Source organism: Geotrypetes seraphini, chromosome 9 (assembly GCF_902459505.1).
Source record: "Geotrypetes seraphini chromosome 9, aGeoSer1.1, whole genome shotgun sequence".
NCBI lineage: Eukaryota > Metazoa > Chordata > Amphibia > Gymnophiona > Dermophiidae > Geotrypetes > Geotrypetes seraphini.
This window is the reverse complement of record NC_047092.1, coordinates 413,376-1,499,709: the sequence shown is the minus strand read 5'-3', so window position 1 is coordinate 1,499,709 and position 1,086,334 is coordinate 413,376. Positions and strand designations below refer to the sequence as shown.

General features: G+C 42.1%; 3 protein-coding genes across 9 annotated transcripts; all 3 read left to right on the top strand.

The window, feature by feature from the left end:
- Nucleotides 1–120,321: 120,321 nt before the first annotated feature.
- Nucleotides 120,322–640,702, top strand: CACNA2D1 (calcium voltage-gated channel auxiliary subunit alpha2delta 1). 3 transcript variants are annotated; one of them, XM_033958927.1, is made up of 39 exons: nt 120,322–120,464; nt 198,028–198,109; nt 204,565–204,681; nt 331,782–331,841; nt 357,316–357,351; nt 377,418–377,547; nt 434,143–434,274; nt 443,674–443,731; nt 448,520–448,570; nt 453,133–453,232; nt 463,306–463,464; nt 469,690–469,794; nt 504,806–504,884; nt 510,176–510,225; nt 512,601–512,690; nt 522,380–522,448; nt 523,408–523,482; nt 524,840–524,914; nt 537,200–537,256; nt 544,025–544,096; nt 546,268–546,339; nt 551,419–551,480; nt 556,684–556,760; nt 563,832–563,892; nt 567,720–567,817; nt 583,521–583,602; nt 584,866–584,928; nt 590,238–590,341; nt 592,538–592,624; nt 592,781–592,848; nt 596,172–596,210; nt 597,167–597,238; nt 603,321–603,473; nt 603,573–603,625; nt 609,711–609,766; nt 613,993–614,122; nt 622,309–622,421; nt 623,939–624,021; nt 640,079–640,702. In XM_033958927.1, the coding sequence occupies exons 1-39, from the start codon at nt 120,370–120,372 to the stop codon at nt 640,193–640,195; spliced, it is 3,282 nt and encodes a 1,093-aa protein (XP_033814818.1). In that variant the 5' UTR covers nt 120,322–120,369; the 3' UTR covers nt 640,196–640,702. The 3 variants fall into 3 exon arrangements, with proteins under 3 accessions (XP_033814818.1, XP_033814820.1, XP_033814819.1); XM_033958929.1 differs by lacking the exon at nt 640,079–640,702 and adding an exon at nt 629,202–629,331; XM_033958928.1 differs by lacking the exon at nt 537,200–537,256.
- A 59,909-nt stretch (nt 640,703–700,611) lies between these two features.
- Nucleotides 700,612–812,381, top strand: HGF (hepatocyte growth factor). Of its 5 annotated transcripts, none has more exons than XM_033959762.1 (18): nt 700,612–700,794; nt 705,937–706,102; nt 712,192–712,304; nt 720,773–720,887; nt 725,872–725,999; nt 729,770–729,890; nt 736,443–736,561; nt 746,044–746,209; nt 747,898–748,025; nt 751,763–751,865; nt 753,575–753,708; nt 764,753–764,791; nt 773,860–773,956; nt 788,021–788,095; nt 795,730–795,873; nt 796,467–796,573; nt 810,725–810,870; nt 811,861–812,381. In XM_033959762.1, exons 1-18 carry the CDS (start codon nt 700,746–700,748, stop codon nt 812,038–812,040), a joined length of 2,130 nt encoding a protein of 709 aa, XP_033815653.1. In that variant the 5' UTR covers nt 700,612–700,745; the 3' UTR covers nt 812,041–812,381. The 5 variants fall into 5 exon arrangements, 4 of the variants coding, with proteins under 4 accessions (XP_033815653.1, XP_033815652.1, XP_033815651.1 ...); XM_033959761.1 differs by having other exon boundaries at nt 725,857–725,999; nt 753,587–753,708; XM_033959760.1 differs by having other exon boundaries at nt 725,857–725,999.
- A 143,711-nt stretch (nt 812,382–956,092) lies between these two features.
- On the top strand, nt 956,093–1,082,152 carry SEMA3C (semaphorin 3C). The gene is made up of 18 exons (XM_033959070.1): nt 956,093–956,462; nt 957,523–957,666; nt 993,212–993,372; nt 995,189–995,251; nt 1,004,797–1,004,916; nt 1,009,716–1,009,806; nt 1,019,932–1,020,051; nt 1,023,991–1,024,133; nt 1,031,122–1,031,236; nt 1,039,552–1,039,621; nt 1,046,753–1,046,897; nt 1,058,764–1,058,986; nt 1,060,120–1,060,208; nt 1,062,044–1,062,085; nt 1,064,152–1,064,309; nt 1,064,544–1,064,611; nt 1,071,258–1,071,388; nt 1,081,188–1,082,152. The coding sequence occupies exons 2-18, from the start codon at nt 957,564–957,566 to the stop codon at nt 1,081,602–1,081,604; spliced, it is 2,259 nt and encodes a 752-aa protein (XP_033814961.1). The 5' UTR covers nt 956,093–956,462; nt 957,523–957,563; the 3' UTR covers nt 1,081,605–1,082,152.
- The last annotated feature ends 4,182 nt before the right edge of the window (nt 1,082,153–1,086,334 follow it).

The window sequence follows — 1,086,334 nt, the reverse complement described above, 5'->3', positions numbered from 1 at the left end:
ATATTTCAGCGCTTTGATTTCTGTCTTTTCAGAGAAATCTTTACTGTAATTTCTTCATACTTCCATCTTTATGTTAAGTTTTATATATATATATTTTATATGGTAAGGCAAAACACATTCAGTTTTTCATACCTCTGCTGGACCAGTAGAATCTGGAATAATCACATTTGTTTCAGGGCCTTGGACAATGGGAACAAACCGAAATCTAACAGAAGCACAGTGAGTGGGTGTTTACAGATGCGTTTTCAAAAGGTGCGTTGGCACGTTTTAGCCCACACTAAACACATGGTATCCGTGCACCTTGGATTCAATAGATGTATTTATGGAGCTCTCACGGATGAAACGGATTGGAAGCCTGCTATGGGGAATTCTCTGAAACACCCTCTGCATTCTCGGGAGGATTAACCTCCACCTAAGCAAGAAAGCTGTATCTTTAGCCATGTAATAAAGCCCGGAGAACAGCAGGACATGTTTCCTGCTTCTGAAAAGACAGAGTTTCCGTGGGGAATATGATGAGCTGCTATGACTGTGATTTTAAAGGATGGAGAGGTAACGCAGTGATGCCCAAGAGCAGCTGCGCCTCTGGTGACACTTTGCCTTGACCTCCGTTACTAGTAAATGGCTGCGTCCAAATGGCTGACGGTGGAATTAGTATTTAATGGTGGGGATGATAAGCAAAGTTACTGTTCTATGCTTGACAGATCATTTAATCACCTTCAGAATATATGTTACACTTGTTGCCACTATACATATATAAATATAGAGAGAGATATATGTATATATAGATACATATATTCATAGATATCAATATTTAGCTGTATATTTTACTATATTCCTCATATCATTATTAGAAATCTATTTTGAGTCTTTTAATTGCATTGTATGATTTTAAAATACCCTAAACTTTGTCAGGGTTGTGCTCAAGGGCTAGAGAGCTCCGTGACCAGCTGTCCGATGTAACAGGGGGAGAAAAGGAAGTTGGAAATTAAAGTGCAGAGTCTGGCTTTATGGTTTGTCATCTTTTCTATCAATTAGGTTTGTTTCTTCAGATAAATCCCCTGGAGAATTCAGGATACAGAGCCCTTTGGTTTGTTACTCTGTAAATAAATGCACTTTTCTTTTTCTTTTTTGTATAAAGGGAGGTCGCAATGGTCCAGCCTTCTTCAGCCATTCAGCATGTAAATGTGAGGGTTTTTTTCCATAGTTATATTTCCACAATTGTCAGTGATGTGCTCAGGTGCTCAATCACCAATGGCTGAAAATGGTGTGTGGTGTCATCCAATCCGTAATGAAAACCAGTCATTGAAAATAAAATGCCAAAAAAAAAAAAAAAGCCAGCCGAGAACAGTGCTTTAGTGTATGTCGATGTTTCCGAATTGAACATTGCATGCATTGACTAGTTGGTTGTCCGTATTCTGTTCTCTATGTTCATTTCTTGTTCTTATAATTTTTTATTATTTTGCTTCTGAATCCTCTTACCAAACATGTTGCTTTGAGAAGTTGTAAAGACTGAAACAAATCTGAGAATTGTACAAAGAAATGCCTGTAAATCTCTTGGTTCCACTCTATGTAAAAATCCACGTTAACGGTTTTGTGGTTGTACACAGGATGTGTCTTGAAAGCTTCCTGCTAATTGTGCTGTATAAAAAGCCTGTTCCCCATCTAGCTAAATAAAACCTGAATCGATCCGCCTCTCTTTTCTGGGTTAGTGACTGGGGGTTGGTATTTTATGCTTCCCTTTACCGTCAGTGATGGACGTTTTAATAATAATAACTTTATTCTTCTATACCGCCACAATCTTGCAACTTCTAGGCAGTTTACATTCAAGAGAGCTGGACATTCAGCGATTTACAATATGTAGAAGGAGTAGAGAGAACAGAGACTTTAAGAAATCGAAATTACAAAATATACTGTTTGCTAAGAATTTCGGAGCGGACCTGTAAAGAAAAGTCGCAAATTTAAAAAAAACAGCGAAAATTACAATATACAGTTTGTTTAGAGATTCAGAGGGGACATATTAGAAGAAAGGTCCTGAAATTACAAATGCAGTTCGATTAGGATTTCAGAGGGCATATTGGGAAAGTGAAAAGAAACAGAGTGTTTGGTGAGATTCTGTTTAGGTGATATATCTGTCGAATAAGGTAGTTTTTATGAGTTTTCTAAAAGCATTGTAGGTCAGTTCAGCTTTATTAATGTAACTGTCTAGCCAATGTTGTGGTTTGTTTGCTTGGTGCATGAAAGGTTTTGTATTTACAATTGGTTATGCTTGTTTTACCTATTACGATAATCCTAAAAATGAAATAGCAAAAGATCTTCATTAAGCAGCTAGTGTGGATTTTAGCAAGCAGGGGAGGGACAACTGTGCATTATTTATAACACCTGGAATTTCAGGGGAAATCTGCAGACATGTCCCACCTCATTTCAAACAATGTGCATGCCTAATTAGTACGAACAAACCAAAGTGGAGATGTTCAAAGTTCCTGGCCTGCCTCTGGAGCCTTGCTGTTAACTTTCACTACGAAAGAGTAATACACTTCTAATTCACTTTCAGTGCAATGCAGAGCAGCACATATCATGAAAAACCAATGTGTGAGAAACACACTTCCTGGATGAGGTTCTCATTAAACTACCATCAAACTAGTGAAACAAGAAAACTTTCTCCCTGTACTCTTTGCTCTGCTTCTTATTGAAGGCCGTACATTCAAATGACAAAGAAAATGCCAATCACATATCCCATGTCATGGGCAAATAAAAACCAGCAGGAACTCCTCCAAAATGGGTTTCTGTGTTGCTCCTAGTGCACACTCGTGCTTAGAGAAAGAGGAGTGGAGCCATGTCGGTCCTCTTTCTAGACACCAGAGTTTCTATCGGCGATGGCTAGATATAAACATCTGTGTAAGAGGTTCTCAATCCACACCTAGGTTTGCCAGCCGTCCGGATTTACCCAGACATGTCCTGGCGTCAGGACGGCTTTTCAAAACCCAGCACTTTGTACAGGTTTTGAAAAGCTTTCAGTTGGGAGCGGAGAAGGAGGGTGCCTGAGCATGTACAGATGCTGTCTGACACCACTCCAAACAAGTGAACAGGTTGAGGGGGGGGGGGAGGGGGCGTGACTCAAGCAGAACGGGGCGGGGCCATGGCTCTGGATTTCACTTCCGTAAAATCTGGTAACCCTATGCAAAGTATTTTTCTATACCGCCATAGGCAGATGACTTCTAGGCGGTTCAACATCGAAAGAAGGCTGGACATTCAGCGAATTACAGATGCATGAGGGGAAAGTTACAGAAGAAGGGGTGGAGGGGGGTGGTAGTGGAGGGAAAAGTAAGAGGGGTAGGAATTGCCTGACAGAGAGGGAGAGTCGGAGACAAAGAGTTCTGCACAGGGGGAGGAGGCAGGAAGAAGCACAGGACTCGGGGAAGCGGCAAGAGTATGCTCCGCCCACCCCCACCGCATCAGAGGCAGCGTCAGACTCCCCCTTGAAAGGGAGAGCGCCTTTGCGAAGGGCCTTTGAGAAGGGACAAGTCAACGGAGTAAGACAGAAGGGTAAAGAAGCGACAAGCACAGAAGGTAAGAGAGAGACAGACACAAAGGGCCAAGCCCTTCACACAAGTATACCAAGCAGGCAGAGGGAGAGAGTGAGAGAGAGGACACCAACGGCTGGTAGAGAGAGAGAGAGAGAGAGACACCAGCACAGAGCACATAGAAACATAGAAAGTGACGGCAGATAAGGGCCAAGGCCCATCAAGTCTGCCCACACCAATGACCCTCCCCTACCTCCCTTTGTGAAGAGATCCCACCTTTCGATCCCATTTAGCTTTAAAATCAGGCACACTGCTGGCCTCAATTACCTGTATCGGAAGACTATTCCATCGATCTACCACCCTCTCGGTGAAGAAGTACTTCCTGGTGTCGCCATGCAATGTCCCTCCCCTGATTTTCCATGGATGCCCTCGTGTTGACGTGGGTTCCTTGAAGAAGAAGATATCCTCCCCTACCTCAATACGGCGCGTGAGGTATTTGAATGTTTCGATCATGTCCCCTCTCTCCCTGCGTTCCTCTAGGGAGTAGAGCTGCAATTTATTCAGCCGTTCCTCATACGGGAGCTCCCTAAGCCCTGTTACCATCCGTGTGGCCATTCGCTGGATGACTCAAGTCTCAGCACATCTTTGCGGTAATGTGGTCTCCAGAACTGCACACAATATTCCAGATGGGGTCTCACCATGGACCTATATAATGGCATTATGACTTCGGGCTTACGGCTAACGAAACTCCTGCGTATGCAACCCATGATTTGTCTGGCTTTAGATGAAGCTTTCTCCACTTGAGTTGCAGTCTTCATGTCCTCACTGATGATTACCCCTAAGTCACGTTCCGCTACAGTTCTCTCTAGGATCTCACCATTAAGACTGTAAGTCTTACATGGATTTTTATTGCCAAGATGTATGACCTTGCATTTTTTGACGTTGAAATTTAGTTGCCAGGTCCTGGACCAATTCTCCAGTAGGAGGAGGTCATGTGCCATACTATCGGTCTTGGATTTGATGTCAGGTCCTGTTGTGTTCTTGTCTACTATATTGCATAATTTGGCGTCATCGGCGAATAACGTTAATTTACCCTGAAGCCCCTCAGCCAAGTCCCTTATGAAGATGTTGAATAAGATTGGGCCCAAGACCGAGCCCTGCGGTACTCCACTGATCACCTCTGTCATTTATGAGGGGGAGCCATTCACCACCACCCTCTGAAGTCTACCTCCTAGCCAGTCCCCCACCCATGTAGTCAAGGTATCACCCAAACCTATAGAGTTCATCTTGCTCAACAACCTGCGGTGTGGTACGCTATCGAATGCTTTGCTGAAATCTAAGTACACGACGTCCAGGGACTCCCCAATGTCCAGCTTCCTCGTCACCCAGTCAAAGAAGCTGATTAGGTTGGATTGACAAGACCTCCCCTTTGTGAACCCATGGTGACGGGGATCTCGCAGATTCCCCTCATTCAGGACCGTATCCAATCCAGCATAGAGAGAGAAGACACCAGCACAGAGAGAGAGACAGAGAAGACACCACCAACAGGCAGTGAGCGAGAGGACACCAGAGACAGTTAGAGAGAGAAAGAAAGGGCACCAGCACAGAGAGAGAGTCAGGGAGGACACCAGCAGCAGATAGGGAGAGAGAAAGGACACAAAGCGGACACAAGTCACAAGTAATCTCAAGTCACAAGTAATCTCAACTGATATCTTAAAGTAGGAACAACAATGGAAGCAGAAGGAAGCCAGAAGATGAGCTTTCCAGTGTTCTGCACAGACTGTCATATGTATGACTATCTCCCCTCGGGGAGACAGTCATATGTATGCAGTCGGTGTCAGGAACTGAAAAGCTTGAAGAAGGAGGTCAAGCGACTAGAGGACAGGATACAGGAGATCAAAGGATTTCACACCACGGAGAGACACATTGAGGAGGAAGTCAGGGAACTCGAGAGATTCATTGAAGAGGCATACAGGACGAAGGTGGAAGAGAACGAACTTCAGATGAAAGAAGAAGCTACACGGATACCAACATGCATGGGAGAGCAAGAAGAAGATTACCTCAAGGATGACACCCACAGAGGACTACCGCAAGAGGGGGAGAATTTGGCTAGTCAAGGCCCAGAAGAAGAAAGAGTGAAGCACATTGAGGACATTGACCTGAGACCGAAGCGAAAATTGAAGAAGGGAAAGTCAGCGATCCTAGTGGGAGACTCGATCCTTAGGCATGTGGACAGCCACATAGCAGGAGGGAGAGAGGACCGACTGGTGACCTGCCTTCCGGGAGCAAGAACCAAGGACATCGTGGACAAAATTGGAATGATCCTGGAAGGGGCGGAGACAGAAGAGACAGCTGTAGTGATCCACATCGGGACGAACGATATCAGCAAGAGAGACTACAAAAGAAGCACGCTGTTAGAACAATTCAAGATTCTGGGAAGGAAGCTGAGGATGAGGGCCCAGAAGATAGTGTTCTCAGAGATCCTACCAGTACCGAGGGCAGATGTGAAAAGTCAAGAGGAACTACAATCAATAAATACGTGGATGAGGAGATGGTGTGAGGAAGAAGGATTCCACTTCGTGAGGAACTGGACGACGTTTTGGGGCAAGAGCAAGCTCTACAGGAAAGAAGGACTGCACCTGAGCGCGGCAGGAACTAGACTCCTAGCAAACAACGTCAAGAGAGGAATAGAACAGGCTTTAAACTAAGAAGAAGGGGAAAGCCGACAGTTGACCAAGGGTCGACGATTCGGAAGACGGTATCCTGTGAAGATACTGAGGGGAAAAATGGCTGGGAAGAAACAAGGGACAAATTGCAGGAGTCGACGAACCCAGAAGAAGTGGTTACAATGTCTGCAGCAAAAGAGAAGAAAATATGGACCGAAGCACAGGGAAAGGAAAGGAGGACAGCAAAATACCAGGATCTAAAGTGCATATATGCTAATGCAAGGAGCCTAAGAAACAAAATGGGGGAACCAGAAGCATTGGCCAATGCAGAAGACATCGACATCATTGGAATCTCTGAAACATGGTGGAATGAAGAAAGCAAAGGGGATACAGCACTACCGGGATACAAGCTCTATCGCCAGGACAGATCAGGACAAAAAGGAGGTGGAATAGCCCTATACATAAAAGAAGGCATACCATCCACAAAAATGGACACAGCAGAGACGGCCAGCAAGCTGGAATCTCTATGGATCAAAATACCGGGAAGGAAAGGGCCTGAAATAAAGATGGGCCTATTTTATCGCCCACCCGGGCAAACCAGAGATATCGATGAGGAAATGGAAGCCAAGATGAAGCGAGAATGCAAAAGCAGCAACACGGTTATTATGGGAGACTTCAACTACCCTGGGATAGACTGTAGTCTTGGAAGCTCGAAATGCACTAGGGAGACAAAATTCCTGGAAGCTACACAGGATTGCTTCATGGAACAGCTTGTTAGAGAACCGACGAGAGGAAATGCCACTCTGGATCTAATCCTAAATGGGTTAAGGGGACCTGCAAAGAAGTAGAAGTAGTGGGACCGTTGGGAAACAGCGATCATAATATGATCAAGTTCAAGGTTGAGGTAGGAGTGTCAAAAGGCAAGAGATCCATTGCGACAACCTTTAACTTCAGGAAAGGAAACTACGAAGCAATGAGGGAATTGGTAAGGAAGAAACTTAGGAACACTTCCAAAACATGGCTAACGGTAAATCATGCCTGGTCCTTCTTCAGGGACATGGTGAGCGAGGTGCAAAATCTGTATATCCCCAGATTCAGGAAGGGGTGCAAAAAGAATCGAACAAAAGACCCGGCGTGGATAACCAAAACAGTGAAGGAAGCGATAGGCAATAAGAAAAATTCATTCAAGAAATAAATGGAAAAAGGACAAAACTGAGGGGAACTGGAAAGAGCACAAGAAGCATCAAAAAGAATGTCACCGTGAGGTTCGGAAAGCCAAAAGAGAGTATGAAGAGAGGCTAGCCAGGGAAGCAAGAAATTTCAAACCATTCTTCAGATATGTTAAAGGGAAGCAGCCGGCTAGAGAGGAAGTGGGACCGCTGGACGACGGAGACAGGAAGGGAGTGGTGAAGGAGGAGAAGGTAGTGGCAGAAAGGCTTAACATGTTCTTCTCGTCTGTATTTACAAACGAAAACACGTCCAACATACCAGAACCTGAGCAATTCTTCAACGGAAATCAGGCAGAAAAATTAACATCCATAGAAGTGAGCCTTGAGGACGTTCGTAGGCAGATAGAAAAACTAAAAACTGACAAATCCCCGGGTCCAGATGGCATACATCCTAGGGTTCTGAAGGAATTAAAGGAGGAGATAGCGGAACTACTGCAGCAAATTTGCAACTTATCCCTGAAAACAGGCGAGATCCCGGAAGATTGGAAGATAGCCAACGTTACGCCCATCTTTAAAAAGGGATCAAAAGGTGACCCGGGAAACTACAGGTCGGTGAGCCTGACTTCGGTTCCGGGGAAAATGGCAGAAGCACTGATAAAAGAAAACATCGATCAACATTTTGAAAAACATGAACTTCTGATAACCAGCCAGCATGGTTTCTGCAAGGGAAGATCGTGCCTAACGAACTTATTGCACTTCTTCGAAGGGATCAACAAACGGATGGACAAAGGAGACCCCATAGACATCATATATCTAGATTTCCAAAAAGCCTTTGACAAGGTGCCCCATGAACGTCTACTCCGGAAACTGAAGAACCATGGGGTGGAAGGAGACGTACATAGATGGATCAGAAACTGGTTGGAGGGTAGAAAACAAAGGGTAGGAGTGAAGGGTCACTACTCCGACCGGAGGAGGGTCATGAGTGGTGTCCCGCAGGGCTCGGTGCTCGGGCCGCTGCTATTTAATATCTTCATAAATGATCTAGAAACAGGGACAAAGTGCGAGATAATAAAATTTGCGGACAACACCAAACTATTTAATGGAGCTCGGACTACAGAGGACTGCGAAGAATTGCAAAGGGACTTGAACAAACTAGAAGAATGGGCGGCGAAATGGCAGATGAAGTTCAACATTGAGAAATGTAAAGTATTACATGTGGGGAGCAGAAACTCGAGGTACAACTATACAATGGGAGGGATGTTATTGAATAAGAGTACCCAGGAAAGGGACTTGGGGGTAATGGTGGACATGACAATGAAGCCGTCGGCACAGTGTGCAGCGGCCGCTAAGAGAGCGAATAGAATGCTTGGTATAATCAAAAAGGGTATTACAGCCAGAACGAAAGAAGTTATCCTGCCGTTGTATCGGGCGATGGTGCACCCGCATTTGGAGTACTGCGTCCAATATTGGTCGCCGTACCTTAAGAAGGATATGGCTTTAGTCGAGAGGGTTCAGAGGAGAGCGACACGTCTGATAAAAGGTATGGAAAACCTGTCATATTCTGAGAGATTGGAGAAGCTGGGTCTCTTTTCCCTGGAGAAGAGGAGACTTAGAGGAGATATGATAGAGACTTATAGGATCATGAAGGGCATAGAGAGAGTAGAGAGGGACAGATTCTTCAAACTTTCTAATAACAAAAGAACAAGAGGGCATTCGGAAAAGCTGATAGGAGACAGATTCAAAACAAATGCTAGGAAGTTCTTCTTTACCCAACGTGTGGTGGACACCTGGAATACGCTTCCAGAGGATGTAATAGGGCAGAGTACGGTACTGGGGTTCAAGAAAGGATTGGATAAATTCCTACTGGAAATGGGGATAGAGGGGTATAGATAGAAGATTACTACACAGGTCCTGGACCTGTTGGGCCACCGCGTGAGCGGACTGCTGGGCATGATGGACCTCGGGTCTGACCCAGCAGAGGCATTTCTTATGTTCTTATGATTGCTTTGGGTTTGGCAAAGCGTAGGTCTATTTAGGTGATGAATTTGTCAAACAGAGTGGTTTTGATTGATTTTCGGAATGCGTTTTAGGTCTGTCTGGTTTTATTTATATAGTTTCCCAGCCAGGATTGTTGTCTGTTAGCTTGGAACATGAAGGTTCTGTCAAGGTAGGATTTGTATTTGCAGCCAGTAATTTTAGGATAGGCGAAGATGTTTTTGTTTCTGGTTGTTCATGTGGGGTTGTGTAGAGTGAAGTGTGTTTGCAGGTAGGAAGGTGCTAGGCCCCAGATTTGTTTGAAGAAGATGCATGCAAATTTGAACTGTATTCGTGCTTCTATTGGTAGCCAGTGCAGTTTTTTGTAATATAGGCTAATGTGGTCTTGTTTTCGCAGTCCGAAGATTAAGCGAACTGCAGTGTTTTGTACTAATCTTTTATTGTTTTTTTGTGGGATACCCAGGTAGACAATGTTACAGTAGTCCAGGGTAGATAGGATCAGTGATTGCACTAGTAACCTGAAGGATGTTGTGTCAAAGTATTTTTTAATAGTCCTTAGCTTCCATAGAGTATAAAAGCATTTCTTCACTGTTAAGTTTGTGTGGTCAGCCATGGTCAAGTGTGTGTCGAGTGTGACACCCAGAATTTTTATGGTTTTGGAAATCGGATATTCATGGCTGTTTATTTTTAATGATGTTCTCATTATTTTGTCGTTGGGGCTTGCTGTGAAGACTTTTGTTTTCTCTGTATTTAGTGGTCCATTTTTCGATTTCTCTCATTGCGTGTGAAAGGATGTCTATAATTTCAGTTGAGATGTCATTTAAGGGGACTAGGATGGATATGTCATCTGCGTATATGTAGTGTTTTAGGTTTAGTTTTTGTAGTCGGTGGCCTAAGGATGCTATGTAAATGTTGAATTAAGTAGGCGATAGAGGGGAGCCTTGGGGTACCCCTGACGGGTTATTCCATGGGTTGGAGTGATTTCCATTGCTGGTTTCTCTGTAGGATCTGTTTGTTAGGAATTCTTGGAACCATTTCTTTACCTTTCCTGAGATTCCCATTGCATCAAGGCACAGTAGCATGATTTCGTGGTCTACTAGGTCAAACGCACTGCTGAGGTCTAATTGTAGGATCAGTGCGCTTTTGCCTTTGCTGAAGAGATCATAGAGGTGCTTTAGTATGGAGGCTATGACCGTTTCTGTGCTATATCCTTTCCTGAAACCTGATTGATGATCGCTGAGGATGCATATTCAAAAACCTAACTGGCTAGGTGTACGCTGAAGCCCTGATCTATATACAAGAAGCCACCTGACAGATGCAGCTCCCACCACAATTCTAGCTTCCACCCCTTCACATTCCAAAGTCTGTCATACACAGCCAAACCACACAATATAACAGCATCTCCTCTGATCTGAGAAACAGAAACAAACCCATCAAAATGAAGAAAAAGGACACATCCTCAAAATAATCTCAGAGACTATGACTTTTGCCCTCAAAACAGCCAGGGAACATCTATTGCTGTACAAAGAAGAGAGAGAGAGAGAGAGACCTCCATATAGTGACATACAATCCAGAATCAGCCCAATTCCAGGAGGATGAGTTACCGAAAGAGATAGTCACAGCTCCAGCGCTGGCCTTCTGACAAGCTACAAACTGCGTCAGCGCATATCAAAGGACCCCACAGTCATGCCCATGAGAAAAACATTCAGCAACACTTTTTAAAGTATAACTGATGTTTATATTGGTGATCATTACTGGATTTACTCATATACTATAGAGCGGGGCTAGGCAATTCCGGTCCTCGAGAGCCGGAGCCAGGTCAGGTTTTCAGGATCTCCACAATGAATATGTATAAGATGGATTTGCATGCACTGCCTCCTTGAGATGCAAATCTATCTCATGCATATTTATTGTGGATATCCTGAAAACCTGACCTGGCTCCGGCTCACGAGGACCGGAATTGCCTACCCCAGCTGTAGAGCATTTCCAGAAATAGGTCAAAGTGGCTTACTCTTTAATTAAAGTAAAAAAAAACAACACCAGTCTTACATAGGAAATAAAGCCACATACATAGCAGAGGGATAGTGAAACTGCACTTTTCATACGCCTTTCACTGAGGGTCACAATCCAGTTGGGTTTTCAGAAATTCCCCAATGAATATGCATGAAATCTATTAGCATACAATGAAAGCAGTGCATGCAAATAGATCTCATGCATATTCATTGGGGAAATCCTGAAAAGCCGACTGGATTGCGGCCCTCGAGGAGGGACTTTGACACCCCTGACCTAGGGTTACTTTTTTTCGGGCTGCAAAAATCTGGACACGTGGCCCCACCCAGTTCAGCTTCAAGCCCCACCCCCACAAACCTCCTCTCTTCCTCGACAAGCTCCGGCCGTGTCTGGAGGGCCTGGAGCATGCGCAGATGTGTATGACATCATCAGTACATGCTCAGATGCCCTCCAGATGTGGCCGGAGCTCGTCGGGGCTTTCCAAAACCTGAACAAACAGCTAGGTTTTGGAAAGTCCGTCCAGGACCCCAGAAAGTCCTCTAAAAAGAGGATATGTCTGTGTTTTCTCAGACGTCTGGTAACCCTACTTTCACCTGTACTGTCCTAAGCCATGAGCAGTCAGCAAAATGATCACTCAGTTTAGTTTGAAATTAAGTGCAATCTGTCTGCTCCCTTAAATTTCTTAAAGGAACATTCTCTTCGAAGAAGAGGCAGAAGATTATTCCATAAATTTGCGTGCCTAGTACATTCATAGTTGGAGTATGCTAGTAGAGGGAGCGCAAGATGATAAGACTTCAATTAGAAAAGGCCAATTGGTGGAGTATCTGGATCACTTGATATGTATTGCTTGCATCACAATCTGGATTTTGTTCTGCAAACAGCACGGAAACATTAAGAATGTTGTTACTGCCCTGCTTTCTGGTAGGGATAGTGGTTGGGGCTGGGGCTTCATATCTGCATGCTGGGTAATGATCAGGGGGTTGAGGAGCTTTCAATCAGCATTTGGGGTAGGAGGAGTTGCACGATGGCCCCTTTAAGATATGATCTGAGAGCATCGGGCCTCAGCTAAGAGACCCAATGCTCAACCCCAATGAGCTGCAGTACAAGATTTATTTTTTCATTTATTTAACCCGTCCTCCCAAAGAAGCCCAGAACGGGTCACAAGAGTCCATTCACAGTCTAAGCAGGACAAACCTTGGTGGGGGATAGAGGGTGGTTTAAATTGCATCATTTTCCATATGGACATCACCTTACCTAAAGGTAAAATAGCTTTTGCTTTCCAGGTGTGTGGTGGATTTTTGATCCGGTGGGTGTCACTGATAAGTTTTACCACTTATAGACTCAGTATTTTACATTACGGGACTCAAGCATTTTCCCTATCTGCCCTGGGGGGCTCATGTTCTATCTAATGTACCTGGGACAATAGGGGGGATTAAAGGACAAATTCTATAAGAAGCGCCCAAAAGTTAGGCACCGTTCAGCGCAATTCAAGTAAAATTGGGTGCTGTTTAATGAATCACGCTGAGCGGAACCGATTTTGGAGGCGCCCAAGAAAAAGGCCATCTCTAGACACAACTGAAAGTTAGGCGCCCATGAGAGCGCTTAAGCACGCTTAAGAGCAGTGATTCTGCAACAAGGCGTCTAACATGTAGCCACGCCCAGGCCTAACATGCATAGCGCCTATTTTTACGAAGGCCGCCTAAATTTTGAGAGGTGCCTTGTTGCAGAATGGCGCTTTCTTGATAGGCGCCTATGTTTCAATCAGTGCTGATTAAAAAGCTTAATTGAGCTTGTTCGCCTATCTAGGTGGGCACCTCCGAAATAGGTGCCTAGCTTTAGGCGCTGGCTACAGAATTTGGGCCCGAGTGACTTGCCCAGGGTCACAAGGAGCAGTGTGCGATTTGAACCCACCACCTGGGGATACAGAGGCTATAGCTCTAACCACTGCGCCACACACTCCATTTTAAATGCAGTGCCATGTTGTCTATCCCATGGTGACTTTAGGGTAAGACAGCCTGTATTGGTGCTTTTTCAGTCACAGCTGGATAACTTACCCTCTTTATCGGACATCTGAATATTGAGTCCCAGTGAATGAATACTGTTTCTGCTTTAAATATAGCGGGAGACATTTCAGACAATAGCACTGCAGAATATTATTTTGTATTGAGAGCGGATACCTTCACGTCCTTCTGCATGACTGAGGCTAGAACTGCTTCCTGGATATTTTCATTTGCCGTGAAGTCATAACTGAACACGCTGGCCAATATCATAGCAATGCATCACTAGGAATAGTGCAAAAAAGAAACGAGATTACAGAATCACAATTTTTGAAGTAAACATTTATGAAAAAAGATATGTCTTCAATTCTTCATTTCTACAGCCACAAGACAACTGCAGAGTAAAGTTGTATTATTCGTAAGTAACATGGATGGACCACCCAAACCTTTCTTATACCTGGGTGTAATATAGCAATAGTTATGCTTGTATAAATAAGTTTGCAAATGCTGTCCATGGTGAAACAGTGACTGAATGTCACAGACGAGAAATCCTATCACAGGATCCAGACTGATTTCAAGGGATAACGACGGCAGCTTAATATGAGGCTGTGCTGCCCCCATGTGGTATAATATGAATCTGCAACTAAAAAAAGCAGAATACAAATAGCCAGTACAGACCCTGATGGAGTAACCTTTGCTATCATTTAGCACAACAGTTCACACCTGATTCTCACCTTTTATTTTTTATACATATGTAATTTTACCCTTCTTTCCTTATGTGTCCGTTAGTCTGTATAATTTTAATTTAATTTAATTTTATTTTATTTTCTTTTTTTAACATTGTATTAAAGTTTAACTAACCTTGTATTTGTATTATTTTTCTTGTTTTTGTAAATCGCTTAGTAAATTTAAATAAGCGATTCAACAAATTTTGAATAAACTTGAAACTTCTCTCTCGTCCTATATTTTTAAGCTTTGTAAACCGTGTCGAGCTCCACTTCCGTGGAGATGATGCGGTATATAAACTTAAGGCTTAGTTTAGTTTAGTTTAGTAATGAAGGGGGAGGGGGAGAAAAGAGTGAGGGGGGGATTACCCAGATAGCAGAGGTAAATGAAAGAAATAACAGTGGCAGTTATTGAATTATGGGGGCAATTCTGCAACTGGACACTACCATTTAACTGACCTGAAGATGGTCAGAGAGGTGGACTGAGATGCTGGGGTTTCACTCCCACTGCAGTTCCTGTGGCCCTGGGCAAGTCATATAACCCTCCGTTGTCACAGGTATAAAAAAAAGATTGTGAGCTTACTAGGACTTACTAAGAAACTACCTGCATAGAACATGCTTCTCCCATGTCTTTCTCAATAACAGACTATGGACTTTTCCTCCAGGAACTTGTCCAAACCTTGCTATCCGCTCTTACCACAACCTCTGGCAATGCATTCTAGAGCTTAACCATTCTAAGAATAACCTTACTGGGTCAGACCAATGCTTCATCAAGCCCAGTAGCCCGTTCTCAAGGTGGCCAATCCAGGTCCCTAGTACCTGGCCAAAATCCAAGGAATAGCAACATTCCTTGCCACCGATCAAGTGCAAGCAGAGGCTTCCCCCATGTCATTAGTAGTGTTATAGAAGCTTTCAATAAACAATATATAGCCTAATGCTTAGTGCAGTGGGCTGAGACCTACTAAACTCAGGTTCAAATCTCACATGAGTCATTTTTTTAAAATTGTGAGCCCTCCAGGGACAGAAAGTATTGTACAAAGTGCAGCTGAATATATAAAATATTACCATTTGATTTTTTTCTAAATCCACTGTTTATTTCTTTCTTTAGTTTAATTTCAGCTGCCTTCTAAAAAGAAGATTTGACGTCAATTTTTATGGAGATCAACTAGCAAGAAAATCCACAATCTGGGATTCATTACTTGAAAAATAAAAGGTTTGAACAAAGTAATGCTAGGTTTTACTAAGCAGCTTAAGAGCATTTTAGCACAGGTCAGCGAGGTGTGATGCTCATAGGAATTCAATGATCGTTGGAGCATTTACCTCACTGGCCCGCAGTAAAATGAGCCCTAAACTAAGGCCCCCTTTTACAAAGCTCTGGTAGAGAGTCCCAGTGCGGCCGTGAGGCAGTCCATAAGAATGGAGTGGCCTGTGTTGCATTTGCTGCAAAAAATCACTGCCAAGGCTTTGTGAAAGGGACCCCAAATGAAAGCAAGGGACCTCCGTTGGAAATTTAGGAGCAGATCTTAATGTTCTCCCAGGTTTGTACATTTTCAGAGTGATACGATGTCTAGAATTGTACCCAATACCAAGCTGAGATCGCACCATTGAGCAATCCAGAGGCATTACAATACGCTTTGTCTTATTTTCTATCCCTTTTGTAATTATTCCCCCAATCTATTACACACTGGGCATAACATTTCAACATATTGTTCTATGATGACACCTAGATCTTTTTCTTGGGTAGGGTTTCCTAATCTGGAGCTTAGTGTCAAGTAATAATAATTTGAATTATTGTTCCCAATGTGCATCACTTTGCATTTGTCCATATGAAATGTAATCTACTAAATAGATACATTATCCAGTTATGTTTATGATTATTAGGATTTGATACTGCCTTTCTTGTCAGGCATATCAAAGCAATGTACAATCTAATTATAAAATCAGAGAGACACCTGGGGAATGGCCATAAGCTAGACAGAAAATACAGGCAGGCAGTTCTGAGTCCACCAGCTGTTCTTTGTGATAAGAACATAAGCAGTGCCTCTGCTGGGTCAGACCAGGGGTCCATCATAAGAACATAAGAACATAAGCAGTGCCTCCGCCGGGTCAGACCATAGGTCCATCCTGCCCGGCAGTCCGCTCCCGCGGAAGCCCAAACAGGTCACGACCTGTCTGAATCACCAGAAGGGGCTCCCTTGCCACCTTGGTTTCTCATTGAAGTCCTATCTTCCAATCGTAGTCCTAACCCTCCGGTCTTGCACATGCACGACCTGTTGGGTTTCTATACTTATTACCTGGTTAGCTTTCTATACCTGTGTTACATCCCAGCACCTCTCTCAGTATCCCACGATCCCTTTATCCCTCAGGAATCCGTCCAATCCCTGTTTGAATCCTTGTACCGTACTCTGCCTGATCACTTCCTCCGGTAGCGCATTCCAAGTGTCCACGACCCTTTGGGTGAAAAAAAACTTCCTTGCATTTGTTTTGAACCTATCTCCCTTCAGTTTCTCCGAATGCCCCCTCGTACTTGTTGTCCCCTTCAGTCTGAAGAATCTGTCCCTATCCACCCTCTCTATGCCCCTCATGATCTTGAAGGTCTCTATCATATCTCCCCTGAGCCTCCTTTTTTCCAGAGAGAAGAGCCCCAGCCTATCCAACCTCTCGGCATATGGGCAGTGTTCCAGCCCTTTTACCAGTTTCGTTACTCTCCTTTGGACTCTCTCAAGTACCGCCATGTCCTTCTTGAGGTGTGGCAACCAATACTGAACGCAGTATTCCAGATGTGGACGCACCATCGCTCGATACAATGGCATGATGACTTCCCGCGTCCTGGTTGTTATGCCCCTCTTTATGATGCCCAGCATCCTGTTGGCTTTTTTCGAGGCTGCTGCGCACTGTGCAGATGGCTTCAGTGATGCATCCACCAGCACACCCAAGTCTCTCTCAAGTCTGCTGTCTCCCAACAATGCCCCCCCTGCCCAGCAGTCCGCTCATGCGGCGGCCCATCAGGTCCAGGACCTGTATAGTGCTCTCTATCTATACCCTTCTATCCCTTTTTTCTTCAGGAATTCATCCAGTCCCTTCTTGAACCCTGATACCGTACCCTGTCCTCTCACACCCTCTGGAAGCGCATTCCAGGCATCCACCACCCTTTGGGTGAAGAAGAACTTCTAGCATTGGTTCTGAATCTGTCCCCTCTTAATTTTTCCAAATGCCCTCTCGTTCTTGTAGTTTCTGAAAGTTTGAAGAATCTGTCCCTCTCCACTTTCTCTTCATGATCTTGTAAGTCTCTATCATGTCCCCTCTAAGTCTCCGCTTTTCCAGGGAAAAGAGCCCCAGTATCTCTAATCTTTCAGCATATGAAAGATTTTCCATACCTCTTATCAATCGCGTCGCTCTTTTCTGAACCCTCTCGAGTATCGCCATATCTCTCAGACTGTATGTATAATTTGATAACTTTATGTAGCATGTATAATTCCTTGTAACATATTTAACCCTATACAAAATTCTATGATACAATATGTTGCCTATAATCTGCCTGGAACTATAATTAATGAAGATTCAGGGGGAAATAAGATTGCACATAACATACAGCACAGTTACTTACCTGGAACAGGTGAGCCCAGCACTACTGCTATCCTTGTTCCAATTAAAAGGCTAAAGAACACAACCCTCAAACTGAGAAGAGCTGACCAGTTCAGCTTCTGTTACTGGTTTAGACTCCTGTCCTGATTCAGTGCCCATAGGGGTAAAAGTACTTTCAACCAAAAGCTAAACACTGTTAGGACACAGCCCAGAAATCATGGACTGTCCCCTTTAAATCCTCATTTGCTCAGATTAATTACTGGTCAGGAAAGAACATAGAGAGAGCTGCATTCTGTTTCTCCCTCCTAAGTTTGGCCGTGGCACTCTGAAAGATAGTCAGCTAGAGCAGTGCAAGTCACAGGCAGAGGAAGTTGGTCAAGCAGACCTGTGGCTGAGTTCTCCAGAGTCAAAGCAAGGTAATGAGATAGAAATGCAGGATTGTGAGGAAGCTAGGGAGCTGAACCAGCCAGAGTACCTGGGGCAAGAGGAACCCATGGACATTACAGCACAACCTGTTTGTGTGGACATGGAAGGAAGTTGATTTTTTTTCCTTTTCTCTGTGGGAAGTGACAACTGCCATGTGTTTGGGTGACAGGAACTGTGTGTTGGCTGGCTGGCTTTGAACCTAGCAGCCAGGAACCATTTTGGAGTTTAAACGCAACTGCAGAGAAATCTGCTTCAGCACAAAAAGGACTATTTTTTTCTGTGTTCAGGGTCTGCAAAAACTGCTTCATTATTGCATCACTGAGCACAGGAAGGAATCGTCAGTGCTGTTTGTGGAACTTTGTGTTGGGGGGGTTTCGCTTTGCTTTTCTCCTTGTTTGGCTTTTATAAGCTGCTCATTGCTGGGGTGAAGATTGCTAGGGAGAATCTAAAAAAAAAGATCTAAGGGTTTTGGGGCCTGATAGGCCAATTAATTCTGTGGATTTAGCAACTCTCTGGAGTTGGTGGTGAGCCCGACTGAATCTAAACAGGCACAGGGAGTATTACAGGAGAGTGTTTTGAACTATATGAACTACTATGTGAATACATGATTTTGGTTTTTATTTTGTTTTGAGGAATATCAGGGCTTTAATTCCTGAACTAACTTTGAATGAATTGTGTAGCAAGCCAGAGGAGCTGCATTATGATCCAAAAGTAGGTGAACTGTTTTGATTTTGCTTTGTTTTATGCCTCTGCATGAACCTTTTGCAGAACTGTGACACCCTGACATATAGGAAGCTGGAGTGAGCTAAGCATTTGAACTGAAACTACATTTTTGAGTTTAAATGTTTTGAAAGTTACTGAGAATGGAATAAACGACCTTTCTATGACTGAATTGTGGTCTTATTTTCTTTTGAGCATTGGCAGTATAAATGTTATTAAGACATGAGGGAAACCTCTGTTTGTCCTGAATCGGAAGCATTGAATGTTGCTACTCCTTGGGTTTTTGCCAGGTACTAGTGACCTGGATTAGCCACCGTGTGAATGGGCTACTGGGCTTGATGGACCATTAGTCTGACCCAGTAAGGCTATTCTTATGTTATCACTGGGACAGGGTTTTCAACCCTTGAAAGCATGCCAGAACTATGATTAGCGCCCAGTGAGGTCACCTGGCTTTGGACTAGGACCTGCTGTGTGACAAGAGACAGCAGACAGATATTCTCACATGTGGGGTGATGTCATTCATGGAACCCGGCATGGACCATCTAAAGTGAACTGTCACTTAAAAATATCAAAGACTGTGTGGCTGCCTTCCTGCCAGCTCATGAGACCATCAGTTCATTAACAAAGCTAAAGTTAAGAAGGGGAGGTAAGCAGGTTGTGAGAATATCTGCCTGCTGTCCTGGGATAACACCTGTTTTACAGGTAAGTAACTGTCAGGACAAGCAGGCAGCATATTCTCATATATGGGGACTCTCCAGCTAACAAAGAGGGTTGGAGGGAAATTGACTTCTAATTAGAGATTAAATTTTGGAGAACTTTGTGGCCAAATTGACTATCCTGTCTGGAAAGATTTTACAAACAATAGTGGGTTGTGAATGTATGAACTGAGGACCAAGTGGCTGCTTTACAGATGTCCTCAATAAGAGTGGAGCATATATAGGCTATTGAAGATGCCATGGTTCACACCTTATGTGCGGTAATACAACCCCCTAGTTTCAGACCAGTCCGAGTAAACCAGAATGAGATATAGTCTTCAATCCATGTGGAGACACAGGAGTTCCCAGCTTGTTTGGGTCAAATGACAGGAACAGCTGAGTAGAAGTTCTGTAATTCTTGGTTCTATCCAAGTAGCAAGCTAGAGCATGCTTGCAGTCCAGTGTGTGAAGCGATTCTTCACCAGGGAGAGTGTGCAGCTCTGGAGAAAACATACTTGAAGATTGATGGACTGATAGAGATAAAATTCTGAAACAACTTTGGGGAGGAATTTCAGATGTGTTTGAAGAACTACCTTGTCTGGATAAAATGTAGTATAAGATGGGTCTTCTACTAGTACCTGAAGTTCACTGACTTGGCATACTGATTTAAGAGCAAAGAGGAAGACCACTTTCCAAGTGAGGTGCTCGAGAGATGAAGTGAACAATGGTTCAAATGGAGGCTGAATGAGCGCTAAAAGCTCCTTATTAAGGCCCCAAGCCATTGCAGGAGGTTTCAGAAGCGACGTGGTATTGTAAAGGCCCTTCATAAATATAGAAATCAGAGGATGTACTGCTATGGATTTGTTGTGCAGTGGTGAGTGAAAAACACTGATAGCTCTTAAATGAACTCTCACTGAACTATCTCTGCAGGTGATTGAGGCCAACAGCGTGTCGGATTTTAAAAGAAAATGGGATACTCACGTGGGATCTCTAGGGGAGTAAAGTCAGGGGGGTGGGTCATTAGAGTGGGCAGACTTGATGGGCTATGGCCTTTTCTGCCGTCATTTTCTATGTTTCTATGAATTAGACTTTAGACCAGAATTAGAGAGGTGTAGGAGATAATCCAGTCAAGGCTAGGGGCGTGTTGAGTGTGACTGCAGTAGCCCTGTCAGCCCATTCCACAGCCGCATATTCAGATGATCCTGATGAGCAGAGGCCTGTACAGTAGTTGGTATATATGGTGCCTGTTGCTGGAAGCAGAGCACCTGTGCAGTTGGTGAAACAGAATGTGTTGGATGCCATGAAGATAGCGCTTGTGTGGAAGGTGGCACAAATCACACTCCTTGCTCGTTGCTAGGAATGATTAAGAAAGGGATCATGAACAGGTCGGAGAAGGTTATCATGTCGCTGTACCGGGCCAAGGTGCGCCCTCATCTGGAGTACTGCGTCCAGCACTGTTCGCCGTACATGAAGAAAGACACGGTACTACTCGAAAGGGTCCAGAGACTAAGATGATTAAGGGGTTGGAGGAGCTCCTGTACAGTGACAAATTAGAGAAACTGGCCTCTTCTCCCTCGAACAGAGGAGATTGAGAGGGGACATGATCGAAACATTCAAGATACTGAAGGGGATAGACTTAGTAGATAAGGACAGGTTGTTCACTCTCTCCAAGGTAGGGAGAACAAGAGGGCACTCTCTAAAGTTGAAAGGGGATAGATTCAATACAAACGTAAGGAAGTTCTTCTTCACCCAGAGAGTGGTGGAAAACTGGAACGCTCTCCCGGAGGCTATCATAGGGGAAAACACCCTCCAGGGATTCAAGACAAAGTTAGACAAGTTCCTACTGAACAAGGACATACGCTGGTAAGGCCAGTCTCAGTTAGGGCACTGGTCTTTGACCAAAAGGGCCACCGCGTGAGCGGACTGCTGGGCGCAATGGACCACTGGTCTGACCCAGCATCGGCATCTCTTATGTTCTTATGATACTGGAACTGGTGCTTCTGCGTTAGTCAGTACAGAATGTGCCTTTGCAAAGGCATACGGTCATTGTTTCTTTGAAAATCGATGGGCCTGGAGTAGGGCTGTGAAGAAGAACCTCAGCGTCAGAGATGGCCATCCTCGATGCCGCTTAAAAAAACAACCCAAAGGTTTAAAAATGATCGTGAGGTTAACGACCCAAAAGAAAACCCACCGACATCAGAGAGAAGAAGGAGGCAAGAAGATTTAAAAGCACTCCTTTCAGTAATACTAATGGTCCCACAAGCCACACATGTGCAATACGGATAGTCTTTGATTTAAAGTGAGAGCTCGTGTTATGTTCCGTGGATGATGTGAGAATAGGCTGCCTGCTTGTCCTGGGATAACATGACATAACATCCCACAATGTCTAAGACCTGTCAAACACTTAAGTAAAAAATTGGGTTTTGAAAGTGGCTTTGAACCTTTTATATGCAAGTTCTAGCTGGAGGAAGCATGGGACTGTATTCAACAGTATTGATGCCATAACTGCCATCACCTCCTCCTGGTCTGAAGCTTAAAAGACTAAGCATGAATGGGTCCTGTAAGTAAAAGCTCACCCTGGATCAGTAGAATGGAATGTTGCCACTCTTTGGGATTCCAGAATCTTGCTATTCTGTATGGAATGTGGCTACTCTTTGGGTTTTGGCCAGGTACTAGGGACCTGGATTGGCCATCGTGAGAACAGGCTACTTGGCTTGATGGACCATTGGTCCAGTAAGGCTATTCTTATGTTCTTATGTTTAAGTACTGCCATGTCCTACCTCCATCCTTCAAAAAAGGAAGGGGTGTTGCATGACAGTGCTTGAGTGCCGGTTCATGAAAACAGGGTCCACATTGCATTCAGTCTTGTTGAAGCTTGGGGTCGGTGCAGAAGGAGCTAGAGAGGTTACAGCAGCAGGGACCAGCAAGGGAAAGGGAAATGGGGTGTGGATCTCTTGAACCCTGAAACTGTCACCAGCTCTCAAATTCAGCTGCCCTAAGTGGACATCTAGTCTAACTAGAGGAAGGCCTGGTCCTGGGGTTTTTTTTTTGCGCATCAACATTTTTTTTTTTTTTTTAACTTAGAAATGTGGGAAGCATATCTCACTTTATACATGGGAGACTCTGAACATTGCATGTTTATAATGAGTTTTGACTAGTTCTATGAAATTTAAATGGTTTCCAAAAGATGAAATAATGGTACTTGTTATGTCAAGAGCAGGTGGGCAGTATGAAGATTTTGCTTGTCTCTTAGCCGCTGCTCTGACCATTCAGCTAGTCTCGCAGGGCAAAGCGTGTTTACATATTTTCTAGGGATGGGTTGTCATTTGTGGAACACAGGAAATGTCCATCCATGTCATTAAAGTTGGAAAACGATTTGCCCTATTTCAAAGAGTGAGCATGATGTGATGAGTTTGAAACAAGTGTGAACCATTGAAAAATAGTGTGCCCGAGCATTGAAATGGTTACACAGTGCAGGATCTTATTAAATAGTGCACACTCCACTTCAAGGGCTCTTTATTTCTTTTCCACCCCCACTTAGTTTAATTAACAATTTGAAAACACCTTCTGGGTCACTAGTAGGGCACCTTGCTCCCTCTGCTTATTGATTAGTTAGTTGCAGCTGTGTGTGTGTGTTTTATATGCTGAATTCAAAAGCTGGGCCGGGTAGGATACTGGACAGTGGTAGCCTTGAAAGCACAAACAGGCAGGCTACCGTATTATTTGCAAACACAGACTTCCATGAAATTCTATCACCAAAGTGCAAAAGATTACACACTTTTACTGGAAGCGTATACAATTCTTTAAAAGAGAGTAAATGACGGCAAATAAAGACCCGAACGGTCCATCCAGTCTGACCATTAGTTATACCCATTAAAAATAGATGATTAAATTAACTTGTCTCTTCTTTGATGTTTTTGCCATTGTCCCAGGTTCCAAATGCTGAAGTTGTCATCCAAGCTCACTCCAGCCTATCCAACCATCCTGTTTGCAGGATGTTTACTGTAAAGTCTGACCAATAACATCATGTTCCAAGTTAGTGGAGTTCCATTGATGCCCACCCCAGCCCATCCTACACCGAATCACCATATTTGGGACATAGACCGTGCAAGTCTGACCAGTGCCTGCCTTACTTCTTTAATTACATCCTTCATTTTCTAATGAGAGATCCTGTTTATCCCATGCTTTTTTGAATTCAATTACACTATTCATAACATCGCTCCCCAAAATGACAATGAAGGTAGATAAAACAAAACAAAGAAATCATGATGCAAATGATTTGGGGAAACTAAAAGGCATGAACATTTTGGGGTTGCCCACCCCTAAGTAGTTCCTTAATCTTTCCATTGTTTATTCTGCAGGGACATTGGTTCTTTTATACTGTCATAAGCAAAAAAAAAAGGGAGTGGAGAAGAACACAAGTCAAACCGCTATAAGGACAATTGGTTTATTGGAAAATCAACAATTTCAAGTTAAAAATGCAGATATGTAGATATGTATAAGTAAAACGTGACAGGCAAAGAAAGTCCTTTATAATAAACTATATACTGGACCCCAATACGGTCCGTGTTTCGGCCGACTAAACCTTCCTCAGGGGTGTAAAAAGTAACCTAAAGAAACAGAACAGCAAAATGAAAATACAAATACATACAGTTGATTAAAAAATAAGTAAACTAGACATATGTGAAAATATATAATATGTAAAAGATTAAGCCTTAGGAGAAGCTCAGGTGTGCACGTGGATAACATTATAAGCAAGCAATGAAGGTCAATAAAATATTGTAATCAAGCAATAAAATATAAATGCAACAGAGAAATAAAGCATGAATACAATATAAATACCATAAATATGTGTACGATCCCGACACGTACTATAGCTATCAACCATGCAATCTCCCTGGGAATGCCCAGGCTAATTTCTTGTTGTAAACTGCCTAGAACTGAAAGGTATTGGCAGGATAGAAGACATCAATGTATTGTAATGTAATGTAAAATGACATGCAAATAAATACAGCAGTTATAGACAGGAAAAAAGGATTAAAAGCACAATAAAACCAAACCTTCCCAGTAGATGGCACCAAAATGCAAAAAATAAAACCTCAATGATTGCTGAAGGATAAAAAGATGAAAACTCAATACAATGCTAAATCGGTGAAGAACTTCCAAAGAATGAAAAGGACAATGAAAACCCAAATAATGTAACTGCACCATAGGGAACGAAAGAAAGTGGCATGAAAAAGGTATAACAATGTGTCCCAAAGTAAAAAGTGTGGCTGAATAAGAAGGAATGTGACATAAAAAGAGACCAGGACACCGTAGATTAAAAAGGAGGTCAAAAGCCTGAACAGTTGAAACAAACCAGGCATGAAAACAATAAAGGAACTTGAAATAAAATTCCTATTGCCTGGCGCTGTATCCAAAAGAAACGCTACACTGGTCAAAAAAAGAAGGTGAATGTAAAAATAAAGAATCTCAAAAAATTTACTAATTCTGAGAGAACGCTGCAATAACTCAAAAAAAGGGGCTGTTGAAAGGGGCCGTGTTCAAAAGTGAAAGTAATTAGTAGACTGCATTTTGCCCCAAAGAAAGACATAAAAGAAATGTGTTGACGTCACAGGCCGAATAGAAAAGAAAAGAAAACCCAAATGACGTTGTCACAAATAGATCTGTTTAAAAAGGGGACCGAAAATGAACAATGTGAAAAGGACACATAGGTGAATCATAAGAGTGAATATGAAAAAAACATATCTAGAAGAAGTGAATGTGTAAAGAGAAAAAGATCTAAACTATAAAAAACATTGGGGTACCAAATATGCAGTGAATGGATTTTAAAGGAATTACAAAACCTTGTGATACAAAGGGTTCCTTTTACAAAGGTGCGCTAAGCATTTTAGTGCACCAGATTAGCGTGCGCTAGGCAAAAATCTACCACCTGCTCAAAAGGAGGCAGTAGCGACTAGCGTGCGTGCTATTCCCCACGTTAGGGGAGAGTGTGGCGCAGTGGTTAAAGCTACAGCCTCAGCACCCTGGGGTTGTGGGTTCAAACCCTGTGCTGCTCCTTGTGACCCTGGGCAAGTCACTTAATCCCCCATTGCCCCAGGTACATTAGATAAATTGTGAGAGGGAAAAATGCTTGAGTACCTGGATGATCTCATGTAAACCGTTCTGAGCTCTCCTGGGAGTACAGTATAGAAAATTGAATAAATAAATAAATAAATTAATTAATTAATTAAGACCCTAGCGTGCCTTCGTAAAAGAAGCCCAAAGTGTCATTATATGCTGATAAATTAGAGGGGGGAAAAATGGGTGGGAGAGAAAGGAAAAGGAAGGGAAGAGAAAAAGTGAATATTAGGGGGGGAAGAGGAAGGGCATGGAAAGGAACAAGGAATGAAAAATGGGGGGAAGAGAAAGGAAAAGGAAGGGAAGAGAAAAAGTGAATATTAGGGGGGGAAGAGGAAGGGCATGGAAAGGAACAAGGAATGAAAAATAGGGGGGAGAGAAAGGAAAAGGAAGAGAAGAGAAAAAGTGAATATTAGGGGGGGGGAAGAGGAAGGGTATGGAAAGGAACAAGCAAGGAAAAATGGGAGGAAGGCTTAGGGCTCCTTTTACAAAGGCGCTTTAGCGTTTTAACGGGTGTAATGGCACACAGCCGCTACCGCTTCCTGTTGAGCAGGCGGTAGTTTTTCAGCTAGCGCGGGGGGTAATGAAGAATTAAAAGTCACATGTGCTAAAGCCGCCCTTAATCTCCTTTTACATTTTATATATTTTCATAAAGTGCTCCGTGCTAATGCAGTTCAGACCTTCCATAAGCATTCTATGCAATGACTTAAATTTTGTTCAAAAACCGCTGTTCTTAGGATGGTTCTTATGTGAATCATATTTCCAACGGCACTTATCTTGTTGTTATTGTTACAGTCCTATCCAGCGTTTTGTTATCGTCTGTCATAAACCGCATTGGATTAATCCTTGTAAGGTGCTGTCGAGTGTCACATTAAAATAACATAGTCATGCTTGCATTCAAATCCGATATTTAACTGCCCTCCCTGACACTGGACAGCTTACACGGATTAATCCAATACGGAAGGTCTGAACTGCATTAGCGCTTTACGATTATTTATTTACACTTATCTTAACTTACTTGCTCCACTTCATCACTGACGCTGAAACCGTGGATTGAAGACAAAGTTTTATTTTATTTTTCTTTCCAGCTTATGATTTATCTTTAATCTTATCTATTGTTTTGCCTTTTGTCTTTGTTTTGTTCTATTTCTATACCTTCACTAATATTACCTCTACAGAATTCCTTCGCTCCACTAGTGCACTGCGATACTCAGGAAAACAGAAGGGAGGTGGGACTGGAACCAATGAAGGAAACTCAAGAGAACAAGAGCACCCTAAGTACAAATAAAAAAGCCAAAAACAGAAAACTATTACTGTTGGGGGATTCCATCATCAGAGGCATTAACCTTGGAACACAGGGCGAGGAGTCCAAAATAGTGAAATGTCTTCCAGGATCCTCAGCTACCAGGAGTTCCAGGCAAATACTGACTATAATTAAGGAAGAAACTAAGGATTTTAACACTGATGTTGTTATCCATCTGGGAACAAATGACCTGGCCAACAACTCCACACTTGCAGCACAGAAAGCTTTTCGGGAGCTTGGTGAGGGCGTGAAACCTTTTGTAAAGACTTTAGCTTTTTCTGAAATACTGCCTGCATATGGAAAAGGAGAGCAAAGAATGAAAAACACAGAGGACTTTAATAGATGGCTCAGAGCCTGGTGTCATCAAGAAGGCTTCAGGTACATAGGAGGATGGGGAAATACATGGAAGGACAAGAAGCTATATTGCACTGATGGGCTACATATTACTACAGCAGGAAAAAGAAACCTTGCAGAGAAATTTAGACAATATTTTTCCAGGCATTTAAACTAGAAGGTGGGGGTGGTGTATGTACGAAGGACAATTATAGAGACCACCCCCGGCAAAAGAAAAGATGTGATAGTAGTAAAGGCTGCAACATAAGCAATATCAGCAACTCATTTCTTAGTATTGCAACGGAAAGTGAAACGACACAAAAATCCATACGAAAAAGGAGATTATCGCTGAAAAATAGCTGGAAAGCGATGACCACAAATGCTCGCAGTCTAAGCAACAAAGTTCATGATCTGCAAGCCCTGATATTAGAGGCAGATCTAGATATTGTTGCTATCACAGAGACATGGTTCAGTGAATCACATGGATGGGATGCAAACATACCGGGATATAATCTTTTTAGGAAGGACAGAGATGGTCATAAAGGTGGAGGAGTAGCTCTCTATGTAAAGATCAATATCCAAGCGACCGAAATGCAAGGGACCTGGGGAGAGGAAGAAGCGATATGGATTGCTCTGAAAAGAGAAGATGGAACTTCTATCTACGTGGGTGTAGTCTACAGACCTCCGACTCAATCGCAGCAAATTGATAAGGATCTGATTGTGGATATCCAAAAGTTTGGAAGGAAAGAGGAGGTTCTGCTGTTGGGAGATTTCAACCTGCCGGATGCGGACTGGAATGTTCCGTCTGCGGAATCGGAAAGAAGTAGGGAGATTGTGGATGCCTTTCAAGAGGCTCTGCTCAGACAAATGGTGACGGAACCCACAAGGGAAAAAGCGATATTGGATCTGGTCCTCACAAATGGAGAGAGTATCTCTAATGTTCGAGTGGGTGCTCACCTGGGTAGTAGCGATCATCAAACGGTTTGGTTTGATATAACGGCTAAAGTGGAGAGTGGCCGCACGATACTTAAAGTCCTAGATTTTAAACGTACGGACTTTAATGCAATGAGAAAGTACCTGAGGAAAGAGCTGTTAGGATGGGAGGACATAAGAGAAGTGGAAAGACAGTGGTCTAAGCTGAAAGGAGCGATAAAAATGGCTACGGACCTTTATGTGAAGAAAATCAATAAAAACAAAAGAAAAAGGAAGCCGATATGGTTCTCCAACCTAGTGGCTGAGAAAATAAAGGCGAAAGAGTTGGCGTTCATGAAATATAAAAAAACCCAAGAAGAGGAGAGCAGAAAGGACTACAGGGTGAAACTGAAAGAAGCCAAGAGAGAGATACGTTTGGCGAAGGCACAGGCGGAAGAACAAATGGCTAAAAATGTAAAAAAGGGAGATAAAAATTTTTTCAGATATATTAGTGAAAGGAGGAAGATAAAAAATGGAATTGCTAGGCTAAAAGATGCTGGGAACAAATATGTGGAGAGTGATGAGGAGAAAGCAAATGTGCTAAACAAATACTTCTGTTCTGTGTTCACAGAAGAAAATCCTGGAGAAGGACCGAGATTGTCCGGCAAAGTTACACGAGAAAATGGAGTAGATTCTGCGCCGTTCACGGAGGAGGGTGTTTATGAGCAACTTGAAAAACTGAAGGTGGACAAAGCGATGGGACCAGACGGGATCCATCCCAGGATACTAAGGGAACTCAGAGAGGTTCTGGTGAGTCCTATTAAAGACTTGTTCAACAAATCTCTGGAGACGGGAGTGATTCCTGGGGATTGGAGGAGAGCGGATGTGGTCCCTATTCATAAAAGTGGTCACAGGGATGAAGCAGGAAACTACAGGCCGGTGAGCCTCACTTCAGTTGTTGGAAAAATAATGGAAGTGTTGCTGAAAGAAAGGATAGTGTATTTCCTTGAATCTAATGGGTTACAGGATCCGAGGCAACATGGCTTTACAAAAGGTAAATCGTGCCAAACGAACCTGATTGAATTTTTTGAATGGGTGACCAGAGAGCTGGATCGAGGACATATGCTAGATGTAATTTATTTGGATTTCAGCAAAGCCTTTGATACAGTTCCTCATAGGAGGCTGTTGAACAAACTTGAAGGGCTGAAGTTAGGACCCAAAGTGGTGAACTGGGTCAGAAACTGGCTGTCGGACAGACGCCAGAGGGTGGTGGTTAATGGAAGTCGCTCGAAGGAAGGAAAGGTGACTAGTGGAGTCCCTCAGGGTTCGGTGCTGGGGCCAATCCTGTTCAATATGTATGTAAGTGACATTTCTGAAGGGTTAGAAGGAAAAGTGTGCCTTTTTGCAGATGATACCAAGATTTGTAACAGAGTAGACACCGAAGAGGGAGTGGAAAATATGAAAAAGGATCTGCAAAAGTTAGAGGAATGGTCTAATGCCTGGCAACTAAAATTCAATGCAAAGAAATGCAGAGTAATGCATTTGGGGATTAATAATAGGAAGGAACCGTATATGCTGGGAGGAGAGAAGCTGATATGCACGGACGGGGAGAGGGACCTTGGGGTGATAGTGTCCGAAGATCTAAAGGCGAAAAAACAGTGTGACAAGGCAGTGGCTGCTGCCAGAAGGATTCTGGGCTGTATAAAGAGAGGCGTAGTCAGTAGAAGAAAGAAGGTGTTGATGCCCCTGTACAGGTCATTGGTGAGGCCCCACTTGGAGTATTGTGTTCAGTTTTGGAGACCGTATCTGGCGAAAGACGTAAGAAGACTTGAGGCGGTCCAGAGGAGGGCGACGAAAATGATAGGAGGCTTGCGCCAGAAGACGTATGAGGAGAGACTGGAAGCCCTGAATATGTATACCCTAGAGGAAAGGAGAGACAGGGGAGATATGATTCAGACGTTCAAATACTTAAAGGGTATTAACGTAGAACAAAATCTTTTCCAGAGAAAGGAAAATGGTAAAACCAGAGGACATAATTTAAGGTTGAGGGGTGGTAGATTCAGGGGCAATGTTAGGAAATTCTACTTTACGGAGAGGGTGGTGGATGCCTGGAATGCGCTCCCGAGAGAGGTGGTGGAGAGTAAAACTGTGACTGAGTTCAAAGAAGCGTGGGATGAACACAGAAGATTTAGAATCAGAAAATAATATTAAAGATTGAACTAGGCCAGTTACTGGGCAGACTTGTACGGTCTGTGTCTGTGTATGGCCGTTTGGAGGAGGATGGGCAGGGGAGGGCTTCAATGGCTGGGAGGGTGTAGATGGGCTGGAGTAAGTCTTAACAGAGATTTCGGCAGTTGGAACCCAAGCACAGTACCGGGTAAAGCTTTGGATTCTCGCCCAGAAATAGCTAAGAAGAAAAAAAAAAAAAAAATTTTTAAATTGAATCAGGTTGGGCAGACTGGATGGACCATTCGGGTCTTTATCTGCCGTCATCTACTATGTTACTATGTTACATTTAAATTTCTCCAGAATTCTACTGTTCAACGGCTCCCCCTTCTGCTTCTATTCCTTTCTCTCCTCTCTTCTACCTTCCAAAGTATTTAGATCAATGCTGTCTTGTTAAAATGTTTATTTTATTTTTATTTTTCCTCTAACTCTACTTTTCACTTCTCTATTACCCTCCAGGTACTTTAGTTAGATTGTGAGCCTTCGAGACAGTAAGGGAATTTTTCAAGTACCTTTCTTATTTCTAATCTTAATGTATATTTTCTGTAAACCGCTTAGAACCTAACGGATGTAGCGGTATATAAGAAATAAATTACATTACATTACATTACTTATCATAGAAATGAGCTATTTGGTCATGAATTTAAATATAATTAAATTCGATTTTGAATGAAAGTGGCATTAGTAATATTTGAAATATTGATATTCTAATAAGCCAATTGTCCTTATAGTGGTTTGACATGTGTCTCTTCCCCACTCCCTTTTTTTTTTTTTTTTTTTGCTCGCACAGTTCACACGTGAGGTGTTTTTTCCTTTGTATTGTTTGATACGTTATACTGTCATAAGAACATACCACCACCAGATATCGCTGTAAGCATACTGAATGGCAACACTGGTTCCACACAATTCCGACCAATGAAATCTTGCTTTTTAGTGCTAGAGTTGCTTCAAAATTGGCTGCCTAAGTCTCAGTTAGATTATATGTGGAAAGCTAGTCTAGAGTGAGGGCTAGGAGAACTACTTCTGCGAAGGCTCACTTTTGGATGTCATATCGCATGATTTCTCTTGATAAGAGTACACTTAGGGAAGTTCCTTGAGAGGACCAGAGAGGGCTTATCCTTTAGGTGCTCTGGCCAATTTTATCTGAGGGCCTTGATCATTGGAGAGAGCTTTAAATGTGGTCCTTTAGGGTGCAGGAATGGTGAGATATGGTGGGGGGGGGGGGATCCTAGCCACAGCAGGATCCTGTGGCACGACCTCTCTCTCTAGCTCCTGACTCCCCCACCGACTCACAGGTCACTGTAATTTTAAATCTTCCGGCAGCTGCCACACAGCGTCAACGAGCAGGCCTGCCCCAGTTTTCATTCTGCAGCGATGCTGCACGGTGACTATGCGGTGGCTGCCCGACGATTTAAAATTACAGCGGTTGGAAAGAGGTGAGGGGGGGAGTAGAGCCATAACTGACTCTTCTGACTGCCAATTTTGGGGGAGGCCATGGCCCCTGTGGCTTCCCCCGTTCCAAAGCCTATGGGTCACACCACTTGTAACTGTCTGACCATTGTTCTGCTGTATTCTGAATTAATTGAACCAACAAGAAAATAGTGTGTGTGGGGGGGGAGGGGGGATGGAGAGAAAGTCTGGATGCTGATCGGTCGAGGCATATAATGATGTCAGAGGAGTTTCCCACTGGATATTAATATAGCATAGAAATGCCAAAATGCCATTTTGGTTAAATGAGAATGCATGGAGCTTTCTCACAGTCATTTTTAGTATAATTTTTATTGAAAATTGCAACAATGACTGTACAACCAGCAAATATTACAACCAGTTGTAGAAGAAAGCCATCATTCATGAAGAAAGGAGGAGCTAACCGCTCACCATTTGGAGAGCAGAGTAATTGATGATCTCTTTTTCAGATGCTCCTTTTAATTTAAGTCCTGAAAAAGTGACCATTGTTGGCAGGACCCAATCTTTCAAGATAAGCTCTATATATTCTATTTGGAACACGTTTTGCTACGTTGCCATTGATTGATTTTGAAGCATTTCACTGCACTTTATGTTGATTTTGAATTGTACATGGATTTTTGTACATGGAGGTTTTCTCTGCCTGCAATTGGATTTGAAAGCACATTCCCGACACTGCTATTTGAAATTCTGAAGCTTTTTCCTCCATTATCATTTCTTAGTCAGTTTATGTGAGTAGATACTAATTATATGTTGGAACTGCATATCCTGAGTTATTCTGTGAGGATATTGGAATAGATTGGGAAGACGTGTAGCTTCTCCATTCCGACTCATTGAACTTGGTGCAAATGCATTGTGGTCTGAGCGATACACAGGCCGTTACAATAGTCTACTGTAGCTAAGATGTCTGCATGGCACAGATCACTGTGAACAGATTCATCTTCTCCAGAGAGATATCATAATCAAATCATAAGGTCCCATCATAAAAGAAACACATAAGTTACATTACATTACATTAGTGATTTCTATTCCGCCATTACCTTGCGGTTCAAGGCGGATTACATCCAAACTAAAACAAAAATTACATTCAAAATTTGAAGGAATAGAATAAGCGATGACATAGAATTTTTAAGGTAATATATGTTGGGTAAAGAGTTACCAAAGGGAAGTGGAGGTCTTTAGGAGACAAGAATAGGGTGAAATTATGGGTTTTAGATAACGTTTGGTAGATAAGAGTATTAGAGAGATCTAATAGAGTGTTGGATATTGGGTTGGGATTGGTTGTGCTGGATAGGTTTTATGTGTTTTTTGAAGAGTAGGTTTTTAATATCTCTCCTGAAGGCTTTGTAGTCTGTAGCCGAAGATAACAGAGTGGTGATTTGTCTGTCCAGTTTAGCTGCTTTGGAGGCTATTAGGTTATCATAAAGTTTTTTTCTTTTGACATCTATGGATGATGGGTGAGTGAATAGTGAGTGGGATCTTCTGTGTCTGGTTGAGGAGGATTGATTTAGTCGGTTATTCCAGTAGGTTGGGCTTTCTCCGTTGAGAGCCTTGTTGCACATCACATCAAATCAAATCATATAATGTATTGTATTTAACAAATTAAGAGCTCCTTTTACCAATCCAATCCAAACCTTAGTCTTATATACTGGGTCATTCCCACTAGGGACTAGATCCGGTTCACAAAATTAATTATAAAGACAAAGGAAAACAATGATTGGACAAAAAAATTCATGTTACGGTCCCTTATTTATCAGTTAAAAATTTCTGGAAAAGATACGTCTTCAAAGTTTTCCTAAAAAATGTCAAAGCAGGAAGAATTCTAATTTCTGAAGAGAAATCATTCCAGATTTTTACCATGGTAAATAGAGAGGCCATAGAGAGGTTTCTACCACGGGCTGGCGATGGAAAAGCTCCAATGCTCATAAGAACATAAGAATAGTCTTACCGGGTCAGACCAAAGGTCCATCAAGCCCAATAGCCTGTTCTCACAGTGACCAAAACCCAAGGAGTAGCAACAATCCATATAGAACAGCAAGATTCCGGAATCCCAAAGAGTAGCAACATTCCATGCTACCGATCCAGGCCAAGCAGTGGCTTCCCCCATGTCTTTCCCAATAAAAGACTATGGACTTTTCCTCCAGGAAATTGACCGATCCCTCTCTTATCGCCACCTCTGGCAATGCGTTCCATTCGTTTCAGTATACTGAGAGAGATTTTGTATTTGCCACAAGTGATAAAAGCAGTTTTAAAGGTTGTTTGAATTTGCAGGAACATACGGAGTCTAGCAGTTTCCCAAAATTCCAAGCTGTGATTTTAATGGCAGTTAATATTTCCCAAATGGTATCTTGAAATCAGATATTTGTTCACTTGTGTTAAAAATTCACAGAATCTCTATTTTACTCAAGTTCAGTGATATAGCCAGACAGCAAATTTTGGGTGGTCAACAGATTAAGATTAGTGGTCACAATATTTTTCCTCCCCAACTTAAAATGTAAATACTTGAGCTGGTGGGGATCCCAAAGCCCTGTCAACTGAAGGCATCTGAAGGCCCACAAAATTCTACCGTTCTTGATCCACCCATTGCCAGCATCGTATGCATGAACTAAGCATGCACAGGGTTTAGGCATTAGCAGCTCAGGGAACACTCGCTGGATATCGAGATGGGCTGGGAAAAGTTCTAGCAGTCTTCAGCTGGCAAGGCTTGGAGATTCCTGCCAGAAAGACTAAGCATGGCCACTGTTGTGTGGACTTAGGCCCTCCCAACCCCCATGGCTATGCCTTTCTTGCATTTGTTGGTTTTCACTTAAGTTTTCACATCTAAATGTTAGAGTACTACTATGAATTATTTCTGTAGCGCTACCAGACGAACGTAGCGCTGTACAGAGTCAAAAAGGAGACAGTCCCTGCTCCAAAGAGCTTACAATCTAGACAGACAAACAGGATGAAACATGCAGTTTGCATTCTCTAAAGTAATGGAGGTACCTATATTCCTTTGTAATGAGTATTCTTCTACAGCTTCACTTAATATATGCACTGACTTCTGACCGCCACTGCAAAAGTTATGTGGATAGTGTCTGATTATTACCGGGTTAGACAAAATGCTCACTCTCCATCCTAGCATCGTTTTATCTGTAAGAATTTTCAGTGGCATTATTTGTATGGTACTGTTGAAAATTTCTCTGTACAATGGTGCCCACTAGAAGAAAAGGAATAAGTTCTTTCTGGTCTCCTTATCTCAAGAAAGATATAAACCCTCTTCTACAAAACTGTGATAGCAGTTTCTAGCTCGGGGAGCTGCGCTACTCCCAATGCTCATAGAGTTCCTATGAGCGTCGGGAGCTGCGCGGGCCATTCAGCGTGGTTCTCTGCGCTAGAAATTGATGTCAGAGTTTTGTAGAAGTGGCACTAGAAAAGGTTCAAAGAAGAGCGACCAAGATGGTGAAGGGGATGGAACTCCTCTCGTATGAGGAAAGACTAAAACGGTTAGGGCTCTTCAGTTTGGAAAACAGACGGCTGAGGGGAGATAGGATTGAACTGTACAAAATCCTGAGTGGAGTAGAACGGGAACAATTGGATCGATTTTTAACTCTGTCAAAAGTTACAGGGACATAAGAACATAAGAACATAAGCAGTGCCTCCGCCGGGTCAGACCATAGGTCCATCCTGCCCAGCAGTCCGCTCCCGCGGCGGCCCGAACAGGTCACGGCCTGACTGAGTCACCAGAAGGGGCCCCCTTGCCACCTTGGTTTCCCATTGAGTCCTATCTTCCCATCGAAGTCCTAACCCTCCGGTCTTGCACATGCACGACCTGGTTGGATTTCTATACTTATTACCTAGTTAGCTTTCTATACCTGTGTTACATCCCAGCACCTCTCTCAGTATCCCACGATCCCCCTATCCCTCAGGAATCCGTCCAATCCCTGTTTGAATCCTTGTACTGTACTCTGCCTGATCACTTCCTCCGGTAGCGCATTCCAAGTGTCCACGACCCTTTGTGTGAAAAAAAACTTCCTTGCATTTGTTCTGAACCTATCTCCCTTCAGTTTTTCCGAATGCCCCCTCGTGCCTGTTGACCCCTTCAGCCTGAAGAATCTGTCCCTATCCACCCTCTCTATGCCCCTCATGATCTTGAAGGTCTCTATCATATCTCCCCTGAGCCTCCTTTTTTCCAGAGAGAAGAGCCCCAGCCTATCCAACCTCTCGGCGTACGGGCAGTGTTCCAGCCCTCTTACCAGTTTTGTTGCTCTCCTTTGGACTCTCTCAAGTACCGCCATGTCCTTCTTGAGGTACGGCGACCAATATTGAACGCAGTATTCCAGATGCGGACGCACCATCGCTCGATACAATGGCATGATGACTTCCCGCGTCCTGGTTGTTATGCCCCTCTTTATGATGCCCAGCATCCTGTTGGCTTTTTTGGAGGCTGCTGCGCACTGTGCAGATGGCTTCAGTGATGCATCCACCAGCACACCCAAGTCTCTCTCAAGACTGCTGTCTCCCAACAATGCCCCTCCCAATTTGTAGTTGAACAACGGGTTCTTTTTCCCTATATGCATGACCTTGCATTTTTCCACGTTAAAGCGCATTTGCCATTTGTTTGCCCAGTCTTCCAGCTTGTCCAGGTCCCTTTGCAGGTCCTCACACTCCTCCCTGGACCTAACTCTGCCGCACAGTTTGGTATCGTCTGCAAATTTTATAACCTCGCACTTTGCCTCCTTTTCCAGGTCATTGATAAATATGTTGAAAAGTAACGGCCCCAGCACCGATCCCTGTGGCACACCGCTCGTGACTCCCCGCCAGTCAGAGTATGGTCCCTTTACTCCGACCCTCTGCAGTCTACCCGACAACCAGTTCTCGATCCATCTGTGCACATCCCCTCCCACCCCGTGGTTCCACAGCTTCCTAAGCAGCCTTTCATGTGGCACCTTGTCGAAAGCCTTTTGAAAATCAAGGTAAATGATGTCTATAGGTTCCTCATTGTCCACCCGACTGCTTATTCCCTCAAAGAAGTACAGAAGGTTCGTTAAGCATGACCTTCCCTTACAGAATCCATGCTGGCTTGTTCTCAGTAGGCCATATCTCTCGATGTGCTCGCAAATGCCGTCCTTGATCATAGCTTCCACCATCTTCCCTATAATTGAAGTCAGGCTCACCGGCCTGTAGTTCCCGGGGTCACCCCTCGATCCCTTCTTGAAGATAGGTGTGACATTCGCCAATTTCCAGTCCTCTGGTACCTCTCCAGTTTTCAAGGATAGGTTGCAAACATGCTGGATTGTGCCCACTATTTCTTGTCCTAGTTCTTTCAGAACCCTTGGGTGGATCCCGTCCGGGCCCGGCGATTTGCCGCATTTTAACCTGTCTATCTGCCTGAGGACATCCTCCTTACTTACCTCTATGTGTTCTAATTTTTCAGCCTGTTCCCCACTCATGAGCTCCTCTGAGTCCGGTATATTAGATGTGTCTTCTCTCGTGAAAACCGACGAGAAGAACGTGTTCAACCTCTCAGCTACCTCTTTATCCTCCTTAATCACTCCCTTCCTATCCCCATCGTCCAACGGCCCCACCTCCTCTCTCGCTGGTCGCTTCCCCTTTACGTAACTGAAGAATGCCTTGAAGTTTTTCGCCTCCCTGGCCAGCCCCTCTTCGTATTTCCCTTTTGCTTTTCTAACTTCTCGGTGGCATTCCTTTTGGCATTTCCTGTGCGCCTGGTGATTTTCCTCCGTTGGGTCCTTTTTCCATCTCCGGAAGGACACTTTCTTGTCGTTTATTGCCCTCTTTACTTCTGCTGAGATCCAAACTGGGTCCTTTGACCGCTTGTTCTTGCTGCCTTTCCTGAAACTTGGGACGTACATTCTTTGTGCTTCCTGCAGGGTGTCCCTGAATAGGGTCCAGGCGCTTCCTACAGTCTCCATCCTAAGGATGTTTTTGAGCTTCCTCCCCACCATTTCCCTCATAGCAACATAGTTCCCTTTCCTGAAGTTGAGCGCAGTTGTTGCGGTCCTCCTTACTGTGGGTGTCCCCCTTTTTAATGTGAATCGGATCGCATTGTGGTCACTGTTGCCTAGTGGTCCTCCCACTTCTACCCCTTTTGCAGGCCCCTCTAATCCGTTTAGGATGAGGTCAAGAGTAGCACTCCCTCGCGTCGGTTCCCTGACTAGTTGCTCCATGAAGCAGTCCCTCACAGCTTCTACAAATCCCGTTTCCCTAGTGCAGTTGGAGTGACCCGTACTCCAGTCAATCCCCGGGTAGTTGAAGTCCCCCATCACTGTTACACTTCCAGTCCTGCATTATTGTCTCAGTTCAGCTTCCAAGTCGTGTCCGATTTCCTCCGGCGTACCAGGTGGGCGATAGTACAGCCCCAGTTTTATGCCTGCACCCTTGTTTCCCGGCAATTTGACCCATAGCGATTCCAGCCCCTCTGCCTTCGTTGCCATATCCATCCCGACCGAGTAGATAGAGTCCTTTATATATAGTGCTATGCCTCCTCCCTTCTTGTGGGTCCTGTCTCTCCTGTAGAGCTTGTACCCCGGCAGCGCCACATCCCATTGATTCTCCTCTGTCCACCATGTTTCTGTAATTCCAATTATATCCAGGTCTTCCCCCTTGGCCACGACCTCTAGTTCATCCATCTTGGCCATGAGGCTTCTTGCATTTGCGTATAAGCACCGCAGGTCCCGTCGTTTTTCCTCCACCTCTGCATTCACCTCTGCATTCACCTGGGCCGCCTCTCCTGTTCCCTGTACTTCTGTTTTGCCCTTTGCCTTTACCCTCATAGCTTTCAGCTTCCCCACATTTCTGCCACCCCACTTCCCCGCTTTTCCTCTGGGTTTTCTTGCCCCCTCCTGGGCCCCGGCCTCTGTTCGATCCCCCTCGCCTTGTGTAGCCCCTAAAATGCCCTCAGCTTTCGTCCTCTTGCCACCCAGTCCTCCTGTGTCTCCATGCCCCTTAGTCTCCATCCAGCAAGCTCCCTTTACCTGTTGTTTCCCTCGCTGTCTGATCCTGAGATCCACTGGTCTCTCTACTTCCTCCGTGCAGTCAGCCCGTTCAGCATCTGTTCTGGATACTGTTGTCCGAAGCGTCAACATCAGATCAGCTGTCGGCTTTCCCCCTCTCCTCAGTTTAAAGCCCTCTCGATCTCCTTCCTCACATTGGTAGCCAGTAGTCTAGTTCCTTCTGTGCTCAGGTGCAGGCCGTCCCGCCGGTAGAGCTTACTCTTACCCCAGAAGGACGTCCAGTTCCTTACAAAGTGGAAGCCCTCCTCCTGGCACCATCTCCTCAACCATGCATTCACAGCCTGGATGTCTGCCTGCCTTTTTGCATCTGCTCTCGGCACAGGCAGGATCTCCGAGAATGCTATCCTCCGGCTACTCCGCTTCAGTTTTCGTCCCAGAACCCTGAACTGGTCAGTCAGCGTGGCCATGCTGAAGTTCCTCCGGCTTCCTCCGACATACTTTTAAAATCAATGGGAGGAAATATTTTTTTACTCAGAGAATAGTTAAGCTCTGGAACACGTTTGGAGCAGGTAATGTAGATGGTTTTAAAAAAGGTTTGGACAAGTTCTTGGAGGAAAAGTCCATAGTCTATTATTGAGACAGACATGAGGGAAGTCACTGCTTGCCCTGGATCGGTGGCATGGAATGTTGCTACTCCTTGGATGTTTGCCAGGTACTAGGACCCTGGATTGGCCACTGTGAGGACTTGATCGACCTTTGGTCTGACCCAGTAAAGCTATGCTGCACATTTAAGTAGCCATTTTTAAGTGGCACATATCTACCTATCCAGTGCTTACAAAATAACCCCCTTATTTCTCAAACCGCTTTTTGTTTATCGTTTATTCTAAAATTTTCTATGTCACATTTTCTGGGCTCAGGTCAATGGAGTTTAGAATAATTTACAAATCTCAGAAATAGGAAAGGAAATAGAAGAATAATACAGGAATTAAACAAAACCTTCACCCTTACTAAAATCAGAGTCTACAGAAGTTAAAATGGGGGAGGGGAAAGTTTTGGCTAAATCTCTGCTATCTGTTCTATCCCGAGTCATGCAACGCAGTACCATATGGCTCCCAAGTGCCACTCATTGCTTTTTCCAAGTTCCTCCTTAGAACTAATTAGTCTAAATACATGTCTTTGAAGATCAAATTTCTGTTGATAAATCTTCCCCATCAGTTTAACCTGCAAACTAATTCACAATGTGAAACAACTTGAGAGACAGGTGCCCAGGACGCAGCTGTCTCTCTCCCATCAGGCTGCTGACCCTTGCCTTCCAAATAAACCAAAGTAATCAGAAGCAGTTGTTTTGATTGTCGCATAATGAAGATAATTGTCGTTTTTCAGTGTCTACCATTCATCAAATCCTATCATTCTGTACAAAATATACAAATTGTATAATTGCACTTGAAACAAATGTTCTAGAATGAACTAATTAAGAGGAGACTATTAACGACTCATTTTGTGGAACATAATTTAGTAAGCCAGAGCTGTTAGATTTTACAGTTGGAGCAGACTAAGAGCCATTCCGAAATCAGACCTAATTTGGAAGAGAGAAGTAGGTCGTGGTCTTTTAGGATTCTAAACAGTGCCTCCTGCAGGAAGGAGTCAGTCTTGCAGCTTCTCCTTCATCCAGGTTCCTAAGACACAGTGTCTCAGCTGAGACAGCAGGGAGTGTGTGTTGCAAGCACTAACTGCTAAGACGCCCATAAGAGTAGAATGGAATATAATATAGCAGTTAGCATGCGGTAATGCACTTAACACCCTTTCATGAAAGTGCTGGGTTTTGAAAAGCTGTCTGGACGCCCAGCTGTGCACTCTATAAAGAGGACATGTCCGTGTAAATCCGGACATCTGCTAACCCTATTATCGCAGTGGGCATTTCTAAGGGTGGAACATGACTTTGGCCACCTTAAGATCATCGCATACAATCACAGCGCCTAATAAGTTGCAAAGGCGAAGGTGAAAGCTAGAAGGATGCCAGGGTGCATAGGAAGAGGTCTGGCAGGTAGGAAAAAGGAGGTAGTGATGCCCCAGTAGAAGACTCTGGTGAGTCAGTCCAGAGGAAGGCTACTAAAATGGTTTGTGGTCTTCGTCATAAGGAGTACGGGGACAGACTTAACAATCTCAATCTATATACTTCGGAGGAGGCGGGAGAGGGGAGATATGATAGTTGTTTGAATACCTACGTAATATAAATGCGCATGAGTTGAGTCTATTTCATATGAAAGGAAACTCTGCAATGAGAGGACATTGGATGAAGTTAAGAGGTGAGAGGCTCCGGAGATACTTTTTTACAGAAAGGGTGGTAGACGCATAGAACAGCCTCCCAGATGAGGTGGTGGAGACAGAGACTGTGTCAGAATTCAAGAGGGCCCTTTGATAGGCACGTTGGATCTTTCGGATGGGCAGACTAGATGGACCATTTGGTCTTTATCTACCGTCATGTTTCTATGAAAAAAATAGAATAATGGTGCCAAGCTCCTTATTTACATTTTTCCAACATATTGTACATTTTTATAACATAAATATAACATAAAAAATTCATTTCTAGACCGCATCACCTTCAAGTTCTATGCGGTTTACGTAAGATTAGTTAAAAACACAGGATAGCTGAGAAAACAAAGCTAAAGACCCAAGACCTTTGCTCTATCTTCCAGTAAAAGCAAAACCTGTCTGCATGTCGGATTTACGTTTGATTTAACATAAGAACATAAGCAGTGCCTCCGCCGGGTCAGACCATAGGTCCATCCTGCCCGGCAGTCCGCTCCCGCGGCGGCCCAGACTGGTCACGACCTGTCTGTATCACCAGAAGAGGCTCCCTTGCCACCTTGGTTTCTCATTTAAATCCTGTCTTCCTATCGAAGTCCTAACCTTCCGGTCTTGCACATGCACGACCTGGTTTGGTTTCTATACTCATTACTTGGTTAGCTTTTTATACTTGTGTTACATCCCAGCTCCTCCCTCAGTATCCCGGGATCCCTTTATCCCTCAGGAATCCGTCCAATCCCTGTTTGAATCCCTGTACCGTACTCTGCCTGATCACTTCCTCCGGTAGCGCATTCCAAGTGTCCACGACCCTTTGGGTGAAAAAAAACTTCCTTGCATTTGTTTTGAACCTATCTCCCTTCAGTTTCTCCGAATGCCCCCTCGTATTCGCTGTCCCTTTCAGTCTGAAGAATCTGTCCCTATCCACCCTCTCTATGCCCCTCATGATCTTGAAGGTCTCTATCATATCTCCCCTGAGCCTCCTCTTCTCCAGAGAGAAGAGCCCCAGCCTATCCAACCTCTTGGCGTATGGGCAGTGTTCCAGCCCTTTTACCATTTTCGTTGCTCTCCTTTGTACTCTCTCAAGTACCGCCATGTCCTTCTTGAGGTGCGGCGACCAATACTGAACGCAGTATTCCAGATGTGGACGCACCATCGCTCGATACAATGGCTTGATGACTTCCCGTGTTCTGGTTGTTATGCCCTTCTTTATGATGCCCAGCATCCTGTTGGCTTTTTTCAAGGCTGCTGCGCACTGTGCAGATGGCTTCAGTGATGCATCCACCAGCACACCCAAGTCTCTCTCAAGTCTGCTGTCTCCCAACAATACCCCCCCCAATTTGTAGTTGAACAACGGGTTCTTTTTCCCTATATGCATGACCTTGCATTTGTCCACGTTAAAGCGCATTTGCCATTTGTTTGCCCAGTCTTCCAGCTTGTCAAGGTCCCTTTGTAGGTCCTCACACTCCTCCCTGGTCTTAACTCTGCCGCACAGTTTGGTATCGTCTGCAAATTTTATAACCTCGCACTTTGCCTCCTTTTCCAGGTCATTGATAAATATGTTAAAGGGTAACGGCCCCAGCACCGACCCCTGTGGCACACCGCTTGTGACTCCCCTCCAGTCAGAATATTGACCCTTTACTCCGACCCTCTGCAGTCTACCCGACAACCAGTGCTCGATCCATCTGTGCACATCCCCTCCCACCCCGTGGTTCCACAGCTTCTTAAGCAGCCTTTCATGTGGCACCTTGTCGAAAGCCTTTTGAAAATCGAGGTAAATGATGTCTATGGGTTCCCCATTGTCCACCCGACTGCTTATTCCCTCAAAGAAGTACAGAAGGTTCGTTAGGCACGACCTTCCCTTACAGAATCCGTGCTGGCTTGTTCTCAGTAGGCCATTCCTTTCGATGTGCTCGCAAATGCCGTCCTTGATCATAGCTTCCACCATTTTCCCTATAATTGAAGTCAGGCTCACCGGCCTGTAGTTCCCGGGGTCACCCCTCGATCCCTTCTTGAAGATAGGTGTGACATTTGCCAATTTCCAGTCCTCTGGTACCTCACCAGTTTTCAAGGATAGGTTGCAAACATGCTGGATTGTGCCCGCTATTTCTTGTCTTAGTTCCTTCAGAACCCTTGGGTGGATCCCGTCCGGGCCCGGTGATTTGCCACATTTCAGCCTGTCTATCTGTTTGAGGACATCCTCCTTACTTACCTCTATGTGTTCCAATTTTTCAGCCTGTTCCCCACTCATGAGCTCCTCTGAGTCCGGTATATTAGATGTGTCTTCGCTCGTGAAAACCGACGAGAAGAACGTGTTCAACCTCTCAGCTACCTCTTTATCCTCCTTAATCACTCCTTGTATCACATCTTGTATTTAAGAGATGTATAAAAAGATTAAAATATAAAAAAAATATGTATCATATTTAAAAGAAAATAAACATCATGTCAATGTCAAAAACCAGGTAAATATTTAAAAAGATACTTTCTGTCTTTCCAGGTACGGTTGCTATAGCAACACTCTAGAAATTAGAATTGAAGGATATATTGTAAAAAGTGCAAATGAGATGCATAACAACTAGAGAATGGCACAGGGACAAACTTTTCTCCGTCCCCGTAGGAACTCGTTTTTCCATCCCATTCCGGCAAGCTCTGTCCTCAACTGTACAAGCCTCAAACACTTTAAAATCATAAGTATTCAAGGCTTCTGTGGTTAAGGCGGAGCTTACAAAAATGGGGCGGGGCAGGGATGGGGAAAATGTGTCATTCTCTACACTGCACCACTCTAGAAATCAAAATGTAGTAAAAGTGAACCACGTCTAGGACAATGAAGCCATTGTGACATCACTGATGAGGCTGGCTGTTATTGGTGGAATGAGGCATTATGATGTCACAATACCAGCTCTGGTTATCAGAGGCTGAAACTTTTCACACTATTTATTCCGTTTTCTATATTGTTCTCCCAAGTAGAGAACGAAGCAGGGACAAATTTTTCCCCGTCCCCACGGATATTCATTTTCCCGTCCCATCCCCGTGAATTTTGTCGCTGTCCCTGCCACATTCCTACAAGCTCTGTCTTCATCTGCACAAGCCTCAAACACTTTAAAATCATAAGTGTTTGAGGCTTGTGCAGTTAAGATAGAGCTTACATTTATCCTGCTGCTGCATAAGTGATCCCGATCATTCACGAATGGCTGGAGCCATCTGTCCTCGCCTTTATAAGTCCATCCTTGGATGCTGATTATACATGTAGGTTCTGACATCTAGAAGAAATGCTCTGGATGGGATAGGGTTAAAGATGACTGCTGTTTCTTTCTACAGAACACAGTGAATGGGAAGAACCATTTAGGGATCAAATATTGGGAGAGAAATTCAAGGAGCCAGGAATGAAATATCTTATGCACGAAAACCAGAAATCAACATGTAATTCCTGCTGAAAAAGACAGCTCTCGTTTTGGCAATATTCAGCTGCATCTTATGTAATGGCAGCCAACCAACAATTTTTGAATACGGAGAGTTCAGAAATAAAATTGATAACTCTTTGATGATTGAGGGAAGTCACTCTGTGATACAGGCAAGAGTACCAAAACATTGGCCATTTGGGGTCTTTGAATAAAACGTGGCTTCTACATTTCCTGCTCTGTTTGTTTGGGGTGATGGCGTTGTGTGTTGCTGACACCCTCCCGTCTGCTAACATGACCCTACCAGTGCCGGTTTACGTGAACAAGGGCGCTCCCCTCACAAATATGCCCACCTAGATTTTGGCCCCAATCATTGTCATCTTTCTGTTCCTGGATGACTGACCTCAAAGCCCCAGAGAAACATAACAAAACAAAATATAACCTGTATAGTTCCCTGCAGTTCACAAAAGAAGAAATGAGTCCGAATAGATGTAATTACCAAAACATTTAACTGCTGATAAGTTCAAGTCTTTATCCAATAGGACAGAAGACGATGCTGATATGTTTTGAATCTACATCCTTTAACAGATGGAAAGGAAAAAAATGAGAAATCCACATCATTTTGTGCATTGCGCAGTTTCTGCTTCATTTCAGAGTTTGAATTAATGAAGATCCATTCTGGCTGTTTCATACTAAGGTGCGGAAGTGTTCCCGGTCCATCTATATTCCGAAAAGTAATTAAGATGGTGTTGTTTGACAAATTGATTTCCTAAATATGGATGTTATTGTTAGTAAAATTGTGTACAAGAAAATTGTTGTAATTTTAATCTTTTGTATTTAAGAACATAAGAATTGTCGCTGCTGGATTAAACCAGTGGTCTATCATGCCCAGCAGTCCGCTCACGCGGCAGCCCTCTGGTCAAAGACCAATGCCTTAACTGAGACGAGACCTATCAGCGTATGTCCTTGTTCAGCAGGAACTTGTCTAACTTTGTCTTGAATCCCCGGAAGGGGTTTCCCCCTATAACAGCCTCCGGAAGAGCATTCCAGTTTTCTACCACTCTCTGGGTGAAGAAGAACTTCCGTACATTTCGCTGATTGTCCAGCCTTCTTCTGTGTAAACTGCCTAGAAATTGTTTGGTTATGGCGGTATAGAAGAATAAAGTTATGTTTTGTTAAAACCCATGGTTCAGTCTGGAAGAGCCGCATCACTCTCTGTCTTTGACACAGATGATGATGTCAGGAAGGGAAGTGCGGTGATAGGCAACAATTTCTTTTGAACTGTGGTTAGAAATGATTAATCTTCAGAATCAGATCACGGCGTAGTCTGCAACACCATGGAAAGTTCATGAATAATCACTATTCAGCAGATTAAGGAAACCTACCCCACATCTAATCATTACAGTCTAATGAAGCTAAATTAAAACAAGAAAAATGGTATCTATTAATTTTGTACATGGGGTGGTTGTCTGTCTTGATGCACATTATTTTTTTGAAATATAATCAGCTTTCACTGTCAGATTTTAATTTTGTCTGTCAGTAGATTCTTGGTGAACATTTTAATATAGATTGTTAATGAGTTGTTTACTTTGATTGTGATATAAATAACTTTACAGTAGAGAATGATGCAGGGACAAAGATTCATCTCCGCCCCTTCACCGTCCCCACAGTCTTAATATTCTTCCACTTATTTCCCATCTCAAAACATAAGAACCTAAGAATAGCCTTACTGGGTCAGACCAAAGGTCCATCGAGCCCAGTAGCCCATTCTCACGGTGGCCAATCCAGGTCAAAACCCAAGAAGTAGCAACATTCCATGCTATTGATCCAGGGCAAGCAGAAAGACGATTTTATGTTAGTTTATGGGCTTAAGGCTTTGGGTGGGGGTTTCTAACTCATTTTGATTGAGAGAACTTCAATAGAATTACAACTTGTGAGGCATAATTGGTTTTGAATTGCGCACAAAAAAAACAAACAGCTCAATTCCAGGGATATTTTAGTCCACTGGAGCAAAAATTAAATTATGAAACGGGATTTTTTCTGACCTGTGATTGAGACACGACCTCTTGAAATCAAAAAAACTTCAAAGCAGTTTTTCAACCATTAAGGCCTCCCTAATTATTTGATACTTAAATGTAGTGCTTTTGAGGGGCATTTTTGATAGGACGTTTAAATCTAAGGTTGGACGTTATGGGCAGGAGAAAAAATGTCCATTTTTAAAACTGCCAGATGTCTTTTATTTTTGAAAATGATCTAGATATAAGTTGTGGTCCTTAGGATGTCTACCTTTTTTGACCATTTTCAAAAATAAAAATGTCCACTTAAAAAACACACAAAAGCAAGTTTTGTAGACGTACCCAATTACCTTGTCTGATTGCGGTAGAGAAATTCCCTTCAGCTAATCCTTCAGGAATCCCTGAAACCAGCTCAGCTGATGGGGATCTCTCTGTCGCAATCAAGCTGAAGGCAAGCCCTCAATGTGCTGTTTTTCCCCCATCTCTGGGTGGTGGGAGGGGGTCAAGACCACGGGGGGAGTAAGGGAGAGTCATGCCTTAAACCCTCCAGTGGTTATCTTGTCAGATTGTTCACCTTTGACACACTTAGACCTGCATGTAAGTTCCGCCTAAGATATCCTGGAAAAAACTTTATTGCTTCAGGACGTCCAGGTGGAAGCCCGCCCAATTCCTGCCCATAACACACCTCCCAACACGCCCCTTTGAGCTCTTAGAGGTGCTGCTGAACTGCCAACTTAGGAAGGTTTTGGGGCATTTAAAGTTTTAATTATGCCCCCCTTGGTGTTGTTGGTTCTTGTACACTTCCCCCTCTGTATTCACAGTGGTTAGGGGCAGAGCCAACCCACGAATATTAAAAAAAACTGCAAATAATATTTGGGCAGGTTCTGCCCCCCATTAAGCCTTACCTGGTGGTCTAGCGGGTTTTCAGGCAGGAGCGATCTTCCCACGCTCCTGCCCTGTGTAGATCGCTCACAGGAAATGGCTGCCTTGAGCTCCCGTAGTCTCTTGAGCCATTTCCTGTGAGTGATTTGCACGAGGCAGGAGCGTGGGAAGATCGCTCCTGCCTCAAAAACCCACTAGACCACCAGATAAGGCTTAAGGAGGGGGGCTTTCAGGGCTTAAAATAGTCTGAAAAAAAAAAGGAAGTTTAGGTTTAAAATCGTGAATAAGTGAATTCGTAGATACGGAAACCGCAAATATGGAAGGGGAAGTGTATATTGAATTGTGGCACCAGTAATTGCAGTTTTCATTCATGTTAAGTAACAGACTTAAAGATCTCAATCTGTATACTTTGGAGGAAAAGCAGGAAAGGGAAGATAGAAACCTTTAAATACCTCCATGGCACAAATACATGAGTCGAGTCTCATTTGAAAGGAAGCTCTAGAATGAGAGGGCATTGGATCAAGTTAAGAAGTGACAGACTCAGGAGTAATCTAAGGAAATTCTTTTTCACAGAAAGGGTGGTAGATGTGTGGAACAGTCTTCCGGAAGAGGTGGTGGAGACAGAGACTGTGTCTGAATTCAAGAAAGTGTGGGATAGGCACCTGGGATCTTTTAGAGAGAGGAAGAGATAATGATTACTGCAGATGGGCAGACTCGATGGACCACTTGGCCTTTATCTGAAATCATGTTTTTATGTTTCTATAACCATAAAGCTCTATGACCTCACAATGAAGGTGTAAAGAGCTTTAGCCAATAAGAAGAGGAGATGCAAATGTTAAGAGCCTTAGCCAATAGGGAGAGGAGGAGATAGTGGATGCTACAGCAACTTTACAGGTTCGGACGCAGACAAAGCAGAACTACTCAATACCTATTTCTGCTCAGTCTTCACCTGCAAAGCACCAGGATCCGGTCCTCAGCCACAGACCAAGAGGAGTTCAGAGGACCCATCCCAGGACATGGAATTTACTGCGAGCGAAGTCTACCATGAGTTATCAAAATTAAAAGTAAACAAATCTATGGGCCCAGACAATCTACACCCTAGAGTACTTCGAGAATTGAGTGATGTCCTGGCAGAGCCATTAGCCGTACTCTTCAAACTTTCCCTAAGCAAAGGAAACGTTCCCCTGGACTGGGAAACTGCCAACTTTATCCCGCTCCACAAAAAGGGATGCAGATCAGAGGCTGGAAATTATAGACCGGTGAGTCTCACATCAATAGTGAATAAACTCATGGAAAACTTGATCAAGAACAGATTGGACACATTTCTGGATGATGAAAGATTAAGGGATCCCCACCAGCACGGCTTTACAAAGGGAAGGTCTTATCAATCCAATCTGATAAGCTTCTTTGACTGGATAACAAAGAAACTGGATGTGGGTGAGTCCCTGGACATCGTGTATTTGGTCTTTAGCAAGGCTTTTGATAGTGTTCCACACCCTAGGTTATTGAACAAGATGAACTCGTTAGGACTAGGAAAAATACTGACAGCATGGGTACAAAACTGGTTTAGTGGTAGACTTCAAAGAGTAATAAGAACATAAGAAATGCCTCTGCTGGGTCAGACCTGAGGTCCATCGCGCCCAGCAGTCCGCTCACGCGGCGGCCCAACAGGTCCAGGACCTGTGCAGTAAATTTCTATCTATACCCCTCTATCCCCTTTTCCAGCAGGAATTTGTCTAATCCTTTCTTGAACCCCAGTACCGTACTCTGCCCTATAACGTCCTCTGGAATTGTATTCCAGGTGTCCACCACACGTTGTGTAAAGAAGAACTTCCTAGCATTTGTTTTGAATTTGCCCCCTTTCAACTTTTCCGAATGCCCTCTTGTTTTTTTATTTTCTGAAAGTTTGAAGAATCTGTCCTTCTCTACTCTCTCTATGCCCTTCATGATCTTGTAAGTCTCTATCATATCCCCTCTTAATCTTTTCTTTTCCAGGGAAAAGAGTCCCAGTTTTTCCAATCTCTCAGCGTATGAAAGGTTTTCCATCCCCTTAATCAGTCATGTCGCTCTCCTCTGAACTCTCTCGAGTAATGCCATATCCTTCTTAAGGTACGGTGACCAATACTGGACGCAGTACTCAAGATGTGGACGCACCATCGCCCGATACAACGGCAGGATAACTTCTTTCGTTCTGGTTGTAATACCTTTCTTGATTATACCTAGCATTCTATTCGCTCTCTTAGCGGCCGCTGCGCACTGTGCCGTCGGCGTCATTGTCATGTCCACCATTACCCCCAAGTCCCTTTCTTGGGTACTCTCAGTCAATAACATCCCTCCCATCGTATAATTATACCTCGGGTTTTTGCTTCCCACATGCAATACTTTACACTTCTCAACATTGAATTTCATCTGCCATCTCTCTGCCCATTCCCCTAGTTTGTCCAAGTCCCTTTGCAATTCTTCGCAGTCCTCCTTTGTCCGAGCTCCACTAAATAGTTTGGTGTCGTCTGCAAATTTTATTATCTCACACTTCGTCCCTGTTTCTAGATCATTTATGAATATGTTAAAAAGCAGCGGCCCGAGCATCGAGCCCTGTGGAACACCACTCGTGACCTTTCTCCAGTCTGAGTAGTGGCCCTTCACCCCTACCCTCTGTTTCCTACCTTCTAACCAGTTTCTGATCCATCTATGCACGTCTCCGTCCACCCCATGGTTCCTCAGTTTCCGGAGTAGACGTTCATGAGGCACCTTGTCAAAGGCTTTCTGGAAATCTAGGTATATGATGTCTATGGGGTCTCCTCTGTCCATCTGTTTGTTAATTCCTTTGAAGAAATGCAATAAGTTAGTCAGGCACGATCTCCCCCTGCAGAAACCATGTTGGCTGGTTATCAGAAGTTCATTTTTTTCAAAATGTTCATCGATGTTTTCTTTTATCAGTGCTTCCGCCATTTTCCCCGGAACCGAGGTCAGACTCACTGGTCTGTAGTTTCCCGGGTCACCTCTTAATCCCTTTTTAAAGATGGGCGTTACGTTGGCTATCTTCCAGTCCTCCGGATTCACACCTGTTTTCCGAGATAGGTTGCAAATTTGCTGCAGTAGTTCCGCTATTTCCTCCTTTAGTTCCTTCAGAACCCTTGGATGGATTCCATCCGGACCCGGGGATTTGTCAGTTTTTAGTTTTTCTATCTGCCTGCGCACATCATCAAGGCTCACTTCCATGGATGTTAACTTTTGTGCTTGATTTCCCTTGAAGATTTGTTCAGGTTCCGGTATGTTGGTTGTGTCTTCGCTTGTAAATACCGACGAAAAGAACATGTTAAGTCTTTCTGCGACCTCTTTCTCTTCCCTCACCGCTCCCTTCCGGTCTCCGTCGTCCAGTGGTCCCACCTCCTCCCTAGCCGTCTGTTTCCCTTTAATATATCTAAAGAACGGCTTGAAATTTCGTGCTTCTCTGGCTAGCCTCTCTTCATACAGTGGAGTACCACAGGGCTCGGTATTGGGCCCGATGCTATTTAATATCTTTTTAAGTGATCTAACTCAGGGACTTCGAGGCAAAATTATATTATTTGCCGATGATACTAAACTATGCAACATTGTGGGCAGGGCAACAGAACCTGAAAGCGCAACCAGTCCCAGCACTATGGAGCAGGACCTGCTTTTATTGGAACAATGGTCCAGTACTTGGCAACTAAACTTTAATGCCAAAAAATGTAAAGTAATGCACCTTGGGAGCGGAAATCCATGCAGAACATACACCCTTGAACGGTGAAAACTTAATAAGAACTATTGCAGAAAGGGACTTGGGAGTAGTCATCCAGGATGATATGAAAGCTGCCAATCAGGTGAAGAAAGCTTCAGCAAGGGCTAGACAAATGCTGGGTTGCATCAGAAGGAGCTTTATCAGCCGAAAGCCTGAAGTCATACCGTTATACAGATCCATGATGAAACCTCACCTGGAGTACTGTGTCCAGTTTTGGAGGCCACATTATCAAAAGGATGTGAAGAGAATGGAGTCGATCCAGAGAATGGCCACTAGGATGGCCTCGGGATTTAAAGATATCCCATATGAAGAACGTCTGACCAGACTGCGCTTATATTCTCTCGAGGAGCGCAGAGAAAGGGGGGACATGATAGAAACATTTAAATACATCACGGGTCGCATTGAAGTGGAGGAAGAAATCTTTTTTATAAAGGGTCCCACAGCGACAAGAGGGCATCTGCTAAAACTTAAGGTGGGAAGATTCCATGGTGACACCAGGAAATACTTCTTCACCGAACGGGTGATTGATTGATGGAATAACCTTCCACGCCAGGTGGTCGAGGCCAGTAGCGTGCTCGACTTCAAGAGTCGATGGGACAAACAGGTGGGGATGCTACAGAGTTATGCTTAAAAGATGGATAACCCAGGGAGGGAGGGTTCCTGAGTAGGCAGACTTGTGGGAGGGAGGGTTCTTGAGTGGGTAGACTTGTTGGGCCACTGGCCCTCTTCTGCCGTCATACTCTATGTTTATATGTTTATGGATGGGCCATTTGGAAGAGGAGGAGGAGATGCAAATATTAAGAGCCTTAGCCAATAGGGAGAGGAGGAGATAGTGGATGGGCCATTTGGCCTTTATCTGTCATCATGTTTCTATGTTTCTATAACCATAAAGCTCTATGACCTCACAATGCAGGTATAAAGAGCCTTAGCCAATCGGGAGAGGAGGAGGAGGAGGAGATAGTGGATGTTGCAGATGGGCCCTTTAGCCTTTACCTGCCATCATGTTTCTATAACCATAAAGCTCTATGACCTCACAATGCAGGTGTAAAGAGTCTTAGCCTATAGGAAGAGGAGATGCAAATGTTAAGAGCCTTAGCCAATAGGGAGAGGAGGAGATAGTGGATGTTCTGGATGGGCCATTTGGCCTTTATCTGCCATCAGGTTTCTGTTTCTATAACCATAAAGCTCTATGACCTCACAATGCAGGTGTAAAGAGCCTTAGCCAATAGGAAGAGGAGATGCAAATGTTAAGAGCCTTAGCCAATAGGGAGAGGAGGAGATAGTGGATGTTCTGGATGGGCCATTTGGCCTTTATCTGCCATCAGGTTTCTGTTTCTATAACCATAAAGCTCTATGACCTCACAATGCAGGTGTAAAGAGTCTTAGCCTATAGGAAGAGGAGATGCAAATGTTAAGAGCCTTAGCCAATAGGGAGAGGAGGAGATAGTGGATGCTCTGGATGAGCCATTTGGCCTTTATCTACCCTCATGTTGCTATGTTTCATTTCCTAGCAACGTTTTCCACATTTCAGTGACTTATTTGATTTAATACAGAAACTTGATAACACGTGGAAAAACATTTTCTGTATTACAGTGGAACATTAATGTGGGAGTTGAGTTGCTTTATCTGTCCCTGATTTAAATATAGATTGTACATAAACAGTATGAAATGCATGTGGGTGGTTATTGGAAGAGCATAAAACCTGCCTATTAAAACGAAAAACTGAGAAACTGCATGCATGTGGAATACTGAAAAAAAAAGAGTAACTAAAACAGAGTATTTGGATAATGGGGGTTATCCAAAATTGTTCATTTTAGCCATTATTAAATAAATTAACCAGTAAGAATTACAAGCACCTCTCTATTTGTTTATTAAGACTTAAATTTTATTTTATTTTATTTTTTTCTTTCAATACTGGAATCTTTTCAATAATGCAGGAAACATCTCTGATTAGGGACAGGTTATCGATGTCACTAAAATGCTTCATTAACATTTTCCTAGCAAAATGCCCTAATTAATAGTTTGATTGATACAGAAGTTGTCACATTAATACTCTTTCCTTTCACATATCAGTTGAAGTAAAATAATTCCAAGCCCATTTTTGCAGAGGCAGTATACCATATATACTCGAATATAAGCCGACCCAAATATAAACCGAGGCGAGCTTTTTCCTCAAAAAAGGAGAAAAAAAGGTTGGCCTGAATATAAACTGGGGGATTAATATTCAAGTACCCTGCCCTGCCATGCAATGCATCCAGCCCCCTCTTCCTCCCTCCCGATGCCTTGAAACATAGAAACATGATGGTAGATAGAGGCCAAATGGCCCATCTAGTCTGCCCATCCACAGTAACCATTATCTCTTTCTCTCTCTGAGAGATCCCACGTGCCTATCCCAGGCCCTCTTGAAGGCCTCCGCTGAGCGTGCTGTAAGACCTGGTGGACCAACGGAGGTCCGAGTCAGGAGCAATCCCTCCCGCCTCCTGTCCCGGATGACTTGAAAAACTTTTAACCACCCTCTCACGTACCTTTAAAATCCCTGGTAGGCCGGGACAGGAGAGATCCCTCCTGCCTCCTGTCCCAACTGAGTGTGCCTTCCTTTACCTCTCTCCCGCCTCCTCTTACAATCCCCGGTGGTCCAGTGGTTGACCGAAACAGGAGTGGCCTTCCCGTGAGCCTGCCCCATGGAGAGCTGCTAGTGATTGGCTGCCCTGAGTTCTCGTAGACCTAACTAAAACATGCGGGAGCCAATCACTAGTGGCTTTCCATGAGGCAGGAGCATGGGAATGCTGCTCCTGTTCCGGTTCACCGCTGGACCACCGGGGGTTGTAAAAGGTACACTGAGAAGGCAGGAAGGAGGTAAAGCAAGGCACACTTGGCCAGGACAGGAGGCAAGAGGGATCCCTCCTGTCCCGGCCCACCAGGTCTTACGGCAGGCCCGGCAGAGGCCTTCAACAGGTCTGGGAGAGGGAAGAGGGGAGGGCGCTGATCCAAATATAAGCTGAGACCCCCATTTGGGGGCCATTTTTTTGGCCACAAAATCTCTAATTATATTCAAGTATTTACAGAATAATGTGCTGGCTTAAACTGATGGAGGGTTTCACTGTATATTAGCAATGACATAGAATCAATTTGGATAAAAGTCTTACAGGAACCAGAATGTGATGAGAGAGAGCAGAGCAATGGGAGTAAAGTCCACCTGCACAAGATGAAGGGACAAACAGTAAAATACTAGCGGAATCAAACTAGAAAAGTTGACATGGTAACCTATGTGGCCCAACAAGGCGGCCAGAGTAATACCTGCTGCTTCATGTAAGCTACAAAATGCCACCTGCATTTAAACTCTCCTTGTACCCTTCAAGCCTTGTATTCCTCCCTTCCTTTGCCTGTCCTCACCCCCCTCCATTCACAGGTTCAGCATCTCTCCACCCCCATACCCCCACCCCTCACTGCTTCTCCAAACACATGGCTGGTCAGCAGCAGAGGCAATGACCTTTCCCCTCTTGTATCCCATCTACAGGAAATTACATCAGAAAAAAATTGGATGCAGCAGAGGGAAGGTCCTTATTGGGATGACAGGCTGGAGGCAGTCTGTTATCAGCTCTGCCTGTGCTGGATTTCCAAACATGTGGCAAAGGGGATGGAGAAATGACAGTCCCCAGCGGGGGAGGGGGAGAGAGAGAAGGAAAGATATTGAATCTGGGAGGAGAAGAGGGAAGGGATAGAGAGATACTTGGAGTAAAGGAGGGAAGACAAGAGAGGGAGAGAAATGATGAAGCTGAGGGGGAAGCAGAGGGAAAAGAAAGAGAAATCCAAAGCAAAGGGGAAGGGCAGGAGAGGGGTAGTGAGAGAGAGAAGAGGAGAAAAGATGGGAAAGATGCTAAACCTGTGGGGTGGGGAATGAGAGGGAAGTCAGCAAATGATAAGAGATAAGGGAGGGGGAGAGAGGGATAGACAAATGCTGCAAAACCAAGAGAAGAGAGGAGGGAGAAGCTGAACATGAGGATCAATAGGGACACAAAAGATGCTGGACATGGAGGGAACATACAGATAAAGACGCAAAGGGCTGATGCTGGAGATAAGGAGATGGATGGGGGAGGGATAGGGGCCAGAGAGGAGCAGTGGCATAGTAAGAGGGGTGGAGGGCGGTCTGCCTCGAGTGTCATCTTAGTGAGGATACAGGCATCCATCCTCCTCTTTGCTCCCCCGTGCCTTCCCTGCCCCCCACTGCCACACATGCACACCACTTCCCTTCCCCCATGCCTCTGTAACATTCCTGGTGTGAGCTGCAACCCCCAACCTGCTGTCGTGCCAGCATCAGCTCTTCCTCAGACATCACTTCCTGGACCCAACTTAGGATGAGCGGACGCTGCATGACAGCAGCTTGGGGGTTCCTGCTCACATCAGGAACGTTACACAGCTATAGGGGAGGGGAAGCGGCGTGTGTGCGGCAGGAAGGGTCGGGGAAGGAGTATGTGGAGATGGGGGGAAAAGAGAACGGGGGAGGGGCGCCTCTCACCCTCGCTATGCCCCTGGAGAGAAGATACTGAACATGGAGGGAAGATGGCTAAGGACACAGAGGAAAGAGAAAGAAGAAATGGAACAAGGACAGGAAACTGAAAAGAGTGTTAAAAAAGAAGAGAGAAAAGCTGAAAAGACTAAAGCAACGTTCAGACAGCAAAGGTAGAATTTTTCTTCTGAGCCCCATGAGAATGGCTTTAGGTATCTGGCCAGTTGGAATCTTAGGACACTCCCACTGCATCCCAGAATGCACTGGGAAGCAGGCCTCTGTTGGCCCAGGTGCCTAAAGCCCGTCCTATGGGAAGGGCCTTAGGTGACTGGGCCAACATGTGTCGCCTAAGCTTTTTCCCCTGTTAATTGAACCACCATCCTCTTTATACAATCTTTATATAGAAAAAAAGGGAGTGGGCATCCCTCCTGCTGCCGACAGTGTGTGTGTGTGTGGGGGGGGGGGGCATCCCTCCTGCTGGCTGGCTTGTGGTGGGGTTCAGGGGTTCCCTGCCGCAGCTACTCAGCTGATCACGACAGAGACATTTCCTTGCCATGATTAATTTGGTGGCCTCGTCTATTTGAAATGTAGGCCAGCATTTCAAAGGCCTACATTTCAGGTGCTTATCGCGGCCCTAGGGAGATGCCTAGGGCTGCTTAAGCTCGCTTAAGGCCACTTCCAGGTGAAACCACACCCACTGATATAATATAATAGTGATATTAATTTCAGTGGGATCAAGAATGTCATGATCAACAGAAGAAAGACTATTTAACAAATCATGACACCAAATTATTCAGATTTGCTTAAACTGGATTCCAAGGTGTGCAGAAAGAGAGGATCATTTTAATTGCACGAACTTAATACATTTTTCACAAGCTTTCAGAAGTTAAAACCTCCTTCCTCAGGTGTACAAGGGGCCACTGAAAGTTCTCAGCCCAGCCAATAAGAGAATGATGTGGAGCCATGAAACTTACAAGTTATTCCACAGATTACAGAACTCATTGATGACCTTCTCTTCGACTAAAATTCCAACTGCAGTCAACCCCCACCCCCCTTAAATTCCCCTTCCCTTTCTGCCCTCTCTTCTCCATTCTTCTTAACTTGTACTTAAGTTGCAGTATAGTCATTCTACTGTCCAAATGTGTTGGCTTGTAACTCGTTCTGAGGTACTGGGAGGACGAGATAGAAATCGAATTAAATAAATAAATACAATTTCTTGACACTTTTCATTTTCTTTCATATCATTGAAAAGAAAAGTGTCAAGAAAACATACATGGGTACTTTATAAGTCAGTGACAGGTTAGTTGCACAGCAAAAATCATACATAGATGAGGGACCGCTGAAAAGTTCTCAACCCAACCAACAAAGTGATTTTCCACTTTTTTCATTCCGTCGGAAAAATACGGAATGAAAAAAGTGTAAAATCACTGGACTAAGGGCCTCTTTTACAAAGCCACACTAACGGCCCCGAAGCCCATAGAGATTTAAAGGGCTTCGGGGCTGTTGCTACTGGCAGCCATTAGCACGGCTTAGTAAAAGAGGCAGTAAGTGTAAAGCCCTTGTTGGTTGGGCTGAGAATTTGTCAGTGGCCTCTCGTATAAATTCCATTAAAATAGTTCACTAAACTTGAAACGTAAAAAGAAAAATATGATACATGCATTGTACCGCTAAAACTGTTTAAGAGAACTAAAAATACAAACTGTGTGTGCATTACACAGTTCCTCTGTAGCAGCCGAAAAGGATGAGGTGTAAAGAAGTCAATTGAAGAATAAACCAACAGTCGGCTGTCCAGCTGTGCTGTTTACATATTCTAGATCAATACACATCTGCATGAGACAGATGTTAAATCCAGCAGTGCACAGCAAGGGTCTTCCCTGATCAATACATATATCCAGTGCATCATTTATTTTGCCATGGGGGTCGTTATAATGACACCAGTGAATCTGTTCTTGAATCAAACAAAGGCTAAGAAAATGAATCTTATCCAAGCACAGGAGGGGGCAGCCAGCGGTCTTTCACTGATGCCTTCACGTTTTATGTGTTTGGAGACTTATTAAAAATTGACCTATGACGGTCCTCACGGTTCCTCATGCTGTCCATCACCAGTAACGCAAACTTCAGCACATTTCAGTGAATTTATGTGGTCGAGGTGCCCTTATTTGCTAAACTGTGTCCTAAAAGCAGGACAGAAAACCAGATTCTTCAAAATATCACAATTCTCCATTGCTTCACGTTCTTGACTTTGAGCTTTCTGTAGAACTATTCTTTACTATTTGAAAACTTTTATTTCAATGTTTCTGAAAATATATTTTCTTGAGTTCCTTCCTCTGCAGTCTATTCTGTATTCAAAATTTATGAGGGAAACTATAGCAAGACATGAATAAATTTTTTTTAAACATCCTTGTCTTATGCATATTTTACAAAGGCACTGCAACCCACCTTCTAAGCATGAATATCTTGTCTTCTGGTTCCCTCTGTAATTCCCTGTGTATTGATGCACCTTCTTCTCCTGTTTGTCTGACTTGACTAGATTGTAAGCTCTTTGGAGCAGGGACTATCTCTTCTGTATTTTGATGTATATACGTATATCTAGTAGCGCTAGAGAAATGATTAGTAGTAGCATGGAATGTTGCCGCTCTTTGGAGATTCCAAAAAATAGCAACATTCCAGAATCTCAAAGAACAATAACATTCCGGAATCCTGACTTGATACATTAGGTTGTCTTCAAATCCAGACCCAAAGCCCACTTCATTGAAGCTGCTTCAATTCCAAACTCCAACCCACCTTCTAAGCACCAATATCTGTTTTCGCGTTCTCTCTGTAATTCCCCACCTGAGCACTATGTATTGATGCACCTTCTTGTCCAGTTTATGTGTCTTGACTAGATTGTGAATAGATTTATAAAAGCAACGATAATACTAAACTTGAATTTTAAGTATAACATAACGAAAATGAAATCTGTCAAAACTGGTTCACAACTAGGGTCCCTTCAGTGGTACATCAAGCAATCAGCTTTCTCTGTTCAAGGCCCACTACTATGGAATTCTCTCCTGTTATCCCTTCGACTCACAATATTGCCTGAACGCTTTAAGATTGAACTAAAGACTTTTCTCATTAAAGATGCATTTACATAATTTTCACTCTTATTAATTCTCCCTCCTCTGATCCACTAATTCTGGCTGTGGCTAGCTAAACACAGAACAACCTCTCTGAAATATTGTAGTTCTATCCCTTTTCCTCACTTTCTCACGTCTGTATCTCACAGACAGCCCCTAGCTCCCTTCCTGCATTAGTATGGTGAACCAACTAGACGATCTCTCTGCCCATTGCGCAGTATAGTAAATATAAAATACACTTGGAAATACACAGTAAATCCCTCTCCCCTCTATCACACAGAAAGGGGAAAGTTCATAGACCCATGTGAATCTTCTGCACCTTCCTCAAAAAAGTGGAGCAAAGTGTCATAGGGTGTGCGTGAAGCAGAAGGACTGTTTCCCCTAACTGGAGAATAATTGTTTAGAGGCCAATGGTTAGGGTTGGAGTGGATGACTAAACCATTTCAGTATGCACAAGCCTATAATCCTCCAGAACCAAATCATATCATGCTATTAATCTGATAATCACCCTTAATTAGTGAGAATCAGATGAGATTCAAAAAGAAATCTCATGTGGGAATCTCTCTTCCAACACTTGTTTACATGATTGAGATGGACTGAAGACTTCCCTTTTGCTGGCTTGAGTTACTTAACTAGAACTGAATAATTAATTAATAATAAGCATTTCCATGTCTGCCTTTATTAGCTGTCATACTAGCTAGATGTAGGAAATGTGATCAAGGTGATTGCCGACATCTGCTCTAAAAAGCCACACTGGAATTCCTTTCGGATCTACTGTCCTCCTAAACTATGATGATTCTATCATAGCTTTGTTTACAAATAGCTTAGATGTCTCTCCGTCTGCTCTCTCTGAAGCTCACTTCTGCACAGCATGTCTTTTGGAAATGGCTGACACTGCTGAGCTTGTAAAATGCATCAGCCAATTAAAAACAGGGGACAACTTTGCCAGAAAGTCAACTTTTCCCTTCTCAAGTAGTAGCACAGTTGTCCAAAGATATGCTCACCTCTCCTCCAGTCACAGAGAGACCTTCAGCAGGGGCCTAGGTTACTGTGCACTTAGGCCCCAGCAAGGGCTACATTTTGTGAAGGGGGTGATCTCAGGCCTTACCTTATGATCTGAGGGACTAGGGCAGACTTGCTTCAAGGACCCACTTCCCTAGGCGCATTTCAAAGTGACTAGTGTTGCGGCCTCCCCTCACTTTCACCCTAGAAGAGTCACAGTACTGTCTACATTTTGTCGAGATATAGGTAGATTTTGTTCCTCATTTATTTTTATTAGCTAATATTCAGAATATTAATCTACTAGTGTTTTAGCCTGTTACATTAACGGGTGCTAGAGTAGATGTCTGTCTGTCTGTCTGTTTTTGTTTTATTTGTCTCTCTCTCCTTGGACGCTGTCATTCTTTCTGTCTGTGTCTTTCCCTGGCCCCCTGTCTGTCTATCTTTATTTCTAACTCTATCCTCTTCCCTCAATCCTGCATGTGTCCTTTTTTCTTTCTCCTCCCCACTTCCTTCCAACATCTGCTCCCCCTGTCCTCCACACTTCCATTCAGTGTCTGTCTCCCTCTCTCTACCCCTTCCATCTACTATTCACCCTCTGTCTTGCCCCTTCCATTCACTGCCCTCTCTTCTCTTTCCATCCTGTGTCCGCCCTCTCTCTCTCTGTTCCATATGGCCTCTCTCCATCTCCTCCTTTCTTTTCCCTTGGTCTGGCATACCTTCCTCCTTCCCTCCATGCCCTGCCATCTCTTCTTCCCTCCAAGCCATTCTCTCCCCCTCTGTTCCCTTTCCTCCTTGAACTACTTCATCGGGCAGCAGCAGCATTCACAATTCATTGCTGTATGCTGGCTTCAGATCTTCCTCTCTGGCGGGTCCTGTCTTCATGAAAACAGGAAGTAGGCAGGACTGGCCAGAGAGGAAGGCCTGAAGCCGGCAACAGCAGCGAATTGTAAACGCTGCTGCTGCTTGAAGCACCCGAGGCAGACGCTTCTCTCCCCTCCCAGCCCAACCCCCGCTGACTCTACGACCCTCCCAGCGAGATGACTTTAATAGCAAACCTCCCTCCAGTGTTGGCAGCCGCAGCACGCTAAACAGGCTGCTTCGCGGCTTTCTTCTGCTGTTGAGTCCCTCTGTCGCGACATTGATGACGTCATCAGTGACGGGGCAGAGGGACTCAACTGCGGGAGAAAGCCGTGAAGCAGCCTGTTTAGTGTGCTGCGGCTGCCAACGCTGGAGGGAGGTTTGTGCCGGTATGTGCAGAAGCGGTATGTCCCTCCCCCTCCAGTACCTGTGCAGCACTTTACGCGGCGCATCCTCCCACGATCCTGAGTCAGCCACAGCGCTCGAGTGTGGGCCCTAACCGCGCATCCGCTCTCCTGCCTGCCACGGACCTACGGATCACAGAACACACAGGCGGGAGTGCACATGCGCGGCTAGCATTTTATTATATAGGATTAATTTCACAGACCCTATGAACGGGCTGAGCGGTCACTGCCCTTCACCTCCTTACTCCTAGGTTCTTCTGGTCTTCCAGACACTGTTCTCACACCTCTGTTCTTCCAAACACAACCTTCCTGGTTTCTCGTGCCTCCAAAGATCATTCCAGCTTTTGCTGGTCCCTCTGCTTACCACCGGTCAATCACTCTGGTCACTCTGGTCATCTCAGGACATTCTGGTAGCCAGTTCCTCTAGTCACCACTGGTCACTCGGGGCTCTACCAGTCACTCTGGTTGCCGGCCTCTCAGGTCCCCACAGGTCCTGGACACCACCAGTCCCTCTGAATGCTGGCCTCTTGACTCCAGCCGGTCCCTCAGCTTCCTCCACTGGTCACCAATGGTCTCTCACACTAATCTCTCTACCAGCCACTGTCAGCCCAAATGTCCCCGGTATACTGGTCTCTCCACAGACTCTCTGGTCACCGGTCACTCCCTTAGGATTCTCCCTAGTCCCTCAGGTATTTTATCTCTTTCTGAGCACTCTCCAGGTCCCTCAGATGCTCTCTCACTGGCCCTCTACTGATCATCAAGCTTGAAGGCTTTCCAGTCCCGCCTAGCTCTACCACATAGGCAATACAGGGCAGGGTCTCTATCTCTCTGCTGCACAATGCCCCCTGTCACCACCGGCCAGTACTAGGCTTAACAGGAGTTAGGCTGAAGCTAGCATTCCTCCTCCTAAAGGAGCTCTTGGTTTTCTCTGGTTGGGACCTGTCCTTTTCAGCACCACTGTTCCCTCAGGGTGAGTAGATGGCTCCCAGCAGCCCTTCCAGGATGGTATGCAGATTAGCTTTTTCAACTGCTCAGGTTCCCTCTGCTGGCCTGGGAGAGGAACTTCACCCTATCACAGACCCAAAAGAAAAAAGTGAAAATAAAATTACTGGGATACTTCAATCTTCCTTTTTGGTGGACTTCCCCTTGTCTCATGGATGTCAGAATCTTTTGGATACTTCTATTTGCCTCACCCTGTTCTGGTGGGAAACTCTCCTGGATCCTACAAAACACCTCAGAGCAATTCTCTTTCTCTGTCCCAAGGGTCTTTGATTCTCCATTTTCCAAACATGTCTCTTGCTTCCAATCAGGAATACCACTTTCTGGCATGTAAAGATTTCCCATTATGGGAGATTTTTCCTTCAGATACTCCCTACCTTAGATTGATGAACAAACTCCATATTCTTTACCCCAGTAGCCTCCAACAACCTCTTCATAAAAAAAATAAATAAAAAATCTCACTTTATAACTTTAGTGAGCTTGCAAAATCTACTCATTCCAAGTTGGAATGAAAAATAAAGTCCCATATTATTACATCATGTGTCCATCAGGAGAACGCAAAGGAATTCAGTGTATTCAGAATGCAGAATTCGGCTTTGCGTAATCACATTATGCTCATTCTTTTCTCTTAGCATTGGCTTCCAAATGCAGGTGTTAACTTTTAAGGTTTTTCATGTTTCAGATAACTTGCCAATCTATGTTCCTGGATGGTTGCTGCATTCTCAGAATAAGGTGCTTTCTTTTATCCTCTTCTAGGTCTTTCCATCTAGAATGTGCTCGTTCTTGAGTATACAGAATTCTTCATTAACATCCTGAGTGTGGAATAAAGCTCCTCCCTCTGTAAGATCAATTGATGATTTACTAGGGTTTCTTAGAGCTACAGTATTTATTTATTTTAAAAAAATGAACTCCTTGTAGTCACCCTATGATTCTGAGCAAATTACAATAAAACATACATAATCATAAAATACCTTTACAAAAACCAAACCATAAAACCAAAAAGAAATGAGTCCTCCGATCAAGAAAAACATTTCTTAAATAATATCGGGCTCCTTTTACTAAGCCGTGTTAGGGCTTTAACGTGTGGAATGACCGTGCGTGCTAGACCTTAACGTCAGCATTGAGCTGGCGTTAGTTCTAGCTGCATAGAGCGGGTTTAGTGCACGCTAAAATGCTGCATGCGCTAAAAACACTAACGCAACTTGGTTTCCTGAATTGAAGTAGGCTAGACGCATTCCATAAAAGAGCCCCCTGGCGATAACTCATCAGAAGGGACAGTCAATGAAACCCCAATGGGGCCCAGTACAGACCACTGACATTTCACACGACTGGTCAGGATGGTTGCTCACTCTCTTTCTCGCTCACCATTAGCGCTGGTTTGTGCTCTGAGTTTGGCGTGATTCGACTAGTTGTATTGAGTTTAGTAGATTGTAATCTGCCTGTGTTTTTCTGCTGGTTTTACACCTTGTCTGCATCATGTCTGGTTACCATTTATGTACTTTTCTGTTTGAACTTAAAAAACCCTTATTGTCAGATCTTAGTACTCGAAAAGGATGATACACATGCAATAAAGGCTCTTTGTCAGCGGTTTAAACTCAGCTAATTAATTCACGGATTATGCCCATTTACCTTCCACTTTTACAGATCTCACATTCCCTAATGAATGTGTCTGGTAACGGGACAAAAACACCTGGGTCAAAAACTGAGAACTATCCCAAAATCTGCAGCCTGGAACTGGGTAACCTGGCCACCCTGTTACTTTGATTTATTAAACTCTTGTTCAAATATGAGAATGACACAGGAACTAAATTTCACCATCCTGTCCCTATGAGTTATGTTGCTGTCCTTGTCCCTCTCCCATTCCTATCATCTCTGCTTTAACAGTGTCAGGTCAAGACCACGCCAGGACAAACGCCGCGCGCAGACAACTGAGCTCAGCGCAGTGGCACCTGAGTTGTCTTGCGCTCAGTTGCTGGCGCTCAGTTGTCTTGCGCTCAGTTGTCTCGCGCTCAGTTGCTGGCGCTCAGTTGTCTTGCGCTCAGTTGTCCCGCTCGTGCACATTTCGGTAAATAAGTTCCGCTCAATTGTCTTGCGCTCAAATGTCTCACGCTCGGTTGTCTTTGCGCTCACTTGTCTTAAGGCTCAATTGTCTTCCGCTCATTTGTCTTGCGCTCAGTTGTCTCGCGCCCAGTTGTCTGCACGATTTTGTCCGCGCGCGATTGTCTTGCGCGCAATTGTCTATGAACCGGAGAACAGGCGAAAGGCAAAGACGGGTTCGGTCTGTGACCTGCATGTGGTGAAAGATGAGTGAAGCTTGATCCTTTTATTGTCATGTAGTGCAAGTGAGGGAAGTGTGTGGCGCAGTGGTTGGATCTACAGCCTCAGCACCCTGGGGTTGTGGGTTCAAACCCCGTGCTGCTCCTTGTGACCCTGGGCAAGTCACTTAATCTTCCATAGCCCCAGGTACGTTAGATAGATTGTGAGCCCACCGGGACAGAGAGGGAAAATGCTTGAGTATCTGATTGTAAAAAACCACTTAGATAACCTTGATAGGTGGTATATAAAATCCTAATAAACTTGAAACTTGGAAGGGAAAGCATCTTGAGGAAGGGACTCATTTCTCCCTTACCTGTATCGAGATCCAAACTCTGTTTATTTCTCGAGTTCTCCTTATATCGCCTCAGCTGTCTTGTATTTGACGTAGACCTGCCACAATCCTAGGTTACGTGTACCCTCACCTCTTATGTATGATCCTCCTGTTAACCGCATCAGACTTCAAGGTATATTGCAGTATACAAATAACATTTTGTGTTATGTTTCTATGAACTGTATTGAACTGTTCAGGTGCAAACAGTCAATAAAACCTTCTGGAATATAAAGTAAAAAAGTTAGACACAGATGTGTGCTGATTAAGTCCAATTATTAACGCCTCGATATCTAATCTATTTGTGTGCACAGAAATTCAGGTCCTTAAGTTCTGGTGACCAACACAGAATCCAGGGGTCAGTGCCTGACTTCATAGAATGATGGGGGGTGTGTGTGATAAAAAATTCTTACACATCTAGGAATCTTTTAACACGTAGAAATAAACTTTACGCTTGTCAGTGGAAAGGTGAATTTTGCCTGACTGTGGGACCCCATCTTTGGGTTAAGGTTCCTGCTGGTTCTGTCTCTGAAATGTTAGCCTGGGCATTGACCAAGCCAGAGTTCAGCAGGTAACAGGTGTTTACTTAGGGGGAAAATCTCTTCCCTCTTCGACAAAGACAAGGAGGTGGGCCAGCTGAAGTACGCACTGGGATGTCATTTGTAAATGCCAGCATGGTCTATACTCTGCGTGTGGTATCAGTCTGCCAACACGTTTTAGCAGAGAAGCTCTGTGGGGAGCATTCCTTTCAAAACCTGCTTCTTGCAGACCCATGTCTGACAGATGCAAGCTGGCAAGCAAGAAGGAAGCTGGCTGGTTTTTGCATCCTGCATGTTAACAATTTCAGAATGAATTTTAGGACCCAGGTTCATTTGCCTTTTCACAGTGCTGTTCTGGGGATACATGAATGATATAGAGTAGCACATGATGGCTAATGACTGGAACTTCTAGAAAGGAACCAGGATCCTTAATGCATCTCCTTTTTACATGTCCAAATGCTCAAACCTATTGGTCTTCTTTATGGTCAAGCATTTTCTCCATACCTATATCTTATAAATCCCTTATACTATGGTCTTCAAATCCTGATCTCATCATACCACCAACGCTTACTAGAATTTGCAGTATAATGATTGCCTTAGCTACTCACCAAATCATTTGCAGCTGGAAAGACAACTCTAAATTAAACTTCACTGAATGATGGAATCATCTGTGTTCCATTAGGAAATATGAAGAAATTGTAGCAATCAAGCTTTAAAAGGACTTGGGCACCTCTGGATGAATATTGTAAGTTTCTTTATGCTAATTCTGTATGATTGTTTCATGCATATATCTTCCAATTGTCCAGATACAGCTTAATTATCTTGATAACCTTTTTTGCTGGTTCTTTATTGGTTTGTACTCAAAAAAAATGTTCAATAAAATGTTGGGGAGAAAAAAAGAAAGTGAGAATAGTTTTCAGCAATCCATTATTTATTGTAAAAAAAAAAAAAAAAATAGCCTGCATAAATCAAAGTGCCTCTGTTTAGAACAGGAATGTAAAACCGAAGAGCTGAATTTTATGTTTGTCAAGAAGATTATGTCAGGTAAGTGGTGATGTTTTCAGTCTGTACATCCAGCTCTACCTCTGTTTCTCCGGGGCAATAATTCTGTCTTCCACATGGAGGCGCCAGGGTGATGTGCTGCATTTTTATTAGATTCAAGAGTTTTAGCTAGAAAAGGAAGGCAACAGATAAGTGACAGATTTGACTTTCCTCCTGAAATAACTTTCATATTTCTGACAGGCTACACAGATGGGCCAAGCTTAATCCTGAGGCAGATGAAGGAATCACCCAGGGAGCTGCTTCTGAGGGGGGCAAGGACAGCTGCCATCAATGTGAAACAATTGGCCTGACATCCACTTTTCAAATAGCCCTATTTACCTCAACATGTAAATATGTATAAAATGAAGCTTAAAATTTAAATGTATAGTGTCAAATAATGAATTTCATCAGATTGTGTTTTTGGTTTTGCTTTAAATTGAGAATTTTGAAAGTTAATTCCAAAATAAAAAAGAAGCCCCTTTACTAAGCTGCAAAAAGCACTAAAGCCTGTTTACCACTCAGGTACCCTCTGGTATTTTTGCTCTCCATGTGCTAAATACCAGAAAATACATTTTAGCGCTGGACATGGAGAGTAGACGTGTCCATCACTAATCAGCAGAGCTATATTGGCATGTGTTAAAGGAATAGCACGTGGTTGGTGCATAGGAAATAGGTGTTGGCAAGGGTTCGCGAGCTAATCAGGAAATTAGCACCTGGCCATTAATAGAGTATGAAGGGCTTCTCAGCCCAACCAAGAAGAGAATGACGTGGATATGGTGAAACAAGAATTTCATTTCTGCAAATTGGCACTTAAGGAAATAAGATCACACTCTTTTCAGCTACAGCGGCAAAAGGAAGTTGCTTGGTTGGACTGAGAACCTTTCAGCACTCCCTCCTACTATGTGGTACTTGTAACCTGGATTGGTCATGGTTGGACACCTACCTTGTTTTTTAAATTACTTTTAATGGTATTTTGAATTATTAGCACCAATTAAGCCAAATTGATTAAGTTAGATGCCTAGATTGGCTAGGTATACCGATCTGGGCACCTGACCTCAGGAGCCTATTTTTCTGTGGGCTTCTTCACATTTAGTGGCATGATAGGGGAATAATTTTCAAATATTGATTTATGCAGGTTAAATGCTTTTCACATGCCCAAATTGCTTCAGAAATTTTCCTCTGAGGAATGTTATACCTAGATCCTGGAAGTCAGTGAGAAGCCCTTGCTCAATATATTAAAAAAAGGGCCACCGCAGCTCTATAAGGAATCCACCATGTCTGAAGTTCAGGAGTGCGGGAGTGGTCCAGGGCAATTGTTCTCAGGAAAGAATTCTGGGAGGCTGAGGGGTTACAGCAAGGCCACGTTTTCACCACTGCTGCTAACATGCACTATAAAGCTGTAATGAATTGATCTGAAAAATATGACTTCTCTGCTGCCTCATTTGCAAGCACACTATCATTCTGAGCATGTGTTTTTATTCATAATGCAAAGAGACGTGCCTGGCAGCTCCTTTCTGCAGTCTGCCTTCCCATGGAATTAGTCTGCTCTGAGACACCTTTCATAAAGTCAATCAAAGTGAGTGCACTGTGCAATGCATTTCAGCTGGCCGAAATATTACATAAAATATAGATGGATTGCTTAATGTACTTCTGATCGATTGCTGCTGTTGACTTGCTAGCCAAGCGTTTGTGCAGGAGCAGGTTTTTAATTAAATAAAGCGCTGGTGTACAGGCAGGTGTCCCTGAGCAAGAGACCTGCTTGGGGATTTGGATTTGCAGAGGTTGCTAAGCAACAGAGACACAGTCTCTATCCAACTGCACGCTCAGTCCGGAGCCAGCAGATGCGCGCTTCAGAAAGTGGCACTGGGCGTGCTCCAGTGAGGAACGAGAGAGGCCACACTCTTTGTCTTCATGCTCTTTAGCACACTTCAAAGTGGCACGCGGCGATGACACATTGCGAAAGAGGAAAACAGACAAATGCAATGATCACATGCATGCAGATTCCTCCTGTGCTCTGTAAACATGTACTGGGCTAATTACCATGAAGGTGAGATGCAAGTGGGTTACTCTGGCACCCTGCAAAACTGGAGATCAGGAAATCAGATGTAGCAACAGACATGCAACTGAAGAACTCACACATCGCAACAAAACCTACACACGCAGAAAACATACAGACACACACTCAACTCAGGAAATGGTATTTTCTTTATCACATTTATATTCTGCATATAAAGCTGTGCAGATCATAACACAACATAGATAATTAAAATAAACTTAATGAAAATGAAGTTTATTTAAAAAGCTAAAAGATGCAGCCATGTAACTCCATAGAATCACGTTTAAAATCTTACTTCTAACGTTTAAAGCCCAGTCCTCAAAAGAGCCGCAATTCATAGATAAAATACTTAGGGCTCCTTTTACAAAGGTGCGTTAGGGCCTAAATGCCCCGTGTGCTAGCTGCTACCGCCTCCTTTTAAGCGTGCACTAAAAACGCTAGTGCACCTTCATAAAAGGAGCTCTTAGTTTTTGATCCATAGAGGAAGTGAGGTAGAATATGGAATGTTAATGGTCCCATCACAGAAAATAATAGGAAGCCGAAGGCTAGATACCTTTTCCGTGAACTCGCCTAGGCTCTGCCAAAATACTTAAGAGAGGAGGAAAACTTCACATGTTTGAAAAGTTCCCTGGAAAGCTTTCTGTTTAGAGATCCCTTCAACCTAAAATTGCTCCCCAAACGTTATTTCTGCTTCCCTCTTTACATTCCTTCCTCCCCCCTTCTTACTGTGCCTCTCTTTTTTCTAAAACAAATTGTTCTTCCCCCACTATCCTTATGTACCAGTTAGTATATGTACTTGTATCATTTAAAATATTTTATTGTGAATAATTTATGTTATATGACTTTTTATGTTCTTAATTTTTTTTTTAACTAAGCTAAAACTTAACTTTATAAACTGGGTCTTCAACCAGAGGAAGCTCAACGCTTAGAAACACTTGATAAGCGATCAAATCAAATTTTCTGAAAACTTCAAACTTGAAACATAAATGATAAACATTATCAAATCATGCAAAATCAAAGACAAGGGGAAAACATGATAAGACACCAACATAAACAATAAAAAGAGCAGGAAATGTCCAGGAACAAAAAAACATGTATAAATACACACCTCGGAAAATGTAAACTCATATTTCAGAATAAAACACAAGGGTTGGAACAGTTTGAATGGTGTATATATATCTCTAGATTTATTTACATCTCTTCTTTGGCCATAATGATATCAAAGGAATTTACATCATGTGCAAGTGTCTGTCAGATTTTCTTTCTGAAAATCTTAAAAATCATAGCTGGCATTAATTTATTAACATCTGCAATGTTTATATTAACTCACCATTTATAGAGCGGGTGGAAGGATATATTTGGTTAATTAGCACTCCAAGCGTCCTCTTTTAAGGGGAGGGGACAACCAGCTCTCTCTTCAAGGCAGATGTGTCTGTTTTAATAGCTCTGAGAAATGTGTTTGATATTTGTACCAATTAGATGAGTTCCCCCACACAAAGCAGAAACAGTAACAGAGAATTTAGGGAAAATATTTCAGCATCTCTCAGTTTCAGATGGACGGAAACCTATTTTAAAAAAGGAACAGAACAAATATTAAGCTTCAAAAATGAAAGGGAGAATCTGCTGTACTAACCTTGAGTGAAAGACACTTCAGTGAAAATCGAAATGGAAAATGACGGTAATGTAGACAATATGTTAATTTTCTAGAATGGGCTATAAAAATACATTAAAGCACAGAAGTTTTCAACAGGGCATCTAATAAATACTGTGAATCATCTAATAAAAACATTTCAAATGATACCGAATTTCAGAATCATGGTGCCGGGTGACAAAGTGTGCCAAAATCCCCATCCGTCATCCCTGCCAGTGCTTCACCTGGGTTAAAGATAGTCAGTCTTTTCCTTTTCTACTATGGTCCTGTGTATGTTACTTTGGTTGCCAGAAGCAGCAAAAGCATGAACAGAAAGTGACTTTCAGCCTATCCCGTGTCTTCCTTCTGCTGTGTCCCGCCCACAGGAAATTGTTGTTCATGCTGCTGCCAGCAACCAAGGGAAGATAGAAAGGACTATGTTGGAAGAGGGATGGAAAGAGCGGCTGGACTGGGGGAATAGGGATAGGGTTACCCTGTGGCTCCAGAAAAAGGAGGACGGATTGACCACATAACACCTTGGCTGAAGAAACTGCACTGGTTACCTGTGCGATTACGTATTATTTCCAAGACATTAACTCTGGTGTGCTAAGTCATTTACCATGGGATTCCTTGGTATCTATCGCAAATTATGTCAATCTACCGACCATTCAGAACTTTGAGGTCTGAAGGTGTGACATGATTGTCATTGATGAACTTCTCAAAAATACATAGGAGTAACGCTGTGGAACATATTAACTGGACTGCAAAGAGCTTCTTCTGGCTTTTTCATGTAACAGTGAGGCATTTTCTCCTTGTGATCTTAGAGGGGGATTTGGTGTGTAGGTTGGCAGCTTGTCTTACATGTATCTCAGCATCATGTTATGGAAGGATTTGTAGGCTTTGAATGTGCAGTGTTTGTTTATGGGTAGCTTGTGCAGGAATGATGTAGTCCCAAATGCTGAGATTTTTTAGAAGACAGACCACTGCATTTTGTATGCATTGCAGGTGTTGATGGGTTTTCTTGGATAGACCTACAAATAGCGCATTACAATAGTCCACACATGATAAGACATAGGCATAGAGGAATTTTGCAGAATCCGCTTCAGAGAAGTATACTCGGATTATCTAAAGTTGTCAAAGGTAGTAGATTGACGTTGAGACAACCTGGGATATATGATCAGAGAGTGAGAGGTTGGTGTCGAGTATCACTCCAAGACTATGAACTTTATCCTTGGCTATTAATGAGGTTGTGTCCCAGGAGAGTGAAGATTATGGATATGGCACGGAAAAGGAGCAATACCCAAATACACACAGGTTATCACCAATAGCCAGCCCTCAAAGCTGCTGAAGATACGAGAAAGTCACTAGAAAAGCAGCGGTTGCCAAAATCGGCAGAGAAATGCTACACTGTCACAATGTAAGTGGTGTACCAAAGGACACATATATATTATAATTAATTTGTGAATAAAGTGTACCCTCAGTGTGAGGTGATTAGCTTATGAGGTAGGCAACAAGTGTCAATGCTTAACTAAATCAGCTCCTCTGATGTGAGCATAAACTCACCATTGGCTGCACACCATCATGGTTACACTAGTGTGCTCATGATTTTTAATGTAATAAAACACCCCAAAATCAATTATATAAGGTGAGATCAAAAAGTGTAGCATGCTCCCCCATTCCAAGCCTCCCCAACTGCTGTTTGTTACAAAATCACTAAAGAAGTACTAGCTCTTGTTAATATTCATTCATGCTTAAAGCATAAACTTAGCAAAATCAAACGGGAGCCACGTTAGTTAGTTGTGATTCCCGTCTCCATGGTTCGACCAGCAGGGAAGTCGCTAATAGCCCAAGACATGTTTTACACCCACTGTTGCTAGAGCAAACGGTGAGAAAGTTAATTAAGCAATCTCATGGGCAGTCAATGAGAATCACTACTTTCTCAGGTGCTGGCACAGCTAGAGAGAGTCTCCAGTGCCAGGAACAACCTCAAGCATGACATGCCACACTCTGCAACTGCAAGGAGTCCAGGGCTGCAGCAGAAAGACAATGCAGGCAAGCTCAAGCAGATAATGCTTGCCATAGGCTAAGCCAGTTACATAATAGATTAATAGTAGAAATGAAGAGAGCTTAGCTGAGTCAGAAATGTCCCTTGAACACAGTGAATGTGAGAGTGTGTCTGAGCTTTCACAGTTAAGTGAAGATATGTGTGAAAGGAAGCTTGTAGCATTTTAAGCCACACTATAAAGAAAGCGGTGCTTCAGAGAAGGGGGAGGGCAACTCTTAGTCCTTTTCTGCCCGAGCACAGCAAAAACCGCTAGCAATGTTTGTTTAAACCCAGGTGCTGACTTTAAGCTCAGTTGAGGGTCTTAACACCACAGGAGGGGCATGTCAGGAAGGCTTGCCCCTTCCATTGAGCCAGCAATATTCTTTAGAGTAGTGTTCCACAAACTTTCTTGAGCTGCGGCCACAGTTCGAGGCACCTGGAAGTGCACGGGCATCGCCGTGATGATGTCATGCACATGCGTGATGTCATCACATCGATGTCTGTGTGTAAGCAAAGGCCCTTCAGACGGGTCCGAGTTGCCAGTGGGGATGCCAGCAGGGAAGAGGGCCAGAGAGAAGGAGAAGTGCTGGCGCTGGCTGATTGCCTACAGGACGTGCCTTACACTGTGAGAGGCACATCCTGTAGGCAGTCAGGCGGCACTGGCACCTCTCCTCCTCACCAGGAGGCACACAGTTTGCGATACTGATCTAGCTTACCACTCAGCCTCTAAAGCAGTGTAACACTGGTGAATGATTAAGCTCAATACAGTGTGATTATAGAATGGAGAGTTTAGCAGAGCACAGAGGTACCATAGTGGCAGTTTTACTCCAGAGGAGAGTTCTTTTAGGCCACAGTAACAAGCCAGGACAGGGTACACCGAAGCCTGGAGTGCTAGCGCAAAAGCTGGTTTTAGACTGTGTAGCACAGTGGATAAAAGTAGGCCACGGAGACCCTTGGACTCGAGGCTTAGGAGCCTGATAGGCATCTGCACTTGGCCTGAGAAGTGCAGGAAAAGAGGGTTCCAGTAAATCTTTCATGTAAAGTGTTTTTCAAAGAAGCAGCAAAATATTATTTGAAAGCTTATGTGTTTTCTGTTGTGAAAGAATTGATGTTTTCATGCAAAACACCTTGATGAACTTTTGTTTTGATGCCTGAATGGGATGAATAAAGAACTTTTATTTTTGACACCACTTGTTTGGACTATTTTCTTTGGGTAGCAATCCCACCTATGATCACTCTAGTTACCGCTCGGCTGGGCTGTGTTGAGAGCAGGGCTTGGTTTTAGCTGACCCTTCGCCTTGTCACGGTATCCAGAGAGTGAATAGTAAGTGGATAGTAAAACCCGGAACTGAGCTTAACTGCCTGATCAAACTGTCAGAGAGTGAATAGTAAGTGAATAGTAAAACCCAGAACTGGGCTTAACTGCCTGATCAAACTGTCAGAGAGTGAATAGTAAAACATTTCCTGCAAAGTCAGAAACGTCCAAGCATTTTCAAACGGTAAACCAAAAAGCATCCAATTTTTTTTTTAAACATTTACTTGGACATCTAAGCTGCCAAGACATCCAGGCCACCAAAATGTCCAAAATTATACCCAAATTTCAATCCCCCAAAATCCAAATTGGAACCATCCAAATGGTCTGCATTTGGACATAGGATGGGGCCAACCATGTAATGGACTAGCCACCTATTTATGCCAACAGAGCAGTGGGACACCTTAGAAGGCACTGCTGTGAACTTCACATAAAAGGTGCCAGAAGTGCATCTCACTACAACCCTTTTATAATTTAGGGTGAGTCCCCCCTAAACTCCCCTAATACCTACAATACCCCAGCTGTCTACCACCCCAATAGCCTTTATGGCTACAGCTGGCACCTGTATGGTAGTAGACTAGGGTTTTGCTGGGTTATGTTGGATTCACACGTTACACCATAAATGTAAAAGAACCTGAGATGTCCTGACCAGGGTTTCTCATTTCTAATTTGAGCCTCCGCATGAGCTGATGGACCACTGGTCTGACCCAGCAGCAGCAATTCTTATGTTCTTAAGTGATTCTGGAACCTCAAATGATTCTATTTGGGCCATTTCATGATTTGGGGTCTGCTGGACAATCCCTTTAGAACTAAAGCATCATGCGGTTCCTATTTGTATTCAGATGCAGTTCTTGTAATAAGAAAATGTATAGCTAGAAATACCAGACTTCATTTCTCCTTTTATGTTATTTATAGAATACAGATCGTTAATGGAGTTTTTACTTTGGGTCATTTCGAGAAGAGCTGGGTATCAATTAATATGGAACATATACAGGCAGAAGGAAAGAAATGGACTGATTCCATTTCTTTCTTAAAAGTCTTTATTATTGTTACGTAGACCAGCGATCCTGTTTGAATTCTGTTACTGGGAAAGAGCTAAAGAGATTTAAGAGGTTTTTGCTACAGGCAGGGTGGGATGAAGAGATTAATAATTATTAGACGTGTCTTACGCCTGTTGCCTTGATGAGATTCCAAAATGCTAAGAATTGTTGCATAATAAAACTACGATGAGCTAAGAATAATCTCATCCTAGAACAGAGAGAGAGAGAAAGAGAAGAATTCAGAGAACAGGGTTTCCTGGAGTAAATCTAATGGATGGTCTGTAACTTGATCTCTGGGTTTCCATTACCTATAAAAGGTACAGATCAGAGAAAAGTGGAAGTGGTTATTACAGGCAACATAAAACATTTAGCACCAGGGGAGTGCACCGTTTTAATACTCGGTTTATTTATTTGTATGACATTTGATATGTCGCCATTTGAAAAACATCACGGTGATTTACAAAACCAGAGAATTCAATAGGAGCAAACAAACAGAATTTAATAATAGAGACAAGAGACCAGGTAGACACAGACTCACTAGGGAAGGGAAGCACAGGAGCACAAAGCTTATCCAAAACACAAAAACCCACAGTGGGCAGCAGAGCATTGTTGGGAATGGGAACGGAGCCAATACCTCGAGGGCTGTTTAGAATTGGGGCAGTGAAATGCTGAGAAATGCGAAGAGGCCAGCTGTAAAGAGGACCGAGATTGGAAGATAGAAGAGATATGGTAGAGACGTTGAAACACTTCTGTGGGATAAATACACGAGTTAAGTGTCTTTCAATTGAAAGGAAGCTCTGGAATGAGGGAGCATAGGGGGAAGGTGAAAGTAACCTGAGGAGATACTTCATGGAAAGGATGGTCAATTTGTGGAAGTGATGAGATCAAGCCTGTATGTGAAATCAAGATGTCCCTAGGACAAGGGAGAGGAAGGCATAGGAGATGGTCTGGATGGCAAACTGGATAGGCCATATTGTCTTCATCAGCCTTTGTAAAATGCTTTGGGACAGATTTGGTAAGGTGCCCTTATGAGTCACACTAAGCCAGTATTCTGCGTAGAGCTCCCTTTAAAGAATATTAGCTTGAAGCGGTTCTCTTGCACAAATGCAGCAGGTATTTTCTGGGAACGCCCCTTGCCCCTCTCTTGACCATACTCCCTTTTTCAGTTGTGCACTATGAAATTTAGGCACATATAGAATAGAGAGTAGGGTGGATCCATACATAACTCCTGCTGTACATACTGCCAATTAAATGCTTGTTAACCCCAATAATTTTAGCACTTAATTGACTCACTAATTAGTTTATGCAGAGATCTAATACCCAAATTTGAGCGATCTATATAGAATCTCTTTGAATCCCTTCCACCCCAACACATCCACACCAACCAACCTCAAAGAAATCTTTCCTGTAACACTAATATAGCCATTCAGTGCCCTGCTAAAGCCCTCCTCTTCACCTCACCTCACAATACTCGCCTTACACTGCTTCTGCGTCCCTTAACTCTGCTAAAGCCTCTGTATCTGGTTCCCCCTTATTTTTTTTTTCTTCTTTTTCTCAGCTATAATCACAAATGTACTTCACCCAAATCAAACAGGATTCAGATTGAATCACTCTACTGAACATTCCCTTCTTGGACTTACCACTTCGATCCTTTCTTACATTGACCACAGGAAATCAGTTTTGTTTATATCAGATCTTTCTGACATTTGACATTATAGACCACAATCTTCTCCTAAATAGATTAAAATCTATAGGAAATTAGACATACGGTATGGAGGGGAGAAATACAATGTTTTATAGGAAAGATATACAAAAATAGGAGAATACAAGAGGGAGGGGAAGCAATCTTTACTCTGCAAGGAGAAATATCTAAATGTTTATAGAATGAAGGCGTCTATGAATAGGAAACCTTTTAGGCTGTCTTTAAATTTCTCTAATGATGATTCATCGTGAAGAAAAGTTGGTAGTGCGTTCCATAGAGTGGGCGCTGTCACTGAAAAAAATATTTTTCATGTAGCATCATAGAACAAATGGCGTAGGGAAGGAATAGCTAAGAGATTATGAGAATTTGATCTTAGTACTCTTGCTAGACTATAGGGAATAATCAGTCTGTCTATGAACCCTGGAGAATGGAACAATTTTATCTTAAATGTTAGTAACATAATTTTATAAGTAATTTGGTGAGAAAGCGGTAGCCAGTGTGCTTTTATCAGAAGGGGGGTGGAGGTCACATGATCAAATTTTTTTGCTTTAAAAATGAGTTTCACAGCTGTATTTTGAATAATTTGTAGACGTCTTAGTTCCTTTTGAGTTATTCCTTGGTATAAAGTGTTGCAGTAATCTAGGTGGAAGATTACTAGGGAATGAATCTAAATATTTATTGAAGACATTTCGAGAAGACTCGAAATAGAATGAATCATACACAATCTATAAAAACATTTTTTTTACAACGGAGCTTATCTGTTGGTGATAGGTTAGTTTGTTATTCAATATCACACCAAAAAGTTTGATAGAGTAGGTAAATTGAATTGGGATGGTTTTGAGATAGATAGGGGAATTAGATGTTTGTCATCATTGCATGGAAGTAGCATCTCTTTTGATTTAGTGACGTTTAGAGATAACATATTTTCACTTAACCATTGACTGATATTTTTCAAGTTTATTGTTGATGTGTGTAATGCCCTCTGTATCATTAGGGTCAATGGAGTGAAGAAGTCGGATGTTGTCTGAAGTATACATAGTGAATCCAATGGATTGGCCCAAAGTTAGAAGAAGGGCTAAGAAGATATTAAATAAAAGCGGAGAAAGAATTGATCCTTGGGGATTCCATCATCTAGTGTGAAGGGTTTTGAAGAGGTTTTATCAATGGTTGCTTTAGAGCAGGGGTGTCAAAGTCCCTCCTCGAGGGCCGGAATCCAGTCGGGTTTTCTGGATTTCCCCAATGAATATGCATTGAAAGCAGTGCATGCAAATAGATCTCATGCAGATTCATTGGGGAAATCCTGAAAACCCGACTGGATTCTGGCCCTCGAGGACCGACTTTGACACCTGTGCTTTAGAGGATTGAAGACATTATCACATACTTGTTTTGTTTTGTCTATTGATTAGTCTGTAATTCCCTCCATGAATTTTAGATTTTTATATCTCTATGTAAGCTGCTTTGATTTTGAGTAAGCAGGACATCAAACTTTTAATAAACTTGGAAGAACATGTCTCTCCACTACCCCAGCTGTGATGACATCATTGCTATGAGGAAAGGACACCAACCATAAAAACAATAAGCCCCCCCCCCAGTAAGCCACACCACTATGCTACCCCCACCTAACTGCCCAACCACGGCCTTTGCTTCCCACAGCTACGGACTGTCCCTCTCTTCTCCCAGGAGAGCTGACCTGTGGCTTCAGTTCTATCAAAGCTCCCCACAACCCTTGGACAGTGGGGGGAGGTGTTAACAAATCCTTTTCAATATTTACCTAACAAGGTTCATGGTTTTATTATGTTTGAAAATGAACCAGTTAGCATTGCCCAGTTCAGTCACTTGGGTCTGCCTAACCACTGGTATTTAGCCACACTTAGGGGTCCTTTTACTAAGGCACGCTAGTGCATCTTAGCGCGCACTAAATGCTAACGCATCTAAAAACACATTCATTATATCCTATGGACGCGTTAGCATGCAAATTTTTAGCGCGCTCTAAGACGCACTAACGCGCCTTATCCTGGCAGTGCCACTGAATATCAGCACTAACTGCCATGCACTATTCAGATAATGTGGTGGTGGTCTGTGGGTGAAGCTTGAGCAGAGCCAGTTCTTATCCAGTTAGTGGTTTCTGACTCCTAACCAGTTAATTGAGCAAACAGGTTGTCCTAAGTCTTTGCCAGATAGGAACCGATGTTTCAGCCACATCCTCTGAAGTCTGCAGTGTGACTTTGGCAATAGTGGGTTCACGGACCTGGGAAAGTCCATAGAATGGAAACAGTTGTCTGTCACGATATTCAGTGGCACTATCCAGAGTGTCACTGAAGCTGTGTTTCAGCAACTTTTATCTGGGTGGCAGATAAATATCAGTCTTTAGTGTTTTGATTGATTTCCCTTAATAGGGATATTTTCCTGATTGCATGAATTATTTCTTTAGTATAACATTTTAAAATACATTTACAATTGAATATCCACCTGTCTCCCTTGTGCAAATGAGAGAAATGAACTGCTTTTCCTCAGTACATTTCAAAGAGTGAACTATTCCTTTCATGCATGTTACACGGAAAAATCCAGAAGTTACTTAAGAAAGCTTGAGCTTAATTGCCCCAACCCATAAAATAAATTTTATATGGCTAAGAACTAACTTGTATCTTAAGTGAAATGTGCGTCAGAGAAAACAACTTTCAAAAGAAAATGACGTTATATAATTCTATTTATACCCACTGTGTCTTTTACATCTAGGGAAAAAGGGGGAGAAGGTTTTAAAATATTTAGAACTGCTCTTTTGAAAGTGATTCTTCTACAGTGAAAGACCAAAGGTGACTGAAGACTTTGACGGAAAAGTAATTTGACTTCTGCAGCACATAGCAATGGGGAGGGACCTGATCTAAGGTTTGGGAGTGTGGATTAATCTGAGACAGCAATTTTGAACTTGAAGTAAATCTTGTCAAATGAATCTAATCAATTTCTTTCAATGGCGGGCAGAGACTTAGATTGGAGGGGAGGGAAGTGACTTCCAGAGTCTTGGCTTTGGACCCTCTCTTCACAGCTGTCTGTCACTTCTCTCAGTGACTGAACAAAAGCAAAAATCTTTACTGCAAAAGGAGATAATTAATCAAGCAGTTTACAATTAGGACAGATGAGGGGAGATATGGTTGAAGCCTACAAAATCCTGCAATAGGTTAACCAACTCTGATGAAGTGAATAACATGAGGCAGGACCTAGCAAAGCTTGAAGAATGATCTGAAATTTGGCAGCTAAAATTGAATGCTAAGAAATGCAAGGTCATGCATTTGGGATGCAAAAACCCGAGCGAATGGTACAGTTTAGGGGGTGAAGAGCAGGACTTGGGTGTGATTGTATGTGATTATCTTAAGGTGGCCAAATAGGTTGAACATGTGACGGCAAAAGCTAGAAGGATGCTAAGGTATATAGGGGAGAGGTATGGCCAGTATCGATGCCTCTGTATAAAGACTCTGGTGGGACCTCATTTTGAATATTGTGTACAATTCTGGAGGCTGAACCTTCAAAAAAATTTTAAAATGATGGAGTCGGAAGGCTACTAAAATGGTGTGTGGTCTTCATGTTAAGGCGTATGGGGACAGACTTAAAGATCTCAATCTGTTTACTTTGGAGGAAAGGTGGGAGAGGGGAGATACGATAGAGACGTTTAAATACCTATGTGGTGTAAATGCCACTGCTGGGTCAGACCAGTGGTCCATCGTGCCCAGCACTCCGCTTCCGCGGCGGCCCTTAGGTCAAAGCCCAGTGCCCTATTTGAATCTAGCCTTACCTTTGTACGTTCTGGTTCAGCAGGAACTTGTCTAACTTTGTCCTAAATCCCTGGAGTCTATTTCAGTTGAAAGGAAGCTCTGGAATGAGAGGGCATAGGATGAAGTTAAGAGGTGAAGGCTTAGGAGTAATTTAAGGAAATGCTTTTTTACAGAAAGGGTGGCAGATGCGTGAAACAGTCTCCCAGTAGAGGAGACAAAGACTGTGCCTGAATTAAAGAAAGTGTGGGACAGGCACATGGGATCTCCTAGGGAGAGGAGGAAATAGTGGATGCTGCAGATGGACAGCCTGGATGAGCCATTTGGCCTTCATCTGCTATTTTCAATTGTAAGATTTAAAATAGTTATTACTTGTTGGAATATTCATATTTATCTCTATCTCTACCTCTCTCTTTATATTTTTATCTTTACTTTTCATTAATTGTTTCTTCAGGCCTTTGGGACAGTTAGGGAAATTTCCAAGTACCTATCTTATTTATTTTTATCTAATGCATCATTTTTGTAAACCGCTTAGAAACCTCACGGTTCTTAGCGGTATTTAAGAATTAAATTAAAAATTAAAATCATATTTTTGTTTCTATGTTTCTTCCCTCTCTTTTCGGTGCACTTCTCCAGGCCTACCTGCTAACTCCCCAGTATCTAGTAGGTTCGAGCAGGAGAGATCTCTAGTTAAATTGCAGACAGTCCTAATTGATGCTGAGCTGCCTTCGTTGCTGGACTCCTTCCTGAATCTATTCAGCCAAGGCTCTAGTGCACTAATCCTTCAGCTTGACTTGAGTAGTGCCTTCGATTTAGTCGATCCTGCCATCCTAACTGACTGCTTAGAGTCAATCGGACTCACCGGTAATGTATTGAAATGGTTCCAAGGTTTCCTGACTAAATGATCGTACCGAGTCCATAGCGATAACAATAAATCCTCCTCCTGGGTAAACCCACACGGAGTCCCACAGGGACATTTAACTAGCCTCATTGGCGACTCTACTACAAAAATTAAAAATCAAATTTTACATCTATGCTGATGACATCACAATAGTCCATCCTCTAACAAACCTGACTCCTGAAACGAAGAATCATCTAGCATCAACATTAAAACATATTGAACCATAGATGACCGAGTTCAAACTGAAACTCAACTCTGAAAAAACCAAATTCTTCCTGGCGAGCCCGAATGACAAAATCAAAAATACTTCAATTTCCCTGAACGGACAGGCCTTCCCTATTGTCGATTCCATAAAAATCCTGGGAGTGACACTAGACTGTTACCTCACTCTAGATATTCACACAGAGTCAATGACCAAAAAAGGCTTCTCGACACTATGGAAACTTAGAACCATCAGAAAGTACTTCGAACCAGCATCCTTTCACCTTCTGGTACAGTCCTCCATCTTAAGCCTGCTTGACTACTGTAATATCATCTATCTGGGGTCCCTCAAGAAAACCATTCAAAGACTCCGAATCATACAAAATTCAGCAATGCGACTGATTTTCGGCATTAAAAAATGGGATCACATAATCCCTTATTATCAAAAACTCCAATGGCTGCCCCTAGAAGCAAGAGTACTGTTCAAATTAGCCTGCCTCTATTTCAAATCTATTCTTGGTATGGCCCCCCTATACCTGGTCTCCCATTTTAAATTGGATTGTTCCACCAGGCTTACATGTAGAATACATATGTTCAGCCACCCTTCAATAAAAACCTGCCAATACAAAAGATTCCTTGGCAGAACGCTAGCCTTCCAAGCAAGTCAACAGAACGGCTGGCTAGGCAACATCATCAAACACTCCTCATCCTATCTTAACTTCAGAAAACTAGTTAAAACCAACCTGTTTAACCGATTTGTAACCAAGAACTCTTAACATTCCCCGGTACTCTTATTCACATGTACTCGATATCCCTACATTACGACTTTATGTAACCAAAGTCTTCATTGTTATTTTTTTCGCTGACTGTCAAGCTCTTCTTGTTGCAAACCGCCTCGAACTACTATGGTTTTGGCGGTATATAAAAATAAAATTGTTATTATTATTATTATTATTAATCAGCATAGCTGGGACATGCAGCATTTGAGTCTGGCTCCTGTGTAGTTTCAGACTCCAGGAATAGTTTTAGAAGTTTCTTCACTTCTCTGATGGTGTTGGTAAGTGCTCAGGTAAGAATTGCCATCCTGTTTCCAACGGTGGCCAACCCAGGTCCCAAGTACCAGACAGAAACCCAGAGTAGCATCATTCCAGAGCTGAGATTGTGATGTCATAATGCCTCATTCCACCAATGCCTTAAGAGCCAATCTCATCAGTGATGTCACAATGGCTCGATTGCCCTATATTTGGCACACTTAAGAACAAAAGAGTTGCTATACAGGGAAATACTGAAGGTCCATCAAGCCCAGTATCCTGTTTCCAACAGTGGCCAACCCAGGTCCCAAGTACCAGGCAGAAACCCAGAGTAGCATCATTCCAGAGCTGAGATTGTGATGTCATAATGCCTCATTCCACCAATGCCTTAAGAGCCAATCTCATCAGTGATGTCACAAGGCTTGATTGTCCTATACTTGGCTCACATAAGAACATAAGAGCTGCCATATTGGGACAGACCAAAGGTCCATCAAGCCCAGAATCCTGTTTCCAACAGTGGCCAACCCAGATCCCAAGTACTTAGCTAGATCCCAAGGAGTAAAACAGATTTTATGCTGCTTATCCTAAAAATAAGTAGTGGATTTCCCCAAACCATCTCAATAATGGTCTATGGATTTCTCTTTTAGGAAATTATTCAAAAAAATGCTGGCTACCCTGGCTGAATATTAGCTAGGAAGACTCCCTAAAATATAGGGGGCCTTTTATGAAAGAATAGTGCCTGTCTGCTGATCTTAGACCAGTAGTGAGTAGAATTTCAGCTTGCAGAGTATAAAGCTCTGGTGTAATATCTGAAGCTTAGCTCTTTCTGCCAAGGGATAGCAGTGGAAGGGTCATTCAAAAATGATTGACTGCAGAAAAAGATAGCATTGCAATACAGGCATTATTCCAAGATTCACCTCAGCCCCTTAATTATGGAATTTGTTAACCATAAATTTAAAAATGAAAAGCAAGGGGAACTATTTACTAAATTGCACTCTGACAAAGATATATGTTGTTTGCGCATAATGGCACTTTTTAAAACAACGTGGGTTAAATAAACAGCTCATTATTATGCAAAAGGAACAGCTCAGATTGCATTAAAGTTCATGGAAAACTAACAATAGCTCAAGAAGCATTGCTAACGTCTCCTGGGAGCCTCGGCCCATTAACACAAGCCAAAAGAGTGTATCTGACATCAAAATTATCATCCTCAAAAAACAAAGGGTTCTCCCTGCTAAATTTATATTTATTTCTTTAAATGCTCACAATTTATTTTTGTGGGAAAAAGACTTCAAATGGGTATTGAACGTTAGTTTCAACTTATTAAGTCACCCTGTTTTTGCTATCATTAGTCAACATCCCCCAGAATTGAAAAACTGCTGTTGTAATTGTTATATTCAGTTGAATTTACTTCATTTATCTCATATCATTTTTATTTTATTTTTATTTATGTGCTTAATGCTTCCCATTCACTTTGTATTGAAAAGTACTTAGTTTGAGTGGAATAAAAATGTAAATGATATGAGCACCGGGAAGGGGCTGGCCCGCCATTCAGATGGAGGTGGGCCTGCCGGCCAGACAAAGGGAGGACACAGCCGGCCAGCCAACAAAAAAATTAAGGGGGGCCAAGGAGGGTTCGGGTGGAGTTAGCAGGGATTCTAATGGGGGTGGAGGAGGGGGTAGGCTGGGCGATCTACAAGGGGGGGGGGTTTCTGACAAGAGGGATTGGGCATCCCTCCTGCTGTGATCATCAGGGAATGGGGGGACGGGCAGCTGCGATTGCGGCTGATAAACTTATTGTGGCAGGGAGATCCCTTGCCATGATAAGCTCAGCAGCCGCATCTATTTCGTACATTGTACGCATCTCCTGCTGGCCAAGGGAGATGTGTACGGCTGCCTAGGTCCACCTAAGGCTACTTCTGGGCCAAACCACACCCAGACTTAAGCGAGACTTAAGCGAGCCTAGACTTAAGCGAGCTTAGACGGGCTTGGAAGCCTAACTAGGCTCTCAGAGGTGCCTCCAAAGTTCAGGAAGTTAAAAATAAATAAATAAATAAAGGTGGGTCCCAATTGGCTGGTTTGACAGTGGTGCCTACAATTGGGACACCATTTATAGAATCGGGCCCTGAATGAACAGCAGTATTTTGTATTGTGTGTAACCTATACAGAGTTTTACAATATCCTGCCAAATGTACTAAATTTCAATAATCCAAAATACTCAACACCAATGACTGTACCAGTAACCTAAATGAGGAAATATTGAAGTAAGATCTAATTGCATGTAATGTCCATAATTATGAAAAAGCTTTTCAAACCAAAACATCAATAAAGGCATTCACAGATAGATCCCTATCCAAATATACTCCCAAAATTCTAATAATAGTAATAACAGGATAAGATACTCCAGTTAATATTAAATTCTCTTCAGTACGTTTGGTAGGGGAAGCAAACAAGAATTTTGTTTTATCTGAGAGGATGATGGGAATTACAATGGTTAAAATCATCGGCATAACTGAAAATTTGTATGTTAAGAGTTGATAATCTTGAACCCAGAGAAGCAAGGTAGATATTGAAAGTACTGGAGAAAGAGGGGATCCCTGAGGGACTCCATAGGGATTACTCCAGTGGTTTCAGGATTTTTTTTGAAATCTCATACTTATCAAGTCCATTTCAATGGTATTTTTTCAAATATTTGAAGTCCAATAGCATCCAGACAGTTAAATAGAATATTATGATCAACTAGGTCAAAAGCATGACTTTTATTCCCTTACTAAATAGACAAAACATACAAGTTTTTCAAGAGTGAGGCAATTATGGTCTCAGTCCTATGAAAAGATCAAAATCCTGATTGTGACTCATGCAGATAGTCCAGGAGATGTAAATAGACAATAGATGCAACAGACCTGTACTTGGAAACCTGGGAGGGTTACTAATTGGTGTAACTATTATAGACTTTTTACTTTTTGGAAATTCTCCCTAACCATAAAGCTCTTTCTGAAATGTCACACAAGGTGTTTTCATAACAATGGGAGAACAGGAATCCAATGAACAATAAGAATTTGCATATTTTGCATATAATGTTTTCAATTGATCCCATTTTGGAGCTACAGTATATGGTTGTTCCGAAATACAGAATCCATGTACATATTTAAAGATTGCCCAAAGCACATACAGAGGATTTCTTTTTTAAAAAAATGTTTTTATATAAATAGATTCAGCCAACATAAAAGTGTTAAATTAACTGATGTGCTGAGACCCTACGCCACCTCACCTAAGCTGCGAGAATTTGATTAGGAACCATCATAGCTGCATCAATGTTTCTCTCAACCACCATATCATACAGAATAAAATAAAATATAATCCACACTTATCTTAAATGTGTTGATATCATAAAACACAGGAGATCTATTGTAAACACTCCCTGTATTGGTGATGAAAACTAAGTCTTATACGTAATGGGGAAAATTCAATATTTGGTGCCTTCCAATTTTGTTTACTTGATCATTCACCCTTACATTCTGAGAACTCCCAGGTGAGTTCCAGGCAAGATAAAGGAGGTTGTACATCAGTCTGAATATATCATGAGATGAAGACGTATCACTCTTAGAATGCTGGCTTAATAGGGATTAAAATTCAGTATTTATGAAGGCTTTGGCTGCTAAGCCTTGAACTGTCTGATCATCAGTCACTTGAGTTCCATTTACAATTGTTGATTTGCATAATATCTCAGGATTGTTGTGGAACATACTTGGGCCATATAAGTAGACATCAATCGTACTGGTTTTAAACAGTTTGCGTGATGTCCCATTTAGCGATAAGTTCCAGTCCTCGAGAGCCACAGGCAGGTCAGGTTTTCAGGATATCCACAATAAATATGCATGAGATAGATTTGCATCTCAAGGAGGCCATCTCGTACATATTCATTGTGGATATCCTGTGGCTCTCGAGAACTGGAATTGCCTAGCCCTGTTCTAAGGGGAAAAGAGAATGCGCTTGTTAAAAGAAGATACAATATCAGCCTAATTTGCAAAAATGTTACATGTCCTATCCAAAGATGGTGCCTTTTGATAAAATGTAACAGTTTCCTCCTCTATTTCTTTTGACATAGCTCTGGCTCTAATCTAATTCACAGTTCTTCAATCGCCGGTCCGCGCAGGGCCGGCAAGATTGACTTACTTCAACTTCCTTCCGGTCCGCGCAGGGCCGGCAAGATCAAAATCTGAAGCGTGCGCTGGGCCGGAGAGATCTTGGGGAGCCTCCGACAGTGGCTTTCTCCCCTCTCTGCAGCTCTCCTTTACTTCCCAGCGCAGCGATTCGCTAAGGCAGCCTCGGGGCTTTTGCTGAGTCGCGGCTGCCTCTGATGATGCAACTTCCTCTTTCCTCAGAGGCGGCGCGACCCAACAAAGGACCCGAGGCTGCCTTAGCGAATCGCTGCGCTGGGAAGTAAGAAGAGCTGCTGACAGGGGAGAAAGCCACTATCAGAAGCTGCTGGGCAAGGGGAAAAAAGGGACAGCTTCTACTGGAGAGGGAGAAGGAGAGATGCTTCTGGGAGGGGATGAGGGAAATGAATCTGGGAAGCTGCTGGGCAAGGAAAAAAAAGGGACAGCTGCTACTGGATAAGGAGAAGGAGAGATGCTTCTGGGAGGGGAGGAGGGAAATGAATCTGGGAAGCTGCTGGGCAAGGAAAAAAAGAGACAGCTGCTACTGAAGAGGGAGAAGGAGAAGGAGAGATGCTTCTGGGAGGGGATGAGGGAAAGGAATCTGGGAAGCTGCTGGGCAAGGAAAAAAAGAGACAGCTGCTACTGGAGAGGAAGAAGGAGAGATGCTGCTGGGAGGGGAAGAGGGAAAGGAGTCTGGGAAGCTGCTGGGCAAGGGAAAAAAAAAGGGACAGCTGCTACTGGAGAGGGAGAAGGAGAGATGCTGCTGGGAGGGGAGGAGGGAAAGGAGTCTGGGAAGCTGCTGGGCAAGGGGAAAAAGGGACAGCTGCTACTGGAGAGGGAGAAGGAGAGATGCTGCTGGGAGGGGAGGAAGGGAAGAGAGTTACTGCTGGACAGGAGGAGGAGGGAAGGGAGAATGAAAAAAGGAAGGAAACAGCTGGCAGAGAGATTAGAGGAGGGGAAGGGGAGACATAGGCATGAGAAAGTAGAGAGATTGATGATAGGAAGGGGTCAACAGAAAAATAAGCAGAGAGGTTCAATGATGATAGATCTGGTGTAGGAGAGATAAAAATGAAGAGAGCAATGAAGCTGGAATGAATCATGTAAAAAGGAGAGAGGGGTACAAGCTGGATGGAAAGGGGAGAGGGGCATAGAAAGAAGACAGATACCATATGGAACGGGGAGAGGACAGACAGTGGATGGAAGGGGCAGATGCTGGATTGAAGAGACAGAGAGGGCAGACGCTGGAAGGAAGAGAGTGAAAAGAAGATTGAAAGCAGAAACCAGAGACGACAAAAGGTAGAAAAAAATAATTTTATTTCTATTTTGTGATTAGAATATATCAGATTTGAAATATATATCCTGCTAGAGCTGGTGTTAGACATAACTGGGGACTGCAAAATCCAGGAAGTGCTTCTTTAGCTTCCAGCTGGCTTAGGGCGCTCTCTGACCAGGGGACAGTTGCCCTAGTTGCACTCCCCTAAAACTATTCCTGTCATGTGTGACTGCAGTATTCTGTTAGCATGATATTTCTGTGTAGCATTCTGTAATAATTTGGCTTATTCAGTTTTCTTGATAGTAGAGGGGATATATGTGAAGGGGAGGGGAGACAGGGGTTTTGTTGATCCTTGCTCTGAATTATTTGTATTTATAAAATGACAATTGTACAGAATATTGTTTCTTTTTATACTTTAATAAAATACATTCAATATAAAATCATAACTGAGGCTTGTGTGGATGGGATCAGATGATTTGTGGGGACCGAGCTCGTGGAGATGGGGCGGAAACGGGATTTTTAAATTTTAGTCCTAATTGTTTGCCGGTCCACAAAATAATTCTTTTTTTTCTGCCGGTCCACGGGTGTAAAAAGGTTGAAGAACACTGACTAATTGACTTATACAGTGGATGCATGATAACTGTGACACCAGGACAGCGTCCTAAGGATGTCCACTCTTCTGCCCTTTGGCCACAGTGTCCATCTTATTTCTTCCTCCTTTCTCCTCTTTCATCAAGCTCCACTTTTAACCCTTTATTTCCTGGATCTTTGTTTCTTCCACTTCATTTTCTTTCCCCCTTTCACCTGTGTTTTGTCCAGCCCCAATACTATGGGGCTCATTTAAAAAAAAAGATACACGTACAAAAGACGGCATCAACCAGCACTTGGATGTCTTTCTAGTCAAAATGTCCAAGTAGGCATTTTGGAAACTAACTCTCTAGACCTCTTTCTGGTTGTTTTGTCTCCAGTTCATCTACGCCTTAAGGGGATGTTTTAGAGGCATGTTTTGGGTAGAATTAGGGCAGGCTCAACACTTGGATGTTTTAAAGCAATAATCAAACATGTTACAAAATGGCTAAGGCACAATTTGGATATTTTGGGCTATACCTGTTTCTAAAATGAACATGGGCCACAAAGGTACCCAAAGATGACCAGATGACCACTGGAGGGATGAAAATATGACTCCCACACACTCCCCCAGTGGTCACTGACCCCCTCCCACCAGTCACAAAAAGACAGTCCCTGCTGCAACGAGCTTACAGTCTAAACAGACAAACAAAATGCCATGGATAGAGTACAGGACAATCAAACCATTGTGACATCACTGATGCGGTTGGCTCTTATTGGTGGAATGAGGTATTATGACATCATAATCTGAGCTCTGCTTCCCAAAGACTGAAACTCTTCACACTACTACTATGAATTATTTCTACAGCGCTACCAGATGCACGCAGCGCTGTACAGTCACAAAGAAGAAGACAGACCTGCTCAGAAGAGCTTACAGTCTAAACAGACAAGACAGACAAACAGGATGTCATGGATACAGTTAAGAAAAGTCCTAGAGCTGCAAGCATTAGAGAATGACACGGTGACAAAATTCATCACCGTTCTCGTCCCCGCGGATAACCGCGGGAAATAATTCCATGTCATTTTCTAGTGTCTATTTCAACCTCAGTCCTTCTACACAGGCATTCTTCAAAGCAAAGCTTGCGGGTCAGTGGTTGTGGCCATTCATACTCTGATTCTTCCCTCTTTCCTTAAAGAATGACATGAAGATGATTTCCCGCGGTTATCCGCGGGGACGGTAACGGTGATGAATTTTGTCACCGTGTCATTCTCTAGCAAGCATGTCTCTAGAGTAGCCTGATGAGCTGTGCAGTGGACTGCAGAGAAAGGGACCCAGATCCTAACTAGTTTGCTTCTGATGGAAAGTGTAAGCTCATCAAAAACCTCCTGGACTTCCATATAGGTGACATCTGCAAGCATAAAGGCCATTGGAGTGGAAGACAGGTGGGTACAGTAGGTTTTGGGGGAGTTTTGGAGGACTCATCATATAATGTGTGGGGTTATGGTGAGATGTGTACCTGACACTCTTAATGTGAAGTTCACAGTAATGCCCCCTAGGGTGCTCTACTTCTCTACATCTGTGTGGCCAGTCCATTAAAAATGCTGGCCCCCCTCCTACATGCAATTGATTTGATTTAGACATTTTTAATTTGGACTTTTTTTTTTTCAATAATGGCAAAAAAAAAAAAATATATATATATATATATATATTAGACGTCTAGTTGGGCCATTAAAAAAAAAAGATATTTGGACATTTTCTCCACCTGATTTTTGGATGTTTTTCTCAAAACATCCAAAGTCAAACTTAGACAACCTATCAATAATGGCCCTCCACAAATGCAACTTTCCTGTTATGTTTTATTGCTTCTAATCAATTCTAATAAAAATATATATATACTAGTGTTTAAGCCCGTTACATTAACGGGTGCTAGTAAAGCCTCCTTCCCTCAGCCCCAGCTCCAAACCAATTTTACCCCCCCCCCCCCCCCCCCGCAGTCCCCTTCTCCCCCAGCCCAGTAGCACCTCTTCCCTGCTCCCCCTGACCCTCTTCCTTGCTCCTTCAGTCCAATAGCACCTCTTCCCTGCTCCCCGTCCCTCTTCCTTGCTCCCCCGGTCCAATAGCACCTCTTCCCTGCTCCCCGTCCCTCTTCCTTGCTCCCCCTGTCCCTCTTCCTTGCTCCCCCAGTCCAATAGTACCTCTTCCCTGCTCCCCGTCCCTCTTCCTTGCTCCCCCTGACCCTCTTCCTTGCTCCCCCAGTCCAATAGCACCTCTTCCCTGCTCCCCGTCCCTCTTCCTTGCTCCCCCTGTCCCTCTTTCTTGCTCCCCCAGTCCAATAGTACCTCTTCCCTGCTCCCCCTTTCCCTTCTCTCACCTTCTGTTCCCTGCTCCGTTCGGCCCCTCCCCCTTCTTTTACTGCCGTTGTTGATTCGGCCTGCTCCTGACCCTCCCACCGCCGACAAACCTCGGGGCTCCAGCAGTGTAGGCAGCACTTTAAACACGCTGCTTCGTGGCCTTCTACTGGTGATTTCCTCTGCCGCGTCTGTCTCCGATGATGTCATCAGAGATGCGGCAGAGGAAATCGGCAGAGAAGGGCGCGAAGCAGTGTGTTTATAGTGCTGCCTACGCCGCTGGAGCCAGGAGGCGACGGAGAGGGCAGGGGGTGCTAGCGGCCGGCATCCGCCGCTCCGCAGGTGGAGAGCAGGGAAAGGTCCGCATGTGAACTTGTCTTGCCTTGTGAGGCCAGACCGTAAGCCGCGCATGCGCACTTCCTACGGGTCGCTACAGCTCACGGAAAACGGACGCATGCATAGGAAGTGCGCATGCGCGGCTTACCGTTTTATTATATTAGATATATATCCTTTTGCATATTATAGCATATTTTCAAAAAAAGTCCACAGGAAACCTCGACCTTGTTCTTCAGTACAGTCTCTCTTTACTCCTCCTTTGAGTGGAGTGGAAAGGGTAGATGCAAATCGCTTGTTCACTCTTTCCAAAAATACTAGGACTAGGGGGTATGCGATAAAGCTACTTAGTAGATTTAAACCAAAAAATGAGAAAATATTTCTTCACACAATGTGTAATTAAACTCTGGAATGTGGTGAAATCAGTTAGTTTAGCAGGGTTTAAAAAAGGTTTGGATAAGTCCATAGGCCATTATTGAGATGACGTGGGAAAATCCAAAACTTATTCCTAGGATAAGCAGCATAGAATCTGTTTTATTTCTTCGGATCTAGCTAAGTACTTGGGACCTGGGTTGGCCACTGTTGGAAACAGATACTGGGTTTGATGGACCTTTGGACTAGCCCAGTATAGCAGCTCTTATGTTCTTATGTGACCCAAATATAGGACATTGAAGCCATTGTGACATCACTGGTGAGGTTGGCTCTTAGGCATTGGTGGAATGAGGCATTATGACATCACAATATGTTGCTGCTCTTTGGGCTTCTGTCTGATACTTGGGACCTGGGTTGGCCACTGTTGGAAACAGGATACTGGACTCGATGGACTTTCGGTCTGTCCCAGTATGGAAATTCTTATGTAAATTCACTCCAATAATAAGGTCATTTAAGTTTTTTGCTTTAATGGGATTCTACCTTTCTCTATATAGTGATCCTCTGTGTTTTTCCTAAGCCAGGGCTGCCCAAGTCCAGTCCTCGTGGCCTGCCAGTAGATCTCGAGGACCGGACTTGGGCAGCCCTGTTCTAAGCATTCTTGGATTTCATCTCTGTTTTTGTCTTTAGTCTCCTGTGGGAGGATATTTCAGGCCTCTGTCACCCATTCTTTGGAAATGTATAATGAAGATACACTTGCTGTACTTGATCCTGCCTGGCACTGGCCTTAATGCTCAAGGAGTGGAGTTGCCCTCTGAGCACCTCTCCGGTTTATTTTGATTCCATCCTCGTTCTATAGACTGCAGGGATTCTCTGGTTTTCTCCTATGCATTTTTGAATTCCATCACCAGTTTTGCCTCCACCACCTCCACTTGGCCTCAAGAAATAAGGGTGTCTAATTTAAAGAAAAATTGCACATAGAGTGAGAAAAGATGCATAAAAATGATTTCAGAGTAGGGTTGGATAAGCAGGTCCAGCTACAACATGTACATGTGGTGTTAGTCTTTGTGTGTTTGACTAGCTAGTTAGATGCTTGAGAGAAAGCCATCTGGTTCCTCACAAAGAGATAGCCTTGTGCGTCAAGCAAAGCATTTCAAGGAGTTCTCTGCAGTGTTTGGGAGCTACTCCATACCATGCGGTTGGCCTCAAGATGGAGGAGTACACATTGGGCCAGGGTGCCACACCCCTTGAGCTGACCCTGCCCAGGTGAGGGGACGGGTGAATATTCATTTCTCATATGTACCTTTAAAATATTTCACAGCATAGGTGGAGTGGCTTAATTTAAAAAAAAAAGTCTAAGTCTGTTCTGGGCCTAAGTCACTAGTCACCCAAAGTCAGACACGTCCAAAGTCCATTCTCAAAAAATAAGTCCAAAATATTTTTTTCCCAAGAATCATCTACTTCTTCATCCAGCCATTTGATCGTTCAGACCACTAAGTTGTCTATCTTTATACTCCATTCTCATCCCAAAAAATCATCCAAATCAAAAACACTTAGAACAAGACCTTTTGGACATGGGAGGGACCAGCAAAGTGATGGACTGGACACCCAGACATGGCAACACAATGGTGGGGCACATTACAGGGCACTGCTGTGAACTTCCCAAAAAGGATGCCACATTTCGCATTTCACCACACCTCCCTTATAGGTTATGAAGAGCCCCCCAAAACCTACTATACCCACTTGTCTACCACCCCAATAGCCCTTATGGCTGCAGGCACCACCTATGTGGCAGTACAGTAGGGTTTTGGGGGGTGCACATGTTTCACCATGAATGCTTATGGGCCTGGGTCCTCCTCTCTATGGTTCAATAGCCCACTCCCCAGACTACGTAAGTCACCATTGTGCAGCTCTACTAGACTTTCCTATGCCAGGTGCTGATGTTCTGGAGGCAGGTATCTACTTTTTCATTCTGATTTTTAGGGGGGGACAGTGATCACTGGAGGAGTGGTAAGGGGGGGGTCTGTACTTTGTGTCTGCAGTGGTTATTTGGCTACTTTGGATACCTTCTGGGCACTTAAACCTGTTTTTAGTTCACCTAAGTCACAATGTATAAGTTCCGTCTAGGAAGTCTGGTTAAACTTTTGATTATCGCTGTAGGAACGACTAAGTCTAGGCCAGCCCATATCCCGCCTACCTCCCGCCCTAACCACTCCTTCAAAGACACCCCTTTTCACTCTGGGCCTAAGCTGCTTTTAGATACATCTAAAAGCCATTTCGATTATTGGCACTTGGCCGACCTGTCTTTTTGATCATTCAAGTGCCAATTTAGGCAGGTTTTTAGATGTATTTCTATTTCGATTATGAACCTCATAGGATATAGGTTGCCCTGAAGGGATTAATTTTATAATTTACTTGTGTGAGCCTGTGAATTGCCAAAATGAAAGGATGTGTCTCTTTTCACTTCAAAAATTAGGCAAGGAAATGCCTACACTTTCAATGGAATATATGGACAAGTGACCCCTTTCCAAGAATATCTCCATTTATTCTAGGTAAATGGAGGGCGTATCCTGACAGTTAGAGCACTAGGCTGAAAACCAGAGGAGCTCAGGTCAAATCCCTATGCAAGTCTTGTGACCTTGGGCAAGTCACTGAACTCCCCATTGCTTCAGAAACAAACTTAGATGGCAGATCCTCTGGTGACAGACAAATATATTCTGAATTGAATGAGCCAGAACCAAAACTCGTTTGCAAATTTTACATACGTACCTATTTTGTACCTGGTCGATGGAGGGTTACGTGACCTGCTCAGAGTGACAAGGAGCTGCAGAAAAAAATTGAACCCAGTTCCCCAGGCCACTGCAAATCACAGTCCACATACACAGGGTGTGCACATGTACGCATGCAAACTTTGGGGTCCATAGTTTTATCCATTCTTTTCCTGCATAGAAAGTGCTGTTTCACCCACAGAGTGACTTTTGTTATTTCACCCAATAAGTTCATTTGAATCTTTCAGATGCAGTTCCAGATACTGTCTGGAACCGCAGTAGTTTCTACTGCTTAGAAAGCAGGATGATTACTTTGCTAGTCCTTCATCCACTAATTTCCATGATTGCATGAGTCATTGTGTTCAGTAAGAAACACCATTACGTAATCAGGTTAAAACACGGCCACTTTCCCGAGTTCAATATTCTAATTGGCAAAAGCTACTTGTATACCAGTCATCAAAAGCCATTTTCTTTCTAGATTGTATAATTAATTACAATTCATGTATTTTATTTGGGTTGATTTACATTTGATGTTCACTGTTCAGCAGAAATTAATGGAGGAAATTCAAGCCTCTTTCACAATCCACATTAATGCACTTTTCTGTAGACACATCTAATTGAAAGGAAAGGGGGTGGGATTTGATAGACTGCCTTGCTGTGGTAACAATCAAAGTGTTTTACTTAATATAGGAGGAGACACTTGTTGGTAGCTGGGTCAGAGGAGGGTTAAGTGACAAAGAGCTGCAGTAGGGATTCAACCTGGTTGGACTGGTTCTCAGAGAAAAGATAATAAGGAATCACAGTTTGTCACTGGTGATATTTTCTGAAGAATTCATTAATAACAAGAAACATCTAAGCAAACATAGGAATAAAAAGGTTTCAGACATTGGAACCTGGAGCAAGAGATCCATATAACAACGGTCCTTAAGGGTCATTGACACCATTTTGAATTCTAGCACAGTCCTGGACAGGAGCAGATAAGCATCTGGAACCACCAGTGGCAAGCCCTGGGTAAGTCCCAGGAGTGCCAGGTGGTAGGGCTTGGAGAGGCTTAGAGGGTGGGATTTGGAACTAGGGAGAACTGGAGGAATAGGGCAAGTTGGGGGAGGGATTGGAAGGCTGGGAGTGCAGGAGGTGTCAGGGATGGGATCAGAAGAGCCTGGGGGTGCCTGGGGCTATCAGGGACAAGGGGTTTCTGATTTGGGGGGAGGTGTAAGGAAAGAAGAGATCTGAATTGGGGGCATTGGACAGGGAGAGTGATATGGGTGGGGTGTTGCAGCCTCTGGCACTTCTTTAGTTTGGGCTCACACTCAGTTGCATGCAGTGACTTCATTTTCCATCAGCTAAATCAGTGCAATTTAAAAGAATTGATATTGCCACATTATCCTTCCAAAGGGCAAATTGCTAAAATACTCTTCTTTAATCATCAGATCTGGGAGTTTTTTTTATGTCCACATGAAAAACACACATAAGCAAGTTTTGTAGACGTACCCAAATATCTTGACTGATCGCGGCAGGGGAATCCTCATCAGCTGAGCCGGTTTCGAGAATTCCTGCTGGATCAGCTGATGGGGATTCCCACTGCCAGGATAAGATGGAGCCGTACAGCCCTCCCCCACAACCCCGGCCCCCCATCATCCCCCCACATTCCTGGACCCCCCCCCCAACATCACCCGACACCTCCAACATCAGGCAACATCCCCCACACCCCCAAGATCAAGCAATACCGCCCCCACATCACGCCAGAGAAGTTTAAAAGGTATGGAGAAAGGGAAGGGGGTGGGGGGAAGAGGGTGGGGGAGGGGCAGCCCGCTCCCTGCACCACTGGCACTTACTACATGGTGATGTCCCAGGAGAAGCCACAGTAACGGCAATCTTTAGCTTTGGCTTAGTAAAAAGATCCCCCGGTTTTAAAAAGAGCTCCAGGAGGAATGCAAGAAGCTACAAACCAATGAGTCTGACGTCAATGTTGGGGAAAATGATTGAAACTAATATAAAGAATAATTTTATTAAACACATGGATGACCAGGCTATAATGGGACAGAGACAGCATGCATGGAATCAGGCTTGGGCTGCAAAAATAACCATAATCATTTTGTGCACCTAGCATAATAGAATAATTAGCAGCTAATTGATGTTAACCTATATTGTCTGACATTCCCATAGCACATAACTGCAGGGGGCCATGAACTAGGAGGGGATGGGCCCTAGCACTTAATACATGCATTTATTTACACCTACGTTGGAGCATAAATACAGACTTGCACTTGTATTCCAAAATGAGAATTATGCTAGCATAGTACTTGTCCCTGGCATCACATAACTTTAGGTGATCTGGACAGAATTCACCCCCAGAGTGCATCGGTATTTTCAGACAGGTTGAAAATCACTCATGAAAGGTAATTAGGAAGCCATGGGTTAAGAATTAATGCCCTACTGAGATAGAAGATAGAAACCAGAGAGAAGGGTTTCAATGGAGGAAGATGAATAGTGGAGTGCCACAGGGTCTGTAATCTATTCATAAATGATCTAGCAATGGGAACAGTGAGAGAACTAATCAAAGTTGCAGGCGACATAAAAATTATTCAAAGCAGATTGGAGAAAGGACCTTGGGAGACTGGAAGGGCTGAGCATCCAAATGGCAGGTGAAACTTAATGTGCTCAAGTGCAAACTGATGAACAACCCAAAAGATACTTACACACAAGGAGCCGTCTCTCAGAGAAAGGATTTATCTGTCATCATTGGCAATGTGCTGAAATCTGTTCAGGGGGCAGCCGCAGATAAAAAAGCAAGCAAGTTAGATATTACGAAGAGAGGAATAGGGAGAGTGAGGCGAAGTGGTTCAAGCTACAACCTCGGCACCCTGAGGTTGTGGCTGCTCCTTCTGACCCTGGGCAAGTCACTTAATCCCCCCATTGCTCCAGGTACATTAGGTAGATTGTGAGCCCACCGGGACAGACAGGAAAAATGCTTGAGTACCTCAATGAATTCATGTAAACTGTTCTGATCTCCCTGGGGAGAACGGTAGAGAAAATTGAATCAATAAATAATATCATATCGTCTTTGCATCACAAAATTTCAGGAAGACCTTGGGAAATTGGAAGAGTAAGTATCCCAATGGCAGATGAATCCGAAGTGAAGTTTCTTGACTGGTAGCTTTGGGTGTTTGTTTTTTTAATGCTGACCGCTGTGGGCAGAATTAGCCCTGGATATTCGATGGCAGACTATGTCTAGGCTCTAGAACTCAATATCTGGGGGTTGACCGCCAGAGCTTATGGGGGTCCCAAACGATAAAGTTGAAGAGGTGTTAATCTCTCCCTTTTTCCCTAACCCCCCCCTCACTCACCCTCCAAGACAAGCTGATCCCTCTACTCCCACCCAAAACTGCTCCCCCTGTCCTTGTGCTCTAGTGTGGTGAAGGGGGCAGGAACAAATCCCTTTCACTCTTCCCTCTAATGCTGCCTCTAATTCTTCAGTGGAGCATGGAACTCGTTTGCTTAGCTTTAACTCATCCTCTCGCTGCCTCCACAGAAGACCACCAGCATCTCTTGCTGACTGACTGTTACCTTAGCCAAGAAAATCAAGACAGCAGAACACTGAAAACAAGAAGAAAATGGAAATTATGCAGTAAAGCTTTAATGTGTATGTTGAAGGCAGCAGAAGAGACATTATTGTCACTGCATTAAAATTTGTGACCATGTATAAATAAAGGAATGTCATATGCAAATAAGATCTTTACTGTCTGGATGGTAAATGACTCAGAGTATTTGCCGAGTTCTTCTCTTACCAGCACAGAATTACATATCACATAGCCAGCTGTTTACTTGTTACCATGGTCTCAAGCCAAAGCACTCAGCTGATAGCAGCGGAGTAATAAGGGGGTGCCGGGAGGGGGGGGGCAGTCCACCACAGGCGCGGTCTTCCTAAGGGCTCTCCATCCCCCACTCCTCTCCTTGCCGCACACCCCTTGCCTTCTCTGTATGTGAGGTTGCTGCCCACATCAGCAGGGGCGCTCTCTCTGATGCCACTTCCAGGACCCGCGCCTAGGAATTGACGTTAAAGAGCGAGCCAACACCAAAGTGGGAGAAGTTAAAAAGGCATAGGGAAATGGAAGGGGGAGCGCGTGTGGAGGGGGGGTTGGGGAAGAGGGTGATGAGGGCAAGACCGCCCCAAGAGCTGAATAAATACACCCTAATACATTTCTCTACAAAAGCCTCTCCCACACTCATCCATTTTCTCTTACTCCTTCTCTTGCTCTTTACCAGTTTTCCTAATCAACCCCCACACTACTCATATGAATCACATTGCAATTTAACCAGCCTTATTTCTTTTCCTCTCCACCCCCCCCCCCCCCCCCCACACACACACACACACTCCTCTCTGCTGTTTTCATGTGCCCTGTGGAATGCTTGCTCTGTCTCCAGAAAACTTACCTTCATCCATGACATTTTTCTCTCTCGAACTCTCCATCTGCTGCACTGAGACCTGGATCTGCCCTGAAGATTCTGTTTCAGGTGCCGCCCTGTGTCATGGAGGTTGTCTTTTCTCAGACACCTCACCCAATTGGTCGTAGAGGTGATGTTGGACTGTTACTCTCACCATCTTGTAGATATCAACCCCTTCTTCCACCTCAGACTCACTGCTCCCCCTCCTTCGAAGTCCACTCCATATGTCTATTCGCTCTTCTACCTCTCCAAGTAGCAGTCATTTACCAACCCCCCCAATAAGTCCCTCTCTTCCTGCCTCACTGACTTTGGTTCCTGTTCCTCCTTCTTTCTTGAACCCTCATCTCCTTCCCTCATCCTTGGTGACTTCAACATCCATGCTGATGACCTCTCTGACTCCTACACTCTAACATCTTCATTCAATCTCCAGCTTTGCTACACCACCACTACACATCAGAATGGCCAGCCATTGCCTTGACCATGTCTTCTCTTCCAACTGCTCTACCACCAATTTCTGCACCTCAACTCTTCCTCTCTCTGACCATCATGTGTCAATGTTCACAATTCATCACCCTTGCTCCCCAAACCCAGGCAATCATTATCAATATATTTAGGAACTTTCAGGCTATTGGCTCTGGCACCCTCTCCACCAATGTTTCATCCCTTCCCTCAACTATTATGTCATACAAGTCTGTCAATGAAGCTGTCTTCTCCTATAACACCATTTTCTCCTCTGCTCTGTATACCCTCGCTCCTCCCATTTCATGTCCTGTAAGATGCGCCAAATCCCAGCCCTGGATGACCTCCAACATCTGCTAACTGCACTCCTGTGCCTGATCTGCTGAACGTCTTTGGTTTAAATCCCACACACATGCTGATTTTATACACTTCAGATTCCTATTGACATCCTTCTAGTCTGCCCTCTCACTTGCTAAACAAATTATGCCCATTTAACTAACTCTCTTTGCTTTAACTCTTGCCATATTTTTACCACACTAGACCCCCTACTCAAAGTACTCTCACCTCCTAACCCCTTTCACTGTCTCCCCAGACTATGACTGAGTTCTTTTACAACCACCCCCACTCCCACCACTTCCCCTACACTCCTTACAACACTATACTTCACCATCCCCATAATTACAGGCCAAGGCAGATACGGTGATCTCTCTTCACGACCTAAAAAATGCCATACCAGAAACCCTGCCAACCTCATCCCCATTCTTCCCTCCCCACAAGCCCCCTCCAGCAATACACTCAAACTGGCACTCATCAATGCAAGATCAGTTAACAACAAATCCTTCCTCCTACACGACCTCATCTGTGACAAGACTTGGGACGCCCTCATGATCACTGAAACCTGGCTCCAAGACAATGATGGGATAACACTAGGCGAACTATGTCCTCCAGGCTACCAGGCCCTAGCCTGTTCACGTACCTCTGGGAAAGGAGGTGGAGTGACTACCATTGTCAAGACCTCCGCCACACCAAAACTGATAAAGTCCATCAATATTCCCTCCCTAGAAGCACTTGCGTTCACCATAGGCCACAAACACAAAATTGCCCTCATACTCCTCTACAGAACCCCTAGCTCCCCAGCAGACCCCCAGCAGACCCTAGAGACCCTCCTCGAATTCATCATTGAACTATCCATCTCACACAAATACGTGACCATCCTGGGAGATTTCAATTTCCCAGACTACCCCAACACCTCAGGACAAATTGACAACTTCCTCTCCTCCCTCACTGACCTGGGATTTCATCAGGCTATAACCACCCCCACGCACTCAGCAGGCAACATCTTAGACCTGCTCTTCACCCTCAGTGGCCCAACTGCAGAGCCCCAACAAACAACTTATACCACCACACCAGTCCCATGGTCAGACAACCACCTCATTGAATTCAAACTCCCACTCGAAACTACCCTAGCCCCGCGTAAAGACCCTACCCCTCCCACCCTACGTCAACTCCCTAACTCAGTCAGCCCTCCAGCCATGGCCGCGGGCATTCGCACCCTAAATGATACCTGCACCCAACATCCCCACTCCATTGACCAGGCAGCCTCCGCATGGCACTCCAACATCCAATCCCTCTATAATAGCCTCGCCCAGACAAAAACAACCCAAATAATCACCAACAAAGCACCTGCTCCCTGGTACACCAGTGACCTCCGATCCATAAAACAATCGCTGAGGAAAGCAGAAAGGATCTGGGTCAAACACCCGAGCTCAGAAACCAAAGCCCACTGGAATAACATATCCATCACCTACAAAGCTGCCATCCTAGAAGCAAAAAAGACCTACTACTCTTGCCTCCTACAACTAGCCCCTTCTAGATCCAAACAATTGTTCACCCTCACAAACCAACTCTTCACCAGCGCCCAAAGAAAAAGTCACAACAACCAAACAGAACTTGATAGCGAGACTCTCTCGGACTTCTTCCAGTCCAAAGTACAAACCATCCGAGATAACCTTGACACCAACACCAAACCCACTCCTATTCAGCCCCAACCGATTCCAAATACCCCACCCTCCGCCGCTCTCTCCCAATTTCATACGGCCACTTATGCCGAGGTTCTCGAAACCCTGAGAGAACTCAAACCTCCAACACCATCCTCGATCCCTGCCCATCCAGCCTCCTGCTGTCCACAGAAGACGCCATGGCAGAATCCATCTTCCCCATCATTAACACCTCTCTAACCACTGGGACTGTGCCCCTCAGCTGGAAGTCAGCTATTATCAAGCCCACTCTCAAAAAACCCACCCTTGATCCTAACGAACCCGGCAACTATCGCCCAGTCTCCAACCTCCCATTTGTCTCCAAACTCCTTGAACGAATTGTGCTCCACCGACTTCACCCTTTCATTGAAGAACAAGCTGCTCTATCCCCTGCCCAGTCCGGCTTCCGAAAAGGCCACAGCACAGAGTCAGTACTCCTTGATATCATTGATGACAGCTGGGCAATACTCGACAAAGGCAGTGATGCCCTACTAGTCCTACTTGACCTCAGCGCTGCCTTTGACACAGTCGACCACCACCTCCTCACATCCAGACTCTATGACCTCGGAATCAAGGACATAGCCCTCCAATGGATCATCTCCTTCCTCCATCAAAGGACCCAGACTGTCCTACTAGGAACACACAAATCTCGCCCCAAGCCTATCAAATATGGTGTTCCTCAAGGCACCCTTCTATCCCCCCTCCTATTCAACCTCTACATCAGGCCTGTCATTGATATAGCGCAGAAATATAGCATTAAAATCCACTCTTATGCAGATGACATCCAGCTGCTCCTCCCACTAGGCGAGAACCGATCGTCCCAAATTACTAACCTCCAACATTGCCTCTCTGATATGAAAACTTGGATGTCAAACAACAAACTTCAACTAAACGCCTCTAAAACAGAACTCTTATGGATCAGGAAAAAAAGCACCAAATTTACACGTCTTACCCTAGCATGGGACTCCACTCTACTAACGGCAACAGATCAGGTACGCAGCCTAGGAGTATCCTTAGATGGACACCTATCCCTATCTGCCCACATATCCCAAGTAATCTCCACCTCCTTCTACTACCTCCGCCAACTGAAAAGGATCAAACCCTACATCTCCACACCTGACCTCGCCCAACTCCTCTACGCATATGTCCTCTCCAGAATGGATTACTGTAACTCCCTATTTAATGGACTAACCAAAAATAATCTCAAACGCCTCCAACGTGTCCAAAATGCAGCTATCTGCCTCCTACACAACCTCAACTACCATGATCCCGTCTCCCCAGCACTCCGCGCTGAACACTGGCTCCCAATTAGCCAGCGCTGTGCTTTCAAAGCCCTAGCAGTAGCCCACAAGAGAATTTATGCCACCACCCCCTCCTACATAAAATCCAAGCTTCCCATCTACACCCCCACTCGCACCCTCCGCTCAAAATCGAAAATACGCCTATGCATTCCCCCTGGAAGGTCCCTCCTCTCAGAAACTGCCCGCAAATGATCCTACAGCCACTTCATCCCACATCTCTGGAATCAACTCCCCCCCCAACTCAGGCAACAGAACTCTTTATTGACATTCCGTAAAATGGTAAAGACCCTCCTCTTCAACTAAAGGTCTCCCTCAGTCTACACCCCCCCCTTAAACCCCACCTCTCTCTTCTCTCCCCTGTTTAACTTCTCCCTAAATTTCAGTATAGTCCTCTCTTAGTCTGTACTCTGATAAATTGTCTGTACTCTGAAAAATTGTTTGTACTCTGATAAATACTGCATGTGTGATGGCTAATAACCCTTACTCTTATTGTACCTGCTTAATTTAGGCGTGAGTTGGTATCCTTATTAGTGGCGCCTTTCTCTTTGTGCTCCCTTTACAGAATTGCGCCAATATCAGCACCCTATGATGTCATCTGCACAGGGACTTAATCTGTGCCGTGGCTGCAAAAAGGCAGCCTAATTTTGGTTACAGTGACTCCTGGCTCTTAGCCATGCTGTTCCTGAAAAGGGAGCTTTAATACTTTGTCCTCCCAGGTCAGAGGAAAACATACCTGCAATAGAGGAAAGTCTGGGAGAATCAACAAGATGATGTCCTTCCCTAGAGCTGTAAGTATATGTGTGATATTAGTAGTGTCATTGTTGCTATGATAGCAATAAGAAAATATATACATTAAAAAAAAAAAAAAAGTAAAATAATAACATAATCCCTTCCGAAGGAATTATAATGAGAAAACAACAAGAAAGGGATAAAGACCATCCTCTTCACAGACAACTTTAACTAATAAAGCAATGTAGAGGAGATAGCTGAAACACGGTCCATGTTGGGCTCAATGAAAGAGGACAAACGACTCTCCAAATCGCCTCATATTGATATATGTACTTGCTTTAGTTGTTCAAAAGGCTGATGGGTAAATTCCCTTCCTCACATGTTTTTCTTTTCTGTTTGATTATATGTGGGGTTGTGTTTTCCTTTTTGTTGTATCTCCATAGACTTCACAGCCCCCTCCCCCCCTCACACACACACAAAAACACACTCATGGACGAGGACACCCACATATGTTGCAACAGGGGTGAATACACCAAATTAAATGAGATGAATATGTTTCATCATAGGAGACAGCAACGTGGGTGCTTGAGGAAACCCAATAGGAGAGGGTACTAAAAAGTTCTCAGCCCAACCAAGAAGAGAATGACGTGGATATGGTTCAATCAATTGGCACTTAGCAAAATAAGATAACACTCTTTTCAGCTGACAAAATAACGCTCAGAATTTAGGAAATTGGTTGGTTGGGCTGAGAACTTGTCAGCAACCCCTCATATTGAACATACTCCTTGAGTGTATCCAGGAAGAGGTCATTTCCATTGGGTTTAACACCCCCAATAATTTTGAAAAGTTTCTTAATACACGTCATTTCCAACTCTCAGGAAAATATTGACAGACACAATACTCGCGCTTGCTGTTCATCTAATCTAATCTAATCTTCTTTTTGTGTGTCGCAGATGGGATTTATGTGGAAACAGATTCCGAAAAAGCCAAACTACTGAACGATTACTTCTGCTCAGTCTTTACCTGCGAGGCACCTGGACACGGGCCACAGCTGGAAACAAAGCCAAGCAAGGAAGACCCATTTCAGAATCTTGGGTTCTCACCAGCTGATGTTTACAGCGAACTGTCAAGACTCAAGGTAAGCAAAGCCATGGGACCAGACAAATTGCACCCACGAGTTCTCAGGGAGCTGTGCGATGTCCTGGCGGAACCATTAACCATGCTCTTCAATCTCTCCCTACGTACAGGGAGAGTCCCCCTAGACTGGAAAACAGCTAACGTCGTTCCTCTGCACAAAAAGGGTTGCAGAGCGGAGGCTGCAAATTACAGACCAGTGAGTCTCACATCAATAGTGTGTAAACTCATGGAAACACTACTTAAATGTAAATTAGACACGATTTTGGATGAGGGGAATCTAAGGGATTCTAGTCAACATGGATTCACTAAGGGTAGATCATGCCAATCCAATCTTATCAGCTTCTTTGATTGGGTAACAGGAAAGCTGGACTCGGGAGAGTCTCTGGACATAGTGTACTTAGACTTCAGTAAAGCTTTCGACAGCGTCCCACACCGTAGACTATTAAACAAGATGAAATCAATGGGGTTAGGCGAGACACTAATTGCATGGGTCAAAGATTGGCTGAGTGGAAGACGTCAGAGGGTGATGGTCAACGGCACCCTCTCTGAGACATCGGAGGTGACCAGCGGAGTGCCACAGGGCTCGGTCCTGGGTCCACTCCTTTTTAACATATTCATAAGAGACTTGACCCAAGGGCTTCAGGGTAAAGTAACTCTATTCGCTGATGACGCCAAACTATGTAATATAGTAAGTGAAAGCAATCTGCAGGATAGTATGACGCAGGATCTGCTTACGTTGGAAAACTGGTCCTCGACATGGCAGCTGGGCTTCAACGCTAAGAAATGTAAGGTTATGCATCTCGGTAGCAGAAATCCATGCAAACCTTACACCTTAAATGGAGAAACACTAGCTAGGACTTCAGAAGAAAGAGACTTGGGAATAATCATCAGTGCAGACATGAAGGCCGCCAAACAAGTAGAGAAGGCCTCATCCAAAGCAAGGCAACTTATGGGATGTATCAATAGAAGCTTCGTTAGCCGCAAATCTGAAGTCATAATGCCACTGTACAGAACCATGGTGAGACCTCATCTGGAATACTGTGTGCAATTCTGGAGGCCACATTACCGTAAAGACGTGCTTAGAGTTGAGTCGGTTCAGCGGATGGCCACTAGGATGATCTCGGGGCTCAAGGGTCTCTCGTATGAAGAAAGACTAAACAAATTGCAGCTCTACACTCTAGAGGAGCGCAGGGAGAGGGGGGACATGATTGAGACATTTAAATACATCACGGGACGTGTCGAGGTGGAAGAAGACATCTTCTTTCTCAGGGGACCCTCGGTCACAAGGGGACATCCATTCAAACTCAGAGGAGGGAAATTCGATAGTGACATAAGGAAGTATTTCTTCACAGAAAGAGTTGTAGATCACTGGAACAAGCTTCCAGAGCAGGTGATCAAGGCCACCAGCGTTATTGAGTTTAAGAATAAATGGGATGCCCTAGTAGGATCCTTACGAGGGTTGAGTTAAGGAACTAGGTCATTAGTACTCAGACTTAATGGGGTGGGTCAGTAGAGTGGGCAGACTTGATGGGCTATAGCCCTTTTCTGCCGTCATCTTTCTATGTTTCTATGTTTCTATACCTATTCAGGCTCTAGGCGACATTCAGAGAGGGGTTGAAAGGGGATCAGGAGGAGGGACTAAAAGGGGCCTTGAAAGGGGGGGAGGGTAAGAGGGGGGTCAAGAAATCATAGTTGTCTAGGAGCTCATCTAGCGAAAGAGGTGGAAAGATTCATTTCTGAGAAGTCAAGTAGGTTCAGCTGTCAAAGAGGAAGGTTTTATGTTTAGTTTCTTTTCTGATCATTTCTGGCAGGTTATTCCAGGTTTTTGCTCTTATGAATGTAAGCATGGAGTGGAGTGGAACAAGCACCTGTAATGGAGATTTTTTGTGGAAGGTAGATTCAACTGTATTCTGTTTATGAGTCTTCTGGAGGTAGACCAGGCCGTTGAGAATGGTTGGGTGAGAGGAGTGGCAGAGTTTCCGTGGATTATGTGGTGTAGGATGCATGATGTTTTGAAGAATATTTGCGATAAAATTGGTAGCCAGTGTAATTGTTTGAGGAAGGCTGAGATCGAATCATATTTCTTTAGGTTGAAGATAAGTCTGACAGCTATGTTCTGAATGAGCTGCAGTTTGTGAACTAGACAGGAGTTGATCCCCAAGTATGCTGAGTTGCAGTAGTCCAGCTGGGGTAGTACCATTAGCTGGACAATCAGAGCAAAATGATGTTGGTGGAAATATGGCTTAATAAGTCTTCGTTGGCGCATAGTAAAGATGGTCTTTTTCAAGAGACTGGAGATTTGAGGATCCATTGTGAATGTGTCATCCAGAATGATGCCAAGTACTTTTGAGGATTTCTCCACTGCAAGGGTGGTACCAGATTGAAAATTAATGCTTGTTGGGGCATTCTGCTGAGCGGTGTGGAAACAGATGGCTTTGGTTTTGGTGGCATTTAGTTTAAGTTTGAAAAAATCCACACCTGGGCAACCACAAACAATGTTGTTTGAAATTTTCTCGTCTATGTTTGGTTGGTTGGTTGTAATAAGGATGAGGAGAAGAATGTCGTCTGTGTAGGATAATAAGGTTTCATCTTCTAATTTAATGTTTCCAAGTGATCTCATGAAAAGGTTGAAAAGGATGGGGGATAATGGGGAGCCTTGTGGAATTCTGCAGAATGCTTTCCAGGGGTTAGAGAATATTCCTTCCTTTTTAACCGTGTACTCTCTATTTTGTAGAAAGTCTATGAACCAGTCTAACACAGCTCCTGTAATTCCGATTTCATATAGTTTGGTTATGAGCAAAAGATGGTCTACCAAGTCAAAGGCAGCGAAAATATCAGACTGGAGTAGTATTGCTTGATGGCTGATGCTTAGTAGTTGTTTTACTTTGGTAATTAGGGTGGTAATAAGGAGTTCTGTGCTGTGTTGCTTTCTGAATCCATATTGGGATGGGTGAAGGCATGAATGTAGCTCAATATGAAAGGCTAGTTTGCTTACGTGGGTTTCAAAGATTTTTGTTAGAATAGGGATGCCAGCGATGGGCCGGTAGTTTGAAGTTTTGGAAAGGTCTGCTGTTGAAGTTTTTGGTATGGGTGTGAGAGCAATTTTGCCCATTTCCTTGGATAATTTGCCTTGGTTGAGGGAGCTATTTAGGAGGTTAGTGAGCCAGGCTATGATTTGGGGGTGAGGGGAGGGAATGGCCGACAGTAGGTAAGTGGGGCAGTTGTCAAGAGGACTACAGCGCGTAGAAAGTTTTGATACAAGTGTTTTGGTATTGTGGTGGGTAAGTTCAGAGTAGGCGGTCCAGATTTGATCTGCCACAATAGGTTCTGTGTGGTGCTCAGAGGTGCTAGGGTGGTAGTTGTTTGGGATGGTGGACTTTGCGACTTCTGCTTGGACTGATTTGATTTTGTTGAGGAAATAGTCTGCCAGGTCTTGTGTGGATATTTTGTTAATGTGACTGATTGATATTTGATCTGGTGGGGATGTAAGCTGTCGTACGAGATAGAACAGCCCTTTATTATTGGTTGTTTTATTTCCTAGTTTGATCAGAGGAAGTAGACATTTTTAACGCACAACCTTGACATCATCAATATCCACTTGGGTGCCAGATTGGCACTGAACAAAAGGCTGCTTTTGTCAGCCTAGGATCTGGGCTGTGGTTTCTAACCATATCTTAGTTTCCTGTTGATTTGAACTTACCACCTGGGGAAGATGGAGCAAGAAGCTTCACCACTGAGCAACCTCAGCTGATAATAGCTCCAATGGGGAAGGGGGCCGGCATTGTGCATACGAGAAGGTTCTCTCGGCATATTTATAATGTGGTTTCCATCAGCCTGTTAGTACACTACCCCCTAAGCCCACTGTTAGAAAGAACCTCAAATTTCACATTGAATATAAGGTTTATATGGTGCTGACAAATGCAGTGTAGTGAATCATGCTTAGCAGCGCCTATCTGGAGCCAACTAAAACATAGGCCAGCTTTTGGCATGTTTAAGATATAGCTTTGCTGCACCAACCAAGAGTGATTCTGTAAAGGTCACCTAACTAGAATCCACACCTGTGCCTATCTTTCTAGACACCTGGTTTTTTCTTAGAGTGCCTATAATGTTCTAGGCTGTCACTTATAGAATCATAGTCTATTTAAAGGGCCTGTTTTTCAATTATTCAATCTATTTGTATTTCTTTATTTCTGCCCTGCCTTTCTCTTTCTGTATGTGCTCTATTGTGACCCGCCTTGGGAATCACATACAGTACAACAAATCGAACATGATTAAAACATAATAGTGATAATGTAAAGCCTCCTAAAATTACAAAGAGGCTACCAGCGCTTCGCATCAAAAAAATATCAATCAAGTCCCGTAGTTCATCTTACAGAAGAAGTGTTTCTTCAACATTAAAGCACCTCTCTAGAAAGATGCTGCCATTATAGAATTTGCCAGATACTATATACAGTACATAGGGGCAATTCATGTAGCAGTCTAGTTCTATAGTACATCATCCCTAATCAGAGGAAGCAGATCCTAGGGACTATTCAAACATGCATTGATCCCTCATAGCGTATTATTAATTCATTAATTTTTATCATTGTTTTTAACTTATTGAGATTCACTTGTTATACCACCCTTCAAAATGATATCAGACTGGTTTACAAAGACATAATTGCTCAGGAGAGACAATAACAAATGAATACGTCAAAAAGTATGAACTGAATTGACAGGACCTACAACCCAAGGAATGAATAGAACTGTTTAACAACTGCACAAATCAGAGAAACAACACAGCCTATCATAAAAAGTTCCCCAAGGAAGATTTAATTAAAATTGTCCTTTCATTTAAATTAAGTCTGCCTGAACAACCATGTTTGCTAGCCAAGGTTCCTTACTAAGATCCATAGGAAGCAAATTCCATAATGTAGGTGCAATATAACAAAATCCACTGACATATGATTAGACTGTGACCATCGCAGGCTCTGAGAAGATTGATATGGAAGCAAAAGGAAGACGTCCCTGGAAAGAATGCTCAAAAAAAGAAGACTTTTCATTTATGGCCTCATTATTCATGGTATTATTATGAATGATTATTAATTTATTCTTGATATAGCACCTTTCTGTGGTACAACCAAAGCGGTTTACTTATTACATATAGGTACATAATCTACATTAAGCTTTAGAAGGCACAGAAGGGGCATGTTTATGGGCTTGTGAAAAACATACCCCCTCTTCACAAAACCACACTAGCGTTTTTTAGAGCAGAGAGCTGCGCTGAATGGCCCACGCTGCTCCCGATGCTCATAGGAACTCAATGAGCATCAGGAGCAGCGTGGGCCATTCAACACGGCTCTCTGCGCTAAAAATCGCTAGCACGGTTTCGTAGACGAGGGGGATTGTAAGATAGTAAATGACAAGTTCATCCAGTCTGCCCTTTAACGTATTTATTTTAAAAATGTATATACCCTCTAGAACAGCGGTCTTAAACATGCGGCCCGCGGGCCGGATGTGGCTCTCCAGATTTTATTTGCAGCCCGCGGTCTGGACTGGATCATTATCTTCCTTTTGGAGCAGCAGCGTGTCTGGCCGGCTTGTTCCATTCAAAGCCGCGAGCAGAGCAGTGGTGCCCAACCTGCTTCCCTTCCCTTCTCAGGCCGGCACCATGTTATTTTATCTCCCTGCTTCTCTTCGGGGCCAACCAACTCTCGCCGCCCGACGTCAATTCTGACGTCGAGAGGACATTCTGGCTAGCCAATCGCTGCCTGGCTGCCCGGAACGTCCTTTCCGACGTTAGAATTGAAGTCGGGCGGCGAGAGTTGGTCAGCCCCGTGGAGAAGAGAAAGAGAGAGATCTCAGCCTGTTCCCGATGGCGGCAGCGGCAGCAGCCTATTCCCTGGCGGCGGTGGCGTGGGGGAGGGCAGGAAGGAAGGAAGAAAGAAAGAAAGAAGGGGGGGGGACAGGAAGCCAGAAACAAAGCAAAAAATGGGACACGGAATCAAAGAAAGACAGATATAGAGAAAGGAAGAAAAAGTTGGGGGAGGGAATGAGGTCTGGAGGAGAGGAAGCATACAGGAGGCTGAAAGAAGAGAAGAAATATTGGATGCATAGTCAGAGACTGATGAAATTACCAAACAAAGGTAGGAAAATGATTTTATTTTCAATTTAGTGATTGAAATGTGCCAGTTTTGAGAAAGAAAAGATATTAAACTTTAAATGTGAGGACTGCAGAAAAAATAGAGCACTTAGAGGGCCGCAGAAAAAATAGTTGTCTTATTAAAGAAATGACAATTTTGCATGAGGTAAAACTCTTTATAGTTTATATATCTTTCCTTTTAACTGTTAAAGGAAAGTTTTATAAACTATGGTTTAACCTCATGCAAAATTGTCATTTCTTTAATAAGACATTAACTATTTTTTTTGCGGCCCTCCAGGAACCTACAAATTCAAAATGTGGCCCCGCAAAGGGTTTGAGTTTGAGACCATTGCTCTAGAACTAGACAGTTTACAAAAATACAAGCACAAAAACTGAGAAATATACATAAATTCATGATGAAATTAACTTGTCTTTTTTCTTTGCTATTTCTGGGCCATAGACCGTAAAGTCCACCTGGTACTGTAACAGGTTCCAAACACTGACGTTGCCATCTAAGCTCACTCCAGCCTATCCAACCATCCCCTTATTTGCAGGATACCTACCATAAAGCCCAGCCAGTAACGTCCTCATGTTCCAAGTTACTGGAGTTCCCAGTCACCATATACAGGACCCAGACCGTGCATGTCTGTCCAGTACCAGCCTTAGTTCGTTACTTTATACCATTTATTTACTAATTCGAGATCCTCTGTGTTTATTCCATACATTTTTGAATTCCTTCACCATTTTCCTCTCCACCACCTCCCTCAGGAGGGCATTCCAAGCATCTACCATCCTCTCCGGGAAAAAGAAATTCCTAACATTATTCCTACGTCTTCCACCCCACAACCTCAACTTATGCTCTCTAGTTTTACCATTTTTTCATCTCTTTAAAGGATTTCTTTCTATATTAATACCTTTCAAGTACTTAAACATCTGTATTATATCTCCTCTCTCCTCCAGAGTATACATATTCAGGTCTTCCATACTTCTTTTGGCTCAAACGCCTTAACATTTTTGTCACCTTCCTCTGGAACACTTCAAGTCTTTTTTTATCCTTTACCAGATATGGCTTCAAAAACTGAACACAATACTCCAAGTTTGGCCTCACCAACAACCTAAACAGGGGCATCAACACCTCCCTTCTTCTGCTGGTTACTCCTCTTTTTATACAGCCTAGCATCCTTCTGGCTACAGCCACCACCTTCTCACACTGTTTCGAAGCCTTCAGCTCCTCAGACATGATGACCTCAAGGTCCCCGTCCATGCATATCAGCCTTTCATCTCCCAGCACATACAGTTCCCTAGGTTTCCTACTCCCCAAATGCATCACTCTGCACTTCTTCACATTGAATTTTAGTTGCCAGTACTGCTATGGTCAGCATTTATTTATGTATTTAAATTATTTGTAGATGGTTTTAAGAAAGGTTTGGACATTTTCCTGGAGGAAAAGACATGGGGAAAGCGACTATTTGCCCTGGATCAGTAGCATGGAATGTTGCTACTCTTTGGGATTCTACAATCTTGTTACTCTGGAATTCTAGAATCTTGCTATTCTTTGAGATTCTGTAATGTAATGTAATGTAATGTAATTTATTTCTTATATACCGCTACATCCGTTAGGTTCTAAGCGGTTTGAAGAAAATATACATTAAGATTATAAATGAGAAATAAGAAGGTACTTAAAAAATTCCCTTACTGTCCCGAAGGCTCACAATCTAACTAAAGTACCTGGAAATTAATAAAGAAGAGAAAATAAAGATGGTTGAAAAAAGAAAAATTCTATGTGAATTTATAGGATGGAAATTAAACTGACTGTGAAGAACTGTATGAAAAATACATATGGAATGCAGTTAGAGAGGGTAGGTTACAATCTATTTATGGTATTTGTTTAAATTAATAAAGAAGAGAAAATAAAGATGGTTGAATGGAATGTTGCCGCTCTTTGGGATTCTACAATCTTGTTACTCTTTGGGATTCCGGAATCTTGCTGTTCTTTGGGATTCTGTATGGAATGTTGCTGCTTTTGGGGATTCTAGAATCTTGTTACTCTTTGGGATTCAGGAATTTTGCTATTCTTTGAGATTCTGTATGGAATGTTGCTACTCCTTGGGTTTTGGTCAGGTACTAGTAACCTGCATTGGCCATCATGAGAACGGGTTACTGGGCTTAAGAACATAAAAACAGCCTTACTGGGTCAGACCAATGGTCCATCAAGCCCAGACCATTGGTCTTACCCAGTAAGGCTATTCTTATGTTCTTACATCTGTTAACATACATAATTAACAAATTCAAAAACACAGCAAAAAGAACATTAAAATGTTAATACTGGTCAAGCCTTTTCTCTTGAATATTATAAAACATCCTGAGTTCTTCCTAAAATCATTGTGATTTCATATCTGAACTCCTTGATATGTCTCTTGAAATAACATTGTTTTGAGTTCCTTTTTAAATGATCCTGAATTTTGAACCTGAGTGATTACGAATTCCATAATAGGGACCAATAATACAAAATATAGATGATCGATATTGTTCCTATCTGATTCCTGTCCTTGCGGAGCTCAGTCTGGCTAAGGAGTACAGAAGGCATTATGAGAGCTAAGGGGATCCCCTGTAGGTGAATGATTAGGACCCACCACGTGGAAGTGAGGCAGAGAATGATAGACCAACACATACTTGTGATACTTACGCTTCCTTTCTGAAACTAAAGATGGATTTCTAATTTGAAACCATAAGCTATCAGTGGACAGTTTCTTCTTGTCAACTTAACAGTGGCAGTGGGGTGAAGAGCCGGAATCCATATTCAATGACTTTCTTTGAGCTCAACAGTTGTTTTTGTTTCAGTGAAGAATCCTTTTCTGTCAGCTCTGAGACACATGTAAAACTCTATCCCTGAGCTACTGTGGAGCTTACCCCATCAGCTGACCTGGGGGGGGTTAGATTTAAAAAAAATATTGATGCTCTTCTGAGGTAGATCAGATAAATTCTTCAACTCATTTCTCAATTCAGTCATGTCCTCTCACATGTGTGTGGTTAGAGCTATGGCCTCAGCACCCTGAGGTTGTAGGTTCAAATCCCATGCTGCTCCCTGTGACCCTGGGTAAGTCACTTAATCCTCCACCTCCCACTTTTGTGAGCCCACTGGGACAGACAGGAAAATGCTTGAAGTACCTGTATGTAAACCACTTTGAGTGTGGTTGAAAAACTATAAAAAGGTGATATACTAGTCCCAAACTCTGGTGAATCAAAACCAGCTAGTTATAAATAGGCCAGGAATCTACTAGTACCCTTCTGCCCACAGCAAATAAACTCCTTACTGCCTGGTTTACTTGTACACCCTTTGGAAACCAAAAGCCACAGCGAAAGAGACACGTTTCTTTGCTGGTGGTCCTGGATGAAAGTGGTCCTACAGGATCTGGTTTGATCTTTGTTAATTAGGTTTCCTATACCACTACTTTGTGATTATACAGCTGAGCTGATTACAAATCAAATTATTAATAAGAGATGAGAATGCCATTTCTAATGTCTCATGAAAGCACGCTTCCTCTCTTTAGGGAGAAAGCATGAGACTGAGGGATTGGAGAATGCCTCTTATAATCCCCCCCCCATGACGAATGGGAGCAGGTTTACAGAACTCAGACACAGGCAGGTTTGGGAGCAAGATATAAAAAAATGTCCACATGCATGCACATTTACATGGAACATGTACTCCTAGGCATGTTTACAATATCTTGTTTTGTCTTCCCCCTTTTTTTATTTTTATTAAAAAATTGTTATATGCATTGAAATATATGATATTGCATAGATAACAAATCTTAATAAACTTGAACTTGAAACTTGAAATACAGTTTGTTGTATTCCTGATTTTTGCAGTATTAGTGATGGAATTTTGCAAAATTGCACAGGTGCCTCTGTGTCTTTAGAAACATGGTCCAAAACGACACCCACTTGGCCATCTGCTATAAAAATGTCCTTGAGTGACTCCTCTGCACATTACAGACAAAGGCTTGATATTCAACATGATTTAACCAGCCAGATATGACACCTGGCTGGTTAAATCAGCTGTTTGAGGCCAACTGGTCATTTTCAGCAGCACAATGAAAAGTAACTGGTTAGTGCCAAACTCAACACCAACTATTTTGGGGCATTCAAGAGGCATCAGCACTTGACTAGTTAAGAGCTGACCTTCGGAACATAACCAGCAAGGTTAATCACAAAATGTTTACTCTTTGGGATCTTGCCAGTGACCTGGACTGGCCACTCTTGGAGACAAGATACTGGGCTCGATGGACCTACAGTCTGTCCCAGTATGGCAACTCTTATGTTCTTAGGTTAAATACTGAATATCACACTTTACTATTATTAGGGTGGTCTACGGTAATATACAAAAAAAATCAACCTTGTCCAATATGGTCTCCACAAGGCTTATTTTTGTCAACTTGGTATGTTTTATTCATGTGTCAAATTTCAGGTTGATTAGACAATATTTAGAGGTCGCCCAGCATGCACCATTTGCTTGTGTGTTGTGCATGGAGATGATTGCACATAATTAGTTTGTATGGAGTCATCTAGTTTGCGATCTGCACCCGAGAACAGGCTCCTTGGAAAGTCAGTTTGTCAGCTGTCAACTGCTAGACTGCCACGTGGACTGGATGTTCTTTGACTGGTCAAATTTCATCAGTACGACGAAGGAAAACCTTTATTGGAGAGCTATAAGTTGGTGAGTGAGTCAACGATGGCAGTATGGGATCGAGCCGGGATACCAATACAGCATTAGGAAGCTGAAACTACATGAAGTTATTTGTCCTTAAAGAAACACAGAAATTGCTAATGAGAAGGTGATAAATAGAATGAAAAGCCCAAGAGCTAGTCTCGATGGGCGATTTTAATGTGGAGCTGGGAGGCCCGCGGAGTCGCCCGTGGTTAGGCAAAAAGGTGGGCTCAGTAGGGCAGGAGCGGCAAGATCCGCAGCGGGGGAGGTCTTTCCCGCCGAGGGTTAGACCTCCAATTGGCCAGTCGCTGCCGGAGGGGATTGTGGGTGGGGGGAGGGTTAAAAGAGGAGCTCTCGGAGGACCATTAACGGTTTTCGGTCCTCCGAGGCAGCCTTACTTGTGGCCATGTCGGTGCGGAGTTCGCGGCCTATTTTTTTATAGATTACGGTGGTTTTGGTGTCTTCGTAGTCGTGAGCAGAGGAGGATGTCGTTGGTCGGTGTCGGGTAGGAGCATGGCACGCGCATCTCTCGATGCCACCGTGGACTCTGCGGAGCTGTCCCTGCTGGCGGGTGACTCCCTCGACGAGAAGGATCAGATGCCGGTGAGTGGGGCTGATGAAGGGGGGAGAATATTGCCTCCTAGGCTCTCCCGTTCGGCTGCTCGAACGGCAATAGCGCTGGAGGTTGTGGGGGAGGTGCCTGCTTTAGGTGGTGGTGCGGGGTCGACCCGCAGGGGCAGATGCAGGCTGCCTGGAGTCTGGGGTAGGGGTAGGGCTGTGTTGAGGCAAGCGGTAGGGCTGTGAGGGCACCGGTTGTTAGAGCCTTGCCTGCAGCCGGTGTTCCTCTGGCCGTGCTTCAGGATGAGGGGGTGGTTAGGGTTGCGCCAGGGACAGACAATCTGGGGATGAGGGCTTCTTCTCCTGTGGGGGGTGGGGATTTTGGGAGGATAACTGAGGCTCCGGTACACCCCTCGACATCAGGTATGGGTAGTGGGTCACCAGGGGGCATGTCGGGCTGGTGGTCCCCTTGGGCGGTGGGGCCATGGGGTCCTCCTTGGGGAGTGGGCCCTAGGCGATGGTCTCGCCTCCGTTCACGGGAGTTGTTCTACTGTCCCCTTGGGATCCAAGTGTTACTGGGGGGTCAAGGAGTTTCGTGGAGGCGGGGGCCAACGTGCAGGGGCTGGTTCCACAGGGCTAACTTACCCTCATGCTGTGCAGGTTGCTGGCCCCTGTCCGGATTTTTTCCCACAGGACCTCACCGCGGGACGTGACGGTGTGGCTGGGACGTCTGCTGCTGGAATGGCTCGAGGCAGACTGGATGAAGCCCTGCGGATCGGCATCAAGGAGCCTGGGCAGGCTCACCAGCATCCAGCTATGGTGGTTGCTGCGGATGGCGCCACTCTGGAAGCGGTCGGCAGCTGACACGGAGCTGGAGGTGACCAGACTGCAGGTAACATGGCCCTAGGGGCTGGGGTTGGTGTCCGGGGGAAGAAGGGGAAGAAAAAGGGGAGGGGTAAAAAGGGCCATGGGGGCAGGGATTCTTCTTCCTCTTCTTTAACATCTTCTTCCTCTTCTATGTCGTCTTCCTCCTCTGGGTCACCTTGGCGGGCGGCGAGGGAGCGGCCGGTGCAGGAAGGTGATGATCGGGGGGTCCCAGCGCTCGTAGCGCTGTCGGAGCTATGGGAGAAGGTTCCGTGGTCCCTATGTCATAAGATTAAGAAGCGTACATGTGTGGACATTTTTTAACTCCTAGAAGGTCGGGTTCGCGGTCGGAAGAAGAAGAGTAAGAAAGAGGGAGGGAAGCTAAAAGTGGTTGTGGTTTCTCGCACTGTTCTAAACTGGACGCGTGCGTTTTTACGGCTAGCCAGTGTCTGGGGGCGGGAACGTCCCCAGGATTATGGCCTCCTGCTGGCCTATGCGGACTCCATCCTTGATGCATGTCAGCGATTTGGGGGTTGGGTGTGGCTCAACTATGACGAGGCGTTCCGCTACAAGATGGAGGAGGACCGGCACATGTCCTGGGGTACGCAGGACATTAATCTGTGGCTCACCCATATGGCAAAACCGGGGGATCGGGGCTTAGTACTTCGGGTAAGCTGAGCTCTCAGGCCTCGGGGGGGGGGGTTCCTTTCGTCTGCCAGGGGGTCCAGGGGCCTGGGGTGGACCCGGCCTTTGCTGGCAGTTTAATAAATCAGCCTGCTCCTTTACCGACTGTCACTTTCATCACGCCTGTTCCATGTGTGGTCAGGGTCACTCGGAGCTGGGGTGCCACCTGCCCAGGCTAAGTGAGGTGGGGTCCCAAGGGTTGCCCACCCCGGTCAGGGTGGGTGCCATGCAGCCGTGGCTTGATCTGTATGGCGATTCGCGGGCGGCGGCTGTTTTGGTTGGGGGTTTTTAGCGAGGGTTTTGTGATTCCTTATGCGTTTCCATTAGATAACGTGCAGGCTTTCAACGCTTCCTCAGTTTCTCAGCTATGGGTGGAGGTTCGGAGGAAGTTGAAGGAGGAACTCGAGAGGGCGCGGATTGTGGGGCCCTTCCTAGAGCGCCCGTTCCCGGTAATGGTATTGTCTCTGCTGGCTATTATTCCAAAGAAGGAGCCTGGCAAATATCGTTTGATTCACAACTTGTCCAGGCCGTTGGGGCACTCGGTCAATGACAGCATTCCACGCGATCTCTGTTCAGTTCAATACGCGTCCTTTGACAGTGCTTTATGCCTCGTTTGGTGTGCGGGTTGTGGGGCTTTGTTAGCAAAAGTGGACATTGAATCTGCTTTTCGATTGTTGCTGGTTCATCCGTCCTCGTATCCGTTGCTGGGGTTTCGGTTTGAGGGTGCCTTTTATTTTGATTGCTGTCTGCCGATGGGGTGTTCCATATTCTGCACCTTTTTTGAATTATTCAGTTCCTTTTTGCACTGGGTCACAGTTCGGCGTGCAGGGAGGGACTCTGTGGTTCATTACCTGGACGATTTTCTTTTGTTGGGAGGCGGGTTCCGGTGATTGTAGGTTGTTGAAAGCCACTTTCGAAGGCATGGCCGTGGAATTCGGGGTGCCGTTGTTGGCTGATAAGTCTGAGAGGCCTACCACCTCACGTTTTTGGGCATAGAGATCGACTCAGTGGCGATGGTGACTCGGCTTCCGCAGGGTAAGGTTCAGCAGCTGTTGGAGTTGCTCTCGCTGGTGCGGGGTACCTGCAAACCTACTCTGAGGGTGGTTCAGTGTTTGTTGGGGGTCCCTTAACTTTACCTGTCGGATCTTGCCTATGGGTCGTCCTTTATCTCGTAGACTGGTGGCGGCGACGGCGGGTGTCCGTGACCGCAGACATTTTGTGCGCATTTCGGCTGGGATTCGGGCGGATATGCTTATGTAGTCTCTGTTTCTTGAGCTCGCTTCCGATTCAACAACTGGATGTTTCTAATTTGGATCTCGAGCTGCAGTCGGACGCGGCTGGCAGTGCAGGTTTTGGTCTCTATTTCCAAGGGGAATGGTGTGCTGCGGCCTGGCCGGAGACCTGGCGGCGAGCCGGTGTTACTCGTAATGTGACACTGCTGGAGCTTTTTCTGTTGCTGGTAGCTTGTGAGTTGTGGCCGGATAGGTTGCGGAATCAGCGTGTTGTGTTTTGGTGTGACAATATGGGAGTGGTGGAGGTGGTCAATCGGCAGGCTGCTAAATGTTTGCAGGTGACCGCGTTGATGAGGGAGCTTGCGTTCGCTGTTTATGTCTCAACTTGTTCATTCGGGCGCTTCACGTCCCTGGGGTACAGAACAGGCTCACTGATGCACTTTCTCGTTTCCAATTTTTGCAGTTTCAGCAGCTGGCGCCGGCAGCGAAGACAGTGGGATTGCCGATGCCAGAGCATTTGTGGAGCCTAGTGGTAAGCAGATCTGGTACTTATTGCAGCGATCCGTAGCTCCATCCACCTGGACACGATACCATCGGGGTTTTGTCACGGTGTTCAGATTTCTTCATTCCTGTGGTTGGGTTCCCGGACCCGTATCGGAGGTCCTGCTAGTGGACTTCCTAGCATCCTCACAGCTTGCGGGTTGTTCCCGGAGCGCAGCAGCGGGTCACTTAGCGGGCTTTGCATTCTTTTGTAAGGCCTTCGGTTGGCTCTGCCCCTCATCAAGAATTTTACCACTCCGGATGCTGGTGGCCTGGGGGCGGGTGGCTCCGCAGATGCCGGACTCTAGGCTGCCAATTACCCATGCGCTGTTGGCCCGTCTCATCGGAGTTTTGCCGGTGGTGACAAGTTCTAGTTTTGAAGTGTGCTTATTCCGGGCAGCTTTCTCCTTGGCCTTCTTTGGGGCGCTGCAGGTGGGCGAGCTGCTTGTCCATCCGTCGGATGTTCAGGGTCTGCGGGGTCTCCTGCGAAGCCAGGTGAGTGTAGAGGGGAGCACATTGCGATTGTTCATTGCTCGGTCTAAGACGGACCAGCTGGGCAGGGGGCACACGTTGATCCTGCATCAGGTGGAGGGTTGTACGTCGTGCCCCGTCCAGTCTCTGGATGCCTATATGGCGGTTCGTCCTCGCTCAGCCTTGGCATTGATGGTACATGAGAATGGCGCTCTTCTCTCGCGTTACCAGGCTTCTCTCTGCGGCCAGGTTTCACCAACACAAAGGTATGTGTCTCCTTGGGAATGGTTAGAGGTAGGTAGGGTGGGGGAGGTAGTGTTTGCTGTGGGGCCGCTCCAGGTTCCACTGTTATGAAGAAATCTTTAAAAGCAAACTTAGTTGTTTGATATTGCAAAAAAAGATGTCAAAGATCGAGAATTCCTACAGAAACAAAGGCAGAACTGCAAAAGAATACAGAAAGAGGCAGTGTGAGGAAAAGAAAATCAAGACAACGCAAGGTATGAGGAAAGATGAAACTATTCCTGAAGAAACTGGCAATCCAGTTTTGAAGGGACTTTGAAATTGGGCATCCAACCTGACTGCTGTTAATAATGCAGAAGAATTGAAAACTACTTTGCCCCAAAATGACGAACAGAAGCAATTTGTTCTTCGGCTAGTGGCAAGCCACAGAAAGAAAGTGACCCTTACCTCATAGACTGTTGATTATTTGTGAGTGCACAAGAATTACAATACACTGTTAAGCTTAGCAGTAGTTAAAAAAAACCCCAGTGAGGCGGGGCAACCCCTGAATTTTGTTAAAAAATTTTTTTGGTGTGTCTTTCATTTTTATATAAAGGAATAAAATTAGCCTTGTGGACAAATGAAATGTGCTAAAACATCAAAGTTCCCGATTGTAGAAGATTGAGTGCTGGGATTTGAACTTGCATCCTTAGAGTGCTGAGGCAGTAGGCCACGCCCCCTTCAAGCAGCTCAGGAACTGGGTTCAATTCCTCCCGTGGCTGCTTGTAATCCTGTATTGCCCCGGGCACAAAACCTGATGCGCTCAACCGCAAAAGTCCCTTTGAAGTTTCCTACAGAAGCACCAAATTGTGCCCCTCACCCCACTGAAAGCCTGAAGTTCAGCCTCTGACTTGCACTGCAGAGCAGCAGGAGGAAGCTCTCTCCTCCCCTCCCCTCCTCTCCCCTCCCCCTCCCCTCCCAGGGAATAAATCAGTGAGCCGAGATCTCCTGCCAAAGTCGGGCTGATGGCGGCTGGGCAGGACTGAGCCAGGCTCGGCTCCAGAGGCTGAAGATGGCTGCTGGCTGCCTCCTCTTGCTCACCCTCACTCTCCTGCAGTCCCGGCTCATCAGTCCTTCTCCGGAAGAGCCCTTCCCTTCTTCGACGACGTGAGTCACTTTCTCTCACCCTGGCTTTTGGGGTGGGGGGGGCAAGTTGGTGGCTTGGAAGCTGACTTTCTGGGGTCATGGCTGACATGCAAGAAGCAGAAATAGAGCCGGGACGAAAGTTTGCAGGTTATTTCTGGCACGGCTCGGCTCGGCTCTCTTTCCAGTCATAAAATGCAAGGATTTCGGGCTTTCTCGAGTGCAACATTAGCTAGACGAAGGGGCTGATCGCCTTTCAAATGGCATTTTATTGAGAAGGCTTCGCCATGCACAATTTGTTTCTGACACTTGAGGCTGAAGGGAGCCATGAGCAGGCTTTCAGTGAGTGCACTCACTCCACCGGCCTTACTCAAGTGGCAGCTCGAAATGGGCGCAGCTTTTGCTGATAGTGAAATCTGTGTGTCTGTGCCTTTTGAATTGCAAAGCTTGCGGGACACATTCACAAGCAAATAATCCAAACTGCATGCTAATTATTATCACTTTCTTTTCAGAATGCAAATACCCCCAAAAGTTGAAAAAGTCGTTGCATCAAAGTTTTATCCGTTCATTTTTATTATGGCCATCATTTTACTATTAAAATAAATAAATAAATAAAATCCCGTAGAATATTTTTGATGCACTGAAATGCCCTTTGCAAGAGCCACAAAAGCAACGTTTGCTCCCCATTAATAATTGAGGTCTTTGCATGAGCGGTGTTTTTAAAATAGAGCCAGTGACTCACCCTTTAAAAACAACAGCAGAGCCAGAGCCTCTGTGAAATGACAGAGAAGGAGACATTATAGTGTGTAAGGTTAAGGATGGAACAGGTGAAAGGAGAGAGAGATTATTGCTTGCTGAAATTGACAACACAGAGGTGCAGTTAATCTGCTTTTAATCATTTAGCTGCTTTGTTAAAGCTTTACAATTGTTGCAAATTCCAAATCATTTCACCTGTGTCTCATATCTGGCCCCTTTGTTTCTCTAAATGTTCTTCTGTGGTAATTATAATCCTCTATTACAGTATCAAAAAGATCTGCTGGCAAGTACGGCACACCATTTTATCAATTTGAAAATGTAAAGTCTTTGGTAAATAGAGACAGAAACTAGTTCAGCATCCCAAATGTGATATAAATCGATTAGAACAGGAAAGAACATGGTGCTGGTTTTCCTCTTTGATGTCACAAGAGGTCAGGTGCAAAATAATTTCCCTTTATCATTAACTAATAATAACAGTCCTTTATTTGTCTCCAACCTGAGATAAGTTGGACCTATAATAACCTTATTCCTTTTGGCTAAAATAATTCAAGAATGTATCAATCTTGGCCAAGAGCCAAACGAATAGAGAGAGATGCTTTAGACTTTTAGTAGAGAAAGGTAGGCTTTGGGCTGGAATGCATTTTCTTAAAATGCAAAGTTATATTTCTGTGAACTGCGCCCTTTGCATGCTGGAAAATTAGAAGAATTTTGTGCCTCACTAAATCTTAGGCGTACAGTCTTACTCAGTTCATGCATCGAATAGATATTGCTTCTTTCCAATAAAATCAGTTAACATGCTGTAAATATCTTGTTCACACAAATTGGTTATAACTTGAGAATTTCGGTGAAATTTCACCTAATGTCATATAGAAATCTATTCAATCATATGTGTTTCATGGCTATTCCATTTCTTCTCATGCCTAGGATAACGGGCACTGGCTCTAAGGTGATATTTAGCACATACAATGGTTGGTCAGTAATGTCAAGAGATGGCAGAGCCCTCCACATCCACTTCTTTCCTTGGTGGTTCTTTTGCAAGATATAGAGCATTTCACTTTTGAATTTCCTGTCAGATTTCATAGCTGAATTTCTGTTATATTTCAGAACAGGGATATTGAACCAGATCGTACAGTGGGTTAAAAAAAATACTGCTCTGTATTAGGCAAGGAGAATATATTTATTTATGCAACACAAAACTGCAAATTCATAAATGTGAAGTAATGAAATATTTTTTAAAATAACTCCTGACTGAAAGAAAAACCTTACGGACATATTTTGATGTAAATACAATTCGTAAATGAAAACACGCAGACTGTGGCTGTATGAATATTATCTGTGGGTCATTATCCAATGAACATACATATTGGGACTTTTATTTCATGTTTCTCTCGTATATAAGAAGAGGAAGAAGGGGCCTGATTAACACATCTTAGGCATCATATATAAATACTGATTGATGTCTCTTGACCCACATTTTTTCTCTTAAGCAATATCATTGGATCTGTTTTCCTGGTCTCTGCTTTTCCATTTGGGTTTTTACCCAGTTAATTTTAAATCTTATTATGAAACAAACAGCTGTTTTCCCAACCTATGAATCCTATGAGTGGTTGTTCATCAAAACCTGACTTTTTGTCTGACAGAAGCTGCTGGAGGAAGGTGCTAGACAGATTGTATTTCAAGGAAGCTATTTCTGGAACTGCACAAAACAATAATGCACATTAATTTTAGGGAGAGAGATTGGAAAATGCCGTAACTAGAAGGAAATGAATTTATATTGTAAGGAGATTTAACTGTGCATCAGAACGCCAGGTATTTTAATACTTTGCAAGTAATGAAAACACAGGCACTGCAAAATGATTATCTATTATGTGATCTAATTTGATATTAATATGCATAGGCAATCCTGCAATACATTGGTGTTGAATGATTAACTTTCCACATTAAAAATAAATCCTAAAATACTGTATCAGGACAATTACTGCATTTTTACTTTAAATATTCTTTCTGAAATTTAGTTGTGGAAACTTTGGGTACAATTTTTATTCAGTATTATATCAGAAATGAAGCTAAAGTAGCAAAGCCAAGTACTTGGCTTTTTAGTTTGATTTTTTTTTTTTAAAGAATTGTTTGAATAAAAATAATTTTAAGACAAAATGATTTCAATACATTAACCTATGATTTAAGATGGATACATTCAATTTCTGGCCATTGAAAATGTCTAATTGTCACACATTATATAATTAAGACTCTCTAACAAACCACATGCATGCTAACAGATACCCATCCTAAGAAATTAAATGAATTAAATATGAATGGACCAATGATCCTCAACTAGGAAGCCATCATTCAAGGCTTTGCAGAATTATATTCAGTATAGGAATCTCCAAGAAATTTTAAGTGAAATAATGAAAAAAAAATCTCTTTTAGATTAATGAGAAAAGAAAAGAATTATCCCCCCTTTTATCAGGGCTGCAGGCCAGTGAGGTAAGTGTTCCGACTCTCCTAGGAATTCTAAGAGCATCGGATCATTTACCGTGCCAGCTCATGCTAAAACCCCCTAGCACACCTTGATAAAAGGAGCCCTATGCCTTCAGCTATTTTAAATGCTTTTATATCAGATTATGCCCATGTCTGTATTTTGTAAACTTCTTAGGTTTAAGCGGGTTAGACAATTTTTTAAAAAAGAAATACTATATGAAAGAAAGGGCTCCTTCTACAAAGCCACAGAAATTGCATTGACACCCAGAGGGATTTAATGGGCATTGAAGAATTAGCCACGTGGCATCCAGTAGCATGGCTTTGTAAAAGGGGAGAAAACTTTTTTAAACTTCTGAATATCATAAAATAGCCTGAAAAATGCAAAAATGAGCAAAGACTGTTCTTTGCCTAAGCCCAGCCCTTCTCATTTCTAGTCAGTACAATGGCTGAGAATTTTGTGCTCATTCTTATCATCTCTTTAGTGGAATAATAAACAGAATTTTACCAATAGGAGTTTTCATTGCCTTTTTTAAATCCCACGCTTCTATTTTAATGGATCATGCAACAACTTAAAAAAACCAAAAATTATTAAAGAAGTGTATACAATAGTTCAATACGGAAGATGAACAAATAATTCATCTTTTATTTCTTGCTTTTAAATTTTTTATTGTAAACCGCTTAGATTTGCCTTCTGGTTTTATATTTGCGGTATGTTACATTGAACTTGAACTTGGATTTTTTTTCATGTACAAAACTGGCTGTCACTTTGGTTAAGGTTATGCTAAGCTTAGACCTGTGGAGTCTCCAGCCCTCCAGACACCCAGAGCTCACGTTGTGAGTAGCTTTGATCAATATCGTAATAAAAAAAATTATTTAAAATTACAATACAAGGAAATGATTGAAGGAATGCCATTGCTGTGCTTTATGTTTCAAGGCATTTGATATACTGTCTTATCTTGCAGACGTTCAGGGTGGTGCATATTTTTTTCTGTCAGATTCTCTAAGGGTAATGGTATGCTTCTGTTTTGGGGAGAGAGGTTCCCTAGTGGCGGGGTTCAAGTTCTGATCTCAGACAATTTCCTTCTTCTACTGTGTCAGGTGCAAGGAATTCCAGTTGCTGGAGAATGTAACAGTTAAAACATGAATGCCCCACATTATTAGTGTTATATATATAGTATATGTGTAATATTACACATGGTATTTACAAAGGATTGCCGAGATCCATTATAAGAGTTTGTTCTCTTGGTCAGTCTGGGCAGAAAAAGCAGCAAGTGTTTTTTTTTGTTTGTTTTTTTTTTTTTTTTGGGGGGGGGGTACAAAGCTCTTTCTTTTTACACAGTTCAAGAAAATAAGCCGAGCCTCTCGGTTGTTCTTGTTGAGGTTGAGTGAGTTATCTGTCCCTTCCTAGGGATTAAAGTGTCCATTTGAGTTGACTGTTCCCTGTTGTGCTGTATTTGTCATTGGATGCCTGTTAGTAACTTACAAAGCTACATGTTGGCAATTTTTAATTTAATTTTATTTCACTTCTTTTATTTATAACTTGTTGGCAGAGAAGTATAGGAGTTCTCAAGCCCATCCTCGGAACACACCAAGCCCGCCTGGTTTTCAAGATATCCACAATGAATATGCAAGAGACAAATTTGCATGTCAGTGTGGGTATCCAGAAAACCCTGACTGGTTGTGTGGGCTCAGAGCACTGGGTTGAGCATCCCTGGAGTATTAGAAGAATGAGTCTTTTAAATTCTGGGGGTTCCTTCCATATTTCCTGCTTAGTTGCAGCGTCTGCAGATACCTTTGTTACATGCACAGGAGGGAGATCTTAGGCCAAGCCTGGACTTTGCACAACTAATGTCTTAGAAGACCTGCAGCATGATTTCAAATAGTAGAGTCATGGATGGCAAATTGCTGCTTTAACATAGAAACATGATGGCAGATAAAGGCCAAATGGCCCATCCAGTTTGCCCATCCGCAGTAACCATTATCTCTTTCTCGCTCTAAGAGATTCCACGTGCCTAGCCCAAGCCTTCTGGAATTCAGACACAGTCTCTGTCTGTGACACCTCTTCCAGAAGACTGTTCCACCCTTAGGGCGTAAGTTCAAAACCAGGACTGGTCACAAAACTGCTGTTCAGGATCCGAGCAACTTGGCAGGCCCTGTGTTTACTCTATAGCTAAAATTTATACCCACATGTGCGTTTCATAGCTTCTACCTAAGGCCCCCTTTTACTAAACCGCGGTCGAGGTTTCTATCACGGGCCAGCGAGGTAAATGTTCTAATGCTCATAGGAATTCTCTGAGCGTTGGAGAATTTACCTCTACTGCGGCTTTGTAAAAGTCAGTGTACAGATATTGGTGAGAGCGTCATTTATAACACTGGCATAATTGTGGAAGTCCACATGGGTTGTGAACCAGGTAGAGGGTCATTGTTTTTCAGACAGGTGAAATTACCTAGGGAAATGGCTTTCCAATTTACCCACACTGGCTACAAAGATTCTCGGCCATTTCTATGAGGTTGTTTTAGAAACAACAAAGAGCCAGAGTAATTTGGAGTTGTTTTTCTAGTGAAGGGAATTGTTCTGGGATTCATTAAAGGCCTAAGGAGATGCACTGAATCACTTCTACTTCTGGATATGTTTTACCGTTCACACTAATAGCCTCATTTAGTAAACTGCATTAACATGTTAACCTGCATTAATGAATATTAATTTGTATTAACACATGTTATATAACACAAGCACCTTCATACCTATCCGTAGTCTGGGTTTGCAGTTACTTCAGCTTAAATGCAAAATTTAAAGTGCAGAGAATGTAAAGCCTGGGGAATGAAAGATCTCCCCTGCATTTAGGGGGAAATTCTCTAAAGAGCTCTAAAAGGTAGGTCCCCCAAATCCAGGCACTAAGGCCCTCATTCTATAAAGGGCACCAAGATCAGGTGCCTAATTTAATTTTTTTAATTGGTGCTAATAATTGAAAGCACCATATCTACCAATTAGACATGGTCAGGGGCAGATTTAGAACAGAGTTTAGGTGGGGATTGAGTTAGGCATCAGATATTAGGCCAAGAAAACCCGATGCCTACTGGTACCTAAGTCAATGTAGGTGCTATTCTACAGACAGACCCTAACTCTGATTGAGTTTGGCCAGATTCAGTAAATGGCTCTAAGAGAGAGGCTCAGCATTAAAGGTAGTTTTCACAGCAACCTGAGAGAGGATCTACTCTGCTAAGGAGAAGAAACATCCATTGGAATATCTTGACTGCTGGCATTCAAACTTGGGAAAGGTAAATTTGAGTTTCAATAGGTTATAGACAATAGTGTAGCCTTTAGAGCGGCTGTTAGGGTTTCATATAAAACATTGTTTTAGTCTAGATCTGTATTTTAGTTTGCATTGCAGGGCATAAGATCAGATTCAGGCACAAATGGCTGTTGAGAAAAGTCTCTGTTTGGTGTTATTTCCCTCCTGCCCTGCCCAAGGTGGAGCTTTTTGATTTATAGGCTCTTCAGCCAACCAGGAACAGGGCACTGCTTTGGTAGGATTTTTCTGTTATTTCCTTTTTTTCTTCCAGGTGTAAGTACTTCTACAACCACAGTATGGCTAGGAAACATCGTGTCACCAAAGCTGCTGCTCAGGTTACAGCTTCTGTCTCTGTGCAGACAGAAAATGTTACCCAGGCAAAGGGAGTGGTTCCATGTGCAAGCTGTTTCAGCTTGAATCCCTCATGAAGAAAGTAAAGGAACTGAGAGAGGAGGTGGCAATACTGAGAAGCATCTGTGAGAATGAGAGGTATATTGATGAAATGGTTCATGAGGCAACAAAGGTTTCCAGCAGTTGGGAAGAAGAGGCTGTGGGAAGAAGACAACTGGACTCAGATTACAGATTGGTACTATGACTCCACCTGCCCTTAAAGTGAAGAACTGGAAGTGCAGGAGATGAGAACATCCCAGGGAGCGGAAGAACCAAAGCTTGAAATCCCAAATATTACTGGATCTGTAACTACTAGGATGCGATGTGGTGTTGGCAATTCCCTTCTGAGAGGTACAGAAGTATCCATCTGGAGACCAGACTTGATATCCCGGGAGGTATGCTGTCTGCCTGATGTTACAGAGAGCTTGCTGAGACTCATCAAGGCCGATGACTACTATCTGATGCTGCTCATCCACATTGGCACTAATAATACTGCCAGGTACCCATGCAAATATATCAAAAGTAACTTTGTGGCTCTGAGAGAGAAGGTGAAGCAGTCAGGTGTGTAGGTGGCATTCTTGTCCATCCACCCTGTCGAGGGTAAAGGCTAGGGCAGAGAAGCTCACATCTTGGAGGTGAAGGCATGGCTATGTGAATGGTGGTGTTGAGAGCATTTTGCCTTCCTGGACCATGGGATGATTTTCCAAGGGCTGCTGAGCTGGGATGATGTGCATTTATTAAAGAAGGGAAGAAGTGTCTTTGCCAGCTAATCTACAGAAGAGGGCTTTAAATTAGAACTGATGGGGCAAGGTGATCAAAGCCCCCAGGTGAGTATAAGCCCTTAGGTAAGTAAATCATTGAATACCTCTACACGGATGAGAAAAGGAGGTAATGGCTGGAAAGCAGTATATACTAATGCTCGAAGTATGGGAAACAAGATTCTGGATTTAGAAGCTGTGATGGAAGATGAATTAGATATAGTGGCTATCACAAAGACATGATTCATAGAGAACTATGAACGAGATCTAGTTATACCGGGCTATAATCCGTTTAGGAAAGACAAGGTAGAAAGAAAAGGAGGGTGAGTAGCATTATATGTTAAAAATCATATTAAAGCCACATAATTGCAGCATCGGCAGTGCAAGGAAGAGACACTGCGGATCAATTGGAAAAGAAGGAATGGTAAATATATTTGCATTGTTGTGATGTACAAGCCTCCTTCACAATCTCCTGGAAGAGGTGGTGGAGATAGAGACTGTGTCTGAATTCAAGAAAGCATGGGATAGGCATGTGGGATCTCTTAGAGAGAGGAAGAGATAATGGTTACTGCAGATAGGTAGTGTGAGCCTGCCGGTGCCGGGCTTTGTAACTGGCCACCGACCAGGGCTCAGCAACGACCGATTTTAACGTGCCTTCAAAGGATGTTGAAGGTCCTGCTGGCACTTATAGGTAAAATAAAGACAAATGTCAGGGACAATAAAGTTTTTCAATAAACTTGAGTCCAACTTTATTTCCTACGTGGCAAACTGCCACAGTTCAGGCTTTTAGCTCAAAACATGAACAGAAAATTTGGGCCTGCAAAAACACAGCCCACACCTTTCTTGCAGGTAAGAGTCCAAATGATTTTAGTGTAGCATTGCCCTGTCAGTCCCAGAGTCAAAAGGGCAAAATAAGGCTACAAAAACTACCCAGCCTTTATACTGGTTCTTCACTAGGTTTTTAAACAGTCTAGAACATGCTGCCTAGGCCCGGTTTTTTAACAGGCCTTCCCCAGCCAACTTAACAAACAGCTGGTGGGGGAGGGGAGTAGCAGAATCCACTTATTTAAAGCTTGCCAAAAATTGGCCTCACAATCCCGCCCTGAGGATCTTACATGGATTCTCCCCACTACTACCCCTTTCACACGGTCAGCAACAAAGTCCCATCCAAACAGCAAAAAGGCAAAAAGTAAAAATGCCAAGAAAAAAAACCCACACTACATTCAATGTCCCAAAAATCAGGCACACCTACAGCGGTGAGGCTAGCACAGCTCACTTGGTCCCAGACTTGTGCTTCCAGGCAGTTCAAAACGAAAAACCCCAAAATTCAAAACATAGAAAAAAGGTCAAGCGATTTCACTTAGCTTTCCTCCATGACTATGTCTTCCGGTTCCATGGCAGTATCCATAAACTCCATGGCAACTGGGCTAGCTGTCTGGCTGGCTTCAGGGACAGGAGCTGCCTCCAACATTTCAATGTCCTGGTCTTGTGTGGAGTCAGGAGCCCAGTCCTTCGAGCCTCCTTCCTGGGCTGACCCAGGGCAGACTGAATTGTTCAGTCTCAACTCAGCTTCTAAAGCCCTGAGCTGGACACGCCCTAACCTGTGAGGGGGAAGAGCAAAATACTGCTTCTGCTGAGTCTTCTGTTTAGCCTTAATTAGGCTCAACAGCTATGAACTCCCTGAGCTAGGAGCCTGCCTCCTAGGCTGAACCTTTTTACAAGGCACCTCCTGTTGCTCCTGGCTGTTGTCCCAATATTCCTCCCCTCCCCAGGGTTCTGGATCATGCTGGTTCAATTTGAACTCAAAACCTCCTTGTTTGTCTGAGTAGAACCTGCTACACTGATCAGCCCTTTTAAGGGTAAGGCCTGGGTTTTGAGGAGATTTACCTGGCACAAGCTTAGCCTTAAGACTGGGGTTGTGACAGTAGACTGGATGGGCCATTTGGCCTTTATCTGCCATCATGTTTCTATAATCATAATGCTCTATGACCTCACAATGCAGGTGTAAAGAGCCTTAGCCAATAGGAAGAGGAGATGCAAATGTTAAGAGCCTTAGCCAATAGGGAGAGGAGGAGATAGTGGATGTTGAAGATGAGCCATTTGCCCTTTATCTGCCATCGTGTTTCTATGGTATTCTGGCCTAGGTCCAAAGATTTATGCCTGCTGAATATGCCTGCTGAATCCTGGTGTAAATCCTGGTACAGGCTGGGCTTTTTACCCCGGTGTTGTATAACATTGCCTCTGCCCCCCCCCCAAAAAAAAAAAAAACCCCTTCTTATGGCTAAGTTCTTTTTTGGGTTGTACACGAGACAATTTAGGTGTGAATTGTGTTATAGAATAGCCGCAGGCTGATGCGCACATAAGTCCAAATGAGAAACTGAGTGCCAACACGTTGACTCATGAATTTACAAGTTGATTAAAATTTGATATACCGCCTTATCAGTATTAGTTAAAAATATAGATGAAACATAAAAATGTGTAATAGATCAAAACCTACAGCAGACAAACATGAAACATATCATAGAAACAATGACTGACTGGTATAAGAGGAGAAGGGGAGGAACGACAACATTTGGATAGAAAAGAACAAAATTGGAAAAATAAAAGGCAGGGAAAAGAGAGAGCCCAGCTTAAGGGCAGGTCTAGCCTAAATGTAAAACATCTTTGAACAGGAAGGTTTTTAGGCTAGATTTGTAATCTCTCTTAAGTGATTGGCAGCTGAGTTCCAAAGCATGGGGGCACTTACGGAAAAGATAGTCAATCTCATGGTATGAATTGAGAGCAAGTTTTGAGTCGATGATTGGAGAAGAATGTGGAATCAAGAGTCTGTTAATGGCTAGTGGCTCTAGTTTGGGAGGTCAATAGCATAATCTTGTAATACTATTTAATAATTTGTATCGTCATCATTTTTATGTAAACCGCTGTGAAATTCATGGAGGTATTGGTGGTATATAAATAAAAATTGTATTGTTATGCAATATGAGCATAAGCTAGCAATTGAATGTAGGAGCCACCACTTCCGCTTGCTGTCTGGCTGGTGTAAATGGCTGCATTTAGTGCGCTGGCATTGTGTAATAAATAAGAGAACGCTTAGGACCAACTTTGAAAAAAGCGCTAAGTGCGGTTAAGCCCCTAACTACCATTTCATCCTATTCTGATGCACAACTTCCACTTGAGCATCAGATATTAGACACCTAATTAGATCACTAAATAACATTAGTTGATTAGCCATCAAGTCACTTAAACCTCAGGTGAGCCCACCAGGACAGATGGGGAAAATACTGGATTTGGAACCCTTGGGAGGCCGAGCTAAAAAAATCAAATCAAATCAATAAAGTTGATTAGCACTCAAGGATGACCCTTACCTCATGGTAAATGTATCTGCAGCTAGCACTGATCCATACACACTATCTACCAATGCAGGAACCCCCTCTCTCCACCCCCACCCCCACCCCCCGCAGTACTCCTTTCCCTCCCTTTCCCCCTGAATTCCTCACCTGCTCTCTAAAGCACAGTTCTTCAACCGCCGGTCCGCGCAGGGCCGGTGAGATCAAGTCGGCAGTTAAATTTCCTGCCGACTAATGTTCCTCCCAGCCTCAGGTGATCAAGACAGGCTGCCAACATTGGGGCCTTCCCTCTGTGAGTCTCGCCTGTTCGGAAACAGGAAGTTGAAACAAAATAGGCGAGACTCAGAGAGTGAAGGTCCCGACGTCGGCAGCGTGTCTTGATCGCCGCCCCTGCCGAGTTGCTGAAGAGGGCCGCGGGGAAGTTGCGATTAGACCGGAGAGAGCTGCAGATTCAGGTGCAGGTGGAGGGAGATGATCAGCGTGTGCGAACAAGGTCCTGGGGAGCCTTCACAGTGGCTGTCTCCCCTTCCACCAGCTCTCCTATTTGCCAGGGCAGTGATTTACCGGCAACTTCCTGCAGGCAAGTACTGAGAGCTGCTGGAAGGAGAGGAAGCCACTGTAGGAGGCTGGGAAGGTGCTGGATAAAGGGAGAGCTGTTACTGGACTTGAAGGGAGTTAGAAGGAGAGATGCTGCTGGGAGGGGAGGAGGGAAAGGGATGGGAAGAGAGTTAATGTTGGATAGAGGGAGGAGGGAAGGGAGAAGAAGGAGAGATGCTGCTGGGAGGGAAGGAGGGAAAGGGATGGGAAGAGAGTTAATGTTGGATAGAGGGAGGAGGGAAGGGAGAAGAAGGAGAGATGCTGCTGGGAGGGGAGGAGGGAAAGGGATGGGAAGAGAGTTACTGTTGGATAGAGGGAGGAGGGAAGAGAGAAGAAGGAGAGATGCTGCTGGGAGGGGAGGAGGGAAAGGGATGGAAAGAGAATTAATGTTGGATAGAGGGAGGAGGGAAGGGAGAAGAAGGAGAGATGCTGCTGGGAGGGGAGGAGGGAAAGGGATGGGAAGAGAGTTACTGTTGGATAGAGGGAGGAGGGAAGGGAGAAGAAGGAGAGATGCTGCTGGGAGGGGAGGAGGGAAAGGGATGGGAAGAGAGTTAATGTTGGATAGAGGGAGGAGGGAAGGGAGAAGGAGAGATGCTGCTGGGAGGGAGGAGGAAAAGGGATGGGAAGACCTGATGGGCCGCCGCGGGAGCGGACCGCTGGGCGAGATGGACCTCTGGTCTGACCCAGTGGAGGCAACTTCTTATGTTCTTATAAGAGAGTTAATGTTGGATAGAGGGAAGAGGGAAGGGAGAAGGAAAAAAGGAAGGAAACAGCTGGCAGGGAGATTACAGGAGGGGAAGGGGGTCAGGGTGGAATGGATAGATCAGATGAGAGAAAGGGGAGAGAGAGGAATGAGAAAGTAGAGAGACATTGATGCTGGAAAGGGGGTCAGCAGAGAAATAAGAGAGGAATAAAGATGCTAGATCTGGTGTAAGAGAGATACAAATGAAGAAGGCAGTGAAGCTGGAATGAATGATGTAAAAAGGAGAGAGGAGGATGGACAAGGAAGAGGGGCATAGAAAGAAGTCAGATACATATGGAAGGGGGAGAGGGCAGACATTGGATGGAACGGGCAGATGCTGGAAGAAAAAGAGTGAAAAGAAGATGAAAGCAGAAACCAGAGACAACAAAAGGTAGAAAAAAATAATTGTATTTCTATTTTGTCATTAGAATATATCAGATTTGAATTATATATCCTGCTAGAGACATAACTGGGGACTGCAGTATTCTGTTAGCATGATATTTCTATGTAGCATTGTATAATAACTTGGCTTGTTCAGTTTTCTTGATAGTAGAGGGGATATATGTGAAGGGGAGGGGAGACAGGGGTTTTGTTGGTCTGTGCTCTGTATATTTGTATTTATAAAATCACAATTGTTCAGAATATTGTTTCTTTTTATACTTTAATAAAATACGTTCAATATAAAATCATAATTGCGGCTTGTGCAGATGGGACCAGATGGTTTGCGGGAACCGAGTTTGCGGAGATGGGGTGTAAATGGGGTTTTAAAATTTTAGTCCTAGTAGTTTGCCGGTCCACAAAATAATTATTTTATTTCTGCCGGTCCACGGGTGTAAAAAGGTTGAAGAACACTGCTCTAAAGTATAAGGTCAAGGACACCATCCCTACCCCTCCTACTCCACTAAGCACAAGATGAAGCCTATCTATGAAGCCCAAAACAAGCCTTACGCTCCCCTCCCACCCCTAAAGCACAGGAGCAAAGATTCCTTTACCCTTTCCCCACTCCCCATTTCCTGCCAGGGAGGATTTCCTCATGGCCAGAGTGTAGGAGCTGAAACAATCCCCTGTTCAAACTGGTATTTATGACCCCTAGAGGTAGTTTCTCAGTACTACTTCTGGGTGTAAATCTGCCAAATAGGATTAACAAATCAGGCTACTAATTTGATTCTTTAGTAATTTCCTGTTTTGCTTAAATTTGATATTAATTCATGAGCCTATAATATTGTCCTGTTCTGACGCTTAACTCTGTGAATCCAGTGTGTAAGAATGTTTACCGATAGTAAAATGCTATTATTTTATAGAATACTAGTCTTTAAGCCTGTTACATTAAAGGGTGCTAGAATATATGTCTGTCTGTCTGTCTTTCTTTCTGTCTCTCTCCCTCCCACTGTCTTTCTTTCTGTGTGTCTCTCTTCCTGCCCCTGTGTCTTTCTTCCTTTCTTTCTGTCTCCCTCCCTCCTGCTGTCTGTCTTTCTTTCTTTCTATCTGTCTCTCTCCCTGCTCCCTATGCAGAAGCAGCATTTCTTCCCCCCCTTCCCTGTGCAGCAGCCACAGCAGCATTCCCTCCCCCTCCATTTCCCTATGCAATAGCATTTCCTCATCACCCCACTTTCCTGTGCAGTAGCAGCATTTCCCTCTCCCCCACCTCCCTGTGCAGCAGCTGCAGCAGCATTCCATCCTCCTCCATTTTCCTGTGCAGTAGCATTTCCCTCTCCCACCCCACTTACCTGTGCAGCAACATCAGCAGTATTTCCCTCTCCCTCCACTTCTCTGTGCAGCAGCAGTGGTATTTCCCTTCCCCTCCACATCCCTGTGCAGCAGCAGCAGCATTTCCCCCTACCCCCCCTCTTTCCCTTCCCGTAGTATGGCCTGCTCCCTTAGTCCCTTGTCGCCCCCCCTTCCATGCCTGTGGTCTAGCCTGCAGGATTAGTTTGAGCCTCGATGTGGCGGCTTCTCTTACGATCGCCGTCTGTGTTGGATGCCTTCTTTGATGCAGGTGTGGCTCATGAGAATAAACTTAAAAATAAACTTTGGCCGGTAGGGCTGTATATACTGGATGGAGGACTGCGCGAGGTGGAGAGCAGGGATGCCGGGCACAACTAAGCGCGCATGTGCACTCCTGCCGGCCAGGGACCTATGGATCACAGGTCACACAGGTAAGAGTGCGCATGCGCGCTTAGCGTTTTATTATAGAATATTAGAAACTGGGCAAAAATAATCTTCTCTGATTTCCATATGTGTCTTCTAAAATCCCATCTTCTACTCTATAAAGCGATATGTTGTAGGATTAATTTTCAGGGATTTGGCAGAAGTATTATAAAATCAAACTCTCCCCCTTCCTCCCCATTTACAGTATGCATGAAAGCAGGAACTTGGAGAACAAATGTTTCTTGGAAAGACAATATCTTATGTCTTTCTCTTGGTATAGCTGTGGTATTAATTGCTCAGTTCCCTCAGAGCACAGAATAGGACAGAAATGTGTACATAGAGTATACATAGGGGGTAATTCTATAGGTGGGTGTCACTCTTTAGGCACCTTGACCCAGGTTCTATGAAATATACCTTAAGTTAGGCATCTAGCCTATAAAGCTTATTCAGCACCAATAACAAGCAATTAGCACCTCGTAATTGGTTTAAATTAGAATTAATTGGATGCTAAGGGGCTCATATAATCCAAAATAAAAATGTTCAAAAAAACCATCATAAGTCAACACTTGGACATCCTAATCACTGAGACGTCCAAGTACTGATTTTCAAAGCCATTTTTCTGTGCATCCAGAGTTCCAGTGGGCGTGTTGGGTGTTGTGTTATGGGTGGGCTTTGGGCAGGCTTAACTTGGACATCTTATGGCGATAATCAGATCTTTTTCAAGAAGTCCTAGACTGAACTTGCACATTCAGAGCTAGACCTGTTTTAGAAGCATCTAAGTGCCACAAAGGTAGCCAAATGGACCAGATGACCTGGATACATTGAGATATGACTCCCACACACTCCCCCAATGATCACTGACACCCTCCCACCACCAAAAAATCTGAATAAAAAAGTACATAGCTGTCTCTACAATAGCAGCACTTGGTATAGGGAAGTCTAGTAGAGCATCCCACAGGTGTGCCAGTGAACCATAGAGAGGAGGCCCCCAGTTCCATAAGCTACTCGTAACTACTACATTTAGGGTAGAAAGTGTGAGCCCACTAAAACCCACCAAAACCCTACTTTACTATCATATAAGTGCCACCTGCAACCATGAGGGCTATTGGGATGGTAGACAGATGGGTATAGTAGGTTTTGGGGAGCTCACCATAAATTCTAAGAGGTATATGTGAAGTTCACAGCAGCACCCTCTAAAGCAGTGGTCTCAAGCTCGTGGGCCGGGGGCCATATGCGGCCCGCCAGGTCCTATTTTGAGGCCCTCGATATGTTTATCATAATCACAAAAGTCAAATAAAACAGTTTCTTGATCATATGTCTCTTTATGAAGCACCTAGTTGGGCTATTCTGTGAGCATTACAATTCTGTGTGCAACGGCTGCTCTAGAACCAGCACTTAGCGCATGTCGTCCTGGCATGTAACTTTAAGTGACCTTTTGAGAATTAACCTCTCCAGAGGGACTCTGCATGCCTAGAAAGTGATAATCTCAAACGTGCAGGACACGTGGGGCCACATCTGAATATGTTCAGGATAGCATTTTTTAAAATTCTGGAAATTATTCCAAGTCATTAGTAGGGTGAATTAACCCTTTACTAGCCTACCTGGAAGTGTTATAATCACAAACTGTTCTCAGACTGAAAATCTCACTTCCTACTGTCTAGGGAAGTTGAAACAAAGACTGACCCAGAAGTGCCCAGATCCTTGGGCTAAAGAGCCACTGCACCACTTCAAGACAGCAGGGTTCTAGTTACCATAGAAATGGAGTTTCTTTGACGATCTGATGCCTTTTATCAGAGCACGGTAAACATTTATTCCAAGGTCTACATCTGCTCTCAAGATCCCACAGCTCCCTGCTTCAGATGATCTGAAAATTCTGTTCCTTATGAAGCCCTGATGACCTCCTCTCAAAGCCCTTTGTTTGAATTTTTGGGTGTTTCAGATGTTTCTTTGTACCCCGCTGGGCCTGTGGATGGGCGAGTTAGAAGTATTACAGATTAGTTTAGGTCCTGATTTTCAAGCCATTATAACCCGAGTGATGAATTAACTAAGTTTTGCTATTTTTGGCCCCAAGTCCTCCTTCTCCCTTGTACTATGAATTTCCATTCACAGCTAGCTGGGGAGTGAGATTCCTTCCTATCCTTTCTGTCTCCTTTCAGTGAATAGAAAGGGACGAGTTGTGCGTTGCAGCTTTTCATCATCCTTCAAATAACTTACTTTTCCATCGCTCGGTATTATTTTATAAGCTTACACTTAGTCTAATAGCAAATTCAGCTAATACTACCAACTCTATTTATACAACCTCTGGATGGATGAAACCTTTACACACCAGGTACAATAAGGACTTGAATGTCATGTGCGGTCTGTTTAGGGAAAGGAGAAGAATACACATAATTTCCCACTAAATTACATAACCAAACTCAGGTCGGGGATGATGACAAGGCCAAGCAGCCTGTTTAGAGTGCTGCTGGCCTGACGCTGCTTCAGTTGAAGGTAGGGCTCGCTCGTGGTCAGTGGGGAGGGAAGGATGGAGGGTCAGCAGGGGTTCAGATGCGTGGTGGGGTGGGGGGTTCTCCAGGGTTCTGCTGCACAAGGGATGGGAGGAAGGGAGGGAAGGATAGAAGCTGGGCAAGGGAGGAAGGGGAGGAAAGATGCTGCCCATGTGGGGGCGAGAAAGGAAAGAGGAAGAATTGGGGTGAAGGAGAGGAAGGAAGATATGATCATGGGTATACCCCAAAAACAAGTCTTATTTTCAGGGAAACACGGTACTGTAACTGGGGCAATGGGGGGATTAAGTGACTTGCCTAGGGTCACAAGGAGCAGCATGGGTTTGAACCCATATCCTCAGGGTACTGAGTCTGGAGCTTTAACCACTGCACCACACTCTCCCCTTGTATTGAAAACCTTACACTCTAACTGTGGCAAATTGTAACCCATTAACTGTACCCCATTCTGAGTTCGTTGGGGAGAATTACCTGTTCTGCACCACTCAGGATTTTGTAGACTTCAGTCCTATCTCCCCTCAGCCCTCTCCTTTCCAAGATGAAGAGCCCTAACCTTTTTAGTCTTTCCTCATACGAGAGGAGTTCCATCCCCTTTACCATCTTGGTCGCTCTTCTTTGAACCTTTTCTAATGCCGCTATATCTTTCTTGAGATAAGGAGACCAGAACTGAACGCAATACTCCAGATGAGGTCGCACCATGGAGCGATACAGGGGCATTATAACATTTTTAGTCTTGTTAATTATCCTTTTTTTAATAATTCCTAGCATCCTGTTTGCTTTTTTGGCAGCCGATACAAATTGAGCGGAAGGTTTCATCGTATTGAGCAATGAGAGAACCCTAGTTTCTCCGTTTCCCAACCCTCCTATTGGATTTTCAGTGACTCTGTGTCAAAGTTGCCAATGCATGCAGATGTATCTCATTCAAGTCCATTAGAGCAGTCCCCAAAAAGTGATAGTTTAGGTGGGCATCCATACCAGAGTAGGGATGCAGTAAGCAGTGTGCTCTCCCCCCTCTTCTCTGTGCTGAGAATGCAATTATTGAAGTTTTTGGTAATTGGGGAATATTTTAAAGACTCCATCCCAATGAGAAGTAATTTGAGTCATTCCAGCCTTCACTCTGAGCTTTAATTATCTCTACCTGAGCGAGAAAGATGCCTTTAGCTATATCTGTATAAATATGTCTTTTAACATAAAAGCAGCAGTAGTTCATATTCCTGTGAAATGATTTAAATAATGTACTGAAGCAGGAACTACAATGCATAGCCGTGAGGGGGTGTTGAAAAGTTCTCAGCCCAACCAAGAAGAGAAGTTCTGCAAATTGGCACTTAATGAGCTGCAGTGGCAAAATAACGCTCAGAATTTAGGAAGTAGGCAGGTTGGGCTGAGAACCTTTCAGCAGCCCTTTGTAATTTCCAGCAAGCAGGACAATTGAAAGCTTTAGACAGCAGAGTAGCAGCACTTGATGATCTGACGTCCATGAGTCTCAACCTCTCTAGTCTATATTTTCTGTCTGTGCTTGTTTGAACCCCCAAAAGGAGAATTTGGCTCTCAAACGTAACCATAAACTAGAAAAAAGAATCGAGGGTGAGAAATGATTTTGCACTGCAAGCATAGAATTGACTCCACTGATCATTCACCTTTAAAAATAACTCAAATACAACTCACACCCCTGGAGCTGGGATAGGCATTTGTCAGTGCATCTTAATTGCTTACTGCTCCTTAAATGTAGTTGTGCTAAATTTATTTAGCACATGGTAAGCTGATACAGAACCCTAATGTGAAAAAAACCAAATGAACTCAGCTGAAAATCTTGCTCTGAGTCTGCACACATCGTCTCTGCAGTCGTGAGACTGAGATTTGTCATCATGGTTGTCACGAAGTATATTCAGGGGTAATTATTAAGTTTATTGTTTATTGAAAGCTTTTATACCGCTACTAATGACTGGGGAGTCGATTCAGAGTGGTTTACACGAGCTTCTATAATGGTGTTACAATAGAGAGTTAGCATTTTCTGAGATGGTTTTCAATACAGACACATTTATACCATAATCAATCATCCTACATTTGTACACATATAATACTGGTATCGTGTATTATCTTCATTCTAAATCCTACTTATTTGCACACACAATACCTGTTGTGATCAATGTTGGACTTTTACTGTGCCTTAATTTCTTACAGGAGTGATGGCCTGCAGTAGCTCAGCACCTCGGACTGGTTAATCCCAAAATACAAGAATAACGCTGCTTGTGATGAAGCTCACGAGCAGCATTATTTTTCCATCACACAAGCATCAGGCTCCCAGGTCACTCTGTAAAGGGAGTAGCCAAATTGCTGATGCCCCCACCCACCCTCCAGTAGTCCACCCTGGGCCTATCTGCAAAATTGATGGTGTCTAGAGGGATCAGGGCAAAAACAATCGCAGTTGCTCCTGCCCCCTGCTGGCAATGGTGACCTCTAGCAGTAGTCTTGCGATAGGAATCAAGTGGCCTTATATGGGCATGGGGATCGCTGCCTGATCCTTCTAGACACCATAGGCTCAGGGAGGCCCACTGGAATTTGGGGTGGGGGCTTTTGGGGAACGAGGGACCTGCAAACATTCCTTGCCTGCATTTTTCTTCAGCTGTGGGTGGTTCCTTTAAGCTATTTTCCTACACTTCTTTTTAATTGGATCTTAAAGCAATGAGCTTAAGCGCTCAGAATTGATATTCATAGGTCAGGGTAATAGAAGTCATCAGTCTTGTAAGCACTGAATGGAGAATGCGGGGTTATCTGCTACAAGGTCTTCCTTTTCCAGAGTGTTTATTTTTCTTTTTTTGTGATAATCAGCAGAAGATAGTACAGCTATTCATGAAGCTGTCAGCTCTCAATAGAACTTCCACTCGTCTGCGTTCGCCTTGATTTCATTTTTTTTTTAAATGACCAAAGTGATTGATATGTGCTTTGCAGTGTTTTCTGCCTAATTTAATAAATTCAATAGATGGTAGAATTTACATCACAAGAACATAAATGCAAAATACCAACAGACAGGGTGTGATCTGAACAAGGCGCTTCTCAGATCCTGAACAAAAGGAAAGAGCAAAGAGGGGAAAATGGAGGGGAGAAATATCTGACCTGAAGCTACATAATGTTGGTAAAATGAACAGGTCCATTGCAAGGATGTTGGACACCCAAATACCTTGTCTAAATGCTTTGAAAATGAGCCTCTATAGGCTTAAAATGTTTATTTGTAATGCCTTAAGCCCATAAAATTGCATAAAATCATCTTTCTACTTTTAGCAGGGTTATACAGGGAAGAAAATTAAGGCTGCGAGGACAGTGAGGGGGGCAGGGATGAAAAATGTGCTTCACTTTGGGGACGGTGAGGGGATGCATCACTCTCTACTCCCAAGATCTTTAAGTCGGAACCCATACACCTTATGACAAAGACTACCGACTATTTGAGTAGCTTTCTTCTGGATTGATTTCATCCTGTTTATATCTTTTTGAAGGTACAGTCTCCAGAATTGTACGAGATCTCACCAGAGTCTTATACAGGGGCATCAATACGTCCTTTTTCCTCTTCCTATGCACCCTTCTACCTTTTGCCATCACTTTTTGAACCTGTTTGGCCATGTTAAGATCATCACATACAATCACACTCGCTCTTCTGTTATGCACATAAGTTCTTCATCCCTTAAACTGTACCGTTCCTTCGGGATTTGCAGCCCAAATGCATGTTGACCTTGCATTTCTTAGCATTAAATCTTAGCTGCCAAATTTCCGACCATTCATCAAACATTCTTAGGTCTTTTCTCACTATCAGGGGTGTCTACTTTATTGCAGATTTTGATATCATCCACAAAGAGGCAAAGCTTACTAGACAGTTTTTGAGCGATATCACTTACAAAAATGTTAAAAAGAACAGGCCCAAGAGCCAAACCTTGGAACAAACCTCTGGTAACATCCCTCTCCTCATAGTGATCTCCATTGACCACTACCCTCACTTCCTGACCCAGTACGTCACTTGAGGGCACTGAGTTTATTTATTAGACACCCACTGTATGTGGAACCTTTGCTAAAATCTCAATACGCCATATCTAGCACACTCTCTCTATTCAATTCTCTGGTCACCCAGTCAAAGAAATTGATCAGATTTGTTTGACAAGACCTGTCTCTAGTGATCCCATGTTGCTTTGGGTCCTGTAATCCATTGGCACATCAAAGGCAGACAAGACAGTGGTTCATTTAAATCTAAAAGCAACTTCTGCAGTTGTTTTAATCACTGAATTCAGTTGTCTAAGATCTGTTAGTTTTTACATATTGATACTAGTCTCAAGGTTTTAGAGAGTGACACGGAGACAAAGTTTGTTCCTGTCCCCGTGGGCTCTTACTGGCACCTGTCCCCGTGTCAGTCTCTACTTGGCACATTTTTCCTTCAGCTGCTATGGCACTTTAGGGGACCTTCAGGTTCACTAGTCCTAAAAATAAAGCTTTAAGCAAAGTAAATTGTATGTGAATACATATTAAATATGACCTAAATTCAATTCATTCAATTTAAAATGGAAATTTAATATAAAAGTGATTTATATAAAGCCTATGTAACATGATGAATATTTGAGGTATTTAAATAACAAAATAAGCTGGATAGATGCAGTGGCTGTGGAAGAAGCTGATGTAGTTTAGGAAAATTTAAAAGAAAAGATAAATCTAGACCAGGGGTGCCCACACTTTTTTGGCTTATGAGCTACTTTTAAAGTGACCAAGTCAAAATAATCTACCAACAACAAAATTTTAAAAAACACAAAACACACTACAAGCAGAGAAAATGTTAATTATCATTTGTATTTGGGGTTTTTTTTTCCAGCGGTCAAAGCAGATGACTTTAAAATATGCAATGTCACCTCAGTAACAACTATGCAAAAATAGACAAATATACCCCCTCCCCTTTTACTAAATTGTGATAGCGGTTTTTAGCGCAGGGAGCTGCACTGAATGCCCCTCGCAGCTCCTGACGCTCATAGACTCCTTGCGCTAAAAACCAGTATCGTGGTTTAGTAAAAGGGGGCCATAGTGCAAAATATAGAACAGCAGATATAAAGTCTCAAAACGGACACATTTTGATCACTAAATTGAAAATAAAATCATTTTTCTACCTTTTTGTCTGGTGATTTCATGAGTCTCTAGCTGCTCTTCCTTCTTCTGTAAATCCAATATTTCTTTATTACTGCCTTTCTTTCTTTCTGCCCCCTCCCCTTTTTTTTCTGTCTCTCTCCCCCTGCCCCCCAAGCATCGTGCCGATTTCTCCATTTCCCTGATTCTTTCTGTCTCCCTGCCCCCTCCAAGCCACCATGACGATTTCTCCCTGCTTCCCTGAGCCAGGCCTGGCGCATACAAGTGCCGGACCCACAAGCCTTCACCTCCGACGTCAATTCTGACATCGGAGAGGAAGTTCCAGGCCAGCATGGGTCCGGCGCTTGTACGCGCCTGGCCTGGCTCGGGGAGGCAGGAAGAACAAGATCACAAAGGCAAAGGATATGGCGATACTCAAGAGGGCTCAGAAGAGAGCAACAAGTTTGATAAAAGGAATGGAAAACCTTTCATACACTGCGAGACTGGAGAAACTGGGGCTCTTTTCCCTGGAGAAGAAGAATTAGAAGGGACATGATTGAGACCTATAAGATCATGAAGGGCATAGAGAAAGTGGAGAGGGACAGATTCTTCAAACTTTCGAAAACTACAAAAACGAGAGGGCATTCGGAAAAGTTGAAAGGGGACAGATTCAAAACTAATGTTAGGAAGTTTTTCTTCACCCAATGGGTGGTGGACACCTGGAATGCGCTTTCAGAGGGTGTGATAGGACAGAGTATGGTATTGGGGTTCAAGAAGGGATTGGACAATTTTCTGAAGGAAAAGGGGATAGAAGGGTATAGATAGAGGACTACTACACAGGTCCTGGACCTGTCGGGCTGCTGCGCGAGCGGACTGCTGAGCACGCTGCACCTGCAGTCTGACCCAGCAGAGGCACTTCTTAAGTTCTTATGTTCAATCTACTAGTCGATCACGATCAACCATTTGGGCACCCCTGATTTAGAGTATCTAGAATTTTAGAAAGCTTTTGACAAAGTTGTTCATGAGACTCCTGAGAAAATTAAAGTTATGAGATATATGCAGCTGTTCTACACTCATGTGTGTACACACATGTATAAGACACTTTTCTACACTCATATAAGAACATAAGAACATAAGCAGTGCCTCCGCCGGGTCAGACCATAGGTCCATCCCGCCCAGCAGTCCGCTCCCGCGGCGGCCCGAACAGGTCACGGCCTGTCTGAGTCACCAGAAGGGGCCCCCATGCCACCTTGGTTTCCTATTGAGTCCTATCTTCCCATCAAAGTCCTAGCCCTCCGGTCTTGCACATGCACGACCTGGTTGGGATTCTATATTTATTTTCTGGTTAGCTTTCTCAGTATCCCACGATCCTTTTATCCTTCAGGAATCCGTCCAGTCTCTGTTTGAATCCCTGTACCGTACTCTGCCTAATCACTTCCTCCGGTAGCGCATTCCAAGTGTCCACGACCCTCTGGGTGAAAAAAAACTTTCTTGCATTCGTTTTGAACCTATCTCCCTTCAGTTTCTCCGAATGCCCCCTCGTACTTGTTGTCCCCTTCAGCCTGAAGAATCTGTCCCTATCCACCCTCTCTATGCCCCTCATGATCTTGAAGGTCTCTATCATATCTCCCCTGAGCCTCCTCTTTTCCAGAGAGAAGAGCCCCAGCCTATCCAACCTCTCGGCGTATGGGCAGTGTTCCAGTGTACACACGTATATGCCGCTGTTCTACACTCCTAGGTGCACACACACATATAAGCCGCTATTCTACATGTATATGCCGCTGTTGTACACTCATGTGCGCACACACATATGTCACTGTTCTACACTCATGTGTGCACATGTATATGACACTTTTCTACACTCATATGTGTGTACACACGTATATACAGCTGTTCTACACGTATATGCCGCTGTTGTACACTCATGTGCGCACACACATATATGCCGCTGTTCTACACTCCTAGGTGCACATACATGTATATGCCGCTGTTGTACACTCACGTGTGTGCACACAAGTATGTGCCACTTTTCTACACTCGTATGTGCACACACACGTATAAGCCGCTGTTCTACACGTATATGCCGCTTTTGTACACTCATGTGCGCACACACATATATGTCGCTGTTCTAGACTCCCAGCTGCACATACATGTATATGCCGCTGTTGTACACCATGTGTGCACATACAAGTATGTGTCACTTTTCTACACTCATATGTGCACATACACGTATATGCCGCTATTGTAGCTATTTACAGTGCATGCACGCTTGGTGTGAATTGCTATTCACATTTCCACAAGTGAATTACCCTCTCCGAGATTGTTTTATAGAACATCCTATTTCCTCTTAATTGCTCCTTTGCCCATCAGGGCTACGCATCACCTATCGTGTAGCCGGTTTCCTTTCTTTGTAAAACTGTCTAATATACAACTATCTCTTTAGTATCTCTTTCGAATTGCTTAGCTTAGGAGAACTGCAAAACCACTCTGCTGATTGCTACAGCCAGCTGACTGGTGGTTGCTATTTTAAGAATCCTTTCTACACCTGTCATGAGAGGAGGGAGGGAAGAATATGGAGCACAGACAGAGACTAAAAATAAGAATTACTCATGGTGGGTTGGGCTCAGATACTCAGGACCTACAGCGGAGCAGTTTAATGAGGTAAATTCAGAAAGAGGGAGAAATGTCTGGTAGTTTGAAAAAGCAGATATTATGCCTCCTGGACAGTTGGTGTGAATGTTTGGCACTTGCACATTTTTTCCATAAATTATCCATGAAAATTGTGCTTCTGCCTAAGCTTTGTTGAAACACATCTACTGATCTAACTTTAAAGCAGGTATAAATCAACCTATTTTATTTATTTACCACTTATAGCCTAAGTGGTTTTACATTCAGGTACTCAAGCATTTCTCCCTGTCTGTCCCGGTGGGCAATGGGGAGCCCAGGGTCACAAGGAGCAGCGTGGGATTAGAACCCACAACCTCAGGGTGCTGAGGCTGGAGTTCTAACCACTGTGCAGAATAGTTTTGAGAAATCACCCTTTCACCTGATGCCGTCAGAATTAAGGCCACACAGAGATTAAATCCATTCTTTCCACCCTGTTCAGCATTTTCCATATAATAAATAGAAATAAAACAACAAAAAGAAGAAGATACCTTTATTAGACTAAGAATACATTTTTATGAAACAAAATATAAGTGAAACCTGATGAAATGTTTTTATGCTTCACTTATATATTCTAATTTTGCTCATTTCTGATCTGAATAAGACGGTGTTGCCTTCAAAACGAATCCAAACTGTATCAATATAAAAGGTACCTTTATTCTTTCTAGTACCGTTAATTACCAGACCATTTAATTCCAGGATTTGCTATGACTTGTCATTGCTCTGTTCATTGAGAAAAGGCTGAAGATGGAGCTGATTCCCTTGGCAGCGTTAACCCTACTTAACTCAGCAGTTAAAGCTTAATATATTGAACCCTGTAATCATTCAATATAGCTCTCCCGACTCTCCGGATATCAAATGGCAAACACATTTCCTTTCTAGTTGCCTTGTAGCTTTTCAATTCCTTTGTTTTTGCTTGGCCTCTCTGATCCTTCTTTGATGCTCTGGACGATCAAATTACAACCCATGAAAGTATCTGCTCTCCATTTACTGTTTATCATAAATTTGATTGTAAGACACTTTAGATAAATCTCGATGAATGCAGACAGTAGATGGAGCAGATACGGACCAACTGCCTGGATTTTCCTCTCTAGCTGTGGACAGAGTCCAGCTTTCAGCCATACCAACTTGACTGACTGCAGGAAATTGTGCTTTATTCAAGTCTGTTCTGTTCTCCCTCATTCTCGGCATTCTGTAATTGTGTGCACAGTTGTTTCAGCAGCAGAGTCGGGTTCAGGAAAGCTGGAGTCCAAATCCCACTACTGTAGCTTATAACCTTGAGCAAACCAATTCACCTTCCACTGTCTCAGTACAAGCTTGAAAACAATGCTAGAACCCAGTGCCTAGAGGTAGGCGCCATTTAGGCGATCAAAGGCATCTATTAGATGCACATGGATGGGTCATGGGCGTGTTTTCCTGTTGCATTCATAGTTGTGTGCATGATCTGAGTCACTTAAGCATGTCAACTTACACCTGCCACTGATGTGGGCATACAAGGGCATCTAAAGATGGCCACACCACTTCCGACTTAAGCTAGGATTCGATCATGGATTCTTCATTCCAAGATTTCATGATGGAATTGACTCTAAGCAAACGGCATCTAAACTGAGATGCCACCTTAGAGCTCAATGCGGGCATATGAGGGCATCTAAAGACAGCCACACCACTTCCAACTTAAGCTAGGATTCGATCATGGATTCTTCATGCCAAGATTTCATGATGGAATTGACTCTGAGCTCTAAGGTGGCATCTCAGTGTAGGAGCCCCGATGCCATTTGCTTAATGTGCTAAAACGACTCCTGCATTCTGTCTTAATATGCTTTGTACTACAGGTCTCTGTTAATGACGTGCCGCCCATGTAACCATAACACGCTAACTCACTAGGGCATTTCAGTAAACCTACTAGCCCTTAGGCTTGAGCCCTTCAATCCCGAAAAATTCTTGTTTCTCCCAGTGAGCCACCGATGCAAACGTGAACTACTGCCAAATAAATAGATGAAATGAATACTTCTATTTAAACCAAAGCTCAACTTTCCCCCTCCATGTGTTTAATTCACAGCGTTGGCTTCTGTCATCTCTGCTTGCAGGTTCATCCAGGCATCTACCAGCTGTATTGTAAAGAACTATGAATTATTCACAAACAATCTATGTAACTCGCCTGGAGCATATTGATATACAGAGGGGAAAGAAATTTTACTAAACAAATAATTAATCTCCTCTGAGCCTCCCTTGCCTTAACTTCCTAATGACACCTTCTCCCTGAATGTATTTGTTTCGGTGGAAAACTCCACCTTATTAAGAAGTGCTAAAGATCTGAACATTTCTATCATATCTCTTGTTTTCTTTCCTTCCTATATTCAGGGCATTTTCAGTGTTTTACGCCAGTTGCATTGCAGGTCCTGCGCCATTTTCAGAGCCTCTCTTTGAGCTACTTCCACCCTCCTTACAAAGGTCTGGCCTCCAGAACTCAACACACTACCTGGACTTGGCATATGCTTGCTTCATATAAGATCCATTTACTAACCTGCTTCAAGGCTTTGCTGTTAATTATGCTTCTGTTACGTTACGCTGAGATTTAATAGTCCACTGTAAAAAGGGTCAGAGTGGGTTAGCAAAATTAAGACATGATCAATAATTTAGCCAAATTGGGATAACAATAAAAGAGAATTATATAAACCTTAGAGCAGTGTTTTTCAACCTTTTTTGGGCAAAGGCACACTTGTTTCATGAAAAAAATCACGAGGCACACCACCATTAGAAAATGTTAAAAAATTTAACTCTGTGCCTATATTGACTATATATAAAGTAATTCTCTTGAATAGGAATCAAATAAACACAAAGAAAGTATTTTATAATTACTTTATTATGAAATATTAAGTAAACAGAATAGTGAAAAATTATAAAATACTTTATTCAGTGCGAAACCTGGGCCTGTTTGGCTGAACACAAAGCTGATATTCTGGCTGGAATCGAAGAAAGACACACACGTAGCTCTTCGTCAACAGTTCTCAGTCTCTCTCTGTATTTGGTTTTTATATCATACAAAAATAGACAAATATACCCTCCATCCTTTTTATTAAACCACAATAGCAGTTTTTAGCGCAGGGAGATGCGCTGAATGCCCAGCGCTGCTCTTGACGCTCATAGGCTCCCTGCGCTAAAAACCACTATTGCGGTTTAGTAAAAGGTGACCATATTGTAAAATATAGACAGCAGATATAAATTCAGAACTGTGCATAGTAAGTGAAGGGAAGTTTTCATCTCTGGGAATTTACCCAGTTAACTATTAAGTTATTTGGGCAAATTCCTTTGAAAACTGTGGTAATACTGCCTCCACTTTGCTAAATTTAAAATAAAATCATTTTTCCTACCTTGTCTGGTGATTTCTGGTTGCACTTTCTTCTTCTGACTGTGCATCCAATCTTTCTTCCCTTCTATCAGCCTGTATGCTTTCTCTCCTCCACACCTCATTCCCTCCCCCAACTTTTTCTTCCTCTCTCCCTGACCTTTCTTTCTTTTTTTCTGTTTCTCTTCTTTCCTTCTGTTTCCCTGCCTGCCCCCTTTCTTTCTTTCTCCCTGCCGTTCCCCAAGCCACTGCCACTGCCGCTGCCATCGGGGAACAGGACCCACCAATGGATAACAGGCCCCAAAGCCGACGCCAACGCATGCTCTCCCTGACGTCAATTCTGCAATCGGAGAGGAAGTTCCACCCAGCCAGGCAGCGATTGGCTGGCCCGAACTTCCTCTCCGACTGCAGAATTGACGTCGGGGAGAAGAAGACTTATCGGCTCGATAGATTAGATCGCCAAGACAAAGTGAGTCCTGGGTGATCGACTCATTTTGCCTTGGCGAGCTACTGGCGCCCCTGCCTCGGGCCCCCTGTCAGCTCCAGGCCCCTGAATGCAGGACTGGTAGTACTGCCCTGATGGCGGCCCTGCGGCACACCAGGCAACATCTCGCGGCACACTAGTGTGCCGCGGAACAGCGGTTGAAAAACACTGCCTTAGAGACATGGTGGAAGCCACTGCTTGCCCTGGATCAGTGGCATGGAATGTTGCCACTCTTTGAGATTCTAGAATCTTGTTACTCTTTGGGATTCCAGAATCTTACTATTCTTTGGGATTATGTATGGAATCTTGATACTACCCCGTGGAAAACTGCTATTATTACTCCATTACTTAAAGATCATAAAATCAGTAATAGCGATTCCACAAATTACTGACCAATTGCAAACATCCCCTTTTTAGCCAAACTGACCGAAAAACTGATATTTAGCCAGGTATCTGATTTTATTGAATCAACCAATGTCTTGCACCCCAACCAAACAGGTTTTCGTAAATGTCATAATACTGAATATTCAATGATCGGTTTAACAAATAATATCCATTATTTTTTAGACCATCACAAATCAGTCGCTCTTTTTTCGTTAGATATCTCTGCTGCATTCGACACAATTGACCATGATCTCCTGCTTAGTCGACTTGAATCAATAGGCATTTGTGATCAAGTTCTCAATTGGTTTATTTCATATTTCACTAACCGTACTTCTTTAGTTAGATTCAATAACTCTTACTCCACATCCTTTGGAATTCCTCAAGGATCGATTTTATCACCTCTTTTATTTAATATTTTTCTTTTCTCCATTGAGTCTTTGCCAGTCAGTCGGTTTTACCTCTTTTTCATATGCAGATGATATCCAATTAATGCATCCTTTTGACCCCGAAAACCAGGAAGATATTATGTCCATAAATAAAAAACTTGAACTAGTTCAAAACTGGCTTAATACGAATAAATTAGCGTTAAATATAAAAAAAACAAAAACCATGATTTTTAACTGGAAAAATGACATAACCCTTAAAATGCCATTCGTTCTTAATAACAACACTATAGAAATTGTCCCCAATCTAAAAATCTTAGGGGTTACAATTGACGATAAATTGATATTCCATGATCATATTAATAATATAGTCAAATCTTGCTTTTATAAACTGCGACTAATAAGATCAATCGCCAAATTTCTTGAGCCTAAATCGCGCAACATTCTGATCCACTCACTAGTTATAGCTAAAATAGATTACTGTAACTCCTTATTACTCAACATCTCTCAAAAAGAAAAATGACGTCTTCAAATCATTCAAAACACTGCTATTAAATTGATCTATAATGCTAAGAAATATGATCATGTTACGCCACTATTTATCGATGCTCACTGGCTCCCTATCAGCCATCGCATTTTATTTAAGGTGATGCTGCTTATATTTAAAACCCTAGCCCACAACGAACCTCAGTTTATATCAAGAATGTTAATTCCTCATAATCCCGTACACTCACTCAGATCATCCTCTCTAAACTTACTAACTATACCTTCCCTTAAAACAATAGGAACAAGAAGATCAGACATGTTCTCTGTTATGGGCCCACAATGGTGGAACTCTCTACCGCAACATATCACAAATGGAAAAGATCTTCTTACTTTTAAAAAATCCTTAAAAACGCACCTTTTTAAAGATGCTTTTAACATTCAATATTAATATTTTTATTTTTTAATTTTTTATCTACCCCCGTTTCCTTATGTTTTTTCCATATATGTTTTTTTCTCGATATAACAGATGTAACCTTTGCCCTTCTTCCCTCCCCATTTCAAGTTTGTCTTGTCTTAAATTTGATGTTATTGAATTTTAATATGTATCTCTATAATTTTATCTCTTTTTTACTTGTGTACATCACTTTGTAAATAGATTCAGCAATACATCAAATATTAATAAACCTTGAACCTTGAACTTTACTCTTGGGGTTCTAGAATCTTTTGTTACTCTTTGGGATTTTGGAATGTTTCAACTCCTTGAGTTTTGGCCACCGTGAGAACGGGCTACTGGGCTTGATGGACCATTGGTTTGACCCAGTAAGGTTATTCTTATGTCAGATGTATATGAAATTAGAAATGAGAGGAGATTGATCAAGTTTTCTACAGCAATAAATTCCATATTAATACATCTTTTCCTTGTATAATACCCATTTTATACCACGTAGAGGTCTTTTTATAAAAGTTCTGAAAGGATTGTGTGGGCCCAAAGCTTTTGGTGTCATTTATGGCATTTTAATTTTATTCAAATTTTCAATTTATGGGGCAATGTTGCTACTGTGCCTTATCGCTCTATGCGTAATTTAAGATATCTACCAATAAATAAGGCACATTACAAAGTGGCAAGGCGCACTATTTGAACAAGCGGGCACGATTGGGCAAGAAGGTAGCTATTGATTAACAAAGCATATTATAGGGCCACACTGTACTTTACTGAGTTCACTATTAAAGTGGAGGGAGAAAAAATTTCAGATCTGCTGTGTGGAAGGTGTTTAAGGACATTTAATAGTAATACTAATTCTAAGGACCTTCTTCTGTTGACTAGCATGATTCTCTTAAAGGCACGCACTCCTTATCAAATTGCACTAAGCACCAGTGCGTGCCTTACTTGTGTTCACATTGGGCGTCTTCTAGAACAGTGCGCATACATTTTAGGAACACCCTTGCTCGTGCCCTGGTCATGCCTCCTTTTCAGATTTGTCCACTCGAACTGATGTGCAGCGCTTTATAGAATACGCCTACCATGGAGCTCCTAATTAGTGGCAATTAGTGTGGATTATGAGGTGTCAATTGCTAATGATTGGGGCCAATTAGGCTTGTTAAACAATTAAATTGTATCCACAACATGAGGCGCCTTATACAGAATTAGGGGAATACCGCACACAGTACCTCAAAGACAAAGTTGCCATTTTTGAGAACAGTTTGATAACTTTATTCTTCGTAACATATTTAACTCTAAGGGCTTACAGAGAAGACTAAGGGGATTAAAAGGACTTAGACGCCGGTCACCTTACATGTCATGGACCTGATGGGCCGCCGCGAGAGCGGACTGCTGGGCGCGATGGACCTCTGGTCTGACCCAGCGGAGGCAACTTCTTATGTTCTTATACACTATTCTAGGTAGCAATATGCTGCTTTGAACTCTAATGAAGATTGTGGTCCACTGAGGTTCCAAACAATGCTCAATAGCACCCTCAGTGGCTGGCCACAAAATAGCACCCTGACGTGTGGCCCGGCCTGGAGCCACCCTGCAGGACTGGACTGTTTTCAACTGGAACAAGAAATCAAAGGCACAACAATTGAAGTTCATAGGCAAATAAATCACTTTTACTCGTCCCTTCCTGAAGGTAAGTAGTTCAGCATACAATTGCAAAATGTCAGAATGCTCAATCAGCAGAAAACAAAAATGCCAAAAACAAGAAACTAAACAGCACCAAATAAAGTCCAAACTTATGCTGAGTGCTAATTTAGTCCCCAAATGCACCTGAGGGTTCAGCTCCCCTCAGAGCTAGCACTGCCTGCTCTTAAGCAAACATAAAGTTCATGACCCTTGTTTTCCAAACCACAGTGCCCAAAGTTCCATCCGAGCCTCTGGCCAGTTCAGCTCACTGCCAGGATAGGAGAGTGTCAGGTTTTGCAAAAATAAAGCCTCAAAACAAGCTTTCAAAAATTCCCTCCCAGGGTGCTAGCAAAACCTCTCCCAAAGTTCACACTCCTAGCTTACAAACAAAAATAGTCCCAAACAGTCCAGAGCACACAATCACCACTCACTGTTTGTGGGTGGAAGCCCAGTCCACCTGCATGGCTTCAACAACCTCAGGAGCAAACTCTGCCAAACCTTCTTCCAATTCCATGGGCTGTTCTCCTGGAAACATGGGCTCTTCAGATTGACCCTCCTCCAAGACCTCCATTGGGACTGGTTTGCTGCTCCTGCTTGGCTGGGCGGACTCCCTAGGGAGAAAAGGATTAAACCTTCTCCCTAGCTTGCTCCCCTGTCTGTTCTCTGGGCCAGGTTTAAATACTTTAGGGCGACGCCCTGCTGTGTCAGCCCTGGCAGTATTCCAAGGGCCTCTTGGGCTCCCCCGGTGGTCAAAGTTATTATTTAGCTCTGAAACAACCTGACCCTTCCCAATTCCTTTCCGGGTTTTCTTTTTTACTTCATTTTCTTTTTTCCTATCTGGGACCGGCACAGGGAGAATACCTGGCTGGTCACATACCCCCACCCTTAAACGCTGCTTATCCTGATAAGCGTATGTTTGTGAGGTGTTTTCTGGGATACGTGAAAGAATATCAACATTAGTATTCAGGCTGCCTGGTCGATGTACCACAGTGAATCTAAAAGTTTGCAGTGCTAAGTACCACCGAGTGAGACGTGCATTATTATTTCTCATCGTGCCCAACCATTTCAAAGCAGCATGATCAGTGACTAGAGTAAATGGCCTTTCCTCTAGGTAGTGCGCTAAGGTCTGCATCGCCCACTTCAAACCGGCGGTCCTTAGCCTTCTTATCGTAATATGTTTTCTGTTTATTTTGGGCCCATTCCAAATTTTCCTTACCTAACTCTGCCAACTGGGCTAGTCTCTGCCTCAATTGGGCTAAATGTGACAACACATTCACTTCAGTTTCCTCTGGGGGATCCCAGCCCTGTCTTGCCTGATTGGAGACCCGTAGCCTGTCGCCAGAGCTCTTGCAATGAAGGGTCAGTACGTTGCTCGCTTGGGAATGTGGGGAACGTAGCAACTATCTCCCGGGGCAACCTTGGAAATTCTTGAGTCTGTCCAGCTTCCTTCAAGGACTCTGCTCTTTTTTTTTTCTGCCTACGATTTTGGGCCCTTGAGGTTCTCATTTGCTTCTGAGACGGCCTCTCTACCACCCCTTCCTGAAAGGGAAATATTTTCCCAAGCTCACCTTCTGTTCCTTCTGTCGGTAGACCCTGTGAGCGGGTGTTAACCAGGCTCTGCTTGGCCATTATAACCTCGTCCAACCCCGGCCAGTCCTGACCCAAAATTAGATCGTATGGGGCCCCTGGGACTAAAGCCACTGAAATTTGGTACACCCTATCCTGATATAACACTGTAGTGGGCCTAAGAGAATACGTTACTTCATCCCCGTGTATACATTTTATGACCACTCTCCTGGTATGGGTCACTTCTTTCTCCCCAGGGAACACTTTCCTCCAAAACTGCATAGCCATCATGGATTGATCGGCACCTGTATCAATCAGGGCTATTGTCTCATGTCCCCCCACAGAGACCCTAACAGTACATACAGCCAACAGTCCTCCTCCCAGGGTATCGGAATCAGATGATTCAGCGTGTGTCCCTCTAGAGCCCTGGCTAGATAAATTTATCATTTTACCCACCATCTGTGTATATTTCATTCTCCCTCCTTTGTAACCTTTCCTATCTTGGTTTGAGGGGACTAGTCTATGAGGGAAAGTCCGAGGACCTATTTGAGTGTCCTTCCTCCTTCCTTTTTCCCTACTCTTGGTTGCGTGGGGCTTATATATTTGTATCTGGGACTGACACCTATTTTCGCCAAAGGGAATATGAACCTCAAGGCCAGTTTCTATCTCTTCCTCCTCAGCCAAGCAGGGCAACCCACGTCCCATTCCTGGTTTGGGAAACCCCCAGACAGGTATCGCCATTTCCTCCTCAGAAGTGTCCTTGGTTAGAATCGATCTTAAGCTGATAGGTGAAAAGTTAAATAGTCCTACCGGATCTACAACCGATACACTTGGAGGTGGCGGTCCTTCTAGGTGCATAGTCCCCTGCTCCAGGAAGTGTCTGAAAAGCTTATTCTGTTGTTGCATGGCTTCCATCAGTGCCCCTTGCCGTTGCTTCATGTCCTCCTGATTAGCTTGCCGGTGTTCATCCCGTGCTTTCAGGATGGCCTCCAAGTCCTCTCGCTGCTGCCGGTACTCCTCGGTCAGCTCCGTAAACAGCTGGGCTTGCTCCATAGCAAGACCTAGAAAACAAACCACAAGAGAAAAACCCAAGTGTGGCTGTATTATGTGAGTTCCCCTCTTAATAACCTTCCCCAGCCTCCAGTCCTCCCCAACCAGCACCACTTTATCCTCACCAGCTACCCCTAGATACCCTTACCGGAGGTACTGGTGAGTCTTCGCATTCGTGCTGATTGGGTGCACCGCCCGTGCTGTCACCGGTCTGGAACTGGGGTTCGGTCTGGATCCACCGGTCCTTCTGGGTCTTGGGTCCTCCTGGAACTCGGCTCCCGATCTGGAACTCCGGTCTGGCTTTCCGTCCCTCCGAACTCGAACTGACGTCCTCACTGCACTCCTCCACGGGATATGCTGCAAGCTTTATTCCTGTTTCCGGTTTCCGGTTGGAAACTCCTCCTTCGATTTGGCCACAGGAAACTCCAGATAAAGTCTTTCAAAAACAAAAGGTTTCTCCAAACCAAGCAATACGGTCAATAGTTCAATAATCTTTAAAGAACATCCAAGACACACCAGTCCAACAAAATGGTGCAGCAAAAGAAAAACTTTTTTTTTTTTTTTTTTTTAATTGCAGTTCCAGCAAGTGTCCTGCAGGAGGTGCTGTATCCCACTCCTGATACCAAATTATGTGGTCCACTGAGGTTCCAAACAATGCTCAATAGCACCCTCAGTGGCTGGCCACAAAATAGCACCCTGACGTGTGGCCCGGCCTGGAGCCACCCTGCAGGACTGGACTGTTTTCAACTGGAACAAGAAATCAAAGGCACAACAATTGAAGTTCATAGGCAAATAAATCACTTTTACTCGTCCCTTCCTGAAGGTAAGTAGTTCAGCATACAATTGCAAAATGTCAGAATGCTCAATCAGCAGAAAACAAAAATGCCAAAAACAAGAAACTAAACAGCACCAAATAAAGTCCAAACTTATGCTGAGTGCTAATTTAGTCCCCAAATGCACCTGAGGGTTCAGCTCCCCTCAGAGCTAGCACTGCCTGCTCTTAAGCAAACATAAAGTTCATGACCCTTGTTTTCCAAACCACAGTGCCCAAAGTTCCATCCGAGCCTCTGGCCAGTTCAGCTCACTGCCAGGATAGGAGAGTGTCAGGTTTTGCAAAAATAAAGCCTCAAAACAAGCTTTCAAAAATTCCCTCCCAGGGTGCTAGCAAAACCTCTCCCAAAGTTCACACTCCTAGCTTACAAACAAAAATAGTCCCAAACAGTCCAGAGCACACAATCACCACTCACTGTTTGTGGGTGGAAGCCCAGTCCACCTGCATGGCTTCAACAACCTCAGGAGCAAACTCTGCCAAACCTTCTTCCAATTCCATGGGCTGTTCTCCTGGAAACATGGGCTCTTCAGATTGACCCTCCTCCAAGACCTCCATTGGGACTGGTTTGCTGCTCCTGCTTGGCTGGGCGGACTCCCTAGGGAGAAAAGGATTAAACCTTCTCCCTAGCTTGCTCCCCTGTCTGTTCTCTGGGCCAGGTTTAAATACTTTAGGGCGACGCCCTGCTGTGTCAGCCCTGGCAGTATTCCAAGGGCCTCTTGGGCTCCCCCGGTGGTCAAAGTTATTATTTAGCTCTGAAACAACCTGACCCTTCCCAATTCCTTTCCGGGTTTTCTTTTTTACTTCATTTTCTTTTTTCCTATCTGGGACCGGCACAGGGAGAATACCTGGCTGGTCACAAGATCCGGCGGGATATATGATTGCACATAACATAACAATGTCGCATACTGATACTGAGTGTGAAATGTATGTAGGGCTCCTAAATCTGTGAGTATTCGCCAGGAGGGTTTGTGTATGAAGGCCATGTAGGTGCCAAACGGGCATCTGACATGGGTCGTTTTCAGATAATATGCATAGACTGATGGCACTGATGGAGAGTTATGATTGCTTGGGAGTAGCTATAAATGCCAGTGTCTAAATTACATATGTACCTGAGGATCTTATAAAAGGCATTTGTAAGCTGTGCCTCTCCTCTTGCTCCCTGCAGACTCCAGTCTTGAGCTGGCTTGCACTTGTGTCACATAAGACACCTTCTTGTGACCATGTGGACTTTCACGCACTTAATCCCTGAGGTAATGTTATGAGAGCTCTTTTATATGCACACATTTTCACCAGCCAGAGTGTGTCTGCATCAGCTGGAGCTGCTCTGGGAGACTTTCCCTTATAAAACGGGCCTTTTGGACTTCTAACATATAAAATCAGATCTCTGTGTTCATAAGGAGTCAAAATTGCAACTCACAGAGGCAGCTCAGGTGTCTGACTTTGCAGATTTCTTTCTCTTCATTTCATATTCCCATTAAGCAAATAAAAATAATAATAATAATAATAATTAGAAAGATTTATGAGTTACAAGTCTCTCGTACACTACAGAAAAAGGAAGAAACATTAATATACAATTCTTCAAGTAAAGGAGAGAAAAATCCCCTATGCTAGCACCAAAACTAAAGAAAATTATTCCCTACCATCAAGAAAAATAGATAAGGAGAGAAAATTAGACATTCTAAAGAAAAACTAAAGGGTCTAGTGACCGCTTTCTATTCATATTCCCTCCTCTCTCAAGTCAGTCACAGCTTCTCTTATGTACTCTCCATGTCTCCAGCTCCTGGTTCTGGCTCTACTTGTACTCTCTTGCTTAGCTGTCTGTCTGTCACATCTCAGCTGATCTCCCTCAGGCCTAGATTCTCAAATAACCATGTTACCAAGCGACGGTATGCTATAGCAGCTGTTCTGATAACGAATTTAAAAAAGCGACTCATTCTCCAAAAAACGCTGGTGATAGCAATGAGCACATGCGTAGAAAAAAATACAAACCCCCCCAAAACACTACAACAGTGGGAGAGATGTTCAATTTCTCCCACTGCCACACAGCACCCCCCCCCCCCTGCAGCAGGAGAGATGCCCACTCTCTCCTGCCATCAAGCGACGCCCCCCCTGCAACGTGAAAGATGCTACCAGCTGCCTTTCAGGTGTAGCCAGGACTAGACCATTAGCAACTGGACTGCATCACCTACTGACGTATCTTAAGCAGAATAAGGGGGAGCAAGACCTCATCCCCCTCTGTTGTCAACTAGGTCAGGGTCGTCTTGGGCAATAAAGCCTTGTCCAGCTTTCTAAACATCCCTACTATAGCCCCCAGCAAGGTCAAAGTGCTTCAGTGCTGTAAACACACTCACTCAATTCAAGTTAAAACTAGTAGTCACCTGGTCCAGTATTTTTAGCCATTTCAGTACCAAAATCCAGTTAAAATGGTCTTTCTGCTGTACTGTTTTCCTTGTAGGCCTTAGCCCTATAAAGGCTCAAGCAGCTCTGCTCAATATCCTGTGACAGTTGATCATAAAATGTTTCCCTGTGACTTGTAATTTCTCTCAATTAACCAAAACGCAGTTTAAATAAGAGAGTTTAAAATTACCCTCCTCCTTCATTGCTCTGGTATTTTCTGTTTCCATTTCCTCAGAGCCAAATTCCTAATAAGTAGGATCACTAAAAATCATTCTGTTTAGCTTACTTTAGTTTTCAAAGCTTCTTTCTCCATCCAAATTCTCTCTTCCAGGCCTTCCCCAAAAGAACAAGCTGAATTTTCCACCACTAGTCCTCCAGCATTCAATATTTATTTCCTCAACTAAAGGTTCTTAAACCATTTTTACACTTCTTCAACTCAACCAACCAACCTCTCTGGCTTTCACCAGGGGCTAAACTAAAACTTTGAAATTATAGGTCGGGTCATCTTCATATAATAAAGCTCGACTTGGTTTACAATAAATTTTTTTTAAAAATTGCAAAAATAAACTTCAAACTTACAATTTTGAGCATAATCAGGTTTTAAAGTTTTTGCGGAAGGATTGAAGAGAACCTAATTCTCAAGATTTCAACAAATAGCCTCGAGATAACCAGCACCGTTAACAGCATCCAGCCTGCTCAAAACCCAAGTCCCAACCAGCGTTTTTCAGACACACTTTCTATGTTTTGACTCCTTCCCTTTTGCCACTCCTCTGTATTTCTTGTAACTAACCCATTCTGTTCCTTTCCTGATGTTTTTCATTTTGTTAATTTCTCTCTGTTTCTCCCCCTCCCCTTTTTTATTTTCATATATATACACTTTTATATTATAAACCGCTGAGATTTTAACCTCGGTTTTATATTTGCGGTATATCAAATAAATTGAACTTGTTCCACGGAACCCACTCAAACTTCATCCACACAACACTCCATTCACCCCTTGGCAGCATACCTGCACCCCAAAAGACCTCCCTGAGGGAGCTCCCAGTGCTTTTTAAGAGACTACAGTTTAGTAACACTCCCCAAAACAGACTGCCTATAGCTTTCTCCGTCTACCTCGTGCACCTAGCTCAAGAGACAAGCTCCAATTCACTCCTGATCCCCTCCCCTTTTGCTGGGGTCAGCAGCCAATGAGAGGGACGAATTAACCTGTCCCTTTCCCTACTGCATCCTCTCTGCACATGCATGCCAATCATGCATGTGCAATTTTTATTAACTGTGTCCATTTGGACCACTTTAATACTGTTCTGGACCCTGGCATTCTCTTTGCCAGGCTCCCAACACAAAATGCCACCTTTTGTGTCCCCCAGGGCACTATCTGCTCTTCCCAGCCTCCTCTTGTCTAAAGCATGCTCCCACACACCATGGCCCTCTCCGTTGGCTGCCTAACGCAGCCTGAAGGAACCCTGGACCCCAGCAGCTCACCTTACCCTGCTGAGACCTGGCCACCATCTGACCAGGTTCCTGGCAGATCGCACCCACCAGCGCTTTCTCTTTGGGCCTTCCCGGGCCTGATTCTGCTCTTCCCAGCTCTATTATTGAGCCGGGTGCGCTCCCGCGCTTCTCTTTGGCCCTCCGTCCCAGGACTGCAATCTTCAGCAAATGTGCACGTCTTCTTTCACTCTAGCAGGTGGTGCTAAAACAAAAATGCCGTGGCCACCAAGAACATGTTACCCCGATGCTTTGCCCTGCCTCCTCACTTCCCCAATGGCCGACAGAACAAACAAAAGACAGCTGATGCCTTCCTTTTCTCCCCGGTGGTCCGCCTTCAAATAAAAATATGCTGCTGCTGCCATCGAGTCTTGCCTGCAAGCCAAGGCAGGACCTTGAAGACAATCTCAGGCTACAAAACCACAGCGGGTCCTGCAAATCCTCCAGGTGGGTTGAATTTTAACTTCCTGTTACAAACCCAAGTTCCAGTTTAGAATGTTGAGATGAGGAGACGAATGGGGCCCTCAAACCTCTGCAAGAAGGTGTGGAGAAGAGTGTCTTGTTCTCTTCCTTCTCCCTCTTCATGTTTCTGTGATATGCATTAGAAATACAGTTAGGAGTGAGCCTCCATGTGGTGTCCAAGTGAAATGCACTGTGATGTGGTTAATCTTTTGGCAGGTAAAGGATGGGAGAGGCAGAGGCATTTTCAGGAATGAAGAACTGCTGACGATGCTGTACTTTGGGAGAAACAGACAGAAGATGGAAACGTTATCACCTCTACCCCAGTCCTTTCTAGCTCATCGTGTTGCCTATTCATAGGACCAGTATGGGAGTAATAGGGAATCTGCTAGTGGTACTCCAAGAACAATCGAAATCTGACCTTCATTCACTAGCAAATTATAGGGATCCACCCCTTTTGCAATACCCTTTTGTTATATTCTGAATGCTCCAGCTCTCAATTCAACAACATCCGTGCTCAGAAAACAATCAAGTCTAGAGAAGTTGATAGATTTTCAGGCCCATTAACATGGAGTAAAAGCTTCCTCAACAACTCATAATGAAGAGAACTGAGATTGTGAGCCCTGTTTATATATGTAAAGCACATTTAAGTCTTTAGAGGTTTCTTTAGATGGCCATTCAAACTTTCGACAGTCATCAAACGCTGCTTCTTTGCCTTACGGCAACTTCTCTCTTAAATTCTGCAGCACAAAGAAGGATCATATGTGTTCTAGTGCTGTCCAGACATGATTACTGTAACACTATACTACCTCGTATTCAGGTGCTCCCTCCTTATTTTGATTTGCAGTTCTCTTCTTATAAACCATCCCTTCACTTATGCCCTTCTACTGAAAGGGTAAAGGGTCATGGATTTGATATACAGTATCACCTTTCTGTGGGTACAATCAAAGTGGTTTATACAGTATATACACCATATGCAGGTACTTTTTTTCTGTCCCTAGTGGGCTCACAATCTAGCCCCCCCTCCCCCTATTTTACTAAGCCACAGTAGAGGTTTCTAACGCTCAGACGCTGCTCCAACATTAGTAGAATTCCCATGAGCATCGGAGCAGCATCGGAGCATTTAGTGCTCTAGGCCATGGTAGAAGCCTCTGCCGCGGCTTAGTAAAAGCAGGTCTAAGTTCTTTTATCTCAGTAAAATCCAGACCTCTAGACCCACCCCGAGGCCCCCAGCCCCACCCCCCGCTGCCTGTTCGGGCAGAAAAGCATCCACACACGCATGGAGGCGATCGCGTTGCATCCACATGAGGGGATGACCCCTCCCGATGCAATTTCTTTTCAAAACCAGGACAAAGTGCTAGGTTTTCAAAAGCCGTCCGGACCCCTGGCCATGTCCTCAAAAGGAGGACATTTCTGGGGAACCCTTCATGTGCCCACATTCCCCTTTCTACTTTTTCGACCCTAAGCTGTGGAACTCACTCCCACGTGATATTAGGGCTGAACCTAACTTTAAAATCAGACTGAAATCCTATTGATGTACCGCTCTCCCTCTGTATTTGCGGTTTCCCTATTTGCGAATTCGATTATCTGCAATTTTTTCTTCTTTTTGCAGGCTGCCCCAACCTCCCCGGACCTTACCTGGTGGTCTAGCGGTGATGCGGGGCAGGAGCGATTTTTCAATGCTCCTGCCCTGTGCACAGCCGTCATCAAAATGGCTGCTCTGAGTTCCCGTTGTAGCTGAGAGAGAGAATCAAAGGCTTCCCACAAGAGTGAGAAGGAAAAACTGCCCCGGTTCACCGCTAGACCACCAGGTAAGGTCCGTGGACGCAGAAGGGAGGCGGGGTGGGTCAGAGCCGGCCTAAAAACTTATTCACGATTTTTCCCTATTCTGCACCTAACCCCCGCGAATACGGAGGGAGAGCTGTACTTAGGCATTCCCAACTTAAATGAGGACGTGATGAACACGAATCTTGACAGATTGTTATTTTAAATGTTTTATTTTGACTCTATCCCTATGCTTTGTGGCTCTTTTCTTTTCTGTCAATTAATGGGGTTCCTTTTCCATTTCATATTTTATGATTTCATTGTACACGACTTGGCTTTACTCTTGTATTAAGAGCAAATACAGAATAAACCATAAGCTATTATGGTATATCGAATCCTTTCCCTTTTCCCCTTACATGTAACCTCAGAGTCCATCTTCCAAAAGGACATTTGAAAAAATAGCAAAGCCTAACTTTATATTGAAAATCAAACATCGTTTTACATTCTGAATCCTAGAAGATGGCAGCAATCGATCGTTCCATTAAAAACCTCCAGCCCCACCAAAGGAACTGCTTCACTATCTATCCTTAACAGTTAACAGAGAGTTGCAGAAGATTCTCCTGCAGGTTTAATTTATTTGGATTTAGTTCACACCCTTTTCAGTAGTAGCTCAAGTTACATTATATTCAGGGCTACTAGTTCTTTTCCTCAGGGCTCTCAATCTAAGTTTGCACCTGAGGCAGTGAAGGATTTAATACTGTATTAAGTAAAGGGTGAAAAAAAACCCAAAACAGACACTGGGAAAACCCAGCAGTCTGTGCAATGCTATGAGATAGAATATGAGCCCACCAGGACAGACAGGAAAAATTCTTGAGTACCTGAATAAATCCACGTAAACCATCCTGAACTCCCCTGGGCAAACGCTATAGAAAATTGAATAAATAGTGTGAAAAGTTCCAGCCTCTGATAACCAGAGCTGGTATTGTGATGTCATAATGCCTCATTCCATCAATAAGAGCCAACCTCATCAGTGATGTCACAATGGCTGGATTGTCCTATACTTGGATCACTTTTACAACATTTTGATTTCTAGAGTGGTGCAGTGGTTAATGCCACAGCCTCAGTACCCTGAGGTTGTGGGTTCAAACCCACACTGCTCATTGTGACTATGGACAAGTCGCATAATCACCCCCCCCCCCCCCATTGCCAGATAGATTGTGAGCCCACCAGGACAGACAGGGGAAATGCTTGAGTACCTAAATAAATTCATGTAAACAGTTCTGAGCTCCCTGGGGAGAATGGTATAGAAAATTGAATGAATAAATGACATACAATACCACCTGGTGGGGATTCCCATGCCAAACTTTGGACGCAAGGTCTTACACCAGCTGAAACCTAAATCACAAGTTGGGTGCATGACCCTGGTTGCATGCATCTTTTGAGAACACTCATGTCCCTGCCCTATTTTGGGTTATAAAATAACATGTAGCCAGATGCATGTGCTGCCAGTGGAGGCAGGGCTAGATAGTTTCTGCCATTTTCAATACCAATTCTATCCGTTGGGGCATCAAATGCAGGTGTTTGCTCATGGGGGGTATTTTCTGCATCTTAGGTGCTTTTTCTCCTACTTCTTCAATTCAGTATTTTCCATGCTATCATTTTGGGTGATTCTAATCCAATACACAACTTATTAATCGCATTATATACTATTTCGTTATCTGGGTTTATAATCCCAGGTCTTTATAATTTTCTAGGGCTTTAATATGTTTTTCCTTTCCTCCTTATTAGTGACAGCCAAATGCACTTGGGCTGCTTGCCACACTCAGCAGTGACTCAGTCAGAAGAAAGACTTAGCAGCAGATGGCTTGTCAAAGTATGAGATGCTTCTTCAGCTCTGCCTGATGTCACTTTCCCACTAATGAGTTAGAGATGGACAGAATTGCTCCCATTCTAAACTGATGAATTTAATTGGTCTGAAGCTCAGGTGAAAGATGATTCTAGCTCCATTTTTAACAGTGTTTGAAACGAGGACACTGGACACCAGTTTTAGTTACTTTTGGTGACAAAAGTTAGATAAGCTGTCTTCTGAATTGGGTTCCTTTTGAAGTTTTAATAAGCATTTTTTATCTTCTAAATCACTCAAATCATTACAAATCACTCAAAACTCGATAATTCAAGTTCTGTTTGGGATTGGGAAATACGATCATATATTTGACTTCTATGTTAAGCTGTATTGGTTAAAAATAGAATTCAGGATACGGTACAAATTGTTGCTATTGATGTATCTTTGTGTACGTGGGATGGCACCGAAATATCGCATGTCCTACCGTCTCAAAGTCTACGTTCAGTCGATTCTGGGGATTTGAATGTCACATTGCAGATGTTTGCAATCCTCCCGTGTCTTCACTACTCTGACTAACTGAGACTAGCCCTATCAGTGTACGTCCTTGTTCAGCAGGAACTTGTCTAACCTTGTCTTGAATCCCTGGAGGGTGTTTTCCCCTATGACAGACTCCGGAAGAGCGTTCCAGTTTTCTACCACTCTCTGTGTGAAGAAGAACTTCCTTATGTTTGTATGGAATCTATCCCCTTTCAACTTTAAAGAGTGCCCTCTCGTTCTCCCTACCTTGGAGAGGGTGAACAACCTGTCCTTATCTACTAAGTCTATCCCCTTCAGTATCTTGAATGTTTCGATCATGTCCCCTCTCAATCTCCTCTGTTTGTGGGAGAAGAGGCCCAGTTTCTCTAATTTTTCACTGTACGGCAGCTCCTCCAATCCTTTAACCATCTTACTCGCTCTTATCTGGACCCTTTCGAGTAGTACTCCAGGTGAGGGCACACCATGGCCTGGTACAGTGGCATGATAAACTAAACTAAACTTTAAGTTTGTATACCGCATCATCTTCATAAAGATAGAGCTCGACAACCTTCTCCGATCTGTTTGTGATCCCTTTATCATTCCTAGCATTCTGTTCGCCCTTTCCGCCACCGCCGCACATTGCGTGGATGGCTTCATTGATTTCTCGATCAGAACTCACATGTCCCTTTACTGGGAGGTCTCTCCAAGTGCCACCCTGGACATCCTGTATTCATGCATGAGATTTTTGTTACTGACATTCATCACTTTACACTTATCCATGTTGAACCTCATCTGCCATGTCGATGCCCATTCCTCGAGCCTGATTATGTCACATTGCAGATCTTCGCAATCCCCCTGCGTCTTCACTACTCTGAATAACTTCATATTGTCCGCAAATTTAATCATCTCGCTCGTCGTACTTATGTCCAGATCATTTATAAAGATGTTGAAGAGCACGGGTCCAAGCACCAAGCCCTGCGGTACCCCACTGGGCAGTGAAGCATTTTTTCCTAATGGTCCCAGTGGGCTCCCATTCTGTCTAATGTACCTGGGGCAATGGAGATTAAGTGACTTGCCCAAGGTCACAAGGAGAAGTGCGGGATTCAAACCCACAACCTCAGTGTGCCGAGGCTGTAGCTCTAACCACTGCACCACACAGGGTGCCATTTAGTTTCTGGTTAGACCTTGAATTCAATTTAAAGCTGGTTGTTTTAAGATTTGGCATGGTCTCTATACTGCTCGCTTGGTTTTCTTGATAGTATTACTGAGTTCTTACTTTCCATCAAGATTCAATAATTATTTTTAAAAGTTGTACGGATTAAGGCAATTGTATCTCGTTCATTTATGTTTCTGGCAGCTGAATTTTGCAACAGCTTTCATTTTTGTTTTAGAAAAATATTAGACATCTATTTGAAAAATGTGTTTGTAGTTGATGTTTTACAGTGACCATGGTTTTTGGTTTTTATTTAACTCCACCTTGAACCTATATTTGGGAGTTGACAGATAATAAGTCCCATATAACATGCCTGGCATGTCCTGCGGTATAAGATCTTAGGCTGCACTGGCTTATGTTAGTGCCTAACTAAACTCACATCAATTGCATGCGCATATTTGAATATACGATCCATAAGCCCAAAGACTGGCTGATCAAAGATAATTTAGGCTGCCTCTTCCTAGCCAAAACCTGGCTCACTTCCGACTCAGATCCTCGCATTACTGAATTTTGCCCAAACGGATACAAACTAGAGCTAGTTTGCAGAGAAAACAGAAGAGGTGGAGGTCTAGCAATCATTGTAAAAAACAACCTCAACATTAAAGTCCTAACCAAGCACTCCACCCCTCACCTAGACCTTCTTGCCTGCCAACTCTCTGACAATTCTCTCACAGGAACTCTGAACTGCCTTCTATGCTATGTCACACCAGGAAAATGGAACACCTCTAAACAAGAACTAGAAGAATTTATCTTCCAGAATTCCTTATCTTCCCCACACAACCTGATCCTAGGAGACATCAATCTCCACCTAGAAGACCACACCTCCAAACAAGTAGCAGACATTCTTTCATTCCTCAACACCCTATCTTACCAGATACTCAATCCTGAACCCACACATGAAAAGGGCCATCAACTTGACATTGCCGCTTACACATCTCCCAACCTCAACACACAAAACATCCACATCACCAACAGCTCTTGGAATCCAACCTTATGGTCCGACCACTACAAGTACACCTTCACCATCAACTGGGTGCATAATAACATCAAACCTATTCCAAGCACAACCAGCTTCAAGTCCAGACAGAAAATCGAACCCACCACCTTCTGGGACACCGTAGACCCAGCATTAGACTTAAACAACCACAAGGAATTCATAAACACATGGCGTACCATTAGTGAGACCGCTTTAAACAAACTAGCACCACTAAAAACAAAAAACAAAATATGCAGACCATCAGACAAATGGTTTGACGCCGAACTCCTACACCTAAAGAGGCATTGCAGACAACTAGAAAGGATATGGAAAAAACAGAAACAAGACCACATTAAAACAGAATGGAGATCCCAAATAAAACAATACAAAATCAAACTGAAGGAAAAACGAAAAGACTACTACTCCAAACTCATTGGCACTGAAAAACCAGACACCAAAAAACTTTTCAGCATTGTAAAAAACCTCACGGATACCAAACCCTTCCTCGCCACCCAAGGAACCCAGACTCCAACAGCTTCACAACTATCAGACCATTTCAAAAATAAAATCATCACAATCAGAGCCACATTCAACAATTCAAGTTTCAAGTTTCAAGTTTATTAGTTGACTTGATTAACCGCTTAATCCAAGTTTCTAAGCGGTGTACACTTAAAATTTACATATATTAGGGAACAAAACAATACATACAATTAATAAATAAGATTAGTATATTAAAAATTAACATTACAAAAACAATAGGTAAGGAGGGATGAAATACAATTCATAAAGAAGAGGAGAAACATCAAGGGAAAATACAAAAGGGTAATAAGACATATAAGGAAAATAAAATAAGCCAGAGCAATAAGATAAAAGATTAATTTGCAAATGCATCTTTAAAAAGAAAAGTTTTTAACTCATTTTTAAATTTTGCAAACTCCTTCTCCTCCCGTAAAAACATAGGGAGGGCGTTCCAGGTCTGCGGTGCTGTACAGGAGAAGATGAATTGTCTCCTCGTATTAATAATTTTCAGTGAGGGAATCGATAAAAGATTCTGTTCACTAGATCGTAAGATTCTCTTTGCAGAATAAGGGATAAGTAACCTAAATAAAAAAGCTGGGGTCTTATTATATAAGGTTTTAAAAATAATTGTACATAATTTATGAGTAATTCTATATATGACTGGAAGCCAATGAGCCTTTTTGAGGAGAGGTGTTACATGATCAAACTTTTTGGATTTTGTTATTAATTTGATTGATGCATTTTGAATAATTTGTAATCGTTTTATTTCTTTTGAAGCAATTCCTTTAAATAGGGAATTGCAATAGTCTATTTTAGACATCACCAGAGAATGAATCAGTATATTAAGTGCTTTAGGACAAAGAAATTTAGAAATGGAACGAATTTTACGCAGTCTATAGAAGGTGGTTTTCACAATGCTACTGATATGATCATGATAATTAAGTTTATTATCAAAGATTACTCCTAGAATTTTTATATTTTTAACTAATTGAAGGGGAACGTTTAGAATTGAAATAGGAGTAACAAGAGAAAAACTATCCTTCCAAGGAAAAAGCATAACATTTGTTTTTTTAATATTGAGAGCCAATCTATTTTTGTCCAGCCAATGATGAACTTGATCTAGTTTCTTATTTATAGCCGAAATTTCAATTATATTATTGTTATTTAATGGATGCAATAGTTGTATATCATCGGCATAGGCAAAAATATGAAATCCAATTGATTGGCATAATGTCAACAGCGGAGCCAAAAAAATATTAAAAAGCAAAGGTGAAAGAATAGATCCTTGTGGAACCCCTTGTGAAATATGTGAAGGTAAAGATGAAGATTCATTAAAAATAACTGTAGATGTGCGATCACTAAAGTAGGATGTAAACCAAGCTAGAACCTCATCTGTAACCCCTATAGAATGAAGTCTAGCAAGGAGTAATTGGTGATCAATCGTATCAAATGCTGCTGAAAGATCAAGCGAGGTTAACAGCACCGATTGATGGTGATCTAAGAAATATTGAATAGAAGTTGTCATACCTATGAGAGAATGTTCCGTACTATGGTGCTGTCTAAAACCTGTTTGATTTGGATGTAACACATTGGTTTGTTCTACAAACTCTGAAATTTGATTAAAAACAATTTTTTCAGTTAACTTTGCCAAGAATGGAATGTTGGAAATTGGTCTATAATTAGACAGGTCAGTTTGACTAATATTTTTCCCTTTCATAATTGGTTTGATATATGATTTTTTCCAGTCTAAGGGCACAGTATGTTGGTTTAAACTTTCTGTAACTAATATGTGAATCAGAGGTCCAAAGATGTCAAAATATTGTTTAAGAATTAGTGGTGGTATTTGATCAGCTTTCGAACCTTTGATATTCAGAGTTTTAAGAGTAACCTCAATCTCCTTTAGGCTTGGTATTTTGAATTTTGAACATTTTGAAGATAATAAATCTTGATTAGTTTGATCTAAATTCTCAAAATATCATAGAAGAGATACTAATAAAACCCACAAATGACGAAGCCATCTCAGCAGATAGGACCTGGACCAACTTCCCAACGACACAATGGTCAGACCTGGACCGGCTGTACAAAAAATACAGCAAATCCTCCTGTGATTTGAACAACTGTCCTCCTTACCTATTAGCTACAGCATCCACCAAATTCATAGCTTGTCTCACGCTATGGTTGCAAACCACTCTCAGGGAAGGTCAGTTCCCTCCGGAACTTGGCGAAATCATAATCACTCCCATACTAAAAGACCCCAAAGGCCCAATAGACAACCCAACAAATTATAGACCAATCGCTTCTATCCCACTATACATCAAACTCATAGAAGGTCTAGTAGCACAATATCTATCCAACTACCTAGAAGACCACCACATTCTGCATTCAACTCAATCTGGTTTCAGAGCTAATCACAGCACAGAAACATTACTGGTATCTTTACTAGATATAGCCAGACAGCACCTCAGCAAAGGAAACAAGTTACTAATCATCCAACTCGACCTTTCAGCAGCATTCGACTTAGTAGATCATCCAATACTTCTCCAGATGCCATAGGAATAACTAGTAAAGTTCACAACTGGTTCCAAGGATTCCTTCAAACAAGATCATATAGAGTTAAGTCAAAAGATCTTTTATCCGACCCCTGGACAAACCCCTGCGGAGTACCACAAGGATCCCCACTATCACCCATACTATTCAACCTCTTCATAGCTTCCTTAGGCACTGCCCTAGACGCCCTAAATATAACTTCTTTCAGCTATGCAGATGACATAACCATCATTCTCCCATTTGACAAACAAGACCCCATCTCCAATGGACGCCTGAAAACAACACTGGAAACTGTAGAAAAATGGATGATGAACCATAAGCTGAAACTGAATGAGGAGAAAACCAAATTCCTACTACTAGAGAAGGAACAAAATCCATCACTTACAGAACTGGAAGTAAACGCAATCAAATATCCTATACAGAGCACTCTCAAAATTCTAGGAATACAATTAGACAGACGCTGCACTATGCAGACACAGATACACAAAGTCATACAGAAGGCATTCTTCACCATGCGAAACCTAAGAAAAATAAGAAAGTTCTTTACCAAAGAACACTACAAGATCATTTTACAATCCCTCACACTTAGTATCTTGGATTACTGCAACAGCCTCTACCTACCATGCCCAAACAACATGATAAAACAACTACAGACCATTCAGAACACAGCCATCAGACTCATCTACTGTCTCAGCAAATTTGACCACATCACCCCGCCTATGTAGACTCTCACTGGCTTCCGATAAAAGCAAGAACTCAATTCAAATTCTATTGTCTTCTATTTAAGGTAACCCATGGAACTGCCCCCTGTTACCTAAACAACTGCCTATACCGCTACCACTCATCCAGATCAAGGAGAACTCAAAACCTATTCACCTTCCCCCCTCATAATGGTACCCAACGTAAGAAACTATACGACAGCCTTCTAGCGACACAGGCAGCGAAAATTGACCCCACCATCACCAAACTAATGATCAACACAACAGACATCAAAGTGTTTCGAAAAGAAATCAAAACATTTCTATTCAAAAAACATCCTTACTAACTAGTCTCCTCCCCTTTCGCACAAGCTCTCCCTCTCTTGAATATCACATTAGTCAACTCCTAGAACCTTTCCTTCCAAAAATACTCAGATTCCTAAATAAGCATTTACCTCACTATCCAACAAACTTCTTACGTCATTGTTAGGTAACTTCTCGTCTGTAACCCGTATATACTGATATTCTCCACTATATCCTGTTATCACTTGATTCTCTTAAATGTAATTCTTATCATTGAATCCTCTACCACACCATGTAAAGTACATGAATCACTGTTATGTAATTTCTCTAGATAATCTGTTATGTAATTTCTCTAGATAATCTGTTATGTAATTTCTCTAGATAATCTTTGTTACGCAATTCTCTCGGTAATGTCCAGATCTCTTATAATTTGTAATCCGCCTAGAACCGCAAGGCACAGGAGGAATAGAAATCACTAATGTAATGTAATGTAATGTAATATAGCTCGGTGAAAGGGTCCCCACGGCCTAATGGTTAAAACTGTGAGCTAAGAACCAGGTTCAAGTCACACTGTGGCTTCTTCGCATTCAGCCCTTGCTAATCAGTGGTCCTTAACCTTCTATTGCCCCAGATACGAAAAATAAAATGACAACTTAGATTGCGAATCCACTGGGGACAGAGAACATAAGAACATAAGTAGTGCCTCTGCTGGGTCAGACCAGAGGTCCATCGTGCCCAGCAGTCCACTCACGCGATGGCCCATCAGGTCCAGGACCTGTATAGTAATCCTCTATCTATACCTTTCTATCCCCTTTTTCTTCAGGAAATCATCCAGTCTCTTCTTGAACCCCAATACCGTACTCTGTCCTATCACACCCTCTGGAAGCGCATTCCAGGTGTCCACCACCCTTTGAGTGAAGAAGAACTTCCTAGCATTGGTTCTAAATCTGTCCCCTCTTAATTTTTCCAAATGCCCTCTCGTTCTTGTAGTTTTCGGAAGTTTGAAGAATCTGTCCCTCTCCACTTTCTCTATGCCGTTCATGATCTTGTAAGTCTCTATCATGTCCCCTCTAAGCCTCCGCTTTTCCAGGGAAAAGAGCCCCAGTTTCACTAATCTTTCAGCACATGAAAGGTTTTCCATACCTTTTATCAATCGCATCGCTCTTTTCTGAACCCACTTGAGTAACGCCATATCCTTCTTAAGATATGGCGACCAATATTGGACGCAGTACTCCAGATGTGGACGCACCATCGCCCGATACAATGGCAGGATAACTTATTTCGTTCTTGTTGTAATACCTTTCTTGATAATACCTAGCATTCTATTCGCCTTCTTAGAGGCCGCTGTGCACTGTGCCGACAGTTTCATTGTCTTGTCCACTATTACCCCCAAGTCCTTCTCTAGGGTACTTTTACCCATTACCAGTCCTCTCAACATATAGCTGTACTTTGGGTTTCTGTTTTCTACGTGCAAGACTTTACATTTCTCTACATTAAACTTCATCTGCCATCTCATCGCCCACTCTTCTAGTTTATTCAGGTCCCTTTGTAAGTCTTCACAATCCTCTTTTGTCACGACTCCACTAAATAGTTTGGTGTCGTCTACAAATTTTATTACTTCGCACTTCGTCCCTGCTTCTAGATCGTTTATAAATACATTAAACAGCAGCGGTCCGAGTACCGACCCCTGCGGAACACCACTCATGATTCTCCTCCAGTCAGAGTAGTGGCCCTTCACTCCTACCCTTCGCTGCCTACCCGTCAACCAATTTTTGATCCATCTATCTACGTCTCCTTCTATCCCATGGTTCTTTAGTTTCTGTAGTAGGCGTTCATGGGGTACCTTGTCAAAGGTTTTTTGGAAATCTAGGTATACGATGTCTATGGGGTCCCCTTTGTCCATTTGTTTGTTAATTCCTTTGAAAAAATGTAATAAGTTCATTAGGCACGATCTTCCCTTGCAGAATCCATGTTGGCGTGTTTTTATCAGTTTATTCCTTTCTAGATGCTCATCGATGCTGTCTTTTATCAGTGCTTCTGCCATCTTCCCCGGAACCGAAGTCAAACTCACCAGTCTGTAGTTCCCCGGGTCACCTCTCATCCTTTTTTAAAGATGGGTGTAACATTAGCTATCTTCCAATCATCTGGGATCACGCCTGTTTTCAGGGATAGATTACAAACCCTCTGTAGTAGTTCCGTTATTTCCTCCTTTAGATCTTTCAATGCCCTAGGGTGGATTCCGTCCGGGCCCGGAGATTTGTCAGTTTTTAATCTATCTATCTGCTTATGTATGTCTTCAAGGCTTACCTCTATGGATGTTAATTTTTCTGCTTGATCACCTTTGAAGATTTTTTTCAGGTTCAGGCACATTGAATGTGTCCTCTTTTGTAAATACTGACAAAAAGAACATGTTTAGTCTATCCTCCACCTCTTTTTCCTCCTTCACCACTCCTTTCCTAACTCCGTCATCCAGCGGTCCCACCTCCTCCCTTGCCAGCTGCTTCCCTTTAACGTATCTGAAGAACAGTTTGAAATCTCGTGATTCACTGGCTAGCCTCTCTTCATATTCTCTTTTTGCTCTTCTAACCACGTGGTGACATTCTTTTTGATGCTTCCTGTACTCTTTCCAGTTCTCCCCAGTTTTGTCCTTTTTCCATTTCCAGAATGTTTCTTGTCTCCTATCGCTTTCTTCACTTCTTTAGTTATTCATGCCGGGTCTTTTGTCGGCTCTTTTTGCATCCTTTTCTAAATCTGGGGGATATACAGATTTTGCACCTCACTCATCGTGTCCTTGAATAAAGACCAGGCTTGCTCAACAGTCTGCGATTTCTTTGAGCTGTTCCTAAGTCTCTTCCTTACCATTATTCTCATCGCTTCGTAGTTTCCTTTCTTTAAGTTAAAAGTTGTTGCTGTGGTTCTCTTTCCTTTCGATATTCCTGCTTCAACTTTGAACTTGATCATATTGTGATCGCTGTTTCCCAACGGTCCCTCTATTTCCACTTCCTTTGCAGGTCCTCTTAGCCCATTAAGGATTAGATCCAGAGTGGCATTCCCTCTCGTCGGTTCTCTGACAAGCTGCTCCATGAAGCAGTCCTGTTTAGCCTCCAGAAATCTGGTCTCCCTTGCGCATTGTGAGTTTCCAAGACTCCAGTCTATCCCAGGATAGTTGAAGTCTCCTATAACAATCGTGTTACCGTTTTTGCATTCTTGCTTCAACTCAGCTTTCATGTCTTCATCGTTTGCGTTGGTTTGCCTAGGTGGATGATGGTACAGGCCCATCTTTATCTTGGGCCCCTTCCTTCCCGGTATTGTAACCCATAGTGATTCCAATTTGTTGGTCGTCGCCACTGTGTCCACTCTGATCGAGTGTATGTTTTCCTTTATGTATAGGGCTAGTCCTCCTCCTTTCTGGCCTGACCTGTCCTCGCGATAGAGTTTGTACCCCTGCAGTGCTATGTCTCATTTGTTTTCTTCATTCCACCATGTTTCATAGTCCCCAATGTCGTCTAGGTTCTCTTTTTTGGCCAAGACTTCTAATTCTCCCATTTTATTCATTAGGCTCCTCTTCATCCCCTCCCTAAAAGAATCTTACTATACAAGAAAGACTAATTTTGCCATAACAGCCCCTACTCTATGGAACTCTCTCCCTCAATTTCTTCGGGATGAAATTCATTTAACTAAATTCAAAACTAATCTTAAAACTTTCCTATTCCAGGATGCCTTTAATAAATCTTAATCTTTTATAACCACTTATATACTCATCCTTGTCCCAAAAGTTCTCCTTTATTTCTGCGCATATCTCTTATACCATGCACCCTTGTCCTTCATGTCCTATCCCTTCCCTCTATCTCATTTCCTCTTATATTATGTAACTTTTCCCCACAGTCATGTTTGTCAGTATATGTCCAATATGTTTTCGCTAATTTTTCTAACACACCAATAACTAGTTCTTACTCTCCCATTTTAAAAATTTTTTATTGTTAACCAGTCAGATATTTGTTTTATGATCGGGATATCAAAAACCAATAAACTTGAAACTTGAAACTTGCATTAGTATATATGCAATTTAAGTCCTGGTATTTTTCTGTCTTCCTTTTCTTTTCCTGTGCTACGATCTTTATTTTCTTTTCCAATGCTACGATCATCTTGTCATCCTCTTCTTGATCTGTCAGCTCTTGTTTTTTTGCCCGTTGCGTCTTCCCAGCATTTTTCCCACTCAGTTTCCTCATGGGATACCTTCTTCCGAATTGTTGACACTTGGTCGACTGCCGACTTTCCCCTTCTTTTCTTAGTTTAAAGCCTGCTCTATTCCTCTCTTGACATTGTTTGCTAGAAGTCTAGTTCCCGCCGCGCTCAGGTGCAGTCCATCTCTCCTGAAGAGCTTGCTCTTGCCCCAAAACGTTGTCCAGTTCCTCACGAAGTGGAACCCCTCTTCCTCACACCATCTCCTCATCCATGCGTTTATTGATTGTAGTTCCGTCTGCCTCTCACATCTGCCCTCGGCATTGGTAGGATCTCTGAAAACGCTATCTTCTGAGTCCTCATCTTCAACTTCCTTCCCAGGATCTTGTACCCTGCATACAGTATGTGAAGCACAGAAAGGCAACATATGACCTTCAGCCTTATAATCAACCATCTTTCAGTTTCAAGATTGTCACAAAAAGAACTGAAATTCAAAAGCAGTGGATGTCAAGTCACATTTTTAAATAAATAAAAAGAAATCCCACACATATGCATAACGTTTGGCTCTAGAAATTACCATATCATTAAAAAGTGATGCATTGCCAGCAGAAGAGATTTGGGGCAGTCTAAGGGGTTAAAAGACTTGAGAATATAGAACATTAAGAACAGCCATACTGAGTCAGACCAGTGGTCCATCTAGCCCAGTTTCCTATTTCCAACAGTGGCCAATCCAGATCAGAAGTACCTGGCCAAATCCCAAATAGTAACAACCTTCCACAATAGGTCTTTAACTGCAATATATATGGAGGAAGGCATGGTTTCACAGTGCAAGAGTCTGTAAGGTCCTTATGAGTGCTTAAATTCTCTTTCATCCCTCTGAGCGAGGAGATCCTCTAATAGTCTTTAAATTCTGTAAATTCTTTAGGAAGAGGAAGATCTTCTAATGCTCTTTAATTTCTCTACCACTTCATTTTGTTGAACTGTTCATTTTCTTAACACATTTCAGATTGAGCAACATGTCTAAGTTACCTTTGTCCTATGTCTGTCTTAATTGGATTGTAAGCCCTTCAAGCAGAGACCATAACTTGCATGTTTGTTGTACAGTACTGCATGCATTTGGTAATACTTTCTAAATAGTAAATACTACTGGTAGTAGTAGATTGAACCTTCCTACTACCGATCATCCCAGATTACATACCGCCCTCCCCACGCCCCATTCCCAACTTTGTCTCCTGTGACTTAAAGCTGCAGTTGAAACTCTGGAATCTCTTTCTCCAAGTGAAAAAGGCGATAAGTGACAAGAAAGCATCTTTCAGAAAATGGAAAAAGGACCAAACAAAGGACAACCAGAAGGAACACAAAAGGCACCAAAAAGAATGTCACCGAGTGGTTAAGAAAGAAAAAAGAGAATATGAGGAAAGACTGGCGGGGGAAGCAACAAACTTCAAATCATTCTTCAGGTATGTAAAGGGGAAGCAACCGGCCAGGGAGGAAGTGGGACCATTGGATGATGGAGACAAGAAGGGAGTGGTAAAGGAGGAAAAAGAGATAGCTGACAGGTTAAATAAGTTCTTCTCGTCGGTCTTCATGAGAGAAGACACATCCAATATTCCAGAACCCGAGGAGATCATAAATGGGGATCAGTATGAAAAGCTGGTCCAACTAGAGGTAAGACAAGAGGATGTCCTCTGACAGATAGATATACTAAAGAGTGACAAATCACCGGGTCCGGACGGCATCCACCCAAGGGTACTTAAAGAACTAAGGAACGAAATAGCGGAACCACTTCGCCAAATATGTAACCTATCTTTAAAAACTGGGGAGATACCGGAGGACTGGAAAATAGCAAATGTCACGCCCATATTTAAAAAGGGCTCAAGGGGTGACCCAGGAAACTACAGGCCAGTGAGCTTGACCTTGGTTCCGGGAAAGATGATGGAAGCACTGATTAAGGACAGCATCTGTGAACACATAGAAAACAATGGACAGCTGAAGGCGAGCCAGCACGGCTTCTGCAAGGGAAGGTCGTGCCTCACAAACTTACTGTACTTCTTTGAAGGAATAAACAGTCAGATGGATAAGGGGGAATCCATAGAAATCATTTACCTTGACTTCCAAAAAGCCTTCGACAAGGTACCCCACGAACGGCTGCTTAGGAAGCTGTGGAACCACGGGGTGCAAGGGGATGTCCACCGATGGATCAAAAACTGGCTGGCAGGCAGGAAACAGAGGGTTGGAGTAAAGGGCCACTACTCAGACTGGCTATGGGTCACGAGCGGAGTCCCGCAGAGGTCAGTGCTGGAACCGCTCCTGTTTAATATATTTATTAATGACCTAGAGGGGGGAACAAAATGTGAGGTTATAAAATTTGCGGATGACACCAAACTCTGCAGCAGGGTTAGAATCGCGGAAGACTGCGAGGACCTGCAAAGGGACCTAATGATACTGGAAGAGCGGGCAAATAAGTGGCAAATGAGCTTTAACATAGGGAAATGCAAGGTCATGCATGTAGGGAAAAAGAACCCAATGTTCAGCTACAAAATGGGGGGGATCACTGCTAGGGGTAAGCAACCTTGAAAGAGACCTGGGGGTGATGGTAGACACAACATTGAAGGCATCGGCACAATGCGCGACGGCCTCAAGGAAAGCAAACCAAATGTTGGGTATCATTAAAAAGGGTATCACGGCCAGGACGAAGGAAGTCATCTTGCCACTGTATCGTGCAATGGTGCGCCCGCATCTGGAGCAATGTTCCCTCTAAGGATTGATGAGGTGTGTGCAAAAAAAAATATGCATGAGCGACAAGTTACATATTCCACAAATTTATGAGCAGGCACGGAGGACGCATTTTTAAACAAATGTAGTTTATCCTTGTACTCCTTATGTATTTTAATCATCTATGGATATGTTTGTATGTTTATTGTTCAAATGGTTTTATTTATTTCCCAAAATTTATTTTTGTTATACACATTGAAAATATTTGATATTGCGTTTAAATCAAAATCTCAATAAACTTGAAATGAGTGCCCATGAGATTGTGGGAGGGTTAAATACTCAAAACTTAGAAGAATAACAATTTACTTAAAGTTTTTGCTTCGCCAGCTTTCTGGTATCTTTACATAATGCAGTGGCGTACCTAGCATATGTAACACCTGGGGCCCATCATTTTTTGGCACCCCCCCCCAATCTGTACGAAAAACATGATTTTTAGTAACAAGCCACACGTCACACATGAGTATCTAGGAAAAGGAAGCATCTTACATATTGCAGTGAGCAGTACATCAATACACCCATTGTAAAACTAAACGAGCCAGACCAGCACAGATCAATCCTACACCGTCAATCCTAACAGAAAACCATGTCTTTCGAACACACAGAACACAGAAAACACCTTCGCCTAGTATGGAATATGTCATCACAAACTAACCCCTCACTCTTTTACAAAACTGTAGTGTGGATTTTAGCTACGGAGGTAACAGCTCTGATGCTCATAGAATTCTGAGCATCAGAGCTGCTACCACCACGGCTGGTGCTAAAAAACGCTTCACAGTTTTGTAAAAGGGGGGATAAAATAAAAATACATAGACAAAGGTTAAATTGAACCAGCAAGAAGCTGGACTCTGCATACAATGCTTCACAGAAACAGTGACACATGTCTCCTAAATCAATAAATAAATATAAATTTTTTTCTACCTTTGTCTTCTGTGGTTTCTGCTTTCCTCATCTTCTTGTAACTCTCTTCCTTCCATCCACTGTCTGCCGTCTCTCTTCCCCTATATGGCATCTTTTCTCCTATGCCCCTTCCAGAAACTGTATGCCTCCCCCTTCCCTCTCTCCTTTCACTCCCATTGGTCTGGCATCTCTCTCCTCTCCTTCCCTCTCCTCTGCAATCCCTTTCCCTTTTTTCCCTCATTTCCCTTTTCAATTTATTTTCTGCATCTGTCTAGATTATGTTCTTACTACCCTCTCATCAATGTCCTTTTTTACTGTCTACCTAAAGCTTGCCACCTCTTTCCCTCACCCCTCCAGTGTTTCCGTAACTCCAGTGTTTTCCCTCACCCCTCCAGTGTTTCCTCTTCTCCCCATCATGTGTTCTCCTTTTATTTATCTCCTCCTTCCATCAAGTACCCTCTTTCTCCAACCCTTCCATCTAGTACCTTCTCCTCTCTCTGTCCACTTATCATCCAGAATCTGCTCCCCTCTTTCTCTCCTCCCATTTCCTTCTGGCATTTGCTCCCTTATCTCTCCCACCTGCACTTCCATCCAGCATAGGCGCCCCACTACCATCCAATGTCTGCCCTTTCTCTCTCCATCCACCTCTCTTCAATCAGCATCTGCCCCCTTTCTTTCCCTCCAATATCCTTTCCCCTTATGTCTCTCCCCTTTCTCTGTACATCATTTCCATCAGCACCACCCTTCCATACCACCCTGCCCCCTTTCTTTCCCTCCACCACTCTTCCATTCCAGCAGTCCTGCTCCTTTCTCTCCCTTCATGCAGCAAGGTCCCGCGATGATTGTAGCTGCCTGCTGCCAATCCACCCCACTCTGACGTACTTGCTCTAGAGCGGACTCAGCAGCTGCATGCTGGAAGGGTCCGCGATGACTCGTCTGCTGGCTCTGCTCTGGAAGAAGTAAGTTACATTGGAGGGGGTGGACCCGGCAGACGCAGGGAGTTGCGGCAAAGTCCCGCAATGAGTGCGTCTGCCGGGTCCACCCCCTCCGACGTAACTTACTTCTTCCAGAGCAGAGCCAGCAGACGAGTCATCGCGGGACCTTCCTGCACCTCAGCGCGGATGCTGACTCTACTGAAGAGAAAGTAAGTCAGTGGTAACGTGACCATTTATTTTTTTCATCAAAAGTGGACATCTATTAATTGACTTGTATCCTTTCTTTCTTTCTGCACTGAGGCCCAACAATTGTCCCTTTCTATTCCCTCCCTCCTTCCTTCCCATGTCCTTAGTGCCCCCAGTGCCTCCTTCCCGTGTCCATAGTGCCCCCAGTGCCTCCTTCCCGTGTCCTTTGTGCCCCCAGTGCCTCCTTCTTATGTCCCCCCACTGCCTTCCAGATTTTGCCCACCCCCAAAGCCAGCCAGCTCTGCCACCTCTCAGTTTTTTTCTCTCTGTCACCACCCCATCCCCTATGCTCTGGCATCTCTCTCTTCTCCTTTCTTTCCTTTGCACCCCATAGTCTGGTATCTTCCCTTCCCTGATTCTCTGGCATCTCTCTCCTTTCCTTCCCTCCCCCTCCATGCTCTCACATCTGCCCCTTCCTTTTCCCTTAGTCTGGCCTACCTTCCTCCTTCCCTCCAAGCCCTGGCATCTCCTTTCATTCCCTCCCTCATCTTCCTTCTCCCTCCAGCTGGGTACCGCAACACTCTCCCCTGCAGCTCTGGACTTCCCCACACCTGCTCCCCCAAAATTGCCATGCTTCGGTTCCTCTTCTTCCTTCCTCCCTCCCTCCCCCCGCGGCACCATCAACTCTTACTCCCTCTAACGCCGGCCCTGCAGCTCCGGACTCCCCCCCCCGGATCGCTATTATTTTAAATGTTATAGCCGCGGGGCTGTATCCATCAGTGGAGACGTCTAACCTCGGCCTGCCCCGGAACTCTTACTGCAGCAGCCGCCCGTCTAGGCAGGAACAGGAAGTCACTGTTGCAGTAAGAGTTCCGGGTCAGGCCGAGGTCAGACGTCTCCACTGATGGATACAGCGCCGCCGCTATAACATTTAAAATAACAGCGATCCGAAGGGGGGGGGGGCAGGGCCGGCGTTACACCAATGAGAACAAGGGGCGGGCCGCCCCCTCCCCCTCCCCCACACTTAGTACGCCACTGATTGCGGGGATCATGAAAGGAGCCGCCGTCGCTGCTGCATCTTAGGCGAGCAGGGCAGACCTTCTGCCCCCGCCGCCGCTTCCTCTCACCTCCGCTCAAGTGAGCGACCGCTCATGCGCTCACCTTAGAGGGAACACTGAGGAGTTCTGTGTCCAGTACTGGTCGCCCTACCTCAAGAAGAGCGACTAAACTGATAAAGGGTTTGGAAAACTTCTCATATGCTGATAGGTTGAAAAAGCTGGGGCTGTTCTCCCTGGAAAAGCGGAGACTTAGAGGAGACATGATAGAAACCTTCAAAATCCTGAAGGGCATAGAGAAGGTAGACAAGGACAGATTCTTCAGACTGTGGGGAACCACAAGTACAAGGGGGCACTCAGAGAAATTAAGAGGGGGCAGATTTAGAACAAACGCTAGGAAGTTCTTTTTCACCCAGAGGGTGGTGGACACGTGGAACGCACTTCCGGAGGCCGTGATAGGACAGAGCACATTACAGGGCTTCAAAGAAGGTTTGGATAGGTTCCTAGAGGATAAGGGGATTGAGGGGTACAGATAGGTTATAGGAATAGTCAGGGACCACTGCACAGGTGATAGACCTGGAGGGCCGCCGCGGGAGCGGACCGCTGGGCGGGATGGATCTCTGGTCTGACCCAGCGGACGCAAATTCTTATGTTCTTAAGTGGTCACTCTCTATCCAATATACTAATCACCTTTTGTTTCATGCAACATTAAAAGGCCTAGAATCTCAAAAAGTCGCGTTAAAAACAGAGGAGCCACTGTCGCAGCAGTAGGGATTTTTTTTTTTTTAATAAATATTTTATTAATTTTCCAAAAAACTTAACAGTGCAATATATATATTAACAATCAGAGAATAAAACACAAAACGCATATCCATCTTATAAACATATACATACAGTATCTTTATCCAACCCACCCTTCCATTAAATAATCAATAATAAATACATATTTATACTATCAAAATTCTTATCTTATATAATATTGAAATATTCCCTCCTTCCTCCCACCCACCCTGAATGTGAATAGAAGTGAACCAAATTAAAGAAACCAGTTATGTTGCATTCATAAAAGATGTCAATGGTTCCCAAACCAATTTAAATATATGAACATGCAAAAAATCACGATAATACACTGCTGTGACACTTCTTCCACATGGAATTTTGTCTGTGATGATGATGCCTTCATGACCATAAGCAAAAATCATCATTTGTTTGACTTTTGATTGAGCTCGTTGAAATTTTTTTGGTCATGGGAAAGATGGAGCTTTCCACTCGTCATTGAAAAACTGCACAAATACGGTTGGGAGGTGTTACCTCGTGCTCCCTACAGTCCAGACATGAGTCCACCAAACTTCAACCTTTTTCCAAAGTTGAAATAACCTATGCGTGGACATCATTTTGCATCTCTGGAAGAGCTTTCTTCCGCCGGTACCCAAGCTTTTCAGCAACTTAACTAAAATGGTATCTTGGATGGAATAATGAAGCTTCCCGGACATTGGGACTCAGTCATTGCAAAGCAGGGAGACTCTATTGAAAGAATGTAAAGAAATACTATTTAAGATACAGCACAGAAGCTAAGTTATGTATTTGAAAGTTTTGGAACAAAATAATATTAATGTATGCTGTATATATAAGGACCAAGGAAGATTTGGGATGATGTTTGCTGAGCTCTAAGTGGTGTCACCAAGGTTCAAGGTGAAAGAGAAACCATTTGAATGTATTTATTTGCTTGGGAAATAACCCGTTGAACGGATTATAGTTCTATGGAGATCTTTATCATTTAGTGCATGTTAATTATTAGCGCAAGTTAACGTGGTAGTGCCCGCTGAGGATTCCCCCCTTATGTGCAAACAGATTAATTTATATGCCAGCATTGTTTATATGCATTATGTAAAGGATTACTCTAAGAGTGACCCGGTTTTTAAAAGTACAGTACTTGGAAGAATTGGATGCAGGCAGGTATTCATACATTAGATGGGGTTTCGTCCGTAGGGGTTTCGTCAGCAGAAGACCTGAAGTCATGATGCCGTTATACAGATCCATGGTGAGACCTCACTTGGAGTATTATGTTCAATTCTGGAGACCACATTACCGGAAGGATGTGCTGAGAATCGAGTCGGTCCAGCGAATGGTTTGCTGTACTTAATTATCTATATTATTGAAATTAAATATGTACTTCTATTAATTATGGGGAGGAGGGGTTTTTCCATGAGTTGGAGTAATTTCCATTGCTGGCTACTCGGTAGGATCTGTTTGTTAGGAATTCTTGGAACCATTTCTTTACCTTTCCTGAGAGTTCCATTGCATCTAGGCAAAGCAGCATGATTTCATGGTCTACTAGGTCGAATGCACTGCTAAGGTCTAGTTGCAGAATCAGGGCCTTTTGCCTTTGCTGAAAAGATCATAGAGGTGGTTTAGTATGGAATCTATGACGGTTTCTGTGCTATATCCTTTCCTTTGTCTAGGCAGTTTACTAGTTGTAGGTTGACCAATCCTTCCTGTAGTTTTGTGAATAGTGGAATGCTTGCTATGGGGCTGTTGAGATTTTCTGATCTTTGGGGATAGGTGTAATCAGTATGTGTCCCATATCCTCGTTTAATTACATTACATTACATTAGTGATTTCTATTCCGCCATTACCTTGCGGTTCAAGGCGGATTACATCCAAACTAAAAACAAGAATTACATTTCAACTTTGAAGTAATAGAATAAACGATGAGATAAAATTTTAAGGGATAATTATGGGTATTAGATAATGTTTGGTAATTAGAAAAAAATTAGAGAGTACTAAGGGTTTATAGAGTGTTGGGTTGGGATTGTTGTGTTTTTTGAAGTGTATGGTTTTAATTTCTTTCTTGAAGGTTTTGTAATCTGTGGATGAAGATAACAGAGTGGTGAGTTGTTTGTCCAACTTAGCTGCTTTGGAGGCTATTAAGTTGTCATAGAGTTTTTTTCGTTTGACATTTTTGGATGGTGGGTAATAGAATAGTGAATGTTTAATGTTCTGTTTGTTTGGGTAGTTGTTAGCCAAGTGAATAGTTCCATTTTGAAGTCTGGTGAGGCAACTGTCATGATTTTAGGGGGGCATTCATCAAGTAGGCAGTTTGATTTGGTGTAATTATTGAATAAATTTAGGAATTGGTGCCAGCTTGAGAATTCAAAGTGGTCCCAGATCAGGTCTACTCTGGATTCCTGATCGTGGGGTTCAAAGTAGTGAAGAGTATTGGTTTTGGGTGTAGGTATAGTTGCTCTTAGGTCTGTGATTTTATTTTTAAAGAAGTTGGCTAGGGTTTGGATAGATGGAGTGCTCTCATTGTCCTTTTTCAGGATTCGAGTTGTGTCTGTTAACGTTTTTAGTAGTTTGAACAGATCTTTACTGTTTATTTTTGTTGTGCCTATTTTCTGTGCGTAGTGCTTTGTGCGTTTTTCATTTTTTGTTTCCAGTTTATCTTGTCTATTTCTTTGTTTGTTTTTTTCCAGATCCTCTCCAATTTTCTTAGTTCCTGCTTGTTTGTTAGTTCTGAGTCAAACCATTCATTTGGGGCTCTATCTTTCTTTCTGTATGTTTTGTAAGGGGCTATTTGGTCTAAAAGTTCCTTACTGAACTTTCCCCATTTTGTTGGGAAATCCTATATTTCGTCGGCTGTGGGAAGTAGCTCGTAGTGAGTCCAGAATTCAGTAGGGTTTATAATACCACGACTGGTTATCATTTTTGTATTTTTGCTTTTGTGTTTCAGTTGTGATTGCTGTTTTTGCCAGCATAGGGCGAATTTACCAATATAGTGGTCTGACCAGATGCATTTTTCACAAGCCCCTGTATGGTATTGTATTTTTGAGTCTAGGGTATCTTTTTGAGAGAAGGTAATTATGTCTAGTTTATGTCAGTTTCAGTGCTCCTGCCGATCAGGAGGGGCGGAGCTGACTCACATGCCCGGTTGGGGGAGGGGGCAGTTTCGAAGGAGGCTCCATGGAGGAGCCGGCCCCGATTGCTGGAATGCTGCCGAATGCAGGTGAGGGAGCCCGAAGCGAGGCTCTGTGGAGGAGCCGGCCTGATGGTTCTGAACGCTGCCGATTGCAGGTTTCTCAAATAATGGTGACTGCAGATGCTCTTTCAATTAATAACGCTGAAATGAAAGCACTCATGTTAGAGAAATATTTGAGGGGAACCAGAGGAAGTACAGTCTGTCTGCACTGTCATGCTTTCAACATGTCTGGTTTGGACAAATGTTTGGCAAGTGAGTGTGATTATGTAACCTGTAAAGATGGCACTTTTTCTGCATTCAGAAGAGTGCCAAATAACATACTGGGCAAACTCCTGAGAGGACAAATTAATTTTTACTGAAGAAACGACCCAAATCCCAACCAGCAGATGGGAATCACAGACGCTGCACAGGATAACAGGACTCTTAACTTGTTTGGCATGGAGACAAGTGCACACGACAGATGCTGTTCATGTCAGCACAGATTCACAATCCTCCATACTGTGTCTCTGTTGTTGCCTGCTTCCTAGAGATTGAGGGCCTAGGCTTTCGCTTCTGCCTTGACTAGGAGTGAGTCTATTTTTAGCCTTATTAGGCTTCATATACTGCCTTTTTGGGGTAATCAAACAAGGCAGTTTACAAACAAAAAATTAAGAGACAAAGAAAAGGAAGACGAATGAAATCAGAAAGAAAAGTCAGTCAAGAGTTTTAACACATGCAATAAGAAAGAGAGAGTAAGCCAGAATCTACAGATCCGGCAGATTACAAGTCCAATTGGGTCTGTCCCCAGCCAAGTGTTTGTGAAAACCTGTTGAAACAAAAGAGTCATTCCCATAAAAAAAATGCAGTCATGGCAAAGTTGTGTATTAACACAGCAAGGAGACTAAGGAAGATATTAAACAGGAAGGGAGCTACGATTTAACTCTGATGAACAATGGAGAAAAAGAGGATAGGATGAAGAAGCAAAATCTGAAAAAGAAACAGAGAACAGATGGTCAATGAAAAATGAAAAGAAACAAGTGGAGTACTCTTCTTGACCTACCAATGGCCAATAGTCTTTCAAGCAGAAGTAACCAACACAACCAACCTGTGGTCAAAGGTGAAATATATATTACTCCGGAGAGCCATGGAAGTTGTCTGTGTGCTAAGATGTTGTCTAAAGCCAGACTGACATGAGTGGAACACACACTATTCCTCAAATATTGGGAGAGATGCTGGAAAACAACATTCTTCACAATTTAGAAATAAAAAAGAGATTAGAGATGGGGTGGTAGTTAGATGTTTTGGAAAAGTCCAAGATAGGTTTCTTCAGGATTGGGTGAATGATGGCTCGTTTCCATAGCAAAGGAACTTTCTCGGTGTGCAAACTGTTGTTAATCAAGAGGACAACCAGGGTAATGAGAACATGAGTAAACTGGAACTATATGGAGGAGATGGGATCTAATGATAGAAGCAATAGTTTCCAGGAGGCAAGAGTATGAGACCTGTTAAAATGCTTACCAGGTAATGGAAGGTTCAGTAAAAAATGGAAGTGGGTTCCTTCAAAACCTGGTCAGTAGTAGGGGCTAGACTCTTGTGGAGGACTGTAACTTTGGTGTGAAAGAGGGAAACTGCATCATCAGTTGGAGGGGAGGATGCTCAATCCTACTTGCCAAGTGTAAACATGTTGGCAAGTAGAGAGAAAAGCCTTTTGCACCAGTCAATGGATAAAGGAGCAAAAAGCCTTGACATGTTTCATAGTCAGGTAGCTCTGCAGACTTTTGGTCAATGAAACCAATTATGTCTAAACCATGTAGAATAATAAAAGGAAACAAAGCAATGCTGCCTCTAGTACATTAAGACTGTGATTACCGTTTTTATAACAATGAGACAGAGACAAAGACTGTGTCTGATTTCAAGAGGGCCTGGGATAGGTATGTGGGATCTCTTAGAGAGAAAGAGAAAATGGTTACTGCAGATGGGCAGATGGGATGGGCCATTTGGCCTTTATCTACCATCATGTTTCTATGTTTCTATAACCATAAAGCTCTATGACCTCACAATGCAGGTGGAAAGAACCTTAGCCAATAGGAAGAGGAGATGCAAATGTTAAGAGCCTTAGCCTATAGGAAGAGGAGATGCAAATGTTAAGAGCCTTAGCCTTAGCCAATAGGGAGAGGAGGAGATAGTGATTACTGCGGATGGGCAGACTGGATGGGCCATTTGGCCTTTATCTACCATCATGTTTCTATGTTTCTAATATTCAGTATTTTGTTGACCCCCGAAATTCAAAATCGGACCATAGCCGGTTAAGTGCAAAATTCAGCACCTCATAAAAATAAGACCTATTTTTATGTGGTCCTAATTTCTGCAGTCACCCTGGCCGGTGAATTGTTGACTATCAGCACTTACCATGCCAAGTGCTTACTCCTTCCTCAGAATGTGAGAAATGGATGTAAGATTTCAGGAGAATATTCAGCTAGGACTGGAGTACCACAGGGCTCGGAGCTCTCTGCCCTATTATTTAACATCTATATGGCTGCTATAGGGAAACTATTTGAATCTTTAGGAATTGACTATCGAATATATGCAGACAATATTATTATTTTTTCCCAGTAGACGAATGGAATAAGAATTTTGAAAAACCATTAAGTATATATTTGTGTAAAATTAAGGAGTGGATGGGAGAACAAGGTTTGAAATTAAATGTAGATAAAACTGAAATAATGTTGGTAGGAAAGCCGGATCATCAGTGGCCTAAAGAAGTGAAAGTTATTGATGATGTTCTTTCGGTCTATGACCATCTTAGGTGAAAGGCTTGATTCTGGCCTAACAATGAAGTTGCAAGTAACCAAGACCGTACAAGTATGTTTTGCACAAATGCATTTGTCACAACAATTAAAACCTATGTTAGCGCCATATGATTTCTGTACTGTAGTCCAGACTATGGTTTTGTTAAGACTCGATTACTTCAATGCCCTGTACCTTGGAATAACAAAAGTAAGATGTAGAGTAGAGAATGACACGTGACAAAATTCATCACCGTCCCCGTCCCCGCGGATAACCGCGGGAAATAATCCCATGTCATTTTCTAGTGTCTATTTCAACCTCGGTCCTTCTACACCAGCATTCTTCAGAGCAAAGCTTGCGGGTCAGTGGTTGTGCCCAATTATACTCTGATTCTTCCCTCTCTCCTTAAAGAATGACATGAAGATGGTTTCTCGCGGTTATCCCCGGGGACGGGAACGGTGATGAATTTTGTCACCGTGTCATTCTCTAATGTAGAACACTGTTCTTCAACCGTCAGTCCGCGGACCGGTGACGGTCCGCAGGAAATTTCTGCCAGTCTGCGCAGGGCCAGCGAGATTGACTAGCTTCAATTTCCTGCCGGTCCACACAGGGCCGGCAAGATCGATGAGTTATTTTCAGCTGGGCCAGAGAGATCATGGGGAGCCTCCGACAGTGGCTTTCTCCCCTCTCTGCAGGTCTCCTTTACTTACCAGCGCAGCAATTCACGAAGGCAGCCTTGGGGCTTTTGCTGAGTCGCAACTGCCTCTGATGATGCAACTTCCTCTTTCCTCAGAGGCGGTGCGACCCAACAAAGGACCTGAGGCTGCCTTCCTGAATCGCTGCGCTGGCAAGTAAGGAGAGCTGCTGGGAGGGGAGAAAGCTACTATTGGAGGCTAGGAAGCTGCTGGGCAAGGGAAAAAAGGGACAGCTGCTACTAGACCAGGAGAGGGAGAAGGAAAGATGCTGCTGGGAGGGGAAGAAGGGAAGAGAGTTACTGCTGGACAGGAGGAGGAGGGAAGGAAGAAGGAAAAAAGGAAGGAAACAGCTGGTAGGGAGATTAGAGGAGGGGAAGGGGAGAGACAGGCATGAGAAAGTAGAGAGATTGATGATGGGAAGGGGTCAGCAGAGAAATAAGCAGAGAGGGCAACGATGCTAGATCTGGTATAAGAGAGATAAAAATGAAGGGAGCAGTGAAGCTGAAATGAATCATGTAAAAAGGAGAGAGGGGACACAGGCTGGATGGAAGGGGGAGAGGGCAGACAGTGGATGGAAGGGGCAGATGCTGGATTGAAGAGACAGAGAGGGCAGACACTGGAAGGAAGAGAGTGAAAAGAAGATGAAAGCAGAAACCAGAGACGACAAAAGGTAGAAAAAAAAATAATGTTATTTCTATTTTGTGATTAGAATATATCAGATTTGAAATATATATCCTGCTAGAGCTGGTGTTAGACATAACTGGGGACTGCAAAGCCCAGGCAGTGCTTCTTTAGCTTCCAGGTGGCTTAAGGCGCTCTCTTACCAGGGGGCAGTTGCCCTAATTGCACTCCCCTAAAACTATTCCTGTCATGTGTCATTCTGTGTAGCATTCTGTAATAATTTGGCTTGTTCAGTTTTCTTGATAGTAGAGGGGATATATGTTAAAGGAAGGGGAGACAGGGGTTTTGTTGATCCTTGCTCTGTATTATTTGTATTTATAAAATGACAATTGTACAAAATATTGTTTCTTTTTATACTTTAATAAAATACATTCAATATAAAATCATAACTGAGGCTTGTGTGGATGGGATCAGATGATTTGCGGGGACTGAGCTCGCGGAGATGGGGTAGAAAGGGGTTTTTAAATTTTAGTCTTAGTAATTTGCCGGTCCACAAAATAATTATTTTATTTCTGCCGGTCCACGGGTGTAAAAAGGTTGAAAAACACGGATGTAGAGCATTGCAGGTTATACAAAACGCAGCAGCAAGATTGATAATGGGATGGTCTAAATAGAATCACATTTTGCCACATCTCCAAAATTGCATTGGCTACCAGTCGTCTTCAGAGTACAGTATAAAGTGGTAATGATTTGTCATCAGTTCTTGTATGGAAACATTCCAGAATTGTTTAAAAATAATATAGTTAGCTATACACCAAAAAGATCATTGCCCTCTGAGAATCTAGCTTTACTGAAGACGACTGAGACGGGTAAAATGACTTTTTGTTGGAGTTAAGATATGGAACTCCTTGGTGGGTCATGTTTAGAAAACGACTTAAGACGCCTTTCTCTAGCCAATAATTTTCCTCTTTGGAGAGTTGACGAATCATTCATGATTTTTACAATGCAAGCTTTATGGTAGAATTTTGTAGACATGATTACTGAGGATTGATTGTATGTTGATTTTATCAGGTTTTTGTTTTAAATTTAGGTATGAAAATTATGTAAACTGTTTAGTTTTAAACGGTATAGAAATTTTTCAAAATAAAATAGCTGGTTTTCAGTTTATAGGAACATAAGTATAGCCATATTGGGTCAGACCAGTGGCCCATCTAGCCCACTTTCCTGTTTTCACAGTGGCCAATCCAGGTCACAAATACCTGGCAGAAACCCAAATAGTAGCAACATTACAGACAGGATCCCAAAGAATAACAAGATTCTGGAATCCAAAAGCAACAGTCCCATGTCTATCTCAATAGTAAACTATGGCTTTTCTTCCAGGAACTTGTCCAACCCTTTCTTAAGCTCATTTGAGCACTAAATGGTTAATTTCAGCAGCAGTAACTGGTTAAGTACAGCTGAAAATAAATGGTTAGCCCCGAAAAGGAGAATTAAGTGGCCAGGAGCTGTTTCTAGCTGGTTAAATTGCTCTGAATATCTACCTGATAGTGTCTTCTGTTAAAGAAAGTATTTCCAGCTGATGCTTCTCTGTTCATCAGCTATTCCATGGTATGAACCTATTTGAAGGAAATGCCAATCCAAAACTTTTCTTATCTTGGTATCTAGGTTTAAAAGTTAATACCAGAGCTCCAAACACTTTGTGAAGATGGGACTGAGCTCACGGAGACAGGGACAGATTTTTTCCCCGTGTCATTCTCTACTTTCAAGGCCCAGGTCAAATGATGATCACTGGGCGTTTTGCTTGGCATGGAGTCAATTTTCAGTGGTATAGCTGTATTGCCAGCACACACTTTGAGGGACTGAATGCAGCTCCAGACGGCAGCACCAATGCTTTGCCATATGCACCTCTTTTTTCACTGCTCAACTACCTTGAGGTCCTCTTTCTGTAGTTTAGTGGAACTGAACCTCTCACTGCATATCATCTGGCTCCTTCCCCTTTCTACGGTGACTCACGTAATACTCCCTTGGATTCTGGATCCTAAACACCCAGCTCTGTGTGTTTTTCATTGCATGTAAACTGCCCTTTACTCAGACCTTAAGATTTCTGACTGGTATTTCCAAACCTGCCCTGCTGGAACATTCTGGGGTTTGTTTGTTTTTTGGGGGGAGGGGGAGATAGACACAATGAATGTGCATGAAATAGGTCTTCAGTACCAAATCTCAAATGTACACTAATATAAAGTGGTTAGGTCTGCCTCTGTGCAGGGTTGGAAATCATTCCTTGTATCTCATCAAATACAGTACTTTGTGGCTCATATGAGAAAAGTGATGAAAACCACACAACACTGCTCAAATGCGTGAACTATTAAACCATCCTATTAACTGATTTGCCTAAAATACTGTTCAAGAAATCTTTCCTGAGCTGTGCAAAATGCTCAAGCTCCCCAGTTGATCTATTTCTGCAGCATTAGCGAGAAACATAGACGTTGCCATCTGTACAAGATTTTTCTGTAGGTGACAACCAGTTCATTAAATGGGCAACCCTGAGGGCTGGCACCCATCCATTCCTGCATGAGTGAAGTAGAATTATTGATTCTTCTTGTCTGAAAGCGTCTGACACAATTTCACATTTCAAGTCCTTTCCATCACTTTCATTTTAGCCACCTTATAGGAAATTTGAAACCCAGACAGGATTAGAAAACTTGGATCTGCTTTCAAACTCAATAACTGCAGTGGGCTGTCATGGGAGCAGGACTGTGCATTTCCCAGGCCCCAGTGGCATGCTCTCTGCACTTGTCAGCACCATATACAGAGCAGGAAGTGGCTTCACGGCGTCTACTCCAACATGACTGAGAATATCATATCTTCCAAAACGATGTAGCTTGTACATGAGGAAAATGTCCATTTGCTGAAACCCTTTGCAGGGCCACATTTTGGATTTGTAGGTATTTGGAAGGCCGCAGAAAAAATAGTTAGGGGTCTTATACTAAGGCACGCTAGCCAAATTTAGCGTGCTCTAAATGCTAATGTGTCCATTAGATTCTATGGATTTTTTTCTGCGGCCCTCCAAGTACCTACAAATTCAAAATGTGGATTATCAGAAGCAATTAAGGAAAGATAATTTCAGCTATACACAGAAAGTGAAAAGTATCAACAGTTCTCACCTCCTCCAGCACCGGACACACGCACTAGCTGCATTGCTTCCAACCATTGCTCCAAGCTGCACGTTCTGGAATGTTTCCCGCCCCACTGTTGTAACCTCACGCAAGCATTTTCCTGCGCCTGCATGTGATTGGACTCCACCTCACAATCGCATTCAGATGCAGGAAAGCCCTTGTATGAGATTACAGCAACCGCCGGACACTTGTGGAGTGGACAATTGTGTAGAGACCGAGGGCCTCAAAATAGTACCTGGCGGGCCGCATGCAGCCCGTGGGCCACAAGTTTGAGACCGCTGATCTATACTGATATTGTGAGCTTCAAACCAACCTCTTTTTAAAAAAAAAATAAAAAAATTGAGGGGGTCATTATACACCAATTTATTTATTCATTGATTTTGATTTCTATCCCGTCCTCCTGTGAGCTCAGAACGGGTTACAAAAGCACATTCACAGTACATTATAGTAGATGCATGTCCTTGTAGCTTAAATGAAGAGAATAAAGGTTCACAAATGGTTTCTATGATACTGACAATGTACTGGTGTAGCCAGGACTGATATAGTGATGGGTCTGAGGAGGTTAACAAGGGGAGGGGGGCTTAGGATAGGGTACCATGGTCACTGTGATCCACTTGTGGTCATGATCCTAACAGTGCATTCTGGAGCAGAATTTAAGGACCACCAGCCAAGCAGAGCTATAACCAGGGAAGAGAACAGACTGAATTGTGTCCTGTAGCCTCTTGGGACTTGTGTCTTCCTGAAGACCCTGATTTATTCCAGCCTTGTCATTCAATGGCCAGGAATCATGTCCTGAGGATGCAAACAATTCTCAGAAAATTTCCAAGGGATACCAGCCAGTACTCACTCTGTCTTTTAACCAGCTGCCTCTTAAAAGCCTCTGCTGTATATGAACCTTTAATCAAGTTGTCAGGGAAGGCTGCAGCTCTGGCAAGCTCCATTTAAAAGCTATCCACGCCTTTTTATTAAACCTCAGCAGTGCAGGACCCCAGTTGCCGTTCTCCCTCACTAAGCAAAGATGGATGGGTGAGTGATGGGAAGTTTGTCAGGGCCCAGATCACTTACAGGCGTGTGCGATGTCTTCATCTGTTTGTACATGTCTCTTGGGGCCCACTGGGCAATTACATTTCCCCATTTCAAATAGAGTCCTCTCCTAGGCTCTGATTTGATAGGAGAACGGGTCATTCCTTTTAATGACTCCGACATCTGTCCAATTATACTGTCTGCGCTGCTGCTTAATCAGAGGCATGTCACGATGGGATGGGAGTTCAGAGGATGGGGAAAGGTCTCTAAATAGTATTTTTTTTAAGGCATATGGAAGGCTTTGACAAGTGTTGTGGACGTCTGACCCTTAAGCCATTCCACTTGCTTAAAAAGGGAACAAAAGAAGCAGCCAAGGCTGGCGCTGTGTAAGGCTGCTTAGAGATGGATGTCTTTGCTTAGCGAGCCTTTGTCCGTTCTTGTTACAGTGTGACCCTGATCAACCCCAGCTTGTGATTTTGCTAAAAGATCTTGTGCTGCTGTGTCTGATGAATGGTACCAACTTGTCATGGTTTTCTGATAAACATTACGCTCTTTAGCACTAGCCAGAAATTACTGCAATGCTCTATACCTAGGAGCTATTGTTTCAAGCTGTTTTTTAAAGTTTAAATTTTATATTGTAACAGAGAACAGAAAAAGTCATTGAAATATATAGCAGTGAGAAAGAGAACATAAGAGCTGCCTTACTGGGACAGACCGAAGGCCCATCAAGCCCTCCAACAGTGGCCAACCCAGGTCCCAAGTACCGGACAGAATCCCAAAGAGTAGCAACATTCCAGAGCTGAGATTGTGATGTCATAATGCCGCATTCCACCAATGCCTAAGAGCCAACCTCACCAGTGATGTCACAATGGCTTGATTGTCCTAGACTTGGCTCACATAAGAACATAGGAATTGCCGTACTGGGGCAGACCGAAGGTCTATGAAGTCCAGGATCCTGTTTCCAACAGTGGCCAACCCAGGTCCCAAGTACCTAGCTAGATCCCAAGACGCAAGAAAACGCTTGTGTGAGGTTACAGCAGTAAGGCGGACAACCTGCTCTACTCGTTTTTCCCCAAAAAGGACCATAAATCTTTTTGTAAAACACCCTCTTTAACTCTTTTGTAATCCGCCTTGAACCGCAAGGTAATGGCGGAATAGAAATCCTTAATGTAATGTAACATTCCAGAACAATGTTAACATAGCAAGGGCCACAAAATAGTACCTGGTGGGCCGCGAGTTTGAGACCACTGCTGTAGACCATATGTGGACTTGAGAGCTGCATGGGAATGGGGATTGTGGGAATCCTGTAGAACCTGTGGGTATGGACGAGATTACCATGGGATTTCTGCAGGGATGGAAGAAGTTGTTTTGTTAAGCTATGCTAAGATTATTCTTTATTCCATGTTTTCTCCATAATACACGGAAACTCAGCAGCTCCACTCATCCAGCTCTTCTTAAAGGCATGGTCTATGTCCCACAGAACCCTTAACAAGATCCTACTAAACCTTCCTTCAACAAAGAATCTCCAATACAAGCAAATTTTTCACCAGAACAGAACCCAACTATACCACGTTCTGGAAAAAAACTGAAAACCTACCTCTTTGACATTTGACCATCTCAGATCTTCCCTTGCCCAAATGTTCCCCCATGTCTCTTCCCCCCCTTCTCTCCCTGCCTCTCTCCACTTTCTCTCACTTCTCTGTAAGTCGCCTTGAGCCTGCTTACGGTAGTTATGTATGACGCAAAAATAGAAGATTAGATTCTGCACAGATTGTAATAAATAAACTTCAAAATTCAGAAAGAATAACATTTTTTTTAAAACGCCACTTAATTACACAATCTCTTCACCCTATTTATCAAATAAATGTTATAGGATCTGGATGTTCTCATTTGAATTGATAAACTATTCCAAATCTTTAAACTCCGATAACTAAATCCCTCCTTTACAAAGCCGTACTATACTATCCGCTCTTATCACAACCTCTGGCAACGCATTCCAGAGCTTAACTATTCTCCGAGTGAAAAAGTATTTCCTTTCAGTCTTTGTCATTTTTGACGGAGTGAAAAATCAATCCACTTGTACCTGACGGGATGCTGAAAAGTTCTCAGCCCAACCAAGCAACTTCCTAAATTCTGACCATTATTTTGCCACTGTAGCTGAAGAGTGTTATCTTTTGGTTAAGGGCCAATTTGCAGAAACGTAATTCTATGTTTTGACATTGTTTCAGATCATGGATTGAACCATATACGTCATTCTCTTCTTGGTTGGGCTGAGAACATTTCAGCACTCCCTTGCATGTAGCTCCTGGTATTTGGACAATTTCCTGGAGGAAAAGTCCATAGTCTGTTATTGAGAAAGTTCAAGTTTATTTAAAATTTCTTATACCACCTAATCAAGCCTTCTAGGCGGTGTACAAAAAACGCCAAAACAATGCGCCGATTAAAATACAATATGAACAAAGACAAACCAAGGGAAATGACAATTTATAAAGACATTGACAAACCGGAACAAAAGGGAAGAAGGGTTGGAACTACAATTGATAGAAAGAAAGAAAATATTCAAGGGAAAGAACAAAGGGAGGGGGAACTGAAGGTAGAAACCTTTCCTGAATCTAAATTGTCCTTAGAAGGACGGTCTAAGTTTCAAAAGCATCAAGGACAAAAGAAGAGAAAAGCATTTGTACATGTCAGCCTTGGAAAATGTGTTTCTCAATTTCTATTACTACAATAGGTTTTCTCTATAGGTCTGGAATGTGTTTGTTTACTGGAGCACCAAAGGGCTCTCGCTCTCTCTCTGATCCCCACTACCTTGAGGGAGATGGCATTATACGGGGCCCATTCAGTCCAACGAAAATTGCTGGCAAGAGAGTTTCTCAAATGGATATAGAAAGATATCAGAAAGAATTTGAAATGTATAGACTCAGTGTGAGTGTGGGCAGTCCACCAATTTGAATTTTGGCGGAAAAGTCACTTAGTCTCTTTTTTCATAGAATGGAAAAGTCTCTGGTGAGTTTAAAGATGTTCTCCCCGCGAAGCTGGTTACATGTTCTCTCAGGGTTTCCGCAGCTGGCATTGTGCTTGTTGCAGGTTTCCAGGTCTCGCTGTGCCTATACGGTAGAAACTGACGTTTCAGCCATCATGCTTTGGCTTTCTTCAGGGTATGCTTTGAGGTGTGCAGTTTGTCCTTGTAAATAATGGGTTCACTTTCCCACTAAAATTCAAATTTCTGACCAACCCACTTTTCCACCAAAATTCAAATTAGTGGACTGCCCTGTTCCCAATCAGATCAGTGAACCCACTATTTACAAAGACAAACTGTAGACCTGACAGCATATCCTGAAGAAAGCCACAGCAAGATGACTAAAATGGTTTCTACCTGACGAGAAGCAGCGAGACCCAGAAACCTGCAACAAGTAAAACTGTGTCTGCTCATTTTGCTCCAACCCTAAATACGGCCTAATTAACGTCTAGAGATCCTCTCAGGTTTAACCTGTTTCAGCTCCTTAACCTGTCCCCCCTTTCCTGGATATTAAAAATCTGCCTGATAGTCTACTGGTTCAATCCTCCACCCACTTCACAAAAAAGCATTAGTAGTCTAGTGGGACCATCCTACTCACCAAGCATCGCTTTGCCTAGTCTCATCAGTTCATGTTGCCATTTGAGGAAGAAATCATCTTACATTTATTTATTTATTTAGATTTTTATCCCGTCCTCCCAGTAGCTCAGAACGGTTTACAAGTAAACATTCACAATGGAGTGAATTGGACATACAAGATTATACAGTAGATTTAAATACTTGGACATACGAGACTGTGCAGCAGTGTAAATATAGGGACTATACAGCAAATTAAGAACAGTAGTTTAAATATAAGTAGTTTAGTTTACATGGCAGCTTAACCCCTCCCAGTGCATCCCAAAATATACCACTTGTGGTATCGTACTGCTATTTTGCTATGATGCCACTGGAGGCAGGAATGAGTGGGACATCACCCTTGCATCATTTAAGGTACTGGGCCCGGGGAGCCTAGGCAAAAGGTGGCAGGCAAGGTTGGGAGTCCCATTAGATTAGCAGGTATTTCTTTTTAAGTGGAGGGAGAAAGGGACCCATCAGATAATTTTTTCAAGGGTTGGGGCAGGAAAGGAGTTGGGGTTCAAAGACACCAGTTTTTTTTAGGGAGACTGGGAATAGGTGTTGAGTTGGGGGGAAGTGTTAGGGCATTGGGTCAGAGAACAATATAAAGATCGTGGCATGCTTGTCGGTGCCTGAGCCAATCATCATGACATTTAGCAATGAGCTGTGGATAAGTCCTGAGAGTTTAACGTGGCCCTAATTTGCATGATCATTGATTAGCGTGCTGCGATATTTCTTTAGCACTAATTTTGTGGCAGAGTGAGGCTTCCTGCATGGGCCCCACTGTGAGCCGTGATGCAAAGTACATGGATACTTCTATTCAAGGGCTTTGCGTCAGTTCTCAAAGAGAACTTCCATGAGCGCTTTCCCTCTGCCAACTGCCAAAAGAAAATGTACCCATGGAGATTTTAGGCTGCAAATACTGTGAAAAATAACAAGTAGTTTTGAAAATGCAAAGCATGGACTAGATTCTGTACGTGGCGTTCTGAGATGGGTGCGGTGCTATAACAGTGCATGCATCTGTAGTGAACGCCCCAGACCCAACAATGCTTCTCACATGGCCACACTTCCTTTTCATTTGCATAGTGAAAAATGCGCTTAGTGCTTAGTGAGATGTATGTGTAAATACAACATGTTGCCCTATAACACCAATAATTGATGTGTAGCACTGATTGACTCATTACTCAAAATGTGTACATAATTTTGAGTGCCATATATAGAATCTGAGGCGTCTGTCTATCTATCTATCTATCTATCTATATCTATATATATATTTTCCTGAGGGTAAAAGAAGGCAAATTGTTAAGATCTGCAGGCAGGATGGATAAATAACCATTTCCTCAACTATGATCAGTGTAAACTCAGTTCCTTCAAATAGCAATTCTGGAAATAAGAGAAACGTTTTGTCTGAGGTGTCCAGAAAGATAAGCTGCCCGACTGTATTTGTGTGTGTAATTGTCCTTGTTCAGCGTCACTGATCTGATGGGACAGCTTTCATTCTCACTTTCTTTCCTTCCTCTTTTTGTAGCATAAAGTCTTGGGTGGATAAGATGCAACATGACCTGGTAACTCTGGCAAGAACAGCGAGCGGTGTGAACCAGCTAGCAGATGTGAGTAGCAATCTCAGTCGCCATTCTTTGGAAAACCACATTCACTTTCAATTTGCGCAGTTCATGCTAGTTGGTAGGAAATCTCTAGAAATGAGAAATGGTACTTTAATATTCACTCTAGAGTGACAGCATGGAAACAGCCAACAAAATTGATTTCCTTTTCTGGTTCAATATTTGCTGATTTTGAAAGCTAATATTTATTCAGCTACTCTGTGTCTAAGTTGGTGCGGTGCAGGTTGAGATGTCACCAGAACGGCCCAGCTGTCCTTTGTATTTGGAGAACAAGGCCTAGACAGGTTCAGAGGCAGTTGCAATGTGGACCTCTGGCCTGAAATGAAGAAGGACCTTTTGGAGATGTGTATCCTCAGCTGTACTGTGGATATAAGAGATTATATTCCAGCAAACAGAAGAGTGAGTGACTCATTCTCTGGTTGTATTAATAGCAACATACAATGTACTTCCCAGAAGATTGAGTGGGAGAGGCAAAGTTTCATAGACGTGATTGATTTCAGCTAGTGTACAAGGGTATTACAGTTGGGGCTGTGTTCTGCTTAATTCCCTTTTCGCATGGCTTCAGTAACTTGCATTTTAGACTTAATTACCGTGCCAGATCTGAGCTCAAGGTGAGTTATAATCTGGTTCACTTGGTAGGTCCCTTCTCCAGTAGGCATGCAATTTAAGGGGTCTATTTACTACAGTATGTTCATGATGGCAATAGCATAAGTTATCAATCAATAGCACAGTTTAACACAAGAACATTGCTACCCAATGTGGCTCAGTACTTTTTTAACAGCCATCATGCAAACATATATACGAGGGTTCTTCAAAAACTTTCCTCACTTTCATATTTTCGCAGGAAATGGTTGGGGCGGGAGAAGTGGTAAGAGGGCGTGTCATAGAATGTCACGTGACTAATCGGGCAAGCTAGCTCACCTCTGGAAAAGTGATGTAATTTGCTGTTGAAATATTTAATACGTAGGGTTTAAAAAAATAAAAGTGCGGAAATTTTTGAAGATCCCTCTTACAAAGCAGTTCTTCAGTCAACCTGAAGAACATTCCTCCAAAAGTAGGGTAACTTTTCCCTAGGAGCCCTGAAAGCCAGTGCTGTCAGGAAGCAAGTTGAAGGGCTGGAAGCTTTATAATAAACTAAACTAAACTAAACCTTAGGTTTGTATACCGCACCATCTCCATAGTCGTGGAGCTCAGCACGGTTTACAGGAATTGGGATGAGAAAGGAACTCCAAGGAAAGGATGAAGATCGGAGGAAAGAAGAAAGTTTAGAAGACTAGGATATCAGAGGAGGAGGGAGTGTTACATTTTTGAGAAAAGCCAGGTTTTCAGATGTTTACGGAAAAGTTGGAGAGAACTCAGGTTCCGAAGAGGGGAGGTAAGGTTGTTCCAGAGCTCGGTGAATTGGAAGGGAGGGAAGTCCCCAGCTTTCCTGGATGGGAAATGCCTTTTAATGAGGGGAAGGATAGTTTCAATTTTTGGGTAGGTCTGGTGGTATTAAGATTTGAGGAGTTCCAAGAAATTGGAATAAATGGAGGAAGGATGCCATGGAGGATCTTGAAAGTTAGGCAGATGCATTTGAAGTGGACTCTGGAAATTATTGGAAGCCAATGAAGCTTGGATAGGAGCGGTGAGACGTGATCAAATTTACTCAGGAGATCAAAGTGTAATAAATATCTAAATCCTGCTCCACCCCCTCCCCATCCCAAAACTCCCCCCAAATCAAACATGCTCATTTTGCTCCACATCTGAAGATTACCTTAAATCTAGCTGAATAAGGCTTTGGACTGCATCTGTGCAACCAGAGCTATGTGGGTAAATGTATGTGGTGAAGCCAGAAAATCCACGTCAACCAGCTAAATCAAAACCTGTCACCAGAGACTCAATTTTGCCCCCCTCAAATCTGCACATTCTGTCAATTTAACTCAATTTAAGGCACCTGTCTTGCACCTATGGAAGCACCTAGGGTTGTCTGAGGATGCCTAAGTCCACTTCTGGCGTAAATCACACCCACACCGGCCTCTGGCATCCTTAGGCGTGCCTAGATGCTTCTGTAGGCACATGAATGGCGCCTTCAGTTTAGGCGATATTCGCTACATCGATCTATAAAAAGAGTGCATTTCGATCAGTTAGTTAGATGGCGGTTGGATACCTACCGCCACCTAACTTTGGGATGCCATTACTAGAATCCGGGTCTAATTTTATAACATGTATTCCTCAAGTATCAATCTCTGCCACACAGAGAATCCCAGTCTTGAATTTGTAAAAAGTGAATACCCTTGGAACTCACGCAAAATCCCTCATCATACTGAAGACTGCCTGAGCTGTAGTAGTAATCTGTTACCAGTAGAGGTCAGGCTGCCAAATAAGAGCAACAGAAACTGGTCCTTAGCAGTAATGCTGTGAACTTTACTGTTAAGGGACTGTGGCAGCCTTTTTTGACTCAGAGCCGAAGGAGTGGGCATGGTCTGGCACCCAGTTGAATCCAGTGATCCTAGTAATACCAGGGATTAGGGGGAATAGTATGCCTTGGGGGATGTTTGGGGGATCAGGCAGTCAGACCCTCCTCTTCAGAGTGTAAGAGCTCCATATGTTCTAAACAAGGAGAGAAACCTTGCAGCACATTTAGCTCAGACTTAGCTCTAGCAGTCTAGCCAGAGTCTCCTGGGCAGTCTTGTCATGACTGGTGTTCTAGAATAATCATTGACCAAATAATCAATACACCCTGATGGATGGGCTATTTATCTTGGCAGCTAATGGCATGCCTTAAAGAAATAGCCCAAAGCAATGTCAACAGGCCTCAGGCGAGAAGGATGAACCTGACCACAGGGAATTCCGCGGCTTCAGTCATTATTTGTGTTACATATGAGATCTTTGAACATTCTAAATAGTGAAATTTATTAAATAGTTCTTTTTCTTGTGTTTGCCAAAATCAGACCTCTGGAATCAAAACAGACCTATTACCATATGGCATATCGTGGCATGGTGGGACTTTATTTTACAAATCTGTACTTCACTATTGATAATCGAAATGAGACATGCCAAGATTCTACAGGATTGGCTAAGAAGCACATTAGACAGAAAAAGAAATCCCCCTCCCCATTCATGTCAGTGCCCCCTCCTTTGCTATTCATGCACAACATCTCTCTTATAAAGTCCTTCCAAATAAATCCTCCTCTGTGGCCAGAATCGCTCTCACTCCAATCCCATCTCACTTTCCTCTGTCCACATCATGAAAAGGGGGTTAGAGATAAGAAGAGGGGGGTCCTGAAATGGCAACGAAAATCAAAAAAGTATCCCAGGACAGTTCAGGTTGTGGTGGTGGTGTGTGTACTAGTCCCACTGACCATCGGTAACTGACCCCTCAGGCATTCCTTTGTTGGGTGTGAAACGTGGCCATGTTGGGATGTGATTTTTCATCTACCTCTAAGTTTTGGGGTGAAGGAACAGCACAATGGTTAGAACAGGGGAGTGTGATTTGGGGCAAGTTACCTATCCCTCCATTACCTCTGGTACAAACTCATTTTGTGAACTCTCCAGGGACAGGTACAAAGAATGTCTGAATGTACCAAAAACAGGTTACAAAAATTTGCAGGAGTAAATTTAGGCAACTTTTGTTTTTGAAAGCTTTGTGTCCTTTTGGGTCAGTAGAAAGGGACTATGAAATTTTTTCCACAACTTTGATTATTTTCATGTTCTGCATCATAAAAACTGCAGGTACTTAACGTTGGATTTGTGGTTTCTGTTGTTAATTACTTGGAGCAGGAAACAAAAAAAAAGCCCAAAGGGCCATCAAGTTCTGGGCAGTCAATCTTCAGTTTTATTGGTGGACCCAACACGGGCCTTATTTCGTATGCCCACCTGCGTTAGAGGTCTATCAGTAGAGTGAATCGGAGGAATAATAGTTGAACAGACAAAACCATCCAGATTTATAAATCGGGATCCTGCCATGTCCATGTTGCTCCAAAGCGAAACCCACATGCCTACGTGCTACTAGAGAAGCTCCAAACTGCAGCTATCTAGTCGAAACGGAGCCAATGGTTTGTCTCTCCACACTATCGATGTCCACCCCAAGTACACGCATTCTTGTCACACGTAAGCGAATCTTATGCACAAAAAGCCTTCCTGCAATTGCCCTCGCAGAGTGCCTCAGGAAAGGTGAGGCCCCACCTGGAATACTGTGTGCAATTCTGGAGGCTGCATTATCGCAAGGATGTGCTGAGACTGGAGTCGGTGCAAAGAATGGCCACCCGGATGGTCTCGGGACTCAAGGATCTACCATACGAAAAACGGCTTGACAAATTACAGCTATACTCGCTCGAGGAGCGCAGAGAGAGGGGGGACATGATCGAGACGTTCAAGTATCTTACGGGCCGCATCGAGGCGGAGGAAGATATCTTCTTTTTCAAGGGTCCCACGACAACAAGAGGGCATCCGTTGAAAATCAGGGGCGGGAAACTACGAGGTGACACCAGGAAATTCTTTTTCACTGAAAGAGTGGTTGATCGCTGGAATAGTCTTCCACTACAGGTGATTGAGGCCAGCAGCGTGCCTGATTTTAAGGCCAAATGGGATCGGCACATGGGATCTCTTCACAGGGCAAAGGTAGGGGAGGGACATTAAGGTGGGCAGACTGGATGGGCCGTGGGCCGTGGGCCCTTATCTGCCGTCTATTTCTATGTTTCTATGTCTGCAAACCAGAAGGAAAGAGAGTCAAATTCATATTCCTCCGAGCTATCGTACAGTAAACACTGTAACGTGATCTGGCTGTTGCTAAGATACTGAGATAATATTTTTTTTGAATGGCAGAGAAAATGGGGCTGTAAACTTCTGCCATCTGTTGGGACATAACCTTTTGGTTCTTCTTCTTTTCCAAGCACTTTTTGATTATTACTTTTCATTCTGAATATTCATTCGGTTGGGAAGACATTTTTCTGTTAGGTGCTTTGATTTCTTTGTAGACTCTTTTCTTGCAAACGTCTCTATTTTGTGAGGCCAACAAAAGTCTGATAATATAAAATCTTTCAGTCAGTGGACAATGATGTGCTTTTGTTACCAGAATCCTGGGCCATTTTACAGAGATACATTTGTAAACATCTCCCAGGCATTATGAACATAAAAACATAGAAACATGATGGCAGATAAAGACCAAATGGCCCATCTAATCTGCCCATCCACAGTAACCATATCTGTATTTGTAGGTATATTTTGAGGTGGCATTTGGCTGGATCATAGGTGGAATAGCAGTTTGCATATGTTCTTTATAATGCACTACTTCTATTACGTAATTATTTCTATAGCAGTACCAGACGTACGCAGCACTATACAGAGGCATAAAGAAGAAAACAGTCCCTGCTCAAAGAGCTTACAGTCTGAACAGACAAGACAGACAAACAGGATGCCATGGATACAGTGAAGGGAAACGATTAATCTGCTGGCTGGGTTGGAGGGAAGAGGGGAGTACAGGACGATCAAGCCATTGTGACATCACTGATGAGGTTGGCTCTTATTGGTGGAATGAGGCATTATGACATCACAATCTCAGCTCTGCTTCCCAAAGACTACTACTACTACTATGAATTATTTCTATAGCGCTACCAGACATACGCAGCGCTGTACATAGCCACAAAGAAGACAGTCCCTGCTCGAAAGAGCTTACAATCTAAACAGACAAGACAGACAAACAGGATGTCATAGCTACCATTAAGGGAAACAGTTAATCTGCTGGCTGTGGGGAGTAGGGTTATGGACTGAAGGCTATATCAAAAAGGTGATTTTCAATGTGCTTTTAAACAAGGGAAGGGGCTTGGTGGACAAATTTGGGTAATTTATTCCTATGAATTTATTACTACGAATGCTCTTAAATTATTGTACTATCCAGGCTGTCTTCAAATCACTGTATTGTCAAAATGTACTGTCTAATGTAACCTACTGTGAATGTTCGCTTGTAACCCGTTCTCAGCTCCAAGGAGGACAGGATAGAAATCGAATTAAATAAATCAATCCAAATGTGACACAACAGTGGCATAAATGACTGTCCTTTTATTCAATTGATTGAAATTGATGCAAAGCAAAAAAGCAGCATGCAAATACTTACTATAACTGAGAATAATGTAAGCTGAATCCCCCCACCTCAAAAGGTCTTACTTAAGCCCTCCTCACATTGGACTCACTGACTTGCTCTTACATTCAAGTTAGGTTTTCTTTTTCTCAATTGTTGGGTTGTTGGGGTTTTTTTTTGGTGGGGGCAGAGGTTTCCCTTCTACAACCCCATTTCAGTTAGATGGGCTCCATCTTTAGTTGCTATTTGGGGTCTTGCACCATTTTGTAATGCTTCCACCCCTCTAACTTGGTTACAGGGACAACAGTGAACAGCCAGAGGCCTCGGACTCAAGCGTTTTCTGTAACATTCAATTGTTTTCATCTGCTTTGTTTCTCTTGTGCAGATTTATATGAAATACAAAGACTTATACAGAGTAGAAGCCAACAACGCCCACCGCCTGGTGGAAAGCGCAGCCCGAGAGATTGAAAAGCTACTGAGCAACCGATCCAAAGCTCTGGTGGTGAGTTCCAAATCCCATTCTCTGCTAACCGATTGCTTTCTGTTCCAATGTCTTGTTCAGTTCCAGGAAAAGATGTGTGAAGGAGTTAATTTTTTTATGTAAATTGAATGTTGGCAAGTGAAGAGGAAGTTAGCCTGGTGGCTTGTAGAGCTGAAATTAATATTACTTGCTACATGGTACTGTAAATAGGAATCGCAGGTTATTTGTAGGGTTATTCGATCATTTTCACCCCTCCCCCTTATAAATATTGAAGTAAGAGAATTTAGGGTGGGATTAGGCTCCATCACATGTTTTAAACCAATTGTTCAAACCAAGGGTCCATCTCGGTCAATATCTTGTGTCTTACGGAGGAACACAGTGAGTGCTTAGAGGAAGAGTATTGTATAAGAAACAACACCTCTAGCACCCATGCGGTAGGGAAACATTGAAGCTGGGACGATAACTAGCCCATGATTTTGGAAAGTTATGCTTCTCTTGCCCAACATTGTGTAACAATGACTCCTATAGGTCAACTACAGTAGTTTTATTCTATGAAGAAGGACACTTGTGTTTTTCCTATATAATAAATGTTTGGCAGGTATCATAATTTTAATTTGTGAAGCTGTACATTAACTCATTAGCTTCTGCTTTTGTTTGTTTTGTAAGTAGACTTTTAAAGCAGGTTTGGATGTAAGTGAAAGATAAGAGTTTCTTTTTTTCATCTAATGTGGCAATGTTATTTGTTAGTGCCAAAATGTAAAGCTTGCTCTGAATTTTTTTCTAGATTATTCCTTTCTAATTAAAGAATATAAGTGGCTCTTGACCTGCAGAGCTAGCATAGGGACAGATCTTGTGGTTGGATTCGTGATGTGGTCATCTCCTAAGCCCACTGATGATCCGGGCCAACCATGACTTTCTTGTTCCTACAAAACTAAACCTGCAGCCAATACGTAGATACTATGAACTGAATGAAAATCTTCAGCCACTGCTGTATTAATGACCTCACAACAGAATCTAGGGTCAAGCCCTCTTAAATATGTATACACTGAATCTTAAGCAAAAGGAGGGCAGAGTCCCAGATCCAAGAGCTTACTCCATGTGATCTATAGTGTGGTGACATCAGAATCACCATCCCAGGCAACTCTCAGTTGTGCCAATGAGAAGGACCCTAATGGTTGACAGCAGTATAAAACTCCTTGGACCTCGTTAGGAACAACTTAAACCCTCTTATATAGCGGCGTAGCACCCCTCCCCCGCCCTTATCTCCACCCCACCGCTCCTTCCCTTCCATTCTCCCATACGTCTAATTGTTTACCACCACGAGCAACAAGAACGTCAACATGCTCCTTGCGACCCTGTCGGTTCTCCCTCTGACATCACTTCCTACGCACAGCACACGAATCCAGGCAGACCATGTCAGCTCATTCACAAAACAGAATGATTGAAATCACATGAGCTAAAAACAGCTGATACACAAAAGAGAGCATTCTAGAGAAATACTGCAAACAAGATAAAACTAAAATGATGACATGATTAACTATAGAAATGCTGATGGGATTCAGTAAAAATAGAAGCAATCGATGCTTGTATTTAATCCATGGGGTTGCACAGCCTGGAGCTGAAAAATTCCAAATTGCTCCCTGCGCTGGAGTTGAAGTCTTCTATTGCCGCCCCTAGGATGAATAGGAATCTGATCAAGTACCAAACAGCGTAGTTGAAAAAAATCATGCTTGTGAATGAGCTGACATGGTCTGCCCGGATTCGTGTTCAGCTGACCTGTCACACGATCTTTCTCCTGACAGGGCTGGACATGGTTATAAGCCCCACAACAGTGCTTTGAAAGTTGTGGTTGAAAGCAGCAGTTAGGATCTGCGTACTGTAAGTAGTTGAATGAGCTTTTGCTCTTTTTCAACTTTTAGCAGGTGAGCAATTTCATTTCCCTTTTGGGTTTGGGTTTTGTGTTATAGGATAGCCTGGATTTGGCGCTAAGGCCCTGATCGTCGGCCTGGCCTGTTTGTGTTCAGTGGTTTTTACCATTAATCAATCTCTGCTATTTTTTGCTCCCACCTGCTAACTTTAAACTTGTGCGAAAGTTTTTAGCCTATGATGCTTTGGTGGAAGAGTGTGGGTCCACCTCTCCGTTTGTCTGAGGCTAGCTAGCTTTCTTGGCTTTTGTTTTGGAGTGATATTTTTCAATTTTTGGACTATACTTCCCTCCATTCCTCCCTGTTTTTTGTGGTTGTATACAGATCTTTTGAAAATTGACTCACAAGTTTTCAAAGCAGTTTTGTTTATTGCAGGATCAATCACTTCTGTCAGGTGACAGTTTATCTCAAAATAGGAAACTTGATAGGTAAATGATACATGGTGTACGATATTGCAGAAGAGAGCTGCAGTAGATTAAGTTGGCAAAGCTTCTGCTTGAATTTGGTGTTGTGCCACGCATCTTCTCGTACAGCTAACTTGGACATAATACACCTTTTGAAACATGGATGCCGCCACTAACACCATCTATCAAGGTGGCATTTAGACCCTGGTTCTATAAACCAGGTGCCGTTAAGCGTGGTTGTCAATCATCCGCTAGGCGTTGTTTATAGAATGACACCTAGTGACATCTAAGCAGTCTTAGGCATTGAAAGCTTAGGCACACTCCCATTTAGAACAGGGTATTCTTGGCCTAAACCACACCCAAAATCTGACCCAAATCTGCCCCTTGCCACGCCTACTTGCTAGCAGACACCTCAATCTAGATGCCTATGAGTTGTGCACCTACCGGCAAATTTTTATAAATCATTTTTTTTTATGGTGCTTTCAGTGCCAATTAAGAAAATTAAGTTAGGCACGTGGATCAGCAGGTCACGCCTATCTAAGTACCTAACTTCAAGAGCCGTTTATAGAATCTGGCTCTTACTGATCACATTTAAGCACAGTGACTCATTTCGCTTTAATAAGGTATAGTTTTCATCTATTCACCACCTCATATCCTGCCCAGCCCTGTGTTTGGCCGTTAATATAAAACTGAACCTAGGCTAAGCTACCATGCAGCCTTATCCATACAGTAGCACAAAGTAAGTCTCATTTTAGCAGCTTAGCTAAGCTTGGCAAATAAATCCCACCATTCCTACCTGAAGGAACAGGGTTGGTTTTTTTAGATTAAATTAATTCTCCAAGATTTTCCTCTTGTAGTCCTGATAGCACAAGTGAGGTTATCAGCTAGGTGGCTGGGCCCAATTATCTGATTGATCTACCAAAGTTAATTTTTAATAGGCTCTGCTATCTCTGCCTTCTAATGATCAGACTATCTGAAAATTTTGAAGACCTAGAAATGATTTTAGATTTTTTTTATCAAAAGAGTTAGGAGGAGTACTCAGAGGTCATGACCCATTTGTGACAATATATCATTGGAATATTGCTTTAATTTCTTTTAAATGCAAGACTTCATATTAAAACTTCAATCACCTCCCATTTGTAATTAAATTCCATGCCCAGTGCATAGTAATAATAATAATAATAATAACTTTATTCTTGTATCCCGCAATACCATGGAAGTTCAATGCGGTTAACAATAGAAGAGACTGTACATTTACAGCGATGATACATATTACAGTGTTATTACATTTACAAAGATGTTACATAAATAGCAGTAATAAAAAGGCATATACTAAAGAAGAGACTGTACGTATACAGCGATGTTCCATGTTAAAGCGGTGGTACATTTACAGTGATGTTAAATATGAGGCTATGAAAAGGCAGGGCAATTAGATAAAACAGAGCTTGAGAAAGAGAGGCCATAGTGGCTTGGGAGGGGGGCGTAGTCAGAGGGAATGGAGGCATGTCGAGGTCAGGAGGGTGCAGGGAAGGGGGGAAGGCAGCGTTAGCGGAATTTGTCGAAGAGGTAGGTTTTTAGTGACTTCCTGAACAGGTGGTAGGGTGGAGAGTTGGAGATGAGGGCGGTAAGGCAATTGTTCCATTTGCCCGCTTGGAATGCTAGGGTTCTATCAGTGAATCTCTTGTAGAGGCAGCCTTTTAGGGAGGGAAAGGTGAATAGGTGGGCGTTTCGTGTGCGAGAGGGGCCTGCTATTTCAAGGTGCTCAGACAAGTAGATTGGGGAAGATCCTGTTAGAGTTTTGAAACAGAGGCAGGCGAACTTAAAGATGATCCTTGCCTCTACTGGGAGCCAATGGAGTTTGGTGTAGTAGGGGCTAACATGGTCGTATTTTTTGAGATCATAGATGAGGCGGACGGCCGCATTTTGGACTGTTCTAAGACGTTTGATGGTATTTTTATAGGATCCCAGGTAAATAATGTTGCAGTAGTCTAATATGCTTAATACCAGAGATTGGACGAGTAGACGGAAGGCTTGGTGGTCGAAGTAACGTTTGATGGTGCGCAGTTTCCAGAGGGTACAGAAACATTTTTTCACCTGGGCACTGGTATGGTCATCGAAGGTTAGGGTGCGGTCCAGGATGACTCCAAGGATTTTTATGGTGGGTAAGATAGGGTAATCTAGCCCATTCAATCTGAGGGAAGTGTTTGTTAATTTGTGGTTGGGACTCGCTAGGAAGATTTTGGTTTTTTCAGAGTTCAATTTTAATTTGAGTTTTGAGGTCCACAGTTCTAACTTGGTGAGGATAGATGCGATGAGTTTTTCCGTTTCTGGAGTGAGTGAGGTAATGGGAACAATGATGGTGATGTCATCTGCATATATGAACGATTTTAGGTTAGAGTTTGCTAGGCTTCGTGCCAGAGGGGTCAAGTAAATATTGAATAGGGAGGGGGATAGGGGAGAGCCTTGTGGGACTCCACAAGGGTTACGCCAGTGGTGGGAGAAGGCTCCATTACTGTGGACCTGGTAGGTACGGTTGGTTAGGAAGCCTGTGAACCAATCTATTACCTGACCGGAGATGCCGATGGAGTCAAGGCAGTTGAGCATAATGTCGTGGTCGACCAGGTCGAAGGCACTACTCAAATCGAATTGAAGTATCAGGGCGCTTTTACCCAGTGAGAACAGGTGGAGGAGGTAATTTGTCAGGGCAGCTAGGACGGTTTCGGTGCTATGATTTGGGCGGAAACCGGACTGGGAGTCATGAAGAATATTGTACTTGTCGAGGTAATTCGTAAGGTTGTTGTTGACAAGACCTTCCATGAGTTTTTGGAAGAGTGGTATGTTGGCGATGGGTCTGTAGTTGGTGATGGAAGAGATTGGCTCCTTGGGTTGTTTAGGGATAGGGGAAATGAGGATGTGGCCAAGTTCGGACGGGAAGTGTCCAGTGGACAGGCATAGAGATACCCAATTGAAGAGTTCTGCTTTGAATGATGGGGGGGGCGCATTTCATGATGGTGGGAGGACAAGTGTCTAATAGGCAGTTGGAATTGGCGTATTTAGAATAAAGTTCGAGGAATAGATTCCAGTCAGGATTTACAAAAGAGGTCCAGGACATGTCGGCTATTGAACCTTCTGTGTCTGCTGCGCGTAGGTTGAGTGGGGGATCGGGGCTGTGAGCTGAAAGAGACAGTTTTAGAGTGTGGATTTTGTTCGCGAAGTGGTCGGCTAGAGTGATTGCGGAGGGAGGGAGGTCGGAGGTGGGGCGTTTGTGAGAGTCTATGTCGAATAGAGAGTTAACTAGTCTAAAAAGTGCTTTGCTGTTTAGAGAAGGGGAGTTTATTAGTTGGGAGTAGTGTTTACTGCGCTTATCGATGATCTGTTTTTTGTATTCTTTGACTTTCAGTCGCCAGGTAAGTCTGTCTAAATCAGTCCCTGATTTACGCCAGATTCTTTCATGTTTCCGGACTTCTCGTTTTATGGTCAGGAGGTCCGCGTCAAACCAGCTGTTTGAGGGGCGAAGAGTTTTCGAGCGAAGTTTAAGAGGGACAGTGGTGTTAAGAACCTGGTCGCTAAATTTTTCCCAATTTAGGTGGAAGTTGGGGTCTACGTCGGAGTCGGAGATGAGAGTGTAGTGTGACCAGAAGTCTGCTGGATTAAGATGTTCTCTTGTCCAGATGAATTGCTTTGTATGGATGGGGTTAGGCTTTTTGTCAGGTTGTTTTTTGTGCCAGGCTAGTTCAAAATTGCACAGGAGGTGGTCAGACCAGGGGGTATTTGACCAGGTTTGGTCTGAGAGACTTATATTGGGAGTGGTGTTGGTATTGGAGAGAAAGGTGATGAGGTCAAATAATAATGGCTAATTTAATTGTTCCTGTATCATTAATGTACATACTCTATGAAGAAGCAAAAAAAGGAAGAGTTGAACTTGAAAATTCATAATCTGTTTGCACCATCCTCATAGAAAAGAATCAGATGTTTCTAAGTCAGTCATATATGTTTTGATGATGTCACTTGCTCATCCTTTGGGCTTAGGGTGATGGTAGGTGGTGAAAATTTGCCTACTGTGGATTTTGTTAAGGGATATGGTGAGAAGAGTTTGAGGTGGGATAGTAGTTGGGTTGTGTCAGCACTGAATGTGGTACTTCAGTTGCAATATTATTTACAAAAGAGCTTGTTTTGGTAAGTAGTGATTAGTGGTGTTGGATTATTTCATTCTCTTTTGTGTGGGTCTAAACAAAGAAAAATCCAACAGGTCTGCAGTAAAAGGCAGACACCAAAAACAAAGAAAGGCCTGCAGAGTAGAACATACAAGGTGCAGGAATCTTTATTAAAAGTCTATATAAAATAGTAATCCATAAAATATGGCGCTCGTACACATGGAGTGCGGACTGGAGTGTTTTTTATGGATTTTTATAAAGATTCCTGCACCTTGTACGTTCTACTCTGTAGGCCTTTCTTCGTTCTTTGATGTGGACCTGTCAAATTAGTTGATAAGAAAGCTTCAAGTTGCTCAGCATCTGTTGGCCTAGTTTCTTCTCAAAACACCAAAGAAAAGTAAAATGGATCCTTCACTTTGATAGTTACCCTTATTGCTAATGTGGAAAAGTTGATCATTACTAATAAAAATTTTTGATCTAAAAAAAATGGTTGACCCAATCGCTTGGCATCTGTTTGTATGTCATGTGCCTCTTTGGTCTTGGAATGTCCCAGTCTGGAGGTTATGAAAAAGGAAGGGTAGAAGAAAAGGGCATCGAGGATATGAGCTGTAGAAGAATGGTTTAAGGGGGAGAGATCAGTTTGACAGTTTGATTTTAATTTCCTACAACTTTTGGCTCTAGACCCTCCCTTGCTATTTTGTTATACCAGGGAGGGAAAGATTACATAGAGGCCCGTTTACTAAAGTGTGGTAAATTATTTTGCATTTACCACATATTCACGGTCAAAATGACGGTATGTTCAAAAGCTGTGCAGTAACTATTGGGAGGGGGATGTGTGTGTATGTGGGGAGGAATCTATCATTCCCCTGTAGTTACCACACAGACAAGTTCACTGCGTTGATGCCAAGCATGGATACACGCAGTGGCGGACCGCTCCGGGTGCACGCCTTAAAGGACGCTTTCGCCACTCCCACCAGCTTCCTAGCCTTTTTTGAACTGTAGCAGTGTCGTACCAAGGGCGGGGTCAAAAAATGATGGGCCCCAGGTATCACATACCCAAGGTACGCCACTGGATACCTGTATCACTTCCTAGGGTGGCATTAGCTGTACCCACACTACCTGCACATTGGACAGCATACAATAATTGCAAGATGCAGGTTGTATCCGATATCTGCCTATACCATGCTATGTGGGATTTTTTAGTGCACTGGCTGTTTTAGTGTATGGTAGCCATTATCACATGCTAAAACCTGCACTAACTACTATTTAGTGGGCTATAGTAAAGGGTCTTCAGTCTCTTACTGCCTGGTCACAGGTTTCAAGAGGATCAGGTGAAGATTTTCAATGCAATGCTGTATATGGTAAATTCTGTATATCTCTTGGTTAGCCTCATTATATACTCATAACCAACATGTGCTCCAAATTTCATCTGTCTCATTTTCCCTGAATAATATATTACATTACATTACATTAGGGATTTCTATTCCGCCATTACCTTGCGGTTCAAGGCGGCTTACAAAAGATTTATAAACGGGGTTACATTGGGAGAACGATTGATTTACTAGAGTGGTAAAGGGTGGATCTTTTGACATTTCTTGAGTTGTTAAGAGTAAGGTGGCTTACAAAAGATTTGAAAGGGGGTAACAATGGAAGCACGTTTGTCAAATTTAGAGTTATTAAGAGAACGTGAAGTTAGGGCTGCTTCAGGAATTTCTTGAAAAGTATAGTTTTTATTTCTTTTCTGAATGTCTTGTAGTCGGGGGTGGTCATCAGAAGGTTGGAGATCTGGTTGTCCAGTCATGCGGCTTGAGTGGCTAAGAGGCCGTCATGTAGTTTTGATCGTTTTACTTCTTTAATTGGAGGAGGTATGAATGAGGAATGCATTTTTCTGTGTCTGGTTGTGGATGCTTGGATGAGGCGGTTGTTCAGGTAGGATGGGCTGTCTCCGTTTAAGGCTTTAAATAACATGCAGTAGAATTTAAATTGTATTCTTTCTTGGATTTGTAGCCAATGTGAGTTGATGTAAGCTTCTGTGATATGGTCATGTTTTCTTATATGCTTACTTAACCTGATTAATTATCAAATACTCATTAAAGATCCAAATCACTTTGGCTATTCTTCTCAGGGGTTTCTCAATATCACTTTCAAACTATATCACCCCTCACTTTATGTATTTAGAAGATGCTCCGCTGGCTCCTTCTTCATGCATTCACAGCATGAGCTGCTATTGTCATTGGATCCTTCATAATAAACATTTACACTTTATATTATGTGGTAAATAGACAATTAGACTGACCTAATTGCAGCTTTGATGCAGCTAGTCATACAGTGTAAATAAATTCCATCTCTATTTACAGAAAAAGAAAATATTCACAAATATACATATTTGCAAGCAATAATCCCTTCAAGTATACTGAAAGGTAAACAATGCTAAAGCCCACATCACAGGAGAGGATGAGAAAAGACAGGAAATCTCTAAAGAAAACCAAGAGAAACAAATGTTAACTAAGGAGAGTACATTTTTCATGCAACTTCAATATTACCAACCGAGCCTAAAAGGTCAATGGCCATGATTTTGCAGAAACGTTTTAGGATATGAGGATTCATAAAAAATATATCAAGTCCCCTGATAAATAATATAACACTAGCCCCAAGGACTACAACTCGGCTCCCCTTAATTTATCTTCCATTGTATTTATTTATCTATTTAAAAAATGTTATATCCTGCCTATCCTTAGGTGGCTTTCATTTCAAAAAGTACATAAAATTCTAAAAGAAATCTTAACAAAAACACTTTACAGTGACAGTACATCGAGAAAGCCTAGATTAATCAGATACCATACAGGAATTGGATAAAGCCCTCACGTCAAACGTGTTTGTTTTAGGAACTTTTCTGGATATGATCTGGTAAAGCATTCCGTAATCTTGGGCCTTCTACTAAATAAGCACAAGTCGTAGTCAACACTGGCAATGAAGGCCTGTCCACATTAGAAACCCGAGTGACTAAGGACTAGATGCACTAAAGCTAGCGATCACCACTAAACCTGTTTTCACAGATTTAGTGACGATCACTTTTACTGACCCGCTGCACAAAATGGCCCACCGTATATTTTTCCCCTCAATCACCTATTTTCCGATCTGGCCATGTAAATTAGCTAAAACCTCATGCAAAGTAGTCAAGCGATTGATTCACTAACATCACTTGGCTATTCCCCCCCCCCAAAAAAAAAAGGAGTTTTAGCGATCGGAAAAACTGACTCTAGACCCAGTGGCAGAAGGGAGTGGGTATCCCTCCTGCCTTTTTTTTCAGGAGGAAGAGGAGAGGGTAGTGGATAATTCAGGAGAGGCCTCCATTGGCAGGAGGGAGTGGGCATCCCATCTGCCAATTCTCTCTCTCTTGGGAGGGGATTCCCAGTGCCGCGTTCATTGGGGAGGGCCATCATCAGTGGTGGGTGAGAGTAGGGGATGGTGGCACGGGGGTCCAGGACTGGGTAGGCATCCCCGCTGTCATTTTCGCTGCTGTGAGGGGATTGTGGTGCCAGTTCATGAGGGGTTTTTGGGGAAGGCCAGCAGCAATGGGGGCTTTTTTCTTTTTTTTTAATGGGGCTGATTGTGCGTGTGTAACACAAGCACAACATCTGTGCCATTAAAAAAAAAGAAGCCCTAACAGCAGTGACAGGAGGCTGCTTCCCCTGTCACTGCTGTTAGGGCTCTGCACATGTGTCAATCGCTCACTGAGTGATTGATCTCTTGGATTTGCATATCATTTGCATGCAAACTTGGTAGTGCATCGATCACTCGTCCAGAATCTGCCAACAGCGATCCAGTCGGTATCTTTAGTGCATCCAGGCCTAAGTTCTGAACATTTTTTCAGCTTGATTCATTCCGCTACTTAGTTTTATCCAAGTTGGTAATGGAGATCAGAACATTCACCTGTTTCAAGCTGCTTCCACGTTCAACTGCTGAATTTTGCAAACCAATGTACAAGAAGAATCATCGAGGGTGCCATAGAGTGTGTAAAAATGCTGACGGGGACACTGCAAAAATGTGTATCCCTATTATAAAAAGGGTAATTTACATATAATTTTTGCCCTGTCCATACATACTCAGAACATTGCCCCCCTTGAAACTGTGCATCCTGTGACAAGCCTGCGTAAAAATAGACACCCTAAAAGTGTATTTACACATATAAGAACAGATGGTCTATCAAACCCAGTATCCTGTTTCTAAAGTGGCCAACCCAGGTCCCAAGCACCTAGCGAGATCATGTAGAACAGGAATGCCAATCTTTTGGCTTCCCTGGGCTGCATTGGCCGACAAAAAAACGCTGCTGCAGGACAGAGGAAGGAGCCGGCAAGACAGAAAACATCCGGGGGCAGCAGAGGAAAACACTGCATCGCCCTCGACTGGGGCCGCATGCGCATTGTAGAACTTACACCATTTAAATATAGCATTGCTTCACAAGGATTCTAAACTGACCACTTTAATGTGCGAATTACTGGATGGGTGCAGCACCCTTTCAAAGATTTTTCTGCCACATTAGGGGGAATTCTTGTGCTCTCTCTGTAGATGAATTTAGAGCTAGATACTGAATTTGCAGCTTCTCCCGTCTAGTGCATTGTGTAACCATGGGAGCTTTTTTCCCCCCACTGCCTCCATGAGAAGGCTCACGCTTCTATAACTTGTCATTCTTTGCTGTCTGCTCTGTTTGGCCTCTAATCAGTTAAACAAGCCAAGGTGCTACTTGAGGAGGATAATTATGGTTCTCAATAGAAATGACAGAGTAATGTCTGCTAGATGGTACTTTTCCTGCTGGAGAGAGTATCAAAACGCATGCGGAGGTCATGGAGTCTCTTCAGAAAGACCCCATCCAGAGATAATGATACAGCTGCTTGCAGAACAGATGAGATAAGAAAGCAACCTAACAGTGCATCAACTTGTAGGAACAGCTGAGAGAGGCATTCACAGCCAGCAGCCCAGTTAAAGCGGAAATGTTGTGGTTCTGTATCTACAGACTTTTTTCTGCCTGGCTTGTTATGGTTGTAAAGAGTTTTTCTTTGTCTACTGTTTTTGTAAGGAATGACCATTTATTATTTAAAAGATTTGTGGGATTCTTACAATGAAGTTTCAGGTTTTATTAAGGTTTGTTGTACACGCAATGTCAAATACTTCAATACGTAAAACATTTTAAAAATAGGGGACAAAACAAAACAGTTTTATACAATTAAATACAAAGTATATACGTACAAATCAATAACTGGTACAGAAGGTGAGGTGGATGAACTACAATCTTTAAAGAAAGAGAAGAAACATTTAGGGAAAAAACATCTGGTGGGTAACAAGAAGGATGCAGAATGTAGAGAATATTTATTTAAAATCTCTGACCAATCGGGTGCTTCCCCCCACTGCATCCTAGGGTGGTGCTTCTGTCCTCAGGACACACCCACCCCGTCAAGTTTCTGAAAATCAAAGAGGCAGTGCATTTTTATTATGGATATCCTGAAAACCCAATTGCCCCTAGGATTGGGTAAAAAGCACTGTTTTAAGGGTTTATAACTTGTAAAATTAACCCAAAGGAGAGGGCCTGGAAACAGGAATTTGCATCAGAAGGAGTCAGAGGGAAAGCCCAGTGCAGGCCAGAAGCAGCCTGTAAGTAAGACTGCAACTGGTGTTGAAGGAAAGAAAAGTTGTTTGCTTCTGAAAAAAGATATAAGTGGCAGGGGAAGGGTGAGAGTAAAAGATAAAAGAGAGAGATGGGTAGGGCAAGGAAGGGAGGGAGAGATGCTGGACCGTGCACTGGGAAGGGGAGGGGCAACACATCTAAATTCAGATTCTTGGGTGGTCCAGATGTCACAGTTTTCAAAGGTTCAGATCCTCAGGTGGTCTGGATTTCTGGCATCAATGAGCATAACAGCAAAAGTTCTGGAAAAAGTAACCCCCCCCCCAAAAAAAAAAAAAAATCGCTGAAAGAGTGTTATCTACTTTACGGAGAGGGTGGTGGATGTCTGGAATGCACTCCCGAGAGAGGTAGTGGAGAGGAAAACGGTGACGGAGTTCAAAGAAGCGTGGGATGAACACAGAGGATCTAGAATCAGAAAATAATATTAAATATTGAACTAAGGCCAGTACTGGGCAGACTTGCACGGTCTGTGTCTGTATATGGCTGTTTGGGGGAGGATGGGCTGGAGAGGGCTTCAGTGGCTGGGAGGGTGTAGATGGGCTGGAGTAGGTTTTGACGGAGATTTCGGCAGTTGGAATCCAAGCACAGTACCGGGTTAAGCTTTGGATTCTTGCCCAGAAATAGCTACGAAGAAAAAATTAAAAAACTTTAAATTGAATCAGGTTGGGCAGACTGGATGGAACATTTGGGTCTTTATCTGCCATCATCTACTATGTTAATATGTTAATATAATGATGAATAATTCTGCCCAACTGTCAGATCCTGATCACTGATTTACTTGTATGTAAATGACTATGAGGGTGTGATTTTAATTCTATTCTTTTGGTGCCACATGACCATATCATGCATAAATATTTATTTGATTGAATTAAAATCCTCTCTCACTTTCTACAATTGGTGATCTGCTGTGCTTGCTTCGTAGATCTTCTGCCTCTCTTTGCATCCTTCTGTTCTGGTTTCTTATGACACTAGTTTTGTGCATACCGTAACACAAATGAACCTCAATCCTAGTGTGTGGGCTGCCTCAAATCTTGTTCTATCTGGTCAAATATAAAATTGTTCAATCATTAAATTTTAATTTTTTAAAAATATATATTAAATAAATGATATTATGATGTGTGCTCGGTGCTCCGACAACTGGGTCAATGTGAAAAATGACCAGTGTAGAGAGGAATCAAGTTCTTAAAATCAATATAAATGTTATAAAGGAAGTGTAGATGTTTCTACTTATATTATTAGGAAAGATGCAATGGTTCCACAGTGCCAACTGTTCTTGCTGGAAAAATCCCCGTATAAATATCTGTAGATCTCATGTTTAGCTGATTTGGTATAATTGGGGCTTGTTGGTTCCTAACTTCACCTCTAGTTGTAGCAGGTTTCTGGGTCTCGCCGCATCTATGTAGAAAGAACCAACGTTTCAGCCATCATGCTATGACACCAGCCACGGAAGCCTAAGAGAACATTTCATCCCTGGTGTCGGTGAAAACAAAAATGAAGTCAATACAAAATCAAAAGTTATTCAAATCATTATTACCTTCCTCAAATGCAATCCAAAACATGATTTGAAGAATCCACTTCAATCTAAACAAACTAGCCTACCACTATAACCATGAAGTGCATCACACTCTTCTACCACGGTCTCAGAACTGGAGCCTACGCATGGTATTTATATCACAAACTCGAGTGATCAGCGTAGCAATTTAGCTCCCTGCTCCAATCATTGAACGCTTAGGTTTTAAAACATATAAACTTTAATAATTTAATTTTTAAATATTTCCTGTAGAAAACTTTTTTTTTATATATACTTTTAGTTCATTTTATTTTAATTCATTTTATAGAAAACCTCACTATCAGTGCAAATTTGTATGCACTATTAAAGATTTGAAAAGATGACAAGCTACTTATCTTTAAACGGCGCTTGTCTCTGGATATGTTTTTTTCAGCAGTGCTCAAATAGTTACACAAGCCAGTATTGCACAAGCCGACGCGGCCAGCGTTTCGCGGACTCACTGTTTGTCCGCTGCTTCAGGGCCAGCACTGCAGCATTCAATTAGCATTCAGTTCCAACGTTGCTAATAGTTTACAAAGATTAAGCAAAGGTACAAATTGATTGACTTTAAGAGGGGAGGAAGAAAGAGGGTTAAGACATATGCGTAGGTACCTTATGTATCGGTATGAAACAGACTCTATCTCTCTCAAGATGGCTGACTTATTATAAAATTGCCCTCCACGTGTGCAATATGGTCTCCAACCATAAAGCTCTGCTCAGTTAGAAAATCTTAAACTCTGATCACACTCAGTCCTTTGAACCTGTGAGAAAGTGATCAATCAGTTAATGACTGTGGTACTGCTTGCAGATGGCTAATTTCTATACCTGAAGCAGAGATTCATATGAAGTATGGCCAGGACTATAAATTCAAGTGTGAGCCCAATTTAATTGAATTATGAACTAGATAGTGTCCTTAATTGGGGGCTACTGTATATACTCGAATTTAAACCTAGATTTTTGGGCCAAAAATGGGGGTCTCGGTTTATATTGGAGTCTTCACCCTCTCAAACCCATCGCAGGCTTCTCCCTGGGCCTACCTTAAGCCCTGCTTGTACAGTGGTGAACCAGCCAAGAGCGATACACCTACGCTCCTGCTCCATGCAGTCTCACTGCTCAAAATGACTGACGTGAGTTCCCACAGTGGTTGGTATATTCATTTACTGCCTTTTCATGAAGAAATTCATCTCCACTGGTTATAATACATTGAATAGTAATCAGGTACTCTTAAGTATTTTCCCTATCCCAAGAACCACAAACTAACTGTGGTACCTGGGGTAAAAGAGTGATTAAGTGACTTATCCAGAGTCCCACGGAGCAGGCTGGGAATGAACTCACAACTTCAGGGTCCTGAGATAGCAACTTTAACCACCAGGTCACTCCATCCCACAGTAATCTTACAAGACTGGCGCAAGTTTGGTTTATTTTTGAGTCAACCTTTTCCCCCTTTTTAGGGAGGAAAAAGGGTACCTCAGTTTACATTACATTAGGGACTTCTATTCCGCCTATACCTTGCAGTTCAAGGCGGATTACAAAAGAGCTAACTGGACATTTCCAGTGAAGTTACAACAGTTTTGTTTTGTTGTTTTTTTTTTGGGGGGGGTTGGTTACAAGGGAGGAGAGGTAGCTGGATTAATTCCGGAAGAACTTGCACATTGGATATTAAATTGACTGCACGTTACTGTGTGATATAATAAATAGATTACAGTTAGAGTACAAATAAGATTAAGTTACAGTTTATATTCGAGCATATTCGGTAATCGGCAGCAATTTCAATTGATGCCCACATCTTTCAAGTCAATATAATGCTTAAATTCTTGTATCTGGATCCAAAAGGATGTGTGGCCATGAGGGGGGGATATTTTAGAATTTGCACACAGTGTTATAAAATATGGCAGATCCACACCTAATTTAGGCACAAGGATTTCTACCAGATTTCAGTTGGTATAAATCCTCACACCCTAAATAGGGCACAGAACCCAGCATTGGTTATAACACTTCTTTTGGGAGCCGTTTCACATGCACCATCTCCATATACACATATGTTTGCTTGACTTTAAGTGTAGATGATGCCAGGAGCGAGGCATATGTTGTGGTTGCTGGTCAAATAAGCCAGGAAGTGTGTCTGAGTCATTTCAAATTGGTTCATAGTCCTCTTGACTATTATAATTCAGTCTACTGGGGTTTTAGATCAAAGATCTTCATCATCTCCTGTTGATTCAAAACACATTCAATATCCCCTCCTTTTACAATAGCGCGGAAGAGGATTTTAGCACTGGCCGGCACACTGAATGCTCTGTGGCTGCTCCAATCAGCGTCAGAACAGCGCAGAGCTTTCAGCACAGCAGCCAGTGCTAAAAATCACATCCGTGCTTTTGTAAAAGGTGGGATAAATTAGTGGCAGGTGCAAGAAAATGTGCAAATTACGTAGCTAACAATGTCTCATAGAACTATCCTCATATTCATTTTTCAAATCTAGACTTCCACTCTTCCTTGACTTTTTGCTAATCTATACTCTCCGATCAGTTCATCAGAATTTACTAGTCCCAAATACCAGACATATTACCTAGGATTTTACTCATCGTAGTGTTTTCTCAGTATTTGGTGCAACCTTTTGGAACACGGAGCTAGTAAAGGTTTAAAGAAAAGCGACCAAGATGATAAAAGGGATGGAACTCCTCTCGTATGAGGAAAGACTAAAAAGGTTAGGGCTTTTCAGCTTGGAAAAGAGATGACTGAGGAGTCTACAAAATCCTGAATGGAGTAGAACGGGTACAAGTAGATTGATTTTTCGCTCCGTCAAAAATTACAATGATTAGGGGACACTCAGTGAAGTTCCAGGGAAATACTTTTAAAACCAACAGGAGGAAATATTTTTTCACTCAGAGAATAGTTAAGCTCTGGAATACATTACCAGAGGATGTGGTAAGAGCAGATAGCATAGCTGGTTTTAAGAAGGGTTTGGAGAAGTTCTTGGAGGAAAAGTCCATAGTCTGTTATTGAGAAAGGCACAGGGGGAAGCCACTGCTTGCCCTGGATCGGTAGCATGGAATATTGCTACTCCTTGGCTTTTGGCCAGGTACTAGTGACCTGGATTGGCCACCATGAGAACGGGCTACTGGGCTTGATGGACCATTGATCTGACCCAGTAAGGCTATTCTTAGGTTAGTATACATAAAATACTGTTTACAGGTTACAGTTTATCATAATTAAAGTGCAAGAATTTTCAATACCAGTTTTTATCCGAATGCAACACATACTAAGGATCCACTGCCCATAGGCAGGGGAGTTAGGAGAAGTGGTACGCTTTTATTTCTTTGCTAAAGTTCAGGAATCCTTCTGTGGGGGCAGTTGATTCCAGTGGGAGTAGAAACATTGGTTGATGGTTTGCAGTTCAAGGGCACCACCAGGGGGCGTTTTGAGGCGTATTTCATCCTGGGAGCAGAGGGACATATGGAGGAAGCTTGGTCATCATGTAGCCCAGCGCTATATTTCCTGTTATACAATTATCCCAGTCTTCAGTGTTGTTCATCCAAAACACATCTCCTCCTCCAAGCAAAAATCTCCATTAATGTACATAATATGAAATAGAAAAATTCTGCTTGTGTCTGGTTTCAAGAAATCATCACAGAGCAGAGCAGCATTAAACTTTGTTGAGAAATTCATGATTTATATTTCCCGAATAACTTGAAGCAATCATTTTTATAATTTTGCTCATTTGGAACTCCCACGTTATTTTCCATTATTGAAAATGTTTTAAGTGCCATAAAAATCAAGAAGCTTTTGTTACTCTTTCTTTACTACATAGTTTGTTTCCCTTAATGTTAGCCAAGTGGATTCTTCCCAATGAGCTCCCTGCCAGCAGGACCAATGCTTCAATCCAAATATTACTACAGAAATGCTTGGCACGGAAAATTTTAATTCCAGGCTTGGAATGTAACCCTCGTATTTACAAACAGAAGTTGAATAACATTAAAAGAGAATTGGAGCTTCCCTATCCTAGAGAGTTTACAGTAAAACTTTCCACCTGGCCCAGGAGAACATGGAGGAGAAGCAGGATATGAATCTTTAGTCCCTTGTTCTTAGCCCACTATTCTCTCTACTAGGTAACTAATTCATTTCACACATCCATAGAATATCAAAATGAAAATTCACGTGAAGGACGCTTAAGGACTGTTTCTGGAAATATCCATTGTTTACGCACTTTCTGAAAACTTGTTGTTGGAAGAAATCCTTATCCCTTTCTGAGGAAGAAGCAAGGAACTTCAATGTATTTTTTTCTCAGCAATATGTAAAGAACTGCCTATAATATTTGAGAAACAAATTCCATAGCAGGGGGCAGGGGCATGTTGGGGCATTCTGAAAAGTTGCACGTTGGGCCAGAGCATCCAAATAGCGCAGATTCCCATGTCCTAACTTTATGACTAATGAAACCTGGTGTAAAAAGTGGCGGCCCTGATTCTAGAAAAGACGCCTAAAGTTGGATACACTTAGACGATCTAGGTGCCTAAATGAACGATTTAATAAGCATAAACGGCTCATAATTGGCAAAAATGGAGCCTACGACGTTCAGGTGGGGCCTTGTCCAGGAAGTGGGCGTGGTTGGGGCGATATTTAGGCCAAGAAAACCTTGGTATAAATTAGGGCAACCTAAGTCCACCTTAATTTCTATAAATGGCACCTACCTGAAAATTAAGGTCTTCTTTTACAAAGGCGCGCTAGCGCTAAATTACCCCGCGCGTTAGCCGCTACCGCCTCCTTTTGAGCAGGCGTTAGATTTTCAGCTAGCGCGCTAATCCGGTGCATGCATTAAAAACGTTAGCGCACCTTTATAAACGGAGCCCTAAGAGACGCTAAGTGCCATGTTTTCTGGAATCTTTTCCAGCCCCTACGTTTGATTGCGATAATTACAAATGATTTTAAAGTGCGGTAAAAGGACATTTTAGTTCAGCAATAGTAGAAGAGACGCCAGACGTCTTCCCAGATGTTACAGCATAGCCACTTATTAATTTTTGAGATTAAAGTGTGTTAAGTGCAAACATTTACCACCCTCTAGTAAAAAGGCCCCTAAGTTTCCTTTCCAACAACAGTAGAGAAAAAAGTATTCCAGAGCTTTTGAAAAAATTCAGCCCTTTGGAGGGGCTGTTTTTAAGGTTTTGTATTTGTGAGGCATGCGTGCTTTCTTATATTGCTTTGTTAGTTTAAAATTCTATCAAAAACAAGTGCATTTTATTTTGATTATTATGGAAACGAGAGCTTTATATGATATGATTTTTAAAAAGGCACATTTTCAAAAATCGTAAATTTAATCAAGGAGTCCCATGCATGTAATCCATTGGGAGTCTTAGTCCAGTGTAGTCATTGGCAAGGTGACTATTTCCCCTAAAATCTGGAGCAGTTTTCATCACGCAAGACCATTTTGGAAATGGTCAAGGCTAATGGAGTCAGCACTTATCTTTTTGCAGATCTACTTCATGTCAAAGCTATTATCTCTTCTTTAAATGACATCATAAATCCTCTCTCCTATGTACAAGGATTATAAGAGCTCTACAAGCCAGTGTATTAAGTTGGCAAAAATGTCCTGACAGAGGAGCTCTGTTAAATGATCTATTCTAGAATTGTATTGCTCAGACTCTGATGCCACCATTTTTCAAGATAGCGATGATGAGGCAGGAGCAGTTGTGGATCGCTTTTGTCATTTGGGAGTTTGGAAGACTCAGTTATTTTAAAGAAAGTGGGAGGGGAGTGGGAATGGCTAGTGGGGACCGAGAAGGTTACTAAGAATTTGTGTGTGCTTTTTTTTCAGGCAATGCACATTTTTTGCAACTTAGTATGTTGTTATGTGGATTAGGCAAGTTCCCTGACAAAATATGCACATTATAAATTACATTAATTACAGTGATATTAGTAATCTAATTATATCCATGTCTTCTCTGCAGATCAATGCCTAAAAAAACCAGCAAGCGAAAACAGATTGCTCTAAAAATGCATTGACCTTATACTGTGCATTCACTGAGCGTATTAAATATACATTCAGAAAGGATTCCATATTTTCATCAATCTTTTAAAGTAGAAGACTGTCATTCATTCAGATATAGATTTCCTTCAATCTGCTAGTGAGTTAATGGACTCACTTGAGATACAACCCTTTCTCTCAATCTTACTTAAGACTAAATCTCTAAATTCAGACCTCTTTGATTATCACATGGATTGAATTAGGCCTGTGACAGGATGTGGATGGACAGAGCTACAGAAGCCATAGGAATCCCGAAATACACCCAGCAAGTAAAAGTCATTCACTAAATAGAACCGTTGCAATGAATGGTGAATTTTTTGAGGAGGAATGGCCTAGTGGCTAAAGCAGCTGCCTCAGCACCCTGAGGTCATGAGTTCAATCCTAGCCTCCTTGTGACTCTGGGCAAGTCATTGCCTCCAGATACCACACTTAGACTAGGAGCCTGCTGGGACAGATACGATTCAATGTATTGTAAACTACCTTGGGTGAAAAAGCAGTTAATAAATCCAAATAAAATATGGTTGGCAATTTCTGTTCCTTGATATTTCTTGCTGAATTATCTAGTTGCAGTTTTAAAGGGAAAACAAGTAGGAGTTTTACTTTAATCGTAGACATTTTAGGAGTGAACCATTTAGGCAGCAGCTGCAAAGGTCAAAAATTTATCAGGCATGGATGTTATTCAAAAATACCATCCTGGAAGCCCAGACTAAAAAAGGAGGAAGAAAGACCAAACCGCAGCTAGGTGTGGTTAATGAGTGAAGTGAAAATAGCTTTTTAACATATTTAGCAATGATCTAGAGATGGGAATAAAGATTGTGAAAAAGGACTGGGCCTCAAAATGGCAGATGAAGTTTAATATCAGTAAGTACAATGTGATACATACGGGAAAGAGGAACCTGAACTATAGCTATGTAATGCAGGGTTCTACGTTAGCAGTCACTGCCCAGAAAAAGGATCTAGGTGTCATTGTTGAGGTACATTGAAACCCTCAGCTGAATGTGTGGTGGCAGCTAAGAAAGCAAATAGAATCTTAGGAATTATCAGGAAAGGAATGGAAAACAAAGATGAAAATGTTATAATGCCTTTGTATTGCTCTATGGTACAGCCACACCTCGAATACTGTGTGCAGTTCTCTCAAAAAACATATAGCAGAATTAGAAAAGGTACAGAGAAAGGCGACGAAAAGGGATGGGACGACTTCTCTATGAGGAAAGGCTAAAGCTGCTAGGGCTCTTCATCTTGGAGGAGAGATGGCTCAGGGGGGATATGATTGAGGCCTATAAAATACTGAGTGGAGTAGAAAGGGTAGATGTGAATCGTTTGTTCACTCTTTCCAAAAATACTAGGACTAGGGAGGATACAATGAAGCTACTAAATAGTAGATTTAAAACAAACTGAAGAAAATATTTATTTAATCAACATGTATCGGTAATAAAACTCTGGAATTTGTTGCCAGAGAATGTGGTGAAATCAGTTAGCAAAGCAGGTTTGGATCATTTCCTAAAAAAGAAGTCCAAGGCTATCATTGAGATGGCTTGCAAAAATCCACTGCTTATTCCTGGAATCTAGCTAGGTACTTTGGACCTGGTTGGTCACTGTTGGAAATGGGATACTGGGCTTGATGGACTAAATTAAACCTTAAGTTTATATACCGCATCCTCTCCATAATTATAGAGCTCGGCACGGTTTACAAGAGCTTAATGTAAAGAAGGAACAGCATAATGGGGTTGGAGGTTGAGTATAGGGGGGAAGACCTTTACTCTGTCCCAATATGGCAATTCTTATGTGAGCCAAGTGCAGGACAATCAAGCCGTTATGACATCACTGCTGAGGTTGGCTCTTAGGTATTGGTGGAATGGGGCATTATGACATCACATTCTGGAATGTTGCTACTCTTTGGGTTTCTGTCTGGTACTTGGGACCTGAGTTGACCACTGTTGAAAACAGGATACTGGGCTTGATGGACCTTTGGTTTGTCACCGTATGGCAATTCTTATGTTCTAGGCAGCCAAGGATGCACCGAAGGGGCCTTTCTTTAGTGGCCTCTGGGTACCCAGGTTTTGTTAGAGAATTTATATGCCATAGATTATGCCTGACTGTGGGTTCATAAATGTGGCAGGGATGCACGCAATTTACAGAATTCTTTAAGATGCATGTGTAAGTGGGAACCCCTCCCATGTGTAACCCCACTTGCATTCATGCACTTGTGCTATTCATATGCAGCATTGTAGAGAAAGCACAAATGGGTTTCTAGAAAGTTGGTGTCCAAAACTTGTCCTAATGGTCTGCAAAAACTTATGCATACATTTGCTGTAAAGAAGGTGCAAAGGATGTGTGTGTACTTGCATATTTTATAAAATATAGATATAGGAACCCTGGAAATGCCTATACCGTGGTCTTCTCAGTGTGCATGAAATTTTTAGAATTGCATCTGTTGTGTCTTTCCCCCGTGTATTTTTCATGTCGCCTATTGGTAAATAAAAGCTTTAGTACGTATTCCACTGGCCTAGATAGCATACTCGTAGCTCAGCAAAAAGCCCATTAGCAGAAGGCTCAGATGTACCCCTTTGCCCCTCCGATCCATGCCTGAAGTAGTTTGCATTTTTAGTTTTAAATGTGTGCTTTATTGGTGCTGATATGATTTCTTATACTGCATTGATCGCAGCCAAGAAACATTAGTGACTGACAGGATGCAAATGTTTTTTAAATAAATAAAGGTATCGCAGTTTAAGGTCATGGTGAATGACAATTGCATTAATCTCAAATTCTTATTGATTCAATCTAATGCCATTCTGGTTTACCTTAGCAGCTGCTAAAAGGCTTAGCGGCAGTCTAGTCATAGAAGAGATGACCAAAGACCACAAGAGCTGTATGCAATGAGGACTACAGGAAAAGAAAAATCCCTCTCCTATTTCAGTCCCATAGACTTACTTTGTAAAGATCGCAGTCGTACGCCAGCTGTGCACATCTAAAAATAGCCCATTGCACAATGCAGATAGGCCTTGCCTTCTCACTGTGTGAGGCAGTCCAAGATGCAGTGAACAGTCAGCACTGCTTGCTAATGCCTCGTATCTGTAAAGTAAGAAGATAAGAATAGCCTTACTGGGTCAGATCGATGGTCCAGTAGCCCGTTTTCACGGAGGCCAATCCAAGCCACAAGTACCTGGCAGGGTTCATTAGATGAATAATCCATTAGCTGATTTGTTCTTGAATGACGTTGTAGCTTATGATTAAAGTACAGTGACAGTGGTGAACTAGAGTGAGTCAGAGGCTAATGTAATGTCAATTGGCAGCGCCAAGCTTCAGCGATTGTTCTCAGCCCATGCTGTAAGTTAATGCTCAGTACATCTTGCTCTCTTAATTATTTATTTCACATTGTGTTCCATTTAAATGAGCAAAAGCTGGTTCTATTACGTGAGATAAGATACCGCCACGATGGGTTTATCACCTCCACTTTTCCATGAATATTAAAAGTGCCCTCTGTGGACCAACATTCACAGTGGTTCTACTTCTTTCATGCCTCGGACTCTATTGCTATTTTTGGTTATATGCTTGAGATCTATTAGCAACACACTAAGGCTACTTTTTACATGGCTGGTTTTCCATTTTCCTAATTAAGGTCATGTATTAATTTATGCTATTCACCAAGGGGTGCTAACAAATATGCAAAAAGGGCACATGTGCTAATCAGTAATTAGGTGCCCGAAGGGATACCCACTGAGTTAGACACCTAACTTACCCCTCCCCCCTTTTACAAAACCACGTAAGAGATTTATAGTGCGCTGCTCCAACGGTCAGAGTTCCTATGAGCGTCGGAGCATTCAGCGCACCGTCTGCTGCTAAAAAAAATCTTTGCGCAGTTTTGTTAAAAGGTTTGTCTTTATTGGTTAATTGGTGCTGATAATTGAAAGCACAATTAAAAAGTGATTTAAAAAAAAACCAATTCAAATTCATTAGCCGGTAAGCGCCTTCCACCTTGCGGTAGGCATCTACACTGAGGCACCTACATGGTCTGCGAGAAAACCCTGGATTAATATACAGGTGCTTAACGTTATGACACTTATTGATGCCGAAGTTGACTTTGCCGCTGCTAAGTGCGATTCTACAGATGGTGCCTAACTTTGATTGACAGGCGGTATGTGCACAGATGCCGACTTTTCAGCCCCCTCGGCCAAAAAATTAAAAAAAACGTACTGCAGGACACGAGCACGTCTCGCGCTAGGCCCTTATAAGCTGCAGTAAGCATGCACTAGTGCTTTACTAAATCCAAAAAATCAAAGTCAAATATCAAACAAAATGGAGTAATGGAATACAGATGATTCGAGGGTTAGTTACGAATGTTTCTGTTTAGTGATTATGTGATTCATGTGTTAAACCATTTTAAAATTAATGTTCTCCTCTTCTGTATCTGGGAAATAGTTGCACAAAACCAGAAATCTGACTCTAACCCATATCTGCCCATTCCTGCTAAGAAAGAATTAATCTCCTCTATCTTCATCTTTCGAGGTTTTATTATATCTTGTGGCAGCAGTGAGCATTTTGATGGTCAATGGCGTTACTCCTGCATGTTTAAAACCAGACCTTATGTGGCATTCCGCTTTGCATCCAGTTATTTTTAAGTCAGATAACACATAAGGCCTCTTATATCAAGCCAAATATAGTTGGACGGTGTAGTAAATACTCCAAAGCCCATAGGGATCAAATGGGCTTCAGTGCATTTGCTGTTTGGCCCTTGCCACCGTGGCTTGAGAAATCTGCATGAAATGCCGATTTTATAAAAGGGTTCCAGAGGTGATCCAGGAAATTATAGACCTTTGAGTCTGACATCGGTGCCGGGTTCTTTGTCCCACCCATTGTAGCACATATCCCCTCTCTTCCTCATTTCTCCATTTTGGTCTGGATCTCTATCTTCCCTTCACTTCTCCCCCAGGTCTAGCATCTTCTTTTTCTCCCCCCCCCCTCCACTTCCTGTCCCCCCCATCTCTCTCTGCTCACTTGCTTCTCCCTCGTTCAGGTCCTGAAACTCTCTCTTTGGTAGGGGTAATGTCCCATTAATAGGTTTTTGGTCATTGGAAGAACTTTAGTCTTCAAAAGTAAAGCTAGTTTTAAAAAATGTTTGGACAAGTTCCTGGAGGAAAAGTCCACCAACTGCTGTTGAGACATGGGGAAGCCTCTGCTTGCTCTGGATTGGTGGCATGGAACACTGCTACTATTTCGGTTTTTGCCAGGTACTTGTGACTTGGATTGGCCTCCATGAAGACAGGGTACTGGACTAGATGGACCATTGGTCTGACTCAGTAAGGCTATTCTTATGTTCTTAATGACACAGGAATGAGCCTCAAACAATCGAAAGAAGACATGGAAAACAGGGAAGCATGGCGAGGACTGGCCTACAGAGTATCCAAGGGTTGGACACGATTGAATGAGGATGGGCAGACAAGATGGGCCATTTGGCCTTTATCTGCCGTCGTGTTTCTATGTTATTAGTAGCAGTAGGTGTCTCTCTGGTACAGAAGTGCTCTAATTGCTGACCTGAGAGGTTGCCAGGGTCTTTTTTTTATTTTTTTAATGGGAAAAAAGAAATGAGCCCCATCTATCTGACGAAATGAAATGAAATTGAAACAAACAAAATTGTATGCGCATGGCAGCTTATTGAATCCGATTATCAGCAATTTGATTTTCTGCACAGTGGAGCTTAATAGGATTCTTTCTAAGCGCAATTCAAAGCAGGCCTTGAGCTCTTTGCATCCTGAGTGACTTGCAATTCATAGTGCACTGGGAATAGTGGAAGGAGTCTGTGGCACTGGAGTCTGAGCCTCCAGAAATAGCGCTTCGCTGCTAATGAGCAGATGTGCTGCTGGGCTCTTAGAGACTTGCTGGCAATTAAAATGGTTGAAGGTGGGTGGAAATCATTCAGCCCCCCTCCCCCAATCCCCCCTTCTACGTGGCTCATCTCTGAGATGCATTCAGATGACAGTTCCCTTTCTTTAGAGCAGAAAGCAGTTCTCTCGTGTTAAAAAGGAGGAAGAAAATTGATTCTGTAATGGAGGTTCACTCAACCTAGCTTTGAATACTCGGTCTTCCACTGCTCTCGCTTCACTCCCGAGACAGCAGGTGTGGAGGGATTAGGGTGTGAGGAGATCAGCTGCTGGAGGCCCCACCTCCTCTTGTTTTCCTGCCTCGGTTTCTCGTCAGGTCAGGGGCATGTAACATAATTAAAAACTAAATTATTTATCGGAGTCATTAGACTGGGTGCAAGCAGATTAGTGGATGACAGCCATTCTCTGACACGCTGTCTCATTCTCTCCTCTCTCTTTTGCACATTCCCCAGTAGCCTGCAGATTTAGGGGGTTAGATGTGAAACGTGTTTTACACGGATCCAGACAGAGAAACTAGGAAGGCCCAGAATATCTTCACATATCCACAATCATAGGAAGGCTACAAGCTTAGAAGTGTAATTTTCTCAGCACAAGAGTAAATGTAAGGATTCAGCTCGTAGTCATACAATTTGGTGAAATAAAACATGAGCCAATACAGCGTTCAATGGTTTTAGAAGTCCAACTTGCTTTGGCCATGGACACCGGCATCGGGGCAAATAGGGACCTGGACATCAAACAATAGGACACATTCACAGCTTCCCAAATCCCATGCTTAGGGTCATGACCTTAGTGCGTTGGTGCATCTTAGGAAGGGTCGTGAAGTTTTATTAGACCTCTGTTCTGGGGTCATAGTGACAAAATGACTCATCTGCACTGCGGTACCTACAACAATGCAAAATTGCAAAAGTTTTCCATGAGCAAAAATGCCGTTTCTCCACAGGCTAAACATTCCCTTTTTTAAAAGAGATGTGACATGGATTAAGCAGCTGGTTTTCAAATAACACCCTCCATCCATGCTTGGGTAAAATGCACCCAGGCTGTGCAGGTAACTAAAGCAATATGCAGGCCTACAGGTTGTCTGCTCCGAATAGTACCCCAGGCTGTCTAGGTGCTTACATTTATTTCTATTTATTTAAAACATTTCTATACCACCTAAAGTCTAGGCAGTTTACAAAACCACATGCATTGGCCTATAACTAAATCTTCATGAGTTTTTAAAAGTATCACAGAAGTATTTTTGTTCACATAAATACATTGACAAATACTGTGTCTTCAAAAGTTTCTTAAAAGTATCCCTAGGTTTGCATAATCGTAACTGACCTATCAATGAGTTCCAAAATGTCACCCCTACCATTGAAAACATCGACTTCCCGACCCTGGTATGTATCACATTTCTCTTTCATCAATGACAATCTCATATCCTGTGCAGGTGTTAATTCCCTTCTTGGACAATATAACTCCAACAAAACTCCAAAAACATCCAGGGGCTTTATGATATAACACCTCATGTACAATTGAGATCACTTTATATTGGACTCTCTTGTACAGAGGTACACAGGTTTTTTTTTTTCTGGGTTCCAACCGTTCAGTTTTTGAAATCCTATCCTTGGCAATACCTCCTGAAACTGTTCATAATCTATTTATCTCATAGCCACTAAATAATATTATAACAGTGCGATTCTACTGTTCCAGAAGGATGGGTTCCATGTTAAGCAGGGTGGAACGAGGCTGCTGGCATTATCCTATACATTACATTAGTGATTTCTTTTCCGCCATTACCTTGCGGTTCAAGGCGGATTACAAATGAGTTGCAGGATATTTAGGAGTACATTAGGAGTTGTCTGGACATTTTCGTAGGTGCTAAAGGGTGAAGTGGATTGCAAATGGGGCTTGAGATGGATCTTGCTGTGTTAGTTTGTCAGTATGGAGTTTTTGAATAGCAGGGTTTTTATTTCTTTTCTGAAGGTTTTGTAGTCTGCGGTCGAGATCAGTAAGTTGGAGAGTTGGTGGTCCCTATAGAAGAAAATAGGGCAAGTCAACAGTTCAACAGAAGCACAAGGTTTAGTGTGTGGCATCTTCAAAAGAAATCCGCAAAACACTGAAGTTGAGAGGTTGTGGTCATTCTAAATACAGAACAAAAATAAATGATTCTAAATTAATTCCAGGTTACGAATGAAAAACCAAGTTATAAAGAAATGTCTGAACTATTTATAAAAGATGTAATCCGCGCACTGCTGTTTGAAATGCACGCTATCAGCAAATAGCTTTCTGGAAGTTAACAGTGAGAAGACGACTGCAACCTTTCTTAGAAACATGAGCCATGCAGGTCGTTGTATGTTATACCAAGATACAAATTATAGCAAAATGATTGCATTAATCAGATAGAAGATGGAGTGTTGCAGCTTGATAAGGATAAAAATCCTGCAAGAAACGCGGAGGGTCATTTCATAATGGTTCATGCTAATACCATCAGTCCAATATTTCTTCCAGGTCCTATAGGAATATAATGGACCCTGAGGCAGATCTTGCATGCTAACCATTATTAAATGGCCCATAAAATACAATGTGGAATCTTTATATGAGCAATGGTATAGTAGTGGGAATATACTACTCGACCCCTGATAAAAAGATGGATGGTGAAATACTATCAGATATTATTTTTATTTTATTTTTTATTTTTATACTAGTCTTTAAGCCCGTTACATTAACGGGTGCTAGAATAGATGTGTGTGTCTTTATTTCTTTCTTTTTCTCTCTCTCCTCTTGACCGCTTTCTGTCTCTCTCTTTCCTCGGCTGTCAACCATCACCCCTTGCCTGTTCCACCTGTCCAGCAGTAGGCCTTCTCCCTTCCTTTTACCTCCCCCTGTCCCTCTTCCCTGCTCCCCCTGTCCAGCAGCACTTCTTACCTGCTCACCTGTTCCTCTTCCCTGCTCTGTCTGTCCAGCAGCACTCCTTCTTTTCTCCCCCTGACCCTCTTCCCTGCTCCCCCTGCCCAGCAGCACTCCTTACCTGTGTCTCTCTTTCTCCTTAGTGTTTTGTTATTTTTTTTCAATCTGTCTCTTTAGCCCCCTGTCCTTCTGTGAGTGTCTGTGTGTCTCTGTCGTTGTGCACTGTTGTTTGTTTTTTTTTTTTTAAATCTATGTTTAGTTCCTGATCCCCTCTGTTTCCATGGCAAGCATGTTCGCGGATGTGAGGGCTGTTTTGTGGTGCCGGATCTGGCGGCGCCGTGTAGGTCGGAAGACGGACCTCAGCGTTTTGTAGGTCCAGGTCTGGCGTCGCCGTGTAGGGCAGAAGTGGGAGGCGGGGCCTCAGCACCGGCCGGGCGGCTCGCGCCGCCGGCCCCCAGTAGCTCGAGGCCGGCGGCGGACATGGCTTGCGTTGCATGGTGGAGGAGGAACATCGGTGACGTACAACCCGCGCATGCGCACTAAAAAAAATGCGACAGATCAGGGAACACGATTTTTTTAGTGCGCATGCGCGTCCTACCATTTTATTATATTAGATACTGCCATACCCGTGAGTTCTAGGCGGTTCACAACAGTTACGCATAGTACAAACAATGCAAATCGTTTGAGATCCGACAAATTAAGTGCATACAATATAAAAGAAATACATACAATATAAGAAGAATACAAAAATGTTAAAAGAAAGTAAAAAGTTAAAAGAATAAGATACATTAAAAACCCAGCCTGTTAAATAATTGAGTTTTTAACTGTTTTCTAAAATCGAGATAAGATGAAGCTTCTAACACAGTTTTGGCCAGCCATAAATTCAATTTGGCCGCCTGGAACATAAGAACATAAGCATTGCTTCCACTGGATCAGACCTGAGGTCCATCGTGCCCAGCAGTCCGCTCACACGGCGGCCCAACAGGTTCAAGACCTGTGCAGTAATCCTCTATCTATACTCCTCTATCCCTTTTTCCAGCAGGAAATTGTCCAATCCTTTCTTAAACCCCAGTACTGTACTCTGCCCTATTACGCTCTCTGGAAGCGCATTCCAGGTGTCCACCACACGTTGGGTAAAGAAGAACTTCCTAGCATTCGTTTTGAATCTGTCCCCTTTCAACTTTTCTGAATGCCCTCTTGTTCTTTTATTATTCGAAAGTTTGAAGAATCTGTCCCTCTCTACTCTCTCTATGCCCTTCATGATCTTGTAAGTCTCTATCATATCCCCTCTAAGTCTCCTCTTCTCAGGGAAGTTTCTCCAATCTCTCAGCGTATGAAAGGTTTTCCATCCCCTTTATCAGAGTCGCTCTCCTCTGAACCCTCTCGAGTAACGCCATATCCTTCTTAAGGTACGGGGACCAATATTGGACGCAGTACTCCAGATTCGGACGCACCATCGCCCGATACAACGGTAGGATAACTTCTTTCGTTCTGGTTGTAATACTCTTCTTGATTATACCTAGCGTTCTATTCACTCTCTTTGCGGCCGCTGCGCACTGTGCCGTCGGCTTCATTGTCATGGAAAGAAAAGGTTCTCTCAAGGAACCTTTTATAATGACATAATTTTATTGAGGGATATGCAAACAAGTGTATTCTTCGAGAACTCTTGTTAGTGTAACTCAAAGTAAAATGAGGAGTAAGATAACCCGGTAACATACAAATACTGTTTTATAGCAAATGCATGAAAACTTAAACAAAACTCTAGATTCAAATGGCAGCCAGTGGAGCTTTTGACATGTTCCCATTTCTTTAAGCCGAAAATAAGGTGGCCAGCCATATTCTGAACCACCCTCAATTTCCTGAGAATTTTTTTTAAAAGCGCCCAAATAAATGATGTTACAATAATCAAGGATACTCAGGATGAAGATTGAACTAACAGATGAAAAGAGGCTTCGTCGAAGTACTTGTTAATAGTGTGGAATTTCCAAAGCACCGAGATACTTTTCTTAAATACTGTCAGAATGTTTTTCCAGTGTAAAATGTTTGTCCAATGTTACTCCCAATATTTTTAAGGATTGTTCAATATTATAATCCATCCCATTCACATGTATCATGGTTTCCTTGATTTTATCATTAGGGGCCGCTAGGAAAAATTTAGTTTTTTCCGTATTTAATTTTAATTTGAAAGCAGTCATCCAATGTTAAACCTGATTTAAAATGAATGATAAAGAATTTATGAACTCAGATGAAAAATAAATTAGCGGAATGACACTGGACCATGAAAGACTAGGTAGACTCCTTGATTAGAAAGATCTTTCTCACCCTCTGGAAGCTTCGGTTCATTAGAGCTTATTTTGATGTCTCATCATTTAGAAATCTGGTACAATCCCTTATACTGAGTCAACTTGATTATTGTGACATCGCCTACTTGGCACTCTCCCAGAAGAATATGCGGCAATTGCAACTGGTACAAAATGCAGCGGTTAGGCTACTTTGTGGACTGAAGAAGTTTGATCATGTAACACCTTCCTATCGACTTCTACACTGGCTGCCGATGGAGACACGTTTGAAATTCAAGTTTGGTTGTTTTTGCTTCAAGGTACTTTACGGCTTAGCCCCTAAATATATAACAGACCTTTTCTCTTTCACAACCAACAGACATAGGAGAAGTTCACATCCAAACTTTGTTTCTCCACCGGTTAGAGGTTGTAAATTTAAAAGTCATCACCAACATCTTTTCTCACATCAAGCAGCATTATGGGGTAAAGATCTGGAACAACTGCTCATGCCTACTACTTATAGGTAATTCAGGAAACGCCTAAAAACACATCTGTTCCTAAAATACTTAGGTAACTGACCTATACAATCTTAGTCCTCAACAAATGATCTTTAGAACTGTTAATCACTAATTCTGAACTTTGTTTATTCCACTCAAACTGTAACATCTTTTAATCATTGTATACCGCATAGAACTTCACGGTCCTGTGGTATATAAACTGTTATTATTATTATTATTATTATTGTAATGTCATCCGCATAAATGTAAAATTTGAGCTTTAAGCTCTGCAGAAAATTTCCCAAAGAGACGAGATAGATGTTGAACAAGGTGGGGGGGGGGGGAGGGGGGATAAAGGGGAACCCTGGGGAACACCACAGGAATTGTCCCAACTGTAGGAGAGAGTATCATCCTTGAACACCTGATTAGGAAAGCTAACAAATTTGGTAACAATAATACTGGGAATATTTTAACTATCACAATGTTGATTGGACAAATATCTCATCAGTATATGAGAGAGAAGTAAATTTTCTAGGTGCTATAAATATCTACTGGTCCTGGAACTGATGAGAAGAGGAGCAATTTTAGACCTCGTTGTTTCTAGAATGCAAGTGTGGTATGAGAGGCAAGGGTAGCATAGTCTCGTTATGACAGCTGGAAGAATGCTAAGTGCTCGTTTCCCTTGTTGCAAATGTGATGAAGCCTATAGGAACTGAAAGGACTTTGTTAAAGGAGGCCTGAGAAAATACGGTAACATTTAGGGCTCCTTTTATTAAGGCACACTAATAATGGATGCCTTAGCATTTAGCGCTTGCAAAATCAGTTAGCGCACCTTATTTATATTAAAAAATCAATGATATTCCCTGAATGGAAATCATTAAACAATCAATATAGTTTAAAATTCTTATGCTTTAAAGCAGACTTCCTAGGACATCAAGCCGCATTGTGGTATAAATTAATATCTGGATATGTAAATAAAAAACCAAAAAATGGTCTAAGAGACATTTGGAGCATTGAGATTGGACATCAAATTAATGCATCTCAATGGCCACTAATTTGGTCTTGGAGAATGGGATGTACAATGTCAGCATCTATGAGACAAACATGGTTCTTTTTATTACATAGAGCTTTTTGGACCCCTACCCGTTTGCAAAAATTAGACAGTTCTAAGTCTAATAGATGCTGGCATTGTAATCTAGAACCAGGGACATTAGATCATTTATTATATCATTGTCCTTATATAAAAATTTTTTGGAATTCAATTTGGCCACAAATTAATAAATTAATGGAAAATCATATTGCGATATCATATGATACAATTTTATTTGGAACAATGATGAGAAAAAAAAGTCAAATTTCACCAGAAAATAATAAGCTTTTATTAATTATGACAGGGGTTGCCATTCAACATATAACTAACAATTGGAAAAATTACAACAACCTAAATTACACATTTTGGTGGAATACAATATGTCATATTTTTAAAATGGAAAGAACAATAGCAGTACAAAAGGGGACATATATTAAATTTATAAAAATATGGGGGCCATTGACAAAATACTATAATGAATAAATAATATGATGTTTTCTTCTTCTTTTCTTTTTTTTTTTAAGGATTTTTTTTTTTTTTTATGACACACATAAAGGGGGGGTAAGAAAAATTAATTTATACATAGTATGTTATAATATATTATACAAAATGTAACGTATGGAAAAAAAAAGGTAATAAAAGGGTGGGGGGAGGGAAATGGGATAAAAATTGTTTAGATTATATTATATTAGATATAAAAAAGTTATTGAATATGTATCAATAGTATTCTAATATGTTGTATACTTTTTATAAAAATTTGAAAATTAAAATATTATATTAAAGTAATGAAAGGGAGGGGGGAGGGTGAGGGGGGAAAATCAAATTCAGATATATAATGTATTAGATATAAAAGTGATAATATGTATTTATAAATTGTAATTAATTATTATGTACACTTTATGAAAAATTAGAAAATAAAAAATATTTGGAAAAAAAAAAAAAAAAAAAAAAAAAAAAAAAAATCAATGATAAATGAATGATAGGGAAAACTATGGTTGATTGCGTGGTCACGTAAACAACATCCCTGTGATAAATAATTGGAGACTGTGTGCAGTATACAGTTTAATGATAAAATAAAGCCATTAGAAACAATAGATAAATTTTAAAAACAAAGAAAACAGAAAAGATTTGGTTACCAAAGTTAAAAGATTACAAGAGGAATAGATGCTGTTTAAAAATACAGTCTCAGAACCCAGACTAGAAAAGGTCAAAGCCTAACGATAACAGAATCGCTGAAGAGTGACGCCAAAAGCACTTTCAGGAGATGGAAAACAGATCCACATTATGTAAATCAAAGCACTGTGTTTTTAGGTGTAAAGTGTTAATAAGGCAAGCCACATGATCATTTTGAAGACGCTTTCATAAAGGTGAAACCCCATAATAAAAACATGGTGTAAATACAATAGACGAAGAAAAGGTTGTGTCAGGTGCTCGAAGGGCTTCCCACCTTAGCAATGGTCTATTGGCTTGTCTTCCAAAAACTTGTTACAACTGTTCTCACTTCATTATTTGGCCACAAATTCCACAGTTTAACCATTCACCGAGTGAAAGAAAGCCACATTTGAGGCCTGATCGGAAGTTTTGTGGTGGAGGAGGAGCTGTTGCAGGAACCACAGGGCATTATATAGCCCTCCTCGTATTCTATTTCCCTTGTCCAAAGTTGAACACCCAAATTTGGGTGTGGAGCCCGAATATACACATCATCAAATTAGTCCATTGGATGCTAAGAACTAATTACTGACATTAATTGGCGTTAAATGGCATTTAACTGGACTCGTGTGAATTTATGCAGTCATCTGCCTATGCAATGCTCTATAACAATGCATGCTGAAAAAGGGGGTGGGTCACGGGCATTACAAATATTGAGGTGCAGTGTTGTACAGTATTGGAATTTCGTGTCCATCTTGCAAACCAGATTTCAGTTGACGTAAGTCTTCACACCTAAAGTTCTCAGTGCTTCTGTCTGAGCGAATGACATTTCAGTGCTATGGTACTACAAGGGGGTATACTTGAGGGTCAATGGTGTGGGGTCAGGGCCTTCAGGGATTTGCCCCACCCTCTAAAGGCTCTAAGGGCACTGATTTGAATTTTATTGGTTGAGCAGGCAACAGGCAGATGCTGCTCAGCCAATCAAATTCAGCTCGGTACTATCAGGGGCTTCAGGGGCTTTGGAGAATCCCCAGCCCAAGAGACCTGGGTTTTTGTTTTTTTTTGTTTTCTTTTTGTTTGGTGCAGTTTGACTGGTTCAGAAGACTACCTACTCAACAAATCAAACTGCATCAAGCAAAAATTAAATTAAAAAATACAAAAAAGCAGGGCTGTAGAACTGGGGATTCACTGAATCCCCTGAAAGCCCTCACCGCTGGTGAGGGTGGCGCCTGGATGGGACATGTTACCCATGGAATGTAGAGAATACTATAAGTTACACATTTCCAGCCACCATTACGCACTGCAATCATGCCAGGTCTACAACTGGTATAATTATGTGTGCCTACATGGTAGGCATGCCAGTACTGCTATCATTATAGAATCTGGGTGTAATGTGTGTTATCGGAGTGCCCTATTGAATATTACCAACTCTCTGTAGCAGATTGGAGAAGGTTATCATGCCACTGTACCGGGCCATGATGCGCCCTCACCTGGAGTACTGCGTACGGCACTGGTCGCCATACATGAAGAAGGACATGGTACTACTCGAGAGGATCCAGAGAAGGGCGACTAAGATGGTTAAGCGAAAGATTAGAGAATCTGGGCCTCTTCTCCCTCGAAGAGGAGATTGAGAGGGACATGATTCAAGGTACTGAAGGGGACAGACTTGGTAGATAAGGACAGGTTGTTCACCCTCTCCAAGGTAGAGAGAACGAGAGGGAACTCTCTAAAGTTGAAAGGGGATAGATTCCGTATAAACGTAAGGAAGTTCTTCTTCACCCAGAGAGTGGTGGAAAACTGGAACGCTCTCCTGGAGGCTGTCATAGGGGAAAACACCCTCCAGGGATTCAAGACAAAGTTAGACAAGTTCCTACTGAACAAGGACATACGCTGGTAAGGCTAGTCTCAGTTAGGGTGCTGGTCTTTGACCAAAAGGGCCGCTGCGTGAGCGGACTGCTGGGCATGATGGACCACTGATCTGACCCTAGCAGTGGCATTTCTTATGTTCTTATGTCCTGGCCTTCTCATGGTTCTCTTGGGATCGTGCCCAGGAGGTCTGTGACCATAAGGTTCCACTGTAAATTGGTCATGGGGCACTTAGCTATGTAGTAGCTGCTGGTTTACTGATAAGTGGCCAGGCCCACTGTAGAGCTTCTGTGATATACATGAACCAATGGAATTACCTATAGAGCAATGTGTACATAAAATTCATATTTAACACCTACCATTTAGCTTGTTATGTACAAGGAAATGTCAAGGCATCATTTTCCAGATGTTCTTGGGGCATTAGATTTCTCAGGGGTAAAAGCCATTTTCCTCAGGATTGAAGACATTCTGCTAATGGATTTTGCTGCTAACCGAGCAGGGCTTATGTGTACAATTGACAGCAAATGAACGCTTGCTGGTTGTGAACTCCAACTTTGCAGAAAGAATTCCAGGTTTTGTACACAGATGTAGTAACATTTTGAAGGGGTGAAAGTTCTCTATTTGTAGCGAAGCAGTAATGTCGCCAAACAATCTGACCTTTACCGGGAGCCACATTTCATTATTGACAGCGATTGGAGTGATCCACGCATCAGGGCAGGGCAAGAATGTTGGGGTCTGGTCCCAGTGGAACTTATTATAGGTGAATTTCAATTGTGCAGTGGATTTCTCTGTAAACACAATGAACGCTTGAGAGCCTCACTGTCTGGGAAAACAAATTATCCTTCTGAGCAGGATAGAACAAGCTGTACACCCATGGGAAATGCAAAACGGTGTCTTTCCTGCACAGAATAGTGTCCATCAGAGAACCATGAACAGAAAGGAAAGAGAAAACAGATTGCTGGATTCCTGGTTTACAGATGATGATGTTCTGATAGTTAAAAAATGTATTTAGATTTAGCTTAAGAAGACCAAAAATAGCTAGTCTGTGTCAGCCCAATGGTCCATCTAGCCCAGTTTCCTGCTTCCAACATTGTCCAATCCAGATCACAAGTTCCTGGCAGAATCCCAAATAGTGATAATACTCCATGCTACCAACTTCAGGGATAAACAGTGGCTTTCTTCAAGTCAACCTTAAGAGCAGTTTATGAACTTTTCTTCCAGGAACCTTGTCTGAACCTTTTTTTAAAATCCCAAATATGCTAACTGCTTTAACTACATCCCCTGGTGATAAATTCAAGAGCTTAACTATTTGCAGACTGGGAAGCAAGAATCCATAATTTGAATATATCTGTGCCAAAGAAGTGAGATACAAAAAGCACAGGACCAATACCTGCTCTGCTTGCTTGAAGTCTGATCTTTCTTTCTCTTTCTCTCTCTCTTTTTCCTTCTCTCATTCAGAGCAGTTACAATATAGATAGGGGGCTACTGCGCAGGTCCTGGACCTGTTGGGCTGCCGCGTGAGCGGATTGCTGGGCACGATGGACCTCAGGTCTGACTCAGTGGAGGCATTGCTTAGGCTTATACAAGGCTTCAAAGAAGGTTTGGATAGGTTCCTAGAGGAGAAAGGAATTGAGGGATACAGATAGGAGTAGAGGTAGGTTATAGGGATAGTCTGGGACCACTGCTCAGGCAATGGGCCTGATGGGCCGCCGCGGGAGCGGACCGCTGGGCGAGATGGACCTCTGGTCTGCCTCAGTGGAGGCAACTTCTTATGTTCTTAATATCATAAAATGTTGACCACAATAACTAATATAAGTATGATAAGAAATGCACAAAATTGGTTCAGGCTTCTTCACCCCAATTCTGGTAGCAGACTCCAAAATTCAAAGCACACAAAAAATTTTTTTTGCCAGCAGCTAACTGGAAAGCAATGAATCACTAGGAAAAGAGAAAGCTTTTAATCCTTTCACAAATTCCGTTCAATACATGAATCTAGAGGACGATTGTTTCCTAAAATAGAGGCTGCTACCGTAAAGCCCGCACCCTCTAGAGTAATTTGCGCAATGCCTGCACCGAAGACCCCCCTGAGCAGAACACAGAAGGCCCCCATAGCAACCACCAGTGTGATTTGTCGCTCTTCTATTTCGTAGGAACCTTGAGGGCCAAATAGTCACCAAAATATTTGTAAGATAAGGAATGTGTTCTGAAGCTCTTTCAGGTCTGGTAGTTCCCTCTGAAGCTCTGCTTTGAATAAAAGTTTGTGGTTGGAAACATCTCTAGTTCCCCCACTTGTCTTTTCTTAGTTTCCATTCAAAAACAATTGCACTTGGAAGCAATAAGGAAGAGCGTTTTTTTTAAATGCGCAGGACCAACAGAATGGAAGAAACTTCCATCGTCTCTCCAGCAGCAGAAAGACTTATGTCAATTGTAACAACTTTTCAAGTGCCATCTTTTCCGTCAGATGAACTATGTCGTCTAATATCTGTGATATCTGAACTATGTTAAATTCTGTGCTGTGTTTTAATTATGTATATTTTATTGTAATCTGCTTTGAATAAAAGCAGAATATAAATATAAACTATTTGAGCTCTATAAATTTAGGAGTTTATGGAAATTTCCCCCCAGATTCCCTAACCAACACCCGTGTTGGAGGCCGCCTTAAAAGCAGCCGTTGATCAAGTGTCAATCACATAACAGCACTGGTTAGAGAATTGCGGCTCAAGTGCCTACGTAGGCACGATTCACGCAAAGACAGGTGCCAGAAATGTAGGGCTGGAAAACCCTGGCCGAGGTATCCCGACAATAGTTCAGAGCCTGCCATCAGCTGATTGTGGCAGAGGAATCCTTTGGGGAGTCCTGGTGACTCATCTGATTGGGGATTCCCCTGTGGCAATTAGCTGAACCAACAAGGATATCCTCAATTCCTCTCTCTCTCATCCACTCACTGACCCCCTCCAAGGAGAGACCCCTCCCCAAGCCCAACATCCCCACATGCCCCCTTGTACTTTTGATGCAGTGTATTGCAAAATGTGTGCTGCAGCAGATTTCAGGTGTGCTCCGAGGTGTCGGCACCGGGTGACATCTTACAGGACATGCCTCTTGCAGCAAGAGGCATGTCCCGTAGGCAGTCAGCCAGCATTGATGATTCTCCTCCTCCAGGATCCCACCCCCCACTAGCGAAGTGATAGGTTCAGGGTTCTGGCTGGAGGGCCTCTGTGAATGTGCAGACGTCGCCATTGACGTGATGACATCATGCATGCGTATGTTGGCATCATGTCAACAATCGCACACTTCTGGATACCTTCCGGCCAGGGCACTGGGTTTAGTGTGCTGCACCGCCAAAAGTTTGTGGGACATCGCTTTGATGGAACTTTGGCAGGAATGCTTACTCTCTCCTGCCGGCAGGCTCGCCTCCTCAAAATGGCGGATCTTCCCCTTCCCAGTGCACCCTGGGATTAGTCCTATGGGAGGGGCCTTATATGCCTGGGCCAATCAGGGCCTTAGACCCCTCAGTGTATCCCAGGGAGGGGGGCCTAAGGCCTTGATTGGCCACTCCCAGTGCATCCTGCTGGCAGGAGGGAGTGGGCATCCCTTCTGCCAATGTTCCATCAAAGATACAAGGGTGTGTGTGGGATTGTTGGGCTTGGGGGAGGGGTCTCTCCTTGGAGGGGTACTGAGAGGATGGGTGGGTGGGTGGTTGGGAGAGAGAGAGGAATAGTGGATCTCCCTGCTGGTTCAGGTAATCTCAACAAGGGAATCCTTGGTTTCGTGGAGTCCTGCCGGCTCAGGTGATCGGGGATTCCTCTGCTGGAATCAGATGATGATAGGCTGTGGATTATTGTCGGGGTTCCCCAGCAATGATAGGCACCAGAAATGTAGGCCAGGGTTTCCTAGGTCTACATTTCTGATGTCTATCTTTGTGTGAATCACACCTATGTAGGCGTTTTAGGCTGTCTAATACCACTTCTGGTGTTGGCCATGCCTACTTTGGCATTTGGCAGCCTAGAAAATCACACTGACCTCACTGTTAAGAAAGGTCTTTCAGCGCTCTGGAAACTTCGCACCATAAAGAAATACTTTGATGACACCGCATTCCGCCTACTAGTACAATCCTCTATTCTCAGCATACTGGATTACTGCAATATCATTTACCTGAGCTCCACAAAGAAAATCACCAGAAGACTAAAACTGATTCAAAACACAGCCGTCCGCCTCATTTTCGGCCTGAACAAATGGGAACACATCACTCCCTTTTACCACCAACTGCATTGGCTATCTTTCGAATCCCGAGTCCTTTTCAAGTTCGCCTGCATTTGCTACAAAACAGTATTTGGTCTTTCACCAAAATACCTCTCCCCCCACTTCACTATGTATTGCACCAATAAGAAATCCCGCAGAACTCAGCTGTTTGCCTTCCCCTCCATTAAATTATGCCAGCTCATAAGATTCCTCGACAAATCCTTCGCCTTCCAGGCGGCTAAGCTGAACCCTTGGCTAGCCCAAATGATACTCGAGGCCCCGACCTACCTCGACTTCAGAAAACTTCTCAAAACATACCTTTTCCGCGAACAGGACCCTTAACCCTTATTCCCCCGCAACAAACTAACTCCCGCCCCACCTCCTCCTTTCCCTCCCCCTCCCTTGGTTCCCTTCTCCCTCCCTCGTCTCTTCCAATCTAACTATGATAAACTTCTGCTAAAACCCCAATACTTCCTTCCTCGTCGCTTGTAATTCCGACAAAATGTTGTAAATCCGTGTTCAGACCGGATCCTAATTTAAATGATGTGAACTGCCTAGAACTCTTTGGGTATGGCGGTATATAAGAACTTAATAATAATAATAAAGCGCCTACATAGACATGATTCTGGTGCCTCAACCTTGCCATTTTTTGCCATTTTTAATAGCCTTCTTCAATTAACTTAGGCATTGGTAGGGCTCCGGTTTTAGAATTCCCCCCTTTGAGCCTAAATTCAAGCACTCACCCTAGTAAATTTCAAGGAAACCAATTTAGGAGAGAAAGACTGGGCTCATTTTCAAAGCACTTAGACAAATACAGGCTCATACTAGGACCGTGGGATAACGCAGATGCAGTGCTGGTGCCATATCCAGCCACTGGCACTGAATTTCCTATCTATTTTTGGCTGGCTGGGACCTAGCCAGCTACGCCAATATTGAGCAGCTAGCCAGCTAAGTCTCAATGGCCAAAGATATACCTCCATTTTAGGTGATTGTCTTTGGCTGGCAAGTAGCTGAATATTGGTGTGTGAAATTGCCTGTCACCAGCCAATCTGGAAACCGAATATTGGCATCATGGTACTTTATGTGATTAAGTGCTTTGAAAAGGAACCCCTAACTCTCAAATTTAGGTGTATGTAGAAATAAAACAAAAACATAAAGGAAAAAGATATATAATACCTTTTTTATTGGACTTACTTAATGTAGTTTATGATTAGCTTTGGAAGGTAACCTCAGATCAGAAATAAGCAAATCAGAATATAGAAGGGAAACACGAAAGCATTTCAGTGGTAGTTGGAGACAAAGATGTGACAAATCAGTCTGAATTTATTTGCAGTGGGTAACAAAGCCAATGTATTTGTTAAGAAAGAGACAGAGCGATGACAACACAGTTTAAAGTCCTTTGTAGTGGGAAAGAAAGCCAAGGTCCTTGTTGAGTATCAAAATATTTTATCATTTTGATTTCAAAAGTCTTACGTTCTTGGATTGTCTCAAAGTCCTTTCAGTATTCTCGCCACAAAATCATTGGGGCAGTAGTCAGTGTTTACAAAGTGCTTGTCCGACAGAGATGACATCCTGGTTGGCATTATAATTTTTAACATGATTGGTTTTTAGCATCTGGCCTGTTTCACCAATGTAGCACCCTTCTTTGCACTTTTTGCACTGAATGATATATACATTAGAAGATGTGAAATCCCTATGAAAATTGACACGAGCATTTATCACTTTTCAAAATTGCATATTCAAGCACTTTTATATATTTTAATGCCTTTTGGTTTCCCTTAATTCATTTTGGATAACGTTAGTCTTGTGAACATTGCCCAAGGTAGTATATTAGCCATTAAAGTCCTACACGTCAAGACGGAAGCAGCAGAGCAGGAGGGGACAAACTGTTCTGAAAGGCCACTTGGTTTCTAAAAGTTTGACCACTTGGTTCGGCTGTTAAAGAAATCAATTCTAACCCCTCAAAACCACACCAGAGTACATGGTTGTGAATAAGAGTTTGACTGATTTTCTTATTAGATTAATGAATATCAATGGGATCCACTCTTATGTTAATGCAGGGCTTAATATATTATATTTACACATTTATATTCAATCATTCTTTTTCTCCTAATAAATCTGTGAAGGAAATAAATATGTCAAAGCAAATTTATATTATTTAATGATTGCTGACAACATTGAAGGATGCTGAATGCAAACATGAAATCTGAATAATTCAGTAAAGGAATTTTAAATCAATATATGTTAATAACTTCTAAATCTCATTGTCTACTTCTGGTTTCCTTGCTTTGTGAAGTGATTTACTATAGTAGAAAAATATTTGCTGACCTCTCTGGGAGCTGGAACAGTATCTCAGTTTTAGATGTAACTGGTTAATTGTTTAATTTTGGGAGGAAAAAGGCCTCAAAAGCCTCACATTTCCCAATTATTTGGAGCATAAAAACATACTTTTGCTTCATCCGGGCCCAGCGGAGTCTTCACGTTGATCAACTGACTTCAGCCTTTGAACTCTGAGTGTATCTAATACTCTCTCACAAACCCAGCTCAATAGCATTAATGACTTCAAGTACTTATTTCTAAAACTGTAATGCAAGGCTTTCAAAACACCCCTTTGGGAGTTTTCCATCCTATTTGACCCAAAATATAGACAAACCATGTGATCAGGTGTGAACTGAACTTCTAGAAGGGGGGCAATTTTTGTTATGTCTTCACCAATTTGTATTTTGTTTCACATGTTTCTGCTAATACAAAATTGTTTATTAATACGAACAATATAACTTTGTAAAGCTCAAAAATTTATGGCGCATGCATCGATTAAAGCAAATTCAATTAATTATTTGAATCTGACAAAATAAATGATTGCATTTCTTCCCCCCCCCCCCATTCAAGCAGTTTGAGTTGAATTTTGTACCTTACTTAGAGACTCCAGTGATCTTCCAGTGGATATTTGAGTGGGAACTTTTCAAAGTCAGTTCTTTAGGTGAAAGAGTGTTTTCTTAACTCATAAAATGAGCTTTTGTACAATTGGCTTTTCGTTTTGTGCTTACGCTGGTAGGGCTAGTCTCAGTTAGGGCGCTGGGCTTTGACCAGAGGGTCGCTGCGTGAGTGGACCGCTGGTCTGACCCAGCAGCAGAAGCAATTCTTATGTTCCTATGACTAGGTGTTCCCAAGGGCAGGAAGGCTGTTGCATTTATGCTTTACGTTCCAAATAGTCAATACAAATGGGCATCTGTAATTTTCCAGGGGCACTTCTCAAAGTATAAGAATATATTTATTTCCATTTTCAAAATCCACCCTTTTATTTTCCACAACCGCAGGTACTTAAAAAGCAGCTCTATAGCCTAGGAACCCATGTTTATATACAAGTTATACACATGCATGTTTAGAATCATAACCCTTACATGTGTATCTGTTCATGTACCTCCATAAAGCTCTTGTCTGCAAATACGCGTATAACTTAAACAGTTCTACTAGTATTCAAAAATAAAATCTAAGCACTGGCATAACATTATACAATAGGCTCTCGCCGAGCAACATTGGGGAACGTGAAAAGAATTGTTCCATTTATGAAACTGAGCAAGTGGAGAATAGGTGGGACACTTTATGTGGGTGACAGAATACTGTACTATAAATAAGAGGTGTCCCTCTGTCCCACTTCCACCAGATCTGTGGCTGTACAGTAGTTCCCTTTCTGCAGATGGGTTGGTTGATCTTTGGCCAAAGACATACTTTGATTGTGAACGCAGCAGTGGCTCATAGGCTATATCAGCAATGCATTACAGTCAATTTAATATCCAATTTGCAAGTTCTTCCAGAATTAATCCAGGTATCTCTCCTCCCGTGTAACCAAAAAAACCCAAAAACAAACAAACCCAAAACTGTTGTAACTTCACTGGAAATTTCCAGTTAGCTCTTTTGTAATCCGCCTTGAACTGCAAGATATAGGCGGAATAGAAGTCCCTAATGTAATGTAATTAACTGAAATTGGAAGTCTAAACTAAATGGATAGTTCCTTCCAGCAAGAAGATTGTATATATTCCCTCTGCTACCCGTATTAATACAGGTGATGAAAGAACGGAAGAAGATAAAGGCTATGGCCACCATTTGGCCTATAGAATCTTGTGCAACACAAATTTAATGCAAACCCATTTCCCAAGAAGCCAACTTTCACTTAAAGGCCCAAATTATATAAAGGCCACATTTCCCAAGCATATTCCAAGATATTCTGTTAAATATAGAGCTTTTTATAAATTACCTATAAGGACTCCATCAAATACAGGGGCATAGAGGCACATTGAGGAGGAGCAGTGGTTTTCTATATAGATGGAAGTAGTTGTCCTTTTTTTTCTACAGTATAAGTGGTGGTATTTCTACATAGTCTTATTTTCTTTCATTAAATTATACATATGATTGCTTTCAGTTAGCAAAAGAAGCCTTAAAAGGTGATTGGTTTTTGCAAAAACTTTAAAGGCAAGGATTATAAACAAGAGATTTTTCGAAACATAATCGAAACAGAAAAACATCTAATAAACCGGCCTAAATCGGCACTTGGACAATCTAAAAGAAAAGTCGTCCAAGTGCCGATAATCGAACGGGGTTTAGACATATTTAAAAACAACCTAGGCTTTCACAATGTTGCTGAACAACCAGAGCCAAAAGGGGCGTGTCAGGAGGAGTGTCAAGGGTGGGATTTGGGTGGGACGTGGGCCGTCCTAGACTTAGTCGCACTGAATGTATAACCGAAAGCTTTACAACACTGCTTAGACGGAACCTGGACGTTGTGACTTAGGCCATCTAAAGCCAGGTCTAAGTCACAAGAAGGTGACCAGATAAGCACTGCAGACACAAAGTACAGACCTCCACACACTACCCCAGTGATCACTGACCCCCCCCCCCCCTAAAAATCGTAATAACAACTTTACATATCTGCCTCCAGAACATCAGCACCTGGCAGCCTGGCATAGGAAGTCTAGTAGAGCTGCACAGATGTGGCTTAAGTGTCTTGGGGGTGGGTTAGTGAACAATGGAGAGGCTCATAAGCCACTCTAATCACTGCATTCATGGTGAAAAATGTGCACCATCCAAGAAAACCCCTAACCCTTTTGTACTGCCATATAAGTGGCTCCTGCAGCCATAAGGGCTATCGGGGTGGTAGATAGGTGGGCCTAGTAGATTCTGGGGGTGTTTTGGGAGGCTCACCATGTCCTATAAAGAGGCTGTAGTGAGATGTTTATGTGGAACTCTTTGTGAAGTTTACAGCAGTGCCTATAAGGTACCCACTACTCTGGTGCCATGTCTGGGTGTCCAGTTTATCACTTTTCTGGCCCCTCACTTTTTCTAGGCATTTGTGACTTGGACGAAAATGGGGTCTGGACGATCAAACGGCTGGACGTACAGTTAGACGATTAAAAAAAAAAAAAATCTTGGACGTTTTTTTCAAAAATGGACATTTTCCCATGTCCAACTTTTGTCCGACTTTGGGTGACTTGTGACTTAGATGTTTCTTTTGATTATGCCCCTCCACGGGTATTACCCCCCTGCCCTCAATTTTGAGTCTCAGCTGAAAAGAGCACTTCCATAAAAGTTGTGCTTGATTTGGAAAAGATCAAAAAGCTGATGAGGTTAAATAGGACAGTGTCGGGTAGACTTTTATTATTTATTAATTGTATTTATATCCCACTTCTAATCTAAGTCAGTGTATCACAGACTGTGTACCTCTTGAGATTTCAGGTGTGCCACAGCACACTGGGAAGGAGAAGAGGCACATCCTGTAGGCAATCAGCCAACGCCAGCGTCTCTCCTTCTCTCTAGCCCTCTTCCCTGCTGGCACCCTCATTGGCATCTCAGGGCCTGTCTGGAGGGCCTTCACGCATGTGCAGATGTTGACGTGATAGCATGATGCATGCACATGATGTCATCACGGCAACGTCCACGCAGTTCTGGATGCCTCAAGCCATGGCCACTACATTTAGTATGCCGTGGCTTGAGAAAGTTTGCAGAACACTGGTCTAAGTGGTTTGCATTCAGGTACTCAAGCAGCTTTCCCTATCTGTCCTGGTGGGCTCACACTCTAATGTACCTGGGGCGAAGGGGGGATTAAGTGACTTGCCCAGGGTCATAAGGAGCAGCATAGGATTTAAACCCACAACCTCAGGGTGCTGAGACTGTAGCTCTAACCACTGCACCACACACTACCACGATCTGGATTATGGTCTCTGTCCTGCATATGACCAGATGGATTTGGATAATCTGGATTGGGTTTCGATGGCAACTCCAGTAGTTGGAAATCAAGGATAATATTGGGCAAATTTTCTATGTGCCCCAAAAATGCCAAAGAAAGACCATGATGAAGTATTTTATATCACATTCATTGTTGGTTTAATCATAAATTGATAATGAGCGTGACTGTGCAATTCAAGGATGCTTTGTCCTGGAGATCTTTCTGATTTTCTTTGTGATTATAGGATCAAAATAGAAATGTTTTGTGACACAACTGCTTGTTTCGTTTATTAGCAGGTTCAGTTTTAAGAGAGCATACCTTCTGATGTGTCATTATCTGTCTGCATTTGAGTATTACATATGTGTTGATGTAAACCACCTACTGAATAGACAGTATATAAATTTTAAAATAAATATGTGTGAACATACAATCATCAGATCAGTTAGTATTGTGTATATAACGAATGTCGATGCTCAAGCCATACAGCCAGCAACTAGTACCAGGAGCAACATCTGGGGAGACAGTCTCTGTCTCCAGGATGATAAGATCAATTGCTGCATAGGAAATACATCAGTACAGAACAGATCCAAAAGAACAACCCTTTGGTTAAGAGTATCCCTAGTTATATTCCTTTTGCACCACTTGGTTTCATCGTGCCTTGCTGTGCTACACAGGATCAGGGATCTCAAAGTCCCTCCTTGAGGGCCGCAATCCAGTCAGGTTTTCAGGATTTCCCCAATGAATATGCATTGAAAGCAGTGCATGCACATAGATCTCATGCATATTCATTGGGGAAATCCTGAAAACCCGACTGGAGGGACTTTGAGACCCCTGGGTTATATCAAGATCATGCAACGTAAGGTCAGAACAAACGTTCTGCATTCTAAAGCAGCCTAAAGGTGCCTCATCACCTCTGAAATTAAGCTCATCTCCCTGTAAACATGTTTCTCCTCTTTCTTCCTCTTGAAGCCACTGGGCTCCTAATCGTATTTCTATAGTGGTTCCAACCCATCAAAGCACAATCCAGGTGCACCTCCACCCCCACATTCTAGAAACAGTGGACATATCCATTGCCACAAAATTACAATTTAATAATAATAAAAATCCTAATAATAATAATCAGAGAAGTGCATACAACTAAAGTGGCCAGTGAGCCCATTAAGGCCAATAATTAGGTGGTAACAATCTAATTCTGATATTAATTGGTAACCACTTGGTTTAGCTAAGCACTAGTTTCAAGTTTCAAGTTTATTTGAATATTTGATTAAACGCTTATCCTAAGGTACAAAGCGTTGTACAATAAAATGTTAAAATTTATGAGGTTACAGGAAGACAAACAGCTTTAACAAACTTGACGTACACAACTTCTTAAGTCATTAAGAAACAATAGGAAGGGGGGGTAGAAGTACAATTTTTATATAGAAAAGGTACAAAAGGGGGAAAGTTAAAAGTTGATGGGCTTATATCGAATATTCAGTTAAAGGCGTCTTTAAAAAGAAAACATTTTAAACTGCTTTTAAACTTCTGCGGGTTTTGTTCAGATCTTAAGTATATAAGGAAGAGAATTCCAGATCATTGGGGTGGTCAGTGAAAAGATGAAGGTACGACGAGTACCAATTATCCTCAAAGAGGCAGGAAAATCGAATTGAAATTTTTTTTCCTGAATCGGGCAGCACCAGTTGGCACCTGAGTGAATACACACTGAAGTGCACATAACCCAAAGGTGCCTACTTCATAGAATGGGTTAGGGTTAGGGTTCTAGATGCACCTACAACCCCCATACCTACATTATCACCAAGCAGCATCAGGAGATGTAAAAGGAAGTTTTGCATTTGTCTTCAATGAATCCACTGCTTATTCCTAGTGCATCGCTCATGCCTATCCAGCTGCCTGTGAGGTCCTTAAGCCCTATTTGTCTGTTTTAATTAGATTGTAAGCTCTATTGAGCAGGGATTGTCTCTTGTATGTTTAAGATACATCGTTGCATTTGTCTGGAATTCCTTAAAACGGACTTGTGAAGCAAGAGATTTTCCTCGTGTTGGCTGGCATCTGATATTCATACAAATAGACTGCAGAAAGGAACAGATAGGAAATCTCCCTGTTTTTCCCAAAATTAAAATTCATACAGGAAATGCGAGGATTTTGATCTGGGGTGTTTGGTGCATATTTCCTGTCTGATATAATTAAATTACAAACAGCCCACTGTCTTCTCTCTCAAAGTTAATTAGAACTGTGCCTTTGCCTAATGAATTAAATATTGCAACTTTGTTTCTGAAGGTGTGCTGAAAAGCCATATTACTTAATCAGTCAGCGTTGTTAGACAGCTGATAAGATTTCATTGTATCTTCTGTTTCAGAGCTTTTTCATTAGAAATATTTAATATAAATATAACAGAGTCTTTTCTTGTCTCATCATGAACACATTAAGTACTAAGAATTAGATTTTATCAGTGTCCCTTGAATTCTGTCCCCAACCTCAGTTGCTGAGTGTTTTCTAAAGAGCAAACCAACTTTGTTTTCCTCCTTCTGGTATTAGAATTACTGTTTACTTCTATCCCAAGTTATCTGAAGACTTGCCTGGCCCTCTAGCGTTCATAGTGAAAAGAATTCCTGTCTCTGATCTCTGGAAAGACTGAGAGTCCGTTCATGATCCCCTCCCCGTGAGTTTTGTTCCTGTCCCATTCCTGGAAACTCTGCCTTAACTGCACAAGCCTCAACCATTTATGATGTTAAAGTGCAGATGAGGACAGAGCTTGCAGGAATGGGGCAGGGACAGGAAAAGAACTCTCCGGAACGGGATGGGGAAAAATTTGTCCCCCTGTCATTCTCTACTTGGGAGAACAGTCTAGAAAATTGAATAAATCAATAGTGTGAATAATTTCCGCCTCTGATAACCAGAGCTGGTATTGTGATGTCATAACACCTCATTCCACCAATAAGAGCCAACCTCATCAGTGATGTCACAATGGCTCCATTGTCCTAGACTCAACTCACTTTTACTACATTTTGATTTCTAGAGTGGTGCAGTTTAGAGAATGACGCAGGGACATATTTTCTCCGTCCCTGCAGGAACTCAATTTCTCCTTCCTGTTCCCGTGAGTATTGTCGCTGTCCCTGCCCCATTCTTGCAAGCTCTGTCTTAACCACACAAGCCTCAGAAACTTATAACTTTAAAGTGTTTGAGGCTTGTGCAGATGAGGACAGAGCTTGCAAGAATGGGGCAGGGACAGGAAAAGAACTTGCTGGGATGGGATGGGAAAATGAGTTCTCATGGGGACGGTGAAAAATTTGTCGCATTCTCTACTACAAACCAAAAACTTGCACACATATAGCCTAGCCACTAAAGTTGACAATGAATGAGATCAACATTCAAAGAGTCTTTGTTCATAATGTTGAGAATTATACTCCAAATCTGGTCCTCAAATATATACCAAAAATTGTACTAAACCTCTAAATTTGGGAGCCAAAGGAGGGAACTGATCAATGTAGCTACCATAAAGTGAGGTCATTTTACTGTCAATCCCAGTTCTTAGTAGAAACATGATGACAGATAAAGGCCAAATGGCCCATCCGCAGAACCCTTGAGCACCCGCATCTGCCTCCGCCATGCAGCCGATCCCCCCCTGACCCGCCATCCTTCCCTTCCATTGTTGAAGAGTTGCTGCTGGCAAATTCTGTGACTAGGGCTTATTTTCGGGGAAACACGGTAGCAGATAAAGGCCAAATGGCCCATCCGCAGAACCCTTGAGCACCCGCATCTGCCTCCGCCATGCAGCCGATCCCCCCCTGACCCGCCATCCTTCCCTTCCATTGTTGAAGAGTTGCTGCTGGCAAATTCTGTGACTAGGGCTTATTTTCGGGGAAACACGGTAGCAGATAAAGGCCAAATGGCCCATCTGCAGAACCCTTGAGCACCCGCATCTGCCTCCGCCATGCAGCCGATCCCCCCCTGACCCGCCATCCTTCCCTTCCATTGTTGAAGAGTTGCTGCTGGCAAATTCTGTGACTAGGGCTTATTTTCGGGGAAACACGGTAGCAGATAAAGGCCAAATGGCCCATCCAGTCTTCCTATCCACAGTAACCATTATCTCCTCCTCTTCCTATGAGATCCCATGTGCCTGTCCCAGTCTTTGTCTCCACCACCTCTATCAGGAGATTATTCCATGCATCTACCATCCTTTCGAGGTCTCACTGCATAAAATAGAACCATTGTTAGATTAGCACAGGTTAGTGGTAAAATACCACATCCTAACCCTAGATTTTATGTTAATTGGGTGGATACTGCTTTTCTCTTTCATAGGACAAACTCCAGTGTGCAAATGCAGAATCTTTTGTTTTTAACTGCGTTTCATATTTAAACAAGAACAAGTGTCTATTACATATGTACTATGCTATATAAGCAAAGCGCTTATCTGCCAACTATCCATATGCAGCAGTGTTTGTATGGCAGAAGTGTCACGCCACTCCAATGCCCACTGCCCTGAGTTTTGTCTCAGCAGCTGCTTCAAAGGCTCAGTTGAGCTCTGTACTTTCACCATGGCATACCATGTTGAGTAACGCAACAGAGACATTGTGCCCTTTGAAGTGTAACAAAGGACCTCGAAAGTCCAGACCTGACCTGAGCCTTTGAAGCACTTGCTGGGTGCTTGTGGGGAGCAGTATCACGTATGTTCTTTTGGCCAGCATTGAATTTCCAGTTTATTTTGAGTTGCGTTTGACATAAATGGCCAAGCCGATATTCATTGGCTGGCTATTAAGTCATAGCAGCCAAAGTTAGACCTGCTATTTAGACAGGCCCATTTGGCTGCTAGATTTAGCCAGTAATGCTGAGCCACAGAGCCAGTGACTGGGCAAGCTGGAGATAGCCAGCTGTCTCCCATTGAATTTCAGTGGTTTGCTAGCTTAGCACTCTAAGTAGCCAGGAGGCGTCCCTGGTGGCTTAAATAGCGGTGAATATCAGGCATTGTATGTCCGTTGCATGCCACCTAGGTTTTGATCTACTAATACTGCTTAACTTACACATGGGAGGTGCATTGGCAGGATGTAGGTGGGACTCCTATTGACGAGCATAACTTACAGAATACTGTAAGTTCCATATGTGCCCGACAGCACATATGCCAGATCTATGAATGGTATAAGCATGGTTGCTACTTGGTAGGCGTGGTGAGGCTGGGTTATGTTAATATTCTCTAATGGAATCTGGGCACCTAATTTCCATTATAGTATAGGGTCCTACACCCACCCTCTGGTTAGAGAATTGTCCCTGTGGTGATGCTATGTAGAGCCTTATTTACTTTACAGACAAAATCAGCGGTTCACAATTTTAAAATTAATCAATAAAAGAAGGGAATTCTGTCATTCAGATACATAAAGACCCACCCAAAAGAAAGCTCCCCAGTTAAAAACTGCAGATTCCATTCTTAATTCCAAAAAGAGACTCATTCTGAATATATTATAACAAAACCAGTGCTCTCTGTTAATACCACGTCATATCAACTTTCCTCGAGTACAATCCCATAGGCCTGTAGAAAGATCGAGGCCATTAGAAACTTTTTAAAATTGAGGGCGGGACAGTTCGCCCCATAAATCTTATGCCAAAGAGTCCCACTAAACTGATGTAATAGAAAAGAATTAACCCTTTCTTGTATTTGTCAATTTTGTGGATTTAACTTCTGGAACATTTTAAAGAGAAGCTTGACTGGAATGTAATTCTCGAGCAGGAACATCTGGCTTTATTAATCCAGCAAGTGTGATTAGTGAACCATGGTGTAAAACCTTAAACACAATCACCATTAGTTTGAACCTTATATAATAATAAACTTGTAACCAATAGCTTCATGCTAACAAAAAGGATTGTTGCTTATTAGTCTAGGAATCACTGCTTGGAAAGTTAATGTTTGGTAAGTTCTAAAAGAACGCCTGTGAGAAAATGTTTAACGTGAATGTATGAAACACACTGAAAATGTCCAAGAATCAGGAAGTAAGAACATAAGAATTGCTGTTGTTGGGTCAGACCAGTGGTCCATCGTGCCCAGAAGTCCACTCCTGTGGTGGCCCTTAGGTCAAAGACCAGTGCCCTAAGTGAGACTAGCCTCACCTGCGTTCATTCTGGTCTAGCAGGAACTTGTCCAACTTTGTCTTGAATCCCTGGAGGGTGTTTTCCCCTATGACAGCCTCAGGAAGAGCGTTCCAGTTTTCTACCACTCTCTGGGTGAAGAAGAACTTCCTTACATTTGTACGGAATCTATCCCCTTTTAACTTTAGAGAGTGCCCTCTCGTTCTCTCTACCTTGGAGAGGGTGAACAACCTGTCTTTATCCACTACGTCTATTCCCTTCAGTATTTTGAATGTTTCGATCATGTCCCCTCTCAATCTCCTCTGTTCGATGGAGAAGAGGCCCAGTTTCTCTAATCTAAGACCAGCACCCTAACTGAGACTAGCCCTACCAGCATATGTCCTTGTTCAGCAGAAACTTGGCTAACCTTGTCTTGAATCCCTGGAGGGTGTTTTCCCCTACGACAGACTCCGGAAGAGCGTTCCAGTATTCTACCACTCTCTGGGTAAAGAAGAATTTCTTTACATTCGTATGGAATCTATTCCCTTTCAATTTTAGAGAGTGCCCTCTCGTTCTCTCTACCTTGGAGAGGGTGAACAACTTGTCCTTATCTACTAAGTCTATTCCCTTCAGTACCTTGAATGTTTTGAACATGTCCCCTCTCAATCTCCTCTGTTTGAGGGGAAAAAAGCCCAGTTTCTCTAATCTTTCACTGTACGACAACTCCTCCAGCCCCTTAACCATCTTAGTCGCTCTTTGCTGGACCCGTTCGAGTAGTACCATGTTCTTCTTCATGTACGGCGACCAGTGCTGGACACAGTACTCCAGGTGAGGGCGCACCATGGACCGGTACAGCGGCATGATAACCTTCTCCGATCTGTTCATGATCCCCTTCTTTATCATTCCTAGCATTCTGTTCGCCCTTTTTGCCGCCACCACACATTGTGTGGACGGCTTCATCGACTTGTCGATCATAACTCCCAAGTCTCTTTCCTGGGAGGTCTCTCCAAGTACCGCCCCGGACATCCTGTATTCGTGCATGAGATTTTTGTTACCTACATGCATCACTTTACACTCATCCATGTTGAACCTCATCTGCCATGTTGATGCCCATTCCTCGAGCCTGATTATTGCAGATCTTCGCAATCCCCCTGTGTCTTCACTACTCTGAATAACTTTGTATTGTCTGCAAATTTAATCACCTCACTCGTCGTAGCAATGTCTAGATCATTTATAAAGATGTTGAAGAGTACGGGTCCAAGCACCGAGCCCTGCGGCATCCCACTGGTGACGCTCTTCCAGTCCGTGTATTGTCCATTTACCCCACTCTCTGTTTCCTATGATCCAGCCAGTTTTTAATCCACGTCAGTATTTCACCCTCGATTCCATGGCTCGCAATTTTCCAAAGTAGTCATTCATGCGGAACCCTGTCAAACGCCTTCTGAAAATTCAGATATACAATGTCGTCCGGGTCGCCCTTTTCTATCTGTTTGTTTACTCCCTCAAAGAAGTGCAGCAAGTTCGTCAAACACGATCTGCCTTTGCTAAAACCGTGCTGACTGGTCCTCATCAGCCCATGGCCATCAAGATGATCAATGATGCGGTCCTTTATCAGCGACTCTACCATCTTTCCCGGTACCGAGGTCAGACTTACGGTCTGTAGTTTCCTGGATCTCCCCTCGAACCTTTCTTGAAGATCGGCGTAACATTTGTCACCTTCCAGTCTTCCGGAATCTTTCCCGATTTGATCGACAGATTGGCTATTAGTTGAAGCAGTTCAGCTATGGTCCCTTTCAGTTCCTTGATGACCCTTGGATGGATGCCATCTGGTCCCAGGGATCTATCTCTCTTAAGCCTATCAATCTGCCTACACACCTCCTCTAGACTGACCGTCAATCCTGTCAGCTTTTCGTCTTCATTTCCAGCATATAGCCTGATGGGTTCCGGTATACTGTGTACATTTTCTTCGGTAAATACAGATGCAAAAAATGTGTTCAGTTTGTCGGCGATTTCTTTGTCCTCCTTTAGCGCTCCCTTTATTCCATGGTCATTCAACGGTCTCACTGCTTCCTTCACGGGTCGTTTCCCCTTAATATATCGAAAGAACGGCTTGAAGTTCTTCGCCTCCTTGGCTATTTTTTCCTCGTAGTCTCTTTTGGCCCTTTTTACCACCTTATGGCACCTGCGTTGATGTTGTTTGTGCTTGTTCCAGTTTTCATCCATTTTTGACCTTTTCCATTCCTTAAATGAAGTTTTCTTGTCTCTTATCGCTTCCTTCACCTCTACAGTGGGCCACACCAGTTCTTTGTTCTTTTTCCTCTTTAATCCCTTGTTGATATGCGGTATATATAGATTTTGCGCCTCGGTGATTGTGTCCTTAAAAAAGGGACCAAGCTTGCTCTAGCATTTTTACAGTGCTTATCCTCTTCTTAATCTTTCTCCCTACCATGAGTCTCATCTCTTTGTAATTCCCCTTTCAGAAGTTCAGTGCCATGGCTGTCGTTTTGGACTGATATTTCTCCCCTGCATCCAGATCGAAGCGGATCATATTGTGATCGCTGCTTCCCAGCGTCCCTTCTACTTCTATATCTTGTGCCGGTCCTCGTAGGCCATTTAGAATTAAGTTCAGAATTGCATTTCCTCTAGTTTTTTCCTTGACAAGTTGTTCCAGGAAGCAATCGCCTACAGCATCCAAGAACTTGGTCTCTCTAATGCAGCCAGAGTTGCCTAGGTTCCAGTCTATTTCTGGATAGTTGAAGTCGCCCATGATAACTGCATTGCCTCCCTTGCAGTTGCGTTTAATCTCGTCCGTCATTTCTCCGTCAATTTCTTCGGACTGCCCTGGAGGTTGGTAGTAGATGCCGATCTTCGTTTCCAGGCCATTTGTTCCCGGAATTTTGACCCATAGAGACTCTAACTTATCCATCAGTTGTGGCGTGTTCTCTCCAGTAGATTCAAGTCCGTCTTTGACGTATATGGCAATGCCCCCACCTTTTTGAGCCACTCTGTCTCTGTGGTATAGTTTGAAAGTATGAAAGAGCTAATAGTTACGAAGGGCTGCTGAAAAGTTCTGTAGCCCAACCAACAAAGTTGGGGCAGTCTCCATCGAGGGCTGTACACTTAGTCCAGTGATTTTCTATTTTTTACGTTGCCTTGGAAAAACACAGAACAAAAAACTGGAAAGATTTATAAACTATAAAGAGTTTTACCTCATGCAAAACTGTCATTTCTTTCATAAGACATTAACTATTTTTTTTTTTTTTTTGCGGCCCTCCAAGTACCTTCAAATCCACAATGTGGCCCTGCAAAGTGTTTGAGTTGGAGATCACTGCACTAGAGACAAAGAAAGTACCTACATATAATAAATGTAAATTGTCATGGAGGTACAACAGAAAGGCTGTATATCAAATCCATTACCAGTTTCCTATTACCCATGAAATTGTGTAAATATTGCTTAATTCTTCAAAACTCAGAGCTGTAGAAATCATCAGAGAGTGCTGGAAGATCTTGTTGGCAGCAGAAACAAAATGCCCTGAGGTAACTTTCTCCAAATATCCATGTATCCATGCACTGCAGGATTGTTCAGTATGACTGAAAGGGAGAAAGGGCTAGATTCAAGAAGCCTTCCGATCCTGTACCAACGATACCCGATTCACTAAACTGCTGCCCGATCAATCTCCCATCCCATCCGATCCATCCCTTGCCAAATTAGTAAAAGCCCAGGCAAAATAGCCAAGCGATTGATTCACTAACAATTGCTTGGCTATTTTGAATCGGGTTTTACTGTCCTAAAACCCGACTGCTGCAAACCTATTATCTGTATTACTGACAGGTGTGCTGGTTTGTTTGTTTTTTTTCATTTTTTTTAATGGCCCAGATATTTTGTGAGTATTAAACAAGCAAAATATCTGCCCATTAATTAAATGAAAAAAAAAAAACCCAAACCCCACTAACAATGGCCAATCAGGAAGTCACTGATTGGCTGAGGAACCTGAGGAGTGGACATCCCTCTTGCCTTTTTTTTTTTTTGGGGGGGGGCACCTTTGGTGGGGGGGCACCACCACATTTGTCTCAGGAGGGGATTTTTTCTTTTCTTTTTTTTTTTAATTGGCCAGATATTTTGTGAGTATTACACAAGCAAAATATCTGCCCATTAATTAAATGAAAAAAAACCCAAACTCCACTGACAATGGCCAATCAGGCTCCTACCTAAGGAAGTCACTGATTGGCTAAGGAGCCTGAGGAGTGGACATCCCTCTTGCCTTTTTTTTTTTTTGGGGGGGGGGCACTGCCACATTTGTCTCAGGGGGAGCTTTTTTTTCTTTTCTTTTTTTTTATTATTGGCCAGATATTTTGCGTGTGTAATACATGCAAAATATCTGGTCCATTTTTTTTTTTTTTTAATGCACTGATAGCAGTGATAGGAAGCTGCTTCTGTCACTACTGTCAGGGCTGCTCCAACTCAGTCGCTCACTGAGCAATTGAGTGGGGAGTTTGCATGCAAAAAAGATAGTGAATCAATCGCTGTTTTAAAATCGGCTAAGAGCGATTGAATAACTATCTTTAGTGAATCTGGGCCATAGTGTTTTATCCTGGTTTAAAGACCAACTTCTACAGTTTTTTAGGACCTATACTAATAATTCACACGTCAGTGCGCTTAATTTTATTCTGAGCAAAGATGTGAATTTTTATTATGTTTTAACTAGCTGTGATGGCGTGTTTGAATAATTTGATTAATGAACCCATCTGTTCCACGTAATTACTGGAGTGCCCCAAGTTATTGATTGACTGACACAATATGCAAATGTCCAAACCTCCTTGTTTAATCAAATTTTAATTCTTGTATAAAAACTGTGAATGTGATGATATCAGATGTCCTGGCTGCATGAACGAGGCTTTCTGCTGCTCCCTGGACCTCTTCTCTTGGTACCTGCTCATGGTGTTTTTAGAACAGAAGCAAATGGAGGTGTCAAAATATTCATAGCACTATTGTTTACAAAACATTCCCACCATAGTAATTGGAATCGGTTTGAAGTAACACTTTTCTGTGGAAGGCAGCTCAGATTTTCCTCTGAATACTCAAGCACCTGCATGTGACTAGACTTGGGACTGCATAAATGTCACTGGAAGAATGAGAGGAAGGAAGGATGTGATTGTTACCCCATCAGAATTGTACAAATAAAGCCTGGGGCAAGAAAATCTGAGAAAAGTCAGTGGCATGTGGGAAACTGAAGGCCTTGTCCCTGTCTTAAAGTAGAGAATGATACAGGGACAAATTTTTTCCCATCCCAGTGGGAACTCATTTTTCCGTCCCCGTGAGTTCTTTTCCTGTCACTGTCCCTGCCCCGTTCCTGCAAACTCTCTCCTCATCTGCATAAGCCTCAAACACTTTAAAATCATAAATGTTCAAAGCTTGTATGGTTAAGGCAGAGCTTACAGGAACAAAACTCACGGGAATGGGATGGGAAAATGGAGTTCCTATGGGGACAAGGACAAATTTGTCTTCATGTCAGTCTCTTATCTTAAAGATCTACTGAGAAGCTAGAGATTCTGATGCAGACAAATAAATGGTTCAAGTGCAGATTCGGTCATTAATCCTGGAAACTGTGTTAGGTGCATTCACAGGAAAGAACGCTAGATATGAGGAAAAACTTATTGGAAAAGGCTGCAGTAAGCTCTGTTCTGAAACACAAAGGCAAGAACTTGACAGGCGATCTATGAATAACTGAATGGGATGATGGAAATTAAACTGAATTTCATAGGGCCAGATTCAATCACTGTTAGCTGATTCCTGACCGATTTTAAAATAGCAATTGATTCACGCAAACTCCCGACTCAATTGCGCAGTGAGCGATTGAGTCGGTGCAGGGCCCTGATAATAGTGACAGGAGAAGCAGCCTCCTGTCACTCCTGTCACTCCTGTCAGGGCTTCTGTCAAATTTTTTTTTTTTTTTCTTTTACACACGCAAAATATCTGCCCAATTAAAAAAAAAAGCCCCCCCCCCGTCCCCCCCTCCGCCGATGCCTGCTTGCGTCGCCGCTTCAAAATCATGGCAGGAGGGATTCCACTCCCTCCTGTCATCGGGCCGACTCCTGACTCCCCCACCAAAAAAAAAACACAAAAACAGCAGGAGGGATGCTGACTCCCTCCTGCCACTGGATGCTCCCTCCACGTTCCTGTCCCCCTCCCCGCCTGTTTGGAGCAGGAGGGATGCTCAGTCCTCCTGTTTGTATGCCTCCAGCAATGCTTTGGCCCCACCATAGTGCCCAGACACATTGCTGGAGGCATGCGAGTAGGAGGAACTGAGCACCCCTCCTGCTCCAAACAGGTATCGGGAGGGGGCATCCGATGGCAGGAGGAAGTGGGAATCCCTCCTGACATGATTTTGAAGCTGCGACAGCAGCGGGCATTAGCGGGGAGGCATTTATTTTTGGTTCAAGGGGGAGGGGGTACTTTGTCTGACAGGTCTGCAGCAGCCAGGTTTGACAATAATAAAAACCGATGCAAAATAGCCAAGTAATTGTTAGTGAATCAATCGCGTGGCTATTTTGCATGAGATTTTGCTCATTTGCATGGGTGGATCAGATCGGATGGAAGATTGCTAGGACAGCAGTTTCGTGAATCGGGTCAGGGTCGGAGAACGGTAGGTTTAATGAATCTAGGCCAAAGTTCTTTAACCTTCTCCAAGAGACATATTGAGAACGTAAGAAGAATGGCCTAAATGGAGCTTTAGTTTATTGTTGTTAATATGGGGATAATTTTATGAAATACATTCTAACAGTTACTGACCAGATAAATGCCAAAATTCTACCTAAGTGGAATTCCGTAATTCCGTGTTTGTACACTAGGCAGAGTCTGGAGCAGATGGGTTGTGAACACTTTTTGCCCTGCATCACGTAGGAGTCCTTATGTCTGTTCTCCATCAGGTTTTCTTGCATTGACGCATCATAGATTAGGACCCCTGAGGAAACACGGACCGTGTCGGGTCCGGCCTTTATCTGTCCTTTTGGATACAAACTGTTTCATGATTATATATTTTTATTTTTGCTAATAAAGACTTGGCAGTTTTTGCTTTTGTTCTTCGGTGTGAACAGTTATGCCATCTCTATGGCTGGTGTAATATCCTGAACCTGCATTTAGGCAGTTCTACACCTGCTTTCCTTTATAGAAGAGGGTTCGACCAGTTGCCTAGTTATGGATTTTGCCTTCTTTTCTTCCTTTGTTTCTAGCATAAGCATCATAAATTAGTCAAGTTATGGTCCTAAATCAAGTTTCTCATGTCATCATTTTGCTTTTTTCCTATTTTATGTAGTATTGTGAACTGGGATAAATCTATTCTAGTGGGTGAAAAAGGTAAATGTACTTTTTATGCATCTGTATAGCCAAACTCTAGAAATGATAAATGAGGAAGAGATGATATCAGCGTTGGCCGGTTATGTTGTTAGTAGCTCTCGGAAAGGACATTCCCATTAGAGTTTCTTGTATGGAATCATGCCACAAATACATCAGCAGATTTAATTACAAATAATTCATAGCACAGAGTATAAGTAGCCAGAGAAGGTCATCAGGATAATGGCTGACATACACAGAGCCCGAGGAAGTGAACCGATGCCTGGCAAAGACTCTTTGCAGGTTGCTGCACAATGTAATGCTAGGTGTTTGATTAGCAAACTGGAAGAGAAGAGATTCTGAAAAATAATGAAGGAGCGGTAAACACAATTGGCCTGAACATGAACCTGGCTTTAGAGAGGTTGTAGCTTTCTGCTTTAATAATAATAATAACTTTATTTTTCTATACCGCCAACACCCAAAGAGTTCTAGGCGGTTCACAAAATCAGTGATGAAATACAGAACATATGAGAAGCAACAGTACAATATACAGTTTTATACTATGATGTAGTCACTAATCAAGTAACAAATTTCTGGAACAAATACGTCTTTACTAATTTCCTGAAAGTGCAATCGGATGCAGTTTGTCGAATCATATCCTCTAGCCAAGCTTAGACTTTATCTGCTTGATAGGCCAAGGTTCTATCAAAAATCTTTTTGTAATGGCAGTTTTTGGGATTGGGAAAAGTAAATAAACCAGAACGACGAGTAGACTTAATCGGACTATACAATTCGAAGTGAGAAAAAAGATAGAATGGAGATAATCCAGATAACAAGTTATAGCAAATGCAAGCGAATTTGAAAAGTATTCTTGCTTCTTTCTATTGGTAACCAGTGCAGTTGTCAGTAATAAGGGCTGACACATGTTCCTGTTTTTTAAACCCGAAGATTAAATGGACAGCTGTATTTTGAATTAACCGTAGTCTTCCAAGGATTGTTTCATAGGATCCCAGATAAATTATATCGCAGTAATCGAGAATGGACAAAATTAAAGCCTGTACTAGAAATCTGAAAGAGATAGGGTGAAAATATTTTTTAATGGTTCACAGTTTCCATAGTGCGAAAAAACATTTCATAACAAGTATATCAGTATATTTCACCAGGGATGACAATCTAGCATGATTCCCAGAACTTTAAGAGAGAGAACTATTAGATATTCTTGTCCACTTAAGTAGAGAGTTTTTTCCATGATTTTATCATTAAGACTAACAAGAAAAAATCTAGCTTCTTCGGCATTTAATTTCAACTTAAATTCAATAGTCAATTGTTCAGTTGTTCTCCAGGGACAAGTTGGTCACAAATCTGCAGTTAATATACGTAAATCGCTCTGGTTGTAGCTTAGAAAGAAGGCACATCAAATCTGTGACCCGTTCCTCTTTTTTTCTCTGTAGTTTTGTGTGTATTCTGTGTCTCTGAATGGTGATGGCAGCTTCTTTCTGTATTTGTATTTTAGTCTCTAAACCATCTTGCTGTGTCTGATATTTAAGGGCAATATACTAACTCGCTACATAAATAAATTAGGGCTCCACGTTAATTGTGATTAATGCAATGTCCAGCATGTTAATTATTTATCACAATTAAACAATTTAATTGCAATTAATGATTCAGACCTGCCTCCTTCCTGTCGCTGTGCATGGTCTGGCATCTCTCCTGGACCTGATCATGGCTCTCGCTCAGGTCTCTCCCTCCATACATCTGGACCTTCACCCACGGTACCTTTTCTAAATGAGGGCAAGTATTTGGCCCTGTTGCACCAGCAGCAACCATACTCAAAGGCTGCTTGTGATCTACAGCAGGTCTTGCCCTCTGACCTGGCCCACCCCTTCTGATGTAACTTCCTGTTTTCAGAAGGGCAGGCTGGATCAAAGGGAAAGACCTGGGAGAGAGAGAGAGATAATAGACCTGGGGTGGACAGGGTGGAGGGAAGGAAATAAAGAGAGAGATGTTGGCTTTGGGGGGAGAGGTTGTGAGTGAGGGGAGAGAGAGATAATAGACCTAGGGTAGAGGGGAAAAAGGGGAAGAGAGTTGAACCTGGGGGCAGGAAAAATGAAGATATTGGGTCTTTAATCCGTGGCATAGCTACAAGGGGGCCTTGGAGACCTGACCCCTCCACTTTGGGCTCAGGCCCCCTCCAAAGCTGTAGAACCTGTTCAATGATTGGTAGGGTAACTGAAGTCTTGCCAGCCAAAGAAATCCACTGATAAAGAGGATGAAACAACTTCCCTATGAGGAAAGGCTAAGGCACTTCAGCTTGGAGAAAAAATGGCTTAGGGGACATATAATAGAGGCTTATAAAATACTGAATGGAGTGGAATGGGTAGACATGAATCGCTTGTTTACTCTTTCCCAAAATACTACAACTAGGGGGCATGAAGTGAGGCTACTACGGGAAGTATCTCCATCACCATCCCATCCCCAATGAGTTCTGTCCCTGGCTTTCCCTTCAAGCTCTGTCCTTTAGTGTTCGAGGCTTGTGCAGATGAGAACAGAACTTGCAAGAATGGGACTGGATGGAAATGGAAATAGATCCCTGTGCCATTCTCTAGGTCAGGGGTGCCCAATACGTCAATCGTGATCAACCGGTAGATCGGGAAGGCAACGTGACTCGATCGAGGAGCCAATCCTGGGCTCCATGATAGACTGGTGTTGACGTCCCGATCTACCGGTACGATCAGCCTTCCTCTCCCTGACGTCAAAAATGATGACGCTGGACATCAGGGCAGCTTTTTCAATTTTACAGTTTAGTCTAGTTTTTGTCATTTTGGAGGCAGCAGCCTGAAAAAGAAATCATCCTGGCCGGGGTCGGTGTCATGCTCCGGAGCTTCTACCTCTTCCTATCTGGCCCTCTCCCTTCTACCTGCATCCGGCCACACCCCCTGCTCCTCGGCTCTCTTCGGCAACTCGTCAACAGCATCAATCGACACAAGCTTCTGACGTCGGGGCCTACCCTCTGTGAGTCCCGCTTAATTTGTTTCAACTTCCTTTTTCCACAAAGGCGGGACTCGTAGAGGGAAGGCCTCGATGTCGGCAGCCTGTCTTGATCACCGCTGCTGACGAGTTGCTGAAGAGAGCTGCGGAACAAGGGGTATTACCAGGTGCAGGTAGAAGGGAGCGGGCCAGATGCAGGACTCGTGGGTGAGGGAGGAGAAAGAGAAAGAGAGAGGGGAGGGAAACAAAAGGAAATATGTCATACCGGGCTGGGCTGGAGTGGAGGGGGGTGGAAAGATTCTGGCTATAGGGTGCAGTAACAAAGGAAAAGGGGGGAAAGCTGAAAATGGAGATAGTGACACAAAGAAGAGAAAGGGTAAGTAGGACCTACTTAATAACGATAGAGATATAAAGGGGACATGCTGAAAGCAGGGGTGGTGGTGGTTTAACACAGAGGGAGAAATCCTGAAAAGGGGTTACATGGGTTTACAAAGGGAGGCAATGCTGAAAGAGGCTAGATTGGCACACAGAGGGAATAATACTGAAATGGAGGGTTGATGGGGATACAGATGGAGCAATGCTGAAAAGTGGGAGAGGAGATAGGGAAACAGAGAGGGAGCAATGCTGAAGGGAGGTAGTGCTGAAAAAGAGGAGGGGAAATAGAGACACAGAAGTAATGCTGAAAAAGGGGGGGGGGAGGGAGATAAAGACATTGAAAGGGCAAATGGTGAACATGGGGTAAAGATAATAATAATAATAATAACTTTATTTTTCTATACCGCCATAGTCAGGCGACTTCTAGGCGGTTCACATTGAAAGAAGGCTGGACAGTCAGCGAATGATAAGGAGCCTAAAATAGAAAAATTACATAAACAAGATACATACTAATTTAAGTTCCATGGGTAAAGAATACATGAAAATTGGAGCTTCCTGGGAGATTGAATAGCATTTACGGGGGGGTTTGTTTTAGTTTAAGGGTGGTCTGTTTTAGTCAATGAATTTATCAAATAGGGCGGATTTTATTGCTTTCGGAATGCATTGTAAGTCAGTTTGGGTTCATTTATGCAGTTTTGCAACCAGACTTGTCTATTCGCTTGGAACATGAAGGTTCTATCCAGGAAGGATTTGTATCTGCAGTCTGAGATCTTTGGGTAGGCAAAGATGTTTTTGTTTCTGGTAGTTCATGTGGGGTTGTGCAGAACGAAGTGAGTTTGCAGGTAGGAAGGTGCTAGTTCCCAGACTTGTTTGAAACAGATACATGCAAATTTGAATAGTATTCGCACTTCTATTGGTAACCAGTGTAGTTTTTTGTAGTAGGGGCTGATGTGGTCTTTTTTTCTCAGTCCGAAGATTAAGCGAATAGCGGTGTTTTGTACTAATCTCAAATTTTTTACTGTTTTTTTTTTGGGATACCCAGGTAGATGATGTTACAGTAGTCAAGGAGGGATAGGATCAGCGATTGCACCAGCAAGCTAAAGGATGTTGGGTCGAAGTATTTTTTTATGGTCCTTAGCTTCCACAGCGTGTAAAAACATTTTTTTCACCAGTAAGTTTGTGTGGTCAGCCATGGTTAGATGTGTATCTAGAGTGATACCCAGTATTTTTATGGTATTGGATATTGGGTAATTGTGGTTGTTGATTTTTAGCGATGTTCTCGTAATTTTGTCATTGGGGCTTGCCAAAAAGACTTTTGTTTTCGCTGTGTTTAATTTCAGTTTGAAGGTGGTGGTCCATTTTTCGATTTCTGTCATTGTGTTTGAGAGGTTGTCAGTAATTTCATTTGTGATGTCGGTTAGAGGAATTAAGATGGATATGTCATCTGCGTATATGTAGTGCTTTAAGTTTAGTTTTTGTAGGAGGTGACCTAAGGATGCGACGTAGATGTTGAACAGGGTGGGCGATAGGGGGGAGCCTTGGGGCACGCCCGATGGGTTATTCAACGGGTTGGAGTGATGTCCATTGCTGGTTATTCGGTAGGATCTGTTTGTTAGGAATTCTTGGAACCATTTCTTTACCTTTCCCGAAATTCCCATTGCATCAAGGCACAGTAGCATGATCTCATGGTCTACTAGGTCGAACGCACTGCTGAGGTCTAGTTGTAGGATCAGTGCGCTTTTGCCTTTGCTAAAAAGGTTATAAAGGTGGTTTAGTATGGAGGCTATGACGGTTTCTGTGTTGTATCCTTTTCTGAATCCTGATTGGTGTTCACTAAGGATGTTAAATTTGTCTAGGTAGTTTACTAGTTGTAGGTTGACTAAGCCTTCCTGTATCTTTGTGAAAAGGGGAATACTTGTTATGGGTCTGTAGTTGGATGTCAGCGCTGTAGAGGTGTTCTGGTCTTTGGGGATAGGAGTGATCAGTATGTGTCCCATGTTCTTGTTTAATGTTCCGTTTATAAGGGCGGTTGTTAGCCATGTGAATAGTTCCTTTTTGAAGTCTAGTGGGGCAACTGTCATGATTTTTTTGGGGGGGGACATGCATCAAGTAGACAGTTTGATTTGGTGTATTTGTTGAATAATTTTAGGAACTGGTGCCAGTCTGGGAACTCGAAGTGGTCCCAGATCATGTCTGCTCTGGAGTCTTGGTCATGGTGTTTGAGGTAGTGAATTGTGTTTATTGTGGGTTTGTGTAGGGTTGCTCTTAGGTCTGTGATTTTATTTTTTAAAAAGTTGGCTAGGGTTTGGGCAGATGGGGTGCACTCATTGTCCTTTTTCAGGATTCGTGTTGTATCTGTTAACGTTTTTACTAGTTTGAACAATTCTTTACTGTTTATTTTTGTAGTACCTATTTTATGTGCTTAGTGCTTTGTGCGTTTTTCTTTGATCAGATTTTTGTATATTTTCATTTTTTGTTTCCAGTTTGTCTTGTCTGTTTCTCTGTTTGTTTTTTGCCAGATTCTCTCGAGTTTTCTTAGTTATTGTTTGGTGGTTAGTAATTCTGAGTCAAACCATTCATTTGGTGGTCTGTCTGTTTTTATGTATGTTCGGTATGGGGCTATTTGGTCTAGGAGTCCTTTGCTGAAATTTTCCCATCTTGTTGGGAAGCCCTGAGTTTCTTTGGTTGTGGGACTTAGCTCATAATGAGTCCAGAATTCGGTAGGGTTTATAGTACCACGACTGGTTATCCTTTTCATGTTGTCGCTTTTGTGTTTTGGTTGTGAGCTCAAGGACAAAGACAAATGAAGATTCTGAAAAAGTGGTGAGATAGGGATATATGTGAGATGGACACAAAGAAGGGTGATGCTGGAAAAGAAGTGGAATGGTAATTCTGTCAGACACAGAAGGGAAATGCTGGATCAAGGAGAGATGGGGCTCAGGCTGGATGGAATGGGGAGAAATGCATGGCTGGCCCGGAACTTCCTCTCCTATGTCAGAATTGACATTGGGAAGCGGAATGCTGGTCAACGCGACGCTGCAGGGAGAGCTTGGGGCGGTGGTGGCATAGGGGCCTGTTCCCCAATGGCGGTGGCAAACCTAGTGGCTTGAGGGAGGGCAGGGAGACAGAAAGAAAGGGGGCAGGCAGTGAGACAGAAAGAAGGGGGAACAGGGAGACAGAAAGAAAGGGGGCATAGAGAGAGAGAGAAAGAAAAGGAGGCAGGGAGACAGAAAGAAAGAAAAAGTTGGGGGAGAGAATGAGGTCTGGAGGAGAGGAAGCATACAGGAGGCTGAAAGAAGGGAAGAAATATTGGATGCAAAGTCAGAAGAAGAAAGTGCAACCTGAGACTCATGAAATCACCAGAAAACAAAGGTAGGAAAAATGATTTTATTTTCAATTTAGTAATCAAAATGTGTCATTTTGAGAATTTATATCTGCTGTCTATATTTTGTACTATGGCTCCCTTTTACTAAACTACAATAGCGGTTTTTAGAGCAGGAAGCCTATGAGCGTCGAGAGCAGCGCAGGGCATTCAGTGCAGCTCCCTGTGCTAAAAACTGCTATCGCGGTTTAGTAAAAATGGAGGGGGGTATATTTGTATGGTTGTTACTGAGGTGACATTGCATAGAGTCATCTGCCTTGACCTATTTGAAAAAAAAAACCCGGAATATGAATGATGATTAACATTTTCTCTGCCTTTCAGTGTGCTTTGCGTTTTTTTTATTTTATTTTATTGTTGGTAGATCATTTTGACTTGGTAATTTTAAAAGTAGCTCGCAAGCCCAAAAAATGTGGGCACACCTGCTCTAGGTAGTAAATCCAAAACACATTAGAGAAAATATTTCTTCATTTAATGTGTAATTAAACTCTAGAATTTGTTTCTAGCTTAACAGGGTTTAAAAAGGTCTGGACAATTTCTTAAATGAAAAATCTATAAGCCATTATTAAGATGGATTTGGGAAAATCCACTGCTTATTCCTCTTATTAACTCTTTTGCGATTTTGCCAGGTTTTCATGATCTGAATTGCTTATATGTTTGTATATAAGATCTCATTTTGATTTGTATGAATCCACCTTGAACTCATGGGTTAAATGGAATATAAAAGTTCTTTTTAAATTAAATCAAATGTTTGCAGAGCTATTGTTTCTGGAACTGGGTGTTTCTGTGTAGTAGCGATGCTGTTCTTGAGTATAGTATGACCCCTTCAGTCCTGAGTGTTTGTGGAAGTGAGGGTGGAATATATTCTTGTAGAGGTTTTTTGACGTAGACGTAGTTGCCTAGTGATTAGGTCATTGGGATGACAACCAGGGAGCAAAACTGATATGGTGCTGAATATTTATTTTAAATGTTTATTTGAGATGTCTCATCTTCTTCACAGTTTTGTGAAATTATTTGTGAGGACTTTCCCTTGCTGAAGAATCTTATTATTCTCAGACAATTCTGGGATGGGTGTTTTGATGAATTAATAGAGCTGTATGTAATGTTCAAAAAAACTTCTGAAAGCTTTTCTAAGGAATACCCCCCCACCTTTACCAACTCGTAGCACTGGTTTTAGCGCTGGCAGTGGCGGTAACTGCTCCGACGCTCAAAGAATTCCTAAAACCCACGCTATGCATTAGTAAAGGAGGGGAATAGTAAGAATACCACCTTTATGGGACATGATATTTTTTACCAGACTACTCTTTACTTGCCAACTAGGAAAGCCAGTTTTAAATTATGCTCCTCTTCCTGTGATCTTGGACAAGCCATGCAACCCTCTACTGTAAGCCCTCTGGAGACAGAGAAATGCCTATTGTATATGAATATAACTCACCTTAAGCTACTAATGAAAAATAGATGTGACTAAAATCCAAAGAAATAAACACATTAAAATTGTAATTAACTCTTTCCCAGAGTAGACAGTTGGAAATAGATGGGGCAAAATATAAGTCCTCAAAGAGACTGCTTTAAGAACAATACGCCATAGTTATTACATTTAATTTTGATTTTGATTGTTAGGTTGGATGCAAAACAGTATGAAAAAAAATGGCTGATGTTTTAGGAAATCTGTATAAGAGGGGCAGGATCAGGTGTAGATGGGTGAGGGTAAGAAGGAAGGGATTTTAAGTGTACAAGGACTTGTAGAACATGTCTGAACTGAATGCAGTCCTAAATTTCTGATTTGTAATGCCATCCAACGCAAAAAGAGAAGCTAGAAAGTAATTAATTACCAAAGATTTCATTATAAGAAAGCAAAGGCAGAAATTAATAACTACTTTCTTTTGAAGCAAACTGAGCAAAGCTAGGAATAAGCATAGGTTGTGAACCCTCTAAGGACAGAAAATGTACATGACAATTTGAAATCATAATATAATAAAGATGGGCCTTAATTTTCAACGATACGGAATATGCCAAGACATTTCATATCATCAAGCAAAAACGAGCTGTTTGATGATAATAGCATACACTCTTTTCAAACCATTCAAGCCATTGTGCATGCTTAACCCACTACATATGTGTAAATAAGGCAAGGAGATGTACATCCCTCTTTGCACACAACCCCGGATTCAATACCTTATATAGTACCAAGTGTTAGATGCTGAAATTTCCACATGGCCCGAAATCAGTGGACAACTAAACCAGATGTGGATATTATTTAAAAATACCATCGTGGAAGCCCAGATCAGATGCGTTCCACATATTAGCAAAGGTGGAAAGAAGAGAAAACGAGAGCTGGCATGGTTAAAAGGTGAAGTGAAAGAGGCTATTAGAGCCAAAAAATTTTTAAAGAATGTAAAAATGATCCGAATGAAGAAAATAAGAAGAGACACAAGTACTGGCTAGTTAGATGCAAAGCATTGATAAAGAAAGCTAAGAAAGAATATGAAGAGAAACTTGCAAAACAGACAAAAACTCATAACAATTTTTTTAGGTATCAGAAGCAGAAAGCCTGTGAGGGACTCTGTGGAACGGTTGGATGATCAAGGAGCAAAAGGGGCGCTCAGGGAGGATAAGGCCATAGCGGAGAGACTAAATGAATTCTTTGCTTTGGTCTTTACGGAAGAAGATGTAAGAGATCTACCTGAACCGGAAATGGTTTTCAAGGGTGATGATACAGAGGAACTGAAAGAAATCTCGGTGAATCTGGAAGATGTACTAAGCCAAATCAACAAGTTAAAAAGTGATAAATCACCTGGACCAGATGGTATACATCCCAGCGTAGTAAGGCTATTGTTATGTTCTAATCAGGGCACCTTTTTGTTCTCTGGATTTGAATGAAACAGGTCTATTGTTTCATCTTTAAAATATAATTTAATCAAAGAAATAGGCTTTTTCAAAACGTAAAGCCTCTCTTACATGTGCCTGAGGTGGCCATGTTTCTCCTGAGGGCTGCATCGGAGGAAAAAGAAACAGCAAGCTTCTCTCTTGTGTAAAAACATCCAGAGTACGTAAATACAAAGAATACACTTTGCACTACAAATCTGGGAAGTGATCGAAAGAGTATTGTAGCAGGACTATACTATTCCAGAATTTTTGTATCAGTGAGAAGTGTATTCTTTGTGTTTACGTACTCTGGATGTTTGGTTTTTTTTTTCTCTCTAGTTTTGCCTCTGACGCAGCTCTCGGGAGAAATGTAGCTACATCAGGCACATGTTACATTACATTTCCTTTTGTTCCATAAACCCAGTTGGTCTGTTATTGCAGATCATCTGCCTCTCCTACGTCCCTCTACTGAAAAACAAGTGATGTAGCAGGATACCAGGAAAGCCAATAGAAAGAGAGTTGCAGCAGTCAATCTTTGAGATAAAGACTAAGAAAATGTGTAATAGACTATTCACACCTGCATGACTACGCGTAAAGAAGCTTTGAGAGCCCAAATTTTGCACAATATGATGAAAGTTGGCTATTCTATTATAAGGGATGCAGAATTTGTACATGAGTTTCAAGTTTCAACTTATTAGATATACTGCAAACACAATCATAGTTAGTCTAAGCAGTTTACAATAATAATATATTATTAAAAGAAAATTAAAAAAACATAACAAGGGAGGCAATAAGCAAAAATATAAGTTCAACCAACTTGCACAAGCAAAAATGGATACAAGGGGGATAAAGAAAGGGGAAGTTATAAAAAAAAGAAAAAAGGTTGGGGAAGAGAAGGAGTGGAAGAAAAGGTAAGGGTAATCACAGTGAACAATTAAGGATATAAGCTAAGAAATCAAAGAAGAAAGGGTGATGCATAGCATGAGTAAGGTAAGGAAAAAGGTCAAGAGCAGAAAGCCAAAGTCATATAAGATTTTTCAATGCGGAGGTAGAAGGGTAAGGAATTCCAAAAGGTGGGAGCCATAATTGGGGAAAGGAATTCCTATGAAAATCGAGAAATAATTGCCGAAATGAAGGGACAATCAGTATGTTATATTGTATTTGAAGGGAATGCCATAAGCTTGGTCTTGTATGCCCCTTCTTTACATGGTATCAAGGACTAGTTCATTCAAAGGGTATTAGAACCTGTGAACGATCAGCTTTCTAGTCTGGAAGAGATTCCTGCTTCTTAAGCGGACAGTTCTAGGGTTCCCCAGTGGCTCTCTGCCAGTCAATAATTTTCTGATGCTTTCAATGCTCCATTTTCTCTGTTATATTTTCTGTTTCATAAACAAGTAGCAATTAAAAATGTAAACTATCACAAACCTAATGAACCATTCTCATTTAATAAAGCTGCTTAGCTACTGAATGACCATATTGAGTTACAGCTGTTTTGTAATTATAATTTGAACACAGGAAATGGGAATGCTTGCCTAGGGTCAATTGCGGCCTTACAGTTAAGAGCCTGGTTGTTCCATGCTTTTAGGTCAACCAAGGAAGCATTAATGGTTAAAAGTGAAACTTTGAAGTATCAGTCCTAGGAAATTGTTCCAACAATATAAGGGATTCTGGAAGCGTCTCCTCCTCCCCATTTGCCAAATCTGGACTCTGCATCAAATGTCTACAATAATTTGCTTCCCAAATATTTCTCATCAGATTCAAACCCAGCCCATACAAATCACCCATTCAAGGTTACTCTTAAAAACTTACCCTCAATACATCCTGCAAATGCAACAGATTCCCTCATCTGTTCTCTAATTTAGAGACCCATCCTCAAGATTTCACACACCTCGGGGGTGATTATTATTTATTGAACGCTTCTACACCACTATTAATGACTGGGAAGTGAATTCAGAGTAATTTACACGAGCTTCCGTAATGGTGTTACAATATCGAGTTAGTGATTTCTGGGAAGGTTTTCAATATTGACCGCATAGAAGTCGCAAGATTGTTGGCGGTATATAAGAATAAAGTTATTATTATTATTATAATTAAGTTTCAAGTTTATTTCAAAGTCTGATTAAATTGCAAACTCACAATCCAATGCAATTAACAAGTAATAATAAAATCAGGGTAAAAAGAAAACCACATTGAATGAAAACAAGACAATTAATACAACTGTTGACAAAACAAGACAAAAGTAAAATATGATTAAATACAATTCATAAAGGGAAAAAAAAGGGTAGAGGTGAAAAACAATAGGATGGGAAAGGGTCGCCTGCTTAATTTTCAATTAAAAGACAGTGTAGTCTGCTATAGAATGTCCTAATTATGTAGAATTCAAACAACTCAGTTAAAAGCATCCTCAAAAAGCAGGCTTTTCAGAAGACTTTTGAATTTGCTTCCAATTTACATAAGGATGCGACCTCATCTGGAGGATTGCGTTCAATTTTGGTCCCCTTATCTCAAGAAAGATATAGCGAATAGGAGGAAATATTTTTTCACTCAGAGAATAGTTAAGCTCCGGAATGTGTTGCCAGAGGTTGTGATAAAAGCGTATAGCGTAGAAGGTTTTAAGAAAGGTTTGGATAAATTCCTGGAGGAAAAGTCTATAGTCTGCTATTTAGACATGGGGAAGCCTCTGCTTGCCTTGGATCGGTAGCCTGGAATGTTGCTACTCTTTGGGATTCTGTATGGAATGTTGCTACACCTTGGGTTTTGGCCAGGTACTAGTGACCTGGATTGGCCACTGTGAGAATGGGTTACTGGGCTTGATGGACCATTGGTCTGACCCAGTGAGGCTATTCTTATGTAGGGGTGTCTTACCTTGATGCATGCAGTGGTCATCTTATCAGTTTGGCCACCTTTGTGACATTTAGACCCTTCTAAAACAGGTTTAGTTCCAAACGTATAAATTCCACCCCGGATGGCTTACAAAATGTTTATTTATTGCTGCAAGACATCCATGTCTAACCCACCCTTGAGACTGCCCAAAGCCCTCCCATAATGCGCCTCCACCATGCCCATCTTGTGCTTTGAATGTCCTGGTGATTAGGATGCCCAAGTGCTAATTTAAGATGCTTTTTGGATGTCTATGTTTTTCAATTATGGTCCCCTTAGGATATATGTGGTATCTAAATACTAAAAATTAAATTAAATTACAAGTGGATTGATTTTTTTGCTCTGTCAAAAATGACAAAGACTAGGGGACACTCGATGAATTTACAGAGAAATACTTTTAAAACCAATAGGAGGAAAATTTTTTTCACTCAGAGATTAATTAAGCTCTGGAACAGTGGATATCGTAGCTGGTTTTCAGAAAGGTTTAGACAAGTTCCTGGAGGAAAAGTCCATAGTCTGTTATTGAGAAAGACATGGGGGAAGCCACTGCTTGCCCTGGATCAGTAGCATGGAATGTTGCTGCTCCTTGAGTTTTGGCCAGGTACTAGTGACCTGGATTGGCCACTGCGAAGACAGGCTACTGGGCTAGATGGACTATTGGTCTGACCCAGTAAAGCTGTTCTCTTGTAATATTTGTCCCTTAATGTGTGTTTTAAACAGCACTTTACTAAATGTTCAAAGCAACATGGACAAATGTGTGCACACACCTTATTATTATGGAAATCCAATGACATAGTGATCTGAATTGGCCACTGTTAGAAGCAGGAGAATGGGTTGGATTAGGGTTAAGGAAAAATCTCTAGACCGATTTAAAGGCAAATTGAAAAGTCTTCTATTGAAAGCTGTGTGTGATCTTTAATATCTATTTCTAGGTATTCTCCAGGATTTCTCAGCCGATTTCTAATTTTAAGTGATCTTTCATAAATGGATTTTCCCCTCCTTGTTGTTTTTACCTTCCATGTTCTTCTGTCCTACCCTCTTCCCCTTATTTCTGTCCGTCTCTATTTTGCAGCTTTGATTTTTAACAAGTTTGTTAATTAAACTATATATATAAAACCCTGTTTTTAAAGTCTTTGTATATCACTTAGAAGTTTGATTTGGCGATTTAATCAAACTTGAAACTTGAAATATGCTTCCTCTCTAAAGTACAGCATAGCAACATGTTTTGGAGGAATGTATGCATCGTATTCTGTTTCACTTCTCTCACATCACATGGAATAAAAGAATTTGCACTGAGCGATGGTGATAGACACTACATCAATAACAGAACCTGGAGCCTTCGAAGAATTCTGTTGGACTGGTGAACTTCAGCTTCTTCTGACCCAAAGCCCTCCTGTAAATCACAGCCGCAGTACGCACCTCTTGTTAGTTTTCCACAAGCAGATCTAATTGATGTTGACTATCAGAGCTGGTTGCAACATTTCCTCTTTAGTGTTACAACACTCTTTCTATTGATTTCAATCAGAACTAGAATAATGAAGTAATTGCAGTTATTTACCTTCAGTCTACGCTGAAATATTGATCAAACAAATGTCTAAAACTGATCCCAGGCATTAACCATTTATTGCAAATACTGAACCCAAATTTCTAATATGTGATCAAAGCTCATTTACTAGAAATCTCCCCAAAAATAAATGGCATTGTGTTGATATACCGTAGTCAATCCCTAGATGTAAGCTCAGACTTTCAAGCTTAATGCATTGCAGCTTTATTTAAATGAATTATATAATCCACCTATCAGAAATCTAAGAGGGGAACAAGTTAACATACCCATAGGCAGCGGAACACTGTTTTGTTTGGGGAAGGGGCAAGGGGCTCCACCTTAGAACCCAGTAGAGTCCTGCGGCATGACCTCTTGCCAGTTCTCAACTCCCCCCCCCTACCCCAGAAGTAGAATGAAGGGCTCTGGGGCAGGTCATTGATGCTGCATAGCGGCTAGACGAAGATTTAAAAGTGGGTGGGGGGATACAGCCATAACTGACTGACGACCCCATGGCCTCCCACATTCCGACACCCATGAACATACCAATCTTAAATATAATACCAACATATAAAACAGATGTGGCCTGCCTTCACTTAATTAATTAATTTACTTTCCTTTCTATCCCAGTCTTCCCAATAAGCTCAGAATAGGTTATAGGTTCACATGTATAATATACAAAATATTGGGCTCTTTTGCTAAGCTGAGCTAAAAAGGGGCTTTAGAGCACTCTTACATGGCTCCCTAGGGGATCTGGCCAATCGGAATCTTAGGCCACTCCCAGTACATCCCAGAATGCACTGGGAGATGGGCCTAAGATTACGGTTGGCCCAGGTGCCTAAGGCCCCTCTTACAAGTGTCAGGCATTTTTCTTAAAGACAAAATGTGATCCCAGGTCTCGCAATGGCTCCTTATTTCAGCAAAGTGTACCTTTCTTTTCAATAGGAAAGTAGATTTTTAGCCCTGAAGTCAGATGTAGTGGGGTCATTAGTGACCAGATTGTGGACGTCCAATCACTCTCCCAGGCTTTTGATTCCTTACGAATCCTCAAGGTCACTGAGATCATCACAACAACATCTTACTATCCCCTCAGTTCGACAATTATTCTACGACACAACACGTAAAGCCATTTGTGCCAACATTAAGGAATTCCCTCCCCATAACTTTAAACAACTTTAAATCCAACCTTTAACCTTTTCTCTTTAAAGACGCTTTTGAGATTTAGAAAACAAAAAGAACCTGTACCTTTTCCTTTTATTTTTCTAGTCTTAACCTTTCTCCACTTGTTTCAATGTTTTGTTTAATAGTTGTTCTTAGTTTGTTTGTCCATTCCCATGACTTTTAATTCATTTTTATAATTCTGTAACGATGTAAACCGCTTTAGGACTTAAAGCAGAATATCCAAGTCATAATAAACTTGAAACTTGCACCAGGCTTTCTTTTCTGAAGTGGGCTCTGAAAATTGTAAGGCTGTTTGCAGCTATTCTGCGCTCTTTTGGATTCTTTAATTTGTCATTTTTCAGGATGGATTTTGTAGTTCTTATTAGGGTGCAAGTTAATCGCATTTAACTCTGTGATTAATGTCCTATTAATCATGATTAAAGAAAAATGTGATTAAAAAGGAATCATGTTGCAGCAATTCCGGCCCTTTAAACATCTCGTTTGCTCTCTTCCACTCCCAAATCCTGGAGGGTTAAGTGACTTGCCCAGGGTCACACGGAGCGGCGTAGGATTTGAACCCCACAACCTCAGGGTGCTGAGGCTATGGCTCTAACCACTGCGCTACAGCATCTCCCGGCCCTTTAAACATCTCGTTTGCTCTCTTCCACTCCCAAATCCTGGAGGGTTAAGTGACATGCCCAGGGTCACAAGGAGTGGCGTAGGATTTGAACCCCACAACCTCAGGGTACTGAGGCTATGGCTCTAACCACTGCGCCACAGCATCTCCCGGCCCTTTAAACATCTCGTTTGCTCTCTTCCACTCCCAAATCCTGGAGGGTTAAGTGACTTGCCCAGGGTCACAAGGAGCGGCATAGGATTTGAACCCCACAACCTCAGGGTGCTGAGGCTATGGCTCTAACCACTGCGCCACAGCATCTCCCGGCCCTTTAAACCTCTCGTTTGCTCTCTTCCACTCCCAAATCCTGGAGGGTTAAGTGACATGCCCAGGGTCACAAGGAGAAGCGTAGGATTTGAACCCCACAACCTCAGGGTTCTAAGGCTATGGCTCTAACCACTGCGCCACAGCATCTCCCGGCCCTTTAAACATCTCGTTTGCTCTCTTCCACTCCCAAATCCTGGAGGGTTAAGTGACTTGCCCAGGGTCACACGGAGCAGCATAGGATTTGAACCCCACAACCTCAGGGTACTGAGGCTATGGCTCTAACCACTGCGCCACAGCATCTCCTGGCCCTTTAAACATCTCGTTTGCTCTCTTCCACTCCCAAATCCTGGAGGGTTAAGTGAATTGCCCAGGGTCACACGGAGCGGCGTAGGATTTGAACCCCACAACCTCAGGGTGCTAAGGCTATGGCTCTAACCACTGCGCCACAGCATCTCCCGGCCCTTTAAACATCTCGTTTGCTCTCTTCCACTCCCAAATCCTGGAGGGTTAAGTGACTTGCCCAGGGTCACACGGAGCGGCGTAGGATTTGAACCCCACAACCTCAGGGTGCTGAGGCTATGGCTCTAACCACTGCGCTACAGCATCTCCCGGCCCTTTAAACATCTCGTTTGCTCTCTTCCACTCCCAAATCCTGGAGGGTTAAGTGACATGCCCAGGGTCACACGGAGCGGCGTAGGATTTGAACCCCACAACCTCAGGGTGCTGAGGCTATGGCTCTAACCACTGCGCTACAGCATCTCCCGGCCCTTTAAACATCTCGTTTGCTCTCTTCCACTCCCAAATCCTGGAGGGTTAAGTGACATGCCCAGGGTCACAAGGAGTGGCGTAGGATTTGAACCCCACAACCTCAGGGTACTGAGGCTATGGCTCTAACCACTGCGCCACAGCATCTCCCGGCCCTTTAAACATCTCGTTTGCTCTCTTCCACTCCCAAATCCTGGAGGGTTAAGTGACTTGCCCAGGGTCACAAGGAGCGGCATAGGATTTGAACCCCACAACCTCAGGGTGCTGAGGCTATGGCTCTAACCACTGCGCCACAGCATCTCCCGGCCCTTTAAACCTCTCGTTTGCTCTCTTCCACTCCCAAATCCTGGAGGGTTAAGTGACATGCCCAGGGTCACAAGGAGAAGCGTAGGATTTGAACCCCACAACCTCAGGGTGCTAAGGCTATGGCTCTAACCACTGCGCCACAGCATCTCCCGGCCCTTTAAACATCTCGTTTGCTCTCTTCCACTCCCAAATCCTGGAGGGTTAAGTGACATGCCCAGGGTCACAAGGAGAAGCGTAGGATTTGAACCCCACAACCTCAGGGTGCTAAGGCTATGGCTCTAACCACTGCGCCACAGCATCTCCCGGCCCTTTAAACATCTCGTTTGCTCTCTTCCACTCCCAAATCCTGGAGGGTTAAGTGACTTGCCCAGGGTCACACGGAGCGGCGTAGGATTTGAACCCCACAACCTCAGGGTGCTAAGGCTATGGCTCTAACCACTGCGCCACAGCATCTCGTTTGCTCTCTTCCACTCCCAAATCCTGGAGGGTTAAGTGACTTGCCCCAGAGTCCCAAGGAGCTGCAGTGGGAATTGAAACGGAAAAGAAAGAGGAAAAATTGGGATGGAACTTGATATCCTGCCTTTCAGTGGTTATAATCAAAGTGGTTTATAAATTAGATACAGATACTCGGTTTGGTTTTAGAAAAGGTTGAGGAACCAAAGATGATATTGCTAATGTTAGATGGATACTGGAGAAGAGTAGAGAATATCAAAAGACTATATATTTTTGCTTCATTATAGCAAAGCTTTTGATTGTAGAAACATAGAATATGACGGCGTGATCCTTCCACCCTCGAGAAACTATCCTCTATCATACCTCTGTAGCGACCCCACATGTTTGTCCCATCGTCTCTTGAAGTCGAGCGTGCTACTAGCCTCGACTTCCTGACGTGGAAGACCATTCCGTCTATCAATCACCCTCTCGGTAAAGAAGTATTTCCTGGTGTCCCCATGAAATCTTCCTCCCCTGAGTTTTAGCGGATGTCCTCTTGTCACCGTGGGACCCGTAAGAGTAAAGATCTCCTCCTCCTCCTCGATGCGGCCCGTTATGTACTTGAAAGTTTCTATCATGTCCCCCCTTTCTCTGCGCTCCTCGAGCGAGTATAAGCGCAGACTGCTCAGAATCATGATAAATTATGGAGACCTCTGGTACAAATGGGAACACCAGAATATGTAATTTTGCTTATAAAGAGCCTCTATGAACATCAAGAAGCTGCAGTGAAAACTGAATGTGACAATACTGACTGGTTTCCAGTAAAACGTGGTGTCAGACAAGGACCTTTACGGTGAAGCCATTTTTAGAAAAGCAAATTTGGAAGAAGAGAGTGCTATTTACTGTGTCACTGAAGCTACTACCCTCTAAGAAGCTGCTGCTATAGGCAGCTGGCCAGTCTTGCCTAATAGTTGAGGCAGCCCTTGCTCCACCCCTATTTTGGATGCTCGGGGGGAGGGGGGAGGGAGGGGTCACCAGCTCATCCCATGCCTCAGGTAGCCTTGAGCCGCCCCTGGAGGGGGTTGGGGGAGCTCACCCTAAATTATAAGGGGTTTATGGTGAGATATATGAAGGTCACAGCAGTGCCCTCTAAGGTGTCCCATTGCTCTGTGGGGATGTCTGTTTGGCCAGTGCATTACTATGGTGGCCCCACCCACGTCCAAATGTTCAACCTGGATGTTTTTCTGATTAAAAATGGGGTATAACGTTAGATGCCTTGATGGTTAAGACATCTAAGTATATATATTTGGATGTCCAGCAGTTTGCCATTTTTGTTCCTCAAGCTTTGGACGTTCAGCTGGAAATGTCCAAGCTGGACTTAGACTTTTTTTTCCCCAAAATGTCCCTCTTTGCATATGCTTAGCCTCATTGAGAGCAAACAGTCTCTGGTGCATAATTATCTTTTCAAATCCATACAATGTACATTTCCCCAGGTAAGCCACCATTTTGTTGACAGCATCTGGTTTCAGCTCCTAACTCCCACTCACTTCGTAGGTCTGTACCAGGAAGTCTTGGAGGAACTATTTCTGCAATTTAGCTACATGTCAATGTGTGCAATCCTTTATCAAATTACCCCCTACCCAGGATCCGGGCAGCCTTAGAATTACCCTTGAAAAGCATCCTGGGAACCCTGAACCACTCTGTTTGCTTTCAAAACTGGTGCCAAGCCTGTGGGTAGAAAATGCCCAAAGTGGACAGTTTGAAAATTTCTCCCCAGAGCTCCATATAGTTTAGGCGATGGCAGACCTTATTAGCAGTGCAGTAATTTACTCGAGCCAGTATCGGTGGCCTGCTGCAGCCACTTAATGAAGGTAGCGAGGACGCGTGCTAAATGAATTTTTAAAATGTTATTACTCACTGCTCACTCTGCCTCATCTCTAAAGGTTCATTTGGAGAGCTTCAGCTCAGCTGCATATTTTGTTTACAGAATCAGTCTCGATAGTGACATCTTCATACATTAGTTAAACCAACACTGACATCTTATTTAATTATTGGACAGACACTGCTTCTCGGTATCTCGGGCCATGTGAAATGTATTGTTCCATGAGAAAGTCTTTTCACACAGCAGCCTCTAATATTGGAGAATCCCCAGAGAGCTCTTGAAACCCTGGCCAACCAATGAACGACAGCAATTTGATTGTGGCCTGAGGGACTGACGGCTGTTCTCTCTTCCCTTCCTGCTGTGCATGACACAATTATGAAATACTTTAGCAAAAGCTCCCATAACCTGCCCTGCTGGGTGATTTGTAGGCCCTGATCTTTAAAGAATGCAGCTGTCCCTCATCAGGATCACATTCTTAATGAGGCATATTAATGGTGCAGTGCACTGGGTTTTGCAAACAGCTTTTCTGCTACCACAGTTTTTGTCTCCAAAGCTTCAGAAAGCAAAATCCAAAATGTACTCTGCTAAAACTTCATATCAGTTTTCTTTTCTAGGTCCAAAACCTTATTTCCCATACACTATGGGTATTATTAAACAGTTTTCTAGATGTCCTTTTCCCCATTTCTATACAGGTATTTAAAGTTTTACTTATATGAGAGCTTTTTGCTTACCTTGAGGCTTTGTTCACCCATCCCCAACATTGCTAGGGTCAAGCCCACTTCAGGATATTAATCAATCTGTCATGGAAACTCTCATCTCTTCTTTGATAGATGGATACCATCTTTACTCAGCAGCCTTTGAAAAATTATCCCAGACTCCAAGAAACCAAAACACTCCAACATCATCTGTACAACCATATATTGATCTCCAGTATCAATCAGTCTTTTTCCTCATCTGCCTAGATGTATGATCAAGACATCTGCAGGTCAAGGATTGAAAGGTAGGTCATCCAGCAATGGAAGGTGTTTCGACCACCTCACATCCCTCCAACCTCACCAAGAGACCCACACCCCCAGGTGTCAAGGATGATCTGTGCTTTATCCAGATATCACTCCTAGGCCTCAGCGTCTTGAGTCTAGGAGGTGGACTTTAATAGGCAGGTAGGGTGTAGGTTAGTAGCTAGGGGCAGAATCCAACTGCAGCATGACTGGGCTGATGCCTCTTGTGAGGGACTTTATGCTAGAGACCGGGCTCACCTATCAGATGTGGGGATTGATTTGCTGCTGGCTGATTTTTCTGTCTGACTGGAAAATATTTTCTGTCTGACCTGAGACCAAAGAGACAGCTGAAGAAGGGGAGATCTGCTATCGTAGTGGGAGACTCTATCCTGAGAGGAGTGGACAGTCACATAGCTGGAGGGAGAGAGGACCGACTAGTGACATGTCTCCCGGGGGCAAGAACAAAGGACGTCATCGACAAAATTGAGAGGATCCTGGAAGGGGCAGAGACGGAGGAGACAGCTGTAGTAATCCATGTTGGAACCAACGACGTCAGCAGGAGGAGCTACAACAGGACTGCACTAACTGGCCAGTTCAGGTTCCTGGGGAGGAAACTGAAACTGAGGGCAAGTAAGGTAGCCTTCTCAGAGATCCTGCCAGTACCGAGAGCAGACGCAGGGAGGCAGAGTGAACTACAAGCAATAAACGGTTGGCTCAGGAGATGGTGCGAAGAGGAGGGTTTCCTTTTTGTTCGGAACTGGACAACTTTCTTGGGGAAAAATAAGCTCTACAGGAGAGACGGACTGCACCTGAGCACGACTGGGATGAGGATGCTGGCGCGCAATGTCCAGAGCGTCATAGATTTGGCTTTAAACTGAGGAAGGGGTGAAAGCCGACAGTCGATCTGACACATCGGACAAAAGTATCAAATAAGGATACTGAGCAAGGACACTGTAAAAGGGGGTTCGGGACTGAGTTTAAATCCTTGGAAAAAGAGCCTAAGGATGTAACACAGGGGCCCAGGGCTAAGGACATTGAGCAAGGACATTGTAAAAAAGAGGTCAGGACTGAGAGGGAAATTTTGGGAAAAGACACTAAGGGTGCAATGCAGATGCCCAGGGCCAAGGACATTGAACAAGGACACTGTAAAAGAGGACTCGGGACTGAGTGGGAATTTTTTGAAGAAGGACCTAAGGACAAATTGCAGGGGTCTGGGACCCACGAGGGAGACGCCAGGAACGCCAAACCACGAGGAAAACCAGCAAGAAAGGCGAACAACCGGGACTTACATTGCCTATATACTAATGCTAGGAGCCTAAGGGCTAAAATGGGGGAGCTGGAGGTCTTTGCCAACAAAAAGGGCCTGGACATAATTGGAGTCACAGAAACGTGGTGGACTGATGACAATAAATGGGATGTGGCTTTACCAGGGTTCAAACTCTACAGGAGAGATAGGTCACACAAAAAAGGTGGAGGATTAGCACTATATATAAAGGATTCCATACCTTCAGCCAGGATGGAAACAACAGCAAGGGCGGAGGACTTGGAATCACTATGGGTTAAGCTACCCGGAGGAACTGGAGCAGACATAAAATTGGGTCTGTATTATCGCCCACCGGGACAAACGGAAGAAATCGACCAGGACCTGGAGGCTGAACTGGGGCAGATATGCAAAAGCGGAAGTGTGATGGTGATGGGGGACTTCAACTACCCGGGAATAGACTGGAGTATAGGGCACTCAAACTGCATGAGGGAGACCAAATTCCTGGAGGTCACGAGGGACTGTTTCATGGAGCAGCTGGTCACGGAACCAACACGGGGAGATGCCACTCTTGACCTAATCTTCACCGGATTAGGGGGACCCGCTAAGGAGGTGGCGGTACTAGCCCTACTAGGAAACAGCGATCACAACACGATCCTGTACAGGCTAGAAGTTGGATCATCCAAGGTGAAAAGAACTACAACAACAGCACTGAACTTCAAAAAAGGAAATTATGATGCCATGAGGAAAATGGTGGGAAAGAAACTCAAGGACAGCGCAAGGAAGATGGAGTCCGTAGAAAAAGCCTGGACCTTACTCAAGGGCACGGTGCACGAAGCACAAAAACTGTGTGTCCCCAAGTTCAGGAAAGGGCGCAAAAAAAAAAAAATAAAACAAAAAACTCAGTGTGGATAACGAATGCAGTGAAAAAGGCGATAAATGACAAGAAGGCATCATTCAAAAAATGGAAAAAAGACAAATCAGAAGACAACCGAAAGGAGCACAAAAAACATCAAAAGGAGTGTCACCGAGTGGTTAGGAAAGCAAAAAGGAAATATGAAGAGAGACTGGCGGGGGAAGCAACAAACTTCAAATCATTCTTCAGGTACGTCAAGGGGAAGCAACCGGCAAGGGAGGAAGTGGGACCCTTGGATGATGGAGACAGAAAAGGAGTGGTAAAAGGGGAAAAGGAGATAGCTGACAGGTTAAACGAATTCTTCACTTCAGTTTTCACGAGGGAGGACACAACTAACATTCCGGAACCCGAGGAGATCGCAAAAGGAGACCAGGATGAAAATCTGGTCCAACTAGAGGTGAGCAAGGTGGATGTCCTCAGGCAGATAGACAGGCTAAAGAGCGACAAATCGCCAGGTCCGGACGGCATTCACCCAAGGGTGCTCAAGGAACTAAGGAACGAATTAGCTGAGCCACTTCGACAAATATGCAACCTATCTTTAAAAACCGGAGAAATACCGGAAGACTGGAAAATAGCAAATGTCACGCCCATCTTCAAGAAAGGCTCAAGGGGAGACCCAGGAAACTACAGGCCGGTGAGCTTGACCTCGGTCCCGGGCAAGATGTTGGAAGCGCTGATTAAAGGCAGCATCTGGGAACACATCGAAAACACTGGGCTGCTAAAGCCGAGCCAGCATGGCTTCTGCAAGGGCAGGTCATGCCTCACAAACTTATTATACTTCTTTGAGGGGGTAAACAGCCAGGTGGATAAAGGGGAATCTATAGACATCATTTACCTTAACTTCCAAAAAGCCTTCGACAAGGTACCACACGAAAGACTGCTGAGGAAGTTATGGAACCACGGGGTGCAAGGGGAGGTACACCGATGGATCAAAAACTGGCTGGCAGACAGGAAACAGAGGGTTGGAATAAAGGGCCATTACTCAGACTGGCAATGGGTCACGAGCGGAGTTCCGCAGGGGTCGGTGCTGGGACCGCTCCTATTCAATGTATTTATTAACGACCTGGAGGCAGGTACAAAATGTGAGGTTATTAAATTTGCGGATGACACCAAACTATACAGCAGGGTTGAAAACATGGAGGACTGCAAAGATCTCCAAAAAGATATGACAGCGCTGGAAGAGTGGGCAAAAAAGTGGCAAATGAGCTTCAACATAGGGAAATGCAAGGTCATGCACATAGGGAAAAAGAACCCGATGTACACTTACACAATGGGGGGATCACCGCTAGGGGTGAGTGACATTGAAAGAGACCTGGGAGTGATGGTAGACACATCATTGAAGGCATCGGCGCAGTGCGCCGCGGCCTCAAGGAAGGCAAACAAAATGTTGGGCATCATTAAGAAGGGTATCACGACCAGGACGAAGGAAGTCATCCTGCCACTGTATTGTGCAATGGTGCGCCCGCACCTGGAGTACTGTGTCCAGTACTGGTCGCCGTACCTCAAGAAGGACATGGCGGTACTTGAGAGAGTCCAGAGAAGAGCAACTAAGCTAATAAAGGGTATGGAGGACCTCTCATATACTGACAGACTGAAAAAGCTGGGGCTTTTCTCCCTGAAAAGCGGAGACTTAGAGGAGACATGATAGAAACCTTCAAGATCATGAAGGGCATAGAAAGAGTAGAAAGGGACAGATTTTTCAAATCATGGGGAACCACAAGTACAAGGGGGCACTCAGAGAAATTGAAAGGGGGAAGGCTTAGAACAAATGCCAGGAAGTTCTTTTTCACCCAGAGGGTGGTGGACACATGGAACGCACTACCAGAGGATGTGATAAGTAGGAGCACGCTACAGGGCTTCAAAGAAGGTTTAGATAGGTACCTGGAAGACCAAGGGATTGAGGGGTATAGATAGGAGTAGAGGTAGGTTATAGGGATAGGATTAGAGACAGTACAGAATTAGTCAGGGACACTGTTCAGGCAACTAGGTCTGATGGGCCACCGCGGGAGCGGACCGCTGAGCAAGATGGACCTCTGGTTTGACTCGGCGGAGGCAACCTCTTATGTTCTTATGTTCTTATATTTGGTTTCCTGGGGGATGCTAGGTTGCAGCTTTGGTGGTGGTGGTGTAAGGGTTTATAGGCCTGTGGTGGTAATCCTGAGGTACTGTTTTTTTGGGACTCATCAGGTGATGAGTAGTTCTGCAAGAAATAAGCTCTAAGAGCGGTTTGGTTTGGGTCAGGTGACCCAGAAAGGGGGCATTGAGGTCCAAGTCTAACCCTAGGCCCTGGCTGACACGGCAGGCTCAGGGCTCTGTTCTGAAGTTTGGCAGTAGCTTGGGGAGTTATTTATCTGTTCAAAGGTCCTAGTTTCTTCCAATAAGAGCCTGGTGACTTATCATTACTAATGTTGTTAATAGCAAATTGTGTCTGAGGGTAAGAGTTTTAAAAGAGGGGGGGAGGGACACAACAGGAGCCATTCCAGAGTCCAGTGTTAACTTCTTTCATAGCATGTAGTTTGTTGATAGACGGTTCAAAGCTACATATGAGGTGTGCGCATTGTAGGTACATAAGGGGATATTCTATAAATGATGCTGAATCTTACGCACCAGTAGGTAACCTTCTGGCACCTAAGTTAATGGCGACAAAAGGCTAAATTAAAACACCTAAATAAAAGATGCAGGAATTGTGCCTACCATGGCACTTTACAGTACGTAACACTATTATGGGCGTGGCTAATGCCAAATGTGCATTAGGTGCCTTAAAGCTCTATGTAGGTGTGACTCATGACATAGACAGGTGCCTGGAAAACCCTGGCCTACATTTCTGGCGCCTATCTTTTGTGGAGGCGCAATTCTCTATAGGGTCACCGTCGCATGATTGATTCATGATTGGTGGCCACTGATAAAGGTGTCTTAGAGAGAATTCAGGTCATATTTTATACATAGGGTTACCATATTTGAAAAAAGAAAACCCTGTGCACATGACCCCGTCCTGTTCTGTCTCCAGCCCCACACCATTCTGCCCCAGCCATGCTCTGTTCCACATTTAGCCCTGCCCCATTCTGCCCTCCAGCCCCGCCCCAGAAAGCCTCCTCTCTTTGCTATAGGTGTCTTAGAGAGAATCCGGGCCGTACTGTATACATAGGGTTACCAACTGTTAAGCAAGCTGTAATCTAGGTAACACAAGTTCAGCTTCTAACATCTGACATATTATAGCCAATTAGTATGGCTGATATAAAAGTTAAGGTGATGGAATTTCTATTTAAAAGGTTCCAGGCTCCATTTTTCCCCATAGACTATAATGGAGGGTGAACATTTTTTGAATAATTTGTTCAATTTTTTAATAAAATGCTTTCCAGTTGGTAATATGACCAAGCACATCTCTCATGATGATCCTGTGCTTTTAAATTTCAAAATCGCATGTTTACATGGACACCAAGTATCTTCCTCACACAAATACAATTTTAAAATTACCAATTACATAAATGGTTTAAAAACCATCTTAATCTAGTCTAAGAACGCTCTTCAGGTGACCCCCAACCATTGGAACCGTTTAAATTGACTTCCAACTTCCCAAAAATTTAAACAACAAAAATATGTTTCCTCTGGAAGTCTGGGCTTGATACCTCTTAAATCGAGGCCCAGGCTTCATTGCGGCCTAACTGAGGTTTTGGCACACGTGCAGTTGTGAATTGGCACTAGGCTACATCCCTGGTCTGTCCTGCTTGTTCCTCCCCATTGGCTTTTACTTTCAATTGTGCACTGATGCAACAGTCATTTGTGCCTCCAGGACTAACCAGAGGAGCTCTAAAAATTGCCAAAAACATTGGAAGCTGCTCAACAACAACAGAGCAACCCCGGGAAGATAAAATGTTTACATTTTTTATACCCTATTTACAATAAGGTTACCATATGGCTCCAGAAAAAGGAGGATATACTGAGACATCTGGGTTTTACTTCCATTGTTGTCAGTAGAAGTAAAACCCGAATGTCTCAATCCGTCCTCCTTTTACTGGAGCCATATGGTAAGTTATGTAAAGCAGCTGTTTCACAAACAAGGTCTTCATCAGGAAGCACCTAGTTAAGCCTCCACGTGTAAGGGTCACCGGACTAGATGGACCAAGGGTCTGATTCGGTGAAGGCATTTCTTATGTTCTTATCTGCCAATTAAAGGGTTAAACGTCTTTTTTAAGTTTGAAGATTTTATTGATTTTAATATAAAATAAGGACAAAATACTACTCACCACATAATTGCTGGTGACTTTAACTTAATCTTGAACTCACATCTGGGTTAAATGTCTTTTACTAGGATTTGGTGGGCTGAGAATTATGCTTTCTTTTGTTCCTTTTGATACAGTTTATAATGCAGGGAAAACTGTAGATTTTATGTCAGGCTGGACCTGCTGTACGTTGCCTTCGGATCTCAATAAATCAAGAAATAAACTTTTGACTTCATTTTCACTCTGTGCTGGTCTGCCCCAGTAATTTGCAGGCAGCTTTGGGGTTCTTCGTAACCATTTTCAGTGGTAACATCTGGAGAGCAAATGTTTTTCTCTGGTTAAGTGCCTTTGAATATCAGCCTCGGTGTTTCTAGAAGAAAATAAATCTAAGATGATGAAAAACCAGATAAAGTCATTTCAGCAGTGTTCATTGCCATTGTGTACTCTTTTCAACTTATTTAATTTTGGAGTTGGGCTTCAAGAAACAAAAATGAATTCACATCCTAGATTCTAGAGTCTGAAAAAGCAACATTTGAAGGGACCTCTTTTTGGCAAGCCTGTGCTTGGGAGCGGGAGCTGACCCACCGACACAGAAAGCTGTTAAGGGAGGGACCTGAGTAATTGGGTTTGAATTAAGAGCAGCAGTGCTTGGTTACTGAAACTGAGCATAAAGCCTGCACAGAGTGACATGTGGATTAGCATAAGGGATGCTGGCCTTCATTCCTCAGGAGACTGGGGTAGACCTGCATGTCTGCCATGCACAAAAATGACAGATTCTTCAGTTAATTGCCAAAGATGGGGGAAGAAGGAACATATAGGTAGAGCAGTTGTAGGATATGCGATGAACTGCAATCAAATGGTAGTCCATCCCAAACTAAATAAAACAGTGCAAGGTTTAAAAAAAGGTTTGGACAAGTTCCTGGAGGAAAAGTCCATAAACTGCTGTTGAAACATGGGCGAAGCCACTGCCTTCCCTGGGTTGGTGGCATGGAATGTTGCTACTCTTTGAGCTTTTGCCAGGTACTTGTGACTTGGATTGACCTCTGTGAAGACGGGATTCTGGGCTGGACTCAGTAAGGCTGTTCTTAAGGTGTACGTGTATTTGCTTGCACAAAACTGAAAGGGATTCTGTTAATGCAAATTCTGGATAAGAAAATAGCACAGGGAAAAATTAGACATGCAAAACATCTGCAAAAAATTCTGCAGAGCTACTTTCCGAAACTGCTACATTTAAGAACTGAATGTGCTATTTACAGTCCACACGCCATATCTTTCTCAGTTTTCTTTTATTTGTTGTACAATTATGAATCAATTACAACTTCTATAAAATTAGTGTAAACATGTTAATTCTTAATTTTTCTGCTCTTCAATATATTTTCTTAGTTTCTTTTTCAAAATTCTGTTTTAATCAAGAGCAAAGACCACACAGCAGCAGCTCAGAAGCTTTGTAACCACAAAACCACTGATTGTCCAGTTGTTCTCTCTTGTGTAAACCACCTAGAATTCTTTTGATTGTGGCGGTATACAAAAATAAAGTTATGGTTATTGTAAGTAATAATTGCATAATCTGTGGCTCAGTATATGGTAGTTATTTCCAAAAAAGATCCTAATCCAATACATTGGGGTTGACGTTCAAAGCAATTTAAGTGGCCAAGAGCTTCGCCTGGCAAACAGGTTACTTCTGGCCATGCCCTGATCGGCAGCTTAGTTATTGGCAGTGATGTTCAGTTCTGGCTTTATGCAGCAAGATTAACTGGGCATCAGTGGCCAGTGAACTTCTGGGTCGTAGCAATTCCCAAATATTCAATGCCGTGATGGGTTGAGTTTGCTAGCTGCTTACCACCATGGGCTGAAAATCATCACCATTGTATTTTCATATATCATATACAAGATTGGAAGGGATGAGCATTTGTTAGTGGGTATTTGGCTCAAATCTTATGAGCACAAAGAACACACTCTCAATTAATATTATTGTTTAATATGCTGCCACAGGCTTGTCCTTTTAGATCAGCTCTCTAATTCAGGAATTCATCAGTATCTTCCAATTTTCCATAAATTGGTCTGCTATGTACATTCTTTACTTACTATGTTGTTTGGATACTTCAAATGAGATACTGTATTTGTATAGCTAACTTAGAGAACACATTGCACAAATACATGGAGGAAATAAAGTACAGACTACGGCCTCCGAGGCTTTATTGTGCCAACTAATATCAACTGTCAGTTCCTCAGTTACTGACTATGGCTCTTGGCTTGCTGGCATCTACATATCTTACACATTATTCTCTTGATGTTAGTCTACCAGGATGTTTCATCCTGGACCCATGGTCGGTCACAAAAATGTTGGTGACTGACCCCTAGTGGTGTTTTAGGTGCACCATTCTTTGCAATAACCTCATTTGGTAGGCTGATGCCTAGCGGTACATCAGGGCATACTGCTAGGGATCAGGTGTCCCCATTTTGTAAGATGGTAGTAGAGGAAGCAGGAGCAAATGGGCATTGCTCCTGTCTCCCAGCCTTTGGAGGTGCATAGCAGGCCAGTCGGCATCTTCAGGGGGGATGAGATAGGTCTCCACTTCAGCCATCACATCCTACTTATGTGAGCTCAGGAGGAGAGGGTATTAGATACCGGATATATCACTGTCTGTGGTGCAATCAAAGTAGTCCCTAGTGGGCTCAAAAGCTAAGTTTCTGTACCTGGGACAATAGAGGGTTAAGTGAATTGAACCCAGTTCTCTAGGTTGACAGCCCACTGTGCTAAGCATTTGGCTGTTTCTGAGGACTTATATGTGCCATCAGGGATTTTTTTTTTTAGGTAGAAATAGGGGGCTGGAGTCAGGGAGACTAGCCTGATTTTTTAAAATTATAATTTATTTTTCTTCCTGTCACTGCTTGAGCCAGTCCCCAATCAAAGCACTGACAGGTAGGGAGATAGTTGCTCGCTACACCATTTGATTGAAATCCAAATATACTGTCTAAATTCTGAAGGAAGGGCAGCCTCTGCATTGTTTCTGACAGCACACACTTAACGCTGTGCTAATTTGCATGCCGTTAATTTACTGCATTGGGAGTTAATTTTTTTTTTTAGCATGGGTTCATTAGAACACTGATGCTTACTAATGACAGAATTCACACTGCATCAAGGCTTCACAGGAAGGACACTATCTTTATGTGGTTCTTTTCTCTCCTTAAGAACATAAGACTAGCCTTACTGGGTCAGACCAATGGTCCATCAAGCCCAGCCTGTTCTCACAGTGGCCAATCTAGGTCCCTAGTACCTGGGCAAAACCATGGAGTAGCAACATTCCATGCTTCCAATCCAGAGCAAGCAGTGGCTTCCCCCAAGTCTTTCTCAATAACAGACTATGGACTTTTCCTCCAGGAACTTGTCCAAATCTTTTTTTTTTAAACCTCATATCATATCTCCCCTCAGCCATCTCTTTTCCAAGCTGAAGAGCCCCAACCTTTTTAGTCTTTCTTCATACAAGAGGAGTTCCATCCCCTTTACCATCTTGGTCGCTCTTCTTTGAACATTTATAGCGCCACTATATCTTTCTTGAGATAAGGAGACCAGAACTGAATGCAATACTCTAGGTGAGGTCGCACCATGGAGCGATACAGGGGCATTATAACATTCTTAGTCTTGTTAACCATCCCTTTTTTAATAATTCCTAACATCTTATTTGATTTTTTGGCCACCGCCACCACCACACATTGGGCGGAAGGTTTTATCGTATTGTCTATGATGAAACTCAGATCCTTTTCTTGAGTGCTAACCCCCAAGGTGGACCCTAGCATCTGGTAACTGTGATTTGGGTTATTCTTCCTAATGTGCATCACTTTACACTTGTCTCCTATAAATGACTACCATGAACTTCTTTTTGCTGATGAGTTGTTGGTATGACAGACACTTTCAGTAAAGACACAGACGCAAAAGATTACATTAATATTTATGGATTGCTAATATTTCCCAGGAGGCATTCAATGTGATTTGCAGGTTAAGAAGATACCGATCATATCTAGGAATTACAATCTTACATTAGGGATTATGACATTACGATAGAGGAACCTGTTAAGTTGAGCGGGATCATTATTCAGGGTATAGGATGCTAAAGAAGTCATTTAGCTTGTATGAGATATGAGGGACAGAGAGGTTTTCAGGTCTTTGAAGAAACTATTCTAGGAGGGAGAAGTTCTTAGTTGTGTTTGCTGCTACATGTGGAAAAGTTATAGACATGTATTTTGTATTTGATACTTATAGGGTTTGGGAATCTCAGTCTTAAGTGGTTGCTGTGAATTGCAGTTATTCATTATCTCATGAGGTTTAGATGGACCAAATTTAAGATTAGACCCAGAACCAGTAGGGAAAGGAATGGAGGAATCCAAGCCAATGTTTTTGGGTGCCTTCGGAATTTGGCTCTGACTTCGGGATGCCTGTGTAAAGTCATTGGCTAATAAAACAGGCTAACAGGAAGGTCCGAGTTGTATAAACAAAGCCTGAAATTAGGTGCCTAGATCGGTACGACATGCCAATCAAGGTGCCTAACTTAATTATTCAATTAGGCTTAATCGTTATTGAAAAACGACATTAAAAAGCCATCAAAAAAACAATTTAAAAAAATGAATTAGCTGATAGACAGCTACCACTTCGAGGTAGGCATCTATTCCATGGCACCTAGCAGATTGACAGTTGCATTCAACGGCACCTAATTAGGGCCAAAATGTCCAGCTCTAAACTGTTTCTAAATCTCTGAAGAGGTAGATGTGAGAGGAGTGATTCTTTCAGCCCATGTAGCTGTCCTTCTGCTAAAAGACCCTTTAAACATTTGAACTCTTTCAGAAGCACTTAGAAGATCAAATCGGAAGGCCCGAGATCTCTGCATTAGCACCTGTAGTGCTGTGGTCTGCAAGTGCTGCTCTTAATGCTTGCTGCAGTTTTCTCGTTTTGCCGTCTCTGTAACAGCATGCTCGTCTGTATTTTTTCATCCGAATCTGACTGCACACGTTCAAAGGGCTACCGATGCTTCCGATTTGCAGTCCATTTCTACATGTATTGTACGAATAACGGAAGGTACTGAGAGCAGTGAGGATTAGCTTGGAGGAGAGGTGGAAACAGCCCCTTTGTACTGGGAAAGCAAAGAACACTTCACAAATCTGCATTCACAGTCGCATATCATAAATATTTTCAGTTATGTCCTTATGAATATGTAGCGATGAATAGCATTTGCAAAATGCTAAATACTTGTTATGCGCAGTTACTGTATTGTTGTGTCTACATAAAATCTAATTTATGTGAATTTGTAAATTTAGATCCAATTACACACATCTGTCATGGATTATGTTCCCGGAAGCATCATTAAAAGCAAAGTTTTTACAAACACGTGGAGAAGCTCAGTCCTTAACTACAGACATCTTGGCCTCTGATTGTGATATTTTTTAAAATTATCCTCGCTGCTTTCTTTTAACATTTTTTAATTGTACTTTATGGTATTTGTGAACAGGGGCAGACTGACCATTGGGACAACAGGACGGTGTCCAAGGAGGTCACTCTCCACGAGAGAATGACAAGGAGACAAATTCTCCCCCATCCCTGTGGCAACTCATTTTTCCACTCCTTTTTCCTGCAAGCTCTACCCTTATCCGCACAAGCCTCAAACACTTTAAAATCTTAAGTGTTCAAGATTTGTGCAGTTAAGGCTGAGCTTACAGGAATGGGGCAAAACTTGCGGGGACGGGAAAATTGATTTCCTACAGGGATGGGGAAAAGTTTGTCCCCATGTCATTCTCTACTGTCCACTAGCCCCTATCCAGTCTGATGACTTTTGATAGGTGGTGAGGAGAGCCCAGAACAGTCCGACTGTCCCTATTGTGAATGAAATATAGAACTTTAAAATAAAGAAATCGTAAATCAATGAAACTGCCCCTCCAAAGCAGGCATCCAGTCTAAAACACCCGCTCTGTCCCCATGTTCTCCTCAGGATGTCATGGAGAGAGTGAAGGGAAATGGTTATTTATTTATTTTTTAACTTCTGTATCGCATAATAACTATGCAGTTTACAAAATTACATGCATACATATTTAAGAAATGCTAAACATGGCTGGGTTGGAGGGCAGAGGGGAGTCCAGGCCAATCAAGCCATTGTGACATCACTGAGGAGGTTGGCTCTTATTGGTGGAATGAGGCATTATGACATCACAAGCTCAGCTCTGCTTCCCATAGACTGAAACTCTTCACACTACTACTATGAATTATTTCTAGAGCGCTACCAGACGCATGCAGAGTCACAAAGAAGACAGTCCCTGCTCCAAAGAGCTTAGAATCTAAACAGCCAAGACAGACAAACAGGATGTCATGGCTACCGTGAAGGGGAACGGTTAATCTGCTGGCTGAGCTGGTGGGCAGTGGGGAGCAGGGTTATGGATTGAAGTAGGGAGTCTGAAAATAGAGAATACCTCCGAAGTCCTGGGAGTTACACTAGACTCAAAATTACCCTTGTAGTGAAAAAGCTCTTCTTAAAGATGAGTTAACCGAGGACAATAAGACCAGTCGTGACTGAAGCCAATGTCAGGACAGGAGCACAAACTGTCCTAATCCCACACTTGGACTACTGCAACTCACTATATGGCGGCATTGTGGAAAAGAAATGCGAAAGACTTCAACTCCTACATAACGCAAGAGAAGGTTCAAGGAGAACCCACCTATATCACTTGAACATATTGTACCAGATGCGTCTCCTCCAGCCCTGGACTTGCTCAAGTGCTTCCTGGTGTATCTATCCAAACAGAGGATCCGAGCCACAGAGGCCTTGTTGTGCCCATCCCCAGCGCAGTAGGAAGAAATAATGTTATCTTTTAATCACCTGTTTTATCAGCTATGTTTTTATTAAATTTATTGTAAACCGTCTAGATGTAATGATAGGCAGCATATCAAATAATATCAACTTGAAACTAGAGACTGCAGTGGGGTTTCTTTCACCCGACAAGTATGAATAATAACGTCAAACACTTCCCAAATTCTACCTCTACCACATCCCCTTCCCCCATACTTTAAAAAATATATAGACTATACAGTATGTTCGAAATCCTCTGCTTTAATGTTGTAGAATGTCTTATGAATTATTCATGCAAATACCAGCCCCTCCCACTCTTGCAGCCACTGTGCTAACTACCCCGAAGCCTTAGAGATTTAAAGGACTTTGGGGCTTTTGCCGCGTGGTTTTGTAAAGGCGGGGGGAGCTAAATTATTAAAGTCAACCTGAGTTAAGTCATGGCTTATACTCTAGTTATTGGAATTCACAGTTTATTTAAGAGAGCAAAGAAGAGGTATTTTTCCTCAACTCTTGTTAGCATCCAGGGAGCAGAAAATGGCATCTCAACTTACCAAATTTTAAACTCTTCCGAAAGCGGAAACGCAACCCTGTCTTCTCGTTCACTCCTAAATATTTATGAAGCATCTCCCTGTTTCTTTTTGATTAACATATTTGGTATATATTGTCCACTGTCTCCTCTTGAAACCTGTGACTTCAATTCACCCATCACTCATTGGCAGTTGCCAGCTTAGCCAGCGCTGCCTGTCTGTTGTTCGCGCTGTATGCTGTGTTATGATGAATTGCTCTCTTGGGAATTTTAGGAAAGAGTCCACCCTAAGCCCAATCTATACAGCAGTGAAAAGAGAGGTGGCTCTAAGGATAGAAAAGCTTTTACCGATTGAGAAGCAGGAAGATAAACTCACTAAAGCACAGCGTTTTCTGTAGCATCTCTTTCCTGCTCTTTAATTTCACGGGAATGTCACACTGATATGTGACAAAGCTTTTGAGCATGACGTCACCTTTTTTAATTCATTTATGTGAGGATGCCACGTTTTTTCATCAGTGAGAAGAGCCAAAATGTCATCTTCAGCAGCTAATATCCATTGCTAACTTCAGCCGATGGACCTTTTCTAACATTCTAAAGAAAAAAAGGATGATTGCTTGAAGGAGGAAAGGAAGAGAATCTCTCTTAGCCACTGTATATATCTGCAGATGAAATGGAATCAGGTTTTAATTTTATGGTTTTCGGTGTACAGGTGTGAACATGGAGGAAGTGACTCAGGTTTAGTTTATTTGACTCATACTGCAACATTTTCCAAAAAGAAATCGCTTTGGTGTACACAGTAAAAAAAAAAAAATCATTTAGGGACGGGAGAAGGAATAAATTACAATCAAAGAAACAGGACAGTCAGGAAATGAAGGGGCAGTGGGGAGAGGAAAGAATTACAAAGTGAGGAAGAGTAAGCGTCTGGAGGGGGAGGGTGTGCCCACTTGTGGGGCAGAAAGGAAATATACAAATTTAATTGTTTCCAGAGTAGAAAAGAAATGCCATGGAAGCTGCAACTTGAATTTAGAATACTTCTAGATCTTTCCATTTGAGGATTACACAGAAATAGAAACTAGCGTTCCCTTGGGGAAGCTTAGCCAATCTTTTGCTTTCAAACTGGTAGAACTTGGAACAGACTTCCTCACTCTATTAGACTGATAGGTCAGCCACAACAATTTCGCAAAGTCCTAAAAACTTTGCTGTTTACACAATACCTACTGAACTAACGAATTGATAGCACTGTAACATTCCATTTTGATGTATTCTGGTCTTTAATCATTTGTGAACCGAGTTGAGCTCCGTTAGGAGATGATCCAGTATATAAACTGAAGATTAGACCAGACTGGAAAAAGACTGGGCTTCATGGATTCCAGAGGCTAAAAGAAGAGGGTCTGGTAGTGTCTTAAGAGAGGTCCTTAGGCCATTATTAAAATGGCTTGGGAAAAATCTACTGCTTATTCCTAGGATAAGCAGCATAAAATCTGTTTTATTTCTTGGGATCTGGGTTGGCCACTGTTGGAAACAGGATACTGGGCTTGATGGACCTTTGGTCTGTCCCAGTTTGGCAGCTCTTATAATCTTATGTGTACCAAGTATAGGACAGTGAAGCCATTGTGACATCACTGATGAAGTTGGCTCTTAGGCACTGGTGGAATGAGGCATTATGACATCACAATCGCAGCTCTGGAATGATGCTGCTCTTTGGGTTTCTGTCTGCTACTTGGGACCTGGGTTGGCCACTGTTGGAAACAGGATACTGGGCTTGGACCTTTGGTCTGTCCCAGTACGGCTATTCTTATGTGAGCTGAAGCCATTGTGACATCACTGATGAAGTTGGCTCTTAGGCACTGGTGGAATGAGGCATTATGACATCACAATCGCAGCTCTGGAATGATGCTGCTCTTTGGGTTTCTGTCTGATACTTGGGACGTGGGTTGACCACTGTTGGAAACAGGATACTGGGCTTGGACCTTTGGTCTGTCCCAGTATGGCTATTCTTATGTGAGCTGAAGCCATTGTGACATCACTGATGAAGTTGGCTCTTAGGCACTGGTGGAATGAGGCATTATGACATCACAATCGCAGCTCTGGAATGATGCTACTCTTTGGGTTTCTGTCTGCTACTTGGGACTTGGGTTGGCCACTGTTGGAAACAGGATACTGGGCTTGGACCTTTGGTCTGTCCCAGTATGACAACTCTTATGTTTTTATGTGAGCCAAGCATGGGACAATCAAGCCATTGTGATATCACTGATGAGGTTGGCTCATAGGCATTGGTGGAATGAGGCATTATGACATCACCATCTGTGTGGAGTTTTGTTGTTTTTTATTTTACAAAAATAATATCTTAGGAAGTATTTCCCTAAGAAAGCATTTATAGAGTGCGATGCATGAGTAAAACCTCTGTTTACAGACAGAGATTCAGAACAAACAGAGATTTCAAGGGGAGATGGTTTGTGGGGCAGGTGCTTCCCATTTCATAAAGGAAATGCTCGTCTACAGGAAAAAGGTCCCTGACAGGATTTATACCAAGTTAGAGCCATATGGAGATTTGAAAAAGTGTTCTGGATTCAGAGAATCATTCTCCTTAATCTCCCATTGTTTATTTCTGCCTCCAAAATGAAATCAAATGAAAATGGTAGCCTGATTACTTAACTGGGGTACAGGCACACATACAGTAAATTAGTGAAATGCACCAGCTAGAGAAGAGGCAGCCGCACTTACGCATCAGTAGTTCCACGCTGCACAAGGAAACTGCCAGGACCATTTTGTCATTTTATCCATGTCAAGTATATTTCACCACAATCAAAAACATGGAATAATATATTCTATAATTGCCATCAAAGAGTCCTGAAAGCCTCAGCTTGATTTTTGCTGTAAGCGATTAGGCTTTAAAACATAAACCAACTTGCTTTGGATGTGCTTTAATAAGGATTTGCCAGAACTCACTCCTCTTAGAAATGGTCCTGCAGAAGGATACCTTTCTACAACAGCTGTGTGTTTGAATATTGACCCCCCCCCCCTATAATGTCATTGAACAGAACCTAAATAAATATTTGTTGACTAGAAATTCAGGCAGTGATTGTTCTCCTTACTTTGCAAATATTTCTGAACAGAAAGAGTGATCAGAGTACGAGAACTTGATTTCCTCTCATAGGAAGTTTGATAGGTCAAGTGCCACATTCTCCTATTTAAAGAAAATGTTTCTGTCACCCCAAGAGCAAATCCTGCATTGCCTGCTCTGGAACTGTCACTCAGTGCCTTAATTAAGTCAGAAAATGAAGGAGCAAAGACCTGCCTTCGGATTTCAGACTTGGGCTTGAGAATGACAGGGCTGAGTCAGGATCTGAAGACAGACACCTTCCAAACCTGATCTGGGTGAAAATAATAATCCAGGCTCAGTACTGAGGGAAATAAACAGAGCAGAGTCCCCACTTGCTTGACTGAATAAATAAGGCTGGGCTGCTTTGGTGATGCCCTGCTGCTTAGGCCGCCCCTGTGTTGTGATAGCTTTGCTAAATTCGAAGCAATAATTAACACACACCAAACAGTAAAGCCATGAGCAGCTGGGAGGTTTAATTGTTGCAAATGTCAGGAAGGAATTTGATTTTAAATATATTGATTTTGGCAGCTCTGCCATGGGAGGACAGAATCTGCCGATCACTCGTGTCAAGCTTCCCAGGAACGTGGCATTTCCAAACGCTTTCATTGTCTAGGAGACTTGTGACTGCTGTAATTAAGAGGCATTTTGCAGTGTAATGTCAAAAAAAAAAGCTTTTCTTCAGTATGTAACTAAGAAAAGATCCTTCTGCTTTCTCTAGTTTTTTTTTGCTGTGTGTAAATTGTTTATTTTTTTCATTAATACCTAGAAATGCGTTACATCATAAATGTTTGGCACATCCTTTTCATCTGTGTATTTATTACTTAGCTGTAATGGACTTGTATGTACCTTTCTGTAATTAGCAGTACTAGCCTTTCATAGTCATGTCTATTTAAACTGAAAAAGCTTAGTCAGAGTTAATTAGAATGAGGTTTAAATAGCCAGAGATTTGTAAACTACCACACCATTCTGATTGTGGTGTCTTGTTTAAATTTTTTAAGACACCCCAAGCTTAGTCAGCACATTTTCTCCTCTCTTGTCTACTGGGCATTTCTATCTGTGGCTCTATGACATTAGACCAGATAGTGACCCAACCTTAAAAAAAAAAAAAAATCAGGGTCAGTCGCTTGATAGAAGCAGGAAAGTTTACTGAGAAAGATGTGGGGGAGATACCAGTGCCAGAAATGAGTCAGAGAAACGGAAGATATAACGGGGCAATTTGACAAACTGAAGAGCAGAAAATCTCCTGGACAGGATGGTATATATCCCGGAGTACTGATAGAATTGAAAAATGAACTTGCAGAGCTATTGTTAGCAATTTGTAATTTATCTTTAAAATCCAGATTGGAGGACAGCCAATTATAGACTGGTGAGTCTGACATTGGTGCTGGGCAAAATGGTCTCAATACTACTACTGCTATAGCGCCGAAAGGCTGTACATATTGACATTTAATAGATGGTCCCTGCTCAGAAGAGCTTACAATCTAACTTGGACGGACAGACAGACATGATGTCAAACATGGAATTCCGTCGTCCTCTAACCCCCGCCCCCCCTACCAAACTAATAATCCCCTACCAAAGTAATAATCCCAACCTCGCCTCCCTCCCTTACCCTCCCCGGTTGCACCCCCCATGCAACAATTATTGGATCATTTTCTAATTGTTCACTGGTTTATACCAAATAATTGTTTAATTATTCTCTGCACCTGCATTGCATAAATTGATCTGAACTGTTTTCTGATATGCTGTAACTTCGCTGTAAATGTACAGTCTCTTAACCTGTAAACCGCTCTGAACTGTTTTGTGGTATTTGCGGTATACAAAAATAAAGTTATTAGTATTATTATTATTATTCTAAATTCATGTCTGCTGTGGCTCCCACATTGACATTCATTTATCACCTGAGCCTTCAAATTTCTTTGATATAGACACGAGCTCTCTTCTCTCATCTTTTTTTCATTTTTGCTTTTCAGATCTCAGTCTGCTGTAAATTGGTTTCATAGTAAAACAATTCTGCCTATAGAAGCAAATGATAATTTGGAGTTCATTATTGCTAGTCCCACGTGCTTTATGTAAGGCTAATAAAACAAAGAAAAAGCTGCGAGATTGGCTAATGCTGTTGATTATCCTCTTTGAGCTACAGAAGGTGGTGATTACATTATCAGATGTAGAGAAGTGTTAGACATCTTAATTAAACGCCTTTTGCTCAAAAGCAGCTCAGAGACATCTGTATTGCTTCAATTTATTACCTAAAAGTTAGGTTTCGAGTAGTCCAGTTGGAAACAGGATACTGGGCTTGATGGACCTTCAGCCAAGTAGAGCTTCCCAAAGTGTGGGCTGGGAACCTGAGTGGGGGTCACAATTGGTAAGCGCCTCATAGAATGTCAGTGTCTGCACCCCCGGGGTGGCACACGTTCTACAGCCCCTGATTGGAGGTTGCGACTGCAAAAAGATGGCTAAACACTGGGTTAAGGGGAAGAATAGGGCTTTTCCAGTTTCTATCACTGTATTCCATTTATTTAAAAAGAATAAACGGCATTATGACATCACAATCTCAGAAGTGAGCCAAGTATAGGGCAATCAAGCCATTGTGACATCACTGATGAGGTTGGATGGAATCTCAGCTCTGGTTACCAGAGTCTGAAGCGCTTCGCCCTATGGGAGGAAGTTAGTGTTAAGATGCATTATTTTAGCAGTAATTGGCGCTGTTTTAGCGCAGGTCCCATTTTATGCAATGACACCTGGTTACTAATAACTGAGGTTCACAGTAAAAGAAAATGTCTTAACTGTTAGCCCCCGTTTTTAGTAACTAGGGGTCATTTTACTATAGTTTATGGTTTAATAATAATAATTTATTTTTATAAACTGCCAAAGCCATAATAGTTCGAGGCAGTTTATAACAAGAAGTGCTGGACAATCTCTTATAATAAAACCCTAAGCGGGGCATGCGCACTCCTATCTGCGTGTTCCGTATGTCCATGGCAGGCAGGAGAGCGCATGCGCGCTTACAAGGGCCCACACTCGAGCGCTGTAGCCGACTCAGAAGCCGCACGTGTTCAATTTATTAAGAGCGGCAGCAGCTCCACAGGTACTGGAGGGGGAGGGACATGCCGCTTCTCCTGCACATACAGGCAGAAACCTCCCTCCAGCGTTGGCAGCCGCAGCACGCTAAACAGGCTGCTTCGCGGCTTTCTCCTGCCGTTGAGTCCCTCTGCCGCGTCACTTATGACATCATCAGTGATACAACAGAGGGACTCAACGGCAGGAGAAAGCCGCGAAGCAGCCTGCTTAGCGTTCTGCGGCTGCCAACGCTGGAGGGAGGTTTGTTATTAAGGTCATCTCGCTGGGAGTCAGCGGGGTTTGGGCTGGGAGGGGAGAGAAGCAGTCTGCCTCGGGTGTTTCAGGCCTGGCTTCTTCGGGCAGCAGCAGCATTCACAATTCGCTGCTGTTGCCGGCTTCAGGCTTTCCTCTCTGGCGGGTCCTGCGGCTCCTGCCTACTTCCTATTTTCATGAAGACAAGACCGCCAGAGAGGAAGACCTGAAGCCAGCAATAGCAATGAATTGTGAATGCTGCTGCTGCTGCTGCCCGATGAAGTTCAAGGAGGAAACGGAGCAGAGGGGGAGAGAATGGCTTGGAGGGAAGAAGAGATGACAGGGCATGGAAGGAATGAGGAAGGTATGCCAGACCAAGGAAAAAGGAAGGGGGAAAGGAAGGAGGAGATGCCATATGGAACACAGAGAGAGAGAGGGCAGACACTGAATGGAAAGAAAAGAGAGGGCAGTGAATGGTAGGGGCAAGACAGAGGGTGAACAGTAGATGGAAGGGGTAGAGAGAGGGAGACAGACACTGAATGGAAGTGTGGAGGACAGGGGGAGCAGACGTTGGAAGGAAGTGGGGAGGAAAAAGAAAAAAGGGCACATGCAGGATTGAGGGAAGAGGATAGAGTTAGAAATAAAGATAGACAGGCAGGGGGCCAGGGAGAGACACAGACAGAAAGAATGACAGAGTCCAAGGAGAGAGAGACAAATAAAAAAAACAAACCAGACAGACATCTACTCTAGCACCCGTTAATGTAACGGGTTAAAACACTAGTCAGGGAATAAAACACAATATAAAATCATCAGTATATACATACAGTGTAAAAGTAAAACAGTAAATCCTTAACATACAAATCGATTAAATAATTTTGTTTTTACTAATTTTCTAAAACTGAAGTAGGATGAGGAATGCGTAATGATATTACCCAACCTTTCATTCAATTTACCTACCTGGAAAGCAAGAGTTCTATCCAAGAATCTATTATGTCGACAGGCCTTTATTGCAGGATAAGTGAACATGTGAATTCTACAAGTAGGCCTGTCTAAAATGAGAGACCAGCTACGTAGGGGCCAAACCAAATATTGATTTAAAACAAAGACAAGACAATTTGAACAGAAATCTTGCTTCCAGGGGCAACCAGTGCAATTTTTGATAATAGGAACTTATATGTTCCCATTTTTTCAACCCAAAGATCAATCTAACAGCCAAGTTTTGAATAAAGTCGATGAAGGGTTTTCTTAAAAGTTCCCAAGTAAATGATATTAAAGTAGTCAAGCATACTTAGAATGGAAGATTTAACCAATAAACGGAATGAAACAGCATCATAATATTTTCTGATGGATCTAAGTTTCCATAATACTGAGAAGCATTTTCTAAACAATGCATCCGTATGTTCCTCTAAAATCAGGGATCGATCCAATGTCACTCCCAAAATTTTTATGGAATAGTCAATTGGGAAGACCTGATTATTCAAAGAAATCGATAAATCTTTAATTTTGTCATTCGGTTTAATTTTGTCATTGAGTTTCAGTTTAAGTGCAGTCAGTCATCCACAATTCAATTTGCTTTAAAATAAAAGACAGATGATTCTGTATCTCAGAAGTCAGGTTAGTAAAAGGAATAACCATAGTGATATCGTCCGCAGTATTTGTTATACCATTCTTAATAAAATCATAAAGCAAAACGGTGTTCAATGAAATCATAAGATTTGAAATGAAAAAGAAACAAAATTAATTGGACAGAGAAGACATCGGGATAGAGTCAAAATAAGACAAAGAGCAATCAGTTAAGATTCCTGTTCATCACATTATATTGTATTTTTTGTTCCTTAAGACCACCCTTATTTCCATTCCCTTTTTGGGGGTGGAAAAAGTGCGTCTTATGGAGCAAAAAATACGGTATTTGAATAAAGTAATTATGAATAATGGTAACGAAACTGCAAAGGAAGCCAATGAAGACAAACAAGTCGAGGAGTTACGTGATCATATTTGCAGGTACAGCTAAAGATCTTTATTGCAACATAAGAGTTGCCTCCGCTGAAGCAGACCATAGGTCCATCCCGCCCAGCGGTCCGCACCCGCATTGAGCTGGCGTTAGTTCTAGCTGCGTACGCTAAAACCGCTAATGCGGCTTCGTAAAAGGAGCCCTTAGTAAAATGATCTCTAGATCTTAGTAAATGAAATTTGACTTCCTGTTAGAGAATGATATGGGGATACATTTGTCCATCTCCGTCCCGTTTCTGAGGACAGAGCTTGCAGGGATGGGACAGGGACAGAACTCATGGGTATGAGACAGGCATGGAGATAGATCCTGTGGGAACAGGGACGAATTTATCCTTGTGTCATTGTCTACTTCCTACTTTTTTATGTTTTACAAGGATTTGCTGTTACTGTATAGAAATTGTTAAATTTTCTGTTCAATAACCGCAAAGAAAGAGATGTGGTTTATAAATATATTGTACAATATGTTTGATCATTTGTTAGATTTTAAACACCTGAGGGAGGCGTCTGGCCACGTTGCGTCTTCCTATGTATGTTCCCCGATGAATAAAAGCCACTGTTTGCCTCAGCTCAGGCATAGAATCCTCTTTTTGTCACTTCTCGGCTTTCATTGGGACACTTTGTGTTCGAAAACTGCAGAGACCATGTGTTAACCGTTGAGTGCATTCCTAGCTCCTCCCATAGCATCAACCGAAAGGCAATATCCTCCATTGCTAACACACAGTAACTGCCCTTAGAGGAGAAGCCTAATGGTTAATGTAGGGGAAGTGGGTTTGATTCTCACTACAGCTCCTTGTGACCCCTCCCCTCTCATTGTCCCAGGTACAAAAAACACCTTAGACTGTGAGCCCACCAGGGACAGAGAGAGCACCTGTATATAATGTGTACATCTAGTGCACTATAGACATGATTAGAAACATAGAAACATGATGGCAGATAAAGGCCAAATAGCCCATCCAGTCTGCCCATCCGCACTAACCATTATCTCTTCCTCTCTCTAAGAGATCCCACGTGCCTATCCCAGGCTTTCGTGAATTCACACACAGTCTCTCTCCACAACCTCTACCGGGAGACTGTTCCACGCATCTACCACCCTTCCGTAAAAAAAGTATTTCCTTAGATTACTCCGGAGCCATCACCTCTTAACTTCATCCTATGCCCTCTCATTGCAGAGTTTCCTTTCAAATGAAAGAGGCTCGGACTCATGCGCATTTATGCCACGTAGCTATTTAAACATTTCTCAAGAACACTGTCGTAGTGACAAAAAAATCCAAAATTTCAAAAAAATGTCACTCACCAGCAGTGGGTTACCACAATAACATCTAACATTAAGAAATAAAACAGGTGGAGAAAAAGCCTCAAAACCTTATATCATGCAGCAATCTTTGATGATTTTCAGCTGGCGTTCTTATTGTCATCGGCAAAAAACTCACACCCTTGTAACAATGTTTAAAGTGGAATAACCCACTACTGTGCACAGTAATCAAAAAAAATTTTCTAAACGTTGTAATACTTTTTACTATTGTTTTAAATGTTTTTATCATTTTTATAAATAGTTTTACAAATGTTTTCAAGTTACAAAGCTTTAAAGTGTAACATGCTGAAAAAAGCAGAAGCAAAAAACTACTTAGCTCTGGCGCAGCTGTTGGTCTTCAGTGCACTTCTTTTTTCAACAGCAGTAATCCACAGCCTCATGTAGATCTTTAAACATTGTTACAAGGGTGTGAGTTTTTTGCCGATGACAATAAGAGCGCCAACTGAAAATCATCAAAGATTTGCTGCGTGATATAAGGTTTTGAGGCTTTTTCTCCACATGTTTTATATCTTAACTAGTCTTTTAGCCCGTTACATTAACGGGTCCTAGAATATATGCCTGTCTGTCTGTCTTTCTTTCTTTCTGTCTCTCTCCCTCCTGCTGTCTGTCTTTCTTTCTGTCTGTCTCTCTCCCTGGTCCCCTTTATCTGTCTGCCTTTCTGTCTCTCTCCCTGCCCCTGTAGCTTTCTTCCTTTCTTTCTGTCTCCCTCCCGCTGTCTGTCTTTCTTTCTATCTATCTGTCTCTCTCCCCCAGCAGCATTTATTTCTATCTGTCTCTCTCCCCCAGCAGCATTTATCTCCCCCCCACTTCCCTGTGCAGCAGCATTCCCCCCAACCCCACTTCTCTGTGCATCAGCAGCATTTTCCTCCCCCCCCACTTCCCTGTGCAGCAGCATTTCCCTCCCCCCTAATTACCTGTGCAGTAGCCACAGCAGCAGCATTTCCCTCCCCCTCCATTTCCTTGTGCAGCAGCATTTCCCTCCCCCACCCCAGTTCCCTATGCAGCAGCAACAGCATTTCTCTCCCCCCACTTTCCTGTGCAGCAGCCGCAGCAGCATTCCCTCCCCCTCCATTTCCCTGTGCAGCAGCATTTCCCTCCCCCACCTCAATTCCCTGTGCAGCAGCAACAGCATTTCTCTCCCCCCACTTTCCTGTGCAGCAGCCGCAGCAGCATTCCCTCCCCCCCACTTCCCTGTGCAGCAGCATTCCCCCCAACCCCACTTCTCTGTGCATCAGCAGCATTTTCCTCCCCCCCCACTTCCCTGTGCAGCAGCATTTCCCTCCCCCCTAATTACCTGTGCAGTAGCCACAGCAGCAGCATTTCCCTCCCCCTCCATTTCCTTGTGCAGCAGCATTTCCCTCCCCCACCCCAGTTCCCTGTGCAGCAGCAACAGCATTTCTCTCCCCCCACTTTCCTGTGCAGCAGCCGCAGCAGCATTCCCTCCCCCTCCATTTCCCTGTGCAGCAGCATTTCCCTCCCCCACCTCAATTCCCTGTGCAGCAGCATTTCCCTCCCATACCCCACTTCTCTAGGCATCAGCAGCATTTCTATCCCCCCAATTCCCTGTGTAGTAGCCACAGCAGCAGCATTCCCTCCCTCTCCATTTCCTTGTGCAGCAGCATTTCTCTCCCCCCACCCAGTTCCCTGTGCAGCAGCAACATTTTTCTCCCCTCCTTTCTTGTGCAGCAGCCGCAGCAGCAGCCGCAGCAGCATTCCCTCCCCTCCATTTCCCTGTGTAGCAGCATTTCCCTCCCCCACCTCACTTCCCTGTGCAACAGCAGCAGCAGTATTTCTCTCCCCCTCCACTTCTCTGTGCAGCAGCAGCATTTCCCTCCCCCACTACCCTGTGCAGAAGCTGAAGCAGCATTCCCTCTCCCTCTATTTCCCTGTGCAACAGCATTTCCCTCACCCCCCCCCACTTCCCTGTGCAGCAGCAGTATTTCCCTCCCCCACCCCACTTCTCTGTGCATCAGCAGCATTTCCTTCCCCCCACTTCCCTGTGCATCAGTCGCAGCAGCAGCATTCCCTCCCCCTCCATTTCCCTGTGCAGCAGCATTTCCCTCCCCCACCCAAGTTTCCTGTGCAGCAGCAACAGCATTTCTCTCTCGCCCACACTTTCCTGTGCAATAGCCACAGCAGCATTCCCTCCTCCTCCATTTCCCTGTGCAGCCGCATTTCCCTCCCCCTACTCCACTTCCCTGTGTAACAGCAGCAGCAGTATTTCACTTCCCCTCCACTTCTCTGTGCAGCAGCAGCATTTCCCTCCCCCCCCCCACTACTCTGTGCAGAAGCTGAAGCAGCATTCCCTTTCCCTCCATTTCCCTGTGCAGCAGCATTTCCCTCCCCCCACCCCACTTCCCTGTGCAGCAGCAGCAGTATTTCCCTCCTCCTCCACTTCTTTGTGCAGCAGCAGCAGCATTTCCTTCTCCCTCCACATCCCTGTGCATCAGCAACAGCATTTTCCCCTACCCCCTTTCCCTTCCCCCCTTTCCCTTCCCGTGGTTTGGCCTGCTCCTTAGTCCCTTGCCACCCTCCCTTCCCTTCCTGCAGTCTGGCTGGGTCCCTCAGTCCCTTGCCGGAGTTTATTTTTAAGTTTAAAGGTGCCACGGCGGCTCCTCTCATGATCACCGCCTGCGTTAGAAGCCTTCTCCGGCGCAGGTGCGGCTCATGAGAGGAGTTGCCGTGGTGGCTTTTAAACTTAAAAATAAACTTTGGCCGGGCATGAAATGTAAGGGAGCTGGCAAGACTGCACATCACCTTGGGGTCTGCGAGAGAGGGACCGTTGTATGCACTCATGCGCACTCCTGCTGGCCACGGTCCTACAGATCAGGGATCACGGATCATGCAGGTAAGAGTGCACATGCTTGCTTAGCATTTTACTATTGTAGATGTTAGATTTTATTGTGGTAACCCACTGCCGGTGAGTGACATTTTTTTGAAATTTTGGATTTAAACATCTCTATCATATTTCTCCTCTCTTGCCTTTCAAGTTTCAAGTTTTATTAAAATTTGATAAAATGCTAATCATAAATTCTAAGCGTTTAACAACTAAAAAATAAAAATGGGGAATAATTTTTTTTTCAGTTCAATCTTTTTATTAAATTTTTCCATAGAAAACAATATAAACAAGCAAAAATCTACAGCAAATTAACATGCCATTGCAATATGCATTCAGACCTAAGAAAGAAGCATTCAAACACCTACTGTCATTGAAAGAGAAACTGAGAAGCAAGTAGCCATGAATACAAGTAAATCAGACTGATCTGTACAATATGATGCACAGAGCTAATGAGCCAAATTATTATTATTATTCACCCTTGCAATAGTCCAGTATAGGCAACCAAACTTTCTGAAAGGACAGGAAGGAATTAGTTTTCTCAGCAGCAATATATTCATATTTGGAATAGAGACATACTGTGTTCCACCACATATTGTAATTAAGAGATGAAAAATCTTTCCAACAGGAGAGTATAGTTTTCATCGCTAACAGCAACAAGCATTTAAGCAGTTTGGCCCCGTATTTATCTAAAGGTACCTGTAGGGCAAAGGATCCATATATGATGATCGCATAGGATAGCTCATCTGAAATAGGCAGTAATTTGCATATCATGGACCAAATATCTCCTGAAGAGACGTAAATAAATGATTTTCTACAAAACATAGAGGGACCTAAGTTGGATTCTGAGGATATTACTATCCTAAATCTGCCGATTCAAGTGGAGCACCTCAAGGAGGCTCTGTCATCTATGGCCAAACGCAAATCTCCTGGCCCGGATGGTCTTACTGTTGAGTTTTATCTCGCCTTTCAGGATGTACTTCTACCTATACTGTTGAGATATCTACATCACCTCATATCTCAAGGTTCAGCGAGAGGCACCATCATTGTACTGTTAAAACCGGAAAAAGATCCGTTATTAGTACAAAATTACCGTCCCTTGTCTCTTATCAACGTGGACGCAAAAATCTTTGCCAAGGTCCTGGCTACCAGATTACAACAGGTACTGCCCAAAATTATCTGTACTGATCAAAACGGCTTTATGAAGGGGAGAATGGCTAGTGATAATACTAGACTCTTCTCACATATAATATCATGTGCTCCCTCTGCTATGTCATCCCTTGTGAGTATGGCTCTAGATGCTGAAAGGTGTTTGATCATGTGGAATGGACGTATATGTTTCATGTTTTGAATTGGTTTGGCTTCCCTAAAGATTTTCTACAAATGCTCAAAGTTCTGTACTCCAATCCGACTACCAGATTACGAATCAATGATGTGCTTTCTGCTACCTTTGCGCCTACTAGGGGCACTAGGCAAGGTTGTCCCTTGTCACCACTCCTTTTCAATTTGGCTTTGGAGCCTCTCCTCCTGAGTATTCGAGCTACGCCATTGATTACGGGACTGCAGATTGGTGATCTCACGATAAAATTGTCCGCCTATGCAGATGATATCCAACTCTACACTACAGTTGAGTCCTTGCCATCAGTTCTACAATGTATTGCGACTTACTCCTGTGTATCTGGCTACAAACTTAATTCCACCAAAACAGAGATTAAGCTACTCAATGGTGATATTATTACTGGCCTCCATCTCAAATATACTCCTACCAAAATGAAATATCTAGGCATATACTTTGGAACGTCCCTGGAGGAGACGCTGATGTATAATGTTGATTATATTCAGCAGATAATCCACTCTACTACTTCCAGATGGTCACCTTTTAAAGCTCTCCTGGTGGGGCCGCCTAGACTCAATAAAGATGGTTCTGGTGCCAAAAATCACTTACGTCCTATCCATGCTACCTTGTCTTTTATCTTCGTCTGATTATAAGAAGTTTGAATCTCTTATGGTTCAGTTCTTGTGGAACAACAAAGTGCCTCGCATTGCCCTGAAAAACCTGAAATGTACTAAAGAAAATGGAGGGGTCAACTTCCCCAGCCTTTATGAATATCATCTGGCTTTTATATGCAGACAAGGATCTTATTGGTTGACTGAGTATACTGAGTTACACTGCCCGACATGGTTGAAACTGGAACGGAAGCTATTTGATGAGTCTTATTTGAACTATATTTCTTTTGCTGTTCCTGATACCCTGGTCAAGAGTAACCGGATCTTAGCTTCCACTAGGATGGCTCTTCGCGAAGTTGACTCATTTGCCCCACTGCAGTGGAATGACACAATGCATTCGCCTCTATGGAGAAATCCTCATATGAAGATCCAAGGTCAATACATTGAGTGGAAATCATGGCGCAAGTGCGGCTTTTGGGCTTTTCATCATTTAATGTCTCATACTGATTTCACTGAGCTGTGCTCTTCCTTTGGATTGGATCCTTCCCAGCATTATCAATGGATGAAATTGCGACATTGTGTCAAGGCATATTTTAAGATGGTCACGCTTTCGACTGATTCACCTTCAATACTCAAATGGGCTATTGCTTTAATCTCTCAGCCTAGTCAAGCCTCCTACTGGTACAAGTTTCTAAATCGCAAAAAAATTTGTACCTTCAACTGCCCTCTATGATATTTGGGCTTACGAAATGCAATCGGAGTTAGCTCATTCTGTATGGTTTGATAATTGGATGTCGTCGTTCAAGGCCTTGAAATCTTCTTCTATATTGCAAATGGTCCTCTATCTATATCATAGGGCATATTGGACGCCTAATAAACTCTCTAAAATGAATGATACTGTATCTTATTACTGTTGGTCGTGTCATAAAGAAGTTGGCACATTGAGTCATATGATTTACTACTGTCCTCATTTACAAATATTGTGGCAAGATATTTGGTCCATGATATGCAAAAATGGGGAACAATTAACATACTTATTAGTGACATGACATTACTTATATGAAAACAATAGGATAGTAGGGAGAAATACAATTTTAAAAGCAAAGAGTACAATTAAGGTTAAAACCAAGAGGGAAATGAGAAGAATCATATCCATTTATTTATTTATTTAGATTTTTATCCCGTCCTCCCAGTAGCTCAGAACGGTCTACAAGTAAACATACACAATTGAAGTAATTAGACAAATAAGATGTACAATAGGTTTAAATGTTTGGACATACAAGACTGTGCAGTAGTTAAATACAGGGGGTATAAGCAAATTAAGAGTAGAGTTTAAGTATAAGCAGTTTAGTTTAGATAAGTTGTTTAGTTTAGTATAAGTAGATTAGTTTAGTACAAGTTATTTGAGTTTAGATACAATTTATCAGAGTACAGACTAAGAGAGGACTATACTGAAATTTAGGGAGAAGTTAGACAGGGGCGAGAAGAGAGAGGTGGGGTTTAAGGGGGGGGTGTAAACTGAGGGAGACCTTTAGTTGAAGAAGAGGGTCTTTACCATTTTACGGAATGTCAATAATGAGTTCTGTTGCCTGAGTTGAGGGGGGAGTTGAATATAAGTAATACAGAATTTGGCAAGGATGGACCCAGAGATCATTTAAGAAGATTTTAAGGTTGGCCTTAAACTTATATAAATTTTTCTAAGACCTTAAATGTGATGGTAACGAATTCCATATTGTAGAGGTTATAGTTGCAAATGAAGAAGCCCTAGGAGTACTAATGATTTTTAAGGATGAGAAATGAAGAAGGTGCTGAGAGGCAGATCTTAAAGTTCTCGAAGGATCATGAGGAATAAGAAACTTATGAATAAAAGCAGGTTCCTTGGTGTTCATAGTTTTAAAGGCGATTAAAGCAATTTTATATGTATATGATGGTGGATTGGTAACCAGTGTGCACTTTTTAGTAAAGGGGTAACATGGTCAAATTTTTTTCTTCGTTATTTTTATGGCAGTGTTTTGTATTAATTGTAAGCGTCGGATGTCTTTTTGACAGACACCTTTATATAAGGAATTACAATAGTCGAGTTTGGAAATTATGAGAGAGTGAATTAAAATGTTAAGAGATTGAGGATCAAGAATGTTGGCTAAGGATCTGATCATTCTGAGTTTCCAAAAACAGTTCTTGACAATTGCACTAATCTGAAGGCGATAGGACAGTTTATTGTCAATCATTACACCAAGGATTTTGATTGAACTAATGGGGTTATCAGTGTGCCACTGATAGTAATCGGAGATGTTGGGTGAATATTTTCTTTCCATGGAAAAAGAAGACAATTGGTTTTGGAGATATTTAATGAAAGCATATTATCACAAAGCCATTGGCTAATCTTATCAAGTTTTGAGTTGACGAGATTGATGTCATTAGGATTGGATGCATCAATGGGATGGATAATCTGAATATTGTCCTCGTAAGCGTATGCGGTAAGACCAGTAGATTAGCGTAAAGTAAGCAAAGGGGCCAGGTAGATATTGAAAAGTAAAGGGGAAAGAATTGATCCTTGAGGAATGCCGAAGTTATTTTTAAATACAGTTGATGTGTTATTGAAGGATACTACAGAGGTACGATTTGAAAAATAAGAAGAGAACCAGTCAAGGATTTGTTCAGAAATTCCAATGGTGGTATATCAAAAGCGGCTGAGAGATCTAAAGAGACAAGAATGACAGATTTGTGCTGGTCCAGAAAATATTGTACAGAAGTGGTTAGACCTAGTAGTGCATGTTCTGTTGAATGATTTTTGCGAAAATTGGTTTGATTGGAGTGTAAAGTATGAGTATGGTCAAAGAAATAAGATATCTGGTTGAATACTATTTTCTCCGTTAATTTTGAGAGAAATGGAAGATTTGAAATAGGTCTATAGTTGGTGCACTCTGAGGTGCTTTCTTTACTGTTTTCGATTATAGGATAGATTAAATAATGTTTCCAGGCTGATGGTATTGTTCCTGTGGTAAGGCTTTTGGTAATTAGTTTAAGTATAAATGGGCCAAAAATGGAAAAATGATGTTTTAAGATAAATGGTGGGATGGGATCAGAATTTCAACCTTTGGGGGTTAGAGGTTGCATAATGAGCTGAATGTCATTTAGAGAAGGAAGATTGAAGTGGGAGCACGTTGCATATAAGTGGTTTATGGAATTATCATCTGTATTATGAATGTTTTGAGATTTATTTTTTATTGAGTTCCTTATGATTTGGATTTTTGCTTGAAAAAAGTTTGCTATATTTTGGGCTGTGGGAGAGTAATCGCTTATGATGTTTTGTTTCTGCTTGAAATGTGTCAGATTTTTTAGAATGGAGAATAAGGCCGAGGAGTTCTTTGCTTTTGAAATACATTTTTTGTTATATTTTTTCTTTTCCAGATTAATTGATTGTTTATAGAATTTTGAGTGTTCATTATATTAATCAAGATTGAATGGAGTGGGATTTGCTCACCATTTCCATTCTAAGGAGCATAATTGATGTTTAAGAAGAAGAAGTGATGAATTGAACCAAGGTTTTTTTTTGTTTTTTGGAAGAAATGATACGAGTTGAAACAGGGGCAATTTTGTCAAGGAGGGAACGGCAGGCAGTGTCCCAGATCTCTATTTGTTTGTCTGGATCTTCCCGGTCGAAAGAGTTGATGTCAAGTTAGAATAATGAAGATGTTAGCTTTTCTTTAAGCTGCCTAAAGTCTCTTGTATGAATTGTTAAAGGTGGTGGTGAATTATGGTTGGTTATGGGAAGGAAAGAAGTCGAAATGAAATAATGGTCAGACCAGGGTATTTGAAGTAATGAAGGATTAGAAAAGTTGGATTTACGAGATGATGGAATAAATATCATATCAATGAGTAGGGTCTGAGCAGTGGTTTTTTTGCAATAACCATGAAATGGAATAAATGGTCAGAATAGAAACAGGCAGTGAAAATTTTCTTTTATTGAACCTCATATATGTAACCATTATTCCAAACATAACATAACATAAATTATGTCTGAATTGTCATGACATCAGAAGTACATATGGAGTAGTTGCAGGTAATGCTTGGGACAGTTCTGATTGTGTTAGTTCGGTTTTATGTGTTTTTTGAATAGAAGGGTTTTTATTTCTTTTTGAAGGTTTTGCAGTCTGTGGTTGATACTCCAATTCTTTGAGACCGTGAACGAGCAAATTGATAGTGGAAAGCCGGTGGACATAATATACTTGGACTTCCAGAAAGCATTTGACAAAGTTCCACACGAAAGACTTCTCAGGAAGCTACAAAGCCATGGCATAGAGGGAGATATACAAAGATGGATAGGCAAATGGCTGGAAAACCGAAAGCAGAGAGTGGGCATAAATGGGAAGTTCTCCGACTGGGAGAGAGTGACTAGTGGTGTGCCCCAGGGCTCGGTACTTGGGCCGATCCTTTTTAATATTTATATCAATGACCTGGAAAACGGAACATCCAGTGAGATCATCAAGTTTGCAGACGACACAAAACTCTGCCGGGCAATCAGATCGCAGGAGGACAGTGAGGAACTCCAGAGCGATTTGTGTCGGTTACAAAAATGGGCGGAGAAATGGCAGATGAAGTTCAACGTGGAGAAATGCAAGGTAATGCATTTAGGCAGTAAAAATAAGGAATACGAGTACAGAATGTCAGGTGCAACTCTGGGGAAAAGTGAACAAGAAAGAGATCTGGGTGTACTGATAGATAGGACCCTGAAGCCGTCGGCACAATGCGTGGCAGCGGCAAATAAGGCAAATAGAATGTTGGGCATGATAAAGAAAGGAATCTCGAGTAGATCGGAGAAAGTTATAATGCCGCTTTATAGGGCAATGGTCAGACCCCACTTGGAATACTGCGTCCAACATTGGTCTCCCTACCTAAAGAAGGATATAAAACTGCTGGAGAGGGTGCAGAGACGAGCAACTAAACTAGTGAAGGGTATGGAGAAACTGGAATATGAGGATCGACTTAAAACACTGGGATTGTTCTCCCTTGAGAAAAGGAGACTGCGTGGGGATATGATCGAGACCTTCAAAATACTGAAAGGAATTGACAAAATAGAGCAGAGAAGATTATTTACAATGTCCAATTTGACACGGACAAGAGGACATGAAATGAAGCTAAGGGGGGGCAAGTTCAGGACTAATGTCAGGAAGTTCTGCTTCACACAGAGAGTGGTTGACATCTGGAATACTCTCCCAGGGGAGATTATTGCGGAATCGACAGTCCTAGGTTTCAAAAGCAAACTAGATGCATATCTCCTTGAGATAGGCATATAAAGATATGGTTGGCTATAAAATAAGCCAGGTGAATACCTAGCAGGGCCTCCGCGTGTGCGGATCGCCGGACTTGATGGACCGAAGGTCTGATCCGGAGATGGCGCTTCTTATGTTCTTATGTTCTTATATCAATTGGTTGTAGAGTTGGGGGTCGAGTGTTGCAGCTCGAATGGCTAGGAGGTTGTCGAACAGTTTTTTTTCTTTTGACGTTTTTGGTTGGAGGGTGTGTGAATGGTGCACAAGTTCTCCTATGTCTGTTTGAAGTGGATTGAATTATTTAGCTGAAGAAATTAGTTACCCCCCATTCCACACACATTCATTCTCTTCCATTTTTGTTCCCATTATAAAAAACACTGATAAGTTCCCAGAAAAAAAATACATTAAAATAAGAAGTGAAAACAAAGGCCCCTACAGATGAGAACATAACATAAGAATAGCCTAACTGGGTCAGACCAATGGTCCATCATGCCCAGTAGCCCATTCTCATGGTAGCCAATCCAGGACACTAATACCTGGTCAAAACCCAAAGAGTAGCAACATTCCATGCTACCGATCCAGGGCAAGCAGACACTTCCCCCATGTCTTAATAACAGATTATGGACTTTTCCTCCAGGAATTTGTCCAAATCTTTCTTAAAACCAGCTACACTATCTGCTTTTACCATAACTTCTGGCCACTTCATTTTTAAGTTTAGATCTTTCCTTTCAAACAGAGACCTTGCTAGATGTCAAATACAACACAAGGTAACTTCACATGGACTTAGCTGTGCAGGAAATGTGAATCTCCTCATACACCCACCATATAGTGCAAAAATGTGCAAAGGTCTGTTTTTTTCTTTCGATCACTACATAGCCTAATGCCACACAAGCAGCGCTGTTACAAACATATTCTGTAGGTCAATGCTAAGGATAACAAAGTTTCCTTCCTTGGACCAGAAGGAGATAAACCACTGGAAGAGATCCCAAAACAACACCCAAAGACCCACTCAGTGTGTGAATCAGTTGAGTGGAGTGGACTAACTGGGGGGTGGAAATGGGCCCGGAGTTTGCTCAGCAGAATTTCCCAGACCACCTCTTCCTCTCAACACATTGACACGCTGCCACCATCACCACTAGGAACACCTCACTGGGTAGGCCAGCTATGCTATAAACTTTATAAAACACATTATTATATTTTCTTATAAAGCACATATTTTAACTGACCTCTCTGACATCCTCAGCCTTTCCATTCACAAAAATAGAAGGAAGAAAAGTTCCCATTTCCTGCTGTCTCATGTCCCCGGCCTATACAATATTTTTTTTCTGCAGACCCTTCAAAAGTCTGACCAAATCCTCGTTTCACTTGCATTATAAAGTACTGAGGATGCCATCTCTCCCCAATCCCAGGTCCTAAAGTCTAAGACAGTAGCGCAAACTAATGCTGCCAGATACAGGAAAAAAAAATTTTGATTCGATTCAGCCCTATTGAATTGGTTTTTCAATTCGATTTTCCTGCCCAGTTGGGTGATTTTTTTCAAAACTCCTGGTGGGTTTTATAGCTTTTTCACCCCCTTTGGCTTCTCCTAACCACACTGGCGCTGTGGTGTAAATAAAATAAAGAAACAAAAAGGACTTTTCCTCTTTCTGTTAAATCCTAGCTCACGTTTGCAGTCCAACACCAGCTCTGGCAGGATACACATTTCAAATCTGACATGTTATAATCACAAAACAGAAAATAAAATTAATTTTTCTACCTTTTGTTGTCTGGTTATATTTCAAATCTTGTTGGTCCAAGGCTCTGGTTTTCTTCTGATAACTTGCTTGCCAGGGTCTCCTTCTTTCTGCATGCTAACCATCCATCTGCCAACTCTGTCCTCCCTTTCCATTTCCCTTCCCTTCCCAGAAAGTCTGGTATCTTTCCTTTTTTTCATCTCCCTCCACAGATCCACCTTTTCTTAAATACCCTTTCATCCGGCATCTCTCCCTCCTTCCCCACCATCCCAGAGTCCACCATCTCTCCGTTTCTTTTCCTAATTACCCTCCTATCCAGTATCTCTATCCCTCCTCCACACCATCCCTTGTGTCCAATTTATCTCCCTTTCTGTTCCTTCCCTCCCTAAATCCCATGGTCCATCATCTCTCTCCCTCTCCTCTATTTTCAGACCCATTATTTCTTCCCCCCCCCCAAAGTTTGGCATATGCATGTCTCTTTGAACACCCCCTTCCCTCCGTGTACTTCTAAATCATGGTCCCCCCCCAAAGGCCTGTCCCCCCTTAAAGGTCTGCCTGTCCCACCTTGAAGGCCTGCACCCCCCTTGAAGGCCTGTCCCTTCCCCTTGTAGGCCTGTCCCCCCCTTGAAGGCCTGCCTGCCTGTCCCCCCCTTGAAGGTCTGCACCCCCCGAAGGCCTGCACCCCCCCGAAGGCCTGTCCCCCACTTGAAGGCCTGTCCCACCCCCTTGTAGCTTCTCCCCCCCCCTTGTAGGCCTGTCCCCCCTTGAAGTCCTGCCTGCCTGCCTTTCCCCCCTTGAAGGCCTGTCCCCCCTTGAAGGCCTGCACCCCCTTGAAGGCCTGCACTCCCTTGAAGGTCTGCACCCCCCCCCGAAGGCCTGTCCCCCACTTGAAGGCTTGTACCACCCCCTTGTAGCTTCTCCCCCCCTTGTAGGCCTGTCCCCCCCTTGAAGGCCTGCCTGCCTGCCTGTCACCCCCTCCCCCTTGAAAGCCCGCCCCACCCTGAAGGCCTGATGCCCCGACCCACCCCGAAGGACCGCTCGCCCCCCTGGCCTCCCCGCACCACCTATGAACAGCCGCAGCAGGATCGCGAAGTCAGCGTCAGCGATCCCTGCGCTGCTTCCTGCGCCACGGTCCCGCCCCTCCTCTGACGTCAGAGGAGGGGCGGGATCGCGGCGCAGGAAGCAGCGCAGGGATGCTGACGCTGACTTCGCGATCCTGCTGCGGGCTGCTTCACAGGTGGTGCAGGAAGGTCAGTGGGGCGAGCGGTCCTTCGGGGGTGGCGGGGGACTGAACGGCAAGGCCGGGAACACCCCCTTAGGGCTGGTACCCGGGGCGGCCCGCCCCCCCCTAGGTACACCACTGGGTCTGAGAACAAAGTATACAGATTGAGATCTTTAAGTCTGTCCCCATACGCCTTATCATGAAGACCAGCAAACATTTTAGTAGCCTTCCTCAGAACCGACTCCATACTATTTATCTTTTTGAAGGAGCGACCTCCAGAATTGTACACAATATTCTAAATGAGGTCTCACCAGAGTCATATAGAGGGGCATCAATACCTTCTTTTTCCTACTGGCCATACCTCTTCCTCTGCAACCTAGCATCCTTCTAGCTTTCTCCATCACCTTTTCAACCTGTTTGGCCACCTTAAGATCATCACATACAATCACACCGAAGTCCTGCTCTTCCGTCGTGCACATAAGTTCTTCACCCTCCTAAACTGTACCATTCCCTCAGGTTTTTGAAGATTATTATTAGTTGAATCAGGGGAACTAGGTTTGATTCCCACTGCAGCCTCTTTTGATCCTGGGCAAGTAACTTAGCCTCCCCCCCTACAAAAACCCCAACAAGAACCTAGAATACATTAGGTACAGAGAAAGTAAACTAAACTAAACCAAAACTTAAGTTTATAGACCGTGTCATCCCCAAGAATATGAAGCTCGACTCTGTTAACGGTCATAATATTTATATCAAATACATAAGCCCTTTATTACACTTTCTCTGCTCACCCATCCCCCCCCCCACCCACACACACATTAGTTGATAACGCACAGTAACCATCCCTGTATTACCTCTAAGTACACATCCTGTGTCCATTCCATGTCAGCTGTTCTATAATTTTTTTCCAGTCCCGTTTGCTATCATTGGCTGTCAGATGTGCCTTTATAAACTACGCACAGAGTAGATGCATTTCTATAAATTATTTTTGGCAATCAGTTATTAAAAGCGGATAGCGTAGCTGGTTTTAAGAAAGGTTTGGACAAATTCCTGGAAGAAAAGTCCACAGTCTGTTATTGAAAAAGACATGGGGAAAGCCACTGCTTTCCCTGGATCAGTAGCATGGAATGTTGCCACTCTTTGAGATTCTAGAATCTTGTTACTCTTTGGGATTCCGGAATCTTGCTATTCTTTAGGATTCAGTATGGAATGTTGCTACTCCTTGGGTTTACTAGTGACCTGGATTGGCCACCATGAGAACAGGCTTTTGGGCTTGATGGACCATTGGTCTGACCCAGGAAAGCTACTCTTATGTTCTTATTCCCTATTTTGTCTGTGTATTTGTGAGTTGGAATGGGTGTTCCTTGCATACATTTAGGGCTTCTTTTACTAAGGTGCGTTAGGGCTTTAATGCGCAGAATAGCGCGTGCTACATTGCCGCATTGAGCTGGTATTAGTTCTAGAAGCATAGCGCATGGTGTAGCGCGTGGTAATTTCCTGCGTGTGCTAAAAACGCTAGCGCACCTTAGTAAAAGGAGCCCTTAGAGTTTATATACAAATTCAATCCCCCAATAATTTCTCGAGTATGTTAATGTTGTTTTTAATGACTTGATACATATCCTTATCTTGGGATCATTACTGCCTTTTTAGGTTTAAATTTGTAATGCAAATAAGATTGGAGCGAAAATGTTGAATTCTCATTACAAAGGCTTAATGTTTTATGCATGTGGAACTAGGAGACACAAAAATACTGCTGAATCTTTCGTATCAACATGGGCATATTACCGTTAAGAAGCTTATATTTAAGATGTTTATAAACAGGGTAAGTGATAAGTTGCTTATATGATAGGAGAGAAGAAAATACATCTTGAATAGCAAATGCAAATTCTGCCTTCATCCTAAGGGGAATTTTCAAATCAGTCGACTGGGCTTGAAATGGACAAGGGCAGAACAGAGCTGATAAATGTTAGGGTTTCAATTTGAAAGCTCGCATCTATATTGTACCTTCTACAAAGTCCAGAGTAACCCCAAATCTTCCTTTGAAAATGGGTAGAAAACATCTATCCATCTGCACGCTCCTCTTGTCTAGTAGGAGTTTCTAAATTCTCACCCTCAAAGTTTGCACGAGTACTAAATATTACACCCAAAGGGATTCCAGTAGAAGTACAATAAAATTAGAAAGTCCCCATTCTGGGCAACTTTTCTGGCCCCATGCAGTAGCTGCTGTTCGATTCTCCTGTTGCTTGGATTAGCTGCCTGCAGCTTATTTATATTTAAATTTATTACTAGCTTCTTTCAGTACAACCCAGAGTGATTTAGAATGATTAAATAATATGTAAAACTCAAATAAAATCATGCACCTGCTGTCATTATTACAAAATTAAGGCCAAACCTTTCAAACACACAACATGCTAATATAATCAACATCCCTGTTGTTCGTAATAGTCACATGTGGAGAGAACTTTTGATTTGAGGTCTAAGTTTAGATGTTTTGAGACACATGAACAAAAATCCATTTTTATAATAGGAAAATGCCCATCTTTTTGTTTTCGAAAATGGCCATCTCTCGCATGTTTGTCCTCAGTGCATATATCTTTTTGAACCATTTTCAGGAAAAAAAAATCCAAAAGAAAATCACAGAAAACAAGCCATTGGGATGTAGGAAGTGCCAGTATTTTTAGTAAACTGGACTACATCAAATACGTTCCATTTTGAAAATCCTAGAACCTACATCTTTGAACATATTAATCCACTCCTTGGTAATCTCAAAAATTGATTACTGCAACGCCCTATTTATAGGAATTGCCCAAGATGCCTTCAAATCATCCAAAACGCCTCAATAAAACATCATGAAATCAAAAAAATATGATCTCGCCCCTTCTCAAAGAAGCACACTGGCTTCCAGTTTCACACCAAATATCTTACAAAATATGTCTATTAACCCTTAAATGCCTTCTTTACAAAGCACCAGCATTCATTGACTGACTCTTAATTCCTTATGCCTATACAAGACTTCTTAGGTCTAACGATCAGCATTTACTCACAGTTCCCTCTCTCAAGGTTATCAATATGCGCCGACAATACATCTTCTGTGTTATGGCTCCCAGCAGTCCGCTCCCGCGGTGGCCCATCAGGTCCATGACCTGTAAGTGATCCTTTATATCCTTCCATCCTTTTTGCCCTTCCTTATCTATATCCTTCTAACTGTATCCTTTCTCAGCTTCCAGTACGTTCTTTTTAAAGATGGAATCGTTCCTTAGGATCTGGCATATGAACTTCTTTCTTTTCAGTGTCACCCTCCCTTTTTGTCTCATTTTCTTTAAAATATTGTATTTCTTTCCCTTCTCCCTCAAGCTGCGTAAATTTTGTCTGATAGTTATATTTTGAACGTTTTGTCCCCCTGAAAGTTGTATGGATTTTAGTTATGTATATCGCTTTGAAGCTTGAGTAAGCAATTAATCAAATCTTAAATAAACTTGGGGCACCCTAGAGGTCACTGCAGTGAACTTCACATAAAATGTCCCATTTCTACATCTTACCATAATCCCAAACCCATTGGACCCAACTGTACACCCTTCTGCCTGTAGGTGCAGTGGGATTAGTGTGGGGTTTGGAAGGCTCACACATTCCATCAGATGTCTGGATGTTCCTGTACATGTCCAGGGGATTCCAGACGGCTTTTCAAAACCTGGCACTTTGTCCGGGTTTTGAAAAGCTTTCGATGTCGGAATGGCATCCATGAACGGGCAGATGTAACATGACGTCATGGTGTCACATCCGCACATGTGCGGATGCTGCCCTAATGCACGAATAGGTTAAGGGGACTGGGGCTGGGGGTGGGACGCAGGCAGAAATGTCCATTCAGCCAAGAAAAACAAAACCTCTTTTTAGTGCACATTTGAAATTGATCACGAGACGCTTCAGCTTTGTTGCTTAGTAAAAGGAACCTTCAATTTCTCTCTTTGTGAAGTTTAATAAAAAGTTTCCAAGCAAGATATTTATTCGTAGTCTCTTCAGAGAAGAGGAAAGACAAAAATGTGCCTTTCTGTTTTATTTTGTCCAAATATTAAGATTTTACATCTGCAGAGACAAAGCTCAGCGCAAGCTGTGCTTATTCATTGGGGATAATAATGAGGCACTTTGCATGTATTTGTATGCTTTGCATCTCATTATCTCAGTGTCACAGCAAGCTAAAATGCATTATGGTACAAGTAAAACATAATTTTGTCATTATCAAGGTGCACCATGTTCTAACAAGGGGGTCAGCAACCTGTCTATAACATGCCCACAATGCTTAGGAGTCACCTTGCGATCGGCATTATTCTAGTGGCCTGGGAGCATTAGTCCTCAATGCTGTGGTCCCAACCCCTGAAGAGATTCTCCCATCCCCCGATCAGGATCTCACTTCCCCACCCCTTTAAGGAAACCCAAATAGTAGTAAGTTTTTCCTAGCAGTAGTAGTGTGAGACTGACTAAGGTCACCATTTTGGAGACAGACCTGTTGGGTGAAGAGCTACTTGAGATTGCTCCAGAAATATAGATGTAGGCCTTTAAAGAATGGGGGGTGGGGGAGAGAGAGAGAGAGAAGTCAGCAGAGGAGGCCTGATCAGGGCTGAGGGATAGTTTGGGGGGGTGGCGATGGAGGGAATAGCACTTCCCCTTGAGTGTCCAGCTCAGGAGCACTGGGCTATGGCTCTAAGGTTTTGGCTAGAATTATTTTACCATCCCATTAAGTCCAGAACATGCTCTGGTTTTCACATTCTGATGAGCTGCTTTACATTTATTTGAATGCTTTGCATCTAATTACTATGTCACCTATGTGTGTGGCACAGGGGTTAGAGCTACAGCCTCAGTACCCTGAGGTTGTGGGTTCAAATCCCATGCTGCTCCTTGTGGCCCTGGAGACAAAAGATGTCTAGAAAGTCTGTTTGGAGAATGCCCACTTGCACATTTTGACTGGTAAGACGTCCAAGTGCTGGTTTATGCTGTCTTTTGGATGTCTATCTTTTTTGAAAATGAGCCCCATTAGCTCCGCTTGAAAAGTACCAAAGATCGCCATACACGAAAAAGGACATGGTACTACTCAAAAGGGTCCAGAGAAGAGCGACTAAGATTGTTAAGGGGCTGGAGGAGTTGCCGTACAACAAAAGATTAGAGAAATTGGGCCTCTTCTCCCTCGAACAGAGGAGATTGAGAGGGGACATGATCGAAACATTCAAGGTACTGAAGGGAATAGACTTAGTAGATAAGGGCAGGTTGTTCACCCTCTCCAAGGTAGGGAGAACAAGAAGGCACTCTCTAAAATTGAAAGGGGATAGATTCTGTATGAACGTAAGGAAGTTCTTCTTCACCCAGAGAGTGGTAGAATACTGGAACGCTCTTCCGGAGGCTGTTATAGGGGAAAACACCCTCCAGGGATTCAAGACAAAAAGTTAGACAAGTTCCTGCTGATCCAGAACGTACGCAGGTAAGGCTAGACTCAGTTAGGGCACTAGTCTTTGACCAGAGGGCCACCGTGTGAGCGGACTGCTGGGCACAATGGACCACTGGTCTGACCCAGCAGCGTCAACTCTTATGTTCTTATGTAAAAGAAAGACAAATGGACTTCAATTGATTTTAGGTATATTGACATTTAATTTTATTTCCTTTGTTATGAATTGCCGTGTAAAATAATGCAGTTTTAAAGCAAAGCTAAGAAACTTCACCCTAAGTGCAAATGAGATGTGCAGACCAGTTCCAAGAGACTGCTGAGCTATGAATCTCCTAGCTATAGTATTGCATGACTCTTGAAAAGTTTGCTAATGACCTTTTAGAGTCTACATTTCAGAACAGCCTAATCTATCAAGTCTTCAGACTTCATTTTCAAGATGAACTATTCTTGTGGAAAAAGCACTGGAGACTTGCACTCATTGTGCCTGGTATAATACTCCGGCTTCAGTGGGGGCTTCTTATCAAGTAGCAGAGGGAAGATTAAAAAAAAAGTGACAGGAGAGAGAGAGAGGAGATGAATGGCTTCTTGGGAGCTGATCTTTTCCTGATCAGATAAAGCTTCTTTGGGTCTCTTTCTAGAGAATGCATCCGACAGCTTTTTCCTCACATTAGCAGGGATGAGACCTTTAGAAGTGACAGTTCAAATACTGACAGATGATGTGAACCTTTCTTGTTGTTGACAACCTTAAAGAAACTACTGAAAATATAGAAGAATTTCCCAGAGTCTTTGTGTAGAAATACAAATCAGAGCTTCTGGCTTTGTGTTCCCTATTTCCTGCTGGAAACTGCAGATCCACACAGCCAGAAGTTTCAATCACGCCATTGAATCTGTAATCAATCTATAAATGCCCACCTAAGCTATGTCCAAACCCACAGTTTAGGAAGCTCTGCTTTAAGGAACATGGAGGCAATTCAGCTAGGTGCAGTGGGAACTTTATTCTATACCGATATCTAAGTATACAGATTCTGTTATAGAATACTCATGTAACCTGGTATTGGGGTACTCAGTTACCCCTTTATACTTAACAGAAAGAGTAAGTTTCAACCACCAATTTTTTCCTAATCTCTTACTCAAAATAACAAACAGAAGTCTATAACCAACTAGAGTTTACTGCTATATCATTGAAGTTTGAGAAAAAGGCCTCAGTTTGGCTTCATAGGCCATAAAAAAAAACTTTCAAAACCCCACTAGTCTTAGCCTCATATACTTCAATCCTAAATCTTCTTCTTTCAATTGAAATTAAACACAGCACAGCAGTGAAGACACAGTTGAAGTTCCTTGCTGCTCTGTGCTGGATTGGAGGGCGGGAGATTCCTGAAGAAGCCAGTATGGCAAAATAGGGATGACCCTGTAGGATCTCTGCGTGGGATCCAGTGGATACCGCTGGAAGTGTTTGTGAAAGGTCCGTTGGAGTAAGGAGGAAGAGAACCAGAGCAAGCTAAGTAACTTTTTTGGTTTTTCGTCACTGCTGTGTTGCTTTAAGAAGTGACTTCCCTCAGAGTGTTTAATTTCAGTTGAAAGAAGATGATTTAGGATTGAAGTACCTTTTTGAATTGAAATATATGAGACCAAGACCAGTGGGGTTTGGGAGGCCTTTTTCTCAAACTTCAATGATATAGCAGTACACTCTGGTTGTTATCTTGAGTAGGAGATTAATAAAAAGTTGATAATCATGGTACCCCAGCCAGAGGTACCATACTTTGTGTTTAAGTGGGAGCACCGGCCATGCATTCCTTATTTATTGGGGGAAGGGGGATACAAGTTTGGTTTGCAGTTGTAGAATAACCCTTAGGAGCCCTGCAGGCAAGGTTTTCAGGTACGTGTCCTTTTATGCACAAAAGTGCTAGAACTCTGCACGTCTGTTAAAAAAAAAACACTTTACACTATGAAAAAGTATTTTGACAAATTAGTATTCATGCTGATAATACAGGCTTTAATCCTGCCTAGAATGGGTTACTGTAATGTCTTCTATGGGTGTTAGATTGTAAGCTCTTCAGAGCAGGGACTGTCTATAAATGTCAAAATGAGCAGCGCTGCGTGATTATTATTAGTAATAATAATAACAGCTTATTTTTATATACCGCCATACCCGAAAGTTTTAGGCGGTTCACAGCAATCAAGCACAGTACATACAATGCAATATGTACAATGCAAATGCATACATCAGATTAAAATCTTCTGAAGATTCAGCAAAATAAAATGCTAATTACATAAGGAAATACAAACAATTTAAAATAGGATAAAAAGTTAGATTAAGAGAATAAACAATATTAAGATTCTAGCCTATTAAATAGTTGTGTTTTTATCTGTTTTCTAAAGTCAAGGTAAGAGGAAGCTTCTAAAACAATTTTTGCAAGCCATATATTCATTTTGGCCGCCTGAAAGGAAAAGGTTCTCTCAAGGAACCTTTTATAATGACAGAGTTTAATTGAAGGATATGCGAACGGGTGTACTCTTCGGGAGCTCTTATTAGAATAACTCAAGGTAAAATGAGGGATGAGATAATCTGGAAGCATACCAAAAACTGCTTTAAAGCAGATACATGAGAACCTGAATAATACTGTGGATTCGAACGGCAACCAATGGAGCTTTCGGTAGAAGAGAAAGATATGCTCCCATTTTTTTTAGACCGAAAATGAGGTGAACAGCCATATTCTGAAGGACTCTCAATTTATTGATAGTTTTCTTGGAAGCACCCAAATATATGATGTTACAGTAGTCTAAAATACTTAAAATAGAAAATTGGACTAACAAATGAAAAGAAGCTTCATCAAAGTACTTCTTGATGGTATGAAGCTTCCAGAGCACCGAGATACCTTTCTTAAATATTAAATCGGAATGTTTTTCTAAAGTGAGGTGTTTATCCAGGGTTACTCCCAATATTTTTAAGGACTGTTCGATGTTATAATCCAACCCATTCACATGTATCATTGTATCTTTAATTTTGTCATTGGGAGTCAAGGGATTAAGTGTTTTCTCTTTTCTGATTATAGGGAGTGTTAGCCTTGAAAAAACCTACTAAAGTTAATGGGTGAAACATATATATAGTAGTGTAGAAAAGCTTCTATAAAGCACAAACAACAGTGATGTCCTTCATGTTGGGACTGCATTGGCTCCCAGTTGAAGCCAGAGTTCAATTTATTATGGATTTTTTTTTTTTTTTACTTTTTTATGGAGAGACTCCACTTATATGATTGACTTGGTCAACTTATTAGCTACAAATCTGGTATTTTGCGTGATCATGGTGAAAATAGTTAAGTCCTTAAAAATTCCTCTTCTTTTTCCTATCAGTCTGTTTCTTTATGAAAAGTTTTACTGATAGAAATTAGAAGAAAGATAAATGATTTAGAAATTAGAAGGATGCTCAAGACTTCCTTCCTTCATAAAGTAATTGTACTTGATGGAAAAGGAGTTGTCACCGCCATTGTAGAATTATTATTGGCTCAGTTTTGAATCATTATGGAACTGGGCTAGAAGCTCTGTACAATGTCATGTAATTTACACGTGTGAGCAACTGTTCTAGAACTGTCTGTCACATGCATAAAATAATGCGTCTGCTACATTCTGCTCCCTTCACCGGCTCAGCACTGATGCATTCGTTCTCCTGACTCATAATTATATAGGTTTCACCCATTAACTTTAGGAGGTTTTTTCAAGGCTACCACTCCTTATAATCAGAAAAGAGAAAACACTTAATCCCTTGACTTCCCTTAACCCAGCTAGTTAATCAATACATACATATCTAACAATTTAAACTAATTTCTTACCTATTGTGCTTTAAGCCATTCCAACAGACCATGGCGTTTAGTAAAGAATGGCGCCACTTCTTCCTTCTTCCAATTTAAGCCTGCGTCCAAACTTCCAGCTGCAGCATCTGGCGTCCAGGTGTGCCCTATCAAATTTCTATGCATTTATTTACATTGTTTTTTACAGATGACATTTCTCAGGACAGCCCCATTAGACAAAAGTGGCCCATTCCAATTCATTATTTAACCCGTAAGGGGATTCTGTATTCAACCGATAGATCCAGCATTGTTCCGTATAGTTTAATCTCTCCTCCCAGTTTCTTCCCTCCCTCCATAGGTCTAAGCTGTTACATAGTAAAAGGACTGAAGTTGAGATAAACACTAAAGAATGGCACAGGATGGTTTCCAGCCACTGACCCTCAAGCCTTGCATTGAAGAATGCTGGTGTAGAAGGACTGAGGTTGAGATAGACACTAAAGAAGGACATGGGTTGGTTTCCAGCCACTGACCCTCAAGCCTTGCATTGATGAACGCTGGTGTAGCAGGACTGAAGTTGAGATAGACACTAAAGAATGACATGGGATGGCTTCCAGCCACTGACCCTCAAGCCTTGAATTGAAGGATGCTGGTGTAGAAGGACTGAGGTTGAGATAGACACTAAAGAATGACATGGGATGGCTTCCAGCCACTGACCCTCAAGCCTTGAATTGAAGGATGCTGGTGTAGAAGGACTGAGGTTGAGATGGACACTAAAGAATGACACAGAATGGTTTCCCACCGTTATCTACAGGAATGGTGATGAATTCAATCACTGTGTCATTCTCTACTTGGAAGCCAGTCAATTGGTAGTACTTTTCCTGAGCCCACCAACATGCAGATGCTTGGTTTTCTGTGCAATTGTGCTTGCATTCACAAGGGACGGGTCTTCCTAATACTTGCTTGGGGTGAGGGGTGGGAGGGGGATTGATCGACCAGCATTGCCTGGCTTTGCAAAGAAGAGGGCTTCCACTGGTGACTCCCCTCCCCCCCAAGCTCCCCCTGTGGCTTCTTCACTGTTGTGATACAACCAAAAGAGTTTGCATTTATCATATGCAAACACTTTCTCTGTCCCTAGTGGACTCACAATCTAAGTTTTTGTACCTGGGACAATAGGGGGGGAGGTTATAGGACTTGCCCAGGAGCTGCAGCAGGACTCAAACCCAGTTGCCTGGTTACTCCTCTGTTGAAATGACAGGCAAGTACAATCTGCATGATATTATAATATTTTACAAAAAGCTTTACATTTGGCAGGGCTTTTTGTAACATAGATGGGGATTTGTGCATGTCACTCCCCTCTCTGTGACCTATCGGAAATGAGCCCTTAAATATGCAGTTTGTATTGATGCAATCAGCTTGAGGCTCTGGAAACATGTAAATTGAAATGTACTTTCCTAATGATATGGGGCTCCTTTTACAAAGGTGCGCTAGCGGCTTTAGCACACACTAGCCGCTATCGCCTCCTCTTGAGTAAGTGGTAGTTTTTCAGGTAGTGCGCTATAGTGCACACTAATACAATGCGTGCGCTAAAAACGCTAGCGCACCTTTCTAAAGGAGCCCATGATTTTGCATAATGAATCTATTTGAAGAATTAACAGAAAGCCTTTCTCATTTCTTCCCAGCGGCTTGCTCAAGAAGCAGAGAAATTTCAAAAAGCGCACCAGTGGCAAGATGATTTTGGGGTAAGTGTCTTATATAGTCACTTCTCGAGTCGCACTTCTCTTTAGCATAATGAGGTTCACTGGGTCAAAATTAGAAAGTCTCTGCAGAGGCTTCACCGTCTCATGGATCTCCTTTGTGTGGCTGCAGAGCTGACTGAAAGCTTTTCCTCAGGTAAAACCCACTTTCCACCAAAAGAATTCTGGGTTCCACTACGATGTACAAACAGGTGGAATGGGTACGTTTCAATCCTCAACTAATAGACCCCTCCAAATGAATATAGTTTTCAACCACGAATATATATTACAGCAAGGAGGAAAAAAAGCTTCAGATCCCCGTCCCAAGTCAGAACGTATCTTGCTTGAGGACTCACTGGCTTTTCCAAAAAAACCTCCTATCCTACCGATTATTCTTATATTTGTTGTTAGATTAGTTAGTTAGTCAACTAACTAAGATGTTAGTCACTTCTCTTGACTACAGCAGCAAAGTGCTTCTTACTGCCCATCATCTCTGATTCTGTTTTAAATCCTCAGATGCCTTCCTCCGACGATGGCCAGCCAGCGTTTCGCTGTGAGCTGCGTCAGGGTGGTCCGACTTCTTTTTGATCTTTCAAACTGGTATTGCTGACTTCTCACAGCTCACCGCGAAACGCTGGCTGGCCTTCATCGGAGGAAGGCATCTGAGGATTTAAAACAGAATCAGAGATGACGGGCAGTAAGAAGCACTTTGCTGCTGCAGTCATTTCTGCAAATTGGTACTTAATGAAATAAGATCACACTCTTTTCAGCTACAGTGGCAAAATAATGCTCAGAATTTAGGAAGTTGGTTGGTTGGGCTCTGAGGTTTTCAGCACCCCCTTGTACTGTTTGGGTTTCTGTCATGTACTTGTAACCGGTTGGAGACAGGATACTGGGCTATTCTTATGATCTTATGTGAGCCAAGTATCAGACAATGAAGCCATTGTGACATCATCACTGGTGAGGTTGGCTCTCAGGCATTGGTGGAATGAGGCCTTATGACATCACAATCTCAGCTCTGGAATGTTGCTGAAACGTTCTCAGCCCAACCAAGAAGACAATGACGAGGATTTGGTTCAATCAATGATCTGAAACAAGGTCAAAATATAGAATTACATTTCTTCAAATTGGCACTTAACACTCTTTTCAGCTACAATGACAACATAATGCTCAGAATTTAGGAAGTTGGCTGCAAACTTTTCAGCAGCTCCACATATTACTTTTCCTCTGATTCCCTCCTGGCTTTGTGTCTGACAACTATTTGATACAATTTGATTTCATCACAAAAGGTTCCCAAGAAAAGTAGACTGTGGCACCAAGTTTTGTATCTTCAAAAAGCCCAGTGAAAGTTCAAAATAAAAATAATAAATTCGCAAACACTGTAGAATAAAAGTTCTAGTTGTGATTTATTAAAACTGATCTGTATTTAGCCCTAGTCTGCATTGTTAAACCTAGTCACTAGGTGGCAGTCAAGTATTTTCCAATAGCTGCTGATACTTATTTGTTGCTGTGGGAAGACATGTTCTCTCTCTGAAGAAATGTCATTGCTGGCTACGAAATGAGCCTAGGTTAATCTTGGATCTCTCATTTGTTGTTCTGGGTCCACTTTGGAACATCTGAACCAGGCAACTGCAGTCTGAATATAAACCGGTTGAGCTGCTGCCTCAAATCCTGGTGGTTCCTTGTGATCTTGAGCAAGTCACTTAATCTTACAGTATCTACCACTTTGAATGTCAGCTTTGAAATGCCAAAGCTACAAAAAGGCAGTTTACAAATCCCCCATTCCCTTTCCCTAAAAACAATTGAAAGAACATCAAAATCCATAAACCATTAGAAGAAGGCACAAAGTGGTGAGAGACTCTTTCTAGTAGCTCAGTACATCTTGCCCATTTGAAGCATCCCGTGCTTTTTTGGTGACTTCAAGGGCTCCAGATTGACCTTTTCTTCTCAGTAAAAATATTCAGCCCTATTTTCAGCCAGTGACCGGCATTCAATATCAGGCTTAGTTTCTGGCCACCAGCCCATTACCCCAAGGGGAGAGTGTGGAACAGTGGTTAAAGCTACAGTCTCAGCACCATGGGGTTGTGGGTTCAAACCCTACACTGCTCCTTGTGACCCTGGACAAGTCACTTAATCCCCCCATTGCCCCAGGTACATTAGATAGATTGTGAGCCCACTGAGACAGACAGGAAAAAATGCTTGACTACCTGAATAAATTCATGTAAAGTGTTCTGAGCTCCGCAGGGAGAACAGTAGAGAAAACTGAAAAAATATTAAGAGTTCAGCTGATATTCACTCTAACTTCATCGTTTAGTGTATAAAGATAGGACGGTTCTATTTGTGAATATTGAGTCCTAATTGTGACCTGCACCAAGAGAGCCGACTCCTGGATATGGAAAGAAACCATTATTTACCCAATCATCAAGTGCTGCCGAATGTACAAATTATTGCCCCATCTCTAATATCTCCTTCTGAAGAGTTCGTTTTCAATCAAATGTCAGACTTCGTGGAAAGCACAAATGCCTTTCATGAATTGTCCTTCTCACTAACATTAAACTAAACTAAACCTTAAGCTTATATACCGCATCTTCTCTATAAGGATAGGGTTCGACACGGTTTACAAGAGTTTAAGAAAGTTTCTTCCTATTTCTCCTACTGTAAACCACGTCGAGCTCTACGAACGAGGAGATGATGCGGTATACAAACCTAAGGATTAGATTAGATTAGATAATAAGAATTAGTGGTTATATAGAGAGCAGCGGAAATTACCGTATTTGCCGGCGTATAAGACGACTTTTCAGTACCTTAAAATCCTCCCCAAAGTCGGGGGTCGTCTTATACGCCAGGTACTGTTTACATGCAGTGGCGTACCAAGGGGGGGGCGGAGGGGGCGGTGCGCCCCGGGTGCCAGCCCTAAGGGGGTGCTCCCGGCCTTGCCGTTCAATCCCCCCCACCCCCGAAGGACCGCTCGCCCCACTGACCTTCCTGCACCACCTGTGAAGCAGTCCGCAGCAGGATCGCGAAGTCAGCGTCAGCGATCCCGCCCCTCCTCTAACGTCAGAGGAGGGGCGGGACCGTGGCGCAGGAAGCAGCGCAGGGATCGCTGACGCTGACTTCGCGATCCTGCTGTGGCTGCTTCATAGGTGGTGCGGGGAGGCCAGGGGGGCGAGCGGTCCTTCGGGGTGGGTCGGGGCATCAGGCCTTCAGGGTGGGGCGGGCGGGCAGGCAGGCAGGCTTTCAAGGGGGAGGGGGTGACAGGTAGGCAGGCAGGCAGGCCTTCAAGGGGGGACAGGCCTTCGGGGGGGGGGTGCAGGCCTTCAAGAGGGGTGCAGGCCTTCAAGGGGGAGACAGGCCTTCAAGGGGGGGAAAGGCAGGCAGGCAGGACTTCAAGGGGGGACAGGCCTACAAGGGGGGGGACAGGCCTACAAGGGGGGGGACAGGCCTTCGGGGGGGTGCAGGCCTTCGGGGGGTGCAGACCTTCAAGGGGGGGACAGGCAGGCAGAAGGTTGTGCAGAAGGTGTGCGGAAGAAGGGGTAGTCTTATACGGCGAGTATATAACAAACTCTATATTTTAACTGTAAAAGTTGGGGGGTCGTCTTATACGCCCAGTCGTCTTATACGCCGGCAAATACGGTACATTTTTGAAAATAGCCATGTTTGCAGATCTAAAGAGCCCAAATTATGCAGCTGGACAGGAAAGTTATTTTAAAGTAGAGAGATTTCCTTAATTTTCCAATATAGATAACGCCTTTTAATGAAGGGAAAGATAATTTAAACTTTTGGATAGATCTGATAATATCAGGTCTCACAGAGTTCCAGGATAGAGGAATTAAAGGGGGAAGATCTTAAATGTTAGGCAGGCACCTGTCAAGTAAACCCTAGAGGTCACTGGGAGCCGGTGAAGTTTTAACAAAAGCGGGGAAACATGATCATATTTGCTTTTTGCAAAGATCAAACTAGCTGCAGTATTCTGGATCTGTTGACGTCTTTGAAGACTTTTCTTGGTTAGACTTAGATAGACCGAATTACAATAATCCAACCTCGAAAGAATGAGGACAGCAAAATGTTGTTTGTGGAAACAGGATTTCACTTTCCTCAGCATATGGAGACTAAAGAAGCTTCTTTTTTTTTTTTTTTTTTAACCAGAGAATTAACTACCATCTAGACCACCATAACTCTATCATACTTATATCTCTTGACTTGTCCTCAGTATTTCATATAATTGATCACCTCTTACTCATTTATCGGTGGAGGAAATAGGGATATCTGTTCAAATCCTCAGTTGGTTTATTTCATATTTCAAGTATCGTACCTCTAAGGTACATTTTCAAATAACTATGGTATACCACAAGGTTCCATACTTTCCCCACTTCTTTTTAATATTTTTCTGGCCCCTCTAATCACACTAGGACAATCAATTGGTTTCACTATTTACGCCTATGCTGACGATATCCAGCTAATCCATCCCATCAATCTGGATAACCCAGCTGACATCTCTATCATCAATAAAAAAACTAGACAAAATACATGACTGGCTAAATTCCAACAAGTTATCACTCAACATCAACAAAACTAAATCAATGGTTTTTCTGATTAAGAAAGGTTGTTCTCTTCTCCCTCCTATCAAACTTAAATCTATACCAATACAGACAGTTCATATTATTAAGCTTTTAGGTATAACTTTTGATGATAATCGCACTTTCCACCAACATATAAGCACAGTCGTATGAAAATGCTTCTACCGTCTACGAATGATTCACTCTTTAACTAAACTTCTTGACAATTCTGCTTTAAATACTTTAATTCACTCATTGGTTATTCCCTGTCTGGACTACAGTAATGCTCTATATCAAAAAAGAGTTAAGACACTTTCAGATAGTCCAGAGCACCATGGTAAAAGTTATTTATAAGGCCCAAAAGTTAGACCATGTAACTCGTCTCTTGATAAAAGTCCATTGGCTCCCTATCCATCACTGAATTACTTATAAAACACTATTAGTGACTTTTAAAAAAAAAACACTGACCAGCCGGAATTCATTAATGCACTTTTGATACCATATACTTCATCACATCTTCTCCGATCCTTTGATCAAAATCTATTAGCAATCCCATCCCTGAACTATATAAATACTAGAAGAAATACAATCTTTTCTGTAGTCGCCCCAACCCTTTGGAACCTCGAGAAATTCAAATCATCTCTTAAGGCATTTCTTTTTAAAGACGCTTTTCAAGTTTGAGTGTCCTTTTAAGGATTTTTAAACTTTTTTAGTCTATTTGCATTGGACCATCTTGTCTTAACCCTGCCCTCTCGTTCTTTTCCTTGTTTCTTTCCTTTTCTTTAACATTTTTGTAGTTCTTCCCTCTTTTCCATTTGTTCTGTGGTGTGTATTGTTTTTTGTTTGTTTATGTTAATTACCCTAATTTTTTTTATTGTATAACCATCTTGAAATAAATAAGGTGGTATATCGGATCAATAATAAACTTGGAAACTTAGCTAACCTGTTATCTCCTACTGAATATTCACAGAAAGATGGTTATGTGTGATTTAACTAGTTAAGCGGAATAAAATCTCTTTTTCTCCTTAGGATCTTGACAGGTACTTGTGACCTGGATTGGCCACTGCTGGAAATAGCTCTTATGTTCTTATGTTATGAATATCAAACCCATAATTATCTGGGTGGACAAAAATCATGTCATGTATTCATTCACAGACCACCAAGTGGGTCACAGCATTAAGAAAAGAAAAGTAAGCAAAAATGCTGAAACTTGTACTGGCGGCTGAACAACTTCACCATTCTCTCTTCTCATTGCTCTGTGGCACTGACTTTAAAAACTTTTATATTCCGCAAGATCTAATAACAATCAAACTCAATAGACTGCCACATAAAGTATTAATCACACAAAAAAACCAACAGTTTTGGATTCAGGCCATTAAGCTAAGACATGTTTTAGCCAACTTCCCATGCCCTGTCTCCTCAAATTGTTGATTTTGCCCTCTGACTTTAGAACTGTTGGGTTTGGAATGGTTCTGTCGAGGTTAGACTATTGTAACGCCCTCTATCTCTGAATTACTAAGATGAGAGGGCGAATGCTGCAGCTGGGCAGGACGGCACATATTTCACCAGTTAAGGTCATTTCTGTGATCCATCAAACTGTTTATCATCAAACACCATGATACTTTCGGCAAGTTGCGGTGCTTAATAAGCTAAATAGATCCTTACGATCTGAAAATAGTGCAGAGAAATTACGCAGCCACTAGAGCGATGACTTTCTGTATTGCTGGTGTTAAGATGCGGAACCCTTTGGTGGGTCAGCTCCAATTTAAGAAACAGTTAAAAACCCAGTTGTTTGTTACTGCATTTTTGTGATTTATTAGCTGTCACTTGAAGAGAATAAACTGTTTAATTATGGAGATTTTAAGATTTTAGTTTGTCTGTTATTTTAGGTATGTTTTTATTGATGTAAACCATTTAGAGGATTTTTTTAAATGATTGTTTGAAGAACTTTTATGAATTATATTTTATGCTTTTTGTTGTTGTTTGATGCTCTAAATTTACTGCTAAAATCCTGTGGGTCATTGTAGTGCTGGCAAATTTTTCCAAATTCAAAAAGATGAGCGATGCTCCAAAAACTTTACATGCAAATGAGCTCCACGGAGAAAGCAACTGATACATGCGCAGAATAGTCCACGGGACGAGGCATAAACGCTATGTCATAGGCACACATGAGCGTCATTCATAGCTGTGCCTTATTGTAGCGCATCTAAAGAGAGGACATAGAAGGGTTTCCCCGGACATCAGATTACCCTATCGAGGGCTAATTCCACCGACTGCTGCAGACTGAATATCGGCCACAAAATCTCTAGGTTGCATGAAGTGCAGTTATGTAGTAATGAGAAGGTTCTGATGGAGGTTGGAAGGAATTTAATATAATGCTCAGAGAGAAAGGGTTAAGATTATCTTCTTCCTCAGATACAAAAACCAAAGGACAAGGATGTAAAGAGCGTGCAGTGTCTCTCCAATTCCCAACTATTGTGCGGGTTTGAGGGTGATAATAAACTTGTCTCTGAGATGGTTAATAATGTTGGCACTGAGGAAAAAGGGATGGTCTTGAACATATGCAATGTGGACATTATAGACCAGTGTCTAATTTGCCAGAGATTCAAAGCCAAGGACATTGTGCGGAGACATTGCTAATAACACAGGTGAATGATTTGAGATGTGGGTTTCATAGGACTGTCAGCCTTGTTGTTGAAGGTTATCTTGTTGCCTGACTTGAGTGGTCTGTGCTGTGAGGTGGGAAATGGTTTTGTTCCTTTATGTTAAGAAGGTGAAGGTGCGGATGATATTTTGGTAAGAAGAGGTGTGGCCAGCGGGTGTACTGTAGGGATCTGCTCTGTCGGAAGTCCTTTTAGGCCCTGATGTTCTAAACTTATCGTGCCTTTAACGATCAGTGTTAAACCAGTTCTAATCAGTTTTGCGTTGAAGTATTTTGGCTTCTAATGCACATAAATGGCTCTGTGTTGTCTTTTCTGTGCTTCATAGCATCCTCCGATAATACTATGTAAATGTAGTATAATGAGGCCATTAAAATGAGTACTCTGGGTGATGTCCAGACATTGCCCTGGTGACGCATGACCTTTAAACCTCTAAAATTACCAGCAGGTCTAGAGGTGCTGTAGTTGAAGAAGTTCAATCGTGTAACACCTTCCTACCGACTTCTGCATTGGTTGCCGATAGAGGTACGTGTGAAGTTTAAGTTTAGTTGTTTTTGCTTCTTTTCTCTTTCTCAACCAAGAGACATAAGAGAAGCTCACCCTTGAATTTTGTTTCCCCTCCGGTTAGAAGATGTATATTTAAAAGATATCATCAACACCTTTTCTCACATCAGGCATATCTAGAACATTTGCATACGCCTACTACTTATGGGGAATTTAGGAAACATCTAAAAACATATCTGTTCCTGAAGTATTTAGGTAATTGACCTGCACTATCTTATTCCACAATAACTGATCTCTAAAGCTGTTAATCTCTAGCTCTTAACTTTGTTAATTCTACTCAATTTGTAGCACCTTTTAATCATTGTAAACCGCATAGAACTTCACGCTCCTGCGGTATATAAACTGTTGTTGTTATTATTATTATTAGTGTGTTAAAAATGTATCTTTGTCATGTGTGTTAAAGGTGTATCTCATGGTCATGTGTCAAAAGTGTCCTCCAGCAGGTCTGGGCTGCCGATAGCATGAGAGATGGAAGCTGAAGATATATTTATCATACTTGATGAGGGGTGTGTGTGTGTGTGCAATATACACATGTGTTAAAAGTGCGTCTCATGTGCATTTGTTAAAAGCAGGTCTAGGGCTGCCGATTGCATGAGAGATGAAAGTTAAAAAAAAAAATACGGGGGCAGCATATATGTCCCACAGAAGCAGTGTAGAAAAAAGTATAAGCTTTTGCATCGTTTGCTGGTAGTTCTCCGCATGTGGCATTAATGGATACTAGCCCAGTGGTTCCCAACCCTGTCCTGGAGGACCACCAGGCCAGTCGGGTTTTTGGGATAGCCCTAATGAATATGCATGGGGCAGATTTGCATGCCTGTCACCTTCATTATAAGCAAATCTTTCTCATGCATATTCATTAGAGCTATCCCAAAAACCCAACTGGCCTGGTGGTCCTCCAGGACAGGGTTGAGAACCACTGCACTAGCCCAATCCAGTCTCCAAATCCATTAAAGACAGCAGACTTGAGTAAAACAATAGAATGATATAGCAAGCTATAGGGGGGGGGGTAAAGATAATCTCACCCAAATGAACGTCTATCATAAAACTCATACCTAAACCACTTTGGATCAAGCAGATCACTTAAGAGTTATTCGTAGCAATCTACAAAAGGCTGCCAAATTCTTTCAAAGGCCGCAGTATGTCAAGTTTCAAGTTTCAAGTCCATTTTGCTTCAGCATCAACAGAGTAAGATAATATGCTTTCCGTAAATAAGGCCTCAAACAGCTGTGGTATCCCATCTTCTGGCTGCCTCCCATTGCAATATGGCCACATCTACAGATCAATAGTTTAGAAGGAGGTCAGAGGAGATCCTGGATTGCATTGACGAGGAAGCTTTTACCATTTTCACAGCAAATTCTGCAAATTAATGTGTAAATTCACAGGAACTAATATTTGATTGTAAATCCACCATAATAAGGGAATAACTACTGTATTGACCTTGTATCTTGGAAGGTGAAAATGTAAATCTATATCCCCAGAACGTCGGTAAAGGAATGGGTGTAGCTCTCCTCTGCAGGGTGGAAAACACATCTGGCTGTGAGAACCACCACTGGTACTTCAATGCCATTAATCTAAATATTTGTGCTTGGTCCATATGTGCAAGGAAATGAGATGAGCCAAAGAAACCTAAAACTATCCCAAAGATCCAGGGAATCAAAATGCCGCGTGGTTAGGGTTCATTTGGAAAAGTCATCTTTTATTAATGCAGTTCTTGGAGACAATAATTGGAGCAGTCGGGTTAATTCGATGGTGATTGGTGCATATCTTAGGGACTCCAGCTCATTTGAGAATTTTGATAAAACAGCTGATGTCAATTTTGCTGGGATGAGAATTTGGTGCAGAATGTAACCTTGACATTAGGTAATATAATTAAATTCAGAGAAAATGAATTATGCCTTTTGTAATTAAATTTGTTCAATTTTTCCAAAGTTGGCCTTTGCTTCCTGCTCCTGGGACTCTCTGGTTCAGCTGGAGCTGGGGCTCTGAGACATCATTTGTAAAGTGCTGGCGATTGTCCTCAGTATTTTAATCTCTCACAACATATTTAGACAGGTCAGATTAACTTTTCTCACACATCATCTTCATCGACTTATTTTTGTTCCTTAAACTCATATTCCTGATGGCTGGTTATAAATGTGAATGCTCAATATTCTCTCTAGGTTTGTTTTATGATTATATTATATTTGCAGTTTTTTGAAAAGTGAATTAAGCTCAAATTGATCTGGTATTCTTGAAATGAACTATAAAGATGAATAAGGGTTGTTGAGATCAAAAATGGAACATCCAGGTTGGGACATACCAAATTTCGTCAGCATTTTTCAAAAGTTCTAATATGAAATCTGCAAATACCAGTGTTTTAGCCAAGTGGATTCACCAGTATGGGGCTCACCATTGGGTTTTCAGGCTATCCAGAATGAACGTTAGGGACACATATCCAGTGCAGGCAAGAGGAATATTGAGTTCTACACATGGAAATATCACATTACAAGCGAACATGTGGAGTTTATAAAGCTGCTATCTCCATGAGTAGGTGGCAGAGATTTCAAGCAGGCCCATTTTAGAGGGGAGTAAAACGTCTGCTTGTACTAAAATCTACCAATGTTGGTGTCCTCAAGTACATGTGTATGTGACAAAATCGGTACATATGTGGACACCCGCCATTCTCAACATAGTCCCGGACAGTGCATGCAAATCTGTCTTCTACTACTACTTATCACTTATATAGTGCTTAAAGACATTTGCAGCACTGTACATTTTGACATTTATAGATGGTCCCTGCTCAGAAGAGCTTACAGTCTATCTTGGACAGACAGACAGACAGACATGACATACGTAAAGGGTTGGGGATGCAGAACCCCAGGTGAGAGGAGTTAGGAGTCGAAAGCACTCTCAAAGAGGTGGGCTTTCATTTATAGATGGTCCCTGCTCGGAAGAGCTTACAATCTAACTTGGACAGACAGACATGACATAGAGGGTTGGGGATGCAGAACCCAAGGTGAGAGGAGTTAGGAGTCGAAAGCACTCTCAAAGAGGTGGGCTGACATTTATAGATTTATAGCAGCATAGCCCCTCCTTGTCTCCGCCCCCTGAGCCTTGCACGATCCCCCATGCCGCATGCGCGCCCCATTTCCCTTCCCCTGTACCTCTAGTCGTTCACTGCCACGAGCAACAAGAACTTCAAAGTGCTCCTCGTGACCCCGCCTTCTCTCCTGCTGATATAATTTCCTGTGCGCGGCAGCCGGATGTGATGTCAGTGGGAGAGATGACACGGTCACAAGGAGTATTTTGCCAGTGAATGATGCCAATGTTGTAAACAAATTATGCATAACACAAAGAAAGGGATCGAAATACAGAAAAACTCAATAACACCCACAAAGAAGTGGGGGGGATCTGGTAGTGAAGACCTTCATTTACTGTTAAGCGCCTAACCAGAACGACCCTCTGGACAAGGAGCTGAGAAGGAGCAATCCCAAACTGTGAAATCAAGAGAACGCCAAGACTCCAGCAGTCCCCATGTCCCTCCTATCTGTGCCCTTCTCTTCCTCTGCCAACTCCAGACTCCGTCTCTTCTGCCTTGCTGCATCGTATGCTCGGAACAAGCTGCCCGAATCCCTACGACGGGCTACGTCTCTGGCAGTGCTCAAGGCCCAGTTAAAAGCCCACCTCTTTGAGAGTGCTTTTGACTCCTAACTCCTCTCACCTCACCCATCCCCAAACCCTCTATGTCATGTGTGTCTGTCCAAGTTAGATTGTAAGTTCTTCTGAGCAGGGACCATCTATAAATGAAAGCCCACCTCTTTGAGAGTGCTTTTGACTCCTAACTCCTCTCACCTGGGGTTCTGCATCCCCAACCCTTTACGTATGTCATGTCTGTCTGTCTGTCCAAGATAGACTGTAAGCTCTTCTGAGCAGGGACCATCTATAAATGTCAAAATGTACAGTGCTGCAAATGTCTTTAAGCACTATATAAGTGATAAGTAGTAGTAGAAGGCAGATTTGCATGCACTGTCCGGGGACTATGTTGAGAATGGCGGGTGTCCACATATGTACCGATTTTGTCACATACACATGTACTTGAGGACACCAACATTGGTAGATTTTAGTACAAGCAGACGTTTTACTCCCCTCTAAAATGGGCCTGCTTGAAATCTCTGCCACCTATTCATGGAGATAGCAGCTTTATAAACTCCACATGTTCGCTTGTAATGTGATATTTCCATGTGTAGATGCTTTTGAAAGGACTTCCTTAATCTATTAATCACCTAAAATGTGAATGGCATGTTTGTGAGGAAAGGGGGAACCCCGACTTTCTCTGCTCTTCTAATAAGTGCTATACAAAAAAAGAAAACTGACCTCTAATAATAGCCAGTCACTAGAGGGTGATCACAAAATATAGTTTTGAAAAGCTCAGAGATATGAAACTCTGAAGGGAAGGCTGAAAAACCTCCCTGTGATAAGAGTTCACCTTCCAGTCATTGCAATTCCATAAAACTCTTGATCACACTCTAAAAGACTCTGGTAAATAACCTAACTTGATAAAAAAATTTTAGTGATTCAATATGATGAAATTATCTTCTCTTTCTTCAAATATCAATTGTGCGATCAACACTGCAATAGTGGAAAGTAATAGTTCTTTCACTTAGCTTGCAAATAGAAGTTGTGGGGTCCCAACGTGGCCCCGTTTCGATCCCTGCTTCAGGAGACCCGAGTTAAGTCTGTTCCAAAAAGTTCCAAATTGCTGTTCGTAATGATACGATAATGCTTGTTAGCTTCGTGACTTATGATCACATCACTGCTGGCGGTTAGAACATTTGAGAAAAGACTTGACTAACTACCCAGCAGTGATACCCAGTATTACCCAGATGGCTTTACCGATTGGCAGGATGGAAGAATCTAATAAACTTGAAACCCTGCTAGGCATCTCTGAGAGCATCTGTTTGTAATATAAGCACAGGCCTTTTCTACAGTACCTATAAGAATGGACAGGAGCCAGACCATACAGTAGAACCAGGCAATTTGCAAATATACGAGCTTAGAAAAAGTGGCATTAACTCAGCAGCTCCCGTGGATAAGTAGCAGCAATTTCAAAGCAGAGTGGAGTCATTTTACAAACTTATATGTAAAATTGCTGGTGGTTAACTGTGAAGCTATAATTGTTTTGTTTCTGTTAACATTTGTAGACAGACATAAAGAATTACAGGGGATTAAGAAGAATTAATACCTTAATCCCTCATATAAAGCTGGGTACAAACAAACATTTTTTCAAAAATGTGTGATGAAATTTGTTTCCTATTGTATGGCATATCATTTTTAGCCCACAAACCACAAGCTCCCATGAAATCTTTGCATCCCAGGATCTGCTATGTACACATCTGACAATCTGCTTGTTTAAATATCATGAATGAGCAGACTAGATAGGCCATATGGTCTTAGAAACATAGAAACATAGAAGATGACGGCAGAAAGGGGCCATGGCCCATCAAGTCTGCCCACTCTAATGACCCACCCCCCATAACATTACCCCCCTAGAGTTCCCACATGTATATCCCATTTCCTTTTAAAGTCTGGCACGCTGCTGGCCTCAATCACCTGAAGTGGAAGTTCATTCCAATGATCAACCACCTTTTCAGTGAAGAAATACTTCCTGGTGTCGCCATGAAATTTCCCACCCCTGATTTTCAGCGGATGCCCTCTTGTGGCCGAGGGACCTTTAAGAAAGAAGATATCCTCTTCTACCTCGATACGGCCCGTGATATATTTAAACGTTTCAATCATGTCTCCTCTCTCTCTACGTTCCTCGAGTGAGTATAGCTGTAATCTTTTCAGCTGTTCCTCATACGGGAGATCTTTGAGCCCTGAGACCATCCTGGTGGCCATCCGTTGAACCGACTCAACTCTCAGTACATCTTTTTGGTAATGTGGTCTCCAGAATTGTACACAATATTCCAGATGAGGTCTCACCATGGATCTGTACAACGGCATTATGACTTCCGGCTTCCGGCTGACGAAACTCCTACGGATGCAACCGATCATTTGTCTTGCCTTTGATGAAGCCTTCTCCACTTGATTGGCTGTTTTCATGTCTTTTCTTCCTTCATCTTTCTCTTTTTCTATAAGTAACCTGAAGAAATCCTTCTTCACAGAAAGGGTGATGGATTCATGGAACAGCCTCCCAGTGGAAACAAAACTGTATCTTTTCATCCCCCCTCTAAAAGATTTCTATTATACTCGTAAAACAAATTTTGCTGTAACTGCCCCTACATTATGGAACTCCTTGCCACAATACCTCCGCGACGAACAACAACTTGTTAAATTTAAATCTTGTCTAAAGACTTTCTTATTTCATGACGCTTTTAACCTAACCTAGATTTCCTACTATCTATCTTCTCTCTCTTCTCTTTTATTTCTATTTTTTCTCCTCTTGCAAGCAATTACTACTACAATATGCCCTCACCTTCATGTTTTTTCCCTACCCATTCTTCCCTTTTCTTCTTATTAAATGTAACTTTTTCCCCTCCTCCCTTACTATCCTCACAGTCAAGTCTGTCTGGTATTGTCATTTATGTCCCACTTAAATATTTTATCCATTCTTCCCTTTTTACTCCCTCTTTTAAATTATATTGTTAACCGGCCAGATATTTGTTTTATGGTCGGGATATTAAAAACTAATAAACTTGGAAACTTGGAAACTTGTATCTGAATTCAGGAAAACTTGGAACAACCAGTAGAATTAGAAAAGGTACAGAGAAGGATGACAAAAGGATGACTTCTCTATGAGGAAAGGCTAAAATGGCTAGGGCTCTTCAGCTTAGAGAAGAAATGGTTCAGGGGTGATATGATAGAAGCCTATAAAATAATGAGTGGAGTGGAACGGCTAGATATGAATCGCTTGTTCACTCTTTCCAAAAATACTAGGACTAGGGGGCATGCAATGAAGCTACTAAGTAGTAGATTTAAAACAAACCAGAGAAAATATTTCTTCAATCAACATGTAATTAAACTGTGGAATTCGTTGCTGGAGAATGTGGTGAAATCAGTTAGCTTAGCGGAGTTTAAAAAGACTTGGATAATTTCCTGAAAGAGAAGTCTATAGCCCGTTATTGAGATGGCATGGGGAAATCCTAAGATAAGCAGCATAGAATCTGTTTTGCTACATGGAATCTAGCTAGGTACTTGGGACCTGTGTTGGCCACTGTTGGAAACAGGATACTGGGCTTGATGGACCTTCAGTATTTCCCTGTATGGCAACTCTTTTGTTCTTAAGTGTGCCAAATATAGGGCAATCGAGCCATTGTGACATCACTGATGAGATTGGCTCTCAAGGCATTGGTGGAATGAGGCGTTATGACATCACAATCTCAGCTCTGGAATGATGCTACTCTGGGTTTCTGTCTGGTACTTGGGACCTGGGTTGGCCACTGTTGGAAACAGGATACTGGGCTTGATGGACCTTCAGTATTTCCCTGTATGGCAACTCATTTATTTATTTTATTTATTTATTTAGATTTATATCCCGTTCTCCCAGTAGCTCAGAACGGTCTACAAGTAAACATACACAGTATATATCATGTTCTTATGATCTCTGAGTGAGAGGACGGGAGAGTAGATGGCATGGATTACCTGCCTACATTTATTTTGCTTCTGTGTTTCTATTTACCCATGAAAATGTTTTTAAAATAGCACAGGGAAAAACTGGAGAAAATGTTTACATAATTTGAAATAGTTCACACTAGTGAGTACAAAACTGGGATTGCAATAGCTTCTCTTTTAAGTTTCTCTTTGAGATGAGCTGTGATTGGTCTCATTCTCTCCCCATCCCCACTGGGTCCAGCTGCCTGGGATGAAAAGTCAAAATGCTCAAGGTCATTCTGTACCAAGTGGTTCCAAGTGGCCAAATAGAGTGCCCTGTAACAGGTGTCCATGCTGGCACCCAGCGGTCAGCTAGAACTCATGTAAAATTAATAATGTTCTAGAACCATTTGGGTCTACTCACTCACCCTAATCATGGGGTGTGCTTTTCCACTCTTTGCATCTCTACTTATGCGCGTAAATGACTAGAATACGACGTAAATTAAACCCCATAATGCTATTTCCTGAGGCTTCAATGTAATAGGAATACCAAATATTTGTGTCTTTATTTTATTTTGATTGGAAACAATCTGAAAGGAACCAGCCAGTTTCATTGCAGTTTTCATGAACGCACAACCCTATAATTTGATGAAACTGTAGAAGTTATGTTAATTGGCAGAAATTATATGGGTTTCCTTACCTCCATCCCCTCCTGTGCTTTATTGATTTGTTTTGACAATATTATGTCAAAGGGATCACTAGAAATGTTTGCGCACTAGAGTGAGAAGCTCAGCTTGCTTAAGGGTTTAATCAACACTGCGATCTGACTTCTATTACATTTTCAAACACGTTCTCCTTTTCACATACCTACTTGTACACAGCCACACATGCATTTCAGTAAGACTAATCCACTAAAGGATGTTTAGCTAGCTGACTTTTGGGTTTCCATTCTCTCTTTGACATTGTAAGACGTTTTTATTGATGAAAGTGGAACGTGGGTGATTATAAGGGTATCTTGACATTCATTAATGCAACGGGCTTCCATTAGAATGCGCCAGGCAGCTTGTGTCTGTCATGTATGAATTTTGTGAACTGCTAGAATATACTTTGGCTTATGTTATTCAGGTGACTGAAATGAATTTTTATGGTATTGCTCTGGGCTGTATTTCTTTCCCTAATATTGCTTTGATCCACCTAAGGATAATGATAAATTGATCACCTACCACTCTTCCTATTAATTGTGACCACTAGGGGGGGCCCTAGTGCTTGTACCCTGGAACCGATGTCTCTGTCAGCTTGGATGGAGTCACCCTTTGCTATTCGAATGCCCCAGTCCTCCAAGCTCACTCCCCAATTAATAAATAAGTCTTCCTAGTGCTTTAAAAGAGCATGATCTCATTTATATGAGCTCTAAGCACTTTCCTTTACGGTGTATTAAGTAATTTAAAGAAAAAGTATTTCTTTATGTCCCGAAATCCAGAACCTGTGCAAATAAAAAACTAATGGAATTTTAGTTTTGCACAAATCTTATAGAAAGGACATTATAGAGCATAAAATGCAATTTAATCAGACATTGCCCACTTTTCTGTTTCCCAACTTAGTCTGGTTTTAGCAGGCTGTACCAACAACCCCCTCCCTTCCAACCCCATTTTACTTCCCAGCACTTCTAGTGATGCTTTCCTTCTGTTTCACAGCTCAGAGTAGAGAAATAATATTACTTACCCCTTCTGCTTTTAAGAAGAAAATGGGGGAAGCCACTGCTTGTCCTGGGGCTGGTAGCCTGGAATCTCACTGTTCTTTGGGATTTTGCCAGGGAATTGACCTGGATTGGCAACTGCTGGAAATAGGAAACTGGTTTAAATGGGCCTTTGTTCTGACCTAGGGTTACCACATGTCTGGATTTTCCCGTGTCATGCCCTCTTTTTAATGCCAAAGATGGATATAGGGTAGAAAGTGAAGGAGAGAAAACAGCAAATGGAAGGCCCTGGAAACAGAGTTAAGAAAACAGACAGAATGAAGATGAGAAGAAAATCATTGAACAACAAAGGTAGGAAAAGTGAGTTTATTTTCAATTTAGTGATTGAAATGTGTCCATTTTCAGAAAAAGAATATAAGACTAGCCTTACTGGAGCAGACCAATGGTCCATCAAGCTCAGTAGCCTGTTCTCACTAGTACCTGGCCAAAACCCAAAGAGTACCAACATTCCATGTTACTGATCCAGGGCAAGCAGTGGCTTCCCCCAAGTCTTTCTCAATAACAGGCTATGGACTTTTCCTCCAGGAAATTGCCCAAACCTTTATTAAAACCAGCTACGCTACCCACTTTTACCACAGTCTCTGGCAATGCATTCCAGAGCTTAACTCTTCTCTGAGTGAAAATATATTTCCTCCTATTGGTTTTAAAAGTATTTCCCTGTAACTTCATCTAGTGTCCCCTAGTCTTTGTAATTTTTGACGGAGTGAAAAATCAATCCACTTGTATCCGTTCTACTCCACTCAGGATTTTGTATCTCCCCTCAGCCGTCTCTTTTCCAAGCTGAAGAGCCCTAACCTTTTTAGTCTTTCCTCATACGAGAGGAGTTCCATCCCCTTTATCATCTTTGAACCTTTTCTAGCACCACTATATCTTTCTTGAGAAGGAGACCAGAATTGAACACAATACTCCAGATGAGGTCACACCATAGAGCGATACAGGGGCATTATAACATTCTTAGTCTTGCTACCCATCCTTTTTTTGATAATTCCTAGCATCCTGTTTGCTTTTTTGGCTGCTGCCACACATTAGGCTGAAGGTTTCATCGTATTGTCTAGAATAGATCCTTTTCGTGGGTGCTAACCCTCAAGGTGGGCCCTAGCATCCAGTAACTCTTTTTCGGGTTATTCTTCCCAATATGCATCACTTTGCATTTGTCCACATTAAATTTCATCTGCCACTTGGATGCCCAGTCTTCCAATTTCCTAAGGTCTGCTTGCAATTTTTCACAATCCACATGCTTTGAACAGTTTAGTGTCATCTGCAAATTTAATCACCTCACTTGTCGTTCCAATTTCTAGATCATTTATAAATAAATTAAATAGCACCAGTCCCAGTACAGATCCCTGCGGCACTCCACTGTTTACTCTCCTCCAATGAGAAAAATAACCATTTAACCCTACCCTCTGTTTTCTATCCAATAACCAATTCCAAATCCACAACTGAACTTTGCCACATATCCCATGACTTTTTAGTTTTTTCAGGAGCCTCTCGTGGAACTTTTATCAAAAGCTTTCTGAAAATCTAGATACACTGTATCAACTGGCTCAGCTTTATCTACATGTTTATTCACACCTTCAAGAAGTCAAGCAAATTGGTTAGGCAAGATTTCTCTCGGCTGAACCCATGCTGACATCTGCTGTCTATATTTTGTACTGTTCAGAAGGAAATGTATTTCTGTTTCTCTTTTGTTCTACTGTTGCAGAGTCTGGCATCTTGGGGGAGGGGGTGTATATTAGGACTCTTGTGGTCCTGTATTTACACAGCTTTATCTATGTCCTGCACATGAGGGCAAGGTCAGGTGTTCTGGTAGGAATGAATGGTGTGAAACATTAATGGTGTCATGGCCCCAAGTAGCAAAATATTTGTTGGCAGTTTGTCTGGGTTTTGGAAGGTCCCAAGCTTGAGGCCGCATCTGGAGGTCAACTTGATGACATCACATGCATGCGTGCATGAGAATGATGTCATTGCATCGATATCCACACCTGTGCAGAGCCCTCTAGATGTGGGCGGAGCTCGGGGAGACGAGATTCATGTGGAGGTGGGGCCAGGGGCACAACAGGGTGGGGCCATGTGCCCTCTTTTATAAAGAAGGAAATCTGGTAACCCTTGTCTGACCCAACCAGACTATAGCACGGGGTCATGTGGCCATTTTAAGGCCAGACCCAGGATGAACAGGAACAAGTAGGCCTCATTCCTGCATATCCAGTGCTTCCCAAACTCAAAGTAATGCCAAGGAGGGATGTGCACATTAACTTCCTATGTGCACTTCTGCCATGTTTCCTGCACTGGGCAGCAAATCCTAAGTCGCACCTTTGCTGGAGGTGAGGAATATCAAAGGCTTCAACAGAGCAGCTGTAGCTCCCCATCTGAGAATGACAGGAGGAGGTATGGAGCAGAGTATGTGAGGAGCTGAAGCCCAGCACAGACTAAAGGCCAGACACCGAAGATGAGGCTTGACTGTCAGTGGAGCCACCAGGGGTGGGGTGGGGGGGGGGAGAAACAATCTCACTGGCATAGGAGCTTTGCCTCTTAGCCATTCCAGCTCAGTCAGCTAGAACAGCTATGACTCCTTGCTGCCAAGTGGGTTTTGGTGTGGGTGAGGGAGGGAGAGACCTAAGAGAAAATATGTGGCAGTGGGGGGAGGAGGGAACCCTGTGTGGCCTAGGGGCACTGTGAAAGAATTAGTTTGACACCAAGGCAAAGCTCAGATTTTTAAAAATATCCCTGAAATGATTTCCTATTGAAGAGTCACTATTGAATATGCTGTACTGTTTGCTAGATTGAACCTGAGGCCCATTTAGTAAATAAAACCACTGGCTCTTCAACTATGTTACCATGAAATATGATTTCTGAGGAAGTTAATAGAAAATATGTCTTTTTGACAATATCGTGGAGATTCAGTCTTAGAAATGAGGAGTTATGGATTGAAAAAAGTTTCATTCTTCTGGGAACGGGGATTCTTGGATTCATTTAGTTGATTTCACAGATTTATGATAATAAAAGTTTTAATTGATTTTGCATACACTTTTCTAAGAAGCCCAAATGCAAACAAAACTCTCTTCATGTTCCTTTGTTACTTGAATTTGAAACGTGCAGAAAAATTTGAGTTGATTGAAATCTCTTTTAGCGTTATTTAAAGTTGCTATTGCACGAGAATGGCAAATAAGAATCATCAAGATTTGAGAAATCTTTTCCCTTGTGATGTCCTTGACTGTAAAAGTGTGCCAGAGTCCTTTTGAATTGCATGAAGGGAAAGGTAGCAGCTCACCCAGAACTTGTGCCAGTAAACCTGAGGTACGAAGCCTAGCCTAGGCTTAAGAAGTGACCCTCTGTGTGTGGTTGAGGTGAATTAGCTGATATCTGGGAGATCTTTTTAATACAGACAGTGGTAAGACTGTTAACCAGGGTGATTAATGAATCTGGGTGGGCCCCGTTGCCAGCATCATTCTTGTTTGTAGATAAGTTTTGTCTTCATTATTTTCCCTCCGTCATTGAGTTTAGATCTTGTCCGAACAATGGAATACCTTTAAGTCAGGGGTGTCCAATGTCGGTCCTCGAGGGCTGCAGTCCAGTCGGATTTTCAGGATTTCCCCAATGAATATACATGAGGTCTATTTGCATGCACTGCTTTCATTGTATGCTAATAGATCTCATGCATATTCATTGGGGAAATCCTGAAAACCCGACTGGATTGCGGCCCTCGAGGACCGACATTGGACACCCCTGCTTTTCAGTGTTCCCGCTAAGCTGCGCTGGGGTGCGCTGGCGCACAAAATATTACCTCGCAGCGCACAAGTTTCTCGTCACAGCGCACACAGTGTAGAGCACAGTTCTTCAACCGCCGGTCCGCAAACAAAATCTTGCCGGTCCGCGAAGGATTCGGTCCCCGCCGCAACGAAAGGCCGGCGTCAGCTGACTTGCAACTTCCTGTTGCAGTCGCTGTGCCGGGACTCCTGCCTTCGCCGGGACTCCTGCCTTCCACCGCGTTTGCCTCCTGCCTTGTCTCCGCACCTCCAGACCAGCAGCGGCAGCTGTGTATGCTTTTAACTTCGGCACAGAGCTGCCCCTAATCAATAGTTTAGCGCGGTTTCATAAGGCAGCCTCGGGGCCTTTGCTAGGCCGGCCCACATCGCATCATCGAAGCGGGCAGGCTATCAAAGGCCCCGAGGCTGCCTCATGAAACCGCGCTAAACTATTGATTAGGGGCAGCTCTGTGCCGAAGTTAAAAGCATACACAGCTGCCGCTGCTGGTCTGAACTCTTGGGCCGCTGAAGGAGGGCAAAAAGCAGCTGTCCTGGAGGTTTCCCTTCCTCTCGCCTTTACAGGTTCCTTTTTTCCACCTTTTTTTTTTTCCTTCAAACGGCAACGGGCCCCAGCATCGACATCAATCAAGTAAGTTCCACTGTCAATCAAGCGGTTCTGCTCGGCCAAAGCTTCCCCTGTGACATGAGCCACCCTCAGGGGAAAGAAAGTGACCCACAAAGGTGAGGGGAAGGGGGGCAGATGATGGAAGTTGGGGGGGGGGAGAGAGAGAGAGAGAGAGAGAAGGGGCAGATGATGGAATGGAGGAGATGAGAGAGAGAGAGAAGGGGACAGATGATGGAAGTGAGAAGAAGGGAGAGAGAGCAGAAGGCAGATGGATGTCAGTTGAGAAGGGAGAACAGATGCTGAATGGAAGTGGGGAAAGAACACATACTGGATGGAAGGAGGAGATAAATAAAGGGGGAAGAAAATAGTAAGATAATGGAGGGGTGAGGGAAAGGGGTGACAAGCTGTGTGTAGACACAGTGAAAAGAGGGAAACGGGACTAAATAGTAAGAAAGAATTTAATTTAGATGGAGGCAGAAAATAGAGAAGGAAGACCAGAGAAGAAAAGGGAAGAGAGAGCAGAGAATGATCAGATCTGAGTGGAGGAAATGAGAAGAGAGATATGCTAAAAACCACAGGGGGGAGGGAAGGATAGAGATGCAGTTATTTTGAAGCTACACTGTTAAGTTAATATGCTGTTGGTAGAGTTTCAAGAAATTCCTGAAGCAGCAATAACATCACGACCGTTTAGTAACTCTAAAACTGACATTTGATCTACCCACTACTGCACTAATAAGAACAAAAGAACTTCCACTATGACCACCTATTAACTCTTTTACAAACCACCTCACCCTCAACAACCTGCTAAATGTTGATAAGATCTACAACTTACCTCTCTAGCAAATCATTGTAACTCTGTTTTTTTGTTAAACTAACCTTTTGTAATCCGCCTTGAACCGCAAGGTAATGGCGGAATAGAAATCCCTAATGTAATGTAATGTAATGTAATCCTAAACATATTTCTGGCAAGCCAACTGTATATGGTGACATTATTAGAAGATGACTGTGTGAAACTTTAGGGAACTTGGATGCCAATCAGTTTTTGGAAGCCAAAGGAAAACATACATTTTTTGTATGCTATACTGTATGTTTGGCTCGTTTCTACTTCAGTTTTGTTCTTGCCTTTTCGTTTTGTCTTCCTTCCACCATCTCTTATCTGCCTTCCTTATCATCCTTTTCAATGTGATTTGGCAGCTCCTGTCAATCATAGGCTGGCTGTGCAAGATTGCTAATTCTAGATGCCTGGGTGACCTAATGCCTGTGCATGTGATTTTCTGTTTTTGTGTTTAAAACATTTTGCTGAAAGCACAACAGTGCAAAAGAGTAAAACAGATTTTATGCTGTTTATTCTAGGAATAAGCAGTGGGCTTTCCTAAGTCCATCTTAATAATGTCATGCAGATTTTTTAAGGAAATTATCCAAATCTTTTTTTAATTACATGTTGAATGAAAAATATTTTCCCAGGTTTGTTTTAAATCTACTACTTAAAAGCTTTATTGCATGCCCCTTTACTCCTAGTATATATTTATTTTTATTTTTTATTTTTTAGTATATATATATTTATCTTTTGGCATGGCCCATCAGTTATAGCATTTGCTACATGATGGGCCATGCCAAAAGATAAATGTAGCATTTGCTACATGAATTGATTTTTTGTCACGTATGGTTAAGGGGCTGGAGGAGTTGCCGTACAGCGAAAGATTAGAGAAACTGGGCCTCTTCTCCCTTGAGCAGAGGAGATTGAGAGGGGACATGATAGAAACATTCAAGGTACTGAAGGGAATAGACTTAGTAGCTAAGGCAGGGAGAACGAGAGGGCACTCTCTAAAGTTGAAAGGGGATAGATTCCATACAAACGTAAGGAAGTTCTGTGGTAGAAAGCAACATATTTATTTGGCTCATAACTTGCTGGCGCCCGATATTTTTAGCTCACAGTGAAAAAAGTTTGCTCACAACACCCGCCCGCTTAGAGGGAACACTGAATTGGCAACATTTCAACAAAGCCGTGCACGCCAAGGCATTCGGTAACAGGACATCTTTTATGGAATCTGTCATCCATTAGAATGTTAGCTGCCAACACGATGAAGAAAGCTTTTAATAAAAAGAATCTTCTAAGGTTAAAGCATCTCATTCCATCATTCAAACACTTTAATAAGGGCTTTCAAATCAGGAGCTGGATAAAAGATGACGTTTACTAAAACACTGTGTTATAAGAGTATGACAGAGCTTTAGCGAACCGAGAGTCACATTGAGAAAATTTTAGAATTAGACGTCCCATTAATGTAATTGGAAATTATAATAAGTAAAGTCCCCCACCCCATTAGATTTGAGCGTCAGCATAAGCATACAAATGAATTCCTTTTCTCATTTAAGATGGCGAGTCAAATGGTCAGTGCTGCGAGAGCTGCCATGAAGGGGACCCAAGCTTGCTTCGTAGCCAAGTCCTCCAATACCCCCAGCCACCAGGGGAAGGGATTTCAGTCCTCACTCAAAAGCTTGCTGTGACGAGTAAGACTGGTTGTAGCCAGTCTTACTTGCAAGGCAGCTCAGTCTCTGATGCTCAAAAGGGTTCTCGGAGGTTTTTACAATCACGGTAGCAGCCACCGAGAACCAATGCAAATGCATTACAAGGAGCTCATTAGTATTAAAATTAGCACTCCTTGTACTACACAAAAAGGAATGCCCACCTCTTACCATGTAAAATGCTAAATGCCAGGCACTTACAGAGAGTATACAAGGCTAATTCAAAATAAGCTGGCTACCAGAGCTTACTTAGGTCTCAGTGAATATTTAGGCATAAAATTCCCTCCCTCCTATCTGAATCTCTCTAATGGTTTAGAGCAGTGGTTCCCAAACTTTTTCAGCTCATGGCGGCCTTGGTGTCAAACTGATTCTTTCACCCAGGGTTCACTCCTCCCCCCACTGCCACATATTTTCTCTTAGGTTACCCCACCCAACCACACCTTTCCTCACAGGACTCTCCCTCCCTCCCCCCCCCCCCATTTGTTCTAGCTGCCTGAGTTGGAATTGCTAAGAGGCAAAGATCCTCTGCCAGTGAGATTGTTTCTTACCACCACCACCACCACCGCCCGCCCCCGTGGCTGCACTGATATTCACCCTACTTAATGAAATTTCAGAGTTCTTACCTGTCTCTTGGGTCCTGCATGTGGATGGAACAAGGAACACTTCTGAAAAACCAACCCTGGATGTTCTAGATTTTAGCTTCCTACCTAAGAGCCTAAATTTGGCTTTCAGAACTTCCCTACCACATTCCCCTGCCAAAACAGCAGGCTCCTCCCCAGGGCTGTCTAAAATCTTTCTAGGTGAACTGAAACTTTCCTTGCTTCTTAGCTGTGCTCTATACTGATACTATAACAATTTTGAAATAGCCCTTTTAAATGCTAATTTATGAATTGTAACAGACTTTCTATGCCAAGAAAAAACTATCCCTTAAACTGCTTTGCTAGTGATTTAAAGTAAAATAAAGTCCCGGTAACTTTTAAGTCTCCCTTTCCAAGCAAAATCTTACCAGTGCAGATTTTTCTCTTCTGGATTCATTTACGCAAAGACGTCTCACTGGAACCTGCAGCAGTTAATTACGTTGCACAAGTAAAACATGTTATGTGCCTAAACCAGTTTTGTAACAATGGGATATAAAGAATGATCTGTGTATCTGATAAATCTATCCAGGGACTGATGAATTCTCATTTTTGCCTTTTGTTAGGATGGTGTATGTCAAAAAGAGAAGAATCATTTTGCATTGTGAATTTTTCATAACTTCAAAATAAAAAACATTAATAAAGAGTTTTTGGAGAAGTAATACTTGTTTTTTTAGTGCATTGTGTGTGTTTCCCAGTGACTCTGATGTACACTTTTAATAAGCTTGCAGGAAATGTTAACATACTTCTCAGTTGACCCACTGAGACAATTGTAGACTATAGATCAGATGACAAACGTGGGCTTTTTTCTTGCCAAATTAACAAAATGATTTTCTTTCTCTTTCATAGGCCAATGACATTGTGTACTACAATGCTAAAGATGATGTGAGTACTGAATTTGTCTGTCAAAATGTTCTGATTAAAGAGTTATACATAATCTCACCAGTCAAATCTCGAAGCCCAGATTCTATAAAAGACACTTAAAGTTAGGTGCCTAGATTGGCCAACCTATGCGCCTAACTTACCCCCTCTTTTATGAACGCATAGCGTAGGTTTTAGCGCTGGAATTCTATGGGCATCTGAGCAGTTACTGCCACTGCCGGTGCTAAAATCCGCACTATGCGTTTGTAAAAGAGGTGGTTTATTATTTAACAAGCTTAATTGGCATCAGTAGTCAGCTTAATAGGCTGAAATTAAAATTAATTGCTTTCTAGGTGCCTACCAGAAAGTGGATGTGGGTATGTTTTGTGTGTAGGCGCCAGTAGGCGTCAGAACCTTATGTGCCCCCTATTTATGCCCAAATACCAGTTCAGGCACTGCTTGGTGCAATTCTATAAACAATGCTTAACTCATGTTTGACATGCGCCATGCGCTATGCACTGCGTTCTGTGGCACCCATGTTTTAGGCGCCAGTTATAGAGTCAGGGCCTAACAGACAATACAGTGTGCTAAATGATGTGCATCCCATTTTGTAGCACACGCTAATGTCCGTCCGTCCGTCCATGCATGCTAAACGTTAGTGAAATGGCCACCAATGAATTAAACTGGTCCTGTTCAGAAAAACGGGTCAAAATTAGCAAAAGCATTTTTGATAGAAGTAGTTTGTGATTAGGGGGTTTGGTTTGATTGATGGAACAGAAATGAAAACTATTGTTCTGTAAAATAGTTTATATTTTAATAATTTTCAAATTATTATAAATAATAGAGCATTGCTTTAAGGAAATAGAAGACACAACATTAGCATTACAAATAAAAAATGAAAAGGAAAATGAGCAAAATCCAGCTAAGCTTGTTAGTCCCCAAAGACACTAAGAGGAGAAATTAAAGGACATAGATACAAATTTTGGCTAATGCAACAAAAACCACCATTTGTAGAGTGAGGGTAGAGGAGACTCCATGTAATGTGTGTTCTGAGTGGCTATTGCTTGACTTTGTCCTGTGTAGTTACTCTCTGCTCTATTCTTTTGATGGTCTTTTCTGTCCTTCAATGTTGGCTTTATACTGCTTTGATGTTGAAGGCGATGCAGAAGGATGGGAGGAGAAGATAACACATTCTTAGAGAATGGCTCAGAGAAAATGTAATAAACAGGAGGAATGGAAGAATAAACATGGTAAATCTCTCAAAAACCCGTCATCAATTGAATACACCACATTAATTTACGAGGGTTTGAAACTATTCATCTTATGTGTTAGGTGGAAAAAGCCTCGGATAAGTCATAAACTAAGTTCTACCACTTATCATATCCAATCATTGGCATAAAAACCTCCTTTAAGGCAAAACTGGGAAATACTCAGAGCTGAAGGTTCACCTATCTTGCTGTCTCCCGGCTCTCTAGATCAGGAATTCTAGCAAGTCAGGATTTCAGGATATCCACAATGAATATACAAGAGAGAGATCTACCTAGAGTGGAGGTAGTAGATGCAAATTCTTTCATTGTGGGTATTCAGAAATGGTGGATAATAGGGACTTATACATTTTTCAAATAAAATAAATAAATTCCTAGCATCTTGTTTGCTTTTTTTGGCTGCTGCCGTGCACAAAGCAAATGATTTTAATGCTCAGCGGGCTTTGATCATGGGGAACTGGGTTTGATTCCCACTAAAGCTCCTTGTGACCATGGGCAAGTCACTTAACCCTTCATTGGCCCAGGTACTAAAATCTTAGATTGTATGCCTAGTAGCGCTATCTAAATCAATCTGACATTCTCCTCAGTAAAGACTAAACCATGTGGGGACCCTTTTTCTAAGCTGTGTTACATGCTAGTGCGTGCCTAATGCAGCAAAAATAACTTAACATGAGACATGCTACAGCGTTCCATATTAGTTAAGCCATTGGTGTGTAGTGCAATGGCATAGTAGGAGGGGGTGGGGTGGGGGAAGTCCGCCTTGAGTGCCATCTTGGTGGGGGCGCTGGCGACCATCTTCCTTTCCATCCCCACTCCTTCCTGACCCCCCTACTGCGCATGAGTGCCCCTTCCCTTGTACCTCTTTAATATTCCTGGCGCGTGCAGCATCACGACCTCTCTGACATCACTTCGTAATGCTGCTTGCATCTGGAAAAATTAAAGAGGTACAAGGGAAGGGAAGGATGGAGGAGGGGCACGACCACCCCAGATGCCACTCACCATTTCTACGCCACTGAGTCCTTCACTGTCGGTTTAGAACGAAAGCAGAGAAATCACCGTTCACCTCAGAGTCCTGAAGGAGTAGAAACATGTTAGCAATCATTTGAAATGAGCTGGCCACTGTGGTGGGTAGGAAGGGCTTTCTTTTTCTTGTTGTTTGCGCCCTGAAGGAAAAATTTCGAAAAGCAAAACCTGCAAATGACGTAGGAAACGAAACCAGTTCAAAATCCCTTTCAACCACAATCTTCCCCCAATCCCCCCCTCTGTGAAGCCTTTCACAGCCCCTAAACACAAGCAAAGCCGTTACAGGGCCACTTTTTATTTGGAAAGGGAAGATTTTGAGACTAGTCGGGTCTTGTAAATATTCTTTTAGGTCTATACAGGTACTGTAGATCCATTTCAGTTGCCTTGAGAGGCAGGCGATTTCCTGAAATCTGAATGGGAGCTTTCTTCAGGAGACAGTGTTTAGCTGTGTTTGCACCTTTCATTAAAGAGGTGAAATCTGGCATTTGTGGCTCTTGCTCGAAGGCAGAGGGTACAGGATTAATCATGTAATACTAGTGGTCCTGGACTTTCAAAATTATTTCAGGCTGGTTGATGGTACATAAATTTCTTCAAGGGCCAGTGTTTTTCTTTAACAAAGCATAGCAGAATGCACTAAACTCCATTTCCATGTTACATTGTTAGAAAAGGCTTTCGGATTCTCTGCTGACTGTCCCCTAAAGGAAAATCTCTTCTTTTTAGCCCCTTCTATTTAGAAGATGCCCCTGGTCCGTGATTTCCCACCAGTGGGGTTTTGCTTTTCACTGGGCAGAGTGGGAATGTCAAGGTATTCAATTCCACCTATTGTCTACAAGCCTGAAAAATGCCTGTAATTGGCAGGACAAAGCTTTAGTCGCCCAGACCAGCTCAGCCCTGACTGGCTAGAACTTTGCAGTGTCTTTGTCCTCTTTGCTTATTTTCCTTAATGGGTCGAGTCGCGCCCATCCTCCGGCAGGGGCTGTGCTCCCAATTACGACCAGTGATTTATGGGAAGAGATTAGCTGAGGCTCCTGTCCTGGAAAGTGGCTCATGACTGATGATGCCCACTGCCTGCACCCATGCTAATCACTCCCTAATGAGCAAGCAGACTCAGCCAATTTTTATTCATTTTCCATGTGGACTGTGTATTGGCTTCTCAGTGCATTTTCATTAATTTCAGACATCTTATAGATGCAGTGATAAGAGAGAACCAGATTTCAATTTCTGGGAAAGGACAGAGCAATGCAGTTTGCACAGTTCTGAAATAGGAGTTTCTAGCAAGAATTTAACATCCTACAAAGGGACAAATGTTTGATAGGAAAAAAGAGGTGTGGTGCCTTTGATGCAAAGTGTTTAATTTTGGGGGTGCTTTTACTAAGGCGCACTAATGGGGTTATTGCATGCTAAATGCTAAGATGCTCGTTTCATGCCTATGGGATTCTTTTCATTTAGGGCTAGATTCACTAAGCAAACCGATCGGTTTGCGACCCCTTTGTGACCCGATTTCCCTCCAACCCGATTCACTAACCTCTCCTTCGATCCGCTTCTGATCCATGCATGCAAATGAGGGGAAATGACATGCAAAGTAGGCAGAGACGCAATTCACTAAACAAATCTGGGCTGGCCAGTCAGCAGAAGAAGCGACTGCTGTGGACCAGTCGCACACGTCTCTGCCAACTCTCCTGCGCCATTGCCGCCCTGCACTCTGCCCCGAACTTCCAGCCCTGCTTTCTGCCCTGATTATGCCCTGCTCTCTGCCCCGAGCTCTAGATCTCTGCCACCTTCTCTGCAGTGCGAGCCCGCGGGTTTAAAGCGGGGCTGCACCCCTGCTTTAAATCCACAGGCTCACACTCAGGGAAGGCGGCAGAGAGTAGGAGAGTTGGGCAGGTTAAGACCTAGCGTGTTCTGGCTGATTGCTCCCCCCCCCGCCTGCCTGCCTGCCTCCCTCCCTGAAAGTGTCTTCCTTGCGCAGAGAGAGCAGGCGCAGACCATCTACAGGGAAAACAGATAGTTTGCGCATGCGTCAGGATTGCATACTAGCAATCCGTGCAGTCAGAGGGAGGCGCCCTTCCGATCGCCCTCATTTCAATTTTTTTGTTTGGTGAATTGGTCGGGCCTGCATGGATCAGCCACGGAGAGTCAGGTAAGTGAATCTAGCCCTTAAAGCATGGTAATCATTAGTGCATGCTAAATCCATTATGAAATGGGCATAAGTCCAACTATGCTGTTTATGAGATTTTTCCTTTCCGCTGGCTCTAGGAAACTTAACATTTTGGATGAAAGAGGGCATGGTATTTGCTTGTAGGTTTTAAACTAAATTGAAGACCTTTTTTCTACTGTGGTGTTGCCAGATATGCAATTTTGAGTGGGCCTGAGCCCAAAATAGATGGACATGAGAATTATCTAATCCACTAGAGACCCAAAGCGTACTCAAATCACCTACTCATTTAGTTATACATACTTAGATATCTTAAAGGTTCCTGAGATTCTACCAGTTAGCCAGTAATATTCCCAAAGCACCAGTTCAGGCTACAAAAAACACACTGCAGAAGTGGAGCAAAGGACCTCAGTTGAGCTTCATGGGTCTAAAAATACTCCACTCCTTACTGAAAATCAGGCTGACATTTAGGAGAAAACTCAAGCACATCAATACCCAGCACTGAAAATATAAACGGTGCCAAGCCCAAAAGATCAAAAGGTTCTCAGCTCTTCCTTGTCAAATAGACTATACTGTAAGTACCTAGATATCCAATACCCGACAGAGAAATTCCCTGTTTCACCACAATGGCTGTGTCGGGGGTTAATATTTCAACTGCATCATGCCTTCAGATTTACTCACGGACAATTTCAATGACCAGCTGACTATTGAGCTCCAATAAGAGTGTATCAAAAGGCAATGCCAAAATATATGACCTAAATGTCCTTGAAAATGGCCACATTTAGTACATTTAGCTAAGGAAGGATTCTCCATCTTAGTCAAGATACGATAAGGGGAAAACAACGTCTTATAAAGAACCCTAAACCAGCATTCCCTATAATGAGCATTAAAAAGACTATGAGGAAAATTAATGGGACTTCATACCTTCCCTAAGTCCTTTTCTCACAATTTCTAAAGGGACATAAGTCTTAATAGGCCCCGGTGTCCTAAGGGCTTTAAACAAAGTGGAAATAGAGGGAAGATCCTCACCGAGTGGCAGAGAAACCCATCAGAGTGGTGGGAAAGGATGCTGAGAGCAATATGATGAAGCAATATAATAATCCATTTGTGGATCTTACCATCAGCCTGAACACTGCATTTCAGTAAGCATGACCCCACTTGTTCCGAATAGGTAACTATATTATCCTGACCTGGATGAAAAGTAGGATTACCCCAAAGCAGAGGAACAGGGATTTATGGGGATCTTTGCTCTATTCCCTCTTAACTTTCTGATACAAGTGACATCTTTGAATCTACATTTTGGTGTCAAACGTAGAGTTCTGTTGGCCCCTTTGTGGATACGTTTGACATGGCATGGAGTATAATCCTCTGTACCCTGAAGACCTTCCCCTAAATGTGTCATTAGACAAGCCCAATTATACCAAATAGTCTGAAATCAGGGATACCCAAGCCACCCTGCCTCCAATTACCAACCAAGTATTCATACTGAAGCTGAGGATCCCCCCTCAACAAAAATACCCAAAAGCTAAATGCAGAGACATCCAATTATGCCACACAATCCATTTAAGAACATAAGAATTGCCGCTGCTGTGTCAGATCAGTGGTCCATCATACCGCTCCCACAGCGGCCCGTAGGTCAAAGACCATTGCCCTAACTGAGACCAGCTTTACCTGCTTACGTTCTGGTTCAGTAGGAACTTGTCTAACTTTGTCTTGAATCCCATAGGGATCAACCCAATTCTCCCTGAGAAAGAGAGAGGAAAGTCCCACCAGGGACGCAGCTGGAATCTAGCATTTGTAAGTGGGCTATAGAAGTTAAGTGTATGGACTTTTGAAAGAGGATGACACAAGCAGCTTTTTTGTTAATCACAGATGAGGCTATGTTTTAAGTTTAGCATGTCCCGTTGCATCCAAATGTGTTTGCTATGCAAAACCTGCAAGATTTTGCTTCATCTAATCAGAAAGGATATTCCCCCGAAATTCCAGGAAGCAATTTTAAGATTCATGTAATCCTGTAAAGACTAGAAAACAGTTCATTTGAGTTACCAAAACCAAAATGGGGAGATATCCCAGCCCATCATCTCCCCACTACCGCTGTGTATAAACCCAAGTAGGAGTAAAGTAGGCATAAACCAAAACAAGAAGCTGTGCATTGTCATGAGAAAGGAACAGGTAGTGCAAACCCACCTTCCAACCCAAGAATACTTCTACCCATCCACCCCAGACCCCCCACCATCCCATCTAGTCACTTTTATAGGCATTCCCTTCCACATCCTTTGAATGATCCCTAACCACCCATTAGTGATCCCAATCCAACAGACTATAATTCCCACTCCCAGTACCTCCGCACCGCCCCCCCCACCCCCCAACCACCAGAACAATCAGTCTCCAGCAGACCACATCTCTTCAGGTTATGGAACTAGAATGTTCCACACTCAAAGATGCCGTCAATGGTTTTGAAAGTCCTCCTCAACTCATCTATGAAAGAAGTGAACGAAGAGGTCTCAGCCAATGGGACAAGATGATCCACAAAAGCCCAATGTGTCTTGGACTGTAGTAAAGAGCTTATGAGGGCCCTGATCCCGCCCCTCTGCACTTAGCAGGATATAAAAGTGTGAATCTGCAGAATGAAGGCTCTTGTAGGTCAGTAAGAGACATTTGCATTGTTTGTGGAAATTAGTAGGGAGCCAAAGGTGTGACTTGCAAGGGGGTGGGGGTAGGGTTGAGAGAATACTGATTTTGTTCTGATGGTAAGGTTTTCACATAGTCACTGAGGGACTGTAAAAAAAAGGGATTAATATCCGTTATTCACTATATGCATCTACACATTATAAGAATCCAATTCCAACGTTGTCAATACAATTCGGCATCTGTACTTATAGAAGACAACCCTGTGTAATTTGCATTTCAATTGTCCCTTGAAGCTTCAATATTTCTCAGTTGATCAGAGTGGTGGGAATATATTTTTAGAGACTTCATCCCAAGCAGATAGCATTCTCATCCATAATTCACAAAATCCTTTGATGGGGCTTGGATTGGCCTAGTAATAATGCCGCAGCAGTTCCCCTGGGAGCAGAGACTAACCTGAGCATGTTTTGTGCTATTGCGAAGATGGAAATTCAGCTTGAGCGACATGGCACCATTTTCACTGAAACAAGTAATTTCTTCCTTGAAACTCTGTGTCTCTTGCTAAATCTGGTTTATCTGACTTCTACAATATGCTGAGCTGGAAATAGAAGATTTGCATTTGATTGTTACGCTCAGTTATACTGAACAAGTCAAACATGAAAAATCTGACCTGTCAGATATTAAAACTAGTGACCCAGAGGCCTTAATGTGTATTATAGGATCCAGAACATATTTGTTGTTTAAAAAGTGTGTGAATTTATCCGTGGATTAATCTGATCTTTGTTAAGGAAAACTGTTACAGAGTGAATAGTCAGAATAGAAAAAAAATCCTAGCAACTTTCTTACTGTATAATTTTATATGCCAGTCAACTTAAATAATTCCCTCTTCCCAAGGACTGTATTTAAGTAGCAGTCGACCCACCAAATGGTAACGGATTTGCAAAAGGGTACTACTCTATCTTGCCCCAACTCAACAGAAATAAAAATTTCAAATCAGATCTCTCATAGAAACTTGTGCAGGATCCGCTGCTCCTGCAAGTCTCTTTAAATAAGGCTGCCAACTGGACCCATATTCGGACAGGGTTGATCCAGTCCTGGGTTTATCCCCAGTGCATGCTGGGACTTGTTGGTCCGATTTCTTTGTTGTATTCCCTAGGAGAAGCAAGATTGCAAGTACCATCATGCATTGGGGTAAACCTGGTCTAATATAATGGCATCTACCTCAATGATGCCTAGTGATGTCTAAGGTCACCTAGGCACCACGAGGTCCGATTCTATAAAGGATGACTAGCGGTTGATTGACAACCACACGGATTGGCACTGTTTATAGAATTGGGCCAATTGTTGATAGGCGGATTAGTAAATCCCTATTAAACTTGGTATATAGACAAGTTTACCAGACAGAAACTGACCTATTTTGGACATGTGATGAGGGGAGGTGCTACTCGGAACGGTCAGTGGTAAAAGGAAGCAGGGGAGACCAAAGGCCCGTTGGCTGGATACCATCAAGAATGACACAGGAATGAACATCAAGCAAATTGAAAGAAGCATGGTGAGGACTGGCCTAGAGAGTATCCAAGGGTCCGACACGACTGAATACAGAGTAGTAGTATATAGACATTTGTCCACTGTGGAAGACGGGGAATAGAAATGTCTCTAGGTGGGCTGCACAAGCCGTGCCTCCCATGATATCTGCGTGTATAGACTTTTTGAAATTGCCATTCATGTGATCAAAATGTTACTATTTGCTTTAAAAACACAGGCCTAGTGGTTAGTGCACTTGAACACGATCAGCTCATAAAACACCACCGTTTCTCTGAGCAGTAGCTCTGAATATTCTAGGACAGCTCGGATTTAAAACAAATGCTGACTGCAGCTCTTACATTTACTCAGTTTCACTGTTTCCATATACGTCCATTAGCCATCATTTTTTACCACCTTCGTACACCCCTCTCTCCAAATCCTGCCTCTGAGGTCCTTGTGGTAGTTGAATTGGTTTTTAATTTAGAACATCTCATTTTCATTCACTTCATGTGTATCTAAGCTGCTCTTCAGATGTCAGTAATTGCTAAAGGGATTTGATACCACTCACGTCTATTCTCCAGTGCTTGTTAGGAAGATGCTCCTGAGTCTAGGGTAGAGTCGCTAATAACTGATGTGCCTCTTCTGAGCTAGAGGGTTGATTAGAGGAAGTCCCGGGGCCCTTGGGCTGTGCCTTCTTGAATCTTCCATTTATTATTGGCAGGGGTTCTTGATTGCTTTTATTTAAGTCCATCCATGTCTGTAATTGTTGATGTTCAATCTATTAATAATGGACATCTACAGGCCTCTATCGAGGGAACATTTTTTCCTCCAAATATATTAGTTTTGCTTCTGTGCCTTATTTTATACCAGGGCTTAAATTTCACAGTTTTTTGATAGCATATGCCACCCACATGGGTAAGTGTCATCGTCATAGGGCATGAGTACAGTTGAGGAGCCTGAGTGGTCCACTGTTGCATTTAGAAACTAACATTTCCCTGTTCAAGCCCATATTTATTGGCTTTACAGGAGTAATTATGTGCCTGTGGAAATTTGCTCCTGTATTGTGGTAGGCAGTGGAAGAATAGCTCCGTTACTGCATTTTCTTATTCCTGGATTCTTAAAAATAGGATTGTGCATGCTCTAGACCAGGGGTGCCAAAGTCCCTCCACGAGAGCCGCAGTCCATTCGGGTTTTCAAGATATCCACAATGAATATGCATGAGATCTATTTGCATGCACTGCTTTCATTGTATGCTAATAGATCTCATGTATATTCATTGGGGAAATCCTGAAAATCCGACTGGATTGTGGCCCTCGAGGAGGGACTTTGACACCCCTGCTCTAGAGGGTGGTGGTGTGTTCAGCAAGACTGTGTAATGCAGTAAATGTTGGCAGCAGTGGCATAGTGAGGGGGGGCAGATTGCCACGGGCACCGTCTTGGGGGTGCTGGCACCTCTTCACCCCCATACTATGCTCACGCCCTCCCTACCTCTTTAAAATCCTCGCCAGTGCGAGCAACCACTCTAGCCTGCTGCTGCGCTGGCCTGTCCCCCTCTGAAATCGCTTCCGGGTTGTGGGGCCAGGAAGTGACATCAGAGGGAAAGCCAGCGCGAACAGCAGGCCAGAGAAGCTGTTCACACTGGCAAAGATTTGAAGGAGTGTGGGGGAGGGGAGGAAGGGCATGAGTGTGGCAGGAGGGTGGAGAGGATGGCGCAGGGGGTGTCATTATCCTGGGTACCTCCTATCCTCGCTATACCACTGGTTGGCAGATAAAGTGCAAGGTCCATCCAGTCAGGTTCTACTTCTTCATTAATCTCTGTATCTTTCTGCCAATTTTGGGGCACAGAACATTGAAATCTATCCAATTCTACTCTCCCAAAACTGGAGTTACCATTGAAGATCACTCCTGAACTGGCTTTTGCCATTTCCTGGTCCCAGATCATAGAAGTCTACCCGGAGCTTCAGTCAAAGCACTTGTTTGTTCTTGTTTCTCTGCACAGTTCTTAGAGCAGGGGTGTCAAAGTCCCTCCTCGAGGGCCACAATCCAGTCGGGTTTTCAGGATGTCCCCAATGAATATGCATGAGATCTATTAGCATACAATGACAGCAGTGCATGCAAATAGATCTTTTGCATATTCATTGGGGAAATCCTGAAAACCCGATTGGATTGCGGCTCTCGTGGAGGGACTTTGACACCCCTGACTTAGAGGCAAAGCTACAGAAAAGGATGAATATCCCTTTCTTAACTTAGTCAACTCTAATTTGGTGGATTTTCAGCTGCTCTTGGAGATTAGAAAGGAAGAGAAGGGATCATAAGAAGAAGGCCTAGCAAGACCACCTCAAGATGGATTCCACTTCCTCTGGTATGTCCCTGGTCCCTGCTAACAAAAGTATAGATAAATATACCCCTTTCTAAGCATAAACTGAGTGCCCTCAGGATGTACCCCAAAGTGATGGGCTGGGACAGAAACTGGTTGAGTTGAAGACGACAGAGGGTAGTGATCAATGGAGATCGCTCTGAGGAAAGGGATGTTGCCAGTGGTGTACCTTGAGGTTCTGTTCTTGGGTCTGTTCGTTTTAACATTTTTATAAGCGATATTGCTGAAGGGCTGTCTGGTAAGATTTGCCTTTTTGCGGATGATACCAAAATCTGCAATAGGGTAGACACCCTGGATGGTGTGAATGACATAAAGAAATACCTAGCGAAGCTTGAAAAATGGTCTGAATTTTGGCAGTTAAAATTTAATGCTAAGAAATGCAAGGTTATGCATTTGGGCTGCAAAAACCCAAAGGAATTTACAGTTTAGGGGTGAAGAACTTATGTGCATTACAGAAGAGTGTGATTATATGTGATCTTAAGGTGGCCAAACAGGTTGAAAAGATGACAATGAAAGCTAGAAGGATGTTAGAGTGCATAGAAATAGGTATGGCCAGTAGGAAAAAGGAGGTACTGATGCCTCTTTATAAGACTTTGGTGAGACCTCATTTAGAATATTGTGGACAATTCTGGAGGCCGCACCTTCAAAAAGATATAAAAAGGATGGAGTTGGTCCAGAGGAAGGCTACTAAAATGGTGCATGGTCTTCGTCAAAAGACGTATGTGGACAGACTTAAACATCTCAATCTGTATACTTTGGAGGAAAGGCGGGAGAGGGGAGATATGATAGACATGTTTAAACACCTATGTAATATAAATGCGCTTGAGTCGAGTCGCTTTCATTTGAAAGGAAACTCTGCAATGAGAGGGCATAGGATGAAGTTAGGAGGTGATAGGCTCCGGAAATACTTTTTTACAGAAAGGGTGATAGATGCGTGGAACAGTCTCCCAGTAGAGGTGGTGGAGACATAGACTGTGTCTGAATTCAAGAAAGTCTGGGATAGGAACGTGGGTTCTCTTAAAGAGAGCAGAAGAGATAATTGTTACTGCGGATGGGCAGACTGGATGGGCCATTTGGCCTTTATCTGCCATCATATTTCTACAGAAATATTGCACTTATATGTTCCTTTGTCTGGGTTTAGTCTCTTTCCCTTATAGTGTTATGCTAATGTTAATTATGGAGCCCTTTTATCCTTGGGGCAATATGTGGCAGCTTTAAAATGTGTTGGGCAAATGGTATTTAAGAAGATACATGAAATAATGCCAGACTATTTCTGTGAGATATAATAATGCCCTGAGCTGAAGAGGGAAGCAGATGGTGCCAATCATACGAAGCAGTGAGACCTTGGCCTAGAGATTTCTTTCAGAGAAATGATTGGGAATTTGCTGACTGCCAGTGGTAAGTAAAGGCATAATTCAATAAGGCACGGCAGAGTCTGAATAGATGGAGAATGAATCTTCTGCTCCTGTCTCCAGTGGGAGTTCGCTCTGCCATTATTGATTGCGTTTCATCTTCTGCCTCTGGAAAGAAATTGGTTGGTGTTAGGTTTTAATTGTGCTCAGATGTAACAGATTTTTTTCCATTGTATGCATGGTTCAGAGAACTTGCCTAACCGTTATTTTGAAATATATTAAAGAAGGAATAATGGGCCATATTCATTTGATGTATGGAAACACCTACCCTGCAAACATGTGTTGGACAAAGAGGACAGTTTTTTCCAGCACGCACTAACATTACATGTCATTTACATATTGTCACAACCACCCTCCGGCCGCAGGGGGTTAGCACAGGTTTTAGGAGACTACTGAGTACTGGTGTTTAACCATTAAGACACCACACACCATCTGTAACTGAAATATGAACTATGCTTTATTATAACTCAGTTCAAAAAGGTATCTGGCTTTTCCCAGCCTCAAAAGAAAGTCCAAACAGAACAATTCAAAAGACAAAAATCAGAATACGATTCACAGTGTCAGAATGCTCCCAATCAAAGGAAATTTCAGCATCAGTTCATACTTGCAAGAAACAAAAGGAAAATGTTTGGAAACAGTTCCTGGATGTCTCTGTGCCTCAGTCTTCCCTTCAGGTGTTCTTTAAGCCACGTGTAGGTAGAATCTCTGCAAAAGAGTTCTGTTCTCACCCCGAGTTCAAAGGTTTAGATAGATTCCTAAAGGATGAGGGGATTGAGGGGTACAGATAGAAGTAGAGGTAGGTTATAGGAATAGTCAGGGACCACTTCACAGGTCATAGGCCTGATGGGCCGCCGCGGGAGCGGACCGCTGGGCGCGATGGACCTTTGGTCTGACCCAGTGGAGGCAACTTCTTATGTTCTTATAAAAATCTTAGTGAGTTAGAGCAGGAAAGAAAATTTTAAAAAACTTCTTTTCAGAGCTATGCTGGGCTAATCCCAGAGGAAAGAAAAACAAAACGTTCACTGGTTCCTTACTGCAAAAGAAAAAGCTCAAAGTCTCTAGCACTGGTCATCAGCAAGAGGCAAAACCATGCCCCTTTTCAACAGTCAGTATTTCATCATCATCTCACTCTATTAATTAATTTTAATTTAATTTTTTTGTATACCACCATACCCAGGGAGTTCTAGGCGGTTCACAACAAATAGATGAATTACATAACGTGCGATTGAAAAAAGAAGAACATAACAATGCAATCGAAAGGCCAAAAACTAGTTTACATTAACAATTTAGGCAAGGGAAGGGCTAATACAGAGCACATACAGTATGTACTGTAAGAGAATACAATTGGATTTATGAGAAGGGGGAACAAAGCATATTAGATGAGAGGGGGGAGCAACAATCTTGGAAGGGTGGGGGGAGGAGGGGGAAAAAGTAAAGGAAGAGGTGGGAAGGGTTGAGGATTTGATCTGTTTTCTAATGTGGAGAAGGGGAACGTTAAGGCGGAAGTGGGGAGCATTAAGGATTTAGTCCATTGAAAAGTAGAGTTTTGAGCTTTTTTCTAAAGTGGAGGTATGAAGAGGCGTCAAGTATAATTGGCTTGTTGGTCTGCATATGCCTCTCTTATGGCAACTCTCCTGTTACCTGTGGCTTGACTATTTCCTCAGTCAGGACCGCTCTCTTTTCCTGTCCTCCACTCTTAGCAGTGCCGCTAGCATTTAAGAGGAAAGTGCCCCACCCCAAGGGCACTCTGCAGCTGCCTGCTTCCTGTTCAATGCGAATTGCACTTCAGGCCCATCTGCTCTCTTGCGCCCTCTGGTGCTTCTGGAGAAAACACCCGTTTCAGGATTTTCTGGTTTTTTCAAAGCTGGAATGTCTCTAACAGCCTCAACCGGCTCTGCTACCTTAGGGGCACTCCTAGCAGGCATACCACAATATGCATATCATTAGAATAATGTAAATTCATGGTTATCCTGCGCTTGACAGTTTGGTGTACACACATGTGGAGTCTGGGCTGGATTTATACATACTGTATGTTAGTAACAGAAAATGTTTTTTCAGGGCTTATGTGTACACAGTTACACCAGCATAAATCAGGCATAAATTATACATGCATTCTGGAAAGTAGACACATGTTCAGTTATAGATCTCGGCCTATTTATTTATCGGGTTACAGGTTGACATACATAATGCAGAGACAAATTTTGCATTTCATTCGTTTCTTTTATTCTGCCAATACTTTGCAGTTCTAGGCAGATGACAAAAAGATGGCATTCTGGTTATATCCAGGAAAGCTATTGGTTGGAACACGGCGTCCCGATTGTAGGCAGTGGTAAGCATCCTTCCGCTGTCTAACCAGCCAATCAGGACACATGTTTTAAAAAAAAAAAAAAAAAACTTCTGAGGCAGGCCGCCTACATTGGAGGCACCTCTGGGAGCATAGGGAGGAGCGCAAGCCTGCCTAAGCTCACCTAAGGCTGGGCATGGTTTGCCCCAGAAGTAGACTTAGGCGGACCTAGGTGGCCGTACGCACCTCCCTAGGCCAGCAGGAGATGCTGGCCTACATTGTAGTAAACGTGACCGCTGAGCTTATTGCAACAAGGGATCTCCCTGCCATGATAAGTTTAGCAGCCGCCTGACCCGCCCAAACAATTGCCGTCAAGAGGGATGCCCAATCCCTCCTGCTGCGATCTACGGGGGGGGGAGGGGGGGTTCCAGCAGGAGGGATTGGGCATCCCTCCTGCTGGCGATCGTTCGGAGGGGGAGTTCCAGCAGGAGGGATTGGGCATCCCTCCTCCCGATGATCGTTTGGGGGGACGACAGGCAGCCGCGGCTGCTAAACTTATTGCAGCAGGGAGATCCCTTGCCGCAATAAGCTCAGCGGCCACATCTACTTACCAGCATCTGTAACATGGATGTCAGTTAGAGAATTTTGGTTCACTTTAGGCGGGTTTAGGCATAATTCTGTGTAGGATGCCTGTCGGCTTCTGAGACCGGGCATCCTATACAGAATCCGGGCTTTAGAGTCTGGCGATGGAGTGAGGTTATTGGTTATATCGAGTTCATCTTGATATATTTCTTGAATAGCCTGAAGGTTCTGTAGTTTGGTGCCAAGATCAGTAAATTGGAGATGTGGCTGTGTAGCCTCGCTGTCTGCATGATGAGTAGTCCATCGTGTATTTTCTTATGCTGAATGCCTTTGATTGGGGGTGGGTGAAGGGTGTCTGAGTTCTTCTTAGTCTGGAAAAGTTGCTCCGAGTTAGGCGAGCGTTCAGGTAGGATGGTAGTTGTTTTATCATGGTGGCGGGACAGGTAGGTATATGATATTTCAGTAGTCTAGTATTAGTGCCTGGACCAGGAGTCTAAATTGTGTTTTATCAAAGGTTTTGTGTGGGTTTTGGAGGGCTCCCCATATTCTATCAAGGACTTATGGTGAGATGTGTACCTGGGCCTGTTTATGTGATATGAAACAAAATGAAAAGAGTCAAGACAAGTGTGGAATCACTCGTAAGTTTCCTGGCTCCACATCATTCTCTTCTTGGTTGGGCTGAGAACTTTTCAGCAGTCCCTCCTACTGTGATGTCATAATGCCTCGTTCCACCAGTGCCTAAGAGTCACCTCACTGGTGATGTCACAATGCTTTGGTTTCCTTCCACTTGGGCCCATTTACTAGATGCATTTGCCTCATTGAAACGAAAAGTGTGGAATCACTTGTAAGTTTCCTGGCTCCACATCATTCTCTTCTTGGTTGGGCTGAGAACTTTTCAGCAGTCCCTCCTACTGTGATGTCATAATGCCTCATTCCACCAGTGCCTAAGAGTCACCTCACTGGTGATGTCACAATGCTTTGGTTTCCTTCCACTTGGGCCCATTTACTAGATGCATTTGCCTCATTGAAACGAAAAGTGTGGAATCACTCGTACGTTTCCTGGCTCCACATCATTCTCTTCTTGGTTGGGCTGAGAACTTTTCAGCAGTCCCTCCTACTGTGATGTCATAATGCCTCATTCCACCAGTGCCTAAGAGTCACCTCACTGGTGATGTCACAATGCTTTGGTTTCCTTCCACTTGGGCCCATTTACTAGATGCATTTGCCTCATTGAAACGAAAAGTGTGGAATCACTCGTACGTTTCCTGGCTCCACATCATTCTCTTCTTGGTTGGGCTGAGAACTTTTCAGCAGTCCCTCCTACTGTGATGTCATAATGCCTCATTCCACCAGTGCCTAAGAGTCACCTCACTGGTGATGTCACAATGCTTTGGTTTCCTTCCACTTGGGCCCATTTACTAGATGCATTTGCCTCATTGAAACGAAAAGTGTGGAATCACTCGTAAGTTTCCTGGCTCCACATCATTCTCTTCTTGGTTGGGCTGAGAACTTTTCAGCAGCCCCTTGTATGCTGTTCTTTGAGGATAACCCTTCCTCTCCATGTTAGTTTTCTTTTTGTGTGTCAAGTTATGTCTTACTCTGTACTTTTCATCTCCTGTGTGGCTCTATTTTCAAACTCAATTAACCCATTAGTTTTAGTGGAAATTAGATATCTACCTTGGATCAAGCAATCAAGTGTCAAATTGCCAACGGCTGTATTTCGTGTCTCTCTTGGGCAGTAAATAGACTGTTTGGTTTCCATTCAAGTGAAGTGTCATTGCTCAATTATTGTAAATTTAATCTTTCGTTTTTGATTCCTATCCAGTAGAAAAAGAAGAATAGAAAAAGGGCATTAGCTGTGCAAATTGTGGTTAGCAATCAAAAGGCAATGAATTTCTTTTAGATTGACAATATTAATTCATTAGAGAGTGAATTCCATTTCAGCGTACTTTTGCAGGCATAGATGGAAAGTTCCTGATAAAACCCCCAAACACTCAGATCCTAAGTCCTAAAACTTTAAAATTTAGGAAGATAACCATGAGCGTATGAAAGTGGGACATTGACAGGCTAATATAGTTCTCCAAAACAAACCTGATCAGAAATCTTAAAAGATGAGTCCAAATTGGGTACCCTTGATACTTCGATGCAGCTGCAGACATTCTCCTGGGCATTGTTTTCATACTGAAGGATCCTGCGGCCACAGCGTTTTTTCGGTGGGTTGGGGGCTACTGCCCTTACCTTATGCTTCTCGATGGGTCAAGGAGAGACCAAGTGATCAGGAAGGCCCTAATTTCGGCACTGCTGTTTTTAAGGTCTTCTTTTCTCACTGTTATATTTTTATTGCAAACTGCATCGATCTTTAATAAACTTGGAAACTTAGATACCCAAGCACCCTAAATGGTTTTATAAAATACTAGCAGGAATCCTGCAGCAGTAGCATCTAAATTAAAGAGCACATGTAGATGATGGCACAGAATTCATAAACTATACTGCCTGTAATCCAGCTAAATCCTACCCTATACACCCCTTTGGTGCAAGTACAAAGCATCTCATTTTCAAGAGTCCATTTACAAACAAAATGAAATGATAAAATTCTCCTCAAAATGTGGATTCTCTCCCCAAATGAGATGATGCCTAGTCCATAATTTGCGTAGGTAAGTTAAAATAGAGTTTTTACGGGATGATGACGTCCTTCACTTCCAAACTTCAGGCTCTTCTATCGGAAATCTGCTTCCACTTCATTCTGTTCACTCAATCAAGATATGATTTTCTAATCTGTGATAAGTTACACCAGAATCCTTTTTCTTGATGGAGACAGGACTTCCACCTTCGAGCCTGCCCAGATGAGAAGTAGGTCAAAAGCAGTCTGGTCCGAAGGCGTCTGTAAATAAAAAGGCTTTCAGAGCAGATTTAAATCTATCTAAGTTTTGTTTTCATGGTGCAAATTGAAAGGTAATGAATTCTAAAGTTGTGGACCATTAACACTAAAAATCTTTGAACGAATGGTATCGAAATGTCATGTCATCCAAACTTTCTCACTTATCTCTCTCCTCCTTGGAGGTCACATACACGAGACTCCACCACCACAGTCAAGAAAGTTATCTTCAGTTTTCTGTTATTCCTGCTCTGATTGGTTTTTGCTCTGTATCGCTTTGCCTGACTAGGGAATTATATACCGTCTCACAAGAGACTTCCTAAAATCTTCTTTAGTAAAGTGGATAGATCTTTTCGAAATGAGAATCCCCCCCTTCTATCGTCTGTCTTCTGGTGGTTCCAGTGTTGGGCTTTTCCACCTAGATAGTGTCTGAGATTCATCCCAAAGAGTGAGAATTACTATTATATTGGGTGTGATTGAAGATCCGAGAGGGTGCTCTTTCTGGAGCTGTGTTTGTAGAGATCTGAGGGTTGTATTGTTTTGCAAATGAAAGGACTAACATAGAATGATAGTAATCTTTCTTTCATGTTCTTTAATCTCATGAAGTTCAGGTGAAACCCCATGTATAAAGAGATTTTCAATAATACCTCGTGTATGTGTTTTAAGCAGGCTGGCATTTTTTGTGTGTGAAACTTTAGGGCAGTTTTGATGTGACATGACTGTGTACGCTATCAGTGAAATGTTTCTTTTCTCAGCCGAGGATTGGGGGGGGGGAGATTTTCTGAAGAGAGAGTAAATGAGGGGTCAGGGTCATATGTTTGATATACTGTCTTTCTGTCTTAAAACCAAAGCAGTTTACAAATGATATTCTGGTACTTTCTCTGCCCTGAGTATGCGCACGATCTGCGAGTGTTTGCTCTGATCTGAGGGAGCTCTGTGAGGTCACAGATAAGAGAGGAATGGAACTTTACAGAAGTCTTGTGTTGTGGTTCCTACCCATTAAAACCCTTTCACGTGGCACCAGATATAAAGTCGTACTGTCTCTCAAAACTTTAAGTCAAAAATTATTATACTAAATCATTTCAATATAAGGATCTGAAATTGCTGACTTTTACAGTATATTACTCCCGTTTCTAATCTGCTTTGTACCTCACAGGATTCTAGATTAGATTGAGGAGAGGAAACTTTTGATTATGGGACTTTTTCATTGTGCTTTTGGGTTTTTGTGTACAATGCCTGTCTTTCTTTAGCTCTCAGCATTGGAGAGTTTACTGAACAGAGCTTAACGCTTTAACGAAACCAGCTCTTCAAATAAACTAAACCTTAAGTTTGTATACTGCATCATCTTCACAATCATAGAGCTCGGCACGGTTTACAGGAAGTGGTGTAGAGAAGGAACTCCAAAGAGGGTAACAGGACAGTGAAGAGGAAGTTTAGAGGGACTTAGTATAGCAAGGAGGAGGACAAATTACATTTTTGAGAATAGCCAGGCTTTCAGATAAAAGGGTAAATACAATATTTGTCAGCATAGCTGATGTCGCTAGGAACTCCAAAGTGTGCTATGCATGTTAATGTTATCTAATCAAATGCATTACCTGAACCTCTCTCAACCCCATTATTTAGCGCCTAGCTCTGCCTTAACAAACACACTAACCCTCGTGTAAGGTTGTGATGTCTGAGTCCCAGCAACTTAAGGGTCCTCCAGCGTCAGCACCATTGATGTTTCCAACTATTTCTAAATGGGGGCTTTAAAATAGTAATTGATAAAGATATCCAGCCACGTTAGGCTTTTTTATTGCTGGCTGCACGGTATTAGGTCCGACGCTCTTAGATCACGGCTGGCGATCAAAAAGCCTATTGCGGCTTTGTAAAGGGGGAGGGGGCTAAATAAAAACGGCGAGCATTGTCTCATATATCAGATTCGGCACTTGACAATTAATTTCTTAAATACTTTTCTGTTCATAGCCTGAGAAGAATGACAGCAACTCTGACAGGCAGAGAATCAAACCCGTGTTTGAGAAGGATCCAGTATTTCGACGGCAGACTTCTTACCAGCATGCTGCAGTCCACATCCCCACAGACATCTACGAAGGCTGTAAGTACCGTAACCATTGCCAGCTTTTATAACATCTGCAACTTCTGAACCAGACAATAAGTTATCAGGACTTTACATGTAAAAATAAGTTCATCTCTTCACACTCTTGTATTTAGTTTTAAAATTGATATACCAATGGTTATATACATAAGATATTATACAATTCAAAACAAGGTTACAACAAGACAAACAGATTCAATGAATTTCACAGTAATAGTGCCAAACTTGAATGGTATTTACGTAATATCACAATTTATTTATAGAGAAGGCCCCCTTTTATCAAGCCATGTCAGGGTTTTTTATTGCCGGCCAATGCAGTAAAAGCTCCCACGCTTTTGAATTCCTATGAGCATCGGAGTTTTTACTGTAGCGGCCGGAAATTAAAAAACCCTAACGCTGCTGGATAAAAGGGGGGCCATAATTTGTGAGTAGATAAAACATGGGTGAATGAAAAAAGACAACGCCAAATGAGAAAGCTAAATTGGCACTTATGGGACTTTGAAGAAGCCTACAAAGTGAAATGGGGCCCATTGGTGTTATGATATCGACAATCACCAAACTGACCGCAGTTACATAGTGGAGACTGCATCCAGTCAATGTTGTATACAAAAGATAAGCGTCTTTCTTTGTGGAATATATTCACTATATTAAGTGTCGTTTGATAAATGTTTGAAAATATTTGAAAAACCAATATAAAATTTGATTGTTTAAAGAAATATATTTTTTGTCAAAAGGTACAGATTAAAAAAAAGGGGAAAGAGTAAAATCAAAAAACATCTATAAAAGATTGAATGTCTTTGGACCAATAAAAGAGAATTTGATCCAGATCTAGCCAAAAGACATCACTATAGTCTATGGTTTGGATTTCGGAGGCCTTTTCCTTCATTTAGATTTAATTATGCTATAGTGGCATGCATTTTCAATCGGATCGACCTTTAGTTGTGCGAATGAAAAATGATCCCTGGTGTGTACCGAGTGTACTGTAAAGCCTGATCAATGACAAATGGACGCGTGTGGCACTAAATGCTGGTATTTACTCATTTATGGGTATAAGGGGGGGCCTTATAAAATACTGACTATCATATAGGTTTCATGGTGTTTATTTTCACTATGGAGATTGGGTAGAGTCTTCACGAGCCTTCCTTCTGCTGGAACCCGAGCACAGCTGCGATTCCAGGAGCCTTCCTGCAGCCAGGCTCAAAGTACTGCCTATGGCCATTCAGCTCGACTGCCGACCATAGTTCCAGGGGCTTTCTGGAACTAACCATGTTTCCAGAGGCCTTCCTGCTACCTGACTCCAAGCACCAACTGTGGTCTTAAGGGCTGCCTGCCTCTGCTGCAGCTGGACCCTGAATCCCAATGGTGCTCTTTGAGGTCTTTCTGTCACCGAATCTCCTCTTTTAGATGTTAGGTGGGTTCATTGTTTTCTTTCAAGGGTCACCTTCCTGCCAGATCCGCAGCTCTTAGCGCACATCACAGTAGGAAGTATGGCTTGAATGTGGCCATATAAAAGTCCACTGTAAAAGAAATGAAATGATTGATTGTGCTATGGTATGATGGTCATAATTACTTGAGACAATGGAAGGTGCTTTGGAACCCTCTGAGCAAGCAGTTATGAAAACAACAAAAGTTTCAAGTTTATCCTCTAAATCAAGCCATCTAGGCGATGTACATACATATTTTCAAAGAGAACATAGGTGTTCAGGGGTCTGAAAAATGCAAACGTTAGACAAAGACATTTAATAGGTGGAGGGGAGAATTACAAGAAAACCCAAAACAAACACCAAAAAGGAAAGATACGATAGGAAGGGGGAAAATGTCTGCGCAGAAGAAAAAATTGGGAGGGGGAAGTTAAATAGCAAAAGCATCTTTAAATAAAAGTCTTAGTTAGCTTCCTTTCTAAGATCATTTGGAAGGGCGTTGCAAAAGTTGGGGGCTGTAACAGAGGAAATTGTTTTCCGGGAATTGTCGTAGAAAATGTTTCAAACCGACGAAAGCATGAGAAGATTTTGATCCGCCGAGCGGAGTATTCTGACTCTGGAGTATGGTAGTGGCAGATGATCGTGTTGACAAGGGGAATCCTTTGGAAGATAAGTGAGGGGGGTGCATGTGCGGAAGTCCACCCTGGGCACTGCCCCTCCTCTCCACGCTGCATCACTGCGCCCCTTGCCTTTTTTTACTTCCCTGGCACGAGGTTGCTGCCTGCACTGGCACTGACGTTCTCTCTGATGTCACTTCCACACCTAGAAAGTGATGTCAAAAGGCAACCTGGGCATACGGCTTACACCAGATAAGTAAAAATGGTATTTGGGAAAGGGGAAGGGGTGGGGCACCTCTTCTTTAAAAGATTTTGGAAGTTAATTCAATAAATTTGTCATTTTGGAGATGAAAGCAAAAGCATATTAAAGTCTCTCCACAATTTTTTTAAAATATTCAAATTCTAATATTGGTGCAGCTCTATTGCCTTAAAAGGAACAAGTTTTCTGTGGTTTTGTTTTGGGTATTTTGTGTCTTTTTTTAATATACCAGCACAAATGCTGCGTAAATTGCACCCAGGTGTTTGGCAGATGTAAATGTCTGCATGAACTCTGCCCACAATGTGCCTCTGAGTGTGCATGGCATGTGCTTTTAAGTACAACCTCAATTCAATAGGTTATTTTAATGCACCTATGTCATGTATTATGGATGAAGTGGTTTAAACTACTGCGCTCTCGAAGTGCTTGAAACCATGGGCTGCCCAAATAGGAACAGCAGATAGAAATGAATTTCTAGCAAAGGAACCGAACTGTGGTGATTTGAAAGGAATGACTTTCTGCTACTGAGAGCTCTAAAGAAACAACAGTTGTTGAAAGACCTTTGAAAGAAATGGCAAAACCCAACCATAGCTGTCCCTCAATATTTGTATCTTAGTTCTAGTCTCTCAGTATTTCTCTCTGTTCAAGTTCCTTTCCTACATGTTGATTCAGAGCTGTCTCTCGCTACGTGTCTCTTAGTGCGTGTTTTATAAGGATTGCTGACTCTTAGTGTTTTTTAAATATTTGTGGGGAGAGTATATAAGATCTTTGCATATTATTGTGGTCTCTTAGACCGTGACTCATTACAAGTCTCTCGGTATTTGTCTCAGGATGTCTCATTATTCACACTGGGCTACAGATTGTGGAGCGTTTATCAAACTCCTTTCACATTAATATAAGGACTTGCTGTAGGTTTGTCTATAGTAAGATCCTGCTTGCTTGCTTTCATTCATTTGAATTCTGTCCACTTCTCTGTACACCAAGATCTCATCAAGCTGTCGGAGACCCTGCCTGACCCAAGTTTCTTTAAAATTCATCTCCATCATTCCCTCTGCTTTTGCCGACGACCTGGGAATAAAATATGAAACCCTTCCAGGGCTGCCGAACCTTCATTCCTTCTGGCGTTTTTCATCAGATGTGCACGGACAGCAGTGATTTAGAGGATTATGTTAATCTCAGGTTTAATAATTGCTAAAGTGCACTTTAATTGAAGGATTGCTCTGGGAGGGAAGGGCATGGCCCCTTCCGTTGCTGCTGTGCTTCAGAATCCATTCTCTTTGTGAAATCTCATTGATTTATTAACATCTTCAGCAAGTTAGTAATGCCCTACTGCATTAGAACATGCTAACGTCATTAATTGGTGTTATTAGTGACCAGATCCCATGTGATAAATAGTATACACTGATGTTTGACTATTGCATTGATAAGATTCCTTATCAGTACAATAGTGGCTAAAAAATGGAATCGTCATAATTTCTTCTCATAGCAATACACATGCATTTCACCCTGGGCACACCCTTAGAGTGTAGTCTCATGGTGCAGGTACATGTGTAACCGTCTGCCAGGGCTCTGGACCATCAGCGCCATGTGTGTCTATTAACGCTATAGAAAGGATTAGTGACTGTAGTAATAATGTTGGACTTGCAGCCTGCCAAACAGACCTCACTCCCCCCCATCTCTTATTATATTGATATATAGTAGGCTCCGTCTCTAGCAGTCTTCAAATCCAGGCTCAAAGCCCACCTGCTGCCTTCTCATTCCCTCTGTGATTTCCTCACCTGAGTATAGTGTATTGATGCACCTTCTTGTCCAGTTTGTCCGTCGTGACTATATTGTAAGCTCTTTGGAGCAGGGACTGTCTCTTCTGTGTTTTGATGTACAGCGCTGCATATGTCTAGTGGTGCTATTAAAATGATTAGTAGTATTTTATCTTTATGGAGATGATGCGGTATACAAACTTAAGGTACAAACTGCAGATGAACAGCATAGAAAACCATCTACAAAATAGGTTTTGAAAATAGTGTTTTGGTTGTTTTGGAGATAACAACGGCCGTCTGCCCCCTTAAGCCACTTTTTTGATGTTTTTCTGTTTGGCAAGTGATAGAAGGCAGTGTTGAGCTGTAAGTGAAGTGGTAATGTTATCAAAGGGGAGAGTGTGGCACAGTAGTTAAAGCTACAGCCTCGGCACTGTGAGGTTATGGGTTTGAATCCCGCACTGCTTCTTGTGACCACCCTCTTTGGTACACTACTGTACAGGAGTTGTCATTATGGGACAGACCAAAGGTCCATCAAGCCCAATATCCTGTTTCCAGTGGTAGCCAATCCAGGTCACAAATACCTGCAAGATTTCCCCCCCCCCAAAAAAAAAAAAAAACAAAAAAAAAAACACCTCAAACAAACAGATTAAGCAGTGAATTTCCTGAACTCCATCTTTATGATGCCTTGGTTTGCGAGCATAATTCGTTCTAGAAGCATGCTTGTAATCCAAAGCACTCGTATATCAAAACGAATTTCCCCATAGGAAATCATGGAAATTCAGACGATTCGTTCCACAAACTTTAATTCAAAATACTATATGTACTCGTATTGTAAGACCTCGCTCGTTTAGAACAGTCACTACACTCCCGCAGCGTCAGAGAGAGAAGAACCATCGGCTGAGTTGTAATGATGTGACGTATGTATACTGCATGTACTCGTATTTCAAGACTTTGCTCGGTTAGAACAGTCACTACACTCATGCAGTGTCAGAAAGAGTAGAGCCATCGACTCAGTTGTGACGTGTGGATAATGTATGTACTTGTATTGCAAGACATTGCTTGTATATCAAGTTAAAATTTAATAAAATGTTTTGCTTGTCTTGCAAAACGCTTGCAAACCAAGTTACTTGCAATCCAAGGTTTTACTGTACTTCTGTTTTAGGAAATTATCCAAACCTTTTCTAAACCCTGCTAAGCTACTTACTTTCATCACATTCTCTGGCAACAAATTCCAGAGTTTAATTATAGATTGAGTGAAGAAATATTTTCTCCTAGTATTTTTGGAAAAATTAAACCTGTGAAATGTACATATACACCTCTAACATCATCTTCTTACTCAATTCTCTTCGAAATCCAAAAGGCCATGTCAAGGAGAACACAATTCTTAATGAGGCCGTTCTAGGAGGGAAGCATAGAAATGTTTACTTGGCTTTTCCTATCATATAGATGCATAGACATAAGATGTGATTTTTATTGAACAAAGTTGGCGAATGTTTTTTTGCAGTCCAGCATTTAAATGAATTGTACCCATAGGGACCATTTTTGAAAAATCCCTGAGTTGTACAGATGGCTGAAAATTTGGCTATATTAGATCTGCAGTAGTTTGTTATGGAGACTAGATGCAGTTTGAGTGAGATTTAGTTTAATCCCTTGTAGAAATAAAAATGTAGGAGAATTAATCTACAGGTTCAAAGTTTGTAAATGCACATGCCATATTTTATGAGGCAATTAATTATGTACCAAAATAAGTCAATTCAGATCACTTTTGAAGACTAGAAAGGCATAGAAATAAGCAAATAGTTTATTTATAGGACTTCAGAAATTGCTGCTAAATATTTATGCTAATTTGAGTGAATTATTAGTTTTCTCTTACTTCTTGATCTAACAAATTTAGACCAAGTATAGTATAGTGAATATTTTTATAAAATTATATTTCTTTACTTTTCCAAAGCTGGAATCTAATATGTGAACTTACTTTAATTGCTTCTTGTTGGTCATATCAATAGAAGAATATGTATTCTATCACTTGACAAAGCTGTTGAAAATTGTCATTAGACAGCTATTAAAAAAAAAGTCAGGCTGAAAGCTTTGGGATCCCATCCTTCATCACATCTACATCTTTGTACCATAAGTAATTAGGGTCTAATTTCCCAGGAGTGACTTAGCTGAAGTTCTGCCAGTGAATTCATGGGAACGCTCCTCCGCTGGGGCTTAAGCATTTCTCATGCATTCATTTTTACCTGGGAATTAATCTACATGAATTATTGATGTGACTTGTTTCCTCAAATCCTGAATGGATATTGCCTCTCATTTTTTTAATTATTTGCTATAATCCTGGCGTCGGCTGCTAAAATAAACATTGAAATAAATCACAAACTGTCACTTAATCCTACTACATATTGTCTCTGTGCGTGTGGAAGAGAGTGCTGGGGCATAGGAGAGAAAGAAGAGTGAGCAATGAGTTTAAGAGATAACGATGTGAGGGGTAATACAAATAAGATCATCTGCTAAAAGTTTAGACTACAAGTTTATTTGCCACAGGGCTCCATAGTAAATAGCCCCCCTTATTAGTTTCAATGTTCATTAGAAAATGCCCCTCAATGTGCCAAGTTCAGAGGTGAGGGCATCAGGAAACACTTGAAGTTGGTTAAGATTGCAAAGAAGAGAAGGGCAGAAGATTGGTCTGGGCTCAGCGTGTTGATCTTTGAAAGTCATAAATAATATCTATAATAATAAAACCCTAAGCGTGCATGCGCACTCCTACTTGCGTGTTCCATGTTCTGTGATCTGTAGGTCCCTGGCAGGTAGGAGTGCGCATGCGCGCTTAAAGTTCTATTAGCTTGGGAGGATATACGACAATGGTCTCACACTCGCACACTTAGGTTTTCGTGTTCCCTACCGCCGTGATCTATTTTGGAGACCGGCAGCAGGGAACATGCAGCGACTCCCCCCCCTTACTCACTGTAAGGCAGTTCTTCATCGTCTCCTGTCCCCCCCGGCACACCCGAACCCCCGTTGACCCTCCCATCAGACCCTTCCACTGCGAGACGAACACAAACCTCCCGGTTCCAGCAACGTCCACAGCACTAAACACGCTGCTTCGTGGCCTTCTACTGCCCTGATTTCCTCTGCCGCATCCCTGATGACATCATCAGAGACAGAGACGCAGCAGAGAAATTACGGGCAACAGAAGGCCACGAAGCAGCGTGTTTACATTGCTGTGGATGCTGCTGGAGCCGGGAGGTTTGTAGGTCGTCTCGTGGTGGGAGGGTCGGATGGGAGGGTCAGTGGGGTCGGCTGCACGGCAGCAGTAGTGGCGGGGGGGGGGGAAGATGGAAACATGCTGCTCAACGGTTCTACTGCACAGGGGGATGAGAGGGAGGGAGGGATAGAAAAATGCTGGATTCTACTGTATGGGGGATGGGGTAGAAATGGAAAGATGCTGCTCAAGGGTTCTACTGCATAGGGGGATGGGAGGGAGGCAGGCAGGCAGCCCTCTGGTCAAAGACCAGTGCCCTAACTGAGACTAGCCCTACCTGGGTACGTTCCGGTTCAGCAAGAACTTGTCTAACTTTGTCTTGAATCCCTGGAGGGTGTTTTCCCCTATGACAGACTCTAGAAGAGCGTTCCAGTTTTCCACCACTCTCTGGGTGAAGAAGAACTTCCTTATGTTCGTACGGAATCTATGTCCTTTCAATCTTAGAGAGTGCCCTCTCGTTCTCCCTTCTTTGGAGAGGGTGAACAACCTGTCCTTATCTACTAAGTCTGTTCCCTTCAGTACCTTGAACGTTTCGATCATGTTCCCTCTCAATCTCTTCTGCTCGAGGGAGAAGAGGCCAAATTTCTCTAATCTTTCGCTGTACGGCAACTCCTCCAGCCCCTTAACCATCTTAGTCGCTCTTCTCTGGACCCTTTCGAGTAATACCGTGTCCTTCTTCATGTACGGTGACCAATGCTGGACGCAGTACTCCAGGTGAGGGCGCACCATGGCCCGGTACAATGGCATAATAACCTTCTCCGATCTGTTCATGATTCCCTTGTTTATCATTCCTAGCATTCTGTTCGCCCTTTACGCCGCCACAGCACATTGCACGGATGGCTTCATCGACTTGTCGATCACAACTCCCAAGTCTATTTCCTGGGAGGTCTCTCCAAGAACCGCTCCGGACATCCTGTAATCATGCATGAATCCCCAAAAATCCCAGGCCAAGCAATTGCTTCCCCCATGTCTGTCTCAATAGCAGACTGGACTTTTCTTTCAGGAACTTGGCCAAACTTTTTTTAAACCTATCTACATTAACTGCTCTTACCACATCCTCTGGCAACGTGTTCCAGAGCTTAACTATTCTTTGAGTGAAAAAATATTTCCTCCTATTTGTTTTAAAAGTATTTCCTTATAACGTTGAGTATACCCTGGTCTTTGTAGTGTTTGTAGACTTCAGTCATATCTCCCCTCATCCATCTCTGTTCCAAGCTGAAGAGCCCTAACCTCTTTCCTCATACGAGAGGCGTTCCATCCCCTTTATCATTTTGGTCACTCTTCTTTGAAACGACTACCGGTAATTCTGCTACATTTTTTTTGAGATACAGTACTCAAGATGCAGTTTCACTAAGGAGTGATTCAGAGGCATTATGATATTCTTTGTTTTATTCTCTAGCCCTTCCAAACATTACTAACATTGTAGTTGCTCTTTTTTGGCCACTGGATTTCAGTGTATCGTCTGTGATGGTGCCCTTTTTCCTAATGGTGACCCTGCATCATGTAGCTGTCATTTGGGTTATTTCTCCCAATGTGCATCACTTGTACCTGTCTACTTTAGATCTCACGTGTATGCCTGCAGATGGTTTAGAAAGGTCTCTGTGTCAGCAGAATGGAGCATCCTCCAACCTGGGTGTTTCCATTCCAGTTTCAAGTTTATTTCAAATTTACTATATCGCCCACTTGAACCTTCTAGGCGATGTACAAAAATGCCTTAACAATATACCAATTAAAATATAATTTAGTCTTAAACAAACCAAGGGAAAAAAACAATTTAAGAACACAGACGAACAGGAACAGAAGGAAAGAAGGGATTAGAATTACAATTGATAGAAAGAAAAGAAGACACTTAAAGGGAAGAACAAAAGGTTGGGGAAATAAAAATGGAAATATTACTTAAAACTAAGTCGTCCTGAAAAGGACAGTTTAGGTTGCAAAGGAATCGCAGAAAAGGAATGTTTTTAGCATTACCTTAAATTTGATCAGTGTTGTATTTTCCCGCAAGTAGTTGGGTCTATTGTTTCAAAGAAAAGGAGCATTAACAGAAAAAATTGTGGTCCTCATGGTACTGATTTGTTTCAGTGAGGGAACAGTAAGGAGATTATGCACGATAGATCGTAGAGACCTAGTTTGATTATAGGGGATAAGCAAATTATTAATGAATTCTGGCTGGCTATTTGCTTTCGTTTTAAAAGTTAGAAGTAGTATTTTGTAGATGATCCTATGCTCTATGTTCCTTCCTAGAGTTGAGGGAGCACTTGAGTGGGTTTGGATAGGAAATAGACCTCAATATGAATATATTTCATTACTTCAAGGTATCAAAACTGATTATTGCTTTTCTTCCAGAGTATATAATATGCGGCTGGTTCATGTTAACCCCTTGACTACCAGTAACACATATATACACACCAAATTTATTGAAAAATGGTTAAGATTGGCAGACAGACTGACCTCCTACTGCATGCTCTCAACCCACACCAATCCTCTGATTTACTTTAAATTCTTACTTTTCTTTGTTGTTTGAGTCTGTTTTTTATATCTTTGTCATGTGATCAAAGTTGATTGGCAGAGATGGAATAAAAAGTGGAGTTAGAGACTGAGAAAGAATCTCAACATGTTCGCATCATGAATCAGATGAATGCTTGACAGGAAGGGTATTGCAAATGACAGATCATCCACCGATGGAAGAAAATAAGATAATGAAATCTTAAATTAGAATAGCTTTCAAAGTCCTCTGACAGATTGGCTCAAAGCACACTTTTCAAAAAGTCATATGAGAGACTTAGAATAGGGGTCGAGGAGGCTTAGAGAGATGATTTGGGGGGAGATATGGCTGGGAGGAAGCCTCTAGACTAGATTATTTAGCTTGCATAATGTTAAGTTGCATTTGGAATAAGGAAAAGGATGTTCATATTTGTTTGATTTGATGTAACATGAAGTTGCCTATGAAACAAGTGCAGGAATTGGAATAAGGCTTGGGGGAGGGGATTATCAGTAAGCACCTGCCTCTTTTAAGCTGCTTCCCAAGAGCTTCAGGCCAGGTGCTCCAAGGAAGAAAGTTAATGGCATCTCTGGAGGTGCTGGGAACTTTCCATGAATAATGCAGTTTGCAAACATTAACCAAAATGTGTTATTTATTTTCCATAGCATTGAGATGCTTTGCATTCAGCATTTCTCGCTCATTTTTAAAGCACGTTGTGAAAGATTTCTGATTAACTTGTGAGGTCTTACCATGTATCAATTGTTCTTTTATATGTGATATCGACTTTAGATGGATTTAGGGTGACCAGGTTACCCATTCCAGAAGGGAGACATTTTGACCATTTTTTCCTGGGCAGTGACTCCTAATACACATAGCTATAGTTCGGGTTCCTCTTTCCCACATGCATCATTTGCATGTTCTCACATTAAAAGCCATCTGCCATTTTGATGCCCAGTCTTCCAGTCTCACAAGGTCCTCTTCCAATTTTTCACAATCCTCTTGCAATTTAAAATTTTGTGTCATCACCAAATTTAATTATCTCACTAATTATTCCCATCTCTAAATCACTTATAAATATGTTAAAAAGCAGCAGTCCCAGAACAGACCCCTGGGGAACCCCACTATTTACCCTTTTCCAATGAGAATATTGAACATTTAACCCTATACTCTGTTTTCTATCTTTCAACCAGTTCTTAATCTATAATAGAACGTTACCTCCGATCCCATGACTTTTTAATTTCTTGAGAAGTCTTTCATGAAGTACCATATTTTTCGTTCTATAAGACGCACCTGACCATAAGGCGCACCCAGCTGTAGAGGAGGAAAAACCAAGAAAAAAAAATCTTAAACAAATGGCATACCCTGTCCCACCGCCCTGCCCTGTACTCTGTCTCCCCTCTGGTGGTCTAGTGGTTGGCCAGGACAGGGTACAGGGCACAGGGCAGGCACCCCCCCCTGTACATAGCCCCCCCAGTATCTTTTTTAAAATCTGTCGTGCCAGTGCTGTATCGGCAGGAGCTTTCTATGCTCCTGCCCCTCTCTCGCTGGACGGCTGCCTCCATGTCTTGCGGCAGAGTGATCCTGCGCTCCTCCCTGAATGGCTGCTGTCAGTTCTCATTGATGTGCAAACAGATGTTTCCATCTGCAAAGTTATATTTTGAAAATTCTTCAGTACAAACAATATGTGAAGTTGCAATAATCAGCCACATTCTTTCAGCTCTATAATGCTAAGGATCGTTTCATTTTCTCAAAATTTCACTGAGAGCAAGAAAGAGACATCTGAGAATATCAATGCTTAATCCATCTTCTAAAATTGTTTGTTTTAATAACCAATTCTAGAAGACGTGTTTGTAGCTGCTGTGGTACTGAAAAAAAGGTCTCTTCCTGCTACAGGGAATCTAAAGTACTGAGGGAGGCAGAAATGACCTTTCAACAGATACTGAATTTTAATATTACCAACAGAATCATTATCATGTGAAGTACTGTAACTAAGCACTTTGGAGGTGAGTGGGGCACAGTGGTTAGAGCTACAGCCTTGGCACCTTGAGATTGTACTACTCTGTGTGACCAAGTGCTGTTGTTCTAGAGATGGGTATGTACTGTTTCATTCAGATTTTTTTGGGGGTGGGTAGGGTTTAGTGAGGAAAGCGGGAGTGGGAGTGTGCATGTGTGTGTGTGGGGGGGGAGGAGTGTCATACCTTAATGTATCCAGTGATCATCTGATCAGTTTGGGTAACTTTGATGCTTCAAAAAAGGTCTAATTCCAAACATCTAAGTTCCATCCAGGATGTCATGGAAACTGTTTGATTATTGTTGCAAGAAGCCCACCCAAAGCATGCCTCCCAGCATGTCCCCTGGAACTCTGGATGCACAGCGGGAGAAACGTCTCGCTAGACGTCCAGGAAAAGGGCTTCGATTATCTGCAATTAGGACATCCAAATGTCGACTTAGGTGATTTGGGGGATGTTTTAGTTTTTTGATTATAAGCCCTTCTGTGCTCCATATATGGCAATTTGGTTTAGGATGGACTGTGGAGAGCTTCAACAGGAACTCCAGTAATTTGGAACATGAGGACAGTGCTAGACAGACTTTTACGGTCTGTATCCCGCAAATGGCGAGATGGTTTGGCTAGGCTGGAGTGAGCTTCGACGCAACTCCAGTAGTTGGAACCTAAGGAAAGTACCAGGTGGACTTCTACAGTCTATGCCCAGAAATATCAAAGTAAAAAGACAATTTAATCATGAATTTATAATGTGTGTACCGTATTTTCGTGGATATAACGCGCGCGTTATACGCGATTTTACCTACCGCGCATACCCCTCGCGCGTTATATGCCTGAGCGCGGTATAGAAAAGTTTTTAAACATAGTTCCCACCCCACCCGACGCCCGATTCACCCCCCCAGCAGGACCGCTCGCACCCCCACCCCGAACGACCGCTCGCACGCGCTCCCACCCGCACCCGCATCCACGATCTGAGCAAGAGGGAGCCCAAGCCCTCTTGCCCGGCCGACTCCCCGACGTCCGATACATCCCCCCCCCCCCGAAGGACCGCCGACTTCCCGACAATATCGGGCCAGGAGGGAGCCCAAACCCTCCTGGCCACGGCGACCCCCTACCCCCACCCCGCACTACATTACGGGCAGGAGGGATCCCAGGCCCTCCTGCCCTCGACGCAAACCCCCCTCCCTCCAACGACCGCCCCCCCCCAAGAACCTCCGACCGCCCCCCCAGCCGACCCGCGACCCCCCTGGCCGACCCCCACGACCCCCCCACCCCCCTTCCCCGTACCTTTGGAAGTTGGCCGGACAGACGGGAGCCAAACCCGCCTGTCCGGCAGGCAGCCAACGAAGGAATGAGGCCGGATTGGCCCATCCGTCCTAAAGCTCCGCCTACTGGTGGGGCCTAAGGCGCGTGAGCCAATCAGAATAGGCCCTGGAGCCTTAGGTCCCACCTGGGGGCGCGGCCTGAGACACATGGTCGGGTTTGGCCCATGTGCCTCAGGCCGCGCCCCCAGGTGGGACCTAAGGCTCCAGGGCCTATTCTGATTGGCCCACGCGCCTTAGGCCCCACCAGTAGGCGGAGCTTTAGGACGGATGGGCCAATCCGGCCTCATTCCTTCGTTGGCTGCCTGCCGGACAGGCGGGTTTGGCTCCCGTCTGTCCGGCCAACTTCCAAAGGTACGGGGAAGGGGGGTGGGGGGGTCGTGGGGGTCGGCCAGGGGGGTCGCGGGTCGGCTGGGGGACGGGCGGAGGTTCTTGGGGGGGGGCGGTCGTTGGGGGGGAGGGGGGTTTGCGTCGAGGGCAGGAGGGCCTGGGATCCCTCCTGCCCGTAATGTAGTGCGGGGTGGGGTTAGGGGGTCGCCGTGGCCAGGAGGGTTTGGGCTCCCTCCTGGCCCGATATTGTTGGGGAGTCGGCGGTCCTTCGGGGTGAGGGTGCGAGTGGTCCTGCCGGGGGGGGGGATGTATCGGACGTCGGGGGGGGGGCATCAGGCTTTCAGGATGGGGACAGACCTTAAAGGGGGGACAGGACTTCAAGGGGGGACAGTGCACGGAAGTCAGGGGGGGTGAACGGAGAGTCGGGACAGCGCACGGAAAGTCAGGGCGGGCGAAAGGAGCGTCGGGCATCATGCGCGTTATATGCCTGAGCGCGGTATAGAAAAGTTTTGATACATATCATCGTGATTTCTGCGCGCTATACCCCTGTGCGCGTTTTACACAGGTGCGCGTTATATCCGCGAAAATACGGTAACTATTGGACAGACTGGATGGACCGTTTAGGTCTTTATTTGCTGTCATTTACTATACTACTATGTAATTACTAAGAATGATGTGGTGGGCATTACAGACTGAGATGAAAGCAGTCTAAGGGGTATGCAATTTGCACTTGAAATTTGCCAGGATGTGAAGGAACTTGGCAGCAGGATCGAGCAGATTGTGGAGTGTACTGAGGAGTGTGATGTTTACAGATGCAGAGAAACAACATGCTCAGAGATATCAGGCTGCATCTGATTGGTCTGCTGGAGGATCTGGAAAATAGATCACAAGAACATAAGAGTAGCCTTAATGGTCCATCTAGCCCGGTATAATAATAATAATAATAATAATTTTATTCTTATATACCGCCAAAGCCATGGAAGTTCTAGGCGGTTTACAACAAGAAGCGCTGGACAATCAGCGAAGAGGTCACAATCAGGTCATCAATACAATCTTACATAATGAAAGAAGTGGAAAGCTATATAGTTCTTAAAGTTACTGGTTGAACTAGCAGAGCTGTAAAAATTCTTAGTTTACAAAACAATTGAACAAACTCGTTTTTACCAATTTTCTAAAATTGAAGTAGGATGAGGAGAGCATGATCGATTTGCCTGCCTGGAAGACAAACGTTCTGTCCAAGAATCTTTTGTAGTGGCAGGCCTTGATTGTCAGATAGGTGAACAGATGTATTCTTTGTATGGGCCTAATAGAACTTGCCAGATTAAATTGGGAAACTAAGTAAGTGGGGGCCAGACCAAATATTGATTTATAACACAGACAAGAGAACTTAAATAGGATTTGTGCCTCCTGGGGCAGCCAATGGAGTTTTTGATAGTAGGGGCTTATGTGTTCCCATTTCTTCAGCCCAAAAATCAGTTGAACTGCCGAAGTTTGAATGACTCTGAGTCTTAAAATGGTTTTTTTGAAGGATCCCAAGTAAATGATGTTGCAATAATCTTGCAAGCTTAAGATGGAAGATTGAACCAGTAAGCGGAAGGATGCTGCATCAAAGTATTTTTTGATGATTCTGAGTTTCCATAGTACCGAGAAGCATTTTTTAACCAATAAATCTGTGTGAGCATATAGAGTGAGGTGGCGATCCAGGATCACTCCCAGAATTTTAATAGAGTGGTCAATAGGGAAGTCCCGACCATTCAAGGAAATCAATGAGTCTTTGATTTTGTCATTAGGGCTTGCAAGGAAAAATTTAGTTTTGTCTGTGTTGAGCTTCAATTTGAATTCGGTCATGCATCGTTCAATTTGCTTTAGAATGGATGATAGATGAGTCTTTGTCTCAGAGGTCAGAGTAGTAAGGGGAATAAAAATGGTGATATCATCAGCATAGATATAAAATTTAACTTTTAAGCTTTGTAGTAAGTTCCCCAATGAGGCAAGGTAGATGTTGAACAATGTAGGGGATAGAGGAGAGCCCTGCGGGACTCCGCAAGAGTTTGCCTAACTACATGGAGGCCAATCCAAGCCACAAGTACCTGGCAAAAACCCAACTTGTAGCAGCATTTCATGCTACCAATCCAGGGCAAGAAGTGGCTTCCCCCATGTCTGTTTCAACAGCAGACTATGAACTTTCCCTCCAGGAAATTGTCCAAACCTTTCTTAAAACCATCTACGCTATCCATTCTTACCACAACCTCTGGCAATGCATTTCAGAGTTTAACTATTTTCTGAGTGAAAAAAATATTTCCTCCTATTGGTTTTAAAAGTATTATTCTGTAATTTCATTGAGTATCCCCTAGTCTTTGTATATGTTGATGGAGTAAAAAAATTTGATCCATTTGTACCTATTGTATACCACTCAGGATTTTGTAGACCTCAATCATATCCCCCCTCAGCCTGTCTCTTTTCCAAGCTGAAGAGCCCTAACCTCTTTAGTCAGTGGCATATCAAGGGGGGGGGGGTCAGGGGGGAGGTCTGCTCCGAGTGCACGCTCCAAGGGGGTGCACAGCCAGCCGGGTCCACACTCCGGAGCCTCCTGCGCTGCTCTGAACTGCACCTCAGCGCAGCTGTCATACTTATATGGGCAGCCTTGCTGAAGTGCAGGAAGGTCCCACACTGCTGCCTCTGCTCCGGAAGTGGTAAGTGATGGGGGTGGGGTGCGGGTGGACTGGCAGCCGCAGATATCGCGGGACTAAGAGCAGAGGAGTGCAGGCTTCTTGGTTGGATCGCTACAAAGATGCGATTATGACGAATAAACGAAGTGGCCGAAATGGATATTTCTTCTTCATGCTGGAGAATTGACGGAATTGCGGTGCTGCGGATTGCCAGTGAAAGAGGTGTGGGATGCTGTGCCGCTTTGTTCTGCCGATTGGCAGGTAGGAGTCGCGCGGTACCACGTGGTTTTTGGAAACACTTTTTGTTGTTATTATGTGGACTGTAAGCATTGGATGTGGAGCGCCGCGGGGACGCCGGTGGTTTAAGGGGTTGCTTAATCCACTTTTTTAAAATGATGCTTTATCTTCATTCAGCTGAAGCAGTCATCGTGGGACCTTGCTGATTTGGGTGGTGGAAGGAGAAAAAGGGGTCAGGGTGGTATGAAGGAATGGTGAAGGGTGAGAAAGGGGGTCAGGGTGGTATGGAGGAATGGTGAAGGGTGGTAAGGAAGGGTGTAGAGGGTGAGAAAGGGGTTCAGGGTGGTATGGAAGGGTGAGAAAGAGGGTCAGGGTGGTGTGGAGGGTGATAAAGTGGATCAGGGTGTTATGGAAGAATGGTGAAGGGTGAGAAAGGGGGGTCAGGGTGGTATGGAAGCGTGTGGAGGGTGACAAAGGGGGGGTCATGGTGGTATGGAATCATGGTGAAGGGTGAGAAAGTGGGGTCAGGGTGGTAAGGAATCATGGTGGAGGGAGAGAAAGGGGGGCAGATGCTGATGGAAGTGGGAGGAAGGGAGAGGAGAGAGTGAAATGCCAGACTATGGAGGTGTGGGAGAGGGAAGGAGAGGAGAGAGATGTTAGACCATTGGAGGAAGGAAGGGAAGAAGATGGATGCCAGACCAATGGGGGTAAAGGGAGAGATGGAAGGGGGAGGCATAAAGTTTCTGGAAGAGGAATAGAAGGAGAGAAGATGCCATATAGAAGAGGCAGAGAGAGGGTAGACAGTGGATGAAAGGAAGAGAGTGACAAGAAGATGAGGAAAGCAGAAACCAGAGAAGACAAGGTAGAAAAAAAAATTATATATTTTTTTTTTGCTTTATGGGAGATGCATTGCTGTTTCTGTGGTGTTGCATTGTATGTAGAGTCCAGCTTCTTGGTGCTTCAATTTAACCTTTGTCTACGTATTTTTATTCTATCTCCCCATTTACAAAACTGTAGAGCGTTTCTTAGTGTTGGCATCTGAGCTGTTACCACCATGGCTAAAAACCACATTACAGTTTTGTGAAAGGGAGAGGTGTTAGTTTGTGATTACATACTAGGTGCAGATGTTTTCTGTGTGTTCGAAAAGACATGGTTTTCAGTTAGGATTGATCTGTACTAGTCTGGCTTGTTTAGTTTTACAATGGGTTTATTGAAGTACTGCTCACTGCAATATGTGAGATGTTGCCTTTTCCTAGGTACACTCTTGTGTGACGTGTGGATTGTTACTAAAAATCATGTTTTTCATACAGATGGGGGGGGGGGGGGGTGTCAAAAAATGATGGGCCCCGGGTGTCACATATGCTAGGTACGCCACTGTCTTTAGTCTTTCCTCATACGAGAAGAATTCCATCCCCCTTATCATCTTGGTTGCCCTTCTTTGAACCTTTTCTAATGCCGCAATGCAATCTGAGATTTATAGGAGTTCCTGAAAATGAGCAAAATACAGACTGCAGATTGGTGGTGACTAGTGTTTGCCAGTTTTGTTGGCATCGACACATCCCCTATTAAGTTGGACAGAGTTGAAAGGAGCATAGAGATATAATTGCCTGTTCCCATGAGTTTCTTGTTAAAAAGGAGATTTTGCATAAAGCATAGAGAGTTGCTGTTGGATAATTGCAAAATTTCAATCTACCAGGAATTTGTAAGGTTGGGAACTTAGAGATGTGATACGTTTTTTGCAAGCGACAAACCATCATTAATGCTGATTTTTTTCTGTTTGGATAACAATTGGAGGACAATGTAAGAAAGTTTGTAACACAAGGCATTGCAAGCGCTGGAAATGTTGGGATGTCACAATTTGTCTATGTGTGGTGGTAAAGAGCCGCCTTCAGTGTCATTGACACCTAATAAGTGGCAGCCCTGGGAGTATCATGTTGAAATTGTTAGCTTAACTACTGCTCCGTGTTGACTACCAGATTCAAAATGGCAGTCTTAGTAGTTGGCTATCAGCATTTTGAACCTGATACCCCACAGGTCAAAAGCAACCTTGGGTAATGTGTGCTAATACGTTCAGGTCTTTATCTGCTGTTACTATGTTATGTAATACTGTTATCAAATGTTACCTGCTTCAGGGCCATTTTAAGCAGTAGGTTTAATGCCAGATACCATGCGATAACCCTCAGTAAATAACCTCTAAATATTTTACTATATGCAGTCTTTCTACGTGATGTTCTAGCACTTGGAATATCATTTTCCTTATTTGATGCATTCCATGTCTATTGGAAAAAATGAGTTTTATGTCCTCTGCTATTCTTGCATTCTAACTGGGCTGGCAAATGAAACCTTTCCTCTGTGAGATCACCCTGCTTCTCATCAGGAAATCTCATTTGCAAGATTGAGAAAGCCACAGTAATAATTCCAAGCAGAATGACAGGATAATTTCACTCTTCTCTGTTGCATGCATGAAGAAATTGCATTCGTTTCCAAGTAAAGGAGCTGCATCGCATCTTTTAACAGAATTGCTTTGACAGTGTCACTGTTAAGCACAACATTGGTAGTTACTGGCTTGGGAGAAGTGGAGCAAAGACGGTTTCACTTGCATTCATGGATCTTCCCATCCAGTTGATTATTAAAATGGTTAGAGATCTGTTTAATATTTGTATGCCATAAATGAAGGGTTAAGAGACTTACTCAAGTTCACAAGTGGGATTGAACCCTGATTTCTCTAGTTCTCAACTTGAGGCTCTAACCATCAGATTTGGTCATCAATCATCCAGTCAAGTGACTACTAGTCACCTTTGTTAACTGAAATTATTCACTCTCAGCCTGGCTAAAATTACATGTAGTGCCTCTTAACATTCACTTGGGAGGGTTGGATGGTCTTACAAAAGAATGAGCGTAGGTATATACAGGAATGCAAAGTCCATTGTTCTCTATGGAAAACTTATTTGCAGATCAAATCTGTAAAAGTATCACTAATAATAAAACCCTAAGCGCGCATGCGCACTCCTACCTGCGTGATCCCTGCCTCTGTGATCCGTAGCTCCGTGGCCGAGAAATGTTAAAGCTTGCGACGCATGCGCACATTCAGAGCGTGCGTGCATGATGATTTGCTATGAGTGCGCGCGTGGCGGTTACCCTTTCCACTATATACAACACAACGTGATTTAAAAAAAAAGAAAAAGGTAGATAGGAGAAGGGGGCATGATAAACAGACAGGCAGTGGGCAGGGACATTGACAGACAGACAGAAATAGAGACACACACACTGAAAGACAAGTAGGTGGGAGTGAAAGACACACACAGAAGGACAGGGAGAGAGATAGAAAAAAAAAAAAAAAAAACAACAGGCAGCGGCCAAGGAGAGAGAGACAGAAAAAAAGACAGACAGACATATAGTGGCCAAGGAGAAAGACAGCAAAAAAAGACAGACAGACATACAGCGGCCAAGGAGACAGACAGCAACAAAAAAGACAGGCAGACATATAGTGGCCAAGGAGAGAGACATACAGCAGCCAAGGAGACAGACAGCAAAAAAAGACAGACAGACATACAGTGGCCAAGGAGAGAGAGAGAGACAAAAAAAAAGACAGACAGACAGTGGCCAAGGAAGGAGAGAGACAGAAAGAAAGAAAGACAGACACATCTAGCACCCGTTAATGTAATGGGCTTAAATACTAGTTTTATATAAGAACGTAAGCATTCTCAGACTGAGTCAGACCAAAAGTCCACCAACGTAATACCTGGCAGGATCCCCAAAAAAAGCTAGATGCTAAGGAGTAAGCAGTAGATTTTACAAAGTCTACCTCAGTAAGAGTTTATGAACTCTTTCAGATCTTTTATCTCGTAGGGCTTCACTGCATTGTTATACATATATAACACTGGATTTAATCAGACCCTGATTTAGGAAAAGATAATATAGTCAAGTCCTTGAGGTAACTGTACCAAATACTGAAGGATCCAGATACCCAGGTGACTCATTTACCAGAGGATGTGATAAAAGGAGTTAGTGAAGCTGGGTAAAAAAAAAAGCTTAGACTTGTCCTGGAATTGGTAGCATGTAATGTTGATACTATTTGGATTTCTGCTAGGTACTTGTGAGCTGGATTGGCCACTGTGGAAGCAGGATACTGGGCTAGATGAACCACTGGTCTGACCCAGTATGGCAGCTCATATGTGAGCCAAGTATAGGACAATGGTTCTAAAAGGGATGTTTCCAAAGGACTTAAAGAATCTATGAAAAGGCCTACCGCAGGCTAACTTAAGTGTGTCTACCTTCAATATTAGCTGTTCCCATATAGAACAAAATAAGCCTACTATCTTTTTCTAAACAGTAGATTTACTTGCAGTAAGAGACAGGCATATCATAAACATGGGTGATCAAATCATAGGACATCTTATAATTTCCACATTATTTCAGGTTCACATCCTGACTCCAAATTTTAATCATCTATGCCTGTCCCATCCTACCTGCCTCACCTATTTTGTATTAAAAAAAAACTACAGAACTACATCTGCACGTGTGTGCTTCATGAGCTGTATCATTGAAATATATTGTATAGTAATGAAAAAATTAAAAAAAAACCCTAATCACAAAAGTAGTAATGTTTGAACCCTCAAATCATGTGTGAAGAGGAAAAGCAACACTTATCTCAAACGGTATAACCCATGAACCTGCTCTACGCCACTTTTTGAGTTTCTGGCAGGTACTTGGTACCTGGGTTGACCACAGTTGGAAGCAGGATACTGGGTTAAATGGATCACTGGTCTGACCCAGTATGGCTGTTATTATGTGATCCAAGTATAGGACAATGAATTCATTGTGACATCACTGCTGAGGTTGGCTCTTAGACATTGGTGGAATGAGGCATGATGACATCAAAATCTCAGCTCTGGAATGTTGCTACTCTTTGAGTTTCTAGCAGGTACTTGGTACCTGGGTTGACCACTGTTGGAAGCAGGATACTGGGTTAGATGGATCACTGGTCTGACCTAGTATGGCTGTTATTATGTGATCCAAGTATAGGACAATGAATTAATTGTGACATCACTGATGAGGTTGGCTTTTAGGCATTGGTGGAATGAGGCATGATGACATCAAAATCTCAGCTCTGGAATGTTGCTACTCTTTGAGTTTCTAGCAGGTACTTGGTACCTGGGTTGACCACAGTTGGAAGCAGGATACTGGGTTAAATGGATCACTGGTCTGACCCAGTATGGCTGTTATTATGTGATCCAAGTATAGGACAATTAATTAATTGTGACATCACTGATGAGGTTGGCTTTTAGGCATTGGTGGAATGAGGCATGATGACATCAAAATCTCAGCTCTGGAATGTTGCTACTCTTTGAGTTTCTAGCAGGTACTTGGTACCTGGATTGACCACAGTTGGAAGCAGGATACTGGGTTAAATGGATCACTGGTCTGACCCAGTATGGCTGTTATTATGTGATCCAAGTATAGGACAATGAATTCATTGTGACATCACTGCTGAGGTTGGCTCTTAGACATTGGTGGAATGAGGCATTATGACATCAAAATCTCAGCTCTGGAATAAGAACATAAGAACATAAGAAGTTGCCTCCGCTGAGACAGACCAGAGGTCCATCCTGCTCAGCGGTCCGCTCCCGCGGTGGCCCATCAAGCCCATTGCCTGAGCAGTGGTCTATATCTATCTATACCCTTCAATCCCTTTTTCTTCCAGGAATCTATCCAAACCTTCTTTGAAACCATTTAATGTGTTCCTGTCTACCACAGCCTCTGGAAGCGCGTTCCATGTATCCACCACCCTCTGAGTGAAGAAGAACTTCCTAGCGTTTGTTCTAAACCTGTCCCCTTTCAGTTTCTCCGAGTGCCCCCTTGTACTTGTGGTGCCCCTTAATTTGAAAAATCTGTCCCTGTCTACTTTTTCTATGCCTTTCAGGATCTTGAAGGTTTCTATCATGTCTCCTCTAAGTCTCCGCTTTTCCAGGGAGAAAAGTCCTAGCTGCTTTAATCTGTCGGTATATGGGAGATTTTCCATTCCCTTTATCAGTTTAGTCGCTCTTCTTTGTACTCCCTCTAGTACCGCCATGTCCTTCTTGAGGTACGGCGACCAGTACTGGACACAGTACTCCAGATGCGGCCGCACCATTGCACTATACAGCGGCATGATGACTTCCCTCGTCCTGGTCGTGATACCCTTCTTAATGATACCCAACATTCTGTTAGCTTTCCTTGAGGCCGTGGCGCACTGCGCCGATGCCTTCAGTGTTGCGTCTACCATCACTCCCAGGTCTCTCTCCAGGTTACTGATCCCTAGTGGTGTTCCCCCCATTTTGTAAGTGAACATCGGGTTCTTTTTCCACACGTGCATGACCTTGCATTTCCCTACATTGAAGCTCATTTGCCATTTTTCGGCCCACTTTTCCAGCTGCGTTAGATCCTTTTGGAGATCTTCGCAGTCTTCCCTGTTGCTACTCTTTGAGTTTCTAGCAGGTACTTGGTACCTGGATTGACCACAGTTGGAAACAGGATACTGGGTTAGATGGAACACTGGTCTGAACCAGTATGGCTGTTATTATGTGATCCAAGTATAGGACAATGAATTCATTGTGACATCACTGATGAGGTTGGCTCTTAGACATTGGTGGAATGAGGCATGATGACATCAAAATCTCAGCTCTGGAATGTTGCTACTCTTTGAGTTTCTAGCAGGTACTTGGTACCTGGGTTGACCACAGTTGGAAGTAGGATACTGGGTTAAATGGATCACTGGTCTGACCCAGTATGGCTGTTATTATGTGATCCAAGTATAGGACAATGAATTCATTGTGACATCACTGCTGAGGTTGGCTCTTAGACATTGGTGGAATGAGGCATGATGACATCAAAATCTCAGCTCTGGAATGTTGCTACTCTTTGATTTTCTAGCAGGTACTTGGTACCTGGGTTGACCACAGTTGGAAGCAGGATACTGGGTTAAATGGATCACTGGTCTGACCCAGTATGGCTGTTATTATGTGATCCAAGTATAGGACAATGAATTCATTGTGACATCACTGATGAGGTTGGCTCTTAGACATTGGTGGAATGAGGCATTGTGACATCAAAATCTCAGCTCTGGAATGTTGCTACTCTTTGAGTTTCTGGCAGGTACTTGGTATCTGGGTTGACCACAGTTGGAAGCAGGATACTGGGTTAAATGGATCACTGGTCTGACCCAGTATGGCTGTTATTATGTGATCCAAGTTTAGGACAATGAATTCATTGTGACATCACTGATGAGGTTGGCTTTTAGGCATTGGTGGAATGAGGCATTGTGATATCAAAATCTCAGCTCTGGAATGTTGCTACTCTTTGAGTTTCTGGCAGGTACTTGGTATCTGGGTTGACCACAGTTGGAAGCAGGATACTGGGTTAAATGGATCACTGGTCTGACCCAGTATGGCTGTTATTATGTGATCCAAGTTTAGGACAATGAATTCATTGTGACATCACTGATGAGGTTGGCTTTTAGGCATTGGTGGAATGAGGCATTGTGATATCAAAATCTCAGCTCTGGAATGTTGCTACTCTTTGAGTTTCTAGCAGGTACTTGGTACCTGGGTTGACCACAGTTGGAAGCAGGATACTGGGTTAAATGGATCACTGGTCTGACCCAGTATGGCTGTTATTATGTGATCCAAGTATAGGACAATGAATTCATTGTGACATCACTGATGAGGTTGGCTTTTAGGCATTGGTGGAATGAGGCATTGTGACTTCAAAATCTCAGCTCTGGAATGTTGCTACTCTTTGAGTTTCTAGCAGGTACTTGGTACCTGGGTTGACCACAGTTGGAAGCAGGATACTGGGTTAGATGGATCACTGGTCTGACCCAGTATGGCTGTTATTATGTGATCCAAGTATAGGACAATGAATTCATTGTGACATCACTGATGAGGTTGGCTCTTAGACATTGGTGGAATGAGGCATTATGACATCAAAATCTCAGCTCTGGAATGTTGCTACTCTTTGAGTTTCTAGCAGGTACTTGGTATCTGGGTTGACCACAGTTGGAAGCAGGATACTGGGTTAAATGGATCACTGGTCTGACCCAGTATGTCTGTTATTATGTGATCCAAGTATAGGACAATGAATTCATTGTGACATCACTGATGAGGTTGGCTCTTAGACATTGGTGGAATGAGGCATTGTGACATCAAAATCTCAGCTCTGGAATGTTGCTACTCTTTGAGTTTCCTGGATTGACCACAGTTGGACAGAGGATACTGGGTTAGATGGAACACTGATCTGACCAGTATGGTTGCTATTATGTTCTTATGTAAGTGCACCCAAAGTTAGATACAAGAGGCTTCCCAAGCCAGCATTATATAAAAGGTGCTCTGCACAGAGTATCTTTACAGAGCATTATATTGGCATGAATGTTAATGGCACCTAATTTGGGGAACCATTTACTTAACGTAGTTAACGGCTTCTGCAGTAACTGCTGCTATGTTAACATGATAGCTGTTACTTTCCAGTTGTTGGGCACATCCTTTATCTAAATGCATTATGGTAAGGGTTTGACATTAATGTGCATTAAATCCATGGCTTAGTATATAGGCCCCTAAGCTGTTTTGACAGAAATATAGTCTGTTGGTATAATTTGTTCCGAAATACCCTGGCAGATGCTCAAGAAAATCCTCTTCCTCCCCTGAGTGTTTCTGTGCATTTTCGTGCTAACAGTGTCTTTCATGAGGAAACAGAAGGCAGTGCAAGAAGCTTTCCCTCTGCTAATTCCCAGCACCAACTGGGAGCCACTGTGGATCATGTGGCTGGCACTTCCCAGATGCCAGAATGTGTTTGGGAGCTAAAAAATCTCTCAGATGGTGTGGTTTGTGGACTTACCTGGCATTTTATTTATTGATTTGATTTTCTCTACTGTTCTCCCAGGGGAGCACAGAACGGTTTCCATGAATTTATTCAGGTAATCAAGCATTTTTCCCTGTCTGTTTGTCCTGGTGGGCTCACAATGGGCAGATTAAGTGACTTGTCCAGGGTCACAAGGAGCAATGTGGGTTTCAACCCACAACCTCAGGGTGCTGAGGCTGTAGCTTTAACCACTGAGCCACACTCTCCTCCAATAGAATTTCAGAAGTGAGCCAAGTATAGAGCATTGAAGCCATTGTGACATCACTGATGAGGTTGGCTCTTATTGGTGGAATGAGGCATTATGACATCAGGGACAGGGATTGGGACTTGGATACTGCCTTTTTGTAACTTTACAGCCACACTCAAAGCGGTTTACATACAGGTAAACATAAACATAGAAACATAGAATATGATGGCAGAAAAGGGCCGTCGGCCCAACAAGTCTGCCCACTCAAGAACCCTCCCCCTTAAGCACTTCCTCGAAGTGAACCCACATGTTTATCCCATCTTTTCTTAAAATCGAGCACGTTGCTGGCTTCTACTACCTGAAGTGGAAGATCATTCCAATGATCAACCACCCTTTCAGTGAAGAAATACTTCCTAATATCACCATGAAATCTCCCACCCTTGATTTTTAATGGATGCCCTCTTGTTACCGTAGGTCCTGTAAGGAAAAAGATGTCTTCTTCCACCTCAATACGGCCAGTAACATATTTGAACGTCTCTATCATGTGTCCCCTCTCTCTGCGTTCCTTGAGAGAGTATAGCTGCAACTTACCTAGATGTTCTTCATAGGAGAGATCCTTGAGCCCTGAGACCATCCTAGTGGCCATTCGCTGAACTAACTCTATTCTCAGCTTATCCTTTTGATAATGTGGCCTCCAAAACTGAACACAATATTCCAGATTAGGTCTCACCATGGACCTGTACAACGGCATCACAACTTCAGGCTTTCAGCTGACAAAACTTCTTCAGATGCAACCCAGCATTTGTCTAGCCTTGGTGAAGCTTTCTCCACCTGATTGGCAGTCTTCATATCTTCACTAATGATTACTCCTAGGTCCCGTTCTGCCACAGTTCTTGTTAAGGTCTCACCATTTAGGGTGTAAGTTTTTCATGGGTTTCCACTGCCAAGGTGCATAATCTTACACTTTTTGGCATTAAAACTCAGTTGCTAAATTGTGGACCATTGTTCCAGTAAAAGTAGGTCCTGCGTCATAGTGTCGGGCACGGTGCCTTTACCCACTACGTTGCACAGTTTAGCGTCATCGGCAAATAATGCAGTTTTACCTTGAAGTCCCTGAGTCAGGTCCCATACAAATATATTAAATAGGATTGGACCCAAGACCGAGCCCTGCAGCACTCCACTGATCACTTCTGACGTTTTGGAGTGAGTACCATTTACCACCACCCTTTGTAGTCTGCCACTGAGCCAGTCTTTAACCCATGCAGTCAATGTTTCTTCTAGTCCCAACGAACTCATCTTGTTCAAGCATTTTTCTCTATCTGTCCTGGTGGGCTCACAATCTATCAAATGTAGTTGGGGTAATGGGGGGATCAAGTGACTTGCCTAGGGTCACAAGGAGCAGTGTGGATTTGACCCCACAACCTCAGAGTGCTGTAGCTTTAACCACTGCGGAACAGTCTCCCCTACAGAGGATGTGTATGTGTTGACTTTGTCTGGACACTGAGTGGAACTGCATCTCTCAAGGTTGCACAGCACTAAGCTGGTCTTCTTGAAACTTACACCCAACAAAGATGCGAGAGCAATGACAATTTTTGAAAATAATAACTTGCTTACAAAGATTTATCACCTTGAAACATCAAAGTCCATTAAGGCCTTCTGGTCAGAGATTTGTCAACAGATAACTAGTAAACTACTCGCTAGATTAAATCCAAATTATCATAAATTACTTTGCCCAAGCAGATGGATGCCTGGAAAATACAGGGGTCATATACCATCAGTTAACTTTGGGGTCCTTGTACGAGATAATCTGTGGTAAAAAAAAAGTGGCCTTAATATGCCCATATACAGGGTTTTGCCATGTGCTAAGGCCATTTTTATTTCAGCTGTAAAGTGGCTGATTTTTCCATTTTTAAAAAATTAATGATCATGCGCTAAGGTTGGCATTAATGTACAGCTATTAAAAATGAATTATCATGTGAGCATTTGCCGACGGCCATTTTTCAGGCTGCAAGGGCTGACACACTCATCCCGTGCCCATTAATTAGAGCAGAGTAATATAGCTACGCTGGGATGCCCATTCTCCAACCCCAGACACACCCCTCCAAGAACAAATTTCACTTTTTTTAGCGCTTGGTTACTGTATGCAGATTTGGAACTTATCACAGGAGGCCTGAGCGCCTCTCTTGAATGTTGTCCACAGTCTCCAGACCTCTCACCATTTCTAAAGGCTTATCTTTGGCAGCTTAATGATACAAGAGCCCCAAACATGCATTTAAATCTCAATATGGAAGACTCCATCGTGCTTTAAAGCTGTAATTGTTGAAGAACAGAACACTTCATTATTTTTTCTTGCAAAGCCATAATTTAAGGCAATTTATAAGTTGGTGTGCACTTCGAAATTGCTTAATGTGGGCAAAGTAATTATATGTTGGGCTTTATCCAACAGCAGCTCCCAGACTGCAGAATACACTGTGGTCCCAGATGTTTCGTATGCAAATATTTTCATTTCCATATCAATAGTGAGTCCCAGTGCATGTAAATATTATACAAATAACAAAGCTATATACATTCTCAAGCAGACCCCTGAAATGAAAAGAATACAAAAATAAAAAATAGAGCACTCATGATAACGGAAGGGAAGGGAAGGAAACCTGAAAATAAGAATTCCTATTTCTATTATGCAATCAGTTAATTCATGTGTACGTAGGTGGTGTTTGTGGTTGAAGAGGGAAGATTTCAAAGGACCAACTCCCAGAGCAACAGCATTGATCATAGTGAATGAAAGATTACGATTACAAGCAAGAAACCCCCAAAGGCCACAAATCTGATATGAGAATACAAAGTCAGCAAGGGAGTAGTTTGATCACATACTGTACATTTGCACAAACACAGGACTGTTTTAACCACCTGTGGGTCCTTAGGCAAACTTCTGTGGATGCCCTGTCCAGCAGCATAGCTTCCTTAGCCCCCTGCCAAAAAAAGCCAAAATAGAAACACATAAATATGCAGAGCTGTTATCTAGGCTGTCACCGAAGGCTCTGGGGATTCTTTCCCTTAGAAAGAGGAAGTGTGTCAGAAGGGGGCCATATAACAAGGCCATCAACCGTCAGCTCTTGGGGTAACATTTTGTAGCTAAATGCATTTACTGTTATAAAATTAACCTCCAAATGTTCAGGGTCACTAAAATTAAACCAAACTAAACTTTAAGCTTAAATACCGCATCTTCTCTATAAATATAGAGCTCGACACGGTTTACAAAAGTTAAAAGGGGAGTTGGTGGTAGGGGGAAGCGGAAATTGACATTTTTGAAAATTGCCAAGATGTTTCCTTTTCTTTATTCTCATTCGGCTCCTTGTGACCCTGGACAGGTCACCTGCTCCCCCATTGCCCCAGGTACAATAGCTAGACAGACAAGGAAAAATGCTTTGAGTACCTGAATAAATTCATATAAACCGCTCCGAGCTCCCCCGGAAGGCTGGCATAGAAAATTGAATAAATTAAGAAATAGTCACCGCTAATTTAATTCACAGTTCACAGATACACAGTTTTAACATTGACAGGAAAATGCAATAGATCTTCTTGTCAAAAATAGTAAATGATGGCAGATAAAGACCCACGTGGTCTGCCCAATAATTTGGTTAGAGTTCTTCCTACTTCTCCATGCAAATTAATAATAATAACTTTATTTTTTCTATACCGCCACAATCTTGCGACTTCTAGGCGGTTCAATCAGCGAATTACAGAGTACAAATAGGGAAGATGTCACTGAGCAGTCAGTGATTACAGAACACAATTAGTGAGAATACACAGTATCAACATTTTGAGTGAAAGTTTTAAAATGAATCTTTAATGTAAACCACTTGCATCACATGTACTGACTAAGCGTATCTACCCTTTGGAAACTTCGCACCATCAAAAAATTCTTCGACGAATCATCCTTTCGTCTACTAGTACAAGCCTCCATCTTGAGTACTCTGGACTACTGCAACATCATATTTTTGGGAGCATACAAAAAGTCCCTCCACAAGCTAAGATTAATCCAAAACACTGCCGTCCGTCTCATCTTCGGACTCAAGAAATGGGAACATATCTCCCCATATCTCCAAATACTTCACTGGTTGCCAGTAGAATCCAGAATACTTTTCAAGTTTGCCTGCATCAGCTTCAAAGCGATCTTCAGGATGCTACCAACTTACCTAGCTTCCCAATTCCTCACCTACTGCCCAAAAAAGACCTCCCGCAGAACAAACCTCTTTACTTACCCATCCCTGAAATCATGTCACTACAAGAAGTACCTAAACAGAATGCTTTCTTTCCAGGCAGCCAAACTGAACACATGGCTAGCAAAACCAATACTCGAAGCCACATCATACGCTGACTTCAGAAAATCTCTGAAGACCCGGCTCTTCAACACCACCTAAGCTCTCCCCCCCCCAACACCACCTAAGCTCTCCCCCCCACTACCAGCTATAATCCCCCTCGAAAGTCCTTCCCCTACCTTTTCCCTTCCCCCAACGCTTAATGCTGTACACCTCTCTTACGCACTTTGTATATATCCAGCTGTAAACAGCATTGATCTCTTGTATACTGTTCATATTGTATCATCCTGTACCTTAGTGTAACATCCTGTATCTTATTGTAAACATCCTGTACCTGTTCACTTATTAATATCCTGTACCTTATTGTAAACACCCCCAGTACCTGCTCATCCAAAAGTACCAACAATATCATGTTCCAAAGCTTATGTATCTCAAATTCCTGGTTCCAATACTTAGCTCATATCTTGTTCAAACATATGTATCTTGTTGTAAACATATGTCTCCTGCTGTTAATACTGTACTCTATCTCGACACGACCCTCATTGTAAACCGCTTCAAACTTAGGGTATAGCGGTATATAAGAAATAAAATTATTATTATTATTATTATTATTATTGTAAACCGTTTCTATCCCATGTACTGTCAAATGTATCTTTATTGTAAACCGCTTCGAACTTCACGGTATAGCGGTATATAAGAAATAAATTATTATTATTATTATTATTATTAAAAGGGGGGGAGGGGGGTTAAGTGACTAGGAGAGAAATCTATCGAACAGAGCTGTCTTAATTTCTTTCCGAAAAGCGCCTTAGGTCGACCTGGCTCTATCGATGAAATTGCCTAGCCAGGTTTGCTGTCTGCTAGCTTGAAACCTAAAGGTTCTGTCCAGAAAGGACCTGTATTTGCAATCAGTGATCTTTGGATAGGCAAAGAGATTGCGATTTCTGGTTGTCCTCATGGGGATGCATAGTTCGATGCGTGGTAAGAGATAGGTAGGGGCCATTCCCCACACCCCATTATGTCTTATTTAAGTGTGAAGGTCATTTTTTCTTTATGGGGACTCACCAGAGACTAATACAGAGCCACTATCACCTTCTTTTTCCTTTGGCCTTTCCTCTACCTTCTGGCTTTGGCCATCTTAGATAGAACCATATGGCTTTTCTCTGTTTCTAGATGATAAATCAATGGATTTCTGCTCCTATTTGGAGACAGTAACCCAAGTGAGAAATCAATACAGATATATGATATCAATGTGTTGTTTATAATGAAATAGACTTGTCCAGGCCCTGCCGTCTGTTTTGTGGTTTGGTTTTCATTTACTTTGCAGTACGTTGTGCTGAAAGAGACTTGTTAGATTAGACTCAGTAGTAGAATTTTTAAAATTTTAATACATATTTGATGTTTGGCATGCATGATTGTTAAATCATTGAGATGGAAAAATTAATGCAGCATCCTGGAAAATGTTACAACGCATAAAATATTGTGTGCGTTCAGAAAAAACAAACCCTGCTTTATGTTTCTTGAGCAACCCAAGAGAGAGAGAGAGATGGGGTCTTGGACTGAAAAAGTAGGCATTAGGAGAAGAGAAGCCTGCGCCTTGGATGAGTTTGGCAGGATGAGCTTTGCTTTAAAACAGATGAATGATACTATTGAATACTGTCTTTTTGTTGCTTTGGCATTTCAAAGTGGTGAGCGTTGGAGGATTAAGTGACTTGCCCAAGGTCAGAAGAGCAGAGCTGGGATTTGATCTCATAACCTCTGGGTGCAGCCCTGGGCTTAAAAGGGGACTTTAGAGAACTGTGACGAGGGGCGTAAAAACTTGCGACTTGAATAAGAGATTGGAAATTGACAACCGAGGAAGATTATACATTTTGGGCTCTCTGGCTGGAATTTGAATGCTTTGTAGGACCCATAGCTGTCACTTAGAGAATGACACGGGGACAATTTTTTTCTCTATCCTCACAGGAGCTCAATTTCCCTGTCCCTTCCCCATGAGTTTTGTCACTGTCCCTGTCCCATTAACTGCACTAGCCTCAAACACTTATGATGTTAAAGTGTTTGAGGCTTTTGCAGATGAGGACAGAGCTTGCAGGAATGGGGCAGGGACGGGATGGGAAAATGAGTTCCCGTGTCATTCTCTACTGTCATCTTGTGACTGTTCATGATCCAAAGTTCCCACCTGTATAAAAATGATCATCTATGTGACTTATTCAGGGGCCTAATTACTAAAGTGTGACAGTAGCGTAGCCAGACAGCCAAATTTAGGGTTCTTTTTACAAAGGCACGCTAAATTGCCATGTGCGCTAGACGCTACCGCCTCCTTTTGAGCGTGTGCTAATCCGGTGCGTGCGCTAAAAACGCTAGCACACCTTTGTAAAAGGAGCCCTTAGGTAGGCCTGAGCGCAAGATTTTCTCTGCTACCCCCTACTCCCACCTCTAAATATAAATACAGTGGTGCCTCGCATAACGAACGCCTCGCACAGCGAACGCTGCGCACAACGAACTTCATGTCTTGCTTCCTACAACGAACTTCGTTTCATACAACGAAGTCGCCCGAGCTGCATCCTTCCGCGCAGGCACTGCGCTTAACTGCCCTCTCTCCGCCTGGCTCACTGTGCAGTGGCGGACCGTCGGCTCGCAGGGGCCCGGCGCCTACTGCTGATGCGTTGGGGGGGGTGGAGCTACTCTCGCCGCTTCCCCGATGCTAGAAAAAAAAAAATGAACAGTTAAGTCCCAGTTTTTGCCGCTGAGACTCTGCCCTCTCTCACTGTAAAATTAGACTCTACTTAGTCTGTCTTTAAATTTAAAAAATGTGTGTTGTTTTAAAAAACAATTATGTTTTTAGATGTATCTAAATAAAAATAATAACAAAAAATTTATCTTTTTTTATGTCATCTTAGCATATTTTATGCTACAGAACGAATTATTTTTTTTAACATGTATTGTTATGGGAAAACGCGTTTCACATAACAAACTTTTCGCATAACAAACTTGCTCCTGGAACCAATTAAGTTCGTTGTGTGAGGCACCACTGTACTTTAGGAAATGAGGATCTCTGAAGGTGGACAGAAATCCCTTTTGCCAAGCTTGGCAACCCTCCATGCCTAGTTATGTTCTTCTTTTTTCGAATCGCACTGTATGTAATTCATCTATCTGTTGTGAACCGCCTTGAACTCCCTGGGTATGGCGGTATACAAAATAAAATATTATTATTATTATTATTATTATTATTATTAGTTTCTGACAGTGTTAGAAACTTTACCATTTTCTTAAATAACCACTTGTCATTAATATTTAGGTGAAAAACCAGTTCTAGAGGGAAACTTAAGTGTCTAGTGTTCCGCGTGATAGTTGGGAATCTAGGAACGTACGCAGGTGAGGCTGGACTCATTTAGAGCACTGGTCTTTGACCTAAGGGCCGCCGCATGAGCGGACTGCTGTGCACGATGGACCACTGGTCTGATCCAGCAGCGGCAATTCTTATGCTCCAGTTCTCGTTTCTGCTTTTTCAGGTGACTGCTGTCATTGGCATTTCTCTTTTCTCCCCATACCCACATACCGATTACTCCTTTTTAGCTCTTGTCTCTATTTTTCTCTCTTCTGCCTCAAATTTCACCATCTTCCTCACCCTTCTCCTGCTCCGTTTTACTTTTCAGCTACCTATAAAATTTCCATCTTAGCTCTCCCATTCCTCATCTCACTCCTTCCCCAGCCCTCTATTCCCTTTCATCTATTACCTATTATCACTATTCTCTCATTCATTTCCCTGTCACCCCCTCCTGATCTCTCCCACTTAGTTCTAAAATTCCCACTTCTTCCTCCTGGGCCACCTTCTACTCCTTCAAAGCCTGTGTCTTGGTTCTGTACTAGTTCCCTGAAGCAAGTCATCATTAGACTCATTCATAGGACAACAGCTTTGGATGCTTGTCTTCTCTCTTATTAAAGGCCATCTTCAACTTGTTTTTCTCTAAGCTGATGAAAAAAGAAACAGTTTTCACCCAATTGAGTGAATTTGTGAATAAAAGAAATCCCGCTATTTGTCATAGATAAAGTACGTAAACTGTGATAACATTTCTGAATGAACTCCACAGCTACCTGGACTCTGGTTGTTAGTGCATTTATGGTGTCCGATCGCATTCGATCACTTGTTTCTTCTTCAAAAGTTAGCTGAAATGGGCCTAAATGCCTGGGCCCTTGATTAGTTCATCTGATGTCTTCGAGATCAATATTTGAGGCTCAGGTTATGGTGTGGGGTCCCCCAGAGATCAGTTCTTTCGACGTTACTTTTTTTTTATTTTTTTACATCCTTTTGTCACCATAATGTATCTTGGTATAGAATCACTGAATAAGTGTCCTTTTATGCAAATGATATTGTTTTAGTAGTCTTTACAGATCCCAATTGTCCTGGACTCATGCTCGGAAACACTGGCTAATTGGTCATCATCTTAAACGGATCCCCTTCACATCTTCTGCTATTTGAATTACAAGACGAGCACTTTTTCTTGATTGAGCACCAGTTGCTCTTCGTTTATTCTTCACTCTTTGATACACAACTGAATTTTGAGGAACCTATTCCTAATATAACAGTCTTGTTCTATGTCCTTTGGCTTCTTCCGTGTTCACAATGCTTATTCCTTAATCTTCTCATTTGTTTAGTATGCAATCTGTCGAGGTTTAATCATGTATCTTCCTTCTATCAGTATCAAGGGATACTTTGGCCTACAGAGCACCCGTTAAAGTGCTTCTGTTGACCCACACACAGTAATACATATTGTGGGACAAGGATCCTGGCTAGGCCTAGTGGCTCTGCTGAATCCTAGTCCTGGAGTTAAAATAAAGGTAGTGGAACACAGATTCTTTAATGTCTCCCAGAAATTGCACACTAAAATGTCCAGGTTGTTCAAACAAAAATGTCAGAATTTGGCACGAGTGAAAACAAAACTTCCAAAAACTCTCTTTACTTCTTTTACCAAACAAATAAGTCCTACTCCTAGCACCAGCAGTGCTTCCAGAGTCAGTCCAAACTAATAACAGCAAAATCCTCTGTTTAGCCTTCTGGCCACATTCAGGGTATGACAGAATAGTCCATGCATCAAGTAATAGCTTTTGAGTATGAGGCTCTTGGGTACTGGCTTTAATTGTGTCCCTGTTAGGTTGAGCCAAAAATCCCCAACCGTATGAGAGCAGAGAAGCCTGTTCTCCATAGGTGTTACCACTCTCCCCAACAGGCAAGCTATGGTGTAACTTCTGCAGCTTCCAGCACAAGTCAGAGCAGTGCACAAACTGCTCTCAAAACATAGATTCAAAAAAACTCTTCAAACGGAAAAGAAAACCTCCAGGCTTATCAGCCTACTCACATTGCACGGGGTGCTCTTCCCCTTGGGGTAAAACATAGTCCTCCAGCCATTCCATGTCACCAACCTCGGGCTGGACTTCAGGTTCCTCCATTTCCCAATCCTTAGGAGAACCTTCTTGTGCTGGCTGTGGGTTAGCTGCCAGAGCTGGCTTCCTCCTCAGCTTGACTTCAGCTTCCAGTCCCAGCTGTCTCTCCTCACCATCTGACGAGGTAAGCTCAGAAAAAGGGAGCCTCGGCAACAGGCCACGTCCCCCCCCCCAGCAGAGTTAGCAAAATTCTTAAAGATCCCTGTCCTTTCAGTCACTGCCTGAGCTCTGGGAACTTTTAAAGGGGCAGGCTCATTTCTAAAGCTGTGCACACGATTTTTACTATACACAGGATGTTTCCTAAACCTGGTCACAGGATCTTTAATGGGGCTTACAGGGATTTTCTCCTTGGATTTAGTAGGACTAGCCAGATCCCCGTCAGAATAGTCATCCTACATATTTATCTGTCTTCACTGCTCCTTCAAGGGCACTATGTTCTCAAGAAGGGAGATAATTTACTGGTTTTATTTATATACCACTTATTACCTGCCCTAAGCGGTTTACATTCAAGTACTGAAGCATTTTTCCTGATGGATTCACACTAATGTACCTGGTGCAATGGGGATTAAGTGACTTGCTCAAGGTCACATGTTTATTCCACCACTATCCCATGCGCACCTGGAATCTTCTCAGAATTGCCATCCTGGTACAGACTGAAGGTCCATCAAACCTGCCATCCGGTTTCCAATGGTGTCCAATCCAACAGATAATGAACACTCGCATAGAAAATATAGCTGGCCTTGAAGGTTTCCTTTCTAAGCATGACTATTCAGGGTCTTTCATTTGAATACGGGTTAGGTTAGGGACACTCTCTCTTTTCTGACTTTTTCCTTTCTGTGATTATTTTAATTGTACACCACTTTGCAGTTGTAGCCAGAGAAAGGTATTTTTTAAGGATTTTGTGTAATAATTTGGTTTTAGGAGTATGAATTTTATCTATGTTTGTGTTGTGTTTTTTTTAATGCACTTTGTATAAAGTGGACTATAACTAAAAACTATAATGCATATATTTTTAAAATGTCTGCTTTTTCACAGCTCTAAACTTTGTGGGCCGTTTACAGGCATGGAGGGGCATAATTAAAAAAAACGTCTAAGTCCCCTTTTGGCCTAAGGTCTTAAAAGTTGAAAGTAGAAGCAGGGAAATGTCCATTATCAAAAAAACCCGGTTTTTTTTTCATAATGGCCTGCCTCTGCGTTCAGCTGTTTAAACGCCCAGACCACCACTACCTCTACACTAACACCATATCATCAACCTAAAAAAAGCCTAACTCCCAAACTCCCAGAACAAGAGCTTTTGGGTGATGGAGGAGCCAGTCCTTCGCCTAAAAGCTGGATTCTGTAACCGGTGTCTGTCAAAACAACACCGGTTACAGAATCCCCCACCCCTACAACGATCCGGGCAAGAGGGAGCCTAAGCCCTCTTCCCTCTGCGGCACCCCGACTCCCTGATTACGTTCGGGGCAAGAGGGAGCCCAAGCCCTCTTGCGCCTGTGGCACCCCGACTCCCCGATTATGTTCGGGGCAAGAGGGAGCCCAAGACCTCTTGCCCTGCGATCCCCAACCCCTCCCCCCCCCCCTCGCCAAGTCCGATGGGGCCAGGAGGGAGCCCAAGCCCTCCTGGCCCAGCGATCTCCAACCTCCCTCCCTCCCACAATCTGGCCAGGAGAGAGCCCAAGCCTTCCGGCGACACCCCCTAACCCCCACCCCCCACTAAAATACAGGCAGGAGGGATCCCAGGCCCTACTGCCCTCGACGTAACCCCCCCCACGACTGCCCCTCCTGAACCCACGATCGCCCCTCGCCGACCCACGACCCCTCCGCCGACTCCATGACCCCCCACCCCCCCTCCCCGTACCTTAAAATTGTTGGTCGGACGGACGGGTGCCAAGCCCGTCCATCCAACAGACCAGCCATCTCCGGAATGGCTGGCCTTAGGGCCTGATTGGCCCAGGCGGCTCAAACCCCGCCCATAGGTTTAGGAACCGAGGCAAAACATCTTGCGACTCATGGAATACTGTAGCTTTGGTATGGTAAGCTTTAAGTTAACAGATGTTCAGGGGCTGTCATTGGGAGGGGGGCATCAGGGGGCTGGTATGATTTTTTTTTTTATTAATAGGGACAGATATTGTGCATGTGTAACAACATCTGTGCCCATTAAAAAGAAAAAAAAGTCCTCCTGTCCCGAAGAGTTGAGCAGCATGAGGCTGCTTTGGGGTTTCCCCTGCCGCTCAACTGTTCGTTCTTCCTCTGCCCACTTTGCGCATGTGTCAGAGTCACTTTTCCAATGACTGATTGGATGGGATTATGGCAGACCTCTGCAAAACTCATTGACTTGCAAAGTCACTTGAACATCGATCGCCGTTTTCAAATCTGACAATTTATTGGCCCCATGGCGACCCATAGGATTTTAACGACAATTTTTGTGCATCTGGGCCCCAGTCTGGAGAAGCCAGGATTGCATGCCAATCAAAAGAATAGAAAAGCACCATATGACAAGGAAAGGATTTTAGTCAAACATAAACAAAACCCAACATAGCCATGTTTTGGCAAAACACCTTCATTAGGGGAATTTCAGTTATTATCGGAGAAGAAAGAAAAACTTTTGAAATTCTCGGGGATTAACGTCAGTCTACTACACAGTCTCTGGAATTGCCGATATAAAACCTCAAACACGCATTCAAGTCTCAAATTTGACGGTTTGACACTTTCCTACATTCCCAAAAGTCATATCACAGCTGAGAGGGTATATGATGTTTTGCTAGTCTTGAATTTGTGGCTAGAAATTCCCTCTAGATTTTCATATCTGTGATGTTGGTGTGTTTCAAAGCTTTTGTTCAGCAAGTCTGGAACTGAAGAGGAATGCACAAGGAAAACTTGCCCTGAACAAAACCACTTTGTAGGATTTCATGGAATATTCAGTATCTGAGGCATTGATGTTGGTTAAAATAATTTAGAGTATATTCAAATACTCAAGCTGATATTAAAAAGGACCCGGTAATCAAATAAATACCAGTGAGCTCAATATTCAGTAGCATTATCCAGATAATGTCAGCAGGTTGCATATATTTAAAGCATATTGCCATTCACACAGGTGCATAATTGACAGCAGTGCACCTTAACTGCTCCTCTGTCATTTCTGCTTTCGGAATATATAAATTCACATTGTAAACGTGTGATGTGGAAATTGGTAGCTTTTGAACACCTTACCTGGGTCTTCTCAGGAAGCACGAGACCCATCTTTTCAACGACTTTGGGAAACCATTAGGCCCCTAGAGCAACCTCGGCTGAAGACTGTGTGTGTCTGACCTTCGTACGCATGGCAGACGTTCTCATCAGCAGCTGCCTCACGTTTGCACCTCTGGTGGTCTCTTCTGCACTCCAGTTCTTGAATTTCCATTGTCTGAGGTACAATTAAATAAATTAGACCAGGCCTGCCCATCATCCCAGATCTCATCAATCTTTCATTTACAAGGAGATTAAATTATATTCCATTAGCTAAATCCACTGAAACGGTCTCGTCCTTTTAATATTAACAAACATTTTCAAGAACAGTCATCTGTTTAATTGGTCTCAATGATATTTTACAGTCTTGTTTACTGATCAATGTTGTAGCCTGCATGCATGCTACATAGATAAACTTTTGCTGTCATATATTTTTTCACAAAATATTCGGCTTATTCCCTCTTTTACGAATGCATAGCGTGGGTTTTAGCGGTGGTAAGAGCATCGGAGCAGTTACCGCTAAGCATTCGTAAAAGAGGAGGTTAGTTAATATAGAGTGTCACGAGCATCTGGTATCAGTATAGAAATAATAAATGGTAGTAGTAATGTCTTGTATATAGTTATCAAAGACACTGAAAACTGTCATGCACAATCTTGAACGGCCATTCTTTTCTTATGATGATGATCGATTAACTCATTAATTTCCTCCATAAAACTGAAAATCTCATTGCCCTGGAAGTCAATCCTCATTGTTAATTCTATTAACATTTGTTTGATTTATTCCTGCTAAGTTAGTTATTAAAAAAATATTTCCTATAGATTAATGTTAGTATATCGAGAGATCAAGTTGATGCCGTGACATTAAACCTGAATGAGTAAGCAGGTAGCCCCACTCGTTTGTCACGTGTTAAATTATCATAACGCAGCTTTGTAAACTTTGAGTCACAAGCAAGCAACAGCTGCAATCCATGAGGACTTGGCCAAGTGTAAAATTTCCATGCCTCCTTTCAGTTTAGTAGAGCAATCACTGATTGTCTTACTAACCTTCTCTTGGCGTTCAAGTGCCTTGTGTTTAAAAGGCAAGTCTATAACTTAAGTGTTCATATTTATGCACATAAATGAATTGAACATAAGTTAATTTGCAGCAAGATTGCAATGTGTATCAGTGGCTGAAAGGTTTGGACAAGTTCCTGGAGGAAAAGTCCATAGTCTGCTATTGAGACAGACATGTGGGAAGCCATTGCTTGCCCTGGAATGTTGCTACTATATGGACTTTTGCCAGGTACTTGTGACCTGGTTTAACCACTGAAGACGGGTTGCTGGCCTAGATGGACCATTGGTCTGACCCAGTAAGGCTATTCTTACATAGTAGATGATGGCAGATAAAGACCCGAATGGTCCATCCAGTCTGCCCAACCTGATTCAATTTAAATTTTTTAAATTTTTTCTTCTTAGCTATTTCTGGGCAAGAATCCAAAGCTCTACCCGGTACTGTGCTTGGGTTCCAACTGCTGAAATCTCTGTCAAAATCTACTCCAGCCCATCTTCTTATGTCTTAATGCTGTATTCATGCTTAAGATACTAGTCAAAGACACCCTTACACAAGCAATGGATTTCAATAAAGTATTTTTCTATATATAGGGTAGAGGGAGGAGCCAAGATGGCTGCATGCTGACTAACTCCAAGTTTATTAGATTTTTGATATATAGCTCATTAGTGGACTTTCTATGCAGTTTTTGATGTTACAATTATATTTCTTTTCAGTGTAAAATAGTAAAGAGAAGTTATAAATAAAGAACATAGTATAAAACATTCAACAATTATTCCAGCAGTTTTATATCCCTTGTCTCTCCAGAGGGGCAAGAAGGTGAGAGAAGAGAAACCAAATGTCTCTGTATTGATCTTATGTACTAAATGCAGCTTGAGACATGCATTTTCTTACATTTTTCTCAATGGGAAAAGTACGCTCTTCTAGGTATTGCACTAGGGTCTGCATCGCCCACTTAGCAGCCAAACATTTTAACTCTACCACTGCGTAGTTTCTTTCATTAGGATGCAATTTCCTACTTAAATATAGAACGGGGTGTTCAAGGCCCTGCTCCTCCTGACTAAGGATGGCCCCTAATCCACACCCGGAAGCATCCGTCTGCAGAGTGAAAGGTTTATTAAAATTCACAGCAGTCAAGACAGGTTGCTTACAGAGACTCCCCTTCAGGTCCTGAAAAGCCTCCGTACTGCTAGACCCCCAGGGTAATTTGTCGGGATCCTCCTTTTTTAACAGGTTGGTTAACGGGGTAGCTCTAGTGGCAAAATCCAGGATAAACCTCCTATAGTACCCAAGAAGTCCCAGAAATCCCCGCAACTGCTTCTTAGAAGTAGGACGTGGATAGTCCTGGATACACTGGACCTTATCCACCAGGGGCCTAATTTTCCCTCGCCCTACTGTGTATCCTAAGTATTTCTTTGAGCAAACTCTAAATTTTCCTATTTCCAATTACACCTAACCCCCCAGGGTTCTGCCTAGGTGTGTGTGCTTGCACCAGACTTAAACTAGGGCCTACCCCTGAGAGTTCCTGGGCACCAAGAAAGGTGTCCATAACTTCTAAGCCCCGCCCTAGCGTCTCAGGACTGAGAAAAACTTCAGGGTCATCTCTGGGCATAGTCTTAGACCAGTTTAAATGTGTCAACATATTAAGTCCTACCGGAGCCGGAGATGCTACACTCGGTATCTCTTGCCTTGCCAGTGGTGCAGTGGTTTGTTGCAGAATCTGTGCAAACACTCTGGCCTGTTCCTGCACTGATGACATTAATTCTCCGTACTGTTGTATCATCGCGTCCAGGCGGGTTTGCCAACGAGCCTCGTTGGTCCTTAAAATTCCCTCCAGTTCCTTGACCTGTCTCTGGTCCTCCTCGGCTATCGCTGCCAATATCTGGGCCTGCTCCATAGCAAGGACCTAGAAAGCAAGCAAAAAGAAAAGGAACCCAAGTGTGGTTGTATCGAGAGAGTTCCCCTCTTAATAACCTCTCCCAGTCTCCAGTCCTCCCCAACCAGCACTACCTAATCCTCACCAGCTACCCCGGGTACCCTTACCGGAGGCACTGGTGAGTCTGCGCGTCTGTGCTGATTGGGTGCACTGCCCGTGCTGTCACCGGTCTGGAACTGGGTTTCGGCACGTTTCTCGGGTCCCTCTGGAACTCTGGTCTGGCTCTCTCCACCTCCGAACTCGAACTGAGCTCCTTGCTGCACTCCTCCACAGGATATGCTGCTGTCTTTATCCTGGTTTCCTCCTTCCGGTTTGGTCCTTGTAGACTCCTCCTCCGGTTCGGTCACAGGAAACTCCAGATAAAGTACTCCAAAAAAATATAATTCTCCAAACAAACAATTGGTAAATAGTCCAACAATCGCAATATCAACATCAAGGATAAGCAAGTCCAAAAATGGCAAAGCAAAAGAAAAACTTTTTTTTTTTTCCCAATTGCAGTTCCCTGGTGTTGCCTGCAGGAGGTGCAATATCCCACTTCTGACACCAATTATGTGACCACCACTGTAGTCCAACCGGGACTCCACAGCACCTCTAGTGGTTACAATAATGAACAGCCATAGCATGTGACCCGGCCTGGAGACACCCTGCAGGCCTGGACTGACACCAATTAGAAAACAAAAATCACAATGTTCCAAAAAGGGGGATAAATCAAAATGCCTCAGATTTATTCTTTCCAAAACATAAGTCAGGATAATTATGAGTTCCACAGAACAGGTAAGTAGACCATCAAACTGCAAACAGTCCAAACTCAAAAAGTAAGAGCAATAAACAGTTCAACGATATAAAGTCCAAAGTGTTTTCCTTATTTCACACCTCTGAGGTTTGTGCTCACCTCAGAATTTAAATCAGCCTGCTCCTAAGCAGGATATTCAGTTCATCAAAAAAAAAACAAAACAATAGGGTTTAAGGCACTGGATACCCTATTCTCAGTGCTTCAAAGTGAAGCCTCTGGCAGACTTTTACTAAACTGCCAGGCAATGGAGAGTGCCTCAGGTTTGCTTTTTATTTAGCCACAATATAACTTACAAAATGCCCTCCCAGGTAACAGCAAACCTCTCCCAAACAGACACTATCAGCTTCACAGAAAATGCAAAACAGTCAAGAAAAGAAAAGCAAAATCTCAAAAAGGTTCAGCTTCAGCAAACAGTCTTTCTCAAACAAAGCAAGCTGAAAACACACTCACTGTTTCAATCCAGTTGGGACTTGCAGCTGGTGGAAAGACCAACCTCCATGGCTTCTTCATCAAAACTTATTCCCTCAGGCAGGTTGTCCAGTTCCATGGGGAGATCAGAATCTGAAAAGGCTTCCTCCAGCATTTCTCCGGCTTCCTGCACCTCCATAGGTGAGGCTGTATCACCCTTGCTTGGCCCGAGGAGACTCTCAGGGAGGAAAGGTTTGAACCTTCTCCCTAGCCTGCCTGTCTGTTTGCTCTCAGCTGCTGGTTTTTGTACTCTAGGGGCATGCCCTATTCCACATGAGTCAGCAGACCTGCCTGGGGCTCTTGGGCTTCTCCTGTGGTGAACTAGATACTGCTCATCCAGGAGATCCTTGGAGATTTCAGGCTCCCCCTGGTGGTCAACCTGAGAATCATCCCTATTTCCCTTAGGACACCCTTTATACAATCCCATCCGGGTTTTCTTTTTAACTTTTTCTCCGGGCTTATCTGTAACTTTGGCATGCTTCTTGTCTGCCTGGTCACAACATGCGCGCTTAGAGTTTTATTATTATAGATGGAATGTGGGCACCCAGATGTTCTTATTGAATATTATCGTGGCGCATGAATTTGGGGTACCTCAGTTTTAGCACCCTTTATGTGCATAGTGTAAAAAGCGTTTTCACGGTGTGCATTTTTTGCATGTAGCGTGTGCTCTTTTAGAAATCGGATGCATTGGTTACAAAGTGTGTGCACCCAGCTGTGCATGCACAATCATCACACTGCATGCCTTTTTTTTGCAAATAGTGAGTGCACTATGCAAAATGCATTCTCCCCAGACAGTGTGCACTTTTTGCATATTGGGGAGATTTTGTATAAACGGCATTCGACATTTGGCAGCAGAAAAAAAATCACTGGGTGCTGATTCCTGCCCTTAACTTTGAGCACCAAATGGCGAATTAGGAGCAACTTCTTGGAATGCCCCTAATATGCCTATACCCTTCCTGTGTGCAAAGTTTAATGGATGTTTATCCCCCAGCTATTGACATGAATTGGCTTGTTGGTCAGTTCTCAGATGTGCGCCCAAATCTATGGGGATAGTGCACGCTATTGACGTCTCCCAAAACAAACAAAAACAAAGATTGGTGCACATGACCTAGAATGGACATTTTTGGTCTGACCAGTCTCCCAATGCCACTTTTGTTCTTCCTCCTATCACTGGCATTTTACTGCATTGGCTGTTTTTTCTTCCATTTCACCAAAAAAGGGATTAAAGGAGTCAAGATTTTTAGTCAATCTCTGATCTTTAAGTTTTCTCAACTTTGGAATGATCTTCCATTTCTTTTAAGGAGTTCCAGCTCACTTCAATTTTTTCGCAAATCTTTAAAAACTAAACACTTTGAAAATTAATTTCCCGAAGTTTAGTCTTATTTTTTATTTGTTAAGTTAATTATTGTAAACCGAGTCGAGCTTTCTTAGAATGATGACTCGGTATATAAAGCCAAGCCAAGCCAAGCCAAGCCTTTTCCAGGTATTGCTGCCTGTTTTCATCTTTCTGTGATATCTTGTGGTTTCAGGTTAACTTTTTTTCCCTTAACTTTTCAAATAATAACCATTTTCCTCTACATTTATTTGCCTTAACCTGACTTTGAAATATCTGCTTTCAGTTTTGCTCAATAATTTTCTATTTCCCCCAGATGTTGCTATCCAGCTATCCAACCCATGTTCATTATGGGGCTGATTCTATAAAGGACGCCTAAATTAATTGTTGAAGCATTCTTAATAGGCTCAGTAATTGTTTAAAAAAATGTAATTGGGTGATAGGCACCTATCACAAAGCGCATAACACAGAAACATAGAAACATAGAGTATGACGGCAGAAAAGGGCCGGCGGCCCAACAAGTCTACCCACTCAAGAACCCTCCCTCGGCAAATTTGCCTCTCCCATGAGTCCGTTTTTTAAGCATGATTCTGTAGCAACTCCACTTGTTTGTCCCAACGTCTCTTGAAGTCGAGCACGTTACTGGCCTCGACCACTTGGCGTGGAAGATCATTCCATCGATCAATCACCCTTTCGGTGAAGAAGTATTTCCTGGTGTCCCCATGAAATCTTCCCCCTTTAAGTTTTAGCGGATGCCCTCTTGTTGCCTTAAGAAAAAACATTTTCTCCTCCACCTCAATGCCTAAGTGGGCATTTCTAGGGGCGGAGCGTGAGTTAAGTGCCGCTAAGCACAATTCTCCCAAAACCTGGGCACCTGAAATGTAGACTTTTAAAACCCAGGCGCTTACGTTTTGACATAGATGCCGCTATAGTCGCAATTCTGTAAACGGCGCCTATGTGATTGGCACGCAGCCTGCGCCTGTTTTTTTAGGCACCGTTCATAGAATGAGCTCCTATGTGCATATTTTTAAAAGTGCTGCTCCTGTAGATTTTTATTTTATTTATTTATTTAAAACATTTGTAGCCTGCATATCAAAGTCTATGCAGATAACACCATTACATTCATAATAAAACTAAACATACTTAAACAAATCAAAAACATCTACAAATAAATAAACTAAATAATAACAAAACCATAAAATACCCAAATCTGAAAATGCCAGTTGAAAAAAGGGGGCTTTTGAACTTTTTTGAAAGGCCAAAATGTCAGTGATCAAACGAAGACAATCAGGGACTGAGTTCCACAGTGATGGTTCCGCTACTTGAAACATGCGAGCACGATTTGCAATTATATTAACAAATCACCTAAGTCGGGGCTGTTGTATAAGATGCTGAGACCAAAATCACATCTAAAACAAACTGACATTTTCACCTGTTTGTTTTGCATAGAACACACATAATGCGTGACTCAGCCGAGACTCCGCCTCCAAACAGCCCACATAAAAGTGGGGGGCCTTCTGCAGTGTGAATTTCATCAGGTCTTTTATGTGTAGATAGAGACGTTTTAAATTGCTTCAGACTTAGTGATTAGTGCAGGTGTGTGCTATTTTGGATATTAGCATCTAGTCATGCCTGGGGATTTTATTTTTTTCAAAGTAGGCGATTGAAAGACTCCAGACATGGAAATGATCCCTAGTGAGCCTGCAGAGCCTTTTGCAGCTGGCCTTGGTCTTAGAGAGTGTCCGTTTTCACGATGCATCTGATAAGCTTGGTTTGGCATGAGTAGAAAAGAAAAGCCGAATCCATCACCAGGCAATGGACCGCTGCTAATTCTGCTAAAGTACACATCTCTTCCTTTCTGTCTTTTGTTCACGACATGGGATTCAAAAACCTTGACAAGCTCTGAATTCAATCTTCCTCCACAAATGCAATCAATAGAGTCCTGAACTGGAAGAATGTGCATCTGATGATTTATTTAATGTGCGGGCCTTGGCCCACACAGAAAGGAATCCGTAACTGTAGTGAAGAGCTTGAAAGCTGTTTTCTAGCTCTGAAAAAGATGTCGGCTACGGTTTGCTAATGAAGTGTTGTTTACAGGAGGGGAGAGAGCACACTTCTCTGTGTCCCTTTTTAATCTATATCACTGACGTGATTGTCTTCGGTGGAGAAAGGCTCTTTGGTTTCAAGGCCCATTATTTTAAAGTATTTGCAGAGCCACTTTGAGCAAATCTTCCTGTCCATGGACAGAAACTTTTCTGCCCGACTGTTATCTAGTAATCTATTTTGATTCATTTCCATCGCTCATAGTCCTTAAGGGGGGTCAACTTTATGAAGTAAATTTCAGGCAAAGCCTAGGAATGGAAGAAAGTTAATTCTTGTGTTCCTTCTTGACAATCTGCAGAAAACTGTGACAGGAATCTTCTTTGACACTAGTTTTGCTGGATTTCTCAGCAGCCTTTGACATTGTGAATCATGATATCATGCTTACAAGACTGGTAGAAACAGACAGTGACCTAGCTAAAACATCAGGGCCCCTTGGGAAAAATACCATATCAAGGAAAAGAAATATAAAGACTTCAAGAAAAGAAAGTTGAATAAAATATAAGTATATGCTCAAAGTCAAGACTTACCAAATGGAATAGCACAGTACCTGCTGGTACACTGGGCTCGGAAAATGAGTTGGACTCTCTTTTCAAAAGCATCTAGGAGCCTTTTGGGCAGAGAGCAAGTGTGGCTGTTCTAAATTATTGAAGGTAGGAGGAGGTGGTACTTTGATGTCTTAGAGGATCCTGGGTGTGTAGGTGAGTCACTGAGAGGCTTGTACACTCCCACTCCCACTCCCTGCTCCCGTGCAGTTCTCTAACTTGTAAAACTGAAATGGTAGGAATTTTGGAGAAAAAAAGGAGGCCCTCCAGGCTTGGGGGCACATGGGATTTCCTACCCACTCCATGCAATTGCTATGCTACTGGAAACAGATAAGAGTGGTACAGGATTTGCATGGTTCTACTCCTATCATTATTTCTATAGCGCTACCAGACATACGCAGCGCTGTACAGAGTCACAAATGAGACAGTCCCTGCTCGAAAGAGCTTACAATCTAAACAGACAAGACAGACAAACAGGATGCCAGGGTGGGGGATACAGTTAGGGAGATGGTTAATCTGCTGGCTAGGGGAGAGGAACAAGATGGCGACGGAGCAAGTCGCTTAGCGGGAGGCTCCTGCTACGCCGACAGATTAATTTCTACTTCTTATTTCTGTGTCGTTTCTTATAATGCCGAAGCGCAGAGGAAAACAGAGGGGAGATCTTCCTGCCTCCTCTGCCACATCGCTAACACGCCATGCTGTGCCGGTTGTTCAGGGCGTATCTGCGGATCGAGGGGGGGTTGACCTCGATCATGGACAACGATGTTGTGCTGAGCCCTGCTGGTCTGGGAGTTCCCCCATTCCCCGGGATGCTATCTGGGACGCCGACTTCACTACAGGAAGTGGCGGGGCTGAATACTCTGCCAGCGCGGTTTAGCTCACCTTTGACCCCGGAGGCAGTTGCAGTCTTGCTGGAGTTACAGCTATCGCCAGCGTCTGGGGGACCTGATGTTCCGCGAGCCTTGGGAAGGTTCTATTTCTAATCAACTGGATGCTGTTTCTCCTCAGATGTTTCCTACTCTCCTCAGCCCGCTGAAAAAACCAACTGTGATTGATATGGAGGCAATCTGGTAGGCTACTGAAAGCCTTCATAAGGTGTGCTTCCACTTTATTTCTACTTCACAAGCTTCTTCAGTTCAAATAAAAAATTTAGAATAAAAAGTTCAGCATCAAGATATAAGAATGGACAGTTGAGAAGCAGGTCTCTGAACTAAAAAGTTCCTTCAATCAGCAATTTAAGGACAAAAGCTTGTTGGTTAGGAACCTGGAAAGTTGATCAGTCTAAGATTTAAATTCCTATTTGTATTTTCCAGTCACCTAAAGAACTTTTTCAACTGTTCTTAACCCTTTCAGGACCATAAGGATCGTAGGCCAATTTTTGTGGTTTTGACGACATTTTTATGGTAAAAAGGGCTTGCAGATGCCAAAAAATTGATTTTTTTTGTGAAATATCATTATTTTTTTTTTTTTAAATCACACTTCTGGCTTATGGACAGTGTGGCAAGTGAATCTTCTCGTCAATCTGGCAACGACGCTAATGAATGAATGTCGGAACCAGTTTGTTTACATAAAGGCAGTATCATATGGAATCCGTACATATCAAATTTAGAACTGTAGACTATCCCAATCAAAATTTATAGGATTTTAAAGTTATGGGACAAATATGTCCCTTGGTCCTGAAAGGGTTAACCCCAGTTCTAAAATATCTGGAGACAACTAAGTCCCCACTACAGAAACTGTACTATTTAAATGTTCCTAAAGAACTAAATCAGGAATTGGGGAACCAATCCGTGAATTTAAATCTTACAGATATTTTGGAATCTTCTCAGAGTGAAATTTCAGACAAAGAGGCAATTCTTCGTCTGTTCTTTAAATCTGAGATTCAGTAGCCCCAGAGAGGTCCACCGATATCACTACCCAGATTATTTAGTTCTAACAACTGATTTGCTCTTTAATCTGGAATATAAAGATATGTTTCCTTTTTCCTTGATTCTCTCTCCTTAAGTTGTGGACTGTCTGCATAGTACATTTATATTGAATATTATAAGTATTATTTCTTATTGGATATTGTTATTTTTTCTTATCAAAGTTTGTTTTCTCTTTGATGTAAATTTAAAAAAAAAAAATCTGCTGGCTAGGGTGGTGAGCAGCGGGGAGTAGAGTTATGGATTGAAGGCCTAGGCAACGCTGTTTATAGTACTACAATGCATAGACAGCACGGTATATATACAGACATAAATGCTCACTAGATGAAGATTTGAAATCCTGACAGAAAGCCAAATATTTTTTGAAATTAAAAAAAAGCACATCTCAGGCACATGAGTAAAAGATGTGTCTCATGCATGCACATGAGTCGAGTCTCTTTCATTTGAAAGGAAGCTCCGGAATGAGAGAGCATAGGATGACGTTAAGCTCCGGAGTAATCTAAGGAAATACTTTTTTACAGAAAAGGTGGCAGATGCGTGAATAGTCTCCTGGTAGAGATGGTGGAGACAAAGATTGTGTCTGAATTCAAGAAAGTGTGGGACAGGCACATGCAATCTCTTAGGAAGAGGAGGAGATCGTGGATGCTGTGGATGGGCAGACTGGATGGGCCATTTGGCCTTTATCTGCCGCCTTTGGGTGATTATCTTCATAAAAGTAGTTAATAAATCCCAATAAATTAAATATTTTAAATACTGCTGCGTATTGAAGTCACCAGATTTATTACATTACATGCCACTTCTTGAGGTCTCCTCAGATTAGCTGAGGTGTAATGGGTGCATTCTTCATTTGCCTCCAACACTACCTATCTGCTGTGTTAGGTGCCATTGACTCGTGTTCGAGTCCTAGAGACTTGATGAATTTACATATCTAAAAAGAGATTGGTTTTGTGCTAGTCCAGTAAGGTCCTACAAACTATTTACTATATGAAAATGTAACCTGGTTCAGCTGGAGAGAGAGAGGGAAAGACAGATCTGCATGTAATAGTGTCATAAAACTAAGGGTTTAAGTTTCTAAGGCCTCAGACCCCTTTTTTCCAAGGTAACTGGGGGTGAGGATAGCAGGTAACTGAGCAATTATTTTTGAGAAGATTTCTATATAAGAAAAGTATTATTGCTTTCTTAAAGAAGATACACCTACCATATATAATCAAATATAAGCTGATCCAAATAAAAAACCGAGATAACCTTTTATCCCCCCAAAAAAGGAGGAAAAAAGGTTGATGGAAATATAAACTGGAGGCGGGGGGGGGGTGTTAATATTCAAGTGCCCTGCCCTGCCAGGCTCTGCATCCAGCCCCCCTCCATCTCTGCCCTGCCAGGCTCTGCACTTTGTCTTCCCTCCTTCCCTGCCAGGCTCTGTACTCTTTTCCCCCTCCCTCCCTGCCCTTTCCCCTCTCCCTCCTTCCCTCCTGATGCCTTGCAGGCCTCCATTGGGCTTGCTGTAAGACCTGGTGGTCCAGCGGTGGGCCAGGACAGGAGGGATCCCTCCTGCCTCCTGTCCCAGCCAACTGCTAAAACTTTTACCTCCCTCCCAACTCCCCTGCCTACCTTTAAAATCCCCGGTGGTCCAGTGGTGAACTGGAGCAGTATCGGTCTTCCCGTACTCCTGCCCTGTGCAGAGCTACTAATGATTGGCTGCCACGAGTTCTCACAGGCCATGCTGGCCATCTAAAGCAGCAGGAAGGCATGCAGTTGGGTTCAGTCAGTGGCAGGAAATGAAGGCAGAAGAATTCATAAGATTACAATGTAGAGCTAATCGTAGATTTTGGTTTTGTCTTTAACTTCTCTTTGTGTCAATTGTCATTATGTGTTTTATTGAGTACATAAGTATTTCTGTAGTCCACTTAGGGATTGTTACAATAGAAATGAATCAACTAAACTATAGCTTGATAAATTTTATATGAATGTAGTAGAGGAACAGTTTAGAATGTGGACCAGAGAGTGTGAAAAGAAATTTTTTGCCCAATTTGGATGCTTCGTTTACACTCTAATAGTTAACAGTCTTAAGACTGGTATCTTATCCCAACAATGGAAAACTGCGACTATTCATCATAAGAACATAAAAATAACCTTACTGGGTCAGACCAATGGTCAATCAAGTCCAGTAGCCCATTCTCACGGTGGCCAATCCAGGTCACTAGTACCTGGCCAAAACCCAAGGAGTAGCAATATTCCTTGCTACCAATAAAGGGCAAGCAGTGGCTTCCCCCATGTCTTTCTCAATAACAGACTATGGACTTTTCGTCCTGGAACTTGTCCAAACCTTTCTTAAAACCATCTTTGTTATCTGTTCTTACCACAACCTCTGGCAACGTGTTCCAGAGCTTAACTAATCTCTGAGTGAAAAAAAGTTTCCTCCTATTGGTTTTAAAAGTATTTCCCTGTAACTTCATTGAGTGTCCCCTAGTTTTTGTAATTTTTGACCACTGTCTATCAATCCACTTTCTACCCATTCTACTCCACTCAAGATTTTGTAGACTTCAATCATATCTCCCCTCAGCCATCTCTTTTCCAAGCTGAAGAGCCCTAACCATTTTACTCTTTCCTCATACGAGAGGAGTTCCATCCCCTTTACTATCTTGGTCGCTCTTCATTGAACCTTTTCTAGCACCACTATATCTTTCTTGAGATAAGGAAACCAGAATTGAATGCAATACTCCAGATGAGGTCGCACCATGGAGCAATACAGAGGCATTATAATATTCTTAGTCTTGTTAACCATCCCTTTTTTAATAATTCCTAGCATCCTGTTTGCTTATTTGGCCACCGCCACACATTGAGCGGAAGGTTTCATTGTATTGTCTACAGTGATGCCCAAGGTGGACCCTAATATCCGGTAACTGTGATTCAGGTTATTCTTTCCAATGTGCATCACTTTGCATTTGTCCACATTAAATTTCATGTGCCATTTGGACACCCAGTCTTCCAACTTTTCTTCTACTTTTCTCGTCTCAGAAAGAGAATGTCCTCTTCCCTTCTTCTCTAACAGACAGATAGTAGTTCACAGGTTGCTGTGAAAACTATCTTTAATGCAGATCTGCTACAACCTCCCTCTTAGAACCAGGTTTACTGAGGGTTAGGCACTCCTATCATCAAAGACCAGAAAGTGAGCAATCTTGAAGAATCAAACTATTGACCAATCGCAAAAATTCCATTTCCGGCTAAATTGACCAAGAAAATAGTATTTAATCAGATTTCTGAATTTGTGGAATCTACAAATATTCTTCACCCTAATCAAATAGGCTTTATGACAAATCACTCAACTGAGCATTCTCTCTTAGGGATGACAACCACGATTCTTTATCATGTAGACCATCAGAATTCTATACTTCTCATCTCCCTTGATCTTTCAGCTGCTTTTGATAAGGTAGTCCACTCTCGCCACTTACAAAGACTGGAATCCATTGGGATTACAGATTAGGTACTTAATTGGTTCAAGTCATATTTCTTCAACCGACAATCCAAAGTCTCATTCAACAACTCTGCTTCGGACCTTTTCACCAACCAAAGTGGGGTTCCCCAAGGTTCTATCCTTTCCCCTCTGTTATTTAACATTTTTCTGTCCCCTCTTCTTACTCTCTGCCAATCCATTGGATTTTCTGTTTTTGCTTACGCAGATGACATTCAGTTACTGTACTCTCTCAATCCAGCAAACATCAACGAAATCACAGAGATCAATAACAAATTAGATATAATAAGGCTTTGGCTCAACGATAACATGTTAGCACTAAACATTACCAAAACAAAATCCATGATCTTCCCATTGAAAGAGGGAATAACACTTCATGCCCCAATCTTACTTGACAACCTACCTCTAGACAACGTCGCTTCAATAAAAATCCAAGGGGTTGTATTTGACAATAAATTAACTTTTCATGATCATATTAGTACCATAGTTAAATCCTGCTTCTTTAAACTAAAGATGATCTGTTCTATCTCCAAATCTTTGAATATTCTAGTCCATTCTCTTGTATTGCTAAAATAGATTATTGCAACGGTTTATTTACAGGGATCACTCAGAAAGAAATGAGATGAATTCAGATCATCCAAAACTCAGCTATAAAATTCATTTCTAAGGCTAAGAAATTTGATCATGTGACCCCCCCCCCCTATTATTTAAAGCTCATTGGTTACCCATGAAACAGAAGATTACCTATAAAAATCACCCTATTAACCTTTAAAACACTTCTAACAAAATCTCCCCAATTTATTGAAAAATACTTAATCCCCTATGAACCATCCTGTCTTCTAAGATCTGCGGACTGTAAATTACTAACCCCCTCCCCCCCTATTATTTAAAGCTCATTGGTTACCCATGAAACAGAAGATTACCTATAAAAATCACCCTATTAACCTTTAAAACACTTCTAACAAAATCTCCCCAATTTATTGAAAAATACTTAATCCCCTATGAACCATCCTGTCTTCTAAGATCTGCGGACTGTAAATTACTAACCGTGCCATCTTTACCAGCTTTCCTTTTTCCTCATTTTGTATTGCATAGATCATCAAGAGAAACTAGAAACTTCTACTTATTTGCTTATCCAAAAATTAATGGGTGTAGATATAAGACCTTCTTAGATAGGACCCTAGCATTTCAAGCTGGTAGGCAACAATCTTGGTTAGGTAAATGTATTCAGCAAGCTATGTTATCCTATTGTAGTTTTCGGAAATTAATTAAGACCACTTTGTTCGATAAGTTTATTACTTAGTGAGTTTTATTATTGAAATTCTATTTTACAAATATTTGTATTTTTTACTGTATTATTGTATTTCGCTGATTGTCCAGCTCTTTTTAGTGTAATCTGCCTAGAATTTTTGGTTATGGCAGTATAAAAGAATAAAGTTGTTATTATTATTACGTATTATAGGCATCAAGCGTCAAGACATCTTTTCAGTGGTAGCCCCCGGCTTTGGAACACTTTTCCCACTGCTGTCAGAGAAGAAAATAACTTAGATTGTTTTAAAGCTCTTCTCAAAATATACTTATTTGAAGATGCCTTTAGTGCTTAAATCCTCCAGGGGATATTCCTGCTTTCCTTTCAATAGACTCTCACTCTACTTCTAAAAGAATCAGATCCTTGTACCCCCATTCCTTTTGCTTTGCTCCTTTTTATGTACTTTATTCTATATCGATTGTATTTCTACCCCAGTTCCTTCAGTATCTTCTTAATTCTTGTTAATTGTCCTTTTTGTAACGCCATTTACTGAAGTTGTTTTATTCTTTTTAATTGTACTGTCACAGGTGTTTTTGAATTTTAGTTTTGTTTTCCCGTTTTTATCTGTAAATCGCTTAGAAATTGTATAAGCGATAGCATCAAATTTTAATAAAAACTTGAAAAGGTGCAATAGGATTCCTCCTCTTTCATTCAGTTTATTGAATCCTGAATTGCTCCCTTCTCTTGATGTGCTTAGTGAGTGTAATTGATTCTTGCCTGTTTAGAAGTATTTTGAGAGTTTTTTTAAATAACTCTTCATAAAGACAGCTGAAAAAAATTATTGCAAATGTGCTTTCCTAATGCTTCTTCTTTACGCTATGAAGGTAATTTTAATTGCAGGGCAGACCTGTCAAAAAACTGGCAGACACAGTTACCGACAGGTCTGCAGCCGTCGGGTTTTAGGATAGTAAAACCCGATTCAAAATAGCCAAACTCCTTTGGCTCGGCCCTATTTCAGATCATTTACCCACCTCCATCCCTCTACCTTCCGGCCCCACTCTTCATCTTGAGTTTTCAAGCAAAGTCCTAGGCATCATCTTAGACTCCTCTCTCTCCTTCAACGATCACCTCAACTCCCTGGTAAAAAAAATGCTTCTTTAGCCTCCATATGTTAAGAAAAGTAAGATCTTGCTTTCATCACTCTCATTTCGCCATCCTCGTCCAATCCACCATCCTCTCTAGACTAGACTACTGCAACTCCATCTATATAAGCCTAACTAAGAAAAACCTCCATAGACTTCAGCTAATTCAGAACGCCGCTGCCAAGCTTATTTTCGCAAAAGGCAAGTTTGATCACGTTTCCCCACTCCTCTCCAAGCTTCACTGGCTCCCAGTATACTCCAGAGTCCTCTATAAATGTGCCTGCTTAGCCTTCAAGATTCTACATGGCATCCTTCCTCCCGTTATCCCACTCTTCTGGAACTCATCAAACCCGCTCTCTTCTAGACCCTCCCAAAAACTGAAACTATCTTTCCCATCTATAAAAGGTATATCCCGCACAGGAAAACTTGGAACATCCCTCCCCTTTAGAACCACTGAACTCTGGAACAACCTCTCATCCCCGCTCAGAAATTCTAGCTCCTTCCAATCCTTCCGTAAACGCCTGAAAACTTGGCTCTTCTCAAAAATCTAATTCTCCTCCCGTTCTCTAGTACCCTGCCCCTCTCTATCCTCTCAGTCCCTCTCCTATATCCCTTCTTTGTAATTCCTTTCCTCTTAACCTCTGTAAACCGTACCGAGCTCTGCGCATGCGGAGATGGCGTGGTATACAAACCTAATGGTTTAGTTTAGTTTAGTTAGTGAATCAATCGCTTGGCTATTTTGCCTGGGCTTTTATTAAGTTGCTTGGGTGAATCAGAGAGGAGAGGAGATTGATCGGGCAACAGTTTAGTGGGTCGGGGAACTGGCTTTGCAATTGTCGTTACAGGATCGGTAGGTTTAGTTAATCTAGGCCTTAGATGCTTAATCAAGTGCCTGTGTATCCATGAAATAAGGGTAAAGGGGATGGGAATTGATGTGCCTGGGGCAATTGCATTCACAACCTCAGGGTGGCCACTAGGTGGCTACTTCACTCCATAAGTCACCAAAATCATTCCTATCTCAGATGTGTAAATCATAGATCTAGAATGTGCAAGGTGATGTTATTGTATAATCCATATTTTAATTGTGAATGTCATTCGTTCTGTGGCCAACCACCATCCTACCAGCAGAGTGCATGATACCAAGTCACAGTATGTACTTTTATTCTGGTTGATAGGAGTCAATTTTTCATGTAAACCAAAGTTAACAGTTTACAAAATACCCATTCACATAGCTAAATGTAAATCTTCTACCTCCCTCCCCCTCCCCCAAGACTTGAAAAATAAATATAATATGAAAATCGTTCCAAACCCAAATGGGTCAATCAGTTTTGAACACACATGCTAAATCTGAATGATTTACTGGAGATCTGCTTTAATTGCTGAGTGTGGCCTAGTGGTTAAAGCTACAGCCTCAGCACCCTGAGGTTGTGGATTTAAACCCCACACTGCTCCCTGGTACCCTGGGCAAGTCACTTAATCCTCCACTGCCCCAGGTACATAAGGAAAATGCTTGAAGTACCGCTTTGAGTGGGGTTCTTTAACTACAATAAGGCAATATACAAGTCCCTTTCCCTATTGTCTGTCCCCTAGCACCAGTCAGAAAAGGAGACAGAGGGATCTTTCTAGTTATTTAAATCGAAAACGCGTAGGATTGTATTTTCTAATGCTGATATGAGAGCCATCTTCTCAAGCTAGCTTAGTGAATCTGAGTTTCCATGGAACTGGCTAGAAAATGCTCATCCGATTGTGCTGCAGAATACAAATTGCAGCGATTCAGCTTCACTGCTGGGCCGGCCTACCTCATGAATATTAATACACACAGCTGATCTTTCGGAAAGTGATCACATCCATAAACATGAAAATCTTGTTAACTTGCGCTAATGAGCACTGTGTGGAAAAGCTGGTCCCAGGGCAGTTTTACAATTATAATGTATTTCATTATTTATCTTCCTTGCCATGTAATATTTCCTATATTTAGACTCCTTTTGTTAGGAATGCTTTGTGTACTTTAATGAAGGCCCTGGAAATCTATTCAGTGTTAATGATGGTGACACAGATGTTACATGTATGAACAAAATATGCCACTGGGAGCAACTGTTTCTCAGTGGTGAGAGGAAATATAATTCGCTCTGTTTTGTTTCCTCATCGAAATCTCTGTCTCTTTTCACAGCCACTATAGTGTTAAATGAGCTGAACTGGACAGGAGCATTGGATGATGTGTTTAAAAGAAACAGAGAGGAAGATTCGACTTTGTTGTGGCAGGTGTTTGGCAGTGCAACAGGCCTAGCCAGATATTATCCAGGTAAGCATCTCCTCGTAATGCATTTAATCAAAGAAATATCTGAAGAAATGGTTGTAATGTACTTTACAACGAGTCTTCTAAGAGAGTAGAATCGTACATTTTCATTGTTGCCTCATGAATAACCAAGAAGTACCTATAATACACTGTATCAGAGAAACATTTTGAAGACATGGCTGTAACAGATTTTACAATGATTCTCCTAATAAAGAGAGTACAATCTTATATTCTCATTGTTACCTCACACGTCCATGAATAACCAAGAACTCCCCGTAACACAATGTCACATCTGGAGACATGGCTGTTATAGATTTTCAATGATTCTTCTAAGAAAAAGTAGACTTATATTCTCTTTATTACCTCACACGTCTATGAATAACCAAGAACTCCCCGTAATACAATGTAAGATCTGGAGACATGGCTGTTATAGATTTTCAAGGATTCCTCTAAGAAAAAGTAGAATTGTATATTCTCTTTGTTACTTACACTTCCATGAATAACCAAACAATACAGCAGCCAGAACTCACATGGAACTTGGATGTGTGTTGTTGTTGTTGTTGTTTTAACATAATGTGGACTCTAGAGAAAAATTGCTATCATAATTGAATGTATCTATGACCCTGGTGTGTTCTAATGATCTAAAGTTAGATCTTGCTCAGAGGACTGAATGAAAAGAAATGCCTGTGTCATGGGAGATAACCCTAGTGGCTCATTAAATGTTTGTAGGGAGGAGAAGAGGAGGCATATTTTTATACTTAGTTTCCTAAACTTGACTCTCTTTATACTTACTGGCAGAAGTGTTATAAATTTCATGAATTGTCAGAATGCAGAGGAAATATTTATATCCAGCAGTGATGGAAAACACTGACAGTAACCTATTTGAAATGCAGTTTGCTTACATAAGAAGGAAGAAACATGATCCCATGTCCGCGGTGATTTTAGAAGTCCAAGGATATTATACTGAGGCTGGACTGGAGCGTATTCCAATATATTTGGAGGAGAAAGTCTTGTGGAGTCTGTGATTGTGTTGTGATATATTTGAAGTTGCTTTGTGCCTGTGAATTGTGTCCTGCTGGACATCCAGGTGAATATAATAAGCTCTACGCAGCAGCATTGATTCTTTCAAATGTCACTTGTTCCTTTCTAATCCCGAGGATATTTGAATCAATAGCTTGGCAGAAGGATGCTGTGGCTTCAGACTTCTTTCTGACTTTCCACTGTGCTTCTGTAGCTGAGCAGAAAGTCCTGAAAAAGTTACTTTCATTGCTGCCTTAGGGGTCCATGAATCACGCGTTCATTCATTTTCAAGCATGAAATGCTGTTGTTTATAAAATAGGCATTTTTCAAAATTGCCTAACAATCGGTAGAGGATTTTGGTTTTGTAAAGTGTTTTTTTAAGTTCCCAGTTACAGCTGTTGTTCTTAAGTATTTTCAAGAAACAACCTGAAAAAGAATTATTTATATACAATCTAGCCAAAGGGGAGTTATATAGAGCTTTGATTATTTGTATAAATCCAGAACCCACCCCAAACCAGTCCATTGCTTGGTACATAAAGGTCCATTCTACACGATCATCTTTTGTAGATTTAATATAATTATACGTTTGTTGTTAGAAGAATTGCACATCCAGGGAGGGAGGGTGGAGGGTGGGAGGAATATAAAGGTTATAATCAAATAATATTATGGATGGGGACAGGATGGTTTATAAGTTTAAATATGTCTAAGTGGATAAATGTATAATTTTATATTTAAAATATGTAGTGAATTACGGAATTATGATAGATCTATAGATTCTTGAATGATAAAGAATAATTTGGGTGGTAGGGTTATTGGTCTGTAAGAATCTAGTAATAGTTTAAGTGATGTCTATAGTGTAAATGTTTTATTTATTATTCTTCAGTTATTGAAATTATTTTAAAATGAATAAAGATTATTTAAAAAAAAAGAAACAACCTTAGCCTGTAATGATAATAGCCAGGACTGGCTCAGGTGCACTGCAGGGGTTTTTGGCTGTGAAATTCAAGAGTATAAAGAGCCTGGCATTTTCTACTTGCTGGGGGAGGGGGGCAGGGGGCAGGCTTCTCAGTGTAATACATTGGCTCCTGAGGACTGGATAAGTGGCTTCATTTTTGGAAGAGTCTTGCTGCTTAAATTCTATTTGTCTCAAGTTCTTTGCTTTGCTGCTTACAATAAAACAACTTTTTTTCTCTCTTTCGTTAATTGTTGTCTTTGGATACCTGCTTAAGTATGCTCTAGAAAACAGAACCGCTTAACTCTGGTCTGTAAAAACAATGGCAGGGAACCCATTGTACCCTATCTTATATCTAATTTAATCACTTTTGATAGGTGGTTGGGCCCTGATCAAAGTCATTCCGCCCCTGCCTTTACCATATCCAGGGTCACTATATGCCTTCCAAAAAAGGAGGATGGATTTGAGACATCTGGGTATTTCTGTTATTGAAAGCCAAGTGGTATCCCTAATCCTATCGATGCCCTTTTCACAAGTCTTGCTTTATAGGGGGTATCGTTACTCCTGAGATAAAAGTCAAGATATGGAAAAAAAAACAGAAAACATGCACCATCACCTGGCTTTATTTACACACCATACAGGGGGTATTTTTCATTTGCTCTGTCCTATAATAATAATAAGAGCTTTATTTATATCCCATCATTCCTTTCAGTTCAAGACAGTTTACAACAAGAGAGACTGCATGAATTACATCATGAGTAGGAAGTAGGAGGAAACAAACAGGTGTGTAACGGAGTTATATACAACAGGAGCACGCCGGAAGATGTAGAGGAAAAACGATTAAGGAAGTAAACAAATTTGTCAAATCAATGGGTTTTCAGTGATTGGTAAGCCGCTTAGAGTATTGTTCCAGATTCTTGCAGGATATGAATTAAATAGTCCCAGGTTCCCAGTCTCAGGCCTGTGGTGCCTATGGCCTTTTCTTCTGACCTATGTGCAGCTCAGGTTCCTTATATGGTTCAGTGTGTAAAGAAAGTGCAATGGACTGGAAGAGGGATAAACTTAAGTCGTTCCATTCTTAGCTGGTGGACAGTAGCTGCACAGCCTCTTGTAACCTTGCTCTTGCTGTGTCCCTCTCTTTGCATTTCCAAACACCCCCAGTTGAGGACAGTGCTCTAATGAGTTTTCTAGACAGTAGGCACCTAAGCTGGGGATATGCTTATTTTCTAAAGACATCATTGTTGCTTCTTTATCTTTTCCCAATCATGGCTAAAATGCAGCTGTGAATTTTTACATTTGATTGATAGCTGTAAATGTACTTCGGTAAGATATTACAGGTATGTGCATCAGGAAGTACTAGGGATATGATAAAGGGAATGGAACTCCTCTTGTTAGAGGAAAGATTAACAAGGTTGGGGCTCTTCAGCTTGGAAGATATGATTGAAGTCTACACAATCTTGAGTGGAGCAGAATGGGTAGAAAGTGGATTGATTTTTCACTCTGTCAAAAATTACAAAGACTAGGGGACATTTTTTTCACTCAGAGAATAAAGCTCTGGAACGCATTGCCAGAGATTGTGGTAAGAGTGGATAGCGTAGCTGGTTTTAAGAAGGGTTTGGACAATTTCCTGGAGGAAAAGTCCATAGTCTGTTATTAAGACATGGGGGAAGCCTCTGCTTACCCTGAATTGGTAGCATGGAATGTTGCTACTATTTGGGTTTTGGCCAGGTACTAGAGACCTGGAATGGCCACGTTGAGAATGGGCTACTGGGCTTGATGGACCATTGGTCTGATACAGTAAGGCTATTCTTATGTTCTTGATGTTTTTCCATAGTCGAATGTGCACATTTGAGAAACTGTGTGTACTTTATGATTTCAGCCGTGCACTGCCTGCAAAAGTGTCACATATGTATTCTTGTAATTGTGAACAATTTTACATCTACATACTATGGGATGATAACTTGAGGTTGAGGAGTGGTAGATTCAAGAGCAATGTTAGGAAATTCTACTTTACAGAGAGGGTGGTGGACGCCTGGAATGTGCTCCCGAGAGAGGTGGTGGAGTAGAAAACGGTGACGGAGTTCAAAGAAGCGTGGAATGAACACAGACGATCTAGAATCAGAAAATAATATTAAATATTGAACTGAGGCCAGTACTGGGCAGATTTGCATGGTCTGTGTCTGTCTGTATATGGCCGTTTGGGAGAGGATGGGCTGGGAGGGTGTAGATGGGCAGGAGTCGGTTTTGACGGAGATTTCGGCAGTTGGAACCCAAGCACTGTACCGGGTAGAGCTTTGGATTCTTGCCCAGATATAGCTAAGGAAAAATTTAAATTGAATCAAGTTGGGCAGACTGGATGGACCATTCGGGTCTTTATCGGCCGTCATCTACTATGAAGGTATGAAAATCCTTTTTATCTGCTAAAACAGGGCTCACTCAGAGACAAGACCTTCTACAATTACTCCCAGGCTTTGATTGTAAGCACTGAAAGGCAGTATAATTCGGTCCTGTCCCCTTTCCCTGTCTGTGATGAGAAGACTCTCCAAGTATTGCCTTTGTTCCGGAATCCAGATCTCAAGACGTTCTGCTTTCATATGCAGGGCAGGGGTCTGACATTAGCAGGAGCTGAATGAGATGATCCAGAAATGAGCTACAAAGAAGGAGGGAACTAAATCCCTCTTTTCAACTGTGGCAAGCATTTTCCATTCAACAAATCATTTTGTTTTTGTCATACTTTAAATGGAAAAAATGTGAAATGGCTTGAGTTTTATGAGAAACCAGCCTCGTTAACTGCTTAAGCTGTTAAAAACCAACTCTCCAAATGAATTACAATTAGTTTTACAACATTTACTTCAGATTAGAGGGAAAGTGAGGTGAGAAGCCATTTCCAGCACTGCTCTGTAGATCTCTAAAAATCATTCTTAATTACACCTGTAATAAATATTTCATTATAAGCAGATGGTGAATAGCTTGTTTTTTACTGTCAATATCAATTACTAATTAGAAACATCTATTACATGAAGTTGTTTTCATAAATCACGTCTAATAGATTGTGCACAATGCCCCGTTACCCTTTCCCTATCCAGACCTGCCCAACTCCTGTCATTGAGATGTCAAGAAATAATTCTCTGGACACTGTTACCTGACAGCCTCTTCTCAGTTCTTAGCACAAATATTTCTAGAAGTTGAAGGTTGGCCAGTAGACGTCACTCCCAGAATGTAATGAAATACTACGGTAGCAGTTTAATTTATAATAACACAACATGGCCATATTTCACCATAAGTGTAGATCAAATTGGATCAGACATAGGAAACTGTCCAGCAATGAATGGCTGTGCTGGCAAAGGCACAGAGAAAGGGTTAAAGTGCAATGTAGCTTTTAAAAGAAAAGAAGAACATGGGGTGTAAACTGTGGATGGGTAAGAGGGAACTTGTTAGAGACTTTAATCCACGAGAGAGAACCTCCTGGATTCTGACTGGCTATAAACCACTGGAGCAGGTGTCGGAAGTAGAAAACTCATCCAGGAGCCCTTCCTTACCCACAATTGATGCAGAAATTAATGTGCTGTAAGCTCAAAGCCTGTGTGGTAAATACAGGGGGTGAACCCCAAGTCTGGACAGGGCAGAGGGTTACTACACAGAAGGTGTCAAACAATACTTCCAGATACAGCATGCAACACTTGCATAGCCAGACCAGAAATAAATATACAACAGGAATCAAGCTGAGGCACTGCCCCCTCCCCTCGCAACACCCCCCCAATGGGATTAATTTCTCCACCTGCATCCCACTCACACAATAGACTCCTCAATCACATGCTTCAATCCTTCTTTTGAACCCTCTAACCACATTCCCCGCTCCCCCACAGAAACTGCCCCCTCCAGGTGCTACCCTTAAGCCATTAATGGATCATTGACCCTCCTCTCTTGCCACTTGGGTTGGTATTCCCATCCCAATCAACATCTGTTCCCTAGCAGAACTCTTGCGATAGCATTTTAGATGAGCGTGTTAACCCTCGTGGAATCACTGTCTCCCCCCCCCCCCCAAAATCGGAAGCATTTAAGCCTGGCTGAATATCGGTGCAAATTTAAGAGTCGACATTTAAGAACTCAGCTCTTTGAATATCAAGTTCACAGAGGTCCTTTTACTAAGTGGCCTTAGTGTGCCATCAAGTGGGTTTTTACGCATGTTAAGGCTGTTTTTACTGCAATCAGAAAATGGCCAATTTTCCAAAGAAATAGCCTACACTAATGTTGCCATTAGCATATGGCCATTACCAAAATTTAGGACATGAGCCCTTTCTGCCTCCTGTTTTGTAGGTAGTAAAACCTGGATTCTCTAAACAGCGCCGTTGTCAGTGGCCTCCTTAATAGTGGCTGCCAATCTTGTGTCATTTAGAGAATCGTGTCTCCAGCCAAGAGCACAGAACGGGTTACAGGTTAAACAGACATAATAGTACAAGATTACAATGCAAGTTTTCATCTTAGTTGGCACATATTAGGTGTCGTTCAGTTACCAGTCCATGGAACAAGGGCAGGAGGTAGGTTTTTATTGCTTTTCTGATTTGTGATGGCAGTCGATTCCAGTATCTCTGTATGACGTGGGAGTAGGACCGTTCTGTGGCAGTTTGTAGTTGAGGCGTATTTCATACTGGGAGCGGAGTGAAGTTTAGCCATGGGCAAGAGCAAAGTGGAAATGTCCAATCAGATTGGTGCACAAAAAAGTGTCTTTCAACTCATCTGATAAATCCAATGGTCTTTATTAATCCAAATTAGCTCATACATCCAAAGCAACTCAACGACTCGACATGATCATGTTTCGGCCACCCGGCCTGCATCAGGAGTCTTAGGAGTCTTTGGGCATCAAATAGTCTCAAATGGTCTAAAGCAAAACCAACAAACCTTTGCTCCGAATCTGTAACAGCTTTGCAGTGAAGGAAAAAAGAAGTTTAGCCATCACATAGCCCAGCGCCATGTCATGCAAGAATTTGAACGCTAGCATCAGGCCCTTGAAGACACAACATTTAGCTACCGGCAGCCAGTGAGTTGACGCTAGAGCATAGGAGACGGGGTCAAGGGCACAGAGGTTTTCAAGGCCTACCTTTGATATGAATCACGCTTCTGAAGGCATCTTCCTGCACCTAACACCACTTCTTCTGTTATTAGATGCCGGGAGGAGCCTCCAAAAGTCTGATTCTGGAGCTATTTCTTAGGCACCTTGAAATTTTTGTTCGTAGCATTTTAAATGGTGTTTCCTTCTTAACATAGGCGCCGGCAGGGCACGGTTTAAAGAATGTGGGCCTAAGGGGCTCATGCACTAATCGGTTGGCTGATATGCGCTGTGACACCCACGCGGCCCTGCAGACAAACCCCATCGAGATAAAGAAATATTTGTAGTGTGTGGTTTATGTGGGCAGATTCTGCTTTCACTATGACTACTACTGCTTATCATTTCTAAAGTGCTATTAGACAAATACATTAAAACATTCAAGAGACAGTCCCTGCTCAATAGAGCTTAGTCTAATCAAACAGACAATTTCATTTAGGTATTTATATACCGGCTATCAAGGTTATCTAAGCGGTTTACAATCTATCCAATGGACAATTAGGGGTTAGGGACTTTCTAAGAGGGAATGGAAGCTTTACAAGTGAGTGGGAGTTAGGAGTTCAAAGCAATCTCAATAAAGTGGGCTTACTGCCAAAGACGGAGCTTGATGCCTCAACAATGACGATTTCCTAGGGTTATTGGCTAGCTTTAAAATAATTTTTTTTGTTCTACACACAATTAACTTAAAAATAACTAATTAATAATGATTTATTCCTCAAAGGTTCTTACTGAAAAAAGCTTGAGCTAAATCCAAAATTGTGTCTCTTCTCTTCCATTAGTCTGAAGCTTTGAAAGGGGTGAGTAGCAGTACAGTTGTTTAAAATATCAGGCATCGATCTCCAATTAATGCTTTATTTCACAAAGAAAACAATTGCATTTGCCATAATTGGAGTAATTACTACTCTGTAATGGATGCTCGTGGCCACCAGCTCTTCCAGTGGAGAACTGAAGAAGCAACTCTAGATGATGCTTCAGAATATATGAGACCTGATTAATTATCTATAACCTTTTTACTGCTGCCTTGGCTTTTGGGGGGGAATCTATCTTCATATTTGTTTGATTGTAATAAGGAATAGGAAATATGTTTCGCACATCAAGATCCCAGTTACGAATGAACTGTGTAATCTTCCAGAGCAGATTAACCGAAGATGCTACCTGGAAAATAATGAATTAAGCTAGTCAACAACTTATAGATATGTTTGTAATATGCTTTGGAAGAAAATAATTAAAAATCTGAAAATAAATGGAGCCATTTCACAATCTTTTCCAATCCTAAACCAGAGTCGAAACAGATTTACTTAAGTGACCATCCATGCGAGACAGCTTAGGCGTCAAAACCAGACACATCCGATATGGTCTATCGGAGCCTGATCCCCTGTTTGCAGCAGCTCCCTCTGGACCCTCAGGGTGCGCATTGCTCCAGATTACAAAAAGCCGGGTACCAGCTAGAATTAAAACTCTGAAAAACAAGCCAGATTTCAGCTAATTAGCTGGTTCCACAACTGCTCTGAATTTCTTGGGTTTAAATTGAATTAACAATTATTATTTGGTTGTTTGTTTATTTTTTTTAATTTAAGTGATGAAATAAAGGCAATGAGTAAAGATGATTGCATTTCATATTCCACCAAAGCGTTGTAAATATCATATACAGGTTCCTAGTGGACTGACTAGCTATCATTATTCATTCAGTGTAATGTACCGGGCAGCAAGCTTTAATTGATGAGAAAACAAGACCAGGAAATGCATGACCGCTTGCAACAGGTGTAACTGCTAGTGCTACATGTAAATGATAGACACATGTACACCCAGAGCTGCCAAAGTGTACGCACACCTTCAAACTACACGCTGCAACACATTTTTGCAAAATAGAGCTTAGCGTGTATGTTAGTTATACACATACATCATTAGAATGCTCGCATTCTTCAGGACTTTCTGCAGAATTTTCGGTGGCTCCTGCCCTTTCAGTCCAGCTACTAAACTCTACAATCCCTGCTGCTCGCTTAGAATCCTCTGAATAAGATACAGACCTCATCATCTCCACCAACTCTGCTGGGAGGCTGCTCCATGCGTCTACCACACTTTCCTATGTCTGTCCCCTTTCATTTCCATCTCCTGCTCCCCTCATTCCAAAGCTTCCTTTCAGTTCAAACAAGTCCGCTTCCTGTGCATTTGTCTCCTGGAGGTATATAAATGTCTTCATCTTTTCTTCCCTGTTCATAACAAGCAAACAAAGCTTTGTTGAAATGTATCCTGTCGGAAATCTGTCTCTACTAAAATATAATATATAAACCGTGTCCTTAGGTGAGTGTACAATCTGTTTTACTTTCAGCCTCACCATGGGTAAATAAAACCACGATTGATCTATATGATGTGCGAAGACGTCCTTGGTAAGTTCTTCTGCACCTTTCTCTAGGGCTTGTATTAGTCTCTAAAATGTTTGTTTAACATCATGTGTTGCAAACAATATTTCAATCGCTCTCTGATTCAAGGTAGGAACTAGGTATATCAATGAAGAAACAGAGCAATAAGCTGCACTACAAATTAGGGTGATCAGCTCTTATAATGCTGGAAATCTTTAAATAGAATAGAAATGAAAATTCAGACTTGATCTTATGTGAGAAAGCTCAGTTGTGGCTTTCATCAAAAAAGAATCCACTAATTAGGGAGCAAACCAATCAAACATCAAAAGCATTATATGTATAGTTTGCAAAACTGACTTATAACACGTGAAATATTTAAGAAACGGGAACCTCAAAGTAGCCAATTTTAAGGGTTTCATATCTCAAAACATGGAGTCCCCAACATTATCATCAGTTCCAGTCTCTTCAATTCTGACTCCTCTATGAGTAATTGCATTAATTGATTGAAAGCATCAAACATGCAAGGCACGTCATCAATGCCATCGTGAATCATCAGGCTACTTAAGTTTGGGTTTAAAGGCTATATTATTTAATAAACAAGTTTTAAACATGATTGAGTTTTTGCCATCTTCTATTAACTCTCCCCCTTTTATGAAACCGCGTTAGGCTTTTTTATCCGATGTTCATAGAATTCCTGTGAGCGTTGGAGCTAATACCACCATGACCAATGATAAAAAAAAGCCTAAATTATTTCCTGAAAAGAAAAAATAGGTTAATCAAATTAATGCATTGCCATTTAGTCACCGATTCCAGTACTCCAATTCTGACACCACAGCCCTGGCAGTTGCCCCAGACCTGCTCCTTACTATCTGCAGATCAATTTGTGACTGGTTTTGTTAACCAAGTACAATTTTCTTTTTCTTTTTTTTGTTCATGTGCACAATGTTTTATTACAGAGAAAAATTAAAACAGAAACAGTACCTGAAATAAGGTCTTGAAGTTGTCACTCCCTTCTACACTTTTCACATTCTGCCATCAAAAAATGACTATTTAAAATGCATCAGAGTAAGAGTTTGTTTCACTGATCTACAGTACATTTTAAACAGTATATTTTGGGAACATTTTTGGTTCAGTAAAACTGAAGACTATTGCTAAATGTTTTCATAAATTGTGAGGCACTTCAGAAGAGGTTTTTTAGCCCAATATTTTTTCTCCAATTTGGAGGTTTTTTCACTGGGGTGATTGGATCCAATGATAATATTGGGGATGCAGTGTTGGAACTTTGAGGTTGCATTTCTTAAATATTTGATGAACAAGGGTCAATTGAAAAGTTTCTAGCATCACATTTCTATAACTGTCCCAACAGATAGCATTGACAAACATCTATGGCTAGATTTTTAAGTCAGTCCAACGTCTACTTTTGTCATGTCAGCCTTTTAAAGTGAACAACTGCTCCACTTTATTATAAATGGACAACACTGATGCACTGTGATAAAATTCCTTCATTTGAAGGGAAAATCACCTGCTGAAATTAAATCTGAGTTAGACGCAGGGTATGATGAAGTGTCTTCTTCATTTTCAATGCTGAAAGCATGAGCTATTGAGTTTAAATGTGGGTGGGTAAGCATCGTTGATGAAGCATGCTCTGGATGTCTAAAAACAGCAACAACCAATAAAATGGTTGATGAAGTTCACCAAATCATGATGGAAGATTACTAATTAACCCTAAATGAGATAACAGAGACTGCTGGCATTTCATCAGAATGTGTACATACCATCCTACTTGAATATTTAGGCATGAGGAAGTTGAGTGTGTGATGGTTACCGCTTTTGCTAACCGTTGACCAAAAATGAGTTTGATTGGACATTTCAAAAATGTGTCTTGAGTGTTTTAAGCACAATGAGAATGACTTTTTGTGGTGTTTTGTGACTGTAGATGAGACTTGGAATCATCTCATACTCCTGAGACAAAACAATAATCCAAACAATGAACAATTCTGAAGAAAGTGAAAATGACTCTATTGGCTGGGAAAGTGATGGTGACCGCCCTTTGGGATTTCCACGGGATAGTCAACAAAATTATCTGAAAAAGGGAATACTATGCTGGCTTATTACAACATCTTAAGTGCTGAAATCAAGATGAAATATTTGGCCAAGAAGAAAGCATGAGTTCAGCCTAGGGGGATCTTACCTCACATATTTGCATGACTTCTTTGAAGGTGTGAATAAACATGTGGATAAAGGTAAGCCAGTTGATATAGTGCAGTGGTCTCAAACTCAAACCCTTTGCAGGGCCACATGTTGGATTTGTAGGTACTTGAAGGGCCGCAGAAAAAATAGTTAACGTCTTATTAAAGAAATGACAATTTTGCATGAGGTTAAACTCTTTATAGTTTATAAATCTTTCCTTTTGTCTAAGTTTTAATAATAATATTGCCATTTATAGCTAGAGACACATGATCAAGAAACTGTTTTATTTTATTTTTGTGATTATGATAAACATACTGAGGGCCTCAAAATAGTTGTGGCCCCCAGGCCGTGAGTTTGAGACCACTGATATAGTGTATCTAGATTTTCAGAAAGCTTTTGATAAAATTCCAAACGAGAGACTCCTGAGAAAATTAAAGTGTCATGGGAAAGGTGGCAAAGTTCAGTTGTGGATTAGGAATTGGTTATCGGATAGAAAATGGTTAAATGGTCATTTTTTTCAATGGAGTAGAGTAAACAGTGGAGTGCCGCAGGGGTCTGTACTAGTACTGGTGCTATTTAACTTATTTATAAATGATCTGAAATTGGAATGACGAGTGAGGTGATTAAAGTTGTAGATGACACTAAACTGTTCAAAGTTGTTAAAACGCATGCGTATTGTGAAAAATTGTAGGCGGACCTTAGGAAATTGGAAGACTGGGTGTCCGAATGGCAGATGAAATTTAATGTGGACAAATGTAAAGTGATGCACATTGGGAAGAATAACCTGAATCACAGTTACCGGATGCTAGGGTCCACTTTGGGGATTAGCGCCCATGAAAAGGATCTGGGTATCATTGTAGACAATACAATGACACCTTCTGCCCAATACATGGCGGCAGCCAAAAAAGCAAACAGGATGCTAGGAATTATTTAAAAAGAGATGGTTAACAAGACTAAGAATAAATATAATGCCCCTGTATTGCTCCATCTCCATGGTGCGACCTCATCTGGAGTATTGCATTCAATTCTGGTCTCTTTATCTCATGAAAGATATACAGTAGTGGCGCTAGAAAAGGTTCAAAGAAGAGTGACCAAGATGGTAAAGGACATGGAACTCCTCTCGTACGAGGAAAGACTAAAATGGTTAGGGCTCTTCAGCTTGGAAAAGAGACGGCTGAGGGGAGATATGATTGAAGTCTACAAAATCCTGAGTGGAGTAGAACGGGTACAAGTGGATTGATTTTTCACTCTGTCAAAAATTACAAAAACTAGGGGCCACTCGATGAAATTATAGGGAAATGCTTTTAAAACCAATAGGAGGAATTTTTTTTTTCTTATGCTCTGGAATGCGTTGCCAGAGGATGTGGTAAGAGAGGATAGCGTAGCTGGTTTGGACAAGTTCCTAGAGGAAAAGTCCATAGTCTATTATTGAGAAAGACATGGGGGAAGCCACTCCTTGCCCTGGATTGGTAGCATGGAATGTTGCTACTCTTTGGGATTCTAGAATCTTGTTACTGTCTGGGATTCCGGAATCTTGCTATTCTTTGGGATTCTGTATGGAATCTTGCTACTCTTTGGGTTTTGGCCAGGTACTAGTGACCTGGATTGGCCACCGTGAGACGGGCTACTGGGCTTGATGGACCATTGGTTTGACCCAGTGAGGCTATTCTTATGTTCTCTCTTCCACCAGGACAATGCATTGACTCACACATCAACAATCAAAATGGCAAAATTGCATGAATTGTGGTTCAAATTAATTCCCCATCCACTGTACTCACTGGATTTGGCCCAGTATAATCTCTTTCTGTTTCTGAACCTGAAAAAATAGCTGTCTTGGATGAAATTTTCTTAGGAGTGGTCATAGATGCTGTAAGTAGCTATTTTTCCAGTTTAGATGTTTCACATTATACTGAAGGCAAGAAAGGTTTGAAACTTTAAAGGGAAATTAGGATGAAAATCAATTTCATCCCCCCCCCAAAAAAAAAAGAGTTGTTTTTTTGATTAGGCTGGAAAATTTTCAATTGACCTTCGTATTATAAGTCAGTTTAATAATAGCCTTTAGTTTTGCAAACTATAAATTTGACACCCCTCCCCCCCCCTTTTTCAAAACCACAAAAGTGATTTATAGCGCAGGCCGGTGTGCTGAATGCTCTGTGCTGCTCCTCGGGACAGATGGTTATGGTGCCTGGATTACTTCTGAGCCTGACTCCAGCCTCTGACCGCTCCAGCACTAAGCGGTTCTGTTGCGTTGGTCTGTGCTAATATTTGGCAACACTCTGGTTAAACACCATTGAATATCAATTACTGGGAGAAGCAGAGCCATGCAACTGTTTCAAGCACTCTGAATATCAGCAGATGAATTTCTAACTGAAGTACGAAATTCTCTCCTAGTAAAAGCCTATAAAAATGATTTCTTATTCTGTGCCTGTGGCAAAGGGAAAACAGTGTGCCAGAGACAATGAAATTTAACCTGCTTCTGCACTGTACTTTGGGCTATGTTGTGAATCTGTGTCTTATTTCTCTTTTACTACTCACAGTGGTAAAATCTGTTCATACTGTGCACGGTACTCCTGATAGATTTTATAGCTCATATTATATTAAAATTTAAGTGTGTCTTTTTTACAGGTACATCCAGGGAGCAGCGTCTCCGAAAGACATGCTTATCCTTGTAGATGTGTAAGTGTTTATATCGGACATGTGTTTTGCAAATGTATAAGTGTGCACTTTTATGAAAGACAATCTTAAATTGTTAGGAACACAATGAAATAGTGTGACATGGCAGTGACTGCAGCTAGACTGGATGCTAATCGTAACCGGAGAAGAAAGGAGGTGTTGATGCCCCGTATATTTCATTGGTGATGCCTCTCTTGGAGTATTCTGTTCCGTTTGGCTAAGGAAGTAAAAAGACTTGAAGTAGTCCAGAGGAAGATGAAAATGGTATGGGGCTTACGCCAAATGACATACGAGAAGAGACTGGAAGAGCTGAATACGTATGCTCTAGAGAGGAGGGACAGTGGAGTTATGATGCCTGAAAGGTATTACTATAGAAATTTCCAGAGAAGGGAAATTGGTAAAACTAGAGGGCCTGAATTAAGGTTGTGGAGTAATGTCAGAAAAGTCTTTGTCATGGAGAGGGTGGCTGATGCTTGGAATGTCCTCCTGAAGGAGATGGTAGAGACCAAAACGGTGACAGAATTCAAAAAGGCGTGGGATGAACACAGAGGATTTGAGGAACTGATGGGCTGGCTCTTTGATGCATTATTGATATTTGTACCAGTCCTATGAGTGTTTCATATTATCCCTGTAACTAAACCTGTCCAAGACCGAGCTGCTTCCCTTTCCTCCTTCATCTTCGATTACGACCTAAGCACATCCAACAAACTGCTAAGGCCTACCACTTCTAACTCTACATCTCCAAAATTCACCCTTTCCTCTCTGAGCACATGACCCAGATCTTTGTCCACACTCTTGTAACCTCACGCTTAGATTACTGCAATCTACTTCTAACTGGTCTCCCGCAGTGCCACCTCTCCCCCCATCAGTCTGTACAAAACTCTTCTGTACGACTCATCTTCTACCAACCTCGCTATACTCATGTCACCCCTCTCCTTAAATGACTTCACTGCCTTCGCATACAGTCCTATTGCTGACCTATACCGTAAGTGTGTTCATTCTTCTGCCCCTCAATATCTCTCCTCACTTCTCTCTCCTTATACACCTCCCAGAGAACTCTGTTCCTCAGATAAGTTGCTCTTAGCTGTACCCTTCTCCTCCACTGCCAATTCCAGACTTCGTTCCTTTCATCTAGCTGCCCCTTATGCCTGGAATAAATGACCTGAGTTTGTTCGCTGAGCCCCTTTCCTTGTTTAAAAGCAGACTGAAAACCCACCTTTTTGATACAGCCTTCAACCCACAACCCTACTACCCACTGCCCACCACCCACCACCCTAGCCAGAAGATTATCCATGCCCCCTAACTGTATCCCCATCCTGTTTGTCTTGCCTGTTAAGATAGTCCCTGCTCAAAGGAGCTTACAGTCTTCTTTGTGACTCTATACAGTGCTGCATATGTCTGGTAGCATTGTAGAAATAATTAATAGTAGTAGTAGTATGATCTAAGATATTGTATCTGATCTATGATCTATGGTCATATATTGTATTGACTGTAACTACCTAATTTTGCATGTTGTTCTATAAACCACTTTGAATTGACAGCCTAGTCATTACAAACAGTATAGAAATTTTTAATAAACATAAACATATCAAAACAATGTCACAATTAAATCAGGCAGCTCCTACCTAAATATTGTCATTTCTCACTGAAGGTAACTATCTTCAAGTCAGCTCTTTGTTCATATCTTCATATATAGTAACAGCAACTACCAATCCTACTTTGTTTCAAAAAGCTCCTAAATCCTATTCCTTGCTCAAACAAAATTGGTTTTAGCTCCTTTTAAAAGCTTCTATAATCTAGTTAACTAACTTGTTCAAAGGCAAATCCTTCCATAGTTTAGGTTTCATCACTTTGAAGATTGATTTTCTGTATTCCTCTATTTTAATGTTTCAAAAAAAAGGGTATTTCTAATTGAGTCCGCATGGCTGACATTAATGCTCCACGTAGTTGATAAATGCAATTAGTCACGATCATAGGAGACACGAGGTTATTAAGCACTTTGAAAATCAAGAGCAAGATATTAGATGTAATTCTTTGCAATTTGGAGCCAATGCAGTTTCTTTAAAACAGGTGATAGACTCATATGAGTATAGCAAGAGCCACCAGTTATTTTTCTCGCAACTGCATTTTGTGTAACTTGCAGAGCTTTGATAGATTTCTGGGTAATCCCGTTAGAAGACCATTACAATAGTCAAAAGATAGGATGATGGTGCTTTGAATCACAAGTCTAAAATTTGATGAGGTAAGAACTCTGTCTGCTAACCATCTAAGCAAGCACAAAAGTTAGGGCTGTCAAATGTTATGCACCGAGTTAACCAGGCACAATTCTGAATTTTGTCCGGTGTCCAGTTAATTTCTGGGCCAGTGCACATACCCAGATATTCAAAGCTGGGAGCTGTTCATGCCCCTTCATTGAATATTCAGGGTTATCCTTTAGGTTCCTAAAGGATAAAGGGATTGAGGGGTACAGATAGAAGCAGAGGTAGGATATAAAAATGGTCAAATCACTTCACAGGTCAAAGGACCTGGTGGGCCACCGCGGGAGCGGACCACTGGGCGGGATGGACCTCTGGTCTGACCCAGTGGAGGCAACTTCTTATGTTCTTATGTTCTTATTTCAGCTCACGGCTGGAAGCAGCCTACAAGGGGTATATGCATTAGGTGTGGTAGGTTGCACTAGCAGGCTTGACTAACATTTGCCTTGTATTACCACACGGGGACTGCATTACACATAGGGCCTCTTTTATCAAGCCAAATAGTGTGGGCCAGCACGGTAAATGCACCAAAGCCCTTAGGGATTGAATGGGCTTTGGTACATTTGCTGCATGGCACTCACTATCACAGCATGCTAAAAGAGGCCGCTAGTAGGGCTAATAAATTTTTTTTAAAAAAATACTGCCATTGCAGTGTACTTCTGTAGTCTGATCCCCTTCAAAAAGTCCCTCCTACCTGAAATCAAGCCTTAGCTGTCCTTTACAAAGCCCCTTCCTCTTACACTAATCAGACCTCCCAGAGAACCTCCAGTATTAATTCATTAGTAATCACTGGTGGTCTAGGGGCACAAAGCAGGAAAGTTCTCCTCTCTGCTCCTGCACATCTGGGTGCATAATGGCACCAATGACCCCTGGTGGTAGTCATGTGGTACTACCACTAAGTACAAACTTTCCATATAAGGAGATGGTAATGCAGCCATGTCATCAGGAGCAAAATGAAATTGATGGTGCTAGCAATAGGCTCACATTACTATCTCTATGGGTCAGCCTTCCATTCTGTGCAGTATTGACCTGCATGTTAGCTGTCCCTTGGGGTAATATTCAGAGCAAATATACAAAATTCAGTGACATTTACTCAGTGGAAGTATGTTTGTATCTTTGTGGCATTCAGCCAGTTATAAGATGGCTTCTTAAATCTTAGCTTTTGTAATAAAAATCAAGAAAAATTAAGGCTTAAATGTGAAGTTGTGAATTGTGGCACATTTTGCCCATTTGTCATTTTTCTATATAGGTTGATGGCAACTTTCTAGGAATAGAACCATTCCACTAATTTATGGATATTGTTACAACAAATTAAATTTCTAGAACTATTTTCTGAATAGTTTTTAGTAAATGTGTTTATGGCTGAGTTTTATCTGAAAAATGTGAAGTGTAGCACACGCCATACATGTCATTAGTAGGTAGGTCCCAGTACCTGATATAAGACCTGCAATAAACGTGTTGTGAATGCAAAATTTGCATAACATGCTTTAGAAAATCCAGTCTGCAATTCATTCATTGACATTGGAAAAATAACAGCTACTAAGGAGAGGAAAAATTCCAGGGTTCATTTTCAAATGAACTTAGATAGCAAATGCACTTTTAATAGACACAGGATAATATATGTCTGTTTTCAGGGTGAAAATTCCTCTTATCTGCTCCATCTGGTGGAGCAAAAGTGAAGAAGCAAAACTGTTCATTTAGTGGCAATATTTTGCCACTTGCAAACAACAAGAAATGAAACTCGGCAAACATGTAAAGCAGACCAGTGTGGAGAAAAGGACTGACTATAATGGTGTATAAATGATTATCACTGCTAAATATTACCCACATTGGACATATTTCATTTCTTTCCACTCCTCTCATAGTAGATTAATAAGAAATAATAAACCAATGATTATTTACCCTTAACATTTGTGTATAACTTTTGTTCTGCCTGAAAATCAATGTTTGATATTGCATTCCATGAATTCCAAAGACAGGGCACTAAAAATTGTATGCAGACCATGGGTACTAGTGACCTGTATTGGCCATCGTGAGAACCGGCTACTGGGCTTGATGGACCATTGGTCTGACCCAGTAAGGCAATTCGTATGTTCTTATAGTGAGCTTGAGGTAGCTTCATACAGTCTTTATCAGTAGCTTGCTTGGGCATGAAAGCATTTCAAACATTTTTAACGCTGACATCTGCTTCCTCAGAAATGGTTTGTCTTCTCAATATGTTGTAGACGATCCTGCCATTGTGATCTCCAAGAAGCTGGAAGAGAAGCGGGCAAAGCTGGTGTTTTCACTGCTTTCTTGTTTCCCCTTCAGGAGTGGAAGCGTCAGTGGACTGACCCTGAAGCTGATAAGAACATCTGTTTCTGAAATGCTGGAGACACTATCAGATGATGACTATGTGAATGTAGCCTCGGTGAGTCACTCTCTCATGAACCAATTCGGTTTAAACTTATATTTTCTCTTCTAGTTACCCTTTAAGGGTGGAACTGGTACTGATTGCAGGTTTACCCCAACTCAGGCCTTTCTTTGCATGTTATCCTTTGTTACATTCAAGTTCAAATTTATTTCATATACTGTCAAAAAAGATAAATAATAAATGTTGTTGGCAATGGTTAAAATGAGGGTAAAATTGGAGAATAACAAATTCAGGTAATACAGGATCTACCATTAGGAATGAACAAGATGAGAAGTACAGCAAACATTGGGTATTTGATGTGAAGGAAAGAATGGTAAGTCAAATAAGGATTCAGGGTTTTGCTCCTGGTCTCTAGCTCAAGAAGACAAAGTGGTTATAATCACGATTTAAAGCTTTAAGTAAGGATTTAAATCTAGATAGAGCAGGGAGCAGGGAGACACCAGGAAATACTTCTTCACGGAGAGAGTGATTGAGCATTGGAACGAGCTTCCAGTGCAGGTGGTCGAGGCACGCAGCATCTCAGACTTCAAGAACAAATGGGATACCTATGTGGGATCCCTACGAGGTCATGCCAAGGGATAGGGTCACTAGGACTGAATGAGCGGGTCAGTAGAGTGACAGTATAATTACAATTATTCTTTAGGGGGTCAGTAGACTTAAGAGGGTGGGTAAATAGTGTGGGCAGACTTGATGGGCTATGGCCCTTATCTGCCGTCATCTTTCTATGTTCTATGTTTCTATGTTCTAAACCTAAGTAGAATGAGACACTGTTCCAAAAATTTGGTGCTAATGCACTAGAGGATTGTCTTATGATGAAAATATGGTTTGACTAACAGATGTTGCTATGAGGAAGATGTAAAAAATTAGGAGACTAGAAATAAATAAGGGGAGACCTAAAGCTTGAATCTTATGAATTAAAACTAAAGTCATAAAGAATATCCTAAAGATGACAGGAAGCCAGTGTTCAATCAGGAAAATAGGGGTGGGAAGCATGGTACAGAGAAGCCTAATAGCCATATTCTGTATGAGCTGTATTTGGCAGAGTTAGGAAGTTAGAAGTGCTGGAAAGAAAAAAAAAAAAAAGAATTGCAGTAGTCTAGTTATAAAGGATTCAAAGGGATGAGCGAATTGAGGAGATCTGAGAAATGTAGAAAATCTCAATATTCAGTGCCAGCCAGTATCTGGATAGTGGCTCTGAATATCCTGATTTATTTCTTTTTTTATTGCTATAGCAAATGCTTTTTCTTTTCTTTTTTAATGACATTTCTAGATAGATAGATATAGGTAAAACTAAAGAATATGTAATTTTGAAGCAGAAATAGTTTGAACTTTTGGGGCATATTACCTTCAATTTTATTGCAAAGGTACAGTAGTAATGTATTTTTAAAAAGACCTTTTTGGTCCATCTTGTCTGATATGGGAGGGATTTTTAGAGAACATAAGGAAGTTGGAACACATACAGATATAGGTAGTTCTGCTATGTATGAGTATATCCCTTTTTTCCCCCCTTTCTCTTATTTTTGGTATTTTGTTAAGTGGCATTTAGTTCTGTCTGTATTCAAGCTCTGCTTGAGAGAGATGGTACGTGGTCTGCAGGGTGATGGCATGTATTAATTTGAAGAAGGTAATAGCCTTCCTTGATCTCATCTTCTCCGAGGCCCTGGAACAGCATGAAAATCAGCCACTGAAAGTTTTGACACGTCTTTTTGAGTATGGATTGAAACTTTCTCTATCTAAATGCAAATTTTTCCAGACAACTGTCAAGTGCCTAGGACATGTCATTTCGGATCAAGGGATACTGCTTGATTCAAAGGAGGTTTCAGCAATTACAGTTGGTTTAAAACAAAAGATCCAAGGGAACTAAGATCTTTCTTTAGACTTGTTATTATCATTGTTTAGTGGAATGATATTCCCAGATATCAAGGCCTTATCAATAGAATAAAAGGCAAGTCGTTGACAGAAGGACAAATAAATATTTCTGCGCAGAGCAGAGAAACACTGGATGGCCATTGGACGATGACTTGCCGCAAGTGTGTGGCACTACCAAAGAGAAAATTACTACAGCATACGTATTTGTGAAATTTTAGTTTGTAGACTCCTTTGATGTGTTCTACTAAAGGCAGTATAGGGTTTGCTGATTGGAAATTGCCATTTAAAGTGTGCATACTTATAAGTACTTCCGAATTAGGAGGCACAGTCTATCAGATACTAGAAAGGAAGGGCATTTACATACTCCACTGTTACTTTTTGGGTAAGTGACAGAAAACATGTATTAGACTGTAAGGGCATGATTCTGAAAACGGCGCCTGCAAAACGGGTGGTAATCCAGGTATGATATGCCCAAACAGGAGATTCTACCTCCTCAAGGTAGAACAAAGGAAAACAAAAGAGGCGACCTGTGGTGGTCAGTCTTTTTAGTCATTCAAGACCTGACACGTACATGTTTCGTCCGTATGGCCTGCCTCAGGGGTCTTATCTTCAGTGCGAAGCACTTTATTTGCAATTCTCCTATCTAAATGAACGAATGGTGGTTCAAAAGGATGACGTTTAAATCCATCAGCTGTGTGTGAGAACAACGTCTTGTCCTCACTAAACGAAACGGAAACCGTTTGTTTTGTTTTAGATTGTTTCACTATAAGAGGAGAATTGCAAACAAAGTGCTTCGGATTCAGGACTAGACCCCTGAGTCAGGCCATACAACTGAAACACGTACTTGTCGGGTCTTGAATGAATAAAAAGATTGAGCACCACAGGCCGCCATCTTGTTTTTCTTTGTCAATCACAGGTAAGCACCCTGTCTAGAATAGTGTCTATTTTCTTCTACAGACGCCTTAAATATAGGCCAGCATTTTACAGGCCTAAATTGAAAGCATCTGACTCACGCTTATGAGAAGTGCTTAGGCACGTCAAGGGACGCCTAATGCCACTTCTGGCGTAAATCACACCTAGGCCAGCCTTAGGTATCCATAAGTGTGCCTAGATATTTCTGTACATGCGCAAACAATGCCTACATTGTAGGCGTCCTATGCCCCATGATTTAAAAAAAAAAAAAAATGCATCCAGATAGGTCCGTTAGATGGCGGTAAAACGCCTACCGCTGCCTTCAGTTAGAATCAGTCTTTAAGAGTACAGGAAAATGCATAGGAAGAGATTCTAGAAATGGGACTCAAAACTTGATGCTGAAAAAAAATGGTGCTGAACGGTGTTCTCTAAAGTCCTTGATAGACTAGCACGTAGCACCCAGATTTAAACTAGACTGAAACCAAGTGTAAAGTCTGGCTCACAAGATGAGCAAGAATCCCCCATCACGTTGTAAGGAAATGCCACTCCCATGGCCATACCTCCTTTGCAGATCTCACAAAACACTTACATGGGTGTCCATGCAGAATTGCCGTTTCTGCCCTGTTCTGGCACCTTGCATCTATTAGAAAGCTGTTTTTTGAGCTGAAAATTCAGCAGGGAAGTAGTGCCTGATGGTCAGTGCCATGTATAAAATTTTGAACTAACTATTCAGCGTTAAGCTTTAGAAAGAGATATGAGCCTTGATAAAACCCCTTCGGGTGAAACATGTTGGCGATATAAATCAAGTTTCAAGTTTATCAAGTTTATTATGCAATTTGATTAATCGCCTATTCTACATTCTAGGCGATATACAAACATAAATGAATAAATAAAAACTTGGGATAATTATTACATAGACAAATAATATTACATAATTACAAAAACTTACAATCATGAAACACTAGGAAATATATATTTAAAGGGTTACATTCTGTATCAAGTTCTATATATCAGGATTATAACAAAGGGAAGGGAGTAAAGTACAAATGAGAAGATATAAGGATAAAAAGGTATGTAAGATCATTATTAACTAAAAACGTCATTGAAAAGGAAACTTTTAAGCTTAGTCTTGAATTTAGCTAAGTTCTTTTCTTCTCTAATATAGAGAGGGAGATTATTCCAAGATTGTGGGGCGGTCACTGAAAAAATAGTAAGCCGTCTAGTGTTAATAACTTTCAATGAGGGAATAGCCAATAGATGTTGATCCTGAGATCTCAGTGTTCTTGTAGTTATATATGGAATTAATACTCTGAAAATGAAAGCTGGGGTTTGAGACATTAGTGATTTGAAAGTGAGCAAACATATTTTATATAAAATACGATGGGCAACGGGAAGCCAGTGGGATTCTTTAAGTAAAGGTGTGACATGGTCGAATTTATTAGCTTTATGGATTATTTTTATGGAGGCGTTCTGTATAATTTGAAGGCGTCTGATTTCTTTTTGGGATAGGCCCATGAACAAAGCATTACAATAATCTAGTTTAGAAATAATTAGGGAATGTATTAGAATATTTAAAGATTTTGCGCATAAGAATTTTGCAACAGAATGAATTTGACGTAAGCGTGACCACAATTTTAAAGCTAAATATTTAAAACTATTTATACACTAAGGTGGAAAAAAGTATTTATAAACGTAATAATAAAAGCATGGAAGATCCAGTGAGGAAGTAGTACATAAAGTCTGACACAATGAACATGTTTGAGTGCTAGGTGGTATTTATGAGGATCTATAAACATTATAAACATTCACTGTGAAGAGAGTTAGGAGGGAGTCTGAAAGAATATATACCCTTCTGGTTGAAAGACTGATCCAGGGCAAGCATTGGGTTCCCCCATGTCTGTCTCAATAGCAGACTATGGACTTTTTTCCCAGGAACTTGTCCAAATCTTTCTTAAAGCTAACTATGCTTGGGGAAATGAGTTGTGGAAATCCACTCCTTATTTCTAGGATAAGCAGCATAAAACCTGTTTTAGTACTTGGGATCTAGCTACGTACTTGGGACCTGGGTTAGTCACTGTTAGAAACAAGATACTGGGTTTGATGGATCTACGGTCTGTCCTAGTACGGCAATTTCTATGTTCTTATGTAAGCCAAGTCTAGGACAGTTGAGCCATTGTGACATCACTGCTGAGGTTGGCTCTTAGGCATTGGTGGAATGCGGCATTATGACATCACAATCTCAGCTCCGGAATGTTGCTGCTTTTTGGGTTTCTGTCTGGTACTTGGGACCTGGGATGGCCACTGAACTTCATGGACCTTCGGTCTGTCCCAGTTTGGCAGCTCTTATGTTCTAATTGCTATAACCACCTCCTCTGACAACAAATTCCAGAGCTTAACTATTCTTTGAGTAAAAAATATATTTCTTCCTATTTGTTTTAAAATTATTTCCATGTAATGTCATTGAGTGTCTCCTGGTTTTTATACTTTTTGAAGGGGTGAAAAATCGATTCACTCTTACCCATTCTATACCACTCAGGATTTTGTAGGCCTCAATCATATCCTTTTCCAAATTGAAGAGCCTTAACCTCTTTTTTCTTTCCTCATACTAGAGGAGTTCCATCCCCTTTATCATCTTGGTCGCTCTTCTTTGAACCTTTTCTAATTCTGCTATATCTTTTTTTGAGATATGACAACTAGAATTGACGTCAATACTCACTATTGTTGTGCTATTAGCAAAATTGTAAGTTTTATGTTAAAAGGTGCCTTGGATAAATCTCTTCCTAAAGGTGGTTAATAAATCCCAATAAAAAATATTGGCAGTCAGGTAAATTACCTTTGTGTAGAAATTTTAGAGTAATTCAGTATTTGCCAAAAAAAAACCCCAAAAACCCCACCTCAGAAATTCAGAGCTCAAATAGCAGAAAAGATGATTCTTTGCTTGTATGAAATGAAAGAAATGTGGCCTTGGTAAATCCTTCAGTTCTTGATAGAGAGTGAAAATTCAAGGACCAGTGAATGAATCATTGAATGTGTTTTTGTGATGTTCACAAATTGGTTTTGAAGAGGTTTTCTAGGAAATAATTTATAAAAAATACAAAGAAAACCAACTCTTGCAAATGAAGGTCTGTTTGTGACCTTCCTAACAAAATCTCTCTTTCTGTGGAGAATGTATTCCACTCTTTTATTTTCCATGTCTTATTTCTATTTAGATGGTGCTCCAGAGTAGTTCTGATTAGTAAGGATCTCTTTCTGTGGATGAACAAAACATTGAACCTCAGCATTTCTCCATGGTACAGAACCATACTTTGAATTAATTAACAGGGGAAGAATGGGGGGGCTGGCAGGGGAGAGAGAGGGAGACATACTGGCTCAGGGGTAGCAGGAAGGAAAGAGAGAGGCGAGACGGTAAATATGGGGAGAGACAAGGGCCCAGAGGGACAGGGATCTAAGGAAGCTGTGCTACTCCAAAGGGGAGGGTGTGGAGGGGTCATCCACAGAGGTTTGCCCAGGGCCCCATAGGTGGTTAAAGCAGCCCTGAATACATTCTGCTAATAGTATGTACCTACATATGGTGGCATATTAAGTAGGGTAGAAGAGGCTTTAGGCACAAGGGCCAACCTAAGATTCCGGTTGGGCAGTCCTCCTGCCAGTGAAGAGCGTGATCGGGAGGGGAGGGGTGTTGTCTGGCAGGAGGGATTGGCCATCCCTCCTGCCGGTGAAGAAGATTGGGCATTTCTCCTGCTGCGATGGTTACAGGTGCAGGGGGATGGGTTGCCTGGGCCGCTGAGCTGATCGCAGCAGCCGTAATCAGCTCAGCAGCCGATTCGGAACTTATACCTGTTTTGACTGGTGACGGGATAATCGCGTGCTAGACGCCAGCGCGCCGACAATTCAGCGCAAGCGCGCGGGGGAAAAAATAATTTTTAAAGAGCTCCGACTGGGGGTTTGGGGTGGCAACCCCCCCCCACTTTATTTGTTAGTGTTCGCGCTGCCGTTGCGGGGAATGTGGGGGGTGAAACCCTCCACATTATAGAGAAAACAGAACTTTTCCTGAAAAAAATCAGAAAAAGTTCTGTTTTCGCTATAATGGAGGTTTCCAACTCCCCGAACTCCCCTCCAACAGCAGCGCAAACACTAAGCAATAAAGTGAGGGGGTTGCCACCCCAAACCTCCCGTCGGAGCTCTTTAAAAATTACTTTTTCCCCTGCGCGCTTCTGTCTTGCACCAAATTGTTGGCGTTGTATTGTCAGCGCGCTGGCGTCTTACGCACCACTGACTATGAACCGTTTTGACTTCATCTAAGTCAAAACGTATGTTCCATCTGGCAACCTGGCAACCTTTTTTGATTATGGCTGCCAGATGACTAAGTCTAGGTCGGCCCATATCCTGCCCACCTCCCGCCCAATCCACTCCTCCAAAAACGCCCCTTTTTGCTCTGGGCGTACAGAGGCAGTAAAAAGGCCGAAGCTGGTTTTAGATACGTTTAAAACCAGTTTTGATTATTGGTACTTGGACGACTTGTCTTTTTGATCGTCCAAGTACCGACTTAAGCCAGTTTTTGGACATTTTGTTTTATTATTATGAGCTCCATAGTGTCTAAACTGCTGTTATTGTAAATGTGTGTTTTTTGCACTAAATAAAAATATTTTTAAAAGTTTACAAAAATGGTGTTAAAACTTATGGCAAGATGGCTAGTTTTTGTTGACTTGCTCACCAGGATCACCCAAATTTCGGTTTATATTCGAGTCGACCTTTTTTTTTTTTTTTTTGCTCCTTTTTTGGGGGGAAAAGGTCACCTCAGTTTATATTTGGATCAGTTTATATTCAAGTATGTACGGTCATAAATAAAATATCATATATCACAAGTGTTCAAGAGGTGGCTTAGCAAGTATAATAAACCATAAAACTTAGCTAAATTAAAGGGCCCATTTATTAAAGGATGCTTTACGTGTTAAATGCAAAAAATAACCCACAGTAATGCAAAATCTGCATGTTAATTTTTGGAAGTATTCCCAGTAAATTCCTATTCAGTTATTGTATGGTCTCTATATTGACAATTAGGGGGGAATTCATCAAGCAGCTTTAGGGCTTTAAGTCGCAGTAAAAGGCCCTTACCATGATTTAAACAGCCCTAACCCATTACTAAGTGGTGAGATAAAACGTAGGGTCCAATAACAACGTTAAAACTACCCCAGCTTTTTGCTTATCTCTTTGACAAATTTCTCTGACCCCACTTCAGCCTTGACATATTCCTAAAACACTTCCAGATAAATTTGACGAACCTCAACATGCTAATGTAATTTTGAAAGTCTTCTGTCATATCACTGTCTATAAACCACCTAGAACTATTTGTTGTATTGTGGTATATAAAACTAAAGTTGTTATTATTATTATTTACCATCTGGGAGCATCGGGCTCTAAAATGCTGTGGTTCGATGCTCTCGGGCAGCTGAGATTAATTCCCCCCAACCCATCCCCTCCATTTACTGACCTCCAGTGGCTTAGTAAGGGTGGGTGTGAGGGGGGCGGTCTTCCTCCTTCTCTCTGCCCCCTTCCCACTCCTTCCCCGTACCTTTTTCACTGTGGCACAAGCAGCCATGAACTTGCTGCCTGTGTCGGCTTCGGCGCTTTCTCTGACATCACTCGCCTCAGGCGCATTTATACTATGTATGTATTTAAATGTCACTATGATATCTCCCCTTTCCTCCAAAGTACACAGATTGAGATCTTTAAGTCTGTCCTCATATGCCTTATGAAGGTGCGTTCTCCAGAATTGTACATAATATTCGAAATGAGGTCTCACAAGTCTTAAACAGGGGCATAAATACCTCAACTTTATCAAAAACTTTTTCGGCATGCAATGAAAAAAAATGGTCCATCATTCATCATATTAGCAAAGTAAATAATTTTGATAAGGTACCTTATATTGTCTACCCTTATGGGGACAGACTTAAATACATCAATCTGTATACTTTGGAGGAAAGGCGAGAGAGGGGAGATATGATAGAGATGTTTAAATACCTACGTAATGTAACATAAACACCTAAAACCCAACTAAGACAATCAGAAATGTCCCAAGCATCACCTGCAACTACTACGTATCTACCTCCAATAGCTTGACAACTCAGATGTAATCCTTAGTAACTCATAGAAAGGTACAAACTACTCCCTAAATACTTCTAACCTCTGGACAATCCATTTGTAATCCGCCTTGAACCGCAAGGTAATGGTGGAACAGAAATCCCTAATGTAATGTAATTGTAACATAGTAGATGACGGCCGATAAAGACCTGAATGGTCCATCCAGTCTGCCCAACCCGATTCAATTAAAAAATTTTTTTTCTTCTTAGCTATTTCTGGGCAAGAATCCAAAGCTCTGCCCAGTACTATTCTTGGGTTCCAACTACTGAAGTCTCCGTCAAACCTCACTCCAGCCCATCTACACCCTCCCAGCCATTGAAGCCCTCCCCCACCCATCCTCAACCAAAAGGCTATATACAGACACAAACCGTGCAAGTCTGCCATCGGATGAATTGAGTCTCTTTCATTTGAAAGGAAGCTCTGGAATGAGAGGGCATAGGGTGAAGTTAAGAGGTGAAAGGCTCAGGAGTAATTTAAGGAAATACTTTTTTACAGAAAAGCTGGTAGATGCATGGAACAGTCTCCCAGAAAAGGTGGTGGAGACAATGACTGTGTTTGAATTCAAGAAAGTATGGGACAAGCACGCGGGATCTCTTAGGGAGAAGAGATAATGGTTACTTTGGATGGGCAGATTGGATGGGCCATTTGGCCTTTATCTGCCATCATGTCTCTATGTTTGTTTCTAAATTTGTCTGTATGTATTATCTGCATAATCAAGTTTTCAATCTGCACATTCAACATTCTATAAAAAAGGAAAAATGAACGCCATGAGGGTCCTTTTCCTAATGCGTGCTAATGATTAGCATGTGCTAAATCTACAGGGGCTATTATATTCCTATGGGCTGCATGTTATTTAGCACCCACTAATCCATCGGCACGCCTTGGTGAAAGGACCCCCATCTGGCCTATTCAGTCTACCCATCCATCCATCTACTCTCCCTTTCACTTATGTAGAGAATTCTGTGTACTTGTCCCAAGCTTTCTTGAAGTCAGAAAGACTCTTCCGATCCCTAAACTTAGCCCAAGAAGTCACAACTTTACCCTGTTTTAGAATAAGTGAAATAGTTGCTTTGGAAAAAGATTGTGTACATGTTTCAGAAGCATTATCTCCTTAAAAACCTGAGCCATTTCCCTGTTTTCCATTGCAGTTCAGTAACAATGCCCAGGACGTGAGCTGCTTCACCCATCTTGTCCAAGCTAATGTAAGAAATAAGAAAGTTCTCCAGGAGGCTGTCCATAAAATGGGTGCCAAAGGTATGACGGACTATAAGAAAGGCTTCAGTTTCGCTTTTGACCAGCTTCTGAATGTAAGTGTTATATAAGTCTTTTAACCCTCAGAAAGTATTTATCTGTAGTAATAGAGCAATAAATAGCTATATCTTTCCTTTATATCTAGGCTTGTTTCTGTTTTTCTTTTCCTAACAAAAATGGAAGGGAGCATTCATTAGAGTCTTTTTCATTCTTCAATCAGCATATGTGAAGTCCCATTTTGCATGGAACATTGCTAATCTTTGGGTTTCAGCAACCTGGATTGGCCACCATGGAAACATGATAGATGGACTAGATATACCATTGGTTTGACACAGTATGGCTGTTCTTATGTGAGCCAAGTATCAGACAATGTAGCCATTGTGACATCACTGGTGAGGTTGTCTCTTAGGCACTGGTGGAATGAGGCATTATGACATCACAATCTCAGCTCTGGAATGTTGCTACTCTTTGGGTTTCTGTCTGGAACTTGGGGCCTGGGTTGGCCAATGTTGGAAGCAAGATTCTGGGCTACATGGACCATTGGTCTGACCCAGTATGGCTATTCTTAAGAGATCTAAATTGGGGCATGCAGATGGGACATGCTTTGGTCTGAAGATATTTTAGAAAAGGTTCCGCTGACCTAGAGGGCTTGTGTATTTCCTGGCACATGTTATGGAAGCTGCCATTTTATATTTCCGTTTCTGAAGGGCTTTCAAACAAAGGGTGCAATTCATCAACAGCATCTGGGGGCCCTAGTTCCATTACAGAATACTAGTGTAAACCCCTATTGGCCTGCTACAATGTAGGCGTGACTATTGGCATTAGGTCTATGACTTGCTTAAGTTGACATGCCAAAGGGGGCAATGCAAAACCCATAGCATAGTATTCTACATATAAGTTGGAGATGTGATTGTGCCCCTTGCATGGGGCTCTTATGTGCCTAAATGTCCCTTTTCTTTATATGTGGTACATATATATATATATATATCAGGGCTGTCCATCAATTAAAATTTTTAATTACATGATTAATTGTGATTAAAAAGCACCCCTTGTACAGTGTAATATATATATTGTGGCAGGAGTATTGACAGCAGGTAGCTGGACCCTAGTCCTCAGCACTGCACCAAGCCAAGCAGTTTACCAGAGTGACCAAGGCGATTGCAAACTCAAAAAGGGAAACATGAAACACACATGTGCAAAACATTAAAGACTTTTATTTCCCCATACTCTGGGATGTGGGATCAAGTGTAACCAGGATCAGTCCAGTGGTTCCACCATGCACTGATTTATTCAAAACAACAGTTTCACAAGAAAGCATAAATATTCTTGTCACAAATGAAAAACAAGTTGCTACAAACACAATCTGTAATGCAGACACAGGATTACTTTTCCTCTTTCAATTCAGCAACTTGACTTGACTACAACTCCCATGAGTCTTAGGTCCATCAAATATGGTGGCTTTCTGTCAAACTTTATGCACTGGTGTTGTTCAGACAGTTCATTATAGGCTCTGCTAATTATGCTTGAATCATGCTTGCAGCATTTTGCCTTTGCACTAAAGCATTCCTAATATTGGAAAAAAACTAGAAATGCCTGGGTTCAGCGAGAGAGGGAAAACCTGCCTGGCTGCATCCCCTTTTTGAGCTTCAATTAGGATTAAGGCTGCAGCAGTGCTTGTCATTTAGAAAGGGACAGAGCTAAGAACATAAGAATTGCCACTGCTGAGTCAGATCAGTGGTCCATCATGCCCAGCAGTCCGCTCACGCAGCGGCCCTCTGGTCCAAGACCAGCACCCTAACTGAGACTAGCCCTACCAGCGCACGTTCTTGTTCAACAGATACTTGTCTAACTTTGTCTTGAATCCTTGGAGGGTGTTTTCCCCTATAACAGCCTCTGGAAGGGTGTTCCAGCTTTCTACCACTCTCTGGGTGAAGAAGAACTTCCTTACGTTTGTACGGAATCTGTCCCCTTTCAACTTTAGAGAGTGCCCTCTTGTTCTCCCTACCTTGGAGAGGGTGAACAATCTGTCCTTATCTACTAAGTCTATCCCCTTCAGTACCTTGAATGTTTCGATCATGTCCCTTCTCAATCTCCTCTGTTCGAGAGAGAAAAGGCCCAGTTTCTCTAATCTTTCGCTGTACGGCAGCTCCTCCAGCCCCTTAACCATCTTAGTCGCTCTTCTCTGGACCCTTTCGAGTAGTACTGTGTCCTTCTTCAGGTACGGCGACCAGTGCTGGACGCAGTACTCCAGGTGAGGGCATACCATGGCCCGGTACAGCGGCATGATAACCTTCTCTGATCTGTTCATGATCCCCTTCTTTATCATTCCCAGCATTCTGTTTGCCCTTTTTGCTGCCGCCGCACATTATGTGGACAGCTTCATCCCTTCCCCACAGTAAATCTCCTTATAGGAACTGAAACTGCTTTAAAATGTGCCAGTGTTTCTCCCTGAAATATACATTCATACTAACACCACACTCATTCCTTATGTTTTAGTCACTTGGTTCCCACTGCATTTCTTCAACTCCTAACAAGCTCCTTTTCACTCATGCACATGTCATACTCTGGCTAAATATTTATTTATTTAATTTGATTTAGATCACGTTCTCCCCAAGGAGCACTGAACAGGTCACTTTCCCCAGATATAGAAACTAGGTCTATATCTTGCCCACTTGTTGCTTGGGTTAAACCCTGACCAGACCCTTCTATGGAGCTGGGTTTGGAAAATTTCTTTGCCAGAAGTCCTAGATTAGCTTTGGTTTCTCCAGTAGCTTGACCTCCTGAGGTTAATAGGCTTCTGCCCTGTGACTTCAGTGCTGTATCCATAATAATAATAATAATTATTTTTTATTTTCTTACTAGTCTTTAAGCCCTTTACATTAACGGGTGCTAGAATATATGTCTGTCTGTCTTTCTTTCTGTCTCTCCCTCCCGCTGTCTTTCTTTCTGTCTGTCTCTCTCCCTGGCCCCCTTTGTCTGTCTTTCCGTCTCTCTCCCTGCCATGGTGTCTTTATTCCTTTCTTTCTGTCTCCCTCCCTCCCTCCTGCTGTCTGTCTTCCCCCCCCCACTTCCCTGTGCAGCAGCCACAGCAGCATTCCCTCCCCCTCCATTTCCTTGTGCAGCAGCATTTCTCCCTCACCCCACTTCCCTGTGCAGCAGCATTTCCCTCTCCCCCACTTCCCTGTGCAGCAGCTGCAGCAGCATTCCCTCCCCCTCTATTTTCCTGTGCAGCAGCAACAGCATTTTCCTCCCCCACTTCCGTGTGCAGCAGCCACAGCAGCATTCCCTCCCCATCCATTTCCCTGTGCAGCAGCATTTCCCTCCCCCCACCCCACTTACCTGTACAGCAACAGCAGCAGTATTTCCCTCTCCCTCCACTTCTCTGTGCAGCAGCAGCAGCAGCAGTGGTATTTCCCTTCCTCTCCACGTCCCTGTGCAGCAGCAGCAGCAGAATTTCCCCCAACCCCTCCTTTCCCTTCCCGCGGACTGGTCTGCTCCCTTAGTCCCTTGCCGCCCCCCTTTCCTTCCCTTCCCGCAGTCTAGCCTGCAGGATTAGTTTGAGCCTTGATGCGGTGGCTTCTTTCATGATCGCCGCCTGTGTCGGAAGCCTTCTCAGACGCAGGTGCGGCTCGTGAGAGGAGCCGCCGCAATGGCTTTTAACGTAAAAATAAACTTCGGCCGGTAGGGCCATATTTACTGGATGGAGGGCTGCGTGAGGTGGAGAGCAGGAAGGCCGGGCACAGCTAAGCACGCATGTGACTCCTGCCAGCCAGGGACCTACGGATCATGGATCACGCAAGTAAGAGTGCGCATGCGTGCTTAGCATTTTATTATAGTAGATATTCCGCCCAACCAACAGTTCTGGGCGGTTCAGAACAGAAAAAACTGAATCATTTCAGCGAAAAATACAATTTCATAATAATAATTTCATAACACTGCTACATACATCAATCAAATATGACATTAGTTAAAATATAGTTCCAAACTATTATTATCAATTAAAAACATAAAATAAAAAAGATAAAAAGATAAAACACCTTGTCATGAATATAAAATCAACATTTTTGTTTATTAAATAAGTGAGTTTTTAGTAATTTCCTAAATGTAAAGTAAGAATACGATTGGGCCATCAACGGATTTAACCAGGAGGTCATCTTCCTAGACTGACATTCCAGTGTCCTGTCCAAAAAAAGTCTCGTAACAGCAGGCCCTTGGGGTAAGTAAGATGAACATACCTGAGTATGTTTCAAATAAGAAACCAGATAAGAGGGCAATAATCCAAAAATACACCCAAACTTAAAGAGCACTCTTGCCCCAAATGAAGCCTTGGTTGGGAATGGAGCCTTTCCTCTTTAGCTTCAGCTCTCTCATCTGTTTATTTATACCTGCAGAGACAGCTAGGGGTCTCATTAGCTGTTCCTTAACTAGCTTGCCTTCTTTGAGTAAAGCGTTCATCGGTGCGTTCTTAGGTATAATTGTTTCCACCCCACCCTCTCTCTAGTCTTTGGAATAATCTGCTGACTCACAGACTTCTCACCTGAAGGCAAATAAGCTTTTGTTATAGGGATGTCTCTGACTTTTGAGGTCTCGTGTTTAACCTGAGTGACATTCCTACTGACAGGGCTTGGCTCAGCGAGCACCTTAGGCACTTTGCTGACTGCGTGCTTTTCTCTGTCACAATATGAGTTGCCCAAACTTGCAACAACTTTCAATGAGATTTGAACAGAGCTTCTCTGGCTCTCAGCCTACTGCTCTCCATGCTTCCTTGCGTCCTACAACTCAGCAGTTCCTCACAGAATTACCTTCCAACCTGCCTCAGAATAGATGCAACTATGAAGGAGTTGGGGGCAGGTTTATGAAGTCAAATAGGAATGTATGTTTCCTTTATAAAAATTAACTTCTAAAATTCTTACTAATAATTTCCCCTATTACTGTTTGTAAAAGGACTCTCACTTTTTTATTATTGTGTGCATACTTTTATTAATATCCAAAAAAGGGAAGGAGTTCATGGGAGGGAAGGTCCATTTGGACCATCTGTAGGAACATTTACACCTTCTACACAAAAAATGGAGCTATATACAAGAGTACGTTGGAACTGTTGTCATTCCACCAGCTTGATATTTGAAAGAAAACTTTGTGTACAGGCCTGTGTCTACTTTCACATTGACTAAGGTATGTGTTTAGGAGCTGGTGATGAGCAGAACCAGGAGGTGAACAATCTAAAGCAAGAATTGCAATATGTGAAAGAACAGCAAAAAGTATCTTCACAAAGAAGTAGAGTTGAAAGACTCGTACATCGCATTTAAGTTAACTTCATTTCAAGGCATAGAGTGCCAGAGAAAGAAAATCAGGGCTGCAAGGGAATAAATTAAGTATTAAATTCTTGTTCAAAAAGCCAGGCTTTTATGGCTATTTTAAATTCTTTAAGGGGAGTGTATTCCAAGATGCAGGGGCAGATTCTACAAATGGTGGTAGGTCCCCTACTGCTGCCTAACTTAATTGTTTTAATTGGCACACTAATTGACTATGCCAATTAAAACCTAAAAGCATGGGCACCTGAATCATGTGTACAGAAATGCCTAACAGTGCCTAAGGTCAAAGTGCGCATGGTTTGGGCCAGAAATGATTCTCCAACAAAGACAGGCACCGCTAATGTAGGCTTTTAAAACCCTGCCTTTAACTGGAGCCGCGATTCTGCAAACGGTGCTGCAGCACGAGTGACAAGCGAAAGGTGCCATTTTTGTAGGCGGCCAATGATTACGATGCCATTTGCAGAACCTGTCTTGTGGATTCAAGATGTGCTCGTTTGGGGCTTGGAAGTCTGAGGCGATAAGTCACTTGAAGAACGGTGGGGTATATGGAATTTGTTTTAGTATGTGTGGTGCTGTTATTTTTTAATATTATGTCACCTTTATTTTATTTTTATAATGCTGTATACTTTGTGGGATTTTATTGGTATTGATTTATATGATTGTTGTGCAGAGAAATTCTAATAAAGTATTAGTCTGAAAATTGCTCCACTTATGAACTGATAACTCTGTGGTTTGCCAGAGAAGAAACTAAAAATGATCCTGAACAATGATCAATGTTTACGTTCTGACCGCGATCTGTTGCACCTTCCATTTTAAGACATCACAGAAGAAACTCCGTAGGACCAAACTGCATTTCTTCCATGAGTCTTGTTTTGTTTGACTATCAAATGAATGTCACATTGAATTACCTGCGTCTGACTTGTCATCTCCATTCATCTCGTATAGTAGTTCATTTTCTTTTCTTTCCAGTTCAATGTCTCCAGAGCCAACTGTAATAAGATTATTATGTTGTTTACTGATGGTGGTGAAGAAAAAGCACAAGAAATATTTAAGAAATACAACAATGACAAAAAAGTAAGTATCACTCCAAGTGTTCAGGAGAGAATTTCTGCAGCTGTGATACTAAGGGCCTGTTTTACAAAGTGGCTGCAGCGCGGTGATGGCCCCAAAGCCCATAGAGATTTAAAGGGCTTCGGGGCTGTTGCCACACGGCAGTCGCTAACGCGGCTTTGTAAAACAGGCCCTAAGTAATTTGATACACCGAACCCGTTTTTTGTGTGTTTATGGCACTGCACATTTTACTTGCGAGAATATCATTCAGGATGATCCTCAAGGGTGCTATATAAGAACACTTTTGGTAACTGTTAACCCTTTTTTGTCTAGGTGTTTCCATAGGATTTTTGTGGCTTTTTTAATTTTTTTCCAGCAAATGGTTAAATCACAATAGTGCAGTAATTGTTCCTGTCTACCATCGCAAACCATATCTCTTTTTCAGAATGCAAAGGACTTTCCCTTTCTCTTGATTTAAATCTTCATCTTGTTTACTCCTTCTCTCAAAACGTAACTGTGGACTATCCCTTCCACAATAGCTCTGGAGCTATCTATGCTGTACCCCCTCCCGGTAGCTGACCTGTTGCCTTGACCTCTAAACCCTCTCCCACTCGTGCATAACAAATAGTCAGGTGGAGCCCTCCCCCTCCCCCCCCCGCCCCCCCCCCCCCCCCCCAATGTCTAGGCCAAAATCTGCAGGCTGGACATTTCACGCCAACTGGATTTCAGACCACTTGACATTCTGTTTTTCATGAATTTGGAGTATTTACATTTGACTGATTGTGCTGTACTGTGACATTTGCAAGTTTATCCCATGTAACACTGAATGACGAGTTTTAAAAAGAAAATGTATGTTTAATATCTCTACATAATCAGGGTAATAGATTTTTATTTTCTTCTTGCTAAATGGCATTCTGAGGAGGCATTTTGATCTTTTCTGAGAACAGTATGTAAGTGTCTAAGTTATATTTGTATTTTCATTATTTTCTAAGAAATGTGTAGTGGCCCTGATAGACCAGTTTGATTTCTTGCTGTACCTAAGGTGCAACTTAAGGGTGATAATGAGCAGTTTCTTATAAATTTTTTAATTAAGATTGCCTGATATGTCTAATGGTAACATTAATGATATATCTGATTATATTTGAGAAACTCTCCAAATAAGTTTCTTGGCTCTCAAATTGCCATATAGTGATTTTGCTTCCTTCGTTCCTTCACTCCAAGGTGTCGTTGAAACAGAAAACAATCCACACTTTTTATGTTCTATGTGACAATCGCTGGGCTGCCCTGCTAGCAGAGAACTTTCCATAGCTGTTTATCTTTGACTAAGTTAAATAATAATAACTTTATTCTTATATACCGCCAACAATCTTGCGACTTCTAGGCGGTTTACAATAAAGAGAAACTGTACATACAGCGAATTACAGAGTATAGCAGTGTACATCTGATAATGGGAACATTAATGATAATAACAACAGTTCGTATGCTGCAGGGCCTTGAAGTGCCATGCGGCTTACAAAGAATTAGAAAAATTCCATAAATTGAATGGGGTATTCATAGTTTGTGATTGGGGGTTAACAGTTTACAAATTCAGTTTTGGGAATGATATTGCGAAGGGGGCTATTGTCCTGGTTCATTACCTAGGTGTTTCGAGAACAGGTACGTTTTTAGGTGTTTTCTAAATTCTCCATAGTCATTTGTGTGAGTAATTAGTTTTTCTAAGTCTTTGCCCCATAAGGCTGCTTGATATGATAGAAGTTGTTGGTGGTATCTCTTATATTTGCATCCTCTAGCCGGTGGGGAGACGAACTTCAGGTGTGTACTTCTCTCATGTCTGTTGGATGGGAATGAGAAGAGATCTGTTATGTATTTAGGGGCTAGACCAGATAATACCTTGAAGCAGAGACATCCCAGCTTGAACTTCGTGCGTGCCTCCATTGGCAGCCAGTGCAGGAGTTGGTAGGAAGGGGTTATGTGATCGGACTTCTTCAGCCCGAAGATCAGCCTGACTGCTGCGTTTTGTATCAGTTGCAGTCTTTGCATTTGCTTCTGGGAGATTGTTAAATGGTTCTTTCTGGTACATTTTGTACATATTTAAGAACAAACTGGGCTAAGGGTCTTTGGACTTCTGTCAGAATGAGACTCTCACTATGTCTCTGCCAGTTTGTGTTCATTGAATCATAAAATCATTATTCAGAAGGTGTTTGCTTTCTAAAGAAACAGTTCATTATAATAAAACAGCTATTGAAATATCATGGGTAGAATGGTAAACATTTCTAATAAGTTAAAGAACATAAGAACTGCCACACTCGAGGCCCAGCCAGGTGTACACCTGGCGTAATATTAGTCACCCATATCCCTCTATGCCTCTCATAAGGAGATGTGCATCTAGTTTGCTTTTAAATCCTAGAACGGTGGATTGCGCAATAACCTCCTCTGGGAGAGCATTCTAGGTGTCCACCACTCGTTGCGTGAAGCAGAACTTCCTGATATTTGTCCTGGACTTGTACCCCCTTAGCTTCAGTCCATGTCCTCTTGTCCGTGTCACATTGGACATTGTAAATAACTTTTTTTCCTGCTCTATTTTGTCAATTCCTTTCAGTATTTTGAAAGTCTCGATCATATCCCCTCGCAGTCTCCTTTTCTCAAGTGAGAACAATCCCAGTCTCCTAAGTCGTTCCTCGTATTCCAAGTTCTCCATACCTTTTAGTAGCTTCGTTGCTCATCTCTGCACCCTCTCCAGTAGTTTTATATCCTTCTTTAGGTTGGGAGACCAATGTTGGACACAGTATTCCAAGTGTGGTCATAGAAACATAGAAACATAGAAATAGACGGCAGATAAGGGCCCACGGCCCATCTAGTCTGCCCACCTTAATGTCCCTCCCCTACCTTTGCCCTGTGAATAGATCCCATGTGCCGATCCAATTTTGCCTTAAAATCAGGTACGCTGCTGGCCTCAATCACCTGTAGTGGAAGACTATTCCAGCGATCAACCACTCTTTCAGTGAAAAAGAATTTCCTGGTGTCACCTCGTAGTTTCCCGCCCCTGATTTTCAACGGATGCCCTCTTGTTGTCGTGGGACCCTTGAAAAAGAAGATATCTTCCTCCGCCTCGATGCGGCCCGTAAGATACTTGAACGTCTCGATCATGTCTCCCCTCTCTCTGCGCTCCTCGAGCGAGTATAGCTGTAATTTGTCAAGCCGTTTTTCGTATGGTAGATCCTTGAGTACCGAGACCATCCGGGTGGCCATTCTTTGCACCGACTCCAGTCTCAGCACATCCTTGCGATAATGCGGCCTCCAGAATTGCACACAGTATTCCAGGTGGGGCCTCACCATGGATCTATACAATGGCATAATGACTTCCGCCTTACGACTGACGAAACCCCTTCGTATGCAGCCCATGATTTGTCTTGCCTTGGACGAAGCCTGCTCCACTTGATTGGCAGACTTCATGTCCTCACTGACGATTACCCCCAAGTCTCGTTCTGCTACCGTTTTTGCTAGGATCTCGCCATTAAGGGTATAAGACTTGCATGGATTCTGGCTGCCCAGGTGCATAACTTTGCATTTTTTGGCATTGAAGTTGAGTTGCCATGTCCTAGACCATCGCTCCAGTAGGAGTAGGTCGTGCATCATGTTGTCGGGCATTGAATCTTCGTCTGTTGTGCATTTGCCCACTACATTACTCAGTTTGGCGTCATCGGCGAATAATGTTATTTTACCTCGAAGCCCTTCTGCCAAGTCTCTTATAAAGATGTTGAATAGGATTGGGCCCAAGACTGAGCCCTGTGGTACTCCACTAATCACCTCCGTCATTTCGGAGGGGGTGCCGTTCACCACCACCCTTTGGAGCCTACCTCCAAGCCAGCTCCCAACCCATTTCGTCAATGTGTTACCTAATCCTATAGAACTCATCTTGCTCAGTAACCTGCGGTGTGGTACGCTATCGAATGCTTTGCTAAAGTCCAGGTACACGATGTCCAGGGACTCCCCAATATCCAGCTTCCCTGTCACCCAGTCAAAGAAGCTAATCAGGTTGGATTGGCAGGATCTCCCCTTAGTAAATCCATGTTGTCGGGGATCCCGTAGATTCTCCTCATCCAGGATCTTATCTAATTGGTGTTTGATTAGAGTTTCCATTAGTTGGTCTGACCATTGCTCTATAAAGCGACATTATAATCCTCTCTGATCTACTCATGATTCCCTTCTTTATCATGCCTAACATTCTATTTGCTTTCTTTGCCACTGCCTATCTATCAATACACCCAGGTCCTTTTCTTGTTCACTCTTACCCAGAGTTGCACCTGACATTCTATACTCATATTCCTTGTTCTTTTTGCCTAAATGCATTACTTTGCACTTTTCCACATTAAATTTCATCTGCCATTTCTCAGTCACTCTGGAGTTCCTTGCTATTCTTCTGCGAACTGATTGCCTGGCATAGCTTTGTGTAGTCTGCAAACTTGATGATCTCACTGGATGTTCCTTGTTCCAGGTCATTGATGAAAATAGAGAATGACACGGTGGCGGTTACCCGCGGCTAGTCGCGTTTAGCCGCGGGTAACCCACCGGAATGGGGAATGAAAAATAACAGTCACTGCGGGGACGGGGACAAGGCCATTCACCGCCCGTGGAGCGGTGAATGGTCTTGTCTCCGCAGTGAGGCATTTAGGATTGCGCGGTCCCCGCAGCCACCGCCCGCCCGTTGCGTTTAGCCAGCTCCCTCCCTCTACCTCACCTTAAATTCTGAGTTTGCCGGCTTCCATTTTCCTGAGCCGCACGCGTTCAAAAAGCCGTGCACGCGCGGCTGCACGAGTCCATCAAGCTTCTCCTCTGACGCAACCGGAAACAGGAAGTTGCAGGAGAGGAGAAGCTTGATGGACTCGCGCAGCCGCGCGTGCGCGTCTTTTTAAACGCGTGCGGCTCGGGGAAAAAGGAAGCCGGCAAACTCAGAATGTAAGGTGAGGTGGAGGGAGGGAGCTGGCTAAACGCTGCGATCGGTAGGTGGGGGCTGCTAGACCATGAGATTGCGTTTGTTCCCGGCTCATACTAGGAAGGAGGGAGTGAAAGGAAAAAATATTCTGGGCCAAGGGGATGAAGAGGGAAAGAAAGAAACTCACAGCAGGAAAGAAAGGGGAAGACAGGCAGGTGAGCCAGATGCTGGAAGCAGGGGTGGGGGGGAGAAAGAGGGAAAGAAGCTAGATGGGGTTGAAAAGAAGAGACACGCTGGTATGGAATGGACAGAGGAAGGTAACAGAAAGAGGGGAAATTATGTGCATGGGACATAGGGACAGAGATATAAAGGGGACATGCCATGGGGATGGTATATGGAGGGGGGCAATGGCAGATACATAGGAGAGATATTAGAAATGGGGAAAATAGGAACACAGAAGCGAGATAGTTTGTGGGAATGGGACAGGGACAGAGCTTGCAGGCTCCAGCGGCTTGCACAAATTACATTGTAACGTGCCACGAAAATAAGAGGGAGGGAGGTAGATAGATAGGCCACGCGAGAGGAGTTGAAGGGTGGTAGAAAGGAACAGATTGTAAAGGAGGGAAGGAAGGGTGGTGGTGGAAAGGAATAGAACAGACATTGAAAGAGGGTAGAGAGGAACAGACCCTGAAGGGAAATGTGGAAGACAGAGTGGGGAGAAGATGCTAGAAGGGAAGAAGACAGATGCCAGACTATGGGGGAGCGGAGGGAAGAAGATGGGTGCTAGATCAATTGGGGGAGGGTGAAGGGAGAGGCACAGTAACAGCAAATGGAAGACGCAGAGAGAAGACACACAGTGGATGGAAGGAATTGAATGAGAAGATGTGGAAAGCAGAAACCAGACAACAAAGGTAGAAAAAAAAATTCTATTTATTTATTTATTTTTTGCTTTAGGATAAAGTAGTATATTAGTTGTGTTGATAAAAATTTATAAACAAAGCCCTGCCAGCTGAACATCTCTTTCTCTAGTTCAGCAGCAGGAACTTTGATTTATAAGAAAGGAATAAGCTAAATATTACAGTACTAAGGCTTATATGGATGCTGCGGGGACGGTGACGGGGCGGTGAATGGGATGGCAGTGGCGGTGACGGGGCGGTGAAAGGGATGGCGGTGACGGTGACGGGGCGGTGAAGGGAATGGCGGTGACGGAGCGGTGCAGAGGATGGTGGGCCGGGACGGGGTGGTGACGGGGACAGATTTTTTCCCCGTGTCATTCTCTAGATGAAAATATTAAATAAGATGGGCCCAAGTACTGAGCCCTGGGGTACACCGCTAGTCACTTTCTCCCAGTCTGAGAACTTCCCATTTATGCCCACTCTCTGCTTTCTGTTTCCCAGCCATTTGCCTATCCATCTTAGTATGTCTTCCTCTATTCCATGGCTTTGTAGTTTCCTGAGAAGTCTTTCATGTGGAACCTTGTCGAACGCTTTCTGGAAGTCCAAGTATATTATGTCCACTGGTTCTCCACTATCAATATGTTTGTTCACTGTCTCAAAAAATTGAAGTAAATTCATCAAACATGATTTCCCTTTCCTGAAGCCATGTTGACGGGCTCTCATCAGGTCGTTGTATCCAAGTGCTGGACTATGCTATCTTTAATCAGTGCTTCAACCATCTTTCCAGGGACAGACGTAAGACTCACAGGTCTGTAGTTGCCCGGTTCTCCTCTTGATCCTTTTTTGAAAACTGGTGTGACGTTCGCTATCTTCCAGTCATCCAGTATCTGTCCAGTTCTAATTCACAGGTTGGCAAGTTTTTGCAATAGTTCTCCGATTTCAGCCTTCAGTTCTTTTAAGACTCTCGGATGAATTCCATACGGTCCAGGGGATTTGTCACTTTTAAGTTTGTCGATCTGGTAGTATATCTGGTCCAAGTCCACTTCTACTGTGGTGAGGCTGTCCTCTATTACTCCTTTGAAAACTTTCACTGTTTCTGGTATTGTTGTGGTGTCCTCCTTCGTAAAGACAGACGCAAAGAAGGAATTTAGTCTGTCTGCAATTTGTTTATCTTCCTTGATGTACTCTTTTTTTCCCTGGTCGTCCAGCGGTCCCACCGTCTCTTTTGCGGGGGGTTTCCCTTTTACATATCTAAAGAAGAGATTGAAATTTTTGGCCTCTTGCGCTATTTTCTCCTCATAGTCCTTTGCATATCAAGGAAATTCCCACCTAACCCCAAATCCCTATTATATAAATCCAACAAAAAGAATCTTACAAAAGCTCTAACAGTTATACAACACCAAGAAATCTCTTTCCATATATACTATAAAGACAGAAAGAAGAATCAACAAACAAGAAGTTAAGACCTACTCCCCCTTTTACTAAGCCGCTGCTCCAGTGCTCATAGTAACATAGACAATCAGAGACATCAAACAGAAAAAACTGTACGATGGCCTTCTAACCGTTCAGGCAGCAAAACTAGACCACCAACTCTCCAATCTACTAATCGCAACCCCAGACTGCAAAACTTTCAGAAAAGAAATAAAAACCCTGCTATTCAAGACATCCATGAAGACTAACTAACACCGTATGAAACATTTCAATCCTCTGAAGCAACCCGCTCTACTCTGTAACACCTCTGGACATGTCCAAAAATCCTCTACTGTAATCCGCTATGAACCACAAGGTAATGGCGGAATAAAAATCACTAATGTAATGTAAATGACATCAGATAAAGACCTGAACGGTCCATCCCGTCTGCCCATAAATGATACTCATTTTAAAAAAGACATGATTTGATTAACTTGCCTCTTCTTTGATATTTCTGGGCCGTAGAGTAAAGTTTACCTGGTGACCAAGGTTCCAACTGCTCACTCCAGCCTATCCAACCATCCCGTTGTTTGCAGGATATCTACTATAAAGTCTGGCCAGTAACATCCTCCTGCTCCATATTAGTGGAGTTCACATTGATGCCCTCCCCAGCACATCCTACACCGAATCACCATATATGGGACACAGACCGTACAGGTCTGTCCAATACCGGCCTTAGTTCTTTAATTTACATCCTTCATTTCCTAATTAGAGATCCCCTATTTTTTTCCCATGCTTTTTTGAATTCCATCAACGTTTTCCTCTCCTCCACTTCCCTCGGGAGGGCATTCCAGGCATCTACCGCCCTCTCCATGAAGACAAATTTTCTAACATTGCTCCTAAGTCTTCCTCCCTGGAACCTCAAATTATGGCGTCTAGTTTTACCAGTTTTTCTTCTCTGGAAAAAATTTGGTTTTATATAGAATTCCTATGTGCGTTGAAGTGTCATTGGAGCATTTTGTGCTCTGGGCTGTGGTCGAAACCTCTACCGTGGCTTGGTAAAAGGAGGTCTAGTTTCCAAATATTTTAACTGGGCTTAGAAACTCTAGACTCACCCAGGTCTTTGGTTGTTTGTGTATGACATTAGGACTCAGAAAGAGATAATGAAATAGTAACACTTACCCCCTTCTTCTACGAAACTGTGCTAGCGTTTTTTAGCATAGAGAGCTGTGCTCATTGAGTTCCTATGAGTGTCGGGAGCAGCGCGGGCCATTCAGCGCAGCTCTCTGCGCTACAAACCGCTTGCGCGGTTTCTTAGAAGAGGGGGTTAAACTTTAAAAGGCCATATATTTGATCATGAAAGATACACCAATATTTCTATCACATCCTTTTATGTTAGTTTAAAAGTATGTGATTGTTCTACATGTAATTTCAAATATTTTTCATTCTTTCATATGCCTGAAGCTTCCTTTAAGTCTCACTATTGTAAGGTTATTAAGGGAGGGATCTTCCTTTGAGAAAAATTCACTTCTTGAGCCGTCACTCTGCTTTTCTTTAATAGTCTCTGGTATGTCTATGAGGAGAGTGTTAGCAAGAAAATTAATTTTATTTTCCCTTGGCTTTTTTTTTCTTTCAATGTTTATGTTTGTTTTTGCTTGGAAGAAATTTTAATAGTTCAATAAACACACTATTTAAAATCCAGGCTTAAAAAAAAGAAACAAACATAAAAATCTCAAAATTAGTTTTTATATCTTTTCATTGAAAAACATGATATGATTTCATGTCATTTCAACTGAACGAACATCCCTGATCTATGAAGACTGATAAGTGTCTTCAACATTTGACTTGATTATTTGCTCTCTGAATCTTCAGCTTCTCTTGATGTCTCTTAGGAGTTTATTTTCCTCTCTTTTTTGATTTTCTAATCTTAGACCTATGTAGTTATCAGATAAAGACACAATTACAAGTTCACTCTGTGCTTGAGATAATATCCTGAGAATTATTGTCTAGATTGCTTTACTGATTGTTTCTGGAATATATGAGTATTTCCATTGGTTGAATCTGAGCAGGTATTTCAAATGTTTTTCAAATTTGCTAAAGATTTTTGTAATCTAGACCAGTGGTCTCCAACCTTTTTCATATTAAGGGCTTCAAAGTGGACACCAGAAAGCTCCAGGATCTGCTAAAAGATTTTAGGCTTACACATGCAATTTTAATACCAACTTTGATTCTGCTTGGATAGTTCAGGAGAACAAATTCAATTTATGGGGATGCAAAAATTGACTGTCAGGGCTGTGTTTGCAGACCACTGATCTAGACCCTTGTCCAACAACTTAAAATAAATTCCTGCCTACAGAAAAATTAGGGTGGCTTATTGCTTTTTTCTAGTTTGGTATTGGAACATGGTGAATTACCTGAAGAAATTAGCACAATTACGTTGGCTCCTTTACTGAAAGATTTTTTATCTCTTTTGTAATCCGCCTTGAACCGCAAGGTAATGGCGGAATAGAAATCTCTAATGTAATGTAATGTAATTATTCCAGATAGGTTGATGTGAGTACTAATTATTGACCAGTAGCTAAACTGGGTACTATATGATTTTGGATCCAGAGACAAAGTGTGATATTGATGCAGTTAGATTTATTCTCAGCTTTCTGTTACTTAAACTGAATAATATAGAGATTTCAGAAATCACTTTTATAAGGTTAGGAAATATGGTGACGTTTTGGCAATGTGGTAACCTCTGGGTTCCCCACTCTTCTGTGTTTTTTAATGTATTCTTTGGTTCTTTGTGGATGCTGTTTTGACCTATGGGTTTGTTTTCTTATATACGTAAATGACCGGAACAGTCTATCCGGTCTGCTCAATGAGCATGCTCATTATCAATTCATGGTCAAACCAATAATGAGTGTGATATAAACTCCTTGATCATGGTCTTTCTATGGTATTTCTGGGACAGACTGTAGAAATCTTCCCAGCGCTGTCCTTACGCTCCAAGTACTGGAGTAGCCATCAAAGTCCACTCCAGCCTATCTGAATCCTTCTTGTTATTTGCAGGTTATAGACCCAGTGGCGTACCAAGGGGAGGACGGGGAGGGGTGGTCCGCCCCGGGTGCACACCCCAAGGGGTTGCACAGCCGGCCACACTCCCTATTCTGCTGCTGCTGCTTTCCTTAACCAGCACTAGCGGCAGTAAACAGGGGTGTCCGCAGGTGCTCACTCCGGCATTGTTCAGCTTCTGGCCAGCTCCCCTGCTCAAAGTCGAAGACGTCGGCTTCTCGCACGATCTGCAGTTGTGTCGGAAGCGTTCCCTCTGACATCACGATGTCAGAGAGAAGGCTTCTGACGCAGCCGCAGATCGAGTGAGGTGTAGACGTCTGCGGCTTTGAGCAGGGGAGCCGGCCAGAAATGCTGGGCAGGGAAGAGAAATGTTGTTGCTGGGCAGGGAAGAGAAATGTTGCTGCTGCACAGGCAAGGGAGGGGAAGAAATGCTGCACAGGCAAGGGGGAGAGAAATGCTGCTGCTGTTGCACAGGGAAGGGGGGGAGAAATGCTGCACAGGCAAGGGGGAGAGAAATGCTGTTGGTCCTGCTGCTGCACAGGGAAGGGGGGGAGGGAGAAATGCTGCACAGGCAAGGGGGAGAGAAATGCTGCTGCTGCTGCACAGGGAAGAAGGTGAGAAATGCTGCTGCTGCTGCACTGAGAAGAGGGGATAAATGCTGCACAGGCAAGGGGGGGAGAAATGCTGCTCCTGCACAGGCAAGGGGGTAGAAATTCTGCACAGGCAAGGGGGAGAGAAATGCTGCTGCTGCACAGGGAAGGGGGAGAAATGCCGCACAGGCAAGGGGGAGAGAAATGCTGTTGCTGCTGCACAAGGAAGGGGGGAGAGAAATGCTGCTGCTGTAGCACCCAATTGGGGTGAAAGAGGGAAGGAGGGAGAAGGAAGACAAGGGAGAGGAACCAGAGATTCCAAGTCCATGGGAGGGAGGGAAAGGGAAAATGGAAATGAGATACCAGACCATGGAGGGGGAGGAAGAGATGCCATTGCATGGGGAGGGAAGGGAAGGAGATAGAGATACCAGACCATGGTGTGGAGTGGGAAGGAAGGAAGGAAAGAAGAGAAAGAAAGAGATGCCAAAGCATAGGGGAGTTTCAAGTTTATTAAAGTTTTGATTTACACGGGGGTGGAGACAGAAAAATGGAGAGGGGGTGAAGCTGGAATGAATCATGTGCAAAGGAGAGAAGGGACACAGGATATACGTTTATTGAAGGGTCATAGAAAGAGCGAAGATGCCATATGGAAGAGAGAGAGGGTGGACAGTAAATGGAATGGGTAGAGAAAGGGCAGAAGCTGGGTGGAAGGGGCAAAGAGAGGGCAGATGTTGCATGGAAGGGAGAGAGGACAAATGCTGCATAGAAAGAAGAGAGCAAAGAGAAGATGATTAAAGCAGAAACGACAAAAGATAGAAATATTTTTTTGTTGTTATACTTAGAATCAAGTAGTATTGAAACTGTATAGATAAAAGTTTATAAATAGGAAATGGAAATAAGGCAATTTTTTAGACTAAACCCTTTTCCTCAGGTCAGGACAGGATACCATAACAGCAGTATACTGTACTGTCCTGAAGAAAGATTTGGCCTCTGAAAGCTAATTGAAAAATGTATTAGTCCAATAAAATGGTATTTTCTTATTTCTCATTATTTGTTTTCTTTCTGTTTGTTAATTTGTAAAATGGTGATTGTTATGTATCAGTTTTCTCAAATTTACATCTACTGTCTTTATATTTTGCACAGTATTAGGGGACATGTGTCACTGTTTTTGTGGTGTTGTGGTGTTGCATTTTATGCAGAGTCTGGTTTCTTGGCGGTTCAGTTTAACTTTTGTCTACATATTTCTATTTTTAGTTTGTGATTATTCCATATTGGGCGAGGGTGTATCTTTGTTCTGTGTGTATGAAAAGTTCATAGTTTTCAGTTGGCATTGACTGCAGGATCAATTGACTGTGCAGGATCTGGCTTGTTTAGTTTTGCAATGTATGTGTTGGTGTTCTAGTGCTCACTGCAGTGTTTAAGATGCTGCCTTTTCTTTTGTGCGATATGTGGATTGTTACTAAAAATCATATTTTTCATATAGATGGGGGGGTGTCAAAGAATGATGGGCCCCGGGTGTCACATATGCTAGGTACGCCACTGTAAAGACCGCACAAGTCTGCTTAGCACCAGCCTTAGTGCTAGATGCATTAAAGTCTGTGATCGTTGCTAGACCTGTTTTCAAAGCTTTAGTGATGATCGCTTTTACCATCCCAATGCACCAAACGGCCCACCTCATGTTTTCCCTTAAATCGCCCATTTTCCGATCCAGCAAAGTAGCCAAGCGATTGATGCACTAACATCGCTTGACTATTCAAAAAAAAAAAAAAAAAGTGTGTGTGTGGGGGGGGGGGTGTAGAGATCGTAAAAACCGACTGGTCTAGACCTGTCTGTAACTGTGTTACCGACAGGTCTCCCTGTTTGTTTTTTTTTGTTTTTTTTCAATGGCACAGATATTTTGCTTGTGATACATATGGCTTGACCAGGGCCGGATTAACCAATAGGCCCAGTATGCACGTGCCTAGGGCCTGAAATGGTCAGGGGGGCCCAATGAAGGAGGGCAAACAGATGACTCACCTTGCCAATTTTTTTTTTTTTCTTTCAAACGGCAATGGCCCCTGACCTAACAAACTTCTACTATGCCAAAGGGCTTCAAGCCCTTCTCTTTCCTGCCAGGAAGTCCCGCCCTCTATGCCAGATTATTAGCATCGTAGTCATCAAGTCCGGTCCTCTACCCCTCGCCCGATTCTGAATTTCCAACATATCCCAGTCAGGAAGTCCCGCCTCCGATCCTGCCAGTTCCCTGCGGTTCCAAAGCGGAAGTAATAGGTCCGCGGTCATAGCTGGGTGGCTCGGGGCATAGACTCTGGAGGGCTCAAGCATTTCTTTGGGGTGGTGATTGCCGCCCACTCCCCACTCAGATCCGAGCCTTCCTGCATTTTTTTGCTTGCTCTCCTCCTCCATGCAGCCACGGGGAGACCCCAGCTTGCTCTCCATCAACGCCGGCATGAATCAGGTACCGGGGAGATGGGGGAGGCGCTGGCTCAGTCACTGCGATTCAGGCCTCTTTAAGTGGTGGGTTAAGACAAGCTACATTCTTGTATTGACAGTACGCTTATCCGATAGGCTGTAATCCAGTCCTGGGTTTATCCCAGTGCATGCAGGGACTTGTAGTTTTGAAGTCTCAAGTCTGTTCGCCCCACATAAACAAGATCAGAAATCCCTGCGTGCAAAATCTGGGCTGGTTATACATTGTCAGGCAATCAGTAGTCAGTTTGTAATATTATGAACATGAACATTGGGAGATGTTGGAAGGAACATGGCCCCAAAGATAGAAGTGGAGGACTCTTTGAGTAGAGAATGACATGGGGACAAATTTGTTCTCATCCCCATGGTTTCTGTCCCTGTCCCTTCCCCATCTCTGCAAGCTCTGTCCTCATCTACATAAAGCTTGAACACTTGTGCAGATGAAAACAGAGCTTGCAGGGATGGAGCTAGATCCCACAGGGACCAATTTGTCCCCATGTCATTCTCTACTCTTGAGGCTCAGGAGGGGAAAGTAGGATCAAAGTGGCAGATGAATGCAGAAATTCTGTTACGTTAGTTACTGGTGGTCTACCAAATCCTCCAAGGTGGAGCTCGAGGTGGATTACAGAATCTATTCATGCATCACAAACATTACATCTGTTATGACAGCATGATCTCAAACATCCTTACATCACAGGTACAATAGCAGTTATACCGTGTTTCCTGAAAATAAGACAGTGTCTTATATTAATTTTGGGCCCAAGAAACGCACATGGTCTTATTTTCGGGGAAACACGGTAGTAGCATAATATGCATAGACAGGGCAGGAAAAAGTTTAATTGTACTTTTAACTTAGGTTACTGATATAATGAAATTTGTGAATTTAATTTATAGTCATAGTTTAGGTCAAATTGGGCTATTGATATCGTGAAGTTAGTGTATTTGATACACGATCAAGATTTAGGTCAAGCTAGGCTCCTAACCAGGATTTTTGTAAGTAAATAAGAAAACAGGTAAATGGGGCAGGGCTAGGGGACCTCAAAGAATTAATCCTGCCCTGGGCTTGACCAATCAGGGCTTTAGGCTCCTCCCTCAGTATCCTGGATATAGAGGGAGGTGCCTAAGGCCTGATTGACTCAGACGCCTAAGGCCCCACCCACTGGAAAATTTTAGTAAGTGCTATTGGTACAATGGAAACATCAGGATAAAAATGGTTCAGAGGGACATAAATGCAATTACACATTCCAGATATTAGTGGTTCAAGATTCTTCTATGTAAATCAACGTGTTATGCAAACGCCTTTCCCTTTAAATCATATCCATGTATTCTTTGTTGATGTTCCACCTGCAGAAGGAAGCTGAAACTTCCAGTGCCTTTGTTTGCTGGAAATTCTGTATGATCATGTGCTCAGTTCCTTTCTAACCAGGCTCACATTGGACCTGATGTCCTATTGCCAGGGACAATCCTTAGTTATAAACCTGACTGTTGCAGCTAATAAGCACGGAGGACTGAAAAGTAAGACTAGTGCTGTGTATTTTTAGTGAGGATATTAAAAAGAGTGCTGGAAGTGGAACATGTCCTTGCTTATACTGTACAAAAGAACACAAGAATTGCTGCTGCTGGGTCAGACCAGTGGTCCATCATGACCAGCAGTCCGCCCACACGGCGGCCCCTTGGTCAAAGACCAGCCCTATCTGCGTACATTCTGGTTCAGCAGGAACTTGGCCAACTTTATCCTGAATCCTTGGAGGGTGTATTCCCCCATAACAGCCTCCGGAAGACAGTTCCAGCTCTCCACCACTCTCTGGGTGAAGAAGAACCTCCCTACGCCTGTATGGAATCGATCCCCTTTTAACTTTAGAGAGTGCCCTCTCGTTCATCTATCTTGGAGAGGGTGAACAACCTGTCTCTTTCTACTAAGTGTATTCCCTTCATTATCTTGAATGTTTCGATCATGTCCCCTTTCAGTCTCCTCTTTTCAAGGGAGAAGAGGCCCAGTTTCTCTAATCTCTTGCTGTACGGCATCTCCTCCATCCCCTTGTACAGATGGAAAATGCTCCTTTGCTGTAAAAGTCTTTAAAATCCTGAATGGGTTGGAACATGAATCAACTCTTTACCCTTTCAGAAAGTACAAAGATAAGGAAACACTTTGTGAAGTTATATAGTGGGAAATTTAAAACAAATGGAAAAAACTACTTTTTTTCACTCAACATATAGTTAAGCTCTGGAACTCTTTGCCCGAGCAACTGGTGAAGCAAGTTAATGTAGCTGGGTTTAAACAAAGGTTAGGGCAAATCCGTGGAGGAAAAGTCCATAAACCATTTTAAGGTAGAGCTAGGGAAAGTCACTGCTTATCCTTGGGATTCTTTTTGGAACTCTGCTAGGTACTTGTAACTTGGACTGGATACTATTGGAGGCAGGATATTGGCTTTGTGGACCCTGGATCTGTCCAATTAGGATAATGTAGCTGGTTTTAAGAGAGGTTTGGACAAATTCCTGGAGGAAAAGTCCATAGTCTGTTATTAAAGCATGGGGGAAGCCTCTGCTTGACATGGATCAGTGGCATGGAATGTTGCTAATTTTTGAGATTCTAGAATCTTGTTACTCTTTGGGATTCCGGAATCATGCTATTCTTTGGGATTTTGTATAGAATGTTGTTACTCTTTGGGTTTTGGCCAGGTACTAGTGACCTGGATTGGCCGCCGTGAGAACGAGGACCTGGGCTTGATGGACCTTGGTCTGACCCAGTAAAGCTATTGTTGTGTTCTTAATTCATGTGACGTGTTGTGCTGGGCCATTGAAGAAGAAAATTCAATTTAAGACTGAAGCTAAAAAGTTGGGAGTGTATGTGACGGTGGAAGAAGCAGTTGTTTTGGGGGTCTCATGCATCTTAAATAAGTCATTGGTGAGCCTGGAAATTATTACCCCTGATATTGTTTTATAAGGGTTTAACCTATTTCCAACTTCTAGATCAGAGGTTCTCAACTCAGTCCTCAGGACATACAGTATCCAGCTGGTCAGGCTTTCAGAAAACCCACAATGAATCATGCATGAGATCGATTTGCATTTAGTGCAGGTAATGCATATGCAAATTAATCTCATGCATATTCATTGTGGATATCCTGTAAATGTGATTAGCCACAAACGATTCAGGGAACACATTATACAAATACATTTCACATGAACAATAAGAAAAGAAATGCGGGAGGCTAGAGGTTATATACATGAAGAATAAGTCAAATATAACATATCCCATGAGAGCTAATTTGCAATTAGAATAATATTCCCCCTTATCTCCACATTTATTTACTTCAGCATAAGCTGCTAGAAGTTTCTTCTCAGATATAGTCAGTGACCACAAGGTGGCAGTCACACCATATGATCACAGAGCTGCCATGCATGGAGGAAGGCTGAAAACCCAGCAGAACTGCTGTCTCCTCGCTTTCTCTTGGAATGGCTTTTCCTGTAGTTAACAAAGTGTCCTTCGGAGACTTTTCTAGTAAATGTTCTGCTTGTATCTGTTATCCAGTACGTACAGTAACTGGCGAACTTGAGAGATAACCTCCTCTTGTCTCGTTAGCTGAACAATGGAAACCCTCTCTTTCTTCCTTTCAGCAGAAACTGCTGCACATGACCTGCCTTATCTCTGTTTGGTTTCCCGCTAAGTACAGATTGTTTTCTTGTGAAAGGGCCGTATGATGCCTTGTAAAAGACCGCAGTTTACTTTGCTCTAAGTTCTTTGGAAAGTGTTTGACTGCCTTATAAATGAAACTTTGAAACAGCAATTTTTGGAAGTTTCTCATCACTGCAGGGATTGATTTTTAAGTCCAACTCAGGTTAAGTGTGTTACATAAGAACATAAGCAATGCCTCCGCTGGGTCAGACCTGAGGTCCATCGTGCCCAGCAGTCCGCTGAAGCGGCGGCCCAACAGGTCCAGGACCTATGCAGTAATCCTCTATCTATACCCCTCTATCCCCTTTTCCAACAAGAAATTGTCCAGCACTTTTTTAAACCCCAGTACCGTACTCTGCCCTATTACGCTCTCTGGAAGCGCATTCCAGGTGTCCACCACACATTGGGTAAAGAAGAACTTCCTAGCATTCGTTTTGAATCTGTCCCCTTTCAACTTTTCCGAATGCCCTCTTGTTCTTTTATTTTTTGAAAGTTTGAAGAATCTGTCCCTCTCTACTCTCTCTATGCCCTTCATGATCTTGTAAGTCTCTATCATATCCCCTCTGAGTCTCCTCTTCTTCAGGGAAAAGAGACCCAGTTTCTCAGCGTATGAAAGGTTTTCCATCCCTTTTATCAGACGCGTCGCTCTTCTCTGAACTCTCTCGAGTAACGCCATATCCTTAAGGTACGGTGACCAATATTGGACGCAGTACTCCAGATGCGGACGCACCATCACCCGATACAACGGCAGGAATGGATAACTTCTTTCGTTATGGTTGTAATACCCTTCTTGATTATACCTAGCATTCTGTTCGCTCTCTTAGCGGCCGCTGCGCACTGTGCCGTCGGCTTCATTGTCATGTCCACCATTACCCCCAAGTCCCTTTCTTGGGTACTCTCATTCAATAACATCCCTCCCATCGTATAGTTGTACCTCGGGTTTCTGCTTCCCACATGTAACACTTTACATTTCTCAACATTGAACTTCATCTGTCATCTCGTCGCCCATTCCCCTAGTTTGTTCAAGTCACTTTGCAATTCTTCGCAGTCCTCTTTAGTCCGAGCGCCACTAAATAGTTTGGTGTCATCCGCAAATTTTATTATCTCACATTTCGTCTCTGTTTCTAGATCATTTATGAATATATTAAATAGCAGCGGCCCGAGCACCGAGCCCTGCGGGACACCACTCGTGACCCTCCTCCAGTCCGAGTAGTGTTCTTGATTTTTTTTTTACCCCTGAAGAAAGCCACATAATGTTGGCTAAAACATTGGTTCTACGTACCCAGACGTAGCAAGACCTGGACAATTGCAACAATCTTTTTTTACTTTGTTTGTAAATTGCCATGGGGCTTCCAGATAAAGCAGTATAGCAGGCAATTAAACTGAACCAGTGACCTCATCTCAGCACTGATGCTTTTACTCCGGAATTGTTTGTTTGCAAAACCATGTGTTTCCAGTTTTACACATAGCATCTGTACAGAATGTCACAAAATAGTATCACATTTAGCCATGACTTATTCCCAGCCAAAACTATTTTCTTGCATATTAAGTACATAAGAATAGCCTTACTACTTCAGACCAATGGTCCATCAAGCCCAGTAGCCCATTCTCACGGTGGCCAATCCAGGTCACTAGTACCTGGCCAAAACCCAAGGAGTAGCAACATTCCATATAGAATCTCAAAGAATAGCAAGATTCTGGAATCCCAAAGAGTAGCAACATTCCAGGGCAAGCAGTGGCTTCTCCCATGTCTTTCTCAATAACAGATTATGGACTGTTCCTCCAGGATCTTGTCCAAACCCTTCTTAAAACCAGCTACGCTATCCGCTTTTATCACAACCACTGGCAACATGTTCCAGAGATTAACTATTCTCTGAGTGAAAATATATTTCCTCCTATTGGTTTTAAAAGTATTTACCTGTAACTTCATCGAGTGTCCCCTAGTCTTTGTAATTTTTGACGGATGAAAAATCGATCCACTTGTACCTGTTCTACTCCATTCAGGAGTTCCGTTGTCAACTGTGAGACACAAGTGGTTATTTGATGTCTATCTCAATTCTGTAAAGTAGTGCCTCCTTTTTGGTGCTCTGAGACCAATGCAGAACACCAGCACAAAGCCACATTATTGCACCAATTAGAAGATATGCCAAGTCAATGGAAGGAGGAGGAAGTACCTAGATCCTTCAATCAATGTGCACATCTAATACCAGTAGTTATCTTTAAGATTTGCACATTGGTGGTGACACGCCAAGATTTCACTCATGATCCTTCCACAAGTATATCTGCTTTTTAATTGCACTCAAGTGTACAAATAGCGCTGTGGGCAAGTTCTTGCATAAGTGGTACCTGTTCTGCATGTATGCACCATAGAACGTCCCTCTAGATGAGCTCAGGTTAATACCTCTTCTCTTTACCCGCTGCTGTTGACCTTTTTTTGCCGTTGGGAACACACTTGTGGGAGGTTCCAGGCCCTGAAGGATTTGCTGTTGGGTGAAGCACCACATATGAGCTCTCAGGTTGCAATAGACTTAGCTGGAAAGCAGCCAGGGACACAAATCACAGAAAAAGACTTGGACTTGGACTTGGACTTTGCTGGTATCAGGACCTGGAACAGGAACTGGAAGTACATCGGAACTATAGTCCTAAGAATGAAGTCAGGAACCAGAGCAGAGCCACTCAATAGCAAGGACACTGTATGCAAGAAGCTCATTAGAAGTGTCTTCCCTTATTGCTATGTGGTCTAGGGGTCAGACTGACACAGTCTCATCTCAATGGCCTTGATGTGCTCCTCTTAAGTACTTTCTCTATCTGTCCCTACAGGCTCACAATCAGGGCAATGGAGGGTTAAGTGACTTTCCCACACCCATAACCCACCCACATCTTTCTCTCTTGTTCACATTTTATATGTTATCTGATCTTAATTATTTGTGAACCGAGTCGAGCTCTATTACGAGATGACCCTGTATATAAACCGAAGACTAGACTAGACTAGACTAGACTTTAGCTCTTTTTCATTTGAGAGTCATTACATCCAATTTTTATTTTGTTCCATTTTGGTTGCCCTTCTCGGTACCTCTTGCTGGTTTTCCTTTTGTCTAAAAGTATGGTGATGTCGATTCTGACTTAAAAGCCTTCTCTCTAGATAATATCATGCTTTGTTAATAAAAAGTCCTTTAAAACAACTGGTTTCCTTTGAAAAATGCCACTCTTTCAGGAGTGTCTCACAGTAATCTTCTCTGTGCCTTCATAGCTAATTTCCAGAACCCTTTATTCCCCTTATTTGATACTAATACGCCAAAGTATTCATCACAGTGCTGAGAGCGATAGCAATTAGCAGTAGTTCGCCTGCCGGTTTGCTACAATGGCCGCTCTTATTAAAAATGATACATCGCGGGTTCTCAAGTGGTCCCCTTTTTCTGCCTCCTTGTCTAATCCTGGATGGGGAGAGGATGAAAGAACTTTTTCTTGCATTCAGATACTGGCTGAGGATCAGTTTGACAGTCTCTTAATTAATTTGTTTATTGTCTGCTGCAGTTGAGCCCCCCTCCCCCCCCCCCCAAGACACGACTCGGAAAATATTAATCAAGGCTAATTCACTTGTCATCTTTGTTCTTGTAATATTTCAGATTAAAATTCCAGGCAGTGATCAAGATCACACAATACCCCCTCCCCCCCAGCTTCTTTTATCTATAATTCTGCATTTTCAATGCGACAGTCTAAGTCCTTCACTCATGCTGTCATGCACTTGGTATCCTACTGCTGGGGCTTTATATGCTCTGTCATTAAACAGTGTCATCTCAGGATTGGCTGCACCTTGTTACCTCAGTTTGGGGGTTATTTATTTGCTGTACATATTAAAATTGATATTTAAACTCATTCCCAGGGGTGGACCAAACATTTGTGTCATGAATTGTTCAGCTGAAGTCAGTAGTAGTGTAACTGGAGATCCAGTTCAAGGTCTTTTTATTCAACCAGAGAGTAGGAAAATGTCTTTAATGAATGAGGAACTTGAACCTAATCAGAATTTCTAAATCGCACTTATCCAGTACAGGTTCAAGGTGACTTACAAGACAAGATGTCCATGCAGGGACATGGGGAAATTCCGTGACATCACAGAAGAAGTTCATTCAGTTGCAAGATACTGTCCAGAGAGTGCAGGACACAATTGCTGCTTTGGTTAAAATGGGGGGTCTCCGTTTAGGTGCCCTGAGACTCTGCTGTAGGTGTCTTTTCGTTAATGGAAATTAGGAGCCTAAATTCCAGTATAGAAGAGAAGTGTAACCTGGTATCAGTGCAGCAAATATTTAGGCGTCTGTGGTTACACCTCAATTTGACCTGGACCAGCAAAATGGGCAGCATTCTGTAAGCTGCAAGTTAAAGTGGGTGTCCCATCTTTCTCCCACCCATGCTGCACTCGTGTGAACAACCCTTCGCAAATACCCCCTCTGTAAGTTTAGCTGGTATTTGCAGAGTAGCATAGAGGTGTCCTGCAGGTACTTACGTGGATGAAGCACTTGCAATCTATACATTTACATGGGTGTAGCCCAGTGTCAGTGCCCGTGAGCTGGCGTGTGGGCATCTGAACACGGCAGGGATGTGCACAACTTGCACTATTTTGTAAGCTAGATGGGTAAATAGGAGCCCTACCCATGCCTCAGTATTTGTGGGATAACCCTTAAGCAGCCTCCTGTGGGGAAGTCCTGGTACTCTAGGCATTTGCCTGCAGAAGGAGGGCACATAAAATGAGCTGCTAGATTGGGGGGATGGGGTATTCAGGCTCTAAGGGGTAAATTATAGGCTTCAGAAACCTCTGAATGGCTAGTTACACACATGACCTCCTATAGATTACCAAGCACGCCCTCAAGCTTTGATAGCGTAAGGCTGGTGTTAGTGATCGTGCCTTTTTCTTCATAGCTAAGCTTTAAAGACCCCGTAAGCGGTGCCTCTAGCGAGCACCCAGCTGTCAAATTACCCTCCACATTGCCTTCAAGGTCGTGCTGGGTCTCCCTTTACCCCTTCTTTCAACCCTTTTATCCCTGGCTTTAGCAAATACTATGTTCCCTATATTTGCGAATATTATCATTGCATTCCCCACTAATTATATTAAACCTGCTAATTGCTCTGATGTACTTAAGAAATGGAGTTTAGCACATACGTAAATTATCTAAGCTAAACAGCTAACAGCAGACACAAAACTAAAACTTGGCAGTAAACAGGAAGCATGTAAGAGGAGACTTGTTTTACTTGCATTTAATAAAACACACATGTCCATGAGCTGTGCAATAAAATGGCAAAATGGTAAAAACACTACAATTTAAAAATACATCTTCCCAACCCAGAGTTTCCAAGACCAACAAAACATATGTATTAATTCACAGACCTATCCATCAAGCAAAAGCTGGAGTAAAAAGCAAAGCCTTGACTGGTTTCCTGAACTGACAATAACCTGAGAGACCTCTAACCCACATTTGGCAAATGGGTTTGTCTCTCTGCCTAGTTGACTCTAGACAGGCATTCCTAACCCCAGGAATTTTCAATGTAATGCAGAGTGCAAGGACCGAGACAGACAATAGCAGACCAGCTGATTGGTCCAATACACTGGGGCTATTCATTTGCTCACATTGATTTCATGAGAGACTATGTGGTGCAGTGGTTAGAGCTACAGCCTTGGCACCCTGAAGTTGTGGGTTCAAATCCCCATTGCCCCAGGTGCATTGTAGTTTATCCTTGTATTCCTTATGTATTTTTAAACATCTATGTTTGTATGTTTATTGTTCAAATGGTTTTATTTATTTCCCCAAATTTATTTTTTGTTTTTACGCATTGAAAATATTTGATATTGCGTTTAAATCAAAATCTCAATAAACTTGAAACTTAAACTTGAAAGCCTACTGGGACAGTTAGGGAAAGATGCTTGAGTACCTGAAGAATTTCTAATCCACATAGAATTGTAGGATATGCGGAATATAAATTATTATTAAATAAAATGAAATCCACTAAATGCAGATTGCTGCTGCTAAGCTGCTAAGCATTTTACAAGTGAATAAGAACATAAGAACATAAGAAGCGCCATCTCCGGATCAGACCTTCGGTCCATCAATTCCGGCGATCCGCACACGCGAAGGCCCTGCTAGGTATACACCTGGCTTATTTTATATCCAACCATATCTTTATATGCCTCTCTCAAGGAGATATGCATCTAGTTTGCTTTTGAAGCCTAGGACTGTCGATTCCGCAATAATCTCCCCTGGGAGAGTATTCCAGATGTCAACCACTCTCTGTGTGAAGCAGAACTTCCTGATATTAGTCCTGAACTTGCCCCCCCTTAGCTTCATTTCATGTCCTCTTGTCCGTGTCAAATAAAAACAAGCAACATGAGAGACAGAAGAACATTAAGTGAAGAGAAGCAAGGACAGGAAAGAAAAAAAGCGAGAGGGAGCAGAGAGCATAAGGAAGAAGGCGGGAGGAGGTCTTTTCCATGAAGGACCTTCAGAATCAAAAGAAGGATCTTAAACTGAGTGCAAAATGCTACTGGTAATCAATGAAGCTGATAAAGAAGGGAAGAATAAGTGGCCAAGATGTTAACAACCCCCCCCCCCCCAATCCATACTGTGGTATTCTAGAGACCAGCAAACTTAGAACCTGAAGTTAACAGCCTGGAGCACGGACTCTGGAACCTGCTTCTCACAGGTCTTCCACGTAACCTTCAATCTCTTCATGACTTATATTCCTCCGGAGTCGCCAGGCCTACATCGCACCCCTCCTCATCTCATCTATTTCCTCATACAGTTCAAAAAACTCCTATTGACTTCCTCTGCAGCTCCTCAATATCTCTCCTCTGTACCCTTCTCCTCGACTACGTTCCTTCACCCTTGTTGCACCATACGCCTGGCACAGACCACCTGAGTCAGTATGTCAAGCCCACCTTTTTGAGGCTGCTTTTAACTCGCTTGTATAATACCCATCCTTTAATTCCTATGAAGAATTTAGGAGAAATTTAAAAACATATTTCTTCTCCAGATACTTGGGAAATTAATTTGCATACACATGGATATTAAAATTTTAGTAACTTGTTTTGTTTAGTTGTAATTATCTGGTCATTTAATCTTGATTCTATTCAATTGTATATCTTTTTAGTAAACTTTTGTTAACCGCATAGAACTTCACGGTCCTGCGGTATATAAGCTGATTGTTATGTTATGTTATCCCCTACTTGTCCAGATTGTCTGATTAGACTGTCAGCTCTACTGAGAAGGAACTGTCTCTTGAATGTTTTAATGTTCAGTATTCTATATGTCTAGCAGCGTTATAGAAATGATTATTGTTTATTGTGAGCTTCTACCGCTACTAATGAATTCAGAGCGGATTAGTAATAGCAGAAGACAACTCAGCACACAAGACGTTGACTGGTTAATTAGTGCAAACTTTCTTAGAACTGAGCTCTGACCAAATGGCTGTCTTTTCCAATATTGATTTATTTCTTTTAAGAACTTATATTCCGCTTAAAACCTAAGCAGATTACAACAAAAACATACACAATCCAGGAACAGCAATAACATCCCAAATGTCAGCTGTCAGTCACAAACAAATTAAATGACCAAAGAGCGTTAGGTAATTATAGTGCTTGATAATTCATTTCTCAATTTCTTGTTTTACAATTCTGCTAAAAGTTTACCATTCCTATTTATGCAGCTGATAAACAGAATTTCCTTCCATGCACACCAGAGGGCCATGCCATGACAAGAGGAGATGCATGCCAACCCAACTAGCAAAGGCTCAGAGAGGAAAATGACGAAAAACCAAGAACCCGCATGCTTAGGAAAATCAGAGGCCATTCTCAGCGCCAAGTCTAACCGATGGAGATTCATGGCTTGTGATCATGTCTCTGCGAGACAGGCTGATTCTGCATCACTTCACTCTGTTCCTTTATTCTGAATCTTTCTTCTATACAATACTATGGGCTCCTTTTGCAAAGGTGCGCTAATGTTTTTAGCGCACGTACCGGATTAGCACGCGCTACCCAAAAAACTACCACCTGCTCAAGAGGAGGCGGTAGCGACACGCTTGATAAAGGGTATGGAAAACCTTTCATATGCTGAGAGACTAGAGAAACTGGGGCTCTTTTCCCTGGAGAAGAGGAGAATTAGAGGGGGATATGATAGAGACATAAGAACATAAGAAACGCCTTCACTGGATCAGACCGAGGTCCGGTGATCCGCACACGCGGCGGCCCATTTAGGTACTCCTTTATGGAGACCCGGATTTACCGTATCCCTCAATATGATATGCAAGAAGGTATGCATCCAACTTGCGCTTGAATCCCAGTACAGTAGTCTCCGCCACAACCTCCTCCGGGAGTGCATTCCAAGCACCCACCACTCGCTGTGTGAAACAGAACTTCCTGGCATTTGTCCTGAACCTGCTGCCACTCAGTTTCAGGCTATGACCTCTTGTCCGTGTCACATTTGAAAATGTCAGTAATGCTGCTTCTTGGTCTATTTTATCAAATCCTTTTATATTTTGAAAGTCTCAATCAAATCCCCTCTCAGTCTTCTCTTCTCAAGGGTAAACAGTCCCAGTTTCCTGAGTCGATCTTTTAGCTCAAATGTTCCATTCCTTTAATAAGTTTCGTAGCTCGCCTCTGCACTTTCTCCAGCAGAGTTATATCTTTTTTAAGGGCATGAAGGGCATAGAGAAAGTGGAGAGGGACAGATTCTTCAAACTTTCGAAAACTACAAGAACGAGAGGGCATTCGGAAAAATTAAGAGGGGACAGATTCAGAACCAATACTAGGAAGTTCTTCACCCAACGGGTGGTGGACACCTGGAATGCGCTTCCAGAGGGCGTGTTAGGACAGAGTACGGTATTGGGGTTCAAGAAGGGATTGGACAATTTTCTGAAGGAGAAGGGGATAGAGGGGTACAGATAGAGGACTACTACACATGTCCTGGACCTATTGGGCCACCGCGCGAGTGGACTGCTGGGCACGATGGACCTCTGGTCTGACCCAGCAGAGGCACTTCTTATGTTCTTATAAATATTTTGAAAGCAGGACACTTGACAATAGCATAGGAAGGTCCCTTCTGTATCTTTTTGATATTTTGAATTTCATGAATTAGAAGTACAAGATGATATAAAGCAAATGACAGCAGAGAGAGATCACATGACCATCCCAAATAGCAATCTAATATCAAGAAAAATCGAAAATGACAGCAGAAAATAGAACAGGATGGCACTGAGGAAATGTCCTTCTACACTTTCTGGACTCTTGATTACGTTAGTCCTTTTTGCTAATAAAGCACAGATTTGATTAGCTGACAAGACATGCTGGATTTCACAGCTGATTTGATTCTATTATTTATCCGTGAACTTCTAGCCTATTTGTGCAAAAGCCCACGAGGGACCGAGATAGTAACTGTTTACAATATGTGAACCGCTTTGATTGTACCATAGATTCCTTTGCCTTGCTGTTGTGGTGTCAGAAACGGATCATTCTAGCTTAGGCAGCCTAGGCAATAAGCTTCAGCATTATGCCAAGGCCCTTCTGTGTACGGTACAGTAACACGCCATCAAAGAAAGCTTCCCTCCGATTGGATAGACTTAGTGCAACAAGTGGTTGTAAGCTGTCATCATTTTTCTGTGCTTCTATGTAAAGGAGTATAAAGAAATCTCATGAATAAAATCACCTATATTTACTATGTGAACTGACCCCCTGTTTAACAGCTGCCTCAGTGGTATCAAATTACTTACCGTGCACGTTGAGAATAAATGCCATGGGCAGGTGATGGCTCTCTCTAAGTAAATGACAGCGTCTAAGAATAAAACCATTTGACCATGTATGGCTAAAACAAAACGCAGCTCGCATAGACACTTTCATGATTTTTTACATAAGAAGTGGCCTATTGATAGAGCTCATGCCTCAGCACCCTGAGGTTATGGGATCGATCCTGGCGGTGCTCCTTGTGACCCTGTGTAAGCCACTTAATCCTCCATTGTCCTGGGTATATGTAAACTGCTTTGAATATGTAATAATAAAAAGGCAGTATACAAGTCCTAACCCTCCCCCCCTTTCATACCACAAATATGTCTTCACACACAAAACTGACACATTATAGAAGCCTTTCAAATTGTTATATCCTCAGGATACAAAGCGCAAACTTTTCAAACCAGCATGGAAGCAGACATCATCCAACATATTAGCATGTTTTCAGGGTGATTACTGTCATTGCTATGATTCATTTGGCCAATTAGCAGAGGAGAAATATGGGGTCCCTGCTCTTAGATAGTTGCTAAAGCTTCTTTCCAGTAGGACTTCTCCCAGGGGACAACTAGGCCGTATCTCCCCCAGTCCTGCCCATGATTTGCTATAACTGTTAAAATTCAAAGTACTGGACGTCAAACATGTAGACTAGTAAAATGAGATGGAAGGACATAAGAGAAGTAGAAACACAGTGATCCAAGCTGACAGGAGCAATAAAAATGGCCTCCAACCTTTTATGTGAGGAAAATAAATAAAAACAAGAGAAAAAGGAAGCCAATATGGTTTTCCACACTAGTGGTAAAGAAAATAAAGGCAAAAAGTTGGCGTTCCTAAAATATAAAAAAAAAACTCAAGAAGAGGAGCATACAAAGGAATATTGGATGAAACGAAAAGAAGCCAACAGAGAGATACGTCTGGCGAAAGTGCAAGCAGAAGAGCAAATGGCTAGAAATGTAAAAAAGGGAGACAAATATTTTTGCAGGTTTATTAATGAAAGAAGGAAGATGAAAAATGGAATTGCGAGACTGAAAGAAGCTATAAACCATTATGAGGAGTGAGATAAGGAAAAAACTAATATGCTAAACAAATACTTCTGTTCTGGGTTCACAGAAGAAAATCATGGAGAAGGAGCATAATTGGCTGGCAAAGTTACACATGAGAATGGAGTGGATATTGTGTTGTTCATGGAAGAAAGTGGTTTATGTACAACTTAAAAAATTGAAGGTGGACAAAGTCATGGGATCCATCCCATGATACTGAGGGAGCTCAGAGAGGTTCTGGCGGGTCCACTTAAAGATTTGTCCAATGTATCCCTGGAGACGGGAGAGGTTCTATGGAATTGTAGAAGAGCGGATATGGTTCCTCTTCATAAAAGTGGTTGCAGAGATCAATGGTAAACTACAGACTTCTACTGCCTAGTTCTCCGATTCAAATTGATTCACCAATTCACTTTGGTAAATTGATTCAACTCGATTCATTTCCCCATAAAATCAGAATCACCAATTCAGTGAATAACCCTCCCACCCGGTGAGGCCTGACACAACTCCAGGGCCTCCTAAAGCAGCAGCAGCGGTGGACAGCTTGCAGGCGTAGGCTCTGAGCAGGCTTGTTTATGGCCTGCCTCACTGGGGCCTTTCTTCTGCTGCATCATTGATGATGTCATTGATGCGGCAGAGGGAAGCCCTGGCAGGGCAGGCCATGAACAAGCCTGTTCAGAGCCTATACCCTGCTAGCCATACACTTCCACCACTGCTTCTGCATTAGGAGACCTGATGGTATGTCAGATCTCAGAAGGGGGGGGTGTCAGTCGGAAAGTACTGCACAGAGGGATGGGAGGATGGAGAGCTGCCCCACAGGGGCATAAGAGGGAGGGACAGAAAGCTGCTGCAAGGGGGGAAGAGAGGGAGAATTGTTGGACATGGGATGGAGGAGAGGAAGGGAGTTCAACAAAGAGGTAGAAAGGGGCGAGAGAAAGAAATCCTGCTTATGGTGGAGAGGAGGGGGACATGCATGGTGAAGAGATAAGGAGAAATGGTGGACATAGGGTGGAGGGCAGGGAGAGATGGTGCAAGGGGAGAGAGAAATATTTCATATAATGGAGGGGAGGAAGGCAGAGATGCTGCATGGAGTGGAATAGAGAGGTTTGACAGGGAGAGAGAGATGGTAGACAGTGGGAAAGAAATGTTGAATATGGCAGTGGAAGGAAAGGTACAGAGATAAAGATGGATGGTAAGAAAACGTCAAATAGGCAGGAGACCCTGGTGAGCGAGTTAACAAAAGACAAACAAACCAGAGCCTGGGACCAACAAGATTTGAATAATAAAAAGATCAGCGAACAAATGGTAGAAAAAATAATTGTATTTTCTATTTTGTGATTAGTTTGTCAGATTTGAAATCGTGTATCCTTCCAGATCTACTGTTAGACAGCGAGCATGAGCTAGAACCTAATAGAGAGAGGAAAAGTCTTTTTTGTTTATTTTATTTACACCACAGTGCCAGTGTGGGGTTGGTCAAACGGGGGGTTTAGAGACTACAAAATAAACATGCCAGGATGTTTGAAAAAGAACACCCAAATGGGCAGGAAAATCAAATTGAATCGAATCAAAAAAATATTTCCTGAATCAGGCAGAACTATACAGACCAGTAAGCCTCGCTATGGTTATTGGAAAATTAATGGAAATATTTCTGAAGGAAAGGATAGTGAATTTCCTAGAATCTAATGGTGACAGGATCCAAGACAACATGGTTTTACTAAAGGTAAATCGTGCCAAATGAATCTGATTGAATTCTTTGACTGAGTGACTAGAGAATTAGATTCAGGATGTCTGCTAGATGTAATTTACTTTGATTTCAGCAAAGCTTTTGATACGGTTCTTCATAGGAGGCTCTTGAACAAACTTGACAGGCTGAAGTTAGAACCCAAAGTTGTACATTAGAAACTGGTTGACGGACAGACGTCAGGGGGGGGGGGTTTAATAGAATTTGCTTGGAGGAAGGAAAGGTGAATAGGGAAGTCTCTCAAGGATCGGTGCTGGGGCCAATTCTTTCCAATGTTTGTGAGTGACATTGCCAAAAGGTTAGAAGAAAAGGTTTGCCTTTTTGCAGATGATACCAAATTTGTAACAGGGTAGACACCAAGAAGAGAATGGAAAACATGAAAAAGGATCTACAAAAGTTAGAAGAATAGTCTAATGTCTGGCAACTAAAACTCAATGCAAAGAATTGCAGAGTGATGCCTTTGTGCACACTTGAGATGATGGAATGACTGATGAAAATATTTCTTCACTAGTGTTTTAGCCCGTTACATTAACGGGTGCTAGAGTAGATGACTGTCTGTCTGTTTTTTTTGTTTTTTTTTTAAATTTGTCTCTCTCTCCTTGGACGCTGTCATTCTTTCTGTCTGTGTCTTTCCCTGGCCCCCTGTTTGTCTATCTTTATTTCTAACTCTATCCTCTTCCCTCAATCCTGCATGTGGCCTTTTTTCTTTCTCCTTCCAACGTCTGCTCCCCCTGTCCTCCACACTTCCATTCGGTGTGTCTCCCTCTCTGTACCCCTTCCATCTACTGTTCACCCTCTGTCTTGTCCCTCTCTTCTCTTTCCATCCAGTGTCCGCCCTCTCTCTCTCTCTGTTCCATATGGCCTTTCTCAATCTCCTCCTTCCTTTTCCCTTGGTCTGGCATACCTTCCTCCTTCCCTCCAAGCCATTCTCTCCCCCTCTGCTCCCTTTCCTCATTTAACTACTTCATTGGTCAGCAGCAGCATTCACAATTCATTGCTGTTGCTGGCTTCAGGTCTTTCTCTCTGGCCGGTCCTGTCTTCATGAAAACAGGAAGTAGGCAGGACCGGCCAGAGAGGAAGGCCTGAAGCCAGCAACAGCAGCGAATTGTAAACCCTGCTGTTGCCTGACGCACCCGAGGCAGACGCTTCTCTCCCAGCGAGATGACTTTAATATCAAACCTCCCTCCAGCGTTGGCAGCCGCAGCACGCTAAACAGGCTGCTTCGCGGCTTTCTTCTGCCGTTGAGTCCCTCTGTCGCATCATTGATGACGTCATCAGTGATGCGGCAGAGGGACTCAACTGCAGGAGAAAGCCCGAAGCAGCCTGTTTAGCGTGCTGCGGCTGCCAACGCTGGAGGGAGGTTTGTGCCTGTATGTGCAGAACCGGTATGTCCCTCCCCCTCCAGTACGCGGCGCATCCTCCCACGATCCTGGGTCGGCCACACGCTTGTGCTGGGAACTCGTACAGTCCAGTCCTTCCGGCGAGTGTAGGGAAGTGCTGGGGATTCGCGCATGCACACTCATGCGGCCACGGAACTACTGATCATGGAAGCACGCAAATAGGAGTGCGCATGCGCGAGTTAGCCTTTTATTATATAGGATAAGCGTGTGAATTCCCTTTGAAAATGTTTGTCCCAATCAAGAGACACCCAAACCTTGTCCTCACCATGTTCCCTTGAAATCTCTACTTTGTGTGGATTGGCAGTGGGTCTGGGTAATTGCCACCATTTCCTAGGAAGCTATTCCAATTGTGCTTTCTCACGCAAAGACTGATAGCATCTCTTTATGGAAATTACAAGCTTTCAGTTTTATTTAAGGGGATATCAGTGGATCATATCTTTCTGTGTTTCATTTGCAAATCGTATTGGGACAGAAAACTCATTCCTGCTGTTTGCTCACAGATAGTGTTGAATAGAGAATGACACAGGGACAAATTTTTCCCCCTCCCCTTGGGAACTCATTTTCCCATCCCATCCCCATGAGTTCTTTTCTTGTCCCTGTCTCATTCCTGCAAACTCTGTCCTCGTCTGCACACTTTAAAATCATAAGTGTTCAAGGCTTGCATGAATTGGGAAGGAGAAATTGAGTTCCTGCGGGGACGGGAATAAATTTGTCCCCGTGTCATTCTCTAGTGTTGAAATCAGTGCTGTACAAAATGTATAACAGTTTCGGATGGCTGAAAACCTATTTGTTAATTTATCTGCACCATTTCGGAAACACTCATATATATAAAATTTTCATTTGTTTAATGTTTTATTTATAATCTTTAAATACAAACTAAAGTAAATAGCATTTGTGTAGTAAAACTGATTTCAACCAAAGAAAGTAATTCAAAGTAAAGACAAAGGGGCCTTTTACAAGGCAAATACCCCGACACCCATTCAGTCCTTAAGGGCGTTGGGGCATTTACCGCATCGGACCGCTCTATCGTGCATTACTGTTCAGTACAGGCTCCACTCTATTGAATACCCAGAAGATAAAGTGGCCCTAAGGTAAGCTCTGGCTTTCATTTAAAAAAAAAAAGGTTGATTTAAAAGATAAACTATTCTCGCCTAGAACATTTGCTAGAAATATTCTCTTCTGCTGCTTTTCTTCCATCTCTTTAATCAGGTTGCTTTTGTATACATTGGCAGCTTGTGTCTATCATTCACAGCTATTTCTTCTTATAAAAACTAAAACCTTTTTTGGATTTCTTACAGTGAGTGACATTACCTAGTCTGAAAGCTTTCCTGTGCTGAGTCATTTCAGTCTTTGGTCCTGTTTCACTTGAGGCCTCGTTAAACTCTCACAGCTTTAGTCTTTTCGAAAGGCCACAACCATCTGGATTCCATTTATGGCCCCCTCACTATTGCCAATGTTATAGGAGCCTGAAGATGTTTTTCTTGTCAGCATCACTGAAGTATTTAGCCTTGCACCATGTCCCTCTGGAAATGCAGTATAGCATTCAGACCCAAGACCTCTTAGTCAGGAGAGGTCATAGTTCTCTGGAGCAGAATCCTGCCCTTCCACCCACTCCCATGCTAACATTGCAAAATGTTCCTATCTCCTATTGGGGCTGATTTATGAATCCTGGGATTTCCCATGAGTCAGTGGTCTCTTCCATGTACAAGTGTCACACCTCTACACATGTGCCGGGCAGCAAAGTTCATGAAATGTCTTTTTTTATTTTTGTGCAAAACCTAACGAGCTATTTGTTATACTATCTAAATTAATGAACCGCAAAACTAATGAGTCATGTAGGGGCTTTTTGACTGAAGTTTAGTGTATACTAACAGACCATGCCCTGAATGCTAATCTAATCTGATCTAATTCTTAGTCTTATATACTGAATCATCTCCTAAAAATAGATCACAAAGAAAAATCCGTTTACATTCATTGGAGCTATAGCCTAAAAAGTGCTGAAATATAGTGGTTTTTAAGGTTTTGCAAAAGATCTGAAGAGATAAACATGATCTAATTTGAAGAGGTCATACATTCCATATCGCAGTTAGTAAGTATAGAAAGGATTGTGAAATTATACTAAGATCTCATGGTGTTTAAAGATAAAGTCATCAAATGAACAAATAGCCCATGTAAATTTTAAAGACTTAATTTCCTCAACAGAGGTGACATGTGATCAAATTTTTTCTTTCCCAAAATCAGTCTGGCTGCAGCATTTTGAATTAATTGTAGCCGTTTCTCGTTTCCTTTACTTAATCCTACATACTTGGAATTACAGTAGTCTAGCTGTGCCAAAATAATGGTTTGAACCAATGCTGCAAAATGATCTTGATGGAACAGATGACAAAACTAAAGGGGGAGTATGTGGCGCAGTGGTTAAAGCTAAAGGTTGTGGGTTCTAATCCCATGCTGCTCCTTGTGACCCTGGGCAAGTCACTTAATCCCCTCATTGCCCCAGATAGATTGTGAGCCACCAGGACAGACAGGGAAAAATGCTTGAGTACCTGAATAAATTCATGAAAACCATTCTGAGCTCCCTTGGGAGAACAGTAGAGAACATTGAATGAATAGATAAATAAATAATCTTTTGGGTAAGATTATTTACCTGGCATCAAAGAGAGAGAAGAATCTAAAACAAGATGACTGTATGCAAAATATGTGCACCCTATTTAATACCTATGGGCCATATGGCACTTCGCACACTAAGCGTAAAAGCGCACGCTAAAATGCCGGCCGTGCTAGACGCTAATGCCAACATTGAGCTGGCGTTAGTTCTAGCCACGTAGTATGGGTTTAGCGCACGCTAAAACCACTAACGCAACTTCATAAAATCTTGTTGACAGATTTGATATTTTGTCGCAGAAGAATAGTAGAAAATGACATGCTCTGTTTACATTTCCTATTCCAGAACCCCAAATAATAGCAAAATTCCAAAAGTCTTCTAATTGGCTTCCATGGGAAAACCTTCGGGAAAACAGGGATAGCAGGTGTTCAGTGTGTCAGGTCAGGGGAGGTTAATTCAGTCACAGATTAACAGAAAAGGGAGGGGTGGAAGTTCTGTTGGGAAGGGGTCCGGCAGGAGGGATTGGGCACCCTCCTGCCAGCGATCTTCGTGGGGGGTGAGCAGTCTTCGGGTAGGAGGGAAGGGGCTCCTGCTGCCGCGATGTACGTGGGGGCGGGGCGGTCTTCGGGCAGGAGGGGATGGGCTCCATCCTGCCAGCGATCTTCGTGGGGGGTGAGCAGTCTTCGGGTAGGAGGGAAGGGGCTCCTGCTGCCGCGATGTACGTGGGGGCGGGGCGGTCTTCGGGCAGGAGGGGATGGGCTCCCTCCTGTCGTGCGATCCCTTGCCATGATAACTGTAGCAGCCGTATCTACTTACATTGTAGGCCAGCATTTTGCTGGCCTACATTGTATGCATCTCCCGCTGGCCTAGGGAGATGCGTACGGCTGCCTGGGTTCGCCTAAAGCTACGCCTAGCCTTAGGTAAGCCTTAGGTAGGTGGTTTTGTGGGCCTCCCTAGGCTCCCTGAGGCGCCTTCAATATAGGCGGCCTGCCTGGGGAACATTAAAAAAAAACAAACCTGTGTCCCGATTGGCTGGATAGACAGCTGTAGGAACACCTACAGCTGCCTACAATTGGGATGCAGTTTACAGATTCCAGAGTCTGGCTTCAAAGAAAGGGCAACAGACTGGAATGTCTTGGATGTCTCTTTTTGCACAGGATGAATCATTTCATGAGAATTTTTATTTAAAAAAAATTTCACCTGTATGTTTTGTATAAGAAGAGTTAAAACTTGGAGATTTGGTTGAAACAATGAAATGCTGTTGCAGGAACACATTTGAACTAATTCATGTGATGAAAAACAAATACCCAATTGATCATTAGTATTTTGATGGAAAATGACCTCTTTTATTATGATTTGCAGGGTTGAGCTTTGTACATAAAGTTGTGTGAATATTTTTCCATTAACTTAACTGTTCGTGTTGAAAACTTATGCAGAACTGATGTTTTCCCTTCTTTCCATGCTTAGGTTCGTATATTTACTTTTTCTGTTGGCCAGCACAATTATGATAAAGGACCCATAAAGTGGATGGCCTGCAATAACAAAGGTACGGTTCAAATACTTCCTTCCTTTAAGAAGCTTTTTATACCATCAAATAAAAAATCTGTTGTTACATAATAAAAGGAAACAGATCCCAGGGGATCTTCATAAAGATTACCTGAAAACAAATCATTAAAAATCTCCAATCCCTAAATCTGCAAGATGACTCTCCAGACCTCCCAGAAACCATCAATTTCTGTCCTGTATTCCTTTTTCCCAAAGGCTAACAGATGGGGCTTATTTTCTACCATTCTTTGTAGGCGATGATTACAGACCACTCTCTTCCAGGGTGAGCCTAGAGCAGAACAGGAAATAACTCCTCGACTCTCTAATCCTGCCCCTCTCTCAATATTCATCTTCTTCTGACCTACCTTTCCCTTTGGACTAAAAGGAGAGGGAACCACCAAGTGATGAAACACAGTGCAAAAGAAAACATAAGTAGATAAAATAAAGCTAGGAATTACATATACAGTTCAAAGACAATGTACAATTGCATTTCAAAACAAACGTAGTGAAACAATAGGTTAGGGGGAAGAAATACAATATTGTAAAGGAAAGTGAGATGAAGAAGATAAGTACAATAGGAGAGGGCCTACACCAGTGGTCAGAAATGCCAGTCATCGCAGGAGAGAGGGGCACAGCAGGGGGGATAATAAAAGAGAAGTGGCGGTCACCACAGGGGGAGGAAGGAAGTGAGAAAGAAGTGCTTGTCATGCAGGGTGGGGGAAAGGGAGAGAAGTGAAGGTAAAAGGATAGAAACCTAAAAGGGAAGTCCATAGGCCATTATTGAGATGGCTTGAGGACATCCACTGCTTAGTCCTAGGAGAAGCAGCATAAAATCTGTTTTATTACTTGGGATCTAAGTTGGCCACTGTTGGAAACAGGATGCTGGATTTGATGGACTTATGGTCTGTCCCAGTAGGGCAGCTCTTATGCGAGCCAAGTGCAGGACAATCAAGCCATTGTGACATCACTGCTGAGCTTGGCTCTTAGGCATTGGTGGAATGAGGCATTATGACATCACAATCTCAGCTCTGGAATGTTGCTACTCTGTGGGTTTCTGTCTGGTACTTGGGACCTGGGTTGACCACTGTTGGAAGCAGGATACTGAGCTTGATGGACCTTCGGTCTGACCCATGTTCTTAAAGCAGACATTGTGAAAAGAGGGCAAAAATGTTGCACACCAAAGGGGAAAGTGAGAAGTGAAGGGCACTACAGAGGAGGAAGAATTATACTTAAATATCACCCCACCCCCTCCCCCGGCTTATACTTGTTTGTAGAAATTTGAAAGTTTATTCACTTGTCATTCTGGATGATGACTTTAACTTTCCCATATGTAAACTGCAATGAACGTTGTAAAGGTATTTCCAGTATATAAACAATGACTACAACGTTATCTAATGAGTTAGGTTTCCCCCTTCCACACCTTTTTTGAGGAAAAATCAGAATCAAAAGCTTAAAAATAAAAATTGCTTCGGAATGCTACATGACAATACAAAATAATACAATAGATAAGGGTAGAGGTAGGAGAGAAATCACTGGAAACCAACAGGGACCCATCCCCTACCAGCTGCAGAAGAAAAAAGTCAAAGGTGGCAGAGGACTGGAAGGAACCCAACCCCTGACGGCACTAGGCAGGGAAAGAAGCAGAGCCTCAGAGAGAGCCCATCCCCCACCAGAGCCTCAGAGAGAGCCCATCCCCCACCAGAGCCTCAGAGAGAGCCCATCCCCCACCAGAGCCTCAGAGAGAGCCCATCCCCCACCAGAGCCTCAGAGAGTGCCCATCCCCCACCAGAGCCTCAGAGAGAGCCCATCCCCCGCCAGAGCCTCAGAGAGAGCCCATCCCCCACCAGAGCCTCAGAGAGAGCCCATCCCCCACCAGAGCCTCAGAGAGTGCCCATCCCCCACCAGAGCCTCAGAGAGAGCCCATCCCCCACCAGAGCCTCAGAGAGAGCCCATCCCCCACCAGAGCCTCAGAGAGAGCCCATCCCCCACCAGAGCCTCAGAGAGAGCCCATCCCCCACCAGAGCCTCAGAGAGTGCCCATCCCCCACCAGAGCCTCAGAGAGAGCCCATCCCCCGCCAGAGCCTCAGAGAGAGCCCATCCCCCACCAGAGCCTCAGAGAGAGCCCATCCCCCACCAGAGCCTCAGAGAGTGCCCATCCCCCACCAGAGCCTCAGAGAGAGCCCATCCCCCACCAGAGCCTCAAAGAGAGCCCATCCCCCACCAGAGCCTCAGAGAGAGCCCATCCCCCACCAGAGCCTCAGAGAGTGCCCATCCCCCACCAGAGCCTCAGAGAGAGCCCATCCCCCACCAGAGCCTCAGAGAGAGCCCATCCCCCACCAGAGCCTCAGAGAGAGCACATCCCCCACCAGAGCCTCAGAGAGAGCCCATCCCCCACCAGAGCCTCAGAGAGTGCCCATCCCCCACCAGAGCCTCAGAGAGAGCCCATCCCCCACCAGAGCCTCAGAGAGAGCCCATCCCCCACCAGAGCCTCAGAGCGTGCCCATCCCCCACCAGAGCTTCAGAGAGAGCCCATCCCCCACCAGAGCCTCAGAGAGAGCCCATCCCCCGCCAGAGCCTCAGAGAGAGCCCATCCCCCACCAGAGCCTCAGAGAGAGCCCATCCCCCACCAGAGCCTCAGAGCGTGCCCATCTCCCACCAGCGCCAAAGTGCTCATTTTGTTTCGTCTCCCATGTCAGTCATTGGAATTTTTGTTTTGTTTCTATTTTGGGGGCAAATTCAGACACTTCCAAAAACTCCCTTAACAAGTGCAAAAGAAGATGAACAGAGTGGGTCTTTAGATCCAGACAAGGAGCACATTTCTTCACATACACAACCTATCCTGAGCCCACACTTGTCAAAATATAAGGTAAAACTTCCAATTCCAAATGAGCCTCCAACTGCACCCAAGGAAAAATTGGTCTTCAATCCAGTATGAAAAGGAATTGAAAATCCTCAAAATTCGGGCTTCCTCAGGCACTGAAGTATACAGCTCACACTGAAATATCATTCACACCCCCTATTACTAGCTACTGACAACCCTTTTACACCACACCAAGACTTTGCCACAGCTGCAAACCCACCAGAACTGATTCTGCAGCAACCCCTAAAACTTCAAATGGACGCTATCGTGACAAAACAGCATGTGGCCAGAGCACTGCCAGCACAACTCAGTTGCAACTTATGTACAAGGATGTCTACTTCTTCCTGATGTGAACCAACCTCTCTCATGACTGGCTAAGCCTTTGCCCCATTCCCTGATCCCTCAATGCTGTGCCATTCCCCAAAGGAGATTGTGGCAAAGGAGGAAGGCCTGCCTCATGTGAAATGGTCCAAGATGAATCTGGGGCTAGCGTTTTGCCCTCGCTTGATCAGATACACACCTATTCTTAACTGGGCCATAGAATCACATTATTATATGTAGTTCTACATTAGCACATGTATATACTTACAATGCCAGGGAGTCTTGCACATGCCTCACATGTTCTGATATACTTATTCAATACAGGGTATCTTAGATGTTTAAAGTTACACCTGTTATTCATGTATTTGGAGAACAAATTACATTCAGGTCAATATTGAGCAGGACAGTCTGTGTTTCTTTTTAAATACCAGGCAATTTAGCTCTGGTGACCAGATAGTGATGAGTGCTGAATACTCAGATAGGGTGGTCAGCACAGGCGCCCTCTGGGTAGGGGCGATGTTGACTCAACCGTATCAGATAGCTAATAGGACAACCTGTTTGCTGCCTCACATTAATCAGATGGTTTCATGGTGAGCAGGTGGAAAATTGCTGGAAAATGAAGATCTCCAGGAATTGCTCCTTGCTCTGCTCACATACCGCCAAGGCATTCTCGAGATAACACTGGGTGGTCTATAATAATTTTCAGTGGAATTATCTAGATTATTCCAAGAATGAGAGGGCACTCTCTAAAATGGAAAGGGGATAGATTCCATGCGAATGTAAGGAAGTTCTTCTTCACCCAGAGAGTGGTAGAAAACTGGAACGCTCTTCCGGAGTCTGTCATAGGGGAAAACACCCTCCAGGGATTCAAGACAAAGTTAGACAAGTTCCTGCTGAACCAGAACGTACGCAGTTAGGGCTAGTCTCAGGGAGCTGGTCTTTGACCAGAGGGCCGCTGTGTGAGCGGACTGCTGGGCACAATGGACCACTGGTCTGACCCAGCAGCGACATTTCTTATGGTTCTTAAGAACTGGGGACACTGAGATTAACTGAAGGAGGATATGTAGATATTCTGCTTAGCAATGAAGAAGAGCTGGATGTCCTGCCTGCCTGGGTCTGATTTGTATATTTAGTTTCTGTGTTATTTACACCTTATGTGTCAAGCAGCTGTTAAAGGGTTACAGGTCTGTCCACAGTAAATGTCTCTTAAAAAGATTAAAAGAAAAAAAGGTTGCTTCTTGGAGCTTTCCACCCATATTAAAGAATTCATCACCGTTTCCGTCCCCGTGGATAACCACAGGAAATCATCCTGTGTCATTCTTTAGTGTCTCTCTCAACCTCAGTCCTTCTACACCAGCATTCTTCAATGCAAGGCTTGAGGGTCAGTGGCTGGGCCTATTCATACTCTGATTCTTCCCTCTGTCCTTAAAGAATGGCACGTGGATGGCTTCCTTTGGTTAACCACGGAGCCGGCAACAGGGACAAATTCTGTCCCTTGTAGAAAATGACATGGGGGCAGAATTTGTCTCCATCCCCATGGATTACCATCTCATGTCATTCTTTAGTGTTCATCTCAACCTCAGTCCTTCTACACCAGCATTCTTCAATGCAAGGCTTGAGGGTCAGTGGCTGGGCCTATTCATACTCTGATTCTTCCCTCTGTCCTTAAAGAATGGCACGTGGATGGCTTCCTTTGGTTAACCACGGAGCCGGCAACAGGGACAAATTCTGTCCCTTGTAGAAAATGACATGGGGGCAGAATTTGTCTCCATCCCCATGGATTACCATCTCATGTCATTCTTTAGTGTTCATCTCAACCTCAGTCCTTCTACACCAGCATTCTTCAATACAAGGCTTGAAGGTCAGTGGTTGGGCCCATTCATACTCTGATTCTTCCCTCTCATCTTAAAGAATGATTTGGTGATGGTTTCCCTCAGTTATCTGTGGGGACGGGAATGATGATAAATTCTGTCACCATGTCATATTCTATCCTATATTACAAGGTTTTCCTAGAGCTGGTGAAACCACACGTGATTAAAATACAGTGTTGCTCTTCTAAATACAGGTACCACATAAATGACCTTTTTCCCTCTTTTTTTAATGTCTTCAAGGATACTATTATGAAATCCCTTCTATCGGAGCTATTAGAATCAACACACAGGTAAGACATTTTCCATTAAAATGGAGTGTGATCAAATTTGGAGGAAAAGGTTTCTGTCCTGTTCATTTGAGAAGGATTTGAGAGACTGTCTAGACTTTGCAGTCCATCCAGTGAGCTGTATTACTGATTCGTATTTCTCAAGAGAAGTCAATAGCAGAAATCAGTTGATATAGTGAATGGAAGCCACATAGTATAGGAAATAGAGTGCAGTGAGTCAAAATTGTACTTTTATTACCATTTCTATGAAAGACTAAAACTAATTTTTATTATCTTTTATTTCTCCTTATTTTATGTACAGTATATTCTAGTCTCTTGATTTCTTGTAAACTGAGTCGAGCTCCGACGAGAGATGACCCGGTATATACACTGAAGACTAGATTAGATTTACCATGAGAGTAATCAACCAGCAGCAACACTTTGCCACAGGACAGTCCCGCTTCAGTATATGAATGACACTTGATTGTGATCTTCCATGCAAGCATTGTCATCTACACTTCCTGAGTGCACAGGGCCATTTCTTAAAGGGACTGGCTAAGCTATTGATGCCCCTTCCAATGCCTCCCCAATCACATTACCCCTCCTGAAGATAGAAACATTGAAACATGCCAAATGGTCCATCCAATCTGCCCTTCTGCAGTAACAATTATTTCTTCCTCTCTCTAAGAGATCCCATGTGACTATCCCAAGCTGTGGACACAGTTACTTTTCCCCATTCCGAGCCTATGATGCTCCAAAATCATATCGCCCATCCTGAAGACACCCAATCAATTTACCCCTCTTGAATACCCCTTCAATCCATTTTCCCTGTCCCCAATTCATACAATACTTGCCCAATCCTCCTGTAGGCTTCCCTGGGCCTACTATGAAAAATGCCTGGAATCTAGTAGGCAGTCACTACTTCCCCTCACTGGCACTAGGTTTAGGGTTACCATATAGCTCCAGAAAAAGGAGGATGGATTGAGACATCGGATTTTACTTCCATTGCTTTCCAATGGCCATTTTACTTCCATTGCTTTCACTGGAAGTAAAACCCAGATGTCTCAATCCATTCTCCTTTTTCTGTAGCCATATGGTAACCCTAGCTAGGTTTAAAAGGGTGCCAGTGAGGGGGAAGGGGATGTTTGAGGCAGGAGAACATTATTTGGGAGATCTTCAAGAGGGAGAAGTTGGAAAATTGATTAGGGAGTCATTTGGGGGGATTATGATTTGGTGAGAGCCATCAGCAGTTTAGTTGTGCCCTTTAAGAGGTGGCTGGGAACAGTGGACCTTGGCTTTGCAGCCCGATGCTCCTGACCAGGAAAAATAGCAACTTGTTGCTGGCATTATTTTTCCAGGAATGACACAGCTGGTGGTATCCACTTTATGCTGTGTTGTTCAATTTACATAGCGATGATCCAGCCAATATTCATGGACCTGTTAAATTGTGTATTTGTGGATATCCAAAAGGTAAAACTATAATGGATATGATAATATCTGTTTTATAACAAGGGAGAAGAAGACCCAAAGATCCACAGTGAAATCAATTCAGCGGAGAAAAACCAAAAAGCTGTGGATACTGATGTTCTGGAAATGATTTATTAGACACTTTTACACATTAAAAACATAAAAATGCAATTGTAATAGGCCAACCGCTGGATTAATATCTGTTTTATATCATAGCAAAACCAGGAAAAGACTTCAAACGCCCAAGTGTTTGAAATGCTCACTGCTGAAAACACTTGAAAGGGGCTTGAACATCATCACTGGTTTAAGGCCAACTTTCCTGTCGTGTTTGAAATTAAAACAATGCTGCTGATTGGTGCATCCTGGCTGTCAGTCATGTTGCAACATGTTTACAAGGAATAAATGCTGACTTGAGCACTTCAAGAATGATTGCAACTGCTAGCGGTGACTCTAATTTACCACTGCCCTGGGAGGTGCGAGGTGTGTGTTGATGGGCCTGATCTACTGCAAATGTAGGAGCACAAGCTGAATTTCACCCAGATATTCAATGCCAGGTGTAATCTGGCACCGGTATTGAGCGTTTGGGTCCAAATGTCAGAAGTTATCTAGGTAGCAGCTTATATTGAAATGGGTGCCTGGTAGACCCTGTTTGCCGTCTTAACTTGATTGGGCATTGGACTAACTAGGTAGGTCCCAACTCTGCTCCAATTCTGCCCCTACACATAGTTAGTGGTATTAGCCAATTAAATGCAGCTGAATCTGTGCCCTGAGGCCAGGCAGTGAGATTTAACTGGTAGGATGTTGTTATCTGGCTAAGTCCTTTAGAATATCTGCCCCCAAAATTGTAGCTGTTGAGGTTGTGTGTGGGTGGGTGTGTACTATCCCTGGTAGATTGTTGCATGTGACCATGGGTTTTTTTTCTCTTTCTACAGGAATATTTAGATGTTTTGGGAAGACCGATGGTTGTTGCTGGAGAGAAAGCCAAACAAGTCCAATGGACCAATGTCTATTTAGATGCTCTGGTAGGAACTGCATGATGTTAATTTTCATGCTAAGAATTTCGTTTTTGGTCATTGTGTTTAATGAAAGTACTTTTTATTACGTGATGTTTCCCTGTTAACATTTTATCCAGACAGAAAACGAAGGATTCTTTCAGAGATATAGTTAGAAAACCATGTACACATGAAAATACTAACTATTAGCGACCTTTTTATGTTTTGATACAAGTGTCAGGTACCAGGGCTTTCGTACATTTGCTGTCGTTTAATCAGGGCTTCCCAACTCTTCCACTGGACCCCAGGTTTTCAGGCTATGCACAACAACTATGAAAGTGCTTTTGTGGTATATAAATTTATCACAGATATCCTTGAACCAGACTAGCTGTGGCATCTCAGCAAAACATTTTTGAAGAAGATGATAATATTGATTTGTAACAAAACTCTTGGTTATAGCTTGGAGAATTCTGTAAATTATGCAGATAAATGTATGTCCCAGCCATGCCATGCCCAACTATAAGTCTCCCTTGCATTTATGTGCTAAGCGGGTTGCACATTTTATATAGAATACAAAAGTCGATAGAGATGGCTTGGAGAAATCTACTGCTTATTCCTATGAAAAGCAGCAAAAAATCTGTTTTGATACTTGGGATCTAGCTAGGTACTTGGGACTTGGGTTGGCCACTGCTGGAAACAGGATACTGGGCTTGATGGACCTTCAGTCTGTCCCAGTATAGCTACTCTTATCTAAGAGGGCAATCAAGCCATTGTGACATCACTGGTGAGGTTGGCTCTTAGGCATTGGTGGAATGAGGCATTATGACATCACAATCTCAGCTTTGGAATGTTGCTACTCTTTGGGTTTCTGTCTGATACTTGGGACCTGGGTTGGCCACTGTTACAAACAGGATACTGGGCTTGATGGACCTTCGGTCAGTCTCAGTAACAGCAACTCTTATGTTCTCATGTTTATGTTACTATGGCTACATACGCTTCTTGTGGTTGCACGTGTCACCGTAGCAGTCATTTAGATAAGTGCTAGTAACATAGCTAAAGACCTACCTAGTCCATCCAGTCTGCACGACAAGGTGGCTAAATTTGTGTCTGGCATTCTGCACAGGTTCTACTTCTTCAGGATTACATTAAATTACTCGCAGAGTTGGCATCTGTCAGGTGACTTGTCATGGATTGTAGAGGAAAGTGGATTGTTTTAGATGCCTATTTCAGTGGTTCCCAACCCTGTCCTGGAGGAACACCAGGCCAATCGGGTTTTCAGGCTAGCCCTAATGAATATGCATGAAGCACATTTGCATGGTGCAAATGTGCTTCATGCATATTCATTAGGGCTAGCCTGAAAACCCGATTGGCCTGGTGTTCCTCCAGGACAGGGTTGGGAATCACTGGCCTATTTGATCAAAACAATATAATGCACCAGTGTGTTTTGATATCTCCCAGAAGCAGGCTTCGTAGTGTGCAAATCTTCTCACTCACTTTTACACTTCCTCTGAAGACGGAGCAAATTAGTGTGTGTACGCAATACATGTGTGCTCTATTAACTGTGCATTTGCATTGTCATGCTTTCCTGTTCTGCCCAGACCTCAGCTGTTTCTTTTTATTACAATTCATGCTATACCACAGAGTGGTTTACAAATGCAAATTATAACCAAAACATGGAACCATCAGAGAACACAAAATTAAGTAGGTATCAAGGTAGAAAAATGTAAGGAAAACTGAAGCCGTGAGCAAAGCCTGAACTGGTTGAGGTCAAAGTCCCATGAGAAGTCTAAATTTGGGAAGTGAGTTTCAACAGAAGATGATATGGGAGAGAACTGCACGGGAGAGGGATGCAAATCATGAAAGCTACACGTCAGGTTTCTGAACTGGAGGTTGTCACCTTTAGATGGAAGATGCAATCAAAAATGAAAATTACTACATGAAATTACACCCTAAAAATGGGAGCGGTTGTAAAACACCTATGCAGCCATCTATGCCTTTGACAGCCCTAGAAACTACTCAGAATGAAGAGCGGAGGAAGTGCACAAAGTGTGTTTAACGTTAATAGTAATAACTCTGACTAAACCATCTGTGCTATTCTGCTTCTCATAGCACTTTCGTAAGTTAAAATCGTATTAAATTCATTGAATGAAATGGGTAGAGTCTTGTATTGAGTCTACCTTTAACTTCACTTTTCATCCCATGAGTGGTAATTCTATCTGTGTGTTATGTCTGCAATGTGTTTTAAGCAAAGGATCTCTTTTAGTATCATTTTAATTGGGTTATCCTAAATCCTGGCTTGCTAGAGGCTTCACAACACATCACCTTCTTTATTCCCTCTGAGACCCCAATGCTACGTGAGGCCTTTCCTAGAATTCGGTTAGATGAAGCCTTGAAGCCTAATAAAATTCTAGTAAGAGTAAGCAGGTGGTATTTGACCGACTATTCAAGAAAAATTACTTCATTTTAAAAGTGCAATTGGCCACGTTAAAGCACTCAGTAAGAGAATGTCTTCATATCTTTTTTATATGTGTGCTCAGTTTGAATAAGGCCAAGACATGCTGAGCTGTTTATTTTAGAAGACTGGAGTATACTGTGTGTGTGTGTGGGGGGGGGGGGGGGGGGGGCATTTATTAATATGCATTCATTTCATTTGAGAAACGTAAAAATTCATTACCCACAAAATCAATTGTTCATTACCTTACACATTTAAAAAAAAAAAAAGAGTTATTAAAAGTATAAAACAAACTTGAAAACATATAAGATTAAGTGCTGCAACTCTTTATCAGAGCAAATATAGCCTTCGAAAAGGTTTGGGCAAATTCCTTCAGGAAAAGTCCATCAACCATTATTAATGTAGACACTGCTTATGGTTGGGATTAGGGGCTCCTTCTACAAAGGTGACTTAGGGCCTTAATTCGTGGAATAGTGCATGCTACAATGCTGTGTGCGCCAGCCGCTACCGCCTCCTCTTCAGCAAGCGGTAGTTTTTCGGGATGTGCACTAAAACCTTTACAAAAGGAGCCCTAAGTGTCCTGGAACTTTGACACTTTGCCAACTGCTGGAAAAAGGGTACTGGGCTAGACGGACCCTTGGTATGACCCAGTAGGGCAATTTCTATATTTTGTTCATTCGGTTCTGTTCTAAACCAATGATCCAATGATGGTGTGCTAAATTTAGCCCAGGTTTCCAAGTTTATTGGAGGAGAGCGTGGCGTAGTGGTTAGAGCTACAGCCTCAGCAGTTGTGGGTTCAAACCCCATGCTGCTCCCTGTAACCCTGGGCAAGTCACTTAACATAAGAACCTAAGAATTGCCGCTGCTGGGTCAGACCGGTGGTCCATTGTGTCCAGCAGTCCACTCGCGGTCAAAGATCAGCGCCCTAACTGAGACTAGCCTTACCTGCAGGAACTGGGCTAACTTTGTCTTGAATCCCTGGAAGGTGTTTTCCCTACATTAGATAGATTGTGAGCCCACCAGGACAGATAGGGAAAATGCTTGAAGTACCTGTATGTAAACCACTTTGAGGGTGGTATACAAGTCCCAGTCCCTTTCCTTTCTAAGTTGAGATACCACCTTTGACATAGCCATCTGAGTGGTTCACAATCTAATCAGCTAATCTGTCCCAGTGGGCTCACAATTTAACTATGGAGGGTTAAGTGACTTGCCAAGGGTCACAAGGAATGGTGCTGGGATCAAACCTACAACTTCAGGGTGCCGGGCTAGCAGTTCTAACTACTGGGCCACTTTTTCATAGGCTCCTCTCTTGGTCTTTCAATGTTTAGGGAAGTCTTCTTCTCCTCTTACTTCAACATTTGCTTCTGCCATCCGCCATCTTGAAAATGACTCTTCAGCTGATGTCAGTGAACGGTCCTGATAATCTGCTAAACCCAATGACTTCCCTACATCAGGAAGGGCACAACTTTCCAATTTTTTTGTTCTACTTCCATTTTAAATTTCTTAAATGTGGTTCTGTGTTAATGAACTTCAGATTTATTCTTTTTGAACTATTGCTGAAATATGGTCCCTCGTGTTTGTCAGTAACATGTAATTATTTGATTGAATTATCTGAAAGAAATTATGGAACACAGTTGACTTTTTTTTTTCATTTCCTAATGTATCTATTTTTGGACCAATTCAGAATTTATCTTCCTGCTTATCTTCTGCTTCTTGTAAACCAGACATGTGCAAGGAAATAAACAAAGCTTTGTACAATTAAGAGCTGTCCTGCTTCAGATATACGAGTTGAATGCTCTCACCTCAGCTGCTAATGCATAACCCTTCCATGCAATGTATTTATTTCAATTTCACATGGTCACCAAGTCTGTTCTGGATTACTGTAAAAAGCTGTTTTAAACATCTATCTTGCCTCAGACTGTGACATTAGGTTATCTAGTACAACCATTTGGAACATCTCATATTTTCAGCAGCCGGAATTTCATTGGCCAGGCTTGCTGTTGATGTTGATGTATTTTCTGGAAGTGCTGATATCGTGAAAAAAATATTGATGCTGTGTAATACTGTGCAGCTTTAAATATACTAGTGAACCCCCCCCCCCCCCCCAAATCCAGGTAATGTCTTTATCACTTAATTATACAGTAGTTTTTATTTCAGTATTTTTATTCCACTTATAATCTAAGTGGTTTACATTCAGGTAACCATCATTTTCCCTTGTCTGTCCTGCTGGGCTCACGCTCTATCTAATGTACCTGGGGCAATGGGGGATTTGAACCTACAATCTCAGGGTGGTGCTGAGGCTGTAGCTCTAACCACTGTGCCACACAGATGGCCTGAGTGGTTTATGGTTTTTGTTTATATCCCGCTTTATACAAAGAGGGTTCAAAAAACACATACGAGGTAAAAAAAACAAACAAAAAAAACAACCAAACAAACACAAATAAACACAAACAGACTAGTCTTAACTTCCTGGTCCTACTTAAATTACACATCAAAAACAATCCACCCCACCCTCACATACTCATACCCTCACTCACATGCCACAAATACCCACCCCTGGCTATTTGTATCATTTATACATTCAAGTTGTAAAACTGCATTGTCTTGTCTCTTAGCACCCATATTTCATCTGACAAAACAGATAATGTTTCAACAAACGTTTAAATGAAGTAAGATTCCCTTGCTGACATATGTAACCCGGGAGTTTATTCCACCCTGCTGGGCCCACACATGAAAATGTCACAGCCCTCATGGTTTGCAACATGTCTGCTGACATGTTGCCTTTTTCTGTCTAAAATAAAACATCAGACGGAATTTTCAAAAATACTTTTCTGGGCTCTATGTGGATTTTCAGTGGCACATAGGTTCCCCCTATTCTATATAGGCACACTAATACAGAATTAGCTCCTATGAGACACCTGTTCTTTAAAGGAAAGTAGGTGCCTTCCTAGCATATCGGCTGAAAAATGTGTCTATAATCTGGATATCAGCCCAAGGTAGATAGAAGAAGGATCCTAAGGATGGTTGAGGATTGGGACCCAGATGGCTACCTTAGAGAGCAGAGTAGGCAATTTGAAATAAACACATTTTAAGAGATTTTCAAAACTTAGAACAGGATGTTTCCACTTGAATGTGACTAGGAAGAGAATTCCAAAGATGTGGGCCAAGATATGAAAAGGTAGATTCTCTAGTAATACTGAATGGGTGATTATAGGGCATGATAGCAAACTAACATTCAAAAAACAAGACATTTTTTTCACCAAGAAGGAAATGTTTAGATGGAAGTATAAAGGAGAATCAAAGATTATTGCCAAAAATTTCCACTTGGGAAGAATGGAGTGCTTCTTTTGAATGAGAGGTGATATGTGGTCCTAACACTGAACTGAAGGATACACTTCATCGATGAGTCGGGGCTCAAAATTGACAACTATCAAGGAGAAACCCAACATTGGTGCATTTTTGAATAGTAGGGGAACTTGAAACGTTACTACTAAATGGAATTGTGCCAGGTCCTTCCGACTTGGATTGGCCACAAGATACTGGGCTAGATAGACCCGATATAGCTATTCTTATGCTCTTATTCAATACAACTGGACATGATGGCAATAAAAAGCCAGAGTTAGATCGCCAATTATCAACTGCTTGCAGGCAGGATTGAAGATAAATAATATCATAGTCTCATTTCATGGTAAATATGATTTGAATATCATCTGTATATATGAGGGACTATAGCCTAATGATTGGATAATAAAAGCCAAAAGTACCAGAAGAATTTACCTTGGTATTTTTAGAGAGATTGGACATCCAAATTTGATTTTGGACATTTTGAAGACAACCCCCCCCCCCCCCCAAACAAAATAGTGCCAAACATGGCCATTTTCAAACTGGAAAATGTCTCTCTCTTTGGCTTGAAAATCACCTTGTTTTAGGCATTTTTGTGCTCAGTGCATCTTTCTTTTCAAATGAAAAGCATCCCAGGGAGAAACCCACAAAAACAAGTCATTGGAATGTCTGACATCCCAGGAGAGCAGTGGAGAGCCAATGAGCACTCAGTAAACTTCACATTAAAGGTACCAGGTACACATTGCATCAAAACCCCTTTATATAGTATGGGAAGCCCTTCAGGAATAGCAAAATAAAGTACTGTATGCAATTGCCCTTACGCCTGCATGCATCATAAGAATATAAGTATCGCCTCTGCTGAGTCAGACCACAGGTCCATCGCGCCCAGCAGTCCGCTCCTGCGGTGGCCCCCCAGGTCAGTGACCTGTAAGTGATCCTTTATTTAAGACATTTTGTCCTGTGTGGTACCCCTTCAATCCCCTTTTCCTTCAGGAACTTGTCGTATATGTGGGCTCAGTAGGTATTTTGTGTTTTTTTTTTTGGGGGGTCGCTCATACTTTCTACCAAAAGTAAGATGTGGGCCTGGATTCCCTTTTCTACAGTCCACTGCACTGGCCACTAGGCTACTCCAGGGACCCCTTTGCTGCTCTAAGAGGAATGGCCATTGCGGCAGCTGTCATAGAGCCTGGTTGTAGTTCTCTGTCACCTCTTAGGGTGGTGGGAGGGGCTCAGTGATCTCTGGGTATTAAGCAGGGGGAGGGTCTTAACTTTATCCCTCCAGTGGTCACCTGGTCAGTTTCGGCACCCTTGGTGGCACTTAGTCATTATTGAAACAGATATCCCATGTTTTGCCCTGAATATTTTTATAATCAAGTTTCAAGTTTATTAAAAATTTCTTATACTGCCTAATCAGGCTTCTAGGCGTTATACAATACTAATAGATAAAAGATGGACAATACTAGGGAATGTTAGTACAACGAATGTTCTATTATTGCAGAAAAAAATGTCCTTAATGTCATATGAATGTCTGTGTGTGTGAAGGCCCTGAGACACCAGTGGGGGGTGCCAGAAGGGAAGAGGACCAGAGAGAAGGAAGGGTGCTGGCGCCCCAAGATTGCCTACAGGACTTGCCTCTCGCCACGAGGGGCACATCCTGTAGGCAGTCAGCTGGAGCTGGTGCCGTTCCTCCCCGGTGTACCGCGGCACACCTGAAATCTCAGGAGGCACGCACAGTTTGAGATACATTGGTCTAGTCATTCATATCTTCTCTCTCCACATCAATCACCTCCTGCCATGAACATGTGTGATATTAGTTTCCTCTCCTAATGTCGCATTTTATGAAGAAATCATTTTCTATCCCATTGATGTTAATTATCATTTACAACAAAGTACTGTATTTTCGCGGATATAACGCGCACCCGTGTAAAACGCGCACACGGGTATAGCGCGCAGAAATCACGATGACATGTACAAAAACTTTTGTATACCGCGCTCACGGGTATACCGCGCATGATGCCCGACGCTCCTTTCGCCCGCCCTGACTTTCCGTGCGCTGTCCCGACTCTCCGTTCACCCCCCCTGACTTCCGTGCACTGCCCTGACTTTCCGTGCGCTGTCCCGACTCTCCGTTCACCCCCCCTGACTTTCCGTGCACTGTCCTCCCTTGAAGTCCTGTCCCCCCTTGAAGGTCTGTCCCCATCCTGAAAGCCTGATGCCCCCCCCGACGTCCGATACATCCCCCCCCCCCGGCAGGACCACTCGCACCCTCACCCCGAAGGACCGCCGACTCCCCAACAATATCGGGCCAGGAGGGAGCCCAAACCCTCCTGGCCACGGCGACCCCCTAACCCCACCCCGCACTACATTACGGGCAGGAGGGATCCCAGGCCCTCCTGCCCTCGACGCAAACCCCCTCCACCCAACGACCGCCCCCCCCCCAAGAACCTCCGCCCGTCCCCCAGCCGACCCGCGACCCCCCTGGCCGACCCCCACGACACCCCCACCCGCCTTCCCCGTACCTTTGTGTAGTTGGGCCAGAAGGGAGCCCAAACCCTCCTGGCCACGGCGACCCCCTAACCCCACCCCGCACTACATTATGGGCAGGAGGGATCCCAGGCCCTCCTGCCCTCGACGCAAACCCCCCTCCCCCCCCAACGACCGCCCCCCCCCAAGAACCTCCGACCGCCCCCCCAGCCGACCCGCGACCCCCCTGGCCGACCCCCACGACCCCCCCACCCCCCTTCCCCGTACCTTTGGTAGTTGGCCGGACAGACGGGAGCCAAACCCGCCTGTCCGGCAGGCAGCCAACGAAGGAATGAGGCCGGATTGGCCCATCCGTCCTAAAGCTCCGCCTACTGGTGGGGCCTAAGGCGCGTGGGCCAATCAGAATAGGCCCTGGAGCCTTAGGTCCCACCTGGGGGCGCGGCCTGAGGCACATGGGCCCAACCCGACCATGTGTCTCAGGCCGCGCCCCCAGGTGGGACCTAAGGCTCCAGGGCCTATTCTGATTGGCCCACGCGCCTTAGGCCCCACCAGTAGGCGGAGCTTTAGGACGGATGGGCCAATCCGGCCTCATTCCTTCGTTGGCTGCCTGCCAGACAGGCGGGTTTGGCTCCCGTCTGTCCGGCCAACTACCAAAGGTACGGGGAAGGGGGGTGGGGGGGTCGGGGGGGTCGGCCAGGGGGGTCGCGGGTCGGCTGGGGGGGCGGTCGGAGGTTCTTGGGGGGGGCGGTCGGTGGGGGGGAGGGGGGTTTGCGTCGAGGGCAGGAGGGCCTGGGATCCCTCCTGCCCGTAATGTAGTGCGGGTTGGGGTTAGGGGGTCGCCGTGGCCAGGAGGGTTTGGGCTCCCTTCTGGCCCGATATTGTCGGGAAGTCGGCGGTCCTTCGGGGTGGGGGTGCGAGTGGTCCTGCCGGGGGGGGGGGATGTATCGGACGTCGGGGAGTCGGCCGGGCAAGAGGGCTTGGGCTCCCTCTTGCTCCGATCGTGGATGCGGGTGCGGGTGGGAGCGCGTGCGAGCGGTCGTTCGGGGTGGGGGTGCGAGCGGTCCTACTGGGGGGGTGAATCGGGCGTCAGGCGGGGTGGGAACTATGTTTAAAAACTTTTGTATACCGCGCTCAGGCATATAATGCGCGAGGGGTATGCGCGGTAGGTAAAAACGCGTATAACGCGCGCGTTATATCCGCGAAAATACGGTAGTTGAGAGAAGTCAATAAATCTCCCACAGTGCTTTAGGATGGAACTAATCCTTGGTTTTCCACAAAGCATAAAACAGACATCAATGAAATTGGCAAATGAACAATGAAATACTGAGGTGGCTTTTGCTTCAGCGCAATTATAATTCTATATCGATGTCATACAAAATTAGACTTTTATTGCATCAATTTAATTTAAATTATGATTCTTCGATCTCTGTGACTGTTTCAGGAACTTGGACTTGTCATAACAGGAACTTTGCCTGTCTTCAATCTAACAAAAAACCACAACGGGCACAAGGTAAACACCCAAATAATTCAGCTATGTTAATGTTTGATTTAGAAACAATCGCTAGATTATGGATATTTTCCTATAGAAAAAAATGGCTATTCTGTTCTTAGAAGCAAAGTCATAGCTGGGTTGCAGCTAGTTAATTGGAAATCTCCTGGGAAATGAAACAGAGGGTTTGTTTGTGCTCTTCTGACCTTGATACAGAGAATGGTGGCGGAGGACAAGGGACAAGTTGCAGAGCTTTATAAAAGAAAAGCAATCCTGTTTGTTATGAAAGCTCAAGAGATCTTTCTGAGCAACCTCTCGGAGTTATGTCAGGGTAATGCAAATAGATCTTTTTAGGCAATTCCGGGTGCCGTCTCGATGGGGTAGCCGGCACCTCTCTGCCCCGCCATACCACGCCACACTGGTATGGCACCTGAATGCATAAACACCTCGAATCAGAAGCCGTGCTGATAGTGGAATAAACCATGCACATTAAAACTTGTGTAGACAAAACTGTGTGTCTGGACCCCAAATGAGGTCACATGGATGGGGTGTTGGAATCAGGCCACTCCCCCCCTACCGGATTTTAGTATAATCTATGCCCAGCAGTCAGCATGAGTCTTATGAGCCAATGAAGACTGAAAGGCCCTGCCCCTTCCTGGGAAGGCTTTCTATGATCCCTATGCTGTCTGCTGCCACTCTTTGCATCACCGCTGCAGGCGTCTTTCTGCTTTGGAGTGGCAGAGAGAACCTGGGAAGAGGAAGGGAAAGCAGTTGAAGGAGAGGGAGGAGCGTGGAAATTGCGAGTTTGGTTGTCATAGTCATCTTGGCTCATGGGAATTTTGTTGTTGTTAAAAAACAGTCATATTGGATAAAAGTTTGAGAAGCACCAATTTGTGATGCATCTGGTTCTTTACAAAGTGTGCATCAATCACTATAAATAGAAGTAAAATTTGGGTTTGTGGTTTGGAATGTCCTAACAGAACCTTCTGATCCTTGGTGTGATGGGAGTGGATGTGTCACTGGAAGATATCAAGAGACTGACGCCACACTTTACGGTAAGCAGCATTTCTAATATTCTTGTCTTGTGCAAGCTAAAAAAATGTTGTTACCGCTATCCTTAGACCAACTTTTAAAACTGCTGGAGGAAGCATTGCTTAAGGATTGATATTCAATGGGAGATAACCAGGAAGGAGCGGCTTCTACCCATTGGGTACAGCACAGAGGTTAAGGGTCACTGAACATCTGTTCTAAGCTTCTCAGCAGGATCTGGTGAATGCCCCCCTGGGAATACTGGGAGCTAAGTCAGAGCTGGAAGTTGTCTGGTTGTTGCCGATAATTATCCAGCACGTTGGGCCGGACAAAAGACTGTCCTAATCTTGCCCAGAAAGTTATTTGGGTGTCAACCCTGAATATCAACACCAGCTGGATACATTTCAGCAAGTATTCAGTGCTAGTATCCTTAACATCTGGATCTCAATCAGCCTGGGCTGGCCAGTGTTTAAAAAAAGTTCTCTCCCACTAGCTGGTTACTGTATAGGAGAAAGACTTTGCAACAGTTCTGAAAGTGAGAATTTTTATGTCTGTATTATTGCAAGCCACATAGATTTTCAGATATGTAGATTATAAATATTTTAAATAAACTGCAGAAAATGTGCTCCACTGCCTTGACCCTGGTTGTTTTCTGAGGGTAGAGTTTTAGTTGGCATGGATGATATTTTTACAACAGATTTTCTGAGGTATCAAGGCACAAAGGTGAATATAATCTGTCAGATATTCAAATGGGTTTAAGCAGACAGGAGGGGATCCTGCCTGGTTAATTTCCTCTGAACGATCTGGTGCCTGATCATCAGTGGCTCTTAACTAGTCAGCAATGATGTACAGCACCTTGGGTGAATCTCTTCATAAAAATGGTCAATAAATTTCAATAACTGAATGAATACATAAATTAAATAAATTAACCCCATGCATAATGGGTGTCTGAGTGTATAAAACACTCAAAGTGGTAAACAATCCATTAAGGAATGTGCCTCATTATGAAAGATGTGGACTTTTATTCACACTGAGGGGCGGACGTTTTCAAACAGGTTAAATGCTTTGACGATTGTTCTCGTTCTGCATCAGTTGCATGCAAACGATCTTCTTACAAAATTACAAATGGAAAAAGTCTACTGTAGTTGCAGTCATTTCTTGTGATATATCAGTTGTTCTAAGAAAAAAATACATATTTCAATGTTGGTTGAAGTGATATGGGTGTTGCATGGAGATCTCTGTGGGTCAGTGTGGCTAGAAACATGGCGGGAAGCCTGATTGCTTCGTTATATATAAGTTTGCATTGTATGACAGAGGCAGAGTGTGTAATGGAAAGCTCGTACAGTAGATGGATGTTGAAAACCAATGTGTTCTTCCTTTCAGCTGTGTCCAAATGGCTATTACTTTGCAATTGATCCAAATGGCTACGTACTGCTCCATCCAAATCTTCGACCCGAGGTAAGAGTGCTTTATTAGAAGATATTTCAAGAATAGGAAGCAATGCAAACACGCGAAGAGGGACAAAGAGCTCGATATCTAAAATGATTTAACCAGGCAGGAGAAGCTGTCACTCAGTCTGCGATATTTAACTGTTCAGTGCCACTAAATATTGACTCTGACTGCCCCGGCACAATCGGAGAAATTCCAGGGCAGGCTGGGGACAGAGTTCGGGAGGACCTAGAAGTTACGCAAGCCAATGACTACAACCAGTGCAATGTTACTTTTAAAGCAGGTTAGATACATAAAGGGTAAAGGGTCATGGATGTGTGTTACGACTTGGATACATCAAATGTGCCTTACATTCTCGTCCCCAGTGGGTTCACAGTCTAAACGTTATGTGGTTATTGCACTAGATATAGGCTAGACTCACTGTATTTTGCGGTCTATAAGACGCACCTGCCCATAGGACGCACCTACGTGTAGAGGAGGAAAAACCAAGGAAAAAAAAATGCATCTGGTGGTCTAGTGCGTCTGGTAGTAGGCAGGGCCCCCCCCCCCCAGGTACCTTTTTTAAAATTCCGGTGGTGGTCTTGGCAGGAGCTTTCCCACTCCTGCCCCTTTCTTGCTGGAAAGCTGCTTCTTTTTCTTTTTCTTTTTTTTTTTTAAAACGTATTTTTATTAACAGTGGAAACACACCGCCCAATAGGGCAGATTAACAAACTGCTGTAAGTCACAAACAGTCCATTACAGGTTAAATGTCAAAACAGAAACAAAGCCTCCCCCACGGATCCCCCCTCACAGGTACAATATTCATACAAGCGTAAGAAACGTTGGTAGTAGGGGGGGGCAAAGGCAGAGAAGAACAACAATGATAAATAGACCGCCCATCATGGACAGCGATCTCCCACCGTGTTTTTGTATATACCCTATCAATATTCCACAAAACCACACATAGCTCAGGATACCATTCGCATCCAACAACATCCACTCCACACTAATCGACCACTCATATCCCCAAACATCTCCCTTCCCTCCCCCCACCTACCCCCCCTCCCCCCCTCAGGGCACCCAGGAGTATCATAAAAAGAAAATGAAAGGAAATGAAGGAATGGTAGGGGTGTAGCAAGGGCCCAGCCAAGGTAGCGCATAAGACAGCCAGGCTAAATTAGGCGGGCTCCAGGTCCCCCTCCTGTTCTTGTGATGGCAACAGGTCCCGCAGCCTCTCCCACAAGCCAACGTAGTGTTGCTTAAGCACACTCAGCGATCTAGCATAAGATTGAATTTCAAACCTAGCCGTCTCCCGAAGCCTACTCCTCCATTGAGGTATCGGGGGGGGTTCCTCGGCCATCCAATAAGTTAAGATCAGCTTCTTAACTACGAGAACAACATTATAAAAAAATCTACATTGGGTTGTGGTGAAACCTTGATCCTGGAGAGAGGTCTGCAGACCCAGGAGAAGAAACCCATAGTCCCATTCAACCTCGCGCTGTACAGCTCTCTCCATTAGGGAGAGAGCCTCCCTCCAGACATTCAGTCGGGGGCACTCCAGGAAAGAATGGAGATATGTGCCTGCTCGATTCTTGCACTTTACACATAAATCACTATCCCATAACCCCATGCGCGCCCCCCGCTGAGCCGTGAAATAGGCACGGTGAAGGATCTTAAACTGTAGTTCTTGAAAATCTGCAGATTTAGTGTATGAGTATAGAGTAGCAAAGCAGGCCCCGAATTGTGATTCTGAAATATCCTGTCCCAGGTCCCGAGCCCAGGAAGCGCGTACTGGAGAAAGTACCGACAGAGGGAGAGATGATTTGAGTATTCGATACCAGTGCGCGAGGGAGTTAGTTACGGGCGGTGTGGCTGAAAAAAGGATGTCCAAGGGGCCCTTGTCCCAGACCCCATTGTCTCCTCTGCGTTCAGCATCCCAGTAGTGACGTACTTGAAAGTAAGAAAACAAGTAATGTAGGGGAAGACCCCACGCGTCCCTTATTTGCTGGAAGGAGGGGAACCCGACAGAGGGCAGCTCCAGTATATCCTCCATCATCCTACAGCCCCGAGCCGCCCACTGCTGAAAGACTGATCTACCCCAGCCCGGCTGAAACCTGGAATTGCCCCCCAGGTGGAGAAAGGGAGATGTGTCAGGTGATAGTTGCTGTCTGCGCCGCCACCAACGCCACGCCAGCCTAAACGGGCGCAGAAAACGGAAACAAACTAAATATCGTCTCCCAGGATCGTCCTGTCTGTGTAATATATTCATGAAGTTAAAAGGGGAGCTCCAGCCCTCTAGCCATCCCCGAGGGGAATAGCGAAAGCACCCTGTGTAGCTCTCATGAATCCATCGAAAAAGGGACGCTACATTATAAAGCCGAATATCTGGGACATTTAGCCCCCCCAGTGATTTATCCAAGATAAGTTTGGACATCGCGATCCTAGGCATTCGGGATCTCCAAATGAATCGGGAGATTGTAGTTTTAAAAGCAACTTCGTCCCGCCTGGTAAGCCACAGCGGCATAGTCTGTAGGGGATACAGGAGTTTCGGTACCAGAACCATTTTCACTAGAGCCACCCGTCCCAGGATTCCCAACGGCAGTTCCTGCCAGGACTGACACAGCTGTCCAATCGCCTCAAGCGGGCGGCGAATATTTGCATTATAAAGTGTAGGCAGATCGGTGCTAAGATATATACCAAGATAGCGCATTGGTTTGCTCGTGGGTGCTATAGGCAACACCGCGTGCCACGGCTCCGCCCGGCGCCCTGTTAGCATCAGGAGTTCCGACTTGCTACAATTGACCTGTAAGCCCGACAATGCCCCAAAAGCTCGAATCACCGTCAAAGCTCTGGGCAGATGGATGGGGACCTGATCCATATAAAGTAAGATATCGTCCGCAAACAAGCTGATTTTACATTCCCGTCCCCGTACTACAATGCCCGTAAGAGTCTCATCCTGCCGGATCTTAGCCGCGAGCGGCTCAATGGCCAAAAGAAAAAGGAGTGGGGAGAGAGGGCAGCCCTGTCTCGTACCTCTCTGTAAGCCAAAATCCGCAGTAAGACCCCCATTGATAAGTAAGCGCGCCCTGGGATTGTGGTACAGAGCCGTCACCCAAGCCAGAAACTCTCCCTGGAAACCACCCCTACGCAAGACCCAGAAGAGATAGTCCCAAGAGATGCTATCAAAAGCTTTCTCCATGTCCAATCCCGCAACCGCCTCCTGGCCACCCCGGCCTACCCTATCATGAATAGCCCCCAAGACCTTCATCAGGTTCATGGAGGCGTAACGGCCCGGTACGAATCCGACCTGGTCGGGATGAATGAGATCGGGGAGAAAGCTATTCAGGCGCCGCGCCATAGTTGCGGCCAAGAGTTTAATATCCTGATCCAAGAGAGAAATTGGACGGAACGATCCCACCAGGTCCGGGTCTTTACCCGGCTTTGGGAGCAGGACTATGTGGGCCATGTTATCCTGAAAGGAACCACCCGTCCTCGCCACCTCGTTATACATTGCGCTCAAGGGCTGCGCTACAAGATCCTCAAGAATGCGATAGTATTCAGGGCCAAACCCATCCGGCCCGGGTGCCTTCGCCAGTTTGAGGGAACGAATGGTGGTTCGGAGTTCAGCCCCGGAGATGGGTTGGCTCAAAAAAGCAGCCTGGTCCTCCTCTAGGCGCGGTAATGATAAGCCCCTGAAAAAATCCCCAAGGGCAATCTCGTCCAATGGGCGCCTACCATATAGGGTCTCATAATACTTAACAAACTGTTCCGCTATTTGGCTTTCCCCCTCGTGTCGTGTTCCCCTAGCGTCGCGGATGGAAGTAATGATTTGGCGTTTCTTATACGGTCTCACTAAGTTCGCCAGGAGTTTCCCCGTCTTACCCCCCCACCTATACATTTTATACCGTTGGAACGCAAAGGTCTGCTCCGCACGCTGATGGAGTAAGGTCTCGATACGTTCTCGTGTCGTCTTGTATTCCTGCCGGTCAGAGTCCGACAAAGAGGCGATATGAGCCCTGCGGAATTGATGCAAACGTCGCGTGAGCGACAAGAGCTCCGCTCCCCGGGCCTTACGTTTAGCAGCCATATATGCGATCACATGTCCCCTCAGAACTGCCTTAGAGGCATACCAGTAAGTTACCGGTCCAATGTCAGGAGTGTCGTTAGTGGCCTGATAGTCTGCCCAGCGAGCTCTTAAAAATGTCCGAAATTCCTGATCATGATACAGGTGCAACGCCATTTTCCAAGAGGAAGCTTTGCCGCCTGCTGCGAGAGTCAAGGTGAGGTCCACGGTGGCGTGATCCTAGATCGTGGACTCCACTATTTCCGACTTAGCAGCCCGTGAGAACAGTCTTTGGTCAAGCAGAATGTAGTCCAGTCGGGCATACGCTTTATGGACATGTGAGTAAAAAGTAAAATCCGATTCGAACGGGTGTAATGCCCGCCAGGCGTCCACCAGGCCTAAGTGCTGTGTCAAAAAGCCCACCCCCTTGTTGTCATGGTCTCTCAGACTACCCCTAGGAGGTTTACAATCCACCCCTGGGTCTGCAGTGATATTCATATCCCCCCCCAGGATCACCTGGTAGTCCGGGTAGGCTGATACCTGAGATAGAAGTGTGGAGAAAAATTTATGACAGTAAGTGTTTGGGGCGTATACGTTACAGAGCAACAGTTTTTGTCCCCATAGATCCCCCAGTGCAATGACATATCTCCCCTCCCGGTCAGTTAGTTGTTTATGCAGGACAAACGGTAACCGCTTGTGGATCAAGATAGCCACCCCCCGCCGGCGGCCTCCTGAGGTAGAGGAGTAAACATCCCCAACCCAATTTTTCCGCAATTTAGAGTGTTCAATCTGTGTTAGATGGGTTTCCTGCAGAAATGCCACATCCGCTTTCAGAGTTCGTAAGCTGGCAAGGATACGAGAGCGCTTTACTGGGGACCTGATGCCATCAACATTAAAAGTAACAACCCTTAGATCAGCCATATCGACTAGAGCGTAGCGGTATGCTGCGTGAAAACCCAGGGAGCACCAGCCCCCCAATAACAGGAGAGGTCAGCCATTCTCCCCCAGCCAAACGCAAGGTGAGCCTGCGCAGAATGAATAAATAGGTGCCAACGAAGCCTCCCAGCAGAGCCTCGCCGCCCTCGATAACCAGGTGCCCCCTACCCCAGCACGCCCATCCCCCATGCATCCCCCCCGCACATTCATCCCAGACTCAGACATGCCTTCCCCCTCACACACCTCCCAACAGTCCCCCATCCCCCCTCCCCACCCCTCCTTATCCCCCCATGCTGATCCCTCCCCACCAGCATACAAACCCATATATATCCCCCAGCCTGCCCGGAGACCTCCCCCCCACCCACAGAAAACACCCCCACTGCATATCAAACAATTTCAAACAAGCACACAGTCCAGGAATATAACAGAAACCAAAGCAGAGAACAGATAAGTTGGTACCATCAAGTCCAGATCAAACTTTCCATCATGTCTGCAGTCTGCCCAAAAGATCTCCGAACTGTCCAGAGTAGCTGTCGCAGAGTATCGCCAGGTATGTCCCTCAGAAAGGGATGCGGCCGACAGACATGCAGGAATCCATGTATTCACCTCCCCACCCAGGCCCGGCGCAACTAAACTCAGGGCACCTGAGCCCCGCCGCCGGATCTATCCTGGAGGCCATCTCAAAACAGGAGTACAGGGCCACATCTCCAGGTTAGGAAAGGTCTCATATCCACACAGGGCACTTGAGCAATGTACCGGGCAAACAGCCACTCCACCAGTCCAGCTCATAAAGGTCCCATCTCGACACGTATGAAAAGCAGATGTATGGTAAGAAAAGATCCCAATCAGGTACTTCTGGGCTGTATGGGTCGTCAGGCAGGCAAAGTCGCCAGGAACGCCTTGGCTTCGTCACCGCTGTTGAAATTAAGGGTCTTACCGTCATGCCAGACCCTGAGCTTCGCAGGGTAAACCAGGGCAAATTTGATACCCCTGTTGTGAAGGTCCGTGCAGGATGGCGCCATAATCTTGCGTTGGGCCGCCACCCGCACCGAGTAATCATTGAACATGAGTACTCTGGAGCCTTTGTAGTCCAGGGCCCCCGCCTTTCGGTAAGCCCTTAGCAGTAATTCCTTTTCCCGCCAGTTCGTATAACGAGCTATGGCTGTTCGCGCCCTTCCCCCCTCCATGGGTCGGGTGCCAATACGGTGCGCTCGTTCGCAGGCAAAGGCCTCCGCACCACCAGTTAGCTGCAGAGATTCTGGTAGCCACGTGCTGAAAATAGTATACAGTTCTTGCTCACCCACCGTCTCAGGGAGCCCGACCAGCCTCAAGTTGTTCCGGCGGCTCCTATTCTCCTGCTCCTCCAAGGCGTCCTGTAGCTCCCGGGACGTTTTCTTAAGTTCTTCCACTTGGGCCGTCAGGCTGGAGCACGTGTCCTCCTGGTCGGACACCCGTTGCTCGACATCCGTCAAGCGTCGGCTGTGGGAATCAAACTTTTCATTCATCTCCTCCACAGCCGACTGGATCTTGTTAAGTCTGTCCGCCAGCGCCGCCGTGACCGACCGTGTGATGTCCGTTATCCAGTCTCCAGCGGGTATGGTAAAGGTGGCCGGCTCCGCCGCCATTTTGGAGGGGGTTAGCGAAGGCTTGTCCCGAGTGCTCTTTGCCGGTTTTACTGGCATACCCTGGTCCGGCGTGAGTGCTCTGCGCCGCTAGTGCCGGGCGGAGAGTAAGTCCCCTTCCTGTGTGCTCGCGGCTCCGGTGGGGGTACAGAAAGCCGATTTTATCGCTGTTTTTAAGTCCGTGGGGCAGGAGCTCTCCTTCCGTGCGTCTGCTTAGACAGGCTGCATCACGTGACTCCAAGCTGCTTCTTTTTCTGCAGAGCGGCGCATAAAGCAGGAGCAGGAGCTTTTCATTTTTGTGCCTGGTCCTACTGGAGCACTTGTCTAGGTCCTGGCAACTCAGCTTCAATGCCAAAAAATGCAAAGTCATGCACCTGGGCAGCCAAAATCCATGCAAGACTTACACCCTTAATGGCGAGATCCTAACAAGAACTGAAGCAGAACGAGACTTAGGGGTGATCGTCAGTGAGAACATGAAGACTGCCAATCAAGTGGAGCAAGCTTCATCCAAGGCAAGGCAAATCATAGGTTGCATACGCAGGAGTTTCGTCAGCCGTAAGCCTGAAGTCATTATGCCATTGTATAGATCCATGGTGAGGCCCCACCTGGAATACTGTGTGCAATTCTGGAGGCCGCATTACCGTAAGGATGTGCTGAGACTGGAGTCGGTCCAGAGAATGGCCACCCGGATGGTCTCGGGACTCAAGGATCTCCCGTACGAGGAACGGCTGGATAAGTTGCACTCGAGGAACGCAGAGAGAGGGGTGACATGATCGAGACATTCAAGTATCTCACGGGCCGCATCGAGGTGGAAGAAGATATCTTCTTTTTCAAGGGTCCCGCGGCAACAAGGGGGCATCCGTGGAAAATCAGGGGCGGGAAACTGCACGGGCACACCAGGAAATTTTTTTTCACTGAAAGGGTGGTTGGTCGCTGGAATAGTTTTCCACTTCAGGTTATTGAGGCCAGCAGCGTGCCTGATTTTAAGGCCAAATGGGATAGACATGTGGGATCTCTTCACAGAGAAAGGTAGGGGAGGGTCATTGGGGTGAGCAGACTAGATGGGCCGTGGCCCTTATCTGCCGTCTATTTCTATGTTTCTATGTCCTGCGCCACTCACTGAATGGCTGTCATCAGTTCTCGTGATTTGATGGCAGCCATTCAGTGAGCAAAATAGGACCAGACACAAGCACGAAAAGCTCGTGCTCCTGCTATATGAGCTGCTCTGCACAAAGAGAAGCAGCCTTCCAGTGAGGGAGGGGCAGGAGCATGGAAAGCTCCTACCGAGACTGCGCTGGACCACCGCCACCGGAATTTTTAAAAAGGTACCGGGGGGAGGGTAAACTTGTATTCGCTCCATAAGAAGCACCCTTATTTCCACCCACTTTTTTGGGGGAAAAAGTGTGTCTTATGGAGCGAAAAATACGGTATCTTCATCCAAATATTCACTACTGGAGCCCTTGGGAAGATTTTTCCATTTTTGTCCTATCTTCTTCTTTAGATAGTTTACAGATCTGAATTTTTTGATATATATATATATATATATATATATATAATTGTTCATGTTTTTCTTATATACTGTCTGTAAGCCTAAAAGCTATTGGATCTCACAATCTGTATCTGAGGGACTGGAGAGTTAAGGGATCCTTTTACTAAGCTGCATTAGGTACTAATCCAGGCCTAACTAAGCTTCAAAGGGCTTCCTGGAGGACACACCAGGGTACACTGTGGTAAGTTTAACCTTTGTGTACAACCTGTGTTCCCTCTAAGCTGAGCACATGAGGAATTGCTCATACGTCCTAGGAGTATCGTTCACAGATTTTACATGGTTGCTCACAAAAATAGTTGCAAAATCTGGGAAATTGTTGTTTTTGCTCACACGAAAAATAAATTTTAGAACTTGTCATTCACTTGAGAAAAAAAAAATTGGAACATACCTGGCCAATCCTTAGAGAGAGAATTGGTTTACACAAAGATATTTTTTATTTTTTCCATGGAAGGGGCAGAGAAGGGCATTTATGAACTAATCAGTTAACGCATCAGGATTAGCGCATGAGACCTCATCACCTACAAAGGTGGGTGGCATTAAGTAATTGCGCTAATTTCTTTCATTGGCCATTAATTGGACACATGGAAAATCACTGCTGTGGTAAAAATGGCCTGTTTCTGAGAAAACCCTCATAAGATCACTTTTTCCCACAGCTAAGTAAAAGGGATCTTAAATGACTGTCCCAGATGCATTACATCTGATTCCTTTGGTTCTTTCTTTTCGTAAGGCTTTGAAAGCTTATTTTTTTCAGTGTGGGAGAAGTGTTTAAGTGTTTTAGCTGTTTTATATACCGCTATCAAGGTTTATCTAAGCGGTTTTACAGTCAGGTGCTCAAGTATTTTCCCTCTCTGCCCATAGAAACAAATACCATCCCAAACTACCCTACCCCCTACACCACACCTCAGCATGCACTCCTTTTCCTCCCCCCATGTCACACCACCCTGCATTTCATGTCTTCACCTTCTACTTTACTAGACAACTGCCCCAAATCCCCACAGACATTGGCTGTAAATACATCGTTTGATGCAGGGCACATTGGTGTCTGGTGCATTAGGTGAAAGATTCTGGTGCTTTTCATTTTGTGGTGAGGCTTGGGCGTATTTTGCATCTGTGATCGTTTAATTTGCTCTTTTATGGGTTTAGGTCTGGTGGGCGTACCCTCTGCTCTGTTTGTTTGGTTTGTCATTCCTGTGCACTGCTATTCTCTTCCAGAGTGACCTTGGATGCACCTTGAGCTCTGTGGTTTGGGGGTATTTCAGCAGATGAAGCAATATGAAGCGTTCTTTGAAGGTTGTTGCATGCCGTCATTGTTTTGCTTGTGGTGATTGAAGTGGTACAGTGTTATCTTTTTATTTATTTTTTGGTACTATGGTAAAGCCATAAGGGGAATCTGATAGCTTGTTGCCTTTATTTGTTCTTACTTTCTTATGTGTTGGGTTGCTACTTTGTCCTATTTGAGTTGTTACTACTTATATATTTATTGCACTTAAAGGAGAGCTATAAATTAATCAATAGCCACACGTACAATGTCTCACACACGCCACACCACCAATCACATAGCCAAAGCCACCTTACCAACACATTTTACCACACTGAGTCACTGTGCAGTCTTACCTGAGTCTGAATGTCACGGAGGACACGGGTACTTTTTGGATTTGTTGAATGGTTTATTTTTCATTTCAGTGAGATTTTCATGGCATATATTGAATGCAAAATAAATGGTAATTTTGAGCTGGCAGAACAATTTTAACATTTTTTATGGGCATAAATCACACTGGGGTGGAGAATACACTCTGTATTAAAACAGTTCACTTGTCTCTCTTCCTGACTGATTAGAGAACAAACTTAAGAAGTCACAAGAAAGTTGTTTCCCTCTGAGTAAATGTGAATTACACAGCTGGACCCTGGTAGACAGGGCTGGAACAGGAAAGGAATTCTGTCCTTTGTCAATTTGTCTTGTTTGAACACAAGATTTGACATAGACCCATCAGCAAAGTGCTCGAGTTCCAGATGATTTGGAAACTCTTACCCCAGTGGTCAGAAGCAGAATTGCACTGATAATTGGAATTTGTTTTGATGTTCATAGTTCTATTTTATTGTAGAGATTTGGGGATACAGGAGGGGAAGGGGGAATTAGGGAGCTTTGGGGAAACTATATATGAACTATTGAGTATATTCTCATTTTCTACTGGATTAGCAATATTTCTTACTATTGTATTGTTTTGCATTTTGTGGTTTAAATTTTCTTTCTTGTGCTCAATAAAATTAGTTTCACATAAAAATTTGCTATCAATATTTAGCTTGCGGTGGTCATTATTTCTATGTTCTGACCCCTGTGAACAGAATTAGACTTGGCGCTGGCATTGACCAGCCAGGAACTTGCTGCTGAAGCTAATGCTAATTGCAACTGATATTATGTGAATCTCAGCTAAATATTGGCTAAGACCTCTCTCCCCACCTAGCAACAAGCACAGATCTCACCTTCCTCCTGAACTCTTTCACCAAGCACTGATCCCCTTGGCTTTCTAAAAGCACCCCCCCCCACACCCAATAACCTCCCATCCCCCCATATCAATATAACATAAAAATGTATTTGTATACCTCAAGACACCGCAGTTCAATGTGCTTAATAAGTTAAAAGAACTTTACAGGCATGGTAGAATACAAAATTGGATTTACAAGAATTTATCAAACTCACCAATCCCTCTCCTTCCCTTCCACATCTCTTCCCTAAGAGCATCTGGCCTTCCAACAAGAGCCCACTACCCCCTGTAGGCCCCCCCTAGACTTACCTTAAAAATACCTTGTGACATAGGGTCCACAGGGTAGAAGACACATTTGTTCCTGCCCATTCAGCTCCAGCATCAAATGCTTACCATGGCCTCTAGTGGCAGTCTTGTAGAACTAGCAGGGGTTAAAGGGTAGAGGGTTCTTTTGGGGTGGCCCAATGCTCCTCAGGAGAATTTGGGAGGGAGGGGGGGTCACAGCTTGTTTTGAAGGAGATCAGGAAGGAGGGGGAATAAGTGCTTAGTGTGGGTGAGGCAGGATGGAGAGGGATCTGACATTGTAATGAGGGGACAGGAGGGAGGGGAGGGAGAGTATTTATGTAGAAGCTAGCCAGTATTTGGTGCCAGACCCAGACAGTTAACTGGACAAAGTTGGGTTGCTATTTATGCAGCCCTGCTTGCCTGGTTAGCTATGTGGGCACTGGCAATGAATACCACCAGCATCTGCAAAACTCATGGCTTCTTCCTGATTCCACCCCCAGAATGTCCCTCTATGGCCTAATTCCAAAGTGGCCAATTAAGGGCCAAGATAAGTGTTGCTGAATATCAATGGATAGCTGGCCCCAAGTAATTTAAGCAGGCAGGAACGAACCTCTGTGCGCAAAAGGAAAGCAGAACTTGAGTGTAATCATATGTGATGATCTTAAACTGGCCAAACAGGTAGAAAAGACAATAGCGAAAGCAGGAGGGATGTTTAGGTGCATAAAGAGAGGCATGGCTAGTAGGAAATAGGAGGTGATGATGCCCCTGTATAAGTCTCTAATGAGTTTTCATTCAGAGGCCACACCTTCAATAATATTAACAGGGTAGCTTTTAAAATGGTCAATGCTCTTCATCATAAAGCATAAAGACCTCAATATGTTTATTTTAGAAGAAAGGTGGGAGAGGGAGAATATGATAGAGATATTTAAATACCCCTATAGCGTAAATGCACAAGAGGCAAGTCTCTTTCAATTGAAAGTAAGCTCTGGATTGAGAGGGCATACGATGAAGATGAAAGGGGAAATACTTCACAGAAAGGGTGGTGCATGCATGGAATGGCCTCCCAGTGGAGCTGGTGGAGATGAAAACTGTATCTGAATTCAGAAGCTTGGTGCAAGTACATAGGATCTCCAAAGGAGGGTAAGGGATAGGCCATACGATCTTTATTTGCTTTCATTTTCTCTTTCTCCTTCCTACTTAAATTGCTTTGAATATCAACCCTCTGAGACCAAAATACTCTGTTAAATTTAGTTTAGACTTGAGTTCCTGGTTGCAGGATATTTTGCACTGGGAAATAGTGGTCCTCGTGGATACAAAACATGCATGAGAACAGTGAGTAAACCATAGGAACAAATTAATGTTTTTCTATTACTTTAGAGCATTGGTGTAGGTATCCCTACAGTTAATCTGAGAAAGAGAAGGCCCGGTATTCAGGTAACTGTGGCTGGAAGTGATGATCCGTGCTTTTGAGATTAGTGTTTCTGGCCAGATTTACTAAAACAAACCTTCTAACTAGGGTGTGGGTGATCCTAAGCTGGCTTCCGAGCATGATGCATGAGAGCTCCTTAGACGTAGTGTAAGCAAAGCCATATTAATCATAACTGATAGAGCTTAATGCAATATAAAGCTTTCCAAATGTCCTCTGAGAAGACCACCAGTACTGTCACCACTTTTATTTGGTTTTGAGTGTAGCTCACAACTTTCTCAGTTGCTCAAGGTAAGTTAATGTCAGGCACAGAAGGTATTTTCCTGTCCCCAAAAGGTTTACAACCTCATAAATTTGTGCTTGGAAAACCAAAGGAAGAATCCAAAATGACACTTTTTCAGGACTAGTTTTTCAAAGCTAATTTCACACACAAAGCAATAGTTTATGTCTAGAAATGGCTTGTATAAGAGCACATCTATAGCTGGGCTCATACATTCTGTGCCGTGTGCACGTTCTCAAAGCACACTGTAAATGAAGTTCAAGCAAGATCTTATAAAAACTTTATCACACTTTCATATGTAGAAGAGTTGTGCTCAGAGACATGGAGGAAAAAAGGGAACAAAGTCCCTCCAAAACCTCACCACCCAATCATTGAACAACTTCCTCTTTACAAAATTGAATGGTTGTGGAAAGCATCACACTTTTGTAAAGAGGAACCCTAAATAGGAAAAAAATAACAAACATATAAAAATAATCCATGCTAATCAACACCTTAGAATTCTAAAGTTCCGTGTCCACATTTAGGATACAACAATGCGTTGTTAGTATTTCCTGTTGTAGTAGGTGTTCTGTGTCCTAGGTTAACCTAATTGAGAAATCACATTGGTAGAATTTAAAAGCTGTGTTTGCATATGTCTTTTTATGGAAAGAATTCAATTTTCCTGTGCACAATTTCATATCTAATGCCTTTGTGTTTGGTGTTAAAGGCTCCAAGTCCATAAGCTGTCAACAACAACAGCAAAATAAAAACAGTTATGCAAAAATATCTGTGATGATTATCTTCCAAGGTCATTGTATATTTATGAATACAATGGACCTCATTTTATAAACCCTACTAGTGTTTAAGACCGTTAGATTAATGGGTGCTTGAATAGGTGTGTAGACTTAGGCATTTCTTTATTTCTTTCTCTCTCCCTGTCCCTTTTCTTTCTGTCTCTCTCACTGGCCCCCTGTCTGTCTGTTGGGATTTTTTTCTGTCTCTCTCCTTGGCCGCTGTCTGGCTGTCTGTCTTTTTTTATTTCTGTCTTTCTCCTTGGCTGCTATCTGTCTATCTGTATTTTGTTCTTTCTTTCTCTCTCCTTGGCCGCTATCTGTCTGTCTGTCATTTTTTCTTTCGCTATCTGAGTTAGTCCAGCGAATGGCCACTAGGATGGTCTCTGGACTCAAGGGTCTCTCATATGAGGAAAGACTGGGCAAGTTGCAGCTTTACTCTCTAGAGGAGCGCAGGGAGAGGGGTGACATGATTGAGACATTTAAGTACGTCACAGGTCGTGTCGAGGTGGAAAACGACATATTCTTTCCTAAGGGACCTTCAGTCACAAGAGGGCACCCGCTCAAACTCAGAGGAGGGAGATTTGGTGGTGACACCAGGAAGTATTTCTTTACAGAAAGGGTGGTGGATCACTGGAACAAACTACCGGTGCAGGTGATCAAGGCCACTAGCGTGCTCGACTTTAAGAATAAATGGGACATCCACGTGGGATCTCTACGTGGGTCGAGCAGCACTCTGACTTAATGGGGTGGGACAGTAGAGTGGGCAGACTTGATGGGCTATAGCCCTTTTCTGCCATCATCTTTCTATGTTTCTATGTTTCTATCTGTCTGCCTTTATTTATTTTTTTTCTCTCTCTCTCTCCTTGGCCGCCCTCTGTCTGTCTTTTTTTATTTCTCTCTCTCTCCTTAGCTACTGGCTGTTTGTATGTCTTTTTTTTTCTTTCTGTTTCTCTCCTTGGCTGCTGGCTGTTTGTCTTTTTTTCTTTCTGTCTCTCTCCTTGGCCGCTATCTGTCTGTCTGTCTGTCTGTCTGTCTTTTTTCTGTCTCTCTCCCTGGCCCCTTATCTTTCTGTGTGTCTGTTTGTCCCTCTTGCTGCCCCCTGCCTGGTTGTTTCTCGTGCGCTGAGACACTTCAGCTCCAGCCCCCTTCTCCCACCTACCTTGTAAAAATGAAGCAGCACTGACTGGGTCCAACGCAGGCTGTATAGCTAGTGAAACCACCACAGGCTCCAGCTGGAGGAAGCTTGAGGAAGCCACCGCACATGCCCGAAACCGCCATATAAACCAAACCGCAACAGGCTCCACGGAGGCACAAATCATGTACACAGGGATCACGCCGTTTGAAGTCTGCATGCGCGCTTAGGGTTTTATTATAGCGGATTCGGATTTAATGCGTATGTAAATTGGCGCTTAAATGTTTATCTTGCATAAACGTCTAGGTCTTTGTTTTACAAAGCCTGGGATGTATGTCTCTATGTATGTATAGATATTGTGTGTTGCTCCTGGGGTACCACTTCATATTTGGTGTGCTTGCTAAAGCAGTGTTTCCCAATTTATTCAAGCCAAGCACTCCTTAAGTCAAACAAATTTCAAAGGAGTACCCACCAAGCTCCAATCAACTCTTGCAGAGATGTACATTCCCAAACTAACATATTCTGATCACAAAATAGAAAAAAAATGACCTTTTCTGACTTTGTTGCCTTCTCTTAACTCTTGCCGTGGTCTCCTGTCCATTTGACATTTCTTTCTCTCTCCATGTCCATTATCTCTCCCCTTTCCCAATATCTCCCCCTCCTGCTATGCAACATCTCTCTCTCTCTCCCTCCCAGTCATGTAGTCCCTCCTCTGTGTGTGTGTCTCCCCCCTGCCATGCTGCATCTGTGTGTATGATGTCTATCTCCTCCTTAGCCATACACCATCTCCTGTGTGTTTATTTCCTTCCCTGTGCTTCTCTCCGCCCCCCCCCCCAAGCCATGCAGTATCTTCTCTGTAAGGGTATATTTCCCTCTCCCCCAACTGTGCAGCATCTCCTGTGTATGTGTGTGTGATTCTCCCTCCCCCATCCAATATTTCCTGTCTTTCTCTCTCCTGTCACAGTTAAATATGTCTTTATTCTATTTTTTCTTAATGACTATTGTGTTCTTCAATGGTATCTACTTTCAGTTCATAAAATAAAACCAAAAACCAGCTCTGGAAGATTTCAAATGATAGAGCTCCATCATGTGATTATTTTACAGCCATATACGTGACATTAGATGAAGCATTACATCAAGAAATTTCTAAACATATGATGCTGAATGCTAGGAAGTTCTTCTTTACCCAACGTGTGGTGGACACCTGGAATGCGCTTCCACAGGACATAATAGGGCAGAGTACGGTATTGGGGTTTAAGAAAGGATTGGACAATTTCCTGCTGGAAAAGGGGATAGATAAAGGATTACTGCACAGGTCCTGGATCTGTTGGGCCACCGCGTGAGTGGACTGCTGGGCATGATGGACCTCAGGTCTGACCCAGTGGAGGCATTGCTTATGTTCTTATCGTAACAAAATTTCGTACAAGCCATGGTTCTGTGTTATCCATAAGCAGCATTGCAATGTGTCACTACACGTTCTCAGAGGCAGAGTAGAAGTGAGCAGCCCATGATCCAAAACTTGACACAAAAAAGAATTTGTGAGCTCGAGATGGGATTAGTTCATTCCGAAAGTGTCATTGGAGAAAAGTGTGACTAGATGTGCTGAGAGAGATCAGACAACATTTGATGAAGATACTTAAAAAATATAATAATAATGAATTCAATTCTTATGTGCTTGGTTCAGCATTTCTGAATAGTTGGGGATAAGTTATTGTGTTGTAAAAGTTGCAGGAGTTTAATTGAAAATCATGGAAGAGGGCCAGAGCTTAGCAACTTTGTTGCAGTTACTGCATCTCATCTTCTAGACTCTAGAGCGGTGGTCTCAAACTCGCGGCCCGGGGGCCACATGCAGCTCGCCAGGTACTATTTTGCGGCCCACAGTCTATACTACTGTTGTCTGTACTAGTGCTGCCCCTTCTTTGCAGCGTCCTCCAGCTTCCCCCTTGCCTCCTGCTCTTACCTTCAGCTAATTACCGCAGCCTGCAGAGAAGATCACCGGTGCTGTAGCATTCCTTGCAGGCTGCCATCATCCTCAGCAGCACGTTCCCTCTGCCACAATCCTGCCCCTGACATCAAGAGGAGGGGCGGGATCGCGGCAGAGGGAACGTGCTGCGGAGGCCCATGGCAGCCTGCAAGGAACGCTACAGCACCGGCGATTCTCTCTGCAGGCTGCGGTAATTAGCTGAAACTAAGACCGGGAGGCCAGGGGGGAAGCTGGAGAACGCTGCAAAGAAGGGGGGAACATGCAGGCCTTCGGGGGGGGGGGAAGATTTATAAACTATAAAGAGTTTTACCTCATGGAAAGTTGTAATTTCTTTAATAAGACATTAACTATTGTTTCTGCAGCCCTCCAAGTACCTACAAATCCAAAATGTGGCCCTGCAAAGGGTTTGAGTTTGAGACCACTGCTCTAGAGGAACTTAGGGCCATATTGGAGATATGGCGCTAACTAGAACAGCGCTTAGTGTGATTCTATTAAGGTGCACGCGCTTAGCGCCTGTGTGCAATGCATAGCTTAGGCTCAGGCGTTTAGGCCTAAAGGCTTGCCCCTAAGTTGGATGTGCAACAGGCCTATTCTATGACTAACTTTTAGGAATGCCTTCCACTCACTCCCTGGCCACATCCTTTTCAAATTTGCGTGCTGCAACTGGTGCATACTTTTACAGAATCATGCTTTACGAGTTGTGTGCTTAGCTTTTAATTTGTTCCAATTACCATCAATTATGAGGCCAATTAGGCCAATTGATCAATTAAGTTTTGTGCGTACATCAACTACATGAACTGATGTATGTCCACAATCTTAGGTGCCATATACAGAATTTGGGGGCTAGGAGAGAAATCTGGTTGTCGAAGGAGACAGTGGGTGAGACTTGTAGATATGAACAGAATGTAAAAGCACCATTGAATAGGAGAGCCATAAATCAGATTAAATAGCAAAGCTTAAAATGAAATTTTTAGGGGGCTCTAAAGAAGAAGGGAGTGATTGCAGGATGAATGGTCAGGAAAAGCAAAACTGGAAAATAGAAAAAACTACAGGTAATGAAAACTAACTTTTTGCATGCCAGGTTTTTTTTTAATGAATGAAGCAAAAAGTATTAACAGTTCCAGAAATACATCAGCAGCTCACATTACGTCATTTGGAAATTGAACATTTCATATGAGTGAAACTAGAAATCCATAAGCACCTCCCACAGTCCGTGGGGAATGCTCTGCCGGTCTGCTTTCCAAAATGAAGATGCATGAGATATATTTCATGCACTGCCTACACTATACTACACTATATTCATATTGCACCTCATAACCTTCATATATTAGATGTCTGTCTTCACGATCCTCAGCAGGGCCACCAGGCACTCAAATATCTTTCACAGTGCTCCAAATCGTCATTGCCTACACTATATGCAGATGTAGCTGTTGCATATTCATTGTGGATATCTTGAAAACTTGACAAGAACTGGCTTGAGAACCAGTTTTCAACTTATTCCTTCACAATGGATAAGAGTCACATGCGCCTGCCTTTATGGCACGCAAGTCTGTTTCATTTGGGTTAGGAAAGAGCACAGGACAGAGATGTTCACTTGGTTGGTTCATCCCATTTTGCACACTTACGTAAATAAAAAAATATTTGGTGTTTTATTTTTGGTTTGGATTTAACTCACACCTTTTTTATCAAGATGAGTCTCAAGAGGCCCTTTTGCTAAAGGTATCTAGAATCTGGGCTTAACATGTCTTAAGGCAGGACTTTCCTAAACGCTAAGCAAAGGTTTAATGTGGCAGTAGTAGGTTCTTTATTTATTTTATGAAGGCCCTACCCTAATTTTTCCATACTCATGGCCTTCTATTTAGGAGGCTGTACATACTCCCATGTTAACTCAGTGTTAGTCAGACAGGCCGATTCTATAAATAGTACCTAAATCAGTTGTTACCTAGAAAAATAGCCCTGGCCATGTGCCAATCACACTTAAGCGCCCTTTACAGAATTGCAGCTAGGGGTGTAGATTAAGAGCAAGACCAGCAATTTAAAAAGAGTGGATGCCATGTTCTCTGAAGCAACCTATTGTGAAATGCGTCAGAACCCGTCAACAATCTGCTTCGCTCCAAATTAAGATAAGTTTGCATTTATGATACTCTTCTGATGAAGCTAACATAGGATTATTGCTCATTAACATATATAGTTTTTCCAAGTGCAAAGACTGAAAAAGAAGAGACTTTTTGGCGTTGGGGGACTTTTCCTGAGCACTTTTAAGGGATTTCAGTTCATCAGTTAGCTCCTGTGACCAGGGCTTTTTCATATTTATGGCCTATCTCTGAGTACCATTTACTGAATTCCCCCTCCCCAAAATTGACTTGAGGGTAATCTTATTGCAGATCATCTAGATTTGGAGTCAAGAAGGACCTATTTTTAGACTAACATTTTCTGAGTTTATGCCTACACTTCCCTTTTCTCTATTCAAAACTAAAGTTCTTTTGTAATGTAGGAAAAGTGATCTAGGGCTGAACTAATTTTGAAGCATGATACTGTAGCTGTGACATCAGAATAAATACTTCCTCTTCCTTTTCACAATGTGAAACGGTTTCTTTTTTGCTCTAGAATCCCAAATTCCAGGAACCGGTCACGCTGGACTTCCTGGATGCTGAGCTGGAGAATGAAATTAAAGTGGAGGTGAGTCCTTGCTCCTGTGAACCTTTTCATGTCATGCAATGTACTATTGGCAGCCTGAAAAGCATCATTAAGTGCAGATTGTGTGAGGGAGGTCCTGAGGCAGAGAAGGAAGGTTCAGATCCTGAACGAACTGAGAGGCCAAGCAAATGAAATGATCCCGATGGTATAATATTATCTAGGTACAGAATTAGTGACTTGCAGGATATATAATACCATGATTTATCTAATACTTGAAACACTGTGCTAATGATTTGGGATGCTTTTGTGCACACTACTTTCAGAGAGTTCAAATGGCTGTGCACACATGACATTATTTAGCACATCCTCGCAAAACAAATTTATGCAAATGAATGTCCATCACTATGGTCTTTCTTCTGCAATAAATGTAAAAGGCAGTCGGAATTAAATGCTTCAGAAAAGCAATATATGTCCACAAAACAAGCACACAAAGAAAGAAAGCAAAGCAATCAGTGGGAAGAAGGAAATGGATTAAGGCAGAGTTTACTACCTGATTACCAGCATCGTAACATAGCAAATGAGGACAGACAAAGACCTGAGCAGTCCATCCAGTCTGCCCAATACTCAAACGCATTGGAAATTCATGATTCAATTATCTTTTGGGACCATAGACCATAGATGTCTGCCCAGTACGCTAGCCTATGAATCAATACTGAAAAATATTCAGAAATATATAACTGAATGCTCAATAATTCCATGAATCGTTAGCTAAATGTTAACTAACAAACACAGGACAGGTGTCTTCGTAATCCCCGAAGAGAGAACCTGACTCTGATGCCGATGGCATTACGCCATAAACCACGTCATGGATTTACTTCCATACTCTATCAAATATCATGAAATTCAGAGGTGATATCTGAAGGAATGCACTCCCCCCCCCCTTTTACAAAACTGCAAAAGCGATTTTTAGCGCAGAGAGATTGGGAGCAGCGCAGAGCATTCAGCACGCCGGCCTGCGGTTTTCTAAAAAGGGGGGTAAATCTAAAGAAAGAGAAGAAGAAAGTATTTGAATATGAATTCCTGAGGCAGCTGATGGTAAAACTCTAATAGCATTGCTGGAGCCTGGGGTAGGGGATCAAGTTACCTGTTCAGTTTTAGATATTTGGAATATCAAGATAAGTATTTAAAAATAGATACCAGTGATTGATTATTTTACATTATTTTGCTACATTCCCAGCATTTGACCATATATTTTGGGATGTTATTATTTAAAGGACTCTCAGTATTGCTACATTGTGATGTTGCCTGAGTTGTTTTCCTCTTCTATGTATGGAGGGAATATTCATACTTCAATACCACTAAGATATCCTGGATGGAAAGCTTAGTAAAACTGCTCCCACCTGTGTGAATGTCAGATTTAAATCTAGTCTTGCCCCCCCCCTCCCCATACACACCCACAAAAGAAAAACAGGATACAGAGTCAGGTTGAAAAATGTACAAGCAGGAAACCTAAAAGTCATTATCATTTACGAGGTCTGTTCAAAAAGTTCCACCAACGGGAAGTTCTTTTGAGATGTTCTAGGTGGTGTTGAGTATCTTGGAACCTCACAAATAACCTCCTCCAAATAATCATCTCCAGACTACAGCACTTTTTGTGAAAGTGTGTTTTCATGATTGGCTATTTTTCATCCTGTTAGACCTCAATGAGCAGCTGTTTTAAATTGGGTAAGACCACTGCAGAAACTTATGAAATGTTGGAAGTAGCTTATGGGGAACATGTTTTGAGTTGTGGAAGGTGCTTTGAATGCATCAACATTCACAAATTTTGCACAAAAATGCGATGACAGGTCTTCCCCAGCCACCTTTCTCTCCTGCTGATTTCTTTTTGTTTCCTAAACTTAAATCCATGCTGAAAGGAAAGCGATTCAACACCATTGAAGCAAAATTTGATGCAGCAACTTTTGGTGATTCCTGAAGATGCATTTAAGGACTGTTTCCAGAAGTGGAAACGATGTTGGGAAGGGGAGTACTTGAAGGGGACCCAATGGAATAAGTTGTAAGATTGTTTAATAAATTTTTATAACATCAGTCCTGGAACTTTTTGAACAGACTTCATATTTAAAATAATTTGGTTTCTAAATTCTGATACAATTATAGGTAAGCTTGATGGATATTGGTGAGCATTATGCTGACTGTGCCTATTTATTCTTTAGATTCGAAATCAAATGATAGATGGAAAAAGTGGAGAGCGGACATTTGGAACACTGATTAAGTCGCAAGATGAGGTAAGAGATCATTGTATTGGCAATGCAAAATGAATACGCTAGCGATCATTCATGGTTCATGAATCTCACAATTGGATGGATGCAAAAGAACTTCAAGATCCCTTCCCTGCACCTCCATGGCATGTCCAGAGAGAAGTGGCTGGATCCTCTTCTCTTTCGTAATATGCAGCACAATAATATATAAGGTAGATCTCTACCAGACAGCTTTATCTAGAAATGTTATCATACTGTATACTTCCAAATCTACAGCCTTTCATAACATAACATTGTATTTCTATACCGCATATCCATAAGATCAATGCGGTTTACAAAAATTACATAATCTACCAAAAAGGGCCAATAATAACTTCTCAGACAAGTACTTAGGGGAAAGATAAGACTTCAATTGTTTCCTAAAGTGTTCATAAGAGTGAGAAGTAAGTAATAGTGAACAAAAGTCTTTGTCATGAAAAGCTGTTTGAAATGAAAGCAGATGATCAGCCTTTAACAGAGGGAAATACAAACAGAGCATGTGATTTTTGAATATTCTTATGGGATGCAATTGAAAATACTGTATGTGTGGGGGGAGGAAGGTTGCATGGGAATAACCATGCAGAGAGGATGGTATGCTCATTAAATCACAGAAAAAGCACATTCTATCACAGGGGTGGGGTGTATGACATGAGAACAAAGGCTGCAAGATTTATCATCCCAGAACTTATAAAAGCAGTAGTCTATGTATCTGTCTATGGGATTTCTTGTTATTAGTTTACACTGAAAAAACTAAAAAAATCCATGATGTCAAAACCAGGTTTTTCAGTTTTAGCTAAAAACCACCACTATGCCCTTAGTATCAAAAGACCGCCATATTATATAAGAGGAAAACCCCAAATCCCATTAAAAAAAACCAAAAACCCGAGGCTACAAAACCAGGATTATTAATCTTAGGAGAGTGACAGCAATAGATGAGAAAGATTGATGAACTCTTAAATGGCAATTGTAGGATCAGTCAAAGGTAAATTGCTAACACACGGCTTTTCGCAGGAAACACAAGTTTAGAAGTGCAACAATGAAATGTTTTTGTAATATGAAAATACTAGGCCTCACACAGTACAAAACACCACCAAGACTGGGTTCACAGTCTTACCCCATTTGCCAGACAGTCCAGACCTAATGCCATGCAAGTTCCATCTTTTCCAAAATTGAAGGAAGTGGCAAAGATTATGAGCAACTGGTTGAAGAGACTGGATATGCAATTCTTTTGCAATTGCTTATAAAAACATCTCCATCATTGGCAGAAATGTATGGCGAATGGTGGTGGCTCTGTAGAAAAGCAGATACCTACAATTAAAGAGCAAGTTTCAAGCATTATTTTCATTTTCATTCATTAAAATATCTTCATTTAAACAAAAGTTATGGAGGCAGAAGCATTACTTTTCAGATCTCATAGATGGAATGCATAGATTACAAAAAGTTCACTAGTCTCTGTTTGAGAAACATTTCCATTAATTTACTCACTAACCTCTTCCTAATTTCTGCTTTTGTGGAGAGAAACCACATCTGTCCTTCTCAAGTCCTCTGAGACCACTCCCAACTGTTATAGAATACGCCCGATCTGCATACTTAGGGGCCTTTTGGTTACGTTGTGTTAGGTTTTAACATGCACCTAAGACAGCAAAAAAAAAAGAAAAAATGGAGCACTTCGGGACATATTTAGGCATCCTACAGTAACACTGAAATCTGGATTTTTCTTTTCTATAACCCTCACAAACTCATATAGGGGGTCATCAGCTATTCTTGGTATCATTAACTACCAAGTGGGGATCCATTTAAAGGAGGGTAGATGGTTGCCAACACCTTGGTCAGACCATTCTATCTACTATTTTTCTCTTGGATGTATTAAGAAATTAAATCCTATATCAAAATTGCAAAAATTAGAAATTCGTTTTAGAAAACCACCTAATGCAATAGAATTCTGGAAGCGGGCAGAACTATTACCAGAAGGCAACATTCATAAATTTCCATCAGACTGGAAAAATTTATGTAATACTCTCCTAGATAAAATTGCCCTTAAGCATGTTATAAAGAGACGATCTGATGACTCCAAAGAATTTTTAGAGATGAAGCGATCAGTGCGCCATTTTGAGAGAAAATGGATAACATCCAAATCAGTTATAGATAAAGAAAATTGGAGGAAGCAAGTTAGAAATTATAAAACACTACTAAGGGAGAAACGAAAAGCCTGTTATTCAGCAAAAGTTGGTAATACTAGCAATGACGTTAAAAAAAATATTTCAATTAGTTAACACTGTGTTCAATGTGACCAAAAACATGCAATCTTCAGAACTACTTTTGCCCACTTCAAATGATCTAGCGAATTTCTTCAGTTCTAAAGTTTTACATTTGAGATCTTCCTGTTTACCCTGTTTAGGAAATTGTGATTCTTATTTAAGTATGAAAGAAGACGAGGTTCATGCAGATTTGTATTGGTCCACATTCGAAAATCCGGACTGGGATGATTTTTCTAAATTATTTTGCAGATATGCTAAATCATACTGCATGTTAGATGCTTGCCCTTCAGACCTTTGACAGCGGCACCTTTAAGTTTTAAACTAAAATTATTAGAATAGTTATCTGACTTTTTGAATGCAGGGAAATTTCCACTAGAGGAGGGCAATATTATAATTACTCCAATAATTAAAAATAAGAACGAATCTATATCACTACCATCCAATTACAGACCTGTCGCATCAATTCCCTTTTTTGTAAAAATCATGGAGGGTCTGGTCCAAATCCAGCTGACAAAATATCTCGAGCAACATTCTTTACTTCATGATTCTCAATCTGGTTTTAGAACCCATTATAGTACAGAAACGGTATTGGCTACAATGCTAGATCATCTAAAAAGTTTATTGAGTAAGGGTATTAGTGCGTTGGTTCTCCACTTTGATCTGAGTAGTGCCTTTGACTTGGTGGATCACACCAAACTATTGGCCTGCTTAGATGCTTTAGGATTACAAGATAACATTCTCTCGTGGTTTAAAGGGTTTCTTGATTCTAGACTCTATCAGGTTAAGTTTAATAATCAGCTCTCTGTGGTCTGGAAAAACCCATGTGGAGTCCCTCAGGGCTCCCCACTTTCACCTAGATTATTTAATGTGTATCTCTCCTCTTTGAGTGAATTGGGTTCAAGACTGTTTAGCTAGGCTGATGACATCACGATCGTTATTCCCTGTAATACAGCTTTGTCCCATATCACTCAGACGATTGAGTCTATATTGAAAGTGATGGATTCATGGATGCAGGAATTTTAGCTTAAATTAAATCATGATAAGACCAAGTTCTTTGTTTCGTCTCCACATAAGATTTTACATGAACAATCAATTACTAGAGACTCAATACCGTATACAATTAATCCGATGATTAAAATACTGGGAGTTGTTATTGATCAACATCTGACCATGAAAAAGCAAATAGATGCTATAATACAAAACGGTTATTATACATTATGGAAGTTGCGTACCATAAAACCATATTTTGAGTTTTCTGCTTTCAAACTTCTAGTTCAGTTACTGTTGTTGAGTCTTCTTGACTATTGTAATATTGTCTATTTAACATGCACCAAGAAAGAAATGGCTAGATTTAGATTAATCCAGAATACGGCAGTGAAATTGATTTATGGTTTGAAGAAATATGACCATGTGGCGCTCTTCTATTGTTATGAGGGGTCTGGTCATGGGCAAGAGTGGACTTTCCTGTGCTAACCAGATACTGGCCCCCATTGTCATTCTGATTTTTCCCAATACTCTCTGCTTCTCTATGCAAACTTAGATCAGAAAGATGGAAGTGGATGGGAGGACGAGCTACATGCTTGAATGGCATTTCTCAGTAGAAGAGAATGCATTTGGAAACACCCACCCCAATAAAAAGTTTTAAGTAATGGACATACACTGGTGGCTGTCCTTCAGCTCATTTGAATGCCAATTGGCTCCATCATAAAAAATTAGTGAAGACCACTGCCTTAGTTAATTCCTCCATTCCATTCCTCCCGAATAAGTCATTTCCAAACTACAGTATAAGTTTAAAGATAACAAGCATCCCATTTAACTAAACAAATAACTTCCTTTACAACTAAATAAAGACATGATGAATGAATAGTGATGAACATCTATCACTCTGGATTAGACGTTTCTCGTATTAGGGTAGAGTGACTGGTTGATGTGATCTTTCTATGCTAGGCTGTCTAAGGCTTGTACTTGGTTCTGATTCAGGTGGATGGACTTGTTTTCATACTTCTAACTCAAAGTCTAGACAACTTATGCACCAGTAATGCCAGGGTCATCGGTGCCAGATTTGAGCTGAGGGCTGGATTCTCTAAACGGCGCTGTTAGCTGTGGCTGCTTAGAAAAACAGTTTTGATCGTATGGCAATCACACGACAGTGCTGTTTAGACAACTGCAGCCACATCGAAAGTAGATGCCGGAATTATAGGTCAGGGTTTTACAGACTTACATTTCCAGCGCCTACTTTCAATGAGAATCGGGTCCATAGAGGTTCCTACTGGCACCTATGGCCACTTTCAGCATAAACCATGCTAACTTTTAATATAGGCCCTGATAGGCACTTCTATGGATGGAAGTTGGACACCATTGTTTGTACGTCTTTCAAGCGCCTACAATTTTTCAATTAGATTTTAATTGGTCAATTACCACGCAGTTGGTCACCAATTAAAACAATTAATTAGGCAGTGGTAGGGATCCTGCTGCCACCTAACTTACAGTGCTCTATAGAGAATTTGAACCCAATTGTTTAGCATCCCTGGTTCAATAGTCACTGAGTAATACTGGAAATCCAAAAGGACATTTGTCAATGTGCAAAAGGACTGGAGGGTAAGATTATATTATGTGTATATTAAAATGTGTCAAAGATCTAAAAACTACATCTGTACACTGGTAAAGAGACATGGTCTGCACTATTAAAAAAGCATTAATTTCATCAAAGTGGGAAATGAATATACTGTACAGTTGAGTTTCATAAACTTCCCGACAGTGGTTGCATTGTATAGCAAAAGAAATAATTATGTTTGCCATGATTTTCCAGAGATACATTGACAAAGGAAACAGAACATACACCTGGACTCCTGTGAATGGAACCGATTATGGGTAAATACATCATCCTACTTTGTCTTGATGTTGTCATCATGGTCTTTCTTTATTTTAGAAGCTAAGAATATTTCTGTAATATGCTGTATCACTAATTAAAACTTCTTTTTAACACCTAACTTAGCTTAGTGAATGATGGAGCATAAACTAAAACCAAATTCAGACAAAACTAGATTTTTTTTTCTGGCATCCCCATCTAAATGCGATGAGGACAGTCTGAGTTGCATCAACTATTAGGATACAGGGTGTCCATCTGGTCAAAATTGTGGTATAAAGATAGACGTACTGGCGGTGTTGATGATCAATAGTCTGCACGTCCAGATAGACGATTTTCATTTTAAAAAATATTCTAGATGTATTTTTCGAGAATGGACATTTTTCACTGACGACTTAGATGTTTCTTTTTATTATGCCCCTTTAAGTATATAACCTTTGATGGAAACTGCCCCAACTTTGTTGGTTGGGCTAAGAATTTTTCAGTAGCCTTTCATATTTTAAAGTTGCTTTGAGTATTTTATTTTTGAAGTGACTGACAACTGTGAATGAATAAGTAGATAAATGAACAGTTTGATCAAAGAACCATGCCTTAAGATGTTGATTTATTGTGGTTAAATTCCTGTAATCCTATCTACAATTTACATCGATGATCAATGCCTATTAAGTATCTTTTTTAGATTTGGAAATCTAACTGGAAGGGTCCTCATTCAACACTATCATATTTCGCAAAAAAACAAACAAACTGATCAGAATAATTTACTGCAGGACACTAGCTTTCATCCCAAACATAAGAACATAAGAATAGCCTTACTGTATCAGACCTATGGTCCATTAAGCCTGTTCTCACAGTGGCCAGTCCAGGTCACAAATACCTGGCTAAAACCCAAGGACTAGCAATATTCCATGCTACGCTATGCGCACTTACCACAACCTCTGGCTCTTACATCTGTGTGCCAGTCTCCCCATTGGACAATTTCTGAGCTTGTGACATTTATATTCAGTTATCACAGAATTTAAATTGCAGGCTAAGTGTGGATATCCCAACAAGACTATTAAGAAAGCATATAAACGTGCTTTATATGCCCAGTTGCCTTTGTTGCTTCAAACCGCACCTGGAGTACTGTGTTAAGTATTGGTCACCGTACCTTAAGAAGGATATGGCAATACTTGAGAGGGTCCAGAGGAGAGCGACACGAATGATTAAGGGCATGGAAAACCTTTCATACACTGAAAGATTGGAGAGGCTGGGGCTCTTCTCCCTGGAAAAGCGGAGACTCAGAGGAGACATGATAGAGACCTTCAAGATCATGAAGGGCATAGAGAAAGTAGAGAGGGATAGATTCTTCAAACTTTCAAAACATATAAGAACAAGAGGGCATTCGGAAAAATTGGAAGGGAATAGATTCAAAACAAATGCTAGGAAGTTTTTCTTTACCCAGCGTGTGGTGGACACCTGGAATGCGCTTCCAGAGGACGTAATAGGACAGAGTATGGTACTGGAGTTCAAGAAAGGATTGGACAATTTCCTGCTGAAGAAAGGGATAGAGGGGTATAGATAGGGGGCTACTGCGCAGGTCCTGGATCTGTTGAGCTGCTACGTGAGCAGACTGCTGGGCACGATGGACCTCAGGTCTGACCCAGTGGAGGCATTGCTTATGTTCTTATATTCTTATGTTAATCCAACTCCCATAAACCTAATTCTGGGACCTTAAAAATCTGCCTGGCATTTGTCTTACTTCCAAACCTCTGAAGCTTTCATCAAAGCTCACTCCAGTCATTTAAGGTTTGCTCTCGTAATTGGAGTCCATCCTTTCTATATAATAATCCTCTGTGTTTATCCCACACATTCTTGAATTCTGTCACTGTTTTTGTCTTCACAACCCCCTGTGGGAAAACGTTCCAGGCATCCACCACCCTTTCTGTGAAAAAGTATTTCCTTGCAAATGTGTCATAAAATACTCGGAGGTAAAGTACATTTTATTTGAGTCACAGTATTTATCTTCATTTTACCATCAGCCTCTACTGAGAGATCAGCTGAAGAGGCTAATCCTTCTAGGAATTAGATGAAAGAGTTTCAGTGTATATACTCTCTGAAATCATTCTGCCAATCTCTAGTCATTTCCTTCAAAATTTAAAAGTGAGATTTTTCTGTGATATGAGATGGATAAAGGTGAGCTGGTTCATCTAGTGTATATAGATTTTTAGGAAGCTTTCAACAAAGTTCATCATGAGAGACTTCTGAGAAAATTAGAGACATGGAATAGGAGGCAAAGTTCAGTTGTAGATTAGGAATTGGTTATTGGACAGAAAACAGAAGGTAGGATTAAACGTACATTTTTCTCAATAGAGGACGGTAAATAATGAAGTGTCACAAGGATTGGTACTGGGACCGGTGCTATTTAACATATGCATAAATGATCTGGAAACTGGAACAACAAGTGAGGTGATTAAATTTGCAGGTGACACTAAACTATTCAAAATTGTTAAAACACATGCAGACTCTGAAAAACTTGCAGGAAGACTTTAGGATTTTGAAGTCTGGGCATCCAAATGACAGATGAAATTTAATGTGGAAAAATGCAAAGTGATGTGCATTGGGAAGAATAATCCAAATCACAGTTATTGGATTCTAGGGTCTACCTCATGGGTCAGAATCCAGTAAAAAGATTTAGGTGTCATCGCACAGTATGCTGAAACAATTTGCTCAATGTGTGACAGCAACCAAAAGAGCAAACAGGATGCTAGGAATTATTAGGGAATGGATGGCGTGACCTCACCTTGAGTAATGTGTTCAGCTCTGGTTGCCGTATCTCAAAAAAGATTCAGAGAAGAGCGACCAAAATAATAAAGGGGATGGAACTTCTCTTGTGTACCAGATTTGCGAAAAATGCACTATGCAAATACTGTATCCCTAGGCCCACGTCTCTGGAATAGTTTATTGAGGTACTTTCTTACAGCAAGTTAGAAAGGTGTTGAAGGACTTATCTTTATACAAATACTTTTCCATGCTCTTGATTGTGAAGTTTTAACTCCAGTTTGAAGCAAAGATAAATGTTGCTTGCTTTTTTGAAATTATAATTTTTTAAGCTACATTTGAGGGGTTGTTTCGCCCATGAAAGAATGTTAGAGGGGAGCTAATGAGCTATTTAAGCTCCCCTTCAAAGCTTCTGAGGCGTTTTCCCCCAATCTATGTATACTTATTGAATTTGATTGACGAAGTCGAGAAGTTCAGAACTACTAGGGGTCAAGCTTTTGAGCAATTGATTGAGTTGGATATTTTTCCCCACTTCCTCTCTATTTTGGTTTTGTTCCTCTCTATACATTAGTCAACGTTTCTCGCTTTATGGCTTTCTGAATGATGAAGAGATTACTTGTCAACAGAATTAACTTTTTTGTTCATGGAGCCAATATGACTTCATTCCTGAGACTAGCAAACGTTTGAAGAAAGGACGTTGAAATGGATGCTTAGTCCATTTACTTCACATTGAATTTGCTTCCTCATTGCTGTGTTTCATCATTCATACTTATAAGCGTCAAGCTCTGTTCTCGATGCTTATTCATGTACCACTGTCCATTGTAGTTTTTGCGTGTGTTAGTAGTACAGCTGTCCATATATTTGCTTATATTTGTTATTGTGATTTCAGCTTTGGATTCAACAGCATTTGATTCTCACACCCAGTGATAATTAAGATTTTTAAAGATGTGAGGCACCCAGGTTTGCTCCGCCCACCTTAAAAAATGGAAAATCTATAAAAGCCTCTGTCACAATTGAATGCATGCATCACAGACCTTAATCTGTGTTCAATGTTCACTGAATTTCATCAAGAATAAAGTCAGGAAGAATATGGGCTGTGACTCAGCTAACATCTGAGGCTGGTGTGGCAGGGTGCTGTCTAATTGTCATGATACAGCTGTTATTCACTGGACATGGCTGATAACAAAGGCCACACAGGGGCTCCATGTCCAGCCACTGGACTCGATCTACTTTACCTCCAGCTACCATCATGGAGAAGATGACTCTAATGCCACCTGCAGTTTATCTATTTTAAGTTTGGTGATCACATTTGCATCTGGGTTTAGTTAGTTGAAGTGTGTGTTTAAATCAAGGGCAGTGTGTTTCTCATTAGTTATAAGTTTTATTATTAGGAATTGAAGGAATCATTACTGCTACTTGCTATTAATAGACCACTATATATATACTCCTAATGGGACTTTTTTTTATCAGTAAATACATTACATTAGGGATTTCTATTCTGCCATTACCTTGCGGTTCAAGGCGGATTATAAATGGTTTGTCCGGAGATTAGAAGTATTTAGGGAGTAGTTTGTACATTTCTTTGAGTTGTTAAGGATTACATCTGAGTTATCATGATATTAGAAATTCATATGTAGTAGTTGCAGGCATGGTTAAAGAAGGTTCTAGAGTTTCACAACCGCAGATCAGGTGTTTTTAGACTTAGTGCTATCGTCTGCATGCCTGTTTGTGCTCATGGGCCCAATATTCAAATAGGTATAACTGGGCAGTATCACTGAATGCTTGCTCTAATTAGCCATTTCTTAACTGATGTGTTAAGAAGGGTCTGGGACAGAGATGTGGCTTAGCCAGTTAGTAGCAATGTTTAATCTGTTAAACAAGCTAAGTATTCCGAAAACGTTAGGACAGCCAATTAAGAGGGGAAAGGGACTTGCATACGTTCAAAGTGGTTTATATATACCCAGGTACTTATTTTGTACCTAGGGGAAGCCCTGGGATTCAATCCTATAGCCTCTGGATGCGGAGGCAGCAGCTCTACCACTAGGCCACTCCTCGCTTTGCTTGTTAACATCAATTGATGGAGCTTAATTGGCTAATCTGGGATCCGTGTCCAAATTTGGGCAACTAATAGAGAATCCAGGGGTTAAGGGGGACGTTATCAACATGGACTTTCATTAAGAAGTGTTATTTTCTTGCTACTAGATCTCATTGCATAAAATAGGCATGCGTTAACAAAACACATTGTAATGGTGGCCCACATTGATAACTTTCCCTCTTATGGTGGAAAAATTGTAACAGTTGCTACAATTTTATAATGCACAAAAGTAGATTTGATTCATAGATTAATAGGCATTAAATCTATTTTGCATGCTGTGACTATATACCTCGAATGGAAATGTATTTTCAACCCCTTGATCATGGTACTAAATGTTATCCTTACTTAAATTGCAGTTTGGCTTTGGTGTTACCACCCTACAGCTTTTACTATATTAAAGCCAAGTTAGATGAGACAATTCTTCAAGCCAAATGTAAGTAGTACTGGAACTTTCTGCCCTTCTTAGAGTATCTCAAAATGAATCTTAAATGTCATCTTCAGGCTCCCAGATATGAACTCATAATGAGTTTCTTTAATTTTTTTTCTTGATGTCAACAAGATCTGTAGCAATGATTCCAATCCATCTGAAATGTCTAAAATACAAGAGGGTCCTGAAAGTTCTCAGCCCAACCAACCCACTTCCTAAATTTTGAGCATTATTTTGCAGAAATATAATTCTATATTTTGACATTGTTTCAGATCATTGATTGAACCATATCCACGTCATTGTCTTCTTGGTTGGGCTGGGAACTTTTCAGCATCATTCCAGAGCTGAGATTGTGATGTCATAATGCCTCATTCCACCAATAAGAGTCAACCTCATCAGTGATGTTACAGTGGCTTCATTGTCCTATACGTGGCTCATTCTGGCCCAATGGCCCATCTAGCCCAGTATCCTGACTCCAACTGTGACCAATCCAGGTTACAAATACCTGGCAGAAACCCAAATAGTACGAGGGGATGCTGAAAAGTTCTTAGCCCAACCAACCAGCTTCCTAAATTCTGATTGTTATTTTGCCTCTGAAGCTGAAAAGATTGTTATCTGATTTGCTCATACAAAATGCTATGTTTTAACATTGTTTCAGATCATTGATTGAACCATATCCATGTCATTCTCTTCTTGGTTGAGCTGAAAACTTTTCAGCACCCCCTCGTATATTCTGTCTGAAAAGAATGCATGTATCTTCCATACCCTGATTTTGTGTATTACCCTTTCTAAAATCATTGTTTTGATGTATCATCTGTTGCTCAAGTTTATTCATGATGAAGCTGACAATCTTATAATGTCTGCATTTCTTTTAAAACTAAGTTAGTATATTTTCAGTTTTATCAATCTTGTGAGTCACAACGCTTACCCAGTGCCAACAAATGATCAACATGTATGAACGTTTTTGGTGATAATGGTAATAGGGTGTCAATGAAAGCAAGGAAAAGCAGTATGTTCCCTTTATGTTAATGAGGTAAACTGACAATTATAGTCTTATTCCAAGAAAAAGACATGGTTGTTGGATGCTATTAATTTAAAGAAACATAGGTCTGAAAATAGATTAGAGTGTTGGATTTAAATCTGAACTCATAAATTAATGGAACTGGAGATTGAAGTAAATTGAAGTCATTCTTGACTTTTAAAAAATCCAGATTATTACTAGACAGATTCCATTTGTGTCTAGCTTGAATCTTATTTACTCAATTCTGATGAAATTCCAACAAGTTGGGGCTTATACTCAAAAGTATTTCAAGATTCATTATATAGAAAGATTTTTGAACAATTCTAGGAAAGATAAATCTAATGATCAGCTCAATGGTCTATTGTTTGTGTTTGTTTTCATGGGGGTAAATTTGGTTGAATTCTAACATGCCCTAGAGGTTGCTTCAGGTACTACAAAGGAATGGGATTTATTGCGCAGCAGCACCATCTACTGATCAGATTGAAACAATGAATGCATACTGATTTTCAAAGTGAGGCAGACTATTCTCTTCATCTATTGAAACTGTCAATATAATCTATATAGAAAGTCTATTAAACATTGACAACATCTTAGAATTGTACTTTGTTTGCAATATATAGTCTAGGTACTAAAAATGGGCGTTTGATCTATGCACAATATTTTATTCAAGAGGTTCGTTGAATAAAATAGCCTGTGATCCCCATGATTTTACCCTGTTCTTTCTGTTTCCCTGCTTTCTGTTTTTGATGGATTGTCACAGACAAAGGGCTCAAAGTGAAGGGCAAGTATCTTCTTGTTGCTCAGTTTCCTTCTCGTTACTACTCTTGGTAATTTTCATTTTCATGTTTTCATTCCTATTGTATATTCTCCTTGATCCCCTCATCATCATTCATCCTATGGTCAACAATCACCTTTGCAGACCAAGGCCTCATTTGTGCTTCATGTTCCCCTCTGCCTACTCATTAATCATTGTTTATTTTCTCACATCACCTGACTTCTAATTACGTTGAGTCGTTTATTTTCATTCGATGAAAAATTTGCATATGAATAGAAAATGCATTCATTGTGCTGCATTATATTTTATGAAAGAAGAAAGATCAACTACTGCATTTGCTGTGTGGTTTTAGTTAACTTGAAGTTATTCATAATGAACTACTCAACTTCAGATCATTTCATTTCTTTTTGACACTTGTAAATCTCGTAGCTAAAGCCACCCCAGAGAAGTATATATAATAATAAAAATATAATCACTTTAGAACCTTTATGCTAGAATCTAAAGCACAGACATTTCTGAGTGCAGATAAAGAGATTGATGGCTCCAGCTATGAACTCTGCCATGGTAAGTCTCTCTATCTGCTTTCCAGGGAGTTTCTACCTATTATTTCAGGAAAAGTCAGGCTTTTCCACTTTTGGAAGAGACAGATAATTAAATTCTTATATCTTATGATGAAATGATCCAAAACACCAAAGCCGGCACTGAAAAAGCACCATCTAAAATCTGTCTGTGATGAAAATGGCCCTGTGGAAAAATACTAATGAAATCTTTCCTCAAGACAGGAATATTTGATCTTGGAGAAGAGAAAGTTAAAATCAAAAGGAAGAATGTAATCCATGCCAAAATGGTAACCAGTGTATATGAATTTTTTCCCCCCGATATGCAGCTCTGATTGTCATATTCTATATGAGCTTCTCTCTGTAAAACAAATCCTCTTCATGTTTGTGGCCAGGATGCTGGGCTGGTCATGTGTTAACCCGCCAGTGTGGCTCAAAAATCCACAAACAAACTCATGTCAGGAAAGCAAAGTTCTCTTTAATAAAGTTTCACAGTTCATGTCAGATTGCAAAACAGTAATTTGCAAAAAGAAAACCAAAAATTATTTCCTTAGGAATTCCCACCTTTCCAGTTAGAACATATTCACCCTGGCTCCAAACCTGAGCCCAATCCACAGTTCAAATGTCTGTAGAACTCTGGTCCAATAATAGTTCCACCACAGGACCTTCTCCCAAAGAAAGATAAAACACGAAATATGAGCATTCCATTTTTTTTTTTTTTGTTTTCTTACAAAAAAACAAAGGCCAGGTATCTCCGTGCTTTCCCTCTAGCTTGCACTCTTCAAATTCAAAAGAGAAGCAAAACACTTTCTTCTCACAGTTCCTGCTGCAGCTGGTAACCAGCCTTAATTGCCTGACAGCCTGTATGGGAAGAGCAAAAGCCTTTCTGATGATGGATTCCTCCCACCCACAATATCAGACTGTAGTAAGTAATCAACTTTATCACAGTGTCTCTAATGAAGCGAGACCTGGTTCTGAGAGAAAGCAAAAACTACACAGGCAAAAGCACAGAAAAAGAAGCAGAAAACCAAACAAACCCGTCCAAAAATTCAAGTCCATGTGCTCCTCCTCCTCAGGTTGTGGGTAAGAGGAATCCTCCCACCGCATAGCAAGGTCAGGGCAGCTTTCTTCGGCCAAGGTTTCGTCCTCTAGGTTTAATTCTTCCATCTCCCAGTCACCGGATTGGTGTTGGCTTTCCCCAGGCTCCTTCTTACTCCTCCCCCACTCACCTGGGGAGCTTCCTAGAATAAAGGGCTCTGAATTATTTTGCCCCAAGCAGATTCTTAAAGGGGCCATCGCAACTTAACCTGGGTTCTAAACTTAGACCTATACTCAGTGGAGGATATAGGAGCTTGTCCGGCACTGTGCAGAGTCCCTGTCACATGGTATATTAACCAGTGAGAGAGGCAGTTTCTTAGGTGACGCTTCTTCCAAGAAAGAGTGTGGACTCGTACAAAGCTAAATTTCATATATGCCTAGTTTGCTATATTTGACTAAGGAATTCTACTTTTAAATGAAAGGATTCTTCTATTGCTAAGGGCAAAGAAAAAAACCAAACTCAAAAGAAGCTGTGGAGAAGATGTTCTTGATACAGGTTTTTCTTCAATCAATTGGAAAAATCCAAATATGCATGAAATAGAATAAGGAGGACCCACCATGATCCATGTTTCAATGAACTCGCCTTCCTCAGGGGTCTTATAAAAATACTATAGAATCAGCAACGGCATTGCCAGTTTGGCAGCACAAGGATTTGGTCACGTTATATCTCTGCATCCAAATTTGCAATTGCACATAGGTAATTATACGGTGAGTGGGAGTTAGGACTTGAAAGCAGTCTCGAAAAAGTGGGCTTGAATTTGAATACTGCTACAGGTAGATCCTGATGTAATGACTCAGGCAGTCTGTTCCAGGCATGTGGTGCAGCAAGACAGAAGGGACGTAGACTGGAATTGGCAGTGGAGGAGAAGGGTATAGTTAGGAGAGACTTACCGGATGAATGGAGTATACAGGGGGAAGCATAGGAGGAGATAAGTGAGGAGAGATATTGAGGGGCTGCAGAGTGAATGTACTTTTAGGTCAATAAGAGGAGTTCAAACTGTATTTGAAAATGGATGGAGAGCCAATGAAGTGACTTGAGGATTGGGGTAATGTGAATATGGTGACTCTCGCAGAATATAAGTCGTGCAGTAGAATTTTGCACAGTATGAAGGGGAGAGAGATGGCTGAGTGAAAGACCTGAGAGAAGCAAGTTGCAGTAATCTAAGCAAGAGGTGATTAGGATGTAGACAAAGGTTTTGGTAGTGTGCTTGAAAAGGAGAGATCAGATTTTGGTAATATTAAAGAGGAAGAAGCAACAGGGTGTAGCGGTTTGTTGGATCTGGTCAGAGAAGGAGTCAAAGATCACCCTGAGATTGCAAGCTGATAAGACAGGAAGGAGGAGAGTATTGTCCACAGAAATGGGGAGGGGGGAGGGGGAGATGGGTTTAGACAGAAGGATAAGGACCTCAGTCTTAACCATATTCAATTTTAGATGACAGTGAGACATCCAGACAGCAATGTTGGACAGGCAAGATGAGACTCTGGCCTGGATTCCTATAGAGATATCTGGCTTGGTGAGGTAGATCTGGGAGTTATCAGCAAAGTGGTGATGCTGAAAACCATGGGAGGAGATCAGTGCACCATCTGTTGGATTCTGCGTGTAGGACAGGGAACACTTCTGAAAATGCTACCCTGGAGGTTCTGGAGTTCAGCTTTCTGCCTAAGAGCCTAAATTTGGTTTCCAGAACCTCCCCTTCACATTTCGGTATGTTATTAGTACCCACATGTAACAAGGCACTGGCTCCTCCCCAGCTCTGTCTAAAATCTTATCTAGCTGATGCTTGAGCTCTTCCACCTTTGCACCAGATAGGCAAGTGAACAAGTGATCCTTACATCCACCAGCCACCCAACTATCTACTTGCATAATGATTGAATCTCCAACTACAATGGCTATCCTAACCTTTTCCTCCTGGAATAACTGTCCTAACCTTTTCCTCTGAAGACACATCCTCAGTGCAAGATGATATTGCATCCCCTGAAAGGCAAGTCCTGGCTACAGTATAACTTTTTGCCTCTCCTTAGTAGTGGTCTTCCTTTAAGCATCATTTTTGCTCTATGGCAGCATGGAGGTTGCCAGACTGGATGTAGAACTTCTCTACTATGTCCCTGTAGACCTCCTCTATAAACTTCTCTGTCTGCCTAAGCTCCTTCAAGTCTGCTACTCTAGCCTCCAGAGATTGGACCCATTTCCTGAGTGCTAGGAGCTCTTTGCACCGAGTACTCATACATGACTTCTCACCAAATGGGAGATAAACATGTGACACTCAGTGCAAAAGAATGGCTAACACCCATCTTGTTGCTGGACTGCTGCCTGCATCTTATTATTGGTGAGTTGTTATGGAGTGGGGATATGTAAACTAAAGTCTCCTAAGGTTGCTAGTTATAAGCTAGGCTATGTTAGTATTAAGTTTTTACTAGTATTATTTTTTTAATGTTATTAGTAGGTTCCCTTCTAAGGACCTAATTTGACTGTATTTCTAAGAGCTAATTACTGGCTGACAGAAAAGCCCAAATTAAATTTCTAGTTTCCCAATTGGTTTAAGGGCCTATAAATAAGACATCAGGCCAGAGGTGGATGGGATTTGGGGGGTGGGATGGAACATAAGTATTGCCACTGCTGGGTCAGACCAGTGGTCCATCATGCCCAGCAGTCCACTCACGCGGTGGCCCTCATGTCAAAGACTAGCGCCTAAACTGAGGTGTCCTGTGACTATTAGCTGTGCTCTACACTGATACTATGGTAACTTTAAAATAGTTCCTTTAACTTAATTGCTAAAAAAAAGTCCACCCTATTCCTTAAACTGCAGAATAACTTAGTCATTGAGGTTCCCTATTAAACTGTAAGCCTACCTTTCCCCAAGTTTAAAGCAATTTCTTAGCAAATACCTACCAGTAAAGCTCTCGCACAATACCTCTTTAGTGGTGAAAGCAGCAGGAGCCAAAGCTATCATGCAGAATAGTATGAATTATTACCTCATTCAGTTTTGACCTGATAAGAACCTAAGAGTTCCTAAAATTTAGTCAAAAGGATGCTGGTCAAAAAAAGGCATCACCTTAATTATTTTGATTGTATTTAACCTCCATTTCGATATAAATTACTGTATTATTATTATGTGTTCTGTTTCTATGATCAGTAGGGGTGGGGACGGAGAAAGTCTTTCTAAAACCGTCCTTGTCTTTGAGACGCTGTTTCCATAGGGTCAGGTTCTCTGATTATTTATGGCCTTTACCCCATCTAATAAAACCCTCTAATGCAAATACTGTACAGAGCCTAGAGCAAAGGTGTTTCAGGCTTCCTTACAAGGTATCTTCTGACCTCAAATTTGAACATTTCATAGGATCCAACTGGTTTGAGTTTACCGAACCTAACAAGTTTATTTTTATAATTAGCCACACATAGAATTTGTAGCTTTGAAAATTGTCCCACAGATGCAAATATCTTGTTCATTGGAACATTATTATATAGAAATCAATAACAATTCAAGACCCTACTGTAGATTAGTTTTATAGATTTTCTTTTCTTCTTTTATAATTTTGTTAAGTCAGAATGGACTTGGTTCTATATTATATTATTTAAATATAAATGCAAACTCTTTAACTGATGCACAATTTCTTAATTCCTGCAGATACAGAAACTCTGAAGTTTGATCATTTTCCTGAAACTGGATACACTTTTATAGCTCCAAGGTTGGTCAAGTCTCTACTATAACTGGTCTTTTTAGACACAGTATAATCTTTATATAATGTTACTAGCTGATGACCCGGCGTTGCACGGGTATTTAATTATAGCAATAACACTGTAAATGGATTCAAATAAAGATACTTTATAGTGGTGAATGAAATTATTTTTTAACAGCTTTATAAAAAGTACAATATTCAAATGATAATGTGAAATATTTGACAAAATGAATACAATACAACTAACACAAAACTTGATTATAAACAACATTTTTAGTTTCACCTCCAGGAGCAAGAACATATAAATTCTTGGGTGAACCCACCCTTGAGCAAGCAACATAGAGTTGTCCATGGGAAAAACAGGGGGATCTTAAATCCACTCCACAGTATGTAATAGTCTGTCCCTGTGATTTGTTGATTGTGATAGAGAATGCAAGTCTCACTGGAATTTGCAATCTCTTAAACTGAAAAGGAAGATCTGTTGGAATAAGTGGCATCCAAAAGTTTCAGTATTGATTTAAACAACTCAATATGTGGAAACTCAGGTTGAAAAGAAACTCCATGCAGTATTTCCCGGTTCAGAATGGAACCTGTGTTCCTAGTTCAGCATATGTGAGTACTCATGTAATGTAATAACATTATGAACTGGGGTGCATGAAGGAAACAGTTACAAACACAGTTAGAACATACAAACTCTATATGTATGGTGTCCGTGGTAGAATAGAAACGATGTCCCTAGTGGTTATAGTGTCATAGAAAGTGTTTTATAGTTGGAATTACTGTGAGAATGGCAGCTTTTTACATCCTTTCCATTGACGTGAATGGGTGAAATCTCATTTTCTGTTTGTAGCTCCGCCCACGTGTGCAGGTGGGCCGCGAGACCCCCAGAACATATCACCCCAGGTAGTGAGGGATCTGCATACCAAGTTTTGTTCAAATCGGTCAAGCTGTTTTTGAATTACTGAGAGAATGGCAGCTTTTTACATTTGTTCCATTGACATGAATGGGTGAAATCTGATCTTCTGTTTGTAGCTCCGCCCATGTGTGCAGGTGGGCCGCGAGACCCCCAGAACATATCAACCCAGGTAGTTGGAATTACTGTGAGAATGGCAGCTTTTTACATTTTTTCCATTGACATGAATGGGTGAAATCTGATGTTATGTTTGTAGCTCCGCCCACGTGTGCTGGCGGGCCGCGAGACCCCCAGAACATATCACCCCAGGTAGTTGGAATTACTGTGAGAATGGCAGCTTTTTACAATTTTTCCATTGACATGAATGGGTGAAATCAGATTTTCTGTTTGTTGCTCTGCCCACGTGTGCAGGTGGGCCGCGAGACCCCCAGAACATATCACCCCAGGTAGTGAGGGATCTGCATACCAAGTTTTGTTCAAATCGGTCAAGCTGTTTTTGAATTACTGAGAGAATGGCAGCTTTTTACATTTGTTCCATTGACATGAATGGGTGAAATCTGATCTTCTGTTTGTAGCTCCGCCCACGTGTGCAGGTGGGCCGCGAGACCCCCAGAACATATCAACCCAGGTAGTTGGAATTACTGTGAGAATGGCAGCTTTTTACATTTTTTCCATTGACATGAATGGGAGAAATCTGATTATCTGTTTGTAGCTCCGCCCACGTGTGCAGGTGGGCCGCGAGACCCCAGAACATATCACCCCAGGTAGTGAGGGATCTGCATACCAAGTTTCGTTCAAATCGGTCAAGCCGGTTTTGAATTACTGTGAGAATGGCAGCTTTTTACATTTTTTCCATTGACATGAATGGGAGAAATCTGATTATCTGTTTGTAGCTCCGCCCATGTGTGCAGGTGGGCCACAAGACCCCCAGAACATATCACCCCAGGTAGTGAGGGATCTGCATACCAAGTTTCGTTCAAATCGGTCAAGCCGTTTTTGAATTACTGTGAGAATGGCAGCTTTTTACATTTTTTCCATTGACATGAATGGGTGAAATCTGATGTTCTGTTTGTAGCTCCGCCCTCGTGTGCAGGTGGGCCGCGAGACCCCCAGAACATATCACCCCAGGTAGTGAGGGATCTGCATACCAAGTTTTGTTCAAATCGGTCAAGCCGTTTTTGAATTACTGTGAGAATGGCAGCTTTTTACATTTTTTCCATTGACATGAATGGGTGACATCTGATGTTCTATTTGTAGCTCCGCCCACGTGTGCAGGTGGGCCGCGAGACCCCCAGAACATATCACCCCAGGTAGTGAGGGATCTGTATACCAAGTTTTGTTCAAATCGGTCAAGCCGTTTTTGCGTGATCGCGGCACATACATAAATACACACATACATACCTCCGATTTTATATATATAGATTTAAAAAAAGCCTTTGAAGCATATAATGAGCTCCAACTCAGACATTTGCTTACTGTGTTTTGTATATACTTAATAACTATAAAATAATCTTATGACGCCCTTGTTCAATGTTTGGATAGGCAAACTCTTGTTGTATGAGGTAAAATCAGTTGGAATCAATCTGGATAATACCCCAATTATCTGAATAAAACTCACTCTCATATTCATCAAACACTGGAAACGCATAAAAAGTTAACTGAAATGCTGTCAATACTTTCAAACAGAGGGTCATAATATAACAGATTTACATTTATAAAACTACCTCATATGGTTTATTTGTTCAGCCAGCTCTGACCAGGAAATATTAAGTGGTTAACTTTGTCTGGATTTCTGGTCCAAATACTTATGTGGTAAAAGTTGTCTAATTCACCTTAGATCAATTAATGGACTATTTTGAGGCAGTAAGGACTCACATGGTGACCACACGCTAATCGGTTAACATGTGGCAATGGGGTTGAGCTAACTAATTAGCACAAAGGACTCTACTCGTTGCTCCCAGACCCACCCACGTGGTGATGTCAAATTTAGCATAGGATGCTTGAGCATTTTGGCCCAGATTCTAAAAACAGTGCTGTAAGGAAGATGCCAGTAGGCGCTCTACTGGCGCTAAGTTAATGGTTTTAATTGGCTATTAATGGCATGGCAATTGACCACGCTTTAAAAAAAACCCAATTAAAAACCAATTAAAAGAAAAAAGTAGGTGCCACAAGGGCAACAGGGCACCAGAATCACATCTACGCAGATGCCTAGCAACGCTAAACGTAAAAAGAGTACCTGGCAGAAACCCAAATGATAGCAACATTCTAGAACCTCAAAGATTAGCGAGATTCCGTACTCTGAAATAGTATCAAGATTCTATGCAGAATCTCAAAGAATAACAAGATTCTAAGTAGAATCTCAAAGTAGCAACATTGCATGCTTCTGATTCCAGGGCAAATAGCGGCTTCCCCCATATAATCTATGTGAACATAAGAAGAGCCATCCTGGGTCAGACCAATGGTCCATCTAGATCAGCATCCCATTTGACAGAGTATGTGGACCTGCACAGTTAGTGCACACGGCTATAAACCATTGCAAATGCATAATCAGGAGAGAGTTGGCCCTTTTTCCAAAAGACTGCAACATCTTTGCAAATAGTTTGCCCTCTTTGCGACTAATACACAGTCTTTGCCAAAATAGTACGTACCATGACTGAAAGGATGTGTACTTCACAGAGTGTCCATTATTAATGACAAAATCTGAAATCTCAGGGTTTTTCCTGTCATTTTAGGGAAAAAGTGATGCAAACTGGCAGATGTTTGGATGCACTCTCGCTTTGAAAATCTAGCAGTTTGCTCAGACCTGCTCACTTCTTTTCTGTGTGCATAGGTATAATGTTAACCCTTTAATATCCTCAGGCCATGACATCACCTTTGCCCTGGACTGTTCAGAAACTCAGTGAGTTTGTTTCTTCTTTAACAGGGAGTATTGTAAAGACTTAAAACTCTCTGATAACAACACAGAATTCCTCTTAAATTTTAATGATTATATTGATAAAAAAACTCCAAACAGCAACTCATGTAAGTATTGAAGCTTGATTTCTTAACCTTTCTGCTAAAAATTATAAATAGAGTTATTTAAAACTGTACCAGAGTTACAGCATTTTATTGCATTTCATTCCGTTTCTTTAATTTTTATTCAAGTGTTGAAAGTATTTAAATTTATCCTTCCGTGAGCTCAGATTTCATAAGGGTTAATTCACATATTTATATTTTTGATGTCTGAATTTTGCTTCTAAATGAATAATGTTAAGGTTACTTGTGCCCTGCCCTTAACTCTGGCTATTTGGAGGGGGAGGGAGGATTCATCAGGCTGCATTAGGGCTTTAAGTTGCATTAACACTGTTTGAATAAAAATACCACACTGATAATTAAATCACAGCAGGTTACACAGTAATAAGATACGTAATAAGCAAATGTATGTTTTGCATATCATTACTATGCAAATACTGTAACGCATTAGGGCCCAAAAATTACAATAAAATAACTCCAGCTTTTTGGCTGGAATTATTCTACCAGCTGGGAACATTGAGCCACAACGCTGTGGCCCAGTGCTCTTGATCTGGCCCTCTGCCAATTTAACCCCCAACCAAACAAGGCTCACCAACCCCCCAACACCCCCCACCCCCATTGGGGGTTCAGGAGGGTTTTAGAAGGAGCGATGCCCTTTCTTCAAAATACCACCCTAGTATTCATAATTAGATATATGGAAATATAACCTTTAGCATGCTAAGGCCACATCTCTATATAAGGAAATATTTTCTTTTATGAAAATATGATAGTGATAGTTACGTCATTTTGAAGCTGGTACAGGACAAGGCAGGAGCAACTTGACATCGCTCCTGTTGACGACCCCATTTGGACCCCATTAGACCACCAATGATTTTTTTAAGATAGCCCCTGTGGGGAATGAGAAGGCCTTGAGTGTGTGTATGGCGGGGGTGGGGGGGCACTTAAGTTGGTGTGCAGGTCTTGTGTGGAGGAGGAGCCTTATGAGACTCAGATCTGCAGACCCAGGAGTATCGGACCGTGGTTTACAGCCTGATGCTCTAGGGCCATGGGAATAATGCTGAGCACATTCCACAAGTGACAAATTCTCCCTTGAGGGCTTAATTCTGTGATATTTAGGAACCCAGAAAATGCATAAATAGCTCCTAAGTGCATGCATATGCGTGTAAATACCAAGACTCCAGGTTTGCGCTGCAATATGGTGTCGTTTATAGCTGGGCGGAGTCTGGACAGTCATGTACATTACAGAATTCTAGAATTCACTCATGGTTTTAAGCAGTCTAGGCAAAACGTTCATAGAAGAAATAAGAACCATAATAACAAAAATTACAAATTGTAAGAACAAACAGTAAACAATGACAGTGTGGACATTTAGGAAATATGTTTCATATGAGATAATAAAGACCACCATTTAACCGAAGCTTTTACACCAGTTCTGTAGATGACTTATGGGCTAAATATTACCCTGAATAGTACAGACTCCAAATAGGTGGCCCTTCACTGAATCACTGATTATATAATATTTGAAAATATGCAGAAACACAAATTATGTAGCAGTTTGCATTGGGCAAGTACATATTTTGATTTGGGAAAATGAGTGCTATAATTTCCAAGGCAACCATTGTAATTTTGATGGTGTTAAAAACATGAAGACACTGAATCGGAAGCCAAGGACTGGCCTCAACGACGAGAGAAAAGCACACAACGATGGAGTCGTGAGGATGAGATGTCAAGTGATCAGCCAAGGGTGTATGGTTCAAAAGTCACTTTATTGATAAGTATGCCACAAGGGCTCATAGACTCAACACTGGCAGTGTTTCGGTATCTGTGCCTTTATCAAGAGTCTGTCTTGAATGTCGGACACAATGGGTGAAACGCTGGTACGATGTCGGTGAGAGCAGTAAAGGAACTGGTGTCCAAAGCGGAGCTTCCTTTACTGCTCTCAACAACTTCGTACCAGCGTTTCACCCATTGTGTCCGACATTCAAGACAGACTCTTGATAAAGGTACAGACGCCAAAACACTGCCAGTGTCGAGTCTATGAGCCCTTGTGGCATACTTATCAATAAAGTGACTTTTGAACCTTACGCCCTTGGCTGATCACTTGACATCTCATCCTCATGATTCCATCATTGTGTGTTAAAAACATGAACATACTGAAATGTTATTAAGGCAGTGCCAGATAAATAAAAGTGTTTTTTTCTCTGCTCTCTAGTAATCTCAAACGGCAATGGTAAATTGTTCCAAATCAACAATAATGATGTTACTGAAGTAATCAATGAAAGACTGTGTGATTGACTGTTGCATTTGTCCGAGTCTCACCGCATCTAGGTTGGTAGATCCAATGGTTTAGCCATCATGCTGAAGAAAGCCACGGCATGATGGCTGAAACGTCGGTTCCACCTACTCAGACGTGGCGAGACCCGGACAGCAGCAACAATCATGACGTCAAATGCAGAAGCCTAAGAAGACAGTGTGATTTGTTTCCATACTGTGGCAGTAAAGGTCAACATGCGTAAAAAGACTGTTTAGCATAAATGTAAAATGTTGCACAGTTCATTAAGGCCCTGCTCTGTGTGCTAATCAAGCTCCAGAGGTTAGAAGTATATATTCAAATTATCTCTTCAGTGGATAGAAATAACAAAATCCAATTGCCACCACTACTAATGTTGACCTGATTGTTTTTAATATATTTTGAATTTTTTTTTTTTTTATTTCAATTTTATTTATTGAAACTTTTGTGGTATTAAGCAATATAACATGTAATATAAACCATAGTGAACAGTAATATGGATATGTATATAGATGTAAATTCAAATGATAGCCTGTTAGGGAAACAAATCATTATGGTCCTCAAACACCATATGGAAGGGCTCAGATGACAATTGGACTTTTAAAAAAAATCTAAACTTAGCCCTTATCTAAGAACATAAGAATTTCCACTGCTGGGTCAGACCAGTGATCCATCGTGCCCAGCAGTCCGTTCACGTGGCGGCCCTTTGGTCAAAGACCAGCGCCCTAAGTGAGACCAGCCCTACCTGCGTACGTTCCGGTTCAGCAGGAACTTGTTTAACTTTGTCTTGAATCCCTGGAGGGTATTTTCCCCTATGATAGACTCCGGAAGAGCATTCCAGTTTTCTACCACTCTCTGGGTGAAGAAGAACTTCCTTACGTTCGTACAGAATCTATCCCCTTTTAACTTTAGAGAGTGCCCTCTCCTTTTCCCTACCTTGGAGAGGGTGAACAACCTGTCCTTATCTACTAAGTCTATCCCCTTCAGTATCTTGAATGTTTCAATCATGTCCCCTCTCAATCTCCACAGTTCGAGGAAGAAAAGGCCCAGTTTCTCTAATCTTTCACTGTACGGCAGCTCCTCCAGCCCCTTAACCATCTTAGTCGCTCTTCTCTTGACCCTTTCGAGTAGTACCGTGTCCTTCTTCATGTACAGTGACCAGTGCTGGACACAGTACTCCATCTTAAAGTAATCTATATAGTTGTTATTCCATAAAGTGGTATGGACCCCCAAGTAAGTTACATAGAGTTGACCTATCTTATACTAATTTATGTTGGCTTTGTAGTACAAAATTATAGAATTTAAATCATATGTTATATTCATGTACCATTATATTTAAATTTTGGTCTCAAATTTGGAAATATATTTAATTAATACTTCATATAACATCACCAATTATACTTGATATTACTGACTCTCTAGATCAACAGTAAATAAACGGCTTGAGGGATACGAGTGACTAGTGTATTCGCCAGGGTGTGCCTGGCTGAGCCTCCGCGTGTGTGGATCGCCGGACTAGATGGACCCCAGGTCTGATCCGGTGCAGGCATTTCTTATGTTCTTATTTAACTTTTAAAATGATCCTTTCAAATTGGAAATCAGTGCAGTCTTTCAACATTTCAATGGTTCGTAAATATGAATGGAAAGCTGACAAATATTCATTAACAAAATATGGTCCCCTATCTCACAACCTTCATATCAATAATTACATTATGTTACAAATTATAGGTTTGTTTTAACTTTCCTTTTTTCTTTATATATCATATTTTGAATTTTATTTTTTCAAAGTCATCGGGATAATTCAATAAAGCCCCTGAGTTGTGTAGGGACAACATTGTATAGGTAGTTTAGCATATAAAGTTAGGTCAGAGACAGAAATAAGACTTGACTTATCCTATGGAAGGAGCTGTGCTGTAGAGGGGTCTGCTGCTAGAGTAGGTAGAGAATGACATGGTGACAAAATTCATCACCGTTCCTGTCCCTGCAGATAACCGCGTGAAATGATCCTGTGTCGTTCTTTAGCATCTACCTCAACCTCAGTCCTTCTACACCAGCATTCTTCAATGCAAGGCTTGAGGGTCGGTGGCTGGAAACCATCCCGTGTCATTCTTTAGTGTCTACCCAACCTCAGTCCTTCTACACCAGCATTCTTCAATGCAAGGCTTGAGGGACAGTGGCTGGAAACCATCCCGTGTCATTCTTTAGCGTCTATCTCAAACTCAGTCCTTCTACACCAGCATTCTTCAATGCAAGGCTTGAGGGTCGGTGGCTGGAAACCACCCGTGTCATTCTTTAATGTCCATCTCAACCTCAGTCCTTCTACACCAACATTCTTCAATGCAAGGCTTGAGGGTTGGTGGCTGGAAACCATCCCGTGTCATTCTTTAGTGTCCATCTCAACCTCAGTCCTTCTACACCAGCATTCTTCAATGCAAGGCTTGAGGGTCAGTGGCTGGGCCCATTCATACTCTGATACTTCCTTCTCTCCTTAAAGAATGACATGGAGATGGTTTCCCACCTTTGTCCGCGGGGACGGGAACAGTGATGAATTTTGTCACCATGTCATTTTCTTGAGACATGTGAGCTAGTCTTGGCATCTCCAGCTAATGCTGTTCAACATCCTCAGCCCTCTAGATATATCCTGGAACTTTTGAGGAGAGTATGGCTTAGTGGTTAGAGCTACAGCCTCAGCACCCTGAGGTTGTAGGTTCAAACCCCTGCTGCTTTTTGTGACCCTGGACAAGTCACTTTGTGGCTGCATAACTAAAAAAAAAAGCGGTATATAAGACCCAATCCCTTTCCCTTTCTGTGATCATGCAACCTTGTGCCCAAAGGAAAATGTCCATTGGATCCACTTAGGAGCATCTGATGTGTGAGGAATGGTTTTCGTTGTTGGTTGAGTCTATGTAGAAAGGAAAAGATCAATGCAACACTCTGGGGACTGATGGTTTTATATGTTTACTTGGAGAACTTCCTCAAATTGTGAGTTTCCTCTCTTCTAATGCAGCTTAGTAAACTCAGTATAGTTCAGACGGTTGAACTACATATTTCCTACTGATTGCTGGCATTGTGGGATTGATGCCTTTCTCCCGATGTGGCCCCTTTGGTAAGCCCAATTTTCTATACTGTTCTCCCAGGGGAGCTCAGAATGGTTTACATGGATTTATTCAGGTACTCAAGCATTTTTCCCTCCCTGTCCTGGTAGGCTCACAAGCTATCTAATGTACCTGGGGCAACTGGGGGGATTAAGTGACTTGCCAGGGGTCACAAGGAGCAGTGTAGGTTTGACCCCCACAACCGCAGGGTGCTGAGGCTGGAGCTTTAACCACTGCACCACCCTCTCAGGAGATTCTTGGGAACTGTGTTTAATTCCCACTGCAGATTCCAAAACCTCCATTGCCCCAGGTGCAAAATAAGTACCTGATCACCGAAGGGTGGTTTGACCCAGGCCATGCGAGCTCTCTGCGGGCATTGAATCACTCCTTTCTGATGAGCCTGTGAAGCTGGAAAAGCTGAGACTCAGATGTCTTCCATATAAGTGGATGAATCGGCTAATGTTAAAGATAGCTTGATATTTCATGGCAAGCTAAAGGAGAATTTGATAAGATCAAGAAATCTGAGATTCTTAAAGTTTCCTATAACCCATTTATTGCTAGCCCTGGAACCACTTAAGCCAGGAAATATACGAGAGACGTGTTAGTTTATGCCGATCTCTATTATCTTCCTAAGGGACCTAGAAGGGGGAGTTGGATCATTTACATCTGACAGCTTTCTTACAGTTCTTTCACGATACCATCTCATTTTATACAACATTCTTAGTACTTTTTATTCTGTGATAGGAAAAACTCTGCTTTTAAATTATATTTGCCAAGAAAAAGGTCTCTTATTTTGGGGAGCAGATTGCTCTTGTCCCTGATATTTCCAGGCCTAGGAAGTCTTTTTTCCAGTCGAAATGTCCAGTTTATATGGTGGGGGGCCACATTTTCCCTGAAATTTCCTAGTAAATGTCTGGGATTGTTTAAGTGAAGTTGCTTTGTTTTTTTAGACACCAGTCAACAAATAAAGATGTCTTTATTTTCTGTTAATTTTTATAGTAATAATTGTGTATCTTTATTCATTTGCCCTATTAATACTTGAGGATAAATAAATGGGTCCCGTTTGTGTTTTCTACTTTTCCTTTTCATGGTTGTTGGTTTGTTGTTGTTTTTCTTTCTTTCTCTTTGTGTCTTTTTTGGGCTGTTTTACTAAAATGAAGTAGGATTTGTTCTTCCTGCACGTTAACAGCAAAAAATAACACGTCGTAAGCACAGTGGAGGTAACTCTATAACTGGGCTCCCACTTCTTATACCAGTCACACTTGTGGGTGTCCAGACACCCAGGGTAAGAGGTAGTAAATCACTTCAGTACTATTCTCTAAAGGTGCATTTGAATGACAGATTGCCACTAGGGATGGGGTAGGCATTAGCAATGACGAAGGCGATGTTAACAATGTTTGTTCTGTCATTTCCTGTCATTCACCAATGAAAACGAGCAGAGTTTCATTTGTCAATCATAGGCGATGGCCTCATTCATTCATTTATTTATTTGAATTTGAGGCAGTTTTCAAGCAATAAACGTAAAAGAAAAGAGAAAGGCCCTCTTTGTGGCCACACCCTCCCACCAGGTTTTCTTGAATCCCTGGGGTCAATTGAGGCAGGAGCAATGTCCATTCACTGTAATTTTTCAGTACCACTAGGAGTTGCACTAGTTCTGTGAGACTATGGTGAAAGGTTGCAACCACACAACGAGGGAGTCATGAGGGCAGGATGTCAAAAGATCAACCAAGGGTGCATTGTTCGAAAAAGTCACTTTATTGATGGATATGCCACAATATTGTATGCCACGACTAACTTCAAAAAAAGGAAAATTGCCACAGAAACTTAAAAGAACCCAACAACAAGGCAATAATGGTCAAGGGTTCCGTGAGTGATTGCAGGACTGAAAAAACACCGATACTCAACGCTAACAAGAATTAAAGAAATATTAGTGATGGTTACCCTCAGTGCGCAGGTTCAGCGATGAGAGCGAGCTCCAACGCTTCATGCGAAAAGGTAGAGGCTAACAAGCCATCATAGGGTACCAAGGGTGTGTTTTAAATCAAATAACATTATCACCAAAAAAATGGTGCACAATGAACACAGGTGAAATATGGTGAAATCACGAACTCTAATCACTCAGGGAACCCCCCAGCCAACTCCCCAAAAAATCAAAAAAGCAACTTAGCTTCAGTGAATCTTCATCCGACGTCCAAGGGAGCGGGAACAAGACAGATGGAACACCGCAGAACCAGGTTCAACCAAGCCTGGTTTCGGGAACAACGTCCCTTCCTCAGGAACCCATGATTAAAAAATCAAAAGCGGACCTCAAGACTGGCTGGAAAAAGGGAGGAGCTAGCGGGGGGGGGGCGACGCAAGCGCGCCTTAAAAGCCATCAGAAATGACGTCATGGACCAATCACAGCCCGAAGGCGTAGCACACTAAACAATAGTGTTCCATTCAATGCTGTCATTCAATCCGTATGGTGAAACACATTGTAGATGGAAAATCCAGAACTGTTCTCCAAGATTGATCTGAGCCATCTTATCACCCCGAAAGTCATTAGGAATCTGTTGAAGCACGAACCAAGAAAGATCACAATAACTATGGTTCTTCTCCAGACAGTGGGGTACAAGTGGGACAGATCCTATTGCGGTCTGAATCCTGCTTTTATGTTCAGACAATCTAATTCTGATTTTTCTACTGGTGCGACCCACATAGATTAACTTACAGGGGCACATGATCACATAGATAACCCATTGGGAATCACAGTTTGTAAAACTCCTTAACTGATAATGCCTCTGAGTCTGAGGATGTTGCCAGCTTGAAATCGTCAGGGTGGTACTGCACATCATGCAGTGCCCACATGCCTTATGTCCACCTGTGCTGTTCACCCGAGGAACAGCTGCTGTTAAAAGATTCTTTAGATTTCTAGGGTGGGAAAAGGGGAGAATCCTTGAAGACCTCATGACAGTCCAATATATGCCAGTGTCTTTTGATAATATTGGCCACCTGATGAGCTTGGTCAAAAAACGATACCACACAGACCTGGCGAACAGTTTTGGGTCTCTGCGTGGAAGTCAATAAAAGATCAGGATTGGCCTACCGGGCACAAAGATAAGCCCGTTTGATTGTCCAGTCAGGGTACCCCTGAGCCTCAAAATTTTAGCCTGACGTTTGAAGTCTGCCAAGGTGGTACAAATCCGGCGGATCCTCAAAAACTGGCTGATAGGCAACGATTGTTTTAAGCGAGCAGGATGACAACTAGAGTAATGTAAGTATGTGTTTTCTGTGGACGGTAGTGATTAGTCCCCCATCCTTCTTATGAACCACAGTATCTAAATAGATGGCTCAGATCAATCTTGGCTTGTTAGCCTCTACTTTTTCGCATGAACCATTGGCGCTCGCTCTCGACGCTGAACCTGCGCACTGAGGGTACCTATCACTAATATTTCTTTAATTTCTTTAATTCTTGTTAGCGTTGAGTATCGGTGTTTTTTCAGTCCTGCTATCACTCATGGAACCCTTGACCATTTTTACAATATTGTATGCAGCTGCAGCCATCGGCAGCAGTGAATGGACAACACTCCTGCCCCAACAGACACCCCCCCCCCCTCCACTAGACCATCTGTGTACAAATAATAAATCATGGGGAAAGAGAGGAAATAAAAGGAGAGTGGGACAGAAAAGGGGAGGAGGGAGGAAAGCTGGAAATACTGTACAATAATCCATTGGAAAATATGGCTAACTTGAGGGGAAAGGAGGTAGGGTCTAGTGCCAGGGGACCCATCCTCTGTGACGGAGCTTAATCGTGAGCATTCGTAAACTGGACAAATGGAGGAGGGCAAAGCATCCAAAGAGTGGGACCTGTGACAGACAACATTTTACTGCGAGTGGAGTTGTGTGCGATGGACCTTGATGTAGGGATAACCAACAAATTCTGTTGGAGTGTCTTGAAGTGTACGTACGTGATACATTCGTGGCTTTTATAAGACAACTTTTTACTGCTTCTCCTGTTTGACACTAGAATGTTGCAGAAAGCTGGACGATTCTTTTACCCTATGTTAGATGGGAATTCTCAGTTTACTCGTAGGCCTTACAGTTTGTCCATTGTGAATAATGTGGCCCACTACGTAGCTCTCCTTCTTTGCACCTGTTTGGGTGAGGGTATAAAGTATGCCCTGGAGTATACCTGAGGAGATTTTTCCACTCACTTTTATATCCTACTATAAATACTTACTTTTAGCACACAGAAAGGAAAATGGCTACTTTTCAGGTTGTTTCTCAAATATCATCCTTGACCCTTTAGTTTGTACATGTACTTTTTTTTCTCCAGGATTTCCCTAAAGCATAAGAACAGCCACACTGAGTCAGACCAATGGTCTGTCTAGCCCAGTTTCTTATTTCCAACAGAGGCCAATCCAGGTCACTAGTACCTGACAAAACCCCCAAAAGTAGCAACATTCCATGCTACTGATCCAGGGCAAGCTGTGGCTTCCCTCATGTCTGTTTCAATAGCAGATTATGGACTTTTCCTCCAGGAACTTGTCCAAATGTTTCTTAAACCTAGCTACCCCAACCGTTGTCCTGTGCTGTTCATAAGTGATATGGGTTTGGCTGCTACACATGGAAAAGATGCTATACATTTTCCGAACTACCTGCCAGTGACTAAAAACATCTTCCTACAGAGCTTCCTGTTTAATGATCCAAGGCTTGATTTATCTAAATAATTAGAATAACACACTCTGAACTGTGTGGCGCAGTCTTAGAAACTATATTATTCATTTCAATTGATTTATCTACGCGTGCCTAGCTTAATATTGCTGAATCTCTTCTGTCAAATTGGGAAGCCACAGTCTCAGTAGGTGACAGCACATTCTGACTATTTCTAGAGCAATTAAAGAATGGGGAGGAGGGATTCTTAATTGCTTCTGCTTCTTTAAATTGAATGTGAAATTACTTCATCTTTTTCATTCTCTTTACCACTCATTCGTGTATCAGATGTGGGATAAAATTGATGAAGTACTTAAAAATGGGTTTGTTTGATTGCTATAATATAATTATATGAAAGATTTACATTGTGGTGAGTAACAGTTTTTATACAAATTCTAGATTGTAACAAGAAAAATAACATGAGGGATTTACCTTATAATCTTCAGTTGAAATTTCACCCAAGTCACTAAGCAGAAAACTGAAAACTCTGTATTTTACTGGGCAGGTTTAAAATCAATTCCTGCTACAATCACTTTCAACAGAAACCATTTATTACATCCTACTACATAATGTGCTTATTATCTTAAGAGCATAAGAATTGCTGCTGCTGGGTCAGACCAGTGGTCCATCGTGCCCAGCGGTCCGGTCACGCGGCGGCCCTCTGATCTAAGACCAGCGCCATAGCTAAGACTAGACCTATCAGCGTATGTCCTTGTTCAGCAGGAACTTGTCTGACTTTGTCTTGAATTCCTGGAGGGTGTTTTCCCCTATTACAAACAAATTTCTACCACTCTCTGGGTGAAGAAGAACTTCCTTACGTTTGTACGGAATTTATCCCTTTTCAACTTTAAAGAGTGCCCTCTCGTTCTCCCTACCTTGGAGGGTGACAGTCTGGAAACAACAGAATCATCTGGAAGAATATTAGCCCTTGCAACCATTTTCTTTATATTTTTACTAGAGATTACTTATGCAAAAAAATAAAAAGATTTTAAAAAACCTAAAGCTTAGAATTTCACCATATGGCTCCATGTGGGGCAGTTTAGAAGAGCACAGAAGATGAATGAGTCTCCAAAATGTTAATGGAACATTGAATCAGACGTTTAAATTAATGTCACACACATTAAATATTTGTTACAATCTGAGAACTGTGCCCAACTTTGCAGAGATCATCTTAAAACTTGAGGCATGCCTGTTTGCAAATGATTAACTTACTGCTCACGAGAAAGCACTGAATAAGATTTATTTCACGAATACACTTTTATTTTCCATCATGAATGAGAAGAGGGCTGAATCTGGCTTGATTAAAAAACCAGGGGATCTTCAGACATCCCAGTGTAGTGCACAGATTTTCCAAGCACCCTTTTAGATACTTCTGTTTATTCACAATTTCATATACTGCAAAAACTGACTAACAGAAATGAGCAGTTCACAACCTAATAAAATCAAAACACAGAAAGGAATTGCATTTGTGTGACAGAGCAGAATTAGTTTACACGAATATTCAGTCAAAGCAAACTCATGGGAAGGATGATTAACCCCGAGAAGCAGTCCAGTGACAAAACTAGGCAGGAAAAGCAAGTTCAAAGAGCCAGACCTTTAAAAAGGGATTCACATTTCTGGAGGGATCCTTCAGCATGTAATGCAAGGGGCATTCTATTCCAGAGTTGGGGAGCTGCAAAAAAGAACGCAGAATCTCTGGTGAACTCTGAGTTAAGCGTGGTCCAGGGAGGAGCATAAGATGAGCTTTAGAGATCTGAGAACACAGGCCAGGAGAAATGGAATTTTCAAGGCTGAAAGATATTACAGAAAGCCTTGAATGCTAAGAACAGAGTTTTGAATTGAATACGTTATATAATCGGGAGCTAGCAGTACTAATATTTATTATTTCTAAAGCGCTGTATGGCGTATTCAGCGCTGTACATTTTAACATACAATAGACGGTACCTTCTCAGAAGAGCTTACAATCTAATTTAGACAGCACATTTCAGGGTTGGGAAGATTATAGTGGATATAGGTATCTGGCAGCAGTGAGTGGGAGTTAGGAGTTGATAACAGATTCAAAAAAGTGGGCTTTTAGCTTGGATTTGAACACTGCTAGGGAGGGAGCACAACGTATTGATCAGTCGGCCCGTTTCAGGCATACGGTGCTGCAAGAAAGAAGGAACGGAATCTGGAATTGGCAGTGGAAGAGAAGGGTACAGATAAGAGGGGCTTGCCCGATGAACAGAGATCACGGGGAGGAGCATAGGGGGAGATAAGTGAAGAGAGGTATTGGGGGGCTTCAGAGCGAATGCACTTATAAGTCAGTAAGAGGACGGGGAGCCAATGAAGCGACTTGAGGAGAGGAATAATGCGAGAATAGCGGTTCTCACGGAATATGAGGTGAGAGATGGCCATGGGGGAGGCCTGAGAGAAGTACATTGCAGTAGTCTAAGCGTGAGCTGACAAGAGCGTGGACAAGGGTTTTGATCGTGAAATTTGGGGGACTTTCCTTTCAAGACCCTGTGTTATGGGAGGGGCAATTGTTTTTTGCTTCTGTGAAGCTTGAGAGACACTTGGATAATATATTTACTTTATCCTTGACTAACGTTACAGATTAAAGATATTGTAACTGAGGATCCAGCGTTATTTCTATAATATATGACAATAGAAAATATAGAATTTTAGGTTTAGCTAAGGTGAAACCAGTATTGATTTTTGAGTGAACTATAACACTTAGGGCCTCTTCTATCAAACTGCGGTAGCAGTTTTTAGCGCAGAGAGCCACGCTGAATGGCCCGCGCTGCTTCCAACACTCCTAGGAACTCTATGAGCGTTGGGAGCAGCATGGGCCATTCAGTGTGGCTCACCGCGCTACAAACTGCTAGCACAGTTTGAAAGAAGAGGCTCTTAGTTTGTCAATAATAATATTCACTGCTTGTAATCCAGGTATAAAGTAACCAGTAACGAACTAAATGCACTATGAACCTATGAGTTAATTCTTAATTATTACTTCTAAATAAACCATTTAAAAAATTTCCTGACAGTGCTTCAGTGTGTTGTCCTTCTCAATCTTCCGCGTAAAGCATAGCTCAGGGTGTAAATTCACTTCTGGCTTAATAGCCCGTACATTCCCAAAAGAGTCCAAGTCTGGCATTCCCAAGCAGGCCTATAACACACCCCCTTGAACTCTGGACACACAGCAGAAGAAATCTGTCGCTAGATATCCAGAAAAACAGTTTTGAAAATTGGCACTTGAACATCCCGGCAATTAGGACGTCCAAGTGGCAACTTAAGCACTTTGGGGGATATTTTGGTTTTTTGATGGTGCCTCTAACAGCAGAATTAGAAAAGGTTCAATTAATGAGGTTCTTGTATGAGGAAAGACTGAAAAGGCTGGATCTCTTCAGCTTGGAAAAGAGAATGTTGAGGTCTACAAAATCCTGAGTGATGTAGAAGGGGTACAAGTGGATTCATTTTTTACTCCATCAAAAGTTACAAAGACCTGGGGGCACTCAATGAAGTTACAGGGAAATACTTTTAAAACTAAAAGGAGGAAGCATTTTTTTCACTAAGAGAATAGTTAAGATCTGGAACTCGATGTCAGAGGCTACGGTTACAGCAGTTAGCATAGCTGGGTTTAAGAAAGGTTTGGTAAAGTTCCTGGAGGAAAAGTCCATTGTCTGCTATTGAGATAGAAGTGGTGAAAATCACTGCTTGCCCTGGATTGGCAGCATGTAATGTTGCTACTATTTGGGGTTTTGCCAGGTACTTGTGACCTAGAGTGGCCACTGCGGAAAAAGGATACTGAGCTGTTCTTATGAGTTTGCACTCAATTCCCAATAGTTAATGCATGTTAACTTTAAAAGTTAACCTGTAGAGTAGGGGGTGCCCAAAAGGTTGATCGCGATCAACCAGTCGATTGCAAAGGCAATGCAAGTCAATCACAGAGCCCATCCCGGGTTCCGCGATAGACTCGCTTTGCCATTGCGTTCTCCCTGTTCCCTGATGCCACAACAGGCCAGCAGTTCCTACAGAAGTGCCGGGCAAGACTGCTCCCCCCCCCCCCCCCCGACATCAATTCTGACGTCGGAGAGTAAGTTCCGGCCAGCCAATCGCTCTCTGACTGGCCCGGAACTTCCTCTCCAACATCAGAATTGATGTCAGGGGAAGGCTGCTGGCCTGTTGCAGTATCGGGAAACAGGGAGAACTCGGCGGCAACGGCGGCAGTGGTTTGTGGGCCTGTTCCCAGATGTCAGCAGTGGCTTGGGCGCCTATTTCCAGATGACAGCTCCAGTGGTGGCTTGGGGAGAAAGAAAGGGGAGACAGAAAGACAGTAAGAATGAAAGTGGGAGCATGGAGACAGAAAGAAAGACAGCAGAGAGAAAGAAAGTAAGAAAGGAGGGGCAGGGAGACAGAAAGAAAGACAGACAGAGAGAAAAAGAAAGCAAGGGAGGCAAGGAGACTAAGAAAGAAAGGGGAGGGGGCAGGGAGAGAGTAAGGAAAAGGGGGAGGGAATGGAGTGTGTCGGGTGGCAGGGGCAGGCCGGGAGAGGAAGAAAAAGTTGGACTTATGGAAGGACAGATATGTTGGTTGGGGAATGCAATGAGGTCTGGAGAAGATGAAGCATGCAGGAGGCAGAAAGGAGGGAAGAAATATTGGATGCACAGTCAGAAGAAGAAAGTGCAACCAGAGACTCATGAAATCACCAGACAACAAAGGTAGGAAAAATGATTTTAATTTAAATTTAGTGATCAAAATGTGTCCGTTTTGAGAATTTATATCTGCTGTCTATATTTTGCACTATGGCCCCATTTTACTAAACCGCAGTAGCAGATTTTAGCACAGGGAGCCTATGAGCGTCGAGAGCAGTGCGGGGCATTCAGCGCAGCTCCCTGCGCTAAAAACTGTTATTGCGGTTTAGTAAAAATATAAATGATAATTAACATTTTCTCTGTGTACAGTGTGCTTTGTGTTTTTTAAAATTTTATTGTTGGTAGATCATTTTGACTTGGTCATTTTAAAAGTAGCTCACAAGCCAAAAAAGTGTGGGGACCCCTGCTGTAGAGCCTTCAAAATAATTTTCAGGGCTTTCCTAGCACTTATACAAATGTAAGGAAATCCTTATTGGATCAGAGCAATGGTCCAGCTAGCTCTGTATCCCATCTTCATGGAGGCCAAATCAGATTCCAAGTGCCTGGCAAAAACCCAAATAGTAGCAACGTTGCATGCTACCGATTCATTTCTCCCTCAGTGACATGAAAAATAGCCATGCTGGGAGATGATAGACACATGTACTTTTAGCCATACTGGCAGAAGTTTCTGGAGCACATTTGTGTTGAAGGGGAAAATAACACATGGAGATCCATTTTCAATGAAACAAGCATTATTTTCCAACAAAGGAACTCCCATTGCTAAAAAAGATCACCCCAGAAAGTTTCACCTCAAAATTTTGGGGAAATCCAATGATAACAGTACACTTTTCACAAAATAAGTTCTTTGCAATTTGTCCCATTAAATAAGTATGGTCTTATGTTTAACTTTGCAATGCATTACCAATATGTAGCATCTTTGAGTCTTTCCTCTTACTCCAAAGAATTGATTGTTCATTTTCAGAAGATGGAAACGAATTTGATTTCATGTTTTCTTTTGTTAGGTAACACAGATATGGTTCACAGGGTGCTACTGGATGCTGGATTTACCAATGAACTTGTCCAATACTGGAGCAAACAGTCTCTGTAAGCATTACATTATGCTTTCCATGCTTGAGTTTTTATAAAAGAAAATTCAGCTGAAAACTTAATGTTACATCTGTAAGGGAAGACTATGGGGCTCATAAAAAAAATAAAAAATTCTAAAAAGTGGCCTAAATGGACAATCAAAAAGCCTGATCATCCAAGTACCCATAACCAAAGCTGGTTTTAGACGTATCTAAAACCAGCTTAGGCCTTTCCCCTGCCTTTAAACGCATAGAGCGGAAAGAGGCATTTTTAGAGGAGAGGGAAAAGGCGGGAGGTGGGTGGGAGGTAGGCGGGGTTTGAGCCACCTGGGCCAATCAGGCCCTAAAGCCAGCCATTCGTGGGATGGCTGGCCTGCCGGACGGACGGGCTTGGCACCCGTCTGTCCAACCAACTTCTACAGGTATGGGGAGGGGGATTGGGGGTGGGGGGGTCGTGGGGTCAGTGGGAGGGTTTCGTGGGTCAGCAGGGGGGGCGATGGGGTTCTCGGGGGGTCATCATGGGCAGGAGGGCCTGGTACCCTACCTGCCCATATCTTAGTGGGGGTGGGGGGGTAGGAGGTTCGCCTGGCCAGGAGGGCTTAGGCTCCCTCCTGGCCCAATTGTAATAGGCGGGGGGGGGGGGGTCGTGGCTCGCCAGGGCAGGAGGGCTTGGGCTCCCTCTTGCCCCAATCATTGGGAGGGTGTGGCTCACCGGGGCAAGAGGGCTTGGGCTCCCTCCTGCCCCAATGTTGTCAGGAGGGGGAGGTGAATTCTATAACTGGTGTTGTTTTTGACAGACACCGGTTACAGAATTCAGCATTTAGGCAAAGGACTGGCAAAAACCCAAATAGTAGCAACGTTGCATGCTACCGATTCAATTCTCTTGTTTGGGGCGTTTGAGACTTGTTTTGGGGGTTTGAGACTTAGGCTTTTTTTAGGTTGATGATATGGTGTAAGTTTAGACGTAGTGGTGGTCTGGGCGTTTAAACAGCTGAATGTAGAGGCAGGCCATTACCAAAAAAACCTCCTTATGGATGTTTTTTTTTATTTTTTTTTTTGATAAGGGACATTTTCCCTGCTTCTACTTTCAACGTTTAGGGCCTTAGGCCAAAAGGGGACTTAGACGTTTTTTTTTATTATGCCCCTCCACGTAAACTTTTTATAGTTATATAAGAACATTTAATGAAATGCTGATTATATGCATTAGCAATTATGACATTGAACTGCCGATTTATTTTCACAAATCATTTCCAATTATTCCTCCTTTTCTTCCAAATTGTAGCAGTGGCATTCTCTCCAGATTTGTGGTTACAGATGGTGGTATTACCAGAGTGTACCCAGAAAGGTAAGTGTGTCTGAACCTCTTTAAAACTTGTTCTGATGATTTAATTCCAAACTTGGTCATATAGAAGGACAAATTATTCATTTATGACATGTATACAGGTCAAACTCATAAAGTATAAACCAACAGAGCAACTTCAAAAAGAGTTTTTATGCACCACTCATCACATTTTTTAGGTGGGAGGTACTGTATCATCATAACATACATGGAAAACTCTTTGAGGCCTTTTTTATTATTAAAGTGTAGTAAGATTTTGTAATTACCAATGATTAAAGGCTAAATAAAACACATCTGAACTACAAAACCTCTCTGTTAACTATTGGTGACATTCCCAACACCTTATTATTCAGTAAAAAGAATAAATGTCTTTGGTGCACATTACCTGATTGGTAGATGGTGTGATGGAGTTAAAACCATCTCAACGGGTTTAGCCAATTGCTCCATGTGGTCAGTTCTATAGCATTTTCAAATGTTCAGCATGCTCACAGTAAAGAAAAGAGACTCTACTACACAACCAACTTTAACTCATAGCTTGAAGCCCAGTTTAAGCAAGATTTTAGATATACGAGGGGCCACTGAAAAGTTCTCAACCCAACCAACAAAGTTTGGGCAGTCTCCATCGAGGGTTATACACTTAGTCTAGTGATTTTCCACTTTTTTTGTTCTGTCAGAAAATAAAGAACAAAAAAAGTAGAAAATCACTGGACTAAGTGTATAACCCTCGATGGAGACTGCCCCAGATTTGTTGGTGGGCTGAGATGGATAGCATATTGCTATACAGCAACAATGGATTACATCTTCCTGTGGCAGGAACAGTGGTCCTAAGTGAAAAATGCACTCAATATGTGGACAGGTGTTTAAACTGCAAAAGGGTGGCATTTACTGCTAGGGGTCAGGCTGTCATAACATAGAAACATAGAAATATAGAAATAGATGGCAGATAAGGGCCACGGACCATCTAGTCTGCCCACCGCAATGACCCTCCCCCACCTAACTCAGTGAATAGATTCCCACGTGTCTATCCCATTTGGCCTTAAAATCAGGCACGCTGCTGGCCTCAGTGACCTGAAGTGGAAGACTATTCCAGCGATCAACCACTCTTTCAGTGAAAAAGAATTTCCTGGTGTCACCGTGCAGTTTCACTCCCCTGATTTTCCACGGGTGCCCGCTGGTTGCCGTGGGACCCTTGAGAAGGAAGATATCTTCTTCCACTTCGATGCGGCCCGTGAGATACTTGAACGTCTCGATCATGTCTCCCCTCTCTCTGCGTTCCTCTGCGTTCCGTCTACGGCCATTTTGCCCGTAGATGGCAGCTTGACCCCTTGTGGTATTCTCGAGGTATTACCTGTAGCCAGTAGGGACAGGAATTACATTACATTAGTGATTTCTATTCTGCCAATGCATTGCGGTTCAAGGCGGATTACATCAAAGTTACCAAGAATTATATTAAAAGTTTGAAGGAATAGCATAAGCGAAGTCAGATATGTACTTAAGAAGTACCAAATGGAATAGCATAAGCAATGTCATAATATTTACTTAAGAAGTACCAAGAAATTGCCGAGATCTTAGGTGATAGATATTGGGTAATAAGAATTACCAAAGAGAAGTCGAGATCTTAAGTGATAAGTGTTGGGTAAATTAGAAGCATTTTAGACTTTGTTGGGTAGTTAGAAGCGCATTGGGGTGTATTAAGGGTATAGAGAGGGTTGGAGGGGGTTGGGTAGGGATTGGTCGTGCTAGATGGGTTTTATGTATTTTTTGAAAAGTATGGTTTTAATATCTTTCTTGAAGGTTTTGTAGTCAGTGGTTGATGATAACAAAATGGTGTTTTGTCTGTCTAGTTTAGCTGCTTTGGAGGCTATTAGGTTGTCATATAGTTTTTTTCGTTTGACATTTTTGGCTGATGGGTGTGTGAATAGTGAGTGGGTTCTCCTGTGACTGGTTGAAGAGGATTGAGTTGGTCGGTTATTCCAGTAAGCTGGACTTTCTCCATTAATAGCCTTGAAAAGTAGGCAGTAGAATTTGAAGTGTACTCTTGTTTGTATTGGAAGCCAGTGTGAGTCATGGTAACCCTCTGTAATATGGTCATATTTTTTTAGTGAGTAGACGAGTCTCAGGGCTGTATTTTGTATTGTTTGTAATTGTTTTATCATGGTTGCTGGGCATGGGAGGTATAGTATGTTGCAGTAGTCTATTAGTCCAAGGATAAGAGATTGTACCAAAAGTAGGAATTGTTTCCTGTTGAAGAATTTTCGGATTTGTCTTAGATTTCTCATGGTCACGAACGATGCTTTGATTACTTTGTTGATTTGTGGTTGCATGGTACAGCCTCTGTCAATTATTATTCCCAGAAGTTTTAGTGTAGGTTGAATTGGGTATGAGATCGAGTTTATTACTAGATTTGTTAAGGTTGGAGTTTTGTTATTTTCTAGTAGGATGAAGTTTGTTTTGTCAGGGTTAAGTTTTAATTTATGCTCTGTCATCCATGTTGCTACCGTTTCGAGTGTTCTGTGTATTGTGCTTGTCATTGTGGGTTCTGGGTGATCGAAGGGGAGGAGAATAGTGATGTCATCTGCATAGCTGTATGAAGTTATGCCATGTTTGTCTAGGTAGGAGCTGAGGAGGCTATGTATATATTGAATAGTGTGAGTGATAGGGATGATCCTTGAGGAACTCCGCAGGGGTTGGACCATGGTTTTGATTTTTCTTGCATTGTTTTAACCCTGTAGGTTCTGGATTGTAGGAAGCCTTTAAACCATGCAAGTACTTTGCCTTAGATTGCTATGGAGTCTAGAGTTTGTAGAAGGATGTCGTGATCTACCAGGTCGAAGGCTGCAGAGAGGTATAGTTGTATGAGCAGGATTTTCTTGCCTGTACAGAGGTATTGTCTTGCAGTGTCTATTAGTGTTCCTAGTAGGGTCTCCGTGCTGTAGTTGGCTCTGAAGCCCGACTGTGTGGGGTGGAGTAGGTTGTGTTTATCTAGGTATGAGGTTAAAGTTTTGGCTACAAGGCCTTCCATCAGTTTGACGTAGAGTGGGATTGAGGCTATGGGTCTGTAGTTGGATGGTTGGTCCGTTGCTCCTTTGGTTCTTTTAATATTGGAGTTATTTTGCTGAGTTCTTGTGGGAAATGACCCTCTAGTAATAAAGAGTATATCCATTGTAGAAGCAGGGAGCGGAATAATGTACTTGAGGTTTTCAGTAGGTATGGGGGGCAATGGTTAAGGTTGCAGGCTGCATGGCTGTATTTACTATAAAGATTGTTGAAGTCTGACCATTGTATGGGTGAGAAATGGGACCAGGTTCTATCTGCTGCGACTGGTTCTTTTTCTGTAGGGGGAAATGATGTTTCTATGTGTGTGGGGGTTCCGTTGAATGAGGCTTTGATGTTTGCAATCTTGTTTTTGAAGTATGTGGCTAGGAGGGTGGTTGAAGGATGAGGGGAGTTGCTGTTGGCTATGTAAGGTGTGGTGTTTGTGAGAACTTTTAATAGCTGGAATAGGATTTTTGGGTCCTTCTACTTGTTTTGAATAGTATGTCTTTCTTTTTGCTTTCAGTTTTTGTTTGTATTTTCGGTTTGTTACTACCCATGCTGTTTTTGAGGATTCTTGGTTGCTTTTTCTCCATTTATGATAATGTTTGTGTTTACTAGAAGAGTATAGATAGAGGATTACTATACAGGTCCTGGACCTGATGGGCCGCCGCGTGAGCGGACTGCTGGGCACAATGGACCTCTGGTCTGATCCAGCAGAGGCATTGCTTATGTTCTTATGTTACTATATGTTTATTTGCAATTTAACATAGCAGAGTGGTTTGCAGTTTAAACTAGGGATCACTCTTGTCCCTCAAAACCTGAACCATTAATGTATATAGAGGGTAGGCCTAGGGTAGACCTACGTGGGGGGTTGAGGGAATCTTGGGCACCCAAGACGGCACCTGGGAGCATCAAACCATGTATTAGTGGCCAGTATTCACAGGCGCAAAAAATAATGTTAGTATTCAGATGTCATCATGTTTCTATGAACAGCATAGCTTGCTAAATTCAATGCAAGCTGCATTAATGAAGTGTTTTGCATACATTTGCATCATTGTTATGCAGCTTACATTACCTTGAACTATCTTGTCTTATGGTAAAAGAACTCACAGTTTTGCTGTTCAACATGTCCTCGGTGGCAAAAAATCTTGGGCCCCATATTGAGTGCTATTTAGCTGACAGGGAGCGGCTCGCAGCTAGCTAAATATCACATAACTGGCTCTCCCGCAATATTCAGTGGGAGATAGATGGCTTAGCTGATAGGCCAGTGACCTATGTCATATGACATAGTCACCAGTCACTGCCAATATTCAGCGGCTTGCTGGCTACGTTCGCTAGCCCTTTAGAGCTACCTAAAAGGATGGTATATCTTTGGCCACTAAGAATTAGCCAGCTAGCCACTGAAAATTAACCTAGCTGACTATGTCTTGGCTGGCCAAAAGTAGACCAGACATTCAATTCCAGTCGCCAGATACGGCACCAGCATTGAATTTCCAGATTCGCCAGCGATCTCCCACGGTCTGAATATCGGGGGGACTGTTATTCTCTTAGACCCGGATTGTATAAACAGTGCTGTGATTTGTAGCTGTCCACAATGTGGCTCCAATCGCAAGTCAGTCGCATGATGGCACTGTTTATAGAATTGTGGCTACATCACAGATAGGCACTGGAAATGTAGACCAGGGTTTTCAAGACTTACATTTCCGGTGCCTGTTTGTGATGACAGAGGCACCTACCAACACCGAAAGATACTTCTGGTGTTAACCACACCTATTTTACCCTTAGGCGCCTCCGTATTCGCAGTTCCGGTGTCTTTTTAAATGACATTTTAGTTGCTTTTAAATGATGCAATCAATTATCATGTCAATCAAAGGTAATTAAACCAAGTAAAACTTAACTAATGATGCCATTTCTAGAATTTGGGCCTTAATGCATAATAGAAATAACATGCACCCCCTCCCCCAGTTAATCGAATGAAAATGTGGTTGTTCATTCTTATTTCTACATAACCAAATGGATTAACACTGCATCACAGTTATCCCCTAATAAAGTAAATGCTTTGTTATTCTTTACTGAAAAAAGGGTGATAAGGAAACAAGCAGGAAAGTCTACATTTAAATGTAGTTTCCAGTCCTTTGTTAGTGCATCAAAAGGGAAATGTTTCTTTCTTGGAGGACTGAACAGTTCATTTGGAAGGGAGAAAACCTGTGGTGGGTGCACTGTTTTCTAAGTGTTATGCTGGATCCTCAAAGGTTAAATTACTATTCTATACTTTGTAGTGCTGGGAAAAACTGGACAGAAAATCCCGAAACCTACGAAGACAGTTTCTATAAACGAAGTTTGGATAATGACGTCTATGTTTTCACTGCCCCCTACTTTAACAGTAAGTCACCGCCGTGTGCTGTAGAAGGACTGCCACAATGCAAGACTTGCTGCTACCCTCATGGGTCAGTCTTCCATAAAATAGAATATTATTTATTGTGAAAATGTCATAATTTGTGTTTCCTCAATATTGTATTTACAAAATTACCTCCGAGGTATAATTGCACAGGAGGGGAATCTGCTTCATGGAAAGTCATGTCATAGCATGTGGGTAAACGGGAATGAACCCAGGAATGATCACCATTCTTACCCACTTGCTCTGAGGATGGCAACAGCTCGTTATTGTAAAAGGAAACACTGATGCACTATGACTGCTTTTATCGCTACTTTTCTGGGGTCAAGGGTCAGCAGAAATTTTTTTTTTAATCTACATAAAGAAGGCAACCTTGAACAAACTCCATTGAAAAAAAAAGATTGCTTCAAAATTTGTGTCCTTGGTTTATCTGGATAGCCATCCAATTGGTGATCTGAAAATGGCCGTTAAGCAGATATTTATTTAGGTAGTTTGGGATATCACCATTTGGAAACCATCATGGTGGTGAACAATAAAAAAAATAAGCTGAACATAATGACAAATCAACAATAATTGATGACTCCTAGAAAACAAACAAACACAAAGAAAGAAGGGGAAAGGAGCAATATAATAGCAGAGCAATATTTAACCAGAAGACAAACACACAACTGAGTTCAAGTTGGACAAGAATGAGAGATATTAGGCTAGAGAAAATGGGAAAAACCTTCCATAAGAATGAAGATGCATCAAGAAAGAAATTCAGAAAAAGCACAAGAAAATAATCCCGTGGGGTTCAAAGGAAGCAAGCTACATAACAGAAAGCAAAAGGGACAGGACCACTAATCGATTGGTACCAAAATCTTTGTAGTCGATTATAAAGGGAAGCCAGGAAACAGGACTTTAAAACCAAGGAACACAATTTTGTATTGGATATGCAACCAATGCTGTGAATGTAAAAAGGTTGTCACATGATCATAGTTTTTAGCACTATAAATTAACTTCATGGCAGTGTTTTGAATTATTTCAGCATGTGAATTAATCATTTCAGACATTGGGTTTCAAGAATGGTTTGAGAGATCTCTGAGAATTTTCCATGAAGCAACAAATAAGTTTTGTACTATTTGAAATTTATGATGTTAAGAACACCTAAGGGCCAACGTTTATCCTTAATAGGGATTACTATGTGGTTATAGGACATGTGGTAGAGTGGGAAAGCCAGAGAGCTTCAGTTTTCCCAGTGTTGAGACAATATATGGTCAGCAATAATTGAGAGCTTGTCACTCAGTTCAGTCAAAAAGTCATTCCATTGATCATGAACCCTCAGTAGCTGTATATCATCTGCATACAGGTAAACACGGAAATCCAGAGATTGAATAAGGGGACATCAAAAGATTAAATACAGTGGGAGAAAGAATTGAACTGCATGACAGAGAAAAAAGTTCAGAGTACGTTGAATGCAAAGCTGTTGGAAATGCCTATGACCCACCCTGATACTGTTCAGGGAATATTCAGTGGCATTTTCCAGTTAATAGCCTTTAAATATAGATCCTAAAGGTAATATATCCCCTTTCACCTTCCCAGAGCTGCTTTCAATTGAGAGGTCTGCCTTGTGTGCAATTAAAATATGTGTCTATCGTATCATATCTTCCCTCTCCTGCCTTTCTTCCAATGTATACATTTTGAGATCGGACCATTCTAGCACATAGGGAGGGAGAACACACACCTAGAGGTGAGGGGGGGGGGGGGAATTGGAAGAAAAGAATGCCAAGATGCAGGGATAAAAGAGGAAAGGGTGAGAAAAGAAAATAGTGTTTAGGGCAAAAAGGAGGCATGTGCTACAGCAGAGAAAGAATGGGGTGAAAGGATCTGAGGAAAGAATGAAATGAGAAAATTAAATAAAGGGAGACCAAATTAGAAAGGAGGTGGTGAATTGGTGGAAGAGGAAGGAATAGAGTTTAAAGTGAGTGAGTTTGAAAGAAATTCTATAGAGATGGAGGAAGAGAAGGAGAAAAAGAGACATTATGACAGATCTGGGAGGAGGCAGGAAGAAGGTTAAGACTTTGGAAGAGCATTGGGAGCAGGAAGCGAGATGCTTGGACGTGTTGAGTGACAGGTAAGACAATGAGAGTGAGCAAAGGCAGATGAGAGTTTGAACTTCATGCTCTTGATTTGTTTCTATCCTAGACAATGAGATCGATGACTATGAAGATGGAATAATGGTCAGCAAGGCTGTAGAAATAACTGTTGACGGGAAACTGTTAAAACCTGCAGGTGAGTAATTGCTTGATTAAGGAGGATCATTTGATTCTGACAAGTTTTTCATCCATCTTTAGCTAGGGCAAAAGTAACAAATGAGATGCTTAGTTTTATATAAAATACTCTTATTTTTAATTTTTTTCAATAGATTTTCTCACCTTTTTTTTTTAGTTGTTGGAATAAAAATTGATGTGATCAGCTGGTTAGACAATTTCACCAAAGCTACAACCAAGAGCCCGGTAGGAAGTTCTACAGATTTTTGTGCAATACTAACAAACAGTAAAACATTTCCGAGAAGTACTTATAGGTCTCCTGAGGTTGCCGACCGAATGAGTGCCTTTTATCAAAATATGGTAGCTTTTGACAATAAAAGTCATTTCAAGGCCAAAGATATCATTTCAAATGGAGGGGTTTGTGGTGGATGTGAAAGTTAAATGCAGATTGATGAAATTCAGCCATTCTAATTTACATGTTCAAATCTGTCACTCGGTTAAAGTTAGGCTGGGAAGCTCAGTATTTAGGGGGAAGTTAACAATATTGTCTACTGTTAAAAACATTATTGTTAAGTCCTAATTATTAGTAACTAAGGGGCTACCATTAAGATGTGTTATTTTACCTCTAATTTGTGCTATTTTTTTATTTATAATTTGAAACGTAATATAAGCGCCAAAGGTTGTTTAAGAAACCCAGAGAGCAAAAATAACAAGAAAACATAATATCTTCTACAAAGTAGAAGCTTGAAATAAATTTACCCCTTCTTATACCGCAATAATGGGAGGGGTAATAACCAGAATCAAATAAGGAGGTCCAAAGTCAGAAAATAATTAGAAGCAAAGGCCTTAAGCTAACACTCTTCCACCCTATCACTTGATAAATTCATATTTCTCTTGACAAATCGCTGCCTTTTGAGATCTTCTTAAGGTCAGATGTACAGGGTGAAGAAAAGCATATTTCAATCCTGAATATTTTACTATACATTTACAAGGATATACCAATAAAAATGCATTTACAACTCCTCTCTGTTGCCTTCCATCCAACCAGTTCTCAACTCAGCCATTCACTTTAGGACCCGTACCAAGAGCATTTGGTTTATTGTCAAAGGCTTTGCTAAAATCCAAATACACTATATCTAGTGTCCTCCATTAATCCATCTCTCTAGTCACCCAGGTCTGACAAGACCCGCCTCTAGTGAAACCATGTTGCCTCAGGTTTTGTAATCCACTGGATTCCAAAATCTTTCCTAATCTCTGTTTCAAAAGAGTTTCCTGGCCAGACTCTCACCTTGGGAGTCAAACCATTCTCACCCCCCCCCATAAATGATCCTAAAATTCAGTTAAACCCATGCAGAACAGATCATTTGCATGCTGTGAGCCGGCTGCTGCTTGTTTCATAGTCCTTCCAACTATTCAGACATAACCGTTCATCTCACCAAGCATTTGTGAAATGCTCTACCAGTGAGATTATTGGAAAATTATTTTTTAAATTATTCTTGATTATTGATGCTTTGGGAATCCCTTTATTCCTTTCCAGGCAAAGAGAATCCATGTCGTAAAATGTTTCTTAATTTAGCGTTAAAATGCTTTGAACTCTGTGTAGCACACTAGAGACTAGACAGATAGAGTTTACTGTGATCAGGCTAAGGCATAATTGTCCTGGAACAGCTCTGTCCAGAACCCACAATTGTACAAACAACCAAAAACAAATTACCCTTAGTTTAAAGGCTTCATGGTAAATATATCCGGACCTCTCTTGAGGTCTGTGGTATGAGAATGAGATCAGCACCTCTGCTGCTCCCCCTGTCCAGCTGAGCATTTAGACCCTTCTGGGCAGGGCAAACAACAATTTTGTTATTGTTCCCACAAGGCCATGCTGCTTTGATTTTCTAAAGATGATCTACAGACCTGTCAGAATTGGCAAAGCTGAAATTAACTAACTAGTTGTAAAGTTCAAGTTTATTTTTATTTGATATTCTGTAAGCGGATTATAAGTTACTGTAAATGGGAGAAGAAAGGAGACTAACCAAGCAACAGATAAAAACACAAGATTCATATACCAGGAAAGATGGGTTAAGAGAGGATATAATCTTATACAAAAGAGGAATTGCAAGTCCATGCCAAGTGATCAAAAGGGATTGGGGTTCTAAAGTCATGTATTCATCCATATGGAAAAGTCATGGAGAAACAGTAGGCTTTGAGCCATCATTTGAATTTGCTGAGATACGAGGTCACAGGTCACAAGTACAATATGTTATAATATGTGCAATCTTATATCCTGACAAATCCTTATTAATTAGAGTTCTAGCTGGGTTACAGGCAGCATATTGTTACATAGAATTGTTATCAAATTATGCATACGGTCTGAGGTAATATATCATAAATAGCAGCTGATCATTAACATTATCTTTGTTTCGGGTGACTTGTATTATTATTCTGAGTCTCTTTGGACCCCTGGTAGAGATTTCTTTAAAAGCCTTGTTTTTAGATTTTTGTGAAACAGTGTGTATACTGTGGTTGTGCGAATTTCGATTGGAAGTGAGTTCCACACTTTTGCTATTTGGTAGTTGAATGATTTGCTGTGAGATGCCTTGTTTGTTATATCTTTCAGAGTTGGAAATGATGGGATCAGGATGTTAAAGTTACTTTGATCTCCAGATCTACCTAATAGTTCAGTAAATCTGGGGAAGCTATTAGGGGCATCACCATATAGTGTTCTAAATCCTAAGCAGCATAGTTGAATTCTATTCTGTTTTCTATTGGTAACCAGTGTAGTTCCATAAGCAGTGGTGTGATATGGTCAGACCTTGATTTGTAGTATATGAGTTTGCTGTAGTTTTTTCATTAATTTCATGGAGATAAATGAGAGTAGAGCATTGCAGTAGTCTAGTAGTGACAATATCCTTGACTGCAATAGTATTTTGTAGTGCTAGAGGAAGAAGTAGGGTCTTCTTAGTTTTTGTAGTGTAAGAAAGGATTTTCAGACTAAGTTGTTAACATGATCTTCAAAACTTAACGAGCTATCTAAAGTGACTCCCAGTGCTTTGTAGGTTTTGTCAATGCTGAAGTTGGTATTCTGTAACATGTGCAAAATCCATAGCATACAGCTGCAAGGGGGCATGGGCCAGGGGGAGGACAGGCGGTTTGGGGCATGCCCAGAACTTTCATGCACCTAATAGATTATAGGCAGGAACATTTTTAAGTGTCAGCAGTTAGGTGCGAGCACTTGAAACCTGTCTCGTGTCTCAAGTTAGACACCCAGATGTGAACATACACGAATTTTCTATAATGGCAGTTCTATGCAAATGTTTGGTGCCTAAGTTCAGAGAACATTTCGTGAATTTGCCTCTTTAAAGTAGTAACATAGTAGATGATGGCAGATTTAGACCTGTAAGGTCCACCCAGTTTGCCAACAAGATAAACTGATAGCTTAAGGTATGATGTAATATTACATACACATATTTGATCTATGTGCTTCTGTTACATGCAAGTGTAGAAACTGACTTTGGTCTTGTTTATTCCATTTAGTTAGTGATAATTAATCATTGTTAATAATTTCCATTCTCCAGTGCAAGAGTGAGATCTGCGACTGTGAAACGGATAGTATGGTAAGACTGACTTTATTCATATTTTTCTGATACTTCTGCATTTGTTTTCTAACACTTTGAACTGCCCTCCACATGGAAAATTGGTTTGTACTTTAGAGATTAGAACTGTGTAATTTTGAAGGCATCCAGAGAACATCAGTAGGCATCGGATACTCTTCATGTTGGCCCATTTAAGAATGTAGAGCTCTGTTGTTTATCCTCATTATATGGCTTACAGTAGGTGTAACTGATGCATCTTGGGATCTTGAGATCTTCCTACCATAGCCTTTCACTTATAACTGCTATAATGTAATCCTTATATCAGGCTTAGCAGGAATGAGCCAGAAGTCTTTAACGAGGCTGTTAACAGGCATTTGAAAGTTATGAACTGCACTGGTTTCTAATACAGGCCAACATTAAGTTCAATATTTTGATCTTTTCTCTTTAAATGTTTGCATCAGGGTCCTTCCAGATATTTGAGTAAACATCATGTTGCATTTTGATCTATGCAATATTCATCGATATTGGTGCGTTCTTTGATGCTAAATTGTCAACTATGCAACCTAAGGCCTTTAGTCATTTTTCAGGGCCAATATTCAAAGGCACTTATCCGGTAGCAGATAAGTACCAGCGAGTGGTACTTATCAGAAGCACTAACTGGAGATCCTTTCTAAGTGCCTCGACAGAGCTGAGATGGGTTGGAGGTCATCCAGTTAGCAGCCATATTCAGACCACTAACTGGGCAACTACAGTAACTGGATAATATTTAGGACAGCAATATAACGCCTCCCCCCTCCCCTTTTTGGGTCTTCTAAATATGACTTGCTAACTGGTTGAGACATCTGAGTTAGTGCTAAATTGAGATGCCAGCACTGAATATCCAGTTTTATTTTAACCACTGCTGAGCTGAATATTGGGCTCTTACCTTTTAGAATTCTTAATCCTTTGAGTGCTGAATTTGTGTTTTTGTTTAACAGCAAGTGGACTGTGTGATCTTAGACGATGGTGGATTCCTTTTGATGTCCAATCAGGGTGATTATAGGAAACAAGTAAGATAATCTGTTTTGTTAATATTCTGTGGGTGTGAGACAGCGTTTTAGAAAGAACATTCAAATGGAAAATCGGACATCCAAGTTGAGACATCTGGCGTTCCTCTTTTATAACAGAAGGATCTGCTGACACAGAGGTTGTTCTAAAGTACAGGTGAACTGGATGCCTGTACGGAAAGTCCACTTTAGAAAGAAACACATCCAAAATGTGAACAGGGTAACAGCAGGCTCTTCACAGCACAGGATGGCCTCCTCCCATTAAGTCTGACTCTCCCCTGACTCTTTCCTCCCCCTCCCCCCACCCCCCACCCCCGCCCGCCCTCTGCCCATTCAGGGCTGATCCACTACATACCAAATCCAGCCCTGGCCAAAACAGTGGTGCCTCCCCCCCCTCCCCAAGAGTCGTACCGCCACACACCCCCATATACATCAGGACCTATCTGTGGTACTTTTATCTACTTTTGGGATGGCACCAGGGTGGAAGGAAAGGGAAGACGCAGAAGGAAGATAGTGAGAAAAGGGTAGAAGGTGAGGGAGATGAGGAGAAGGGGAAAAGGGTAAGAGAAGCCTACGTGCACACAGTATCTTTAGCAATGGTATGTAATATCTAGGAAAAAAAAAGACTTCTGGATGCAGCTCCTGATTTAAACTTGCTGCTCTAACGTGTCCAGTTCAGAAATGAAACTTTGTTCCTTCTTAATCCACATGTTGAACCACTGAGATGATGCAAAACTTTAATTGTGTGAAAATGTGTCCATTACTTAAGCAGTGCTCTGCATGGAGTTTGTGAGGAGACCTTGCTTTTAAAAAAAGGAAAGAATGGGAAGCCCAGACCTTCTCCCACCACTTAGTCCAGGGGTGTCCAATGTCGGTCCTCGAGGGCCGCAATCCAGTCGGGTTTTCAGGATTTCCCCAATGAATATGCATGAGATCTATCAGCATACAATGAAAGCAGTGCATGCAAATAGACCTCATGTATATTCATTGGGGAAATCCTGAAAATCCGACTGGACTGCGGCCCTCGAGGACCGACATTGGACACCCCTGACTTAGTCCCTTCACTTACCCATGTGATCCCTGATAGTCTAGGTCAGGGGTAGGCAATTCCGATCCTCCAGAGCCGGAGCCAGGTCAGGTTTTCAGGATATCTACAATAAATATGCATGAGATAGATTTGCATCTCAAGGAGGCAGTGCGTGCAAATCCATATCATACATATTCATTGTGGATATCCTGAAAACCTGACCTGGCTCCAGCTCTCGAGGACCAGAATTGCCTACCCCTGGTCTAGATCAGGGGGTCCTGTCCTTCTAGCCCAAAGTTCAAAATGGAAACTCTGACCACTAGTAGTAGTCTTGGGGAGCGGGAACAGCCTTATAAAGAGCTTTATTAGAGGGGATGGGACAGCATTACATGTACTGACAGGAAAAGTGGGTGCTCCCACACTCGAGTGATGTGTAACATGGGTGCATGTGGTGAGGGTCTTCCAGCTATAGTTCAGGCTTTGCACTTTTCACACCTTCAGTTTTCTGTTTAAGTTGTGGTAAGTGCAAGAAGTTTCCATACTTTAGTAATCATGACTCTTTTTAATGCTTCAAGTTTTTTTAATGACTTGATTAATCGCCTTTCATGGTTTCTAGGCGATGTACATTAAAATATTGGAACATAAAAAAGATAAACATTTGAAACAAGTTACATAGATCAAGATAGACTCACAAATTACACAAGAGGGAAGAGGGGAGAACTACAGTAAATTTAAAAAGTAAACATAAACCGGTTAAAACAAAAGGGAGTGAGGAAGAAGTTTGTTCTTACTCTTGGATCTGGATTACTAAATTGAAAAGTTGAGGAATTATGATGAATCAAATGCATCTTTGAAAAGGAAACATTTTAAATTTATCTCCGTTTTTTTCCTCCCTGAGGAATTCCAAATGAGAGGTGCTGTTTCCCAGGAATTCCCCAGGCCACTTGTTTTCTTTTTAGAGTATTTCATTTAGGTAATTTGGAGTATTTGCCTCGTTTATCATCTTTGATTTATTGTTTGGAAATTTTTATTTGAAAGTTCCTAAGTAAAAAAAATTAAAAATAAGTATGTACTCAGATAACAAACTACCTACTGTTACACGATATTTGCATAATATCCAGTTATCCCAGGATCATTCCAGGGGGAAGAGTTGGTTAGAGAACTGCTGGGGCTGCCAAAGAGACCGATAGATGTGGCAAATTTAGAGTTTAGCTAAGCCTCTGACAGCGTTTGGGTCCCAAAGTGACGGACTGGGTTCAAGAACTGGTTGAGTGGAAGGCGACAGAGGGTAGTGATCAAAAGTGATCGCTCTGAGGGAAGGGATGTTACAAGTGATGTGCTGCAAGGTTCAGTTCTTGGGCCTGTTCTTAATATTTTTGTAAGTGATATTGCTGAAAAACTTTCAGGTAAGATTTGCCTCTGTGGACGATATCCAAATCTGTAATGGAGTAGACATCTCTGATGGTATGGATAACATGAAGAAGGACCTAGTGAAGCTTGAGGAATGGTTAAATTGGTTCCAAGGTTTCCTGAGTAAACGATCTTACCAAGTCCACAGTAACAACAAACAATCCTGCAGATGGACAAATACTTGCGGAGTCCCGCAGGGCTCCCCTCTATCCCCTACCCTGTTTAACATCTACCTTGGCCCATAGGGAAATCTACTGCAAAGCTTAAATGTCAAATTCTACATCTACGCAGATGACATCACCATAATTCTTCCCCTCACAAACCTAACGTCCGAGACAAAGAATCACCTGACATTCATCCTAAAACAAATTGAATTATGGATGACAGAATTCAAACTGAAACTCAACACAAACAAAACCAAGTTTTTTCTCACGAGCCCAAATGACAAAATCAAAGATTCTAAAATTTCCTTGAACGGTCAGGACTTCCCTATTGTTGATTCCATAAAAATTCTAGGAGTGACTCTCGACCGATACCTTACTTTAGACGCTCACACGGATCTACTGACCAGAAAATGCATCTCAACATTATGGAAGCTAAGAACCATCAAAAAATACTTTGATGCAGCATCATTCCGTCTACTGGTACAATCTTCTATTCTAAGCATGCTGGACTATTGCAACATTATTTACTTAGGGTCCTTCAAGAAAACCCTTCAAAAACTCCGAATTATTCAAAATTCGGCAGTACGTCTGATTTTCGGTTTAAAAAAATGGGAACACATAAGCCCCTATTATCAAAAACTTCACTGGCTGCCCCTCGAGGCTAGAATAATATTTAAATTCTCTTGTCTCTGCTTCAAATCAATCTTTGGTCTGGCCCCTATGTACCTGGTCTTCCACTTCAATCTGGGTTGCACTTTCAGGACCTCACGTAAAATCCACTTATTTACACACCCAACAATAAAGGCCTGCTGTTACAAAAGATTCTTGGACAGAACGCTAGCCTTCCAGGCAGGTTCTAAACTAAACGACTGGCTGGGTAACATTATCATGCTCTCCTCTTCCTATCAAGGCTTTAGATAATTAGTAAAAACGAATCTGTTCAACCGATTTGTCACCTAAGAATTTGTTGTTCATTATCTCTCGTTTTCTCTATACCAAATTCATAGCTATGTCGCTGACTGTTCAGCTCTTCTTATTTGTACTTGCTTTCAGTGTACTTGTATTCATCGATTCTATATTGTAACTTATCGCTGACTGTCCAGCTTCTCTTGTTGTAAACCGCCTCAAACTACCATGGCTTTGGCGGTATATAAGAAAACAAATTATTATTATTATTATTAGATATGATTTAATGCTAAGAAATGCAAGGTACTGCATTTGGGCTGCAAAAACCCGAAGGATCAGTACAGTTTAAGGGATGAAGAACTTATGTGCACATCAGAAGAGCGGGACTTGGCTGTGTCTGCAGTTCTTTTTTGGTTTGGTAGGCATCCTCGACCATAGGCACCGCTCCATTAGGCCAGATTTTCACTCGCCTAATTTGGCAGCACCTATGTCAGATGCCTAATGATGCGTAAGCCAACCATGCCTATTCTCCGCCCCTAACCACACCTACTTTTTAAACTAGGCGTTGTTAGGCGTCCCTAGGCATTGGATGGTGCCTTCACTTAGGCATCAGTAGGCGTCCTAAGAGTTCGGCCCTAAACTCTTAAATTGCTTAATTTTTCTTTTTTTTTCTGATTGGTTGGAAACCAACAATTACCACACCGATTAAGCCAATTAAAAAATTAAGTTCAATGTGGATCCCAAACTTAGGCATTGCTAACAGCACCTAAATAGAGTGTCATGTATAGAATCTGACCGTAAGAGCCTAGAAACTTTAGCAAGTCATTCGCTAACCAGTGGTGTCTCTAGACCAAAATATTTGGAGACAAGCCAGTGACATTTTCATACCTCTTCATCCCAGCCCCCTCCCCACATTTAAATTAGCTATTTAAAATAAATTACAAGAAAGAGTCCAGTAACATTATGGCCCTGATTCTATAAAAGACACCTACTTTTTGAGATGCCTAACTTAACTTTATGAAATTAGCTTAATCTAATCAGAATGTCTGATTCACACATATCCAGTACAGGTTAATTGGTGCCATTATAAACCGATTAAAAACAATGTAAAAAATGAATTAATCAGGAAGTACCTACTACCTTGTTCATTTGAGGCCTTGTACTAAGGTGCATTAAGCAGCTACTGAAGGTTTTTCCATGTGGTTGATGTTAGTACAGACCTGTACTAATGTTTATTGTGCATAAAAAGCACCAGCACTGGAGAGAACATATGCTAGCTGCTTACCATGAGTAGGGGCATGACATGGGTATATTGGAGGAGTGGTCAGCAGTGACAGATTGTGCATAGAGCAGTACTGACTGCCGATTGTGCAGCTGCACTTAATGCCACTTCTGGGATCAGCTGTCCTCATAAGGAGTAATTTCTGATCCCTAGTACTAGTATTGCAAGACTACCACTAGAGGTCATCAGGCACCATTTTGTTGCCAAACTGAATGAGATTGGAGCAGAGGGAAACAATTCCCACTCTATCCCAGTTAGAGTTACCAGATTTTCTGGAACGAAAATCCGACCCCCATGGCCCCACCCTAGGCCTGCCCAGTGCCTGGTTCTGCCTGAGTCATGCCCAGCCCAGCCCCGCCCTCTCAACCTGTTCACTTGTTGGGACTGCATCTGCGCATGCACTGGTGTGATGCGTTGACATCACACGCATGCACGTGCATTCACTGCATTGCATCTGCGAATGTGCAGATGCCATCCCGACGTCGCTGCTGGTCAAGTTTTGGAAAGCCATCCGGACCTCTGGACATGTCCTCGAAAAGGAGGACATGTTTAGGGGAATCCAGATGGCCCTGGGTAAGTTCTGGAGTTCTCGGGGGTTGAGATGAATGGGAATAGGTCAGCTTAATCTTAGGAGAAGAACTTTTAGAATGCATGGGGCTATGTTTAACCTTTGATTGGATCAGATTGGGAGGGAGTGGACTCTTTTGGGAGGATCAGATCATTAGGGGGTAATCTTGGAGGGTGAAGATCAGGGGAGATTGGATTGGAGGTTACTGAGGGGGTGTCAGAGGGTTTTGACTTGTGGAGCAGATGTTGGGGGGGGGTGCATCCACAGCAGTTTAGTTCTTTTAATGAACATATTTGTTTTTGAATGGGTCTGCACCATGTTACATGATCCTTCACTTTCTGCCACTGTGTGAATGTCTTGTCTTGTGGTAAATGGTCCTGCTTCTTGCATTTACCTAAAAGTCTGCATGTACCGTGTGCTGGTTCCAAAATGAGAGCATTGCCACCACTCTTTTGTACATCTTAGTGTCCTAAAGCCAAAGTTGAATATATGAGGGCTGCAAAGGGGGATGTTTGACATTTGCTGCCTTTTTCTTATTTCTCTCTCACAGGCCCCTTTATTTCTTTCTCCTCCCTGCATGATCAATTAACTATTGCTTTTTGGAACATAAACCCTTTTTAAATGCGAGTAGTGACTTATTGAGCAAATAAATACATAAATCAGCAAGTGATTGATGTTAGCCTGCATGGTTGTTCTTCAGCCCACACGATTTATATTTTCTCTTTTAGATTGGCAGATTCTTTGGAGAAATTGACCCCAGCCTAATGCGAAAACTCATTGATGTTTCCCTCTACGCTTTTAACAAATCCTATGACTACCAGTCCGTGTGTGATCCTGGCAAAGAACCAACCCAAGATGCTGGCCTTCGCTCCGTTTATGTGGTAGGTGACTTTCCACAAGATTTCTTGCGTTTGAACACGATGCTGTGATGAATTGCTGATACCTGCTTATGTTATGCTCCTTTATTTTATATCTTCTAGCCTACGATAGCAGACATTTTAAACTTAGGCTGGTGGGCTTCTGCTGCTGCATGGTGAGTTCCAATCAACATTTAATTCCTTTCTCAAAAAAACTAGATTTTGGAAGTTTCCACACATAAATTTAGTCCTTCTATACCCATTCATCAAGAGAATTGAGCAGAAATCTTTCAAAAGGTTTAACAGCAAATCTGCAAATTTTTGAAAAATCTCGACTATTTCAAAGTGTAAAATAAGTTAGACAAATTCGGTGTTTTATTTTTCTGGTATTTTTGATGAATGTTCCTAAATCCACTTCAGGTTTCTGGAAAATTCAATGTGAATTCATTGGATAGTTTTAAATCTGTTTCATATTTTCCTCATCTGATATGAAAATCAAACATATTTTCATTGTTTTAATTTTTCCTTGTTCAAATAGATGAAGCAGGCTGTATCATCTGTTTGAACAAAGAAGAAAACAAGAATAAAAACTGTTTTAATTTATTACAAAGCATCCATGGCGCATACATTTGGAGATTCTTTATAAAAAATCAACACTTTTAAAGAAGACAATGAGGGCCTGATTCTGTATAGGACACCCTGTCTCAGCAGCTGCCTAAGCAGCTTTTGAGAATGGCACATGGGCATTCTATACAGAATCGCCACCCCCTGCTGTGGATGTTGGGGGGGACGTGCTGGCAGGAGGGAGTGAGCATCTCTCCTGCCGGGGATGTTGTGTGTGTGCGTGGGGGGTGCTAGCAGGAGGGATAAGGCATCCCACCTGCCAGGGATTGTTTTGCAGTTTGTGGCATGAGTGAGAGGGCATCCCTCTGCCAGCCAACTTGCTGGGGGGCTCGGGGGTTCCCTACCATGACCACTCAGTTGATTGCAGCAGGGAGATTTCCTTGCTGTGATCAGTTAAGCGATCGTGTCTAATTGAAATGTAGGCCAGCATTTCAATGGCCTACATTTTAGGCACCTATTTCAGTCTTATGCTTGCCTAAGACCACTTCTGGGCAAAACCACGCCCAGCCTTGGGTGAGCTTAAGCATCCCTCAACCTACAGTGTAGGCGGAATGCCTCAGGTTGTAGTTTTTTTTAGAAAACGTGCATCCCAAATGGCTGGTTAGACAGCGGTAGGATGCCTACCCCCTCCCCACTACAATCAAGATGCCGGTTATAGAATATGGCCCTAATTGTCTGTTGACATGGAAGACATTGCTCAATGATGTAAATCATAAATGCAAGGCTTTTACACACAATTTAAGTCCCCAGATAGGACAAAAACAGCATCTCTTTCAGCGTTTCCATGACCTTTTCTGGGCCTCCTATAATCTGAAGACATGATAATCAATTTTTAAAGTCAGGACTTTCACAAGACTGCCTGTTTTCTGACAATGTGTGGATGTGTTTGACAGTTGAATTGGATGTGTGTATAGTTACACTTTGAAACTTGCAGAGCTTATAAACTGTATTTGTACTTATCTCAATGATAATAAATAATGGAACTTAAGACCCCTGTTACAAAGCTGTGATAGCAAGTCCCGGCACAGCAAACGTGTCACGTCCCGTAGGAAATGAATGGGCTGCACGGGAATCATGATTATGGCTTTGTAAAAGGGGCCTTTGTTTTTTTAACTTACAAGTTTGAAGTTTATCTCACCAAGGGGTCTTTATACAAAGCTGTGACAGAAAATGACAATCATCGAAGACAAACCAAACACTTGACGTGGCCACATTTCGCCCACGGTTTGCATCAGGGGTATAAACTACAACATAAGTAATTGCAAATGAATTAAAATCATAAACATAGATCTATCAGATGAATAACTATTAAGTAATAAATACAATTATACAAAACTAAGGGCTCCTTTTACAAATCTGCATTTATCTCATCGACCTACAGTAAAAACCTCTACCGCAGATTTGTAAAAGGCAGCATAAAATTACAAAAGCAATAAAATCATGTCATTAAAATTCTTACATACACAGGACTATTTATTTATTCAATTTTCTCTACTGTTTTCCCAAGGGAGCTCAGAATGCTTTACACAATCTATCTGGGGCAATGAGGGAATTAAGTCACTTGCCCAGGGTCACAAGGAGCAGCATGGGATTAGAACCCACAACCTTAGGGTACTGAGGCTTTAGCTTTAACCACTGCACTACACTAGCACATGCATCTTCATATGTGCTCATAAAAATGTCTAATAAATAAACTGAGTGCTCTTGGGATGGGCCCCAAAGGGATGGGAATAAACTAAACTAAACCTTAAATTTATATACCGCATCCTCTCCACGGAAGTGGAGCTCAGCACGGTTTACAAGAACTTAAAATATAAGAAGAGAAAGGAAAAGGTTTACATGAGCTTATATATAGAATGGAAGAGTAAGGAGGAAAATAGAATTACATGTTAGAGAAGAGCCAAGTTTTCAGTTGCTTGCGGAATAGTTGGAGAGAGCCCAGGTTCCGCAACGGAATAGTAAGGTCGTTCCAGAGACCTGTGATTTTCCCAGTTTACCTGCATAGAGAATATCGCGTAGAGAGGGGAAGGATAGTTTATATCTTTGGGCGGGTCTAGTGGAGTCAGGACTCGAGGAGTCAAAGGATAGTGAGATTAGGGGAGGAAGGATGCCGTGAATGATCTTAAAAGCCAGGCAGGAACATTTGAAATGGATTCTGGAAATCACTGGGAGCCAGTGAAGATTGGACAGGAGTGGGGAGACATGGTCAGATTTGCGTTTTGCAAAGATCAACTTGGCTGCAGTATTCTGGATAAGCTGGAGTCTTTGAAGACTTTTTTTTTGTTAGGCATAAGTAAATGGCATTGCAGTAGTTAAGTTTGGAGAGGATGATGGATTGGACGAAGGCGGCAAAATGTTTTTGGCGAAAGTAGGATCTTACTTTCCTCAGCATGTGGAGGCTGAAAAAGCATGATTTTGCCAAGGACGGCTCAGGAACTGGTTAAGTGGAAGATGACATAGGGTAGTGGTCAATGGAGATAGCTCTGAGGAAAGAGATGCTACCAGTAGTGTGCCTCAAGGTTCTGTTCTTGGACCTGTTCTTTTTAAAATTTTTATAAGCAATATTGCTGAAGGACTGTCAGGTAAGATTTGCCTCTTTGTGGATGATACCAAAATCTGCAAGAGTAGACATACCCCGGATGGTGTGAATTACATGAAGAAAGACCTAGTGAAGAGTGGTCTGAAATTTGGCAGCTAAAATTTAATGCTAAGAAATGCAAAGTCATGCATTTGGGCTGCAAAAACCCAAAGGAACAGTACAGTTATGGAGATGCACATCAGAAGAACGGGACTTGGGTGTGATTGTATGTGATGACCAAACAGATTGAAAAGGTAATGGCAAAAGCTCGAAGGATGCTAGGTTGCATAGGAAGAGGTATGGCTAGTAGGAAAAAGGAGGTATTGATGCCCCTGTATAAAACTTTGGTGAGATCTCACTTAGAATATTGTGTACAATTCTGAAGGCCGCACCTTCAAAAAGATATAAAAAGAGTGGAATCGGTCCAGAGGAAGGCTACTAACATGGGGTTTTGTCTTCGTGACAAGGCGTATGGTGTCAGACTTAAAGATCTCAATCTGTATACTTTGGAGGAAAGGTGGGAGAGGGGAGATGTGATAGAGACGTTTTAATACCTACGTAATGTAAATGCACATGAATCAAGTCTCTTTCATTTGAAAGGAAGTTCTGGAATGAGAGGGCATAGGATGAAGTTAAGAGGTGATAGGCTCTGGAATAATCTGAGGAAATACGTGGAACAGTCTCCCGGAAGAGGTGGTGGAAACGGAGACTGTGTCTGAATTCAAGATGGACTGGGATAAGCACATGGGATCTCTCAGAGAGAGAAAGAGATAATGGTTACTGTGGATGGGCAGACTGGATGGACCATTCAGCCTTTATCTGCCACCATGTTTCTGTTTAAATTAAATTAGCTGTTACATAATGGCATGCATAGGTGATAACCATCAAGTGAGATAAATTATCAATAGACTAGAACAAGTGCATCTCTCCTAGAAAAAATGTGAGACCATATAATGCAACAAGAGCAACGTATGAGGTGTTTGGCTATGCCCCACTTTTAGTCTGTGAAAAGAGACACAATTATAGGGAAATAACAATAATCCTTTCTCTATCAGTCAGTACTTCTATCAAATCAGCCTGAGGGACAGAAAATACACCCATCTGTGGATCATTTCCTAAAATATCAGTTGAAGTGAAGATGTCCTGATCTGGACTTCTTGATTCTGACGCCTACATTCTATGTAAAATGTTATAAACCAATTTCTACATAGAATGAATTGAAAATCAAGGAATGCAACTTAGTCACTTTGAAGTTGCTCTGCTAGACTATATTTGTGATGGCAAAAAGCCATCATAATCCTTAAAAAGCAATAAAATATCCAGCCAACCATTTAAACAAATCCCAACTCCATGAGGTTCTGCCAGCTGGCCTGTGTCAAGGGCAGAGCTTCAAGCTTATTTCTAGATTTTGAATTACAGAAAGACTATTGTTTTCAAGGCAAGAAGCTATATGACTGAAACAGTTCATAAACTGAGGGACTGGCAATGCATCCTTTTCCTGCTGCCTCAGGGAACACAAAGAAATATGCAATTAATTCATTATTGCTTGCATTCAGAGAAATTGCAACTTGGTTAGTCTGGAAGAACAAATAGAAATGCTCATTATCATCCATGTCAATAGTGACTCCAAACTTCAGTCAGAAGATGCAACAGGCTTCTCTTTCATGCAGCTGTAGATCCAAGCAGCCCTCCTTGTGGATCTAACATTTTTCAAAAGACTGGAACGCCTGAGTGGGTGTCTGGTGATCCCACAAAGAGTTAAGCAGCTAGTGGAGTCAGAGAAGATACAGTTAAGTGGGGAAAGGTACAAGAGATAGGGGTAAATATCCTCCACTTAACTCAAAATGTGCCCTAAATAGAACACTCAGGGGTCTTATGGGACACTTCAAGGCCACATACATCCACAGTATGAAAAAAATTATATAAGACACAGAAAAAAAGTAGAGAAAAAGCCTCAGTTAAGCTTCATATGGCTAAAAAACTCCACTTATGTGTCTTCATTGTATCAAATCAGTGATGAAAAAAATGAGGCACAGTAGCAATCCACCTCGACCCTCCATGCAAGTCTTTCACATATTCCACAATCAATGCGATGCTGGCGGCAGGAAACACTGCAGAACACAGCCCTTCTATACTTGAGACACCGCCCCCTAGAAACCATCAGCCAATCAATATCCTACAATGAATTTCTTTAATTGCCAACTAGTTTAGTAGAAATAGTATTAACATGTTTGCGGTTCTCAAAATAGCTGTTTGTTATAGTCGTTTCAATTTTATTTAAATAGATGGCAAACATTTTTTTGATAGAGCTAAAGGCATTCAATTTTTGAAAATAATCCTCAAATAAGCAAAAAATGCTCTATAGAAACAAATAATGCTAATGTAAATCTAATTAAATATACTCACCAAAGTTTTTTGAAAGGACTTCAGAGGTGACTCGTAGGACCGGATTGGTTAGAGTGTTGTTCCACCTTGACTCTTCACTAGTCTCGTTTTTTACGTATTTCAAAAATGCAGGAAAGGGCAATAAAGTGCTTAAGTGCTCATAATGAAAATAATTCACTTCTTTCTACCACATATTTATGATTAAATAACCTAATAAAACTTTTTGCAATTAATATCAAAAAGACTTAGGGCTCCTTTTACTAAGCTGCGATAGCGTTTATAGCACGCACTAAACCTGCGCTACACGGCTAGAACTAGCGCCAGCATCTAGCGTGCGCTAAGCTTGGGCTGAAACCGCTTTTGCAGCTTAGTAAAAGGAGCCCTTAGCTGTAATCGCGTCGGGGAGGGAATGGTACTGCCGACACGATCATGTTTTGCCAGAAAGGCTGTTTCAAGGCGCAATTCCCCTGAAGATAGAATAACATGTAAAGGTCCAAATGGTCCGTCAAAAGAACTCACCGTTGTTACATATTCTGCTTGTTAAAGGCTCAGAAGGAGTTTAAAAAGAGCCGTGGCGTTTGTAACATTTTTTTAGGTCATCGAAATGTGTAAAATTGGAGAAGGAGAAAAAAAAAGACAGAAGTTCAATAACTCAAATGTTTTCTATCGCGCAGGTCTCTACTGCAGCAGCTGTTTTGGAGCTTAACATTTCCACATTTGCTAGAGGCAGGTAAGTTAAAAATCAGATTTGCTGAATCGATTTCTAATGACTCTTACGTAGTCTTGATTTTCTCTGTGTAACTGAGTCATAAGAAATGAGTTTAATGGTCCAGTGGTAACACTTTAATCTCCTGTGTATTATCCCAGGGGTCTTTGAGAGGAGACTTTTATGCAATCCGAATTATGTGCCTCATATTAGCCAAGTGCAGACTCTGCCCTCAGAACACCCACAAAATACCCAGTTTTCAGCAGCACTGACCATGCAATTTGGCTGGTCAGGAGCCATTTCTGGCCAGTTAAATATCTTTGAATATCGACCTGAATAATTTCAGTTCATCTTGAACTGCATTTAAAAAAAATAATAAATCAAACCCCAGGAGCAGACACACCAAGAGCAATTTAACCCCAGATATTCAATACCAGGCTAGTTTCAGGATGGTTGGGCAAGTGGTTTTACTTCCTTACTTGGATTACTGCAATTCTCTGTATTATGGTATAACAGAGAAAGAGTATAATAGGCTGCAATTTCTTCAGAATACAGCGGCCAGATTAATTTTTCGATCAAACCAATTTGATAGGGTTATTCCACTCCTGTGTGAGTTACACTGGCTACCCATAAAAAAGTGAATTCAAGTTAAGATTGCTTGTATATGGAGAGAACTCTAATGGACTAGGCTCTAGTATTGATGCATGTGGGAAAGGTGATCCCAACCCATAGCTATGTGATGCTGGGTTCTATGTTAGGAGTCACTGCCCAGGAAAAGGATCCAGGTATCATTGCTGAGGATACGTTGAAACCCTCCGCTCAATGTGTGGCAGCTGCTAAGAAAGCAAATAGAATGTTAGGAATTATCAGGAAAAGAATAGAAAACAAAGATGAAAATGTTATAATGCCCTTGAATTGTTCTATGCTACAGCTACACATCAAATACTGTGTGCAATTCCGGCCCCCAAGAAAGATATAGCAGAATTTCAAAAGGTACCGAGAAGGGCGATGAAAATAATAAAAGGAATGGGATGACTTTCCTATGAGGAAAGACTAAAGCAGCTAGGGCTCTTCAGCCTGGAGAAGAGACGACTCAGGGGTGATATGATAGAGATCTATAAAATACTGATCTAGCTAGGTTCTTGGGACCTGGGTTGGCCATTGTGGGAAACAGGATACTGGATTCGATGGACCTTCGGTCTGTCCCAGTATGGCAATTCTTATGTGAGCCAAGTACAGGACAATCAAGCCATTGAGACATCACTGATGAGGTTGGCTCTTAGGCATTGGTGGAATGAGGCATTATGACATCACAATCTCAGCTCTGGAATGTTGCTACTCTTTGGGATTCTGCCTGTTACTTGGGTTGGCCATTGTTGGAAACAGGATACTGGGCTCGATGGACCTTCTATCTGTCCCAGTATGGCAGCTCTTATGTTCTTTTGTGAGCCAAGTACAGGACAATCAAGCTATTGTGACATCACTGATAAGGTTGGCTCTTAGGCATTGGTGGACTGAGGAATTATGACATCACAATCTCAGCTCTGGAATGTTGCTACTCTTTGGGATTCTGCCTGTTACTTGGGTTGGCCATTGTTGGAAACAGGATACTGGGCTCGATGGACCAGTAGGGCAGCTCTTATGTTCTTATGTGAGCCAAGTACAGGACAATCAAGCCATTCTGACATCACTGATAAGGTTGGCTCTTAGGCATTGGTGGACTGAGGAATTATGACATCACAATCTCAGCCCTGGAATGTTGCTACTCTGTGGGTTTCTATCTGGTACTTGGGTCCTGGATTGGCCACTGTTGGAAACAGGACACTGAGCATGATGGACCATTGGTATGTGCCAGTATGCCAATTCTTATGTTCTTATGCTATGAATTTTTTTTAGAACTCAAGATCAATACAGCGTTTTAAGTTGACCTTTCATTCTCCTTCACATATTCACCAGAAGAAGTTATACAAATCAACTTTTGAATTTCAAGGCCCCAGAGTTTGGAATAACCTGCCACAATGTTTGCATCAAGAAGACTCACATTATCACTTTAGGAAAATGTTAGACATATCTCTTCTCTCTTTAATCCTGTAAATTGTTACTCATATTCACTGATTAGGAATCTTATTGTGAATCACATTGAATCCTTGTTGAAATTTTGCAGGATACAATAAACTATGGTATGGTATGTCTGGGCCCCAGAATCAATATCCAAAGTTTATGTGGGCACCTGCTGATATCCAGCGCCATCACCCACATAGCTAAGCGCAAAAAGTTAGGTCTGCCTTTTGTGCCTACCTGTTGGCGATGTTGGCATCAACATTGAATAATGGGTTCACTGACCTGATTGGGATTAGGGCAGTCTACCAATTTGAATTTTGGCAGGAAAGTCAGTTGGTCAGAAATTTGAATTTTTTTTGTGAAAGTCCATAGAATGGAAAAAATCTCTGGTAGGTTTAAAGATGTTCTTTCTCCCCTTGGAGCTGGGTTTCCGCAGCTGGGATTGTGCTTGTTGCAGGTTTCCAGATCTCACTGCATCTTTGTCAAGTAGAAAATGACGTTTCAGCTAACATGCTTTGGCTTTCTTCAGGGAATGCTCTGGTAATAGTGGGTTCAGTGACCTGAATAAGGTCACTGCTCTGATAACTGCCATCTCCTTCATCAGTATGCCCATAGACTGCCCCTGGCACTAATCGAGCCATTCAAAAGTGCTCACAATCAATATTCAGTGGCACTGACTGGTTAAGTACCACCAAATATTGGAGGGGAGGGGATTTATCAAGATGATTCACCACTGGAGTTACCAACCTGCAGTATACCAGTCCCACATGTTGCTGGCCATGATTGCCAGGGTTCTCCCCAATCAAGAACCCCTTATCCAGATTCCCTGATCGGGCCCCCTTGATCCAGAACCCCCACCTACATGCCTGTTCTCTAATTCCCTAGTGGTTTAGAGATTCCAAAGGCAAAAGCAATCTCCTGTTGCATCTGCCTGTCTGGTGCCATCTGTGAAAATGGCAACCCTAGCAGTAATTTTGAAAGACTGTCACTAGGGGATGCTACTTTGACAGATGATGCTGAAAGGACAGGAGAAACTGGAAATCCTAGGGGATTAAAGTATGAACATTTGGGTGGGGGGATTCCTTTGGGGGGATTAGAGGTCTTGTTGGGGAGCTCTATATTGATGGAACTCTACATAGGAAGGGTCTGGATCAGATGACTCATGACTGGAGAGGAACTCTGGCAGTTATGGCTGGAAGCATTGGGCTGGGACTTAGAACCTCAATGCACCCAGGCAGTAAAATAACCCCAGATAAAAGTTGGTGTTATTTTAATGTCATTTTAGGACCAGAATGCAACTTGTGGTGTGCTCCTGATGTTCGCCACTAGTTCCATTATGGAATGTACTGTAAATAGAAACGAGCTGCTCTGCGTATTTGCATGTTATGCATCTCATTACTATGTAACCTACGATGACTTAAATACTGCAGGATGAGCTGCTTTAGGGAGTAAATGACAGAAATTAATACCTTAATGCAGTTTGTTTACCTCCCCCTTAAAAATGGTTTAAGTAGGCCAGAGCCTTTCCTGCTCATTTAAACTGCTCTGAAGATCAAAATCATGGGCTTATGATGTTATGTGTCTTTTTATATAAAAGTTGTGGCCAGTTAGTTGCCACATATTCGATGGGTCATGGTTTGTGTAAAAAGCCTTTGTTCTACTTCAAACAGTTTGATATAAACTTAAACCCCACCTTTTTTATATAGCCTTCAATCCATAACCCTACTTTCCTCTGCTCACCACCCTGACCAGCAGATAAACCCCTCCCCTAACTGTATCACCCACAGGGACTGTCTCCTTTGTTACTCTGTACAGCTCTGTGTACATCTGGTAGGCCTATAGAAATAATTCATAGTAGTAGTAGCAGAAACACAATTAACTCCTTTGTAGTAATGGATGTTTCATTTCTTTTAGCTGTGTATCTGCCTCTTTTTCCTTCAGTACCTGTTGAGGCTGTTGGAAAACAGATGAGTTCATCAACTGAGAGAATGTCATGGATATGAGTTGGGCTGTAGATCGGAGGAATTTGTGGGATATAAAAACAAGAATATACTGATTACTTACAAATAAACTTCGTCCTCAATTAAGATCTAGCAAGTGACAGAAGAGAAAATGAATCTGTTAGTAAACCACTTGGTTCTTTTCCCTTTTTGGATTGATTTTTCGGGTTTTGTTTCTTTGTTTTCTAGTTGACTATGAAGATCAGGAATTCCCTGCTACCGTTTCCAAACAAAGCTGCATAACTGAGCAAACACAATATTTCTTTGACAACAGCAATAAAACATTTTACGGTGTTCTGGACTGTGAGAACTGCTCTAGGTGAATATTTCTTTTGGGGAACTCTATGGTAATACAAGCAAAACCCAAAATATTTGTACTATGAATGAGATGTGAAAGTTTTAAAAGGTCATTTAATAAATGTTAGGTAGCTGCAAATTTCACATAACTAGTGTTTAATGAAGGACACAACTTGTCCATATGCAAAGGTTTACACATTTGATTTTTGAATTTCTGATATAAAGAAGGGGGATTACCTTCGAAAGCTCACTACAAAAGGTATCATCTTATTTTGTCTTCTTTTCTAACAAATCTAACCTCCAGTGACCAAGATGCTTTTCTGGGGTAGGTTCTCTACTTCCATTGCACATTTGACATACTGTATATTATATGAAGGGCAATACATACGCCCATAGCTCCCCAGTTTATCAAATAGCTGCCTACATATATGAGTATTAAGGTTGTTACCAATCCAGAAACTTAGATTATTTGAGCAGGTTTGTTCCTAACTTTCGCGTCTTTATCACATTCATCTGTTATCTGTAGCTGGTACAATATGTAGTTTATAAAAGGTTCAACATTTGGTAAGCATTCTGAGGCCTTTTGCTAAGCTGTGGTAGGGAAAAGACTAAATGTGACTTACTTGTATGTTAAGCCCATTTCTAGTGGTTATAAATTCAACCTTTTCAATTATTTTGTTTTCTGGCCATGCAATAATAGTAGCATAGTAAATGGTCCATCCAGCCTGTCTGGCAAGGTGTCCAGAGTTATATCTGGCACTCTGCGAACGTAAACAGAGCAGTGAGCAATTGCCAACCTCATAGGATACAGCGTTGGAACAGACCATATTGGCTCCTTATTCTATCCACTCACCTGGATTTTGTTGCCTTATTTTTTATAGCATTTTTAATAAAGTTATTTTATTTTGATCTCCTGCTCTCATCCTCGTCATTTGTGGGTTTTCCACTCTTGGTATTTTTGACATACTACCACGATTATTCTCAACCCTGTGCATGTCTTCCCCTCCCACCCTGCTGACTAACAGCAGTTATTAACTAATATCAAATTGAAAAGCACATTCTTAATTTCTAGCTTTTCTTGCCAATTCTGAGGCACAGACTATAGAAATCTGGTTCTTATTTCCTGTAGAAATATGCCAGACACAGGTTCGTATTAGCACATGGCGTATTGCAGAAGATTCCAGCAATAAGTAAAAAGGTCAGAAGCAAATTCTATTACACGTTTTACCAGTGTAGAGATCTATTCTAAACAAGTCACAAAGCTGACTGGGTCTTTCTTCCTAGTTCCTCAAAAACACAGGGTGAGGTAAAAAATAAATCAAGATACTTTGTCACATGGCACAGCACCTCAAAAGACAGTCTCCAAAAAGCTCCCTCTTCGAGTAAACTAGATATTTATTACCAAGTCCACATCCAAGTTTATTCAATTTAAGTGGGAAGGGCTTACAGATGGAAAGGGGGGGAGGGGAAGACCAAAAACAAATACTCCGAGATGAGGCATATAAGATGGACATAGAAACATGAAGGCAGATAAAGGCCAAATGGCCCATCTACAGTAACCATTATCTCTTCTTCTCTCTAGGAGATCTTATCTTCCTATCCCATGCCTTCTTGAACTTAGACACAGTCTCTGTCTCCACCACTTCTTCCAGGAGACTCTTCCACGCATTTACCACCCTTTCTGTAGAAAAGTATTTCTTTAGATTACTCCTGAGCCTATCACCTCTTAACTTCATCCAATGTCCAGAGTTTCCTTTCAAATGAAAGAGATTCGACTCAAGTGCATTTATGCCACATAGGTATTTAAACGAATCTATCATATCTCCCCTTTCCAACCTTTCCTCTAAAGTATACATATTGAGATCTTTAAGTTTGTGGTTATACTCCTTATGATGAAGAGTACGCACCATTTTAGTAGCCTTCTTCCCGACCAATTTTATCCTTTTTATATCTTTTTGAAGGCACGGCCTCCAGAATTGTACACAATATTCTAAATGAGGTCACACCAGAGTCTTATACAGAGGCATCAATACCTCCTATGCACCCTAGCATCCTTCTAGCTTTTGGCGTCACCTTTTCAACTTGTTTGGCCACCTTAAGTTCATCACATACAATCACACCCAAGTCCCGCTCTTCTATCATGCACATAAGTTCTTCACCCCTTAAACTGTACCGTTCCTTTGCGTTTTTGCAGCCCAAATGCATGACCTTGCATTTCTTAGCATTAAATTTTAGCTGTCAAATTTCAGACCACTCTTCAAGCTCTGCTAAGTCTTTCTTGATGTTTTCACACCATCCGGGCTGTCTCCTCTATTGCAGATTTTGGTATCATCTGCAAAGAGGCAAATCTTAGCCCTTTAATAATATCACTTACAAAAATGTTAAAAAGAACAGCCTAAGAATAGAACCTTAAGGCACACCACTGGTAATATCCTTTTCCTCAGAACAATCTCCATTAATTACTACCCTCTGTCATCTTCCACTCACCCAGTTATTGACCTAGTCCAAGGGTGTCCAATGTCGGTCCTCGAGGGCCGCAATCCAGTCGGGTTTTCAGGATTTCCCCAATGAATATGCATGAGATCTATTAGCATACAATGAAAGCAGTGCATGCAAATAGACCTCATGTATATTCATTGGAGAAATCCTGAAAATCCTCGAGGACCGACTTTGGACACCCCTGACCTAGTCTGTCACTTTGGGTTCTATCCTGAGGGCACTCAGTTTATTTATTAGACACCTGTGTGGAACACTGTCAAAGGCTTTGCTAAAATCTAAATAAGTACATTTAGCGCTCTCCCTCTATCCAATTCTCTGGTCACCCAGTCAAAGAGGTAAAGAAGGATGTTACAATTTTTCAGATACATCAAAGTGAGCGGCTATACTGAATAGAAGGAGGAAGCAAGAAAGGAAAGCAGAGCTACAGAAAAGCAAGAGTTTAACTTTATCTTCTACTGTACTAATATGGACAATTTTCCAGGAGGCAGTGCATAATATTTAGCCATATCAGATCCATGATAGAAGTAAGTAGATAGTGGATGCTGTGGATGGACAGAATGGATGGGCCATTTGGCCTTTATCTGCCATCATGCGTCTATGTTTCTATATATCCAATTCCCTCAACAATCTCTTTTCCTCCTAGAGCTCTTATCTCCTCCTGTCTCTCGCTTAGATGAAAAGGACAGATTTTTAGAGTCTGGTTATATATGCAAAATAGCTTCCCAGCTTGCACCTTGTAATAAGCCCTATAACGCCTTCTGGGGGTTGTTTTTCACAATCTTATAGAGCAGCAAGGCTGGTTCTTTAACACCATCGAGCACAATCTTTAATAGCCATCATCCCCTGGATGGTGGATATTCAAAGCCATTTAAATGGCTTCTATGAGACTCACTAAATTATGTCAATCTGGTTTCAGATTGAATTGCTCCCACAAACGTTTACCTCGACCCTGAAGAAAAATTTCTTTTTTGAAAAATGCATGTCGGGAGAGGTCAAAGATGAACTAATCACTACTAAGCTAAGTGACGTTCCTCTTACAAATAGTACCAATACGAATATGATGACTATTAGACACTAAAAGTAAATGAAGATTTTATACATATATAAAAAAAAAAAAGGATAAACAAAAAGTATTTAATAAAGATTGGACTGACGAAGAATTTAGCAACTGAGGCAGTGTGGTGCTCGGTTGCAGTCAGAAGGTCCATACAAATAAATAGTATATAGGACTGTGTGAACAAGTGATTCAATAATATAAGTGAAATTGCTGGAGTTAAGATCTAAAGAAAGACTTAGAACTGCACAATTCTATGAGACTCAGACATTTGTACATTAGACAATCCACTTAAGAAGGATTCCTGCACCCAACCATGCGTACGCCCTTGATAGAATCCACTTAGCGACGATTCCTCCACCCAAACATTAGGTATAGTGGATGGGACTTGATATACCGCTTTTTCTGTGTGGTTTAGGTACCAGACTTACACCTACTGAAACCTAGTGTAAATGTTGATGCCCCCTCCCACACCCACCACCAAAATGTATTTATTTATTTAAAACATGTTTAATCTGTCTTTATCCAAGGCAGCTCACAAAGTTCTATACACAATAAAATGAACATACATCAGGTAGAAGAAAAATACAAGGTTACAATATTATATCGTCGCAACTTCAACAGGACTACATCTGAGCAATTATCAAACAGCACCATTCTTCATAGCTGTCCGATAACAACATAACTCATCAAAGGATTTATATTCACTTAAAGAAAGCTTGGACAAACAAATGGGTTTTAAGCAACTTCCTGAATTGCAAAAGATTTCCACACAAACGTAACGTTCCGGAAAAAGCATTCCACATCTATGTTGTCATTTCATAACATACAGTAAATGTTAGATGCTTCCACGCAGATTTTTATGCTCCTGTATTGCCTTGTTAAAATTGTCACCAGTTTATGAATATCCATATCCTGTTCTAGCAGAACTTCAATCTAAATTGCAATCTGAATGTCCTCCTAAAATGCTCTTCAATTCTTCTCATGCAGCAGCATAAGAATACTCAAAAACTGAAGTAACAAATGATGGCAGATAAAGACCTGAACGGTCCATCCAGTCTGCTCATTGGTGATACTCATTTTAAAAATACATGATTTGATTAACTTGTCTCTACTTTGATACTTCGGAGCCATAGACTGTAAAGTCTGGTCTTGTCCTAAGTTCCAATTGCTGAAGTTGCCGTCCAAGCTCACTTCAACCTATCCAACCATCCCGTTGTTTACAGGATATCTACTGTAAAGTCCGGCCAGCAACATCCTCCTGTTCCATATTAGTGGAGTTCACATTGATGCCCCCAGTCTATCCTACACCGAATCACCATATATGGGACACAGACCAGCCTTACTTCTTTCATTTACATCATTCGTTTTTGAATTAGAGATCCTCTATTTTTATCCCAGGCTTTTTTGAATTCTATCACCGTTTTCCTCTCCACTACTTCCCTCGGGAGAGCATTCCAGGCATCTACCACCCTCTCCATAAAGAAGAATTTCCTAACATTGCTCCTGAGTCTTCCTCCTTGCAACCTCAAATTATGCTCTCTAGTTTTACCATTTTCTCTTCTCTGGAAAAGATTTAGTTCTTTATTAATGCCTTTCAAGTATTTAAACATCTGTATTATATCTCCACTGTCCCTCCTCCAGAGTAGACATATTTAGATCTATTTAGGTAGCGTAGGAACATTTGAGACTGCATTGGTTATTTAAGAAGCCCTAGTCACAATTTGCATGTGTAAAGATTGGCATTTGCATTTGCATATCAAATAAATGTAGAAACCTTGATTTTAGACAGTTAGAGGGGCATAATTGAAAGGGACATCTAAGTCCGTTTACGTCCATCTCACAAGTCGTCCAAAGTTAAAAAGAGCCTGACACATTTTCGAAAGATATGTCCAACTTTTTTTTACTTTCGAAAATCGTCTAATTATACGTCCTGCCGATCTGATCTTCCAAGCCGCTAAATCGTCCATCTTTATACCACATTTCCGTCCAACTTTCCGCCCAAGTCCAAAACGCCTAGAACAAGCCCTGTTGGACATGGGAGAGGTCTGCAAAGTGATGGACTGCACCCCCAGGCATGGCACCTAAATAGTGGGGTACCTTACAGGGCACTTCTGTGAACTTCACAAAAAGGGTGCCATGGCTTCTCCTCACTACAGCTCCCTTATAGGTGACGGTGATTCCCCCCAAACCACCTCCAGAATCCCCTAGACCCACTTATCTACCACCCCAATAGCCCTTATGGCTACAGAAGCCACTTATATGCCAGTAAAAAAGGGTTTAGGGGGTGTATAGGGGAGTGCACATGTTTAAGTATCAATGCAGTGATTACAGGGGCTTATGGGCATGGGTCCTCCTCTCTTTGGGTACCTAACCCACCCCCAAGACGACTTAAACTGCCTCTGGGCTGGATGACTAGGCTTTCCTATGCCAGGCGGCCAGGTGATGATGGTCTGGAAGCTGAAATTTAAAGTTGTGAATAAAATTTTTATGGGGGTGGAGGGGGTTAGTGATCACTGGGGTAGTGTGTGGGGGTCTGTTTTATGTGTTTGCAGTGCTTATCTGCTGACTTTAGGTGGGTTTTTGTGACTTAGACCATGTTTTACATGGTCTAAATCACAACGTCCAAGTTCCGTCTAGGCTCTGTTGTAAAACTTTTGGTTATAAATGCTGTACGACTAAGTCTAAGATGGCTCACATCCCGCCCAACTCCCACCCTCGACACGCCTCCTGAAACGCCCCGTTTAGCTTTGGACGTTGAGCGGCAGTATGAAGGCCTAGGTCGTTTAGAAATACGTCCAAAACCCAGTTCTATCATCGGCACTTGGACGTTTTTGAGAAATGTTCGTCCAAGTGCTGACTTAGGCCGGTTTTTGGACGTTTTTCTCATTTGATTATGAGCCCTTTAGTCTTCACACGTGCAACATGCACATGGCAAGGGGATGTGATTTGGACATAGTTAGGGCAAAGACAAATCAATGTTTGTTCCACATTTCAGATGGGGAACTCACAACCTTCCTCTCTCTTTGGGATCTATGATGGTTCCTAGAGGTTGCCTGCAGGGGGGAATAGGACACATTGCCCCCTCCTTAATCCCTCTACCCCCACTTGATTCTGCTCAGTGATTGTGGGATCTGTTCTTTAATTAAAATAACACGCATATACACCTGTGTTCTGAACTACCAGCACACATATGTAAGTGCTGACTCTTAAACATGGATGTTGACAAGTTGGACCAATTGGTATTTGTGAAACAGAGGCTTCTCCTGTCAAGAGATCCTTTTCTAAACTATTAGGAGTACAACACGTCCCAATTCCTATCTAAAAATGGGACTTCATATGTTTCAATTTAAAGAAAGGGCCTACGTATTTCTCTTGCATTGTCAGATGTGCTCAGTGCTATATAGGCACACAGAATAGAGTTGGTTCTTGCTCCGTAGAGCTTACAGGGACGTGTCGAAGTGGAAGATGATATTTTCTTTCTCAAGGGACCCTCGGCCACAAGAGGGCACCCGCTCAAACTCAGGGGCGGAAAATTTCATGGCGACACCAGAAAGTATTTCTTCACAGAGAGAGTGGCTGATCATTGGAACAAGCTTCCAGTGCAGGTGATCGAGGCAGACAGCGTGCCAGACTTTAAGAATAAATGGGATACCCATGTGGGATCCCTACGAGGGTCAAGATAAGGAAATTGGGTCATTAGGGCATAGACAGGGGGTGGGTAAGCAGAGTGGGCAGACTTGATGGGCTGTAGCCCTTTTCTGCCCTCATCTTCTATGTTTCTATGTTTCTATGATGGGTCATTTGGCCTTTATCTGCCATCATGTTTCTATGTTTCTATAATCAGAAAGTTCTATGACATCACAATGCAGGTGTAAAGAGCCTTAGCCTATAGGAAGAGGAGATGCAAATGTTAAGAGCCTTAGCCAATAGGGAGAGGAGGAGAGAGTGGCTGCTGCAGACACCAGAAAGTATTTCTTCACAGAGAGAGTGGTTGATCATTGGAACAAGCTTCCAGTGCAGGTGATCGAGGCAGACAGCGTGCCAGACTTTAAGAATAAATGGGATACCCATGTGGGATCCCTACGAGGGTCAAGATAAGGAAATTGGGTCATTAGGGCATAGACAGGGGGTGGGTAAGCAGAGTGGGCAGACTTGATGGGCTGGAGCCCTTTTCTGCCGTCATCTTCTATGTTTCTATAAGCAGGTTAAAAAGTTTAAGAAAATAAACATTATTAACATTGACTAGGCTGTGTTTTGGGATTAAAATTGTAAAATATCCTCCAAAAAATGTTTTCTGAGATGAGCTTGGACACACGGAAAAAAGGCAGGAAAATCTACTTCATGAGGGTTGCTCTAAGCATCTGTTTCAGTGAGGTTTTAAAAATAATGATGGAAAAGAACAGGTTGACTGATGAATGGAGGTCACACGGAGAGGTGCAGGGAGAGATTGGGGGGGCACAAGCAGATGCTGAGTGAAGGGCCCTGTAGAATACACAGAAGCAGATGGGGAGTCAGTCAACTGTCAGTCAACTGTTGCAATACTTGCCAATTCGTGTTGTTCATTACAAAGTAATTTTCCAGTGTTTCAAAATGTAATATCTTTAAATATCTTCTGTGACTCTGATTGGGAGTGTTATGTCTTTCTTTTCCAGAATTTATCATGCAGAAAAGCTTTTGGAGACCAATCTTGTATTTATAATTGTAGACAGTAAAAAGACCTGCCTCCCATGTGACTCAAGACCACTCATCCAAGCAGAGCAACCTTGTATCCTTTGAGAGATATACCTGTAACCTACATAGGTTTATTGTGATTTCACATTTTGCAAGACTGGTAAATACATGGCCAAATCAATGAAAAAAGATGGAAAAGTATTAGGCAGATTAAAGACATACAAGCATGGGTGATGTTCTACTCCAACTTTCAAGTCAACACTGAAGTCATCACAAGGTACAAATATTTTGAGAAATTGTCGTCCGTGTTCCCCCCTCCCCCTCCCCCCGAGGCAAACACAATCCAGGGATACATATGAACATATTGATGGCCTCAACTCAACCACTGGACTTTGGTTTTAAGGAAAACGACTTCATAGAGAAGGTTCTCTAAACAGAGCTTTGAGGTAGATTCAAGAAAGGACGCGCTAATCAGGTATTTTATAATAGGAAAATTGGGCATTGAAGCCATTATACAATAGGTGTCATTGTTGAAGATACATTGACACTCTCAGCTCAATGTGCGGCGGCTGCTAAGAAAGCAAATAGAATGTTAAGAAAGGAAAAGAAGGATGAAAACGTTCTAATGCCTTTGTATCTCTCTATGGTATGGCCTTACCTCGAATACTGTATCTCAAAGATCGAAAAGGTAGAGAGAAGGACAAGAAAAATGATAAAAGAGATGGGATGACTTCTCTATGAGGAAGGCTAAAGTGTCTAGGGCTCTACAGCTTAAAGAAGAGACGGCTCAGGGTTGATATGATAGAGGTCTATTCAATATTGAGTAGAGTGGAAAGGGTAGATGTGAATCGCTGTCAATTATGCATGGAAGTGTTTTATACATTTAGGGAGAAATTCTATAACTGGTAGCAAAACTCAGATAATTGAGAAATGCTGTTTAAAATGGCAAAAAAATGGGGGAAGGGAGGGGAGATTGTAAAAAGGGGCATGTGTGTTAGAACATAAGAAAAGCCATCCTGGGTCAGACCAATGGTCCACAGTGGCCAATGCAGAAACACAAGTAATAGCAAGATTCCATGCTACCAATCCAGGGCAAGCAGTGGGTTCCTCCCTTGTCTGTCTCAATAGCAGACTTTGAACTTTTCCTCCAGGAACTTGTCCAAACTACATTATCTGCTCTTACCACATCCTCTGACTCAACTATTCCCTGAGTGAAAATATATTTCCTCCTATTGGATTTAAAAGTATTTCCCTATAACTTCATCAAGTCTTTGGCAAGTAGCAAAAATTTAACTTCTGCTAAATATTGGCCAGAGGCTTTTAGCAGTTCCTGTAACCTGACAAGCCGAACATTGTCTAACAAAAAACTACACTTGAATAAAATTGTTAATAAAGCTATGCATTGGATTTTGTCTAAATGCCAAATGATATCAGTTCTCCCACAAGTGAAATGAGAGACACTGACTTAGCTTGCTATGAAATAGTCTCTGCCTGTGGATGTCATGTTAAGATCCTGGAGAGGTAGAGCCAGAGGATCATACAGATTCATTTCATATTACTTTTATTTAGATAAATAATAAGCTACGGTTACTCTTTAACATCAACATGCAGCTAATGGCCCCAATCCTTGCATACTAGTTCAGGATCCACGCCACAGAAAGGGGCCAGACCTCTGTTTTGATGACAACACGCTGGTAAGCCTGAAACTGTAACTCTATGTGAAGGATCTAGACACCTTGCTTTAGACTGTTCTAGAAAATATGCCCTGGACTATGGAGAGTCTCTGTATTTCAACTGTGTTCCGTAATTCACGTAAAACTAACAGCTGCTTATCTGTCTCCTCTCCAAACTGTACCTTCACACACTAATTCATAGACTAGTCTCTAAAATGACAACCCCCCCCCCCAACCACCACCACCACGAAGCAAGATTATAGGGACTGTGCCGCATCTGATAATTCCAAGATACATTTCTTCCCAGATAAAACAAGTCTTGAATCAATAAATTGTTTTTTACTGGGATTCAGAATAGCTCCTAAAAGTGTAAGCACGATTCACATTTATCTCAAGAAAGGAAATTAGACCATTTCTTAGATAAAGCTAGATGTTTTAGTCAGCAATGATCCTAGAAAGAGCTCTATGTCTATTCACTCTCTGGAGCATATTCTCTTAACTGTACCTCGCAAATTCTATAAGATCATCTACTTTGCAATTCCAACTATCAGCCTCCCATGGGTATTTGGTTGCTGAAAGCACACAATTTGCAAATTTGTGACTACCGTCTACATATAGGACTAGGTCAGTATTTCTCAACTCGGTCTTGGAGGATATTCACAACGAACGTACATACACTTGATTTGCATGCACCACCTCCATTATAAGCCAATTTACCGATTAAGTTAGACACCTATTTATTTAAGCATCTCTTATAGAATTTATCCCATATGGCCAGATTCAGTAAATGGCGCCAATTAGCACTCAGACGCATTCCACAAAGGGTCCTCTGGGATAGCTTCCATTATAGCAGTGTCTCTCAAACATTTTTAGCTCTGGCACACTAAAGAGAGCAAATGTTTTTCATGGCACATTATAATTGAAATTATAAAATTAAATTTGCGAGCTATTTATTTAAAGTTCTTTAAGCGATGTATGGGTAATTGCAACAACTGTGAAACTAAAGTAGATAGAATAGAATTGTTAATCAATGCAATGGATGTGCTTGTTTTTGAGTGCAAATTCACTCAAAATACGGTTCGATAGTCGACAAGCAAACACACATTTCATCATCCACCATCTGCAATCATTCTCTTTTTTATAAATTTAATTTCTGTCAGAGATGAAAATCCAAGTTCGCAAACATAAGAAGATCCAAATGGTAACAAAGCCTTGATTGCTTTGTTGCTCAAGTTAGGATAACTACTGCGTAAAAAATAAAAATAAAATTACTTGCCGTTAGTTTTCAAGGACCAATCATGCCAAACAATGATGCTTGTCTAGGCTATTGTATCCTTATGGACACAGACGCTCATAACATTGAGAGACTTTTACGTATGCAACATACACGCCATCTATTCTAGTGCACACTTATGAAGGGAATTTTTAAAAATAAAGTAAAATTCTGGAATCTCTCATGGCACACCACTGGAATCTCTTTGTGGCACACCACTGTAGTTTGAGAGATACTGCTTTATAGAATGGTGCCAGGTGGTGATTCACGTGCTCATCTTTGGGAATTTGGGAATTAGTATCGGACCATGGTGCACCCTCACCTGGAGTACTGCGCACAGCAATGGTCGCCATACATGAAGAAGGACATGGTACTACTCGAGAGTGTCCAGAGAAGAGCGACTAAGATGGTTAAGGGGTTGGAGGAGCTTCCATACAGCGAAAGATTAGAGAAACTGGGCCTTTTCTCCCTCGAACAGAGGAGATTGAGAGGGGACATGATTGAAACATTCAAGATAATGAAGGGAATAGACTTAGTAGATAAAGACAGGTTGTTCACCCTCTCCAAGGTAGGGAGAACGAGAGGGCACTCTCTAAAGTTAAAAGGGAATAAATTCCGTACAAACGTAAGGAAGTTCTTCTTCACCCAGAGAGTGGTGGAAAACTGGAATACTCTTCCGGAGGCTGTTATAGGGGAAAACACCCTCCAGGGATTCAAGACAAAGACATGTTCCTACTGAACAAGGACGTACGCTGGTAAGGCTAGTCTCAGGGCGCTGGTCTTTGACCAAAACGGCCGCCGCGTGAGCAGACTGCTGGGCGTGATGGATCACTGGTCTGACCCAGCAGCGGCATTTCTTATGTTCCAACTGAATATAATCTGCTGTAAATCCTGGCCTGCAAGTTGGCTGTGGAACCTCAGAATTGTTTAGCACCTCAAGGATCTTTGGTGAATGTCCGTGACCTTTCCATGACCTTCCCATGGCCTTTTGGACTGTGCATGAGAGAATCTTTATAGAATTACACACAGATCCAAATTACTTCCAGTTAATGTCAGTAATTGCTTGTTAGCAGCCAATTATAGACTGACGGCCCATTATCTAATTTATTTGCATGAAAATTATGGTATCACATGAAATGTTGGGCGCCATTTATAGAATCCAGGGATATTGGGCACTATTACATAAGAACATAAGAACTGCCCTCTCCGGATCAGACCTATGGTCCATCGATTCCGGTGATCCGCACACACGGAGGCCCAGCCAGATGTACACCTGATGTAATTTTAGTCACCCATATCCCTCTATGCCTCTCGTAAGGAGATGTGAATCTAGTTTGCTTTTAAATCTTAGAACGGTGGATTCCGCAATAACCTCCTCTGGGAGAGCATTCAAGGTGTCCACCACTCGTTGCGTGAAGCAGAACTTCCTGACATTTGTCTTGGACTTGTCCCCCTTTCTAACAACACCTAAGAATGGAGGACAAAGGAAGTTAAATAATGATATTAGAGATTCTGAGATGGGAATAAAATCAGAACATAAGATTTGCCACTACTGGGTCAGACCAGTGGTCCATCATGCCCAGCAGTCTGCTCATGCGGCGGCCCTTAGGTCAGTGCCCTGAGACTAGCCTTACCTGCGTACGTTCTGGTTCAGCAGGAACTTGTCTAACTTTGTCTTGAATCCCTGGAGGATGTTTTCCCCTATAACAGCCTCCAGAAGAGCGTTCCAATTTTCTACCACTCTCTGGGTGAAGAACTTCTTCTCAACTACTATATCACACAAGACTGTCAACTAAGCCGTCTTCTCCTATAATACCGTTCTATCCTTTGCTCTAGATACCCTTGCTCCTCCAATTCATTTCCTGTTAGGCACACCAAACCCCAGTCTTGGCTGACCCACATCCGCTACCTGCGTCCGTTCTGCCGAACATCTCTGGCTTAAATCCTGTGCCCATGCTGACTTCATGCACTTCCAAATTCATGCTGAGATCACTCCAGTCTACTCTTGCGCTGGTCAAACAAGAATACTATACATACTTAACCACCTCTCTTACCTCCAATCCTTACTGTCCTTTTTCAACACTAAATTCCCTACTCAAAGCACCCTCACCTCCTATCCCCACTTCAATTTCTCGCCAAAGTATGGCAAAATTTTTCTACAAAAACATCCTGAAGATTCACCACAAGCTCTCGATCAGGCTGCCTCCCCCTCCCCTCCCTCCATCTGTCCCTTCTTCTAACCTCCCATCAACACCTGCCATCTTCTTCTCCTTCTCCATAATCACTGAGAAGGAAACCACACATCTTCTCTCATCCTCCAAACCCACTACCCGCTCCTCCGATCTGATTCCCACTTACCTACTTGGTACGATCTTGCCTGCTGTCATCCTTATCTTTCACATCCTCAACCTATCGCTTTCCACTGCAACTATCCATGATACCTTCAAACATGCTGTTGTCACATCCCTCCTCAAAAAAGCCTCACTAGACCCCAAGTGCTCCTTCTCCATCCTCCCCTTCTTATCCAAGTTACTTGAACGTGCTGTTCACCGCCATTGTCTGGATTTCCTCTCCTCTCAAACTATTATGGATCCGCTTCAGTCAGGTTTTTGCTCGCTGCACTCCATGGAAATTGCCCTTACCAAAGTTTCCAATGACCTGTTCCTGGCCAGATCCAAAGGCCTCTACTCTATCCTCATCCTTCTTGATCTATCTGCTGCCTTTGATACTATTCATCATTGCCTATTCCTCGATAAGCTGTCCTCGTAGGAATTACAGTACAAGGTTGTACTCTCTCAGAAAATGGTGGCCAGATAGATGGCCTCAAAAAAGTTTTAGAAATTATAACAATCTGAACAATCTGGTTACTTTTTGAAGAGCAGATGCTATTGTGTGAAGGTACAGCTCTTGCTCACTAGCTTGATGTGCTAATCTGTGGTGGTCTTTGTGTGTTCCTGTAATATTTTAGTCACATGTGTTTGTGATGCGATACCTTGAATCTTTTGTTTGGAGTGGATGCTGCCATGTAACTCTGCTAATTGCCAGCTGATTGCATGAAATCTCATCTCGTGTGTCTCTCTTCTGTGTTCTTTCCTTTCCTCGCTACTTTGCCTGTTTATTAACAGGATCAGCCTTAACGCACAGCGAGTCGTGCCTCTGCCGTGATGTCCACTCCTATCTTCATTTTGCTGCAAGTATTCCTATAATGTTGAGGGTCAGTTCATTTCTCTAATTATTTGGTTTCCTTTTGCTTTACATTTGTAGTATGCTCTAATTTTTAGCAGCTAAATTGACATAATCAAAGAACTAATGAATGTGAAACTGTGGTCCAGAGCAAATGAATATATCTCTGCAAATGTTCTGCTTGGAAAAATCAATGCTTCCACTGCCACCATCTTCTAGACTAAGAAAGCTAAATTTCAATATACAGCACAGATCACGATACAGAGCTTTTGTACCATGGCTGGTGATATCAGTTTGGCCACTGAAAGAACCTACTTATATGGAATGCTTTAAGTGCAATTTTATAACATGCAATGAAGTACACACTTAAATGCAATTTGCAAAGATATATGGCCACCTATGTGTCTTTTTCAAATGCTAGCAAACACATCATAAATTGTAACTGTCTGCAGCCAGTGGAAATGATTGCACCTAGATTATTTACGTATGCAAAGAGATTTACATATTTGCTCATCTGCATGCATGCTCGTGAACTCTTCTCAAACTCTGCCTTCTGGTAAAGTGTGTACCATTATGTCATTGCACTTATCTTTATACTGGATGCTATATTTTAAGAATCCATTTACATATGCACAAAGCAACATTCGCCTATAAATCACCCAAAGTTGGGTGCTAGACAGAAGTGATGCCCACTTGCTTCTCCCCATTGCAACTTCTTTCTCAAACTGTCCGCTCTGATCTCCAGGACCCCCGACATTGAACAACCCTGTCCTACAGTAAGAAGCAAATTTTCTTGACCTTTGCATTACTTTGCAATCAGGAAAGATCAAGACCCTCACCAAGAATATCCAAGAATCCAGAAAGAGTTCTGCAAATGGCTGTCATATAAGTGGTTAAATATATGTGCTTATGTCAAAGACGATAGATATTAAATTGAACAGTGTCTGTTTACATACTGAGCATTTCTTCTTTAATAGAAATTGCCCCACGGGGAAGGTGGTGATATTAGCAACTAAGACTGTTAGCTGGACTGTTTGGGAATCTTAATCCCCATTCATAAATATATTTTCTTTAGTTTCAAAGCAATTCACCTCCATAAACTTTTAAATCTTTCCTATTTCCATCTAACAGGGGGGTTGTTGGTTGTTGTTGTTTTTTTTTTTTGGGGGGGGGTTGTTTTGGTTTGTTTGTTTTTTACTTCATCTAGGTCAGTGATTCCAAAACTTAGTGGATCCCCCATTCAGTCAGCTTTTTGGGATATCCGCACCAAATATTCATGAGATCAATTTGCATAAACTGCCTCCTTAGTGTGCAAATCTATCTGAACATCCTGAAAAGCAGACTGGGTTGGGTTACTCCAGGACAGGTTTGAAAATTAATGATCTAGGCGGTTGCTTAGTTCATACTTGGATTGTGGATATCCAGCACTTTCACTTTCCAGGACTGAGAGATTGTTCTGATCCCTGAAGTTTGCTTATTGGCCAACCCCTGCTGCAGGCTGCTGAATGCCAAAACACAGCTCGTGTTGGGTCAATAAAGACCAAGGGCTCCTTTTACTAAACTGCAATAGCGTTTTTAGCGCACGCAGAATTTTAGTGTGCGCTAAACCCACGCTACACGGCTAGAACTAATGCCAGCTCAATGCGTGGGGCAAATCAATGCGCGCAAAGTGTGCGCTAAAACCGCTATTGCAGCTTAGTAAAAGGAGCCCCACGTCCCTGTTCATCGAAGCCCTTTGTGATTTTTTAACCCCACAGATAAACAGTATTTTTATTGGTTTTGAGAGCAGGACTGGAACTAAGCTGTTCTCTCACTCTTTTATGTGCTCCATTCACTCAATAATTCAGACATCTCTACAAATACAACGTAGCAGAGGGTTTGGGCTCAATGGCAAAGGCAACAGTAGCAAACGGAATCTCGTAAGCGATTCACTTTCAAAGAAAATCGAGCTTAGCAGATGCTACAATGAGTTTCTTTCAATCCAAATCGCCTGCATTTGTGGGTAAAATGACATTATAGCTCAGGTGTGTGCTATATAGAGACTCAGGGATGGGGCTTTGTCCTCAGGAACCCTAGAGATATTGTAGGGCAGGGGTGCCAACACTTTTTTGACTTGCGAGCTACTTTTAAAATAACCAAGTCAAAATGATCTACCAACAACAAAATTTTTAAAAACACAAAGCACACTGTCTTTCTTTCTCCCCCTGCTCCCACTCTTTATTTCTGTTTTTCTTTCTCTCTCCCTCTGCTCCCCCCCCAAGCCAGCACATACAAGCGCCGGGCCCACAAGCCTTCCCCCCCCCCCCCTCCGACATCAATTCTGACGTTGGAGAGGAAGATCCAGGCCAGCCAGGCAGTGATTGGCTGGCCCAGAACTTCCTCTCCGTCGTCAGAATTGGTCAGAGTCGGATGTGAAGACTTGTGGGTCCAACGCTTGTATGCGCCTGGCCTGGCTCGGGGAGGAAGGAAGAACAAGATTGCAAAGATAACGCGATCGACTCGCGTTGCTTTTGCGATCTACTGGTCGATCATGATAGACCATTTGGGCACCCCTTTTGTAGAGGATTAATTTCCTTCAGCCCTGTGAAATCCAGGTCTCCCTGCTGTAATAGATAAACATATATTCCAGTAACTCAAAAGGATAGTAAGGATTCCTCTTTCCCTCTGCCATCCACTAGGGCAGGTGCATATGTACCTTAGATACTTTGGGGTATTCCTTTGTCTTTACTGCTCTGGCTCATTTAACAAAGCACCAGTCCTTATTATTTCTGGGCCCTAAGGCTAAAGCTTAGGCATGGAGGTTCTCTCCCTTTATGGCTATGGTCAGAGGCCAGGGAGAGATGGGTAGAAGAACTGAGGTTGAAATAGACACTACAAAATGACATGGGATTATTTCCCGCGGGGATGGGAACGGTGATGAATTTTGTCACCGTGTCATTCTCTAATGGGAATATTACAACAGGTTCAACAGTGAGTCAAGGGATTATAGTCAGGGGAGTTTCACTCTGAAATATGTCACCTCTAGCTTCCACCTCTTTCTGGAAGAGGCCAGAATGTCCAGCTGGTTACATAGGGGCTCATAATCGAAACAGAAAAACGTCTAAAAACTGGCATAAATCGGCACTTGGGCGATCTACAAGACAAGTCGACCAAGTGCCGATAATTGAACCAGGTTTTAGACGTATTTAAAAACGACCTAGGTCTTCACAGTGCTGCTGAACGACCAGAGCTAAAAGGGGCAGGTCAGGAGGGGTTTCAAGGGTGGGACACGGGCTGTCCTAGATTTAGTCGTACTGCATGTATAACCAAAAGTTTTACAACACTGCCTAGATGGAACCTGGACAGTGTGACTTAGGCCATCTAAAACCAGGTCTAAGTCACAAGAAGGTATCCAAAGTGACCAGATAAGCACTGCAGACACAAAGTACAGGACCCCCACCCCCCCTAAAAATCATAATAACAATTTTACATATCTGCCTCCAGGACATCAGCACCTGGCAGCCTGGCATAGGAAAGCCTAGTAGAACTGCACAGAGGTGGCTTACGTGGTCTTGGGGGTGAGTTAATGAACCATTAAGAGGAGGACCCAGGCCCATAAGCCATTCTAATCACTGCATTCATGGTGAAAAATGTGCACCCCCCAAAAAAACCCTAACCCTTCTGTACTGCCATATAAGTGGCTCCTGCAGCCATAAGGGCTATTGGGTAGTAGATAGGTGGGTCTAGTAGATTCTGGGGGTGTTTTGGGGTGCTCATCATGACCTATAAGGGACCTGTAGTGAGATGTGTATGTGGGACCCTTTTTGTGAAGTTTACAGCAGTGTCCTGTAAGGTACCCCACTACTCTGGTGCCATGTCTGGGTGTCCAGTCCATCACTTTTCTAGCCCCTCCCATGCCCAAAAGGTTTTTTTCTAGGAGTTTGTGACTTGGACAAATTTTGGAATGAAAATGGGGTATAAAGATGGACGACTTAGTGGTCTGGGCGATCAAATGGCTGGACGTACAATTGGACGATTTTCAAACAAAAAAAAAATGTTGGACGTATTTTTTGAAAATGGACCTTTGGGCAACTTGCGAATTAGGCCCAAAACGGACTTAGATGTTTCTTTTGATTATGCCCCTCATATGTGGCTCATAATCAAAACTTAAATACATCTAAAAACCAAACCTACCCAAGTCAAGCACTTGGATGATCTAAAAGGTCTTCCAAGTTCCGATAATCAAAACTGCTTCTTGGCTGTATCTAGGGACTTGTTAGGCCTCTGAATCCCACTGTGTGCCCAGAGCTGAAAAGGACATTTTTGGAGGAGTGGTGAGAGTGGGATGTGGGCTCACCTAGACTTAGTCATCCTGCAGCAATAATCAAAGGTTTGATGAGACTGCCTAGACTTATACGTTGTGAGTTAGACGATGTAAAGACAGGTATAAGTGCCCAAAAGGTATCCAAAGTGACCAGCTAACCATTGCAGGGACAAAGTAAAGACCCTGTCGCACCCCCACAAAGTTCAGAATAAAAACGTACATACTTGCTTCCGGAATATCAGCACCTGGCATAGGAAAGCCTAGTAGAACTGCACAGAAGTGGCTTAAGTAGTCTGGGGTGTGGGTTAGTGAGCCATAGAGAGGAGGACCCAGGCCCATAAGCCACTCTAGCCACTACACTTATGGTGGAAAATGTGAGCCCGCCCCATCCCTCCAAACTCTATTGTACTGCCATATAGGTGGCAACTGCAGCCATAAGGGCTATTAGGGTTGTAGACAGGTGGGTATAGTGGGTTTTGGGGGGCTCACCATAATTTATAAGGGAGTTCTGGTGAGATGTTTATCTGGCACCCTTTTTGTGAAGTTCATAGCAGTGCCCTATAAGGTGCCCCACTGCTCTTTTGCCATGTCTAGGTGGCCAGTCCATCACAATGGTGGCCCCTCCCACACCCAAATGGTCTTGTTCTGGGCATTTGGGAATTGAACAAATTTTTAGGTTGAGAATGTGGTATAAAGATAGATGTAGTGGCAGACTGGATGATTAAACATCTGGATGTAGACATATCTTTTGAATATGCCCCTCCACGCTACTTATCATTTCCTTGGGTTTCCTAATTTATTTATTTTTTTTATTTGGCCTTACTTGGATAGTTGTTTGCTCCATTTCTTTTGCAGGTTTTGTCTCTTCTTTTCCATATCCTTTTCTTATGTGGGATCTTTAGGACCTTTTCAGGCTCTTAACCAGTGTTAGCCTTGCCTTGTGTTGTTTGGCTGTGTGAAGACATTTGTTTTGTTTTCTATGCAGATCTGAAGACCTTTTTCTGACTCATAGGTTAAAGGTTAAGAGAGAAACTACATTTCAGAAACATGTTTCCCCGATTAGTCATTCTGTAATATCCTGCCCGAGGTTTTGACCATCATTCTCTTGGTTATCTTTAGTACAGGGCTTTGAATCATTGAAAAGAGTCATTCAAAAGAACCACATGTAATTTTAACACCAGTTCTGAGGAGTGTAATGAGCAAATATTGTTCTCTTTTGGCTACAAGGAGAATGTGGTTAGTAACAGAGTAAGATAAAGACCCAAATGGTTTATCCAGTCTGCCCAATTCATGATTCAATTAAATTGGATTTTTTTCTTGGCCATAGACTGTAGAGGTCCGCCCGGTACCATCCTTAGGTTCCAACTACTGGACTTGCCATCGAAGCTCACTCTAACCTAGTCCAAACCATCTTGCTGTTTGCAGGATACAGACCATTAGTCTGCCCAGCACCATCCTCATTTTTCGAATGACTGGAGTTCCCATCAAAGCCTTCCCCAGCCCATCCTAAACCGAATTACCATATTCCAGACGTAGACCGTGCAGGTCTGCCCGGTACCAACCTTAGTTCTTCAATTTATACCCTTCATTTTCTGATTAGAGATCCACCGTGTTCATCCCATGGTTTTCCTCTCCACCACCTCCCTTGGGAGGATGTTCCAGGTTGCCACCAACCCCTCCGTGAAAAAAAATTCCCTAACATTACTCCTACGTCTACCACCCTGAAACCTCAATTTATACCCTCTAGTTTTACCATAAATTGAGGTTGTGGTTCTGCTAGAACTGCATCTATTTAGAGCACTGTCTTCAAATGTGATTTCCACAGGTCATATCATTTTAACACAATATTTATTTTTATTTCTGACCTTATAATGAAAGCTTTTACACCATCTAATGATCTACAGTAAATGCACACAGTAGTAATATGCTATAATCATGATAAAAACGATATATGGGCAACAGTTTGAGGCCAGTCTGATAGCAAAATGTCATTTTCCTTGTGTAATTGGGATGTTATACTCAATTTCTCTGGAATAAAAGTACTGGAGTTAAACACAGAGGGTCACTTCGTTCTTTAGATCAGTGCCCTGGAATGATTGATCATCGGTCACCGACTTGGGTGCTCCAGGCTGTGATAGCAACTGCTACTGCGGCTTAGTGAAATGGGGGGTTAATTTGGATATCCTGAAAACTTGACTGGTTGGGTGTGTCCCAAGGAGTGAGTTGAGAAGAGTCCCTGCTTTAGAGGAAAATGTGTTTCTGGAGATAAAGAGACGCTGAAGACTGAAACAGAGCTCATAGGGGCCCTTTCACTAAAGCGAAGCAAGTGTTTGTACATTCAATCAGTGCAAAGGCAGTGCAGGAACTCTGTACTGCAGATGGTCTAGATCAGGGGTCTCAAAGTCCCTCCTTGAGGGCCGCAATCCAGTCAGGTTTTCAGGATTTCCCCAATGAATATGCATGAGATTTATGTGCTTGCACCGCTTTCAATGCATATTCATTGGGGAAATCCTGAAAACCCGACTGGATTGCGGCCCTCAAGGAGGGACTTTGAGATCCCTGATCTAGATGTACTTAACAGTGCTAAATGCACCCAACAAACTGTACAAGCGATGTGCTGTCAGCCTCGGATTCTATAAATGGCGTCTTAAACAGGATTAAAATAGGTTGGTTGGTTTTTAATGTAGGCACCTACCAGCACCTAGAAAAGGTGCTTCATCAAGTTCAAGTTTTATTAAAATTTGATACAATTGCATATCTAGACTTCTAAGCGAATTACAATTAAAAAAATATAACACAGATAACAAAACTAGGATATTTTGACTAACGGGAAACGTAAGGTTAAAGGGTACGAAATACAATTGTAAAAGAAAAGAACATTTAAGGGAAGGGCAAAAGGGGCGGGAATCAACCTGTGTTTCGAGTCAGGAAATGCAGAACGTCATCATGTGAAAGCTTCTTTAAACAAATGAACCCTTAAAACGATCGAGATTTTTTTCATCATGGCTACAGAGGCGCTTTACAATGCCTAATATCTCTGTGGGCGTAGCTAATGCCAGAAGTGCCTCTGAGCCGTGGTTCGTTAATTTTAAATTTCTTTTTATTAAACATTTCTATACTGCTTAGACTGATAAAAAAAAATCTGTTCAAAGCAGATCGCAATAAAATGCATTCATAATCAAATTGTATATAAGCATTTGTTTTTTTACATTCTGTTTCTAAATCTGATCTTGGGTCTAGGTTGGTTCTCTTCATCCCTGGGAAACATTGTATTGATACCAGCCTAGATCTGAGCCAATAGGAAATGCACCTTTTCTTTCAAAATTGAATGTTTGATAAGCCTTCAACTGTCTAATTACCTTGAGAAATTTAATCTACTTCAGTTTTCTCAATGTACATTCAGGTGTTCCACAGTACTGAGACCCTTCTACTTGCTTTGACCAATGAAATGGAAAAAAACAAAAAACCCTTGTTGCAATTTGACATCTCGGCAGCATTTGATACAGTAGACCATAACACTTAGAACATAAGAATAGCCTTACTGGGTCAGACCAATGGTCCATCAAGCCCAGTAGCTCGTTTTCATGGTGGCCAATCCAGGTCCCTAGTGCCTGGCCAAAACCCAAGGAGTAGCAACATTCCATATAGAATCTCAAAGAATAGCAAGATTCTAGAATCCCAAAGAGTAGCAACATTCCATGCTACCGATCCAGGGCAAGCAGTTGCTTCCCCCATGTCTTTCTCAATAACAGACTATGGACTTTTCCTTCAGGAAATTGTCCAAAGTTTAAGTTTAAGTTTATTAGGATTTTATATACCACCTATCAAGGTTTTCTAAGCGGTTTTACAATCAGATACTCAAGCATTTTCTCTGTCTTAAAACCAGCTACGCTATCCACTCTTACCACAACCTCTGGCAATGCGTTCCAGAGATTAACTATTCTCTGAGTGAAAAAAATTTCCTCCTATTAGTTTTAAAAGTATTTCCCTGTAACTTCATTGACTGCCCCCTAACCTTTGTCATTTTTGACGGAGTGAAAAATCGATCCACTTGTACCCATTCTACTCCACTCAGGATTTTGTAGATTTCAATCATATCTCCCCTCAGCCGTCTCTTTTCCAAGCTGAAGAGCCCTAACCTTTTTAGTCTTTCCTCATACAAGAGGAGTTCCATCCCCTTTATCATCTTTGAACCTTTTCTAGCGCCACTATATCTTTCTTGAGATAAAGAGACCAGAATTGAACGCAATACTCCAGGTCGCACCATGGAGCTATACAGGGGCATCATGACATTCTTAGTTTTGTTAACCATCACTTTTTAAATAATTCCTAGCATCCTGTTTTCTTTTTTGGCCACCGCCATACATTGGGCGGAAAGTTTCATCATATTGTCTACAATGACACCCAGATCCTTTTCATAGGTGCTAACCCCCTAGTTGGACCCTAGCATCTGGTAACTGTGATTCGGGTTATTCTTCCCAATGTGCATCACTTTGCCTTTGTCTACATTAAATTTCATCTGCCACCTATTAACTGGTTCTGTTCCTTTTTGAAAAGTAGATGTTATCATGATTTTAAAGATGGAGAATCCTCTTTTGGGTTCTTCCATTCAGTGTTCCACAAGGATTTCCTATTTCTCCATGTTGTTTAATATTTACTTGAGCTCCCTAGGATCTGTTACTTTGAGAATAGGAGAAACAATATATTTATATTCAGATGATGCTTTTGTCTTGGTCCTTGTTAGTCTTGATTTGGAAGACTATACTCTTCTTGAACCCCAATCACTGAATATTCTAATCCTTTCCCTTCTAGATTATTTTAACTACCTATATCAAGGGATTACTCAAAAGGAGATTAGAAGATTTCAAATTATTCAAAATACTGCCATTAAATTATTGATAAGAAAAGAAAATATGATCACATCACCCCTCTACTTCAGAATGCCCACTGACTCCCCATTACCCATTGGATAACATACAAAATTCTGCTGTTAACATTTAAAATGTGATTTCAACACACACCAGCATTCATCGATTGTCTACTAGTACCATCCTCCCCAGCCAGATCGCTCCGCTTGGCAGAACAAAATCTTCTCACAGTACTGTTTACAATTTTTTTTACAATTCTTCCCAGAAAACAATCTTTTCTGGTAGGGCCCCCAACTTATGGAATGCTCTTCCAAATTATCTTAGAAAAGAAGATAACCTGAACAACTGTAAATCTAATCTTAAGACTTTTTTGTTTAAGGATGCTTTTGCTATTTAATTTCTCCTCCTCAATTTTTCCTCCCCCCCCCCCTTCTTTTTTCTTCTTTCCAGTTTCTCTTCTATTCAGACATTTTTCCCATTCCTATCGTATCAATCCCTCTGTTGTCTGTGTCAGTTATTAGGCATATATTAAAATTAGTATCTCGCTCCCCTCCTCCTGTGCTAAGTCTTTGTCTATCATTTGCATTTTTAAGTACCCTGAACACTTATGCTCTGCTTTTAAATATGTATGTACACCGCCTAGACTGTTCGATAGGCGGTATATCAAAATAAAAATAAACTTGAAATTTGCTGTTGTTAATAAGTGTATTACAGAAAGTAGGGACGAGTCATCATCACATTCTGTTCAACTTAATGCTGAAAACCATAATCATTCAATATATAAGGCAGCATTCAAAAAATTAACACATTTGGTTTGGTTTATAAACGTGAATGAGCTTCCCAAATGTATACCAAATACTGTATGGGGTTCCTTTACTGTAGAAAAGGTTTTTAGCGTTGTGGGGATGTTGTGAGATTCTTCCTTGAGTATGGGACCTCAGGTGAAGAAAAGATTTTTCAAATTCCAAGAACTTTGTTTAGTTCGCTCATACTTTACTAATGACCTTTTTAATTTTGGCTTTGAAACTGGCGACTATAATTCAGTTAATTGAGAATACTGCTGCCTATACGATACTGTGAAAATTGAGCTTATGACCATGTGTTTCCCTTGCTGATTCACCTTCATTGGTTACCTCTCAAGGCTTGCATTTTGTGTAATTTATGCTGTTCGGTTTTCAAGGCTTTAGAGGGACATTCTCTCTTCTTGAGCTCTGGTGGTTCTTATTGTAATTCAGACCACCTTCTTCTGCATTTCCCTCTGATACATGGTCTTAGATTTAAGACCTTTTTTTTCAGTCTGTAAAGACTTGGATTCTTTACCCAGGAAATATGATCTTACTTATTTAGAGAATATCTTCTATTGCAAGTTTGAGCTAAATTCTTTTGCTCATTTTTATATTATTGTGCATCATCCAGATCATTGATTTTTCTTGGTCTTCATCTTATCTACTTATGCTTTGAACTCTGACTTGGGGATAGAGCAGACTATAAGAACATAACATTCACCCACAATAGTCTGATCCAATGGTATTTTTGGCTTAAGGTCTGTTGGCCATCAACTTCTGCTTTTGTATTTCACTTTTTCTTTTTTATGATAGAAAGTAAAGACCTGTCTAATTTATGCTGGTCCTGTAATACTTCTCTTGGGACGCTCAATCCTATGCTTTTTACATATGTTAAGAGCATACTGGTATGCAGTTTGAAACAAAATAGATATCCAGTCTTGCCTGTAACTTATAGGAATCATATTTATGTCAACCACATTCATTCTCTGATGAAAATAAAAAACTGGGACTGAAACAGAACAAAAGTCTCCAGGACTCTCAGGAAGGATGCTTGGACAAAGATGTACCTGCAGCGGCGTTATGGTCTGGGATTTGGGAAAAGGGATGGCTGTAGTGCTTCTGTATAATGCTAGCAGATCCTATGGAGCATTGAGCTGCTGGGATCAGTTAATGGCCTTTCCACAATATTTGCAGGATGGCTTAGCATGGAATGGGCTTATGTACAGGGTACTACGGCTCTGTCAGGATCAATGACAAAGCCACAGGGGGCCTTAGGGGCTAGGGACCCCCACTTTTAGCTTAGGAACCTTCAAAATTCCAGTACTAAATTTATGGCTGGCATGGATTCACCACTGCAGCCTGTTTGCAGGAAATTGACAGGTATTCCAGCCACTGGTACCAGCACTTCCACTCATGCTCACTTAAGCATTAGACTGAGCATTCATGGAAGCCTCAGTGTCGGAGATTAGAGTCACCTCTGGCTTGCTTGCTGCAGAGACAGCACAGGTGGGGGCTCCAGCGGCAAATCTCTTCTTCTGAATACTGAGCTCTATAGCCATAAAAATGGGCTAAATTGTTTGATTGCTCAGTAATTAGAATAACATTTTAAAAATCTCTAATCATTGGAAATTTGTAATTAATGCACATGTTTTTCTGTTTTCTTTAGGAAAATTACACAGATTGTGGTGGTGTCTCTGGACTGAATCCATCACTATGGTTCATGGTAGGAATCCAGTTATTTCTTGTGTGGCTTTTATCAGGCAGCAGACATTGTCTATTATGACCTTGTACAGTCAAAACCTATATAATCCTGCCAAAACATTAGCCCTGGATTTACCTAACATAAAGGGTCCATCACTAAATACAACTTGCTATGAACGACTCATGAGAGCATCTACCATGGCTGCATGTCACCGTCCCAGATTCTCCAAGGTGATTTATGTGAGTGCTTCACCCTCTCGCCATCCGGAGCAGAACCCTCTGTGTGCTGTTTTGAAGAATTAAGACCCTTTGGTTGGTTGTTGCATTGTTGATGACTTCATGTAAAGGGCTCCTGTATAATCTAATTTATTTGGACTTAATTTTGATTTTATGGCACTCCTTTCTGTATGTTAGGTCTGTGTGTGCAAAGAGAACTTGTTTAACCCCATTTTATTGTGTTCAATATAATGACTGCTTTATCTGTGTTGTGAAAACTGCAGACAATGAGTCTGAAAAAAAAAAAGTTTGATCAAACAAGCATATTGACGAGTCTTCTACAAAAGTTCACATGATTGAAATGCCTTAAAGTGAGTGACTTATTCTGCCAAACCGTGTCAAAAAATGGGTGACCAGCGATGTTTTGGTGGATTCGTAAAGAATCTATTGTGAAAAAAATGGGAATATGGAAAATTTACACCAAAACCTTAAAGGTGCTGAAGAATTTGCCGTGGTAGTGAAATGAAGAGCATCCCCTCGGAACGCAGTGTCATCTCGTTGTATGGAAAAGTGTGGACAGAACCGAGGCGCCAGCCAAACTCATCGAAAGGAATGAGAAAGAAAGCTTGTGAATACAAACCAACCTTAGCGTTGCTGGCCTTCTGACTTTGGCTAGTTTGCATGCCGCTGCCACTCTTACTATTTTATTAGAATTTATTGAAGAGGAAATAGAGTGATTTTTCTCCAGTGTGGGACATTACATGTTGCAGTGTGATGCAGTTTGGTCAGAGCTCTGAATATACTGTGCAATGAAGTGACTGCTTAGACCCCTTAGCTGTATGATCAATAGGTTTCACAGTGTCTGCCATTTATACAGCTATATGCTGCCGTCAACTATCTGTGTGTATATATAAGTACCTAAAAATCATTTTCACATGTTTATTTTTGAGAGCAGATTCAGCCCGGTTCCCCTTTCCACTAGAGGTCGTGTGAAGTGCTGCAGCCCGCTGTCAGTGCCTTCTCCTCGCTCAGACGAGAATCACCTTACTCAGTAGCATCTTGTGCACTTCTGGTTTACTGATTCTTTGTTAGCATTTTGGAAAAACTTCTGATTGATAAAGCATGACCTAAATCAGAACTGAATGTGGCAGTGCCTGAGTCTTACGCTCACAGATGAGCTATAGGTAAAAGCACACAGCTGAAAGAGAGACGAAACAGGAAGAGAATGCACGGCAATAGAAAACTGATACTGGATTGCTGGATACTGGAAACAATTTCATAGTTAAAACAATCAGGAGTGATAATGAACATTCATATTGATTTAAGAAGTTATCTAATACTGGAATTGGAATAATATCATTTTTACACTACCTTGTTATGGTCAGAAAAACAATGGGCACATTCAATTTGATATAGTTAAGCCTTTAGCTGAATCCTGGTGGATGTGCAAGTCTTCTGAGTCTGAATGCCTCCATGTAGATGCCCCAGAGGTGGGTAGGAATGTATTCTAGGTTGTTTTATAGAATAATAGCATGGCATTAAGGTGCCCTCAGTTACACCAGCTACAGACCTGGCTAAACATGAGTGTCTTGTGTGCAGCAGGGATTTGGGTAACTTGCCCTATTCTGTAAATTACTGATGTAAGCAGGACACACAACTTTGTCCCACCCAAGCTCCAGTCCGGTGTAACCTCTTTGCAAAGTGCCCTGCTGCCATTTACAGTATATGGAGGGGTGTGCACAGATCTGGGTAAGTGCCAGCATCCTAAACATTTATGCATATAACCCACCCTTCATATGATTAACACAATGACAAAACAATATACTTATATAGGGAAATACCTTGCATTGGCTCTTTGTAAAAGGTTGCATGGCGGAGGATCCAATTACTTCTGGTCATGCCAGTGACTTTCTTTGCACTGCTGTGACCCTAAAATGAAGTTGTGTTTCATCTAAAGCAGTGCCTATGTTTTTGCTATATCACTATACAAATTCCACCCAAAATAAACAAAATTCTTAGGAAAGTTGAATCATTAGTCTTTGCACCCAACAGGATTTTTCAGGCCACCCAACACCAATGGATTTTCTCCACATAAATTATTATATAAAATAAAAGACAGAAAGTCATCTTCAGAAAAGCTCTTAAAGAATATGCCACATTAGTTCCAGATTAGGAGGTTTGAGGCCCAGGGATATGCAAAATAGACAATGACACTGGGTCAAATTTTCCCATCCCATCCCTAAGAGCTCTGCCCAGTTCCTGCAAGCTCTGTCCTCATCTGTACAAGAACTGAACACTTTAATATCATAAGCGTTTGAGGCTTGTGTGGTTAAGGCAGAGCTTGCAGGGACAGGGACAGAACTCATGGGGCCAGAGATCCTGTGGGGATAGGGACAAATTTGTCCCCATGTCATTCTCTAAAAAATCATTGGAATAGGCCTGCTGCTCTTGGCCTATTAGTAATCCTGAGGAACAGGAAAGGATGTTAAATGTTGGAACCAGGACTACTGCAATGGCAAAGGTTTTGTCAACCTCATAAGGAATGACTGTCAAATTTAAACCAACGTGTCACATGTTCACAATACCTGAGTTCAATATTCTAAAGGACATATTTGGTAGGTTAAATTTAAAAAGCACCATTAATTATCATTTACTTATTTTGGAGCAAAGGTTTAGAATGGCTTTCATCTTATTTGCAAAGATGGATTTCTCAATCTTCTTGATTAATTCTTTCTTTTGAGATTTGGATTGGAAACCCTATATTCTTAATGTTATAAGTTAATTCTGTTGTATTGGGGGAATGTAATATATTTTTAGAAAGTCTTATGTAGCTGGCGGTGGGCACCTGTGATATGCTAAAAAAAATAGTCTGCCCTGTAGAATGGCTATTTCCAAATATCTCTCGATTGCTGCCTTTTACTAATGCTAAGAAACCCACAGGTGCAGAATGAGCTTCTAAGCATTTAGTTTGGGCTAAGCTTAAAGGTGCCTCTTTAATACCAAAATTAGCTGTTTTCAGATTTGGAGGAACTTTAAAAGCAGCCTGAGGATGGAGGAACATCATATACAGATAATGACCACATTCAGGCATTATTTATGTGTTAATATGAACCAGAGAACAAATTCATATCAAGTTTATATTAAATTATCAGACCTCAAATACCCAAGGCACTACTTAAATAATCTTTCGTGCCCTTACTGGGGTGGTAAATTCATCATCGGTCTTGGTAAAGTGACATGGGCTGTAATTAATTTTAAATATTTTTAATATAAATTTTAATAAATATAAAGTGCATTGGGTGCATAAGGTGCTAGAGGAAGGAAAGACTTATCTTTTGTGCCCAACGGCTGCCCAACCATTTCACACTCGGTTTCATCAGGGGCTTTCCTTCCTCTAGCACCTTTTGCACCCAATGCATTTTATATTTATTAAAATTTATATTAAAAATAATTACAGCCCATGTCACTTTACCAAGACCAATGATGAATTTACCACCCCAGTAAGGGCACGAAAGATTATTTAAGTAATGCCTTGGATATTTGAGGTCTGGTAATTTAATATAAACTTGATATGAATTTGTTCGCTGGTTCATATTAATTTTTGTTTTGAACAAATTTCCATTTTCTTCAATTTTATTTGATTATTTATGTGTTGACATGGGGAAGATTCATCAAGGTACGGTAAAAGTTCACTCTTTACCACACCTTGATGCCTCATAGGATTCAGCAACCTGCAGTATCTCAACTCTGTGTACATCTCAATGTATACATTCTCTAAAATAAGGACATTCAGCCAGTACTGATATGTTACATAAGAGTTGCCCCACCTAGCTCAGTATCCTGTTTTCAACGTTGGCCAAGTCAGGTCACCTACCAAGTAGGTCTTCCGGATTATGCGTATACTGTATATGCTCTCTTAGACTTCTGCGGCTGGCATCATGATTGTTGGCAGTTGTCCAACAATTATGTGCATATATTTTGAATTTTCAAAGTCTGTTGATTGTGCAAATTCCTTGCTCTGCTTGACTCCTCCTTGGAACCACCCACTTTATATACTTATACATCTGTACAAGAGATTGTTCCTTCCAAACACTTTTCTACATGTGTATGAGAAGTGAATATTTCTAGATTGCCCTTCGGGTGTACACACTATTTACATGTATAAAGTTATATGGCATCAACTTTTCATGAAGTTTTCTTCTCTAGAACTTACATGAAAATTGAATCATTGGGCAAAAACTGCTTTCTTTCAAAACTGGGCAAAAATGGTCTCTCAGACATTTTGTTCACTGTTGTGGTCAGCTGTTGTTCATGCAGTGATGTTGCTTGAAAACATGGCTTGTTTCCAGATTAGAAAGAGGAGTTATTGACATTGGCTATTTTTATAACTATTTACTAATAACTAGCAGGTCTCCTTTTAATGCCTTTGCTTCATCGAGGTGGATTATTAGACTTTGCTTAGTTTCATTTGCAAATCTACGATGCCTGACATCTTGGCAGATGCAGGTTGCCATGGAAACTCCCAGGGAATGCAGTGGAGACCTCTGGATTTCCAGGGCCCTGTATACTGTACACAGAGGAACAAGGAGGAGATTGATACTGTATTTTAGAACAAAATAATGACAACCCATTGTTTAAGACACAAGTTTTAAAGATTTTTTTAAAAATGGTAATGATAACCTTAAAGAAAACTGTTAAAATATTTATTAAATAGCTTTCTTCAAATAAACTAGGCACAAATAAATGTAGCTTACAATAAAATGAATAGACATATAGGAATTTAAATTTAGTTAAAGATTAATCAAATACACCCAAATTGATAAACCAGTACCAGTATCAAAAACCCTACATACCCAAGTTTCTGTAGCCACAGAACAAGAATGCTAATAGATTAGTATAACATAATACTCCTGTCCTGAGATAGAGGGATAATGAGTTCCAAATAACAAAGCTATTGTTTCACTCTCAACCAAGCATGTCACTAGAAACCTGCATTGAATTTTATCCCAGAAAGGGTGGTACTCCTCACAAATGACATCAAGAAGACGGAAATGCATCTGGTCAGAAGCTCTGGGTATCTTCTCTGGATGAGAGTCAAACAACACCATGGCTTATCTGTTGTACAATATACCTCTGAATGAAAACTCAGGGCTTTTACATGATAAGTCATTTATATTCTTTTCAGTTAATGTATGACTACTTCACCAAAGCAAAACCTAGTTGCTGAAACATGGACATGAAGGGTTTTATGATTCTAACACTGCTTTCTCAAGACTTAAATTGTTTTAAACCATTATATTATAAGAACATAAGAATAGCCTTACTGGGTCAGACCAATGGTCCATCAAGCCCAGTAGCCCATTCTCACAGTGGCCAATCCAGGTCACTAGTACCTGGCTAAAACCCAAGGAGTAGCAACATTCCATGCTACCGATCCAGGGCAAGCAGTGGCTTCCACCATGTTTTTCTCAGTAATAGACTATGGACTTATCATCCAGGAACTTGTCCAAACCTTTCTTAAAACCAGCTACGCTATCTGCTCTTACTACAACCTCTGGCAACATGATGTTTATTTCAACTTAGCCTACCTTCACGATGTATTTGAAGAAAGTTATTTGATAACAATGTCAACTGTTGTGCTCAGCTTCAAAGAATTAATTTCTGTTGGTTGTTCCTTTTGGCAGAGGTCTTCTCTGTTTTCTCATTCATTGTACCCAGAGACCAATTTTGTTCTTCATTAGACAGTGTCAGTGATTTGGGGGTCATCTCTCTCCTGAACCCAGATATCATTCACTCCTCCAATAAAAGTACTAGAGACAATTGTAATGTATTTGCAATTTCAACCTTCTCTTTACAGTTTCTTTGGTACATTTATTTCTCTGCTAAAGTCTACTCTGGAGGTTCTATGTAGCTATTGACAGCATCTGATATTTGGAATAGGTTGTCTGCATTGTACAGACCTTCACTGAGTTGCATATGCTTTCAATTGTTTCATTAGTTTCAGAGCTCTGATTCTGAACTGTTTATAGGACTAGGAAATTTGTTTTTGTAAAGATGAAATGCATACATTTTAAACACTTGTGTTACTTCAGAAAAGATCTTTGGAATCGACCACAGGACACCAAAATATGCCTCTGAGTGTTTTTAAATAGCTTTTATTGTGTAGCAACTGTACAGAACAATTGATATTGGACAGAACTCTGACATATTCTAATGATATAGTGATGTGATGTATCAATAACGATATTGCTTTGCTTTTCATTTAAACAACCAGCATTACTGCCAAAATTTGGGATGTGGTCCAGATTTGTAAGAGGTTTTATAACATAACTTCTTTAGCAAGCTTGATCCAAGCTATTTCTATGCCCTGATCTTGTTCTTCTTTTTAAAGCTTCAGATTTGGGGGCCTAATTAACTAAACCAGTGTTCCTGTCATTTGTAACTGTTCCTGTAATCTTGCCTTATTCAGTTCAGAAAGGCAGTGTCCCTTTTCAGTGGCCTTTGCTTTCTCTTATTTTCACTGCACTAGTACTCAAAAAGTTTACACTCTATAGCTCAATGTAAAGTGCTGCTCAAGGGATCAATCAACCCTTCTAATAAAGAAAAACCTACTTCACTGTTTTATGCCCAAACCTGAGCATTCTCTCTAAAGAAAAGCAAACTAATTCCATGTATTCGCAAACTGTACAAAGCTCAGTCTCATGGTGCTTCATTTTTTTAAAACTGCATTGTAAAGATGGCTGTCATTCTGTACCGTGCTAGAGTTTCTTCTCTAAGTAGCTAAGGAAATCTACATAGCACATCTGGGAAATGCAGAGCATCTATGGACAGCAGTGCATGACAATTCTGATAAAACAGATCATTGTAGCAATCATGTTAGGCAGGGGAAGAGCATGGAGATAGCGCTGTCATTCAGTGAAGAAGTTGGAACAGCTTCAAGAGGGAATTGAATCACTACTGAAGGACAGATTGGTGCAGAACCAGGCTGCACCTGTAGCTTAGTTGCAGTGCTCGGACTTGGATTTGATGCCAGGCTTAGACCTTCCACTACCCTGGTCATCTGGGAACACAGCACCTGAGGGCAATTTGCTGGGCATCCACATTGTGAAACTTCATGGCTGGATTTAGGGTTGGTGATTGCTGGCTTAGAGAAGGAGCTGGTCTTATTGAGGTTATCAGCCCTTATCTTTTATCCATGAATAATGCACAATCTGGAAGCCAGTGAGATAGCAGATCATGTATAATATGGTTAAGCAAGAAGAAAATCTTCAATCAATGAAGTCTATTTTAATGACTATAGCGTAGCAAGTGTGATGCCACAAAGATCAGTGCTAAGTTTAGTCCACTTCAGTGGGAAAATGAGCCTATTTGTAGAAAATATGAAAGATATGTCAGAGAGGAATAAATAAGATGAATTAAGAACTTGGAAAATACTTAAAAGCTAAGGCAACTATAAAAAAAATTACAAAACTTGCATTTTGGATGCCAAAATCCAAGGACCAGTTATTGGTGATGATAATATAGCAGTCACCAAGTAGGAAAAAGATCTAGGGTTCACTATTTCTGTTGACTTTAAAGTAATCAAGTAATGTCACAGTTTGGAAAGCTAATGGTTCATTTTGGTACTAAAGAGAGATCTTCGTAGTAGAGAGAGGGAAGTGGGTAGATGAGATCCCATCTTGTGAGCTGGAAAATGGCATCGACAAGATACGGGGAATTTAAGTATCAAAGGAGCTACGGTTGTGTTCTCTAGAACAAAGAAAAGATGGAGATTGGATACAGATGTAGGAGGGCTTCAATAAATTACTAGAACAAAGTATTTTCCTGCAATATAAAATCTCAAGGACAAGGAGTTGTCAGGAAAGTGAAGGGAGGGAGGGAAGCAGCAAAAGAATGCATTGATCTCACCTTCCATTCAGGTGTGTATTTTTCCTGTCCTTAGTGGGTTCATGATCGAAGTTTGTACTTGAAGCAATAGAGGATCACGGGGAACCAAAATGGGGTTTGAACTGAGCTTTTCTGGTTCTCAGCCCACTACTGTATCCATTAGGCTACTCAATATAGACCAAAAAGTTTTCTCTGAGTTATAGTTTCCTGGAAGACTTTAAGCAGAGGCTCCCGAAGCCAATGAGATAATGAAAGAGAAGTTAGTGGAGCAGAGAGGAAGACCATAAATCAAGAAGACAGGTAAAAATGGACTCTGGCTGGGTAGCCCAAGAGACATTTGCTCTCATGCTCTGTTTCTATAGTTCCCTTTAGGCTCACATTATAAATATATAAAACATATAACATTCTCCCACCTAGAATATCAATAATCTGATGCCAAGGATTATAGCAGATCTTATTCAAGAGCCAGAAGCTTCTAAACATTAAAAATAATGCAGCAAAAAGTACATGTGAAGAGAGAATGTTTAAATTTATGATATACCTAGCAAGCTGGCTCTCCAAATTCCCATGCAAGTGAGCTATCTCTGTCCCTTGCATGCATGACCAGTTTAAAGGTAGAAAATTAACACTCGTAATATGAAACGTTTGGAATCCATTGTGGATCGGACATTCCAAAGTCAGCATTATATGATGTTCAGCATTTCTTAGATCTTTTTTTCAAATTAATTTTATAAACTGTATGCCCTGCTTTCTTATACTGAGAGAGAAATGTTCAAAGCTCATTTCTAAGGTAAATTGCCTCTCTCGACCTGGCTTAAAAGAAATGCTTTTGTGTGCACATTTAGGTTGAATGTCAGATGTCCATGTGCTGTATCATCTCCTTCCCCAATCACCTACAGAAACAGCAGATGCGATGTGTACACAATGTTCTAGTGTGCTTTATAAACTTTTTAGTGTTTTACCAAATGAAGTGTGATTTACAACATTTTCTGCCTTTGCAATGAATAAAAGTTTATGCATTTCTGTGTGAAATTTTACTGAAATTAATGATATACTGCTGCAATGCAAATTCATGCAAAGCAGCTCTTAGTGTATACTGCATGCACGTTTTTACCAAAATAGTACAGTCCAGGGAGAGAAAGGGATTTTATGTGAAATGTTCTCTTTTCCTGCTTGGCAGGAAATAGTTAAAATGGTGCAGCACACGACCCTCAGTATAGTAGAGGTGAAGGACGAGCAGTTTAAGGGCACGTAATAGCTACCACCTCCCCTTGAGCAGTTTTTCTGCCAGCGCAGGGGTTAGCGCGTGATTAAAAGTCACTAGCGCGGCTTTGTAAAAGGAGTCCTAAGTTAGGCCTTGGCCAGTCTCTCTGCCCAGTTAGTTCTAGATGAAGTTAGAGCTAGCATTAAACTTCAAGAGTTGAGCCCCTGGTTTTCCTTTCTGCTTTCAGTCTGTCATCGATATCACATATGTCCTACAAGTTTAGAAGCTGGTGTTTTGCAAAGGTATAGATATCCTAAAAGTTTACATTTTTCTGAGTGTAATTCAGATGTCAGTGACTCCCTTGTAGGGAAAAAAATCCTCAAATTTCTTTTGCAAATTCAACCCACCACTGGTGGGCTTTTCTCCGATTTAAGGGCAAAATGTGTAACTAATTAAATTGTGAAATATTTTCAAAGCTGACCTACAAGCACTTCTAATTACAGTATTATTTCTGGTATCATTTCCCATGGGGGTATTTTGAAAAATGTGACCCCCACGGGTTAATTTCTCATCCCAGAAGAAATGTTCATTAAAGTTGAAGGGATACTGTCCTGTTTAAATGCTGACTGAAGATGCAATGTGAACTAATGAATATGTCTCGCTCTTGTGTTGTACGGTTTGTCAGGGTTATCTTTCCTGGAACAGTTTTCCTGAAATGCTTCATGCAAAATGATTTAGCAAGTTTATTCGTCACTTGATATACCATTCATCAAGGAGTAACCTAAACGGTTTACAATAGTGAAAAATGCTTAAAAAGTTAAATAAAAACAAAATCGAATAAAAAAAAGTCTAAATAAAACTGTAAAGGGGATTGCGTGTCAAATAATACTGACTGAAAGAGAAGGGACGAGGAGGGACCTTAGCTGCCTTTTCCCCTTCTATTGTACTATGAAGACGCTTTTGTGGAACTTGACGAGCCGTAAAAGAACAGATTTTGTAAACATTTGTATGATACAGTTATAAAATAATTTATAATCATAGAAAATGTTGTGTTAAATCTTGTGCAATAACAGTATATTCAGAATAAAAGTTTATCATTTAAAAAAAAAGAATATCAAGGCTGGATTTTTGGCTCTGCTGTAACATACGTTTGTTTAAATCATTCCAATTCCTCTATCGTCTTGGCGTAGCAAACTGAAATGGATTCTTGTCTTTAGGTTAAGGATGATCACAAGACAAAAGCTACACTTTCTAGTGAAAATGATTAAATATTTAAAGCATTCAAAAAATAAGTCCTAACTAGGGGCTTAGTAAGGGGGGGGCCCACCCTGAGCTAATCATGGTGAGGGGACAGGCACCTGTCCTTCCCTGCCCCCCCCCCCCCGCCTCACTTGCACCCCTCTCCCTTCTCCATACCTCTGTAACATTCCTGGCGCGAGTAACAACCCTCCACCTGCTTTTGCACCAGCATTGTCTCTTCCTTTGACATCACATCCTGGACCTGCACCTAGGAAGTGATGTCTGAGGAAGAGCCAAGGCTGGTGCTCACGCCAGGAACGTTATAGAAGTAGGGGGGAAGGAAAGCAGCATGTATGCGGCAGGAGCGTGTGGAGAAGAGGGCAGGGGAGGAGCATCACCACCCTGGGCGCCTCTCACCCTTGTCCTAACCATGTCGAATTGGTCTGATTTTTAGAATAACCACAGTGAATATATATGACGGAGTTCTGAACACTTCAGAGACCCAGATCCAGCAGCCTCTTCTGTGACTGTATTTCCCTCACCATGTTCATTGAAGATAGCCTGAACATCAGATCACTTGGCTTGGGAGTCATTTCCCTTGAAGTCTAATGCATGAGTGTGAGTACTGATGCTTATGATATGTCTCCTCTGTTGATGTCTATGTCTAATGCAAGGCATGCCATGCTGGATCAGAGCACAGGGCCACGAAGTCCAGTGGCTGATCTAGGAGGTACTGCTTCAGAACTGACTAGCTACAACATAACCCTTTATTACAAATTTAATGCACTGAGAAGCTGAAGCTTCCCTTGTCTATATGGCTGTTAATTGTCTAGATGGGCTCAGAACCTAGAGACTCTGATGCTGTGTGCTGAGTGATTATTCTAGAACGGAGATGCTATTTTGTTTACTTGTGCCATATTTTGTAAACAGTGAAAGATAAAGAAATTGATATGAAAATCTTCTCAATCAAAACTATTATTTAGAAAAGGTCCTAAATATATCTCAAAGTGCAAGTTAATACTTCTGTCATCCTATCTATAATCTCAGGGTCTTCAGTATACCAGCTGGGTCGACAGACTCAAACCGGCTAAGCTCTTCATTAGTCCCGTTGGTTAGTTTTGCCTTATTTTTTTCTTTTTTTCTTTTCAATAATATTTAATTCACTCCTTTTGTAGCATGTGCTTTATAATTTACTTTTATAACTCCGTGTTGGTACTTCCCCCTTACTTGGATAATGCCACTGAAAATTCGGGCAGACTGCCATGGAACTATCTTGTAAGTAGGGCACTTGGGAGGGGGAAGGGACAAAGCCAGGAGTGATTCAAATCCTGCTGAGCTTCAGCACTGGTACCTGGTCTCCTAAGTGAACTGGGATAGCCAGCCAGATAGTGTATTTCACTCTCCACTGGGTATAACAGAACCAGCAGTGAATCATGCTGAAGTAAGATTTCTGATTTATACACTTCTTTCAGAGTTGAGCTATTGAGGAATAGAGTAAGGAAAGACCGTTGTAACAATCCATTCTTCTTAAGACTTCAGCTGGTGGTGATCAGCAGTTTTCTGACTGTCATTGGCATCATACCTGGAAATTCAAAGCAGGACCATGTAGTGCAATAGTAGGCATGTAGCTGGCTATAGAGAACGGCATAAAGCTAGGTTAAGCGCTGACTTTATTCCTGGAATGCCCCCAGAGTAGCTGGTTTTGGCTTGGGACCTAACTGGGCATTTTCAGCAATAATATATGGTTAAGTGCAACAGAGAATGCCCAGTTAGCCCCAGACAGGTGATTAAATGGCCAAGAATCTCTCCTGATTATGTTTTTAGCTATCAAGCCAATATATTAAAATCAAACCTCTATCATTCCCAACAAAATGATGATTCAGTTTCCAATAACGCTGCAACTAATCATATGATTAGATAGTATATCGCAATGTCTAAAAGATCCGACCATTTTTTATCGTACCCATGGTGGAACAAGAATAAAAGTCAATAGCAGCGTCAATGGATTGTGCAAAAGTACAAACTGTGCAAAGAATTTTTTATGTAATGTGCTGAAGTGCTCTTAAAGTGCTAGATAAAGTGCCAAGTGCTTTTTACTCCAATGCATGGCCCCCCCGACCCAGGTTTCGTTTTCTTCATCAGGAGGGTCTAGGTAAAAACAGACTAACATTAAAAACATTACAGCAATCAATCAAATACACATTCAATATTATAACTGAATTAATTAATTAATTAGTATTAAGAGATGTTAAAAACTTAGAAACTCAGAATATCAGATGTAACTCTAATATTTCTTCAGATCAGATTAAGATCATTCAGGATTTACAAAATGATCAAACTATAATTATACATAGGGCCGACAAAGGGGGTGGGATTGTCATTCAGGACTATATGGATTATCAAAGAGAAGCCCTTAGCCAATTACATGACACTACTTATTACACTGTATTATCGGAAGACCCCACTAATGCTATTAAACAAAAAGTAGACCAGTTAGTTCAATCAGCCAAGAGTGAAGAATTGATTTCATTTAAGGAATTGCGTTTCTTGACCAACAATTATCCGAGGACACCACACATATACTTTATCCCCAAAATACATAAATCTAGCACTCATCCCCCCGGTCGCCCGATTGTAGTGGGCATTGATTCAGTACTGGAACCATTATCCAAGTACCTTGATGGGTATTTGAAGAAATTTGTTCCATATGCTGAATCATATATTAGGGATTCGTCCCATTTTCTACAAATAATTGACCGGTTGTGTCAACAACCGTTACCTGATAACAGCATCTTGGTGACAGCTGATGTTATGGCACTGTACACAAACGTCCCCCAGCAGGCAGCTATGACTGTTGTAGAATCTGCATCTTCTAAATTGGATATAACAGAGTCTAAAAAACATTTTCTTTTACAATTGGCAGAAGTGGTTGTTTTTAACAACTACTTCAAGTTTGAAAATACTCTTTATTTACAAACTAAGGGGGTAGCAATGGGGGCAGCAGTTGCCCCCACTATAGCCTGCCTCTACATGTCCAACTTTGAGGAGACGTTTGTATACAGTTCCAACCATTTCTGTCACGTAAGATGCTGGAGACGTTTTATTGATGATGTGTTTTTTGTGTGGACTGGTGGAGAGGAGGAGCTTGATGAATTTCTTATGGAAATTAATCAGAGGGACCCTAACATCAGATTTACGTATAAGAAGGATAGGGCCCGTATATCATTTTTGGACATCAGTCTTTATATTCATGATCGGGCTATCTCCACCAGTCTACACAGAAAACCATCTGACCACAATGCTCTCCTCCAGTATCAAAGCTTTCACCCTCGTTCACTTAAGAATAGCATTCCAGTGGGCCAATTTCTCCGCATACGCCAAATTTGTTCAGATGAAACTGAATTTAATAATCAAGCTAAGGATTTGTATTACAAATTTGTTGAACGTGGTTATCCTAAAAAAATTATCAAAAGAGCATGGAAGCGAGCCAAGAATTGTCACCGCTCTTGGCTTATGCGTCCAACAGAGAAGGACAATGATTCTCATACGGTGTGTGTTTTACCATTTACCAGTAAGAGTAATGCTATCAAGAAAATAATCTTAAAATATTGGCCCATTGTCCAATACCATTCTCTATTTAGGGATACTCCTAAATTTGCCTTTACCAGGGCCAGTAACTTGGGTGAAAAGCTTAGACGCAGGAGGCGACCTTATTGCAGACAAAGATTGTCAGCTCACAAACCTTGTGGTCATTGTAGCACCTGTACCTTTATATGGGGGTCAACCCTTTATATTTATTCCAAATTCACGGGGTAAGAAGTTTGATCTCACTACGGGCACCAACTGTGATTCCCAGGGAGTTGTGTACTGCGTGATCTGCCCCTGCGGTTTATTGTATATTGGTCAAACCAGCAGAAAAATTAAAACTCGTATTGTTGAACATCTTAGCAACATCCGCAGGGGCAGAGAGTCCGCCCCCCTGGTGGATCACTGGTTGAGGGAGGATCATTCGTTACAAGATCTTAAATATACAGTGCTTATCCACATTGATCAATATGAAGGAGATATATGTAAACTTTTATTGCAGAAAGAACAGCGTTTCATTTATAATTGGAATACCTTATCTCCTGATGGTTTAAATTCAGAAATCGAGTGGTTAAACATGTAGGCGTATGTGTGGTGCCCTCGGATATTACGCCATTTCCGCTGCTTAAATTGCAGCATTCCAATCTGCCGGGTGTATTAGTGTGCGTATGTGTTTAAACCCGGAAGTTAGAGCGACTTTAGCCAGTTCCTCTTCCGGTGTCATTCCCCGATGTAGTTTGCCTGAGAAGGTATGTTTAACAACCATTACATTGATAATAGAGAAGTCTTGATATTTGATAGATGATTGGTGAGATTCAGTTATAATATTGAATGTGTATTTGATTGATTGCTGTAATGTTTTTAATGTTAGTCTGTTTTTACCTAGACCCTCCTGATGAAGAAAACGAAACCTGGGTCGGGGGGGCCATGCATTGGAGTAAAAAGCACTTGGCACTTTATCTAGCACTTTAAGAGCACTTCAGCACATTACATAAAAAATTCTTTGCACAGTTTGTACTTTTGCACAATCCATTGACGCTGCTATTGACTTTTATTCTTGTTCCACCATGGGTACGATAAAAAATGGTCGGATCTTTTAGACATTGCGATATACTATCTAATCATATGATTAGTTGCAGCGTTATTGGAAACTGAATCATCATTTTGTTGGGAATGATAGAGGTTTGATTTTAATATATTGGCTTGATAGCTAAAAACATAATAAAGAGCTGTGATTCAATAAAGAACACTATTATTTTCATCACAGAATCTTAGTGATTTTCTCCCTACTAGTAAATTTACAAGAATCTCTCCTGGCCATTTAAATCATTTTGAATATCGGGGACCCTTATTTTTTTTCATGGTGTTTTATTTTGAATTCCCCTTGAACAATGTTTTCTGAAACCTAGAAGCAGCTTTGTATTTTGCAGTGTGGGCAGAGTCGTATCTCTGCTAATGCTGATAAATGTGGTTATTTCATATCTGCTGAAAATGTATCACTTCAGTGAGTGTAAGAACAGCTCCCTGATAAGAAAGAGCAATCTTAGCTCTGTAAGTGAGATGGATTACTGCCTTTTGAACTGCAAGAAAAAGTGTAGAATACAGGATTGTAATTTTAAATATTGCATTTATCTCTATTAAGAAGGAGAAAATGAATTCTTAGGCAGCATTATACACTGACTGGTAGCGACTTTGTTGCATAAGTAGAAAACATCATTTAAATATTATATTATTTATTAGCTTGGATTTTGTAAGACTTTGCTTTGGGACAAGGACTTCTATGATCTTGGAAAAACATGCTCCCAAATACTACATATTAGTTGTTGTTTTTTTAAACGTATATTTCTCTACATTGCCAAATAGACAAGGGGGGGGGGTGGAATACCCAAATTTGACCTGTTTCAGTTTTATATTCTCTTGTATTTTTCAAAATCTTAATAAACTTTCATGGAAAAAATGGCCAAAAATCAGGTAGAAAAAAATGTCCATTTTCAAACCCACGTCTATCTTTTCTTTCTTTCTTTTTTTTTTTTTTTTAATGGCTTGACTAGACATTTTGTCCTGCTAGACATCTAATTTTTTTGCCAATATAAAAAAAAAATCCAAATTAAAAATTTCCAAAACAAGCCATTTGCATCTAGAAGGGGCCAGTAGTGCAATGGGGCATCCTATGGGGCATTGCACTGAACTTCACATTAAGGGTGCCAGGTACACATCTCAACATAACCACTATATATTATATGGTGAGCCCTCCCAAAAACTATTGTCTACTACTCCAAAAGCCCTTATGCTATGTGGTGGGGTGCAGAGACAGCCAGAACCAAGCCCTGCCCTCAGCATAGCCCGGCCGAGTGGCCAGTGAGAAATTACAAACCCAAATAAGAGTCCAAAGCATGTACCATTCAAAATCAAAAGCTCTTTATTGTTCCCCTCAAGGATAAAGCTTCAAAGCAACTACAGTCCATGAGTGTGTTTCATCCTGCATTTGAATGTACAGTATTATCACATCATGTCTTCAAAAGGCAAAATATAACAACATGAGAAAATATTTCATAGCTTTTGCCCATATCACAATCAGGTTTCGGAGAGAATTTCCTCTCCTGGGTTACTTTGGGTGACTTTGCCCAACAGTTCAAGCAAATAATGTTGCCACGTGCCACATCAAGGTTTGTCATGTCTCCTTCAAACACTGCTACTGCACAACTTTTAGGCACCTTTAACTCTGGGTGGCTATAATATCACAGTCCATACCAATTATACATTTCACTGCGTCAGAAGTAGCGCTATAGAAATGATGCTGAAGTTATTATACTATACATGTATTAACTCACTTATTTGCATACAGATTAACATATGAGTAGATGAAGTGCACTCATGTTTTAGAACATTGTAAGTTAAGGGAGAAAAATGGGGTGCAGAAGAGCTGAATAATATTTTCCCCTCAGAAAGGACACCAGTGCACATGTTGGATCAGAAATCTCCTGCTTGCCTGACGCTTACCCAGGGAAGGGCATTTGCTATTGTGTCTTCATTACAAATAGGTTACATCTTGTTTTGCATAAGCTTTTTTGACCTGGGGGAAAAAATGGAGCAGTTTGTGGGATCCTTTGATTTGTACTGCACTCCCAAGAGTTTACTAATGTGTAAATTTAGTAGATATGCCTGTTTGTTTTGCTCTTTGGATTTCAAGTCTATTCACAGTGAACAAACTGAGACAATTAAAACCATATGTTATACCCAAGGGAAAGAAAAGATATGTTGACTGAAGTCTGAAATCCATGGTAGAAAAGATAAATCACAGCACTGAAATGATTATCTGCAGTAACAACTCTTTCCAAATGCACTCAGATGTTATTCTGCAAACAGTGGGTGGCCTGAAAGGTAGAAAACAAAGATTCTTAAAGCACATAACATAGAAGATGTTGGAAAATACCCCACCTGCCCATCAATGCCTCCCTACCACGGAAACTACTTAGGAGGAACCATTCAGCCAGCAGTAGTGAGCATTTCTTTAGCCACTGCTGGCTTTATGCCTCAGTTTTCAAAGCCAGCTTTAAATGTCCAGCTAAAAAGTTCTCCACATGTCTCTTTAGCATCTCCAACTTACTGATCTCCACCAAAAAGATATAACAGAAGGTCCAGCCTACTGACAACCAAATGCAGACAATCTGCCACATTACTTTTAAAAAATCAGAGCCGTGAGGACATCATTCACACACGATCCAGAAGAATGAAGGAATTCCAGTTGATAAATACTGGTCAAAATTCACCTCAGTCAACACATAAGACATCCTAAGCAGGCTGAAAAGAATATTCAAAACAAGCGCTGTTACTTAGTATGCCCAGCTAACTTGCTAAATCATGCTCCCCCCCCCCCCCCTAACGTTCTGCTATGGCTGACAAACCTAGTAAATGCATGCTTAGAAAACAGACTCTATCCCAAAACAATTTCAGCTATAGCGTTGACACCCATACCAAAAGCCGCAAACCTCAACCTGACTAAAGCAGAAAATTTCAGGCCGGCAGTGGGGATTCCATGACCTGCCAAACTACTAGAATTCTGTGTTAGTACGCAACTAGCTAAATTCATTGACCAAACAGATGGATTCTATAAATCAAAACATGTTTTTCAGGCCAAGGCACAGCACCAAATCCCTATTATTTGAACTAACATCTACATAGAAACATAGAAACACGATGACAGATAAAGGCCAAATGGCCCATCTAGTCTGCCCATCCACAGTAACCATTATCTCTTTCTCTCTCTGAGAGATCTCATGTGCCTATCCCAAGCCTTCTTGAATTCAGACAGTCTCTGTTTCAACTACCTTTTCTGGTAGACTGTTCCATGCATCTACCACTCTTTCCATAAAAAAGTATTTCAATGAAAGAGACTCGACATTTACAGTATATTATGTAGGTATTTAAACAACTCTATCATATCGCCCCTCTCCCACCTTTCCTCCAAAGTTTACAGATTGAGATTTTTAAGTCTGACCCCATACACCTTATCATGAAGACCACATACCATTTTAGAAGCCTTCTTCTGGACTGACTCCGTCCTTTTTATATCTTTTTGAAGATGCGATCTCCAGAATTGTACACAATATTCCAAATGAGGTCTCACCAGGGTCTTATACAGAGGCATCAGTACCTCTCTTTTCCTACTGGCTATACCTCTCCCTATGCAACCTAGCATCCTTCTAGCTTTCGCCATCACCTTTTCAACCTGTTTGGCCACCTTAAGATCATCACATACAATCACACCCAAATCCTGTTCTTCCGTCGTGCACATAAGTTCTTCACCCCAGAAACTGTACCATTCCCTCTGGTTTCTTGCATTTCTTAGCATTAAATTTTAGCTGCCAAATTTCAGACCATTCTTCAAGCTTTGCCAGGTCTTTCTTCATGTTATTCACACTATCTGGTGTGTCTACTCTATTCCAGATTTTGGTATCATCCACAAAGAGGCAAATCTTACCGACAACCCTTCAGCAATATCATTTATAAAAATATTAAAAAGAACAGTCCCAAGAACAGAACCTTGAGGCACACCACTGATAATATCCCTTTCCTCGGAGTGATCTCCATTGATCACTACTCTCTGTCGCCTTCCACTCAACCAGTTCTTGACCAGCCCATCAATTTAGAGCCCATCCTGAGGGCACTGAGTTTATTTATTAGACGTCTGTGTGGAACACTATCAATGGCTTTGCTAAAATCTAAATACACCACATCTAGCGCAGTCCCTCTTCCCAATTCTCTGGTCACCAGAAACTTGACCATTCTCTGTTTTAAAAGCTTTTCCATCAATTTGCTTACCACAGAAGTCATACTTACTGGCCTGTAATTCCCTACTTCTTCCTTTAGTGGAATTGGACCACATCTGCCTTCTCCAGTCCTCTGGTACCATTCCCGACTCTAAAGACTCATTGAAAAGGTCAGTCAGTTGAGCTACCAGAACTTCCCTAAGTTCCTTCAGCACTCTCGGATGTACACCATCCGGCCCCATCGCTTTATCTACCTTTATTTTAGCTAGCTCCTCATGAACACAACCCTCTGAAAAACGATCAGGGTCTATTACTCTTCCATCTCTATTCACGTTTGTCTTCTGCGGTCCCGATCCCAGTGCTTCAGCCGTGAACACAGAACAGAAATATTTGTTAAGGTATCAACTCAGCAAAATCAAGCCATCTATACTACTACAATTTGGCATCTCAGCAGCTTTCAATGCAGTGGACCACTTCTTACTTCTCAAATTAAATGGACATGGAGTACTGGGTATGGTATTACAATGTTTTTCACAATTCCTAAAAAATTTAACATATGAAGTCTGGAAAGGTGACAAGAAATTCCAGCAAAAGAAGGCCAACTGTGGTGTTCCACAAGGCTCTCCACTATCACCTGTGTTGTTTAAAATCTATTTGAGAGCTCTGGAAAATAATCTACTCTTGAGCCAGGACCACATCTTCTCTTATGCAGATGATATCATCATTCTTTGTATAGCCAAAGAATCTTTTGATAATACCCTAAATTACTTGAAAAATACTATCAATGACCTAAGTGCATGGACGATGAGAAATGTCCTCAAACTAAACAAATCAAAGACAAGAATATTATGGTTCAGAGACTATAACTAGCACAGAACTAGAACTATTCACAGGTGAGAGACTAAAGATAGAAAAATTCTCCAAAAGACTGGAAGTTACACTAGACTCATAAGAACATAAGAATTACCACTACTGGGTCAGACCAGTGGTCCATCGTGCCTAGCAGTCCGCTCACGCGGCAACCCCCAGCTCAAAGACCAGTGCTCTAAATGAGTCCAGCCTCACCTGCGTACGTCCCAGTTTAACAGGAACCTGTCCAGCTTAGTCTTGAAACCCTGGAGGGTGTTTTCCCCTACAACAGACTCCAGAAGAGCGTTTCAGCTCTCCACCACTCTCTGGGTAAAAAAGAACTTTCTTACGTTTGTAATTAGAGAATGACAAAATTCATCACTGTTCCCGTCCCCGCGGATAACCGTGGAAAATAATCCCATGTCATTTTCTAGTGTCTATTTCTACCTCGATCCTTCTACACCAGCATTCTTCAAAGCAAAGCTTGTGGGTCACTGGTTGTGGCCATTCATACTCTGATTCTTCCCTCTCTCTTTAAAGAATGACATGAAGATGGTTTCCTGTGGTTATCCGTGGGGACGGGAACGGTAATGAATTTTGTCACTGTGTCATTCTCTATTTGTAATGAATCTATCCCCTTTCAGTTTTAGGGAGTGCCCTCTCGTTCTCCCTACCTTGGAGAGTGTGAACAGTCTATCTTTCTCTACTAAGTCTATTCCCTTCAGTATTTTGAACATTTCGATCAAGTCCCCTCTCAGTCTCCTCTTTTCAAGGGAGAAGAGGCCCAGTTTCTCCAATCTCTCACTGTACGGCAACTCCTCCAGCCCCTTAACCTTCAGCACACATATCATGTCTCTAGTAAAAAAAAAAAAAATCTTCTTTAAGATGAGGCAACTGAGGTCAATAAGACCAGTCTTAAGTCAGGCAAGTTTCAGGACAGTCAGTCCTAATACCATTCCTGGACTATTGTAATTCATTATATTGTGTCATTATAGAAAAAGAACTCAAGAGACTACAACTGCTACAACCAGACAAATTTTCAGAATGAATCTGTACACTAAGGCAAGTCTGCTATTAGAACAACTGCACTGTCTGCTGATGAAAAAGAGAATCCAATTCAAGATAACCTGCATGGTTCACAAAGCGATCTATGGAGAAAACCCGGATGGACTAACTTCTGATATTAAAGCCCCACACTCTTTCTTCAACTCACGAGAAACGCAACACTTCAAACTATCTTTTCCATCACTTCAATAAGTTCGGCAGAAGATGTTTGAGGCTACCTTTGAATACCAAGGACCTCTTATCGGGCACAAACTGCCAACCCTGGAAGAAACTTAAGACATATCTCTTTTCTCTATAATGAACCTGCTATCCTTCACCTCTTACCTCTAACAACCACAAGATCAGGCTAAAAAATGTAACTTCAAGAAATTGGTTTAATTCTTATTATAAACCACAGAGATTCCTTATAGAAAATTGTGGAATATAAGACATTGTATTGTAATGTATAGTGCATGGATATTCAAATCCCACTTTAACAAATTCAGGATATGTATGTCTAAAACTACACTACATTCATATGGCAAAGTGGTGGGACTAGAGAGGGGCCATATTTAGACTTGATACTTATCACATTCTGACTGAGCATTTCTCCACTTGATGGAGTAAGGGAATTCACAGTAGAGTGTTTGTTTAGGGGGGGGGGGAGTTCCCTGGAGGGCTCACAATTTTTTTTAAAAATTGCAAAGGGTTTCAGTGCAATTTGAACCTGCATCTGCGGTTCTCTCCATTGGTTTTCAGCCAGCTGCACTCACCATTAGATTACTTCTCCACTTAGATGTCTTGTAGCCTCTTTATAATACGGAGCTTCCTCTTCTACAACAGAGATGCCAATGTCACTTAACCCTTCGTTGCCTCAGGTACAAAATAAGTATCTATAAATGACTGTAACTACAAAAAAGCATATATCTAACCCCTTAAGCCCTATCCCTTTCTCTCTCTCTTGCCTTATTTATTAGGTCTGGCTTATTGCCTTCTTTGTTTAAATCAAAAATTAAATTTTGTGTAAAACGTCTTTCCTTTAATGTTGCAGGGAAAGCTTATAAATTGAATTATATGCCTGGGGTTGGTACACGTTATATTATGTCAATCAGGTTTCCTATTCCAGCTTTACCTATTTAGTTCAAGGTCGGATTACATTACAAGAGGTTGGGTCAGTTACCCAAAAAGTTACAATAGAAACTTTGACACAAATATTCATTAGAGTTGCTAGTACAGGCAGATCAGCACAGTTATTAATGCAATTAGATCATAGTTACACGTTCAATTAGGCCATCCAAAATACAGCCCTTAGATTGATCTATTCACTTGGAAAATTTGACCATATCACCAATGCCTTCCTAGACTCACACTAGCTACCTATACGAGCCCAAATTCAATTCAAATTCTACTGTCTATTATTCAAGGCAATAAACGGAACTGCACCCACCTACCTGAACAACCGCCTAAACTGAAACTTCACATCCAGACTAAGGAGAACACAAATCCCACTCTCCTACCCACCACTCAAGGGCATTCAACGCAAGAAGATGTACGAAGGCCTCCTAGCAACGCAGGCTGCGAAGCTAGACCCCTCCATCTCTAACCTGTTGACAACCACAAATGACTTTAAATCTTTTTGAAAAGAAATCAAAACTCTGTTATTCAAAGAAACTATCCTGTCCGCTTATCCCCCCTCATCCACAACATCCCCCTCCTTGCATACTCTTTCATGTGACCAACCCTAAACTCCTTCCCCCCTACAAGTTCCCTCCGATTTCTTCCCTTCCTTAAATTCCCCCTCTTAGCCTCCACTATGCATCTATCCCTAAATTGTAACTTAAGAACATAAGAAGTTGCCTCCGCTGAGGCAGACCATAGGTCCATCCTGCCCAGCGGTCCGCTCCCGCGGCGGCCCATCAGGCCCATTGCCTGAGTAGTGGTCTATACCTATCTATACCCTTCAATCCCTTTTTCTTCTAGGAATCTATCCAAACCTTCTTTGAAACCATTTAATGTTTTCTTGTCTACAACAGCCTCTGGAAGCGCGTTCCATGTATCCACCACCCTCTGAGTGAAAAAGAACTTCCTAGCGTTTGTTCTAAACCTGTCCCCTTTCAATTTCTCCGAGTGACCCCTTGTACTTGTGGTGCCCCATAATTTGAAAAATCTGTCCCTGTCTACTTTTTCTATGCCCTTCAGGATCTTGAAGGTTTCTATCATGTCTCCTCTAAGTCTCCGCTTTTCCAGGGAGAAAAGTCCCAACTGCTTCAATCTGTCAGTATATGGGAGATTTTCCATTCCCTTTATCAGTTTAGTTGCTCTTCTCTGTACTCCCTCAAGTACTGCCATGTCCTTCTTGAGGTACGGCGACCAGTACTGGACACAGTACTCCAGATGCGGCCGCACCATTGCACGATACAGCGGCATGATGACTTCCTTCGTCCTGGTCGTAATACCCTTCTTAATGATACCCAACATTCTGTTTGCTTTCTTTAAGGCTGTGGCGCACTGCGCCGATGCCTTCAGTGTTGCGTCTACCATCACTCCCAGGTTTCTCTCCAGGTTACTGACCCCTAGTGGTGTTCCCCCCATTTTGTATGTGAACATCGGGTTCTTTTTCCCCACGTGCATGACCTTGCATTTCCCTATGTTGAAGCTCATTTGCCATTTTTCGGTCCACTTTTCCAGCTGCGTAAGATCCTTTTGGAGATCTTCGCAGTCTTCCCTGGTTTGAGCCCTGCTGTATAGTTTGGTGTCATCTGCAAATTTAATGACCTCACACTTGGTTCCCACCTCTAGGTCCTTTATGTAGATATTGAACAGGAGCGGTCCTAGCACCGACCCCTGCGGAACTCCGCTCATGACCCCTTTCCAGTCTGAGTAATGGCCCTTTACGCCAACCCTCTGCTTCCTGTTCGCCAGCCAGTTTTTGAACTTAAACTGTAACTATTATGTATCTAATCCTAATTCGTAACCTAGCCTCTCTAAGTATCTATCCCTAAAATTTGTAACTTCCTTGAAATATCCAGCCATCTTCAATTGTAATCCGCTTAGAACTGCAAGGTACAGGCGGAATAGAAGTCTCTAATGTAATGTAATGTCATCATTGGCTCATCGTTACGTCCCAGGAGTTGCAGCAGACCAGGGGTGTCAAATCCTCGAGGGCCGTAATCCAGTCCGGTTTTCAGGATTTCCCCAATGAATACCTTTTCCGAAGCAGAAACCTACATCAATACTCATTTGGAGAAAGGGGACCTTCCCACTTGAGAATGAGAGGGCACTCTCTAAAGTTAAAAGGGGATAGATTCTGTACAAAAGTAAGGAAATTCTTCTTCACCCAGAGTGGTAGAAATCTGGAATGCTCTTCCAGAAGCTGTTATATGGGAAAACACCCTCCAGGGATTCAAGACAAGGTTAGACAAGTTCCTGCTGAACCGGAATGTACGTAGGTAAGGCTAGACTCAATCAGGGCACTGGTCTTTGACCTAAGGGCCGCCGTGTGAGTGGACTGCTGGGCACGATGGACCACTGGTCTGACCCAGCAGCGGCAACTCTTATGTTCTTATGAATATGCTTGAGATCTATTTGCATGCACTGCTTTCATTGGGGAAATCCTGAAAACCTGACTGGATTGCGGCCCTCGAGGACCGACATTTGATACCCCAGCAGTAAACAGTTTAGAAATGGGCTTTTACAATTACCATTTTAGTACTTCCAGTTCAGCTCCCTGTCTTGGTATAGAAATGCATTTAAACATTTTCTGAACCTGGGATAGTGTAAGTGGTAGTTAGTTCCAGCATTTTGCTAATTGATATTGGATGGATAAAGTCATTTGCCTGGTAGGCATTATATTGTTGCATTCTGGAAATTTTAAGTCGAAAAGATTTCTGGTGGAATATCTGTTGGAGGCACCCTGGAGTAGGATGGACAACTCTGTTCTCATATAGCATGTTGCCTCAGTCCCAAATCTAATTTAGTTTGATAGATATTTTTAAAGTAATATATGCATTGGGGCTCATAATCAAAAGAGAAATATGTCCAAAAACCGGCCTAAGTTAGCACTTGAACGAACATTTCTCAAAAACGTCCAAGTGCTGATACTAAAAACGGGTTTTGGACATATTTCCAAACGACTTAGGCCTTCATAGTGCTGCTGAACGACCAAAGCTAAACAGGGCGTTTCGGGAGGAGTGTCGAGGGCGGGAGTTGGGCGGGACGTGGGCCGGCTTACACTTAGTCGTACAGCATGTATAACCGAAAGTTATACAGCTCACGATTGATGGAACTTGAACAAAAACCCACCTAAAGTCACCAGATAAGCACTCCAAACACATAAAGCAGACCTTCACACACTACCCCAGTGATCACCGACCCTCCCACCTCCATAAAAATATTAATCACACCTTTAAAATTCAGCCTCCAGACCATCATCACCTGGCTGCCTAGCATAGGAAAGCCTAGTCATCCAGCACAGACGCAGCTTAAGTCATCTTGGGGGTGGGCTAGGGACCCATGGAGAGGAGGACCCATGCCCATAAGTCCCTGTAATCACTGCATTGATACTTAAACATGTGCACTCCCTTAAACACCCCCAAAACCTTTTTTTACTGGCATATAAGTGGCTCCTGCAGCCATAAGGGCTATTGGGGTGGTAGATAAGTGGGTCTAGGGGATTCTGGAGGTGATTTGGAGGGCTCATCGTAACCTATAAGGGAGCTGTAGGGAGGAGAAGACATGGCACCCTTTTTGTGAAGTTCACAGCAGTGCCCTGTAAGGTACCCCAGTACGGTATTTAGGTGCCATGTCTTGGTGTGCAGTCCATCACTTTGCAAGCCCCTCCCACATCCAACAGGGCTTGTTCTAGGCGTTTTGGATTTGGTTGAAAAGTTGGACGAAAATGTGGTATAAAGATGGACAATTTAGCAGCTTGGACGATCAGATCAGCAGGACGTATAATTAGACAATTTTCGAAACGAAAAAAAAGTTGGATGCATTTTTTGAAAATTTGTCTTAAGTTGTTTTTTACTTTGGATGACTTGCGAGATGGACGTAAACGGACTTAGATGTCCCTTTCGATTATGCCCCTCATTGTATTTTTGTTGTATAAATGACTGTTTTATTGTATATCAAATTAATACAACCAATCCAATGGTATCCAACCTCTTCAGGACTAGAAGTGCCCTTTAAGTTTTTATCAAAAGCAATCAAGGGTTAAGTGGCTTAACTAAATCACATGGAGCAGCCGTGAGATTTGGACTTGGCTTCCCTGGTTCTCAACCCAGGATTTTATGGATTTACTAGCTGATTACCCGACGTTAGCTGGATATTTATTTATCCCAATCACCTATTGTTTTTGAGAATTTTTACATGTCACCCCCTTCCCACCCCCACAGTATTTTTTCCCAGATAGTAAGTCATATGTATACCAAGTTTGGTTGAAATCTCTCCATGTGTTTCAGAGTTATGCTGGAACATACATACATGAATATCTCCCACTGTGGAGGAACTGGGGTAAAGATAAATTTTCAATCACTTAAACAAACACCTCTGTTATATGCTGTGATATATCTGCCAAATTTTCACTACAATGTAGTATTCAAGACAGATACTAGATAAGGGAAAAAGGCCTCAGAAGCCACAAGGTGCAAGTTCCACACACGCACACAAATACGTCCGATTTTATATACAGAGATACAGTAGATTTAAAACATTTATATGTAGATTACAAAAAACACACACATAACCATAATTAATCACACTAATATTATCACATCAAAATTAAAACTTTCTAAAGTTAATTACTTTCAAATATTCACAGAAAACTTAATAAACAATACCTGCATAACAGAACGGACACTTTTTATAAAGAAGCAAATACAGTACAATAATAGTGATATCATCACATCACAAGTTATGAAAAGATTTCTGCCACTTTATCCTTGGTATTTTATAAAGAAACTTAGGTGCAAATTTGTCCTTAAAAATACATGCTTTCTTAATCTGTGTGTCAGTGTGAATTTGTATTAGGAAACTTCCTTCTGTCTTGGATCAGGCATAACATTTTCAAGTGTGCTACATAGGCAAGTGGACATTAGATACATGCTTTGTCTTTTGAAAAAGGGTGGAACATATGTGTATCTGGGCTGTTAGAAAGTGCCCCTCTAAGCATCTGCTACTTGTTACTTCTGTGCTTGGCACCTTCAAAGACCTCTCTTGTGGGAGCAATCTCCATGCTAAACGCTTGAGGACCACTGGCAATCTTCATTTTGACAGTTGGATAAGTATTTGAGCAACTGATTTATAACAAGAGTCTTCCTGCAAAAAGCTGTTTTAAAAACACAAATTGTTTCAGCTGTTAAATATAGATGAAATATTCCCACAATCTTATTTACGAAGAGATCTTCAGACACATATGCAGTATTTTATGATTAAGGGGTGCCATTGAAAATACTCAAAGAAATGGACATGGGGAGAGAGTTTCATACTTAGTTAATGGTTTTACCATGGTTTGGACATCCCTTCGATGTGGCTTAGAGCAGTGGTTGCCAACCCTGTCCTGGAGGACCACCGGGCCAAATCGGGTTTTCAAGCTAGCCCTAATGAATATGCACGGAGCAGATTTGCATGCCTGTCACTTCCATTATATGCAAATCTCTCTCATTCATATTCATTAGGGCCAGCCTGAAAGACCGATTGGCCTGGTGGTCCTCCAGGGAACCGCTGGCTTAGAGAATGGACCACTGGTTTCCGGAATGCCCTTTAAATATTGCCAATTTATATATTACCTACCAGTATGAAATGTGTTTCATTTATTTAAAATTTGACATGAAAGATTTCCAGGCTAGCGTCTTTCCTTTATACCCTTCGGAGTTGATGTGGTCTTCATGAGCTATTGATTGATAAGGGCATACTTCCTCGAGAGATCTTGCAGGTCAGTCCAGAGCAGGAGCAAATGCCTGATTTGGTATTTGAAACACTGCAAAAAAAGGCAAATGACATTTATATTGCAATTCAGAAAATGTCATGAAGGACACATTAAGCATAAGATTTCTACCTGAATTAAAACTATTCCTTATCCAAGTTTATAACCAAGGGAGGATTACTCCACACAGACCATCTGCAATCAGGGTCTCAAGAAGTCACAAGGATGGCATTTAATATATATATATAAATATAGTTTAAAAATTTACCCAGAGGTGCTTTTACTAAGCCTTAGTGAACCATTATGTGTGGTTTTTCCCACTCAAAAAAGGCAATTTTTTCCCCGGCCATAAAAATTGCTTTTTTTTTTCTATTTTTCGCATTTTTGACAATGTGCTAAAGGTCTACTTTTGCATTCACCTATCTTTTTTTAATTACCCCCATTTAGTAGGCAGTAAAGACTTCTCTGTTATCTGTACATTGACCAACATGTGCTAATTGGTTAGCACAGGAATATCCACACTTTACCCCTAATATGCATCTACATAAAACAGAAAAACATTTTAGCACACAATTAGCTCATACAGATTTTGACTTATTGAAGGATGCCTCAGTACTCTTGTCATTTCTTCCATAGCACCTGCAAACCTGAAAGCAATGGAGAAGTATAAGTGGTTTTAAGCAAAGTACAAATTTAAGGCTTAGATGTGACATTAGAATTGCCATCCTGGGACAGACCAAAGTCCATCAAGCCCACTATCCTGTATCCAACAGTGGCCAACTCACGTTCCAAGTACCAGGCAAAAACCCAAAGAGTAGCAACATTCCAGAGCTGAGATTGTGATGTCATAATGCCTCATTCCACCAATGCCTAAGAGCCAGCCTCACCAGTGATGTCACAATGCATCACAGAAACATGGATCGAAAAAGACGATTTAGTCACACAAAATGAACTCTGCTCCTATGGTTACCATGGCCTCTTCTCTCCCAGAATAAACCGAAAAGGAGGAGGCCTGGCACTCCTCTACAAATCATTCTTTGACGTTCAGCTCCTCGAAAAGGGTAGCTACACTTCACTAGAATATATGTTAGCTTCAGTCAAAGACGAACTCTACCCCTACCCATTAGGTATCTTGTTACTATACCGGCCACCAACCCCATGGAATAAATCCTCCGAACTCATCTTTCAGACCATAACAAGCGCCTTCCTAAAATTTAAGAGACTATTGATCATCGCGATATTAATCTCCACCTAGATGACAACACCAGCAAGGATGCAATCAAATTCAACAATTTCCACACTTCTCTAGGTTTCCCCTCTCCTGCATCCTCCCCAACCCACGAAAAGGGGCACACACTAGACATCATTAGCTTCCTCGACCTGACCGAACACAAAACTGCTGCTGAAGATGCTCGTTGGGAACATGTCCCTTGGTCTGAACACTTTTTTAGGTTCTTTCTGCCTCCCCATTTTCATGTCCTACCTTGGGTCTCCACCCTGTGCCACAAATCACCTTCCGCAAAAAAAGTCGCGAGCGAATTGTTCTGGACCCAATTTCTCAACCAACTTTCCTTTTGACCCAGAATCCAACTGGCGCAACTGGATAAACCTCTCTGAGACACCTATTGTGCTCTTGCACCTTTATCTACCAAATCTATCTACCAACCATCTACCCAGTTCCCCAGCTCAAAGACGAACCTAGGGCTGATCTGTTCTGGAACAATTTTACCATCCCTACCTGGCAACAATTCTGCAAGTTTTACTCCAAATACGCTAATTCCCACTGCAAACTAGACTGTTGCCTACCAAATGTAATTAAAGTTGCCCCAGTCAGCTTCACAGCCAAGTTATACACTTGGCTCTCTTAACTTTTACAGTCAGGCACTTTTCCTGAGGACCTAGGCCAGATCCTAATCACTCCGATTGCAAAAAAATCCCAAAGATTCCATCAACCTGGCATCAAATTACAGACCCACTGCGAACATTCCCTTCTTTGCAAAGTTGATGGAAGGTCTGGTCAACCAGGATCTAGTAACCTATCTGGACAAATTCAGCATTCTAAATGATAACCAGTCAGGTTTTCGTTCCGGTTACAGCACCGAAACTGTTATTGCTTCTCTGCTAGATTCCCTCCATAGTCTGTTTAGCCAAGGCACAAGTGCACTAGTCCTGCAATTTGATCTAAGTAGTGTCTTCGACTTAGTTGATCATGCCATTCTCATGGACTGTTTGGAGTCAATCGGTCTCTCCGGCAATGTGCTAAAATGGTTTCAGGGTTTTCTAAGTAAATGATCATACCAAATTTACAGTGACAATACTCATTCCTTCAGCTGGGTAAATGCATGTGGAGTCCCGCAGGGCTCCCCCTGTCCCCCACATTGTTCAACATCTACCTGGCTGCTCTAGGGAATCTATTGCTAAATTTAAAAATCAAATTCTACATTTATGCTGACGACATCACCATAGTCTTTCCCCTAACTAACTTAACTCCTGAGACAAAAAATCACCTGGCATCTATCTTAAAACAAATCGAACTATGGATGGCCGATTTCAAATTGAACTCAATGTAGAAAAAAAAACAAATTCTTCCTGACGAGTCCGAACGACAAAATCAAAGATTCATCAATCTCCTTCAATGGTCAAATCTTTCCTATCACAGATTCCATAAAAATTCTGGGAGTGACACTAGACCGCAACCTTACCCTTGAAGCACACACCGACTTACTGGTCAGAAAAGCCTTCTCCGCATTATGGAAACTAAGAACCATCAGAAAGTACTTTGATACTTCCTCATTCCGCTTACTGGTGCAATCCTCCATTCTAAGCTTACTCGACTACTGTAACATCATTTACCTGGGGTCTTTCAGAAAAACCATTCAAAGACTCCGAATCATCCAAAATTCGGCAATCCGACTGATCTTTGGGCTAAAAAAATGGGAACACTTAAATCCCTACTACCAAAAACTCCACTGGCTGCCCTTGGAAGCAAGAGTGCAGTTCAAGTTTGCCTGTCTCTGTTTCAAATCCATTCTTGGCTTGGCCCCCATATACTTGGTTCCCCATTTTATCTTAGATTGTTCATCCAGACCCACACGCAGAGTTCATCTGTTTAGCCATCCAACATTAAAGGCCTGCCGTTACAAAAGATACCTGAACAGAACACTTGCCTTCCAAGCAGGCCAACTAAATGATTGGCTGGGCAATATTATCTCACGCTCCTCATCCTACCTAAATTTCAGAAAATTATTAAAAATAAACCTGTTTAACTGATTTGTATCCTAAGACCTCTTATGTCCGACCTCTTGTCTCCCAAGATCTCTTATGCCTTCCTCTGTTATCCTGCTCACCTTTATATATTGTACCTGTATCCTGCTTACCTATATAATTTGTATCTATATTCGCTGATTGTACCTATTTGCTGATTGTCCAGCCCTTCTTTGTTGTAAACCTCCTCGAACTACTACAGCTTTGGCGATATATAAGAATAAAATTATTATTATTATTATTCCTACTCCCGTAAGGTTCCTTGGTATCATCCGTACCACAGAGAACTGAAGCAGAAATGTCGAGCACTGGAGCGCAAATGGAAAAAAATCCAAATCCCCTTCAGATAGACAATCCTGGAGGGACAATATCAAGTTTTATAACTCAGTACTAAAAAAAGCAAAGAAGAACTTCTATGGTGGTAAAATATCCAGATCCCACAACCAGACTAATACACTGTTTAACATCTGGCGCACCTTAACTTCTAAAAATGACTTCACCATTCCCCCCTCCTCCCCATCAGCAGACGACCTAGCAAAATTCTTCAATGAAAAGATCACTACCATAAGGAGCTCCTTCCCTCCAGCAGTCTCTTACAACTCTCTGGCCCCCAACGACTCTAACCCTATCCCAGCAGACAAATCCTGGACTACTTTTGAACTCGTATCCGAACCCCAGATCTCTAAACTCTGCCTCAAACTGAAATCCTGCAAATGTGCCCTGGATCCATTGATAAAGTAGTATGTCGTGGTGGACAACATCGAAAGCTGCAGAGAGATGTTCCTGCTGCGTGCAAATGGCAAACAAACATCCATTTCACTCAGTGTGTTTGAATAGGCTCTACATTGGCAGATCCTGTTCTCATATACTAGTGGAACTTGAGACATCTCAAGCTGGATGCCTCAGTTCTGGCTTCTCATGTTTTTTCTAAAATCAATCTCTAAATTCAATACAATAATACAATTCGGTTTGATCTAGCCAGTTAAGTCCTTAATTAACTAGTTACATCCTTCTGTTGCTAAAATTCATGCATATTTTTTATCTATTCTTATGAAGCCATTATCCATATAAAAAATGTTAAATTACAGGGTGGGTGAGTCAACTGTGACCTGAATCCCATTGCAACTTGGCTTCACTTTGATCATGATCTAAACTACTGAGTCAATAGTGACTTGGCAAGCATGAAGAACCAAATTCTCATGGTAGATTCAGATCCTCTTAGCACAACTTGGCAAGCTGCACAACAGATTTGCAAAATACTCATGAGCTCCATAAAACGCGAGGTCAAGTTGTATTTGGCTCTGATAACGAGAAGCCTACTTATAGTAGCTATGAATAAGCTTGAGGTGAGACATGTTGGAGACAGCAGTAAATCGACATATTCCCAAATTAGTACCATATTTACTGCTTCTTAGTAGAAAACTATGCTTCTTAGTAGATTTTCAATAACTGAACTATCAAAACGTTTTCCCCCCCACTCTTGTCTCAATATACGCCTAATGTATAGACTCGTGAATGTGTGTCTGCTACGATGGACACAATGCAATTCCCTTTTACTGTTTTCAGGGTGGTGATTCCTAATGTACAATCTTGGATTGTGTAGCTAGAGCTTAGGTTAGTCTTCCCTACTTGCATTGCCTTGCACTTATCTACGTTAGGTTGCCTTGGAGCTCAGTTTTCCAATCCTCTTGCAATTTCTCTGAAACCTCTTAAGATTTAATCATTTGAATAATTTTGTGCCATTCTTATCCCCATCTAATATATGCACTTGACCCCTTGGCTATATGATAAGCTGTCTTATAGAAAAGCATCAGCGTCTTATTAAAGCACGCTAACTGATTTAGCACACGCTAATTCTAAGGCATCCATTATATTCTATGGGTGTCTTAACATGCCTTCAAAAAATGTGATAGATTGGTGAGGCAAAACTTTCCTTGTTTAAAGCCATATTGGCTTTGTCACATTAAACCACGACTAGCTCCTCCTAGCTTTTTCTAAAAATGTTTCTTATTTTTCATTATTTTCCTTTTAAATGTTAGTTAAATGGTATTGCATTAGATTTTTTTTTTTGTATTCTCTCTCTAGTTATTAAAGTGATTATTGACTATCCATAAACTGGCATTCAGATATCTATCATGCATAGACATCTACATTCCACTTTTACGAAGCCAAGATATGTACTAAAACTGAAGAATGGCCAAATGGCCAAGGGACAAAGTCTGGGTGCGGTTTGGGTTGGAACAGGAAGGCCCATAAAACAGCCAGTCAACATTCAGCCAGTGGCATATTTCTAGCCACATTGAGAGGAGACATTTTCAAGGATATATTGAGATCAGAGAAAGAAACAACATATAGAGATCACATTTTGGACTCTATATTACTACTACAAGACACTCTTGAAGAAGGAAGGTAAAAGTTGCATCTACAACAAACTTCCAAGCACAATAAATGGCTTAATCTGTGGGTAGAAAAGTATGTCTGGATTAAGATCAAATACAGACAGTGTCAAGATTGCATGTTAAATTTTAGTGATTTGAGTGGGAGAAATAATTAGGGAACATAAAACAGATCATAGTAACATAGTAGATGACGGCAGATAAAGACCTGAATGGTCCATCCAGTCTGCCCAACCTGATTCAATTTAAAAAAAAAAATTTTTCTTAACTATTTCTGGGCAAGAATCCAAAGCTCTGCCTGGTCCTGTTCTTAGGTTCCAACTACTGAAGTCTCCATCAAAGCTCACTCCAGTCCATCTACATCATCCCAACCATCGAAGCCCTCCCCAGCCCATCCTCAACCAAACGACCATATACAGACACAGACCATGCAAGTCTGACCAGTACTGGCCTTAGTTCTTCAATATTTACTATTATCTTCTGATTCTAGATCCTCTGTGTTCATCCCACGCTTTTTTGAACTCTGTCACCATTTTCCACTCCGCCACCTCTCTGGGGAGCGCATTCCAGGCATCCACCACCCTCTTCGTAAAGAAGAATTTCCTTTGTTCCTCTGAGCATGTTCTTCTATTTGTGCCTTTTTTGCATTTTAGATCCAGACATCAACAATATGTCTATTTTCTAATACACTTAGGCAAAAATAATTCTTGCTCAAGAAGGTTTATGTGGTGGGGGTCATGGGGTGGGAAGATTTACCCTACAAAGATTTATTTCTGCTATTGAACAGAGTATTACTCCTCTGCAGCTTTTCCAACAAATAAAGTGCATGGATTTGCTGCCAAAACTAACTCATAAGGTCAACTCCTCTATGTAACCTAAATAGATCAGGTCAGTGGGTTTACGAATGCAACACATAAACTGTAGATTCTGCTTTCAAAAAATAGCAAGAGTGAGTTCTATACTGATCTCAGAATTCTACCTAAGCAAAATATGTGTTCAGAGAATTATAATATAGTTACAAGTCCATCGATCGCATTATCTTTGATAACAGAGACAGTGAATTTGAGTCACTCACAAGTGAATGGTTTAAAAATACAGAACTCATTCTTAATGATATGAAACAGGTATCTGTTACTTCATATTGTTCAGAATATCTTGGGGGACCTTATACCAAGCTTGGTTCAACATCTTGCATGTGTTTTATTACACTGTAACCATTAGCATGAATCTGTGCTAAAGACTAGCCAGCAGAGATAGAAGAGAGGTGGAGAAGAAACATAGTTGCCAGTGCCCTAATATGAACATAAGAATACACAAAGTCACACTGCAAACTTGGATGGCACGATGGACCTCAGGTCTGACCCAGCAGAAGCGTTGCTTATGTTCTTATGTTGAAGGTTACTTGGATTTAGGGGATCAGCTGTATTCCAAGGTTCCTGACTTGTGATTTGAGGGGGGGGGGATTCCTGTTTCCCAAAAGAGAAGTTTATGCCCAATTGTGTTAGTTTTAACTTGGGTTCAACCAATGTTTGTTGTTTGAAGCCCATTATTGAATAGATATTAAATAGGTAATTGGTTTATTCAGGGCTATGGGTAAGACAGGTTCAACAAGTATGAGTAGCTATATTTATTTATTTAGATATATTAACCGCATTTATGAAGAGATTCACCCAAGGAGGTGTACTGTATAACAGGTATAATTCAACAGTTTCTTTTTTTTTTTTTTTTTTTTTTTAGAATTATTTGTTTATTCAATTTTATCAATACAAACAAGCAATACATTACTTGTATTCATATTAACAGAAGTTATTAAAAAGAAAATTATAAACCAATTCCACTTAAATCAATGTTTTGGTTATTCATTTATACTTCCAATATATTTAGTCCACAATCTTTTAAAGGAGATTTTTAGAAAATAAATTAACAATAGAAATAATCTTTATCCAACCTAGAAAGCGGCAATTATCTGCGGTGCTACAGCCATTCATGGCAGGTTATACATTCTCAGCCATAGGCACTACTTGCTCTTTGGATTCTATAAATCCTACTAGTTGTTTAGGTTCAAAAAACAAGTAATTCTTATTCTGATAAGACAGAAAACATTTTACAGGAAATTTCAACAAAAAATTTGCCCCCAAGGCAAGGACTCTTGGCCTTAATGCCAAGAATTCTTTCCTACGCCTCTGGGATCTTAAAGACATATCAGGAAATATTCGAACATTAGAACCTAAAAACTGATCATTAATATGACGAAAATACAAACGCAATATATATTCTCTATCACTTTCCAAAGCGAGAGTTATTAACAGGGTTTTCCTTTCCGTTATAACCTCCAAGGAGTTTTCCAGAAAAGTTGTTAAGTTCATATTTTCATTGTTAGTCCCTTGAATCTCATTAGGAGTGGAAACTTCCACAGGTCTCTTGATTTGAAAATAATTAGCTCTAACAATAGGTGGCAAACTTTCAATAGGAATAAGCAAAATTTCCTTAAAATACTTTCTTGCCATCTCCATTGGTGAAATTAAGGGACATTTTGGAAAATTTAGGAGTCTCAAGTTATTTTTCCTTAATTGGTTCTCGAAACTTTCCATTTTTCTAGCAATAAATGTTCTTTCTTTTACTAATTCCAAGTCCAATGTTTCCATTCCACAAATTCTTGACTCCTGTTTTTCTATTTTCTCACTTAAATTTTTAAGGGCCAAACCCTGTTGCTCCACTTTAGAGTGGATAGTCCCATAGTCAGTATTTAAAGTGGAAAAAGACATTTTGAGGTTAGCGTCCATAACTGAAATGGCCTGCCATAAAGCCTCCATATCAATTACCTTAGGCTTCTCCAACACCCCAAAAGTGATCTTACTTCCTCCCGAAGCTCCTCTCTCCTCTTCTGCAGTGTGGGTAAGCTGTCGGTGTACTACAGCTTCTTCTTCGGCTCCAGATTTACTTGGAGCTACCAGCCCTCCTTCACTGAGGATCAAAGACTCCTCCCGGGTCCATGATGCATCAGGAACTCCCAAAACTGCATTGCTTCCAGGTTGTGGGGGTGGCTGCCTCTGTTCCGGGTTTAACATCGCCCGAAGCTGCTGGCTGAGTTCGCCCGACGAATTCGGGCTCACCCCTGAAGTAGCCACCGCTGATTCGCCCGATCGGGCCAAAGCTTCCTCGATTGTGCTCTGCACCAGACGCGGTGCCGCTACCGCCGCTGGAGGGTTGCCGCGAAGGGCTCCTTTTCTCTTACCCATGTTAAGGTAAGAGAACTGCTAATTCAAAAGAAAAAGCAATGCCGGCCGAGAACAAGAGAGGGAGCCTCACTCTCAGGCGTCCGCTCTCATCGCCATCTTAAATCTCCTTAATTCAACAGTTTCAAGTTTATTTAAAATTTGACAAAAGTGCTTATAAAAATTTCTAAGCAATTTACAAAATAATAAAATGAGGGGAAACAATACAGTTCTAAAATATGAACAGGCCAAAATATAAACGATAGACAAACAGGAACAAGAAGGAAAACGGGGAAGAACGACAATGGTTTAAGTAAAGGTAACAATAAAGGAAAAAAGAATAACCTGAATCACAGTTACCGGATATTAGGGTCCACCTTGGGGATCAGCGCCAAAGAAAAAGATCTGGGTATCATCATAGACAATACGATGAAACCTTCCGCCCAATGTGCGGCAGCAGCCAAAAAAGTAAACAGGATGCTAGGAATTACCATAAAAAGGGATGATTAACAAGACTAAGAATGTTATAATGCCCCTGAATTGCTCCATGGTGTGACCTCATCTGGAGTATTGCGTTCAATTCTGGTCTCCCTATCTCAAGAAAGATATAGTAGCACTAGAAAAGGTTCAAAGAAGAACGACCATGATGGCAAAGGAGATGGAACTCCTCTCGTATGAGGAAAGACTAAAATGGTTAGGGTTCTTCAGCTTGGAAAAGAGACGACAGAGAGGAGATCTGATTGAAGTCTACAAAATCCTGAGTGGAGTAGAAGGGGTACAAATGGATTGATTTTTCACTTCATCAAAAATTAAATAGACTAGGGGACACTTGATGAAGTTACATGGAAATACTTTTAAAACCAATTGGAGGAAACTTTTTTCACTCGGAGAATTGTTGAGCTCTGGAACACGTTGCCAAAGGATGTGGTAAGAGCAGATAGCATAGCTAGTTTTAAGAGAGGTTTGGACTAGTTCCTGGAAGAAAAGTCCATAGTCTATTATTGAGAAAGACATGGGGGAAGCCACTGCTTGCTCTGGATTGGTAACATAGAATATTGCTACTTCTTGGGTTTTGGCCAGGTAGTAGTGACCTGAATTGGCCACCATGTGAATGGGCTACTGGGCTTGATGGACCTTTGGTCTGACCCAATAAGGTTATTATGTTCTTAAATAATAGGTCGGGTGCATAACAGGAGTAAAGTCTCAGATAAAAGGAAGAAGTGGTTTATAAAAAAAAAAAAAGGAAGGAAAAAAGTGTTCTGATGATTACATAGGTTTCAGATGCATCTTTATAGAGAAAAGTCTTCAAGGAGCTCTTGAATCTATCTAGTATAGTATACTTATAAGTACCACAAATTAAACAATGAGGCCATAATTTTAATTTTGGTTTCATATTGGAGGTAGAAACAACAGGGGATTAAGTAGAATTATTGTATTACGGTAATCTTTTCTGTAAAGCCCTGTCTGAAATTAGCTCTTTTTAAAAACCTGTCAATGTCTCTGAGTTGCATAAAACCTATCAGGAAAAATCTTTTTTCCCATGTACACAAATTCCCTTCATAACATAGTCAATAGTAACCTAGTAAATATCAGCAGATAAAGACCTGCCCAGTCCATCCAGTCTGCCCAGCACAGTGGCTAGAGTTGAATCTGGCGCTCTGCACTGGTTCCAATTCTTTATCATTAAACACTTATACTTAATCTCTATCTCTGCACAGACTCTAGAAGTCCCCCAACACTGGTCTTACTTCCCCAACTACTGTAAAATTTCTCCACCCAAAATATCCCCCCAGCATAAGCCCATCATTTACCCTTGAAAAATCTACTTGGCTTTCTGAAATTGTGTTTACATTTGTATGTAATCTACAGGTTTAAATGCCTCTCTTTACACCTAGGGATGCTTCTAAAATAATAACCAAAATGTCCCATAGGCCCTTCGGAGGATCTTGACTTTATAAGCTTTCCAGGTCTCTGTGTCTGGATTCACAGTGGAGGTATACTTTAGTTCTGCAACCTCTGACAATAATAACGCTCTTTGATAGAGAATTATTCCATTTGGGTCTTTCATAGATTAGTCATACTTCTCCGAATGCATCTGAAGTGAAATGTGATGCCAGCTATAGCAGACACCTATGGGGTCATCTTTCTGTTTTAGCTCTCCTGGGAGAGCGACTCTCCATTAGCAGCTGGGGATGGAAGAAGCTGCTGTAAATCTTAATAGCGCTGATAAGAGCATTCATCCTACATATAAAACTATAGCTTTGATGCTTCATTCTGGAAAAGCTGTGTCTGTTTCTATGATTCTTAAAAATTGGTGATTCATAGCCATGCTGAAAATGAGTTACAGCGGGATTAAATGTCAGATTTCCAGAGCAGTGATTAAAACAGTACCTCACACGCCAACCAATCTAATGAGACCTGAGCTTATGAGGCCACTTTTTTAAAATGTTTCTGATAGAAAGCAAACTCTGCCTTACTAAATTACTTCATTAAAAAGAAGCCACCAGCCTTGTTGTGGTGAAATGTCCAGTTGCATCTTCATCTTGACATGTGAAATGTAGAAGTCAACCATATATTTGAATGAGTTGCTTAGTTCGAAACATGACAGTACTTCCTGATGTTAGAAAGGGATTACATTTCTCTTTAAATGCATCAAGTCAGATTTTTCTTTTTTTTTCACATTGGAATCCGTGGTTCTCCTCCATGGTTGAAGCTATTGTAAGTATTGGATTTCAAAGGAAATGTGATTTAAGATACATCCCTAGAAGGAAATGATCAAAGACTTTAATGAGTGTTTTTGTAATCTGATAGGATTCTGCGATCTGCCATGAACAATCACCCGAATAACAGTATAACAGCACTTTAGAGACTGGGGTATGAGGATCAGTCAAAAAGATGAAAGATGTCCTCTAGAGGGGTCTACCCACTGCAGGTGCGAAGTTCTCATTCCAAACCAGGAAGAGGACATTAAGCTTTAAAAAGATGCTTTGACTCAGACGTTATATAAAGCAAAATGTCTACAACGAGTGAGGTGATTAAATTTGTTCAAAGTTGTTAAAACACATACAGATTGTGGAAAAATTTCATACATACCTTAATAATTGGAAGACTGGGAGTTCATGTGGCAGATTAAATTTAATGTGCACAAATGCAAAGTGATGCACCTTGGGAAGAATAATCCAAATCATTGTTACACGATGCTAGGGTCCTCCTTGGGGGTTAGCACTCAAGAAAAGAATCTGGGTGTCATCGTAGACAATACGATGAAACCTTCCACCCAATGTGTGGCTGTGGCCACAAAAGCAAACAAGATGCTAGGAATTATTTAAAAAGGGATGGTTAACAAGACTAAGAATGTTATAATGCCCCTGTATCGCTCCATGGTGCGACCTCATCTGAAGTATTGCGTTCAATTCTGGTATCCTTATCTCAATAAAGATATAGTGGTGCTAGAAAAGATTCAAAGTTGATAAAGGGGATGGAACTCCTCTTGTATGAAGAAAGACTAAAAAGGTTAGGGCTCTTCAGCTTGGAAAATGAGAAGGCTGAGGAGTGATATGATTGAAATCTACAAAATCCTGAGTGGATCAATTTTTTACTTCGTCAAAAATGACAAAGGCTAGGGGACACTCGATGAAGTTACAGGGAAATACTTTTAAAACCAATGGGAGGAAATTTTTTTTCACTCAGGGAATAGTTAAGCTCTGGAACACATTGCCAGAGGTTGTGGTAAGAGCGGATAGCATAGCTGGTTTTAAGAAAGGTTTGGACAAGTTCCTGGAGGAAAAGTCCGTAGTATGTTATTGAGAAAGATACGGGGGAAGTCACTGCTTGCCCTGGATCGGTAGCATGGAATGTTGCTACTCCTTGGGTTTTGGCCAGGTACTAGGGACCTGGATTGGCCTCTTCATGACATTGTACTTTAAATCTTTTGAGTAGCTGTTGGGCAGAGTCAATAAGAAGGCCTGCCCCCAGAAGTAGAATGAAGAGTTCTGGGATAGGCTTGCTCATTGACGCTGTGTGGCAGTTGCCTCGAAGATTTATAGTACAATGCTGGGAAATAGGTGAGAGGGCGAGCACCAACAAGCGACCACCAATTTTTGAGGAGGCTATGATCCCTGTGGCCTCCCCCGTTCCGACACCTATGACTCCTCTATACCTTCTTTCTTCTGTGGGGAAGATGTGCACGTCTTATGATTGTTTCTGTTATAAGTGCTGTAGTTATTTTCAAAATCTATGTGAGATTTTAAAACATATGAGGAGATAAATAAGTAGAGGTAAAGCCTGAGAGTTTGGCTGAAAATGGTTCAGAAGGTTAAACTCATTAGCTGAACCCTCCTGTGAGAAATGTAAACTTCATCTACTACTCAATAATTAGCAAAAGCTGCAGCCCTTCAGATCCTGCTCTGTGCGTCTGCCATATCTCCCAGTCTTTTGTATTATCTGCCAAATTAGCACACTACAGTCCTTCTAGTAACATAGTATATGATGCAGATGAAGACCTACATGGTGCATTTAGCCTGCCCAAAAATGCCAGAACCACATCTCCCATTCCTCCATAATCAAATACTGGCATAACACAATCATGGAAGAGGGGGTTTATCATTTTTGGATAGTGCTTGATTAAACCAGTAATCCAACTCACTATCAACCTTTAGGTGAATGTGACACAAAAAAGAAACTCAAAGAGGTTCTGGCGGCAACGTTGTCTCATCTTTTCAATGTTTCTTTAATCTAATCTAATCTAATCTAAACCTTAAATTTATATACCGCATCATCTCCATGAGAATGGAGCTCGACACGGTTTACAAGAACTTAAAATAGTGGGTAGAGAAGAAGAAAAAGGATTACATGAACTTATGTGTAGAAGGGGGGAGAGAAAGGGGGGAAGGATAGAGCTACAATTTGCTGAAAAGCCAGGTTTTCAAATTTTTCTTTAGAGCCTGGTATGGTCAAGGAGGATCAGAGAAGGGTGGCTGCAATCCATCTGCACAAGAGGAGATTTGGAATTACAGGCTGGCTAGAATCGAATGGACTGCAGGAGCTGAGGCGGGTCTTGTCAGACAAATCTGATTAATTTCTTTGACTGAGTAACCAACCAGTTGGATATGGGAGGGGCGCTAGATGTAGGGTTACCAGATGTACGGATTTCCCCCGACATGTCTTCCTTTTCGAGGACATATCTAGGGGTCCAGACAGCTTTTCAAAACCCGGCAACTTGTCCAGGTTTTGAAAAGTTTCTACCTAGCAACGACATCAAGACGGCCTCTGTGCATGCACGGATGCAATGCAGTGATGTCACATGCATGCATGTGTGTGATGTCATTGCATCACACTAGCACATGCACAGATGCCCTCCTGACCAGTCAACAGGCTGAGGGGTGGGGCTGGGGGCACAATGGGCATAACTCAGGCAGAAAGGGGTGGGACTGGGTAGGTCTGGGAGCGGGGCCATGGATCTGGATTTTCATTACAGAAAATTTGATCACTTTAGCTACATGTTGTGTACTTGGACTTTAGCAAAGCTTTTGACCCAGTGCCGTAGAGATGAATGATAAATAAACTGAGAGCATTCAGTATGGGCCCTATAGTTCCAAATGGAATTAAAAACTGGTTAAATGGAAGGAGAGAAAAGGTAGTGATAAATGGAGTTTGCCCAGAGGAAAAGGATATTGTTAGTGGAGTGCTGGCTCTTTTTAACATCTTAATGAATGATATTAGGGTAAGACTGTCTGGCAAAGTTTGTCTTTTGTCATAAATCATATGAAGACAGACTTAGAGACCTTAATATGTAAACTCTGAAGAAAAGATAGGATAGAGAAGTTTAAAGATCTCTGTGGCATTTATGTTCAGTAGGTAAGTGGTTCCAACCAGGAAAATGAGGCTGGGGCTCTTGACATGTGCCTCTTATCTTCAGTGTTGCATGAGTTCCAAGAATGTGGCCATGGCCCTTCCTGCAAAAAGCACTGGATTTGGAATCTATTCCTGACCATTTATGCCTCGTCATTATTACAGCTATGAAATAAGAAAGGGAAATGACAATCTGTGAATCATGTGCAAGTGTTTATTTTTGTGTCCCCTTGGTATGACGCCAGCATGTCTGCAAAGACCTCTTCTCCAAATTTAGCAACCCGCCCTAGAAATCCCAAGACAAGTTTTCCATCACCATCGAACTCTCCAGCTATTGGCCTGCGTACTTATCTTGTAGTTTGCTATCTCTATTCAGCCTTACCTCTTTTGTAAACCACCTAGAACTGAAAGGCTTTTGCAGTATATAAATAAAGATTTATGTTATGTTATGCAATGATGGTTCTTATTAAAATGAGAAATGATGAAATACTGGGCATCCAAATGGCAGATGAAATTTAATGTGGACAAATGCAAAGTAATGCACGTTGGTAAGATTAATCCAAATCATAGTTACCAGATGCTAGGGTCCACCTTAAGGATCACTACTCAAGAAAAAGATCTGGGTGTCATTATACACTGAAACCTGCTCAATGTGTAGCAGCTGCCAAAAAAACCCAAATAAGATTCTAGGAATTATTCGAAAAAGGATGTTAAATAAGACTAAGAATGTTATACAGCCTCTGTATTGCGTTCAGTTCTGATCTCCTTATCCCAAAACAGTTATAGCGGCACTAGAAAATTTCAAAGAATAGTGATCAAGATGATAAAGATTATGGAACTCCTCAAATGAGGAAAGACTAAAGAGGTTGGAGCTCTTCAGCTTGGAAAAGAGACAGCTGAGGGGAGATATGATTGAGGTCTACAAAATCTTGAGTGTTGTAGAACGGGGTACAAGTGGATTCCATCAAAAATTGCATGAAGTTACAGGGAAATACTTTTAAAACTGATAGGCACAAATATTTTTTCAGCCAGAGAATAGTTAAGCTCTGAAACACATTGCAAGAGGATGTGGTAAGAGTGGTTAAAAAAAGGTTTAGATAAGTTGCTGGAGGAAAAGTCCATATTCTGTTATTGAGACAGACATGGTGGAAGCCACTGTTTGCCCTGGGATTGGTAGCATGGAATGTTGCTACTATATGGGTTTCTGCCAGGTGCTGTGATCTGGACTTGCCACTGTTGAAAGCAGGATAATGGGCTAGATGGACCATTGGTCTGACCCAATATGGCTATTCTTTTATTCTTATGCATGTTTTGAGGGAAGGGAAATGGATTATTTTTCAGTCGCCTGTTTGGGAAACAGAGATCAGGAATCAAATCTTCCTTGGCGACCAGGAATCTGGGTTTACCAAGTGATGAAGCGCACTGGTGGTTGCAAGAACCCCATAGAGCCATCTGTCTATTGATCCCTTCAGTGGTAGACCAGATGCTGGTGACAGACACATGGTAACTGCTTTATGAAATTCTAGTTGGCCACTGGAGGGAACAACTAAAGATTCTTCTATGTATAGTTTCAGTCTGCACTAACTTTAAATCCAGTAACTAAGGACTCCAATATTTACCAGAAAAAGAAGGCCTGATTTATGAATTGAGAGGACTTTGTGTCTAAATGCTACCTAATTGGCCTGTTTGAAAAAGGCAGCTCTGAGATCCATTTGTGTAGTGAGTTCCGTTCAAATCTAGTTCTCAATAACTAACTTCTCACATCACCAAATTACCAGGAGTATCTGGAATTATTTGTGAGCATTGCTGTCAATTTCAGTTTTGCAGTCATCCCTAGAAGAGATTTTACAGGGCAGGGTTCTTGCACATTGATGGATGACATTCATTTCCAGTTTGGTGACTTTTATAATAACTGAATTAAACTGAATCCTATTATAGAGTGATTTACATGAGTAGAGATATGGTGGAAAGGAAAGAACAGAGCACAGAAACAGAGAACCTGATTTGCATGAAAATAAGCACAGTGGAACTCCAAGATGCAGAGTTTGACAGACTGAAAGCAAGTTTTACTCCAGAAATTGGATGAAGTCAAATAAACCTAATCCTTAAATCACAAGTAGTCAAAGCTCAATATTTGCTTCCTTGCTATTTCCTCAGAAGGAAAACCTGCAGAGGGATTTTTTTTGACAGTTAAGATCCACTGCTGGAAGACGGATTTTAAATCTTAAGCTCACCATGCTTAATTAAACAAACCGATTCACAGATGGATATCTGCAGTCCCCCGTGAGTACTTCTTTTTCTTCATGAAATATGTATTATTGCAGACAATGTAAACATATGGTTGCAGGCAGTGAAGAAGTATGCATTGCACAATGAATAAATGGACCATGAAAAATTATTCTGCAGCTGAGGGAAAGGAACACCTTAGTGAGGAAAAGAGAATGTGCTGAGGACAGCTTGAAATGCACATGTTAAAAATTTAAACATGAAGGGAAGCATTTAAAAGTCGTCCATCATGTTTTTATTAGAACGCAATGAAGCTTTCAGCAATGTAAATGTGATTTTGCCTATCCTGGAACCATAGACTTATAACCATACATGCACCGCTTCTTACGCTCGTTCCTTTTTACAGGGCAATTTCTCTGGAACAAGACAAGAGACTTTTGTTCCTATATAATAGCTCAGGTTTAAGTTAACATAAAAAGTTAATTGCAAGATGAGAGGGAGAGATCTGGACAGAGGATTTCTTCCTGGCTTATTTCCTCTAGGCCGGATCCAGTAAATGGCACCAGCCACGTGTCAATCACGCTTAGAAAGATAGAAACATCTGGATTGCCCATCCGAGAGATCCCACATGCCTATCCCAGGCCCTCTTGAATTCAGGTGCTGTTTATAGAATCCCACTAAACAGTGCCTAGCAAAATACTAGGGGGCTCCTTTTACGTAGGTGCGCTAGCGTTTTTAGTGCACGTACCGGATTAGCGCACGCTAGCCTAAAAACTACCCCCTGCTCAAGAGGAGGCAGTAGCGCCTAGCGCGCGCGTTAAGGCCCTAACGCACCTTCATAAAAGGAGCCTTAGGTGCTGGTAATGTAGGCCAGGATTTTACTGGTTTACATTGCAGGTGCCTCAGTTTTTCAGAGAATCGTACCTTGCAGCCCCTATGTCTATCTCTGACCCCAAAACATACCCACTTAAGCATCAGACACCACTAGGCACCATGCCTACCATTTGTTAGAATCAGGTAGGTGCCTATCAGCCAATGAAAAACTTTTTTTTTTTTCCAATTATGAGCACATTAAAGGTCATTTTGGCAATTAAGTTAGATGCCTCTTATCGAATCTGCCCATTTTTTGTGTGGTGCATACTTACACAATGAACATAGGACAAGAACGAGGCTCTTCTGAGTTAACTGAGTAGCTACATCTGGTATCAGTGGTCCCTGGATAACTCCTGGCAGTCGATGGTTTTGTCCGTTTTCGACTATTGCAGTCTGGTGTTCTTGGGAGTACCAGAATCAGTTTTGGGTGCACTTCAGGTGGCCCAGAATTCAGTGATACACTCTTTATTTAAATTGGACAGGCGTGAGAATGTGACGGAATACTTTATAAGGTTGTACTGGTTGAAAGTAAGGGACAAGATCTGTTACAAGCTATTGGTAAATGTTTTCATGTGCTTACAGAAGTTGGCCCCCGCTTCGCTCAATTGAGCATTATGATCTGTTTGTTCCATCTGTGTGGGACTTAAGGCTCTCCTCTTCCACTATATCGGCCCCAGGGAGTGGAACAACCTTCTTGGATATATTTGCCAACAGCAAAATTTACAGAACTTTAGAAAAATGCTGAAAAGACACCTATTCTGTAACATGAAATATAGGGTCTGAGTTTGGCTGAGAGAGGAGTGATGACTGTTGAGTGCTGAGTGCTGGTCGCGGAAGTCTTCGATGGTCTGGTTTGTTTTATTAGGCATAATGATGTTTGTTATTGAGGCATCTTGTATGCCTTATGCAATTTTACATTTTGATGTATGTTAGGGTTGGCCAGTTTTGGGCATTAGATGATGTTCATCGTTGATGCAACGAGTATGTCATATGTATTTTGATTTTTATATGTAAGTATGTACTGTAATTTGTTACAGTGTATACTTGATGTGATTTGTACGTGAAATGTTATGTCTAATTTTGTATGTTAATATGTAACTGGCCCTGAATAAGGGCGGGTGATAAATAAACAACAACAACAAAAAATACAAGGATACATGGATATTTAGCACTGGTACCCGGATATAGAAAGACTTATCATGGCCAGCATTTAAAAAAGACTGACCATTGTGGGTTCAATATTACCCCCACCCCAATCTTTAGACCCAAGTAGGGAAATAGCTGCATAATCCGAAGCAGCTGTTAGATGAATCTAAGCTTCCAAAACCTGAAAAAAACAACATCTTGGACATTAGCAAAACATCCCTTCCTGAGAACAAGGAATGCACTGACGGGTAAAATGTACAATCCTTAAGGTGTAAAAATCTCCAGGGATCTACTAATGCATTACTTGTAACCTGTTCTCAGCTCTCCTGGGATATAAAACCAAAGAAAGAAATATCTGTTACAGAGTTAAGATCTATTTCTGTCGATTACTGGATTAACAACATGATTGAAATCTCCTACTATAATCACTGGCATACAGCCATTCTTTTCAACATTACCCTGACAGAAATGCAGTCAGTTTGGCCTGTACCTTATTGGGACTCCGCTGAAATGAAGGAAACATCTGGCCATTTTTCAACAAGATAGACATACCTTTTTTTTGTACTGTGCCAAGGAAAATATATACAATTCTCTTTCCAGCTACCAGATAGCTTGCTGCATAATCTAAATGGGATCTTGCAAAAGTACAAGGCCTGGACTTTCTTTCTTAGGATGCATGAACATTTTATTTCATTTGATTGGACTGTTGAGGCCCCAGGGAATGGAACATCCTCCCTGTTCAGATCAGGCTGATGATTTAATACTATAATTAAAAAAAAAAAAAAAAATACTTGAATAGTCAACATGTTTAGGAGCACAGTTTATCCATCTGGTCTATGCTTCTTAAGGCTTTCAATATGTGCAGAATATGAATATTTCCCCTTGACATAGTCTAATCTAATCTATAATTTGTGAGTTGCTCTATGCCTCAATAGGTTCAAGGTGACGGACATTTTTAGTAAAGGCAGAGAAATAGAGGGGGATAGGAGAAGAGACAGGAAGAGGAGTGGGTGGAAGGAAGGTCTTCTAGAGAGAGGTGGAGAGTAGAATTAGCGATACATTTTACATTGAAGATATTAAAATCTCAGTCAAGTTGGCTACTGATTGTCAATGAAGTGTGTTGTCCCGATGAAAAAAGGCAGTTTAGTTTTTTCCCGAAATTTAAGATAGCTGGGTGAAAAATGCAGTCTATTAGAGCAGTGTTTCTCTACTCAGTCCTGGAGTACCCCCTTGGCAGTCAGGTTTTCAAGATATCCACAATGAATATACATGAAAGAAAAATAGCTTATGAAAAAACTGGAAACTCACGTCAGAGCTGTTACCACCATGGTTGGCACTAAAAACTATGCTACGGTTTTGTTTTTTTGTTTTAAACTTTATTTAGTTTTTAATGCCAACAAAAAGTGCAATACAATTTACATACAAATAATCAAATAAGCACTTATAAACAATCAGCTTCTATACAAAAGATAAAAATTCCCTCCCCCATCCATCATTACCATCAGGAATAATACCAAAACACCCCCTTCCGCTCCCACCCACCCTCTGGATGTGTGGGTGCAAAACAACGGAAAATAAAGATAAAAGGCAACTATAACAAATCTAGAAAAGACGTCAATGGACCCCAAACCAATTTGAATATCTTATTATGCCCCAGCAAGTCAGCATTCATTTTCTCATACTTATAAGTTATGCATAAGCTCGCCCAGGCTACGGTTTTGTAAAAAAAAACAAAAAAAAAGAGGGGAGGGGAGGGTAATTGCATAGCCCTCGATAGAGACAAAATTGTTTAACTTGCTTTTTTTACCGAACTTTTCAAATCACCCTTGTATGTGGTTCAAAGTAAACCAACATTATTTAGAACTCCTATGTAATAGTTGTATTATTGACTGTCTTATGCCCTCTTATGCCTCATGACGCAAAATTCCAGAGGATTCATGTAAATTCTGTTTTGGGCTTGACATTATTATTTTCAGGGGCTTCGCTTTTCACAGCAGCACAATGATTAAAACTTGAATTACTGAACTTTAAACACAATCTTAATATTCATTTGATAAATGATAGTACAAGGGATCTTCAAAACGTTTCTGCACTTTTATTTTTTTAAACACTATTTATTAAATATCTCAAAAGCAAATGACATCACTTTTCCACATAAGCGCCCTGTTTTGAAATACATTTGTCAATGACAAAAGAAATGTGCTTCTCTCTGAATGCGTTTATGCTCGACCCAAACTGAGCCTTACACACAAATTCTCACCTTAACATGTGCATAATTTTATAAAAGCCCACTTCTATCTGATTCCATGACCCCCAAATGTCACTTTTTTTTTTTTTTTTACTTTTCAAAATTTTTATTTTATTTTAATAAAGACACATACAAATGAAATACAACAGTCAGAGCACGTACATAACTTGTGCAAAACTGAAGACAAGATAGTCATCCGCGGGGTTTCTGCACGGAGACTAAAGAACTCAACAAGACAATTCAAAAATCATCTCCCCATCCCAATCCCACTCTATACCCTCCCCAGCACTCCAGTGTCAAAACACCCCCCCAAAAATTCAAATATTCAACAGGGCACTGCGGGTTCATGGGACAAACTATCCCAAACAGGAGTCCAAATGGCCCAGAACTTCCTCCAACGACCAGGCCCACAATTCTTAACATCCAAATATTCATACCTTAACAGAGTGAACAGTTCATTTTTCCACATAGTAATATTACATTACGGTACATTACTGATTTCTATTCCGCCTCAACCTTGCAGTTCTGGGTGGATTACAAAAGAGAAAACTGGACATTTCCAGGATAATTACAGAGAGAATTCTGGTCATTTCCAGGAGAAGTTACAAGAATAATGGAGCTGTATATTTCAAGAGCTACAAGATGCTGTACAAATAGGAAATAGTGCAGATCCAGTATATATACCGTAATAGTAATAGTAGGTACCTCTGCCTGGCGCCACAATAAGAGTATACATTTCCTAGCCAATAAAGAAGCTTTTTGCAATAACAAAGAATTACCCTTAGACAATCCCAAGGAAGAGATTTGAGAGAAAAGCAGGACATTTGCCCGCAATGGAACTCGCCTTCGCATGATCGTCTGCAGGTGAAGACCAACAAATGACCAAAAGGATTGCAACATATGAAAAAGACCAGCTGGCATTGAATGGCACTTGGGACAGCTGAGAGGCATGAGAGGCATGAGGTATGTGGCAAACCCTGCCACATACGCCCTATAGGGTGAGATCTAAAGGCGTAACAGGAATTTATAGTACTGGACTTGCAGAATCACAGAGCGAGTCAAACACGGGAGACGTTTCATAAGAAGACGCAAACCATCAAGATCCCGATTCCTCACCACCGCCACAGCTTCATAGTCCCAAGAAGCACTGAAACTGCCCAAACTGACCTGATGAAAGGACAAACTGGTTCTAGGCTGTCGAGACAGGGTCAAAGTTTCCTGGACCCCAAATGTCACATTTTGTACTAAGTTCTCCTTTCCTTTCTCTTGAATTGCCCATTGCTAACACCTGGATTGGTGAGGTATACACACATTTCAGAGACATGTTGAGAGTTTTATCAGAGATCTGCTCATTTCAGTTCTAAACTCATACAAATCAGATGGATCCAGCAACATAATGCAGATTGAATGAGGCAACAGAGCTGATAATTTGACACAACTCTACATGTCTGCAAGGTTTAGTGACAATAAACCTTGCTCCGCAATCTTGTTCAAAGTTGTACAATTCATTATTCGTGTATGTATTACAGGGAATTGGATGGATAGTCATTTAATGGCTGAACATCTGGAGAGAGTGACCTTTAAAATCTTAAATCATTCATGTGCAAAGTTAATTACAATTGAAGAGAAACCATCACATTCCAGCATGACCCCATATTAAATGCTCAGATTGAAATGCAAACATTAATAAAAATGACCCTTCTGGGATTCTTTCAGCTGAAAAGTAGCCAGGATTCTCCTGAATTTCCCTGTGAAATTAATGACAAATGCTCATAAACATTTGGGTTTACCAGGTCTTACCATACTTCGCACATGTGTATCTCTGGCTGTTCATCTGTCTTATCCTTTCAATGCTTTAATAGAACCCTGAACATTCAACATTAATTATAAAGGAGTTCCCTAGTCACAGATCATGTTAACAACATAACATAAGAATAGCCTTACTGGGTCAGACCAATGGTCCATCAAGCCCAGTAGCAATCCAGATCCCTAGAACCTGGCCAAACCCAAGGAGTAGCAACATTCCATGCTACCGATCCAGGGCAAGTAGTGGCTTCCCTCACGTCTGTCTCAATAACAGACTATGGACTTTTCCATCAGGAAATTGTCCAAACCTTTTTTAAAAACCACCTACGTTAACCACTCTTACCACAATCTCTGGCAACATGTTCCAGAGCTTAACTATTCTCTAAGTGAAAAAATATTTTCTCTTATTGGTTTTATAAGTATTTTCATGTAACTTCTTCGAGTGTCCCCTAGTCTTTGTAATTTTTAACGAAGAAAAAACATTGTACCCATTCTGCACCACTCAGGATTTTGTAGACTTCAGTCATATCTGCCCTCAGCCGTCTCTTTTCCAAACCTTTTTAGTCTTTCTGTCTTTCCTCATTTGAGAGGAGTTCCATCCCCTTTATCATCTTGGTTGCTCTTCTTTGAACCTTTTCTAGTGCAGCTATATCTTTTTTGAGATAAGGCGACCAGAACTGAGTGCAATACTCCAGGTGAGGTCGCACCATGGAGCGATACAAAGGCAGAATAATATCTTTAGTCTTGTTAACCATCCCTTTTAAAATAATTCCTAGCATCTTGTTTGCTTTTTTTGCTGCCAACACACATTGGGCCCTTTTCATATTTGATATGTTTGTTAGTTTGAAAAAAGTCACTTTAGTAATAGAGCACTTATAAAAACTCAGAAAACAAATTACTCTTACTACTCAGACCACTGGATGCATGATGGTATGACCCCCCCCCCTCACACACACATACACACACACTCACCCATTAGTCACTGACCCCCCTCACACCCTAAATATTTGAATGAAACAGTGCATACCTGTGACTAGAACAGCACCACCTGGTATTGGAAAACCTAGTAGAACTTCACCTAGGTGTGTTAAGTAGTCAGGTGGGTGGGCTAGTGAACAATAGAGAGAAGGAGCCAGGTCCATAAGCCACATTTATGGTGGAAAGTAGCCCAACAAAACCCTAATATACTGCCAAATAGGTGCTACCAACAGCCATAAGGGCTATTGGGGTGATAGACAGGTGGGTAGTGTTGGATGTTCTGGCATCCAAATAAGTGATAAAAAGTGTGAAAATGTCTATTTCTCTGCCTCTGACTTTGGACGTCTTGTGGGAAACGTCCAAAGTCAAATGTAGACGTCCTATTGAAAATGGCCCTCCATGTCTGACCCAACATTCTCCTCTTATAGGGCAGTAGACTCCTCCCCTAAGCCTGATTGGAGGGGAATACTGAGCCATTACTTCTCTGGAAGAGTTAGAGGGCCTGCCTTTACGTCTCAGGTGATTTCCCTTTCCTGTCTTTTTTTCTAGATTGATTTTGCATTTTACAGGGCAATGACAATTCAGATCTGATTCTCTGGATTTTCTTATCATCTCTATCCTTTTCTTATGTCCCTGGTTTTCCTAAGTAAAGGGACATAGCCCTGTCACACTTAGAGACAGGAACCCTGGGTCATATGACCATTTTCTGCAGAAATCTTTGTAAATTTTGGAAACTGAATCTCTGTAGAGTTTTCTTTATAGAAAAAACTTTTTGCAAACTGTAGCTTAAAACCCATGATACCTTATGACTTTCAGACTGATGTCCAGGGTATGATACTGGCTAGATTAGATTACTGCAATGCCCTATTTTTGGCAAAGCTAGTACAAACAGTCGGGCCTTGCAGTTATTCATGAATTCTACAGCTAAGTTGATTACTAGTGTTTCACGTTCAGTACATAGAACGCCTATTTTAAAACAATTTCACTGGCTTCCCATAAAACAAAGAATACAGTATAAGGTGTAATTGATAGTTCACAAAGTTTTGAATCATTCAGCCCTTGCATGTTTCCAACAATTATTAGAGATCTATCAACCAGGGAGATCATTAAGGTCAGAACATAGCATCTGATTGTCAGTTTACCGAGAGATGGAAGCACATTATGCAGACGCCAGAGCCTCTCAGTTTTCCATAGCATGGGTTAAGCTCTGGAATGCTTTGCCAGGTCAATTATGTTTATGTACAGAACAATTCAGTTTTTAAAAATTATTAGAAACACAGAGTATTTATGTGAATTTAATGCTTGTATGAATAGAAATGCAGGATTTAATGAAGCTTGTTTGTTTTTATTATCTTATGTATGTTTTATAAAATAAATACATACATATATACCCCTCCCTCTTTTCCCCTTCCCTCCCCAACAAGGTCCCCTTACCTCCATCCTCTGATAGACCTCTGGTGGTCTAGGGGAGAAAAGGCAAGAGCAATGCTCATTTGCTCCTGCCCATCATGGCTCCACCTTCAAAATGGCTGCTGCTTCTTCTAGCAGCAATTTCAGGGGGAGGGAGGGGGATCAAGGCAGAGGACCCAATGTGGAGGAGAGTGTGCTGCAGTGGTTAGAGCCCCAGCCCCAGCACCCTGAGGTTGTAAGTTGAAGCCCCATGTTGCTCCTTGTGACCCAGGGCAAGTCACTCAATAGATAGTGTGTAAACCAGGATGGATAGGGAAAATGCTTGAAGTACCTGTATGTGAACTGCTTTGAGTATGGTTGTGAAACTACGAAAAGGCAGTATCCCAATCCCTCTTTCATAGAGAGGGATATAGGAGAATTACAATGTTCTTCTGTGGATCAGAATTGGGAGTGGTTGGAAGGGGGCCAATGCTTTCTGGGTAGAAAGGTTGGGTAGGAGGGAGCCAGTGAAGATGGGGGGGGGGGATCAAGTGGGACAGAGGCTACAGGACTTTGGGCAACTAGCCTTAAGCTATCTAGACACCAGTGATATTGAGTGCCACTGCCTGGATAGCTAATTGGCAGAGATATCGCTGCTTTTTATATATTCTACCTGCCTGGTTAGCTTTTGGCTCTGGCACCGATTATCGTTGGTACAAGTCCTTTTTTGATAGGACTTTCATGTTTCAAGCAAGTAAACAGCAGTCTTGGTTAGGTAACTACATCAATGGAGCCAGGCTGACCTATGGCGCCTTTCGAAAAGAAATTAAAACTGTATTGTTTGATAGATTTATCTCTTAAACAGAAGTCACACTAATTTTAATCATCTTATTCTGTCCATTCTTGAGTAACATGGTGTACTTTTTTTATTTGCATTTTGTAATTCTCTGATTGTCCAGCTGTCTTCAGTGTGAACCGCCTAGAAGTCGTCTGATCATGGCGGTATAGAAGAATAAAGTTATGTTATGCTATATGTTATGGATAAATGCCAGGGTCCATCCACCTAGACAGTACAGGGGCAGTCAAGTGTCGATATGCAGTGGTAGTACTTGGTTAAGTATTGCTAAAAATCAGTGGTCTATATGGTTCTGATGAGCAAGCGCCTTGAATCATCACTTCTCCTCTTCTAGTTCTCTTAAAGGCCTCGTCTCTTCTGCACTTCCTAGCAATGATTAATGATACAGTATCTCGCTGCCTTAGCAGTCACATGTATTTCCCCAGGGGTTGACTTTGCTCTTAGTACAATATCTATTTCCTTTCTGAATTAAACACATAGGGCCTTTGTGGTTAATAGTGTAATTGTGATACTCAGAGATGTTCATAGAGAAGGTGTTGTAACCGCCTGAAATTAAAAATAACTTTTTATTTCTTTTGCTACTTTGCATTAGTAACTATATACCATTAACCCCCCCCCCCCCATCAACTTACAGCAATGTTACTACTAGCTGTCTAACGTGACACATCCAGACATGCCCTAATGGGATTTAAATACCTTCCTGCTGTCATTATGTGTAAGAGATTTCTTTATTCTAGCAACAAAGGAAATGGGGAAATGAGGCAAACCAAATGTTGCAAGAAGGAAAGTCCAATTAAAAGCCTGTTCTAATGATTTCATATTAAAATATTTTACTACAAAGAATAATAGAAGTTATTGTATTTTCCACTGAAGAACTCAGAACTCTGCACTTTTCCTTTCTGTGTTCCATTTCTTAAATATAAGTCATGAGTTTAAAAAAAAAAAAGCAAAACCTTTAAAAAATGCACTCAATAAACAGGCTATATAAATGAGCTTTGAGCTATCTTTCTTCAATGCAAGGCCCGGAGGCCAGTGGCAGCCCTTGGAAACTTCTGGGGTGGCCCTCATCATCATTCCGGGAGAGGAGTGGAGGGGTTCTGCTGCTCTTTGCCTCTCTAACCAAGTTTATGACGGAAAGAGGGAGGTGGATGGGAGGAAGAGCTACGTGTTTGAAGGATGTGGTATTTCTCAATAGGTGAAGGGAATGCATTTGGAAATGTCTTCAGGATATGTCCAATAAACAGCTGGTGGGGTGGATGTCAACAGTGTCATGACCTCACATGGGAAGACATGTGGTGGCCCTCCTTCAACTCATTGAATCCAAAGTGGCTCTGACTTAAAAATTAGTGAAGACCACTGCTTTAGAGCATCATTACATGAGTCTTTAATTTTTAAATATTTCAGTCAACTTGTTCATAGAAGAAATCTGCTGGTTTATCCTATTAGAAAGATCTCCCAATTGCCCAATAGGTGGATAACTGCTTCTAGCATGTGAAAATAACACAGATAAAGGTAATCAAAATATTGTAAACCCTGGAATTTATACTACTAAACCAAAGAGAAAGCTCATATCTTAGCAAATGGTAGAACACATCACAAGGCAGTCATTCTCCACAGAAATGAGGCCACATTACTTTTTCGTTTAGGTGATATACACACAAAAAACTATTTTATCAAATCCAAATATACAAATTTGTGCACATGAATCATGTTCTATTATTTTAGCCTTGATAGAAGTTTCATCTATTTGCACAAGACAACATTTCTCCTGCTCGAGAGGTTCAGCAGGAGAAATCGGGCACGCCTTCGGCCGGTGGATGCTTCAGGGGGTGGCAGGAGGGAAGGGAATCCCTCCTGCCGCCCAACTTCGTGGTAGGTTGCTGCTGAGATTCCCTTGCCATGATCAGCTCAACGGCACCTGTGACATAGATGACGGTTAGAGAATGGAGGTGGTTAGGCAGGGTTAGGTGGGATTAGATGGGGTTGTGATCCTATATAGGACGCCCATGTGTGATTCTCAAAAGCCACTTAGGCGGCTGAGACCAGGCGTCCTATATAGAATCAGGCCCTTAATGCCCTTTCATGATTTCCCCCTAATTGCCTTCAGATAAGATTGTTAAAATTAGAGCCTCTGTTTCTCCTGACTTGGATTCAATTATCAATGATTCTAAAGTCTTTGGTCTGATTTTCTTTTTATGACGTTTATACAAAACTAAATCCAGTTGTGTGTTAGATTGCTGTCCTCCTTACCTTATGGCAGATCCTCCAGATCAGATTATTGAATGATTTATTTTATGTGTGTATTTATTTATTTATATACTGCCTATATCCTAAGTGGTTTACATTGACTAGGAATTTTTTATTTTTTTTTTTGCATTTGGGCTATTTTCCATCATTTTAATGTTTATTGTCAAAAATGAGAAATTAGATCCTAACTCACCAGCCAGTTATAGACTGTGGCAAGCATTCCTTTATGTTGATACCGTTTATCATGACATCTTATTATTTAAACTAATCTCTATGAGCATTACTGGTAGAATTTTAAACTGGATAAAGAATTCTTGACCAATAGATTTTATAGAGTCAAAATAGCAAATAGCTTCTCAGCAGACTGGAAATCACCCTGTGGGGTCCTCGAGGTTCTCTTATCTCCAGCAATATTTAATTTGTATATATATATAAAATTTCATTTTGTCTTGATTTCTCCAATACAGAGGTTTTCCTGATAACTATTCAGAATGACCTACCTTCCACTTCACCTTATGTTGTGTCATGTATAAAAAAAAGAGAGGCAAAGTTCTGCTCATGGATTTAAATTAAACAGAGAAAAAAACCCTCAACTTCTTGGGTTAAATTATACTGACATTTCTATTCCTATGAGAGGGTGCTGAAAAGTTCTCAGCCTAACCAAGAAGAGAATGACATGGATATGCTTCATTCAATGATCTGAAACAATGTCAAAACATAGAATCTGGTTTCTGTAAATTGGCACTTAATGAAATAAAATACTCTTTTCAGCTACAGTGACAAAATAATGCTCTGAATTTAGGAGGTTGGTTGATTGGGCTGAGAACTTTCCAGCACCCCCTCGTTTGTAATTAAAGTGAGCCAAGTCTAGGACTGTGACATCACTGATGAGGTTGGCTCTTATTGGTGGAATGAGGCATTATGACATCACAATATCAGCTCTGGTTACCAGAGACTGAGACTCTTCACGCTATGAGAGGGTGCTGGAAAGTTCTCAGCCCAACCAAGAAGAGAATGACATGGATATGCTTCATTCAATGATCTGAAACAAGGTCAAAACATAGAATCTGGTTTCTGTAAATTGGCACTTAATGAAATAAAATACTCTTTTCAGCTACAGTGACAAAATAATGCTCTGAATTTAGGAGGTTGGTTGATTGGGCTGAGAACTTTCCAGCACCCCCTCGTTTGTAATTAAAGTGAGCCAAGTCTAGGACTGTGACATCACTGAAGAGGTTGGCTCTTATTGGTGGAATGAGGCATTATGACATCACAATATCAGCTCTGGTTACCAGAGACTGAGACTCTTCACGCTATGAGAGGGTGCTGGAAAGTTCTCAGCCCAACCAAGAAGAGAATGACATGGATATGCTTCATTCAATGATCTGAAACAAGGTCAAAACATAAAATCTGGTTTCTGTAAATTGGCACTTAATGAAATAAAATACTCTTTTCAGCTACAGTGACAAAATAATGCTTTGAATTTAGGAGGTTGGTTGATTGGGCTGAGAACTTTCCAGCACCCCCTCGTTTGTAATTAAAGTGAGCCAAGTCTAGGACTGTGACATCACTGATGAGGTTGGCTCTTATTGGTGGAATGAGGCATTATGACATCACAATATCAGCTCTGGTTACCAGAGACTGAGACTCTTCACGCTATGAGAGGGTGCTGGAAAGTTCTCAGCCCAACCAAGAAGAGAATGACATGGATATGCTTCATTCAATGATCTGAAACAAGGTCAAAACATAGAATCTGGTTTCTGTAAATTGGCACTTAATGAAATAAAATACTCTTTTCAGCTACAGTGACAAAATAATGCTCTGAATTTAGGAGGTTGGTTGATTGGGCTGAGAACTTTCCAGCACCCCCTCGTTTGTAATTAAAGTGAGCCAAGTCTAGGACTGTGACATCACTGATGAGGTTGGCTCTTATTGGTGGAATGAGGCATTATGACATCACAATATCAGCTCTGGTTACCAGAGACTGAGACTCTTCACGCTATGAGAGGGTGCTGGAAAGTTCTCAGCCCAACCAAGAAGAGAATGACATGGATATGCTTCATTCAATGATCTGAAACAAGGTCAAAACATAGAATCTGGTTTCTGTAAATTGGCACTTAATGAAATAAAATACTCTTTTCAGCTACAGTGACAAAATAATGCTCTGAATTTAGGAGGTTGGTTGATTGGGCTGAGAACTTTCCAGCACCCCCTCGTTTGTAATTAAAGTGAGCCAAGTCTAGGACTGTGACATCACTGATGAGGTTGGCTCTTATTGGTGGAATGAGGCATTATGACATCACAATATCAGCTCTGGTTACCAGAGACTGAGACTCTTCACGCTATGAGAGGGTGCTGGAAAGTTCTCAGCCCAACCAAGAAGAGAATGACATGGATATGGTTCAATCAATGTCAAAAAAACATAGAATTTTGTTTCTGCAAATTGACGCTTAACGAAATAAGATAACACAGTGGCAAAATGATGCTCAGAATTTACAAAGTTGGTTGGTTGGGCTGAGAGTTTTTCGGCACCCCTTCGTACAGAACTAGCGCTCTCTGAAGGACTAACCTTCAAGGCAGATAAAGTTTTGAAACTACTTGGATAGAAATTTATCATTCACTCCTCTGCTTAATGCAGTGATTAAAGCCATTTCCGTTAGGCTCCTTCAACTCAGGAATGTTAATGCACTGTTAACATTTTTCTATTTTGGCTCAGTCTGCAATTGTCTTATCCCAAAATAATCACTTGCCAAGCTACAGCTAAAATGGTGCCTAGGAAGCCAAAATTTGATCCCACTACTCTCTGTTTATTCAGGTTTCATTGTCTCCCTATAAATGGCTTGTTTGATTTATAAGATATCTGAAGGAGTATTTGATAAACTTTTGTTCTTTTCCTCTATCACCTTCTCATTCTCAGGCTCAAGAGTCATAGCTTAGTTCATTTTCCATCCGTCAGATGCATTAGATATAAAAAGTCACTGTGATTATCTTTTCCTTACCACGTAGTTCAGCACCCTCTAGTACATACTTGTCTTATCGTAAAGCATTGAAGGCCTACCTCTTTGTGAGAACATTTTTGAAATTTCTTATTGCTTTCTAAGATGTTACATGAATTTGTATTCTGCTTTGAACCAGAGTTCCTAAGAAAGTGAGGCGTCACAAGTCTATGAAAAGTACAGCCTCAGCACCCTGAGGTGGTAGGTTTAAATCCCATACTGCTTCTTTCCCTGTAAACCTCTTAGGCTAGAAGTGGTATATAACTAGTAAAATAAAAATAAAGAAGATAGCCATGATTCAAAAACTATACAGCATCCCAATATACAGTCTGCTAAAAGATCAATCCTGAGTGCATGGAATTCACAGCAAAAAGCCCAAAAGCCGTAAGAGATCAAACCCTTAGAAGACTGAATCTAGGTAACAGCAGATAATGTTACATAAGAGAGCTTGAACTGCAATGTCTTTTCTTTAATCTGCTTCTGACAAATTACTTCTTTCTCGTTTTGGTTTTGCACACTGAGACAGAGGCCTGGGGGAGGGCATGGAAGTAACACGCCATCCAGGAATCCATCCCCTGACCCTGCTGATCTGAGTGCAAGTGGAGAGTAAGAGACGTGATTTAGCCTGCTGGAAGTGTTTTAAGTTCTGCTGGCACAAGGCCACTCCAGCTTTCCTTCCCAGCTCAGGAAAAGTGGGATGGGATTTTCTGTTTTCTGGTGTTTGGCAGAAGGGAGGGGGGAGAGTTAAAGGATGTTGTTTAAACACAGATTTTTACCGTAAGAGGGAGATCTGTACTTCAGAAGGATTTTCCAGTTAATCACACAAGAAACTTAGGTCATTGGAATATAAACAGCAGCAGAGACTGTGGCTCGGTGATTCCTGGCACAGCCGCTTGTCACCTTTCTTGTCTTGCCAGCATCACAACATGTGGATAAGCAAACTCAAGCTCCTGCTTCTTGTCATCATGTTCACAGGTCAGTTCTCCCTTAGGTTGCCAGCAAGATGGCACGATTAAGAGATGGGATTATCAGCTTACCTCTGGATGAGGAAAGGCTGTTCTTTAGGAGAGCAGAGGGTTTGATTTCCTTAGATAAACCTCAGCAGAAGAGCCCAGGTCACTTCGGAATGTTGTCCAGAATCTCTCTTCTGTTATTAGATGGTTTTATGGCATAATCAGGAATGTTTATCAAAATTGAACTATTCATTTAATATCATCTCATCTACTTGTATTTGATAATCAGTAATATGGAAATGTTTTATGAATCCTGGATGTTTGTGAAGTTTGATTTTGACAGGAATTAATCAGATTCTAAATTTTGTTCTGAATACGAGTGCCTGAAGGTCTGAGTAGAACAAGTTCCTCTTTGCTGCATTTCTGGGGCATTTTTAATGATAGTCCCAGACCTGATGTCCAGCTGAGGTGTTTTCTTTATTAGTGCTGTGCTGTGATGCTTTTTCAGGAGTGTTTTCCCACTCTTGTGGCCCCTCATTCCAGGCGTGGCAGATAGTAGCAAGATTATATCACAATATCAGAAGCTGGCTCTCGTATTCCTACTGTGGGTAGATGCCTCCACTTTACAGAAGCAAATTATGGAGCAAGAGCAGACTGCTTGGATTTTTTTGGGGAAGTCGAGACTAAGGGCTCCTTTTACTAAGCTGTGATGGCGTTTTTAGCGCACGCTAACTAACACCAGCTCAATGCTGGCATTAAGGTCCAGCGCACGTGGCAATTCAGTGCGCACTAAAACCGCTATCGCAGCTTCGTAAAAGGAGCCCTATAGAACAAAAACTCCTAGAAAATCAATGATTTTTCCAGTTCTTTTTATGTTATTTTTAAACTGACAAAAAATAAATTTGAGCATGATAAGAATTTCAGCCAAATGGTCAGAAGATATTTCAGAAAAGTAAATGTAGGATTTCCTTTACAAAACAATGGTTTATATATATAGTATCTTTGTAAAGTATACTGTAAACATTTTAGAAGATGTTACGAGTCCTCCAGAGATGGTTGGGTTCATTACGTCACACCTTTAGTGTGTGGCTGGTACTTTCTGAACATTTTTCGAGTCTCATGCATTCCCACTTTAGACTCAGTAACTCTCGTTCTATGAGAAAAAAAGAGAAGCTGCCTGCTGTAATTTATCAGGACTGCTTCTAAATACTGCATGTGAAAAGATTTCTTCCTTAAAATAAATGGTGCTTCTGTTAAATGTTTAATATTTTTATATTTGCAAAATTGTAGCAGAAGAAAAAATTGCACAAACCTACTGTAGCTGTCTGAGTAATAAAGTTTTAAGTTGTTCAACTGTAAAAACATTGGACCTAATATTAAAAAAGATTTAGCCAGCCACTGATTTTAAGAAGACCATGAAAACCTTCCTCTTCACAAATCCAGCCCTATGAAAAGTCCAAGCCAAACTGATCTCAGATGAACTCATCAGCTAGGCCATAACGCTGAGCTGACCCAAACATGTAAAAGTACACTAGAATAATTCAAGTTCAAGTTCAAGTTTACTAGTATTTGATGAATCGCTTTTTCAGTTTGCTAAGCGATGTACAAAATTATAAAAAAAGGTAAAATTACAAAAAGGACAAACCAAATGACAAAATTCTTGAAGACAGGACAAACTTGAATTGGGAGGAAAGGAGGGGAAAGTTACAACTCTTTTTAGAAGAAATAGACAAAAAAAAGGAAGAGAACAATGGGGAACGGGAAAGTTAAAAAGCTGAGAATTCGGATGTTCTCAAATGTCTATACCCACTAAAGCATGTGTATCTCGGCTGTTTATCTCTACTGTAGGATGCAAAATCACCTACTGTATCTCTATTTATCATAACTCAGTCTTTGTACCACTCACTTCCCAAATACATCTTATCCATATTTGTTCTGACTTTGCTGTGTGTGTACTCCTGTAACCTGTTCTGGACAACAAGAGGGCATTCAGAAAAGTTGAAAGGGGACAGATTCAAAACGAATGCTAGGAAGTTCTTCTTTACCCAACATGTGGTGGACACCTGGAATGCGCTTCCAGAGAGCGTAATAGGGCAGGCAGCGGTACTGGGGTGCAAGAAAGGATTGGACAATTTCCTGTTGGAAAAGGGGATAGAGGGGTAGAGATAGAGGATTACTGCACAGGTCCTGGACCTGTTGGTTCCGCTGCGTGAGCGGACTGCTGGGCACGATGGACCTCAGGTCTGACCCAGCAGAGGCATTGCTTATGTTCTTATGATAAACAAGTAAATAAATAAATAAATTGCTTGGTCAGGGCTAGCCACAAATATTCAGTGGTATTTAACAGAATTAGTGCCGCTGGATATCAGGGTTAGGGCTGACCTCAAAGCTGGCTATGTTGGGGTGTCACAGTGGCTTGATCATCCTATGCTTGGATCACATAAGAGAGCTCCAATACTGCGACAGATTGAAGGTCCATCAAGCCCAATATCTGTTTCCAATAGTGGCCAACCTAGGTCCAAGCATCTAACTAGATCCCAAGGAGTAAAACAGATTCAATGCTGATTATCCTAGGATTAAGCAGTGGATTTCCCCAAACCATCTCAATAATGGTCTATGGACTTCTCTTTTAGGAAACTATCCAAAACCTTTTTAAAACCCCATTAAGCTAATTGATTTCACCAAATTCTCCAGAAACAAATTACAGAATTTAATTACATGTGTGAAGAAATATTTTCTCTGGTTTGTTTTAAATCTACTACTTAGTAGCTTTATCGCATGTCCCCTAGTCCTAGTATTTTTTGGAAAGGGTGAACAAGCGATTCACGTCTACCCTTTCTACTCCACTCAGTATTTTATAGACTTTTATCACATCCCCTGAGCCATCTCTTCTCCAAGCTAAAGAGCCCTAGTCACTTTAGCCTTTCCTCATAGAGATGTCTTCCCATCCCTGTTATCATTTTTGTCACCCTTCTCTGCGCCTTTCTAAATCCGCTGTCTTTTTTAACAGAGGTGCCAGAAGTGAGAGTGGATCAAGCACACAGGGCCATAGACCCTAGGAGGGATAACCTGCTAAGAGGCATCATTGCTCGCTTTCATGATTGTCCGGTTAAAGAAAGTATTATGACTGTAGCCTGGTGGACCATTCCAAAGCTCAACTGGTTGAATAAGAAAGAAGAGCCATAAATACACTTGTAACAAACTCCACTAATGGAAGTAACAACAATGGCAGCTCTAGAAGCAGAGAAAAACGTAAGGCATATAAAATCTATGTGACACATCCATGCCATGTCACTAAAACAACTAGGGGGAACTCTATCATATTTGCTTGCTCTAAAAGCCAAGCGAGCAGCTGTGTTCTAGTTGATTACCAGTGTACTAGATAGCCCCTTATAAAAAATATTACAGTAATCATTAACTGAATGAACAATCCAAAATGATCACCTAAAAAATATCTAATCGAAGAAGTTGTCTTAATTTAAATATTACATTCCTCAACAATCTCTTCACCTGTGATCCCATAGCCAGTGAAGCATCCAATATTTCTCCCAAGACCCTTGAAGATTCATCAACTAGAAGCAACACTCCTGAGTAAATGGGCAAGTGCTTAGACTCATACAAAATCCAATATAAAGAGTAACAAAAATTAATTCCACCGCTATATTTCAATTGTTACCAAGCCAGGCAGTGGAAGGAATCTACAGAGTATCCAGCAGTCACAAACATGTGGAGAAAAAAACCTTATTGGCAAAAAATTAGTCCATATCTCAAAAAGGTCCAAACCACTGTCTGTGCACAGAAAAATTAGAAAAACACTTTAGCTGGAGAATCAAACCCTCAGTTCATCGTCCTCAGTTGTTCACAAAATCTTCAAGTCTTTAAATCTTAAAACACTCCAGTAGCTCCAGAAGTTTCACTGCTCCAGCAAAAGAATTCATAATCCCAACAAGGATCCTTGTTGCGCCAGATCACCTGGCAATGTTAGATTTGAAGGCATAACACCGCAACACCGCAACCAGACATAGGAAAACTTACACCCCATTCTCATACCCCCCAATTAAGGAGGTCAAACAGAAAAAACTATATGATGGCCTCCTGGCCACTCAAGCAGCCAAACTAGACAACCAAATCGCCAATCTACTGACGGCATCCCTCGACTACAAGACTTTTAGAAAAGAAATAAAGACCATACTCTTCAAGAAAACTCTGAAAAAAGAAATAATACCGCAAGACTCAAACTCCACCTCTCACTAAAGCCAACTACCCCAAACAAATAACCTTACCCATTTCTCACTCTTTTTGAAAATGACCAATTTTTTTTTTTTTTTTTTAAGTTCTTGTTGTAATACATCTTGGATAATTCTTTTGTAATCCACCTTGAACTGCAAGGTAATGACGGAATAGAAATCCCTAATGTAATGTAATGTAATAACTACTTACACCAGCCATAAATGCTCATCCCTAGATTGCTAAAACATGTGCATAACTGGCACACGTCCACTCACGCTCTGCCTATACTGCCCATGTGTAGAGCCTTCTTCAACTGTAGACGCCTTTTTATAGAATAGTGTGGAGCCATCATTTTAGCATTTACATGCTTATGTGCGCACAGGATTCTGGTCATTTATGTGCATCCTAGGTGTACAGATCATTATAGCTAAGTCCTTACGTAATCAATATAACATAGTCAATCTATTACATAACTACTAGTGAAGGAGAGACCAGTCGGCAGTGGTTCCAACCAAGAAAATGAGGCTGGGGCTCTTGACATGTGCCTCTTATCTTCAGTGTTGCATGAGTTCCAAGAATGTGGCCATGGCCCTTCCTGCAAAAAGCACTGGATTTGGAATCTATTCCTGACCATTTATGCCTCGTCATTATTACAGCTATGAAATAAGAAAGGGAAATGACAATCTGTGAATCATGTGCAAGTGTTTATTTTTGTGTCCCCTTGGTATGACGCCAACATGTCTGCAATAACCTCTCTACTTGCTTAAAACAGTTTCCACAGCAAACCAGTAAATAAAACTGATGAGGGTGGCCAGCTACAGCACATCTCGGTTCCACTATAGTTTTCATCTCCACTGTAGCATTTGTTCCGATTCTCCTCATTCTAATTATTATGATGTGAGATAGACACTTTTTTTTTTTTAATTTCTTCCAGATGGCAAAGGCAAAAGGAGAAATGCTCTTCATGATTACCAAAAGGTGTCAGAGGTCACCTTAATAAGAACAGATATGTCCTTGGACATAAAAACCAAATTGCTGAACAGCACTGAGCTCTGTGCCAAGAGATGCAGCAAGAACAAAGGGTTTACCTTCTTTTGCAAGTAAGTCTTTGTAGTGAAAATGTGAATCCAAAGCTGAAAGGTTATTTATGAGGTTACTGCAGGTAAACCCAAAGCATGAGTTTCAAGGATATTCTAGATGATCATGAGCAAAAGAATGAGTTTCAAAGTTATTCTAGATCAGTGGTTCCCAAACCCTGTCCTGGGGGACCCCCAGCCAGTCAGGTTTTCAAGATATCCCTAATGAATATGCATGAGAGAGATTTGCATACCTGTCACTTCCATTATATGCAAATCTCTCTCATGCATATTCATTAGGGATATCTTGAAAACCCGACTGGTTGGGAGTCCCCCAGGACAGGGTTTGGGAACCACTGTTCTAGATGAATATTAGCTATAAAAATAAGTTTCAAGGATATTCTAGATCAGGGGTAGGGAAATCCGGTCCTCAAGAGCCATATTCCAGTCGGGTTTTCAGGATTTCCCCAATGACTATGCATGAGATCTATTTGCTTGCACTGCTTTCAATGCATAGTCATTGGGGAAATCCTGAAAACCCGACTGGAATACAGCTCTCGAGGACCGGAGTTCCCTACCCCTGTTCTAGATGATCACAAGCAAAAGAATGAGTTTCAAGGATAATCTAAATGAATATCAGCTAAAAAAAATAAGTTTCAAGGTTATTCTAGATCAGGGGTGTCAAAGTCCCTCCTCGAGAGCCGCAATCCAGTCGGGTTTTCAGGATTTCCCCAATGAATATGCATGAGATCTATTAGCATACAATGAAAGCAGTGCATGCAAATAGATCTCATGAATATTCATTGGGGAAATCCTGAAAACCCAACTGGATTGTTGCCCTCGAGGAGGGACTTTGACACCCCTTTTCTAGATGATCACGAGCAAAAGAATGAATTTGAAGGATAATCTAAATGAATATCAGCTAAAAAAATAAGTTTCAAGGATATTCTAGATGATCACAAACCAAAGAATGAGTTTCCAGGTTATTCTAGATGATCACGAGCAAAAGAATGAGTTTCAAGGTTATTTTAGATAAACAAGCAAATGCACGAGTTTCAAGGTTATTGTAGATGAACATAAGTAAAAGAATGAATATCAGTTAAATAAGGCTTTCTTTTACTAAGCTGGGGTAGACGTTTCTACCACAGCTCAGAGTGCTAAATGCTCCGGGCCGTGGTAGATACCTCTTCCGCAGCTTAGTAAAAGGGGAAGGTAAATGGTTCTAGGTAGCTTTTATGTTATTTTATTATTCATTTTTTGTTAACCGCATTGAACTTCTGGTTACGCGGTCTATAAGCACGATGTTATGTTATGTTATTCTAGATGAATATCAGCTAAAGAATCATTTTTAAAGATATTTTACTTACAGATCATCCGTGTTATTTGTGCATTGCCTGATGTGTCAGAATGTGAAAAGTAGTTAATTAAAAATTCCAAAACCCAAGAAATAAATCCACCAATTACGTTATGCACAATATTTCAGTTTGCAAAGTTTCGCAGAGAACGGAAAAGGTGTTGAAATGTTCTAAGATGCTTAATTCTTTCTACACCTTAATATACCCCCACTCATACCCCGTAGTTGCCAAATATTCATTACCCCCTTGAAATTCCCACTCCAACTCTTCCATCCATAATTCCCTACTCTCTCCCATTCAATCACCAAGTCCACAGCCATCTGTTCTGTTCCCAAGTTCTAGTCATCTTCTGCTCTGTTCCCCTCCTCCACCCATCCCTAAAACCATCCATCTTCTGCTCTGTTCCATTTCTTTTTCCCCAATCCCATTTGTCTTATGCATTTTTCCCCTTCTTCCCCCACTAATCCCATTTGTCTAGGAAAAGGCCACAGTCTGCTCTTGAGATAGACATGGGGGAAGCCACTGCTTGTCCTGGGATCAGTAGCATGGACTGTTGCTACTATTTGGGTTTCTACCAGGTACATGTGACCTGGATTGCCACCGTGGAAACAGGACAGTGCACTGGATGGATCATTGGTCTGACCCAATATGGCTATTCTTTTGTTCTTATGAAGTGTATGTAACAGTTCTCAGAGGCATGCTGATTGCATAGCAGTTGTTCCCTGTGTACTCTAGTCTTTTTCCAGTTTGAATAATGTCAGCATCTAAGACCCAGAGTGAAAGTGGTCCTTGCTTGGCCTCTTGGCTAAAATGGAGAGCACATCTGACCATGCTGAGGGCATATCCAGTTTGGACCCTGACTTAACCCCGTTTAAAAAAACCCACTGTGATGATAGATAACAGCTAAATTGTTTCAGATAATTACATTTTGTCAGGGTGCAGAGCTAAAGAAAAGTGTTTCTGTGTGGGTAAAATTTGTCATCTGTTTCCATTTTCAGGTAACTAACTGCTGATAATTATAGCCATGCAGTGAATTATTTTGGGAGGGGGAACCAGTGCAAGAAAAAGAAATTTGAATCCTGCTGGAAGTAGTCAGGAATCTGGCTTGAAAATTTGGGAATTATGCAGTGTGATGAAAAATCTTGTCATACCATGTTCTAGGGATGTATATCTCATCTTAACATAGTAACTTTTGATATTTTAAGGGAACAATTCACGAAAATACAGCCAAGACAAGATATTCAGCATTTCTGTTGAAATGAGGGCTAAATATTTGACTAACTCTCGGCTCAAACCCTCACTGTCTCTTTGCCACTCTCAACTCTCAATTCAAGTCCTCACCTCCAACCCACCTTCACTTTCTCCACAGACTATGTCTAAGTGCTTCCGCCATGAGTTTAGAGAATGACACAGGGACAAATTTGTCTCTGTCCCTGCAGGAACTCAATTTCTCCATCCCATCCCCATGAGTTTTGTCACTGTCCCATTCCTGTAAGCTCTGCCTTATGATTTTAACGTGTTTGAGGCTTGTGCAAATGTGGATGGAACTTTGAGGAATGGGGCAGGGACATTCTCTACTTGAGTTCTCAACCAGCTCTCCTCCACCATTCCTTCTCTCAGGTCTTCCACTAAACCATCTCTCTCCCCTTTAATCTGTTCAAAATTCTGTTGCATGACTTATATTACGCCGGTAGCACTAGGCTCACATTAGCCTTCTTTTCAAGTCAAGCCATTGGCTCCCTATCCATTTCTGCATACAGTTCAAACTTCTCCTATTGACTTACAAGTACATTCACTCCGCAGCGACCCTGTATCTATCTCTTATTTATTTATTCAATTTTCTAGCCTGTTCTCCCAAAAGAGCCCAGAATGGGTTACAAGTTTACATAAATAATAAAGATTAATGATAAGGTAGTTGGAGTAAGATCTTCCAATACAGATATGACAAACATAGTTTGAGTTTCAAGTTTATTTTATTTGATATACTGCTTAGAAAGCCTACGGCGCAGTTTCCATAAGAGTCATATACAATTTAAGAAATAAAAGAGATAAAAAAGACACTTAATAAAGGGAACATACATTGTATTTTGGAAACAACTACGAAGGACAGACAGATATGAGACATGACACAGAGGGGAAAATGGGGTATGGATACATAGTACAATAAAAAAGAAGTACTATTACTACTTCTATGAATGCTCCTTGCAACCCCTGTGTCTTTCCCTCTGATGTCACTTTCTATACACAGCAGCCGGAAGTGACATCAGCGGGAGAGCTGACGTGATCGCCAGGAACATGTTGAAGTGGTTGCTCGCAGCGGTGAACAACTAGAGGTATGGGGGAACATGACGAAGGGACAAATGGGAAGAGGCAGAGAGGAGGGTTGCTGGTGCCCGGGGCAGACCGCCCACTCGCCTCCCCTTACTATGCCACTGTCTGCAGATCCTGCAATTGTGTGGCTTTACTAAGATTTGTAACATATAACGCCACTCTCCCTCCTTTTCTTCCTACCCTGTCTTTCCTGAACAGATTAGATCCCAGGATAACTACATCCTAGCCATGGTTCTCTGTGATCACCACCACTATATCCAACTCCTCTTCTTCCATCACAGCTTCTAGATCCAGAATCAAGCATTAGTATATACTGCTTTCCAGACATTGTCCCCTTTTCCCATCAGTGTAGAGGTATTCAGTGATTGGATCACCCTGCCCCATCACTTCTAGTTTAAAGCCCTCTTCAATAGATTAGCTAGCCTACCGCCAAAGACACTTCTTCTCTTCTTTGATAGATGCACACCATCCCTACTTAGCAGCCCTTGGAAAATCATTGCATGGTCTAGGAAGCCAAAACGCTCTCAGTGACACCATCCACAGAGCCACACATTCAGCTCTAGGATGAATGCTTCTCTCACCTGGCTCTTACCCTTGACAGAGAAGATGGTCAAGAATACCAGCTTCACCTTCTCTCCCAGAGCAGCAAAGTCACTTTTGATACATTCACAGGGGTACTTGACAGTATCATAAGTGCCAACTTGGATGAGCAGCATCGAATATTAGTCATCAGGTTTGATGAGTCTTGGCAGTCTCGCCATAACCTCTTGGGATTTGGGTATGCTTAGCATAAGCAAACATTTCCCAAGAAATCTAGGATGCCATTTAGATGTCCTGAGCTTGACCTGTTTAAAAGTGTTTAAGTGCCACATTGCTACCCAAACTAACCAGATGATCCCAGAGGGATTAAGTCATGACCCCCCCCCCCCCCACACACACACACTCCCCCAGTGGTCAGTGACTCTCTCCCACCCTCCAAAGACGTGACAGAAACAGTACATACCTGTCCCTAGAACAGCAGCACCTGATATAGGAAATCCTAGTAGAGCAGCAAACAGGTGTCAGGAGTAGCCTGGTGGGCAGCGTAGTAAACCAAAGAGAACCAGGGATCCAGGTCCATATCCCACCCTACCTACTACATGTATGATGGAAAGTGTGAGCTTACCAAAACCCACCAAGGACCATATAGTTGCCACCTGCAGCTTCAAGTCTGCATATTTGTCAACTCAACAGGCTCATTGGATCAGCAGTAGAGAATGACACGGGGAAATATTTTTCTCCATCCCGTCCCCGCGAGTTTTTTCACTGTCCTCATCCCTACCCCATTCCTGTAAGCTCTGCCTTAACTGCACAAGCCTTGAACACTTATAATTGTAAAGTGTTCAAGGTTTGTGCAGTTGAGGACGGAGCTTAGGCATTGGTGGAATGAGGCATTATGACATCACAATCTGAGCTCTAGAATGTTGCTACTTAGAATTTTAAAGCGTTTGAGGCTTGCGCAGGTGAGGACGGAGCTTAGGCATTGGTGGAATGAGGCATTATGACATCACAATCTCAGCTCTAGAATGTTGCTACATCTGATTTTAAAGCGTTTGAGGCTTGGGCAGATGAGGACGGAGCTTAGGCATTGGTGGAATGAGGCATTATGACATCACAATCTGAGCTCTAGAATGTTTCTACTTAGGATTTGAAAGGGTTTGAGGCTTGTGCAGATGAGGACGGAGCTTAGGCATTGGTGGAATGAGGCATTATGACATCACAATCTCAGCTCTAGAATGTTGCTACATCTGATTTTAAAGTTTGTCCCCGTGTCATTCTCTAATCAGCAGCACAAGATTTGCTGGATGTTCCTTCCTTTCACTTAAATTAGATGCATATAGGAACTCTATATTTCACGTTGCCAGCCTGAAACAATGGAACCTTCTCCACGAGATCTGTTAAAAACCTAGAATGTGTACAAAAATTTCTGTAAAAGATTTTTATTTCAGCAGACTTTTGATGGTATTTCTAGGTTGATGATATTAACAGTAATTTTAAGTGACAGATGATGATGTTTTCTTTTTATTCTTTTTTTGACTGAACTTTATTGAATATGTTTTTGTACACTGCCTAAAATTTTAGACAGAGTGGGCTTTAAGTTCACACCCAGCTCTTTGGGATCCAAACACCCCACCCCCCTTCATATTTCCTGTCTTTAGCGAGGAGCAGATGAAGCTGTTGGGGATTGTTTTTGGCCTACTGGTGGGAGCAGTCAGTGTGCATGATCCTTACCCTCCTCACCGCCAGATCTCTATGACCTTTTCTAGATTGTGCCAAGGGCTATTGGTCTGCTACTGGCTTGAGGTAATCAGCTTGGCCACAGTAACTGCAATTCTTAAAACCTGTCGCATTCTATAATTTACGCATAGAGTTGCTTCCTTTATACAGGGCTTTTGCCTTTGATCGAAGCACCAAACGATGCCACTGGCTATCTTTCAGCAGTACGTCAGCTGGAGTAAGAAAGAAACGAGATTTTGCATTTGACCTCTACGAGAAGAAAGGTAAACATAAAACCGTATGATTTGATATGGATTCTGCATTTTACTTTGAGGTTTGATGAGCAGATTGTAAGTCTCTCTCTTTCCCATCGATCACATAGATGAAAAAGAATTTTTAAAAAAAACAATTGGGTCAATTTTCAATTGGTGCAGCAACGTTGTTAATTACAGTTCCAGAGTTTAAATTAATATACATGTTTAACCCAGCTATATACACAGCATCTAAGTCCAACTTTGGATATCCCACAAGATGTCCAAATGTCTGGACAGGGAAACATCCATTTTTTAAACTGCTAGATGTCCAATTTTTTTTTCTTTCAATTACCTATTTGGATGTCTTGGCCATTTTCAAATACAAAAATGTCCATGTTCATAAGGTCCAAATCAAGCCCATTTCAACATGGGAGGGCCAACATCTTAATGGACTAGATATGCCAACATCCTTAAAGACATGTTCTGCACGATCACCGCCTTATCTCAATAATTACCTAATTCCGTATATAACCTCCCGTATACTTTGTTCACTTCAACAAAACTTTCTTACTGTTCCATCTGTAAGATATGGTATATACGCTTCAACTAATGGTCCACAACTCTGGAATGCCTTCCCTAGGTCCGAAAACAATTTAGAACACTTCGAATTCACTTTTAAAATCTTTTTTATTTTCAGATGCATTTAACTTGCATCTTCTATTTCAATGGCATATTTATATTTCAGGCAGGACTCAGTGAACATCAATATGGAATTAGAGGTGCACATTTAAAACTAAATTTAAAATTCTATTAAATTTAAATTATATCATAATCTATCTATCTTTTATTTTGTTTACAATGTAACTTTCAATTTTCATTCCATTTAACCTTTATGTTAAATGTAAACTGCATAGATGCATTTTCCAATTCAGTATATCATATCAAATATTAAATAAACTTGGAACTTAGAGGGCACTACTGTGAACTTTACATAAAGACTGCTAAGTACATATTTCACCAGAACCCCCTTATAGTGTATGGTGAGCCCTCCAAAACTCCCCCAATCTACTATAGCCACCTATCTACCACCAAATAGCCCTCATGATTGCATGTGTCACCTATATGGCAGTATATTAGGTTTTGGGTGTGTTTTGGTGGGCTCACACTTTCCAACTCAAACAGTGTGCAGTCCTCACTTAACAGGATGAACTATTCAATAAAAGAACAAACCAACTTGTAACGTTCTTCATCTTGCTTTATTCAAAATATATTTTCTCTTTTCATTCTTGCTCCAATGCTCATAAGCCCGACGGGACCCGTTTCGCCAAACTGGCTTTATCAAGGGTTCCAGCAAGGAGCACTATACAATATAATAAATTAAACAATTAATCAACATATTATCATAATTTATATACAACATCCTGAAGAAACTGTATTTTAACTAATAAAATTATCCATATTTAATATGCAAAACTGCAAATCCTATATAAATATTTATTTGAATTAATCAATTATCATTCAAATTCATTAATCTGTACTGAAACAATATACACCTTCATAGCTTATGTTAATTACATAATTACATTTCTCAATAAATATTAATAAATACCTCCATACAACAGACATTGGTAGAATAGTATTGGAAACCCACATATTTGATAAATACTTATTTGTATTGTGTCCAACTCATTTATAATATATATAAAAGAAATTAACTACTTTATATATATTCAACATATCACTAAAAATATATCTAATGCACAAATACAAACCTTAATCATTAATTAACTAAAAAATTAAAAAAACTATTAATCATTAATCAATACATAGATATAATCATTTGTATATATATATCCTCCTACCTTTTATCCACTAAGGCCCTGATTCTCTAAAGTGCATCCCGATTTTAGGCGTCCTATAGCTGTCTAATCAGCCAATCGGGATGCACGTTTTTTAAAAAAAAATGCTTCCCAGGCAAGTCTGAAGGCACCTCCGGGAGCCTAGGGAGACCCGCAAGATGCCTAAGCTCGTCTTAGGGCCTTAGGCGGGCCTTAGGCTGAACCTAGGCGGCCCTATGCGTCTCCCTAGTAGAGGAGAAGCTTAAAATGTAGGCCAGCAAAATGCTGGCCTACATTGTAAGTAGACGCGGCCGCTATACTTATCGCGGCAAGGGATCTCTCTGCTGCTATAAGTATAGCGGGCCGTGGCCCTCTGACCAGGAGGACCCTCTGCCCGAAGACGCACCTCCCCCCCGACACTACCGACCGCCCCGCCCCCGACACTACCGACCGCCCCCCCCCCCGACATTACCGATTCCCCCCCCCCGACAATATCGATAGCTGGCAGGAGGGTGCCCAATCCCTCCTGCCTGAAGATGCACTCCCCCCGGCGCTAACCCCCCCCAAACCTCCACTCCACCAAACCTGTTCTTAGAAGGGTCTTGCACGTCTTGAGCCGGCAGGCACGTCTCGTCGAAATGAAGCGGGCCCGCCCCTTCCCGGCCCATCCCGCCGAAGCCTAAGGCCTGATTGGCCCAGGCTCTAGAAGCCTGGACCAATCAGGCCTTAGGCATAGCGGGTCCGCCCATCCCCACTTAATCTAAGGCCTGATTGGCCAATCAGACCTTAGACTTAGTAGGGATGGGCGGACCCGCTATGCCTAAGGCCTGATTGGTCCAGGCTTCTAGAGCCTGGGCCAATCAGGCCTTAGGCTTCGGCGGGATGGGCCGGGAAGGGGCGCGCCCGCTTCATTTCGACGAGGCGTGCCTGCCGGCTCAAGACGAGCAAGACCCTTCTAAGAACAGGTTTGGTGGAGTGGAGGTTTGGGGGGGGTTAGCGCCGGGGGGGTGCGTCTCCGGGCAGAGGGTTTGGGCACCCTCCTGGTCAGGGGGCCGCGGCCCGCTATACTTATAGCGGCAGAGAAATCCTTGCTGCGATAAGTGTAGCGGGCTGTTTCTAATCTAACCCGTTTCTCTAACCCGCGTCTGTAACATGGACGCCGGTTACAGAATCGGGGTTTAGTTTAGGCCGATTCTGAATAGGATGCCTCTCCCGGGCGTCCTATTCAGAATCAGGGCCTAGGTGTCTTGCGGGCCTCGCCTTCAATATAGGCAGCCTGCCTGGGGAGCATTTTTAAAAAAAAATGTGCATCCCGATTGGCTGATTAGACAGCTGTAGGACGCCTACAGCTGCCTAAAATCGGGACGCACTTTTAGAGAATCAGGCCCTAAGTGCCTCATTAAAAACCAATATGATTAAATAATAAATAAATATTCTTTATACACCATCCCTCTTAAAAAACATATTACTCATAATTAATAAATAAATATAAACACTCAATTAATAGTTATTTTCTAATAAATACATATTTTAAAACCTATATAATTAAATATCAATTAATAAGTGAATATTCTTTAAATACCATCACTCTTAGAAAACTATTAACTCAATTAGTAAATAAATATCATATATATATATAATCTCATGCTTTTTCATCCAATAAATACATATTAATACACCATTAATATTTAAAAATTTTTTTTATAAAAATATATATATACAATTAAATATTAATTAATAAATAATAATAATCAATCATATAAATATGCATCCATATGTTAATCAACAAATCCTTAGGTAAACTATAATAGAACATAAGATAATCTAATCTATAAATGTGCAACTATATATGATTATTTTAAAAACTCATAAATTAATTATCAAAAATTAAAAGTCTATTTTAACTTCAAAACTAAATGTAATTATACCATGCCTTTTAAATGAAATAATTAATAATATGTTAACCTCAAAAAAATAGAAATAGAAATAGTGTCGATTGGCAATTCATTGTTTAATTTTCATGTACATTGTTAAAGGCTGCGTGTAAAGTAACTGTTGTTAGGGGACTGTGACTGAAGTCAATTTCACCTGCCTTATATAAACTATATTGGGTCTAAATTAAGGCTCCTCATAAACAAGAAGCTTTCCCATGTAGAGACAGGGATGCACTGTTTCATTTGTATCTTTGGGGGGTGGGTGAGGCCATACATTCATCTGTTCAGTTTGGGTATTCTTTTGGCTCTTATTCGCTTTTAAAATAAGTCTAACTCTGAGACCCTGAACATCTTGAAAAAGCTGTGATTATCTTTGCCAGATGTCCAAGTGCTAAATCCACTGAAATCCCACTCAAACTACACCTCTTACATTTAGATGTCCTGGAGGGCGAAGGCCCTCAATATGTCTGAAAAAAACTATTTAAAAAATCAGCACTTGGACATTTTGGCAATTAAAATGTCCACGCTGGGTTTTTTTTAATGTTTTTCTCTTTTGAAAACGAGCCCCACAGTGTGTGGAAAAAATGGGACCTCCAACATTTTTTCAGATAACTCAAGAACAAACGTTCTCTTATCGAAGAATGATTGCTAAGAAGAAAAAAAAAAAAAAAAAAAAATTAAATTGAATCAGGTTGGGCAGACTGGATGGACCATTCGGGTCTTTATTTGCCGTCATCTACTATGACAGGTGTTGCTGCAAGATGCTGTAAAAACTGGATGATCCATTTTCAATTCAGGCACTGACCATTAAGATCCATTTTAGCAAAGAAGATAAAGTTCTGTAACCAGCACCTAAAGTTAGGCACCAATTTCGGAAGCACCTAACTAGATAGACGCCTATCTAAATTGAAGAACAAGCTCAATTCAGCTTTTTAATAATAATAATAATAATAATAATTTTATTCTTATATACCGCCATGCCCATCGAGTTCTAGGCGGTTCACAATAATTACATTAGGATGCGCATTGACATGCCGATTTACAAGCAATGTTTTGGGTTTACAGGCAATGTATTGGGTATACAAACAATGTATTGGATTTAGAACACCTTCTGCCGAACATGGCTGAAGAAGAGGGAGTGGGAAGTAGAGAAGGAGGAAAGCGGTCAATAAAGGGGGGGAAGGCCGAACGGGCCAATTTACTGGATTTACAACAACTTTAGCCGAACTTGGCTGATGAAGAAGGAGGAGGGTAAGTGAGCTGGAAGACAGCGATCAATGAAGGGGGAAAGGGGCGGGCGTGTGGCCAGGTAATTCTGGAGAGGGGGCGTTAGGGGGCTTGTTTGTTGAATAGGTAAGTTTTGAGTGTTTTTCTGAAGTCGAGGTAAGTGGGAGCCTCGAGAATCATTTGGGCGATCCATGGGTTCATCTTGGCTGCTTGGAAGGCGAAGGTTTTGTCTAGGAATCTTTTAAGATGACAGAGCTTAAGCGAGGGGTAGGCGAACAGTTGAATCAGCACGGATTAAACATAGGCGCCTATCAAGAAAGCGCGATTCTGTAACAAGGTGCCTCTAAAAATTTAGGCAGCCTTCAAAAAAATAAGCACTATGCATGTTAGGCGTGGGCATGGTTACGTGTTAGGCGTGGGCATGGTTACATGTTAGGCGTGGGCATGGTTACGTGTTAGGCGCCTTCTTACAGAATCCCTACTCTTAAGTGTGCTTAAGTGCTCTCATGGGCACCTACCTTTTAGTTGTACCTAGAGCTGGCTTATTTATTGGGCGCCTCCAAAATAGGTGCCACTCAGAGCGATTCACTAAACAGCGCCTAATTATTCGCCTAACTTTTGGGCGCTTCTTATAGAATTTGCCCTTAAGTTCTTGTGACAATATAAGGTGCAGAGTGTTTGCAAAAGGAGTTTCCCAATAAAGGTTGGACTAATGTTTTTTTCAAATGTCGTTCTAAAGGTTGATACAATTGCAAAGTATTTTGAAACAACATGAAGGGTCCTGTTTTTTCTGGATACCATGGTAGATACAAATGAGAATAATAATTATTTATTTCTTATATACCGCTATACCATGAAGTTCGAAGCGGTTTACAATAAAGATACATTTGACAGTACATGAGATAGAAACGGTTTACAATAAAGATATGTTTAGTCAGTACATGCAAGTGGTTTACATTAAAGATACATTTAGTCAGTACATGGGTTACAATAAACATACATTATGTCATGAGATTCAAGGTCGAAAGTATAATTAGTTTCGGGCCTTGGAATTAGGGGGCAAGGTGGAAGGGTCATGGCGAGGAAGAGTTGGGTATGGGAATTTAGAATGGTGTCATCCAGCTCCAGACATCTCAAGTGCCATTAGCATTTTGGAACAGGGTTTTCCAACTTACATTCATTGAAAAATATATGTACATTTGTGTACTGTTTGCACACATGTTATAAAATTGACTTTAAAAAGGAACCTGAAAACCTGCTTATCCTATGTAGATGCCCCCTTATAAATTACCTTCTACATATTTAGATTAGTCCAGCTATTGCTGCTACCCAGATTATTTTGGGTTCTACACTCACACTGCCCTCATTCCACCTCTTTCTTATTCAGAAGGGGGGCAATTGGGTAGCTAGACTTACAGCAGATATCTGGGGGGGGGGTGCTTTAGGAATCTATTCTGTAATGGAATGTAGGGGTCTCTACTCCTTTATAGAACATTAATAGGGGCATTTCCAAAACACAAAAAATCCAAAAAAGAATCTAAATCAGTACTTGGACGTTTTGCTAGGACGTTTGCCCACCAGAACATCCAAGTCAGAAAGAGGCATGTTAAAGGTGTGTTTTGGTTGGGATTTGGGTGAGCTTTGGGCCACCTTAAATATGGGCATCTTGCACAAATAATCAAACCTATTGCAAGACATCCAGGACAAAACTTAGATGTTGTGAGCTAGACCTCTTTAAGAAGCATCTAAGTACCAAAACCTTATCCAAACTGACCAGATGACCACTGGATGCATGGAAGTATGAACCTCCCACACTCCCCCAGTGGTCACTAACCCCCTCCCACCCCCCAAATACCTGAATAAAATAGTACATACCTGTGTCTAAAACAGCACCACCTGTATGGGAAAGCCTTAGTAGAACTCTGTACAGGTGTCTTAAGTATCCATGTGGGTGGGCTAGTGAACCATAGAGAAGAGGAGCTAGGTTCATAAGCCACTCTAACCACAACACTTATGGTAGAAACTATGAGACCACCAAAACCCTGCTCTGCTTCCATATAAGTACCATCTGCAGCCATAAGGGCTACTTGGTGATAGACAGTTAGGTAGAGTAGGTTTTGGGGGAGTTTTGGAGGGCTCACATATATTGTAAGGGGGTTATGGTGAGATGCCCTCTAAGGTGCCCCACTGCTCTGTTGGCATGTATATGTGGCCAGTCTCTAACAGTGGTGGTCCCTCCTATATAAGAACATAAAAATAGTCTTACTAGGCCAACTAGCCCAGTATCCCATCTTCACGATGCTCAATCCAGGTCATAAGTATCTGGAAAAACCCTAATAGTGGCAACATTCCATTCTACCAATCCCAGGAAAAGCAGTGGCTTCCCCCATGTTTGTCTCAATAACTGACTATGGAACTTGTCTAAACCTTTTTTTAAAACCTGCTACATTAAACGTTCATACCACATCCTGTCAATGCATTCCAGAACTTAACTATTCTCTGAGTGAAAAAATATTTCCTCCTATTGGTTTTAAAAGTATCTCCTTGTAAGTTCATTGAGTGTCTCTTAGTCTTTGACATACGAGGGTTAATTCATAAGTCATGGCCACTATTTTTTTTTTTCTCTTGAAAATGCACCAACACTGGAAATTTAATATACTGTACAGTATATGTTTGAAAGTGTGTGACCTGTACTTCTTAATGTTGCCACCAGATGAAAGAGGAGTGCAGGAGACTCTGGTAGGGGAGAAGCAAAAAACATGACATTTGAAATCATCTTTTTATTATGTCATACACCACCAGCACCTTTTACAAAACCATGATAGTGTTCTGGGGCACTGAATGCTCTGCACTGCCCCCGACACTCATGAGTGCAACTCAGTGCACTGGCCTGTGCTAAAAAACGCTATTATGGTTTTAGTACAAGTACAAACTGTGTTAACATCCTTCAAAGTAGGTTGTCCATGGTTCATTGCCATTGACGGGGAAGGCGGTGAATACCATCCGCTGCATTTCATTCGCTAATGTGTGCCACCTCTCGTCGAAATGCAGCTTCGAGCATGATCACTCCATGTTTCTTGTAGCTCTGCTTGACATTCCCGTGTGTTCTCTTGACTTAAGAGCATTGTTCAACTTTAGATACTTCTATTACGCACCGCTGTTACCAAAAGATTGATATTGGGGGTATGATTAATTCCAGACTGTTGCACTTGTCTCTTGTTTGGTGGCAACATTAAGAAGTACATGCCACACACTTTCAAATATATATATTAAATTTCCAGTGCATTTTCAAGAGAAAAAAAAAATAGTTGCCATGACTTATGAATCAAGCCTCGGTATTTGTTGGAGTGCCATTAATAAAATAATTGCAGAGCTTGAACTGTATGGATAGAGAAAATGGGAGTGACTGGTTTGGTCAATTGGTCGCTAACGTCCATCATCTTTCATGTTCCAGTTTTCAACTTGCAGCAAGTTTGATGTGTCTGTTTTCTCCGAACAGAATTTATCAGAGACTGTATCCATGGCAAAGGAGAAAATTATAAGGGAACTATATCTGTTACAAAAAGAGGTCTTCCGTGTCAGACGTGGAGCTCTATGATACCACATGAACACAGGTAAGAATAGGGGAGAACATGGAAGACATATCAGTGTGAAATTGCTTCATTTCTTTATAATTCATACATGGCTGTTACTAGATATTATGCTTTCTATGTTACCTACTAAACTTTTTTTCCCCCCTTATTATTTCTATAATTTATTTATTCTCATTCTGCTGTTTCGTGGCTTACTAAAATCAGCATGTTTATCCTTCATTAGTTTGTAGAATTGCTTCTTTGGCTAAGTCCTACAACAACATCTGGTTTTTGAGAAAATTGAGTTCTATGCTCTGTAATATTACTTCTATCACTGTCACCCAGAAGTTCATGTTCTTTGTTTTTCATGTTCATAATTAGCATGTTTCCATTTGTAAAATGGGTGTTCACGCTGTACGTTTCCATCACATGGATGTCCATCTCATATCTGTTTTAGAACAGGCTGTATCCTGTTCTAAAATGCGTGCGAGATGGACGTCTGTTTGTGATATACTGACTTTGACGTTGATACTGTGCATTGGGCATACTTTCTAAAATGCCACTCCACATGTCTAGAGGACATGGAGACAAGAAACAATCCACCCAATTCTTAAAAACCCAAAGGTAAATCATAATGACATTATGAATTTCCGACCGATTCCTAGCTAAATTAACTGAAAAGGTAGTATTCAATCAGATATCTGAATTTATAGATAAAACAGGAGTATTACACCCTAATCAAACAGGATTCCGGAAATCCTATTCAACAGAATATTGGATGATTGGTATGACTACAGCTATCCTTTATTTTTTTGATCACCATTGATTTGTTCTTCTCATATCCATAGATCTTTCCTCCGCATTTTTGACACCATCGATCACCATCTTCTTATCTAAAGACTGAAATCTATAGGAATTAGTGAAATTGTGCTACAATGGTTTTAATCTTATTTTTCGGAATGGTCATCAAAAGTTATTTTTAACAATGTCACTTCAGATCTGATATCTACCAACTATGGCATCCCACAAGGATCAATATTATCTCCCCTACTATTTAACATCTTTGTAGCACCTCTGCTGACTCTCTGTCAATCTATTGGGTTTACAGCGTTCGCTTACGTGGATGATCTGCATCTCCTGCTTCCACTAGACTTATATTCTATTGAGGAATTCCAAAACATTAATAAGAAATTAAGCACAAATTCTGACTGGCTTGATGAAAATAAACTAGTAATGAATACAGATAAAACAAAAATAATACACTTCCCTTGAAAAGAAGGACTAAATCTTACCACCTCAATAAACATAAATAACATCCAACTGCAGTAAGTCACTATGATTAGAGTTCTAGGGGTTATTCTGGATCAAAAATTGACATATCATAATCAAATTAGCACAGTAGTAAGAGGTTGTTTTCAGAGGTTAAGAATGATTAGATCATTTGCCCCTTTTTTGGACCCATCATCACTGAACACTCTTGTACACTGAACACTCGTTGATCATTTCAAAGTTAGACTATTGCAACTCGCTCTATAAAGGAGTAGCTCTTAAAGAAATCTGTCGACTTCAATTAATTCAAAACATCTCAATTAAGATTATAACGAATAGGAAAAAATTTGATCACGTAAAGCCTCTTCTTAAAGAAGCTCATTGGCTTCCAATTGTTTATAGAATCTCCTACAAAATAGCAATATTAACATTCAATATATTAACAACCAAAGTTCCATCATTTTTAGAAAGATACATTATTCCATATATTTCTACTAGAAGTTTAAGATCTGAAGACAAACACCTTCTAGTAATTCCATCACTTAGTATAATAAATACAAGACAAGATACAATTTTTGCAGTCACAGCACCCAGAATATGGAATTCCCTACCATCATTTATTAAAGAAGAAAAATCATTGAGTAAATTTAAAGGACTGTTAAAATGCTGGTTGTACAAGGATGCTTTTGAGACCTAATTATCGGAATCTTTACTGATCCCATTTGATGCTTAAAGTCATTAATCCTCTTTCTTAGGCTCTGAGAATTTGGGGGGGAAAAAAAAGTTCTTAATTTTTTACTATAATTTTATAATTACTTTTAAACTTTCTTACCCTCCATTTGTATTTTCCTTATATGTATTCTTTACTATACTTATTGTAGTTCTCCCTACTTCCCTTACGTATTGGTTCGTCAGGTCCGTTTGCGTTGGTTGTAGCTAATAATTAAGACCCTGTTTTTAATTGTAAATCACTTTGAATTAATGATATTGTGATACATCAAAATTTTTATAAAACTTGAAACTTTTAATAATAATAAAAACTTGATTTTATAATGACTTGCATTCGTGGAAAGCAGATGAACTGTTCACTCTGTAGTTTGAAAACCCTGCAAAGCCCAAACATTCACCCAAACTTCCCCTTTGAAAATTTCTCCCAGGAAATCTACACCTGATCACTCATATTTGTTTATTCAATGTTTTATTATAATGAGAGTCTACAATGGGCTCATTTTCGAAAATTAAAGTCATCCAGAAAGCGTCATAAATCGACACTTGGACATGCTAATCACTGGGATGTCAAGGGCCAATTTTTGAAACCATGTTTCTGGATGTCTTGTGAGGCATTCTACCCACTGTGCATCAAAGACTAAAGGGGGGGGGGTTGGAGGTATGTTCTGTGCATGCTTTGGGTGGGCTTAGACTTGGATATCTTGTGGCAATAATCAAATTTAGATGTTACATTACATTACATTACATTAGGGATTTCTATTCCGCCATTACCTTGCGGTTCAAGGCGGATTACAAAAGGTTAGTTTAACAAAAAAACAGAGTTACAATGATTTGCTAGAGAGGTAAGTTGTAGATCTTATAAACATTTAGCAGGTTGTTGAGGGTGAGGTGGTTTGTAAAAGAGTTAATAGGTGGTCATAGTGGAAGTTCTTTTGTTCTTATTAGTGCAGTAGTGGGTAGATCAAATGTCAGTTTTAGAGTTACTAAACGGTCGTGATGTTATTGCTGCTTCAGGAATTTCTTGAAAAGTGTGGTTTTTATTTCTTTTCTGAACGTCCTATAGTCTGGGGTGGTCATCAAGAGGTTGGAGATCTGGTTGTCTAGCCTTGCGGCTTGGGTGGCTAGGAGGCCGTCGTGTAGTTTTGTTCTTTTTACTTCCTTGATTGGGGGGGGTATGAATGGGGCGTGCGTTTTTCTTTGTCTTGTAGTGGGTGCTTGGATGAGGCGATTGTTCAAGTATGATGGGCTGTCTCCGTGTAGGGTTTTGAATAATATGCAGTAGAATTTGAATTGGATTGGATCCAGACCTGTTTTAGAAGAGTCTAAGTACCACAAAGATACCCAAACACTCCACCAATGGTTTATAACCCCCTCCTACCCCAAAAAATTCTGAATGAAACACTGCATACTGTACCTGTCTCTAAAACAGCAGCATCTGTTATGGGAAATCCTAACTGAGCATCACACAAATGTCTTAAGTAGCCTGGTGAGTGGGCTATTGAGCTACAGGAGGATCCAGGCCCATAAGCCACTCTAACCACTACATTTATGGTGGAAAGAGTGAGCTCACCACAATCCTACTATACTGCCACATAAGTGTCACCTGCAGCCTTAATGGCTATTAGGGTGGTAGATAGGTGAGTGTAGTAAGTTTGGGGCGAGTTTTGATTGGTTATGATGAGATGTACTTCTGGCACCCTTTATGTGAAGATGTCCCTCTGCTCTGTATGTCACTGTGGTGGCCAAAAAAGCAAAAAAGATGCTAGGAATTATTAGAAATGGGTGGTAAACAAGACTAAGAATGTTACAATGCCTCTGTATTGGTTCATAGTGTGACCTCACCTCGAGTATTGTGTTCAGCTATGGTCGCCTTATCTCAAAAAATATATAGCAGAACTAGAAAAGATTCAAAGAGCAACCAAGATGATAAAGGGGATGGAACTCCTCTCGTAACTTTGAATGCTTATAGATTCTCTTTTTCAAGAGGTAACCAACTTTTAAATTATCCCTTCCTTCTTGGAAAGAGATTAAAGGATTAAGATTTTCAGCCAATCTTTGAGTTTAAAATTTTCACAATTTTGGAATGATCTTCCATCTTCTTTGAGAAATTCTGGATCACTTCAATTTTTTCGTAAAGCCTTAAAAACCGTCATATTTGCCAAACATTTTAAAAATTGATCTTCACAAATTTTGTTCCTATTTTTAATGTTCTTATCTGCTTAAATTAATTATTGTAAACCGAGTCGAACCTTCGTATAATGATGACTCGATATATAAAACCAAGCATTAGATTAGATTAGAAAAGACTGCCTGCTTGCAGCTCTGCTAGGACTGGCCATAGTATCTGCAGCTGTTTCATGCTGATATTTGGGGGATGGAAGGGGACCAGTGACCACTGGCGGAGTGGGGGGGGGGCATATTTTCATCCCTCCAGTCGCCATCTGGTAAATTTGGGTAACTTTTTGGCCCTGATTCATTTTAAAGTAGGCCTAGCCAAAAACATCCAAATTGTGCCCTGGATGTTTTGTAAAATGATTATCGTTATAAATGTTCAAGTGTTAAACTCACCCAAAACTTACTTCTAACACATCCCCTTATGATTTACATGTACTGGAGTCAGAACGACCAGAAAGGCATCGAAAAAGTTTTGACTAATAAGAAGTGCTGGGTTATGTGTCTTTTGGACATCTCTTTTTTTCATTTTGAAAGCGAGCCCCGTAAATTATTTTAAAATTCCTCTAATAACAGTATACTATTTATCAATTGTTTCTGAGATATGTAGGCATGTTTATCATATACATGATATCCTCCATCATTTCCTACCACTAATCAAAGTATTTATCAGAGTTACATATCAAAAACAATATGATCGAACATGAAATTTGAGTTGGAAACAAAGTACTGTATAGTTATGACGTACACAACAAAAAATTTAGAGTGAATACGAATTTTGAATATTTTCTTTCACAACTTGGATGCTCTTACGGTGTAATGATTGTCATTTTAAAACTAGCTTTTTGCATTCGAGCTATCGAGGTAAAGATTTGAGAGAAAATTACTGCCGAAATCCACAAGGGGAAGAAGGAGGTCCATGGTGCTTCACTACCAGTCCAGAAGTCCGCCATGATGTCTGTGATATTCCTTTCTGCACAGAAGGTACTTCTCCAGAATCATCTAGGGACAGGGGGCTCATGGTTACCGGACTTAGTTACATTTTAAGTTTTGGAAACTGAAAAGTGCAATCATGATAAGGTCTGTCTATCTATAACATCTAATGTAGCAAGATTCAGAGGGGTTAATATTCAGCCCATGATGGTCAGTGGTTTTTAAGATGCTAACAACCAAGAGCTGAAATAAACCCAGCTATTCAATGATGGGCCATGTCAGTACTGAAACCACAAAGGTGCCTGGGTATCAGTCGATATTCAGACAGTAGCCAAATAGCTTAGTGGATTAAATTAGGACAACCTTTACACTGCCCTAGCTTTGTCACTTTACTTACTCAGTTAGCAGGTTGAATATTACTGTGAACCTGGTAAAACCTAGCTTTGCCCTGACTTCACCCCTAGACTGGCCCGGCACTGCCCAGACAGTCCTGTAGCAGTCAGAAGAGATATTCAGTGGCACTGCCTGATTAAATGCCACAGCGTATCCTCTCCCAGCCTACACAGCATGGTTTAACTGAAACACAGAAACATAGACAAATGAAGGCAGATATAGACCATGTGGCTTGTCTAATCTGCCTAACCATGCCATCTACTATCCCTGCCTTTCCCTTAGAGGTCCAATATACTTGTCTCAAGCTTTCTTAAATTCAGACACACTTTTGGCTCCCACCACCTCCACTGGGAAGCCATTCCAACTATTCACCACCTTTTCAGTGTAAAAGTATGTTCTGAGATTACTTCTGAATCTATGCCCTTTCACCTTCATCCTATGCTTCCTCATTCCAGATTTTCCTTTCAACTGAAAGAGACTTGTGTCATGCGCATTTATGCCACGTAGATATTTAAATATCTCTATCAAATCTTCCCTCTCCTGCCTTTCCTCCAAAGTATACATATTGAGTTTTTTTATCTGACCCCATACGCCTTATGATGAAGACTACTGACTATTTTGGTAGCCTTTTTCAGGACTGACTCCATCCTGTTTACATCTTTTTGAAGTTGCGGCCTCTAGAATTGTACACAATATTCTAAACGAGGTCTCACCAGTGTCTTATACAAGGACATCAATACCTCCTTTTTCCTACTGGCCATACCTCTCCCTATCCACCCTAGCATCCTTATAACTTTGACCTTTGCCTTTTCAAACTGTTTGAACATAAGAACATAAGAAGCGCCATCTCCGGAACAGACCCTACGTCCATCAAGTCCAGAGATCCGCACACGCGGAGGCCCCGCCAGGTGTACCCTGGCATAGTTTTGGTCCCCATATCGCTCCAAGCTTCTCGTAAAGAGAAGTGCATCTAGCCTATCCCTACCCATGTCACTTCATGCCACTCATAAGGAGATGTACATCTAACTTACCCTTTAATCCTAGAATGGTGGATTCCGCAATTACCTCCTCTGGGAGAGCATTCCAGGTGTCCACTACTCGTTGCGTGAAGCAGAACTTCCTGATATTTGTCTTGAACTTGTCCCCCCTTAGCTTCAGCCCATGTCCTCTTGTCTGTGCCACATTGGACATTGTAAATAACGTTTTTTCCTGCTCTATTTTGTCGATTCCTTTCAGTATTTTGAATATCTCGATCATATCTCCTCGTAGTCTCCTTTTCTCAAGGGAGAACAACCCCAGTCTCTTAAGTCTTTCCTCGTAATCCAGGTTCTCCATACCTTTCACCAGCTTTGTTGCTCGTCTCTGCACCCTCTCTAGCAGTATGATATCCTTCTTTAGGTATGGAGACCAATGCTGGACGCAGTATTCCAAGTGTGGTCTGACCATCGCTCTATAAAGCGGCATTATGACTTTCTCCGATCTACTCGTGATTCCCTTCTTTATCATGCCTAGCATTCTATTTGCGTTCTTCGCTGCCGCCGCACATTGCACCGACGGCTTCAGTGTCCTATCGATTAATACTCCCAGGTCCTTTTCCTGTTCAGATTTTCCCAGAATTGCACCTGACATACTATACTTGTGTTCCTTATTTTTTCTGCCTAAGTGCATCACTTTGCATTTTTCCACCTTAAACTTCATCTGCCATTTATCTGCCCAGTTCTCCAATCAGCTCAAGTCACTCTGGAGTTCTTCACTGTCCTTCTGCGATTTGATGGCCCGGCATAGCTTTGTGTCATCTGCAAACTTGATGATCTCACTGGATGTTCCATCCTCTAGGTCATTGATGAAGATATTAAATAAGATGGGCCCAAGTACCGAGCCCTGGGGCACACCGCTAGTCACATTTTCCCAGTCCAAGAACTTCCCATTTATGCCCACTCTCTGCCTTCTGTTCTCCAGCCATTTGCCTATCCATCTTAGTATATCTCCTTCTATTCCATGGCCCTGCAGTTTCCTGAGGAGTCTTACATGTGGAACTTTGTCGAACGCTTTCTGAAAATCCAAGTATATAATATCCACCGGTTCTCTATTATCAATTTGTCTGTTCACTGTCTCAAAAAATTGAAGTAGGTTCGTCAAGCATGACTTCCCTTTCCTGAATCCATGTTGGCTGGCTTTCATCAGGTCGTGTGTGTCTAGGTGCCGGGTTATGCTATCCTTGATCAGTGCCTCAACCATCTTCCCAGGGACCGACGTGAGACTCACAGGTCTATAGTTGCCCGGTACTCCTCTTGATCCTTTTTTGAATATCGGCGTGACGTTCGCTATCTTCCAGTCGTCTGGTATCTGCCCTGTTTTGATTGACAGATTGGCAAGTTTTTGGAATAGTTCTCCGATTTCCACTTTTAGCTCTTTCAAGACTCTCGGATGAATTCCATCCTGTCCAGGGGATTTGTTGCTTTTGAGTTTGTCGATCTGGCGGTATATTTGGTCCAAGTCCATGTCTACTGTGGTAAGGCTGTCCTCTGTTACTCCTTTGAACACTTTCACTGCTTCTGGAATTGTTGCAGTGTCTTCCTTTGTAAAGACAGACGCAAAGAATGAATTTAGTCTGTCTGCGATTTGTTTGTCTTCCTTGATGTACCCTTTCCTTCCCACCTTAATATCATCACATACTATCACATCCAAGTCCCGCTCCTCTTTCATGCGCAAAAGTTCTTCACCCCTTAAACTGTACCGTTTCATCACATTTTATGCAGCCCAAATGCATGACCTTGCATTTCTTAGTATTAAATCTTAGTTGCCAAATTTCAAATCATTCCTCAAGCTTCACTAGGTCTTTCCTTATGCTATCCACATCATCGGGGATGTCTACTCTATTGCAGATTTTGGTATCATCTGCAATGAGGCAAATCTTACCTGACAGCCCTTCAGCAATATCATTTACAAAAATGTCAAAAAGAGCAAGCCCAAAAACTGAACCTTGAGGCACACCACTGGTAACATCCTTTTCTTCAGAGTGATCTCCATTGATCACTACCCTCTGTCGCTTTCCACTCAACCAGTTCCTCACCCAGTACTTCACTTTGGGGCTTATCGCAAGGGCACCCAGTTTATTAATTAGACCCATGTGTTGAACACTATCAAAGACTTTGCTGAAATCTAAATAGACCACCTCTAGCGCACTCCCTCTATCCAATTGTCAGGTCACCCAGCCAAAGAAATTGATCAGATTTGTCTGACAAGATCTGTCTCTAGTGAATCCATGTTAGGTCTTGTGATCCATTAGATTAATTAAATTAAAATTAAAAGTACTTGCACAGGCTGAGGGTTACAGGAAAGCAAGAGTACAGAAATGCAAGCCCTGTGAAAATCATGCTTGAATTTTTGTGATGCACTTACAGTTATTCTATTTTGTCCATATTTAGTAGAATGCGTGAGCTGCAATGGAGAAAGTTACAGAGGTCCAATGGATTATACAGAAACAGGGAAGGAGTGCCAGCGATGGGATCTACAGAGACCTCACAAGCACAAATTCCGGCCAGAAAGGTAGACTTGAATGTTTAAAAATAATTGATGAGACACATAAATGGTTAGGGTAGTAATTAGCTTGGAAAGCTGCCGATTTCAATCCATCACCAGCAGAAACCTCCCTCTGGGAATTTTCTGCACAACTGTCTCGTTTCAGAAGGGTCAGAAGCACCACAAAATCTACTGATTTCTTCCCCAGCTCATTCTTTATGAGCAGTGCCTCACATTAGGAGGTTTTAAAAGGCTGAAAAGAGTTTTACAAGCAGACAGTTCTGTACACAAATTGATAAACTTATAATTTGATATTGAATAGGTCAAAACTTTTTGGCGATATAAATAAGATATAGAATTTGAATTAGTTTCAGTTCAATGCTTTGTTTTTGACTGGATTGTCACAAAGGTCAAAGGGTAACACAAAAAAGGTGAAATTCCAACAGGTTTCTTGAAATATATCTACTAAGTATGCTAAGATGATTGCTTAAATATAAATTATATTAAAAGGAGGATTAGAGTCAAAAATAAGTGCTACTGAAATATTTTTTCACACTGTGAAAGAAAACCCCACAGCTGCCACATGAAAACTACAAAGAGCCTCTAAGTCCAGGCCATGAAACCTAATTTATTATGCCCAACATGAGCCATGTTTCAGCGAATGCGCCTGCGTCAGGGGTCAATTACTGGATAAACAACCAAACACACATCGAATGCGGATTCCACTGCAAATACTCAAGCCGAACAGGGCGATGAAGTAGCTGTTTGGCTTCAGGATCTACTTGAGTATTTGCAGTGGAATCCGCATTTGATTAGTTGTATGTGGATTAAATCAGGATGCGATATCAGAATGGAGATGAGGTTGGCGTGAGCAGGTGGAAGGATGTTGCTTGCACTGGCGATCATTTCAAGAGGTACATGGAGGAGGGGGTGATGCTCAAGCAATGGGGAAAAGTAGAGCGTTGCTGGGTGTCTCTTCCTCCTACTGGCCATTCCTCTCCCTCTAGCTGTCACCAACACCTTTTTTCTCTGAGGACACAATGAAACCCTCAGCTCAGTGTTTGGTGGTAAGAAAGCATAGGAAGTATCAGAAAAGGAATGGAAAATGTTATCATGTCTTTCTATCGCTCTATGATGGAGCCGCATCTTGAATACTGTTTGCAGTTCTAGTTGCTATATCTCAAAAAAATGGTTTGTTGTCCTTACAATAGCTCCTTTCAGTTTTGCTCACTGCTTTCCTACTTCTTCTAGATAACAACGCCTTGACATAATCCCCCATCTGAACAAAGTTAGGTTTTTTGAGGTCTAGAACCTTCGCTGTTGAACGAACCCTCTCCACACCATCTGAATGCCAGATGATCACCCACCATAACATCATAAACACTCCCCCCATCCGTAAGCACTAGGTCCAGTATGGTCTCATAAACTGGGTACCACATCCATGCCCATGTCACACCCTCTCCCTCCAAATATTACAGAAAATACTGCATGCTTAGAATACACAGATGTGAAAATTAATGCAGGATGCTTTAACATGTCCTGCCTTGGGCCATAAATTCTGTATTAGGCACACTGTAGGGCCAAAAGTAGCTCAGTTAAAGGACCCCTTAGTTTTTGTCTTTTACATTGGGCCTTTGATCACAGAATATCAGAGGGCACTTGCATTGGAGCCACATCCACATTCAAGATGAGTTCGTAATGTTCACTAGCACAGATGAATGAAATCAGTAAGATTAGCCCATAACTGCTTGTCTGTGTCCGAGTCCTGTTTCTACTTTCAAGAGGTAGAGTAAACGCAAGCCCATGTGTACAGCTGGCTCAGTCACTCCCGAGAGACGTGGAATTACTGGTGACCCTAATTACCAGCAGCCTAAAAGTGCAGGTGGCTCAGTCAGTGAGCTGTAAGATTAATAGAGCAGTTGCATTCCTTCCATGGAGTCATTTGTGGGTTTCCTGGGACCAGCTATGTTTTAAAGTATTCACTAATGATCTGGAAAGGGCAGCAGGATGAGCTGATCAGATTTACAGATCATACAGAATTATTCAAGGAAGTCAAAACACAAGCAGATTACGGTATAAAGAATTTCAGGAGCTCTTTGTTGGACTTGTTTTTTCAGTCTGTTTAATGGGTTTTCAGCACACACTGAGGGGGCAATTTATCAAAGCAGTTTCCAAGTGTAATTCTACTACTGTTACTAATCATTTCGATAGTGCTTCTAGACATATGCAGCGCTGGTCACATTATATGCAGGCACTTTCTCTGTCCCTGGTGAACTCACAATCTAGTTTTTTTAGCTGGGGCAGTGGAGTGATAAGTGACTTCCCCAGGTTCACAAGGAGCTGCAGGGGGAATTGAACGGTAATGCAGGGTAAGACTAACCATTAGGCAGCTGCCTAGTTCAACAGCTTCCAGAGGGTATTAGAGAGTAGCCACAGTTATTTAAAAAAAAAAAAAAAAAATCCACCTTATTATTTATTTAGATAAAGAGATTCACCCAAGGTAGTATTAAATTAGATATTCAGTGCTGACTGGTGGTACCTGAGAAAACCTTTTCCCTCTATATAAATTTATAAATTCTTTTCAAGCTTTCTGCTAGCTGACTTTTGATTTGCGATATAGAAAACTATGGGCCCCTTTTGCAAAGCTGTGATAGGGATTTTCCTGTGGTAAATGTACTGAAGACCATTTAATTCCTTTGGGCTTCGGTGCATTTGCTGCAGGAAAATCGCTTTGCTGCTTTGTAAAAGGGGCCCTAAATAAACTTGGAAACTCTTGACTCTACCTTTACTCCACCATTGAGCTGGTCAGTAATCATTTCCAGTAGCATTACCTGAATGAAGCCTCTGAAAACCGGTGACTGGCACTTTTCTGTTCCTTCACAGATATCAGGATCTAAATATTTACTTCAGGTTTCAACCCACTACATTGAACTCACTTTTCTGTAGTGGTGGACTCAGCCATTAAAAAGATAAAAAAAATTATTGAGATTATTCCAGTGCTTATCTTCCCTAGCAAAAACCCAAAATTGTTGAATCACCTGAGGAGAAAAAATGTCACAGTTACTTATCAGCCAGGGCTTGTGACGTTATGTCATGCTTTATCATGCTTACATTCCATGACTACTAAGCTTACCTATCTCAGTTTAAAAAAAAAAGAAGAAAATTTTCCTGTTTGACAGACATATATGACCCAACAATAAAAACTCTCCTCTAACCCAAGACTGGCACACAACAGCTCTATTATGGCAACTGTCCATTGCAAGAAAGCATCACTGCAAACCAAGAACCCAAATAATCTTACAAGCTGTATTATAGCATATTATTGCCACAGACACTCTCCAGCTCTCTGTACAGACTTCCTGCTTGCAAAACACCATGAACTTGGACCTCAAATCTTCTTATGATGCCATCTTGCCATGAACTCACCACATCTCTGTGCAGATCACTTGCTTGTAAAGTTCCTTGAACTTGTACCTGAAATCTTATATGTAAACTCAATAAATATGCTAAGCAAACTATGTAAATATAATTCCCCATAAATGAACATAAGAGCTGCCATACTGGGACAGACCAAAGGTCCATCAAGCCCAGTGCCCTCTTTCCAACAATGGCCAACCCAGGTCCCAAGTATCAGACAGAAACCCAAAGAGCTGAGATTGTGATGTCATAATGCCACATTCCACCAATGCCCAAGAGCCAACCTCAGAAGTGATGTCACAATGGCTTCACTGGCCTATAATTGGCTGGCTCACATAGGAACATAAGAATTGCCATACTGGGGCAGACCGAAGGTCCATCATGTCCAGGATCCTGTTTCCAACACTGGCCAACACAGGACCCAAGTACCAGATAAAACCAGGGCTAAATTGTTCTTTAGAATGCCTAAGGTCAAAGCAGGCATACCTAATACCAGAAATGACTTTAGGTGTCCTTAAATGACTCCGTAGACGTGATTCATGTCAACATAGATGCCGGAAATATAAGCCTTAAAAACCCTGGCATACATTTCTGCCGTGACTGTACAAAAGGTGCCATTGCATGATTGACATGCAATCGGCAGCCATTTTTTAGGTAGCCAGTGATGCCAGTGCCGTTTGTGGAATCTAGCCCTTAATACCTATAAATTTAGGGTTCCTAACTTACTCCCCTCCCTCCTTTAAAAGATTTTGTTCCTGTTGTTTCCCCAACCCGTTTATTTTTGCCTACATTGTTATCTCTCCTAAAACCATTACAGTTCTACCCTTTTTTCCACCACATTTCTGTTTGTAAATCATCTTTTATTCATTTGGTCTGTTTTTATCTTTAATTGTTTAGCATCTCCCCTTTCTTTGTACTTCGCTTAGAAATTTTTATAAGCGTTTTTATCAAATTTTAAATAAACTTGACACTTGAAAAGTTAACCTGTAGTTACTGGTTCTTTGGTTCAGGTAAGCAAAGTTTGCCTTATTGAGGAAAGACATATGATTGCATATTTGGCTAGAAAATATGGATCAAAATTTCCCTAAACATTTTCATTGATTTTGTGCAAGTTTAATTATTATTTGATAAAATCATTTTTTTCTTAGATTATTAAGCTATTTTAAAAATAAATAAGAGGATCCAAGATGGCTGTGGTACAGACGCTCTGAGAGCGACGCATCTGACCGCTCCACTCAATTAATTTTCTTCTTGTTTAATCGGCTTTGCGGCCTAATTTACCTCTGGGATGCTGAAGAGAAGGGGCAGTTGTGTGGCTGGTGCCTCGCAGTGCTCTGATGTGCCCTCCTTCGGCAGAGTCGATGAGATGTTATGGCGGTTGCAGGAGACAGTTTTGCCAGTGTCTGGAGCAAACCCGCTGAGAGCACCTGAAGGGGGCGAGATCGGGGTTGTCTCTCCTGGGTTAGAGACCACCTTAAGTTCCGACTTGAGAGCTCCACCTCCGCGACCCCGGTCTACCAGTTCTTCAGGGGTAGAGGAAATCCCGGAGATGGGGTTGGTACTTTCCCCTGAGGCAGCAGGATCATCACTGGAGACTGAGGAAGCAGTACTCTCTGACCAGGGTGTAACTGCAGAAGAATCCGGGGCAGGACAAGCAACTGGAGGTGAAGGACTCCAGCCAGAACTTAACCAGGAAAACTTTTCTTCTTCTGATGGTGAGCACTTTTACACCCAGCAAAGTTTTCCAATATGGGAGAAACCAGCGCAAGTGACTTTAGACTCATTATGGGATCTGATTGCAAATTGTACTAAAACTATTAGTCCCAATTTTCAATACATTGAGGGACAATTGATCCAACACTCTAGAGAGCTGAAAGATTTGACCGCGGATTTGACTGTTTCAAAGGCTTCAATTCAAAAGCTTGACCAAGATATTTCTTTGACTAAACAAGTACAGGAGTCCCTAATCAAAGATAACATCAATCTAAGAAAGAAATTGGAAACACTTGAAAATAACTCTCGGAATAATAATTTGAGATTAATTAACTTCCCTAGATTAACTACGGTTACTCCTAGGGAAATGCTTAGGAGATACCTGACAGAAATTTTGCAAGTTTCAGAAGAAACTTTACCACCATTTGTTCAAGTGTATTACTTGCCAAACAAAGATGGGGCTCAATTGCAGTCTAAAACACCAAATCAGGCACCACGGAATGTTTCTGAAATTTTAGAAACATCAGATAGAGAAACAGTTGTACCTTCTACAATGATTTTGACTGTAGCTCTCGCAATAGATAAAATATGGTTATTGAGACTTTTCTTTAAAAATAGACAGAAAGAGTTTCTTGGTTGTAAAATACAAATGTTTCCTGACCTTTCTAGAGAAACTCAAAAGCAACGTAGAGTCACTTCACTGGGAGCGACGTTTTACCTGAGACATCCTTGCAAGTGTATTACTTGCTACCGTTCAGTTAAATATGTCTTTTTTGAACCTCAACAGTTAACTGCTTTTCTGGCTATGTCTCGACTGGATAAAGACAAACCAACAGCTCTATAATTTATATAACTGCCCATACCTCAGTTCTCTCTGTAATTTATCTTCTCATATTATTTCTTTTTTGCTCACTTTAATGTAATCTTGGATCTATATTTTGAGGACTTGAGTTGAGTTAGTTGGAAGAATTTTCTTTGCATTTTGTTTAATTTGGTCTGATTATGATTTATATTGGATATAGGTTATATCCTACTAACTTACTTTCTGTACAAGTGATTACTTGGTATGTAATTTGAAAATCAATAAAACAATTATAAATTAAAAATAAATAAGAGAATATCCTATTTTCCCTATGGCATGGAAATAAACGTCTATTGATATATCTCCTAATAGCAGTTACATAATAATTAAAAGGTTTAATGAAATTAAAAGGTTTAATTTCTTCAGAAAAAGGATTAAAAGCATAGTATATAGATTCAAACATCTAATAGGAGAGTAGGGTGAGAGAAAGAAGCCCTCATTTCTGAGTCTGGGCTTAGATCCTGGGAGGCCCAGTTTTCTTAATGAGTTTAGGATTGCATCTTGGCTTTACACAATCCACATTTAATTGGCCTTTTGCAAAGGGGATGCCTGCTTATGATTGATGAGATGATGTCTGTGGTTTTCAGATACCCTGACAAGAGCTTGGATGATAATTATTGCCGGAATCCTGATGGCAAATCAAGGCCATGGTGTCTTACGCTTGACCCCGAAACCCCCTGGGAGTTCTGCACCATTAAACCCTGTGGTGAGTTGAAGTGAAACTGAAGGCTTTCATTCCTTTTCCAGAATCTCAAATGGAAACATGCAAATATGTCACTCTTCCTAATATGCTATTACATACCCTAGCTTTACTTAAGACAGCATGATATTAAGATATTTTTATTTGTATGAGTATTAGAACTGTGCATTATATAGAATCTGGATATGATATGCAAGGTCATGCATTTGGGCTGCAAAAACCTGAAGAAATGGTGAAGAACTTATGTGCATGACAGAAGAGCGGGGCTTGGGTGTGACTGTATGCGATGATCTTAAGGTGGCCAAGCAGGTTGAAAGCTAGAAGGATGCTAGGTTGCATAGGAAGAGGTATGGTTAGTAGGAAAAAGGGAGAATTGGTGCCCCTGTATAAGACTTTGGTGAGACCTCATTTAGAATATTGGGTACAATTCTGGAAGCTGCACCTTCAAAAAGATATAAAACGTATGGAGTCGGTCCAAAGGAAGACACCTAAAATGGTGAACATAAGAATTGCCACCGCTGGGTCAGACCAATGGTCCATTGTGCCCAGCAGTCCGCTCACACGGCAGCCTTTAGGTCAAAGACCAGTGCCCTAACTGAAATTAGCCTTACTTGTGTACATTCCGGTTCAGCAGGAACTTGTCTAACTTTGTCCTGAATCCCTGGAGGGTGTTTTCCCCTATAACAGCCTCCAGAAGTGCCTTCCAGTTTTCTATCACTCTCTGGGTGAAAAAGAACTTCCTTACGTTTGTACAGAATCTACCCCCTTTTAACTTTAAGTGCTCTCTCATTCTCTCTACCTTGGAGAGGGTGAACAACCTGTCTTTATTTACTAAGTCTATTCCCTTCATTATCTTGAATGTTTCAATCATGTCCCCTCTCAGTCTCCTCTTTTCAAGGGAGAAGAGATCCAGTTTCTCTAATCTCTCGCTGTACGGCAACTCTTCCAGCCCCTTAACCATTTTAGTCGCTCTTCTCTGGACCCTTTCGAGTAGTACTGTGTCCTTCTTCATGTACGGTGACCAGTGCTGGACGCAGTATTCCAGGTGATGGCATACCATGGCCTGGTACAGCAGCATGATAACCTTCTCCGATATGTTCATGATCCCCTTCTTAATCATTCCTAGCATTCTGTTTGCCCTTTATGCCACCGCCGCGCATTACGCGGACGGCTTCATCGACTTGTCGACCAATACTTTTAAGTCTCTTTCCTGGGGGGGTCTCTCCAAGTACCGCACCGGAAATCCTGTATTCGTGTATAAGATTTTAGTTACCCACATGCATCACCTTACACTTATCCACATTGAACCTCATTTGCCATGTCGCGGCCCATTTCTTGAGCATGTTGTAGGTCTTCACAATCCTCCTGCGTCTTCACTACTCTGAATAACTTCATGTCATCTGCAAATTGAATCACCTCACTCGTCGTGCCAATTTCCAGATTGTTTATAAATATGTTGAAGAGCAGAGGCCAAGCACCGAACCCTGCGGCACTCTACTCGTGATGCTTTCTAAATATCATCCATTTATCCCCACTCTGTTTCCTATGCTCCAGCCAGTTTTTAATCCACGTGAATATTTCACCCTCAATTCCACGGCTCGCAATTTTTCGAAGTAGTCATTCATGCGGAACCTTGTCGAACGCCTTCTGAAAATACAGACATACAATGTCGACCAGGTCACCCTTGTCTATCTGCCTGTTTACTCCCTCGAAGAAGTGCAGCAAGTTCGTCAAGCAAGATCTTCCTTTGCTGAAGCCGTGCTATTAGATTGTGTCCATCAAGGTGATCAATGATGCAGTCCTTTATCAGCACCTCTATCATCTTTCCCGGTACCAATGTCAGACACTTCGGTCTGTAGTTTCCCGGATCTCCCCTTGAACCTTTCTTGAAGATCAGCGTAACATTCGCCACCTTCCAGTCTTCCAGAATCCTTTCCTATTTGATTGACAAATTGGCTATTAGTTGAAGCAGTTCAGCTATAGCCCCTTTCAGTTCCTTGATTACCCTCGGATGTATGCCATCCAGTCCCAGGGATTTATCATTTTTAAGCCTATCAATCTGCCTGCATACCTCTTCTAGACTGACTGTCAACCCTGTCAGTTTCCCGTCTTCGTTTCCTGCGTATAGCCTGTCAGCTTCCGGTATATTGTGTATATCCTCTTCGATAAATACAGATGCAAAAAATGTGTTCAGTTTGTTGGCAATGACTTTGTCCTCCTTTAGCACTCCCTTTATTCCATGGTTATCTAATGGCCCTACCGCTTCCTTCGTGGGTCGTTTCTCCTTAATATATTGAAAGAACAGCTTGAAGTTTTTCGCCTCCTTGGCTATTTTTTCCTCGTAGTCTCTTTTGGCCCCTCTTACCACCTTATGGCACTTGCTTTTAATGTTGTTTGTGCTTTTTCCAGTTTTCATCTTTTTGACCTTTTCCATTCCTTAAACAAAGTCTTCTTGTCTCTGATCTGTTCCTTCACCGCTACAGTGAGCCACACGGTATATATAGATTTTGCGCCTCAGTGACTGTGTCCTTAAAAAGGGACCATGCTTGCTCTAGCATTTTTACAGTGCTTATCCTCTTCTTAATCTTCTTCCCCCACCATGAGTCTCATCCCTTCGTAATTCCCTTTTCGGAAGTTCAGTGCTGTGGCCGTCATTTTGGATCGATGTTTTGCCCCTGTGTCCAGGTTGAAGTGGATCATATTAGAAACATAGAAACATAGAAAATGACGGCAGAAAAGGCCCATCTAGTCTGCCCACTCCAACGACCCACCCCCTAACTACCTCCATGAAGAGATCCCACGAGCCAATCCCACCTTTTCTTAAAATCTGGCACACTGCTGGCCTCAATTACTTGTTGTGGAAGATTATTCCAGCTATCAACCACCCTTTCGGTGAAGAAATATTTTCTGGTGTCGCAATGAAATTTCCCACCCCTAATTTTCAACAGATGCCCTCTTGTTGTCATGGGACCTTTAAGAAAAAAGAGATTTTCTTCCACCCTGATATGGCCCATGACGTATTTGAACGTCTCGATCATGTCTCCCCTCTCTCTGCATTCCTCGAGTAAGTATAGCTGCAACTTACCTAGTCGTTCCTCATACGGGAGATCCTTGAGTCCTGAGACCATCCTGGTGGCCATTTGCTGAACCGACTCAACTCTCCACATCCCTTCTACTTCTACACCTTGCGCCGGTCCTCGTAGTCCATTTAGAATTAAGTCCAGAATTGCATTTCCTCTCGTATTTTCCTTGACAAGTTGTTCCAGGAAGCAATTGCCTTCAGCATCCAGAAACTTGGTCTCCCTACCGCAGCTGGAGGTGCCTAGGTTCCAGTCTATCCCCGGATAATTGAAGTCACCCAAGATAACTGCGTTGCCTTCCTTGCAGTTGCATTTAATCTCATCCGTCATTCAATCAATATCTTTGGACTGCCCTGGAAGTCGGTAGTAGATGCCGATCTTCCATTCCGTTCCATTTGTTCCCAGAATTTTGACCTATAGTGACTCTAACTTATCCGTTTCCGTTCCATTTGTTCCCAGAATTTTGACCCATAAGGACTCTAACTTATCCTTCATTTCTGGCATGTTCTGTCCGGTAGACTCAATTCCTTCTTTGACATACAGGGCAATACCCCCCACCTTTATGGCCCACTCTTTTTCTGCGGTATAGCTTGTATCCCAGTAGCACAGTGTCCCAGACGTTTTCCTCTTTCCACCATGTTTCCGTGATGCCGATGATGTTAAGGTTATCTTTTTGTCCCACATCTTATTCCTTAGGCTCCTTGCATTCGTGTACATACACTTGAGTATGCGGCCTGTTACTTTCTAGCATTTCCTTCCCTCTTGTGCCCCTTTTCGATCCATCAGGATTTCTCTCTTGCCTATGATCCAGTGAGTCTTCCCCGCTATCTTCCTGCACGGTATCCTCTGGGTATACTGGTTCCAGAACCATCGACTCTTGGTCAATTGTCGGCTTTCCCCTTTTTCCTAGTGGTCTTCATCACTTAAATAGCACTGAAAGGCATACACAGCGCTGTACATTTTGAAATTTACAGACAGACCCCATACTGGATCAGCCCAATGGTCTATCAAGCCCAGTATCCTACTTCCAGAGTGCACAATTCAGGTCACAAGTACCTGACAGAAACCCAAATAGTAGCAAAGTGTCATGCTGCCAATTCCAGGGCAAGCAGTAGCTTCCTCTATAAACTATGAACTTTTCTTCCAGGAACTTTTACAAACCTTTTTTAAGCCCAGGTACATTAACTGCTGTTACCACATCCTCCGGTAATGAGTTCCAGAGCTTAACTATTTGGTGAGTGAAAAAATATTTCCATATAAGTTCATTGAGTGTTTCCCAGTCTTTGTAATTTATGATAGAGTGAAAAAAACAATTCACTGGTATCCATTCTATAGCACTCAGGATTTTGTAGATTTCAATCATATTCCCCATCAGTCCCTTTTCCAAGTTGAAGATCCCTAAGCTCGTGGAGGGGCATTATCGAAAGGAACGTCTAAGTCCGTTTACGTCCATCTCGCAAGTCGTCCAAGGTTAAAAAGAGCCTAAGACACGTTTTCGAAAGATATGTCCAACTTTTTTTTACTTTCGAAAATCGTCTAATTATACGTCCTGCCGATCTGATCGTCCAAGCCACTAAATCGTCTATCTTTATACCACATTTCCATCCAAGTCCAAAATGCCTAGAACAAGCCCTGTTGGACGTGGGAGGGGTCTGCAAAGTGATGGACTGCACACCCAGACATTCCACCTAAATAGTGGGGTACCTTATAGGGCACTGCTGTGAACTTCACAAAAAGGGTGCCATGGCTTCTCCTCGCTACAGTTCCCTTATAGGTGACGGTGAGCCCCCCAAACCACCTCCAGAATCCCCTAGACCCACCTATCTACCACTCCAATAGCCCTTATGGCTTCAGGAGCCACTTATATACCAGTACAAAAGGGTTTTGGGGGTGTATAGGGCAGTGCAAATGTTTCAGTATCAATGCAGTGATAACAGGGGCTTATGGGTATGGGTCCTCCTCTCTATTGGTCCCTAACCCACCCCCAAGATGGCTTATGCTGCTGGACGACTAGGCTTTCCTATGCCCGGCTGCCAGGTGATGATGGTCTGGAGGCTGAAATTTAAAGTTGTGAATAAAATTTTTATTGGGGGGGGGGGTTGGTGATCACTGGGATAGTATGGGGGGGGTCTGTTTTATGTGTTTGAAGTGCTTACATGCTGTACGACTAAGTCTAAGCCGGCCCACGTCCCGTCCAACTCCCGCCCTCGACACTCCTCCCGAAATGCCCCGTTTAGCTTTGGACGTTGAGCGGCACTATGAAGGCCTAGGTCATTTAGAAATACGTCCAAAACCCGTTTTTATTTTCGGCACTTGGACGTTTTTGAGAAATGTTCGTCCAAGTGCCGACTTAGGCCAGTTTTTAGACGTTTTTCTCTTTCGATTATGAACTCCTTAAGCTTTTCCATCCCTTTTATAATTTTGGTTGCTCTTCTTTGTACCTTTTCTAATTCTGCTATACAGTATCTTTTTCAGTTATTGTGCCCAGAATTGAATGCAGTGCTCAAGGTGAAGTGATTTAGAGGCATTATAATAATCTTGCTCGTATTTAACGACCCTTTTCTAATAATTCCTAGCATTCTCTTTGCTTTTTTGGCCACTGCCACACACCCAGGTACAACTCTCCTAAATGCAACCCCCAATACCCTGACATCCTCCCAAAACTTTTCAGGTGTCTCTCTTGAAGTCTAGGGTCTGGGACAAGAGTAGGTTCCCTCTGCTCCTGCCCCAGCACTACCCTGGGTTTGAAATGGCAGATTTGCTTATTTCCTCTGCTATGTTAACTTTCTTTCTTCTCTCTGTTTGAATATAATTATCTTAGTATTTATTAAATAAGCCTCTTAGAAGGTCCTACCCATGAGCAGGTAATCATATAAACTTTAAATTTAAATTTCATTGGCAGCCATGTCTTATCTTCTTCCATTTCACGGCCACAACCCACCCTTACCTGCATTAATACAACTTACTAAGTTCTACCACCACTCCATTGAGTAAATTAAAGATCTATCAGTTTAATCCTGTTCTTGTATAATTTGGAGCATTGTAATTCAAACACTTATTGTCTGATATTTTTGATAGCTTGAATAGACTTGCAGACATTGTTCTTCCAATCTTGATTTGCAGGAGATTACCCGAGTAATCTCTTTGTTTGTACCGACTGTTGCGTCATTACAGATAGAAAAGAAAATCTTTGAGTGGTTCATGTTAACATGTTTCAACCTGCCTTGGAAACAGTTCAGAATTTGACTCCAGAGTCAATATAAACATCAGATAAAATTGAACTGAATGTGTACGTCAGAATGAAAAGGATGTTTACAGAAATAAATCCTCAGGAAAATATCAATGCCTCCAGAAAAGGAACATCTTATTTCATAATGAAGGAGAAACATTTGCAATCTGTTGAACGTTAAAAATTAAACAGAGCTCTATGTTAATACTGGATTAAAAAAGTTCAGACCAACATAACTTTTCAAAGTTTACCAGTGAACCAACGGCTGACACTTGCACATCATCTTAAACATTGGAACACAGTCCTGGGATACTGCTAATATATGTTGATTCTCCTGCAGCATGGGTGGTAGATGGATGGAATGCCCTCCTGAGGGAAGTGGTGGAGAGGAAAACGGTGATAGAATTCAAAAAAGCGTGGGATAAACATAGAGGATCTCTAATTAGAAAACGAAGAATGTAAATTAAAGAGCTAAGGACAGTACTGGACAGACTTGCATGGTCTGTGTCCCATAGGTGATGATTTGGTATAGGATGGGCTGGGGTGGGCATCAATGGGAACTCCACTAATATGGAACAGGAGGATGTTACTGGCCAGACTTTATGGTAGATAACCTGCAAACAGGATGATTGGATAGGCTGGAGTGAGCTTGGACAACAACTTCGGCATTTGGAACCTAGGACAATACCAGGTGGACTTTACAGTCTATAACCCAGAAATATCAAAGAAGAGACAAGTTAATCTAATCATGTATTTTTAATGGGTATAACTAATGGGCAGACTGGATGGACCGTTCAGATCTTTATCTGCCGTCATTTACTATGTGACTATGTTACTATGAAGTTGAGCTAGGAAAGTCCGAATGTCTTTAGAAATGTTTTCCCTTATCTCTATACTCATGAAGAACTCTGACGCTCATAGAAATCCTATGAGCATCGGAGTTTTTACCTCCGCAGTCGACACTAAAAACGCTAGCACTGCTTTGTAAAGGGGGGGGGGGGTAAAGTAGGTATAAGTGGAGGGGCATTTTCAACATGGACATTGTTTTATGGAACATACACAAAAACCCAATAGCAAATGTCGCCATATTTGAAACAGAAAAGCATCTATCTTATTGTGCATCCTTAGTGCATCTATATTTGTGAACCATTTTTTTGAAAAACACGTGTCCAAAAAATCTGCACAAAAGAAGCCATTGGGATGTACAAGGGGCTAGCATTTGTAGGAGACTGGCCACACAGTCATCCCAACAGAGCAGTGGCTGTATTTCATAATGAAGCATTTCATCGATGTACTTCTCATTCTCATGGATGCTTCTCAGTCTTGGCACCTCGTCTCTCAGTTCCTTTACTTCCTTCATGAGGGATTCAAGCACATGGAACCAGCCCCTCTCCTTGGGTAACATTTTCTTTCAGCCCAGAGGCAGAAGCTGTAACTGGGACAACAATTTTGAAGGTATATTAAACTTAGAAAAGGACTGGATGGCTGAAATGGATTTTTACACTGTGCATTGTTGTGACAGTCATTTTGTTGAACATTGGCTCATTTTTTCCCAACACATGAAAAAAAACCACCTGTCTGATGTGATTAGACTGGACTCCTGAGGAAGGCACCGCGTGCTGAAGCCTGAACTGTGTTGGGACCTTGATACATTTATTGTTTTTACCTTGGCTAATTTCATGCATATATTGGCATCTGCAATCAATATTTCTAATAAGGGAAAGACAAAGGGACTAGGACTTGTAGACTACCTTGTAGTTATACACTCAAAGCAGTTTACATACAGGTACTTCAAGCATTTCCCCTATCAATAAAGGTTATCTGGATACAGAGCGCTACTTTTCCCACTCCTTTTTTGCTTTTTGGTTACCCTTTACTCGGGCACCTTTGTCCCCTTCTTTTTCTACTGAAATGAACTTGGAACATTATTAGGATCTTATTTAGGGTTAGGTGCAACAGTCAAGGCATTACAGCAGCAAGTTGAAATTCAGGGAAGCCAAAGTTCAAGACCCTCTGATGCTCCCTATGACCTTGAACAAACTTTACCTCCCCAAGGGCTCAGATGCAGCTTAAACTGTAAAGTGATTTGGGCAGAGAAATAACTTGTGTACCCGAGTATAACTTGAGTTGATCTTGGATTTGGAGTTTAGAGGCAGAAGGTATCACATCCCCCTGATTTTTCTTGTAATCTTGGATTGGCCATTCCACTAACCATTGCTTTAGCTACAACTTTACAGTAAATAGATCTCATTGCATAAAGTGCTTCTTGGGATAAATAGCCACTTGCTTCTGGGTTGTTTCGTAAATCTAGGCCTTAGATAGTAAGCCCAGTAGCAATGCATTGAAAATTGTGAGCTCAATCCCAGTTTTGAAAAGGCAACTGGTTAAATCTAAAGTCATGTATAAGAAACTTTCTCCCTTACCAGCATCAGAATTTCATTTGGTTCTATAAAGTCTTGTTTTGAATGGTCTTGATTATTGAAACTCACTGTGCTTAGGGTGGCCTGCAGGAGAAATGTAGTTCATAAAGCCTCAGTCACTTTGCTTTATTACAGGCTGGTTGTACTTCCAGCGTGTTCCACCAATTTTGCCTGAATTGCTCTGGGAGAGAATTTCTTTTAAAATGTTACCTTTGATACATAAGGGCCCTAAGAAGAACATTTACATTTTAAATAGCCTCTGTTTTGAAAATTTATGTGCCAAATCAACAACTCGGATCAGAGGGGTCTGTATGTTTGTCTGTCCCAGCATTGCAAAGAATACTTTTTGAAGAAAGAGCGTAAGAACACTCTCCTGTGTGCAACTTGTTGCTGGCGTATATTGGAACAACTACAGATACAGAGTAATTTAAGACACTTTCAAGACATCATCTGTATGTCAGAGTTTATCATTTGATGTGATACTTGGTGTGGGGATTTCACTGAAGCCTGTGGCAGAAAATGATGGAAGTCAAAGGGTCAGGCAAGGGAGTTATGTTTTATAGTATAGTGTAGGGGATTTGTATATGCATTTGGTTGTATTTTAATATTTATTTATTCTGTCTCCTTTTGATGTTCTACATTTTAGTGATTATTTAGGTATTTTGTACTTCACTTAGGTATAAGTAGAACATTTGTGAATAAACTAAACAAACTTAAACCAAGGCTTGAACAGGTGTGTCTGCTACTTGTCTCCAACAGCACACAGCATTGAGAATGCTACTGACATTACGACAGAGTGTACCAGAGGCCAGGGAGAGGGCTATCGAGGTTTCATGAACGTGACATATAGTGGAACACCGTGCCAACGCTGGGACTCGCAGTATCCACACCAGCACAACTTCACACCCGAGAACCACAAGTGCAAGTGAGTGTAAGAGCCTCCCATTAAATTGAGGGCTTCATTCACTAAGGTGTATCTCCCACTTGGTGTCTATAAGAAAAAATAACTAAGCCCCCCCCCCCCCCACACACACACATTTTACAAAACTGCAATAGTGGTTTTTAGTGCAGGCCAGCAGGCTGAATGCTCTGCACTGCTCCTGATGCTCCTAAGGTTTCGGGAGCAGCGCAGAGCATTCAGTGCGCTGGCCTACGTTAAAAACCGCTATCACTGTTTTGTAAAAGGGGGGGTTTAATAAAGAAGACCTCTTACAATCTTAACTGCTGCCTTTATTTTGTACTGAACATCCTCCTAGCTAGTGATAGGAAGAAATGAAAATTGATTTTATTGGTAAAACCAATGGAAGAAACTGATGAAGCTCCATAGGGATGAGTTTTCATTCACAACAACTTAGGAAAAGGCTACAATATATTTCACGTTGTGCGTCATTAACAAACGGAAAGAAGGAAAAATGATGAACGCTGTTTACATAGGGTATTTTATGTTCAAATCTTTTTTTTTTATTGAGGATGCAAAAGATAACAAGGTACACAGCAAGGTCAGCTGAACAAACATCCAATAAAACAAAATTTTGTTATATAAAAAGTAGTAAGCCCATCACCCAGCCATCCCAACCCAACCCAATCCAACCACCAGGGTCCCCGAACGCAACCCTCCCCCCCCTCGAAAAGTATACAGAAGATGACCAACAGGTCTCAAACATTCCAAAGGCCCGTACTCTTGTGGCCCTTGGGCAGCCGCAGAAATCATCCCCAAGTATCTGATCCTGGGAACGAGCACGTTCCACACCAGCAAGAGGATTCAAAAGGAGACTACAACTTCTAGGTAATAAGGAAGCCATATAGGCTCCCCAAACAAGCAGGAAACTACACCGCCTATGAAGGCAACCTACTGCTTCCCAGGCCTCCCATGAGGCCAAATTATGCACCAAAGATCTCCAACTTCAAAAAGAGGGAGGTTCAGAAACAGTCCAGGATTGCAAAATGCATTTGCGAGCAAGAAGACACACCTTATGACACCATTTGGGACCCCCCTTAGGAAAAGCCCCAGGTAGGTCTAGAATCAATTGCTCCACAGTACCCGAAATGGGATTTGGAAATAAGCCCTGTAAATAATGGGCTATGGACTTCAGAAAAGCAACAATCCAACAATAGCAAAAGGAATGAGCAAAGGTATTGGGATCCCGGCCACATTTCAAACATAGAGGTGAATCAATACCCCCAATTTTATGCAACTGTACCTGAGTATAATAGGCCCTATATATCACTCTAACATAATATTCTCTATACACCGCTCCTATTATCAATCTAGGGACCCCCCCCCCCCCCCCCCCGCAGGGCACGCAGAATGTTCAAATGGCTAAGGTCTTTATGAAGTTCATGACTCCAGTTCCCCGGAATCAATGGGGCTACAGAGGGCATTTTTTTAAATTGTATATTCTCCTATAGTGTGTGCAGCATGGCTGTTTGTGTCCACTATTGAGACAGAATGTTTCTACTTTGCCCATCAGACATGTTTTTATATTTCTGTGCCTACCTTGAGATTGTTGATTGGAAGGTGTATATCTAATCAGTTCCTTACAATGCTGATTCCAAAGAAAAGTTACATTTCAATGCCATTATCCTGATTGCAACCAACATTTATGTTTACAGGGATTTGACGGAAAATTATTGTCGAAATCCAGATGGAGAAGAGTCACCCTGGTGTTTCACTACTAACCCCAATATTCGGATTGGTTACTGCACTCAGATACCAATGTGTGATGTCTTTACTGCAGAAGGTAATATATTTTATTTATTTATTTAGCCTGTCCTCCCAAAGGAGCCCAGAATGGGTTACAAAGGTACATTCACAGTATAGAAGGAAAAAATTATTGAAAGACATTTTTGGCAGACATAGCTTAGAAGAATTTGTGGCATTCGTAGAAGATATTACATAGCATAGTATAGATTTAGGATAGCATTCACTGTACTAACAGAATATATCATAATTGTACGAAAGTTTTAATGTTGTAAGCGAGTACATGATTGATGGTCGGCAGTTTAGGACCCGTGAGTAGCGTTGGTCATTATGGAGCTCGTGAGTAGCTTTGGACATTAAGAAGCTCATGAGTAGCGTTGGCCATTAAGGAGCTGGATTTGTGAAGAGGAAGGTTTTCATGGCCTTCCTGAAGTTCCATAGATTGTCTAGCGATCTAATGGATATGGGGATGATGTGCCAGAATCTGGGTTTAAACTGTAAATAAGAGCATTTGCGGGCTGTTTCAGTTTTGAGTGAATGACCAGGTAGTAGTATGAGCCGTCTCTGTTTGAGATCTCAGTGATATGTTTGGGACATAAATTTGTAGTTTTGATGTCATGTAGTTCGGTGTCAGCTTATGGAAGGTCTTGAAGGCTAGGACCAAGGCTTTAAAGGTGCAGCATATTTGGAGTACCACTAAACCTTCCTCCAGGTTACCCCTTGGAAATAGCTAGCTCAATCTTCAAATGCACTTGTTCAAAAGAATAAAAATGGTGGCTAGAGTGCATCAGTAAATAATTTATTTTATTTCTGTGAATAGAATTACCCTGTACAAGTCAGTACTACCGCATTCACTGAGCCCGTTGTGATCTGATTGGGTTAGATAATGGATTCCAAGAAATGTTCCAGGTCTCTATGTGAATGTTGTATTCCTATCATACATAGACTGTGAGAAAAGGCAGAAAAACCTTGTGAAAGTGGGAAACTGCATATCCAAAATGGCAGATGAAATTTAACGTGGACAAGTACAAAGTGATTCATGTAGGGAAGAATTTTCTTAATTATTGTTTCATAATGTTAGGTTCAACATTAGCCCCCTTGTCTGTGAAACTGCGCTAGCAATATCTAGCGCAGGGAGTCGCGCTGCTCCTGACGCTCATAGGAACTCTATGAGCGTCAGGAGCAGCGTGACTCCCCGCGCTAGATACTGCTAGCGCAGTTTCGTAGAAGAGGCCCTAGGAGTCATCAACCAGGAAAAAGGCTGAAGTATCATCATGAATAATTTGTTGAAACCTGTTCAGTGTGACACAGCGTCCAGAAACAGGAAACCGAATGCTATGAATTATTAGGAAATGAATCGAGAATAAAACACAGAATATCACAATGCCTCTGAATCTCTCCATAGTGTGACTACACCTTGACAATTATGTGGAATTCTGATCACCATATTTCAATAAAAGTTATTCCAGAATTAGAATAGGTATGAAGAAGGGTGACCAAGATGATATAGAGGAAGGAGAACTCTCGTGAGAAAAGCTAAAGAGATTAAGATTCATCAGCTTGGAGAAGAGACAGCTGAAGAGAGATAAGATTGATTTCTTGAATGAAGCAGAATAGGTGAACATGAACCGATTGTTTAGTTTTTCAACAAGTTAGAGCCCAAGAGCTTGTCTTGATAGGCAACTATAACATGGGGCTGGAAGGCCCATGTTGGTCATTTGTCAGGACCAGCTGTAAAGTCAAAACAAGGTGTCCTTTTCTTACTAGAGAAGTATCATGGGCATAGCTGGAACCCAATTTAGGCACTCTTCTGCTAAATTCTGTAATTCCACTCAAAAATTTCTGGAATGTCTAAGATACGCCCTCTTTGCAGAGGCGCCAAGCCTTATAGAATAGCATGCAACTTGTTAAGCAAATAATACAAGATTAGCCTTACTGGTGTAAAATGGAGGTATTTTGCTCATAGTTTAAAGTAAGGGCAAAAAAATAAATAAAGAACAGTATGATCATGTTCTTATCCCAGACCTTGTATGTTTTTATCCCTTTCCTTTTTCCTTTGCCCTAGGTTTTATTGTAACCAACTCATGTATTCTTTCCTTCATGTTTTCTGGAGATGTTTTTAATGGTTCCCTCCCCTTTTACTTTTTTACATATTGCAAACTGCTTAGATTTTAACTCCAGTTTTATGTTGCAGTATATCAAATAAATTCAACTTGAACTTGAATATAACATATGAATAGCCTTACTGGTGTAAGATGGAGGCAGTGGGAGGCATGGAAAAGGGCAGGTGTGCAAGCGGAGGCATGAGCAGAATAACAGGCTTGCCACCGAGTGAATTTTAAGCTGATTGGTTGAGGGACAATGGGAGGGAAATCAAGGCTCAGGACCTGTTTCCTGTTCCTTGGAGGCGGCTTTCCCTCCCTCTCACCCCTAACGGCTCTCTTTTTTATCTTTATAGTTTTTGAGAGTTCTTTTCCTTCCCTTTCCTATTGTTTTTAATCTTAATTGGTTTTCTCTTATCAATCAAATTGTATTTCTTTCCTTGCGGTTTATTATGTTTGTATAAGTTGGTTTTTATTATGTTTAGTAGATTTAGTCCCTGTGTTAATTGTATTTGTTTCCCCTAACTTTGTAATTTTTATCGATTTGTACATCGCTTAGAATTTGGAATAGGCGATTAATCAAATTTTGGCCATGAAATTCGGTACATATAGGCAGCGGGGTTTAGGATGTTGCAGTGGTGATGACCCCAAGCTACCGGGTACTGGGCTCATCTGGCGATGAGCGGATGTCATTGGATCGGGTAACCCAGAAATGGGGCATGGAAGCCCTAGCTGACATTGTGGGGGCAGGGAGCTATAATATGGTTTCTTATGGCACACATGTGGTAGCTCGGGAGGTATTATTCAACTGTTATTGTTTGCATAATTTTGGTTTCCCATAAACAGAGCTACAGTCTGGTTTTTCCCAACAGTAAATGTTTGTGTTTTGATTACAGCTTGTTCATTATTAACTGATTCATGTGTCATCTTGATGGTGGAACGTAGAAAGCAGGGGGATGGTGGGGCTTCGTGGAAAGTAAGGTATTAAGGGGGCTGGAGGCCAACCAGGCCTTTCCAGATCCAGATGTTAGTACAAAGACTAGGGTCACTCCATGAAGTTAAACAGTAGCACATTTAAAACAAATATAAACTACTTGAATGTTTATCTTGAGTATAGTTAAGCTGTAGAACTCATTGCCAGAGTAAATGATGACTTGTAATCGAGTTCTCCATCAAATGAAAGGGCCCAGTATTCAATCAGCAGCAGTCAGCATCTTGCTGTCCTCCACCAGTGCTAAACCTAGAAATTCAGTGCTGAATTTCCAGGTTTGCTGAACTGACTAACACATGCCCAGTTAAAATGCCATATTCAGCATTTAACTGCCTGTGGGTTTCTGCGTCAAGATAGGACTGACTTTTATGAACTCCAATTTCTGCTATTAATTTGATTGGTAAAATTCAGAATATCAGCATTTAACCAGCCAAGTGCTGACTCTGTCCCCAAAATAGCTGGTTTTAAGTTTGGCATCAACAAGTTAAACTGAAATTGACAGGTTAGCCTGAACAGGCAGAAACTATTTCTGGTCCGTTAAATCACGTTGACTATCGACCCCATAATATTTGTCATGAACATGTGTAACAAGATCATCTCCTTCCTGTACTTTTTAAAGTCCAAACCTTTTTTTTTTTTTTAACAATTTTAAAGAATCTAAACAAGGTATTCTTTTCTTCCTAGAGTGCTATCATGGGAATGGAAATAACTACCAGGGAAACTTGGCTACCACAAGACTGAAACTGACATGTACAATGTGGAATGAGAACATGGAAGAATTAAAGAGGTACGATAAGTTCAGCCAAGCGTGAATAGACACAGATCTCATGTACTTAGAAAACATGATTTCTTGAGATGTGCAACCAGTGGCAGAGCCTTAGTTCAGGGGTGGACTGACCAGTCTGTAAATCAGGCAGTACCTGAGGGCCCACAGCAGAAGGAGCCCACTCTCTCTTAACCAGTAATACATGTCAAATGGATGGTTAGGGGCTCATGACCATGTCAATCTGCTCCTGCCTTAGTAAATGTGTTTAACCTCTTTACTAAAATATCATTTAAAACCTCTGTATTATCTGCAGTGAGACAATGCGACAGAAATTGATGACGGATTAAGACAAAAGTCCCACGCACAATTGTTCAGCTCTAGGTTTCTTTCCTCGATCCTCTCGATTGCTCCTTGCTTTCCTGACCTCAGCCACAGTCCTTGTCTCTAACACCTCCACTGTGGTATTTTTTTCAAGCACCTCCAAACTTTCATATGAAAAAATTTGTTTCCATTATTTTAGACTCTACCCCTTCTCTTCTTCATTCCATGCCCCCTCGTTCCAGAGCTGCTCTCCAGTTGAAAGAGGTTCAGCCTTTTGTGCATGGAGTTATAAAGTCTGGCCAGTAACATCCTCATATTCCAAGTTAGTGGAGTTCCCATCGATGCCCTCCCCAGCCCAATCCTACACCAAATAATCACATATGGGACACAGACCGTGCAAATCTGTCCAGTACCAGCCTTAGCTCTTTAATTTACATTCTTCATTTTCTAATTAGAGATCCTCTATGTTTATCCCACGATTTTTGAATTCCATCACCATTTTCCTCTCCAACACTTCCCTTGGGAGGTCATTCCAGGCATCTACCACCCTCTCCGTGAAAAAGAATTTCCTAACATTACTCCTAAGTCTTCCTCCCTGCAACCTCAAATTATACCCTCTAGTTTTACCATTTTCTCTTCTCTGGAAAAGATTTGGTTCTATATTCATACCTTTCAAATATTTAAACGTCTGTATCATATCTCCCCTGTCCCTCCTCTCCTCAGAGTATACATATTTAGGTCTTCTAGTCTCTTCTCATACTTCTTTTGGTTCAAACCTCTTACTATTTTCATTGCCTTCCTCTGGACCACTTCAAGTCTTTTTATATCCTTTGCCAGAAATGGCCTCCAAAACTGAACACAATACTCCAAGTGTGGCCTCACCAACGACCTATACAGGAGCATCAACACCTCCCTTCTTCTGCTGGTTATTCCTCTTCCAATACAGCCTGGCCACAGCCACTATCTTATCACACTGTTTAGATGCCTGTAGATCCTTGGAAACAATCACCCCAAGGTCCCTCTCTCCATCAGTGCTTATCAGCCTACCACCTCTCAGCACATAAGGTTCCCTCAGATTTCTACCCCCCCAAATGCATCACTCTGCACTTCTTCGCATTGAATTTTAGTTGCCAGATGTTAGACCATTCTTCTAACTTTTGCAGATCCTTTTTCTTGTTTTCCACTCCCTCCAGTGTTTTGGGAGAGTTTTGGGAGACTCGCCTGTTGGCATATCTGTGTGGCCAGTCCATTAAGATGCTGGCTCCTTCCAGAAGTTTTGAGGACTGAGAGGCCTAAAGGTCTGCTCTGACCTGTTGACAATTCCTACATTACTAAATATTATATGAGTAATTTCTGGGAAATGGGAATAAAATCAAAACATATTATACATATGTTCTCATCATTCCTAGGCTTATTTTCAGGGGACCAGATGAAAGAATGCTGAATAAAAATTACTGCCGAAATCCAGATAATGATGTCCATGGCCCATGGTGCTACACAGATAACCCGACCATCCCATGGGACTATTGTGCCATATCAAGATGTAAGTAGTCCAGCCTCTTATTTTGAAGTTTAAATGTAGACTTTCAGAATTAGGAAGTAATGGGGTGATTTTATAACTTTCCATATTAATTATACTCAGGTACTCTCGCTTTGAAAATTATTCCCAGGAAAACTAAGTGCACACATGTACAGCTGCTTTTTGGGGTATGTAATATTTCCTTGAAAAGTTACACATATGCTTGAGTTTTCAAAAGTATAATATGTAAATGTAACTTACACAGAGGGACATGCAATGATTCAGATGTAGAACAAAGGCAGACCAAATGAGTCTATGGAGCAAAAAGAAATTGAATGTCACACGTGTCTGATGTGATCACGTTTCGCCCGTAGGCTGTGTCAGAGGCAATACTCCTTCAGCCACTTCCTGCAGGACTACCAGTGAAAAGTGTATTTTTTTTTTAAGATTGCTGGTAAGCTGTTATACTAGAGAGAGAGAAGCTTGCTGTCTGTTTTTCCTCTCTAGTTTTGCCTCTGACGCAGCCCTTGGGCAAAATGTGGCCATGTCAAGTATTTCTTTTTGCTCCATAGATTCATTTGGCCTACTCTTTGTTCGACAAATGTAACTTGCACTACAGCCTTGCCTCTAAATACATATCTGTATATTGCAATACACACATAGGGAGAAATAAAAGTCAGGAATAAGAGCTATTCTGCAAAAGGTGAGGGACTTATCTACAACAGTGCTTCCGTGCTAAACCTGTGCCTGACTTTTGGGTGCTAGACTTACACCTGCTGAAACCAGGTGTAATTGCCGGTATCCAACTTAGGCATTCGTCTGCCAAATTCTGTAATTCCGCTCACAACTTTTTGGAATGTCCAAGAAACACCCCTTTTCAGAAGCGCCAAGCTTTATAAAACAGCATGCAACTTGTTAAGAATATAACTTAAGAATAGCCTTACTGGGTCCATCTAACCTAGTAGCCCGTCCTCACGGAGGCCAAACCAAGTCACTAGTACCTGGCAAAAACCTAAATAGTAACAACATTTCATGCTACCAATCCAAGGCAAGTAGTGCTTCCCCCAGCTATGTTAACTGCTCTTACCACAACCTCTGGCAACACGTTTCCTCTTATTGGTTTAAAAGTATTACTCTGTAACTCTAACTTCATCAAGTGTCCCCTGGTCTTTGTAATTTTTGATGGCGTAAAAATACAATCTACTTGTACCCGTTCTACACCACTCAGGATTTTGTAGACTTCAATCATATCTCCCCTCAGCCGTCTCTTTTCCAAGATGAAGAGACCTAACCTTTTTCATCTTTCCTCTTACGAAAGGAGTTCCCATCCACTTTATCATCTTGGTTGCTCTTCTTTGAACCTTTTCTAGTGCTGCTATATCTTTCTTGAGATAAGGCAACCAGAATCAAATGCAATACTAAAGGTGAAGTCCAACATGGAGTGATGTAGAAACATTATAACATTCTTAGTCTTGTTAACCAGCCCTTTTCTAATAATTCCTAGCATCTTGTTTGCTTTTTGGGTCACTGCCACACATTGGACAGAAGAGTTCAACACATTGTCTACTGTTTTACCCAGATCCTTTTCTTAGGCACTGACCCCCCAAGGTGGACCCTAGTATCTATGATTTGAGTTATTCTTTCCAATATGCATCACTTTGTATTTGGCCACATTAAATCTCATTTGCCATATGGACACCCAGTCTTCCAATTTCCTAAGGTCTGCCTGTGTTTTAACAACTTGGAAGAGTTTAATGTAATCTGAAAATATAATCACCTCACTCATCTTCTCATTTCCATATCATTTAAGATAATATGCAGAAATAAAACAAAAATATAAAGGAAAAAAATACATTTTTTTATTGGACTATCTTAATGTAGTTTATGATTAGCTTTCAAAGGTAACCCTCAGATCAGAAATAAGCAAATGTAGGCAAAATCAGTATATATATGAGAAATATGAAAGCATTTCAGTGGTAGTTGGAGACCTTTATAAATCAATAGCACCAGTCCGAGAACAATTCTCTGCGGCACTCCACTATTAAGAACATAAGAGTTGCCGCTGCTGGGTCATGCCCAGCAGTCCGTTCATGCGGCAGCCCTTTTGGTCAAAGACCAGCACCCTGAGACCAGCCCTATCAGCGTACATCCTTGTTTAGTAGGAACTTGTCTAGCTTTGTCATGAATCCCTGGAGGGTGTTTTCATCTATGACAGCCTCCGGGAGAGCGTTCAGCTTTCCACCACTCTCTGGGTGAAGAAGAACTTCCTTACGTTTGTATGAAATCTATCCCCTTTCAACTTTAAAGAGTGCCCTCTCATTCTCCTTACCTGAGAAAAATGGATATTTAACCCTACCCTCTGTTTTCTATCTGATAACCAATTCCAAATCCACAACTGAACATTGCCTTCTATCCCAGGAGCCTCTAACAAGGAATTTTATAAAAAGCTTTCTGAAAATCTAGATGCACTCCATCAACCGGCTCACTTTTATGCAAATATTTATTCATACCTTCAAAGAAGTCAAGCAAATTGGTGAGGTAAAACCTTCCTCGGCTGAACCCATGTGACTCTCTCCCATTAAATCATGTTTGTCTACATGTTCCACAATTTTATTTTTTATAATTGTTTCTAGTATTTTGCCTGGTACTGAAGTAAGGCTTACCGATCTGTAATTTCCCGGATCTCCCCTGGAACCCTTTTTAAAAATCGGAGTAACATAGGCCACCCTATAATTTTCAAGTGCTACAGATGATTGTAGTGATCACTAACAGAAGATCAACAATTTCATGTTTGAGTTCTTTCAGTACCCTGGGATATACAGTATACCATCCAGTTACTCTTTAACTTGTCAATTTGGCATAGTATGTTTTTACAGGTTCAATTCCTCTACATCATCACCTTTAAAAACCATTTCCATTTCAGGTAGATCTCCTACATCTTCTTCCATATAGATCAAAGCAAAGAATTCATTCTGTCTCTCCACTATGGTCTTATCCTTCCTGAGTGCTCCTTTGGCTCCTTGATCATCCAACGGTTCCATGGATTCCCTTATAGGTTCTTGCTTCTGATGTACCTAAAAAAATTGTTACTGTGAGTTTTTGCCTCTTTAGCAAGTTTTTCTTCATATTCTTTTTTAGCTTTCTTTATCAATGCTTTGCATCTAACATGCCAGTGCTTATGTTTCTCCTTATGTTTCTTCATTTAGATACTTTTTCTAGTGAAAGCTAGAAGGATACTAGGTTGCATAGGGAGAGGTATGGCCAGTAGGAAAAAAGAGGTATTGATGCTCCTGTATAAGACATTGGTGAGACCTCATTTAGAATATTGTGTACAATTCTGGAGGCCGCACCTTCAAAAAGATATAAAAAGGAAGGAGTCGGTCCAGAGGAAGGCTACTAAAATGGTGTGTGGTCTTCATCATAAGGCATATGGGGACAGACTTAAAGATCTCAATTTGTCTACTTTGGAGGACAGGTGGGAGAGGGGAGATATGATAGAGATGTTTAAATAACTACGTGGTGTAAATGCACATGAGGGGAGTCTCTTTAATTTGAAAGGAAACTCTGCAATGAGAGGGCACAGGATGAAGTTAAGAGGTGATAGGCTCCAGAGCAATCTATGGAAATACTTTTTTACAGAAAGGGTGGTAGATGCATGGAACAGTCTCCCAGAAGAGGTGGTGGAGACAGAGACTGTGTCTGAATTCAAAAGGGCCTGGGATAGGCATGTGGGATCTCTTGGAGAGAGAAAGAGATAATGGTTACTACGGATGGGCAGACTAGATGGGCCATTTGGCCTTTATCTGCTGTCATGTTTCTATACTTCTATGGGGGGGGGGTTTGGGCTCTAATAGCATCTTTCACGTCACCTTTTAACCATGCAGCATCTTGTTTTCTCTTCTTTCCACCTTTGTTAATATGTGGAATACATCTTGTCTGGGCTTTCACAGTGGTATTTTTAAATAACATCCACACCTGGTTTAAAGTCCTAACCTTTGCCATCGATCCATGTAGCTTCTTTTTAACCATTTTACTCTTTCTATCATAGTCGCCCTTTCAAAAATTAAATGCCACTTCTTTAGCCACAGCATTCCAAATAATTTAAATTTGATCACGTTATAGCACAAGAGGTAACTGTTTTGGGTCCACTGGTAATCACTGTTTCCCAGTGGACCCAACACAGTTACCTCCTGTATTATGCCCTACATTTCACTAAGAACCAAATCTAAAATAGCTCCCACTCTTGACAGTTCTTGGACCAGTTGCTCCAAGAATCAGTCATTTATTACGTCTAGGAATTTTATCTCCCTAGCACTCCCTAATGTAACATTTATCCATTATTATACTGTTGCCAAATTTGCCAGCTTTCCTAATCTCTACAAACATTTCTTCATGTGTCCTAGGGGATGGTAGTATTACCCTACCTATATATTTCTTTCCTTCACACATAGAAACATGATGGCAAATAAAGGCCAAATGGTCCATCAAGTTTGCCCATCCGCAGTAACCATTATCTCTTTCTCTCTCTGAGAGATCCCACATCCCAGGTCCTCTTGAATTCAGACACAGTCTCTATCTCCACCACCTCTTCCTTCCGGGATACTGTTCCATGTATCTACCACCCTTTCTGTAAAAAAGTATTTCCTCCGATTATTCTGTATGGATTCCACACTACTACCTAGGCAATGAATAATGTTTATTTTGTTTGCTTCATTTCCTTCTTTAACATATAGCACAACCCCCCACCCCATTTATCTTCTCTATCCTTGCAATTTAATTTGTACCCAGGTAATACAGTGTCCCATTGATTGTCCTCCTTCCACCAGGTCTCCGAGATGCCTATTATATCTACCTCATCATACATGCTACATACTCTAACTCTCCCATCTTACTTTTTAGACTTCTAGCATTTGTGTACAGAACTTCAAATTGTGTTTTTTCCTTGTATCTACAGACTGCTGAGAAGATGATAGGGATAATTTGAGTCCTTTACTCTGCCTTCCTTTCACCGTTATTGTTGCACAAGCAAATTTTAATTGATGCCAATTAACTTGCATGTACAAGTGCTCAAATTTCAGTGCACACCATATAAAGAATCTGGGAAATATTAGAACATTTATTAAGAATGGCATTCCAATGAGTCGCAAATTCTTGATCAGCATCAAATATATGCAGAGTTTTATTCAAACATAAACCACAAGATATACCGTACATTTAACCTGACAACATTCCTTAAGTGTCTCAGCATGTAATTGTGCTCTTTTGAGTCACTGGATCTTTGAAAAGCAGTCCAATAAAAGACTTCCATAGTCTCTTGTACTCCAAATAATTATGTACCAGCTACAAGAATGGCTGCTTCCTGATCTGTGTGTTCCAGGAGAGAGGGAATCAAAAGTGTAGTGAAAAAAGGCACAATGGAGCCCCAAAGATTGGTATGGAAAACTAGTTTTATTAGAGGACCTGACATGGGCCATTTTCGGTGGTGGGCTGCTTTCAACTTGAAATTTCTACTTGACGTAAAATTACCTATGTCCAAACTATCCATCTGTCTGCAAGATACTCCCCAACCCCTATATATCCAAATTAGATTGAAAGCTCTTCTGAGCAGGAACCGTCTACTACATGCGAAATGTAGAGTGCTGCGTATGCCTTTCAGCACTATAGAAATGATAACTAGTAGTAGTGTGTCAGGGATCAGCTTTATAAATGTTCCAACTCGTCGGATTACTGAACTTAGTCATCAGATTTGCACAAACTATAGAAACAAGGGGATCCTTTTCTAAAGTCATGGAAAAATGAACTTAACACACCGCTTATGCGTGGCTTTCCCACATGCTAAGGCCACTTGGCCGACTTTCCCATTTTCCTAATTAATGGCCATGGTTTTAGCAGTTTGTTGGATCTGAGAAGAGGAGAGAGAAGAGTCAAAGATCACGCCGAGGTTGCTAGCTGACGAGGCAGGGAGAAGGACAATGTTATCCACAGAAACAGAGAAAGGGAGGAGGTGAATTTAGGTGAAAATATAAGGACTTCAGTTTTAGCCATATTCAGTTTGAGATGGCAGTGATTCATCAAAACAGTAATGTCAGACCTGAATTCCTGTAGAGATATCTGGGGAGTCGTCAGCATAGAGGTGATAATGAAAACCATGAGAGGAGATCAGTGTACTGAGAGAGGTATATATGGAGAAGAGGAGAGGGTCCAGGATGGAGCCTTGAGGTACAACGATAGACAGTGGGATGGCAGCGGAGGAGGATCCACCTTAACATGCACTGAAAATACAATGGAAGAGATAGGCAGAAAAACAGGAGAGAACAGAACCCTGGAATCCCAATGAGGACAGTATGTCGAGAAGGAGGTGGTGAACAAGTGTCAAAGGCAGCAGACAGATCGAGAAGGATAAGGACAGAGGCCATTGGATTTGGCCAGGAACAGGTCATTAGAGACTTCAGCAAGGGCAGTTTGTATAGAATGTAGAGGGCAAAAGCCCGATTAAAGCAGGTCAAGATTATCATGAGAAGAAAGGAAGTCCAGCAACGATGGTGAGCAGCATGTTCGAATAGGTTGGGGAGGAAGGGGAGGAGGGAGATAGGGCGGTAGTTGGAGGAGGATGTGGGGGGTCTAGTGAGGTTTTATTGAGGAGAGGTATAACTATGGCATGTTTGAAGACATCAGGAACTGTAGCAGTGGAGAGTGAAAGGTTGAGGATGTGACAGATGGGATTTATGACATTGGGAGTGATGGCTCCAAGTAGGCAGGTAGGAATCGGATCAGAGGACAGGTGGTGGATTTGGAGGAGGAGAGAAGGTGAGCAGTTTCCTCTGTGGAGAATGCATAACTATATTTTCACTTATGTTCAAATATTGTGTTCTATAGCTAGCTCTTTGAGGCAGATGCTCACAATGCCTGCGCCCACAGCGCAATAGCTAATTAATGCTCAAAGCAAATGAGTTTCAAATTTTATGCATGGGAAATTTATGTTGTTAAACCGAAAGCAAAGTGAATGAACTGTTGAACTGAGCATGCTTGGTGCGTGCTCACAAAGGTTTTGCAGTAAATGTGGCCTGTGTGTGTATATTCAGACAAAACCCAAAGTGTAAGCACCCACTGCTGCTGTTCTTCTGCACCTTTAAATATGAGCTTTTCAAAAATTGTGTGCACTTAAATTTTTAAAATGTGCATATTTAAGTGCAGAAAAACAAGCGCCAATGTGTGCTTTCAAGACATATGCACATGTCTGATTCTAACTAGCAGCACATCAAACTTCCATAGGTTCCCTTTGGCTTGTGGTTCAATGTGTGCTTTTGCCAAGAAATCCTGTCCTCAAAACAGACGTTGGTAAGTTTCGGCAATTTAGACCATCGTTTGCTTCTGGGCACTGAGGTGCTGCTGTCTGAGCATTTATTTATTTATTCATTCAGACTTCAATAAAAAACAGAGCTGCTCCTACATATTGATAATACCGAACTGTCGTACTCATTTGTCAACCTTCAAAAAAATGCACATCCACATAAGTACATCTTAAACTGCCCAAACGTAGCAAGGAATAGTATCCATTTCAATATATTTGCATAAAACTTGCAGCTACCTTTGGTGCACGTTAGCTCTGGCGCTCGAGCCCTTTGAGCATTTGCTGCTATGTAACATGCACACAAGACAGACACTAACTACTTTTACCACTAGCGCTAGGTGTTGATTTTCGGCCCATATATGGGTTTAAGAGAAAATGTTCTACCCACATGAGGACTTGCACATGCGTACTCTGCAAAGTATGTGTAGCTATCTACGAAGGATCTTCAAAACGTTTTTTTACACTATTAAATATTTCAAAAGAAAAGTACATCACTTTTCCGCATAATCACACTGTTTTGCCTGACTGACTAGTCACATGACATTCTACGCCACACCCTCTTACCACTGTGAAAATATGAAAGTGTAGAAATCCGACGCCTTCAATTAATACAAAATACTGCAATAAAACTCATCTATAAACTAGGCAAATATGATCATGTTACTCCGGTCCTGAAAGATGCACACTGGCTCCCTGTGGCTCATCGAATCACTTATAAAATCATCCTCTTGACCTTCAAAATAAAGTCTTCTCATCAGCCTTCATACCTTCATAAACTCCTCATTCCTCAATGTTCTCCACGAACTTTGAGATCAACAAATCAAAAACTTATTTTAATTCCCTCCATAAAAGAGTTCTATTATACACGGAAAATAAATTTTGCTGTATCTGCCCCAACTTTGTGGAATTCTCTACCACAACCACTTTGAGACGAACAGCATCTAGATAAATTTAAGATAAGCCTGAAGACTTTTTTATTTTGCGACGCATTCTCTTCTGTTTAGACTCTACTCCTCCCTCTTATTCCATTCACAATATTTTTTTTTATTTTATTTTATTTCTCTCTTAAAGAACCTTCCCCAGCCAATATGTTTTATTCCCAACTCCCCTTTCTCCCTTTTCTCTCTAAAATGTAACTCTACCCTCCCATTCCCTTTTATCCTCACTTTCAAGTTTGTCTTGTTAATGTCTTTTATGTCCACTCTATGCACTTTTAAATATTTACCATTTCAATTTCTTTTTCTTTACTTTTTTTAAAAATTTAATGTAAACCGGCCAGATATTTGTTTGATGGTCGGTATATTAAAATCTTATAAACTTGAAACTTAATAATAAACTTGGAAGAACCCTCATATGTGCAGTTTCCTGGGTAATATTCAAAGTGAAAGTACCTTGCGGCAAAGTTAGGGTTACCAGACGTCTGGATTTCCCTGGATGACTTTTCAAAACCCGGCACTTTGTCCGGGTTTTGAAAAGCTTCCAATGTCGGGACGGCATCCGTGAACGCGCGAGCATGATGTCATCGCATCGCATATGCGCATGTGTGGATGCTGTCCCGGTGCATGAACAGGTTAAGGAGGTTGGGGATGGGGGTGGGATGGGGCATGACACTAGTGGAACTGGGCGGGCCTGGGGGCGTGGCCATGGTAACCCTAGGCAAAGTCTGCTTAGAGGAGAGTATGTAAATACTTTTCACTGATGCCAGCGGTTAAAAGGTTAATTTATATAAATTGTCCTGAGAAAAGATCAGTGCCCGAATGCTAGTCTATAAAGGGAGGTTGCCTTTTATAGAAAGCACTTAATTCTCGTGCCTAGTTCTGAGCGCCAGACTTACAGCTCAAACCTGGAGTAAATCCCAGCACCCATTATTCTGCGTGCAGTTTTTTGGACTATGACCCACCCTTGGCCACACCCCTGTTGGGTTGCACACTATGGTATTTGAGTACTTAGCGTGATATAATTGTGTACAGCCAGATGCACAACCAGTTATTGATGGTTGGCAGCTCCGTAGTCAATTAAGTTGTGCATACATCTCAAAAGCATATCCACATTTGGGCACCATAGAGAGACTCCAGAGGTCAATGTCCCCTACTTACTAGTGCAGTTCTCATAGGTCTGCCGTAGTTGCAAAACCTCCACAGTAATTGACGGGGAAGCAGAAAGCAAAAATGTGGGGAAGGGAAGCCTTTAGAACCACTGTGCTTTATTAACCATACTCAAAATGTTAAAACAAGTACATAGATAAATATGTGCCAGTTTGGAGAGTCCTTTATCCTTTTTCAATGGACCCAACACGGTCCGTGTTTCGGCTTGGGAAAGAAAGCCTTCTTCAGGGGTGTACTAGTGATCTCCAGTAGATGGCGCCAGTGAGGTTATCCTGCCGCTATATCGGGCGATGGTGCGCCCACATCTGGAATACTGCGTTCAGTACTGATCGCCATACCTTAAGAAGGATATGGCGATACTTGAGAAGGTCCAGAGAAGATCAACAAGAATGATAAAGGGCATGGAAAACCTTTCATATGCTGAAAGGCAGGAGAAGCTGGGGCTCTTTTCTCTGGAAAAGCGAGACTTAGAGGGGACATGATAGAAACTTACAAGATCATGAAGGGTATAGAGAAGATAGAGAGGGACAGATTCTTCAGACTGGCGGGAGCAACAAGAACAAGAGGGCACTCAAAAAAATTGAAGGGAGACAGATTCAGAACAAATGCTAGGAAGTTCTTCTTCACTCAGAGGGTGGTGGATACCTGGAATGTGCTTCCAGAGGAGGTGGTAGAGCAGAGTATGATTTTGGGTTTCAAAAAGGGATTGGACGAGTTCCTGAAGGAAAAGGGGATTGAAGGGTATAATTAGAGGGGTACTATATAGGATAAAATGTCTTAGTAAAAGATCACTTACAGGTCATTGACTTGGGGGGCCGCCGCGGGAGCGGACTGATGGGCACGATGGATCTATGGTCTGACTCGGCAGAGGCGATGCTTATGTTCTTATGTATTGTGATGAAAATCTTTACGGTTGTAATATGAACTAAATCACTTGTGGAAATAGATAAACCTAGTCCGGTTCATCACTGAGAAATCTAACTGCAGACCTCCCACTGGTTTTTGTTTTCTGTTTGATTTTACATGGGGGTTGTGTTTCCTTTTTGTTGTGAAAACTTTGAGGAAAGCAACAATGCTGCACATTTATCATTTTTTTAATACACTTATCACCTAAGTAGAGTGCAAGCAAACATGCATAAAATAAATGTAATATTGTGGGCCAGGGGTTGTTCCCATGAGCTTATGGTGCAGCTGGTAACTCCAAATGCCATTAACAGCAGCTCTGGGCGTTATTTCCTATGCTAGAAGCTAAGGCATATCCAGCACAAAACTGGTTCTAGCAAGCGTCAGAGTAGGACTGCCTTTTATGTGGTCCATTTACTCAGCCAATTTTAATTGATCAGGTGCCGAATCCATCCCCGGAATGACTCCAAAGTATCAAATATCGGGGATGCTAATTGGGCATTTTCAGCTGCACAATCTGGTTAGGTGCTGTTGAAAATGACAGGTTCGTCCCTGCCAGCCTTTCCTGGCCATTTCAATCTTTTGGACTATTGGGTCCAAAACAGTGTGTTTCAACAATATATTTATAAACATTGGAGTTAAATATCTTTTTACTTTTGATTCTACACATTCCTAATTTTCTTTTTCTTATCATTTTAAACTTGTTCAGGTGAAGCTGACCCAACACCTCCTCTATCAAAATTAGGTGGTGAGTGAATCAATAGCCTTTATTTAAAGTTAAGCTATATCAGGGGCTGTCTGCACCCACTTCCTCTATGTATACAAATTTATCTCATGCATGTTCATTGCGGGTGTGCTATGGGGTCTCCAGGATAGGGGCGAGAAACCCTGAGCTACATCGTTTCTACTGCAGCATGTGTGTATAACATTTTCTGTATGGGGAACTTTTTCAGAGATGATTTTACCAAGGGTTCACTTGTTACTCCTGGCAAAAATGTTGAAGTTTATTTATCGTGTTGTACGTAGAATTCTTCTATCCTGAGGCCTTTCCTGCCTTTTCCTTTGCCCTCTCTCAGCCCAACTGCAGTTCTGTCTCCCTCCAAATCCCACCCCTCTCTCACATGCACCTTGCATCCCCTCCTTGGCCCCCATAGTCTGGCATCTCTCTCTCCCTCTCTCTATGGTCAAGCATCTCTTTCTTCTCAACCCCCATTCTGGCTTGGTTTCCTTCTTACCCCCTTTCCCCTCTACTTACGGGTCCAGCATCCACATCCCCTCCCCTTCTCCCCCTAGCTCTCCTCTCCTCATGGGTCCAGCATCCACATCCCACCGCCACTCCCCCCCCCCCCTATTTTCAGTCTAGGATCCTTGTCCCCTCCTTTCCCCTCTCTACTTGTTTATTTATTTAATCTTTCTTCTATTCCATCCTTCCCAAAAAGCCCAGGACAGGTTACAGGTCAACATACAAAACATACACTTAACAGGTTACAATGCAAGATTTTTCAATATAAGTCTTTATCCTAATGGGACACAGATTAAGGATCTTGTATCAATATACACTTCTCCCGCCATATTCGCATGGGTTAAGTGCAGAGCCAGCCCGTAAATATGGAAAAATTGTGAATATGTTTTTGGGCCAGCTCTGACCCACCCCTGCCTCCCTCCTGTGTCCCCCAGACCTTACATGGTGGTCTAGCAGTGCCGTGGGCAGGAGCGATCTTCCTACACTCCTGACCCATGCAGAGCCATCATCAAAATGGTGCTCTGAGTTCCTGTTGTAGTCTCAAGACTACAATGGGAACTCAGGTCAACCATTTTGATGATGGCTCTGCACGGGGCAAGAGCGTAGGAAGATCGCTCCTGTCCCACGGCACCGCTAGACCACCAGGTAAGGTCTGGGGAGGTTCGGGCAGCCTGGAAATAGATGAAAATTAGAAGAAACTTAGAAGAAGAAAAAAATTAGCAAATAGGAAAACCGTGAATAGTGAGGGAGAGCTGTGCATTTCTTTGTCATCTATCGGTCGTGGAAGGGGGAGTTACTTAAGAACATAAGAAATGCTGCTGCTGGGTCAGACCAGTGGTCCATCCTGCCTAGCAGTCCACTCACTAGGCGGCCACCAGGTCAAAGACCAGTGCTCTAAATGAGTCCAGCCTCACCTGCGTACATTCCAGTTTTTTAGGAACTTGTCCAACTTTGTTTTGAAACCCTGGAGGGTGTTTTCCCCTATAACAGACTCCGGAAGAGCGTTCCAGCTTTCCACCACTCTCTGGGTGAAGAAGAATATAATCAAGTTTGCAGATGACACAAAACTATGTTGGGCAGTTGGGTCACAAAAGGACAGTGAATTTTCCAGAGAGAATTGAACCAGCTAGAGAATTGGGCGGAAAAGTGGCGGATGAAGTTTAATATAGAAAAATGCAAAGTGATGCACCTGGGCAGAAAAAACAAGGAGCATGAATATAAAATGTTAGGTGTAACACTGGGCAAGAGCGAACAAGAAAAGGACCTGGGGATACTGATAGACAGGACTCAATGCGCAGCAGCGGCAAAGAAAGCAAATAGGATGTTGGGCATGATAAAGAAGGGAATCACGAGTAGATCGGCGGACATCATAATGCTGTTTTACAGAGCAATGGTCAGACCACATTTGAATACTGTATCCAACACTGGTCTCCCTACCTAAAGAAGGATATAACACTGCTGGAGAAGGTGCAGAGGCGAGCCACGAAGCTAGTAAAAGGTATGGAGAATTTGAGCTTCAAAGAACGCCTCAGAAAACTGGGATTGTTCACCCTCGAGAAGAGAAGACTGCAAGGGGATTTGATAGAGACTTTTAAAATACTAAAATAATTCGACAAAATAGAGCAAGAAACATTGTTATTCACATTGTCAAATGTGACTCGGACAAGAGGTCATGGATTGAAACTGAGGGGCAACAGGCCCAGGACAAATGTCAGGAAGTTCTTTTTCACACAGCAAGTAATGGAAGCTTGGAATGCTCTCCCGGAGGAGGTTGTGACGGAGACCACCATTCTAGGATTCAAGGGCAAGTTGGATGCACACCTTCTTGCAAATCACATTGAGGGATACGGGTAAACAAGGTCTTCATCAGGGAACACCTAGCTTAGACTCCATGTGTGTGTGTCGCCGGACTGGATGGATCTAAGGTCTGATCCGGTGAAGGCATTTCTTATGTTCTTACATTTGTACGGAATCTATCCCCTTTCAACTTTAAAGAGTGCCCTCTCGTACTCCCTACCTTGGAGAGGGTGAACAGTCTGTCTTTCTCTACTAAGTCTATTCCCTTCAGTATTTTGAATGTTTCAATCAAGTCACCTCTCAGTCTCCTCTTTTCAAGGGAGAAGAGGCCCAGTTTCTCCAATCTCTCACTGTACGGCAAATCCTCCAGCCCCTTAACCATTTTAGTCGCTCTTCTCTGGACCCTTTCGAGTAGTACCTTGTCCTTCTTCATGTACAGCGACCAGTGCTGGACACAGTATTCCAGGTGAGAGCGTACCATGGCATGATGACCCTCTCTGATCTGTTTGTGATCCCCTTCTTAATCATTCCTAGCATTCTGTTTGCCCTTTTTGCCACCGCCACGCATTGTGCAGACGGCTTCATTGACTTGCCGATCAGAACTCCCAAGTCTCTTTCCTGGGAGGTCTCTCCAAGTACCCCCCCGGACATCCTGTATTCGTGCATGAGGTTTTTGTTCCTAACATGCATCACTTTACACTTATCCACATTGAACCTCATTTGCCATGTTGATGCCTCTTTCTCAAGCTTGATTATGTCACGTTGCAGATCTTCACAATCCCCCTGTGCCTTCACTACTCAGTCATGTTGTGAAATCTTCTTTCTATAGTCTCCGTCAAATTCGCTCATTGAAAAAATTTTTATGCCCAAAATCCCTGAATATATTGATACACTCCTTAGTTATTTCAAAGATTGACTATTGTAATGCCTTATTTAAAAGAATAGCCCAAAAAGAAATCAAACGCTTACAAATTATACAAAATGCCTCGATTAAAATTATTGAAAACGCTAAGAAATTCGATCACGTTATGCCTTTGCTAGAGAAAGCACATTGGCTGCCGGTTATATATCGCATAATATACAAATTAAATTTACTCACTTTCAAATCTATAATTTTTAAAACTCCAGCATTTATTTATAAATTTTTAATCCCCTATAATACTTCAAGAGTATTACGCTCAACTGAACAACACTTATTAGTTGTTCCGTTGTTAAAAGTTATTGGTACACGACGTCACTCCATTTTTTCAGTTACGGCACCTCTAGCCTGGAACGCTTTGCCAATTTATTTGAGAGAGGAAAAAATGCTCGATAAATTTAAGAGTCAACTTAAGCGATTCCTTTTCAAAGACGCTTTCAGTGACTAATTGAATTTTTTCTTTTTTTACATCTTATATTAAATTTCTCCCTTTTTCCTAATGTTTTTAACCTTAAATGTTTCTTTTATATTGAATTGTATTTCTCCCCATAATTTTACCCTTCTTTGATCAAACATGTTAATCAGTCTTGTTGCCTTTGTCTAGTCATGCGATTTTATGTTAAGTACTTTTATGTTATTTTAACCTGTTTAATATTAAGTTCTTTTAGTTTGTATGTTTACCCTAACTTTGTAAACTTATAGATGTACATCGCTTAGAACATGGAATAGGCGATTTATCAATTCTTATAATAAACTTGGAAACTTGGAATAACTTCGTATCGTCCACAAATTTAATCACCTCACTCGTCGTACCAATGTCCAGATCATTTATAAAGATGTTGAAGAGCACAGGTCCAAGCACCGAGCCCTGCAGCACCCCACTGGTGACGCTCTTCCAGTCCGAGTATTGTCCATTTACCCCCACTCTCTGTTTCCTATGCTCCAGCCAGTTTTAGATCCACGTGAGTATTTCACCCTCAATTTCATGACTCGCAATTTTCCGAAGTAGTCGCTCATGAGGAACCTTGTCAAACGCCTTCTGAAAATCCAGATATACAATGCTGATCGGGTCACCCTTGTCTATCTGCCTGCTTACTCCCTCGAAAAAGTGCAGCAAGTTCATCAGACAAGATATGCCTTTGCTGAAACCGTGCTAGCTGGTCCTCACCTCACCATTGTGGTAAAAAACAATGTTAAATATAATAGATGGTGTTTTACATTGAATAATTATGTCAATAATGATATAGAAAAATTAAAGCAATTTTTCACTGACAGTAAATATTATATCATTGGTAAAGAAAGGAGTTTAAAAGGGACAAGACATTTGCAGGGTTATGTAAATTTTGGAAAAAGGAGGGAAAGTCTGTTAAATTTTAAAAAAGTTTGTCCTAGAGCTCACCTCGAGAAAGCCATGGGGTCCGATCACCAAAATAAGAAGTATTGTAGCAAGACAGGAGTTTTTGTTGAAGCAGGAAGTATATCCAAGCAGGGACAAAGATCAGAGCTGCAGCAAGCAGTCCGTCTACTCCAGGAGACATCCGGGGACTTAGTGCAGGTAGCAGAACAGTTTCCAGGTATGGGAGGTATAAGGTGTCCATCAAGGTGATCAATGATGCGGTTCTTTATCAGCTCCTCTACCATTTTTCCCGGTACTGAGGTTAGACTCACCGGTCTGTAGTTTCCCAAATCTCCCCTCGAACCCTTTTTGAAGATCGGCGTAACATTCGCCACCTTCCAGTCTTCCAGAATCTTTCCCGAATTGATCGACAGGTTAGCTACTAGTTGAAGTAGTTCAGCTATAGTCCCTTTCAGTTCCTTGATGACCCTCGGATAGCTGCCATCCGGTCCTGGGGATTCATCGCTTTTTAGCCTATCAATCTGCCTGTATACCTCTTCTAGACTGACTGTTAGCCCTGTCAATTTCCCGTCTTCATTTCCAGCATAGAGCAAAAAATGTGTTCAGTTTGTCGGCGATTTCTTTATCTTCCTTTAGCACTCCCTTTATTCCACGGTCATCCAACGGACCCACCGCTTCCTTCACGAGTCGTTTCCCCTTAATGTATCGAAAGAATGGCTTGAAGTTTTTCACCTCCTTGGCTATTTTTAACTTGTAGCCTCTTTTGACCCCTTTTACCGTCTTATGGTGAAAAGGTATGTTTTTATTGCTTTCGTAAAGTTAAGGAGTCTTTCAAGGGATCTAATCTGACCATCCATGGTCCCTCCCCCACCCCTCTCCTTTGCAGTCCATCATTTATTTATTTATTTATTCATTCAATTTTCTATACTGTTCTCCCAGGAGAGCTCAGAATGGTTTACATGAGTTTAATTAGGTACTTTAAGCATTTTCCCTTTCTGTCCCAGTGGGCTCACAATCTATGTAATGTACCTGGGGCAATGGGGAGATTAAGTGACTTGGCCAGGGTCACAAGGAGCAACATGGGTTTGAACCCACAACCTCAGGGTGCTGAGGCTGTAGCTTTAACCACTAAGCCTCACTTTCCCCATGTCCCCTCCTCTCCCCCCCCTCCACCACAGACCTAGCATCCTTGTTCCCTCCTTCCCTCCATATTGTGGCCTAGCATCCATGTCTCTGTCCCCTCCTCCTCTACTGTGTGGGTCTGGCCTCTCTCCCACTTCTTCAAGGGAGTAAACTGGCAGATAGATAAGGGCGAACCAGTTGACATTGTATATCTGGATTTTCAGAAGGAGTTCGACAAAATCCTGCATGAACAACTGCTTCAAAAAAGGGGACATGATCAAAACATTTAAGATAATGAAGTGAATAGATTTAGTAGATAGAGACAGGTTGTTCACCCTTTCCAAGGTAGAGAGAACGAGAGGGCATTCTCTAAAGTTAAAAGGGGATAGATTCCGTACAAGCGAAAGGAAGTTCTTCTTCACCCAGAGAGTTGTAGAAAACTGGAATGCTCTTCTGGAAGCTGTTATAGGGGAAAACACCCTCCAGAGATTCAAGATAAAGTTAGACAAGCTCCTGCTGAACCAAAACTTATGCAGGTAAGGCTAGTCTCAGTTAGGGCACTGGTCTTTGATCTAAGGGCCGCCACGTAAGCGGACTGCTGGGCACGATGGACCACTGGTCTGACCCAGCAGCGGTAATTCTTATGTTCTTATGTTCCCTCTGACCAACCTCCCCCCTCCCTCACCCCAGCGTACCCTCTCTTAAATTATTGATTTAATCTAAATGGTCCTTTTTCTAGATATTTCTGGGCCAGAAACCCAGAGCTCTGCCCGGTACTGTGCTTAGATTCCATCTACTGGAGTCTTCATCAAAGCTCATTCTAGTCCATCCCAGCCATCGAAGCGCTCTCCAGCCCATCCATGACTGAATGGCCATATACGGGACACAGACCGTGCAAGTCTATTGGCCTTAGTTCTTCAATATATACCATTATTTTCTGATTAGAGATCTTCCTCTGCGTTCATCCTATGCATTTTTGAAATCTGAGCAGGCTTCAGTGCATTTACTGCGGCTTTGTAAAAGGGGCCCTAAGAAAAGCAAAGAAAAAAAAACTATGTAAGGTAAGCAGGTTGGAGGATTTCCAAATTAATTCTGTAGACTCAAACTTCAGCCTTTCTGCAACACTCCTCTCAGAAGTGAAAATGTTTCATTAACTTGAAAATGAGTTTATTTGGGGTTTTTTTTTCTTTTCTTTTATTTGTAACGCGCCTTTCCCAAGGCAGCTCACAATATAAACAGTGCCGTACAGTGAGAGAGGAGACTGAGAGGAGACATGATCGAAACATTCAAGATAATGAAGGGAATAGACTTAGTAGAGAAAGACAGACTGTTCACCCTCTCCAAGGTAGAGAGAACGAGAGGACACTCTCTAAAGTTGAAAGGGGATAGATTCTGTACAAACGTAAGGAAGTTCTTCTTCACCCAGAGAGTGGTAGAAAATTGGAACGCTCTTCCAGAGTCTGTTATAGGGAGAAACACCCTCCAGGGACTAAAGACAAAGTAGAAAAAGACAGACTGTTCACCCTCTCCAAGGTAGAGAGAACGAGAGGACACTCTCTAAAGTTAAAAGGGGACAGAGAGTGGTGGAAAACTGGAAGGCTCTTCCGGAGTCTGTCATAGGGGAAAACACCCTCCAGGGATTCAAGACAAAGTTAGACAAGTTCCTGCTGAACAAGAACGTGCACAAGTGAGGCTGGACTCATTTAGAACACTGGTCTTTGACCTGGGGGCCACCGCGTGAGTGGACTGCTGGGCAGGATGGACCACTTGTCTGACCCAGCAGCGGCAATTCTTATGTTCTTATAATACAAACCATACAATACATATAAAAATACAAACAAAGTAAGCGACCAGTGCTTTCAAAACTGCAAATTTCTTAATGCTCATATTTTATTTGTAACGCGCCTTTCCCAAGGCAGCTCACAATATAAACAGTGCCGTACAGTGAGAGAGGAGACTGAGAGGAGACATGATCGAAACATTCAAGATAATGAAGGGAATAGACTTAGTAGAGAAAGACAGACTGTTCACCCTCTCCAAGGTAGAGAGAACGAGAGGACACTCTCTAAAGTTGAAAGGGGATAGATTCTGTACAAACGTAAGGAAGTTCTTCTTCACCCAGAGAGTGGTAGAAAATTGGAACGCTCTTCCAGAGTCTGTTATAGGGAGAAACACCCTCCAGGGACTAAATACAAAGTAGAAAAAGACAGACTGTTCACCCTCTCCAAGGTAGAGAGAACGAGAGGACACTCTCTAAAGTTAAAAGGGGACAGAGAGTGGTGGAAAACTGGAAGGCTCTTCCGGAGTCTGTCATAGGGGAAAACACCCTCCAGGGATTCAAGACAAAGTTAGACAAGTTCCTGCTGAACAAGAACGTGCACAAGTGAGGCTGGACTCATTTAGAACACTGGTCTTTGACCTGGGGGCCACCGCGTGAGTGGACTGCTGGGCAGGATGGACCACTTGTCTGACCCAGCAGCGGCAATTCTTATGTTCTTATAATACAAACCATACAATACATATAGAAATACAAACAAAGTAAGCGACCAGTGCTTTCAAAATTGCAAATTTCTTAATGCTCATATTTCATTTTGCAAAATAAATGTCATCAAGGTTACTTTGCTTTCTAATGAACAAAGGCAGACGATTCCATTCCTGGGGTGCCTTCAGGAAAACATAGTTACACATGAAACATTCAATCTCATAGTAATATAACATAATAACATAGTAGATGACGGCAGATAAAGACCCAAATGGTCCATCCAGTCTGCCCAACCTGATTCAATTTTAAAATTTTTTTCTTATTTTCTATTTCTGGGCAAAAATCCAAAGCTCTGTCCGGTTCCAACTGTTGAAGTCTCCATCAAAGCTCACTCCCGCTCATCCACACCCTCCCAGCCCTTGAAGTCCTCCCCAGCTCATTCTCAACCAAACTGCCATATACAGACACAGACCATGCAAATCTGCCCAGTACTGGCCTTAGTTCTTCACTATTTACTATTATTTTCTGATTCTAGATCCTCTGTGTTCTTCCTACGCTTTTTTGAACTCCGTTACCGTTTTCCTCTCCACCACCTCTCTCGGGAGCGCATTCCAGGCATCCACCACCCTCTCCATAAAGAAGAATTTCCTAACATTGCTCTTGAGTCTCCCACTCCTCAACCTCAAATTATGTCCTCTGGTTTTACCATTTTCCTTTCTCTGGAAAAGATTTTGTTTTACGTTAATACCTTTCAAGTATTTGAATGTCTGAATCATATTCCCCCATCCCTCGTTTCCTCTCAGTTCCTTTGCAGATGGCACAGTGATGTTCTCTCGTGAGCAGATTTTGCTAAGTAAGTGCATTTAATAAAATATGATGTTTGTCCTTTTTTTCAGATTCTGTTCATTCTTGTGGATCATCGAAGCATGTCAGAATTGTGAATGGAATCTCAACACAAACCGGTGAAGTCTGGATGGTTAGTTTGAGATACAGGTAAGAGGAACAGTAAAACATAGTTTAGTGAACTCAGCAATGAACAATATTTGCGATAATATTTTGGCAAAGCTGTTAAGCTCACTCAGTCTCAATCCACCGGGTCATTGACAGTGGTCAATAACCTCAATATTTCTGGCCTGTGAATGCAAGTACACCAGGAGGAAAACATGACAAATTATTTCTGGTAAATTCATTTATACCCAGGGCCAATCATTTTTAAACCTCCCCCCCCCCCACCCACCTGAAAAAATAATTTATAGTATTAATCCATGAGTCACACAACAAGGGAATACCTAGGAAAAGGCAACATCCTAAACATTGCAGTGAACATTAATACAGCCATCGTAAAACTAAATAAGCCAAATTAATCCACTACGGATCAATCCTGCAGATTTCAAGCTACAGCATGGGAAAGGAATAATTCAGAGCTGCCCTCACTGCCCCTCTGGACTGGGTAGACCCCTCCCAGGCCTAATTCTTTATTCCTTCTAGTCCAGCAGGGTTGATGGACCATTGTAATGCAGCAAACTATGTCATACCTTGTATTTTTACTGTTGTAATTGTCTATTGCTTATGCTTGACACCACCTAAAGTGAATTCCTTCAAAAGGTGATAAATAATAAATAATCTCTTGATTTGTTACCAGATGGATAACATCAAATTTAGACTCCTTACGTTCTTTGATTTCACCAACAGCTGCAGATCCTGGGAGACATTTAACCTTTTACATCTCTTGTCTCTTCAACTTTGTTTCCAAATTAATGCTTCTAATTGTGAAATCTCCAAGGAGTAACAATTTTCTCTTTTGAGACATTTTGATATTGCCCGAGGGATTTTTTGGTATACTGGATGTTGTTTCTTTTCTCTAAAGTTAATTTGGGTTCTGTTATTGTGACATCATCATTTCCCAAGATAGAGAAGGCTTTTCTCAGGGGTATCCTTGGAGGAGAGGAAGTCCCTGAATTTCAGATCCCATGTAATCCATCTATTTCTGTGTTGGGAGTAGATTATTTACTGGTAACCCCTGGAGGGGCCATTTTTACTGCAACTCAACTCAGATTTCAAAGCAGAGATCTGCACTAGAGAATGACACGGGGAGCGATCCCCGCAGCGAACCGCTGCGTGGCTGCGGTTTGGCTGCGGGTTATGGTGACCTCATTAGCAAATCGCCGCAGACGCGGGGACAAATCCTTTCACCGCCCGCAAAAACGGTGAATAGATTTGTCCCCGCAGGCCAATGTCCCCCCTTCTAGGAACCGCTATTTACCTGTGTTTCACCGTGTTCGTGACCGGGTGTTAGATGTCTCCGCCATGTTGTCTGTCTCCTCCAACTTTCGATCCAACTCGCACGTTGCCGCATTTACTCTCGATCCAACTTGCATTTGTCAGATCAACCCTTCCTGCCAATAGAACCCGCCCCCCCCCCCCCCGACGATCGCCGGCAGGAAGGTGCTCAGCCCTTCAGGCCGACAGAACCAGCCCTCCCCAATGATCGCGGCAGGAGGATATCCAACCCCTCCTGCCAGCTCCCCAACAGCCCCCCTATGATCACTGATAGGAGGGTGCCCAACCCCTCCTGCCGGCCCCCCCAACGGCCCCCTATATCGCCAATAGGAGGGTGCCCAACCCCTCCTGCCGGACCCTCCCCCAACAAACCCCGCCATCCCGAAACACCACCCTTAGTCTTACTTTCCAAGTTGGACCGGACAGCTCCTCGCTCGTCTGGCCAGCAGGCCTGCCTCCGTCCAAATGAGGCGGGCCCGCCCCTCCCCTCCCCTGCCTAACCCACAGGATCCTAGGGCCTGATTGGCCCAAGCACCTAAGGCCCCTCCTATAGCGGGAGTGGCTTTAGGTGCCTAGACCAATCAGGCCCTAGGATCCTGTGGGTTGGGCAGGGTAGGGGCGGGCCCGCCTCATTTGGACGGAGGCAAGCCTGCTGGCCATACGTGTGAGGAGCCGTCCGGTCCAACTTGGAAAGTAAGACTAAGGGGGTTCCGGGGTGGGAGGGTTCGTTGGGGGGGGGGTCCAGCAGGAGGGGTTGGGTACCCTTCTGCTGCGATTGTCGGGAGGGCCGTTGGGGGGGGGTCTACAGGAATACACAGTCTAGTACCCAAACTCGCAATCTGGGCAACTGCAACTGGGCAACCTGATCCCGAAATCTGAGCAACTGCCTGCTGCCGTCGCGTATGCTGGGACTCCTGCCTTCGTGTATCTGCTGGATACGCGAAGGCAGAAGTCCCGGCATACGCGACGGCAGCAGGCAGTTGCAAATCAGCTGACGCTGGCGCAATCTTGCACACTGGGAAAGAAGAGAATCTCCGGCGTCAGCTGACTAGCAACCCCCCATCGTATGGGACACCTGCCTTCGCATATCTGCCGGATACACGAAGACAGGAGTCCCAGCAAAAGATGCAGCTGCAGGAAGTTGCTAGTCAGCTGACGCTGATGCCGGAGCTTCTCTTCCTGCCCAGTGTACACCAGGTACTGCTGGACAAGGGGAGGAGGGGAAGAAGGAAGGGAGAAAGGATACTGTTGGACAGGAGGGAAGGGGTACTGCTGGACAATGGGAACAGGGAAGGGAGAAGGGGTACTGCTGGACAAGGGGGAAGTAAAAGGAAGGGAGAAGAGGTACTGCTGAACCTGGCAGAAAAGGAGGGAAAGGAAAGGTGCTACACACTGGAGGGGAAGGTGAGATGGTGCATGGGGAGAGAGCATGTTGGGTTGTGGGGTGCGAAGGAGGGATACCACTGAGGGAAGAGGCAAGGACAGAGAGAGAAAGTGTGCAGGAGGCAGAAAGTGTTGGACTCATGGAGAGGGCAAGATGGATGGGGAGGACAGAAAGGAGGGAAGGAGAAATGTTACACTGGGGAAGGGGGAGAGCGCAGAGAGTGAAAAGTTGGACTCATGGAGGGAGAGAGAGAGATGCTTGGTTGAGGGAAGGAGGATCAGAGGAGAAGCATACAGGAGGGGTTGGGTGCCCTCCTGTCGTGATCGCTGGGGGGAGGGGAGACTTGCAGCCGTAGCCGTGGTCACTATGCTAATCACGGCAGGGAGATCTTTGCCGCGATTAGGTACAGCGGCCGCGTCTACTTACCATGTAGGCTAACATTGTAAGCATTAAAAGTACATGTCGTGTTTGTTTTTGTATAGTTATTAACTAATATTTAACTAAGTTTTAAAGTTTTAAAGAATGTTTCCTTTATACGTAAATAAAGAAAAGTATATAAAATCGTACCCGTTTGAGGCTTTTATGTATGCAGCGGTGACGGTGACGGGGCGGTGAATGGGGTTGCAGTGGCGGTGACGGGGCGGTGAATGGGGTGGCAGTGGCGGTGACGGGGCGGTGAATGGGGTGGCAGTGGCGGTGACGGGGCGGTGAAGGGAATGGCGGTGACGGGGCGGTGCAGAGGATGGTGAGACGGGGACGGGGCGGTGACGGGGACCAATTTTTTCACCGTGTCATTCTCTAATCTGCACACTGATGAGACTGGTTTGTCTTAGTATAAGACAGCACTAATACTACAATACTTATCACTTCTATAGCACTGAAAGGCGTATGCAGCGCTGTACATTTTGACATTTAATAGACGGTCCCTGCTCAGAAGAGCTTGCAATCTAACTTGGACAGACAGAGAGAACATATAGGGTTGGGGAGGCAGAACCCAAGGTGAGAGGAGTTAGGAGTCGAAATCACTCTCAAAGGGGTAGGCTTTTAACTAGGCCTTGAACACTGCCAGAAATGGAGCCCACCGTAGGGATTTGGGCAGCTTGTTCCAAGCATACAGAGCAGCAAGGCAGAGGGGACAGAATCTGGAGATAGGAGGGACTTACCAGTTTGAGCAAAGCTTATGGGGGGGGGGGGGGGAATCACAGTAATTGTATTGGATAATAGTCATTTTGATTAGAAACATAGAAACATAGAAAGATGACGGCAGAAAAGGGCCAAGGCCCATCAAGTCTGCCCACTATAGACCCTCCCCTTAAGATTAGCTAGTGTTTTGCCCTGACCCTCTTAGGGATCCCACATGGGCGTCCCATTTATTCTTAAAATCTGGCACGCTGCTTGCCTCGATCACCTGCACTGGAAGCCCGTTCCACCGATCAATCACTCGCTCCGTGAAGAAATACTTTCTGGTGTCGCCGTGAAATTTTCCGCCCCTGAGTTTGAGCGGGTGCCCTCTTGTGGTTGAGGGGCCTCTAAGAAGGAAGATGTCATCTTCCACTTCTATACGTCCGGTGATGTATTTAAACGTCTCAATCATGTCTCCCCTATCCCTGCGCTCCTCTAGAGTGTAGAGCTGCAAATTGTCTAGTCTTGCTTCGTACGGGAGACCTTTAAGCCCTGAGACCATTCTGGTGGCCATTCTTTGGACCGACTCGACCCTCTGCACGTCTTTGCGGTAGTGTGGCTTCCAGAATTGCACGCAGTATTCCAGATGAGGTCTCACCATGGCCCTGTACAATGGCATAATGACAGCAGGCTTTCTGCTGACAAAACTTCTACGGATGCAACCCAGCATCTGCCTTGCCTTTGAGGAAGCCTTCTCCACCTGATTGGCAGATTTCATGTCTGCACTAATGATTACTCCCAAATCTCGTTCCGCTGAAGTCCTGGTCAAGGTCTCCCCGTTCAAGGTATAAGTTCTGCACGGGTTTCTGTTACCTAGGTGCATGACCTTACATTTTCCAGCATTGAAGCCCAGCTGCCAGGTTGAGGACCAGCATTCCAATGTGCGCAGGTCCTGCGCCATACTATCTTGTAAATTGTCCTCGCTTACCATATTACATAGTTTGGCGTCGTCGGCGAATAATGTTACTTTACCTTGAAGCCCTTGAGTCAGATCTCCTATGAATATGTTGAAGAGGAGCGGACCCAAGACCGAGCCCTGAGGCACCCCGCTGGTCACCTCCGATGTCCCAGAGAAAGTACCGTTAACCATCACCCTCTGACGTCTGCCACTCAGCCAGTCTCTGACCCATGCCGTCAGAGTCTCTCCCAGCCCCATTGATTTCATCTTGTTTAACAGTCTGCGGTGTGGGACGCTGTCAAAAGCTTTACTGAAGTCCAGGTACACTATGTCCAGTGAATCTCCTTCATCCAGTCTTTTTGTTACCCAGTCAAAGAAGCTGATGAGGTTTGATTGGCAGGACCTACCCTTGGTGAATCCATGTTGATTGGGGTCCCGTAGATTCCCTTCGTTCAAGACCGTGTCCAACTGGCGTTTGATCAGTGTTTCCATGATTTTGCATACTATTGATGTCAGACTCACCGGTCTGTAATTTGCAGCCTCTGTCTTGCAACCCTTTTTGTGTAGAGGAACGACGTTAGCTGTTTTCCAGTCCAAGGGGACTGTCCCTGTACTCAGTGAGAGATTGAATAGTACGGCTAACGGTTCTGCCAGGACATCACCTAGCTCCCTAAGCACTCTGGGGTGCAGATTGTCCGGTCCCATGGCTTTGTCCACTTTGAGTTTTGTTAGCTCAAAGTAAACCTCGCTGGGTGTGAATTTAAAACTCCGAAACGGGTCTTTTGTGTTTGACTGTGGTTTCAATTGAGGGCCGGACCCTGGCGCCTCGCAGGTGAAGACCGAGCTGAAGTATTTATTCAGTATTTCTGCTTTTTCGGGATCTGATTCTGCGTAATTCCCGTCTGTTTTTTTCAGGCGTACTATCCCGTCTGTGTTCTTTTTCCTGTCACTGATATACCGGAAGAAGGATTTGTCCCCTTTCTTAATGTTGTTTGCTAGAGTTTCTTCCACTCGAAGTTTGGCCTCCCTGACTGCCGTTTTGACCTCTGTGGACTTGATCCTGTGTAGCAGTTGATCTTCGCTTTTCCCGGTGCGTTTGAAGGAAGCAAATGCGTTTTTCTTCTCCTTAACGAGACGTGAGATCTCTGCGGTGAACCACTGGGGTTTGTCCTTTCTTCGCTGTTTATGTGATGATTTTATGTAACGGCAGGTTGCCTCGTGTATGACCGATTTCAGGGATGACCACATATCCTCCACATTCTCTGTCTCCGTTTGGTCCTGGAGTGCCTGATGGACGAAAACTCCCATACGTGCAAAGTCTGTTCCTCGGAAGTTGAGTACCTTTGTTTTAGTGTTTGATCTATGGAAACCTTTCCTCAGATTGAACCATATCATGTTGTGATCGCTGGAGGCTAGCTTATCTCCTACGAAGATTTCTGAGACGCTTTCTCCATTGGTGAGTACTAGGTCAAGGATCGTTTGGGCCCTAGTGGGTTCCATTACCATTTGATTGAGGCGTGCTCCTTTTATGGAGGCTAATAGCCTCTTGCTTCCGCTGGTTGTTGCTGAAGGTGTGCTCCAGTCTACATCTGGCATATTGAAGTCACCCATTAGTACAACGTCCCCCCTTAGCGCGATATTTTCTATGTCTTCGATTAGTTCCGTGTCCTTGTCTTCCGGTTGTCTTGGAGGTCTGTATACCACACCAAGATACAGGCATTTTTCTCTCCCTCTGGCCAGGTTCACCCAGAGGGATTCCCCGCTGTACTTGACTTCCGAGATTCTGGTGGTTTTGATTCCTTCTTTAATGTATAGCGCTACCCCTCCGCCTAATCTGCCTTCTCTGTCTCGACGAAGTAAACTGTAACCCGGTATAGCCATATCCCACCCATGAGAGTCCGTGAACCAGGTCTCGGATATTGCCACCACATCTAGGTTGGCATTCACTATCTCGGTTTCCAATTGCAGAATTTTGTTGCCTAAACTGTGTGCATTGACATACATGGCCCTCCATCCCTTGTGTTTGTTAGAGCTGTCATGCGTGCTATGGGTGCTTACCTTGGGCTCAAAAGGGCGGTTGTGTCTCGCCTCCACTGGATGGTTCCTTACTGCTGTGGAATGTGAGTGGATACCCTCCCCCAACTTACCTAGTTTAAAGCCCTGCGAAGTAGGCGGGCTAGACGGTGTCCCAGTACGTTTTTACCTCTTTTGGTCAAGTGAAGTCCGTCTGGTCCCTGCAGTCCCTGGAGTGCCTTTCCATGGTCCAGGAATCCAAAGTTCATCTCAATGCACCAGTTGCGAAGCCACTCGTTGGTACGTTGGATGCGTTCTTCCCTGGCTCTTCCTCTGTCTCTAACTGGGAGGATGGATGAGAAGACCACCTGTGCACCCGTCTGCTTCAGCTTCCTACCCAGGGCTCTGAAGTCATCGGGTATGTTCTCTACGGTGTTCCTTGCAGTGTCGTTTGTACCTATATGGATAAGAAGCATAGGGAAGTGGTCAGTAGGTTTTAGTATTTTATCGATAGAGGTGGTGACGTCACGAATCCTGGCTCCAGGGAGACAGCAGACCTCCCTCGACTGCAAATCTGGTCTACAAATTGGACCCTCGGTTCCTCGCAGCATGGAGTCCCCGATGACTACCACTCTGCGCTCCTTCCGGGGGGGATGATCAGCGTGGTTTGGAGTCAAAGTTGTGCGCTGGGTGTCTTCTCGAGCTTCTTCCGCTATCTCTTCGGTAGTAATATCCTGCAAGACGTGGTACCTGTTGTTCAGATTGAGTTGTGGTGAGGAAGTAGAGCTGCCCTGTTTGGGACAAAAAGAAGAAAAATGAAGTGAGAAAAGGGGGGGGGGTTTACGTTTTCCCGTGGAGGAGGATACCAGCTGCCAGGGACCGGTATCTCCTATCATTTCTTGCACCCCGATCGTGGAATTTGTAACTGGAGACCTGGGTGTCTCGAGGATGGATCTGTCATGGGTCAGCTCTGCCAAATGGGAAACCTCTTTGATGGCTTCGTCGATGAAGACCTCATCCTCCCTGATGCTCCTCAAGCGCTGCACCTCCTCCCTGAGACTCCATAGTTCCAGTAGGATGTCCTTGTTCAGCTGCTCCATCTCCTCTGTCTGCGTAGAAACTGTGGCGTGGTTTAGGGGAGCGGTCTCGGCAGCAGAGTAATAGAGGTCTATTGGCTCAAGTGTCTTAGGACGACTATATCAGAAAATAAACCTCTTGGGAATGGTTCCTGGCTGGCTAAATAGCACCAAGCCAACTAACCACCATATTTATTGGCTGAGCAGCTAAGCCTAGTGGCCAGATAGACCCGCCTAAATAGCAGGTCAATCTTTGGCCACTATGACTTGGCCGGTTATGTCAAGCACAGCTGAACTTAGCCTGGAAATGCAATGCCAGTGGCCGGATACAGCCCTGGCATTGAATTTCCGGTGTCGATGGCAACCACGGGAGGTAGCTGGGCTGCCTCCTGCGGTCTGAATATCGGGCCCATAGCTTTTGAGAAGAGTAGGTGATGTGAAGGGAGAGAAGGATTTCAAGTGCTTAGGGCCTACAGACTTTGGTGATCCCAAATCTCTTTCTTCTGAATGACAGTGAAGATAAGAGTTACAACATTTCAGAGACTTTAGAGAAGAAAGACCAGATAGAGACATTAGCAAAAAGGTTTCTTTGTTAAAGAAACAAGACAAAGTTTTTTATTTCATAAATTAGTCACATCCAATTAGCAACAGCACAATATGTACAGGTAGAAATAGGTTGCACTAAAGGCAGCGGACTACCAGTTTGGTTGAACGGGCAAAACAAAACAAGCACTGTCTCTGCCCCAAGCTCTCTAACTGGGGCAAACTACTGCTAGGGCATTGCCCAAGTGGCCCACACAATTCCAATGTCTATAGGTTTCAGAAACACTCAGCACTGGTACTCTGAATATAAACACAGCAGTCTGTTTTTGAGGTCCATAATGTCAAAATATACTGGAGAAAGAATATAGTATCGTAGAGTCCAGGGATGGGCTATTTAAATGATCACATTTGTTCAAAAAGAGACCTTAGAATAACATATTAGATTATAAAGATTCATAGACCTCAGAAGTGTAGCTGTGTGAAAATCAAGTTTCGATACACACAATATATTATACACCAAGAATCGTCACCGGTCCAAAAAATTTTTCAAAAGTGCAATTTTTATAAATAGTTTTAATAAATAGAAGTACTCATCTTAACGTGCAAGAAAACACGACTTGGGGGTATATACTCCAACACAGAGCTATGTTTCGCCAGATGGCTGTATCAAGGATTCCCCCATAGATAAATAAAGCCCAACATAAAGCCATGTTTCGCCAGATGTATTATAGATGTTATGAGATACTGATTCATATTTATTTATCTATGGGGGAATCCTTGATACAGCCAAATGGCGAAACATAGCTCTGTGTTGGAGTACATACCCCCAAGTCATGTTTTCTGGAATACTGACTGGTCGCCGTACATGAAGAAGGACTACTCTAAAGTACTACTCTAAAGGGTCCAGAGAAGAGCAAATAAAATGGTTAAGGGACTGGAGGAGTTGCTGTACAGTGAGAGATTAGAGAAACTGGGCCTCTTCTCCCTTGGAAGGGTCAACTGGTCTCTTTCTCCATTATCTATGAATGCTACTATAAACCTGAGTTTGCACACAGGTGGAGAAAGGAGTAAAAGATAGAGTTTAGTAAGTGAGAGAACATAAGAACATAAGAACATAAGCGTTGCCTCTGCCGGGTCAGACCAGGGGTCCATCGTGCCCGGCAGTCCGCTCCCGCGGCGGCCCCCCAGGTCCATGACCTGAAAGTGTTCCCTACCTAACCTAAAATATCCATACCCTATTCGCTCAATGTCCTGTAAGGTAAACCTCTATCTGTACCCTGTTATTCCCTTTGCTTCCAGGAAATCATCCAGTCCCTTTTTGAACCCCAGAATTGTACTCTGTCCTATCACCTCTCCGGGAAGCGCGTTCCAGGTGTCCACCACCCTCTGAGTGAAGAAGAACCTCCTTGCATTCGTTATGAATCTGTCTCCTCTCAGTTTTTCTGAATGACCTCTTGTTTTAGTTGTCCCTGCTAGTCTAAAGAATCTGTCCCTCTCCACCTTCTCTATGCCCTTCATGATTTTATAAGTTTCTATCATGTCCCCTCTCAGTCTCCGCTTCTCCAGGGTAAAGAGCCCCAGCCTGTCCAACCGTTCGGCATATGAAAGGTTCTCCATACCCTTTATCATCCTCGTTGCCCTCCTCTGGACCCTCTCGAGTATTGCCATGTCCTTCTTGAGGTATGGCGACCAGTATTGGATGCAGTATTCCAGATGTGGGCGCACCATTGCTCGATACAGTGGCAGGATAACTTCTTTTGTTCTGGTAGTGATACCTTTTTTGATAATGCCCAACATTCTGTTCGCTTTTTTTGAGGCCGCTGCACATTGTGCCGCCTGCTTCATTGTGTTATCCACCAATACCCCCAGATCTTTTTCTTGGCTGCTTCCCCCGAGTACCCTCCCTCCCATCGTATAGCTGTACATGGAGTTCCCCTTCCCTATGTGCAATACCTTACATTTCTCCACATTGAAGCTCATCTGCCATTTATTTGCCCACTCACTCAGCTTGTTCAGGTCGCTCTGCAGTTCTTTGCATTCCTCAGCAGTTCTGGCCCTGCTGGAGAGTTTTGTGTCATCCGCGAACTTGATAACTTCGCACTTTGTCCCCGTTTCTAGATCATTAATAAATATATTGAACAGCAATGGTCCCAGCACTGACCCTTGCGGAACACCACTTGTGACCCCTATCCAGTCAGAGTAGTGCCCCATTTACTCCTACCCTCTGTTTCCTGTCCGCCAGCCAATTTTTGATCCATCTGTACACGTTCCCTTCCACCCCGTGACTCCACAGTTTCTTCAGTAAGCGTTCATGGGGCACCTTGTCGAAGGTTTTTTGGAAATCTAGATATATAATGTCTACTGGGTCACCTTGGTCCAATTGCTTACTTATCCCCTCAAAGAAATGCAGTAGATTTGTTTGGCATGATCGGCCTTTACAGAAACCATGCTGGCTTGATCTCATCAGATTATTTTTTTCTATATGCTCATTGATATTGAAGTGTGTCAATTGCTTATTATGACAGTTTCATCATAAGATCAATTAGTTTTGTATTCTTCACTTTGGGGTATGCATCCAGTTTTATTTGCTGAAGCTTTACAGTGTCATCTTGGATTGCAGGATACATTTTTTATCCATTAATACCCCTAATTTTTGAGCCATATGAACTAACAGCTAGTTTGTCATGCAATACAGAAGTTGCAATGAGCAAGAAAAAGTGTGATGTGGTTCAGAGAAAGCTGGACTGAAGAGCTTGTTTAACAAATGAGGCCCAGGCCTGTGTCTTATCATTTCCCTGTCAGTTAAGAGAGAGCCTCAGTTACCCTGTGTGACTTGAATTGGCAAAGCTAATCCCTTATTAAAATGCCTCCATTTCCGTTTCATGGCTCAAAAGAAATAAACATGACTCTTTTCAAACATAGTCTTTCCTTAAGCACAGAACAAAACAATAACTGGCAAATTCTATGTAGTCCACATAAAGTTAGATGCTTAGTCCAAAGTGGGCACCTAACATACGCCAGCCAACGCTCAATGGAAGTCTGACCATCAGAGTAGCGCAGAGCATTCAGCATGGTTTTGTAAAAGGGGGAATTAATTAGTTAATAGGCTAAATTGGCATCAAGAATTGACACTTAACCTCATAATTGCAGTTAATTGGACTTAATTCAAAGTTAGGCCCCCAACTCGATAACTATAAAAAGTAGGCGCTTAGTCCAAAGCGCCTACCCAAAAGTGGGCGTGGTTATGGGCAGACAGGCGCCAGCATTTAGGCGAAGAAAACCCTGGCATAAATGTGGTGTGCCAAAAGTTAGTTACCTGACATTGCTTAGGTGGTACTATGCGTGATTCTATATAGTGCACCTAACTTTTGCTAATCACACTTAGCATCGCACTAGTTGTAGGTAACCTGTATAGAATCAGACCTAAACGCATAGGTCTGGATTTTATAAATTGTGCCTTAAGTTAGACACCGGTAGGTGCCCTTCCAGCACCTAACTTAAGTTGAAAACACCATCAAACGTAACATCTTTCAGCTATGCAGATGATATAACCATACTCCTTCCCTTCGACACCCAAGACCCCACCTCATTAGGCAACCTAAAAAGAACACTGGAAGCAGTGGAAGAATGGATGCTAGACCACAAACTGAAACTGAACTCGGACAAAACCCCATCCATAACAGAATTAGAAATAAACGTCACCAAATACCCCATACAGCCCTCTCTCAAAATCCTTGGAGTGTCGATAGATAGATGCTGCACAATGCAGATCCAAATCAACAAAACTACTCAAAAAACATTTTTCCCCATGCGCAACCTACGAAAAATAAGAAAATTCTTCGAAAAAGATCATTACAGGATCATAATCCAATCCCTTGTCCTAGGACTAGTGGACTATTGCAATATCCTCTACCTACCATGCCCCACAAACTTGATAAACCAACTACATACCATTCAAAATACAGCCCTCAGACTGATCTATTCACTCGGAAAATTTGACCATATCACCAATGCCTATCTAGACTCACACTGGCTACCGATTCAAGCTCAAATCCAATTCAAATTTTACTGTCTATTATTCAAAGCAATAAATGGAACTGCACCCACCTACCTAAACAACCATCTAAATCGTAACCGCAACGCAGGCAGCGAAGCTGGACCCCTCCATCTCCAACCTGTTGACAACTACAAGTGACTTTAAATCATTCCGAAAGGAAATCAAAACTCTGCTATTCAAAAAGACTATACAGCCTTCTTATCCCCCCCTCGCATCCTCCCCCTCTATGAAAATTTCCAGCTGACCTCCTACCCCTCTACTAATATCTCCTCAATGACCCTATCAAGTAACCAACCCTAAACTACTTCTTCCCTACTAGTAATTCTCAATTCTCCTCCCTTCCTCAATTTCTCCCCTTTGCATCTACTATTTAACGTCCCCTAAACTGCAATTCCCCTGCATCTACTGTGTAAGCGTCCCTTAATTGTAACTTCCTGGAAACGTCCAGCTGTCTTATTCTGTAATCCGCTTAGAACTGCAAGGTACAGGCGGAATAGAAGTCACTAATGTAATGTAATGTAATTTAAAGCCAATTAAAAGCGGTTTCAAAAGAAATATATGGGTGCCTCAAAAAACAGCACTGGAATCTCGTCTATGGAGGTGTTTTACAAAGCCTGACGCTGTTGAAGGTGTGGCTCATGCAAGAAGTGGTGTTAGGCATCATAAAGCACCTCCATAGGCGCCAGAAATGTAGGTCTTGAAAATCCGGGCCACTTTTCCGGCACCCACCCTTCCCGAAGACACGATTCTATAAACAGTACCATTGCTTGATTGATACGTAATTGGCAGCCATTTTTAAGGTGGCTGCCGATGACAGTGCCATATATAGAGTCTGGGCCATAATGTCTTCTCTAGTTATAATAAACCGATGCAAACGTTAGCTTAGTCATTCTTCTGAGCATTACCAGTTTTAATAGCTTTGGTAAATTGCTATAAAGCCATATTTTGCTGACTTGGTATCCATCCCAAATTAAACAAATTGAACTGGGCATTAACTGAAGTCTGCTATTTATACAAGATTAGGCATGGCGCTAATCTTCCTTAAATGGTATTCCGAGAGAAGTGTTGAGCGATTGTGGAGAAATGACAGAAAGCCACAAATTGCCTGTAATCTCTAACTTAGTCTAAGCCTTGAATCTAGGCTGAGCAAATGGACAGGGGATCTTCTGAATCAGGAATTCAGCTTCAGTCCTTCAAGGCCACAGACAGGTCTATTTTTCAGAATAATCAAGAGGCAAGTTAACCTAGTTTTGGACGAAGTGCATGGAGAGATATGTGCTGAATATTCATGCAGAAATTCCAAAAATGAGGCCTGCTTTCAATCACTGAGACCAGAGTTTTGAATACTTCTGGAATCTTTCAGGACACCTCACAGCTTTATTACACATTAAAAGGCCTATGAATGTTTTTTTGACTGGACTCATCCTAAAAACTCTCCATATTGAAACATGTTTCTCATCCTTCTGCCTCTTCTCTTTCTCTCATCAAGGGGCTGAGACAGGGTTGACTTTGAACCTGCTTCTCTAAATCTCTGCTTAAATTGTTGTATTTCATTGGCACAGCACTAGTGCAGGCAGGAATAGGGCCAAGAGCAGGCACCTAAATCCTATCCTTTTCTCCACAGAAATAAGCATAAGTGCGGAGGATCGCTGATAAAGGAGAGTTGGATCCTAACAGCCAGTCAATGCTTCCCTTCACGGTACCGTGCTGTTTATTTCTCTTACAGTCAGCAGGTATTTTCTACCACAACACATTTCCTCAGTTTTTTTTTAATAAATAGCACCTGCTGATCCCATTTGCTCAAACCCAAGGGGGGAGGTACACCCCAGGTGCAGACCTTAAGGGGGTGCTCCCAGGGTTGGCGTCATGGTCCAGGAACTTTGTCGGCATTGGGCCTTCCTCTCTGCTGGGACCAGATTTCGTGGAATCAGGAAATAAGCAGGACCGGCAGAGAGGAAGGCCCGACACCGGCAGAGCATCAAGGTAAGGCTGCTGACAAAGAGAACTCACATACCTCTGGGCCTGCTTTTTAAAGCAGCAGCAGTGTTCGTGGCTGGCCGTTGGAGGCAGCACTCTGAACAGGCTTCTTGTGGCCTAGTCCTCCGGGGCCTTCTGCCATGTCGCTAATGACATCACTGATGATGTGGCAGAGAGAAGCCTTGGCAGAGCAGGCTACAAACAACCTGTTTGGTGTGGCTTCTAATGGTTGTCCACCACCACCATTGCTGCTGCCGTTGGAGGCCAGAAGAAATGTCAGCTTTCACGGTGGGGGGCCGGGAGTCTTTCAGGTCTGGAAGGGATGGAAAATGGCTATACAGAAGGATTGGAGGGAGGGATAGAAATCTGCTGCATAGGGGGATAGAAAGCTGTTGCACAAGGGGGGCACAGAGGATGGAGGAAGAATTTTAGATATGGGCTGGAGAAGAGGAGATGCAAAAAAAAGGTAGAAAGTAGTGAGAGAGAAAAATCCTACATATGGTGGAAGGGAGGGAGACATGAATGGAGAAGAGAGAAGGAGAAATGTTGCACATAGGGTAGAGGCAGGTTGAGATGGTACATGGGGAAAGAGAAAGAAATGCACATGATAATGGCGGAGAGGAAGGGAGAGATGCTGCATGAAGGGGAATAGAGAGGCACAAGGAGGGGGAGAGAGAGAGAGATAGTAAACAGTGGAAAAGAAATGAATATAGCAGTGGAAGGGAAGGTACAGAGATGGAAGATGGATGGTGAGCACAGAGAAAGAAGAAAATGTCAAATGGACAGGAGACCCTGGTGAGCGAGTTAACAGAAACCAGAGCCTGGGACCAACATGATTTGAATAATAAAGCAACCAGACAACAAAAGGTAGAAAAAATAATTTTATTATTGCAATACTTCAGATTTGAAATGTGTATCCTGCCAGAGCTGGTGTTGTGGTGTTGACACCACAGAGCGGGCATGGGATTGGAGAGGTTGTAACCCTATGTAATGTTATATTGTAACACGGTGAATGTTAAACTGTAACCCATTCTGAGCTCTTTGGAGAGAATGGGATATAAAACTCAATAAATAGAATTACTAAAATATATGTTTTTATATTGGGGAGGGGTCACATACCCTAGTTTCGCCACTGCTCGGACCCTTTTGCATCTTTAAATTTGCCTGATAGTCTCATCATTGGGGTCAGCCTCTGTCATGTGAGAACCTGATACCTGCCAATAAAAAATGGTAAATTTCTTTGCAACAGAACAAGACGTGACGCATCTGAAGTCCTCATTCCGTGCAAATTATTAGCATGAAGTCGATTCAGAAAATGTAGGAAAAGGGTTTTGTATTCATGGGTTGGCTTCACAGTATACATGACAGAGATGCAGCCAGAAGCATGGGATGTATGTCGAAAGGGTGAGGGGAGGGTCAGGGCTTGACAAATCCCAGGCACTAAGTCACCATAGCAACTAGAAATGTCCCCGGGAGCCTGGGATTCTCCTGCCCTGTTTTGCTGTCTTTTATTTTTGCTTGCCACTAGAACTGGCGCTTCCTCCTTTCTGCACTGAACAGACCTCAATTTCATGCAAACCTTCAATATCAGCTAATTCCTGCCAATCATTTCCCCACTATGACGGGGAGGCATAGTCTGGCTTTCCTGACACAAATCATTTGTTTCTCTCTCCTGGTTCTCTGTGCTTTCTCCTAATTGCTTTGATTTTAACGTGTTTTCTATTCTGTTGAGGCTGTTGCACCGCCTTGTTCTGGTTAATCAAATCAATTAAACATACGGCGAAAACAAAAGGCAGCACGTGAAAGCGTGATCTAGCAACCGTGTGTCCCTGGGAAGCCTTCTTAGTAGAAAGAGACACCAACTCCCAAGTGCCCAGCTGGGTCAGTGCTAGCAGCTGGTAATGCTGAGGTTTAGTCGGTAAACCTACAGGGATTTGGGAAGGCAAACATTTGGTCAGGACTGAGTAGCCTGACAGGTTTAGTGACCCTTTAGATTGTTACAAGGCTTGATAAGTAGGATGAATGATTATGGTATAATCTGTATTGTAACACTACCACAGAGCTCTGTGTATTTCATTATAGACACCTCGCAGAAGCTCTTTGTAACTCTGTATTGTAACATCTTTACAGAAGCTCGTGTAAACCGCTCTGAATTGATTCCCCAGTCATTAATAGTGGAATAGAGCCTCTCAATAAAAATAATAGGGCATGAGTTGGGTATTGGATTTAGTGAGGTATTTTGTATTGATAATAACATAGCTAGAACTCCTAGGAGAAACCAAGTGCTCACGTAGCCAAATCTTTCTGGAAGAAAGGTAGATTGTGATCACTATCTACAGATTTATAGTTAGGCATGTCCAGGGATCCGGACGGCTTTTCAAACCTGACACTTTGTCCAGGTTTTGAAAAGCTTCCTTGAAATCGTGTCGGGCAGCAGGACGGGACTGGGGCATAACAAGGCGGAGGGGAAGAGTGTTGGGTGAGAGCTAAGTGGGCATTTGTAAATTACTCTACTCAACATGCTAAAACAAAGATGAAAAAGATTTTCTTAAATGGTCTGATAATGAGAGCTACAAAATCTTACAAGTAGTGACAATGGCTGAAAGCTTGGAAATATCTTTAGCAGCAGGGTGTACAGGTGAAAAAATGTCTTCTGGTTTTCTTTTGTTGCATTTTTCTTTCATAGTGAATGATAATTAATTTGATCAAGGACTAAGAGGTTAAGTCTATTAATGGATGCCTGCAATTAGCACCCCGATACTGTGCAGATGATCACACAATAGTATCTTGCTTCCAACAGCGGCCGATCCAGGTCACACTGGTGTAACCTTGTTCCCCCCCCCCTTAAGATGGAGACCCACCCAGGCTCCATTGCATTTGTCTGCTGGGCCACTTACATGTGCCATGATAGAACAAGTGCATAGGTGCCTCCTGCTGGCACTTCTGCAGGTGCATAAATACAGGCACCCAGATTAGCTTGCTCGTATTCCAAAATGTAAACTATTAGGTCAATATTCAGCCCACAGCAGTCAATTTCAAGGGCTTCAAAGGATTATAAGTCTAGAGTATATATGAAGGAGGGGGTGTTTCTTCAGGGGTCAATATATTACACTAGTGTTTAAGCCCGTTACACTATGGGTGCTAGAGTAGATGTCTGTATGTCTGGGTTTGTTTTTTTTATTTGTCTCTCTCTCTCCCTGGACGCTGTTTTCTGTCATTCTTTGTGTCTGTGACTGTCTCTCCCAGGTCTCCTGTCTGTGCGTCTTTCTTTCTGTCTGTCTCCCTGGCCCCCCTGCTTGCCAAAGCAGCCCCCTTTCCCCCTTTTGAGCAATGCCTGCCTGCTCCGTGGCCCCCCGTCTGTTCCTCTCCTCCCCCCCCGATTGCTGTCTGCCCCCAGCACCCCCCCAAAGCAGCCCTCTTTCCTGCCTGCTCCATAGCCCTTCTTTTTCGCTTCCCCTCCCATTCTTACCCTCCCTCTATCCATCCATGGTTGCTGCCGCCGCTGCCGCTCCTGTTCCTGTTCAAAGCGGCCTGCTTAGGTTCGCGGCCGTCTGTAGTGAACCTCGCAGGCCATTCTCCATAAGGTAGCATGTTCCCTCTGACGCGATTGTGTCCATGTGGAGAGCGGCCTGCGAGGTTCGCTACAGCCGGCCGTGAATCTCAGCAGGCCGCTTCAAACAGGAGCGGCAGCGGTGACTTGTGGACGTGTTCCCTACCAGACACTGCCACTGCCAGCGCTGTTCCACACCCCCTTCATCTTGCCCTCTGGTGCGCCAAGCCGGCGCATGCACATAAGCCGCCGGCCACAGATGGACACAGCACTTGTCAGCTACCCACATCTTCTTAAGTGCGCATGCACGCTTAAGAGGATTATTATTATAGATGTTCAGAATGTTAAACAGTATGGGGGGGGGCATAATCAAAACTTTAAAACATCCAAACACCCACCTAAGTCGGCACTTGGACATCCAAGTGCCGATTATCAAAAACAACTTTCTGGATATTCAGCAGCACTTCTAAGCCACGGGGCATCCAGAGCTCAAAGGGGCATGATGGGAAGTGTGTTATGGGCAGGTACCTGGACATCCTGAGGGAATAACCGAAGCTTTCCTAGACAAAACTTAGACGCAGGGAGTTTGACCTGTTTTAGTTGTGTCTAAGTTCCCCAAAGGTGTCCAAACTGACAAGAAGACCACTGGAGGGTTTAAGGCAAGACCCTTCCTTACTTCCCCAATGGTCACGACCCCCTCCCAACACCCAAATAGGACATCTCCTGACATCCCTGACAACCCCTGTAACTTTGGATGACAAATGGGCAGTAGAGAAGCATATTCCCTCCTGCCTATAGGGCCACATGCTCAGATTGACAGGCCTTCCCTGCATCTTAGGATGCAGTGGGAGGGGCCTAAGGTTCTGATTGGCTCAAGATTGCTTTTAATTTTTAACCCCTTATTTACCTAATCAATATCCATATTATTTAATTACTTACATAATAACAGTAAGATCCTAATCTCTTGTTCTTTTTGTCTGTCCTGAATAGATTGTTAGTTCTGTCAAGTAGGGACTTATGTGTTCAGCTATAGAAATGATTTAAAAAAAAAAAAAATAGTAGAAATGGTGGTGAATGCATGAAATAACTTTTGAGTGGAGATGAAGGAGACAAGTACTGTATCTAAATTCAAGAAAGCATGGGACAAGCACAAACATAGAAACATAGAAATAGACAGCAGATAAGGGCCACGGCCCATCTAGTCTGCCCACCCCAATGACCCTCCCCTACCTTTCTCTGTGAATAGATCCCATGTGCCGATCCCATTTGGCCTTAAAATCAGGCACGCTGCTGGCCTCAATAACCTGAAGTGGAAGACTATTCCAGCGATCAACCACCCTTTTCAGTGAAAAAGAATTTCCTGGTGTCCCCGTCCAGTTTCCCGCCCCTGATTTTCCACGGATGCCCCCTTGTTGCTGCGGGACCCTTGAAAAAGAAGATATCTTCTTCCACCTCGATGCGGCCCATGAGATACTTGAATGTCTCGATCATGTCACCCCTCTCTCTGCGTTCCTCGAGTGAGTACAGCTGCAACTTATCCAGCCGTTCCTCGTACAGGAGATCCTTGAGTCCCGAGACCATCCGGTGGCCATTCTCTGGACCTACTCCAGTCTCAGCACATCCTTACGGTAATGCGGCCTCCAGAATTGCACACAGTATTCCAGGTGGGGCCTCACCATGGATCTATACAATGGCATAAGAAAGGGACTGTAGAGAACATAAGAACATAAGCAATGCCTCTGCTGGGTCAGACCTGAGGTCCATCATGCCCAGCAGTCCGCTCACGCGGCAGCCCAACAGGTCCAGGTCCTCTATCTATATCCCTCTATCCCCTTTTCCAGCAGGAAATTGTCCAATCCTTTCTTAAACCCCAGTACCGTACTCTGCCCTATTATGTCCTCTGGAAGTGCATTCCAGGTGTCCACCAAACCTTGGGTAAAGAAGAACTTCCTAGCATTCGTTTTGAATCTGTCCCCTTTCAACTTTTCCGAATACCCTCTTGTTCTTTTATTGTTCAAAAGTTTGAAGAATCTGTCCCTCTCTACTCTCTCTATGCCCTTCATGATCTTGTAAGTCTCTATCATATCCCCTCTAAGTCTCCTCTTCTCCAGGGAATAGAGACCCAGTTTCTCCAATCTCTCAGCGTATGAAAGGTTTTCCATACCCTTTATAAGACGTGTCGCCCTCCTCTGAACCCTCTCGAGTAACGCCATATCCTTCTTAAGGTACGGTGACCAATACTGGACGCAGTACTCCAGATGCGGGCGCACCATCGCCCGATATAACAGCAGGATAACTTCTTTCATTCTGGTTGTAATACCCTTCTTGATTATACCTAGCGTCCTATTCGCTCTCTTAGCAGCCGCTGTGTTGGCTTCATTGTCATGTCCACTATTACCCCTAAGTCTCTTTCTTGGGTACTCTCATTCAATAACATCCCTCCCATCGTATAGTTGTACCTCAGATTTCTGCTTCCCACATGAAATATTTTACATTTCTTAACGTTGAACTTCATCTGCCATCTCGTCACCCATTCCCCTAGTTTGTTCAAGTCCCTTTGCAATTCTTCGCAGTCCTCTTTAGTCTGATCTCCACTAAATAATTTGGTGTCGTCCACAAATTTTATTATTTCACACTTCGTCCCTGTTTCTAAATCATTTATAAATATATTAAATAGCAGCGGGCCCAGCACCAAACCCTGCGGGACACCACTCGTGACCCTCTTCCAGTCTGAGTAGTGGTCCTTCACTCCTACCCTCTGTTTCTTACCCGCCAACCAGTTTATGATCCATCTGTGTAAGTCTCCTTCCACCCCATGGTTCTTCAGTTTCCAGGGCACCTTGTCAAAGGCTTTTTGGAAATCTAGATATATGATGTCTATGGGGTCTCCTTTGTCCATCCGTTTGTTGATTCCTTCGAAGAAGTGCAATAAGTTCGTTAGACATGATCTCCCCTTGCAGAAACCATGTTGGCTGGTTATCAGAAGTTTGTTTCTTTCAAAATGTTTATCGATACTTTCTTTTATCAGTGCATCTGCCATTTTCCCCGGAACGGAGGTCAGACTCACCTATCTGTAGTTTTCTGGGTCACCTCTTGATCCCTTTTTAAAGATGGGCGTAACATTGGCTATCTTCCAGTTGGAATGGATGTGAACCATTGTTTTCTATGGGGTCGATATTCTGTGTTGATTTTCAGTGACATTTAACTGGATATTGCAACAGAAAATCTAGGGAGGCTGCTGTGGTGTGTTATCCATCTGGTGCTTGGGTGATATGGAAGCAGATTCAGGGCAGAGCTTGAAGTTAATTGGGTGCTAATGATTTTCAGGCCGTCTTAATTTAACTGAGTAGCTATCAAAGGACATGGTGGTACCCAAGTAACTCGGGGCAGGCCAGATATTCATATCCAGTGTTTGAATAAGTGCCAGCATGGAATATTCAGGAATAATTCTTACACTGATGGTCAATATTTTAAAATAATGACCACCGCCAGCTAAATGTTACCCCCTGTGTTTCTACGTCCATGTGATAAGCTCTGCAGGTTAGATGCTAAGATAGAGCCTTTTGTGTAGGCAGAGGAAGGGTGAGGCACTGGAAGAAACTATGGTATGTGGGAAGACAAAAAAGGTTGAAAAAAATTACAAAATTTTGTAGGTTGCTATACCTGGGACTTATCTTTCATAATGTAAACAGAATAGCTGGGCAGGGTCAAATTCTCTCTTTCTACTGCCATTTGCACTATTACAACATCAGTAGTCAATAACAAATAATCTGATGGTAAGAAAATTGTGTCTTTTCTCTGTACAGGGATGAAGATTTGAGGCACTATGAAGCCTGGCTGGGGGTCCACAATATTTTTGATAAAGAAGAGAAAAATAAACAAATTATGAACATTTCTCAATTGGTGTTTGGTCCAAAAGGGTCAAATCTGGTTCTACTGAAACTTTCAAGGTTGGCATTTATAATCTGATAGAAAATGAGGGTTTATTTTTGTTCTGTGTCTATATCTGCTAGTGTGTAGTGCGGTCATGGTCGAGGTGGTGTATTGTTTTGTTAGGGCAAGGTGCAATATTTACAATGCCTTCATAAGATCATTGCTCTTCAAGACTTTGGAGTTAGTGCTATAAAGATAGAGTAAGGGTTTTAGCATAGGTGCCAGCTCTGGGCTTGTGCTGGGGTGGTCTGTGGGCAGTCGAGATGGAGCCACAAATTCATTTCTGACGTCCACACAGCTAAGTGGGCAGATAGGACCACAATAAAAGGCAGCCTAATATTTCCCACTTATTGTAGCTATTAGGGTGCTGGTTGGTGCCTACTCATAGCCTTGGCATGGAATATCCAGAATAGATTCAGCCCATGGAGTCAGCGGCTTTAAAATCGCTGACTGCTGTTGGATGACTATCAAGGCTAGTTTCCTAATCCGTGGATCACCCTTCAATCCCTCATATTTTAAAGGGCAGTCAATAAAATATCTATGGTAATGTGAAGCATCAAATTTGTCAGGGGAGAATAATCTAGTCTATTGTTCCTTCTCTCTTTGACAGGTCAGCAGTGCTGACTAACTTTGTAGGAATAATCAAACGACCATATCATGACTGCATTGTTCCAGAGAAAACCGTTTGCAATGTCTATGGGTGGGGATACACAGGAAGTAAGTTCTTTTATTTGCATATCAAACAAGCCTTATACCAGCAATTTAAATGTTAAATTGCAGGAAAAAATAATCAAAGATAATATCAACAATATTTTGCAACAAGTACCACATCACCTCCAATTCATCCTGCCTCTGGGCAACACAGACTAACCCCCTCCTTTATAAAGCTGAGCGTCCGAGCTGTTACCACCTTAACTGGCACTAAAAACGCTAGCACGGGTTTGTAAAGGAGGGTGTAAGTTACTCACGAGCCCTTTTATTAAGCCATGGTAAGCTCAGGCGACTGGCAATAATTTCCAAATCTGCACATGATAATCACATGCTAAAAAACATTAATACTTTTATGGAGGAGGGCATGTCTAGGTAGAGAGTGGGCATTCTTCTAGTAATTAGTTTACTCCGCCACTTTACTGATTAGTGCACGATTAGCAAGTGAGTCCTTACCACTTACAAAATAGATGTTGGGAAGTGTTCACGTACTAATTTTTTTTATGGCCACATACTAATGTCAAAATTATTGCATGGCCATTAGTAAAAAAAGAAGGAAAATCAGCTATTTTACTGCTGCAGTAGAAATATCAATAGCATATAAGAAAACCCCTTAATAATCATGTATCTACCTGGCACAAATCCTGTTTGCTCCTTATCAATAAGAGATGGCAGGACTTTAGAACAGAGCCTACAGTAGGCATTTATTAATGAAATATGTCTATTATTTTTTATGAATATGACTCAAATGGTAGCAAAACTTTACCACCATTGAAATGCCCTTATGTATTAGAAATATTATATTACAAGTATGCATGATATTGAATTTAATTTTATAATTCAAATATATATAATTCTCAGTAAATTTATAAAATTTTATAGATTAAATGAATATAATTTTTAATAATATAAGGGTGGAAGTATGAAGAATGTATTGAATTCAGAAATATATTTTTAAATAATATAATGTTTTATTAGTTGCCTGGAGATGGAGATGTAGGTTTTGCATGACCAATGCGTGTTCCAAATCAGAATAATATAATGGGTGGGAGGGGAGGGAAAATAATGGGTGGGTTAGGGGATAAATTTTCAATGAATGTGCTAGGAACTAATCATGTAAACAATCATAGAATATTGATTAAATATAATTATTAATTAGATGGATCTAAAAATGTATTCGCTGAATGTCAATGGTTTAAATCATCCTATTAAGAAGAAGAAATTATTATCGTTCCTTAAAAATCAAAATGCGGACATTTATTTTATTCAAGAAACTCATCTTTCGGAAATTGAATCAAAAAAATTATCTGGAGGTTTTATTTCTAAATGTTTATTTGCACCGGCTTTAAAGAAAAAAGCTGGAGTGGCTGTTCTAATAAATAAAAAATGTAATGCAGATTTTAAACTAATTAATTATGATCCCTTAGGAAGATGGGTGCATGTCGAAATGGTTCTGGGAAATACTACCCTGAATTTATTCAATTTATATGCTCCTAATACGAATCAAATGGAGTTTTTTAAACAAATTCAGCAATTGCTCTTACCACTGGCTACATCTAATTTAATAGTAGCAGGGGATTTCAATGCTGTAATAGATCCGATAATGGATAAAAAACCAAGTAAAGTTATGAAATCATTAGGCTTAGATAATTTGATACTATCTTGTGATTTAGTAGATATATGGCGAATTCTTCATTTTAATGATCAGGAATTTTCTTTTTGTTCTCAAGTCCATAAATCTTTTTCACGAATTGATTATATATTTGTTTCTAATAATATAGCGCAGCGTGTCTTAAAAGCAGTAATTGATCCCATTATAATTTCAGATCATGCTGGTGTGTGGATTAATCTTCAAAATTATGATGCTGAAAACTTTGATTTAATTTGGAGATTTAATAATGATTTATTAGCGGATTCAAAATTTCTTGAAGATTTCAAAATAAAAATGCAAGAATTCTTTCAATTTAATGAATCAGATGATATTAATGCTGAGATCTTATGGGATGCTTTTAAAGCAACTATGAGAGGAAATATTATTTCATATTCAACATTTATTAACAAACAAAAAAAAAAACAATTTCTTGAGATGGGAAAGCAAATTAAAATATTAGAAAATAAATTAATTGATAAATGGGAAAATAATACATTACAAGAATTATTAAAATTAAAAGTTAAATACAATGAAATTTCTTCTCAAATTGTGAGGAAAGACATTTTCAACAAACAAGTACAATATTATGGAAATTCAAATAAAGCTGGTAAATTATTAGCAAACTTTCTAAAAGCAAAGAAAAGAAAATCTAAGATTATTGCAATTAAAGATACACAAGGTAACACACATACCAACACAAAAGATATTATAACACAATTTCTTGATTTTTATAAAGAATTATATACTTCCAATTCTTATAAAAATAAAGAACAAGACGGATTAACTTTTTTAAATTCATATATTGGACCAAATATTCCAGATCATATAAAAGGAAGTTTAGAAGAACCTATATCTTTAAAAGAATTAGAAACAGCATTGAAGTCTCTTAGAGTTGGATCCGCTCCAGGTGGAGATGGGTATACTGTTGAATTTTATAAATTTTTTCAAAATATCATATTACCACATCTGTTAAATTTGTATCAATATCAAATAAAGAATGGAAAAATTTCTGGTACTATGGCAGAATCGATAATTATAGTCTTACCAAAACCAAACAAAGATCCTACTCTGGTTTCAAATTACAGGCCTATTTCATTATTGAATGTGGATAACAAATTAATGGCTAAAGTATTAGCATTAAGATTGGCAAAAGCTCTCCCTTTCATTATTGATGTACATCAAACAGGATTTATTGCTAAAAGACATTCATCAAATAATACTAGATTAGCATTCCACTCATTAAATTTAGCAAAAAATATAAATGATCCAGCTTTTTTAATATCTTTAGATGCAGAAAAAGCTTTTGACAGAGTGGAATGGAGTTTTATATACCAAGCTTTACAATGGTTTGGTATAGGATCCGGTTTTATTAAAATGATTCAGACATTGTATAGCTCTCCTGGAGCAAGATTATATATTAATAATAATTTATCAAATAGATTTAACTTGCACAGGGGAGTTAGACAAGGATGCCCTCTGTCTCCTTTACTTTTTGATATTGTCCTAGAACCTTTATTAATTGCAATAAACAAAACTAAGGAGATAGAGGGAATATCATTTACCAGTTTTGAATTTAAATTATCTGCATATGCAGATGATATATTATTATATTTAAGAAAACCGGAAACTACTATTCCATGTATACTTAATTTAATAGAAAAATATGGTACTTTTTCTGGATATAAAATTAATTGGAACAAATCTGAAATTCTCCCAATAAATGTTCATTGTACCAAAGGATTATTTGACCCATATTCATTTATTTGGAAAGATGATGGTATAAAATACTTAGGAATTATGATCAAAAATACAATTGAAGACACAGTCAAAGAGAATGAAAAACTTTTATTGAAAAAAATAACAGAAATGTGTGAGCAATGGAATCCATTACATCTCTCTTGGTGGGGAAGAATTCAAACAATTAAAATGATGATATTGCCTGTGGTTTGTTACCAAATGAGTATGATTCCAATATTTTTTCAGGGGTCATTTTATAAAAAACTTAACAATGTTCTTACAAAATTTGTTTGGTGTGGGAAAAGACCAAGAATCGCTTTAGTATCATTACAAAGACCAATTGTGGAAGGGGGGGTAAATTTTCCAAATTTTTATAGGTATCATCAAGCCTATATCTTAAGACAGGGTATGTATTGGATCCTCCCAGACCTTTTAGAAAATGTACCAGATTGGCTATATTTAGAATGGCGGCTCCTGTTCCCTATATATCCAGAACAGTTAATAACTATAACAATGCCTAAAAGATACAAAGATCACAGAATTTTATTTGACACTTGGAAAACATTGAGATATATCAGTAATCTATCACCAGAACCTATTGCTAAATCTCTAAATCAATCAATATGGATAAACTCCAGGATCAGAATTGGCGGATTTAAAATCGTCTGGAAACAATGGATAAATGCAGGAATAAGAACATTGAATGATATCATATCAGAAGGTTCACTGCTTAGTTTTTCACAATTGCAAAATAAATTTGGATTAAATAAATCACAATATTTTAAATGGATGCAATTGAAGCAGGCCATTCAGGTAGGGTTCCCTGAATGGAAAAATCTAAATAATCAATATAGTCTACAGGTTCTATGTTTCCAGACGGATTTGTTGGGTCACCAAGCCGCAAAATGGTACAAATTGATATATGGATTTTTAAATAAAAAAAAGAAAACAGGTCTTAGGGATATTTGGAGTATTGAGATTGGTCAGACAATTTCTGAATCTCAATGGCCACGATTTTGGTCCTGGAGATTAAGATCTACAAGGTCAGCATCTATGAATCAAACATGGTTATTTTTATTACATAGAGTATTCTGGACCCCAACGCGCCTGCAAAAAATAGATAGTACTAGATCTAATAGATGCTGGCATTGTAAATTAGAAATAGGGACGTTAGATCATTTAATCTTTTTCTGTCCCTATGTAAACGCATTTTGGAATTTAATTTGGCCCCAAATTAATAAGTTACTAGAGAATCACGTAGGACTCTCGTATGACACCATATTATTTGGTACTGCAATGAGAACTAAGAGTCCGATTTCAGCAAATAATAATAAGCTATTACTAATACTAACAGGAGTCGCCATGCAACAAATTACTCAAAATTGGAAAGATTACACCAAATTAAATTATACGTTCTGGTGGAATTCTGTTTGTCATATTTATAAAATGGAAAAAATAATAGCGTTACAACAGGGAAATCATCTTAATTTTAACAAAATTTGGCAACCATTGACAAATTATTCTAATGATTAAGTTCTTAGCACAATGATAAATAATTATATATGAATGGGGTGGGATTTGACTAATTAATGGAAATATACTATATAAAAAGGGATGGGAATTATATTATATATGTTATTGTATAATCTTTATCATAATATATTTTAAACATGATGTATTATTAATGATAATATTTTAAATATGTAAAAAATTTTATTGTATATTATATTACTCAAATATTGTAAGAATGGAAAATTTATAAATAAAAATTTAAAAAAAAAAGAAATGCCCTTATGTAATCAATATTTAGTCAAAGTTTCAAAGGATCCTCAGCGGCACCACTTGGAGCTCAATAACATTTCATTGCGCCAAGCTTTATGTGTCTACTCGTCATCGGGTCCCGTTATTATATTAGTTGTCAAATACTATTTTTCACTCTTGCATCATATCAGACATTTTTTTGAAGTTTATATATTTTATATTCAATATTTAAAAGCTGTTACTTAGCTTTTTCGTGTGGTCTCTGGCAAGGGGAATGTCATACCGACATGTTTCGCTATAGATAGCTTTATCAAGGAATACCCCCTACGAAAACAGCAAAAGTTACATTAATATAAATACATCCCACTATTGCTCTCCAAGTGATCCACATCCCTTTAAAAATCACCCAGACCGCAAACCTCTTACCCTAATATTAAACCGCCAGCGCATACGACCACTTAGTCCTAAGAGATGGCGGCGGCTTTTTCTGCAGCCATTATATACAGCCGGCCCCGGGAACACTGTACTCACGTGAATAAGTGGCAACAGCGTCACGGGACCAGAAGCCGGTTTTAAGGTGGAAATACTACGTCACTCAATTTAAATACTAACTCACTTCACAATCTTTCTAAAGCCCTCTACCCAGAACGACCAGCTAAATCAAGGTGGCCCACTCTAATTCACCATTCAGACCATGGGGTATTACAGTGTTTAAATGGTAAATCCACCGTTGTTCTTTATAATTCAGCCTTTCCTCAGTATTACCTCCCTCCCTCCCCATCTCAAGACTCTCTATCACCCGCCACTGGATCTGATCCATATTATGCTGCATGCTTAAGAAATGTTCAACCATAGGAGCTTGGACGTTTTTAGTTTTAAAACGCGATTTGTGTTCGTTCAGTCTGATATGTATGGGTAGAGAAGTCCGGCCCACATATACCAGGCTGCACGGGCACATGATCATATAGACCACATTACAGGACTGGCAATTTGTATCCTGGAAAGATTTTATAATTTTACCAGATTGGGGGTCCCTCCAAGTGGATCCCTTGATAGTAGTGGAACACCATTGGCAGTGTCCACATTCATTATGGTTTCCAATCTTCAAATCCCTATAATTACCCAGCTTTTGTTGAATCAAGATCTGTCCAATCGTTTTGCCCTTTTTAAAGGCAAACATAGGGATTTCTTCTAGTACTTGATGAATCTGCAATATATGCCAATACTTTTTGATCAAAAAAATAAGTTCCTTAGCTGCTATAGAATATGGTAGAACACAGATTAATTTATCAGTGCTGTCATCATGATGTTGTTCAGCCAGAAGAAGATCCCTATTGGCATATTTTGCCCTAGTAAAAGCCTGTTTTATAGCTCTCATAGGGTAGCCCCTCTCCCTAAAGCGTTGTTCAAGTTCCCTAGCAGCCATTTTAAAATCATGGTCATCAGAAGATATTCTACGGGCTCTTAAGAACTGGAGGTTAAACTTAAGATGGTAGGGATGATGGCTAGAAAAATGAAGCAGAGTATTACGGGCTACTGGTTTTCTGAATAACTGGGTCTTCAACTGTAAATCTTCCTTAATAATTAATATGTCCAGAAATTCAATCCTTTCTGCACTATATGATGGAGTGAACTGCAGGTGAGGATCTCTTGCATTAATCCAGTGAAAAAATTGCGTAAGTTCATCAACTGATCCTTCCCACAAAAAAAATATATCATCAAGGAATCTCTTCCATAGGGTGATCTTCTGAAAAAAAGTAGAGGTATAGATTTCTTTATCCTCAAACCATCCCATATACAGGGTGGCGACCGAGGGAGCCAGAGTGGCCCCCATAGCAACCCCCTGAATTTGCTGGTAATAGCTTCCTTCAAACATAAAATAATTTTCCTCAATGACCCATTGTGCTAGCTGATACAAAAAATCAGTGCTGATGCGAGGTGACATTTCTCTCTCATTCAAGCTATCCTTAATGATAGTAAGCTCTTCCCGCTGAGGTATTTTGGTGTAGAGAGACACCACATCCAGGGTGACTAGTAGGGTCCGAGGATTCATATATTGATCTTGAGACAGAATTCTGAGAAGGTGGGATGAATCTTTTAAATAGGAAGTAACCATAAGAGCTTTCTTGGATAAAAAAATATCCAGAAATTTCGAAAGAGGCTCCAACAGGGAACCTCTTGTATTTACTATAGGCCTCCCTGGCGGGGTGTTCAAGTTCTTATGAATCTTAGGAACAAAATAGATATTTGGAGTACGAGGATATTTTTCCAACAAAAAAGAATATTCCTTCCTTGTAAGCATTTTGCTCTCGTAGTGTAACGTAATCCAATCAAAGATCTCCTTCATTAGCTTATTTTCAGGGTTTTCATGAGGTGTCAGATAGTTGCCGATTGGCTTCATTAAGATAATACTCTCTATCCACTATCACTGTGGCTCCTCCTTTATCCGCTTTCAAAATCATGACATCACGTTTATCTTTAAGCTGCAGAGCTTGATGCTGCTCATAAGTCAGATTATACTGTAGTCGTTGGTTCTTGAAAGATCTTTCATATTCAGAAATACCCATTAGTACCAAAGTTCAAAAAACATCCACTGCAGAATCCATCGGGCCAGGGGGGTTCCATCTAGATGTCACTTTCACCACCGATCCCTCCTCCACAGCAGGACTCACCTCTTTATCCGAAAAGAATATTTTCAACTGGATTTTCCTCAAAAATTTATAAAAGAAAATTTTTAGTTGAAAGAAATCAGGGTGCTGACAAATTGCAAAGCCAAAGCCTAGTTCCAATACTTCTTTTTGTTCTTTAGTCAATAATAATTTAGAAATGTTCACCACCGTGGAATCTATTTGGTTTTTCCATTGTTCGGGGGTTTTCCCCTGCTCCTCGGGGCCCCCCTGGATCTTCCTCTGGGGCGTCCTCCCCTCATAGGTCATGTATCGTCCCCCGAACTCTTTGTAGGGGGGGGTCTACGGACTCTCCACTTGTTATATCCGACTCCTCTGATGAAGCATTAAATGCAACTTTTTTCTTAATAGGAATAGAAGAGGTCTTTTTATTCCACGTGTATACCCTTCCCATTTGATAATCCTTCTCATCTCTCTTCCATTTTCTGATCTTTGTTTGTTTAATGGAATCTTTAAACTGAACTAATGAATCTTCCAGTTCGTTACGCTTCTTCTCAAAATCATTTATTTCAATCCCCTCCTTCATTTGGAGTTCCATAGAGACGGTCTTAGACCTCAACTCCAGCTCTATGTCTGACGTGGTTTCAACCAATAGGATCATAAGGTCACGTGAACATCTATTCAATATTGCAGTCCATTTCTCCATAAAAGTTTTATCTAGTGTTGAAATCTTCGGCTCTTTCAAAATACGTAACCCACGGGGTATCATACTATTCTTCAAATATTGTACCATAGTGCTACCATGCAATTCAGCCCTAATAAGCCTCTTGTGTGTTTGCTCAAGATCCAGCCATGAAGTCTGAGGAAAGGCTGAATTATAAAGAACAACGGTGGATTTACCATTTAAACACTGTAATACCCCATGGTCTGAATGGTGAATTAGAGTGGGCCACCTTGATTTAGCTGGTCGTTCTGGGTAGAGGGCTTTAGAAAGATTGTGAAGTGAGTTAGTATTTAAATTGAGTGGCGTAGTATTTCCACCTTAAAACTGGCTTCTGGTCCCGTGACGCTGTTGCCACTTATTCACGTGAGTACAGTGTTCCCGGGGCCGGCTGTATATAATGGTTGCAGAAAACGCCGCCGCCATCTCTTAGGACTGAGTGGTCGTATGCGCTGGCGGTTTAATATTAGGTTAAGAGGTTTGTGGTCTGGGTGATTTTTAAAGGGATGTGGATCACTTGGAGAGCAATAGTGGGATGTATTTATATTAATGTAACTTTTGCTGTTTTCGTAGGGGGTATTCCTTGATAAAGCTATCTATAGCGAAACATGTCGGTATGACATTCCCCTTGCCAGAGACCACACGAAAAAGCTAAGTAACAGCTTTTAAATATTGATTATAAAATATATAAACTTCAAAAAAATGTTTGATATGATGCAAGAGTGAAAAATAGTATTTGACAACTAATATAATAACGGGACCCGATGACGAGTAGACACATAAAGCTTGGCGCAATGAAATGTTATTGAGCTCCAAGTGGTGCCGCTGAGGATCCTTTGAAACTTTGACTAAATATTGATTGCATAAGGGCATTTCAATGGTGGTAAAGTTTTGCTACCATTTGAGTCATATTGGTGATTGAGGACCCTTGTGGAATATATAGACTGTGTTACTGTATTATTTTTTATGGCCTGGTTTAGCATTTTTCACAATTATGGCCTCTGCTAGCATCCCTGCCAACCTCTCTAAGAATGCCAAAGCATTGAAAAGTATGAGTTCTTTTGCAAGGACAGTAAAATTCAATAGAAGGAACATCAGGACCAGGGGTCTTCTGCTAATGCAAAGCTTTAAGTGCAGCCTGGATCTAATCTACCACTCCAATTGATCCCTCTGCAGGTCAGTTAGCACAGGATGGGGGGATTTATGTAAGAAAGAATTGCCAACTCTCTTGTCCATTTGACACTCTTCCTTATATAGTTCTATATAGTACTTATGGAACTGTTCTAAAATCTCCTCATTAGATTGGACCAAATGCATTTCAGATATCTGAATTGTTGCCTATCATGTCAACCCTACAGATACTGAGCTAATTAGTGTCTTTTTCTATTGAACAGCTCATAGTAACTAACTACCTGTTTGAATAATATCACTTCAGCTTGCTTACCATAAAACTGATTATGCTGCTATTGAAGAGTTTAGAGACACAGCAGAAGATTATCTTTACTATGGATATGCTCAAATTGCAATGCCTTAATTTCCTTCCCTGAGCACTCAAGCTCTAGATTGTCACATCCGCACTTCCTTATTACATATGTTGATTTCTACTCGTATAGTTACCTTAAAGGCATTCTAGCAGTTTAAGATAGAAACAGAGAAAAATTAAGGTAGATAAAGACCATGTGGCCTTTCTAGTCTGCCTAACCATCTCATCTACTATCCCTTCCTCTCCCTTTGAGATCCAATGTACTTGTCCCAAGCTTTCATGAATGTCATAAAATACTTTTTCATGAAAAAGGTGGTGAATGCTTGAAACAACCTCCCAGTAAGTTGGATGAAACAAAAAGTGAATCTGAATTCAAGAAAGTTTGTGACAAGTATATTTCATCTCTAAGGGAGAGGAAGGGATAGTAGATGGCATGTTAGGCAGACTAGAGAAGCCACAAGGTCTTTATCTGCCTTCATTTTTCTATTTTTTTTGTTGTTGTTTTTTTAATGTTTCTAAACTGAACCATTCCCTCAGGTTTTTGTAGCCCAAATGTATGGCCTTGTATTTCTTAGCATTTAATTTTAGCTGCAAAATTCAAGACCATTCTTCAGGCTTCACTAGGTCCTTCCTCATGCTGTCCACACCACCAGGGATGTCTACTCTATTGTAGATTTTGGTATTGTCAGCCCTAGCATTGCTAGCTATCAGCAGTTTTGGTTGCCATAACCAATGTCAGCTAAGGCCTATGGGAAATTATATCAATCTGACTCTGGAATGTTGATGCAGAATTTTGGGCTCCTGCACAGAATTCACATACATTAATCATCCAGCCAGACTGGATTGTTTATCAAGAAGATAGGCTGCTTGAAGGGACAAAGAAGCCAGAGACTAATCCCATCTACCATGCCTGCAAGTATCACACCCTCCTTATCAATTAAACTAACCATTGTTTCAAACAGTTTACAAATTCTAAACAGAAAGATACTGGGAAATACAATAGTTTCTATATTCAGAATAAGATTCCAAGCTATAAAAGCCTCCTCTCTGCAACACACATTGATCTCTCTCTTTCTCTATCTATCTCTCTATCTCGGGAACCCGAAGCTTAGATTATCACCCCATCCCCCTTTTTTCTCTCTCTCTGCCTCTCCCTGGAACTTCACACTTCTTTCTGGACTCTGTAAGGCAGGGAAACTGCTTTGCTCACTCATTAATTGTAATGCTTATGAATATTGCTTTTCTGTAAGCCTATTTCTATAATATATTCTTTATGCAATCACCTCTGGCTGTGCTTCTTATTTGAGTCTACTTCCTGGTGAATCTTCGGTGACGGTATTGAACTTGGGACCTGGCATTTTGTAAGGGCACCTAACATAACCCCTACAACCTCACATTGTGGGGGCCACTACAATCCTTACAGGTATCATCCACAATGAGGCGAATCTTACCAGACAGCCCTTCAGCAATATCACTTACAAACATATTAAAACGAACAGGCCCAAGAACTGAACCATACAGCACACCATTGGTTAAGATCCCTTTCCTCAACGTGTTCTCCATTGACCACTGCCCTCTGTCATCTTCTACACAATGCAGTCCATCACTTTGGGGCCTATACTGAAGGAATGCTTTTGAGGAACAGTGCTAAAATCTAAATATACCACATATATCGATCTCCCTCTATCCAAATCTCTGGTCACCTAATCAAATAAATTGGTCAGATCTGTCTGACAAGACCTGTGTCTAGTGAATTCGGAAAGTTCTGAGAACTTTTTTGTTTGCTAAACATTTTGGAAATTAATTATTTCATAATAATAATAATTTATTTTTATATACCGCCTAACCAGCAGTTCATAGCAGTTTACACAATTAGGTACTCAGCATATAACATAATAATAACATCATCAATTTTATGTATTATGTATGACATCATTGTTAACCGAGTCGAGTTCCTATTGGTTGATGACTCAGTCTATAAAACTAAGTTTTAGTTTAGTTTCATCTAGTTGCCTCAGGTTCTAGACTGGTTCTCAAAATTCCTACGTTCTCGTTCTTATACTGTCAACATGAATAGCACCTCTTCCCCCCCCCCCTGGAAACCGATATGTGGAGTCCCGCAAGGCTCACCTCTATCTCCTATTCTCTTCAACATCTATATGTCCTCCCTAAAACTCCTCCATCTATCCCCCCTAGAAACAATTTACACTTACGCTGATGACATCCTTGTCCTCCTCGAGACCAATTCGAACCTCACCAACCTATCTGAGAACATATCCTCCTGTATGATGAACCTCCAATCCTGGGCCCACACTGTGCAAATGAACTGAATGTCCAAAACAAAACTACTTTGGCTAGGCCCAAAACTAGACCAACTACCCACCTCCACCTCACTGCCCTCTGGCTCCACTCTGCAGCTTTAGTTCTCAAGCAAGGTCCTGGGCATCATCATTGATTCTACATTGTCCTTCAATGACCACCTCAATTCCTTAGTAAAAAAAAATGCTTTTTCAGCCTCCACATGCTGAGGAAAATAAGATCCTGTTTCCATGAAAAACACTTTTCCGTCCTTGTCCAATCCATCAACCTTTCCAGATTGGATTATTGCAATTCTATCTAACTAAGAAAAACCTTCACAGACTTCAGCAGATTCAGAATGCCGTGGCTAAGCTCATCTTCTTAAAAAGCAAATTTGACCATGACTCTCCGCTCCTGTCCAAGCTTCACTGGCTTCCGATAATCGCCAGGGTCCACTTTAAATTCACCTGTCTAGCTTTCAAAATCCTACACGGCATCCTCCCTCTCTTTATCCCACTTTCTTGGAACTCCTCAAACCCTAGTACCACCAGACCCACCCACAAATTAAAACTATCCTTCCCCTCATTAAAAGGCATTTCCCATGCAGGAAAACTAGGGACCTCCCTCCCCTTCAGAATCACTGAGCTCTGGAACAACCTTACCTCCCCTCTTCAGAACCTGAGCTCTCTCCAACTTTTCTGCAAACATCTGAAAACCTGGTTATTCTCAAAAATGTGATACTTACTCCATCTCTGGCATACTAAGCCCTTTAATATTCTTCTTACTCTGACCTTTAATCCTTCATTGTAGTTCCTTTCTATCCCAACTCCTGTAAACCGTGCCAAGCTGTACCATTGTGGAGAGGATGCAGTATACAAACCTAAGGTTTAGTTTAGTTTAGTTTAGTCCTGTTATCCATTGGATTCCAGAAACTTCACTATTCTGTTTTCAAAGTGTTCCATTAATTTACTTACCACAGAAGTCAGATTTGCTGGTCTATAGTTCCTTATCTTGGGATCAATCTGCCCTTCTCTAGTCCTATGGTAGTAAGGAGGGGGGTCTGCCCCAGGTGCCCTCTTGGTGAGGGCACTGGCACCTGTCCTCCTATCTGCCCCCCTACTCCTTCCACTCCTTCCCCACCATGTGCCTTCACTCACTCCCTAACATAGCATCTCAGCCAATGGCCATATTGCGCCCCCCCCCCAAGTAAGTCATTTTATGTTAAAGGTTTTTTGAGAATAAATAATGCCTCCATCAGATGTGTGTGTGTATTGCTCTCTTATTACATAAGAGATATGTGAAAGCTTTGGCAGTGATACAAGTGACAGAGGATCACCATGGGCTTCTCGTAAGACTTAATGACAATTAAGAACATAGGAACAGCCTTACTGGGTCAGACCAATGATCCATCAAGCCCAGTAGCCCGTTCTCACGGTGGCTAATCCAGGTTATTAATACCTGGCAAAAAACCAAGGAGTAGCAACATTCCGTGTCACTCTTTCAATTCTAAAGCAGCTTATTATTGAAATGACAATTATTAGATTAAATCATTTATTTGCACAGTATTCTATATCAATATTTACAGGAGAATAACCAAAGAGTAAACAAAATGAATTACATTAGGTTATGCACAAAGGCAGGAATAGTTATTAAAGGTCCAAGAGGCAGTGACTTAGACACAATGGGACTTTTTTTGTGATTGATTGTTGCCATAGAGAACAGGTGGTTACCAGCATGAAACAATATTAGTTTCCTTTCAAATGCAATAAAATCCTTCTTGTCAAAACCTGGGACATCTGTAAGTATCTGAAATGCAGCAGAATATTCTCTGTACAAAGAGCCCATCAAGTCTTGCTCTGATCATTTCTCCTCCATCTTTCAGGAACTAACTACAACGGACTATTACAAGTAGCCAACTTGGTTACCATCGGAAATGATAAGTGTAATGAAAACCACCAGGGCAAGATAATTGTAAATGAGTCTGAAATCTGTGCAAAAAGTGAAAGCGATCCAGCAGGCACCTGTGAGGTAAAAACACACTGACGTGGTTATGGAACGGTGGAGAGCTAAAGCAAAACCAAAATAATGGTTCTTTTAGGTCAATAAGATCTTTTCCTCTGGCAATAGAAAATCATCTACTCACTAAGGATCTTCCATATTCGTTGGTTTCATAAACAGGAGAATAAATATACCAGTGCCATAGTAAATTACTTCATCTCACAATTTAGAACAATCAAAACCAGAGCAATTAGCATTTTAAACCCTCATGCATCCGCCTCTCCCATCAAAGAGTCTGCAATCATGGTGAATTCTCTGAGCTGTACAATATTTCTGCTCATTTGATTAAGTTGCAGTGCTTAGCCAGAGGTTTTGCCTCCACCACATCTGCAAATGTCGAATTTAGGGCCCAGTTTTACAAATGCGCCTGCATTTACCATGGCAGAATCACTTCCGTAGCCTTATAAAAGGGGATTTTAATGAAAGCCCTTATGGATTCCTTTTGTAAAGCTGGGGTAGCAAGTCCTGGCAAATGCGGCAAATGTGAAGCAGTCCATAGAAGCTGAATGAGCTTCATCCCATTTGCCCCCTGGGAATCACTTTATACATAGCTTTATACAAGTGGCCTATGTGGAAAGGATGAGCACTGTAGATCTGAAATGATCCTTTGAAGTCTAAAGCTAAGTCTATATTTGAAGTATGTTTGGTATATGTATTCGGGTTGAGGCAGTGTCATTGCTTTCCATGTAAGTAGCAATAGGACATACAGTACATGAATATAGTTTTTGGGAAAACCTGACCTGCCTCGTTTTTTCTTGCTCTCAAAAGAATATTCTGAGAAGCATAAGGAATATTCACATCTATCCTTTCCAAATATACATTTCTGTAAACCTCCAAATTTTATAGTTCAGCTGTCTGTTTATGGCTGTGTTTTAATATTCATTTTTTGATACTGATAGCATAGCAGCTAAAGTACGTCCTATTTTGTGAACACTAATTCCTTCTTTTTCATTTTTATAGGGGGATTATGGTGGCCCCTTAGTCTGTGAAGAGGATAAGATAAAACTGATACAGGGTGTCATCATTCCAGGCCGTGGGTGTGCCACACCAAACCGACCTGGAATATTTGTGAGAGTGGCCTATTACGCAAAGTGGATCGAGAAAGTTTTGTTGACATACAAGGTCCAGAGTTTTAGCTGAGCCCAGGAAACGAACTGCTCAAAGCCTGCAAAGACTTCAGATACTTTGGAATTAATGTGTAATTTATAGAAGCCTCGGAACGCCTCCTCGGGATTTCTGGCTTCTGCTCTTGATATTTATGTCTGAGTTGACATGTTTTCTTTCTTTATTGTCTTTGACATGAGCTATAGTTGTTGCAAATGTGGTGACAGATCTCCTGAAGATACTTGAATGGATAAACAAAACTATAAAGACACTTTTCCTGGACAATATGCATTGGGGAAAATGAAAACCTGCTGCTTCTTGGGTTCATCTTGTTGAGAAAGAACCATGTCTTAATTAAACACTGTAATTCAAGAAACTATACAGGCAGTTCTTTGGTCCAGTATAGAACAGTATAATGAAACAGTCTTTAAGTAACCAAAATGCCAAATTCTTGTTTTGCTTTGAATTTTATTTTATTTTATTTTTTTTGCTTTTCCCATTAATTTTTTAGCACCTCGATAGGGAACTAATTGGATTTGACTGCCAAAATTTCCATATCTAAGGATGTAGTAATTGGCTCTAATTGAAGACAGTGACTCTATGAGCGAATGAAAAAATATCGCTTTGAAACCGTGGGGAACAGGCAGCACCCCTCAGCCCCCACTTTCAGTCCACTAATCTGCAGATCTTCCATTTTTCTTATGCTTAAGAAAAACACTCGGCTCTGTCCTACAGATTTGTAATCCTTTTTTTGGCACATACCTCTGAATTGCCCAGCCTAGAGCCAAACTAGATTTCGCAGCCATGGTTCAAGGTGATAAGTCTCCTCATAACACCACAGTGCATTATTATGTAGTCAGGGGTCATTAGGGATGGCAGAATCTAATTTCTATTGCTTTGTAAGCCTATTTTTCCAGCTGCGTATAAAATTGTCATCCTTTGTGTCAGAAGCAGACAGTTATGCATGCACGCGTGCTCTGGAGCTCCCATTGAAACCTGTTTGCTTAATACAGTATACTGCAGTAGGGAGAGGTTTGTTTGGTTTTTGTTTTACTAACATAGCTGTATACGCAGTTATCATTTGCTAAATTATCAACATTTTGAATTTGGAAAATATTTAACAAAATTTGTTTATGAATTCACTGAAATTTCCTGGAAATTTGCAAGTAGCAATGGAGCAATGCTAGCTGGATAATGCTTCCGTGCCCATTCCTCACCCATGATATCCCAAAAATTACAAAAAAGTAAATAACCTGTACCTCACATAGAGAAAAAAGGCTTATTACAAAACGCTTTAACATGTTTGCAGTAATTAGCCTGTCACATTATTTATTGGGGGGGCAATAAGATTGGGAAGGGGGTCAGGGAATGGATGTGAAAGCATTAACCAGCTGGTATGTTCACATTACTGCAAAGTGCAGGGTTAACACGGATCCACTTAGGTCTTACATGCTAATAGAACCTGCAAAAAAATGAGTTTAGTGCTGGGAAAGTCTCACATTAAAACATGCAAAGCCTATTTTGTAGCACATTTTAAAAGGGCCCCTTAATCTAAAAGAAAAAAAAATCATCCGTTCCTTCTCTCTGTCAGGAAAATGTAAGTTTGCCATCCTGGATCAGTCTGAAGGTTCATCACCCCAGTATCCTGTTAAGAACATAAGAATTGCCATTGCTGGATCAGACCAGTGGTCCATCGTGCGTGGAGGCCCTTAGGTCAAAGACCAGAGCCCTATTTGAGTCTAGCAGCCTTACCTGCGTATGTTCTGGTCCAGCAGGAACTTATCTAACCTTTTCTTGAATCCCTGAAGGGTGTTTTCCCCTATACCAGCCTCTGGAAGAGCGTTCCAGATTTCTACCACTATCTGGGTGAAGAAGAACTTCTTTACTTTTGTATGGAATCTATCCCCTTGGAAACCATGTCTACCTTAATAATGGTTCATGGAGTTAACCTCCAGGAATTTGTCTAAGTTTTCTAAATCTCCTTTTGTCACATTGCCTAAAAACAAGTTCCATTGAGTGAAAATGTATTTTCCTCCATTTGCTTCTCACTTCATGGACTGTTCCCTAACCTCTCTACTTTCTGAAAATGTAAACAGTCATAACGTTAGCATTCGCACTCCGTCACCTGCAACTGAAAGCTAAACATCATCAATCAATAATTACGCAACTCAACTTTATTGGGATAAATCTTTGGCTGCAGCTTTATTTTCTATCTTAATATTATCTCCACTTACAATATATTCCGTGTCCAAAACCAACAAACCCCCAATGTATATTTCACACATCCCCCCAAACATGACCCATGGTGACGCCAAGCCATGCTTCCCCTCCCCCCAAACATGACCCACGGTAACGCCAGGCCATGCTTCTCCTCCCCCCAAACATGACCCATGGTAACGCCAGGCCATGCTTCTCCTCCCCCCAAACATGACCCACGGTAATGCCAGGCCATGCTTCTCCTCCCCCCAAACATGACCCACGGTAACGCCAGGCTATGCTTCTCCTCCCCCTAAACATGACCCACGGTAACGCCAGGCCATGCTTCTCCTCACAGCGGTGTTGCTTATGAGTGTTACATTTATTTATTTATTAGCTGCTCATCAACCAGCTCCAACTGGGCCAAACCCCATTTCCACCTCCCCCAACACCAAAAGCTCAACCAAACCCACCCAAGTCCACATAAAACCTATAATATCACCCCCCACCCCCAATACCGACACAAAACCTTTTTCTTTCTTATAAGCTCTGTCTATTAACCCTTTCTTACCTCCTCTTATAAACTTGTCAATCCTTATTCTGCAGACCCTTGACATCACCTTTTGTCCCCCACCCACCATCCAATACATATTATCAGCAGATGAATCTGGTGTTCTTCTCTCATTTGATTCCTATAACTAGATCCCTAATAGATTTTCAGTTGAAGTTCAGTCGATATGTGGAGACAGTGGAGTGATGAGTTATAAAACATGGGTTAAAGATTGAATGTAGATAAAATTACGTTTCTTTTAGGTCAGCCAATTCAGCAAAAAGTCTTGTTTCATAACTTACAAGTTATGGAAAATTATTTTCATTGGAAATATCTATGAAAGGTTTAAGTGCTATTTTTGACTATACTGTGCCATTCGATAATCATGTGCCTGTACTATCAAAAAGGTCTTCTTACGCATGAGACATCGTCCACAATTACGAGGGGATACTGAGAAGTTCTCAGCCCAACCAATCAACTTCCGTTATCTTCAGTGTCAATTTGCAGAAATTATCTCTTTTGACATCAACCCATATCCACATCATTCTCTTGGTTGGGCTGAGGATTTTTCAGCATGTCCCTCGTAAACAATTTGACTTTTTATCCGTTTCAGACAATTGTGTAGACTTTTCCTGTTGCTCAGTTGGATTGTTATCATCTGTTATATGCTGGGAGTTCGAATGCTTTGATCAAAGAAATTACAGATCCTGCAGTGAGAATGCTGTCTTCAACCAAAATGTTTGACATATTGGTTATCTAGTGAGACTCATCTAATATGTAAAGTATGGACAGGTTTTAAGAATTTTATATGGTAAATCACCCCAATATGAGGGGGTGCTGAAAAGTTCTCAGCCCAACCACTTCCTAAATTCTGAGCATTATTTTGCCACCATAGCTGATAAGAGCGTTATCTTATTTCATTAAGTGCCAATTTGCAGAAAAAAATTCTATGTTTTTGACATTGTTTCAGATCATTGATTGACCCATATCCACATCATTCTCTTCTTGGGTGGCCTGAGAACTTTTCAGCAACATTCCAGAGCTGAGATTGTGATGTCATAATGCCTCATTCCACCAATGCCTGAGAGCCAACTTCACCAGTGATGTCACAATGGCTCGATTGTCCTAGACTTGGCTCACATAGGAACATAAGAATAGCCAAAGTGGGTCATCTATCTCCAACTGTGACCAATCTAGTTTACAAGTACTTGGCAGAAATCCAAACAGTATGAGGGGGTGCTGATAGGTTCTCAGCTCAACCAACCAACTTCCTAAATTCTGAGCATCATTTAACCACCTTAGCTGAAAGAGTGTTATCTTATTTTGTTAAGTGCCAATTTGCAGAAACAAAATTCTATGTTTTTGACATTGTTTCAGATCATTGATTGATCCATATCCACATCATTCTCTTCTTGGGTGGGCTGAGAATTTGTTAGATCCCCCTGGTATATGTTTTTGTTGGTATCCTTACTGTCTTCTAGCATTATTCAAAGAATGAGAAATCAGACATTACTTCATTTTCATGCTTGGAAAAGGGGTTAAATAGAAAAGTTTCTTGAGGTTTTGGAATGATCTTCCAAAGAATCTTAGAAATCTTACTCATTATTTACAGTTTAGGAAAAGTTTCAAAACTTGGCTATTTCAAAAATTTGTATTATAAGAATTTTTAGTAAGGGTGTTGTAGATTTGTAATTCTCTAGGCCAGGGGTAGGGAACTCCGGTCCTCGAGAGCCGTATTCCAGTTGGGTTTTCAGGATTTCCCCAATGAATATGCATGAGATCTATTTTCATGCACTGCTTTCAATGCATATTCATTGGGAAAATCCTGAAAACCCAACTGGAATACGGCTCTCGAGGACCGGAGTTCCCAACCCTGCTCTAGGCTGTTGTTAGGAGCCATAGACTCGTTTCAAGTTCTAGTGACTTGATGAATTACAGATATAAAAAGAAATGGATTTTGTGTTAGTCTAGTAAGGTCCTCCAGCTTCATCCCCATGGTTGTTTTCAACGTGTCAGCCATCTGATTTCACCTGGTTCCTTCAATCTTCCCAAACAAGATGTTCTTTCACTAGGTATGCCTAGTTTATGGTAAGTAAGTTGCAGTGAAAAAGGAACTTGGGTGCCCTGGATTAACGTCCACCACACTGACCACTAGATGCCCCTCTGTTCTGCAGGACATCCATTTTCCTACAAATGCTATCAAACAGACATCCTCGTCCCTGTTTTTTGGGTGTTCGTAATTAGGACTATGACCGTTCATGTATTTTCAAACAGAAAATCCCGACCTCTTTCCCATTCAAAAATGACCGTGAGGTGGATTTTTTAAAAATGATTTGTGCTAGAAAGTTTTTTGCACTTAGATCTCATTTCAAAAATGTCCCTCTGTGTCTATCTGCTTTGCCAGTCTGCCATTTCCTGGATCATATATAGTCATTTAGTAGATGACAGCAGATAAGACCTGCATGGTCCACCCAGTCTGTCCAGCAAGATAACCCCCTAGTACTTCATAACATATACCTACTTGATATTGAGCTCTCCTGATCATTTTCATGGTGCTTAGCACTGGCTTAGTTTCCACCTGTTGGAATTGCCACTGGATTTCCTCAATGAATATGCATGTGATCTATGTGCATGCACTGCTTTCAATGCATATTCATTGGGGAAATCCTGAAAACCCGACTGGATTGTGGCCCTCAAGGAGGGACTTTGAGATCCCTGGTCTAGGGCATCAACACTTCCTTGCTTCTGATGGTTATAAATCAGTTCCTTATGCCTTGTTTAACTGTAAATACAACTTGCCTTGACTTTAGCCTCTCATCTGTTTATCCCCTTTATGGCAAATTTCTTTTACAAAAACAGTAGCGTCATATCTATGTTATTTGAATGATCTGATTTGTGCTTATTAGATACTTCAAAAGCATTATGTCTTCCTTTTAATATACATTATTTCTCTCTTATCTGAATTTCGCTGCTGTTGATAAATATATCTTTGAAACTCATTGTAGACCTATCATTAAGTTTCAATTTACTGGATTTAACTCTACCTCATTCATTATATTTATGTTTATATTTGGTCTTTTTGCTACTGTTATGCTGTTAAAATTGTTTTTATGTTGAATTATATCTGCTGTATATCGCCTTGGGTGAAACTCTTCATAAAGGTGTTTAATAAATCTCAATCAATACCTCTTTCTATGCATCCTACAGCCACTGCTTTATCGAATTGTTTAGCCATCTTGAGATCCTCAGACACTATCACTCCAAGGTCTCTCCTGAGTCAGGCTTATCAGTCTTTTGCCTCCAATCTCATACATCTCCTTACTAATAATAGGTTTGTAATTTCAATTTGGATTTCTACAACACATCATAGAAACATAGAAACATAGAAATAGACGGCAGATAAGGGCCCACGGCCCATCTAGTCTGCCCACCTTAATGTCCCTCCCCTACCTTTGCCCTGTGAATAGATCCCATGTGCCGATCCCATTTGGCCTTAAAATCAGGCACGCTGCTGGCCTCAATCACCTGTAGTGGAAGACTATTCCAGCGATCAACCACTCTTTCATGTTAGATTTTAACTGCCAAACATTCCTCTAATTGCCGGGGTATCCATTCTCTTGATAATCTTCATGTGATTCATAAAAGGCAAACTTTTCCTTTTAACTCTTCAGCAATGTCACTAACAAATACATTCAACAGAATCAGCCCCACCACTAAACCCTGAGGCACTCTTCTACTCACTTTCCTCTGAATGGACTCCATTTATCTTCACCCTCTATTGTCTGTTGGTCAACTAGTTTCCAAACCACTTCACCACTTTGGGTCCAAACATCACCCAGCTCAGCTTATTTATGAGCCTCCATGATATCTCTGGTCATCCCATCAAAGAAATCAATCAGCTTCATTTGGCAGGATTTTCCTTTGGAAGAACCAGGCCACCTCAGATCTTGCAACCTGCTGAATTCCAGGAAGTTCACCACTTGAGCAGCATCTCCATTAGTTTTCCAACCATTGAAGTGAAGCTTACCGAGCTGTAGTTTCCCAATTCTTCCCTGTCTTTTATGAAGTGGGACCACATTCACTTGTCTCCTGTCTCAAAGGATCAATTAAATAAATCCTTAAGATGTCGTGCCAGGATTTCTCTAACTTTCTTCAATATTCTTGGATGTATTCCATCCAACCCGATGGCTTTGGCTACTTTCAGTTTTTCAAGCTGTTTATAAACTCTTTTTTTTCCCCATGAATGGTATGCTATCTACTCTATTCCCATATATACCTTTAGCATCCTAGTTCTGTCACCTGTCTTTTAACATCTTTTGCTACTCCTGGAACCCTTTGAAAAATATGCCATTATATCTAGATACCATAGACAAATTTAATGAACGGTAACGGACTATTAAAAGTATATTTGTAATTTCATTTTTGAGTTCTTTCAGTACTTTGGGAAAGTACTATCCAGTGCAGGTTATTTGCTACTCTTTACATCTTCCAAAATCAGTAGATTTATTTCAGTTTCTCCAATCCATGGCTATTATTTCAAGCATGGGTAGCTTCCTTACATATTCCTTAGTATAGAAGAATTCATCTTGTCTCTCTACTTTGTTCCTGCCCTCCACGAGAGCCCCTTTACCACTTTGGGTCCTAACTTCATCCCAATCAGCTTATTTGTGAGTTTCTTGCTTCAGTTCTATCTGAAAACATTTTCACTATTGCCATTATAGCAAATTTATTTTCAAAGTCTCTTTTTCCCTTCCTGCCATGTTGGCTGTTGCTTGGGTCTTCTTTCAGCCTTTTTTAAATACATGGAATACATATGGCATTTTTAAACAAAACAGAAAAAGAATAAAGAGGGAAACAATTAATATAACAGTAAAACAATAAATTCACAGAGTCTAGTACTCTCATGGGACATTTCTTACTGATTATAACAAACCAAAAAATTGTGTGAGATAAAGGACATCAGAAGTGGCATATTCAAATAATTTATTGGACTTTCTATGGGAGGAAAACCTCACCACACAAATTCAGTCACTTGTCCAATTTTCATAAAAGACTATAAGAACTGCCATACTGGGACAGAAATTCAAAGAGTAGCAACATTCCAGAGCTGAGATTGTGATGTCATAATGCCTCATTCCTCCAATGACTATGAGCCAACCTCACCAGTGATGTCACAATGGCTTGATTGTCCTATACTTGACTCACATAAGAAATCAGACCAAAGATCCATCAAGCTCAGTATCCTGTTTCTAACAGTGGCCAACCCAGGTCCCAAGTACCTAGCAGGCTCTTTAAGCGTGGAGGAGTAGCCTAGAGGTTAGGGCTGCAGCCTTAGCACCCTGAGGTTACAGGTTCAAACCCAGCCTGCTCTTTGTGACCCTGCTCCAGGTACATTAGTCAGATTGCAAATGACCGGGACATATTGGGAGAAATACTTGAGTACCTGAATGGTCTATAAGCATGTGAACACTGCTTTTTTTTTTTTTTTTACAGAAAAAAAGGTGACTATAGTTACAGTATATCATTACATATTTTATGAATTTTCCACAATATAGTTGAAATGCAATAATTTGAACCCATCTGATACAGCTGTGCCCAGAAGCTTTATTATCTTTAAATCCTGGCATTAATGCACCCCTGACAGGGGAATCAAACAATTGATTTTACACAGCAGTATTTGTGCAAGAGTACACATCAACCTCACCTATACAATGCATTGCAATATAAAAGTCATTATACTTTTGAGTTCAGTAACATTTGTGTATAATTTTCTTTGTATAACCATATTTAGTCCATCAGAAAAGTAATACAAAAAGCTGTACATGTTTATAAAGTCTTTTGTGTACAAAGCCAAACAGTACTTCCAATTTTTCATGGCTACAAGAGAATGAGAGATTGCCAGAAAATGGTGGGAGGGGTCTATTGTGCGAGAATTTAAAGGAGAGAAAATGGGACCGAAAAGATTGCAAATGAGTAAAAATGGACAATCAAATCTTCCCAGTATAACATAGAGCACCTAAGGAAGTGATCGCAAAATAACCTTTTAATGTGGTATCATTTCTTTGTTTTGTTTTAAGTGTTTTTAAAGTGTGATGTGCTTATGTTGTTTTGTAATGTTATGCTAAATTTGTTCACTGTGTATTAATAACTAGCTCAGCAGCCAAGTTTCCATCAACCATCTTGCTACATAGTTTTCTAAAACGTTTGTAAGACTTTTAATAGATGGGCTTTAAAATCATTGGAATCTGATCATTTCTGCTTCATGAAACTCTTTTGTATGTCACCAAAGCACAGTCAACTCTCCAAAGGAAGTTGCAGTTAGTTAGGGGTTTCTTGAGCTGCAGGTTGGAAAGAGAAATCCCTTCGCAGCAGCTTTGCTTCTTCATTGTTTTATGAGCTAAAGGTATAAGAAACTCTTTTCTGCCTCCCAATGTAGACTTTGGATTCTACACTATTCTATTTGAGCATCGTCGGCTGCACAGAAGATCTTACCTTGTGATATTAGTCTGACACTATTTTTGAACTGATTTGTATGTTTTGACCTGGGCAGTGAATGAATTATATTGAATCTTCAAAGGTTTGTATCCAGCAAACAGATTCAAAGGACAGTGATGTGATCCTGGGTTTATTTTTCCCTCATTCCTGGCACCAGATAAATTCTCTAAACAGCGCCTAAAACGCAAACACCGAGGATGCGACGCGTAGCCTATGTCAATCTTAACTTAGGCGCCATTTATAGGGGTACCTAAAGAGGACTTAGGTGCGCTCTATTTACGCCAGGGTTTTTCTTGGCCTAAGTCCAAAACACACCGATGATCTGCCCTTCTGGTAGGAGCCTCTTAATCTAGGCACCCACCATCCAATTAACTTTAAGTGTTTTGAACACCAATTAAGCCTTTTCCATAAGGTTAGGGACCTATATCAGCTGGGGCACTAATCTAGGCGTGTCATTTTAAGCGGGTTTTATAGAATCTGGGGATTTTGGAAAACTGTAAAAACCGGTTTTCTCTCTTACTTCACAGAGGAAACAACAAACAAAAAGAGAAGCCTCTGCTTAATGCTTATATTCTGTCCTAGCTGTTATTTTTGTAACCTTGTTTATTTATCCCTATTAATAAAATATTTTCATTAAAGATTTCAAGTTGTTCTGATAGATTATTTAATATAAATCTGGGTGTTCGGTACAAAGTACAAACAAAAAATGAAGGCAGATAAACTGCTATTACTATTGATCATTTCTATAGGTGTACACAGCACTGTACATTTAACATGTCATAAGCTCAGAAGAGCCAACAATCTAATTTGGACAGACAGACAAGACATTGTTGAGTTTCTAGCAGAGAAAATGACAGGATGGACAGGTGTCTTATGTGTGAGCTAGGAGTAAAGGGGGATGGGAGGGCGGACCACCCCAGGCGCCATCTTGGTGGAGGCACTGGCACCTCTCCGCCACCCCATGCCACGCTCTCCCTTCCCTGCCCCCATGGACCTCTTTACAAATCTTCACCAGCGCAAGCAACAATTCTAGCCTGCAGCTCGCGCTGCCCTCGCTCCCTCAGAAATTACTTCCAGGACGCAGGGCCCAGAAGTGACATCAAGAGAGAATGCCAGCACAAGCAGCAGGCGAAGATTTAGAGGTATCTGAGAGAATGCAAATGTGGTGGCTGGGGTGCCACCGTCCTATGCACCTCTTCCCCTCGCTATGCCACTGAAAGAAGTCTCATTGGATTTGAAACCGCTAGAGACAGAGCCCAAGTAATGATTCAGGCAGTCTGTTCCAGGCATAAGATGCAGCAAGATAGAAGGGATGGAGACTGGAGTTGGCAGAGGAGAAGAAGGGACTTACTGGTTGAACAGAGTTCACAGGGGAGGGGCTGCAGGTCAGTAAGAGAAGTTTGAACTATATTTGGAAATGGATGGGGAGCCTTGAGGATAGGGATAATGTGTGTATGGTGGCTCTTGCAGAATATGAGTTGCACAGAATTTTGAACGGATTGAAGAGGAGAAGGACGGTTGAGCAGAAGACCTGAGAGAAGCAATCTAAGTGTACTAATCTCAGTGAGAAGGTGGATAAGGGTTTTGGTACTGTGCTCGGAGAAGTTGGATTGTGGTAATATAGAGGAAGAAGCAACAGGCTGTAGCGGTTTGCTGGATCTGAGAAGGAGAAGGAGAGAGAGGAGTCAAAGATGACAAGACAGGGAGGAAGAAAGTTTTGTCCACAAAAATAGAGAATGGGAGGGAGGGGGTTTAGGTGGAAAGATAAGGACCTAGGTATTAACCATATTCAGTTTTACATGGTGGTAAGACATCCAGGTAGCAATAATAATAATAATTATTATTATAATAATTTTATTTCATATATACCACTATACCAGAAGTTCAAAGTGGTTTACAACAGAGATACATACAATCAGTGACTGAGATACAAGGTAAACATTCAATCTGAAATACAATAACAGTTGGAAGAATACATCAGTTAAATCTAAAATCTAAAACAGGAGACTCGAGCCTGAATTCCTGTAGAGATATTTGGTGTGGAGACGTCGATCTGGGAGTCATCAGCATAGAGGTAATACTGAAAACCATGGGAGGAGATCGGTGCACAGAGAAAGTGGGTATAAATAGACAAAAGGAGAGGCCCCAAGGCAGAGCCTTGAGGTCCACCAATTGATAGTGGGACATCAGTGGAGGAGGATCTACTGTTACATATACTGAAAGTGCAGGAAGAAATCATAGTTGCATAGTAAATGACAGCAGATAAAGACCTGAACGGTTTATCCAGCCTGCTCATTACTTATTGTTATTAAAAATACATGAGAGTGGTGAAGTGGTTAAAGCTACAGCCTCAGCACCCTGAGGTTGTGGGTTCAAACCCATGTGCTCCTTGTGAGCCTGGGCAAGTCACTTAATCCCCCCCATTGCCTCTGGTACATTAGCAGGGCCGGATTAATGGGTAGGCCCAGTAGGCACTTGCCTAGGGCCCACAATGGTCAAGGGGGCAAACAGATGACTCCCTTTCCCCTGTCTCTACTGCAGAAAGGTCCTGGGATGACTGTGTCTGCTGTTCCATCCCCCTCCAATATCACTTACTTCTTCCAGAGCAGAGCCGGCAGACACAGTCAAGGACTTTCCTGCAGTAGAGATGGCCGTGTTGCCATCAATGTGGGGTGACTAGTACAATAGAGTTTGCTGCAGTTGGTGGATATGCGGCTGAGTATGGAGTCCAACGCTGAAGTGACTATAGGGCTTGGCATGAGGACGACGTCTTGCTAACTCTGGAGGAACGAGTTTGCATCTCTCCACCATCCGCTTCTTCTCGTCAGCCCTGGGTACCAGCAGGATCTCCGAGAATGCTATCCTCTGCATTCTGGTCTTCAGCTTCCTTCCTAGCATCTGGAACTGGTCCTTCAGTACTTCCCTATTGTAGTTCCTGTTGCTCACATTGTTCATCCCCACATGGATCACCACCGCCGTATCTTCTTCTTCCACACTGTTAATGATCCTGCTGATGCGGCTCACTATGTCTTCTATCTTGGCTCCCAGTAGGTAGGTCACTAGCCGATCCAGCCTTCCTCCCGCTATGTAGCTGTCGACTTGTCTGATGATGGAGTCCCCCAAGACGATTGCTGTCCTCTCTATCTTCTCTTGATTCTCCACCCACAGGTCCGTGTTCCTGGTGTATGTCCATCTCTCCAGCCGTAGGTCCGTGTCCTTCATTCCCATCCATTTTCTCTCATCCTGGCGTTGGCTTGTACAGGACTCGTCTTCTTAACATAAGAACATAAGCAGTGCCTCCGCCGGGTCAGACCATAGGTCCATCCTGCCCAGCAGTCCGCTCCCGCGGCGGCCCAAACAGGTCACGACCTGTCTGAATCACTAGAAGGGGCCCCCTTGCCACCTTGGTTTCCCATTGAGTCCTATCTTCCCATCAAAGTCCTAACCCTTCAGTCTTGCACATGCACGAGCTGGTTGGGTTTCTATACTTATTACCTGGTTAGCTTTCTATACCTATGTTACATCCCAGCACCTCTCTCAGTATCCCTCTCTGTGGGTCCCCTCCGCTGTTTCCAGATCTCGCTGCTGTGTCACCCATTTCTTCCTGGTGGTTTGTCCATCGGGTGGTCCACACTCTCTGTAGGTGTATTTTGGCAGTTCCACTGTTGCTGGTGATTTTCCAGGGCCTCCCTGAATGCCTCCTCTATGAACTTCTCAAGCTCTCGGACTTCTTCCTCGATGGTGTCCTCTGTCTTGATGTTCTCTGCATCTCTGTCTTCCTCCTGTACTGCTTGAAGTGCCTCCAGAGGATATAGAAAGATGGTAGAAGAGGTCAGGCTCCTATTGGAGGTGGCTGAGATGATGACAGGCACAAAGGATCTCCAAGAGAAAAGAGAAGGGATAATAGAATGGGCAGATTTGCATAGGTCACATGACCTTTATCTGCCTTCATTTGTTCTCTGTATCTGTTCATCTCCCTGATGTACCTTTGATGCTGTCTACTGTTTACCCAAAGATAATGACGCTAAGCTCCACCCCATCTCTTGCATAGTTTAGTGCATTAGTGCTTGATACACTGCCTTAGCTGGCACACAGAATGCTACTTCAAAAAGGCAACTGTGCTCCATATACCAAGAACCTCTTTCACATGAACTTTCTGGTAGAAAATTGTTAGGCAATGATGTCCCATATTTCATTTCTAGGCCATGGAGTTGATAGATTATATACATTGAACCTTAATTTAATATTTCATTTTATAGATTGTTTCCATATGTCATATGTCTGACTGTTCTCTGTGTTCCCAGCTTGATGTTACATTCACCAGTATTACATTTAGACAATAGTCACACACAGTTAACACAGCATTGCTTAAGTCCCATGTTTAGATGGGTCTGTAATTAAACAGAATGAACCATAAATCACATAAATGTCTCTTTGCAAAAAACAAACCTGTTTTTTGATGAAACACATATGGTTCAATGGTTGGAAGTATTTACAAAATGACCTGACCCTTAGGCAGGATATTTACAGTATATTAAGTGTTGTACAATGAGATGAGGCAAAGGAGGGAAAGTGGGTACAATTATTGATTTGGAAGAGGGAAAGATGGGACTTCAGGTCTAGTACTAAAAATATAATGACTGTGCACTAGACATTTCAAGGCTACTATTCCAAAGTATTATACAATAGCAAGTACATAAGAATAGCCTTATTGGGTCAGACCAAGGTCCATCAAGCTCAGTAGCCCGTTCTCACGATGGCCAATCCAGGTCACTAGTACCTAGCCAAAACCCAAGGAGTAGCTACATTCCATGCTACCAATCCAGGGCAAGCAGTGGCTTCCCCCATGTTTTACTCAATAACAGACTATGGACTTTTCCTCCAGGAAATTGTCCAAACCTTTCTTAAAACCAGAGCAATGTGTTCCAGAGCTTAACTATTCTCTGAGTGAAAAAAATATTTTCTCCTATTGGTTTTAAAAGTATTTCCCTGTAACTTCACTGAGTGTCCCCTATTTTTTGTCATTTTTGATGGAGTGAAAAATCGATCCACTTGTACCCAATCAACTACACAAATGCTTCCATTTCAATCTATAGATAAATTTGACCATTATATTTGAAATATGGCCAAATTTAATCCTACAGAAAGGGCATGCTGGCTCTCATTTTCTCTTCTTTCCACCTTTGTTAATATGTGCAATACATCTGGTCTGGGCCTCCACGATGGTAAATGTCCATGTTTGATTTAAGTCTAACCTTTGCTGCCAATCCTTTTAACTTCTTTTTAACCATTTTCTTCATTTTATCATTTTATGGGGGAAGATCTGAGAGAAGGATGCTTGAGCTTCTGTCCAGTAATCTAGCATGAATACACAGGTATAACTATTAAAGGAGCCTTTGGAATTAAACAGAGGCTCCAAACATTCACCGGAGGTTTCTAAGCAAACAGTTCTTGAGGAATCCAGTTTAGATGAAGTGGACAAGAAGTCCACGTAATGTTCTGAGTAAGAGAACCAGAGTAGGAGCAGCTTTGCACCAGCTCTGGCTCTGGATGCCAGTTAAATAAAGGGCTGTCCTTGCTAGTATTTGACTACAGCACTTTTATTCAGCTAAGTAACTGGAGGCACAAGTGACTCATTTTTTCATTCTCTGTTCAGGTCAGTGGGTTGAACTTTTTGTCTTCCACTTTTATATATATTTATTTATTGCACATTGTTTGCACTTTAAAGCGCACACAGATGATGGTGTGCGGCTGGCAGTGAGTGATAATCTCTGCTCAGTGTTTGCTGGCACTAGAGCTGCTCTTTGAGTCGCTCTTTAAAGCTTTCAAACTCACGCTGAGGGTACTCCTTATCTTAAAAATTTAGATTTGAAGTTTATATATTTTTGGTGGAGTCTAGGGAGTTAACTTTCCTGCAAGGCCCTATATTTTGGTGTCTTTTAAAGATTTTATGTCTTGGGGTTTTTGCTATAATTAAATAAAGGAGCCAGTATGAATCTCAACTTCAGAGGTAGGATTATCAGAGTGTTTTCTAAGAACAACGTTCAAAGATTCTGGCTGAGTAATCAATGAGGAATCCTAAAGCTCCTGGAATGCAGGACACCTCAAACTCAAAGAAGATAGTGGTACATGAATCTATTTTTAAAAGGTAAGCCCAGGAAAGGCCTATGGGCATAACTGGTAGACAGCCTGGGGGGCAGGTTTTCTGTCATGGGAAAAGCTGACTTAGGGAGAAGGGCTTGTGACAGCAGAAGGTAGGAACACAGTTTCGGTTCCAGATCAGACTGAAATTGAGTTGTGAATTTTGGTTGCAGATTTGGCTTTGCTCAGCCTCTAGCTTCACCCTGATACCTAGATAGGGAAAGTAGGGTATCCCTAGGAGAACTGGATGAGTTCTGTGATGGATGTAGGAGCCGAAAATCAGGAGAGTGGAGTATGGATTGGAGTAGACTGCATAAAGGCTGTAGAATTCAGCCCCCAGAGGTCTGAGATTCTAAACAAGAAAAAAATAGAGGAAAATTTTCTGTGGCTATCTGTCCTTGAGAGGAGGGTACGGGGTTTTCTCAGTGCTGGGATAACTGAAGTTACAGAACTTGACCAATAGAGGGCTGAGTGATATCTGTAATTGGTGGAATCTATGAATCCTAGACTGGTGGTGGTCCGCAGAAATTTCCACAGGGCTGGCACATGCATCAGGCCCGAGACAATGTTATCTTCGGGCCGGCTCCCTCTTCTTCACTGCTGCAGTGCACAAAGCCGTGGGCAGCGGCTCTTATGGGCATCCTGCGCCTGAACCGGAAGCTCTTCTCTCTGACGTCACAACATCAAAGGGAAGGCTTCCAGATGAGGTGCGGGACATGTGAGGAGCCACTGCCCGTGGCTTTGTTCACTGCAGCAGTGAAGAAGAGGGAGCCGGCCCGAAGAAAACACTGGGGACCAGGCAGGAGCAGGCCAGAAGGTAAGTCACAGCATGGAGGAAGGGAGACAACCAATTTCCCTAGCACACACTTGCATACAGTAGGTGCTTATACAAGGCTGTGCCTATTTCTTTCTAATACTTGCATATAATACAGAGAGGCATATTCTAAGGTGACCTCCTAAATTTGTGCCAGACTGAATTTAGAAGCTTAAAAGTTATCCTCATAAACTGAGACCTGACATCCATTTGTCTAAATTTATGAATTTAGTTATTGAATTGTGTCAGTTTTTGAGAATTGACATCTGCTGTCTGTTCAGGAAGAAATGCATCTTAGGGTTTGTTTGTACATATTATTACTTTTAGGGCTCCTTTTACGAAGCCACGTTAACGGTTTTAGCACACGCAGCTTTTTAACGTACGCTACGCGGCTAGAACATCAGCTCAATGCTGGCGTTAGGGTCTAGATGGCCAGAAGTTTAGCGCGCATTAAACCGCTAATGCAGCTTCGTAAAAGGAACCCTTAGTTTTTGGTCCTGTATTTACATAGGGATTATCTGTGTTCTGGTAGGAATGAATGTTTAATTTTGTGGTTAACCATTATGTGTTGTTAATAAGATTATATTGTGTCTATACTGTATATGAAAAATGAATGGAAAAAATAGTGTTACAATTAGTACGATTATGGGGCGGAGTCTGGGGCAGAGATGGACGGGGTCTGGCCCACGAAGTAGCCCAGTGCCAATCCACAAAATCATTATTTTATTTCCGCCGGTCCATAGGTGTAAAAAGGTTGAGGAACACTGCTATAGATCACAGAATCCTATTGAAAAAATGCTGGGTCACAGATCACAAAGGACTGGAAAATCCTAAGAGTATTAAATTTACCCTCTAATACCCTCTGGTGCATTAGGTAGAGGCACCAGGAACCGATGGAGCTGGCCCCAGGGGCTTCTGCTAAGTCTATCCCCAAATCAAGAGATATTCCAAAGGGGGCATCCTATATAATAAAAGGCTAACTCGCGCATGCGCATTCCTATTTGCGTGTTCCGTGCACTGTAGGTCTGTGGTCGCAGGAGAGCGCATGCGCGAGTCCCCAGCCTTCTTCCCAGAACCTACCTTGGTCGCCAGCAGCGGCGGCTCCTCTCACAAGCCCCCAGCGCTGCTTTCAGCTCCTGCTGCATAGGGACCACACCGAGCCATCCGACAATTACCATAAAATCTTCAGGCGCGAGCGGCGGCTTGCCGCACGCGCCCTGACCTCCAAACCCCCCTGCCGGCATCTATTTTCCCTCCTACTCCTTCTCGCCTGCTCACAGCTTTTAACTGAAAAGCGCTGCTGCTGTGCTGCCACTGGCCTCACAATCTTCTCTCCACTGCGGCCCGTCCTCTCACAACTTCCTGTTTCCGCTAGGGTTGGCCGCAGTGTAGAGAAGACACCGAGGCCAGCAACAGCACGGTGCAGCGCTTTTCTGTGAGGCAAGTAGATTTCTGTGGGTCATATGCACAGGGGGAGCAGGAAAGGAATGCTGCTGGACGGGGGGAGGGAAAAGGAAGGGAACAGGGGGAGCAGGCAAGGGGTGGGTGCACAGGGAAGGGGGGAATGCTGCTGCTGCACAGGGAAGTGGGGGGGAATGATGCTGCTACACAGGGAAAAGGGAAATGCTGCTGCACAGGGAAGGAGGGAATGCTGCTGCTGTACAGGGAAGTGTGGGGGAATGCTGCTGTACAGGGAAGGGGGAATGCTGTTGCTGCTACACAGAGAAGGGGGGAATGCTGATGTTGCTGCACAGGGAAGTGGGGGAGGGGGGAAAGGGGGCCAGGGAGCAATCTTGGTTTGCTTATTTGTTTTTTATTCTGCTCAAATATATTGTAAATTCTCCCCCTACTTACCCTAATGTTTCCGATTTGTCCTGTAATGAAATTGTTCTGTCGTGTTTGTTTGTTTTTTTTGTAAATCTTATATATTGTAATTTTAAACTTGTGTTAATCGCTTTGAAATTGATAAAGCAATCAATCAAATATATATTAAACTTGGAAACTTGGAGAGAGACAGAAAGATAGGCAGGCAGCGCACGAGAATGAAAAACAGACACACAGAAAGACAGCAGGCAGGAAGAGAGACAGAAAGAAAGAAACACAGACAGACAAAGGGGGCCAGGGAGAGAGACAGACAGAAAGAAAGACAGACAGTGGGAGGGAGAGAGACAAAGAAAGAGACAGGGGCAGGGAGAGACACAGAAAGAAAGAAAGACAGATAGACATATTCTAGCACCCGTTAATGTAACGGGCTTAATGACTAGTTACATATATATATAGATATATAGATATACACACACACACAGATACGTCCCCCATATGGCATTGCTCTTTTCTGTGTTTAATGACCCTGTCTCTTGTGAACTGAACCACATACCACTCACAGCATATTTCAAATTTTATAAAATGCTCAGAGCTCTCTAAGCTGGGGGGAGAGAACTTACCAATATAGGCTGTCATTAAGATGGATTATTTTACGGGTATTAGTAACTAGTCTCATTATATAAGATTGGACTTTAACATCAGCCCACATTGATAACTATGTCCTTAAGCCTTTTATAAAATATTGGCCTACTTTTGGAATGGCAGCTCTACTCAGCATAGCTATTTCTCCATTTAAATGACTTATAGAAAGTCTGCCTTTTAACTTTTAAACTCCAGCTGTACTGCTGAATATTGATCTCTATATAATAATGCATGTCATAAAATTATAGCTATTTATCAATCACTTCTTTTCCAACATACTTTTTAATTGTCTCATAAGCTGACAAAGTGTCCCATTTGTAAATCAAATGCTTCCTTAGAAAGAAAAGATGGAAGAGAAATATTTTTCTTTAAAGAAGTTATATTTTATTGTGCTGATGTCAGACCCACAAGTGTTACAATTCATGGATGAACATATCCTGGAACTGCTCAGAGGAGAGCAGAAGGGCTGACCCTTGGGTTGACAGATTTATTATTCAGTAAGGTTTGGACTACGAATGGAAACATTCCAGATGTTTGGGAACTACTGTAAACACTAAGTCCCCATCAGCAGTCTGCAAAACGTGGGCACCGCAGTGATGAATTAGCTTGTGATAGAATAGTCAGGACAAAAGGGGGAGGGGGAGGGGTTCGCAGGCTCCTTTTGTGGATGGTGTGATGATTTTTTTTTTTTTTTAAGAAATAATACACCAGAGTCTGCATTGAAGCTGAAATGAGGGAAATCTATTATAAGATCAACTAAATACATTCCCTATTTCTTTTCATATGAAGACTTTGATGAGAAGAGCGGGGTCCAGTGACCAGTGCTGAAGAAGATAGTAAGTTATGGCATAAAAAAACAAATTTAGGTTTTTTTCTCCAAATTTTGAGGAAGGCCATCACTAGCTTTGGGAACATTGTACCTTTAATGCAACACTGCTGGAGAGGGTGCAGAGACGAGCAACGAAGCTAGTAAAAGGTATGGAGAACTTGGAATACGAGGAACGACTTAGGAGACTGGGATTATTCTCCCTTGGGAAGAGGAGACTGCAAGGAGATATGGTAGATACTTTCAAAATACTGAAAGGAATCGACAAAATAGAACAGGAAAAAAAATTATTTACAATGTCCAATGTGACACGGACAAGAGGACATGGACTGAAGCTAAGGGGGGACAAGTCCAGGACAAATATCAGGAAGTTCTGCTTCACGCAACGAGTGGTGGACACCTGGAATGCTCTCCCAGAGGAGGTTATTGCGGAATCCACCGTCCTAGGATTTAAAAGCAAACTAGATTCACATCTCCTTAAGAGAGGCATAGAGGGATATGGGTGACTAAAATTACGCCAAGTGTACACCTGGCTGGTCCTCCGCGTGTGCGGATCGCTGGACTTGATAGACCGAAGGTCTGATCCGGAGATGGCGGTTCTTATGTTCTTATAATGCCTCATTCCACAGTGCCTCAGAGCCAACCTCATCAGTGATGTTCCAATGGAGTAGCAACATTCCAGAATCCCAAAGAGTAACAAAAGATTCTAGAACCCCAAAGAGTAGCAACATTCCAGAGCTGAGATTGTGACACGGACAAGAGGACATGGACTGAAGCTAAGGGGGGACAAGTCCAGGACAAATGTTAGGAAGTTCTGCTTCACGCAACGAGTGGTGGACACCTGGAATGCTCTCCCAGAGGAGGTTATTGCGGAATCCACCGTCTTAGGATTTAAAAGCAAACTAGATTCACATCTCCTTACGAGAGGCATAGAGGGATATGGGTGACTAAAATTACGCCAAGTGTACACCTGGCTGGTCCTCCGCGTGTGCGGATCGCTGGACTTGATGGACCGAAGGTCTGATCCGGAGATGGCAGCTCTTATGTTCACTGTATATTTACTTTTGGATTTGACTGGCTTTTTTCAGATTCCTTTCCTCTTGGTTTAAGATTCACACTTGTTCTGCTGACATTTGCTGTCCGTTCCTCAGACCTCTGTGAACCCTGCTCTTACTGAATTCCTTCTGGCAGCTTCTCATAAACACCTGATTGAACTGCTCCATTTGCTTTTCATAAACAGTCACCAAGAGCTCATGACATCAATCGCACGTGTGGGTTATTGGGTGACCCTGGGGGACCTCCCTTGCGCTCCAGTGTGTTCAACATTCTAGTCTCCATCAGTTATTCTGTGACCTCAGCCACTTGGCTCACTCCTGCTAGCTTTCTCTGCAACCAAGGTAGCATGGAAGGTTGTTACTATTTGGGTTCTGGCCAGGTACTTGTGACCTGAATTGGCCACTGTGAAGACGTGATACTGTGCTAGTTGGACCATTGGTCTGACCCAGTAAGGCTGTTCTTACGCAGAGGTCCAGTCAACTTTACAGAGACACCACCACAGAAGTAGCAAAAACCTGTCTGATCATATTTAGCCCTGCTTTTTCTGTGTGCAGCTTGCTATCCACCATTTCTAGCCCAGCTTCATTTCTGACCAGGTGATTCTGTTCATACTTCAGGTTTGGGTGGACAAACTTACTTAGAACAAGGGGATTTTTAAAAAAGGGAAAGACTTATGTAAATAAAAGTCAGTCTTGCCTGAAAAATCTTCTGAATGGCAAACTTGAACTAGCATACAATATCTCTCTTCTCCATTAACCTACGAGAGTCATTCCTAAATATGTTTTGTATCTCACTGGGAACAGACTATAGACTAGAGGCAGCAGAATTGTTTTCTTTGCCCTGGAAACATCTGAGTGATCTGTATATAAACACATTCACAGGACATGAGGGTTTTCTTATTGAAGTGATTACACCAAAGCTATTCCACACATTAGTAAGACCAGTGGAGTCCTTCCAACTCCAGTAGATGTTTTCCAGAAAATCAGAAACTCTAGCATGAGTAATGTAGCCTTATTAATAACAGCATCATACACGTTTATTCAAAGTAGGTCTCCATTTGTCTAAAGCGAGCTGTCTCCCAATAACTGAGAGGCAAAGCAATCACTTGTGTACATTTGTGGTTTCAAAGTAAGCTAAGTCTTCTCCGCACTGAGTAACATTTTAAAATGTAAATGAGTCTGAAATATTCAACCTAAACCACTAGTCACTGGCTTTGAAAATCTTCACATTTCTTGCTGAGATTCAGGAACTGTCACATTGTGGAGGCAGATTTAACACAGAACGCGGAGAGGGAAATTCACACATCCAAGTCAGGATGTGGGGATTTCTTTGACTGTTTACATGAGGCACTAGAACCTCTTGTAAAATAAACGCTGGGCTGCATGTCAATCACTTCCATGCCTAGAGGGTGCACCAATTTTAGGGAGCTGTGTATGGGAAAAACTGGGCAATTCCCCTCCACTTAGACAGTGAGCAATTTTCTAAATGGATGCTCCTTCTTCAAAGTGCTGTGATCAATGGTGACCCCTCCCTATGCCAACAACCACCCCATATCATCCTCCTCTTCTCCTGACAATCCCTCAGTGACATACTCCCAGTTGTAACCACCTACCCAATGGAATCTCTCACTGCTTGAAATCCTTCCCAGATTGCAGAGATCCCCAAGGATTCCCTGCAAAGCAGCTCCCCTATGGCATCCCCTCCCCCCATTAGTGCCATCTTCCCCAAAGCGAACCAATGTGCCATAGTAAAAATAACCTCAGACAGGCCCTTAACCCTTCCTGATGCCGTGGGTTCCTGGCGTTTAAAGGGGTGGGGGAATGCTCATTCACACCCTCTGTGATGCTCCTTTAGGCAAAAATGGCCACTGAGACCCCAAGGACTAATACCACAGTATTATCATTATGGGATCAGGCTTCCATATGTGGGCAATATACCCATATGGAAACCTAACCACAATATTAACATTAGCACTCTCAGCAGCCATAGGGGCAGAAGAACTAGAAAAATTAAGGTTGCAGGAAAAACGACTTAGGAGTAATGTCAAGAAATATTTTTTCACAGCGAGTATAGTGAATTAAAAAAATGTGTGGGATAAACACAGAGGATGCCTAAAAAGAAAAAGGGGAGGAGATGACTTCCTTAGGAGGAAACTCTAAAGAGGCTATTGATCTTCAGCTTGGAGAAGAGATAGCTGAGCGGACATATGATAGACGTCTGTGCCCTACTCTGGACTGTTGGGAGGCTTCCTCTCCTTTTACTCTCTCTTGAAGGAACCTGCAAGGAATTTTCAGTCCTTTATTAATCACTCCCTCAGCATTTGCGCATTGAGCTATCCACTGCGCCTTAAGGGTATTTTCAGGACTCAGTGGAAAAGGGCAAGCCTTCCTAGGCATTTTGTCCCTCCTGTAACCTCTCTAATTAGCTTGCATCAAGAATTAGGGTTTTTATTTCAAGCACTAGCACTACTGCAGCTGTCTGTGAGAAATAAAGCAGGAAAGGGTTAAGGATTCCCTTTCCCCCCCCACTGCACTAAAAAAAAAATATGTTTGCCTTATTTCCTTCAAACAACACACACCCCAACAATCATACTTTTATATTTCAGTTTCTGGCTCCCATTGCATTTCTCCACCTTCTAAAGAGCTTATTGAAATGCAACCATCAAAATTTATATCAGTTAGACTTTCCCCAGATACAAATATCATGTCAATTTCCTGGCTTCCAATTACTGGGTCTGTGCTCTGGAGAAACTTATCTTTCTGCCTGGGTTTGGAAAGTTTTCTTGCCAAATTTCCTGGGTCAGCTTTTCTCCTCACAGTAATTGGCAATTTTGAGGGCTTTGAGCAAATGCCCTACTGGGCCTAAAACTCTGTCTGGGAAAGGAGCCACCCTTCCCTAGCTTCAGATTCCTCACTTCTTTAATTACACCCCCAGGTATAATTAGGGCTCTCATTGGCTGCTCCTTAGGCAGCCCTGCAGAAGTCTCCACCCCACCCTCTCTCTCTCTTGGTTCTACCTAAACCAGGAGATGTGGAACCTGGGATTGGCTTCTGGTTCTCAGGCTTCTCAAATAAGGTCAAATAAGCCCTTGGCACAGGGACATTTTTAGTTCCTGTAACCCAGGGATCTCAAAGTCCCTCCTTGAGGGCCGCAATCCAGTCGGGTTTTCAGGATTTCCCCAATGAATATGCATTGAAAGCAGTGCATGCACATAGATCTCATGCATATTCATTGGAGAAATCCTGAAAACCCGAGTGGATTGCGACCCTCGAGGTGGGACTTTGAGAACCCTGCTGTAGCCTTTTGCTTAAACTGAATGCTACCACTACTGGCTTTTCCTACAGTGACAGGGCATGCTTCAGACTGAAAATTGGGCATGATGTTAGCTTCTGGCTTTATATAAGCTCTAATAGGCTGGTTGTAATCTAACACAGTGGTCCCCAACCCTGTCCTGGAGGACCACCAGGCCAATCCTGAAAACCGGATTGGCCTGGTGGTAAGAACATAAGAAGCGCCATCTCCGGATCAGACCTTCGGTCCATCAAGTCCGGCGATCCGCACACGCGGAGGCCCTGCCAGGTATACACCTGGCTTATTTTATATCCAACCATATCTTTATATGCCTCTCTCAAGGAGATATGCATCTAGTTTGCTTTTGAAGCCTAGGACTGTCAATTCCGCAATAATCTCCCCTGGGAGAGTATTCCAGATGTCCACCACTCTCTGTGTGAAGCAGAACTTCCTGATATTAGTCCTGAACTTGCCCCCCCTTAGCTTCATTTCATGTCCTCTTGTCCGTGTCAAATTGGACAATGTAAATAATCTTCTCTGCTCTATTTTGTCGATTCCTTTCAGTATTTTGAAGGTCTCGATCATATCCCCACGCAGTCTCCTTTTCTCAAGGGAGAACAATCCCAGTGTTTTAAGTCGATCCTCATATTCCAGTTTCTCCATACCCTTCACTAGTTTAGTTGCTCGTCTCTGCACCCTCTCCAGCAGTTTTATATCCTTCTTTAGGTAGGGAGACCAATGTTGGACGCAGTATTCCAAGTGGGGTCTGACCATTGCCCTATAAAGCGGCATTATAACTTTCACCGATCTACTCGAGATTCCTTTCTTTATCATGCCCAACATTCTATTTGCCTTATTTGCCGCTGCCACGCATTGTGCCGACGGCTTCAGGGTCCTATCTATCAGTACACCCAGATCCCTTTCCTGTTCACTTTTTCCCAGAGTTGCACCTGACATTCTGTACTCGTATTCCTTATTTTTACTGCCTAAATGCATTACCTTGCATTTCTCCACGTTGAACTTCATCTGCCATTTCTCCGCCCATTTTTCTAACCGACACAAATCGCTCTGGAGTTCCTCACTGTCCTCCTGCGATCTGATTGCCCGGCAGAGTTTTGTGTCGTCTGCAAACTTGATGATCTCACTGGATGTTCCGTTTTCCAGGTCATTGATATAAATATTAAAAAGGATCGGCCCAAGTACCGAGCCCTGGGGTACACCACTAGTCACTTTCTCCCAGTCTGAGAACTTCCCATTTATGCCTACTCTCTGCTTCCTGTTTTCCAGCCATTTGCCTATCCATCTTTGTATATCTCCCTCTATGCCATGGCTTTGTAGTTTCCTGAGAAGTCTTTTGTGTGGAACTTTGTCAAATGCTTTCTGGAAGTCCAAGTATATTATGTCCACCGGCTTTCCACTATCAATTTGCTTGTTCACGGTCTCAAAGAATTGGAGTAAATTCGTCAAACACGATTTCCCTTTCCTGAATCCATGTTGACTGGGTTTCATCAAGTTGTGTGTGTCCAAGTGCTGAACTATGCTATCCTTGATCAGTGATTCAATCATCTTGCCGGGGACAGACGTAAGACTCACAGGTCTATAGTTGCCCGGTTCTCCTCTCGATCCTTTTTTGAAAATTGGCGTGATGTTCGCTTTCCTCCAGTCGTCTGGTATCTGACCAGTTCTGATTGACAGGTTTGCAAGTTTTTGCAATAACTCTCCGATTTCAACCTTCAATTCCTTCAAGACTCTCGGGTGAATTTCATCCGGTCCAGGGGATTTGTCACTTTTAAGTTTGTCGATCTGGTAGTATATCTGATCTAAGTTCACTTCAACTGTGGTGAGGTTGTCCTCTATTTCTCCTGTAAACAGTTTCTCCGCTTCAGGTATTGTTGAGGTGTCCTCCTTCGTAAAGACGGACGCAAAGAAGGAATTTAGTTTGTCTGCGATTTGTTTATCTTCCTTGATGTACCCTTTTCTTCCCTTGTCGTCCAGGGGTCCCACTGCCTCTTTTGCAGGTTTTTTCCCTTTCACGTATCTAAAGAAGGGCTTGAAGTTTTTGGCCTCCTGGGCTATTTTTTCCTCATAGTCCTGTTTTGCATCCCTCACCGCCTTGTGACATTTCTTCTGTTCATCTTTATGTTTGTTCCAGGCTTCGGTTGTCTTCGTGCATTTCCATTTTTTGAAAGAGTCCTTCTTTTCTTTTATGGCTTCCTTCACCTGTATGGTAAGCCATGCCGGTTCTCCTTTGCCTTTAGTTCTCCGATCTTTGGAAATCCTTGGAATGTAGAGATCTTGTGCTTCTGCAATAGTATTTTTCAATAGGCACCATGCCTGATCTACTGTTTCAAGTTTGTCCACCATCTTCTCGAGTCGTTTTGTTACCATGGCTCTCATGCAATCGTATTTACCCTTTTTAAAGTTTAAGGTGGTGGTTAAGGTTTTGGCATGTTTCCCTTTCCCGATGTCAAGTTTAAAGTTGATTACATTGTGATCACTCGTTCCCAGTGGAACCATGACTTCTACTTCTGTTATCGGTCCGGTGAGAGCATTTAGGACCAAGTCCAAGGTGGCGTCGCCTCTTGTCGGCTCTTTTACCATTTGCTCCAGGAAGCAATCCCCTAGCACCTCCAGGAACTTGGCCTCCTTGCCGCAGTTGGAGGCTCCTAGTTTCCAGTCTATTCCTGGGAAATTGAAGTCTCCCAATATAACTACATTGCCTGTCTTGCATACTTGTTTGATTTCCTCCATCATTTCTGAGTCAGTGACCTCCGCCTGTCCTGGGGGACGATAGTAAAGGCCAATTTTTGTATCTGTGCCATTGTGACCAGGAATTTTGATCCAGAGGGACTCCAGCTTCTCTTTCCTGTCTGTTGTAATCATTCCAACAGAATCTATTCCTTCCTTAACATATAGGGCAATACCTCCACCTTTCTGCCCTTCTCGGTCCCTTCTATATAGTTTGTATCCCTGTAGTACTGTGTCCCATTTGTTTTCTTCATTCCACCATGTTTCTGTTATGCCAATGATATCCATGTTCTCATGTCTTGCTATCGTCTCTAGTTCTCCCATTTTGTTTCCTAGACTTCTAGCATTTGTATACATACATCTAAGTTCCCTTCGTGTTACCTTTTTGGACCTTCTACTCTTGGCTGTCCTTACAGTTTCATTTACGGTATCCTTTACTGCTCCTGTGTTATCTCCCATGTTTGCTGTGTGGTCATCCCCTCCTGTGTCTGAGTTGTCCCTTCCTGCTTGTTCTCCTTTGTTGGCTGTGAGGTCGACCTCTCTTGTGTATGAGTAGTAGTCCTTTGTTCCTACGTCGGGGCATCCTGTTGTCCGTGCCATCGACCGGTGGTCGACTGTCGGCTTTCCCCTGTCCTTCAGTTTAAAGCCTTCTCTATTGCTTTCTTCATGTTGCCTGCCAAAACTCTTGCTCCTTCCTTGTTGAGGTGTAGTCCATCCCTTATTGTTTATTGCTTAATTAGTTTTTTGATTAAACGCTTTATCGATTTTGCAAAGCGTTGTACAAAGCATAAAAAAAATAACATTTCATCAAACAAAATTACAATTAAAACACACTTTCAAAAAAAGGAACTGTAAGACAAACTACTACACATACTAGGTTAATTAAGGACGAACGAACAGAAGACACACGAAGGAAAAAGGGAACAAATACAATAGCTATAGTAAATGAGAGAGACATTAAGGGCAAGCACAAAAGGGCAGGAATTAATAGAAAAACGAAAGAAGACTAAAATAACTTTGCATGTAGTACTTGCTTTTTCCCCAGAACGCCGTCCAGTTGCGCACGAAGTCGAAGCCTTCGTCTTCGCACCATCGTCTCATCCAGGCGTTGATCACTTGCAATTCCCCTTGTCTCTTTCCATCTGCTCTTGGTACAGGGAGGATTTCAGAGAAGGCCACCTTCACCTCCCTGATCTTCAGTTGTCTTCCGAGTGAGCGGAGCTGGCCCTTCATCTCTTCCCTGTCATACTTCCGCCCGCTCACATCATTTGTTCCTACGTGGATAAGCACAGCGGTGTCCACTCCCCGTGCGCCATCTATGATCCTGGAGATCCTGTTGGTCACATCCTTTACTCTTGCTCCAGGCAGACAGGTGACGACTCTGTCCTCTCTTCCTCCTGCGGTGTGGCTGTCCATGTGTCGTATAATGGAGTCACCTACGATGATCCCCAACTTCTTTATTCGGGAGTTCCTTGGGGGGCGTAGGTCCACGTCCTTGGAGTAGGGCCTGTCATCTTCCTCCAATGATACTCTTGAAATTGTTTCCTGTTCTTTGGGTGGGGGGACATCTTCCTGTGCTCTCACTATTCCTCCTGGTGTGTGGTTGTCTCCTACCTCGTTTTCGTTTTCTTCTGTGTTTGCATGGGTGTCTTCTCTCCTCACTTGGGTTTCCTGAGGGGGAGGGCAGGGAGAAAGAAAGAAAAAGGGCAGGCAGGGATACAGAAGGAAAGAAGAGAAACAGAAAAAAATGAAAGGGAGGCAGAGAGAAAGAAAGGGCAGGGAAGAGGAAGGAAAAGTTGGGGGGAAGGAATGAGGTCTGGAGGAGAAGAAGCATACAGGCTAAAAGAAGGGAAGAAAGATTGTATGCACAGTCAGAAGAAGAAAGTGCAACCAGAGACTCATGAAATCACCAGACAAGGTAGGGAAAATGATTTTATTTTAAATTTAGTGATCAAAATGTGTCTGAATTTATATCTGCTGTCTATATTTTACACTAAGGTCCCCTTTTACTAAACCGCAATAGAGGTTTTTAGCGCAGGGAGCCTATGAGTGTCGAGAGCAGCGCTGGGCATTCAGCGCAGCTCCCTGCGCTAAAAACTGCTATCGTAGTTTAGTAAAAAGGGAGGGAGTATATTTGTCTATTTTTGTATGGTTGTTACTGAGGTGATAGTGCTTAGAGTCATCTGCTTTGACCTCTTTGAAAAACCCTGGAATAGGAATGATGATTAACATTTTCTATGCATACAGTGTGCTTTGTGTTTTTTTTTTAATTTTATTGTTGGTAGATCATTTTGACTTGGTCATTTAAAAAGTAGCTCGCAAGCCCAAAAAGTGTGGGCACCCCTGCTCTAGGCTACTCTTCCACTCATAAGAGTTCAATACTATGTGATTATGCTCAGGTATTCCAGCTTTATCATACTTCCTATGCTGCCTCTAAATAATCAGGAATGATATCCATGATTCACTGAAATCACAAAACAAACTATAGCACTTCCATGGTTAGCATTGTTTATTAACTGTATCCAAAATTCTTTTCAGCAGAATTCATTCTCAGCAATAGAAAAGGTGTACGTAATGGTCAGTGAAGGATTTGACTTCTTTCAGCCTATTAACCCTTCTGTAGGTGTCTTGAGGGAGGTGCAAGGATAGATGCTTGATAATTGACTAGTGTTCAAAGCTGCAAGGATCCAGGCTCTGTTTTTAACCATTTCACACATTTCAGTTATCCATCGTCTGTTGTACTATGTAATTATCAATTAACAGTAGCAACCCAGGTTCATTCTTTGGAAGTCCTTTCGAATCCCTTGTGGTTGATGTTGGTGAGGGCAGTTCCTGCTGATTTTAGGATTTGGGTTCTAAGTTTCACTATTTAGGGGTGACGCATAAGGTGAATTGATCTTTACAACTGTTCAGAATGCAGCAGCCCCTTTACTTTGATGGTCAGCTGTACCACTAGGCTGACCAGGTACCACTTAGGGAAGCAGAATTTGAAGGAGGAGGAATGGACAGGATCACAGAATCTCCTCTTCCCTTCTGCATCTCTTCATCTCATGTCCAGCTTATTCTCCCTCTTCCCATCTCTCTCTTACTTCCTCCCAGTCTGAAAACTTGAGCGTATGCAGTGCTGGCACAGGCCCACACTTAAGCTCAGGCCATCATGTCCTCATCTCCCCTTCCTCTCTCCCTGATAAGAACTCTTGTGTCAGGGTAGGACAGAAAGTGGCAGAGCCGGAACACAGGTCTATATTTAAAGTTTCAGTGCCAGAACTGCATCTTCTCATTATTTCATTCTAGGGAGATGTTAGACAGTGGAAGGGAAGAGAAGATGTTGAATGGGGGAGTAGGGAGGGGAATTTGAATGATGGCCACCTGGGGGAAGGGCAGAGATGAGAGGGGAAATATTCAGTCTGTTATCTGCCAGCCAGGTCAGAACTCTTTTCCATCAACCACCCTTCTCTGTCCTGGTCCAATCTATCATATTAGATTACTGTAACGCTATCTATCTCGGCATAACAAAGACCTGCCTTCAAAGACTCCAACTGATACAAAATACCGCTGCGAAATTAATTTTTGGAAAAAGTAAATTTGACCATGTCTCTCCTTTGCTTCTAAACCTTCACTGGCTTCCCGGTCCATCTCAGGATTCATTTTAAAAGTGCATGTACTACTTTTAAAATTCGATATGGTATCTTCATCCCTCTTGTCCCTTTATTATGGAATGCTTATAGATTCTCCTATGCAAGAGGCACACAACAAGTCAAGCTCTCCCTTCCTTCAGTGAAAGGAATCAAGAATTTCAGTCAATCCTTGGTTTTCACATTTTCTCAACTATGGAGCAAACTTCCTCTTATCTTAAGGGGTCCTGGCCCTTTTCAACTTTTTCGTAAATCTTTAAAAACTATTCTATTTGCCAAACACTTCGGAAATGAGTCATATTAATATTTTCTGATTGTTACTTTTTTTGTATTTCTTTTAGTTACTGTTAACCGAGTCGAGCTCCATTGTGGTTGAAGACCCTGTATACAAAGCTAAGTTTTAGTTTAGTTTAGTTTAGTTTAGACAACTCTAGGACAGAAAAAAAAGCAGATAGTTACTCCATGACTCCAACTACACCCAGGCTAAAACCCATGAGAAAAGGAGAAATCCTGTCTGGATGAGGAGCTATCAGAATAGCCATACTGGGTCAGACCAATTGTCCAGCTAGCCCAGTATCCTGTTTCCACGGTAGTCAATCCAGGTCATAAGCACCTGGCAAAACCTCAAATCCAATATCAGAACTTGCAAACTCTTTAACTGTGATAGTGGTTTGTGGCTGTCTTCTGAAGGGCACAGAGACATTTATCCGCCAGTCAGACATGATGTCCCAGGAGATGTGCTGAGATCTGAGATATTATAGTTAGACTAGTCTTTAAACCCATTATATTAATGGGTGCTAGAATAGATGTGTGTCTGTCTTTTTTTCTTTCTTTTTCTTTCCTTGGCCACTTTCTGTCTATCTTTCTTTCTGTCCACCACCACCCCTTGCCTGCTCCCCCTGTCCAGCAGTAGCCCTTCTCCCTTCCTTTTACCTCCCCCGTGTCCTGCAGCACACCTTCCCTGCTCCCCCTGTACAGCAGCAGCCCTTCTCCCTTCGTTTTAAGTCTCTGCCTGTCCAGCAGCACCCCTTCACTGCTCCCCCTCTCCAGTAGCAGCCCTTTTCCCTTCATTTTACTTCCCTCCTGTCCAGCAGCACCTCTTTCCTGCTCCCCCTGTCCAGCAGTAAGCCTTCTCCCTTCCTTTTACCCCCCCCCCTCGGTCTAGCAGCACCTCTTCCCTGCTCCCCCTGTCCAGCAGTAGGCCTTCTCCCTTCCTTTTACCTCTCCCCTGTCTAGCAGCACCTCTTCCCTGCTCCCCCTGTCCAGCAGTAGGCCTTCTCCCTTCCTTTTACTTCCCCCCTGTCTAGCAGCACCTCTTCCCTGCTCCCCCTGTCCAGCAGTAGGCCTTCTCCCTTCCTTTTACCTCCCCCCTGTCTAGCAGCACCTCTTCTCTGCTCCCCCTGTCCAGCAGTAGGCCTTCTCCCTTCCTTTTACCTCCCCCCCTGTCTAGCAGCACCTCTTCCTTGCTCCCCCCGTCCAGCAGTAGGCCTTCTCCCTTCCTTTTACCTCCCCCCCTGTCTAGCAGCACCCCTTACCTGCTCCCCCTGTCCAGCATCTGGCTTCCTGGTCATGCGTGTCTGCCCTCCTCTTAAAAGCAGCCTCGTGAGGATCGCAGCCGGCTGTAGTGAACCTTGCAGGCTGCTCTCCACGTCGGTAGCACGTTCCCTCTGACGCGATCCAAGGTGCAGAGCGGCCTGCAAGGTTTGCTACAGCCGGCAGCGATCCTCAGTAGGCTGTTTAGAAGAGGAGGGCAGACAAAAGAGCAGCAGCGGGCCTTACAGTGCTCCCTGGTTGCTATGGAGAGGTTTGCCACTGCCTGGAGAAGCTGAAGAGCAGGGAGGCCCGCTCTTTACAGATTCTCTACCGGCCACTGGCACAGCTAAGCGCGCATATGCACTTCTGCCAGCCACAGACCTACAGATCATGGATCACGCAGGTAGGAGTGCGCATGTGCGCTTAGCGTTTTATTATTATAGATGGCCGCCTAACCACTGATACTCAGTAGCACAGAATTGAATGGTGCTAAAGAATACCCCCAATAACTAGTCCTCCACTGTCTGGTTAGTGCCAGGGTGGTCCATAGATAGAGTCTAGGAGGAGCTGGTATATATCCAGTTAGTGGCGATTTTCAGACCCCTAACCAGTTAAATAAGTGGCTAAAGTCAGAAGAGCAAAAGACTGAGGATGACAATTTGCAAAGGTCCAGCTCTGTACAGTGGAGTGGAGGATATCACTTAGTGGTTAGTGCAGTGACTTGAGAACCAGGATAAGTAGGTCCAGCTCCCACTGTAGCACCTTGTCATTCTGGGCAAGTTCCAACCCTTTTCCCGTACAAGGCACAAGCAAGCACCTTTCCTTTTAACCGTAGTGAATGAATGATCCTTATCTTCTGAGCAGCCGATATTAATGTCTTTATTTTTTCTATCTTTTCCTACTTAGTGATTCCAAAGGTGAATGCCCAGATTGTGTTAAGTCATAATCCAGTGAATCTGGCTGAGAATGCGCTTGTTGGTACAATAATATCCATAGCAATGGAATCTGATCCCGGGGCTGCTGCATATTCGATTGAAGGAGGCTCTAAGTACTTTAAAATTAACTCAGGTACATGCTGGACTTTATGCTACAAAGGTTTCAAAATCATAGGTCTTTTGTATTGCATTTATTTATTTCTAGGGTTTTATTCATTTCCCTTCATGCAATTAAATAATCAGTATCAATCACATATGAAGCCCACCATCCCTAAGGAACAAGCCGCTCAGCGCTGAGCAGGAGCACCAAATTGTGTTCCTGCTCGTTGCTGCTGTGCGACAGAAGAAAGCCAATCCCACAGGTGCAGAGCCTGACAAGGGAGGTAGGGGGGCTAGGTGCAGAGCCTGACAGAGGGGGGAGGGAAGAGGGCTGGGTGCAGATCCTGACAGGAGGGAGGGAAGGGGATGGGTGCTGGTTGCAGAACCTGACTCGGGAGGGAGAGAGGGGGGCTAGATGCAGAGCCTGATTGGGAGGGGCTAGGTGCAGTACCTGGCAGAGGGGGGGAGGGAAGGGGGCTGGTTGCAGAGCCTGACAGGGAGAAGCTGAGTGCAGGGGGTAGCAAGTTGGGAAGGCAGGGAGGACAGATGCTCAGGGGGTTGGGAAGACAGATACTGCACATACTGGGAGAGGGTTGAGAAGGACAAATGCAGGGGCTGAGGGTGTAGGAAAGGGACAAAAGAGAGATGCTGCACAGGTGGAAAAGTGAGAAGGGAGAGAAAGAAATGCTGCCAGTGGGGGAGGGAAAAGGAACAGAGAATTGTTGGGCATAGGTGTGTGGCCTGAGAGGGAAAGAGAAGATGTATATGGGGAAAGGAAGAAAGAGGGAGAATTGCTGGACAAGGTAGTGATGGAGAGGAGGGAGGAAGAAATGTTACACTGAGGGGGAGGAGAGATGACCCAAAGAAGGGACAGATGTTAGACCAATGGAATGGGAAGGAGAGAGAGAGAAAGAGATGCCAGACCACAGAATGGAAGGGAAGCAGGAGAGAGAGAGATGAGAGATGTCAGATTGAAGAAAGGAGAAAGATGTTAGACCTCGGGAAGAGGGAGGGAAGGAGAGAGAGATTCCAGACCATGGGAGAGGAGAAATATTCCAGGCTATGGGAAGGAGAGGAGAAAGATGCCAGACCATATGAGGGGAGAAGGGGGAAGACAGAGATGGCTGACCATGGGAGAGGGATGAGATGGTGCATAGGTATAGAGGGAAGGGGAGACAGAGGGAGGAGATGGTGCACAGCAATGGGTGCAGCAGGGAAGAGATAAGAAGAAATGCTTCTTGTGGATAGATGGGAGTAGGGGAGAAGAAAGAGGGAGGCAATGGTACATATGGATAGATGGGAAGGCATGGAAAAGTAGATTTAAAAATGTAAGTAAGTTGAATGTTAAAAGTTAATGCTAAAGATGGATATATGGCAGAAAGTGAAGGAGAAAAAAAACAGCAAATGGATAAAGTGGCCCTGGATACACAGTTAAGACCACAGACAGAAGGAAGTGCAGCCAGAGACTGGGAAAGATAGTTTGAAAACCAAAATCACCAGACAACAAAGGTAGGGGAAATGATTTTATTTTCAATTTAGTGATTAAATTGTGACATTAAGTCCCGGAGGCATGAACGAAGAAATTGAATAGTTCCAACTGTGATAGGTTAGTTTGAACCAGTAGGGGCGGGTTTTAGAAGACTTCAACAAGCAAGGTATGTCTTTAAATGTACATCATTACGTGACGTGGGTAATCCTAGAGTGCATTTAAATCAAGGTTAGTAGCGGTTAAGTCCCGCTCTGCTTTTGTTACCCTCTTTGAGGTGTGCCGGGCTCCTGTGGTTCTAGGAGTAAGTTTATTAACATTACTATATCATTATTATAATATTAGTATCTATCTTACTATGGAAGAATTTTTGTTTACCATAATTACGAGTTAAGAAAATCTATATTGTTGATTTTTCAACCAAAAGTCACGGACGGTTTTTATTATAATTTTTTTTTTTTTTGTAATATTTATTTCTTTTTAACCCCCTTCCTGACGACGCTGTTGGCGAAACTCGAGTCGAAGAGAGGCCAATTTCAACAGAAAAAGGGGGTGTTTTAGAGCATTAATTTATACTATATTGGATACAGCGCTGCATGACTGCTATAACCTGCCCACCATATTATTTACCAGATAAGTAATGAACAAATTGTCTGATCCTTGGCCTAACTGACTACTGCAACATACTATATCTCCCCTGCCCAGCAACCGCAATAAAACAACTTCAAACAATACAAAACACAGCCCTTAGACTTATCTACTCACTGAAAAAACACGATCATATCACAGAGGCATACCATGACTCACACTGACTCCCAATATATGCCAGAGTGCACTTCAAATTCCACTGCTTATTATTCAAAGCTATAAATGGAGACAGCCCTACCTACTGGAACAATAGACTAACTCAATCCACCTCAACCAGACACAGGAGGACCCACACAATATTCACACACCCGCCAACCAAAAATGTCAAACGAAGAAAAATGTATGACAACCTACTGGCCACCACAGCAGCGAAACTAGACCAACAACTCACCAATTTGCTGACTTCGACCACAGACTACAAAACCTTCAAAAAATAAACAAAAACCCTACTCTTCAAAAAAATACATCAAACCAATATAAGACAACCAAACATACTCCGAACTCCCCTTGCAATACCAACTACTCATTAGCAAACCAGAAAATGTTCAAACTATTCCCTAAGTACTCCTTAATATCTTAACAATTCTTATGTAATCCGCCTTGAACTGCAAGGGAAAGGCAGAATAGAAATCACTAATGTAATTTAATGTAATTTTCAATATTGTTTATACGTTTATGGAGAGCAGTAGGAGGGACGCTTTAGTGCAATGATGGTCCCTCATTACAACCAGCGCTAGTACTTTGATGGTACTTAAGCACTTTTGGTTGGTGACTGAGCACTTTATAAGCACTTTAAGGCACTTTTTCAAGCACTTTAAAGGATCAATTGTAGTTATTGTTTATATGTTTTTATGAGCCTTTTAGTGAAACTAACTTGTGGAGTTATTTTTATGATTATATATTTAGCACAAGTAATTTCAGCTAATACTCTGTAGTTTTTTTTAGTAGTTTACTAAAAAATCTCCAAAAACCCATGCATTAATTGTATTCTAGTTTATATTACACCAAGAAAAAGGAATAATTTTAGTTTGGAAAAGAAACTAACAGCATAATTCACTTTGATTTTCTTTAGCTTCTGGTATAATTCAGACTACCACAGTGATTAATTATGTGGTTGATCCAAGAGCTTTTGAGGTGATCATTGAATCGAGGACTATATCAGGTTCCTTGATCAACAGAATCCTTCTCATAATAAACATTTTGAGTGACAAAGAAGCGCCTGTGTGCCGTAACCTCATGCCTATTCCAGAACGAGGTAAGATGAAACAAGTTGAAAATGTTTTACATCTTATTTTTATTCAGCTTCTAAATGAGCGCTGTGGATGTGCAGCCATTTCATTTAATATTGTTTTCCTTGTCATTTATGGGGACTTTCGGTTTTTTTCAGTACAAAAAGAGTATCTTTGGTAGCATAGGCTTGGACAGAGTCCTTCAGAAGAAGCAGAAGTCTCAGGGAAAAAATCCAAAATTTAGGCTTTTTTCCTAACATTTCAGGCAGAAAACAACACATGAATGCATTTCCCTATGTAAAGGCCCTGGTGTTCCTCAAGGCCCTGCCTTTGCTCTCCTTCTGTTCAACTGTTTTCTAGCACTTTGAATCACATGATTACCCTAAGCTTTCAGCTATTTACAGCATATGTCCAATTACATACAGATTGTCCACATCTATCTGACATCCCTGATCTTTCAACAGTCAATTCCCGTTTAACAACAGTTTCTTCCTGGTTATAAAATCATAAACTATTTTTAAATGTCTCAAAAAGTGAATCCATTCAATTCTCTAGTCCCTACTGCCTATTACTACCTCCACCTCTCTCAATGCACAACCCACTCAGACAAACTAAGGATTTTTTGAATTATATTTAATCACAAGCTAACCTTTAAATGTCACGTAGATAAAGTCATATTTCTCTTTTTCTGCCCTTTATCAATTTCTTTAGTTATATCTCATCTAGATTATTGCAACTCTCTCTCTGCTGGTCTACATCCTTCCTCACTCGAGCGCCTTCAACTCATACAATCAACTGTAGTAAATCTTCTTCATCCAGTGCACAAGTTCAATCATGTCACACCATTTCTGTATGCATTAAATATATACTTCTTTCTCTAGTCTATAAAATATTACAACCTTGCACACCAGACTATATTTTGAACCTTCTAATTCTATTAAGTCCAAGCCATAAATAATGGTTCTCTCAACATCACATGCTATTCCTTTCCTTTCAAATATATGGCTGGACATCACATGTGAAACTACTTTCTTGAAACATCTGATAAAACCAAAGACACTGTGGAGAAGATGATCAAGATGCAGGCTTTATTAAAAGTTCAATCCAATAATCCACGAAAAAAAATAGCTAGGACCCAAACCGTTGGGAACTCTGGACCCAACACGGTCCATGTTTCGACAAAACTGTCTTCCTCAGGGGTCCCTAAAGGTCCCAGTCCTGCCAATATTAAAAGATACCCAAATATAAACCTGGGATGAGGAATAACCACGTGGAAACACCCACTCTATACGTTAATATAAACAGCTAAACTTAACTTGGTTAAGTGCTCAGAACCAATCAGATGGTAAAGGAAGATCACAACGGGGTGAGACCTCTGAGAGCAGTGTCTTCAATGTTCAATCATTGCACTTCAAACATTATATTGGTGAAAACTCCAATTATTTGAAAATGTTAAACGATTCAAAAAAACTGCTGTGTACTTATCTTAAAGGTCTGATTCTTCCAGGTTCTATCCACAATAAAATCAACAAAGTCCAAATACAAATATAATAGCCCAAACATTTTTTTGCGATACTCTGCTTGTCTCCAGTTAATCTCGGCTTATTGCTCAAGACAAGTCTTTTGCCTTAAGTCCCTTTTATTATAATTATTTTTTTGTGTGTGTGTGTTTTAACTTCAATTGGACCCCTGAGGAAGGCGTGTTCACCGAAACATGGACCTTGTAGGGTTACATTTGCATTTGGAAAGTAATAAATCATTTACAGAACATCTGATCAACAGTCTTTTTTTGCTTTTCATGTTATTGAGAAAGACATGGGGGAAGCCACTGCTTGCCCTGCATCAGTAGTATGGAATGTTGCTACTCTTTGGGTTTTGGCAGGTACTAGTGAGAACGGGCAACTGGGCTTGATGGACCATTTGTCTGACCCAGTAAAGCTATTCTTATGTTGCAGGTGTATTGGAGTCCAGGGATTGGTGGGACATCAGTGACTGAACGAGTTGTGGTAGATGTATTACCAATAGGGTGGACAAAGTTGGGTTTTCAGTCGTATATAAAAGCTGTAGTAATTCTCTGCCCTGTGCAGTAACTGCTTGGACAGACGCTGGCTACATCCCTAACAGTTCCTGAAGAGACTTTGTTGTTACCAACCATTAATTTTTCCAAATAACTAACAGCAATTGAAAATAGTAAACAGGACTCAATAGATGGAGCAGCAGTTATAAAATACCATCCCCTACCCCACACACCGACTGAGTAACTGAGTAGATACCTAATTTTTAGCAGTGAATGACACAGAAGTTGTGTAAAGTGATACAGTTCCTTTCTCCTCCATAGCACACCATTCTAGAGCAATTATCTGTGCCAAAAGCAAATGGGACATTCTTCAGTTTGGATTCAGCAACTGGTGCTATTTCAAGAACATCTGCATAACCCCTGGACTATGATGAGGGATATCACGTAAGCTTCCATCTGCTTTTTCAGTGTTTGTTATGGTGTCCACGAAACCCTCATTTCTTCATGAAGGGCTTACTAAGACTACAGATACTGGCTCACAGAGCCTTTTCGAAAATGACCCTACTACTTATGTGAAGTAGAACAGAGCTTGAGGTCAGAATTTTCAACACTACAGACACTGAGGGATTTGTTCACCAAAACTCAGAACTGTAGGAGTGCATCACCAGTGCACCACCTATGCGCTACTTGCATCTTTATGGAATATCTTGCTTAGTGCTGTGGTCCACTGAGGCTCCAAACAGTGCTCAATAGCACCCTCAGTGGCTAGCCACAAAATAGCACCCTGACGTGTGGCCCGGCCTGGAGCCACCCTGCAGGACTGGATTCCAAGATGGAATCAAAAACAAAACAAAGTCAGTATCATTTATTTCTTCAAAACAATAATCTTATTTATTCTTCCTGAATTCAGGTAAGTAGTTTTCTTCATACAGCTGCTAAATTGGTCAGAATGTTTAAACAGCAGCACAAACAAAAATAAACAACTCAAATAGGACAAAGCCAGTATACAAAACCAGTCCTTGCCTTGCCTTCAGAACTGAGGACACTTCAGCTGTGTCCTGGGTTTGTAGTCCAACTCAGTCCAAACCCGGGCTGCTAATAAAGCAGGCAATTTTCAAAATCAACCAACAAAAAAACAACAATACAGTCTTAGGCATTTATCTTCACTTCCCAAAAATGCCAAAGTTTTCACAAGCCTCTGGCTAGTTCCACACACTGCCAGGAAAAACCAGGGAGTGATAGGTTTTGCAAACAGACAGTCATTAGTTTGACTTTCACAATTCCCACCCAGGATAACAGCAAAACCTCTCCCCAATAATCACTCTCCAAGCTTGAAAAATAGCAAGAACAAAAAAGAAAATATTCTCTAAACAGTCCAGCATCCAAAATCACACTCACTGTTTGGAAATGGAGGCAAAGTCCACCTGCATTGCTTCAGTGACTTGAGGAGCAAATTCTGAACAGCCTTCCTCCAATTCCATAGGCAGCTCTTCAGGGAACACAGGATCCTCAACCTGACCTTCCTCTAGCACCTCCATTGGAACGGGGCCATCGCTCCTGCTTGGCTGAGAAGACTTTTTAGGGAGGAAAGGATTAAACCTCCTCCCCAGCTGGCTTCCCTCTCTGTTCTTACACACAGGTTTAAGTACCTTGGGGAAACGCCCTGCTTTGTCAGCCCTGGCAGTGTTCCAAGGGCCTCTTGGGCTCCCCCGGTGGACAGTGTTATTATTATGTTCAGGAACTACCTGTCCCTTCCCAATTCCTCTCCAGGATTTCTTTTCTTCTACTTTTTTCTCTGTCCTACCTGGGACCTGAGCAGGGAGAATCTCTGGCTGGTCACAGTGCATAATTGCAAGGAGGGCAGGCTTAGGGGTGGGACATGGGTGGTGCTCCATTTGCATATGATACACATCTCTGACGCATTTAGGCATCTGCACTTTGGCTGTTGAAACTGGGCATCTAAATATTAGAAATGCCAATACTGGGTTATGCTAATTCTATAAGAATCCAGATCCCCAGGTTCCATCACAGAACAGGCTTCTACCGCGCAGCTTCATGGCACCCAAAGAATACTCCCAGGGGATAATAGTCAGTCTCTGATCCATCTTGCAAAGCCTCTGGGTAATTTTCATGTTTAACTTGATCATTTTCCTGCCTGTTGGATGATCTCCTGATGTTGGCAAAATCTTGATTTGGTCAGATCTTGATATGATGCCAGCTGAAGGGATGGTGTAACTCCAGGCACCTTTTGCTGAGACATGTTGATGAAAGGCTCGCCAATGCCAAGTCATGCATTCTGACAGACTTTATGATGTTTGTATCACTTTACCCAATATGCCTGTTATTCAGTAGAGGCAAAAAACATGATTGCATGGTGAGTTGTATGGGGAAATGTGCTAGCTCTTGGTTGTCCAATGTCAGTCCTCCAATAGATTTCCATGAGACTTATTTGCATGCACTGCTTCCATTGTATGCAAATAGATCTCATGCATATTCATTTGGGAAATTCTGACAATCTAACCTGACAAGAGCCAAGGTTGGATGCCCCTGTGCTAGCTCGACTCTGCATCCACCCTTGCAGGAAGACTAGGCCATCTGTGGATGCAACACCAGACTTCAGCGTCACTAGTCCCTGCTCTGCCTTTCCAGTGCCCAGGGCAGTCCTGCAGCACCTCCTGCCAGTCAGGTTTTCAGGCTATCCAGAATGAATATGACACATAAACTTGATTTGCATACACTGCCTCCACTATATGCAAATTTCTTTCATTGTGGATATCCTGGAAACCTGACTGGCAAAGAGACTACTCCAGGACTGAGTTGAGAAACACTGGCCTAGGGTCTTTGCAAGGCACAATTCTGTAAATGGCATCTGCTATGACTGACACGAGACAGGCACCTGCCGCATCAGATCTGACATTTAAGTAAGTATTGGTCCATGTATTTTATAAATACTACAGATATAGAGAGAGGAGGTGAGAAGTAGCCTAGTGGCAATTCCCAGCACTGCACCTTGTGACCATGCACAATTCTTAATCCTCCATTGACCCAGGTACACAATCAGTACCTGCATATATGTAAACCACATTGGTGCTCGTGGCAAGGTGTTAGCTTGGTTTTTTACTTACCTTCCGGGATGTTCTGTCAGTGTTCAAAAGGGACAATCAATTTCTGAAAGGAAATTTGTCAAGAAAGGTGTACCCCAAGGACCGGCTCTATCCGCATTATTAAGCATCTCTATGGTTACATTAGGAAAAAAATGTTGATTCTTGGGTGTAGATTATAGGTTGTATGCAGATGATATTCGGGGGGGGGGGGTTTCCCTATGAAGAAAAATATTCATGAGTCTCAAATGGATTTGAATAGTTATATAAGCGAGGTCAGTTGTTGAATGGATGATCATGGATTGCGACTGAATGTGGGGAAGACTGAGATTATGATTGCGAGCAATGGAAATGATGTAGAAGATCCTGAAAAGTTTACAGTCCTGGTAAAGAAAGAGATGACAGTTTTGGGTTTCAGTCTGGTACATCAAGGAGGATATGCTTAATTGCACATCTTGTATAACCAATGTTATCTCTGTATGATTTTCGCTCCAAAGTTTAGGCTTTGTTGTTGACGCGACTTGATTATTGTAATTCACTTTTTCTTGGCTTGACTATATTGAAATGTAAATTTCTGTTGCAATTAATGAATTCTGCAGCAAGACTGGAACTTCTAAATCAGAACACATCACTCCAGTTTTGAAATCTTTACATTGGCTTCCTGTCCAACATCGAATATACTACAAGGTGCTCTCAATTGTGCACCAAGTATTATATTTGATTGTTCCTGTGTGCTTTAAAGATCTGTGGAAAATTTATCAACCAGCCCGTAAATTGAGGTCAGAAGGTGGGATTAATGATAAGGAAGGCTGATTAGGGATAAGGAAGAAAGAATACATTATGCTAGATCGAAGAACTCTATGTTTTCCATAGCGGGTATAAAGCTTTGGAATTCTCTTCCTGGTGTCTTGAGGTTAAGTAAGGACCATATGAAGTTTAAAAAACACTTGAAGACACAAGGTTTATAAATGAATCAATAAAGTAAATAAATGTGTAACCATTTTACTGTTGTGCAACTGACTGTGTAGTTTATAAAAAGTCAATAAAATACCTTGACTACTTACACTTCTAGGGAAGAAAGCTTGCTTATTAAATCTGATGGTCAGTCTCTCCCAGGCCTTTCTATATTGAAAGTAGCTCCTCCGCTGGCCTGGAAGGACAAGATAATGATGTTATCGGCGGAGAAATAGCCTGGCTAGCAGTCTAGAGTCTGCAAACTGAAATCAGGCTGTCTCCTACGTACAGCCATCCTCTAAGATATGATGACAACAATACATGCTGATGTCAAAGAGAGCCCATTAATGCGACCATATCTGATGATTCTCTAGAAGGAAAGCTGCCTAGTTAATAACGCCTAGTGTCGCATACCTTATCCAGGTGTCCTAGAGTGCTTTAAGTGCCAGCCAGCGCAATTCTCTACAGTCTGCCTACTTTTTCTTGGATTGCACTGGATGGCACCTTATTTGGCGTTTACATTTGGTGCACTGTTTATAGAATCTGGCACTTAGGCCTTGTTTAATGTGCATGTGATTCTCAGCTTCATAGTAGTGTCTCAAGGTCTTAAAATTTCTTTTCTTCCAGTCCTTTAAACTCGCAATAAGAGCAACAGACAAAGATGGCTTCTTCTGTGAAGAAATTCTACTTATTGATATTAAAGATCTGAAGGATGAAACACCTACATTTCAGTAAGAAAAGCACTACTATTTTCTTTTTTCACAATCTACAGTACTTTCAGAAAAACCTTGATTAACATTGAGTTCTGCTTGCGCTTTCTTTGAAACGTCACCTATGTTAATCTTGTGGGCGTAACACTTCTTTCTGAATTGACAACTTTGGATCTGTCAGAAAAATGCAATAATCTCTGTCAGGCTGGTCAGCATAACAATAGCCCATATAACATGTGTAAATATGGTGGTCATTTTTACTGTCCATACACCAGATGGGTAAAAGAATCCCTCTTATTTGTGGATAATGTTTATTCATCCCACGATGCTCTAGTGGAGAACAGTTGCCCAAAAATGTTACTGCATGCTACCATTTGATTAATACTGCCATAGTCTTGGTGGAAACAATTATAAAAAATAAAGTTGTGGAAAACGAAGAGAAACATGATTTGATGAGACAGAATCAGTCGAGGGAGATCTTGCCTCACCAATTTGCTTGACTTTTTTTAAAGGTGTGAATAAACATGTGCTTTCAAGGCCCTGGCAATAGCCCACAAGAGAATTTACTCCACCACCCCCTCCTACATAAAATCCAAGCTTCCCATCTACACCCCCACTCGCACCCTCCGCTCAAAATCGGAGATACGCCTACGCACCCCCCCCTCCCCCCCGGAAGGTCCCTCCTCTCAGAAACTGCCCGCAATCGATCCTACAGCCACTTCATTCCACATCTCTGGAACCAACTCCCCTTTCAACTCAGACAACAGAACTCATTATTAACATTTCGTAAAATGGTAAAGACCCTCCTCTTCCGCTAAAGATCACACTCAGTCTACTCCCCCCCTTAAGCCCACCTCTCTCCTATCTCCCCTGTCTATCTTCTCCCTAAATTTCAGTATAGTCCTCTCTTAGTCTATACTCTGACAAATTGTATCTAAACTCAAATAACTTGTACTTAAACTAAACTACTTATTCTTAAACTCTGCTCTTAATTTGCTGTATACTTCCTGTATTTAAATTATGTATGTAAATCTCATATGTCCAAACACTTAAACCTATTGTACTTCTTATATGTCTAATTACTCTCCATTGTGTATGTTCACTTGTAGACCGTTCTGAGCTACTGGGAGGACGGGATAAAAATCTAAATAAATAAATAAAATAAATGTGGATAAAGGTGAGGCAGTTGATGTAGTGTATCTAGATTTTCAGAAAGCTTTTGACAAAGTTCCTCCTTAGAGGCTCCTGAGGAAACTAAAGAGTCATGGGATAGGAGGCAAAGTTCAGTTGTGGATTAGGAATTGGTTTTGGACAGAAAACAGAGGGTAGGGTTATATGGCCATTTTTCTCCATACAAGAGGATAAACAGGGGTGTGCCATGGGGATCTGTACTGGGATCAATGCTATTTAACTTACTTATAAATGATCTGGAAATTGGAACAAGTGAGGTAATTTAATTTGCAGATGTCACTAAACTTCAAAGTTGTTAAAACACATTCAGATTGTGAACAATTGCAGGCAGACCTTAGAAAATTGGAAGACTGGGTGTCCAAGTAGCAGATGAAATTTAATGTGGATAAATGCAAAGTGATGTACATGGGGAAGAATTACAGTTTCCGGATGCTAGGGTTCACCTTGGGGATTAGCACCCAAGAAAAGGATCTGGGTGTCATTGTAGACAATACGATGAAACCTTCCGCCCAATGTGCGGTGGCGGCCAAAAAAACAAACAAGATGCTAGGAATTATTTAAAAAGGGATGGTTAACAAGACTAAGAATGTTATAATGCCTCTGTATCCCTCCATGGTGCAACCTCACCTAGAACATTGCATTTGATTCTGGTCTCCTTATCTCAAGAAAGATATAGTGATATAGTGATATAGGTTCAAAGAAGAGTGACCAAGATGATAAAGGGGATGGAACACCTTTCGTATGAGGAAAGACTAAAAAGGTTAGGGCTGTTTCGCTTGGAAAAGAGACAGCTGAGGGGAGATATGATTGAAGTCTACAAAATCCCGAGTAGAACAAGTGGATCGATTTTTCACCATCAAAAATTATAAAGGCTAGAGGACACACTATGAAATACTTTTAAAATCAATAGGAGGAAATATTTTTTCACTCAGAGAATAGTTAAGCTCTGGAAAGCATTGCCAGAGGTTGTGGTAAGAGCGTATAGCGTAGCTGGTTTTAAGAAAGGTTTGGACAAATTCCTGGAGGAAAAGTCCATAGTCTGTTATTGAGAGAGACATGGGGAAGCCACTGCTTTCCCTGTATCGGTAGCTTGGAATATTGCTACTCCGTGGGTTTTGGCCAGTTACTAGTGACCTGGATTGGCCACCATGCGAATGGACTACTGGGCTTGATGGATCATTGGTCTAACCCAATAATGCTATTCTTATGTTCTTATGTCTTACATTTGAAAGTATTTTTTCTTTTACTGCATAGACCCAACAGCTATTAATAAATAACAGCATATTACTTCTTTGAACTATAATTTATCAATCCAAAAATGATTTTTCCTCCCTTTGTGTATCAAATTTGCAAATGACTCGATTACTGTAAATGATTAATAATAATAATAATTTATTTTTTTGTATACCGCCATACCCAGGGAGTTCTAGGCGGTTCACAACAAATAGATGAATTACATACAGTGCGATTGAAAAGAGAACATAACAATGAAGACACCCTTGTGGGGACAGACAGAGATGCTGGCTCTCTAATCACCTACACCTTCTCTCCAGCACAGACCAGAGGAAGTGTCAAACAATTTAAAAATGCTTTGATTGAACCCACTGGCTGCATTGAGTAGTAATAAGCAGATCTGGTTATTTTCTCAGTGGGAACTCCTGTAAGTCACTGACTGAAGCAATGATTATTGTTATTATTATACAAACACTTTTATTCCACCTTTACTTATTTAGTTCAAAGACAGATTACAAAATTAGAAGCTAGGTTAGCTGACCAAGGAGTTACAGCGCATGAGGTGAGGTGAGTCATTTTCACTTCCACTTTATTTGTTCCTGGTTTTATTTCTTGCCTGAAAGCTATTTTCCATTGACTATCCAATATGCTAATTGCCTAGCTAGCAGCAGTTACTGTTCTGTTATATAGTTTTGGCTATTGGGGAGGGGTGGGGGTCATTACTTAACACATCTTGGAGGAAATCCTGCATAAAGATCTCCAAATAAATTATCTGTATATTTGTCTGGCCACTGGATCACGGAATATTGACCTTGTGGTGTTGTTTTTCTTGTATCTGCTGCATTTGTTCTTTTCTTGAATTAGGTTCTGGCATTATTACACTTCTGAAACCTCTCGATTATGACAACCCTAATCATCTCAAGTCCTATATTGTGGTAATTGAGGCAAAGGACAATAATGAGACTCACACTGAGAGCTATGAATTCAAAATCAATGTCATCAATGTGGACGACTCTCCTTTCTGTGATCCAACTTTTTTGGCTAGATGTTGTGCTCCAACCAATAGATGGCAGCAGAAAAAGAACAACTAATCTGTTCACACAAAGATCCTTAGCAAAGAGCCAGTCAGGAAACAGGAACTAAGATTACCAGAAATACAAGACAAAGCTAGGCATTTGCTGGCTATAGCACACTCTAAAGAGGCAGATTCTCCCTTCCTGGAAGGTAGTTGCTTTCTGTCTTGAGGGTTCAAGGCTGGTTGGTGCCTTATAGCAATTAATGGTTGGAAACAAATGCTAATGTTTGTCTTTTCAAGGTTTGTTCATGTCATTCTGGGTTAGGAATAGGAAATAAAGGACATGTCAAATGAATACACATCCCTAATCCTAAATCCAAATAAAGGGTAATTTTGAAAGCCTATTTCCAGGAGTACAACACTTTTTATCCTCAAAAAAGACCTTATTGAAACCTTCCTACCTTGAATGTCCCCCCCCCTATAGAATGGCTTTCACCCATATATGCCAATAAACTGTACAAGTCATCAACAACTGTATGATTGAGTGATTTAAAAATTTATATCCCACCTAAAATACCAGGGCGGTTTCCAATCAACATTCACAGTCCTTTAAAAAACATTACATACATATATAATAATACAACTTAATATCTGCCCTGTTCCTCAGTCCTCTCACTTACAAACAGATGTGTCTTTAGTAGTTTTAAAATATTGCTCTCCCCTCACACAAACCCACTTATCCCAGCAAGGAATTCCAAAGTTTTATCCCAGCTGATGAAAACATTGAGTTACTTATCTTTAGATGACATGCCCTGGCTCTGCCTCATGTCTTCATCTGAATTGTTTTTATTAAGTTACAGGCATCCATTGCCTGTTCAACAGTCAAACGGGTGAAATCCAGTGGCTGAATTAACCAAGGAACAGAACATTTTCCTGACAAACTTTCCAGTTCAAGCTGGTCTCTCAGATCTTCATATTTATTCATTTTGCTTAAGAATACATTAGAAGAGTTGAAATAAAAAATTCATTATCAGTGCATCGATAGAAAATACTTCATACATGTGGAATCTTGATACATGCTTTGGCCATATTCTGCCTCATTCCATGAAAGGTCTAGAATTTTGGGACAGCTATAGTAGACTTTGCATGATCTGTCACCTTTTGATTTGTAGGGTGGACCATGCTGCACAGAGTTGAATGGAGGTGCCTAGGTCTTGGTCCTGGACTGCATCTCTAGCTGCTTTTTGGCTGAAGGTTAAATCTGTACCTGCTTGAGCTGATGTAGTATGCATGTACTGGGGTTTTAATTGGTTTCATATGGTTGTGATTTGTATGCTTGTATGCTTAGTTCAACTATTTTATACTTTAGATTAGTAAACTGCTTAGACTGAAGGATAAGTGTTACTGTAAAGAAAACCACTGGATTCCATATACAGAGCCCAAAATTACATCTGCAGTTTAATAGAGCAATCAGCCAATTAGCACCAATCTGGATTTGATAAGCGGTATTCAATACAGATGAGCAATCTTATAATACGCAACTGAAAAGAAAGCATGGCCATGGGAGGGCATGGAGGGGTCAAGGTCATTCACTAAAGATACGCGCAGCATTTTAGAATTGGGAGGATCCACGCCTAATTTACACAAGAGGATTTACACCGGGTCTCAGTTGATGTAACTATGTCTAGTGCGGATCCTAACTCGAAGGCGCCATTCATAGACTAGCACCCGAATTTGGGCACCATTGACTAAATCTAGTCCAAACTGTGAACAAACAAACTTATAGCAACTGAGTTGAGTGAAGATCAAATCTGTAGAAATATATAGTTGAGTATTTGTGGAGTTTCTTTAATACTTTAATGAGAACTCAACTTCTGTTTGGATATAATCTATACACGTTTTATCACCTCAGCATTTTATAACGTATTCTTATAAGTACTGCAGAATACGTCAGACGGAACATATAGACCTGACCTTATGCGTTATCCACCTCCCTTCTTTTCTATCACAAATTTACCCTTTTATTTGTTTTATATATTAATTTATACTGTAAGCCGCTTAGATATGATTTGATTTGTGGCATATCAAAAAATAATAAATTTGAAACTTGATAATCATATATATCACTGTTATTCAGGGTTGAATTGCAAATAAAGACTAATTATATGAAGCAACTTTTAAACAGTTTTCCATAATTAGGGAAAGAGGAAGAAACAGTCCAACTTAGGGGTCAGCACCCAAGAAAAAGATCTAGGTGTCACTGCAGACAATACACTGAAAACCTCTACCCAATGTGCTTCAGCGACCCAAAAAATCAAACAGGATGCAATGAATTATTAGGAAAGGGATGGTAAACAAGACCTAGAATATTATAATGCCACTGTGTCACTTCATGGTGCAACCTCACCAAGAATGCTGTGTTCAATTCTGGTAAATGTATCTCAAAAAGGATATATCAGAATTTGAAAAAGTTCCAAGAAGAGTGACCACGATGAAAAAGGGGATGGAACTCCTGACACTGTCTCTTTAAATCACGTTTGTTTACACGTTCCACAATTTTATTTTTTATAATTGTTTCCACTATTTTGCTCAAAACTGAGGTCAGGTTTTTCTTGGGAAAAAAGTCCATAGTCTATTGAGACAGACATCGGGGAAGCCACTGCTTGCCTTGGGATTGGTATCATGGAATGTTGCTACAATTTGGTTTTATGCCAGGTACTTATGACCTGGATTAGCCGCTGTGGAAACGGGATACTGGGCTAGACCATTGGTCTGAACAAGTATGGCTATTCTTTTGTTGTACCGGGACAGATCGGGAGAAATACTTTGCATACCTCAATGTAAGAAATTAAAATAAATTGTAAAGTGAAAGGAAACACCAAGGCAATCGGTGTACTATAGCCAATGTGGAACAGAAGACAACAAGCAGACCATATAAAGAACTTGTATTTAATTAAAATGCTCCAAAGGGTAGTGCTTGATGTGACTGAGTTTTACCCACAATGCTGCGTTAGGGGCATATGACCAGCTGGTGTCACCAACGCTGATGAAATAATCCTGGGTCTGTAACAAATGACAATTATAGGCACATCTTTTCACTCATAAAACTAGAACAGATTCCTACCAAGTGCCCAGTTCGGGAATTATCCCCTAACTGGGGTACATAGTGGTGATCATTCCTGCTCCTGTCACAGTATATCATATGAATGCACTCAGGGCATACAATATAAAGGAAAGCCATAGAAAATGGGCTGATGTTTGTTACAAATTTTTCCATCTCTTTGAAACCAAGCTACAGAAATATTGTTATGTAAAGCAAATCATATGAAGTGAGACGCAAATCATAGACAGTTTAGGACCATTGTCTATGGACAGTTTTCTTTCTGCTCTTTACAACCATATAATCCACAGTTTCAGTGGTCTTCTCATAACCATAGTAACTTTTCTTATGAGGACTGTCTTGCCAGCGTGTAACCATACAGTAATATTGCCACCTAGTGGCCACACATGGGATGCTTTAATATGGAGATTTTTTGATTTGTTGGGGGGGGGGGGGTTGTATTATAAATAGTTTCTCCTTCTCTACAGTCATCCTCACCCACACTTCCCCTTTTCTCAAAGGTTTAGGAGGGCCCTGCCAGTTGTGCTCAGGATTCAGGAGGCTAGGATTATTTGCTGTCTGGATTTTTTCATAAGAACATAAGAACATAAGAACATAAGCAATGCCTCTGCCGGGTCAGACCCGAGGTCCATCGCGCCCAGCAGTCCGCTCACGCGGCGGCCCAACAGGTCCAGGACCTGTGCAGCAATCCTCTATCTATACCCCTCTATCCCCTTTTTCAACAGAAAATTGTCCAATCCTTTCTTAAACCCCATTACCGTACTCTGCCCTATTACGTCCTCTGGAAGCGCATTCCAGGTATCCACCACCCGCTGAGTAAAGAAAAACTTCCTAGCATTTGTTTTGAATCTATCCCCTTCCAATTTTTCCGAATGCCCTCTTGTTCTTTTATGTTTTGAAAATTTGAAGAATCTATCTCTCTCTACTTTCTCTATGCCCTTCATGATCTTGTAGGTTTCTATCATGTCTCCTCTGAGTCTCCGCTTTTCCAAGGAGAAGAGCTCTAGCCTCTCCAGTCTTTCAGTGTATGAAAGGTTTTCCATGCCCTTAATCATTCATGTCGCTCTTCTCTGGACCCTCTCAAGTATTGCCATATCCTTCTTGAGGTACGGTGACCAATACTGAACACAGTACTCCAGGCGCACCATTGCCCGATACAACGGCAGGATGACTTCTTTTGTTCTGGTCATAATACCATTTTTAATAATACCCAACATTCTGTTTGCCTTCTTCGCGGCTGCTGCGCATTGCGCCGTTGACTTCATTGTTGTATCCACCAATACACCCAAATCTCTTTCAAGGTTACTTCCCTCTAATACTAATCCCCCCATTTGGTAGCTGAACATCAGGTTTTTTCTCCCTATATGCATGACCTTGCATTTCCCTACATTGAATTTCATCTGCCATTTATTCGCCCACTCCTCCAGTTTGTTTAGGTCCCTTTGTAGGTCCTCACACTCTTCCGTAGTTCTAACCCTTCTACAGAGTTTAGTGTCGTCCGCAAATTTTATAACTTCACATTTCGTCCCCATTTCCAGGTCATTTATAAATATATTGAACAGCAGCGGTCCAAGTACAGACCCCTGCGGAACTCCGCTCGTGACTTTCCTCCAGCCCGAGTAGTGACCCTTTACTCCAACCCTCTGTCTCCTGCCTGCCAACCAGTGTTTAATCCATCTGTATACGTCCCCTTCCACCCCGTGGTTCCATAGCTTCCTAAGCAGCCGCTCATGGGGTACTTTGTCAAAGGCCTTTTGGAAGTCAAGGTAAATGATGTCTACAGGTTCCCCTTTGTCCAACTGGCTGTTTACCCCCTCAAAGAAGTGCAGTAAGTTTGTTTGGCACGATCTTCCCTTGCAGAAGCCATGTTGGCTCGCTTTCATCAGCCCATTTTTTTCGATGTGCTCACAGATGCTATCCTTTATCAGTGCTTCTACCATCTTGCCTGGAACCGATGTCAAACTTACCGGCCTATAGTTTCCCGGGACTCTAAAAATTTATAAACTACCTGTCTCAAAGCCAGAAATATTGCCAGGTGTATGGATATTTACCTAGTAACAGAGAAAATGAGAGTGGCTAAGGACCTGCCCAGTCATCCACTCTGGCCAACAGTCATATTCATTGTGGAAGCATTATTGAACCAACAATTTTCAGAGTTTAGGCCGCTACGGCTCTCCGTGCTCTCCCCCGCTTCCAATGCAGCCAAAGGGGAGGTTTCTAGTCACGGGAAGGAGGGGCTAAGCTGCAAGGGCTGTAGGGAAAGCCGAGCTCTACATAGGACCTTTGGACAGAGTATTCTGGGCCTGGGAAGGAAAATTGTTTAAAATAATTAGGACTAAAGAATGGGGGAAAGTTACCCAGACACGCAGCAAATGACAGAATTTTACATGATGGTGGGCAGACCTGCTGGGAGGTGGGGGCACTACCTGAATGAGCATATGAGCATCAGGACAGCATTAGAAAGAGCTAGAGAGTGAGGACAGACTCATAAAGCTTCCCTTTAAAAATCTGAGCTGGAATGGAAACGTTACTACTTCTGCTTGTTGCAGGTTTCGCACTGAGCCCCGGAAACCTGCAACAAGCAGAATGCCAGCTGCAGAAACCCTAAGAGAACAGTTACTAATACTACTAGCAATCATTTCTATAGTGCTACTAGATGTGCCTAGTGGGCTCACAATCTAAGGCAGTGGAGGGTTATGAGATTTACCAAGGGTCACATGGAGCTGCAGTAGGAATCAAACCCAGTTTACCAGGATCAAAACCCACTGCAATAACCCTTGGGCTACCTCTCCTCCACACATACTAAGGGAAGGGAAGTTTTCATCCCAGGGATATTCTGCTTACTATTAACTTACAGAGTAAATGCCTGCGTGGTCAATGCAATCTGGCCAACAGTCGCATTCATGATCAAGGCAATACTGAACCACTACATTTGACTTACTAAGATCCATTATACGATGTCTCCTTTAACTGAGATATATAAGACCTGAACAGATACAATATGATACTTGCTCCTGAACCATCCTTGCCATTGTCAGGTCTCAGGCCGTTAAAAAGTCTGCCCTGCATCAACCCTACTTGCCAGCTACTGGAGTTGCTGTCAAAATCTACTCTAGTTCATCCTTTTCTGTCTTTCCATTTACGGGACACAGACCGTAGAAGTCCGTCCTGCTTTGCTATACTTCCCCACTGTTGTAGTTGCCGTCAAAGCCCACTCTAGCGCATCCTGATCTGTCTTGTCATATATGGGACAAATTGGACAAATTCTTTGAGCACTCTCCTATTACTGCCCCTATTCTGCCTCTATTCTTTGAAGACTAAGTCCAAATATATATGGAGAAAACCAAAAAACTGGTACTCTACTAAGCAGAGTAAAAAAAATCACTCAATAGGTGTACATAAGAACATAAGCAATGCCTCTGCCGGGTCAGACCCGAGGTCCATCGTGCCCAGCAGTCCGCTCACGCGGCGGCCCAACAGGTCCAGGACCTGTGCAGTAATCCTCTATCTATACCCCTCTATCCCCTTTTCCAACAGGAAATTGTCCAATCCTTTCTTAAACCCCAGTACCGTACTCTGCCCTATTACGTCCTCTGGAAGCGCATTCCAGGTATCCACCACCCGCTGAGTAAAGAAAAACTTCCTAGCATTTGTTTTGAATCTATCCCCTTCCAATTTTTCCGAATGCCCTCTTGTTCTTTTATGTTTTGAAAATTTGAAGAATCTATCTCTCTCTACTTTCTCTATGCCCTTCATGATCTTGTAGGTTTCTATCGTGTAATAGTGAAATTAATACTTCCAGAGCACACACTTAGAATTCAAAAATATGCTCAGAGACATGAAGGCAACATCAAGGAGCCATAGTCCCAAGAGAAAATTGCCTTACCACACAATCATTGCATATTGTAAATTCCAGTGAAAACCAAAATTCTTTGCTGCAAACTAGCATAGAAAAAGTTCTTATGCTTTGAACAGTCACAAGCAATCACTTAGCTTGATCAAAGGTTCCCGATCCTGCGTCAGGGAACCAAATGGAGCACTCAGCAAAACTCTCAAAAAGTGGTGGTGTCTCAAAAATTCAAGTTTCATTCATATATACGAGCCTCCTCCACTGATTTCTCCATGTTGTTGCCTTCGTGTCTCTGAGTATATTTTTGAATTCTAAGTGTGTGTTCTAGAAGTATTAATTTCACTATTACACCTGTCTATTCTTTGAAGAGCATAAACAAAAAAAGCTAAATATTTTATTTCACTTTTTCAATTTATAAAACTTTGTAAATTTATATCCTGAACACAGAGGGGCCAATATTGAGGCCATGGGAGGGAGGCCATCTAACACCCACAGTCAGCACTGACAATTCAATAAAAAGCTGTTTCTAGTGACCAGCATTGAATATCTGATGTATCTTTGGCTACTTCAATTTTAAGTGTTGGCCGGCTAAGACTTGCTTTTTGCATGGCCCACTAAAAATTGGCAGCTATAGCTAGCTCAGTTTAATCCAGTAACCATTAATATTTAGCAAAGTTAGATATATTTCCCTCCTATTTGTTTAAAACGTATTTCCATGTAACTTCATTAAGTGTCCCTGAGTCTTTGTAATTTTTGAAAGAGTTAAACATCAATTCACTTGTAACCTTCTCTACCACTCAGGATTTTGTACACATCAATCAAATCCCCTCCCGAGGCATCTCTTTTCCAAGCTGAAAAACCCTAACTTTTTAAGCCTTTCCTCATATGAGAGGTGTTCCAACCCCTTAATCATTTTGGTTGTTCTTTCCTAATTTCCACTATATTTCTTTTGAGATACAGCATAGAGAATGACACGTTAACGAAATTAATCATCATTCCCATCCTGTGGGGAACCATCCCATGTCATTCTTTAGTGTCTCTCTCAACCTTGGTTTTTCTACACCAGCAATCTTCAATGCAAGACTTGAGGCTTGAGGGTCAGTGGATGTGCCCATTCATACTCTGATTCTTCCCTCTCTCCTTAAAGAATGACATGGGGATGGTTTCCTGTGGTTATCTGCAGAGATAGTAATGGTGTTGAATTCTGTCACCGTGTCAGAACTGAAAGCAATACTCAAGGTGAGGTCACACCATGGAGTGATACAGCGGTATTATAACATTCCTAGTCTTGTTTACCATCCCTTTTCTAATAATTCCTAGCATCTTGTTTGCTTTTTTGGTCGCCGCCACACATTGGGTGGGAGGTTTCATTGTATTCTCTACAATGACACCTAGATCTTTTTCTTGGATGCTGACTCCTAAGGTGGACTCTAGCATGTAGTAGCTATGATTTGGATTTTTCTTCCCCATATGCATCATTTTGCATTTGTCCACTTTAAATGTCATCTGCCATTTGGACGCCCAGTCTTCCAATTTCCTAAGGTCTTCCTGCAATTTTTCAGTCTACGTCATCTGCAAATTTAATCACCTCACTTGTCATTCCAATTTCCAGATCATTTATAAATGTCCAATGGCCCCAGTCCCAGTACAGATCCCTATGGCATTCCACTAGTCACTCTCCTCCATTGAGAGACCATTTAATCCTACCCTGTTTTTTGTCCAGTAACCAATTCCTAGTCCACAACAGTGTATTGCCTCCTATCCCATGACTTTTTAATTTTCTCAGGAGTCTCTCATGAGGAACTTTGTCAAAATCTTCCTGAAAGTCTAGATATACTACATCAACTGGATCACCTTTATCCATGTATTTATTCATACCTTCAAAAATGAAGCAAATTGGTGAGGTATGCTTTCTCTTAGCTGAACCCATGCTGACTCTGTCCCATTAAACCTTGTTCGAATATATGTTCATTATTTTTATTCTTTGTAATAGTTTCCATTATCTTGCCTGGCAATGAAGTCAAGCTTCCTCATCTGTAATTTTCTGGATCACCCCTGGAACCTTTAAAAAATTTGTGTTACATTGGCCACGCTAGATGTAAGGAAGGATTGAGTAACAGGGAAGGAGTTGGGGCTGGTGAGGAAATGAAGATCAGTGAAAGGACTTGAGAGGGGGTCAGTAGAAAGAATGGAAATAGGAGACTAAGAAGAAAGTGAAAGATAAAGGGAGGAAAGAGGGAGACGAGGCAATTGGGAAGACTGAAAGAGAGAGAGAAGAAATGGAAAGGAGATGCTGAAAAAAGAATTTACGAGAAGAAACACACAAAGAGAATGGAAAACATTGAACCAACCAGTTAGAAAATTAATTGCTAAGACAAAAGAGATAGAAAAATTGTATTTCAAATTTTTGGGACTGAAATGCACCATCTTTGGGGAAAATTGCATCGTTTTTTATTTTTATATTGTACAACATATAGAAAGAAATGCTTTTCTGACTCTCATTTACTGTGTCAAAGGAAGAGTAGTACAGGGAAGTCTGGAACCTCAGTATGTCCTAACACCAAGCATTTGACTTCTATTCCTTGCCCAGTTGATGCCAGGGGGTTAAAATTAAAGGTTCTCTAAATGGCAGGAGGGAGGTCATTTCCCAGTCTCAGCCCTTGGCCAGAATTTCCTGAGGGAGGGGAAAGAAAGCAACACCTACAAGGCACACAACTGGCACATCTCTAAGGAGAGGGAAATCTTGCCAGCAAGTTCCATGTTACATCCTAGAAAGGGAACATAAAGACAGGGAAAGCGTTTCCAAGGAGAGGAGCAATAGATTCACTGAGAGTTTGGACATGGAGATGTTAGAAGCTCCTGAAGGTGACGTAGAGTCCTCACCTGAGGCAATGGAATGGAAAGAAGAAGAAATGCCCATGGAGGTTCTTTGGAGCTATGAACTGTGACACTGCAATGCCTTTTAAGAGTGTTTTGTGGGGGGGGTTTCTGCAACATGAAAGCCTTTTTACTGTGTGCATCAGCCCTGGCCCTAGGGAGAAGGAAGGGTGAGAACTACTGAAGCCATTCAGTTTGGGAGGGAGGGAATTAAACTCAGGTTCATTATCCACCCTTCTTCCCTGGGTGTTGTTACAGCCTGCAACACTCTGGCATGGAAAAGACTGAGAGATACAAGCTGATAAGCCCTGAAGGAGTATTCAGCACTGAAGCTAGGTGCTAATATGGCTTTTCTTTTAGACTGAACTTTATGAACTATTATTTTCCCTGCTGGGGGAAATCCTGGAGAGGAATAGGGAACTGTGCATTTAAAATTGAAGCGCTAGGAGTGCAGAAGAATGCTATGGCATGACAATGAAGATGGACTATGCTTATTTCAAACTGCTTTGTTTGGGAAAGTTTTTCCTTTTTGGCTTTGTGAATTGAAAGTTGTTTGGACTCAAGTATCAGGCTGGTAACCACTTGTTTTGCCCAAGGTCATTGAGAGGGGGGGGTGTAAGGAATAAAAAGAACTGTTTGAAACCTTTACAAGGCCATTCTGACCACTGATTTCTATTTTTTGTGTTTAATTTTGGGAGTAACTATGTCGCTGACCAGCCGCCCAGAAGCCCAAGCAACTGCTGGCAGCACAAATAGTACTGAACTGCTTCTAAGTTTTGACCTCCTTAGATGTTTCCATTTTTCGCTCCGTCAAAAATTACAAAGACTAGGGGTCATAAGAACATAAGAATTGCTGCTGCTGGGTCAGACCAATGGTCCATCATGCCCAGCAGTCCACTCACGCAGCGGCCCTCCAGTCAACGACCAGCGCCCTAACTGAGACTAGCCCTACCTGCGTACGTTCTGGTTCAGCAGGAACTTGTCTAACTTTGTCTTGAATCCCTGGAGGGTGTTTTTCCCTATGACAGACTGAGAATTAGAGCTGGATTTAATTCTCTTTCTGAAAAGAACTCTTGAGGTACTGGTGGGTTATAAATGTCATGTGTACTCATAATGTCATGTAAAAACACTCCTGTTTGCTGCATCAGTCACAAAAGTAAACTGGAGGCCTATGACTTAACCACATGGTGGTGCTACAGACCAAGCTGTGAACCTTGTAAGCACTTAGAACAACTTTATAAAATTTAAGATGATCAGTTAAAGAGCTGTGATGAAGCAATTGTTCCCACCATTGAGTTTTTAATCTTTAACTTTAACCAGTTCAACGCAGCAGATGATGTGCCTAATATATTACATTACATTAGTGACTTCTATTCCGCCAGTACCTTGCAGTTCTAGCCGGATTACAAAAGAAGATAGCTGGACATTTCCAGGACAATTACAATTTAGGGAGCTGTTTACATGATTGAGACTTTGAAGGGAAAATTACAAGAGTGGATGAGACTTTGAAGGGAAGTTTACAAGAGAGGGGATAGACATGGGGATGAGTTTTGATATCTAGATAAATTTTTTGATTTCTTTTCGAAATGATTTGAAGTCGGTCATTGTTGTCAGCATGTTGGATATGGGGTGGTCGAGTTTAGCTTGCATATGCTGAAGCATCATATAGCATGGAATAAAACAGGGGAAACAAATCCACAAACTCAAATACATAAAGTAAGGAGTGGAATTGTCCTAATCAGATTGATGACCACGAATTATTGCAAAAATGTCCTTTTACTCATCCAATGGTTCAAATGACTTTATTCATCCAATAATGACTCGACAATTCCACTCCTTACTTTATGTATCATATAGCATGGCATATACCAAATGCACTGCTATTCTGTCAAATACAGGCCTGACCCTGAGATGAGATTGGGCATCCTTAGGATGATGTGGCCATAGGTTGTCACAATACCTGTCAGATAAAACCCCCCATAGAAGAACAAAGGTATTAGAGAAGAGGAAATATGCATACAAGAATTTCCACTAAATGTTGGTACTTTTTGGGTTTTGGCCAGGTACTAGGGACCTGGACTGGCCACCATGAGGACGGGATACTGGGCTTGAAGGACCTTTGGTCTGACCCAGAAAGGCTATTCTTATGTTTTAATGCTTTACCTGAATGAAAAATGAGACAGACAGATATATGATTACTCAAAAAGCGCAGAAAAGTCCCTGAGTTACCATCGGTCTGTGATATAAAACTGCTCCTGAGGAGTCTTTCTTCTACCAGTTACCTTTGAATAAATGTCCATTGTTTTAATGGTGGATTCCCACTACAACCAAGAGATAATTAATTAGCTGGTTTATTTTGCCAATTTAACTATCTATGGGAGATATTGTATTGGTTCCAAGCAACCAACTAGGATCAATCTCAGTATGCGCTTAGACCTTTTTCTAACCAAGTTAATTGAATTTTTGGTTAGTTTTCAGTTATCTGATTATATCAAGAGATTATATATTATAAATCGATGATTACAAACTGTAACCTGTTCTGAGCTCTTTGGGGAAGACGGGATATAAAATTAAACAAACAGATAAATCATGTTTCAAGGTATTGATTTAGACATTTTTATAGCACTGAGACTCTTGATTGCCTCAGTTTCTGAGGTGGGCCGATGGTCCTGTTTGTCATTTGATATTTTTGCAGTATTTGATAGTGTTGATCATAACTAAATTGTTTGAGTTTGGACTCACCGTATTTCTAAAGGAGGAATCTTCTCATCTTTTGGAGTCCCTCAAAGGTCGCTCATTTCCCCACTTCAGAATATTTTATATATGAGCTCCTTGGGATCAGTTATTTTGGAAATTGAGGAATTCTGGTGTTGATTTCTGTCAATTCAGATGTGACTTGGGCTTTGGCCAGGTACTCGTGACCTGAATTGGTCATCGTGATAACGGGCTACTGGGCTTGATGGACCATTGGTCTGACCCAGTAAGGCTACTCTTATGTTCTTATGACTTACTCTTTTACCAATTTAAAAAGTTGTTTAATGAAAATGAGAGATTGGGCCTCTTCATCTGGTTCACCCTGAATTTGGCAGAAAATTCACACTGTATATCCAATATTGACGAGTCCGTTTTAAATGTGGTTAAGATCTCCAGAGTTACTGGAATATTGTTGGATTCTTCTTTTAAGTATGGCTCTCTAGATCAATAATGTGATTTTAAAACCTTTTTTAAACTTAAACCAAGTTTCCGGGTTTTGTGTCACCTCACTTGTCATTCTGATTTTCAGATCATTTATAGATATGTTAAATAGCACTGGTCCCAGTACAGATCCCTGTAGTACACCAGTATTCACCTCCTCCTTTGGGAAAAAAAGTCCATTTAACCCTACCCTCTGTTTTCTGTCAATAGCCAACTCCTAAGAACATAAGAAACGCCTTCACCGGATCAGACCGAGGTCCATCTAGTCCGGTGCTCCGCACACTCGGCGGCCCATTTAGGTACTCCCTTTTGGAGACCCGACTTTACCGTATCCCTCAATATGATATGCAAGAAGGTGTGCATCCAACTTGCGCTTGAATCCCAGTACAGTAGACTCCGCCACAACCTCCTCCGGGAGTTCATTCCAAGCACCCACCACTCGCTGTGTGAAACAGAATTTCCTGGCATTTGTCCTGAACTTGCTGCCACTCAGTTTCAGGCTATGACCTCTTGTCCGTATCACATCTGAAAATGTTAGCAATGCTTCTACTTGGTCTATTTTATCAAATCCTTTTAATATTTTAAAAGTCTCTATCAAATCGCCTCTCGAGGGTAAACAGTCCCAGTTTCCTGAGTCGTTCTTTGTAGCTCAAATGCTCCATTCCTTTGACAAGTTTCGTGGCTCACCTCTGCACTTTCTCCAACAGAGTTATATCCCTCTTGAGATATGGAGACCAGTGTTGGACACAATATTCTAAGTGCGGTCTGACCATTGTTCTATAAAGTGGCATTATGACATCTTTCGATCTACTCGTGATCCCCTTCTTAATTATGCCTAACATCCTGTTTGCTTTCTTTGCCGCCGCCGCACATTATACCGATGGCTTTAGGGTACAATGTGCCTCCTACCCCATAGAAACATAGAAACATAGAAATTGACGGCAGAAAAGGGCTATAGCCCATCGAGTCTGCCCATACCAATGACCCACTCCCTGATTCTTACTCTCCTAGAGATCCCACATGAATATCCCATTTTCTCTTGAATTCTAACACGCTGCTGGCCTCAATCACCCGCTGAGGCAGCTCGTTCCAATGATCAACCACCCTTTCGGTGAAGAAGTACTTCCTAGCATCACCCCGAAATTTCCCTCCCCTGATTTTCAGCGAGTGTCCTCTGGTTACTGAGGGCCCTGTAAGACTGAAGATATCATCTTTCACCTCTATACGCCCAGTAATATACTTAAAGGTCTCAATCATGTCCCCTCTCTCTCTTCGCTCCTCCAGTGAGTACATTCGCAGTTTTTTTAACCTTTCTTCATACGTGAGATCCTTGAGCCCCAAGACCATCTTGGTAGCCATTCGCTGAACCGACTCAATTCTCATGACTCTTTAATTTCTCTGGAGCCTCTCATAAGGAATTTGTCAAAGCTTTCTGAAAATCTAGATACACTACATCAACTGGCTCACTGTATCCACATGTTTATTCACACCTTCAAAGAAGTCAAGCTGGGGGCTGCCTCAATGTGGAATGTCCTAGCACTCAACATGGAACACACCAAGGGTCAGCTCTAGTCTCTAGCAAAGAACATCCAGAAGGGAGATAAATCCTTCTTCAGGTATATCAGTGATAGAAGAAAAAACTCAGGCGGGATTGTACGTCTTAGGAAACCAGACGGAGACTATGTGGAAAAGGATTCAGAAAAAGCCCAACTATTAAATGAATACTTCTGCTCAGTCTTCACCCGAGAAGCGCCAGGGCTCGGCCCTCAGCTACAGACAAGGGTTGGCTCAGTTGACCCGTTTAGTAACTTTGAGTTTACGCCCAACAGTGTCTACGGTGAGCTGTCAAAGCTCAAGGTTAACAAAGCAATGGGGCCGGACAACCTGCACCCCAGGGTGCTTAGGGAGCTGAGTGATGTCTTGGCGGAGCCACTGTCCACGCTCTTCAACCTCTCCCTTAGTACAGGCAGCGTCCCGTTGGACTGGAGGACGGCTAACGTCATTCCACTCCACAAGAAAGGCTCAAAGATGGAGACAGCAAACTACAGACCAGTGAGTCTAACATCGATAGTAAGCAAACTAATGGAAACTCTAATCAAACGCCAATTAGATAAGATCCTGGATGAGGAGAATCTACGGGATCCCCGACAACATGGATTTACTAAGGGGAGATCCTGCCAATCCAACCTGATCAGCTTCTTTGACTGGGTAACGGGGAAGCTGGATATTGGGGAGTCCCTGGACATCGTGTACCTGGACTTTAGCAAAGCATTCGATAGCGTACCACACCGCAGGTTACTGAGCAAGATGAGTTCTATAGGATTAGGTGACACATTGACGAAATGGGTTGGGAGCTGGCTTGGAGGTAGGCTCCAAAGGGTGGTGGTGAACGGCACCCCCTCCGAAATGACGGAGGTGATTAGTGGAGTACCACAGGGCTCAGTCTTGGGCCCAATCCTATTCAACATCTTTATAAGAGACTTGGCAGAAGGGCTTCAAGGTAAAATAACATTATTCGCCGATGACGCCAAACTGAGTAATGTAGTGGGCAAATGCACAACAGACGAAGATTCAGTGCCCGACAACATGATGCATGACCTACTCCTACTGGAGCGATGGTCTAGGACATGGCAACTCAACTTCAATGCCAAAAAATGCAAAGTTATGCACATGGGCAGCCAGAATCCATGCAAGTCTTATACCCTTAATGGCGAGATCCTAGCAAAAACGGTAGCAGAACGAGACTTGGGGGTAATCGTCAGTGAGGACATGAAGTCTGCCAATCAAGTGGAGCAGGCTTCGTCCAAGGCAAGACAAATCATGGGCTGCATACGAAGGGGTTTCGTCAGTCGTAAGGCGGAAGTTATTATGCCATTGTATAGATCCATGGTGAGGCCCCACCTGGAATACTGTGTGCAATTCTGGAGGCCGCATTATCGCAAGGATGTGCTGAGACTGGAGTCGGTGCAAAGAATGGCCACCCGGATGATCTCGGGACTCAAGGATCTACCATACGAAAAACGGCTTGACAAATTACAGCTATACTCGCTCGAGGAGCGCAGAGAGAGGGGGGACATGATCGAGACGTTCAAGTATCTTACGGGCCGCATCGAGGCGGAGGAAGATATCTTCTTTTTCAAGGGTCCCACGACAACAAGAGGGCATCCGTTGAAAATCAGGGGCGGGAAACTACGAGGTGACACCAGGAAATTCTTTTTCACTGAAAGAGTGGTTGATCGCTGGAATAGTCTTCCACTACAGGTGATTGAGGCCAGCAGCGTGCCTGATTTTAAGGCCAAATGGGATAGGCACATGGGATCTATTCACAGAGCAAAGGTAGGGGAGGGACATTAAGGTGGGCAGACTAGATGGGCCGTGGGCCCTTATCTGCCGTCTATTTCTATGTTTCTATGTTTCTATGTTTCTAGTGGTCAATATTGTCATGTCCTCAGAGATCATTTGGAGGGAGGGGAATTCTGTGCTTCCCAGCTTGCCAAGAGGAAGGCAGAACAGCAAGCTTCAAAGGTTCAAAACAGCACATATAGGGGCTGAGAAGCACAAAAGTTTAGTTGCCCAATTCTTTCCACGTAACTGCAATATCCAAACATGAAACATATATGCAGCAAAGGCTGTCCCCACAATTACTGTTTCAGTATCAATCGGTGAGATGGTAGAACTCAGAACCAATAATGTTAAGATGATTAATTATAACATATTCTGAAAAAAGTTAAAAACTGTTCTGTTTCAAACATGTGTTAAATGCTAAGTGGTATATCTGTATCTCCCTTATATGTCTCTTTAACTTTTAAATAATTTGTAGTTCTTATCCCTCTCTTCCCTTATGTTCTTAGTTTTGTTACGTTTGTCAATAGTCTTGTCAGACCTGATTTTTGTTATTTATTGTATTGTTCCCCACATTTTTGTAATTTTATTATTATGTACATTGCTTAGAATTATGATTAAGCGATTAATCAAATCTCCATTAAACTTGAAACTTGAAGTGATCCTGGGAATATCCAGTCTATTTTGTTTGTAAACTGCACTGAACTCCTGAGGCTAGATTGGGTTATAAGTGTCCAATGGATGAAAAAAGTCTGATTAACTCATTTGGATTAAGTAGGTTGGTTGATGTAATATCAGAAAGGAACTACAAATCAAATAGGAAAGAAAGCAGAAAAAATGATGATATCTAACTACATATTAATACAGTTCTTAAGCCTGGTCAGGTGAGATATAGAAAGGGCCCACCCTGAGACTGTGATTCTGCTCCTGTGTGAAATCACAAGGATTTGAAATGAAATGGACAGACTGCCTTTATAGAGCTCCCTGGAAAAAAGGCGAGACTGTTGTTACCCAATTCATTAATGAAACAGGACTTTTGGCACCTAATAAACAGATCAAACAGCTGTTATGGGCAGATGGCGCATTTCTTGTCCATAACATTTGATGAAGGGCTCTCACGGTCCCCGGCAGCATAACCAGCTTTAATTCAGCTGTCATAAATCTACATTTCACTGGTTAAAACTAATCAGCTATACGAAAGATCCATGTATCATTAGCATTGCCCTTGTAACTCAATTATGGTTGATTTAAAGTTGGCACGGGAAAACAAAAGAAATCATTCTTTCCACTGGAGCAAGGAATCTTGTGAGTGGGCGCAGATGGCAGGGGGAGCCAGCAAGGCATTCCTCTACTGTCTACGCTCTTCATCACCACACCCTGGCATCTTGAGATATACAGTGGGAGTTTGGATTCCTGCTTTTGACTTGTGTAAGCAAAGACCTGGTAAAATAAACTATTAAATTATGATACCTTTAATTAAAGCAAAGAAGAAAGCTGTAGCAGATGAGTTGTCCATAACATGAAAATTCAAACAAATGAAGCCAAGAATGCCTTACTAGGTCAGACCTAGTTTCCACAATGACCATCCAGGTCACAAGTACCCAGCAAAAAGCCCAAATAGTAGCAACATTCCATGCTACCGATCCAGGCCAAGCAGTGGCTTCCCCCATGTCTTTCTCAATAACTTTTCCTCCAGGAAATTGTTCAAACCTTTCTTAAAACCAGCTACGCTATCCACTCTTACCACATCCTCTGGCAACGCATTCCAGAGCTTAACTATTCTCTGAATGAAAAAAATTTTCCTCCAATTGGTTTTAAAAGTATTTCCCCGTAACCTCATCGAGTGTCCCCTAGCCTTCGTAATTTTTGACAGAGCGAAAAATCAATCCACTTGTACCCGTTCTACTCCACTCAGGATTTTGTAGACTTCAATCCTATCTCCCCTCAGCTGTTTCTTTTCCAAACTGAAGAGCCTTAACCGTTTTAGTCTTTCCTCATACAAGAGGAGTTCCATCCCCCTTACCATCTTGGTCGCTCTTCTTTGAACCTTTTCTAGTGCCATTATATCTTTCTTGAGATAAGGAGACCAGAATTGAATGCAATACTCCAGATAAGGTCGAACCATGGAGCGATACAGGGGCATTATAACATTTTTAGGCCTAGATTCACTAAGCATACCAGTCGTGTACCGATCGGTTTGCGACTCCTTAGTGACCAAATTTCCCTCCAGCCCGATTCACTTACCTCTCTGCCGACCATCTTCCGATCCGCGCATGCAAATGAGGGCAACGGCATGCAAAGTAGGCCGGAACCCGATTCACAAACCAAAACCCTGCAACACCAACTGGGCTGACCGATCACTCCCAAGAAACTGTTGAGGATCAGTCACTCAAGCCTTTTTCGACTGCCCTGCCTTCTGCCGCTCTTCTCTCTGCCCTGTCAGTCCCGATCTCCTGCAGCCCCGAACACGCCTGCCTGCCTACCCTGAACACGCCTGCCTGCCCTGAACGCGCCTGCCTAATGTCTAAGTGTGTTTACACATTGTCCATATCTAAAGCAGCAATGCTAGTTGAATAAACAAGGTGTTGGGTTTTTTTTCTAAAATCTCTGAACGGCCATTTCTTTAAAATCTCCGGACTGGCATTTATCCTCAGATAAAAAGGGAGCAGGTTAGCAGTGGACCAGAAAGCTGGCACAAAAGTTATCCAGAGAATGGCTAGTGAAATAGCAGACTTAACACGACTTCCAATGGCTACACGAAGAGTTTATTCTGCACTACTGAATGGACAAATGAAATGCCAAGGTCTTTGAATATCAGGTCTTCTGTTTCTAAGGGATGAGACATTCAGTTTCATTGTGTCTTTCTGTGTACTGGCCTTTTGACATCAGAATGTAACCCCAGCAAAAAGATGTGTAACCATTTCTACTGCAGGTCTACAAAATCTCTGTTTTCAAATTTTTCATTTTATATTAGAAAATATTGTGCATTAGAAACTTACATAATTACAAAAAAACAAAGATTTGCAATAAATAAATACACCAGAGTGAGGTATCCCAAAAGGATATAGGGAATCCCATTGGGAAGATTGAAACAAAGGCATAATTAAATAGAGCCTTTAAGAGAAGAGCATAGATTGCAAATTATCCAGGTTAACTACTAAGCAGCTTTTAGATACAACACACACATATACTTTGAAATATCTGAGCATGATACTCAAAGCAATTTTAAAAATGAGTATAGGCTCTGGGCCATTTAAATTATATCTTGGTGGCTAATTGCTGATATTCATCAGCACTTCATTGGACAGTACCACTAAATATTCCCTCTTAACAGCCAACCCCTAACTGACAAAATCAGGTTGGATCGGGCTGTGGCGGAGAGTGGGTGGAGCACAGCCCTAGATATTAATGGAAATATTTAGACTGCTAACAGTCTCAACCTCATCCTTCAGGTCTCCAGCCAGATAGCATCCCTAATTATTATCCCTAATGAACAGTGGGCTTGAGAAATGGCATCACACAAACAGATTTTGCCCTCTAAGATGCAACATCAACGTTTTTTCTGTATCATACTGATTCTTTGAAGAAGTTCCAACAAAACAGATCCGTCAGAGTCAGTTTCTACAACCACTAAGATAAGTGGTCTTTTTATATATTTACCTATTTATGAATTTCTCAACTATCAATTTAATTCATTATATAAATTTTCTGCTTTTTGCACAAAAATTTTTTTTCCTACTATTAAGTGTGATACATATATTGGAAGGGATAGAGGTGATCTGATGATTAAAACCACAATTACATTTGGTCAAACAGCCACCGGTCGATATGAGATACAACAATACAGTCTGAGGTCCTGCCTTCTTTCCACAGATGACCTATCAGTATATTTGATTAGTTAATTTTTTGCTATATTCCACTTTCTATTGTGAATCTTATCAATTTTGTTAGTGGAATTTCTGCTTTTGTGTTGTGTCTTGAGAGGTTAAAGACACAATAAAACAGGTATTTAAGACCTTCTCTAGAAAGCAATTTTAAAACAGATAAGCATAACTAAAATGAATACCTGTGGTAAAAGCAACCAATAAAAGTTCTCTTGGGTCTCTACCATTCTATAGTTGCATCATGTCTGACTCAACCACTGGTGCCTCCCTCCTCCCCGGCCACTTCGCCATCACCAATGAGAGGACATGGTGGGCTGAGAGCAATTTTTCTCTCTCCGTGTTTGTAATTCTAAGCCATCTAAAGAGCAATTAGATCCCAATCCCCTCAGTAAGTGAATTAACATAACTCAGCATTGAGTTGGGGACACTGGGCTCCAGAGAAGGAAATTCACTTGCCAGATTAAGCTCATTTCTATTTTAATTTGCAACTTGCTAGTTCAGAGTTCAGTCCTCTGCAAGCGACATAAGAAACTTTTGTAGTGTATAAGCTTACGTGAAAAATAAGCCCTAATGTCTATTTCTGATAGCTTTTAGGAATCACGTTTGCAGATTTAAATTGGAGAAAGGACAGTATCGTATGGTTGATGATTGAAATATTAGTTGATTATACAGTGATTATTCCTGAAAAACTGCCAGACTGACAATCTTCAATGGATCCTGAACTCTTTTGCGATATATTCTGTCATTGTTTGTATTACAAATTTTTTCATGATTTCTTTAAGATATAAAATAGATACATTTTGGGGAATTTTTCAGATAAGATTAAAAAAAAAAAAAGAAATCACCCTTAGAAGATTTAAACTAAAAGAAAAATCATCTTGAATCATATAAAAGGAATTACAATATGTTTAATCCCGTAATTGGAAACATTATTTTCTCCATTTGTCATTTTGCAGCTCTCTGACAGTTTTCTTATGAAGGGCCCCTTCTACTAAGCTGCACTGAGAAATGGGTTTAGCGCATCCTTACAAGGGCTTTTCTTGTTTGCTAAGCTTCTTTCAATTTGTTTTATTTGTGGTTGTGCATTAATATTAGCATTAAAATGTGGCTAGTTTAATAAATTACTATTGGAGCACTTACAGTATCTATTTGGCTGCTCATTATTAATGCAATAACCAGATAGCACAGTGATACTAGTTTGGTCATAGACGCACTTTCTCCATCCTTCAAATGCCCCCTCCCAAAAAATGTAAGAAAAAATAAATAACTCACACTTGGTACGTACAGATGGCTCATCTTTATCCACATGTTTATTCAACCCCTTGAAAGAAATGTAGTAGATTAGTGAGGCAAAATTTCACCTGACTAAATCCATGTTGGCATGGTTTCGTTAATCCATGTCTAAGTATATGTTCAGAAATTCTGTTCTTTATAATAGTCTCTACTATTTCCACTGACACCAATTTTGGGCTTTCCTGCCTACAATTTTTCCAGATTACCTCTGGAACCCATTTTTAAAAGGTTTAAGCTTTTTCTCTAAGAAAAGCATAATTAATCTCATACTGGGTGTTTTATATCACCCCCGTCTAGGTTATTACCAAGACATTTTGTTGTCAAAATGATCTGCAAGTGACAAAATAGTCCATCCTGCAATCTACAATCTGCTTCAAACAAAATTAACTAAACAAACAGGTCTCCTTTTACAAAGTCATGGTAGAGGTCTCTGCCGCAAGCCAGCAAAGTAAATTCTCAGATATTTATAGAAATTCTAGGTGCATCGGAGCATCTACCTCGCTGGCCCATGGTAGAAACCTCTACTGCAAATTTGTAAAAGCCAGTGTTACTATTCTGAATAGTCAAAGAAAAACTAGATCTGAAAAAATGGTTTCAAATAACTAATTTTCTGGCATCATCAATTGAAATAACAACAGAATCAATGAATGAACCAACAGCAACCAAAGTAGCATCTAATTTTAGAACAAAAGTAGAAAATATCAGAATGGATATTAACAAGGAAAATCCTAGTTATTAATACAGGTTCCAAAAAGATGGATGGCCTTCTACAGATAAAGGGCCATATTCTGCAAACAGCACCTACATCGGCATCGCCTAAAAAACCAAATCGCATTTCAATCATTCTGTTAAACATAGGTGCCAATACTATAGGGCCGGGTTTTGAAGGCCACATTCCCATTGCCTTTCTTTGATGTGAATTGCATCTATAGAGGCACCCAGCAGTGTCTAAGGTCATTTCCGTTGTAAACCACGCCCACTTTGACCTTAGCTGCCCATAGGCACCTCTGTAGACATGATTACGGCATCCATGTACCGACTGTTACCCACTTAGTTGATAAGCGGGATAGAAAATTTTAAAATAAATAATTTAAATTTAAACAAATTGGTCAAGTAGTCAAACAATCGTTCTATAAATTACGGATTATTAGATCTATTAGATTTTATTTTTCCATCTGCCCTTACTATTCTTATTCATTCAGATCTACAAATCAGCACCTCTTTTCAATTCCATCATTAAAGATTATAAATACAAGGCGTACAGAAATTTTGGGGTCACAGCACCCCACATCTGGAATCATTTGCAAACTACTCTGGAGAGATTTACAGCTCTCAAAAGCTTTCTGTATATAGACGCTTTTGATTCATAACAAATTTATAACAAACAGATTGTCCCATTCTCCTTATCCACTGTCCTGATTCTTTACACACAGTGGTTTTTAAGCAGCATTTAAACCTTTCCCTAACATTTTGCCCATTTATGTTCTTTTCTTGAAAATTGTATTTCTAACCTTTTTTTTTTACCCCCTTGCAAGTTTGTCTAGACTACATTTATCTAAATGTTATGATATGTGGGGGGGGGGGGAGGTTATTGTTAATTGCTTAAAAATTTTTTATATAGGCATTTTATCAAATTTTAATAAAAACTTGAAACGTAATCTAACAGGTTGACTACTGTAATTCACTTTATAATGGTCTTCCACAAAAAGATTTAAGCAGATTACAATTAATAGAAAACATGATCATGTAACTCCTTTACTGAAAAAAATGCCATGACTTCCCTTATATCTAATTACTTGCAAGATACTTTTTCTGGTGTATAAAGTTCTTAAATTTGGTGAACCAATCTGTTTAGCTCATTACTTAATACCATACATTTCTACCAGGACCCCTTAGATCAATCAATGAAAATCAATTACATGTTCTATCTTATCGAATAATCATTCATGAATATATTTGGTCGATTTTTTTCAGTACAGAGTCCTTCACTATGGAATTCACTTCCAATGTTTATTAGATTGCAATCATCTTTAGATAAATTGAAAGCAGATCTGAAGACTTTTTTATTTAATGATGCTTTTAATGAAAATAGAATTTACTAATCAATAAGCTGGATAACTTTGGAAGACATAGAGTTATCCTAATGTGTTTTCCTTACTTTATCTTATCCATTTGATATTGAAGTTCTTTCCATGATCTCCACTTTTTTGTAATGTATTGAAACATTATTCTCCAGTAGAATAATCTTTTGTTAGTTTGTAAGCTGGTTAGATGGATATAATCATATAGCAGGGTAGCAAATTTTTAAAATAAACTTGGAAACTTATGTAATGTAATGAAAGCAGGGCATTATTTTTCTAAGTCTTTCTTTGCTCTAAGGTTATATTAACTTTCCAAATTCATCATTCTCTTATAATGTTTAACCTAAGCTCTATTTTAACTCTGGTCTTGAGAGGTTTAAAGTTCCAAATTCTTCTCCAATTTGTTTTCCAAGTGGAACCAGATGCAGTGCATAAGCAACGTGATGTAATCAGAGGAACAATGAAACTTTTGGGAATTTCAATATCCAACTGTCAGTCTTTCTATAGAAGAAGTTCATCTGAAATGTTGCCAGAGATGAGTAAACCTTTGTGTCATTCGATTTTCATTGCTTATTCTACTCAATCAATTTCATATTATCCATTCGTCCCACTAAGGGGATTGTCTATTAGTACTGATTACATAGCTCATTATGCATGTTACAAGTTTCATGGTCTCGCTGCGAGACCCGGAAATCTGCAACAAGTGCAATGCCAGCTGCGGAAACCCTGAGAGTACAGAGCTCAGTATTTTGTTTTTCCATCAGTGGCCAACGCAGGTCCTAATACCTAGCTAGATCCCAAGGAGTAAATCATAGCATACGAGGATTGCGTCATTTTGAACTACAGCCTCTACTTCAGAATGGTATCAAAGTCATTTTGGGCTCCATCATTGGTGAGGCAGGAGTCCGAAATAGGAAGTCACATTATAAGATGAACGAGAATTTGGTTCAGTGGTGAATAACAAGGTCTGCTCTGGTGAAGAGAAACTGAGCTGCTGGTGCCAGAAGCATTGTAGAAAAAGTTCTCCGTTCCAATATGTATTGTCTGCCGTTTTCTGTCATTTCATTATTTTCAAAGTTACTTTGTTCCTTCATTCTACTGCTTATTCCATTTTTCCATGAAGTAAGCGAGAAAAGCAATTATTCCTATTTGACTTAATGTGGGCATTTTTCATTCAAGCTTCGAGGTAACAGCACTCCGGATAGGAAAATAGCACAAAGAAGCAGAAAGGGGGAGACCAATGGTCCATCTAACCCAGTTTCCTAATCCAGTTCACAGTACCTAGTAGAAACCCAAACAGTAGCAACATTCCATGCTACCCACCCCAGGGCAAGCAATGACTTCTCCCATATCTGTCTCAATAACAGACTATGGACTTTTTCTCCAGGAACTGGTCCAAACCTTTCTTAAATCCAGCTATGCTAACCACTGCCCACATCCTCTGGCAATGAGTTGCAGAGCTTAACTTTTCTTTGAGTATAGAAATATTTTCTTCTATTTGTTTTAAAAGTATTTTCATGTAATTTCATTGAGGGCCCTCTGGATTTTGTACTTTTTGAAAGGGTAAAAAATCATTTCATTCTTACCCATTCTACATCACTCAGGGTTTTGTAGACCTCAATCATATCCCCCTCAGCTGTCTCTTTTCCAGACTGAAGAGCCCCAACCTCTTTAGTCTTTCCTCATACAAGAGGAGTTCCATTGTCTTTATCATCTTGGTCACTCTTCTTGGAACCTTTTCTAATTCTACTATATCTTTTTGGAGTTATGATGACCAGAACTGAACACAATACTCAAAGTGAAGTTGCATCATGGAGCCATACAGAGGCACTATAATATTCTTGGTCTTGTTTACCATGACCTTCCTAATAATTCCTAGTATCCTGTTTGTTTTTATTGCCACAGTTGCATGCTGGGCAGAAGATTTCAGCATATTGTAATGACACCCAGCTCCTTTTCTTGGGTGCTGACTTCAAAGTTGGACCCTAGCATAAGGTACCTATGATTTGTTCTTCTCTATGTGCATCATTTTGCATTTCTCCACATTAAATTTTTTCTGCCATTTGAATGCCCAGTCTGCCAATTTCCTAAGTTTTTCCTGCAATTTTTCAGAGTTTTCATGTGTTTTGATAACTCTGAATTGTTTTTTTGTCACCCTGGAGGATCTGGATTTTAGCTTACTACCTTCTGAATTTTTACCTTACTAGCTTCTGGCTTCCAGAATCTCCCTCCTACATTTTCCTAGGTACAAGTACCAAGATAGGATTTTATATCGAGGTGGGGAAGGGTCAGCTATCTAGGTGATGTATGAGGTCCACCACCTTTGCACCAGGTGATCCTCACATCCACCAGCCACCCATCTATCTACATACCTAATGATCAAATCACCAACTACAACAGTTGTCCTAACCTTTCCCTTCTATGTAGAAGCCCCAAGAGACATATCCTTGGTACGAGAAGACATTGCATCCCCTGGTGGACAGGTACTGGCTACAGAATTATATCTTACCTCACCAGGGTGATGATCTCTTTTTTTTTTTTTTTTTAATTCTTTATTGATTTTTAATCAAAAACAGTGTCATACAAATGAAATAACAGTAGGTGTTCGTACATTACACTAATATCCGTATAGGTAACATAGATATTCAATAATTTCAGTTTCTTACATATATAATAATAGTACAATATATCCTAATATATAATACAAATGAAGAATAAAGTTACCTAAATGACGCTATCAATATTTACTCTATTTACTCCCCACCTTCCAACCTCCCCCCCCCCCAGATGTATAAAGGTAAATGAACTAAAGGAAAGATATGATAAATATACATTATTATATTTTTACAAAATTAGTCAATGGGCTCCAAATTTTATTAAATACCTCAATAAATTCCTTACATTCTGCGTAAATTCGTTCATATTTATACATAGTGCACACATTCACCCACCATAAAGTATAATTTATTCTATCATGGGTTTTCCAATTGAATGGCTATTCCTGTTAGGATCATAAATAGACGACTCTTATATTTATCTAGAGTGGGTTTCACATGTAAAATTGTTCCACAAATTATAGCCTCATATGATAGTGGAACATTTGAATCCAAAATTAGATTTATTTGTCCCCAAATTGACTTCCAAAATATATATATAAACGGACAAAAATATAGCAGATGATCCAAAGTCCCTATATCAATATGACAATGCCACCTATTAGACTTAGAACTATCTAGTTTATTTAATCGAACTGGGGTCCAGAAAATTCTATGTAACAAAAATAACCATGTTTGTCTCATAGATGCTGATGCTCTACATTTCAATCTCCAAGTCCAAATTCGTGGCCAATGAGACACAGAAATATACTCCAGATGTCTCTAAGACTATTTTTAGGCTTTTTATTCAAAAATCCAGAAATCAATTTGTACCACTGGGCAGCCTGATGTCCTACTAGATCAGTTTGGTAGCAAAGGATTTGCAGGCTAAAATAAGTTTTTAAATGTTTCCATTCAGGGAACCCACTCTGAATAGCCTGCTTCAACTGCAATCACCTATAGTGTTGAGACTTTAAAATGCCAAATGATTGTTGCAGCTGAGAAAAATCAAGCAGTTTTCCATTAGATATTAGACCTCCCTCCTCTAAGGCATCATAAGGGCTGACAGACTAGAGGTGGGATGCTTTACAGTGTCCCTTAGGTCTTCCATGTCTGCTACTGCAGCCTCAGAAACATGCATGGTGGAGGAAGGGAGAAGTCCAGAGATTAAGCAAGACTGGGACAGCAGAATGGGCAGACTGGGTGGACAAATGGTCCTCTCCAATGCTTCAGTGTAAAAATCTCCACTGGCAGAAACTCTGTAGAACAGGAATCAGAAAACCTTTCCAGCAATGAAAAATGAGACCACTGGAGCCAAAGCAAGCCAGGACAGAAATGGCATTTTCTAACCTATGGCTGTACTTTACTTCTAAATGCACAATCATTATAAGTAATGGATGTCATGGATGGAAGACACGAATGATATTGTCTTTTGCCCTGTAAGATTCATTACAAATGGTGCCCTCGTTATAATTGTAATGTTCCCTTACTTCACTGAGATTAATTGAACTGGGTGGAGAGCTTTGGCGACATGTAGGAATTGGCAGTAGTTGAGTTGTGAGAATGATGTAACCTCAGCTTTTTCATTGTTACTCCATCAACTTATGTAATGTAATTTTTTTTCTTATATACCGCTACATCCGTTAGGTTCTAAGCGGTTTTCAGAAAATATACATTAAAATTATAAGTAAGAAAGGTACTTAGAAGTTCCCTGACTGTCCCGAAGGCTCACAATCTAACTAAAGTACCTAGAGAGTAATAAAGTGCAAAGTAAGGAAAGAGAAAAAATGAAAAATAATCAATTTAACAAAATTGTGTGCTTTGAAAGATAGAAGAGAAGAGAGAAAGGAAAAGATGCAGAAGGAGGAACCGTTGAAAAAAAGAATTCTGGAGAAATTTAAATGATAGAAATAGAAAAAAACAAAAAACAAAAAAACCTTGACTTCAATCCACAGTTTCAGCTTATGAGGTTTTCAATTAGCCTCTTTCTAGAATCTTCCCCATACTGGTTACTACACAGCATTTTATTCTCTGTTATATCGAAAGAGATCATTTCTTCCCCATGTCTAACTTAAGCAAGTGATGAAAACCAGAAGTTGGGATTCAGCAGCGGAGCTTCAGTTCAATGGGTTTTATCTGTAGAATTGCCCGTGAGTTTAAATAAAGCCTTTTAAAATTCAGTTTAAGTGCTTTTAAATGCCAGCCTTTATTTTATTGAGAAGAAATGGAATTTTAGGCTGGCTTATTACTTGCCTTCCCACGTTTGTGTTTGTATTGAGGAAGTGGTTGTGATACACTAACTGATTTAGCATCCATGATTCTCTATGGGCACCATATTAGCATTTAGTATTCGCTAATTCTAACGCACCTTAAAGGACCCCAATATGTTTAATTTGACAACTTCCCCCTCTTTTACTAAGGCGTGCTTAGCCGATTCAGCACGTGCTAATTGATTTAGCATGCGCTAAATGCTAACGCGCCCCTTATATTCTATGGATATGTTAGCATTTGGTGCGCACTAATCTTTAGCGCACGCTAAATCGGCTAGCACGCCTTAGTAAAAAGACCCTTTTATGTAGCAATAATTCTTTGTAACATATTTAACTCTAAACAAAATCCTAGGTAACAAAATCCTAGGTAACAATATTTTACCTGTATCCTGCCTAGAACTCCAATGAAGATTCAGCGGGATGTAAAATTGCACTTAGCATAACTTAGTTTTAGGTTTGAATTTAAAAAAAACACATAACTTTATTTTCGTATACCGCCACAATCAAAAGAATTCTAGGCGGTTTACACAAAAGAATAAAACTGGACAATCAGCGAAGTACAAAATTTTAAAATTCGGAATACAGCTTGTTGACTAAAAAGAGGATAAAAATTTAAATTTATACAGTAAAATTATTATGTTAAGAACATAAGAACATAAGTAGTGCCTCTGCTGGGTCAGACCACAGGTCCATCATGCCCAGCAGTCCGCTCCCGCGGCGGCCCAACAGGTCATGACCTGTCTGAATCACCCCTTGGTTTCTCATCGAAGTCCTATCTTCCCATCCAATTCTTGACCCTTTGTCCCCGCACCCCTTTCAGTACCCTACGATCCCTTTGTCCCTCAGGAATCCGGATTTAAGGATTAAAAGCATCAAGTTACGAGATAAATTTATCAAATAATATTGTCTTAATTTCTTTTCGGAAGGCGCCATAAAATAACATGGCTCCGCTGATATAGTTACCTATCCAGGACTGTTGTTTACTTGCTTGAAATGCTAGCATCCTGTCCAAAAAGGATCTGACTGTGCAGCCTAAAATCTTTGGGTATGCAAACAAGTTACAATTCCTGGTTACCCTCACGGGGTTGTATAGCACGAAATGAGATAACAGGTAGGTAGGGGCCAATCCCCAAACCAACTTGAAACATAAACATGCAGATTTAAACATTACATAGAAACATAGAAGCATAGAAGATGACGGCAGATAAGGGCCATAGCCATCAGGTCTGCCCACTCTACTGACCCACCCCCAAGTCTAGAGATCCCACTCCTGGTGACAGGTTCCCTTTGCTTAACCCTCTAAGGGATCCCACACGGGCATCCCATTTGCTCTTAAATTCTTGCATGCTGTTTGCCTCGATCACCTGCACCGGGAGCTCGTTCCAAGGATCAACCACTCTCTCGGAGAAGAAATATTTCCTGGTGTCGCCATGAAATTTCCCGCCCCTGAGTTTGAGCAGATGCCCTCTTGTGGCTGAGGGTCCTTTGAGAAAGAGAATCTCTTCTTCCATCTTGATACGGCCGGTAATATACTTAAACGTCTCGATCATGTCTCCTTTCTCCCTACGTTCCTCGAGTGAGTACAGCCGCAAATTTTTCAGCCTTTCCTCATACGATAGATCCTTGAGCCCCGAGACCATCCTGGTGGCCATCCGTTGCACCGACTCTACTCTCAGCACATCTTTTCGGTAGTGTGGCCTCTAGAATTGCACAAAGTATTCCAAAGGAGGCCTCACCATGGTTCTGACGAAACTCCTGCGGATGCAAACTCGTGCTTCCACTGCCAACCAATATAATAATCGATACTAAGGGCTAATATAGTTTGTGCAGCAGATTGGATTTCATTTTTAATGTTAACCATTCTGGACCCTTGTGAGAGGATAATATTGTATACAAAAATTAGATTAGATGAGTGAGATATAGATGTGACTGTAAATCAAAAAGTAAACGCTAAATACATTTAAGAATATAAGAACATAAGAAGGTTCATCAAGCCCAACACCCTGTTTTCAAGACTGGCCAACCCAGGTCCCAAGTAGTGAAACAGATTCCTAGGGATAAGCAGTGGATTTCTAATCTTCTGTGTGTGTGTCGCGCTGACCTATGCAGGCTCAAAGATTATTTACTGAGAGAATCGCTGATTCCCAGCACTTTCTTCTCTCCTTCAGGAACAGGCCAGGTCTCCCACCATGTTTCACCATATTCACGATGGTTTTTAATAGAAAACATGAAAAAGTTATTTGCAGTTTTTCTGTATTCGCGGGTCTGTTAATCTGGAGGGAGAAGTGTATATAGAGTACATTCTGCAGGTGCTGGCCCAATATTCATATCTCTTTTGTGAGCCCCAGGGGAATATCTGCTGGGCACCCAGCCTGAATATTCAGTGTCTGTGCCCAGACAAGGCCTGGCACTGAATACTGGAGGCATTTAAAAAACAAAAATGCTCCCAGTCACCAGCTGAATATCAGAGGAGTGAAATCTCACTGCATACAATGGGATATTGTAAAATAACCCACGTTAGTGATAAATCTCACCATCAACCATTTACAGCAGCTAGAAATCCATGTAAAGCTTTTCTGTGTGCAACGTTTGCCACCGCAGATAAAGATTTTTATAAAACTGAGTGACTGCAGAGAAAGTGTCCTGCTTTTATTCAGCCTGTGTGTAGGTGTTTGCAGAAGTACTGATCAAATCGAATGGAAATTGCGCATTGGCATTTCTTTCTGTTAGTTTAGGATCTGGGAGCCCAAGTTGCCCTTAGGAGAAACCTTCAAACAGGATTTCATTTTTGACTGTAAAGCTACAGAAAGCAAAAGTCTGCCATCCCTACAGGAACCCCTTCGTGCTGGGTTAATGGCTTTCAAAAGAGCAGTTTTGAGTTCTTCTTAGTAGCTGCTGAACAATCAACTTTCTGTTTGAAAATTAAATTTTCTGGTAAGGAATTAAAGATTGTAACATAAGCCACATTCTTCTTAAGTTCAATCTGGGTTTCATCTGAAACCTAGCAGTCATAGAAGCCTTCGATGATTGACACGGTTAACCAGAAGTAAGAGTTTCTAATGTAAACGATGTGAATGTTTTAATTAAAAGTCAATTGAGCAAGTGCTGGGGACAGAACCACGGTTCCAGCGCCAGCTTCATTGGTTACTGCTTGGCGATGTAGGTGATTAACCGGTTAGCAGAGAACGCTTCCCCTCTCAGGCCCAGATATGCCTCCAGTGCCCCAAAATAAGCCATTCTCTGGCTTTCATCGTTTTTTGCTGACTTTCTGAGGATTATTTGTTTATGTTTGTTTGATTTTATTGTTTTATGTAACATTATGTAAACGGTTTAGGAAATTTTAAAATAAATAAATAGTGTGAGGGTGACCAGCGCTGGTGCTTTTTTAACCTACAGGGTACCCTGAACTGTCTGCTTTCCTACTCTTTCAGCGTATTTTTGTGTGTGTGGGGTGGGGGTCATTCAGTTTTGGTTTTAACACATATTTCCCCCCACACACCCCTTTTACAAAACCGTAGCGTGGTTTTTAGCATCGGCCATGGCAGTAACAGCTCCGATGCTCATAGAGTTAAGGGGGGGATTATTTGAAAGAAACACAAACTTTGTAATGTTTCTATTTTGAAAGGAGCCTTAACCAGAAAGTGCTTCATGACACATAGAAGGAACCATTCAAAATGCAAAATTGGAGAAGCCTCTCACATGTGTTAAACTGCCCAGTTTTATCAAACCTCAGATTTGACATCTGTTTGGATTTCACTGATGAACTCAGGAATTATAAATTATTTCTTTATTGGAATTTATTAACCATCTTTATGAAGAGATTCACAGTGTACAGCAGCTATAATTGGTGACAGGTCAAAAACAATAATTTGCGCTCAATTGTCTTGCGCTCAGTTGTCTCGCGCTCGGTTGTCTGCGTGATTTTGTCCGCGCACGATTGTCTTGCGCGCAATTGTCTTGCGCGCAATTGTCTATGAACCGCTATAATTCAACGTAAAACTTACAATTTTCGTCAGAGCTTAACAGTTATAATTTAGATGCATTTGAATGTGTGAATTACATACATGTGAAAATGGTGATTTCAGGAAGCTGCTATTTATAAAAGGAGAGCCACGTTCTGTGGTAAAGTGTGGCTTGGGCAGCAGAAAACTCCATTTTCAGAAGGAATACTCGTAAAACACTGCCAGAACTGAGCACCTGCAAACCTGGATGTCTGCAATCGCCTATGTTAAATGGGCTTTTATGTGTTTTAGCACGCATGCTATTTACCAACAACATGTGGCATCAGAGCTTCTTAACCAGCAATTAGTACATAAGAACATAAGAATTGGCACTGCTGAGTCAGACCAGTGGTCCATCATGGCCAGCAGTCCGCTCACGCGGTGGCCCTCTGGTCTAAGATCAGCACCCTAACTGAGACTAGCCCTACCAACGCACGCTCTTGTTCAGCAGAAACTTGTCTAACTTTGTCTTGAATTCGTGGAGGGTGTTTTCCCCTATAACAGCCTCTGGAAGAGCGTTCCAGCTCTCTACCACTCTCTGGGTGAAGAAGAACTTCCTTACATTAAAACCCAGTCATGTGCATCAATTGTTACCTCTTGACTGATACTTTACACCAGGGGTCTCAAAGTCCCTCCTTGAGGGCCGCAATCCAGTCGGGTTTTCAGGATTTCCTCAATGAATATGTATGAGATCTATGTGCATGCACTGTTTTCAATGCTTATTCATTGGGGAAATCCTGAAAACCCGACTGGATTGAGGCCCTCAAGGAGGGACTTTGACACCCCTGCTTTACACTAACACTTGAAAATCTGCCCCAACCGCTAAGGCTTCAAAATCGAGCTCTGGCCATGTCTGGGGCTTCAAAGTAAAATACATCTCATGGACCCTCAGATACAGTCCCACTGGCTCTTTTTTAATGATTATTTTTGGTGTTATGAATATTTTGAAGAAGGACTTGATTTAATTTACTGCTAATAACTACATTTCAGTGAATTACGAGAGGGTGCTAAAAAGTTCTCAGCCCAACCAAGAAGAGAATGTTGTGGATATGATCTGAAACAAGGTCAAAACATAGAATTTTGTTTCTTGAAATTGGCACTTAATGAAATAAGGTCACACTCATTGCTTGGTTGGGCTGAGAACTTTTCAGCACCCCCTCGTACATTCAGCTTCCCATATGTCGGACCATTTACCAAACAAGGGAAGCTTGAATGCTTCACTCTTTGCATTTGTCTTTCTTCCAAGTTTTAGCTGGTCACAAATTTATAGTGCTTTCAGCAGGTTTACATTAGCATCCTCTGTTTATATTTGTAGAAATTAAAATTAGATGAGGGACAAGCAATGAATTTAACTGGATATTCTTCACAACTCCCTCAAAAATTGTTTCAGCATTAATGGACTGGTGATGGTTGCTTTATCAAAAAGATTCCCCCCATACCCCACCATTTTAACTGCATTAATGCGACCGAGCCATGAAGTGCATAACCCTCCCAACATTCAAGGTCAGACATAAGTTCCTCTTGCATAAAACAACTCCCTGCTATGTTTAACCATTCCCTAATCCCTCAGTTCTGGAGCTTTCTAGAAATAAATCTGCAGCAGCTAAGTGCAATGGTCATAAGTAATAGTTCAAAGAAAGTGTCACTTTATCACACAAAAATACATGTGTTTTTAAACTCTTCCTAAACAAAATTTGTCTTACAACTCTCTTATATTTCGGTGACTAACCCTCTCTTCTACGAAACTGCGCTAGCAGCTTCTAGTGCGAGGAGCCGCGCAGAATGGCCCGCGCTGCTCCCGACACTCATAGGAACTCAAATGTCAGGAGCAGTGCAGGCCATTCAGCGCGGCTCTCTGTGCTCTCTCTGCGCTAAAAAATGCTAGCGCGTTTCACAGAAGAAGGGGTAAGACTTGCCCACCAACCAACACAGAATATCTTAATTATAACATTATTTATTTATTTATATTATGCAACTTGTGTCACAAGTTAACACACTTGTTAAAAGTAAAATGAAGAGATATTAAATAATAGAGGAAAAAATATCACAAAAGATTAACAAATCTTTCATACACTAGCTGTTGAAAAGACAAGGAAGTCAGAATATTAAGCAAAATAGAAAAGAAAAGGAAAGACTCTCATGAATACCCCAGAATATTTTTTAAACAAACATGTCTTTAGCACCCTCCTTTACAAAGTTGCGCTAGCATTTTTAGCACCGGCCACCATGGTGACAGCTATGACACTCACAGAATTATGATCATCCTAGCTGTTACCGACTTGGCCAGCGCTAAAAACTCTACCACGACTTTGTAAAGGAGGGGGTAAGTTTGTATGAAATCTCCCATACACCTGTTGCGACTATAGGCGTTAACAGTTGAGAGTTCCATAAAGGGGGACCCGTATTTGCACTATTTTTTACCAAATTAGTGAGTTAAAACTTTTTGGCAAGGGGAGAATAACTCTCCACTGGTCTGTAGTATTCAATTTTCACTTAGGGATATTCTAAGATGACCAAATGGCCATGAAGACTCAAGAGTAATCTAAGGCAGTGCTTCCCAACCCTATCCTGGAGGACCACCAGGCCAATCGGGTTTTCGGGATAGCCCTAATGAATATGCATGGAACAGATTTGCATGCCTGTCACTTCCATTATATGCAAATCTCTGTCATGCATATTCATTAGGGCTAGCCTGAAAACCCAATTGGCCTGGTGGTCCTCCAGGACAGGGTTGGGAACCACTGATCTAAGGAAATACTTTTTTACAGAAAGGGTGTTAGATGCATGGAATAGTCTCCCGGAAGAGGTGGTTGAGACAAAGACTGTTTGCATGGAATGTTGCTACTCTTTGGGTTTTGGCCAGATATTAGGGACCTGGATTGGCCACCATGAGAACGGGTTACTGGGCTTGATAGACCGTTGGTCTGACCCAGTAAGGTTAATTCATATGTTCCTATGAATTCATGAAAGCGTGGGACAGGCATAGGGAGAGGAAGAGATAGTGAATGACAGACTGGATGAGCCATTTGGCCTTTATCTGCTGTCATGTTTCTATGAAGAATCTTAAAAACAATTATCAAAATTTTAAACTTGACTGTTACCCGAATGGGTAACCAATGTAATATTATTAAAAAGGGGTTGAGTGACTCTACCTTGAATCCCTGTCTGATTCCAAACACACACACACAGACACACATTTTCAAGCACTTGAAATCTAGATATCTGATATTCAGACAGCCCCAGGAAGACACACTACAGTAATTCACGATAAATAAGACTTCAGCGTGGACCATACACATCTGCTATTCTAAATATGAACAAATAGGTCTAACATGTTTCAGTTTACCATGAATTTTTCTGACCACAAAATTCAAAATGTGCATCCATTATCACGTGAGAATCCCCCAAAAAACTCCAAACATTTTGATCTCACATGATGTGATCTCCGTAAATGCAATAATTGGAGATTCGTTCATTAGTGTATTCACTTCCTCTACCAACAAGATTTTAATTTTCTCTGGGTTCAATTTTAAACCCTTAACATAACATAAGAATTTATTTCTAGACTGCCATTACCATAAAGTTCAATGCGGTTTACAAAAGACTAGCTACGATCCACTGATGGATAAATCAAAAAAACATATCCATATCCAATGGCTGCCACGGCTGGCAGTTCTCTGCAACAAAAATGGATTTGTCAGCAAGACAGAAGGTGAGGCAACATCAGACCGATGCGTATAGAAGAGAGAAAACATGCCGGCCCCCAGGAAGGAGGCCAAGCCGCTTGCCCTATTTGCCCCCCCCCCCCCTCCCTAATGCCAGCCTTGTTTGCAGGCCGACTAAACCCAGACACTCCTCATCACCGGAACAGCACACCGGTGAGTCCTCCTGAAGTCTTTGGGCCCAAGACACATGCCTGCAAGGCCTACCTTTTAATGTGGCCCTGGCAACTGGTAAGAACATAAGAATAGCCTTACTGGGTCAGACCAATGGTCCATCAAGTCCAGTAGCCCATTCTCACGGTGGCTAATCCAGGTTACTACTACCAGACCATAACCCAAGGAGTAGCAATATTCCATGCTACCAATACAGGGCAAGCAGTGGCTTCCACCTTGTCTTTCTCAATAACAGACTATGGACTTTTCCTCCAGGAACTTGTCCAAACTTTTCTTAAAACCAGCTACGGTATCCACTCTTACCACATCCTCTAGCAACACGTTCCAGGGCTTAACTATTCTCTGAGTATAAAAAAATGTCCTCCTATTGGTTTTAAAAATATTTCCCTGTAACTTTATTGAGTGTCCCCTAGTCTTTGTAATTTTTGACGGAGTGAAAAGTCGATCCACTTGTACCCGTTCTACTCCATTCAGGATTTTGTAGACTTCAATCATATCTCCCCTCAGCCGCCTCTAACTGTTTTAGTCTTTCCTCATATGAAAGGAGTTCTATCCCCTTTACCATCTTGGTCGCTCTTCTTTGAACTTTTTCTAGTGCCACGTATCTTTCTTGAGATAAGGAGACCAGAATTGAACGCAATACTCCAGATAAGGTTGCACCATGGAACGATAGAGGGGCATTATAGTATTCTTAGTCTTGTTAACCATCACTTTTTTAATAATTCCTAGCATCCTGTTTGCTTTTTTGTTCACCACCGCACATTAGGTGGAAGGTTTTATCGTATTGTCCACAATGATACCCAGATCCTTTTCTTGGGCACTAATCGCCCAGGTGAGCCCTAGCATCTGGTAACTGTGATTCAGGTTATTCTTCCCAATGTGCATCACTTTGCATTTGTCCACATTAAATTTCATCTGCCAGTCTTCCAATTTCCTAAGGTCCGCCTGCAATTTTTCACAATCCGCATATGTTTTAACAACTTTGAACAGTTTAGTGTCATCTTCAAATTTAATTACCACACTCATCGTTCCTATTGCCAGATCATTTATAAATAAGTTAAATAACACCGGTCCCAGTACAGACCCCTGCGGCACTCCACTGTTTACTCTCCTCCATTGAGAAAAATTAACATTTAACCTTACCCTCTGTTTTCTATTCGATAACCAATTCCTAATCCACAACTGAACTTTGCCACCTATCCCATGACTTTGCATGGAGCACATTGCACAGTGAAACACTAGGATTGAGTTCAAAATGGACTTCTGAAAACCATAACCACAGGCATTAACCAGCAATCTGGTGCGCTGTACAGTCAGCTCTGCAGGAATGAGGAATTTGGATCATTCTACGGCATTCGCATGTCAAACTGGACACATCATGTGCCTTCTGCATTGCCTATGGTACAAACCAGAGATTCCAAGGGTGAACTGTTCAAAAGAGTGGCATTTAAGGGCAATTTGTGTGCGAAGCAAAATTAAATGATTTAGCTTTTTTGTTCTCTTTTACTTTGCCTAATGTAGGTCTTGCCTTTTACCTTTTGTTCTTGTTTGTCTTTGTTTTTAAAAGTTTTTATATAGTTTGGTGACGTATTGTCACCTCAAACTTGTATTTTAGTTAAAGTTTGTTCTCTGTTTTTACAAATTTGTACACCGCCTAGAAGGCTGATTGGGCGGTATAAGAAATTTTAAATAAACTTGAAACTTAAGACAATGTTCAAATGAATTTGTGCAAGTAATTTAATAGGGTAAATTCCTAGGGCTGAAACTTCCCTTCACTTAATATGTGGACAGTGATGTTTGTATCAGTGAATTTCAAAGGGACTGTCTTCACCTGGGACATACAAACTCACACAAGTGCACGCACGGTCTAGCTTTCTTTTCTAATGTTGTTCTACGCTCATGTGCTCATTTAGGCAGTACGCCCCCCCCCCCACACACACACACACACACACACTTCCCCTGCCCGATCTTCCCACCACCATGTCAAATTCTGGCATTTGTTGTCAGTTCTTTTCCTCAGATGAGGGCAGATCCTTAGCATTAAAGTCCTGTTCCTTTTCAACAATCTCCTCCAGCCCCAGAATTCCCACCACTTCTACTGATTCTCTTGTAGCTCAGCCTCTCCTTCCTGGGATTAGAAGTCTTACCGTTGGCTGGATCCTACCACACAGGTAGGGGGAGCTGTAGTGAGCACAGGCTTAGCCATCCTTCTGGCTTTCAGACAGAAAAATGTTCAGAGTCCTGAGCACATCTGACAACACCCCCCCCCCCCTTAAACTTTTGAGCCAAAGGCACATGCCTAATTTACCCTAATAGGGCTCTGCTCTCTCCTTCTACCCTGCCATGTCCACCACCCACGGTCTCTACTTTCCAACCCTATTCAGCACTTGGACCACCCTCCTCTCTCCTGTGCCCTTTCAATCTAAAATCTTTAATTCTCCCCCTTCCCCTCAAACCTTCCCATTTGCTCCAGTGCCAGTATTAAAACAAAAGCAGCAGTATGGTGCAGAGCCTCCACTCAAGCACACTGCGAGTCCCATGGCAACAAAGTGAACATCAGAGTGCTTGAGTGAAGGATGAATATCACATTAGTGTGTTTTTTCATGCTGACAACAGAAGAAATGGGAGGGGAGAAACAGAACCTAAGTGGTGGCAGCAGACCTTGTAGAGGGAGGTGGCTGGGGTAATATTATACCTCTTTCCCATTGCTAAAATATAGGGTTACCATATGGCTCCAGAAAAAAAGAGGCCAAATTGAGACATCCAGGTTTTACTTCCTTTGCTTTCAAAGGAAGTAAAACCCAGATGTTTCAATATGTCCTTCTTTTTCTGGAACCATTGAAAAAGTCAAAATGAGCTGTAGAAAGTTTTTCTTAAACTTTAAACATTAATTAAGCAAACAGGAACAAGCCTCAGATTGTGGACTAATTTTTCCCATTCTGGGATTTCTTCCAAGAGAAAGAAAGCTTCTTATCTCTTACTCCTGATAACATCACTGGCATGAACCCATCCTCCCTACCATAACTAAACCATTAATTTATTACTTATTGCTATGAATCATATCCCTGACGCAGCGGGGATATAAGTTTATCCCGCGCAAGATTGAAAATATGAGCAACGACCCTGGTTTCAAAAAGTTTTGAGAAGCACTGAATCAATTGAATTAATAAAAGTATTTCTAGCACATAAGCACTTTCTATGAAGCACTTTAAGCACCAGTGCACTTTAAAGTTACAGCACAGTTTTTCTGTCAGTTCTGAGAGTCAAAATGAATTGTAGTTTTCTAATGAAAAATCCCCAACTTACTATGAGAAATTATTGAGCTATAAGAATTTTTAGATTTCTATATTAAATTTAATTGAACTGGAGAATGAATTGATCAAGATTAAAATTAGGTAGTGAGATTTATTAATTCAAGGAATAAACAATAAATTAATAAATAATAAGTAATAAATTAATGGTTTTAGTTATGGTAGGGAGGATGGGTTCATGCCGGTGATGTTATCAGGAGTAAGAGAAAAGAAGCTTTCTTTCTCTTGGAAGAAATCCCAGAATGGGAAAAATTACTCCATAATCTGAGGCTTGTTCCTGTTTTGCTTAATTAATGTTTAATTAAAGTTTAAGAAAAACTTTCTACAACTCATTTTGAGTTTTTCAATGGTTTTGGACATTTATATTTAACTATTAGATAACCATTCAGCCTTTCTAGTTTATTGTATTACAACTTCTTTTTCTGGAGCCATGTGGTAACCCTAATAGAATAGGAAGGAGTCACAGTTCTGACAGAACCACACTAAACAAAATACAGCAGGAACTGAAGTCACAGCACACCTGAGGGGAGATAGGATTGAAGTCTACAAAATCCTGAGTGGAGTAGAACGGATACAAGTGGATCGATTTTTCACGCCATCAAAAATTACACAGACTAGAGGACACTCGAAGCTACAGAGAAATACTTTTAAAACCAATTGGAGGAAATTTTTTTTCACTCAGAGAATAGTTAAGTTCTGGAACGCAATGCCAGAGGTTGTGGTAAGACTGGATAGCATAGCTGGTTTTAAAAAAGATTTGGACAAGTTCCTGGAGGAAAAGTCCATAGTCTGTTGTTGAGAAAGACATGGGGGAAGCCACTGCTTGCCCTGGATCAATAGCATGGAAAATTGCTACACCTTGGGTTTTGGCCAAGTACTAGTGACCTGGATTGGCCTCCGTGAGAATGGGCTACTGGGCTTGACCATTGGTCTGACCCAGTAAGGCTAATCTTATGTTCTTATATGCAAATCAGCAAAAAATCATGTGGAGAAAAAAAGCCAGACCCCAGAAAATTTTGCTCCAATAGAACTAAATACTCAATGTCTCATATATAGGAATATAATATAGTGTCGAGAACATAAGAATAGCCTTAAAGGGCTCCATTTAGCCCAGTATCCTATCTTCACGGTGGTCAACATTCTGGAACCACAAACAGTAGCAGCATTCCAGAATCTCAAAGAGTAAGCAAGATTCCGGAACCTCAAATAGTAGCAACGTTCCATGCAGAATCCCCAAAGAGTGGCAACATTCCATGCTACTGATCCAGGGCAAGCAATGGCTTCCCCCATGTCTGTCTCAAAAGCAGATCTATTAACCGCTCTTATCACATGCTCTTGCAACGCATTCCAGAGCTTAACTATTCTCTGAGTGAAAAATATTTCCTCCTATTGGTTTTAAAAGTATCTCTTGTAAATTCATCGAGTGTCCCCTCTTAAGCTGATAAATATTACTACAAGCCTTGCTGTGCACTCAGTGTTGCAGGCCATTAGAATCTGTCCCAGGCAGGAAAACGAAGCAAGCTCTGACACACTAAATGCAGCTAGTGCACAGGAACCGTGTTAACCTACAGAGAAAGGTTAACGGGAACATTAACTAAACAATACGAAAACAATGAGATGTAACCATGAACCACTAGGTGGCACCAGTATATATTAACATAACTGTATCGTAGCTGCTGCTGTCAAGTGAGACACACTGTATTATTTGTGTTCTACAAAGTCCCCAACACAAAATTCCCTGAGTCTGAGAACAGAAGAAGGAATAATGTGCCATTATGTCACATTGAGAGGCTTTTTCAATAAGACATCTAAGTCTGACTTTGGACGTTTCCTGCAAGATGTCCAAAGCCGGGGATGGAGAAACAGCCATTTTCAAAACTGCCAACACTTCTAGACGTCCAAATTTCTTTTGCAAAATTCATCTATTTAGTTGTCTTGGCTGTTAGGATGTCTAATTTTAGGACATTTAACATCTTTGGCCATTTTCGACCACAAAAATATCCAAGTTCAAAAAGTCCAAATCCAGGCCATTTGGACGTGAGTGGGGCGAACTTACCAGCAGAGCAGTGGGGCACCTTAAAGGGCACTGCTGTGAACTTCACATAAATGGTGCCAGATGTACATCTCACCATAACCCCCTTCTAATGTATAGTGGGCCCTACAAAACTCCCCCTAAATCTACTATACCCATCTGTCTACCACCTCAATAGCCCTTATCTATTTATTTATTCATTTTTATAGCCCGTCCTCCCCAGGAGCCCAGAACGAGTTACAAGGATACATACACACAGTTTTCAGGAACAGAGATACGTACGTTACAGAGTCAATAACATGCTAAAGCTATAGAATCAATAACTTACAACTTATAGAGAATATGACTAAGGACACATGCTTTGCAGAATCTAAGAAAATAAATCATAGAGTCACAAATGGGTATTAACACATCTTCAGTGAACGGTAGAAGAATTGGTTAGCAGGCACAGGTGTTCTGAGGTAAGTTACGTTGAAGTAAGGTCTGTCAAAGTTTGAGACTAGAATTAATCCGGTCCATGAAAAGAAGCATCTTTACTGCTTTCTAGAAGGTCAGTAGGTTATCAATTGCCCTAGCGGCAGGAGGGAGTTGATTCCATAATTTAGGTATGTTATAGGAATATGATCACTTTCGGGCTGTCTCACGGTGGAGGCTGTTTGCTGGAGGGTTGGAAAGTCTGAGTTCCCATTGCGAACAGAGAGACCACTGAGAGTGGTATATTGGGAGCATCTTTGCTACATAGTCAGGTGTCATGTCGTGGAAGCATTTAAACGCTAATACTAGTTGTTTGAAGATATTGCGTTGTTGTATTGGGAGCCAGTGGACCTGGATCAGTACTGGGGAGATATGGTCGAAGGGCCAAGGTTTTTTAGGACTCACATTGCAGCATTTTGCACTCTATGTAGACGGTTCTGCTCTTTGGCCGGTAGACCGGTGTAAAGACCATTGCAATAGTCCAGTAGGATAGAACAAAGGCATATAACAATTGGGTGAAGTCAGAATCAGTGAAGTTACAGTGTATGGACTTTAGTTGCTGTAAGTAGTAGAAGAAGGAAGAAACTACTTGGAGCCCAGTATAATGCTCATGCTGGACACGTTAGGGCGCTGGTCTTTGACCAGATGGCTGCCACATGAGTGGACTGCTGGGCATGATGGACCACTGGTTTGACCCAGCAGCAGCAATTCTTATGTTCTTACGTTCCAGGAGATGCAAGGACAAGAGGCAGAGCACGAATCACAGTGAATCCATAAAAGTTCAGTCTTGGATGGGTTCAGTTGAACTTTGTTGGTTGTCATCCATGCTTTAATCTCCACAAGACAGGTTTGTAGGGTCTTGAGTTGTGAGGACCGCGCCTTACCCAGAGGGGTGTAGAGTTGTATATCATCAGCAAAGGAGTATATGTTGATTCCATGTTTCTTGCAATATCAAGGGCTGGTCTGATGTAGATGTTGAATAGAAGTGGGGATAAAAGTGCATCTTGGGGTACTCCATATTTTGTGGTTCTCGGTTTAGAGAATACTGAGTTTGCTAGGACACATAGTTGTCTTTGGTCCAGGGATGAGAATCAGGAAAGTGCTGTATTCTTGATCCCAATCTCAAATAATCTAGATAGTAGGATCTCATGATCAAGCATGTCAAAGGCTGCACTCAAGTCCAGTTAGATGAGAAGTACATCCTGACCTTTGTCCATGTAGCTCCAGCAGTCATCTATTAAATCTAGGAATACTGTTTCAGTGCTGTGTTTGCTCCTGAATCCAGATTGGTGAGTGCAGAAAGCATTCTGGTTCTTGATGAATGTAGTTTGGTGGAGCACTGTTTTTTCATGGAGCTTTGATTTGAAGGGAAGTTTGGAAACTGGCCTATAGTGGCTTGGTGTGTCTGGATCTATAGAGGGTTTCTTCAGCAATGGTTTGACCACTGCAGCTTTACAGGGTGTTGGAACTTCCCCTTTACGCAATGAGGCATCGATTAAGGGAAGGATTGATTTGAGGAAAGTATAGAAGGGAGTGTGGGCATGGGTCATGAGCTGAGGTGGTAGGGTGAATTGATTCCAAATTTGATTCGAGTTCTGCCAATGAGATTTCATTGAAGTAGTTGAGGGATGTTGACGGGTTTTGTTGGATTGGTGCAGAATTCAGTGAGGAACTGTAAGAAGATGTGGCTAGGTCAAGGTTGTTTCGGATCTTTTCTATCTTCTCTTGAAAGAAGGAGGCAAAGGATCCTGCATCCACTCCTACAGACTGATTGTTAGTGGGACATTGGGCTGATGAAAAGAAGTTCCTGGTCAAAGAGAAGATGCCCCTGGATTGGTTAGGAAATTTTGTGATTAGTTGGGTGAAGTATTTTTCTTTAGCTCTTGCTATTGCTTGTTTGTAGATGTTTGATTGTGTTTTCCAGGTCTTTGTCAGAAGTTAGTTTGGTTTTGCATCAGGTTCTTTCTGCTTTTCATGTGTTTCTCTTCAATATCCTTAATTCTTGATTGAACCAAGGAGATGAGGAATTGTTAGGGTGGAATCTGTGTCGCTCATGGCTGCAGCTAGTATCTATTTGGCAGTAGAGTAGGGTTTTGGTGGCCTCACACTTTCTACCATAAATATAGTGTTTAGAGTGTCTTATGGGCCTGAGTCCTTCTTTCTAAGGTTCACTAACCCACTCACCAGGCTACTTAAGACACCTGTGTGATGCTCTATTAGATTTTGCCATACCACGTGCTGCTGTTATAGAAACAGGTATGTACTCTTTAAATAGGATATTATGGAGGTGGGAAGGGGTCTGTAAGCATTAGGGGAGTGTGGGGGATAATACCTTAATGCATATTATGGTCATCTGATCAGTTTGGGTACCTTTTTGGCACTTAGAAGCTTTTAAAGCAGGTCTAGCTCCAGACAGCTAAGTTCCATCCTGGACCTCTTGGGAAAGGTTCGATTTTCAGTGCAAGACATCCAAGAGTTAAGCACTTCCAAAGCCTGCCCATAACATGCTTCCAACACACCCTCTTGATCTTTGCACACACAGTGGCTAAAAGCCTAGTAAGACATCCAGAAAGCTGGTTTCGAAAATAGGCACTTGAATGTTTTGGTGAGAAAACCATCCAAGTGCCGATTTATGCCATTTTTGGGACATCTTAGTGTTTTGAAAATGTCCCTACTTATTAATTATGCCCTTTCAAATGTGTTTAAATCTGTTCTTAAACTAAACTACTTATATGTAAAGTCTACTCTTAATTTGCTTATTCTCCTTTTATTTAAATTACATCACATTCTTATAGTCCAAACATTTAAACCTGTTGTACTTCTTATATGTCAAATTACTCTCCATTGTGTATGTTCACTTGTAGACCGTTCTGAGCTACTGGGAGGACGGGATAAAAATCTAAATAAATAAATAAATAAATAATTGTTTCCATAAGGACAGCTGGCCCAATTCTTTTTCAAATTAAGCATTTATATGCTTATCCCTGCTACTAAATGGATAGATAGTTGGGGATATTGTCCTGCATCTATGTTTCCATCTGAAACACAGCTGTCGTTTAGCTTCCCTTTCAATGAATTTGAAACGGTTCCACTTGAATTTAAATTCTTTGAAATCCTGTAGAAAAACATTTAAACAAGTCATTTTTATGTCACATCGTAGCTTCTCTTGGCTGCTAGGGAATGTTTGTTTTTATTAAACTGTGGTTAAAAGTGACCTAAACACATCCTTACGTGGGTTTTCCCACTTGCTAAGGCCAATTCTACTGCCTTAGCAAGTTTTAATGCCTTTTTTTGTTTTAATGTTGCATTTGTGTGTGTGTGCACTTACTGGCATCTATTTTGAAGGCAGTAACAGCCAGATTGTATTCCGCCTTTTTGTAGTTAAACAACCACACTCAAAGTGGATTACATACAGGTGCTTCAAGCATTTTCCCTATCTGTCCTGGTGGGCTGACAATCTATCTAATGTACCCGGGGCAGTGGTGGATTAAGTGACTTGCCCAGGGTCGCATGGAGCAGCACAGGATTTGAACTCACAATCTCAGGCTGCTAAGACTGTATCTCTAACTCTGCACCACACTCTCCTCTGACACTTATATAGACTGAACCTCTCCTGTTTCTGATTTCATAAATTCTTCTGACTAATGCATGTAATGAAATCTAAAAACAGAGAAAGCCTAAATGGTCTCTATGTAATAGAAAATTTACAGAGAAGTATGAAAAGAAATAATCATGAATACTCAACGAGCAGTGGTGAGACATTAATATTCAAAACAAAATTTATCCTCCTCGAAAATAGTAAAACCCCAACCATAACAAACATATCCCATTCAACCCAATCTAAAACTTTTGGGAATGCTGATAGACAGAGGTTGTACCATGCAACCACAAATCAAAAAAACAATGCAAAAATCATTTGAAGTTATGAGAAATCTAAGACAAGTTTGAAAATTCTTTGACAGAAAACAATTCCAGCTAGTGGTCCTTGGTCTATTAGACTACTGCAACATCCTCTATCTCCCCTGCCCCGCAACCATGATAAAACAACTACAAACAGTACAAAACACAGCTCTAAGACTTATCTACTCACTAAGGAAATACAACCACATCACAGCGGCAAACCTCGACTCACACTGGCTCCCAATACAAGCAAGAATACATTTCAAATTCTACTGCCTACTATTCAAAGCCATAAATGAAGACAGCCCAGCGTACTGGAACAACCGACTAATTTAAACCACCACAGCCAGACATAGGAGAACCCACGCACAATTCACACATCCTCCAATCAAAAACGTCAAACGAAAAAAAATGTACGATGCTCTCCTAGCCACACAAGCAACAAAACTAGACCACCAACTCACCAACTTACTCATCTCGACCACAGACTACAAAACCTTCAGAAAAGAAATAAAAACCCTGCTATTCAAAAACTCCATAATGACAAACTAACACAGCAAGATCTATCTCAAGCCCCATTTGCAATCCACTTCACCCTTTAGCACCTACGAAAATGTCCAGACAACTCCTAATGTACTCCTAAATATCCTGCAACTTATATGTAATCCGCCTTGAACCGCAAGGTAATGGCGGAATAGAAATCACTAATGTAATGATGGTTCCATAAATGCAGAGGAGGTGAGTCTCTTTCTATTGAAAAGAAGCTCTGATATCAGAGGGCATAGGATGAAAGTGAACGGAGACTTACTCAGGAGTAACTTTCACAGAAAGGGTGCTGAATTAATGGAATGGCCGTGGAGGTGGTGGAGATGAAACTGAATCTAAATTCAGCTTAGGATGGGACAAGCACATTGGATCTCTAGGAAAAAAGAAGGAATGGTAGATGGCATGGATAGGCAGACTGTACTGGCCACATGGTCTTTATCTACTTTCATTTTCTCTGTTTCTATTCAAAATCTTAAATCCAGCTTTGCACATAATAAAATGTGCCTCACTGTATCAGTCTATGAAGAAACAATCAGCATTTGTCTCTATGAAAACCAGGAAAATGCTTTTGCAAGTGTTATAATACAAGTATCGGTATGCCAACTGCTGTTTCCAGTCTCCGGATGGTGTCCAGCACTTGACATATTTATTCAATCAGCTATCGTTGGACCCTCCCTGCTCTTGGGAAAAGTGCAAATTTGCTGCATTGCAAAATCTTGACTGAAATCTCTAAACTATTGATGAGCACAGACCATTTTTACAGAGAAAGGATGTTGTAATGGATTATTTGATCATTTTATAGGGCTGCGTTTGGAGTGGAGCTGAAGGTTTTCCACTTACAGGGTAATTACATAAACTATATTCCACATATAAAGCATTTATTCCCAACTTTGACATAAGCGCCTTGCAAATCTTTGCAAGCACAAATTTTCATGCATTACTTCCTATGAGTACTTTCTTACAGTAAATGATGGCAGATAAAGACCCCTATGGTCCATCCAGTCTGCCCAACAAGGTGGCCAGAGCCTCACCTATCACTCGGTGTGGGGAAAGCCACCCATGCTTAGACACTGTTTGTCAATCTCGTAGGCATCCAAACTTGATGGGGATGATATGTAGTTAACCAAGGCTCCAAGTACTGGTGGCAGTGTTCCATTTACCAGTCAAGACAATGCCCTTATTCACAGCTTTGAAAATAAAATAAAATAAAATAAAAACACTGGAGATGCCAAAACTTCATCTATCTTTTGCCATTTGCAGAACACTGAGCATAGACGTTTGCCCAGCATCGGCTGCTGTAGTTTCTCCTATGCTGGATTTGGCAACTCTTCTTCAGTCTTTTGTCATTTGTGGGACACAGTAGTCTGGCCTTCTTCAGCTTTACCCCCCCCCCCCTCCCTTTTTACAAACTGTATGACATCTGTACACGCACATATTGTACAGAAACAGTCTCAGAAAGGTTGGAAGGAATTCCATGAGCAATGCTCTTCATGCTTTCCCTACTTGGCCGCCTATATTTAACTATATTTTTATAGCTACTCTGAATTCTAGTCAGCTGTTTAGTGCAGCTTAGAGGGAACACTGTGACATCCCCTGTTTGAGCAGGGGCACTTTTGAACAGAGCAGAGAAGGACCACTTGCTTCTCCCAGAACTTCTGTTACTGATGGTATTGTGCACACAGCAATGCATAGCAAAATAATATAAACATTAAAGAGAATATTTGCAGGTACAATACTGTATCCCTTGGCTCCCATTCAGCCCTAGCTTTCCAGTCCAGAATCTTTCTGTTGGCCATTTGAGCAATGATGCTCCACAGCACTGCAACAGAAATGCTGAGGTCATTGACAACCATAATATAATCTACCTACCAATCTTTTGGGAAGATGCCAAATGGCTATCAGGCTTCAGTTTTGCTCTTAAGTTGCCAAACATGTTTAGCATAGGTATTAAACATACCTAGTGGTTAGAGCAGCAAGCTGAGACGCAGGGAAGCCAGGGTTCAAATGCCACTGCCGTTCTTTGAGATCTCAGGACAAGTCAGTTAACCCCACTCCTACTCTCCTCATGTACAAAACTATAACACTTAAACTGAAAGAAAAATACTTACTGGAACTGAATGTAACTTCCCTTGACCTATTACTGAGAAAGATATGATCCAAATCCAGTACCAGGCATACTGTGAAGAGTACAGAACACTGCAAATGTCACTCAGGACCTACAGAGCAATTGTACCATATCATAATAGCAGTAACTTAAATATACTTTGGAAGAAAGGCAGGAGAGGAGAGATATGAAAGAGATGTTGGGAGTGTTGAGGTGTTCGGATGGCCGCAATCTTCATGGAGGGGGGAGGTTCAGGTGCATGAGGGGTCCAGGTGGTTGTGATCTTCATGGGGGGGAGGAGGAGCAGGGAGAGGGGTACAGGTGGCTGAGGCAGGAGGGAGTGGGCATCCTTCCTGCCAATCTTCACGAGGGGGGGGGAGGGTTGAGAGGTCTGGGTGTCCATGGCTGAGGCAAGAGGGACTTGCATAAAATGTGCCTTTAACACACACGTATTACAGTTTACAGTAATGTTGGGTTATTAGAAGTTGGCGCTAGATTTTGTGCATCCCTAAGTGGTTCGGGCATCAGTTGGAGTGCTCATTTTAATATTAATGACCTTGTTTTAATACTAATGAGCTCATTTGCATAGCAGGGTCAGAGGCTGCAACAAATGCACGGAAAAGCCCCTGGTAAGCCATTGTGTGCATTGTTTTAATGCTAAACCAGTTCAGCGATGCTTGTGAAACCCACAGTTTGTTTAATGCATCTGGACCTGAGCTTGCAGTTCTGGGAAATAGATGCACCTCTTACTTAATGCATGCTATCCAGGCTACACATAAGAGCTGTCATACTGTGACAGACCGAAGGTCCAAGAAGCCCAGTATCCTGTTTCTGACAGGTCACCAGTACCTGACAAGATCCCAAGGAAAAAAGCAAATATTATGCTGCTTATCCTAGGAATAGGCAGTGGATTTCCCCACTCATCATTTTCTTAGGTGCCTTCTGGATTGACTCCATTCTATTTATATCTTTTTGAAGGTGTGAGCTCCAAAACGTACACAATATTCTAAATGGGGCCTCACCAGAGGCACCATTAGCTTCTCTTTCCTGCTGGTCATCCTTCTTGCTTTGCCATCACCCTTTCTACATGTCTGGCCAACTTAAGATCATGAGAAACAATCATTCCCAAGTCCTGCTCATCTTTCAAGCACAGAAGTGCTTCCACCTGCCCCCGAACCACACACATACATATGCAATGGTACTGTTCCCTTGGGTTTCTATGGCCCAAGTGCATGACCCTACTTTTTTTTTTTTTTTTGCATTAAATCTTGGTTGCCAATTTCTAGACCATTCTTCCAGCTTCACTAGATCCCTCTTCATACTACTCACACCATCAGGAGTGTTTTCCCTATTACAGAGCTTTCTGTCATCTACAAAGAGACTAATCTTACCTGACAACCCTTTTTCTTTCCCCCTCCCACCATAAGTATCTCCCTCCTCTCTCTCTCTTTTTCCCTTGCATATAGTATCTGTCCCTTCTCTCCCTCTGCCCCCTCTCCCTCTTCCTTCCAGCTTCTCCCCTTTCTCTTTCTACCCACCATACCCCAACTGCTTCTGCTTCTCAGTACCAGAAGTGGCAAAACAGCATCCAAAGCCTCTATACATGCAGGCTCATAGCTCTGTCCTTGATCCAGAAGGTAGTGTCGGAGGGGGACAGGATCTGCAGCCACGTGCATAGGGAATGGCAGACTGTGAACCTGCAATGAGTTACATTATTTTGCCTCTGCCGCTGCTACTGTCTGGAGAAGCATCAGCAGTAGTGGAGGTGGTGGTGGTGGGAGGGAAGTGGGGAAGGTCCTGATACATTTGCTGAGCAGCAGTTTATAAAAAGGAGCCTCTTCCAGAATAAGCAGATCCATGCACAACACAGAGCATCTGCTTCTGTTATTTCAGGGTTGACGGCAGGCAGCCAGGAGCTAATAAGAGCCATTAGAACAACAAAATCCATTTGATGAGGCACAAATAATGGACTCAACAGCTGCAATGTACAAAAAATAACTTTAAAGCACCACGTTAATCATGGAAACAGAAGCAGCCAATTGCACTAATGCCTGCCCCATGGGATTATGGGCCAATTTTGATCTGGCCCCACAAGCCTAAAAAATTACATCTGAAAACAAAATCCTCAAAATGTGTTTTTAGATTTATATATTCCCTTTTGGGCACTAGAAGCTGCTGGCTAAATTTTAATATAATTAGGGTCCCAATATTCCAAGGGGTTTAACAAGAGGGTCTTAGGGTCTTGCATATTCAGTTAGTTACACCCCCCCCCCCCCAATCACTTTTACAAGACCATAGCGCTTTTTTTTTTTAACGCCGGCCACAGCAGTAATAGATCTGACGCTCACAGAATTCCTATGAGCTTCGGAGCTGTTACTGCCACGCTATAGTTTTGTAAAACAGGGGACTAGTTAAACCATTTATCAATCGTATCAATCCTAAGTGGATTACAAAAACACCTGCACAGTAAAAACCTATATACAACATACCAACCAAAAACTCAGTATCTGCAAAATAATCATGACTCATATACCAGCCACTGATGCTGAGCAAAACTTATCTAAAGCACTGTCACCAACTAGTTTAGGGACAGTCAGGGGTGGAGTTTGGGCAGAGCCACAACTTAGGCAGTTAGTAGAGATACACCGTCTGCTAAGTAAGCACAAAGGATGACCCTTTTTGCTGTTCTAACTAACTTTATGTGACAAGTTAACCGGGCACCAATCTGAATATCAGCCAGTGCCCTGCTAACTTCTAGGACAGGACATTTACCTGGATATTCAATGCTGGGTGGTCATGAGCAGCTTTTCTAGCCACTTATCACCCCTGAATATTACCCCATAAAAGACTAGATTTAGGGGTTAATTTGCCAAAGTGCTTTACAGTTACTTTATGCTTTACAACTGCAAAGTTTGTGATAACAGTTAAGGGTGAGGCCCTCATGTGTGCACACAGGGTAGACACGCTAAATGTATTGATAGCACTGCAAACAGAAACATTACATGTGCCAAATGCACCCTATAAGACACCCCCTCAAGTGATACGGTATGTGCTTGCCCTGCCCACTTTGATGGCATCAGTGCAATGGACACCAATGGATGGCCACACACAGCTTGCTACAGCGCCGGTAGAAAGAAAGGCTGAACTCTCTGCATGCAGTTACCAAGATCTAATAAGTAAAAAAATTAAATACATGAAAAGATTCCCCCCTCCCCCAATATGCTTCCTTAATAAATTGCTGTAACAATGTTTATGTTTAGCTCATTCATTTCATTAAATACTCAATAGAGCACTTTTTGCAAAGCATCATGGTGGTTTTCCAAAAATATTGATGTAACATCCACAATACAAAACAAAAAATATAAGAGAACAGAAGCAGTCAAAAAGTGTCTTATAGAGTACAACAGTCTAAGACACTACCCCCTTCCCCTTACAAATACTCACAGAGTCAGGACCACCTTAAACCCCATAGTCCTTCTCACAGAGGAAGTGACATGGGAGAGGTGGAGCCAGTTGGATAGCTGCCAGGAAGTATAAAAAGAGGAGCGAGAGTTGAATTAAGGAGGCCCAGGGAAGCAAAAAATGGATCCACTATGTATGCCTTCACCTGCTATGTATAGCTACTTTACCTGGCTGTGGTAAATCAGATTTAATACTTGTGAGAACTAGACCAGCATTGAAGGACCTGAGTTTGGGGGCTCTCAGCCACAGGCCTAGGTTTATATTTCCTTTGAATCTAGACACTTTACCCTTCATTTTCTATAGCTGTGAAGTAACAGGCCTCAGTTTATTGAGTTAATAAAGTTTGTTTTACCTTTGCAACCTTGTCCGGCTCTGTAATCTGAAGGTGCCCCCTCAACCCTCACTCATGTTATCACACATCATTAGAAGTAAAACAAAACTATATAATTCTGATTTTCATATAATTTTATAATGCTAAAGAAATAGAACTGACAATATAGAATAATATGGGAAGAAAACAAACAAGATAAAGAAATAGATTTAACTGCCCAGAGTAGGCAGTCAGCAAATCCACCATAAGAACATAAGAATTGTCCTACTGGGACAGACCGAAGGTCCATCAAGCCCAGGATTCTGTTTTCAACAGTGGCCAAACCAGGTCCCAAGCACCTAGCTAGATCCCATGTATCAAAACAGATTATATGATGCTTATCCTAGGAATAATCAGTGGATTTCCCCAAAACATCTCAATAATGGCTTATGGACTAGAAACTTCTACTTATTTGCTTATCCAAAAATTAATGGGTATAGATATAAGACCTTCTTAATAGGACCCTAGCATTTCAAGCTAGTAGGCAACAATCTTGGTTAGGTTAATGTATTCAGCAAGATATGTTATCCTATTGCAGTTTTCGGAAATTAATTAAGATCACTTTGTTTGTTAAGCATACCTAGCATATGTGACACCCGGGGCCCATCATTTTTTGACACCCCCCCCCCATCTATATGAAAAATATGATTTTTAGTAACAATCTACATATCGCACATCAAGAGTGTACCTAGGAAAAGGCAACATCCTAAACACTGCAGTGAGCTCTAGAACACCAACACATACATTGTAAAACTAAACAAACCAGATCCTGCACAGTCAATTGATCCTGTACAGTCGATGCTATCAGAAAGCCATGTCCCTTTCATGCACACAGACAGAAACACCCTCGCCCAATATGGAATAATCACAAACTAAAAATAGAAATATGTAGACAAAAGTTAAACTGAACTGCCAAGAAACCAGACTCTGCATAAAATGCAACATCACAACACCACAAAAACAGTAATACATGTCCTCTAATACTGTGCAAAATATAAAGACAGTAGATGTAAATTTTAAAAAAACTGATACATAACAATCACCACTTTACAAATTAACAAATAAAAATAAAACAAATAATGAGAAATAAGAAAATACCATTTTATTGGACTAATCCCCGTAAGCTTGGTCCTCATCCCCACAAACCACCTGATTCCATCCACACAAGCCTTGCATTGTTTTATATTGAACTTATTATATTAAAGTATAAAAAGAAACAATATTCTATACAATTGTCAATTTATAAATCAGCGTCTTCTCCCCACTCTCTCTTCCCCATTTCCCTTCAGCCTCCTCAGCCCACTCTCTCTCCACTTTCCTTCAGCGCACTTACCGTATTTTCACGCATATAACGCGCGTGTTATATGCGTTTTTACCTACCGCGCATACCCCTCGCGCGTTATACGTGTGAGCGCGGTATACAAAAGTTTTTCTACATAGTTCCCACCCCGACCGACGCCCGATTCACCCCCCCCAATCAGGACCGCTCGCACCCCCACCCCGAACGACCGCTCGCACGCGCTCCCACCCGCACCCGCATCCACGATCGGAGCAAGAGGGAGCCCAAGCCCTCTTGCCTGGCCGACTCCCCAACTCCCCGACAATATCGGGCCAGGAGGGAGCCCAAACCCTCCTGGCCACGGCGACCCCCAACCCCCACCCCGCACTACATTACGGGCAGGAGGGATCCCAGGCCCTCCTGCCCTCGACGCAAACCCCCCTCCCTCCAACGACCGCCTCCCCCCAAGAACCTCCGACCGCCCCCCCCAGCCGACCCGCGACCCCCCTGGCCGACCCCCACGACACCCCCACCCCCCTTCCCCGTACCTTTGGAAGTTGGCCGGACAGACGGGAGCCAAACCCGCCTGTCCGGCAGGCAGCCAACGACGGAATGAGGCCGGATTGGCCCATCCGTCCCAAAGCTCCGCCTACTGGTGGGGCCTAAGGCACGTGGGCCAATCAGAATAGGCCCTGGAGCCTTAGGTCCCACCTGGGGGTGCGGCCTGAGGCACATGGGCCCTGCTTCTTTTCCCACGGGCCGACCAACTCTCGCTGCCCAACGTCGATTCTAACGTCAGAGAGGACGTTCCGGACCAGCCAGGCAGCGATTGGCTGGCCCAGAACATCCTCTCCGACGTCAGAATTGACGTCGGACGGCTTGAGTTGGTCAGCTCGCGAGGAAGAGAAGCAGGGAGGGAGAACTCGGTGCCGGCTTGTTTCTGATGATGGCAATGGCAGCCTTTCCCCGGTGGCAGCCTATTCCCCGGTCTGTGGCCAGCTGTGCACCCCCTTGGGCCATGCACCCAGGGCGGACCCCCCCCCCTTGGTACGCCACTGTCACTAAGTTTATTACTTAGTGAGTTTTATTATTGAAATTCTATTTCACAAATATATATATATTTTTTTACTGTATTATTGTATTTCGCTGATTGTCCAGCTCTTTTTAGTATAAACCGCCTAGAACTTTTGGTTATGACGGTATAAAAGAATAAAGTAGTTATTATTATTATTTTTAGAAAATTATTCAAGCTTTTTTTAAACTCCCCTAAGCTAACTGATTTCACCACATTCTCTGGCAACGAATTCCAGAGTTTAGTTACACATTGTGTGAAGAAATATTTTCTCCGGTTTGTTTTAAATCTACTACTTAGTAGCTTCATCACATGTACCCTAGTCCTAGTATTTTTGGGAAGAGTGAACATGTGATTCACCAGGTTCCCTCATGCCTTGGGTCTCAGAGGTAAAGTGTTCCAAAGCCACAAGGGGTGGGTAAAAGCCAAATAAATCGTAGACAGAGGTAAGAAGGAAAGTAGTTTATGATGAAAAGTGAGCCAAGAAGCAAGTAAGCTGTGCACCCCGTAATGAGTACCTGATGGGATAGCATCAGTAATTTAAACTTGATTTTAATTGAAATTGGCGACTAATGTTGATAAGCCCTCAGGGGTATAACATGATCAAATCTATGCAAAGAACTGCAGCAATCAAGTTGTGAAAATAGGGAGGGCTGGTCTCAGTTAAGGCACTGGTCTTTGACCTGGGGGCCGCCCCGTGAGTGGACTGCTGGGCACGATGGATCACTGGTCTGACCCAGCAGCGGCAATTCTTATGTTCTTAAGATCCTGAGCATCCAAAAATGATCTAATACACCCCCTGGAAACTGATGAAATCGGGGGGGAGGGGGGGGAGAGGAAGGACAATCCTTGTTTGGGAGTGATACTGACTGATGATGATACTTTTAGGGAAATATGAACATCAGGGGGAAGTGGGCCACAAATTAGATTTCTTAACCAAATGGCTTCAAGTTTGTTTTGATCAAGTTTTAATTAGTGATCTAAAAGTCATTCAGCAGTTGCATATGGTGAAATCAAATCAGGGGCAGATGAATCTGTAGGAAAAGAAACACCCAAATCTCACCTGTAAAGATCTATGGACTTTACCAAGTCACTCAAAGCCATAAACATGTTAGAGGACAGGAACCAATATTGACCCCTAACAAATGTCTCATTTAAGACTAAGCAAAAGGGTAATTGTCCAACCAGAAAGAATTTAAGAAGCTCCACCTAATTCCAGCTCAGCTAGCCAAGATAACATCAGTGAATGATTGATCCAAAAGAACAAGAATGGATGCCAACCAATTGCTGTGGATCAACCGGACTTCAGGAGAATCAAGTTTATTAGGTTTTTATATACCACATATCAAGGTTATCTAAGTGGTTTTACAATCAGGTACTCAAGCATTTTCCCTGTCTGTCCCAGAGGGCTTACAATCTATCTAATGTACCTGGTGACTTGCCCATGGTCACAAGGAGCAGTATGGGGTTTGAACCCACAACCCCAGGGTGCTGAGCCTGTAGCTCTAACCACTGCACCAAACACTGCACCATACTATGCCCCACCCAAAACCACAATATACTCGTAGAATTAGTAGTCTAAAAAAGAAAAAATCAGTAAGTTGGTTGCTATGGTGCAAAGTATGACATTTGTCAGGTTTTCTATGCTGAAAAATTCCAAATAAAGAAAAGTATTTTGCAGTCACAGACTACCTTGGACCTAATTTCAAAACAGATTAATAACTGTTGATGATCACATGGAGTGAGCTGTCAGCCTGTCCCTGATCTTGGATGGTTTTATTTTACAGCAGTTTCATTTGTGAAATATGCAGGTTTGTTGCCAGTCACACGCACTAGAAATGAAGCAAACCCAGGGTGGAATGAACAGCTGCAAAGAAAGTGGGACTAATCTCCTTAAAGAACAGATGTGGCATATGTGCATTGATCCTTTCACATCTATAACTCTGGCTTTATTTTAATTGTTTATGAAAAAGTTAGAGTATAGACTCTCTTAAAAAAAAATGCTTGGATTGGAACAGTTGCACAATTTCTAAATTCAAAGAGACCAAAAATGTGTTCTAGACTTACCCCAAAAATAGTTGAGATCAATGCAACTCACAGCTGCACAATACAGAAGCAGCTGTAATAAAGTTATTATTCACAGGTTTTAAACCTTTTCTGTAATTGGACTTATTTTTCCCTGCTATTTTTAGTCTTCTTCCTATTGTTTCCTGCTTGTTAATTTATGGTACAGCTTAAAAAAAAATCTTTTAATTCTACGTTAAAAACTTACAAGTACATGTGTTATCTGCTGAGCAAAAAGATGCCATAAGTAGGATTATAAACATCAGAGATAAAAGGCTGATTACTACAGGCCAGTAGAAAGGAACTATGCAATTATTTTCACAGATATAAATTATTCTGTTTGCTATTTTTCAAATGCATTTTCTGAAAAGCATTCTTAGTTTTTAAATATGTAATTAGTCCATTGCTGAGACTGAAATATTGCAGGATTATGCAGTTGATATCCTTCTATTTTGTGGACCCTTTCACTCAACAGGTCACATAGTGGACTAAATTCAGTAAAGACAATCTGAATTTGAGCACCCAAAAAAATGTTCATTGCGCTCTATTCTCTAAAAAGTGCTGTGAGATGGGCACCATTTATAGAGTGCCGGGATCTGAGCTCACCTTTTAGATGCAAGGATTTACATCTGGCATAAATCCCCACACCTAAATAGGTGCCGATCCCCCTAATGCTATAACACTCCTGACCCATCCATGCCTCTCTCATGGCCACACCCCCTTTTCGGTTGCATGCTAAAGGATTTACGTACACATCTTTATAGAATACCACATAGAATGTACTTGTAAATCCAAATTGTTGATTGTTAACTAATAGGCTTCTTACTTAAACTGTGCACACCCCCAAAGTTGCATTTACAATTTTAAGTCATTTATAGAATCTCCTGGTTGTCTGGCTTGGGCTCTTTTATATGCCTGATACTCAAGTCCTTATGTATCTCAGCTTGTCAGATGCTTGAATTATAAACTACTCTCCGGCATGGGGTCACATTCCTCCATGTCACTGAACAGTTTTTCCAGCGCTGATGCCCATCTTGGCATGCAGTTCAGGTTCTTTTAAGTACACGAGGATTTTGGGCTCTGGAAACTATATGAGGCTTGCATTTGAAATCGCCCTTGGCATTGGCTTATAGTAGCAGGGGGGTACAATCTTTTGCTGCCATTTTCATTATATATGTCCATTTCTCAGTCTGCTTGTAAAACAAATCAGTCTCATCCACACTGAATGTCTCCTCTGGCACACACCCCTTTTCTTCAATTACACTTAGCAGGTACGTTTTAAATTCCTCAGCAGCTTCGTTGTCAGCTGAACCTGCCTCCCTAGAAAGGCTTACATTTTTTAGCACATATCACCAGCCTGGGTGACGTGTTTGTAAATGTCTCTGGCTTTCATCCTGACAACAATGCTGTCTACTGTGCTTTTTTTCTCATTCACCATTTGCAATAGCCACAAATTTAGCTGCTTCTCCATCTTTTCCATTGACTGTTCACAAACCACAGATGTTGTTTTAGAACTTTCCGGTGCAGTTTCGTGAACAGACCGAAGAATATCTTCCTCTTTTTGCCAGATGGATCCGATTGTAGATTCATTCACATTGAACTCATGACTGACAGCAGAAACAGACTTGACAAAATGAAGCCAATCTAAAACATGTATTTTGTCACTTAGACATAAGTTAGAAACATAGAAACTGACGGCAGAAAAGGGCCACGGCCCATCTAGCCTGCCCACCCTAATGGCCCACCCCCTAACTTCCTCCATGAAGAGATCTCACATGCCAATCCCATCTTTTCTTAAAATCTGGCACGCTGCTGGCCTCAATTACCTGTGCTCAATCTCTCTGTAGTCATGACTTTTCTTTAATAATGAATCTATTTCAGTTTCTAAGGACATATATGTATGAATCCACAGAAAGAAATAGATTACTTTAATCACATTCATCTGGAAGTATATTGCTTGGTATCATGCTTTTCTGTCTACACTGTAACCACTATTCCTGCACACTTGTAAATTTAACACAAGAGGGCGCTGAAACGTTCTCAGCCCAACCAACCAACTTCCTAAATTCTGAGCATCATTTTGCCCTCTGTTACCTTATTTCATTAAGTGCCAATTTGCACAAATGAAATTCTATGTTTTGACACTGTTTCAGATCATCGATTGAACCATATCCATGTCATTCTCTTCTTGGTTGGGCTGAGAACTTTTCAGCACTCACTCTTCTGTTAAAAACTCACAGCTAGCTCAGCTGTTGCCCTAAGAAATGATCTATCAAGGATTATGTCACTAAATGGATCAGTGTTCTGTTTTCCTTGATGAAGCATGCTATGAACAGACTGTCACAGCTGTCGCATCTGCTTTCACACAAAATACGGGAAGCATTGTACTATAATATGTGAGAGTCATCGTGTAATAAGTTCACCTCAAATTCTGTGTCACTTAGTTCTGGTTACTTCTATCAGAATTATTATAGCCTTCATTTCCTATTTAATCTGGAGCCAATTCTCATCAACATTTTCTACTCCAAAATAAAATATCTGGGACTGTTTTGACTTTGTTGTGCAGGAGACGTTTATGCCATGTGTTGGCTTTCCAAATATATCTGATAGTTCTAAACAGATCTGGGATGAGCTTAATATAGGACAGTTATAGCTGCTCCATACGTTATTTTTGATTTCCTTTAGTGGACTAATTTAGTTGTGAAAGCCACTCTCCGTCACTCTCCCATGACACAAAAAGGGAAGGTGACAAAAAACATCTGCTGTATAAGGATGCCATTGGCTTTAATTGCAGCAGAAGCTACTTTTACAGGGACAGTGGCTCTCATTTTCAAAGCACTTAGACATATTAAAAAAGGGAAAAAAGGTCCATCTGCTGAAAATGTCCAAATGGTCATTTCTGAAAGACAGAAACGGGATGTTTTAAATTGCAGTGTCTCCAAATAGCAAGGGGGCAAGCTGGAGGCATGTTATGGGTGGGACTAAGGCAGGACCAAAATTGGGACATCAGTGGGGGGGGAGGGGGGGGAGAAGAAGGTGTTCTCTAGACCTGTTTCAATCATATCCCAGTACCAAAAAGGTGCTCTGAATGACCAACTGAGATCACCTTAGACATGACAATACATGTTGATAAAAGTAAACCAATCCCTTAGTAAAACTGCTCTTTGCAAAGGAGAATTGTAAAAATGGCTGTTACTTGTTTTACTATTATTACATCTTAAGATCTCTACATACACCAAAGAGACCGGGCCTTCCTCAAAGAATTTACAAGCTATTTAAGACAAACAGATCAAGAAGAGAATTAAACTTCATTTGTCTCCAGTGTTGCAAGGACCTCCTGCAATTAGCAGTCCACAGGAAGACCTGACCTCCTCTGTCCTGACTAGTTAATCTCCCAAAAGTCGCAGACATCTAGATAACTGGATTGTCCATCTTATCTTCAAAGAATGTAAAATGTTTTGTTTTGTTTTGTTTTTCTTAAAAAAAACACTAAAGACCCAGGACTTGCTATTCAGCCAGCATTGGTGTTATGCCCAGAAATTCAATGTCAGGCTGTTTCTGGCCTTCGGCATTGAATTTTCAGGCTTGTAGAGCTAGTTAAAATCATAGCTGGTCAAGTGGAATATTCGGCAATTAACCAGCTATGGGCACTAACCAAATGGTAGTCTAATAAAAGCCAAATAAACATAAACTAATATAAGCTGCAGTTTCAGAAGCTGCTCTTTACACATGAAGAACCGCACCACAAAGACTTCAAGAGGGTAAGACTTGGGTGGAACTAAATTTAGAAAGAGAGGGCATGTCCATTATGGCCAGGGATTTATATTAGGGTTCGAGGGAGTCGTTCTTCTTAACAGATAGGTTGGAAATGGCGCCACTCATACGAGGAAGTTGTCAAATTGCCACTCCCAGGTCTAGAAGCCGACACCTCTTTGTGGAAGCTCCCAGGTCCATGCACTTATTCAACGTGCCTCTTTTCTCCCACACTTTTCACCTTATACCTTTATCCACTGGTTATTCTGCGGGGTATCACCCTATCTTGAAATTAGGTCCCCAGATGCAGGCATTGTGTCTAAGCATGGTGGGTATTTGATCCCATATATGGACATTTACAGTTGAATCTATGTGTTGGGGCTTCATTTGTGCCATTCTGTTTTGTTTATTTTTTATCAACTCAATGTACAAATGGATTTAAATAGGCAGCGGAGGCCCTTGCCCAATTAAATCACTTACCACCTGTCTCTACTGACCTAACCACTGTTGCCGATTATCATCCCATACTGTTCATATGGTAACGGAGCAGTCCACAGCAGAGCTTGGGAAGAACAGCGGTGATATTGAGACCACCAACCAGTTAAGTAAATTATTAAAATACTGTCAATTATCAAGACAAGAGGAACTGGAAGTTGTAGTATTTACATCCCATTTAAATGAAATATGTCTCTGAATTGCCTGTAAAAGAAATACAAATTGAAAAAGATTTTGAGTCGGTCAGTTATTTCATCATTTGCTGTAGAAAAACTCATTAACTTATTAAATCATATTTTGGACCCCTGGCCAGGACTCCCTACTGGCTGCAGTTCTTGCTTACCTGGACACCTTCCATCCAAATGGAGACAGGCAGTGACTACACCCATTTCCAAAAGAGTCATCCAGATCCAGCACAATTTAGACATTAAAGACCAACCTTCAATTTACCTTTTTTCCCCCCCAAAGATCATGGATAAAAATTATACTAAAAGGCAAGCAAAAACAGAAGAAAATAAAAAAGGAGCTGAAAACCAATGGACTGCAATTGGATCAGTTTATTGGGCAATACAACATGATTCGTGTTTCAGCCTGAGTCCTGGATCAGGAGTCAGAAGTTTGGAATAAATCGATGATGTTTCAAGCTGATTTGATCACATTTATAAACTGATGTGAATTCACAAAGGTACCACAGTCAACGCTTTATTTTATTTGTGGACTGTGGTACCTTCATGAAGTCACATCAGTTTATACTAATCCCAGGATACAGAGGGAGGAGCTAATTTTTTTTTTTTTTTAGGAAGGGGAGGGGTCAGTGTAGTAGAGGAGTCATGGTGACAGGAGGGAGTGGGCATCCCTTCTGCCAAATTTTGGAGAAGGGAAGGGGTCAGTTGAGGGGGGGGGGTCCTTGCATGGGGGAGGGTCAGTACAAGGGAGGTTTGTGATGGCAGGAAGGAGTGGGCATCCCTCCTGTTGATTTTTTCATACCAGGGTTGTTTATCAAGGGAGAGGTCAGTGGGGGGTCCATCATTGTGGGGGAACTTTTTTCTTTTCTTTTTTTTAATGGAACAGGTATTGTGTGTGTGTGTGTAACACATTTACGACATCTGTGTCATTAAAAAAAGAAAAAAGCCCCAACAGCTGAGTGGCAGGAGGCTGCTTTGGAGCTTCCCCTGCCACTCAGCTGTTTGGGCTTCCCCAAACCGACTCTGTACATGTGTCAGTCATTCTCACAGCGACTGATCGGACGGGATTGCGGTGAGTCTCCGTGCAAATCATTTGCATGCAAACTTGTTGGAACATCAATCGCTGTTCCAGAGTCAGCCAAAAAATTGGCCAACGATGACTCACACAGTCTTAATGACTGTTACGTGCATTAGTCCCTAGTTTCTAATAACCAGAATTAACAGCAAAATAACCCATTTTAACAGTAGTCCATGTTGAAAATTTCCCCGTGTGTTAAATCTTAATGTGCGTTAGTAAATAGATCCTTTGTAATCATTTAGGAAACACAGAGTTTAGGCGAGGGTTGGTTGATGAAACTGCTTCCTTGAGTGCCAGATTCCAAATAGCTTTTGACAAGAAAATTACGTATTTGTACAATATTTCACCCAGCTTTTCTTTTTTTACAGTGAATGCTAAGCAACCCACATCTTAATCTAGATAAAAGCAAAATGCAAATAAGTTTAATCAGAAATGTAAGGAAATATCCCAGTGGAGACAAACTGCATGGCCTCTGATCTCGTGTTATGTCTGTGATTATTCATGCAGTGTCTGGGCAAATGTTTAATCAGTTTCTTTATTTATTCTTATTGATTACAAACAGGTTTGCAATAAACTCCAGAGCTGACTGCAGTTGATCACACTATACCAGACATGAAACTATACCAGACATATCAGATCCATACAGCTTCTTTCTGCTATTCCTTTATTACAATGTATGTGCAGGATTCTTAAAATACCTGAAGCCACATTATTAAACTGCTGGATCAGACAGAGTGTGATGACATGCAGTCAGTTTATTCAACTGGAGATTATTACAAAAACGTTTCTACCGCAGGACGGTGAAGCAAATGCTCCGATGCTCAGAGAATTCCTATGGGCGTCAGAGCATTTACCTGGCTGATCCTCAGTAGAAATCTCTACTGTGGCTTTGTAAAAGGAGCCCTATATAAACACTGTTTATCTCACTGACTCTCCCTTTCACAAACACTCCAACACCCATTAAATCGCTTATATGGAAGCAATTCAAATAAAATTTAAAAGAAATTAATCCCTATAGACGTCAGAGCGATTACCGCAGCAAAGGCTGCTATCGAAGTTTTGTAAAAAGATCTATTTACTAATGAATATTGGAATTAAGACACACAGAGGGGAACTTATCAACATCAACTTATCAACATCAGAGGAGGGTGACGAAAATGATAGGAGGCTTGCGCCAGAAGACGTATGAGGAGAGACTGGAAGCCCTGAATATGTATACCCTAGAGGAAAGGAGAGACAGGGGAGATATGATTCAGACGTTCAAATACTTGAAGGGTATTAACGTAGAACAAAATCTTTTCCAGAGAAAGGAAAATAGTAAAACCAGAGGACATAATTTGAGGTTGAGGGGTGGTAGATTCAAGAGCAATGTTAGGAAATTCTACTTTATGGAGAGGGTGGTGGATGCCTGGAATGCACTCCCGAGAGAGGTGGTGGAGAGGAAAATGGTGACGGAGTTCAAAGAAGCGTGGGATGAACACAGAGGATCTAGAATCAGAAAATAATATTAAATATTGAACTGAGGCCAGTACTGGGCAGATTTGCATGGTCTGTGTCTGTCTGTATATGGCCGTTTGGGAGAGGATGGGCTAGGGAGGGCTTCAATGGCTGGGGGGTGTAGATGGGCAGGAGTCGGTTTTGATGGAGATTTCGGCAGTTGGAACCCAAGCACAGTACCGGGTAGAGCTTTGGATTCTTGCCCAGAAATAGCTAAGGAAAAATTTAAATTGAATCAAGTTGGGCAGACTGGATGGACCATTCTGGTCTTTATCTGCTGTCATCTACTCTGTTACTATGTCACTGTGTTTAAAATGGATTATTAAGATGTGCATTACAGAGCACTGTCTTGGCCACTAAAATCTAGAATTTAAAGATTATCCACCATTGCTAACACTAAGATTATCAGCTTTAATAAAAGCATTTATTAGTGATGATCAGAAGGTCACTAGAAGTCTGCAATGCCTTTTCAGAAGAGGTGGAACCAGTATAAAATACAAGAGTGGGACACACTGAAGATTCATACAGGCACAAAGCAAAGCGATAACCTCCGAGGAGTGTAACTTAGGAAAGTGTGGGGTGGTTTACACTGGGATGGACTGTTTTCATGCTTGGGATGTATAAGAGAAGAAGGACATGTGCAAGAGAGGAGCTGATTTGGGTTGCTTTTGGAAATTTTATACAAAGTGTTATGCAACTGTTTGTATGTTAGGCTTTTAGTGAAAGAAAAAAAAGGGGTGCGGGTGGGGGAGGAGACCTGACCAAAACAAATCAAGCTGACAGGAGTATAAATATTTTAATAAAAGTCCAACATAGGAGCAAAGACCTGACACAGGCTGTGTTTTAGCGTCTCCACCTGTGCTAAGGGTCCAACTTTATCTTACAGTAACTGTGATAACAATAAACAACGTGAGATGCGTACAATAAAAATATTGATGCTGGCTCCAAACCACAGCTTAGTTGCAATGCAAATGATTCATAATCCCTCATGAAAAAGAGGAGGAACTGAGAGAACAGGAGGCAAGGCTGGGAAGCAGCTGAAACAATGAGAAGCTTCCTGAGGCATCGGAGATCCCTACCTTCCCTCACAATGACTGGGGAGTGGCCTCAGCACCCTGAGGTTGTGAGTTCAATTCCCACTGCAGCTCCTTGTCACTCTGGGCAAATTCTATAAGAAGCACCGATATAGGTACCGTTCAGCGCGATTCAAGCACAATTGGGTGCTGTTCAGTGAATTACACTGAGTGGCAGCTATTTTGGAAGCGCCTAGTAAATAGGCCAGCTCTAGGCACAACTAAAAGTTAGGCACCCATGCGAGCGCTTAAGCACACTTAAGAGCAGTGATTCTGTAAGAAGACGCCTAACACGTAGCTACGCCCATGTCTAACATGGATAGCGCCTTTTTTTTTTGAAGGCCGCCTAAATTTGTAGAGGTGCCTTCTTACAGAATCACGCTTTTCTTGATAGGTGCCTATGTTTCAATCAGTGCTGATTAAAAAGCTTAATTGGGCTTATTATTCAATTTAGATAGGCGCCTATCTAGTTGGGCGCCTCCAAAATAGGTGTCTAACTTTAGGCGCTGGTTACAGAATTTGAGCCTTAACTCTTCATTGCCCCAGGTACAAAATAAGCACCTGTCAAAAATATGTAATCTGCTTTGATTGTTACCACACAAAGAAAAAGCGTTTATCAAGTCCCGTTCTCTTTACCCTTGAAAGCGGAGGAGGTGAGAACATTCCAGGAACCACTAGAAAGTGAAGGATAATAATGGTTAGTGATGTTTGCTGACATTTCTTTATTGTATGTGGTCTGAAAATTGTAACCCGCTGAGGTTATAGGACACTAAATTAGTAAAATAAATAAGAATAGCCATACTGATGGTCCATCTAACGTTTAGCTTCTAACAGTGGCCAATCCAAGTCACAAGTACCAGAAGAATCCCAAAGAGTAGCACGATTCCATGCTATTGACCTCTGGGATGAGTAGAGGCTTTCCCCATCAACTAGAAAAGCATTGGGATCATCTGAACATTATAGGTTCATTATAGGCTGAGGTTATAGGACACTAAATTAGTAAAATAAATAAGAATAGCCATACTGATGGTCCATCTAACGTTTAGCTTCTAACAGTGGCCAATCCAAGTCACAAGTACCAGAAGAATCCCAAAGAGTAGCACGATTCCATGCTATTGACCTCTGGGATGAGTAGAGGCTTTCCCCATCAACTAGAAAAGCATTGGGATCATCTGAACATTATAGGTTCATTATAGGCTGAGGTTATAGGACACTAAATTAGTAAAATAAATAAGAATAGCCATACTGATGGTCCATCTAACGTTTAGCTTCTAACAGTGGCCAATCCAAGTCACAAGTACCAGAAGAATCCCAAAGAGTAGCACGATTCCATGCTATTGACCTCTGGGATGAGTAGAGGCTTTCCCCATCAACTAGAAAAGCATTGGGATCATCTGAACATTATAGGTTCATTATAGGCTGAGGTTATAGGACACTAAATTAGTAAAATAAATAAGAATAGCCATACTGATGGTCCATCTAACGTTTAGCTTCTAACAGTGGCCAATCCAAGTCACAAGTACCAGAAGAATCCCAAAGAGTAGCACGATTCCATGCTATTGACCTCTGGGATGAGTAGAGGCTTTCCCCATCAACTAGAAAAGCATTGGGATCATCTGAACATTATAGGTTCATTATAGGCTGAGGTTATAGGACACTAAATTAGTAAAATAAATAAGAATAGCCATACTGATGGTCCATCTAACGTTTAGCTTCTAACAGTGGCCAATTCAAGTCACAAGTACCAGAAGAATCCCAAAGAGTAGCACGATTCCATGCTATTGACCTCTGGGATGAGTAGAGGCTTTCCCCATCAACTAGAAAAGCATTGGGATCATCTGAACATTATAGGTTCATTATAGGCTGAGGTTATAGGACACTAAATTAGTAAAATAAATAAGAATAGCCATACTGATGGTCCATCTAACGTTTAGCTTCTAACAGTGGCCAATCCAAGTCACAAGTACCAGAAGAATCCCAAAGAGTAGCACGATTCCATGCTATTGACCTCTGGGATGAGTAGAGGCTTTCCCCATCAACTAGAAAAGCTTTGGGATCATCTGAACATTCCTATTCCAATCAATAAGTACTCGATGCAAGAAAAGTGGAATCGTAGAACAAGAGAAAAACACCAGAACAGCAGAAGTAGCAGAGATTTTGATGCCGAGTGATTATTCTGTGCAAGAGAAGCCCTTTTGAATCACTAACCACCGATATTCAGAAAAGTTTCTAGATTCCGGCCTGAAGTGTGCCGATCCCCTTTCTCCCCCTCCCCAATAGCTCAAAAGCCCCTTCTTGAACAACTTGCACTTGTAATTATGATCTACCTGTATTAGCAACTCTATAAAATGTCTCTGTCAAATTATCCATTGTAGCTTCCTGGGTAACTGACCCAACCTCTTGTAATGTAATTCGACCTTAAACTGAATAGGTCAAGGTGGAATAGAAAATCTGATTAACATCACATAATAGAGAATGACACGGGGACAAGTTTGTCCCTGTCCCCATAGGAGTTTAATTTCTCCATCCCATCCCAGTGAGTTTTCTCCCTATCCCTGTCCCATTCCTGTAAGCTCTGTCTTAACTGCACAAGCCTTAAACACTTATGATTTTAAAGTGATTGAGGCTTGTGCAGATGAGGACAGAGCTTGCAGGAATGGGGCAAGGACAGGAAAAGAACTCGTGGAGACAGGACGGGAAAACGAGTTCCCGTGGGGATGGTGAAATATTTGTCCCTGTGTCATCCTCTATAACAGCTGTCCAGCCACTTCTGGGAGGATATGATAAAAGTTTATTTGCCTTTAAGGTGCTCACACCGTGAGAGGCAGAGTAATTTGGTCTACTGTGCAGTGATGGATTCGCTCTATCGGTCTCCAGGATCACCTCTACATTACATGACATTGTAATTTTTAAGAGAGATTAGTCTGTAAGAACATCTCCTCAAATCTTGAAATAGATGCTACTACCCAGGCCTTAATTTGCTGATAAAAAAGACATAGAACGGTGGCACCGGGACAGGCTTGGCTGGGCCAGGAACCTGAGCAACATGAGAAGAGGAGATGGATTAGGGATTTCAGGAACTGTTCTCTGCTTTGCTCCAGCTTCATAACCTCTCTTGGAAGGAAGGGACTAGAGTAGACTGGAAGAGTGGCCAAATGTCTAGTGAAGCGGACTAAGATCCCGGGGAACTGGGCTTGATTACCACCACAGCTCCCTGTGAGCCTGGTCAAGTCACTTAGGCCCAAATTCTGTAACCGGTGCCTATCTAAATTTGAATAATAAGCTCAATTATGCTTTTTAATCAGCACTAATTGAAACTTAGGCGCCTATCAAGAAAGAGTGATTCTGTAACAAGGCGCCTCTAAAAATTTAGGCTGCCTTCAAAACAACAGGCGCTATGGGCGTGGATTTGTGTTAGGCGCCTTATTTTAGAATTGCTGCTCTTAAGGGTGCTTAAGAGCTCACATAGGTGCCTAACTTTTACTTGTGCCTAGAGCTGGCCTATTTATTGGGTTCCAATTTTACTTCAATCTTGCTGACCGGTGCCTAATTCAGCGCCTAACTTTTGGGCGCTTCTTATAGAATTTGCCCTTTAACCCTCCCTATGGGGCCTAGCCTTAACCCACTCAGAAAATGTTCCTGCATATAGTGTGTGCAGCACTACATCGGTGTAACTCGTAGCACTTTAGAAATGAATTAGTCATAGTAGGAATTATCTTGTTTCTTTGGAGTCTGAAAATTAGTGGCAGAACAGTGTTCCAGGCCATTCTGCCACAAATGAAGCCCTGCTCCTAGCATAGAATTAGGAAGGGCCTCACCCGCAATCTAGAAACATGATGGCAGATAAAGGCCAAATGACCCATCCAATCTGCCCATCCACAGGAACCATGATCTCTTCTCTCTAAGAGATCCCACATGCCTATCCTAAGCTTTCTTGAATTCAGACACAGTCTCTGTCTCCACCACCTCTACTGGAAGACTGTTCCATGCATCCACTACCCTTTCTGTAAAAAAGTACAGTAAAACCTTGGATTGCAAGTAACTTGGTTTGCAATTGTTTTGCAAGACAAGCAAAACATTTTATTAAATTTTAACTTAATATACAAGCAATGTCTTGCAATACAAGTACATACAGTATACACACATCACAACCGAGCCAATGGTTCTTCTCTCTCTGACGCTGCAGGAGTGCAGTGACTTTTCTAAATAAGCGATGTCTTGCAATACCACTACATACAGTATACAAGGGTCAAACCCGAGGTACTGCTACACGATGGGAGGGCTGTCATTGAGTGAGAGTACCCAAGAAAGGGACTTGGGGGTAATAGTGGACAAGACAATAAAGCTGTCGGCACAGTGCACAGTGGCCGCTAAGAAAGCGAACTCTGCCCCCCTGGCTACCATGGCCTCTTCTCACCCAGAATCAACCGGAAAGGAGGAGGCCTGGCTCTGCTTTACAAATCATTCTTCAATGTTCAGCTCCTCAAAAAGGGCAGCCATACCTCTCTAGAATTCTTACTAGCTTCAGTTAACGACAAACTCCACCCCCACCCACTAGGCATCTTGCTTCTTTACCGCCCTCCTATCCCCTGGAATAAATCCTCAGAACTTGTCCTAGAGACTACAACAAGAGCCTTCCTAAAATTCCAGAGACTACTGATCATAGGAGATATTAACCTCCACCTTGACGATAACACCAGCAAGGACACAACTGAATTCTTAGACTTCCTTACCTCCCTAGGCTTCACCACTCCTTCACCCACACCTACCCATGATAAAGGACATACACTAGACATCATTAGCTTCCTCGACCTGACTGAGCAAAAAACTTCTGCCGAAGAGACCCGCTGGGACCTTGTCCCATGGTCTGACCACCTTCTAGGCTCTTTCTGCCTCCCTATCTTCATGTCTCATCTAGGTACTCCACCCCGGCCCACAAAATCTATCACCTACCGCAAAAAAATCACAAGCGAATTGTTCTGGACCCAATTTCTTAACCAACTTCCCCCTTCTCCTAAACACGCAGACCCAGAGTCCAACTGGCATAATTGGGTTACCCTTTCCGGGACTACCTACCTCGCTCTGGCCCCTTTATCTACAAAATCTATCTCCCCCTCCCACAAAGCCCCCTAGTACCTTCCATACCACAGGGAACTAAAACAGAAATGTCGAGCCCTGGAACGGAAATGGAAAAAATCAAAATCCCCCTCAGACAAACAATCCTGGCGAGACAACATCAAGTACTATAATACAATACTAAAAAAAGCAAGAAAGAACTTCTATGGAGATAAAATCACCAGATCAAAAAATCAAAATAGTACTCTGTTCCACATCTGGCGAAACTTAACTTCAAAAAACGACTCCAGCTCTCCCCTCTCCCCTCCATCCGCAAACGACTTAGCCAAATTTTTCAATGAAAAGATTTCCACCATAAGGAGCTCTTTCCCCTCAGCAGTCTCTTACAATTCTCTTCCTCCAAATGACTCAAACCCTATCCCAGCGGATAGATCCTGGATGACATTTGAACCCATATCTGAACCCCAGATCTCTAAACTCTGTCTCAGACTGAAATCCTGCAAATGCATCTTAGATCCCTTCCCATCCCACCTCTATGAAAACATTCCTGCACAGGCCATCTCCTCCCTTACGAGACTTATTAACTCTGCTCTACTATCAGGCTTGTTCTCCACAAAAATGGGCCACATTGCCTTGTCACCTATTCTGAAAAAAGCCGATCTCGACCCCTCCTTACCATCAAACTACCGTCCCATAGCAAATATCCCTCTACTTACCAAACTTCTAGAAACCATAGTTGCTACCCAGCTCTCTTCCTATCTCGAGAGATTCTCCATTCTTCACCCCTACCAACATAGCTTCAGACCCAGCTTTAGCACTGAATCCCTCCTAGTTTCCCTAATTTCAAAGGTACAACAACTACACTCACGTAACAAATTCGCTGTCCTATTACAATTCGATCTTTCTACTGCTTTTGATGTCGTCCACCACGACATACATTACATTACATTAGGGATTTCTATTCCGCCTGTGCCTTGCGGTTCTAGGCGGATTACAATATAGAAAATATCTGGGATATTCCAGTAGAGTTACATTTCAGGATAAGAGAAAGTTACAGGAACAGTAATGAGTTATGATACTACAATATCACAGAAGATAATACTTATTACAGAAGATAATACATATAACAGAAGATAATGCATTTTACAGAGGTAATACATGTCAACTCGATCGGTTAAATCGGGTGTAGTGTAGAAGAAATTACAGTACATTCTAGATCACAGATAAAAAGATGATATAGGTGGGTATTTCCGAAGTCGTTGGTTGGGAGCTCATTGGGTGGTGGTTAGAGTGATGGGAGATATTTTTTGAACAGTAATGTTTTTATTTCTTTGCGGAACTCTTTTATGTCTGTTGTTTTGGTCAGTAATTTTGAGATGTCAGAGTCTATTTTAGCTGCTTGTGTCCCCAGGAGGTTGTTGTAAAGTTTCTTACGACGAGTACCGTTGAGTGGAGGGTAGGTGAAAAGGTTCTGTGTTCTTCTTCTTCTTGGTGGGAGGTAGTGGTGAAAACGGTTATTTAGGTAACTGGGTGCCGTGCCGTGGGTTACTTTGAAAATGAGACAGTAGAGTTTGAATTGTGTTCTTGCTTTTATTGGTAGCCAGTGGGATTCAAGGTATGCATTGGTAATGTGGTCGTGTTTGCTGAGTGAGTATATGAGTCTGAGGGCTGTGTTCTGGATGGACTGCAGTTTTTTTATCGTGTTGGTCGGGCAAGGTAAGTAGAGGCTGTTGCAATAGTCTACAATACTTAGCACAAGGGATTGGACAATGATCCTGAATTGCTCTTTGTTGAAGAATTTTCTGATTTTTCTTAGATTTCGCGTTGTGAAGAATGCTTTTTGGGTGATTTTTTGGATTTGTGTTTGCATTGTGCAGCGTCTGTCTAGATGTATACCTAGGATTTTGAGGGCGCTCTGTATAGGGTACTTGATGGAGTTTACTTCCAGTTCTGTTAGGGATGGTTTTTTGTCCTTCTCTAGTAGTAGGAATTTAGTTTTGTCAGAGTTCAGCTTCAACTTGTGATCTGTCATCCATTTTTCCACTGTTTCCAATGTAGTTTTCAGGCGTCCTGAGGAGATTGGGTTGTTTATGTCGAATGGGAGGAGGATGGTTATGTCGTCCGCATAGCTGAAAGAAGTAATGTTTAGGGCATCCAGGGTGGTGCCTAGGGAAGCTATGAATAGGTTGAAAAGTGTGGGAGAGAGGGGAGAACCTTGTGGTACTCCGCATGGATTGGACCATGGTTCAGATAGAATGTCTTTTGATTTGACTCTGTATGTTCTAGTTTTAAGGAAGCCTTGGAACCAGTTATGAACTTTACCTGAGATTCCTATTGCGTCTAGTATTTGGAGAAGTATGGAGTGGTCCACCAGATCGAATGCAGCTGAGAGATCAAATTGGATGATTAGCAGTCTGTTTCCTTGGCTGAGGTGACTTCGAGCTATGTCGAGTAGAGATACCAGAAGGGTTTCTGTACTGTGGTTGGTTCTGAATCCGGATTGGGATGGATGTAGGATGTTGTGGGCTTCTAGGTACATGGACAGTTGTTGTGCGACTAGTCCTTCTATTATTTTGATGTATGTTGGGATAGAAGCGATTGGTCTGTAATTTGATGGGTTATTTATTGGACCTTTGGGGTCCTTCAGTATAGGCGTAATTATAATTTCTCCGAGGTCTGGTGGGAACTGGCCTTCCCTGAGTGTGGTTTGCAGCCATAATGTGTAGCTGGCTTTGAAGTTAGTGGAAGCAGTTGCTAGTAGGTATGGTGGGCAGTTTCCGAGATTGGAATCGACTCCACCATCCTAATGTGGTTCTCAAACTTCTTACGCTCTCGCTCCTATACCGTCAACACAAATGGCACCATGTCCACTCCTTGGACTCCATCTTGCGGTGTCCCTCAAGGATCACCCCTTTCCCCTATTCTCTTTAACATCTACATGTCTTCCCTGAAACTCTTTCAACTATCTCCCCTGGAAACAATCTACACTTACGCAGATGACATCCTTGTCCTCCTTGAGACTGACCAGAACCTCACAAACCTCCACGAAAACATTACAGCTTGCATAATGAGACTCCGTGCCTGGTCCCTCTCGGTACAGATGAAACTAAATGAATCAAAAACAAAACTACTTTGGCTCGGCCCAAAATTCGAACACCTGCCCACCCTTTTCGCACTACCCACAGACGATACACTCCAGCTCGAATTCTCATGCAAGGTCCTTGGTATCATTATCGATTCCTCCCTCTCCCTCAATGACCACCTCAACTCCTTGGCAAAATCATGCTTTTTCAGCCTCCACATGCTGAGGAAAGCTAGATCCTACTTCAGCCAACAACACTTTGCCATCCTTGTCCAATCCATCATCCTCTCCAAACTAGATTACTGCAACACCATCTACTTAAATCTATCAAAAAAAAAGTCTTCTAAGACTCCAGCTAATCCAGAATACTGCAGTCAAACTGATCTTCTCAAAACACAAATCTGACCATGCCTCCCCACTCCTTGCCAAACTTCACTGGCTCCCAATAATCCCCAGAATCCATTTCAAATGTTCCTGCCTGGCTTTTAAGATCATTCATGGCATCCTCCCTCCTCTTATCCCACTGTCTTTCAACTCCTCCAGTCCCGACTCCTCCAGAACTGCCCAAAGGTATAAACTAGCCTTCCCCTCCCTACGCGGCATCCACTATGCAGGCAAACTGGGAAAATCCCTTCTCTTCAAAATCACAGGTCTTTGGAACGACCTCACCTCCCCGTTGTGGAACCTGAGCTCCCTTCAGTTATTCCGCAAACAACTGAAAACCTGGCTTTTCAGCAAATTGTAACTCTATCCTTCACCCCCTTTCCCCCCCCCTTCTTCATATAAATTCATGTAATCCTTTTTTTTCTTCCTCTCTACCTACTATTTTAAGTTCTTGTAAACCATGTCGAGCTCCATATTCATGGAGATGATGCGGTATATAAACTTAAGGTTTAGATTAGATTAGATTAGATTAGCTAGGTATAATCAAGAAGGATATTACAACCAGAATGAAAGAAGTTATCCTGCCATTGTATCGGGTGATGGTGCGCCCGCATGTGGAGTACTGCGTCCAATATTGATCGCCGTACCTAAAGAAGGATATGGTGATACTCGAGAGGGTTCAGAAGAGAGCAACATGCTTGATAAAAGGTATGGAAAACCTTTCATATGCTGAAAGATTGGAGAAACTGGGGCTCTTTTCCCTGGAGAAGCGGAGACTTAGAGGGGATATGATAGAGACTAACAAGATCATGAAGGGCTTAGAGAAAGTGGAGAGGGACAGATTCGTCAAACTTTCAAAAACTACAAGAACGAGAGGGCATTCGGAAAAATTAAAAGGGGACAGATTCAGAACCAATGTTAGGAAGTTCTTCTTCACCCAGAGGGTGGTGGACTGGAATGCGCTTTCAGAGGGCGTGATAGGACAGAGTGCGGTTTTGGGATTCAAGAAGGGATTGGATGATTTCCTGAAGGAAAAGGGGATAGAAGGGTTTAGATAGAGGATTGCTATACAGGTCCTGGACCTGATGGGCCACCGCGTGAGCGGACTGCTAGGCGTGATGGACCTCTGGCATTGCTTATGTTCTTATGTAACTGAGCCGATGGTTCTTCTCTCTCTGGTGCTGCGGGAGTGTAGTGACTGTTCTAAACGAGTGAGGTCTTGCAATATGAGTACATATAGAATTTTGTATTAAAGTTTGTGGAACGAATCGTCTGAATTTCCATGATTTCCTATGGGGAAATTCGCTTTGATATACGAGTGCTTTGGATTACAAGCATGCTTCTGGAACAAATTATGCTCTCAAACCATGGTTTGACTGTATTTCCTTAGATTACTCCAGAGCCTATCACCTCTTGACTTCAACCTATGCCCTCTCATGCGCATTTACATTACGTAAGTATATAAACGTCTCTATCATATCTCCCCTCTCCCGCCTTTCCTCCATAATACAGATTGAGATCTTTAAGTCTGTCCCCAATAGAAACATAGCACTGGGGCCAAAGAGAGCAACTTTTTGTAATAGTTCCTAGTCAAACTATCTTCCCAGGGACATTTCTCTTCGCTGTTTCATTTCTCTTCCAGAAAGTGTATCATTTCCATTCACAGTTAAAAAGGAGTAATTTTATCCAAGAACCAGAGCTGTAAAGCAGATGATATTCAGAATGGTTTTGGGCGTTAGAATAGCACCAGCAGCTGCACCATGAGAGGAACAAAGGACCTGACAATGGCATGAACCGGGGGGAGAGGGGGGGGGAATTGTCCACTTTGCTTTTCTTCCTTTTGGTTTCAGTCTCTGTGTCATGTGTACTGCTTTCCATGGCAATCTGAGCCAGCTGGCTGAGAACTTGCAGGGGGGGCTGTTAACTTAAATAGCCCCAGGGAGAGGGACAGTGTCAGATTCTTAATGTCAATGCGTCAGTGGTGAACCTGGATCTTGGGAATACTTTCCTGAAACTGATACCTTATCCAGTCTTGCATAAGACTGCGCTGGACTGCTTTGCTGCGCTGGACATAGGCTGACTCACTCCACGGTGAACTTCACACACAAACACAAACAGCATTTTTAGACAGGGAAAGAGGAAGTTCTCGGTTCCCCACTTTTCACTCTCAAATGTAAAATATGTCCTTAGCCACCTGCAGAATAGGTTACTTTTTTACCTCCTCCCAGAACTTCTCTTTCTACTCATCTCCCAAATAAATTTAGGCTTTACTGAACGTTATATGCAAATGTGAATAACTAATTTATTTTCAGTAAGCAGGAACAGCTTGGAGAAAAATTCATCTCCTGCTGAAAAATCAACAAATGTCCCTGGAAGTCGGAATTCGCTGTATGGTTAGGAAAATTAAGCAACATGTGGTTGAAGAGTTTTAAAGTTTATGGGCTTAAATAAGATTTGATTAACCACCTTCCTCCAAGAGATCAATCTGCAATGGGAAAATGAAAAGACCCTTATTTTAGAAGCTCTATTTGTGTTTTGGATATCTGACACCCTGCATTCGGATATCCATATTATAGAGGCAGAATATTGTTCTCAATCTGCAAAACATCAGTTCATTTAGATATTCTCCCCTAAAGAGTCATTAAAACTTTCTCTTCTCATTTTATCATCACACATGTTATTTTGACTTCTAAATGAGTGTACATCCCAACTGACTAAACTAAGCTAAACCTTAGGTTTATATACCGCATCCTCTCCACAATCGCAGAGCTTGGCACGGTTTACAAGAGTTGGAAGAGAGAGGAACGCCAATGAAGGTTAAAGGTTATAGTGAGAGGAGTATGTGGAGGGCATAGGATGCCAAAGATTGAGTGAAAATTACATTTTTGAAAACAGCCAGGTTTTCAGATGTTTGCGGAAAAGTTGGAGAGAGCTCAGGATCCGAAGGGGGGAGGTAAGGTTGTTCCAGAGCTCAGTGAATCTGAAGGGGAGGGAGGACCCTAGTTTTCCTACACGGGAAATGCCTTTTAATGAAGGGAAGGATAGTTTTAGTTTGTGAGTGGATCTGGTGGTATTAAGATTTGAGGAGTTAGTTCCAGGAGAGTGGGATAAAGGGAGGGAGGATGCCGTGAAGGATTTTGAAAGTTAGACAGGCGCATTTAAAGTGGACCCTGGCGTTAATTGGAAGCCAGTGAAGCTTGGACAGGAGCGGTGAGGCATGGTCAAATTTACTTTTAGCGAAGATAAGCTTAGCCGCAGCATTCTGGATCCGCTGAAGTCTAAGAAAGTTTTTCTTGGTAAAGCTAAGGTAGATTGAGTTGCAGTAGTCCAATCTGGACAGGATGATGGATTGGACGAGGACGGTGAAGTGATTTTGATGGAAATAGGATCTTACTTTCCTCAGCATGTGAAGGCTGAAAAAGCATTTTTTGCCAAGGAATTGATGTGGTCATTGAAAGACAGAGTAGAGTCGATGATGCCCAAGACATTGCTTGAGGACTTCAGCTGCAGAGTGGGTCCAGAGGACAGAGGGATGGAGGTGGGAAGATGGTCTAGTTTTGGGCCGAGCCATAGTAGTTTAGTTTTAGACTCGTTCAGTTTCATTTTGACCATATGGGCCCAGGACTGAAGGTTCATTATACAGGAGGATATGTTCTCCGAGAGGTTGGTAAGGTTTGGGTCGGTCTCAAGGAGGACTAGGATGTCGTCGGCATAAGTGTAAATTGTTTCTAGGGGGGGATAGATGGAGGAGTTTAAGGGAGGACATATAGATGTTGAAAAAAATAGGGGAAAGAGGTGAGCCTTGCGGGACTCCACAAGTTGGTTTCCAGGGGGCGGATGAGGTGCCATTCATGTTGACTGTGTAAGAACGAGAACGTAAGAATTTTGAGAACCAGTCTAGGACTGTGGAGTTGATGCCTATTTCGGAGAGTTGGTAGACTAGGATGTCATGGTGGACAACGTCAAAAGCAGCGGAAAGGTCGAATTGAAGGAGGACGGCGAACTTATTTTGAGAGTGGAGTAGTTGGACCTTTGAGATTAAGGAGGTCAGTAGGGATTCGATGCTGAAATTTGGATGAAATCCGTATTGGTAAGGTAGGAGAATAGAGAATCTCTCTAAGTATGATGCAAGTTGGGTGGCTATGATGGACTTAAGCATCTTGGTTAATAGAGGGATATTTGCTATTGGGCGATAGCTGGATGGTGTGGAGGGGTCTAGGTCAGATTTTTTCAGTAGAGGGATCAGGGCAATATGACCCATTTCAGGGGAGAAAAGGCCCGAGTGTAAGGGGGAGTTAATGAGTTCAGTAATAGATGAGATGGCCTGCGCGGGAATTTTCTCATATAGGTAGGAGGGGAATGGGTCTAGGGAGCAGTTGCAGGATTTCAGTTTGAGGCAAAGTTTGAGGACCAGGGATTCGGAAATGTGCTCAAAGGTGGACTAGGATCTGTCGACTGGGATGGGGTTGGAGGTCGTTAGGGTATAATTGGAGTCAGTGGGCACCAGGGAGTTGTAGGGGACTGTAGGTGAGAAGGAGCATCTCAAGGTAGTGATCTTATCGTTGAAGAATTTCGCCAGAACACCAGCAGAGGGAGAGGAGGGGACCAAGGTGGAGCCTTTTTTGGAAATTAAGGAACACCAGATATTGAATAGAGTACTGCTCTGGTTGTTGGATCTGGTGATTTTATCTCCGTAGAAGTTCTGTCTTGCTTTTTTCAGAACTGTATTGTAGAACTTGATATTGACCCTCCCTGACATTCAAAAATTCAACTGAAGGAAGTACTTGACAGGAAAGACCATCAATGCTTTGACATAACATGGTAACTTCAGCTTCTCCCCACCCTGAAAACCTTCCCAGCATCGCAGCACCAAAAGGTGACAGCCTCTTAAACCAGGGTACGAGTATGTCAGATCTAACAATAGTCAATAAGTGAATAAACCTGAATTTATCATCGGATTAACTGTAAGGATTTTTCACAAGTCAAGCTAACATAAAACATAAGAACATAAGAAGCGCCATCTCCGTATCAGACCTTCGGTCTATCAAGTCCGGCGATCCGCACACGCAGAGGCCCTGCCACGTGTACACCTGGCGTAATTTTTAGTCACCCATATCCCTCTATGCCTCTTGTAAGGAGATGTGCATCTAGTTTGCTTTTAAATCCTAGAAGGATCGATTCCGCTATAACCTCCTCTGGGAGAGCATTCCAGGTGTCAACCACTCTTTGTGTGAAGCAGAACTTCCTGATATTTGTCCTGGACTTGTCCCCCTTTAGCTTCATTCCATGTCCTCTTGTTTGTTTCAAATTGGACATTGCAAATAATTTTTTTTCCTGCTCTATTTTGTCGATTCCTTTCAGTATTTTGAAGGTCTCGATCATATCCCCTGGCAGTCTCCTTTTCTCAAGGGAGAACAATCCCAGTCTCTTAAGTCGTTCCTCGTATTCCAGTTTCTCCAAACCTTTTACTAGCTTCGTTGCTTGTCTCTTCACTCTCTCCAGCAGTTTTATATCCTTCTTTAGGTTGGGAGACCAATGTTGGACACAGTATTCCAAGTGTGGTCTGACCATTGCTCTATAAAGCGGCATTATAACCCTCTCCGATCTACTCATAATTCCCTTCTTTATCATGCCTAACATTCTATTTGTTTTCTTTGCCACTTTATATTAGTTTAAGCACCCCTAATCCCTTACCAAAGTTAAATTATTAACAAATAATAATAATAATAATAACTTTATTTTTATATACCGCCAACTATCTTGCGACTTCTAGGCGGTTTACAATAAAGAGAAGCGGTTTACAATATAGAGAAACTGTAGTTACAATATAGATAAACTGTAGTTACAATAAAGAGAGACTGTACATACAGCGGATTAAAGGGTATAACATTGTACATCTGGTAGTTCCAACATTAATAAATATTAACAGCAGTTTGTGTGCCGTGCTGCTTACACATGATTAGAAATGTTCCTTAAATTGAATATAGTGTTCATGGTTGGTGATTGGGTTGGGGTTTATAATTTAATGATTTGGGTATGTTGTGGTATTATAAAGGGGGCTGATGTTCTGGTTCGTTGTCTAAGTATTTCAAGAACAGGTATGTTTTTAGGTGTTTCCTAAATTCACCATAGTTGGTTGTATGTGCAATTAGTTTTTCTAAGTCTTTGCCCCATGTGGCTGCTTGGTACGATAACAGTTGTTGATGGTATCTCTTATATTTACACCCTCTAGCCGGTGGGGAGACAAATTTCAGGTGTGTTTTTCTTTCATGTCTGTTGGTTGGGAATGAGAAGAGGTCTGTGATGTATTTAGGGGCTAGACCGTTTAATACCTTGAAACAGAGACATCCTAGCTTGAACTTCGTGCGTGCCTTCATCGGCAGCCAGTGTAGGAGTCTGTAGGAAGGGGTTATGTGGTCGTATTTCTTCAACCCAAAAATCATCCTGACTGCTGCGTTTTGTATGAGTTGTAGTCTTTGCATTTGCTTCTGGGGGATTGTCAGATGGGTGATGTTGCAATAATCCAGGTGGCTTAGTATAAGGGATTGTACTAGAATTCTGAAGGCTGAAGTGTGGAAGTAAGCCTTAATAGACCTAAGTTTCCAGAGGGTGAAAAACCCTTTTTTGATTAGGGAGTCTATATGGTCTTTCATGGTTAGACCTTGGTCCAGCATTACTCCCAGGACCTTCATCGTTGGTTGAATAGGGTAGTTAAGATTGTTAATGTGTAGTGATTTTGTCGTGTTATGTGCCTGTGGCGAGGCTATAAAGAATTTAGTTTTCTCTGAATTGAGCTTCAGTTTGAAGTCTGTGGTCCATTGTTCCATCATGTTTAGTGCTTCAGTTGCTGTTGGGGTGATTTCGGAGGGCGATGTATTAAACGGGATAATGATTGTGAAGTCGTCTGCATAACTAAATACTTTTACACCTCGCTGTGTCAGCTGCGTACCCAGTGAAGCTATGTAGACGTTGAAGAGTAGTGGGGATAGTGGGGACCCCTGTGGAACGCCTGATGGATTTCTCCATATTTTGGAGAGGTTACAATTGGAGCGCACTTGATAGGTGCGGGTCGTAAGGAATCCTCAAAACCAGTCCAGCACCTCGCCTCCGATGCCGATTGCGTCTAGGCATTGTAGTAATTTTTCGTGGTCTACCAAGTCGAAGGCCGAGCTCATGTCGAATTGCATGACTAAGGCTTTAGTTTGATATACCCCAAATTATTAATTGTGAATCATTTTGAGTTGTTGCTGTTTCTGTATTATAAAGTCAATAAAAATATTGGACCTAAAAAACTCATGTAAAACTGCGGAACATCCTTATGGCAAAGTGGGTGTGGCCTGGGAATGTTTATGCCAGAACTAGGGAAGGACCAAAGTATGGACGTCCATCTCTGATTTCAGAAGGGAAAGGGACGTCTATGCCCCAAAAGATAAGAACATAAGAATAGCCTTACTGGGTCAGACCAATGGTCCATCAAGCCCAGTAGCCCATTCTCACGGTGGCCAATCCAGGTCACTAGTACCTGGCCAAAACCCAAAGAGTAGCAATATTCCATATTACCAATCCAGGGCAAGCAGTGGCTTCCCCCCTGTCTTTGTCAACAACAGACTATGGACTTTTCATCCAGGAACTTGTCCAAACCTTTCTTAAAACCAGCTACGCTATCCGCTCTTACCACAACCTCTGGCAATGCGTTCCAGAACTTAACTATTCTCTGAGTGAAAAAAAATTCCTCCAATTGGTTTTAAAAGTATTTCCCTGTAAGTTCATCGAGTGTCTCCTAGTCTTTGTAATTTTTGATGGAGTGAAAAATCGATCCACTTGTACCCATTCTACTCCACTCAGGATGGATGTTATTTAGGGATATGTGTCTATGGTAGTCATTTTCAAAAGAGAAAAACATCTCAAAAGCAACACAAAATGGCAGATGGAAGTTTTCTCCACAGTTTGTCTAAATCAAAAGGGGGATGTTAGAGACATGTTTTGGGCAGGCCTAGAAAAATGGAACAAAATAAAAATATCAAGGAAAAAAATGAGGATGTTTTTATCTGGACCTGTTTCTATCATGACTAAGGTGTGACCCTCCTTAATTCCCTTGTGGTCACTACTCCTTCCCACCCCTCAAGGATGTGACAGTGACAATATATGCCAGGCTCTGTGACAGTTTCAGATACTATGGCCATCCCTATTAGAGCAGCAAGCTGGTCTCAGGAGTAGGCTACAGATCAGTGCAGCAGACTGTAGAGAAAAGGACCCAGATCCAAATCCCACTCTGACTACCGGTAGTATACTTGTGGTGGAAATGATGAACCTTCCAAAACCTATAAAATAGCAACTGGACCTATAGACAGGAGACGCCTGCAGACCTGAGGATTTTTGAAGTGGTCTATAGTTAGGTACAGCATGTTTTTAGATGTTCTGGAGGGCTCACAATAGAAAATAAGGGTGTTAAGATGGGATTTGCATATCCACTGCACTGACCTCTGCTCTGCTGGGATGTCTGGGTGGCCAGCCACACAGCCATACCTATGGCCTCTTTGGTGTGTTTTTTAATGGTACCTAAAGAAATATATAATGAGCACAAGCACTTTTGGAAAATAGCAATTTTCTAAACAAAAAAAATAACATGTTTTTCTGGTTTGAAAATTACTGTCTGTTTTCAGCAAAATGTCTACGATTGGACTTGGAAGTCATATCAAAAATGCTCCTCCATGTGTCTTTAAAAAATGAGTCCAAAATAGGAACCCAACTGCCCTCCCAGCCTAGACAAATTGTTGTAAAATTAGGGACTTAGGGGCTGTTTGCACTTACTACACTTTAGTTTCAGAAATTAATGAGTGGTAAGTGCAAAGGCCCTGTGCTAACTGGTGAGTGCAGTGTGACCAGCTAATTCCTGTAATTACTACAGGGAAAAGTTCTTTACTGCATGTTAAGTACATTCATATTTAACACAGACATATAAACTAACAACAAAAATGTTAGACAAGTCATCTTAACTCAATCCTAACTATTGTGGGAGCTATCGACCGGTTGCTAACCTTCCAACCTTAACTAAAGTTATAGAAGTAATGTTTGGAGTACTTTGACCTACTGGATCCTTTCCAACCAGGATTCTGTACACTCTACAGCTCTGAAACAGTCCTTCTGGCGCTTATGTCTAAATGAGAAATTATTTTGATAAAAATGTAGGAGAGTTGCTGATGCAACTAGTTTTTATCTGCACCATTCAATTTAGGTAATCATGAGTTGCTTCTGTCTTTAATGGATGGGATGGACCTAGGAGGGACTGGATGAAAATGGCAGGCAGGTTTTCTTAAGAAAAGAGGTTTACAGGTTAGTTGGCAGGGAGATTTTTCAAAACAATGGCAGATGACCCAAGGAGTTCCCCAAGGTTCTCCCCCCATTCTTTTTCATTTATACTTGAGAGACTTAAGTTCATTGATTCAGAAGAAAGATATTGGATATTTCTTCTATGCCAATGACATTGTTTTAACTTTTCCCATATTATCTAATGTGTCATCCGCTAAGATCTTGATGAATGATATATTTATTTATGGAGGTTTTTAACTGGATATCCCAACATTCTCTGAAGTTAAATTCAGATCAAATAAATGCAATTTGTCTAAAAGCACCACATCTAATATGAGAGTGGGGAAAGGAGATCAAGCCACTTCGTAGATGCAGTAAGGCTCCACAATACGGATGTTAAATTTAAAAAACAAAATTAAACTCATGGGGGTTTGGCTGGATGTAGGTTTAACTATGGAAACTCAGGTTAATAACATGATTCTAAAAAGATGGTTTAAATTAAAACTGTTGCTTAGAATGAAATATTTCCTAGAGAAAAGTTATTTATAGATTATAATTCAGTCTTTAATACTAACTTCCTTGGATTATTGTGTAGCCCTGGTCTCCTGCCCTGCCCACACCTCCACGTGGTACAGGAGTCCGGCCAGCTCTTTGGCTGGGGGGTCACCTGCCGGTCACAAAAATATAGAGTCTAAGTTGCAAGAGGTTTCAGTCCTTCACAGATCACACTTGAGCTTGGGCGTAGGTTGGGGCTGGATAGATCCAATAGGCTGAAGGATGGGCAATTTCGGGGTTTCACTCACCCCCACTTGAACGCCTCACTCTCCTTCTGCTGAAAGACATGAGTGAACCAAAACTGGAACTTTATTTGAAGTTAATTCTGGAACAGTCTTTAAACTATTTACACTCTCTTAGTGAAAAGCAGCCCCTCTGGTTCCATTAATAAATTTATCCCATCACTTCTAGTTCACTTTAAATTCCAGTATTTAGAGAAGCTTTGGTTCCATCAGAAGGTTACTTCCAATGTCTTGTCAATTCCCTCCTCTGAGAGTCTCCCTTGGTCTTGGGCTTTGGGGGGCAAGGGGGGGGGTAGAAAAGAACCACCAAAGCCAGGATCACACTCCCTCCTTGTCTTTTATAACCTTCCCCTCCCTTCTGGGAAAATGGATCTCCAGCTCCTCCCAAAAAGCTTCTCTAGCCACAGTTAAGATTCAGTGACCACTTGCATCACTGCTTTTGCAGCAGAGACATTTTTCAAGGGGGAGGTCACAGTTGTAACATATGTTTGTTAGGTCTTCCTGTTAAACAGATGGAATGATTGCAGAATCTGCAACATGTTATTCTGGGAGGAAATAGATATGACTATCACCCCACTATTGCAAAAAGTCTATTGGTTGCCAAATGAGGCAAAAATCAAATTTAAAAGTTAGATTTTTTTATTTTCAAAATTTTATATGGATTATGTCCAGGTTGACAGATTTGATAACTGTATATCAATCAACTAGGCATTTGTGTTGAATAGTTGTAGATTGTTGTAATCGAGGAAGAGAACCATTTTGGGTAGAGCTGCAGAGCTCTGGAATCTATTTAGGAAAGCAGTAAAACATGGTTGTTCCAGAAATATCTTTGATGAAGCAAGGTGGATTTTATGATTGTTTTAAGATGTATATCAATGGTTTATGATTTATCATGATATTGCATTATCTTTTTTGGGACCCACTTGGAACTCTGTGGTTAAGCGACATATAACTATGGAAATTAAATTAAATGCACCCAGTTCTCACTTCATAAGATGATATATGCAAATTAGTACATTCTGCTGTGCCAACATGAAAACCGTTACCGTGTTCATGGGTAAGGACCTGATTCTGCAAATAGCACCTAGTGGCACCTCCCTGATTTCCACACGAAACCTAAAATGTTTTAATTGGCTTAACTGGTGTCATACGTGAAAAAGCCATTAAAAGCTAAGTAAAAGAATTTTAAATGATTAAGTTTTGCATGGAAATTGGCGCAGCGCCTAGACGAAAAAAGTAAGAATGGTGAGGGGTGGAGTTTGGGCATGAAAAGTGCTCAATTTAGGAGCCAATAGCTGCAACTTTATAAGTGGCGCCTACATTTGATTGACATGTAGTAGATACCATTTTCCATGGCGTCATTTATACAGTAGGATCAGGCCCAACAGACCTGTTCATTTCAATGACCACCCGAAGGAGATGATATGAGTAAGAAGAACATCATCCCATCCTTGTTTTCATCCTAGTATGCTAAATTCTCATTTTAGGACCCTCTTTTTACTGAGTACAGCAAACCTCTCCCAAAATGAGTCTGAGTTACGACTACTATTACTCATTTCTATAGTGTTACTAGACATACGCAGTGCTGTACGTCTAATAATAATAATAATAACTTTATTTCTGTATACCGCCATACCCAGATGAGTTCTAGGCGGTTCACATTAATTAAACAGATTACAAGTGGTTCCATACAAGATTAATCAGAGTTGCGAACAGCGAAGAGAAGTAAGGGGGAGAGGGGGGAGTCAGGGGGGGGGTTCTTTAGGGGAGAGGTGGAGGTTAATGAAGGGGTATTAAGTGTCCTGGTCTTGGAAAGGTAGTTTTTTAGTAATTTTCTAAAGTCAAGGTAGTTGGGGGCCTTGAAGACCATTTGGGCGAGTCATGGGTTTAGTTTGGCGGCCTGGAAGTCGAAGGTTTTGTCAAGGAATTTTTTTGAGTGGCATAGTTTTAGGGTGGGGAAGGCGAAGAGTTGAATTCTGCGGGAGTTCTTAGTGTTGTGGTTTAGGGTGAAGTGAGGGGAGATGTAGCTTGGGGATAAACCAAATATTGTTTTGTAACAAAAACAGGCGAATTTGAATATGATTCTGGATTCTAGTGGGAGCCAGTGGAGTTTGTGGTAGAAAGGGGTGATGTGATCCCATTTTTTCAGGCCAAATATGAGGCGAACAGCGGTGTTCTGGATTATCCTTAGTCTCCTGAAGGTTTTCTTTGTGGCGCTCAAGTAAATGATGTTGCAGTAATCCAGCATGCTTAGGATGGAGGATTGTACTAGTAGGCGGAATGAAGTGTTGTCAAAGTATTTTGGTACGGAGTTTCCATAGCATCGAGATACATTTCCTGACTGTGATATCAGCATGTTTCTCAAGGGATAGGTGTTTGTCCAGTGTGACTCCTAGTATTTTTAAGGTTTGTTCGAGGGGAAAAATGGATCCTTTTACTTGAATTGTGGTGTCTTTGATTTTATCTTTGGGAGTTGCCAAGAAGAATTTTGTTTTGTCTGGGTTTAGTTTTAGTCTGTAGGATAGCATCCAGAGTTCAATTTGACTGAGTATGCTTGCAAGGGAGGTGAGGAGTTCTTGCGTGAAACTGGTTAGTGGGATGACTATGGTAATGTCGTCTGCGTAGATAAAGAATTTAAGCTTGAGGCTTTGCAGGAGGTTTCCTAGGGAGGTGAGGTAGACATTGAACAGGGTGGGGGATGGGGGGGAGCCCTGTGGCACACCACAGGAGTTTTCCCAGATGTAAGAGTAGGAGTCGTTCTTGAATACCCTGTAAGATCTGTTCCGTAGAAACCTGTTGAACCAGTTAAGGACCTGGCCGGAGATGCCGATGTAGGCAAGGCAGTCTAGGAGAATGTCATGGTCAACTAGATCGAAAGCGCTGCTCAGGTCTAGTTGTAAAATCAGGGCACTGGATCCCAGGCTGAAGAGTGTGTGTATGTGATCTAGGAGGGAGGCGATGATGGTTTTGGTGCTGTGATTGGAGCGGAAGCCTGATTGGTTGTCATTTAGGATATCGAATTTTTCTAGGTATGTGGTAAGTTCGGCGTTTACCACCCCTTCTGCTATTTTGGTGAATAGTGGAACGCTTGCGATTGGTCTGTAGTTGGAGGGGGTATTGGGTGGTTCTTTCTTTTTTTTTTATGATTGGAGTTATTGAAATGTGGCCCTGTTCTGCTGAGAAACTGCCAGTGGATAGTAGGAAGTTTACCCAAGCCAACATATTAGCTTTGAAATGGATTGGAGCAGTTTTCATAATGTTGGGGGGAGGGGCAGGTATCCAGTCTAGAGAAGGAGTTGGAGTATTTGTTAAAATATTTGTGAAAGTTTGCCAGTCGATGGTTGTGAATTGGTTCCAGCTTAGGTCTGTTCTGGATCCTGGGTCTGGCTTGGGCCTGTCTGAGTTTTGAAGGATTTGAAAGTCCCCATGGGGGTTGGCTGGGGCAGTTATCGAAGATCTTAGTTTTTGTATCTTTGAGTTAAAGAAGTCTGCCAGGGTGTTAGCGGTTAATGTGGGTTCTTCAACTCGGTTGTCGGTGAGAGCTTCGAGGTCGTTGACCAGTCTGAAGAGGTTACTGCTGTTGTTTGTAACATTTCCTTTGGGAAAATCCAGACTCATGGCCATGTCCCCAGGACCACCAAGTTCTGCCTCTTTCCCGCTCTTTTCCACACACCCCAAGCCCTGCCCCAGATGGCATCTGTGCACGGACATGACGCAATGACACCACTGCATTGCAACAGCGCATGCACGGATGCCCCTTCCCGACGCAATTATGTCGGGAAGCTTTTCAAAACCCGGACTGAAACCCGTCTGAAACCCGGACATGTCCTCAAAAGGACATCAGGATGTCTGGTAACCCTATGTACATCAAAACACAGAGACAGTCCCTGCTCAGAAGAGCTTACAATCTAGTCAAGTCACACAAACTGGACAAGAAGGTGCTGAGGTGGAGGAATTACAGAGGGAATGATAAGACAGATATTGGTGCTTAGCAGGTGGGTTGAAGTTTGGAATTGAAAGCAGTTTCAAAGTGGGCTTTGAGTCTGGATTTAAAGACTGCCTGAGATAGAGCTGGATGTACCAAGTCAGGCAGTTTGTTCCAGGCATACGCTGCAGCAAATCAGAAGGATGGAGTCTGGAGTTGACTGTAGAGGAGAAGGGTACAGATAAGATGAGCGGAGTGTGGGGAGAGATGAGAGAGGAACAGAGTGAATGCACTTGCAAGTCAGTAAGAGAAGTTTGACCTGGATGCGGAACTGGATAGGAAGTCAATGAAGTGGCTTCAGGAGAGGGTAATTTATTTATTTATTTATTTATTTATTTATTTATTTAGATTTTTATCCCGTCCTCCCAGTAGCTCAGAACGGTCTACAAGTGAACATACACAATTGAGGGTAATTAGACATATAAGAAGAGCAACAGGTTTGGATGATTGGACTTACAAGACTGTGAAGAGAGTTTAAGTACAGGCAATACAGCAATTTAAGAGTAGAGTTCAAGTATAAGTAGTTAGTTAAGTATAGTTATGTGAGATTAGGCATAGCGACATTGGCAGAATATGAGGTGTTCAGCGGAGTTCTGAACCGACTGAAGTTCAAAATCTAGATCAGAACTTCAAACTACATCAATATTCTTTTTTTAATGTATTTTGTATCATAAATGGCACAATAGAACAGTTTTTCATGACACTATATTTTACCAGGAAAAGGTTAACAGATGGTTACTAAATTTAAAAAACACAAATATTTGAAGGAATGTCCACTCTGCTAATTACATTTCTAGACAAGATGAAACAGACCTTAGCAAGACATAGGGGCTGCCTAGAGGATTAACAAGTTATATTGTTCCAACATTTCTGCCATCACGGGGCATAGTTTTCTAAAGTGTAAAAGTATAATTTTCAAACATTTAACCATCCCCTGTCTAGAAATTCCCCTCCAGTTCTAATTCTTTCATTTCAGTTTCTTTCAGTCTACTCACGAATTGCTATCAATACACACACGGAGGCAAATTCATTACTGTCAAGCTACATGCAAAAGTAACTCATTACCCCAGAGCAGTTCCAAAATTCGGATTGCATTTGCCACACAGGGTTATCACTGCATAATCTTAACATCTTAGAAGAAAGCTGGTTTTTTTAGCTGGGTGATTTTCAAGCCAAGTCCTGCATTATCATACTGACGTTCTATTAAACTAAAACTTAAGTCTCATCTCCATGGAAATGGAGCTTGACTCGGTTAACAATCATAAACTAATGATAACAACAAATAATATTGATTAATAAATTTAAAAAAGTAACATAGTAACATAGTAGATGACAGCAGATAAAGATCCGAATGGTCCATCCAGTCTGCCCAACCTGATTCACTTTAATTTTTTTTTTTTTTTCTTCTTAGCTATTTCTGGGCAAGAATCCAAAGCTCTACCTGGTACTGTGCTTGGGTTCCAACTGCCAAAATCTCCGTTAAAACCTACTCCAGCCCATCTACACTCTCCCAGCCATTGCGGTCTTTCCCAGCCCATCCTCCCCCAAACAGCCTTAGTTCAATATTTAATATTATTTTCTGATTCTAGATCCTCTGTGTTCATCCCACACTTCTTTGAACTCCGTCACCATTTTCCTCTCCACCACCTCTCTCGGAAGCGCATTCCAGGCATCCACCATCGTCTCCATAAAGTAGAATTTCCTAACATTGCCTTTGAATCTACCACCCCTCAGCCTCAGATTATGTCCTCTGGTTTTACCATTTTCCTTTCTCTGGAAAAGATTATGTTCTACGTTAATACCCTTCAAGTATTTGAACGTCTGAATCATATCTCCCCTGTCCCTCCTTTCCTCTAGGGTATACATATTCAGGGCTTCCAGTCTCTCCTCATACATCTTCTGGTGCATGCCTCCTATCATTTTCGTCGCCCTCCTCTGGACCGCTTCAAGTCTTCTTACGTCCTTCGCCAGATACGGTCTCCAAAATTGAACACAATATTCCAAGTGGGGCCTTACCAATGACCTGTACAGGGGCATCAACACCTTCTTCCTTCTACTGACTACGCCTCTCTTTATACAGCCCAGAATCCTTCTGGCAGCAGCCACTGCCTTGTCACACTGTTTTTTCGCCTTTAGATCTTCGGACACTATCACCCCAAGGTCCCTCTCCCCGTCCGTGCATATCAGCTTCTCACCTCCCAGCATATACGGTTCCTTCTGATTATTAATCCCCAAATGCATTACTCTGCATTTCTTTGCATTGAATTTTAGTTGCCAGGCATTAGACCATTCCTCTAACTTTTGCAGATCCTTTTTCATATTTTCCACTCCCTCTTCGGTGTCTACTCTATTACAATTCTTGGTATAATCTACAAAAAGGCACACTTTTCCTTCTAACCCTTCAGCAATGTCACTCACAAACATATTGAAAAGGATCGGCCCCAGCACCGAACACTAAGGGACTCCACTACTCACCTTTCCTTCCTCCGAGCGACTTCCATTAACCACCACCCTCTGGCGTCTGTCCGACAGCCAGTTTCTAACCCAGTTCACCACTTTGGGTCCTAACTTCAGCCCTTCAAGTTTGTTCAACAGGTTCCTATGAGGAACTGTATCAAAGGCTTTGCTGAAATCTAAGTAAATTACATCTAGCATATGTCCTTGATCCAGCTCTCTGGTCACCCAATCAAAAAATTCAATCAGGTTCATTTGGCACGATTTACCTTTTGTAAAGCCATGTTGCCTCGGATCCTGTAACCCATTAGATTCAAGGAAGTACACTATCCTTTCTTTCAGCAACACTTCCATTATTTTTCCAACAACTGAAGTGAGGCTCACCGGCCTGTAGTTTCCTGCTTCATCCCTGTGACCACTTTTGTGAATAGGGACTACATCCACTCTCCTCCAATCCCTAGGAATCACTCCCGTCTCCAGAGATTTGTTGAACAAGAAGTGTTTAATAGGACTCTCCGGAACCTCTCTGAGCTCCCTTAGTATCCTGGGATGGATCCCGTCTGGTCCCATCGCTTTGTCCACCTTCAGTTTTTCAAGTTGCTCATAAACACCCTCCTCCGTGAACGGCGCAGAATCTACTCCATTTTCTTGTGTAACTGCCAGACAATATCAGTCCTTCTCCAGGATTTTTTTCTGTGAACACAGAGCAGAAGTATTTATTTAGCCCATTTGCTTTTTCCTCATCACTCTCCACATATCGGTTCCCATCTTTTAGTTTAGCAATTCCATTGTTCATCTTCCTCCTTTCACTATATATATCTGAAAAATTTTTGTCTCCCTTTATTACATTTTTAGCCATTTGTTCTTCTGCCTGTGCTTTCGCCAGACGTATCTCTCTCTTGGCTTCTTTCAGTTTCACCCTGTAGTCCTTTCTACTCTCCTCTTCTTGGGTAAACCGAAGGATCTAGGAAAAACAATAAGAAAAATTAAGAGGAACAAGATGACAGATACTTAGACAATAATAATGTTTCAGTGTTCTACAAAATAATTGAAATGAATTTAAGTCTCTTATTAAAAGTGGAATAGCATTCCAAATCTCTCTAACTGCATTCCATATGTATTTTTCATACAGTTCTTCACTGTCAGTTTAATTTCCATCCTATAAATTCACATAGAATTTTTCTTTTTTCAACCATCTTTATTTTCTCTTCTTTATTAATTTCCAGGTACTTTAGTTAGATTGTGAGCCTTCGGGACAGTAAGGGAATTTTTTAAGTACCTTCTTACTTCTCATTTATAATCTTAATGTATATTTTCTTCAAACCGCTTAGAACCTAACGGATGTAGCGGTATATAAGAAATAAATTACATTACATTACATTACATTAGCTTAAACATAAAAGAATTTCCAATGTTCCTTTAGATCTAATTCTCTTAAAGGAAGGGAAGGAAAGTTTTCATCTTTGTGTATTTCGCAAGAACATAGATCCAGGCATGTTGCATCCTTCAGGCAGCCTATAAATGCCATCCATCCTCCCTTGATTCAATAAACACATTGTTGCATTAATTTAGTGATCATAACATCATCATACAGACTGTGCCACTGTCTGGTTTCTTGTGCGGCCTGAATGTCTAGGTACGGTAATCAGATAATGGCAATATTCTGTCTGTTACCTAGATAACACAGGACACGGTCAGGATAAGTTCTTATACAACCCCAACTTCACCCATATCCCACCCAACATCATCTAGATAGTACAAAAGCACTCTGTAAGGATGTTCATTTTTTAAAAAAAGTTTATTCATTTAATCAACAAAGAACATCTTTGGACAGAAAATCCACTCTAGAAAAAAAAATAACTCGGTATAATAAATCCGTTTTGAGCTCAGTAGTCCTCAAAAAAGGAAGGAGAACAAGGAATATCCACAAGAAGCAACATAAGAACATAAGATTTGCCATACTGGGACAGACTGAAGGTCCATCAAAACCAGTATCCTGTTTCCAACAGTGGCCAACCCAGGTCCCAAGTACCAGACAGAAACCCAAAAAGTAGCAACATTCCAGAACTGAGATTGTGATATCATAATGCCTTATTCCACCAATGCCTAAGAGCCAACCTCATCAATGATGTCACAATGGCTTGATTGTCCTGTACTTGGCTCACATAAGAACATAAGAGCTGCCATACTGGGACAGATAGAAGGTCCATCAAGCCCAGTATCCTGTTTCCAACAATGGCCAACCCAAGTAACAGGCAGAATCCCAAAGAGTAGCAATATTCCAGAGCTGAGATTGTGATGTCATAATGCCTCATTCCATCAATGCCTAAGAGCCAACCTTATCAGTGATGTCACAATAGCTTGATTGTCCTGTACTTGGCTCACATAAGAACATAAGAGCTGCCATACTGGGACAGATAGAAGGTCCATCGAGCCCAGTATCCTGTTTCCAACAATGGCCAACCCAAGTAACAGGCAGAATCTCAAAGAGTAGTAACATTCCAGAGCTGAGATTGTGATGTCATAATGCCTCATTCCACCAATGCCTAAGAGCCAACTTTGCCAGTGATGTCACAATGGCTTGATTGTCCTATACATGACTCACATAAGAATTGCCATACTGGGACAGACCGAATGTCCTTCGAGCCCAGCATCCTGTTGGGATGGACAACCCAGGTCCCAAGTACCTAGCTAGATCCCAAGTAGTACAACAGATTTTATGCTGCTTATCCTAGGAATGAGCAGTGAATTTCCCCAAGCCATCTCAATAATGGCCTCTGGACTTCTCTTTTACCCCCCCCTTCTTTATTTTTAAAAAAGCATAGTGCGGTTTTTAGTTCTGGCCATGGTTGTAACAGCTCCTATTCTCAAAGGAATTCTATGAGCATCAACGCTGTTACCACCGTGGCCAATGCTAAAAACCGTGCTACGCTTTTTTAAAAGGAGGTGGGGGTAGGAAATGATCTAATCTTTTTAAAACCCTGCTAACTTAACTGATTTTACCACATTCTCCAGCAATGAATTCTAGAACTGAGTGAAGAAATATTTTCTCCATTTTGTTTTAAATCTACCACTTAATATTATTCTGCAGATATGTTTTTACAATTGCTTGTTTGTTTTATTATGTTCTTTTATAATTTAGTTTCAAGCGGCATAGAAAGTTTTAAGAACATAAGCAATGCCTCTGCTGGGTCAGACCTGAGGTCCATCGTGCCCAGCAGTCCGCTCACGCGGCGGCCCAACAGGTTCAGGACCTGTGCAGAAATCCTCTATCTATACCTCTCTATCCCCTTTTCCAGCAGGAAATTGTCCAATCCTTTCTTGAACCCCAGTACCATACTCTGCCCTATTACGCTCTCTGGAAGCGCATTCCAGGTGTCCACCACACGTTGGGTAAAGAAGAACTTCCTAGCATTCGTTTTGAATCTGTCCCCTTTCAACTTTTCTGAATGCCCTCTTGTTCTTTTATTATTCGAAAGTTTGAAGAATCTGTCCCTCTCTACTCTCTCTATGCCCTTCATGATCTTGTAAGTCTCTATCATATCCCCTCTAAGTCTCCTCTTCTCCAGGGAAAAGAAACCCAGTTTCTCCAATCTCTCAGTGTATGAAAGATTTTCCATTCCCTTTATCAGACGCATCGCTCTTCTCTGAACCCTCTCGAGTAACGCCAAGTCCTTCTTAAGGTACGGCGACCAATATTGGACGCAGTACTCCAGATGCGGACGCACCATCGCCCGATACAATGGCAGGATAACTTCTTTCGTTCTTGTTGTAATACCCTTCTTGATTATACCTAGCATTCTGTTCACTCTCTTAGCGGCCACTGCGCACTGTGCCATCGGCTTCATTGTCATGTCCACCATTACCCCCAAGTCCCTTTCTTGGGTACTCTCATTTAATAACATCCCTCCCATCGTATAGTTGTACCTCGGGTTTCTGTTTCCCACATGTAATACTTTACATTTCTCAACGTTGAACTTCATCTGCCATCTCATCGCCCATTCCCCTAGTTTGTTCAAGTCCCTTTGCAATTCTTCGCAGTCCTCTTTAGTCCGAGCTCCACTAAATAGTTTGGTGTCGTCTGCAAATTTTATTATTTTGCACTTCGTTCCTGTTTCTAGATCATTTATGAATATATTAAATAGCAGCGGCCCGAGCACTGAGCCCTGCGGGACCCCACTCGTGACCCTCCTCCAGTCCGAGTAGTGGCCCTTCACTCCTACCCTCTGTTTCCTACCCGCCCCTAGTCCTAGTTTCTTTGGAAAGAGCAAACTATCGATTCACATTTACCCTTTCCACTCCACCCAGTATTTTATAGACCTCTATCAAATCTCCCCTGAGCCGTCTCTTCTCCAGGCTGAAGAGCCCTAGCCGCTTTAGCCTTTCCCTGTAGGGAAGTCATCCCATCCCTTTGATCATTTTTGTTACCCTTCTCTGTCATTAAAAAGAAACACGATGTACTAGAAAAGTCTTTTACCTTTACATTTAGCAAGCAAATGGTATCAAAGGTTCAATCAGAAAATTCATAAAGCAGATGAGAGTTGCTGGCACCCCCAAGGACCCCTTAACCCCTTACTATGCCGGTGCCACCCCATCTAACATCATTCCTCTGTTTCTACCCCCTACTAACCAGCATCACTCCACTTTCTCTCTCTCTCCTCCCCCACTATTGCCCATCTGTCTCTCCCTCTTCCTGTCTCTTTCTCCCACAAGTGCCACCATCCAGCAAGCTTTTTCTCTTCTCCTCTTACCAAACATCACCCACTGTCTCTCCTTACCACATCCAACATTCTCCTCTTCCTCTCTCTCCCCATCACCACCATCCAGCGTTACAATGCTCTCTTTCCTCCCCCTCCTATTAGAAACATAGAAACATAGAAGATGACGGCAGAAAAGGGCTACAGCCCATCAAGTCTGCCCACTCTGCTTACCCACTCCCTGTCTATGCCCTAATGACCCAATTTCCTTATCTTGACCCTCGTAGGGATCCCACATGGGTATCCCATTTATTCTTAAAGTCTGGCACGCTGTCTGCCTCGATCACCTGCACTGGAAGCTTGTTCCAATGATCAACCACTCTCTCTGTGAAGAAATACTTTCTGGTGTCGCCATGAAATTTTCCGCCCCTGAGTTTGAGCGGGTGCCCTCTTGTGGCCGAGGGTCCCTTGAGAAAGAAAATATCATCTTCCACTTCGACACGTCCCGTGAGGTACTTAAATGTTTCGATCATGTCTCCCCTCTTCCTACGTTCCTCAAGAGTGTAGAGCTGCAATTTGTTCAGTCTCTCTTCGTACGAGAGACCCTTGAGCCCCGAGATCATCCTGGTGGCCGTCCGTTGAACCGATTCAATTCTGCGCACATCTTTACTGTAATGTGGCCTCCAGAATTGCACACAGTACTCCAGATGAGGTCTCACCATGGCCCTGTACAACGGCATTATGACTTCAGGCTTTCGGCTGACGAAACTTCTATTGATACAACCCAATATCTGCCTTGCCTTAGATGAAGCCTTCTCCACTTGATTGGCAGTTTTCATGTCTGCACTGATGATTACTCCTAAATCTCGTTCTGCTGAAGTCCTAGTTAAAGTTTCTCCGTTCAAGAAGTACGTCCTGCATGGATTTCCGCTTCCGAGGTGCATGACCTTACATTTCTTAGCATTGAAGCCTAGCTGCCAGGTTGAGGACCAACTTTCCAATGTAAGCAGGTCCTGCGCCATATAATTCTGTAAACTGCATTCACTTACTATATTACATAGTTTGGCGTCATCGTCGAATAGTGTTATTTTACCTTGAAGCCCTTGAGTCAGATCCCCTATGAATATGTTGAAAAGGAGTGGACCCAGGACCGAGCCCTGCGGCACTCCACTGGTCACCTCCGATGTTTTAGAGAGGGTACCATTAACCACCACCCTCTGAAGTCTGCCACTCAGCCAATCATTGACCCATGCAGTTAGTGTCTCTCCTAACCCCATCGATTTCATCTTGCTTAGCAGCCTGCGGTGTGGGACACTGTCAAAAGCTTTCCTGAAGTCCAGGTACACGACGTCCAAACACTCTCCCAAGTCCAACTTTCTTGTTACCCAGTCAAAGAAGCTGATGAGATTGGATTGGCAGGACCTACCCTTGGTGAATCCATGCTGACTGGGATCCCGAAGATTCCCTTCATTCAAGATCGTGTCCAATTTGCTTTTAATTAGTGTTTCCATGAGTTGCACACTATTGATGTGAGACTCACCGGTCTATAATTCGCAGCCTCTGCCCTGCAACCCTTTTTATGCAGAGGAACGACATTAGCTAATTTCCAGTCCAGGGGAACTTTCCCCTTACTTAGGGAGAGATTGAATAGCTCAGCCAACGGTTTCGCCAGGACATCGCTCAATTCTCTGAGCATTCTTCGGTGCAAATTGTCTGGTCCCATGGCTTTGTTCACCTTGAGTCTTGCCAGTTCACTGTAAACTTCACCTGTAAACTTCACTGTAAACTTCACTCAGCCGCTGACTTTTACCAGCCTCACAATTATATATTTATTGAAACACATCGTTTCCCTCATTTGTAGGGTTGTAGTATTTGGTTGCAGTGCTGGCCATCTTTCTTGCTTTGTATTTGGGGATATTGTAATTATTTATTGGTTTATATTCCCCTCTGGGGTGTTTTTTGTAAGTTTCCATATGTCTGCAGCAACAACAGCACAGAGAAGCTGAACTCTGGCCCTGATCTGCTGGTCCCACCCCCTCTGATGTAACTTCCTCTTTCAGAGGGGCAAGGCCTGCAGCGGTGCACACAAGGCACTGCTCCATGCCAGGTTTCTTTGCTACCACTGACTCAGGAAGCAGCAGGCCCAGCAGATGAGTAAGCAGATGGGCAGCAGGGAGGGGAAGGACAAGACCCTTTGGGCTGGGGTGGGGCCTTAGTCTCCCCAGGCCTCTTGTAGTGAGAATGTATACTTCCTCTAGTCACTCAATCACATCTTTGCAAGTTAAACGTGGTGAGTTTTGCCAGATGTAAATAGCCCACTTTTTAAACTGAAAGTTACATGTGTGGCAGCCACTATGTACATACGGGGATAGTTCTCATATAAGAGCCATCATATGGATTCACTGAAAACTGTCGAAAGATTTACTGTGCATTTAAAATATTTTTCATGAATTAAAACTTGTACCTAAATAAGTCAAAATATAAGTAACTTTCTTTTCTTACAGGATTTTGATGTCTATTTAAAGAACCAAAACCAGAGACTGTAGCAAGTGAGTGTTTGATACAATTCTGATCAGTTCTTCCACAACTAACACAGCTCCTGGAACTCTCCTTAAAAGGAATCAATCATTCTTTCCACGTTTGCAGTTTGACATTTATTGCTTTAATGCCTTTTAATGATGGTGTACGAATCTTGCAGCTCTCTGCAAGCCATTACCTAGTATAGAGAACTGTTGACTGTAGAGCTACCATTTTTGGGTTCTGTATCGGGCAGTCCTAGCTTTCAGCTCGTAACAAGCCTCGCTCTCTCTCTCGCTCATTCTTTGGCGTATGGGTGTGGGCCATACATTATGTATGAGCTACCAGAGATCCTATTTGCTTTGGCTCACTTTCTATGCATGCATGTGGTGAAAGGCAGCAGCCAGTTACAGTGGGAGTGAGCAGTCATTGTAATTGGAAACCAAAGCCTTCACTGTCAGGCTTTCAGTGCGAAGTGCCTGGACGCCTTCTGCTTTGCAATTCCAGGACAAGACAGCAGCTAGTTGTTTTTTTATTTACCAAAATTGGAAGTCAATTAAGAAGTTCCAGGAGGAAATTTGCCACGAGAACCAGTGGGAGAGTTAAACGAATCTGGGGCAAAACGCTGCTGCTCAGAGAGAAAAGGAAAACGGAGAAGAAAGGGCTGACACTGGATCTTCATGAATTGGGTGAGCAATATCGAAACTGATTTCCTAAAATAATGCAATTTATCTGAGCCTTGTTACTAATTAGAGTAAGCAAAAAGTAAAGCCTGTTCTAAATAGAAAAACCAAGTGAATTGGAAATGGATTAAGTGGATGCATCATAACACCTGCAAAGCTAAAGTGACTGCAAGGCAGAACAATTCCTTCCAAAGAAAAAAGAAGGCCGGGGCAGGGGGGAGCATCTGAAATTTTGATGAGCACAGAGGTCGAGGTTTTAGCAGAGCCCCAGTTTCTGATTTAACCACTTAGACGTGTAGGCAGTTTGATCTGGATGTTTCTATTATATGCTAGATTAAGTGAAGAATTAAAGTCATACTTAAGGCATAAATCCTTTGCACACTGCCGGAGGTGAAAGGCGGCAGAGTTCTGTTGTCTGTCAGTCTGCAGTAAATTTCTTAAGCACTTCTGCACTGTATATGTATTCTTTCCTCCTTATAAACTGCATATGCCTGAAACCTCCGAAATAGGCAGGGGAGGGAGTCAGTTTCCTTGTTTGAGCAGGAAGATCACTCATCTTACTACGAGTACATCCACAAAAATCACCTTCCAGGTCAGATTTAGCACTTAAGACTGTCATCCTAGTCCTTTCGTTTGAGGTTTTCCAAGAGTGGGGTACGTATTCTATAAAATAAACCAGTATCACGGAGAGATTAAAGAGTCCTGTCAGATGTGCATTTATTGAAAAATGATGAAGCATTAACACCTGCTCACATGATGGTAAGCAGCAAAAAGAAATCAACAGTATTCTTATGTTCTTAATAACTCTGCAGGAGCTTCGGGGATGCTTCATCATGATCCTAGACTAAGTGGAAAAAGAAATATCCCAATTCAGGAAACATTAGCCCATGTCCTCGAATTGTCTAGCACCTCATCCAGGAGGTGGGGCTACTTTACAGATGACGAGCCAGTTGTGGGGAGGGGGAGTTGTAATTTCTGGTATTTTGCACAACTCCCTTTTTAAAACTATCTGTACTTTCTGAATTTCTATAGCTGAAAAGACGCCAATGTGCTTCTCTCTCCATAGATTGGGTCTGTGATCTGGATGCTAACTCATTAAACTGAGGAATGGCATCGCTGGCAGTCTACGTGATGATCGCGTTCCTTATTCATTTGACTTGTATACTTGGATTTTCACCTCCACAGGCAAGAGTCTATTTGACGTTCAATGGTAAGAAATCTTAAGCCTTTTTGATTTGATTGTGTTGCCCAGAAGAAATAAAACCCAGAAAACAAGTATTAATAGCTTCTAAAATGCAATGGAGCTGTTCCATAAGGTAGCCCCTAGAGGTAGATGTTCCATAAGGTAGCCCCTAGAGGTAGGCTCATCGTACACTCCTTCAAAATGACAGGCACTACCCCTCAAATTCTATAAATGGTGCTTTGAGTTGTGCCTGCAACTTAATTGAATAATGAGCCAATCAGCACTAATAATTGACTTAACAAGCAATTAGCATTAATTGGTTGAAATTAAGCATGGGGCCAAAAAAAGGGGGGCAGATTGGGGGCATTCACTAAAGTTGCGCACGTAATTATAGAAAGAGGGGCTCAAGGTTTTGCACCACATTTCCATTGGCACAAATGGTCACGCCTAAAGTTAAGCACAGCTCCTAGGCATAAGCGCTGTTCTATAAACTGCACTTAACTTAGGCCCATTTAGAGAATAGCATGTTGGTGAGTTTCTTTGGTGCCAATTTTGTAGGCACAATATATAGAATATATAAAATATGTTTTACTCGTTAGGATCTTGCCAGGTACTTGGGACCAGGGTTGGCCACTGTTGGAAACAAGAAGATGGGCTTGATGAACCTTTGGTCTGTCCCACTATGGCAACTCTTATGTTCATATGTGAGCTAAGTATAGAACAATCAAGCCATTGTGACATCACTGATGAGGTTGGCTCTTAGTTTCCAAGTTTCCAAGTTTATTAAATATTTTGATTTATCGCCTATTCAAAATTCAAGGCGATGTACAAGTAAATAAAAGTTTTTGGTAATGTACATACAATAATTAAATTAAAAAAATAATAAACTTATGTATACAGATTACAATACATTTTAGAGGGAATTTCTACAAACTATAATGAAACAAAAGGAAAATTATTTAATGGTTACAATCGCTATTAAAAACATTAAATTCAAGGGAAAAACATTAGGAAGGGGAAACGAAGACATTTGGCCTAATAATTAAATTAAGAATATGAAGGATTTAATCGTTAAAAGCATCTATAAATAGAAAACTTTTTAGTTCAGACTTAAATTTTGACAGGTTTTTTTCTTGTCTTAGGTATAGTGGGAGGTTGTTCCAGGTTTGAGGGGCTGTTATTGAAAAGATTGTGCTACGTCTTGTGTTAATAACTTTTAGTGATGGAATTGCTAATAGGTGTTGGTCTTGAGATCTAAGAGATCTAGAGGTGGTATAAGGTATCAAAAGTCTATATATAAAGGCTGGAGTTTTGTATTCTATAGCTTTAAAAGTGAGTAAACATTGTTTATATAATATGCGATGTACTACTGGAAGCCAGTGTGCTTTCTTAAGTAGGGGTGAAACATGATCAAATTTTTTGGCTTTATAAATTATTTTAATAGCGGCATTCTGAATTAATTGTAACCGCCTAAGCTCTTTCTGTGGCAAACTTATAAGTAATGCATTACAGTAGTCAATTTTAGAGACTACAAGGGAATGAATTAAGATATTTAAAGATTTTGCACATAAAAATTTTGATATCGATCGAATCTGGCGAAGTCTATAAAAAGTAGATCTTACCACTTGGCTTATGTGATCATGGCATTATGACATCACAATCTCAGCTCTGGAATGTTGCTACTCTTTCGGTTTCTGTCTGGTACTTGGGACCTGGGTTGGCCACTGTTGGAAACAGGATACTGGGCTTTGATGGACCTTTGGTCTGTCCCAGTATGGCAGCTCTTATTTTCTTTATGCAGTAGGCTCTATTTTATAAGTACCCTAGCGCCTAACTGCAAAGGTTCGTACGTATGGGTGAGCCATGTGCATGTCTCCCAGTTAGGCAAGTAATTTATAGAATACTATACTAGGCATGCCAATGTACGTCTATCACTGACATGGCGTAAGACGTCAGGTGGGTACATATACCAACCTTAAACTGTTGTTCTATAATGGAATCTTGGTACCACGATGTCATCCTATAATTGGCGGTGAGCAAATGGCATTGGGTGCCAGACTGTCCTCAATAGGGAGTCTCAGAAATCAGGTTGCGTCTGCCTTTACTACCGTAAGTTCACTTCTATCTGTAACACTGCTGTATGTAACTCATAGCAAACATTACTACTCCGAATATATTACCTACCTGCAAAAATTAACTTCTCTGTCAATGTACCGTCTAAAATGTAAATGTAACTTGATTGAAAAATTGCATTGTCTAAAATGTTAATGTAACATTAACGAAATTGTAACTTCGCTGTAATTGTACAGTCTCTTCTTCTGTTAACCGCATAGAACTTCCATGGTAATGCGGGATGCAAGAATAAAGTTATTATTATTATTATTTAATAGTTGTTACATTCCTAGGTAATACTTAAGTGAAAAAGTCTTCTTCACTGGAGTTACCATTACTGAGAAGTTAAAAATTCAGAACAATCAACTTTTCTCCTGTTTATTCGGTGGCGATATACTCATTACGCAGTACTATGTGTGCTGAAGTGCTAAACAATGTTACTGTCTGGCTAGATTTCCACTCTCAAAGCTCGTCTCATGACATATTGTTTCACTTTTGCTAACAAAGTGGTCTCTGTATGTTCTGCAGAAAGTGTAAATGAAACTTGTCATCTGTGCATGTTAATGGAATTGTAGGCAATGCATTGGTATGTGTTACAAGATTTCCTTTTCATTCTGAATCGGGATACCTAGAGTTCATGTGCCTAAGAGTGGAAATGGGTGTAGCGTTGTTTAGACAGTCTACTAAGTGGCAGTCCTTCTTTACAAATGTGTAACATCAGATTGATTCTGATAATTACAGCTGAATGGGACTTTGGAGGCACAGCAGTTTGACAGGAATCTGTGGTCATTCTCATGTTATGGTCCCTGAAATAAAGAAGCCAGGAACTGAATATGAGGCCTAGAACTAATGCCAGTCACTCTTCCCATTACTCCTAGAATGATCTAGTGTTGTCTGAAAGACCATTGGATTTTCATCTTTTCCTGGGATTGATTTCAATATCAAAGTTGTCCTGTGCCATTTGAAACATGGAAACATAAAAACATGATGGCAGATAAAGGGCAAGTGGCCCATCCGCAGCATCCACTATCTCCTCCTCTCCCTATTGGCTAATGCTCTTAACATTTGCATCGCCTCTTCCTATTGGCTAAGGCTCTTTACACCTGCATTGTGAGGTCATAGAGCTTTAGGGTTATAGAAACATGATGGCAGATAAAGGCCAAATGGCCCATCCAGTCTGCCCATCGGCAGGATCCACTATCTCCTCCTTCTTCTCCTCTGTCCCACGCTTTCTTGAATTCAGACACAATCTTTGTCTCCACCATCTCTATTCCACGCATCTGCCATCTTTCTGTAAAAACGTATTTTCTTAGATTACTCCTGAACATAACTTCATCCTATGCCCTCTCATTCCAGCGCTTCCTTTCAAATGAAAGAGACTCGTCTCATGCGCCTTTTTGCCATGTAGGTATGTTAGTTACTGAGATTCTTAGCTGATCATTCTCACAATGAAATATCTCATCATTTTTCCATTATTTGAGAATCAGCATTTCAGTGCAGTTTATGGCATCTTTTGACAAAGATCTTGAGCATAAATACCTCAAGCTTTCACAAAAGCCACAAGCTTACACAAAAACTCTGCTGAATAGAGAATAATTTAGCAGTTCTGAGAACTTCTGCTGACATCATTTACTTCTAAACTTATTCATTCCCAACTCTTTCACCCAGTTTTAAAGCACAAAACCCTAAATCCTCACAATCGCTAATTGCACAGGGTTGCAGTTAAAAAAAGGAGGGGCATAGAAACCCAGTATCGAGGCAAATTGGAGAAAGGGTTTGTGCCTTGTTACAAAGCTTCTCTCAGATGGAAATTCATGTGATTCTCATTTGCAGAAAGAATTACAGGGGACTGTATTGTAATGGCAGATAACAACCTTGATTTAGAAAGGTATGAACTACTTATCAGAAACTAACAGCATGATACAGAGGTCATAATACAACCAGATATTCTGAGGTTCTAATCAGAAAATGATTTAGGTACTGTACCATTAGTACAGAATTCATCTGACATCTGGATTTGCATAATTACCCTGCATTAGATTGCAGGTGTTTGCAGCTACTGAATTGGAAGGTTTTAGAATATCTGTCAGCAGATAGGCAAACAGTAATAATTAAACCAATTGTGGCCTCGTGGTTAGAACTACAGCCTGAGCATGCTGAGGTCGTGGGTTCATACCCTGCACTGCTCCCTGTGACCCTGGGCAAGTCACTTAATCCTCCACTTAGATAGACTGTGAAGCCCACCGAGACAGAGAGGGAAAATGCTTGAAGTACCTGGATGTAATCCACTGTTGAGTGTGGTTGTATAACTACAAAAAAGGTGGTATAAAAGTCCCAATCCCTTTCCCTATACATGTAAAAATATAAATTTATAAAGTGAAATTCAGCAGTCCTTTTCTTAAGCTAACTGTGTCAGGCATAGTCTAGATCAGGGTGTTTCAAATTATGGGTCGTGAGACTCCAAAACCTGTATTTGGGATCACAACCAGGACTGGCTGTAAATAGAAACATGAGCTGCCCATAGTTCTAGGGAGCATCGCATGGTTTCTCTGTCAATGATAATGGCTCACAGCCAGAGGAACTGTGATAGAGTCAGTTTGGGGCATATATTGGCTTCACGTCTAAGGAAAAACCTCCACTCTTAACCGGATGCACATTCTCTGCATTTTCAGCTACAAAGGCTGCTAACTTGCAGTTAAAAAACCATAAGAATAGCCATACTGGGACAGACCAAGCCCAGGATCCTGTTCCCAACAGTGGCCAACCCAGGTCCCAAGTACCTGGCTAGATTCCAAGTAGTAAAACTGATTTTATGCTGCTTCTCCTAGGAATAAGCAGTGGATTTCCCCAAGCCATCTCAAGAATGGCCTATGGACTTCTCTTAGGATATTATCTAAAACTTGTTAAACCCTGCTAAGCTAACTAATTTCACCACATTCTCCGGCAACGAATTCCAGAGTTTAATTACACATTTTGTGAAGAAATATTTTCTCTGGTTTGTTTTAAATCTACTACTTAGTAGCTTCATTGCATGCCCCCTAGTCCTAGTACTTTTGGAATGAGTAAACAAGCGATTCACATCTACCCTTTCCACTCCATCCAGTATTTTATAGACCTCTATCATATCACCCTTGAGCTCTCTCTTCTCCAAGATGAAGAGTCTTTCCTCATAGGGAAGCCATTCCATCCCTGTTATCATTTTTGTCGCCCTTCTCTGTATCTTTTCTAATTCCTCTATATCTTTTTTGAGATACGGTGACCAGAATTGCGCACAGTATTCAAGCGATACAAAGGCATCATAACATTTTCATCTTTGTTTTCCATTCCTTTCCTGATAATTCCTAACATTCTATTTATTTTCTTAGCCAGCGTCACTAACTAATCTCAGTGTTTCAACATAGCCTCAATGATGACACCTAGATCCTTTTCCTGGGCACTGACTTCTAACATGGATCCCTGCATCATATAGCTATAGTTCGGGTTCCTCTTTCCCACATCCATCACTTTGCACTTGCTCACATTAAACATCATCTGCCATTTTGACTCCCAATCTCACAAGGTCCTCTTGCAATTTAACAACTTTGAACAATTTTGTGTCATCAGCAAATTTAATTATCTCATTAGATATTCCCATCTCAAGATCATTGACAAATATTCTAAAAAGCAGCAGTCCCAGCACAGACCCCGGGGAACCCCACTATTTACCCTTCTCCACTGAGAATATTGACCTACTCTCTGTGTTCTGTCTTTCAACTATTTCTTAATCCAAAATAGGACATTACCTCATATCTCATGACTTTTTAATTTCTTCAGAAGTCTTTCATGAGGTACTTTGTCAAATACCTTTTGAAAATCCAAATACACCATATCAATCGGCTCACCTTTACCCACATGTTCATTCACCCCTGCAAAGAAATGCAGTAGACTGATGAGGCAAGATTTCCGTTGACTAAATCCATGTTGGCTTTCTCTCATTAGTCCGTTCCTATGTACTGTATATGTTCTGCCATTTTATTCTTTATAAGTCTCAACCATTTTGCCCTAGACCCACGTCAGACTCACTGGTCTATAATTTCCCAGATCATCTCTGGAACCCTTTTTAAAAATTGGTGTTATGTTGGCCACCCTCCAATCTTCCAGTATTATGTTAGATTTTAGAGAAAAATTACAATTAACAATTTTTCTACAAAGTTCATTTTTCAATTCTATCAGCATTCTGGGATCTATACCATCTGGTTCAGGTAATTTGCTACTGTTCAATTTGTCAAATTGACCCATTACATAGAAACATGATGGCAGATAAAGGCCAAATGGCCCATCTAGTCTGCCCATCCACAGTAACCATTATTGCTTTCTCTCTCTGAGAGATCCCAGGCCCTCTTGAATTCAGACACAGTCTCTGTTTCCACCACCTCTTCCGGGAGACTGTTCCACGTATCTACCACCCTTTCCATAAAAAAGTATTTCCTCAAATTCCTCTGGAACCTATCACCTTTTAACTTCATCCTATGCCTCTCATTGCAGAGTTTCCTTTCAAATAAAAGACTCAACTCATGCACATTTACATTAAGTAGGTACTTAAACGTCTCTATCATATCTCCCCTCTCCCACCTTTCCTCCAAAGTATACAGATTGAGATCTTTAAGTCTGTCCCATTACACCTTATCACGAAGATCACACACCATTTTAGTAGCCTTCTTCTGGACCGACTCCATCCTTTTTATATCTTTTTGAAGGTGCGGCCTCCAGAATTGTACACAATATTCTAAATGAGGTCTCACCAGAGTCTTAAACAGAGGCATCAGTACCTCCTTTTTCCTACTGGCCATACCTCTCCCTATGCAACCTAGCATCCTTCTAGCTTTCGCCAACACCTTTTCAACCTGTTTGGCCACCTTAAGATCATCACATACAATCACACCCAAGTCCCGCTCTTCCATCGTGCACATAAGTTCTTCACCCTCTAAACTGTACCATTCCCTCTGTTTTTTGCAGCCCAAATGCATGGCCTTGCATTTCTTAGCATTAAAATTTAGCTGCCAAATTTCAGACTATTCTTCAAGCTTCACCAGGCCTTCCCCCAGTTTCTAGTTTAAAAGCTGGTCTAACTACTTTTTAAATGTTGATACCTGCAGCCTAGTTCCATCCTGGTTAAGGTGGAGTCCATCTTTGCAGAATAGGCTTCCCCTTTCTCAGAATATCTCAAAGTTCCTCATCCACACATTTAAGACTCCAGAGCTATGCTTTTCTCTTGGGTCCTGTGCTTGGAACAGGGAGCACTTCCAAAAGTGCTACCCTGGAGGCTCTGGATTTTAACTTCCTAAATTTGGCTTCCAGAACCTCTGTACCACTTTTCTCTATGTCATTGTTACCCTCTTCCCCAACACTGTCTAAAATCTTATCTAGGTGTCAAATGAAGTCCACCACCTTTGCACCAGGCAGGCAAATGACCAAGTGATCCTCATGTTCACCAGCCACCCAGCTCTCTATGTGCCTAATGATCAAATCTCCCACTATAATTGCCATTCTAACCCTTCCCTCCTGGACAGACGTCCCTAGAGGCATTTCCTCAGTGAGAGAGGACATTGCATCTCTTAGTGGGCAGGTCCAGGCTATAGGATTGCCTCCTACTCCATCAGGGTAATGCTCTCCTTTTACAAGACATCTCTCCTCCAATGGACTCGGTACCACCCATCTTGCCCCCTTCTACCTGCATATATGTGTACTTGGACCCTTGGCTATATGATAAGCTGTATTATAGAAAAGCATAATTATCACTTCTATGAGGGATCTTCAAAATTTTTTGCACTTTTATTTTTTTTAAAACACTATTTATTAATTATCTCAAAAGCAAATTACATCACTTTTCCACTTAATCACGCCCTCTTAGCACTTCTCCCACTCCAACCATTTCCCGCAAAAATATGAAAGTGTGGAAACTTTTTGAAGAACCCTTATATATCATTTCAATGATCTCATGTTGGCCTATTAGGTGTGTCATAAGTATTATGCTCACAATAATCCTCAATATGTAAAGGCTAAGACCAATATCCCTAAAAATTGATGAATATAGAGAAGTTCTTTAACATAAACCCAAAGTATTTATATGTACTATTATGGTGTGGAGATTTATGTTTTCTTATAGGCTGAAAGACCTCAAGTGTTCACAGCTGACTAGGAACATATGCTGACAATGTATTATATCTCTGTTATTTGAATATTTCAATTTGCTGATTTTGAGTTTCTCATTCATTGTATTACACGGGGGAAGTCACTATTTGCCCTGGAATCAGTAGCGTACAATGTTGCCACTCTGAGATTCTACTTGGAATCTTGTTATTCTTTGAGGTTCTAGAATGTTGCTACCATTTGGGTTTCTGCCAGGTACTTGTGACCTGGATTGACAACTGTAGAAATGGATACTGGTCTAGATGGACCATTGGCTCTTATGTTCCTATAGACTACACGGGGGAAGCCGCTATTTGCCCTGGAATCAGAAGCATGCAATGTTGCTACTCTGAGATTCTACTTGGAATCTTGTTATTCTTTGAGATTCTGCCTAGAATCTTGACACTCTTTCAGATTCAGAATCTTGCTAATCTTTGAGGTTCTAGAATGTTGCTACCATTTGGGTTTCTGCCAGGTACTTGTGGCCTGGATTGGCCACTGTGGACACGGGATGCTGGTCTAGATGGACCATTGGTCTGACCCAGATGGGCCATGCTTATGTTGAACTGCACTTGCTTTATATTACCTTGGGTGAATATCTTGATAAAGGTGGTTAATAAATCCTTATAAATAAATCATGTTCCTGAATGTAGATCGAGCTGAACAGAAATGTATTAGTGCCACTTTAAGGCATATTGAATGCGTTTACCGTGTGGTTAGTACATTCATATAGCATTAAGAGTGCGTTAGGGTAAATATGTTTTCATTAAGGAAACCTTAATGCTGTTGAAATACCCTCTTGTGATTAAGCTCACCTAAGCCAGTCGGGCTGTATTTCGCACTGACTCCTCCACATCTGTAAGTGAAGGGATTTCTGGCTATTTGGAAGAGGCAGAATAAATCACAGGACTCACTTTATTTATTAGATGCTTGTATGGAACACTGTCAAAGGCTTTGTTAAAATCTAAATACACCACTTCTAGTGCACTCCCTCTCTTCAATGCCCCTGTATCACTCCATGGTGCGACCTCATCTGGAGTATTGCATTCAGTTCTGGTCTCCTTATCTCAAAAAAGATATAGTGGCACTAGAAAAGGTTCAAAAAAGAATGACCAAGATGGTAAAGGGGATGGAACTCCTCTCGTATGAGGAAAGACTAAAATGGTTAGGTGTGGAATGGGTACAAGTGAATCGATTTTTTTACTGTATTAAGATTTACAAAGACTAGGGGACACTCAAATGAATAGTTAAGCTCTGGAATGCGTTGCCAGAGGATGTGGTAAGAACAGTTAATGTAGCTGGTTTAAAAAAGGGTTTGGACAAGTTCCTGGAGGAAAAGTCCATAAACTGCTGTTGAGACAGACATGGGAAAAGCCACAGCTTGCCCTGGATCGGTGGCATGGGATGCTGCTACTCTTTGGGTTTTTGCCAGGTACTTGTGACTTGGATTGGCCTCTGTAAAGATGGTATACTGGGTTGGATGGAGCATTGGTCTGAACCAGTAATGTTATTCTTATGTCTTTATATCATATTGTATCTAATACATTCTTGTTGACACCAGATTTTTGAGCCAGCAAAAGCAGAAGATATTTGTTATGACATAGTATGAGATATATGGAGATCACAAGAGACAGAGCCACTCTTGATGCATGAACACGATCCACTCCACCTACACATCTCTCTACAAAACTCACTTTACTCGTGTGCTGACACAACTCTTTTCTGGAGCCTTTACATTTCAAAATATATAATCCTGCTTCAAGCTGGAACAGGTTCGAGCTGGAGAGCTGTCATTCTGGAAATAATTTTAACATTTTTTTACATGAGGAAAAGTAGGGGCTTGAACTGTAACACCTCAGCAAAATTTTAAAACCTCTCCCTATTTTAACCACTGCCTAAAATTGCACATACTTGAAAGGAGATTAGATTACTTGCTGTTCAAAGGATTCCTACGTTTAGTTATAAAGCCTCTATTATACCATACCAATGTAGAATTAAGGAGTCAAATGCGTTTGGCAATGAGCCAATATGCGTAAATTTTCCCTTCATTTGCACAATATACAAATGGTTTCACGTGAATTTTAGTTTGTAATATCTGTGCAGAAATGTGAACTGAGGCAATTCTATAAATTGGCATCTCGGTCAAGGCACCCCAAGGCAATGTTCCCCCAATGTAGGCATGACCTCTTATGCCATGTCAATGGCAGGTATATGAGAGCTGGTAAATCAAGTGATACATGTGTGTAACTGGGAGACATGCCCATGACCTGCTCATGTCTGGCACTGTGACACTTCTGTACACCAGATGTTATTCTATAAGGCAAAGCTGTTCGTATGATGGCCCCTTTGACGTACACAAGTAGAACATACCTCTAGGAACCATTTCATAGAACAGCCCCCAAAGTTTGCAGCACATTTCTAGTTGTCATGATTTTTTTTCTGCAGATTACTTACGAGCGGTAAGAATTGAAAACTAAGAATAAAGCACCTCTGTGCATAGCTAAAGCACAGTAAACTAGTGACACAGCCAGCACTTTCTCAAATCTGGACAATCTAGAAGACACATTTTGTTTTGGAATAAGGGTTAGGATTGTACCCACCAAAATGTCTCTGTATATATGCATAATACTATTAATTTTAAAAAATTATACAATGAAAAGGAAAGACACGTTAGTCTGATGTAACAAAATTAACAAGAGGCAGACGCCACATTATAGACTAACCGGTTTATTGGGCATCAACATTTACACCTGTCTTAAGGTATGTATCAAGCAGATATAAAGACCAAAACGAGCACATGCTAGCAAGCTCGTTTGTTATTTTGTGTAGGGTGCTCTGCAAGAAAGCACAACTGCTGTGAAACTCCTCTGCCGCTGCTGGTAGGAACACAGATCCTAATATAAAGTGCTCTTAAGAAGGTCTGAATGTTTGTGTGCACATTTATAAATAAAATGCACTCAAATGGTACATAGCATTAGGCACTGTTTTGCGGGGTGGGTGACTTCTCTTTAAGCTCGTATATCTACACGCAAGTTTGTAAGAGCCTAAAAGATGGTTTCCGTACAGGTAAAGCTTTATAACAGTACTACCTATTCAGGGCTTTTATTTGCCTGTATGATTTAGCATTGCATGAAAGAATGCTAAAACCATATTTTTAATATGAATGCTGTAAATTTCACTCATTCCTCTGGAGGAAAAATCATGCAAATAAATACAAATTTTATCTTCTTACAGACTGTAGGGCTATAGCTTGAGTTCTACTTGGCCATCTGTTTGTCTCTATGCCGTGACCTTTCATTCCTCCAGCAGGGTGGGATGTTTGCTGCATGAAGAAATTGTGAATGTCGTTTCTTAAGTGAACAGACGAGGGTTGTGCTGGAATACAAGAGTGGATTGGCACAGGAATCAAAAAAATATTCATAACTTTGGTATTTTCTAATACCAGCAAATTCATTTTCCCTACAAAGCAGCAAAGGCGTTTGGAAAGAGAGAATTGCAGACCTCAGGAAAACTGAGGGAATGATTGGCCATATTTTAAAATCTAATTTCATTCTGCACACTTTTTTCCGACATATTTCCATGCTACAATTCCTGTTGTCAGAGTTAGTTCTAAAGTAGAAGATGAACGCATTTTTGAAGCTGAATCCCTGACTCCTGATTTCCACGTGAGGTGGAGCCTGGATGTAGAGCCCGGATCTCAAAGTCCTTCCTTGAGGGCCGCAATCCAGTTGGGTTTTCAGGATTTCCCCAATGAATATGCATGAGATCTATGTGCATGCACTGCTTTCAATGCATATTCATTAGGGAAATCCTGAAAACCCGACTGGATTGCGGCTCTCAAGGAATGACTTTGAGATCCCTGATGTAGAGGGAATTGTCTACCTTTTTCAATCCATTGCTCCACCTGATTAGTAAAACCGGGAACAATTTCTTAATACTGCATGCCAAGTTCCTGGGTTAATCTGATTGTAATCTGTTGTAAATCTGCTTGTAACTTGTTGTAAATAAGCTTGTCAATGCAGATCATTTGTTAATTGATGTAAACCGCCTAGAACTCGCTGGGTATGGCGGTATATAATAATAAAGTTATTATTATTATTATTATTATGTTATCACTCTTATTCAATGTATATCTTTTTTTATTGGAGGAAAGGCTGGACATCCATGGGTTTATGTTGTATAACAGTGATCTCAAACCCGTGGCTCGGGGGCCCTCGGTATGTTTATCATAATCACAAACGTAAAATAAACCAGTTTCTTGATCATATGTCTCTTTAACTATAAATTACAATATTATGATTAAGACTTATAAAGATTTATAAACTTTAAAGAATTTTACCTCTTGCAAAATTATCATTTCTTTAATAAGACATTAACTATTTTTTTCTAAGGCCCTCCAAGTACCTACAAATCCCAAAATGTGGCCCTGCAAAGGGTTTGAGTTTGAGACTACTGTCCTACAGGGAACTTAGACACTGGCCGTTAGACCTGTTTTAGCTGCGTCTAAGTGCCCTAAAGCTGCCCAAACTGACAAGATGACCACTGGAGGGATTAAGGCATGATCTCCCTCTTACTCCCCCAGTGGTTACTGACCCCCTCCCACCACCCAGAGATGGGGGGGGGGGAACCAGCACATTGAGGGCTTGCCAACAGCTAATCGCAGCAGAGTAATCCCCATCAGCTGAGTCATTTTCGGGGATTCTGCCAGCTCAGCTAATGGGGATTCTCCCTGGAGCCCTACACCCCTCTCCCTGATATCCCCAGACCCCTATGACATCCCCGGACCCCCCCTAATATCCCCTCCACATCCCATAACATGCCTGGATCTCCCCCCCCCAACATCACCCAACAATCCCCACATCACCCGACACCACCTGACATCAGGTAACATCCCCCCACTTCACCTGACACCACCCGACATCAGGCAACACCCCCCCCCACACACACACACACATCACCCCACATCAGGCGCATCACCCGACATCCCTGTACCTTCCGATACAAAATTGGCAGGAGGGAAGCCCACTCCTTCTGCCTACAGAGCCGCATTCTGAGAATGACAGGCCTTCCCCTCCCAGTGCATCTTGGGATGCAGTGGGAGGGGCCTAAGGCCCTGAATGGCTCAAAGTCGCCAACCTCAGACTTAGATATCCTATTGAAAATGTCCCTCCACGTGTTTTGTACGTTTGTTGCTGTATAATGTATTTTGAATTTCTTTTCTTGTATTACCATATTTTTCGCTCCATAAGTCACACCTGACTATAAGACACACCCTAAATTTAGAGGAGGAAAACAAGAAAAAAACATTCTGAACCAAATTCTCCCTGTCAGACTCTGCACCCAACCTCACACTCCTTGCCAAGCTCTGCACCCTGTCCTCCCTCCCTGCCCGGCTCTGTACCCTGTCCCCCCTCTGGTGGTCTAGCAGCTGGCAGGCAGGGACAGGGCACAGAGCAGGTAAACCAAGTGGCTGGCAGGCAGGTAGGGATAGGAGACAAGGCAAGCAGCCCCCCCCCCCCAAGCCTCCCCCCAGGTAGGGACAGGGTACAAGGCAGGCGGACATTTGTTATCCCACTGAAAAGATTCTCTAGTGACAGCGGGCATACAAAGAAGCAGTTCCTTGGAGGGCCTCCCTTTGAGGAGATTACTCTGATTTTTAATGCCTAATTTCAATAAAATGAAAGCCGACGAGAGTGGGTTTGGCTTTTCCTGCGCCACTTCCCCCGCCTCCTCTTCTCTTCTCCAGCGGCAGAGTGGCGCACAAGGCTGCCTGCCTAGTCCCACGCCGCTTTATTTGCTGTTTAGCCAGTGCTATTGGTCTGATCATACGTATTTTACTATAAATTTGAAAACAGTTTAAAAGATATGAGTTCTCCAAATGTCATGAAGTGTGTCAAGAAGCGAAAAATCAATCCACTTGTACCCGTTCTACTCCACTCAGGATTTTGTAGACTTCAATCATATCTCCCCTCAGCCGTCTCTTTTCCAAGTTGAAGAGCCCTAACCGTTTTAGTCTTTCCTCATATGAGAGGAGTTCCATCCCCTTTACCATCTTGATTGCTCTTCTTTGAACCTTTTCTAGTGCCACTATATCTTTCTTGAGATAAAGAGACCAGAATTGAATACTCCGATACAGGGGCATTATAACATTTTTAGTCTTGTTAACCATCCCTTTTTAAATAATTCCTAGCATCCTGTCTACTTTTTTGGCTGCCGCCGCACATTGGGCGTATTGTCTATGATCCTTTTCATGGGCACTAACCCCCAAGGTAGATCCTAGCATCCAGTAACTTTGATTCAGGTTATTCTTCCCAATGTGCATCACTTTGCATTTGTCCACATTAAATTTCATCTGCAATTTGGACGCCCAATCTTCCAATTTCTTAAGGTCCACCTGCAATTTTTCACAATCCACATGTGTTTTAACAACTTTGAACAGTTTAGTGTCATCTGCATTCAGGAAGTGGCGCCCACCCACACAGCAGCACTCAGCATACTCAACAGGCAGCCCCAACATACTCATCAGGCAGCCGTCCAATTTAAAGGTACCACTGAGGGTGGGGGAGGGTGTATATTCACTTCATAAGACACACCCTTATTTCCACCCACTTTTTTGGGGGGGAAAAAGTGTGTCTTATAGAGCGAAAAATGCATTAATTTAAATACTACATTAATATATCCTGATATTTTTTTAATGGACAAGCAGAGTGAAGAAAGGTATAAGGCACATGTTCTGTATCTCAAAAACTAGAACTGATAGGAGAAAACTGGTGCCATTTTTGGAATCAGCAGGTCAAATATACCCAGAAACAGGTCTAACATTTGAGGCAGCAAAATGAGTGTTGGACAGTGTTATCTATTTCATTCCAGCATGATTCAGGGGCTACATTGGTTTTATAATAAGAGACTGCTCGGGGAGGTCAGTTTGGATATTGATATCTCTTTCTAGAATATGGTGAATTCTGGGAGTAGGTGGTCTGACCAAGGTACTTTGGATAGGGAATTCAATTCTAGGTAGCTTGTGCTTTTTGCTGAAATGGAGACGTAGATTTAACCGATGGCTCTTTTTGTGTGTGGGTTGTTAAAACAAGGGTTTGAGGTCTAACTCATTTAAGAGGTCGAGGAATTTCAGGGTTTGAGAGTTTGAGGTTGAGTTTGAGGTCTCCTATGATGAAAGTGGAGTCATATTGTACCGTGGTTCTTGAGATGATGTCTGAGAACTGTGGTTCAGCTTCTAGCCACTTTCTATTCCCCTTCCTATCCAAACTACTCAAACGTGCTGTTCATTGCCGTTGCCTGGACTGCCTTTCTTCTCAAAATATTCTTGACCCACTTCAATCGGGCTTTCGCCCTGTCCACTCTAAGGAAACTGCCCTTGCTTTAGTCTCTAATGACCTGTTCCTGGCCAAATCTGTTGGATTCTACTCTGTCCTCATTCTTCTCAATCTCTCTGCTGCCTTTGACACTGTTGATCACCGCCTCCTTCTCAACATGTTGTCCTCACTGGGATTCTGTGGTTCTGCTCTCTCCCGGTTTTCTTCCTATCTCTCTCATTGTACCTTCAGCGTATGTTACGGTGGATCCTCCGCCGTCATCCTGCTGTCTATTGGCGTACCCCAAGGCTCTGTCCTGGACCCTCTCCTCTTATCCCCATATACCTTCTCTGTTGGTACACTGATCTCCTCTCATGGTTTTCAATATCACCTCTATGCTGATGACTCCCATATCTACCTCTCCACGCTGGATATCTCTGCGGTAGTTCAGGCCCGAATTTCAGCCTGCCTGTCCGACATTGCCGCATGGATGTCTTGCCGCCATCTCAAAATGAATATGGCTAAAACTGAACTCCTTATCTTTCCCTCCAAACCCGCCTTCCCCCTCTTGCCCTTCTCTATCCCTGTGGATAATGCTATCCTCCTCCCTGTCTCGTCTCGCAACCTTGGGGTGATCTTTGACTCTTCTCTCTTCTTCTTTGCTCAGATCCAACAGACTGCCAAATCCTATCACTTCCTCCTCTATAACATTACCAAAATCTGTCCTCTTCTTTCTGAACCCACAACCAAAACCCTTGTCCACGCTCTCGTCACCTCGCGCTTAGACTACTGTTACGTATTTCTCTCGGATCTCCCGCACACCTGTCTTTCGCCTCTTCAGTCCATTCAAAATGCTGCTATGCGACTCATATTCCGTGAGAGCTGCTATTCTCACATTACCCCACTCCTCAAGTCGCTTCCTTGGCTCCCCGTCCATTTCCGAATACGGTTTAAACTCCTCTTGCTGACCTACATGTGCATTCACTCTGAAGCCCCCTGATATCTCTCCTCGCTCATCTCACCCTATGCTTCCCCCCCCCCCCCCCACTGCCAACTCCAGACTCTGTCTCTTCTTTCTTGTGGTGCCGTATGCCTGGAACAGGTTGCCTGAATCAATATGTTGTGCTCCGTCCCTGGCAGTGTTCAAATCCCAGCTAAAGGCCCACTTTTTTGAAACTGCTTTCAACTCTTAAACTCCCCCTCACTGCTGTCAGATACCTATACTCGCTATAACCTCCCCAACCCTGAAATGTCCTGTCTAAATGAGATTGTAAGCAGTTCTGAGCAGGGATTGTCTATTGTATGTTAAAATGTACAGTGCTGCATTCACCTTTCAGCGCTATAGAAATGATAGATAGTAGTAGTAAGCAGCAGATGGAAAGATTTGCTGTTTATTTCTACCATCAGAAGTTCTAGTGAGGTGAGAGTTATAGATTCCATGATTTTGATGTATCACTAGACCACCACCATGGTTCCATTTTCATTATCAACTGGTATAAAATTCTGGTACAGCAAATAGAGAGGAATGTGGTATCATGAAAGATGTGTTTCATTTCCTCTTAAGTTTGTTCAGCTCCTCATTTGACCAAGAATTTTTTTTCCAGCTGTGCATAATGAGGTTGGCAGCAGAAATGAAGTTTGTGCTGCTCTTTTGCTAGACAATGATTTCCATCACAGCCTTCTGGTTTGGAAAATAAGCAGATCAGGAAGTGTTTCTTGGAGCTGCTGCTACCTAACAGAAGGGGAAAACAAGGGTGTGGCTGCAAACCACATCAAATTCCTCATCCAATGGCAAAATAGAGCAGTCTACAATTCACCACAGAAACACACATGAGGATAGGCATGTGGAGAAAGAGAGAATGGTTACTGCGGATGGGCCGACTAGATGGGCCATTTGGCCTTTATCTGCGGGGTTTCACTACTCTCAATGGAGGAAAGAGGAAAATATGACTTATATATTGCAATAGATACAAAACAAAATCTAAATTCCTAAAGACCTCTTGGGGCCTGCTTCATGGCTTCTGACGTCTCTGGCTTCATAAGACCATCTTCCCTATTAGAGCAGGAAACTCCAGTCCAGCACAAAGAGATTAGGGCTGCAGGTTCCAGGGCATATGGGAGGTGTTGATTGATTTATTCCCTTTTCTATACCGTTCTCCCAGGTACTCAAGCAAGGATATTAAGTATGACTGCTGTGCGGGTTTTGGGGGGTTTGCCGGGGATTGGGTGTTTGCAGTTAGTTCTTGGGGGTTTTGTTACCAGCTGCCTCCTGATTTTCTTCGGGGCCCTGATTGTGACTACCGTAGGGGCTTGCCCTTGTGGTGCCTCGTCTTAGGACCTCTTATTGATGTGGGTCCTTGTGTGCTTGTTGTTTGGTGTTTGGGATGCCTGATTGGATGGGTTGCGTGGGGGATGCTTCCTAGGTTTGTTGGGTCTCTGTACATGTGGTCCCCCATCTTGCTTTCGTCTTACACCTTTGGGGTGGTTTTGAGTTGGTCGTATGGGGTGGGCTTGAGTGTGCTGTGGGGTCGGGTTTGTGCTTGTGTGATTGGTTATCTTTGTGAGCATGTAGGAAATCGCACTGGTGGGTGGGGTGGGGAGGTCTGGGGCCCGGGTCACATTGGTTCGTGACTTCCTCTCTTGGTCCCGCTTTAGTGGGACAAAGGGTGTGATTGTGTTGGGAATTGGGATTTGGTTTTGGGGGGGGAGGTTTGGGTTGGGATGGGTTGGGCCTTGGCTGTATGTCTTTCAGGTTCCTCCCCTCTATCTGTCCTCCCATGATGAAAAGCATATCGAGCGCCTAGTGCAACGGTTCCTCTGGATGGGAAAGCGTGCTCGCCTTCTCTATAGGAGGGTTGCCTCCCCTTGGTATAAAGGTGGTTTGGGATTGTTGAATCTTCGTTTCTTAACGATTGCTTGTGGTATGCGCCACATTAATGACCTTTTTAGCGGCACCTCCACGTTTACTAACACTTCCTTGGAACTTTCTTGCTTTACCTCTATCCACTTTAGTGCGTTTCTCCACTCTCCTTTGCTTTCTAAATGGGAATCTGCGCCCAGTGCTTTGTTGCATTGCCCCCTTCGTAAGGCCTGACACTAGGTTTGTAGGTTTCATTCCCTCAGTCCTCTGGTCTCTCCCTTTCTACCTTTACACTATAATGCCCGTTTTCCCCCTGGGGTGGACAATGCTAGCTTTGTGCGTTGGGAAGCAAAGGGGATTCGTTTTTTGTTGCATTTGGCTGATGATGAGGGTCTGATCAAACCCTTTGACCTGCTTTGTGAGGAATTTAATCTACCTCGTACAGATGTCTATGCCTACCTTCAGATTCGCCATTACATTTCCTCTTTGTCGAGTACTCATCTTTCGGCCTCCTGTCGGGAACTGTTGATGGAGGCTTTTACATTTGGCTCCCAACAGCCTGTCCCCTTGAAATTTCACCATAGACATCTGAAGGATGAGTCCCCTATGCTTGCTTGTCTTAGATTACGGGATGCTTGGGTGGGAGATTTGAATATGGAATTTTCTGATGAAGTAATTTTGAATGCTATCAAAAAGCTACCTTTGTATAGTAAATATGCTATTTTTGGGAAACAACACTACAAATTGACTCTTCGCCTGTATATTTCTCCTCGGAGAGCTTTTCTGGCGGGGCTCTGCCCATCTGCGGACTGCCCACACTGTGGTGCTCCGGATGCAGGTCTCGGCCACATGTTTTGGTCTTGTCCGCCCATACAGACCTTTTGGGACGCTGTTTTTATTTTTGTTGATGACATCTGGAACATTACAGTTCGGAGATCAGCCTTGGTGTTATTTGGAGCCTCCTTGCATTTCCTTCCCCGTCAGCCCGGGGCCTCCGCCTTCCTTTGTTGGACGGCAGTGATTGCTATCAAATGCATTTTGCTTAAATGGATGGGAGCGGAGGCACCTGACTATTCCCTTTGGCGTAGTCACATGATTACGTTGCTTTCTTGGGAACGGAGAGGAGTCCAGGACATTTCTTTCTTCCGGACGGGCCTTCCAACAAATTTGGGAGCCCTATTGGAACACATTGTCTCCGGTGGCTCGGAGCCGCCTTTTGAACTGCTAGCCCCCTGGTATTTAATTTTTTTGTTTGTTTGTTTATTTTGCTTTTGTTTGGCATCGGTGAGAGTGGAAGGGGGGAAGGATAGGTTGTGGGTTGGGTTGGTGAGGTGGGTTTGCTGGATTATTGTGTGAAAATCTTTGAGCTGCCTTATTGATCCTTGTTCTTGTTTCGGATTGTTGTTTTTCTTGGTGCTCAATAAAATATATTTGACGATAAATTAACATACAAACCTTTTCAAAAAATGTAGAGGTTATAGAAGTAGAGGGTATGAATTGTTGCTGCAAGTGGCAAAACTGAAAAACACCAGGGAACACTTTTTCACAGAGAAGGTGGTAGATGTCTGGAATGCTCTAATGCGGGAGGTGGTGAAGATGAAAATATGGACAGAATTCATGGGATAGAACGAACGTATAGAGCACTTCCAATCAAACTAAAGTATAAGAGAGGGGCTAACCTGCACAAAATGAGGGGTCCAACCTTAAAAAAGGAAGGAGGGTAACCTGCATGGAGTAGCAGAATAAACCATGGCCACCTGGCTGAAACATGCTGGCCTGTATCTGCTGTCATTTGCTTTGTTGCCTATGTGTCTTGGAGTGAGACTAAAATCTACAGTCAGCCAGGAATAAATGCTGTAAGGACTTCTGATCTGCTGCCAATGGTTCCATCTTAATTTTCCTTTGCAGCCTGGTTATTTATAAGACAGATCTACTGTAGCGATGAAGTACTCTTGAGAGCCTTTTATATACCATGTCGTAAGCAAGATGAACATCATTTTGTGTGTGTTATATCAGCTTCAGGAAAATCATGTTTATGCAATTACTTGTACAGCTTCAGAATTGCATCAGAGCCTTTGCCAATAGCATTTATGATTTGTTTTGCTTACTGTGCCTAAAAAAATGTCAGTGCAAGACTGGAATTGAAAAATCCTCGGGTCAAGATTTCATGAATTTTTTTCTCAGTTGGGTGTTGTCAGAGCTTTCCTAAAGTTTCAGCCATCACTGTATTTAATACGAGTTTTATTTCACTTATCTATACTAGCAGTCATGTTCCTGGGAAATTGGAAGAAAGCAGTAGACGTAGTTGATGCTGTTCTAAGAAAAATCCTTCCCTCGATCTATCTGATCTGGTGAACCATCTCAAATGCACCATTTATTGCTAAAATCTTAGAAAAAGGACTACCTCGATGAGATATTCTTTGCAGGCTCCTAAGTGTGAATTTAGATAGCATCACAGCACTGAGTCTGGTTTATCTGGGCTTCACCATGACCTGATCCTTTGGCTTGCTTAGTATTAGGCTCAAATGGTTTCAGTCATTTCTTTCATTGTTTCAAGTCGGAGATCTTGCAGAATCTGCAGTTGCTTTGTTGGTTACATCAAGGTGTCATAATCTCTTCTCTTTAATGTGTTTTAGTCCTCTTGCCACCTGTAAGGCTCACGCCTGCTAAGTACAGTGGGGAAAGTCAGAGTGCTAGAGGATCCACCAACCAAATGGTGATTCCTCTCTCATGTGCTAGAAGAAAGTTTCTTCTTTAGACAAAAACAAGAATATGTCCTTGACTTGAGCAAATGACTTTCACTTAATCTCATTCAGGTTTTTTAAAGGGAGTCTGAAATATGTGGCCAGGTTCTCCCCAGAGGATGCGGAGCTGTCTCTTTATTCAGACTCCCCCAACGAGTCCAACAAGAGCACTCGCAGAACAAACCTATTTAATTACCCCTCCTTGAAATCTTACCAATACAAAAAGTTTCTAGATAGAATGTTATCATTCCAGGCAGCTAAGCTGAACACATGGCTTGGAAAGCCCATACTTGAGGCCACTACATATGCAGACTTTAGAAAATCCCTGAAAACTCGACTGTTTAACAAATTCTAAATTCCCATACCCAACTCTTCCTCGCCATGACCCTTCCACCTCGCCCCCTAATTCCAAGGCCCGAAACTAATTATACTTTTCACCTTGAATCTCATGTACTGACATAATGTATCTTTATTGTAACCCACCTGTATCCCATACACTGACAAAATGCACCTTGATAGTAAACCACTTGTATTATAACCCACTTGCATCCTATGTACTGACAAAATATACCTTTACTATAACCCACTTGTATCCCATTACTGACAAAATGAATCTTCAGTTAGGTTGTCTAGCTTGAAAGATTGTCAAAAATTAACTGAATTTCCTTCAGATAGATTTTAGGAAACATTTATTCTAGTCTCATCAGAACAGGTACACAAGACTGTTCAAGAGGAGTTGCTGTCTAAATATATGCTCCTCTTTCTGTTTAAAAGAGGTTCCATCAGAAATTATTTTATGGCTAACTGGTTTTGAAACTACATACTAGTCTAGCTGAATAGTCACAATTTTGCCTACTCTTATTCCAAAGAATGTAAGAGCTGATGTATCATCTGTTGAAAATGTTAGACCTGTGGCTAACATTCTTTGGATTGCCAAATTATTGACATTTGCAGTCAATATTCAATTTTCTGATTTTCTCAATTCTTCCTTGTGGCTGCACTTCTCACATCTTGGCTTTTGTCCAATGCATAGCACAGAAACTCTTCTACTTAAATTAGTAACAGAAGTAAGAGAATTATTGGCATTGGATATTGCAATTTTTTTTTTTTTTTAAATCATGTTTATTAAGGAGTCAACAAGGGAGACAAGCAAATACAGTATGAATACAGGCAAACAAAATTGAGGTACCTGAGAGGGCACTGCTGTGAACTTCATATAAAGGATGTCATAACCCCTTTATAACTTATGGTGAGCCCCCCAACTCTACTATAACCACCTGTGTACCACTCCAATAGCCCTTATGACTACATGTGGCACCTATATGGCAGTAGAGTAAGGTTTGTGTGGGCTTTGATGGGTTCATACTTAAAACCATAGATGTTGTGGTTAGAGTGCCTTATGGGCCTGGGTCCTCCTCTTTATAGTTCAATTGCCCACCCAATGGGTAATTCTACACACCTGATGCTCTACCCCATACCAGGTGCTGCTGTTCTAGAGCCAGTTATGTACCTTTTTGTTCTCATTTTTGTGAGGTGGAAGGGGGTCAGATACTACTGGGGCAGTGTGGGAGTGTCTTACCTTAATAAATGCAATGGTCAACTGGTCAGTTTGGGCAACTTTGTGGCACTTAGACATTTCTAAAACTGGTCTAGCTCCAAATGTCTAAGTTCCATCCAGGACATCTTGCAAAATGTTTAATTATTGCTGCAAGACATCCAAGTTTAATCCCGCCCGTATACATACCCAAAGCCCACCCATAACACGTTTCCATCTTGCTAAATCTTGAGCTCTGGACTCACAGAGGCTGGGAAGTCTCGCTAGATTTTCTGAAAGGTGGTTTTGATTAGTGGCACTTAGATGTCCTTGTGATTAGGATGTCTGAGTGCTGATTTAGGACGCTTTTTGGACATTTATACTTTCTGATTATGAGCACTATAGTCTGAGGTAATATATCATAAATAGCAGCTAACCATTATCATTTCCTTTGTTTCGGGTGACTTGAATTATTAGTCTTTGGACCCCTGGTAGGGATTTCTTAAAAAGCCATGTTTTTACATTTTTGAGAAAAAGTGTGTATACTGTGGTAATGTGAATTTCGATGAGAAGTGAATTCCACACTTTTGCTATTTGATAGTTGAATGATTTCCCAAAAATAAGCCCTAGCATGATTTTTAAAGATGCTCCTAATATAAGCCCTAACTCAAAAATAAGTGGCAGAGAGAAGGCCCCAGCGGGGAAGGCTGCAAAGCAGCCCGATCAGAGCGCTGCCACCACTGCTGTTTTTGGAGGCCTCGGAGGTACAGTATGTCAGTCACACAGTGGGAGGGTCAGTGGGGTTCTGCTGGTTTTTTGCTTTAGGGGAGATGCATTGCTATTTCTGTGGTGTTGCATTGTATGCAGAGTCCAGCTTCTTGGTGGTTCAATTTAAACTTTGTCTACGTATTTCTATTTTATCCCCCCTGTTACAAAACTGTAGAGCGTTTTTTAGCACTGGCCATGGTGGTAACAGCTCTGATGCTCAGAATTCTATGAGAGTCTGAGCTGTTACCACCGTGGCTAAAATCCACACTAGTTTTGTAAAAGGGGGAGGGGTTAGTTTGTGATGACATATTCCATACTAGGCAAAGGTGTCTTCTGTGTTCTGTGTATTTGAAAAGACATGGTTTTCTGTTAGGATTGACTGTGCAGGATTGATCTGTACTAGTCAGGCTTGTTTAGCTTTACAATGGGTGTATTGATGTATGTAAGATGCTGCCTTTTCCTAGGTACGCTCCTCCTTCGCCTAAAAGCCCTTGTTTTGGACATTTGGGGCTTAGGCTTTTTTTAGGTTGATTATATGGTATAAGCTTAGACGTAGTGGTGGTCTGGGCGTTTAAACAGCTGAACATAGAGGCAGGTCATTATTTTTTAAAAAACGTTTTTTTTGATAATGGACATTTTCCCTTTCAATTTTCCATTTTCTACTTTCAACGTTTAAGGCCTTAGGCCAAAAGGGGACTTAGACTTTTTTTTTTATTATGCCCCTCCACGAGTGTCCAGTTATGCCAAACCATCGGAAAAATAGGCTTTGTCAAATTTTAAAAAAATATTTGTTTAACTTGTTTTTTACCAAATTTTTCAAATAACCCTTGTATATTACCTTGTATATTAGTCTTAATCCAGTTTACAGTCTTTGGCAGGCCCAGTATAATCTAGTTCTCATAGCAGCAATCGATTTGCACATCATCAGCATATATGTGTTATTTATTTATTCAATTTTCCATACTGTTCTCCCAGGGAAGCTCAGACAATTTACATGAATTTGTCCAGGTACTCAAGCATTTTTCCCTTTCTGTCCTGGTGGGCTCACGATCTATGTAATGTATGTATGGCGATGGGGGGATTAAGTGTATTGCCCAGGATCACAAGGAGCAGCTTGGGTTTGACCCCGGAACTGCAGGGTGCTGAGGCTGTAGTTTTAACTACTGCACTCTCTCCATTTCCATCCAAACTGTCTAATCACTTCCACTAAAGGTTGCAAAAAGATATTAAAGAAGCCTTGTTAGACTGATGGAATCATTGAGGAGGCACAGGCCCATCCAAGAGTGATGCACCTGTGAAGTGGCTTGTGGAGATCCCCAAGTCCCGCCTGCTGAAGACTCCTGACATCTTTCTCCCCTCCCCCATAATTAATTAGGCACCCTTTTTCCCTGTGTACTTTTTAAACACTTCAGTTGTCACAGAATGAGCAACAACTCACACGTGCTGTTGTGCTGGCTCCAGAGCCTTCCCTTTGGTGTAATCCCACCTTCGTGGAAACAGGAAGTTGTATTAGGTGCTGGGGCTGGAGCTGCAGCCTGTATAAGTTGCTACTCACTGCCAGCGAATAATTGAGGTATTTAAAAGATTTCACAGGGAGAGAAGATGTTTGAGAGATTCTGGATGAGCTGTGGGAAAGGGAGAGATGCCGAGCTTTTAGCTGGAGGGGCTGTGTTGAGTAGGGTTACCATATGTTCTTCTGCAAAACCGCAGACACATGACCCCACCCCATTCTGCTTCCAGCCTCTCTTTTCTCCGCCCCAGCCCTACCCAGTTCCGCCTCCAGCCCCGCCCAGTTCCACCTTCAGCCCCGTCCTGTTCCATCCCTATCCCCACTTCCACACAGCCTTCTCTCTTTCCCGACGAGCTCCAGCTGCGTCTGGAGGGCCTGGAGCATGGATGTGTGTGATGTCATCTGTGCCTACTCAGAGGCCTTCCAGACAGCTGTAGCTCATCGGGGCTTTCCAAAACCCAGACAATCTGCCAGGTTTTGGAAAGTCTGTCTGGGAACCCGGACAGTCCTCTAAACAGAGAACATATCCGTGTTTTCCGGAACGTCTGGTAACCCTAGTGTTGAGCAGTGGACTTTTAGTGCTTCTGCTGTTGGATTCTTTTTCATGGCTTCATTCTAAAAAAGGTTACTGGATAACAGGATAAGCTACCTGTAACCAAGGAGCATCTCTTTCCATTCTTTCTCCTTTCTGGGAGAGTAAATCTCCGGGTATCCATACTTCAAAGACTTGGGTTTCAATCGAGCCTTTCTTGATTAAAATTCTACGTAGATCGTCTACATTAACCTCTCAGCAGATTTCATTATTATTCATCTTCTACCTGTGCCAGCTGTGACTTGCTTTAGTTAATACCCCAATTTGTTCAGCAGCTTACTTTCACTCTTCTCTGTTCGTGTTTGGCTCCAATTTACCTTGTAAAACGTGGGCATATTACCACTCTACGTCAACCCTAATCTACACAAAGCTGATTTGATGTTTTCATTTGTTATAAGCAATTGCTTCACCTTAAAGTCAACTGTGCATTATAATTCCCTTACTTTATGCAGAATTTCTTCTTGAGATACAACACGAATACAATGTACTCGATACTGAACACTATTTAGACAAGTGGGAATGGCTCCAGGTCATCTAAATACAACATATTCAGTAGATAGCTGGCTTTCTCATGCTGAATATCCCAGTTTCCGGACTGGCCAGTGGTCAGCCATGTCACACAACATAGCCAGTCACCGCCAATTTTTAGTGGCCAAAGACAACTGCCTAAAAGGGTGGTTTATCGTAGGCTTTTGAGACTTAGCCAGTGACCCACTGGATATTGTCATAACCAGCTATGTCCAGGATGGACAAATATAGACTGAAATTTCAATGATGGTGATGGACTGCGAGAGATCACCAGCAATCGCCCGTGGTTTGAATAGGAGCCTTAATAGGCTTATTGATAAGTCGTAACTACAACAAAAAAAACCATCACAGAAACTCTCAAACTCTATTTTGAACCACCAGTACAGAAGCTCATGTAAACCGCTCTGAATTGACCCCACCCCAATCAGCAATAGCGGTATTGAAGCTTCAACTGGTGTCTCCATTTGAGTTCTCCTGGAGTTTTCATTCCCAGGGAGCTAATCGTGTCTAGAGGGTGCGGTATAATAGAAAAAGATTTCATTGTTTCCATTTGTTTGTCTTTCTAACGTTTGATGTTATAATTTAAGTATTTTCCACTCAACATTCTGTTAATCTACAGACCTTATCAGAATTTAGTGATAAAATGATCCATAACATATGGGACTGATTTACAAGTGTTTGTCTCATAGATGTAGATGTAGAATGAAGAAATCAGGTAAACCTTTTATCACAAGTACCTGGCAGAAACCCAAACAGAAGGAACATCCAGGCAGGATCCCAAAGAATAACAAGATTCTATATAGAATCCCAAAGAGTAGCAACATTCCATGCTACTAATCCAGAGCAAGCACTGACTTCCCCATGTCTGTCTCAATAGCACACTATGGACTTTTCCTCCAGGAAATTGTCCAAACCTTTTCTTTTGAAACCTGCTACATCCTCTGGCGATGTATTCCAGAGCTTAACTATTCTCTGAATGAAAAAATATTTCCTCCTATTGGTTTTAAAAGTATTTCCCTGTAACTTTATTGAGTGTCTCCTAGTCTTTGCAATTTTTAGTCTTTGTAATTTTTTCAAATTAATCCACTTGTACCCATTCTACACCACTCAGGATTTTGTAGACTTCAATCATATCTCCCCTCAGCCATCTTTTTTCCAAGCTGAAGAGCCCTAACCTTTTTAGTCTTTCCTCATACAAGAGGAGTTTCATCCCCTTTATCATCTTGGTCGCTCTTCTTTGAACCTTTTTTAGTTCTGCTATCTTTTTTGATATACAACGACTAGAACTGAACCCAATACTCAAGGTGATGTCACACCATGGAGCAATACAGAGGCATTATAACATTCGTAGTCTTATTTAACACATCTCTCTTTTTCAGCTTCCTTTGTCCTCTCTGTGCCTCCTATGCACCTTTCCAGGGATAGCTTTACTTTAAGCCCTCTTCCCACTGTGCAAATGGAGCAGCATTAAACCACATTCTTCCCAGCCCTCTATTGACTGTACCTTATCCTTCTGGCTCTCTTTAACCTGTGCCTCTGAGCAGGGATAGCCCTCAGGGATAGCTTTACACCAAACCCTTCACCCTTCATGCAGACAGAGCTCCTTTTAAAGCATATGCACCAGCTCTGGTGGGATTAGAGCACCCCCCATTTTCTTTCCAGCACTGCTCAGCCATCAGAGCTGAAATCTTCAGGACAGAGCTGTAGAGGAAAGTAGGAAGGAAGGCTGGGTCTCTGCAGCAAAAGCTCCGCCTCCCACTGCAGTCTACTGCACATCATGCGTTTCCTTGTTAAAGTATCAAATCCAGACTCCATATCTACTGTATTTGCATTAATCTCTCTAAATTGTGGAAAAGTCTCTGGGTGTTCCCCACTAGTAATGCTGTCCGATTCAGGAAAAAAGAATTTCAATTCGATTCGATTCTCCCTATTGAATCGATTTTTCAATTTGATTCGATTCGATTTTCCTGCCCAGTTTTCAAACATCCTGGTGGGTTTATTTTATAGCCTCTTCACCCTTTTTATAGCCTCTTTACCCCCTTTGCCCTCTCCTACCCACACCCAAATTTCAAGTTTCTTTATTTTTGATATACCGTCTATGAAAACAAATGTCTAGATGGTGTACAATATAAAAAGATTATAAGGGACAGTTAAAATAAGGAAATAAAAGCAATATTTTATCATATATTTAAAAAAATACTAGACGGATTCGGATTAATGTACATGAGACGGAAGGAGAGTAGGGGAGGGTAAGAATATTTAAAATACATCGAAGTAAAATTAATTTTAAAAAAGGATAGGAAATTAGAAGTGGAAAAAACATTGGGAGGGGAATCATTTCAAAAGAAGTATTACCGTAGATGTTTCATAGCTTCACATGAATCAAGAAACTAAGAGACTGAAGCTGATACTAAAGAGTAAAGGCATCTTTAAAAAGGAAGGTTTTAAGTTTGGATTTAAATTTTTCAAGCAAGTTTTCTAATCGAACATCTAATGGGAGCGCATTCCACAGAGAGGGGGCGGTAACTGAAAAGATGGATTTGCGAGTAGTATCGTAAAATAGTTCCCATATTGATGGTATGGAGAGTAGATTTTGATTATTTGATCGGAGGGTCCTTGATGATGAATAAGGAATCAAAAGTTTATCTATGAACGCCAGTTGGTTAGAGTTTTTGTTTTAAAAGTGAGGTGCTGTGGTGTAAATAAAATAAACAAACAAGACTTTCCTCTCTTTTTTAGGTCCTAGTTCATGCTTGATGCCTAACACCAGCTCTGGCCGTATACACATTTCAAATATGACATATTGTAATCACAAAACAGAAAATAAAATTATTTTTTCTATCTTTTGTTGTTTGGTCATTATTCAAATCATGTTGGTCCCAGGCTCTGCGACAAGCGTCTTCTGATAATTCGCATGCCAGGGTCTCCTGCCCATTTGTCCTTTTCTTTTTTTCTCCGTGCTAACCATCCATCTTCCATCTCTGTCCTCCCCTTCCGTTTCCTTTCCATCCCCCAGAGGTCTGGCATCTTTCCTTTTTTCATCTCCATCCCCGCAGCTGCAGCAATGGTCCCCACCATCCCCAGATCCACCATCTCTCCTTTTCTCAATTACCCTTTCATCCAGCATCTCTCCCTCCTTCCCCACCACCACAGATTCCACCATCTCTCCGTTTCTCTTCCCAACTATCCTCCTATCCAGTATCTCTATCCCCCTCTCCACACCATCCCATGTGTCTAAATTCTCTCTTTCTGTTTATTCCCTCCCTCCATCCCATTGTCTATCATCTCTCTCCCTCTCCTCTGTTTTTATACCCGTTATTTCTTACCTCCCTCCCAAGTCTGGTATATGCACGTCTCTTTAAACCCCACCTTCCCTACCCAACCCCCCCCCCGAAGGCCTGCATGTTCTCCGAAGGCCTAGTCAATCCCCTGAAGGCCTGCATGTCCCCCCCCCCCCCGAAGGCCTGGTCTCCCCTGAAGGCCTGCATGCTCCCCCCTGAAGGCCTGGTTCCCCCCCAAAGAAGGCCTGCATGTTCCCCCCCGACCTCCCAGTCTTACCTTTAGCTAATACGGCAGCCTGCTCTGCCCTCAGGGCCAAAGAAGGAACCCATCCAAAATCACAAGCACCATAGTGCACTAGTATCTCAGCAAATCATGTGGCGTTGGCATCCCTCTCAGCCAAATCATGACAGGCTGCTTACAGCTGCCAGACCTGTCCTGCAGGAAGTGATGTTCTTTCTTTATCTCCATGAGCCAGGGCCTGAATGAAGCACTGTCCCTGACATCACCAGCTCATACCCTTGCAGTCTGTGGACGTCGCTCTTTGTATTCAATTTAGTAGCCTTAAGTACACTCCTAGCCTGCCTTCCACCTGGGAGATTTGTGCACAGGGCAGAATGCACGGACTGAGCTGTCAGGCGCTAGGAAGCGAAAGGTATACCTCGGCACTTATTGGTGGAAAAAAGCAGTAGCGGTGATAGAGGTGTACTCAAAGGCATGAGGGGAGAGAGTGCGAGAATAAAGATGAGAGGAGCAGAAGCTATAGTGGCCTTTGGACTCTCGCCTGTAGCCGTTGGTCAGGCAGCACATGCAGAGCAGAAGTTACATTAGATGGATTCTGGCGGCAGAGGGAAAGCCTGAACGAGTCTCTACAAGGGGGCCGAGTTGATGACTTGAATCGGTGAGTTTGGCTTTTTGTACAAATGAAATGAATCGATTCGAATCGGAACTCGGGCAGCACTACCCACCAGGGTTACCAGGTTTTTAAAGCAAAAGAAGAGGACACATGGTCCTGCCCCATTTCGCCCCAACCATGCTTTGTTCTGCTCTGGCCCCTCCCCATCCAGCCATGGTGTGGCCAGGGTGGTAATGCTGCAAAGGCAGCGCCTCTCACCTCCACAGATAAGGGGCATCTTGTGGGGTCCTTTTACTAAGATACGTTATCCGATGTAGCACGCACTAATCCGATTAGCACATGTTAAATTGGTTGGCATGCGTTAGTAAAAGGACCCCTTAGATAGAAAGAGTCAGAGACTATGGTTTTATGTTTCTAAAGAGAGACAGGCTGTATAGTACCTGGCCCAAAGTGGTAGCAGTATGCATCCAAAAGTGTTGACTTTATCTAGTTGCCATTGCTATCTACATGTGAGGATTAAGGCCTTCATACAGACTTTTACATAGAGCTGAATACATTTCTCCTGTTAATCCAGAGACTGTGCCTGAAGCAGGGAGAACCTCTGGCCTACTTCTGCTCCTTAGGGGTCTTATCAGTGACTCCCTACTTCTGCTCCTTAGGGGTCTTATCAGTGACTCACTGACCTGATACAACTGGGACTTGGTATCATCACAGGTTCCAGCTTGGAGCCTTCTCTGGGGCACATTGGCCCTTTTAGACAACTTGGTGCCCAAACATTTGGGGGGCTATCAGCAAGAAGCCGAGGTTCCTGGAACTTCCTTGAGGTTTTGGTGAGGTGATATTTCTGGAGATGCCCAGGTCAAGAGGTCGGAAGAGGAGGCGTAGACAGCATCATCTTCCCAGATAACATAACATAACTTTATTCTTCTATACCGCTATAACCAATAGATATAAGAGAAGGTCACACCTGAAGTTCATCTCCCCACCGGTTAGAGGATGTAAATTTAAAAGACACCATCAACATCTTTTCTCTTATCAAGCAGCATTATGGGGCAAAGACCTGGAAAAATTACTTATGCATACAAAATAATTATGGAGCATTTAGGAAACACCTAAAAACATATCTGTTCTTGAAGTACCTAGGTAGCTGATCATCACAATCTCTCCCACAACAACTGATCTCATAAACTATTAGTCACTAATCTCCAACTATGTAAGTTCTACTCAATTTGTAGCATTTTTTTTTTTTTTTTTTTTTAATCATTGTAAACCGCATAGAACTTCACCGGTCCTGCGGTATATAAACTTGTTATTATTATTATTATAACCAAAAAGATTTCTAAGCGGTTTACATCAAAGAAAGTTGGACAATCAGCGAAATACAGAAATGATATAGAAATACAAAGTGTTTCATAAAAGGATACAAAATACAAACATTTATTTAAAATACAATTTTTAGTAATGATGACCTGAGTTAGGAGATGAATTTATTAAACAGCGTCGTCTTAATTGCTTTCCGAAAAAAGCAGTAAGACGACATAGCTTGACAAATGCATTAACCTAACCAAGACTGCTGTTTCCCTGCTTGAAACGCTAGGGTCCTGTCCAAAAAAGTCTTGTATCTACAACCATTAGTTCTTGAGTAAGCAAATAAGTGTAAACTTCTAGTTTCCCTCGTCGGACTATAAAGCACAAAGTGTGAGAGAAGGTAAGTTGGAGACAGGACCATATAAAAATGGCTTCCCAAGAGAGCTCGTGGTTCCTGGTTATCACTGTCTAAGAAGGGTCATGCTGTTGGTCCTTCTGGCTATGCTATTCCTGATCTGCTCTCATTCATGTATATAACCGAGGCCTGAAGATAGAGCCAGACTGCTATGGTTCCAGTGCCTGGTCCTCCTTCAAAGCTCCAGCTGCCCAAGAGATGTCTCTCCCACCCATCCCTGTGTTCCTGCATCGTGCCAGAGTTCCAGCTAACTGAGAGAGACCTCCCCTGCGTGTAAGGATATATCAGCTTGTCTGTGTAATCTGTCAGTTAGATCAGGAGGCAAGTTCATAGCCTACAGGGAAAACGTGTACAATAGTAGATGACCATATCCCCTAAGTATCCTAGCTTGTCTAAGCACAAAAGTCTCATATCTAATTTGCACTTTCTGATCATTATTATTTGCCACTTGCAATATAAATAAATATTCTACTTTTCAAACACAGAGCCTGGTTTATTGCTTGTCAGAAATCCTATTTGCACGGGGGGTTTGGATTTGGATCTTTGGAAATAGAGATAAACATAGATTTCATATCAGAAATTCTCCATTCCATAGCCAGGCCATGTAAGCGACACCTGCACTCATTCTAATATGTTTGCATACAAAAATGTTCATTTTGGTTATTGGTTTTTGGAGGGTGTTTTCCATGTCTTTTTTTTAATTTTGGGTCAAAGCCAAAAATATTGCATTCTTCAGAAAGTGCATTACTTTAAGAACTACTACTATTATTTATCATTTCTATAGTGCTGAAAGGTGTACATTTATCATTCAATAGAAAGTCCAAAAGAGCTTACAATCTAATTTGGACAGACAGACAGATCATCTCAGGGTTAGAGAGTTTCTAGCAGAAGGAATGATGCACAATCTTTCTGAAGAATGAACACTATTTCTGATGCAAGAAAAAAACCCTGAAATTTTAGGAATTTTTGTTTCTTTTCTGTCTAAAACAACATGATACAACCTTAAGACCTAGGATGGCCACTGTTGGAAACAGGATACTGGGCTTGATGGACCTTCGATGGCAATTCTTATGTTCCTAACCTATGTCATTTCAAATAAAGTAAATCCCTACAAAATGGTCACTGCAAAGACCCAATTGTGTATGAAGATGGTACAATTTTCCCTGTAATCATTTGCTTCTGCGATAATGTCTCAATGGGAGACATACTGATAAGTTGTTGGTTTTTTTTTATTGCTGGACATTTACTTTTAAGACAAAGGCCAACGAGAGGGATGCCTGCAGGCCCACTTCTTCAAAATGGTGGGCCTTCCCCTTCCTGGTGCATGGGAGAGGCCTTAGATGCCTGAGCCAAGATGCACCGGGAAGGGGAAGGACTGCCATTTTGAAAAGGTGGGCCTGCTGGCAGGAGGGAGTAGGCATCCTTCCCACCAGCTTTCATCTTAAAGGTATGGGAGTTGTCAGGGGATGCCGGGTAGACAGGGACCTCAGCAGCAGGAGGGCATGGGCAAACAGGATGCTAGGAATTATTTTAAAAGGAATGGTTAACAAGACTAAGAATGTTATGCCCCTGTATTGCTCCATGGTGCAACCTCATCTGGAGTATTGCATTCAGTTCTGATTTTCATATCTCAAGAAAGATATAGTGGCGCTAGAAAAGGTTCAAAGAGCAACCAAGATGGTAAAGGGGATGGAACTCCTCTCGTATGAGGAAAGACTAAAATGGTTAGGGCTCTTCAGCTTTGAAAAGAGATGACCGAGGGGAGATATGATTGATGTCTACAAAATCCTGAGTGGAATAGAATGGGTACAAGTGGATCAATTTTTCACTAGGGGACACTCGATGAAGTTACAGGGAAATACTTTTAAAACCAATAGGAGGAAAAAAATTATCACTCAGAGAATAGTTAAGCTCTGGAACGCGTTGCCAGAGTTTGTGGTAAGAGTGGATAGTGTAGCTGGTTATAAGAAAGGTTTGGACAAGTTCCTGGAGGAAAAGTTCATAGTCTGTTATTGAGAAAGACATGTGGTAAGCCATTACTTGCCCTATATCGGTAGAACGGAATATTGCTACTCCTTGGTTTTGGCCAGGTACTAGTGACCTGGATTGGCCACTGTGAGGACGGGCTACTGGGCTTGATGGACCATTAGTCTGACCCAGTAAGGCTATTCTTATGTTCTTATCCTTCCTGCCGTCCTTCAATTTAAAGGTGTGGGGTTGTCGGGGGGGGCAGGGATGAGAGGGAGTGGGCGGCAGTGAGAGGGAGTTGGCATCCCTCCTGCCATCCTTCAGTTTAAAGGAGTGGTGGGTGGAGGGGTGGCTGTTGGGGGGTGGAGGACCCTGGTGGTGGAGGGAGTGGGCATCTCTGTCTTTCAATTTAAAGGTACGGAGGTTGTTAGGGGTGTCAGTGGCATGAGGAACCCTGGTGGTGGGAGAAAATGGACATCCCTCCTGTCATCCTCCAATTTAACAGTGCAGGGGTTGTCGGGAGGCGGGGAATGCAGGCATCATCAGGGGCATCGAATGGCCCATGGGGGGGGGGGGGAATCAGTGGGAGGAAGGAATCGGAAGTTTTTTTAAAAAAATTTGAGGAAGGGGGATCTGAGCTATCAAGCCTTACTTTTCTGTCAATGCCTGAGCCAATCAGCATTCAGGCTATAACAGTACAGATCCTGCTAGAAAATTTGTCCACAAATGTGGCATAACAAGGTTAAAGAATTATCCAGTGATGATAGAGAATCATCCAGAGTGCTCCTTTAAATATTAATGAGCCCATTTTACTACCATTTTAATATTAATGACCTCCTTGTATTACATTTGCATGGCATAGTCAGAGACTGTTAGGAAGCTTGGAAAATACTGGCATGCAAAACTGGCTGGAACTGATATAATGACCATCATTAAGGGCACGGTAAGTTTTGAAAATCCAGCCCTCAGTCTCTTGAATTAGAAAAACAGTCCTGAGCTGAGCCTGGAGCTGGTATTGTCACACCCCAAACACAGACTGCAAAAGTCTTCTACAAAACAGGTAGCGAGGTCTAGTCCTAGCCAGACCTTAGAACAAAGCCAAAATTGGCTTATCTCAGCCAAACAGAATGTCTGGATGTTGAAGTCTGGGGCCACTTCTTCCTCCTACTCCCCTGGGCCTCCCTATCCTAGTTCTGGCCCTACCTGATATACTTCCTGGTTGCTGCCCGTGTCACTTCCCCCTAAGGAGGAGCTTCCTATGTTAAAGTGGTTCTGACAATGTGATGGAGTATCCAGCAGGGGGAGTGGTAGTGTCCTATAGACTCCCTCACAATATGTCTTAACAAACTGAATAGGCTGTTTATCTTCACTGATGGAAAATTAAAGCCGGTGCTGTTTGATGCCTATTCTTTCTATATTGTCCTTTAAAAAGATTTTTTTTCTCACAGTATTTCTAACCCTTCACTGGAGGCTCCTGATTAATTTACCGTCTTGTATATAAATGCTTTTTCTTTACCACTTTACTGTTTTCATCTTGATTTCTGTACAAGTATGTTATTGCTTGGTATTATAATGAGAAATGTCAATAAATATAACATGTGATATTCTCTATTACAGAAGTTCAGGAAACCAGAACGAGTCAGCACTACAGTATATCCCCCAGCCCACTGGATTACAGGATATTATTAATGGATGAAGATCAGGACCGCCTCTACGTAGGCAGCAAAGATCACGCTCTGGCTCTGAATATTAATAACATCAGCCTGGACCCTCTACAAGTAAGTTTAGATAATGCAATGCAAATCTTTCATTTTAACAAAAAAATGGGGGTTTTTTTCATTATTTATTTACGTAGCTATAATATGCAAGAAGAGATAAAAGAAGGGTTTTAGGGAGGGAGGTGCTGGCCATTAGGTGATATTAAGTAACAAGATAGAGATGCCAAGTTACCCAGAGCATTGTGGGATTTGTAGTGTCTGATCCTGCCTCTTGTACTCACTGCTGTAAGTCCCATACAGTAACTTACCCAGATGCTGTGGCAGCTGGATGTCATTACTCTTTGGATAAAATTTGGACAGAATTGGGCCATAGAGTGATTTAAAGGGTGTGATTGTACAATCTGTGCATTTAAAAAAAATACATGGATAAGGGAGTTATGTGTTGACCAGCATTCAACTAATGCATAATTTCCTTTCAATAATGGATCCTTAGGTGTCTGCATTTTGGAAAGTTTTCCTTATTCTGCACATCATATACTGTATTCTCGCTGGCCCAGGCAATATTCATATAATTCCTGCAGTGATTCACTCCTGAGGCTATGTTATACTGTACATGTATCTGAAGTCTAGCAGAGGGCATCCATGAGGGAGAGAAGGGATTCTAAGTTTTAGTAGTTGGCTAAATTGTAGGGTTTTCATCTGCCAGCTTCTTCTGTGTTTCCACATTTCCAAAAATTAAGTCAACATGAGGTTCTAGTCATTCTGAAATTCCTGCAACATTAATGAGACAAAAAAGCCTTCCTCACGGTGGCCAATCCAGGTCACCAGTATCTGGCAAAAACCCGAAGAGTAGCAACATTCCATGCTACCAATCCAGGGCAAGCAGTGGCTACATGTGGTGGTCAAAAATTATCTGGATATTTATTTATGTAAGAATATTATATTCTGCTCATTCCTGATAATGTGATCAGCACCAGAACTTATCTGATAAATGGCAATAGTCAGACTGCTATTCAGATAATTGAGAGGCCCTTATTCAGATCACCGATCCAGATAACTTGAGAGCTCCTATAAGAAAACTGATCTGGAACACTTGAGAACTCCCATACAGATACTTGTAACTTATCTGCATAACTTGAGAGCTCCTGTACAGATAACTGACCTGGATAACTTAAGAGTGTATAAACAAACGTATCTGTATAACATAGGTGCTTCTATATAGATAGCTTATCTGGATAACTTAACAGTTGGTGTTCCCATACCAGGTGCTGCTGTTCTAGAGACAAGTATGTACTTTTTCATTCAGATTTTATTGGGGTAGGAGGGGCTCAGTGACCACTGAGGGAGTGTGTGTGTGTTTGGGGTGGGGGTCATAACCTAATCCCTCAAGTGGTCCTCTGGTCAGATTGTGTACCTATTGGGCACTTTGATTCTTTTAAAACAGGTTCAAGTCTAAGCCTGACTCGTAAAATGTCCAGAAAGACAGTTTCAAAAATCAGCACTTGGACTTCCTGGTAATTAGGATGTCTAAGTGCTGATTGAAGCCGTTTATTGGACATCTTAGTTTTTTTGAAAATGTTCCTAGGCAGCATGAATAATCTGCTTGCAAAGTTGATAATAAGCATCATTTGTGTACAGCGGAAGTTTCTAATCTGTAGTACTGAGTCCAGTTTTTACTGCACCTTAATAGCTACCCTGTGACTGGAGAAAGGGGGTCAAGAGAATCAGACAACTGCATCTCCTGTACTTTTCCAAAGATCCATTGGACTTTATGCTTTCTGTTTACCCTGAGTTCTTGCACTGGAGTAGGATTATGTTTTGATAGAAAACAATCTATAATACATAATGGACATCTCTCCGCATATTTTTCAAACAGGTTTTCTGGCCGGCATCAACCAACAAGGTTGAAGAATGTAAAATGGCTGGCAAAGATCCCACAGTAAGTAAAAAAATGAAATATTTGCTCCATGAGTCAGGGCACCTTGAGGGCAGCCAAATCTAAATCAGAAGGGTGGTGGTTCTTTTAAATTCCTTACAGTGATACGAAATTGCAAAGAGAAGATTTTATAAATCTTTGTTACTCAAAAAGAAATAGTGAAGTTCAGGGTCCTGGAAAATAGACTGAAAAGATGAGCTTATGAATGTCTGGGCCACTTTTTCCTGGAGAGAATGATAGCTCCAGTAAAGACACGCTTCATTAGATCAGCATCCCGGAGTTAAACAGGAGGATTGGTGACAGTGGAGCACCTGGTTTGCATAAGCCCTAAATAAATAAATAGACTTCAGGTGATTGCTGCAGTGTGACAGAGTATTTCATCTCTAACTCATCCGTAGCAAGTCTGGCAGAGGTGCCAGTGGCCTTCATTAGCAGCTACTAGAATTGGTTTTCCCTGCTGAGATCGGTGCCAAATATGTTTTCAAATGGCTCACTGGGGCGGTTTATCAACATGAGCACTCGTAGTTACTACCAGGGAAATGTGCAAGCAAAAACTATTTGGTTCACTTTTTTTATTCTTTATTTATAAATGCTTTTATTCAAGTATAAACACCTGATTCAGAAAATGCAATTCTATTTCAACACCATAGACTACAAGTACAAATACACAATTACCATTATGTATTACAGTATTTCTATAGTGCCAGCAGATGCCCGCAGCGCTGTATATTAAACATGTAAGAGAAGGTTCCTGCTCATAAGAGCTTACATTCTAATTATGGCAAACACACAGGACCCAGAGTGGATCAATATATACTGTTCTCGAAGGGGGTTACAAAGGGATGAAAAGGTAGAGAGGGAATGAGAAACAGATGTGGAGGGGCAAAATCAAAAAATACGTCTAACTCCGATTTAGATGTAGGGCGCTGATCACCCATAGTCGGCAGCAGCAAAATGCCCATTCTCAAAAAGTACATCTAAAATATTTTTTCCCCGGAAATCGTCAATCTGTACATCCAGGCGTTGGAGAAATTTTTGATTGAGAATGTGGTATAACGATAGACGTAGTGGCGGTCTGAACGATCAAAGTCCCAAATGCCCAGAACAAGACCTTTTGGACATGGGAGTGGCCAGCATTGTGATGGAGTGGACACTCAGACATGGCAACACAGTAGTGGGGCACCTTATAAGGCACTGCTGTGAACTTCACAAAAAGGGTGCCATATAAATATCTTACCACAACTACCTTATAGGTTATGGTGAGCCTCCCAAAACCCACTGTACCCACCTCTATAACCCTAATAGCCCTTATGGCTGCAGGTGGCACCTATATGGCAGTAGAGTGGGGTTTTGGTGGGCACACATTTTCCACCATGAATGTATTGGTTAGAGTGCCTTATGGACCTGGGTTCTCCTCTCTATGGTTCACTAGCCCACCCCCCAGACTACTTAAGCCACCTCTGTGCAGCTCTACTAGGCTTTCTTATGCTAGGTGCTGATGTTCCGGAGGCAGGTATGTATGTTTTTATTCTGAACTTTGTGGGGGTGTGAGGGGGGTCAGTAAATATGGGGGGAGTGTGTGTGGGTTTATACTTGGTCTTTCCAATGGTTATCTGGTCACTTTTGATAACTTTTGGGCACTTATACCTGTCTTTACATCATCTAACTCACAACGTTCCAGAGAGCGTAATAGGGGTTCAAGAAAGGATTGGACAATTTCCTGCTGGAAAAGGGGATAGAGGGGTATAGATAGAAGATTACTGGACCTGTTGGGCTGCCGCATGAGCGAACTGCTGGGCACGATGGACCTCAGGTCTGACCCAGCAGAGGCATTGCTTATGTTCTTATGTTTTATCTAAGCAGTGTCGTCAAACATTTGATTATCCCTGCAGGACAACTAAGTCTAGGTCGGCCCACATCCCGTCCACATCCTGCTCTAACCACTCTACCAAAAATGCTCCTTTCAGCTCTGGTTGCACAGCAGGATTCAGAGGCCTAAAATGTCCCTGGATATGTCCAAAAAGTCTGGGTGGGTTTTTAGACGTATTTAAGTTTTGATTATGAGCCCCATAGTGTAATAAAAGTTGGAAGCATTAGGACCTAAACACAGCTTTAAAAAGTGGGCTTTGAGCCTGGATTTGAATACCGCCTCAGATGGAGCCTGGTGTACTGATTCAGGCAAGGTTGAGCCAGGTATTTGGCACAGCAAGGCAGATGGGGTGGAGTCGGGAGTTGGCAGTTAAGGAAAATATTATAATAAGAAAAAATGAGCATAATATTTGCATAAAAACTCCAATATAAGGAAATAAAGAGGAACGTGTTCTAAGTAAAATATTTCCTCCTATTGGTTTTAAAAGTATTTCCCTGTAACTTCTTCGAGTATCTCCAAGTCTTTGCAGTTTTTGATGGAGTAAAAAATTGATTCACTTGTACCCATTCTATACCACTCAGGATTTTGTAGGCTTCAATCATATCCCCCTTCAGCTGTCTCTTTTCCAAGCTGAGGAACCCTAACCTCTTTAGCCTTTCCTCCTACAAGAGCAGTTCCATCCCCTTTATTATCTTGGTCGCTCTTCTTTGAACCTTTTCTAATTCCGCTATATCTTTTCTGAGATAAGACGACCAGAATTCAATGCAATACTCAAGGTGAGATCACTCCATGGAGCAAAACAGAGGCATTATAACATTCTTAGTCTTGTTTACCATCCCTTTTCTAATAATTCCTAGGACAGTGAGCAGAAAGTTTCAGTGTATTGTCTATTGGGCGCTGACCCCCTAAGGTGGACCCTGGCATCTGGTAGCTGTGATGCCTGGATATAAAACTGATTACATGGATAAGACACTGACAACTGCCATTATCCAGATTATAGCAATATTCAGCATCATTAACCAGATAGCCATAAGTTAGTAAGCTTTTTCAGATACTGCTATTGAATGTTGCAACTACTAAATAGTTCTCAGACCAACCAAGAAGGGAATGACATGGAGTCAGGAAACTTACAATTTATTCCACATATTCACCCCTAAATTCAACACACTGGTCACAATGTGTCTGAAGTTTCTGTAACCATTCTAAAAATTACTCTGATGTCTGGTCACTGAAATACTGCTCCACTGCTGCAATCACCTCAGAATCACTTGAAACTCTTTTTATGGTTTGGAAGTCAGATGGAGCAAGATCTGGTGAGTAGGGTGGATGTCTATGCAAAACATCCATCATTTTGCCAACTTTGTGAGCAGGTGCATTGTCTTGCAAAAAGAGAACTTTCTGCAGCTTCCCTCTCCTTTTTTCTCTTTCAATGCCTCCTTTAATCGGCACAGTAAAATACAGCAGTATTCTGCATTAACTGTTTGGCCTCTTGGAAGACAGTCAGTCAGTACAACACCTTCCTGATCCCAGAACACTGTGGCCATGACATTTCCTGCTGACTTTTGGGTCTTGAATTTCCTTAGCCTTGGAGTACCTGAGTTCTGCCATTGCAAGGACTGTTGTTTTGTCTCAAGATCATAGTGGTATAATCATGTTTCATCAACAGTAACTAGTCGTTCCAAAAAGTTGGCACCAGCTCGCTGAAAATACTGCAAAATAAACTTGGAGGTGTCCACTCAATGTCATTTCTCATCAGCATTCAAACATTACATTACATTACATTAGGGATTTCTATTCCGCCATTACCTTGCGGTTCAAGGCGGATTACAAAAGGTTAATTTAAAAAACAACAGAGTTACAATGATTAGCTAGAGAGGTAAATTTTAGATCTTATAGACATTTTGCGGGTTGTTGAGGGTGAGGTGGTTTGTAAAAGAGTTAATAGGTGGTCATAGTGGAGATTCTTTTGTTATTACTAGTGCAGTAATGGGTAGATCAAATGTCAGTTTTAGAGTTACTAAGAGGTCGTGGTGTTATTGCTGTTTCAGGAATTTCTTGAAAAGTGTGGTTTTTATTTCTTTTCTGAACGTCCTATAGTCTGGGGTGGTCATCAGAAGGTTGGAGATCTGGTTGTCCAGCCTTGCGGCTTGAGTGGCTAGGAGGCCGTCGTGTAGTTTTGTTCTTTTTACTTCCTTGATTGGGGGGGGTATGAATGGGGAGTGCGTTTTTCTGTGTCTGGTAGTGGGTGCTTGGATGAGGCGATTGTTCAAGTATGATGGGCTGTCTCCGTGTAGGGTTTTAAATAATATGCAGTAGAATTTGAATTGGATTCTTTCTTGGATTGGAAGCCAATGTGAGTTGATGAAGGCTTCAGTGATGTGGTCATGTTTTTTCAATGAGTAGATGAGTCTCAGAGCTGTATTTTGGATTGTTTGGAGTTGTCTTATCGTAGTTGCAGGGCAAGGAAGGAAGAGGATGTTACAGTAGTCCAATATACCTAGTATTAGGGATTGTACTATAAGTTGGAATTGTGTTCTTTCAAAGAATTTTCGGACTTGTCTCAGATTTCTCATGATTGCGAATGATTTCTGAATTGTTTTATTTATTTGCGGTTGCATAGTGCAGCATCTGTCTATGGTCATGCCAAGTAGTTTTATGGTGGTTTGGATGGGATATTTGATTGCGTTTATATCTAAGTTGGTTGTGGTTTGGACCTTGTCATTTTCGAGGAGGATGAATTTGGTTTTGTCTTGGTTGAGTTTAAGTTTGTGATTTTTCATCCAGGTTGTGACTGTTTCAAGTGTTTGGTGAAGTTTGTCTGTCATGGTAGGTTTAGAATGATCGTATGGGATGAGGATGGTGATGTCATCAGCATAACTATAGGTGGTTATGTCCAGATTGTCCAGATGCGTTCCTAGAGAAGCAGTGTAGAGATTGAAGAGGGTAGGGGATAGTGGAGATCCTTGTGGTACGCCGCAGGGGTTTGACCAGGATTCTGACTTTTCTTTGTTTGATTTTACACTGTAGGTTCTGAGTTTTAGGAATCCTTCAAACCAAGAGTATACTTTATCTGAGATGCCTATTGCGTCTAAGATCTGTAGAAGGATGTTGTGGTCCACTAAGTCGAATGCCGCAGTTAGGTCCAGTTGTATGAGAAGCATTTTTTTCCCTGTACTAAGTTGTTGTCTGACGGTATCCATAAGGGAGCCTAGTAGTGTCTCTGTACTGAAGTTTGTTCTGAAGCCTGATTGCATGGGGTGGAGTAGGTTGTGGTCATCTATGTAATCGGTGAGGAGTTTGGCTACTAGGCCTTCTATAATTTTGACATATAGCGGAATTGAGGCTATAGGTCTAAAGTTAGATGGGTGGTTTTGTGGTGCTTTTGGGTCTTTTTGGATTGGGGTGATGACGATTTCGCTGAGGTCAGCAGGGAATGTGCCTTCTGTGAGCGTGAATTGAATCCATTGTAGAATTTTGGTGCGGAATTTTACACTAGAGGTGGTAAGAAGATATGAGGGGCAATGGTTGAGGTCACAGGAGGCATGGCTGTATTTTTTATAGAATTTGTTGAATTCTGACCATTGTATGTTGGGGAATTGAGTCCAAATTCTGTCTGCTGCGGTTGCCTCTTTTCCTGTAGGGTGGATTGTGATTGGGTTTTGATGGGATGGGTTAAGTATGAGAGTGGCTCTGGTGTTGGTAATTTTGTTCTTGAAGTGTTCTGCTAAGAGGGTGGGTGATGGTGGAGGGGTGTTCGTGGTGGTAGTGTATGGTTTGGTGTCTGTTAATTCTTTCAGGATTTGTAATATTTTTTTGGAATCTTGGGTTTGGCACCCACTTGATTGACAGCTTCTGCATACCCAGCTGCTCGTGGATTATGCACCCTAAACGTTCCCTGGAAATCTGTAGTGTCTAAGCAATTGTTTTAGCTGATATTCATTGATATGCCAAAATCAAGTCATGGATATGGTCAGCAGCTTCAGGAGTTGACACCATGTGAGGCCTCCCAGACCTTGCTGCATCTGTTTTGGAAATCTCCATGCTTAAAGTTTGCACACCACTTCTTCACTGTGGAGTATGGTGGGCATATGTCACTTAATGTTTGCATTATACATTCATGGATTTTCTTTGGAGTTTTCTTCTGCAGGAATAGGAACTTCATGATGGCTTGGATTTCCACACTTGGAAATTCCATGCTTTTCATTGACATGGTTTAATTGATGATCTGAAACAATGTCAAAAACATAGCATTACGATGCTGCAAATTGGCACTTAAAATAAAATAACACTCTTTTCAGCTACAATGGCAAAATAATGCTCAGAATTTAAGAAGTTGGTTGAGATGAGAACTTTTCAGCACCCTCTCATAAGGTGACAATTCTACATAAGTTACATACCTTAACACTGGTTCATTACCATTGTCATGGAAAACTGCCACAATTTTTCCAATAATAAAGGATCATAAATCCAGCCCTGAGGATGCCTCAAATTATCGCCCCATCGCTAATATTCCATTCTTAGCCAAACTAACAGAAAGATTAGTATTTGATCAACTAGCAGACTTCGTTGAATCAACCAATGTATTACATCCAAACCAGACAGGGTTCAGAGAAAACCACAATACAGAGTATTCACTGACAAATATACTTTACCACCTAGACCATCATAACTCCATCATCCTCTTCTCCTTAGACCTGTCAGCAGCATTTGACACTATCGATCATGCCTTACTCCTCGATAGACTAAAATCTATAGGTGTCTGTAATCAAATACTAGAATGGTTCATCTCCTTTCTTTCTAATCGATCATCCATAGTTAATTTCAATAACACGACATCAAAGTCTTCTACTCTCAATTATGGTATTCCTCAAAGATCCATTCTATCCCCATTATTGTTTAACATTTTTCTATCACCCCTATTAAGTCTATGTCAATCGATAGGCTTTACTACCTTTACATATGCTGATGACATTCAACTTTCACATCCCCTAAATCCAGAAAATCCAGAGGAAATACTTGAGATCAATAAAAAAACTTGAGACAATCAAAGACTGGCTTAATTCCAACATGCTAGCTCTAAATATACAAAAAACAAAAGCTTTACTTTTCCCATGGAAAAAGGGAATAAGCTCTTGATAACATTCATCTGGATTTAGTAACATCTTTAAAAATACTGGGTGTCATTATTGACGATAAATTCTGCTATCATGAACACATAATTAATACCGTCAAATTTTGCTTCTTTAGTTTACGCATGATTCGCTTGATCTCTAAGTTTCTCGAGCCAAAATCATTAAACATTCTAATCAATTCCCTAATTATCGCTAAACTTGATTACTGCAATTCATTATTAATAAACATCACACAAAAAGAAAAGAAGCGCCTTCAAATAATACAGAACACAGCCGTCAAACTCGTTCATAACGGTAAAAAATACGATCATGTTACTCCTTTTCTGTTCAACTCACACTGGCTTCCAATCAATCACCGTATCACCTTTAAAATATTACTCTTAGTATTTAAAACCCTTTCCACCAATGAACCACAATTTATTAATAGAATGCTTATTCCTTATAATACACTGCATTCTCTTCGGGCTACTAACCAAAAGCTTATAGTTGTCCCCTCCTTGAAAGTTATCGGAACTCGACGACATGATATGTTTTCGGTGATGGCCCCACTTTGCCTCAATATATAAGAGAGGAAAGTGATCTTAGCCGTTTTAAAAATAACTTAAAAAGTTTTCTTTTTAAAGATGCTTTTAATCTTTAAATTATATTTAAATCTTAAAGTAGTTACCCTCCAGGTTTATACTACTCCCTCCCTAATGTTTTTTCCATCTATGGTTCTTTTTTCTACTTTAAAACACCGAATTGTAACTTCATTCCTTCATCCCTTGTGTATTGATTAGTATGTAAGTCTGTTGGTCAACCCATCATTTTTAAATTTTAAATAGTATGTCTAAATGTATGTTTACCTTTTTTATTGTAACTCGCTTAGCAAATTTGAATAAGCGATTCATCAAATCAAAATAAAACTTGAAACATTCATAAGAACAAAAGAATTGTCATACTGGGACAGACTGAAGGTCCATCAAGCCCAGTATCCTGTTTCCAACAATGGCCAACCCAGGTCCCAAGTACCAAAACAGATTCTAAGCTGCTTATCCTAGGAATAAGCAGTGGATTTCCCCAAGCCATCACAATAATAGCCTATGAACTTCTCATTACGGAAATTATCCACACCTTTTATAAACCCCACTAAGCAAACTGATTTCACCACATTCTTCGGCAACGAAGTCCAGAGTTTAATTACATGTTGTGTGAAGAAATATTTTCTTCAGTTTGTTTTAAATCTACTATTTAGTAGCTTCATTGTATCCTCCCTAGTCCTAGTATTTTTGGAAAGAGTGAACAAACGATTCGCATCTACCCTTTCTACTCCACTCAGTATTTTATAGACCTCTATCATATCACCCCTGAGCTGAAGAGTCCTAGTCACTTTAGCCTCTCCTCATAGGGAAGTCATTCCATCCCTTTTATCATTTTTGGCACCCTTCTCTGTACCTTTTCTAATTCTGCTATATCTTTTTTGAGATACGGCAACCAGAACTGCACATTGTATTCAAGGTTCAGCCATGCCATAAAGCGATACAAGGGCATTATAACATTTTCATCAGTCCTCCTGCTCCTCCTCCCAACGCAATGCCAGCCTTAGGCCCTGCCCTACTGCATAATGTGATGCATGGGGAGGGGCCTAAGGCCCTGATTGGCTCAGGCGCCTCGGGCTCCTCCCTTGGGAGGGGCCTGAGGTACCTGAGCCAATCAGGGGCTTCCTTAGGGCTGTCGAAGGAAGTCCCTGATTTGCCATACAAACTGTGAACATAAGAATAGCCTTACTGGGTCAGTCCAATAGTCCATCAAGCCCAGTAGCCCATTCTCACAGTGGCCAATCCAGGTCACTAGTGCCTGGCCAAAACCCAAGGAGTAGCAATTTTCCATGGCTTCCCCCATGTCTTTCTCAATAACAGACTATGGACTTTTCCTCCAGGAACTTGCTAAAACCAGCTACGCTATCCGCTCTTACTACAACCTCTGGCAATGCATTCCAGAGTTTAACTATTCTCTGAGTGAGAAAAAATTTCCTCCTATTAGTTTTAAAAGTTTTTAAGAACATAAGATGTGTGGAACAATGCTTGAAAATCCTTTCTGTTATCTAATTGTTTTGTTTCAGAAAACACTTGCATGTGATGTATGTATGATTTCTGGGAAAAAAAGTGCATTAATAATTGGTTAAAAAAAACTTAATATCTTCCTCATGTTAAACTTTCATTTTCAAATAATGCTCCTTTATTCGAAAGCATACACATGCTAATTTTGGTGTGCCCAAGTTTTCAGCATCCCATCCATACCTTATAGCACTGATGTACCCAAGAGCCACAGACCTGTTCATGTTTATTGCAGAGACTCCTAGTGGTCAAATGATCAAACCAAATCATATTGATCATTCCCAGATCCCAATGCAGTAATCTCCCTGGAAATGCCCAGGCTAATTTCTTGTTGTAAACCGCCTAGAACTGAAAGGTATTGGCGGGATAGAAGATATCAATGTAATGTAATGTAATGGTTACATTTATATCAATAAAAACAGTTCATTCTCTTTTTGTCAATCTTTATAGCATGGCTGTGGAAACTTTGTGCGTGTGATTCAGGCTTACAATCGAACTCATTTGTACGTATGTGGAAGTGGTGCTTATAGTCCAGTGTGTACTTATATTAACCGAGGTCGCAGATCAGAGGTAAGTCTACTGCTGTGATTCATTTATGAGAGAGCTCATTTATCTGCTTTTTTTGGAATTCTCTTTCACACCGGGGAAGGATGCATCGGGGAGGGGAAGACTTGCAATTTTGAAGAGACGGGCCTGCTGGCTAGAAGGAATAGGCATCCCTCCAGCCAGCCTTCGTAACAAGGTAAGGGGGGTGGGGGGGTTGTTGGAGGCCTGGGGGGATTGTCAGGGGTAAAGTGGCATCCCTCCTGCTGCCAGAGGGGTGGCGGGGGGGGGGTTACTTGGTGGCAGGAGGGAGTGGGCATCTCTCCCACTGTTGGGGAAGGGTTGTCGGGGTGTTGCATGACGGCGGGAGGGAGGGAGCATTTCTCACGCTGCTGGGGGGGTTTGTCAGAGGTTGTTACATGGCAGCGGGAGGGAGTGGGCATCTCTCCTACTGCCGGGGGGAGGTGTTGGGGGTTGTTGCATGACAGCAGGAGGGAGTGGGCATCTCTCTTCCTGCTGGGGGATGGGAAGTTGTTCGGCGGCAGCAAAATTTTCAGGCAGATCTGAGCTGTCAAGCCTTACTTTCCTGTCGATGCCTGAGCCAATCATTTGTGCATAAGATTTGTGCATAAGATTTGTGGCCATGATCTGTGTACACATACTTTCACAATTTTACACACACCTTGAGAGCAGAGATATACATTCGATAAAATGTGCAGATTTTCCTGCCCCTTTCATAAAATGCTGGTGTGGTTTTCTGCATTGTCATGCTGACTTTTCTGCACTATATAAAATTCTCCTCTTCCTCAAACTAATCCAGGGTATTCATGTTGCTAATGTCAGCAGATCAATTACAATGTCTCTCAGGCTGTGCTGGAGAATGGATCCTAGTTTATCTGTTTTCTTCTCAACTTGTTACAGAATTAATCCTTAACTCTGCTGCTTGTATTCTTCAAAGGGTTCATTGTTGAATTCAGACATTTTGTTCCAGGAGTAATTGGATTAATGGGAGCAGAACACTTGATAAAGATGAATTAATAAGAATCCAATTCTTTTGTACATCTGAAAGTCAATATTAAATACGGCATCTTTTTGGGGGCTGGGAAGGGCAACCCTTCCTCATGGCTCCTTTTAATAAGCCATGTTAGGGCTTTAACGTGTGGAATAGTGCGTGCTACATTGCCGCAAGCACTAGACCTTAATGCCAGCATTAAGCTGGCGTTAGTTCTAAAAATGTAGCACGCAGTAATTTCCTGTGTGCGCTAAAAACGCTAGCGCACTTTAGTAAAAGGAGCCCTAAGTGCTGATATCGAATACAGGAGATGAAAATCCTCAGGCTTTAGATTTGTTTCAAAGCAATAGAAAAAGAAATGAATTCCAGATACCTGGGAGCATTGATTTAAAAAAAAAGCTGCTGCCTCTGGAGTCCAGACTCTGTGAAGATATTTCACTGAAGCTGTGCTCCTCAGACTTGTCCAACCAATCTATTGATATCCATGAAAGAAACCTTTTTACAATCAATTTTTCTTGTAATTAACGAGTTAGAAATTGGCCATGGTTCATCCCATTCTAAAGAAACCTAACTCAAGTAATTTTAGACCAGTCTCAAATCTACCATTCATATCAAAGAGCTTGGAAAAAGTTGTTTTATTACAACTGCAAAACTTTGTAGACAACCAAAAAGCACTCTCTATTTACCAAGCAGAAAATTCTTAGACAAAAGGGAAGATGTACTGCTTGTCCTTCTAGATTTAGCAGGTTAGCTGACGTTGGTATCTGTGCTATCGCACTTCGTGCCATCATTCAACCATTGACCAGAACAGAGAGGGACAGAGCACACCAAACACAATGCAGTGGAGAAGAATGAAGTATTGATTGGTCAAGGAAGATATGGTGTCATTAAATCAGGGTATGGCAATGTTTGAATTATACACAAAATAAGCACAAATGGCCTTAATGAACAGGGACTTGTCTTTATTGACCCAACACGGGCCTTGTTTCGATGTATAATGCCTACATCAGAGGTCGGCTAACGATTACCAAACTTCAGGGATCAGAATTAGTACTAAAGCCCAGGCACAGAGAGCAATCTCTTAATCCTGTGTTGCTCTCTCTGCTCAGGCTTTAGTACTGATTCTGAAGTTTGGGAATCGTATTTTGCTTATTGGCCAACCCCTAATGCAGGCGTTGTATGTTGAAACACGGCTCGTGTAGGGTCAATAAAGACAAGTCCGTTCATTGAGGCCATTTGTGCTTATGTTGTGTATAATTCAAACATTGCCATACCTTGATTTAATGACACCATATCTTCCTTGACCAATCAATACTTCATTCTTCTCCTCTGATGCTCATATTTACTTACATAACAAAAATAGGTACCCCAAAAGGACCACACAAACAGAAAGAACACACCAGTAAACTACTGACCAAAAACAGAGGAGCCTTTAATTCCATGTCCCCTACCCACAGTCTATATAAAAGGACACAAAAATAAATAACCAAATAATAAAGTTGTCTTTGTTGCATCAAATAGCAAACATAAAGTTTTTTTAGTCAGAATAACTATATTTAACAGTAATACACATGTGAATCTCTTCATAAAGACAACTAATGTATTCTTGTAAATAAATGTAAAGGAAAGGATGTAACTACATGGTTCAGTACAAAGGCCAACTATATAAAAAATGCAAACGTGCAGTTAGTAAGTATTGTTGGGAACACCATTGAGACAAACACAACTGAGAAGTGTAAATTATACACGACAAGGTGGAGATACGAGTGACTAATGTATGCACCAGGGTACGCCTGGCTGAGCCTCCGCGTGTGCGGATCACCGGACTGGATGGACCCCCAGGTCTGATCCGGTGCAGGCATTTCTTATGTTCTTATGTTCTTAAAACAGACCAAAATACTCTGGTTCTTGGGCCCTCAAGGTGCCCGTTGGAACCCGTATCATCATGGGTCTATAAAAAAAACTCCACATTACTTCAACATATTTATAAACGACCTGGAAATTGGTACGATGAGCGAGGTGATTAAATTTGCAGACGATACGAAATTATTCAGAGTAGTGAAGACACAGAAGGATTGCGAAGACCTGCAACGTGACATAAACACACTCAAGAAATGGGCCGCGACATGGCAAATGAGGTTTAACGTGGCTAAGTGTAAGGTGATGCATGTCGGTAACAAAAACCTTATACATAAATACAGAATGTCCAGTGCAGTACGCAGAGAGACCCCACAGGAAAGAGACTTGGGAGTCCGGTCGACAAGTCGATGAAGCTGTCCGCGCAATGCGCGGCAGCGGTGAAAAGGGCAAACAGAATGCTAGGAATGATTAAGAAGGGGATCACAAACAGATCGGAGAAGGTTATCATGCCACTGTACTGGGCCATGGTACGTCCCCACCTGGAATACTGCGTCGAGCACTGGTCGCCATACATGAAGAAGGACACAGTACTACTCAAAAGGGTCCAGAGAAGAGCAACTAAAATGGTTAAGGGGCTGGAAGTATTGCCGTACAGTGAAAGATTAGAGAAACTGGGCCTCTTCTCCCTTGAAAAGAGGAGACTGAGAGGAGACATGATCAAAATATTCAAGATAATGAAGGGAATAGACTTAGTAGATAAAGACAAGTTGTTCACCCTCTCCAAGGTAGAGAGAACGAGAGGGCACTCTCTAAAGTTAAAAGGGGATAGATTCCGTACAAATGTAAGGAAGTTCTTCTTCACCCAGAGAGTGGTAGAAAACTGGAATGCTCTTCTGGAGGCTGTTATAGGGGAAAACACCCTCCAGGGATGCATGACAAAGTTAGACAAGTTCCTGCTGAACTAGAATGTACGCAGGTAATGCTAGACTAAGTTAGGGCACTGGTCTTTGACCTAAGGACTGCTGGGCACGATGGACCACTGGTCTGACCCAGCAGCAGCAATTCTTATGTTCTTACTAAAATAATAATCATTCACACCAGTTCTTTTAGTCCTCTTTTTCTTCAATATATATTAGTTGTCAATAAGTGTCCACAACAATAGACTTGAAAAACAAATGGCTACACAAAAGTACAGAAGGCAATTTATGGACATCAAAAAAATGTGGTGACACTAAGTCAGTTCTTACAGCAACGTTCCAGAGATAATTAAAAAAAAAAAATGCATTCCCTTATCTCACAAAACTCCAACACTGGAAGAGGCTCCAAACAACCACCCATTCAGCTCTTCTCCCGACAGGGTGGTGCCATGAAGTGGATATAAAAAATTATGAGATTTCCCCTGAGGTAGCATATTGAGGCAGCGAAACAGGTGGACCCCTATCGGGAGAAAATCTGGATGAGTGGGGTTGGAGTTTTGTGAGATAAGTCTATTGTTGTGGACCCTTGTTGATAACTACCATATACTGAAGAAAAAGAGGCTTAAAAGAACTGGTGTGAATGATTATTATTTTTGTTATGTGGAGTTTTTTTTACAGACTCATGATGATACAGGTTTCAATGGGCACCTTGTGGTTCCAATAACCAGAGTATTTCAGTCTATTTTTCTCTACCTTGTCTTTTATAATTTACATGTCTCAGTAAGTATTGTTGGGAACACCATTCAGACAAACACAATTAATAGCACGTTTGCATTTTTAATATAGTTAATTTTTTTACGGCTGTGCCCACATACAAGTGATTTTGTTATTCTTTGAGTACAAAGGTCCCATAGTTAGGTCTAGTTCTCAGCTGAAATATTCTCTGTCTAGTGAAGGATCAAAGATAAGTGCTGAGTGCAAGATCTCTCAATAATGACTTTCACAAGGTAAATAATGCCTTTACCCTTGTATTACAGGATCGCACCTTCTCAATTGACTCTAAGAATGAATCTGGGAAAGGACGCTGCTCTTTTAATCCAAAAGTAAACACAGTATCTGTTATGATCAGTAAGTAAACAAAGGCCTTTGGCCTGCTCATTGTCAGAGAAAGAGAGGGCAGAAGGAATCAAAGCTTTGCAACGGTTACCTATAGAAATGTAAACAGGAGGCAAAGAAAAAAGTTTTACGTTTTAAATTTATACAATGTTATTCTTAGAAATACAGAACCATAGTAATAGTAATCTAGCAAAGGAAAAGTAATATTCAATATCGGTCACATATCAAAGGAATATGTAACCAAGAAAAGGAAAATTTAAAAGATTTTTCCTTTTTTTTTTTTTTTTTTTTACAGAGCAGAAAGCCTAATCGGGGAAAATGTCTCAGCCAGCTCTACAATATACCCAGTAGAGACAATCATACAATCACTTTCAAGTCTTCTTTAGAAACCACAAAATCTAATTAATGTTTAGGTTTACAAAAGGCATAAGATTTGCCCTCAAAAATAATATAGCACAAACAACAACCGCAACAAAACAGACATTCCCAAAGACTGCACCCTAGGGCACAATGCCAGAAACTCCTGGTGTCGTTTCTGGTTACACCTAGAAATATCAGGAAATATTCTAACTCTGAGCCCAAAAACATTTGATTCATAGAGCGAAAAAATAATTTGAGAAAATTCCTGTCCAGTTCTAAAGCAAAGGTCACAAGTAAAGTACTGCTTTGTGTCAGTACATTCAAAGATGATTCCAGAAACTCAGTTAAATTTAATCCCATTTCAGATGGTACATTTGGGCTAGCTTCATCTGATGACTTTGACAGAGATAAATACAGAGCTTGCACAATAGGTGGCAGTGAGTCAAGAGGCATTGCAAGGACTTCTATCAAATACTTCTTAACCATATCAACAGGTGTTTAAAAATCTCAGAGTATTTCTCCTTGCCTGGTTTTCTAAATATTCCACCTTTCTCATTATAAAGATTTGGGTTTACCCAGATGTGATTCAAAAGACACAAAATATCGGAAGAGCTTTTCTGGATATGAGACAAGAAGTGTTGGCACTGGCTTATCCCTGTAAATGTCTTATAAAACAGTGTTCTTCAACCACCGGTCCATGGACCAGTGCTGGTCTACAGAAATTTCCTGTCGGTTGAGCAGCCAGGTTTGCTCATGGGTGGGTAAAATGAATATGACAAATGGCACATGACGTAAAAGGTTCCAAAATATCATTTTTTATTAATTATTCATATTAATTCTTAAAAGGTTATTACGTCACGGGAGAACTGTACAGATGCCAAACGCTGGCTTTCTGACAAAGATCTCAACTTGATAATTCGTTGCTCCCCAATATATATCTTCAGTCCAGTTTGACGTCATTGGCTGTCAGCCAATTCACTTACAGAGGCTGTCCTTAGATTTGGACAAAAAAACTCATTTTAACATAAAAGTTTCAGAAATCATATTTTTGTTTACATTCATTTCTGAATATACGTTATTACATTTTACTACATATCTAATATTCTTTTTGTCACTCTCAAAACTTATTTCAGACAGTTTGTTTATGTAAGACAACCTGCTGAAAATTTCTTGGCCCTATCAGCACATGAAAAAAGGAGGAGGGGCTGTTCCCCCTTGCTCTGATCTGACAGTGTTAAGTTTCACTGATACATACACAGAAGCCTTCCTATATTGGAGACTAGTGCAGCGTCTCAGATTCTAACTTAACTATTTCCAGATGTTGCCTTAGGATTTTTCTTTAGTGTTCCTTCAGGTTTAAAATATATAAAATATTAGAAATTAAGTACACACCATTCTTTCATACATTCATGATTCGTTCGTTCGGGGCCCCTTTCATCCATCCAACACACTTAATACATGTTATGCTCCATTTTGGGATACGTAATCTAATATGCTCTTCCTAACCAGCCTTAGCACATCTGGTATCAATTAGGACCACGAGGCTAAAGGCGGGAAGCTGAACAAAGAACCAGAGAGGACAAAGAACAGCAGAGAGCCAAGATGGAGTTCTTAATATTTCTATGCATGTATATTACGCATTACCTAATTTTCCTCTATGATCTGGCTTAATAGCAAAATACATAAAGAGAATATTATTATGCTTTTCCTTAATATTAATCTATAGTGTGTTTTTCTAGCCTTGGCTACATCCATATTCAGATTTTTGTTCACCAACTTTTCGTACGCTTCTATTGGGAATGGCCTTAACTAACACATATGCTTGTATCTAACTAGAGTTACCCAGAACCATACGAAAAGCAGGCACTTTTGTAGAAAAACTCCACAAAATACTGCACCATCATGTCCTGCACTGTCCATTCCATTAACGTACCATAGATATCACCCCCTACAGGCCACGAGCCACTACTGCTCACGGTCCACAGGGCCAGCACGTGCATCAGGCCCAAAACAGTGTTCTTCAACCGCCGGTCCACAGTCCGATCGATGCAGCATTATCTTCGATCCAGCTCCCTCTTCCTAACTGATTCAGTGCACAAAGCCATGGGCAGTGGCTCCTACGGGCATCCTGCACCTGAACCGGAAGCCTTCTCTCTGACATTGCAACATCAGAGGGAAGGCTTTCGGATGAGGCACTGGACGTGCAAGGTGCAATTAGTACTATTATGGGGACGGGATCTGGGGTGGAGATTGGGTAGAGATGGGCGGGGTCTGGCCCACAACTTAGCCCAGTTTTCTTCAACCGCCGGTCCACGGACCAATGCCGGTCCACAGAATAATTCTTTTATTTCTGCCGGTCCATAAGTGTAAAAAGGTTGAAAAACACTGGTTATAAAATATTTGGGTATAACTTATGTCTATTATCAGCAGGAACATCTGAGGCCATTTATTGATTTTAAAAAGTTGTCTGCCTGAAGTTCAAGTTATTTAGATTGCTAACTTAAAGAATATATGGGAGTTTAATTCAAGTTAAAGCCTTTTCTTATATTTTTTTTTCCTCTTCTTTTTTCTCTTTATTATTAGGGGGCTACGGAGGAACTTTAAATTTGTTTTCTAACTGTTTAATTTTCTTTGAACAGATTTTGTATTTAGTTCTGTATTGCCTGAACAAGTGTGCACATGTGAGATTGTTGAAAATTATAATAAAAATATAAAGAAATCAATAAAAAGATCTTATCTTTAACCAGGGCACCCTATTGTCCTCTTGCTGGTTATACACTTGAACATTCAGAGCTTCCTTCACACTCGAACTCTCAGAAGAAACATCACTTAGTAGCCACTTTCATCAAAGAAGAATTCAATGTTTGCACAGCGTCCCATAGTACATCCAAAGTCACCATATTTGGCCTCATAAACACAGACACCATTTGCCCTATTACAGTACATTTAAAACTTATCATCTCAGACATGTAACTAAATGTGATAGTGATCATATTATTTATGTTTTGAAATGCCCATGCCAGAAATTTTATGTGGGCAAAACAACAGAATGAAATAAAAATCAGAATATCAGAACAACGTAAAGAAGCACCTCTAGGACTATGTTGTCTAGAAAATAGACATAAATTTGAGCAGCTCCAATGTTTTGCCATAGACGGGATAATGGAATCTATAGGGGTAGAAAATGACCAGCTTGAACTGCGCTGGATCCATCGCTTCAACCACGGGGTTTAAATGCCACAATCAATTGGCAAACATTCTTTTAATTTATTACATTTAAAACTTTTGCTGCTTAAAATACCATTCAACCATAATTTCCAAGTTCATTAAAACGTTCTATCCTGCACCAAGGGTCAAAGCCTTCTGGGAGACTTACAGTCTAAAAAGCCAATTAGTGGCTTTACAGAAAAACAAGAAAACAAAAGAAAGTAAATAGTACAATCTAATTGAAATCAGTTTAAAAGATACATAAATCGTATCAATCTGTATTTCTAATGTCTAATATCTTGGTCCAAACAGTGTGAGGGGCATAATCAAAAACAATGTTTAAATCCCCTTTTGGTCTAAGGCCCCGCCTAAGCGCAGAAAGTAGGTAGCAGGGAAATGTTCATTCTCAAAAAAAAAAATCCAATCTGTGATTTTTTTTTTTGAGAATGGCCTATCTGTACATTCAGCAGTTTAATTGCCCACACCGCCACTATGTGTATGCTTACAAGACATTTCCAAACAAAAAATCATCCAAGTCCGAAACACCCAAAACAAAACCTTTTAGGCAAGGAGAGGCCAGTCCTTCGCCTAAAAGCATGATTCTCTAACCAGCGTCTGTCATAAACAATGCTGGTTAGAGAATAATGGAACCATCCCTTCCCCCACAACAATCACAGCAGGAGAAATGTCCAATCTCTCCTACTGGACAAACCCCCGACCCTCCGGCACGATCGCGCTCTTCACTGGCAGGAGGGATGCCCAGTCCCTTCTGCTGGACACCCATCCCAAAGCGGCATGACCTTCACGACACCCCCCCACCCCTCTTGCTGGACCGCCCAGCCCACCCCCGCCTGGATACCCCCCCGGGCCACCCTCTAACCTTTTCTTGATTGCTGGCTGGACAGGTCTTCCCTCTATCCGGCCAGCAGGCCCGCCTTCAACTGAATGGTGGGCCTGCCCCTTCCCAGTGCATTGTGGGATGCACCAGGGAGGGGCCTAGGGCCTGATTGGCTCAGGCACCTAAGGCCCCACCCAAAGGATGGGTCTTAGGCGCCTGGGCCAACTGGAATCTTACGTGAGCTGAAAATATATCTGTAATATTGTAATAATATGCCCTGAGTCTCAGATGTAAATCTACTCTGTGGGTTTGGATCTTAAAATACCCACAAACCTTTATAAAGGTTCTAATAAAGAACCTTTTGCAGCCTTTATAGGATGCCCAGGTGGATTGTTTAATCATTTATGGATCTTTGGAATTATACAGAAAAATGGCATACCCGGATGTTGAAACTGCAAAAAAGCTTTCTCTTCAGAAGTTAAATAGCCTTAATAGCTTCTTCCAGTACAGACTATATCAATAGTTTAGTAATTTATAAAAATCTATGTTGGAAAGTTGACATTCTACGTCAGCAATATAATCAACCTGATCCATAACAATGACTGAGCCTCCCTTATCTGCAGATTTTATAATCATCATCTCTTTCTCTTCCCTACTTAAGTTGTAATATTTTGGAGGTACATATTGTTCTGAGCTGATGAAAAATGATGGGGATGTTTTCCCCCATAAACATTACCGTAATTCTCATTGTAAAATGTGGAATACAATGTAGATTTTTGTGCCATCTAAACAACTCTAAAACTGCACCCTCCTTGACACCTCTGCATGGTCTTCACATATACATAGCAGATTTTAAAATCATCATTTACACATGTATGTGATACATACACATATACATGCTGCTAATTCTACAGGAAATGTTTCTAAAATAAAGGTATAAATACATACTGGGACGGACTGACAGTTCATCAAGCTCAGTATCCTGTTTCCAACATTGGCCAGTCTGGGTTACAAGTACTTGGCAAGATCCCAAAAGAGTACAACAGATTTTATGCTGCTTATCCCAGGAATAAGCAGTGGATTTTCATTTATTCACACCTTCACAGAAATGCAGCAAATTGGTGAGGCAAGACCTCCCTTGGCTGAACTCAAGCTGATTCTGTCCCATTGAACCATGTTTGTCTATGTGTTCTGCAATTTTAGTTTTTTATAATGGTTTCAACTATTTCTCCCGGCACTGAAGTCAGGCTTACTGGTCTGTAATTTCCTGGATCACCCCTGGAACCCTCCAATCTTAGGTACTACCGTGAATTTTAGCGATAGATTACGGATCACTAACAGCAGATCAGCAGTTTCAAGTCTGAGTTCTTTCAGTATCCTGGGATGTAAACCATCCGATTCACATGATTTATCACTGTTTAATTTATCCATTTTGGCTCAGTATGTCTTCCAGGTTTACCGAGATTTCTTTCAGTTCCTCTGCATTGTCACCCTTGAAAAATAGTTCTGGTTTAGGTAGATCTCTTTCATCTTCTTATGTAAAGACCAAAGCAAAGAATTAATTTAGTCTCTCCACTATGGCCTATCCTCCCTAAGTGCCCCCTTTGCTTCTTGATGATCCAAAAGTCCCACGAATTCCCTCACAGGCTTTCTGCTTTTGATATATCTGAAAAAGTTGTTACTATGAATTTTTGCCTCTTTGGCAAGTTTCTCTTCTTATTCTTTGTTAGCCTTCTAACTTGCCAATTCCTATGTTGCTTCTTCTTTTCTTCATTTGGATCCCTTTTCCATTCTTTGAATGATGTTCTTTGGGCTCTAATAGCCTCTTTCACTTCATCTTCCGGCTCTTGGTTGCTCTTCATTCTACCTTTGTTAATACACAGAATACATCTGGTCTGGGCATAAATTCCATACCCGATTTAAAGTCTTAACTGTTGCTGGTGATCCTTTTAGCTTCTTTTTAATCAATTTCCTCATTTTATCATAGTCACCTTTTGAAAATTAAATGCTACTACAGTAGATTTCTTTAGCGACGTCACTCACTCACTCAGCTGCCCCTCACTATCTTTCTTCACTTATCTCCCCCTATGAGCTCCGCTCAGCTGGTAAGTTCCTCCTATCTGTGCCCTTCTCTTCAACTTCCAACTCCAGACTCCGTCCCTTTTGCCTTGCTGCACCATATGCTTGGAACAAGCTGCCCGAATCCCTCCAGTGGGCTCCACCTCTGGCAGTGTTCAAGGCCCAGTTAAAGGCTCACCTCTTCAAGAGTGCTTTTGACTCCTAATTCCTCTCACCTTGGGTTCTGCAATTTCAACCCTGTATGTCATGTCTACCTGTCCAAGTTAGATTATAAGCTCTTCTGAGCAGAGACCATCTATAAATGTAAAAATGTACAGCGCTGCGTATACCTTTCAGTGCTATATAAGTGATAAGTAGTAGTAGTTCCAGAGTCCCTAAAAATAAAAACCAAAATCGGTATTGTGGAAAGTATGTTCTAGAAGCAGGTATTTATTCAATCGAACACTGAAGAATACATGCTCATTCAAATAAACAGAAGATGGTACGGACCCAACACGCCTTCCTCGGGGGTCCTATAAAGTCTTAGGGTACATATGTATGAACTTATATTATATGATCATGTTGAGTGTGTGAACAACATGAGTGAGTCCAGCTGCTGAAATATAGAAATAACCAGTGGGGACCATGTTGATGGATTGGTTGTGATAGATGATTGATGGGGAAAAACGTTTGAGCCTTAAATTATGAACAAATTTATGAATGTGAGCTCGACTTTCAAAAAGATCTAAACCCACAAAGTCAAACCTTTGTTCAATAACTGGATTTGTGAGGAGCAGAAATCTGCAATCCTTCTTTAAGGTGTGACAATGTGGTCTTCTGAGTTTTCTGGCATCCTCGGGATAGTTGGCCTCATTGACCTTGCTGTGCTAAAATAAAAAATAAAAAAAGTTGTATACCTGCCTATGTGAACCAAGTCAGATCGTGAACCCAAAGATAATCTGGCATCATCTGTGGATAAACTAAGTCTTTACAACAATCCTCTTCATTTCGTAAGAACTTCTTCAATTTTTAAGTTCTTCCTTTCAATCTGAAATATAAAGCCATGTGGCCCTGAAATTGCTTACATTGTGTGTCATAGTGTTCAGTTTCAGCCAAATTCTTGAACTGATTAAGTTTTTTCTTCAAAATAGTCTTTAGTTCCTGATCAATTATCAGGATCAAGAGGTGCCAAGAAGCAGCTAAAATCCTGTTCCATCTAGTTACAAATTCTGGGATATCTGAATATACTACATTGAGCTGGCATACTGGGTCAGACGAATGGTCCATATACCAGTATCCTGTTTATATCACCTTTTTGATTTAGTCTACTACATAAGATTGGTTTTTGGAACTATCACTATTTTTTGAGCCTTAATGTAATTGCCATTTGCACGCTAAAATTACAGAACATTAGCATTTATGTGGGTAAGTGAACATTTGTACACTAAAATTACAGAACACTAGCATTTGCACTTAAGTGTTATGTGTGTGTGCAATGCTGTTCTATAATTTTGGTGCATAATTTGCTTAGTGTAATATTATTTTTATTTTTAATTTATTTAATTTTCTCTACCGTTCTCCCAGGGGAGCTCAGAATGGTTTACATGAATTCATTCAGGTACTTGAGCATTTTTCCCTATCCCGGCCTTTCGATGTTAGAATTTCTGTCCTCTTTTGTTAACCTCTGGCACTGCAGTAGCTGTAGCTGATTCTTGTGCACTACATAACACAGCACGGCAGATTCATTATATTTAACTGAGCCTCTTGTCTACAGGATATTAATTTCAGCAACATACAAAGATAGATTCTTTCTTTCAGGGCAATGGGACAAGTCTTCCTTTCCACAGTATATCTTTGTCTTTTAAATCGTTGCAGTCAGTGTCCTCCCTCTTATGCACAGGCCCTGGTGTACAGGTCCCTTAAAAAAAAATGACCCCCAAACAGGGGTGAACTGACAGTGATCTGGGCATTAAGAGTCATGATCCTGGGGCTCAAGGATCTCTCGAATGAAGACAGGCTGCACAAGTTGCGGCTATACTCTCTCGAGGAACGTAGGGAGAGGGGAGATATGATAGAGACATTTAAGTACATCACTGGTCGAATAGAGGTGGAAGACGATGTTTTCCTTCTAAAAGGTCCCTCGTCCACAAGGGGACATCCGTTGAAAATCAGGGGGGGGGGAAATTTCATGGGGATACCAGGAAGTACTTCTTCACTGAAAGAGTGGTGGACTATTGGAACGAGCTCCCGGAGCAGGTGATCGTAGCCAGCAGCATACAAGATTTTAAGAATAAATGGGATGCCCACATCGGATCCCTACGAGGGTAGCATAGAGGAGGGCAGCTTGGGGACGAGTGATAGAGTGTAGATTAGGGGAGGGTTGTTGGAGTGGGCAGACTTGATGGGCTATGGCCCTTTTCTGCCGTCATTTTCTATGTTTTTATGTTTCTATGAGCTCTACCCACCTATCAAAAGTAAACTCGATGGAAGCTAGGGGAAAGTGGCCTCCCTACTGCTCTGGGACCTCAGTGGTCAGTTTGCTCCTGGCCCCAACTCTCTTTGAAGTGGTCAATGACAGCCGTCCTGAGATTGCACAGCTGTGAAGAAACACTGAAGGGCTCCACACTCTTTCCCGATCTGTTTCTGGGATCCATTTCAGTAGTCAGTGTTTTGGGGTTACAGCTCTGCAGCAAGTTCTTACTCATCTAATTAATCTGACAGCACAAAAGGCAGTCCTATCTTTGCCTGTGTGGTTATTGGGTGCCGACACTGACCTGTGACCTGGATTGGCCACTGTGGAAACAGGATACTGGGTAAATGAATCACTAGTCTGACCCAGGAGGGCTATTCTTAGGTTCTTATAGTGTCTGATTCAGATATCCTTCTATTTCTACTGTGAATTATTTCTATAGCGCTACAGCTACAAAGTTTGTCATGGATACAGTTAAGTGAAATGGTTAATCAGCGGGCTGGGTTGGAGGGCAGAGGAATAGAGTTAAGGATTGAAAGCTATATCAAAAAGGTAGGTTTTCAGTCTGCTTTTAAACAAGGGAAGGGAAGGGGCTTGATGGACAAACTTGGGTAATTTATTCCAGGCATAGGGGATAGCTAGATGAAAGGAATGGTCTGGAATTGGCAGTGGAGGAGAAGGGTAACGTTAAGAATGACTTATCTGAGGGACAGAGTTCTCTGGAAGAGAGAAGAAATATTGAAAGGCAGCAGAATGAACACACTTGTAGGTCATCAATATTCAGTGTCAATGCCCAGTCATGATCCCAGTGGCATACCTGGTAGGGCGGGAACCCGAGGTGGAGCACCCCCTCCTCTGGCTAGAGCACCTCCCTCATCCAGGCAGTGGGTAGGTGCATGAATTGGTTGCAGGGTTACAGGCAACCTACGAGCTGCCATCGGATCTACTGGTTCCCCACCCAAAATAAGAAGTTGATGTCACAGGGGGTCAAGGCCAGCACCCCCAATTCCATGCACTGAGGGTAGACCACCCCCACCCTACCCTTGGTATCTGGTCAGAGGCTTTAAAGCCACTGACTGCCACAGGCTGAATATCGGGCAGTTAGCTATCAAAGTTGGGACCCTAAGCCCTTTGAAAATTGACCCCATAGAAGCTAAATTGCACTAATTAAGATCCATAATGTTTTGTTTTCTCTGTGTCATAGATGAAGAGCTGTTTTCTGGGATGTACATAGATTTTATGAGTACTGATGGAGCCATTTTTCGCAGTTTGACTCGGAGGAATGCCGTGAGGACAGATCAGCATAACTCCAAATGGTTAAGTGGTAAGTACATAAATGATGGATTTGGGCTCTCTAGGTGACTGGAACCATTTGAGTGACTCCTGCTGGTGGAGCAGAGCTGGAACTGAGTCCTGTCATTCAAGGAGGAATAGAAAGGAGAGAAATGGCCATAAGCAAGTAACCCTCTAAAGGGTTTTCTTATACGTGCACTGGTCTTTTATTCAACTGCTTCATGCCTAGAAGGATTTGGGGATGGAGTCTGGGCAAAGGAGGAGTTACGCAAATTCAACATGGGGAGTTGAGAAAACTAGAAATAAATACTCAAGGATTAGGGCCCGAATATATCCCATATTAACTCAAAACAAGCCCCACACGGACAAACGATACACACACCCAGCAACACTACAAGGCCTTGCTTACCACCAACAACATTCACACTCCCCAAAGAGAAAGGGAAAAAGGAACAAGAAAAGAAGTGGAGAAAAAGGCCTCAGTTCAGCTTCATCTGGCCAAAAAAAACTCCACTCCTACAAAAGCTGTTTATGTGTAAATGCTGAAAAATAGTCCAAGAAAACAGGGCAACTAAAGTAGCTGCCAGGTGGTATCAAACGGCACGCCTAATACAGGTGAAAGTCAGTGGGTGAATGTAACAAAAGGCAGCTCATAACATCCACAGCAAAAGCAAGAAAAATAACTTAGCTGCTAATGGCCTCCAAATCCAAATCCAGGCCAGGCAGTCCTTACACCCAACGGGGAACCCTCCGTTTCGCATCAAATCGCTGCGTCAGGGGTGTTCATATCATTGCTTCACATCCAGATATTCCAGACCCGGCCACCATACTCCTCAAACATCCTCACCACTTCATCGATCAGAACTGGCGCCAGGAGTATGGTGGGTCTGGAATATCTGGATGTGAAGCAATGATATGAACACCCCTGACGCAGCGATTTGATGTGAAACGGAGGGTTCCCCGTTGGGTGTAAGGACTTTCTGGCCTGGATTTGGATTTGGAGGCCATTAGCAGCTAAGTTATTTTTCTTGCTTTTGCTGTGGATGTTATGAGCTGCCTTTTGTTACATTCACCCACTGACTTTTACCTGTATTAGGTGTGCCGTTTGATACCACCTGGCAGCTACTTTAGTTGCCCTGTTTTCTTGGACTATTTTTCAGCATTTACACATAAACAGCTTTTGTAGGAGTGGAGTTTTTTTTGGCCAGATGAAGCTGAACTGAGGCCTTTTTCTCCACTTCTTTTCTTGTTCCTTTTTCCCTTTCTCTTTGGGGAGTGTGAATGTTGTTGGTGGTAAGCAAGGCCTTGTAGTGTTGCTGGGTGTGTGTATCGTTTGTCCATGTGAGGCTTGTTTTGAGTTAATAAGAGTTGAGAAAACCCCATTATTTGCACAAGTTGGACACTTCTATCCACTAATTTTCATTGGAATAGAAAGCCTGCAGAGCCACAAGAGTTGACCGCCCAATAAGATAAGTGCAATATTTTATTTATTTATTTAACATTATATAAGAGATAATATTAGCACTCATTGGATGGTCTTGGATTATTAGGTCAGAAACAATATACATTAAGGGACCTAAAAGTGCGATGATGGTCCCTCATTGATCTCATTGTGGCTCGCATGCAAGAGATAAGACACTGAGCATTTTTTATATATTTAAATATTCACTTACATATATAAGTACTACTGGCAATTTATAAATTTATACTCCTTTATATTTATACTTTCAAAGCACCATTAAGCCACAATGTATACATTCTGTGACTTCAGCTTAGCTGCTGTAAGCAATAACATTTTTGATCTAAATGTAAATATGTCTTTGCACCTTTTAAAAATAGGCTGAAAATGAGCCACTTCCCTATCTCCGAATGAGACAACCAGTTATAAAGTTCCTCTCTAACAGGGCCATCGATAAAGAACATGCAAGCAGTTGCATGCTGATGTGTATATGCTTTACAGTCAGAGCTATTACAGAAAATTTAGGGCTAATCTAGAGTCATTTATTTCAATTGGCCTTTGCTTAGGGTCAGCTCTGTGAGGTGGGAATGACGGCACCAGCACAACCTTTTAATCTGCTTACAATAAGTCCATAGAATGTTTGTTCATTTTATGGGGTTCATTTTCTAATTTCCTTAACCTGTTTTTAGAATTGCCTTGATTTGAATTTCTCAAGACTAGTGATAAAGCAGATTTGTACTCAACGTAAACGGACCTTGTTTTCCTTTGAAGAAGCAGAGCATTTGTGGGAGGAGCTTTCTGAGACTTATTTACACTCACTTCCTTCTGCTGTTTTATGTGTAATGTAAAAACTTAATTTGTGTTACAAAATTTGTGCTCTATTGATTGATGATGTTATTCGTAATTACTAATCAATATCAATTTTGTATACTCCCTTTTTTTTCTCATTATTGTTCTGGTTTATAAGTGCAAACAATTTTTATTGAACAATAAAGGAAGATTCGCTCAAGAAACGAACAGTGGCAGTGTTCAATATAATACAGAAAGACTCCCAACCCAAACCCCTCCCCATCCCATTATGCGAAACAAATATCATTGATGATAAGAGAACAAGAATAACAACGGAAGCAAAAAGGTATAGTCATGGCATCAACAATTTTCCCACGTGTTCCAAACTAAGATAGGAAACCTCCCCTCCCCCCTCCAACACATGTCCAGTCCCATATCCCAAGGGCCAGTAGCAAGAGAGGAAAAAAAAGGGGGGGGGGAACCAGACATGAAAACCCCCCAAAATAACATCTAAGTCCCAACCAACACTCCCCACCCCAAGCTAGCCCCCCCCCCCAACCCCTCAGAATAGAGACAAGGTAGAAGGAAACCAAAAAGCAGTGGAAAACAGAGTAGACTTAAAGCAAATTCAAAATTTGGCTGCGCTTTTGAGATGGTAGAGAATTAAGATAGGGATCTCAAATGGCTAAAACCCGCTTTTTCCGCTTAGAGGTACCTCGTGCATCCTTAGCCTCCCAACTCAATAACTCAAGGATAGCCAGTCTCCAACCCCAATACGAGGGGGAATACGGTGAGGTCCATATTGTTCTGGTTTATAAATAAATTGTTGTTATAAACATAAACCTCAACAAAAGTCCATGTAAGCCCTGTTCTGTAAATACTCACATCTCACACAGAACGTGTTTTACAGATGGGGTACACATAGGTAGAGTCTGGGTGGAACAGGGACAATCCCTGGTGTCTTTGGAAGTGAGGCTTATTTAAATGACTACTTCCCTTTATAGGGTATCAGCACCCCCCTTCTCCTCCCCCCTCATAGAGCTCTATAAATGCTCACGCTTAGACTAATTAAAAAACATGCATAAATTATAATCATCATTAGGCACCTAACTGCACATGTCCCCCCTCCCCCACTGTACCTAGAATCCTCAAAAGTAAAGTAGCCCTATTTGAGGATTTTTGAACCCGATGCTGATCTTGAGCTTTTGACCAGTCCCCAATGCAGATATCGAAATGAGACGCTCGTCGAACTCATTAACATCAAGCCAACATCCAAATAAGTTCAGCAGACATTTGTAGACGCAGAGCATTAATGTTCATATAGTGACACAGGGCCAATCTAACAGTGAACTGACATGGAGCAAAGTGAAATCGGGGCTTTTTTCTTGTTTTTTACACCCATAATTTTCACAGAAACAAGAGTGCACAAAACAGGGAGACAACATTTATGATGTAACCATAGCGCTTGCTTATAGGGACTTTTTCCCACATGTGGAGTGGGTACTGCTGAAATTACTGAAGCTTTTCCCTTCACTTAAAAATATTTCTGTATTGATTCCTTACTCAGTATCTTTTTGCTCTGTTGCTGATATACTCCTATAAGGGATTTTTTTAAGAGCAATGTATCTATGTTTTTAAATTGTGAGCCTTAGCCTAAAATCTGCATTTGTGCCATTATATTTTCTTCCTGTACTAATCTTTAGTAATATTGATTTTTTTCAGAACCTATATTTGTGGATGCTCAGGTTCTTCCGGATGGGAGTGATCCAAATGATGCCAAGGTGTATTTCTTCTTGAAAGAACGACTGACAGATAACAGTGGTACCACCAGACAGATTCATTCAGTGGTTTCTAGAGTATGCCCAGTAAGAACTTTTCCCTGTACTGTTTTAAAGGCTTCTGAGCTTCAGAGAGGACGGGCTAGAAATCAAATAAATAAATAATAAGGCAGAACACAAATTGTTTAATAATTGATGAACACTTCTAGTTCTTGATTATAAACAAAAAAATCTCTGGCTATCCAAAATGATTTAAGTGAGCAGGAGAGGCCTCTGCTTCCTTACACCATGCTCAGAGGGGCAGCCATAACTGAGCAGTGCAGATGAATATCAGCTCTGGCCAGACATTTTGATACTAGACTGGAAAGAGTCATTCCACTGGCATAATTGTCTCATGTGGATCATGGCTGAATATCACCTGGGACCCACATAAACTCCAGTGGCCAGGTCAGAAGGAATTAGCCCCCAATATTCTGTGCTGATGGCCAGATATGGCCTTGCATTGAATATCCAGGGCTAATTCTATCCAAGCTGACCACTGCAGACTAAATATTGACTGGAAGTTCTATAATAATTCTATTATTCATATAGCATCAGCCACTGTGAGCTAATTTAGTAAAACTAAGTTAATATGGCAGAAAAGTGCCAATTTTAACTTGTCTTATAAAGACACAAAGGTGCTCCTAAAAGTCTTTCTAAAACAGTTGTGCAAATCCTGCAGAAATCATGCCTTGTTTGAAAGTGTGGGCTGGAGAATGACATGGGGACATGTGATGTCAATATCCCCATCTCGTCCCTGTCTCTGCCCCATTCCTGCAAGCTCTTTCCTCATCTGCACAAGCCTCGAACACTTTAAAATCATAACCGTTCAATGCTTGTGCAGTTAAGGCAGACCTTGCAGGAATGGGACAAGGACAGAACTCATGAGGACAGGGATATTGAGATTCTGCAGGGAATGGAGACAAATTTGGCCCCGTGTCAGGCATTTCACAGCTGTAAAAGTGCATAGAATGTTGCTACTATTTGGGGTTTTGGCAGGTACTAGTGACCTGGATTAGCCACCATGAGAACGGGCTACTGGGCTTGATGGACCATTGGTCTGACCCAGTAAGCCTATTCTTATGTTTTTATTGCAAGGCGCAAGTTGCAACTGTGCCAAAACTATGCACTTGAACATATTTAGGCTGAAATTCTATATAAAGCATCCTAAGTTGCAAGGGCAACTTGATTAATGCCAATTGACACCAATAACTGACATCAGTTGGCACTCATTACAAGTTATGCTCATAACTTTGTAAGCGCATTCTATAAAGTGGTGAATGTCACGTCTAGTGCGTGAATCTCAAAAGGGAAAAGGACGCACCAAGGGCAAACTAAACTAAACTAAAGCTTAACTTTATATACCGGGTCGTCAACTTAAGGAAGTTCGACTCGGTTTTCAACAATTACATAAAAACTAAAGAGAGTAATAGCAAAAGTTTCAAAGAGATTAGTTTTCAAAATGTTTGGCAAAAAGAAAAGTTTTTAGAAGTTTGCGGAAAGATTGGAAAGAACTGGGGCTCCTCAGAATTAAGGGGAGTTCATTCCATAGTTGAGAAAGTTTAAAAGCCAGAGATTGACTGAAGATCTTAACTCCTTTAATTCCTTTTCTAGATGGAAGGGAGAGTTTGAATAGTTGGATGCCTCTTGCAAAGGAAAATCTGTAAGCATTCCATAATAAGGGAACAAGGGGAATAAAAATGCCATATAAAATTTTGAAAGAGATGCAGGCACATTTGAATTGACTTCTAAAATAAACTGGGAGCCAATGAAAACTCAGGAGCAAAGGGGTCACATGGTCAAATTTACTTTTTCCAAAGATCAGCTTCGCAGCAGTATTCTCGATTAATCATAATCTTTGGAGACAGATCTTTGTGATGCCAAGATAGATAGCGTTACAGTAATCTGGATAATTGGATAGGTTCCTGGAGGATAAGGGGATAGAGGGGTACAGATAGAACTTGAGGTAGGTTATAGAAATGGTCAGTAACCACTTCACAGGTCGCGGACCTGATGGGCCGCCGCGGGAGCGGACCGCTGGGCAGGATGGACCTCTGGTCTGACCCAGTGGAGGCAACTTCTTATGTTCTTATGTTCTTAATCTAGTCGAGATAATATGATTGATTGGACCAAGACAGAGAAATGTCGATGATGAAAAAGATGTCTAACCTTCCTCAACATTTGTAAACTAAAAAAGCATTTCTTGACCTGGGAATTTATTTGGTCCTTAAAGGTAAGAGAGGAATCAAAAATGATTCCCAATATCTTAGATGAGACTCAATCTGCAAAGAGGCCCCAGATTACAAAGCTACAGTAGGAGGAAGACAGTCCAATTTTGGATCTAACCACAGAAGTTTAGTTTTAGTTGTATTAAGCTTCATCCGGACAGAAAGAGCCCAGGCTTGAAGTTTGGAAATGCAATGATTTACTTTGGAAACTAAATTGGTAATATCCGAATCGATCTCAATCAGTATAAAGATATCATTCGCATAGGTGAACAGCGTTTCTCAAGCTGACAGCTTAAAAGTATTCAGTGTAGTCATATAGAGATTAAATAAAATTGGAGAAAGCGGAGAGCCCTGGGGAACCCCACAAGGAGGCCACCAAAAATTGGAGATATCACCTTCAATATTCACTGAATAAGAGCGAGACAAAAGAAATTTAGAGAACCAATCCAGAACGACCTGATGGAGATCTATATCTGAAAGTAAATGAAGTAAAATGTCGTGATGTACTACATTGACCGCCGCAGATAAATCAAACTGGAGCAAAGTAGAACATTTATTTTGAAGATTTAATTGTTGAATTTTTGAAAGAAGAGAAATCAGTAAGGTTTCAGTACTAAAATTAAAATGAAACCCGATCTGCATGCAACTTGACCTAAATAGGAATGCTACTAAGTGCAATTCTATATATAGTGGGAGCTGTTCTGATCGATGACAATTTTGTAGAATTTGGGGTTACTGCACAAGCACGCCCCAAACTGTATTACAGTTTTAGGTATGACCTACCGTAATTTTATATCAGTCCAATTACATGCAAAAAGGATTTATAAAATTATTCTCCATGTGAATAAATGTCCTATCTGCCAATTATAAAGGAGAAAATGAAGAGAAAGACCTTAAAGCTTTGACAGCTCTACACCTCTCTAAGAGTGACTTTGAGTTGCAACTTATAATCACAGGAAATTTGATCACTTTTTGCAGGACTTTGGAAATAGCTCTGAGGAGGCCTTGAAATTCACTGGGGAGAGGATGTTGAGCTCTCCAAGAAGGGATACTCCCAGAAGAGTTAAATAATCAGGCTGCTTTTGAATCCTGGTAATTGTAACAATTAAAGACAAATAGCAAGTTTTCCAATTTATGTTTACCACATATATTGCCAAAAGGGATCCAAGCGGTTTACAATACATGATGGAGCATGGTGTTGTTCTGGTGTTTGTTTGTTTTTTATTAAAATGGATGAGGATGAAGTGGAAGGATTAGTGGATATTGAGTTGGGCTTTTCGTATATCTGGCTTTATAGGATAAAGTATGTGGGTATTTAGATAAAGGTGAGCAAGATGGTGTCTCATGTTTAACTTGGGGTCTGCTTTTAATTTAGTTGATACTAAATTGTTGCTTTTTCAGTGCAGGGAGTTTAGGATTTTAGGGGAGGCTTTAGGTTGGTTAAAATATTTTGTTTAAGAGTGAAAGCTCAGGTGATGAACAGTTACAACACTGATTTAGTGATATTTCCTTGTGGAGTGCCCCTGGGGGTCTTTTTATTCCCACTGTTGTTTAACATCATTTTATGACCACTGAAGAATTGTTTGAGTTGTGCACCATGGGATTTCTCTATGCCGATGTCCTGTTGTTTGTTCCTCAGGTCAGGATGGGGCTACAGCCTTCACCATGTTGAATGAGGGCTTGTGATATATTGAAGGTAGTTGGTAGGAAATAGACCAGAAGATTGTGATTGGTGGGGTGGGTGTGAAGGTCAAAATTCAGCAAATTGATTTTCGTTGGGGGAGTTTTTGTGGGCCACAAAAACTAAGGAACTTGGGTTCGATATGGAATCAGACATTTTCAGGGGAGACTCAAATAGTTCAAATAGTGAAGGCAGTGGTTGCAGTCTTTATTACCTATAGATTTGTTTTTGGCTGGTGTTTCAATCATCAATGCTTCCAAGTCTGGATTACTGTAATGCCTGTACTGTATATTGGGCTGCCAGTGAGTGGTGCAGAATGTTTGCCTATTGGATTAGATTGTAAGCTCTACTGAGCAGGGACTGTCTCTTGAATGGTTTAATGTACAGCGCTGTGTACTTCTAGCGGCGCTATAGAAGTGGACACTGGCTTGACCTTTGTGTGTGCTTTACAGGTCATCTGGTCAGACCTGAGTAAGATTTAAACTTTTGTACTTGGCTTTTTGAGTTCTGCGTGGGAGGTGGACCTGTGTATTTGTTTCAGAAATTGTTTTCTTATTTTCAAAGCTGGCACTTATTCTCAAGTTAGTGAACATTCTTAGAGATGCCATCACTGAGGCAAATTCAATAGGTGAAGTGGGTGACTAGATAACTCTCTTGTGACCCCAGAGACATGTAATAAATTGCCCAACAAAATGCAATAAGAAAATGCTAAAGATGGATATTAAGGCACTTCAAACATGACTGTTTCCTGGATAACAGGTGATATAGGCCAAGTTATGGGAAGTTCTGCTGCTGTTGAGTTGGGGAATTGATCAGTTGTGTTTCTCTTATTTTTAGGTATTGTATACAGCTTCAGTTGTACCTGTTGAAGCTTGTAGGTGGTATAGAAGAATTTAAAATAAATAAATGGGGTACATACTGTATTTGTTTTCTAAGAAGGCATTTGAGAATCATCAGCTTATTATCAATTTATTTGTTATATGTTTCAAAAACATCTAATAAATAATTGATAAGGCAAGACTCGGCTTTGCTGAACCCCATTAAATACTTCAGGGGAAGCATGTCTGCGTACTAAGTAACTCTAGATCATCAAACAAGATGAGCTAATTCAGAGTTTTAGCAATGCATCCCACAAATAGTGGCCAAAAGTTTTCAAGGCTATATTAAATGAAGTAAAGTATTATATGTGGGAAGTATTACATGTGGCTATATTAAGTGGAGTAAAGTATTACATGTGGGAAGCAGAAACCCTAGGTACAACTATATGATGGGAGGGATCTTATTGAATGAAAGTACCCAAGAAAGGGACTTGGGGGTAATGGTGGACATGACAATGAAGTCGATGGCACAGTGCGCAGCGGCCGCTAAGAGAGCGAATAGAATGCTAGGTATAATCAAGAAAGGTATTACAACCAGAACGAAAGAAGTGATCCTGCCATTGTATCGGGCGATGGTGTGTCCGCATCTGGAGTACTGCGTCCAATATTGGTCGCCGTACCTTAAGAAGGATATGGCGTTACTCAAGAGGGTTCAGAGGAGAGCGACACGTCTGATAAAAGGGATGGAAAACCTTTCATACGCTGAGAGATTGGAGAAACTGGGTCTCTTTTCCCTGGAGAAGAGGAGACTTAGAGGGGATATGATAGAGACTTACAAGATCATGAAGGGCTTGGAGAGAGTAGAGAAGGACAGATTCTTCAAACTTTCAAAAAAATAAAAGAACAAGAGGGCATTCGGAAAAGTTGAAAGGGGACAGATTCAAAACGAATGCTAGGAAGTTCTTCTTTACCCAACATGTGGTGGATACCTGGAATGCGCTTCCAGAGGACGTAATAGGGCAGAGTACGGTACTGGGGTTTAAGAAAGGATTGGACAATTTCCTGCTGGAAAAGGGGATAGAGGGGTATAGATAGAGGATTACTGCACAGGTCCTGAACCTGTTGGGCCGCCACGTGAGCGGACTGCTGGGCACGATGGACCTCAGGTCTGACCCAGCGGAGGCATTGCTTATGTTCTTATGAAAGAGACCTCAATAAAAACCTTCAAAGGTATACAGTTCCTTGCGAGCTTCTGTCATTGTTCATAAAAAGAACTCTACTTCCAAAATCTATATATTTCAATATGGTTTGTGCTCTTTAAATTCTTTAAAATAATCCACCACTTTGAGCCACCGTTTGTTAGCTGTATGCTCTGTTGAGGTTCAATGCTAAGGAGTCTCTTTCCTCTAACTAATAACTGTAAACATCTACAAAGTCAAATTACTTATCTGAAACTGCAAACAACATTTTCCTCCAGGTGTTATCTCTCAACAGAGGTACTTTCTGTTTCACTACTGAATAAGCTTCTTCAAGGGAATTCTTATTAAAGAGAACTTCATCCCGCATGAAACTCAACTTTTCAACATGGCTCCTTACCACTGATAATCAGCAACTCTTAACCCAGCAATGCTGCTCAATATTGCTTCAAACCAGCTGTCAAAAAGTGGGCAGATCAGGGGCCGGCATTGGGGAGGAGCTGTAAGTTATGCAGGTACTGGCAATATTCAGAGCTGGCACCCACATAGTTAAGTGTACAAAGTTTAGGATGGACAGATCAAAAGCTATCCTAAATTTAGACTCTTAGCTATGTGGGTCTGACTGAATATTGGCCAGGACCCACATAAAATTGCAGAGACCCTCCAGTCCCATTCTCCTCTTGTCACGGGTCACCAAGCCCCCTCCTCCTGACCACCCAAATCCCCCCACCCCTCCCATCCTTCCAACATGCAGTACAGGCTCCATCCAGAGCTATCTGCAATCCCAGTGAGGGCAATAGCAAAGCCCACTTGCTCCTACCCCTAGCAGCTGCCTTTCCAAAATAGCTGCTTCAATATAATTTCCAGTGTTACCCTTATTGTTACTTTGGCCACCCTGCAATCTTCAGGTACCACACTTGATTTTTAAAGATAAGTTATAAATTACTAATAAAAGATCTGCAATTTCATTTTTCAGTTCTATCAGTAATCCTTTGAAGTATGAATTCATATGTATGTGAACGAGGCTTATTACTTCTCCTTTCAGTCTACATCCTGGATTTCATGAATGGATTTTGAAAAGATTAAAACTGCCTCTTTCTCTTTTGATTGCAGAATGATGTAGGTGGGCAGCGCAGTCTGGTTAATAAGTGGTCAACATTCCTGAAGGCCAGGCTGCTCTGTTCAGTCATGGAAGAAGACGGCACAGAAACAAGTTTTGATGAACTAGGTATAGTTGAACTAGAGGGCGGAATGTATGTTCATGAAACCTACAGGATACCCGATATGACAAAATCTGTTAAATAAGGTTTCCTTGGTATCGTATGCCACTTAGACTTTTCCTCTTTAAAAAGCAGTACTTGAAAGACAGAGCTTCACTTGGGAACGTGGACTGTGTGATTATTGTTTGGCTTATGAGACATCAACCTTTAGTCCCAGTTTTCCCTGTAGCCTATTGGCTGACTAAGCTTCCTTAGGAATGTCTGACCAATGGGAGGTGGGAGCAGTAGCTACAGAGACAGTGTCTTAGTAACTCTGAATCTTTGATTTGTTTGGTTTTTTTCCTCTGCAGCCTATTGGCTGGCTAAGCTTCCTTAGGAATGTCTGACCAATGGGTTGCAGGGGAGAGAGAGGTGGGAGCAGTAGCTACAGAGACAGTGTCTTAGCAACTCTGAATCTTTGATTTGTTTGTTTTTTTTCCTCTGCAGCCTATTGGCTGGCTAAGCTTCCTTAGGAATGTCTGACCAATCGGCTGTTGGGAGAGGTGGGAGCAGTAGCTACAGAGAGAGTGCCTTAGCAACATGCTTAGCAGCCTATTGGCTGGCTAAGTTTCCTTAGGAATGTCTCAGCAATGGACTGCACTTATGTTTGTATCAGTTTCCATGCTTCCCCTAGCTTGCATTGATTTCAGCTGTGTTCCTCTTTTACATTCCATATGTCTTCCCTCTGCCCCTCAGAACTCATTACCTATAGTGCAGGTCTTCTTGTTTTGCCAGCGAATAAGCTGCAGAGCCAGAACCAATAGGTTGAGATATCAATCTTCAGTTCTGGTTTTCTCTGCACCCTATTGGCAAGCTAAGCTTCCGTAGGAATGTCTGACCAATGTGCTGCTGTTATCTTTGTATCAGTTTTTATGCCTCCCCCCTTGCATTAACTTCGGCTGTGTTCTCCTTTTTACATTATATATCTCATGCCTCAGCCTCTCTTTCCCTCTAAAACCCCTTAGGTTTTCTTAGCCAGTCAATAAGCTGCAGAGGAGACAGACCAATACGTTATGATATATCATCCTTCAGTCCTGTTTTTCTGTGTAGCCTGTTGGCTGATTAAGCTTTCTTAAGAATGTTACATTACATTAGGGACTTCTGTTCCGCCTATACCTTGCAGTTCAAGGCGGATTACAAAAGAGCTAACTGGACATTTCCAGTGAAGTTACAACAGTTTTGGGGTTTTGTTTTTTTTATTACAAGGGAGGAGAGGTACCTGGATTAATTCTGGAAGAACTTGCAAATTGGATATTAAATTGACTGTACGTTACTGAGTGATATAACAAATAGATTACAGTTAGAGTACAAATAAGATTACGTTACATTTCAGGGATCTGAATACTTGGTTGGTGTTTTGGGGAAGAAGATGTCTGAGCAATGATGCAGGGGGGAACAGGCAGGGGGTACCTACAGAGGCAATGCCTTAGTAACCTGCTTAGCAACCTTCAGTATAGGTTTTATCCCAGGACAAGCAGGCAGGTATTCTCACATATGGGTGACATCATCGACGGAGCCCGGATGCGGACGCCTCACAAGCAGACTTGTTTGAAGAAACTCGAAGTTTCGAGTCGCCCGCACCGCGCATGCGCAAGTTCCTTCCCGCCCAGCGTAGGGCGCGTCTCCTCAGTTCTCAGTTTTCCGCAGAGCCGAGAAGTCCATCTTTGACTCTCTGCGTTAACTTCGTTACTTGTGTCTTCTCTGAACCGCGGTTTGTTATTTTTTCCTCACGAATCACTGTTATTTTCTTTCTTTTATTTTCAGTTAAAAAAAAAATAAAAAAAATTTTCCTCTTCCGTCTGTTTTCCGGGACAGGCCGCTCGGCCGCAGCCCGAGGGCTTCGATCTTGCGGCGGCTATTTTCACTTCTATGTCCCGGCCTGTCACGGGCTTCAAGAAGTGTGACAAGTGTCAGCGCGCGATCTCTCTTACGGACCCACACCGTCGCTGCCTCATGTGCCTTGGGCCTAAACATCATCCTAGATCGTGCCTGCACTGTCAAATGCTTCAGCTTTGAGCTTTCAATCGTTGTTGTATTTTGGTGGACGAGCTCTTCGAGATGGAATCTTCTACTGATCCCTCAACTTCGAAGGCGACCTCGGCCTCGACTCCTACCGAGGTTCCTCCTGCTTCTACTGCTTCCACCTCGAGCCTCATCAAACCTTCGTCGTTTGCAGTGGCTCGTTCTTCGACGACATCTGCTGTATCTTCCCCTGTTTTCTCAGGTCAGATAGCTCAGCAATCAGTTCTAGCGGTAGTGATTAAAGTGCCTAACTTCCAAGTCGAAGCACACTCACAGGAGTCGAAGCACACCTCAAAGGAACCTCCAGCCAAGGCAGGTGGTCCGGTTTCAGAAGTGGATCCATCCTTGCCGGCTTCTTTCCAGACCATGTTGGAGAAGAAGTTCATTCAGTTCCTTACTAATATGGGACTGAAGCTTCTTCCTCTTATCCAGCCTGGGCATTCAGCAGTCTCCCGTGAGGTCAAGCCACTTCCACTGCCTCAGGCTGACCTTCCACACTCTGCAGGGAGCAGAGTCTCAGTGCACGTACAGCAAGGAGCAGATTCTTTGCAAGTGCCTCGGAAGAAATCCTCACACTCTATACAAGGAGCAGAGTCTTTGGGAGTGCATCAAGGTTCCTCCACTAAGCCTCTGGAGCTTCGATCTACAGCTTCCAGTCCCATACATTCGTTTATACCATCGGCTGCTTCCATCTCCGAGGCGAAGTCTCCTCGATCTTCAAGATCTGCTTCTAGGCATAGTTCTCCTCGACGATCGAGGCCTTCTTTGAGGCATCCTTCCAGGCATAGTTCTTCTTCTAAAGAAAGACCTTCTTCCACTAAGCCTCGATCTACTCCAACCTCGACTAGACCACCAACTCCTTGTTCGAGATCTTCAATGCCGGACCTCGAGGATGTCCCGGTTTCGATTGCCTCGTCCAAGTCACCATATTCTTTTGATGCCTTTTTTCCTGCTGAAGCTTCATCTTCGACCCAGGCTGCCTCAACGTCCTCGAGTCCTTCTCGAGGCAAAGCATTAGCAAATCAGCTATCTTTCTCATCTTTTCTTCGTCAGATGGCTGTGGACTTGGACCTTCAATTAGAAAATGGCTCCAAATACTCTAAGGAGTATCTCAAAGTCATGCATCTTCCTCAACCTCCGACAGAGTCTCTTAAGCTTCCACTTCATAAGCTTTTGAATCAGACTTTTGGTCGATGTTTCCATACCAGCTGTTCCAGGACTCTAGGTATAAAACTGTGCATCGCAAAGGGTTTGACAACTCACAGTTATCTCATCAATCCCTGCTTGTCGAGTCCTCCTTAAAGAGGTCCCATTCTTCCAAGGTTTATGCCACCGTTCCTCCTGGAAGGGAAGGGAAAACTATGGACAAATTTGGACGTCACATCTATCAAAATGCTATGATGTCCTCTAAAGTCCTCAATTATAATTTTCAATTCATCACTTATTTTGAATTCCTTATTTTTCTATTGCCAAAGTTTTTGACTTATCTGGATACTCAAAAGCATTTTGAATTTCAAGAAGTCCTGGCTTCTTTATCCCAACTCAGATTGCATCTCCTGCAGTCATCTTATGATGCCTTTGAGTTGTCTGCCCGGGCAGCTGCTTGCTCCTTATAATCACCCTCCTCTAAAGAAACAGCAGCCTCAGAAACAACAGAAACCTCAACCTTCTGCTGCACCTAAGGCTACTCAGCCTTTTTGACTGTTTAAAACAGAGCATAACCTCCACCATTCTGTCTTTTGTCTCATTTTCCCCCTATAGGAGGTCGTCTCCATCATTTCTACCACCGATGTACGATAATTACATCCGACCTCTGGGTACTTTCCATCATCAGGGAAGGATACTCTCTTCATTTTTCTCAGATTCCACCAGAGCTTCCTTCCAATCCATCCCAGACCGCCTTCTTCTTCAGGAAGCTCAAGCTCTGCTTCATCTCCATGCCATCGAACCAGTTCCCTTGGAACAGCAGAACAGGGGGTTTTATTCCCGTTACTTCCTTGTTCTGAAGAAGACGGGCGATCTGCGACCCATTCTAGATCTCGGGGCTCTCAACAAATTTCTAATCAAAGAAAAGTTTTGCATGTTGTCCCTGGCATCCCTTTATCCCCTTCTCGAGCAGAACGACTGGTTATGCTCTCTGGATTTCAAGGAGGCCTACACTCATATTCCCATTCATCCGGCCTCCCGTCAGTACCTCAGATTTCAATACAGAGTACTACCCTTCGGCCTGGCCTTGTCTCCCAGAGTGTTCACCTGGTAGTGGTAGCAGCAGCTCTAAGAAATCATGGTCTTCAGGTATTTCCCTACCTAGACGACTGGCTCATCAAAGATTCCACATCTCAAGGGTTTATTGTAGCGACCCAACAGACTACCTGGTTCCTACAAAGTTTGGGATTCAAAATCAATTTTCCCAAATCTCAGCTTCAGCCCTCACAGAATCTACAGTTCATTGGAGCTGTTCTGGACACTGTCCAACTCAGAGCATTCCTTCCACAACAATGTCTGGAAGCTCTTCTTCAACTCTGTCATACAGTGTCTTCCCGCTCTTCCATCTCAGCGAGACACATGATGGTACTTCTGGGTCACATGGCCTCCACGGTACACGTGACTCCTTTTGCCAGACTTCACCTCAGAATTCCTCAGTGGACCCTGACATCTCAATGGACGCAAGTTTGCGACCCTCAATCTCAACACATCTCAGTCACTCCTTCATTGAAGAAGTCTCTCCGTTGGTTGATGCTCTCTTCCAATCTTTCTAGAGGCTTGCTTTTTCAAACGCCCCCCATCAGAAGGCCCTCACGACAGACTCTTCGACCAACGCTTGGGGCACTCATCTCGATGGTCTCCGTACTCAAGGCCTATGGACCAGTACGGATCGTCAGTGTCATATCAATCTGTTGGAACTCAGAGCGATCCTCAAAGCTCTCAATGCTTTTCAACATCTGCTTCACGACCAAGTAGTCCTCATTCGGACGGACAACCAAGTCGCCATGTATTATGTCAACAAACAAGGAAGGATGGGGTCTGCCTCCCTTTGTCAAGAAGCTCTGAAGGTTTGGGACAGGGCAATCCATCACAACAGCTTCCTCAAAGCTGTCTACATTCAGGGGGTGAAGAATTGCTTGGCAGACAACTCGAGTCGTCTTCTGCAACCTCACGAATGGACACTCCATTCCTCACGTCTTCATCACATTTTTTCACAGTGGGGAATGCCTCAGATAGACCTTTTTGCAGTTCCCCACAACTACAAACTGCCTCAATTCTGCTCCAGGATATACTCTCCTCATCGCCTCGAGGCAGATACTTTTCTTCTGGAATGGACGAATCTCTTCCTCTATACATTCCCTCCATTCCCTCTCATTCTCAAGACTCTGGTCAAGTTGAAGAACGATCATGCCACCATGATTCTAATTGCTCCTCGGTGACCGAGACAACCTTGGTACTCCCTTCTACTTCAACTCAGCAGCAGGGAGCCATACCTTCTACCAGTTTTTCCTTCTCTGCTTACACAGAGTCAAAGATCTCTACTTCATCCCAACCTGCAGTCTCTACACCTGACAGCTTGGTACCTCTCAACATAACCCCTCTTCAGTTTTCTCAATCTGTAAGAGATGTTTTAGAAGCTTCTAGGAAGCCTACCACTAGGCAATGCTATCACCAAAGTGGACTAGATTTTCTACATGGTGTTTTTCTCATCATAAGGAACCTCAACATTCCTCCTTATCTTCTGTTTTGGACTACCTTTTGCACTTATCCAATTCTGGCCTCAAGTCTACATCTATCCGAGTCCATCTCAGTGCAATTGCGGCATTCCTTCAGCCTATTGAAGCGAAACCCCTCTCTGCTCATCTGGTGGTTTCCAGATTCATGAAAGGACTTTCCAATGTCAAACCTTCTCTCAAACCGCCTCCTGTGGTTTGGGACCTCAATGTTGTCCTTGCTCAACTGATGAAGCCTCCATTTGAACCAATTGATAAGGCTCATCTGAAGTATCTCACTTGGAAAGTGGTGTTTCTCATAGCCCTCACTTCTGTTCGAAGAGTCAGTGAGCTGCAAGCTTTAGTTGCTGACCCACCATTCACAGTGTTCCATCATGACAAGGTGGTTCTTCGTACTCATCCTAAATTCCTCCCTAAAGTGGTCTCGGAATTTCATCTCAACCAATCTATTGTTCTTCCAGTGTTTTTTCCAAAGCCTCATTCTCATCCTGGAGAAGTTGCTCTTCATACTCTGGACTGTAAACGTGCTTTGGCCTTCTATTTGGAACGCACCAAACAACACAGAACTACTCCTCAACTTTTTGTCTCCTTCGATCCAAATAAGTTGGGACATCCTATTTCTAAGTATACCATCTCCAACTGGATGGCGGCTTGTATCTCATTCTGCTATTCCCAGGCTGGATTACCCCTTTACAGTAAAGTCACAGCCCATAAAGTCAGAGCTATGGCAGCTTCAGTAGCTTTCCTCAGATCTTCACCTATTGAGGAAATTTGTAGAGCTGCTACTTGGTCCTCGGTTCATACCTTCACTTCTCACTATTGTCTGGATACTTTCTCCAGACAGGATAGACAGTTTGGCCAAACAGTATTACAAAATTTATTCTCCTAAATTGCCAACACTCCCACCATCCCATTCTGGTTAGTTTGGAGGTCACCCATATGTAAGAATACCTGCCTGCTTGTCCTGGGAAAAAGCACAGTTACTTACCGTAACAGGTGTTATCCAAGGACAGCAGGCAGCTATTCTCACAACCCACCCACCTTCCCTGGTTGGCTTCTCTGCTAGCTATCTGAACTGAGGAGACGCGCCCTATGCTGGGTGGGAAGGCACTCGTGCATGCACGGTGCGGGCGACTCGAAACTTCGAGTTTCTTCAAGCAAGTCTGCTTGTGAGGTGTCTGCATCTGGGCTCCGTCGATGATGTCACCCATATGTGAGAAAAGCTGCCTGCTGTTCCTGGATAACACCTGTTACGGTAAGTAACTGTGCTTTCCCTGCAGTCTATTGGTTGATTAAGCTTCCTTATCTAACCAATGGGCTGCAGGGGGGGGAGACAGGAACATATGAAAAATCCCCCATTTACCCCCCCAAATGAATTTTGCCAAACTCCAGACCTAGCTAAATCATTTTCTCACATGGAAAACCGTAGATTGACCCCCCATTTCATCAAAATCCTGAGAACTGATTTCAAGATCACAGTCAGAATTTGCTCACTTTACAATTTTTTTAGGGCTGACCCAGTGCTATGCATTGCCATTTAAGGTCCAGGTTCGGTTCCTAAGCATCCTCTCCAGAATAGCCAGACAGGCTCTGAAGAGTAGCCAGGCTCTAGGACTGTTACCATGATTGCTGGGTTGAGTTGGGAAGAAGATCTAAAAATAGAAGGTAAACTTCAGGTTCATGGAGAAGTGTAGAGTGATGCATTAAAAGCGTCGAAATCTGAGAGGTTTTCAAGATAGGAGATAATAAACTCATACGTATAGCTCAGGAGAGAAACCTTTTGAATTTATTTAAAATTTATATACCGCCTATATTCTAAGCGGTTTCCATTACAATAACATTCATAAGTACATTTTAATGCCTAACAAATTTCAGCTCCCTCTTCATTACCTAAATAATTATAGAACTGCTCAGTATGAACTTCAACAGGCACTACAGAAGGTACTGGTATCATAGAATTCACACACGTCTTAGATTGTAACTGTGTCTACAGATAGGCATCTACAAACAACTTGGTTTTTAACAGTTTTTTGAAATTGAAACAGTCAGAGCATAGTCTGAGGATCTCAAGGTGGTGAATCAATGTGATGAGGCAGTGACTGTAGCCAGAAGGATGCTAGGCTGCATAGAGAGAGCGATAACCAGCAGAAGAAAGAAGGTACAAATGACTAGAGATGCCCCATTTGGAGGACTGTGTTCACTTTTGGAGGCCATGTTTCACTAAGCAGTTCAGAGAAAAGCAATAGAAATGGTACGAGGTTTGTGTCAAAAGATGTATGAGAAGAGATTTGATGAGGTCAAGATTTATACCCTAGAGAAAAGGAGAGATAAGGGGAGATATGACAGATAGTTAAATTTCTGAAGAGTATTAACGTACAAAGAAATCTCTTCCAGTGATGGGAAAATGGTAGAACAGGAGTGAATGAAATGAGTAAAAGCTCCAAAACAAGAGGCTATGAAGCAGATAATTTATGACAGTTAATATTTTAAAAATAGAAAATACCCGTGAAAGGAAACTTCAGCTCTCTCTTCTTTTCATACAGAGAATGTATTCCTGATGGAAACTGAGAACCCCAGAAACACACTGGTGTACGGCATTTTTACAACATCAAGGTACATTTTAAGATTTGAAAACATGTGACGTCTAAGAATTGGCAATTTCAATGTTGTACATAGAATGTCCCAGGGAGCCTTGTTTTGCCTGATTTCAATGTTTTGAGGCAGCAGGCGTGAAATTTACATGTTTACTTATTTAATTTTCTATACCGTTCTTCCAGGTGAACTCAGAACAATTTACATGAATTTATTCAGTTATTCAAGCATTTTTCCCTGGCAGGCTCATAATCTAATGTACCTGGGGCAATGAGGGAATTAAGTGACTTGCCCAGGGTCACAAGGAGCAGCGTGGGTTTGAACCCACAACCTCAGGTGCTGAGGCTGTAGTTTTAACCACTGCGCCATGCTCTTCCCTGTAGCTGTGAACACTGAAACAAACACCCACACTGTTATTTTCATAACAATTATTGCTCATCTCTTTCTAGCACTAGAACAGGAATTTCCCAATATTACATAAGCTCCAACATTCCTTTCTTTGTAAAGTAGTTTTATTGAACCAACTAAGCAAGACAAAGATAACCTAACCCTAACCCTAACTTGCACCCTGGTTGTGGCCCTGTAATTTGATTACAATGGATAGAGTAGCTGGCCTCATGGCTTTCGGAGCAGTTTATTCCCAAAGTCCACATAGGGAAGAGAAGGCTTTAGTAGTAGCTCCGGCACACTGAGGCCCATATTCTGTAAATGATGCCAGTAGGCGTCTACAGACACCTAACTTAATGGCTTTAATTGGCGTGTTAATTGACCACACCACTTTAAAAATGATTAAAATCTCATGAAAAAAGTAGGTAGGGTAGGCATTGGAATAACATGGTGTCTAGCAGTGCCTAAGGTCAACGGAGGTGTGGTTAGGAGAAAAGATGTCCTTAGGTGTCTCTAGGCGCAATTCTCCCAAAAACTTAGACACCAGTAATGTAGGCCAGGATTTCAAACCGGTGCCTAAGCTTTTTCTTAGATGCCAGCAGCCATGATTCTGTCTGGTGCCATTTTTCTAGGTGCATTTACAGAATCCAGTCCTAAGTGTTTCCCTGGGTGCCAAAGGCTTCAAATATACTTGGCCAATATTTAAATCCAGTTAACTGAGCAGGAGATGCTCCTGTCAGTTAAATCAGCTTGGCCAAGTGATAATTGGATTGTCAATGGCTCATAACTGGACAGTAGCACTGGAAATCCTGCGAGATTGCCACAGCAGTATCAAGTTAGTGGCATGTGGTTCGAGGGTAGAATCAGACACGTGAGTAATTTACATGCTTAAGCGTCAGCCCAGACTCCACCTATGTGCTTATGTGCAGAATAGCACTCAAGTAGGTTTCTGACATTTACACACACCCAGTGGCATAGTAAGGGACAATCCACTCTGGATGCCATCTTGGTGGGGGCACTGGCACCCGTCTTCCTCTCCGCCCCTCCCCCATACCCCTTCCCTTCCCCTGAACCTCTTCATCGTTCCTAATATGAGCAGCAACCCCTACCTACTGTTTGTGCCAGTGTCGGCTCTTCCTCTGACATCACTTCTTGGGCCTACACCTAGGAAGTGATGTCAAAGGAAGAGCCAACACTTGTGCCGAGAATGTTAAAGAGGTATGGGTAAAGGGAGGGGTGGAGTGGGGAAGAGGGTGGGAGAGGGGTGTCATTTCTCCAGGCACCTCTCACCCTTTCGCTATGCCATTGCACACACCTTTATTGCTTAAGAACATAAGAACATAAGAAGTTGCCTCCGCTGAGGCAGACCATAGGTCCATCCTGCTCAGCGGTCCGCTCCCGCGGCGGCCCATCAGCAATGGTCTATACCTATCTATACCCCCCAATCCCTTTTTCTTCTAGGAATCTATCCAAACCTTCTTTGAAACCATTTAATGTTTTCTTGTCTACAACAGCCTCTGGAAGCGCGTTCCATGTGTCCACCACCCTCTGAGTGAAAAAGAACTTCCTAGCCTTTGTTCTAAACCTGTCCCCTTTCAATTTCTCCCAATGCCCCCTTGTGCTTGTGGTGCCCCTTAATTTGAAAAATCTGTCCCTGTCTACTTTTTCTATGCCCTTCAGGATCTTGAAGGTTTCTATCATGTCTCCTCTAAGTCTTCGCTTTTCCAGGGAGAAAAGTCCCAACTGCTTCAATCTGTCGGTATATGGGAGATTTTCCATTCCCTTTATCAGTTTGGTTGCTCTTCTTTGTACTCCCTCAAGTACCGCCATGTCTTTCTTGAGGTACGGCGACCAGTCCTGGACACAGTACTCAAGATGCGGCCGTACCATTGCACGATACAGCGGCATGATGACTTCCTTCGTCCTGGTCGTAATACCCTTCTTAATGATACCCAGCATTCTGTTTGCTTTCCTAGAGGCTGTGGCGCATTGCGCCGATGCCTTCAGTGTTGCGTCTACCATCACTCCCAGGTCTCTCTCCAGGTTACTAACCCCTAGTGGTGTTCCCCCCATTTTGTATGTGAACATCGGGTTCTTTTTCCCCACGTGCATGACCTTGCATCTCCCCACGTTGAAGCTCATCTGCCACTTTTCGGCCCACTTTTCCAGCTGCGTTAGATCCTTTTGGAGATCCTCGCAGTCTTCCTTGGTTTGAGCCCTGCTGTATAGTTTGGTGTCATCTGCAAATTTAATGACTTCACACTTAGTTCCCGCCTCTAGGTCATTTATGTAGATATTGAACAAGAGCGGTCCCAGCACCGACCCCTGCGGAACTCCGCTCGTGACCCCTTTCCAGTCTGAGTAGTGGCCCTTTACGCCAACCCTCTGCTTCCTGTTTGCCAGCCAGTTTTTGATCCATCGGTGGACCTCCCCTTGTACCCCGTGGTTCCATATCTTTTTAAGCAGTCTCTCGTGTGGCACCTTGTCGAAGGCTTTTTGGAAGTCAAGGTAAATGATGTCTATAGATTCCCCTTTATCCACCTGGCTGTTCACTCCCTCAAAAAAGTACAATAAGTTTGTGAGGCATGACCTACCCTTACAGAAGCCATGTTGACTGGTTTTAGCTGCCCATTTTTTTCGATGTGCTCACAGATGCTGTCTTTAATCAGTGCCTCCATCATCTTTCCCGGGACTGAGGTCAGGCTCACCGGCCTGTAGTTTCCCAGGTCCCCCCTTGCGCCCTTCTTGAAGATGGGCGTGACATTTGCTATTTTCCAATCCTCCGGGATCTCTCCGGTTTTTAAGGATAGGTTGCATATCTGTCGAAGTGGCTCCGCTATTACGTCTTTTAGTTCCTTGAGTACCCTTGGGTGAATGCCATCCGGACCCGGCGATTTGTCGCTCTTTAGTCTGTCAATCTGCTTGAGTACATCCTCTTGGCTTACCTCTAAATCGACCAGCTTATCGTCTTGGTCTCCTATTACGATCTCCTCGGGTTACGGAATGGTGGTTATATTCTCCATCGTGAAGACTGACGTGAAGAACTCATTTAACCTGTCAGCTATCTCTTTCTCTTCTTTTACAACTTAATTGCTTAAGTGCTTAAGTGCTTAATTGGTAGGTAACGATTAGTGTCTGTTCTACTTGGAGCTTACCTGTACTGTATGTATTTGTATAGAAGCTTGAAGATATGTACATTCTTATATATTGCACCGGTGCTTATAGGAATCATTTGAGAAATGTCTAGATTAGACTTTTAAAATTATTCCCTTGATGTCCTTCTCAGTATTTGGCAAGTCTACAAGTGAGCATCTCCATGTAGGTGGTAGGAGCCCAATCTATACCCAAACCTAGGTACCTACAATGACATCACCTATAGAGCTAGAATTAAGGCAGGCACTTAAACGTGGCAGGGATGTATGCATCAACAGGAGGATAAAGTAGTTGAAAGAGTGTCTGCTTAAGCATCTGGTGAGACCTCATATGGAGTTCTGTATACACTTCTGGAGACTGCACCTTTAAATAGGAGGGAGTCAGTCCAGAGGGTGGCTACTAAAATGATCAAAAGTCTTCACCAACTCTGGGGACAGAGTTAAAGATCTCAATATGTATATTTTGCTAGAAAGGTGGGAGTAGAGAGATCTGATAGAAATATTTAAATACCTCTGGTTATTAGGCAGGGTTAAATGGCCATTTTCCTCAGTGAAGGAGAGTAAACAGTGGAGTGCCGCAAGGGTCTGTACAGGGACTGGTGTTATTTTACTTATTTATAAATGATCTGGAAATTGGGACGACGAGTGAGGTGATTAAATTTGCAGATGACACTAAATTGATCAAAGTTGTTAAAACGCATTCAGACTGTGAAAAATTGCAGGCAGACCTTAGGAAATTGAAAGACTGGGTGTCCAAGTGGCAGATGAAATTTAATGTGGATGATTGCAAAGTGATGCACGTTGAGAAGAATAACACGAATCACAGTTAACGGATGCTAGGGTCCACCTTAGGGGTCAGCACCCAAGAAAAACATTTAGGTGTCATTGTAGACAATTTGCTGAAACCTTCCATCCAATGTGCAACGGAAGACAAAAAAGCAAACAAGATGCTAGGAATTATTAGAAAAGGAATGGTAAATAAGACTAAGAATATTATGCCTCTATATCACTCCATGGGGTGACCTCACCTTGAGTATTGTGTTCAATTCTGGTCATTATATCTCAAAAAATGTAGTGGAATTTAGAAAAAGTTCAAAGAGTAACCAAGATAATAGATGGAGCTCCTCTCGTATGAGAAAAGACTAAAGAGGTTAGGGCTCTTCAGCTTGGAAAAGAGATGGCTGAGGAGAGATATGATTGAAGTCTACAAAATCTTGAGGGGTATAGACTTGGAGACACTTGATGAAGTTACAGGGAAATACTTTTAAAACCAGAGGATGCGGTAACTGCGGTTTACACAGACCATTTTTTAAAAAAAAAGGTTTGGATATGTGCCTGGAGGAAAAGTTTATAGTCTGCTATTGAGACAGACATGGGGGAAGAAGTCACTGATTATCTCTGGGATTGATAGCATGGAATGTTGCTACAATTTGGATTTTTGCCAGGTACTTGTGACCTGGATTGGCCACTGTGGAAACAGGATACTGGGTTAGATGCACCATTGGTCTGACCCAGTAGGGCTCTTCTTATGTTCATATATGGAGTAGAGGTGAGTCTCTTTAAATGAATGGAAGCTCTGGGCTGAAGGCTGTGAGAAGTCTTCAGAGAGCTTCACTGGTAACTATTTTACTTGCTGAGAAATTGCTTTCAAATATGGGAAGGCAAATTTAGAGTTAAGTGGGTAATCTCAGTCCGTTTGAGATTCAGCCAGAAGTAGGCAGAGATGTATCCAGTCGTTAGAGCACTCGATAGTCAGAACTAACTAGCCATAGGACAGCAATTTATGTGGACCTATTCACTCTGTCCCTGGAATGCCTCTGACATTGCTGGCTTATTCCTTGATGCTAACCACTCATTTTCAGTCACCAATAAGCGAGATAAAATTAGGAAAGCAATAAAAACATACCTAACAATACCCCCGCTCTTCTCCTCCTCCACGATAGCTTCTCTGTTCCCCATCTTCCCCAATCTCCCCTCCTCCTCTATCAAGTTTGGTTAAAATTTGTTATATATCTGATAATTTGTTGTAAATCTGCTTGTCAACGCGGATCCTAATCTAACTGATGTAAACCGCCTAGAACTCGCCGGGTATGGTGGTATATAAGAATAAAATTATTATTATTATTATTATAAATCCTTGATAAGTGTTGCGTTAGGATAAAAACTTGTATTGAAAAATCTTGCACTGTAACTATGACTAATTTAACCTATAAACTGTATATTTTGGATACTGATATTAGATTCCTAGTATGTGTAACTATGGCAAATTGTAATCCGTTAACCTATAACCTATTCTGAGCTTGTTGTGGAGAACGGGATAGAAAATGAATGAAATAAATAAATAAACAGTCACCAGCTACTCCCAGCCAGTGTCTTTGTGTCTTACTCTGCTTATGTACAAAGGCAGTTAAAGAAATAGGTGATTTTTAGCACTTAAAGTCTGTGTTAGAGCTTTATGCAGTAACATTTAAAGGTACTATGTTGGCATTTTTCTTAAAGAAACCCCAAAATAACAGGGAGTGTGATGAGGGAGTTCGTTAGAGAAGCTCTTTTTCCTCCTGTGGAAATTGCTCAGATAGAACCAAGATTTATGGCATTTCATCTAGCAATTGTTACTGGAGGTTAATTTGTGGTTTATTTACTCCAGTTCCTCTGTTAATTTATTGTTTGTACTCGTAAAACATTGCGTAGAAATAGTTACTGCTTGCATTTAGCCAAATGCTGTATTAGAGCAATTAGACAGACGTTACAACCCTTGATGCCAAACTATGGTCCATGTTGCTTCTTGTATCCCTTATTAAGGCCCTTATTGAGCTTCTTTTGACTTATCCACTTCTCTCTGTCCTGGTATTTGTAAATGTATAGAATGTTAGCCCTTGTGCATAAGTATATACATGCACAGAAAACAGGGAGGAATGGAGGGAAGTATAGTCCAAAAAGGAAAAAATATCACTCCAAAACAAAAGCCAAGAAAGCTAGCTAGCCTCAGACAAACGGAGAGGTGGACCCACAGTCTTCCACCAAAGCATCGTAGGCTAAAAACTTTTACACAAGTTTAAAGTTAGCAGGTGGGAGCAAAAAACAGCTGAGAATGATTAATGGTAAAAACCACTGAACACAAACAGGCCAGGCCGACGATCAGGGCCTTAGCGCCAAATCCAGGCTATCCTATAACACAAAACACAAACCCAAAAGGGAAATGAAATTGCTCACCTTTTGGATTTGTGTTTTGTGTTATAGGATAGCCTGGATTTGGCGCTAAGGCCCTGATCGTCGGCCTGGCCTGTTTGTGTTCAGTGGTTTTTACCATTAATCAATCTCTGCTATTTTTTTGCTCCCACCTGCTAACTTTAAACTTGTGTGAAAGTTTTTTGCCTAAGAAGTTTTGGTGGAAGAGTGTGGGTCCACCTCTCCGTTTGTCTGAGGCTAGCTAGCTTTCATGGCTTGTGTGGTGCTTTTGTTTTGGAGGGCTCCTGAATGACTGGTGGGGCCTTTCCTCTGCCAGGTCGCACCCATAGGAAGTTGCCAAAAGAAGCTCAGTGGGCCTCAAAAAGGGATACCTTTTGGATACCAGTTTATGAGAAACTAGTGAACATATTTTCCTGTTTTTCAGTTCAGTATTTAAAGGCTCAGCAGTCTGTGTGTATCACCTGTCTGACATCCAGACTGTATTTAACGGACCTTTTGCGCATAAGGATGGACCCAACCACCAGCTGATTCCCTATCAGGGCAGAATTCCATATCCAAGACCAGGCACTGTGAGTAATATTTATAGCTCATAATGATGTAAATAAATTATGCAGATGCCCAGGGTAAGGCATTATTAAGCTTACAATTCACATGCAGTAAATCCTATTAATATTAATATGGATAATTCACAATTGCCTTTAAGTGACCCACAGTGGTAATAAGCTACTTCCAGCTACCAGCTGAACTAACTCCAGATATTCAATGTTGTGGCATGAACATCTGGATGTGTCCACTGACCCAGAAATTAAGCTGGCACTGGCCAATTTTCAGACCAATGCCCAATTAACTTGGCACTCAAAGTACAATAGCTGTTGTTCTGTCCTAACTTTTGGGGGTCAGTTAGCCTCTTAATGGACTGAAAATCACTGCTGGCCACCGAAGAAGAGACCGACTTAACTCTAACTTATCCAGTTGGGGGGGGGGGGGACACAGTCAGTAGACATATTTAGCTGCACTAACTGCTTAAAAGGGACTGAATATTGACTGACGGGGGTTTAACTGGGAGAATCTTCTCCTGCCTAATTAAACCCCATAATTTCTAGCAGTAAATTAAATGGAGGATGCTAAGAGGATACTCAATAAAACACTGTGATTCTGGAATACCAATTACAGTGCTTTGTCTTATGTTGATGTGTTAGAAATGTTTACAGATATAAACTATTATGTGCACATTGTCTTCATGCTATATGTGATAGAACGCTTTATCAAATCCATTACATAAATAAATAAATAAATAAAACAAATCACTGTGTGGGCAGTCTACTCTGTTCGCCACCTGTTTAATAAGATGGCCCTTCACATTGTTGTTCACTCTTTTGTCACCACTTGCCTGGACTACTGTGACAGGATAAAGGATCTTCACTGTCCTCAAGTTATTCAAAGTTTGGCCATGAAGCTTATCACTGTCTAGAAGAAATAAGACCACATTACCACCTCCTCCACACTGAGAACTGGTTACCAGTCTCCCACAGAATTACATTCAAAATAGTTTTATTAGTCTATAAGATACTCGTAACTGTGGCATACATTTATACCTTCCTCACCTTCTAATATCACACTCTTCATCAAGATTGCTCCATTCATCAGATCAATACCTGATATGATTTGTTCACTCTTGAATCTTTAATATAATTGGCCTCACACTCTGGATTGCCCTTCCTGAACTCCAAACTAAACTAAACTAAACCATTTATTCCGCAAACAACTAAAAATCTGGCTCTTCTCTAACATGTAATTTCTTTTCCCTTACTTTCCACTCTATTTATAAACTTATGTAAACCTTTTCCCTTCCTTTCTCATTTTTTAAGTTCTTGTAAACTGTGCCGAGCTCTACTTTCGTGGAGATGATGCGGTATATAAACTTAAGGTTTAGTTTAGTTTAGTTTAGTTTAGTTAAACTAAACCTTAGGTTTGTATACCGCACCTTCTCCGCAATCGTAGAGCTCAGCACGGTTTACAGGGCTAAGATAGAAAGGAACTCCATAGGAGGGTTATAGGATTAAGTGTAAAGAAGATATAGAGGGTTTTAGAGTGCCAGAGAGGGGGGAAGTGTTACATTTTTGAGAAAAGCCAAGTTTTCAGATGTTTATGGAAGAGTTGGAGGTAGCTCGAATTTCGGAATGGGGATGTAAGGTTGTTCCAGAACTCAGTGATTCTAAAGGGGAGGGATGTCCTTTTATAAAGGGGAGGGATATACCTTTTATAGAAGGGAAGGATAGTTTTAATTTTTGGGAGGATCTGGTGGAATTAGGATTTGAGGAATTCCAAGATAGTGAAATAACGGAAGGAAGGATGCCATGTAAGATCTTGAAGGTTAGGCAGGCACATTTGAAGTGGACCCTGGAGATTACTGGAAGCCAGTGAAGCTTGGACAGGAGTGGTGAGACATGGTCAAATTTACTTTTTGTGAAAATAAGCTTAGCCGCGGCATTCTGAATCTATGGAGGCTTTTCTTAGTTAGGCTTAAGTAGATAGAATTGCAATAGTCTAATCTGGAGAGGATGATGGATTGTACAAGGATGGCAAAGTATTTTTGATGGAAACAGGATCTCACTTTCTTCAGCATATGAAGGCTAAAAAAGCGTTTTTTTACCAAGTAGTTGAGGTGGTCATTGAAGGATAGTGAAGAGTCCATGATGATGCCTAGGACTTTGCTTGAGAACTCAAGCTGTAGTGTGGAGCCGGAGGACAATGGGATGGAGGGGGGTAAATGGTCTAATATTGGACCGAGCCCAGGATTGGAGGTTCGTTATACATGAGGAAATGTTCTCAGAGAGGTTAGTGAGGTTCGAGTCGGTCTCGAGGAGGACAAGGATCTCATCAGCATAAGGGGGATAGATGGAGTATTTCAGAGAGGACATATAGATGTTAAAAAGAATAGGGGATAGAGGTGAACCTTGCGGGACTCCACATGTCGGTTTCCAGGGGGAAGATGAGGTGCCGTTCATGTTAACGGTGTAAGAGCGGGAACGTAAGAATTTTGAGAACCAGTCTAGAACTGTGGAGTTCATGCCTATCTCGGAGAGTTGGAAAACTATCATTCTGCCACATTTTTTGGCCTATGCATTTCTTGATTACTGAGAATCTTCTCATTTTACACATGATTCAGAGAATAACTACTTGGGCACTGACAGTTCTTGTAACAGTGTCATTGTTGGGTTTTTCTGCTTTAGGTGGGAGCCACCACTTTAGAATCCAACACATTGGCCAAATGAATGTCAAAATCCTGGCAGATTCTACATGGAGGAGTCGGCACTTTCACATGGTTCTAACACTATGACAGCGTCTACCTGTAAGTGGTGACACTTACACATGTATCTGCCCCGTGTCACATGTAAGTGCTGCCAATTAAATCACGAGACCACAATTTTAAGTTGGTTTCATTTTGGAGATTTAAATAGACCATATGGGATGAACAAGAATGATCCCAGCAAAATGAGTGCTTTCTAAAAAACCTACTCAAGCCTTTGAGCAGACATTAATCTCTACATGGAAATTTTTCCACAGACCTGTGTAAATGCATTCTAAACTGGGAACAAATATGTAGGTTTTATTCTTACCCAATTCTTGAGTAAAACATGCTCCCTTGAATGTTCTCAAAGGCTTCTGTGGCTAGCATCATGATTGTTGCTGTTTTCCATGTCTCGCCACATCTGGGTAGGTAGAACCGACGTTTCAGCCATTATGCTATGGCTTTCTTCAGGGTATGCTGTACATAAGAACATAAGAATTGCCATTGCTGGGTCAGACCAGTGGTCCATCGTGCCCAGCAGTCCACTCACGTGGCGGCCCTCTGGTCATAGACCAGCGCCCTAACTGAGATTAGCCCTACCTGCATACGTTGTGGCTTAGCAGGAACTTGTCTAACTTTGTCTTGAATCCCTGGAGGGTGTTCTCCCCTATAACAGACTCCGGAAGAGCGTTCCAGTTTTCTACCACTCTCTGGGTGAAGAAGAAGTTCCTTATGTTCGTACAGAATCTATCCCCTTTCAATTTTAGAGAGTGCCCTCTCGTTCTCCCTACCTTGAGAGGGTGAACAACCTGTCCTTATCTACTAAGTCTATTCCCTTCAGAACCTTGAATGTTTCGATCATGTCCCCTCTCAATCTCCTCTGTTCGAGGGAGAAAAGGCCCAGTTTCTCTAATCTTTTGCTGTAAGGCAACTCCTCCAGCCCCTTAACCATCTTAGTTGCTCTTCTCTGGACCCTTTCGTGTAGTACCGTATCCTTCTTCATGTACGGAGACCAGTACTGGACACAGCACTCCAGGTGAGGTTGTACCATAGCCCGGTACAGCGGTATGATAACCTTCTCTGTTCATGATCCCCTTCTTTATCGGGGATTGAGGGATATAGATAGAGGTAGAGATAAGATTATGGAAGGGTATAGATAGAAGAAAAATGGGGATTGAAAGGTTTTAGACAAAGGATAACTTACAGGTCATGGACCTGATGGGCCGCCGCTGGAGCGGACTGCTGGGCGCGATGGACCCCTGGTCTGACCCAGCGGAGGCAACTTCTTATGTTCTTATCATTCCTAGCATTCTATTCGCCATTTTCGCCACGGTCGCACATTGCGTGGTTAGCTTCATCGACTTGTCGATCAGAACTCCCAAGTCTCTTTCCTGGGAGGTCTCTCCAAGTACTGCCCTGGACATCCTATGTTGGAGGCGGAGGACTGCATTTCATGTGACAATGGCGACAACATTAAATTTATACTGCACAGATGAAAGGCCCGAGAATCTGCTTCTGTATTTTGCCAAGAAAACTTGATGATGATGAAACATAAAGAGTCAACGTATAGTGCTGGAAGATGGTCTCCTAGGTCAGAAGGTACTTGCCATGCTACTAGGGAAGATCTGATTGTCTCCGAGAGTATGCCCAGTGTTTATGTATGAAGCTGACAGATCAAAGCCACCAGGACATCCTGATGCTGATGTTGCTGGACAGAAAAGGGAGATCAGAAGCTATAAAGATATTCTTAACATAGGAACATGGAACGTATGAAGCGTGAATCAAGGAAAACTGGAAACTGTTAAAGATCAAATGGAAAAAAAACAAAATTGATTTGATAGGGATCAATGAACTCAAATAGACAGGACAGGGTCGTTTTAAATCAAGCGATCATTGGATCTGCTACTCTGGTCATGAAACATACAGGAAATTTTTTTTTCTACTTTTTTTTGTTGTCTGGTCATTTTATTATTCAAATCATGTTGGGCCCAAGATCTGGTTTCTGCTTATCTTCTGTTAACTTGCTCGCCAGGGTCTCCTGCCCTCTTGATGTTTTCTTCTTTCTCTGTGTTCACCATCCATCTTCCATCTTTGTATCTTCCCTTCCACTGCCATATCCAATTGTTCTTTCCCACTGTCTACCATCTCTCTCTCTCCCTGCCTTGTGCCCTAGGTCAAGCCTCTCTATTGCCCTCCATTACCATGCACATTTCTTTTATTCTCCCCATGCACCATCTCACCCTGCCCTCCTCCCTATGGCCAACATTTCTCCCTCTCTTCTTCACAACAAAGAAAAATGGGGAGACCCAATGATCCACAGTGAAAACAATCCACCGAACAAGCCTTAGCATTTTTTTTGCTACTTCAGCTTGTCTGCGGTGTTCTTTTCTCACATGTTTAAAGACAATAGACTGTTTCAGGCCAATTCTATATATGTGAGTTTGCAAACTATTGGACCCCTGAGGAAGACGTGTTCGACAAAACACAGACCGTGTAGGGTCTGGTTGGATTTTTATCACAATATTTTTTATCATTGTACTTTTTAAATTGAATTTTCATGGTTTTATATGTCAGTGTTTAATAAATTATCTCCAAAACATCTGTATCCACAGTTTTTGTTTCCCTCTCTTCTTCTTAATCTATGTCTCCCTCCCCTTCACCATATGCAGGATCTCTCCCTCTCATCCATTTCTACCTCCGTTGCATCTATCTCTTCTTCTCTTCCCCCCCCATCCAACAATTCTTCCTCTTTCCCCCCATGTGCAGTAGTTTTCCTCCCTTTCCACCCATTCCCCTGTGCAGCTTTCCATCCCATCCTCCTTCCTATCCCCCTGTGCAGTAGTTTTCCATCCCTCCTTCCCCCCTGTGCAGCAGCTCCCCACCAACCCCACCTGCCTCCCTCCGTGAGATCTGATATATCTCCAGGCCTCTCAAAGCAGCAGCAGAGGTGGCAGACAGAGGCAGCGTAGTGAACAGGCTGCTTCTGGCCTGCCCTGCCAGAGCTACCCTCTGCTACATTATCAGTGATGTCATCAGTGATGAGGCAGAGGGAAGGCCCCAGTGGGGCAGCCAGGAGTAGCTTGTTCAGAGTGCTGCATCTGCTGGCTGGCCACTGCCATTGCTGTTGCTGTTTTAGGAGACCAGGAGGTATGTCAGGACTCACTGAATCAACAAGTCCGATTTTTTTTTTTTTTTTTTTTTTTTAGAAAACAAATCAATTCAAATTGATTCACCAAAGTGAATTGGTGAATTAATTTGAATCAGCGAATTGGGCAACACTACTGAGCAGTGCTGCAAAAAATATTGGAGGTACTCTTCTAGCACCCCTAGAGCTGGTGCTTATGAATAAAAATACACCAATGTTTAAACCAGCACCAGACTCGGTGTCTGATGTAATGGCTTCTATGGAGCTGTTTGATTGCCTCAACCTTTAATTTAATACACTGATCTTTTTTTATGTACTTTCCATTGCTTCAGGACTCTTTGACATTACTCTCTCAAGTGTAGTTCATAAGCTGAAGATATTTTGCATAAGGAAGTCCATTATTTTAATGGTGATTCCAATCATTTTGCAGGTTAAATGTACTCCAGTGCAGTTTTCCCTAGTTTTTAATTATAAATGAATTTTCATTCCAGCAGTCAGTGAGGGTCACTGTGTCTGTTGATTGCTGTAAATACTGTAACCAGTATTCCTTACATTCTTCGTACAGTCCTGTTTCGTAATATGAAACCATAGCAGTGGGGGTACTTCTATAATTTGATGTCAAGAAGTAGGCTTTACAATGGGGTGTACTTAGCGCCAAATCTATAGTTCCATGGTAGATAAAGACTCGAATGGTCCATCCAGTTTGATAACAGTCACACTCTCATGATTAATCCAACAATGAGTGTGATGTGAAATACTTCATCATGGTCTTTCTTTGGCTTTTCTGCAACATAGGCCATTTTGCTGAAATGTATGCACTGCCTTTTACTGTATTGTATTGAGATTTTTTTATTGAAAATGTATGTATGTTCTGTTTTTCATGCTGTGAGCTGCTTAAACCTCCCCAGTATGGCGGCATATAAATAAATAATAACAGAAGTCCACCCAGCACTGTTCTTACATTCCAAATATTGGAGTTCCCATCGAAGCCTACTCCAGCCTATCCGAATCCAGCTTATTGATTGATTGATTTGATTTATATCCCATCCTCCCCAGAGAGCTCAGAATGGGTTACCTAGTATTATACATAACTAGTGTTTAAGCCCATTACATTTGTTACGGTAATGGGTTCTAGAATAGTGCCACCTATACCCTGAAGCCACCCATGCCCCGCCTGTACCATGGCTGGATCGTTCCTCCCATTGATCCCAGTCCCACCACCTCACATTTTACCATTTCCTTAGTCCTCTGTACCCTTTAGACCTTCATCACGCCCTGTCCCTATCTCACACCCTGTAACATCTCTCTCTGATCCTATTTCACCCCTTTTGCCATCTTTTCCCTTCAGGTCCCCTTTCTCCTTCCCCAAAGCCATATGTCTTTCTTCTGCAGCAGCAGCAGCATTTCCCTCCCCCCACTTCCCTGTGCAGCAACTGCAGCAGCATTCCCTCCCCTCCATTTCCCTGTGCAGCAGCATTTCCCTCCCTCCACCCCACTTCCTTGTGCAGCAGCAACAGCATTTCCCTCCCCTCCACTTCCCTTTAGAACAGCAGCCGCAGCAGCATTCCCTCCCCATCCATTTCCCTCCCCCCACACCACTTCCCTGTGCAGCAACAGCAGCATTTTACTCCCCCCCCCACTTCCCTTTAGAATAGCAGCCACAGCAGCATTCCCTCCCCATCCATTTCCCTCCCCCCACACCACTTCCCTGTGCAGCAACAGCAGCAGTATTTCCCTCCCCCTGTACTTCTCTGTGCAGCAGCAAAAGCAGCATTTCACTTCCCCTCCACATCACTGTGCAGCAGCAGCAGCATTTTATCCTACCCCCCCCCCTTTCCATTCCCGTGGTCCTAACAAACTTCCCAAGTCCAGGAGCAGCCGCAACACTCTAAACACGCTGCTTCGTGGCCTTCTACTGCCCTGATTTACTCTGGCACGTCCCTGATGACATCATCAGAGATGCAGCAGAGGGAGGGCGGCAAGGGACTACCGGAGCCGGCCAGACCGCGGGAAGGGAGGGTCGGATGGGAGGATCAGACCGCGGTGGGAGGGTCAGATGGGTTTCTTGGAGTACTTTGTGGGGCCGTTGTAAGCGCGGGAGTACTGTGTGAGGCCGCGATTCATTTTGGGTTCAACTGCCAGGGCATTTCGCGCATTGGAGTACTGTGTGGGGCCGTTGTAAGCACGCATGCACACTTCTGACTGCCACGGACATACGGATCACGGAACACGCAGGTAGAAGTGCGCATGCGCACTTAGCATTTTATTATAGTAGATACTTAACAAACAAGGCACAGAAGACTAAAGCAATACGGCTGTAGTGAGATGCATCTAGTTCAATTGTTCTGGATTAGCAGACGCATGAAGCTTGTACAGGACAGAGTCAGTTGAACATTTATGAGGAACACAGTGGTTTGGGAATTACACTCTGTATGCTAGCTTATCCTGAAGAGTTAGGTAAAGAGGTAGGTTTTTATTGCTTTTCTAAAACTCAGAAGCCCATCAAGGGATTTGATGTAAGGAAGTAGTTGGTAAGAAATAAGAGCATAACCTTCATCTGGCACTGTCTAGTTGGAGGCTCTGACCAGGGGGCAACTGAAGACGTGTTTCCTCCTGGGAGCGGAGGGGTCTGTTTGGGATGTAAAGTGGGAGTTTGGCTGATATGTAGCTGGGAGCTATGTTGTGTAAGGACTTAAACATAAGAACATAAGAATTGCCTCTGCTCGGTCAGACCAGTGGTCCATTGTGCCCAGCAGTCCACTCTCACAGCGGCCCTTAGGTCAAAGACCAGTGCCCTAACTGAGACTAGCCTTATTTATGTACGTTCTTGTTCAGCAGGAACTTGTCTAACTTTAATCCCTGGAGGGTGTTTTCTCCTTTAACAGCCTCCGGAAGAACGTTCCAGTTTTCCACCACTCTCTGGGTGAAGAACTTCCTTACGTTTGTACGGAATCTATCCCCTTTCAATTTTAGAGAGTGCCCTCTCGTTCTCTCTACCTTGGAGAGGGTGAACAACCTGTCTTTATCTACTAAGTCTATTCCCTTCATTATTTTGAATGTTTCAATCATGTCCCCTCTCAGTCTCCTCTTTTCAAGGGAGAAGAGGCCTAGTTTCTCTAATCTCTCGCTGTACTGCAACTCCTCCAGCCCCTTAACCATTTAGGTTGCTCTTCTCTGGACCCTTTCGAGTAGTACCGTGTCCTTCTTCATGTACGGCAACCAGTGCTGGATGCAGAATTCCAGGTGGGGGCTTACCATGGCCCAGTACAGCAATATGATAACCTTCTCCGATCTGTTTGTGATCCCCTTCTTAATCATTCCTAGTATTCTGTTTGCCCTTTTCGCCGCCACCACACATTGCGCGGACAGCTTCATCGACTTGTTGACCAGTACTCCTAAGTCTCTTTCCTGGGGAGTCTCTCCAAGTACTGCACCGGGCATCCTGTACTAAGCCTTTGCAGGATGCAGACCATACAAGCCTACCCAGCACTGTCCTCACATTCCAGCCACTGAAGTTGCTGTCGAAACCCTAAGTGGATTGTTATATACAGAACCCAGACTGTACAAGTCTGCCTGGCACCAGCCTTAGTTCTTCACAGCCAGAGTCACTATCTACTGTACATGCCATTCGACACATCCACACACATGCAGCTATTTAAATTTTTTTTATACCATCCATTTTCTAATTAGAGATCTTCTGTGCTTATCCCATGCCTTTTTTGAATTCCAGCTTCATTTTTGTCTCTAGCACCTGTGGCCAAACAGGTTGAAAAGAGGAAGGCAAAAGCTGAAGGATGCTAGGGTGCATAGGGAGAGGTATGGCCAGTAGGAAAAAGGAGGCATTGATTACCCTGTATAAAACTATGGCGAGACCTCATTTAGAATATTGTGTACAATTCTGGAGGCCACACTTTCAAAAAGATATTAAAAGGATGGAGTCGGTCCAGAGGAAGGCTACTAAAATGGTAAGTGGTCTTCATCATAAGGCGTATGGGGACAGACTTAAAGATTTCATTCTGTATACTTTGGAGGAAAGGCGGGAGAGGGGAGCTATGGTAGAGACGTTTAAATACCTACGAAATGTAAATGCACACGAGTCGAGTCCCTTTCATTTGAAAGGAAGCTCTGGAATTAGAGGGCATAGGATAACGTTAAGAGGTGATAGGCTCCGGAGTAATCTAAGAAATACTTTTTTACAGAAAGGGTGATAGATGCATGGAACTGTCTCTCAGAAGAGGTGGTGGAGGTAGAGGCTGTGTTGGAAATCAAAAGGGCCTGAGATAGGCAGTGGGATATTTCAGAGAGAGAAAGAGATAATGGTTACGGCGGATCGGCAGCCTAGATGGGCCATTTGGCCTTTATCTGCCATCATGTTTTTATGTTTCTAATTTATTTTATGATGATGCCAAGAAATCAACTGATTAGAAATTCCAAAGGTTTAATGAGTATCATAACTTGAAATGTCTTTTTCTTGATTAATGTTATTATAAATCTTGCCTGTTAGGACCCAGCTGCCATCTCTGACTTGATCACATTAACATTCAACTTCCATTTATGTTTATTTATTCATGTTTATGTTTATTTATTCATTTGATGAATCGCTTATCCATAATTTACTAAGCGATTTACAATAAGATACATGAGCATTTTAAAAACATATTAATAATATCAAGTACGAGATAAAAAAACAGACTCATGAGCAGACAAACACATAAACATTTTAAGACAAACATAAGCATTTTAAAAGACATATTAATAATATCAAGTACTAAATAAAAAACAGACTCATAAACAGACAAAGACACATAATGATAAAAGGGGAAAAGTTACATAATAGATGTTTCGAGAAGAAAAAAAGGGAACATTCAAGGGAAAGACATAAGGAGGGATGACTTAACTACAGTAATAAAAGTATTTATATTAAAGATTAAAAGCATCTTTAAAAAGGAAAGTTTTTAATTTATTTTTAAAAAGACTGAGTTCCTTTTCATTTTTTATGTATTGTGGCAAAGAGTTCCAAGTCTGGGGGGCCACAATTGAAAACATGTCATGACGTCTGGTACCTACCACTTTTAAAGAAGGGACTGCCAGTAACCCTTGTGCTAAAGAACGAAGAGAACGTGATAAATTATGTGGGATAAGCATCCAATTTATGAATGAAGGTTCGTTTGTGGATAGAGTTTTGAATACTAGCAATAAAATTTTATATGTTATGCGGTGAGTAATAGGGAGCCAATGCGACTCGATCATATAGGGGGTTACATGGTCATACTTTTTACCATTGTGTAAAAGTTTGACTGCAATGTTTTGAATTATTTGTAACCGTTTTTTTTCTTTTTGTGTAACATTAATTAATAATGCATTACAATAATCAAGCTTTGTTATTATCAGTGAATGTAATAGAATATTTAGAGATTTAGGTTCAAGAAATTTAGAAATTGAACGGATCATTCGCAATTTATAGAGGCAAGATTTGACAACGTTGCTAATATGTTCATGATAGGAAAAATTTTCATCAATCACAACCCCAAGTATTTTTAATGAAGAAACTAAATCTATATGAATATTGTTGATGATAAAAGGAGCAGCTATCTTTACTCCTTGTTTCCATAAAAAAAGTATTGCTTTTGTTTTAAGGATATTTAGTGCTAGTCTATTTTCGGCAAGCCAGTTTTTAATAATGTCGAGTTTTTTATTGATCTGGGCGATTTCTTCTGTATGTTTGGGATTTAAAGGATGGAACAGCTGAATGTCATCTGCATAAGTGTATGAAGAAAAGCCAATAGATTGGCATAAACTAAGTAACGGTGAAAGAAAAATGTTAAACAGTAAGGGTGATAGTATAGATCCTTGAGGGATTCCATAGCTGGGGGAGTAAGGTTTTGAACTTGTATTGTTGAGATGGACTGTATATTGTCTGGCCTCTGCCAAAAAGACCTATACGTTACTCTGGTTTTAATAGCTAAACCTGTGTTGTATGAATCACATATGTTTACAGTGCCCGGGAGGAGCTTTTACACCCAACGTGCGAACGACCAAGGAGTTCCCAGATGACGTGGTTACCTTCATCAGAAACCACCCTCTAATGTTCAACGCCATCTATCCAATACAGAAGAGGCCACTGCTCATTAGAACAGGCACACACTACAAGTATACCACGATAGCTGTGGACCGAGTGAATGCTGCCGATGGGAGATATCATGTATTATTCTTGGGAACAGGTAGGACAAATGCAGACTTACAAATAATTATTGCTTACATATAGTTAACTGGAGGTCATTTGATAATCAGCCGCTTAACTTGTATAGCAGATAACGAAGTAGATTACACCAGTTTTTTAAAAGAAAGGATGCTCATACTTTCCGTTAGAAAATTAATCCAACGTACAAGTGTACAAATCGTACTTGCTATATGTCATGTCTGTCTGTCCAAGTTAAATTGTAAGGTCTTCCGAGCAGGGACCATTTATAAATGGCAAAATATAAAGCGCTGAGTGCGCCTTTCAGCACTATATAAGTGATTAGTAGTAGTACTACAGGGGAATTCATCAAAGGGCGCTGAACGCTAAAGATGCCCTTACTGGGTATCTTTAGCATTTAGCATGTGCTAATCATTAGTGCACGCTAACACAATTAACATGCACAAATGCAGTTGTGCCCTTTGATGAATTCTTCCCTTAGTATGCATGTTTTACAAAGTAAGCACAAAAACGCCCTCTCCTCCTTGGTCTCACATTGGGGAATGGCTCCGCTTGCGTACTGAATGATTTGAATTGGAACGCATTGGCTCTCCATGCCCATTTCCAGCTCCTATTGGAGAGGAGTTTGCGCGATTGGACTCTTTGGCTCCTATGGAAGAATTATTTGTGCAGTGTATTCGTATAGAAAGATGTATGGAGAAGACTAAACTGAGTCCAACCTAATTCCCTGGTAGCCTAATGATCAAGGCTATGCCCTTTTCCATATCCCACCTAATGCCAAAATGTTTTTTTTAAACCCAAATCACTCACCACTTACTCCCTGCTCCCCTGAAGTCCACCCCCACCTCTTACACCTCCTTTTAAATATTGCTGTTTCTTCCCACACTCCCTGAGACTACCACCTCAGGGAGGTGGCATGGTCTTCTCTATTAGGATACCAAGGACTTAGACTTAATGAGGAGCTTTCCCTTGCACCAGGGCAGCTCTTTTGAATATTCCCAGGAGCGTAAGTCGTGGGTTAAGCCTACTGATACTCCTGGGGGGGCATCAATATCAATATCTTTGGAGTTATCTGGGTGCGTCTATCTCTTCCATTTCATATATTAAAAAGTCATATTTATTTACTATAAATTTTGCTTGTTTTTCTTATTCCAGACCAAGGGACTGTCCAAAAAGTTGTTGTTCTGCCCATAAACAATTCAGCAAATGGAGAGCTTATCCTTGAAGAGCTGGAAGTTTTTAAGGTTTGACCTATTGTACTTAAGACTTCATGTTTAGGTAGATTTTGACAAAAACAAAAAGAACTTTCTTAAAGATCAAATAAAATGGTCCTGCAGTCTAATCTAATCTAATCTTGGATTTATATACTAAAAAAATAGGGCTTAACTCAATTTACAACAATTTATCTAAAAGGGATAACATTACAGTCCTTAAAAATTATTGTTTAAAAAATGTTGAAACAACATGGTTTTTAAGATTTTTCGGAAGACCTGAAGCAAAATACAAGATCTTATTTCTGAAGGTAGATCATTCCACAATGCAGTTAATAAAAACGAAAAAGAATGAGCCATTTTACTGACTGATCTAATATCTTTAACAGAGGGACAGGAAAGTTTGTATGTATGAATGGTTCCATAGCCTAAAAATCTTGAAAACTTTAAGAACAAAGGAATCAAAGAGTCAGTGGTATAGCTAGGAGGTTGTTGCTCAGAGCAGTGGCGCCACTCTTCCCTGCCGTGCTGTGTGGCCCCCCCGCCTCCCATGTACCTCTTGAAGTGTTTTCCAGGGCAAGCAGCATCTTCCACCTGCTGCTCACACTGGCCTTGGCTCCCAAAACCAGGAAGTGACATCAGAAGGGAACCGAGGCTGGCATGAGCAGCAAGTGGAAGATGGTACTTGTGCGGATGAACATTTAAAGAGGTATGCAAGGGACAGAGAGGAGGAGAGACACTGGATCTAGTGTGGTCCCCCCCCCCCCCTTGTGAAGTCTGCACCTGGGGCAGTCTGGCATCCCACACTATGCCATTGCTTGCAGCATATCTGAGCTCACATGCCAAAGGAAGAAACCGTAAATAAACTGGTTCTTTTCACTGGAAACCAGGTGCATTTAACTTACACTTTACAGCTTGTTTCGTCACCCTTGGTGAAAGGATTTTTCAGAAATCATCATCTCAGAATGAGGAGGTGTTGCCAGAAGAAGGATTGTATCTGTTTGGATGGCAATTTTCAAAGATATTTACATGAGCAAAATGCTTGTCTGAAAAGACAGCTGAAGGTTTGCACAAATTCATCACATGCACACTTTTGAGCACATTAAGAAAGGGCATTTCCTGTGCATGTGTTTAGGGGAAGAAAATGACATCCTCCTCTCAGTTCAGTTTGATTTATTTATCTCTACATTTTATATTTTCCTTTCTGAACATTCAGAGCAGTTTGCAATAAACCAATAAATTAATCCTCCTAAGTTACCCTACTAAATTTGTGCTCTATTTTCAGCTAGATTGTAACTTTTTCACCTGAATATTCATCATAAAAGTTATGGAGTAGAGGAGTATCCTAGTGCTTAGAACAGCTGCCTCCGCACCCTGAGGTTGTGAATTCAATTCCCACTGCAGCTCCTTGTGACTCTGGGCAATAAACCACACAGAAAAGCAGTATATCAAGTCCCATCCCTTTTACCCTTTGTGCTTATAAAGTTAGGCCTAAGCTAGAGGTGTCCAGTTCCAGTGTCATATGCTCTTCGCACTGTCAGAATATGGCCCACGGTTGTGCCTCTGACTGATTTACATGTCACGTCAAGTGTGATTTTACTATGAATATGCACAAGGGTGAAGTTTAGGCAAATCATGGACGACATCTCCGCTTCATGGATGGACCTTCCTAGCTGCCCTGTTATAACATTACCCCTGCCGAAACTGAAAATCCAGGGATAGGGAAGGAATATGTTCTCCAGCCACCAGTGAGCATATAACTTCTTCTAAATATTGTCTCTGTTGTTTGACTGCTTGTCAAACCAATGATGCAGAAAGAAAATATCAAAGCAAATATGGTCCTGATTTTTCATGTGTTCTCTTTTTAGAATCATGCTCCTATTACAACAATGAAAATTTCATCTAAAAAGGTAAAAAGCTTTTTATGATTCAGAAATATAAGCCTGCCCCTCCTGTCTCAACAATTGAATTAAACACACTTTACAGTTTCAAGGTAAGTTAACTTTCGTTTTGGCAAACCTTGTACACCCAGCTTTTGCTGCTAAAACTATTGAAAAGTACTTTACCTGCACAATTTTTCTATGACTGTCAATGCCGCCTAGAAGTTACTAATGATTCTGCATTAAAAAATATTGAGGAAGCAGAGAAGGGAAGTCGCACATCCAAGTCATTTCCTATTTCAAGATGCTTTTAACATTTAACTACATTAGAACATAAAAATTGCCACTGCTGGGTCAGACCAGTGGTCCATCGTGCACAGCAGTCCGCTCACGTGGCGGCCCTTAGGTCAAAGACCAGTGCCCTAACTGAGATTAGCCTTACCTGCGTATATTCTGGTTCAGCAGGAACATGTCCAACTTTGTCTTGAATCCCTGAAGGGTGTTTTCCCCTATAACAGACTCTGGAAGAGCGTTCCAGTTTTCTACCACTCACTGGGTAAAGAAGAACTTCCTTACGTTCGTACAGAATCTATCCCCTTTTAACTTTAGAGAGTGCCCTCTCGTTCTCTCTACCTTGGAGAGGGTGAACAACTTGTCTTTATCTACTAAGTCTATTCCCTTCATTATCTTGAATATTTTGATCATGTCCCCTCTCAGTCTCCTCTTTTCAAGGGAGAAGAGGCCCAGTTTCTCTACCCTCTCACTGTACGGCAACTTTTCCAACCCCTTAACCATTTTAGTCGCTCTTCTCTGGACCCTTTCGAGTAGTACTGTGTACTTCTTCATGTACGGCGACCAGTGCTGGTCGCAGTATTCCAGGTGAGGGCGTACCATGGCTCAGTACAGCAGCATGATAACCTTCTCTGATCTGTTTATGATAGCATTCTGTTCACCCTTTTTGCCGCCACCATGCATTGCGCGGACAGCTTCATTGACTTGTCGACCAGTACTCCCAAGTCTCTTTCCTGGGGGTCTCTCCGAGTACTGCTCTAGACATCCTGTATTCGTGTATAAGATTTTTGTTACCGACATGCATCGCCTTACAGTTAATTACTCCGCAGACCTCCTTCCTATTGTTTGTCCCTTTTTTATTCTCTTTACTTTGAATATTGTAGTTCTTCCCTTTTTTCCCTCCTTTTTCTGTAAGTCTTTGTGTCTTTTTCATTTCACTAATATCCCCAGTCGTCAACATTTGTCAGTTTTAACAGCTGTATTATTTTCGGTTGCTGTAAAAAAATTTTCATTGTACACCGCTCAGAAGTTTGATTGAGTGGTATAAGAAATTTTTAATAAAACTTAAAACGTGAAACACCGAACATTCAGCCACTTGTAAGGTAGGAGCAGGGCTGGGATTTTGCCAAGTACTTGAGACCTGAATTGGCCACTTTTAGGAGCAGGATACTGCGCTTGATGGATCTGTGGTCTGCCCAGTATGGCAATTCTTATGTTCTTAACATCAGATGATATCTTTCGCTCCTCAGGTTGAAGCACAATATTCCGTACACAGAAGCAAGGAAGCCAAGTGCTGCTTGGCAAGTAGTGTCCAGCAAAATTTGAGCGAGAGTTAGCAGAATATGAAATGTGCTTGGAATGAAAAGAAAGTTCTGCTCAATACACATTAAATCAGGTGATCTACCAGATAAGGCTTCTGAGTAAAAACTATTCAATGAGCTAATATCAAAATTTTAAATTTCAGTCAGTTGCTTAATCAGAAATGGTTTGATATGATCCTATTTCTTTGAACCAAAGATCCGTTTTGTGCCCTATTTTAAACCAATTTAAGTGTTTCAGTAAAGGGTACACCTCTACAGTACAGAGAGTTATAATAGTCAGTTTTGGAGCCTCAGTAAAGAAAACATTGCTCTCCAGTTGATTAGCTGCCTACAAGTGGATCTACCACTCGGGCTAACAAGGACTATTTTCTTTGCCTGATAACATCCGCTAGGCTCCATAACATCGTTTGTTAAGTTACCCTAATTCCTCAATTCTTAAAACTGATATCACCAATGTTAAACTGATTTCCATTTTGTCCACAGCAACAGCTGTATGTCACCTCTGAGGAGGGTGTTACCCAGCTCTCTCTGCATCGCTGCCACGCCTACGGTGCAGCCTGCGCTGACTGCTGCCTAGCCAGAGACCCTTACTGTGCCTGGGATGGCAAAGCCTGCTCGAGATTCTATCCAACTGGCAAAAGGTGAGAGATCCCAGGTTCTTGTAATTGGGTTCCCACATTATGATTAAGCTCTCTACAAACCCGTCACCCCACAAACTAGGTAAAGGTACTCAATGTTGGCTGTCAAGTTCTCATTCCCTTAATCGTGCTTAATAGTTAATCCAGCCTTTTTAGAGTATCTAATATTATTTGGTTTTAGTGTTTTTCAGTTATGATACACTGACAGTTTTGGGTTTTTCCTCTTAAACTCTAAAGGAGAAGTCGTAGACAAGATATACGACATGGAAATCCTATGACTCAATGCCGAGGATTTAACCTGAAAGGTAAATCACACAAAACATCCATGTTTTCTGATGTCATTTATTACGCATTGTTACAATAGGTACCTCAGTAGATTAAAATACAATAATTTAACATCAGTCAGATAAAAGAAAAAATAAAGCAAGACAGTACAAAAGTATTAACAAACTTCCACTAACTACTTCTACTGTCCATTCAGTCGTGTCCAACCCTTGGAAACTCTGCAGGCCAGTTCTCGCCATGTTTCTTTCAATTGCTTGATGTTCATTCCCGTGTCATGCTTGATGATATCCAGCCAATGGGCCTTTAGTCTCCCCTGCTTCCTTTTACCACTGACCATTCCAAGTAGCGCCTCCTTTTCTAGTGAATTTGCCTTCATTACATGTCCAAAATAGATCAGTTTCTGGCTGGTAATCTTGCCTTCCAGGAACAACTCTGGGTTTATATGATCAAGAACAACCCCTACAAATAGTTATATATGGTAAAAATTAGACTTATCGTTATGCTTACTCTGCGATGTAACAAGAATCTGCAAGTGAAAGAATGAATAAGTAAGATAAGCATAATAATCCAGAAAAACTATTAAAAATAAATATAAGAAAATATAGCATCAAGTCCACATGTTATGAGGAGTTACAAATGGAAAAGTGGAAGTAAGGAAGAAGTAGGGAACTACAAGCCAATAAGTCAGATTTCTGTGGTAGGTAAATTAATGGAAATGCTTTTAAAACGGAGAATAGTGACGTTTCTGGAATCTAGTGGTTTACAGAACCTGAGGCAACATGGCTTTACTAGAAGCAGGTCTTGTCAGACAAATCTGATCAATTTCTTTGACTGGGTGACCAGAGAATTGGATAAAGGTGTGGATAAAGGCTCTAGATGTAGTGTATTTAGATTTTAGCAAAGCCTTTGACAGTGTTCCACAAAGGCGTTTAATAGATAAATTGAGTGCCCTCAGGATGGGACCTAAACTGACGGACTGGGTCAAGAACTGGTTGAGTGGAAGATGACAGAGGGTAATGGTCAATGGAGATCTCTCTGAAGAAAGGAATGTTACCAGTGATGTGCCTCAAGGTTCTGTTCTTGGGCCTGTTCTTTTTAACATTTATATAAGCGATATTGCTGAAGGGCTGTCAGGTAAGATTTGCCTCTTTATAGATGATACCAAAATTTGCAATAGAGTAGACAACAGTGATGGTGTGAATAACATGAGGAAGGACCTAGCAAAGCTTGAAGGTCTGAAAATTGGCAGCTAAGATTTAATACTAGGAAATGCAAGGTCATGCATCTGGGCTGCAAAAACCCAAGGGAATGGTAGAGATTAGGGGGTGAAGAACTTTTGTGCATGGAAGAGAAGTGGGGTTTGGATGTGATGATCTAAAGGTGGTCAAACAGATTGAAAAGGCAACGGCGAAAACTAGAAGGATGCTAGGATAGGTAAAAGGAGATATTGATGCCCCTGTATAAGACTCTGGTGAGAACTCATTTAGAATATTGTGTACAATTCTGGAGACCACACCTTCAAAAAGATATAAACAGGATGTAGTTGGTCCAGAAGGCGGCTACTAAAATGGTTGGTGGTCTTCATCATAAGACATATCGGGACAGACATACAAATCTCAATATCTATATCTCTCCACGAGAGAGGAGATATGATAGAGATGTTTAAATGACAAAAATGCGCAAGAGGCAAGTCTCTTACATTTGAAAGGAAGCTCCAGAATGAGAGGACATAGAATGAAATTAAGAGATGATAGGCTTGGGAGTAATCTAAGGAAATACTTTTTAATAGAAAGAGTGTTGGAGGTGTGGAATAGTCTCCTGGTAGAGGTGGTGGAGACAAAGACTGTGTCTGAATTCAAGAAATCGTGGGACAGACATGTGGGATCTTAGGAACAGATAGAGTTAGTGGATGCTGTTGATGGGCAGACTGGACGGGCCATTTGGCCTTTATCTGCCTTCATGTTTCTATGATAAGAAATTCATCAATCACAAAGGAAAATCAGAAGTAGCACATCTATAAATCTGAAGATATGTTTAATCATTAAGATCCAAAAGGACCACACACAAGAGTAGTCCTAACTTTCCAACTGAGCTAGTTCAAAAATTATGCCAGATTTATACTTAACACACTTAAAAGGATATTCCAGAAAATAAAGTTTTTAACTGGTGTCCTCTGAATCTTAACAAAATAATCTCACTCCTTCTCCTTTTGTCTCTTTGTAACATCAGAAACATTTATTTAATACACCATCCCAAAAAGAATTCCTTAGAAGGTTTAAAAAAAAAACAAAGGAGCCAATTTCAATCCATGCTGAGCTCCACAGACACTGTCTTTCTTGGGATTCCTTTGTAGCTAAAGGCAAAAAGTAGGTCTTAGGGGTCCTTTTATTAAGGCGCTAAATGCTAAGGCCCCCATTATATTCTATGGCTGCCTTAGCATTTCTCATGCGCTGAATCCTTGTTCCGGAGGATGTCTAATTCTCTCCTTCTCCTAGTCCATACAGAGGGGAGGTATGCTATGGACAATTCACACACATTTTGGACTGTGTTTACTGTGGCTCCTGAATTGCCTGATCCCCTCTTGGATTTATCTTTAGATGCAGAGAAGGCATTTGATAGAATTCAATGGGGTTATTTATTTAAGGTGTTGCTTTGATTTGTGAACATGGTGTGATTGTTATATGCTGTGCCTCAAACTCGGTTGGTTGTTAATGGAACTCTATCTACAGAATTCAGTTTACATCGAGGCATGAAGCAGGGTTGCTCTTTGTTGCCTTTGTTTTTTAATTTGGCTTTGGAGTCTTTGGTGATTGCTGTCCGGGCAAGTGTGGCAATTGAGAGAGTGCGTCTATGAAATGTGCATTGTAAGCTGCCTGCTTACACAGGTGATTTGTTGTTTATTTGAGCCCAGTGTCTTTACATGGCTTAATCACTTTGTTGGACAGGTTTTCTGCAGTGTTGGGGTATAAGGTGAATTGGGGGAGGTGATGCTTTTTAAAGTCCATACTCAGAGGTGTCACACTGGGGATTTGACATAGGCTTGGGCAGCCTCTAAGATGAAATATTTAGGGGTCTGGTATGGAGTTATGGTGGAGAGCTCTTTGAAGTACTCATCTTGGTGGGGTGGGTTGGAGGCCATAAAGATGGTGCTGGTACCAAAAATTAATTATCTGTTGAGTATGGTGCCTTTGCCTTTCCTGGATGCATTTTATAAGGGAATTGAGGTTAAGGTGTTATGTTCTCTATGGAGAGTGTGGCGGGGTCAAGACCTGCCAACAGGGCAAGGCCCAAACACCCACCATATGCGCATGAATCCAGTCCCACAGGCTGCCAATGGAGTTATGTAGGTTTCTCCAAAATAACCATTCTCTGAGCCCTGCCACTTTCAAAACAGAAAAACAATTTATTTTCCTTTGTATTCCTTCATACAGGGGAAACTGGTATCAAAATCACCTGGCCGCTCTCCACACAGTCCTGGCAGCAGAATATAGCAATCGTTTCAATATTCCCCAAAAGTTCATTCTTTATCAAAACAAAGCAAAATTATTTCACAGAGATTTTGTCCCAGAGGCTGCAGCTGTACCATAGTTTAAGCAGCCTCTGCAAACGGGACCCACTTTGCCTTGCCTACAGGCAATACTAGGCAGTGCTCCGGCCTTTACTCAATCTTCAGACTGCCTTTAGTAGCCACAGTCCAAAAACGGACTCTCTCCTGTGCCCAGCTCCACAGAGCACTCTCTCACAATACTGCCCTGACTTCCTATAGCTAGGGCCCGTATGTGTGGGAACTTACACCACCCAAATACAGAATAATGACCCTGCACACCACCTGTGTTCCCAATGATTCAGTGGCTCAGGACAGGAACAAACTTTGGGCACCTAAATTAGCCTTACTTGGAGCTCGGGCTTAAACTTCAGCAGTACTGGGATTCTTTCCCCCAATGCACCAAAGCTCCTTCACACTCCTGTCCCCAAACATGTAATTAAACCTCTGTTTCAGTTCTTTAGGAACAGGATAATTTGTTTCACTTCTAAACAGGAAGGTTTCTCAGTTAATCAGCTCTAGTCATACACGCTTTCTTCAAATATACCTTCCTCTGGTTCATAACTACATTCCATGTCATAATCTAGGTTATTTGACTCAAAACCCACAGCCGTTGCTTCTTTCTTTCTTGGCTCCCTGCCCCCAACCTGTGAAAACCCTCATTTCAGAATCCTCCCCCTCCCAAGCTAACCTTTCCTTGGGAAATGGATTCCTTTCTTGCCTGGGAACTCCTGGCTGAAATTTCCAACGAAGTGGAGGGACTGGTGTAGAAACTTTCTCAGCGTTTCCGAATATGCCTTGCAGCTCTTAGCTGTAGAGGCTTTTTCTTTCCCGGGCTCCTGCACTGCCTGGTGCACATCAGCTCTCCTGACTCCTTCCCTATCTTTAACCCTCTGTTTGTCAGCCTGAAATACTGTAGGATTAAAGGGAGTTTTTCCTTCTGCAGATTTGTATAAGGAATAATAAGGAAATATAGTGGGATTTTGAGCTGCTGCTGCTGCACTATGTCCTCTGTTCTGTCTTTCTGGTGTGCCTATTGTTTGTTTGCCAGACTTTACATTACTCTTTCCTTCTCTGGGAATAGGCTCTGGTTTAGCATAGCATAAGGAGAGTTAGCAGCAGAGTCTCTGGTCGAGACAAGGTCCTGCCTGTCACAAGAGGTATACCTCTCTTTAATAACTTTGAAAAAGCTTAAACAATTGAAGGATAGAGGGGGGTATGAATTTCCTGATAGGGTACGGGCAATGTCCTCGATGGTTCAGTTGGAACAGGCTTTGGTATACCCTTTTCCACTAGAAAGCTTGCTTGTAATGTAGGTAGAGAGTATGGTGCCTTCTTTTGGTGGTGCTGGGTACAACACCACGTGTTTTTCCATTTTTGTCAGGTGTGTTGGATTTGGCTTGGCTGGTAGCTGAATTTGTACCCATCTGGAATAATCCTGAGATACAGATTCAAGGTACTATGATCAATTGGGCTGGCTGGCAGTCTAAGGGAATTTGATGTCTTATGAGTTTTTGATGCCTTGAGGGAGGAATTTGGTCTGGAGTTGTCTCAGTATGACTATCGATGGTTGCTAGGTACTTGGGACTTTGGTTGGCAACTATTGGAAACAGGATACTGGGCTTGATGGATCTTCAGACTGTCCCAGTATAGCAATTCTTATGTCCTTATTGTTTGAGGAGCTCCTGGTTGTTTGGGATGGTACAGAGGGGGGATAATGGTTTGCAGGATTTATGTGTAGGGTTGATTGAGCAACAGAAAAAGGCTTCTTCTGTACAGGAAGTTTAAGGAGGAGAATTGACGTGTGACTCTGGAACAGATTTGGGAACATGTAAAAGATGTGAACTGTATTGTTTTTAGGGTCTAAAGTTAGTAGGCCAATTCTGTCAGCTTCAGTGACTCAGTCTTTATTCTATGTGGTTCTTCACACCTTTTGGACACTTTGCAAGGTTTTCTGGTTGGCAAAAGGAGGATCGGGTATTTGTTGGTTATGTAAGGTAAATGTTGGGCCCTTTTTACATATGCTATTTGCTTGTCCTTATATGAATCAATTTTAGAAGTCAGTATGGGAGTTAGGGCTGTCTTTACTTTTCATGTTCCGCTTATGTATAAACTTGTTGTCCTGCAATCTGTTGCCTTCTTTAACATTTTGAATAACCCACCCCCTCCTTTCACGAAGCCACATTAGTGACAAAAACGGCCTGTAGGGGCACCCCTGAAGTTAAAAAAATAAATTCAGGGAAAAGGGTTTTGGAGAAGGACTATAGCTCTGGCACCAGAAACCCTCAAAATTCACTTTTTCAGACCCTCCCCTCCCCTAATTTTTCCCATAGGGAATAATGGGCTGTACTCATTGTGCTGTGTTGGTGTCTGTCTGTGTCAGCTTCCCTGCAGCCTATCTGGATGAAGAAGACTGGATGTTTGTCTACGTGTTCCACAATTTTATTTTTTATAATTGTTTCTGCCATTTTGCACGGCCCTGAAGTGAGGCTTACCGGTTTGTAATTTCCCGGATCTCCCCTGGAACCCTTTTTAAAAATCAGTTAACATTGGCCACCTTCCAATTTTCACTGGGGCCCCAGAGCATGCGCTCAAGCCTCTAATAAATCAGAAGGCGAGCTGGCTCCCAGGGCAAAGGACACTGAGCCTCGAACATGCACAAAGCAGGCTGGTTCAGCAGGTTCACCTGAAGGTTGTCCTGCTTGCTCCAGCCCCCCCTTGCGGAGTCCATGTCCTTGCCCAGGCAGAGTAGCCCGAAATATGAGGATCTCTTGGTACTAAAGCCTCATTAAATGGAAGAAAAATATCCAAAAATTATAAAAATTTAACAGAACAGTTCAAAATCCACCTTCTCAGTTCACTTACAGAAGAAAAAAACAGAAGACCCCACTATACTCCACTGGTAAAAGAGGAGGAGTTAAAGATGTGATTGACATCCTTCTGTAACAGTTCACAACTAGGGATTGACCACCTAATGTAACAGAAGCATGTTAAATTAATAAGTGATTTGTGTGAATTAACTCACAGTGCAATGGATGGACAAATCTAAATTTTGACTGCACTTTTTTTTTTAAAAAAGAGAAGTTTTAGTAATGTACTGGTTGCATTATTCTGCTTTTCAGAATACAGAAATACAGCAGAGATAATACAATATGGTGTGAAAAATAATACAACATTCTTGGCATGCACTATGAAATCTCCACAAGCATCAGTCAAGTGGCTGATACAAAAGGATAATGATCGTAGGAAAGAGGTAAGTGATTCAGCTCTGCATCTTAAGTAACTAATGAGGGTAAATTTTCAATGACTGAAGATCCTTTTTACCTTGATACAATCAACTTAAGCAGCCTAAGTCAGCTGCTACTGACTGAGAGATGTATAGGTGGAGTTACACACTTTTCTTTCTAGAAATTAACCCAATAGGTAGACCACAGAATGGGAATTCATAGCACTTAAGCAGATAATGGTGAACTACCACAAGATAGAGGGATATCAAACCTCAGCCTCAGGTATAATAATAATGAACAACTTTATTCTTATACTAGTCTTATAGCCCGTTACATTAACGGGTGCTAGAATATATGTGTGTATGTCTGTCTGTCTTTATTTCTTTTTCTCTCTCCTTAGCCGCTTTCTGTATTTCTGTCTTTCTTTCTGTCTTTTTCCTCAGCTGTCCACCCATTCTCCCTTCCTTTTACCTTCCCTGTGTCCACCACCACCCCTTCACTGCTCCCCTTATCCAGCAGCAGCCCTTCTCCCTTTTTTTAATCTCCCCCCTGTCCAGCAGCACCTCTTTCCTGTCCCCCTGCTCGGCAGTAGGCCTCCCTTCCTTTTTCTCCCCCCCAGTCTCTTCCCCTGTCCATCAGCACCTCTTTCCTGCTCCCCTGTCCAGCAGTAGACCTCCCTTCCTTTTTCTTCCCCCTAGCACCTCTTTTCTGCTCCCCCATCCAGCAGTAGGCCTCCCTTCCTTTTTCTTCCCCCCTAGCACCTCTTTTCTGATCCCCCATCCAGCAGTAGGCCTCCCTTCCTTTTTCTCACCCCCCCGTCTCTTCCCCTGTCCAGCAGCACCCCTTACCTCGCGTGTGCCCTCCGCCAACAGCCGCGGCGGCCTCCCTTCATTTTTCTCCCCCCCGTCTCTTCCCCTGTCCAGCAGCACCCTTTACTTCACATGTGCCCTCTGCCGACAGCCCCGACAGCTGCCGTGGCCTGCAGACGCCAAGAGCTGCCGCGGCCGACAGCCTCCATGCCGCCTGAAGCCGACAAAACCCTAGGCCGCGCATGCGCACTCCTACCTGCGGGGACCTACAGCGCACGGAAAACGGGAGCACGCAGGTAAGTGCGCATGCGCGGCTTAAGGTTTTATTATATTAGATACCGACCTGAACAATCAGTAAAAATATATACAATTTGTAGAAAGATGCATAAGGAACTATATCAGGTAATAAATTTATCAAATCTAATCTAATACTTTGTTTTATATACCGAGACTTCAATCTAAGAGAGCTCGACTCGGTTTCCAATAGTTAGATTAAGCTGATGAGAAACATTTATCAGTTTTAAAAGTCACTGAGGTACCTTTAAGGCACTTGAAGTTTTAGGCTATAGAAGGCAGTGCACAAAACTTTCAAAATTAGAAGTTCCCAAATGGACCCCTCCAAACTTTTATTTGTAACCCCATTTTAGAAGCTTTTTTCCTCCGCTGGGGCAGGGGGGTCCCAATTTTCTAATTTCCTGCCAGAGTGCAAAGTAACACAACTGCAAATCATTTCTAAATGCAAAGAAAAGTGCAATTTCCTTTTGAAAACTGACTTGCAGACAAAATGAATATAAACTTTTGCAGCAGTGGTTCTTCAATATTGAGGTTTCAATTGCAAGGGGCAGGTGCGCTCTACAGGACTTTCAGGGACCTACCTTGACAGTTAAAGCAAGCTAATTCCTGAGATAACTGCAAAAAATGAAATTGAGTAGGAATGGAAAGGAACTGAGATAATTAACACATATTAACTGTTAATATAGGGCTGTTAGCCTCACCTATTGAGGTGATGTTGACTAAATCACATTCTCTACGATACAGTTGAAAGCAGATTTTAGATCAACATACTAATTTGAATTCAGACATCAGTGGAAGGGGATGCGTACAATTTTGCTAGTATTTTTAGAAAAGGATCTGCTAACAGACGCTTTTCTAAAATGCATGGAGAAATTGACGAGTTTGTGCCACCTACACGCGGCTGCATTATCAACAGAGGCAACTCAGCAACATGCATGTCTAAGTAACAGCACACACATGTATTGAGACATGTCTGTTTTCCCAAATGTTTGCTGAATTTTACTCCTCATGTCAGCTAGGGTCACTTAATATAACTTTGCTCAGTCTTTTTGGCTAGGGTTTTAGGCTACAAGGGCTCTTCTCTTGTGTGTGGTCCATGGCCAGGGAGGCAAAAGAATCAGCAACAATTATACATATATAACACTGGTGATTCGGGAGAGCATCAATGGGAACTCCACTAACTTGGAACATGAAGACGTTACAGTGGATATCCTGCAAGTAACAGGATGGTTGGATAGGCAGAGTGAGCTTAGATGGCAACTTCAGCAGTTGGAACCTAGGTCAATAGCAGATGGACTTCAGTCTACGGCCCAGAAATATCAAAGAAGAGACAAGTTAATTTAATCAAGTATTTTTAAGGGCAGTAACTAAAGGGCAGACTGCTGTCATTTACTATGTTTCATAAACTCTTCCCTCCCTCTGTTTCTCATTTATTTGTTTATCTTGGCATCTATTCATCACTTATAACCTAAGAGGCTCATAATCGAAAGAGAAATACGTCCAAAAACCAGCCTAAGTCAGCACTTGGATGAACATTTCTCAAATTCGTCCAAGTGCCGGTTTTGGACGTATTTCTGAACGACCTAAGCCTTCATAGTACCGCTGAATGACCAAAGCTAAATGGGGCGTTTCGGGAGGAGTGTCGAGGGCGGGAGTTGGGCGGGATGTGGGCCGACTTACACTTAGTCATACAGCATGTATAACCGAAAGTTATACACCCGACGATCGACGGAACTTGAACGTTGTGACTTAGATCATGTAAAACATGGTCTAAGTCACAAAAACCCACCTAAACTCACCAGATAAGCACTGCAAACACATAATACAGATCCCCACACACTACCCCAGTGATCACCGACCCACCCCCATAAAAAATATTAATCACACATTTAAAATTCAGCCTCCAGACCATCATCATCACCTGGCCACCTGGCATAGGAAAGCCTAGTCGCTTAACACAGAGGCGGCTTAAATCATCTTGGGGGTGGGTTAGGGACCCATAGAGAGGAGGACCCATGCCCATAAGCCCCTGTTATCACTGCATTGATACTGAAACATGTGCACTCCCCTATAAACCCCCAAAACCCTTTTCTACTGGCATATAAGTGGCTCCTGCAGCCATAAGGGCTATTGGGGTGGTAGATAGGTGGATATAGGGGATTCTGGAGGTGGTTTGGGGGGCTCACCGTGACCTATAAGGGAGCTGTAGTGAGGAGAAGCCATGGCATCCTTTTTGTGAAGTTCACAGCAGTACCCTGTAAGGTACCCCACTATTTAGGTGGCATGTCTGGGTGTGCAGTCCTTCACTTTGCAGATCCCTTCCACAGGGCTTGTTCTATGCGTTTTGGACTTGGACGGAAAGTTGGATGAAAATGTGGTATAAAGATGGACGATTTAGCGGCTTGGACGATCAGATCGGCAGGACGTATAATTAGACGATTTTCGAAACGAAAAAAAAGTTGGACGTATTTTTCAAAAATGTGTCTTAAGCTGTTTTTACTTTGGAGAACTTGCAAGATGGACGTAAATAGACTTAGACATCCCTTTCGATTATGCCCCTCCATGTGGTTTACATTTGGGTACTCAGGTATTTCTCTCTCTCTTTTCTGGTGGGCTTACAATGGAGGGTTAAGTGACGTGCCCAGGGTCACAAGAAGCAACCTCAGGGTGCTGAGGCTACAGTCTTAACCATTAGCCCTTTTCTTCTGGGAGAGGCTGGAAAGTCTAATGACTGTGTACTACTTAAAGGCTCTGGGAATTTCTGCAGGATTCCAGCGGCTCTACATTTGGATATTAGGACAACAGGAATATAGATCTCCACAGAATCTGCAGCTGCAAACACTCCAGCAAATAATTATAAAGAAACTTTTTGGGTGTACTTTGCCAGTATGGCCTCAGTATTATTTTGGCTTCATCCTCAGTCCACCCTTTTACCACACTTTTTGTCTGGGGGGGCCAGGAAGGTGTTTGAAAGGGGCATATATAAACATTTATTTTCCCAGGGAGAACCCTTTGAAAATTGCACCCTTAATAAAAGCAGTTTCTCCCTGACTACTTAATCCAGAGAGGAGAAGAGCATGGGAGCCACTGCTCTGTCTCTCCCCAATCCAATAGGAGACCTCTGCCTTTGAAAAATCAGCGATTCCTGAGGCACACATCCATTTCTCAGTCCCCACACCGATACCTGCGGGCTGCTGGGAACACAGAGGCATCCAGAGAGGAGAAGAGCGTGGGAGCACTGCTCTGTCTCTCCCTGATCCAATAGGAGACCTCTGCCTTTGAAAAATCAGCGATTCCGGAGGCACACAGCCATTTCTCAGCTCCCACACCGATACCTGCGGGCTACTGGGAACACGGAGGCATCCAGAGAGGAGAAGAGCATGGGAGCACTGCTCTGTCTCTCCCTGATCCAATAGGAGACCTCTGCCTTTGAAAAATCAGCGATTCCTGAGGCACACAGCCATTTCTCAGCTCCCACACCGATACCTGCGGGCTGCTGGGAACACGGAGGCATCCAGAGAGGAGAAGAGCGTGGGAGCACTGCTCCGTCTCTCCCCGATCCACCAGGATACTTCTGCCTTTGAAAAATCAGCGATTCCTGAGGCACACAGCCATTTCTCAGCTCCCACACCGATACCTGCGGGCTGCTGGGAACACGGAGGCATCCAGAGAGAAGAGCGTGGGAGCACTGCTCTGTCTCTCCCTGATCCAATAGGAGACCTCTGCCTTTGAAAAATCAATGATTCCTGAGGCACACAGCCATTTCTCAGCTCCCACACCGATACCTGCGGGCTGCTGGGAACACGGAGGCATCCAGAGAGGAGAAGAGCGTGGGAGCACTGCTCCGTCTCTCCCCGATCCACCAGGAGACCTCTGCCTTTGAAAAATCAGCGATTCCTGAGGCACACAGCCATTTCTCAGCCCCCACACCAATACCTGCGGGCTGCTGGGAACACGGAGGCATCCAGAGAGGAGAAGAGCGTGGGAGCACTGCTCCATCTCTCCCCGATCCAACAGGAGACCTCTGCCTTTGAAAAATCAGCGATTCCTGAGGCACACAGCCATTTCTCAGCTCCCACACCGATACCTGCGGGCTGCTGGGAACACGGAGGCATCCAGAGAGGAGAAGAGCGTGGGAGCACTGCTCTGTCTCTCCCTGATCCAATAGGAGACCTCTGCCTTTGAAAAATCAGCGATTCCTGAGGCACACAGCCATTTCTCAGCTCCCACACTGATACCTGCGGGCTGCTGGGAACACGGAGGCATCCAGAGAGGAGAAGAGCGTGGGAGCACTGTAGAGGGGATACACATATGGTATCTCTAGGGGGGTAAATTCAGGGGGTGGGATTGTTAAAGTGGGCAGACTAGATGGGCTATAGCCCTTTTCTGCCATCATCTTCTATGTTTCTATGTCTCTCCCCGATCCACCAGGAGACCTCTGCCTTTGAAAACTCAGCGATTCCTGAGGCACACAGCCATTTCTCAGCCCCCACACCAATACCTGCGGGCTGCTGGGAACACGGAGGCATCCAGAGAGGAGAAGAGCATGGGAACACTGCTCCGCCCATCCCCCGAGCCAACAGGAAAAACTTTTCCAATTGTTAAGTATTATCGTGAATTCATTCAACTGTAAAGTATAATTACTAGCTCTCAAAAAAAAAAAAAATATATATATATACTAGCCCTCAAAAATATATATATATATATTATTAGCTCTCAAATATATTACTAGCTCTCAAAAAAATTAAATAAAATATATATAATAGGCAAAAGCAAACAAAAAATTGTGTTAAATACTTGTTGAATCTTATAATTTGTTAAATGCTTGCTGTTTTTCTTAATATTTGATAACTGTTGTCGATTCTTAAATAATCTGTTAAATGCCTATTGTATCTAACAGTCTATGCTAATTTGAGCACTGAATTAATAGCCGGATTATCTTCACTCCCCTTCCACTAGATCAATTTCAGAATTTTTCCAATTTAGAAACGCTCCACTAGTTTTATTCTAATATCGTTTGTGCCGATACCTAGTACGTCATTATCTAGCCGCTCCTCTATTTTAACCTACACTCACACACCCCAAACAGGCCCGTCTAGCCCATAGGTCCCCCAACTCTCATCATGAAGCCACCTTCTTGGCTCCTTCTTCTCCTACTCTGCTCTTCTCTCAAACTCTCCCCCTGCCTGACACCCCCTTCCCCCAACCTCCTCGACCCTATAAATGCCCGCAGTACCTGCCCTGGCCTCAGAATTCCCACGCTGATACGCTCCAAACACCACCCATCCTATAAAAACCCTTGTAAAGTCAACCACACCTCTCTAAAACCTGTCCCCGCTTCCACTCTCTCCGACCCTGCCTCTGATTCTCATACCCCAGTCCCGACACTTTATTGCAATGCCCGATCCGCTTGTAATAAGATTCAAATCTTGAAGGACCTACTCAAGGATTCAGACCCCGGATTCCTATTCATCACAGAATCTTGGATCACAAAAGATGCCCAATTTATTCAAAATGAACTTTGCTCTCACGGCTACCAAGGCCTCTTCTCTCCCAGAACTAACCAAAAAGGAGGCGGCCTGGCTCTCCTTTTCAAATCATTCTTCGATGTCCAGCTCCTTGAAAAGGGCAGCCTCTCCTCATTAGAATACATGCTAGCCTCAGTTAACGATGAATACCACCCTCATCCTCTGGGTATCCTGCTCCTTTACCGCCCACCTACTCCTTGGAACAATTCCTCCGAACTCATCTTTGAAACCATAATAAACGCCTTCCTCAAATTTCAAAGATTACTGATCATCGGAGACATCAATCTCCACCTTGACGATGTCACCAGCAAGGACGCATCCAAATTTAATAGCTTCCTCTCCTCTTTAGGCTTTCCCCCTCCCACTCTCTCCCCTACCCACGAAAAAGGCCACACACTAGACCTCATCAGTTTTCTGGATCTCACTACTCACAAAACCTCAACCACTGACATTCGCTGGGAAATCGTCCCCTGGTCCGACCACTTCCTAGGGGCTTTCTGCCTCCCAATCTTCATGTCACATTTTGGGCCCCCATCCCGCACCTCAAATTCTATTACCTTCCGCAAAAAAATCTCGAGCAATCTGTTCTGGACCAATTTTCTTGACAAATTCTCCCCCATCCCTAACCTGCAGAACCAGAAACAAACTGGCAAAACTGGGTCGCCCTCTCCGAGTCCACTTTCCATTCCCTCGCCCCTCTTTCCATTAAAACCATCTCCTATTCTCGCAAGGCCCCTTGGTACCTCTCATACCACAGAGAATTGAAACAGAAATGTCGAGCTCTGGAACAAAAATGGGAAAAATCTAAATCTGCTACAGACAGACACTCCTGGAGGGTCAATATTAAATTCTACAATACTGTTCTAAAAAAAAGCAAGAAAAAACTTCTACGGTGACAAAATCTCCAAATCCAACAACCAGAGTAGCACATTATTTAACATCTGGCGTTCCTTAACCTCCAAAAATGCCTCCATCCTCCCCTCCTCCCCCTCAGCCGAGTGGCAAAATTCTTCAGCGATAAGGACTCCACCTTGAGGCACTCCTTCCCTCCTGCAATCTCCTACAAATCTCTGATTCCAATCGACCCCAACCCTATCCTTACAGACTCCTACCCTATCCCAGCTGACAGATCCTGGTCTTCCTTCGAACTTGTCTCTGAATCCCTGGTCCATAATCTCTGCCTCAAACTGAAATCCTGCAATTGTACCTTGGATCCATTCCCCGCCTACCTTTACGAGAACACTCCCCCTCAGGCCATCTCTTCTCTTACCATTCTCATAAACTCCACCCTCCATTTGGGCCTATTCTCCCCAGAAATGGGCCATATCTCCTTAACCCCACTACTGAAAAAACCTGATCTAGACCCCTCTACACCATCCAGCTACCATCCAATAGCAAACATTCCTCTCCTTACCAAGATGCTAGAATCCATCATATCCACTCAACTATCTTCCTACCTTGAAAAATTCACCATTCTGCTACCCCACCAATACGGCTTCCGTCCCAACTTCAGCACCGAATCCCTTCTGACCTCCTTAATCTCAAAAGTTCAACATTTCCATTCTCGCAACAAGTTTGCTTCTTCAATTCGACCTCTCTGCAGCTTTTGATGTCGTCCATCATGATATCCTACTTTATCAACTCACCGAGATACGCATTAATTCCACAGTCCTTGACTGGTTCTCGAAGTTCTTACGCTCCCGCTCCTACACAGTCAACATGAAGAGCACTTCTTCCTCCCCCTGGAACCCGATCTGTGGAGTCCCACAAGGCTCATCTCTCTCTCCTATCCTTTTCAACATTTATATGTCCTCCCTTAAACTCCTCCATCTCTCCCCCCTTGAAACACTTTACACTTACGCAGATGACATCTTTGTCTTCCTTGAGACCGACCGGAACCTCACCAATCTCTCTGCGAACATATCCTCATATATATCGAACCTTCAGTCCTGGGCCCAAACTGCAGATGAAACTGAACGAATCCAAACAAAACTTCTCTGGCTCGGCCCAAAATTAGACCAACTGCCCACCTCCATCCCTCTGTCCTCTGGCCCCACTCTGCATCTTGAATACTCAAGTAAAATTCTGGGAGTCATCATTGACTCTACACTTTTCTTCAATGATCACCTCAACTCCCTAATAAAAAAATGTTTCTTCAGCCTTCACATGCTGAGGAAAGTGAGAACCTGTTTCCATCAAAAACACTTTGCCGTCCTTGTCCAATCCACCATCCTTTCCAGACTGGACTATTGCAACTCTATCTACCTAAGCCTAACAAAGAAAAACCTTCAAAGACTCCAGCAGATTCAGAATGCCGCTGCTAAGCTTATCTTCGCAAAAAGCAAATTCGACCACGTCTCACCGCTTTTGTCCAAGCTCCACTGGCTTCCGATAATCTCCAGAGTCTACTTCAAATGTGCCTGCCTTACTTTCAAGATCCTACATGGCATCCTCCCCCCCTCTTTTATTCCTCTTTCTTGGAATTCCTCTAACCCCAATTCCACCAGATCCACCCAAAAACTGAAACTTTCCTTTCCTTCTCTAAAAGGCGTCTCCCTTGTAAGAAAACTAGGTTCCTCCCTCCCTTTTAGAATCCCTGAGCTCTGGAACAACCTTACCTCCCCTCTTAGGAATCTGAGCTCCCTCCAACTCTTCCTTAAACATCTGAAAACCTGGTTATTCTCAAAAATGTAACTCTTCCTCCCTCTCTGTTTATTCTAATCCTCTAAATTTCCTATTCATCTTTCCCTCCATAGGAGTTCCTTTCTACCCTAATTCTTGTTAACCGTGTCAAGCTCTGCGAATGTAGAGATGATGCAGTATACAAACCTAAGGTTTAGTTTAGTTTAGTTTAGTTTAGTTTAATCTGTGTCAGTGGTGACAAAACTGTTGCCCTCTTTTCTATGTCTAAACATTTAGAAATGAAGAATTGAACAACTGACCTTGGAAAATTTATCCAGCACTGTATTCCCTAAGATCCCTCTAGATGTCACCAAACTGAGCTCAAGCTTACGATATGTTCTGTGAAGCCCTTAGAGGAAGTTCAAGTTCATTATTCATAAAGATCTTTCTCCCCTGTTTAGACTGTGGGAAAATCTTTGTATAAACTACTGGCTGTGCTATAGTTTCCTGGGCTAGATTTATCTTCACTGCTTCTTATCATCTATAGGCATAATTTCTTTGCATTCTTCCAGGTAAAGCTGAATGAGCGAATCATTGCTACTGACCAAGGACTTGTGATTCGTTCCATGCAAGAATCAGACCAAGGACTGTATCACTGCATTGCTACAGAGAACAGCTTCAAGCAAACATTAGCAAAGATTAAGTTGAAACTTCTAGATACAGACATCTTAACCTTTATGACGGACAAATCCCGCTGGTCTTGGGCCAGTTCCATAAGAGGGTTGCCATTCTATCCAAAGGATGCTATGGGAGATTTCAATCATGCAGAAATGCAAATGATTAATCAATATTGCAAAGAGAGCAGGCAGCGAACTCGAGAGGAATTGGTCAACCATAAAATGAAAGGGGACTACAGCAAGTTGAAAGCCCTCATTGAGAGCAGAAAAGGCAGAAATAGAAGAAATCGAGAACCAACATCTTATATTTGATTTGTGAACAGATGTCTTCTGTGAGCATTTCATGAGCAAAAACTGATAACAAATTTAGTAAATATAAGAAAACGTTTATGAACTTAAAATCAGAAAGCTGAATGAAAATTCGAGCAATCTCTGCTGGAGGTTCTAAAAGATTTGTCTGTTTTAGAAATAATCAAACAGCAACGATGGCAGAAAAAGTGAGGGCTACGCTATAACGTCACGCTACTGACTGTCTTTGGGACGAGGGAATTTGTTTCTTCTTTCAATTAATATTTGGTCAAAAACCAAGATTTAAACTCTCAGAGCTTCTAATCCAGATCAATCAAGCCAGACTGAAAGAAGTAATTTTGGTTTGTTAACAAATATTTTCCATTAGATTGAACTGATGTTAATGACAATGATAGTCACATAGAAACCAATATTTAGCAGAGTAAAATCCACATAGTTATGTAAATCATTGGTTTAGTAGCCACAGAGAGCTCGCGGGGACCTGGGTCCCCTCCCCCTAAACAAATGCTTTGTCTTGTGGTTTAGCTGGTGGAGGTCCCCAAGCTACACCAACAGAAGTCTTTTTCCAGATGATGTTTGCTTTTCTTGAGCCGCCACACTGCCTGCTGTGCTTGCATCCCCCTCCCTCCTGCATCCCCCCAGTGAAACTAAACGTGCACGAGGGAGGCTCTTCCCCCATTCCTACCCCATAGTCTCAGTTAGGGCGCTGGTCTTTCACCTGAGGGCCGCTGTGTGAGCAGACTGCTGGGCACGATGGACCCCGGGTCTGACCCAGCAGCGGCAATTGTTATGCTTTTATGCAGGAAGAGCATGTGCAGGGGAGAGCCTCACTCACACGGCTCAATCAAGCATGTACCCGGTGTGGGGAGGGCAGGGTAGGTAGCACAGCAGCTCATAAAAAACAACTTCATCTGGAGAAAGACTTCTGCTGGCATAGCTTGGGGAGCCCTACCAGCTAAACCAGTAGACAGTACATTTGGCTGGTGGGGCTTAGGGACCTCCATCAGCATACATATGTTGGGTTATGGAGAGCAGTGGGGAAACAAGGCAAAATGTTGCCCTCCCCCTCTACTTTAGGCTCAGGCCTCCCAAACTCTGAGGTTTGTCTATGCATCTGGTCCAAATCACTCATCTGATTAGCTTTAAGCAGATTTGCAGCTGTCTTATCCCTTTAAGTTGGACCATTGAATACATAGGGCTAGATTCACTAAGGACACCGATTGTGTCCCAACCACTTTGTGACCCGATTCACTAACCGTGGTGCAATCCGATCCGCGCATGCAAATGAGGGGAAACGTCATGCAAAGTAGGCAGGGAGCAATTTATTAAACAAAATCTGGAACACCGACTGGGCTGACCAATTAACAAAGAAGCGACTGCTGGGGACCAGTCGTTCACGTCCTTTCCGACTGCCCTCTCCTGCTCTCTGCCGCCCTGCTCAGTATACTCCTGCTCTTTGCCCCAATTCTCCTGCTCAGTAAACTGTCTGCCCCGACTGCCCTTCCCCACAGTGCGAGCCCGTGGGTTTAACCCAGGTCAAAAACATGGGCTCGTGAAGTAAAAGTAAATGTAAAAAGTAAAGTTAAAGTTTAAAAAAAAAAAGAGTTTTCAGCTCTGTAAGCATCTACAGGCAAAGAAGATGGTCTGCACATGTGTCAGGATCGCTATTCAGCGATCCGTGCGACCAGTTGGGACGTGATTCCGCTCGCCCTCTTTTGCATGAGGCCACGGATTGGATTGGTGGGCTTAGTGAATCTAGCCCATAGTCCTAAACTTAAAAGAAGATAAGTTCTCCATTTAAAAATATGACAGTTTTCTATCTACCATTGCCCCCAACCCCCAACAGTATATACTGTGAGACTACCATTAGAGGTCACACAAACCATTTTTCAACCAGACCCAGCGGGGCATGAGCAATTAGGGTTCGCTTCAGCCCAGCTACCCCCTAGACCACCAGAAATGTGAGGGGGGGTCTACTGGGCATAGGAGGAGGGTCATCTCTTGGAGAGGGGATTAGGCTTATTTTACAGAGGGTTCTGAGAGGAGGTCAGGCTTATGTTGGGGGTGAAAGGGTTAGGTGGAGGGTTGGACTTGTTTGGGATTGGCGGGGAGACCCCAAAAATATTCATACTGTGATCCAGAAGTAATGCAGGTGCCAGCCAATATTTTGGGCTGGCCCCCACATAGCAAAGTGACCAAAGTCAGGGTAGTTGTGCAGGCCCTGGTACTGTTTTGCTGACCTCCACATAACTTCCGACTCCCCTTCCAGATTGCTCCTACTTTCTGGCCCTTTTCCAAAGACTTCTCGATGTGCAGCTAAAATTATACATCCGGTGGCCTTCAATTTTGAAATAAATTATTTAGGTGGTTAACTCAAAATAACCTGATAAATTATTTTGAACACTGATGACTTGATCAGAATCCATGTTATGATTATTGGTTTTATAACTTTCAAAGTACAGTAAATTACTATCAGAAGACCAAAGCAGAAGCTTCTATAAACAGGACTTTTAATGCTAAAAATCAAAGGAACTTGAAGCTTTTGTGCATTTCATATGAAGAATATCTCATTAGCAACCAATTTCTGGCACAGTCAGAAGAGGCTTTTGTGTTCAATTTGTCCCCCAAAACAATGGCACACGTGATCTTGAAATGCACAATCTGTTCACCTGTGAGCTGATCAAGGCAATTCTGTCATTTCAGAAACCAACTTTGCACTAACCACAGAAAATTATGAACTTCTTGAAAGGAATTAAGAACATGGATACACAGTCAGGTCAATATTTAACTGGTGTCAGGAGTGAGGGTCTGCTGAAAATTCCTACAATCTGCCTCACCACTTGCAGGGCAAGTGTGGACACAACTCTGCCTATCTCAATGGAGCTGTCCATCTTCTTCCCTACCCACCCAGCCCCCATTCTTCAAGCACTGAAATCATAAACACCCCTTTTGTTCTTTTCAATTGGAGCCTGTTATCGTTATGAATGCCCACCCCCTTCTATATTTCATTTGTTAAACCATTTGCAGTAGATGAAATAAATTCAATGCCCGATACCTAAGCTGTGTAACTACACAGAGGGTGCCTGTGTAATCAGAGCTATCCATGTACCTTCACTGCCTCTCACATGTCAGTTTTCACTCTATGAAGAGGCTAAATGTAGAACCAAAGGTTCACCCTCCACTTTCTACCCCACACAGACTGAAGATAGGGCCAAAGCAACTTTATTTTTAATGCTATGGAAAATGTATGCTTTCAAACTCCACTGGAACGTATGGAAACAGAGGCCTCACGGAGGATAGAATTACCCTGAAGTGCATCATAGAGAGTTTTCATTTTGAAAATTGACTTGCAAGCCCTGTGGACACAAATGCGAACATAAGAAGTGCCGCTGCTGGGTCAGACCAGTGGTCCATCGTGCCCAGCAGTCCGCTCACGCGCCGGCCCTCTAGTCAAAGACTAGCGCCCTAACTGAGACTACAAGCTCTCATGCTGCTCCATGTCTTCCATGCCATGTTTTGTCATGCACACTTGCCAAATCGTGTCATATTATGTTAACCATACTTTATAGTACATGCTCTTCTGGGGAAAACACCCTCAAGGGATTCAAGACAAAGTTAGACAAGTTCCTGTCGAACCAGAATGTACACAGGTAGGGCTAGTCTCAGTTAGGGCGCTGGTCGTTGACTGGAGGGCTGCCGCATGAGCGGACCGCTGGTCTGACCCAGCAGTGGCAATTCTTATGTTCACCATAGTCATATTATGTTCTACCATGCTTTGTTAACTATGTTTTGCCATCTACCATACTATGTCTAAGAGTGTGGCACAGGGTTTAGAGCTACAGCCTCAGCACCCTGAGGTTGGGGGTTCAAATCCACACTGCTCCTTGTGACCCTGAGCAGGTCACCTGCTCCCCCATTGCCCCAGGTACAGACAGGGAAAAATACTCAAGTATGTAAACCATTCTGAGCTCCCCTGCGAGAACAGTATAGAAAATTTAATAAATAAAATAAATCTGTAAACCGTGTACAAAGGCTAAAAACTGCCTCCCAGACTACAAAGCAGTCCCGGGATATTGGTCCTGGCAAGAAGGAGTCCTGATAACCAGAAAATGCCACGAATGAATTTTCAGTGGCACTATCTAGATTGCCCCATAGAGCAGAGGCAGAGGCAAGAGTTATTTGTTTAGAGGCAATAATGACACCACTATCCAGATCACTGTCTGCATAAAAACATAGACAGTTATGCAGATAAAGGTTTGACCATGACATCTATCTTCGTTATGTCTAAATGTTATCTAAATGCTGAAGCCAACGTTTTAAAACACCATCAACCAAGAAGTTTAAATATTGACTCATAAATCTTTACTCCATAGCTCTGGTCTTTGTCATGAAGCATATGGGCAGAGACTTAAAAACCTCAATATATATACTTTAGAAGAAAAACAGGAGAGGGGAGATATAGAAAAGCCATTTACATTCCTACATGGCAGAAATGCACAGGTGTTGAGTCTCTTTCAATTGGAATGAGGGTCATAGGATGAAGGTGAAACGGGATCAGACTCAGGAGTAACCTACGGAAATTAAGGTTATCATGCCGCTGTACCTTCACCTGGAGTACTGCATCCAGCACTGGTCTCCGTATATGAAGAAGGATACAGTATTACTCAAAAGGGTCCAGAGAAGAGCGACTAAGATGGTTAAAAGGCTAGAGGAGTTACCATATAGCAAAAGAT

Coding starts and splice junctions, on each gene's coding strand:
- CACNA2D1 (XM_033958927.1), top strand. CDS start 120,370: ATGGCTGCTGGCTGCCTCCTCTTGCTCACCCTCACTCTCCTGCAGTCC. Junction 504,885..510,175: donor GATGGCCTGCAATAACAAAG/GTACGGTTCAAA, acceptor AATGTCTTCAAG/GATACTATTATGAAATCCCT. Junction 622,422..623,938: donor CATCCAAGCAGAGCAACCTT/GTATCCTTTGAG, acceptor ATCAACATGCAG/CTAATGGCCCCAATCCTTGC.
- HGF (XM_033959760.1), top strand. CDS start 700,746: ATGTGGATAAGCAAACTCAAGCTCCTGCTTCTTGTCATCATGTTCACA. Junction 700,795..705,936: donor TCTTGTCATCATGTTCACAG/GTCAGTTCTCCC, acceptor AATTTCTTCCAG/ATGGCAAAGGCAAAAGGAGA. Junction 706,103..712,191: donor GGGTTTACCTTCTTTTGCAA/GTAAGTCTTTGT, acceptor TCCTTTATACAG/GGCTTTTGCCTTTGATCGAA.
- SEMA3C (XM_033959070.1), top strand. CDS start 957,564: ATGGCATCGCTGGCAGTCTACGTGATGATCGCGTTCCTTATTCATTTG. Junction 1,020,052..1,023,990: donor TAACTCCAAATGGTTAAGTG/GTAAGTACATAA, acceptor GATTTTTTTCAG/AACCTATATTTGTGGATGCT. Junction 1,064,310..1,064,543: donor TTCTATCCAACTGGCAAAAG/GTGAGAGATCCC, acceptor TAAACTCTAAAG/GAGAAGTCGTAGACAAGATA.